General features: G+C 43.2%; 70 protein-coding genes and 7 non-coding genes across 92 annotated transcripts; 33 read left to right on the top strand and 44 right to left on the bottom strand.

Annotated features, from left to right (window-relative positions):
* Window positions 1–38,504: 38,504 nt before the first annotated feature.
* On the bottom strand, window positions 38,505–38,986 carry LOC126559417 (serine/arginine-rich splicing factor 6-like). Its single transcript, XM_050215571.1, has 2 exons — window positions 38,960–38,986; window positions 38,505–38,882 (listed from the first exon to the last, which is right to left on the bottom strand). Exons 1-2 carry the CDS (start codon window positions 38,984–38,986, stop codon window positions 38,505–38,507), a joined length of 405 nt encoding a protein of 134 aa, XP_050071528.1.
* Window positions 38,987–44,859: 5,873 nt separating this feature from the next.
* On the bottom strand, window positions 44,860–102,783 carry LOC126556873 (neuroligin-3). The gene is made up of 8 exons (XM_050212418.1): window positions 102,519–102,783; window positions 56,684–56,901; window positions 56,433–56,582; window positions 54,674–55,736; window positions 54,000–54,118; window positions 53,647–53,907; window positions 52,267–53,190; window positions 44,860–45,203 (listed from the first exon to the last, which is right to left on the bottom strand). Exons 1-8 carry the CDS (start codon window positions 102,749–102,751, stop codon window positions 44,896–44,898), a joined length of 3,276 nt encoding a protein of 1,091 aa, XP_050068375.1. The 5' UTR covers window positions 102,752–102,783; the 3' UTR covers window positions 44,860–44,895.
* Window positions 102,784–203,805: 101,022 nt separating this feature from the next.
* LOC126558424 (serine/threonine-protein phosphatase PP1-beta catalytic subunit) lies at window positions 203,806–235,642 on the bottom strand. 2 transcript variants are annotated; one of them, XM_050214437.1, is made up of 7 exons: window positions 235,590–235,642; window positions 213,599–213,679; window positions 205,169–205,300; window positions 204,860–205,075; window positions 204,636–204,775; window positions 204,212–204,550; window positions 203,806–204,123 (listed from the first exon to the last, which is right to left on the bottom strand). In XM_050214437.1, exons 1-7 carry the CDS (start codon window positions 235,639–235,641, stop codon window positions 204,016–204,018), a joined length of 1,068 nt encoding a protein of 355 aa, XP_050070394.1. In that variant the 5' UTR covers window position 235,642; the 3' UTR covers window positions 203,806–204,015. The 2 variants fall into 2 exon arrangements, with proteins under 2 accessions (XP_050070394.1, XP_050070395.1); XM_050214438.1 differs by lacking the exon at window positions 213,599–213,679.
* Window positions 235,643–238,438: 2,796 nt separating this feature from the next.
* On the top strand, window positions 238,439–238,908 carry LOC126559479 (uncharacterized). The gene is made up of 2 exons (XM_050215643.1): window positions 238,439–238,620; window positions 238,705–238,908. Exons 1-2 carry the CDS (start codon window positions 238,489–238,491, stop codon window positions 238,906–238,908), a joined length of 336 nt encoding a protein of 111 aa, XP_050071600.1. The 5' UTR covers window positions 238,439–238,488.
* Window positions 238,909–239,294: 386 nt separating this feature from the next.
* On the bottom strand, window positions 239,295–242,402 carry LOC126560125 (protein suppressor of hairy wing). Its single transcript, XM_050216287.1, has 4 exons — window positions 242,094–242,402; window positions 240,947–242,006; window positions 240,707–240,866; window positions 239,295–240,423 (listed from the first exon to the last, which is right to left on the bottom strand). The coding sequence occupies exons 1-4, from the start codon at window positions 242,400–242,402 to the stop codon at window positions 239,295–239,297; spliced, it is 2,658 nt and encodes an 885-aa protein (XP_050072244.1).
* Window positions 242,403–243,215: 813 nt separating this feature from the next.
* Window positions 243,216–243,289, bottom strand: Trnai-aau (transfer RNA isoleucine (anticodon AAU)). The gene has a single exon. It is a non-coding gene; the product is annotated as a tRNA-Ile (tRNA).
* Window positions 243,290–244,210: 921 nt separating this feature from the next.
* On the bottom strand, window positions 244,211–246,404 carry LOC126557737 (transcriptional adapter 2B-like). The gene is made up of 3 exons (XM_050213613.1): window positions 246,265–246,404; window positions 245,310–246,170; window positions 244,211–244,808 (listed from the first exon to the last, which is right to left on the bottom strand). The coding sequence occupies exons 1-3, from the start codon at window positions 246,370–246,372 to the stop codon at window positions 244,212–244,214; spliced, it is 1,566 nt and encodes a 521-aa protein (XP_050069570.1). The 5' UTR covers window positions 246,373–246,404; the 3' UTR covers window position 244,211.
* Window positions 246,405–248,138: 1,734 nt separating this feature from the next.
* Window positions 248,139–266,579, bottom strand: LOC126557132 (fibroblast growth factor receptor homolog 1-like). The gene is made up of 10 exons (XM_050212802.1): window positions 266,459–266,579; window positions 255,310–255,436; window positions 251,042–252,108; window positions 250,735–250,916; window positions 249,673–250,053; window positions 249,360–249,600; window positions 248,996–249,291; window positions 248,730–248,923; window positions 248,521–248,661; window positions 248,139–248,441 (listed from the first exon to the last, which is right to left on the bottom strand). The coding sequence occupies exons 1-10, from the start codon at window positions 266,577–266,579 to the stop codon at window positions 248,171–248,173; spliced, it is 3,021 nt and encodes a 1,006-aa protein (XP_050068759.1). The 3' UTR covers window positions 248,139–248,170.
* A 34,351-nt stretch (window positions 266,580–300,930) lies between these two features.
* On the top strand, window positions 300,931–303,879 carry LOC126556940 (neprilysin-4). The gene has a single exon (XM_050212516.1). It carries the CDS (start codon window positions 300,931–300,933, stop codon window positions 303,877–303,879), a length of 2,949 nt encoding a protein of 982 aa, XP_050068473.1.
* Window positions 303,880–307,256: 3,377 nt separating this feature from the next.
* Trnam-cau (transfer RNA methionine (anticodon CAU)) lies at window positions 307,257–307,328 on the bottom strand. Its single transcript has one exon. It is a non-coding gene; the product is annotated as a tRNA-Met (tRNA).
* Window positions 307,329–308,537: 1,209 nt separating this feature from the next.
* Window positions 308,538–310,007, bottom strand: LOC126557982 (gustatory and odorant receptor 22-like). Its single transcript, XM_050213911.1, has 2 exons — window positions 308,766–310,007; window positions 308,538–308,673 (listed from the first exon to the last, which is right to left on the bottom strand). The coding sequence occupies exons 1-2, from the start codon at window positions 310,005–310,007 to the stop codon at window positions 308,557–308,559; spliced, it is 1,359 nt and encodes a 452-aa protein (XP_050069868.1). The 3' UTR covers window positions 308,538–308,556.
* Window positions 310,008–310,153: 146 nt separating this feature from the next.
* LOC126558788 (putative hydroxypyruvate isomerase) lies at window positions 310,154–311,486 on the bottom strand. The gene is made up of 4 exons (XM_050214856.1): window positions 311,268–311,486; window positions 311,082–311,193; window positions 310,601–310,776; window positions 310,154–310,528 (listed from the first exon to the last, which is right to left on the bottom strand). Exons 1-4 carry the CDS (start codon window positions 311,473–311,475, stop codon window positions 310,215–310,217), a joined length of 810 nt encoding a protein of 269 aa, XP_050070813.1. The 5' UTR covers window positions 311,476–311,486; the 3' UTR covers window positions 310,154–310,214.
* Trnag-gcc (transfer RNA glycine (anticodon GCC)) lies at window positions 310,843–310,913 on the bottom strand. Its single transcript has one exon. It is a non-coding gene; the product is annotated as a tRNA-Gly (tRNA).
* A 2,043-nt stretch (window positions 311,487–313,529) lies between the features above and the next one.
* On the bottom strand, window positions 313,530–313,603 carry Trnai-aau (transfer RNA isoleucine (anticodon AAU)). The gene has a single exon. It is a non-coding gene; the product is annotated as a tRNA-Ile (tRNA).
* A 1,759-nt stretch (window positions 313,604–315,362) lies between these two features.
* On the bottom strand, window positions 315,363–315,436 carry Trnai-aau (transfer RNA isoleucine (anticodon AAU)). Its single transcript has one exon. It is a non-coding gene; the product is annotated as a tRNA-Ile (tRNA).
* A 466-nt stretch (window positions 315,437–315,902) lies between these two features.
* Trnak-cuu (transfer RNA lysine (anticodon CUU)) lies at window positions 315,903–315,975 on the top strand. The gene has a single exon. It is a non-coding gene; the product is annotated as a tRNA-Lys (tRNA).
* A 472-nt stretch (window positions 315,976–316,447) lies between these two features.
* Window positions 316,448–316,518, bottom strand: Trnag-gcc (transfer RNA glycine (anticodon GCC)). Its single transcript has one exon. It is a non-coding gene; the product is annotated as a tRNA-Gly (tRNA).
* Window positions 316,519–316,941: 423 nt separating this feature from the next.
* Window positions 316,942–318,365, bottom strand: LOC126559826 (L-dopachrome tautomerase yellow-f2-like). Its single transcript, XM_050215999.1, has 3 exons — window positions 318,233–318,365; window positions 317,924–318,162; window positions 316,942–317,862 (listed from the first exon to the last, which is right to left on the bottom strand). The coding sequence occupies exons 1-3, from the start codon at window positions 318,363–318,365 to the stop codon at window positions 316,948–316,950; spliced, it is 1,287 nt and encodes a 428-aa protein (XP_050071956.1). The 3' UTR covers window positions 316,942–316,947.
* Window positions 318,366–318,626: 261 nt separating this feature from the next.
* LOC126558062 (L-dopachrome tautomerase yellow-f2-like) lies at window positions 318,627–320,471 on the bottom strand. The gene is made up of 5 exons (XM_050213999.1): window positions 320,292–320,471; window positions 319,951–320,198; window positions 319,120–319,692; window positions 318,844–319,035; window positions 318,627–318,776 (listed from the first exon to the last, which is right to left on the bottom strand). The coding sequence occupies exons 1-5, from the start codon at window positions 320,434–320,436 to the stop codon at window positions 318,627–318,629; spliced, it is 1,308 nt and encodes a 435-aa protein (XP_050069956.1). The 5' UTR covers window positions 320,437–320,471.
* Window positions 320,472–320,779: 308 nt separating this feature from the next.
* Window positions 320,780–323,182, bottom strand: LOC126557958 (L-dopachrome tautomerase yellow-f2-like). The gene is made up of 4 exons (XM_050213886.1): window positions 322,871–323,182; window positions 322,683–322,788; window positions 321,171–321,829; window positions 320,780–321,100 (listed from the first exon to the last, which is right to left on the bottom strand). The coding sequence occupies exons 1-4, from the start codon at window positions 323,180–323,182 to the stop codon at window positions 320,804–320,806; spliced, it is 1,374 nt and encodes a 457-aa protein (XP_050069843.1). The 3' UTR covers window positions 320,780–320,803.
* Window positions 323,183–324,243: 1,061 nt separating this feature from the next.
* Window positions 324,244–731,210, top strand: LOC126558780 (transcription initiation factor TFIID subunit 9). The gene is made up of 4 exons (XM_050214847.1): window positions 324,244–324,307; window positions 324,402–324,561; window positions 324,645–325,318; window positions 731,200–731,210. The coding sequence occupies exons 1-3, from the start codon at window positions 324,302–324,304 to the stop codon at window positions 325,289–325,291; spliced, it is 813 nt and encodes a 270-aa protein (XP_050070804.1). The 5' UTR covers window positions 324,244–324,301; the 3' UTR covers window positions 325,292–325,318; window positions 731,200–731,210.
* On the bottom strand, window positions 325,435–326,643 carry LOC126558403 (replication factor C subunit 4). Its single transcript, XM_050214416.1, has 3 exons — window positions 326,522–326,643; window positions 325,593–326,460; window positions 325,435–325,527 (listed from the first exon to the last, which is right to left on the bottom strand). The coding sequence occupies exons 1-3, from the start codon at window positions 326,641–326,643 to the stop codon at window positions 325,435–325,437; spliced, it is 1,083 nt and encodes a 360-aa protein (XP_050070373.1).
* LOC126559142 (ras-like GTP-binding protein RhoL) lies at window positions 327,837–328,739 on the bottom strand. Its single transcript, XM_050215257.1, has 3 exons — window positions 328,479–328,739; window positions 328,249–328,366; window positions 327,837–328,064 (listed from the first exon to the last, which is right to left on the bottom strand). The coding sequence occupies exons 1-3, from the start codon at window positions 328,737–328,739 to the stop codon at window positions 327,859–327,861; spliced, it is 585 nt and encodes a 194-aa protein (XP_050071214.1). The 3' UTR covers window positions 327,837–327,858.
* Window positions 345,132–345,514, top strand: LOC126559480 (uncharacterized). The gene has a single exon (XM_050215644.1). The coding sequence runs from the start codon at window positions 345,179–345,181 to the stop codon at window positions 345,512–345,514; it is 336 nt and encodes a 111-aa protein (XP_050071601.1). The 5' UTR covers window positions 345,132–345,178.
* LOC126559668 ((E3-independent) E2 ubiquitin-conjugating enzyme UBE2O) lies at window positions 349,093–353,865 on the bottom strand. The gene is made up of 5 exons (XM_050215839.1): window positions 353,359–353,865; window positions 352,901–353,154; window positions 349,986–352,831; window positions 349,617–349,915; window positions 349,093–349,281 (listed from the first exon to the last, which is right to left on the bottom strand). The coding sequence occupies exons 1-5, from the start codon at window positions 353,830–353,832 to the stop codon at window positions 349,108–349,110; spliced, it is 4,047 nt and encodes a 1,348-aa protein (XP_050071796.1). The 5' UTR covers window positions 353,833–353,865; the 3' UTR covers window positions 349,093–349,107.
* LOC126558212 (eukaryotic initiation factor 4A-III) lies at window positions 354,755–356,079 on the bottom strand. Its single transcript, XM_050214182.1, has 2 exons — window positions 355,916–356,079; window positions 354,755–355,821 (listed from the first exon to the last, which is right to left on the bottom strand). The coding sequence occupies exons 1-2, from the start codon at window positions 356,049–356,051 to the stop codon at window positions 354,755–354,757; spliced, it is 1,203 nt and encodes a 400-aa protein (XP_050070139.1). The 5' UTR covers window positions 356,052–356,079.
* LOC126558808 (transmembrane protein 192-like) lies at window positions 356,821–358,229 on the top strand. Its single transcript, XM_050214880.1, has 5 exons — window positions 356,821–356,987; window positions 357,048–357,166; window positions 357,430–357,562; window positions 357,627–357,906; window positions 357,991–358,229. The coding sequence occupies exons 1-5, from the start codon at window positions 356,952–356,954 to the stop codon at window positions 358,215–358,217; spliced, it is 795 nt and encodes a 264-aa protein (XP_050070837.1). The 5' UTR covers window positions 356,821–356,951; the 3' UTR covers window positions 358,218–358,229.
* On the bottom strand, window positions 358,813–359,930 carry LOC126558673 (uncharacterized). Its single transcript, XM_050214723.1, has 4 exons — window positions 359,745–359,930; window positions 359,526–359,661; window positions 359,187–359,463; window positions 358,813–359,109 (listed from the first exon to the last, which is right to left on the bottom strand). The coding sequence occupies exons 1-4, from the start codon at window positions 359,924–359,926 to the stop codon at window positions 358,817–358,819; spliced, it is 888 nt and encodes a 295-aa protein (XP_050070680.1). The 5' UTR covers window positions 359,927–359,930; the 3' UTR covers window positions 358,813–358,816.
* Window positions 360,173–361,051, top strand: LOC126560124 (uncharacterized). Its single transcript, XM_050216286.1, has 2 exons — window positions 360,173–360,288; window positions 360,367–361,051. The coding sequence occupies exons 1-2, from the start codon at window positions 360,173–360,175 to the stop codon at window positions 361,013–361,015; spliced, it is 765 nt and encodes a 254-aa protein (XP_050072243.1). The 3' UTR covers window positions 361,016–361,051.
* LOC126559732 (uncharacterized) lies at window positions 361,379–363,972 on the bottom strand. Its single transcript, XM_050215905.1, has 3 exons — window positions 362,313–363,972; window positions 361,998–362,242; window positions 361,379–361,874 (listed from the first exon to the last, which is right to left on the bottom strand). Exons 1-3 carry the CDS (start codon window positions 363,963–363,965, stop codon window positions 361,379–361,381), a joined length of 2,394 nt encoding a protein of 797 aa, XP_050071862.1. The 5' UTR covers window positions 363,966–363,972.
* LOC126559666 (uncharacterized) lies at window positions 367,446–420,740 on the top strand. The gene is made up of 12 exons (XM_050215837.1): window positions 367,446–367,727; window positions 410,682–410,817; window positions 410,886–412,474; window positions 412,578–412,893; window positions 413,222–413,665; window positions 414,927–415,106; window positions 415,201–415,464; window positions 415,891–416,187; window positions 416,356–416,668; window positions 419,893–420,121; window positions 420,191–420,593; window positions 420,674–420,740. Exons 1-12 carry the CDS (start codon window positions 367,508–367,510, stop codon window positions 420,732–420,734), a joined length of 4,452 nt encoding a protein of 1,483 aa, XP_050071794.1. The 5' UTR covers window positions 367,446–367,507; the 3' UTR covers window positions 420,735–420,740.
* On the bottom strand, window positions 408,758–410,288 carry LOC126557884 (splicing factor 3A subunit 3). The gene is made up of 2 exons (XM_050213793.1): window positions 410,185–410,288; window positions 408,758–410,116 (listed from the first exon to the last, which is right to left on the bottom strand). The coding sequence occupies exons 1-2, from the start codon at window positions 410,278–410,280 to the stop codon at window positions 408,758–408,760; spliced, it is 1,455 nt and encodes a 484-aa protein (XP_050069750.1). The 5' UTR covers window positions 410,281–410,288.
* On the top strand, window positions 429,029–434,056 carry LOC126560123 (uncharacterized). Its single transcript, XM_050216284.1, has 5 exons — window positions 429,029–429,723; window positions 429,914–430,300; window positions 432,564–432,788; window positions 432,874–433,578; window positions 433,658–434,056. The coding sequence occupies exons 1-5, from the start codon at window positions 429,145–429,147 to the stop codon at window positions 434,054–434,056; spliced, it is 2,295 nt and encodes a 764-aa protein (XP_050072241.1). The 5' UTR covers window positions 429,029–429,144.
* LOC126560122 (lipase 1-like) lies at window positions 435,540–437,672 on the top strand. Its single transcript, XM_050216283.1, has 3 exons — window positions 435,540–435,731; window positions 436,514–437,224; window positions 437,289–437,672. The coding sequence occupies exons 1-3, from the start codon at window positions 435,540–435,542 to the stop codon at window positions 437,670–437,672; spliced, it is 1,287 nt and encodes a 428-aa protein (XP_050072240.1).
* Window positions 438,154–439,314, top strand: LOC126560121 (lipase 1-like). Its single transcript, XM_050216282.1, has 2 exons — window positions 438,154–438,870; window positions 438,937–439,314. Exons 1-2 carry the CDS (start codon window positions 438,154–438,156, stop codon window positions 439,312–439,314), a joined length of 1,095 nt encoding a protein of 364 aa, XP_050072239.1.
* LOC126558939 (peroxisomal membrane protein 11C-like) lies at window positions 440,265–442,065 on the top strand. Its single transcript, XM_050215028.1, has 4 exons — window positions 440,265–440,332; window positions 440,940–441,304; window positions 441,675–441,743; window positions 441,846–442,065. Exons 1-4 carry the CDS (start codon window positions 440,273–440,275, stop codon window positions 442,063–442,065), a joined length of 714 nt encoding a protein of 237 aa, XP_050070985.1. The 5' UTR covers window positions 440,265–440,272.
* On the bottom strand, window positions 450,798–475,463 carry LOC126556837 (uncharacterized). Its single transcript, XM_050212361.1, has 8 exons — window positions 475,411–475,463; window positions 463,947–464,085; window positions 454,601–455,304; window positions 452,946–454,071; window positions 452,702–452,855; window positions 452,454–452,617; window positions 451,898–452,354; window positions 450,798–451,503 (listed from the first exon to the last, which is right to left on the bottom strand). Exons 1-8 carry the CDS (start codon window positions 475,426–475,428, stop codon window positions 450,798–450,800), a joined length of 3,468 nt encoding a protein of 1,155 aa, XP_050068318.1. The 5' UTR covers window positions 475,429–475,463.
* On the top strand, window positions 482,294–485,499 carry LOC126560119 (endoplasmic reticulum metallopeptidase 1-like). Its single transcript, XM_050216281.1, has 6 exons — window positions 482,294–482,302; window positions 482,474–482,534; window positions 482,634–484,039; window positions 484,116–484,852; window positions 484,929–485,214; window positions 485,304–485,499. Exons 1-6 carry the CDS (start codon window positions 482,294–482,296, stop codon window positions 485,469–485,471), a joined length of 2,667 nt encoding a protein of 888 aa, XP_050072238.1. The 3' UTR covers window positions 485,472–485,499.
* Window positions 492,402–496,136, top strand: LOC126556898 (glutamyl aminopeptidase-like). Its single transcript, XM_050212444.1, has 4 exons — window positions 492,402–493,285; window positions 493,727–495,269; window positions 495,346–495,425; window positions 495,491–496,136. The coding sequence occupies exons 1-4, from the start codon at window positions 492,402–492,404 to the stop codon at window positions 496,134–496,136; spliced, it is 3,153 nt and encodes a 1,050-aa protein (XP_050068401.1).
* On the bottom strand, window positions 496,520–505,820 carry LOC126557404 (orexin receptor type 2-like). Its single transcript, XM_050213173.1, has 6 exons — window positions 505,396–505,820; window positions 501,398–501,563; window positions 501,147–501,279; window positions 498,852–499,059; window positions 498,434–498,648; window positions 496,520–497,278 (listed from the first exon to the last, which is right to left on the bottom strand). Exons 1-6 carry the CDS (start codon window positions 505,817–505,819, stop codon window positions 496,520–496,522), a joined length of 1,905 nt encoding a protein of 634 aa, XP_050069130.1. The 5' UTR covers window position 505,820.
* Window positions 570,885–571,657, bottom strand: LOC126558864 (uncharacterized). Its single transcript, XM_050214943.1, has one exon. It carries the CDS (start codon window positions 571,642–571,644, stop codon window positions 570,886–570,888), a length of 759 nt encoding a protein of 252 aa, XP_050070900.1. The 5' UTR covers window positions 571,645–571,657; the 3' UTR covers window position 570,885.
* On the top strand, window positions 579,724–580,884 carry LOC126558690 (mitochondrial dicarboxylate carrier-like). The gene is made up of 2 exons (XM_050214740.1): window positions 579,724–580,136; window positions 580,209–580,884. Exons 1-2 carry the CDS (start codon window positions 579,724–579,726, stop codon window positions 580,669–580,671), a joined length of 876 nt encoding a protein of 291 aa, XP_050070697.1. The 3' UTR covers window positions 580,672–580,884.
* Window positions 581,641–582,579, top strand: LOC126558693 (mitochondrial dicarboxylate carrier-like). The gene is made up of 2 exons (XM_050214746.1): window positions 581,641–582,075; window positions 582,132–582,579. The coding sequence occupies exons 1-2, from the start codon at window positions 581,648–581,650 to the stop codon at window positions 582,577–582,579; spliced, it is 876 nt and encodes a 291-aa protein (XP_050070703.1). The 5' UTR covers window positions 581,641–581,647.
* On the top strand, window positions 592,975–735,356 carry LOC126556645 (uncharacterized). The gene is made up of 12 exons (XM_050212033.1): window positions 592,975–593,181; window positions 636,085–636,295; window positions 639,165–639,286; window positions 674,358–674,824; window positions 679,987–680,737; window positions 689,847–689,987; window positions 702,137–702,261; window positions 721,135–721,263; window positions 730,862–731,030; window positions 731,153–731,300; window positions 731,372–731,939; window positions 732,970–735,356. Exons 1-12 carry the CDS (start codon window positions 593,031–593,033, stop codon window positions 735,346–735,348), a joined length of 5,361 nt encoding a protein of 1,786 aa, XP_050067990.1. The 5' UTR covers window positions 592,975–593,030; the 3' UTR covers window positions 735,349–735,356.
* LOC126559035 (parkin coregulated gene protein homolog) lies at window positions 691,460–701,819 on the bottom strand. Its single transcript, XM_050215138.1, has 4 exons — window positions 701,536–701,819; window positions 701,369–701,450; window positions 695,235–695,346; window positions 691,460–691,695 (listed from the first exon to the last, which is right to left on the bottom strand). The coding sequence occupies exons 1-4, from the start codon at window positions 701,817–701,819 to the stop codon at window positions 691,460–691,462; spliced, it is 714 nt and encodes a 237-aa protein (XP_050071095.1).
* A 5,446-nt stretch (window positions 735,357–740,802) lies between the features above and the next one.
* LOC126559185 (signal peptidase complex catalytic subunit SEC11A) lies at window positions 740,803–1,108,850 on the bottom strand. 3 transcript variants are annotated; one of them, XM_050215304.1, is made up of 4 exons: window positions 1,108,846–1,108,850; window positions 741,460–741,529; window positions 741,119–741,375; window positions 740,803–741,058 (listed from the first exon to the last, which is right to left on the bottom strand). In XM_050215304.1, exons 2-4 carry the CDS (start codon window positions 741,526–741,528, stop codon window positions 740,830–740,832), a joined length of 555 nt encoding a protein of 184 aa, XP_050071261.1. In that variant the 5' UTR covers window position 741,529; window positions 1,108,846–1,108,850; the 3' UTR covers window positions 740,803–740,829. The 3 variants fall into 3 exon arrangements, with proteins under 3 accessions (XP_050071261.1, XP_050071262.1, XP_050071263.1); XM_050215305.1 differs by lacking the exon at window positions 1,108,846–1,108,850 and adding an exon at window positions 1,106,250–1,106,254; XM_050215306.1 differs by lacking the exon at window positions 1,108,846–1,108,850 and adding an exon at window positions 980,974–980,978.
* LOC126557816 (uncharacterized) lies at window positions 742,185–743,843 on the bottom strand. The gene is made up of 3 exons (XM_050213712.1): window positions 743,021–743,843; window positions 742,622–742,951; window positions 742,185–742,548 (listed from the first exon to the last, which is right to left on the bottom strand). Exons 1-3 carry the CDS (start codon window positions 743,840–743,842, stop codon window positions 742,189–742,191), a joined length of 1,512 nt encoding a protein of 503 aa, XP_050069669.1. The 5' UTR covers window position 743,843; the 3' UTR covers window positions 742,185–742,188.
* LOC126557753 (probable cytochrome P450 304a1) lies at window positions 745,771–747,558 on the top strand. The gene is made up of 4 exons (XM_050213631.1): window positions 745,771–746,128; window positions 746,211–746,511; window positions 746,597–746,877; window positions 746,942–747,558. The coding sequence occupies exons 1-4, from the start codon at window positions 745,771–745,773 to the stop codon at window positions 747,556–747,558; spliced, it is 1,557 nt and encodes a 518-aa protein (XP_050069588.1).
* On the top strand, window positions 748,492–750,267 carry LOC126557766 (probable cytochrome P450 304a1). Its single transcript, XM_050213645.1, has 3 exons — window positions 748,492–749,147; window positions 749,293–749,561; window positions 749,642–750,267. Exons 1-3 carry the CDS (start codon window positions 748,492–748,494, stop codon window positions 750,265–750,267), a joined length of 1,551 nt encoding a protein of 516 aa, XP_050069602.1.
* Window positions 750,659–752,353, top strand: LOC126560118 (probable cytochrome P450 304a1). Its single transcript, XM_050216280.1, has 3 exons — window positions 750,659–751,308; window positions 751,381–751,649; window positions 751,716–752,353. Exons 1-3 carry the CDS (start codon window positions 750,659–750,661, stop codon window positions 752,351–752,353), a joined length of 1,557 nt encoding a protein of 518 aa, XP_050072237.1.
* On the top strand, window positions 752,883–754,105 carry LOC126558405 (cysteine and histidine-rich domain-containing protein morgana). Its single transcript, XM_050214418.1, has 3 exons — window positions 752,883–752,961; window positions 753,030–753,796; window positions 753,863–754,105. The coding sequence occupies exons 1-3, from the start codon at window positions 752,892–752,894 to the stop codon at window positions 754,103–754,105; spliced, it is 1,080 nt and encodes a 359-aa protein (XP_050070375.1). The 5' UTR covers window positions 752,883–752,891.
* Window positions 754,203–755,024, bottom strand: LOC126558927 (RWD domain-containing protein 1). The gene has a single exon (XM_050215016.1). The coding sequence runs from the start codon at window positions 755,008–755,010 to the stop codon at window positions 754,291–754,293; it is 720 nt and encodes a 239-aa protein (XP_050070973.1). The 5' UTR covers window positions 755,011–755,024; the 3' UTR covers window positions 754,203–754,290.
* Window positions 755,258–757,486, top strand: LOC126557276 (uncharacterized). Its single transcript, XM_050212989.1, has 2 exons — window positions 755,258–755,448; window positions 755,551–757,486. The coding sequence occupies exons 1-2, from the start codon at window positions 755,282–755,284 to the stop codon at window positions 757,484–757,486; spliced, it is 2,103 nt and encodes a 700-aa protein (XP_050068946.1). The 5' UTR covers window positions 755,258–755,281.
* On the top strand, window positions 766,038–783,569 carry LOC126559473 (actin-binding protein WASF3). 2 transcript variants are annotated; one of them, XM_050215638.1, is made up of 4 exons: window positions 766,038–766,069; window positions 777,828–778,014; window positions 779,114–779,218; window positions 783,241–783,569. In XM_050215638.1, the coding sequence occupies exons 1-4, from the start codon at window positions 766,061–766,063 to the stop codon at window positions 783,567–783,569; spliced, it is 630 nt and encodes a 209-aa protein (XP_050071595.1). In that variant the 5' UTR covers window positions 766,038–766,060. The 2 variants fall into 2 exon arrangements, with proteins under 2 accessions (XP_050071595.1, XP_050071594.1); XM_050215637.1 differs by lacking the exon at window positions 783,241–783,569 and adding an exon at window positions 780,608–780,654.
* LOC126559779 (headcase protein) lies at window positions 880,733–967,578 on the bottom strand. The gene is made up of 6 exons (XM_050215952.1): window positions 966,245–967,578; window positions 948,756–948,852; window positions 882,696–882,884; window positions 881,964–882,052; window positions 881,301–881,400; window positions 880,733–881,199 (listed from the first exon to the last, which is right to left on the bottom strand). Exons 1-6 carry the CDS (start codon window positions 967,492–967,494, stop codon window positions 881,026–881,028), a joined length of 1,899 nt encoding a protein of 632 aa, XP_050071909.1. The 5' UTR covers window positions 967,495–967,578; the 3' UTR covers window positions 880,733–881,025.
* On the top strand, window positions 1,029,979–1,031,869 carry LOC126559834 (CLIP domain-containing serine protease B9-like). Its single transcript, XM_050216007.1, has 4 exons — window positions 1,029,979–1,030,116; window positions 1,030,622–1,031,132; window positions 1,031,192–1,031,481; window positions 1,031,567–1,031,869. The coding sequence occupies exons 1-4, from the start codon at window positions 1,030,029–1,030,031 to the stop codon at window positions 1,031,863–1,031,865; spliced, it is 1,188 nt and encodes a 395-aa protein (XP_050071964.1). The 5' UTR covers window positions 1,029,979–1,030,028; the 3' UTR covers window positions 1,031,866–1,031,869.
* Window positions 1,032,497–1,039,153, top strand: LOC126560117 (uncharacterized). Its single transcript, XM_050216279.1, has 10 exons — window positions 1,032,497–1,033,122; window positions 1,033,196–1,033,491; window positions 1,033,574–1,033,860; window positions 1,035,919–1,035,969; window positions 1,036,028–1,036,202; window positions 1,036,716–1,036,935; window positions 1,037,998–1,038,164; window positions 1,038,238–1,038,349; window positions 1,038,423–1,038,721; window positions 1,038,786–1,039,153. The coding sequence occupies exons 1-10, from the start codon at window positions 1,032,596–1,032,598 to the stop codon at window positions 1,039,115–1,039,117; spliced, it is 2,466 nt and encodes an 821-aa protein (XP_050072236.1). The 5' UTR covers window positions 1,032,497–1,032,595; the 3' UTR covers window positions 1,039,118–1,039,153.
* LOC126560116 (zinc finger protein 501-like) lies at window positions 1,043,740–1,044,935 on the top strand. Its single transcript, XM_050216278.1, has 2 exons — window positions 1,043,740–1,043,751; window positions 1,043,820–1,044,935. Exons 1-2 carry the CDS (start codon window positions 1,043,740–1,043,742, stop codon window positions 1,044,933–1,044,935), a joined length of 1,128 nt encoding a protein of 375 aa, XP_050072235.1.
* LOC126558431 (odorant receptor 22c-like) lies at window positions 1,093,208–1,094,456 on the top strand. The gene is made up of 3 exons (XM_050214446.1): window positions 1,093,208–1,093,506; window positions 1,093,583–1,094,345; window positions 1,094,415–1,094,456. Exons 1-3 carry the CDS (start codon window positions 1,093,208–1,093,210, stop codon window positions 1,094,454–1,094,456), a joined length of 1,104 nt encoding a protein of 367 aa, XP_050070403.1.
* On the bottom strand, window positions 1,094,812–1,098,603 carry LOC126560115 (odorant receptor 49b-like). Its single transcript, XM_050216277.1, has 3 exons — window positions 1,098,569–1,098,603; window positions 1,094,931–1,096,065; window positions 1,094,812–1,094,853 (listed from the first exon to the last, which is right to left on the bottom strand). Exons 1-3 carry the CDS (start codon window positions 1,098,601–1,098,603, stop codon window positions 1,094,812–1,094,814), a joined length of 1,212 nt encoding a protein of 403 aa, XP_050072234.1.
* On the top strand, window positions 1,101,601–1,103,906 carry LOC126558370 (phenoloxidase-activating factor 2-like). Of its 3 annotated transcripts, none has more exons than XM_050214376.1 (5): window positions 1,101,601–1,101,950; window positions 1,102,030–1,102,118; window positions 1,102,236–1,102,299; window positions 1,102,717–1,102,816; window positions 1,103,158–1,103,906. In XM_050214376.1, exons 1-5 carry the CDS (start codon window positions 1,101,861–1,101,863, stop codon window positions 1,103,889–1,103,891), a joined length of 1,077 nt encoding a protein of 358 aa, XP_050070333.1. In that variant the 5' UTR covers window positions 1,101,601–1,101,860; the 3' UTR covers window positions 1,103,892–1,103,906. The 3 variants fall into 3 exon arrangements, with proteins under 3 accessions (XP_050070333.1, XP_050070332.1, XP_050070331.1); XM_050214375.1 differs by having other exon boundaries at window positions 1,102,221–1,102,299; XM_050214374.1 differs by having other exon boundaries at window positions 1,102,212–1,102,299.
* Window positions 1,104,224–1,106,456, bottom strand: LOC126557539 (sodium-coupled monocarboxylate transporter 1-like). The gene is made up of 6 exons (XM_050213345.1): window positions 1,105,995–1,106,456; window positions 1,105,841–1,105,906; window positions 1,105,681–1,105,732; window positions 1,105,549–1,105,616; window positions 1,104,703–1,105,488; window positions 1,104,224–1,104,628 (listed from the first exon to the last, which is right to left on the bottom strand). The coding sequence occupies exons 1-6, from the start codon at window positions 1,106,454–1,106,456 to the stop codon at window positions 1,104,224–1,104,226; spliced, it is 1,839 nt and encodes a 612-aa protein (XP_050069302.1).
* On the bottom strand, window positions 1,106,787–1,109,052 carry LOC126557465 (sodium-coupled monocarboxylate transporter 1-like). The gene is made up of 6 exons (XM_050213253.1): window positions 1,108,591–1,109,052; window positions 1,108,453–1,108,518; window positions 1,108,301–1,108,352; window positions 1,108,172–1,108,239; window positions 1,107,327–1,108,112; window positions 1,106,787–1,107,254 (listed from the first exon to the last, which is right to left on the bottom strand). Exons 1-6 carry the CDS (start codon window positions 1,109,050–1,109,052, stop codon window positions 1,106,787–1,106,789), a joined length of 1,902 nt encoding a protein of 633 aa, XP_050069210.1.
* A 441-nt stretch (window positions 1,109,053–1,109,493) lies between these two features.
* Window positions 1,109,494–1,111,752, bottom strand: LOC126558053 (sodium-coupled monocarboxylate transporter 1-like). Its single transcript, XM_050213987.1, has 6 exons — window positions 1,111,261–1,111,752; window positions 1,111,135–1,111,200; window positions 1,111,014–1,111,065; window positions 1,110,875–1,110,942; window positions 1,110,013–1,110,798; window positions 1,109,494–1,109,943 (listed from the first exon to the last, which is right to left on the bottom strand). Exons 1-6 carry the CDS (start codon window positions 1,111,741–1,111,743, stop codon window positions 1,109,494–1,109,496), a joined length of 1,905 nt encoding a protein of 634 aa, XP_050069944.1. The 5' UTR covers window positions 1,111,744–1,111,752.
* Window positions 1,111,753–1,112,467: 715 nt separating this feature from the next.
* Window positions 1,112,468–1,114,854, bottom strand: LOC126557421 (sodium-coupled monocarboxylate transporter 1-like). Its single transcript, XM_050213196.1, has 7 exons — window positions 1,114,363–1,114,854; window positions 1,114,234–1,114,299; window positions 1,114,105–1,114,156; window positions 1,113,969–1,114,036; window positions 1,113,727–1,113,881; window positions 1,113,032–1,113,662; window positions 1,112,468–1,112,956 (listed from the first exon to the last, which is right to left on the bottom strand). The coding sequence occupies exons 1-7, from the start codon at window positions 1,114,849–1,114,851 to the stop codon at window positions 1,112,546–1,112,548; spliced, it is 1,872 nt and encodes a 623-aa protein (XP_050069153.1). The 5' UTR covers window positions 1,114,852–1,114,854; the 3' UTR covers window positions 1,112,468–1,112,545.
* An 863-nt stretch (window positions 1,114,855–1,115,717) lies between these two features.
* LOC126557427 (sodium-coupled monocarboxylate transporter 1-like) lies at window positions 1,115,718–1,117,912 on the bottom strand. Its single transcript, XM_050213201.1, has 5 exons — window positions 1,117,373–1,117,912; window positions 1,117,173–1,117,292; window positions 1,116,947–1,117,101; window positions 1,116,250–1,116,880; window positions 1,115,718–1,116,182 (listed from the first exon to the last, which is right to left on the bottom strand). The coding sequence occupies exons 1-5, from the start codon at window positions 1,117,862–1,117,864 to the stop codon at window positions 1,115,718–1,115,720; spliced, it is 1,863 nt and encodes a 620-aa protein (XP_050069158.1). The 5' UTR covers window positions 1,117,865–1,117,912.
* An 866-nt stretch (window positions 1,117,913–1,118,778) lies between these two features.
* LOC126556987 (DNA repair protein complementing XP-C cells-like) lies at window positions 1,118,779–1,121,791 on the bottom strand. Its single transcript, XM_050212592.1, has 3 exons — window positions 1,119,642–1,121,791; window positions 1,119,200–1,119,570; window positions 1,118,779–1,119,065 (listed from the first exon to the last, which is right to left on the bottom strand). The coding sequence occupies exons 1-3, from the start codon at window positions 1,121,789–1,121,791 to the stop codon at window positions 1,118,779–1,118,781; spliced, it is 2,808 nt and encodes a 935-aa protein (XP_050068549.1).
* Window positions 1,121,792–1,122,075: 284 nt separating this feature from the next.
* Window positions 1,122,076–1,123,738, bottom strand: LOC126558533 (mitochondrial ribonuclease P catalytic subunit). The gene is made up of 2 exons (XM_050214557.1): window positions 1,122,501–1,123,738; window positions 1,122,076–1,122,436 (listed from the first exon to the last, which is right to left on the bottom strand). Exons 1-2 carry the CDS (start codon window positions 1,123,721–1,123,723, stop codon window positions 1,122,112–1,122,114), a joined length of 1,548 nt encoding a protein of 515 aa, XP_050070514.1. The 5' UTR covers window positions 1,123,724–1,123,738; the 3' UTR covers window positions 1,122,076–1,122,111.
* A 348-nt stretch (window positions 1,123,739–1,124,086) lies between these two features.
* On the bottom strand, window positions 1,124,087–1,125,278 carry LOC126560114 (polyubiquitin-B-like). The gene is made up of 2 exons (XM_050216276.1): window positions 1,125,090–1,125,278; window positions 1,124,087–1,125,027 (listed from the first exon to the last, which is right to left on the bottom strand). Exon 2 carries the CDS (start codon window positions 1,125,017–1,125,019, stop codon window positions 1,124,087–1,124,089), a length of 933 nt encoding a protein of 310 aa, XP_050072233.1. The 5' UTR covers window positions 1,125,020–1,125,027; window positions 1,125,090–1,125,278.
* Window positions 1,125,279–1,126,447: 1,169 nt separating this feature from the next.
* LOC126558970 (polyubiquitin-B-like) lies at window positions 1,126,448–1,127,143 on the top strand. The gene has a single exon (XM_050215061.1). It carries the CDS (start codon window positions 1,126,448–1,126,450, stop codon window positions 1,127,138–1,127,140), a length of 693 nt encoding a protein of 230 aa, XP_050071018.1. The 3' UTR covers window positions 1,127,141–1,127,143.
* A 516-nt stretch (window positions 1,127,144–1,127,659) lies between these two features.
* On the top strand, window positions 1,127,660–1,131,919 carry LOC126556936 (polyubiquitin). Of its 10 annotated transcripts, none has more exons than XM_050212509.1 (3): window positions 1,127,660–1,127,741; window positions 1,128,935–1,128,989; window positions 1,130,130–1,131,919. In XM_050212509.1, exons 2-3 carry the CDS (start codon window positions 1,128,942–1,128,944, stop codon window positions 1,131,909–1,131,911), a joined length of 1,830 nt encoding a protein of 609 aa, XP_050068466.1. In that variant the 5' UTR covers window positions 1,127,660–1,127,741; window positions 1,128,935–1,128,941; the 3' UTR covers window positions 1,131,912–1,131,919. The 10 variants fall into 10 exon arrangements, with proteins under 10 accessions (XP_050068466.1, XP_050068459.1, XP_050068458.1 ...); XM_050212502.1 differs by having other exon boundaries at window positions 1,129,446–1,131,919; XM_050212501.1 differs by having other exon boundaries at window positions 1,128,935–1,131,919.
* A 348-nt stretch (window positions 1,131,920–1,132,267) lies between these two features.
* LOC126558767 (programmed cell death protein 2-like) lies at window positions 1,132,268–1,133,834 on the top strand. The gene is made up of 3 exons (XM_050214828.1): window positions 1,132,268–1,132,399; window positions 1,132,492–1,133,317; window positions 1,133,404–1,133,834. The coding sequence occupies exons 1-3, from the start codon at window positions 1,132,292–1,132,294 to the stop codon at window positions 1,133,832–1,133,834; spliced, it is 1,365 nt and encodes a 454-aa protein (XP_050070785.1). The 5' UTR covers window positions 1,132,268–1,132,291.
* A 997-nt stretch (window positions 1,133,835–1,134,831) lies between these two features.
* Window positions 1,134,832–1,136,115, top strand: LOC126558856 (proteasome subunit alpha type-3). The gene is made up of 5 exons (XM_050214934.1): window positions 1,134,832–1,134,974; window positions 1,135,130–1,135,336; window positions 1,135,422–1,135,670; window positions 1,135,748–1,135,860; window positions 1,135,940–1,136,115. Exons 1-5 carry the CDS (start codon window positions 1,134,954–1,134,956, stop codon window positions 1,136,109–1,136,111), a joined length of 762 nt encoding a protein of 253 aa, XP_050070891.1. The 5' UTR covers window positions 1,134,832–1,134,953; the 3' UTR covers window positions 1,136,112–1,136,115.
* Window positions 1,136,116–1,136,452: 337 nt separating this feature from the next.
* On the bottom strand, window positions 1,136,453–1,138,034 carry LOC126558600 (organic solute transporter alpha-like protein). The gene is made up of 8 exons (XM_050214639.1): window positions 1,137,923–1,138,034; window positions 1,137,703–1,137,854; window positions 1,137,524–1,137,630; window positions 1,137,287–1,137,412; window positions 1,137,083–1,137,179; window positions 1,136,874–1,136,999; window positions 1,136,670–1,136,796; window positions 1,136,453–1,136,587 (listed from the first exon to the last, which is right to left on the bottom strand). The coding sequence occupies exons 1-8, from the start codon at window positions 1,138,032–1,138,034 to the stop codon at window positions 1,136,493–1,136,495; spliced, it is 942 nt and encodes a 313-aa protein (XP_050070596.1). The 3' UTR covers window positions 1,136,453–1,136,492.
* Window positions 1,138,035–1,144,819: 6,785 nt separating this feature from the next.
* LOC126560113 (uncharacterized) lies at window positions 1,144,820–1,146,195 on the bottom strand. Its single transcript, XM_050216275.1, has 6 exons — window positions 1,145,899–1,146,195; window positions 1,145,569–1,145,786; window positions 1,145,406–1,145,502; window positions 1,145,214–1,145,339; window positions 1,145,010–1,145,136; window positions 1,144,820–1,144,947 (listed from the first exon to the last, which is right to left on the bottom strand). The coding sequence occupies exons 1-6, from the start codon at window positions 1,146,193–1,146,195 to the stop codon at window positions 1,144,820–1,144,822; spliced, it is 993 nt and encodes a 330-aa protein (XP_050072232.1).
* A 1,025-nt stretch (window positions 1,146,196–1,147,220) lies between these two features.
* LOC126559604 (protein SYS1 homolog) lies at window positions 1,147,221–1,147,792 on the bottom strand. The gene is made up of 2 exons (XM_050215774.1): window positions 1,147,619–1,147,792; window positions 1,147,221–1,147,538 (listed from the first exon to the last, which is right to left on the bottom strand). The coding sequence occupies exons 1-2, from the start codon at window positions 1,147,787–1,147,789 to the stop codon at window positions 1,147,221–1,147,223; spliced, it is 489 nt and encodes a 162-aa protein (XP_050071731.1). The 5' UTR covers window positions 1,147,790–1,147,792.
* A 594-nt stretch (window positions 1,147,793–1,148,386) lies between these two features.
* LOC126559301 (protein archease-like) lies at window positions 1,148,387–1,149,041 on the top strand. The gene is made up of 3 exons (XM_050215436.1): window positions 1,148,387–1,148,456; window positions 1,148,534–1,148,558; window positions 1,148,634–1,149,041. The coding sequence occupies exons 1-3, from the start codon at window positions 1,148,402–1,148,404 to the stop codon at window positions 1,149,025–1,149,027; spliced, it is 474 nt and encodes a 157-aa protein (XP_050071393.1). The 5' UTR covers window positions 1,148,387–1,148,401; the 3' UTR covers window positions 1,149,028–1,149,041.
* The last annotated feature ends 4,392 nt before the right edge of the window (window positions 1,149,042–1,153,433 follow it).

Here is a 1,153,433-nt window from a genome sequence, read left to right as displayed (position 1 = left end):
GCAGCCGAGAGCGGCGTAATCATGACGAAACTGATGTAAACCGATGGAAACGCAGTCGGAAGAGGTCGTTTTCGGATTTTGAAGGGTTACTGACTACGGTGTTAGCGGATAAAAAGAAGGAGAGCGTGATTTAGCCCTTCTTCATCACGTATCGGAAAACGGAAGTAAATTTTTGAATACAGGGTCAGAAGCGTTACATAAGTTACCAACGCGTTATATTCTCGTACTGACAAAAACCTGTGATAACCGAAAAGTCAACCAAAAGGGGCTCTGTTGCTGGATGCAACAGGTACGTTATCGCCTACTGCGCCTAAAGCCCAAAGAATCCCTTCGCACTCATGTTCTTGTCTTATAGCCTTCCTTCTCCTTAACGCCATCGATATGTTCCTACGCACTGCACCGCACCGCACCGTAAAAAAGTTAATTGCAAAATATCTGCAAAAGCAAAACGTTTTACAGATTTCCAGTTATATCATGAAGCGTATTATTACTTTTCTGTTGCGATACTCAGCGCAACAAATGATCATGTCACTCACACACAGATAAATAAATGCATGCATGCAAAAACTACCGGCAATATTGACACTGCTCATTTCACACTATTTAGTAAAGATATTGTGACGTGTGTGTGTGTGAGATATGTGGGTCTATTTTCGTGTTTCGATAGGTTTTTTTTTCAATTCTATTTTGTAATTCCAACAAAATCAATTACTTTTGCTCCAGTACTCGAGCACGCTCGGTACCGAACCGAGGGGGAATGGTTATTGCTGGATATTAATTGAATTTGATTACAAAACATTCAGCCATTTTGGTGGTCATGTACCGGCAGTGTCCTATATAAAAATGAAACAAAACAGTCCACTAGTGGCATCTCTGTCAATCATAAAATATTTTACTGAAGCGATATGCATATTTGATGGCCAATTAGTGACTCTCGCCGGTGATTGACGGATAGATTGATCGATTACTGTAAGTTTACAGTCAATGTGACTTATGGTAGGGTTTTGTGCTCTGCACACTTAAATGCCGATGGTTCGTAATTAATTCGTGCGGGGATCGGTTTATTTCGTTCAATTTATGATCTATATCAATTACAGCGTACAGACAAGCTACGATGATTACAATGTAAATGAATTCGAGAATTTCGGTTCGGTTTTTGGTCAAAGCTCAATGGTAGACTTATGTAGTTGGTTTTCACAGAAAAATATAGTCTTTTTATTACTTAACCAACCAGCCAACACACAATGTTTTATGATCATCACATTAAATTAAACCTCAATTTACTTTTGAAAGTCCCTCACTCATGCGGTGCTCTAATGGTGAAGGGATAGGGGTGACCTCTCTGCATTTGTGTGTGCAGTGAATATCTTTGCATACCGCTTTCCCAACACACCAGACCCAGCAGTTGGAACTGTAGATTCGCATTGTGAAAGGGGCTGAGTGAAATCACTGTTTATTGGCGTTGGCAGCAATGCGCACTCAGCGGTGACAAGGGTAACGACAGGTAAGGCCCAAAGTTTTGTGCTTTGCGTAGAGTCTTTAGTCTCCCAAGCCCTAGCCAACGTCCCCCGGACCACGATAGACAAAACGACCCGACGGACCGTACCGTCGGGCAACGAAACAAAAGGGTAAGGACCAAATCCGTTCACCCACAAACTCGGCACAGACAGGCTTTTCTTTTCTTTTGTGTGTTTTCTTCAGTTATTGTTTGTTTTTCACTGTGAGCGTCTTTCCGGGAAGGGATTTGAAAAGTTTTTTTTTTGCGTGTGAAAATGAAGTGAAATTTATATTCATTTTCCTTACATTACGCGAAGGGTTAACGGGTACAGGGTTTTCGGTAGTTCTTGTGACACGGCACATAAATGGTGGTGACATACGAGGGTAGGGAGGGTTCGGTATATTACCGGTGGGATCAGGTGATGGTGAAATATTCCTTTCAATTCATTCCATTCATTAGCTCACCGGCCGCCCAGCTGGCCCAGCGGTATCCAAAGCTCTGAAAAGGGGGCGATTTGGACAAGTTTTCGTTGCAAGGTTGAGATTTATTGGATTTGCGTGGAGTGAGGATCCGGGACGGGTATGAATGCGTCTTTAAACCGCGTTGTTTGCGATATGAAATGAAAGCAAGCTATAATGTGGACAAGAAAGTTTAAATTGTGAAGGGCGAGGCAAATGATGGACTGGGAGGGTGATGTCTGTTACTATATTAAATCTTTGGTAAAGTTGTAGATCATTGATTCATTGGAAAACGTGTCAGTTGTACTGTGGGAAAGATGTACAGGAGGAAGAAAATATACAAGAAAGCGTAGAATACCTATACTCTGCAACATTGTAGGTCGTAATTGAACCTTTTGTCCAGCATTTAACCTATGTTAAAAAGCTTTAATTAAATCAAAGAAAAATATATCAAATTAATGGAGACGCCCGGTACTTTGTGAGAAAAAAGGTCAGCACAGTGAACCTCGGCCACGGGATATCAGCATGCATTCTGGTGTTATTGTTATTAAATATTATTTTCAATATATATCCCTCCCATGTGATAAACGTTTGCGTTACAGTACATGACAGTATAGTGGACAATCTACTCGTAGCTGATTTTTAAATAAAAATGAGTGCTTTACCCATAGCATTATGGCACTAATGAATGTTGATTAACCAAATTAAGTCTGCGCAGCATAAGGCAAACGGCAAACGAAGAGGTCTGGTGTCTGTCATTATATTAAATCTTCGGTTAAGTTTCAGATAATTGAATCATATGAAAATGTTATCGCCAGAGAGATATTTAATTTGGGACTGACCAACGAAATTTGGGCTACATCAGTAAGAAATTGTGTTTAAAGTGCCTTCGTTCCCAGAAATAGTTCATTATTGTTGATGAAGTTTGTTTAAAAAATTATTGCCCAGTGTTTAACGTGTGTTTTGTATTGTTTCTTAATAATCATCCACCATGGGATTAGCAATATCTTAAATTCTTATGACTAAACGTTGGGGATGAGGGTAGATAGGGAAGGAAAACACTTATGAGGAAGCTAGAAAATGGAGGTGTTAACGGAAAAATGTCAAGGAAAGTCTACAATCGAACAGAGCATAATTGTTGTTGAAGCGACGAATGGTACGCGAGGCAACGGATCGCGGGTACCTTTTGCCGTGCGGTAAGTTTCTACAAAAATGAAAGAGCGTGGGCGCAATTGGTGCACGTGTACATTAAACAGTATAGTGCTTTTAAGCCACCCGGATCAGAGAATTCAGATGCTAGGCGCTTAATCAAACCTAGACACTTGTTCGCTTTTCGTATGATTATCTTTAAATGATCAGCGAATGAAAGTTTACAGTCCAACCAGCAGATCATTTGCAAGTTGGACGCGGGTGAATGCCAAATCGGTTATCGGGTGTGTTAAAAGGCTTTAGTTGAATCAAAGAAAAATTTATCAAACTAATGGAGGCGCCTGGTACTTTATAGATTACTTTAAAAGTTCAGTGTAGAAGTTAATAGAATCTCGGGCACTGGTTCGTGTTCATGTTGATATCTTCTGGAGTTGTATTAAAGTATTAATTTCTATATACATTACTCACGCGCGAAACAATGTTGCGTTAAATCAGAGGTCATTCGAATAATGAACATTCTACTCGTAACTGATTTTTAAATATAAATAAGCGCTTTCCATATATACTCATTCCACTAATGAATGTTGAGTTGTATCAAGTTTATTCCACTTAATTAATGCGTATGAATTATGCCGCTAGCAATTCTCATACGGTAACATCGCGCATTGATTCAAGGATCATACCATAAACTATTTGTCAGTTCTATGGGCACTTAGTTCCTGTGCAATGCACACCACAAAAAAAAATTATCAATTGTTACTTTCAGTGTTGTACCTGCATCACGATGCGGAAGGAAGCCGGAACCACATCAAACAATTGATCGCACGTCCACGCAAAGGTTGCGTACCATGATTGAACTTGCATGTGTGGCGGTGTATTTAGATTAACTAACATGGGAACAATCAAGTCGAGAGCAATCAGCAGCAAACAGCAGCAATTATAGTGCACCATCGGCAGAGGGCAGAGGGACTGGGCCGGCTGGCTGAAGAGTGGGCTCAAATGATCATGAATTTCCTGTCCGTGATTCAATGCCCTCCATGTCGCGGATGTCGTACGCCAAATCTTGGCCGCACTTCCTCCCCTCACCTGAATCGGACTGGATTAGGGTGATTTATGGCAGTGCGCATGTTTTAATGAGCGTATGTGCTTTAGCGCAATGTAGTATTGCTTTTTACTGTACCAACCGGTGGCATTTAACGCCGATTGCGGATTGCGTAGGGCCCGGAGGGAAAACCGGCCGGCCGGCCGGCCGACATCACCTCACCACCGGGGTGATGCTGTTCTAATACCATAAATCAGTCGTTCAGCTTCGAGTTAATTGACTATTTGTCATAGAAAAACAGTGACCAAAACCGTGCCGGAAGCGGGAAAAACTCCAGGAAGTCAACCGTGCCCGAGCATGGTCGATTGCCATGTGAACTGCGGTGCGAGCATGCAGTCAAGGAGAAACGATAGTAGAATGTACATAAAAAAATGCTGCTGCTAACTGCAAACCGCATAAATCGCGCAACTAAATCATCACAATCGAATCGAAGTAGATGACACGGAAAGATGCGGTCCTATTGCCAGGACGATTCACATTTTAGCTGGAGGAAGGGAGGGACAACCGGTGTGCAAAAATGTACGTTAATGACCGATATGGTCAAGAGTGAGTAATTTACGATCGTTATGCGTCCGGCGGAAGGTGAACCGCAATGGTGGGCAGGAAGTGGCAATGTGGAATGTGCTGCTCATTTAGGTGAACGTTTTTAGAGCAGAGTTTGGGCAAATTAGTCTCCTGGCCGACCAATCGACTAATGACTCAACGGAGCGGAAATCAGGAGCGATTTGATCGAGTGGTTTTCTGGTTCGTCACTCGAGCTTGGTGGTGGCCCCTTAGCGTGGGTGAAAATTCGCCAGTAGTGGATGTGAGCCGGGTATGTAAATGTTAACCCGCGATAGAACGTTTAAAATGATTTAATGGAATAATGCACCCGGGAGATAAAACCCACAGTGATAAAGCGTAATAACGCTGCTAATGCCGTTAGCCCTGGATACGTAAAGTATCTTCGCTGTAACTTCAGTCCACAGGAAATTGCAGTGTGAAAAAATGCAACAGTTAGTAATTAATTCGGTGCACAGTTGTCACAGTTCGTTTACTACATACTTCTCATGCATAATTTCGGCGAATTGAGTTCGCACAATGTGGACAATTTAATTTAATTAAATAAATCTTTCTACAGCTGCATACGCTACGGTGAGGCAGAAGAAAAAAGACGTACGAATGTTTAATCCTGGGCAGTAACTGTTTCCTCTGTAATCTGACAAGGTTTTCAGAGTCGTAATTGAGATTTCAGTAGAACTGTTTACGAGGAAGGGAATTTGAAAAACGTAAGAACTTACCAAATATTGAAGGCTCTTTAAAATGGGCTAGGCTCTTTGAACGATGCGATAGGAAAATTGCTTTAAAGGACGAGACTTCGTGCACCACGAGGCCACTTGAACGAAGGCATTTCGTAGTAGTCGTAGCCCCATGGAAGAAGCAGCACCATTGGTGATCGATAAGCTTGGGTTTCCATGATTTTTTGTATCCTGGGTCGGGTCTTATTAGACTGGCCGATCATATTCTGTGAGGATGCTTTTTGTGTTGTATTACAATGATTTTGCCATGGTACTTCTAGATAGAACTGATCTATTACACGTGGATGATGCAACAATATTTCGACAAATACGTAAGCTCGAGGGCCTTGCCCGACTGCAGACCTTCCTGAATATGTGTAACTGCTAGCTGTGACGAAAATGTGTAGCTATCAAGTTCAGCCCCTTTATTGGTCTTTGATTACGCCTTAAACGGACACAACCTTTCTTTAAAATCTTCTGAAGTTTATTAAACCTTCATTAGCCTAGCCAACGGCCGTCCCTGTTAAGGATTAACCGTTGGCCTTACGACGCTATTTTTTCATATTGAGCAGCGTTTCTCCTTTGCGCTTGTTCCACGTACCCATCGTATTTAAAGGAAGCTCCACCTAGGGAAAGTGCCATTTTGGCGGCCGCAAGTCGCAGCTTCAATGCTTATTTCCATCAAAAGAGAAGGCGGCAATATTTCGCCTCTGTCCCGTTATATATCCTTCAGGAGCACGCCTTCTTCCCACTTCTTTGACCGATGGAGGCTGGCTGTTGTTTTGTTGCCTTCCGGACTGAGGTGAGGATCGTACTAGCTTTCGGCCGAGATCTCGTCCCAAAGCTTCGGTGGGTCCTGTCTCGCCTTAGTGACTCCACCACCACTGGCACCGGTCTACGACTACGAACTGTATCAAACGGACAGAACCTTAAAAGACCAGTGTGAGAATTAGGTGTTCTACTTGACATGAAGCTCCTGGGGATCTTGTGCGACAACAAGAAATTCAACGTCGAAAATTCTATGTTATGTCGAAAATTCAACGCTATTTGTGATGTCCTCAGAGGCAGGGATGTCATTACTTGAATTCTTCAATCGTACTGCGTGTATATTTATGTAACCAATATCGTATGCTATCGAAAGCGGTATACAGTCCGTCACCTAATTAATTAAATAATAAATAAAAGGTCTTTTGTACGATCAGATCTCTAACTAGACAAGGTCCCATAGAAAACTAGTACCTGATTAGAAAATGGGCCAGTTGATGAGTGGATGTCGATCATCATGAAATCCTCCAATGCCTCGATGACATACTACACCGTGCGGTTGTGAGATGTTGTTCTTAAATTATAAATAGGCGTTAAAATAATGCACACGATGAACATCTTCCTACATTTGTACAAAAATAAACCTTAGTTGAGTCTACACTCTCCCGTTATCATTTTACCAGTATCTCGACAAATACTCAAGATAAGGCTTTTACACCGTGATGCATACGACCAGTGAGGCTCGTAATCTTAATTATTATCCTACAAAATCCTACGCCTTGCGAAACACTCGCACACATGAAAATCAATGCATCACTGTGTGTAATCACGTTGGGCGTATAATTTTACCTAACTTTGAGAAGACTTATCGTAGGCAGCACTCGAGCCCACGGCATCATTAATAATACGCATAAATTCCACTCTGATCTTTTCCATTGCGCCCCATCGCTGCCACGGACCTGCTCGCGCTCAAGTGACTGTCATAACAGTGGTGACATTTTCGCTAATGGTAACGGCAAAGTCACAATTTATCCCTAGCCCGATGACGTACACATAAATAATACTTATCCTTAACAGAACGGCCTACGGCGGTACGACGGTCGTCTACCAAGGCCACTTTGTAGGGGCAGCTGCTTATGAACCATGGGTAAATGCTTTACACTCTACCATCCTCGGATGCTCGTCTATCATCGTTTGGCGGAGCGCAGACCCATTTCGAGGGGGGGGGGGGGGGCAAGTGGGTCCCGAAACACGCTCCATCATATGCCGGTACAGTCATAATAGAAGAATGAAAAAATAAATAAATGCATCCACCTCACCCGGAGAAAGAGTTTCCTGGGAAGGATGGTGTTGTTGCTGCCAATTGTGGCGTGTTTCCGGATTGGACAGAATAAAATTATCCTCAAACAAGATGTTTGCTGTTTCATCCTGTGTCGGAAATCGAAGGGGTGGAAAACCTAACCAAAAGCTCACTGACTTCCCACAAGTCTTGACAACTTTTTTGGTGGTTTGAGGTATGATGGGGTAGAGAGAGAGAGAGAGAGAGAGAGAGAGAGAGAGGAAAGGAAGGCATTGGCAAGTCTAGGGAAAGCATTCATTTGCTCGGGGCGGCATGGTGGTGACGATGGATTCCATTTTTAACCCTCCAGTTACAAAAACCGCAGGGGAAGCTTGGTCTGGAATTGCATTATTTATTTTCCCGGCCATCGCCACCTCCTTTACGGTGGCCTGGAGTGGTCCTTTATTTGGGCATATTTCTTTTTTCCGATTTCCGTTCCATTCCGTGCCCGCTTGTGTTTCCATACCGTATAGCCAAGCTGCAGAATCATCAACCTGCTAGAAACCAACAAAAAAAAAAAAGGAGTACGAGAGCACAAATGATGAGCACGTTAAGCTGGCGCTAGGATGAGATTTTAGGCGATATTTATGAGCTTCGTTTAATCTGCACCATCACAAGGAATGGAACGCAAAACGGAACGTAAACGGTGAAGAATGGCATCGATCCTCTCGAAACAGCCACGCATTTCCACCAATTCTCCAAGATTACATTGCAAACCCCTTTTGAAGGGACTGAAGTAGGAAAGAGAGAGAGAGAGAGAAAGAGAGAGAGGAAACACAGTGCTCTGGCGTAGGCGAATGATGCGGAGTAAGAAATAAAACAAGAATTACGGAAAAAATATGATAATAAAAATAAATTGAAGACAAACTTCAAGAAATCTTTGAGCATCGTTTTAGCTCTACCGGCTAGCGGAAGGCTTGCTTGGGCCGCCCGTAGGAAGGAAGGGGGCTTTGGGGCTAAAATAAACATCAATCTACGTCCGGTTGGAATCCAAATTGTACAATCCACTAACCAAACGAAGAAAAACGTGTGGCTTTATAAAGAGTTCGGCAAGGGCGGGGAGTGAACGGGGAAGGTTGGGGCGGTACACAGCGTGAAGGGAAACAAAAAGCAAATACACACAAACACTCACGCACGTTTGCACAGAGCCCAAAAAAACCCTTAGCCACCACCCGGCGCCTGTCATTATTCCATAACTCTTTATGAAACGGGTCATAATTTTTTTCCATCTTGGCCAAATTTTCCATCTTCGTTTCGTCCGTAGGAAGAAACCCGGGGCTCGCGGTTCAACCGGGATCCGTGGCGTAAGGTCAAACGCATCAAACGGACTGCTCCCGGCAGAGCTACCTTTAAATTTTCTCTCCGAACCGACCATCCGAACCGAAGCACCGGTAAGTGGGAGCGAGCTTTGCCAAAAACGGCAAAGATTTGCAATGGCCAAGTGGTGCGGTGCGAGCAGAAAAACCAATCTCATAAAATCTAATGGCTTTAATTTGTTTAGCATAAATTTTATAAAGAGCCTGAAGGTGGTAAAAGGTTACGCGAATGGAACCGGGAGGAGAAAAAAAAATACAGAAACTTCCTTCTGAGTAGTGTCTCGAGCGCTTCAGTCTCGCTCACTCTGTCCTCTTTCCGGTGTGGGGTCCATCATAATCCTTTCCTTTAACGCACTGTAATAGACTGCTGGCAAGCCGCACGACGGGAAGTGCTCAGCAACTTCCGATTACATTTTAGGAAGGCTTCAACGAACGGGGAGATGGGTATAGGGCCGGAATCGGCCGGAAACACACGCATAAAATAGAACCACTCGATATCCCGTGGAGAATGGTGATGGCAGGTCTTGCCGAGCACGTCGTTAGATATTGCGAAAAGGACATTAAGTTGAGGGCGAAAAAAACCGTCTTTCGGTCCCATCCTTTTCCGGAGCAACAGCACCATGAGGGTGTAAATTTTGATGACTCTCTTCCACATCCAAGAAAAAAAAAAGATGGATCACAACCACCGTCACAAATCACAATTCGCTACAGCAACAACAGCGACGGTTTAACTGTGACGACGTCAGCAACCGAAAAGTGGCATGCTGGTTTAGAGGCTTTTTTTGGTTTCGTTTTTGTTCCAGCTTCGGCGGTTGGTTAGTCAGTGGTTGCCAATGCAGTTGGTGTGTGGAGTTGTGTAGTGCTTTAAAAAAAACTATTTAAGTATTTAAATAAAATCAATCTGTATATTAAAACGGGTACGGCATCACTCAACAAACCCAGAAGGGATTAAAATCTTTATTGAAGTTGGTCACAAACCTACTTATGAAACTGCGATTACATCGCGGTTTTGGTCCTTTCGTTACAACTTACGCTGTCACCTGTCAATTTAACATCCCGGGCTCGCTTGCTGACGCATCAATGTCATCATATAAAAAGGATTAGCTAGATGGACGCTAAAATCCTTCTGATAATCATCTTCTCGTCCTGTCTGTAAGAGAAATTATTTTCTTCCGAAAACTGGCTCAACGTGTCTGTAGCGTCTTCCGAATGGCGTCTCACGATTCTTGTTGTGTGGTTGTGGGCATGATGCCGCTCCATTCGGTGCAACACCCGATGCCTAAACGTTGGCTGTCGCATCGAGCGGTTGAAACTGATTCAGAAGGCTCACTGTCCCGATTGTCCAGATATAAGAGAGCCACCCGAGCATGTGATGTTCGAGTGCCGTCACTTCATTGCCGCAAGACTTCGCATGCATTATACCCCGGGTGTGTTCCAGTAGAAACAGATGGATAGCAGAGACGGTCAGGGTGATCCTTACCCATCTGAAGCAGTAACGTATTGACAACGGCAGAGGTACGGCAGAGGGGCTCATCAAGATGTCAACTGGGAGAACCATGCTGATCTTCGTTGAAGAGCATGATAGCGCGACAGGCAAAAGATCACCTATGGAAACTGCAAGAGTCTCATTAGGTTTTTGGTAAAAAACGATGATCGTAGAGCTAAGACCCCCGACAACCCTCACCAAATTGTGCCAATCCCCTGAGGAGTTCGCCCACAACAAAAATCGTCTATATTACTCACACCCTCGCTTATAATCTGGGAATGATTGCCGAAAGGCTCGAGGTAATAATCCTGCAGTTCCCTATGGAATAGAGACTCACTCATGGTTCCAGCTTCAAGTAAATACTTCTTCTTAACCTCTACAACCTCGACCGATCTAGCCCTAGTAATATTGGGCTTCTTGATTTCGTTTACCCGTAATTAGTAATCGTTTTGCGTACGAGGAGACAGACCGAACGGGATCAACTACTATCTCACTAGACTCCTATAAGAGGAATCAATCAGTTAGCTATGGAATAATACCTGTCAAATTGCAAATTTCATGTTTCTTTTGAAGCATACTGAAAGCTTTTACAAGAGAAACTTACGATGGTGATCAAGATAGTTTTTCCAAGGTTGCAAATTGGCTCTTGCGGTACTCGATAGGACTTTTTCAATTAGTTTTTACGCTGCATCCAGTAATGGAAATTGTGTGTCAAAGATAACAATTGATAACGTTAACACGTATATGGAAGCGTAAAAGCATCGTTTGACAGTAATTGATGCTTATATTCAGGCAACGTTGGAATGAGAGTGTTAGCTTCATTAGCTTCAAGTGTGCAGCGATTCATGTAAACTCCTCCCAGCTGTAGATGGTGAAATGTATCGATGTGACAGACGGTTGCAGTTACGAACTGTTTGATAAAATGTGTGCATATTTGTATGTTAAAATTATTAACAAATATCGCATTTGCGATTTATTTTGATCAAGGACTCAATTTAGACAACGATTAATTATCTGCACAACAACTTTTAAAGCTACAAATCGAACCGATGTGTGAATTTCTTATGCGGGTGACAGCTTTAAAGATCCCTAAACCACATCGCAGACATAGCAAAACGCTTCTTTGTTTTGTAAACTTTTGCCGACCACTGGCTTGTGGTAAGATTTACTGTGCCGCTTCCGCTTCGCACCTCTACTCAAAGGGAAAACGCGAAGAATTGTGCCCAACATCAGAAGCCAGTAGCCTCCCGCTCTAACTGTCCTCCCACTTTTTTTTTACGGACGACCACCTCCCAAATAGAACGTCAACCTTGTGGTTACAGTGATGCCTACATGCTCTTCTACACACAACAACAAAATAAAATCTCATTTCGGGTGTCGATTATGAAGCAGTAAAAAAATCGATGCTACCGATGATCGTTATGTTCCGGGAGGTTCGGTAACAAAACAAAGCCATACAATGCAAGGATCGTTTATCGGCTTCGGTGTCGTGAGAGCCAACAAAATACACGGTCAGTGTCAGTGTGTGTTGGGTTGTTTTGGAGAAGGATTAACTTTACGACTTTATGGTTTGCAGCGTTCGGTCAGGAGCGTGTTTCATTTTTTTATTTACTGTTTTTGCTGCTTACTGCTGGCGATGAGTTGGAGCATGAAGCCAGTATCTCTTTTTATGTCAATAATAATTGATATTGATAATGTTGTAGGAAAGTTTGGTATGCTTTTTTTTGGCCCCTTGGTGGTGCGATTGACTGGTAGCAAGCGGAAATCTGTTTGCGATAACTTCCAACGGAACAGATCGTTATTTAGCCTAACCCCATTATTTGCGCAACGCTAAAATCATCAAGACTGGCCCCGCAGATTTTTCCTCGCTGACTAGAGTTTATAACAATATTTTTATAGCGTTTGCTCGCTCGCCTCACTCGTCGCCGTTGACTTAACGATGATGGTTATTCTTATTTATATCGCTTGGCGTTCCTTCCCGGCGTGCACTGGCCGGGGAAATGATGAGCGTTCGTCCGTGTTTCTATTTGTTTTCCCAAGCTCGTTACCGTTTGTTTGAGAGGGAGAGGGGCAACAAAAAGCTCTCACATTTGCCGCACATTCGCAGAAAATATGATAGGGAAAGCAGAGTATTGTACACTGCGCGCATATCGCAAACAGACCGTGGGCAGAGCAAAAAAAAAAAAAAAAAGGAAACAAGCAACATCTTTGTACATTGGGCAAAAATTTGCATCTTTGATTAAGCACATAACATATGTGGTACGTTCACAGGAAACAAAACAACAACAAAAAAAACCGGCACTCCTCCCGATGTTCCTGTACGCGCCACGCAGCCGTGGGCATGGAGGGGCTGTATCGGGTGACGGAGTAGAATCGAAATGAAATGAGGTTTTTTACATTGCTTCAAACAAAGCACACCCGGTCTCGGTGGATGGAAGGATGGGAACGAGTTAAGGATATAAGGGAGGGGAAATAATTTGCACGATAAGGTTTTTGTTGCTGTAGCAGGAAATTTTGCTCGCTCGCTTGTACCCGCAACCGGGCGGTTTATATGTTTTATGTGAGTGTTTACTCCGGCAATCAAATATGGTGCCGGGACGCATGTACTCTTGCCCGTCTGTACCACACACACACACACTCTAGCAGCAGCAGCAGCAGCAGCCGGTGGTATCCGTGGCGATGCATTCGAGATGTTTAATGAGGCGAAACCGGCGTACCTTCTGATTGTTATCATTATGATGTATTTAAATTACATGATCTCACTTTATTCTCGCTCGAAAGGTTGATGTAAACTGTAGGTTGATAACAATTTTTAGATATTATGTTCGGCAGTATGTTCCTGCGGAAGGGAGCAACGCAGATAGCAATAAAAGTACAACAATTAAAATAGGAAAATGCCGTTAAGAACTCAAGAAAACTGTCGAGCAGATTGCTTACAAAGTAACAAAACACTGAAACCTCGTGTAAACCTTGTGCAAAACCAATGTAAATATTCTTTTTTTTTTCGTTCGTAAATGTATGTGTAAACACGCAGAACGCAAAACAAAAAGAGATTCCCTTCCTTGACGACAGCTGCCCGGAGATGGATAATTGATTTCTTCCATTAAACGGAATGATCATGACATTACCACAAAAGGCGTCTCATTACACTGTCATTACACTGGTGTGTAAGCGCAGCGTGGTTTTCCTTGTTTTTTTTTCTATCATTCTTCTACCAGCTAAAAGCAGCACGGAAATCCGGCAGTGGCGAAAATCGTGCATTCCCCATTGCAAATGCAATTCCGATTGCAGTTGCGCAGCTGGCAGCGTGGCACACGTGTGATTGCGTTGGGTTATCGTCGCATCGCCGCCATTCGGGTCATTTTGGGGTTGCTGCATAACTTTAACGGCCAGCTGACGGTTGGCCGTTTGCTGGATTGTGTGCGTGTGAGAGTATTCACGTATTTGGAAATTGAACCTAAAGAAGGGAATGATTTGCAATTGGAAATGCATTCTTTGTTTAAAAATTACGGAAATGGATTCATGGCATTCAAATTCAATTCAATCAATTTCATCATAAGCTATTTGAATTTAATTTAATCATAAGCTTTATGAATAAATTTTCGTTTGAGAGTTTCAATTAATATTGTTAACAGCCCTATAAAACTTCTAACATAACTACGATCTTATTGAAATGGAAGTGATTTCTTTCAATTGATGGTTATCTAGTTAAATCTAGTTAGATCTAGTTTATTTGTGGTTAAATTACAATCAATACTGATATTATTTAATTATGAACTAATCAATTTATTATCATTATTATTATTATTTATTAACGTGTTGTCTGCCAATAGGCTACACTACAATCTCACACTCTACTTAAAATTATTTAACTCTAAACTTAGAGAAATGGGGAGGGAGTTAAAAGCTAAAGGGAAGCCCGCATACTGGAGCGGAAGGATGGAAGCGAGAGATGGAAATCGAACACAAGAGACGAGGAGTTAAACGAACGCAGTGCCCTCAAAAAAGGATCGTTGCGACCGGCAGACGTACGGCGCGTAGGGATAATCAAAGGGGGACGAATACGAAGGGAACGGTTAGGGACATAGAACGGGATGGAACCAAGCAGAGAAGGAGCATCTATACAATTCAACAAGAGGGAAGCGACAAAAAGAGTTTGAGAACGTGATCGACGGTCTTCGAGAGAGTCAAGACTCAGCAACTGACACCTTGACTCGTAACCGGGCAGGGTGGAGGTGGATCTTCCAAGGAATTTGCGAACCGCAAACCTGGTAAAAGACCTCTGCACCCGCTCGATTCGATCCATATGGATCCGAGCCGTTGGTGACCAGATTACTGAGCAATACTCCAGCAATGACCTGACCAGCGAACAGTACAGCGTTTTCAAACAGAGAAGATTAGAGAAGTCACGAGCAATACGCTTCAGGATACCTAGTGTTTTCCAGGCTCTAGCAACCATAGAGTTGATGTGGGACGTTAGGGTAAGGCCACTATCGAGCCATACGCCTAAGTCCTTGACCAGCGAAATCCGGTTGACTAGGACCTGGTCCAGCACATAAGGATAGAGGAAAGGAGTGCGGGAACGAGTAAACGAAATGATTTGACACTTCACGTTTAACACAGTAATTGACTTTGATTCATCTCTCGTTGCCTCAATGTGTCACAAGCTTGGCAGAATGAAAAGTTCTGCTTCGAGTGAAGTAGTTGATTTATAAAGGACCACATTAGAAAGTGCACTAAACATCGTATCGGTAGGAAAGAAAATCGTAACAAAAGAGACCAGTTGGTGCTCGTGCTGAACGAAAATACAGATAATTAATTAGATCAAGCTTGGTTTACGAGTGGTATTAGTGTACAACTCTTAAAAATATTTGTCGTAGGTGACTCAAAACAACACGTGGAGATTATTTTCAAGAATCAAGGATAAGCACGTTGTGATGACATGGCCAAGAAACTCGATCAATGGCTGGAGAGCTCTCATCCATGGGTGCATCCGATGACAATCCTAGGGGAATGTAAATTAATAGACAACCCAGGATGACTTTCATAAGACGGGCGAAAATCTTCTCTTTGGTGATTATACGTTCGCAAGAGAGTACAACTGACTCCTACAAAATGACAGAAGTCAGCCATGATTCCTACTCCTAAATTGAACGGAGCTGTCAATACGGAAGATGCTCGTTCCAGAAAAATTTGAATTATGGTCTAGGATCAATTGATACAATTGCTGAATGGATGCGAGTTATTGATTCGTGAACAGTCTTGTGCGCTGCACTGAATTTTCTACTAACGAGCTAGAAAGTGTTAATGGAACGTAAAGAGATGATCAATGCCATTTTCTTAGATCTATAACGAGCATTTGCGACAATATCAAGGCCGTAATTGCTGTCGCCATTAACGCAGTGGTGGTTCAAAATGTTTGGAGGCTGGAGGCCAATGACTGAATGGATATTTGAACCTCTCTCCGCCGGGGCCTCCCCCCCCCTGGTCGATGAGGCCCCTTGGCTGGCAAGGCATTCCTGGTCAGCTAGGCCCCAACATGCCGCCACCTCCCACCATAGGTTAATCCGCCATTAAATTAAAGTCAAAACTCAAAGTACGTTTGGCTACAAACAGAACAGAGGCTACAAAAAAAACATCCTTGGCGTTCCGCTAGGACGTGTGCTTGGGCCAATTTTGTTTACAATTTACATAAATGACATGAAATAGGTTCTGAAGGCTTGTGGGATTTATCTTTTACGCGACGATCTTGTTCAATAACAGCATATAACAAACAACAAACAAGCTGATTAATCTCGATTTGATTGCTTAAAATTAAAATACAAAAATCTGGCATTGAGCATTAGAAAGACCGATTACATGGTAAAATTTGATGGTGAATTGAACAACGATCCATCTATCAATACGGAACGAATCGAAAGAAACTCACCATGTGAAATACTTGGCTGTTTTAGACGACCAGTAGAAGTTCCATCACAGTGCTGTTTGACGATAAGTTGAGCTTCCATGACCAGCTATAGCACATCGTCGCTAAGGGCAATCAATTAGTTGGCCTTCTGAAGAAGCTTGCGCACGATCTTACCGACCCGATTGCCGTTAAGATGCTGTACTGCTCCTCAGTTCGGTCTGTGGTGGAATACTCATCCGTGGTGTGGTGGCCCATATTGGCACGCTCGTTGGCTCGCCTGGAATCCATCCAGCGTAATTTTACACGGTTTGCGCTGCGTGGTTTAAGTGTCCAGGTGGACTACAATGGACGTTGCGCGTTACTTGGCCTGGAGTCGCTGAAACAGCGGAATTGTAACGCGCAGAGAGTTTTTGTCGCAGGTCTACTTGACAATCGCATCGAAACGCCGGCGCTGCTCTCTGCTGACAACATTTATCGCTCCGTGCTAGCTCACTTCATGGCGTAGGGGGAACGTCGTACTCGTTTTGGCGCCTCCGATCTCTCGTTCCTCGTCATGTGCCGCGAATTCAACGCCGTGTGTGATCGTTTTGAATCAGACCTGTCGCGCTCTGCTTTCCTTAATTGTATGCGTACAGTGCGACCAATCACTTATTGAACGTAAAAATGTAAATTTTGACTGTAAATGTAAAACGTAAAAAAAAGACGCTCTAAGGCGGCCACATATGGTCCGTTGAATACAACAAGTAAAATAACAAATAACAAATAATTAAAAGGGCGTAGAATTGTCGATCTTGATTTTGGGGGGAAAATTCACCTCTACAAATAACTAATATTTGCTCACTTTGATTTCTGCTTGTCCATTCTATTTTCGAGCAATAAAGGACAAATTTAAAGGCTTTAACGGTTACTAAATCGGCACTTTGAGGCTAATATTTGGTTGCGGTCGACATACATGGTTTACGTTTATGAAAGTTGCGGCGGTGTTCTTAAATGTAGTGAACCAGGTTAACCTTTTTCTTTTAAGTTAACATTATTATTTTTTTTGCTTTACAACCTGCTAGGTCACTTCGGCCATCTAATGGCTTACTAGACACATCGATAGCGCGCGGTGGGATAGTTAGTCCGCAATTGAGCCCCTGCGCACGGCAGGACGTGTCAAGGCCGGCGCCGAGGTAATTATTTATTTTTATCCATTTTTTACACTTGTTTTTTTTTTTTTGGTTAAATTCGTTAAATAGTCAATTATTTTCATGTAAAGATTTCTACTTTTAATTGCATCTCTCATTACTGCTGGATGGATATCAATAGGAAGCCTATTTTTCATGCAATTAAATCCATTTTTGCATCTCTAACAGTTACAAGCAGACATTTAAATGCAAAAAAAATCTCTCACTAAAAGCAATCAAAAACATGCAATAGAGCGAAAAATGGAGAATTAAAGTTTTAATTGCAGCGGCTCACTGTGGACAGTGTGTATAAGTGTGTGTTTGCGTGTCTGCACGAAGAGTTTTTTTCTATATTACTAGCACTTTTACAATAGCTTACCGAATGGGCAAACTCATTATGGAAGGGACCCAATTTTCCAAATCTGCAAATACCACGCCACGTTCTATGACTAGAATTATAGTGTGGCAAACGGCTGGCCGAAAAGGGAGAGAGAGAGAAAGAAAGGAAAAAGAAACCGAAGCTCAAGTTTTTCATTTAAACTATTTCACTTTTGACTGTTACCGGGTGCACATTTGGCCCCATTTCGGGGATACCCGAAACAAAGCAAAGTTTTACCAACGGAAGTAGATCCTCAATCTCGTTTGTATCGTTCGGCTTGTGCTTCGCTTCGTTTGTTTTTTTTTTTCTTCAGACTTTCCCTTCTTCAACTCACTCACACACACACACAGACACACTCTTTCGCAACAACGTGGGGATAAGTAAAAGTTTGTGATGTTGCGTTAAGCAGTGCTTAAAACCGCTTCGCCTTCAATTTCGCCATCCCCGATTATCGGCGGTTCCTTGGGCGATTATGTACGAGAGTTCGAGAGCATTGCAGCTGCCACTTCCTTGCGCCGTTCCGTTTCGATGAGGTTTTTTTTTTGCTCCTGCCCATTTCCTTACCACGTGGCCAAGACGTGGCAAAGTTTTGCTGCTGCTGCACAGTTTTTCTCGTCGGCTCTCGGTTTTCGAGCTACCGAACACTTGCCGGAACCTGTGGCGCAGGCTGGGAAAAGCAATGGCCGTGGCACCGGATGCTCTCGGGACGGGTGGAAGAAGAAGGCCTTTTGATTTTTAGCCCTAGCCTAGTTGGACGATGCACGGGATTAAATGTGTCTTAATTTCTTTTCCATCGACCGGATAATGGAAACAGTTTGGCATCGTATAACGCAATAATTAGTTTTAAGCTCGTGGCTTTGGTAAGCTTTCGCGCGTTCTAGTGTGATGCTTTATTTTGGAGTAGCAACCACAAAAACCACACAACGGGATTTGCAAATTTGATTTATATGACCGGTTTATCTGGAGGTGGGAGACTGATTTAATTGGGGGTAAAGAAATTTTAGCAAGAAACTCTTACAGTTTTATGTCCAATCGTTGCGGCTCACGTTTAATTTATTTCTCACAAATGAAATCGATTATATCGTATTTTATCGTACTGCTAAATAACATGGAAGTAATGGAAAACCACTTCAGTACTAGAACAACGGCAAAGCTACACATGAGGCCCTGTTATGGCTGTGTAATGGTTTCTGCCGAATTGATGAATTGATTTGAATGCATAAAATGCTCGTCCTCTATCCGGTATCAATATCAATCTACCACGCTTCAGTCTAAAACCGTTGATCATAGATCAATAAATGCAATTAAACATGTGGCTGTGCGTTTTGGGGTGGGAAGCAATATTTTCCATAAAGTAAATTTAATTTATTTGTTATAGACGATCATGTGTCAGCCGCGAATGCTGGAGTCGATTTAATTGCAATATCCCGACAGCACAAAAGCGTGGTGCACCTGGTTCGTTTCATGGTTGCCCGCGACGCCCGCATTCAATATCGATAAATTATCTTGAGCGGTATGCCGTATGGCAGATAGACGAGAAAATCGGATCGGAATAGAAAAGGGGGAAAACACCGCAATTTATTTTTTTTCGGAAGCTTAAAGATACCACTGAAAAAATCGTGTAAGCAATTTTTGTTTTTGGTCTTTAATTTCAAGTTTTTACCGGAAACTGGGCACGATGGACGGCTCCGGTGCGAAGGGTTTTTTTTTTGGAAAATTGTCAGCAGAACGTGGCCGGTGGCCTGGTGAATGGGGATGCTGCTTCGCTTCAAATAGCGACATTAAGCTCCACAAGGATGATTAGTAACACGGACAGAGTAAGTGAATGTGAAAGAAATAAAATCCCAAGAAGAAATAACTGAAGTAAAAAAACGGAAAGGCAGATGCTTGCCCCGGGGGGGAAAAAAAGGGAAGTTAGCATTAATGTAAGAAAAGCGATCGAAAAGGAAAAAAAAAACCGTGGAAAAGAGAAGATAATCGAAACTGCTAGTAATAGAATGAACCATTCGGGCCAGTTCGAACCAGTGAAGCGAATCTGTGAGAGTGAAAAACCCCTAACGGATACAGAACGGATCAGTGCGAAGGAAAAAAAAAAACGTGAATGCTGCGACCCGCAGTTGTTCGAGCTTTCGTCGCCGAAAATTCGTAACCGTGGGATGGGATATTAAATTTATTGCTTCCGCTGGCAAGTGTGAGCGCACCTCCCTCGCCGTTCGGTTTGAAGTGAGGAGTTTACTTTTTCAAATCCCCCCCCCCGCCTCGGTGATGGCTTAATTTTCCTCTGTGCCAGGAGGAAAGCTCCGCAAAAAAATCTTGGCCATTGGATGCGGCGTGTCATAGCAACCTGGTGCCGAAAGATGAACTCATCGCGAGCAAGCGTAAAGGCAAGAAACGCACGGCCAAAAGCTCACGAAAGCTTGAGGGGGGTTTCGTCTTCTCTCACACACTTACGGTCTCCATCTGTCTCTCTCTCTCCCTTTTCTGCCACCACCGACGATGGGTTGTTGGCGTGCCCGGTGATAGTGAAAATGTAATCCCCTGATTACGGGACCCGGGTGAAATGAATCGCATCACCGTGAATTGGCGTAGGACGCCCGCTCGGTTGGGGTAGCCAAGAATGGCAGGGATGGAAGCAGTTGGAAACAGCTGGAACAGTATGAACATTCAATTTAGAAAGTACGATCCAGGTCCAGTCCCCGTCCCAATTGCTGGACCTTTACCGAGCTACCGTTTCGGAGCCGTTCGTTTTCAGCGCCCGCCAGAAAACGGGTTATTTAGTGCTCGATAATTTGATTTACGATCCCAGTCGCTTCGCCCCTTGGTCTGCGCTTGAAGCTAGGGGAAAGCGAAGAGCAAAAAGGAAGGAGCCCGATAGGGTACTTCATGTGCTGGAAGAAAAACATCATCTTAAAGGTTGAACCTTGAAGGTGGTGTACGGCTGACTGGCTGTTTATGAAAGCTTTTTCCCCGGTGGTTCGAGAGACTGCAGTGAAACAGTGACTGTTCCGAGAAGCGTTCTTTTATTTTTCGTTCTACGGGAGTAAAGTTTCGGTTTGATATGTATTAAATTATCATTATGGATGATTAATATTGTTTGCTTAGATTGTGTTTTGAGGCATCTGGATTTTTTTTAAAGTTCTACAGGGTACTCTGGTGTGTACAATTATTTTTAGATTGGCCTGACAATTGCCTGGAAGAAAACTTTTCAATGCCAGCATGTCAGGAGTATATAGAAAAGGGTTCAAGTGAGAGTTTTTCCAGCAAGCTCAGAGTTTATTTGATACTGAGTTAACAAAAAATCCTGGCTATTTATAATACTTTTCTTTTCATCCATATCGGCAGCAAATTATTGCCAAATATTCTGAAAGATTTCGTCGGGAAAAGGTGCATTGTGAGGCTTGTTCTATCTAACTCCAACATAAGCTTGTTAAGGGGTTCATTGACTGCTCATAAATTCTCTAAAATATCAATTTTAAGCCTCCTGACAGGAGCTTTAAAGTATATTCAATTCTCAATTTAGAATTCATGTTGACGACAGGGGCACCTATCTACACACGGAAAGATTACAGAGATCAAATCCCATCTGGATCGTACCCCCGTAGGAAGGATTGTCCATCCAACTATGTCGTATCAACAAGCCTCGTATGCCAATAGATGACTGGCATAACCTCAAAGAAGAAGAAGCAGATTGATAGGAATTTGATGCAACGGTTTTCTGATGTATTCAACACATCGTTTTCTGCTCTCTTTACCATTTTATCCGGGGTGCCACAAATCGCCACACACATTCTTGAGTGAAAGCTGCAATTGAGATTGCTTTGTACTGCTGTATGTGCTGATGACTTGTAGTTATTTGTTTCTGTTCTTCAAAATTGTTGGAATTACCTCTTGTCCCGTTGTGCCTTGAACTTGCATGTCAATGAATTAAAATGTTTTACTGTAATGCTCTCTACTACGAGGGCTGACAATAAAGTAAGGTCTCCAACGCTGCAACTTCGAAGGATCACGCGCTAGGCGAAATCTGGTAACACCGCCATGTCCGCTCAGTCTTGGCTGAGCAGCCGTCAACGATGGAGGAACCCCTCGCGTCAGCGTCCAAGTGCGAATTGCGTTCTGTAATACGTTTTTTGAGTGCGAAAAAGGTGACACCTATGGAAATCCATCGTCAACTAGTTGAAGTTTACGGGGAAAAGTGTATGGACATAAAAAACGTGCATAAGTGGAGAAGCGAGTTCAATTCCGGGCGCACTAATGTTCACGACGAGGAGAGAAGTGGCCGACCGTCGGTCTCGAATGCGATTGTTCAAGCAGTGGAAATGCTCAAAAACCGCCGTACGACAATTAGGGACTTGGAAGAGAAGCTTGGAGGAGTGTGTAGCAGCGAAAAAATCCGTCATATCCTTGTGAACAACTTGCAGTATCACAAAGTTTCTGCCCGATGGGTGCCGAAACAGCTGACCGAAGACCACATGAAGCGGCGCGTGGAACACCTGGCTGCGCGAGGCGGACGGAGAGTGGTATTCTGCCGGCATAGACAAGTTCATCGTGCGATTATGCGATTAAAAAATGGCGATTATGTAGAAAAGTAGCCAAGACCTTGGCCTTTCCAACGGTGTATCGCTTTTTGTAAATAAATGTAATTTTCTATGAAAAAAAAATGGAGACCTTACTTTATTGCCAGCCCTCGTAATTCCGTTCCGAGAACAACCGTGTTTCATGATGTACAATTAGGGCTGAAATCCCTCCAATACATGCGATTGTCCGGATTCTCGTGAAAATAAACTTCCAGGCTTCTAGTAAGAACTTCAGGCCAAGGCCACTATTTGGTTCTAACCCTACGTTTTGTTGAATTAATATGATGTACTGTGTGATGTGATATTTAATACCTTTTATTCATTTTGTAGTTTACAACTATTTTATACCTTTTACACATTTATTCAAATTTGTACGTAACAGGTTGGCTGATAAGTCCCCGGTCTGACACATAGAATGCGCCGCTAGTATTAAATGCATATTATTTTTATATAGCACCAACCTTAAAATGATTCGTGTCAAAATTTGACGTCTGTATGTCAATTAGTTTGTGAGACAGAGCGTCTTTTTTCAAGCAACTTTTGGCTGCTTGACGAACGAAAAAAGAACGAAGAAGAAAAAGGTGTTGTTCCACCAAGACAACGCACCGTGCCACAAGTCATTGAGAACGATGGCAAAAATTCATGAATTGGGCTTCGAATTGCTTCTCCACCCACCGTATTCTCCAGATCTGGCCCCCAGCGACTTTTTCTTGTTCTCAGACCTCAAAAGGATGCTCGCAGGGAAAAAATTTGGCTGCAATGAAGAGGTGGTCGCCGAAACTGAGGCCTATTTTGAAGCAAAACCGAAAGAGGTACTACCAAAATGGTATCAAAAAATTAGAAGATCGTTATAATCGTTGTATCGCTCTTGAAGGGAACTATGTTGAATAATAAAAACGAATTTTGACAAAAAAATGTGTTTTTCTTTGTTAGACCGGGGACTTATCAGCCAACCTGTTATTATTCCCTTTCTCTCCACTTGTGGGCTCGTGAAGCGATAGTTTGCTGAGGGGCCGATTGGTGGCTGCTGGGCCCGATGTACACCCTACGTTGGTTGGTTGCTTCGCTGATAACTCCACTATACGATCTTCCTTGTTCTGGGTTAGCAAGGTAACTGATCTTTGGACAGTCAATTAATGTATTCATTGTCAAGCATGTTAGTATTTACATGATCAATGTTAGTTTGCGAGACGCAGCTAATAAGCTTTTCAGCGCTGTTGTCCTCATGTATGCCGAGAGGCAGGTGTTTAAGGTAAATAATTAATATGTTAAGCGCTAAGGCTAGTGGTTAGTACAAACATACAAACTAATCAACAACTTAAAAACAAGTCAAACTACTTTACAAAACAACTTATCATCTTAATACTTGGTTATGCACCAGTTGTGCACTAGAGTTGAGGCTTCTGCTGATGCTCGTAGCCGGTTGATGATGTTGTCTGCTATGTCGTCTGATCTTTGGACATCGAATGCGGAAGCTTAAATAGACAGCATGTCCTTTCCTGTTCACGATATCTTATGGAACATTAGGAATTGTTGTTGGTTTCCTATTCGCAGATCCAAACACTACCTGTGCGTCCGGTCCAGTCGCGCATCATTCCGCATACTGGACACCGGATGCTTTCTATGCTGCTGTTCAGGGAATAGGTTGATAATATTGTTGTTGTTAGTGTGCGAAAATGCTGCACACATTGGCCGTCGACGATGATGTTCGTTGCAAGCCGTTGTACGGCTTACGATGGACTCTATTGTGTTTCCTTTAGTTTGCTTTTTCACTGTACGGTTACACTAATGATGGGAAACGAAATAATAAAGTTTCTAAAGTGTCTTGTGAGGCACAACAACCACTATTAGTTTCTAACGATGGTCTGCCTCTTACCTTGCTCTAAATAACATATTCGACCTTCATCACTATCAATCCTCAATGCTGTTTTTCAATAATAATTCTATAGGCATGTTGTAATTTTGACTTTAATTTTGCCTTTTAATTCAAAATGATATAAGGTCAAAAGTAGAGCACATTCTCATTCACTAAAAGCGTATCGCATATTACCCCTGTATGAAATTCAACACAAACCATTAACCTAAAATGAATACTTAATCTACTCCTGTCACATGTAGCGACGAGATTATTTCTACATCCACCCGCGAATGGAAGCTGAGAAGCATGAGTAAAGAGATTATACCGATTTTATTTCTTCAATCCACCGTTCCACCGCTCGTGTTTTGCAGAATTTCCATTCGTAAGTTCACGCACATAAAACTAGGCGAACGAACGAAGCTGGAAAAAGAAATATGCACACACACATTCCGCTAGCCAAAAAAAGGATCCCCGAAGAGGAAGAGCGGTGAAGCGGTGTGCCAAGAGATGAAAAGAAACTAAATAAACATATAGTACATACAGCAACACAAGTCAAAACACTGGCAAACAGCGAGACGCAAATGACCGGCCTCAATCACACCGTCCTAGTCGATCCTGTCGTTCGGCAGCGTCAAACATACGTGCGTACATGTTCGGGTTGGATGTGGAAAAAAGAAAGGTTCGAAAATGGAACGAATCTCGATAGCACTCGGTCACCACCCCCGCCCAAGATACACCCAAGGGTTGTCACACACGCCCGGTAGAGAAAACAGCAACGGCGCAACACTACTACAACAGCATCAACACAGTGGTGAACGGCGTTATTATGTTTATGGCACAGCATAAATAAACGCCTCATGTTTACTACTGGCGCTAGTACCGGGTCATGACCACCAGACCTTTTCTCCGCTTCTGCTATTTTCTGATCCGTGCTGCCGTCCATTTTCGGACGGCCGTTTCATCATTGCTTCGGTCGTCGCTCCGTCCGCACACCGGGAATGTTTGTTGCGGTGATGGAATGCTCGAGGAACACCCATTCTGTGTGGGGAATGGGTTGTGCGAAGGGGTGCTAAAGCAGCATATGGAACGCCCCCCCCCCCCCCCCAACACCGTGTAGGCTTGTAACGCAATCATTTCCTTTCCATTTCCAGTGGGCGGCAAATGGCATTGGAAGGAAAAAAGAAAACCGCACGCCACCGGTTCCTTTCGACCTCCGGCGTGAGGGTTTCGTTGGTTCCGCAGGCAGGTACGCTTGGTGGTTCGTTTGCATCAACCTTCTGGACGGATACGGTTCTTCGCCGTACGTTTTGCAACTGGTGGTAATAGGGGGGTGGTGAGTTCCAGCCAACGGTAGCACCGACCGTACAGGGTGCGAAGAACAATTTCCCTTTCTTGTTACGAGCCAGCCAGCTTGGCTGGCTGACTGGCTAGAAAACGAAGTGAACCTTTCCTCTTCAGTGGAACCACCCACTTGTAAGGGTGATGGAAAAGAAATTCGTCCACCGTTGCAGAGGCAAATGGGAGCGCACGGATTGAAGGGCATTCGCATTCGTATTCGCTTTAATAAAGTTGTTTGTCGTGGCTTGTCGGTTCCGTGCTAATGAAGGCGGAAATTTGATTAAGGTATTCGTCGGTACGCCCGAGCCCGATTGAACGGAATGGTGAACACATTTGTCGCGTGTGATTGAATCAATGAAATCTGGCCCAACTCGCTACTGCCGCGACGTGCGAACGTCAAAGGTGAACGAAGTCAAACCGGGTGCAGTCGGTTACATCCCGCACTGGCAGACCTTGCTGTGGTATGGTGGTAATCCCGTTCTCATTACCCTTCGACGATAGGGATCCTTATCGCAACATTCTGCACATTTCAATATGTTAAAAGGGGGAGCTTTTGCTCCCATTTTTTTCTTCCTTCTGGTTTTTACATCACCACACACACACACACGCTGAAAGCAGCTGGAAATATGAATTGATCAAACAGACTGCCTACCACTTTGCGTACGGCGAATGTGAGTTTTGTATTATGCGAAACTATGCGATAAAATAATTCAATTTATACCGAATGGATGAATTTTATTTTATTTCACTCAACAATCAAACAAATGCCGAACGCCAACCGGGCGTAACAGGCGCAAGTGGATGCTGCCAATGGGAAACAATTTGTGTTTGTGTGTGTGTTTGAATCAAACACAAAAGTAAATTAAATCATTTGATGTATGTGGCGTTAATGGAAACAGAAAAAAAAACCCATGTAAAGAAGGGAAATAAATCAACAAATTATTTGTTGAAACATACGCTTTGATGGTGAATTGTGAGGAAATCAGACGGGCAATAAGTTACATCTTGGTTCTGAATTTAATTTTGTGAAATTAAATTGCGCTTTTTAATGAACAGCGTACTGGAGAGAGAGAAGGTACAGTTTTGATAAATAAATAAATTAAAATTGGTTTTAATCGGTAGTTGAAAATTATCCAAAAACAAATAGTAACATTCCCGTTTTTTGTTCCCAACTGTACCCTTTGAATCCGTCCTCCCTTAGTCATCCCTACACGTCGTACCTCAGTTGGTCGCAATGATCCTCTGCTCCGTGCTTTATCCTCTTTCAACTCCTTGTTGATTTCCATTTTAATCCTTCTGTTTTCCGTTCCATCAATACGATCCTCTCTTTAATCCATAGTTCTTTACTAAATAACCTAAGTCCATGTTTGTTCTAAATATTAAGTTTAGAATTTAAGTAGGTTTGTTACGCCACTTACTTACTTATCAGGCGTTACAATCGCTTTGCAGTCTTGGCCTGCCGCAGCAGAGTCCGGAACCGCTCACGGTCCTGCGCCATCCTCCCACCTCAATCTGGGCCTACTACTCCTCCTCTGTCCGTGTGGTCCGCCTAAAAGGACTTTCTGGCTTAAAAGATCGGTCATACAGGTCGTACAGCTCGTCGTTGTCCTTCCACACATACAGGGACAACAATCCTTCTAAGCATCTTCCTCTCGAACGCGGCTAAGGGGAAAGGCTTCGTCTGTTTTGGACAGAGTCCATGTCGCAGAGGCGTATGTGATTACTGAGACCATAAAGGTACAATACAGTCCCAGCTTCGACCGTCACGACAGGTTTTTTGAGGTGAGTTGTTTCCTCAGGCTGTGGAATGACCTGCTGGCCGCCAGCATCCTAGCGCGCAACGCCGTCTCTATGCTATTTTTGGTGCTGACTTTTGACCCGAGATGGGTGAAGTTTTGGACGACTTCAAATTTGCGATCGCCTATCCGTACATCACCCCCACGTAGCTCCGGATTTCTTAGTTGTTTGACCTTAGTTGTTTGGCCTTAGTAGAGCCACTAGGCAGACTATATAATAAAGGAAATGAAATGAAAAATAAAAGAAAAATACAAATTTTCCCTCTCATTTAAGACTGGCTTAAGAAAAAATGGTTCAATCCTCGGGTTATCTGGGATTTAAAAGAAATTGTAAACATCCTGCTTCAAGCAAAACCAGCTAAATATCTTGGTCAGGCACAATTGTCAAACGTGGATATGTCAAATGTCAAAATGTGAAACAACCTGGTGAAATAAAGGAGAGACGTCACTTCTGTTGGTAAAGCGAAAAGCGAAGAACGTGTTTCGGTCTTATGACTTCGGAAGTTGGATTTAATTGAACTTTTTACAAAATCGAAAACTAAATACTCTTTATTTTATTTATTAATAATTAATAATGACGATACAATGTCGAATTGTCAACACCGCTTGTGATCACTAAATTGTATGAACAAAGAGGATAGGGCATTTCCGCCTTATTCTTTGCCTCATACCGGCAAACTCAGACTTGGTTGTGGATGGGTGGATAAATCGTTGTTTGGTTGTTGCACGTTGGTTGTTCAGATGGTTGTCGTTGTGGTTGGTCCGGTGCTATTGTCGGAGCTATTGTGGATGATGAAAGGAAAAACTGTGACGACAGAGTGTAGGGGTATGGCCAACTCCATGGATTCGCGAGGGGAAGGAGGGATTGTCCCGAGCTGTCCGAGAAACTGAACACTCTACGTCCGAAAGGAGGGAGAGGAATAGTAGGGCCCGCGGGACGAATGCCGAACAGATCACAGATCACATTGAACAGTAGCAAAGCTGAATGCATCGGAGTGCGCTATAGAGTGTCGTCCTATAACTAGGCGATTCAGGAAGGTCGTAAGAAGTTCTCGCTTCAAATTTCGGCTGCTAGTGGTTAAAAAAAAATCTCGCTCTCTACTTTAATTAGTTCAATCGAAGGGTACAGGTTACAGTGTGTTGTGTTGGGATGGCGATGTATCAGAGCAGCGATGCTTAAATTCAGATGCCCTCCCGATTTATCCTAGACATGACGCTCTGATTGCAAATTGCCTATCTTCAGGCGTATTTTCTTTCATATTCGTATTAGGCTTTTATATTTACGGGTTATGTTTATGGTTAGCATATTGAATGCCAATTGTCGTAGCGATGATATTCCTCAATAGACAGCACACACATTCATCAACAGTGGCTGTTTCAGTTCTACCTGGCGAGAATCGGATCCAATAATGATAAGCTGATCGATATTGAACCCGCCAAACAATCCCGAACCCAACTCCAGCGCAGCCGTAATAGTTATGTCAAGGCTGAAATGATTTGGAGAACACTGTGGAAAGACATAGACAACAAATAACAAAAAGGAGATTACTGTTCAATCTAAAATCGCCCACTGTTCCAAACATGACCCGAGAAACGCTGTAATGGGGACGTGGAATCACAGGACAACTAAACACTCATTCTTATACCTTTAAAGAAACGGGCTTTTAAACTGCTTCAAACTTATTTGTAGGCTTTTTGGTAATTTGGATTAACTAGTTCTACGTACATTGCCGATTGCCAAACATTAAATATGTTCCTTTGACAGATAATTCCATCTAACGCTGCACCAACATAACAATAGAAAGATCGTTCCAGTGTACTTACAACACAAAACGAACTATTTTATCTCTTGCACGTCTCGTCAACAATCAATCATTGCATGCGGCATGCATTTCACGCATGTATCAATAATACCAAGCGTACACGGTGGCTGGCCGCTAATGTACCGGTATATCGAGATATGAGGTCACAGCACGGGAGATGGAAATATTAATTAATGGCGCATAATTATTCTTTTCCCACTGCCAATATCGCAAGCGTCCCAAATCGCTTGCGGGCGTTTCGATGAATAAATTGACCTCAAACATCATTTACCATGACCGTGTATAAAAACGTGTAATAATCGAAAAAAAAGGGCGCTTGTTGCGATGAGATTTTTTTTTTCCTGTTTTGTTGTTGCTTATATTATATGGCTTGCTTCTAGAGCGTCATGTTTTATGCAACGACCGATTGATTTGGATCAGATATTAATGGGATCAAATTACCAGTTTTTCGATCGAACTCTTTCCACCAAAAAGGGTACGGCTCTGCTCGAATGTGAAATTGTTTCTAGGAAAATGAGTGGCTGGTAATGAAAGTTCAGCAAACTTGAAGTTTTTGCTGTTAAAATGTGAATTAACTGGTTTAAACAAAACAATTTTTGTATATTTAAGGCAAATTTAATTATTTTTCAAGCGCATCGCAATTCAATGGAGACGCCCGGTGCCTGTCAGCGCATAAATTCCCACAGACGAAAAAACGCGCTATTTCTGTTTATCCGTCTCCTGTAATACACACATTAAATTGCTGTAAATAGTGTCCATCCGCTTGCTACTAAAGCTTTACCGCGTAATCTATGCACTCGCAACTATAATACCCTTATCGCAGTTCCTGTGTACGTACGTGCGCCCGGCCTAAATCGGAATGAAACGAATGCGGGTAACGAAGAGCACGTGTCGTGTCGTGTTGGCGGGATTAGGATGAAATTTAAGTAGTTTATCATTTTCCAGCCCGTTATCTCACAACAATTGGGCCCTGCCCCGAGTAGGTTTTCACACGCGGCGTAGGCCTTGATTGTTGAATATTAATAACGCAAACCGGGCAGACCGGGGTCCGGTCACCGGGACTCGCTGATCCGGTTTCCCCATCACAACAGCCTACAATGGTGGACGCTGTGGTACATTCGCTTGCCACTGTCAGCCGAGGCGTGTTATAAATTCAACCACTTTCCACGAAAAATAGAGTCAACAGCTTCATCCAACGGCTCTCGGGGACCGAAAGTCGACGTCGATGCGATGATGCGGCGGTAGTAGCCCGGTGCGGCCTGGGGTAATTTCTCTAAAATTGCGATCATAACCGGTTGGCTAGATCATAATCTAGCGAAGTGGAGTCCGCTCAAACCCGGTGCCCTTACGGACGATGGGTGTGAGTCGGGTGCGCACGGAAACTTGCGTCAAAATAAATGATAAATAATTAATTAATTACGTACCCCTGGAGCCTTTAACGTTGAGCAGCACTGCTACAAAAAGGTGAGTGTGTGTGTGTGTGCGAACCGGACGTTAGTGTGCCGTGGATAGGAAATGGGTCCATTCAACCGATAGGCAATGAAACTGTCGGGAAGTGAGTGTAGAAATAGGATTATGATGAGATCTGTGGGGAACGTTCGCTAGTCGCTAGAGCGTTTTTTAGTTAGATTAATAAATGAAAACTTGGTAAAAAAAGGAAATAAAAGCAAAGCCCTCCAAAGTGTAGCAAAAAGTGTGTGTGCGTGTGCGTGTGTGTGTGGGTTACGGGCCAAACTTTGGCCCTGAAACGTAAAAGATGGTATAAAATTGAATAAATATTATTCTCGCGCGATTTAATCCACGGAGAAAATTATGGAACAAGATTATAATAATTTTGTAACACATTTTACGGTTACAGAAAGACTGCCATTGTCATAATAGAGCTTCATCTGATAGGATGTGTAAATCATTGAACATTTTCAAACGATTTAACGAATTTGCGAATCTCTGCACGGTTCATGCAGCTGTAATAATCGCACCAACTGGAACCATTCATTTGCAATGTAATCTCGGTAGAAGCGGCTTTTTTCTTACTGACAAAAAAAAAGAACCCCTCCCCATAATGCTATTGTACCACACACATCGCATTGAGCGGGGACAAAAAATGAGTATATTTCAAGTACTTAACAGCTTCTTTCTTCATCAACAAATAACGGTTCGGTTCTCTGGGGCAAGGCGTGGCAGTAAAGGTCTGCGTTACGAATCAGTTCCCACTTTTTGCGTGTGGTTAATTATCAGCAAACGTTACCATACACCCGGGCCGGTGCTTTTTAAGGTTGTTTCTGCTGCAATGCTCATTGGGATTGGGGTTCAAGCCATACGGTGAAAGTTCTCTTGCAAAGTATATTGCGGTGAGGCAAAAGTTGTTTTGCAACCACAACCTTCTCTCGGAACTCGGCAGTTCTTTGGGCAAAAGGAGACAAAAAAGGAAGATCACTCCCTGATAGAAATAATACCATTTTAATGAATGAGTGTACTGCTACTACAGTGGTCTGTTTACGCCTGCTGTGTGGGCTGCGTCCTTAGTTCGAGTATCGTTACACGAGCTGTTGCCGTCGATACAACAACCGAAAAAAAAAGCAGGTGATCCAATTTATGAATCCAGTGCCATGAAGAATGTCAAGCATTGGCTAGTGGGTGTGTGTGTGTGTGTTTGGCGGTTTGTTTGCAACATAAAATATGGTAACAAGTGACACATTTGCAACTCAAATTGATTTAAATCTACATCATGCTCCATGCCTTTCGCCTTGTTTTTCCTCGCTTGTAATGTGCCGAGCCGTAAGTCGGACCCCTGGCCCCGCCTATCGGGCGGGGGAAGTTAAGTATGTGAGTGTCAGCAAAGTAGGAAAAAAGCGTTCAAGTATGTGCCAATACAAAAACTGGAAAAGCTTTTTCGCGAGAGTTGTGGAAATGAAAACAGAAACAAAACAAACAAAAAAAAGGCGAAAGTCACAAAATAACGAACTCTTTGCGAAACATATCATATGCCACACACACACACACACACACACACACACACACACACCCCGAAGAAAAATACACAGACGCACCCAATGGCAAGAGTGGCAACATTCGGTTAGGCCTACAATTTCTGGTACCACGCACCACGGAGCAGCAGAAAGAAACAAAAGCTACACGCAAAAGAAGAAAAAAAAGGAACCAAAAAAGAAAAGAAAATAATAGGCCTAAAGTAAAGTAACTGCAGAACAAAGCAAAATAAACCCAAAAAAAAAAGCTGGTAAGATAAAATAAAAATCATGTACATAAAAACATTAGCTACGATAAATCATTAAATATTTATGAGTACTGCGCGTGCTATGAGAGAGAGAGACAGAGGGAGCGTACTTTGGGTCAGTACTGTGAACCGCGGTAATATTATGTACGCCAACCTTCTACTATTATACGGCAGTACGTAGAGAGAGAGATAGTGGAAGAGGGAGAGAGAGAGAGACGAAAAAAGGGCCGCCTAAAACAGCACCACAAAACACACTATGGCAGCGCTACGCTACGTGGGAAAATGGTGCGGAAAAAACTCCGAAAAGAAAGTGGCGCAAGATGGTGGAAAAAAGCGCAGGCATCGAGTGATAGAAGCAGCAGTGGCAGTGGCAGCAGCAAAATCAAACAGCAAATATAATGAAATAATGTTGTGCCCCGACCCAGGGGGTGGTAAGGTTTTTCGGGCAGTTCTACGGTTCCTGCCTGCAACGCTAAGGCGTGTGGATGCTTCGTAACAGATCCACAAGCCCGGCAGCTGCACGCAAGCACGCGAGCCGTGACTACGGGCAGCGTGCAATCGCTCGCGCTTTGCGTGCGGTGACTGCTGCTGCTGCTGCTGCTGGCTGTTATTTGCATTTTTTTTGTTGTTGTTCTGGGTGAAAGTAACACCCCAGTTGGCAGATTCGGATTGTGTCCACAAGACGCTACTTACCGCCTAAAAACCTTTTATCAAAAGTATATCTAAATATTCGGTTTTCTTTTAGCCGGGTTGAATAATTCCGGTGTATACGTGTGAGTGCTTTTGGCTTCGGTTGGGTTGATATGCACGCCCCCAGTGCCCCTACATTAACCCCAAAAATCGTCCTACACATCCTATTAAACATCGAAAGCACCATTTGTCGACCGCTGTGTGCGCTTTTCTTATATATTTCACCACCAGAAAAAATGAAACTAACTAACAAGCACAAGAAAGCGACTTCTGAAGACTTCTCCTGCTGAAACACAGCGTATTATAATTAAATTAATTAAAGCCAGCGAAGCTTCCGAGTGGAGCCACGGTATTGCGCTTTGGTCAAAAGTTGATTTACGTTTTGCGTTTTGTTACACAGCGGCAGCAGCAGCTCTTAGCTCCTGGTTGCGTTCCATCGGGAACGCCGGGAGAGCGAAACAAAGCAGCAATAAAAAATGATTAAATTTCTGCTCATCTTCGATCTCGGGAGAATTTGCCGTGAATGATTGTTTTTTTTTCCACCCCCGGATGTCCACTTTGGCACATTCGTTCCACGGACGCAAACTGTGGCAAGCTGCTGTATTGCAATTATGAAGTCACCGCTTATCGATCGCAAACCCTTAGTAGTAGTCATCGGAAGCTTAAATTCCTTAGGCTCAGGCTCCCAATTTCCGACCAGCAAGCGAACGCTCGATAATTTTGAATGTTAGAAAAAAAAACGAAGAAATTTAAAGCACAACTTAACGACTTCCATGAGTGTTCGAATCGAATCAACATTTGCGGACGCACGCGGCCGTCCCGGACGTTGTGCCTGTGGGTAATGCCGTACAGGCACACAGGAAATTTTAAAACCCGTTCAATTATTCAGCATAAAGCTGGCACACCACCATCCGGACACGGTTCAGTTTAGTTCGCGGTGGACCAGCTGCCCCGCCCGTGAAACACACTGGTCCGCTGGATCAGTAATGGACGCTTCGGTCTATGGTTCCGTGGCCGGTAAATGTAGCAAAAGTTTCCATTTAACGGTAGTTCAAAAAGTGACCCACGTTTTGTGAAAGGCGATGGAAATTGAGGGACTGCTTGATAGAAGTGTGCAATGAATGGCTGTTTTTGGTTGTAGTGTGCGTTGCGTAAACAAATTCGTTTATTTTTGGATAATTTTTGGTCTACGTAAAATTTTAAGCTTTTTGGGAAACTTTTTAAAGCCAACGCAAAAAAATGGCTTCAAGGGTCGAAATAATTAAAATTTTAGACGCCTCTTCAGGCGAGTAAACAGCTAATACTGTGTGTAGAGGGCAATTTAATTATAAAAATTAAATTTTTAAACAGTTCTGTGGTTGAACTAAATATTAAGCATAAATGGTAAGACATGTGTTCAGAGGAATCGTGCCTACTACGGATTCCGCAAACTCCTGCGATCCAAAAGACTCCAACAACACACGAAATGCACGATTAATTGCACCTTGATACGTCCGGTAGTCCTCTACGGGTACGAGTCTTGGACTATGCTGACGGAGGACGCCAATGCACTCGCCATTTTCGAACGGCGGGTGCTAAGGACTATCCTTGGCGGTGTGTGCGAGCAGGGCGTGTGGTGGAATGAAACAGTAGAGGAGCACAGCGAGCTTGTTGGCTGGATCAATTGGAACCATACCTGTCGGAGATCGGATGCAGCCGTGGATGGAGGAGCCCTAGACCAAGTATCCTGGAAACTGATTGGAACCTGGCCATGTCGACGCGATGTGCTCAATCCTGAGCAGGCCAAGAAGAAGAAGAAGCTAAGACTTAATCTAACCTTTTATAATCTGTTGTTACTAAGTGGCTGACGTGGTTGCCGAGGAAACAAAGGAGATTGGAAAAGAGCATGGAACTAGGACAAATTATTGTCGACACCGAATGAAAATTACAACGGTTATGAAGCACAAGGGAGGGAACATGTATAAGGGTGGATAAGAAAGATACTGCGGGAGTATGGGTAAAGGCCTGGAAGAAGTGAGGCAATAATAAGGAACTGTGTGAAGAACCATACAACTTCCAGTGACTGCCGACCATCAGGCAGCTGATACATTTTGTCATCGGGAAGGTGAGGAGGGTGTTTACAAAACCAGATTTAATAAATCATACATATTGTTAAAACACAACACTATATGAGAGACTATATGATGAGAAATATTTGCTCATTTAAATGAAAATCACGTGGTTGAATAATTATCCGCCATCGACAATCGTACAACGTTCTCCGACTAATAACAAACTGATCCTTAATCCTTTAGAGTGGAAGAGTTCCTACCCGTGTCGGCTAGCGGTAAGGTCTCTGTTTGTGGTTCCGCCTGTCTCTTCTCAGTCACGCTATCTTCGATGATGGAGGAATGGATGGCACTGCTGCTATGCTTGATGCCTGGACTCAGACTCGTGGCTTCTCGTCGATTTACTGCGTCCAGCTCGGTCTCAATTACTGCTTCGGCGGTGACAGGATAGGCTTGCGTATTCATCGCCACCTCAAAGCAGCTGACACCTGGGTTCGTATCTGGGCAGTGATGTGGATGGCTAACCAATGGATTTGCGTACAGCAAACCTGAAGAACGGCAGCTGTACCCGGTTGATACGTTCGATATGAGTCCTCGAGCGACCAAACAACTGAGCAATAATTCCAGGATTGATCTGACCAGTGGTGAGCTATACAGCGTCTTCATACGTATTGGTGCCGAGAAGTTGCGAGCAATCCGTCTGAGCAAGCCCGGAGTTTTCCAGGCTCTACTAACTATGGGATCGATTTGGTATTAGAAGGTCTAACCATTATTCAATCCAGATCCTTGACGACTATGATTCAGCAGAAAGGCAGCTCCGCCAGAGAACATAAGGATGCATGCGATGGAAAGAAACAAAATCTGGGCACAGAGAACGAACAATGATCAATGATACTTTGCAGGAAATCACAATTCTCACAGTCACTTGCTGGATGAAAGATTTTTAGGTCGTTTGCAACAAGAATACGAAAGGACTTGGGTCACTACTTTGGGGAGTACACCTGCATTGAATGTCGACGCAGCATTAACCATCACAGTGCATTGGCTAATTTGTATGAGAGGTTATTTTGACGACATGGAGTTCTGTAGAAGAATTGAAGAATCAAACTACGAAGAACCACCGTAGGAAGAAAGCTACGATTGCTAAGGTTAAATTCAAAATTCGGAACCTTATTACGCATACATTGAATTTACCGGTTTTTGAAGGTTCATCAGCCTGGTAGATAACCTTTCTTCAATGAAAGGTCTTGTCCCACTATCTCAGTGTGTTGTCCCTTCCCTATTTGTTTGCTGCTAATTATACGTGCGAAGGACAGAAGGCAGCTAAAACGCACCCAAACCGACATACACACACACACACACATAGTTTGCATCCTGCGGCCATTGAACCAAGTGCACTGCTGATATGGACCCTTTTTCTTTTTTCCTTTTCCCCCAGGCCCAAAAGAAAGAAAACGCCAAGATTAGTGCCCGTTTCGTGAAGCAAATATTAAAGCATACACTACCGGCTACATATACAGTGGGCCACAGTACAGTCTCCGCAACTAGCAAGGAAAAAGAAAAATGTTCCACCACAGATCCCATTTTGTTGTGGAAGACAACAGCAAGAAGAACACACAAAAAGAAAGGAAACAAAGTGCCGCAAAGCACTGCTGCACGCAGCACAATGAATGTTGCCGCTAGAACTGGCCGCCTTCCGGAAGGTCGAAGCAACCTTCCGCCCCCCCCCCCCCTTCTCTCCCTTGAAGGACGAAGGAGGCTAATGGAGAGGGTTCGCTCGGAATACATCAAGCATGCGAATGTTCGCTTTTTCTTTCTTCGGCACCGTTTCGGCACAAAAATAATTCTTCAACCAGCGGCGGTCCTCCCGTCCCTTCCCGTACTGTGGCTATGCTGTGCGTACTCGCTTGCTCCGTTGCTTAGCCCTGTTTTCGATTCGTTATCCGGCACCGGAACTCATTATTTTGCATCGTTTGCTGGATGGAGGCCGGGAAGCTCGGGAAACCTCCGGAAAACAGTGAGGTGCAATGGTGATGGCGGTGTGTGGGTCCATGATAATTTAAGCCCGTCTGCATATTCCTGCGATCCTCACTCCCCGCGGACATGGATTAGGTCGGCCTGTGATCCTACAAGTACAAAGAGAGAGAAGGGGGGGGGGGGGGGGGGGGTAGGGGTAAGGGGCGGCGTGTGGAGCTTTGTGGCAGCAACCAAACACTTGCATGTGAAACGAAACGGAATACTTAAGGAAAACCGATCCACGGTATGATGTTTCTAGTCTTGTTTTCCATCTCGGCGGCAGCCGGAAGATTATCATCATCAGAGAGTCATCGCTTCCGTGGCCTACCATCGGACCGAATGAACATCATCCTGAGCGGAATCAAACCCAACGTCCTCCCCTCCCGGCTCGGTTCAGCTACTCTCGCCAGAAACTCTCTGTGCTGCGTTGTACATGATTTTATCATATCACTCGGAGGCCTGCACGAACAGGAGGGAGTGGCGAAAGGGAATGTTTTATTCATGGCTTACTGGTGCATTGAAAATTGCACAGTGAAGATGAGGTAGTGAAAAAAGTGAAAAAAGCGAGAATGATAAAAAAAAAGATGAAGGCTGCACCATCATCATCCCAGGGCATAAACGTAGGCGGAAGCTTTCTTCTTTGGACGGCTCGCGGAGTCCGGGTCGTGCGTTTGTTCTCTTTTTTTCGTTTTTCCGTTATGCAAATCTACACACTAACGCGAACGTTACGGGGCAGGCATGACTGTTATCCACGCCACCCACACACACACACACACAGCTTCCGGTCAAAGATGCCAAGCACATTATTCGAGGTATTAAAATGTGAACAATGTGAAACACGTTTTCTGCCCTCTATGCTCGACCATTCCGCTGCTGTTCCGTTACGGGCATACGAGCGATTTTTTTTGCGAATCCACATGTTTACCCGGAGCTAGAAGCGCACAAGGAAGTATGCAGGAAAATGCAGAGAGAGAGACCGAGCTTAAGCTATGCAAAGTTAAACATAGAGGTAGTTTGTGTGTGTGTCTTGTTTGCCCATATTTACCCTACACAAACACATCAAAACCTAGGCGGAGGTGTATATATTTGTATAGTAATCGAAAATTTACTGCGCGTTTGTAGCATATTACATGTGCAATTTAGTCTATGAAAGTAGGTTATAAAAATTTAAGCTTCTCTAACAACTTCAAAACCAAATTTAAAAATGAAGGAAATCACGGCATACACGAGAATGTGCGAAATTTTTCCCTCCTTTAGGAATCGATCACCATTGAGTGAACGTCCTAGCGTCGACGAGTACGGCTGGTTCGCTTCTGGCTTTGCGATCGATTACGGCCAGAACGGGATCGCGAACGGGACGGTGCACGGCTGCGAGCGCGACGACGCGATGTGCTTCGGCTTCCTCCACGGTTTGCAGCGGAACGTGACCGTGTACGGGCTCGTCGTTGACGCATCGGTGGTGTTTCCTGTTCCTGGGTGGTCTTGGACATGGCCATACGACGACCGCGGGACTGCGATCTGCCTCGGGAGCGACGTCGATTCATTGGTTCTTGTGCATCCTTGGACACTTTCATGCTTTGCCGAGCTGGAGCGATCATAGCCAGTGTGTCGCTCGGGAACGAGAACACGCTCGGCGGGTCAATCTGTGTTGGTAGATTCGCCTGTTCCGGAATGTAATCGGAACCCTTGGTTAGTATGCCAGAGCGGGATGGGTGGTAAAAACGGAGACAAAACTTACATCCAAATCGTCGATTTCCTGCTCCATGGTGGTATCGAAATCGTTAAGAAATTCTATTCGATCCAAAGAACAGGATGTTTCCAAAGCTGATTCTTCCGTAGTGGTTCTGATGGTTGTAGAAAATTTTTACGGATGCGGGGTCTACACGGCGTGCAGTAAACGTCTGAACAAATCAAGCACCACCAACGTAATAAACTAATGTGCAACGGCAACGTGCACTTCGATCAGTACTGGATGGCAGAGGATGGTTATCGATGTCAGACCTACTTAGACAAAAAATGGCTTTTGAAAATTTTTTGTCACTTTTTTTAAAGCAGGTTTACACGTGGGGTTTACACGTGCACCTTTTTCAAGAATTTTTGCAATTACAAATATTTTCAAATGGTTTTGGTTATGAAATACTTAAATACATATTTCTATGTGATTTTTTTATGCAGCGCACTATTTAATAACACTTATTTTTGACAACGATGTGGTTTGCATTTTGCTCCAAATACACGGCTTCGGCTGAGGTGGGGTAGCAAGACGATTTGACGTCTCATCCAAGCAGTCTCACTTGAAAAGGGGTTTCACACGTCCCTCTTTTTCAGGTAGACAACTTCTCGCCTGGACGTGCCTTACAAATCCGAAGTATTGGCAGTGGCGGAGTACTCTATGAGCGTAGTCGGCAAGGGGAGTCTCTTCTGCCAAGAGGGTGGGGGGGGGGGTCTCGTCAGCTAGAGGTCCCCTTTAGTCTTAGAATGAATAACCCACCAAAGTCCCCGCATAACCACGTATAACTACAAAGTGATTAACCAAATCCTAGTGCCATAGTTTTTTCCTTTCTAATTATCAATAAAGAAAGATTTATTACCAAAAAGTAAGAAATATTTTTTTCGTTTCAGTTTGCATTCCGTTTTGCAGCCAAATAATTTCTTTAATTTCTCGTTAATGATTCTCGTTTGTATCGCAAGTTGCAGCTGCGAATTTAGCACCAAAATGCTTACTTAAGCTTTAAGAAAGCTTTAAAATTTGAAATGTGAGTTTGAACATTTTAAGGACTGCTCTCCAGTGACGGTTTTAGCTTTTCTGGGTCCACAAGTGGTGTGGCAATTGGAGCCTTTTATCACATTGAATGTAAGTTCGGTAAGTTTCCGATTTTTGCTACCCATGTGAAAGATGCGTCCAACGGTTGCTGCGATCGTGAGGAAAAAAAAGCGTGATCTACGGACGCATCTAACGGTTTGCTGCACGCCTTGATCGGACCAAAAATCACGTTGTTGAGACCTTTCAAACGATGTTAAAAGAAAGAAACAAAAATGAAGATAGAAAACTTAAAACTGAAGAACAAATTTAAAATGGCACGGAAAAATATTTGTCATCTCGTAAATAAAAATATTTTTGGCCACTTTTAGAACATCAATCTGCAACCTCCTTGCCTGGTATGCTCTCCTGTTACTCTTGGTCGAATTTTGCTGCATCGAAATTGGCTCGGTTTTAGCTGAAAATCTCCCACCAGGCGCGACTGGTAGTAACAGGAGAGCATGCATTCGAGGAGGTAGCTCGGATCAATCGAAAAATCGAAAATACAACCTTAAAATCCAAAGTCAGTTTTAAAAGTTGATTTCCAAATTAAAAGTTCCAACGCAACATTAAAACTGACTTTGGATTTTAAGATTGAATTTTCGATTTTTCGGTCGATACCAGCTACCTCCTCGAATGCATGCTCTCCTGTTACTACCAGTCGCTGCCAGAGGCAAATTTTCGGCCAAAATCGAGCCAATTTCGATGCGGCAAAAACCGACCAGGAGTAACAGGAGAGCATGAATTCGAAGAGGTAGCAAATGGAAATTTAAAAAACGGATTGGAAAATAATTTTTTTCCGACAAGACAAATATTGTGTGGCACAATTTGAACTTTTTTTTCAATTTTAAGTAATTTCCTCTCATTTTTGTTTTTTTCTTTAAAAATAATTTAAAATGACCTTCACAACGTGTTTTTTAACACTAAAGTTGGGTTTCTTGCTGCAATCTTTATAATTATTCGATCCGTTTTCTCTACCGTACAGCACAAATCCGAAGTCGGTTTTTAAACATGACTCTACAAAATTTTACGAATACTTGGTTTTGGACAATAAAACAAAAACTACAAGAGATAGCTTAAAGTGATGTTCTAGTAAGTTTTTGGTGCAAACATGCAAATTTCTTCCATACTAACATAACGATACGAAACACCAATCGGAAAACATTCTTCTCGGCAAATGTAACGATGTCAAAACCGTTGAAAAATACAGTTAACTTAAGCCGATCTTTGGTTAAAGTAAACATATTTTTAAACCATTTTATTTAACGTCTTTGGCCACCTCGCCAATTTCATTGATTGACACCTTAACCGTCAATCAATGAAGTATATTGGGAAGTCTAATGGGTAACAAAAATCGGACACTTAACGAACTTTAATTCAAAGTGAAAGAGAAAACTCAAATTTCCACTCCTTTTAGGGAGCCTCCGGAAGACTAAGAGGACTCAATTTACCGAGGAATCCTTCATCGGCAACGAGTTGGATGGCAAATTGTTAACAATTATTTAGTAAAAACACCACTTACCATTCCATTTGATTAATCCTCCCCATTGTTTCGCAAAAGAAAGTGATATATCATTGCAAACTATTTGTTGATTTAGTTTATTCGAATCTTTGCTGTGGACTGGCCACACCATCGTGTACGGTAATAATATTTAATTACATTTTATTTTACAAATCACTTACCCACGCTACCCCCGCTGTGTTTGCTGTCTTACATTGTTGAAATTTCACTCACGTGAAATTTGTTGTGAAACACACGCGTAATGTTCCTGTGGATCGACTTTTCAACTACTCTGTCTCAATCGCATCCTTCTATCTGCTTAAATAACCTGTACCAGGGAACCCATAGAACTATGCGGTGTTGCCTTAAAAGTCTTATACTCCCATGTCTGACGGTAGTGCAGTGATTTCGGGCTCCAGAACCAAAAAACAAAACCCTTTACCACGAATCAATGTGTATCGTGTTGCTGGAGCTTAATGTGTAAGTTTTGAAGTGAACATTGAACGACTGTGATGGGTGGGTGGTTTATGCTAGCTTTTTTTTAATTTTAATTTTACAGTATCAATGTTTGTTAACGTATCGTTCGGTCGATATCTAACATATGTACAACCTTCCATTTTCGGTTGAATAGGGCTAGTGAACTCGTGTTGTAAATCGTAACAATTTTAAAATTAATGAAGAAAAAAAAAACGCTTTCCCTCGCCTATCAACTTGTCCCTCAATCGATTCGAATGGCTGTGATCATGGATTTTTGTGTGTGTGTGTGTGATCATGGGTTTTTTACCTATTAGCTACTATAGTGTGATTTAACAACAACTTTCGTATCATTTCCTGTTTAGAGTGCGGATTTAGTCAAAGCACCAGCACCGACCTGGCTCGTGCACGTCAAGGGGGTTTTGAAGTAATTGAAGAATTATTATTCTACGCAATTACAATGTACACGCAGTGCTTGTTGCTTGCTATATTTGCTTTAATTTACAAAAAAACACTTAACATTCGTTTACCGGACCATGTTGCAACATGCTGCAAATTACCCAAATATACTTGTGTGACGCACGAACGCGCGCTCTGATTCGATACTGATTGCATGTGATTTTTTACGTTCGCTTTTTTTTTGTTAATATACCTTACGTTTCAATGTTTTTGCTATTTCCCTGCTGGGTTTTTTTATGCGATGTTTAGCACAATGTTGCAAAAATCGAGCAGGAAACGGGATCGTGTTTTGTATCATGTTTCAATAGGAAGGCATGACACGCTACGGGCAGAATTGTGGGAACAAAACAACGAAAAAAAAGGTCGCTTGCATGCAGTCGAATTAATTAAAGCATTTGGAGCGTCTTTATTGCACGGCAAATAAATAGTATTTTGAATTTGATAAGTAGCAACGACGTCGACTAAATGGAAAAATGTTTTCTTTCAGATATAAGGTATATTAATAAGTTTTGAAGGTTTTTTATACATGCGTCGTTTACTTCAATAAAATCTGGCAACACCGTTATTTTGAAGCGTCATCTTCAGGGTTTGCTTGCCCCTGAATGAATATAATATATCCAGAAAAAAGTTTTTTTGAGAGGAATACTTCTTCATTACTTTGTGATGAAAACTTCATCCACCGAGACCCCAGGAATATTATGGCGATCATAAGTGGCAATTTTAGCATGGAAGACGAAGAACGCTCCCCGGCCGACCAACAAGGTACGGAGATCGGAAGCTGCTTCTTCCTCGACCCCCAAGCGGTACATTCAAGGCGTTTGGTGGGACCAGCTGGAAGTTGTGTACCACGAAGTGTCGAAACCAAACGAAACCTCTACGGGTGACGTTTACCGATTGCAACTTATGCGTTTGAGTTATGACAAAATCATTCTGCTGCAGGAAAACCCTTGGCCACATGTGGTGGCACCTGTCCGCACCCTCCGACTACCATCTGTACCATCGATCCAGAAAAAAATTGCCCAAGCCAGAGCTGAAAAATTGGATTGGAAATATGGATTGCGTCCTAACCGGATTTCTTGTTTTGCTGAAGGAATCCGCCCAAAACATAGGAAAAGGTTATACAAACTGGCGGAAATTACTTTCTTCTGAATAAAATCGATGGCCTTTCGATGCCTCTGAAGCTTTGTAACTCCGTAAAAAAAACCCGTCAAAACTAATTTATAGACCTTATAAATGCATTCAAATGCTAAAGCGTTACTTTCTTCATAATTGAAAATTTTACACCATCGAAGTGTAGTGAAAATAGATTAAAAAATCTGATAACTGATAGCACTGCAACTCATGACTAATTCAACTAAAAAAAAAAAAAAAATGCCTTTGAAAAGCAACTCTCCGAAACATAGTTTCAACGTGCGAACTAAAATGGGCCAAACTTGTGGAAAACTAAACTCTGAAGCGTTGTCAAGCGTGACAACGTAAAGTGTTGACAAACTCAATTATGTGTGTGTGTGCATGTGTTAAGGGCGCACAGCAAACTCCCAAACTAGCATTCGTTTGAAGCACACTGGAAGCAGGAAAGCGTTAACTGTCGTCAAATGTCGTGTGTGGACAGCTTTTATTTTCTTCTTTCGCACCGTATAAGTAGTGTACAAACGTGGCCAACTTTTAAGTGAAGAAAACTTTGAGGAACTTTTAACGTTGCAGTGTGTGTAGTTGAGTTAATTAAGCTAGAATCAAACACACAAACATGTTGCTGTATGATATAATAATAATGCGAACGTTTCAGGCGAAAAATAAAAGAAAACAATTAAGTTAAGTAAATATAGTCTTGCGCCTGTTTAGGAATCGGGAGATTATCGTAAAACATACTAAACGAATAGCGGATAAAGCCTTACATACAGCTGATTGATTGACGCGATACGCACTTTCCCTCCTCACCGAAAGGGCGATGCTTTCGGGCTGGCTGATGACTGATAGGGTAAGGAATTACGTTAATCCCGTTTCCGTGACATGTTTGTCGAGCTAGCGTACTGTGGTCGAACTGGTTTTGCCCGGCAACATTACCGCTGGTCGACGGGCAATAAGCAAGAAGTGTCTTTTTATTTTGTCTGCCCGCCGCAAGCATAACGCTGGAGAAGTGCTGCACAGGACCCACGTCAAGATCGGTGCGAGCAGATCCATCTTGATCGATCCGTTTTGTGGGAAGGCAAAGCATGACGGAGCATGCAATATTGAAATCCGGTCGGCTGGATCAGAATTGTTCTTGGTCTGGGGGTTTCCCTTTTCCGTACGAATACAACGGGTTTATCAGGGTGTGTGTGTGTGTGTGCGTCCGGGGGCGCTAAAAACCTCAGCGCATGGTGCGGGTTCGGCTAGCGGAAAAGCCACAAAAACCGCCACCGCTACCGTCTCAGACCAAATCACCGCAATCGGTATGCAATCAGACCCGCATCTCGCTCATCGCGGCGTGGGGCAGCTGGGGCGGCGGGGGACAGACGTTGTTCTTGAGATTTTGGGATTTTAATTGCGTTAGACTATCTTGATGTTGCTGCTGCTGCTGCTGCTGCTGCTGGCCGTGCTGACCGTGATGGGAATGATGGTGGGAGTGGCCGGAAGTGGTCATTTGTTGCTGCTGCTGTGCGGTGAGCAGGGGACGGTTTTCCGGCGAGCCGCTCGAGCAGGTTTGGGCCGCCCGCATATGAATGCCGATGGCGGTCCCATTTGGTGGTAATTTAATTTGCTGCACATCTAGAAAAGCAATCGAATATAATGGGAAAATGTAAAATTTTAGTTTCCCGGGCCTGTTGTCTGATCGGAAACCGAGTTAGTTAGCGAGTCTTGGTGCTTGTCCGGATGGTAAGGTTAGCGTGTGTGTGTGTGTGTGTGTGTGAGTGTTTGTTTTTGAATTGTTCCGACAGTGAGTGAGGAAAAGGGAACGGAAAGGGGCGACCACTGGTACGAATGGTGTGTGTGTTGTATTTGTTGTGGGATCAGATAGGATTAGTTTCGTGTTAGCGTGTGACCGCTTTTACGGTTGTTTACGCTGCGAATTAAAACCGACCGAAGAAGGCGTCAAATTCCACGTGGTTAAGTAAACCACCGCTCCGCTGGCGCTTCCCTGCTTCGATTGGCGGCCGTCCCAAGCATGTTTGCATCGGTCGGGAGCTGGTGACAAAATTTATAAACCATGTTCGACCGTGTTTACAAGCTCGAACTAATCCGTATGATGTAAATTGGGTTAACAATAAAAACTAACACAAACACACACACACACATACAGACACCCGGCCGGTGTTTGGCAACACGGGGCAGCGACTGGCAGTAGATGGAAAATGCGTGAAATGGGAAACTTAATAATCTTTAATTGGTAATTATCAAATTCGATTACACAATCGCTAGCAAAACGTACCAAAAAGCCGGTGGTTCGGGGTTAGTGTGTAGAGAAATGTTTGCCAATTGGCATTCGTATGAACGAAGCGGGCAACTTAATCTGGACTCGACCGCGTGGTGCAGGAATGCGAGGACAAACTAATTGAGCAGGGCGGATACTTATCAATAAATCAATCAAAATAATGAAGTACTAGCTGCCGGTGGAAAGGCATTACTGGTGGCTTAAGCACACACACACACACACGAACAGTTATTCTGGTGGGTTTGTCGATGCAGAAAATAATATCAAATTAAACGAATCAATTAGCTGATGCATCCAGTGCTATGACTGATGAAGATCAGCAATGCTGACGTGCGTGCGTGTTTACAGTTTTGCGTTAAAGTAATTAATTAATTTATCAGACTGTTTTCATATCCATTGACCCCCATGGAACGATTTGCTGGATGTGAGTGAGGCACGCACGCATATTACTTTTGGTGGATATTATTTGATTTATTCAATTGATGGGAGAATTTTTTTCATAGTGATGGGTTACTTTTTTTTGTTTTAATTGACTGATTACATTTCGAGACTAATTAAGCGTGTTGTATATGCATTTTTGTAGCTTCACAACGCAGGATACTGCATTCATTATTTTATTTAATCAAAGATCAAGCTAAAGAATGATAAATTAGGTTGTAAAAATGCATGCTGCACAGTTGTAAGGGAAATTCTGTGAAGTTTTTCCAGTCACCTTGTGGTTATGTTTAACTGAATGCCGAGTAAGTGTGAAATATTGCAAAAATCATGCCATCAAATTAAACAAATAAAAGAGATATACTCTCATTACAGCAAATTGCTTCCGAATAGCGAAGAAAAACCTCGAAACATGACCAAGAGGATTTAAGCACATGAAACACCCCAGAAGTAATCGGTATTTTATGTCGCATCAGTAAATAAAAAGGCAAAGTCTTATAGATGTATTGGCACAGGCGTCGATGGAGGCGCCTGGTACTTCAACCGATTCGGTGCAATTTTCAAAAACTATTTCAATTTAACTCATTTCATAACACCACCTTGAAGTAAACAACAAAATTATATCAGTATCAGTGAATGGAAAATCATATTAAAGGGTTTGCCTGAAATGTCTGACACATGACACATGTCATGTTCTACTCGGAAACCCTGTAATATACAGGGCTCCTAGATGATGATCCCAGTAGATGACATTACTTCATGCATAGGTGCAGGCGCCTGGTTCTGGTTCTTACTGGTTCTTACTTGTGTATTTTTAGTTCCGGAAACAAATTGTGCCATAAGTACGTACGCATGATTGTAAAACACAGTCGATTGTTGCGTGTGTTTTAAATGAAATGTTTTTCGCTAGCAAAACGGCCCTTCCTCCCTTCGTCCTTACGAAAAAAATAAATAAATGTTTTCGCTCTCTCCCCCTTTACACCAACAAGCAAACAACCTACCGCTAAACTTAAAGATAAGCACAATCATTCGCTAGCACACCTTTTCCGTTTAGGTTTCCACACTTAAAGCTAACAAGTCCTGTTGCCCTAACGCTTCAGCTTCAGCCCCCCAATGCCAAACGAAATTGCTTTGAGAGTCTCGATTTTATCGCACTTGAAGTATTTAAAACAAAAGCCTCAAAACCGTTTAGCGTTTAGGCCAAACCTTGGGACTTGGACTGGATGTGGATGCTGTACGGCGTGGAATCATAATTCACCACCGAGGGGGAGAGTGAGAGGGAGAAAAAAAAACAGCCCGGCGACATTCGTCGTGATCGTGCAAACGTTCGCCGATCCCTGGGTAAGGCCACACCCAGCAAGGAAAGCCCTCGAGACTTTTGCTTGCATGCAGCGCTTAATCCGCCCATACAAGTCAAGGGGTAGCACAGCTTTGAATATGCCATTGCCAAACGTGCCCTCGTGTGTGCCATGTTTTGTGTGTGTGTGTTTTTTTTTCGTTCACTTTCTTCTTGTTAGCATCGTTATACTTGGAACAGGAAATTATGTGTGTTTAAAATTGTACAAGCTAGCCGCCAAGTGCTGGTAGCGTGCAAGGGCTCACACCAAAGCTCCTACCCCGCTCACGGTACCGAGGGCCACAGATGTCGGGCTGGGTGTTTTATTTTTGTTTTCCAGTTCGTACCATCATTATGGGTGTATGGGGTGGTAGGAGCAGATGGGGTGACTGGTAGTGTAGTGGGTGCGGAGGTAACCACTTCTAAAAATTGCTGTCATGTTGTGGTGGTACGCTTCGTAACCGAAAGGTGGTAAAGGGTTGGTGCGGCAATTGGGAAGTGAATACAGGATGTAGGGACACAACGAGAACGAGAGAGGTAGAGGGAGGATGTATTTAATTTGCCTTTTTGCACGAGTTTCGTACGCTTCCGGCGTCGACGAAGCCATTCGCTAATCACTTTATCTTTCGCGGTCGCCGGAAAAGCTGCCGGAAGCGGAAGCGGCATCGTTTAAGGATTTCCTTCCCCCTCCCCAGTCAGCTCATGCTTTCCCCGCCCCTTTTGTAGGCTCTGCTGTTTGCCACTTCGTTCAGAATGTGTGCCAGGCAGGCAGGGTATATTGCGGGCGTGTGCGTGCGCTAGTCAATAATACTGACTGGCACGGCGTGTGGCATTGTGTGCTGCTGCACCGCTCCCGCTCCGATTATAGTGAAATAGTTGTTTGAATGAGCAAAGCACCATCCGCGCCTGATGTAACCGATGCGGACTAGCGGCTTTCTTCCGTGCCAGCGAGAATGCAAAATACCGTGGCATGGCATGACAGTGACAACCGTACAACACCCTCAGGGCCAAAGGTATATATTATTGCGAATAATTGATACAAAATAATCGTCTTAGCGAATGGCGCGTTCCATCATACGATTCAGCCGCCTTAGGGGAGGGGTGTCAGTGTGTAAGTAAACGGTGAAGCTTCCTTTTTTTCTTGCCGAGGACCGTTTCGAGGCGCAAACCTGGCGGAAGTTTCGCGGGGAATAAGCGCGGAGCGAAAGTACCGTCACACTCATGCAAGCCGCAATTGTAGTACGCGGATACGCGTGTTTTAACGGAGTTTAATTTGATTCAATGTCGGGTGGATTGTTTAACACGTGCGTCCCACTAAAAGCATTCAGCAGTTCAACAAACGCGCTCTGTCATTTAATGCTTTTGTACCACCACCCAGTGGGTGGTTGAGTTGGGGGCACTGGTGCCCATTGGCAAAGATATTACTGTTTGCTGTTCGCTCCTGCGGTGCCTCGTGTAAGGACAGGACGGGTCGGATGATGTTTTGAGGTTGAAGAATTGTTAATAAATAGTTCCCATAGGCACGAAGGCGTGGGGTGTATGCTGGGAAGCAGGGGGGGGGGGATGTGTGTGTGTGTTACAGTGGTGTTGGAAAATAAATGCAATGCTGGCAAAGTGCTCACCATTGTGTCGTGGTGGTAATACTAGGTGCCTGGAGTTATTGTTGTTTGCTGTGTGCTGGAGTCAAGTAGGATTACGAACCGAACCAGACCGAACCACCGGACTTATTGACCAGACAAAAGGTGAACGCGATGAACGTATTTTCGTTCAATATTGGGCGAACGGGGGAGGGCAAAAAAGTGGAACACACGGTGACCGGTAATAACGCTGCTTGTGGTCCATACAATCAATCAAGCTTAAAGTAGCTGATCTGGTTGATTTTCATGACTCATTAATGTTTTTTTTGTTCGCCCAATCAATTTATCATTCACACAATAGCGTGCGTTGTGTAATCCCTGTCCTTTCAATGGGTCGTTTAAATAATGAAGAAGACGAAAGCGCGACTTAACAACTCGCCTGGAATGGCGTCAAGACTTGGCTGGACTATACGCTGTTTAGACCTGAGTTTGGTAGGTTAAACTCCCCGAAAGTCAGGTAGTTGTGAATGGTGGATAAAGACGAGAAAAGGCTATGGTGACATACAATCTTTAACATAATTATACGAACGCTTGTTTGCTGAGCATGAAACTCCTAATCGTTGTCCTGATTTTAAGGTAAATTTCCGATTTTTCCTGCCCATTTGTAATACATCGATTTTTTAGCAAATGTTCTCTGCATTTATTCATTTATCGATCATCACATGGGTATCATATTTTAAATATAAATGTAAGTGGAAACCCCTACAACATAAAAAATGGAATACAAATACTGAATGGCAACTATTTTTATCCAAAAAGGTTCAAAATATGTGTTTTGTTACAGGGAAAATATCATATATTTAAAAACCTTTTTAAGATTGCAGACGCTTTTCCTTGGTCTATTGAAAATTTCCAGAATACGTTTTATGCTTTCCTGAGATATTTTGTTTCACGATTTTTCGAACATATTTATGGTGGCGTCCCGTAGTATGTTGACGTCCTACCAGAAATTTTTGATTTCGTTCATGCAATTTTAGATGCTTTTACAGATATTTTGTGACATTTTAATATTATTACTATTTTACTTTAATTTTTTTCAACATGAATTTTAGACTATTGTTCATGCCGAATTCTTTGTAAATGTTAATTCAAATGTTAAGTGACAAACAGCTAAATTCGGTTTTGCTGTCAATGGTCTGTTAAAAATATAAAAAAATACAGGATTAAGTATTGGTTTATATATTTTCTAACTTATTTATTTTTATTTAAGGGGGGCCCGGTGGAGTAGGGGACAGCTGCGCCGGTCTTCAAACGATAGGACCGGGGTTCAAATCCCATCTGGACCGTCCCCCCGTAGTGAGGATTGACTAACCAACTACGTGGTATCGGCAGTCTAGAAAGCCATTTTCGATGGCCGGCATGACCTTAGAGGTCGTTAAGCCAAGGAGAAGATTTTTATTTAATTGACGGCTGTATGACGGCTCTACTTTTTTAACTAACTAGAGCATGATTTTTATCAATCCATTAAAGTTTTTGTAAAAAAACATAGAGTATTTTTAAACTTATTTAAAACTATCTGCAAATAGCCTTAAAAATTGTGGAGAACGAAAACAAAAATAACTGGAAAAACCATATAAAAATGACGGTGACACTCTATTGTATTGTCTATAACTTACTCGAACTTGAATAAAAAATATATATAAAAAAAACAAGTGTTCGTATGGTTATGTTAAGAACTGTAAACTAAACACAAAAAAATGAGGTTTTATTAAGCTTATCTTACACCTACCGTGTACAACACATACTAACTGAAAGACCCCTGAAGCCGTCACACACTGTGACGCATGAAACATATGCTTTCGGAACAAGTGAAAATCCCGCAAATGGTAAGATTAAAAGGTTTTTTCTTTGTGTTTGTTTGTCTTCGTATTTATTTACTGATATATTTTTTTTCCCGTATAGGTACAGGGTTTCCTTAGCATTGTAACACGTTTGTCTGTTCTGGTTTGGTTTCTGTTAGAGCTCGGTCGGTTACTTTAACACGGTAACATCCTTTCACCCTATCTCTCTATCATTCCGTCCGTACACGGTTCCCTACTGTGCTAAACTATCTTCCAATGCTTCCCACACATACAGAACATGTACTCCGACTGTACTACAACACACAACGCAAAAGAAAAACCTAACAACGAACGAGCGAAAGTTGTGAGAAGCACAACATAACGAACTTCAAATAACGATCGAATACACGTGTTTGCCCTAATGGTGGCGAACTAATCCACCGTGAGTGGATTCTGGCCGCGGAACCCGCAACTCCAGCGCTACTTGCGGCCCCCTCGTAGGGTCATCCTCACTAACAATCAATCAGATAACGGATAATGAGAAAGTATAACGAATGGAACAATGGAAAGAACACACCCTCCTTCTGTGATAGAAGGACACTAGACAGAAGAATGAATGTTTGGCTTGGCGTACGGCCAGTGCTCTTCCTGCTGCGATCGAATAAGAATCATAATCGTCCTAATGTGTTGTACCGCGCTCCGTCGAGAAGCGCTGCTCGTATACTGTTCCCCTTTTTCGTCCTGAGACCGTGTACATCGGACGTGTTCTTAATTGGTAACAGGGAAAAAGGAGCACTGCAAATTCTCATCCTCCATTCGCACGAATGAGTGGTTTGGATGGACAAGGGACTGTCAGCCAGCCAGCCAGCCTGCGTGAGATAGAGTGGCTGCTGTCTGACTAATAGGGCAGAACATTTCGTTGGGATGTTTGGGCGATTCTGGTGTACTTAACCAAAACCGATACGCAAAGAGCCAAGGAGCGAAGGATAAGCGTCTGGGAAAACAGGGAGAAAAAAAGGGAAAGGAATAGCCGAACGCTGGACACGTGGAAGTTTCTTCCGATGATGGTGGTGATAGTAAGGGTGCTCGTGGTCATTGGTTTTGTGTGCAAGGTGAGATTCGTCATGGTGTTTAGTGGTGGTAGTAGTAGTAGTAGTAGTGGTGGTCCGTTTTCATATCGGTGTGGTCATGAAATCTAGTCTCGGTTTACCTGCATTGGGTCCGGCGGACGATGCACTGAGTCCGGTTCCGCCGATGTTGCGCGGGAGCGTCATACACTCGTTACGGTTGTAGCTCATCGGGATGTGCACTTGCTGTTGCTGCTGCTGTTGCTGCTGCTGCTGGTGCTGCTGTGAGCTGGGCTTTGGCAGTGTCATCATACCGCTGACAAATGTTCCACCACCCGTACCGGCCCCGGTACCGATGAAGGTAGAGTTCTTGATCGGAATGGCGATGTGTTCGCTTCGAGGCGGAAGCTTGGTCGTACCGTACGAGGTGTTGTTTGCCTGTAGCGGCATCTTCGTCACGTTCGGAGCCGGTACATTACAGCTTGTGGTGTCTCCACCGACACCACCACCACCACCACCACTACCCACTCCACCACCACCACCACCACCACCATTTCCACGATTGTCCATCCCGTGACCAACACCACCAGGGGAACCACTTTTCATGACGCTGATTTGCATCGCGTTCGTACAGATATGAGGTGACTTCACGTCTCCGGCAAGGATGAGCGCACCGGTATCGTGGTTCTCCACGTCCACGATCACGTTCGCCGACTGCGAATGGCCGAGATGGTAGTGGGCGTGCTTGATCGGATCGAACGGACCCTGCTGGTGTAGGCCGCCGCCCCGCTGCTGGTACTGCTTCTGGAGGCTTTTCACCTCGAGCCGCGTCTTGTCGCGCTGATAGTACACGCCGGCAAAGATGAGCACGTTCAGTATGAGCAAACTGCAGCCGATGGCGATGGTGACGCTGAGCGCGGTCGAGTACGCCGCATAGCCGGCCGCTTCCAGACCCGCCAAGGTGTCCGTCGTGGCGTTCAGGATGGTAGCCGTTGGCACTAGAGCGCTGTAGTTGCCGACCGGCATGCAGGTCGTTAGTAGGACTGGTTCCGCTGTTGTCATGACGACTGGGTGTGTGTGAGAGAGGGAACGATTACAATGGTAAGGATATAGGAATATATAAGCTTAAATAAAATACTATAGAATATTTACTAAACTACGGTACAAATTTCCCTACAAAATAACTTTAAATTAGTCCAGATTTAAGAACAATGAAGCATCGGACTTCGTGCACCCAACTCAAACATATTCATTAAATGAAGAGGAATACTAGCGCCTGATGCTAGAGAATTTCGCCAAAAGGTCGAACGAACCCAGGCAACGTGTTTGCCAACGGGAGTGATCTAACATTTCCAAATAAATTACGTACACCGTTTCTACATTCGCGGTAAACGGCGTTCCATCCGTGCCTGTGGTCAGCAAACCGTATCGGACATAGCTGTGCCACCTATTCGTCCCCACCAAAAACCAAAAAAAACGCTACTCTGTTGTTGTAAAAGGCGTGCGAAAATTGCAAAACCTACCGTTGGCGTGCAGTGCGTGCCCTAGTTCACCGCCCGTGAGCATACCTCGCCGCTTGAGATTGTCCTCCAGGTAGTTGAGCCGGCCGGCGAACGAGTCTGGCTTGACGAGACCCTCGTACAGGTCCATGTCGTCGTGGTTTTTGAAGAGATTGTGCCTCGCTATCACGTCCTCCATGCCGGCTTTGTGCAGCTCCGGTATTAGCCGCAGCCAGATCGAAAGCTGATGCGCCCGGAAGTGGTTCTTCATTCGCGGTTTCATACCTACGGAGGGTATGGAAAACACATACCGTTTAATAGGACGCTAGAGTGTGTGTGTGTGTGGAGAGAGAAAGGGGGAGAAAGGGTGGTATTACCAATTTCTAGATATTTCTGATGCACCGGATCGTACTCCTCCCAGTTGATGCTGCGGAAGCGATTCCGTTCGCGGGAAGCAGCCAGAATCGAGTCCTGCCGATGGTGCTCGTTAGGGTTGCTGGATTATGTTGAAATCGAGGAAAAAGATTTAATGACGTTAATTGAGCTAATTTTGCATGACCCAGGGAGGGTTGGGCGAGTGGAAAAAGGAAGGGTTTTCTATCAAATGAACCCGGTAATGTGATTGGTAGGTTCGCATCATGGATAGAGAGACAGAGCTGTGGAGAGTTTTCCATGAATTTCCACTTCCACGACATGTACGAGGATAGAGCCACACAGAGGAAGGAATTGGAAATGGTTTGCAGGATTGATTCTACAGCTCAATACTATCAACGGCGGAGCATCATTTCTGCAATTTGTTTGAGCAAAATTAAATTGAATTTTTCCCATTGGATCACAGTGGAATTGTGGAATCGATTAACTTAATATTGCTCCGGCAAAGAATGCTGGCGGTCGTGTAAAACACGTTCAAACATGGTAAAATTAATACCAGCACGTGCTCCGGTGTTATTGAGCGTGGAAATATGGGTAACAATTTATGGGTTTTAGGCATGCCATGGTAGAAATTGGGATGTTACAAGACCTATTGTCGATTGTCGAATGTTTCACTTACCCGGTACGAGCAAAATTAGCCCAATACACCATGATTGCTTCCGACAGTGCCACCTCCGATTTGGTGTAGTTCCTAGGGAAATGGTTAAACCCATCCACCAACGGTGCGCCAAACACGTACGGCAAGTCTTCCCCGTGGACGGTACCCATACGCTGCGGATAATCGCCATCCTTGGTCTGGTAGTCGAACACGTAGAAGAAACATTTCGGCCCGGACGGTTCCTGACCGGGCAGGGGCGGTGGTGGTGCCAGCATGTCCCCCGTGTGTACGAGCGGCGCAACGAACTGAGCATCGGACAGTGCCGACACGGCCGCATCGCGCATATTGATCGGATGCTGCACCGTACGCTCCCAGTCCGTGTACTCGTTCACCACGGTGTAGAAGATCTCGCTCAGATGGTAAGTGTACGCGTTGCGTACGTACGTCCGCAGGATCTTGTCACGCCGTTCGCCCTCGAACCCGCTCTGTATATCGACCGCACTGAAGCGCCACAGCGCTTCCCCGGTAACAACACCGAACAGTAGATCGTACCGACCGGCCGCACCTTGCGAGCGCTTCGAAGTTCCACGCACCGGCAGCTCGTCGATGTCCTGATTGGAGCGACCGGGCCTAATCACGACACCGTCCACCGACGGACCGAACGCGCTCAGGAAGCTCGGTGGTTGTATGTCCGCCCCGAACAGCTCATCCAGCGGGACGTCCCGCAAACAGTCGACGATCTGCTCGTGGTTCTTGATCAGATCCTCCGGGATGGAGCAGTTCACCTCCTTGGCGAGCTTGAGCGCGTACACAACCGGATCCTCGACCAACGCCCAGGACGAGTAAGCCGAACCGGACAGCAGGATGGCACGATGAAACAGCCCCGGCACCATCGTCGGTGAGGTCATCAGGAAGTTGATGCAGGCGGCACCACTCCCATGACCGGCCAGCGTTACCGTTGCCGGATCACCGCCAAACTTGGCAATGTTCTGCTGCACCCAGTGCAGGGCGGCCATCTGGTCCATCAGGCCATAGTTGGCTACGCGCGCCCGCAGCTGCGGACTTGGATTGGCATTTAGAAAACCTGTCAAAGTGCAAGATCGACAGGGAGGGTGAGTTTGGCTAGCGTTTTTTTTTTTTTGAACGATCATCGTGCTTTCGCTGCTTTTCCATTAACAAATTCATGCTTTGCGGCTGCGGAGAAACAACTTCAAACCCTCACCGAAAGTCGAGTAAAGCCGAATGAATAATAAATGAATAATCGATTAACTTAATGAAAAGGGGAGGCCGCCAACCGTGGGTTCGGTTGCACTGCACCGGGAAGCAAACAGCAAAATGGCCGATCACCACCGGATTTTCTTTTGATGTTTATCAATAGTCCCACTCATAACCGGCAGCTCCCCAAACACCGGACGGATGCGATGATCGGAAATGGATTGTATTATCTGAGGATATTTCTTGCAGCATCTTTTGCCCTCCCTTGCTTGAAAGAGAAACGGATTTTCCAGACAAGAGAGTGGCCATGAGGGATGGTAAAAGACGGCAGAAACTTAGCCTCTGGGGTTATTCATCATCCTGCATGATTGATGAATGGAGATACATTTGCTCAGAGTGGTTTTTAATGGGTAGTAGTAGTAGTGGTAGTAGAAGTAGTTGCGGCGTTAGTTGGGGAAGGAATGGCCGGTAGGATTTTGCATCGAGCATCATCAACCCACATCGCTGTCCTTTGGCTATAGTGAAAAACGATTTTCGCAATTCTCTTAGAAGTATTGAAACTTACCCAATATACCTAACCGATAGTTTAACGTAACTACGACTAAATCACTGTAACTGGCTAGCACGGTGCCATCGTACGGGTTGCCACTGTTCCACTCGAACGATTCTCCGTGTAAAAATACTATAACAGGCAGTTTCTTGTCACTTTGAGTGGCTGTGCGGGTGAGAGTGAGTGTGTGAAACCGAGATCAAGAAAGTGAGAATAAATGGTACGCGCGCGATGAGGAAAACGTTGCTCCGTCCCGTGCTACTCACCATGAACTGGAGCGAATACATTCAAATACAAACAGTCCTCCGATTGGTTCTGTAAAAAAGGTAGCAAACGTTTCAAGTACTCCAGTCGTCCTTTTGGCATCTTATCTAAAGCTGCTGTTTCGTTATTTACATTCGGCAGTCGCTGGGGACAGACCGGACTAAACTTATCCGCTATCCGTATACCGTCCCAGGGCGACGGTGTACGAGTTGGACTAAATCTGCAACGATACAAGGAAAGACAAAGGCGTTAGTATGTGTGTGGGACATCACCGGATTTGAACCGATCCGAAGGGGTTTTTTTTTTCTTCTATTCGAATGGGAGGGAGAAACGAATATATATTTGAAACAAGAAAACTCTGCAGCACACTGTGACGGAAATTTCAGTTTGTCCTACGAAAACTAGTCGGTCGGGTGTGTGCGTGTATGGCACCACGTTTCCTGCTCCCATTCGATCTATTATAATCGGCATACCCTTCGGGGAATGGTGGGTTCTCGTTCGGGCGGGATATCGCACCATAAACAGAAATCACATCCACCGAACCCGAAATAGTAGTTTTGATTGGTTTGGAATTTGTTTTCGAACGAGCGCTCGTAACGAGGATTGTGCCTTTTTCGCAAGCCTGTCAGAGTGCTCCAGGTCCAGCGGGGCTTTGGCAAGCGATGGCACATCATTAAAAAGCTACTACTGGTGTCAGTTTTTCGAAGAGACCGATGGGAGGGAGGTATAGGGCTATCACCATCTGGGAAGGTGATTTTGCGATGATTTTGGTGAACATTGTCAATCGATTTAGGCTGATGTTATAAGCTCGAGAGCGTTTGGATCGCTCCAGCTAGATATGTTTGCCATTCGAGTTTAACACCTCGGGTTAGTGTGTTGTATATCTGTTCAATCATTTAAACAAATATAAAATCAATCGATGCACAAAACAGATAAACAAGTTAATAAAGCTCAAAGAGATTCAACAATTGCTACACTTTTATGTGAAGCAAACATTATCATTATTTTTTCACTAATGATTTTTCGCGTCTCGTTATAGCTGCTTATTGACATATTTTATGCATAAAAATAGAGTGCAAAAAAAAAATGGCGTCCCTCGTAGAAGTGCTTTGATGTTCTGCATTCTATAATCGTATAATAATATTCTTCGTACACGCTCTTCTAATGAGATGTTGCTGCTGTGTTATGATGCACGTGAGGCACCATAGTGGACCACCTCTCTTTTTATTTAATTATCAATAGTTCGAATTGTTTTGCACCGTATACAAAATGGAAACATTGGCAAAAAAAAGGGAGCTTGTGTATGTGTGGAATTTATTTTTCATCACCCCATCTCGGCGCATTCCGCGCCGTTTCGGCTTGAGGTAAACAGGATAAAGCAGACAATCAAAATAAATCCTGCCCGGTCTGCATTGAATAGATACAAATCAATTGCACTTGTCCGGGTGCATTGAGTTGGGTGTTTTTTTTGTTCTCTCTCTCTGTTTTGTACATTTTATTATTGCGTCTGTCATGTTATTAGCGGTACATTACGGCGAGTAATTTGGTTTAACAAATTTCTTTTCTCGTGCAATCAACTAAAAATTGCTTTCTCCGGTAGGATAGATCCAGTGCAGGACTGGATGGTGTTATCCCTGGAACAAACGAACAAACGGTGCGACGGTGGTACAAAAGGATTTTGCAAATTGATGTATATTATAGTCGCATCGTGCACCGACACCGACCGGCTCTCAGCCGGTGCCGCAACAACTTATATTGCAATTTATTTTTAGCGGATGTGTTATTGTCGAGTGGCGGCATCAGGAACCATGATCCAGGGCCGTTTTGCTGCAGTTTGGTTGTGCTTTTGGCAATGATGTGTTTCAATGTGATTATAAAAGAAAATTTACGCTGCTGCTGAATGATCGCGCGTCACCATTGTTAACCAATCAACCAGCTGCTGCATGCGCTTTGCGCTGGTTTTGCGGATACAAGCTGCAGTCGAATTGATGGAGTGTTTATGGGGTTTATGAAGCTTTTTGACTTGCGCTACATGGGCGGTTGATGGGGGATAAAAACACACACGCACTCTCAAAAAAAAAAAAACCACAATGTAGCACAAAAAAGTCAAGCTGGGGCAGTTTGTTTTATAAAATATTTTAAAATTCATGGAAAAAATGTAGACAAAGTTTCAAATAAGAGGATTTTTTGTGTGAAAAACGCTACTGTCTTAGATTATTTGTGACAATTTAGCAATACAATTTGGAGAGATCGGAGAGGACAGAGGTGGATTTCCCATTCGAACCCTTCACCCCGTGGTGAAAACAGACAACCCAATTTTGGAAATACATTCATTCGGTGACCAACATGATTTAGTAGATCGTTAAGCCCAGAAAATCTTTGAGAAATTAATTCTTGATAATTAAGCCCAGGGCGTTCGGGATAATTTTGACAGTTACATTTTTGTTTTTAACTCGTGATGGAGTAGGCCTAGGAAAACAAGCAATACGTCATTCGACAGCTAAAAGTGTACGGAACAAGCAGCGAACACATCCCTTGATAAAAAAATGCCAAAAAAGAGTACATTGTGGAAGCGGATCACATGCATCATGATGATCCACGCCGGACGCGACAACCGCCGACACAGTTAACACCCAGAACAACCGGTGGCTGGCTTACTGCCCGGCGGACGTGCCACAAACCAAGTTCCCCCAGACGGTGATGGTGTTTTCCTGCGTGTCATCGGAAGGGGACGTGATGTCGCCCCACTTTTTCGAGCAGGGGCTGAGGCTGAACGCGGACGGGTACATTTCCATGCTGGACACCGTCGTAAAGCCTTGGATCACGAGAGTGGCCAACGGCAGACCGTACGTGTTCCAGCAGGATTCCGCCCCGAACCATACAGCCTCCAAAGCGATAAAGTGGTTGGCGGCCAATTTCAACGACTTCACCGCGCCGAAAGTGTGGCCTCCCAGCGCCCCGGATCTTAATCCAATCGATTATTTCGTGTGGGGCGCGGTGGAACGGGACACCAACAGAACCTCCAGCAACACCAAGGTGGAGCTGATGGCGAAAATCAGGTCCGTTTTCGCGGCCCTACCCCGCGAAACTGTCGCCAGGGCTTGTTTCCGGTTCCGGAGACGGGTGGAGGCCGTAATAGAAGCCGAGGGCGGATATTTTGAATAAAATGAATAAAATACATGGTAAGCTAGTATTTCTAAAACAAAAACAAAAATTCCCCGATGATTAATTTTGCCATAAATTTTTTTTTCTTTCTCTGTAGGTGACTGTCAAAATTATCCCGAACGCCTTTTTATATAAGCTCAGAAAAATAAGAGGCAATGACAAAAGGTAAATTCTTTCTTCTAAGCCTTTGGTAAAGCAGTAATATAAATTATATAAACTTATACAGCACACTTCCTTTGAATTCTGACCTGTCACATTGCATAAACTATGTCCCAGACAAGCGAAATCTGAGTGGTTTTTGATCAGCGCGGGCTAGCAGATTCTCTTGGGTGGCAAATAATTATTTTTATATGGTTATCACCATTATGATAATACCCGTCGCAAACATCGAAGGTCGCATGTCACCGGTACCGTCACCGGTGTTGGTGGTACCGGGATGAGCCAGAGGTTTCCTGTTTGTGTTTTTTTTGTTGTTGTTTAATCTGTCCAGCGAGTGTTTGTGGTTTGAGGTTTCGGTTCGGACGCAATAGAAGGGAGGCTGGGAGGTTTTAGCTGCATCCGCCACCGCGTACGTGAGCGAACATCATTAATGTACCCAAACGCCGGGCTAGGAATGCTGGAACGCTGGTGAGCTCTGGCGGGGGCCAGTGGGAGAAAGATCGTCAGCATCTGCTGACCGGGGCAAATCCGTGAAGCTTGAAGGCCCCCCAGCCGTGACAGCCGAGATGAGTGTGTGTGTCAACCGAGCAAGGGATGTTATTTGCGAAATGACGATGTTGTGGCCGGTTTCGTGTCGCCTGTTATAGCTGGTGGCGGTGAAGGTTGTGCTGTTAGTACTCCCAAAATGTGTCGATGTCGACCGGTAAAGTCACTTTTTATATCCATCATCAAAAACCAATCCCCCCGGCTTGATGTAATTTAGATGTGTATGTCCGTAGGCGGATAGGGGCATGGGGGCTACTGGATCGTGGGAGAGTGTGGTAAGTGTTTTGTGATACAGGCGACACAACCAACCAGCATCAAAGAGAAAATTAGCGCAACAGCGCAGTGGCCGAGGGGGCCATCTTTTGCCGGGATAGGTAAGGAAGCGGTCGCTACTTCTTGGCGAGGACCGTTGATGCGTTAGAGCTTGTGATTCGGACGCGATGTCGTTGCTATCATCCGTGTTATGGTTATGATTATGGTGGAGCTTTGGGAGAAGAAGCAAACGATCCGGCCGAAAGGTAACACGCACTGTTGGAACACTGTGCCTCCGAGGGAAAGTGAAGCTCAAGACACGGTCCTCGAAGCAGCAGCGTTGCTTAACGCACCTTCTGCGAGTGTCGGTGAATTGATAGATAAAACCATGTTCGAAAACACCCCAAGGAGTAGGCGAATGTGTAGCCTGGATTTTCATTTCCTGCTTTCCCCTGGTACCAACTCTGCACCGTGCTCTGTGAGTTTTATTTTATTCTATCGCCGTAATTCTGTAGCTTCGTTTCCCATTTTCATTCTGTGTTGAGCACACCTAAACACACACGCGTGATCGTCTTTAGCTTAAAAAAAGGTGCTTTTTTGGACGCATTTGGCATTTACAAGGTTTAAGATTGAAAAGAAATGTGATTACTGACTAAACGAAACACCGCCAGCCACCACTGCACAAGCCCTAGATGGAACCTTTTCAAACATTATTAAGCGCTATCAGCGTACGCCAGACACCGACCCAAGAGCTTGGGCACAACGATTGAAATAGCAAATGGCCGCTAGTGGGCTGAGGAGAACGCCAAACATTTAAATACATTCTGATTCAATAATTACACTTGAGCGGAGGTGTAGGTTGCGTTCTAATTGGGGTAATATTTGCAGCGTCTAACAGGCTGTTTATAAATATCATTCGCATTTATCATTTCTGTAAAGGACCTTTTCCACCTTCCGTTTCGAATATTACGTTTTCGTGGAGATAATTTTCTATGTGGACTAGACTTTTTGAAACACAGTCCACTGTTTTTTAAGCCTCGTACCAACATATTTGTTTATTTATAATGTCTACTCTTTTCTTTAACTTTTTTTTTAAATACATCCGGATGGAATAAAATTACTCGACAGAAATGAAAATACGTATTAAGACTGAGGAAATATATCTGTAAAATTAACAATGAATTAACTATTTTAAAAACAATTGACCCTAGTCAAACAACGTGTAACGTAAATTAAATCATCGTGTCATCGCCGTCATAGAGCCGTTCTCGGTAAATGCACGTCTTGGAAGGTAATTTCTAAGTGGCCTTTAATTACTGAACATTTGATCGTGCATCTACACATGGCGATCATCAAAAGCCTCTCTTCTGTGCCAGCAAACCTGTCTTCTGCGACGCCTCCCACAAATAATGGGAATCACTCAGCAAACCTGCTAGCGTACAGCGTCAATCTCAGTGACATCGCATCATCGAAGGATAACAGCGATCAAAGACGGAGACAATAAACATGTAGCATACCAGCGGACACGTCTCTGCCAGGGTAACAGGAGAGACTCTTAGAAGGGACAGTTATATTAACGTCATTCAATAGATCAGATGCATCTATCTCTGCCAATTGATTGGCATGGATTGGTGAAAAAGTTACTTAAAGAAATGATAAATGCGGTTGACAGGACACAATAGCATGTAAAATACTACAAATACCATCATCTAAAAAATTGAAAATTTGACGATTTCTAGCAAATTCCATGTAAAGCAATAGTTTATTAAAGCTGTTTTCAGATAATTTTAACCATGGTTAGGAATAAAAAAAAATCTCCGATAATGAGCCAGTTGGACACGAAACAGTTTGACGAACATTTTCGGCTTCAAAACCATTGGCTTATCAGCGTCAGCTTACACGAGAAGAGACTTGAGCAGCGTAGGCGAGCGTGTGCAATAAACTAAAAAACCAAATCTCTAATTTCAACCACACTTGGGGACTGAAATTGATGATCCACACACACACACACACACACACACACACACACACACACACACACACACCCCAAGAGACTCGGTTCGGGTTCGGGAGTTGCTTTTCCCCCATTCCTCACGGGTGAAAACGATCCGCTAGATGGAAACTATACATATGAAAGAATACATCCGTGGAATGATAGTTTACGACCCGTTTCGGATTCGATCAGGTTCGGGTTTTGGTGCGTCCCTTTTCTAGTTAAACTTTTCCGGCCGACGGGTGGCCCGGGTGCCTTGACATCGAATACATCCCGGCATCCCGGGGAACGTTATAACACGTTCAAATCTTGCAAGGTGACGCCCGCAGTGTTGAACCGGTTGTTGCGAAAGGATTAAAAGAAAGACAATCATGTGAGTCCCCGGCCAGGCGAAAAAGCAAAGTGGAACTTTGCTCGCTACGCCCAGATCGTAAATAAATACGCAAACTCTTTCTCTCCCTTGCGAACTGTGCCCGAACTGTTACCGGGCAGGAAGTAAATAATTTTGGAACCCAGCTGTGCAAAGTTCGGGGCTGTGGAATTTGTGTGATTCAACAAGGCAGGAAATGTTCAAAAAAAAAACAAAAAACGAAACAAAAATAAGCGAAATTCTGCAACGAAAGCAATAATTGCACTATATACTGCTGCTGTTTGGGGGGGAATAGATGGAGCGAGATGAAAGCAAAAAGAAAGAAAAATCTCAAATTTCAGCCTTATTTTTCTCAAGGGTGTTTTGCTGATGTAAAGATGTGCTACGCTTTGCATCGGTACACTGTCAGTGCTTTCCAGTGTTTTTGGGGGATGGAATGCTGGTTTTTTTGTGCTTTTTCGGCTATCCGGCTATCATGATCATTGTTGGCAGCAGCACCATAAAGGGTCGAGCGTAAATGTGTGAGTGAGTTTCCCTTTTTTCAAATCTCCCCTTTCCTTCTTCCTCTCTTTTCCTTTCCTTTCCTTTCATCCCCAATCGCCGCGAACTGGTTTAAAAGAATAAGCGTAAACTTTCGTAGAATAAAAATGGCTTGACTTTGACCAATTTGGATGATATTTTGACGGAGGTTTTAGAAAGCATCTTTTTTGTTGCTGCTGCCGCTGCTGCTACTACCAAAGCAAGGAGGAAAAATTTTGAAATGTGTTTGAAATACATTTTGCACGGATTTCTTTTTCCTTAGACGGTGGTTTGTGGCAAGATAATATCCGCGCTTTGATTGGAGTTGGTAAGTTCTGGCACTAAATGCTTTCGGTTTCTGTGGCGGAGAAACAAAAGGGCTTTTGTTGAGTACATTTTTTCACCGTTTTAGGGTACAAGCTTCAGTGCGTGGTTGGAGGATTTAAAAGAAAATTGCCCCAGCAACGCAATGAGCAAGCGGAAAAAAGGGGGCCGCTGCGAGATGAGATAATCAGTACAGTTGGCACAGTTCAAAGCGCCACAGAAATGGTGGGAAGGGGGGGAGGGGGAGAAGAAATGTTTAACATAAAACTGAAGAATGAAGCAACCGAAAAGTCAAGGCCGAAAGTGCCCGAAAAGTGGATAGCTGCTGGATGTACGATATCAAAATCAACCCACGACCCAAATTGGGGTAAAACTTTTTTTTCGTGCCGCTGCTGCTGGTGCTGCTCTACTCCACACTCTACTCTACATAAGCTGCTTGGTACGTTTTCGTTATGGAACCAGCAAGCGTCCTTCACTATCTTCATCTTTTCGGCGCGTTTGCTTGTCATACTGGCTCGAGGCCATAGAAGGAGATTGATCTTGTTTGTAAAACATATTGGGAAGCGTTTTATATCCCTTCCCGCCATATGTTTATGCTGCATGAGAGGCTTCGCAAGAGGCCGCCATCGGATTTGGGTGATTTGCTTGCACAAGTACTTGTGCACCCTCACCCACCGTGGCGTGCCTGCCCGCCCTTGCTGAAAGTTGGACCATGCCGAGTCCGCCCAGCAATGGTACGTACGGTTTGAATTGTGCATTTTCGATTTTTGCTCGATCCCTGCTGGGTGTTATTTAGGTTTGCGGGTATCCCCCACTGCTTTTGAGGGGCGCAAAAGTGGTAATAATATATGTAAACGGTTTGAATGTGAACAAATGGAGAAGTAAAACGATGTTGTAAAGCAAATGAAGCAAGAAGAAATGAAGAAGAAAGGGACGCAGTTGAGAGATATCTATTTGATATCTACTTAACCGGTGTATCTCTGTTTTGAATAAGAAAAGCTCTTTTTTAAGAAAGTATACATTGTGTAAGGGATGGGTAAAAGAGACATTTTTTTGTAGAAAACATTGTAGACCAAAAACCCAACCCAACTTGCATAAGAGGTTGACAAACTTTTGAACTGTATTTTGAAGATATTTTAATGAGACAGTTACTGCATTTTTTTAATTGAACTCCTTATTCATTGATTCACTAACAATAAATAATATGAAAATGATTTTTAGCTTGCATGAATTTTCAAAGAAAATACAATGTATCGATAAAGTAAGAAGTATTGAAATCAAAATAAGTTTATTGAAAGCAAAACTTTGATTTTATAAAAAAATACTATTCATTAAACTTGAAGCGGGACATTACAAAAAGTGCACTATAGAAGAATAACCGCGGTCGAAATAAATTAACAAACAGTTGGTCGCATATCACGAATACAGTTTTTTTTTAGTTCACAGCATATGCATAAAAACGCATCAGAGGCGCCAACTCGGGTACGGCGATCCTCTACGTCGAGAATCGATCTTGCGCGGAGCGATCTCGGTGGGACCTGTAGGCTAAGGCCAAATAGTATCGGCGGGAATATTGGCAATTCGAACAAAATAAGTCCCGTTATAAAATTCTACACAATATAAATACCAGAACGAAGCCACCCGGTGGTGTAGGCGGCATTGGCGACCAGGAAAACTTACTAGCCTGTGCACACCAGCACAAGACTGTACAATAATAATTGTGAGTATTTAGTGAGCGGATTGGCATGATGAAAATATGACCCAAATTAGAGATGAAAACACTCACTCTTTTTAGTAGCTTTTGAATCTGACTAGAAGTGTAGCTTTAAGGATTGGAATCTATAACTCACTCTTTAGAGATTCATAAAAAGTAATGCATTATACTCGACTCGGACTCTCCTGTCTACTGTTCAATATAGCATTGGACTGTGTCATACGAAGCGTGGGGCTAGACAACGATATCCGTGGCACGATTCTCTACCGGTCTCTACAATTTCTTGACTTCGCCGATGACATTGACATCGTTGGCAAGACGACAGCGAAGGTGTGTGAGGCGTACACCCGACTGAAACGTGAAGCAGCAAGAATTGGATTGAGAATCAATGCGACGAAGACGAAATACCTGCTTACCGGAGGCTCTGATCGCGTTAGAGCCCGAGTGGGAAGCAGCGTGTTAGTCGACGGCGACAACCTCGAGATAGTAGAGGAGTTCTGCTATCTTGGGACAGTCGTAACTTCGGATAACGATGCCAGCAGCGAAATCCGGAGACGCATTGTTCAGGGGAATCGTGCCTACTATGGCCTTCACTGTCTGCTGAGATCCAGAAGAGTTTGAGACCGCACGAAATGTTAGATATATCGCACACTGATTCGCCCGGGTGTTCTTGGACCATCCGAGCGGAGGATGCAAACGCTCTTGGCGTATTTGAGCGTCGCATCGTCTGGACCATCTTTGGCGGTGTGTTCGAGCATGGAGTGTGGAGGAGAAGGATGAACCACGAGCTTGCTATACGGAGTACCGCACATCCTGACGGTAGCAAAGACCGGCAGGATACGATGGCTGGGGCATGTTATTTGTGGCTGGATTAGGGAAGGGAAGGGTGACCTGTCAGAGATCGGTTACCTACAACTGCAGCCAGGGATCGAGATTCCTGGCGATCTATTGTAGACCGGGCCATGTCACGACGACATACTCTTTATCAGCTCAGGGCTACGAGAGCTAAGAAAACCATGATAACCCTCTCACAACAGAGCTTTTGAGATTTTGAGAAAAAATATACTTATAGAAAATCCACGAGAACAATTTGAGGACAATTTTGATACAATTTTTACGTTGGTTCGAGACTGGCTTATTTATGTGTAGCATTTTATTAATTTTTTTTGTAAAAAAAGTGTGCTTGGCCACAGGAAAAATAATTGAGAAACTGTTTTTGGTGCTTGATAAATTTATCAAATTTTCACAAGCGCTCTTGGCTCAAAATGATTCAAATGCAAAATAGAAAGTTAAACATGACTAATATTTGAAACCAATTTAGGTGAAAATGAAAATGAATTTATATTGGAAATTCTCAGCCAGTATTTCCTCTTCATTTTTTCTTGGAAAAAAGCACTCTATTCGTTTGAATATGGTGTTCAGATATTTTCATACAGGTAAACATTACAGGAAATAAGCATATTTCGGTGTTGCCTGAAATGAGTTACTTGCTAATGAAAATCGATGAATATAGCATAAATACAGTTCTTAGAATGAAACGATCATCGCCCCATTCGATACTGTTGCAAAATTAATTTAATGCTTGTACAGCAGGGAGTCAGCTTTGCAGCAAATGTTGCAAAGACTTATTCAACGAACGGGCGTGTTTTGTGTACTGCTTCGCACGCGGCAACCAACATGGCAACATGGTTAGAAATTCTAACGCAAACAGCAACCGAACGAACAACACTTCGTTGCTGGCGGGAAATAGTTTCATGTTCCGAGCTCACCCTGTGAGTTCCACATTTGGATTCCGTGCCCCTAGCTAGTGGCATCAATGGTGGCATCTTGCACGGCGGGTTTGATGAGCCTCAGGATACATAGCACACATCGCATCCAACGCAGAGCGCGCGCGTACGAACCAAGCAAACAGACCAGGGCAATATTCGGTCGAAGCACGCGTGACAGCGAAAAGATGTAATTTAACTCATGTGTCGTAAAATGTGTAAACCGGCGATAGTTGGTGTTTTGTGCGTTGAGAAACACTATCCACACACGCACCCAGAACAACCCGCTCAGATGGATACAGATGAGACAGAATGGAATTTGGTTTCGAAACGAATTTGTGCTTACCGCGGACGGGGGCCTCCCGAGTTTGCCAACTTCCCCCACAAGAAGCCCAAAGCACTGGTGAATGGTACGTCACGAGCATACTGCGCGAAACGGATGATGGCATTCCGTCTTGAGAAAGGAATGGCCCACCCCGCATGATGGCGGGGCATCTAAATTGAAAACTTCGTCGCCCGCAAGATACGTGGCGCGAATCAGCATAAACACGGTCGATGCGACAAGTGACAACAGCGAAGTGTCCTCGGTTACGGTCGGCGTACATCCGGCGGGACCGTTGATTGTTTGAAGCGGTTTCGTTTCGTAATGAAGAAGTTGGCCCGAAGCTTGCGCTTGCCAGTCTTGCGTTGGTTTGCATGTGATTTTATTGGATGTTGATGAACAGCAACAATGTTGCATTTGTTTGTGTGGTACGTGTGTGAGCGTGTGTGGGGAGGTCATAAGCAGCTTCTCATGAAGCTGGCTGGCAGATGCTGTTTAATTTAATATCCACAGCATAGGTGCAGTTATGAATAGCAGCACGGGGTTTATGTTTATTGCTTCTACAGGATTGAGAATATTTGAAACGCATAAAACACTTTGCATCATGCTTCATTTTAATACTTGAGTTTAGAGCATGCAATAATTTAAAATAAACAAGAAAAATTAGGATCTTTTTAAGAGGATAGTTTATAAATTAGAAAAGAAAAATTAAATCGTTTAACAAGCTTTGAATGTGTCAAGCTTTAAGTTGAAAATAAAATCAACGTACTTTCGAGTTCTTGATAACAAAACGTAGACGTATAAAAGCAACCAAACATGATTTCTTTACCCAACCGTGAGGCACATAGGAGCGTTTCCTTCCGCTTGGTGCTTGGTTGCTACCAACTCGATTTCCCTATTAATATTCTCTCTGCCATCCATCCCTTTCGGTGGTGGAAAAATGATGTGACTTCCAACGCTCCCCCATCAACATCGTCATCAAAGTCCCTTCATTGTGAAGCTCGTTTGTTCTACCGTACCAAAGATACCGGTTTGTGGCCGCCCGGGGATGCAAAGGAACTCCCCAAAAAGCAGACAGGTATTTATTAGCTTTTCACGCCCTCGGGGACTCATCAGGCGCGATGAGCGATGGGATGCTGATGGGTGTAGTGCCTCGGTAGTTCATACATCAAAAACCCCTAGAGGACACCATCACACTACAGTTCGTGTTCTTCGTTCCGGTCGCTTTGTCCCGTGCGGGTGTGTCTTTGATCGGAAGGTGATAGTTTTAGCTGAAGCAATATTTAAACACCGATACACCTACAGGCCGTGACGTGCTATAGGCAGAACGATAGGTGTTGGATGATGAGAAAGTGCTTGGCTTACATCGTTAGACACTACTCGCGCGGATGAAAGCTAGTGCTAGCCCGTCCATCATGTGTTGAATGAGTCGTTCGTCTTTTTCCGCCATTTGCTCTGTTGAATAATAATGTGCTTCGAAGTCGTTTGCATAACTTCTTGAAACGAGCGTGGTTTTTTCTTTTGAATTTATTATTACAATTTTAGCCATATTGTCATCCATTTAAGAGGTGTTAAGCAATATCAGATACAGGGCATTTCCTTCTTGTTACGTGTCTTTTCCCGCGCATAATCGGTAGAATAATTTTGATTTTTGTTTATGGTTGTGTGGGTTATTCGTTGTGTATCAGCAATAATTTTCAACTTTTTTCAAAGTGTCTCCATCCACTCCATTGCATCTGGCAAGCAAGGTGTGATGACTTCGAATTCCTCACAGGATCATAGAAGATGATCCACATCAAGCGATCCTACACTGCAGCCACAAACTTTTGAAGTTGCAACTCCTGTTGGCATACCAAGGCACATTCCACGCACGGGGTTCCTTGTAGACTCACACAACATTAGGGCACTACGAAGTTCGAGTCCTACTAACACGAGGCACATGTATACACTGCCCTTAAAGCCACAACGTTCACTCTTTATTGACCTATGGTCACTCTTCTTCAGACACTTCTGGATGTCTCTTTGGATATCTCGTATTTGATATCCTTTCAACAAAATTCACTGTAAGCGTGTATCCAGTCCAAAATTATTCATCAGGACTCTATACATCTTGCTTATGAAACTGATCGAGACAACAAAAATACTTCCGAATAGATCGACCAGATCGATCGCTGCTCTGGCAGCGAGACAGGAAAACGTGCTGAGAAGAGCGAAGTTATAATTGGGCTGAGAGAATTCGATCATAAACACACTCTAACACCTGTTTTTAACAATGAATTACCCTTCTCAATGTCGATAACTCCACAAAGAGAGCGGAGCTAGACCAGCAATATAAGAAAACCCTTTTCAAATATTTTATACTAAGAATATTTCAATAACAGTAAGGCTGTCCTAAGGTCTCGCTGATATCAATAAAAGTGCGTACCAAACAGCGACTAGCTCTGAAGTGTAGACGCAACACGACAGCCGTCATTTGTAGAACACTTCGGAAGACTCGTTAAACATACAGAACTCAAATAAGCATGTTTACTAGTGTAAAACAAAAAAACTTAAGTACTTTTTTGTGATTACTAGAAAACAAGCAAGTCACAAATAAAAGACACGGGTTTCAAAGCCGTCGAATCAAACACCGATCAAAACCAAAATGTTAATTCCTACAATTGATTGTTAAAGCGTTCTGCAAATCATGTACGTCCCCAATCAAAGAAACTGTGTTTCATTTCACTCATTTAAATGTGCTGAAGTTAATTTCGTACACAAAATTGGTCAACCTTTTCCACCATGCCTTCTGCAGCTCCCGCTCATCGTGACTCTGACACTGGTTCTAAGCGAAAAGTGAAAACGTAACTGCTGCTGCTGGTTGAGCTTACTTTGAATTGCAAAAATTCGTTGATGCATAAATAAAGAAACGTTTCATTAGCCTAAGCTTCTCCCGGTTGGGCCCGTTCGAACGATGGTTCTACGTTCGCTTTAACCAGTCTTTGCTGACCGAAAATCGACTTTCGGGCTCGTCTTCTCCCGCAAGCAAGCAAACCGAATTCAAATTAGTTCAACAGAACTTCAACCCCACGCCGATCGGGTCCCGGGGTCAAAAAATAAAATGGAAATCTGTTAAATCTTGAGCCAAGAGAGAGAGAGAGAGAGAGAGAGAGAGAGAGAGAAAAAGAGAGCATAGAAACAATACACGCTATTCATGGTCAGCAGTTTCCAAAGCAAAGAGCATAAGGCCGTTCGAATAAGGTTCTTTTTCTGAGAATGATTAAATTTTTCCATCGATAACAATCATTTCTTACCGGGGAGGGCCATCCGGAGGGTGTGCGGTGTGCTAGGAATGTGGCAGAAATTGGCATTGCTCGGGAGCAGCAATCGTAAAATTATTGCTTTACGGATGTTGGTAAAGCTGGTCCGTGGGAGGTGGTTTATGGTGTGTGGTTTTCGGCAATTTCAGAAGGTTTAATTTGAAAATTACTTCCCTTTTGCTAGGATGTCGGCGTTCGTGTGTCCAATTCGTTCGCCGAATTGAACGGTAGTAAGTTTAAGTTACTGGAAAATATTTAATCTGCTATGTCGCAATAAAGGGAACAGAAGAAATTTGAAGAGAAATTTGGTAGCTTTTATTGAGTACATTGTGCAAATAGTACACACCTCGAATGGTGCTGCTCCGGGGAGGGCGTTTCATTCATGCAGCTCGTTAAGCTCGACCATTGTTTCTAAAAGGGAGCTCTCTGGCTTCTGTAGGAACAAAATGCTTTCATCACAAAGGAGCAAAAGCAGCTTGAAGCTGCTAGATTCGAGACAACCTCAAGAGATCAGGTGCAGCCGGAACATGAGTGGTTTGATTGGTAGCCTTCCCATCGACGCACGTGTCGAGGCTTTGCTGACACTTTACGGTGTGACCGGTGTTTCCACAAATCTTGGACAAACGGACCGATCGTAATCCAGTCCCAGGGTTGTGCAATAATTAATTGAACTTTACAGCTCATTCGTCCTCGATTGCACCACCCTGCCGGTTGGGGGTGTCCCCGGGCTAAGGGTGCTAGTTCGGTCTCAAGACAAACGAGCTGTTTTTCTGCAATAAAATCCAGCTCCACACTGTTGGTAAGATTTAGTGCTATGATTGTTAGTGGAGCATAAAACCTAACATTGATATTGCTTGCAGGATGTGTGTGTGTGTTTGATAAAGAAACGACTCGAGCAAGGTGTTATAAAAGGCGCTTGAATTTATTGACGTAATAGATTCATAATAAAATAGGTAAATTCAACGTGTTAAAGAATCGAAGCGTTAGGCTTATATTAACTATGTTTTGAAGAGTTTTTCATGTTCCTCTCGGCTAGCAGAACCTTCATACGGGGGGGTTTTTTTTTCGATTCCCAAGAAACTGCTCACTTGGAACCCCATCAGAAGAACCCACATGGCAGCACACTGTACGCTGGCTGACGGTTCTTTTCTTCGGGTTGATCGATTTAAAATTGCTCTATCGGATTGCGGTTTAATGGTTCTATAGAGGCGATATGGCCAGTGGCTAGCGTTCAGTGTCGAGTCGTTCGCAGCTTGCGGTCCGGCAAAAGTGAAATAAAATTCGAGTTCGAGAAGAAATCGATTGCCGGTCGACTGACGGAGTGCTGAACTTTCTGACCGGAGGGTTGCCAAGAACCCTCGAACCCTGCTAACCTCAACCGAACATAATAGCATTAGAATGGGGAGCTTGTGCACGAGACACACGCTGGAGTGGAGTGGAGCGATATAAAAAGAAAGCAAATGATTGCGGCCAAAGGATGCGGTTAGGTTAGGTGAAACGGAGTTGGAAGCTTTGATAAATATTTATTCGAGAGCATTGTTTAGGGTGAGTTTTAAAATTGTGTTTGCCTTTGTAGCACGAGCACAAGTAAAAATGTATAAAACTTAAAGTAACTTTCCTCTTTGTCTTGTTGGAAAATTTGGGTTGTAAAAAGTTGTATTAAATTAAGCCTTATCTCAAGAAGAGGAAAGTATAATTTAGCTCGTATTCTCAGTGCAACCATCATGTCCTGACGTAGGCAGCTGAAACGGTAGCAAAGAGCTTCCATTTTCAGCTAGTTGCTCACGTACATCGAGGAGAAGTTTTGGTTCGAACAAAAAAAAAAAAAATGTCCGTTCGGCATGTACGCATGTACTACCGAACGTCCGGGAAAGGGAATCATAAGTTTGATGATATATTCATCACAAGACTTACCGTGGGCTTTGAACCATACACTAAAAGCCTTTGATTTGAGGAAACGATATAGTGGAAAAGTTTCGACCCCCTAACCTGACAGCATACGCATTCATTCATGCAAAAGATTAAATGAGCATAAAGTTTGGACAAGCGAACAGGAGAGCGAGGGTACGAGCGATACGAGCGAGAAATATGAATATCCACAGCCTTGCAGGTAGCAAAAGCAATAAGATTGATGAAACTTCTGTTTCGGAATCGATGTTCCTCCCAGTGGATGGGGTTTAATATTCAAAAGATTAAAGAAAGTCATGGACCTTTTTGATAATGTGTGTGTGTGTGAAAATATGTTGTTGGGGAGTAGAGGAGGATGACTCGGAATATAGTGAGCTTGAGAAGATAAGAGTTGTTAATGTATGAACTTTAAAAGTAGCATTCGTTCAACGGCATCCATTCGGTAGTACATGGTGATACATTTCCAGGTTTCAGCATTCGAACGTCCAACACAGAGGTGGAGCAGTAATAATGAATTGAACGAGAACTTCCATTTTTCGTACAAATAAATGAAACATGTGTCTGTGAAATGTATGCACTGAGTTTTAATTATCTGGTGTTTCGCAACTTTCCGCATAAACCTGAGCTCTGTATGGGCGAAAGGAAAAATGCAGATGAAATGATAATCCAACCGTCCAACACAATTACTCCAAAAATGCGTTACAATCTGAGCCGAATCCTGCTGCACAAGAGTGGGTTTTTTTTCTTTCTTTTGCTGTTCGCCCCAAAATACGACCATCCACACAATATTCCGATCACGATCGCTAAATTTTATTGCCCACACTCATAATTCGTGTTCCCCATTTTTCGACGAACATTCCGGCCACATTCTTGAGAAACGCTTTCCCAAACATCACGGCAATACGATACTCTTCTGCGGTGAAGCAGAGCCACCAGTCGGGCCACGTTAGCGCGTAAGTTTTGTTGCTTTGTCCGTATGTAAAAAAGTTCAGTTCAGCCTCCCCTTTTCGTGATGTTGGGCACGACGCGTGTGAGCTCTATACATTATTCGTGTCGATCGTGCCGTGGGACGACACTGTGCGATTTGTTATTCAAGCAAACTACACCTACGTAGCGCGGCCTTAGTTGTTGTATTTAACGTTGAGCGTTCACTTTATGGCACTTTTGCTGAGAGGTAGGTGTAGGCAGGATACATTTTCTTGGAGTTTTATTTTCTCTTTGTGTATTTTTGTAAACACATTTCAGTGGAAAAGGTATTTGATATAATTTCGGCTTTCTAGACAGAAAGCCGGAAAGTCGGAACATTCATAAAAGCAAATCGGTTTAATGGAAAGTCATACTAGTAAATAGGTTTTTTACATCACAACTGTGATAATTAGACTCAGGTTGGTGTAATAGTATGCTCTTTTTGTCTTAAAGCTCAGGAGCTTAGAAAACCAGAATGAAAATTGTTGTATTCAAAAATATTACAGAAAAAGCTTATTTTTGTCAAATTTTGCAAGTCACAAAACTACACTCGGTGAGCAAAAAAAAACTACTGACAACATTGATAAGAACTTATAAGAAACATTGATAAGAAAAAAATCCCAAAAATTCCGAACACTTGTTCGGGAATGACGTAAAACCGACTGAGTTGGTTGTAAGAGTAAAAGCTGATGCTAACTCGTACCATGTGAGCATTCAAGTACAAATCCAGCTGCCCTTCAAAGCCTGCCTTAAGCTGCAAAGTAGGCAAATGTTCAAATAAATAATAATTTATGGGTGTCACAATGGAAAACCACATTTTCAAACTGCACAGACCAACCGACCCGTTACTCGAAGTAAATAAAGGATCCGTCAGTCATGCTCGTACGTCGGCTGCCGGTGCTGCACCAAAGTCCAAGTGGTCCGAGTTATCGAGGCACGAGATTAAGGGGAACACAGAACGGGGACCAGGGGGTAGATTTTTGGTTGGCTAATGCAGCAAAGTTTAACGCTACAGCTGACATAGAGATTGTACGCCTGATGCATTGCCTGCTGGAGAATTTGTTAGGATGTTTTAGGTTTTAGGGCTCAGGCTTAGCCGCACGGAACACGGCTGCAAGGTACGCTTTTGTTATGGTGAAGTGCTGCAGCATTAATGAGTGATTCCGACGCATCGAAACGGAAGCGTAATGTAGCAACCTGTAAGTGCTCTCGACAAGGATTCTGATTAGTTCCAACCAATTTTCAAACCGAAACCGTTGGCTGGAATCTTTCAAATGGATCGGAATGTGCACTGGATGGATGTAATTATCCTTGGTTTCGGGAGATGAGCTTGCAGTGCTGGATTCCCAGGCTAGGCTGGAGCGTACGGTACGCCCCCTTTTTGGGTTGGGCAATGCTCGTACTCGTACTCGAGGCCGAGACTCGGGTACGTTTGATTGATATTTGCAGGAATTTCAAGTTCTTGTCTCAAAGCTACAGACTCAGTGCTAGAGAAAAGCTTCGAAACAAGCAGAACGGTGCAGTGCAAGAAGCATAACACATTTGTCATTGTGTTAACGCGCACTGCACTGCAGTGACTAGATACGGACGTACGAGACAGGAGTGTTTGAAGAAGGCGCATAAATTAAAACCGGTCACAATGCTCGCACCTCGGCACCTCGGCTAAGATTCAATGTTGTTCAACAAATGTTGTGCCCATTTGTTGGTGTACACCGACACACGAAAAGATCTTCTGTTGTAGTGGTGATGCTGATGAGCAGTTTTCGGGCCACTGTGTCTAACGTTAGTGGCACACACACACACACCTGGTTATGTGGGTTGGTGGTGATGGGCGAAAACTTTCAATATCAGCCACACACCGACGGACGAAGTTGTATCGATCCGGGTGCGAAAGGTGTCGTAACCATGTGGCCACCCAGGAACCTGACCAAGAAAAATGAGGAAATTAATTTTAACCCGTGCAGCACACGCTTCCGCAACCCATGCAGCCGGCATGCCCTAATTACGGTAGCTGCTTGCCAGCATTTGCGTCCGATGCGTTCTTACACCGTAAGCATCATCTGCTCGGATTCGGTGTCAAAACCATGCATTACCACACACCCGAAAAATCCGGAACCCAACACAATTTCGGCTCGCTTGTGCGCTGCGTGTGTGTGAGCGTTTTTGGTTTGAAAAATAATTCGCACGTGCGGGGCTGGGTTAGGTTGTTTTTGGAGATATGAAAAAGTTTCACTAAGCTGACGCCATGCCTTTGGTGCATGCCGGGTTCAGGCTTCATCCCATCAAGCCTAGGTGAAAGGAATAGCAAGCCAGGAAAGGGGGGAAAAATGTATAATTTACCCACACCCGCGTTTGATGTGCAGGCATGTTGGCCGGAAGTTTTCATTGGTAGTTGCGTACAGCAGCCGTACGCCGTAAGACTGACGTAAATGGTTTCAGAAATGCTGAGCATGATATTTTGGCACGGTGGTTGCTCTCATATTCTAAGCGTGCCTTGCTGCACAGAAGGATAATCTGGCTGGTAAATGCACCACGGCACAAGTAAAAACGATGCTGGCGCATATTATTATGCTGCTTGGTTGAGGATGTAATGAAAGCTGGACGATATTTCTAAGAACATTCCTCAACTTCAGATAGGACAACAAAATTACGAAACTATCTTTCGATAGTGAAAGCCATGTCATGCATTCGTATCGTCAATCAGTAAGTGTTTCGAAAGGATTTCGTTTAATTTACGGCCACGATACGACGCACATGTTGAATGGGTGGCAGGTCACATGGCAATGTAACCAAACAAAAAATGGCTCCCGGTTAGTAGATCTGCACCATAAAACAAGTTTATGGTTATCATTATCTATAGTGATTGTGAATCATAACACTTTACTCGGTCGAAGGTCTAGCCGACCGGAGCTCAGAGTTTGGCTGTGTCGTGTCATGAGTACCTCGGGCGAGAAGCCAGAGTTGCCATGAAACACAAGACTACCGTCGTCCCGATAAGGTTTTGCAGCCTTTTGTAGTCTTGATGTTATAGTCTCCGAGAAAAATTTAATGATGAAACCCTCTGGCTACAGATTTTCCAAGTGCAAGTGCCTAGTTGAACCGACCTTGGCCGCTTAATCTGACCGAACTCCACCCTCCCTAGGCTTGCGGTTGCTTTAATGTTAATTATCAACCCAGTAGCAGACTGCTGCTACTGCCATGTACTTACGGGGGACAGTAGTAGTTGTCCAAGTAATTTAACGTAACGCTCGAGAGAGCATTCACGTGGTAGCGCCCCACAAGTGAAAGATGTTCAACACGATTGTGTTGCGTTCCAGTGAGGTTAGATGGAATGAAATTCGATGATCCCAACAAAGAAAGGTAGAAAAAGAAAAACGGGTGGGACCGTTATTTTGTGTCCCTCCTTAGCTGTGGACGGCAGAAAATCTTAACCGAGCGAATGCAGACTGTGTGCAGTTTTACGAGTCAAGAATAAACAGGACGATCGTATCGTTAGTCGTGTAATCCTGTGTGAGAGGGGAGTATGTCCTCAGTCAGTTCGATGCAACAGCAAAAAAGGGTGACCGCTTGGGGTTTTTTTTTTGCTTGTGGCAGGTGAGTTTTCATCATCAAAATTAAACCCATCGCTTTTCTGAGGTATCGTGCAACATCTCAGGTAAAGGCAACGGTTCGTTTACGGACTAAGAAAGTTTTCGTAGAATCCAGAGATTATTTTGCTGTGTTTTGTTCTCTTTTTGATAAAAATTATGAAGAACTTGCTAGTGAATATATACACTCAAACGGAAATCCGGACATCTGACAAAATAAACATTCCTCGACGTTGTGGACGATTTTCGCAGTATGGAACATTTATGTCACATTTTATTTTAAATGATCAAAATATTGAAATTCACGGAGTAAATCAAATAGTACATCATCTTGTATAGCGGACGCAGCTAGTTGACAGCCGATTGTGGCCTCGCCGGCTAGGAGGAACTGGTCGGTCAGAGAATCCTTTTAGCATTAGAATGATTAAACCAAAACAGCGCCGCTCGCTAACCGTCTGCTACAGGCCTGAGCATTTACGTAGCCAGCACGGGCCTCGGTTAGAGCTCGCCTAGGGCCATTAAATCGCTTCATCCGCTACTGATCTTGAAACATGAATTTTGTTGACATGAATTTATGAGACATGAATTTTGTTTGACGAAGTTGAGCTTCCATGACCAGCTGGAGGATATTGTAACTCAGGGTAACCAACTGGTTGATCTTATGATACAATATACGCGCGAATTTAATGATTCCACCACCGTCAAAATGATGTACCTTGCTTCTTGTACGCATCTTCAATATGGTGGGCATCGGCTGCTCGCTTCTTGGCGCGCTTAGAATCTATTCAGCGGAAAATGCCCTTGCCTATACCGAACGATACGAGCTGCTCGGTGTTGAGCCACTGGACCAACGTACTTGCAACACTAGCAGACTCTGTTTGTACGTCCAATCGAGATTGCTTCATGCCATATCTTTGCTCAACTTGGAGGAACACGGTACCCGGTTTGGATCCTCTTATCCGTTTATTGTAGAGTGCTTTGATTTCAATATTGTTTGGAATCGTTTTGAACCTGCCATGTCACGAACCGCCTTTCATAATTATATTTGTTCTATGCGACCTATTACATGTTAATTTATGAGCTAATGTATAACTGAATGACAGCATCAAAGGTCAGCCTTTGAAATCGTTGTTGAATCGTTCGTTGAATTTGAAATAAATTATACAAATTACACAAATTTCAGCCAAGTTTGAAAAACAATGGTGGCCAACATCTGAAGAACCGGACTGGTAATGTAACGAAAAAGATAAACAATTGTCCGTGGTCTCCGTTATCAATTTTTGTATTTAAAAACATCTAACATACGCATCAACATATCAAAAATACGTTTAAAAATATTGACAGAAAACGAATGATATTCCAAATAAATAAAAAAATCGTGAAATAAATGGGAAAAAAGCTGCTTGCTGTTATCTTTTTCGGTCATTAAATAACCAATTTTTGATTAGATTTTTTTTGTGAATGATTCATAGAAATACCTATTAAAAGATTAGCGGAAAACAATTCAGGTCGGCCCAACCCTAGACTAAGAAAATCAAAATGAAATTCGAGGAATCGAAATGAACTATTCGATTATAAGAGGTTCGGATTTTCGTTTGATTCATTGTATAAGAAAATAAATAGAAATTATTTGGAACATGCTGTGGTACAGATGAAAGCGGTCCTGCTATGGTACAGATTATTCGGTGAGTTGAGCAGGTCTCAAATATGTAACTTGACTTTTTCGCTCACTGTCTTTCCCTCTCTCTATGCTTACAGTAGAAAAGAGTATGTGATGAGTGTGTGTGTGTAGTCAGTGTACTGTAATTAATCTTTTTTAATTACCTCATTCATATTAGCAGTTTATTTTCAGACGTTGAAACTCCTTCCCTATTCGTTCATTAAACAGCAATCGAATTTCCCTCACCGGTGCATAAATCAAACATTTAATCATAAAACATCACTTTGCTTTGCTGTAAAAATAGTGAAGCAAATTCTTGAATAATATTCAAACGATATGTACGGGCGAAAGGAGAAGAAAAAAAAACGAAGCTAAAAGCATAATGCCAAGCGGCAAAGATAAATAGAACACTCTATTTTATGCGGTCTTAGTATCGGTCTTTACTGCTCTTCCAGCGTTTCGTTTTCCGGCCCGGCCTGGTCCGTTACCGTCAGCATGGATGCGGCCGCTACCTTTACTGCCCCACGGTGGGTGGCAAATGAATTTCCACGCGAAGCTTTAGTGGGTAACTAATAAAATTTTACTGCCCTCCCTTATTGCTCCCTTCGCCCGCATCCCCTTTTTAACCAGCCCCATTCGTGTTCCCTCGCGTTGAGACGATAAGGAGAAATGGCAGTCGTTGGGCAGCTCCAATCAACCGGTACCGGCACTGCAACGGCGCAAACGGAGGGACCAAAGTGCCCGCATCCTACCGTCAACCACTGTACCAGACGCTCCGAGACGATTTGCCAATTCCCCCCGCATGTGTATGTGTGCACCGGTTCTGGTGGTTATATTTTACGTTAAAACCGAGCGTGCTGGAATTTTATTCCACAAACTTCCACCCCGACACCAGCAGCGTTTGGGCCCGGCTGGTAACGAAACATTCTTCGTCAGGTGTTGCCACGAAGGAAACTAGCGGTGGTCGCTCCATCGGGCACCATCTGCCATCGGTCTGGTTGGGGTTTCTGGAATTGCTCGTTTTCCAGTGGTTCTTGTTGGCCGTTGGGTAGAGGAACTGGTCCGAACGCTATGAAGCTTGATGAAGCAATATTAAAGAAGCTACCGGCAGGTGTGAACCGACGGAGAAATTGGACTTGAGATAGGGGAATGATTGGAGGGAAGCGTGAGGTCACATGCTTGTGAAATATGAAATGCAAATCAAGCGCAGCGAGCCATTTCAGTGGGTGCGTGTGGAAGAGTGGAAGCGACGCTTCGGCTGAACGACTCGAGCAATGTGTGGCTGGTGCAATGCCGCACATTGCATGAGCTTGTGTCCCGGTGGGAGAGGTTTAGTAATTAATTTACGGAAATATTAATCCTATGAAATTGATTTTTCCTCCAGCAACGGTAAGACGTGGCTCGGCGTGGTGAGTTGCCGTCTGTTGCATCTTTTGTAATGGTTGATAAATGGTGAAACTATGTATAGAAAAGTAAATACTTGATTCTGATTATTTGCAGTGGATCCGGGTTTCCACATTTTTGTTGTGATGCACATTGAATATTCAGCAAAAAGGGTGGCTATCTTATATCGAGATGGCAACACAGCTGCCAGCATAATGTACTCCAATCACAGCACTCGTCTTAGGGCTCGCTTGCTGGAAGTATAAATTTTTACGACTTTACCCTACATTGAACACCTGCTCGGCCATCCATTGACCTCTCATTAAAGCTATAAAAAGCAAATTTCGAATGCGCACTGCATCATCGCATCCCACACAACCGAGCCGGGCCTGTTTTACGTGTGTCTTTGTGTGGCCGGTATTGAGGTTGGTCTTTTCTTATCGTTTTATGGTGACGAATGAAACTTCAACATCCATCAAACAATTTTCTCTGACGACCATTTTATTACGCCTTTTTGTTTTCTTCTTCGCCCTCATCCACACCCTTATCTCTCACGAGTCGTGTACGACCCAGAAACCGGGCCCAATTTTTATTGACCGCTCAAACGACATCGAGTCGAGTGTGTCGACCGCGTGCGCGTCAACGAAGGAAAGGATATATAGATTTTTAGTCCTTCTGAAATTGCCCCACCAAAGGCAAAAGAAGGCAAACCGCCCGAATGGCGAACCCCCATCAGTGGAACGACAGATTGGAAGGAAATGGCCATGACCCGTGCCCGGGCGCTCGCTCGCAGCGCCGGTTGAAATTGGAAGGAATCGAAAAAAAAGGGTGCCTATGTTATGGCCATTTTCCATGCCATAAAATCTTGCGCACTGTCGAAGCGTTGCCTTCGAACGAGGCGTCAAACGGGGAAAGCACAGAAAGGAGGAAGGATTTTGTATGTATAAAAACGAGAGAAGACTGTTTCTATCTGGGATGCTCCTTTAAGCTCCCCTATTGTCCCGTAGCAGCAGTAGCGCAGCTGAAGGGTTGAACAGTTTTATTTGCCAGACCGTGCTGTAAAGCTGTGGCCACAGGAAAACGCACAGTCACCCTGGGAAAAGTGTGGCCATCCCAGCCCAGCCCAGCCAGGCAATGGCTAAGGAAATGTGAGATAACGTTCAGTCAAGCATTGCGAGTTATTGTTTTATTCAGTTTAGTTGCGTTTCCGCTCCCCAAAGCCCCAGGTCCGGTTGCCATGCGTTCCCGTTAGTGCGGATAAACGGTAAAAGTAAACGAGAGGAAACAGTTACAGTCGTAATGTTTATTTGGTACTTAAAATATACCGTGCAGCATTCGTCCGCGTCCATGCAATGGGAGAAAAACGGTTCCACTCACCGTTGCAGGAAGCTTGAACGAGCCGTGGGTCATATGTTATTAAATACCTTGAAGGTCGCAGTTTCTTTGCATTGGCAAGAGTGACTCGCAGAGAACGAAAAAAAAAAAAACCTTCACCATCCACAGGAGAAGAACAGTGTTTCGGTACGGCACTACGAGTTTCGTAGCTACCGCTCCCCATACGCCGCCATGATGTGCTGCGCTTTCCCATCAACAAGGAACTAAAGGGCAGCAGCAATGAAATTAAAAAGTTGAAACGATTAAGTAAATTTATTCATCAATTACACGGCGCAACGTTTGGCAACGCTGGGCTCGTCCTGGCGCGTGGTGGTGTGCCGCAAAAGGAGCGCATTTTATTATCACCTTCCCACCAGGGAGGCTAATGCTTTGCCCCAGGTGGGTGGATGCGCACCGCAAAACGAAAAACCGGGACATTAGCTCATAAAATAAACGTTTTGTGTGTGAATGCATCGTTTGGCAGTGTGTGTGTGTGTGTGTTTCTGTTTTTTTTTTGGTTGTTGTTTGGTTTGTTTGAGTTGTTGTGTAAGTACGCCCCGGTGATGTGCTTTGGGCATTCTTCATGCCCATGTCGCATCAGTCCCGAATGGGTTCACATTTTATTTACGCTGGTAATCGTTGAGTTCAGGGTGCAGGGGTCACAGTTTATGTGTTTGGACTGCAGGTATCGTTTTAATTGTAATTTGTAAGGGTGGGTTGTTTGAAGTGTTTGACACATTTCTTGCAAATGTTTAGACATGACTAAGAAGTTGCATTACGAGATAATTGTTCCATCTCCAACCTAAAGAATTTGAACTTGATCTTAAGAACTTGACCTCATACAAAGTGTACATATAGAAATAATTTTGAGGGTCCTAGCCTCACAGACATATGGACTCTTATGTCGAATGACCAAAGAGTTTTACGATCTAAAGTGTATAAGGACCGTTAATACCAGCATTTTTGCTCGTTTTGATATCTTTATTCTTGCTAATTTTAATGACACCCATCATTAGTTTTTAAGTAGAATAGTTTAACGCATCCCGACCAAGAAATATAAATTTAACAACGTTGCAAGATCCTTCAAATGCAGCAGTAACTTTTGAGGAAAGCCTGGTGGCTTGCTGTGTTTGCAGTTTCCTGTGGAACTTCAGTTCTTCCTCGGAAGAAAAATATCCTGAACAACTTGCATAAGTTTTCGAATTTCTCATTTGCTGCAACATTACTCAGCATGGATTCATTCCCTTGAACAGCGTTTGCACAAAAACTTTGATAAATTCATCAACTACTACCATAAGACCATCCCAGACGCTGGCCTCCAAGTGGACGCTTTTACTCGATTCTGCTTGCCAAACTTCACGTGCTCGGACCCCGGAGCAACCGACAGCTTGGTAGCGCTCTTATCTGAGCAATCAAAAGTATTGCGTGAAAATGGCGCCCCATTGTTCGTGTAGTCACATTTTATACGTCGATGATATGAAAATCTACCTTCCAATAAGCATTCGAGTAGTTTTGGTGCGCCGCAAATGGTCTTTATTCATCCATTGAGAAGAGCCTAGCCAGAATTCCAAAAAGAGTCAAATTCTGCTTGATTCTCATATTATGATCAATGTGTCAGCCATCGTGGAGTGCTTCTAGACGATAGGTTAGGTTGCTATGACCAGCTGGTGTAGCGTTTCGTCACCAGGGGTGTCCAAACTTGTGTGCTGGAGCAGATCTAAGTGGTCGGATCACTTTGGTAGTACGCCTTTATAGTGTGGTAGTCTACGGCTGCTCGATCCTTGGCGCACTCGGAGTCCATTCAGCGAAAATTTACAAAGTTCGATCTTCGTTACTGGTGAGCTTCCTCAGATTAGATTAGTGATCACTGTACGATCCTAGGTCTAAATACGCTGCTTCAGCGTGCCTGTGGAAAATCCGGCCGATTCTCTGGCTCTACTCTCTACGATCAACGTTTACGAGCTCAGGAGTTGACTCGGGAGTTTAATAATTTGTATAAGCGCTACGAGATTATCCGTTCCGTTCCGTGTACTCGTTAGCATCCTTCTAAATTTCACATAGTTCAAAGTTGCTTCAGCAGCATAATTATATTAACAAATCAACAAACATATCATACAATACTCCCTGTTCATATCCAAACACACGTGATGAAGTTTTACAGGCGCTTGTGAACGATATTTTTATGGTTTTATGGGCATCATTCTCTGTTTCAAGACCTTATCCAGTGAGTTTATATTCACGTTGGAGAAAATAGCAATCGCCTATAATTTTAAATAGCTGACGAAACTTCATTGAATTTGATTCCCAAAGCACTTATGTCAACGAAATGCAGTAAGGTCAGAATAAGGTCAGTAAGGCTTGTGAAACGTTGATATAAAAAGTTATTTTTTGTATTACTTGCCCTAGTTAAGTTTACATCTAAAGTTGCTCTAAAAATCTGTTCTAAAGTGAAGATACTAGTGCAAGTTAAACAGAAGTAGGAGGTGGTTAAGGGCAGCATAAAGTTACCCTAAAACATATAGTAAAAAAACATTTTTGTAGAATATACATACGACCCACTTGTCAAAACTTTCCACTTCATTAGGCGCAGCTTTACGTAACAGTTTCGCAAACGCAAAAAAAAGGGGTTATCCTATTGTGCCTGCGATGAATGTAATGGGCTTGTAGTAATGAGAAATGTTTACTATTTAGCAGCGTACTGCACTGGCACAGTTTTTGTTTTTATTTTTACTTTTCAATAACAACGACTCATCTCCTTTCACTAATTAATCCACTACACATGCACATAAAACACACACATATGCGGCAGCAACTGGTTTACTTCGCATTGGCCACCGGTAAGGTGTTGGCCTTGGTGTTTTTTGTTGCTGTAAGAAGCAAAATAATACCGGCGACAAAAGCACGCTAACAGCAAAAAGTACTCTCGTGCGACAGCCATTGCAGTGCGGGATGAATGGCAAAAAAAAAAACAACGATGAAACAAAAGATGGCACACCTCCTCGGTTCTCGGTTCTGACGCACCGCAAACCATCTAACTAGCATGCGGTAGGAGAGAGCCGGTGCATTTTGGTGCAGTTGGGTGTTGCTTCTTTTTAGAATGCTGGTTGGGCCGAGTGCAGGGGCAAAAACTGACGAACAAAAGCGTTCGTCCAAATGAATGAAAAGTTTGCGGTGCATAGATGCCGCAACGCGCACCCAAAAGCATTCCGCCGGCATGGTGGATGAAGCGCATTCAGGTTTCGTGTGTGTGTTTTTCTTTGCTTCCTCTCTTGCTTTGCTTTTGCTTTGTGCCCAACAGTTGTAGGCTAAAGCTTGCTGCATGTAGGGCGAGAAGTAGCGCGGTTCTAGGAGAGAACATAAGAGATTGGACAGAAGATAGAGACGGAGGAATTCCTATACTGTGTGAATATTCAAACGAGGTCACAAGGTAGAGCTCCTATATTGGTGGATGAGGCAGCGAATGGATGTAGATAGCTCTCTAACCTTGAATGAATTGGAGCGTGGGCCAAGCCGTGCATGAACACACTTACCCGCTACGTTCAACGCAATTTTTAAAGGATGCTGAACACTGTGTGTTTGTATGTGTGTGTATGTGTGTGCTTTTTTATGTTAATTTTCAGCGAGTTCCCGGAATGCTCAGACGCTGCACGATGAACTGTGTAAAATTGACATTCGCTCTTGAGCTTCCGAGGATTGCTTTATGTCTTTGTGGATGTTACTCGTCACTGCAGAAAGCTAAGTGGAATAATCTATTGAGCACACTTTCCCGTCCCACAAGGCGTGTTCTTTGGCATGTTCTTTTCTTGCGTTTTCCGTATGTGTTTGTGTGTGTACTCACGACAGGTATTCATCTAAATGACACACGACAGTCAGGTGAAATGTATTTAAATTCAGGACAAGAAATGATCGTTGACACTGTTTCACACACAAACACACTCTCTCTCACACATGATTGAGTGTGATTGCATGTGTGAGGCTGGGGATATGAAAACATTGGGGGTGATTTATTTTCAAAACAAATACACATCTCTTCTAGCACTTTAAATGTTTCGCTACTTTCTGTTCTTTACACGTAAAGCACTGCGCAGGGAACGTGATTACGACCGTTGTGTAAGTGTGTCTAATGAAAATTTATTCCAAACGTGAAGAAATTTTAATGGGCAGCTTTTGTTGGTTGCTGCTGCTTTCGCAGGCCCCATTTCGTCAGTGCGCGTCTTTGGACGTGATTGTGTCCGGCACGTGCTCACCGGAACCGAACGCTTCCGGCAAGGTGGGTTGTTTTTCTTTACCACTTTGCCGGCACTTTCTTGCACAGTGTGTTGGCCCTTTCTGACTTTGATATTCTGCCGATTAGATCAGGGAAATTGGGACCAACCCCTACTGTCCGAACGGGAAATAAATCGTCGTTGACCTTACGGACGTTTGGGGGTGCGTTATACGAGGACAAGAACACAAGAAAACTCTCGAAAACACCACCGAAGAAAAACTCGCACGTATGTACGCCTGCTAGCGTAATGACGCTAGCAAAAATGTTGAAAACCCCCTCAAATCTCCGACATTCGATAGGAATAGAGAAAGGATGCGCATCAATTATGGAACCACAACGTTTGATGGCTCTCTGGTGGTTCGCGATATACCAATGAATCTCGCCCTGACACGAACGGTCACTGGACACTGGTGCTGCATGTATACGGCGCTAAAGTATTGGCGAGCACGATCGCCGGGTCCGTTTTTGTTGTGTTTGGCAGAATAGAAACCGTTTCGGTGGACGGCCCGTGCCGCAATATCGTGTGTCTGATTTTGCATTCCATTCACAGATCATACCGGTTATTGAACCGGGAGGCAGGCTGGCAAGGTTCGCACTGGGACCACGGTATCGTCCAGAGAGTTTCGCCATTCAATTGTGCTAAATGCTGTAGTACATTTCATCGCACGCAAAGCGAGGCCTTTGGGCTCGATGGTAGAAGAGCGTGAATTTCGAGGCAGTTGTTGCGCAATGAAAACAGGCTTGATATCGTGAATTCATTGCAATTCGCTTTCAACGAATACGTACACTACGACCGATTTTTATTGTATTTGTAACATTTGAATTTGTCCTCGTGCAGGACTCATCCATGTGTTCTGTTTGTTGCCCGAAAGTTGATAAGCAGTGTATGATTGTCAGATTGTCAGATTGTGTGTGAAAACGGAATCGTGTCAGTTATAGCTTGAAACTAATAAAATGCTGTCATGTTTTGATTCCTATAGCTCACAAAAAACTAGACAGCTAGAAAGCTTTTCGCGGGCATTAGCAAGCACTGCTCAACGCACACGACAAACGACAAGAACAAACGGATGATGTCGTACGAAGGTGTTTTGTGGAAACCTGTAAAACACGACCAAACATCTGCCATCGCTCAAATTTTTTTTTTCTGTCTGTCTCGTGCCTCACAGTGTTTTGTTTCTTTAACTCCAATAATAAAAAGTGTTTATGCCAACCTTTAATGGCCAATTCTCGAATGTTAATCGTTTCCAATCTTTTGGGGTCTATGATTACTTCAGCATGAAAATCTAAAAACAATTAACTGGTTTCTGTTAAACAATAGAGCAGTAATAAGCGGTTAAAACGGATTTCAACATAGGCAGCTCTTTCCAAAGCTTTATGAATGAACATTATTAATCGCAGGAGTTATGAAATCTGATGTACAATTAAGTACTCCGGTTGGAGTAACCTGTCGATACCACGCCAGCAGAATTCGCGAGAGACGTTGGAATTAAGCAAGATTCAGGTCGTTCGTAGCAATTTTTGTACCGGCTAGAGAGCTCTTGTTATAGTAGTAGCAGCGAGAATGGGAGGTGCATCGCCACGAGACGATGCTTGAACATTCTGGTTTTAGAGGAGTTGACCGTCGCAAACATCATAGCCCTGATGTGCTACAGTTGAAACAGATGGTGCACGATAACAGGGACGATCTGGGTGGAAATCAACAATCTGCAGCACGGACGTATTCGCATCGAAACAGGTATGTGTGAGGCTAGTCCAGGCGCTCAGCCAGATATGTCAGCCGAGAGAACCATGCTGATCATGAAGATTTCGGTTTTATACTGTAGCGGTGGCTTCGTTGAAGAGCATGATATTACGACAGGCAGTGGATCACCATTGGAACCTGGAAGAGCCTTATAGGATCTTCGGTATTCAACGATGATCATGAAGCTCAATGTCATACCCTCAATTAATTTGAGAATGAATGGCAAAAGCTTTAGTCGTTAAAAATCTGACAATTCCCAATGGGTGGTATCATTGGTCTCAAAGAAAATATCCTTATATGTCATCAATGTGTGACTCTATAACTGCGTAATATCGTTAAGGACGGCCCGATGGTGAAGGTAACAGCGGCACCGGTCTTCAAACGGCAGGACGGGGGTTCAAATCCCATCCGGACCGTCCCCCCGCAGTGAGGATTGACTATCCAACTACGTGGAATAGGCAGTCCAATTAGCCATTTCATTGGCCGGCATGAAATTAGAGGTCGTTAAGCCAATACAAAGAAAAGGAAGAAGGAGAAGAACTGCCTAAAATGCTATCAAGTTTATCTTAATTTGTATAATGCTTACATTTAGCCGAAGCAGCTAAAAAATCGTCAAAACAAACGATTTTTTTACATTTACTCAAGGCTAATTTTTGGTTTTTTGTTTGAAATGAATCTAATCTAAGTTTCACGCAGGTTGGTGAAGAGCAGGCAGCATTTCAACTTCAAAACGTCATATAAAACCATAGCTTAGGTCATCATTAACCCCAATATACAATCTGTTACTGGTGCAATCAAATTGTGCGATGTGAGTTGTTGGATCAATTAGCATTTCTTCCTTCGTGGACTGACATGGAAATGGAAAAACGTCGTTCAAATTCTAGACCACTCATAGAACTTGTCGTATATGACAACTTCTAGCGTAACCCCTTAATGCCATGTTAGGCAATTGGAGTGCATCGTTGTTTCGAAACCGGCACCATCCATCCATCCACCAGCCGAACTAAAAGTCGCATCTAATTTATTCCGCGTCAGGGTTATGTTGCAGCAAATATTATGTGTAAGCACAAAAGCGTGCAAAACGCTGCTCTTTCGCTGTACCATTGGGATGTCGTAATGAACCCCTTTTTTGGCACAGTACTCTAGCTGTACTATTCTTCCTTTGCTTCCGAGGGCGCATCAAAAGTGTCATCCTGGGTAACGGTCTAACGGGCTATCTTCTCCTTCGTTAAGCCCAGGAATGCCAACGCACAATGCAACTTGAGCTTGTGGTGTGTTGTAGAGTCTTTTTTTTTTTCCTCATCTCAAAGCACCTCCGCCGGGGGGGGGGGGGGGGGGGGGGGGGGGTAACCATCAAGCTCAACAGCGCACATTTTCTGATAGCATCAAAGCAAAACCCCGGGTGTACGTATCACACCGTGGACGGGGTAATGTGAGCTCACCCACTCTTCCGGCGAGGCACATAACTTGACGATGCTTGCTACTCTCTATTCACGGTTCCCAGATTACACGCACACCGTGCATGTCACACTGGTGTGTCATGTGACCGTTTTACATTGCAGGAACACATTGCACAGGCCTAGCGTGCTCGGGAACCGCGCATTGTGGCCGTGGTTTGAGCTTCACTTAGCACTAGCGCCGTTTGCCACACGGCTTGACGAAGCCTTTCGAGCAGAGGTGAGTGCTCAGTGGTGTTGGTAAAATAATGATGATTGGCGAATGAAAATCACCAAATCGTTCTACCGCGGTGCGGGCGGCTGATGAAGCGTAGTGTTTCGATGAATCTTTGATAAGCCGAATGTGGGAACCGGGAAGAGGTTGGTTGCTTAATGAGGTTTACGGTGTAGTCACACCGTAGTGGCGGCCGTGCGAAGTATGGTTGCGATAATGAAGGGTGCTTTTTGTTGCAGGGAACACGGATCACGTCAAAGGATTGATTTAGTGTAATGAATCGATCAGAACATTGACAGAATAAAGTGTCGTTGTGATATCTATTTTTGTTTCCTTGGGAACAATTTATGCAAAGGCATGCAATAAATCAATCTACTAAAGAGCATTCGATAAGGTGTGATTTTCATCCACACCCGGATGCATATTATTAGATCGTGATGAGCGTAGAATTCATCCGAATGAGTCCAATTTGCAGTCGTGTTCGTGAGTGTTTAGGATAATTTCACGTCTCGCACACCTGCTGCTGATGAAGCTAATCATTATAGTGTTACCGGGAGAGGCATCGTTGTTTGTTAGCCAATTTTCGCCAAACCTATTTTCTCCTAATACCACCTACTTCTGCTAGACAGCAACGGTATAGCAAGGAGTCAACTAGCCAAAAACTAGGCAAATGTTAAGCACACGGTTCTTCTCCGGAACTATGATGGTAATGAAATACGCAGATGGTTATTACAAGGGTTGTTGTGATGAAGTTTAAAACAAAATTTGAAACGAAAGAACAGCGTGTGCGTGTGTATGTGTGAGCTTTGTGCGAACGGACTAAAAAGCTTCCCGAAGGTACCGTGCGGTGGGTCTGAAAGTGGAAACAAATGATTACGCTTCCCGGTACGGTGGGCCATCGTCGAGTAGCGTAGTAAAAGGCGTTTGTGGGTGTACCAAAGGATGGTTAAAATATATTTGATCTTTGTTATGGCGGTAAAACAACTGTAACAGACCCCGCATACTAAAGCACATGCTCACATACACACACACACACACATAGAGCTCGTACATCATGGTAAATGTTGCACCTGGGTACAATATTTTTAGATGAGTTCCGGGACATGCCTAGACGCGAACCCCCCGAATGATGATTACGAGGCGGAACAAATTTAGGTGAGAAAAGTATGGTTCATTGTTGCCTACTACTAACCCGCTACCACCAACACTGGGAGACACACACGCGCGTGTGCGGAGGAAAAAGAGAGGGCATCATTTTGGTCCGTTTTTTCTTTCTTTTTTTCAGCCGTAACACTTTGGTGAAAATTATGCTTAATCTCGGTTGTTCACGTACTCACTCACTCAGTACGAGAGGGAAGGGTTTAGCGCGTTGCGGTTCGCTGACGTTGTTATTAATCGCTGCAAAAACTACCTGCTCCACTACTAGCACCGTGCTAGAAATGGGTGGACATTTACGTGGTAGCTTTTTCCTAGGAAAGGTACGACAGCCCCCAACAGCTTACGGTTTGGGCTAATCCAAAGATATGATATTTACTGAACGCTGCAAAACACACCTTATTCGTTTCGGGAGAGGTTTTTTTTCCCTTCTCTATACCACTCCAGCACAAAGTTGCTGACGAGTTAAACTTTTCACTAGCGTTAGAGGTGTAGAGTGTACCTTCCCAAAAAAAAAACGAGGTTTACTTTGTAAAGCATCACACACCAGATGGTGTTTTTTCTACCGTTTCGCTTTGCTAATTGAAATGAGTCCATCCGTGTGGACGGCAAGGTAGTGAGTGCGTGCTTTTCCGGGGAGGGGTTAAGACAAACTCTTGCATGCATCGGAATTTCGGTTGCAGATGTAAATGTTCAGGCGGATGTTCAAAATCGATAAGACCAAGGATTAAGTCGCCATCCGAAGGACGGGTTCACGGATTGACTTTACGTGTAGCGGTAAAGGGATCTGGTGAGAAAGCTAGGAAAACCTACCATCTGAGTGGTGCTTAATCCAGTAGCTTTTTTGCGAGCAAAGTTTTCGCTTAAGCTGGTTGCAATGGTTTGAGTTTGTTTCGTAGGTTTCGCAAGCTGGGTAGAAGCTTTCGAATACTTTCAAACCAGGAATGGATCAATACTGCTTCGATTATTTACTGTATATACGGTGGTGGTGTAGATAATGTACAGCAAGTGTAATTTTAGTGTCTCATGAAGTATCAAATTCTTGTCATGAGATTACTTCGAAGAAAGTTTATAGGAATTCCAAAAAATATTTCCAAGCGCAAACTAGGTGAAACAATTTCCTCTTAACTTCAGATAAAAGAACAAAGTAAACCCTTGTTTTAAGTGTAAGATTTAGTACTACAATTCGCTTATTTCGCGGTGCTTGAAGGTAGCCGTCTAAACGTACTTTTACAAAAGACCATGCGTCTCCATTTGATTTTAAATTACGAAATTCATAGCTTATACTTTCTTTATTCAACTTCAGATAAAAGAACAAAGCAAATGTTGGTTGTGATTATTATATTTCAAAGAAATAGCTCGGTGAAACAATTTTCTCGTAATGTCCTTCTTGTGCGGTAAATTTTCATTACTAAAAACAGTAAAACAACTCGGAATGTGTGCAATTACATTTCACGACCAACCGAACCACACCGCAACCGACTAGCAAAACCGTGTACGATTATGAAACTTTAATTTATTTCCTCAAAATTAACGCCTTTCCTTTTGCGCGTGCAAACGGCAACACGCCTTGTGGCCAATAATCCCGAACAGACCGTTTGGCCTAATACGTGAAAATGGGTTCACCCCCGAAAACTGTAACGGTCCTGCACGCATGGTGCTAGGCTGCGAAAGATGCTATCACGTAGCAATCGTACATTTGTGACGCGCGAACTGTCTACCCCGATAAATCGAAACCCAACCGACGACCTTTTCTCGAACTCGAGTCGGGCGCCGGCGAGTTCACGGCAGATTGCGTGTCACACAGCTTAACAGGGGCGATAATTTTCGACCTATCCTTCCGTGCATGCCAAGCTGCGGTAGGAATGCGGGGAAACCAACTCGAAGAACTACTGTGAAGCATTCGCAGCGATAGTAGTAAAACCCGCGCTCAGAGAGCATTTACATACCGATGCCATTATATTGAGGTAGCAAACATTAGAAGTTAGCATGGGTCCTGTGTACTCCTGTGTGCGGAATCTCTGGTCTGATTCGAAATTTTCGGAGGCCCGCACAACCAAGAACCGAGGATTGACTGTATAATTGCTAATTCTACAGTATCTCCGAATGAAATCATTTGGGCGTTCGGTCGTTACCGACTCGTGCTCACATTCTCGGTCGGTGGCTTACGCCACACTGTGGTTATGGTTTTTGTGGATGTGTATGTGTTTGTGTGTGTGTGTGTGCTGCAAGCAGTGCAGAGCTAGTGTGTTGTGTCCCGCAGCACACAAAGCTCCCTGCTGGAACGCTTCGAGATTTATCGACAATGCTGAGAAGTTCGATTCGGATGGTAATTTATTTTACAGTCCAGCGTTTCCCTGGTTTTCCACCGCCTGACCTTATGACGGTAGGGATGAGGACGATTGTGCGAGCTATGGTGCCATGTTTACAAACACGCTCACAGTAGTCCTAATTTATGTGCAAACATGACGTTAATTATGTTTTGAACCACTACGAGACAGTGTTGGTTCAGGGCAGTGTTCGAAGGTGTTTGGAAGCGACGGTGGACGAATGCCTCGGTACTCATGCTTACATTAGTTGCTGTTTTGTTTAATCTTTCTTAAGGGCGGTACTTAAGCATCGTGCAAGTCAAGCAGATAAGGAGGTTTGCATTGATAAAATGGATCAATGTGCCTCCATTGGGAGAGTGATTAGCATGCTGGGCTATCTTGCCTTTGAATTATTTTAAGATGCTAATGTGAATGATGCCATAATTAATGCCTCTATTTAGCTACTGGCCGGAAATCTGTTAAGCGTAAAAAGACGTTCTTCTTCTTTCGATTGTTACCAGCTTATGTTTGCGATTTAATGATTTACTTGAAGTCGCGATCAAATTCTGGTCATTTTAATGCAATAATGCAGCCTGATTTAATCGCAATTAAAATCATTTCGACTTCCTCGCATTGTGTGATTCCATTCTATTTTAGGCAAGTGAAATTGTTTGCAGGAGAAGTTAAGTAAAGAACAGTTTACCAGAAAGCACGATGAAGCACAAATAAACTTAAACAAACTTTTTGCAAACTTGGTCTTAGTTTCTTGTGCGCAGCGGAATGAAAAGTTGACTCGGCTTGATAACTTTTAAAAAACTTCAACAGAAGGTGTATGTTTTTCATTATTGCCTAGAGCAAATCATAGTACAGATTTATCTTCTTAGTTTAACGGTTACCGGTATAGCTTTTACCTGACTTTGGCAGATGTCATTGAGTGCATCTTTGAATAATTTATTGCATAAAAGCTTGTATGGCGTGTACTGACGTAGAAGAAAATGTAATTAACGTTAAGCGTACATGAAACACCAGCACGTGTTGTGTGTGGTTAGCAAACATGCTAATAATTTCCCTGGTGTGTTGTTCATGACAAAACACAATTTTGTACACGCTACCACAATGCGAACAAAAGCTGTCGAAAAGAACAAACATTTATAAACTGGTCTAAGCCGAAAAGTTTGAGCGAGTTTTTTTCGTAAAATGCTCCTCCAAACCGGTCTCTTCCAGACCAACTCAAACTAACTTCATTGGAAAAATTCTTCTCTGCTAGGTTCACTCTTGCCGCTTCACTGCAAAACTGGTCTAAATCGATTGCATGCCGACTCGAATGGAATCGACGGATCAGGGATCGGACTCAATACGGGGGAGACTAAAAAAAAACCTTTCAATGCTTCAAGTTTTCGATTACCGTCAGCGCTCGTCACGTAGGGTTCGTTGCAGATTGGCAGAAAGTTTACCAAGCCCCGAAACAGTTTCTGTGCTGGAGGTTTTTCCGCCATTTTTCCCTAGGTACACTTTTTTGGCTTTACAAATCGTGAGTTTGTTTGATTTTCACCTACCTGCAATGGGTTGGGCAAAGAGGCACCGAATTGAGTTAGAGAACTTTATTTGCAGAGCGATGTTTGATCGTGAATATTTTAATAATGCATGGGCATTGTCTCTGATTTTGTTAGCAAAATATGTTTCCAGGCAGTCATGCACAGAAGTGAAATGAATAAATGAAAAAAAAAAAGGTAGGAGATAGAAATGTGTGTAAGAAGTGTTTCCCGTGTGGAGTGTGAAATCAATTTTAAATGTTATATTAACATGCGATAATAGACATCGCACTTGCAAATCATTTACATCACGCTCAGTTGCGTTTAAAACATGCTAGGATAAGGCAAAGTACAGAGTGAAAATGCGTAGCTAATTTTTTATGTAACATAACGTAATAAAAATTTGGCTTTATTGTAGTTTAAAAGCCTCAAACCACCCTTTGCTGCTTCTAAGCGATTTTGGCACTCATTTTGTGCAAAGCTTTCGAATGCCCTAAGGTTTTCCAAAATCATTTGATAGAATTTTGTAACATTTTCTGGCGAAACAATCTGTTTTGGGCGACCAATGCGTTGTGCATCAGCTGTGTCGCTACGGCCATTTTCAAAGTGGAACAGTGTTTTTGTCAATTAAAAACCGCTGGTAAATAAGCCCACCATTTGGTTTGTTGTTTTAACCATTCTTAGCACCATATTAGAAGTGGCTCCGCTCAAAACATTATAACCCATCATCTCATCGACTGACAACTTTCAGATTCATGCATGCGTGTTTTCAGGGTTGGCCAAAACTGACAAAAAATTTAATTCCACATTTTTTATGCCGCAATCCATACATCAGCATTACAGCATATTTACCCACCCGTTAGTCATCACAGGCCAAGGTGACAATATGGCGGTAAACCATAATAATAAGATAAATAAATAAATGAATAAATAAATGTCCAAAAATATTTTTCAGCTTCAAACAGAAAACAGGCTATATTTTTATTAATTGATAAGCTCTACAGTTAGCTTGTAAGAAAATCGTAACGCTTAAAAGAATTCTTCAACATATATTTTTACAAAAGACCATGCGCCTCCATTTGACCGGCGTGTAACTTACAAGTTGTTAATACCGTGTAACTCTACAATTTGCTTATTTGCTTTGTTTAGTATACGGTGCTAATACGTGATTCTTACAAATATTCATTTAAACGTACTTTTACAGAACATCACGTGCCTCTATTTTGCTTTAACTTCCGTAATTCATCGTTATTATTTTGCTAAACTAAATGCTCATGATAAAAACAACGAAGACAAAAAATGACTGCAACGTGTTTCACCAAGACTTGTTTTTATTCCATGAAATTAATGATCCACTACGGCCATTTGTCACAACGAGCCCGGCAAGCTGCTGCTGCTGACCTTGTGAAGTCTCATGCGCCATCGTCTTCCCGCAGTAGTTTCGTGCAGTTATTGATGAAAGAAATTGCACGACCGTCCATCGAAATGAAAAATTACTTCAAATGAAACCAACAAAGGCCAATGCCTGCCATCAGCCAAACTGACAGCAAACCCGGTACAATTTGTGCTCGAAGAGGGAACACCAGCGCTGCTGGCTGGAACCATTACTTGGCTAAATGCTTTTTCGTCGCGTCGAAATACCATTCGCCGATGGTCTTGCCATGTTTACCATTACGGTGGTCCTTTTTTTTTCACGCAGTAAGCCACCGGCTTGGTGAGCTTTTCAGCTAAAAGCCTTTAGCTTTCTCTCGTGCTTTCCGTTTCCTTTGTTTGACTCAGAATGTTGGGTCCATTTGTGAGTGTGAGCTTGAGAGATTGTGTGTGTGTGTGTGTGTGTGTGTGTGTGTGTGTGTGTGTGTGTGTGTTTGGTAAAACTTAGGGCTTACTCTAGCCACTTTCGTTTGTGTGATTGCCGATAGCCATTGGCGCCATCGCTATTAAGGGTGCTTCACGGTCGATGAAATAGGCGGCATTCGAACGGTTCCAAGGTTTGACCGCGACTTAGAACCAAAGCACTCGCCAGAAACTGGCACTGCTGTTTGGCACTGTCTTTGGTTTGTTGTGTGCTTGCTACATTCAACGGGATGGTTTGTTTTTGTTTCGAACCAGATTTCTATGTATAATCAATATTATTGTACGAGCCACGAGCCCCGAGAAACGCCAGCATAAGCGCAATTTTCAATGTTTATACTGAGCAAACGTGATATAGTTGACTTTCGTGGGATTTCTTTTTTTTTAGTAAGAAAGGTGTGATCTGTACATGTAAGCAATTGGACAAGGCAGCCAGGCACGTTCATCCCTACAGTAAGAGGGTTCAAACAAAACGAAATTCATGAATCTTTCTCAAAGCATCTATTGAAGGTGGTTTTCATCGATGAGATAATATTGTTTTTTGATGGAAAGCGAACAAATGCTTCCACATTTTACTTCAAAAAGGAAAGACGAGTTAAAACACGAGTTGTTTCTTTCCCTTACAAAGTGGAAATGTTCAAATGAATGCTCCAGCCCAAGCTCAACATAATGTTTCAAATTTCGGTGTTACTCACTGAGAAAATTGTTAAAAATTGCACTAGTAAAACTTGCCTTGCAAGTGGTGCGAAACAAATTGCGCAACGCAAACGATGAACGAAAACAAAAAGGGAAGGCTCATATTTTTATTGCCCACGCTGTACGTATTTTGCTGGAAAATGGTTTCTCCGTTTTGCTGCTACAATTGTCGGAAGTGTCTACAGCAGCACGATAATAGCGATAGTATGTTAGCTATTTTTGTTACATGCTTCGAATCGAGAATGAAGCATGAACAAAAAAAACGAAAATTCTAACATTCATTTTTCTCCGCGCATACGTAAGGGGAAGAAAACGAAAGAAGCACAACAAACCAAGTGAACCGTGCAGAATTGAATAACAAGAGAAATGGTCCCAGGCAAACCATTACCGTCCGAAAGCGAAGGCGCCTGATTTTCCACGAAACGACCGTGGCAATAGCGTGTGCCCGTAAATGTCCTAGTGTTTCGCGTATGACCGACGTCTAGTCGTCGTTCTGGGAAACATTGGAAATAATTTGAGCCCTACCAGACCACGCTGATTTGGCAGAGCGAAAAGCATCTGCGTACGGAAACTGGCCCCGTTCTTGCCGGGCGTGCTCACGGTGCATGACGTACCGATATTATTTTTTCCTTCTGTGTTAGCAAAACTGTGATAACAACAAACTGTTTATGGGCAAACGAGGCAAATGCGTTAAGTTTAGAAACTTTCTTTTGCGAACACTTCCGGGCACGGGTACACGTTGTTTATCCGGCGAGAGATTGTGTGAGTGGTCGAATGCTGCCATTTTTGTTTCAAACAGACAGCAAAAACCCCGATTAAATTGCGAAGATGTTTTCAGATAATTCAGATCGTATTATTACTTACATAAAAAGGTTAATAGAGTTTGACATTGCTGTTTTGCTCTATCGTGTTTTTACCTGTACAACGTGTACATCCCACAGAAACAAGCAAAAAAACACGAAACAAACCCAAATAATAAGTGCCAATCAGCAAATTTGGAAAGTGACATTTTGTCAAGCATTAAATTGAAAGTGCCCTCGTAGTACGAAATGTGACACACACACACACAGAAACAGAGGCACAAAACTGTCGTGTTTGAAAAAAAAACAAAAACACACTTTCCGTACTCTGATTGTATGCATGCAAGGTGAGCGAACGTGACCCATACAAAGTGTTTTCACATTCATAGGAAAAACCCCGAAATATGCCGCCATGTAGCGCAAAATGTCGATACCATGTTCGTGCGTTTGACAAATAAAAGAAACGTGCTCCATTAGCTTTATCAATGCTGCTACGAATGCTGCGATTGATTCGCATTAGTCGCACCATGATCCATTGGAGGGTTGTCGGATGAAGATTAGCGAGTGTGCGGGGGGGTAAAAACTGGTTTTGTGCGAAAAAACGCGAATGCAAATCGGTGATGTTGTCGGTTTGCAGCATTTTGCTACCAGCCTTTACATGGCATATTTTTATTTCATGCCTTCCGTGCCACCATCGAGCGCGTGTGTGCCCATTTTTGTGTGCGGGTGCTGTTTTTTTCTACTTTCTTTACCAATCTCCCCCTTCACCCTCCTGTTTCGAAAAGGGGTGGCACTAAATCGTCAACCAAACTACTTTATGTGATATTTTATCGATTTCGCTGGTTGTGATTTGCTTTTTCGTTTCGCAAACGAACATTGTATAAGGTTTTTGTAATGATTTTTTTGCGAGGGAATAATGCACGTCACAAGTTATACTGTAATCAGAGTATGATGGACCATGTTAAACCAATCCAAGGATATGCTTTAGGTATATGCTGCCATCTAACCAACCTAAGAAAAGCACTAGGCTTTGTGTTACGTGTTTTCGCAGATTTTAAGGACTCATTTCGTATTAAGTCCTTATGTTTTACAAGTGTCCGACAGACAGAATATTCGTGAAATACATCACAACAATATTTAATAGACAGAATAGAATTGGTTCAACGTACTTTTACGCGTTTTCAGTTTCATGGGCTTCCATGGTCCAGAGACTATTTACAATAGAACCGATCTAACGTAGAGGAATGATTGGACAGTGCATATTTACACATAAACTCTCTCTCGCCAGCTTAGCCAGCTTATTATAGTTCCACAGGATACTGAATCCCTGGCTGGAGCTTTTCATTTATGTAGGTACCCGATCTCAGGCAGATCCAAACAACAAACTAGTGGTGTTATCCGACACCTCATGCAGTACTGAGTGTCGCTGTCCAATACCTTATTACTGGGGCTAGAGCAGTGGCGGATGTAACGGTAAGCGATTGCGTGGTGCCCCGAGCTGATAAGGGGGACTAAGGAATGGATCTCCACAAGAATCTTTCCTCGTTCAGTTGATTCAATGAGATAGGGTTCTGAACTTCCATTCCGCTTAGGGCCTCCGAGGAACTAAATCCACCGCTGGGCATGATACTAGTTCTCGATCTATCGTATCCTGTTAGGATTGATCTTTCTCCTACACACTCCATGCTGGAACACACGACCAAAGATGATCTGGAGGATGAGTTGCGGGCAAATTGGTGTGCAATACATCAGTGTGAAGTCTTCTATACCTAAGCAAACGATGAAGGCCGTTGTATCCACGATTCTGAAATCGTTATCCGAAGTTACGATTGCCACAAGATAACAGAACTCCTCTACTACCTCCAGGTTATCATCATACATAAACTCTTGAAACGAATATTAATGCTCCGTCAAAAAAAAAAATCCTTCAGGCTTATAGTAGAATTTTAAAACCTAGGGCATTTTTAAGTACATTTTCACCTACTTGAAATGGTAAAAGTGTACAATTTTATTGAAAAAATGTCGATTTTGAATCAGGTTTCAATGACATAATGACCATCATATGTAGCTTACTTTAGTTTGATGATTTAAAATTAAGTTTCATTAATTTAATACATTACTTTGTGTCACGATACATGTAAAATAAAAGTAAATATTCAAAATCTTGAATTGTAATTTTGTTGTAGTGCCTTCTTTTGCATGATTGTAAGCGACACTACCCAAATGGTGGTGTTATACGCCAAGGCTGTTTCCAATCATAATATAAAACACATCGTCAACTTTCCTCACATTGCTTACACTTTTCGATGCCAAAGCAATCGGATTCAAGATTGAAACAGTACACATATGTTAGGGAAAGTTTAAGCAACACTGAACACCCGCACGTATCTATTCTTTAAGCGACAACATCATCCACGTTGTAGATTTTTTTTTCTGTTCCTGCTCGTAGCCGATGGCTTGTCCCATGGCACAAAGTTTATAAATAAATTTTCTTCCGGGTTTTAGCGTGAGAAAAGTCTTGGCTTTTCACATGTCAACCAGTGTAGCACGAGTCATGTGCGTGCCAGTATAGTGTGCTAGGGGGACACTGCGCTGGCTGAAGTGAAGTGTTCACGTTACGGTTGACAATGGAAAAGTTCTGTGTTTGGGGAAATCCCACAAAACGGTGCCTCAAACAAGCTGCACCACAAAGATTCACTTGCCAGTGGTATATGATTATAGTGCCGTCGGTCGGAGGCATTAGCACTGCAAGCACTGCATTGATTGGATTAAACTTTTGTAAAATATTATATTTGTAACATGCTCGACAACTGCAGAAGAATGCTAACTTTGGCGAGCAACCGAGCGGGAAAGGCTTGTCAAGCGTTGTAACTTTTGCAGTAACTTGATGGTTGTTTTTCGGTGTATCTTTGCAATGTAGAAAAGGATGACAACTTGTTTCACGCATGCTGCAAACGAATAATTTTCATTACAAATATTTGTAAGGAAAGAATAAAAAAAAAGATTCAAATATCGACAACATTTTTATTTAGAGTTTGTGTTTGTCTTTCACATCTGCTGTTAATGTACGCTTAGTGAAACTTGACTGCGAGAACTGCTTCCTCTTTTTTGCTTTACATTTGCAAGAACATTTTATAAGGTGTTTGTGTGAGAAATATTACGTGTGCACAGCAAAGATGCTTACTTTTGCACTGTCATTTGAAGAATGGTTCCTAGAATTGTCATATGCATAATATTCTGCCCACATGATGTCAGGCAGTCTTAGCGTTATTTTTTAATAAAGTTTTCTTTGAATTAATTCAACGTACCAAATGTTCTATTAAACAAACTACGTTCCCGGTATAAAAGTTAATTAACAAGCTCAAACTATTTGCAATGATTGTTAAAATAAAGAGAGTCCCTAATTCTTAAAATCAGTCAACATCGTTTGAGGGAGAATTGAAATAAAATGAATCTTTTATGTGACAGATTCACGCAACTTTTAATTAAAATTGTTGTTATTAGATGGCCCCCAATTCGACATACCATCAAACCGCTCTCTTTCTAGATTCTGTATCAAAATTGGGATAAAATGTGGGAGCATGTTTTGGATTTATTCCTTCTTTTTCGACTCATGTCGCGGTCAATTGCACTCCAGCTTGTTCCAGCGTCGAGTTTTCGTATTTGAAGCAGTAAAAAAAGCTGTGCGTAGTGTTAATTGATAAATTACATCATTTATCACTTTTTGTTGGGGATCTGCACCAAAAAAAAAAAAATAAATAACAACCCTCTAACAATAGCATTCTTCTCCAACAGCGCAAAATGCTTGATGGGATGTATAGTATAGCGTAAAGTTCAAAGAAACAAGTGAAAACTGAATAAAAAAGTGCCCCAAAAAAAAAGTCTTCACGCTGCTGTAACGCAACCCTTTTCAATCTATGTCAAAATGAAAATACGGGGTATTTTTTTTCTCGGGTAGGCAAAAGCAAAAGAGGCTTATTTAAATTTAATAACAGTTTGGAAAATAAAAGTGACAGTGTCATGAAAGATTGCTAGCACACCCGAAACGACACAGTTGGAAAATACGTCCGCCCAAAAAAAAAAGGCCAGAATGCTTTTGAGCAACTGAACTGGGCGTTCATTTTGGGATTATCATATTATTTCATGTTTCTTGTGTGATTGATTTAAGTTAAATCTTGGTAATTGGGTGTTTTACTTATTTTTCAAATTAACAAACTAAAGTTTTTATATATTTTTCAATAATTTTTTAAAATAAACAATGATTTTTTAACTCTGTTGAAGGTAATTTGCTCTATTTCATAAAACTTTTATATAAATTTTATGCTTTTACGTTTTGCTGTTAAGCAATGATCAATTCAAGTACAATGTAAAAAGGGCAGCACACAAATGGAGACGCCTGGTCATTTATCTCTCACCAGGTGTTATCATTTCAAAAGCTCCATTTCCAAGCACAATTATACGAACAAAACCCGGCTAAAGTAAGCATTCTTTTTTCGTTATTTACCTACCTGTTCATTTTAGTTGGCGGAGTGGCGTACGGGACACCGAGGAACGCTTCGATGGGTTTGAGAAATTTGTATCCGTCCAATGGCAGCACCAGTCCCTGCAGGCGACCGTACCGTGTCTGCACAATCCGGTTACCGAGGCGCGAATTTTTGTACAGATCCATCGTGGCACCGTTTAGGAAGCGCACCAGCAGAAAGAAAACGATGCAGAAGTATTGAAATTTCACGAACACCATTTTTTCCCGATATTCTGTTTGCAAACTGCGTGCGTGTGAGTGCAATTTACGGTTTGTTTTGGTATATTTTTATGAGCTAGACTATTTATGAATGTTTTTTTTTGTATTCGTCGTGTCTACTTTGAAACTATTTACAATCGGACGGTGATCTCCTACAGCGGCGTTGTATCGTAATGACTGTTGCACAATCTATTTCTTTGCCTTGTCGATGCAAACGGTTAGTAGCCACAGTACTGTTCTTTTATCTATTGTAGAAACATTAACTCAACTGCTAGGTAACATGAGATGCTTCTTGGTTGAGCAAATTATCCACCACGATTCCTTTGAATGCGATCGTGTTTTCATCCCAGCTTGCGTTAGAGCATTAACATTTTCCGATTGACGCGTCTTCACCGGACGAACCCACATCTCGAGATCGCAATTGAATCCGTGTTGAATTGGTCTGTTTTGCTGACGTTTTGCGCACTTCAAATCTTCACTCTTTTTTTCCTTAAACGGTGCATCCAGCATGGACACTTCCGGATATCGTTAAAATTCTTCGCAATGTGTTTGGTGGAACCTGGAATCGTTTTTTTTTTCACTTCCTCTCTCCCTCTCTTCTCTGTCACGACCCAGCCACTCGATCGCTAATGGCGTTCACTGTCGAAGGAATATGCACTTTGCACTCGAGATTGGCGATTGGCTTGGCAGCGCAGTTTTCTTGAGAAAATGGCGCCAACTATGCAGCACCATCGGTGTGCGCCATTAAAAACAACATTTTATGACGATGCTTTGCACACTTAACTCGTTTCCTGCTCTACTTCGTGCTCGTTTAGCGCGTTTTTATTCACTTTGGCGTCACTATTTCTCATCGAAAAACACTTTTTCTCTGCCGTTGCAGCATAGCACACCTCACCCGGAACACGCGGCAGTACTTTACACTTCCTGCTAGTGAGAGCATTTTGCTGGTCTTAATGTGGAATCCGGGCACGATGGCTATCGGAGCAATTGGCTGCAATTTATTGACTCGTCGTTATTGGTGCACTAGAACTAATTGCAGCAAAGCGATTGAACCGCAGATGCACTGGGTTGGCCATCGTTGATGATGGCCGTTTCACTTGCGGCAGACACCAGGAAACTGTGTGGATCGTTAGATGGAAGCTACTAGACACCATTTCGAATTGTTTGTGTCTAGATTACCGCACAATAGCGTTACCATCCAACGACAACCATTCACCGTACCTTCATTAGGAAGCACCTTTCTTTTTCCGTCGTTGCCGCAGAAAAGCGTTTGCCACAAACGATACCATCTCACACGCTGTCTCTCATTAGCACCGAGAGTTATGATTGCTCCACCATGCAGCGGCAAATGGAAAAAAAGTTTCCGACTAAAAGGATGACCCTAATGGCAGTTTCGGAATCGGTCCCTATCGGATGGCTACCCGGTTGCCCCAGCACTGATTCATACCAACACTCACTAACCACACTGTGCCTTCACTCGAGCCCGAGTAACCTTTCAGTTGACGGCATGCCCTTTCCCCAAACTGGCAAAGAAATTGCTACAAATCGTCAGGCAATAATCTTGCAGCCGTCTTGAGCTGTACACAACGGTAGCAACCATTTTGTCAACAGATCCACCAGATAAGATACCGAACCGGACACTCGCTCACCACGCGCAGAGGAAACTTCTTGTGCACAAGACAATGCTGGCCGTATCACTTCTCAAATCCGAACGATCCATGGGTCATTCTAGCGGCAACTGATTGCACGAACGGACCACCACACTGAACATGATGCTAGCGAAACCTCAGCCTCGATGTGTGTATGTGTGTTTGTATCATTTATCAGTCTCGACCGTCATAAACAGTGATACTTAATGATCCTTCGGCCATGGTAGGCGATAGGTGGCTGCTCCTGTGCTGCTCCGATCGGGTTTGTGGGTTTTTGTTCCACACACGACTGAACGACTGTTTGCGCTACTCTACTGTTGGTCTCCACGCGAACTAGCGAGGCATCGATGACATTCGTCGAACTTTTGTCGTCGCACGGGGACTTTCTGGCAAAGGGTATTCGTTCGGTACATTTTTTTCATTTCGTACATAATTGGGTTGCTGTTTTTCTCTTGCTGAACCGCCACGCCAACGGTCAATGTTACGGCTGTGCGGTGATACTGAAATGATTGGGAGAAAGAAAAAAAAAAGAGACCAGTTACATTGTAGCAATTTCAGTATGATTTTGTTGAGGTGGGAAAAATGTGAGCTACAAACAGTACGAAAACATGATGCTGAAAGGTGTGGAAGCTGGTACAGTCATTACGCAGTGGAAATTAAATTTCTGTTGTTCGTGCATTTCAAGTATTTTAGTTTAGTAACCCAAAAAGATTATAAAAAACGAGGATTTACTTCTCGACTGGGATTTATTTAAGATAGGTGTGAACAATATTTGAACAACTTCATTTGAATGAAGCACATATATGAAGCATTAATATATCCAACATTTATTAACTGAGTTCTGGTTCCTTAGCCTCCATGACTAATTTCTTCCAACGATAAATTAATAGAAACAGTGACTCAAACGGAGCTCTGGACATCTTAAAATCGGGCTACTACATATGTGGAGTATTAATCATTTAAAAAAACGTATAAATATTTTTAAATGTTTTTCTACACTTAAATACGTGTTTTAGATGATTTTAAATCATGTTTAAACATTGTTAATGCAGACTATGAGACTATTGACGATTGTATCATTTTTCCTTGAGCTACTTGTGCGGCCCAGAGACAGGGCAACAACAGCACCGGACTTCACACGGCAAGACCGGAGTTCAAATGCCATCCAGACCATAATCCTGTCAGCAAGTCTAGTAAACCTTTCGAGTCTACTAAGCCGGCATGATCTAAAAGGTCGTTAGGTCAAGAAGAAGAAGACCTGTACGACTTGACGTATACTGAAAGGACTGAGACCAATATTGTTTTTGAAACTTGACGTTACATTCATATCTAAAGATTCAGAAGATATTTCTCCAACATTTGAACAGTTTTCGTACAGCCATGTGCAAGATAATCACGTCATGTCAGCCGCAGCTTAGGAACTGAGTACAACGTACTGTGAGGCGAATGACTCAGAGACTCAAAGTGTACAGAATAATCTATCTAGACTTTCGGAATACACAATAATAATAGAAGTCTTAGATTTTAACTTTGTTCTGTTGTCAGTTTTTGTATCAATGCCGCACTGATACGGGTATGGTCCGACACCTCTTGAAGGTTAATTTAGGATCTCCATACCCTACTCCGACTCAATACGTCCACGGCGTACAGAACGGTAACATATGTCTCCAAATATCTGAGCTTGGGTATACGGGGAAACCCAACCCCTTGGGAGGATGGATTATATGGCTAAATTGAGCGAGCGTGGGTATGGCCAGCGTCTGTTCTTCGTAGGGACATTAAGCTAGGATGCGTAGGCCCTCCAACGTGACAGGGGATTTGGGGAGAGGCCTTGCAAGCCACTCCCAATACCATTGCAACGAAAGAAATCCAAGAAATTTCGGATCGTATCAACAGATGCTGACCCTCGCCAAGGAATAAGGACTACGTTTAGAAACTCGGGACATGGAACTGCAGATCCCTCAAATCACCCGGAAGTACCCGCATTCTTTCGGACGAAGTGAGGACCCGCGGCTTCGGAGTAGTAGCACTTCAGGAGGTGCGCTGGAAAGAAGTAACGGAGCGTCCCTAACGCAGTGATTGCATGATCTACCAAAGCGGTGGAGAAAGGAATGAACCTCGGTACGGTGTTCCTGGTCATAGGTGAGATGCGAAAGCGAGTGATCGGGTGGTGGCCGATCAATGAACGGATGTGCAGGTTGAGGATCCGCGGAAGGTTCTTCAATCTGAGCATTATCAAAGTGCACAGTCCGCACTTTGGAAGCATCGATGACGATAAAGACAGTTTTTACACGCAGTTGGAGAGAGATTACGACCGCTTCCCACAACAGGACGTCAAGGTTGTCATCGGAGATTTTAACGCTCAGGTCGGACGGGAGGAGGTATTTAAACCCACGATAGGAAGTTTCAGTGCCCACCAGCTGACGAATGACAACGGTCTTTGGCTCGTGAACTTTGCCTCCTCCAAGCACATGACCATTCGAAACACCTTCTTCCAGCATGCACCTCGTTTCAGTTACACCTGGAGATCACCACAGCAGACATATTCCCAGATTGACCACGTTCTTATCGATGAAAGGCAAAAAAATAAAAGACCTGGCCATGTCGACGCGACGAGCTCATTCTTAAGCAGGCCAAGAAGAAGACGAAGATTTTAACTTTATCCTAAGCAAACTCGCTGATACTGATTTTCCCCTATCTTTTCTAGGAACTATTCTTATATAATTTTCGATCATTTTCTCATATGAATTTCGTTTAGATCTGCATTATTCATGACAATTTCTTGTTCAATAAAAAAACTATCAAGTTCTTTGACAGTTTGAGAGCTGATTGACAGGGTTTTATGACTAAACCTCCAGAATATGGAAACAGAATGCCCGTGGCTGCTATGTAAAGTTTTCTATTATCTTATATTTTATTGTATTTCGCATTAGAGATCATTTAGAGACGAACTTCTCAACCAATTTTATTTCATCTCTAAAGGAACGGTCCAGCCATATCACCCTTCATTTTTTTAAATGAAATCGCCAAAAAATGCGATCATCCGAATTTCTGTTTGGCTATAGAAAATTATAAGCTGTACACTCTGTAGCCCATTAGTCCAATGAGTTTTCTTTTGGGAAATCAAGACAAAAATGAGTGAAAAAAGAATTATGATTATGAAAACTTTTGACAAAGAAAGTCGGCCTCAATGCCTTATAATCGTTCGATTTAAAGGTGCCGGAGGCTCCATTTGAGCTACTGTATAATAAATAAAGCACAATGTGCAGAATAATTTACTCTTAAAATATCTCAACTACGTACTGAATTGATAAAATTAGCTTATTAGTTTGAACATGAATGTACCATGCAAAAAATGTTTTTTCTTCTTTGTTTATTAAAACTGCTCAGTTCAGAAAGAAAAGAAAAAACACATCGTACAGCCATGGTTATCATGAGTAGCACATGCCTCTGGTTGTCATTCAGTACGGTCATTTATTTGCTAAGCTCATGCCCCCCCCCCTCCCCCCCCCCCTCCCTTCCGCACTAGCGCCGGGGGTTTTCAAATTACCAGCACGCTAACTTTGCCCGGCCTAAGCATACATCACCCGTTACACGGAACCGGTACGAACCGATATTAATTACAAGGAATAACGAGTGCGTTTTTACTATTCATAAATCTCTGCACTCCGCAACATGCTCAGGCAGCTCATTTGCAGGAGGTCAGCGCTGTCGGCCAGCAAACCATGATAGTTTGCACCACCACCAAAGGCTAGCTCACTGGGACTAGCGCTAGCGCAACATACGAATGCTGGAACGGGCAACCGCAGGCGCCTCAGGTCGTTCAAACCACAGGCACCAGATGCAGTTGGGTTCCGGTTTTTCGTTCTGTTTGTCGACAAGGATGATGACGATCGGGTCACATTTAGGTGGAGCTGAATGTTTCGTCGGTAGAGTAGGTGATTTTTTTTTTCTCATCACCACAAACCTTGAACAGAGCGAAGTTTTTTGGTGGGTTGAAAGAGAAATGTTTTCTCTTTAGCTCAAAATTTTCCAACATGATTATAGTTTTAAAATTATCATCATGAAAAGCGCAGCTTGAAGGTGCAGTGAAAAAAATGCAGAATCCTTTTTTTTTTGCACTTTAAGCTTCCCAATGTAACAGAACACATCATAAAGGATGTCGATGCAATAAAATGGATGCATCGGTGAACCGTGGCGGCTCATGTGGTGATGCTACGAATTTTTAATTGTGCACTGTTTGGAACTATGGCTCGGTATTGCAGAACTGTCAAAAGAGAAACATTGAAGTAATGAATTGATTGGGATTACATGCAGGCGATGTGTTTGGGTTAAGTGAAATGAATAATAATCATTGCGCTGGCAAACATCACCTTCCACCTACCAAGTGTCAGTTATGAATAATTGGCCAAAGATTGCCCTGTGAAAATATGAATTGATCGATATGCAGAAATAAAAACAAATTGTGAGAAAGAAAAAAAAGGGCCAGGCAAATGTGATCGCGTGGTACGATCAATCTGAATGATTGAATTGTGCCAACTCATTCATTGGGATGGAAAATGTTATTTAAAATGTGATGAGATTTTTTTACTGCCATTTTAAAACATGTCAGCGTGACGCGTGAGTTTTAATTCGAAAAACGAGCTTTTGCAGTGCAACAAAAAAGTTGCTCTGGGAAGTATTGTTTGACAAACGTACCATAAGTTTGTTAGAACTGTAACGAAACGAGAACGAATCCAACGCAAATGCCAACTTTTGCAAAGCTTCCCCTACCATACTCATGCCATTCGCGGTAAATTTCACAAGAGTTAATGGATTGCGAACCGAAAAACAGTTTACATTCCACGAAATGTGTCTCACAAGCAAACCTTTGATGTATGCGTACGCTGTACACAGTCGACAGGTAGAATTTGAAAATGAAAATTAGAAGCAAAAACAAAAAAAGAACCGATCGTCTCGAAACATCGAACGCTCGCTTTGGTATTAAGCCTTATTGGTTTTCGGGCACAAAATTTTTAAATCCTCATTGCTTAGACCCTTCATTTCGAGTGGAAAGGTAATTGAAATGGATGTAGAGCATGGTTTAAGCATTCTAAACACGTTGCCAGACGCGCGAAAGCCGCCTTCATCTTTTTTTTTCTCTCTCACTCACTCTCGAGCGCTGCAAATCCGTTGCTGTTTACTTATTCAGTGCGAGTTTTTGTTTGGTGGCAAAAATAAATTTACTATTGGTAACATTTTGTCATGCCGAAAATTTCGTTTCGGCATGACGAAACCACGAAAGGCGGCAAGGATGGCCGATAAATATTTAGATTAACGGGAAAAGCTTTTACAAAAGGTAAATTTAGTTACTAATCCGTCTTTAATTTTGGCCTTGCTTTTGCTTGTCTTGTTCTACCCGCCCCGGGGGAGAATTGTTCGGATTGATCGTACTGGAAAGGTATTTACAAACGCCATTTCACACGGATTGGAGATAATGAAAGATAAATAAACATGAACTTTAACATGAACTATTTTATATTAACCGAAATGGACTAGTGTTTGATGTGAAACGAGTTTTGATTTTGATTTTCTATTTATGATTTTATATGGAATGTAGATCGGTTTATAAAACCCACATGAAAAATTGCATACGATGTTGTTTTATATGGTCAACATTTTTCATGAAGAAACATTTTATTTTTGCCTTTTTTCGTACATGATACAGGCAACCCTCGGGCAGCTCTGGTTTGCGAACATGAAGAAGGAAAACAAAATTGTAACGCAACATGCTCCCAGGCAGTAAAACTCCAAAAAACTCCGAACCAAAAAGGAATTAGTACAGCGGTATAAATCGAAAATGAACATTTTCCATTGATTTTCAAAGGCATCGCAAATATGCGAACCGTTGTAGGCCCCCGAGCAACCTTATGTACTGCTTGTGTTCGTACAAAAAATAAAAAACGGAGTAAAAAAGAAAAAAAAAAACAGACAGATAAGAAAACCATCTTCTGCTGAAGGCTTTTTTTTGCTCGGTTCGTTGATAATACAATACATCGAAAGGGCGACCATATTTTTACGTGTCATCAGCAGATGGGATTAGTGAACATCCTTTTCAACAAGCGGAGCGATTGATGTATTACGGTGAAGTGCTTCGGCTGTACACAGTTGGGCGAAAAGAAATATCTCAAAGACCGTGTACGTGTGAGTGTGTTTGTTGAGAGCTTTTCCGTTTTATTACGCTTTTGAGAAGATCAACACACTATTGACCCATAGCATTGAAAGGATGATAATTCAAGGAAAAAGACAATGATGGAACCTTTAACTGTTTACTAAAAGAATTGATCAACAAACCACCCAACATGGAATGAATTCTTTTCGCCTTTACCTTTTTTTTCCTGCACATATGGCTATTTTAAAGCACATCAAAAAGTGGCCATTGTAGTACAGGGTAAGGTGCCTGGCATGTAGGTAGGACACCCTGGCCAAACATTCTTCCGGTCCTATTGCTTCATCCGTGTGCTTCGAACGATCGCTTGATGCATAATTGATTGCAAGTGTTTGCCATGCACGAAGCACCTCCAGGCCGTGAAGTGTAAAGAGTCTCCTCCGGTACCGCGAGTACACGAAAAACCTACCGATGCAACGATGAAAAGCTGACGCAGGAAAGTATTATCCATCCAGTTTGCTTGCCGAGCCCGACCAACTATCCACCATTTCCATGCCGTCAAGCAGAAACCGACGACTGTCCAACGGCTTCCGGACGTCGTAGAACACGTACTATCATCTTTGGCTCTACTTTCTGCAACCGTTTCCGCCGGTGCTTTGGCCAAAGGAAGGAAGGATGAAACATCCATCACCCTATTGCTGGCAGCATCCACGGTGTTCAATCTGGTGCCAGTTGCTAACCGTGTTAGGTTGCGTATAAAAGCGGCCGTACAGAAGAAGAAAAAAAAAACATTATGGATATCGTATAAAGATCTCCTCGACCGGTACGGGTACGAAGGTGCGAAAAGGCAACGACGACGAAGCAGTAATTGCACAACTTTGAGGGTCTCATCATACCGTTAACAGAGTGTATCAAGTCTAAAAATACAGAGAAAAAGGCACATAGTGACACGTTCACCGCCTGTCAGGTAGATTACTCGTTAATAGTGATGGCAACATTATAAGTGTGCTTCAGAACCTCGCTGGATGTTTAAGGTTCGTGCTAGAATCATCACAGATTGTTTGACTATTGTGTTACCAATCTTTGTGGGTGTATTTCCCATTAGCTAGTTAAGATGTATGAATTACAGGGCAGCTATTTACTATAAAACTCCTTTCAAATTATTCTTCAACACAGGAAACAGAGCAAGGAACTGTTTCCTAACAGTTGTTGCGAATTATATCTTCCCAAAACCTATTTGTTAATTTTTATTGACGTGTCCTTCGAATAGATTGCCACCTTCAGAACAGAAGAGCAAATACCAAACGATATTTTTTTCTGCTCAAGGATACCAAGAAATGCTTTTTAACATGTATAACGAAGCCTCGAAGAATGTTACACAGTATACAGACGACCAATATCCATCGGCATCTTTTCGGCTTTGTCTGAAACGATAAATTTGCTATCATACTAGACAAAGTCGTCTGGCTTGCTTGGGTAGAATTGCAAAACTGTTTTCTCATCACTATAATCAGTTACTCTGGTGGACTACAAAACAGAGTGGATGAAAGCATCTAAGCCTAAACTAGTGCAAACATATGTTTTGCTAGTGCCTTGCCCATGGGCCCAGACAGCACATGTACTACACAACTTCACCATATCGTGCATCAGTCAATCTCTTAAGGTATATGAGCCCTCTTAAGGGAACGAGTCGGAAGTTGGAATTGAAGAAACTTCATGCTCGTTCCCGAAACGACAGCAACTGCTCTGATTACGGATAAGAATCACTCATAAACAAGATAATCCAATTACTCAAAGAGACACATAAAGACGATTCTGCTTTGTTCGGTCGATTCTTGGCGTCGACTGGCGGTGGGCTGACTGAAGAAAGCTGTATGAAGTGTACAAGATAGTTTAACCATCGTATTGACGTTTGATGTGTGTGGGGAAAATGAGGAAATGTGCGTACCTATCGGCTCGAGGTTATTGAGATCGACATAAGGGCGGTAATGAATTTACGTACACATATTTGCTAGACTAAGGAAGAATTTTCGTATCACCTTCAACTCATCCTTAATTTGTGCGAGAGCTGATGCACATAATTAATGACCTCTTTTATAACTTTTCACGTAAAGGGGGTCCCCAAATCCTGGATCCGGTGAAAGCCACATACAGGCTTACAGTGTGCGACTAAACTAATAGCTCTGGATGAATAAATTGGTGAACGCTTAGACGATGAATAAATCTTTCCGAATACAAAAATGTCCTCACGAACGTATTTTACGATCTCCATGATAAAAAAATCTTATCATTTATTATTAGAATACAACGAAACAAAATGACCCAGTTTCGCTCGTTCAATGTTTCATCGGGATTTACAAGAACGCAAGGAAAAATACGACCATTTCTTCAAGACATCGTCCTCCATTAATGAAAATTTTCAATCGTTTCTTCTGTTGGCTTGGAAATGGCTTTCAAATTAATATCTTAATTTTGTGCTTTGTTTGGACGTTGGCGTTTGATGAATGGATTTTGTTTCGCACCCGTTATCAACGACCAGGCGCACGCGTCAAACAGCACGAATTAGATGGGCAAAAAAGACGAAAAAACACAACCCTAGTTGATGGTGGGCATTGTTGTTGAAGCAGACAGCCCGGTGAAATATTTTGTACTTTGAATTGAGCAAAATGGATAAAAGCAAAGTAGATAACATTTAAGGAATATCTGCAATAAGAACCACCTAGCTTTAAATTCGGCTTCGACTAGGGAGATTGGGGATAAACCCAAAAAGAAAAATCAAAACGAAGCACTTTCTTCAGCACAAGAAGAGATGGATGAAGCGCTTAATCCGAACGCTACAAAAAACAACAAAATATTCAAACATTCTGAGTTGCTCGACCCGGTATGATGAATGAGGAATCGCGAAAAGGTTACCAATGGGAGGGAGGACTTTTTCCGAGTGAAATTGAATGATGGTAATAATAGGGTTCACGTGATTATGCTTTGCTCACATCAGATGATGTGCCAACTCATTGTTCGCCCGGTCGTTACAGATGAAAACGGGCAGGAACCCCGACCATTGGATACTGGCAGATGAATGGGGCTGATTTCCTCCATTCCTTGCAAACTTGCGTCTCTGTGTGTGTGTGGGTGCGTTCATTTGTATCTCCATGTCGTATTTCTCCAGCACCATTTACGGTTCGGCGGTACGAGAAAAACACGCGCGAACGTCAGTTTAATCCTTCCCCCGGGGACTGTTCAGAATGTGAAGTGATCCTTAATTCCCTGGAGGTTGGGAGGCTAGCGAATGAAGCACTTTCCGCTGTTTTCTCTCTCACTGCTATTCTCACTTCAAATCGCTGCAAGAAAAGGCGCACATAGAAGTCTGCTGGAGCTTAGATCACGCCCTGGTATGTTGTGTCTGGGTTCGTGCTTTGGGGTGGCTATTTTGCATGTAGAGTAAAGCAACGAAAAAAAAAAAATCAAACTCTAAAAAGTGTGCCCTTTTCGAAAGGAACTCCTTTTGCAATATCCCAAGGGCATTCCACTGTTCCTGCTGCGTGTTTCCCTCCGACCGACCCGGTGTCCCTTGGTCTCGCACAACATTATCCGTTTCTTAGTCTCGAGGGTTTTCCATCAACCCGGAAAGGGTTCCGGATTTTGTTGTCACAGAACCCGGTCCACTTCACCGGTGCATGGAGAGGCACGCTGCACGACAGCTCGTATGCGTTGTAAAACCAAAGTAAACCATACCCAAAAGGATTTAAAGTAGTGTCCTACGTACGTGTACGAGGGCATCGTCACGCGCATCATCATCCTACAGACAGTACAAATGAGGGAATCAATTTGTCGTACCCGAAAAGCAAATGTCGGGCTACATCTGACTGGGTGATGATTCTTCTAGGTTGAATTTAAAGCAAGGCAAGAGTAAGCACAATGGTCAATGTTTTATTTAGATATGAACGTATTTTTTATCCTTTAAGTATATTAGTAGTATGCCGCATTCGTTCGTTTATCATGCTTTACCTGCATAAAAAAGGTGTTTTCTCCCTGTTTAACATATTCCATAAGATATTGAAACAAAACAAATCTGTACGAATGAAACACGTTGCCTTTATGCTCAGTTCACAATCGACGAGCTGAGCTGGACATCATCACAAACGTTTGAAGTCACCTACCAGGCGATAGGAGCAAACGCACAAACAACCAGACCCTTGAAGGTTCACAATGGAGTTTTGACCTTTTTCGGGACAAATTTACCCAAACCCTGCCCTTCCATTGCTAATACTTCACTAAAAAAAATAGCAAGGGATAATCTACATGACGTGCTTTGAAGTATTTCGACAAAGGGATTTAATTTTTCGTTCGTAAAACGGTGCGTGAAGATCAGAAATGTATGGAATTTTACACATGCAGATCACAAGAACGTATGCGCAGCGTATGTTTGTTATTTTCTTGTGTGTATTTTACACGATTTGCAATAGAATTTTCAGCCTCAAAAAAGTTTTAATTTTAGTTTTACGATGACTGTGTTCATCTGTCAAACGGCAGGCTCAAATCCCATCCGGACCCATTGAAGAAGATGTCAAACATTATGTTTCAGAGTATTCATAGAAGCTTTTAAAGACATTGCGTCTAAAGATGAATTAATCTATTCTTAATGAGCATTAAGACTGTTAGAGCTTTGCGTTTCAAGCTCAATCTATGCTGTATTTACTAATGTTGAAACTATAATGACTGCTTTAGGCGCTTCACCCCATCCAACTTGGCAGTAATATTTGCAGGGATCTCCGACGGTCCGACACTGTCAGCGAAAAGGAGTACTCCGGTGGTTTAAGTGCAGCCGAGCTGGCAGCGGTCAGCGAAGTCGAAACAACGGGGCGCTAAAAATCATTTTCTTCTGTCAATATGAGAGGATAGACGAAACGACGCAAGCATAATGCTGGTCGAGACAGCGCTGGTAAATAGATCTTATCTGACAAACTATTCTTTTTGAATTATTATTTTGAATAAAAGACAGCTTTTTTAACCTACCAGACAAATGCTACTTCCAGGAAAAAAAAAACCCCAAGCCGGGATAGAGCTGGTAGTAGACAGAGGAGGATTTGTTCATGTTATATTAAAGGACGAAATAAATTCCATTTTTTTAAAGCAAAAAAGGCCCTTCAGCCCACTGCAATTGCAAATTTGTCTGAAGTTGTATCGATTGTTGAAGGTTGTTTAACTTTAGTTTTATTTTAATAACACAGATTATTACTTAAATTAATGGTGTTTGTAAAAAGGCAACATAAAGCACCGTATTCACCAAACAAAGGCTCTGTGTAGAGGTTTTGTTACGTGTTTTTATACTTCATGCTGCTTAATTTTCGTTGTTATTGACTGTGGTCTAAATTTTCTATTGCCAACATATACCAAGCCCTACGGTACTACGGCTTACGGCCTATAACACTTTTTTAGAAGCAAAATTGAGGTATTTAAACGTGTACTTTATCATGTTCCAAGCCAACTCTTTTTTGTGGCAATAAGTATAATATTATAGGCGTGTTATAATATTCCGATGTAAATGCGGGATGCATTTAACGATAACATTTTCATGGCATAGGTTTCAGTTCATTCGCCAGGAATTCCCAATAAATCACCAAGTCCAAAATCAAGGACACACTAGACAACGTTCGGGCTTAGCTCTTTTAGTTTTAACAGAGCTGAATTATCGAATTGTTAGGACGTTTAAGGAGAAGAGAACTTGAAGCAAGTGTTAATGAAAAATTATTGTATCAAATATGATAAAACTTAAAGTGTTCCCTTGGTTGTAACATTAGAATTTCAATGTTCTACAAATGATTTAAAAAAAAACCTTTCATACGATCATCAACGTTCATTTTACTCCCAAAAACTTTACGATAATGCCCGTTAATCTTTCTAGCTCATTACAGCGGTAAACAGCTCACTCTCACTCCACGGTGTGCTAGTGAAAACAAATCCACAGCCTTCTACAATGGCACAATAACAGTAAAAGTCATTTTTCTCCCACACCAAGCACCAACGTGAACAGTAATTTAAGTCCTACGAAATTACGAAGAACATTTCCATAGTAACCACGTTCGGTAGCGATTTCAGTGTTTTGATAAGACTGAGCAACGTACATTTTTTTAAAAGAATAAACACTTTCTTTCACATCTACGCCGCAGCACCAGCGTGATGATACGTTGTTTTCGCTTCGTACATCGAGCGGGAGTTGCAAAACATCCATATTATCGTTAAACTTTATAAGGATCGGATAAAAACAAACCGAAAGAAGCCAATTGTATCTTCATCAGGGCAGGTAAATTGAGTTTTGTGGGTGTGTAAATGTGGTTTTTCGAGTCGTTGGTCACGTTGCCTGGCACTGCGGGAGCGGTGCTAGCTTTGAGTGTGTTTTCTTTTGTGGTTGCCATTTTTGTTTTTTTTTTTTGGTTATACAACATATGTGATAGCAACGATAAGCTATTGGTTTGAAGAACTCGAAGCTAGATCGGAAATGTATAGACAGGAGTAATATTTTCACTGGCAAATGCCTTGCCAATACTCATACTGCATGGCACTACACGTTCGCTTCCAAGAATCGGCTATACACTACATCATGTTAAATGATATATTTTTACCAACCAACAAACACACACACACACACAAAATGCTATACTTTGCCAGTTAAGCTGATTAAAACTTGAAAGTGGTCGTCCCTCTTGCAAAGCAACCCAAAATTTATGTTACATCCGTGCGCATAAATCTGTCGTTTTAGGGGAAGATAAGTGGAATTTATTAAAGTAATCTCCATCCGTGTGCATGCAAAAGAGGATACGCTCGCAACGCGACATATGGCAGTTTGTAAACATCTTATCACAATCAAGATGCGAGCAAAAACCGTAATCGTAACCAACTGGAAAAGCACTTGAAAGAGCCCAAGCTTCTCGGTGTCTCTTTTTTGCAGAAATGTAATCGGAATGAATTGTAAAATTCTTTATGCGAGTATTTGTTTCTATCTACCACATGCAATAATTTGACAAATTTTACTAGTTAACCACACATCCGACAAAGGTATCCAAGTTATGCCCGCAAGTCAAATAGGCGTAAAGCCGTAAACTGTGGAACAACATTTATCACTTCCCCGGAAGGTATTATCGTACAGCTGCAAACCCGAAACCGTGATCCTTTACGGATCATCCCTTTCGAGCGCGCTTCAAATGTCACCTCCCTTCAGCTTCACACAATCGTGGCCAGGTGCCCCCCCCCCACTCCTCCCCCATCCCATCATTATCAAACCATCGGTGCTCAGTTCATCGCGGTTGTAAATGAAGCATAATGAGCACTTGGTGAAGGTTTTCCCCTGAATTGATGGAATTAACATTTCATGGTTTTGGTTCCATTCCATGCCTTTTCTATCAGCCCATTCCATTATCCGACCAGGTATCGAACGGCAAGGTGTACGCTTGATGACGTACCCTTTGCTCTTTCCGCCACCGTTTCGCGATTGGTTTACACATAATGATTGCCGAAAAAGCCCGAGATTAGGTGAAGCGTGATGATGAGCGCGTTTGTGGAAGGTATTGTGGGTTGACGGAAATCAGTTTTCCGGTTTCCGGCGTAGGCAAGAAGATTAAACCATATTCCATTACTTGTGTATGTGTGTGTATCAGTCAACATTGAGCGATTCGAAAAACGATATCGAGTAAAAAAAAATGTTGCCACAATCACTATTAATTGCAAGGATTGATTTAACGTGAAGTGTAATGCTAATGTATTGGAACACAACTAAAATGATTCAGCATGTGATTCAATATGCACTTTGTACAATAGCTTGTGGGATCCATTTGGTGGTAGGGCGATAGTGTCGACGATCTTCACACAACGGGAACTGGGTTCTTATCCCATCCGGATCGCTCCCTCGGAGAGAAGACTGATTATTCAACTACGTGTGGTATCAATAGCTGTAATGAACCCTTCGATGACCGGGCGTATCTTAGTAGGTCTTTTAGGCCAGGAACAATATAATAAGCTTTTGTTAAGCTTATTCTATTGTTTTTTTTTCATAGCATAGAAACTATGACTGACTTAAAAGTACAACAACTAGTTTGAGGTGTGTTACGTGGCAAATCGAACTTTAAGGATTATTTTCATGTTACCACCGAAAAGCGAAACGTCGTTTGAATCATTCAAATATTCAAATAACACACGAACCATTTTATTTTTATAATCCTTATGTATAACATGAAAACTATATTGAACTTCAAACTGCTTCTTCCTCACCTTTTATGTATCATATTTTGTTATATTGTTAACACTCGCTTTCTTACGCACTTCCATAGTACCCTGAAAACTTCACTCGTTGCACAAGCTATTAAAAACAATTTCACATTTACAATAAGTACACCTTTCACCAAACACACGATAAAATTAAATTATTTTATATATCAGCTTAACAAGCTCGACTCATACCACTTCATGCAGCACGACGATGTACTCATCATCTGATTTAGCCTCATTCACAGCTTTCACATTCAATTTAAATTACTCTACAGTAACATGCTTCTGGTGAGCGTATTCCTCACATCACTGCCAGCAAACGGCGAGCACTGACACAACGTAACTATGTAGCAGAACACTGAGCACGTCACTGGTCCAGCTGCGAGAAAGCTTCCACCTAGTATGATCTCATCACAATCAAATGCACAATTAACACTTGATTATTCCATCGGAGCCATTTGTTTTCACGTTTCCACTTCATTTGACATCCTATTCAAGGTGCATATCATTGTAAACAATTATGTCAACATGAGCGACATTGCGCTCTTGTTTGTGGGTGGTATTTTCCAATGGACGAGTTATATCTCCTGTTTCACTGTTTGTATTCCTTAGAAGCCGTAGAAACTACATTTTTTCGTACAAAAAAGCACAAACAATTCGATTTTCTACCTCAAACACTTGGCAGCTGGATACTGGCGAGGGTTTTGTGAGATGGAACAAAATTCTGCCAGCTACAGCCAGTACAATTTCCATTCCCCTTGGCTGCCTTGGAACTGTCACATCCTCTATCTGACGTTGCCAGTATCATTTGCTGGAAGCGCCCTCTCGTGTTGGGTCGTACTCTACACAACAAACACTAACAACACTTGCGGCGAGCAGGAGTGAGTGAAACACTAAATATATTACGATTACTAGCAAACCAGAGATGGAGACACTCTCTCACTTTGGACTCTTTTTTTCTCGCTGCGTTGGACGCAGTGGTATTTTCCACGTCTCCAACATCACCTCGAACACCATGAAATCATGCCTCTCTGCTGCTATAATTCACTTATTTTTCATCTCGACTTTTACCGATCGATATGGTTAGATATTTGGCAACGTTACGCGTTTTGGTCACGGCCACCTACAACCTTGGCATGCATCGGCTACAGCAAAAACTATCCAAATTTCAATAAACATTAGGATAATTCGTTCGTTTTGTACTATCTCTATTTGCCTTCCGTAGGCAAATACACTAATACACACGAAACACGTTGAGGTGTGTCAAACGCAGATGCCTTCACGCATGTTGTCATTTCCATCTGACATTTCCCCACAGGTACAACCAATTTGACAAATGGTTTATTTGCAGCAGATACACACACTTTCACCAGCCCACTTTCACAAGAAACCTCACATTATTCCACATCAAAATCGGATCGCATTCCACAAAAACCTCTCTTTTACTTGGAAGAAACTCCCTTTAAACATGCCACGAATCATCGGAAAAGATGAAAGCACTAAACACATTCCATATATAGCCACTGCTCAGCAGCCCCACCGGCACAATAAGCCCTCCAACCTTTTAAATCCTTGGGTAGAGTTGGGTGGGGAAAGGGCGTGGGGGGTGGGTTGGCGGTATGATGGATTCTTCGGCTGTTGGCTGGCTACCCGGAACAGAATCACTCACAGACTGAAATCTACCATGCAGGAAGCACGAACGCCCGAAGACTGACGGGCGAGCCACAGCACCATCGGCAGCAAACGTTTGGAACCCAGCTCGTGCCCAGCGTCTGCTGCCTGTCGTGCCCATCGGATAGTGGGGGGCAGGCATCGTACCATGTGCTGGAATGCGCCGACGCCAACTAACACATCGGGGAAGGAATCATGATGGAAGCCTCCCGAAATGTGGCAGTAACTGGTTTACCACATGTCAAATACAGGTGAGAAGAGCACTGGGAAAGCTGGGCATCGAGAGAATGTTTGGGAGATTGTGTGTTAGAGTGGGAATGTTTTTGAGACACACTGTACGATCGCACTTTTTTGGCTCGCTTTTCGTCTCACTGATGTTCATGGCATTAGAATGCATTCATTTTGTGTTACTGCCACGAGGAACTCACCATTTAAAAACCTTTGCAAGGTAACTCAAGTGAAGCGTTCTGCTAGCGGTGTTAGGTTTTATCACTAAGGAAGAATAATCATTCTTCCTTAGTCTTAGTCTTCCTTCCAGGCTTTATTTTTTTAAAGTTTTCCCTAAATTTTGGAAAAGCGAGTGTCTTTTTTCCTCAAATATGTTCAATTTAGCAGGATGGTTTTGGATTAAGGCTTGTGTTCACATGAAATAATGTTAATGATGATGAAAAATGTATGATTGACATGGCATTAGATCCACACAAGAGCAAACATTCACCTGAATGATATAACTTTGCAAACTTTGGCGATTGAATTTCTTTCCCTTTGCCAAATGTATCAAGGTAAGCGATCAAAAGTACGGGACATTTCAAACCTGGAAATGCACATCCGTGCCGTGAGCTAATCATTTCGAGAGGAACTCTTGATTTTTGAACCCTCGTCAAACGGTGTGCCGGTTGCGAAAGGTACAACAAAAGAAAAGTTTACTTCTCTCATCAATCACTTGGAGCGAAGAGTTGGAGATGGAAAAACAGCGATAATAAACAATTTATCAATCAACTGACCTGTTAGTATAAACCGTGGGACAGTAACCTTTACGGAACCTCAAAACAATAAAATTTCAAATTATTTAGATGGTTAAGCACATTTAAAAAATTGCATCAGATGATATGAAGGCAATACAGATGATATGGTTGGCGACAGAGGCGCCGTTCTTCAAACGGCAGGATCGGGGTTCAAATCCCTTACGAACCGTTCCCCCCGCAGTGAGGACTGACTATCCAACTGCGTGGTATCAGCAAGTCTAGTAGGCCATATTTGTTGGCCGGCGTGACCTTAGAAGAGGGTCGTTAAGCCAAGAGGAAGACGAAAAAAAAACTAAACTATTTCTTGACAGAATACGATGTATCCGAGAGTAAAGATATTTTTCTTAAATGTACAGAAAGAAGGGAAAAAAATGCTCGGCTTTAATAGATCAGTATCGTGAGTTGCAACAACACGATCCATCACGTGAAGTTCGGTTTTAGGCACAAACGCACAGGTGGCAGACAAAGCTTATTTTGGCGTGAAAGTCTACGGTAAAACGATTACAGTAAAATCCATCAACGGAAAGATGTGTCTATATTAAGCGGATGATTTAGAGGATGATTAAGATTGTTAAATACCATCTGTAGGATGACGCACTTGGCAAAAGATTAATGCTACATCAGGAGAGAATAAAGCATGTGTACTGGCTTGATTGTAAGGGTGGAGGGAAATATTTTTTCTGTTGAAGTTAAATATGAGCGATGGTTATCGTTATTTAACCTTTAAACTGCCGCTTCTATTAAGGTAGGTTTACTATAAACACCAATGCTGCATCAAACAGCCATAATGAGCATATTGGCTGTTGAACTAATATAGACGCCTAAATACGGTACGTGATTTCAGAATCAAAATGCTTCCTTGCGTTGCGTGACTCCATCCGGAAGCAACCTTCAATCCATCGCCGAGAAGAGAAACTTTGGAACCGCAGCGAAAGAAGAGCCCATTTTGTTTCGCCCGAACAAAGTTTCCCCGCCGGGTGCTAGGGAAGCTGCTTACGATTGCAACATAATTCAAGACTTCAAGTGAAAACTGTAAACGTTGAATTAATTGCTTTCGTTCTTTACACCGAACAATGAAAGCTGACAGTGCCAGGAAGCGCGAGAAGAAAGAGAAAAAGACTATCAAGCAACGTCATCATCTAAGCGATCTAAGGAGCAACAAAGGTAATAAATAACTTTACAGCACATTCGATCACAGTGTGGTTTCAGGTGCGCCCGAAGAATGTTATGTATATCTCCTACATAAATCTTCTACCCCTGCCTCCACCTGGAGCGCGGGATTTCAGCATTTCTCATGATGTGGCAGAAAATGAAATTGTTTAAGCGATCGTTCAAAACCAAATTGCTTGGTTGATACTAATAAGTGATATGATCTATGAATTTGGTGTAACATTCCAACTGATGATTACGCTTAGAGAGTGAACGAATTTTACGAAACATTTAGCAGTATGATCGTACTTTTGAAGCCGTGAATATTTTATCCAAAACTTTTCAACAACAAGTATATTTCATAATCATCTTAGATAAACTCTATTCACGAAGGTTTTAGCATTTTCCCAACCCATTTTACTCGTCGTAAATCGTAATAGATTCATGCAGATATCGAGTGGTTGTTCTCGAACACGTATTGCCAATTTATGCAAGTCTGACGAAATTTGAAGTACCCCATAAAATGGTTCTCAATTGCAGAGGAAATTTGCTTAAATTAAATTACAGCGAGCGATATTACGATGCTGCAAACACTTCTTGCATACAAATCAATCCTTCCCAGAGAAGTGTTCGGAAATCTTATAGCTTTTAATTTTAATTACTTCGATGCGGAAGCAGTGTTGAGTATTTTGGTTATAGTGTTTTTACGTTAAGTGCTTCGGATAAATGGAAAAGTCGGGTACTTGGGAAATAAGAAATATTTAATTAAATGGATTTTTAACATTACAATTCTGCTGGAAATCCTCTTTTTTGCTTACACTTTCCTTTTGTTAGATCGCAACTAAACAAAGCATTTTCTCACACACATATTCTTCACCTTTCCACCACCATCATGTACACACCTCTTTCCAAAAACCATACCCAAACAAAGAGAAACAAGGGATTGGTGACATACCGAGCAAGATGTCTGTGGCTAGCAGCAAAAACAAACATCAACCAAAAAAAAAACCCAACCTCCCAACACAATTGTCACACCTGTCCCGGGTCATGGCTGTGTTCTGCCAGGGCTTGCCGGAGGTTTTGTTTCGATGGCGAATGACGAAATGTTCGCACAAATATTCACCAGGGACGAATTCAAAGCACAAACAAGTGGTTTACGACCGAAATGGCAAACATTTTCTCGTACACGATCCCCCTCCCCAGCCCAGGGATTAGTTATTTGGTACGGAAGCGTTTGCGTTTTCGTAAAGCAAGGGGGTTTTTTTTTTAACTCCGCCTTCCCGGTCGTAAGCTGCTGTCTAAATATTAAGTAACAAATGTTTCAGAAACATAACTCGTTTACGTGAGGGTTGTTTGGGTTTGGGCTGCAATGAGAAATCATGAGAAATCACCGAGTTTTGAGGCTTTTGGTGTGAACAATGTTTTGATTTTAGATCAAGATTTTGTGCTCAAATGAGTCATTCAAATATGGAGATTATGGAAGAATATGGAAAACATTGAATGAAATTTTACTCTAAAATGAACAAGGTTTGTAAAAAAGAAGTTAATATTTGCTACATTAACAGAAAATAGTCTGAGGTGCTTTATGCTTTGTGACAACCTCATTTCTTCTACTTATCGCAACGACCTTTTAAGGTTACACCGGCCACAAATGGGATTTGAATCGCGGACACAAAGCTGCCACCATTTTATTTAAACAGCCAATTTCAAAATTCGAAATCTTTGTTCACTTTAATTTATAGGAGCTTGAACCACCTGTTCATTGACTTCAAGGCGACCTACAATACCATAGATCGGAACGAACTATGGAACACCATGCAGCAGTACAGATTCCCTGGGAAGCGGGTGCGGCTGCTAAGAGCCACTATGGACGGGGTGCAGTTCTACATCGCTCTGGAGGGTATCATGCGAAGCGTGGACTTCGACATCCGGGGCACGATTTTCACCCGATCTCTCCAATTCCTTGACTTCGCAGATGACATCGACATCATCGGACGGAAAACTGCGGCGGTGTGCGAGGCGTGCACCGACTGAAACGCAAGGCCAATAGAATTGCATTGAGCATCAATGCGACGAAGACGAAATACCTGCTTGCCGGAGGCTCTGACCGTGATAGAGCCCGACTCGGAAACAGAGTATCAGTTGACGGCGACGATCTCGAGGTGGTAGAAGAGTTCTGCTACCTTGATACGATCATAACTTCGGACAACAACGTAAGCAGCGAAACCCGAAGGCGCATTGTTCAGGGGAATCGTGCCTACTACCGACTCCACAAACTCCTGCGATCCAGAAGACTCCAACAACACACGAAAGGTACGATTTACCGCACCTTGATACGTCTGGTAGTCCTCTACGGGTACGAGTCTTGGACTATGCTGACGGAGGACGCCAATGCACTCGCCATTTTCTAGTGGAAGGTGCTTAGGACTATCTTTGGCGGTGTCTGCGAGCAGGGCGTGTGGCGAAGGAGAATGAACCACGAGCTAGCTGAGCTGTTTTGCGGTGCTGATATCCTGACGGTAGTCAAAGCCGGAAGGATACGTTGGCTGGGGAACATGATGAGGATGCCGGACTCATGTCTCACCAAGAAGGTATTAGTCAGCGACCCGAGTCTAACCTGTCGGAGCCCTTGACCGAGTTTCCTGGAAACTGACTGGCGATCTGGCCATGTCTATGTGACGTGCTCAACCTTGAGCAGGCCAAGAAGAAGAAAATATTTAGAACTTCGTTCCAATAGCAAGAAATTCAGCAGTATCGGTTACCTATAACATAAAATGTTCTCGCTTTGTCTCCCGCATCTTTACAGCCAAAGACATTTTTCCTAACTTTGCTATAAAAGTTACAATAGTTAAAACCTTAACGTTCCGTATAAAAACTTCATCATGCCTCAAGAATTTTAGCTATAAATTTAAAAAAACCGTTGTTTTTCTTCATTCGCTAGCGCTGCATACCTCATTCTCTATTCAACAAATTTAAAATCCTCTTTGGAGTTGACATAAAAAATGCTGGGTGGACAGAACGCGTACGAAATTACATTCCTGCCAGTGTCCACAATTTCGCGGTTTATATAATTATTCTATCTCCTAGGGTAACGAAACATTCGTCTGCCTACATCTCGCTATCAAAGTGTCACTTTGGTTGTGAGTATATGTTTTTCTTCATATCCTTCTCTGCGTAATTGTGACTAGGGTTTGTATGTGACTTCTGCACTGGTGCACTTGAAATGGTGTACTATTTTATTCAGATGCTGGTAAAACAGATTGCAAACGACGATGCGGCCATGCAAGTGCAGTCTAGTTAATTAGTTATTATGAGTGACAGGGTCCGAATAATTTATACAACACACATAAAGTACCCTAAATATAGTAATCAAATCAGTAGGAATAAATTATAAATTCGAAATTGCTCTATCAGTATACAGAGGTAAGATAATGTATCAATCTATTCTATTAAAATCTCAGTGACAAAACTTACCCTTTGCCTCCGATGCCACAGCCATCCTCACAGCATCCGACGCTGTTTAATTTAGCGAAGAACGATATGTCATTGCTGGCTTGACACCAATGAAGCTAAAGTCAGTTGCAGATTTTATGAAGCTGAAAAGCTTGGAAAGTGTGCCGAAGTTGTGTATTTTTTTCTATTTTACTTTTGGTTTGTTGGTAGCCAAACAACCTTAGCGGGAAAACTTAAATGGATCGATTTTTCACCACCACCACCATGTTTGAACCTGAAAGCCGGCGAACCGGTTACCGATTTTCTAGTGCATATTGATGTTGCACTACACTACCGCGTGCTTGCACCACCGCGCTTCGCCCTGGCATGCATCGGTTTTTAGTTTGACACGGTCGATAAGAGGGAAAGCTTAGCGCGCGCGTTTGTGTGTGTGTGAAGAATGTTTTATTCAATGCGGCTTTTTGAAATATCTATCCCGAGGATATAGTGTCGGCGTATGTATGCAATGTGCCGCGAGGCTCGGTTCAGTTTTCGTCAAAGAATGTTTCAACGGTTGATTTCAGCGACGAGACGTGGCGTGGGTTGTGAAGCCTTCCCGTCTGTGCTACCTGGGCAGATAGCAAAAGCTCGGATGAAACTTTTGTGAAACACTGCGAATGCACTTAATTTCACACCAAAAATGTGCACTCTTCACGCTCGTGTGCATGTGGTTGAACATAGTGAAGCTACCACCCTTGTGCTTCGTTTTCATAATCCTTCCAAGCACACATCCGTTTCGTTCAATCCGGTTCAGCAATATCACTATTATCACCCAGCCATGCTCACTCGTTTTAGTATGGAAAAAGCTCCAAGCACGCCACGGTTCAAACCAGGGGTAAGAAGCGTTCAATCACTAAAATCTTTAAATCAATTATTGACTTTCAGCATGTGGCAGCATCACTGCCGGAAGTATTTCAATTACTTGCGCTTTGATAAACACAATGCAAATGCTTATCGAGCTTGCAGGTCACAATCGGCAGCAGGAAGCATCTTTTCAAGCGCTCGGAGAACAATTGTTTGCATATCTTCGGCAGACGCAAGCAGACGGAGGTGGAATGTCATCTCTGGGGAGTGATGGAGTACGTTTTTCTTCCACATGCGGTGCAGAATGCTTTTGCGAGCACACACTTAGCCTGGAATGGCTCGTATGATTCATTTGCCCTGAAAGCTCCCAGTTCAATGCAGCCCGGGTTGGGAAGAAGCTGTGGGAATTGAGCTCGGATTCAGTTCGGAGAATGGATACGATTCAACTTACAAAAAGCACCACAAAGGGACCTCCCATTGCTGTCGGTTCCAACGTAGAAATGAACATTCTTGCTCGTTTAAGATAGTAATCTTCGAATGGATTGATTTAGTTGCTTTAGGTGAGCTTTCCAGAGTAATTATATGTTTGAAATGGAATAGAAACCACCATTGCTTTTGGGTGAAAAGATGTGATGAAACGAAACGAAGCGAAGCTGCTACTACTTGCACCGTTAAATTGCCTGAATTTAACTTCTTGTTGCGGAAAACTTGCCCCTTTAGGAGCGCTTTAGTTCGAAGCGGACCGATCGATGCATCATCGCCGTATCATTGCTGTCAGTCCGAAACATGATGGATAATCATGGTTTACTAATATAGGACTAGCATGGTACACGAGGGACGATAATACTCCTGTCACGCTATTTCACCTCCGCTTTTGCCTCATCGACCACCTTTCCGCCCGGTTTGTGCTGTAGTGTCCGTAAGGAAAATGAATATTCACCTGTCAGCAGCACGTTCGCCTGTAAGACAAGTGGAAAAAGTGACACTCAAATTCCCTAACAGCAGCAGTAACAGATGCACATGTCGTCATCATAATATTGACTGTCTGTAGTTACCGCCAGCGGGTCGATGCGAATGAACTTTTGCCCAAATGCATAAAGCAAAAATGTGTTTCCGTCGCATAATATTTCATCTAAACAACGCTGTTACACGTAGAGAAGAATAGAGGCAAATGTTTTCTTTCCTCTCGGCACTTGTTGTGCTTTGCTAAACCTCTTCAATAGGACGCTTCAACATCAACGCCAGCCCACCGTATGCAGCTAGCGTGCACGAGTTATAGCGGGACTGTTTTTCATTCCAGAAGCAATATTTCTTATCATTTTATTCATGAAGTGTGCTGCGTTCATTTCGTACCACAATCCTTCTCACAATCGAAGAAATTGTGTTTTATGGATACCTCGGTACGGGAAATGGCAAAACAAAGCAAACAAACAAACAAACAAAACCCCTTCCAATCGCCTCGGCCAAGAGAAGGCAACAAACAGCAGAAAGCTTTTTCTTCCGCTTTCGCACACACTCACTCACCGAACGAGTGGTGAGCTTAAAACAAGTAGCAACCGTGCACACATGTTACAAAGGGCGCAAACACTGTCCTCTGTGTGTGAGTGTGTGTGTTTCGTATTGATTTACCGAAACCAGGGAGTCTGACTGAGCCGGCTTTCACGGGTGTCGAAAGGGTAAGATTTATATGCGCAAATAGCGGCAACTACTGTGCAACGAATCCTTGCCAAAATGTGGACTTTACTCACACCGGGACCGTTGGTAACGAAGCTTCCTGCCCTGGGCCAAAGTATGTTGTGATGTAGTGATTGCATTCAGAGGAGAAGGAAATAAAAAGCGCCTGTCTACTGCAATACTTGATACTAGCGAATTCGAACATGAACGATCGGTTGAATAGTTGGTATACAGTAAGGAAAAGACACAGAGTTATTTACTTATTTTTAAAGCACACTAAAGGAAATAAGTTACACTGGTTAGAAATATAAAGAAGCATCCACATGTACAGACATCTTTAAAAATACGAAAAAAATGGTTGTCAATTTGAAGAAATTACATGTTCGGTAGGGTTCTTCGATAAGAAGTTTTGTGTTAATATTTTAGTTGTAATTAAATTTGCCAATGAAACCTAAACTTTCGTCACCTCACGTCCCCCACCCGCCCCCGGTAACAAACAAATGTCCCCAAATTCTAACGACATGTTGCAATTTCTTCCCCTCCGCCTTAAAAGGCTTTTGGCCCATCGAAAGCAATATAAAAGCATGGACCATTTAAAGCAGCCGGAGGATAAAAACTTTTTGATTTATCACTGAGCGGGCGCCACTTTTGCGCCCAGTCGCTTGTCGTCAGGGTGTAAGTTTTGCACGCCCAATTCATAGACGATAATGGTGGTTTGCTGGCCCGCAAATCGAGACGATTGTGTACTGCACCGTTACTGGCACATTAACGAGTTTTTGGTCCAAAGTTAGTTAGCGATGGTCAAATTTATGCCCACTCGCTCATTCTCACTTTGCCGCGCACCATACGTGGACCATATTGCCGAAACTTTCATCATCTAATTTATAGCCTTTTCGTTCCCCGGTACCCCCAGGCTTCCGGGTGGGGGAAGGCGTATAGGCTCGCTCAGGGCTGGAGCAATGGTGAAAGTCGGGTTCAAACCGGGTGAGGGATAAGTAGCTAGAATTATTGGATACGGGGTACACATTGACACTGGTGGCCTTTTCCAATGTCCTGCTGTTAACTAGGAACATTTGTCATGTGGGAAACATGTACCATTTGGTACATTCGTTATCGGCATCATCAGCATGATGGCGATGGTCATGAATATTAACTGAACGTCTGGTAGACCATCATTATTGGCTGGCAGGGAAGCTAATAATACATTACAGTCTATTTGTTAAATTGAGGGTTTCACCGTTCTGCTAAGGAGTTCATTAGTGGTAGTTTCTTGCTAAATGTAAACATTTAACACATGCCGGATGTTCAATAAGTTCCATTACATGTGCAAAATGCGTAAAACAATATAAAACTACAAAATATTAGTTTCTGGTTTCTGGTTTCTTCAATCCGTTTTCCAGGAAACTCGGTCTAGGGCTTGGTTCCAATTAATCCAGCCAACGATCTCGCTATGCTCCTCTACGCTTTGTGCCGAACGGGTCGTTGATGAGCACCTTCCTGGTGAGGCATGAGTTCAACATCCTCACCACGAGGATCCAAACGTCGTATCCTTCCGACAATTACTATCGTCAGGATATATGCACCGACAAAAAGCTTAGCTAGATCGTGATTTATTCTTGTCTTCAAACGTTCAAAAATGGCGTCCTCCGGCAGCATAGTCCGCTACTCGTACCCGTAGAGGACTACCGGACGTATCAGCGTGCGATATATTACACATTTCGTAACGTATTTCGGTATCTACTCCGCTCAGGTTTATGCCGAAGTAGGACTTCCAGAAATCCCCCTCCTCAATGCGGCACATAACGATCATGGAACTAAAACCACTTCGCGCCATATTCAACGTTCAGTAGAACTTGCATGTTTCCACTAACTGGAGTAGCTGATGCATCACTTGCTCGTTCGACTCTTCGAAACTGTACTGTACACGACCCGGAAGGGTCGTGTCTGCTGCCTTTCCCACGTTCTGCTGGGTCTTGCGCTGGAGCATGGAGTGCTGCACTAGTAATAAAACCATTTCTTCCTCTGGTTACGTAACACGCGGCCAATTATTTGCTAATGGCTTGCTCCACCATACGCCAGTAGTGATTGAGGGACATCGCCTTGGTAGTGGAGGTGGTGTGGTAGCTTGCCTTAGCCGGTTTGATTTGGGGTTTGTCCATCTGTGCCTTGAGATGAGGTGATAGCTCAGCCTCAGCCTGGTTAACCATAACCAGGAAGTAGTCTGAGTCGACGTTGGCTCCACTATAGATCCTTTCTTCGATGATACCATAGAAGTGCCTTCCATATTCCAATAATCACCGTGTAGACCACGGTGCGTTGTCCAGTCGAAAGTAATGATCCCAACCGTGGAATGTTTATTAAGGCGAAAAAGATACGAGGCCTACAGCTGCTAAGCAAAGCAAAGAGTTTCCCATCAGCAAAGACGAATTTCTTATGAGCGTGCCGCGACAATATCTGGTTGACTCGGTGTAGTTTCTACTTAGTTGTAGCCACCATTATTCGGTGAACCGAGATGCGTTTCTTGTACGTTATTGTGTTTTGTTATGATGGTGTGGACAGTCCCGATCGATAAATTTAGGTGCGCAGCAGGTCTTCCAGATCAAGCGTTAATTTTCTTGACGAATCCGCTTCCTTGCCAACTAAATGATTGCTAGCTTTCTTACCAGGTAGCAGACAACACATGGGATCAGATTGTTGGCCCTCGTTATCGGATGCCACCACCTGGACGCGCGCCTATTGCAGCTAACGGATAAGCTAACAGCCTGTTTAAGTTAAGTGATCATTTGGCTAAGTCAGTTGCCGTTTTAATCATCGTCAACTCCGTGCAAGTCGCTCCTTGCATTTGCATTTTAAACTCGGAATTAAAAGCCTATGTACTTAGTAAACAAACTACTAAATATTGCTCGGCGACGGGGCGGCCCGCTGGTGCAGACGACAACGGCGCCGGTCTTGCGTTGCGCGTTAGCCAGCCTGCATGTTTGGCTAAAGCTGACACCAATAGCAAAACTGCAACTACACAGATCGGTCGTTATAACTCCCCTCTAAATGCGTCATAATATGTCCTTATCTACAAAATGCACCCGGGCCCGGGATTTAATTGAGAAAGAATTTCTCTCACACCTTACCCAAGCAAAGCATAAAGGTACGGAAATTTCTTCATCCGTTAAAATTCATTTCTAAATTGAAGCGAACACAATAGAAAGTGGTGATTGCATTCTGCCGGCGGGGGGTTGACTTTTTTTTGCCTTCGCTTCGACTACGACAAGCACAGCCAACGGGACCCGCCAACCCGCATCTGTCGCACACCCACGAATTCTGCCAATTCGAACGGTTCCGGTGAAACGTGCACTAAATCAACACTCGCTTTAGAATCCCGCCGAATGGGTCATCGTGGTGTGCCATCGATTGCACAGCACTCTTATCTCGTGCGCTTGTCATCGCTTTTGACCGAAGTGATTTTCCTCCCCGATCCACCTTTCGCTGGGTTTGCTGCGATGAATGAACGATACTTCAATCGTGCTGCTTTTGCTTATTTTTCTGCCACACAGGGTTTTATCTTTTATTTTCCAATAACGTCTGTACTAGCGAGCACGTTGATCGAAACAATAATGGAAGCTATTGGATCGATCAAAAACACTCGATTCGCTTCACTTCGGCTCCACTTGAGGACGTGCGACGGTCGAACTGTCGAGTATGCTTGTACGGGGACGAAGAAGAAGCGAAAAATGCAAGCAAACGTGCCGATGAGTAACGTAAAAGATTCACCCGAGAAGTTGAGACATGTTCTTGGGAAATGTCCAGTACTCAACGAGATTGCTAAATTTAGAAAATACAGGTAAAATGATTTCAGTCACTACACAAAACAACTGATCATCAAACGATCTTATGAACGAGTGGATCAGGTTTATCTATGCTTTTATTTAAGAAAAATCCCATGAGTCCGAAGCTTTCCAACACCATCAACGTCCACTGATTGGAAGATCGATTAGGATTTAAACAATTCGCACAACAAAAAATAATTGACCGTGTTAACTTTCACAAATCATGGTTCAGCATCGCATTCAACAAGATTTGTATTTTTTTTTTCTCTCCATCGGCCACAACCTTTACCGATCGCTATCACCCGAACCGGGAGCCCTGTTATGTCAAGTATGAATTAGCTAATGTATTTCATCTGTTCACTGTCGTCACGGATCACCGAAATAGTTCACCGGTTTCGTGTGTTTCACAAGCCCGTGGCATGGCAGTTACAGCTTTGCGGTTGAATGATGAATTGAGGAAATTTAGCGCAGACCTCAATAACCGGCCCAGAAGTCGAAGCACGGCCCACGGTCTTTTTCTTCCGAATTTTGTCCCTCCCTGTGCTACACGGTGTTCTACGTTTGTGGGCGGGGTGGGGGGGGGGGGGGGGGGAGGGATTTCTCGTTTCTCTCTTGCCTTCTTCCTTCGTTCGGTTTTTGTTTCCTGTCCTAATTTCATCGTTTCTTTTCCACCCTGTCAATCAATGGAGGATTGATGAAATTGGACCGAATAATTTATTGTTTTTCCGCTCTGCATGATGATTTGGTTTGATGGTGCTAGGAAAAGTGGCATGCAGCAGAAAAAGGATAAAACGGCACCATAACGAGCGGGCGGGAAATAAAATACCACGCGCAGCGATCGCTAAGAAGCGGGGCAACCGTTCTTGCGTTCGGTGAGTGCGAAGGTGAACCTGAATGAAGAAAAATCTTGCGATACGGTTTTCGTCGTCAAAAGCATCGACGCGAAAGGTAGACGGTACGGAAAAAAAGGCTGGTCATCGTCAACTTATTTCTTATCGAATCGTTGGGTAATCGATCACGACGGGCCGTGAGGCAATGTGTTGAACCGGCTCAGTTAGCACAATCTAACAATCTTTCGTTGTAATAGATGTGGTTGGGATGTAATTTGTAGAGACAATTTAATAGAGATGACAATTTGCTGCGGCAAAAACAAGGAACAATGATTTTGTATGAAAATTGTATGATTTTGTTTCTGTTACATTATTTTAGAGAGTGTTCTGCTAAAACGAAAATAATAACTTTTCTTTTAAACCATTTCATCACATTTCAAGCTAAACCAATAAATGTGACGATTCGGAACAAAAGTAATGACTCACATTCTCACATTCAATCAATCGAATCAAGACAATCTGCTACGTGTGTTATCCGTGTCTGGAATCTGTCATTGTTCTAGACTCGGACGCTCCGTTTCTATTTTTTTTTATATTTTAAAAGGAGTTATAGTTTACGTTATTCGCGTAGATTTGCAACGTCCAGAAAGACATTTTTTTCTCATACAAATAGGGATGAAGAAAGCTGGATCGTAAAACCATTCGTTTGAATCACGTCCATACACCCAAGGTTTGCGTGCTCATAACTTCGTTGAAGTTGAAAGAAGGTCTGAGCACAGCGTTTTAGGAAGCATTTTGGTGTAGAGAGAGGGATAAATGTAGAGACTCAGTTAAAAAATCTTATCACTGCGCTCACACGTATTCCTAGCATCTTAAGCATCTTTTACTCAATAACCTGATAACGCCTTTAAACACATTTCATCTAGCTGTCATTTTTACTGCAAATAAGAAAACAGTATCTCGTGATTGCGATTAGTTATTTTATACCTAATGCTCTCTTAACATTCGTTACGGATGTACAAATGTAGTTTAAAAGCTCTGTGGTGGAGGAGAAGAAACTAGGACTCATAATCGCGAAGAGAACGGAACAACGTGATTGCTATCTGTGCGAACCAACATCTTTCTATTGTTTGACTGTCTAGGCAGTCTGAAGATTCTGGATGAGAATCTTCCTTACTGGAACGTTGGAGACATCGAGGCCTTACCTTACCTAGGGGGACTCTCGATGCTCATCGGCGGAGCAAGTCGGCCAGGCGACTTTGGATGTTCAGAAGGAATATCCCTTACAGGCATGTTGGAGGTTTGAGGTCTTTACCTTGGGTAGTGGGACACTCAAACCTCTAGAAAGAATTGAACGCAAGGTTTAGCCTGTTGCATCTTCTCTCTAGACAGCTCCTTTATGACTTAGAAGTCAACTTTACTTATATCCAATTCTTACAATAGTTTTTGCTCGCTTTTTGCAACCAAAAAATGTTCCTTCGTGGTTTTTCGTTTTTACCTATGGAATTTTGTTCTGATAGGTTTACATACGCCTCAACTGATGCAATTGATTGATGTCTATTGTACGAGGGCTGACAATAAAGTAAGGTCTCCAATTTTTTTTTTCTTAGAAAATGACATTTTTTTACAAAAAGCGATACACCGTTGGAAAGGCCAAGGTCTTGGCTACTTTTCTACATAATCGCCATTTTTTCCAACACCTTGCGCATCCGCACGATGAACTTGTCTATGCCGGCAGAATACCAATCTCTGTCCGCCTCGTGCAGCCAGGTGTTGACCTCTTTCTGAACCTCCGCGTCACTTTCAAACTTCTTCCCTCCGAGATGTTTTTTCAGGGCGGGGAACATGTGGTAGTCACTTGGGGCCACACTCCTCCAAGCTTCTCTTCCAAGTCCCTAATTATCGCACGGCGTTTTTGAGCATTTCTGCCTCCACTGCTTGAACAATCGCATCCGAGACCGACGGTCGGCCTCGTCGTGAACATTAGTGCGCCCGGAATTGAACTCGCGGCTCCACTTATGCACGTTTTTTTATGTCCATACACTTTTCCCCGTAAACTTCATCTAGCTGACGATGGATTTCCATAGGTGTCACCTTTTTCGCACTCAAAAAACGTATTACAGAACGCAATTCGCACTTGGACGCTGACGCGAGGGGTACCTCCATCGTTGACGGCTGCTCAGCCAAGACTGAGCTGTCGGGGAAGCCTCACCCAGCAGCAAAGTGGTAGTGGGGGAACCAAGGAACACGGCGGTGCTGCCAGATTTCGCCTAGCGCGTGATCTTACGAAGGTGCAGCGTTGGAGACCTTACTTTATTGTCAGCCCTCGTATTGTGTCGCTATCGATCGGTACAATAACCGATCGGTCGCGGTGCGATTGATCGTTGAGTCTGCTTAAAATGTGTCGGACATCATTCGTCATCTGTTCTATATGGTTGCTCTGTTTGTTTGTTTGTCTGGTTGCTTTGAATTAATGTCATATTGCATTGCGTCCCATCGCTAGTAGGACTAAGTAGAAATAATCAACAGCACCTTCCATTTCGTTTAATTTACTATAGCAAGTTCATTATTAAATGTTGTTTGATTGATTAAGCATAATCTGACAAGTGACATAAAAGCCCACAATCGCCTCAACAGCCTGGGGTGGCCTGATATTGTAGGCGATAGAGGCACCGAGCTTCAAACGGCAGGACCGAGGTTCGAATTCCAGCCAGACCGTCCCCCCATACTGAGTATTGACTATCCAACTAAGTGGTATCTTCAAGTCTAGTAAGAAACTTGATGATAGGCATGATCTATAAGAAGGTCGTACAGTCAAGAAAAAGAACACCTCAGGAGCCTTACGCCAATTTCTAAACTAAATACCGAAATTGATTCAAAAAAAAGTATATCAACGAGCAATTTTTTTTTGGGAATGGCTCTCAGTTAAACTGCATCTTTATCATGATAAACATTAGCAACAATTTGATCAAGGAGCAAACTTTCAATAATAAATCCACACTTATCAGATCTGCATCTCTGCGCTCATGTTTATCACACTTTGCCTAATCAAGTAAAGCATTGCACTACGGTACACTACACTTAAATGCGCCACTGATGAGCATTAACAGCTGACTTTCTGGCAAAGCCGTCAGCATCTTAGCCAGCAACCTTCAAAGCAGAAAGTTGAAGCAATCAAAAACTTTTGTCATTTCGCCTTCCTGCCTTTTCTAGGCCTTGCGCTAGTCGTCAAAAACAAAAAGCTGTCCCTCACAACTTTTCATCTTCCAGTAGGCGACATACTTGCGGTAGCATCCTGTAATTTGAACAAAACGTAACAAAAGAAAATCAATGCTGCTTTCACCCTCCCCCAAGCATCCGAATCTGCTATTTTCACTCGCACTGTTTTTTTGGGGGGGAGAGAGTAGGTAAGCAATAAAAATCCCGAAGAAGAACCTACGAAAGAAAACGCTCAGAAAAAACGCCCTCCCCCCCCCCTCCCTTCCCCGCCAAAAAGTCCACAAGCCGAAACTCTTTGAAATTAAATTTTGAGCTTTGCACGACTTACCGTAACATTGTTTCGAATTTTCATACCTGGCTAAGTTTTGGTTTGTTGGCGCGCTGCTGATGGGAAGCAATTTTCTAACGACTGCCTGCACGAAACGGTGGGCCAGCCAGCATTTCGAATTTTTCGGAAGAATGTAATTAGAGACTGGACGCAATGAATGCCGTTGGTCATTATGTAAATGAAGGCAAGGTATTTACCCGAGAAACTCTGCCGCGTAAGATCGTTCGGTGCCGTACGGGGAGTAATAATAAGCTTCCATTTATGTAGCTTCGGCCGGGCATCAGTCGGGCGCCCGGGCGTACAAATGCTTTTAACGTGGATTGCATACTTCGGCATGACAATGGATATATAAGTGTGATGAAATTTTTAAATTTATGATGAAGCTAGGACAAGGGAGCGTTTTACTTTCCAATCAAGTGGTGGACCTGATTGTTATGGTGTATTAAGCCCATGTATCTGTAGTTATTAAAAGGGAAGTGTAATTAGCCAGCCCATTAGTCATAGAGCAATTCATAAATGGCATTTAAAAGAAATGCTTCAAATCATTTTCTTTTGTGTCACGTGAAAATTGCGGGTTCCCCACAAAATAATACTGTTTTAAATCATCTTTAATTCAAAAGTTTCGAAAAGTCAAAAAATTCTACGAAACTTCTGAAATGCATCACTTTAATTCAAACTCAACTATAATCTTGAAACTCTTCTTTTCATAAGATTTCCCTTATGCCATAAATCAAAGCTAAACTTCTGGTTTGAAATGCCCACTTATGAGCAACTCTCACAAACACACACTTACACGTTCTTTGGTAGGTTTTGTTTCAGGTGTGTTTCTTGCTCCAATAGAAGCATTAACACCAACAAACTATAAAAGCACAATAACAATTCCGAGAGAAATCCGAACCTAATTGTACTTCTACAGCTTTTCGGGTTTTTGTTATTATCACAATCTCGGGCTTCGAAACTTCCTCGAAAGCCACAAAGCCACTAGAAGAAAGTTCTGAACCTGACAGTGTGATGATGAATTTGAGGACGTTTTTATGTAAGGAAAAATTCTTTATGTTGCTACGTGTTTTGTGGCCTTACTGGCTCAGTCCCGAGCCACTATAATAGGAGGTAGAATAATGGATTAATGACGCTACGAAGGACGAGTATGATGTGAAGAGTAGTAATGAGATATTTTTTTTAACTAATGTAACCATTAATTTCAGCTGCTTACAAATAAATAAGGAAGATTTCAGCATATAGGAAACAACACGACATATTATGAAAAATAATATTCATGTAGTTGAAGACAAATGTACAAAACACCATGCGTCTCCATCACAAATCAGTTATTCTTAGAGGGTAGCAGCACCGAGTCGCATCGTCCCGTTAGTCTCCGTTTTACTTCATTTGACCTTCATGAATTCGAAATAACATGCCATTTGAAGTTACACATCAGTTCCAATTTATTTGCACTTCTTGATGCGTTCCTTGTGTTAGTTGTGAAAATTTAAGGCTTTCTTTCAAAATGCGATAACAATTTGAACCAAACCTCCAACTCGGTATGGAAATTGATAAGGCCAACATGCAGGAACATGGAATTGAAAAATGGGAAAAAGTTTTTAAGATAGCGACCAGCCCATGAACTGTTTCAATTAATCAACAATGAACAAATTGGTTCAATTTTTCAACAAAAATAGACCCCAAACCTAGAATGATTAATCACCAATGTGCAGCCGATGGTATGCAGTAAAACTTTGCTCTTTCTTTGTTTACGCTACAGCCTTATGATTTGTTTTGTTACCAGAAAAGAAATGTAACAAAAATAATAGAAACGTTTCATTTACACATTGCTTCAATTTAAACTTCTGAATCGAAATGTTGTCTAGAGGTTCCATTCCATTATTCTTGGAATTCTGTTCGATTCACAATTTCATGTCTGAATTTATTTACATGTGAAGCTAACGCACGTTGAAAGGATGGATAAAATTCGTCAATTTCTGCTGATTCTCCTAATTGAACTGTCTACAATTGACCCATGTTATGGTCTATGTTTTCCGGTACATCTTTCAATGTATGTTTAACCTTTTAACGGTTTAAAGTTTGTTCCTTGAGCTCGGGCTCACAACTGATGTAAGCTTTTCCGCCTAAAAAGTACGAAAAACCTCTATCTACGAAGCTTTGAACCATATTTCCTTGGATCATCTACGCACGAGCAGGCTAGATAATACCTGCAGCTTTGGTACCGCAGGACAAACCTATATCCCACACACATTGCCGGGCAGTGTTAACCATTCCTTCGACTCGTTCACCGAATGGGGCACTACAGCGACGACGTGACCTAGACCTGTCTGCAAGTGTGTCTAATGAAAATTTATTCCGAACGTGGTAGAATTTTAATGAACGACAGAGGGAAAATCCTTTTCAATGGCCCGATGCTTCAGCGTACGTTGTCAATGGGTAGGGTGAAAATTCATTCTCACACATTCGCATCTGCACGAACGTGACAGCAGTGAAGCACTGTCCACCGCACTGTAAGTGTGTGTGTGTGTGTGTGCGGCATGTAGGTTGCTTTCGGTTGTTTAGTGGAACTTGTGTACACTTTTACGAAATACTGCAATGCTTTCAAAACTCATCGGTTGTGCTCTAAAATACGTGATTTTGTGTGGCACGTGCGCTGCAAACTGTATGGCACTGAAAGGTTTTCCCCTTCATATTAATCTCTCAACTTTCCAGGAACGTCTCTTGATTTTTTTTTTCGGACGTATCTAGCCCGATTAGATCGGGGAAATTGGGACCTTTCACCAAAAGCTTGTCGAAATATATCATCGCTGACGCTGGTCCTCGCCTTTTGCCCAAAATGCTGAGCTCCGCCCAGGATGGCACAATAGGGTTTGAAGGTAGCCAGGCGAAAGAGGCGTTTGCTACGGCGAAGAAACAATTGGAATTGCCAGAATTCTGGGCTGAACAGATCGTTTTGGGAATATGCAGATCAATAATGAGACTGTGACGTTTGATGGCTCTCTGGCGATTCGAAGAATCATTTCACCGACCGAGGCTAAGCCGTGGCAAATCTATACGGTGGAAATAGAAACATCACAAGAAAATAATAAATGACTGCGAGGAATAGGTTGTTATAAAAATATTCTCCATCTTGGCTAAACACGACCGGCTAAGGGTCACACCGGACATTGAATGGCTTAGTGGATTTGTTTATATCACGTAGTTGGATAGATTGTCCAAACTACGGAGGCGGTCGAGATGATATTTTAACCCTGATATGAAGACTGACGACGCCGTCACCTCTATCACTGAACCCTTTACTACGAACATATTGCCTATAAAAATATATTTGTCCCATCTTCATTCGAATTCAAGTCCTGTCCTGCTATGGAAAGTAATGCTTTTAGCTTATAATTTTTTTAAATTATTTTAAAAACCACGGATTGTATGGGACAAATTAACTTTTTATTCAAAAATCTTCGTCTTATTCACTTCAATTAAATTAATCGAATTCCACTTGATACATGTTTGCAATTTCACTCACATTCCAAACACTACTTCCCTAACGAAACAGTATCCTTACGAGCAAGCCGTCAATCGTACCTAGCGCCGGCACTTATGTTGATATGATCCACACGATAACGCTTACATCTAGATCGCATATAAAGACAACAGCCCAACAGAGCGACGGCGCTCCAGCGAAGAAGTTGGCTCTTCCCAATACGCTTACGAAAGTGAATTACCTGTTAATGGCAATGAGGAGCAATATTGATATACCAAGAGACTTTGCTGGATGATCCCCGGGTACAGCCGAAAGATTAGACACAGGACATTCACGCTACGGGCAAGTTGCCCGTCCTACCAGCCTAGAAGAAAGTGGGCAAGATTGTATCGTACGCAGCAGCTTCTGGCTTGGCAAACTTCGTGATGTCCCAATTCAACCCTACCGCCGGACGGAAATTGAACCCATGTTTTAGGATTAACGGTGAGTGCTTTTCATTAGCTTAACTCTCAACATATTGCTGATGAGAAGGTCCCGCCGGTGTCGAAACTTTAATGCAGCGCTTGAGCGGTGCCTGTGTTAGCTTAAACTTAGCAAAATGATAATGTCTTGGGACATATCTATCCTTCTCTTCTCTCTGCAAGCTCACGCTGATGCTTTTGCATAAAATCGGAAATGTATTTATTCTTTGATACTACCATTAAAATCCTATAGAGTAAATTTGGGATCAATTTTTACAAGCACAATCACCGTTTCTTATATGTATATCCGGATCATGCGTATTTTTTTTTTATTACTGAATTATTCACATCCTCACACAAATCCCTTTTATCCCAAACCAGCGGCGAAAAAAAAACGACGTGACAAAATTTAACGCCCCAGTAAATCACTTTAATAAATCAATTAATACATCTACTTCGCATCCTTTACATTTATACCTTCGTCGTCGAAAACCTGTCAGACTGTAGCACAACGGTGAACAATTGAAAATTGTTATGCAAGACTTGTTCAACCTTTGATTCCACCTTGTATGGCACGCGCGCCAAAATGAATGTTTGACGAAGGTCTGTGCAAAGCGTTTTTTTGTTTTGTTTGGTGTTTCGGTTTTTGCTCCCATAACACCATCATCAAAATCATCGTTATCACAATTTGTTGTTCCAGCTTTAACATAAAGGGGTGGGTAAAACATAACCGGCGAACAACAGCGAGAAAAAAAAATGATTAAATTAGCGCCACAATCTCCGCTTAACGCAAGAGTGGCAAAAAGGACTAATTATTGGGTTGACTGTTGTTGGACGACCTTTAAAGTATCGAATAAAGGCAGGAAGTGAAACCAGCACCCCCTTGAGGTTAACGATGGAAGATAACCGACTAGCAATTCGTACCAGAGGAACCTTGGCTTGAGTTTTATTTTAACTTATTTGCATTTTGTTTGCACGACAAATGGGATATTTTTAAATTACTCACAGACCAGTGTTTTGTGCTAGGTTGCTTACGCTATGCAGTTTACAAAAGGTTTTTCACATATTAGAGCAATAAATGTAACATTGAACTGACTATGCTTTAAAACATCGATAAACTTTCAATACAAAGGCCACCTTCCCGGGTAGGTTTTGCAATTTTATTTCCTGGGGCTTGGAATCCAAGAAATAACTAAACAAACAAAGTTTTACAACTTTGTGTTATAAAACCTATATCATTAGCTCTAGTCAAATTTCGTTCGTTTTCTTTTCTTTTTGGCGTGCTCAAGGGGTTCAATGAGACCACGTCTAGATGACATGACCAGGTAATTCATCATCTATTTCCAGGAAACTCAGTCTAGTGGTGTAGTCCTCCATTCAAGACTGCATCCGATCTCCGACAGGTTTGGCTCCACTTGATTCAGCCAACGAGCTCGCTTTGCTCTTCTACGCCTCATGTCGAACGGGTCGTTGATGAACATCTTCCCAACCATCGTACCCTTCCGTCTTAGAGTTCGGTCAGGATATAAGTACCGCCAAAAAGCTCCGCTTGCTCGTGGTTCATTCCTTCTCCACGCGCATTACTCGAACACATCGCAAAAGATAGTCCTTAGCACCAGCCGTTGTAGAAAATGGTGAGTCCTGGACCTGTAAAGCATATCGTGTCTTGTGTTTTGAAGTCTTGTGGATCGAAAAAGTTTGTGGTGATCATAGTAGCCAAGATTATCACCCAACAATGCGTCTTCGGATTTCACTGCTTACGTTATTGTCGAAAGTTACTATCCCTACCAAGGCAGCATAACTCCTCTACCACTTCACGATCGTCGCCATCCACTTCATACTCTGCTGCTCTATTAAGGTCAGAGTCTACGGCAATCAGGTACTTAGTTATCGCCGAGTTAATCATCAATCCAATCCTATCAGCTCCGCGTTTCAGTCGCACAGTGAAAGAATTGGAAAAATCGCGTGAAAATCATGCCCTGGATGTCAAGGCCCGGGCTTCACATGACACCCTACAGATCGATGTTGAACAGGAAACAGAAGAGGAGATCGCCTTTCCTAAAACCTCGATAAAACTCTAACGATAGCATGTTCCACACTCTTGTTATTAAGTATTAAGAAATTATAATTTACCTTTAAAAATAGTATATTATAATATACTATTTTTTTACCAATAAATCTAATATTAATTATTTCTAATTACATATTTTCAAATAAATTCCTCCCATTTCTAGGGTTTACTACATCATTTTTTATCACAAACTACTTTAGATTCGTGAATGAATTATTTTTGTTGTTGTATGTAAAAATTGATTACTTAGTTATCGGTAAAAGTTTTTTGTTATCATTTATTTTAAGTTTGCACCGTATTTGATAAAATTGTTAAAAGAAGTTGTAACGATTTTCATATTTATTTTGTCAAAAATATAGTTTATGGAAAATTGGGGAGAACGGTGTATGCGACAGCTGCGCCGGTCTTCAAACGGCAGAACCATGGTTCAAATTTTATCGGGATCATCCCTCGGTAGTGAGGACTGACTATATCGGCAAGTTTAGTAAGCCATTCGATGGCCGGTTTGACCTTAGAAGGTCGTTAAGCCAAGAAAAAGAATAATAATATGGAAAATGCACTAAAAAGTATCTTCAGCGCTTTGAATTTTCAACAAAGTTATGAGATATAAAATGATATAAACATTATGCAAAGATATAAAGCTTTACAATCTTGAATAATGCAAACTACTGGGCAAATTGTATAACTTATCCAATGGTTAAAGAAGTAAAGATGTCATTTTAGTCACTTAAAGAAACGTTAATCTATTTTTCGATGTCAATAATTTCACCAGAAAGCTGACATCAGATGGAGCGTAGAATTTCATTCAAAGTTCGTTTGCCAAAGTTCGTATATTTGCCATTCACTTTACTGTGTCGAATGAATAAATGCAAAACCATATCATAAAAAAGTACACCATACGTGAATGAAGCTGTCAGTAATCCTAGCCCCTGCCCGAGGTGAAACCCGGAAGGGTAAGTAATGTAGTGTCAGCATTTCGCTTAAGCCGCTGGCTTCAGCTAGCGACTGTAACATATTCTGGCACGGTAGGAAAAAGACGGACCCCTTCCGAACGATTGCTTCGGCAAATGGTTTGAAAAATCGACCGCAAGCGAAAGTACAATAACGTGTGTTCCGGGGGGCGACAACATCGCTAAGTTTTCGCTATAAGTTCCTGCTCCAAGTCGTGTTATCTTCATTTCAGTACATCGTGCACACCCTTTCATGCTACCTTTACTGCATCGTTAAGCTTGTGCATGTGTTTGTGGTCGAGCGCACCGGAAACACCGGGCACACGTGCTGTACCTTTGGGAGTCACTTTAAAATGTTTCATCGCTCGAAGAGTGTGCAATGTGTCTATAAAACTTTTAAATTACAAGAGCATTCAATCCGAATATGGCGATTGTTCAACCTATTTCAGTTTGTTGCTTTATCTACAACGCTAAATAAACCATCACACACCGGTAGGAACAAATGTTTTCCCGTACATCGTTAAGCGGCTTATTCTTGGAAACTAAATTTCAGCTGCTGAAAAACTACTCAATTTATTTGGTACAACCATTAGATCTTCACTTGCAAAGGGAGTGTATGTGCAGTTATCTGTGTAACTAGTTTTGAAAACAACACTCCAAAACGAATGTATCTTGCCCGCTGGAGATCGGATTCTACTTCTACAAGATTAAATAGTACTCGAAAAGCTTGTTGCAGTAATGCAAAGTGCTCGCAAGAGGCGTCCCAATCTAGGTTTGGTTCAGTCACCCTTGCTACTAAAATTACTACATCCTTTCAGCAGCTCGGCGTCTGAACCGAAGGGCCGAGATTCAGACGCCGCTCCTGACTGCTGCTGCATAGATACATCTATTTGAATAAATTAATAATTAAGAACCAAAGTACAAAAACTTTCCGGTTGGGTATGCTAAAAATAGATATTTCATTACATGTCAAAAGCATGTGCGAACATTAGACCGGAAAGAAGTTACAGGGCGCTGTACACGGTACGGGCACAACGAGATACACTCATATGCGCCACATTAGTTAGTTGAGGATGGCAATTTGCATTTATTTTTTCTCATTCACTTTCCGTTCGGATCGTTCGGCTAGAGCTGCTTTGCCGGGCTTAAGCTTTGTTCGGGTGCGGGACACAAAAAGCAGAGAATACAAATTTTATTAACAAACCTTTTCTGCTTATTGTGCTGCAACCACAATGGACAGTTGTATGAACAGTTTTTCCTTACAACATGCAGGACAATGTTTGCATAAATCAACGTCTTGAATTTCCATACGAGTTGGCCCAATCACACATACCCTTCATTATAACATTCCATTGAAGTGCTTTTAAGTACTCCCAGATGAGCTCAAAGTTCGAATTTCGTTACAAGCAAAAAATGAAACTATTCTTGCAAAGATTCTTAATCGATGGCGTGAAAAAAAAACTGTCAAACGATTTAATTTACCCATTCTTTTAAAAGAAATCTTTTCCCTTCTTCCGGCGGGATTATATGTGTATTAAGATCAAACCAGCGCAAAAGCACGACTATAAACTTTTACTTTCATTTTTGCTTCTTTTCTACCTTTTCTTTTCAGGAAGCAGTTACTTCCCACCTTTTATACAAAAACCATAGGACCGAAACTCTCGTTCGACTCCACTTCTATTCTATTCCCTGCCTCACCATTATCCATAAAAAGTCAACGGGGAACAAAAAAAAAACGTTCCATTATTTCATAGACTATAGTCAAGTCCCCGGCCTGCGTCAGGTCTAACTAACCCGTTAGCGGCAAGCGATTATTTGGTGCGATATGAAACACTTTCCTATCTGCCACCTTTGCAGCCTCCTCCCATCTCCCTTTACCCGCCGAACGGGCTGCACCTGCTGGTGCTGTGGATAATTAGGACGTACTTAAGTCGCCGAAAGAGTGCAAAATAGAGAATCGTTAGGGATAATTATCCTCATTAGGGTTGTCTCTTTCTCTATCTAGCCTCAGGACAGAGTCACCTATACCTTGCAGGTTATGTTTTATACCTAAAGCACCGCTACTGATGGCCTGTGAACGAATAGAAGCAGGGATAAAACAACTATCACTTAAGCTTACGGCTCTTATCTTGCCCAAAGAGAACAATACGCGATTTAGAATGCGGTGCGCAGTGGTTTTGATAAACATTCTTGGGGAATTTATGAATGACGCAAGGGACTACATTGATCTTATACTGGTGCTAGAAGGCAGCAGAAGGATAATTGCAAATGGCTAACCATAATTATAGCTTTATTATGGCTTTGGTAACACATCAGTAGTTAGTTTTATAAGCTGTGATCTTAGAAATTTAACGACACGTTACTAATTAGATTTGTTGGATCATTGAAAGGATGAAGGAGCTTCCTAAAAAGGACTTTAAACGCATCCGGTGGAAAATTGTCCACTGAAGTTATAACCTAACAACGTTTACCACAACAAAACACAACCCTTAGCACATCATGCATGCAGCAAAACAATCAAACTACAAATATTGATTCATGAGCACGTACAGCACGATTTCAACTGAAATGCAATATCCTCACAGCGGCACACTCAAGAAGTTACACACAAGAAACGCAAACAAATGTGCAAAAACAGACACAATAAAGGCTACCTTTCAATCTGCTAATCCGATCCGCACGGAAACCCGTTTGTGTATTGTTTCTGCTTCTAGTGTTACCTCCTTCATGGAGCCACAAACTAATGAAAATGTGTTTCAATAGGGACTGTCGCAGCGAACGGGAATGACCGGTGCCTTGACGCGATCTAGCAGCGAAAGAATGAATCCATCAAATACCCAGGAGCGATACCTTGCCCTCTTCAGACAGAGCACACTCGTGCCGTGCTGCACTTGTCCTTTGTCATGCACCAGCACAAGAATGTAAAAGTCTTGGTAAAAGTGTGTACTCGCAGTGCGCACAAAGCAAAGTCACCATTTGCATCCAATGGCACAACTCTATTTGCCTGATAGTGCTGTGGACAAGTGGCAGAGTGTGTTATGCTTGAGAAAATAATTGAAAGCTGTCCACCGGGAATCGTGTGCTGCGGTGAACAAATATCCTTTCGTTCTACTTGTTGTCGCACCATTCAAAAATGTATCATAAAAAAAAAACTAACTAAAGCAGCACAAATTTTATGTGAAGGTTTTGAAACAATTGCACGTCGTCTATCACTTTATCACGCTTATTTAAACGTATTTACTTGTCCAATAATTTCCGTGTCCTTTACTTAACAATATCCAACGCGCCTTTGATAATCGAAGATATTGTCATTGCCGTTGCCTGGCTAGCCACAAACTAGCATGTTTACTGCGTACAAATAAACACATCGGCTCTAACCAGGCGGGTCAGATTTACGAATCCGATTCCATAAGCTTCGGGGCGAATTTATTGACAGTATTGATTTCCAATGCAATGGTAATTTATCACACGACACCGCACCTACCCCTTCCACGCTGTACACGCTGCATATGTTTGTGTGGTAAGTGTCCTGTTTACACGCTGCTGTCTCTAATTTATGTGCAAACACTTGGATAAATTATATGGGTGCTGGCCCCGATCAACCGATCGCTGGCTGGATGTGGATTAATATTTATTTCTACCCGACCCCAACCGCCGGTCAAAACGCTCATGTCAAACTCCTTTGATTCTACCGATTGCAAGACAGCTCAGGAAACAAACTCGTTACATTTCGAGACAGATTGTTACATCCAATGGCTTTGAAGTGGTTTGCTGTGTTTGTCTTTGTGGTTGAACCTGATATTTATTGATATTTAAAGGACAAAATAATTTCTTTTGAAATGGAAAATATTTGTCTTGAATTACTTCGTATGTAAAGTAAACAAATATTTGCATTAATTTTACCTACTTACTTATCTAGATCTACAATAGTTTCGCGGTTTTCGACTCTTCTCACGGTTGAACGCCGTCGTCTGTGAATCCAATATTTCTACCATCATTCCATTTCAACCTAGAACAACCCAGACATCCTCTGTCCATTTGGAAAGGCCACAAAAATTTACATAATGGATTGTCCGGTGCTTTTTTCATGACATGATCAGCCCACCTAAATTTAAGTTTCCTCATACTATATTGTGACCGGATGGCAACCGGAACCCTTGCACATACCTCAATAACTATCTTGTTGTCGGGGTTTACATTTGAATTTCTTTGTGAAAATTTGATCAACTTCAAATATGCGATCATCTATTTATGCATTACCCCTGAATAAATATGTTTAGTACTACTAATTTGATCCTTCTGCTTCGTGGAAGAGCCTCAAACCATAACTGTCTATAGACGAACTGGACCCCTGTAGATCCTCATGGTGCGACCGGGGGGACCGGCGTACACCCGAACGAAACGCAAGGCCAATAGAATTGCATTGAGAATCAATGCGACGAAGACGAAATACCTGCTTGCCGGAGGCTCTTACCGTGATAGAGCCCGACTCGGAAGCAGAGTATCAGTTGACGGCGACGATCTCGAGGTGGTAGAGGAGTTCTGCTATCCGAAGTTCCGATCGTAACTTTGGACAACAACGTGAGCAGCGAAATCCGAAGGCGCATTGTTCACGGGAATCATGCCTACTACGGACTTCACAAACTCCTGCGATCCAGAAGGCTCCAACAACACACGATATGCACGATTTATCGCACCTTGATACGTCTGGTAGTCCTATACGGACTAGTCCTCTACTGATACGTCCGGTAGTCATCTACGGACTAGTCTTCTACTGATATGTCCGGTAGTCCTCTACGGACTATGCTGACTATGCCTTGGACTGAGTCTTGGACTATGCTGACGGAGGACGCCAATGCACGCGCCATTTTCGAACGGCGGGTGCTAAGGACTATCTTTGGCGGTGTCTGCGAGCAGGGCGTGTGGAGAAGGATAATAAACAACGAGCTAGCTGAGCTGTTTGGCGGTGCTGATATCCTGACGGTAGTCAAAGCCGGAAGGAAACGTTGGCAGGAGCACGTGATAAGGATGCCGGACTCATGCCCCACCAAGAAGGTGCTGGTCAGCGACCCCTTTCGGCACGAGGCGTAGAGGAGCACAGCGAGCTCGTAGGCTGGATCAAGTGGAGTCTAACCTGTCGGAGATCGGATGCAGCCGTGGATGGAGGACTGCAGCCCTAGACCGAGTTTCCTGGAAACTGATTGGAGAGCTGGTCATGTCGACGCGGCGTGCTCAATCTTGAGCAGGCCAAGAAGAAGAGGGATTATCTATGAGAATCGATGACGAGATGGTTGGAATGTAACTTCTATTCAGCCACGTTCTCCAAAATTTTCCGCATTGCGAAGATCTGGTAAGTGATTAGTTCTCTGTTTCGGAATTTTCTTGGATGGGATGGGACGGATGGGACAAATCGAACTTTTAGCAACAGGAACAACATCTGAAGGTATTCAACACCGTAATCTAATGCTGCAGTCTAGTCTTCTCTCTCCCTTCTCGCTTATTTTATAGACAATGACAAAACTCTAATCACAAGACACCGTTTCGTTCCTGAGGTATGAGACCTCAGTAATGATTCGAGACCTTTGAACATAATTTTGGATCAGTTCAGCTGTCATCGGTCATCGGCGCCGGGTGCCTTGTTATTCTTGAGCTGGCACATGGAGTTTGGCGACAGTATTTTCTCAATGCTAGTTGCAGTAGCATGATATCAGGTGTTAACGTGGCCTCTAACTGTTCGTTGAACTGATCGTTTGTTATTTCATGGAAGTACTGAGCGCATCGTGAGAGAACTGCTTACTTAAAACTGACCAGATTCCCTTCCTTATTTCAGCAACATTAACTTTAAGTGATATTTAAACAATTTTTTTCTTGGCTTGTCGACCTTACGAGGAGATCAAATGGCTTACTAAACATACTAAACAATGTTGATGGATAGTCATTCCTCGTTAAGGGGGAGCGGCTCAGGTGGGATTTGAACAACATATAAAAATAGGTTATCAAAATTAGAGTTGTTTAAATACAAATAACATTTTTTAGATTATTCACAAAAAACGACCAGAACTTTTAAAAAATTCTATTTATTACAATATTCCAAAAATCGCTTCCGAAATTCAAATTGCAACACATATAAAATGATCAATCAATTTGTTGACAGTTATTTCATTTTAGTACAATTTCAAATATCCTTGATCTGTCCCGACAAAAACACACACACAACAATTCCTCCACAAAGTGTCCTTCACTATCGCTCTTTCCTTCTCGTTCTCGTACATACCGAATCTACCGTCCGCCAGATTGAATGTTTGATAACCCACTCGGCTGCCGACCTTAAATCCATTATGTGACAGATCCTGCATGAAATGTGATGCCTTTTTCGCTTGTTCAATGATAGAGGCAACGCACTACCCTACTATCTCGTCCTTGCGTCACATCCCGAGCTCGAGCATATAATCTCAAATTACATTTTATTACGTTCCCCACACCGTACCGCTGCAAATGCTTCCTAAATTGCGTTTTCTTACCTTTTTATAAGCAGTGCAAGCAGTTTTTGCGGTACGGACGCAGGCGGCAGATAAAATGGCATCAACATTCCACATCCTGCCAAACGACGGATCAGATCAGTTCCCCCTTCCCCGTGTACTCGCTCTTATCTGAAGGCCGATCATTTTATATTTCTACCGGAACTTTGCGCGATGAAAATCACCGCCGGCTAAAGTATTATTCACTTTGCTTCCGCTCCTGAATGCCGGCAATTTTCTTTACAGCATGGAAGTGCAGAAGAAAAAATTGATATTTTTCCTCCATTGAACTCGATTTGATGGGCGGCACAGTATACTAGGGCGGCCGCTCGAACAGCTTCCCTTCAAAGCGTCTGGCCCTTTTTCGCTCTCACACTCTCTCTCTGTCACCCGGCAGAAGCTGAATGACTTCTTTTTGAAGCCTATTTTACGTGCACGAAAGCTAAGCTGATGGGAAAATGCTTTGCAATGCCTTTTTGTGCCAAGCCTTTAAGCATGAGGACATCGCACGCACGGCACAGAATGCCGGACCGAACAGTTTTTGGACCCTTTTTTGCATATGCCACCGCCAGTAGCATCAAAAGGGGAGGGAAGCACTAAAGTGCTTTCTCGTCTGGACAAAGTGGCCCCGGCGTGACGAATGTTCGGTTCCTAGGAGGGTGATCGATATTGCTTCGATGATTCAATGATTTTCATTGCCTGTACCCGGTCGGTGTGTAGGAATGTTGTCCCATCGGTACCCGACCCGGTTGATCGTCGGACGGGTCCTGGGCTCTCAGTGTGATATTGTTAGCGTACGATACACCGGCCACCCTAAATTGCTTGCTCGCGAGCAGCAAAGTATGCAAGGAATGTGTCATGTATTGGTTAACCAGGCCAGTCCATGTCAGCACCTGCTCATGCTTTGCAACTTCCCTCCAGTTTCCTCGCCCGGCAACACGTCAAACAAGGGTCATATTTCATCCGATCCCGAAAGAAAGCATGTGTGGAATAGAAATTATGTGTTTTTTTTTCTTGTGTGTGAGAGTGTGTGTGTGTGTGTGTGTGTTATTGTTGATGTTGGCATTGGTTTTATTCTTTTCCTGCTGTTTTGTGCTGCTTTTATCTACCAGAAAACAAAGGATCTCGCTAGACATCTTATACTCTTTCGAGCGTTTGCACTGTAATTTCGTCCATGAGCAGACGGTAATCTGACTTCGGGCATCGGCTCGATAACCCGGCATCTTACCGCACCGTGCCAGCGATGATGCTAGCAAAACATCACCCAGGGAATGATTGAAAGAACATGTTCGCTCCATTGCACCGCTATCGATGCGTAATGAATCGATTATGAGCTTAACAGGTTAGAGTTGGGTGAAGACGAATCTGACAGGTCAAAGAAATGTTTCGCCAAGGTGAATGGATGGAAGCAAAAACCATTTCTTCGTTTCTTTACCGAAGCGTACAACCATGGGCATGGGGACGGGTTTTGGAAACAATCCCTTAATCGATCGAAGAGTTTGAAGAATTAGTTGAAAAAAAAAAGCAAGCTCGAACAACTCGGACAACCTATGCTTTAGTGTTGAGCGTACAACGGTGTTAACAACTTTTTTTTTTGCAGTCGAAATTTTCTTCTTCGTGTCGGTATATTTTTTCTAAATAACCGATCGAAGGATCTATTTTTTTATGTTGTCACATGTATTGTAAGTTTTTCGTCTTACCCCAGTACTTACTGGCACCAAAGCTAGGCTTACATAGTCTTGAAAGTGTTATTGGAATTTAATAACAATTGTCTTTGATCATAACCAGAAATAATTAAATAAGCCGCCATAATTAATAATAAATAAGACTTTAACTTCTTCTACTTACCCTTCTTTTTCTTGGCTTCTGACGACCTTCTACTGTCACTTAAACTTATTTATGTACATATAATAATGCTGATCTTAACAACTTTTCCAAGCAAGGGCATTGAAAATATTTTTTGTTAATATTTTTCTTCATCATTCCTATAGCAAAACTCTAGTTTTTTGACATTTTATTATTTTGTACTTCAGGGCAGAGTCCCTATTTGCGCAAAAACCTCTACCAGGATAGTTACTATTTACAGCATTTGTTCTATAAAGTATCTTGTTATTTACTTAAATATTGTACTTACTTCTCTCATAAGAGCCCAAGATGTTTTTGTCTATTTTAGACCATTTAGCATTTGGTTTCTTGATGACTATATAAGGCCGTGATAATTTTTCCATCCTCTGAAGCTTCCTCGCACTAGGAACACCCTACATTTAACAAACTCGGTAGAAACAAACCAAAATTTAGATGTTGTCTTCTTCTTGTTGGCTTAACTTAGGGACTTAGGGAAACACTCGCCATTAAATGGCTCACTAGACTTATTTGGTACCTAGTAGTTGAACAGTCTGTCCTCGACCGGGGAAAGCTCTGGATGGAATTTCAACTCCATGTTGCCAGATAATCTGTCCAAGTTTATGAGTTGTTACATGTAATATTAGTTTCAGAGAAATTCTCATAGAACAGGTAAATGTAATTCCTAGAAGTTTGACCTTATCAGTACAAATTAGCCATGCTATTTTGAGTTGAAAATTACTGGAAAATGTGCCGATCTCTAAACCTTGCAATTTATTACCTGAAATTCATTCATTGAATTCATTTTTATTTCCTTTTAATTTGGTCCTCTGAAATGTTCTCTGATAACATCGGTATTAAAACCGAAGTTATCAAATGCCTTTGATAAGTCAAAGGAGATCAGTTTTCCTGTCTTGTTTCCTTGTTTGAGTAAAATAGTATTATCTTTGACCGAGCGCAACTGTTTGGTAAATATTCTTACTATTGATTGAACATTTTTGACAAGATGGTATATTTCTTTGTGCTTTTATAAAGTTTGTTATACTTTGTTTCATGATAGAAAAATAAGGTTTTTAATATGCAAGTTTGATGTTCAGTTTAGGTTAGGTTAGGTAAGCAACAATTTCCCTTTTGCCTTGTCCTAATTTATCCCAACGAATTCTAACTTGTTCTAGATTTTCAGCAGTGAAAAGATGTTGTGACCAAAGTGTTTGTCTCCTATTGATGTTGTTAGGTTTTTGGTGTGGCAAACGATTGTAAATAAATTGTTCATTTAGCCACCGCTTCAAGTCAACATCCATAAAATGACTGAACCTTCAATATTCCTATATCTGCTTGATTGTTTCAGTACTTTAGAATATTCAACGCACTTCTTCTCCTCCCAGGAAAACCAATTTGCTTCCATAACAATTCAAACTTGTAGAATGATCCCAGCACCGCCTAACACTTCAATCCTCTTCCTAGCATCCTATTCAACCTTCCAATGTTATTCTTCCCGAAGTTGCTTATCTTCGTGCTGGATGGATGCAGTACACTTAAGCCCATTATCCAATCACGAGCCTCAAAAGCCACAACTATTGCGGAAGTATTTCAATTAGTCGTGCTAAGATAAACACACCACTGGCATCGGTGTATCGAGCATATTCGCCCGTATCGGTTTACTTTCCACCTTCAACCACGACGTCAACGTGTGCCAGCTCAATGGGTGAGAACGATTATTTGCATATTCCCAAGATAAAAGACACACACGAGGGTACCGCCACACATCTTGGAAAGTGTTATGCGCATCGGAACGAGCATTCGGAGAATTTCGCCACACACATACACAAAGCACCCTGCAATTGATATTTTGATCGATTTTACTTTCCGTACAGTAGAGAGACTCCGAACGGTCGGTGCAATCGATGCATATAGTTGCTTAAACTTTCTTTATTTTATGAATCAATGGGTTATGCATGAGGTTCACCGCTCTCGGTCGTGCAGTAAAAGTATGAATTTCAATTTAAACCCCCCGTGTAGACCCGTTATCATTGCTGGTGGAGTCTTTTAATAGCGTTCAGTTAGAAGACTTTGCTTACTGAAGTCTATGAAAATAAAGCTTTAAAAAGGATGACTTATAATGGACTTTAAGAAAATCATTTACCACAAGAATTATGTCACGTTGGATGCTTTGTATAAATAAGTCATCAGTGTATTCGTACAGAAATAGTTTCTGCCATCAGCTTTAGGCCGAATCGAAAAAGGAATCCTTGCGATGAATGTTTGCAATTAAATGTGTTCCGACGGTACGACGTTCCACATACGCTATCCTGCACCACATTTAGCAAACTTGACTGAGAGCTAAGTTCACTCTTCAAATGAAATTCACTGATAGCACACACACACGTCCTTCGACCGGGAATGTGCTCCAATCGACCTATCATCGTCCTGTATCCTGTCCCATCTTCCCACCTTCCGAGCATGATTGATGCTAATGGGATTTCACGATTGGTGCTACAGTAGGACGACAGACCCGCTTAGACATCGAGCAGAGAGATCTGCACCTACACACACACACGCACTTACCTTGCCCCGACAAACACTCGTCCACACACCGTCACCGTGATGGATGAAAATGGATATTTTCTCCATAAAAAGAAGGAGTTGTGGCCGGTGGGGGATGTGTGTGACCGTTGTCGCAACCGTGCCCCGTACACACACACACGCACACAAATTGCCTCCCACCAATACAAATGCACCTGTCATCATCATTATCGATGGTTGAATCACAATTCGCGCGCTCTGGTTATTGGCAATTTTCAGGTGAGCAGGATATCCTTCCTTCCGTGGGGGGGGGGGGGGGATGTCTGGTACGGCGGGAAGTTCATGTATTCTGAATACCCCCGCCCGGGGGAAACGCTTCACGCCGGTAACGATAGTGCAGGCAGTCGGCCCTTCCGAATCGGTACATCATTTCAATATAAATGAAGCAGAATGGACGACCAAATGTTGCGTCTGTCGTGGGCCAAAAGTGTATGTGTGTGTGTGAGTAAGATTAGTATGCAAAGCCTCAAATAAAGGAGAACCTTCATCTGCACAACTGTATCATGTTTGAAGATGAAAGTCATATGGTGCAGTGCTAGCAGCACAAAATTTGCAGATGCAAAAATGGATTCCAAATTATAAATTTATTTGATTTATTGATTCAATTTTTGACACTAAATACATTGAAGATTTTTGAAAAGCTCTACTCGTCGTATATTTACAAAAATAAATATTCAAATAATAACGCTCCAGCAGCGCAGTATCGCATCGCCAAACCACACACCAGCACGCATGCAGGTTTTAAATTTCAACTAGTTTCATCAAAATTCCTGCTCAGCAAAACCATACACCCACACACCAACAAATGATGCACTTTTTATTGCCTCATCCCGACGAACACCTGCAGCTCGGGTGTGTTTATTAATGGTGCAGAAAATTTCCCCCGAAAAAAGGAAGAAAAAAAACCCTCGGCTAAGACCTCGCAAGAGCAAGCTCCAATCATGCCGGTAAGTTTGGCCGGGCGTGCTGCTAAAGTCACAGGAAATGAAATATATTGCACCAACCGACACCGGCCCACGGTACACGGTAGCGTACCGGTATGATTGTAAAAGTGAAAAATATTTTCTTACCGGTGAACTTTTTCGATTTGCACTCGAAGAAGCTAGCCCGGGCCAAGTGGAATACGAGCGGTAGCCAACACAAAACTACGTCCACTTAAGCACGTTCGTGCGAAGGACGGAGAAGACTAGGTAGCCACAGCGATACAACAACATTTTTCTGCTATATTTTTACTGTTAGCATTGCTTCGCTATCGCGATAAATCATAACTTATCCCCACAGCACAGCAGAAAAAGCAAACAGCTTTTATTTTGCCTTCTTAGCTGAGTCGTCTCACGCTTCTATTTTTTTTTTTTGCGAGGAAAGTGATCGTTTCGTGCACATTTTTCTAGCAAATGCAAATTCGAATGCAAAGAGGAAGAATGAGACTGATGGGAGGTGGTCCGGGGCGAGCAGTGGGTGGAAAACTACAACACAGTTTAATTGAATAAATAACGGTCAAAATTTGCAATTGCAATTAGAATTTTCAACGGATAGCAATCAGTTGCTTGACATATTTATACAAATTGTCCCCAATGTCGGAATAAGGAGCGGACTGTTTGTATACGATGACAAACCAAGGGGAAGAAAATTGCAGATAAAAATGTTTAGTAAACTTACCTTATTTTACTTACAGCGGTTCAGGAAAGGACCTATTTTTTAGCGCATTCAGTTTAGGGAGCTTTGCACACTGCTGCCTAATTTCTGCTGAGTTTTTGGTTCTCCCCTGTGAAATTTGCGGCAGGGAAAAATGTCATCCGACACCTTGTTTACATCAGCCCTTCGTATGATTCGCTTTTTATTCCAACGATTAGTTGGAAAAATTAGTTAGACCGCTGTGTCTTCAGGACTACAAACGGCTCAGACGGGTAGAAAAACCACCATTCACCGTACCAAAAGACACGCCTGGGAAGAGCAGGGAATGCGGGAACTCGAACAGATCAGAGAGGCGTACGGTCCCACCCGAAAGTTTTACCAGGCGATAGCAGCCCGCCGAAACAACTTCATACCTAAGGCAACCTGCTGTCGCAGCAAAGATGGTGATCTGGTCAGTAACCAGCCAGAAGTCCTCTCGCGATGGGCTCCACTAGCAGACGATCCCAATGTACCGTCGACACCTGACATCGAGGACACACAAAAAGCTATCCGTCGGTTAAAGAATAATAAGGCACCCGGAACCGATGGAATCGTAACGGAACTGGTCGAAAACGAGGGTGCCTCACTATTAAATGAGTTTCATCAACTTATTACTGAAGTATGGGATAGCGAATCGATGCCTTGTGATAGGAATCTCGGCATCATCATGTGACCAACGTCACATGTCAGGTGAAGGTGGATGAAAAACTCTCTGAGCCCTTTGCTACCACCAAAAGCCTGCGTCAGGGAGATGAACTCGCCTGTCTCCTAATCAACATGGCCCTAGAGAGGGCCATCCGTGACTTGGAGGGTGAGACTCCGGGAATCATCTTCTATAAGCCAACCCAGATCCTGGCATACGCTGGTAATATAGATATAATTGGTCTGTGGCTCTTCCAAGATAGCAGAGGCCTACCAAAGGATCGAGCAGACGGCAGAAAACCTCGGGATGCAGATAAACGAGGCAAAGACCAAATTGATGGTGGCACCATAAGCGGCCCTGCTAAGAAATCCGGAGCTACGTGGGGGAGATGTACGGATAAGTGACCGCAAATTTGAAGTCGTCCAAACGTACACCTATCTCGGGTCAAAAGTCAGCACCGAAAATAGCATAGAGACGGAGTTGCGGGCTAGGATGCTGGCGGCCAGCTGGTCATTTTACAGCCTGAGAAAACATTTCTCCTCAAAAAACCTGCCGCGACGGTCGAAGCTGGGACTGTACTATACCTTTATGGTCTCAGTACTCACATACGCCTCTGAGACATGGACCCTGTCCAAAACGGATGAAGCCCTCTTAGGCGCGTTCGAGTGGAAGATGCTCAGAAGGACTGAGAGAGTTGTACGAACTGTATGACGACTTCACCGTCGTGCAGCGAATTAGACTCGCCAGACTCCGATAGGCTGACCATGTTATACGCATGACATCGGACGACCCAGCTCAGAAAGTCCTTCTGGGACGTCCACACGGACAGAGGAGGCGTGGTAGGCCCAGAAGGAGATGAGAGGATGGCGTGGAATCATCCGCCATCAAGGCCGGGATAAATGATTGGCGGACGACGGCGCGGGACCGTGAGCGGTTCCGGATTCTGCTACGGCAGGACAAGACCGCAAAGCGGTTGTAGCGCCTGATGAGTAAAGTAAGTAAGTGTCGTTAAGCCAAAGCTGAATGCTAAATTCCGACAACTGTGATGCAAATTTCCCCTTAATAAATGTAAAACTCCCCACAACAGATTCGAAAAATTCCACTATCCATTTGAAATATCCCCCGAAGCGATTTTTCAATCCCATTATACCGAATTTTGTTAACAATATTTACATCAAATCTTTTTTGCTTTGTCTCTGAAGAAACTATTTCTGAGCACAAGCCTTTGCCCAAACAAAATACATACCAGTCCTAACGCCCAAAAGCTCCAGGGACACAGAACCCTACATCTATCGAGTTATTTTGTCATCTTTTGAAAATCTAATTTGTTCTTCCCATTGGCAGTTCCCATTGGCACCGTTTTTCTCCTCGTCAGCAGCACACTATTCCAAAAGGAAGGACCCATTGGGAAATTTAACTGCCCAGGGACGATTATGACGAAGGTCGAAATGGTATACATTTTTATTTACTCGCTTGTTGTTTTACCATTCCATCCACTTTAAACTTTATCCCTTTTTTGTACGAATCATTGATTTGAAAAATAAAATATGCAACGAAGACTAATCAGGTAACGTTTGCTAAGATTAAATAAATGATAAAAAATCTTAAAAAATGATAAATTATCTAATTTTCTCCCTAAATTTGTACCCCACAACGGAAAATCCTTAATAATGCAAACACGCTGAAAGTTTATAATATGCAAACCACTTTTTGACAATGGTACAAACTATCAGCACTCCAGCTTCCTACTCGCTGCCGGCGAGCAAACCAAAAAAAAAAGGAACTCCGCAGGAAACAAAAACTATTGTCCTTCGCGAGCCGGGCAGAAAAAAATGTCATACAAACTGCGGGTATCATCGCACCTGCACGTCTGCATCTTCGCCGGAACACTATTAATTACAACCACTGTCGGACACTACCACCCAGAAAGACAAGACTTGTTACTTGTTCATAAATCTATGTTTTGTTCGCCAGCACCACCGTTGGACACCGAGCGGTAACGACCATGGCGAACAAAAAAAAAACACAAAACCCCGCCCGTACCTAAGAGATCACGAACTCGGGGCGACAACAGACGGGAAATGTCCCAGATACGGCCAATGCTCGGTGCACGCGAGTGCAGAAGAAAATCAAAGGGCGAGCTAATGTCCACCCGGGCCACTGGAAAGTCTTAGCCAGTCTTTCAGCATCAGATAACGCGGGTTTCGGTTTGCTCGAGGGTGTAGTTAATTATTTTTATGCTTCCGAGGAACCGGTTATATTATCCGGGAGTTGCAACAATAACCAAAAAAAAAGAAAACAAAACAAAAAACCGCATCGGATGGAACCGGTAGTCAGGTGTTTCTTTGGCCATATGATAGTTATCTGAAAATGCTTTTCGCTTTTCTTACTATTTATTTTGCTTTTCGGTGTGCTTTGCAAAAAAGATAAAGCAATACATGAAAAGCTTACTTCGAAGTCTCGAGGCGCGTTAAGGTTTTTTTTAGGTTAAGTTTTTTTATTGCGGGAGTCAACTCTCCTCATGGCGCTCACAATGGTTTTTCTTCGCAATGAACCCCTCGTTTCTAGGATTTAAAATAAAGACATTAAACACTTTTACTCGCACAAAGCTTATTAATTCCATTACTGTAGTCAAATCATTCGATGGAAGCGTTACGAACGACTTGCGGCTTTTTCTGCTACGTACCAAGATGCGTTCTTGTTGACATCAAAAAGCTATACGAGAAAACAATTACAAATTGTTATTGTATTATTTGCTAACTGATCAGCCAATCCTTTCCATCATCTGACAAAACAACTTTCATCGTTTCGTTTGCGCTTTCCGTGCCTGCCAGGAGTGGAATGACAGGAAAACTCCATTACCTTCATAGAAATCGAATCGATAAAAGTCTCCGATTCATCGTGCGCCCGGACTTTTTTTGTGTGTGTGTGTTTTGCTGGCCGTTTCTGCACTCCCGGTCCAAACACGAAACGCCATCGAGCTTGTGAGCGCCATCGAGACAAATGGTTCACTAGTCCCATGTTCTATCAATCATCTGCAGAGTCTGCCACAGCAGGCAGCCCACTCGGCCTGACACTCTTTCGTGCTCGTACGTGTGTGTGTATTTCCGTGATACGCCTAATGCGGCGCAACATCTGCATCAACAACGGCAACCGAGTCGGGTGCGAAAGCTTACACTCTTAAAGCCAGTCCATCGATGGTTCGGGTCTCCGGTACACAGCGCGCGACCATCAGGAGACGCAATCCAACGATCAGCCATCGACAGTGAACATGAAGCACAGAGTGTGCCTTTTCGTTTGTAATTTAGTACTATTCATTCCCCGATTTTCGCTCTTCATCTAAGCACCTACCGAGCATAAGTGTTTTGTCGTTCGGCCTCTGGCTGGAGCTTGCTGTCCACTCTCGGCGTGGGATAGAAAGCAAATAAAAAAAAAGGAGAACGGATATTGCGATCAGTGCAGGACACCGAAGCACCGAGTATCAATCGCTCCGTCTACCGGCACTAGACCCAAACACCGACACTGACGGTGTAGCATATTCATGAGTATTTAGGCCAAAGCACGACATTGCCATCTGGAAGGCAGCAGTAGTGCGACACAGGCAGCAACAAAGAAAAAAGAAACACCGTACACCGATCGCGGCTAAACCAAACGCAAAGAACCGGCAAGGAACATGCGAGTGTGACGTTTTCGCCGTTTCTCCGTGCGATTTGTTTTCATCACCCAGCCCGTCCAACTCGCTGGGTCGCTGCGAAAATCGTCGGCCCTTTTATTTTTTTTTTCGCCGACGTTCGGACGCTAGGAACGGCCTGATAAATTGCATATACAAACCATATTTCACATCGATCCTGCACATTCCTTTAACCGAATGTGCTGCGTTTCTGGACGCCTAACCACATCAATAAGCGAACCGTATGTGCTTGCGAGAGACATATTTCTATCGTGCGGAGGTACGCGGAAGAGAGCGGGTGAGTCCCGGAGGTTTACTACTGTTTGGCAACATTCTTTATTGGAATGCGCAAACACTGGAGCGTATGAATTGCAGCAGGAGCGCAAAAGCACTCTTGAGCGTTGAGTGTGCAATTCAATGCAAACGTTTCTTATCTGCATGTGGTTTCTTATGGTAATAACTGAGCTGCTTTTTTTCTGTTTGTTTTTGGCCAGACGTTTGACGTATTCGTGTTTCCATTAATGCGCTTGCCATGGTAGGGGTAAATAAATCAGCATTCATCAAACTACTGAATATTGAACTGGCGGGAAGTATGAATGTTTGATAGAATGTTTGAATTTCCATCCATCACATTTGCCGAAAATCGATGGGCGGTTTCTGTGCGATTGTAACTTTGTAATACAAATCAAACTAGTTACGATTTTTTAAGCAATGTTTGCATAGTGCAAGTGGAATATTTTGTTGGTATTTAAGGTGCCTGCTTAAAGAACTGTGTGACCATTACTTTTAGTCGATCGCGACGTCCGATCGGACTAAACTTACAGACAAAAGAACAATCCTTTACGGATCTGCTTGATCACGCCGTGGCCAGCAGGAGTGAAGTGTTTGGCTCTGGTCATCGATATGGCTCGTGAGCTTCAAGAAACTACAGGTGATATCCTGAAGGCGTTCTGTTGCTTACTGATTCGTTCGCTGATCGAATATGAAAACTGCGCCCTGCTTCTGCCTTCGCCTTCCCCCCGGATTACCAGGGTATGCTTTACTTCAGCGAGAAGGTATACATAGGCTTCTCCTGAAAAAAGGCTGAAAGCATTGTCTCGGTGCCGTGCTGTGACTGCTAGGTTAAAGGTGTCTGGCGTTTAAAACTCACGATCACGCAGACAGACCAGAGAACGGCCTCTTTCTGCTAGTTCGCTATTTATTTATTAGTATCAAGTCCATCAGTTGTCGGTTATCTGCTACTCTGACGCGAAGGCGCGATTTTCGGGGTACTAGAGCAGCCTAAGTGCAAATTTTAATGCTACAAAATCGAGAGACTACCGAGTCAGCGCTGGTGAGCAACAGAAGTCACACACCTGCGTTCTTCAACCACACAGTCCAGCGCTCGAGCTAAACGATCGAAATGCTGGTTCACCGTCGATAAGCCTCGACGCAATCAATCCCCTTTGGCGAGCCAGGCGAAACAGCTCATGTGAGAGTCCACCCGGTCGGACAATCCCACGTATCGACTCCATGTTTTCATGCGTTTCAGCAGGCATTCCAGCCGGCGGTCGGACTTATCAGGCTGGTTTTGCTCTTCCTTAGGGGAGCGCATCTGCCCTTCATCACTGCTTTTCTTGACGAACGCAATGAATCCCCGAAGCTCCTCTTGGTAATCAACTTGTAAGTCACAGCCAGGTCACTGCGTGTCCGGGCAATGCTAACCGTCACCGAACGTGCGGACATCATTCGACTTCTCTGATCCGTTTTTACCCATGTGCCGTATCTTCAACGCCGTCAGGGTCTGATCGGGTTTGCAAATTTCTCCTAACTGAATTCAAAATTCTGATAACAAACCTGCCAGATATTCCATCAAGTAAATCGAAAGTTCCATTATATGCATCGAAGCACTGTAAAAATACTCCTTTTTGATATGTTCTGCAACACACAACTGTGCACATTTGTATAAAATCGATTAAAATCTACAAAGTTACTGGAAGCTGTTAATCGCACGAATCCATCTTGTTTGCTACTGTTTCACGCTACAGGAAAACCTCTGGCTGATTGTAACAACTTTGCGGTCCAATGATGAATTGGACAAAAAATTTCGGACAATTCACTATAAAATAACACCAATAGACCACCAACCAACGATAAACATAGGCGCTTGCATGTGTGTGTGTGGGTTCGGTACAGCCCCAAACTGTCCTTTTTTTTCTCTTCGGGTTTCTTCTTCCGTTACCATATGTTCTAGATCGTTTCCTTCTAATTTCATCCATTTCCCTGCTGTACCCTGTCAATCAACTGGGGATTGGTGAAATTGGGTCGGATAATTTATTGTTTTTTCTGCCTGCCGTGTGAAGACATTTTCGTTTCATTCGTGGTAGTTAGCACGACCAGGGGACGGGGCAGGCAAAGGTAACCCTAACCCAACCCAACGCACGGAAGTGTTGGGAAGAATGATATCCAAAACCTCCGAGAACGATGTTCCTTGGCACGTGTTACGGGAGGTTTCTTTTTTTGTTTGTCTGTTTTGTTCACCCTGTTGGACTAGTTGGACAACGAACATCATCGGCTACATAACCTTTACCGAATGATGTTAATCAATTATGTACACCAACATAATCTGAACCCGTTGTTTGATTTTACTCTGTCAACGTATGTTTCTAACCTTTCTCTCTTCATTTGCTGTCATTCAGTGTGTTTGGCAATTTATGAATACTTCATCACATAGGCAACAGATAAAAAATAAAGATCTTTCGTTTCATGAACCTACAAAATATGACTTGAATTGTGTACATTTTCGTACGTTACTACTTTCAGTTTTTAAACGGTTATTTTTCAAAATGGTTAGTTTAATTCCTATTTCTTTATTTCCTATTTATTTGCTACATCAATTTCAAGATTGTGCTACGCAGCTTATGTTTCGAGGTAATAAATTTGTATTACTTTAACTACCATTGTTGTTCCAATAAGAACCACTTCACTTCTTGGGGCAATCTTTACGGATGTGCCAAACACAGGCTAAAAACCGCTATCTTCGCTGTGCGCAGGGGGCGCGCCTTAGACCACGATATTTGAGCATATAAATCTTACCCTTTCGACGCCCTTAAATGGCGGGATTTGCAGCAAAAAGCCACTATAAACGTAAATCAATACACAAAAACGCTGCGACTAGGTACGGTGGACATTCGTACGGTGGCACCATTTTGGACCCGGGACGAACCGATGACCGAAGTTGTTTGGAAGATTGTTTGGATAGCTTAAAATGTGTTTTGCCTTCCCTTGCTTGTTTTCCATGCCCCCTTTTTGGAGGGCCGCCATGTGGAGGAAGGAAGCGAAAAGGGAAGTGTTTTACAAAGTATGGTTTCCGGTGTATATTTCCTGCTGCAGGCGTGGAACAAATTGATGTGATGGGTTTTTTTGTGTGTGTGTTGTGTTCGTACTTTCTTCCTTCAAGTGCACATAACATACAGCACCTTTCGTAATCGGAGACCGATAAAGGAACGCCAAAACATGGTTGGTGGGGCAAAAAATACATACACACACACACACAAGCACGCACACAAAGAGAACAAACCCCAGCACTGAAAAATACTGGTTAGGAAGTGATGTACGCTATACTATACCAGTGTTGAATTCACAGAAATCACTTTACGCTAAAGCTGTTTCCGAAGCACTTGCTCGCACCATCAATAAGGTTGAGCAATGCTGAACGGCGCTTGTGATAATGTGAAATGTAAAGTAGTTTATAGTAGCAATAATGCTTCACACAGGAATGCACTACATAAAAGGCGAAATAATCTAATAACACTTGAGTTTTTTTTCTGATTTACGCAATTTCGAATAAAATTCTCGTCGAACAAATTTGCATTTCAAGTTGCATTTTTATTGCTCAGAAACAACTCCAAGCTTGACTTTAACTCAAAACTATTGTGTGTGGTAAAACGATAGAAGGAAGGCCTATTATAATATAGTAAGCTTGTAGCTCTAGACACTACTTCCAGAAGGACATTCTAAAACGAATCGGTGCTTTAAATTCATCGAAGGAAAGCAAACTTAAAGCCAAAACCAACGGTTTCTGCTGCAGTAGGGAAAACATCGATTCCAATGCAACGGCTAATCCCTCCATTGAAAACATGTTTACCCTCGGTGGTCACAAACCACCGCTTGTTTGCCCTGCGACTGATTTCTCCTGCGAGCATTCGGGTATCATTTCGACACCTAAGCCAAATAGCGGAGAGAACGAGAAACGCTAAACTGGCAGACGGCAAGCTTCACAGTTGTTTTGTGACAATAGTTTCATGCTTTTGTGACCATCGTGTAACAGAAGGAAACAACTAATATATATGTTTCGTGGTGAACTTGTGTATTATTGCAGAACAGTACAAGCTCATTCGAACCTGCTTAAAGAGCGTTATCAAAGACAGTTTCGAAGATAACAAAAAAAAAAAATCATTCTTTTTTAGAATGTCTCTTTAAAACACATTTTGTACCGTAAGAGATTCCATCTATTGCGCTATAAACACACCATAACTTTGTCAAGAAGTTCGTAGCACTGTGGGACTGTGGTTTCGGAACCTTGACCAACAGTAAAACTATGGCAAACCTTAAAAGGTGTTGGTTTTGCTTTTTCACTGCGTACGTGCTCAAGGAGAAGCAAACACTTTTCTGCTTTCTTGCTGATCCACCTCACAAACATCTACTTTCAATACGTTTTTCATACACTTATGATTAGTTTTCAAATGTATGTTTTTCAGAAGTCCTTCACATAACCATACGAACGCTTGTTTTTTGAGAACGATTTTTTATAAATTTGGTTTTAAATTGATTTTTTTTTAATTTTACATATGCCTTAACCTGTTTTTTGCACAGGTTTGGCAGAAACCTTCGAAACACAGTTAAGCAAAGATCGTTTAAGTATTAAGTAATGAGTATAAATCATGACAATTGCCGAGAAACATTTTTTCCGCTGGTGTTCGTGGTGTTATTTTATTTTATTTTATTTATTATTAAATAAAACGTCACTCTTGTAGAACAAGTCGACTTCAAAGTATGTGGCTGCGGCCTCGTATACCACGACGTTATCTTCCATGGTCTTGTGTGGAATACGAAGCTGCTCGACCCGCCTTGTTAGACGCAGTCCAGGGCAATGTAAAGTTGCCAAACATTCCGATACGGGACCTGATGGGAGACTTTGAGACGAGGTTTACCTGAGAACGATCTTCGTTTTTGCCGGGCCAACGGATTATTAGTGTGATCCCCCCCCCCCCCCTCTACTCCCACTGTTTGTCTGTCTTATATGTATGTGTCTTGTATGAATGATGATGGATGAATGGATGTATAAAAGAATGTATGAATGAGTACAATACGTGGAGGGTTGGGTACCACAGTGAACAAGTTGCACCGACCGATGCAATGGACGGACACACAGGCGAAAAGGAAAAGAAGGACACAAACGAAACGATCAAGATCCCCGCTACCATCAGGTAACATTCACGCATCCCGGGATAAGGTGCCCTCACGACATAAGACCCTCGCTATGAACACGACTTTGGATTTAGATGACGGAATATACGCAACGGAACAACCGAGCTCACCCGGGATATGGGGCCTTTTCACAGCTCGTAGAAGGAAATGTGTTCCAGCTAAAATGAAAGGAGTATCTTACTTTTAAGCTAATTGTAAGCAATACGGCCTGGCTGTCCAATATGCATAAAACAAAGTACGACGACACGTCGCCGATGTTATGAATGTTTTATCGCGAATTGTTACATTGCCAACAAATCCTCTCCAACGCTAGAGGGGGCCACATCACTGAGGCATATTCCAGCTATGAGCAGACTCAAGCACCAGATATCCGCCGATCAGTCCGCTTATAGAAAGATCCGATTCTGGGATAAATGAGGAGTGCAGACGTTATTGCATCCAGGAGACATAAATATTGAATTGATAATGAACAAACAGTAGATTCTAAAATTCAAATACAAGCACATGAAGCAAAAATATCATGATAATTTATTACCACGAATCAGGACCCTTTTTTGATAACCTATCAGGCAAATACTAACGGGCCTTCGATACGTATTGGCACGTTTCAGATCATCTACTCATTTGTGCTATGTTTAATACAAGTATGATTATTGACAAACAAAAATAAAGGAATTAATAGTCAAATAGTTGCTCATCAAGACGCTTTCCATTACTTTTACTATTGCTGGATAACTTTACTTCATGCGTTTGGGGGAAATTTCCAATTTAAAAACCCATAGAAGCCGACAAGAAATGTAGGCCCCTATTACACCTATACAACTGGGCAAAGGTGCCACGCCATTTCGTAGAAGAAAATGTATTGCAAACAAGGAGAATTTTGAACATTGCTGTAATTTATCCTTAATTCGAACAGGCTGTTAATGGAATAAAAAGGTTTTAAGATTTTCGGATTGCGGAGTTTGCTTGCATCCCAGAGTGTGCATGCATCTCGAGGTTTGCGGGTACAAAAGAAGGTTCTACCGGGCCATGACTAGTTTTAGGCAAAAAAAAATACAAAACATGTATTACAACTTGTACTATGTTGTAGAACATCAATTTTCGATATCTCTTGTAGGTTTTGATTTATTCTCAAACAATCAAGATTACGTAGCTACAGTTATGTTGAGGACTGCATTTTGAAAAGATTTGTTCTTTTTATAGCCACAAACAGCTTGTATTTTCTAATTATTTTCCCATACATTGGTAAGGGTTTAGATTTAATAAGAAATGCCAACTTATATATATTATTATGGCCTAAATATTTTCACCGAGTGCTACCACTGGATAGATTATTAGAAGCATATTTAATTCCCGCAAACCTTTAATGGAATCGCTTCGAACTGCATTTCGCGTAAGCAATGTTCAGAGTATTTTCTACCCATCTGTACCCAAACCTCATGGCAGTGTGTGCATCCTACCCCCAGTCGTGAATATTCACTCCGCTGCTAGTTAAACTAAATAAGAACTTTACGCTTGCTTTCTGACGAGCAGAGAGCTTCAATCATTTTTAATGATGTTCCTAAGGAGCCATTCTATTTCTATCAGGCCTGAATGTGATAGTTCAATGTTGGGGCTAGAACGACCGAAAAAAGGCGGTCACTTGACCTTTTTTTTCCTTTACAGCATCCCAAACATAAGCAAAGCACGCCATAGTACAATCCCGGATCATCCAATTTAAGAGGAATGCTAGAAGAAAAAAATGGGAAATCTGGCCCGCAACTTATTTTGTCTTACTGTTCCGTGCGACTGAATTCAGCAATGGGAAAGCGTACCAGAATGTAGCTAAGCGTAACGTAGAGTTTTTGCGAAACATTTTAAAACGTTTTTAAAATAAACAACTGTGAATGATGTAGGTAAAATACGTTTTATAGTTCGGCCCTTTTAGTTATTGGTATAGTTTTTTGATAATTGAAAGAATTTGACATTAAAACCAGTGCGCCACAATATGGTACACTGAAGCAGTAAAGTATGAATTTATCGTTTTAGTACAGATTAATTAAGCTCTACTAAATTAAAATACCATCAAAGTATTTCCTGGCACTTGAAAAAGTTTTCCAACTCATACAAAACCTGCCCATATGTATGTGGCATACATCACAGTTCAATTTTACCAGCTGCCACCGCTATTGTTTAGCTCCACTAAGTGCTTTTCCGTCCCACAAAACAAGGCCACCCTCCTTCCCGCCCGTAAACAAAAACCGACAACTAGCAGAAAAATTGTAAATAGAACAATTCAATCGTGGTGACACGTGTTCCGGTGGTACATATTTTATACACTTTATCAACAAAACGGCTACCCAACAAGATTATCTACGAATAAACGTACGTACCTGCCACCCTTGCACGGGCCACCATCGCTCGATGCGGGTTTGTTTCAATTTGTTTGATAATCTCGCCGTCGTATTTTCCCATCTGCATATAGATAGCGTATCGGCGAGCTCCCTTTTTCGGCACCTGAAATCAGAAGTTTGATTGGCGTGAAAATCAATTTTCACACAGTTAACACTCATGTTTTCGTGACGGTAGATTTTCAATTGATTTCCATACGCGAGACAGCGTTATTATCAGTTTTTGCGTCGCTGTTGTGCCGTATGGCGTACCCGCGTGTGTGGGGCGGGAAGTTATTGGTTTGCTTGCTTACTGCGTAGCCGAATTTGAAAACACATGGCACAAGCTGAAGGGGTGAACCAAATTCAGCGTCATGCAAGGTGTTGCTCGGTGCTTATCAATAAACAATGCTTTCGCTCAAGCAAGCAATTCTTTCATAGAAATATATTTTTATTTGAAGCTCCATTAACTTCACATAAAAAAAATTTCTTTAGTATCGAAAAAGTATTGATAAAATTTATTTAAATGACGCATAACGTCAAATGGTTTGATTTTACGATTCATTACATGGAAATAAAATCATAGGTATAGAAACTGTAAACGATTTGCTGAGTTCCTGTTCATACATCAATAAAAAAAACGGTCAAATCAGAGAAGCTAGGCTGATAACCAGACGAGTTCCACACACCGTGTACATCAGGGTTAAATCGAAATGCTCTCTAACGCTGCCGGAATTAGTTTTCCATTGCTCTCAGAATGACTGCACCTTCACTTGACGCATTTGACTACCACGCTTAGGACGATTCCATCATGATACCTTCCCCGACGAAATGACTGCGTCGGCGCATCCCGGGCTCAATCCGAATCCCCTCTTTTGACGAGCACGACAGAGAGCAGACACACACCCGAGACGGCCCTAAACCCGTGTGCTGCCGATGAAGCTGATGACTCGACCAGTCAGTCTTCGGGCGTTCGTGCTTCCTGCATGGCAATTCACAGTCTGTGAGTGATTCTATTCCGTGTACCCAGCCAGCCAGTATCGAATTTCATCTTGTCTCCTACCTCTTCACATTCGCACACACACACACACACACACAAATAAAGATTTTGGCCGCTGGTGGAAGGAAAGGAAAGGATACAAAAAAAGCGGCGAACGAGCCGATCAGTGGCTGCAGGAAGTGTGTATTGAATGTTTGTTTCTTTGCTGATTTTCGTGACACATTTGGACCGCAACGATTTTTATATTATTGAACATTGTGAACTTTCGTGTACGGTGAGTGTGTGTGTATATGCGTAAAAGTGCGATGTGGAAATGTCAGATAAAACTGACAACATGCGTGAAACCATCTGCGTTCGACACACCTCAGAATGTTTGTGTGTGTTAGTGGTATTTGCGTACTGAAAGCTGAGAAGCAACATAACAGGACTGATTGTGTTTCGATTGACAATTTTTATTGGTTTTTTTATTGATAAATGAATTTTCCACCGTCCTGGAATCAATGAAAATGAATGAAAAAAAAGTAAATCATTGAAAGAGCGAACGGAAATGATTTCTTAAGGTGTGTGAGCAAAAGCTTTGGTAGAATAATACTCGGTAGGGTAAGAAAACATAGCTTCAGAGCAGCTGCTCTGCTTATCTCTCCCTCTCTTTAGCAATTTTCTCAGCACTTTTGGCACATGCAATCCGATTGGTTTGAAACCCACCACAAGAGGGCGCCTCAGTATGATGCATGACAGTTCAGCAATGTGAAGAAAAGAGCGTAGCGAGCTATTGCACACAGGCAGTGTGTTCTTTTTATTTAAAATTTACTGAATTTTCTGAACCATGTTCCATGAGCCATAAGCTATTCAAAGGTTTACTCTAGGGGAACATAACATTTACAATGTCTTTAATAAATTAATAAATTATTTCAGCTCATCTATTTCACATTACGAAAGGATTATATTTACATTCTTCAGCAATAAGATACCTCCATGAAATTGTGTTTTTACAATGGAGACGCATGGTAGTTTGTACAATGATTGAATATCTGAATTTCTGTTCATCGCAATAGAAGCGTGTTAAGACATTTTTGCAAGAAACTATAAAAAAAGGAATGTTTCAATGAAACAAAACCATGCAGTGATGTTTCAGTACGAGACAGTCTGATTTTATTTAGACATTTTTATACATGTTTTTATCATTTATTTGATAAAAATATTACATCAATGAAATACATCAATGTAAAACCAATGTTTCACAAACTCGATAAATTGAAAATAAGTTTCACATTTCACATTTTCAAAAATTCACCCCTTGCATGAATTATGCGTGAATTAAGTGCTGGGTATGCTCAGTATCGGGCAAAATTGTTTCCCCCCCAAAACAATTAAGAAACGTTGCGCCATACTTCCTCCGCCCGAAAAAGCATTCGTTCGCGCGTTCCCTTCACTTTCCATCGATCATTAATTCTAATCTACCGGAAGTGACAACTGATTTATTCAACAAGCGAGAATGCCACTCCAATGCCGCCTAATCCTTTGCCGTTTTACACCAGCGGACCGTGAAGTCCGGAAAACGACTGCTACTTCAACCGTTAAACGTTCGCCAACTGTGATCCTGCATCAAAAACCGAGGGTTTCCTCGCTGAGCACCAGCCAAGCTGACGTGGTTTCTCCCGGGAACCTGTGACGGACCGTCGCCGGTCTGTGTCTGGTGGGGATGACCGTGACGAAAAGCACGCAAAAGTTAATTCCATTATCCACGCACACAAAGCGAAACAGCGTTTCCATTATGCTTCATTTAAAACTGTGATAAATTGAGCACCCCGAAATTTCTACTGAGACGAAAGGCTACGGTGACATTAAAGTGGCAGCGAAGATTGTTTAAACCTAACCAAATACAATGCTTTATTGGTGATATTATAGGTATTTCATGGTAGTATTCGAAATAAATTGAATGTATTAAACATGTAATAAAGAAATATATAGTAAAAATATCTATCTAATGTTGAATAATTGATTATTATCATTTATTTCAGAACCGTGTTTGACATGATGACTTTTGAACACGTTTAACCATAATCGGTATTAAATGAATAATATGGGTTGAACGATTGATAATAGATTTTAAAATATTGCTAATTAAAAAAGGAGCAACAAGAGGTAAGGATTCGTAAAACGATGGTAAAAAACTAATAAATTTCAAAAACGAATTAGATAAAGGACGTATTAATGAGTGAATCAACCAATTACTTTATTTCACCCATGTTCATTTCACCAGTTTTTTTGGCGCAACAATTTTCAGAGGTTGGTACTGGCTTTGCTAGAGACTCTTCAGACTCAAAATCATTTCCATGACGATGAATTCCATTGGATGAAAATAAGTAATAAACAGAACTCTTTTAAAAACAAATCAATGACTAAATTGACTTTTAATACAAGCAACTTGTTGACATATTTGGATGAGCATTTACCTGGTCAACTTTAGAGTTATTTCATAGGTTAAGACAAAAATTGAGAAAAGTTCAAAGCTCATCAGTAAAAAACTGCAAACAAAGGTTTATTTTATTAGAAAATGTTTAAGCCTAATGCATAATATGTACGTTAAGAAGATTTTTTTAAAGCTAAACCCTATTTTTTGTATGACTTGTTATGCACATTAGTTTATTTTTTCTCAAAACTTGACTGCATTTTGTAAGATGAACATGTTTCGAATTTGCTTTGCGGCGGATTCACCTTAATAGATTTAAAAAAATAAAAATATGCAATTCAAGGAATTAAAAACATGGTTTTGTTTTCTTTACTGTTTAGTGATGGGTATAGAATTTTTCTATAACTTGTACGTTACAAGAATCACTTGCAATATTTTAACCAATTCTGTGACATTTTTAAGCTGTAAGCATTATCCTTTTTCCTGTAACTTTCTCCATTTAAAAATCACATAATAGCAAAACACTATTCTTAATCAATCATATTTCAAAGTTAACCCACATTTAAACGCTATTCAAACGCCAGGTACCCATAGACCGGAAAATAATCATTTGAGCGCTTAAAAAAGCGTAAACTTTTTGCAATTTGCGTATGCCCGCCATGCATATTAAAGCGTTACATGGAAGGGGGTTTTCGATCGATTCACTGCATTCACTACCGTGCTTCCGTCACCGCGATGAAAAGGTCCTAGAATCGTGGGCACGAAAACCCATAAAATAGCACATCAAATAGTTTGATTGACAATTTACTACCACATTCAAGGAAGTTCGTCAATCGACCCAAAAGGTTTGAAAACTAGAAATGGGAAAGAAAAATATGCTACACAAAACTGGCCAGATTGCACAGTGACACCACCACCAGTGAAAAAAAAAACGAATAAACGAAAAGGGTGAAAAAAAACCGAGGGCATAGATTTGCATTCAATTTTCTCACTTTCTACGGCTGTTGTACCGTGGTACGATGTGGGGCACTGCTAACGACAACCGCTGTCGTAACATGGGGATTGATAAAGCTAATGGAGCACGTTTCATCTATTTTCCTTTCACCCGAACATGGAACCGACATTCGAATCGGCGAGAGCTATTCATATTTCAAAAGAACAAAAAAAAAAATCAAACACTCCTCAGGCATCGATCACACTCCATATTGAATCAGCGCTGTTAGCTACAAACGTTACAGATAAATAAAAATTCTTCTGCAATGATGTACGTAAACTGTTATTGATTTTTTTGCTTTTTGTTCGTCTACCATTGGGAAACCGATGCAACACGATACACGCATCAGTTGTACTTGATAATTGAACGAAAATCGTTCGATAGATGAACACAATTGTAAAGTTCGTAAAAAATTTTACGCAAAGTCGAATCTTTTTGCGCATCTTTTGAATCTGAAACATACAAAACACTGTTTAATAAACAGTATGAAAATTAATGGAGACGCATGGTTGTTTGAACTTTTGTTAATTTTATCTTTCTGAAATAGAATAAACATTTTTAAACTGTTGGTAACTTTGTAATGTTCCCAACGCCCTGTCAGTTAGGAGGTGCGAAGAAGGAAAGGAGAGATAAGAAGGATCAGAAAAGGGCAGGACGAGCCTGCCCCGGGATCAGTTAGGAAACGATCAAGGCAGTCGAAAATCAATCACGAGCGGACAAAGATCGAAAAAACTAATATAGGCGCGCGCACGAACAGCGGACTAATTTTTTGGTTTATTTCTAAGAGCTTACCAATAAAATAAGCTACACAGAAAAAGCAAAAGAACATGAACATTTTTAGCATTTCAATCAAATCAGCTGTTTCAAATTACACTGGCATCATATTCACTCTCTACTGCAACCAAAAAAACCCCCAGGTGCTTATATTATTACGAAGGAGACGCATGGTACTTTGTACAACTCAAATTTCTGTTGACCATAATTACCGATCAACATACACTTTGTATGTTTTAAAGCAGTCCAATCCCTGTCAAGATTAGCACTCGCTTCTATAATCAACAGTATACGCTCACATCACGCTTCTACAGTCAACAGTATATCTTACGAGCATGACAGTTAAGACAGTTGCCATTTATAATTGGTTTTTCGATTCCATCAAGAAGTTAAGAAACATAAAATGATTTAATTAGTAACTGTTTCAGAAGCTTTGCTTGTGCTCTTCGTGCGCCCCTTACATTTGCCAAGAAAGAAACGATACAATCTGGTTTTCTTCAAAAACATAATTAGATTTATCTCAGTAGAAAACAGTCATGTATGGCGCGTTACGCATTTTAAACAAATCATAACTAAACGTCCTTCATCTTTTTGTCTTTTCATGTATTTTTTATTGCCTTAATCAGCTTCTTAATAACTTTTCCTAATTTAAGGCTTTAAAATTGCTTTATAATAAACCGTACATAATTTGAAGTTTAAGGTAGAATGAATGCACAATTTATGCCAGCAACGTAAAATGCACACGAAAACAAACGATAATATGACTTTTTCAAATGCTATTTATTCTTTTACCTTGTCGTCAAGGAATGTAGTCTTGTAATGTAGCCCTGTAGTCTAGGCGGAGCTTTCACTCTGCCCTGTCGTCTGTCATTTCTCGTCTCCAAGAATAATAATAAAGTTACCGCAAAACTTAAACCCCAACTGCACATCTCACTTGTCTCTCCCACTTGCTGGTATGAAAATATTACAAGCTCTTTGAATAGCGAAACAACTTCCTTTGCCAAGTCTACCGCAAGGAAGGAGCAGCATGAACGATGGGTTTAATTTGGATGATGAAAAACTAAACTACACGCTTAAAGGTAACTCCTCCCGGCAAAGCCTTTGCCTCCCATTTCCCAAAACCCAACCCGTTCGGGGTTACACTTAAAGATACCATCGTATCCTTTTTATCACAACTCGTTAAACTAACCGACCGTATTCCCTTGGCAACGCAGCGAATCCCTTGGCCATCCAAACTAAAGGACACAAAAGAACCCTCCAGTAACATCATTGCGGCTTGATGGCATGGATGGATGGGGTTTTTTTTTTTTTTAAACTGTACCCATCCAGTACCTTCCAACTAACTCGTACTGACACAACTTCGTGTTGGACATCTTTTACTACACTCCTCGGCTCCTTTCGGCTTCCCATTTCGGTAGGTACCCGTGCCGAGCGTTACATGAAATTACAAGTCAACTCTACCAACTCTAGTACACTGCTTCACGAGCCACTGGACAAAAAATTGATACAAACGTAGCCTCGAGCAGGTTACGAGAAAAGCATGCTAAATGGCTAAGGTCAGTTGTGAGCTTGTAGAACAAATCCTGCAGTTCAGCGAAGGATGACGAAGTCTCTTAGCAGCCAGAATGCAATGGAAAATTTCAGATCGTTTTAGTGGAAAGCGGCGCAAAAGAAAATTTAACGTTATAAAAGTTTAACCCGACGGAAGATGCATCGCACCGAAAGAAATATTATGTGTAAACATCAGTATGCATTTAAAAAACCATCGTAATATCATTCGAAGTCTAACTTTGTCGTTCAGCGTCTTGTAATACTTCCACGGAAAAAAATACATTTTTAATAAAGAATCTAATTTCTATTCTCCTTTTGATGATGCCCATTTACATGGAGTTCTACACTATCGAGCATTTAGTTAACCTTTTCATCGTGGTCTTATGCATTAGGCCGGAAATGTATTATATACACAAATTCCATTGCTCAACCTTAAATAAATAAAATTGTTATTGACAGTTGACTATCAAATTTCCTGGTCATTGACATGAATTCAGAACCGTAAAGTAAGAAAACATGTAAAAAACTACTAACATTCGACCTTGATACTGTACTCCACAAATGATATACAAACATTTAATCCGTTCCCAAAATTCCAAAGTCTGATCCAACCCATATTATCAATTCGACCATCGACCGGTCAACAGATATAGCGTGCTCCCGGCACGGGGAAAATGCTCCACCGTAAGCTCATCAATTGCCAGTCGATATTGTACGTATCCCGCCTAATTAGCTCACAACCCAATCCACCTCGGGCATACGATATCCTACTCCGGCTAATTGTGTAATTGAGTAAGGCCTCGATGTTGTGTTTTCCATGCTCACGTGGCTCCACAGTGAAAATTCCTTTTAAAGGCTTATTGCGAAGAAATGCTCCAGATTAGCTGGATTGAACAGTGGTGCGAAGCTTGCTATTTTGTACAGCATAAAACCTTCATTTTGGGATGGTAACCCGCAAGGAATTAATCTGCTCAATATTCACATCATGACTCAAACAAAGGACTTGACATTTATTTCAAATAATCTATAATTTACACATTTTAATACTTTTCTTACTAAGCTCAGCTGTTTAAACATCTCTTCATACTATGCAAACATTTTTTATTTGCCATAAATTAATGACTCGCTTATATTTGGTGCAAAACCCCCAGCTAAGGCGTCCCTTGAACCATATCTGGCAATATTATAACTCACATATAATTTGCATTGCATTATGAATAATCAACACTACTCGTCTCATCCTTTCCCGGTCTCTCCATCACACCGTCCACTAACAAGAAACAGAGTCCTACCAGCTGCTTGCCACACCGTACAGATAGTGCAGCTGGTGGATATTGTCTTAAGAATTTAGCCACCACAAACAAACACCAATAACCCTCGTTCCATTCTATGGGGACGAGCAGAAGAGCCAGGAACTCGTACATGCCCACTCGACACCCCACCCTGAGACATGGTGCTGCTGCGTTGCCGAAAATGCAAATACTTGCAGCCGTGTGTCGGGAGCATTCCAAGCATACATTGCCAGTGCGTGCGTGAACGATAATAAGATAGCGGAACGGAGCTTTTCATTTCACACACACACACACACACACATACACACAGAGCAGAGAAAACCAAGGATGGATAATCTCGTTGCAACGGTGTGCAAATATCAACAAAGGAGACGAATCTGCGACCTGCGATAGAACACAAGCTTGTTCGGAACAAAAAATCAACTCCAAAGCAGAGCAGGGGATGCAGAGAGCCACCGAAACTGAAGAGCAGTGTTTATCGTTGTTCGTCGGGCTAAGTGATATATTATCACTCTGGCCAGGTGTTGCGTGTGCTTCCAAATTGTCTTGTTCTTTTACATTTTATGAGCTCGTTTTATGGCGTTTACATGGTGCGTTTACGACCAACGGATGGATCCCGATGCTGGGAGAATGCTTGAGCATTGCAAAAGTCGACAGGAGTTGTTTAAAAGCATCGTCACATATTTTTGTCATGCAGCTTCAGTTGATGAATAAATCCATTCACGAGTACTTAAGAGCATTAGCGGAATTCGAGTAAGAGTCTTATAATTGAAAACGATGAGTAATTTCACCAAAGAATCGGTTGACTTGTTGTTAATCAAACGTCGCATGACAAGGAAAGAGCGTGTTACCTGTAACTAAAACCCATGAAAAATTCGAACAGATTCCCTTTTTTATTCACCCATGTTATGTTGCCTGACCCGACTGGCCCTTGGACATAAAACGACGAGTGTATGGCGACTGTGTGCTTGTTATAACTCTCTTTGGAATACGCAACAAGTACACTCGAAGGCTCCCAATCTCTTGGTGAATGCATTTGTACAGATTGGAAAATCAGTGTTCAATGCCCGTGACTGGATTCGTACGGACACGCTCATCCACACATCCACAACCATTAACTCCAACTCCACATTCGGCGCACACATAAAAGGCTTTGTTGCATCGCACGGGTTGATGATGCACCCAGCCAGTTCGAACACTTTTGGTCCCACAACCATCGCAACTTCAAAGTCCGCGGACACACTGTATGCACGATACTCAGCACCAATGCCACTAAACGGTGATTTACCAAATGGATTGGCGAATAAAGATTACAGCTGATGAGATTACAGAGTGAAGGAAAACCTCGACACTATAGTAACGAAGCGAAGTTAGAACTCGGGCCATGTGTTTCAAATGGTAACATCATTGAATTGGTCTCCTCTTGCTTCATGACTCCAAAACAACTATTATTGAACTTCCTTCCCCCAGATTTACTTATTGACAAACATTCAAACAAGGATTCGAGGAATGCAATACGGTCCAGACAAGACGTTTTTCAGTGTAGTTCTGTAGCTTTACTATTCGGAATGTACCAAACGAGGCATTTAATGGCCTGCAATGGCATAATTTGCCTACTGGTCGCGAGAAACACAAACCATTTTGTTGAGTAAATTATCTTTTCATGTAGTTCCATCACGACAACGTACACTTCAAGCAATCTAATTCCATTATGCTCTAATTTGTACGGAACTGTAGCATACACACCGTGTAACAATGCGAAGACGGGTCAGAAGGGCACACAGAAGAAGCGGACAAAACACTACAACAGCTTTCGCTTTGTTTTACTTTGTCAACCCCCTTTAGTTGGACTTTTTTAAGCTCTTCCACAACACCAAACATACAAGTGGCTCGAGAGGTTTGAGTTCTCTGCCAGTGACAACTGAACCGAGTAATTTAAAATAACAACAGTGACACATTCTTCTGAACCGGAGGCAGCAACACGAACACCAAATCACCAAGCATGGAGTGGAAGAACAGCTGGAACTTTACACTACATGTAAACATAAGTTGAACAGAAGCAGGTTGAGGGCTTCATTGGGCTTCGTTCACTGAGGTTCCGAGGAATAAATTCGTTCTTGCTTTTGTATAGTTAAACACAACCAAATCTCAACGGTCACAAAGCATCGAATCAATCCACAAAATATTCGTTCGTTCATTGCTTTCCTTTCATCTTTAGCTTTGCCGTTTCAACCGGATAATCCCTCTCAAGTCATGGACCAGCTACGGCTCCCCTCAGCGAACCAATTATTTTACAAACTCCATGGTTTGCATTCAATAAATGACCTTCAATGGATGCAGTAAACACCGCCAGCTGTTCGGCTGCCCAGCAAAGCGAATAATTTATGATTATGCTGCCATAATTAATCACTTTAGCGGGCGGGTGGATTATGTTGGTCGTGTCGTCTGTCGTGAATGATGGTACAATGACGCTACAGCGCGAATCATGCTTCACTAGTGTGTCACTCTAATCAGGGAACAATCACGGTGATGAATTTTGACAGCGATTAATCATGCTGCGGAGAATCGATGGGGATGCTGTGTGAGTCCAAGGAATATTGCAAGCTCCACGAGCTTTGTGCCAGTTGCTTTTGCCAGGCTCGATGCAAGTAAGTAATGAAGCAACGAAAAGTTTTCTTACTTTTGCTGTGAGACGCCACAGGAAGCCTCAAGGCTTTCCACAACCTAATGACTCGTATTGATAATTCTGTAAAGTCTAAGCTCCGTCGGAGTAACATACAGGCCACACTGCGTTACATTCGCTTTGTACTATTCAGACCTAATTACTGTTGATTACAATCTCTTGCGATCCATTCATTCCCCGAGGATGTGTGCTTCGGATTGTGTTCCGGAGGCTGTCTTCTCTTCCATTCTACAACTACATGCTTTGTAAGTTTCCAGTAATTATTTTATCTATGCCACGCACATGGAAGAAAAGCTCCACTCTAGCAATCGGTGTCAGAGGTGTCGATGAAGTTCTCAATGAATTGAATTTAATTTAAATTAACCAGATTTATGAACGAATTTAGAGAACATATTGGGCGATGCTAACCAGAATCAGACGTATAGATTCATTGGACCACGTGCAGTCCGAAGACAAGTGTCATGTTATTTAACGAACATCATAACTAAACAACCTCACAGACTATAAGTATCGAAATAACTTTCTGTAATTCAGCTGTCTCTAAAGCAAGCTTTAACTCCTTTACTAAAAGCTTTTAGTAATCACTTCCCAAAAACCCTTGGCTACAAAACTTCGAATGCAACTCTTCTTATCACCTTCTTATCAGTTCGTTTCCGACTATTATCTTCTCTGCTCCGTCAAGAAGAATGTGGATCGACCGTCAGCTTGGCTAAAGCGTTCCATGTTGAGACACAAAATGAATCTGTGCGACAGCTGGAAGTACATTGGGTGCATCGATTTTCACCCAACCTACGCGATTCGCAGCATCATTCGTTGTGACACAATCTGGTCTCAAGACAGTCATAAGTGTCGCTTGTCCTCATGTGTGTTCGTTCGGCCTTAGTTTTGGTTGACGTTAAGTATCTTTTGATTAAAAATGGTACACGACTTTATTGTTTCGTGGTAACCGATCAATGCGATTGACAAAGCAGTTGTTTTCTACGAACCTGACTGGGCTGAGTTATGAAACGTTCCACTGAAAAAGCATGTTCGTAACACTCAATATATTACTTTGTATTGTAGTAACTAAGCAAAACTAATAGTAAATGGCTCGAGTGGCGTTGCTTTTATGCTGCAGGACACTTATTGGTCAGCAAATGTTGAAGATTTTTCTCGGAATCACCACCACCATCAAATCAAAAACATTATTTCAATGTGTGGGCCTGGTATCATGATCCTTTACAACAAAAGATATCACGCCGTGTCTGTGCCCGGCCAATGCTCACCTGGAACAGCACGTAATCCTCATTTTATGGGTTGGATTTTAATTGAATAAATTCTCTCTCTAATTAGTCGCATTCCAATCCGTACCTGTGCAGCTCGATCGAACGAAGAGAAGCATTTTTCCAGCGCTAATTCAATTCCTATACGGAAGTGTGGTCTGGACGGAGCATTCTACCCGGGATACCCGGGAATCGTATCTAAAGCTCGCTCCTCTGATTCGCTTTAAATTCGCCCAGCAATGTTGGACGACGGTGGTACGTTTTCCACAGCACGCCTTTGCCTTTATTGTGCAAGGAAATCAATTAACTCGTTGGAATAGATACTGACGGCTTAATTGTAGATTGTGTAGTTCTGACGTGAAGTCTCCGTTCCAGTTCTGGGGCGTCGTTGGTAAAATAGAAACACAAACCATCAATCGGTTTAAATGTCGGATCGGAAAAGATTCCGTCGCCTTCATTCTGCTTGGTTGACAATTGAATAGTCGAACTATTTAACGCTCAAATTATCTCAACATGAGTCACACTTGACTCATGATCAACTGATGTAGTCTCTTGGTCCTTTAATTTCGGCAGATCGATACTATTTACAATCAATTCTCCGGGTTTAAATTTGATTATGAGTCACTGAAAGTCGCTGAGGGCGAAAATACTTTAAGCCTCCTTTCAAAGCATCCCAAAATCGTCCAGTTCGCTTTTTATTCCTTCCTTCCGTTTTATTTCCATCTCACGATACCACGCTGCGACCGAGACATTGAAGTTGTACATCATCGCTGGGAACGGGGATTTTATTAATGTTTTATGCCTTATCAAAATCCCATTAAATCCAACCGCGGCTCGGTAGATCGTGAACAGTTAGCACAGTGTCGAAGTACCGAAAGAGGAATGGCAAACAAATAAAATCGAAGACATACCATTCAAAACGGTCCCAGCAAGGGAAAAGCACAACAAATCCGTTCGCCAAGCGTCAACGCCTTATGATGTATCGATTGTTACTCACTTCATGGCATGAGACGCATCATCATCAACGGCCCACAACGATTGGCAATTAGTGGAAAGCGAACAGCGAACTTTTGGGCCAACAATTTTTAATGAAAACGTATCGCTAAGCTTCTCGCTCGAGCGCGCTCCATTTGCCATTTGCGACCAACGGCAAAGGGACACATAAATTACCAACTCAAGTATCTTCGCCGTATTCCGCACGCACTTTGGCAGTTTTATAAACGGCTTGTTTACATCGCGTTCGATGGCCATGGATGTAACAATAACTTTTTGCGGACCCATCGCGAGCCCAGGCCGTCAACCTGCGGACCACGGACCGGTTACGGGGCAATGTCTCTGCGATGGTGCTTCGCTTCCGAAGCAGGAAATGAATTACCGACAAAAGTTTGCAAATTAAATGTCCAACTTTATGCTTTCGCGCTGGGTCCCGAGCAGTGCGAGCCAGGGCCCGGTCATACTTTTGCACAATTTGCCCAGGAATGAGGCGCAGAACTATTACGGACGGTTATTGCTAATGAGAATTATTGATTATGTGTGTGAGTGTACGGCGGAGTCGAAATACCGGAACTGTGAGCTGAGAACAATGAAATATTGAAAGTAATTGTAGAATGTTTCCGAGCATTGTTTGGATCGTTTGAACGGCAATATTGCGATGCCTTACTTGCACCAGATGCCAGATGCGAGGAGAATATGTGACAATTTCATTATTTCCAAATATTGAAAGTTACAAATTTAAACTTTTAGAAAAATGTATTCAAAAAAGTATTTTTTGTGTATGTTCTTTTCTCCGAAGTGAAGTAATATCCTCATCGTGTTTCTCCTGTGACGAAATTGCGTTAATTTACGCACACAAATGACACGACTTACCATGGACTTTTCGATGATTTTCATGAGCCTTCTCTAGACATAACTTCGGTCAAATGCTACGAGAAGGAAGATATATCAATGGACGAAAAGTCAATGATATTGCAAAGCTCGAAGAAGCGATGAGACACCTGGTACCGGCAAAAATGGTCCATAAACGAAAAAGAAAATTGTTCGGACCTCGACCCTATTAAACACTGAAGCCGTCAATTTATATGCAAATGAAAAAAGCAATTTTATTGAGTTCTGCAAACGATACACATGGCTTTCGGTGTGTGTGTGTGTTGTGTACGTTTCGTTTAAAGACGTGTCGGCGCGAATCAATAGTGTTTTGACGTTTACAGTCAATCGTTTTTGTTTTACAAGTGTCGAAAAAAGAGTCGAAAAACTAAACCAATTTTGAGCTTTTGAATTGATAGATCGTTGATAGATCATAGCTCTATATCAATTAGTTTAGCATTAAACCCCTGATGAAACCTCAGGATAAGAAAACTTATTTTGCAGAATCAATATGCATGTTTTTTATTCCTTCACAAAGCTTGAATAGAAGCAAAAGCTTTGGATGGCGTGAAAAGCGTAATAACCCATTATCTAAAACACCCTTTCTTTATAAGGCAGCCAAATCTGTAATCACTTCCTATCACAATCAGTGTCACTCCATTTTTAAACACTTGGTCGTATTTATAATTTTCAATCACTTAAACCTTCCACCCAAGCAAGCAGTAGATATAAATGTACATACCATTTTTACTGCCGACACACCAATTTGCTTAGTTTTCAACGATTATAAGTTGTATCGGTCACCACATAACCATCCAAATCATCCACCCCCGGAGCAGGTTCATTCGATCTGAAGAGATACCAACGCTCACTAATGAGAACACTTCCAAACAACAAATATGGTTGCAGAGAAAGGATGATTGCGCAACATCTTCAGCTATATTGCTGGCAAAGCTCATCGCAAAAACACCGGATTAGAGCGCCTAATCCTTTGTCATTAAATTGCGCCATTATTGACACCTCGCACCGAGGCACGCTCCTGCACCGATGACGATGACAGTCAACAATGTGGGTTGGCTTCAACCCTGCTAGGCTCTCGTTGTGAAGCTTTGCCAATACCGATTGCTGTTAGCAATCGGCCAGCTTCTGCATGCGGTAGAACCTTCCTGCTTTTTGTGCTTATCCGAAAGGAGCTTAATCACGCTTGTAAATGAAGCGTAATAAGCATTCGCAGTAAGCTTTTTTGGGAAGGAATAAAATTACCGTTTTACGCTTTGTACGCAATTCGTTTTGAATGGGATGTTTGATCGCGTGGGTAAATATGAGATTTAACAGAAAAAATCGTTACATTATTAAGATATTAATGTTTGAACTGGTAGACATTGTAGCAGAATTAAATGTCTTTATCGAACAACAAAACATTCTAACGAGTCAGGCGCATAACGAGCAGAATAAAAATTGTCAAAAAAGCTTCGGATCGAATCGTCCATCTGTTCGCATAGCTGACCGACAGAATAGCACTGCAGTCGCATTGCGCTGTACAATAACTCTCGAGGGAATTGAGTGAAAATCTCGAGTGTTTGTGATCGATCGAGAAGCTTCCTTCATTGCCTCGCTTCATCAGAAAATGAAAGATGATACAGTATCTCGACTGTGGCAGACCAGCAACAAAAAGAGGGCAAAACAACAACCAAACGGAAGCAAACCACCATCTCATCACAGCCCGGTGTGGTGGATGGCAAAATTCTCGTTAGTTCCAACGATGGAAGCTGTAGAAAGAAAACAAGCCAAACCCCGGTATTTTTCTTCCAGCACTCGATTCGTGAGTCGTCGTTATATTGGTTCACACACTGGGGTCCGGTGCAGAAGATGGTGTTGATTTAATCCACATTTCGTCGGAACCGGGTTTGATCGATTCCCGATGGTGTTTGTCTGGCCTGGTCTGGTTAAGGTGTCTGGTTGCTGGTGCGATTTCCTCTCACAGGAACGAGGAAAAATAGATCATTAGAGTGTACATCGATCACAATCATCTTTCATTTTGTCATCCGTTTGATTCACCGGCGCAAGTGAGCAAAAGAATGAAGGTGTTATATTGTCTGGAGCTTGAGTGAGCCGTCCACCCTGTTTCAAGATATCAAAGAGTTGAGTTAGGTGCAAACTGTCGAGTGGTGCTGAGAAACGTTCGATGCAAAGAGGAACGATAGTTGGATAAACATTCAACACCTGTTGTAAATGGTATGGAAATGTTTAAGAGGTCATAAAATATTGACTTCCTTTGTTTGGTTTGAATATTTTGTGAAAGAAGGAAATACAACGCTTTGATGTGGAGACTTCCCATTTAGCTATCAAAGATTATTTGTTTTACATCTACCAAATTCTATGAGCATAAACAGGTCACTGATCCTTGTTCGTAGTCTCCCCGTGCAATGCCATCAGACAAGCTAACGACGGTTTAGTAATGATGTAATTCTACTCGTCCTGTTCATCAGTATGAATAGATCGAACATGTTATTTCGAAATTGGAACTTATGTTCTGATGAATTGAATGCAACAAACTTTGTTGTACATTAGTACAACCAGGAGTACCAGGAGCACCAGGAAGGATAATTATTTTATCTCTTTGGCTTAGCGACCCAACTAGGTCTCGCCAGCTATCGATTGGTTAACAGACTTGCTGAGCCCATGTAGTTGGAAAGTTGGTCCTCACTACGGTGGAACGGTCCAGATGGGATTTGATACTCGGTTCTGTCGTGTGAAAACCAGTACCAATCTCGACTCTACCTCTGGACTTCCCCTATTCATTACAATCATCAGTATGCAATCATTAGGCCTGATTGTGAAACCCAAACGTCTTCTCAAACGTCACATAATTGTCACTTTGGTATTATGACTTTCCGTTTGACTAAATCAGACGTTTAAAAGTCTATGACATATGTTTGTCGAACGGAAAGTCAAAAATTTGCAGTGCCTGAACCAAACGGAAACGTGCGTTAGACCTAAAGTTTTCCGTCGGTCAAGTGCAACGGAAAGTATAGTTTGCCTTTATAAAAACCATGTCTAAGCGTAAATCGATAGAAAAGTGTATATATTTTACTTGGATATGTTATGACAATCATTTTGAAGCCGTTTTAGTGATTTTATTTGGTGGTTTGCAGGAATTATTCTGAAGCAAGAACCACGAGAGTCCACCAAGAAAAAAAATTCAATACAAAAAGTATATTATTAAACCAAACTAATTCATTATTTACTGATTCTATTCTTAATTAGCAAGATAGGTATAATTCGATTGAAATCATCTGTGAATGTATGAACTGAGCAACCTGTGCCTGCATGAATGTATGCAAAAAGTCGATGAAGCATTCGTCGACTCTAACGGGAGACCATAATATAAACTTGCTTTCCGTTTGGTTAGAGTCTTTCCGTGGGAAAGTTTTCCGTTTGGCCTTGACAATCAGGACTATTGTTTCGTATTTTGAACCATTGGTAAAATAACTGGTAACATGATTTTTAATTCAAATTACTTCTCAAGCTCATAGTACACTTAGGAAGTCCAAACTTCACTCCAGCGACAACGTCCTGCTGACATTTAGGCCATAAGTTGTTTCGAGGCTTAGCAAAACTGGCGATACAATAAATTGGATGACAAAAGTTTGTACAATGTGCGGCCACATATCGTACCGTTCGGCATCCTTTTGGACCATTGTTCGCCGCAGCTTTGTGCCACCTCGTTAATGTGCCTTTAACGGCGTAACATTCCACTGACCCATTGTGTTACTCTGTGGTGCCCATCAGAAGAAGAGCAGTAAATTTATTCCTAGGGACAAGTTACTGGACCCGCTGAACCAGCGCTCGTTAAGTGATAAATCAAAAAGTTTTGATCCTTTGACAGCTTTAAATGGCCCATGAATTTTTATTGCTCTAAGCAAATGTTCGACTAGATGAGCGACGTCAGACACCATTCGCGAGTTTCGAGTAGATTAGTAAAAATATTGTTATGTGTACAACAACAAAATTATATACTTTAACAAACTGGTGAGATGATATAAAAATTATCCTCCTTCGAATGATCCAAAAACGCAATATCATTTTCCAATTTGCACAAAATGCAGAAAGAGAAATATCGAAGGAACTAGTAAAAAGAGACTTTCGACAGATTTAGTAAATTAACTAATCCCTTTGGTCCACATAATGACACATTTCACCAACAGTTGAGCAAAGGATAGCCATTCACAACGAGCGAGACGAAGCAGCGTAAAATGTTAATTTGATTCATTCTCGAGTACTCGTTACGCTTCATTTACAAGCGTGATTAAGCTCCTTTCAGTGGAAAGATAATGCAAAACCGCTCGAAAAAGTGAGCAGCCAGTCTGCCACCAAGCGAAGAAGCCATCCCCATCGCCAGTTGGATGTGGTATGGAAAAGCTCCACAAAAGGCCTAGTAAGCATGAAGTCAGCTTACATTGTTGACTGTCATTGTGGTGCAGGAACGGTTCAAGTGTGAGGTGTCAATAATGGCACAATTTAATGACAAAGGATTAAGCGTTCTAATCCGTTGTTTTTGTGAGAAGCTTTTGGTTGCTATAGAGGGATGGAAATCAGTAATTACTGATTACTGATTTTGACAGTAAAAACTGTCAATAAAACTTCTAGAAGAGTAAATTTTTATTCAATAAACTTGTACTAGATAGACATGTTGAATGAAAACTATTATTCGTTTTGCCTGTCAAATCGGTATTATGTGGAATATTATAAGGAAATATATCTGGACACTTCTTCAGTATTGAGTGATTATTTCCTTTATTCATGCGATGATTTTATTTTGAACAGATGTGTTCAGTATACACTCTTCTTTGTTAATAAATACTTTTCATTGTTTACATTTTTAGTGCTAACATTTATCGCGAAAAATATTATAGTTGTTGAAGAAAAACTGACGCTTGTATTTTAATAATGATCGAATGTAAACGTCAAAACACTATTGATTCGCGCCGACACGTCTTTAAACGAAACGTACACAGACACACACCGAAAGCCGTGTGTATCGTTTGCAGAACTCAATAAAATTGCTTTTTTCATTTGCATATAAATTGACGGCTTCAGTGTTTAATAGGGTCGAGGTCCGAACAATTTTCTTTTTCGTTTATGGACCATTTTTGCCGGTACCAGGTGTCTCATCGCTGCTCCGAGCTTTGCAATATCATTGACTTTTCGTCCATTGATATATCTTACTTCTCGTAGCATTTGACCGAAGTTATGTCTAGAGAAGGCTCATGAAAATCATCGAAAAGTCCATGGTAAGTCGTGTCATTTGTGTGCGTAAATTAACGCAATTTCGTCACAGGAGAAACACGATGAGGATATTACTTCACTTCGGAGAAAAGAACATACACAAAAAATACTTTTTTGAATACATTTTTCTAAAAGTTTAAATTTGTAACTTTCAATATTTGGAAATAATGAAATTGTCACATATTCTCCTCGCATCTGGCATCTGGTGCAAGTAAGGCATCGCAATATTGCCGTTCAAACGATCCAAACAATGCTCGGAAACATTCTACAATTACTTTCAATATTTCATTGTTCTCAGCTCACAGTTCCGGTATTTCGACTCCGCCGTACACTCACACACATAATCAATAATTCTCATTAGCAATAACCGTCCGTAATAGTTCTGCGCCTCATTCCTGGGCAAATTGTGCAAAAGTATGACCGGGCCCTGGCTCGCACTGCTCGGGACCCAGCGCGAAAGCATAAAGTTGGACATTTAATTTGCAAACTTTTGTCGGTAATTCATTTCCTGCTTCGGAAGCGAAGCACCATCGCAGAGACATTGCCCCGTAACCGGTCCGTGGTCCGCAGGTTGACGGCCTGGGCTCGCGATGGGTCCGCAAAAAGTTATTGTTACATCCATGGCCATCGAACGCGATGTAAACAAGCCGTTTATAAAACTGCCAAAGTGCGTGCGGAATACGGCGAAGATACTTGAGTTGGTAATTTATGTGTCCCTTTGCCGTTGGTCGCAAATGGCAAATGGAGCGCGCTCGAGCGAGAAGCTTAGCGATACGTTTTCATTAAAAATTGTTGGCCCAAAAGTTCGCTGTTCGCTTTCCACTAATTGCCAATCGTTGTGGGCCGTTGATGATGATGCGTCTCATGCCATGAAGTGAGTAACAATCGATACATCATAAGGCGTTGACGCTTGGCGAACGGATTTGTGGTGCTTTTCCCTTGCTGGGACCGTTTTGAATGGTATGTTTTCGATTTTATTTGTTTGCCATTCCTCTTTCGGTACTTCGACACTGTGCTAACTGTTCACGATCTACCGAGCCGCGGTTGGATTTAATGGGATTTTGATAAGGCATAAAACATTAATAAAATCCCCGTTCCCAGCGATGATGTACAACTTCAATGTCTCGGTCGCAGCGTGGTATCGTGAGATGGAAATAAAACGGAAGGAAGGAATAAAACGCGAACTGGACGATTTTGGGATGCTTTGAAAGGAGGCTTAAAGTATTTTCGCCCTCAGCGACTTTCAGTGATTCATAATCAAATTTAAACCCGAGTAAACTGATTGTAAATAGTATCGATCTGCCGAAATTAAAGGACCAAGAGACTACATCAGTTGATCATGAGGAAGTGTGACTCATGTTGAGATAATTTGAGCGTTAAATAGTTCGACTATTCAATTGTCAACCAAGCAGAATGAAGGCGACGGAATCTTTTCCAATCCGACATTTAAACCGATTGATGGTTTGTGTTTCTATTTTACCAACGACGCCCCAGAACTGAAACGGAGACTTCACGTCAGAACTACACAATCTACAATTAAGCCGTCAGTATCTATTCCAACGAGTTAATTGATTTCCTTGCACAATAAAGGCAAAGGCGTGCTGTGGAAAACGTACCACCGTCGTCCAACATTGCTGGGCGAATTTAAAGCGAATCAGAGGAGCGAGCTTTAGATACGATTCCCGGGTATCCCGGGTAGAATGCTCCGTCCAGACCACACTTCCGTATAGGAATTGAATTAGCGCTGGAAAAATGCTTCTCTTCGTTCGATCGAGCTGCACAGGTACGGATTGGAATGCGACTAATTAGAGAGAGAATTTATTCAATTAAAATCCAACCCATAAAATGAGGATTACGTGCTGTTCCAGGTGAGCATTGGCCGGGCACAGACATGGCGTGATGTCTTTTGTTGTAAAGGATCATGGTACCAGGCCCACACATTGAAATAATGTTTTTGATTTGATGGTGGTGGTGATTCCGAGAAAAATCTTCAACATTTGCTGACCAATAAGTGTCCTGCAGCATAAAAGCAACGCCACTCGAGGCGTTTACTTTTAGTTTTGCTTAGTTACTACAATACAAAGTAATATATTGAGTGTTACGAACATGCTTTTTCTGTTGAACGTTTCATAACTCAGCCCAGTCAGGTTCGTAGAAAACAACTGCTTTGTCAATCGCATTGATCGGTTACCACGAAACAATAAAGTCGTGTACCATTTTTAATCAAAAGATACTTAACGTCAAGCAGAACTAAGGCCGAACGAACACACATGAGGACAAGCGACACTTATGACTGTCTTGAGACCAGATTGTGTCACAACGAATGATGCTGCGAATCGCGTAGGTTGGGTGAAAATCGATGCACCCAATGTACTTCCAGCTGTCGCACAGATTCATTTTGTGTCTCAACATGGAACGCTTTAGCCAAGCTGACGGTCGATCCACATTCTTCTTGACGGAGCAGAGAAGATAATAGTCGGAAACGAACTGATAAGAAGGTGATAAGAAGAGTTGCATTCGAAGTTTTGTAGCCAAGGGTTTTTGGGAAGTGATTACTAAAAGCTTTTAGTAAAGGAGTTAAAGCTTGCTTTAGAGACAGCTGAATTACAGAAAGTTATTTCGATACTTATAGTCTGTGAGGTTGTTTAGTTATGATGTTCGTTAAATAACATGACACTTGTCTTCGGACTGCACGTGGTCCAATGAATCTATACGTCTGATTCTGGTTAGCATCGCCCAATATGTTCTCTAAATTCGTTCATAAATCTGGTTAATTTAAATTAAATTCAATTCATTGAGAACTTCATCGACACCTCTGACACCGATTGCTAGAGTGGAGCTTTTCTTCCATGTGCGTGGCATAGATAAAATAATTACTGGAAACTTACAAAGCATGTAGTTGTAGAATGGAAGAGAAGACAGCCTCCGGAACACAATCCGAAGCACACATCCTCGGGGAATGAATGGATCGCAAGAGATTGTAATCAACAGTAATTAGGTCTGAATAGTACAAAGCGAATGTAACGCAGTGTGGCCTGTATGTTACTCCGACGGAGCTTAGACTTTACAGAATTATCAATACGAGTCATTAGGTTGTGGAAAGCCTTGAGGCTTCCTGTGGCGTCTCACAGCAAAAGTAAGAAAACTTTTCGTTGCTTCATTACTTACTTGCATCGAGCCTGGCAAAAGCAACTGGCACAAAGCTCGTGGAGCTTGCAATATTCCTTGGACTCACACAGCATCCCCATCGATTCTCCGCAGCATGATTAATCGCTGTCAAAATTCATCACCGTGATTGTTCCCTGATTAGAGTGACACACTAGTGAAGCATGATTCGCGCTGTAGCGTCATTGTACCATCATTCACGACAGACGACACGACCAACATAATCCACCCGCCCGCTAAAGTGATTAATTATGGCAGCATAATCATAAATTATTCGCTTTGCTGGGCAGCCGAACAGCTGGCGGTGTTTACTGCATCCATTGAAGGTCATTTATTGAATGCAAACCATGGAGTTTGTAAAATAATTGGTTCGCTGAGGGGAGCCGTAGCTGGTCCATGACTTGAGAGGGATTATCCGGTTGAAACGGCAAAGCTAAAGATGAAAGGAAAGCAATGAACGAACGAATATTTTGTGGATTGATTCGATGCTTTGTGACCGTTGAGATTTGGTTGTGTTTAACTATACAAAAGCAAGAACGAATTTATTCCTCGGAACCTCAGTGAACGAAGCCCAATGAAGCCCTCAACCTGCTTCTGTTCAACTTATGTTTACATGTAGTGTAAAGTTCCAGCTGTTCTTCCACTCCATGCTTGGTGATTTGGTGTTCGTGTTGCTGCCTCCGGTTCAGAAGAATGTGTCACTGTTGTTATTTTAAATTACTCGGTTCAGTTGTCACTGGCAGAGAACTCAAACCTCTCGAGCCACTTGTATGTTTGGTGTTGTGGAAGAGCTTAAAAAAGTCCAACTAAAGGGGGTTGACAAAGTAAAACAAAGCGAAAGCTGTTGTAGTGTTTTGTCCGCTTCTTCTGTGTGCCCTACTGGCCCGTCTTCGCATTGTTACACGGTGTGTATGCTACAGTTCCGTACAAATTAGAGCATAATGGAATTAGATTGCTTGAAGTGTACGTTGTTGTGATGGAACTACATGAACAGATAATTTACTCAACAAAATGGTTTGTGTCTCTCGCGACCAGTAGGCAAATTAAGCAGCAGGCCATCAAATACATTATCTGAATCAAGTTCTTATCGCTTGTTTGGTACATTCCGAATAGTAAAGCTACAGAACTACACTGAAGAACGTCTTGTGTGGACCGTATTGCATTCCTCGAATCCTTGTTTGAATGTTTGTCAATAAGTAAATCTGGGGGAAGGAAGTTCAATAATAGTTGTTTTGGAGTCATGAAGCAAGAGGAGACCAATTCAATGATGTTACCATTTGAAACACATGGCCCGAGTTCTAACTTCGCTTCGTTACTATAGTGTCGAGGTTTTCCTTCACTCTGTAATCTCATCAGCTGTAATCTTTATTCGCCAATCCATTTGGTAAATCACCGTTTAGTGGCATTGGTGCTGAGTATCGTGCATACAGTGTGTCCGCGGACTTTGAAGTTGCGATGGTTGTGGGACCAAAAGTGTTCGAACTGGCTGGGTGCATCATCAACCCGTGCGATGCAACAAAGCCTTTTATGTGTGCGCCGAATGTGGAGTTGGAGTTAATGGTTGTGGATGTGTGGATGAGCGTGTCCGTACGAATCCAGTCACGGGCATTGAACACTGATTTTCCAATCTGTACAAATGCATTCACCAAGAGATTGGGAGCCTTCGAGTGTACTTGTTGCGTATTCCAAAGAGAGTTATAACAAGCACACAGTCGCCATACACTCGTCGTTTTATGTCCAAGGGCCAGTCGGGTCAGGCAACATAACATGGGTGAATAAAAAAGGGAATCTGTTCGAATTTTTCATGGGTTTTAGTTACAGGTAACACGCTCTTTCCTTGTCATGCGACGTTTGATTAACAACAAGTCAACCGATTCTTTGGTGAAATTACTCATCGTTTTCAATTATAAGACTCTTACTCGAATTCCGCTAATGCTCTTAAGTACTCGTGAATGGATTTATTCATCAACTGAAGCTGCATGACAAAAATATGTGACGATGCTTTTAAACAACTCCTGTCGACTTTTGCAATGCTCAAGCATTCTCCCAGCATCGGGATCCATCCGTTGGTCGTAAACGCACCATGTAAACGCCATAAAACGAGCTCATAAAATGTAAAAGAACAAGACAATTTGGAAGCACACGCAACACCTGGCCAGAGTGATAATATATCACTTAGCCCGACGAACAACGATAAACACTGCTCTTCAGTTTCGGTGGCTCTCTGCATCCCCTGCTCTGCTTTGGCGCTGATTTTTTGTTCCGAATAAGCTTTTGTTCTATCTGGCAGAATCATCGCAGGTCGCAGATTCGTCTCCTTTGTTGATATTTGCACACCGTTGCAACGAGATTATCCATCCTTGGTTTTCTCTGCTCTGCTCTGTGTGTGTGTGGAGTGAAAAGCTCCGTTCCGCTATCTTATTATCGTTCACGCACGCACTGGCAATGTATGCTTGGAATGCTCCCGACACACGGCTGCAAGTATTTGCATTTTCGGCAACGCAGCAGCACCATGTCTCAGGGTGGGGTGTCGAGTGGGCATGTACGAGTTCCTGGCTCTTCTGCTCGTCCCCATAGAATGGAACGAGGGTTATTGGTGTTTGTTTGTGGTGGCTAAATTCTTAAGACAATATCCACCAGCTGCACTACCTGTACGGTGTGGCAAGCAGCTGGTAGGACTCTGTTTCTTGTTAGTGGACGGTGTGCTGAAGAGACCGGGAAAGGATGAGACGAGTAGTGTTGATTATTCATAATGCAATGCAAATTATATGTGAGTTATAATATTGTCAGATATGGTTCAAGGGACGCCTTAGCTGGGGGTTTCAACCAAAGATAAGCGAGTCATTAATTTATGGAAAAAATAAAATGTTTGCAAAGTATGAAGAGATGTTTTAACAGCTGAGCTTAGTAAGAAAAGTATTAAAATGTGTAAATTAAAGATTATTTGAAATAAATGTCAAGTCCTTTGTTTGAGTCATGGTGTGAATATTGAGCAGATTAATTCCTTGCGGGTTACCATCCCAAAAACAAGGTTTTATTCTGTACAAAATAGCAAGCTTCGCTTCACAGTTCAATCCAGTTAATCTGTAACATTTCTTCGCAATAAGCCTTTGAAAGGAATTTTCACTGTGGAGCCACGTGAGCATGGAAAACACAACATCGAGGCCTTACTCAATTACACAATTAGCCGGAGTAGGATATCGTATGCCCGAGGTGGATTGGGTTGTGAGCTAATTAGGCGGGATACGTACAATATCGACACGCAATTGATGAGCTTACGGTGGAGCATTTTCCCCTTGCCGGGAGCACGCTATATCTGTTGACCGGTCGATGGTCGAATTGATAATATGGGTTGGATCAGACTTTGGAATTTTGGGAACGGATTAAATGTTTGCATATCATTTGTGGAGTCCAGTATCTAGGTTGATTAGAGATAAAAAGCTAATGTAAGAGATGCTATCAATTTGTCTAACGTGTTATACGGTCAAGTACTTAGAAGTTGAAAAGTGATATTCCAACACCATTTTATGACCTTACATACCATTGCAATGATAACAATACTTTGAATAAAATAAAATGCATCATAAAAGGGTTAAAGTTTTCCTTTTTTTGCTAGACCTTATACCACCGTAGTCGACTGCAAACGCACTTAACAGTTTACGTTTCGATGGATTCATCCGATTAGTTCTGCATCATTGCACGGGTAGCAGGTTAGCAACATAAAAAAGGAACGAGATAAAACAATGGAGTTTCTATATTTGATGCATATCCCTGCCCATTGTAACGAAAACCCACACTGATAAAGGTTGGCAGAGTAGTGCAAAGGGACAGCTGTACCGAGAGCTGCATTTCACAACAGTTTCCACCTCAAGAGGAACATCATTTTTGCTTTCTACTATTATCAAGAGGGACTTGCTGCAGATGGCATGTTCTCACACAGCAAGACATCTGTTATTCATACCGTTGATCTTCAAGAAGAAACCTGGCGGTACCATTTGAAGTTGTTTCACCGCTGTTTACAAGTCTTTGTTCAAACGCTCCGGAATGCAATCGGAAAGAAATTGTTTCTCTCGTTTGGAGTAGTATTGTGCTTTTTTTTTTTGCACACTGCACTCAATAGTGCACTCCCTAGTCGCCTAGTGTTCGCGGAATATGTTTGAGAAATAAAAATAATCCTCTACTCTTCACGTGCATACCCTTTTGCGGATGCATTCCAGTTTTTCTTTGTGCATTGTTTTGCAATTGCATTCGTTAAATGAGCATCATGGCTTGCACCAAATAACAAAAACTGCACCACAAACTGTGCAGCAGTAGGCACTTTACGGACGTACTCACATGCTCGCGCCGAAAAACCAAAAGCTTGACACAAAACTTTCGCCAATGCCAACACACCTAATGGATGCTTCACATTTATCAGAGCCACCATCGAACGAATCGCTCAGGGCCTGTTACTTGGCTCCAAGTAGAAACCCATAAATCTGTGCCCTCATCCTGTCACCTCGCTTCCGGCATATCCACATCCGAGAAGTGGCCACTTGCGCGAAGTGCGGACCGTACCCTTCCCGCCCCCGGCTCACCGACTCGTCTTGAAGCTGGAACGAAGAACAGTGCTCGACATAGTGTATGTATGCCGCTTGCCATCGAAACTACTACCACCACTCGATGCCCTTGCCAACACACAAAGCGTACTCGTGACAAGACAAACCGGAAACCGGGCAAAACCCCTCTTGTGTTGTTGTTCTGTTCGCTTTCCCGGCGTTGTCGAGATACCCCGTGGAATACCCGAGTTCCTGATGCTGACAGAGTGATGATGAATTGGAGTACCCTTTCGTAAATAAAACATGCCCACTTTGCCTTTTCTCTTTCGTCTAAGTTTCTCGCTGTGAGTGGTTTGGGATTAGAAATAAAGTTTGCGTTTCCCGATATCGGTGTGTATGCTTTTGCGTTTCGGTTTTGTTGCTCTTCTCATCTCACTATCTTATTATTACCCAGTTGTTTTTGTTTTTTTTTTTTGCTTGTCTTCTTCATTGCACGCAAATGCGTGCAAAACTCCACTCGGACGGACAAGCATTTATCCCGATGAAACACTCCATAGCAACTTCCCGGTAGGGTTGTGTTCGTTTTAACGCGACTTTAAAGTTGAATCCATCTTGACACCGATATCACACCCCAAAACTTTACCAAGCTTAAGCTTAAGCCGAGTGTTTTTTGGGGCCAGCGAATCGTCGGGCGGTGTAAACTACGGAAATAATTTATAACTCAGCGCGAAGATGCCTTTCGAAAACGGGTTAAAGGGGAGTTGTAAAAATTCGATCCATTATTTACCCAAACCTACACACACTTTACCCTGCTCACTCAGCGCGCACATAAGTGCTGACAGGGTTTAAACCTTGGAGTGGGTCTTTTGATTTCTTTTCAAGTAATTAACCTTCCCGCTTTTCTTTCCTACTTTGGTTTACATCCTTCAACACAGCGAAACCCATACTGAGAGCTGGGAGAAGAGGGCAACGACAAAACCTAATCATCAAAAAGCGAATAGAAAAGCATCACTTCACGTGTTTTGATCCAATCTGGCAGTGAAGGATTTGAATGGCTCCTTTTTTTTTCCTCCTCTCAAAGCCGTTTTCTATATACACTGTTCAAAACACGTTTCATCTTGATAAGATACGATCGCTTCTTGGTACTATTGATTGGCAGAAGTTTTTCGATTATTTTTTTGTTTAAATTGTTTAATAGAATTTTATTTTTTAATCTTTTTTTTCATAAAGGACGGACAGGCCTGAAAATATAAATATAAAAATTATAAGAATTTTAAATTTCGTTTGTGTAATTTGCATTAAATTTATAGAATAACTTATGCATGTAAAAAATGAGACACAACTATAGTGACTCCCGTAAATCGAATAAATATCCTAAGGAAAACTGAAAACAATCCATCCAACGATCGCACGAAAACAATCGATCGAAAAATGTCAATTGAAGTCAAGAGCATCCTCTGGACTTCAAGTTAGCCAAATTTACTTTAATTGAGGGAAATTCTACGGTTTTAAAAAGATGAGTCGGGAGGTTCTCCTGCCCCCCTCTTGCCTTAACCGTTCAAACGTTACAAGGGTCTGACTCAACAATAAATTTCAATAACAAAAAAGTCTGCCCAGCTCAGTTGCCCGTCGTATATCCGGACTTATAGGCAGCTTTCAGTGCCGTATCGCACCACCTGTTGCTAACTTAGCTTGCCCTCGAGTTGGATTCTTTTTGCCTCTTTTAAATTGGCTCAGTTCCCTACCTCAAAGGTCGTATGTGCTACGTAATGATTAACAACCCCTCTTGATGCAAATTTGAGTGTTCTTCTGGCGTTCCTTAGGGAAGCAATTTGAGACCTTTAATGTACTTCCTTCGCATTGGCCACTCAACGACCTTCTACTAGGTCACGTCGTTGACAAAAACAAAATTCAAGGATTTATTCGTCGCCAGTCTTTAGAATTTGATGACCCACAATCTGTCTCTTGACAGTGACTGAAACACTAGATCGATAGCATTGGATTGAGGATCGATGCGAAGACAACATACCTGCTTGATGATGATGATGATCTCGGAGTTCTGCTACCTTGGTATCATCGTAACTTCGGACAACAACTTTAACGACGAAATCCGAAGGCACATTGTTGCATTGTTATCTTCTACGGGCACGAGTCTTGGGCCATGCTGACTGAAGACGCCAATGCACTCGCCATTTTCGAACGACGGATGCTAAGGACCATCTTTGGCAGCGTGTGAGAGCAGGGAGTATGGAGCTCCACCAGGGAGGTGCTCATCAGCAACCCGTCGGCACGAAACGTAGAGGAGTACAGAGAGCTCGTTGGCTCCAGAGAGAGAGTTGAAATCCTGAACTTGTAGGAGATCTGATGCAGCCATGAATGCAACCGAGTTCAGAGTTCAGCGGTTTGGTGTCCTTTGTCCAGGGTATGGACAAACAGGATTGAATATTTCCAAATGTCCTGACATAATGCCCAGTGCATCTTTATGTCTTTGCTCCTCATCGGAGCTGACCTTAGAAGACTTGCATATAGAAAGAATGATTCTTCTATGACTGTGAAGGCTCTAGGGCTTCGTTATGCGTTAAGCGTTGTTTGACTGACACCAACCTATTAATTTTAAATTGACTTTCTTTTACACTTGTACATTGCGTTAACCTTCGTTAAATCCCTTAAGTAGTTAATCAAGTTTTAATTTTAAGACACTAATAATAACAAATCTGGTTTCTACAATGCTACAATTTTACAAAAAGATTGCCATCTCTTCACATGGTGTTAGCTTTTACGGCTGGCTAGGGTCACAGTCATGACGGTCGTAAAAACTAGAAATTGCATTTTATTTCCCTGAACTTTCTGACCTTGATAATCATCAACTATTCCGTCTTGACTGCCGAATGATTAGTCGGTTAATTATAAGGTTCACCCCGATAAAAGTTTGGCCAGACAGTTAAATTTATTGCTGTCTGTCTGGTCAGTCGATCGGTCTGAGTCATTATCAAATGGCAGGTTTTATCTTCAACAAAGACAGACGCCACACTGAATACAACAGGCGTACGCATTTGGATTCAGCTACTTCAAATAATCTAAAAATGCTGACATACTTTTTCTCTACATAAAAGACAGGATCACAAAAGACGACGAACAACGGTGGGTTTATTGCGAGGAAGCAGAGTCGTGGCACTAAAAATCAAAGACTTTTTGCTTTAAAAAACAAAAATGTATTTGCATGCTTGTTAAAAGTTATATTAACCTCACCATTTACGGTGCACAACCACTATTGATTGAAAGGTAGACTTCGATTGCAATTACACATAAACTATTTCAATCCACGGTACAGTTTTGGTTGTGGTAAAATTACTCGTCGGTTTCCATTTTTGTTTCTTTCTCTGTTGACAGCGATAAATGTACGCCAGAGTAAAATAAAGGACGGTAAACGAAGACAACTTATTTGACGCACTTTTTTCGGTTGCATTTCACTCTGCATTTCAACTCCAGCGAAGCAGCTACGGCTTCATTGCGCTCCTGTGTCCCTTTTGTTATGTCATTGTCAGTGGCAGCCGATGTGGCGCTCTACTGACGGTTGAAAAACGTGGGTTTTATAAGCGTTACTGCCCCATCCAGTCTTATTTTATGCGAGTCAAAAACATTCGTCTCTACCATTTAATGCTAGAAAAGCAGTGCGTTTGACCGCAAGCTAAACGTGACTTGAAAGTGGAATAAATGTAAAACAGAAAATAATTGTTACTATCACATTACCGCTCAGGGCGTTCCCTGAATAATACTTAACTTTCCCAAGACCGTTTACTTCTTCTACTTCTTTCAAATTCAACCATCTTACAAAGAGTTATCCATACTTTTAATATTAATTATGATCCTTTATTCATTACATTGCTCATCTTTCCAACATAATGTGCCCGGGCGACGAGGCTGTTCCTCGCTCTCGTCGGGAGGGTATGCTGAGTTTTGTTAATTATAATAATTTACTGTTTTACTGTTCTTTCAGCTGATCTAATTCATTCATGCATTTCCCCCTTGCATCGGGGTTTGTTTTCCTTAATGTATCCGCAACTTAATAAGCATCATCCTGCGTGTATCATCTTTGATTTGCTTTTGCTAGTGTTCAGGTTCTCTAGGAAGATAATTTGTAAACGTTAACGAATATCCTTTTTACGCCTCGAATTAAAAGCGGAACAAACGAAGAAATAGTACGTCAATATACTCGGCTCAAGCAGAACAGTACAGACCATTCCGTACCAAAGGAAACAGTTTTTCCACCTGCATATTTTATTGTTTTTCTGTCCTTGCCCTGTGTGTCGATTGAATGTAAAAATAGTGGTTTTGTAAAAGCCTTCCAAACAGGTGACGTGTATAAATGGTTGTGTTTACTGGGTGAGAGACGACGAACGAGCCAGCCATCATCCTCCTCACACACGGGAGAACAATTGATAGTCGTCGATCGTTTTTTTTTTTTCTATTGTGTACAGAGAGGGAGTTTGCGTTCAGCTTTGGTTCAGTGGAAACACGTGCCAGAGAATTGTGTTGGAAAATACACCGCTTGCACAGCACACACATCCGATGCTCATTCGTTTCGCGGGTTATTTCGTTCAGGTATGCGCTTTCTTTCACAGCCAATGAAATGTTTGTGTAACGGTTTTGCCGATTGATTTTAGAATAAGTAGAAAAACGATACGATGCTTCGCCAAATCTCAAAGCGATAGCGAAATAGAATACGTATTGAGAGTTAAACCCAGACAGCATCGTTCATGTGGGAGCATTACAACGCGCTCCTGGTTGTTGGCAGGCCAGAGATTAAAAATTGAAATTTTCGGAACATTTAAAATAATAACAAATGTTTCTGTTTCTGTGTTGTTGTTAACTGAAAATTCAACACTTTTTATCTCTTACATGTTGGGCGGACAGAAGTCACTGTGCTAAATCAACACCGAACCAAGCTTGAGTAATGTTTCTTGCCCCCTTATAAGTAGAAGGTTTCGCCGAAGCAAACACACATGATCATTACTAGAGAATATAGATATTCTTTGGGACGGGAAACTTTAAAATGTTTAAAAAACGATAGACATAACACAGAGCATCTCGATATGGTTTATTGACGGTAGCCCAAGTATTTTTTATTTAATACCAAGGATTTTTTACGCTTTCCCATATATTTTTGGCAGAGGTCCTAGGTTTTTTTTTTACGGACTCGAAGATATTATTACTTCAAAGAACTATCATTTTCAAAAAGAATTTTACAAAATTATAAATAAAGAAACGCTGTCAAATTCTCCAAAATGGTAATTCAAAGTAAAGTTACACCTCGATATTTTCTGCGTGGTAAAAAAGACGCGATAATTCATTCTTTTCAAATTATTAGAACATAATTTTTAACGATCTGTTCCAATCTATATTTACTTTTAGTTTTATTGTTAAAATAAAATAAATGTTTTAAAACGTATTCAAAAATATCAGGAAAACTGTGGGACAAAAAACATTAATACCCGGAAAATTTTTAAAAATCACGGGACAAAGCCAAACATGTATGAAAAAGCCTACAAAAACCTCGGAACGAAACAAAAAAATCCTTGGAAAAGCGACAAAAATTTCCAGGACACCCAGTGGTGAATTGTACTCCACACTAGAGTACTATCCCGTTTTCCGTTCATGGTGTAAATGCATCTGCAATTTGTGACCTTTCCTCTCCGTCGCATAGAAAATAACGTTTCCGTTTTTACCGAACGCGCACCACCCTGTGGCTAAGTATGCGAAAACGCTTTTAGCGTTTGTTAAAGATGAAGATGCGTTAGTATTGTTGTTGGTTTATACAGCGCTTTACAGTGTATGTATGCTTGTTCGGCATGAATCGTGCATTGCAGCACACACCATTTGTATGAGCATTTCCTTTGTATCAATGCGTGTCGGATCTTTGATTTCTTTTCCACACAGTTTTTTGTTTAATTTCTATTACACATTGTATAAACTCTCTTCTCCCTATTCCATGGAGGAGGATGGAGAAAATATACACATTTCCTATTAAGTTTCCAGAAGGCAATAAAACGATCAACCGAAAATAATCGGAAAATCTCACATACATAGTTTTACCGCGTCACTATACTATAACCTTCACATCCATCAGCTGCTTTTGAGTAATGCTTATGTGTCTGTGTTTTTGTATATATATATATATAATGCATATGTGTGTATCTACATTATTATATATATAATTATCTCTGTCCGTTGTACACATTCTTTATTTCTCTTTTATATGTATCATCATCATTATCATTGGTGCCTTACAATAACGTCAATAAAATGAACAAATTGCCAACTTGCAAATTGTACAAATTATTATGCCCTCCCTCTTCTTTATTTGCTTTGCTTTTGGACGCATTTTTACCCTCACTTTTACGCTCACGCTAAACAATTTTGTTCACGATTGATTTGATCAAATCAAATGTTAAACTTTGATCTATCCTCCTCCCTGCTATAAAGGATAATCCACTAGTATGCTCACTACTTTGAAAATGTATTTCCGCCTCATTTGTCGGCTGTAGATGCACATGTGCTTCTGCTTTTTGCTGTGATTTTGATGAATAATGTGTTACAGAGAAAACACGTTTCCATTACATCCGCGTCCGTGGAAATTTGTATCCACACACGCACACCCCTAGTGATGACACAGCCATGCCTGCGGCCGTACCAATTGTGATCGAGGTGTTAGTGTGTGAATGGGGCGGTGTCTGTATATTTGTATGCTTCATATGGGTCACTGTATGCTTTCACTCGTAATGCCATTTGTAGTTGTTGGGTGTATTGTTTCAGCATCCCCATCCATGTACTCCATGCACGCTCATTGGTGTATGTTTTCATTTCAACACTTAGTACCGAGGACAACAAGTGAGCGGATATTGTCTCAATCGCTTCGATGGAGACCTTAGATAAGACTTCACTCAGTCGACGATATTTATATTACTTTACTGCCTTCCTTCCTGCTTCTTTTGCTGCTAGTCCTGTGTATGTGTATGCCTCTGTGGCATTTTGTGTGTTTTCTTATTTGATTTTTATCCCAGCAATGACCCCTTTTTCTCTCTATCTCTCTATCACTCACTATCCAATATGTTTCTTATTATCTTTCATTAAGTTTCTTTCTTTCTGTATCATTTCCGCACGAGAAACAGCGTACAAAAAAGCATCTGATTTGCTTTTCTGATAGTGCACTGTGTGTGTGTGTGTGTATTTGTTAACAATATCGTTCAATAAAAACTATTTAATTTTGTTTCTTTTCTTTTCCATGTTCCACTGCTATTATCCAAGCAGATTTTTTTTGTATTTCTCTCTCTTTCTCTCTCTGTCTCTTTTCACATATCCACTCTTCTAAAAGACTCTCACTTTCTCACTCGCTTCCCGTATTTCCGCAACACATTTTTTAGTCATCATCTTGCCTTTCAATTTGTAGAATTCGTTAGCCGGTTGGTATATTACCGGTTCTATGCCATAATTATCGCATATCATCCCACGACTCGCTTAGTTCCTTATATATATATATAGATCCAACACACTCTTACAACCATAACTTGCAGGTGCTCGAAGAAATATTGCTGATCCAATGTTAGTCGCTCAACTTTGACTCTAACCATCACACGCCTCTTCAAGCACACCACCTTAGCTGCCAAATGAATTTTGTCGTGAGCCCGCCGAGGCACCGAATGTACGCAGAATAGGCACAGTCGAAACTACTGCCGGGTTATTGCTGCCGGTAGCTACGGTTATAGTGGATGCTGTCGAATATGCATTTGCAGGCACCGCCGCAACTGTCCTCTCCCTTGCAAGCGCACTTCCACTGCCAGCGCTTGACGTATGTTGAACCGGTGTTATCCAAATGGGAGTCGGTTTCGGAAGTGGTACCGCCGGTGGATAGGGGGGCAATTGTCTGCTGGAACTAGAACAACCCGACATCATATGCGTCCCAGTGGAACTCATTAACGCAGTACTTGTCACAATTGCTGGCGGTGGCGGTGAAAAGCACGCGCGGCTGGAGCTCGAAGGGTTATGCGTTACCATATCAAGACTATGGATTTGATCTTGCACTGGATACTGGGGAACTGGCTGATGTAAATGAAGCGCTTGCAATTGCATTACTGGTACCGTTTGTATCGACGGTGGTGGTGGTGGTGACGGTAAGGAACCATCTTCCTTCTCTTCGGCAGATCCTCGTCTTTCAAGCACTGAGACAGCATCCGGACGGAGAGAAGAGGGCGTTGCGGGTCGTAAATGCGACGTGGCCGTATCGTTATCAATACTTTGCATAGATTGGTCAGAAAATACGATTGCTTTTATTGGAACATTCTTCAGCAACACCGAAGACGATGATGACGGGCCTGACGATGTACCACCGCCGGCTGTTGTTGCTGTGCTACCACCATTTGCTTTGTTAACTCGTTCCTGCTCCTGACATTGTGCCAAATGCTCGGCTGCAGGATCGTACGGCACGGAGGTACCGGTAAGCATGATTTCATCTTCCCCATCAGTGCTGTTGGAAACATTAGTTGAGTTATTGGTGGCGATGTTTGCAGACGAACTGGCTGTTAATGATGACTTCTTTTTGCTGCGTCTCGTTAGGTAGCGGTTGAGAAGGGAGAGAAATTATTATTTCCGTTTATTGGTTGGATTTTGATTGCGCTGGGGCGTCTGGGGCCGCTGATTGTTTGTTCCGCTGTACTGATATTTAGCCTTCTTTTCCGATGGCTTCAGAATCTGAAATTAATTTTACAACACCCAAGAAAGAAACGTTATTGACTGATTGCGAAACCGCTCGACTCAAGTACTGCGCGTGCAAACCAACCTGAAACGAACACATTAAATTCGCATCGACAGACATCATGCCGCCAGCATTATCGAATTCGCCACAATAGTTCGGTGCGGAAAACAGCGTTACTAGAGATCGGCGGGCAAAGAACTCGTACCCATCTTCAACGACCTGATGCGCTCGGCAAATGAGATCCAACTCGTGAATAAGCAAAAACTTTGCAACGATGTCCACACCGAACGTAAAGCTTACGCCACGATCATTCTCCCCCCAACCCTTCACATCCTTGTCCGGATCGCTCCACAGCAGATCGCACAGTAGCCCCGTATCGGGTACATCTGTCGGTCGCATTATGCGCTTAATCTGTTCCATATGCTGTAACACAAAAGAACTATTTTAGTATCGCACCATGCATGCCCATCACTGCAAACACACTCTCTCATGATCACACATCACTTACGTTCAAATCCGGGCTTAAGCCTCCGTGACAGCAGAATATTTTCTCATCAATAATGGCAGCAATGGGCAGGCAATTGAAACAATCGGTAAAAGTTTTCCACAGTTTCACGTTGTACCGCCGCTTGCATTCATCGTAGAAACCTGAAGCGTTGCGATAAATCCATCATTAGCTTTGGGGACCGGGGGTCAGTAAATCATTGCACCGCGCGTTCACCGTTCGCTTACCATATATCCTATTAATACTGGCACACTCATGATTTCCGCGCAGTAGGAAAAAGTTTTCCGGATACTTGATTTTGTATGCTAACAGTAGACAGATCGTTTCCAACGACTGTTTGCCTCGGTCCACGTAATCGCCCAGGAATAAATAATTGGCCTCTGGGGGAAATCCACCGTACTCGAACAGTCGTAGCAAATCTGTGTACTGACCATGTATATCACCTAAAATGCAGGGTTATCATTAGTACGTTACATAGGCACAAGCAATAATGGCGTGCGTTACGTATCGGCTTTTCATAAAAGCGTAATATTTACCACAAATTTTGAGTGGAGCTTCCAATTCCAGAAGTATTGGTTGTTGTAGGAAAATTTCACGAGATTTTAAACATAGCGCTCGAATTTCTTCCTCTGGCATTGGTACTGATTTCCCTGGACGACATCCTCGCACTGTTATGAAAATGGAGAGAGTGAAAGCATGCTAAACTTTAGTCAAAGTTTTCTTAATTCTACACCAATTTTAAACATACTTTTAACTATAAAAACAAAAGCTGCTAACTTTGCAAATTACCTTGTCACGTCATATTTTTCTACTACGAAGAAAACAGTCTATAATATATTTATGCTACATACATCTATAATAACTAACAATATTCATTACGGTAAGGTAAGTTATGTGTTTCTTTAGCCGGAAGTAGTATAACCGTTAGCTCGTTCCAATAGGCGAACAAGTTTTGTGCAAATGGTGCTCTAATTAAATTATCCGCTTTACAAAAAATGCTCATATGTTTTCCAGTATGTATGTTGTCTGGGAAGAAGGTGCATAAACCAATGGAAGAGCAACGGTAAGACAAGGGCTCGATAGTTTCATTTTTAAATACTACACAAAACACTTTCGTCACCGCAACTTGTCCTTTAATACACAGGGGTAAAAACTCAGCACTAAAGACAACACACATTGTTGAGGTTTCGGGGCTGTTGCAGAGATTCAAAGTGACAAGGTCCTTCACACTTACGAACAGGAAGCGATAGAACACAAAGCAATATCCATCAAATGATAGAGACGATTTACATTCGCTTGAATAAAAATATTAATAAAATTCTTCATAAAAAGAAAGTAAATTTTACTCAAATATTCAAGCCAGATTTCCAAAATTATATAAAACATTGTCTACCTATGCGAAACAGTTCAGTCCCAATCAAAACGAAATCTTAAAGCTAGAAAATGCCTGATATTATGAAAAAAAAAACTGGAATGGCACTGTCCGTTGGAAGCTCCCAATAAATTCTTCCCATCAGCTTTTATAGGTAGCTGTTTATGTTTCGGTGTAGTGTACGCTGGACAAACTAGCTGTGACACGGACCGACACGGAAAGGTTGACGACACGTAGACACACGTGTAGCAATGCAAATAAACCAATATAGAAACGAGATTGCTTGAACGTTTCATGGCTCAAAGACGATTTTTCCATAAACATCAGCAATGTGACTGAAACTACAAACGAAAATAACCTACATGTCTGTTCCTCTACCTGGAAACACATAATTTCTATTTACAATGAATTCCCTTTACAAATGTACGTGAAAGTAGGTTGGAGTATTTTTCCCGAACTTCTAATCCACCGATAGCATTCAAATCTGCTGCCAGAGCTTTCTAAATTAAAGCCCCGAGCATCATTGCACGATTTGTGTAGCACTCTGGGAAACGGCGATCAATTTCACATCCAACCGATGCTATGAGAAGGTAATCAAGCAAAACGAGCCATTCGCGAAACAAGCCACGAAATTATCTTTCCTACAGCCAACCTGTTGCGGCTAAAACAATCATATGGTGAAGATTTCATGCTACTTCCAGCGAAAATTCTAGTTTCCCTAAATGTAAATCAGCCCTCCCCCCACGCAAAATGTGTCCGCCACGTGCTGAGACGCCTGAGATGGGGGCTGGCGGTAAGAAACGCTCACAATGAGAGACGGTTTAATTGCACCTAATTTACGCTCAACGAACAAACCCGGCTTGTTGCAAGAAAATAATGTAGAAAAAAAGAATCAACAAACGTGACTTAAAGTTAACGCCCCATGGTGAGCGCGGCATAGCAAGTCGATTGTGTTTTGCAGGGCCCCCCGCCCGCTAGGGTGCTATTAAGAATGGTGACGTCGCTGTAGTCGACAATCCCCAACCATGTAGTTGAGCGGTATTTAAATCGTCATCGGCCGGCATCGCGTGAGCCTAATCGAATGCAATTGATGCACGAATTAATAGCGAACCTGGCTCGTAACAATGGTTAAGCAAATGTTGGTGTAATGTTAAGCGGTACGAGTGAGAATAACAGTAGTAGTTGAAGGAATCCAACACACAGCACTACACACGGATACTACACATCGTGATGGAGGCAGCGCGGCGCACAATGATTGAACATTGTGCGCTTTACATCCTCTCCTATCCTGCATTGTAAACCGGCACGATTCGGTGGAATGAACAAATTATAGTCTTGAAAACCAAACTAGTTGCAGGTACGACTCGGTATTTTGCTCTTTACATCATCGCATGAACGGCTCACTGTTCCTTAATGCTTATTCAAGCATGTGATAGAATATTTTTAACCTAAAAAATATGTTAAATTAATAATTGTTAAAACTTTACATACCATTGAACTGGAACTTGTTTTAAAATTAAAAGCAAATAACAACGTTTGATTGAATAAAGGTGGCCCTAAGCACACGTTATCTAAACCGCATTGCACATTCCTATGCGAAACAATAACGAACTAGACCCTAGCAACAATTTTAGTCAATTGGAAATGATTTTATTAGTACAGATTCAAGCCAACATGCATTAAATTCACGGTCTCTTACATCAGATACACATTTCTTATCTTTACAATAACCAACATTGAATAGGCGCATATAAAGCAAAGTAAATAAACAATCAAAATTGTTCAAAATCACCCATCCGAAACGATTCAAGTGTGGTTCGCCGGTTGAAAGCAAAATCACTGGCCTTGAACTTCAACTATAAGGGGATACGAAAAAAAAAACACCCCTCAAGTCTGGAGAGCACGATACCACGTCGCCACCGGTACCCATATCTGGTACGGTATTATGTATGCAAACGCTTACTAATGGCAGAGCAGTCGGACTAGTAATTTTCTCCTGCCAAAAGCAACGAAGTCGCGCCGGTGATGACGCGCATGATGACAAACTTCGTTACGCTTCGATTTGCAGGCGGATGTCTGTAACAACTGTACGAACGGGTATGGAAGCAGCTACTGCCGCCAGCACAAATATAAATTACCATATGATGAAGTCCAAGTGGAATTCAGTTAGGTACAATATTAACATTAATGCTACACAATTATCACTCCCCAAGGAGGGCGGGTGTATGTACATAGTTGCCGAAAGAATGAGTGTTTCTAATCATATAATTGAGATTTTCTATAATCCCAATAATCAAGAACAAACAAAAAAGTGTTATGTTAAAATAACCCGTAACGAATCTAATATTAATACTAAATAAAAGTTATATTAAATCGACTCTTCCGTCAAACACATAGAAACAATTGTTATGAACACATCCGTATGCAGTGTCCCGTCGATTCGTGATAAATATACTAATCACCATTTTACCAGATATTTCTGAAGTACGGAATATACTGACCTGGAACGAAAAGAACAAGAGGAAAGAAAACAATAACCATTAGTGTTAATATTACTTTAAGCTCATTTTTTTCAGAACGTACTACTAAAAGACAACACACATCAATATTTATACCTAAGTACAAGTAGCGCAATACATCCGCAATCATTCAACAGTTTACGTTACGAGCTAGAACTAGTGGACAAGAGCAGGAACAATACTGTGTGCGCCTTTAACCGTACAACGCACCCAGAAACCAAGACAACAGAACGCTACAAGAGGATAGTGCTAAGCTTGTAGTTGAGCATAACCAAAAGGTGAAAGGAGTCTTATTAAAGTAAACACATCATACTTCAAACCACAATAGAAACATGCTTTAAAACTGCTAGTGTATCAACAATGGACCAATAGAGTTGTCTGTTGCCGTATGATATTTATTCTAGCCTTCTTTTTACACAGCGACGCGATTTGCAGTAGATTTGATTAGACGTTTTGAAGGAAATATCATTTAAAGACCACCATTAGAGGGTTTACCCAGCCAATTCGGCATCGTCAAACTATTATCGTGCAACGTAAATGCCTATTCTAACGTCGTAAACTCTCAATTCAACATTGTCCATTCTATTCGGGCGTCGTTAAGTTTAAATACGACGTTGTAAAGATTGAATTGGGCTGCAAAAAATCGTTTTATTTTTGTATGAACATGACTACAGAATGTGAAATTTGATTTTGCACCTTTTACGTTCGTCATTTAACTTAAAAAGAACAAATTTTCCTAAGGTAAGTTATGGTAACTTGTTACTCATCACACAACCAACGGCTTTTTGTAGAGCTTTATGGATCAAACACAACGGAGCCACCGATTTGACAGCTTGAAAATCAAAACAATCCAAAGGCGACCCAACTCAATCTTTACAACGACGGATTTAAACTTAACGACTCCCGAAGAGAATCCCAATTGCGAGTTTACGACGCCAGAATTAGCATTTACGCTGCCCGATAATAGTTTGACGATGCCGAATTGGCTAGGTAAACCCTGTATGAAGTAAAAGTGTCCCAAGGGCTTTCAGGGCACTGGTCAGTTTGGTTTGAACGTGTTAAGGACTAAAGATCCTCATAAAGAATGTGATATAAAGAAGACCTAAGGCTGAATGCAACTGAGAAATTTAAAAAAATGAAAACTCAACCTCAATCCAGCGGAAAACTATTTTATTTCCTTATTATTGAAAAAAAAACTTAACATTTACTCCAGTAACTGAGAAACAAGTGATTGATTGATTGTATTTCCAAATATCAAATACCAACTCCACATTATTGTAGTGATCTCATTTCAACGGCTAGAATCAATCAACCAACTGTGTTACAGACAACAAATGTAGGTTGGAAAATTATTTACATCTCCCGACAGGTCTAAAGCCTCTCAAACCAAACCTCAAAACAGCTTAGTGGTTGAGAAGAAGGATAGCGCCAATCGACTGCAAGATTAATTAGGTCATCAAATATGAATCACTTGATTAGTACGTAAACCGAAGTGTGAGATGTTTTGAGGCGAACGATTTTAAGGAGAAAGACGTTAAATAATTCCAGTCCGGTTAAGCTTTTCTTTGCCATTGTAAAGGAAAGTATTGTTTCGTACAAAAAATGCTTGTGTTTCGATGTCGATATATTTCTAAAAGCATTATTCACATTTCACTTTCATCAAAACATAGAATGTCAACCAGTTATTCATCGCCAAGTTACAAGAAATGCCCTGCGCTATTTATCAATCTAATTTCCGTTTAGGAATATAAATATATCACTTCCTTGCCAACAAAACTCCCAGAAATTCTATGTGGGAAGATGGAGGCGCCCGGTACCCAAACCACACAAAGGCTTCGCGCGTCTGTGCGGATCTTATCGTTGAACCTTTTTGTTTAAGTTTATGCTTAGCGATGAAAGGAACCGCTCCATTATAGCTGCACTGTCTAGCACGTACCTACGCTGGGTTCGACCTAAGAAGCTGACGTTATGGACCAACAGTCGGTTGGAGATTTTCTGCGGCATACGGCAATCAATCATTCGCTCAACCTACGTGAATACATTGCTCACTCATGTGCTGATCCATCACCGCCGACGATCCTGGGAATGGTTCCTGTGATAAGGAAGAACCAACCGTCTACTTTAGGTTGGCCTGTGGATGGTGAGCGTGACGTATTGATGGTAATTATAATTACCAAAGTAGAAACAAATGTTTAAAAAACTGTGCAGATAGTAGAGAAACAAAACAAAAAATCTGATCCGCAATCTAATGAGCACCAACAGTAAAAAGTAAATAGATTTTCCATCGCTTCTATGGTAATTGTTCCAAATACTGTCAGCTGCGAGGGACTCATTGGTGAAATAATAAACTTGAAAATTTCCCTTCCTATGTTTGACATTCAAATTTCAATAATCTCAGCAAATTTAAATCACATTGATAAAGTTTATATCCAATGTCATAACTGTTGACAGCAGTTATGCAGTGAGCAGATGGACAGAGCAAGATTGTTCGCGATGAAAGTTGCAAACCTCTCTTGCAGGATATAACTCTCATCGCACTTATTTATTGACTTCAACGTTCCCACAGAAACAGGCAACATAAACAAAGACCGCTGCGCTGCTGATGGACCGAATTTATCAGGCCGAACGATCATCCAATTAAGTCGTAAACGATAACAGCAACAATAATCGCAATAAAATATGGTACGGGGCAAGTCATAACCCTTCACTAGCACACGCCAACCCGCGGCCCTGCGCCAATTCATCCATGATAATGACATTGACAGCTAAATCAGCACAAAGCAAAATTGGAACATGCGGCACAGAAGGTTCACCGGACCCGCGAGAGAGGCTGACTGAATAAACAATGCGTCTCATACCACCTTCCATTGCCACACCGGCCCCTCCCATGGGGATTGGTTGCTGTTTTCCTTTTTTTTTTTAATCCATTCCTGTCGCACTGGCACGTGTGAGTAATGGAGACACTGCTGCAGAGACCTACAACAGAAAGCTTTAGTGACATTTGTTCGTCTTCCAGATGGTTCTTCGGCAGCGCATACGTACAACACGACACACAAGGACTAAGAAACACGAATGGGGCCAAATTTGCATATTCAACGAAGAGATCGGATCCGCGAGAGGAAGAGTAATGCTCTACACAAATTCATTCATACATATGTAACAGGTAGTTGTTAACAATATGTTCCACCACCAGCTTTGTTTTTGCGGACAGCACATCGAAACCATTTCATATTTTGGTTACGTTCGATAGCCATAGAATATTGTGTCAAAACTTCTTAAGTTAACTGAATGATGCCATTTTGTTTATAATAGCAAATAAAAAAAAAAATGGCAAATTAAAATTATAATAAAATCAAAATGCTTATCTAATACTAATCCAAACTGGTAGCTAAAACATCTTCAATTTTAACCATCTTCTGTCGAACCGTCGAGCAGTCATAAGGAGTGAAAAATAATTAATAAACTCATCCCCGAAGCGTTTGCCATTTGTTGTACGAATTCGATAGATTGAGTAGTTGCTGAAACATAGAAGCATAGAAGAAATGCCTTGTCATTGTGTTCATACAGAGGCGAATGTCTCTATAAATAAACCTCTAGCCTCTATAAATAAACGAAAAAAAAATATTTTCATATAATTTAGTCATCTTCTTCTTCTTGGCTTAACGACCTTTAAGGTCATGCCGGCCATCGAAATGGCTTACTAGACTACCGATACCACGTAGTTGGTTAGTCAATCCTCACTACGGGGGGGACGGTCCGGATGGGATTTGAACCCCGGTACTGCCGTTTGAAGACCGGTGCTGCAGTCACTTATATCACCGGGCCGCCCCGAACCCAAGATCACAAGCGGTATTGACAATACGGTATTGTACCGTTATAATTCATTGTAAATAAAAAAAAAATTAATTCATAAACAAATAACTAAATAAAAACTATATAACTCCGTTAAATGCATAACAAGGTGATATCGAAATTTTTATACTAATAATCTCTTTAAAAAATTGTTTACATTTCGAGAGGCTCGTTAACATGAGCTGATTTGGCCAACGAAAGTCGAACATAATCAAAAGAAATGATTTTTTGGGGCATCTGTTGAAATTGAATTAAAACTTTGTTTTTGCAGTATTTTGGCTGGGAAACGTCAACACATATTTAAAAAACTGGCTTAGGCCGTTATAGACCCAATTCGTTTATTTAAGATAACATTAGGATTTAATTTTGGTTTGTTCACAACCTCCATTTTAAGCTTCTTTAAAATTGCATACAAAATTACGCATTTTATTGATACTAAATTTGGTGAGAAGTCTAAGGAAGGCTTCCTAATTGTAAGACAACTGTGACGAGTGTACGTTGCATCATCTTTTTTCCTTACCTTGGTAATTTTGAACACCAGAAATACAATCGGAACATAAATGTAATGTAATTTATAAAAATAAATCAAACTATTCTTGTAGAGATAAAAGTTAAATGCTTTTTTTTACAACATGATAACATACGGAAACCTGATGAGTGAGTTATTTGGAACAAGACAATCAATCATTCGAACGTTTACGTAAAAAAACAACACATTATCTAGCCAATATAATCTACCAACAGACAACTAAAACACCAAAAACTGCAGGCAAACTGATCTAATAGGAGAACAGCATTAGACAAAGAATACGTAGAGAGTAGAAAGTGGGAAATACATTGGAAAACACATTAGGAAGACACAAAACCCTTTTTTTGTTACATACAACCTCAGTACCAAGGAATTCAGAAAGACAGAACACACACGCTAAGTGCAAACAACAACGAAAACAAACGGAAAACTCAAACACAATCAATAAACCTGAACAGGAAAAGGTCAGTCGAACGAACTATACGTAAGTCAGCAAGCGCAAAACTAGAGAGGAGTCACTTACATAAAAAAAACCCAAAAGAGCAACTAATCATACACAACGAAACACACTACTCCCGAATGCAAAATCGCAAACTGCAAACGTGAAACAAAAACGAACAAAACCCAAAAACAACATAAAACAAAAAGGAATTTCTAACGCGCATTCCGGTCAAAGCGCTCCGCTTCTATATACCCATAAAATCGTGTGAGAATATCTCTTTCAGTTTGCCCTTTTTCCGGGACTCTTGCGCCTGCTGCTGTTGCAGTTTGTGAGCTGTTGGCGCACGCATGACATTGACGCACGCGAAGTAGCAAACGAGAAATTTGTAATCAGAAGGCAGGCGCGCAGCACGCATCAAGCGATCGTAGAGGAGGCATTTTCATTCGGGCAGATCACGTGCAGCCGTCGAGCGGTCGGTCGGTCGAACACAGCAGATTGGAGGTTGATCCAGAAGAAAGCATAGAAAGGCAGGATTACAGCACAATAGAGACGTATAGATGTAAGTGGTGATGAAGTTACGAATCAAAAGTACCACACCGATAAGCAAAGTTGGCAAGGGTATTGTTGGCGTGTACATTTTGCCCAAAGGGATTGTTTGACACATTACAAAGATGCGTTGCGTGATCGTTCGCAGCGCAGTTGCGTTGCCAGTTGACATCATTCATTTCCAAGTTTGGCATGAGCGAGAGATATTTGTTGATGCGTTTTTTTTTTTAAACCACATAACCCATTATTGGCCGCAGCAGAACCCCCCCGAGAAACCAGTACCAACACGGACGGACGAATGTGGGCCACACATAAGCCAGAAAGCGCGTTACATATTTTTAACGTAGTTTTGTAATTGTGGGGTGTTAGATTTGATTTTTGTGCGTAGAGTTGTTGCATTTTTTTGTGGTGTAGTTGGTTTTTGTCGTTCAGAAACGAAACGAAATCCAGGATGTATATATATACATTAAAGCAGCGGGAAAAGAAAGAGAAAGAGAAAAAGAAAAAGAGAAACAGAACGAATAAATAAAGCCAACAGTCTGGTTCGTTGTTAATTCAGCGAGAACGCATGTTAAAGAAACAAATTATTCATTATAAAAGCACCACGAGCATTACAAGGATGAAGCTGATCAAACGGGGAAGGGGCGGAGATACAAAGGTATAGAAGCATGTGTATGTTTTAAATGTAAATTATACATGCCCAATGTATGGTATGATAGTACAGCAGGAATACGGTAATGAAATCGCTTCGAAAGTCAGTGAGCGATATGCCTTAGACATGCATAGGCTGAGACTGGTAAGTTGGAGAATGAAGAAAATGAAATAAATAAAATTTAAAACATAAGTCAAAAAAATTGTTTAACTCCTCCTTACTCTTTCAGGCCCAGCAAGAGCCTCGCTAACGTCTCAGAAGCCCTATCTAAATATTCCAAAATTCAAGTAGTTAACTTAACAAACCCCAAAAACTGTAGGCGATATTCGCTCCAACAGTGGGGTCTATGATCTCCTAAGCGTGAATATCTGAAAATTGTTATCCAGCTTCTGTCATACCGTCGAGGAGTCACAAGCCGTCAAACCGGAATGGGTGAACAGGTGAAAAAGAAGCTCGAATTTAATCAAAACAAACGATTTTTCGGACGTCTGCTTTTGAATTTTTGGTATTTTGTTCGACAAAATTTTTAATCTTTTGACGCTAGGTGTTTTTGCCTGATAGACGAAGACTGCTCAGTCGTTCGATTTTTGGCCGTACGAATACCTAAAATTTTGTATGAGCGCTCCCAGACGGCCCGAGAGTGCAGCTGAGACATGAAGGTGCGAAAAATGACAATCGATTTTGAACGGAACTGGCAGCAATGTTTAGGTCAAATTTCTAATTTGTAGGAAAAGGGGTAGGACCTGCAGCTGAGAATATTGAATATTTTGTGAATTTTGTTTTAGTTATTTAGTAACAGTTACATGAGGATTTATCGAGGGCGGCCGGGTAGTTTGACGACAGCGGCCCAGGTCTTCAAACGGCAGGACCGGGGTTCAAATGCCATCCGGACCGTCCCCTCGTAGTGAGGACTGACTAACCAACTACGTGGTATCGGCAAGTCTAACAAGCCATTTGGATGACCGGCATGACCTTAGAGGTCGTTAAGCCAAGAAAAAGAACATGAGGATTTATAAATTATAGGAAAAACCGTATTTTATGTTTTCTTCAATTGATTTCGGTTTATTCAATTGATTGAAAAAAAAAAATTACAAAATTCTGTTGGTTTCAACGAAAATTTCAAAAAACCTGCAGCTGCGAAATGTGACACAAGATCGGTTGTCATTTTTCGCACCTTCATTTATCAGCTGCGTTCTCGGGGTGCCTGGGAGCTCTGTATGGGATTTGACAGTTCATTTGGATGACAGTTGTGGTTGCACTACCAGATTCTGTCAAATTCCACACAAAGATTGTACGACTAAAAATCGTACGCCCTAGAGTGTATAGAGAACTAGGCTGCATTTTAGCCTGAACGTTCCTAAACGTCAGTAAACCCATTAAAACACGATCGAGGTCACCATAGACCCCAATAATTCATTTCATTCACTATTTAGAACATCTTGATTTTGGCGGTAAATACTCTCCAACTAAGAAATCTCTGTACTATTACTCTTCAGTTGTATAAACACAACGCTTTAAAGTGATCGACCGAATGTTTGCACACCACGACCAATCCTCATTACGGATGCACCAGCATGGAAAACATTTCAGAACCCAATTTCCTGTCAAACGACGCCGGTCAACAGCAAAGCTGCAAAAAGTAGTGTTAGTGTGTCCTCACTGCCTTAGATCCTTTTGCCTTTTGCAGTGAAAATTTGTTACGTGATTCTGACGGACCAACCCGGTTCCCCCATATTCCTCGCTCGTTTAAATATGTTTGCACCAGTCGTTTCGTCAGCCGGCGAGACGAGAATTTTCATTTTCACAACCTAATTATTGAGCTCAAATTTAACTAGCGAACCAATTTCCCGTGCGCTCGCTCGCGTTCACTTTATGCTTTAAACCTGGCCTTCTCCTCCTCCTCCCGCTTGATGATTTTACCCCGGGGGAGAGGCGTTAACACGCTCCTTCACCTCAAAATTTGGCATGTAGTTTGCCCACGACAAGAAATTTCCTTAAATCACCCTTCCATAAAAAGAAATTACTTCTTCGCTTTACGAAGCAACCTACTTCTCCCCTTCCTGTTGCTCTTGGGATACCAACTACCATGCTGCTGCTTCAGTGACCTGTCAGATATTAAGACTTGTTTATCAAATATCCGCCAAATAGCACACCGATGGTTGTGACTGAACCTGGAGCAACAAGGTAACCAACAAAAAATCCACCTGCCGAGAGATGATGGTAGTAGCGGACGATAGACCGGGTGGTCCCCTCCCTAAAAACACCCCCAGGATAGCTAACCTAACTCGTGCGATATTGAATTTATACCACACCCCATCATCTCCGTCCCAAACCAGGGCTCCGAATTAGGGACATCCCGTTTCATCGTTCCTTTCGCTGCCAAGAGCGACTTTCCTAAGGGCTCACCGTGCGATAGCATTACACATCCGGAAGACATATATTTTTGACGTTCTTGTGCTCGCTCCCGCTGACGGTGGGGGCGCCGCGGTGTCGTGAAATGAAACCGGAACCGGATCATTTACCGTATCAAAGGTGATAAATATGTAACAGTCAAGTGCGGACCGCCGTCCGCGTTCGTTCGCTTACGAAACCGTGACGTAGAGACATTCGTTTTCTGGTTGCGCATGCCTTAACTAGCTAACGATGTAACGTGGACTTAGCGAAGCGAACCCGGCCCGGCAGAGGCTTGCATTACATTCAACACGATGCCTGCATAACAATATCTTCAGAGAACTTTAAAGTTATGCAATTGGTAGTGTGTACGGAAGGGTCCACCCTTAGAAGGGTTTATTTTATAAAACAATAGACATCAGTTTTACGTCGAAGTTAAACAATAATCATATGTTCTAGGATGAAATAATTCAGTTCTTTATATATATTTTGACATTTCGCAGCTAAAATGCTGCTTGTTCTCCAGAGAAACTGACAATCAAAACTAGCCTGCGTCAAAAACAATAGCTTTCTTTAGCACTCTTTTCGAACTACAAAAAAATGTTGAAAAATTGTGACTATTTTCAAAACCATTTTTTGCCAAATAACTAGACTGCCAAGGGCTTAAATGTCATACGCTTTAGGATGAGTTTACTTGTGTGGGTTTAGATGCTTGGATACTTTTTGTCGACTCTAGGCTAACATTCGCTTTTGTTTTGCTGTCCTTTATCAATTTTTATGTTCCTGCCTATCGTCTGCGACCTCATCCTCTCCTCGCAACACGGCCCACAGCGGTTGGTGCGAATGATCCTTTGCTGCGCGCTTTTCGTGCCTTTAATTCTGCTTCAGACCTCGTCTTCATTCCTCATGCTTTAGTTTACTTAACTCCCCTTAATCTCTTTTCCCTTAACGTTTAGTGATTAAGTTAGTTTTTTAAGAAAATTTGTGTAGCCTTAGGCAGACAAATTGAGAAGTGTAATAAATAAATAAAATAAACTGCTCGACTATGTTACAGAAGCTGACTAAAACTGTTCAAATTTTAGGTTTCTGATGACCTAACATGACCCCCAGTATATAACAATTTAAAAGTCTCATTTTAACTCCATTTTGTGTTGGTCAAGCGTCAAATGAAAGCCAAAAAAGCAGATAAATCTTGATAAAACTAATGCCACATGCCATCCGTCTGAAATCGCGCTTTATTCAGTTTGCGCTATTGATATAAATTCACCAAATTATCTCTCATCAGTAAATAATATTTTAAAATATTCTTTTATCATCCTTCATCATCACATTTAGCAACATCTTGCTCAGTTAGCGAACTAAAAACGGGCTTCGAAGCAATCAACTCCATCACTGACAAAAAGCGATGAAACATTGCGTCAGAGCTTGGAACAAGCGGCCATCAGCAGAGTGTCTAGCGCGTTTGAGTGACATGTTTACATCGGCGAGACCGATCGAATCGTTTCGTGTGCCTTTTGAACTCCCATAAGCAACAACAAAAAAAAAACGCAAGCATAATAAAAAACCGAGTTTGTTTCACTATGCACACGACACTTTTCCACACTTTCCTCTTGTATTGCGATCGACAGAGAAAGGGTTTAAAGCTTAAGGTTCCTGATGATATGGGTGTGATATAAATTGAACACGTATCGTTCATAGCAGACGAGTAGCAAGTCACCCGTGCATGACACATTTGACCCTGGAACAATATTTACAACCACTAGCGCTATGGTTCAAGGGTATGTAACGGAAGGCTACATAGTGGAATTTTAAAAAAATCACATCAACTTTAAATGCAGGAACTTAATAAAGTAAATAAGAGGCACAAAACAAGCACAGAAACCTGGCTGCTGCTGTTATTAAGCTCTAAGCTAATGTAACGGCCACAACCACAGAACATCAAAGGAACAAACGTCAGTTGAAAGTGCGCAATGGCCTGAAAAATGGTCCACCTTTTGGCGGAAGCTAAAATTAGCGAAATATGTTTACCATCAACGAAAAAACCTAGTTATACCAGTCGACGAACAGTGCCCCACGTTGCACCGCTCGCGGGAAGTCCAAATGGAAGAAAGTGCCGTACGACAAAGCAGTGAGAAAACCGTGACATACATTTGCTTTCGTCGACTTCTAATTTGTGTTGGCAATCACTTAATTTGTCATCTTGTTTTCTTGTTTTCATGCTTGGCAAAAGCATCAGCACCGGAACAATTAATTTCTCATTTTAATTGTTAAATTATTTTCATCGGTTTTTATATGTTTCTTTGGAAAAAACAGCCTTTTATCATCTTTATTTTTGTTTATTTTAGTTTTTTTCCCCCGCATAACAGATTAAACATTTAATGGATTTTCACCACCAGAGAGAGCTTTGTCCTTCGTGGTTCAAAGCACCAACAAAGCTAGCTATCTCTGCTACATACTCGCTGGCTTCATTCTACATGCTTACCCACGCGCCACCAGCGACTGTACGCGGGCGCACGAGGGCCGCCCGTTTCGCCCTAAAACAGCAATATCTCCAAGGAAAAACACAACAAAAAAGGGCAAGTTTGAAAGTAATTATCTACCCTTCGAAACTTTTTCCCAAACAACTTTGATACGGCGCTGCTGCTGCTAGAAATTGGACTTCCGTTCCTGCTCTCCCCATCCAGCGCTTCTCTCAGTGGGCTACACTACACTTTACAGCGCTGGGCGCACAGTACACAGTCGAAGCACATTATAAAACGCACCGTAAGCGGCCGATGCAACACACCGTTGCCCCTTTTTGACCCAACTTTTCATTCGATCGCCTGGGTAAAACGAAATAAAACAATAACTTTTTCACTGTACACTCCCCGAAACATGGGGGAACAAAAAAAAAGATGCCCTGGCGCTGCCAACCGATAGCAGTCAGAGAGAGCATGATACCCCTGTGGCATGCGGTGTGGGTGTGTGTGCCTTCTTCTGTGTTCCGATTTTACCGAATTCTTCCTGCACTGCGAAACACTATCGGTTCGCAATCTCTTCCATACAATGTAAAGATTTTACATCATCAACATCAGCTTTTTTTCGGTTATTGTCTGCTGACTTAGCAGATTAAACATTCAATCACAAACGATATGCAGAGGACTCCGAACAACAACCACTTCAGAGTAAATTGTCACTTATCCTTGAATGTAGCACTGGCAACCCAGTGAGACTGCGATCTGCTAAACAACCCGGGCGAGCAGTTTTGGCTGTCAAATCGCACCGTTCGTAGGTGCGGCTTAGGTGCGGAAGTTAGGGGCATTTTAAATGGGGTATTTAGTGGAAAATTAATGGTAAGTCAAGGTTATCGGCGTTTTCGTATACATATTTTTATAACTAAATATTATAAATATGCCTTATTATTTCTCAGTAAAGGATGTATAATCTATCCCATATAGGAAGGAAGGAAGATATGCTAGACTTAAACAACTACAAGGGTATTACGGTGTTGAAAACCGCCTGAAAAATATTCTCCCTAATCCTTCAGGATAAGTTTGTCCCATTCGTTGAAGAGATAGTTGGAAACTATCAAAGATGGTTCCAAAATGGAAAATCTACCACTGACCAGATCTTCACCACGCGACAAATCTTGGAGAAGATGGCTGAACAGCAGTTGAACACGTACCATGTCTTCATTGATTTCAAGACCGCATATGATAGCATAGCCAGGGTAAAACTCTATGAGGCCATGAGCTCTTTTGGAATCCCGGCCAAACTGATCAGGCTTGTTAGAATGACCATGACCAACGACCATTGAAAAACTCTTAGGGTCCTTTGCTACCACGAAAGGCTTGCGTCAGGGAGATGGACTCGCCTGTCTCCTATTCAAATTGGCGCTAGAGTGGGCCATCCGTGACTCGAAGGTGGAGACTTCGGGAACCAGCTTCTATAAGTCAACCTGTCGCGACGGTCGAAGCTGGGACTGTATTGTACCTTTAGAGTCCCAGTACTCACATACACCTCTGCGACATGGACTCTGTCCAAAACGAACGAAGCCCTCTCTCTTAGCCGCGTTCGAGAGGGAGATGCTCAGAAGGATTGTTGGCCCCGCCAGACTCCGATGGGCTGGCCATGTTATACGCATGACACCGGACAACCCAGCTCAGAAAGTTCTTTTAGGCCGCCCACACGGACAGAGGAGGCGTGGTAGTTCCAGATTGGATGGCGTGGAATCATCCGCCTTGATGGCGGGGATAGCGGATTGGCGAACGACGGCGCGACCAGACCGTGAGCGATTCCGGATTCTGCTACGGCAGGCCAAGACCGCAAAGCGGTTGTAGCGCCTGATAAGTAAGTAAATAAGTAATGTTTACAGTCAAGACGGTATAGCAAAAAATAAAAAAAAATTTGAGAAAATCTCCCACTAAACGAGACGTTAATTTCATAGTACATTTTGCGTTTCAAATGTTTCAAATTAAGGGTAAATTAATGTCTGGAGTATTATATGAAACATATTTCTTTCAATTAGGCATCAAAAACGTTCAAAATATCGTCACGACTAGCATTCAGCAATATATTACATAGATGCATTAACAATACTCTTGAGAAGAAAGAATCTAAACCACTGAAACTTGAAATCGTTATCATTGATATGACGGCTTTGACCTCCTCCTCCTCCTAACATTACGCCATCTGAGCCATCGTGTTAGCGTGCGAAGTTGATGCCTCCGGTAGGTATGAGGCCAAACCCCAACAAGACTACATACTGGAAACAAGAAAGCTCCGAAGGGCAGCAACAACAAAAAATCGATTGAATAAAAAATATTTTTTTGTTTTTGTTTTTACAAGTAAAACTGCTCGATTGGGCTTGTTAAGGACTGCTAAATTGCCCTTAAATTACCCTTAATTGAACCGGCTGTTTAACGACCATTTTAGGATTATTTAAGCAGATTTGTCTCAATGGCAAGCTTGTGAACAGTGCGTCATATTCTTTGCAACCAATAGCACCGCAAAGAAAAAAATCAATCAACAAGAAAATTAATTATTGCAGCTCTAGCACACACACGCACGCACCACACGAGGCACTCTCATTGTCATGGGAAGTACAATCGCAAAAGTTTTTCCCCTCATCTTCGCCCGGATGGCTTTTCGAACTTAAGATGCCTTTCCTGTGCCCGGCGATGCTAAGCTGGACGAGGCCAAGTTCTGAGCTGATCGGGAAGTAAATCCTTGACGAAAAAGCAACACCCATCAGCTTTGCCATTGCAGAAGCCATTGAAAAGTGAGAAAAACGTGATCCTAGAGAGGCTTCAAGAGTGCTCGAGAAGCAGTGTGTGTGTGGGTGGAGGGGAGAGGTTTTACTGCCATCTTTTTCTTCTTCAATTTTCCATTTTAGAAAAATATATTTTTCCCATGCAAAAAGAGAGCAAAGCCAAGAAGGAACCTGTCAAGAAGTAGTCAACCTTTTTTGCTAGGCATCCGCGCAACTTGTAGAGCAAACTTATTCCACGGGTGAGTGTCATGGTCAACGCACAAAGTCGCCTGAAATGACACCGAAGCCATTGGGCCCAGTTTTACCGTGCAATAAGCCGTGGAAAAGCTGCGTACATTCTACGGTCTTTCTCTAACTCTCTCTCTCTTTCCTTCAGCCATTGGTACTAACTGGGATCCGGCGCTAACCGCACAAACTACTGGCGTGCGTCCGGCGAAACCATCCGGCAAACCCATCACTGGGAGTTCATTGTGTCCGTCGTGGACCTGAGCAAGTGGCAAGTGGAGACTTTTCAGGCGGTACAATCCTTCTTCTCGGGGAGGGCGTTCTAGCGTTTTCTTTTTCTCACAGACCCAATGCCGTCGCTCGAGCTGGTTATTAGTATTAGTGGTCGTACAGCAATACACAACAGAAGGGCGCTTTATCTGTACGGGAGAACTCAGGACACGTGATTTTCCTTTTCCCTTTGTCACTCTCTCTCTCTCTCTCTTTCTCACACACACACACAAACATTCTCTCTCGCACTCCCTCTTTTTCTCCATAGATCTTACTACTGTATTCCAGCTATCGATTTTCCCAACCCAACTCGTCTGATGAATGCGAACGTTTGCAAATGTCCCTTATCGTTCGTCCACATCCTCCTCAACGCCACGGGCACGCGATAGATAAGGAATAGGGCTGTGGCTACCGCGCGCAACAGGAAAACCGTTCCCCCCCGGGGTGAAAAACGTCATTTGACATTTTAAATTGCATTAGCACAGGCACTTCGTTGCATGCGCCACACGGTTCGTGGCGCAAAAGTGATTTTCCCTGCCGAGGAGTTGTTAAATATGCAAGCAACACAGCAAAATAAGAATGCAACAAGTACGCGAAACCCTCTCGCTACGGAACAAATATATCTCGTGCGAAATTTTAGTTGGAAATTGATACAAACAAAATCAAACTCCATCGGCGCACTTGCGGTTCGATCGATTGCATCCAAATAACTTTCTTTGACACCTTTTCTCCGGTTGGCACTGAATAATATAGGACACGGACAGAAACCCTTCCTGATTTTCCTGATCCAACCCCCCCCCCCCCCCACCTCTTCCTTTGCTCCGGTTAAGGAAAACTGTTGAGTATCCCCCCCTGCTGGCCGCCTCTTGGGCCTCCTGCTTTAAAAACCACGCGCTCAACACCACCACCACCAGCTTTTTCTTAACCAGCACAACTTGAACCATAAAATCAGGGCTGCAACAAACAAACAGTGTGTGTGTGGCGCCTACATGGTCGTAAAGTCGTGCACATTTCATGTCAAGGACATTCTCGATCGAAAAGTTAGAGCGCTCTATCGGGAACGGCCAAATCGGGACACGGTGACGTGTATCAGTGGGCTAAGGAAGGACGAATGGAAAGAGCACGAACGTGTGTGTGTATGTGTGTGTTTATGCTCCTGTTGTAATGTAATTATGCATTAAAAGAATCGAAAAGGGGTGAGAGGGAAATTATTCTTCACAACGCTGGCTTCTGTTTTGATTGTGGGTCAAACTAGGAAGGAACCTTTTTCTCATAAATGCGGGTCTCGGAAGTAGGAATCTAGGGTAATGACAAACATATTTCCCCGCTCCAAAACGTTTGCTCCCTATAGTTTACTGATGGGAGTTATAATTTTCCCCACAACGGTGGGGATGCGATAAGAATCAGCATTGATGTTTAGAAGCACTGCCATAAACTTATTTATCGTTATCAATGGGCAGAGGGGCATTATTGTATCCACCCGGATAGAAGCTTGATGAAAAGAGAGCAGAGTGTATCATGATTCACCTTCAAAATATTCAGAGGTTAAGGTTTTCGCCAATCCGAACAATTCTAGACCGAGAGCAAGCACTGCTGTATTAACATCAGAGCAACGTGTTTGTTTATAGTTCATTCATCAACTAACCTTTACAAAGCAAACATAATAATGAACAAGCGCAAAACACTTCCGAAGCCTTAACGGAGGGATTTAAAACACACCCACCGTTTTTGCACGTGCAATCTCGTCACGTTTAAGCCGCAAAAGGGATAAAAAAGCAAAAATTACACTAACTAAAATTAGGAATGTAAAATTATAAACACGTCTTTTTATAGGTAGTAGCAAAAAAAAATCATCACTAAAATGACATTTTAAAAATAATCATGAACAATCATAAGGAGTTGAACAGGTAAAATCATCCCAACATTTTCAGCGCCGAAAAAATGACAGCTGTCAATTCTCTTTCTAAAGAAAACGTGTTCTTGCATCTCACTCCCTCTACAGACGTTCGTAGTTTTTGTGCGAAAGAGACAAAGCTTCAAAAATAAGCAACTGACTGACTGAGAGACTGAGTTATTAACTTATTATTGACTTGGGAAGCTCCCGTCGATATATTTCCCGTCGTCGGCTTATATTTCAACAGCATTGTTGCCATAAGTAAATCTTGCCAAAGATGCTCGAATACAATCAAAATTAGATTGATTGATAGTCTAGTCATCACTACAGGAATGGGATCTTAACCCTGGTCCTACCTTGTGAGGATCGGCACAGCTGTCGCCTCTACCACCAACACAAAGAAATGTAACATACTTTTCACTATAAAATATGTGCTCTCGAGTTGTAGTAAAATCGTTATGCTGTTAGGTGCTTATCTCAACGTCCGTCTAGAAATCGGGACAACTGATCGCAATACACCGTCGTGTGTCTCAAGGCAAACCAGCGATAAGATAGGGCAAAAACCGATCTTCCCTGTGTGCACGTTTCCAAACAGTAGCCGCAGCCAAAGACCCGCACATGACTAAAGCGTGCTAAAAATAAAATTATGTGTAACAACGCCTGCAAGACGGGTCACGGCCGTTTCTGGAAGAAAATTAGTAAAACAGTCTCTACACTTGCATTTTCTTACTAAAACACCACACAAATAAAATTAGCATCTTCACTAATTTACCCCACTGCAGCAGCAGAATTTTCCATCCAAAAAAAAGATCAATAACATTGAAACTGTGCCAGGAAATTAACTGCCAACCATCGAAAAATCGCTACCTTGAATCCTCGAACGTAAACACAACGCACGCACACACGCCCGAAATGCGCACAACAGTGTCAGATTTGTGAAACCGTAAAAAAAAACTATTTTTGGATCGCTGGGAACGTTCATCAGTGAGAAATTTGAATTCTGATGAACGAAGCACCACCCTCACGAGGATTGAGCGTCAAGACAAACATATAACACGTATCGAAGACCTTCCGGAGCGAAGTTTTCACTTCAAAGTGAAAAAAACAAATGCTGCGCGCCGTCAATCTTTCAATGGAGAAATTTTGATGTGTTGGCCCAAATTGGGTTGAGAAAAATTCACACAAAATAGCATAATGTAGAACCAACGAAGCAAACCCCTATAAGGTGCAAAAAACTAGTAAATTTGTATCACAAAAAACGTAAAGCAAATTATTTGGCAGCACAAAACACGACCCTGGCGGTAACCCTACGTGTGCGTGTGCGAATTTGGACCGGAGATGCCGCCACCACCAGAGGCAGCCACCTCTGGTGGTGGCTGCCTGTGCAGGGAAAAAGCAGTTACCTCACGTTACCAACCAGACATTGAACATTAAAAATAGAAATCCATTACCCGTGGACATGTTGTTTCGATGTTCGCACGAGAAAGGATAGTTTACTTTTTGCTTATGAAAGAAGTAACAGTAGTAGTGTCAAATTCGTTTAATCACGTAACTACACCAAATGCCCTTCCCGACATGGCCAGTTGCCCAATGTCTGGAAAAGTTTGGAACAATTTTAACAGTAGGAGCAAACCTTTTTGGAGCATTCTAGACATGGCGCGACTGTTTTAACGCAGAAAATACAGCAACAATAATGCAAACATAAGCAAACACTAGATTCTTAGCACATCGGGCTAGTAAAAGCTAGCAAAACGGTACGAAAATTGATTGGTAAATATAAAACAACATCGTCGTTACGGAGCTATTTATGGGACACATCAATTGTCAGGCGACAGCGACGGCAAACGTGTGACTGATGCGTGCATTTTGCCCTTCATCCACACTCAACTTTCATATCGCAGACACACGTCGGAGGTGTATCCATGTTCCTCTCAGCTCTGTATCCAAGGGATCAGAGTTCGTCGACAACCCATCGATACTCCATGCAGCTCTCCTCCAACGTAAATAAACAAAATCCCAGTGGACGGTGGCCAGAGGCTTTGTGATTGCCACCCTTGTATTTATGAGGGAATACTGTCAATATTTACACCCATATTCCATCGCCAAGCGCTTCGGTCTAAATTCGTGCTACCAACCATTTGAAGATGGGCGTTTAAAAATAGACTCCCGTGCACATCATGCGAATCTTGCGATTTGACAAATTTATCACAAATGCGTGAACCCCTCTTTCTGGTGCTGTCTCGGTTGTGAAACGAATTATAACGTAAGAAAGATACCAAAGAAACAGCTATTGAGAGTTTCACACTCGATCAAATACAGAATAATGCACGATTATCAAGGTTGGATGAGCATCGCTAATAAATCGTCCAGATATTATGACACATAGGAATGTGCGATAAAAGTTTAACATGCACAACATCACGTGGACTTCATATATTTCTGGCCTAGGCCACAAGAACTGTTGGCAGATGCAATCTGATATTTTTATTCGAAAGTTTGACATTTTGGAGCATAATCACAATCCCAACGTTTTGACGCTGCTGATATGAATTAATTGTACATTTGTTTAAACGCTAATTAACGTTACGACGTAATTCGGTGATAGTTGTCATTTTAAGAATAAACGAAAAGAATAAAATTTTTAAAAAGGATATTGAATTTCAACGTTAATCAATTATAATTATACTTCATTATTATTCAATTTTACAACGTTTTTTTTTTTCATTACTTTATTCTATTAATCACAAAATAATCATTCTAACGATAATAGTTACCAAATACTTCAATAATAATCTTACTTTTCAATACTTTGATAGATAAAGAATTGATAGATCGAATTTTTAAAACTTCAGAAATTTTCCAGATCCTAGAGAGGCCGAGAGAATCCAGAGAGAATCCAGAGTGGCCAGAAGCTCCTCCTCTCCAACAATAAACTGGGGACTCTATAGTAGAGCCCCCAGTGGTTCTATGTGGAATTTTTTGACATTTATGAGTAGGTATTGGAGCACTCTTCCCGCTAATGGAGTGTTTTTGGCATGATCGTGCTTGTTTCAGCTATTATTAACGATGGAGCTGCAACGAAGACGATTAATTGTGCACAACCACTTAGAAAATTCAACTTGGTCTGGGAGAAAAATTGGAAAATTTCTTTCAACGCGTCTTCTACTTTTTAATATGTTTTGAAACGGTTGCGGAAATGTGAAAGCATCACTAGAAAGGTACCGAGTGCAGACTAACGCTACCTTTTAACAAATCAATCTATAAACATGACAGCTTATGGAGATCAGTGCCTGGAAAAGTGTGATTTGCTTTTTATTAAAGCTCATAAAGGCCCAATTAAGCTCTGGCCATATTTTCAATCTGCCCAACAAGTTAACTATTGGGAAAAAACAGCCACTGAAGAGGATAAACCAGTTGTGCGGCAGCTTATGGAAGGTATCAAAAGAAAGCTGCTTAAATGCATCCTTACATGAACAAATATATTTTTCTTGAATTTTGTGATAAAAGAACATTAAAAAAAACCTTTCGTTTGATGTAGAAATTATATTTTTACGTTGAAAATTTCTCGTTTTACAGCCTTTACTAAACTGGGCTGGAAACCTCTTTATTTTTTACCACATCTTCCACTAGCAGGTGTTACTGCTTGATCCACGGTTTAGAAAGGCACAGGGCAAAGCAATGTTATGATTTCTTGTAATAATAAATTTACAAAATTAAATTAAACTATCTTTCGCTAGTAAAACTCCATTATCTGATCAAGACACTTTGATTGAACCAGTATGTTTCCCTTCTCCAAACAATTGTAAATATCCACCTTGTAAGGTGAATCTCGCCCTACTCATATCTGTGAGGAAAACGTCCGGTATTTCACATACTTTTCCTCATATGAAAGGAATCTTCTCCTCAAAGGAAACTGAATATTTGTTACAAACATCAGAAGAATCATACTTTTGGCCAAGCAAATCCGTGATACTTACTCAACCTTCCTCCCAAGCATGGTTCTATTCACCGTTCAGTCAACAAAATGCTGTACGACATTTTCCTCTTTCGCTCTTATCTCTCTCCTACAAAATATATCGAGTTCAAATATTGCAGTACACATGCCCACAGCACTAATAAATGCAAAGAAGTAGAATCGGTTCGTTCGTGTCAGGCGAAAACCGTACCAGATGGGAAAGCTCGGCGCGTAGTAAGCCGCTTGCATGGAAAATGCTTGATTTATGCTAACGAGCACTTTCGCCCGCTGGAATGGAGCAGGAAATTTGATGTTTACAAATAAGATAACGTAGCCAGAGCAACCAGTAAGGGGGGAAAAAAGGTTCTGTTCTGTGCAAAAGTACGCATCATCATATGCACGATGATGGAATCGGCAAAGAATGCAAATTATGTAGAATTATGAATCTATAAAATATCAAAATATTACACATTTCTTGCAAGTACTGTGTCTTTTCTTTGCGGACACAGGATTTCCAAGGCGTCAAACACGCTTTTTTTTGGTAAAAGCTACTGGCTTTCACCAAAATATTGCCATAAACCCGCCGTGTCACGGGCACAAAAAAGGCAAGCGTTTCGGTCTCGATACACAGTTCCCCGATACAGCTCTGAGAAGCACTTTGCAAAACCACCACGACACCCACCAAAGAGGAATAAAATAAGCGACAGAATACTCCCATGTCAAGCTGAAGTCAATGGAACGGAAAGCTAAACAGCATTAAAACACCCAACCCAACCAACTCGTCCTTACCGTCGGGACCTAGCGAAGTAGACAGATTCACACTCAGCACTGGAAAAAAGGGCGATGCCGCGCAAATGGTCATGCAGTAACAATCTTATCGAGTGTCACTTGAAGCCTTCGCGGCAGCGAAAAGTGGAACTGAACTCTTCAAAGCTTTTTCAATCCACTTTGCTCAACAATTTGCTCTCGGAACAGTTAGAATCTCGTCTGGGTGTGTGTGTGTCTCGATTGCTCTGCTTTCACAAATCGATCCGATTGCGATGAACGAAACAAACATCAAAACCGTAAATTAAAAGAAACAGACACAGCGCAATGGAACTTTATTTATTGACTAAGGAGAGAATATTAAATTCGACACCAGGTCCGTTCGAAACGCGATCTATTTCCCAAGTATGTTATGTTGTTTTGAGAAATAGAGTGAAAAGATAGGAGAGGGGGTTTCCAAACCACTCAAGACAATTCTGATTCGGATGGGTTTCCATTGCAAATCTTATGCGAAAAATTAGAATCTTATGCGAAAAAAATCACTTCTACTTATGTTAATGGTCTGCAACTCTTTAGTCTAGTGTCTCTTTTATACCAATTGTTAATTGAATTTAAAAATTAACTCGACTGAAAAGCGAGTCCAATAGGATTGGGTAGAGGATCAACACAACTACCAAGACAAAATACTTGCTTGCCGGTTGTTCTGATCGCGATAGAGCAGAGTATCAAGCAAAACGGTGACGATCTATCGGTGGTAGAGGAGTTCTGCTACCTTGGTACGATCGTAACTTCGGACAACAACGTAAGTTAGCGAAATCCGAAGGCTTACATCGTGCCTACTACGGACTCCACAAGCTCCAGCGATACAGAAGGCTCCAACAACACACGAAATTCACGATTTACCGTAGGCAGCGAAATCCGAAGGTACGTTGCAGCATTGCGCCGATCCTACAGTACGGGCTCCACAAACTTCTCCGGTACTTCACAATATACCGCACGTCTGATACGTCCGGTACTGCGCTGCAGATACGTGTCCTGGACTCTGCTGACGGAGGAAGCCAATGCACTCGCCATTTTCTAACGGCGAGTACTAAGGATTCTTCTTCTTTTTCTTGGCTTAAAGATTTCTAAGGTCACCCCAGCCATCGAATGGCTTACTAGACTTGCCGATGCCTCGAAGTTGGATAGGCAGTCCTCACTACGGTGGAACGGTTCGCTCAGGATTATCTTTGGTGTGAATCACTAGCTAGCTGAGCTGTTTGATGGCCCAGATATCCTGACGGTAGTCAAAACCGGAAAGATACGATGGTTGGGATAATATTTATAAACAATCGTGTTACCCAACAATTAGTCTATAGTTAAGCATTTGTGACGAAACCAATTAGAGAAAGCATCAGAATTAAAATTGAGCTACAATTTACGCTTTCTATCGCTAAAATTTCAACGCTAAATGTGTGTCAAATGGTCAACCTCCCCCCGGCAGATATACAAGATGACGATGCTTTTGCCCAAACATCAACCGTTTTGCTCCGTCGATAATGACATGCAAAACAAAGTAAAGGTGTTCCCCTACTAAGCCACAGACAAAAAAATCGCCGAACCGGATGATTGCTCTTTCCACGGTTCTGTTGGAATGAGTGGTGCCGTTGTTTCGCAGTTTTCTTCTCTGTACCCCCATTTTTCAATGCGGGTGGCGAGGTGGCACTACCATCTATCGGCAGGTGGGTGTTACCATTTTAGCGAGTATATCCGCAACCGTAGCCGGCCAGGGCCCAAAATGGAGCAAACGACCGCAACCGTATCGAATAGAAGTGGCGAGAGAGAAGAAAAAAACAAATCCAATCCCTCACAGACTGCCCACTGTTTGGTGGATCGCTAGAAACAACAAGACGTTTTCTTATGGACACGATGCGTCACAAGAAAAAAAAAACATAAGAGAAACGGTACATCCATCCGGCAGTAGAAACAACATCAGAAAATTATCATAGAATAGAGCCAGGGGAACCAACTCTCCAAGACCGAGAAGACTTCGAGCTAGAAAAGAGGATGGGTTTGGGCGTTGGAAGCAAAATCAGATCATCACCCATTAAGGTAGTAGGCTCCCCCCCCCCCCCCTTCCTCCCCTTATATATACCAGCAAGGGGTAAGATAAATTTACAGCAGCACCACCTTCGCAAGTGCATTGGCCAATGGTGTGTACATGTTTAATGTAGTTGTGTTTCTTTTACCTCCTCTTTCCTAGGACTTTGTTCTTCTGCTTGATGCGTTCTCGACAAGATCACTCTTGATCCAGTGGGGTGGTGTTTTTTAATCGCTTTTTACTACCCTTTTTTGGTCTGTTTATTGCACTGCTGATGCTTCCCGAGGGTTTGAATTAAAAAAAAAAAACCCTAAACGAACACCCCCCGGATCTAACGGGTTCGCGGGCGGATAGCGAAACATTCATCACTCTCCACCCTCCTGTCAATGAATCTTTCTTAATTGCTTTTTCCTACACCTTTCTTTTCCACTATTCACATTTAGAAAGGAACAGAGCATGATGTACAAGGTAAGCTAATGAGAGTTGAGGTCTTTTAAGACGATTTAAAATGCTCCAACTGATCGTTGGGACCAGTACAGAAAAGTTTATAGCTTAACTTGATGCCTACACACTTCTTCCTGTATTTGGTTTAACATGATTTACTAGGGTCACGACGACGGTCATCAAAGAAAAGCTTACAAAATTTTATTAAAGCCACGTAGGATTTGAATCCCGGGTACTGCCGTTTGAAGACCAGCGCCTCTGAGGCATATACCATCTAGAACTCATCCTAACGCTTCAATTCTTTTTCTTCTTCTTGGTTTAACGACCTCTAAGGACACGCGGCCATCGAATGGCCTACTAGATTTGCCGAAACCATATAGTTGGATAATCAAGTCCTCACTACGGGATGACGGGTCGGAGTCGGATGGGATCTGAACCCTGTTCCTGCCGTTTGAAGACCGTGCCCGATGCGCCACTGACGCATCTACCATCTGAAACACATGCTAATGCTCCAATTTTATCCCAATTTAGCGAGATCTCTGATTTTGATACTCGAAGCTTCTTCTCCTGTCTTCTGTCAGATACTGTCCGCTCAGCAAGTTCAAAAAGCAAATCCGTGCGATTAACAATTCATATTAATCCCGGGGAAAACCTTTTCCCAGCACAACAGCACAACGCCCAACAGAACCCTGCCAAATTTACCCGAGAAAGCAGACGCTCTCCTCAGTGTACACACACACACACACACATTCTTCTCCGCATCCGAAAATAACAAGTTCAAAAGTCGCAATATCGATTGGGCGCGCGATAAAAATATTTCCCAATCAATTGAAGTCAATAATAGAGCGCGCGGGAATCCAAATCCAAGCACATGCAACATTAGCGCCGCCGGTGAAACACAAAATAAAGCGCACACATGTAGTCGTTCGTTCACGGTCACAACAAAAATACACACCAAACAAGCAGCAATATCAACACACCCGTAGAAGGCAACCCAGTGAGGGGAGCAGCGAGTTTGATTCGTTTTCCTTTCGATGTAGCAGCCCAACCGAAAACACATCTCTTCGAAAAGGGAGGCGAAAGGGAGTCGCGAATTGTGTGAGGAGATGAAGGTTTTTTTTTGGGTGATTCCCAAAACGGGACGATATCCAAACGTGGATTGTTTACATTTACTAACACACATTCGTATATGGTGGGGAGATAAATAAAGCCACCAAAACCCACCCACCCCTCCACCAGCTCCCCGTGGATATAATAATAAAAATGTAATGAAGGAAGCTTTTCTCCCACCGAGTGACTCTAAACGCTACAACCAAGCGCTTATAACAACTCAACAGTCAATACACACACTCGTTAAGCGGTGTGTGTGTGTGTGTGGGGATCAGTAACGGATAATCTCCAGCAATCCATATCCACACGCTGGATCGGTCAACGAAGGACAAACTCGTGGACAGCCCAAGGACAACACATGCCGCCGTGCTCAGACCACAACCACCCTGTATCATCAGCCAAAACCTTGCGCAGGCAAAATTGGTGCTTCGATCGATCGACCGATAAGGACGACAAACACAACACACACCCGTCGGACCATCAATCGACAAACCTAACGAGCATTTTAATTATTAATTTTGGTGGTTACGACTGAGAACGAGCGCGGTACATACAGAGACGGCGACGGTGCGATAATGTGAGCAGGAGTGATCATTGGTTTGGAAACGTAATGAATACGGTGGCAACCCATCCCCGAAGATACACTCTTTCGCTCTTGGATGTAAACAGACACACGCGCAACGGGTCAGAATGGGGATGGGGGTGTTATTAAATTTTCAATCTCTTTGTGAATATCCCATACTTGTGTGGACTGCATAACATATGTTTTCTACTCACGGACTCCATCACGGAGGAGTTAATACTTTTTTTCCTTTCTTTTAAGTTGTTCTACGTTTTGGACACAGTTTTACTACGCGGATAACGGAGACATCCGACGGAGATATCCGACTATCTTGAGTTTACGCGTATCTCGAAAATCAAGCAGATACACATCGTTACTTGATAGCTGCATTGATGCGTCCACAAAAAAGGTCAGGAGACCTGCGATACTGAATTGACAGACTGCTCAAAAAGCTCTTCAAAAGAAGAAAAAGAGTTAAGTTAAGTTAAAAACAGTCAGCAAGTCTTCTTCTCGAGCCTACGACCTACTGCCTACTGCCTGCCTATATGATGTCGCCATTATGTAGCGACTTAAAATCGATCTGTTCATGTCATGGAACTGGTACCGGACAACCCAACCTTATAATTGGGTTTTAGGACAGCTGCATGCTAGCCCGTTCAGACAGATGAACTAACTACGTCGATGCGTCCATAAGAAAGTTCAGGAGACCTGCGATATTGGACTGAAAGACTGCTCAAAAAGCTTTTCAAAAGAGGAAAAGGAGTTAAGCTGTACTGACCCGCACCTAACAAGTCTTCTCCACTCTACGACTTACTAGGCCATCCAAGTCATCTACTGACTTACTAGAGTTGCTGATATCCCGTTGTTGGATTGTCTGTCCTTACTACGGGGGAATGGTTCGGACCTAGCAAGTATTTAGACGTATCCTAATCGATATATCACTAAAAATGTCTTTACACACCAGAGCAAAAGATGCAACTTCCATCATAATTCTAAAGATCTCTCGGGATAATGAAGAACTCTTTTTTGGCAGATTAAATCATATACTTCTTCACTCAATTTTGCTTACGTAAAAGTACGTATCGTCTGCCATTCTTAGCTTTGTTGGACTTATAGTTGGACGTATTGATGTCCTTGAAACAGGATAATCAAATTCTGCATACTAGGAAAAAAGAAGTCAAATGGGTTTCGATACCCGATCCTTCGGAGACCTGATTAGACCCCGCTGCCATCTCGGTCATCATTAACGAACTTTGGGGAACGTTAATTTCCGCGATTTATAAGGAAAAAACTTATTATACAAAATTTACAAAAATTCTTTAAACAAATTTAAAAAAAGATAAAGGAGGAGTTTAAGCTTAAAAATAAAAAATTTAAAACCTCTAATGAAAAAAGGATAACAAATTTCACAACTGTGCAATGAAAATGAAACAGAAAAGGGTACAAAAAAGCGGATTTCAAAAAAAATAAAACAACAAATAAACAGCTTTTGTGAAAGTGGGAAACAAAGAAACAGAAAATTTAGAAGGGAAGGAAAATTCACTAGTTTTTTTGTGGTTCGATGACGATCAAAGATTGAATGACACTTTTCATTTTACTATTATATGAACACGAAAACACGACCAAGCGAAATGTGGTGTTGTGGAAGATACACGGTGGGAAGAAGAAAGTGTGAAATTATGAAGGAAATTCAAAAATGACGTACACACGCACCACATCAGTACGCCACAGAACGAAGAATAGAAACGAAAGGTTAAGTGAGTAGGGGAGGAGAAAACTCGATTCCACGATGGAGTTTGAACAAGTTTAGATAACTACAGGAGAGAAGCCACATTTGTTCCTTTCATGGGTGGTATGACCATCGGGCGAAAGAACTCCCGCGTGTGTGAGTGTGTGTGTGTGTGGTTTGTGAAAAGCGAATGTTTTATGAGGGGTTGTTGAAGACTCAAAACTGAGCCTCCTTACGATTGACCGCCAGTTTTTTTACGTGTATATTATATGTGTCTCTGTGTGTGTTTAAGGTGTGAATGCTATGGAACTTTTGTGAAAAGAAAACTATGCATATACGGTATTGTTATGATGTTTAACTCCGACTTACCTTCTAGGAGCCGCTGAATCAAGTTGTCCACGTCCAGCGTATAGTCGCCCATTGCAGCAGTTCGATTTCGGTTTTCAGGCAAGGTTGCTAGTTGGTGTGTGTGTGTGTGTTGGACCCGCGCGGCTGGTGATGACACCCGGGGGGAAAATGCTTGCTGTTTTCACACGTTACGCCTACTATGTTCGGATGAAGCTCTGCAGCTGTTGCTATGGTCTGAACTGTCTTGTAAAAAAAACCCCGGAATAGCAGGACAGTCAACCTGTTATTTCAACACTTCACTGCACCTTCACAATACTGTCGCATCTGCCGTTGCGGCCCCGGACGCCGGTGGTAATGGGTAAATTTGGAATCTTAAAAGATGGAGTGCGCGGCCGAGACAGCTGGGGTCGTCGCGCGCTGTTTTACTTGGTTCGTGTCGAATCGTTGAATCTTTAACACTGACAGATAGCCGATAAACTGACTACTACGATGATTTTAGTATATCGACAAACATCCACTATGCGGCACTTGCATGTCACACTCGCACACAAGCATGCAAAAGCACTGTTCCCTTGGTTTTAAAAGGGTTGTTGATGCTGCTGCTTTTCAATTGCTTTGTGATGGAAACTCTTCAAAAAAAATTTAATCACACTTTTAGAACCGCACACACACACCAAGAGGCACGCACCATAAAACCCGGGATAGCGCCGGGATGACGAAATTAGCTGACGGTCAATACGAACAACCGTCACACACTGTGCCGTTTTATTAATAAAAACGCAACCACACACTTAGAAGAGCTTCAACGATTATCTCACTTTACAGCCTCGTGCTCACTAATTATCGGTTGGATTGCACTTTTGCACACACTATTCACGTGCACGTGACGACACGATGCTGTTAAATCCTGTAGAATATTATAACATTTGTTAAATTCATCTGAAAAAGTAACACTAAAGTGGGACTGCATAGAAAAAGGTACTCTTTTTTTCGATTTAAAATGTGATGTTCCATGTTTAGCACGAACCGAGGAATTATTCACGTCCAGACGACGTCCGCGGTTTGTGCTCTCATTATTATTACTTCTGCCAGCGACGCACGCGCAGCTGGTTTTATTCACGCGCGCACGGCTTCCCGCTTTTTCTCTTTCAAAAGAGCGAATGAACGGAACTATAATTTTCATCCGCACCAACACCACTACCAAACGCGTTCCAATGCATGTGTGTGCAGGTGCAGTTGTGTTATTAAAAGCTGCACTAAAAATGCAGCCCGCCCAACCGGTGGGAAAAATGTATGCAATTGTATGGAAAATATGTTCCCAATGTGGAGCTATTTCTCACACACTCACATACACAATCAACACACTCTCATGCCGACACTCACACACACACAAGAATGTATCTTCCGTACGTTTCAAGTACAAAATTCACACCCGAAAATGGAACGATTAACGCATATTTCAGTAGGAAGCACGATAGCGCCTGTCACACGTACGCACACACACACACACTATCACACCACATCTGCACTCATCATCATCATCATCATCAACCACAAACAAATCAACGTGTAAAGAAAAACACACACACACACACGCACGCGATTGAAACGAGTATTATTTTTGGACAACGGGTTCCACTGTCGGAACAACATAGAGCGGAAAATTCTGCTTTTTCGGTCGTTTATTGCACCAAATACATACACACTTTCGAAGGACTTTAAATCAACCGTGAAGCTACGAATAATAAGATAAAAAGCACCCATACTAGACTAAATATGCAAACCTAACCTAGGGAGCGAATGTACCATTTGTCCGTCGCGTTTTTCCTGTTTCAGTTGTTTCTTTACCCCCCTCCCCTTCCCCTTCATATCACACACACCCAGCAATCGAATATGCAAAAAAAAACTCAACGCCGCCTATTCAACGAAGCGAAACTGCGGATCGACCGACACCGCACAACCTCTGTACGAAATGGCAAAGACCTCACACCTTACAACGAACGAAGAAACCACCCGTTTTGCCCATCTTCCTATCTATCCATAACTGTGTGGTTGGTTCCCAGAATTCAGTAGCGAGACAGTGTGGCGGTGGCGGAACACACGGGAAAAAAGGAAGCAAAATTAGATCACAGCAAATGGAGAAATCTTTTCTGCCACTGGTTTCGGATATAGTACACACTTTTGCACACGTTTCGCTTGCAATTTCACACGCCCGTAACGCGCGCAGGGCCAGAGGGAAGAGAATAGCTTCAAGCACACGGGAAAGTAAAATGGCCAATTGCCTGGCCACCGTACACCGGTTACAACCAACACGATCCGGGAGCGAATAACTTGACTGTGAACTTTTTCCACACGTTGATCACAGTTTTCTACCTGAATGCGGGGGGGAAAATACAACCCGAAGTGCACACACCTTTTTACTGCTCCGTGCTCCGTGTGCATGTGTAAGTATTGGGGGCCGTAAAACGGGGTTGTTCCATCACAACACCCGTTGACAGCCTGTTCGTGTTTTTCTGACCATTTTGATCTGTAGCATAGTGTATTATGGCCATGTCGTGTGTGCGACGTTTGCCCACAGTTTGTATGCGAACAAGATGAGAGAGATCAAAGAGAGGTTATTGGGAAATTAAAAGAGCAATATTTTGCTTTAACATTAGTTGTTCGTTTATAATAATTTTTTGCATGTGAAATTTTTTTAAATAATAACTTGAATTCTTTTAGTAAAATTAACTATTCAAAATATTTTTCGAACCAAACAAATGGCGCCTATTCGAATTACACCTAAACGTCAGTTGTTGATAAACAGCACAGGGTGACACGAGTAAATACACATTCATTCCAAAACAACAACAAAGCTGCTTTACTTATACGCATTTCTACTGCAACTTATTAGAAAATTAGCTCAATTAATCCGAAAAGAATGGCCGATTTCGATTGGAACGATCACCACCGGCAGCAGGTCCTGCAGGGCAGACAAATATTGGAGCGAACGTCCGCTAGTCTGGCCCGTTCGAATCAGATTGCCATCGAGACAGAACATACGGGACACGAAGTAAGTGGTGGGCCCTATCATGACGCACACACATTTTCTATCTGGACTATCAGCTAATCAATGCCACTTACTTCCTCCTTCTAGGTAATAAACGAGCTTGAAGTGCAGCGAGAATCTCTTCTACGCAGTCAGCGCCGGCTGGAGAACGCCAACGACGATCTTAGCCGATCGGGTGCCATCATCCGGGCAATGAAGCGGAACGTGTTGTACAATAAGCTTATTTTAATTATGATCATCGTAATGGAGGTCGTTATTCTCGCGGGTATGATCGCTTTAAAGTTCATGTAGCGCGTGTGAGGTAAGACTGTACTTCTTCAAGCCGAAAATGCCAAAGTGTAATTAAAAGCGTGCCCTTCAAGCACGGAACAGAGAGACATTCGTTTGAACACATCTTCCAAAGTGAAGTTAGTTCAGTTCTTGTTTATTGTATACATTTACACGTCTGAGTGTGTATTTCTGATAAAAAACATTATTAAATCTTCAATGAATAATAAAAAATACTCTTATAACCTTACCGTTTTACAAGGTCTTTTAAAGGCCACATTGCGTTACTGGATGTGAAGGCTAGGAAAACTCTGTGATCAAACATCGAACCCCATTGCACCTTGATACCGTTGAAGAAATCGGCAAATTTGGACCATTCTCTCTGTTAAGCCCTTAAAAAGGTTTCCACACTATTTGTTCTTCAGCACGTGCATAATCACCTCATCGACCGTATGATTATTCAGCAATGCCTTAATGTCGTCATCGTCCATCGTGACGGAAAACAGAATTTTGGTGTTCTCTCGCATGCGCGTCGTATGATCGCCGACCTCCTCACCCTTTGCCGGCTGATGGCCACAGCCCTGGATGACGCGTCCCAGCACCACCTCGACCGGCGCGTTCGGCCACCCGAAGCTGCGCAGCATCTCGTCCCCCATCAGCATCTGCAGCAGTTCGGAAATCTTTTGCTCCAGCATATCATCGCTCAGGAAGATGGGAATGCTGTCCTCGTCCGTGCGCATCCGTTTCGGTGTGGGAGGTTTCGGTTCCCGTTTGCGCTTTACCTTCGCTTCCTCTGACGCCTTCGTCTTGGTAGCCTCTTTCGGACGGGCGGTCGGTAGTCCGATTTGGGCCGGCTTTGTCCGTTTGTTAACTGGTTCTTCTCGCTTTTCGCGAGGAAGTTGTTCTTTCGTTTGCTTAGGAGACGCTTTCGCTGGTGATTCCTTCGTGGATCTCACAGCAGCTGGTGTAGTTTCCGACTTCGGTTTGATCGTAACACCACTGGGAGGAGTTGCTTTTGAAGTGCTTGGAACGCTCTTGCGCGATGGTTCTTCTTCGCCCACCTTGCTAACCACCACTTTCGAAGCGATCTGTTCGGTTGGTTTTGAAACGACAGTTTGTACAGTCGGTTTGGGTGGGGATTTGCCTTTCGTCGGCGAATCATCTTCCTGCTTTACAGTCACCACCCGTGGGGATTGTGTCGTTTTTTCGACCGACTCCACTGTACGGCACTCTTCGCCTGATATTACTACTTCCGTGTCATCCTCAATCGGTACCAACTCGTATGGTACCGAGGTGGTCGGCAATGTGACTGGTACCGTATCGGATGTGCCTGCCGGGATCTCGACCACCTCAAACACTTCCACCGTTTGGTTGGTGAGTGGGTAGGCGGTCTCTTTCGAAGGCTCATCCTCCATCGTGGTGATCTGATAGACTGCACCGTCTATTTCTACCATTGCTTCCTTTTCGGCTTCACGCTTTGCGGTCAGTTTTTCCATCTTTTCCTTCTCCGTGTCGCCGACGATTTTATCAAAAAAGTCACTGTTGGAAGGAAAAATAAAGGATACATTTTTGTTCAATCAAACCAACACTAACACTACACTAGTGATGAGAATAACAACTCTTTTCAAGGAGTGTTCACGAGTTCGCGAGAGGTTACGAGAAGATTCTAGTGTTATCTCTCGTAACAGCTGTGAGAACTCGCTCCTTAGTAGTGAGTTTGATAATAACGATTTCCAAAAGAGTTTAAACACTCTTTGCGTTTCGAACCCCAAAAGAGTTGTAGAAACTACTCCACACAACATCCTTACCGCCAACTACTTACCGATGTTTTGTACGCATGTGTCGCATCAAACAGTCGGCCCGTTTAAACGTTCCCGAGCAAACCGTACACTGTACCGGATTTTCCTCGATATGTGTCCGCTGGTGCAACAGGATAGCGTTTTTGGTTGTGAAAAATTTCCTACACACCAGACATTCGTAGGCTGCAATAATGACAACAAGAAAATAAATGCATTTTTGTCACGATCACGATTGGACGTCGTCTGCTTAATCCTCTACTTACGCTTAACATCCGAATGGATCAGCTCGTGCCGTGCAAGATCATCCTTGCGCAGGAACGTTTTGGAACATTTCTCACACTCGAACGGTTGTTCGCCCTTATGCATAAACTTGATATGTTCCGTCAGGCGGGCTTTGCGATTAAACGTCGCATCACACTCGCGGCACACAAACGCATCTTTACCACTGTGATTGAGCATGTGTGTCCGCAGCTGGGTCGCTTGAATGAACCGTTTACCACACTCCTGACACTCGTGTGGCTTTTCACCGGTATGTGTTTTCCGGTGCCGGTTTAGTGTTTCACGTGCCGCAAACGTTGCCGAACATTCGTCGCACCGGTACGGCCGTTCGCCCGTATGCTTGCGACGATGCTTCCGCAGGGCACCAGTGGACGGGAACGACATCGGACACAGATCGCACGGAAACGGTTTCTCGCCCGTGTGCGTGCGTATGTGTATGTTCAACAGTGATGAACCGTAGAATGATTTCGAACAGTACGGACACTGGTAGTCCCGCTTCCGTGCACCCTGTCCCAGATGGGAACGCAAATGTTCGCGCAGATTGTCGATGCGGGTAAACTCTTTCCCGCACACCTCGCACGGCAACACTTCCACCTCCTTCGGGACAATGCCACACTTGGTGTGCTTTTCGTGCCGGTCCAGATGGTAGCGACGGGTGAAATCTTTCCCACAGGCCATACAAGCGTACGGTTTGCCCTCGTCGTGCGTTTTCAGATGCTCGTCCAGGATCGTTTGCGAGCTGCATTTGGCATTGCAGTAACAGCACGGATACGAATCCGATTCCGAGTGGATCGAGCTTATGTGACGTTCCATGTACTCGTACGCTTTGAACGATTTCGGGCAGAATTTGCACCGGATGTGACCGACGTGGGCGGTACTAACATCTTCCCCGCAGCAATAGCACGGATTGTCCGGGTTCGGATTGCAGTACTTGTGGAACTCTTCGCCCGGATTCGCATGTTTGGCCGCTTTGCGCTCCTTCAGGATAACGTCCTGCACCTCATCGACAACACCCGGACACTTGTGTTTGTGTGCTTTTTGGTCCTGGAAGGTGAGAAAAATTAAAAAAAAAACTTTACAATTAATTCCGTCCCATGAACGAAGGGGGGCTTTTGACCGCCTGCTTCTTACCGCTGAGGTTTTGAAAATCTTTTTACACTTTCCACAGTACTTGCTGCGCTTCATGTCCAGTATCAGCCGCCCATCGGCCGTCTCGAGCAAATCTGGATCCGAGTCCGGATTGTCGGACAGCTCGACGTATTCCTCCTCGTCCTCCTCATCACCATCCCGATCGTCGCTCGATCCACTGCCATAATCCGCACTCTTGTCGACGGGCACCAGGTCAATCTCGTCGTTACCGTTCACTTGAACGTTCACCAAAATCTCTTCCTTTTTAATGCCACCACTACGCAGTCCACCGATAGACCGTCTGCCTACCATTTTGGATGAAGAATCGTCGCTTGCTTTGATCGTAAATAAGCACCAACGCCACAACTAAAGCCCAATAATGAATGTGATGTTTACTCTACACAACCGGCCGACGCTAGGCGGGCATTGATATATGCAAGCTTATTTTTGTTCACACAGTATATGCGCCTACAGCCAAACCAATCGCACGCACGAAAGAACCTGTGTGTAGGAATGTTGGGAAAGAAAACGCAGGTCCAACAATTTAGGGAAGCACAACAACATAACCCAAGCCCCCTTGGTTTTCTCTCACGCCAAATGTCAAACTTGTTGCATACACGTAAAGATGCTTGCGCACCGTAGCAAAAAAGGGCTAAGTCAAGGTAAAATACCACCAAGTGCTTACACTTTTACGGTTCTACGATGGTCAGCAAAGCACTAGCAACACTTTGGTACGGACGAAATACATCTTTAATGTGTATTACCGAACAAAACTCACTTTATAAATGCGTGCGTGTTTTCTCCAGCAGGCAGACACTCTGCTCGCTCTTCCCCTGATTGTTCAATGTCTAGCGCGATTTGACATTACGACTCTTCGGTGACGCAGACACGTCATCAGCGTTGCAGTTCAACAGGCGCTTTCGCTGTAAGCGTGTGGTGGTAAATTAGGCGCAGCAATACATACTCGATAAAGGGCAGAGCGTTTTAGACTGATAATGCAGACTCTTGTGTAATTTTTTTCGTGGAAAACCTTGAATTAAAAAAGTTAAAATATGTTATTTAAACAACTGTTCGTTTGCTCATTTATTTGTCTGTGAAAAAAACATAGCCTAAAAAAACTCACTTTGGCTCCAGAGAGGATCGAACTCACGACCTTCGCGTTATTAGCACGACGCTCTAACCAGCTGAGCTATGGAGCCACTTGCTGAGGAGGCCCAAATAATCAGGTTAAAACCTAAAAGGTTTCAGAATAAGCACTACTAACACATAACTATCACAATATTGATTTTCTTCGAAAGTGAAATGTTTTTTTTTCATAAAGGACGGTCAGGCCGTCTTGCTATATGACCTTTTAAAACCTTTCAACATCGATACTTTAAAAATAATAAGGACCGAATCGATGAAATATACAATCAGTAATGAGATAACAATCCCGGAGTCTGGCCGTTACCATTGCACAAAATGGATACTTAGAACAAAGATTGGTAAAATTTTATTACTTTTTCTTTTAGACACAGTCTCCCGCACCCGCTGGCTATAATTTGGGGTCTATCTCCCCTCCGCCTAGTTTAATAACGATTTTTTTTTACGATTAAAGAATATCTGCTATCCCTGCGTACTTTACACATTTGTTTATCCTAGCGGAGATTGAATTGTTTCTTGTTGCGCCGTTATCCACCTATTGCCAAGAGACGCGTCCTACCGTGTGCCTATAATCTAGGCTGCATCAAAGCGTACTACTATCACACAGTGGGAATGCAAATTACTACGATAACGTAACTATGGCATTGCATTGCTTTTACACCGCGACCGCGAGAGTGTATGTCTCTCAAACAAGCACAGTACAATTCTCGTTCACGAACAATTTACATCCCATCTAATTGTAGAGCTTCGCATCTAAACGTGGAAGGTAAAATTTCCTTCCAAAACCTTGATTTCGTGGACTAAAAGAGATGTGATACCCACCCCTACCGTGGCATATTCTTCATTCCCGTGTTTCTAGTGTATGAGATCGATCAACATCATCTTGAAATGTGTCCTAACATGCGGTCAAATGGTAAAACAGCTAGCCTATCCACCCTTGCACTGATACGCCGCCGCAAGATGGTTAAGGGTGAGCATCTAATTCTGTGGACTCGTCTGCAGCCAACCACGGCTAACAAGATACTTTTTAACGATGCTTTCCGCCACCGAGTTAATATTGTGGTCCAACGCCGGCCGGCTAAGCAGAACCGTTTTCAGCGTAAGATATCTCGTGACGGGCATGTTGAGCGAACTGCACAGCTGTATTTCATTGGACGTTAGCAGCTGTCCGCCGGGCTGCTGTGCCGGATCGGCTGCCAGGCTTCCTGCCCCGCCGCCGCCTCCCCCGCTCGCCTGATGATGGTGGTGGTGGGGGTGAAGCTTCTGACCGCTCGTTGCCTGCTGCGAAGCGGCCGACGAGCTCGTCACCCCCTCCCGCTGTGAGCTATCCAAGCAATTTTTGCTGCTGTATGAGTCGTCGGAGCAGACCCGGTCGTCGGTGAGGAGCGTGGGCTTTCGGTCGGTGGAACTTGAGCTTCGGACGTCGCTTTCGCCTCTTCTTGCCGATCCCACCGTCGCTGGTACCCCTTGGGTCACAATCGCCTGGCCCCCCGCCCCCGTTTGGCCCGTTCCGCTGGCCGATACCGAGGATGCCCCTTTGCCGATCTCGCCAGAGACGCCTCTGCTTCGGTTGTCCTGTTAAAATTTGTCTTATACAACCGGTAATCGACTGACCGTTTGGACCGATTATACATGCAAGCTATTTCGGAAAAAAAAACCGTGTACAATACGAGTGCACATAACAACCACATCAGAACAGTGACCAGGGACAGAAAAATGGGGGAAAAAGAGCATAGAAAGAGAGAGAGAGAGATATTGAGACCGATTAACTTCCGCGGTAGGCAAAATTGTATCCACAAAAATAGCTCCCATGTATAATCGGAATATCCGTCCGGTGGCGCATTGGTTGGTGCTATGGAAATGATAAGATATTCTACCCGATTCGTTTTAAACGAGACATTCCGGATTTAACTTCGGATAAATCCAGAGTTTACCCCTGATTGCTTTGATAACCACTATTAAGGGTTTTGTTTTTCCTTTAAAGGCTGATTTTGTCAATAGGGATTCTGCTCATTTCCATGGCTTTCAACCGCACACACACACACCGGTGCGGAAAGCTACGCATATATTGCTTACCGTTCGTCCGTGTCCGTATGGTCCCGTACTGCGATACTGGGCAGCAGCCACATGCTGCTCAAAGTGCACACATTCGTCGACGCGTTGAATCCCATTCCAGCGGTAACGGTTCAGCTCGGACAATCGGATCCGAAGTGCCCGTTCCCGTTCGAGTGACGATATCAATCGCTCAAATTCTAACGATGTGTAGAATTGCGAGTAAGTGCGTAATCTTTCGCGAAATTCACGCTGATCTCGGGTCTGGCGTGCCCGTTTCATATTGCCCCGGAAGAAGTTGGCTATCAGCTGATAATCTCGCACCACCCGTTTCCTTCTGGCACGTTCCCGTAACCGGCGGGTGTAAATATCGACCTGGGCCAACTTTAGCAACATATCCACATCTTCATCGTCCGGCTGCAACGACAGAGTAGACACGAGCTGTTCCGCCGTTGGATCGTACTCCCGCTCGAAATCGTCCCGATTTGGCATGTATCCGAGTGCGGCCGCTTCTTCGGCCGTACAGTCCATTGGCGGTAGCTTCTGTATCAGCAGCTGGCTCAGCGGTCCCGTATCGTCCGATGTGTGATCGGTCAGTATCGGACGCTGGTCGACCGCCGTCTGCCATGTATGCCGACCGATCGTTCCGTTCAGGAACTTTGTCACATACTCATCCTTAGCCTCTTCGGGCGTGCGGGTTTCGATGTGCTTGCTAATATCTTCCCAGTTGCCAAAGCCGTACTGCTCAATCGCATCCAGCAGGTGCAATTCTTCCCGGGCCGACCAACCACTCTTGCCGCGGAAAATGGACAAAATTCCCGAATCCATAAACTGGTACGAGTGATCATTTCGGTGCGGTCCGATCTCGGCTCCTGCAGCAAAACACTGTAAACAAAGCACTCGGTGTAATCAAAAGCAAGCCACAAAAAAGAGCACGGCGCCCTTCTTCTTGTTCCTCTTCTTCGCATCAGTCACCTACCGCTAGGCACAGTTCGAAGTCCGTGCACACCACACAGTGCACGCGGATCCCCGAAATATCTTCCTGGCAGTTGGTACATGTGTATTTGGCGAACAGTTCTGCGGACATCGGTGAAACGAAACCGTTAGCTATACTACGGTAAAATTGGGGACAAATTTTCCGTCGCACAGAAACAGACGCTAGCACTTACCCGCCATCTTGGATGTGACGCGAAAATCCGGATTATTCGTGCTATTTTATTTTTAGAACTGTTGTCGAGCAGTGTACGCACGACTTTTCGAGCAGAACTAACCGATTATCTCGCTGCACAGTGGTACAGTGGTAAAAGGACAAAATTTTGTGAAATTTTAAATTCAAGTCGTTGATAATGTGCATTATAACACGGATTATCACAGGTTAACGATCAAAAAAACTATTTTTATAGATTACATATTGCACCTAACGTGCCCAATTTTGTCTGTTACCTGGAAATGAAACTAAGGCTTCCAGCTCTATTTTACCAGTTCTTTTATTCTTGTTGCGAAATCAAGAGCAGCGTGGAAACTGGCTGCTTAACGATTGCCAAACTGCAGGGGATTGCTGGTTTCCGTTGAGTTACTGTGGGAGAATCAGACTCCTGGAAATGCATCTGCTTCCTTTGGGGAGAAGTTTGTCCGATAGTCGACGACGAATGTGTTCGGTTACCATTAGGGCCTAGCTTCTGAAGAATGGGCGATACTCGTTGAGACGTCGAAGAAAGCACCTGCTCCCGTAGTGTAAAAGTTACTTCCGTAGATCGTCGACGAGAATGACCCGAGAATGAGGGTTAAAATCGGAAAAATTCGCCAGTTTCCGCACGGGAGAATAGATAGTAATAAATTGTTAAATTTAAAGTCATTAAACCCGTAAAAAGGAACCATTTCTCATCCTGGAGTTGGAAAGCCTCAGTTACTACAGGACCACAAGCCCATACATTCATACCAAAAATATTTTGAAAACTAATAACATTCTGATCTGTATCGTTTTCTTTTCTTACTTTATTAGACAGTTTCGATTTTTTACAATTGTTGGTCGGCTTTTGGTTCTGTTTCGTTCCACATCTGCAACCTATGTACAATAATACTCGTTGAACTTGTTTCCAAGCTACCTTCGCTTACTTATGACCTCCATGGGGTGTCCTCTAAAATTGACCTATACTATCTATAATTACACTACATCTTTGCTTTCTCGAAAAGTAAAACTTTCACAAAAAACAAAAACCCGATTTTTCGAAACCAACATCTCGCTTAATAAAATTTTGGGACTTAACATACTTGCTTTACGATTACGTCTAACATGTAATAACTAAACTCGGATTGGGATTGCTTTGGCCCTCATACAACGACCCGAAAAACAATCTTCGACATCAAATGAATTAAAATGTAAAATGGCCTCCAACATGGTCATGGTACTGGTTCTACACAATAAGATTTGGATGTGCTGCTCGAAAGGATTCGCAGTTATTGACTAGTTTTCCCTCCTTAGTGTGTTAAATTAGCGACTAACCTGATCTTAATTACATCAAATAAATACAGTCTTGTTCAACCTTAGCATCTATAAGCATACGACACGCACAACATCGGTGCAGGGTGCTCAGTTTCATTGTCACTGTGCTGATGGATCCTCTCATCCTCTCATGAGCAGCATTTGCTTACCATTTACTCTTTGAGCTACTCGTATTCTTACAGGACATGGTTAATGATCCTAGAGCAAGCTTTATCCAGGATCGGTGATAGCTTTGAATCCCGAAAGTTTAATGCTATTGGTCTATGTTCAACCATGGTTCAGTTCCAGTTCAACCAAAGGATTGCAATAAATATTCAACTATAGGATTGTTCATTACGAAACACATCCTGAAGCACCTACTCCTTTCTCCATGGCACAATCGTTAGTAAATACAGTCGTTGTTGTAGCTTCTATTAAATCGATACATGTGTACACGCTCGTGCTCAGTCCCCGTTGGATCATCGCAATCTTCTTCGTCCTCTTCGTCGTCACTGTCGTCACTGGATGGCGGCGTTTCTAACTGCGGCAGTCCTAGGTCCAGGTATTCTTCGTTGGACGTTATGCTCACGAGCCGATCCAGGTGTTGGACAATTTCACTGAATGTGGGTCGCTCTTCTGGCCGATAGTGCCAGCACTCTCGCATGAAAAGATATCTGTCGGTAAAGAAAACCAGAAGTTGATTAGAATCCTGCATAATGACGAGTGTCCACTATCAACGGAACGATAACATACATTTCGATCGAACACAAGGGAGGTTTCTCCATACGTTTTCCCTTTTTCAAGTGCTCCAGCAAGTTGTCCCATGTTGGTATTGAAGGGTAGGGATTACCTCCTAGTGTCATAATTTCCCATAAAAGCACACCAAAAGACCACCTGAAATTATAAAACCAAAACAAATTAGCTTTCAAAAAAATCTGTATGCTCGCTAATGTAATACTTACACATCACTTTGTGAATCGTAAAACTTTTCTTCCAGAGATTCTGGAGCCATCCATCGGATTGGTAGTTTGCCAGTTGTCGTTTTTCGATAGTATTCCTGATCGTGGATGTCTCTGGCTAATCCAAAGTCGGCTATCTTCATCACGTAATTATCGCTTACCAGTATATTTCGTGCAGCTAAATCTCGGTGAATACACTGTGTAAAAAGGAATAGAAAGTAATGAAACAAGAGGTACATAATAAAAGCTTTTACACCACCTCAACCTACCCTTCTCGATGCCAAATGTTCCATGCCACGTGCTATTTGATACGCGAACGATATAAGCTCCTTTTGAGTGAGAATTTTCTTCTCCTTCTCGTTGGTAGCCTCGTAGTTGGAACCAAAGCGATGACTTCGCAAAAAGTTCTTCAGATTGCCATGCGGCGCGTACTCCACAATCACGTACAGTGGTCCATCCTTGCAGCAACAGCCGAGCAGGTTGATGATATTGACATGCTTTCCGATCATCTTCATCACCTCCATTTCGCACACGAGATCCTTCACGTCGGCATCCGTGTGTCCCTCTGAAGCAATTCAACGATATTTTTATTATTAAGGTAAGCCCCATCTACTACACCTTAACTATCCTTACCCTTTAGCATCTTCACCGCAACCACGGTCGAGGGATGACCTTTGACAAGTCCGTGCGCCTCAGCCATGACAACTTTACCAAACATTCCCTCACCGAGACTCTTCCCAAGATGTAGCTTATTGCGGGGAAACTCCCAATTCAGATCGATCGGAAATTCGTACTCCGAGATCATGGTAGGATCACAGTTTCCGCTCTGCACCAGCGTCGAACGTTGCTTTTCGATGCGAACGATTGGCATTTGCTGTTAAAAGGAAAGCAAGTCTTAACACTTCAAAACCCTAACCGAAGATGAACATCCGCTTCAGTATCTTACCAGTGCCTCCGACATGCCCGGTATGCTGCTCTCGACGACCGGTTGCTTCAACACGATCACCTTTTTCGTCCACTGATTCACATGCTCCATGGCACGATGTTTCATTTTTTCGCGCTTTAGCTTTTTGCAAACTATGATCACGACAGCGGCCAGAACCACGAAACAGACGCACAGAAAGAACGTCATGCCCATGATTAGTGTCGAGTGCGTGCGCACGGGATGTGCCGTGGGAGTATCGTCCGGAGGCAGTTCGTCCAACACCTGCAGATAGGCACTCTCGAACGACGCACCAAGACTGTTGGCCGCAATACAGGTGTACCAACCCTCGTCTGCATGGGTAACGTTTTCCAGCGTCAACACTTCGGGATTGTCCGGATCGCGCTGAGTTTGTGGGGAAATATGGATAGTTGTTTTAACATCACTTTTTTGGAAGGCTGACAACATTAGCAAGCAACACTACCAACAATCGATAGATTAGTTTTTGTTAACAGATACATTATTATTATTAGTAAACAAACTTACTTAAGGTATATCACTTAAACGATGATTAATGACGTTTAATGCTGTGTTAGCGAACGGACATGCTCGGTTGTTTTTTTGTTTTGTTCTTATATTGTCTTAAACCATCACCTTAATAGTTTTTGTAATATTGTCGCAATTCACTTCGCAGAGACCCTTGTATTTGACCCATTCGACGTGTTTCGTCAGATCACTCAGCACCTTACACTCCATCGTGACATTCCCACCGACAACTATAGTCACATTCGATAATGCTTTCGTTATGATCGGCTTATGGTTGACACGATCTGCAAAATTGTTGGAAAGGGAATAGATGTTGTGTTACCGCTACCAGTATCTATATTACCCATCTAAAAGACTCTAGACTCAGATAAAGTAAAATTTAATCTTTTGTATATGACCTTCACCAAAATTATTTACAACCAAAACCAAAAGTTACACAAAAAAAAAAAATCGTTGTTCTTAATCCATGCACCGAAGCCCTTGGACAAACTAAAGCTATCATCCACCAAACCCAAATGGAACACAGTTTGCTCTCGTTACCTCCAGCTTGGTAACATTCTCCGGCATAGTAAAATTATCCCCATCTTGTATACGAAGCTTCATCCATTCGATGTGTGGTTCCAGATCGGACAGGATCGGGCAGCGAAAGATGGCAGTGCTATTAACCAGAGCGGTCACATTCTTTGGACGTTCGGTAAAATGGGGCCGTGATGGAAAGCGATCTGTCGGCGTACCACCCAGGTGATGAGAGAATGTTGAATAAAACCATATACGCTTGAACGTCCCTAACGCTTCTTGGGAAAAATGATGCAGTCCAGAAGGTCCCCAAAAACCCCTAGTTACTTACCTTTCACTTCTAGTTTGGTAGAAAAGTGAACACATCCAACTCGGTTGCAAACGGTACAGGTGTAATTGCCCGAATCCTGTGGCACTAGATCCTCCAGCACGATTGCCCAATTAACCTTCCGCACCTGCCCCATTGGGCGTTCGATTTCGCGTCCATCCTTCGTCCAGGTGATATTTGGTTTCGGATAACCATCGGCAGGACACCGCAACCGCACCATATTCCCGGACGGTTTCGATACAATCATTGGCAAGTGTTCCTTCTTGATGATCTCCGGCAGTCGGTCGGGCGGTGGTGTGCCAGATCCGTTCACTGCACCCGCACTATCCTCCGTCGTGTCGGCACCGTGTACACCGGTACCGTTCGTTGGTCCGTCGCCATCATCTTCCTCATCTTCGTCCTCTGCGTCCTCCTCGATTGGTTGGTGCATACGATGCTCGTTCGCGACAGGATAGTAACGCACCGTATCCTGGATCGGACCTAAGCGACCCTCTCCCTGAAGCTGTGAATGACTTTCCATGGTGTTGTGCTGTATGTAGGCCGGTTCGAGCTCTCCCGATTCTACCACCTCCAGCTCGGTAGTTGAATTTACACACCCGTGCACATTACACGCTACGCACACGTACGTGCCGGCGTCTGTCGGCAGTAATGGCTTAAATACTATCGTCGATTTGTACGAATTGTCACGATACTCTTGACCATCCTTTTGCCAGCTAATGTGCGGCTTTGGTTGACCAATCGCATCACACTTCAAACGATACTCTTTGCCTACCTCACGTACTATGGCGCTAGGGTAGGATGATTCGTCCCGCGCTTCAAGTATTCGCGGCGGTCCTTCCTTTAGTTCGTTGTCCAGTATATCTAGGGACTTTACACTACCGGACACAGTTCCCGATCCGGACGTGGTATGCAAACTTTTGCGTTCCAAGTTCGCCATCCCGGCACCGTCACTCTGATATTGGTCCGTTTCCTGACTGAATACGGACAAGGTAAGGTTGGACCATTCGTTAAACTCGGACCCACATGAATAGTAGCCGGCGTCAGTTTTGCGCACATGCTCAAAACGAAGCCTGTTGAAGAAAGGACGAAAAAAAGGGAGTTTTAAATTGTAAGCCTAAGTAATGTCGCCTAGTTGTTAAGCTACACAACAACATAACGATAAAATCCGTGTGTTTATTTTGTAATTATACAGCGACAATGCATGTTGAACAGATGTTTTGTACATCAGGTATCACCTTTTTAGAATCGGTTGAACACTGTCGGAAATAAATTCTGAGTACTTATCGTAGAACCACTGCACCAGAAGTCCCCTAACTCTCCGATCCAGCTCTACAATCAGAGAGGGTGGCCCTATTCAAGTTGCACAAAAGGTATGACAATAAATCCATCAGGCACCAAGTCTCATCACCTTAACCCATACTTCCTGAAGGAGGACCCCATGTCTATCAACTGATAGCACCATCGAACATTATTCTCAACGGCGTGTCATAAATTGCATTATTTTCCCGTGCAGCCGATTTAACGGCTACCAGTTAATTCAAGTGGCAATCGATTGACTCTACTCAGGGTTAGGCTTAAAATCACTTCTTTGCTGTGTTTAACCGATTCCCCAAACCATTCCGTTCGTCAATCGACACGAGGGTAACGTACGACACAACCACGCGGCACGTGGTCGAACGATCGGCCCGAGCTTGGAGGAAAAACGCCCTTCAAAGATTTGTTTATTTTTCCGCTATCTAATAAAGATTTGTCGAGCGTTTTGGAGGTTTTCGCTGGAGGATTGACTATGGGTGCGGAGACAGACGAAACTCGACTTTTCTTTCACTTTTTTTGGATCATATCAATCCGTACTGTTACGCAAAGGGAAAGGAAAATAATTGAATTTTAGAGTTTTCCAATAACTTCCATCTTCCATGCTCCCTCTTTTACTTTACCCACCGACCAAGTTCTCCAAAACCTTTACCCAAGGGTAGGATAACGCTATATCTTCGCGAACCAAGCGATCGAGCAGATGTTGCATCAAGAAATCGTTTTTTCCCCCTTTCAAGTTTGTTGGTGCATCTTAGCACCCGGTTCGTGTCGGCCTTATTGACCCGGTGGAATCAAATGCAGCCTGCTGTTGATGCAGCACGCGTGCAGCTAGCGTGCGTTAGAGCTGGGGCTTGCGGGAACGCATGTTTGTAAACATTGGGAAATTAAAATTGAAAAAAGAGAACTGCTGAAACTCATAATTTTTCTTCACCTCACCACGATGTATTTTTAGATTCAAACATTGTCCAAATCCGCTGTCCAAGGACGCTGGAAACTGGAATGGAATAAGTAAAAAATTGAACCCATTCAAACGCACATGTCCGATGTGTGGTGTGTTTGCGCTGCACCGCCGACAAAACGGTGGAAGGAAAACAGTTCAGTTCCTTGTTTCACTGTCCGGACAATCACTGCCAGTCTTTACAACTGTTTGAATGCAGTCGCTTGTAATGGTTGTCGCGGAAGACGCTAGTAATTGCTCTTAATGGATTACAAATTGATGCACCATTCCCGAGCTGCGTTCGTCTCAGCCATCCGCGCTGATGGTGAGTTGCACGGAGAGAAAAAGAGATTGATCGTACGGACGTCGATCGAAGAAACAGCGAAAGTAAACCTTTGGCATGTACCAAAAGAAGGAGGGGGGTAGTATTTGATCGGAAGCATCCGACCACTGTTGGCGCGAGTTCTCGCAAAGAAACGTCCTTTGGAATTTGTATTTAATTTTGATGCCAGGCAGCAACAACAGCGCAGCACCCATTAAGCTCTGGTGTAATGTACACACATTAGGCCTTAATGTAGTACCTGAGGCATCCAACAGACCAGCATCCACTCGGCAGCAATGGATTATTCTAACAGTCTTCGCCCTGTCTAACATACCTTTCACCCACTACTGACAGCCATAATACTGACCAGTAATAGAACAGTGAATTCAGGGAACTGTTCACTACTTCTGCTCTTCTTCCTAAACGCTATGGACTGTTTTCATGACAGCGTCCCTAACCACCACGCGTTGTTCGTTTTCCCAGTGCGACCCATCAAGCAGGATACTGCCAAATTTCAAAAAAACTCTGCATTTGTGTTTATTTTAAGTTGCTCAATGAAATTTCAAACACAGACACACAGCATTTTTCCATGTGCGCTGGCCCCTCGGTAGTAACAGTTCCGTTGCGTTCTAAACATACAACGGACAGAGCTCACTTTTCCAACCGGGACGCCACGTACCGTGCGGCCAAGCGCCTCGGGTAAAAGGTAAACAGTTTCAAACCAACTCCACCATCCGCCATCTGGTGAGTTTTCTTCTGAGTTTCCACGAAAGCAGGACAGGCGCGGCTGGTACAGCAATTTTCCTGCTGACGAAAAGTGTAATTGCGTTTATCACGTTGTTCACTGATCTTTTAATTTTTTCCATAAATTTTCGCAGTTTTTCTGAGAAGTCATTTTTTAAAAAGACTAAGGAAAATGTTGTTTACCTCGTAAATATGAATGATTTTAAAGAAATATTAAAAATTACCCATGAGTGATGGGAATTTCATTCCGAACGTACCAGGTTTCATCCGTTCTCTCAATAAAACGATCGAATCTAGGTTTAATCCTTTGAGAGCTTCTCTTTGCAAAAATGTAGGAAAAGTTCCTCCTTTGCCTTTTCCTACGGAGGTTGGTCCCGCTCCCCACCAGTGATTCTACGTTCCGTCGGAAAAATTAGGAGTTTCTCTTGGCCAGTTCAGGAGACACCCGTTAGACCAGCACGTTGTCAGCAGATAACTCGAATCCATTGTTAGGAACTACTCTTGATCGACCAGGATATCCTTCTGATTCAATTAGATCTGACGACGTAACAAGGAACTGCGCCAGAGTTCCGAATCGGTCTTTTCTTCACATTATAGGTTCACCAATGGCGAATGCTTCCCGTCAGCAACACTAGGTTCACATAAAATCGGCTTTTTCTATCTAATTTTTTGTTGTCCATTAGAATGTCAAAACTCTGATCCTTTTTTCCTGTATTAATCTACATTATATAAAAACGAAAGCATAGCTCAAAGTAGCCAATCAGTGCTAACGCTCATTTTAAATGGTGTTTGTCTTTGGAGAGGACTTGCGGTCTTCTCTAAGGAAGCAAAGTCCTTGATCCACAATGTTTTTGTGTAGATCAGAAAACCATACTAAACTTTCATAAAATAAAATAATTTTGCTCCTTTCCGGGAAAAAACAGAAACATTTCCCATCACTATTACCCACATACTTACGATTTCGCACGCTTATGATCTACCGCGATCAGTTTGCCGTTCCTGTACCATGTGGGACTGTCGAAATTGCACTTGATGATCAGCTTTGTATAGAGTGGGACCGTTTCCTTCACAAGTTTTTTATTGCCTGAAAGATTAAAAAGAAACATAGAGAAGCGGATATTAATGGATGGGTTCTAAAAATTGATTTTATTAGCAAAGTGTTGAAATCGGACCGGCAAACAGCTGGCCACGAAGCACGCGTAACAATGATGGTCCGCGGATGTACATACAGCTAAATTTAAAAGTTTTTGTTTGTAACACATTTCATAATGAACGCACAGCAACGCATCGTCAGAAGATGCTCGCAAAGTGTATTTGAAATAGAAGAGCTGTACTTCTGCTGACGATCCGGAACTGGATCGGACGGTAGCGGCGAAGTGCGATGATGTAGAGCGTCATTGAGTGCTCCGTCTTAACCACAAACCTGCGCAGATCACATCGGATATCACCGAGCGTAAAGGGGAGTTTGCTAGTTTGCACATGTTTCCGTTTTGATTATTTTCGGGACCCGAAACCCCGTTCGCTGCACGGTTCCGGCTGGCGTACCGTGTATTGCTACGATGAGCGTTTCGGGGCGGTTTGAAAAGTTTTCAGTTTCGCTACCGGAACGAACCAACCCTTTGCTGCTTCTTGAGATGGTCCATAGACGTAGAGATGCAAGGGTAACAACCGTTTGCGGTTTCTACCGGGTTTTTTGGAAACCAGATGCGGAACAGCCATTGCCACCACTGCTCGAACCAGTAAACAGTGGATTGGTTGCTTTCCTTCCCTTATGGATATCCTTGACTTTGAGTTCTTCTGCTCTGCTCGAAGATTTTAAATCTAGCGAAAGATTTTTGCTTCCTTTAGTCAGATTATCATAACAGAATTTCGTTCGCATTAGTAGTAGGAGGTAGCGTAAAGGTACGGCACAAAATAATACAGGCATCAAATAGTTGATACTACTCCGATGATTTTTACGCATTTATGATGTTAATTAAACTGTGCAACCTTCCACTCACATTACGCGCGGCAAAGCCTGGCAGGCTTTAATTAGTGACATGTGCATCAAGGCACGGGTTGTGCTTTTTGCGTTCGCCATCGGGACGCACGCACGTGCGCTGATGAAACTGACACGCGTGATGAGCGACACCGCTTCCTGACGGCTGCCTGTCAACGCTTCTGTCGCTGAACCATGCAGTATAAAAGCAGCATCCATTCGCGCAATCCTTGTGATTCCAATAATTCACAGGTCAGTGTGATGGGTTCGAGCAACACTGCTCCAATTATGCACGAGAAACAACCGCACCAGGAGTGTAATGTATCGTTCGCATGTTCCAATCACACCCCGTTGAGAAGACGACATGAAATATCCGATATTTGTTTGATACAAATTTTGGCGTATAGTTTAGATATTCTTAGAGAAGACATTGCTTTTCTTCTCTAGACTAGACACCATGCAGTCTGCAACATATGCTTGTAGTTTGAAAGGTGTAACGTCTGGCTGGCTGGCTAGCTGGCTAACACGCCATCAGATTATGCTGCCAACCGCCTGTCGAGTGTCTGTAAACTATGATGCTCTTACACACATGGCTTACCTTTCGAGTGGTGAGTTCGTTCGCCGATCGGCCGACAGTGACACAACGTCGCCACGATCAAAGCAATGACCTTCGTGTGAACCGATCGACCGGGAGAGAAAAAAAAAAAAGGATGCTCAAAGAGGCCTACCCCGTTACTTCCAAACTCTTGAACCACTCGAAAAAGAAAATATTAATTATAGCCCAACATCATCGGTGCTGGTCCGCGCAGTAACACACCCATCGCTGGGTGTGTTCGAATGCTGCATAAAGTATTGCTCGCTTCGGAACTGCCGATCTCACCTAGCGCATTAGTTCGCAACCGTGAACAAGTGCACCAGACAGTGCTGCGTGCTGCAAACGGTTGGAACATCTCCAAGTGCTGTGGCTAATTGATGTCTGTACGGTAGTGTCCAGAGGGAAACGTTTCTAGCAGAATGGGTAGTATGAACGTTTGCCTCGAGCCAGGTTCGTCGGTAGATCGATGGTATTTCAGCTAGTTCCGGTTGGTTCTGTGGCTAGAACATTTTTCCAACCCCTCCTACACACAATACTACCAAAGAGTTGAGACGATGCGCCCTATGCAACTATGTATTCTCTTGTTCTCTTAGCAGCAAAGTTCCATGTATTGGAAGATCGAGATGCACATTGATATGTGTTCAACTCGCAAGCATTCCATCTGGCGCACAGATGTTCGTCTCAATTCGATCGATACTGCTGCTGCCGTAACAGAACGTTTGGAATGTGAGGCCCACGGGGCATGCTTCTACCGCTGCTGCTATTTCTGCCTGGTCATTCATCTTTTTCGCAAGCCATCCAATTGCTGGAACGAAGCATTTGCATTGTAGCGTTTAATTAATGATATGTACCGCACTGCTAAAGGTTGCTGCACCTGTTCTATTTTCGTGCCTGTGCCATTTCGTTGCCTTTGGCCTCGAGGCCAGCGGTACCGCATCTGTGGACGCGCTCGTGGAGTTTATTTTAGTTTGACGCAAATTTCACTTTCATTCATAACTTCTCGTTTAAGGTCCCGAGAGCTGTACTTTGCAGTCATTCATGCCTACATGCACGAACAGTTGGCGACCGAATGCGTCCGGAGGCAAAACGCGGGACGCAACTTCTTTTGGTGACACCGTGGAGTCGCCTCGAGCGCGCCTTGGATCTCATGCGCAAAACAGCAAACCCCTCGCACGGTGTGTTAGAAGGTGCCGTCTTCAGGACCAGGTTTGAGAGTAAGACGGACGGAAATGAGCTTCAATTACTATCATCTTTATTCGCAGTTCGGCCAGGCCTGGCCGTTTGCTTGCTGCTAAAGTGCAAGAGTGGACAGATAGGAAGGATTTGCAATGTATTTCGTGCTCCCCAAATCACGCTATCGTTCATGCACGGAATGTTCCATGTGTGTGTGTGTATAGCACACATTGCTGGCCAGTTTTAGTTGACATGTTCCATGCTGGTGTTGCATCGAGCGCATGGTAGCGAATTAAATAATTTATGGCAGTGCTAAATTTGTCCACGCACATCTTGTTGCCTGCCGTGTTGCCTGTGTGTTGCTTGCCTTCTTGTATCGCCTTCGCCGCTAAATCTCGCCTCACGGATCTTTTGCTGGAACCCTAGCACGAAAAGCTTAGCCGGTTTGGATGAGCTGGATGGATGTAAACGGTTCCCGTTGGTTTATCTTTTGCGCAATGTTCGGTTTGATTGTTTATGCGGAAACTTATCGGTAAACGTACTTCAAAGTGAACATAAACACCGGATAAACAGTATTACTTGGCCCGCCCAAGATTCGGTGTAAAGGTTTCAACGTTACAAATCGACGGTAGCATCCGTTCCGGAAGCTGGAAGGAAGCTGGACTTCCTTCCTTTCTCAAAGAAGTAAGCCACAAACATACAATGTAAATTGAGTAAATAATACAAGGCTTAGCATGACGGACGAGGGTATGCAGATGAACTGGCTATGACTTTTCAATCTGCAATCAGAAGAATATCGACGACCTTTCATGCAGAGTTTTAGAGGAACAGGAATATCCATTAGAGTTATGGAATATTACAAACCTCCAATCGTCTAGGGTCGATATCAAATGAAAAGTGTAATTGATAACTACGCCGCGATTGCCCTCTTGATTGCGAAACAGTTTGTTTGATACTAAGTGATCGTTTTTATTGAAATAAGTATCCGATAATAGGCAATTATTAATTGTGGCTTGAATTTATGAAGCAAACGAAGACATAGCACTGGTCAGAAACATTGATTCTTCCTCTCTTCTTGGCTTAACGACCTACTAGGTCACGAAGGCCATCTAATGGCTTACTAGACTTGCTGATAGTACGCAGTTGGATAGTCACAGTCCTCACTCACCATCGTCAATACTTGACTAAGTAGTGGACGAAGGTTCCTTCCACAAAGTGTTTTAGTACACACGTCCAAACACACACTGCTGGCCCTTTCAAACCTACCATGTACGGAATGTAAGTAACCTTGATTCCTAATGATAGTCTCAAGGTGTATGGGATGACTCCCTCCACTCCCGCTTACTATGGTTGGTAACTGAAATCACACACCGGAAGCTTCATTCTCGGATTCCGTGCGAGAATCAAGCCGCCCTGTGGTCAAAATTGGCCATGGTGCGTCAATTTCTATTCCCCATGCAGCACACAAAAAGCTTCAAACGTGGTGGCACGTTGTACATATCCTCTCCTGCTGTTATTGCTACGACCACAACCATCTTCGTGATCATCATCATCATCATCGTTGTCGTCGTTATCGTCATCTACATAGTCCGAGTCGGTGTGCTATTTTCTACACCTTCCCATAAACCTCGGTGAGTAAACATTCCAACGCGTTGTTTTCACACTGCACCCAAAGTGCCAATATAAACAGGCATGGTTTCGGCAGATCGTCCGTATATCGATTTTTGAGAGTAATCTATTGGCACTAATTTTGTATTAGCTTGCATTACGCTCATGCCGAGCGTTCAGCTGTTATGTGATGTGGTTGAATTGTACGACGAATTTCGGAAGCGGTTGTTGATGGTACATCGGTCCTTATAGGGGACGTACTGTTACTAGGCACAATACAGTCGCTTGTTGCAGGTGTGCACATTACACGCTTAATAGTCGATCCAAACATGGCGGTTGGCTATGATTAGTATTCAACAGGCGTAAGATTTTCGCACACTATTGACGTATCATTTCCATAGGGGTTTTGTGTTTGGATGATCAACAAACGATCAGCACTTCTGCACATGATCGATACATACTACTATCGTTTACGGGAAGCTTAGTAACATTGACACTAACAATATCTAGGAGAAAAGCTGGAGATCAAATCCCGAATCGGCCCCCGTAATGAGGACTGGTTATATCCAACTATAAGTGGTCATAATATAATTAAGCATTGTAAGACATTAGATCTTCGGCCGGCATGACCTCAACGATCGTGTCAAGAAGAACGTTAGTCATACAGAATATCCAAAAACTTCTTCTTAAAACATCTCGTTTATATGACGTCGTCGGAGTCTTCTAGATCTATGTTCGCTGTAAACACTGAATGCGACGACAGCTTAAGTGACAGCTAGCCGGACACTAGACATCGTGGCTGCTGCTTCGCTCACAGTTCGCGGTCACCGGCCTGGAGTAACATTTTGGGCGGGTTACAACTCCATCCGCTTCGTTTGCACTCAGCATCTCCGTATGCTGAATGTCATGTTTCGTTGGACTCTTTCTCTCTTTCTCTACGAACTTTGCCTCCCTTCCCTCAGGAACTCGGATTGGAGAGCTAGTGAGATTTATATGCCATCTAAATGACACTTGCCGCTTCTGCCCGAGGCGGTCTAATTATCTGACGACAAACATATCATTGGGTTAATTATTTTAAATGATTTGAGCTCCCCTTTTTTTTGCAAGACCACTTCGGCAAATGACAGGGTTGAGGCTGAGTACGATAGGCGGTGTAGATTAGACACGCTAGGATAAAGTTAAATACCACATGAAAAGGCACCCCAAGCACGCAGATTTTCATGCTGCAAGCGGTAAACGTTAATTTGGGTTACATTGTGGATTATTTTGGGAAGAAACAAACCATAACACACTCCGAAAGAATATTTGAATGATACGGTTTGAATTCGACGACGGTAACCGTTAATTTCAAAGAAAAATGTCTGCAAATCGAATACTTCCACGCAGCGCTGGATGTATTCCAACCACGTACTGACCTGCTCTGTTTCGAGCTATGACGCGAGTACCGAAACGATCGAGATTCATTTATAACGCTTACCCTTGGAATGCGCACGCGATTATCTTGATGCGGAGAACAATGCCGTGTTGTTTTCTTGCACGTTGCAAAGCAGGCACATAATATGACCAGAGATCGGTACGGTAATTGGGAATGTCTGTATTTTAGAGTAGCCTTGGTAATACTTTTATAAGCGAACCAGCCTTGTAATGTATTGATTTAAACATATTCGTGCAGTATACACTTTCTACTCATAAATATTTGTACACACTAAATTACACTCTAGAACTACAACAAAAACAGCCATCTTATCCCACGTTTACGTACTTAAACTGCGCTAGCAAACATTGGCACCGATCGCCCAACGCAGTGTTTCTGGTTTTGATGAATCAATCAAGCACCGCTTGGAATCTGTTTCTTCTCCTGTCAATCGTCACCCATCTAATCGCAACGATCTTTCCAAACCGTCTCGCCTCAGCAGAGTCTGGAGTTGGCGCCATCTTGGTTGGTAGTCATTTTTCCCGGCTCTGTTGCTCCAGTTGCTTCCTTCTATATCCACAGCGTTCCGCTTGTGCGTAATTCCTTTCTTCCAAGAAATTTAGCAAACCAACATCAGATCCCATCAGCATCAACAACGCTCGCTGCGCCTTCGGCATCAGCGGCGTGTGGAACAAGCCGCGAATGTTTAACCACCAGCCATATTGCTGAGATTTGACAGAATCAGAATCGGGTAACGCTCACTTGCCACTGCGTGAGTCAGAATTGGCAGGCATTAGACGGTAGAAACAGAGTCATAAAATTATACACAAAAAAAAATGCCCTCAAACTCCTCCACACCCTCACACATAGCATCCACAAACGGGCAAACATTGTAGGATGTCATTGTGGCTGTCTGGCAAGTTCAGCCAGTATAGTTCCCGTTTTCTTTTGGCTTGTTTCCTGACCCTGGTGCGATGAACACCGCGCCGAAATTTGTGAACCATTTCCAACCACCAGATAGGGATGCTGTTGCCTGCCTGACTACTACTACGAAAATCGCGGCTCCCTGACAGTGGCCCCTTGTGCGTGATCCTTCTGGTATCCAACCCCCCAACAGAACAGGGCAGCGTTCGGAAACGGTAAGTCTAGGGCAAAGATCGCATCTAATAAAGTGATGCGATCGTATAAACAAATCATAAAAGCGAACGATGTAAACATCAAGTTAACAAACGCAATAAAAAAAGAGGCCCCAAAGAGATAGTCTGCCACCAGGGACGTGCAAAACAGACCCTGCCGTCTCGAGGGCAGCAAAAGCAGCGAAACCTCTTGGTATTGGTTAGGAAATGGATGCCGTTTGGTTGTGCAGAAGCGTGGTGGCAACGAAGGTACGGTTACGGTGGCAGTTAAATGGCCCATTCCAAAGCGTCAGTTTAATGGGAGGGAAATTGCAGTACTGTGTGCAGGCACAGTGTACGGAGAGGATCATACGGGATGGCGCAGGCGTTCAATTAATCCTCAATACTTACCACTCATCGTGCCTGTTCAGTACCACGCAATCGATTGAGGAAGCAACATCCCGAAGGAAGTCACCATTTCTGTTGGATCAATTCGAGCGGCGAGCTCTTTACTGATAGGGCAGACAACAGTATTATGCTAACGTTTTCCCATTTGTGCCTTTGTGAGGGACCGCAGCAAAACGCTGGATATTATGCACCGATAGTCGTAGAATCAGGAGCATCAGGGTGGTCTAGTCGGAGATGCGTCACAGCTTCCAAGCACATGAATCAACCACTTAGCACCGTGCAGTTCCGCAGGTCAAGGAACTGTAGTCGCGCCTAGTATTATCGCAAAATGCTTTCGATCGACGGTCCATGCAAATCGGTTTACGTGACAGATCGCAGATGATGAGAAAGGACTCTACCAACCGCAAACAAAAAAATAAAATAAAATTTCGATGGGAAGCCAAAGATGATCCGATCCAATCTTATTGGACGCACCCAACTTCATCAACGTTTTGCTGCTCGACGATGGCTTCGTAGTTACGGCTTTTGCCCTCTTAACTCGCGATCTCGTTTAATTTTTGTCATTTTATTATTTCCTGTCTTCCTGGCTACATCGGTAGCTGCGCGTGACAAACTGGTCGGGGAACAGCGTAATTTATGATCTCTATTATACGCGCCAGACGTACTATGCTAGTCGCCTTGTGGATCTCTCTCCCTCTCTCTCTCTCTCTCTCCCGGTCACATACTATGCTGCATGTAATGGCGTCAGCCAGACTTCAGGACACAAGACGCCAGCATATGCAACTCAACTTCGAATGGTGCTGTCCCGAGAGTGATCTTGAAGTGCGTCAAAAAAAGAAGCCAGAAAAAAGAACCCAGCTCCGAGTTTGTCAGGTCGATTTGGGGGTAACACAATCCAGGGGCCCGTATCCGTTGCAAACGTGTGCCAGAAAAGGCAGGCAAAGTCTTCCGAGAGACAGCCTAAAATCGGCAACAAAATATCGTTTTTCACATTCTGAAAAATTATGGCAAAAAATAAAGACCCATAATGGGACACATTGTAGGGATACCGCGACCTATACCATTGGTGTGTGTGTGTGTGTGTTTCGTAAGAAAACAAAGAATATTCAAATCATCGCATCAGGGCTTGCCTTAAAGGTTTTTAAAGAGATCCAAAGCCACATGACCTTCGAGATTTTCAAACACTTCTTAGGGTATGGTTTTGGGGAGTTTGGGTGGGATGTGGGAGGGAGAGGGGACAGGGAGCGATGCAGATTCTGGGCAATTTATTGCTGTTGTCTGATAAGGGTTCGCGCAGTCCCCGTCCGTGCCACGCCTGTTTGCAATTAAATTTTGGGACAATCTGTGACTAGCTTCAAACGCTGTTTGCTTTTTGCTGCACGGATTTGTTTCCCTTTGGTGGTATTTTTTTTTTTCGTTCCTCCTCGATCGTGTGTGTGTGTGAGTTCCTTCGAACTATAAAACTCGCCTAGATGACAGAATTAAGAATAATGAATTTCGAATGCAGAAACGACTGCATACGATCCGTCAGTCGCTTCATGAGAGGTTGACAACCAAAAAAACAAGAACCATGATCCGTTTAGTGCCTCCCTGCTAGACATTTCAATGCGGGTCAATTTTTACTGCAGAATCGCCGAAAATGACCAAATCTCGAAAAAGTCAACAAACTCTGCAGCGCTTCATCAGAGACGGGTGAGATCAAGCACCACGTTAATGGATAAACCCTAGCGAAAATGTTTCAACGCTGCTGTTATTATGTTTGTTTTATAGCGTTTCTTTTAGTGCTCAGAATTCAGTGGAAAAGCAGTAAAAATGAAATGTGCAAGTGCTCAAATTGTGACTGCCCTACGTTAATCTATTAAAAACGAAATCGTTTTTGTGATTCGGCTGCAATCGAAACTGATCCCGCATAATGCAGCATGGACTGAGTTAGAGCAGGGACAAAGGCACGTGGAGTTTGGTCAATGCATGTCAATCCAAATCAAGGGAAATACGCTAAATTAAAAGATTCTTTTTTTTTTGCATGAGAGCATACACGAGATTCGTAATTTCATTTCTCGCCCAGAAGAATCGTCATCGGGGCATATTGAAAGGAATAATTAAAAACAATTAGCTAACAAATCAAATCGCTTATTGTAAGTGCTATAGGCTATAGTATAGGAACGTCCGAGGGGTAGTCCACCGCTCGGAGGTGCCGTTCCTCCGTACCGTTCCCCCATAGTGGGGACTATCCAAGTATGTGGTATCAGGCAAGTTTAGTAAGCCATTCGATGGCCAACGTGTCCTAGAAGATCATAAATCAAGAAGCAGAAGGAGTGCTTATCTTGAGAATGGAAGAAATTAATGAGACGAACGGAATTAAATTCTAAATTTGGTACACAAATGTATACGGATTCTCATAGCACTTATATTTAACAGAAAACATTATTTATTGTTTGCTTATCATTTTCAGTAGTGCCTTAAAAAATTACTAAACAATGACAAAAATACTGTCAAAGCTGTGTACAGAAAAATATATTTTATTATCAGCTTTATTGTACTAAAAATGCTTCATCAAATTTTTGCTAAATTGCGTATTGAAGAGGTTATCAATTGTTATGAAATGCGCCTTTTTTAGCGTTTATTTTTAAAACTTACACAGCGTATAATTATCTTGAACCGTTGCGCGGTTATTTACAATTTTCACACGTTTTCGCAATGCTCCATGCAACGCTATGCGCTCTAAGTTTCAAAACAATAGCCTAGTGAATTGTAAACTAAATGAACCCCATAAGTCAAGCAAAGGGTAAGTCTAAGCATATGGGAAACTTCACGAATATCTACTCCAATGCCACGCCATTGGTGAAAATAGTTACTAAAACGGCGGCCATCGATTGTTGCATGGAAAATTATTGCTTTTTGCTAAAGGATTCAGCTGCCAGCAAGTCATGGGTCATTACTATAAACAATAGCTGAACGTGAAAGAAAAGGAGTCGATAACTATGTGGGAGCATTAGCTAAATCTGGTTCCTTAGTGTACGTGCGAAATCGGTTAGATTTTTCGCTTGAGCTACCAATGTAAACAGACCGTAGTTGAGCGAGGAAACCATACCATTTATAGTGTAATCTATGCTACATTTTACAAATCATTACACTTCCTTTACCTTGTTGTTTCTTTCTCTCTTCTCATTTGCAAATGCGCAAACCAGAAAGCTAAGTATCAAATTTCCCGTACCCGGCACGACCCGATGCGGGAAAATTCGATTTTGCTTAAACAAACAGGGCAGCGGTTAAGTGTCGCTTCCTAAAAACACGCACCGCTCAAGTGATGTGTCTTTTGCAAGTGGTGAAAATTGTGAAAAGAAAATTCTTTTCGTACACCGAGTGCGATGGAATGTGACACGCTTTCATCTGCTTCCTTTTCACAATGCTCAACGCATCAGCTTTGAGCTTGTCCCTCGGCAAGTTTCCGTCCGCAAGACGAGAGACGGAAGTTGTACTCTGCTGCGTCACAACCCAAATCATTTGAAACATGGTGGGAGAAAATGGTCAAAAAAAAAACCCCCTAGTTCCTACCCGAGCCTCAAGTGGAATGTGTCAAATGCTAAACGGGGAAAATAATTATGAGTATTTGGTGCTCACGGTGGGGTGGGACATACCACACTACAAAAACACAAGACTAATGAGCCAGTTGGCAGTGTAATGGCGCCGAAAAGTGAAACAAAATGACAAAAATCGATAACGGAGTGTGGAGCGCGGCATTAAGATACTTCTTGGTGGGGGGAAAAAAAAGATTCCCATTAATCAATAACGGTACCGTATAAATCATCACTTACCTAAATTGATCCGTATCGTGTCCGGGTCGGATTGTGATAGCTTATACGCCGAACTTTGTGCAATGTACAGGGTGATGAGGACTGCCAGAATGTATCTCCAGTGCGCCATGTTTGGGGACATATTTTTTAGACACATAACACAACAAAACTCCTCATATGATGAATTTCACAACACAACTTGTGGCTACTAGCACTACTAGTTCGTTCTTCACACGATCGTCGATCGTTCACTATGCGTTTCGATGACGCACGTTTTCACACATCCATCCACCTTGAACCTGATCGTAAGCTGCATGGTCGTTTCGCGCGTATTTGAGTACATTCGATCCTACTTACTCCCTGTAACATTGTAGGATGTGCTCTGCAAGGGAAGGAATATAAAATAGAAATATTAATGGCAATTTTGTTGAGGAAATTTGTTGCTACGCATTTGTATGTCTCTGTGTAAATGCACTACAGCAGTGCATCCCGTCAATCTTTCCCCATTTCTATGCACGTGTTAGCGATGCGTTTGTCGATCGTTCTTTCCCGCGAAAACGTTTCCAATACACTCAGTACGGTTCCCGATGTTCTCCAGTCGGGATGTCTCTTGCGTACGGGTGGCTGTCCGTAAAGACAGCATAATAATTTTATTATCTTCACATCCGTTCTACGTTGGACGTACGATGCACATATGTGCCTTGGTGGGGCAGTGGTTTTTATTGTGTACGAAGGCAAATTGTTATCTTATTTACTATCGCTCGTTACAGGATCGCCGGAGAGTTTTAACACAACCCACCGAGCACATCATAGCAACCGAAGAACGGACGTTCTGATCAGAGCGTGCGTGTAACCCAAACAACCACCAATCGAGCTTTCGTGGTGGTGTTTAAACCTATGATGGATGCAGATTTAGGATCAAAATCCGTTTTGTTCAAGCTTCAAGCGAACTACAACCAGGACACATGTCGGATGGGATGGGCTGAAAGTTTATGAACTGTAACGATGCCGAAAAAAAGGGCGCCGAATGTTGTTTTTATTCCCAAATCTGGTTCTACGGTGCTATAAGTTAAACATAGCGTAGATGATGAAAAGGATTACCGACACATCGGTTCGACGGTTAATGTGTGTTTGTGTGGTACTGGCGTGCTTAGAAAGAGTGAGTGAATGATTTAAATCTTTCTTTGGAATGCAATGAATGACACAACTTCTGTGGTGATTCGAATCGCAGAGTCTAGTAAATTTTCAAAATAGTTGTAGAAACTCTGTGCGATTCAAATCAAATGAAAAGAGTTATTAAAGGTATCTGTGATTCGAATCCCTCTGGTGAGCGGCAACTCCCTTAACTCCCTGGCAAGAGTGAGTTTCATTGTAACGACCATTCAATCTTGTTAAAAGAATTGAATCCTTATGGGAAAGGAGTTAGAGTGAATTATTTAATTGAAAAGAAAGTAGAGCCTGTTCATCTACAATCAATTCTATTCTTTTACAAGCAAACAAACTTAATTAAAATCCTTTTCAAATACGTAAATGGCAGCAAACATTGTACATTTTTGAAACCGAATTTTAATTATTAAATTTTAAATAACCAGACAGCATCCGATAACAGAAAACTCTCCACTTTTTACGCCCGTTAGGAAAATTTAGCCAAAAATTAACCTTTCAATTCCATCACTCATCATTAACCCCTTCCGACTGCAATTGTTAGTAAAGTACGCTTCTCTCAAGAGTTTGTTTTGTACGCTGAGGCTCTCTCTAATTCCTCTTCATTAACACACATGGCACCAGCGCTCGAGTGGAAGATGTCAAAGGACACAACTGTAAGCTTCACAGGGTCATCAAAATAGGGACGACGAAAAAAAAAAGAAACAATTTCCCATGCCACAGGAGTATGTTTTTGGACCTACTTGTACCTTACACCGAAAACCAGGGCCGCTTTAGTACGATCGGTAAGGGAATTTAAAATGCAAAGTAGGGCAGTGCTGTTGGAAAAATGCAACTGCACATCAGCAAAGCGATGCAGCAGCACCCATCAGTGCCAGTAATTATCCATATTCCTCATCCTCCACACTGTTCGGCCCGTGTCTGCAGCCTGCAGTGCACACATACAGTTTTCTCTTTTCTTCCAACACACACAGAGTTGCCACGGGTTTTAGACACAGTCCCGAAAATAGGACATGAAAAACTGGCCGAAAATGAATGGCGTCCATGTGTGTTCGGATGCTGCTCATCCTTGTTTTCTTTAACGCTCGAAACCCGACAGGGGACAGTAATTGTGGCGGGCGTAAATATTGCCCAAACGCACAAACACGGCTTCAGTGTGCGCGTCAGCCGTTCGGTAACGGTGGACTTTCTTACTTCCCATTGCCCATTAGAAGGCGTACCGCAAAAAAAAAATGTCTGCCTCTTTTGTCCATGCAAATAAGATCGTCCACTTTACTTAGCAGGGCGAAAGTGTGTTTGCCGGACAAAAATTCGTTATTTTATTCGGATACGATTGTCCTGTCATGTGGCCAGCGAACTTATTTCGCTCTTACGATGCATTTCTGTAGCATATTGTGCAAATTTCATTATAGTGAGCTTCGTATTTTGGTTGATCTTTTCCGATTCAACATGCAGCTGGTGAATCTACACACACCGTAAATTATTCAACACCATTATCTGCCCGAAACCAGCTCAGTCAGTTGAAGGGAATTATCAACAGCAACAAAACTGCGCCATACTGAGCGATACAATGCGCAACATCCAACAGTGAGACCGGGAACAAAGCGGGAAATTGTTTTATGCCACGAAATTTTAGCACATGAACTTACGTTCGGCTGCTCTTTCTCTGATTTTACTCCATCGCTGACACAGTTGCAGAAGCGTTTTGGACACGTCCCTTTCAAATAAGAGCCGCCAAACCCCTGGCCAACTTCCACCAAAAAGTAATTCCAGCACGCACTCTACGTAAGCGCGTTGAGGACCCAAAATATCGACAAGCGTCGTGGACAGCGGCCTGCCGGTTTTTGCTTCGTCCCAGTACAAACGATTCGATTGTAAGCTCAATGGTCGATCGGTCCCAAGAAGAAAAACTTCAACCAAACTCGAACCCAAAAGCGAACGAAGTATTATCATACTCAATTTACAAAGTAATATCACGGCTAACCGGACTCTCCCTTTTTTCCCGCCGCACTTCTTGTTAAGCTTCTTAAGATGCCCAATGCTCGGTTTGGAACAATCAAATTTATGCTGGACACGCAACGTACCGCAGAGACGAGCTGTGTATTATTTGACATTATTTTCGGCAACCTCGACTGATGCAGCAGAGTAGTTTTGTTTTTTTGTTTTTATTAAGTGTGCTCAGTGTGAGGTAAATCACGACACGGGTAACGAATGCCCCCGGAGCATCGTTGCAGCAAAGCCGCACTCAATCAGCTCTCGTTTCGGAACATCTTAATTCAGAAGCCAAAGGTTCAAATTGTGGCTCGGTCTGCACGACTGATCTGGGCTGATGGGGCCTGATGTTTCGGTGTCGTTTAGAAGCCATGAAACAGTCGTCATCCAGCGAACCCCTTTTTTTTCGTTGGAGGGATTAGACGACCCGATGGCTACCCTGACAGCAGACCCGGTGGCCGGTGGTAGCGCGTCAGTATCACTATCCGACAGGGCGTGAAGCAGTCGCACCAGGGTTGAAGATTTGATTTAATTCAATTGACGGATTCTTCCCGCTGGTTTGTGGTTAGGATACACTCGGCCCCGGGCTTGACATTACGCCTGACCGCTGACGGCTGTATATCGCGGTTCATCTTTTGATGATCTGTTGGCCGAAGGAAAACCCCGATAATTTGATTTATAACATAATTACACCAGCCAACGATTTGTTACGATGCCCGCACACTGCCGGAGAGGTCGTGAGATATTCCTTAAACAGTAAATCTTTGACCAGTGAATGAAATGTTCTGACAAAAACACGACCACGAAAAGCGGTTACAAAATTTAAAAAATTTTCAAACACATTTCACAATACTACATGAGCAAAATTGTTAAACGCATTCGTCGCACGGGTGTAAGCAATTTGTCCTGCCGTGTCAGCTAGCTGTCCGCCTGCGCAGAATTCTTCACCGTACTGCATAACCTTGTCCAGCGTGCGTCCTCGAGTGAACACTAGTCCGATGCACTTGCAAACGCGTCGTGTTATTTGTGAAAGAAGTAGCAAAAAACTCTCTCTCTCTCTCTCTCTCTCTCTCTCTCTCCTCCTCGAATGCATTTCTGCAAAAGCGCATGCATCGTCACCTCTGCGGGTGGATCGGCTTTTCCATGTCAGTTTGCGCGGCACTTGACAGGTCCATCTGCCGATCGTACATCTTGCGAGCGTGCGTTGTTCGTTGCAGTCCGTACCGCCGGTCTTTATTATGGTTGGGATTACGGCGGCCGCTAGAAATTGAAGCTACTGTCGCATAAATTACCCTTCGAACCACAACGTTCGATTGGCAGGAACAGCGGGCACTGCAGACAGCGAGCGACCGAAGCACTCGCGCCATATTTGTCACTTTGCGCAACAAAATACTAAAGAACCTAAATACATCGCCGATGTTTTGCGACGTTTTGATAGGAATAAGGCAATGCCACCAACCATAGCCTTGGACATGGTTGTGAACACACGTGCCTAGCGTTAAGCGCTGGTCGGTAGCTGAAAAAGCCGATTATTGCGGTACCACGTCTTGATAACTGGCAACGGTTTTCATCGAGCAACAAGTTTTAAAGCGTCGCCCGAACGGAAATCGCTGCTTGAGCCCGCTGTCCTGACTGCTTTATTGCTACCTGCGAACGTACGAACCGTAACGGTGGAAAACAAAACCGGAGGACATCAAGGATTCTAATGGAATACCATTAGCGATGATGATCAGGCATCCAGACGTACATCCGGGCACGGATTTAAACCTTCCGCCACTTGAGCCTGCCGTATCATTGTCCAGCCATCTTTTCTTGCTTTAAAGTTTTGGAATCGTTTTCCCCCTACACCGACGATTCAGATGACATCCCAAGCAGCACCAGCAAGGAACGCTTGCGAAGCAGCTCCTCAATTAGGCACGCAGGCATCAGCCAGCTCCGACGAAAACACGAGAGCCTCAAGGGCTCGTGACGTGGATTTTGATTAGAAGCTCTCCACTCTCGAAATAAGAAATCAATTTCCAGCAACGCGTACTCGGCACCATTCACGATGAGCTGCCTTCGGTAGCAATTGAATACGAAATTAATCAACCCTTAGCGAGCCCACCGTCGCTGCTCCTTTAATGTCTACCGATCTGGAGGAGTATTGGATGAGGTTTTTTTTTTTCGAGCCGTCCAAACGTTGTCTTCGCGTTCGCCTTCTTCTTCGAGCGTTTTGGGTATGGTCATGAATTAATGAAACACCAGCGAAAGGTATTGGCTGTGTATGCATGATTAGATCTGGTGCCAGTGCGAAGCTCAGCGGGGGCTCTTTACACCATGCGCGAAGACATAATCCGATGTTGGCTGATTTGGTGCGCGCGCGGGTGTTTCGACTAGCAAGTAAAGTGGCGTAAAAGTGAAACACAGTCCCCTCATTGTTTAGGGTGGTTAGTTACTAGTGCTGCCTACTTAACCAAAGACTAGACGGTGGCACCTAGATTATGAGGCCAGTACGAGCTAGAATCTGGGTTATACGAACGTGACATGTTGATTGAGGAATGTGATGACGATATTGTTTGCGTTGTGTGTTTAAATTTTTTTTAATAAAATTCCTACCAAACTTTTATGGAAAAAATAGTTAGAACCATCGATATTTGTTCAAACTATTCAATTCTGCAATTAATCACTGCGCAATCAGCAACCACGCTAAAACTCACCCAGCTTCCCCGACTTTTTCTTCTTGGCATTACGACCTACTAGGTCATACTAGCCGCCGAATGGTTAGCTCAGCGCCGATTCTACCATCCCGACCTTTTTCCTGACTTAAAATGAATTATTATAATTCGCAAAAACAATGCCGAAAACCCCTTCCTTAGGCAGAGCCGTAATTTACTGCTTAACTCTGCTTCTCGGCATATTATAAATAAAACATCTGCAATGTACAATTTCATACATTTCGGTTTTTTGGTTCGCCAAATCAAAACTGACTTAAGGGTTGTCCCTCTTAAATCGTATCGCTCGCATACTTTACAGCTGTAAACGTCCACTTAATGTGCTCCTATAACTCTTCAGGTGTTTTACGTGCGAAATATAATAAAACGAAATACAGAAAAACACGGATGATTCCACTTGAACCACACAGCAAACACCCCGCTAATTAATTACCGCAATTAAACTTAATCCTTAAGGAACATTTTTCACCCATCAGTGCTGAAATCGGGCGCATTTTCGAACGCGCATGGGCAAATCCGAAAAAAAAATACCTAGACCAACGACGAAAAACTTTAGCGCTCCAAAACCTGTAAACAACACCGTTCCGTTTAGTGGTGGAAAGATGAAAAATGGCTACCGGGCACTGACGATTCGTTGTTTTAACACGCGCCCCGCTCGAGGTGGATGCTGCTGCCCGGCCTGCCGGCAGGTCGAAAGTCGCTTCATTTATTTCGTACAATTCATGTTTACAAAAAAAAAAAGGCAAGTGGCCAAAACATGGCACCCATGTAGCGGGGATGTTACCTTACCGCTTTACGTTACTTCTCGACGCGTCGATGTACCGCTTCAAACCCATCAGTCAGTCGTACGGGTGGTGTTGCTCTGCTATGACGACAATGCTCGCGTACGGTGGGTTTACACCCTGATTAGCTCGATGCATACTGTTTGGGCGCTTTGGTGAAATATGAACACACCGAACAGTGGGGAAAAAAAAGAAAACATAAACGACCCGAGCCAGGACGATCCTCAGTGCAAAGGGTAAGAGAAGCAAGGTGTGTGTGTGTGTTTGTTGCTTGATGCACTAAAAGTAGAGCAGAACCGGTGTGACCGCATTTTGGGGCGACCCGGACCGACTTGCAAACCATGACGAGCGCTGTTCGGCTACAGCTGAACGTTCGAGGACGTCGCAGTAAATCAAGCGTCGTAGTACCATCGGACAAGTACAATAAATCAAATCCTTACAATCCTGGTGATTGCATACCAAATAGCAGTTTTGCTACCAAATTTTTGGTCCCCACATTCGGCTCTTCCGAATCGCACAACCGATCGGTTGTGTCACCATCGGCCATCGAAAATCGTTAATTCTGGGGGGATGCAAACAAATGAAAAATAGAAAACTCTACTGCACCTTGCCCTGGACGAGGGGGGGGGGGTGGCTTTGCGGGATCTTGTAGAATGTCTGTTACGACGAATTGAGGAAAATTCGTGTTTTCCCATTACATCGCTAGCAGCAGATCGAGAAGCCAAAACAGTTTGCACCTTACCTCTGACCCATCGACAAAATGCTATAAATATTGATGTTTACTCCCCTCGTGGCTGGTTCTCCATGGTTCAACCTCCGGGTCCGGGCGCATCCCGTGGTGCGACGCGACCACAAACAGTGATGGGAACCCCGTTGAGTGAGTTGCCCTCCCGAAACATGCTCGAAATTGGCGAAAAAAACCCCCCCCGTCCAAAAGGAAACATTTCCGCGGGGCGCTACAAACACACGCAGGGAGTTTTCGCGGATTTTCTCAACAGTGGTAAGCTTACCCACCGATCAGTGCTAGTGTGAAGATCGAGGTGAAGATCAACTGCGTGTTGATGTGTGATTTCTTCAGGTTTGTTTTTTTTTTTATTTGCTATTATGTGTTAGCGATCGAGGTTTTTCCCCCTCATCGCTAACGGTGTGCAACGGAAAAATCGCGTTCCCTTTTTCTTAGCGTTACCTTAGCTACGGACCCACGATCCTTACGGTGTGCTTGAGAAGCGATCGCTATTTTTAAAAAGCAACACCGACAAACCGAACTACCGATCGATTAATTCTTTCAAAATCGAGCGCTTTATAGTGTGGTGGCAGCAGCAGCATGGCGGCACCATTACTGATGGTGCCACTGGTACTTGATTGTTTCCCAATCGGACGCTTTGTTAAAGGACACGAATGAGTTTTAATCTCATAAAATAACAATCATATCGTGATCCTTTTTTTTAAATTCAAGTTTTCTTGCTTTCGCAATTCAAAAAGATCTTTTATTTTCTACCCCTTGAATTGAATGTTTTCGATCAATTCAATTTATCTGTCAACTGATGGCGTTTTTTTCCTGACGCGTTTTTTTATTGATTCAGTTTTTACCTTACACCTGAATTTGTATTGACAGCTTCCCGCTGCGATCGTAAGGTTTGCGTAATCCAATGTTGTGCAGCGGTGGTGTAAAACCGTTTTTCCTGCCTTAATTCTTCTTCCGCGCGCTTTGCGACACTTGCGGTACCTTTTTGCGGTTCGCGATGATATCGAACACTCACACTGTGCGGGGACAAATATCGCAGATCGAATGACAATCGATCCGATACTATTCCGACGCTGGTTTGCTTTCTTTCTTTTTTCGTTCGGTTCGAGCTTTTTTGTTGTTGTGGCTGACTATTTTCTGTTTTTTGTTTTGCACTTTCACGCACTGATTATTTACTTCCGTTTAATAATTTCGCTTTTTCCGTACACACACTTGCATACAATTTATAATTCAACGCTTCAACGGTTCACTTTTTTAATTCACCCAAAATGTAAGCGATTAGTTTAGTACACCGATATTTTTAAATTACTTTTTCTTAAGTTAAACCACTTCACACACGTTCACTTAGCAACACACAGAACATTGAATGTTGTGTGTGGTTTGCATTTTTTGTTTCTTCTTTCTGAATATTTTCTTCTGTTTTTTTCCTTTTTGGTATTTTTCTCCGTCTTGCTGTGTCTCCTTGCGGGACGGGTTTATCTGCACTGCCTTCGAACGCAACACATGGAGTTTCACATTTCACATGTGGAAAGTGCACCTTTAACCAAAAAAAAAAAAAAACAGACCGACAGTAAGGAAGACACACACCACTGCATGCACACACTGCACTCGCAACAAAACTATTTGAGCCGTCGGGAGTCTTGTAACAGACGGGCGGACACATACGCACGCGCGTTTGCTGTGGAAAATCTTTCGGGCACTGCGTGTGTGAGAGTGGCGCGACAGAACTTTTTCCCTGTGCGTCTTTGCGATCGGACAGTCAGTAACGGACTGAGAAAATATGTTTCGATGCTGTACGGCTTTCCCGTAGCGTGGTGTCGCATACTTGCATGCTCATCTCTCGGCGGCGGTGTTAGGTGTTTGTGTAAGTTGCGGTGTAAAATTTTGTACGAAAAGCGATTCAAATTTGTTTCACTTTGAATGCTTCCATTGCCGAGATGTATGAAAATAAGCTGCTATTCAGTGTGATTTTTACGTTTGTAATGTGACAATACTCTGTATGAATATAAGAGTTTTGTACTTGGTCCCAGTACAGCAAACATTAATATAATTTATACTTTTCCGAGATTTTGTCTATTTTTATTACTTCTTTTTATTATAAGCAACTAGAAACAATTTTAAATATAATTTAAGAATTATTCACAAATTTTTAAAGCGAATGGCTACTCAAATGTCAAATGTTACTGTTATTGATAATCGATTTGAGCTTTTTCACTGTATACAATTGAAGCTCTCTTTTCCTTCCTAAAAGTAGGATAAGGGTAAAGATGCAATAGATAGATTTATAATATTTTTATAAATAATATACACAATTAAAACTCCTTCCAACAATGTTCAAAAAAAAAAATGTTGAAATTTTGTTACACACCTTTCGCGAAAGAAATATCACATTTCTTGTCGTGAATGCATCACGACAAAAACCGACACACTTTTTTAATTTACCCAACACAACACACTCTCCATCACGCGTACTCTCAACGATCGTAAGGATGCATGATGAGAAAGAGAGTTTATGCTTCTCATAACGATTTAATCCGCTTCTCACTCACTGTTTCTCACTGCTCACTATATCGTTTTATGTTGTTTCGCAAAGGACTATCTCTGTTTCAATAGGGTGAGTTTATCGATTAATATCTTATGATTAGTAATAAATATAAAATTATGGAATATTATCATTTAATAATAAATGTTTAATTAAACAATTCCTCAGGATAAAATATGTACAGAGCTTTAATTCTTGCCCTGTCCTGTCAAAAGCTGTTTAACTGTAATTTTCAAAATCATGCACATTGCACGAGTGCAATCCGCAGAATAGTGCAAGTGCCATTGTATATTTACATCTACCTATTGCACACCGGAAAACGGAACACAATTATGTTGCTTGTTTAAAGTTCAGCACTTCCTTCCTGCGCATAGTTTCCGGTGCATCCGGCATCGAAAAAAGAAGTTCCATGTTAATATTAGTAAAAGCTGAAACTACGATTTGTTACCTTCTAAAGCCGTAGCCGTAGTGGTGATCCCCGCTTCCGCTGCACACTAGTCCAAAGCGGTTTGCGTTCCATTTTCTTGTGAAGTGAAAACCCCGCATCCGGAAAACTCATCCAACGATTCAGTGGATCATCATCATTGACAGCGATCGTACTAGCAGTTTGCCAACCCCTTTCCACCTTTGTTGCACCAAAACCGGCATCCCGGGAGTATCCCGCTCGACGAGCACCCGGCACCGGATACGTCATCGTCATCGCACGTCAACGGAGCGCTCGATTTCTTCCTGCCCACCGTCGACCCCGGCTACGAGCCCGGTTGTGCTTGTGATGGATGGGATGGGAGGTGGAAAAACTGCGCTTCCTGTTTCCAGTTTTTTTTCCGTATGTATTTCTTTTCTCGCATAGGGCCAGAGTGAAAGGCAATATCGAGCGGGTGTGTTCCAGAATCGATGATCAAGACAAAGACCCCTGGTTTCTTCCTGAAAAGGTGAGGGATTTTTTTGTGTGTCTGTCTCTTTATATTATTATTGTTGCCATACCGTGGAGCTTCCACACCATGCACGGTGTCTCGGGTGACAAACAGTTGTAAACATGACAGTTTAATCACGTGAGACCGTTTGTGACGAGCCCGACGTGCGATGCGCCTCGGTTGTTCGTCCTCGCATTGCATGCTATCGAAAATAGAGACACCACGCTGTTTCAAGTGCAACCTCCATAGCTATCCGCCGTGTTGGCGGCACGTTTACGATACGAGCGAGCGATCCCCATGGTCAGAGCAAAGCCAACATCCGCCATTCGTCATCGCGAGCCGTCGATGAGTTTGACGGGGCGAGTTCGTTGAATTGTGTTTGCTGGCGAGAACGCCTTTCCGAACGCCCTCGACAGCTAGAAGTGGGCCAAGAAAATCCGAAACCACTGCTGACCAGAGAGAGAGAGAGAGAGGGAAAGCCGCAGGAAATGAGGTGGGAAATTGTAGCAGACATTGCTCGGGGACATGATGCGGTTGTGCGGCGTGGGAAGTGAAAGTATCCGTCACGCGGAAACTCCCCGTCGGCGGAAGCAGCGTGGCAACGTACGGTTTTGGAAAAAGATATTTATTTTTAAGCAAACAAGATGAATTTTTGGCATCCCGTTTCTAACGAGAAGTCAGCACGCTGGGAGTGGCGATTTCTAGTGGCAGAAAGGAAAGTTTTCCCTCGAGTAGCCGCTGCAGTTGTACCGCCACGGTGTAAGTTGTGTCCTAGGCAGATCTTAATCATTTGTTTGTCCATCAAGGTAGAAATGGTCTGATGTGACTACAAAATGGGAATCTACAAGAAAGAAGACTTAATTCTCAAAGGTATTGACAAAAACTTCAGTCACAAGTGCTTTGGAAATAATTATTCTACATTTATCGGTCTCCTCAACTCTTTTCAACGATCAGTGTGCTTCATAAAACAGTCAGTTTATATTAACTTTCCCTAACTAACCGTCGTCTCAAGGCCTGTTTCCTGTTCGAACTGGATAATCCATTATTCAGTTAATTATTATACGTTTATTTTCCAACGGTCTGTAATGTACTCCCCGTACAACCCTATAGCAAGTAGTACATATCGAGCAGAAGGTTTGGTCAACTTCACTCATCACCTTCTGGCCGATAATTTCTCTATTGCTCGCTCCCACCAGCCGTACATCGATGTGCGGGAGCAAGCACTGTGGTCAGATGTGGACCGACCAGGGCTACATCGTTTCCTGCCGTCTCACATCCCCGTCCCGATGTTGGCGGACGCGTGCTGTGTGAGCGGTCGTGTTTTGATTCATTGTTGTTAATATGTTTTATGTACTACATCGGGGAGGGAGAATTACACTTCTGCGTTCCGTGAAAGTATGGGCGGTTGCATACGTTTCGCTGTAGTATCGAATTGAAAATTAATCTCCGAACGATGGCAATTCTGTTTATAAAGGAGCAACTGTTCACTACATCGATTAATTTACCATTATACCATCAGTTTTTGTGTTGGGGATCGGGGACAAGAAGTGAAGCAAGTTGAAGTTGAAAATGGTAATTATTTTAACTGATATTAACATCTGATAAGCAAGATTCAGCTGAAGCAGCTCTGTGGTAGAGGCAATAACGGTGTCAGTCTTTATACGGCAGGACCGAGGTTCAGGTCTCATTCGAGTCCGTTCCTCCGTAGTGAGGACTGGCTTATCAACTACTTGGTACCAAAAAGACTAGTAGTAGGTAAGCCAATCAAAATTCCGAATAGCCTAGAAGAAATAAATGAGTTATTGTATACGACCAGAACCGTCCGCCTAACAGACTTCAATTTCATTTGTAATTTCGCTTGTTCTCCGATGAGATGACACATCTACAACCAATTCTCAATGAAACAGCAACAGATCCAAGTCCAAATGTTAAGCCACAAATAACATCTTTAATACCATTTTCTATCTGATAGTGCATTGCTTAATGTAGACGATCGCGTCTTGAAAAGGCATATCGAAAACACTATTCTTACGTATCGCAGGATGATTCTGCCCTTCACCGCATAGTTTCCCAGGTATGGTCAGTTCTCAAAAATCTTACTTCTTTCCGTCGATCATGTTCATATCTGATCAACGATATGATTATTACCTTTCGAAGGAGGATCGTATGCGAATGGATTTATTTATTGTTCTGCTGCTCTTTCGTAATAGGCCACGCGCGGTTCAGCGAGCTGGGTGCGTGCCTGATATGCGCGCGTGGGAGCCGCACAGCACAAGCTGGGGTGTGGAGTTGCAACAGCATCGGACCACTGATTCATTACTAAGCGAAACTGGGCGGAAAGAGGCAGTGGCGCTCGTACAACAAGAACACGGATGCACGAGATGGTCCATTCTTCACAAGCAGGGAGCACCAGGAACCGAGACCAAAACGGGCGGAATGCGGAACACGATCGTGTGTGTAATTCGTTGCAAAAGCGTTTCTCGTACGGGCGGTTTGTTTGCGATTAATGTTGCTCAATGGCGCAGTGTTGACATGGCGCAGCTACGAAGTCATAGGGCTGTGGTTAGCAATCATAAATGTAATTGCATAGCACAGGATTAACAACCGGCATGATATGTGCTAGCATCATTAATAATTGCAATAATCGGAGCATCATGTAGTTCGAGTGAAGGGGAAAATTAATTATTGCAGTAAATATTCCTAAAGTTGGTAACTGTAGAGTTGGTAATTTTTGAAAATATTACTAACAAATTTTATCTTACAAGCGTTTGGAATAAAAAATCTCATTACGAGTAAGGGAATAAATATTTTTTACCATTCTAATCACAAAACAATCTCATTTCCATCACGCGATCATGCATAAACGCGTTGACAGTTTTCCTTACTCTGTTCAAGAATTTCATTTCCAGCGTCCAATGCATAGCTAAACATCCTTCATGCCAGCTGCCAACGTCAGATGCCCTGCTCTCGCTTCTTCCACAAAGCACACATCCTTCGGCAACGGAAAATCTGGCACTATATTCAATTGAAAGATGCTCCTTTGGTTGTTCTCGTGCCAACTGCATCAACAAACCGCCGGTGCAACGATACAGAGCATGGTGCGTGGTGCACACATTGCTCCCCCACAGTTTCACCTTCCTTGCCATGCACTCGCGTGCACACGAACCTGCAGCGACGGAACGGGGAACATCTGGAACCTCGCCGTAGACATTTTACCATCGCTACCATCCGGCCAACGCGTTCGCGTGATCGTTTCCATCAACTGCTCGTTCTTGCGATCTTTCATTCCCGTACAAGCACACGTGTACACCACAGAAAAAGCCCGCCCGTTTTCCCTTTCCCCACCACAAACCACAAACTAATCAATCTCAGCCAGCAGTTGGCTGGGACATGTTTTAGAATTCGGCGATGTTGGCGGACGATTTGGCTGATCCGCAGGAGGATCCCTTTAGCGACAACTTCCCAGAATTGTCAACATAAATTTTGCACTTAACCACCGATTGAACGCGCGAGCGACTCTACATCGTGAGGGAAATCTTCGACGGTACTTCCTTCTCTGGCAGCATCGGAGCGATCGGAGTAAATCCTTTCCAGATGTTTGCTGCTGTCGAACGTGCGGATGCGCCTATCGGCGACCTCGATCTCAGCGGGGCCAAATTAGTGGGGTTTTTTTTTTCGGTGCGATCTATAAACTGAGAATTCAATACATTCGGTGTGCTTCACAACAGCGCTTAGAAACAATTTCACTGGCGCTTGTAATCAAAACATCCATGTCCGTTTAAATAACCTATTTTTTACGTGTTTTTTTTTTTAAAGCACGGTAGCCATAATTTAACCAGGGAAAATTGATTAGAAAATTATGTTATTTATGGAAAACCGACAAGCTGTCTGATTAATGGCTTGGTGTTTTATGCAACATCATACCATAAGGTGTGTTGTTTGCGTTAAGTGGAGGGAGAGCGTAAGACAGCAATGTTGTAGAATTTGGTATTAATAGGTCGGTCATACAAGGGTTCGAACCATGCAATCGAACTATTGAATCAATTGGAATTTTTTTTAAATTAACAGTGGAAGATTGTAATCATAAAGTGGAGTCTTGCATTCAGTTAGGGGAGATTAGCAACACGACTATTGAATTTTGCAGCCTGATGTGGAATTTCTGTCGAGGAATTTTCAGTCACATTTCAACGTTTTTCACGCAAAAATTAAAAGGAAAAATTGATTCAAATTGTTGCTACTTGAAATCAGCAAAAATTGCAATAGTTTTCCATTGCATTGTATTGGCTGTCTCTTGTAAAATATTTCCATAACCATCGAACAAAAAAAAAAGATGTTAAATAATATCCGAAACGAAAGTTTCTTCACACAACAATTCCTACACTTTGCCATTATCAAAACGTGCACGAGCGGCTTACCAAAAACCCCATCTGCTGCTGTCACCAACGGGTCAATGCATCACCTGCTAAGTCCATCCTCTAATAAAGCAACCTGCTTGAATGTATCCGTCAATCGTTTCGCACCATACGGTGCGGCACACCATCGGCTCATCAAATCCAACCCATTTCCGCCCACCGTCCCACTGTGCGTCCGAGCACTTTTACGTGTAGCGATTTGTCCCACCGTTATTGTCGATATTGTTTGTTGGCTGAGGTTTTCTTACTGTTTCCTACACCGCCTTCGATTGTGACAAAAGAGACTCGTAGTCACACCTTCCCGAAATACCCGAGGTGGCATTTACTTTTCTCACCTTCCCTGACCGGGAAACGAAGAGCGACTAGAAGGGGCGACCCTTTCGGTCCGAATAGATCTTTATGGACCGTTTGGATTTTGTTGCACCGAAGCTTTCCAATGCATTCGTTAGTGACAAACGACGTCGGCCTAATCACACTTGACAGGGTTGTCTCCGGAAATGATGGAATTTAGATATTCTATTTCTATTTGCCGCTCATCGGTGACGGCACGAGTTCCGTGCCATGCCGGATACTGTTGGGCCGTAGTACCATGTTGGGATTTGGGGTGGTTTGGATGGAAGTGTGCGTAGGAGGAAGCGAGCTTCGGCGTGCATCCCTCAAAGGCAGCACACTTCAAAATGAGGCCATCTCCGTTAGCGGCAGAGTACTGTGCAGAGCAGCAGCACCTGTGCTGTTGAGCTTAATGCTTTGTTTACAATTTCTCTATTTTATGTTGGATTGTGGATAGAGAGGCACGGAAGTATCCAACCCCGGGCAGCAAGTTTACGCTGAGTTTGAAGTATGTTGTGGCACGATTATTCAACGGTTCCGGAAACTGCTAATTATTAGGAGTAACTTTGCATTGGGTCCAATATCTGGTTCTTGACTTAACGACCTCTGCATGCTGATTATCTTAACGGTCCAAGTGAGACTGGATTGGTCCTGAGGCACACATGATCTGTGAAGATCGGCGTCGCTGTTGCTTTGACCACCGAAATACTACTCAATATTATACTCCAATTCAGATATAAAGAGTATTAGTTTCGACTCGTACGCGTAGAGGACTACGGGACGTATCAAGGTGCGATATATCGTACATTTCTTGTGTTGTTAGAGTCTTCTGGATTGCAAGAGTTTGTGGAGTCCGTAGTAGGCAGGATTCCTGTGAACTTACGTCGTTATCCGAATTTACGATCGTACAAAGACTGCAGAACTCCTCTACCACCTCGAGATCGTCGCCGTCAACTCGATACTCTGTTTCCGAGTCGGGCTCTATCACGGTCAATTAAACCTTATAAGATTGCTGGTTAACAAATGTTTCTTTAAAAATTTACTTTTAGAACAGCATCCAATTTTATATTTCAAAAACTTTCATTGTACTTCATTTTTTAGCTACTTTTTTGTAATAACTACAACTCTTTTCTGAATACATGATATATTGTCTCTCACTTAACTGTTATTTCCTTGCACACAACCGGTATACAGCCCTAGACAAACAAGCGAAACCGTTCGTTAATTCGTTGCCATACTTCAGTAAAGTATACATCCGCCAAGCCTTATCCCGGTTTAGAACAGAAAAGACGGAAACAATAAGTGTGGGTGAAAATTCATAATTACATCTTTCACAACACGCTAAGCCACCAACAAATGTATGTACAGAGCAAAAAAAAAAATCACTGCTCCCTCCGAAAACTGACGCCGGAGAGGATTTCAATTTGTGAAACGATTATCTTTCCGGTCGCCGTCGTACAGGCTGATGAGGATGAGGGATGTACGCAGCGAACCAGATACTCCCGCATGTGCTCCGCGACGGGCTGCGACGGGCTCTGTGGTTTTCCCCTCACTGACGCACCGTATGACTTGGCTGGTAGCCCCTTGCGGCAGAATAGTAATGATTTAAACCCATTGCCAAGAGATGACAGGTGAAGTGGTTGTGCTGGAACGAGCCGGAGAGTATGATGGATGCGACACGGGTAAGCTTCTGGGAGGTATATAGCGTCAAAAACGGCTTCCATAATCGTTAACGGATCGTTACGAATGCGACACAATGGTGCAAGTCGTGTGGGTGTAGTGTGTTTGGGTAATATTTTATCTCTTGATTGCAGCAAAACACGCATGCTACTAAAGAATGAAGAGAACAAAACAAAATGTGTGTTTGCTAGCTTAAAATGAAGGTGATTGAAATTATGGTAAATTATCAGTGATGTTTCATTAAACAATTAAATAAGAAAATAAAACAACTGAAACAATAATGGTTTACTTATTGTTTCTGAATTTTCAGAACGCGTGTACTGCGTTGAAGATCACAGAGAGCAAAAAGACAAGACCGCTTATTTTAACATGGTTTTAGATTGTGTTTGTTGGGCTACAGCAGGAAATATAATCTCGCGAAACCACAAAAAATTACTTTAAAGTTCGTTACAGAATTAAAAATTTCAATTATTTGATAACATTACACCAACAGTTTGATTATTTTTTCGAAGAGCATAAACTTCTCATGGTCTAGAATAGCTAGGTAGTACGAGCAAGCACGTCAACAGTAGCAGCAAGCAGTGGTGGGTCAAGCTGTTTGACGGCCCTTGGCGAAATGGATATCGGGCCCCATCAAAAGCAGGATCGGGCCACATCAAACATCAGAAGTGCTAATAATCTTATGACGGTATCGTAGACGATGGATATAAAAAATCAAGGTACGCAGCCAATAAATTTAGAGTAGGCAGCCTAAAATAGCCGAACCAACCCGAACCAACCGAACCGATGTTCGTTACAAGTATTTAACTTTTCGACCCATTTTCTGTACAATGAATTAAGAATAAAACACCACTTTTTTACGTACATCGTCACTTTCCTTTTTCCTTTTTCATTGAATCATGAAAACCGTCCATTTTGCGGTCACAAAAAAAACACAGGACTTCGCCAAAAATGATAGCGTACACAGCCTAAAAATACGTACGCAGCCACCGATAGCCACGACGGAATGGTGTTAAGGATAACCGAACCGATCTGATCTAAGCCGGTCCGAGTCTATCCTTACCTGTCCGAGCCTACTCGAACCTAGGCGACCTCAGCGGAATTGAACCGAACCGAACCTAACCGACGGACGGGACCAACCAACGATGACTTTTATTAGGCGGTATTAAGCTTTATTTAGCTGCGTAAGGACTGCCCATCCAACCAACGTAGTATCGGCAAGTCTAGTAAGCCATTTCGATTTATGGCGTAACCTTAGAGGTCGTTAGCCAAGGAGAAGAAGATTTAGCTGCGTACTTAGCTTTAGAATGCTTACTTTATTTTGGGCCTTGTGGTTATTTTAAGGCTGTGTACTTTTTTACGCTGCGTAGTGCGTTTTTTGTAGACCTTCTGCGCCACCGCAGGGCGACCCAAACTCTTCCTCCTGGCGGGATCTGACTTGCTAACCGGGTTCCTCTCTCTTCTTTTCAGAGAATTCCACATAGCAGTTGCTTAAGACATTTGCCAAATGTTTAGTAAATGGTGTGGAAGTCGAGTAAATGGTACGGAAGGAAGATCTTTTTTTCCTCCAACGGGGCCCCTTCCGCGAACGAGCTCTCGGGACTACTCTAGGCGGTCGCCTACTCCGCCCACCGTCAGATCCGCTACTCCGCTACGTTAGATCCGTAACCATAGATCAGTGTTAAGAAGCATATTTTAATATATTTTTTATAGTCGAAAATATAAACAAATTCTTAGTGAACTGTTTTTAATAGTAAGTTTATTGAAGCACACTAAAATCGACGCAAAAGTTATGAACTGCGCCGCTCGGTAATATTCTAAGAACTCATGAGAAACATCCGCTTTTTATATTTACCGCCCGTTGGCGAAGAACACGGAACAGCTGTAATCGACCAGCCTCCAAAGTCGGTTCCCGATGAAAGTAGATACGAACCGGACTAGCTTTGATCCATCCACAGTTCCGCGTTTGGTCGTATTGAAATTCCTAGTAAAACATCTACTCCCAGTGCGCCTGAAATATGATCACTTAAATCATTTTATTTCCTTCCCGCGGCTTGCAGCTTCCCATCCATCAAACTTCCGATTCTTGGCGCACCGTAAATGGTTGTCATCCTATTCCAGCATCAGCAAAGAGCCCAGTAGTGGAGGATCGGCAACAACTGTTTACAGTCGTGTGTATGTGTGCTGGAGTGCCGAATTCGTCGAAGTAAACAGTGTTCCCGCTGTGATGCTGTGACGCATCATCATCATCCAGCGATACCGAGATGTAAACATTCGTGGCCTAACTTTTGGTAAATCTTGATCGAGCATCTTGCTGATCCATAACCGATCAGCATACCTTTGAAGTCACTAAGAGCCTTAGGCTGTTCAGTCTTTTGGCTGGGATGTCTCTCTCTCTCTCTCTCTCTTCAACCGCTCTCCCACGACATCGACATTTCATAACTTGCCGCAAATGTTGGGAAATAATTTACCTTTCATATTGTCAAACATTTTAGGAACTTCTGGTTGAGATTTTGCTGTGTGCTAGATTCTTGATATCTCATCTCACCCACTCAGGCACGCGTGGAAGCGCGTGCAGTAAATTCACTCAAACTCGGGAGTGATCTCATAGAATGGAAGGAAGGCCTTTTGGGCAAAACACACCGGTATAATGACGCTAGTTTATGAGCACCACATCTTGACAAGCACACCCCATTGCGGACAATGAAGACCCATCGGGGACGGTATGAACATCAGGCACCCGGTAACGCTAACGGATCGTGCACCCACCTGGAAGTTGCTGCTCCGCCCATGGTCAACCCTCTATTGCGCCAGCTTACGAACTAGGTGGTACCGCTCCGTAAACAAATTGGTGTCATACTTACCTCCGCCTCCACAGACGGAGAGATTCTTGTGTTCGAGGGTCAACAAATTATATCCGCACCTTGCACTTCGCTCGACTAACAACCTGCAGGAACAAACTTGACAAATGTCTCTAGTGTCGTGCGCTAATGTCACGCTGGACGTAACATTGCCTGGTTGGTTGGAGTAATAACAGCGAGGTCATGCACTTCTGCAAGCTTAACTGGTGTCGGTTTGAAATATGTTTTATTACATCGTTTATAGTTTTGAATTGATTTTGGGTGGCGTCAAAAACCTGTCCAAGGTTGTACAGGATGCGCCGAATTCGTCCGAATGGCGACACTCTTCCAAAAGGGAATCACGTACTACGGCCAGGTACACGCTGGACATGGTCTCACCAAACAAGCATTAACATTTCACGGATGTACTTCCTTTCCATTTCGTTGGTTGTTTAGAGGATTGATTAATAATTCATGTTTTAGAAGATTATTCGTATTGAAACTATCCAACTATGCACTCCGAATGCTTTCGGCTACACCATCAGCGGTACACGAATTGTGATTCTTTACTTTTTGTTTTTGCTTTAAAATTTTTTCGAACAGAATTTTATATTTTTCGATACGACTTGCCGGTTTGCATACTAATGTGAAAAAGCACAATATTTTTCGGTTCTTCCTTTCGAGGCAAGATTCCGGAGGGGTTGTTTGGTGTGGTTGCACATGGTAAAGGAAATGCACTTGTGTGCCGGCATTCTACCAGATCTGCCACAAATTAGATGTGTATACCCTCACGTAAATCTGAGAATAACCACGTTCTTCCTCCGTCGGAATAAATCTTTAAGCAGTGCAGCTCACGTAGAATGTAAAACTAATGTCAGCTATCTGCTATCACAAAAATGGACAGAGTTCTTTGGAAATTGGCACACGAATATCATACGCAGAAATCGTTACCGACTGGTAACCATTTGGCTGGCCGATGTCCAATCTGCACTGAAAAGGGGCACCACGGCACACGCTCGCGGGACATGAAAGGATGCGTATTGTTGACGCGCACACTCGAGTTTGTATTTTTATTAAAAACTCGTGCTGCTGTCTCTCCAGTGTCGCGGGAGGCTCGCGGTTCCGGGTCGGCTCGAAACCGCACGCGTACACGATGAAGATGAAACGGATGGTTGTTGTTTTCTTAATGCATATACACAAGCAACCAACGTCTCCGTCAGCGTATCAAGATGGCGGTTGTTTGTTGTGCGGAGCGAAGAGCAGTTGGGGGCAGATTGTGGGTAAAAAACGGCAAAACAGATGAGCCACTAAGGTATTAAGAGATCAAAGGCTGGTTGAGTTTTCAGCGTCACGCATCAACCTGCCGCTAATGTTTCGATTCGAATGAGAACTCTTCGCAAGCTGAAACTGATCGCCCTAGAGCAAAGGCATTTAAGTGGGACAAACATTGTAGCTTCCTAAATGCAGGAAGCTACTATTATTAATTAATATTTTATTTTAGAACAAGTACAGACATGTCCTTGCTTGTTTTTTCGTCTTAAATGAAACTTGCAATCATAAGAAACTTGCAAAAATGTTTGTCGCATTTGAAATAGTGTAGTGCACCAACATAACATTTTTTTTAAATCTTAACGGATTTTACCTAGCATAACAGAACGATGTTTGAACGCATTTGTATATACGTACCGGTTCTAATCTTGAAATCAAATTTTAATTTGTTTTTGGGATACAATTTTTTTTTTTGCCATTTGATGGTAAAAAAAACGCCCAGTTATGTTTAACCACTATAAAAATATAATTTGCGTTTGGTTTTTTCGCGCAGAAACTAAGTAATTTCACAAAATAGTAATGTAAAATAGTTTGTTTACATTTTCAACTCTTCAACCGGCTAATATACATTTTCCATCCTAGTTGGTAGGATTTTTTGTCTATTTGTGCTGATTTGCTAACGTATTGGGGTAGAGACAACAGCAACGCCGACTTTCACACGACAGGACTAGAGTTCAAATCCCATACCGTTCCCCTGTAGTGAGGACTTGACCATCCCCTGTTTTTTTATAAGCCATTCGATGGCCAACGTGGCGTAGTAGAAATCGTTACACCCCCAAGAAGAAGTAACCAAAAAATACTACCATAACACCATCTCCAGCGTGTGTGTGTGTGTGTGTGTGTGTGTGTGTGTGTGTGTGTGTGTGTGTGTGTTCTTAACCGTTGTCCTTTTGGCATTGTACAACATTCAACAGGCTAAAAAGCAATCCAAAACACAATCCACCAACAAATTGTACATCATGCAGTAGTAGTAGCCTTGAACGAGGCCAGACAAACAAACCATCGCGCGCTCGCTCGGTACACGTTTCCGGGCTAGTTTGGCGCTGGCATCCATATCCATATTTTCTACATCCATCCTCTCCGTGTACGCTTCACTGTGCGCATGTTTGTTTGCATAAGTACATCTTGATGAAGGGGCGCGCAAGCTTCGCTTACACCGTCAACCCACCACAGCCACACAAATGCGAGCAAGTCTGCTGTCCCCGACTTCAAATTGAGCTGTTTTCCCTTGTGACAAGGGCACGTGGGGAGCGTGCTGATGTTTTTTTTATCTTTTCCTTCTCCCCAGGCTCTCCGGAAACGACACACCACTCCGGAACCACTCCAGATTGTGGCGGCAGCACATTACGAAAACTGTGCACAGTAGGCACAGTGGGGGAAAAGGAAAAAAGAACCCTCACACCGGCACACGTGCCACACAGAACCGCAGCGATTTGTCCACACAGAAGCAGAAAACGAATAAATCCAGCAACGCGCCATCGGGGCTGATCGAATATCGGATGTGTACCGATCACGTAACGTTATCCCGTGCTACCTATCCGTGCGCCAACCATAAATCCTTAAATGTGACGGATTTTACGAGCTTCATGCGTGCGGGTTAGATTTTTTTCTTCATTTTGCTTCTTGCTTTATAGCTATATCGTAGATGAATCGTTGCGTACGAATGAGCACGATGGTGTAACATGGTCAGCGAGGATAGTATAACAGATCACGCATCGCATGTGCAGGTTTGGGCTCGCGTCGAGAGATCCTTCTTATGTTACGCTATAAATAAATCGTTTCACTACATTGTCAGAATGTTTTGATAATGGACTGTTTTACGATCGATTCCGATGTTTGACAGTAAAATATACATCTTAATATTAGTAGTCTACCATTGTCAGACGAGCGGCAGCGATGGATACCCGTAAAGCCGTAACACATTGTTTGACATCGGATTACAACACTGTATCACATTGCTCTCCTCAACCCCAGATGTGGTGGTGAAGATCTGAAGCTCCTTGCACCAAACAATGCGCCCAGTCTTAGCTGTTGGGATCATACACGCACCAAGCTGCCCTTTGAACCATTGCAGTGGGCAAGCAGCTATTACAGCATAAATAAACGCACACACCGATCTTATGACATGGTTTTATGCTGTTGTGCTCTCCAAACACCAAACAGCTTCTTCTGCATTATTCTCCACCGGGCTTCAGCCCCGTACTCCGTGGAACTATCGTCCGAGTGGAGCAATTTTCCAGTTGAATCGAATTTCTTTTGAAAACCTTCCTAGCCATTCAAATCAATTGGCTTCAATTGTCTCCCGGCCGAATCGGTGTAGATTTATTTTAATGCTATTACACTAGAAGATGTGCTCTACAGCTGAATAAAACTAATAAGACAGGCGAAATCCGTGTTCTTGCGAGCACGGACGCATGTTCTGGGACGACGGAACCGTCCCGCCGATGCTGAACTTATGCTGCTTTGCAATTGACTTTGATTGAGCTAACGTAATGGTGACTAGAAAACAGATTGCACCTAGAAGCTGCACGTACGCGCACCCATGCCGAAATAATGCTTTTTCTTTGCGGAAGAAGCCTCCGCACACGATGCATCAGAAAGAGAGGCCGCGTGCGACAAACAGCTTGTCGATAAAGACCCTAGAACAATGCCACAAATAAGCAACGTCGTCAAGGACCGCTCGTTTGAATGCAATTGAGTACCGAGGGCTCAAGAGCACTGCGAGCAGCTCTTGCCACGCACCAAGATCATTGGATCGGCAGCTGACGGCCACACCGTAAGGCTGCATGAATCGACCAAAAACAACCTGTGATAAAATCTCGATAAAAGATATCCTGCGGGCTGTTGTACCATGCTTACGAGGATTAGAGCTTCTTGTTTCCTTTTCTTCTTTACGCCCCTTCTTAGCCACAAGTGCATAGCCTCTCAGGTAAGGGTGCTTAATTTATATCCAGCAATAAATTAACGCTCGCCGGTAATCGGAAGCCCTTCATTCTGATGACACCCGAAGGGCGGTAAGCAAGTTGCTGCGGGAATAGTTTATTTTGCTTCTTAGGCATGCAGGTCGAGTTGCTGACAGGGGATGGTGGCTACCGGTACACGCGCTTCTTGGGAGGCGAATGAGCAGCATCAACTTACGGTACGAGCGTTCCAACCAGCTTTTCTGTTTGTGGAAATAACTTGGACTGGTTAATGATCAGCTATTTTTCAGTTTATAATAGGAGAAAGTTTTCCATTGTTAGAAAGTGTCTTTTTATTAGTTTTACTTTTAATCTTTGTTCTTTTGAAGATGACTAGTCGATTGGCCTGGTATATTCAAATTTAACCTGCTCGTAATTTAAGACTATTGACAAATACGGTGACAAAATAAAATGATAATATTATAAATCATTTACAGCTTGATCACTATTGATTTGTGAAGTTCCTCGTTTGGAGAATAGGGAATTTCAACAGAAATCAATCGGTCTTAATCCGCCCGCCAACCGTGGTTTAACCGAATCACCTAGGAACAGCAAACAGTGAGCATTGAGAAGACCACGTTTTAGATACTCTATCACATGAACGCGTGCGGTTTGACGCCCAAGCACTCCTGCCGAAAGGTGCTCCGGGATTGCCTTAAGTTTCAATCGAAAAACACGTGAAGTGAAATCTGGTCGATCGGAAGCTTGCTGCTGTGGTAATAAAGACTCGATAACCTCCGACCACTTTGGGTTGCACGTGACTGTAATGAAGAGATCAGGCTTACCAATCACACGAGCAATAGCTATTCAGCAAGCAAGGATAACACGCCTTCCTGATTGCTCCAATGTTTGGCCTTGTTCATCCGAAGCAATGGATCAATGAGTTGTCTCCTCTTCGTGTGCATACGCTGAAGGCGGCATATTCTCGAGGAGTGTTTTGCTTCGATGAGGCAAAATCATTCTCACGAACCTCAGCTCCATTATCGCTTGGTGCTGATGAATACAGAGAAATGTCACATCCAAGTAGGGGTAAAGTCTACTCTTGTCTACGGCGTTACCTTTTTCCATATAATTTGTATGGAGAAAAAACATCCAAGTAGGGGTAATGATTTTTGAGGGAAATATTTCATAACAAAGGTATGCTTTCGGCCAAAAAATTCTGAGATCACTTCTAAAGAATTAAGATACAAAAATTAGGCAACAGCGGTAGGACCCGAGGATCATATCAGGATTAGGATCCTTCCACTGTAGCGCGAGGACTGACTATCTATTACAGATAAGTCTAGTGCGCTATTCGAAGGCCATCGTGGCGCTTAGTACGTCCTTGAGTCAAGTAAAAGAGAAAACTCAACAAAGATACTATCACGCATGAACGTGTTCACCTCTTTCTGCATGCGGAGCCGGATATTCATCATCCAATCAAAACATCCGGAAGAAAACACACGTTTTGTGACATTTTTTTTTCTGTTGTTCTAATGTTCTCAATTACATCCAGATGACTGATCACACCCGCTCACTCACCAGTGAAGTATTCAACAATTCAATCCCAATGTTAACACCCTATTTAAAGATCTCTCCAAAGGATAAAAAACGGAGTTGAATTTTTTTCCACTTCAGTTTGTTTGAGGTGTTTTCCCAAACCAGCACCTTAAGTTTAAACACGTTGTAATAATACCATCCAGGTGCCAGACATCAGCCGTGGAAACAGGAGCATCGTCAGCAGCGTTGCAACCAACGATCATTACGAAAAGCGATCGACCGCCAACGATGAGCGTGTCCGCATGTGCGACAAATGCATCGATTCATAAATGGATGCATTTCCGGAGGTTAACCTTCACGCCCTTTAGAACCGTGGCATCCGATGTAAGCAGTGGCAGGGTCGGCCCGACCCGATTGGAGCCGGTCGATATGTGCCGGTTTGCAAAACGCTCTGGATCGACGACTGAAATGTGATCACGTTTCCGAACGCACCGTAACACGACACGAAGTGCAACAGATGCAAACGCCACCAATGGAAACACAGCCTCCAGCGGGAATGCATCGAAACAAGGTTTGTTTTTTTTTTTGGGTCGGTACGATAGCAACACAAGGCACGTGTGGCGTGGCAGGGTGCAAAAGAAAAATCAGAATGTATAAACTTCCCGATTGGTGAAGTAGTTTACCTCACAGTCGCACGTTTATTTTCACCAACCTCGAACCAACCTTGGTATGGCACGACCAACCGGGAATTATTAGTGATTTTTTGGCTTTTCTAAGTATAATATGGAGTATCAGTAAAACATGCCGATGGTTAACCATGGCAGAAAGACTGCTCTTCCGTGTGACAGCTCTGTCCTGCTGATAACATAAAAATCTTCCTCGGCCTCGTGTCCGGGATGTCCTCCGATTGTCGATCTCTACAATGCTCTCTGACAACGCTCTTGTCACTTTTTCGGAATACCTACCTGTCGGACAACTGGTCTGGAATTACTGTCACTTCACCAAAGTTGTTGGGGGACGAAAGCAGTTAAAGGCGTTTGCAATACGAGCACCAATTGTGTCTAAAAAGCACTGTACCGCTGTTGGCATCTTGGACTATCGTAGAGTAATCTGGACTCCGGACTTATAATCATATTCTCTCCTGCTGCCGATTACTGGGCCTGACCGAAATTAAACCTCGATCCTCCTTCAAACTTAACGTACCTACTCGCTTCTAAACCGCTGTACGTTCCTTTTCGACGACTTCGTCAAAGACCTTCGATCTTTATTTACCGTTCCCGCCATATGGGTTATTTTTACAAAATGAATCTTGGTAGATTCAAGGGCAACAGCAGTATCGACCTTCACACCAGGACCTGTTGTTCAAATCCCGTCTGGACCGTTCCCCCGTAGTATCACACCCTTCCCCGTATCACTACTACTTGATTATCAACATTTCTAGTCAAACAATCGAATGCCAGCGTGACAATTAGTAAGGAGCACGTTCTTAAGCCCAAGAAGGTTCGTTTGATTCACACATGTTTGCCATTTTAACATTTGTTTAACACCGTAAGAACGGCCTGACCGTATCGCTATTCCAACTTTATCTATGTTTCAATAATTCTATTTTATAACACAAAATCACTTATCTACAAAATGGCCACGCTTTGCAACTTAGCACAACTACATAAATTATCAATCGATCGATCGCACTGGATCGTATCAAGCAGTCAACACACGAATAAAATTGATCTTCCACACTGCACAAGGATCCTTCCAGTCCTCAATCCAGCCGCCAGTTAAAACACAAAATCAAGCTTTATTATTTATTCTATCACGTTTGCCCATCCTATCGCTTCATCCTGCAGCATTGAGAATCGAATAATAAATAATCGTTTAAACCTGTCACCCTCTCTCTCTCTCTCTTGGTTCACAGGACATCCCTCCCAATCCCCAGTGGGTGGAGGTTTTTTTTCTACGTTTGCCTTCTTCGTACACGTTCCATGCTTTCCCACCAGACCCGTGGCGTCGCATCCCGTGTGATAGCTGTGCACTTTGGTTTATCAGGGGTTCGCCGTCTATGCGCCTTCCTCTTGTGCACACCGAGGACTATCATCTTTACGATTCCTTTTCAACTCGCTATCGTATTTATTTATTCATACTGGTTATGTTTTCACGCCACAGCGTTTGCACTGTGCGTGTGGTTATCGAATGGTTTTGAGTTTGTCTCTACGTTTCATCAGTTTGTCTGCACATCGATCCTTGGCGGGTGTTGTTTGTTGTGCAGTTTTTTTTGTTTTGTTTCTGTTCATTCGCTTTATCTAGAGAGGGACATCGAGATAAACGATAAACATGAGTCGAAGCGAGTCTGACGACGGAGAGGTAGCAGTTTGCGTAGGTGTGTGACACCAAATGAACAAAATCATGATCATATGCCGATCACAAAAATTAATTTGCTAACTTTGCGAAACCCTTGTTGTGTTTAAAAATCTTAGTTTCCGATCTCTCCCTGGCTGGCCTAATAAAGGTTATGCTCCTCAATAGCTTTCCTTTGGAAAAGTAATAAAAAATCGTAAAGTCTTTGGTAGGTTTCATTCTAAAGTTTTAGCCGTGGCACAAGTGTTGCCTATTTCTCGCAAATTCGTTACCAATGATCGACAGCTCGAAACATACGATGGTGCTCTTGCTTATAACATTACGCCATAAAGAAGAATAAGCGTTAACCTATAGTATCTCCGCGTTTGTTTATCGCAAAAGCCTGCAGCCATTACAGGTACAGAAAAATGCTCAGGAAGCTGCCGTGTGTCAGTTGAGAAATCTCTGTGCTTCATTTGTGGAAGATAACAGGTTGGCTGATAAATCCCCGGTCTAACAAAAAAAAAACACATTTTTTTTGTCAAAATTCGTTTTTCCAATTTATCGTCCTTCCAATTTTTTGATACCATTTTGGTAGTACTCCTTCGGTTTTGCCTCAAAATAGGCCTCAGTTTCGGCGACCACCTCTTCATTGCAGCCAATTTTTTTCCCTGCGAGCATCCTTTTGAGGTCTGAGAACAAGAAAAAGTCGCTGGGGGCCAGATCTGGAGAATGCGGTGGGTGGGGAAGCAATTCGAAGCCCAATTCATGAATTTTTGCCATCGTTCTCAATGACTTGTGGCACGGTGCGTTGTCTTGGTGGAACAACACTTTTTTCTTCTTCGTTCTTTTTTTCGTTCGTCAAGCAACCAAAAGTTGCTTGACAAAAGACGCTCTGTCTCACAAACCAATTGACATACAGACGTCAAATTTTGACACGATTCATTTGAAGGTTGGTGCTATATAAAAATAATATGCATTTAATACTAGCGGCGCCATCTATGTGTCAGACCGGGGACTTATCAGCCAACCTGTTAATACGCCACAAGCCAAGCACAGTTGATTCTGAATTGGGTAATTGCGCGTTCCGATGATCGACGTGCGCCGATGATGATCTATTTCGACAGCAGGGCTTGACTATTGCGTGAAGTATTTCCGTGAAGTATTACCATTTATAACGCTATAATTAAATTTGCAACTTTAAATTAATATGATAGAATATTACAGAAGCACAAAAAAAATCCACAAATGGTGTAAACGATTCGCGAATCCGATTCGATATTCTCATGCCGCCAAAGTGACACTTTGAACTCAAAAATGGCTAAACACCATTAAACTTCGACGTCCGAAAAGGAAACAAATGATACTGGGCGTCTAGTAAAAACGAGCCGGTTGTGGTGATCGTGTAGTTCTTCCTGTTTCGCTCATGAAAGCGTCATCCATTTAGTATGTGTGCACACTGCAAATTTGGCGACCTGCTTCGGCAGGCGATGGATGTATTGCCACCATCGAGGAAACTGTTTCAGCAAACGGAATGTTATTCCAAGCAGCACACATATAGCAAACAGCATTGTGACAGGGTTGTTTTCCAACGTGCTGATAATTAACAAAACATTGAAGCTTTTTCCACCAACAAATCGCACCGTGCCGTGTGCGAATCTCTCTCTCCCTAAGGAATTACTATTAATAGATGGTGAAACTATTGTCTCTGCTTTACGTAATTCCCGATCATGCACCACTGCAAAGTGCGTGGTGCATTACGTGTGAGGTTAGGTCTATCGCAAGTGTATGCGCGCATCCGAACACGCTTGTCGCATGTTAATTCCTTACAGTTGACAAAGATTATGGAGTGTTGCTGCAGACAGAACGGATAGGATAATAATAAATTATATTTTGTAAAAGCATAAATGGCGCAAAAAGCGAACTGTGATGTTTGTGCTAAATTATCGCTGTAATTCATTGACGGTGTAATGAACGATGAAGAGAAGAGTAGTGATGAGAAAGGGGACGGGACCGATTCCAAAAATAAGTGGAACCGTGTGGAGGTTACACGGAATGCTTTAGCCACTTTACTATGCTGGATGAAGAACAAAATAATGAAAGATTGAAATGTATTTAGAGCGAGACAACACAACAGGTATCAGAAGAAAAAAAAACCGACGACATCAAAAACAAAATAGTTCTCCTTCGGAGATGCCTCCGATGGCATCATTTTTGAGAGATCGATACCCACTCACGAGTTTCTTCACACCCCACAACAGCTGTGCAAGGCCCGCTGGCAGAGCATGTGGTATGAGGACGATTTTGGGAGGTTCCTGCACTCCATCTCACCTAAGGTTTTCATGCGTCCCTGGTTTCACGGGCTCCCGGTAGATCGTGCGTTTATTCGCGTAATGTCGAGACTTATGTCGAACCATTATGCGATGAATGCACATCTTCAACGTATAGGTAGTGCCGACTCCAAGGTTTGTAGCTGTAGCAACGGATACCACGATTTTAACCACATCCTCTGGTCAGGTGTGGAGTTCAATCCGGCTAGATCCGGACTCTTAGTAACCGTTCAAGCATCAGGAAGATCCCCAGCGGTACCGATGCGCGATATCCTAGGACAGAAGGACTACGAATATGCGCGGATTCTGTTTAACTTCGCCAAAGAGATTTCTATTTCTATTTCGCTCCCAGAATCGATAAAAATTGGTTTAGGAGATCTGAGGTCGTAACTGGCGAACTTGTCGATGGCGGAATGTCTGGTTTCGTTTCTGCAGTAACCTTACAAGGTTTTTGTGGCTGTCGGTTCCTTGCGTTTTGCTGGCGTCAGGGTCGCCAGCGATAACATTAGATCACTGAACCAATTGAATTATGTTTGGACGACGTGTAGTTGTGACTGGTGGCTTTACTGTTGGCGGAATGCGTGAGTTAGATGCTACTGTAGTTTCACAAAGTTGTAGTGGCTTTCGGACTCGTGCGTTCTGCCGATGTTGGGGCCGCCAGCCACAACATCTAAATGCTTGCAACGACGTGATGTGGCGAATCACTACAAACTATCCACAAGAAAGGGGATTTTCTTGGGAGCCAATTGATAGTGTCCACGGCACGTCGCTCCAAAGACGCGACAAAACCCTTCGCAGACATAGAGAGAACAACTTTAGAACCATACCTGGCAGCAACAACATCCAAAACCGAACTCACCCTGGATAAGGTGCATGACGGCTTGGCCGTCATTGCGAAATAAATGAAAAACAAAACAGTACCCGCATGGGAGTTGAACTCGAGCCATCCGAGGGTCACTCGGATTGCCTTAGCCACTGCACCATACAGAACTGCTGTCAATGTGTACGAAGTGATAGTCGAGCAAGCAATATAAAGCTCGCTCCTTTCTTTCTATTGGCTGCATCTAGTGGGAATGGGTTGTCTGTTTTGAAGAAATGGAACATGCCACGCAACGCACAGACGTGTAATCCTGGGAAAGACGCGACAAAACCCTTCGCAGACATAGAGAGAACAACTTTAGAACCATACCTGGCAGCAACAACATCCAAAACCGAACTCACCCGGGATAAGGTGCATGACGGCTTGGCCGTCATTGCGAAATAAATGAAAAACAAAACAGTACCCGAATGGGAGTTGAACTCGAGCCATCCGAGGGTCACTCGGATTGCCTTAGCCACTGCACCATACAGAACTGCTGTCAATGTGTACGAAGTGATAGTCGAGCAAGCAATATAAAGCTCGCTCCTTTCTTTCTATTGGCTGCATCTAGTGGGAATGGGTTGTCTGTTTTGAAGAAATGGAACATGCCACGCAACGCACAGACGTGTAATCCTGGGAAAGACGCGACAAAACCCTTCGCAGACATAGAGAGAACAACTTTAGAACCATACCTAGCAGCAACAACATCCAAAACCGAACTCACCCGGGATAAGGTGCATGACGGCTTGGCCGTCATTGCGAAATAAATGAAAAACAAAACAGTACCCGAATGGGAGTTGAACTCGAGCCATCCGAGGGTCACTCGGATTGCCTTAGCCACTGCACCATACAGAACTGCTGTCAATGTGTACGAAGTGATAGTCGAGCAAGCAATATAAAGCTCGCTCCTTTCTTTCTATTGGCTGCATCTAGTGGGAATGGGTTGTCTGTTTTGAAGAAATGGAACATGCCACGCAACGCACAGACGTGTAATCCTGGGAAAGACGCGACAAAACCCTTCGCAGACATAGAGAGAACAACTTTAGAACCATACCTGGCAGCAACAACATCCAAAACCGAACTCACCCGGGATAAGGTGCATGACGGCTTGGCCGTCATTGCGAAATAAATGAAAAACAAAACAGTACCCGCACGGGAGTTGAACTCGAGCCATCATCCGAGGGTCACTCGGATTGCCTTAGCCACTGCACCATACAGAACTGCTGTCAATGTGTACGAAGTGATAGTCGAGCAAGCAATATAAAGCTCGCTCCTTTCTTTCTATTGGCTGCATCTAGTGGGAATGGGTTGTCTGTTTTGAAGAAATGGAACATGCCACGCAACGCACAGACGTGTAATCCTGGGAAAGACGCGACAAAACCCTTCGCAGACATAGAGAGAACAACTTTAGAACCATACCTGGCAGCAACAACATCCAAAACCGAACTCACCCGGGATAAGGTGCATGACGGCTTGGCCGTCATTGCGAAATAAATGAAAAACAAAACAGTACCCGCATGGGAGTTGAACTCGAGCCATCCGAGGGTCACTCGGATTGCCTTAGCCACTGCACCATACAGAACTGCTGTCAATGTGTACCAAGTGATAGTCGAGCAAGCAATATAAAGCTCGCTCCTTTCTTTCTATTGGCTGAATCTAGTGGGAATGGGTTGTCTGTTTTGAAGAAATGGAACATGCCACGCAACGCACAGACGTGTAATCCTGGGGAAGATATAATTATTCACCCCTCCCACCCCCCTCACCCCTCCATCGACCCACTGATCTGATTTCTAGTTGATTTCCAAGGATCTTTGTCACTTGTTACATATTTTTAATTACCATTTTTAAACCTAACCTGTGACGACTGTTTCGTATAGGATGTGATAGGAAACACGCGTCTGCTGACACGTTATCATCATTTTGACTTCAACACTCCATCCAGTGCAAAAAAAAAAAAACGCTGCTCACTACAGCCAAACGGGCGTCATTGTTGGCGAATGTTGCTTTGAAATTGATTTAAATTAGTCTCAATCAAACCACAACGCGAAGCGCAAAACGACCAACGGATGGGCAATCAGAAACGGGGTTCCATCACATTTCAGGCTGCATCGGGATACAGTGTGAGCTGCTGTGTTGGTGCTGAAACCGTAGAGGATTTCGACAAAACACACTTCCACCGTTCGCAGTTGCCTGTTTGTCTCTGTGCCAAGATTCGCAAACGGCTTTTTCGACACAGAAACAAGTACGTTGCCGATTTAATTTCAAATTTCAGATCGTTTGAAACGCAAAGCCAGCGAAACCCAAAACAGCAACGAAAATGTACGGTTTCAAATGATTCAAACTGATCATTCAAATCATATCATCCACACCCTCATGTACGCGTGGCCGATGTGGCCGATCTTCGCAATCCTCGTGTCAGCCCCATCATCGTCAGCCCATATACTGTACTGGTCTCTGCCGGGCAGGCAAAGTGTTTGTTATTGTGGGATTGTTGATATTATTGCTCCCTTCGTTTGTTGGATCGCCCTCAGCTGTGGTGCTATCCCGGACCACACCAACACAAACCACAGCATCCGAGACCACATCATCTCTCCAGCGGAGCTCCAGTAGCAGTAAGCAGCAGCAAACAGAACAGTCATCTCCCTGTCAGAGAGGATCACGAGCACTCACAATTATTCCAGAGCGTATTATAATTCTGGAGAACAGCACTATCACATGCGTGACCGTATCGCACAGGCAAAACAGGTGCCCGGGGCCGTTAATCGGCGTCAATTGCAACGAGATAGCGAGTGAGTGCTGACGCATTCGTTTCACGCTTGCCAGAAGTTCCCCGAATGTGTGTCGGAAGTTGGAGAATACCACCAGCAGGGCGGTGCCACTCAAATACTCAGTAATTTATTTCACGAAATCGTTGTTCGTTTGAAAAAAGTTTCTAGAAAAGAAAGCGTAGCAAACGGAAGCAGGAAAAAAGGAAGCCGTGTGTGCGTGTGTGTGTGCATGTGTGTGCCACGTCGTGGTCGCTTGCGCTCTCTTGTGTATGGGTCCAGTATTTAGCTGTCCAGACCCCAAATGTGCAAATAGGCAGTGGCAATGAGGTGTCACGCTAGCAGCGGCATCAAAAGTGCAACGGATACGTCGACTACCACGCACGAGAAGGGCGGAGTGGTGATGCGTTCGCCCATCCCCGACAGCAGTGCAGATAGCGGCGGCTGCACACTTGGCATCGACGAGCGTACCGGCCGCCTGCACTGGTGCCCAGGGTATAGGTTCGTGAAGATCCTGTTCGTTATACCAGCGGCGATGCTTCCGATCGGTTTGCTGTTTCTGCTGTTATCTCGGTTTCAGGTGGTTGGATCAGCTAGACTCAGTAGCCAGCAGGCTGACCCGAGGACCATCCTCGGTGGATGCGGTGAGATTGGATACTTTACCGAGGAGCAGCTTGCGGCCAACCACCTGCCAGAGGAGATCGATTGGGCGGAACAGTCCGGGGATGTTGAACGGCGCTGCCAGCCAATACCCGAGAAAGGGCCCAGCGAAAGTATCGATACGGAAGATCGAGGACTGCTGCGGGGCATCGTGCGGACTTCCTTCATACCTTCCGAGCGGCATATCCTGCCAGCGGATTGCTTAACCGAGCCGCTTAAAAACCATCCGCAACGATCGCCGCCAGTTGACGATGGGGCCGACGAGCGGCGGCGGGTACGAAGGTCACTTGCCTGGATCAACGATGACAGAAGCAGTCCGGCTAGTGTACGGGCCGCCCAGGTTCAGATCATGAAGCAGTATATGGATCCGCAGGCGGATCCGTGTGATGACTTCTACCAGTTCGCTTGCGGCAACTGGGATCGTGTTAATCCGATACCGAAAGACAAGGCGGCACTAGACACATTCGAGCTGTTGCGCGAGAGTCTCGATCTGGTGCTGAAAAACCTGCTGCTCGAGGGTGAACCGGCGGGCCTGCACGAGGTGGAAAATGCACTGTCCACCGTGCGATCACCACCGGTTACGAAAAAGGCTGCAACCACTACTACAGCAGCCACGGTTACTGTGGCGGGTACGACCGATCTGCCGCAAGCCACGATCACATCCGCAGAAACATTGCACCGCGTACGAAAGCGTGGCCGTGCCGAACGGAACCGTTCCCGGCGTGCTGTGCAAAACAAGCTTATCATACGCTCGGCGCAAGTAAAGCGCGTCCGCAAGCGTGAACTACTTATCAACGATGATGCGGAAATGAAGGCGCGTCATCTGTTCGTGTCGTGCATGAACTACGAGCTAATTGAGCAGCGAGGGCTGGAACCGTTGCGCACACTGCTGCACAGTCTCGGCGGTTGGCCGGTGCTCGAACCGAACACCTGGGATGAGACCAACTTCGATTGGCTCAACCTCACGGCAGCACTGCGGCGATACAACAACGACGTACTGATCGTCGAGTGGGTCGGGCCGGATATTAAGAACTCGGACGAGAACATCGTGCAGTTCGATCAAACTTCGCTAGGACTGCCGACGCGTGACTACTACCTGCAGCCAGGCAATCGCAAGTATCTCGAAGCGTACCGACAGTTTATGGTGGAGGTGATTGGATTGCTCGGTGTGCCGTCGGAACCGGCGCGGCAGGCTACGGACGAGATGATTGACTTCGAGACGCAGCTGGCCAACATCACCAGCACACCGGAGGAGCGTAACAACGTGTCAACGCTGTACCGCAAACTGATACTGGAGCAGCTGCACGACGAGGTGCCGGAAATCGACTGGACGCGCTACCTAACGATCGTCACCGAACGGCCAGTCAATGGGTCCGACTTTGTCGTCATGTTTGCGATGGGCTATATGCGTGAGCTGGTCGAGCTGCTCAATCAGACGGAGCCACGCATCGTGGCCAACTATCTGCTGTGGCGCTTCGTGCGGCACCGCATCAACAACCTGGACGATCGCTTTCTCGGTGCGAAGCAGCGCTTCTCGAACGCCCTGTTCGGCCGCGAGCGGAACCCACCGCGCTGGAAGAACTGCGTCACGCAGGTGAACGCCAACATGGGCATGGCGGTGGGTGCAATGTTCGTCCGGCGCTACTTTGACGAGAACAGCAAGCGGGACACGCTCACGATGACGCACGAGCTGCAGGAAGCGTTCCGCGAACTGCTCGACCGAACGAGCTGGATCGATGCGCCAACGCGGCGGCTAGCCGAGCAGAAGGTGAACGCAATGTCCTTGCGCATTGGCTATCCGGACTTCATACTCGACACAAGCCAGCTGAACGAACGGTACGCCACGCTGGCGATCCACCCGGACCGATACTTTGAGAACACGCTGAACGTGCTCAGCCACATCAGGCGCACCGATCAGGAGAAGCTCGGTCAGCCGGTGAATAAAACAACCTGGCATACGGCGCCGGCCGTTGTCAACGCGTACTACAGCCGAAACAAGAACCAGATCATGTTTCCGGCCGGCATCCTGCAGCCACCATTTTACCACCGCCATCTGCCGAAGGCGATCAACTACGGTGGCATAGGGGTCGTCATCGGGCACGAGCTGACGCACGGGTTCGACGACAAGGGCCGGTTGTTTGATCGCGACGGCAATCTGTACCGCTGGTGGAGCGATCAAGCGATCGAAGCGTTCCACGAGCGGGCTGCCTGTCTGGTGCAGCAGTACAGCCGGTACACGATCGACGAGGTCGGCGTGCAGCTGGATGGCGAAAATACGCAGGGCGAAAATATTGCCGACAACGGTGGCATCAAGCAGGCCTTCCTTGCCTACAACAAATGGCTCGCGGCACAAACGGACCGGCGCGTGCTGGAGGCGGAATCGCTACCCGGCCTTAACGTCACACGGACGCAGCTCTTTTTTCTTAACTTTGCACAGATTTGGTGCGGTGCGATGCGCCCGGAAGCGACCCGTAACAAACTCAAAACAGCGGTCCACAGTCCGGGACGGTTCCGGGTGATAGGTACGCTGTCCAATTCGGAGGATTTTGCGCGCGAATATAACTGCCCGGTCGGCAGCTTCATGAATCCGGCCGACAAGTGTAGCGTTTGGTAGGTAACAGGGTGCATCAGTGCGCATTGTAAATAAGTCCTATTTAATCGAGACCGGGGTATATCAATAGATATTAGACGATCAGTAGGCAGGATAGCATATCAGTGAACAGATCCGGTAACGATGTTGCGTGATACGTTACGATCGAACGTGCTGCTACGCGCATGGATACACTTGCCACCGTGCTGAACAGTAAGCGAAGAAGCTACCGCTTGCCATCGTCACTATAAGTCACTATTTAATTGAAATCAATTCCAAACCCCGTCGGAAGGGGATTCACTCGAACGGTTTCCCCCGGATGACATCTTGCTCACCCCCTTTCCCGTTACCCGCACGCGACTGTTATCCAATTTATCTGCCGTAGATCAATTTCGCCGAGGTCGAATCGTTTCCCGAGCGTGGTTTTCAACAACTCCGCGCATCAGAAGAAGCCAGGTTCAGCAAGATCAGCCCGGATGGTTAAGCGATTAAATTAGGCACACCTTGTCGACAGATTGTGCGGATGAGATTTATAAAGTTATCGCCATGCATCGTGTACGAGCTCGTACATCCTGTTACGATTTTTTTTTTTGTTATGCTAAAGACTCCCGTGAAGCATTTCCTCACACTGACAGCAACTAAACTGTGCCGCTCTAATATTTACAGTTCGTCTTAAGTACCTGAACCGCTAAACATGACAAGTAGAAATGCCTTTCACATCTCAATTCATGAAATAAAGCAACAGTTAAACTTACAAACTTCGGAAATGGTACTCGGCAGCTGTATGTGAATATCACTATTCCCTTCGATCGATTTGCAAGCATTGAGGTATCACCGTTCAGGAAGCAGTTACACCAGCGATGAGCTACATTCCAACGAGACGTTTCGCTCTAGGGATGCCCACATGGCGCATGGTCACAGGGAGACGCACGAGGGAATTTATTCCACTCCATTGCAACTTGCTCCACGCGGCAAGCTGCTTACCGATGTCCAGAAATAACCTCCAAAAAATTGTGCGTACACGTGAACCCGCTGTGGACCTTAGTAGTGTGTCAACCTTAGCCGTCGCTGTGTACGCTGAAGCGCGCAGACCGGATGCACACGACGGAATTCACGTCCAACCATTAGTGTTTTGCCCGGTCCATGCCGAAGATGGCCGAGGGTGTTAACAAATAGTTTAACCACACTGCATCCCCCCGCCAGGCTAGCCGTGCTAGATGGCAACAAACCGCGCTTGCGGAAGCAACGAACCGGTCACCGGCAGTTGCATCTGTGTACGCATCGGTGGTGGTTGCTTAACTTTCGATCGAAATGTTGGTCTAATTTTAGACAACGGTCAGCATTTGAGACTCAGAAAATAACGGAAGTGCTACTAGTAGGCGACGTTGCACTCACTTTCTAGCCCATAATGTTGCACGTTCTCGAGGAGTTTTGACTTCCCTCGTACGAGGCGGAGTTGCGTGTTTGGGTGATTAAATTCTTACCGAACAAGTGATAAATGGCCGACGTTGAAAAGAGCAACAAGTCGTTCTCGTAGTCACCCAATTTCCAAAAGGGGTTGGATGCAGACGATTACTTACACATATCTCAATTCGTCTAGAACGTCTAGATCTGAATGTCGGACGTGATGATCGGATTGCAAATATCGAGGGTTATTGAATTAGGACTATTAATTCTGACGATCAAACGAAATTGAAAACTAAAAAAAATTTGAAGTTACACAACTCAAGCATTAGTTTGTACCATATTTACCCGGAAGCGTTCTTGAGAAACAATAGTATACATGATTTTTTTGCGAATTAATTTCCCAAAAAAGGAGTCACCATAACAGGCCACTCCAACGAATTCAAATGAAGGGTCATTGGGCTCTCTCCCAACTTTGTGTACCTGTCAAAAGTGCATCCTTATGCATACTGAACCAAATCCCTAATTATGCATCCTCTACGAGCAATTCTACGCCACACTTAGTACCAACGTCCCCAACACACAATGGCACTAGCAAACTGGACATCAAACGATAAGATAAGGGACCGCGGACATTGGCTGTACCGCAGCGGTTTGTGCGGGAGGAAGTACAAACAGGAAACAAACGCCGATGGTTCTGGAATTAGAATATTAAACAGTGTTGGGGGGATGGCTGGAAATGAAATACACCGAACCCACAAAGAACAATCCCTTTGGTGGAAGAGCAACACGGCACCTGCCGGCAAAACCCCGTGGTGTTTGACATTCGGAAATGGAAAACATCGTAATGGCGGAAGGAACCAGTAGAGCTTGTGTGTTTGTGTGTGCCGTTTAACAACAATGGATGTAACGATCAAAACGTGTGCAGTGTGTGAGGTTCGGGGGACGTTGGTTCCGACTACCACCTTCGCGCGCAGTTACCTTAAACGTTGAACAAACCCTAGATGGGAAGGATTGTCAGCAGGATGGCAACAGCAGTACCTTTAGGGAGTCCGTCGGTATTACCGTAATACAGGTAGTGAAGATACATTTACGGAACCAGCTGTAGCTTCTACGGTGAAAAATACCACCGGGTAATATAGGAATGTTTGGGGATGTTTTATACCCACGACATAAACGGTTATGGTCGCCAGAGTACGCGTAATAGTGGTAACGTTTCCGCCTTCTTCAACCGCCTTCTACTGGTAAGCAAGGTGATAATGTATACATTACCGAGAGACAATCACGTCCCGTTAGTTGGCAAATGTTTTCGTTCTGTTTGTGCAGCTTTGCATTCTTACCCTTTCCGTAATGGTCGTAAGCCTCCAGCAGCTTATCCAACTCGTCGTTGAACATTTCTGCTTGAATGCTTCGACGATTTGTGCTGGCACTCGATTGTCTTTTCACTGCAGAATTGCCAAAAAGGATATGGGGAAGCCAATCCTAATAAAATGACGTTCTCACGGTCGTTGGTTAGACCGGATTTTGACCGACATCATAGTGCATCATAAATCTTCATCAACAATGCTTTACCACGGTTTGATTGGTGTTGTTTCGAAATGAGCTTAGATCAACGGATTCTTCGCTGGAGGAAGCGGACCTTTTACTTGAAAGTCTGTAGTGAAGGAAAGCTAACAAGTTTGATGTGATCGCAAACGCTAATGGACATTTGCGATGATTTTAGTCGCAATGGTGCAATGGCCCGATCTGTGCGGTCAATAAACTTACACGCAAGATGATTAATGGATGTGCTTGAATAAGCAGTATGGAAGGATATAATTCGCAAATCAATGGACTTGCGTTGCACTCGACATAAAAATAGTGTTACACACTAGACATCAACATACTTTTAGGAACACTATTGGACCGTAAAGTCAAAATAAGACAAGCAATATATGGTGGCGGCAAAAATAACGAAAACAAAAGGGGGGATGTGGTGTGAAAAAAAAGTTTCACGATAGCAGAACGTAGTTTCGATCTACGGACCTCTGGGTTATGGGCCCAGCACGCTTCCACTGCGCCACTCTGCTCTTGTTGTACGATTTAAAGTTCAAAGCATAATATAAACAAATCAACAATCTATTGTGTTCATGCGCACAACGTATCACGAAGATTATGCTTTTTCTTAGATTTATTGACGACATTTTTTATGCTTTCCCGCATATTTTTGTGAACGCCCCTAGGTATTTTCTTCTACGATTTATCAAATGTTTTTTCCCTTTCACCTCGTACTTTTTTCTGATGTTTTTCCATTTATTTTTTATATTGTTATCATTTGAAAAAAAAAAGGTTTTTCAAACGAAATTTTACACCGTTATTTATACCGATTAAAATGTTCCCCAATGTAACATCAAAGTTACACCTCGTAACTTTCACCATTTATAAAAACCTTATTAATAATGTGTTTTAAAAAGATGAAAAAATATATAAATACATGTAACTTCATTCTTTCTAACTTACTACAGCACAATTTGTACCCATCTATAGAAGGTATTGCGTTATTGTAAAAAGAAAATGAATGTTTTTTTCCCAAAAATATATGAATATCCGTTAAAAAAAGTCTGGGACGAAACAGTTTGCATGTGTGCCGTTTGCGGGACAATTATATGTAGTCGTTTAATCATACATCGTTTGCGTAGGATCGTTAGTACGACCGAGTTCGGGACGTTTACAAGTGTGCAGAACAGGAGAATCGCACAGTCTGGATACTATGATGGTCTGTTTGAGGCGTTGGGTGAACGAGGTCCTAATACGCAGTCTACCATGCATCATTACGATCCTGGTACCGGGGTCCTGTTCTATGCCGAGGTAAACCGAAACTCTATCGGATGCTGGAACACAAATCAGATCTTCGGCGCGGACAATCACGCGGTAGTGCATCTAGACAATCGGGAACTTATCTATCCGACTGATTTGACGAGTGACTCCGAAGGTGTGCTGTGGGTGTTGACAAACAGTCTGCCAGTATGGATCTATTCGCGTCTGAATGAGAGTGAGTACAATTTTAGGTTGTGGCGACAGGATCCAGCAATTGCCATTCGTGGTACAAAGTGTGATAATGCAGTTTAGACTGTGTTGAAGGTGCTGTTGGCATATGGCTTTTATTAGGTTTTCATCTTACGTGCATCGTATGGGAATAAAATATGATAAATTACAAAATAAGTCATGTACAACTTCAGACATTTAGTTTGCGACTGCTGAATTTCAAACTATGTCAAAAATATATCACCAACAAGCAATTGGGACGAGTTATCGGTCTTACTGCTTTTGCAAAAGTTTAACATTTTCGATAATTTCCGCTGGAATTTGTTGTGAGATGAGCGACAGTTTAAATTGCAACAACACGATCAAGTAGATGGCGATCGTAGCGATACTCTGTAAGCGAAACAATACAGACACGTCCCGTCAAAAATAGCTGCAATCACCAAACACCCCCCATATGACCCCATATATCCCCATATGCTTACCGAGGTGAGCAGTTCCCGATTAACTTCCGCGTATCCTTTGAGACTCACGATAGCCGGATTCATCTCGATCGCCTGTATGAACAAATCGATCTCCTTCTGCGTCGGTTGGTCCACCTTCAGCAGATTGATGCTGAGCAGCGTGTCTTGCACACCTTGCGCCACCTGCAGCGTTGCATTGTGCGAGCAGTCGCAGAAGATAAACAGCAGCGTGGAGCAGTACACCGTGTCAACGATCAAACCAATCTCCTTGAACGAAAACCCAAACCCGTGGTCAATAATCTCCGACAGTGCGCCATAGATCGCAACGGTGATGTTGACGAACATGAACAAACAGTAGGTGGAGTAGGTGCGGGCATAAGCGTTCCCGAGTGCCTGCAGCAGTTCGCTCAAGTTCAACCACAGGAAGCGATACCGCGAAATCATCGCAGCGGTACACTCGATTGCCACGTCCTGTCGGAAGCAGCGCGACAAGCTAGAGGAGGCCACCCGAATGCCCCGGCTGTTGATGTACCACAGCGCACTGTTCATGTTGAGCATCGTGATGATGTGATAGTAGGCGGACGTGTGCCACAGGGCAAATCCTTCCAGCAGAAAGCTGAGCGAAAGCAGAAACACGATCGCACACACGAGACACCCGATCGAGAAGAAAACGATCAGCATCTTCAGATGCGGGAACTGCAACGAAGTGCCCGTCACGCGGTAATATCGCACCTGGAACGCACCCCACATCGTCTTGTAGATAGCGACCTGGCCCGCTACACCCCAGCCGACGAACGGTATCCAGAAGTGTGGTACGAGAAAGATGACAAACAGTATGCCGTAGATGTATTCGTCGAACTTGGTCGTCGTCTGGAACACTTTGATACGTTCGTACCCGACCACCAGCACGATCACGGTGGACACGATATAGAAGCAGAACGCATAGATGGATGCAGCCGAACGCCAGCTGAACGTGATACGGCCCGGCACGGAGCGTGTAATCGGCATCACCGCCAGCCCACGGAACAGGACCAGCAGTAGCTTGTGGTCGCGATAGAACTGGTCGTGCGTTTCGCACGTATCACCATCGGCCGAGTTAAGCTGAGCTCGGATGGCCCGCTCTTTGGCACGCTGTATCAACTCCGGATCCATGGTACCGTTGATCATCCGCTCGTCCTTGGACGTATCCCAGACGGCGCCCATTTCACGGCGCAGCAACGCGTACCCAAGCGAATCATCGAACTCACTTTCCTTGATAACCATAATCCTTGCGGTGGCCTGTGCTGCGATTTGTACAGTGTCCGAGTGACTATCATTTCGCCTGGCTCCCGAGACATTCTTCCTTTATATACCGCAGCTTAATCGTTTAATAATGAAACACGCTTTACCCCAAAGTACCCGGATCTATTTGCTCACATTTCTTATGCATAATGTTGACAACGCTTGACCCTTACCCGACCAGTCCGAAAGTCACTGCCAGTAGCCAAAGTCACGCAACCAGCGAAGTCCTTCGACTGTGCCGGCCACCGGACGATACTCGCACCCAACCCATCCATCGGCGTATCGGCCCTCGGTCGCCAACACCTGCAGCACGTAACGGAAGTTTAGTTCGCCCTCACTGTTCGGCTCGTTACGGCCCGGTACCTGGGCGAGCTGTACGTGACCGATGTAAGACGCCAGCGTACGGATGCTGTTCGTGATGTCGCCTCGAATGTGTTGCGCGTGGTAGATGTCTAGCATTAGTTTCACGTTTGGACTGCCAACGGAAGTGATCATCTGGACCGCTGGACAAGTGATGGGAAAATTGGTAAAAATATTTATTTTTGTTGGTACAGAGCGGGGGAAAAGCTACTTACCCTTATCGTAACATGAAAGGTAATACCCGGGCACGGCATACTTGTTGATGGGTTCGATCACACCGACGATGTTGTTTTGCTCAAGAACAGGTGCAGCGGCACGAAGATTGGCAAGGTAGGTTCTATCGTGAATTGCTGTTGGTGGTTCGTCCAATTTGCCCGCCATTATGTGTATTCTGTCGTGGAAGGATTCACAAAAAATACGTGTTTGTTACAAGTAAGGGAAAAAAGAAGCCAAGAGTTGCATCGGCCGGGAATCGAACCCGGGCCGCCCGCGTGGCAGGCGAGCATTCTACCACTGAACCACCGATGCTTCGTACGAGGAGAGCAATCTACACTCTACTGGTGTGCATAGCTAAACTAACCCCTTTTTAAGTGGCTATGCACTTCAATCAAAGTCACCCCTTGTTATCATCCGCCACCAGTGCAATGCCAAACAGAATGCAAATACAAACACTACTATCTCTCGGGCTCTACTTACTTCCCACATCCAAGCGCCTTGGCATATTCAACCGTACGTTCCAGATTTGCCATAAACTCCGTCTCCCAGCCAGGCAGGGCAGCACATCCAAACTGACCCCCCGGTTGATCGCCTAGCAAAAACGACACACATTTTAAAAATATGCCCAAATTATGCTGCTCCCATCCTCGTGCCAAGCACACCTACCCAACGCTATATTCATAAGAATTTGTTTCAATTCAGTCTCTTTCTGTACCGCTACCAGCGTTTCTAGCGTAACATCGTTCGATGGAAACGGCCCCTCAACGGCATCGAAACCGGCCAATTTGGCCGCACGATACCGATCCAGCAACGGACCAGCTTCAAGGAACATGAAATTCAAATTCGCACAAAATCTTAGCGCCATTCCTGTCATCGCACGCACTTTTTTTTCGCACAGAGCACAGAACCGCAACACAACCACCCTTTGTCACCCTTATCAGTGGATGATAATTTTGAACTGCACCAAAAAAAAAATTACCACCACTTTTGTTATGCTATCTGTCAATCAACTGCTCAACAGTTCGTGAAATTAATTAACCTCTTGTTGGTTTCTTTAAAAAAAAAAAAACTTGATTGTAAAACCGCAGAGCCAACCAAAACCGCGTTACTTCTGTAGGTGGCACAGTAGAGTTGTGGGGTTTAATGTTAGTCAGCTGTGTTTGACATATGAGTGAACCCTGGTCTGTGGGGGTAGGTTGGCAAGCGTTTTTTGTTTTGTTCCTGGAGTGCATAAGTTTTTTTTTATATCAAATATATATTGCATTAGATAAATTATTGCATGCTGAATCAAAAATAAGCATAGCATAGCAATCGTTTGAAATTATGTTATTTATAATTGTGTTATGCTATGTATGTATGTCGTATTACGCTTGAATGATAGCCCCAACCCTAGGTTCACGGAAGCATTTGCAATTCATTTGTATCACGCTTCAATTTATCCGAATGAACATGTTGCAAATGCAGGAGGGGTTGAAGATGAGGTTCATTTCGTTTAAAAATAACATCAACACCCCTTCGGCTTCATCGTTAAGGGTGACGGCTACTACGATGATGAAGTTTGTTAGTTTGTTCGAATTTATTATTGTGAATACGTACATTTAAGGTACCTGAGGTACAGCTACCTGTTGAGGTACAATTTGTTACAAATGTGGCTCAATCTCAAATCTCAATTCATATCAAATCTCTAGTATGTCTATATCCCATCCTTGTCGGAGAATCCAGATTCTCTTCCTAATCCGTGCTTTTATTCGGGAATTTCCAGCTCCAAATCCTGCATCGATCTGGGATACGATCCAGGAACATGGAACGAATCTGGATAGATCCGATTTTGGGGGTCGAATCCCAGAATCCGATTCGGGTTCGAGTAACTGTCACTGGCGACTTGATTGTGGTATCTATGGCAATAGGTAAGAATGCGGCGAACCGTGTTGTTGCAGTTGCAAAGCGGAGGACAGCTTTTATCGCTAACCTAAGGGTGGAGGTGGAGGCTGCCTTGGGCCTCGCCGTTCAAGGGCTCGCTGGAGAGAAGAACTTCAATGGCCTAACTGGCCTCGCCGGCTAGAGAATCTCTGTAGAATGTAGAATCATTATACCAGATAGTTGGTGACTAGATGTGGTGAAGAGGGATGAGGCTGTTTTCGCATAGGAATACATCGGTGAAGAAGCACGTTTGTTAAAAGTAAAAGGGCTTTAATAATCGTTTTAAAAATATAAAAGATGTAGGTTTTCCAATAAATCTTGGTAAAGTTACACTATGTTTGGTACACTTACATTATTCATAGTCTTATCTGCCCTAGAAGCAGTTGCTGTTCCGCAAATGCATACACCGATGAAACATTACTTTCATGGATAAGTAACCCACAAGGACAACACGGCCCCACCTTAAACGATCTAACCAAATGGATAATCGTCCGTTACATTGGTACAAACGCAACATCCATGGTTTTTGGTAGAAGAAGACGGTGGCAAAATGTGCCCCGAAAGACCAGATCGGAGTTGGGTATAATTTGCTTGGATATAGTTTGTTTAATGCGTTTGACCAAAAGCAGCAAATGAAATTAAACGCATTCATACGTACTGCAGACATCCCTCCAATCATAGCTGCAAACTCCAAAGATTAGCTAGAAGAACTGTCGATTCGCAAGCAAACAACCGCAAAAGCTGTCGCCGATGCGTGAAGTAATTAGCGATGGGTTATTAAAGATTGACATTTGTTCGACGTACCAGCGCATAAGTGGATGCATTCTTGCCAGATGAATATATACTTGTGATTTAGGTATGATAATGTGAAAACATAAATTAAATTACAGGCCACGGATCATCAATCAGTCTAGAAGGTTCAGGTTGTATGTATTTACCCGATAAAAAACAAGCTAAGTATTCAGGAAATCTGAATAAGGAAGCGGAGAGCAGCAAAAAGACTACATTTGGCTCCAGAGAGGATCGAACTCACGACCTTCGCGTTATTAGCACGACGCTCTAACCAGCTGAGCTATGGAGCCAGCGTACCGGAGGGAACATCACGCTAATTGATACACATTTTAGCGCAGCCATTTTCACTGTTTCTTCAATAAACTAGCGAATACCAGGAGCGCATGTTCCAGCTGCCACAGTATGCAGGAAACAAGTCTCAACCGTAAACTGGTTTCTTCTTGGCAACATCCCCTTCTCTTTGAAAGTAAGTTCTTACTTTCCTTCGCATAACGTTGCTCTATGCTAAGTTGTTTAGTGTTGAAGATTTTTAAATTATTTTTAAACGCATTATTGAAATTGTTTTTGTTAGGCACTGCTTCAAATGAAAAGAGGTAGGACTCATAATCTTTGGTGACAATGCTTTTAAATATCTTAGGCAAAGAACTTATTTTAATAATCATTTTGGGTTTCTAGGAAACTACTAGGAAACTAAGAATAAGGGCAACATAAGGGTGTAATATTTAGCTATAGCAATCGTGTTTTCACTTTGTTTCGAATATCAGAATCACTTGAAAGATACTTTTCTGTACATTACTTTTGAAATATAAACACTTGTTTCTTCACTGCTTTATGGCTGTTCCCAGGGGAGAAATTAATTAATTCATCAAACCTTGTCAACACGTCCGTAATTATTCAACCTTTCTCAATCCATGTGTCTGATCCCTTCGTCAATTTTCTTCGTTGTTGAGTAAAATATATACGGCCCGAATGTATTAATACTTCTTCCGGTACACGGAACTCAGTTGGACCTTTTTTGTTTGCCTACCTTCCACAATTCTGTTGGTAGCCGCAGCTTGAACGGGAAGAAAATTTATGGACGGTACCCAAACAAATTGATGATTTTATGCTTATTTCTTCGATTCATAAATAATGAAACCGACGAAGAAGGAACTGGAAAAGGTGCAGACTAGAGCTGTGTCTTTTAATGTAGCGCATAGGATTTCAGCATTAACGGAATGATTGTTTACATCGTTTACTTATGCACAAAGGGTGATCGTAGGAAAAGAGGTAATACATGTTGGCTAAGATGTGTGATAAGAATTTTAATCATTCGCCGTGAAATAGACAAAATTTCGATAGAGAGAAAGTCTATTAACAACAGAAATCTTACGCTCACAGGTGGATGCAATGAAGGACCCGAATGATAGAGAAAGAGAGAGAGAGAGAGAAAGAGAGAGAGGGAGAAGGAGAGAGCAAGCGTGAAAGAAATCAATTTAACATTTTGTCAACACGGCATAGAGGGAAGAAGATGAAGATGATGAAAACTTTATGCTTAACCCCACCGGAAATACAGTCTTGACTTTGTTTCGTTCTCCGTACAAAGACTGGTGCCAGCCAGTTATGTTTTGACAAAGTGTTTCCGGCCTTTCGCCGTTCGATTGTGTGAAGCGTGCCAAGAATTATCTAAACACTGCAATACCTCGAACTGCAACAACAGAGAAAAGTCGGAAAATGCACCGAAGGAAATGGTGGGGGACACGCTTGTGTACTGGGGATATAATGAACAATATGCGAATATGTTTGCCATTACCAACGCAGGGAAAGAAAGGGAACTTTATTTTCACCGGAAGAAATGCAACAAAAACCAATCAATGTACACAAGCGAATGTACGCTGTTCATGCAAATTATCTGTAAAGGTTGCATTATTGACAGAATGAATAAGCACAGCAAAAAAAACGGTATCAATCTGGAAATTTGTGATGATTTGTAATAAAAGTTTGCTAAAATATATCTCACTCATTCATGATTCACATAAGCTGTCAGTGCCGCATGAAAAAAGAAAGCAATGGCTCCAGAGAGGATCGAACTCACGACCTTCGCGTTATTAGCACGACGCTCTAACCAGCTGAGCTATGGAGCCAGGTCATGAGAGCGGGTTCTGCAGACTAATAACAATACACCAATATACACAGTGTTAAGATAATGTATTTCAGACGGTTTAGGACTTTCCAAATAGTACTAACACGCAAATAAGTATTATATGGCGGTTATGTAATTATGAAACATTTCCTCATTCTAGTCAAGAGATGGTTAAAGTGGCGTAAAAGTGGAACTGATTGGTTGAACCGGTTTCGGGTAGCAGGCTCATATCTCACTATGCACAACGCTGTGGAAAATGCGTTAAAACGTGGCAAAAGATAAGCTCGTCAGCTTTTAAAGCTGCACTAGGGAATCGAAAAACATCATAATCTAACAACTGCAATGGTTTCATGGTTCACACAAAGTAGTGAGATTAATGCAGAAATCAACATCTTGAAACAACGTGATGTGATTCTTCAGGAAGCCATTTTGTATTACTACAATATTTACAACTCAATTAGCACTCAGCCCGGCTAGCTCAGTCGGTAGAGCATGAGACTCTTAATCTCAGGGTCGTGGGTTCGAACCCCACGTTGGGCGCACAAAGTTTTTTGAGTGGTTGTGGGTTGAATAAAATATAGACAGAGAGGGTAGGGGGGAAGTAAAAGAGAGAGGAAGTAAAAGAGGATCGTAGAGTGTTTCGCAGTGTGGCGGGGTACGGTGGTTGGTAGTGGGGCATTCTTTTGAAAAAATCTGACTTATAATAGTCCTATTATTAAGCCAGTTTGTTGCCAACAGGGGTTTACCTGGGGCGATAGATAGATTTGACTGACTGTGACAATTCAGCATCTTTTTTTAGGTTTTCGCATACCAAGCTACCAATTGTTGTGCAGCATCAGATACCACATATGTACATATGTCAAATAATAATGAATGGAATAAATTTATCAACAAAAGGATAACTAATAAAACAACTTGACACCAAAACAGTAAGGCAAACCTATGTAGCAAATGCAAAGGTATATAAATATGTTAAGAAAACAAGCAAAAACGTGAGCAAAATTATAAAAATTGCATCGGCCGGGAATCGAACCCGGGCCGCCCGCGTGGCAGGCGAGCATTCTACCACTGAACCACCGATGCTTGTTATGAATTTGAGAATAGTTACTTTGTTGTTGATTGTTTTGCTAAATTTTAATTTGTTTTATTGTTCAACTGTTCGACTGAAGTAAAACTTCTTTTCTATTCTTTATTTAGTTAAAGTCTTACAATTCGGCGCCGTATTCTTATCCTTTTTTATTTTGCTAACTTTGTACATATTTCTGAAGTTTTAATCAATCAAAGACTTGCAATTCGGTAAGAAATAAAAAAACAGACTGAAAGGTGGTGGCGAAGGGTTCTTTGTTGGTTGTTTATTTTTTAAACAGTTAGAAATTAAGCAATCCTAAACCATAAACCATGTATGAAGTTGTACAACATCTATTTTGTAATTTATCATATTTTATTCCCATACGATGCACGTGAGATGAAAACCCAATAAAAGCCATATGCCAACAGCACCTTCAACACTGTCTAAACTGCATTATCACACTTTGTACCACGAATGGCAATTGCTGGATCCTGTCGCCACAACCTAAAATTGTACTCACTCTCATTCAGACGCGAATAGATCCATACTGGTAGACTGTTTGTCAACACCCACAGCACACCCTCGGAGTCACTCGTCAAATCAGTCGGATAGATCAGTTCCCGATTGTCTAGATGCACTACCGCGTGATTGTCCGCGCCGAAGAACTGATTTGTGTTCCAGCATCCGATAGAGTTTCGGTTTACCTCGGCATAGAACAGGACACCGGTGCCAGGATCGTAGTGATGCATGGTAGACTGCGTATTAGGACCTCGTTCACCCAACGCCTCAAACAGACCATCATAGTATCCAGACTGTGCGATTCGCTTGTTCTGCAACACACTTGTAAACGTCCCGAACTCGGTCGTACTAACCATCGGATGGTAGTAGACCAGCTTCGATCCTGCTACCGTATCGTTCTGTCCGATCGCGATCGAAAACACACCATCATCCCACTGGAACCTCTGTCCGGCCACATTGAAAGTGGCCCGCTTCGGATCGTACGCAAACGATGTATGATTAAACGACCACATATCATTTTCCCGCAAACTGTACACGTGGATGGCGTTTGCAACAAGATCCGGGATATACGCGTATGCTTCACCGCAATTCGTTGACTCCACGTCCACGGTAATGCTAGCCATACCGACCCCTTCCCGAACGATTGATTCCGGAATCGTGTACCGTTGCACAAGCTGATCGCGCCTCAAATCGACGATCCAGATCTGGGGACGTTGAATCTGCTGCCGATTGTCCGGATATTCCAGCATGCCCGTATCGACAAACCATAGCCGTTCACAGGCATCCACCTTTGTGCGGTACACCGAAACTAGCCGTCTCAAGTCTGGTGCATATTGTGGCTGAAAGTATGCGTTGTTTAATTGCAATGATTTGTGTTTTGAGATCTCTGAAGCCACCAACCTGCAGCTCATTGATCGGATAGGTAGGATATGCTTTCAAGGATGGACTTCGATCACCGGGCGATATCTTTGTCAAATCGATCACGTTAAGTGTTGCTGGAACGCCCGGTCTTCGGCGTGGTATGGTAATGAACAAACGGTTTTTGTGATGCGTTGCACCCATTGGAATGTTACCGTAAGCCTGGAACGTTTCATTCTCTACATCTCCTTGAGCTCGAGGAAACAGTATCGGAATGTTGCCTAGAAGCGGAAAGAATCACAACGCTATACTTCTGCGAACTGACTTGCGATGCGTTGAGTCGAGACCTGCCTTTACTTAGATCGGGAAGGTCACTGTAAGACATCTGTTTCCATTCGAATACTTTCTCAAACTCGGTACCATTTCCACCAAACACGAGCAACGCACACAAAATGGCGACAACAGGAAGACGTACGACATCCATACCGCTTTCTACAGGAAGGATTTGCTTGCTATTAAACTATTATTTCTATAAGTTTGCCAAATAAAATTTATTAATCCAACCGAACACTGCGAAACTTATTACCGTGAAAGTCAACAGTCTGCTCAGCACTGGGAAGTCTATCACAAACGATCGCTAGATCGTTAATCACTGACCCGAACACATCATCAAACCGATCCAGCCCCCCCACAACCAATACAGTGTAGTACTTAAGTGTTTACTAGAGCGCTTTACACAGTGCGCTTATGCACCGGGTGCACAGATTGTTCCTGCGATTGCCTTAGACGGTTTCTGACGCCAGATGCGGAAATTATAGTCATCAGCGTTGAGCGTTGCGTACAGCCATCTTGGCAGTCCGTTTGTCATGACCCACAGGTCACCATCACTGTCGAGCTGTCGTGGAACGGAAGTATTGGTTTGCTTAGTTTTGCTAAGGAGTTCCTGATCAGTGTGTACTTACGGTCATATCGGATGGGTAGATAAAGTTTTTATTGTCCAAGTGTACGATGCCATGATTTTCGGGTTCGAAGCTTTGGGCAGAATTCCAGCAACCGATCGAGTTACGGTTGACTTCCGCGTAAAATAGCACACCTGTCTGCGGGTCGTACTGGTGAATGGTGCATTGCGTTTTGATGCCACGTTCACCGACGTGCTGGAAAGATGGAAAGAACAATAAAAAAAAGGAATGAGGCCGAATGTCATCGCATAAAGGGAAAAAATATGATCAAGAACGTACCGTAAACAAATGATCGTACCCTCCGACGTTGGCAAGCGTTTCATTCTGCAGGACACGCGAACTGGTCCGATACTCGGATGTGCTAGCCATTGCGTGGAAGTACACCGTCCGTCCTTCCTGTTCCGATTTTTCTGCTCCAACCGCTAACGAGAAGATACCATCGTTCCAGCGGAACCGTACCCCAGCCACACTGAACCCGGTCATGCGCGGATCGAACGAGAGGAACTCGTGCTGAAACTTCCACATCCGATTCTCCCGGAATCCGTACACGTACAGCCGGTAGAACGCAAGGTCGGGTATGTAAGCGTACGCACCGTCACAATCGTCGCTCGAGGAATCGATCGTAACGCTCGCCATGCCGTGACCTTCAGCTACGATCGATTCCGGTATTTCGAACTGTCGCACTTTGCGATCCTGCAGCAAATCAATGATCCACAGTGATGGTCGCTGTACTTGCTTGCGGTGGCCGGGATATTCGAGAAATCCCGTATCGACGAACCACATACGATCGCAACGATCCACACGGGTGCGATAAACCGAGATAAGCTTTTTGGGATCCGGCAGGTAAGGACTCTGCATTCAAACGAGATGATAGCAAAATATACGCGAGAAGTTTTGAAGTAGTTTAAACAAACAGAAGAGCCACACAACTAGCTCCCAAAAAAACAACTACAATTATAGGTTCTAGCAAAAAGCAACAACAAAAAAATGACGGAAGTGATCGTGGAGCCAGTGACTTGCGCAAACGAATGCATTAATTCAAGAGTGTTCTTTAGTGCGTAACAAGGCCTCACAATGTCATCCATTTTTCATTGCGATTGTTGTTCTTACCCTTAACTCATTCGTCAACAACGTTGGGTACGCCACCAATTTGGGCGATTTCTCACCATCCGGCACCTGATCCAAGACGATCACGTTTAGCGTGGATGGAATGCCGGTACGACGTCTCGGCACGGTTATAAACACTCGGCCCTTGTGATGCGTCACACCCATCGGTAGATTGTGGTACGGTGCGAAACTTTCATTCAGGGCCACCATTTCCGGCACATCATCCGGCACGTCCGGGAAGAAAACTCCATCTGCAGTGTTGGTAATGGAAAATCGTGAATACAAAACAACACCATGCACCGGAACCACCAGCCCTATTCTCTAGGATCAAAGAAGCGAACTACCTTCGTTCGAGCCGGTATTATTAAAGTCAAGCAGCTTCCAACGAAACACTTCTTCAAACTCATCCGCTTCCGCTACCGAACCGAACAAAGTCACCGTTACGAGCAGTGTGACGCACAACAGCGCGGACGTGCCTTTCTCACACATCTTGTCTCAGATGCAGCACGGTACGTTCTGGCACGCAGGACAGCCTATATTCTGTGGGCACGGTTTTCGTTTGCACTGAACCGGTTTCGCGTCCCCGACATTATTGATTTAACATTCTTTTCCTTCTTCTGTCAGGTTCTGCGGTTGGCGCGGGGTAGATTGCAAATAAAAATAATGTATTAAACGCCACCACTACAGTTCCACACGAAAAAGCGGTACAAGGGGTAGATTTTAAGCGATGGTTGTGAGGGGGGAAAAAGTCGAACACAACCAAGACGTCGTTTATTTGATGCTCTTACATTCGTGGCGAACCCCTGGTGGGTCCTCTAGCTAGAGTGGTGGTAGTGAAACCGTTTTGGAACCTCGTTCACGGTCGTCGACCGGGACGACTTGGGCCGTGCCCCCAGCCACCGTATGGACCACCGCCCGGTCCGTGCTTGTCCTTGAACTCGTAGAACGTTACGCGATCATTGTTGTACTCGTCACCGAACCGCTGTCCGGAATGCACGTTCGGCGGATTGGCCGGATCACAAACGGTACCCTTGATGATTTGCTTAATATTGGCACGCCACACGAAGAAGTTAAACTCGTCCAAATTCAGCTGGGCATAGAGTAGCTTAATGATCGAGTTCGTCATGAACCATACGTAACCGTTTTGATCGATCTGCAAACACCAAACAAAGTATAAAAAATTTCGTCCACCAATATCGCTTACCCCACCGCGAGATACTCACCGACAGATCATTGGGATAAACAATGTCGCGATCGTTCTTGTACACAATCGCCATGTTTTGTGGTGCGAACGGTTTGTTCGAGTCCCAGCACAGGATCGCGTTCTGCTGGATCAGGGCGAAAAAGATTACACCCGTTTCGCGATCGAACGCGTGTATGCTTGACTGGGACTTGCTGCCGCGGTACCCGAGCAGCTTAAAGTCCGTCCCGTGCCAGGACCGCTGGGAAGCCGTCTCGTTGCGCAGCACTTCCGTCGACACGGTAAACTCGGAGTTGCTGGACAGTGCGTGGAAATAGGCTGTGCGGAACTTGGTGACCGGATCCGGATTGCCGAGCGCGATCGAGAAGATACCATCGTCCCAGGCAAAGTTAATGCCCTGGATGTTGTAGTCACCCTCGACCGGGTTCAGGAAGAAGTAGTTGTGCAGGAAGCGCCACGCACGTCGGTTCGCATAGTCGTACACTACCATGCGGTAGGTTTGCAGGTCGGAAATGTAAACGAACACCTTCTCGCAGTCGGTCGGATCAACGTCGAGCGTGATGGACGTTAAACCGTACCCGGTTTCGACTGCTTCCTTGGGTATTTCGAAACGATGGATTGGCTGGTTGGTGGTAAGATCGATCGACCATACGGAGGGCCTTTGTACGATGGTAAAATTACCTGCAACAGGAAAATGGGGATGTGAATTGATGTACTATTGTGTAATGCTTCATGTAATGTATGCAGAATAGTGAGACTTCAACCTAAGCTTGATTAATGTTTGCCATTTGTGATGCTACCTTTTGTGAGAGCGATTATTTGCATACTAATCCAGCCTCATGAGGGTCTAAGGGGACTAAGAAGACTATAGATTTTATTGAACATTTTACACCCGAATGTCCTTCAGCTTCTACCGCATCAGCCGGAGTTACTCATCCCACTTTGACAAACAAATCTCAAGGGAAAGAATTGTCTCCGCCAAAAATGGTAACCATGCAAGGACATCCCAAACTTTCCAGACTGCTAGTCAGTATGCTCGCCCAAACCTTGACCAGATTTGGTTTGTTTTCCGAAACGACAGCACGATACGCTGGGAAACAGTCATCGGAAATCACACATCTCGAACCTGTTCGATTCGGAAACCGGTCCCCCGACGTGATAAAGTGTGTAACCGGTTTCACCCACCAAACCACATACGATGGTCATGTTTTGCGGGAAATAACGCACGATTCGGCAGAAAAGAACGTTAAGAAAGCCAATCTTAGTGCAACAACACAGATGGGACCAGATCCCAATCTTAGTGCAATAACAACAGGAAAAAAATGTTACTCTCCGTTTTACGTCCATTTTAGGTTTGAGGCGTGGTTGTCTACGTACGGTGCGTTGATTATTGTGACCTTTCGGGAGAGGCTAGTTCAACGTTTTGAACCTAAACAACGTGATAACGTGAATGCCGGCAAAGGCAAATTAGGGCAAATTTCCCACCTATTGCTCTATATATGTATTGCTTCGTACGGATTATGTTGAAACTTACCGGGGATTTCCATCATGCCCGTATCGACAAACCACAACCGATCACAGCGATCGACACGTGGACGGTAAACCGTTACGATACGATTCTCGTCCGGTTGCAGATCCGCCTACGGAAGCATGGAAGAAAGAAAGCAATTGTTTAGTGCATCACAAACACAAAATAGGAACAACAATGTGCGCCCCACCTACCCGTAGTTCGTTGAGTGCAAAGTTAGGATACGGCTTCAGGACAACGTTCGTGTTGGGGAACGGTGGTGCAATGTCGACCACGTTTAGCGTCGACGGGATACCCCAGCGACGGCGTGCTACGGCCACAAACACCCGGTTCTTGTGATGGACGGCACCCATCGGAATGTTTCCGATCGGTATGTAACCATTTTCACGCTGCAACACTTCCGCTGGCACATCGTACTCCACCTTCTGCCATTTTAATACCTCGTCTACCTGGCCGTTGGCGAGGGCCACAACGGTGACCAGCAGGAGCAGAAACGCGTGTGCCATTTGTGAACACACGACAAACAGACACTGGTTACCGGAATTGTTCTCACTTGATCCCCGACTGCTGACTACTATCACTAGCCCGACTTTCGCGCTGTGACCGATCGGCGACGATCACACTTCACAAATGATGCTGCGCGTCTTGGTAGACGAATAAATAGAGTTCGTGTGTGAAGATTTTTTTTTTGTTGTTGCTGTGACTTTAATCTCATGAATCTTCGCTTAAGCTGGACCGGTTCCTACCGTTTGTTCTTCCCCCTCTTTCATTTTTATTATCTCGAGTCGGTTCCTTCACTCTTTTGGTCTTTGCCTAGCTACGTTTGTTGTTAAGGTGACATGGGTCGCATCCGTTTGTGGAGAATCTTTCTTCGTTTGTTTAATTTCTAAACGGTTTTTTTGTTTGTGCGTTCTTTACCTGCCAGACAGGTAGGCCGATTTTGCGACGTTGCTGGTCAACAACCTGTTGCTGATGTTATTCTTGCTAAGAAAATGTTATACGCACCTGATGCCTACCAAAAGCTGAAGAGTTCTGGAGTGCTTGAACTTTCACCTTTCTTACTAATGCATTAGCATACTGTAAATTCAAACACCGAATTGCTCGTGGAATTCAGGCTCCATAAGACGGATTTTCCGAATATTTCATTCAGTCCAAATCTGAAATGGTCTTTCAGAAAACGGAACGGTGATAAGAACTTCTTGGTGTGTCGTTCTAAAGAGGCAGAGTTGAGATTTGCAAAGAGCGCATTACATCGTGTAATGGCTTTGTAGACACGTGGTCGTGGTCTGTCGGTTCGTTACAAACAAGGGATGAAACGAATGTTCTTTCAACAATCCTAATGTCCGTAGTTTTTTGAATGGGCATGAGAATAATTGATTAGATTTTAAATTTACAAAATCAAATTAATTTCCCAATTTCAAATGTGCTCACGCTCGCATTTTCTTCTCTCTTCCGTATTCGTTGAAATTTTTCATTGATGTTATTAGAAATATTTCACTCTTCATGTTTGACAAAAGGGATCCACCTTGCATATATTTGCTTTGGTATTTGACAGCCCTCTTTGACAGCTCTTAGTCGTGTTTGTTGATGCTTTGGTCGCACTCTGCGGATTGTTTTGCTCCACCATGGATGTAAGTGAAAATTGTACAAGCCTTTAGCTTTCGTGTGTGTTTTGTTGAAAAAACCAAAACCCTTCTTTATTTTTCTTCTCTTCCTGCTCTTCAGCTTCAAAGTACCGATCGAGAGAAAGGCGAAAAGGTGAAGATAGTCAATCAGGTAAAGCATATACCGAAAGATGCCCAAGTTGTGATGTCGATCCTGAAAGAGCTCGGTGCTACCGATTACGAGCCACGGGTCATTAACCAGCTGCTGGAATTTACCTACCGTATGTACTCACCGCGTATTAGCACGTAAACTACCGCACACAGAAACATCTAACTACAACACTGTTGTTGCACTGTTTTTAAGGATACGTAACATGCATTCTGGACGATGCGAAAATATACGCCAATCATGCACGGAAAAAGGTGATCGAGCTGGATGATGTGAAGCTGGCCACACAAATGATTTTGGATAAAGCATTTACAAGGCCTCCGCCGCGGGATGTTTTGCTCGAGATAGCGCGTGTGCGCAATGCTACACCGCTGCCACTAATTAAAACCCATTGTGGTTTGCGTCTGCCGCCAGATCGTTACTGCCTGTCCGCGTGTAACTACAAGCTTCGTGCCGCACAGCAACCCAAGCGCATGAACAAATCCGCACTCGATGGGCGATCATCTCTCAAGTCGGCCAAAGCAGCGGCCGGCGGAGCAGACGGTGGAGGCGTTAAGCGGCCATCCGTGCAGTCCACCCCGAAGACGCAGGTAGTTAGCATTCCGAAACCGGTGTTTAAGTTTAGCACGGCACCGAAAACAACACCGACGACGACAACGAAAGCAGCCAAAACGGCGGTCACATCAGTTGGGTTGGGTGGAAGCAACGGTTCGTCCGCCGGTACCGCCGCAGGTGTTGCTGGTGCAGTGGAAATTAAAATGGAAACGGACGACCAGTTCGGAGAGGTGAACAACGGCAACAAACGCAAGCGGGAAGAAGATGACTTTGAAATAGTGGAATAATTTAATAGTCTTTTACAATAAACACTCGTCTATGTGTGTGTGACTGAAATTGCATTAACTGAGCAATCAGAAACAAAGCCCATTCATCCAAGAAATATGAGATATTTAAGCTTAATCGATCGATTTTATTAACATAAGTCTCCTCACTGGTCCTTGAGAGCCTGAATTGTGACGCAGCCTAAATCCATTATCTGAATATATTCCGAACCTCCGCCGTGTAGTCGGAAGCAGCATTCCTGCAATTGTAAAACAACGAATAAAAAAAAAGAATTACACAAAACATAAAAATACAGTTACTTACACCAAGTTTTTCGCAGATTAGAGCCTTTTGCTTCTCCGTCAGTCCGTCGTTGTACACAATGTACTCGGTTAGCTGCTCAAACAGTTGCCCCACGCTGTACGCATCGTATGCAAGGTTTTGAACGTATTCTTCTAGCTTGCTATAGTTCGAGCTTTTGCAAACCGATATAAATTCCTCCAGGTAGCGTTCCGGTACCACACCCGACATTTCCAGTATGTCCTGCCTTTCGATGCGTGCCTGAGTGCCTTTCAACCGGTGGCACGATTGTAGGGTGGTAATGGCTCGTCGCAAATCACCACCGGAAATATTAACGATGTCCCTGTAAACGTCTTCATCGACCTGAACACCTTCCTGCTCGCAGATGTAGCGCAATCGCTCAATAATTTTCTCCTCTCCCAACGGTTTGAAACGAAATTTGGTACAGCGCGATGTGATTGGCTCGATAATCCGTGACACGTAGTTACAAACCAAACAGAACCGCGTGGTTTTCGTTTCCTTTTCCATCGTTCGACGCAGAGCGGCCTGAGCAGCGTGTGTCATCGCATCCGCCTCGTCCAGAATAACGATCTTGAACGGTGGACAGGGCTTGCCGTCCGTTCTGGTTCCGCTAGCCGTCAGCTGTGCGAACGTTTTCACTTTGTTTCGAATCACCGCTATGCCACGATCGTCCGACGCGTTCAGCTCGAGAATGCGTTCTTTAAACATATCGCCAAACAGTTGCCTGGCCGCGGCAAGAATTGTACTCGTTTTGCCAGTACCGGGCGGTCCGTACAGTAGCAAATTCGGTAGATCCGTGGTTGAGAGACTTTCGCGTAGGACGGCAACCACTTCCGCTTGTTCAACCACATCATCGACACTTTTGGGACGGCTGCAATAAGGAGGTGCGCATACGGTAAACTGCAATCTACCGTCCAATTAACCGTACTTACTATTTCTCTACCCATGGTACGCTATGTTTCGTTCGCTTGGTGGAAGTGCTTCCGCCTTCACCACCTGCACCGGTGGAAGAACTTTCTCCAGTTGTACGGCCAGTTTTTAAAAATGCCTGCATGCTTTTGCTGAGTGTTGCGGGCAGGATAAAAATACTAAATTCTGCTCAATAACATACACACCAAAACAAAATCGTGAAACAAACGAGAACTGCTGGAAATGCCGCTCAGCGTAAAGAATTTGCGCGGTTATTTGTTGACATGTCAGTGCCGGTCTGCGAACATTTGCTAGGTTCTTTAGAGGATGTTGAAAGGTTCTTCGAGAAAAATAAATGCACAGTGGAATGCCACGTGATTTTTGAAAACGTAATTCAAACCGTTGGAAGGAAATAAAATTTTAAACAGTAAAATACTCTACAAGATATAAAATGAAAAACTAAATGTTTTCACGATTAAAAAAACTCGATTGTTACTAATTATTTCCTAGTAAAGAGTTTTGAAACTATTTTTATTCCTCCAAAACTATGTACAAATTCCAAAAAGCAATTAACGATTTATTTGTTTCATTCAGCTTTAAATGACTAGTTTATTTAACAAATATATAAAACGAGCATACAGTACAAGTGTAAGCCTTAATCGGTAGAGTCGGCTTTCACCGTTTAACATTCGTAGCCAATACGCACGCATTTCGCTAATCCTTACACTTCCAACCAATCTCTACGCCTTTATATCACTGTAAATATTCTTCAACAATCGTTTTCCTCAGCTAACTACACACTTTTAAATGGGTTTGCTCAATCGTTTCCTTACTTCAATCACTTAGAAACGCTAGTGAAGAAGCACTATCGCTGTACAATGGTGGTTGGCAGATAGCTATAAACCCAGATTGATAATAAACAGGAAGAACGCTGTATGAGTGTATGAAGAATACTTCCGAAAAATACAACAGTGCTTTTTTTTGTTATGGCACACACCCCGTAAAGTAAATGGGTGGGCTTCTAGTGAAAATAATTCCAGATGTTTCGCATCTGTTAATACAATTTTTAGCACAGGATTTACCGCTACACTATTAGAACCAATACTGCAGAAAAAAATTCAACAACGTGTATCTGTCAGGGCTAGTATGTCGGGTAATGGATGTTGTTGAGGTCAAGTGCACTTAAAATTTTCTTCACCTAATAACAACAGTCAACTAAAGTTCACTTCGAACTCGTGGTTTTAGCGTAGTGTTTTACATGAGTACAATTCCTATAAAATGTCGTCCCTAACCTGATTGTACCGTCTCGCCAGCCCATAAGATCGATCTATCAATTTCGCTAACCACCCTAACGCTTAACCTATAGTATCGTACAGATCCGTGGCCCCGCATGCGGTTTCTTCTCGACAGCTCGCACCGCCTCGTCGAACACTTCCGCAAGGTTAAGCTTCCGTTTTGCGGAACACTCCACCATGGCGTAGGCTTTGATTTTGTGCTTCAACTTCTTGCCCTCGGCCGTGGTGACGAACTTTTCCGACCCGGGAACTCGCAGATCGCTCTTGGTGCCTGCCACAACGACAGCCGAACAGGTGTAGGTAGGCAGATAGGTTTGTAGAATTGAGAAGGGCGGTAACCGAGGTTCCCCAACGTTATCGCGGCCCAGTTTTATTTTGTAGGAAAAGAAAAGCAAAAATACGAATGAGTATAGGGCTGTTGTACATACACCAGTAAGAACGCTGGTCACACTTACCGACAAGCACGATTGGAACGGAGGGTGCAAAATGTCTTATCTCTGGGTACCATTTGGACAGCACGTTATCGAAAGATGTGCGGTTAGATATGGAGTAGCAGATGAGAAAACAATCGGTCTGGAAATAGTTTACAAAAGAAAGAAACAGAGGACATGAAGAGTTTTTTTATTTACAGTTGGACAGAGCAAAACTGTGCCAACAGTCTTCTTTAGAACCAACCCATACTTACATTCGGATAGCTGAGTGGTCGCAATCGCTCGTAATCTTCCTGGCCGGCCGTATCCCACAGGGTAAGCGCGTAATCGGCACCGTCCACAACAATATTGCACGCATGGTTATCGAAAACGGTCGGGACGTACTCGCTGGGAAATTCGTTCTGCGTGTAGGTGATCAGCATACAGGTCTTCCCGACCATGCCGTCCCCGACGGTCGTCACTTTCAGTGGTCTCATACCACCGCCGCCACCATTACTGCTTCCCGTGATCGTCATCCCTGTTTTGGCCGTTTTCAACTACCCGTCAACTACCTGATCAGTCTGGGAGTGTCGAGTTCTGTCGAGAGAAGAAGCAATGAAATAACACATTAAGCGTTTAAACAGACCACCATCAGACACGTGATCAGCTCGGAAAGGGCTGCCCCTAAACCAAGACGGCTGCTAGGACTACCTCCTTTCCCTGTCTCGGGCACACTACGATCAGCCCCGAAGCATGAAACTTGGCGCAGTTTATCGAGCGAGTGAGAAAGTTTTCATTTTCCTGCCAAATGCAGTTCGACCGCACACGGTGGGCGACGTATTAAACGTGGCCCAGCGCCCCGGTTGGTTTCACAAAGTGTGATCTTGAAAATCGTTTAGTGTTCCTCATGGTAGCAACGGGCGCGTAACGTGAGAGAAAATGGCTATCAGAAAGCAAGTGCTGCATTTGTTTACACAAGACGATACAAAGGTGCGAAACAAACTTCCAACAGTGGCGAATAGGCCACGATACGGATGATGACGCTAGAGGACCAATTAGTACATAACGGACGGGGTAGGCAAACAGCCTTAAGAAGAAGCAAAAAAAAACAACACCGATTGGCAAAGAAATCGGAAGGAAATGAGACGTATCGGTATATCTTTTATCGAAACCGCGAATAGCTTTATCTCTCGGTTACGTGGGAGATGGTTGTTGCTAGCGGTGTAACAAATTAATAGCAACCTGCCCAAAGGAAAGCGACAGATGATGGGAAAGTGCTGCTGGCTGTATTGGTTTTAATAGGCGAAAGAGAAAAAATATTGAGCAATTTCCAACAAAGTGTAAAAATATATGTTTGAACGTAACGGTTTACATTTCAATTTTATTTAATTGTTTGATCGTTCATTATCATCCTGTATGCTGTATGTATTAAAATCACATGTTTTCGTGCAAATCGTGCCAGCATTGTTGTCAAAGATCAGGACCAACGACGACGTTATTTCACGCAAATAGACCACAATTTCACCACATTCATTCGCCAAGGAAAAGTATTTCTGTAAAGAAAAACTGGCCGAAGCTTCTTTAAGATTTCACTGCTCGGCAGAATTTTCTGCATATATCTTGTGTCCTCTGGAGACAGCAATCCTGTGCGATTTTTGTGATGCAGTTCACTTCAAATTCAACGATTTTTTATTACAAAAATTTGCTTCTTCTTCCACATATAGCGGTGTGGCTCGAATTATCAACATTTTGGCATGTGAATGGAGGATCTATTTCTCTCTCAAAGTGAGACCTGCAATAAGGCTTTTTTAAACATTTTTCTTTCCTTAAGATGGTGCATTCGAACTATTCACACTAAATGAGTGAAAAATAAAGGTTTCTCATGTAATTTTTTGTATAACTGCCGGTGAGAATTGACTTCAACAGACTCAAAAACCGAACCTAAACCTAAAGAACCTAACTTTTATTTCGTTTTTCTTGTACAATAATTGTACAATGATTGAAGGAGAATCGTTACGTAAATGTCTAAGATATTGACAAAAGGTATGGTGGTAGTATTTGTATTTCACACAGTGTAATGTTCATTTGTAATATAGCAAAGCGTAGTAAATTTAATGTAGGGTTGCCAAACAACATTATCCATAACTGGTTCCATCTGTTGAATTCCCGCAAGCGACACACCTTTTACGAGTCGTTCGGCTTAGAGCTACTGCTAGGGATTACTCCCAAAAGGATTCTCGATCCGGTTATTAGCATCAGTAGCGTCCATGGTATAACTCAATAATATTTAGCTTAATTAAATTATGTTGTATCCGAATTCAAAGAGAATATTTTTGCATATGGTTGGTAGAAATTGCGTCGTCATAGAAAACACACTCCTTTGTGTATATTTAACTAAATTTCACCCTCACCGAATCATGATGCATTCATCCAGTTACTATTTTTGTTCTTATTAAAACCACTTGGAAAATGAAACACTTGAAACCTGGTGCAAAGTTAAATCTGGCATTCTCTGGACGGGTGGAAAATTCAACAGAATTTCGATCGGCTTGAGTGAAAACCTGATGAGAGATGTAAGATACTTCGCTCCATGCATCAGGTGGTTTGGTAAGATTAAACTTTTGCATCGAACAAACACTTTTAGTTTAATTGAAGACGGTGATGGAATGCGTGTGTGTCTGTGTGTGAAAATTGAAACATAAATTCACACTCCGTGGCATTACAAGCCGTCGGTGTCATATTGCATTTTCCAAGCATTGCATGACGCAAATAACCAGTAATATGCTCAGGACGTCTCCGTGTGAATCAGCACATGCTGTGCAGCTCTTGGTGTTACCATGTCACCAATGTGTAGATGGGAAGAATTTTTCATATGCAATACAGTTAGACATGTTTTTTTTTTATGTTCAACCAATCCTCAACGCTTGCAAGAATTCGCACTCGTTTGTGTTAACCAGCGCAAAATGCTAGACCAGGGATCGGCAAAGTCTGCTTCGCGGGAAAATATTTGAAGCATCAACACCAACATATCTGTTTGTGTTTTTCGAACTATATTTTTAAGACACTTGTAACGAACTGAATTATTCAAATCATCAACAGGCTTGTTTGTGCTTAAAATACAAATTTTGAAAACGTAGTTGAAGTAGTAGCGTCAATGGTAAACTTCGAGAACGGATCTCGAGCATTAAACCAGTGCGAATTTTGAAGATTTTTGGGAACATTTGAAGCCGAGCATACCGATAAACTGTTTTATAATAATGCTGAATTATGATTTAATTATTTATTTATTTACATTCTAGTATTACGTCTTACCGGCGTATTGTATCCGTATTATGACTTCATAATGGAAAAATTCTATAAACATCTTCAAATTCAAAAACGTGCGATTTACTAAAGAGAAGCGTAGGACATAAACGTTTATAACCGATATCGTATGTTGCAAGGTTCAACAATGTTAGTTTATGAAATGTATTCCTTAGACGAATCATGCAGGCAAAAATTGGCATTCAAATGATTGTAACTAAATAATGAAATATGCTTCAAAAATCAAGTACTTGAACTTAATAGATTCTTGCAAATACTTTCCGGAAACAGATTAAAATGAAACATGTGGAACCACAATTCAGGTCATGTCTAACAGACAATGGAAACCGTGACTACATACTTTCAGGATTGAAATAAATATTGCTTTTATTAAATACTACGTACAGAGGATGAATTAAAATCATAATAACATGATAATTTTGATAAATTGCTTCTGCTATTATTTACTCTTATTGTCTGGACGTTTTTTGTGATAAGTGTGCCGACCCCTGCGCTAGACCGTACATCCTGGAGTGTGCCAGGAACATATGTCATATGAGGCGGATGTAGTGGCATGACACTATTCAATATAAGAAAGAAAAGAAAAACTTTAAAAAAGGCTATACTTTAAGCTCACTTTAATTTGTGTTACTTTCTTAACAACTCATAGCTCGCGATAATTCTCCCGTCCAGCGTTACTTCGCACACAGTTTTCGTACGTGTTCATATCTGTTACGGGTATTACTCATCTCAGGTGTAAAGTGAGCAAAAATTAATGATGTCCATCGTCTGGCCCCATGTTATAGCTCACTTTATGGAGGTTACGCCGTCAGTTTAATTATTCAACGAACCGGGACATAACCATTAGCTACAAAACGGACGCCCAATGCCTAAGAATATCCCTGAAGGTACGTAGCTTCTCGCAATTTGGCTGCGTCATTCAATATCTTGGAGTGTGTGAAACATGCAAAGGAAATGATTTTGTCAGGATGAAGGAAATTGGTGTTCAAAAATGGAAATTTATTTTTTTCCACAACCGTTTTGACACCAAGACTACAAGACCATGTTCTAAAAAGAGCAATTACTTCACCATGAGTTATATTCCCCAAAATATACTCGTCTTCTTCATAGCGAGGAAAGAACTTAGCTGGCAAAGGCTGAACAGACCTGGAGCCCTTAGGCATGGGCATAATATTGCATAAAGTGTGTTTGTGTGCTTGAGCGCACGGCTTCACACCAACTCGCACAAAGTGTCGGTGTCTTATCAGTGTATCGTCACATACTGCGCACATATGATGTGGGGCTGGTGCAACAGCAAAGCCAACCAGCACCACGATAGGCCAATCTTCCGACCCATCGGCACATGATATTTGCACACAGTACAGTTGACTCCACGTTCCTTCGCCGTGTCTTCATTTTCTTGCCGCGAAATATACTTCTCTAAGCCATTTGTTTGTGAAGCTTTTTTCATCCCCCAACTGCTCGGGGAGGTTTCTTCCTTTTTTTTTTTTTTGTTGTTGCTCCGCGTCCCGTTTAGCGTGTGTGGTTTAGGTGGCATTAGGGAAACAGCTTCTGGTGCAAAAAAGGAAATCGAGCCATCTTTCTAGCACAGCTCACGATGACGGTGCCTTCTGTTTATCGTAAAGACGTTTATTTGCATCCCGATACGAAGCACGTTGACACGAAACAGCAACGTCTTCGGCATTTCTCTCCTGCACGCGTGGTCCATGCTGTTAATTGAGGTAAATTAATTTTATCAACCTCTAACACGCACACACACACACACCAACGCTTCGGCTGACACGTTTACTGAAGGGAAGACAAATGCACCCGTTACGACCGAGCTGGTCGGTTGGTGGAAGTAAGCTTGTAGCGGTCTCGGCCACCGAAAATACACATGGTCTGCTCACCCCGAAGCGGAGGGTGGTATGTTTGAGGGCATGAGGCCAAAAGATTAATGGATGTAAATTGAGACGAACTCCAGAGCGGGAGTGACCTCGCATATCGGTCACCAGCCGCATCTTCCACGAGGCTTTCCCTTTCTTTCTTGATGTGGAAAAAAGGCAGACGCAATTGGGCGAACCGAATTCTTGCTGTACGCACGGATGAGTTTGCATCAAGGTGCGTAACGTTTAATTCGGGTCAGTGTTACTTCCGATGTAGGGAAGTGAAAGAAGATAGAGCGAGCGAGTGAGAGAGGGCTAAAATCGGAAGCAACACTAGAACGGAAAGTGTTTTAACACCCACCCGTAAAGCGTGGTAGTCTTTGGGGTTTATTAAATTTGTACATACACAAACACCTGTGCCAGCTTCCTTTTTTTCCCAGTGTTAAACGACCATGGACCATACCGTACGGTACGGGGAACATAAATACATACATACATGCGAGAGCAGCCCAAAATTGAATCCAAAATCTCGAAGTACATAAAGTGCCGGGACCGTGAGGTGAGCTTCGGTGCTTTGGATGAATATTTTACCAAGAAGCGTACATACACACACACACACACGCCAGTATCCGAATTGGAAAAGTAGCAACATAATTGAACTACATGGTCCCGTACGGTCCCGGTTCATGTTGCCATGCCATGTTTTGACGATCCAATTAAAGCACCAGCAACGGCCGGTGAGCTTGACGGGCAATAAAACTTTTGCCCAGAAGGACGATGAAATGTTCTATGTGTGATTGGCGAAAAGGAGTGTTTAGCTAAACATTTTAAGCGTAATGGAAAGCAGAATAGCTTTCCCAGTTTATTTACATATGTGAGCGATCCTGCCGAAAAGTCCAAAATGGTCGAATCTGTTTCGGAGAACGCTGTACTAACGTATGCATGAAAAACAGCGACTTTTGTTTTGGGAATCAGATAGGCGATAAAGGTGGTTTTCAGTTAGTTAAATGGTCGCCTTTTGCTCTCAATTTATCCGTGGCTTTGGCCAACAAATTATTTAGATATTCTTCTTCTTGGCTTAACGATCGTCTAGGTCAGGCCGGACATCGAATGGCTTAACAAACTTGCCGATACCACGTAGTTGGATAGTCAGTCCTCGCTACGAGGAGACGGTCTAGATGAGATTTGAACCACGATCCTGTCGTTTGAAGACCTGTGCCGATGTTGCCTCTACCACGGGGCAGCCCAGAGGGAAGAGAAGAAGCTGTAAAGCTCGAAGCAGTAGTAATTGCTCATCAGAAACTGTCGCTTTACTTCCAACATTTTCAAATGAATTTCGAATTTATGTTCGGGATTTGATTTCCTGTCCTGTCGTGTGAAGACGGGCGCCGATGTCGCCTAACGGGCCGCCCATATTAGATATAGAAATCTTGAAATTTATCCAAATGTCCAAAAGTTTCCTTCTTTTAAGCGCTCGCGTCCAAGCAGACGAAGACACCACTTCGCCATCCTTTGTGATCCTTTTTAATGCAATTTTCGGGCAGGCTCCTTGCAATATAATTCTAAAGCAAGGAAGTTTAAACCATTAGCTAACGCACTGTCTAGCAAATAACCCAATTCTTCCTCTACCTGACGGGAGGTTTATTTAAAACCCGAGTTCCAGAATTGGCATCGAAGCGAACCGCGTTGCAGTTGTGTGCCATTATCGCACCAGGGTATTACTCAGCCCCCGAACGGGGAACCTTTCGCGATGCGTCAGAAATCAAACACATTCACCTCGATGCGGGCAACATAGAAGAACGCAGAGCAAGGTGTTTGGACGCAAACCTAAGACTGGTCACGGTGCGTGATGAGTCACCACGCACCATTACTGTTACCTCCCGACCCAGCTGGAAGAATCCCCAAAACCCATATACTTAAAGTAGATGAGAAGGGTTTGTAGCTATTGTAGGGTACGATCAGATGTCGCAGAAATAATGAAGGCTCTCTCTCTCTCTCTGTTCTAGCGTATCTTTACAAAACTTATCTATTTGTGAAGATTGTACAGAGTACAAAACCCTTCCATGGCGGACCTGAAACGACCTGTAGCTGTGTGTGAGTGATTTCACTTCCGGCGTTCCAGCAGCGTCAAAGCGGAAATGCCCGATTACCCAAACCGGATCGACACTCTCGGAAAGTTTGACACTGGCGGGAAGGGTTTGTTCCATCGTGGAATTATTATTATTATATCCAAACTACTTGTTTTCACTTGTGGCAAACGAACACGTGTCACACTGTTGTTGAGCTATTGTTGTGAAGAACTTTAAAATACCCGGTTTTGGACGGGCCTCCTCCGAATGACATGACTGATCGTTCGAGTTGGGTGTGGTGTGGTGTGGACCGTTGGGATTCTTATTGACTTCCCGTATATGGTAAAGTAATTATTTACATGTTACTCCTAACACTCCTGTCTCGTACTTTAGATACATTTGTGGAAACATTGGCATTGTACTACCGTTTCAAATGTTATTCCTACACATTCTTTGGCCTCGGAATGGTTTTCACGGTCGTTACTTCTTCCATCGTTTCAATTCATTGTCAATCGTTCATCATTTTCGTCATGTTGGTGTGTGTGTGGGCAAATTGTGCCGTTTGTATTTCATTATTTGGCTTCGTCGCACATTTCTGTACGCTTGAATGAAAAGTTCTTTTTGGTTGCGTAGAATGACGACCGCTCTACCGACAACGTGCGGCTGTTGTTCCTTTTTCGCGTCAACTCCGTAAGGTCCGTCACACAACAGTCACAGGTTCACCTGCGAGCCGGTGTCACTTCTGTAAGTGGATACACATTAAATAAACCGCGAAAAGTAAAAATTCGCGTGCCATTCCTCATAAATCCTAGAAAAAAATGACCTCTTAGCCGTAATGGAAAGCACTCGTCATTTGGGGATGTTGAGGTGGTGGATAGCGAGATCATTCAAACATTGTTTATTTCCCCAAGCGGTTTAACGACCCAGTAAATCATCATTATTGCCAAAGCGGTGGTCTACAAACGGTTTGGAATTTCTTTGCGACTTTTGATGACGAACAACTGCTTTCAAACGTCAACTCAGGAAAATCAATTTGCGGGAATAAAATGAATGACTCCCATTATGAAGCATAATTGGAAGTGGAAGAGAAAAGAGAGCGTTCGAAAATCCATTAACTCTATACGTATACTGTAGGGTACATTAATTGAAGTTGGTGCTTTGTTAATTATAATTTGTAGAGCTTTTTTTGTGAGCATGTAACTTGGAACCTTCAGATTGGAACCACTGAGATTTTATGCCTCCTTTTATGTGGATTTCATAAACAGAACTTCAATAGAAAAGATTTTGCCTGGATAGCGGGCTACAGGATAGAGGTGTTACATCCATAGAATATCCCTGAGGCCAGGGAGGAAAGAACTCTACGAATAATATTGAAAAATATTTCCCAAAAAAATTCGGTTCCATTACCCAACATCAAACATTTCCATTCTCAACAGGTGTTAAAAGCACGCTAAACGCCGCTGTGAACAAATCTGTTGACATAAGCCGGAAGCCCAGCGACATTCGAACGGACGTGCAGTGTGTGGCCGTTCGTTGTACGCGGGTTGCTTCCGCTTTACATCCGGGATGTCCGGTAAGATAAATACCGAATGAAGCCGTGAAAAGGGGCACGCCGAGAGCGTTGACGTTTGTTGTAGTGTAGGGGGAGAAAGAGAAGAAGGAGGAGGAGGAGGTCCTTATCAATTAGGACGCCATAATGGTGTAAAAAAGCGTGTATCCTCTCGTTAGTGTTTAACCCCTTTTCATGCGTTTAACGGTTGGTGTGATTAGAATATACGGTTTTTTGTCGGATAAAGGGCGGGATTGCTTTAGGACTCTTGTGTATCGGACCATTAAAGTTGTTCGTTGGAAGGAATCGAGAGCCGGCTATCTAATTATAAACTGACTAGAGACTTGTTGATATACCACATAGTGGAGAGATCTGCGGGAAAACGGTCCTTATGAAATTTGATCCCCGAGTCCGTATGATGACGGGCGTTGCTGTCACAACTACTCTATCGAACCGCCCTATATCCTACCGATAAGAATCACAATTTAAACTTCCTTGCTTACCGTAACGCTTGTTTTAAATCCTCTCCTCCCGACGAACTCCTTGAAACGGTTCGAACGTGATTTCTGACGATGAAGATAGTTCCAACAAACAAATTTCTTACTCCTTCAAAACTGATTTATCTGCACTGCGAATGTACGCGTTCGCATGGCTTGCCATTACACTGATTACAGTGACACAGAACACAAAACCACCCCACAGTATCTTATCTCGGCTCTCCGAGACTGTGACTGAAGCTGTGTGGGGACCACCGACAAACGGGTGGTGCGTTTTTAATCACGTTGAAAAATGTCAATCGCCACAGGAAATGTCATCGACAAGTGTGTCGCCGCATTACCATTGCACTGTGATCGAGCCGTTTTGGGCGATATGATGCCAGCATGACACTACGTTGACCACGTTCCACCGTACTCGAATGATACCGTCTGCCACTGCACTTGCATTCGAACGATGCGCACTGAAAAGAAAAAGAACCAACCCGAAGCAGCTTCGTCACAATCGTTTCACTGGTGGACGGGTCGTGTTACGAGCCCGAAAACTGCCCGCTTAACTCGTTCACCGAAGCTTTCACTTTCGGATCACAACACTTTCGATTCCAACACGATGTGCTATCGGGTGCGTGCGGGCATCCCAAAGGAATACAGCAAAAATTTTTCGATCTGATTCCAAAATCTGGTATCTACTTTTCTTGGCACCACAATGACGACGGTGCAACGATAAACAAAAACGGTTCTGCAGCACTAATCGTGGTGGTGGTGTTGAGACGCTAAAAATTGCGCCCTGCGCTGCCGATAGCACTGATAAGCACGTCGTCCTCACATCGATTCCGGGTTGCCGGTTCGCTCTATTATCGCACACATTCCAACCAGCAAAACCCTTTCGAGCCGCACGAGCTCACCCCCTGGACTTACTGGCTGATTGACGGATCTTGCCGTTGTTTTGCTTGCTTGCACCTCGGAGGCCCCTTTTGCACTGTGTACATTTAATTTACACTTCTGAATTAAAAAAAAAAAAACACTCAGGACCGGACGGAACCGCGCACAACCGTGTGATCGGTGCGTACGCGACGACGAACAAACTACACAGACTCGCGCGCTACGCGGATGGCGCGGATCCACATGATAACACGAGAATATCGGTGCTTGTTGTAAGCGTGAGCAGCGAATGTAACAGTGAGAGTGAGAGAGAGAGAAATGTAACTTACGCTCAATTTTACATGGTTCGTCTCTCACAAATACAGACGGGCGAAGGCACGTCTTGCTTGCAATGTTGTGCGTTGTTTTATACACTAAGCGGAATAAGAATAGCAACCATGTGTTTTGGAGCAACATTTTCGGAATTTTTGGAAACGATTATTCTTTTTCTCAGTTTAGAATGTTGTTCCCCTTCTTGACTTAACGACCTACTAAGTTACGCCGGCTGTCTAATGACTTACTAGACTAGCGAATACCACGTAGTTGGATAGTTAGTCCTCACTATGGAAGAACGGTCCGGATAGGATTTGAACCCCCGGTCCTGTCGAATGAAGACCGACGCCGTTGTTGCCTCACCACCAGGCCATCCTAGGTAAAATGATATTTGAAACTTTGTTAAATCCTTACGTTAAAATTTTGGGACGCAATTTGGGATACTGTTTTCTTCTAGTACAGTGGTTTTCCAGTGATGAGCTTACATCGGAACGTAACTTTGCTTTTCCTCTCATCTATAATCGCATCTCAGCTGTGTAGCCGCTGAGCTGGCTTGGACTTTGGCATGAAAAAAGGTTTTCTTTTGCAATCTTTTGTACAAAACTTAACCTCCTATGCGAATTGAATTAAAATGGCTCAAAACAGATCCCGCAATGTACCAAAAATGAAGCTTCATTCCAATGGTGATGCTATTTTTATTTCACTAAGTGTACTACCGTAGAGGCGGTGCCTTCGTTACCGTACACATATTCCCTAGACCGTTCCTTTTTAGCTCACGAAACACTGCCCCAACCACTAGCTGAGTTTAACCGCACTAAAGTCGGACGGGGATTGGGATTTGAAACGCTCAATTGCACTCGGGTCACCATATAAGTCGGACCCGTAAATAGAAGAATACTCACGCCTCATCCTCACCAAACGTATGACCGTACTGTGCTACAACGTCGGCTCTAGCACGAGAATGCACGTCACGTATCATCAGCACCAACACACCCTAGAAACCGGACTGTACGATTTACGATAAAACCGACATAAAAAAAGCACCGGAGACGGTTCCGCCAACTAACTGTTGCCGAATTGGATGGAATTCGCCATTTACCTTCCTTCCGTGATCTACCCTCGATCCTCAGCAAAATCTTGCTGGTTTGTGCAGGGACCACATTAGAAACCTGCCGGTTGGATTACAAAACGTGAAGTGTTATTTTAAGATTCCCTCGTTTCTCGTCTAACCATCATTTGACGGTAAAGTGCCGTCTGCGTTCGTGTGCATTTGAGAGAGAGAGAGAGAGAGAGAGAGAGAGAGAGAGAGAGCTAGATCTTTCCATATATGGTATGATTCGCGGGATAAAATTCAAACATTGCTTTTAAATTTCGGCACCGGATGTGGCATCTTTCGCGAATTGCACCTCGTGGTTTAACACATTTCACTATTTTCGTAATCACTATTTTTCGATAATCAGCCGCGATTAACGTCTACACAGCACCAAGTCACAATCGAATCGTTTGTTGATATGCGCGTACGGCTGTGTGTATGTGTGTAGCATCCCGATCATGATCACGCAACGTACAATGATCGAGCTGTACGACGGGCGAAGATGACAACAAACAAAACCCACCACCAACAGGTTGTCGTGCCACGAACCACCCTCTCTCTACCCCTATCAGCGCGCAGCACGACAACCGATTGTGTGGAGCGTGTTTTTTGTGGTTTTTGATACCTCTTTTTTATTTTGGAACTCGATATAAACGAAATCTGTGACACGCGTCACATAATGCGCCGTTTTACTGAGTTGCACGGCATTGTTGGCATCAATTCTTGAACTCTGTTCAACGGCAGCCTAATGTCTTTGTGTTTGCTTTCACTTTTCTCCTATTACAACATTATATAAATTATGGGACAATTAATTAACTAATTAACACTCTTACGGATGCTCACTTACTGCAAACAAACTGTACCAACTATCGCGATATTCTAAAGTAATTTCTTTGAAACGAGCAACGAGCGCGAAGTGTACGATAGCGCTATCGGCAATCAACTAAAATTCGGGTAAGGGATGAAGACATGATTCGCCTGTGAGGCAATATATTTTGCGCCATGGTTTGTGTCTTCGAACAAAATGCAATAGATGGCGCTAGTGCTGTAACCTGCAATGCTGCATGCACAGCTGCTCAAACAAAACGTGGCACACGCATAAATCATGCATTTATGGAAGGTTGTTTTTTTTTTCATTTTCTGTTTAATTCCGTTCCGTTAGCAGTTTTATGCCACGGTAAATTAAACAATAATCACTTTTAAACAGCCATTTGTGAAAGTTAGGTATGTGACATGAAACGATGTGTTATCTGGAGCGCACTCACGGCTCCCATCCAGCTCTGACATCCGTAATCCATTGGAAGACAAGTGCTCATCTTTCCTTCCAACCATATTCTCCTTAACACCATCCGCCAAGATCACACAAATTGTTTCACGGCATCAGATCGAACCATTTCTGATAAATTCGACTATTCCGGATGATTCCTGACGCTTCCGATTTTTTTTATCATCAGCCAATTTAACCCATCTATACAACTGGTACCACTATTTCTAGTAAAAATGAGGATAAACCTAGTGAGGAATGATTATCCTACCCCCACGACTGATATCAGCAAGTCTAGTAAGCCATTTGATGACCGACGTGACCTACTAGGTCGCTTAATCGATCGGTTTGATAGTATTTTTATATATTTCGTGTAGGAAAACTTCATATAAGGCAAAACAAACCGTTTTTACAGATATAATCGTGCACTACTAGTACAAATACGAGGTAGAGTCATTAACACGCTTTCTTCTAAGAGGTTGTGACATGTTTGCTACTGAATCTTTGGATATCATAAAAGATTTGTTAAGAGCACTAAATTTCTTTTCGATGAGATACAGCCGTTGGTAGTGATAGGTCAGCTACGCTGCCTTCAAAAACGGATTCACTCCATACATCATTTTATGTGCCAAAAAGTATTTCATCTATCTAACCTAGGTTAGCTAGTCTTTATCTTATAGCAATGCAAAATTTACCATCTGTACGAAATTCAACCCTCTATTCTTGCCTATTCGTCAATCACAGAGTTCGTATAATACTAAAATCGCATGTAAGGCGTTTGCACTCAAAAGATTCTCCAGATTCTTCTGAATCTGGTTCCTGATAAGATGGGCCCCCGCTTCCCAGGGACGCTGTGCGATCACTAGACGAATGATTGAGAATCCAGTTGAGAAATTTATTTTGAATCCTCTGTACAACAAGGATTATCCTGCTGAAGGTGGATCCCTACATGTTGGATCCATATAGCAATTTGAATAACATATAATTCATTCCAAAGGCTCAGGCGTTAGATTGTCAACTACTTTGCCATTTTCTGAATTAGCATAGAAAGTGAGAAAGCATAGGGACATCTTACTTTAACACTATCAATACTTACTTACTATACACTATCAATGCTAATCAACCGTCAATATTTAACCGATTAACGATAACGCACATACTTGCAGCTGATCTTAAAACGTTTCATTACATAAGGCATGAGTAGGCAGCTTTCAGCAAAAGAGCTTGCAAACAGCAGTAAATAACACTTAAATTAATCAATCAATCGATGGTGATAACGTACTTACCAAATAAGCATACGATAGCTACAATCAAAGATCGATATCATAATTAAACTAATCTGCCTCTTTAATTTACCACCAGTTGATAGATTTATAGCTTCGAAGCCTATTTGTGTAACGTTTTAAGATAGGCTTCAGCCTCGTTTCTAGGAGCTAGAATAGAGTTCCTATTATCGGAGTATATCAACAACAGTCTCAAAACATTCTAGGTATTTCTTTAAAGGTTTGTCAGTCATTGGCAGAAGATGATGATGGCAGGTGTCAGCCAGACAGCTTCCGAGGTGCTTTTAAGAACATGGGAATAAACAAACCATTCGATCAAAGTACGAATCCATCCACTAACCCCTCAAACCCCAATGGGAAAAAGCCGGTACCGGTTGGTGTTGCTTAATAAACGACGGCCCGAAAACTGGACCCAATGTGCCGATACGATTATCTGCCAACCCTTAAGCTTAAACCCCGCTAGTGCTTAGTACGCCGATGATAAACTCTGCTGATACCGATTGAACCTGTGTATCTGTGCTTCTTTTTTCCGTATCAGCGACTAGTTGTTGCTGCATAAGCCGCGACTCATGCTTGGAGTTGGTTTCGAATATGATTGTGTGAAGTACGTAGCTACGATGCAGTTACATTAAGGCAGGATAAGTAAATGCAACCACCAGCTCCAGTTGAGAAATTTGCCAAATCAGTAGAGGGACACGATTGAAAAGATAATTAATTTCAACCCGTTCGCTCTGAGGGACTGCTGATTAGAGTAGACCTATTTGCTTGGGAGTAATGTTTTGTTTCTTATTATTTGAACTTATCTTATCGTGCTGGTTTAAAATAAACCCAGCTGCGCTTAGGATCAAGATTTCCCTGGTACGAAATGATAATTGATCTTGCTTTTTAAACCTCAATTTTCTTTTAAACAAACTTTTATTGTTGCACATTGAAGCAAACTTAAAGTTAAACAAACATTGTAAAAAAAAGTTTAGTATCTTCATGTCATCGGTCTGGTTGGTTGGAAATACACTTTCAGTACATTAGTTCGTTATCAAAGTTCGGCAGTCTTTTGATTTTGATTTATGGTTCCACGCCTTAGCTTGAATCAGCAACGAACCCTACATGGCGGCTACTCTTTTTTTTTTCGCAAATATTGTTCTTTACTAATTTCTTGCCTCACCGGTGTATCGGTGAGCTAACCGTTGTGGAAATAGACAAGAATTTGAGTTATATGAGAGTAAGTATGTGTGGGAAAGAAAAAAGAAGAGCACATTAATTATAGTAGCATACGGCCCACGTAAGCATTACTTTTAGAAATATAATATCTATAACTAATCATACTAAACAAGTAGTATGATTATTTTTTAAAGAAATTTTTTCTGTCTCTGGGCAATTAAATTCTGGAGTTTGAGAATTTGAAATCGGGCCATAACAATTAAACTAAAAAATAAAAAAAGGTTTTAGACTGCTATATTTGTGAGTATAAATTAAATAAGTAGGTTAGTAACAAGGCCAGATTGTTTCCTATAAAAAAAGAATTACCAAACAAAATTAATTGCTTCAAAAAACAAAATGTTACATAAAAAATAGCGAATTACCATGAAGAGCCGTAACACTGAAATAAAAAAAATAGGAAATAGTAATATAGAATGTCCAAACTATGAAAATTTTATTTAAATGACATTTTCATAACACTATTTTATATGTTGTTGTAATATGTTCCTCTTTTTTCTTACGTAAATTATACTCTGGTCGAATAACTAAGTCTAAGCATTTCAATTGTCAAACAACAATTAGTTAAAGATTAGTTGCCAAAAACTAAAAAATCTCTACCTCGATATATTCTTCTTGAACTTACTGACTATGATTTTTCACCGCTTAATCCAGTCTAGATTCTTAAGCCTGCGAGACGTAATCTTCAACATTAAATCTTGGTAATTTAGGAACTTTCAACATACCCCAGACGCTCCTTAATTTTTACTCTTTTAAGTTTAAATTAAAAAAAATATATAAAGATTAAAGTCACCCACCTTCTACTTACTGTGTCCTACACTAGACGAATCACAGACCGCAGTTGCTAAGTACCCCTGTCAGACATACTTCCTACCAAATACTTTCAAATGCACTTCCCGCATAAAAGGTCGAAGATCATCGGAGAATGTACCGTCATATTTCGCACACACTGACGCACATGGACAATTCCGCTTGCCGCGGTCCACGTACACTTCATCCGCGCAAACCCTTTTTTTCCCTCCCCCCGTACCAACACCACGAAAACCCCGACGATATCGACCATTGTGTAGTCTAATCTATCGAATTAAGACTTCGCTCCCCGTTTGGCTGGGATCGGTGCAGATCCTCTTCGTGGTTCCCTGGTGATAACGAACTTCCCTTCGTCGCGACTGCCACAGCCGCTCAATCCGGTTGCACTGTTCTGTACATATCACAACGCTCGTGCCACTATCTCGGCCTGCCTACACACATCGTTCGTCCACGTTGCGGTGGGTTGTGTTTAAATAGGAACGTCCCTGTGCGACCTGTTCATCAGTTTGGTACTGTCCACCGCTCAGTTTCAGTCAGTTGTCGGTAAGTAATGCGTGTGCTCCGATATGGTCCATCTTCTTTTCCCTTTGGCGGAAATGCAGCGAATCCGATTCGACTAGCCCTTGTGGCAAAGTGAATAACATCGGAGTTCATTTGTCAGTGCTTTATGTGTGCCACTATTACTGTACTGTGTCGACATGTTTGAACGAAGTGCCGGCATACAAGTTCTTACGATCGATTACTGATGTGATGTTCGATGACGATGTGTGTTTCTTTAAAGCTATCCGCCAATAAAAACCCCCAACATCTTCAAAATGGCCCTGAAGTCCGATGCCGTTTTCGAGCGTATTGCCAAGCGCCTGGAGACCATTGATCCGAGCAACCGTCAGGTGCAGCAGATCTACAAGTTCCGCATCCAGCAGAACGGCACGGTCGTCAAGACCTGGGTGCTGGACCTGAAGGCAGTGAAGCTGACTGAGTCGGACGGAGCGGCGGAGGCCACCCTTACGATGGAGGATGACATCATGTTCGCCCTCGGCACCGGTGCCATGCCGGCGAAGGAGGCCCTCGCTCAGGACAAGCTGGATGTGGAAGGACAGGTTGAGCTGATCTTCCTGCTGGAGCCGTTCATTGCTTCGCTCAAGAAGTAAAGGCGATTGCTACTAGCGCGGACCAGTACACACCCCAACACGCACACCTACACCCACCCATACACCATCACCATTGCCAAACATCATGGCGGACTTGGTTAATTTATTGTAACATTCACACACACGCACCCACACGCACCCGTGCCCCTGATAAGTGATCTTATGCATCTTTTCGGACGAGATGCACATGTTATCGGGAGTTTTGTTTCTGTTTTGCACCGCCCGGTTTAACCATCATGCTGGCGGCCACTGCTGCTCCATTTGGCAGACATACGTAGTACAAACACACCATCCAATATGTACTACTAGAGGATCATTAAATGATGCTTGAAAACAGAATTCACTTTTGTGCATTGATTTATTTTGAATTCTTTTACTCCGAACACTTCCGCTTAGTTAACTTCTTCTCGGCGGTCTTTTTTTTATAGTTGCGCCATATTTCCTGCTGTGGCTAACGATCATAACGAAACAAACTCTTGCATTTCATTGTCAGCAGACCGCGTAGTTGAATTAATTCAATTGTTGGTGGACTGGAGAGAGTATGCCCAAATGAAATGGGGCGAATATGAATGCATGATACCATAACTGGACGACAGTGAGGAAGGTTAACCGTGGATATAATGTAAGTCAAATTAACAAAAGATAATACTATGAAATTTGAAATAGTTTAGGTATTAACCAGGTTAACCTGATCGTGTGTGGTTTTTTTACTACCGTCACACTTTAATGAATATTATTAATTCATAAACATGGGAAACGTAATCTGGACGAGATGTGAGCCTATAATGAAAGTTTCGATAATTTATCCTGCTTCTAATAAAAGCGGCCAGACGATAAAATATACGAATTCGTAGTAAGGAAAGGGACAATTGGATCAAAAGCCGATTTAAAGTCAGTATCAAAGTTGTTGTGAGATAATAATACTACGAGTGGAGTGAATGAGGTATGAAACAAGGGCGGTTTAAAAAAAAGCTTAACATTATGATTGTGATATGATGAGATCAACATCGCATTACTCCTCAAACGAGTAGATTTCCTTTTATTGTTATGCGTTTTTATTTTTGCCAAGAATTCCTTCAAACGCGGTACCATCAGTTAACACTAAATCGCCAAGTATGGATTTGGGCCATTGCTTACAAACACTCTATTTTGTTTTTGCCCGTGTACAAGCTCTCATTTTCATCGTTTCCGGCACCAAAAAGTGGATCATCCTAGTGGATCAGCAAATAAAAAAGCTTGTTTTGCTGTATATAGACTGTGAGAAAATCAAGCAACATAATGAATCATCATTATCGGGTAAGTAATAAATAAACGCTAATTTTAAGGATACAAAACAAGATTAAACGGTTGGTTTACATACATATATATGACCTGTAAAGGAGGTGATTTGTATTAAATTATATAAATACTTTAAACAGTCCTTCCAGAGTGGCCGCATATCGTAACGCTAGCCAGCAGGGTAATGATAAGGTACACGCGCATCACACGGATAAGCCGCTGATATCGATAAACACAAAAACAACTCTTTCAACGGTATGACTTTCCTACTTTCAAAAACCAAAAACACATCGCATCTCTCCTACCAGGCCGGACTCCTCATGATACACAGTCTTTTTTCAGTTTTAGTTTGTTGCTTATCTCTTTCCATCAATTTACTTTGGCAAAGCGATCAAACCATCCTACAACAAGTAAGATCCACAAGATAGCAGCGTGGTATTGAGGTGTTCAGCTTCCGAACACCATACCAAAGTAGAGACCCAAAAGATGGCTCGCTCCTATCAATATTACACATTTCGTACAGTGTGTGCTGGCCAAACCCTAAACATCATTTCATTTTCAAACTACGTATACCGCGATCAACACTCCCAAGAAGGCGCTAACTAGGGCTTTACGGCTAGTCCGTTAAAAGGGCTCGGATTGTGGTTTTAAAAGACTTTTTGTTTTTCCTTGTAACATACTGTACTTTCTAGCATTTTGGTGTGCGTTCATATTTTGTGTGCTTGTCCCGCGGGGGAACATTTTCATTGTTTGCGATAGAAGTTACATGAAATGGTGGCTAATTCACAACTCTATTAGGGGTTAGCGAATCAAAATGGAACATTTTCAAACAGTGAGATTCAAATGAAGGTCCTTTTTCTCTCAATGCCTATTTGCTGCCTATTTGTGGTGGAAGTTATAGGTTTGAATTCAGCTTCAGATCCAGGTTTGGCCAATCCAAATTCGTGTTACATAAGATTTTTTTTTTTTTTGCAATCGGCGAACATGCTGATGTAACTTAATTTTCTGATTCTTTTTGTTTTCCTACAACAGTTCTCTCTTTCGCGTGAAGAAACGTACATGGTAAGGTTTTTGGTATAGTATAATATTAACAATTCTACCATTCATCTGCGAGTTGTGCATTGCAACATTAGTATTTTTTTTTTCTTCTAGAATCTAAGTTATTGTTCTTTGCTAATATGGTAATGCTAAGTTTAGGAGCATTTGGTTTTTGATTTCGTTTCTCTTTTTGGTGACTTTTACCCTCACTAGGATTTAAAAATGCAGATTAATCACGAACGAACGCAATAGAATGTGTTTCTCTCCTTGTGTGTGTGAGGCATTAGCGTTCATGTGAGTGAATATTAATTTGTAATTGATTTAATTATAGGCACAGCATTTTATGAGATTTCTGGTTTATTCTTTTCATCCATTGAGCCACAAACGAGAGCTATCTGCAAAACATTGCGTCTATTTTGTAGTAGCTATCCTTTCGCTCCGCTCGTTTAGTGAGGAATGTTTCTGTTTTTTTTTATCGTTCTGCTCAATTTTCTTCCATGGACTGGAACAAAAAGAATCGATTGCGTTTCTGACAATATATAACTCGCCGTACGTATCAACAGAACAGTTGCTTTACAAAATGTAGACGAGTACGCAGGAAATAAATTATTTTAAAATCTATCAAAGAAGCTGGGATAGTGTGAAAGTAACGAACATTTGCAAGCTAAACATTACACACGATAAAATTAACCATTAGCCTATTGGAGTGAGATGACTGATATGTGCGATCAAGGAATTAATAATTTCTACAAAATAGGAAAACTTAATAAAATTATAAATTGTATAATAAATACAGATTCTTCAGCAAAATCACATAATAAAAAGCGACAACAGAACGAAACCAACTATAGCGGCATAGGATGAACAAGCCACGATTATAGTATGCGAATGTCGCCCATTTTTTGAATTCTATCACAAATCACCGAAATCATCGGTTTTAGCTATAAAAAAAAGCTTAGCGAGAAAAGTATAACAAAGTATCAACAAAACAAACACCCTGTGTAAAATATGCTGTCGTGCCAACGCTTACAAAGCTAGGGTTCATATTATTTAAAATGCTTTTATCATAATGCGCACGTGCGTACTCCTTTATGCAATGTTGTAACTAGTAAAGCTATCTCTCTTCTTAGTGCCTTGTGTTCCCTTTTTACGTAGCGCAATCAGACATCCTATGCTGCGGCGTTCGCAGCTACGGGCATTAGAGGCACTGCAACAACACAACCTACCGAGACGCATCGGCAAAAGCAACAATACACACTGCTTACCGATTCCGGTCGTTATTTGCCATCCGTAGCTGCTGGTGCCGATGTTAAGGGTGATAATTGCTGCAACTGCTTTTGAAACGACTCCAACAGTCCGGTTAGTGTGAGACAGAAACCACGGCTGGCTGGAATGAGTGGGAATTCTGGACGAGGAATCATGCATGCGCTGCTTTCTGACAGTAATTCACGCTTTGCTATTGTACCGTCGCCGGTGATGACGGGAGTAGAAGCATCTTGCGATTGAGCGGCGCTAGTATCACTGGTTTGGGTTGGATCTTTTTCTAAAAACAAATACGTTACACAAGTTAGTGTACGAATAAGTGTTGTGCGTACAGAGAAAGAGTTAGCGAGTGATTTAAACTATTCTAATGAATGATCGCAATGAGTTTTTACAGCTCTTTAGGGATTCGAATCGCAATCACTATTTTAACTCTTTTCGTAATCGTTATTATCAAACTCTCACTGCTGGGGACTTAATAGTCACCAGAGGGATTCGAATCTCAAGGAGTGTTTAAACTCTTTACACAACTCACAAATGAGTTGTTTTCATATCCCACCAGGAAGGGAGTTAAGAGTAAAGTGGGGATTAGTGGACTTTTACCATTTGGCTCCGTAACGCTGTTCTGACGGTTGTAATCGTTTGACAGTTCCATCCATGTCTTAAGCCGATGATACATGCGCTGACCGCAGGCATGGAAGTGGGTTAATATTTGTTCACGGAACACTTCCGGTGGATTGGACACCAGCTTGGTCATAGATTGAACCAGCTTCAGTAGCACCATTTCGTTGTACATGCGCGAATTCTCCTTACCCTGCTGCGAACCTGCATACGTCAGATGAAACGAAAAAGATACATCAGATAGTTTATTGGAACTCACCGTGAACTCACTTACCTCTCAACTTTTCATATCCGGCCTCATTGAAGTATGGTTCGGCAACCAAAATTAATCCCTGTATGGAAACGATCACCTGCAGCAGCGTACTGGACGGTCCCCAAACCTCCGTGCCCTTACCGGACCAGGTTCCGAGCAGCGAAACGCAAACCTTGCCATCTTCATACAGATTTGGATTTAACCGATCGGTGCAATAGCTTATGTAATGGCATAGAGGTGGCGTCCGCGGATAATCCAGCCCTAGCTGTATATCGAACAAAAATAAACCATCCTCGTACGGCGTGTTCTTCGGACCCTCGATCATAACGCTCAACAGATCCAGCCTATCTTCAAACGTCCTAACCCACACCCCGGGTGGAAGAGAGGTACGCAACAGCCAGTGTTCTCGCTGTACCGCTTTGTAGAAGCTTTGTGCGTTGCTGGTTTGAAAAATTGTCAGATGGTATTTGTGAGCGGTTGGGGCCGATTCGATTATTTGGAAGCTTTCTGTTGGCAGGCCGCCTGTGGTTGGCGATGATGGTACCAGGTCTGTCACAGCTGGTGAGCTCGTTGCGATCGGTTCGGCAATAATGCCGGGAACTTCCGGTGTACCGGCCGGTGACGGTGTCCACGAGGGTGGCATAGAGGCAAGCGTTGGCGTCTTCAGTTCGACTACGGAAATAATCTCTTTGAATGGATCTTCCAGTCCAAACCGTTCGTTAATCTCTTCCAGCACTTTGATGAGCTGACTCTTCAACAGCGAACACAACCGAGCCGCAACACACTCCTGGGCCAGTTGCTCTCCCGTTTCCTTATCTTCCTGGTCGGGTTTTTCCGACTCACCGCCACCTTCGGCTAGATCAAAAACAGAGCTCGTATTGTTTAGATCCGTATTCTCGGTCATTTTCATGCACAAATTGTTCACGTAGTCTAGCTCCATGTTGGCGATACCGACATTGTAGTAGGCATTATCATTTTCCTCCAGCTTCTCGGTGGGACTGCTAACCGTTGGACTGTTTGGTGTGCTAGGACTGAAAAGGGCTCTCTGTGGTAGAGGAACTTTTACCGCTTCCGGTGTTTCGGCCGTTGGAGTGGACGATTTCGAACCAGATGCACTCTGATTGAACAGACGATTCTTCTGATCCTGCATACGTTCCGTCGTAGTTTGATTGTTTGATTTCCGTACCCTTTCTACCAGTCCCATAAAATGTCGCTCATGGAAGAAGCTCGTATTCAACAGTCGATCCAGAAATCGACACTTTTTGTAAACCATCATGAGTTTTTTCATAATTTCTTGATTCTGTAGATGTGGATTGATATTAAACAGTTCCTCCAGCTGTGCAATCGCTACACGAGCCCGCTCCAAGTTTACCGTTACCTGTGGGTTCAACCTTACCGATGGGGATCCTGCATCAGCATCACCAAAGTGGCACGATTCCGCTTCCGTTTCCCACGAATCCGCATCCGAATCGGCAACACTGCCCCAAAAATTGTTCTCCGAATCGTACTGTCCCACCTCGAAAATATCTTGAGGCCAACACATGCTGACGAATCCGTCCACCCACCACACCTTCACCATCCCGTTCGGGTAATTGTCCAGCACCTGGCCGGCGGTAGAAATGCCATCTTCACCGGTAAAATTCGCTACCCGTATTACGATTGTCCCGGGCCGATACTGAAAGTCGGGATGATCCTTCAGATCGTACACGCTAACCTCCGACTCACCGTTGAACGTGGGTTGTGGTTCCGAGGTGCACGTATACGTGCTAAACCACTTCACGCGTGCCGTTCGTCCGTGATGGTCCACATCCTGTATGACACCGTAATCTCGGAAGGAAGGATTTTTTGCTGGATCTGTATTACCTGCCAACACGAAATCTCCTGGGAAAAACTCATGGTCGTCTAGATGATGTATGGGCCGTAGTTCAGTGGATGGAATGTTTGTTTCTATGGTTCCATCCTGCCAGACGACCGTTGCCATACTGTACACGACCAGCGCTTCTGTGATCACTTCATCTCCGGCGACTGGTAAACGATCACCGCTAAACTCGGCCGCTAGCTGACGACGTTTCAGCTTACTGATACGTTTTGTCAGCAAAGGAGACTTGCGCGGACTAGCTTTAGATGTAACAGAACAGGACGATGCCGCACCGTCTGACTGTTCACCTTCCTCGTCCGTTTCCCATCCTTCGTCACTGTCTTCAGTCCTGAGCTTTGATGGCGAATTGTGCCTTCCGTTCTCTTTCTCAGCGCTACGTACCGAAAGCTTTGAATCGCCATTATTGCAGGTAGATTTAATGCTAGTTTTAACGACTTTTTCCTCTTCACTGACTTTAGTAGGCTTTACTTTAGCTTTGCTTTCTTGCAACAGTTGCTCCCGGTACTTGCTGCTCATGTCCTTACGCCAAGCCTGCTTGGTGCAGATTACATCCGTTTCTTCTATTTTCAGATAGTTTTTATCATTTATCTGAAGCATGCACGATTCAAAGAGATTCAGTTTTTTCATCCGCTTCAAATCCTCCCCAGCGATGTACTCAGGCGGTTGTTGCAAACTTCCCCCTTCGGACAGCTTCTGTTCCAGATCTTCGCTCGATACCTTACACTGCCAGTGCACCGAAACGCCCTGCAACTCCACCGATTGTACGGTAAATTTGCGTTCCAACATATGGTTCTTCCGGGAAAGTTTCATCTCGTTGGACGTTGCCAGCCACTTTCCGTTTGCCAGCTCGCTCATCAGCCCCACCAACTGCTGGCCAGGATAGAACAGTGGTTCGGCGAAAAATCCTCGCCGGAAGCGCATATTGTGATCGCGAAACATGCCCAACTCACTGGCAGGACAAACTTCCACCAGCGAACCACAGGACGATCTGAAACGTAAACCCCCAAATTTGGCTAGTGACTTGTTCTTTTCCAGTTTCGGTACGAGAAAGACTTACTTGAGAATTAGTTTTTCCATAATTTGCTTTGTGCTGCCAACCCATGAGTCCAGACAAACTGCACTATCCTTTGGCATGGATAGCAGTGGTCTTAGCCGATCTGAGCACACGTTCCGGACGACGTACTTGGTGCCGATGATACGAAGGTCTGCTTTAACGGTGATTTCATGGCAGTAACCGCGCTGCGTGTCTCTACCCGGTACCATGCGACGGACAACATCGCCCGGCATCAGTGTCCTGTCGGCCAGTCCTACCTAACAAGCGTGCCCCACAAAGAGACACAGCACGTAAAGTAAAGACAAACACACACGCACGCACGAAGGAAGGTAACGATTAGAAAGGAAAAATTACATAATCCCTAACAAAGTAGTGACCCCGACACCCGTAGTCGAAATTGGTCGAAAAGTAAAAGCACCGTGCACGGATGTTTCCAAGGGTAAGAAGTGCGGGTCGCTCACCTTGCGCTGTTTGATGATTTCTTCGCGACCATCCGGATGCCAACAGGCACGAATTTCGCCCCGCTTCGGTGCATCTTCCTCCGCCGTTTCTTCCTCACTTTCGTCGTAGTTGTCGAGCACCAGGCCAAACTTTACGTGACCATTTTTGGGTGTGAGACAAAAAATTTCATCCTCATAGAAATATTGATTTTCCGACTCATCCTCTTCACTTTCCTCGCTTGCACCGGTTTTTACTTTCTCACTTTCGGCTCGATCCTGCTGGTGCTTGCGATCCGGCAATACCGGTGGCCCCGTCGGACCGAGCAATGTTTGCTGGCCAACGTGTGGGTGGTAAAGCTGTGAGGGTCGCATGCGTAGGGCCGTTGTGCCGTCACTGTTCAAACCGGGGCTACCGTTGGCGGCGACAGCTTTCTGTTCGTTGCTGGGGCGATTTTTTATGATGGCTGCCCGTTCCACACTTTTCACCTTCTCCATTGTTGGCGCACTTGCGAAGCGAAGTAACGATGGTGGATGTAGTGGATGAAAGGGAATCGGCCAGGCCGTGGAATGGAAAGTCGCGCACTAAAGGTGGAAACTCTCTTTTGTTTACCGTACAGTTCCTCTACTTTTGATTCACTTGGGTAGTGGGAGGGCGATCAATTTTGTGACACTGGGCAGGAATTTTCGGTACGAAATATTGCACTATCCTAAAACACTTTTCACTGCACTACAATTTCCTGCAAATGGGGCGCAAATTTAGTGATCCTGACACGTGTTCCAATGCATACTAGTTCTGCTTCAGTTTCAAACAGCAGCAGCAGCAAAGACGAAAATATCCTCTGCACTGCAAAACGTCAAAGCGCTTTTCTTTTTGTTGGAAAACTTTGGGGAAGCACAACACAACTGACAGAAAGACAAAAAGGATTGCTGCGTCCAGTGGCTGTGAACCTATGCTGAGGAAAGGGTCGAATGGCGATTAATTTGATAACAAAAACTAATCCTTAACCGTTATAGCTCAGTTTTCTGAAACTTCGCTAGCTTTACAAACTTATTTACTGTGAAATTGTTTATAAATATATTTAAAAAAAACACATTGTGTATATATAAAAGTAGCTTTGGTAAACACTGCATGTGCTAGTTGTTTGTTGTCCTGTTTTTCATGATTGTATCATGAAAAACGATTCATGAATGTATCGCTACATAAATGATTAATAATGCAAGTTGAAAAATTAACACAAATGGTGTGGATAGATGGTTTATCCCTTTATTTGGAGTCCATAGTTTAGATTTCAAAACATAGAGAATGTATGATTACTCGCTTAAAAGATAAAGTTTCCTAGGTGCCTGCATCGCACAATCGTGCAAGCCAGATGAGAAATATTACAAATGTGTTAAATTGTTCGCGTTGTTCCTGTTCTTAAATAAGATCTGCCACGTTCATAGGCATTTCATCGATCTGTGTGGAGTAGTACTGTTCAATATCTCGCAAAATTCTGATATCGTCCGATTTCACAAAGTTAATAGCGACACCCTTACGTCCGAAACGGCCCGAACGACCAATACGGTGAATGTACAGCTCACGGTTGTTCGGCAAATCGTAGTTAATGACCAGCGACACCTGCTGCACGTCGATACCGCGCGCCCACACATCGGTCGTGATCAGTACACGGCTCTGTCCGGAGCGGAACTCTTTCATGATTTCGTCACGCTCCTTCTGCGGCATGTCACCGTGCATCGAGCTGACTGTAAAGTTAGCCTCCCGCATCTTCTCAGTCAGCCAGTCCACCTTACGTCGGGTGTTGCAGAAAATGACTGCCTGCGTGATAGTAAGCGTATCGTACAGATCGCACAGTGTATCGAACTTCCACTCCTCTCGCTCAACCGCCACGAAGAACTGCTTGATGCCTTCCAGCGTCAATTCATCGCGTTTCACCAGAATGCGGATCGGGTCTGTCATGAACTTCAAAGTCATTTCGAGTATTTCGTGCGGCAGTGTGGCGGAAATCAGCACCACCTGTGTGGCCGGCGGCAAGTACCGGTAGACGTCGTAGATCTGCTCCTTAAAACCTTTGTTCAACATTTCGTCTGCTTCGTCCAGCACCAGCATCTTGATGGAACGTGTGCGCAGAACGCGACGCTTGATCATATCGAACACACGGCCTGGCGTACCACTAACGACGTGCTGGCCGTAATCCAGTTTGCGAATGTCCTCTCCCAAATTGGTACCACCGATACAGGCGTGACACTGAACGTTCATGAAATCTCCAAGCGCCAGAATTACTTTCTGAATCTGTACAGCCAATTCACGCGTTGGCGACAGACAGAGCACCTGCGTCTCTCGCAGCGTAGTGTCCATCGACTGCAGTATGGATATGGAAAATGTTGCCGTTTTGCCCGTACCAGACTGTGCCTGTGCGATAACATCGCGACCCTTTACGATCGGTTGAATACTTCTTTGCTGGATGGCGGAAGGCTTCTCGAATCCTGGGAAAAGTGCACAACAACAGAATGTGAGATTATGCTTTCCGAGAGTTTTCGAGGTGTTGATGTTCGGCGCTTTCCAATTGCGAACACTTACCATACGCGTAAATACCCCGCAGTAGCTCTTCCCGGAGCCCCATTGAGTTGAACGTCGGCAGCACCTCGACTTCTTCGCTCGTTTCGAACTCTACGTTCGACAGATCTTCGTTCGCCGGCACCCTTCTTCCAGACATGGTTCTATGCTGTGCACCGAAGCAAGAAGTTTTGATAAAATTGATAAAAGAACAACTTTTTCTTTTACCCCTCCAATAATTGTGCGAAAGCGGAGCGTGTGTGTTATTTGATGTGAAGATTTTCTTTTGGCGTTTTCTCCTCGTTTGACAGCAAACCGGCGTGTGTATTTGATCGCCATGTCAAAAAGGTCGACATACAGCTTCTCACACCGTGAGTCGACTTCACTGTGCATTCGTTTGTTTTCATCACTTTTTTCAACATTTTTAGCTAATACGGAAAACATTACAAATATAAAAATATATTAATAATAATGAGGGAAAAATCAGCACTAATCAAGCAGCAAAACTCAACAACTGTGTTGTTTTTTAGTGATTCACTGCGCTCATCTTTTTCTCACTTCTAACCGAGTCATTCTCAACACTGTCAAAACACACTGCATCCCATTTTCTTTTGTTTTCCTCAAAAGTGCACAAAAGATTCAGCTGTTCCTACTTGCACCACGGTGTAATTATTCGTTTTATTTTGGTTCTCCCCGGTTTTAGCATCTACTGGTGCTATCACAAAATTGAAAAAACATCCCATTCGTTGCTCTGCTTATCAGTTGTGCTAGGTTGCGACCGACGGACGATCGCTGTGCTTTGGTGTGATTCGTGTGTGTGTGTATAGTGTTATTTTTTTTCCTGATTTTCTTGCGTTCAACCGTCCTATTACTCACAGTTTCGACTGCTCGGCGTGAGCGAACGGATCGGTGTTTTGTGTGGTAAAGTGATAGCAAACAGTGATTATTCGTTTGTCTCAATCCGTAACCCTTTGCCTCCTGCGAATGAATCGTATGCGAGTGTGGGTCTAATCGCATCAAAACAGTGCGACGGCTCAGCATCGGGATCCGTAGGACTAGCATGGTCAGTCTGCTACGGAACTTTACATCAAACTCAGTAAGGCTTCCCGCTGCGGAGGAAGGTCCCAGTGTTTCACCTATTTTTATTCGTTTATAGGGTGGACGCTTCTTTGATGAATCATCGAGAATGGACGACAGCAGAACGATGCTCGATCCCATTCTGGCCACGGAAGATGACGACAGCTTTCGACCGCTGCGTACTGTTCCAGCCTTCAGGTAATGAAGCAAGCTTATCGAAAATTTCGCAGCGTGAGTTTAAAGAGGACTGGCCAATGTATATTCAAGCCTGCGTGCCCGTACAATCAAACACCCGGATTACAAATCAAAATACCTTAATCGTAAACAGAATAAGATAAGACGAAATGTTAAATGCGTTACACGCAAACACGTGAAACAACCTAAAGAGAAAAATACTCATGGTAGAATACTATTCCACGAATTTGTTGGAGATGAAATAACAATTTTGGTTATATTTACAGCATTCATCTCCTACTGTCGAGCTGCATCTCTTTGACTGGAATTATTCTAGCTGCAACATGGGAAGACAGTCGACGCTGTGAGGCATACTTTATTATGCTTTATTTGCGAGCAGGATTTTGGATCATTACTTATGTAAGTAGCAACCTCTCGATCAGCTCAGTTCTGTAGTAATTCAATTACAATTTATTTCTTTCAGCTGTTTGATCACATCGTGAAAGCACATCACGAAAAGCTACGGTTAAACGGTTATCATGATTTCCATCGTGCCACCGAACAGCACAAGGGCATACCGCTGCAAGTTGTGTCCCTGTGGAACACGTTCCTGCTCGCAATCCAAACGTTGATTCAACACTACTACGGTGATGCATTCGGGGAGAAGTGCATTGCGGTCGGTTTGCTATCGCCGATTATCTACATTTCTGCCTTTTCAGGCCTGGAAACGATTGTGCTGTGCCTCGTGAATGGAAGCTATATCGGTAATGCGGGGGACGAATTTATTTTTACCGCTTGCTAGTTAGTCACTGATTTGGGTCCCTTTTTTCCCCTGGTTAAAATTTTAGCCGCTGTACGACGCTTCAACCGCACCGCTTCACCGCCAGACGCATTGCAGGACAACCGGGGCTTCAGTGGCGGTTCGCTGGGCCTTACCCAACGTGGCCTTAGTACTGCAGAGCTGCTAGAGAAACAGGCTGACCTGATCAAGTATTTGAAGGATCATAACTTGAAGCTGAATCAAAAGATTATGCAAATGAATGCGCAAGTACGAACGGTCACGTACCCTGGTTAGGTTGGCAGCGTGTGATTCAATAATTAGGGAACTTAAGGAAACAGGGTAATGAAAAGAGAGTATCGTTTATCATTTCATGGTGTATTCGGGAACTCGGAAATCACATTGGACTGAAGCTGCTGTTTGCATCAAATACTTATACACCATTCGTTTAATTGTGTTTTGTTCTGAAACTATGCGCTAAGGTTAGTTTAGCGTGTCTCGGTGAGAGCATTCAAAAATTCCCTTTTTTGCCCAAAGTTCCATAGTCTTTTATTTTGTGTGTTTCAAATCGAGTGTTTCCATAGCTGGAGGAAATGCAAATACATTTTCCCACAATTGTATTTAAGAAAGAATTCCTCTTGGAATGAGTGATAACAAAAAACAAAAGTCGTGTAATAAATACTTACGAACTAACCGCAAATGGAATCAAGACAAGTAGTGAATAACGACGAATTTATTTGCTGGTATGTAAAGTCGTTTATCTTTACAAATAATATCATTTTAAGAGTACAAAAACAAACAGGAATAAGGAACAGAAGTTATGTTCATTAGCTACTACATTCAATGTAGTAGACTTCTTGAAAAAAATGCCACTTATTGTACAAGGCGGCGTCTTATCAGTAGCCTCCAACAACGGACTGCTCGGCCAGTGAATAGTTAAGCGATTGGTTCGGGACTAGCTCAACCATATTTTTTGCCTCCCGGATCCTACTGCGAAGCTGGCTATTTTCCTCCTTGAGCTTGCTGATCATCGCCGACTGCAGCCGGACAAATTCCTTTGGATCGGTAATGCTCTTGAAGCTATCGTTAACGCTGTAATCGTCCGTGGAACATATCCGCAAACTTAGATCATCAGCGTTCTGCTGTGCATCCGGTACGGGTGTGGTACGATTGAACACTTGCACATGAACTGTAATTGTATTTACGTGTGTGATATCAGTGGAGATGTTTGTTGAGCCGCGTATCTTATCATTGAACGAATCTCACCGATATAGGATAGCTGCACCGGTACAATAATGATAGTCTCCAGCAGGGTGAAGGACGCGACGAACACAACGGACGAAAATCCATCCACAAAGCAACGTTGCATAAATGTTTCCCCAAAGCAATGACCCAACGCTGTGTGGACGGCCAGCAGGATCGTGTTCGATACCGTCACTAGCTGAAGGCATGATTTTTTGTGTCGATGAACTTTTACAGCAAACCTATGGTGACCGCAACGGTTCAGGCTAGAGTGGCGGCTTTTGGTGTACAGGTGGATGAGCTGGAAGAATGCGTACGGTAAGATGTCACGACCTTAATTTAAATGCTTGGATTTGGACTCACGTAAACAATCGCCCAATAGACACCCCGCAGGTAGAGCAGCATGTAGTAATATAGGCATACCGTTGTGGTATCACACTGCTGCAGCGTATATATAATAGAAATGATTGTCAGCGCGAGTGTAACAAACAGCTGGATGCTGCAAAGAAAAGAAAAGCAAACACGATTCGCGATGTTCTTATTCCAAGAAGCTTACATATACATATACCGAACTGTTCTTACCAAGCACTAGGGACTGTTTGAAGCTTATCAAATCGAATCGAATCCTCCGGTTCAGTGTTGCTGGTGGAATGGAATAGCGATTGATTTGGGCCAGCATTTCGTCCCGCTGCGCTAGATGATCCGATTGCGAACGATTTAAACAAAAACGATGACAAACCACGGGTCAGAAACGATGTGGACATTTTGTTTTACAATTACAACACTTCTGCCTTTGCCTCGAGTAGAAATGGATGCTGCTGCACATCAAAACTGACAACGGAAGAAGCGAACAGCTGGTCATCTATAAGCGACAGCCATTTTCTCGCTTTACTCGATCATTTCTCCATTTTCTTTTTGTCCTTTTCTTAAACCAGAGTCCAAGGACTCTGTCACTCGTTGGCATGTGGTTTACTTATTAGTCTGAGTCGATCGTTCCGTTTAGCATCAAAATGTCAACTGAGTCAGGATCACCGGCACAGGCCAATAATTCTAAACTTTACTCACCACCCAGTTTAATGGACCGTAGTGGCCGCTTTCGTCCAGTTTTCGCTATTTGCATGTTTAGGTCCGTGGTGTAAAGTTGCCTAGTCGTAGTGTTAGACATCGGGATCTAATCGTCTCATTTACACGCATCCCATTACAGTATCCATCTGTTTTTCGCGATCGTAATAGTTGTGATCGGCACGATCGGCTCCACACTCAGCTGGCCAAACACTGAACGTGATGATGCATCGTCCGTTTACTTTATCATCATTTATCTACGCATCGCCTACTGGCTGGTAACGTACGTGATCCACGAACGGAACAAGCGAGAATTCGTTCGGTTAGCTGAGCCGGACTTTGATCATTACCGCACCCTGGCTGTCTATCGAAAGGCTCCACTGCAGATAGCAACACTGTGGAATGTGATTCTTCTCACGGTCCAGAACCAGGTGCGGTACCTTTTTCCGTACGATCATCAAGCGGCCAACGGTGTCGATGGGACACCGACAGTTGGAGCACTGAATCCAGCCATCACCCCACAGGTGTTTGTCATTGTTGTGTGTGCTCTGGAGCTGTTGGTTTTGTTGTGTTTTTATGTGCCGCTTGTGAGGATTCTTGTTGATATCCGAAGGTCAGAAGGTCATGGCAAGGTGACTGACCTGCGCTATCGTCGTATGACGGACACGGAACTCGCCGAACAACCGATGGAGTGGCAGCTGGAACGACAAGCTATCCTGATCAAACGGTACCGTACGGAACGCGAACGGTTACAGCGGGAAGCTAAACTGCTTGGCGTCGATTACTGTTGATCAAGCGTTGTTCGGATGATTCATTGTGTTTTGTTGCATTTGTGTAGCGTAGTTGGTAAAAAACACTGTTTCTGTCACGTCTTACAGTTGAAGCAGTTGTTCAAGTTGCATTTAAGTGGTTCCGATTGACCAAATCCTAATGTATTCATATGTAATTTAGCGTATGCTTACATAAAACAATATTAGTCTGCGTCTAGTGCTAAGAAAACGATAAAACAAAAGTTCACACAACCTGTTAATGGGGGCTGGAATATCCCCCCAGAATGAACGAAATATATCTTGTTCACAAGAAATGATCGTGGGCCCGCATCTTCTGATTGTGTATTGAATCCTTACATCTACCCCAGGGGCGCACATCTTCTTCTACACATCCGATAGACTCAATAGCTCACTGTCACATGCTTTATAGCTTAGCTTACCGGTAGAATCGAAGGAGTAAGTGCTGAGCTTACTTCCGTTACCGGCGTTGCGTCGCTTCTCTACCGTTCTGTGCCGATGTTCCTGGTTCGTGATCCGATTGTGACTCCCACTGCTGACAGTGGACGTTGTAACGGGTGAGTCACATTTTTTGTTCCCCGTGCCAGCATTACCGGCGGATGTTAATTTCTGCGAAACCATTTTGCTCACTTTATCCGGTTTACGGAAGAGGGCTTGTTCTGATTCACGATTTAAACTGGAGCAACGATGCGCTACATGTCCTAGCCGTGGGCCCCACTGGGGAGGTCCTTCCAGTAGTAATGGGGCCGCCTTTACACGCTGTCTCATGAGCTCCATGTTGATTGCATGCTCTTCCTGCCGTAGCCGTTGCTCCGCGCGTCTTGTAGCGAGACGAAGATTGAGCTCTTCCTCATGCGTATGACTAGAAGTATGTAGAAGATTAAAACAATTGATTTATTTAGGATACTACCTTAAAGAACATCAACAGAGCCTTCGAATAAATCGAAAAAACACGGAAACACTCTAGGTTTACTCTGCCACTTACTCGAGGTTCAAGTTTTGAAAAGCCTGCGACTTTTTAACACCCCATCGGAACCGCGGAATTTTCTTTTTATCCGGCACAGTTTCGTCGAGTTCCATGTCCCGCAGCTTCTTGCGACACCATTCCGTACGTAGAGTGGCGGCAAGATTTGGTCTGTTGACCGGATAAATCGGTGCCGGTGTATCGCCCGATCCTCGGTTGTTGTCCGTGCTGTTGCTGCAACTAGAGTTGCTGGTTGGATAAGGAAGCTGCAAAAAAGAATTGCATCGATTATATTCTTATTGTTTTAACCACAGCAGTGGACTCAATGCAACATACCCTGGCCCTGGGATCGTTAACGGATGTGAAATATTCGGCACACTTTTGCTCCACACTCTTTCGTCGCTTTAAGGATTTACGTGATTTACGCTTACGTTTGGACATTTTGCCACCGTTGGAGGAGCCTGGTCGATCCTTGCCCGTATCTTCAGCCGAATGACCCCGTAGAGAATTTTTGCGCTCGCTACGTTCACGCCGTGCCATGGACGGTGGCAGAGCCGCCTGCTTTAGCATTTCCTCCGCCCGCAATCGTTTGTTCAAGTGTCGAAAGTATTCGTCCTCCCAAGCTTTGGTGTGAAAGTAGCTGCTAAACAGTTTCTTCGGACACGGTTTTGCTTTGAAGGTGCGAGATTTCCGTAAACCATCCGCTCCTGACTCGTAACCCGTGCTGAGCAATGCTGGTGAAGATAAACTTCGGCTTAGACAGCGACTGTGGCCCTGGCTAAGTCGTTCAGAAAAATGGAAGGGTTTTATCTGCGATTGCAGCTCGATCTCGGAGTTAAGCTTCGCTAGCCGGCTCCGATTTTCCTGATCTGCCATAATCGTCTCAAACAGCGGTATCCGAGAAGTTATCGGTACCGGGTTGGCCCGAAATTGTGTCGATTGCTTGGCTGTGGACGGCTCGGGCAGCGCTTCCTTGGAGGGAAAGGCACTTTTGCTTGCCAGCAGCAGCTCCTGCAGGGTACGCTGTTCTTCCTCGCGCTGTGTCATTTTGTAGGGCTGCGGAATGGTGACATTGGCAAGGTTACGTATCGGGCTGGCCGATTTACAGCGCAAGCTACGCTTCACGTATCGATCATAGCGCTCGACGAAGTCCGAATTTGAGGGCGTTGCACATGAAGGAGCGCCATTCTTTGTAGTTGCGCTGCTTTCGTCCGGATCAGAAACGTACGGTGTACCGGATCGGTACATCCTTCTGCTACTTTGAGCCAGCTCTTCTTGAAGACCATTTTCCTTGGTACTTTCTATACGCACCGACTTTGCAGACCCTTTCCTTACCGCATCGACGGATTTATTGATACAATCGGGCGTTGCGTCCACTACGGTTGGCGGAGATTTGCTCCACGAATGTAACGATTCTCCGTCTTCTGTCGCTTGATCACTACGTTCGTTTTCTTTCCCACCATCACCACTGTTGGGGACACTTCCGACTGCATTCTGATAGCTGTGCTTGTTCGTCTCTCGTGCTTCGTGTCTTCCAGCGTAAGAACCAGGTTCGGGCGACAGTGGACACGTCGTTTTGTCATTCTCAACCATAAAGCAGGTAGACTTCAACTCCTTCTGTTTCTTCTTGAGCGTATTTAGCCGACAGTAAAACTCTTCACGCGGTAAGTGCAGCAGATCGTTGTAGTCCGGTATGCTGTCGTAGAATTGTACCATCGTTTGAAAACTGTCCGCTTCCTTGCGCAGCTGGTGCGTCAGGGAGCAACACTTGGAGCGCCGGTACTGCCCGTTGCGTGCCAGCGGACACTTGATCGAAGCTTTTTTGCGCGTTATCGTGCTCATGGCTTCCTGTACGCGGGGATCCTGCAGGCCACGATCTAAACTGCACTGCGGCACCAGAAAGGATGGGTTGGGACGTTTGCTGGATGGGCTGAGCGGTTTCTTGATACAGGAATTGACAAACACTGAGCGACCGTGCTGCCCGGACATGACCGACGGTTTTTTTTTTTTTTCAACGGTACGGATGACGCCGCGGTTCGACACGGGGAATCTAGAACAACCGAGAGGATTCGAAGTTCGTCCGACCCGAACTGCTGCAGTACGTTTATAGTAAGCCTTCTATGTCGCACACCGGAACATCGAATGACATCGTTTTTCGCGTTTTGAAGGTGAATCCTGAATACGGGGGCCGTGGATGACCTGGAAATATTTGCGACCGCCTTCGCTAAGCTCAAAGCTGTTAAAGAGCAGCCTCGTATTCAGGTCTTTGAGGTCTAAGGGCGTAGCAATTTATGCCCGAACCGTTTCCAATTTTGATCGGTTCTATAACTGAATTCACAATAAAACAGTCGTTACCAACTGATAGTGGAATTTTCACCAAACTCTTGACGCAAAACTAAAGTAGCGCCTTTGTTTGTTGTGTTTTTTGATGCACTATGGTAACGCGAAACTACGACCATTCTCGGTTTAGGGTGTTTCGATTATGGATCCGCGGACTCGGTCCCGAACCCGAACAACGGTTATATTGGATATTTGGTTGCGCGAAAAGTGTTTCCGAGTGGAGCCACTTCGGCATCCTTGCCCTAAGCGGCTAGTGGGAAAGCTTTTTTGTTTCATTTGATGTGATTTGTAGAAGTTTTTAATAGAAAATCAACGCAAATCAACGACGTCATCGTTATTTTATATGTGTTATCACCTTCGAGACGGAACGCGCCTTTGTTAGGATATAAAATTAGCCTGTAGGAGGCTCTTTGTGCACCCTGCAGCTGGAACTTCTCACAACGAGCAGCAGCAGCAGGCAATAGCATCAACATTCAGGAAGCTTTACCGTATGACGGACTGGAATGGATCATAAATTATTGCCTCGTGTTAGAAATCTAGCCCCCCGAAACGCAGTGCCAGTCAGTGGAGGTGTAATAACATGTGCCGCTTTGTTACGCTTAATACGATTTTTCACATACTTAATTGCTCTGTTCGTACGTTCGCTTAAAGGGTCATCACCACTTGCTGAGTAAACTATCACTTAAAGCTAGGTATAGCTAACACATTTACGATGCACCATCTCTGGGAAAAATGTTTTTAGTGAAAAAGTAAAGGAAGATAATTTAACGGTAGGAAGTAGTAAAACAGTCAGTAACGTATGACTCAGGCGTATCTCTTTTATTATTTTAAATTTCAATGATTTTTTTTAATCGATACGATCTATTAGAGAAATTGCAAATTTTATAATTTTTCCAAAGAGTTCTCCTTTTTTATATTTATTTACTAAATATTTATTACTAAATATCTGCTGCATGGTGGTTGTACACAAACACAGCTTGTAGGTAATTGACCACGCATTTTGTTATTTAAACGTTTTGATATTTAAACTCAATAATTAATACCGTTATGGTGACTTTTTTTTCAATATCAAATCAGTTGCGTACAAAGGCAACGTCATTTTAATCGATCTACTAATACCTGGACCGAGCAGCGTACGCATACATCAATAACAACTTGTATCGTTGTTGCGTAAACGAAAACAGCTGATTGGCGATACGCGCGACCAAACAAAGAGTGGCGTGCAGAGAGTGAGAGAGCGCGTTTTCTTCTCTCACGGTGAGCGAATTTGAATCGATCTCGCGCACAGTGGGTACTTTGTTATGTCCCATTTTGCAATGCATTGGTCTAGAAATATTTTATGAACTTCGTCGTATATTTGCATGAATTATTTCGGATTATAGAAATATAAAAATATACCAATTAATTTACGTATATGGGACGCAATTCATATAGGAAACTTTACTTTTGCCAAATTAGTTCTCAAAATAAATTTTATATCATTTTTGAAAGAAAAACATCTCATTAAAAAAAAATTAAATAAACATCTTCTATATTTCTCGCACTTGAGTGCATGTAAATATTTTAGCCACAATATTTGCCACTGTGCCCTTTCGCTCGTTTTTCTCTTTCGCTGCTGCTCGAGCATTGATCGGGGGGATCAACGCGGTACTTGGAAATTGAGAAGAATTCAATTCAAGTTTACGCCTCGCCAGCAAAGCACGCGTTTGACGCTTGGATGTCTCTCACTAACTCTTCTTGCACAAGTTAGCAAACTGCGTATGGGAATTCAAATCGCGCACGCTGTGTATGTGTAACCCCCTCGTCAATCGTTTCGTGTACAGCATTTAGTGGATTGTGTACGTATCGGAAGGCAAGGATAAGTAAATTGTCACAAGTTTTGGGGGATAATTTGTGCGTTTTTGTCAGCGAATCTGGTTGAATCCATCATCATTCTCTAAGAGGTACATAAAGTGAAGAGCTAGCGCGGGTTGTTGGTGATGTTGTTTACCTTGGCTCAATCATCATCGGTGTTGGTGTAGTGAAGAACATAATAACAACACTGCACACACACACACACGCACTGGTGGACTGTTTTGACGGAAATAGTGCTACTTGTGTTCTAGCTCCACATTACCTCATTTTACACCACCACACCGAGCAGACCAATTTTTATCAAAGGTACAGCACAGTCTAATCAGTTCTAAGCAAGTCCTGACAGACCTGGGAGACGCAGTAAACAAAAGAGTGCGTGCAACAACGCAACAACGTAAACGGAGAAGGTGCGTGCGTGTACCGTGATAAAGTCGTGAAAGGTTAGTGCCAATAGTGTGGGCTTCCTCCAAGTAGAGGCCAGTTTTTGGTAGTGTTTTTTGTTGCACTAAAGCAAAAGAAAGCATCGAAAGTGTACTTACAGCGGAAAGTGCGTTCGCAAAGTGTCAAACGTGTGTGTCAAAACGCGTTCTTCGTAATCAAGCAAGTCATCTAAGTAGCAAGTGAGCTCCGTGTGCGATTCAAGTGGAAAATTTTCATCTCGTGATCAATCAAAAGGTGGGAGAGAGAAAGAGAGCGCAAAAGAGAGCGAGAGAGAAAGCAGAATATCCCTGCGCTGTTGTTGTTAATTGTTGTTGCTTGAAATAGAAATTGTATCGCGGCCAGTATATATCGCTGCACCCTACAAAAAAAAAAAGTTGAAGGTGGTGTCTTTATGTTCTGCTAGTGATTCTCCCTGTTCTTGCTGTGCGAGAAGGCGCCTCGGAAATTGGTGTGAAATCTAGTGCTGATAGTTTTGTGGTGGTGCCTGTTGTTTGGATCAAGGAGTTGGCCAACGATAGTTAGTTACCGCGACCCGTATGATTGATACAAGTGTCCTTGCCGCAGTGGTCACCGTTGCGGTAGGTCGTCGTTCCATCAACCTGTCAGCATATTTACATCCGTAGAAAAAGGCAAACCAAACCCGGATAGCTTGCGGTTCAAAGAGATTTACATTCCCCCTTGCTGTTAATTTGTCCCACGAGCAGCAACAAATAAAAAAGCCCGCAGACATTGGTGTTTACAGTGCCACAGTGTCAGTACACGTAGGATAGCAGTAATTTGCAGCGTTCGCTTGTGGTAGCATCGAAACTCAGAGGGCACAGGTTTTGCTTAAAGTTCTCGTAACCGTGGAAGTCGTACAGGACGGTGCGGACGGTGGGGGAGCAGCGGCTCTCACGATGAGCTTGAAGAAGGCCAGCCGTACCAAGAGTCTGTCGTTAAGCGGAGATGACTTTCCGCTGCGTCCAGTCGCCGGGACCGGAAATGTCACGGGCAAACCGAAGGCCACCTTCAGCATGGTGAAGCGGCCGGAGGATACGCTCAAGATAATGAAGTACATCGACGATAACGTGATCGGGAAAGGTGTCGCATTTCTGGGACCGTACGGGCGTCGTAAAGGTTTGTAGCAAAATAATGTAATTTTTAAACATTTGCAACCATAAATTGCTTTTACATCGTGCATATGAAACGAACATGCCTTCCAACGGGTTAAATTGATCATTTTTCCTTGCAAAAAACTCCTTTGTCCCAATCGGTAGTGTTCTTTGTTTTTGTTTAGCTTTTTTTTTTTGGTCAAGAAAGCTCGCAACAGACGATTAAAATTCCAACACGCGTACGGTGTATCTTGCTCTGCAGAATCCTAAAAAGAGCAGCCTACTATCCCAAATGGAGATACAGTTTGCTATCCTTTACGATAGCATGACGTCATCGCGCATGTCCTAGTTTGAAGGATGAAAAGAAGCGTGCGGTCTTTGACCCCTTTCCTTCCACGCACCGGGTGCGTTTGTGGTAGCGTTGTCACCCTCACCCTAAGGGCCGAGATGTCCTTGGGTTGAATTTTTCGGAGAGGAAGCAAGCAGATCCGGATGTCCCCTTCGCTGTATCCTTGATAAAGAGCTCACCGTTCAAGCAGGGTGACGCGATTTCTGTATTCCCTTGGTTTTGTTTTGGTGGGTTTATTCTCTGCGTAGTTAATGTTTTCAACTCCTTTATTTTGTTTTCTGTTGGAAAACCGTAGTATTGCGCAACGGTTTGTGCGGCAACATTTAGGACATTTGTATAGAACGTAAATTACGTAATAGCTTTTTGTGTTAGCTTCACAATGCCAGGCGCTAAAGGCCATGTTTTCGCCAAGTGATGAGTTGCTGGGATGCTGAAAGACATCAGCCTTGCGGATTAAGATTGTCGAGATTCACGATTCAAAACAAATTATCAAATAATTCCGATAGCAAGAACGTGAGTGGCAGTTCAGCACAAAGCAAAATAAGCCAATGTTAAAATGTTATCAGACTTCAAAATATCTTAAATTCGCAAATTGAAAACTTAATAAGCCGCTCAATGCCAGTTCAAGCAGACAATAACAACAAATACCGAGAACCGCTCAATTTTCTACTAAAACTATGATGGCGAAAGAAATTTGTCACCATCAAAACAAGTGCACGATCGTACGTTCGCCGAATAGTTTATGAATTCTTTTGAAATGCAAATAGTCACAGCTTCTGTCGGGGCAATTAATACCACACAATCAGCCTTATTTATGGCAAGAAAAACACAACGCGCAACCATCAATTTTGATCGCCCGCAGAAAACAACCCCATTCTAGCGTCTCTGCCAAGATGGTGATGTTTTTGCTTTCTTTTGTACCGCAATCAAGCAATGCATCTGTAGTGCATGGTATTCTTTCATATGAAACCCAGGATTAACATGGGAAAATATCTCAAAGGAATAAGCATTTGTTTATCGTATCGGAAAGAGTGTCTCAGCGTGTAACCTACTTTAGAATGATGATTCGATGTTTCATTCATAAAATAAAATGGATGACAGTTGGGATTTAGTTCATTTTCCTACTCCTTCGGATAACATACTATCTTTGGATTCGAAATGTATGTATTCCTTCCACAGCCTGGGTGCCAAATACGGGTCCGATGGTACAGGCAACAGTGGCGCCAATCGTCACACGCGTGGACCGGTGTTCAAATCCCGTCCGGACCCCCCGTTCTCCGTAGTGAGGACTGATTGAATCTCCTACTATACATACGTGGCTAGTCTAGTAAAGTCATTCGATGGCCGGCCTCGTGGTGGTAACAATATCTGAATGTTGGGGGCGGTGAGATTCAACACACTCACACGTTGTTTTGTGTCACATTTCACGCCAATCGAAATGGTTTGCTTGCCTGTGAAAGCGATCCCACCAAATGTGCATTTTGCACTTTACTTGCACGATGGTTTTTCGTACAGGCGTATGTTATTTTTAGCACTGCATAGCACACACATGGCTGCACTTCCGAGACATCAAAAGTTGCACCAATTCCCCACAGACATCAATTTACGAAGACGATAGGAAAAGGATGTGTTTGTGTCTATCTTTTGGAGGAGTTTCTTTACAAAAAAAAAAAAAAAAAAAAAAACGAATAAAACATAGTTATGCGATCGCAGCAAATTGCTATCCAAGACTGATCGACTGCAAGTGCAATAAAGACACACTTTCGCTTCTTCATTTCCAGTGCCAGATTTAGAAATGTGCAGCTGTGTTCACACAACCATACCGGTCGGTGCAATGCCGAGGGCAACCCGCGTCTGGCGATGCTCTTTCAAGGCCAGGGTTAGGCCGGTATTCGTTGTACGCGCTTGGAGCAACAGCGGATGCGCGGCTGCATCATGCAAAAACAAGCACCGTCTGTGCTTATGCTGCCGTCGTCGGGGAAGATCTTGCGATCAAGACAGCGAAAGTGCTTGGAAGTGAAAACGAAACGCTAAAATGCAGGTTTTGCAACATGGAATCGACCGACCCATCGACCGACTGATTGTGGCGCGACACTCCGTGTAACCTACATTGCGTTTTGTTTCTCTTTCTTTGGTCAGCGACGCGGAGGACGGCCGCCACAGTGGCGACGCGAACCTCATCCGGTTTAGCTGCTGGACGCCGGGTTTCAACCGGAAAAATTGTCTCGACGTACGCAATTAAGTGCGGTGTGATGCGATGTCTAGTCTGCAAGGAAGGCTTGGGAAAATGGCTGTGGCTCTAGGCCTATTCCTTGAATGTTTCCAGCTGGACGCATGTGCAACGAATTACAGATGCGTTCAATGCTATGTATAGGACTCGTTTTGTTTCCGGCTGATTGGAAGGGAAACCGCTTTTCCCAGCAGTACCCTTTGATGTGTCGTTGGTAATACAATCGGGAAAGCTTTAGGCAAGCGTTAACAATATGAAAAACGTATATGAAATATGGGTCAGTAGCAACATATTGAGTTTCAATTATTGACATGAACAGCATCAGGTGATTTATTTTGATCAACACGATTTGTAGAAAGAATAATTTTCCCTTCAAGTGAGTCTATAAAATTGTATGAAAGTGTGTCTTATGGGAAATCTGTTAAAGGATAGGAATCAGTTTATTGCTACGAACTGATTTCTGTCGTCAAGAGCCTCGGTGTTCAGCTGGATACACCTTTCATCAACCATCCCAGCCCCAGCCTAGAGTTGAAGCACAAAACGAGTTGGTTTTTTAAAATACTGATGGATCTCTCGCCGTCTGCATGGAGCATCGACTGTTGTCTTGTTTAAGGGGCCTCGTGTACAGAATTTCGTAACGAAGACCTTGTATTGGGGCCCCATACATAAAAAATATCAAAAACATTGTCTATGGCTACTCCCAGCAAAAAAAAACTAAAATCTTACACTGTTTTGGCTTTAATATCTGACGGAAGCAAGTGTCAAGTGTTCGGTTTCCCGTTCAATACCAAAGCTAAGGGTACAGGTGCTTGCACCATTACACCTGTCTTCCGTTTCTGCACGCCCTTCCACCTTGCCTTAGAAGCTAACATCTGGTTGAAACTGGATATTGTCGGCGGGCGCCAGTTCAATTGAGCGTATCCTCAAACAATCGGTGCACGCGTGCATTCTTAGCACCGGACACGGACGACTCAAAAGGGGGTAACGCATTAGACGAGGCAACCGGGTATGAAAGGTATGACGTGAATGGTATAACCGATTAAGCTGTCTAAGTGCATGTTTTTGTGGTTTGGGTGGTGCAATGTGCATGTTGGATAGCGCGTATGACGTGCTACCTCCAAGTCCCGAACACACTTAATGGGTGTATGCTTTTGTTTTGGAGTCACTGATGGTGCCTGATCAGCCTCACACATCCTGGGGCAACTGACGTGTGGAATTTCCTATATCCTGACCTAGATTCTGATACGACGTGTAGAGTAAACATTATTGGAATTTAATAAATTTTGTTTGTATGGAATTTAAGTTCAAAACTGAGCTTCCTGTTAGACATGGAGATTTTCTTGTGTAATACGGAAATACGGCAATCAGAATTTATTTTTGCATGCCAATCTTTTAATTTTATATGTCAAAAAAAATTAAATAAAAATTATTATTCTCAAATTATCACCCTTGTGACGTTCATAAGCAGAAGAACTTTTATCGAACCAAAAGCCGGCCACAAAAATGCGAAAAATTCCGTCAATCGTTAGCGCCACTTAGCAGGGCCACCGAGCACTGAGGAGTTTGATTGCGCGTGGTTCGCATTATTTTGCTTCCGATTTACTGCGACAGTGGCTTGTATGGGGTGGCGTGATTGTACACATTTTCTTCCCTTCCCTATTTGCTGGCCACGATTTCAGAAGTTGGGTCATAAATTTGCACTCGCCGCTGAATCGTAACCAGCGTAACCAGAACGCGCCCATGCATTTGCTTACACTGCCAAAGTGATCACGTACGATCGTTGTATGTGGTTTTGTGCGCAGTGCAGATGGGGAGAACATTTTTTGCGGGCGTAGTTTGAAAAAATTCTGTGTAAAAAAAGAACTTGTTATGGATTCAGGCTTGTTGGATTATCCGACAACGGGTTTATAAAGGCAAGAATTCCAAAAGAAGAACTAGATTGCAATTGTGGATGGCTTTATAAGGTGATTAACTCCTCTGACTAATCCTTAAAATAACAACACTAAGAGAATAATGGACAAACAATGCACTAGAGCATATACACGGCCCTGTGCTCGGTGAAGGGCTGCGAGGATGAACCATAGATGCGCCCCATTCCATCACTCGCTGGAGGCATGCACGCGAGTGGAATCTTCCCTAGTTGTTGTTCTGTAGCCGGGAACCCATGTGCACCACCGGGTCTAGGCTATGTGTGGTCCAGTGTGAGAAAACCAGATTCTCTCAGTCAACACCATCGGGCTTATCACGCCGGTTGACAGAGTTACTCCGACAGCAATGCTCACGTTGTTTGCTGGCAAGCTTCTATGGCTTTTAGTCCTCTTATCAGGTCTGCCGGCACCCCAGGCCACGCTTCGCTACCGCACCTTAGCAAGCACACGCATCTCAACACCGTATCAAAGATGTCTCCGCAGGGTCAGCTGTAAAAAGATTTTTAAAACGGATTTACATTAACATACGGGTGGCTCGTTAGCGTTTATCAGCTCGTACGACACGTTTTCGAACGTAGGTTCGCACTGTTTTACTAAATACATTTGTAAAGAAAGCATTTAATGCAAAACAATATTGATGAATCACTGTAAAGAGCTGCTGCTTTTTTGCTTCTAATAGCAATGCTCTACCACGTGCCAAATGATTTTGCAAACGTTGATGATGAAGCACTCAAAAGCGCTATCACAAGCCGTTTCAACCTCTCCTCGCAGCCGTCACGCAGCCGTACACAATGTGCTTCCATTCATTCCACACACTTGGGGCAGACCTTCCAACCCTTGGGACGTATCGTAAGAATTGCCGCTTTGCCGGGTGCGATGATTATTATTGTCGATGATTGCCCCGAGTGACGATGGTAAATAATTGATGCACTGGGGTGACAACCCATACCTCACCAACCGTTTGTCCATACCCCTCCTCCCGCTGCTGGGGAGGGGGTGGTGTGGTTTAGTCTTTAGGTGGAAATGCAAAGCATCGTAAGCACACAGCGCTTGAGTTGCACGTTTTCTATCGCGTGCCCTTTTGTAGTGCAACAGGTTGATATGGGCTTGTGGCCGCTGCATCACTGCAACGTTGGGAGCCGATTGGGACGAAACACATTCCACGTGGGGCTGGAATTTGTGTGTTTAAATTCCAGCCTTTTGATGATATCTGAACCGTTGGAAATAAGAAATCCAACCAAAGAAATCCAACCGGCAACCAGCAATGGAATGTGCTGGCGGATGTTCTGAGCGGAAGTTGGTGAGCCGTGTGAGAGCGCCGGCTAAGCTTCGATCAGCAAAATATGACGGTTGATGTTTACTTTGCTCGAATCGTTGTCGTGTGTCAGTGTGGCAACGGAGTTATGCAGTTGCTAGCTGTCTGAAATTCCTAAAGTATGAACTGAAGCTTTGTTTATTCGACAACTTTTGTACTAATAAGCAATACAACCAGGCTGTCCTTCTTGAAATTAAAAAAAAAACTTTTGTAATATTTTAGAATATTAATATTATTGTAGTTGTAGTCGTCCGCCAATCAGTTATCCCGGCCTTGATGGCGGATGATTCCACGCCATCCTTCCACCTCAATCTGGGTCTACCACGCCTCCTCTGTCCTTGTGGTCGGCCTAAAAGGACTTTCTGAGCTGGGTCGTCCGGTGCCATGCGTGTAACATGGCCAGCCCATCGGAGCCTGGCGGGGCCAACAATCCTTCTGAGCATCTTCCTCTCGAACGCGGCTTCGTCTGTTTTGGTCCATGTCTCAGAGGCGTATGTGAGTACTGGGACTATAAAGGTAAGATACAGTCCCAGCTTCGACCGTCACGAAAAAAAATTTGAGGTGATGTCTGTTGTCGGTGATGACTTTTGACCCGAGGTAGGTGAAGTTTTGGACGACTTCAATTTTGTGATCACCTTTATTGTTGACTGGATAATAAATACTTGGGCTATTCTTCCAATAAAACGTTTCATTCAATGTGTTGCAATTGAAATATCCATGATGCTTGTTTAAGAAGAACTAATGCTCTAGATCTACAGAAAATCTTCTCGAATATTTATGATAATAATTCCAGAGTTATCTCTTTGTGAAATCTTCTCGCCCAAGAGGTTCTAAAACTGAATAATCGCATTTATGGTCAATTTATACCTTGGTTTTTTTTGCGCCCGTACTCCACTGCTAGACTCACGATAGAGCCGGGGGACTCACTGATACCATTTACAGCTGTGCGCAGATGCATTCAACACCCACTTGAGCAGCAGAGGCGTGTATCGATAACGATTCAATGTCAATGCTTTGTTTTTAGTTAATTGATTGCGCCTGGCAAATCGGTTATTATATTCCATCCCGTAAGTTCTCTGCTGCCCCTGTGGGCATGTATTATCGTGCGGTGCACAGTAATCTGTTGGGATGAGGTTGTGCGCTGGCAAGCAACCTCTCCCATTTACACTCGGAGCTGGTCGATTGCATTTATAGAAGCAAAATCATTTAAATGCACACAGTGCCAGCCTTTAGTTTGTGTGTTGTGTGATCCATCGGAGGGGTGAATTCACTGGTGTTGCTGCTGCTTGAGTATTGTTATGGCACACATCCCCAAGCACAGAGACCAACCGTTTTGCTGTTAAGGAACGGCACGTGTCGGATGTTGCTGATGGTAGCGGCTTTGGCAATGGTGTGAAGGCAGTGCGGTATTGTGGGAGGGAAATTGGTAGGTTTTATCAAGAAGTTTGCATTCGATGTTGTATGCTTACGACCAATGCATTATCCAGAATTCAAACCCAAAGTAGTCAAGTTTAGTCAAGATATTAGAGTAGTAAGTGATCATCACAAATGGACGATGTTCGATTGTTCTGGTAAACAAAATGCGGTGTAAAATTCAAACCAGTCAACACAGCTGCTTCTCTGAATGCAAGGACACCTCACCAATAGTTACGAGCGCTATAAACGTTGCTTAAACATTTGGTCACTAAACATGAGCACGAAGGTGTCAGCAAATGAACCTCAAATAAATCAACTACATTTGCTATCATTGATGGCACGTGTATTGAAAGGTGTACTTTGATTCCGACTGGAATGGCAATCACCTTAACAAACATAGAAACTGCTTTTAAAATAAAGTACGTGGTGGGAGTTTTTTTTACTCTTCATAAGGAGCTAATAAGATGAAAAAAGCTTAAACAATGGCCACATGTGATGAGCGAAATGGTGTTTGAAGTTTTGGTGTTTAAAAATTTTTCTGACGGAAAACCATCGATTCCGTTCCGAGTACCCATCACTAATTGTGCCTCACTTGATGGTTTGCTCTCGGTTTTGCTCGTCGGAATGCGCCACGCGTCGTACGCATAGTATCTGGATGTGTTTCAAATGGCTGTCAGCGGCGGCGAACGTCAAACAGCTTCAATTTATAGATTGCGGCTTGGCACCGCGGTGCCAAGCCGCCGGTGCCCATCATCAAATAGTGCGGCCTTCAAACCACTAATGTCTCGACGGGAATGCATTCGAAAGCAAATAATTTAACACCTACCTCGGCTAACGGCCATACACCGCCTGGTTTGGCGCACGGCTAGCACCCGTGTAAGATCTGTGTAACTGCAAGGGTAAGTTATTGCGCATCCGCAGCGCTATCGGTATCGGTTTTTGGAAAGGGTTTCGCTCTCCTAGCATTGAATGCCACGTGCCTCACATCTGCATTCGAATAGGGAAGTTGTAACGGTTGCGATATTTTGATATAACAGCACGATCTCTCAGACGCTAGAGAAGTACTATCGAACGGCGCATCGCCAATTTGGTTCAGCAGGGAAAAGTAGCAATCTTGTAGGGCAGATCACGTAGGGCACACACTGTACGTGCCCGCGTGTGCAAGAATCGTTCAAAATCGTTTTACGCAGTACATATCCCTTTTCCCTGGCTAAATCAACAAGTCCAGCTTGGGGAGAGCGGCAAATGTGATGCATTTTCCGCCCATTTGCGCCGTGCAATCGTACGCCGCATGATGCGTTCCATGATTAACACCCAATATGTTTGCACTAATACTGGTAGCGTTTCATTTGTTTTATTTTGTGTGGCTTTTTCGGTTTGGCTGGGTGTTAAGTAAACTTACAGCACGGTACACGATTATCCTCACGTAATCCGTAGAGGAGACGCACTTGTTTGGCTTCCGCGAGGTGGATTTTCGTCTCGTTCGCCGTACCGAATGACGTAAATTTGGTCGCCAAATGTGAAACGTACTTGTAACCGTACGGTGATGGTACGTACGCCTGTTGACTGTTTTATGAAGTGTGACTGACCGCAGCACCTACCCGGGTTGGTAGTGGGCAGACGCATTTTGATGCATCGCGTGCGAAGCGGCAACTTAACTCTTCCTAGTGGGATTAGCAAATTTCTGTACGCCATTGACGCGCGAATAGGATCGAATTTCAGGTAAAGCTGGAAATAAATACTGACCCAGAAACAAGAGTTATTCGGTAGAATCTATTTTGTTACACGAAACAACTAGAATTGGCTTCGTGGTGAGTCTTTACGTGAATTTTGATAATCTTTTACCAATAAAATTTTGTTGTATTTTTTGTTTTTGAATGATGAAAAATGAAGTTAATCTAATTGAATGACATGAATTTACAAAGATTTCACAGGTCAATGATTAAGAGAATTTAAGAATTATTATTTATCCATCAAGCGCTACAACCCTTGGTGAGTGATTGGCCTGCTACAAAAGCCCTCGATATCGGTCACGGTCGCTGTAAAGGCCTACCACGTCTCCCGTGTTCTTGGGGGCTAGAAAGACCGCACTCGCTCACATGACTGGTCGGAGGGAGAACCAGGTGAGTCTAATTCGCGGCCCAATGCACAGCACGTAACCGCCATACAAACGTCGGAATGAAAATCGGATTGAAATTTAATTAATTTTGTTCCCAATATGAGACAATGTACGGTAGGCGGTTAATAAAATAATAAAACTAAATTAATAAAAAAATGTCCATTTTGGATGATTAATTCCATAGTTAGTTAGTCGTTTGATTTTTATCGAAAATATTGTGCATTTTTAAACATTTTACATGTCCCTTGAAGGCCGATTTTTTTTTCTTTATGGTAGCTCAAGTCTTCCTTCTGGCTTAACAACCTACTAGGTCACGCCGATCAACTAAATGGCTTGCTAGACTTCCAGCCACTACTTAATTGGATAGTCAGTCCTCACTACGTGGGGATGGTCCGGATAGGATTTGAACTCCGTTCAAAGACCGGCGCCGCTATCGCCTACACCACCAAACAACTCGTAAATTGATTTAAGAAGATATTTATATAAGGCAGACAGAACGGGAAGTAAGTTAAAAAAATGCTTGGCATTAAAAAGAACCTCACGAATTTGAAGCCTCAAAGTATAGTTTCAAGGTATTCTCACACATAAAAAACTTAAACCCTTAGAAATATCATATGCAGAAGAGATATTGTTACATCACTTGCAAAAACTGCCAGGGTTGGGCCTGTCCTCAAACCCGGGAAAGATCCCACACTCCCGATAAGCTATCACCAGGAGCTACCTTATACAGAGAACTTTCAGGATTGCTTTGCTCTCTCTCTGCTCTTTCCAACTCAACCAGTGCCCCAGCGGGCGTCCCCCAGGGAAGTCTACTGGCACCGCTGTTGTACAATCTGTACACGACGGATGTCCCCCCTCTACCCTGCGAAGGCCAGCTGTTCCTGTTCGCAGACGACACTACCATTACGGTTAGAGGCAGTAGTCTGGTGGAGCTGAGAAGCAGATTGCAGCGGTGATTTTTTATGTTCTTCTAAGGTATGCCGCTGACTGGAAAATTGGGATAAATTCTTCAAAAACACAAACAATGAATTTTCCCCATCGTTTGAAAAGAATCACCTTTGAGTTCGGGAGTAAAAATACATGGTACAACTGTGCCGTGGGCAACGTCCATTAGATATCTGAGACTTGCGATAGACTACAAAATGCTGTTCAGAGGGCATATTGAAACCATGCTCGAAAAAGGTAATTTCCTTTTGAAATGTCTCTACCCATTGATCTGCCGTAGGTCCCAGCTATCAATGCCAAATAAAATAGCAAGCTTCAAGGTAATTATCTTGCCGGCAGTAACGTATGCGGCACCAGTTTGGGACTCATGTGCGATGACGCACCTCTGCAGACTCCAGGTCATGCTGATCAAAATTTTGCGCCTGGTTACTGACACAAACCGCTTCACTAGAAACACGGAAATATACGCGATAGCGGATGTGAAACCTCTAAACGTGATATTGAAAACACTATCAGTAAAATTCTAAATTTAATAAACTTTATATATACTTGCAAAAACTTTTTACTTACAATTTACGGGCATGGGAGCTCTAACTGCAGTAAGGATAACTATTTATGTTAATCTCTAATTGCCTAACAGTTCAAGAGCAAATTGTTGATTGATTATTACTCTTCGCTACGAATACACCAGGTCTCCTGAATAGACTCTAATCATCACCTGCGTGTGTGTGTGTGTGTGTGTGTGGATCGGTGTTCGCGTGAAATATTCATGTAATGTATGCTAACGACGTAATTGCAGGTTTTGTGTTGCGATGCAACGCACGGTGCACTTGCCAGAGTAATTGCGCTGACCAGATAGCTTCGCCAGAATCGCTAAACTCAACACCCGTGAGAAATAATGACTCGATCGAGAAAGTCGTGAACGCGGGGTGGCTTTCGTTTTCAATTTTCATACAAACATTCTCTCAGCCGTTCGAGACTGAGCTGAGTAGAAGCAGTCCGAGACTGTGGACGTGTGGACTATTGCGTATTAAGAATTATTTTATATGAAATAGCAGTGAACAAAACCATGAAACAATACGCTGGCGGACACATCTTAGCAGCAGCCCGTTCGCCGACGCCGATTGAGAGCTGATAGCAGTGTGTTCAGGTGTTTTTCTTACGTCTTTTTTTTTGCAGCGTTTGTTACGCCGACTGTGAATGAAACGATCACGTTTCGAAAGATCCAATCTGCCTCAAATTTCTTGCACATACGAACGTTCCCATCTATGTGTGTCCTTCGCTCGATCGTTTTTCGAGGTTATGCGTCTGATTTTTTTTTTTGGTAGAGTCGAGAGTTTGTGGGGAGCCTGAAGAAGAGAGGGAGAGAAAAAGGGTGGGGGGGGAGGCAACATCAGTACGGGAAGGAGTTTATGTAAACGCGAGAGGAGGGTGCCAAAGGGTGAAACGAATTTTTGCGAATCGTACGAGACCGTGCCAGACATGTTGGCGGCCGCCACGGATTTTGACGACCGGTTGGCGAAGAGACGAAAAGCTACGATTTCGTTTCGCTAGACGGGGAGCTGGTGCGTTAGTACGGGTTAGGAAGTGAAGGTTGTTCCTGTGTGTGGTTGGCCAATGATTTAATTTAGTGTTTCTAATTACCCGAACGAATGCACTAGCAAGCGAAGCGATTTGCGCCTTAGGACTTGAGGTAATGGCGTCGAGGTTGATTAATGGAATGTGAATGACATTGTTTAGTTGAAACAGTATGCTAATATCGACGTGAAACGTGAAATTTTTTTTTCGAATCTCATTTCTACAATATTTGTAGTTAAAGAAGAAAATACAGGTACTTATTATATATCTATTTTTGAAAAAATAATTGAACCATCAACCCACCCAGATATAGATTTATATTTAGCTTTAAAAAGCAGCGACTGTGCTAGGTAATTGTCACTCAAAAACGTTTGTTCGGCTGTGGGTCAATTTGGCAGATATGATCTCCATCACGAACACAGCGTGTTCGGCAGGGTGCGCGACATAGTATAGTTCTGTGCGTTTGCGTTATTACAATTTTTATAGGTCAACCGTCGAACCTGTAACACCCGCGTGTCCTTCTGCTGTGCGGATTAATGGAGTTTTAATTGAAGGCCTCCACAGCAACCACCATGTCATGTGGAGAAGTTTTCAGCGTTGATTGATGATGTTTGTCTGCGGCTGTTTCGCGGGTGTGCAAATTCATGTATTTATTTTTCCACCAACCAGTGGCGAGAAATGGGTTCGAGAGCAAAGCATTGTTGCTGCTGACGAGTATTCGATCGTAATGAATAGAGAACCACATAGGAGACACTGCTCGGAAACACACCACACGCCCGGTTCACCATGAGCCCTCCCCGAACCGTTTGTAGTTGACGTCAAAGTAAAATCCGGATCGGCACGGATTTTAAAGGTTCCTTACATAAAGGCATTGGCGAACGCCGGGGAGACGCAAGGCAGCAGTTGCAGAAGAAGAGGGATGGGGAGATTGGTCCGCCGGCACTGCTTGAGAAAGTGGTTCCGTATGCGGCGGCAAATGGCCGGGTGCTCCACCTTCATCACGTATGTTGGGGCCTGCACGACAAAAGGTGACGACCTTCTTTACCTTGTCTTGCCGATTCGCTCTTGACGATTGGTTCAAGTGGGAGGCTGAGCAACTGGCAGAATGGAGCTTTATTTTTAAAAAAGGACTTTTTTGTTTGTCTTTGAATTCGTTGTATTTTTGAAGAGATTTGAAACAAGTGGTCTTGTGTGGTTGTTTTGCAAAAGTAAAGGCGGTATGAATATGTAATTAGTGTTCCTTTTTCGTGTATCTATCCAACACGTTGTCTTTGTGCAATTGCACGCCCTTCGACAATAAGTCATAACAAATTTGAAATAAAAACGAGAACTTTCCCTCTACAAAATGCAAATCAAACTACAAACCACATACATCAATCAGCAAAGAGCAAAATCAATAAAACAAACTCAACAGGTCAGTGTCGCGTAAAGAGGGTAAAAAGGCCAGAAAATATCTGAAGAATTGCTGACTTTTGTTATGACCGCACCCTTCACTATTCCGAACCTGGCGAACTTCATCGTGAAACCGCGACATTCAATACGCTTCCAATCGATTCCAGCCTCCTCCGGTTCAAACTAGTACTTACGACGGCGAATAAGCGCCCGTGGCAATGTCAATCAACGGAAAAAGGAAGGGTTCGCGCACGAAATACACCTACCAAAGATGCAAAGAGAGGTAATCACGTTTCACCCTCTAGTGTCGCAGTTTTCCTGCTCCCATGCCACAAGAGTTCAGCCTTCCATGAAGTAGACTGACCTCACCTGATTTGCAGTGTCTCAAGATCGCAATGGTATGTCTGTAATAGGTGACTTTTGCACAAACACTGCCCTAATGTGCCATCTCCAAAGACACAGTGGAAAGGTCAAGCCAGGTGTAAAATGGTGGGGAAGGTTGCTTGCCGTAAGCACCACCGGCGCAAAGATCTGTTCAAAATGTTCCGAGATTTGCCGAGATATGACGCAGACGGTGTTAGATGAGACAGAGATTATGTGCCCATTATCGCAATACTTTCGTTCGATAATCAGGAGCGCTTGATTGACGGGATGACAAGAAGTCTGGTTCGGCCGGAATGTTCGTGCTTACAGCAGCATGAAAATATGCAATAATACACCCAACCCGCACGCCGCAGATGGCGGGCTTGTCTGTGAGGATGAGGTATTGAAGAGGTATAGCTTTTAAAAATTACGACTACGAAATGATTGGCAACCGTGGAAAGCTTTTTAGCCACCCAGCATTAGCCTGATTTATGCGGCGCAGCAGTATTGAGGAAACAATTACATAATAAACTTCCAGCGGTTTGATGCTACCTGCAGTGTAGCGTACACCGTGCAAAATATCCTTCACACCCAACAGACCGGAACTTGGAACAGTTGACGGGTCGGTAGAGAAAGTAAATCAACGATCGGTTGCGAAGATCTGCCCAAAATATCCAAAGATGGATTTGGGGCGCGTAGCGAGTTTCTTATTCGGGAAACGGTGAACGCCCAACTTCGAAATGATGAATTCGAAAACTACACAGATATCCTGTTGTAGTTTTTAATAAGATTCAATTTATAGCTGTGAAAACTTTATTTACGCTGTGAAATGATGGTCGAGGAGACAGCTGCGCCGATTGAAGACTGTCTATCAAACTACGTGGCTGCAGTAAGTTTTAGTAAGCCAAACGATCGATCGACCTGACCTAATAGATCGTTAGGAAGAAGATAGATAAGATTTGAACTTATAGAACTCATCAGCAAACCGATGCATTTAACAAATGTGTTTTTTCCTTTTCTTTAATTACTGGCAAAGTTATGATACAAAAGGAATTTGCATCCCATAAACAAAACCGTTTCGATTGGCTCTACGCTCCTCTACACGTGCCGTTCGTTAGAAGGATCCAGTCGCGGAATGCGTTCCGTCTTTCCGGTGACTGCAGCAGACGCACCCTACGCTTTTCCAGTGCACAAGCGCCGGACAGCAGTTCCCTATACACTTATGTCTTATCGCGCCGGATCGCTCACTGTTTGCTAACATTGGGGAGAGTGTAGAGTGTATGCGGCAAACGGGGAGGGTCTTTGCAAGCTCAACCGCGCTGCACTAGTTGATAAGGCGCGAAACCGATGCAAATATTGACGGAAAATAAATATTGACAACAATCCAGCCAACGCGCTAGCGGAGCTGGTTCACTGTTTTATTGTTGATGTTTCATGGCTAGTCCGGGTTGAAAACTCATTAGTGGTACGTTTTAAGCGTTAGCTGACCACACCAGAGTTGCTGCTGAATTCAGCCCAATTTGAACGACGAAATTGGAATTGGAATATTTGCAGTTGAGATAACATTTCGATCTCTTATTAATCGTTGATTGCAGTATATTAAACTTGAAGCGACGCAAGACATACTTTTTACCAAGGTTGTGCAAACCTTGAACCCTTATAATATTTCATGCAAGAAGCTGCACACACTGCTCTACTGACACTCTGTCAAACTGCCAAGTATTGCATGCCAACATCCAACGGCGCTCTGCCAGTGGTTGACACCACTATTCAACCAAGGGAACTTCACTCTGTTTCACTGGCAGCACGCAAAGTAGCAAGAAATCAATGCTACGTGCACAAGTACAAGGTAAAGTTCAACAATTTGAATACTCTTCCTGCGTTTCAGGTTTGAAAGAATGATGCATTTCGACACCGAAAATCCGACGTGTCACTTTCGCCATACCGTTTCGCATTCGATTGTAGAGTAGAAGAACGTTTTATGGGTACGGCCGAGGTTTGTGTGCGTTTATTTCCACTTTCGGTTCCCTCGTGCTTTAACATTCAGTTTTGAGTGAAAAAAAAAGTCCTCTTGCCTTGGGTGGGATGCGCACGTTTCTTTACACACATTGGAGAAGATGTCGTCTTTTTATCCTCATTCGTAGTGAGTTAAATGGAAAATGTAAGATACGACAACAAAAACCCACCATCCGGATTGGCGAAAGTTTTCAAGGGAAGCCTTCGCCTTCACTATATCTGACGATGACGTCAACTTGTGCGGTGGTACGGTTACGGGTGTTGCGAATTGTGTCGGATTTGGGTCCGCCTCGTACAACTTAAAGTCACTGCTGGTGCAAACCCCTAGACCTGTTGTCTACCACTGTCAAGGAATTGCCGGTCGGTTAAAAAAAAAACGTCCCGCAGGAGTCTTGCTGAGCCGCTCCAATACATCCGAGACTCATGGTCGCCGATTGTACAGAGGGGAAAGGGAGACTAACTCTCACTTTCATCCAACCATGATGGACAGATTTTGACAGCTTGAAGGATCGGCTCGTGATGAGTGTGGATGTGAAGCTGCTAATGAATTAAAACAAGTAAAAAGTCATACACAGCTTCGCTGTATGCTGGGAGTGCTCGCAGGTTCCCGCAAACCGTTGATAAGACGTACAGCTGACCATGGGGAGATTCGATGGGCCAACCGTTGCGGTTCAGAACGTTGCGGGTGAAGAATGCGTGCGGTGGACCGTGAAGATCCTTCGAGATCTGTTGCTCGTTCCGTTCGTTCAATGATGCGAAAGAGTACAGACAAAAACCGCACTCGAAATGGGTCATCCATCAATCAACGGAACAAGTAAAGAGCGAACCAACCAACAACAAAAAAAAAGTCACTCATTGGATTTCGCGCACATGTGCCGTTTGTGCCCCGAGTATGTGAACATTGCACAGGCCAAAAGTTGGGTGGTTTTGCAATAAGGGCACACGCAACAAGCTACTATCATCTGTCTTTGGGGTCGCTCAGTTGTCATGGGTCTAGGTGGTGGTGGTGTAGCACTCTGCACACCGCCTTCTTTTCAATTGATTGGTGATCTTTTCCGCTTCGCTGCAGTGTCCTCGATCGCTATGCTTGTTCGAGGTAGCAGCAGCAACAGGCGGCATGAGAATCGTGAGGATGGCGATCGCCAGATGAAACACAAAACCCAATGATGCCAGACAGTCAGGCGTCCAATGACAGATTAATTAGAACAACCAGTCACAAAACCACCGGGTGGCTTAAGGCGGAAGTTTTGTGCCGATTCGACGTCGAAGGAGGACTGTTACCGGGTTGTTTTTCTTCGTGTTTTAGTATGTATAATACGTAGTTTAACCAGTCTGGAATGGACGGAACTTTTGCATTAAATGTTTTTTAACTATTAATAACTTTTGGCATGGGTTATTGACTTCTTGAGGGCTGCCTTTATTAATCATACCTATTATACTATAACATATGTGTATGGAACACATTTACAACCAGCAACACACTCAGACCCGCTTGAACAATGCGGCTCTGGCTTATTTGTTTGCAAATGAAACTCGTAAATATTTTGACAGCAAGCAAGCAGCAGCGCCAAGAACTAGGCGAACGCCATGTCCCAATCGCTCCTCTACTGCGAGTTGAACACATGGACGATAGCTCAGTACTACGGTTGATGGCACTGTTTTCATCGTGGAAAGCGAATAAAAATGTTTACACATTTCTTGAATTTTCCAAACCTTTCCTCATCAACGGACTCTATCTTGCGCCATGCATCTAAGCCGAACGAAGTTTTCTTAAACGTAAAGTTGATGTGTACATCTGGGTGTAAAGTTAATGTGAAATCAACACGTTAATTGAGGATTCTGTAGAAGAAAAGGGGGAGAAGAACATTTATTAAAAATCTTCTCCATTTGGCCCCATTTCGTCACGTTCCATTGGTTTTAATAGGCCTGCTAACGTTGTGTTAATTTTTCCTTTATTTTTCCTCTTTCGAGAGTAAATAAATAAGCATCTGGCACTGGTTGGCTTTATTATATTTTAAAATCCGCTAATACAGTCCTGGAAACATTTATCGAGAGTACTTATATCAAGATGATTCCGTACCTACAACTGCTTTTTTTTTTCGTCGTGACTGCATGCGACATGCTTGCGGCATTTCTGATGTGTAATTTTTCGTTTATAAAGGCCGGGCTACATTGATCGTACTCGCAAGCGTAATTTTTATATTCACTAGCGCATCTGGCGGCGACCAGCGCAAGCTAGATGTGGGTATAATTTAAGTGCCAAAATTATTCATGCTTGGTGTCTCATCAATTTTCGACCAGGCTGTCTGTATGCCGTAACACGTGCTATTTTTATATTAAATGTATACAAATAGGCCGGTAAATTTTGCTTACAATTTTATAAAAAAAAAAGTTCTACCAAGCAATATGACAAAGCCGTTCCTCATGAATAAAAAAACTCGCTCTATACTAAAAACCGCTACAATACCAAAACGAACAACCAGTTTCACACACTCTGCAATGTAGTTTAAATGATGAAATAGATGGACAAACCCTACAACAAATTATTTAAGCACTTGTGAAACCTACAAACACTACATTTTTCAATAAAATGTTCAGCTCAATTGCGGCCCCGAGCCGAGCCGGCGATTCACAGACAACAGTTCACACACACACACACACAATTTTCGTTAAAAACAGTTGTACTTACTATTTTTTCATTGCGTCCACTGCTTCCTGCTTGTTCCATGGCTAGAAATACAATATGTATGTTAAATTACCACATATTTTCAAAAAAACATACACGACAAAACCAGTCTGCCTCCAGCTTCCGTAGCGAAAGGACGTGTTTCGCTCGAAAGCGTCTTTACGGATCATTTGTATACGGCAGAAAGAGGCTATTGTTCTCGAGTGCGAATGCGTAGTCAACGCGATTACCCGTAACGCACCTATCGGTGTCTCCGTCCTACTCCGATATTCGTACGGAGAGTGTACCGTTACTTCTATCGATCGAGTGGCGATCGACGTGTGTTCTTGTGTTGTGAGTGTGTGTATCGTTGCTGCTGATCGTAGCGATAAGCAAGCGTATCAACGCAACGCTATCGCTTTGATCGACGCTTGTGCCACAAGTTAGTGTGTGTGTGTCGGTGTGTGTTTATTTGTGCATCGTGTGATACGGTAAGTGTTACCCCTTTTTTTTATCCGCTCCGTTGTCTCCGGCCCTACCATGGCGGTAGAGCAGGATGCTTCCGACTCCGATCGGGAGAATGATCACTCGAAAGAAGTGAAAAGAAAGCCAGGGCGTCCCAAGGCTGCACCAGCGGCAAAAAAAATTGCCTTGGACGAAAGGCCTTCGACATCGAAGGCCACTTGTAGTAGTGTCACTTTGGCAAAGAGTGCCCAGGTGACAAAAAGTGCCCCGCTGACAAAGGGTGCCCCGCTGGTAGCAACTAACGAGCCGCTATCAGAACACCGAGCGCGTGCTTACCCGCCGTCGTGGGAGGGTAAGCCAATAGTGTATTTTATGCCGCGAGTTAAACAACTCGATGTAAGGACGATCGCGGCATCGTTATTCAAAAAGTACCCGGGCGTTGCCGATGTTTTTCGGATGCGCCCAAACAAGATCAGGGTTACCGCAAAGGACCGGGCTCAAGCCAACGTCATTGCGGCTGACCCAGAATATACGGAGCACTACCGGGTTTATATTCCCGGTAGTCTGGTTGAGGTTTCCGGCGTAATCGAGGATTTCGATTACCCTGAGGAGGAAGTGGTGCAATTGGGCTTTGGGGTTTTTCAAACCCCGAACTCGCCCAAGATAAAAGTGCTTGAAGCAAAAAAGCTCTTCAAGCTTGATGCTTCAAGCAAGCCAGAAAAAAAATATGTCCCGACCTCCTCAATCCGGGTTACGTTTGAGGGTACGGTACTCCCGCAGGCCCTCATTCTAGAAGGCCTCAGGATACCCATTGACCGGCCGTACGTACCAAGGGTGGCCACCTGTTCAAAGTGCAGTCGGATTGGGCATGCCGATGCGTTTTGCACTCGCAAAACTTCCTGTGGAAAATGCAGAGGGGCACATGCCACCGAGGAGTGCAAAGCTCCCTCCCAAAAATGTTCGCATTGCCGGGACGAGTGGCACGAGGTAGCTTTGTGCCCCGTGTACCGAAAACTCCAAAAGGAGCAGACGAAAACAATATCCGAAAGGGCACGCGGATCGTACAGCGATGCTCTAAAGGGAGCAAACGCATCAAACCCTTTTGCTGTTTTGGGTACAGATGCAAATGGCAAGTCCAGCCCGACTGCACTCGAACAGGTGCCATTGAGACCGGTGAAGAGAGTACCTTATAAAAAGGTACAAAGGAAAGTCCTAAGGACAAAAACTAAATCCTTGGCACAACAGCGTCTCGCCAAAGCTAAAACTTCCACCCCAGTCCAAAAACGAGATGCTGAACATCCCATTCCCGCTCCCCAAATTGCCAGGAAGGAGCCCAAGAAAAAGCGATCTCCCCGGACCGAAGCCCCTCTGGAAAGCTTGGCTTTTCCAATCGGGGGTTGTCCGAAAACCCCTACCCCGTCCCTTTCCGAGATCCTAGAGTCCCTCCTCATGACCCTCAACCTCCCGCAGCACCTGCACATGATCGCTACTTGGGCCCTTCCTTTCCTGAAGGGGATGATCAAACAGTGGCTGGCCCAATGGCCATGCTTGAGCATGATGGTCCGATTGGACGATTAATTCCTCCAAGGGCTACCATCTTACAGTGGAACTGTAGGAGTTTGCTTGGCAAGCTAGACTCCTTTAAAACATTAGTGGGCGAGCACAACTGCGATGTGTTCGCCCTCTGTGAAACTTGGCTATCGGAAGAAATTAATCTTACCTTCCCTGGATATAATATAATCCGTGAAGATCGCATTACAAGGGGTGGGGGAGTACTAATTGGTGTTCGAAAGAGTCACGCTTTCAACAGAATACCTACCCCTAGGCAAGAAATTATCGAAAATGTCGCAGTCAAGGCAAAAATTGGCGATCTTCACGTGACAATTGCATCCATTTATATCCCCCCGATAGCCAACAATGAAAAAGAAAAAATTGAAAAGATCAAAGAGGATCTTGGAAATTTAGCAGCGGTCTTGCCTGGACCACTTTTGATCCTGGGAGATTTCAACTCCCATGGAATCGACTGGGGCTGCGATAAGGATGACATTCGCGCTCCAATTATCCGAGACATCTGCGACAGATTTGGGTTTTCAATCCTCAACTCAGGAGAGGCAACTAGGATGCACACACCGAAGAGTAGGGCGAGTGCACTGGACCTGTCTCTATGTCCATCAGCGATGGCCCTGGATTTTAGCTGGAAGGTGATCCAGGACCCTATCGGCAGTGATCACTTGCCGATAGAAATTTCCTACATCAAGGGAGGATGTCCAGGAGGTGGAATCCCCGTTAAATGTGACTTAACGAGGAACATCGACTGGACAAGATACGGTGAATTAGTAGCCGCTTCGCTTTCTCTTGACTTGGAAGATTTGTCTCCAGTTCAGGAGTACGAAAAACTTGTTTCAATTATAAACAAGTGCGCTCTTGAGGCCCAAACAAGGCGCTCCCACCAAGCAAGGACATTCAAAAAACCTCCCACTCCTTGGTGGGACAAGGATTGCCAAGCGGCTTTTAATAAGAAGCGGGAGGCGTTTAAAGCATTCCGGGACACGGGCTCAAGGTCTTTATATGAAAAATATAAAGGACTGGAGAGATCGTGTAAAAACCTGTTGAAGGCGAAGAAAAAGGGTTATTGGCGTAGATACGTCAATAACCTAGACCCTTCCGCATCACTTAATTCGCTTTGGAGGATGGCTAGAAGGATGCGAAACAGCAACAACATCAACGAGAGCGAAAGCTTTTCTGGCGAGTGGCTAAATGAATTTGCCCACAAGCTTTGCCCTGATTTCGTTCCTGCGCAGAACTTTCATCAAAATGCGCCTGGCAGTGACCCTATCATGGACTCACCGTTCACTATGGTTGAGCTATCGCTTGCTCTCCTTTCAAGCAAAAATTCTTCCCCAGGCCTGGATCAGATCAACAGCAAACTGCTGCAAAATCTTCCCGACATGGGCAAGAAACGTCTGTTAAGAATCTTCAACGATATGTTGGAGTTCAACAGCGTCCCGCAAGAATGGAGGGAAGTGAAAGTTGTCACTATTTTGAAGCCTGGCAAACCGCCATCAAGACACGATTCATATCGGCCGATATCATTACTTTCGTGTCTGAGGAAACTCCTTGAAAGGATGATTCTTTTACGGTTAGAAGAATGGTTGGAAACCAACAACCTTCTCTCAAGTACTCAGTTTGGTTTTCGTAAAGCCAAGGGTACTAATGACTGTTTAGCGCTTTTGGTGACTGAAATAGAGCTTGCCCGTGCACGCAAGCAGAACATGGGGTCTATCTTCCTTGACATACAGGGGGCATTTGACTCAGTTTCTCCATACAAACTGAGTCAAAAGTTAGAAAATGCGGGCCTGGGACCAAAGTTGAATAACTTGTTATTCAACCTTTTGTCGGAAAAAGCTATGAATTTCAACAATGGTCACGTGCAGTTAAAACGGACCAGTTTCCATGGACTAGCACAAGGGTCCTGCTTGAGCCCACTGTTATATAACTTTTATGTTAGTGAGATAGACTCTTGTCTAGCGCCAAACTGCAGTCTTAGACAATTGGCAGACGACGGCGTTATATCTGTTGCAAGCAGAGACGCCGACGAAATACAACTGGCTTTACAAACCACTCTGGATAATCTTTCCGAGTGGTCTGAAAACCTTGGTATCAAGTTCTCTGCAACGAAAACTGAGATGGTAGTCTTTTCTCCTTTTAGCGATACGGGAAAAAACAGGGAGAAAAGGCTATATGACCCGAAAATTGATGTCTTTCTGTATGGTGAAAAGATATCAATTACCGACAATTTTCGATACCTTGGTGTATGGTTCAATTCTAGGCTAAACTGGAGTACTCACTTCACCCGTCTGGTGCAAAAATGCAGTAAAAGAATCAACTTTCTAAGGACAGTCACAGGATTCTGGTGGGGCGCACATCCATCAGACGTCCTGAGACTGTATAAGACAACGGTGCTATCCGTATTGGAATATGGAAGCATATGCTTCCATTGGGCATCCAATACGTTGATACTCAAGCTTGAAAGGCTACAGTACCGCTGTCTTAGACTCGCACTAGGGAGCATGAAATCCACACACAACATGTCCCTAGAAGTGATGACCGGAGTGATGCCGCTCAAACTACGTTTTGAAATGCTGTCGCTTCGCCTTCTAGTCCGTTGTTCAGTATCAAATCCCTTGATAATAGAAAATTTTGAAGCGCTTCTAGAGACAGGTTCTAAGAGCAAAATCCTCAAGATCTACGAAGATTTTGTTGCCCTACAAGTGCATGCTAGCGCTCCACAGGCATTAAATCGTGCTGCCCTTCCTGAGAACTACAGTTCCATTTTATTAACAGATTCCTCATTGCACGAGGAAATTAAGACCATACCTAATGATCTTCGCCCGAGGGTAATTCCGGGTATTTTCATGGATAAGTATGGTCATTTAGACCAAATAAGCCAGTACTACACTGATGGATCATCCTCTGAGGAGGGCACTGGCTTCGGTGTTTTTAGCGAGTTCACCGAAGCTTTTTTCAAATTGAGGCAGCCATGTAGTGTTTACACCGCAGAGCTAGCCGCAATATTTTACGCACTATCGATGATAGCAGCGAGACCTTCGGATCAGTACTTCATCTTCACTGATAGCCTTAGTGCTATTGAAGCTCTGAGATCTCCGAAGGCTGTTAAGAGTCAGGATTTCCTCACCATAAAAATCATTGAACTGCTTGGCTCAATGTTCGATAAGGCGTTTACGACCGACCTATCTCGGCCCAGGAGTTCCTTCGTTTCCCACAGCAACTTTTCCTGTCTCGCTGGCAGAGCATGTGGGAGGCGGATGAACTCGGGCGTTTTCTCTTCTCGATCTCTCCGCAAGTGTCCCTGCGGCCTTGGTTCGATGGGCTCTCTGTGGACCGGGCGTTCATACGGATGATGTCTCGACTGATGTCGAATCATTTTGCGTTGAATGCTCATCTACAGCGTATAACTCTGGCTCAGACAAAAGTATGTGGCTGCGGTAACGGATTCCACGATGTGGATCACCTTCTGTGGTCCTGCGTGGAGTTTGAAACCGCAAGACCCTCCTTGTTGAGCGCAGTCGAGAATATCGGCAGACGACCGGGTACAGAAATTAGAGAAGTGTTGGCTACCAAGGACCTTTCCTACATGAGGATCATTCACCGATTCGCCAGAGACAACGGTCTTGTCCTATGATTCCACATCCCAAGTATCCTTCCAATCCATATTCGTATTTCCCCATTCCTTTTTTGTTAAATGTTGTGTTGTCTATGTTTTAAGTGTATTTTTTGTAGTGCCACGGGTAATCCGATGACTGGGCAGCAGCACTCGAGGGCGATTCCAACACTGCCGTAAAAGGGAGGCAGGCGTTGTTGAAAGTGCAGTGTTCTCCACTCCAGTCCAGTTTTGGCACATTGAGTTTGACAGCATTGGCGTCGGGTTCGGGGTGTTTGGCGGGCTCAGTCTCGGGAGTAGTGAAGTCGCTTTCGCTGCTGCGGGATAGAGCTTGTCGATCATCCTTTGATTGGACGTTGACTAGATTGAGCTTGGAATGCCATTGCTGGAATGCACTGGAGAGCACTGTACGCAGACAAATAAATGTTCGTGCTGTCTTAACGATGTTTATTTGTTCGTTACAGTCCAGACCATAACAAAATGATCAACAATAGATCAGCCACAACACCACAATAGCCGGAATTCGGATGCAATCAACTACCATCATTACAATAGCCACCGCATTAGAACCGGACCATCATCCACGAATACATCATCATCATCATCATCATCATCATCAGCATCATCAACACCATCACCACAACCATCCACAACCGAGTATGCCCGGGATAAGGCAAATAATAGGGAGGAAATGCCTTATCAATATGATTGTAATTTTGTTTTTTTTTTTCAACACAAGCGGTGTTGACAATACGGCATTGGACCGTCATAATCAATTGTAAATAAATAAATACACGACAAAATATCGAACATACTCACCGAGCTGTTTGTTTACTGGTTTGTGATCAAAATTATAGGCTCCTCGACCCAAAACGCTTTTTGACAGATAAATTATACCAGCCTCTAGCTTCGACCCGCCGCCGCTAGATGGCGTATGCGTTCACAAAAATTACACTCAGGAGTACGATCAATGTAGCCCGGCCTTAACATGTTTAATTGTAGAGTACTGCGGGAGAGTGATGATCGGGCTTCAATGCGCCACACCTTTTCGATTCGCCTTGAGAAACAAGTGGTTGCCCTCGGGCTTACAACACGGTACAAGGAACAAACCTGTCTCCTCTCCCATTCACCACCAAGCCGGCGGTAGAACGTGCTCTCCACGCTAAGGAAATGTATTTAAATTTATTCTAAAATCTTCGAAGTGGTGTACTTGGATTGATAAGTGCGTAGAGACAGGAGCTTAATTTTGCTAAGGTTGTAATGAAAAATGTAATTATTTTCTACAATATGAGCTAATTTTTGGCTTGAAATTACATTGCATTTGTTAGTTAGGAAAGTCTAAAATAAATTATTCACATAATTTATCCTGTTGTTAAAAAAAAGTGTCTCTTTGTCCAATACGACAAAGTCTACGAGCGGATCGTGCTGGGATGACTTTAAAAGGATCATTTGCCGGTTGTACCGAGCAAGTGCAGCGAAGAAATTGATGTGGGAAGTAGTTAGCCGTCGGTGACTTTCAGTCGTTCTCCGTGGTTCTGCTACCCTACCCCTACCCCGCGTGTCGCAAACCCATTTTTCACGTGACGATCATCCAAGGGCGTCCTGCGATCGTAGCGCAAAATATCGCCACTCGTCTCACACGCTGCCGATCGTCGTTGGCCATGTTTCGTTTTGCCGCTTCTGTCATATGACATTTCTCTTGCGATGCCTTGCAACAGAAAATCCTAACGTAAGTTTTTCTTTCTTTTTCCCCCCCTTTTCTTACAGGTATGTTCCTCGCTGATCCTCTATCCACAACGCGAACCCATCATTGAAGAAAGCGGTGAATCAGTAGTAAACCCATCGCCTGCCAGGCTAATTGAAACGAACAAAAAGAGAAAGGAAATTCTAACCTCATTTCAGCAAGTTTTCCACTTGTTTGACACAGCTAGCAACAGCGAGAGTTCCTTTGTGGTGGAAGTGCGATTTCTCAACGGACTGACTAGTTCGCTGGATATCGGTTTCGGTTTGCTTTTGAGTTTTCCTCCCCATATCTTCCCACTCGGTTGGTTCGATTTTTCACCCGGTCGGGAGGCTCACAGTTTGTCTCTCCCGAGTGGCCTAACTCTGCTTGTGCACCGGCACATCCTTTCTCGGCTCCTTTCCCTGTCGATCGGGTTCTCCCACCGAGGGAGACGGTTTGTTTCGTTTGGTCAAATTTATTTTTTCTTTCTGTCTACCCCTTCCCTCTCTCTATCCCTCTATTTTCTGAGTCCTTCGAAGCAATTAGCGCTGGTTGAGCTTCTTTTTTTGCATGACACCCGGTGTGTGTTGTTTTATAAGCCAGTCATGGTATATCAAGCGTGGTATGTTTGCTGTTTTTTGTGTATGTGCGGTCCAGCGGTTAATTATTTGCACCATCGGCCGGCGTGTTTTTTTTTTCTTCTCCTAGCATGCTGTTTTGACCGGCCTCGACTTCATTCTGCCATCAGATTGATGGCATTGAAAAATGCGAATCCGAGAATGTGACTTCATGGCGCGTAACATCTCGTGAACATGCTAATATCGTGAAGTGTTGCTACTCATGCGATGATCTTCGGCAGCAGAACACAACAAAACCAAATAAACGGAAGCAAACAGCTGCAGTATCCCTGTTTGCGATCGTTGACAAAGAAGCGAATATTGTTGATGGAGTGTGAACCGCCTTTAAGATATTTGCCGGAAAAGTGGGTTAAAATTTTTGCTAATGGAATTGGTTTATTTGCCTAACAAATTAATTGGGTCAGTGAGTCGTTACCGCTAAGTTTAAACATAATGACAATCGCCAGTTGCTGGATATTGCAATTTAAGACATTATTTTCACTAAAATCCAAATAGTTTATTGTAAAGCAACAACAGATTTATAGAAACATGCAAAAATCTACAGATTACTTCAATCTTGGGCACGATGACGCATTGCTGCATTGAAAAATACCAAGGTTAAGTTTATTGGGTTATCTTTAATCGTGTTTAAGTTCGTGTAAGCAAGATTCTTCTGCGCTTTAATTTCTCGCTCCAATGGGAAAACACCTTAAGAAAATTTGGTCTCTATGGCCGCCACCTCTGTAATAGATTCTTTGGCAATAAACTTGCATCGTCTGTGGTGATTAGTTTTGTACGATCAGTGATGGAATGAAAAATTATCTGTTTACCAACCGGTGGTTCGCCCAAAGGACGTAAGCAAGCATGTGATTGATAGATTTTCTCGCCATGTCGCTACGGTTCGATGAATAGTTGCACGATTCGCAAACTGACAAGTTAATTGACTTTTCTCTCAGTGACTTTAGCTCGGGAACTGCCACAAATTGAAAACTTTTATTAATGAGTTTCTTCCTATTTTATTTTCTATTGACTTTCTAAATTTTCTTTAAAGTCTATCTATCGTTTGGAACGTTGAGAATGTTGGTTGCTGGGTCCGTTCCATTTGTAAAAGAAACGCTTTACGAGTATTATTATGTGATAAAAACATTCCCCTAAAAAAAAGAACCAATAAAACGTGCTGTTTTGCGCAGAAAGAACATAAAATGCGCATCGGTGTTAGGTTGGCCGGCGTGTTGTGACTAATGCTTACCGAGCAACTGGAGTGGTATGGTTTCAACGTGGTCGCTACGCTTGTTGTTTGGCCTTGAGTGAAGGGCAAAAACAAAACCATAAGCATACGCAACTATGTTGCTGCTTCGACTCGTGTTCTTTCAGCATCATGTTCTGGTGGGAAACAAAAATTAATACATTACCGGAAAGTATGTGCAAGCAATGTTTTCAATTGTTTTGGTCGTATTTGATGCAGAAAGTGTATCTGTTTCGTATTCTGTCAAGAAAATTAAATCCAATCCTAAAGCAGCGGTGTTGTACGCTATACAAATGACAAGACGCTTGCTTGTCGCTTACCAATGGTTTTTTAAATTAATGTTTTCAACCAAAATCGCTATGATATCATCGCTTTTTAAATTGCTCTACAAGAAACCATTTCCTATCCTTCCTTCAGCGACCAGACCAGAATCGAACCAGACTGTTAGTCGCTGTTAGACGACTGTTGCCGTACCGAATCCGTACCGGAAAAGCTTAGCGCGGAGCAGAGCAAACAAACAATTTGTGTCTGACGTGGCAGCACACAGGCTAATCTACTGTGTGACAGAAAAATAGAAAAAATATCGTACCGGCTAGCCACGGTGGACGGTTAAAACGAAATTTTCCACTCCGTTCAACAACCCTGACCATGTGTATGTGTATGTTTGCCGCAAAGGCCACATTAGAGGCACATTCCTCCGGTTGTCCGCTGGGAAAATGTTATAAAATTAGAAAATTCAGGTCAGTTCATGACACTTGAACTGCTCGGAAACGTTGTGTGTGTGTGTTGTTTCTTCTTTTTTTTCGTACGGTACGTTAAATCGACAGGATACTCCCGTGTGAATGTTTAGCTAAAAGCTGGCTTAATTAAAAATACGCATCGTAGCCTTTCGTTGTGTTTTGCGTGAAGTTAAACGATTAATAAATCATGGTGCCGAAAGTAAATGTCCGAGCTTAATTCTTTTGAATGTGACTCGATGTGTCAAAATAATAGCACATCTTTAATGTACTTGAAGCGCTCAATTAGAGAAAGCCATAATTTTGTTTTTTACATCAAACGATTAAAAAAGTTGATGGAAATGAAAAGTGTAAGTGACCGTACTCTAAAAAATCGCAACTCAAATGTAGGTCATATGTCACTAACCGACAAGGGACTTCGAATTGTGTTACATCGTAGCGCGTAAGTCAATGGGAATGGCGCGTGCCCCGTGTATCAACTAGGTTTGCAAGCTTCCATAACACTCTTTGCTGTTGTAAGCATGTGCTTCTCTGTCACATTTCTTTCTTGGCCATGCTACAGCTACAAAGAGAAAAAATATACACCGTCTGTTATATGATACCGTCAGCGTCACTACAGAAACCCAACAATTAGCAACGATTGAGACGAATCCCCCGATCTATCCTAATCGAATGTTACCTAATCGATCCATCTATCCGTTTCCAGTTGTCGCTCGTTGTCCAGAGATGCAAATCTTACTTTCTGTTCGTTTTGTTGCCTAACACCTTCTCTAGCATTTTCAGTTAAAGTCCTAGCGCATGTCTTAAGAGCCTTGGTTAAACTATAATAGGTACTGCTTTTATCCAGTAGCGGATCTAACGGTAGACGGAATAGGTGGCCGTCTAGTATCCCGAAATTTTCCTCGTATCAGAGGCTTCGTAAAAGGGGCCTCAATGTTGGGAACTTCATAGTAGCCGGCGGAGCCGTCGTTGTAGGGCCGTGTAGTGTAGGCCGCGATATATATTATGTCTAGGTGTCCTCCAAACAGCTGGATCTACGATTGCTTTCATCCAGCTGCATTCACCGAGTCTTTAGTGCCAATCTAACTGCACACTCTCGGTGTACAAAAATTCCAATCGCCTTAACAACCTTTTCGTGATAGAAAGAAGTCATCTTCCGGAATCCTTCTGCTGTCGGTGTCCTGACTGACGCAGTCTTTCCTATGTGAAAAGTGTAAATCCTCACGGTACTACGCAGACTTCTATTGCCTTTATGTGAGGGAGGAGGACGTTTATTATGATACGCCGGTAGGTACTGTTTGATCGTCGTCGTGGATGCCGGATGTAGGAAAGATTTTACGATCAGAGCAATTCAGAGTGTATGACTGGCGATGCGATTTTATGATCTTTTGTCGTTAGGTGGTGGTGCATCAACCATCAGTATCGTGCGCCGACACAGAGGAAACTACTGTGAGACGTACGATGAACTTCTGCAAAGTTCAAGGATGTTTGTGTTTCTTCTCAGCAACAGCGTGTCATGGTGTTTCACTGCGGAAAACACTTTCAGAACACGCACGGCAAACAGGTCGTTCTGCACGGTAGTCAGTCACGTGATGGGGTTAAAGACATGGGGTACAAGACATTATAGGCTTCATTTTCCCCCCAGGACGCAGGCTGTAAATTATGTAGTTCGGGAGTCCAGTTTTAGAATCCTTCCGGGTGGCTCAGCTCAGACGAGCAAAGGGTCCTTTTTGTTGCACGCTTATTTCAAGGTTCGGATATCAGTCAAGGCCGTTCATTGATTCGATGTACTGCGAGCTGTGTGGAGCGTCCGGCCTATAGCCACAGCAGCAAAAACCCATCGCACACAATAGCTCCACATTAGACTGTTAGACAGTGCGATTCGGTTTCAGCCGCTTTATGATGAAGCAACTGCGTGCCGTTGCGGAGATAATAATCCCCCTCGTAATAGAGGGCCTTGGAAGTTGGTGCAAAAAATAAACCATCAGCATCGGCGGGTCTGTGTTGTGCCAACTCTTGTCAAAGGTTGGCAAATTATGATGTTATCATCATTATGACCGACTATGCAAGATGGACGGCAGTTTTGTTGAGCGTTGTTCGCGATGCGAAGCGCCACTTGCGGTGGTTGATACTGCTCGACTTTGGACTTATTGCTAAGCTGTGTACGATCGACAGATCGTTTTTGTCGAAAGAACATGTGATGGAAAAATAAATTGAATTACGTTGTTTTGGGATCTATGGATGATCCGTTTACCAAAAAGAATGAAGGATCCTTTCGAGATCATAATATCTTCTTTGAAGCCCGGTCCTGCCGTGCGAAGACTAACGTAGCTGTTGCCTCACCACCGGACCACTCCCTGAGATGATAATATTAGTCACTCGAATGCCGGTATTAGTAAGTAACCAAAGGAAATGCCGGTTCAAGCCATCACACCTTCAAAAACGTTTTTACCGGGATGATTTGACTTTGCATTAACCCTTTGGCCTTCGAACTTGGCAAGAATGTTTCCTGCGAAACAGGGCTACCTTCCCGATGTGCGTCATAAAGCTAGATCTCTGTCTATTGAGACAGGATGATTTTTTTCCCACCCCTCTTTCCACTTCATTACATTCAACACTAACGACCAGTTTGCTGTTGCGGGAGTACCAAACGGTGCGTAAAGCCATTTTTGCGGCGTGCATAACCTTCGCCGAAGTAGGTTAGTGTTAAAAAGCGTTTGAATGTTTCATATTTTGCCAAACTCTACGATTCCTTGCCGTATTTTTGCTTTTTAGTTTTCTATGCTCATGGTTGTATCACGGTTTTGTGCCGAAAATTAACCACAAATCCGCCACAACTTACTTCAAGCATCATCATCACCACATATTTTGGGAATGCTGAAAATTCGTGCTGATTCTAACGTAGCGCAAGTCCGCATCTTAAACCGACACTCGTTTAAGGACGGATACGTTAGCCTCGTCTAAGCTGGTGGTTCACTCTACACAGCTTTGCTTCTTCTTGCCACTCAAGCAAGCACACTACCAGCGTCAAGTGTGCACTCTCGCACGTTCACATTACCGTTTATGGTCTCTTGAAACGTCAGCAGGCCCAGCAACAAGCCATTCGTTCGCGGGTACAATGGAAAGGCGGGAGGATCGATCGCAAAACACGGTGTAGCAGACAAACAGACGAGATCGCGCTAGACAGACAATAATACCCATGCCACAGACTTGAAGCCCTCTTCCGGAGTTTGTACCGTTGCCAACCATCGTTAAATATGATCGATACGACGAATCGCGGGCTGGAAAGGTTTATTCGCCTACCACGCTTGCCAATTTATCCATTCATGTCGAATGAACTGGGTGGCGCACTAACAAGGAGACCCGCGTGGCAGAAAACCTCAACCAGCCCCAATCACTTCAGGCCGTCTCGGTGTGGGGTGGATGTTCTTGAAGTGTCAGCTTGTGACACCGATTCCGCCGCAATAGACACACTCCAATCGTGTAGGGTACGAGCTGCGCGTTCGATGCGAAACACACGGCCCATAATCTAACGGCTCCTGGTGAGCACTCACTTGCAAGCGGAAGGTTGTCGGTTGTTGAGTGTTGGATTGTCTGAAATCGAACTATGATACAAGCGAGTATTTAGAGTTTTTATCAGGCGAAACTTTGCGGAACTAATAGGCAAGCCTGCGATGAGATGCAGCTGAAGGGCATACTCTTGTTTGTAGTATGTTCGGTACTTCAGCCCACAACACGAAAATTTTCGCCCACACGCGCACCTAACGAATCCTAATTTCAGACAACTTCAAAACCTCTCATATGCGAGAGAGTTTGTCACCATTAGCGCACAACAGAGAATATGGGTCAATGTCGTGCCTCTATTTTGCGGTATATTCGCGGATCGTACAACAAATCACCGCTAGCACAGTCTTAAGCTTAACCGCGTGTGCACGCTGGCAAGTAGGGGCGCTATTTTTGCCAAACCAGAGGGCGCGATAACACGCTATTAAGTCGTCGCCCGTCATTGTTCTACTTTCTTTTCCTCGTGCGTGGCACAGTATAGCGGCATGGTCGTCTAAGTTGGCTAATGGTTATTTTTAACACACTGTTTGTTCTTATTTGTTTCGCAACTGTCCATACCGGGGCAGCAGCACCAACCACAAATTGGATTGGGAAGGATAAGAGTATTATGTATGTTTGGATTTTGCTGTATACGTTCCGCTGAACCTCCGCAGATGGTTGGTAGAAGTATGGATAAAGGAGGAAGCGTTGCAACGTTGACCTTCCCGAGAGGGCGGACGGACAGACACCGCTACTGATCGGCGGAGGAAAAGGTGAAGCTGTTCCGTTCAACATCTCCCGCTTTCCAAGACTTGCCGAAGGCTGTATGTCGGGGTGTCGACCAGTCTAAAACATTGTCTGGCCTCGCCTCTCGTCGTCTAGACCAACAACCAATCTGCAGAAGTTAGTGTGATTCGCCAAACATACCTAGAAGAAACTGTTTTTTGTGGTCTTCCTGCTACTGCAAGCTTCAGTTCTCGTACACGATAGGGCAGGGAGGAACCGTGGCAAACCGTTACGGTTGAGAAATGCGAAAAGTGAAGGTTGCCTGCGTTCTGTGCTATAGCAAGGCAGTATTACACACGCTGGAGCTGTTGCTGTCGGATGCAACAGGTTGTGCTGGAGCAACAAGCAAGCTTGCCTTGCCGTTCAGGTTTGATGAGGTTCTAGAGATTCAATTCATGCTTCATGACTCACAGAGTCGCCTCGAACGGGGCAGTAGGCTAGAGTAACGAGTTGTATATGACGGATGATTGCGCTAACCACGGTCTAGTGGACAGTATAATAGCAAGGCAATAAGATGGTCATGTGATTATTCAATTATATACCTTTAGCCATAAGTAGCAGGGAGGGAAAAGGGCGCACCGGAACGTTTTTCTAGAACTATTACACCCAGGACCGATCGTGGCTTTCCGTTTGCGGATAATGTCTCTCTGCGTGCGGGCGTCTGTCTGTGTTTGTCGCACGCTATTGGAATCACGCTTGTTGAAGATCCAATATTTGCTGACCGCAATTGAATCAAATTGATAGCAATCAGTGAGTGTGGATGCGTAAGGACCCTTCCGCCGGGTTCCTGCCACATGCCTTCCTGACTGGTCCGCAACATGGATAAGTTTCCGGTCGTATCTATGGTATGTGCCTTTACCGTATGTGACGTAAATCGTCGCTCGCCCGGTTATCTACTATCGTTGATGTCATTTGTGCGAAATAATGACCTTTGGCTTGCGGCGATGATAGCGATAAAGGATATTCCCAGCGCGCGGGCGCGCTCTCGTCAATGACGTGTGTTGTGCGGAAGAAATGAAACCCAACGATAAACGACGAAGTTGATTGAAATTGATTGAAGATGATACGAGCGGCTCGCAGAAGAATGACGCCTCTGTAGCTTGTTACCCGCGCATTAAGTTTGAGCTCGAATCAGTTGCGAGCTCATATTGCTCACATCTCTCCAACAGATGTCTGCTGCTCAATGCCCCATCGTTAATCCGATCGATTTCTTTTCCAAGTCGTCTATTTTATTGATGTACTGGTTTCGGGAAAGGAAAATGGCTGAGAGCGTTTATCGGTTTTCACGGCTGGCTAGAGACCGGGCCACTTAATTGCCGAAATGGACTATCCGTTGATTGATTCAAACACGCACAGAGAGGCGGCCGGTTAAATGCACACCGGGTGCATCTTGCTTTTGGCTGCATGGACCGCGCGAACGTCGCTCGATCGGGTCGGGATTGAATGCGTAATGGATTTTTCGCACCGTAACTGTGTAGCCCGGGGCGTTGTTTTGGCTGCGAGATTAATAATTCAACTTTGCGGAGTGAAAAATAACGTCCACGAGGGCGGTGAGTCATCCGGCATAAATTAGAGTGGAGTTTATATTTGGACTTTCGATTTTATTAGTAATTTATGGCACAAAGCATTTGCTTCGATTGACCGGTTTTGATGTTTTTTTTTGTTTTTTTTTGTGTTTTTTGCTCTTTTTGGTTTCAAATTTAAATAGTTCCTTTTACGGGTTTTGTAAACACACGATATTTCTTCTTGGAACACATCAGCAATGCAAACTGCGCTGCCTCTTCTCAGCATGAATTGGTGCCTACGAGCGGAAGAATAATTGGCCAGAGTAGTGTGGGAAATTTAGGGGACTGGGGAGGATTTAAAGGCGTGGATTCTGGATTAAGAGTTCGAATGAGATTCGATAGGATTCACTCGGATTCGCATTCGATTCAGATTCGGATTCGATTGGGATACGCTTCAATTCAGACTCGATTCAGATGCGATCCGATTCAAATATTGGATTGGATTGGATTGGCTTGGATTGAAGGTGAAGTATCTAATGGTAAGAATGATGAGCAGAAAGTCCACCCAATTGCAATTAGAATTGGGATTTCAAGATTCAAATCTCCCCTTGTAATTCGCTTTTCCCAACACTACACCCGAGAGTGTTATCCGGCCATCGTTGGACCAATCGGGAGATAAAAATTCCAGCATTACGCGCCCGCCAACAACACCGTTGACAGTCGTCAATTTTTATGACCGTTAAATTTCCTTTCAAACCCCAAACACGATCCTTTTTTTCGCTTCACCAAGGCAAGACGATAGCTTTATTATGGCTTTTTGCCAAAATTTTTTGCACCGACACACTATTTATAGCGAGAGCGCATTCGCCCCCCAACAGTACACTTCCCCAAAGGGAGAAGGGTGTCTTTACTCTTCGTACCTCTACACTTGATTGCTGTGTTCGGCTTTGTGTCGCCACCACGATACCATTTGCTCACACTTTTTCTCTTCTTGCTCATCTCAAAGAGACCGTTCAAAGGATCAGGGTATGTGCTTCCGGTAGCCGTCAAGAAGGTTGTTTGACACACACACACACAGGGGCCACGTAAGGTGTGGAAGGATTGGTGGCGGGGTTGCTTGTTTTGGCATCGATTGAGTGTGAAATTTGCAATCCACACTATTACGGGACCAGGTTTCCGCTTGCACAGTTGCGAACAAATGATACACCCGGTGATGGGTAGGGTGGATCCAAGTGCTCGAGCGCTCGATACTTCCGCCAAGACGACGCCAAAACTCGCCGAACGCTCTGTTGATCGGAATGGAGAAGGATGAAGGAAGCTGAACCACACGAGATAAAAATAATCCAAAGAAGTGGATCCGCTACATTTTTCTTCTTCGATGCACAGACACTAATCCGCATGCAAATCGTCTAGCGGTGGGTAGTTTAATTGAAAGCGATTAACGATTTCTTTCACTGTTGCCAAAGCCGGTGGCATCCGTTTAGGAGAACGCTTGTTTGCAATGCAATGTTCAGTTTTGCATCATTTGAATATTTTAATTACGCGTCCATTTCGTTAAGGATGCTTGACGCTGACATTGATCGGTTGCGTCATTTGCACGGTGTACGAGTGTTGGTGTGTAAATTGTCCTAGTTTAGTAAAAGAGTTTTATTAGAGGTGACGGTGATTGGTTACGGTTTTTGGTGCAAGTGATTTTAAAGCATTCGGTGCGCTTCTGTGCAAGCCTGTTTATGTCTTAGCTCGTTCAGAACAGATTAGCTTTAATTTTATAGCTTTATCGAATTCCTTTTTTATAAGAACAAACATATGATTGTTCCATAGATTAGTTCGCTTTGAAGCCATTTACTATCGTTTTAGGTTTCCTTCTAGCAATTGTTTACATTGTAGTTTTCTATTGCATTTTGAAAATGATAGAAGAAATGTCAAGAGGAAACACTGATTTTTGAACTAATGAATGACATTTTTTCATCTTTCCGGTTTAACAGACGAGGCTAAACGCTAGGCAGAAAATCCTAAATTGCAAAGTTCCATAGTCGAGTTGTAAATTTCCCTCAACTGAATGCAATATTCCACTATATGATTGCAAAGTTCCACAAGTAGCTTCCAATATTCGACTGGCAGATGTGGTGCCGGTCTTCACACGGCTGAACCACAATTCAAAACCCATCTTGACCGTTTCTTCGTAGTGAAGTGAGGGCTGAATATCAAACTACGTGGTATCAATTAGCCTAGTAAGCCACTCAATGCCTGGCTTGACCTTTTCAATCGTTAAGCCAAAAAGAAAAAGATTTTATGGATCGAAACCCTGTCTAACATAATGGCCTGATCTGATCGAATTCACTCTCCTATTCATTGATGTACAACAAAGTTCGGATCATCCTAAAATCAGCTTTGAGACTTTTGAGATCAAGATTATCCCGACTCTTCTGGATTTCTCATTACGATGTTGGATACATATAGGATTGCTTGGAGTAAGGCTTGTTTCTGCAGGATGAATTTACTATCTATTGTAACTGAGGACCTCTCTTCGCTTGATGCAGCTTTAAAGAGCCAAAGTTGTGTCTGAGTTCCTTATACATTACTCAAAATTGTCTTCATTGTGATAAGCGGAGGCATTGATGTATTACATTCCGATTATAACTTTTCAGTTTCTCTCTCCCAATAATAGATACTGTTATCAGCATCAATTTGAAATTCTTAGCAAAAATATCTTCTTCCTCGTTGTGGGATGGGTGCATGTTTCGGCAAACGTCTTATCGTCCAGTGACAGCATTTTCCTTCCCAACCCTTCTACACAGACCTGGCCATCTCTTATCTCAAACATTATCATTGCGTAAGCTTCGCTTTGTTGATGGTGCCTCGACACTGATACGGTAAAATTCGTGTGCTTCTGTGCCCCATATGTCCGTACGATGAAGAAAAAAAAGAAAGAATAATCCCGTGCGGTACAAAATCTAGGTCAATTCCTCATTCGTGGGCAACATCCGATGCGTTTCTGGGCGTTAATGATGGGATGTTTAAAGGGAAGTAAGCGCTGTTCACACTCTCGCTCACACTTGCACTAATCGCACACAAACTCTAACCTCACGCTTGTGTAACGGATAGGGCACGTGTTTTGAGAAGGTTTTGAACCGGTTCTCGTGAATGCCCGGCATTCAGCAAAACCTCGCAAAACACTCGAAACGGCACTTGCCCCAAAATGCCACGACACAGCAAAGCGCACACACGCATGTAGTGTAGTAAGCAAAATGGCGGTCGAAAAACACGTGCGTCGCTAGTGCGCTACGTCAGAGCGTTAATTTAATAGAGAAGTGGATCTCTGACGTTTCTTCTTAGTACACGATCGCCGGTAGCAGCAGCAGCACGATCTGTCATCGCAGAAGCCGAAGTGGCAGAAAAACAGCGCACATGGTAATGTTGTGAGCCAGCAGACCCAACCAGTCCCCAAGCCACAGATGAATGGGACCAGAGCACACAACCCCCGATATCGTTACCCGACCAACATTGCAGCATGTTGTTGATGTTGTTCGTTCACAATGACCGTCCTTCAACCGGGTGTTGTTTCTCGTTCTGTTTCGCTTTCGCGGTGTATCATGGATCGATACGGCGGTGGCGGATTCTCGAAGCATCATCATCCCTGGTTTCTACACAGGGGGTTGCCGCATCGACATTCCCCTTAACCTTACCAACGGTTCGGTTGCGTCTGGTACACTCGTGAGGCGCTCAAAGAGTGTTTTTGTTTTGAATGTTGCCAATTCCCCGCCAAATGGGGTGCGGTTGGTTACCATTTCGCCCGAGATTCCTTGCACGCGTCGCTGTAGCAATAAATTAACTTCCTTGTTGATATGGTTCATTTGGCCTTGGGCGCACCGCGCACTCCCTTTCCTTCCTTATCTCACTACCCCCCTTTTAAAAATCGTACCGCAATATATCGCGACACACAGCGCAGAAAGTGGAAAACATGTAATCAATCAATAAATCGAAAATATATTTTGCACTGATAGGAGCACGTTCAAGGACACTAGCTTTTTGGGTGGAACTAGGACCGAATGGAACCCGCACTAACGTCAGGATTTGGGTCTATTTTTATCGGCTTTCGTGCTGTGTATCGCATGGGAGTTTATTTTGCGTACTGATAAGCCGATGTGTGGACCTCGAGCGTGGTGACATTGGATTTTTTTGCGGTTCCAGTTTGTAAAGAGAGCTCAAATAAAACGGTTTTGGCACAAGTTTTCATCTACACACTGCTCCTAACAAATTCATCTCTTTTTTTCATTGATCCGCTTAAGTTTTGGGCACGAATCTCTCAACTTTTTAGCATTTTTGAAAGGCCAAACAGATCATGCCGTATCGAGTATTGCTATTGCCCCAGCATGATGGTACCCGGTGAGATCCGACCGGTTCCGATTTGTCAACCGGTTTGCGTTATTTTTGTACACTTTGCGGCGGCACACAAAGTTTCACTAGCTGACTTCGTGGTGACGTATTTATTTTTGTTCAAGAGAGTATTTTTTGTCATTCCTCTGATGGGCGAAAAAACGGTGAACGAAGTTGCCGTTGTGGAGTTGTTTTTGTTTCTCCTCTTCTGTTCTAAGTTGGTCTGGTTCATGGTTGGTTCTGATGGTCACATAAACGACGTTTTTTTTTTGTTGGTTTTCGTCATTCCATTCGTCACGTGATTTTGGGAACCCTCGACAGCTATGGATAAATAACTGCATATGCTAAGCAGGAGAAGAGATCGACGCAAAAACAGAGATGGGATCAAAAACATATGATAATGAAATTGAGTCTGATTTGTGAAGGCTTCTGTGGAAAAATACTAGTGATTTTGGACCGGCTACATTCAAGAGTTTACATACAAACTCAGAGGTGTCTGTAAACTATAGGATGTATGTAATTGAATATCAGTTGCAATAGTAATTTAAATTTTAAAAACTTAACGTAACATAACAAAACGTAGATCAGAAACTTCTGCAATAATGAACCATAAAGCAGCCATTTCCCATTTGAGACTATGGGAAACGGGTTCACATAGGATTTAATACCGCACTTTTCTTCGCAACTGGAGACGGTGCAAGAACGCCACCTAGCTACACATCGATACGATAGACTGGGTTAGGTAAAGAAAATTGTCCTCATAGTAGATTATTATTCGACTTTAACGTGTCGATATTTCTGTTTGAGTCATCACAGATAGATCCTATCACTAAGAACACTGCCATGTAAGTGTTTCGAGCCTCTTCCCAAATCAACAACTTGCGTTGTGTGTATCTTTGGGAACGAACGAACGCCGTAAAACCGAACACCAAACACTCTGGTAAGAGTTGCTAAATTAAAATTTCCATTCTGGGTGAGTGGTGTATCCGTAGGCAAGGCACGTCGTCGTTTCTTCTGTTTACCAAAAAACTCAGCAGTTGCTCCAAAATGGCAATTCTCACCACGGCCATCGTTCGGCCGAATGGCAAATGGTTGTCGTCGACAACTGTGTAAATAAACGAAGGGAGTAATTCACAGCCGTTTTGGACGTCCGCATATGTTAACCGGCAATATACACTCCTGCTTTTTTGGACCGGCAAACTCTTGCGTGTTACGATCATGTAACGAGATGATCCATTGGGAGGATCGATAGCATGCGATTTTCAGCAAAAGTATGTGAACTGTTTGCTAAATTTGATTGCATTTTGGAAACGTCCGGATCATTTTTCGATTGTCGAGCTAGCTGTCTATCTGTCGATTGAATTTGTACTGACATTTTTTTCTGGAAAATTGCGCTGACAAATAGATGATCACACTGGATCGAAACAATCGCTTCTGACAATCACCCGCCGCGGAACAGTGAAGTCTTCATTAGCGATGATAAAAAAGGATTGTGGAAAGCTTGTCCCTGCAGGGCAGAGCCCCGGCTAACACGCGCTAAACGTCGCTGCCTGCCGAGCTCTGAATGTCAAGAGTGTCGCTTAATCGTAGCGATTTGAAAGTAATCGATTTATGCCCTCTAGTAGCAGCAAGGCGTTCGGGGCCAATTAACGCTGCTGTTTGCCTAGGGAAGCTAAAGTGCCATGCTTTGAAAGGCACCAGGCAGCGTTGTTGGATTGCATTAGTTAAGCAAAACCAATTCCCACCTGATATACCCACCCTTCTCTGTTAACCGTTCGACCGCTCGACCACGATGCTTGTTTTGCACGTTGTTAACACTCTCGTGCAAAGAAAAAAGACGTTGACGCACAAAACAACTAAGACAGAAGGGGTGGCTAGCTAGCTGTGATAGCGGAAGTAAAGAGTGCAAAAAAAGCCATTTCTGTTATTTGTGTTCATTATTACACATTTAGCACCTGCGGACGAGCTTTTAAAAACGGTTTGTTTATCACGTTTCTTTTTCATTGTCAACTCGGGTCAGAATGTGGTGGAATATTTCTTTCTCCTTCAAGCTGGGTCGTCTTATTTGCTGGTTGGACAGGTAGATTGCGTCTTACGCTTTTCAAAATTGTTGGTCACAATTTCACACAGTTTATTTGCCAGATCATAATTTATTCTATCTTAAGCTTAAGAAGAAAATGCGGACAAATAGTCATAATACCAGCGCAATGCTGATCGGTACAGAAACTGCACAGGCGGTCCTTCTTCTTCCTCGTGTATGGGGTTTAAAATTAGAACAGTTTCGTTAATGTTGCTCTCTTTCTTACATAAACACACACACACACACACTCTCTCGTTTGTCGGTATGTAAATGCCGCGCTTTCATGGCAGCAAACAGCAGCAGCAGTAGCAGACCACCTTTGGATGCAAATTACGAAACGGGTACTCGAAACGTAAACACCGTGCTTGGATTACACGATTGGGATCGTTTCGCTGGCGCCAGCACAGGCGGAGAGATAAGAGTTCTTTTTTAGTATCTTTTTTTTTTTTACCGAACAGCCGTGTCCAACCTTCTTTATCTACAGCAAACCCTGCTTTTGCAGATCAAGATACACCTTCTTGCTGAGAATGTTTCCGCGTGAATCTTCAAACTCTTCCTCGTTCGCCGGCACCCACATCTTGGAGAATGTTTGCTCCTTCACCTTATCCCACAGTACCAGAGCGTCTTCGATTTTCGTAATGTTGGCAAAGTGTGCCGTGTTCGGGATGCCCAAGCATCGCATACCGTGCGCGTGCCGCCACTCGGAGAAGTGGTTCTGGAACGCTTTCGGCCCGTTGTACTTGTAGTTGCCACAGATTTCACACTCGTACGTAAAGTGTAACTGGTGCAGCTTGTACAGCCAGTACGGGATCGGTTTGCCATCGTACCCGAGCGGCAAATTCTTCGGATTGTACGGAATGCCATCATCATCATCCGACTCCACCTCATCCATGCTGTCCTCGTCACTTTCGTCCAGCGTGTAGCGGGCCTGCTTGCGCTGCAGGTTGATTTTTGTCTCATAAATCTGATCGTCCACCAGTTCCGCCAGCTTCGCTATCTTGTACTCCAACAGCGCGATATCCTTCTCCTTGTTAAGGTTCATCATCCGTTTGCGTTCGTTTTCTTGATTTTTGTCGTCCTTCGAGGCGAACAGGCGTTGCGCACGCTCCTCTAGCGTGCCGCCACATTTCATACCGAGCGCCTGCAGGGCGGCCTTCAGCCGATCCAGCCCAAGATACGTTAGATCTTCCCACTTGCCAAACTCGTTCAGGTTGATCAGCGCATCGTCATCAACATCGCGCACCTTTTCCCATCCCGGCACGATGCCATTCTTCCACATATCTTCGAACTGCAGCTCATTGCGCTTCACCGTATGTTCCAGCTCAAAGAACAGCGGTCTGCTGCGGGTAATGAACGAGAACAGATAATCGTGCAGCAGCTGCAGGTAGCCTTTGTACTTCAGGTTCTTTTGTTTACGGGGAATGTCGGCAAACTTGTTAAACTCCGACAGATACGTAATGTAATCGATCTTGTCGATGCCTTTAAGATTCACGAAGTTATCGTAACACTCGTGCAGATCCAGATACTGGCCGTAGTTTTCGACGTCACTGAATTTCACCACCTCGGCAAGGTAGGCCGGATCGTTCAGTTGCTCCTTCAGCTTGTCGAACTCGATTGATGCCGGCACGGCCACGTTATTGCCATGGTTGGAATGGAATTCGATCAATCCGTTAAATTGACTGTAAAACTCTTTGAACTCGTTCACACTCATGTTTGTGATTTCCTGCTTCCGCTCGCCATCCTTGTCTTGGTACAGCTCGAGCAGCGATTTCGAGCATGTTTGGTACCGCTCGAGATAGATTTTTATCCTATGATCTGCCAGCACTTTCTCCTTTGTCTGTTTATGGATTACACAATGCAGCATTAGAGGTTTTATCACCTTTATCTGACTAATCACGCTCTTACCGTCTTCTTTGGAATCATCAGCTCCTCCGACATGGCCATCACCAAGCGGTCGCATTCTTCATGCAAACGGCGCTGTATTTCAAAGATGGTTTCCATTTCGATTCGTCTTCTGCAGTGCACCGGTAACACGTTACCCGCCGAAAATGAATGAAAAACACGGGAAAACTGCCGAAAACTCGCAAAAATGAGCGGCTATCTGCTGTTGGTGAAAACGCACTGCATAGGGAAAAACAATACGCTCTGACATTTGGTCAAGAACTGAACACGCACAGCGAATCGCATGCGTCCGAAGCAAACCGAAGAATGACGTTTCATTCCGTGTTCGAAACAAGATGGCGGTGGGCGCAGTGCGCCATCTAGCTGTGAAAATGAGAATCGTAGCTGCAGAACAATTCAATTTAAAATCAAAATCATCGCATGTAGGACCTACATCTTTAGATCCAAGTACAAAATTATCGTATTCATATGTTTCTATCGTTTTTTTTTTTTATTTACAGTGGTGTATGCCGATTATGCTTCGTCTGGACGTTCGTTGCAGTTTTTAGAAGATTATATAAATAAGGAAGTTTTGCCGGCATTTGGTGATATCAGCTGCATATCAGCCGTTACTGGCCTGCAGTCACATTTGTATGAGTAAGTAAACCTGCCTTCCGCATATGTGTTTTTGTTTAACGCATTAAAACGATAATCCCATTCAACAGCAATGAAGCCCGAGACCTAGTGCGTGCAGCTGTCGGTGCCAATGGTGAAGATGAGATCGTTTTCTGTGATAATCCCGCCGAACGTTTGTGCTATCTGCTATCGAATCCTAATGTGTGCGACCTTAGCACTTCCCAGTTTCACAACAATTCTCACAGTGCCATTAGCAACATTTCCCTAAGCGCATTGCACCAACAATCACTTCAGTTAGGCACCACAGTTAGAAACAATAGTTTCTCCAATACTTCCGCCCTATCGGACAGCGTGGTAGACATTAGCCAGTCCCATCAGAGCCTATCAACAGCGCCACCAGTGCTATTTGTAAGCACCTCGGAACCGGTATCTAACCTACGCTCGTGGATCGATGCCGGTTGGCAGATTGAGCGTATTATAAAAAATCATGAGGGATTCCTGGATTTGGTCGATTTGGAGAAACGGTTGCAGCACTACTCAGAGTCACGTCGAAAGATGGTAGGTCTGTTTTCCGGTGCGTCCCGGCTGACAGGCATTCTGGCGGATGATGTAGCCACGACGATTCTGCTACACCAATACGATGCACTCTCCATTTGGGACCATTCAATGGCGGCTTCGTGTGCACCGATCAGCACCAATCCGATACTGCCCGGTGCGCAGAAGGATGCCATCTTTTTCCACTGCAATCGGTTGGTCGGTGGTGTGCAGGCGCCGGGTGTGCTAGTCATTAAGCGTAGACTAATCGAACACAGTACCTCCTTCCTGACCGACTCGGTCGGGGTTGTCGGTGCCGTACGGGCAGGACTCGTGCTGCAGCTGAAAGAGTCGCTCGGTTCGCAGGCGATCATGGGCCGCATGGAAAAAACGTGCAAGCAAATGTTGGCTCACGTGCGCACCATTCCGGAGATTGCACTGCTCGGACCGCCATGCACCACGGCAAAGCGTCTTACCACGCTTTGCTTCATGGTTCGGCATCCTAGGGGCGCTTTCCTGCACCACCGGTTCGTGGTGGCTGTGCTGAACGATGTGTTCGGCATACAGGCAACGGCCGACAATATGGTCGGCGATTCACTCGGCATCAATCCCCAGCTGATGGTAGAGTACGAAAAGCTGCTGAACGATGAGTCGCTGAGCGCGGGCTGTCTGCATCCGGGATATACGCGTATCACGTTTCCATTCTTTATGCCGGAAGCGGAAGTAGCTTTCATACTGGAAGCACTTAAAATGGTGGCTACCGAAGCGTGGAAGCTGCTACCACAGTACGAAGTGGATGAACGTTCTGGCGAATGGCGACACCATTCAAATTCGCTCGCAAAGGAACGGAAATGGCTAGGTGCCATCCGGTACATTGACGGCAAAATGTTGTTCTCGGATCGGCGCATCTCTGGACCGGGTTCCTTTCCACAAAACTATTCGGACTGTTTGCAGACGGCAAGAAATCTGTTTAATCGGGCACGCAAAATGGCTCAACGGTCCACCACGGAGGAAATTGTGCTGAAGCTACCGAATGTGGCAATGGAGAAGCTGCGCTGGTACATGCTGTCCGGGGAAGCGCACGAACTGTTACTAGGTCATTCACATAATGTAAAAAATACAGTACCCTTCGATCCTACTAGAAGTAAGTAGAGTAGCGTCAGCCTCTCTGCAAGCGCCAGTAGTACTCAGCAGTATTTTCCTATTCTATTTTTTTCTTCACACGCACACACACCATGTACCTGTAGTACCTGAGAATTCGTCGCTGATGTTAATTCATCGACACCATAGCCTTTCGGCGCTGGATATTAAACGGTTCAAAAGTCGTAGTTTGCCAGCATCTCCGCTGCAGATATCGAATCGTCGTCAGAACTCATCCTCTCCCTGTCAATCGCACAGTCCCACACCGACCTCATCGCCGCCGATGGTGAGATTTTCGGTTGGAGGTGAAGTCACGACGTTACTCAACCCTTCACCAATTGCAACGGGACATGTTAGTACTTCAGCCGGAATTGTCCCAGCTGGAAGTCCCATCGGACGCGATATGAATGTCAGCCGTAACAGGTAAGAAAATCATCGTTGATCGTCCTGATTGACGACATGTTGAGCATGTGCCCGTATGCCTGACTAATCCAAGAATTAAGATCGTGTTTCGTGCTGCGCGAATCAGCCTGCAATTAATATGCTCGCCTTGCGCACGTGATTCGATCAGATCGGTTAGGTTACCCCTCACAATATGATTGTTTCCGTGTACCATCTGAGAGTTTTTGTTTAGTAGTAGGGAACACAGCAATCATTTCTCAATCTTTAGCTACACCGACGGGATATAATAGATTAACATTTTCGTTCCAACATGGTATCCCGCGCATGCTGCATTGGGATTAACGCACAGATGTCACAGTTGGGGAGCAGCCAGCTATCGCGCACACATCAGCAGTAGCCGTAACAGTACCGATCGACATGACACCAATCCGGTTAGCACCGGAAGTACAAATCTCCACACACTAGGACCTCAGACACGGGCAAGCCTTGGGCTGGTAGAACCTCATCAACATCTACCATTCGCCGTACAACAACGCGCCTATCAAACGCAACAGTCAATGCCGGCACCGTCATCACAGCAGCGACCACCGTTACGCCGCCCGCTGTCGGTAGCGGCTACAGCACCGATTCCGTTCCCTTCGATGGCGGGCCGACTTCCGAAGCAACGATCCTGCTCGTGCAGCAGCCAGACCGATGTTAGCCTGCAGCACAACGAAAGCCCACCACGGCCAGGGACGACGGTGGTGGGTTCGCCGACACCGAGCCTTCCTAATCTACGGTCGCATATGGGAAGGTTAGAACCGAAGTGCTGTTACGTCGATCCCGGTGTTTCATCGCATTCCGTTTTTGTTTTTTTTTTGCATTCCCTTTACCTCATATTATGTTTCCTCGTTTTTGCTCCATCGCTGCATCATGCTCGGCTTTTCGGATTAATGCATGTAATAGTTGTTTTTTGTGCATAATTTCTTCCAATTCCACTTGGAATTATTGAAATATTTATTTCGATTGTACCGTATTCGCCGGAGAATAACTTGACGTAACGTATGCATTAAAAAAGGCGACATTTTTCCGATGGAGTGTCAACTTATATGGTAAAAGATACTGTAACCTAATCAAATTACATTGTTTTCTTCCTTTAATGAATCTTTAATTTAAGACAAAAATATCCAATCTTTGCCTCGTCGTCGTTTAGTTTTTTTTTTCGGCACTTAAGTCACAAATGTCAAATATAATATTTTGTTGCACTTTTTCTGTTAAAACGTCGCCAATTGCATCAATCCGTCCCTGACTTTGACAGACTGACTTTTGCAATTATTTAAATAGACTGTCCTCCCTTTAATTTGATCTAGAAAATTGCGATCGCACGGCACAGAGGGGCACACTTAGGTTGGTTACTTGGGATTCCACAGAATCGCCCCAAACGCTCCTTTTTTGTAGCGCTCGCTTCGAGTCGATAACGACACCATTTCACCCTCTCTTTTTGGTACTTTTTAATGCATGTGGCAACTATTGGAAGGCTATTATGAGTCCTTTACATTGAATGTGAACAGCAGCTTCAGTTGAATGTTCCAGGGGCTTAAAATGGTCGAATGGCCAGATCCCCGCTACCAGAATCTGATAGATATTTGCCCGATCGTATCCGACTGAGGGGAAGATATAAAGCTCTCAAATTTTAACGGTATGTGAGTCAATTAGTATACTTGTACCACTGACCGGTGGACCGACTACCAGGTGACAGAGGAGGCGTATGAAAAATCCTAACATATTTGTCACTTTTTTCAATGCATACGTTACTCTAACAATTTCCATTTAAATTATTGCTTGTATGACTTTATTTTGAATTGTACTGCATGTGAGCGTCGTTTTATGTGTTTCTCCACCATATTTTTTTGCCTGGCTTCTCTCGCTCTTTTTTAATCATGCCGATGTGCTTAACCATCCTCCCGACGCTTCGATATCGTACTCTCCGAACCATGATATCACAATACATTTTACTACAAATTAAGAGACATTCCGTATCGGTACTAATAAACCTGTTTCCACTCTTCTTTTAGCAGCTGTAGCGAAAGTACGGAAGATATCCAGGCGTACGTGAAGGAGATGACGAAAGAGTTGGCGACCGAAATCAAGTCCGAGATACGGGAGGTGATCAGCAAAGTTGAGGACGTTCTTGAGAGTACCGATAGTATCGAGATGAGCAGCTTGGTGAACTTTAATTCGCTCGGACAATTAAGGTATGTCAAAAACTACCAGATATTTGTGAGCCAGCTTGCATTATACGTGGCCACCAGAATGTGCTAAAAAACGTTCCTTGTTTTACTATTTCAGCCATCTACCGGTGGAAAACAAACGCGATTCCATATCAACGAGTGACGTGGTGGACTATTTGCGCGAGTTTAGCAAAGAGATGACGAACGAGGTGAAGTCAGAGATACGAGATGTTGTAAATGCGGTGGATGAAATCATTTCACCGGAAGGATTTCTTAGTTCGCGCAAAAACTCACCCCCGGATATATTGAGCAAAAACAACAACAACAACGGGACTGGAAACCATCCATCACAATCCCATGCAGCATTCGGAGGACACAAACTGTAATTGTCGTTCTGGCTGGAAGGATTATTTTTCTCTCTTATGTTTAAGTAGTGTGTGTTTGTGTGATTTTGTTTTAGTGCTATTATTTGTTACTTTTGTACGAATGATGTCTCGTTTTGGGTTGTTGTCGCTGGTACGCTGGCGCTAGTTCTCCCTAACCTAGCTCCCCTATGCTCTATGAAAAAAAAAACCCCTACGCCGTAGGCTAGTTTACCCACCGATCGCTAACGGGAGCCTTCCTCGTTCTCTCTTTCTTTTTGTCTCTTTTTCTCTTTCTCTCTTTCGCTCCGTTACTGTGTGTCGTTACATTTACGTACGTGTTGTCCTTCAACGGTGCGCATCCAACGCTTTGCCATAAACCACACATCATAATCCCTTCATCCATGCCACCATCCATCCACATGCTTTGAACGCACTTAATCTAGCCTGATCAAGCAACGGTACAGCGATATAACGCCGGATGCAAAAATTCATCGGCCCCGGTCGGCTGACAACGATCAGGGCAAGCATCGGTCGGAATCGTTCCCGAGACCAAGCTCGGCGGCCAGCCCGGAACATATGGGCATGATGGGGCCACCGTTACACTACGTGAGCGCTATTGCCAAGAGCTTTGATCCACGGTCGACCATGTCCTCGCAGGATTCCGGCATCAATATGAATTTTTGCGATGCAGCGGACGAGAGTAACCGTGTCCGGGTGGGCAGAACGTCCGGCAACGATAGGTAAGGGCCGTGCTAACATTCGCTAACATTCGGGGGTTTCACATTGCGGTATTTTGCGGTATAATGTTGGAAAAGAATGGGGGATTAGTTTGCTTTTATTAATGGACAAAATTACCAGTGAAATAAATTACAATTTTAATGATGTTCCTCTCTTTTTTTGTCCAACAGAATACGCACAGTCTCGGCCGATGTGGACAGTTCTAGCAAACCCATCATCCCACCCCGTCGACTCATATCGGAACCGTCGGGTGGGTCGATCGTTGAAACATTGGACGGTAGTAATACCGCTCCGGTGGTCAGTAACACCGTTGGCAAGAGTCCACTGGCCCGACAGCAACACGTCCTCAACCGTACGCCGTCGGGTGATAGTGTTCCGATCGTTCAACCACCGTGCGTAACATCGGTAACCGGTAGTAGTACCAGCAGCACCACCATCCAGTGGCACCAGATGCCGAAGGACATCTGGAAGCAGGCAGCTGAGGTTAACGATTAATTTTGTGCTTTTTTTGTTTACTGCCAACTTTTACTTGCACGCTTCATTCGTTCCGTTTGGCGCTGTCGTGTATACACGTGCATGCAAGCACATGTGCGAATGCATTTAACATATATCGGGCGCGCATTAGTGTGACTATGTTCTGCACGAACGTTGACGACCTTCCGACCGATTTAACCGACACAAAAAGGATCATTTTAATAACCATATCAGCTCTGGGTGGTGCATGCCGTCCATGTGAGCGGTCTCTGCCCCGGGTGGTAAATGCAACCAAAAACTAACAGATTGTAGTTCTGGGTAGGATTGGCTTGGTAGAACGGACGTTACTTAACTGCATGCTTTCGTTGAAGCACACACAGACGGCAAGGAATCGTTAATGGAAGTAGCAGCAGCTGTAGGAGAGTCATTTCATATAACGCGCGCTCCGGCGGCAAGCTGAATGCATTACTAACTCATGTAACAATTTTTAAAAATTATCTACTAACACTACGTTAATCATTATTTTTTGTGTAAAAGAAATGGTGAGAGGGAGAGAGAGAGAGAGAGAGAGAGATTTGCAGGAAAAGTTCATCAGGAAAGTATCAAATTCTGGCCATCATTCGTTAAATCGTTCCGTTATTATGCTGTGCGCGCTGGTTCATCCTGAGTTAAGCCTAACATTTAGTGGCGTTCTCTTCATTTGGATCACGTTTTACGAAAGGATTTTTTTGTTAGTGTTGTTAGTTTACTTGTTTGTTTTTATCTTTTGTTATGTTTTGCAATTCGTCGTGAGCACGTGACAAGTTCATTATTTTCGTGTTTTGCCATGCTCTTGAATTGAAGATTGTTTTAAATGTACCTTTGTTCTTCTTTTTTTCTCTTATTCCTGCCGTGCAATTTGAAATTTTTATGTTGTTGCCGTTGAACGATGCAAAACATGATGGAAATACAGATGATCGTGAAGTTGGCCGAAATGTTTAAAGTATAAAGAAGAAGATGCCAGAAGGAAGTTTTTAAGTCAGGGATACACTACTGAAACTACTTTCTTTCCGGAGCCTGGTGTAATATCTGCTAACCCTAGCCTCTAGAGCATCGTCGTTTGCTGTATTTACTATTTAGTTAAGCGTGCGCTATATAAAAATCGTATTTCCAACCCCTGCTCCCCTGTTTGTAATTGTAACTAAAGTATGTATGGTATATTTATCTGTCGCCAATGTTTGTGAAACAGTTTTTAGCTGTGAAAGAGAGTTTGAAAGCTTTTGATAATAATGTATATCCTGTGTACCTTAAACATGTTCAGTGACATAAGTGAGGGAAAGTAAAGATGAATATGAATATAAATTGTGCATCGATAGTTAGAATGTTTAAATGGGAAGTGTAATCATTATTCATGCAGCGTGCGCCATCGTTTGACAGGCTAAATCACGAACCGGGTGTGATATAAGCGAAGAACGCAAATAAGATAGAGTGATAGAGATAAATACATATATATTTCTCAACAAGTTAAATGAAATGCCCTTTTTGCCGGCTTTAATAATTTCCACTTTCAACCCGAAAATGCGTGACAGGCAGTCCAGCTTTTATAGTTAGGCAAGGAGCAGTGGTATTATTAATGATAATGAACAATTTTCAGTTAAAAACTGAATGTAGCCTAGTATATTTCTACAAAACGGTCAATATTTGCTGGTACGGGTATGATAAATTGATTTTTTTCTTCAGCTTTCCTAAAAAACGCGAAAGCCTTGTAACTATTTACACAGTTGCACAAGACTTTTTTCATGCTCTTTTCAAAATTAACGCTTTCTTTTCTTCGGATTGGGTTTTGCATATCATTGAGGGCTTCCATTATCTGCCTTACCGTATCTGGCTGTCTTTCTGTAGAATTGATTACTCTTTCTAATTGTAAAATTTAACAAAACCTTGATGAACGGACCGTTTTTCATCTCTGAAACAGAAACATTCAGAGAATGTGAGAGAATCGTAGTACTAACGGTTTCGAACGTTGCATTTGAAATTCTTCACAATAGTTCTAAACCTGATTCATAGATGACGCTAACGTACAGGTCATGTGGGACAGCTTCGTTGATTGCCCACCCTTGTGCTTGATTGGCGCTCTAGTCGTGGAAAATGCAGGGTTCTTAACCCTGTCACGGGCAACCGGGAAAACTTCATATTCTTAACAACTGGGCTATCCAGCCGGCAGCTTTGAAAGCATATAACTTTTTATAGAGTAGTTCAAAATCTATGCAACATTCTGCTGAAAGGTAGTTCAACGCTTCTTCTTTCCTTTTGTGTAAATGTATTGCCATAATTTCTGGTAATTTTCAAGTTATGATACGTCAAATTTGACATGTTTTTTCGATAAAAACAAAATAAGTAGAAAACACAATTAAAGTAAGTAAATAATGTAATAATGTAAAAAAATCCGAGTATAGTTACATGAGGCTCGAGGACTATAATTACATAATATCATCCATAAGAAGCATTTTAAGGAGAAAATTTTGTAAAGCACTTCAACAATTATTTTTTGAGTCTTTTAAATTTATCATAAAATAGTCATGCAAGATTTGAAACACTATAACTTGAAAATTACTTTGCATTGAAAAAAAATCATTTACACCGATAGAAAGAAGAAAAATAAACATTCATTTAATCAGAATGTTGTAGGGATTGTGCAATAGGATTTCTTGAAGCGGATAAATTAGACGGTTGTCTGGAATGGGGTACAACCTCTTATTTACTATCACAAATTTGTTGAATATTAGGCAAGCTTAGATTTTTATAATGGCATTTGACTACGTGTATTGTGGATCGTTTAAGACTCGAGATGTTTCTTTTACAGTTACTTCATTTTTTTATCAAAGCTATTGATAAAAAATGACGCATGTAAATTTGACAGAATATTCACCACTGTTCTGTAACAACGCAACTACTAAGCTTAGCAGCACCCAACCCATTTCTTGCGCTCCTAACAACCATCAACTCGTATCCTTGAGAAACTTTTCCTCACTTAACACACGCACGCAAAGACGTCGGTAATTGGATCGCGACGGACGAGACCCGGCTAAGAACCATTCGTACCGCTCATTAACCAGTGCACGATTACAAACGCTAGACGGTATGTCTGGACATCGCCGGTATGCAATTGCACGAGTCAGAAACAGGTCAGATCGTTAGAGCATGGTTATAATTGTTTTGTGCACACTGTTTGTTCTGCCACCTTCCCACAACAGGCACTAGACGAGTACCATATGCTACAGGAAGGGGATCGTGTCCTGGTGTGTCTGTCCGGTAGTAGCTCTTCCATGTGTTTGCTACATCTCCTGCGTCAGTTTTGCCAAACGCGTCAGCTAAAGGTTGAACTGGCCGCTGTCACGGTGGGTGGTGACTGTGAAGTTGATCCACGCACTTTAATGCTGTACCTGAAGGAGCTCGGTGTGACGTACTTCTACGAGCCGCAAGGTACCATTCATCCTAGGTTGCACGCAATACTGTAAATTTTGTGATTAATGCGAGGCTTTACTTCTCCAGCATCTACAAATGAGTCGTTAAGTGATCAGCTTATGCGTCACGCGCGATCCCGGCAATACAACGTGTTAGCTATGGCCAGTACGTTAGACAAGTTGGCCGATCGGTTCCTTTCTTCTTTGTTTTACCGAGGGGAGCTTTGTGCACTGCAAGCCGTACAGCGTTCCAACGAAGCATCGAAGTCTCTCGAGGGCGATGTGCGAATCATCCGGCCGTTACTGTTTTTGCGGGAAAAAACGTTCGTAGAGTTTGCCACTGCTCAGGGTATACCGAGCCGAACCACGTGCTTCGCCTCGGGTGCTGACGGTACGGACACGTTACGTGATTTGCTGCACAAACAGGAGCTGATGAACCCGCTCGTATACCACAACATTCGGAACGCTCTAAGACCGATCGTTTCACTGCGGTAAGCGTGTGTGACCATAGATGGTATGATTCTTGAGATTCTTGTGGAAATCATCATCACTCTGCTTTCTCTCTTTACAGAACTGAAGCGTCCAAGTCGGCGTACGAAATGCTTCGATCATCCCTAAACACACGGGAGTAATGGAAGATCGGCATTAAATTGCGTTGGCAGGCTGCATAGCAGCAGTAAGACGGACAGGGAACAAGTAATTTCCAGAACCAAGTCACTATTACGCAGTAATTCTTAGGCTATAAGAAATGTAGAAATGAAATATAAATTTGAAAGCAAAGCAAAACTATTCAATAAAAACATAGAAGATTGCTCGAATGTTGAGTAATGTGCATCACGGTTTCTTTGAAAGGATTTTAATGATCACAAATAGTCAAAGTTTAAGTAGTGTCTCATCACAAGCATCATAAGCGTCCCATTACAGTTTGCTCAATATCTCATTACCAGTTTCATAACAGTTCATCCGCGAACCATCTTTCCATGGGGCAGCATATAAATGGAATCTAAATAATGATATAATTTTCTGCATCACCAACTCTCCCTCCATCCCGTTGATGAACTTTAAATGAAGAATGTAGCAAAAGGTACGAGCACTCGCTTATGGCCAGCATAACACTTTTGCATGAATTTCAATTTGTACGTATGATACACGCTCCCGCGATCGTTCGCAAGCCAATAATGACATGGTGTGTCAGTTTATTGGTGCAATTATCATTACACGCTCGATTCGCTGCTGATTTCCGCAATCACACGTGTCGGACGTGTTGATTGAACCCTGTCGCGCAAACGGCGAACAGAGAGAGGGAGAGAGAGAGATAGAGAGAGAGAGAGAAAGAGAAAGAGAGAGAGAGAGAGAGAGAGAGAGAGAGAAACAAATAGAGTAAGCGTTCTGTTTCGCTTCAACTAGATCGCTTGAAAATGTTCAAAATATTCCGATCTTGTATCTCCGATAAGTACAAGTAAATTTTGCACCTAAGCGGGTTCCGAGATTTTCCATGGGATGAGGGAGTCCAAAAAACTCCAGGTAAGTTACACTAACATTATTACAGTTTCCGCCACGTTATTGAAGGAAAACATTTTTTCGTGGAATAACTGGGCGGATGTGGATGTACCGAGGTGGAGTGTTGCACAAAAAGATGCGCGGCTCAAATACCCATCCAACGGTGTCGGTGGCTGAACGCCTTGATCGTACCATAAATGAGCGAATTATCGCCTAATTTCAGCTGAAAACCCCATTTTCGTATTATAACTGGGCGAGGGGGTGGTAGTATCGGGTTGAGGTGTTCTACAAAAAGTGGCGCGATCCAAAGACTCATCCAAAAGTTTGCGGAAAATCCCGATCGGCCAAGGAATGGTCGAGTTATCATCGGTTTTCCACGGGATTGTTTTGGTTTTTCCGCAATAACTGGGCGGGGGGAGGTGGGATCGGGTTGAGGTGTTCTACAAAAAGTGGCGCGATCCAAAGACTCATCCAAAAGTTTGCGGAACATCCCGATCGGTCAAGGAATGGCCGAGTTATCATCGATTTTCCACGGGAATGTTTTGGTTTTTCCGCAATAACTGGGCGGGGGGTGGTGGAATCGAGTTGAGGTGTTCTACAAAAAGTGGCGCGATCCACAGACTCAGCGAAAGGTATGCGGAACATCCCGATCGGTCAAGGAATGGCCGAGTTATCACCGATTTTCCACGGGAATGTTTTGGTTTTTCCGCAATAACTGGGTGAGGGGGTGGTGGGATCGGGTTGAGGTGTTCTACAAAAAGTTGAGCGGTCCAAAGACTCAGCTAACCGTACGCGGAACATCCCGATCGGTCAAGGAATGACTGAGTTATCACCGATTTTCCACGGGAATGTTTTGGTTTTTCCACAATAACTGGGCGACGGGGTGGTGGAATCGGGTTGAGGTGTTCTACAAAAAGTTGAGCGGTCCAAAGACTCAGCTAACGGTACGCAGAACATCCCGATCGGTCAAGGAATGGCCGAGTTATCATCGATTTTCCACGGGAATGTTTTGGTTTTTCCACAATAACTGGGCGAGGGGGTGGTGGGATCAGGTTGAGGTGTTCTACAAAAAATTGAGTGGTCCAAAGACTCATCCAACAGTTTGTGGAAAATCCCGATCGGTCAAGGAATGGCCGAGTTATCGCCGATTTTCCACGGGAATGCTCCTGGCAGAATTTTCCGTCAGTTTAAGGAAAATCTTCCCTAATTCCGTTTAATATTAAAAAATAAGTTGCGGAGGTCTTTTAAACGGATTTTTAAGGAAAGAAATAAAAACTAGAGGAAATTACTAAAAATTGAAGAAAAAGTTAACATTGTGCCGGAAAATATTTGTCTTGTCGGAAAAAAATTATTTTCCAATCCGTTTTTAAATCTTCCATTTGTAACCTCTTCGGAATCATGCTTTCCTGTTACTCCTGGTTGAATTTTGCCGCATCGAAATTGGCCAGATTTCGGCCGAAAATCTGCCACCGGGAGCGACTTGTAGTAACAGGAGAGCATGCTTTCGTGGAGGTAGCTGGTATCAATCGAAAAATCGAAAATCCAATCTTAAAATCCAAAGTCAAATTTAAAAGTTGATTTCCAAATTAAAAGTTCCACCGCAACTTTAAAATCGACTTTGGAATTTAAGATCGAATTTTCGATTTATCGGTCGATCTGAGCTACCTCCTCGAATGAATGCTCTCCTGTTACTACAAGTTGCTCCCGGTGGCAGATTTTCGGCTGAAATCTGGCCAATTTCGATGCGGCAAAATTCAACCAGGAGTAACAGGAGAGCATGATTCCGAAGAGGTAGCAAATGGAAGATTTAAAAACGGATTGGAAAATAATTTTTTTCCGACAAGACAAATATTTTCCGGCCCAATTCAAACTTTGTCTTCAATTTTAAGTAATTTCGTCCCATTTTTGTTTCTTTCCTTAAAATCTTTTTAAAAGATCTCCTCAACGTGATTTTCAATATCGAAGGGGAATAAGGGAGATTTTCCAACAACTTCCGGAAAATTCCAAAAGCAGCATTCCCGTGGAAAATCGATTATAACTCGGCCATTCCTTGACCGATCGGGATGTTCCGCGTACCGTTAGCTGAGTCTTTGGACCGCTCAACTTTTTGTAGAACACCTCAACCCGATCCCACCTCCCCCCGCCCAGTTATTGCGGAAAACCCAAAACATTCCCGTGGAAAATCGGTGATAACCCGGCCATTCCTTGACCGATCGGGATGTTCCGCGTACCGTTAGCTGAGTCTTTAGACCGCGCCACTTTTTGTTGAACACCTCAACCCGATCCCACCACCCCCTCGCCCAGTTATTGCGGAAAAACCAAAACATTCCCGTGGAAAATCGATGATAACTCGGCCATTCCTTGACCGATCGGGATGTTCTGCGTACCGTTAGCTGAGTCTTTGGACCGCTCAACTTTTTGTAGAACACCTCAACCCGATCCCACCACCCCCTCGCCCAGTTATTGCGGAAAAACCAAAACATTCCCGTGGAAAATCGATGATAACTCGGCCATTCCTTGACCGATCGGGATGTTCCGCGTACCGTTAGCTGAGTCTTTGGACCGCTCAACTTTTTGTAGAACACCTCAACCCGATCCCACCACCCCCTCGCCCAATTACTGGGGTAAAATCAAAACATTCCCGTGGAAAATCGACGATAACTCGCTCATTTTAGGTACGATTGGGCCGTGCCCCCTCCGAACCTTCGTCCAGAGGGAGTGCTATAGAAATACTTAAGAACCTGTCGATCTTCGTCGTGCAATCGGAAGCCTTATACGAAACACTCTAATAAGGCCCTAGGAGGATCATAGACGAGGCGCATGCTCGTTATAACTTCTCTGTCGGGGAGGGAAAGGGTTTAATTCTAAGACTAAAGAGGTTCTATGGCCGGGGAGGCCCCTGGTGACCGCCAGCTCCACCCATAGGTTAATCCGCCACTGCTTATTCCTCTGACGACAGACTCGTCAAGCTATTTCTCTAAATTTTTAATAGCTTCACCGTTTTGACACCGTTTTTTTACATACAAGAACAAAATTTATGAAACAAAATCGATCTTCTTATTCTTTTTGGCTTAACAACCTTCTATCTAGATCACGCCAACAATATTATCTTAATTGCTGCTTACTGGAATTACCAAATAATTGGATAATCAGTCCCTCACACTACTGAAAAACAGTTCAAATGGGGTTTAAACCCGAGTGCTGCCGGCTGAAGACTGATGCCACTATCATCTCACCAGCCGAGCCGCCCTCGCAAATCAATTTTAAATTTCCTTATAATCCGTCTCCCATAACTGCTCGTACATAGTTTGCTATATTTTGAGCTAAAATTAGATATTAAACAAAGAATGGAAAAACAAACAAATGAATAATACATTTTTACACGCGTCAGCACGTTTCATCGAGCTATTTTTGATTGATACTACCTGCCTGTTACTATCATAAAGGTGCGTGCAAACGAAACCAACAAAGAAAACGTGCCTATCTGTTGCTTAAGCCAAGCAGAACCGATAGCAATGACCTGTTACTCTACCGGTGCGTAGATCACAACCCCATCACACCAAAAAACCGTCACCAATCAACGCATTCTTATGGTGTAGTTTAACCTGTCAACCTGTAAAGAGTACCGCGTGGCCCTTCATTTCCTACCAAATTTTCCTACAATCGATCCATTTTCGAATGTGCGAATTGTATGTGTGTGCCACATGCTGGTAGCATATGCTGACCATCGCCGTTTTATTGTTTCACGTGACCGATGGCACGAGACGACCTTGCGTGGCGCATTTTCTTCGTTGCCCGGAACACAGACCGCGCGGTTCCGAAAGTAGAATCCACGAAAAAAAAAAACCCCCCCATTTGTCGAAAGTGATTGCGAAACCTTCCGGTAGTGTAATGTGATGCTATTAGCAGTGTGCAATTGTTTCCTTCCAAAAGCGAGCCTAGAATCGAGCGTGATCGATTAAAAGGGGCTGGAGCACACCGCGCAAAGTGTAAAGTGTGCAAGGATCGTGTCTCGGATGCCTCTCATCGCTTCCAATATGCCCTTCGGCCTAAAAGAATTCTAAAAGGATAATTGGTGTACGGTCAGTGTGTTGTCTTGCAGACAGATCGATTGATTTTGAGCAGTTTTCTTCCAATAATTATCCCTCCCGGACAATGGCAGCAGCCGAAAAACTCAAGCTCACCTTTTGCGTGTGTCGCGTGCGCCAACTGTTCGATCGCTTCCATTGGGTGATAATTTTTTCTGTTTCAATTATTACCTTTAAATCAATAATGGCATGCGCGGTTTTCGGAGTCCGAACATTAGCTGATGGCTCTGCCGTGCTGCTTGTTAATCGAGCATAGAGTTGGCCGGCGAGGTCGGCAGAAGAAACGCACGTGATTCACGCTTGCGCTCTTTCTTCGGCCATTTCGAGTGGAGCATTCGATACCTTCCCTTTCACTCCTCCTGCTCTCGTACTCTTTCTATGTGTGTTTCGCTGCAGCAACCGACCAGGCCACCGAGTGCCCTTACGGGGTGACCTATAATCAGAAACCGTGCCCCCTCCCGCTTTGGTTCGTCGTCCGGTTGGGCTAGGTTGGGATTGATCCGAGCGCTAATTAAGGTCACCCAGGTTCTGCGAATCCGTCCCCCGGTCCAGGCTAATCAGTTCACCCTTCCCCAGCGGCTTCCCTTGGCTACTGGTTTGATTACATTTGAACCGTTGAGGCTGGGATCTATCGCTCGGGGTCTAGATGGTGTACGTCAAGATTTCACATTTCAATCACACACACACGCGATCTGTTTGGGTCTGCAAGTGTCATACCGAATGAGGTAATCTAGAGGGTTAAAGGATCGGCGCAAAACTCAGCACCTGAAGTATACAAGAAGCAGAAATGCTTTAAACAATTATTGCTGGTCCCTGTTTATTTATGTCAATTTTATTATTTGTATCTGTTCATTTGTGTTTTTTCTTATCGCACTAGACCGCGGGTCTGCAAACGTTTCCATTCCATCGTTTGAGTGTTTTGAGTGTGTGAAAAAGTAAACATTTGCTGTATGCGGCTAACATTGAACTGACCAAGGCTGAACGGTGGCTAATTTTTTGTTGCCAAAATAATTTGTTGGTAAAACAATTAAATTGGTTAAGCTTATAAACACTCCACTGATAGCATATTCAGTTAGCTGTTAGCTGTTGATTTAATATTACCTTGTTTTTTGTTCAAACTTTTTTGTTATAAAATATAATTCCACTAACCGGTTCCATCCTTATTTAACAATATTAGTAGAATAATTAACGCATTCGATGCATTCCAGTGAGTAACCAAATCAAACCACTAATAATACCTCATTAGGTCTAATATATTCTAATATGAGGTTATGCTTCAAGCTGCTTACCTTTGACCTATTTATCGCAGGTATTTAACAATCCTCATCCAGTAGATGCTAACGGTACTACAAAAACTGGATAAAATTACATACCCAATAGAACAACACGCTTAATATCCTGGCTCGTTCGGCACCCCATCCGAATGCTGCGAATTTCCACCGGCAGCACTAAAGCTACCCCGCGCTGCTAAACGACCGGAGCGCGCGAACAGCAAACCCGAACTCGAAGCGTGACAAGTCGCGCGAGAAGAGAACGGTGAACGATTTCTGGTGTGCTGTGTGTGTGTCTAAGGTGGTAAGCCCATTGTGTGAGACGTGCACGACACAAGATGGCAATTATTGTGTTTGGTAGCATATTAGCATGCGCTACCGGTAACGTTTCGCGATCGTTAGACGATTAGTTCTATTGCGATAGTGGTCGCGTAAGGATCGTTCTGAGGCACCGATTCTACCAACCAGGGCAAAGGTAGTGGCCGACGGAAGGCGTACAACGTCGAAAAGATGATGCGACGACCGGTGTTGCTGTTAATGTTTCCGATGCTGCTTTCAGCCCATTACTATCAACCGGAACGACGACACGGAAGCAGAGAGGAGAACGAGGTGCTGGTTGAGGAGGATCCACCGTTTAAGGTGCAGGATGGTGATGCGTATCTTACGGTGGTAAGTGTAGGGTTGTTCAGGACCCTATCGATATGAAGTGTGAAGTGTTGATGTACGAGTGATCTTGCGATTATCCTGCCTGTGCCAACGATCGTTGAAGTGATCATCAATAATGTTGTGCTATGCGTTATACACCCCAGTGAGCCGTCTGTTGAGAATGATCACCGTGACAGACACTGGAGCTTGTATGACAAGCAAGAGAGTTGAAAAAGATAACATCAGGAACGTCGTGCGTCACGTCGTGTCGTGTATAAGTTCGCTGCAAAGCCGGTGAAATATGGTGTTAAGAAAGCATTTGTAAAATAAATGTTCAGATATTTAAGCCGTCGATTATAGCAGAGGCTGTTGGAGTACTGCTGGAGTCTCACAAGACAATATCTTAGGTCCTTTACTGTTTGCCATATTTCCTAACAAAAAAGTGTATGCCATCACAGACTATGAAAAGCTTTTATATGCAGACGATTTAAAGATCTCGGAGCCTACCGATTGCCATAGACTCCAAAAGATTAACAAATCCACAGTGATAAAGTTTTCAAGTAAGAAATCGATCTATTGAATTTGAATACCTACTGTGTCCCCCGTACTAATGTAGTTTGTGACTTGGGTGTCATTTTGGATAGAAAATTAACTGTTGCAAACCAATGTGAGCCTATGATCCGGTATTATATTACATGTTCCCAAAGATTTTAAGGATCTAACGCGTATTTTGTTTTATCGTATTTGGACTAGAACCGCTCGCACTGAAAAGATTGAATGATGATATTGACGACCCGTCGATCCTTGAAAAGATTAACTTTCAGGCTTCAGATAGTAGAAGGACTTTAAGCACAAAGCTGTACAAATTTAGGCTTAAATGACCCTCAACTAAAGATGGTGAATCCCTAAGGCTCTTTTGAAAATAATGTCCAATTTTGTTTAAGCTAGTTTAATTTAGTTTGACGATATAAAATTGCGTGTTATTTATTTATTTTGTTCTTCTTGTTAGTCGATCAGAGTCAGTCGTCAGACGATCAAGCTTAAGACGAGAGCTGGATAACTGGATGATAACAAATGTAAATGCAAATGTTAAACAGGACAAGAGCTCATCTGAAGCTTCGACGGTTGCACTCGCGTGGAGTTTGATCTTAGCAAATCAGCCTGACTATAGTAATCGATCGAGACAGTGTGATTAATTACTGTGAACATTTCCTACACAATTAGCATCAAAAGTGTATTATTGATTGGATAATAGAGAACAATCAAATCGTGTGCTAATTTGATATGTGTTAAGATCCTGTAGATGTATATTACAAAATCAAACTGTTAAATCGTTTAGTCCTCAACTTACCGCCCTAATCGGTCAACCTTTTCTTTTGCCTTAGCCACAACTTATTTGGAAGTACGGCTACGAGATCGAGATCCACGAAGTGCAAACCGAGGATGGCTACTTGCTCGACCTCTACCGCATCCCGGGACGCAGATCCGCATCCGGTAAACCAACCCAACGCCCCTACCGCAATGCACCCATCTTCCTGATGCACTCGCTGCTGAGCAGCTGTGCCGATTGGGTACTAATGGGTCCGGGGCGTGCCCTTGGCTACCTGCTTGCCGACGCCGGTTACGACGTGTGGATGGGCAACGCACGTGGTACGCGCTACTCACGCAAACACACCCACTTCGATCCGGACCGGTCGGCCGAATTTTGGAACTTTTCCTGGCACGAGATAGGCCTGTACGATGTGCCAGCGCTGATTGACCACGTACTGGCCGTGACTGGTCAACCTCGGTTACATTACGTGGGCTTTTCGCAGGGGACAATGGTGCTGTTTGTGCTGCTGTCGGAAAGGCCGGAGTACAATGCGAAGCTGATCGATATGCAGGCCATCTCGCCGTCCGTCTACATGTATCGGCTCGAGGGACGCATCGTGCGTACGTTTGTGCACCTGGCTGATCCACTGGTGGTGGCACTCGATGCAGCCGGTCGGCACGAGATTCTACCGAACAACCGATTCATCGCACCGTTGGTAAAGATCGTATGTCCCGATGCGAATGTGACCGTGTGCCGGGAGTTGCTGTACGATGTGGCGGGCAAGAATCCACCGCAAGTGGACGATGTAAGTGTGCGTGTGTGGTTGCGAGTGTTGTGGGTTTCGAATGGAAATTTAACACGTTGATGGCTGATCATATGGCTGGTGTTAAAACTACCGGTTGACAGTCGATCACAATCGGCGCCAAGTTAACGTGTTGGGTTTGTTTTTCCTACATAAAGATTACACACAAATCTCTCTCTTCTCATCATTGCAGAAGATGCTGAGAATCTTCCTGGGTCACTTTCCGGCAGGAGCATCCCTACGCCAACTGCATCACTTCTCACAGATTATCCGTACCTCGCGGTTTGCTAAGTATAGTCCGCTACAAATGGCACGGCATGCACTTCCCACAACAGCAGTGGACGCCCCGCTGTACAATCTCACCCTTGCCACTATCCCGGTCGTAGTGTACTACGGACTAAACGATCATGTAGTTAACTTCCGCGATGCTCTGCAGCTAGCCGAGGAAGTACCGAATCTAGCCGCCGTTCATCAGATCGCCGACCGACGTTTCACCCACAGTGACTTCATACTGGCCAAGAATTCGGCCCGTTTGTTGAATTCAATTTTGCTGCAGGAACTCGACCAGTACGACGGTACGGTGCACCATCTTTAAATGAGACACTCCAAGAGCTATGTTTCCGGGAAGTTTTCGGATCTGATTCAGACCAAACACACACACACACAAGACGGATAATCATTAGGGCATTAATCGTTGGAGAATTCCCAACCGAGCTTTTGCACCCTCTAATGAGTGGAAGGTGTGAGTGGTTCGAAACCATTACTCAGTTACCTATTACTCGGTGCGCAACATGAATGCACCACACGTCTAATAACTGCCATTTGTAGCAGCTAATCACTGTTTGTGAGCTGTAAGAGTCGATTGGAAGATAGTGGTGGTTTGTGTGATTGCTGCTGCAGCTACTTAGTTTGTAAGATGATACCCCCAAATCAAGGTACCACCGTTTCCACATTGCATCCCAGACCAACGCTTGCTCACTGTGATGATTGATTGTGGTGATGTACAAGGGGAAAAAATTATTTAATTCATCATTCAGCAGCTAAAACCTGCGGTGTGATTAATTAATTACTTCAATGCACAGGGTTACGCGATACAATCAGCTATAAGTGGCCTTAAACTTCATCACCAAATTCCACCAGCTGTCGGAAGTTGTCAAACATTGTGCCACAAATCTGTCCGAAAATCCGCCGCCTCTGACCTCTGCATTGTTTGTGTGACCGATTAGTGAAATGAAAAGCCGGTGAGAGGATTATTACGGGCGTGTCGATGAACTACTCGTGCGGTCCTTGTCATGTATTGTATCATTTTTTTTTTTGCCGGAACATGGGGTACCGGTATGCGGTTCATTCATAACCGGTATCTGCAGTGAACGCTTATGATACGAATGACAGGATGGAATCGATCCGTTGAGAATACTGTTGAAGGTCATAAATACGGGGTTAAAATTAGAATATGTTTTTGTGTTGTATTTTATGTAATATTTTAGCTTTAGCAGCGCATAGATAGCAGCAGCTTTGTATGCAGCGAACAATGTTACTGGACTTTGTCCGAACAAAACTGGTATTATATTTGAAAATAAAGAAGTGCAACGAACGTAAACATCTTACAGTTTTTCTTTGGTACTACATTCTCATTTCCTCTCCCTCTAAATGCCTGAAGGTCCTATGACTAATCGCCAGCTACTTATAGGAAAATCCACCTCTGTGGGTGGCCCAAGAAAGATCTCTTAATCTTGGTTATACTACGATGTGTCAGTATTCAACCCGCCATCAGCAATTATTGGAGTTCATCGTTGTGCCAAGTTTATTAATAATGTGTGTTCGAACAAATAAAGCTACTCAGCAAATCTTCATGGCAAATTATGCGCCACGATAATTTGCCGTAAATTATTGTATCATGAAAATATGTTACTCTATATTTGAGGTTAATGACCCACGGTGACCACATTTATGAAAAAAAAAGTAAACACGTGCACATTGGATAGTATATCGGTAGGAGTGAGAATTGAATTTGAAACTGCTACACGTTTTCGAGCAGTGTGCTCGAACGGTCGATCGACGAAAGCTCTACATTGAAAGATTGCCAAAGCTTTGAAAGCTAACTTTCTCGCTGTTAGCAAAGAGTTTGTGACGTATTTTTTTAAAATCCTCGGCTTGGTACGATGTTACCCTTTAACTGTCGTCACAAAATTAATGTTATAAAACTTAAAATAAACGTACATAACACTTACAGTATTAAAGAAATAATAACTGAAATAGGCGGGTATGCATGAAAACTTACATTAGCAACGATCGTGACATTATCAAGGACAAATCGTATCATCAACACGTTGACCGGATCGGGATTGTTACCTTAAGAAGCAAGGCTCTTTCCGATCGGTTCGCCTTGACTTGCACCGGAGAGAAAACGCATTTTGCACAAGGAGAAGCTCCTGCGCACAACCATTGCAGTTCCAATGCAAAAAAACAATGTAGAAAAATCGAATGTTCTAGGGTGTATTGCTCAATGGGACGCCGCATCTTAATTCTCCCGGTACTAAATTTTTCATCGATTCATAACGATAGCACGCAGCAAACAGTACATTGCACTTTTAAAAGGTACTGCAGCTTTTCTCTGTCCCCAGTATGTAGATGTATTTACTCTCTAATACATGCCTGCTGCTCACACTCAGAGTACAGTATTGTAACCCTTCGATAGCGCACTAGAATTTCATGTTCCACTCGTGAGAACCTCGGTGCGCGCGTCCGCAACGATCACGGGATGATGATAGGCGTGGGTATATTAGATTAGAATCGTTAGACGCGCGCGTCTAGTAAAGCTGTTCTCCTTCCGATCGTACTAGCCTGTCAGTAGTAGAATGGCATCCGACTCGATAGAACGTACGATTGTAAGCCGTGGCTCTAGTGCCGGGCAGCTGACGATCGTGCTGTTGTCATCGATCGTGCTGCTATCGTTTGGAGCAATATTCCAAAGCACGGAAGCAGCATCCAGCCGGCAACGTCCCAGGGATGTCAACGATGTTGGTAGCTATTTTGCGATTGAGGTCGAGGATGGTGCCTTGCGTACGGTAAGAATAGTGAGATTAGTATTAATTTGAAGGGAAAGTGCTGTGACTAACCTTAAAAATGACGTGTTAAATTATTTATTTGCAGCCGGAGCTCATTACCAAGTACGGCTATCCAGTCGAAAGTCACCAGGCGACGGGTGCAGACGGATACATAATTTCCCTAACCCGAATTCCACCCAGAAAGCGCCGCCACCAAACACCGCTGCTACTAGTGCACGGTCTGCTCGCCAGCTCGGGCGATTTCCTGATTATCGGACCGAACAACAGCCTCGCGTACCTACTGGCCGATCGCGACTACGATGTGTGGCTAGCGGATATGCGAGGCAATCGATACTCGCAAGGCCACACGCGCCTAAACATCAGTTCGCCAGAATACTGGGACTTTAGCTGGCACGAGATGGGTTACTACGATCTGCCGGCTGCGATCGATTACATCCTCCGCCAGACCGGTGCTCGACAGCTAGACTACATTGGACACTCGCAGGGCACAACCGTGTACTTCGTGATGGCTTCCAGCAGACCCGAGTACAACGAAAAGATTGCTCACATGTACGCACTGTCACCGGCCGTTTGTTTGAAGCGTGTACGAAGTCCACCGGTCCGGTGGTTGCTGCAGCACGTGTTTGCCCTGAAGGATCTGTTCGATGCGTTCGGGGTGCAACAGTTTCTGCCCCATTCGGATGGCCAGTACGAGATGTCACGCATACTTTGCCCGGTGAACGATCCGGACAACATATGTATGCAGGTTGTGAGTATGACGGTGGGCCCGAACCCGGATATGACGGACATGGTTAGTAGTGTGCATCTAATATTTGAATCAATTCGGACATGCGGCGATTTACATCTTCTACTGTGATCTTTCCACTCAGATGGCAATGCAGGTACTTACCGGGCACGATCCAGCAGGAGCTTCCGTCAAGCAGTTGCTTCACTATGCACAGCTCCAGCGTTCCGGTAAGTTTCGGCAGTTTGACTATGGTCGACGCAATAACACCGAACGATACAGCCACTGGAATCCTCCGGCGTACAATCTTAGTGCTGCTACTGCTCCGGTTACGATTTTTTATGCCGTCAATGATTGGTTGATAGATCCACGGGATGTAGTACGGTTTTCTAAGCTACTACCGAAGCCACCGACGATGTACTTGGTGGAGGATGCTAACTTTAATCATCTCGATTTTACGATGGCCAAAAATGCACGCGCAATGGTGTACGAACGTATACTACGCGACCTAGAGCAACGTGAGCGATCGACTACAAGCGTATGATCATGTGTAGCGTTAGGTAAGGGCCACGTCAACTTAAACTTTAACCAAACATTTGAGAACCACGTTGATCTAGCGAACATTACTAAATAGCAGTAGGTTAAAAGTAGATGTAATAGGAATTCTAGATTTCTCCGTAACGTTGATAGTGCACTAGCTAATACTGTCGAAACTTTCACCCAAGATTATCCAGATCTTTCAAAAAATTTCTCATAAGCAATCATCTCATCCCATCAGGAAATGCGCTTTCTGGTCATGATCTAATCATACCTCTAAAGCCGAACAAGCCGATCAATTTAGAATGGCAACAGATGCCGCATGCAAACAGTCGCACCGGACCGGAATTGAGCTGAACTTTCAACCTGCAATCATCATCATCTGTATCCTACGCTAGACACGTACCCCGCCCAGCAATCGGTTGCTACTTCCTTCTAATCGGACCGTCTATATCGCAGTCCACCCATCTTCCACAATCAATTGGTGTGATTAGATAATGGGCATCAGTCAGTTCGCAGGTTCACAATTTGATTTGCCGTTGCCTAGTGCATACGGACGGCAGGTAAGACCCACCCACCCGGCCACATCTATATTTGCATTCGCACAGCGATATTAGCGCTGAGATAACAATCGGTAAGGTATGATTTACGCTCATCGTCTTCTCCATGTACACCAACTTGCGTCTCAGTGTTGTTTGCCTCCCTGATTCCCCTCCAAGTTGGAAACGTGCTAAACTGTCGTAAGAATTGGGAGAAAATGGCAAGCAAGTACGTGTTTTAAAGCGATGAGAGCTAATGATGGTGGAATGTTGATTTAAATTCCTACGAACAAAATCGATTTATATCGACAGCACATTACGTTGGGGAAAATTACGACGGGGTTTGGAGGATTGGAATGTGTTTTACACAATATAATTAAGTTCGCTGCTGCACTGTGATAGTACAATAGGGTATGTGGATCGGTGTGAAACGATTGTTTCATCCCTTTGGATGGTTATTATAATATGTTTGTAAATATTTGGATTTTTTTTTTAACTTTGTTTGTCGATAGTACAACTACTTTAAGAGTTTTTTAGATCAAATTAAAATCTTATAATAAAAATTATTCAAATCATACAGAATGATCAAATAACTCTTGAACACGCTTGACCTCAAACAACGCCACAAACATCACAACTCTTATCACAGCTTAATGTATCTTCAGTGACAAATTAAAGTACTGATGACAGCAGCCACCACATGCACTGCAACATTCGCACGCGGAACAGGGCAAGCGCAATAACTAACTTACGCTTGCAGCCTCCGATCGGATATAATCTAGCAAAGAGTCAAGGCAAAGGACAACCGATCTCTCCCGCTCGTTCACCTTGACCATGACGCACACCGCGCGTGGTTGCCACTGGAACTGCAACGGCAGCAACGACTGCATTACCTCTGCATCCAGCTGAAGAAAGTGCAGCAGCAAGCTCGCGTATCGTTTCAGTGCCGAAATGGCTGTAGTTCGATACGGCAATCCGTTCGGGCGGAGTGTGTTCCATAGAAAAGCTTCTAGTTCTATCGTACGATGGGTTTTGGTTCTCGGTTTAATGGTGCTTCCAATGGTGGCCGGTGAAGCACGTATTACTTTCGGCGGTTACGAGAGTGTTTTTGCAATCGATGAAGAGGATGGTATGCTGGAAACGGTGAGTGTAAAGGGCACGTGTTGGTGATCGTAATGGCGTATATTATAAACTGAATTCAGTATTATAAACAAACGTGTGCTTACTAGAAAAAAAGGATTTGAGGAAACTTTTGTGATCTTAATAAGTTTAGTGTAGTGATGGGAACTAGAAACCGGATCCGGATCAATGCAGGAAATAGATAAAGAAATCCTTCAGCATTTCTCAGGGTCAGGATAAGTACGGACCAGGAAGAAGAATCCGGATTCCGAAAGGGAATGGTATAGGCGTGATCGGGATTCGAAGTAGTGTTGTGTGTACTGAGTAAGAGAGGATGAGTGAAATACATCCTGCTACTGAATGATTTTAGTGAATTCTTTGTGATGAACTGTTTTGTGATTCGAACCGCAAAGAGTGTTTACAACTGAGCTGGGAGTTCTTATAATTAAATTCCCTCTAAAGGAGTTGCTAGTCGCCAGAATGATTTGAATCGCTGAGAATTTGAACAACCCTCTTGTGATTGCAATCGCAGACAATTGTTACAACTGTAATGTTCTGAAAGTCGATTCGAATAAGCTAGGAAAGGGGGTTGGAACCAGCTAGCCTCGGCGGAGTCAGCTTTTGAATTCAAAATTAAGGGCCGCCTTCTACCTTGTTATAATAACGCACAACAGGTCTTTTGTGCGTTATTGTCACAAATGAATCTCAATCAAAAATTTAAAAAATCTGTACAAATCAATGTATTTCAGGCTTTATTTTTTAGTTTGAACAATTTATTTTTGTATATTTCCGTTTTTTTACACTAGCCCGAACTGATCCGTAAATATGGATACCCAATAGAACAGCACGAAGTCATCACCGACGACGGATACGTTCTAGCGTTAACGAGAATTCCCTCCAAGGCTAATTCAACCAACCGTTCCCCTCCGGTTCTGCTAGTCCACGGATTGTTTGCCAGTTCAGCTGACTTTCTTATCATTGGGCCCAACAATAGCCTTGCCTATCTGCTCGCCGACCACGGTTACGATGTGTGGCTGGCAGATCTGCGCGGTAATCGATACTCTCGTCGGCACACTAGAATGTCGCCAGACTCACGGTCCTACTGGGACTACAGCTGGCACGAGATGGGTTATTACGATCTACCGGCCACGATCGATCACATCCTGCACGTAACTGGTGTGAGCCGTCTGCATTACATCGGATATTCGCAAGGTACGACCGTATTCTTCGTGATGGCTTCCAGTCGACCAGCGTACAATGAGAAAATCGTCCGCATGTACGCTCTCTCGCCGGCTGTCTATGTGGAGCACGTGCGTAGTCCGATCTTTCGATGGCTGGCGGTAAACAGTGCCGCCGTCAAGTGTTTCCTGGACACGATGGGACTGTGGCAAGTATTGCCCCACAATAAGGCACAGTACGCACTGCAAAGGACACTCTGTCCGGCATGGAAGACGAGGAGCATTTGCGTCCAATTGGTGGAACAGCTAGTAGGTCCTAATCCCAACGGAACGGATCGGGTAAGATGTCAAATTTACTCTTTGTCCTATTTCAAATACAATAAATTTTCTCTCCATTTATTAGCTAGCCCAACACATCGTTGCCGGTCACAATCCATCGGGAGCGTCGAGCAAACAGTTGCTACACTTTGCCCAGCTGAACCTTAGTGGACGCTTTCAGCAGTTTGACTACGAGCGAAAGGAGCAGAATCTCGCTCACTACGGACGGGAGAATCCACCGAGTTACAATTTGACCACCGTTACAGCGCCGGTCGTAATATTTTACGGACTAAACGATTGGATGGTAGATCCAGCCAATGTGATACGGTTAGCGAATGAGCTGCCAAATCTAGTGTTCAAGAGCGCCGTAGAAGATCCACATTTTAACCATCTTGATTTTGTGACGGCGAAACGTGTACGAGCACTTGTGTACGAGAAGATTCTCAATCAGCTGCCTGAGGCGAGCTGAAGCTTGAAGACTGTTCAACAAATGTTAGGTCTAGGTGTTAAGGATCACACAAATAAAGCAAGGTTTTAGAGAATAAATCCACTAACCATGTGAGTAAATGTTCGATGTGCTTGACTGCACACAAAACAGTTTAATTCCACAATTAAATCGAAATCCGACACGATTTCAGTTTAATTACTGATGCATATGGCATGATAAGTGTACTGATGCGATGTCTTCATCATCTCCATCCGATGCATTGTTGGAGTTTTAGTTGAATAAAATCTTTACACACTCACGGTTTGTAGAATAAGCCAAATTTTCAATGCGACAATACTCCCACATATTACTTATGGTTTGGATACTAGCCGATTCGGTCAAAGGCAAATTTCTGATAGAAGCAATCGATGGCCAACTTACAACTGTGAGTATTAATATCACCCAAAACAGCGCGTAATGAGTTTTGCGACCATCAAGCATACAGAAATGCTTTCTTTGTTAGATGGAACTAATAAACAAGTACGGCTTCCGGGGCCAAGCCTATACGGTCCCGACTGTCGACGGTTATCAGCTGGGTGTGCATCGTTTAGCACGAAAGGAAGGTCCCGATCCAAACCTCTTGCCGATACTGATCGTTCACGGTTTGCTGGGCAGTTCGGCCGACTGGGTCCTGAGCGGACCGGAAGATGCACTCGCCTATCAGCTGGCCAACGCTGGCTATGACGTGTGGCTTGGAAATACTCGCGGCAATCGCTACTCTCGCCAGCACCTGCGAATGTCTCCAAACCAGGTGGAATTTTGGAACTTCTCCTGGCACGAAAAGGGCATTTACGATGTTCCGGCCATGATCGACTTTATACTGAACCAAACGCAAACCCCCTCCCAGCAGATCTACTTCATCGGCTACTCGGAAGGTGCTACGGTGTACTACACAATGACCAGCAGCCTCCCACAGTACAACAGTAAGATTCGTTTGGCCCACACGATGGCACCTGCCGTACTGCTGGATAAAGTGCGTAGTCCACTGTTACTTTCACTATCCAACAACTCACCGCTTCTGATTTCCATATCGAAAAGTACCAAAATGGGTGAGCTGTTAAAATGGTCCGAACAGCAAAACGGTTTCATGCAAACCATGTGTCCACCGTTTGCAAAAAGGAATCCGTGTGTTGTGTTGTTTGAAAATCTGTTCGGTCCCAACTCGGAATCGATTGACATGGTAAGTTTGGTATGGCCAAGATGTTGAAAAAAAAAAAACTTAAATAATCCTACTATCTCCCAAAAGAATGCGGTTCAGGTTATGATGGGTCACTGTCCGGCTGGAGCTTCCGTGAAGGAACCAAAGCACTACAACCAGATTATACAGTCCGGTATCTTTCGACCGTACCAAGAGGAAAACGCGGATCGTATCGTTAAGCCGTACAATCTTTCGCTATCGGTCGTTCCGGTACACATCTACTACGGGTTAAACGATTGGATTGTTCATCCGAAAAATGTGCTACGGTTTGCAGCGGTACTGCCAAATGTTCGCGAAATTCGAGCGGTTGGTGGTAAAAAATTTACACATATTGATTTTTTAATTGCTAAACGCGTCAAGGCAACATTGTATAGTAAAATTTTGCTTAATCTTCGAAATGATGCGCGCCAAAATGCCCAACAATGAAAGGAAAACTGAAACGATCACTCTTAATAAGGCATCTGATAAGCCGAAGCTGTTAGGGATTTGGTGAACTTTTATAAAGGAGTTCCTCTGTTCTAGTGTCCTGTAATAGTTAAAATAAAACATAAAATCAAATATATTTGTTTGAATAATATATTATATTTGCATAAATATATCCATCATCCACCAAACTTCCATCTCCGTCAGAGCAGTACGAACCTCGCCTGTGAAGATCTACGGGTGGCTCGGTTCAGTTTGGCAATGGCACCCCTCCCAACCCCGCAAGTAAACAAAAATACATGAAACAAATGCCTTGAAAACTAGGACATGGAGAGCATGGAGCAAATGCCTTGTAACTCGGGCATTCCTGAGCTGATAGGGGCGTTCCGCATACCATTGGACCGCGCATCATTTTGTCCAACACTTCATTTCGATTCCTCCATCCTCCGTCCTGTTATTCCACGAAAAAAGGGTTATTTATTTATAATTAATTATGACGGTCCAGTACCGTATTGTGATCAACGATCTCATCGATTGTAATCGAAGGATCAAAATATTCATTTCACTTCTTCGGTCACTATGTTTGACATGAGGAATAACCGCGATTGTTTGTTGCTTGGGTATCGACGTACAGCGTGACAGCTTGTTTACAGCGGTACTGTTTATAACAATTTATTGACAGCGGTATCTAATCCAAAACATTTGATATCGGAGAACAGTCAACGAAACCTTTCGCCTCGGTGTATAATTTTCTCTATTTTTAACCTATCTTATATCTCGTCTTGTCAGTTTTGTGCGGGATTATAGGTGATAAGATTAGTTAAAAGTTATTGAAAGTGATAAGAGTGCTCTTTTGATCAGACTCCTCCCGGAGAGGCCACGAATCTAAATCAGTGAGCAAATATCATTTTACCAAGCAAGTTGTATATATTAGTAACTGAGCCAGGTGTTGTTAAATACGATGAGTAAAATGTTGAACGAAATCTGTGATATGCTGGACGGATACACCGGCAGAGATAAGGTGTGTATGATAGGAAAATTGTAAGCTAAGAAGAGAGTGTCGGACGATCGGTCATTAGACAGTCCAAACCGGAAGACGGTGCACCCCCAAAGTTCCACGTCGAATAAAATGTTTTGTTGTGTGCCATTAGCAGTGTTGAAAACAACTTTCACTTTTATCCTCCCTCGTGCAACAATAAGCTCTCCTGTTGCGGGTTTTTGTACACGGAGGTTGTGCTGTTCACGAGAATGGAATGAATACACGTAGATTGTTGAGCAGAATTGGATCATAAAAATGAAATATTTAAAACTTGTTTCTAAAAGCTTAAAAACGACTTTCGATCGATCGAGCACAAGCAACACGTCCCAAAAGCAAGTGGAGCACAATTTTAAACGCCAGACCGGTTTGTTTACTTCCACGCGGCAAAACAGAAGGCGTGCTTCAGCGCACAAACCACTTAGTTGATATTGAATGAATTCCATTCTTTTTTTTTATGTATCATTGAATAAGCCCCCGATCTTTGTTCTCTTCGGCATGCTAATAGCAAAATAATGTGTTTATCAATGCCATTAAATGAAGTAATAATATTTTCATTAAATGTTTCCTTGCTTATTCATTCTCTTTCTAGATAATTCGCACACTATGCTACACTACCAAGCTGGCGTCTGGGCTGTATGCCCAGTCCGATCCGACAAGAGCAAAAAAATTGGCCATATTTAGCTCCAAAATGTCACAAACTCGGGCCACCCTGCGACTGTTCGACGATTTGCCTATGCTTGCATACAGTCTGAGCTATGGATACGGCAGCAAAGAACCGGACCGGTGGATGGGTTTGATCGGCTTCGTCACGAATTTGATCGATCATGCTTACTATCCGGTAGACAAGATATGTTGGCTGATCGAGCACAATCTGCTGAACGTTGAAAATCCTACCCGTTGGGACACGATCAACTCAATGCTCTGGGTCGCTTCGATTTACCTCAATCTGATGAAGTAAGTGGTTTAGTGTGCGGTGGCGGGTGCCCTGGAGCTTCCATTCTGCCTATGATCTTTGAGGCCTCCTAAATCTGCCACTGGGTGTGTGCTAAACAATTCCAAACCGGATCGCTTACCGAAAACCTTGCACTAAGGGGAAAGCCTGTGCATTTTATTATCTCGTCTCATTATCCCTGTGCCTTATATCTTAAGGTGCGATTTATCTATTTTGATACTGCAAACATACGGAGATAAGTTTTCCGGTTCGGGTTTACCCGACACATTTGCTTAATCGAATTCCGTCGCAAAAGGATTAACCGAATTTAGATACTTATCGTTTATCGTTCGATACTAATTGTTTTATGGTTTTATTTTTGTCCCCATCTAGGACCATTCGGAGCTTCACTGTGATGGAACAACATAAATCATGCATCGATAAAAAGGAAAACGAAAGCAGGTAACTTCTATACCGCATCGCACCTACCCACCTGTTGTTGCCAAGAAATGATAAACTCATGGATAACTCATTTGATCCAACCGTTTCCGGTTTTTTTTTCAGCCAAGCATTCCGCATGTTGCTGATAAAACAGCGCATGGAGGCCATATCGATATTGCGTTTGTCGCTGGATCTGATCCATGCCGGTAGCACGCTGCCACAGGGAATGCTTTGGGGCGGTCGTTTCCAAACTTGGCACGTGGGACTGATCGGAAGCATATCGTCATTGCTCGGTCTCTATCAATACATCGCTAAGAAGCGAATCGTTAAGCAGAGTTCCTAGTGTAGTAGTGACACAATTTTTACTACGATGTGCACAAAATCTGCCTCCAGAGAGTATCACCACCAGCTTCTTGCTTGTTTTGATTAGTTTTAATATAGCTTTCCTTCCTATCGTTGGTCGAAAACGATTTAATTTAAGGTATATGCTAGCGTTATTAGTGTAATTAGGTCGAGATCGCAGGATCGATTAATGAAAAACACACACATGTCCAATTAACGCGGGTCTTTCATTAAAAGTTGATATTTTTGTTACGATATTTTGTATTCTTTTCTAAGTCACGTTTTCATAGAAATATTGTTAAAAAAAATTAGCAAATAAATACTAGTCAGTAAATTGACCTGTAAATAAAGGATCACTTCTGATCACATTTAAATATAATACAGTCATTTATTTTTAAATAATATGATTTCGAATAATTCATACACGACACGATCGACGCACATACATTTCGAATCGCTACCGAATGTTAAAAAGGTTCGATTTTGATTCATTATATGTGAAGACGTCGTCGCCGCACGTAAAGAAAACACAACCATTGCACGGATAAATTCTCGATGAAATCTGTATGTTTTTATTGGTTTTCTTTTACATGTCGTTTTGCTGAAACGTTGGGGGCCTCTCTTCTTGTTTGTTGGAGTAAATAGTAGTTTTTTGGTAGTTTGTGTGTTATTGTTTACAGTATTATTGTTTTGCGTTAATACAAAGTCCATTTTGATCAGTTCTGCTGCTGCACTCCCATTTCGCTACAATGTTTCTGTGTTCATCAATTCATAACTGTGCTCGTAAACAGTACGGGGCGCGCGTACAAAAAGACAGTTATGAATTATGCTTTCGCGACTGCCACTTCTCTTTCATATCTCTAAAAAAAATTATCCATTTTATGGTGCATATCTCGTTTCTGTTCCGTCACATCAACTATGCCTTAATGGCTTTTGGTCTTAACAGGTTGATCGATTTGCAAACTCAAATCATACATCTTTAATAATCGTTTACTTCGGGGGCAAGTAACTACTCACGCGAACCTCCGCCACACATTTAATCCTGGTGGTCATCTGTGTGTACCGCCTTGTCTGTTTTTTTTTGCCTTTGCTAATGTCCTTTCTTCTAGCATTTCCATCTCAGAATGTTTCAAATTGTGTTGAGTTATAGATCTGTGATGCACACACACACACCACTGCCCTAAATACGCGTTCGGGTTTGAATAGTTTGATTCGCGCTACCTTCCACCGACATTACTTTATGTTTGCTTAAACTTTCCTGTATGTCTTTTTCATATTGTCCATTTAACTGGCGGGCGATTTCGAGGGATGTACCGGTTACTGTGCACAACAGGATAGTGTTACTGTTTAGTTTTCGATTTGAATTTTTCATATTTCTTTCTTGGAGGAAGTATGTCATTTTGATTCGATAGCAATAGAAGAAGGAAGCATTTGTCTATATGAATCGATTACATCGGAGCTTCATCCTTAAAAAAATTCGGTGCGATATTGATGTTTTGTTTGGTATTAAACGATGCGATTAATTGTGATGAACTGAACCAACGATCATTAATTAATTATCCGCACGAGTGGGAACCATTCCAACATAATGCAAGTACCAAACCTCTTTTGGAAAGGGATTCAAGAACATTACAATGTCATGAATCCCGACTGATTTCACAATAGATACAATGTGCTTTCTGTATTTTATGTAACCTCCTGCCTTAAACATTTGCAGCTTATAAATTTGCAATGATTCGAGTAATTCATCAACAAACGTAGGCATCAACCTTCAATATTGTCCACTATTTTTCAATGCAAATTTCGAAACTCATTTAAACCTTATGTTAATATTTCAAACAAATCAAAATGTTTAGATAATGATTAAAAATTGTTTCTTCATGTAATTTTCTTTTCCTCCTTTCATGTACACCTTTCATGCTCACACACGCATCACAAAAGCAGTACCAGTTTTTTTTTATTTCATGTTTTGATTTTATCTTATTGTGGTTTTTATTTGCTTCTCCATGTTACGAGTATAATGATTATCCAAGCATTTGTTTATGCTTGATACAGTAAATTGTACCGAATGAAGGAAGTTACTCTCTCTCTCTCTCTCTCTCTCTCTCTCTCTCTCTCTCTCTCTCTCTCTCTCTCTCTCTCCTTGTCGATTGTTTTAGGGGCCATTAGTAATATGCTTCGGCAAAAACGGTCAATAGCTTAGTGGCGTTTAGAGATGAGGGAGCCGGATTAATTAAAGCAGCTGAGGTTAGGAGATGTACTAAATTTATCTTGATTTAGTATAGAGTTTTGGTCCTACGATTTTGCTCTTCTCTGGCCAGCTGTAACAATGTGTACTTGCTACTATTTTATTTAATAAATCGTTTTTTAAGGTTTTGTGACGATACGCTTTTAGTCTTGTGTATCGAGTATATATGTTCAAATGATTGTTTCCGAGATTCTTTCTCGAGTAAAGGCGTAGTTTTTATTCATCGCTCTCCGTGTTTCATACACGATGTGTGCACGCAAACACGAGCACGGAAGCAGGCTATATAACGTCGAAGCGTATATTATATGACCGTACACAACAATCACACATATGCTCAATCCTTATCATTTATATTACTTATTGCTTGATTAGGTGCACTCCACGCGCGTGTGTATTTTGCATTACACTTTTCTCCTTTAAATCCAGGAAATTAACACACCTCGCTTCAGTTCCGACTTTGTTTCTTGCTTTTCGAATTACACTAGTAGCACATTCATTCATCAGTCCCTTCGGTTTCGAAATAATAATTCAAAACTTGTTCAATTTTTGCGATCCGATTGTGTGGTGTGCGTTTCGATTCTTGTGTACCTCGAAAAACACTAGTCAAAATTGTAATTAAAATTGAGCACAAATTACTAGAGTATAAAAATTGTTTCTTCTATATTTTTTTATATGCTTTCGTTTTTACGACCTTTTTTTTGTAAAACAAACCAACTTTCTTCAATTTTTTTTTTGTAGCACCATGCATCTTGAATAACAAACAAAACAACACTAATAGTATATAAAATAGATAAAAACATATGTGTTAAAAACACTCGCACACTTCTTGCCACAACGTGCTGTTTATAAATTAAGTAAATAACGAGACAAAATTAGAGGATGAAAAATGCAACTGTTAAAATTATCTGCCTACAATATAAAACCACACGCACACACACACACACACGAGACACGAATATAGTGTAAAATACATAAAATGTCGATCAAACTGTATTTGTTTCGTTCGTTAGTGTTTGCTTTTCTTTGTTTAAAAACATCAATCAAAAGCCAGATGCACACCCGGTTGCTACCACTTTACGTTGATCTTTCACTTAAGGGGTGGTGTTACCATTTCCATTGGCTATATAGTGAAAGTTTTTGAGTAATAAAACGGTATTATTTAAAATAAGATTTAATTTTAAAAACACTATTCCGTACAATTCTCTAACACCTCTACAAGGTATGTGAGAGTGTTTGTGTGTCGTTTGCATTGATTGTTATGAGGAAAGTTCCGCTTTCATTTTTGTATTAAAAAATCACTCAAAAAAAGAAAAGGAACATTCTCCTCTTACACCATAACATATCAGAATGGAAGGTTGTGATTACGCTAAGAAATTATTGCATCATTTAAACGTTGCCATTAATTTCCGTAAGCATCGTGTGGGGATTTTCTAACATATTACACCTTTCTCTTCACCAATCGAAAACGAAACTTCTTAAAATGTGCACAACTGCAGGATGCATTAAAAGTTAAAATGTGACCAATGATTTGGCCATACAAATTTAATACACACGATTCAGAATTTAACCAGCTTTATGGTTTTACCACCTCCTGTGTTTTTCACATACAAAAAAAAATAAGAAGAAATATCAATAGTATTTTTGCTAATGAATTTATAAAGTGCGGAGTGATACAATATAAAATAAAAACCCCAATAACATTTTAGTTTAGGACAATACGGCGGAGAGCCGTCATACTGAAATATAAACATTTTAGTTTAAACATTGCTACAGGAAACACATTAAATATTAGTGTAGTGCACATGATGGAAAGAAATAGTAAAATAAAAACCAAAATAAATAAAACCTTTCACACCGCCGTCTAAAACAAACATTTAGTTTGAAAGATTAACGTTCCCGTTTTCGTTCCCGGGCAGTATTGTTCATCTATTTAAACTGAATGTTTCTAACTTAATATACGTTTACACGCCATTCCCTTCGGTTCTTATACCTCTCAGTAATACTCGGTTTAATCCGAGAATTTCAATGCATTTTTCATCAAATAACAGTTGTGCTCCCGACTTGCACAATTTGTGTAACTCCAAAAAGCAGTTTTACAAAGCTGAGGGAGAGTTTTCCAACAGGATTAAAAGAAGAAGAAAAAAAGTTGTATTTAAAAAGAGTTACTAACACTGCACAAGTTATGCTAACCGCTCGGATCAAACGTTCTTTGTTTATGTCTTTTCCTCTCTTTCTCTTACCTTCTTTTTGGTTACAGTTCAAACTTGCGGTACAGTTTCTTCTTCTTGTGTTTGTTTTTGTTTGTTTAATCGACGTGTTTTCGTCTTCCTTTCCCCCTTTCTAATTCATTTGCTATCTGCTGAAATCAATCACACTTTTCTTTAACGTACACACTTGATGTTAAATGGAATAGCTTCATCAACTTTCCCAGGCACATTTTGTTATTTATGTAATAAACTTGTTTCAATTTGCAGATGATTTCTAAGAACTATTTTCCCTTGCGTGTAATACTTTTTTCTTTTATTACATATGCTGGGAGTTTTAAAGTTGAGACTATAAGTAATGATTTAACATGGTTCTATATCAAACCTTTAAGAAACGACAGAAAACATAGTACAAAAAAAAATGGTTTTAATACTAAAGGAGTGCGAATTCTTCACAGGTAAGAATGTCGTCCATATTAATGCGTCTATCTGTTGTTCAGAATTTTCTTATATGATAAAACACATTAAGCCATTCTTTATGAATAAAAACAATATTATTATCATTATTACGATAAAAGATGCTTAAGTTTTTCCTATAACAATAGTTGATTTCTCGTTAGTCTACGTTATTATCGTAATTGTTTTTGTATTTCTTCTTCATGCATCATCCTGCATTCGCGCTATATATGCAACAGGTAGATACAATAGATACTACCAAACGATCAACAGTGTTCAAAATACGATATTAACCATATTAACCATGCATTAAATCGTCGATTAAATAATTGAAGCTCGATATTTCACCTTATACACGTTCTGAAGTCTATGCAGTGAGATTAATCATGTTTGGAAATAGTTTATACTTTAAACTACAATCAATTCTGCTGCATTCTGGTTTTCCGATAAACTAGTTATCTCAATTCATAAGTTATGTGCATGAACATAAAAAAGAACGTTTATTATCATTGTTTTTACTTTAATTAAATTTAAAGTGCTTTCAGCCTGACTCTAGGCAGATGACAGATTGAACAAGTGTTTTGAAATGTAAAAAAAAAAAATAAGTTCTATCCGACGAACTGAACCATATTTAGATGTTTTAACGTAGTTAGTTTCAGTATTTTGCCTTTCGCAATGTAACATATCGAAATATGAGTATTATTGTCTCACCATAAGTAGCTATTTATACTTAACAGCTTTCTAGCTAACCAGTTGCAACAAATCGAAATATTTCATTTAATTATTGCATTGGTATTTTCAGTGTGTAGGTGTCGCATTTGTTATACTGTAATACATCGTTCACTATTTTGTGAGTTTAGTACGAATCATGTCCACAATGGTATTGTAAAAAAATATAGACATTTGTGTATATCGTTTACATGCTTCTAAATATTGATCGATTATAGCTTATGCATTATTTTCGCATAAAGTTATGCAATTTAATTTTGTTCTGGCATATGAACTGCGGTTGCGTTTTTATTCGTATTTAAATTGGTTACCGGGTCCCCTCCAATGCACCAGCATGAGCGTATATATACTTTTGTTCGTTTAGAACGGTTGATTTTACCCATTAAAAATCGTTTAAAATATACTTCAGTTTTTACCCAATTATAAACAGGAATTATGCTGCACGGCCCTAGATGAATTTCAACTGATCGCGCTACATGCTGTTTTAGCACAATAAACTCATTAATGAACACAACATATTGTGAGTACGAAAACCACCGCTTATTTTGGTTTTGCTGCCGCTCTAAAACCACGTATAACGTACACAAGGATAAAAACGTTTGATTAAAACAAAACTAAACGCATGCTACGTAAGTTCAAAATCAAATATAAATATGCGTTGTGATAACAATTTTATGTAAAAATTGAAAGATGTTTTTAGAACTAGGGTACAACTTAGCAAAGATGCTATATTGTTTCGTTTAAAACAGCATCGTGTGTTGATTTAAGTTAATATCATGTTTCAAATTCGAATATTGCTTTATTTGCTTGGTATTAGCTTTTTGTTTGTTTAATTTATTTTTATAACCCAAAACAAATAATAGCTAAATTATAAAGATGAATGAAAACATTTGTGCAAAGTAGTAACGAATAATAAAGAGGATACATAGTTTTTTCCCCTTTGAACACCATTATGTTTTACTATAAGAATAGCCAAAAAGAAGGTTAAACTTAACATTCATTTGATACAGTTCATTCTATTGAAAGTACACAACACAATAATGGTGTAGTAAAGTTATAACGCAGAAAGATTGTGGCATAATGAACTATATACCCTGATATAAATATGAATAAATAAACATATAAGAAACGAACGCGCCAAATGATTTACGGCATAAATAGAAAAAATGGTTTCAAAATTCAGTGTAAGTAAGTACTTGATCCACGATTCCACGTCCCCTCACTAAGGTCATACAGCGCTGTATCTGTACCTGCAGTGCTTTTTAACGCAACCAGCTAACCAACCTAGCCAACCCATCAGCCTAACCATAATAGCAATCAATTCTAGATACACACCGATCAGATCAAGCTCTGCGCGCTACCTCTTTTCACCAATTCATTTGTTTGCGAACATACGTAAAAAAGTGCAAAATTACATGAAGATGCATACAAAATATGTTTTTGATTGTGTTTGGCGGTGGCACTAGAGCGGTATGTTGCTCTAGTTTTCCTTTCCCATATCTCCTTCACTTAAAACTGGCGCATGTTCGCAGAAAAAGCACTCCTACCATTAAAAAAAATAATTTAATGCATGCCTATCACCATAATGTAACGATTTTCAAACCATCAGAAGATCTCTACCACTTGGGATTCGTTACATAGGCTTAACAACGATAAAAACAACAAATATCCCTGCTTCTCCCCATCAATCATTTAACGGGGGGCTTGTGCGTAGGGAAATTGGTGATTCGATCGAAAGTAACACGATTATGTTTCAAAATTATGCCACTAAACTGTGTGGAGTGCACTTTAAAAAGTGATCATAGTAATAACACATGCGCCTCTTATGCACGATGACCGTATTATAAACTTGTAATGTAATGATCAGCGCAAGCATCTGTTTCGTAATAAGGCTCTGCTATCATAATAGTTGGCAGCTAGGGGAGATTCGCATGCTATGAGTTGAATATTTACGAACTTATGATAACGGGCGATGGTGGTGGTGGTGTAATCTTTTTCTGAACAATAAATTAAATCATCTTTACTGAGACACTGTCGATCATCGTTTCCAAATCCTCACGAAACAAAAAAAAATGGATGTCCTTTCAAACCATGCTTGCTTGCCCTTTTTGAAAACAAATGGGAAAAGAGAAAATAACTAACGGATAGCCATTTTATCCCATGTCTAGATGTGGATGCGTTTCATCCGTTGCCTTTGAACATCATAAAAATCAGCAAAAAAAAAAGTAAAAGGGATACAGTGGAGGATCGCTTTGCCATGGTCGACAAAAAAGTGTACTATGTTGCTCACTTTTTTAATTGTTATGGATGATACAGGGTCTCAATGTGTATCAATATTCTAATCCGCTAGTGTGACGACTAGCCAGAGTAAAATCTGCTCCACTGAGTGTATGCATCCCCAAGTTTTGTGCGCTAACTTAAACTCGGCAATAGTTTCAAACAAGCAAATGAAATGAAGAACTAAAATACTATTGGGTAAAATTAACGATTCAAACGTTACTGAAGCGATCCTCGCACCTCCCTACCAAAATCATCAAAATTGTAGCGACAAAAATTCGCACACCCGAATAGAGACGCGTAATTATTGCATGTTTCTTCCTGCATCTTCGCCATTGCCAAAATAAAATAGAAAACAGAAATCCTTTTGACGATTGGTAAACTGTAAATTTCTATCTAGGAAATTCGTTTCCAACGTCTTTCTATTGTTTGGCAATTAGATCGCATCGATTGATTGATTGAAATTTTGAATTAAAAACACTGAAACAAGGCAAGCAAGCAAGCACGATTCGCAAATAGAATACCAAAAAAACGCACAATTACTATACTAAAATATCAACCCCCGGGTTCGGCGGATTGTAAGTGAAAAAGAAAACAAAAAAGAAAAAAAACACAACAAACGCCATCGAAATAAAAACTGGCGATAACAAAATTTGGAAAAGTTCGCACCACGCTCATAATGCGCTCACGTGAAATGATGGAAAACAAAATCATTAGAAGAAAAACTGGATCGAAATCGAAAAAAAGGAATATGATATAAATAAATTAGAACTTCCGTTCGGCCAACATTAATTACGGAATGGTAAATAACTTTGGACTTTAAATGAGCAAACCACCACCACCACCGTTACCATTGCTGTTGCTGCTGCTACCAATACTACCGCCAGCGGAATAGTTAAGTTGTTGCAAGTTCAACGATCCGACGCAGGAGGGCACATGCTCACCACAATTGCCACTGCTACCAGTATTTGTGCTGACGTTATTGTTGTTGCCGTTAAGGCTGCTGTTGTTAGCGCAACTGCCAGCATTGCTACGGGTGTTGTTACCGCCTCCACCAATAGGGCTAGAACTGTTACTGCTAGGGTAGCTAGCGTTTCCACCGTTGTTGGTATTACTAGAGCTTTCAGTACCACTACCTACTGACGGTGATGGAGATTTAGCAAGTGCGCGATAGTTTTGCTGCTGCTGCTGGAGCAAACCCAAACGATTACACTGCTGTTGATGATGATGACCGGTGTTGTGATGATGGTATTGATTATGCGGTGTATGACCGCCGGATCCACCATGATGATGGTGGTGGTGTTGTTGTGGCCCATTGTAGTATGAGCTGTGATCATACGACTGTTGTTGCAGGTGATGGTTATTGCTGTTGTTGCTGGATGCATGTTGCTGCTGCTGCTGCTGCTGCTGCTGAGGACCAACGCCAATGATTGCAGTGAATTTAGAATTCCTTGTCAGTGGCTTGTGATTTTGCAGATACACTCCCCGGCTGTGTTGGATTTGCCAGCACGAACGGCAAAAGTATCTAAAGAGAGCAGCACAAGCAACACCACAATTTTAATATGTTTTTAACTATGTGTTTGCACTATGTGCTGTCAGGAAAATCACTATCACTAAATTTAGTTGATCGCAACAGCCATTCTTTTTGAAAAGCCGTTTAAAAGTTTGAAATCAAAACAGCAGATCACATAAATTGGATGTCAGGTTCAGTCAAAATACCACATACAATCAACAAACTGTAGAACTTGGATTGATGTGTTCTCTTCCACATGCATGAGCCTTGAATGTTCATCCTAACTATGAAACAATTCTCACACTTATCTTACCAAGATAACATTCTCATTACGTTAAAGTATTAAGTTATAGTTACATGTAAAAAATCTGCAACATAATAATGGTTTATCAAGAATAAAACATACCTGAAGCACATGCTTTCTCGGCAAAAGTATGGTCCGTGTTGTACAGTGCACATCGAGCAAAGGGAATCCTCCAAATAAGGATCCACCTGCAGTTTCTTGGTGAATTTGGATGTTCGAATCTCGATGAATGCAGCCGAGACAGCTTTCATGTAGGAGCGTGAATTGTTGAACGTTACGCGAGCCGATCCAAGCGGATACTTGTACTTGTCCGTATCGATACCCACATATACGACACCATCGAACAGGTCGTTCATTATCATCGCTAAACCCTCGGCAGTCAACTGGCCATGGAGAGCTCCAACAAACACCGTTTTCGTTGGGTCTAGCTTCTGCGAAGAAGACTTGACATAATTTGAATCCGCAATGTTCCACGGAATCACTTCAACGTCCTTCGACTTGATGCGCTTGGAGGATATCTTAAAGTTGATCTTTGTACCTGTTTGGGATAGGTGGGTGGCTTTGTTTGGATTAAACCTTCATGATTATTATTGCTTTCTTTGAGACTGGCTCATGGAGTCGTCCTTCCTTCTAAACATTAAACTGTACTCAAATTTACCTGAGTTTAATCCACCATGATTGCCGTGCATACTACCATTATGGCCAGTATTCGTGTAAGTGCATGCCTGCAACAATGCCTTGACTTGTTTGTCCGATTCGAAAATTATGTATACGTAGCCTTTCGGTTGTGTCGCTTGTTGCTCCTTACCAGGCCATTCGACTCTGCAACGACATTATAATCAACGAGCGGCATGAATTGTGTTTATTTTTTTTATACCCAGGTAACTTTTTCCTTCAAAAACTTACTTTATTGAGCCAAATGGTTTGAAGATTTGCACCAACGATTGCTCGCTTATATCCCACGGCATGCCGCCGAGAAATATTTTCGAAGAGTATGTCACCAAGCGATTTGATCGCGGTGGCAAAACACCACTCCATGTGCAAGTAGCATCGTAATGAGCTGTACACAAGCAAGAGTTTAATTGAAGAAAGTACAGATTTAGTCACTGTGAAGATTATGGAGAGAAAAACATAAAATATCGCTACGTACCAGCAGAGGAACGATAAATTTTAGCGATTCGATCGAGATTTACATCGGCCATTCCAGCACCACCGCTGTTAAGCGAAGGGGATGATGAACCCTGACGATACTGCTGATGTTGTGATGAGGACCAATTTTTTCCCTGCAAGCCACTATTGTTTCCGTTGCTGCTGGTGCAATTGCTGCTATTAACAACGGTGCTACTGCTGTTCGTAGCAATACTGCTACAGCTTCCGAAAATATTGCCACTATTCCCGGTTGCAGCTGCTGATAGCAGTGGCTGAATGAACTGCAGTTGTTGCAGTTGCGACTTTTGCTGAGATTGGTGCAGAAGGCGTAGCGTGTTGTAGGTTTGGTTTTTTTGCAACCGTTCATAATCACTCGTGAACACGTTGTTCGCGAGACTCAAGCTAGACGACAGGTTCGCTAAGCTCCCATTATTGTTGCTAGCGTTGTTGAGTGCACTGAACGATCCCGATCCTGTTGATTGTTGATGCTGCTGGAAGGGCGTGATTGGAGTCGACGTGTAAGGCGCAAATTGATTATGAGAATGTTGTTGCTGTTGCTGGGTGGCGATGGAATTCGTACTCTGACCTAGAGTAAACATATTAAGCATATCCATCAGGCTTGTGCTTTCTAGGGTCGTTAGCAAGTTGCTGGTGTCCGAATGATCTGGCGGTGAGTGTGAACGGGACATTGCCCCATTTCCGGTTTCAAACAGCGACAAAGAACTGTTGCTGGCACTGATAGCATCAAAATCGCCCATCCCGATGCTAGCGTTATTGGTTGCAACTGCTGCTCTGTTGCCGTTGCCGCCATTAGATCCACTATTGCCCCCGGATAGGATGTCATACTGTTGTTGTACGCTAGTTGATTGTTGCTGTTGAAGATGGGATATGGTGTTTTGTTGAGGCTGCGAAAAGCTACCGTTCCGGTAATTTCGCCCATTATTGGAGCAAAGCAATGTGAGTGTGGGAGATCCTCCTCCTTCACCATGTGACGAAGATGTTGTGTCGTTGGTGGTTGGAGAGGAACAGTCGAAACTTATGTTTCGTCGTCGCTGTTTCAGTGTTTCGGTGGTCAATCCATTAGATGCCGTTATTCCGTCACTTCCGCAACCGAGCATCAGGTCAAACTGAAAATATGATGTAACACAAGGAAAACAAAAATAGAATTTCACAAAAATAAATAAAAAAAAAAGGATAAAGCTAAACTTTCCGAGGAACCTGTAAGGATGCTCTTTCGATGAAATAGAAAAAAAAGATCCATTCAATCCGGAACATTGTTCAGATTTTTTCTGAAAATGGCTGCCTTACACGTATTACAAAAATAGTTATCAATGTAGCATGAAGCTTAGTTTGGCACTTATCCAAACCTTTCACTGAGTAGCGATGAAAAACGACAATAGAACCTCCGCTACTTGGAACTGTTATTTCCCAACGCAGGTCTGGCTGGTAGAGATTTGTGCCAAAAAAAAAACAAACAGAATTTTGATTTCACTTAATTAAACACTTTTTCACACACTCAACACAGCGCTCCCAACAGTTCCTTAGCTTCGAAGGTGCACAACTATTTGCGCCAACCATAATTGAACCTCTCCTGCTACGATTCGCGATAATAATACAGATTAAATGATCGTTAAATAATAGACATGTTTCTCTCACCCGAAATCCATCGTACATTCCGGCACTACCATTTGACGAAGCTGAAATTAAGGCATCGGTTGTGGTTCCTGCTCCTGAGCTGCCGACGCTGCTGCTTCCCGGCTGTTGCTGCTGTGGCAGCAAGCTCGAATAGAACGAATATGTAGTGGTAGGAGATTGACCACTACCGCCGCTTCCCACCTCGCCTCCGCAGCTGATTCCGCTGCTGCTGCTGCTACTGCTGCTACTACTTCCGGTGATGCCACCTCCTATCAGTCCACCATTCAGCAGCAAATCTGGCGAGTTAAGCGTTGGACTCGGAATCCGCAAACTGGTAAAGTTGAACGGATTCGACGAAACGGATCCTTTTGTCGTGCTGTTTCCACCACCTGAGCTAAGGATGCTGCTGGCACTGTCGTCACAAAGCGTCGCACCCACCATACTGTTGCTCCCTAGGGACGAACCAAGAGACGAGAATGACCCAACTGTGGCATGATGATGCTGCTGTTGATGATTCAGTTGGCTTTGCTGCAAATGCGGGTGGTGATTGGTGTGCGCTAGGGCGACGGCAATGCTGGTTTGATGGTGGCTTGTACTACCACCTTTACCACCCGCCGCCATCATGCTGGTGGAGGAGGTGGCGTTCGTCACCAGCGAGGAAGCAGGCGCCGATGTTGGAGTAGATGTCTGCGAACTGCCTAGTAGCTCTGCCAGCGACATGTTATCTGCGAGACGTAAGTGTGAGAGAGAGAGAGAGAGAGAGAGAGAGAGAGAGAGAGAGAGAGAGAGAGAGAGAGAATGATAAAAAACCAGTCAATTCAATATAGTTCTCGATAAAAAGTAATAACAGTGACGAAGTTAAAAGTATAGCACTTTACGTTGTGTACCGTGCAAGAAGAAGTAATGACAAGGAACGAGATGAAACAATTTGATCTTATCAAGTATTATTCGATTTATAGTATAATTTTGAGAAAAAACAACCATTTATTATAAGTTTTGTTGGAATTTTTACTAAATATTCGTATGAATTAAAATTTTACAAATTAGTTTGAATTATTCTCTAGATTTTTTAACAAAATAAATATGGTTCCGGTGGTGTAGGGCGACAGCGGCGTAGGTCTTCAAACGGCAGGACCGGGATTCAAATCCCATCAGGACCGTCCCCCCGTGGTGAGGGCTGACTAACCAGCTACGTGGTATCGGCAGTCTAGAATGCCTTTTCGATGGCCGGAATGACCTTAGAGATCGTTAAGCCAAGAAGAATTATGGTTCTGATTGTTTAAATGTTTATTGCACGTTGAAAATTGTAGACAACCCCGGGCTATTTCTTAAATATCAAATGAATTGTAATTAAGTTTTTAACCGGACAATGAATAAAGAGTAACAAACTGAAAGTCAAGTGCGCAACATCACTATCGTCATACCGCCCTCAATGTCACAAGTCCCTTCCCTATCACGATCAGCAAAAATCCTACAGATTTGTATATAAAACAAAATCCTTCGCCTCATATTTTGTTAGGCAAAGGATTCTGGCTAGGAAATGAAAAATTAACAGGAAATTCAATAATTTATATTACTGTTAAAGACATCACTGCACGTACTGTATGCTTGTATTCACTATCATTAATATAATCTCCTTCTACATCATCATCAAGGCCATGAAAATAACTACACAAGCCATACATTTCATGCAATTGACACAATTTGATCACTTTGGGTCAAGATCAGTCAGAACCATTTTACAGAAAGATACAGATAGTTAGTAGCATTGGCGCACAACAAAAATTCGATGATTGTTTTTTAATAAAAAAAAAAGCTGCGGTCAGGCATATAAAATTTGTCACTTGATCTACATCCGAAAAGAGTACACAAAACGACGAATGTTGCATTTCGCATTGCATGCGGTTGCAACAAACATACAAGATGCTAGGCTTGGTCACATGGAAGAATAGAGTTTGGCTGAAAATGAAACTCGTTTTAACTTATTTGGCACCAATTCAAGCGCAAAATAATAATGACACTATCAAAAATGACACTGTCCTCCGAAAGCCTTGCTACGTATCTCGCTGAAGAGTTCATTAAATAGCACAACTGGGGGGATTTCAACAAATACCATGGATCCTCATTATATCGAGAACATCGTCCTTGCCGCGAACTCCGCTTGGTAAACTTTTTCTTTTGACACTCTCTCAAGCAATACATACATTCGGCAGTTTTCTTTTTTGGGTTGTTCTAGGGTTGGCTTCTGTTGTTTACACCCCCACTCTGTTGTTGGATAATTGTTGCGCCAAAACGAATCAACAAATCATGCGCTTTATAGCCCTCATAATATTCGATTTTTGTCTCAACGTTGCAATGATGAATAGGAGGAACTGCAGAATTATAGTCATGGGGCATCTGATGGAAATGGTGCAAAGCAAAATTGTACTCGTAGTACAACGCATGGCTAGCAATAAGTGTTTATATTTTAAACATAAATTACACCAGCGTAAGACATTATTAGACTACAAATGTAACCAAAAGCGGCAGCAGTAGTACACCAAAAATAATGTTTGAGGGTTAGGTCACTCTATTCTGGGTAACAAAGACTAATGTGCGCGCCTCAATTTGTCTGAGTTCCAAGTAATATAATTCATAATAAATTAACAGACCCGCCCAATCTCCTCCTGATGTGATGGCTCAAGTGTTTTATAATGGTCATATTCTAGGACTCGGGGGACTGCTGGTGGTACCCTGGTCCACGACGATACGTCTGCAGTATGGTTTATTGAGCGGAGTTCAAATATTACAGCTACAACAACAAACCCAATGCGTTGGCAATGCGTAGGTTTTCTTTGGAAATTAGCTACGCGATCGAAATAAGTTTCTCCAGCAAACGTCACGTAATGGTAGGACTGCCACGGACCCACACTATTGACCACATGAGACTTCCTCACTCACAATGCCCATATAGTTTTAGTTGTACCCAACTTTTCTCTTACTATCATCTTCAAAAACCTCGACTGCACTTCACACAGAAAACTTACCCCTGCCTTATGTACTTCTTCGCTCACCACCAAGAGGCCCGCGAAGATGATGTCGTGTCCAGCGATGCGTGTATCCTAATAACGCAACCATCATAACACCACACAAGCGCGCGCGCTCGTGTGTGTGTCCGTGCAAGTCGAACGCGAGCAAAGCAGGTGTGGATGGGTTGACTACGGTCAACAGCACATCTCACCCTAGGAACACTCATTCCAGCAGAAAGCAATCCGACCGCCCGAAGACGTTATGAGTTCAACGTAATTAGGTGCTGCTGTGTCGGCGCCTTCCTTCTGGCTTTGGTATCGAATGGCGACCACGCAACACACACCTAGTACCTCCCTCTTCCCCCTATACCACCTGTTGTGCCGTACGGTGATTTACACCCGTCCAACGCGTGCCAGCCAGCTTCAAGCAACACACAAACTTGAAGGCTTGTCGAAGCGCTTGACTGGATCAGAGCGCTTGTCTGTAGCTCTCCCGTTTGATGCGGAAATCACTTCGCGTATCCGTAAACGCGATCTTCTGGGCAAGCAACACGGCGGACGGTGTGTGTGTGTGTGTGTGTGTGTTTAGTCAGAGGCTTCGGAAGGAATTTTTCAACGCCAAAACATGACTTCCAAGAGATAGTTAAGCGTGCGGCGGACCTTCCTGGGGGATAGCAGGATTTGTGTTGCAGGCCGGTGAATTGCACTTGCTAGACAAATCAGTTCATGCGTAACGTGCACAGCACCATTTTTCAAACCGATCGGGTTTGTGTCTTCCCTTTTGCCATTAAAATCAGCGAACTGTCGGAATTTTTTTCTCCGGCGAGATAATGGTGAGGATGAGTGTGGAAAATGTGTGGAAATGGAATCATTCTGTCTCTAATGGAGATGGCTACGCTCAGGCTAACTAAATAAATGCTTCCTTTCGTACGCATTATTACCATCGATGAGCTGCATTTTGCAACACATGCAACCCTGGCTGGAAACGAAGCGGAAGCATACATAGGGTATCTCCTCCATTCAGTTCACACACACGCTTTATGTTATCTACAATCGGAACATTTATGCACGATGCTTCGCTCCATTACCCTAAACACTTAAATGATTATTGTTTGGAAAATTTATTACTTGAAACGTTTCACAGAGGATCCAAAACAAATATTGATAAGCGCGAGGTGCTTTTCCACAAATTATACACAAAATATTGAATTCATCAACAGGTCCTCCGAATGTTGATAGCGACAACAATCTTCTCCTGCCAAGATCGGGAATTTAATTCCATGCGGATAAATAAAGATCTACTAAGCCTTTAAATTTAGAAATCCGTCAAAATGATAAGCCCGCAAGCCCGGTATCAAGCCAAGAAGTAGGCGAAGGATCTAGGGATAACAAGAAATTATAGATAAGATTGAGAGCTAGAGCTAGAGATAGATAGATAACCGAATATACTTAAAAATAAAAGTTTGATAAGAAAACGGTATAAATTGTAAAGTTTTTTTTTTGCAATATTAAACCTTATTATAGGCTTAATTATTAGCCTCAAACATCAAAAACTACTCATCCGAACCTTTAAGCATATGAGCCTACTTTATATGGGCAGGGGAATTGTGCAGGGAATAATATTTTCTAACTGTTGCATGCAACATTTTTTCGTCCCCTTTCCGGGCCACCTACCAAACGGACGTCCGGGATCGATCGGCAAACAGGCAAAACTCAATCAAACACAGTTCTCGCTTATTTACGGTTAGTTGGGCGTTGATTATGTGCCATAGACCAGCGTTGTACACTTCCACGCTTTTGCTATATCCCTATCACTTATATTTTGCTCATTCTCCGCTGCGCACAGCCTAACGTTACGATGCCAGCCAGAGCCAGAGCTCACGGAAACTTCCGTTTCCTCCCCGTCGTTCTTTAACATTCGAAACTCCTGTCCCGTGAATGTACTTGAACTTCAATTTGCCGGGTTCCCTCTACTCTTTCACCGTGTTTCTTCCTCTCTCGTTTCCAGCGAGTTCGATACTATCGGCTGGGCTATTTTTTTGCCTTACATTTTGCAAAACTTTATCAGCCAAGCACTGTGACGAAAAGAAACCTAGCAGAGCAAGCGTAGTATACACCACAATCCCTACACACATCCCAAACACAGCAATCGAAATGAAAAGCTTGTTCTACAATGCGCTCCCCGTCCCCCAGTCCCACCAACCCTCCCTCTCCATCACCACACTACCGTTGTCTGGGTATGGGACGGCTCATCCGGAACTCATCGAAGCATCGAGGAGCACACAGGCACAAGAGCAAAGCGAAGTAAACATTATCTTCTTGCTTCAACGTTCGACTAGACGGCTCAATACTGCAAGTTTCTGCTGTTCACCAAGAACACGTGCCCCAATGCAAAGTAATTCTTACATGTAAGTTTTGCCTGTATATTCTACCCTTTCCCCTCTGTTCTAGCAGTTCTAGATCATATTATCCAGCCTTCAACACACACAGCTGCAGACAGTCGAGAAGGGCTCATTAGGGCGGCACTTGGGATAGATGTATTCAATTTCTTCAAAATTCTCACAAGAGATGTGCACCACGGCTGGGTACCCCCATTCATAGCTACTGCTGTGAACGGTAAATGTTCGATTATTGCTGATCCATTCATAGCATGTTTGTTGATCAATCAGATACCAATTATTATTTTTAGGAATTATAAATTAATATTTTTCTAAAATTTTTCGTAACCATCGGATCTCCGTGGCCACCGGAGCGCGCATCACTATAATTGGTTCAATTACTGAAGCTATACCTAGTCACGTGTCGGAGAAGCATGCACCATCATCATGTAGAATAATTTATTAACTATACTGCAACGTGTTATTAAGAACTTATTAGAATGAACAATACTACGATTTTACATTGGACTAACCTGCAGTCGATATTTTACTTAGTTAAACAATTCTAGCATGCTGACATTCATTCATAATGATATTTATTTACGAAATAATCAATTGAAGGCCATGGACGTGGCAAGTAAAGTAGCATCTACTTAGCGCTGAAATGCAATTTCGTTGGTCACCGACAGCAAGAGCATCAAAAAGAAAATATCTCCAACTCATTATGCTGGTTGAAAATCTTGATCGTGTATGTTCGTGGCCCCGTGTCAAGCTTTCACAAATATTTATGAAACAACTGTAAAACTTGAGCGTTAGAAAACAAAACAGAAACAAGCCAAATTATATAAAATAATAAAAAAAAACAGCTCGTCTCTCTTTCTCCTTTGTATGCCAGCTTTTTCTTTTGAAATCATCCAGCAACGCATCCTCACTTACCACTACTGGACACACACACACATCACCCCTTTCTTTACGTACCCAAATAAAAAAGGAATTTTTCGTGAGGCGAATTAACCTTTTACTCAGTGTTGATATGAATAATCAACAACGCGTGAAATCCATCACCAGTGTGGCTTTCGTTCCAAAACAGCACCGGTACCCGAGGTCCAACCCCAAAAACTGTTTCGACTTTACCATTCGAGCTCTCTTTCACTTTGCCCTTACAAAGCAGTCAAGCGTTATAAATCTATGAGACGAGCCCAGTGCCGAGCCGGTCGTACACTTTGAAACAAATTGATCTTAAAAGATAAGGCTCACCACTAACCTCTAATGCACGATCTATACTGTTTTCACTAGAGACTATAGCAACAGTTTGTGGAAAAAAGTTTTACAAAAGCGTAAAAGTTTCAAATAAGTGACAGTATCGCACACGCCGCCCTCCACAAGAGGCATTATTTTTTGACGGTTTTCACCTTTCAAATCAATGCTTTTTCAGCAAGACGCAATTACCAGAGTCCATGCGACGAAGCGTAACTTAATGCTGTCAGACCAATTAACGCACTTTTTTTTATTCTCCTCTTTTGCTAAATGGGGTTATAAGCTTCTAAAAGAGGAAAAGGGGAGAACGGACAAGATACTTCGTAAAAGAAAAACAAAATTCCCGTTGTTGCTAGAGAAACCCATGTGTGAAATAGGAAACATATCATGCCCCCGTTCGGTTTGAAGCGTTGATATTTTTCCTAGTTTTCATTATTGCTTGTCAGTAATTGAAGCATCGGGTGAGTTTGAATTTAATAAAGTGATTCAAAACAGCCACTAAATGTACATTGGTTACTAATATAATTCATCTTGTATGTATAATTTCCATAGCAGGGAAATAGAATGTGCATTTTAATATCCGAAATGCACATTCTAGACACATTCTACTTAAAAATATTAATCTTTGAACCAGATGTTAGATTTGCAGACACGTACACGTAGAATCTACTGTCTATTATTATGCTCTTCACATGTAACGGTTGCTCATGTGCCGGTCCACTGCCGCGGATAAAGATTGTTTTGACCAGACGTTTCCCCCACCTTACCTTATACATGGATCCCCTCCCCCACCACAACAGCATCGGAAGAAACATAGTAGCATAATTTAAGCTCAATGAACAGCTAACCTACGCATGACTCGTGTGCCGCGCGCGTATGTTCTGTACAAGGCAAAGCACGTGCTCGACTGTGCGTAAGTAATGTACATATGTAGCATAGCATTGTTCTGTGTTCATTTTGCGCTTTTCAAGCAGATTAAAAATCAATACATAAAAGGCTTGCCATTGCAGTGGATGGATTCGCACATCAGTTTGAATAGAAGATAGGCCAAAATGCCATTAACAGTGGAACTAGCAGTCGGTTTCGGACGGTTCCGGACGGATTCAATCCTTCTATTTCTACGGAATCGGAACCGAAATCACACATGCTGTTAAACATGCTATTCAACAGACTATTAATGTACTTATTTGTTTAACACATTCTCATATTCCACAATTCTTTCTCAGTTTTTCACTACATTGCCACCTCATGTATCACACGAAGGTGTACAAATACAAGGTAGAATAATTGGTAAAGTTGTAAAAAAAAAACTGTGCGTTGTTGACCTCCCAAAATTTATTCAACTAAAACAACATTAGCTCTAACTTAACTTTCCCACTGAATCTTAAAAACCGGACATATTTTGTTTCGTGGGCCATATATCATACCCGATTCGTACCGACCTTGGCAAAAAAAAATATCAATATTCCAGAACAGCAAAAAGATCGATTTCGATTCGTTGTGCCTTTTCTTTACCCACCCCACACACTTGCTCTATCTTTAAATATACTATTCCAAACTCCTTTGTAACGGCCGTCTTGAGTATTTTGTTCGTGTGTGGCAGTGGAGAAAACTGTAGCCCATCAAGACGAAGCGACACAGAAGAGTAAAGCCACTGACTGACTCACATACTCGCGTTCCTGCAAAATAATGCGGACGTAAAGATGGTGTGTGTTCGTGTGTATCCCCTTCTTTCTTGCTTCCTCTTGTATTACGATTCTTCCCCCCAGATGGTCTCTTGGTGAGTCACACCACAGCACACAGAGCAGCGCTTTCTAAAACATCACTGGCAGCTTAGAACATCGTTCGACGCTAAACGGAGATAAATGTGGTGGCACAGGCATTTTCATGAATAATAAAATCGACTCTTCTCGCCTCCCCAGTGGCAATACAATTCCTACCACCGGTGGATACACAGAGCGTTGCACAAAAAAAAAAAACGGCAAAAACAGAAGGACAATTCCGCCCCGATCGTCTTTCTCACCATGGAGAAGAAACCAGTTCTTTGCAGGGGGATAGGCGCAAGCCTTAAAAAGCCACCTTTTTTCTCTCTCGACAACACCAAAGTAGTCTCCCAATACTTAACTCTCACATGTCCTCGTTGTTTTCAAAGCTATTATTTGACTGTCAGTTAGTTCCTCGTGGGACCAGGATCCTTTTACCCCTTTTTCTATAGAAACAATAACGCGCGTACGGCGCGCGCGAGGCAAGCTTTTTCTCGCTTTGCCTTCTCCACCCATGCACAACACAATTGTCGGTGATGGAAAGGCACAATTGCACTCGAAAAGGCCGAACAGGCCGTGGGATGCGCGCTAAGCTCTGTGAGCCTAACGATAGTGCTTTTGTTTTTATAATCGCAGTCCAACGCAGGGATGCTGCACAGCATTGTCACACACGCCACTACCCATATCGAGAGGGGAACATTGGAACTGGGCGGTGGAGGTAGGGGTGAAGAAAAAAAAATTTCACCATTCAAAACCTTCCAGCACTATTTTGTTTTGCCGTCCCTACCTACACAGCGCGACAATGCAATCTTAACAATTGTCCATTCTAGGAAAAATCATAACATCACACGCACAAGTAAGTTGTAGAATGGGAAAGAGAAAAATATTATCACCATTTTCTTCACGTCCTTTCCTATTTCTTATGCAAAATCGTACCACATACTTAAATGCGTATGTTTACCTTCGATCGGTGACGGCAATCCTCGGGAGATGATCTCATTGTGCTCTAGCAGCAGCGAGTTTATGGAATGCTTCTGCAGAATATCTGGCCCCGTCAGCGATCTGGCAATGTCCGGGCTGGGAAAATCCTTGAAGGTGGGCTGTGGGTGAGAAAAGTAAGTGGTAAAGACACATGAGAAAATTGTGAAAAATAATTTAAATATGTATTTTAAAAAAATGCAAGTATCCGCCCCTGTGAGTCAGCAGTTACAACGAAATTCTCCACTGCTGGTGACTTTCTTATCAGAAACTATTTTTACCGGGTGAATTATTTCGTCCTATTTGCACAGAGAATAACGGTTAAATTCAAATGCAATAATTATTGCACATTTTACTAGACGACTATTTTTTTATTCGCACATTGCACAACAAGCAAATGTTGAAATTTTAAACAAAAGCGAAAAAAGGACTTCCGATGCTTTTCCTTTCACAGCACGGCTAGGATTGTAAATTCCAACCAACCAACAAAATAAAATAAAAGCCTATTCATCCACTAATGATATTCTTTTATCCATTCATTATTACTCCAACACGAATAAAGGCCCCGCCTCACACCGTAACCAACGGACGGAGAAGAGCCGAAGGCAATATAAAACGCCGAGTACCGAGCCAGTGAGAAGGTGATGTGATAAGTGACTCACTACCACGCCGGGTGTATGTGCAGCTTCGAAGAAATTAGCGCTGATGTGCGCGCCCCGCCCTTTGATACGCACCTAAAACGCGGAAGTGAGAAATTCTCCGCAGCTCGGAAGAGTTTTCCAGCTTTTTCCGAACCGGAAGCTTTTCAACGCCGGGACGTGGTTTTTTTTTGTCTTTTTATTTTCCATTGCCGCGAAGCAATTGCGAGTTGGGGGAGGATGATGTGCTGCTCAACTGGGCTCGCTTAGGATCATTGGCACACCAATATAATCCAACAGTCTTTTCGTTTTTTTTTTTATTTTACATTATACTCTGTAGCCTCCAGTGCTGCTATGAGTGAGAGAGCTTCAGCTATGCGCACCCGAACATACCCTTCCACAATACCCCAATACCGCGCGCCCCCACAAACTCTAACGCCGCGCGGTTTCACTCTATTTGTTATTTTAATTTCCCGAAAGGAAATACCGAAGGATGTTCCGGCGGATGTTCACACTAACGAACGTTCGTGATGTGCGCTCCTGATGAAAACTCTAGGGGAGAGTGTTGTGAAAACACAAGAAGAAATACATTTCGTAGCGAATCATTCAGTCACAATAGTCCAGACCTCGTGAGTCACTGGGGTTCGCTGACGTCAACGTCCATCGTCACACGTCGTAGTGGAAAATGCAATTGGAAGCTGTGCGCGGCCGGATATGGTGGGGGTTCCCACCAGTAAAACTCGCACCTCAATAGAAAGCAGAATGATTTACTCGTTTTAACTAATGAACGTGGGACAACACACGATTACTTCTCTCTCATACCTGTCCCCTTGAAGGTAGGAATAATTTATGAAATGGTAAAAAATGTATACTATTAAAATTAATATCGTACAAATAATTTTTTATACAAAAAAAATCTTTTCAACCTTATTTAAATCACAAAAAAAGAAAATTTAATTTTCATATTTTACTCTGCTAGATATTACGAAGTACAAACCGTCTTAACTAAAAATAAATAGATAAATTTTTACTCTCTTAAAACAAACAGGAAACTTCCAATGCATTTGTTTTCTCTGTTTATGCACCAACTAGCATTAGCTGTAAAATTTATAGCTGAACTGACCCAAGAACAATTGTGCGAGCTTCACTGACACTGGTTGTTGGACTGTGCTGCTTCCCTACCGCAGCGCAGAAGACAAAACGCGAAACTATGCGGTGGCAGAGTTATACAAAAATTAATATTAAAAAAGGAGACTCCAAATAGCTGCAACAATGCCAGCCGTATCCCACAAGAAAAAGGTGCAAGCAGAGAGTCGACATGGCCTAAAGAGAAGGATGATTTTTATGATTATCGTAGCTTAAAATTTCTGTATTTGGTATGCTTCCGAACTGGTTCCTCTTGCCCGTATTTCCATCGTTTGCCACTCGCCCACCCACCGGCTACAACACGCACACAGGATTGTTTTCAATACTTTTTTCCACCCACAAAATGGAGGAGAGTTCCGTCACTATATAAAAAAAGCAGAATAAACGTGCACTGATCCCCGTGTCCCCCGACGAAGTCATAACTTCTGACACTGACCACCAAACTGGGCAAGAGATATCCGGTAACGATAAAGATGAAAAATTCTCTCTACACGAAAGGGCCTTTCTTTTTGTCCTCGTTACAGAAATCGGAGAATGGAGCGAATGATTTTTAACATGGAACATTATTGTATCTGTATAAGAAGAGAAAACATTTCCTCTTGCAGACAGGGAACATAGACTTTGCAAAATATGTCCAAAAGATTTGTTACGGGCAGTTGTTTGGAATGTCGTCCACTCCTGAACGGTTAGATGTCTATGACATCGACCGCGAAGACGTCAAAAGCCGGACTACTCTTGAATAACACAAAAATGGAATGAATGATACAACAATAAGTCCTGCAAAGCTAACTTTTCCCCTTTTATGCTGAGTGAAACAACGGGGGGTAGGGTATGCATTTTACGAAATTGGGCCGTCTTTGTAACGTACATCTCCTCTTTAAATGCGATCCATACTGTAACGAATTATTATTTCGGAACCGATGTCGATAAAATGTTGTAAACTTGACCAATATGGCACAGACTACAGGCAAACATAGAACAGCAGAAATTTCAAATAACAGTAAAGCTATTTATATCAAACACCTTTCTCGCATTTAACCAGGGAAAACAAACGATATCCCTTGATATCCCCTTTGATGAATATACCGTCCACTACATGCTTGAATGGATGAATGGACGAAATATCACACGGAAAGGTTGTGTCGTATTTAGCAGCCCAATAAAAGACGTCCATACTCTTCCCCCCGGTTCACTTCCGATCAGCAACACAACAGTCCTTTTCAGGCACCCCCAAAACCTCTCCAGGATCTTCTTTTGTCCTCATTTGCAGTAGGTAACCACACATGGCGGCAGCGGGAGGAATTTTATCTGTTCATCCGCACAGTTAATCACTCACTAGCACGTAATACTTAGGAGTGCGAGTTGAAAATATACGACAAAATGACGCAAGAAACCAAAAAACGCCCCCCAGAACATTCGTGCCCCGGGTGGCGTCCTCTAAATACGTGTACACTCCCACATGCTCATTCAGACGGGGCTGGTTAAAGGGGCTTTTTACGTGTCGTCACGCATTTAGTCTTTAGTGAAAGGTTTCCCTCTTATCAGGATTTTCCCACGTCGTCATGACCCAAAATTTCCCCATTGATGACGAAAAAAAAAAACACCATTTTTATGCTTCACACACATCAGAGCGCTTGAAACTTTAAAAAACTCCGGCAAGGCAAGTCAGTCGCACACAGCTTTTTCACGTTTTTTGCGTTTAAAATGTGTTGCTTTCTCTTTTCCATTTTCGTGTGGTAGGTAGTAGTGTCTAGAAGCTGCAGGATAACTTTAAAACACGGCCATTGACAGCTTGTCTTGGCAATGGCCAACAACCTTCCTTCCCATTTGGGGGGATAGGAACCACCATTGCGCCACAGGCCAGAGCACAGGATAGTGGTGGTACGCGCAATGCAAAACGTTCTCCTGTATCAACAGTCACTACTATACCCCATCGAGAACCTGCCGACTACCGGATATGCGAATGTGTGTGATAGCATTCCCTCGCCCGGTGTGCTCGTGTATGTGTGCATTTGAAGGATAAAAAGGATGACGATGTGATTGTGTGGTTGTGATAGGAGCTGAATTTACTGCTACAGCACGGTGGACAGGACGCTGTGGTGCGGTGCAGGAGCAGGAGCTGCCGCCGTTTTCCCATATCCTTTCGGAATTAAATCCTTTTTCAGATTCTCCTCATTCATGCCCACGGTCGGCTATCGGTCGGGATGCGCGCAACAGGTGGCAACAGAACTCGCGGGATGTATTCGTTCCTGGTTCCGAACTGGTTTTGCATGCTCCCCCCCGTATGGAATCAGCATTACTTTTGAGGATGAACGGCTTTCAATTTGATTAGTTAAACGATAACAGAAAGTATGGGACTAAGTAAAATTTTGATGATTGACTTTGATTGACACATAATTGACTTCTTCGAATTTGCCCGTTAGAGAAAATAACATACAAATTAAGGACCTGAATAATTCTAGCAATTTTTTTTCTGCACGTTTTTATAACACTATCAAACGTGCAACTACAAACAGCACATCACGCAAAAAGTTCCGTCAGAAAGCAAACCAGGAGGCACGGATAACTTTCGTATCGACCTTCACGAATTCCCCCCGTTCGTTTTCATCTGTACGATGTACGTATGTACGTGCAGCAAAAGCGTGTGTGATGCGAATACACACTGCGGTGGTTTAGTCTTTTGGTGGTGTTGAGAGGTCGGTCACGATATTGGCCCGAAGTGCTGGGAGCCTGATTACAGGAATGATTAAAGGACGCAAAGTAGAATGAAACCAAAAACAAGACAAAAACCACAAGTGCTGTAATGCTGCAAAACCCGAACGCACCCCACCGGACGGTGGGAATATGCTAGGCAACAAAGGGCAAGAATGGCAGAGAGTGCCTCTGTGTTCTAGCGCATGTTTGGCATCTCGCTTTTGTTTACTCGGTACGCGTGTTGTGCAATCGTCTCTGTTTAGCTGCTACCGATCGCCTTTTTTCGAACGCTCCTAGCCAAGCATGTAACTAGAGGCCAGGGGTCATTGAAGCCTACATTTTCCTCGCTTAGTGTCGATGTGCCTTCCCTCTTTTGTGTGTATGATATGTAAACGTAAGTGAGCATACGCAGCAGCAGCAACAACAAAACAAAACACAGCTTCAAATGAGGCGCCACAATGTCATTTCAATGTTTTTCACATCGCCATACATCTCTCTATCTCTCTCTTCGTTGCGTACCTCCATTATCCACACCGTGCGGTTCTTCATCCGGTATCCTATCACTGACATATTCTCTACAGGCACTCTATGGATTTCCTCTCTCTCTTTATCTAAAACTCTCGTAAACAATCCTCGCGCGTGTCTATGCCACAAATATTCACCGTTCGACATAAACGCACATTTCCTGCGTAGGATGGATCGTTGCCCACAACATATAACTGATATAGTAATAGGAAACAATGTAAGGACCATAATAAAAATGCATCCTAAATAATCCAGGTACTGACTATCGGAATCATTGTTATCTATCTCAATAAAATAAATAACCAAGAAGAAAAGAAGTAGTAATTGCAATACAATGTCATGTTATTGATACTCTTACTTAGTGGTTAGATATCAGATTGAGATATTCTTGATTGCGTACACTAAAACGCTATAAGAAACCTAGCACATGACGCTCCGATAGAGCAAAGAGAGAAAACTGTGAAAACTCTGCGCGAAGTACACACGCTGCAGGGGACATCTTCTCATATGTACATATTTGGATGTTGCTGTAGAATGCTGAACGTCGTAAAAGTTCAATCTCTACACGAGTTCTTCTATCGGTTGTCTGAGTATGTTTCTCATCCCTCTTCTTACTGCTGGTACAATTTCTTCGCAGAATAGTTCGTCTATTGGGTAGATCGTGTCCCGTCTCACACACCACGGTCATGCAGACAGCTTTCAATGAGGGCAGCTGAAGGACGGAGGCATATTTGCTATAGCAAGTGACCGGTTTCTACCAACGTCCTATGACATCCGCTGCTACACTGTCTCGAATACCAATAATCTACAGCAAAGTTAACTTAGCTCTAGAAAAGAGGACTCTGGAATAAAGAAAAAAAAATAAACACACACCATCAAACGATAAGTTAAAAAACTGATGAACCAGGAAGTGGAAAAATTACCTTCAAATTAACTTAACAAGATGCTTTTAACGCACAGAAAAACCGGATGCTCATTAAAGTACGCGACTAGAAGATACAAGAAAAAAAAAATCTACGAAAAACGCAACAACCAGCAAAGAAGTTTTCTTTTGTGGTGATTTTTTACCAGAAAAGGTAAATTACAGCATCGCTTGTGTTATGTGTGAAAGCTGTGGAACACGTGTGCCCGACCAAAATCACTCTAATGGAGGCGCCTGGTGGATCATAGAATTAGCGAGTTGCCGCATGAAAGTGATGGAAGAAATGAAAGGAAAGTATTTGCAGACAAGGAGAGACAAGTAAAAACAAGTTATTAAATGTGGCATCTTTAAATGAAAAACGAACACATGAGACAGCAGTTGTGCGTGTGGATCGAAGAAAATACACTTTCAATTCGTCAATAGCAACGTACTTGTATGTATCCTCGTCGTAGCAACCTATATCTATGATTGCTTTGCTTTGCTAATCTACCGTTATAATGTGATTAAAATTGGAGCATCTGCCACGCCCAACAGTACCGTGTCTATGCACATACACGCATATTGGCAACAGAATTTCCACAGTACGACTAACGCTTCGTCTTTATCGGCTCTTCGCATAATCTGTTTCCCACCCCGGCAAATGGAACGATGCATGAGAAATGCAGTTACTCCTCAGCTGTTTCTGTCGGAACAATTCCTAAGTTTGCGCCGTTTTAAGCGCACCCAGAACTGCACACAGGTAAAAGTTGTCACACCCTCTCCAAAGCTCGCGCGCGTATACGATTTATTCTTCATTCAACCCCTTAACCGACCTAACTCTTACCAAACGATACCCATTGATAATGGGAGCTGGAAGGCTTTCAAAGACGTGCACACATCCCTCGCACCTTTTGGCACAACCTCTCCAACGCTTCTCATTCTTAGAGCTATGCTGCTCGGCATTACTGACAAGTGGAACTAACTGATTGTTCTCGAATCGTAAAATGCCTATCATGCCGTTTGTACATAATACATATACACCCAACTAACGCACGCCACAGTGAGCAGGAAAATACACACGAGACACTCTAACATTGACGCTTTGTGTCTTCTCCCCCCAGGGGAAGGCTGGCCCTGTCAGCAGCGAGTATGCGAAAGTGCAGCAGTGGTGACAACAACGGGCTACGACGTAGTAGTACTCGGTTCATAGAAACCACACCGTCCGTAGATGTAGAGCGAGAGAAGTTCCCAGATTCGACACGCTTAGACAAAGCAAAACAGAGAAAAGCGCACGGTGTATACACATAGCACATCCAAAGGATGTGCAACAGGATGTTCAACAGTCGGAAGTGCTTCTTTCCCGTTTGCATCCTGTTGGATATAGGAATGACGATGACTATGATGATGATGATGATACCGTCAATATACTGCTGCTTCGCCATCTTACTCTGCTCTCCCGTACTCACGATTTTGGTATAAAAAACACGGAACGAAAACTAACGATCAAAAACACTGAGGACAGGAGCTAGGGCACTGTGTGTCCGGTGGGTTGGGGTGGTGGCGGTGTATCTGCGTGATTAAAGAGGAAAATGCATCCATGGCGGCTTTGAGGCGCACGGTCGCTCAAGCAAATGAGTGTGTGTATCCACAGAGAGGAGAGTAGGCCAAAGCTTTAATGCACACAACAGTGAAGCAACGGATCAACATCAATATGCATTTGCTCGTGGGAAGTTGGTCACAATATAAAGTTGAAGAGCTATAATTTTATTTAGAAGACGGATGCATTTGTTGGGTTTGTTTGAAATTTTCCAAGCTAAAAATAAGAACCATATTAAAGATTAAGTATTAAGAACCGCAGTAAGATATAAATAATAACCATAAAACATACTCTACAGTGTATTCACGACAAACGCGTCATGTCACCCATCGTCGTAGAAAAGGTCAGCAGCGCAGGAACTCATCCGGTCAATCCCCCACTTTTTCTCGACCATTTTTCTCCTATTTTGTAGCACAAAACAGCACATACCTAAACTACCTCCCGATGGCAATGGAAGGCTTTGAATGACGGTCACTTAAAGACGCAGGAAGTGCATCCCGTTTAGCTAAACCCACTTACATCGTACAGGACACACACACACATATCGTTGCATTGCAAACTGTCCTGCCACAATGTGATATGAAATGCCATGTGCCATTTGATTCCTGCCTGTGTTATGCAAAACCCAAACCGGTGGGAACACACTCATCTCACCAAAGCCTGTCAGAGTAGTGTGGGCGAACACGGGAAATGAATGTCTACTCCGACGCATCGTCCAACGCCCATGGTGTAGAGAGATCATATTACTACCTGCTCCAATGCTCGACACGCTTTGTTGACAGGTGAGAATATTTCTATTAACTTAATAAGTATGAGAGGTACACCATATTCCTACCCAGCACCCCCACCCACAGCATTGAGCACTTAACTAGAACTTGCTACACACATAAATGTGCATCCCACACACGTATTTCACACGTGTGCTGGGGTCTCCTTTCTGCGTTCTGTAACGGAAACGAGAAGAACCAAAGGCATGGGGAGCCGTCAAAGGATGGCGGCACTTGATTTGCTGGAGTGTAATATGTGGCTACCGATTTTATGACATTTACATGTTACCTATCAAGCAGAAGGATGATATGTAAGTATCTTCCATACGATTTAAAAAAACACGAGGAATCTGTATGCTTGGTGCTGTAGTATTACCGGTATTAGGGTACACCAGGAGTTGGCACATATTTCACAAAAGGGGTAGATTGTTTAAATCAGCCTGAAAGCAAGGGCCATATACCCTAAGCAAATTTTGAAAAATAAGAATAAAGAAAGGTAATGAAATCATGGTAAAATCGTCTCGTATCGTCAACCGACGATTGTTGACCACCAAAACCTTAATTTGAACGACGTGGGCGTCGTCAGTCGAGGTGGATGATCTCCACGGACGGTCCTCGTCTTCGACCCCCTCACGGCCATTCTTGAAATCACTGTACCATTTGTACACATTTTTTTCCGACATAGATTCTTCCCCGAAAGCTTTTTATAACATCCGCAATGTTTCCGCAGCTTTTATTTCATTGCGTAAACAAAATTTGACAAACAAACAAAAAATTGGCGCAGCTCCGAAAAGGAATTGTCACTCCTAGCCGGGTTGATGTTAGTTGAAACGTGGCAGAACTGTCAAAAACATTTTTGGCGCGCGAAATTTGACATCCTTTTCGGACACAGTAGTGCTTAATAGTTATTGGTGTACTGTCCTGACGTTATACAGTCATAACAAGGGTTCTATTTGTTCTTTTTATAAAGAAATTAAAATCTATGTAAATAAAGCATTGAAAAACGTTATTGACGCTGAACAAGATTCTACAATAGCTTTATTGAATGTGTGCCAGTTTATATTTAGTTTAATGTTGTATTGATTACAAGCCTAGCAACAACATGACTGATGAGCTTAAAAACTGTTGATATCATTCTTCATTCGAAAAATAATTTTCGGCTTTCGATCCATTAAACTTTTGGCATGATGATTTTATTACGCTTTACGAAAAGCTTTCTCCAGCGCATTTGTCTTGACCGACTCAATAATTGCTATTGCTGGCACCAAAAATACGGACTCTTCCACTACTTTTTTTCGTTTCCACCTGAGGGGTGGCACTGACTTTTGTGTGTGGTTCCGAAACTTGAAGAAAGTTAGCCACCGTTAACCAGGTGAATGTATCCTGCTGTATCACATACATTCAATCCTCAACCGCGGACGAACTTCACCGTATCTTTCATACCAGCTGAATCGCACGCTTTGCTGGTATTATTTTATTAATTTATTTTGACTGTTTTTTAGATGTACCTTTTCCTCCACCACTACTACTTATACTCGCCACTGAGAGACATTTTTTCGGTGCTCTACTATTGAGACCGATGATCCAACGGTGGAGGAGGCCTATTATAGCGGAGGACGCTATAATTCACACGCTGTTGCGTCGACCAAAGCACGCATGGGGAGGAGTGTAAACACGACTTTTACCTTACCCTCTTTGGTTCGCACCCAATGAGTTGGGGATGATGTCGAAGTTGACCAACCGTACGAACACACACTGAAGAACTGTACGAAAAAACATTTTTTGGCGTAGCAAAAGTTTAACCATGTAATGGGAAATAGTGCGCGAAGCTTGGTGAAAATGGGGAAAAACTACCGTAAGTCACAAGAGTTTGTCTCTAAAAACATTCTGCTTTCACAACACTCTTCATCGTAATTAATTGAAAGCCACAAATGAAATGACGACAGTCAAAATAAGATTTTTTTTATCGAGCAAAACTGGAAGCATTACAGAAATTAGTTTAAGCACTATTTGAAATTTGTTTTCCTACAGTTCATATAAAAAATTGATGCCGTTCACGACCTCGTTAAAAGCCTCAACCGTTTGAAATGTATGTGTTTTTGGAGCATACCTTTGAAATAAATAAAAAAAATATACATACTATACGTTATTATCGGATAGATTTCCTACAATAAAATAAATTTCTTCCCGTGGTATGAATTGGATTCAGAGAGACCCCCAACAGCAGTAAATGACTGACATACTTCATCAGTAGCGCCTCGTCTTTCTCTGATCATCACTTGATATCTACACATAATACAGCTTCCAAAGTTGCTCAACTCAACTACTTCTACGGATTTAGTGATCGCTAATTAGTATTGTAATGTATACGTGAAAGGCCAATAAAATCTACGACAACAATACGAGGTCAATCTATCCAACTCTTGGAGATTATCGTATCTTTTAATGGCACAAATTTGCTTTCCTCATGTGCTGCAACCTTAACAGGTCGGGGCCTGCCATTTTCTATTTCGTTTACTTCGGTTTTACCCGAACCCACCGAACAGTCCTTCGATGTTCTTTAAAAATTCGATCAATTTGTATCGTATTTTCAAACCCTAAAAGCAACACATTTCATATAATTTTGATTAATTCTACAGAGCCATATTGAGCTGTCCAGGTTATATGTTATTTGTACTGAGTTCGAACCAAAATTTTGCTGCTCCATTTTGTTGCATCACATGCAATTGCCATGTGAAGACGAGCATTAATCACATTTTTGTAGTTGTAACGTTTGGTGATTGACATGGATTTTAATATTTCTGGCATGATGACGATGCAAGACACAGCGTAGACCAGATGCTGTTTGAATAACTAAAGAATATAAAACAAGAAAAATCCACCCTCAAAAAATGTTTCAATTATTTTACTGTAACAAAAAAGGTTCAAACTTAAGGTCATTGCTTGTAGGAATTGATGTTGCTTCAGATGAAAGTAAACAGATTTGTTTTATTGACGGTTTTTCTCTCTCTCACTCTCGGAACGGATTCGCGTGTCCAACACGGCTCCAACACAAAAGTGCACCGACGTCATCAGTAGCGTGGAAAACACGTTGGCCCCGTCTGAAGGGCATTTACGAAATCGAATGATTAAACGCCGACGAATACTCGGGCGTGTGGAAGCGAAGCAAAAACACTCACCTGTTGCAGGGAAGGCATCCCTTCGTCCGGTATGTTTCACTCTCGGGAGAGAAATTTCCGAGACTCGTCCTATTTCGGGGTATCCTCGCGTGCTTTTGGTTCCCTTCGACGCCGATGTGCTGCGTGTTCTTGCTGTATCGTAGTATATTTGCAGTAGTACGACCGTACACTCACGCACACACGAGAACGAAAACGACTGGAGACTTTTATATCAGCGGCTAGGACGAATTTGGCGTTTCGATAAGCGGCATAAGCACACCGATGCACATACAACCGGAGACGTAGAATCCTTTGGATGTTGTATTCGATACTAGTGCATAGCCGTCGTAGTGGTGGTGGTGATCATGACGGTGATTTTACCAACACACATTCGCCAGAACAATGCGGTTGAAGGAACGAAAGCTTCTATGTAGTCGTTACGCCGGTTATCGTTTCTTCCTCAGGCGAAAGAATACTCCCGATGTTTCTCGTTCTCCAAGCACGTCGTCCTTTGCAGCAAAAGCGGAAATGTATTCTCGGTCGCGAAACACTCCCTTTGCTGCACTACACATACAACGTCACACGAGAGATGATAACCAGATGATGATGTTGACAAGACCAGTAAAATCTTTCTATCTCCGCGGCGGTCGAAAAGCTCGGCGCACACACGTGTCTTGGTACTTGGAGGAGGAAGAATAATACCGTTAGCTTGCCGGTACTTTCTTCGAGAGCAAAATTTTAGTGAACCTTATTTTCTATCGCTTGCGGTTTTACCGGTGCACAATTTTAGGTGCATAACAAAAAAAAAACAAATAAATAAATAGATAAACGTTTCTCAAGCACAAATATAGCAAACTAAAGCACCGATTCGTTCTGGCGCTATGATGACAAGGATGATCATATGTGCTTGTGGAGTGTGTGTGTCGGTCCAGTTCTACGAAATATTTCTGTTCGTAGCAGACACACATCAATTTTGGAGGTTACTCTCTTTTCGCACACGAAAACACACAACTTGGTTCAATAATGCACGCAGCATTCACGCAATCACTTTTGAAGAGCACACATACACACAAACACAAAAGCAAAAAAGGCCGATCTCACTAGAAAAGTGAGCAAACGTTCTCCTGAATATTTTCGTCTGATTGCCAAAAAGAAAAAAGAAAAATCACACTAAACTAAGCTGGAGGATCCTAACCGTGTATGCCGGGCGCGCTGTTACTTCTGTCCGTTACAAATGCGGCACCAAACTGTGTATGATAAGGGCCAGGGCAGCAGGGCACAAGGAATCAAGTATTCATAGTTCGTGTCCGTCTCGTTTATCGCGCGCGCCCTAACGCTTCTTTCGAAAGTTCTTTTCCCTCACGTTGTAACGTGGCACCACACGCTGAACATTCGCGATATTGCTTTCTGTCGTCAGTTTCCTTTTTTCTTCACAAGTTTGTTGTACTTTTTTTTGTGTTCCCTCTTTTTCTCGCCGCAGCCTCTAAAAAACTTATTTTCAATCGATGCTGTCTGGTGAAGCCTATTTTTCGCCAGTATCACGTAGCACTTTCCAGCAGCGCAACGGCACCATATTCCGGATGTCCGCGGTGTGTTGTTGGTACACCTCACGAAAAGCGGTGTTGTGTACTGCCCCACCTCTTTTTAGGCGGACTGGACTTTTGGCACGCACCTGATAATAGGGAGGCTTAACGCGAAACACGATTAATGCACCGGCTGATCCACACAGGAACTGTCATCAGCGCAATTAAAGTTGCCTTTGATAAATTGCATGCAAAGAAAATAAAGAAGAAAAATACAATTAGTACACGTAGATCGGGAAGAACTTTTAAAATCATTTTACTGATGTAAATCCATAAAACAATACAAAAATCAAATAAACACTGTGCACACAACGTACAGGATTCGTACTGCACACGAGTGTGGATGTGTGCGAAGTCCTTCGTGAAACCTAACCACACACAAAACGCCTTTACCGGTCGAAACTTCTTCGCACCATCCGAAGCAGGCGGCGTACGCCACAGCAATGAGATTGCTTTTTCTCGAGGGATTCGATAAATCCTTCCGAAATGGTACCAGCAGCAGGATGTGCTTTCCTCAACACATGCAGAGTTTGCGTGTCCTGACTGGACGACGACGATGGGGACACACGAGAATGAGGCTCAAACGGATTGTTAAATCGAGAACACACACAGACAACACGAAAGAGACGGGAGAGAGGACACTCTGTACGAGACAAAATGGTTTCAGCCGTACAACAAACACGCGAGCAAAGGGTAAATTTCATCTACAAATAGCTTCGTATTAGTAGAAGGAACTTTACATGTATCATTACTATCGATAGTTTATAAAACAGGCAAATATTTTAAACAAATTCAATTGCACAGATTCTATAATCGTTCTAAAACTCTTGATTCAATGAGCCAAGGACCGTTTATGGTACGAAAAGTTAGGCTCGTCGACGTGATGATCATATGCACGCGCGTGTACCATCCTTAAACGGTTCTCCAAGTTGCAAACAAAATGGAGGATGATCACCGAAAACTTCACAGCAAAAACGCGACCACAGAGAGACAGAAATTACAGCGACGTTCAAAGTCCAAAAGCGGCATTATAGCATGCTAAACTCATGCAAAATTTGCCACAACTTTCGATCACACAAAATCGTAGAAAATGAACGGAATTTTACTGGCCAACTCCCAAGTTTACAGAGGTTGCACATCTTGCCAAACTTTTACCTTATTGACTGGACTCACTACCGGCCGGCGCGTGCAACGGTGACGGAACGAATAGACTAACTGACGAAATTTTCTGAGAAACGGTAACAATCAACCACCCGATCGAACAAAAAGGAGACATACACTGCGTGTGTGCGTCCCGTGTCCCGAACAAAGGCTTCCACCGCCATACTTATTTCCAGCTAATTCTAGACGCTAGTATGTGTTGCGCTATTGTTGACCGTGTCGTGAAGACGTCGCCTTCTTCGATCAGTGATCGTATGAGAATAAAGAAGTTTTTTTTTTTACCTCACATCGATTGTTTCTGACTGTACCAAAGCAAGCCATTTTTAGGGACAAAATTGCGCGCTTTCGACTCGAGTAATGGGTTGTGACTTTTACATATTTTGATTTGAACGAGTGAATAGAAAATATTTATAATAGAATAAGCACCGGCTCCGTGGTCTAGCACACACTCACCACCACTCTATACGTGCTCTTTCACTGACGGTGTATTATATACTTCTGTGCGAAATTTCAACGAGTAATTTGATAGAAAATAAATCGTAAGAAAAATCGAGGGCTTTCCCTTCATACTACTACCTACAGGAGCAAGGCTGATGATGCTTAAATGCATCTGTAAAAAGGAATAGCTACGAAACGCAACACACACTGCACATGCCGGGTCGACATACAACACACCGATAAACATTATCCTGATGCACCACACCCAGCAAAGAATAGGAAGAAAGTCTGGATGGGCCACCAATGTAGTAGGCCTCTTTCACTCATCACACAATCACCTCCGGGGGGGCAATGGGAATATTATTCATCAGTTCGTTCCTGTGGCGTGCGCTTTGGGCCGAGCTTTCCAGAACAGCAGCATCATCATGCCCATGCACCAAATATAGGCTCGGTATAACACCACATGGTAGTTTCTTCGGCATACGGGGTTTTCGGTTATTTTTCTGCTTCAAAAAGTCTTTCTCGCAAATTGAACACATTCTCTAGCGCAAAATTACAGCACCACTACTACCTTCTTCTTCTTCACAATGCACAGATTTCGTACCGTTAATCCGAGGACCTACCTCTCACTATTTCACGAGCCGCAGTGATATAAAATCGAACTTTGGAGGATCACTCATCCGTAAGCCGGAGAACGGACACAAAAAAAATAGCACAATCATACATAGAGCAGGCACTTTAACCGGAAGTCACTCTCGATGGCCGACGTTTACTCACAAGCTAGTGATGTTACCTTCCGGAGCAACTGAAACAATCTGCACGACTGTTTCACTGCGGGAGGACGAACTAACGACAAGTTCGATCAGGCTGCTGCTGCTGCTCTACAATACAGTTACACCATATGTAGTAAGCGTACTACGCCACCTATACACTACACTGCACACAGCGAAAGCACATCGCAAAGCATGCTGTGATAAATCCGCATACATCACCGAACACACACACACACACAGAGAGAATGTGTTGAGAATGTGCGGAGCAACTATGGACCAGCATGCAGGGAACATGGTCAAAATGCGCAGTAGAATGAGTTGGGTAATTATTACTTTTTGTTTTTGCTTGAATATTTATTAACTGTCTGATAAGTCTGCATTATTATTTTCTATACTGTGTGTGGTATTTAATAATTAAACTCAAATGCAGATTTTTTATTAATTGTTTGATGTGTCAAGAATCCAATTTTTGTCATGCATGTCACGGAGTTTATGAACCTATTTTATCTTTAACTATGCTTATAGCAATGTGCAAAGAAGCTGGAGCGAGCGGCCCGAAGTTACGGATATTCTACCGTAACCATCCTTGCGAATCAAAATATGGCTATATCGCATCCATATCGGCTTTTCTTGCTTCTTTTTACATTACAAATACACACCCACCGCACCGGTCAACCGGTGAAATCAAGCTACAACAAAAAAAAAACGCCGGCGCATACACCGAGCGTTGTAGTGATCTTGATTGTTTTGCTGTTCTGTTCGCGCACATCAGTAAAATATTATCAATCGCACCAGTAAGCAATCCACCCCTCTCAGCTGATGATGTTTGTGATGATTCGCTCTCAAACATTCACTGCTAACGTATTTTTGTGCTGTTCATTTTATTCCATTGCTCACGACACGACCTTACACACGCACTTGCATTCTGAGAGACTCTCTCTCTCTCACTGTGGCGTACACGCGTGTGAAGTCATTCGGAAAGGATACTCTTTTCACCCTTAGCAAGTGGGAAGCCCGATGGAAAAACGTTCACAGTTGTTCTCTTCCGAAACTAAATGGTTGCAGAGCTTTTTCAGTACAAAAAGACGTGAAAACTCGCCAATAGGGTGATATGTATGGGGGAATGTATGCGTATTCAATTCAGTTAGACAAAATCTCAAAACCACGTGGCGAGCTTACGCTCTCTCTAACGAGCACGTGCTGTGCTGGGAACATTTCAGATAGTATTTTGTGGGAAATTGGTTTAAACTTTTGTTTTCATTCAAAACAAACAATAATAAAACATTGATCTTGGAACCTGTGACAATTCTTGGCTGGATGCGGAGTTTTTTATTATTTAAATGTTTCTCTCGATACCAGCTGATCAACCAGCAGCTGTTTGTGGCAACACAACTTATGGTCTGGTATGCTCATTAAGACGATTCGTTTTCATGGCAAACGGTCTAGAGTTTTTTCTCCGAAGTCGGCAGTATAATGTGTCGTTTGAGCTAGAAACACCTCTGTGATAGTTGTCTACTGTAATTTTTTCGTATTTGTACGAAGTGATCTGTTTCGTATTATTTCTCCATAAAAATTAGGAATATAATGTGTGTTGAAATAAAATGTGGTGAAACATGATTGTTTGCGTTATTTACGACCTACTAGGTCATGCTGGCCATCAAATGGTTTCATGTAATTACTGATACCATGTAGTTGAACTTACTGATACCACTACGCAGGGACGGTCTGGATGGGATTTGAACCCCGATCCTTCCATGTAAAGACTGGCGCGTTATTACCTTTAACGCCCCACGTTAGTAATAGTCAACTATTACATTAGCAATATACGTGTTAAATTTCAAGCATTTAAAACGTTTTGTTCGTTTAGTCTACTATTGAGAAGTTTTGAGAGGGTTTTGTGCTTGAAAAGATTTTGCTTTGTTCTGAAACAGTTTTCAGATTGAAGTTTCCATTTGGTTGAGGTACTTTTTTGTCATCATTATTTTATGAAACATTTTGCATGTTGTGTAACTGCCATTTTAATTACAGGTACGTCGCAAAATGCGCTAATCTGTTGCGTTGAGCAAATATAATCACTAAGGACAGATCCATGTCTATGAATGTTCTACACTAAGCTTTATGTTGCAATTTTTATAAAATTATCAAAACTTTACAGAAAAATCGATAAAAATCAATCAATAAACTCAAATAAAAAAAATAAAATAAAGTCATGTTTTTGTTACGAGTCGTTTCCACTGTTCATTGAGCTGTCAAAAAGGGGTTGAGCGCATGTTTGTTTATTTATCGGTCAACTAGTTTTGACGCAAAAACACTCTTTTCACCTTGGAAATTTCATAGCAAAAATTGTGTGTGTCCGGATTTTGGCATGTGAAAAAATGGCCTATCCCTCCTTGCCGGAGTGGTTACCAAATTAACGATAGAGCAACGAACAGCCGTAGACGGTGATAGCAGCGCACAGCTGTAGAGTGTGCACTCGAAGCATCCCAGCGCACTCTACTGCCCGAATTGCGGTGTTCTATTTCATGTCAACGCTACACTCCGTGCCTTTGTTTGCGGGCGATTTTGATAGAGCGGTACAATAGGCAGCGTTATTCGTGTGTACGCATCAAGCTGAATCCCTGTAGATTAACCAAAGATAGATAATGTGCAGTTGATGATGCATTTGCCGATACAGTGTAGGATTTAGCACTGCCGATCGATCCGTGATGAGTTTAACCGGTTAATGACCCCAATCGAGCACTGCACATAGACGACCCGTAAGGCAAAGTGATATTTTATTTTCGTTTGAATCGGTTCATTGATAAGTTGAACGGAAGGACAAGTTGTGCAAGAGCGAAACACAGCTGAAGTGATTTACAACCTGAACGAGGTGGTTTTCTCATGCGAAACGAAGAAAGAATATCTAGTAGTACCCCATAACCGCCGAAAATTAATCGATAATTTGAGACCATGTTTCAGGTAAGCGTATACACGTGCCAGCATTACATAAATATTCCGCCGGCAGCGCTGTCGGATGTGCCGGTTTCCAGGTTATCGATAAAGTTTTCATGCATGTTGTACATTTTTTATTTATTTACATTTCGTTTCATGCTTCCCATTGGTTCAACGCTGGTCTGTACCACACATTAGCCATCCGGTCAATCCTCGAAATCGAAGCACCCTAAAGTGAAGGTGCTAGATCCGGATATTGGTAAGTTCGTTTATCTCAGTCTATTGGATTTTAGAATTGAAGTAGTTTTATTCAAAATTTTTGAATTATATGTGCTCTCTATTTTCGTTCTTGAATCAGATTACTCAAAGGTAAAAAGCGTACATAGCATATCGTCATGGTGGGGTATTGGTGGCATATTTATCGTCCTGTTCGTTGGCAACATTACCAACTACACCAACTCGCACCTTCCGGATGGATTACGAAACGCGCACCTGACACACTTCCCGAACGCTTTCATTGCCGAGCGCGCCTGGAAAGACCTAAAGATACTGAACGATTTTGGCCCTAAACCAACGGGCACGTACACGAACGAGGTGCTGGCCGTTGATTTTCTTAATCGCGAGATTTCGTACATCGATCAGCTAAAAAACCGCAACCAACAACTAATCGTACAGAATCAGATGGTATCTGGCGGGTACGTCGGGGTGTACATGAACAAGTCGGCCGCGAACGTGTATCGTAATGTGCAGAACGTGGTGGTAAAGTTGGTCGGACGAAGCGAAAGTTCCAGCCGGCACGCACTATTGCTTAACTGTCACTTTGATTCGGTGGCCGGGTCACCGGGTGCAAGCGATGATTCCGGCAGCTGTGCGGTGATGTTGGAAATTTTGCGCGTCCTATCCCGCCAGTCGGAGCTGAACCGGTATTCGATCATTTTTCTGTTTAATGGTGCAGAAGAAACGCCACTACAGGCATCCCATGGTTTCATCACGAAGCATCAGTGGGCTGCTGATGTACGCGCCTTCATTAACCTGGAGTCGGCCGGTTCTGGTGGTAAGGAAATGTTATTTCAAAGCGGTCCAAAACATCCGTGGCTGATAGAAGCTTACGCAAAGGCTGTCCCATACCCGTACGCACAGGCAGCCGCAGAAGAAATCTTTCAATCCGGAGTGATACCATCCGATACAGATTTTCGCGTCTTTCGGGATGTTGGACGCATACCAGGGATGGATTTTGCACACACGGCCAACGGTTACCGGTACCACACACGGTACGATTCGATCGATTATATCCCACTGTCGGTACTTCAGCGTACGGGGGACAATATCTTAGCGCTTACCAGAACAATAGCCAACGGGGACGAATTGGGTAGCACGGAACGGTACGCCCAAGGTTACATGGTATTTTACGATTTTCTCGGCCTTTTCTTCGTCTCGTATTCGGCCGATGTAGGGCTGATGATCAATTTATCAGTGGTGCTGCTATCGATCATTATACCGTTCCTATCGTTGGCACGTTCCACCAGCGGAACGCATGGAAAGCAAATCCGTTCGGAAACGATGACCGGCTTTTTGGCAACCTTTCTCGGCGCAGGGGCAAGTGGTGTGCTTTGCTTTTTCATCGGTCTTCAGCTCGATGCGGTGGGACGTTCCATGTCGTGGTATTCATCGACGAACCTGATCCTGGGCGTTTACTGTTGTCCTGCATTGCTGTGCCAGTGCATAGTGCATTTGTTGTGTGATCGTTTGTTCGGTAGCAAAACGGTTAGTATAATGAATTTTAGTTGTGAATTATACCTTTACCTCACGTTCGTGTAACTTATTCTTACGATTTTTTCAGACGCCTTTGAGCCTCGCACTCAAGGTACAAGCTCGACTGAATGGCGTAAACCTGTTCTGGGGTATGATTACTCTTGGCATCACATTCACGGGCTATCGACTGGCATACATCTTTATGGTGCTGATACTGTGCTCACTGTGCTCCAGTACGCTAATTTCGATGCTCGCACTACAAAACACCGTCCACAAGTGGTTGCTCATCCATACGTTCTTCCAAATTATCGCCCTTGCCTGGAGCACTCAGTTCTATCACATTCTGATGAACATGTTTGTCCCGATTACGGGCCGCATTGGTTCGTCCATCAATCCGGACGTCATTATCGGTACACTGGCTACCTTTACTACGCTGTTCAGCTGCAGCTACCTGACACCGTTACTGTTTTTGCTCAAAAAGACGGATAAACTAATTGGAGAGCTGGTAGCTATAACGCTGATTGCACTGGTGCTTGCATCGTCCACCCACGTTGGTTTTCCGTACCGTGATGATGCGGTCAAAGCACCGGCCGTTCAGCGCCACTACATTACACACACGGTGCGCAAGTTTTACGACTATAATGGAGGCGAGCGATACACCGATTCTGGCTTCCTGCTGCAAGAGCTTGATAGGAATGCGAAAAAAACGATTGAGGGCATTGCGATGCCCGATGTGGTGACGCCAATGCGGGAGATTCCTTCCTGCGACAAAGAATTGTTCTGTGCCATCCCATTCTATTCGATTTGGCATCAAGTTTTGTTCGAGTAAGCACATTTTTCCTCTCATTTCTTAACGTAGTACATTATTTACATGTACATGTATTTACGTGTACATTATCAGGAACTATTGGCTGCCTGGACCGGCACCGGTGGTACGACAAGCGGTCACCGTTTCACTCAGGGAAAAGGAGCAGTTGACCGAGCACGAGCATCGTTTGCATCTAGTGCTGAAGGGAAGCTTTCAATCTTCACTCATAATTGGACCGAAAGCAGGCTCCAGCCTAAAACGCTGGAGTTTGTTGAGCGAAATTCCGGCCCCGATCGAGTTCAATGGACAGCGGGGACATTTTGTGCTGCTAACGGCAGGCGTTGAGAGTGAACCGATGAACATCACGTTGGACGTGCGCGTAAGTTTGGTTTTTTGCCGAATTCATTGAGCAAATCATTTGAAAAAAGGGTTTTTAAGACATCTCGAAAATGTGTTTCTTTATTTCAGCACGAGCTGAAGAATTATGATGGTCCGTTGGTCGATCTGCTCGTTACGACGACACATTGGGAGTATCACAAGGAACACACGCCCGTGTTCAATCGCCTTCTGGCGCGTGTACCTAGCTGGGCACACGTCGTCCCCTCCGTAGCCGCTGTCCACAGCTATACCTACTAGTGTTAGCGCTTGTTCTTTTCTACCTACACAAGGGAGCACCCCCGCAAGAAGTGCGACTTAATCTTACCACAAATGATATTAAGCAAAACCTAAAGCTTTCTCACTTCGAACACGGCTTGTTCTACAGTTTATATTGCCTTACGAAATACTGTTATGAAATCCACTCGATGAATCGAATCGGTTGGTCGAAAGCAATAATTGGATATTTACGATTCTCACGCTTGTAGAAAGTTGTTGCACAGCAAGTACCTCTACAATTTCTCATTAATAATCAATTAAATTACTAATAATATGGTGCAATCTATCTTCTTATCATACTTTCCGCATACAAATGTGTTTTTTCTACAGTATGTTGTTTTCTTATTCTTCATTGCTCTCTTCAAAAAAGTTTTCAATCTGAACTTAAAACATTTTATATGTAAAAAATGGAATTATCTAAAGCGGAAAAGACTTAGATTACCATTTGAATTACTGATTGGTAGGGAGCTTTCTTTTTATATTGCAATGAAAAATATACATTTAGCTCGAACCAAAGCTTTTGTGGAAAAGGTGAAGTAATAGTTGAACAAGAGGTCTCTTTGAACGAATCTTTCTAAACAGATATTATTATCCACAACTAAAGGATAGATTATTATGTTCCTTCTTCGTTAGTACGCCATATAGAGATAGGATGCAGCATAACAATTTGAATGATAAAATCAAAGCTTTAAAACTCGATATACCAGCAACAAGCCAATGGGCGATTTTGTTTTCAGTTTGGGTTGCTACTGTTCATAAAGTTAAACAAAGAAAACAAAAAAATGACAACAAGCAATGATAACGTTAAACGAATTATTTCTTTCATATAAACCACTAGAATCTATAAATAAAACGCTTAAAATACGAAACAAGTATTCGTGGTATAGTGTTGCGGTAGAGCATTAAATTATATCTGAAATTTAGCAGTATATGCATTCAAAATATTAACAATTTTTTAAATGGATTTGTACTTAATTACTTTTAGCATTTAATCTACATTTTGTGTACTGTTTTATTTATTTATGCAAGTAATATTTCTCAAAACAGATAGGAATAGATAATGGGGGAAGCATGCACCAGCAGCTGATGCTTTCAAATCGAAGGTTATTTCTTGTGGCGCCATCTATTGGATAGTAGCAGAAAAACATACTTTTTTTTTAAATATCGATACACAAACACGCGTATAATAAAATAGGAGAAATGTTATCTAATTGTTCTTTGAAAATTAGTATTTGCAAATTATAATACTTCATTATTTTACATTTTCGCCACAAACTTCTTAAACAAAAGACTGCTTGTATTTGAAATGCTAGAATGATGATCTGTTATTTCTAGGATAAAACCGATTTATCTGTATGGAATTCTTATTTTATTGATTTACTATATCACTTTACCACTTACAACCCTTCACGAAGTTCGTTACTCGTTTCGAGTAACACAAACAGCCATATCATTCCAAACCCCACAGTGTGGGTGCCGACCAATATTCAATTGATTCTTAAACAATATACTCGACGTCATCCTTATCGCTGTACAACGACGAATGTAGAGTAGAGGGAAAAAATGAAAAACCGTAAACTTAAAATTAAGACGACTTATCTCTCGGTGATAGGTGTTTCGTATCGCGCTTTTGTATGGATGCTCGTATGAAATAGCTATCAACAGCGCGAAACCAAACCAGTTCATCCGCATCTTTCGTGGGAGAAGGTGCGTAGACATTTCAAAAGTGTTTGACTTTTTGTGTAGCATGATTTGGGTAGAATTCACTGATAATAGGAACTAGTAACAAAACTGCCGGTAATACCGTACCGCAACAAAACATGGTCAATCAATTGTTACAACAGTCGAAAGGTAAGCCAAATATCAAATAGCCCGAATCATGTTGTGCGCCAGTAGAATGAGTGAGATAAGTTCGGGTTTCGTCTTCAGTAGATAGAGGCACGCTTTATAGTGATCGATAATGGCATCATGACACACGGTGACAGTCTCAATAATGAAATCACGTTTATCAGTGTAAACGAATAGGACCGATCGGGCAAAACAATTTCATGCTGGGTGTTGTGTGATGACCAGATTAACGGTCAAATAGGTTTTGCTCTCTTTGGTTCTGTGCACGCTTGTCGACAAATGTTCACAAATGTTATCTTCTTGTCTACCTTTACTCGTTCGATTTTAGACTGGGTTTTGAGGAACAAGGTCGCCACCTTCCTCTCCGTGGCATTGTTCGCGATGGTCATTACCACGATTGCGCTAGCCGTATCGAATAACAACAATGCTAGCGATCTGGAAGAATGTGAGGCCCAAATCGCGTCTCACCAGTCGAGTTCAACTACCGCGCTGATATCGACGACTGATTCAAACCCGCAGTCAAGCACAGCTGAAGAAACAGATGATGGAAGTACAACCAGTACAACGGTTTCCATGGAAACATCACCGCTGCCGGAAGTGACTACCACCACGACTCTATCGACTACTCCTCAGGATCCCAATGTTATTAATTATCGTCTTCCCGATGGCAATATCCCGCTACATTACGACTTGCAATTGCATCCAGATCTGGAGACGGACACGTTTAGGGGCACGGTTACGATTACTATACAGACCGTGCGAGCAAACGACCAGGTGGTGTTGCACAGTCATCTGCTGGAACTGGCCCAGATAAGGTTCAAATGTTTGAACGATTCAAGCTACACCTATATAGTATGTATTGTCGGATATAGTTTCGTACAATTCAGCACTCGTGAACTTGCAATTAAATCGAGTTTCATATTTTTCTCTCTCTCTCTCTCTCTCTCTCTAATAACAGAACAGCAACTACGATGATAAGTTGCACTTTATCAAGATTAATCTCAACAAAGTGCTACTACAGGACCACGTGTCGGAGCTAACGATCGACTTTAGCGGCAAGCTGGATGCAGGAATTGTTGGGTTCTACTCCAGCTCGTACTCGGACCAAAATGGTTCCAAAGTGTAAGTAAAAGTGTTTTTTTTTGCTCCCCTCACTTACCCACTTGAAGTGCACTTTCGATGGAAGTATCGTGACTATAAATACCCGTTTGCCCGATTTTCCCGTCTACGTCCACCGACGATTATTTCTGGGGCCTATCTATTCCCTCAACTGGCGCTATCATTACCAGTTTGACAACCCGTTTCCCGTACGCACCGATGCGGATGTAAGCCTTGGCCGGCGGGGCTTGTTTTCTATGCTCCTATGCCACAGTGCTCTGATTACTTCCGAATGGTCGACCGGAGCGCAAGTGTATGCGTTAACTAAATTCACTTTTCATCTCGGTTTCTGTTTCGTCATCATGGTAATGAAGATAGAGTGAATAGGAAAGGGTTCCTCTCCATACCGTAAATGGAGGAATGAACAAATTTTGCAATCGCAATGGTATGCCATCATATGTTGGGTGTTTGTTTGAGTGTTTGTGACTGCCAGTAGACGAAGATCCAACCTTTTTGTCTACTGTGGTGGAAACATACTTTTTGTTGTGAAGCACGTGGTATACAGGTGAGAGTCATTAATCTTGTTGAAATTTTTCATTCAAATTTTCAAGTGTATTTGAACATTGTAAGCTCGTGTTGTATTGCTTCCAAAGATAACGACTTGTTAGCTGCCGAGTGTCAATAACTCAAGTGTCGTTAAGATAAAGCCGTTCATAATGCCACCAAATGTAGATGATCTTCACAACCGTATGAGAGGCATCATTCACAGGACAGGGCTCCAAAGTTTTGTACGACAAGATACTACTGTACCTACTCGGGTTATGTGTGGTACAAAACGGAAACGGAATCGTACTGTGTACGGTCTGTACGGTATGGCTAATTTTGTTTCATCAAGCTAATAAGTTGCCACTTTGAGCGCTTCTATGCCTTTCTAAGCGCAATCATACCTACCACCTAGTCTGTAGCGTGTACCCAACGACCACTTAAGAGAGTTCGGTGATGATCTATTGAGCGTGCGAACTGACCAAACTCAAGGTTTAGCCTGTGAATGATGGCAGCTGATGGGATGCTGCAGAAGCTGTGTTTATGGTATCGCCTTACCTTACCTTTTTTTCCTTTCCCCTGATTTGACGATCAACCACATGAAAGCTACGAATTGCTCACTATGGGCTGTGTGGCAGGGATATTTATTTATTTTATAATTTATAAAATGCCTGCCTTAAAGATTCAACAGTGTTTCCTAACACTAACAACTAAGGGAAAGGTAAGGAAGAGATAACATGTAGACGGGATCCAAGCTAAAACACCTAGATCCTTTCATAGAATGATCTGAAGATCCTTCCATTACATGTTCCATGCTAAATGTTGCGTGATCTTCCAAATATCTTATTGTTAGAACGACTAAACGCAATCATATTAAACTGCTACGGACAAAGTAACAGTCTATTTGGACCACGTAGAAAGCATCGAGGAAAGATTGAAGACGACAACTATCAGTCAACGAGAACATAGGAAGGATGGTTTTTTACATCAAAAGTAGCAATACAAAAAATTGTTGTTCGAAACCGGTACCGGTATGTATGAGACCGGGGTATGATATGTGTAAATTATTATTGAAAAAAAATGTAAACAAATTTAAACCTGCAGCCAAGTTCGGTACGATTCAAGCCCTACTGTGCGAAAACCCCTCTACCGTGGAGACAAATGTTTGCCTACGCCAGGTTCGGATTGCGTGCACAGCGCTCGTGTGCGACAGAGCCGTTCTCCAAACCTGGGCAAACGGGGCGATTTGTCAACGGTGCGCGATCAACCACAATTCGATTCGTGGTAGGATTGTGTTTGGGTGCTTTAACGGTACAACAGCGAAAGTGACGATAATCTAATGTGTTCCAACTAAATAGCAAACCGATTCGTGTGTGACTGTGTCAGGGATATAGTTGTTGTTTTAAGCTGACATCCAACAAAAAAAAAAACATGGTGTCCTACTAGTGGCCAGGGATGGTGGATAATACGGTCAACATGCGTATCATCTGTGTGTGCAACGGGCGAAAAGAAGCGCAACACCGCGAAGATGTTCTTAAAGCGAACACGAAAGGAACGTGTTCGGAACTCGTGCCCTTTAGAATCAGGGGATCGCCAGGCCTATCGCGGGGAAAGGAATTTTTAATTTTTTGGACAAAACAGGTTTCGGTTGCAGGGAAGAAAAGAACCTTTTTTACAGCAAAGAATGATGGCCAAAAAAACGGTTTGTGGATCGCAAACTCGAATCGAAGCATCGGGGAAATGCTGCTACGTTTCGACGCTTGGTAGAGTGAGTGCCAATTTTGTTCAATTGTCTCGTAATGAAAATCAGTTAAAGGGTATACTGTGTATGTGTGTGTTTGTGGGGGTGCGTATATGCCAGAGATATCCATAATTTATCAAATCATGCACCGATTTTTAAAACAAAATTGCTGCTTGATGGTTAGAAATTGCATTTTTGCGTTTGAAAAGCTCCGTTTTGTCAGCCGCAGGATTGATGTAATAGCGTGCACGAGCTCGCCGAAACCTCATCATTCACCAAACATCCTTGAAGAATAAAAAAGGTTAATGGAGAGTTTGGTTTAAATATGCATATATCTCGTGGGTTCGATTTTGGCAAACCAATAATACGTGGGCGAGAAATGGAAAGTATATTGTGTAAAATCTTCTTCACCAATATAGGACCAATCGTGTACGGGCGGGCTTTCATAGTGAACGGGTTGCACCGTATTTGGTTTGTCTGCGTACCGTTCGTGTGGCAAGTTGCACAATTGTTGCCATAACTTAAATGCTGTTGTATGGAAATGTTACATGAAAATGTGAAGCACTACTAAAGTAGCTGAAAAAAAAAACAGTGAACTGTTCCAGTTCGATATCGTCATCGAATGTGTCCCATGACACACATCGATAAGCGCGGGACCTCCTGATGTTGCTTGATGGTGGATGATGGTGATGGGTGGTAATTTTTTTGTTTTTTTTTTTTGAAAGTTCTCCCAAAACTGACAAACAGTAAACAAACCAAAGCAAAATCAAAAACAGCCGCCCGGGTTTACGGTTAACTAATGCTTCACCCAAACACCATGGCACACTTTGGCGCGCTCTCGGGCCCCCATCGCAAGGGCTCGTAGTTTTGACGGTTTTTGCTACGTACGTGCAAAGCATGCGTACGAAGTTAAATCATTTTCGAATGGACACAAATCAAGGCTGCTAGAGTACGCGTGTGTGTGTGTTTGTGTATTTGTATGTGCTATCCTCCCATTGTTGTGGTTGGTGTCGTTGAAGAAATAGGTGAAACAATTCCCGTGCGTGTGTTAAAACTATTGTTTTCTCAATGAAAATCGTCAGTGATGATGATGATTTGATCATTAAAGTTTGATCGAGTGTGTAATAGCTTTCGTTCCACACAAAAAAGCAAGAGTTTTCCTATCCATGCTTTTCCGAATGATGTTTGATGCGAGATGGTGTGACTAATAGAGTTACCTGCGTGAATTTTCGACGGAAACATTCGCTGCGTGGTTCAGGAGCCTCCGTTTCTGCACTATGACACTTTTTTCAACTAGTGCGATCGGTACCTTTGCAATTCTAGTGGTAAATTAAGCTAGACACTGTGTGCGATGCTGCAATCGCGTGACTAGACGACCTTGTGCTTACTTATTTTCTAGCGCTTACCGTCCCAAAGCTTCAGTGGAGCTGTGCATCGGATGCAAGTGATTGCATTTCTACTAAAGGGGTACGGGTAGAAAAGTGGGTGTGCTACGCATACCAACGTCTGGCAGAAATTTAGCTACAAGCAGCTGATGCATACAAAACGATTACTTATTCGAACCTTGCAAAACAAAAAACAGAAGAGTGTCAAACATTATTGGCTCATAATCGATTGAGCTCACCTTTTTTTTGTTCAATTTATGAACTAGACCCAGAACAGTGTAAACAAAACACGTGTAAATGACGGTAAAACCGACGACGTCGGTTGTAATCGGTGGTTCCGGAATGACCGTCCGTCCAGTGGCACATTTCGCCCACGGCAATGCATCTGATCGTGAGCAACGACGCCGTTCGATCGTTATACTTTCGCTACTGGCCACCAGTGCGTTTCTGTTTGTGCTGTCACTGTGCCTGCTGACAGCGCTGGTGCTGGTCGGACGCAATCTGTCATCGAATGCTGGCAGTCATGCCGAGCTGACAGCTGCTGTGTCGGATGACATGCATTTATTTATCAACAACAACAGCATCCAGCAGCAATCGTACGACGGCGGAGAGCAAACGGCCAACGATATCGGTACCGGTGGCGATCCGGCGCAGTACAATCGTAGTACAATCTTCCTTCCCAACTCGGTATTTTATTCCGTGCCACCAGCAGCGACAACAGTCCTACCAAACGGGACGACCACCGGTCAAATGAATCGTGTGTTCAAGATGGGCTCGCAGGTAGTGGAAAAGTTGGGCTTCCGGTTGCCCCGGCACGTTTGGCCGGTACACTACGAGCTGTGGCTGCATCCTGATCTACAGCGTGAAACCTTTAGCGGACGTGTCGGCATCGAGCTGAATGTTTCGGAAACGACGAACTATATTGTGCTGCACAGTAAAATGTTAAATATCACGGAAACGGTGCTACGTGCGCTGGTCGTCGATGAGAAGCAGAAGGAGCGTGAAATAAGCATTTCCCGTGCGTACGAAATGCCGGAACACGAGTACTGGGTGATTGAAACGCAAGCCGAAATAGGGGCCGGAGCGTATAGGTTAAATTTGCAGTTTGACGGTAACTTGGCGGATCGTATCATCGGGTTCTACAGCAGCAAGTACCTCGACAAGACAACGAACCAAACGAGGTAAATTCCGGTTGCGGAGGTTTGTGGTATGATGGCTGGGCTTGGGGTAATCTGTCTTATCTGGCTCGATGGTACTTGATGCGATTAGCATCTTGTCACAGTGATGGATGGCGAGTGTTGTTGCGACCGTAAAGAGAGGTGTTCTGTCTTGCAAAGGTTCCTTATCTCCGTTGGGTACAGCCCATTTGATTGCCACCACCTCGCGCAAAACTTCCAAACGAAGATGAGCAAACACAAATTTTCATTCCATTGAATTATTATTTTCGGACCACATAGGAATGCGCCTTTTTGTCTTCAGTAAAAAATAATCTATACTTTTATTTAATTCTAGCAAACGGCAACTATGTTCCACGATCAACGAGATAATTTCTTTTTTTTTACAACATCCACAACTACCCGCTTACGATACGATTTTTTCCCCCCTTTTCTCTCTATTTGCAGAAAAATTGCAACATCCAAATTCGAACCAACGTTCGCCCGGCAAGCCTTCCCGTGCTTCGACGAGCCGCATCTGAAGGCTGAATATACGATCCACATGATACACCCGTCCGGCGATGGATACGAGGCACTGTCGAACATGAACGTGTCGGAAATCGTGCCAAACACACCATCCGACGGGCTAACCACGACAACGTTCGAAAGGAGCGTAAAGATGAGCACCTACCTGGTGGTGTTCATCGTGAGCGATTTCCTGTACAAGGAGGCACTGATAACGCCCGAGCACGGCAACACATTTCCGTTGCGCGTGTACGCTACACCGTTCCAGCAGGCCAATATCGATTTTGCGCTGGTTACCGCACGCACTATCATACAGTATTATGTGAAATACTTTGGAATCGCCTACCCACTGCCCAAGCTAGATATGGCCGCCATTCCGGACTTTGTGTCAGGTGCGATGGAAACCTGGGGTTTGGTCACATACCGCGAAACGTCCATCCTGTACAACAGTGCGACGAGCAGTACGGCCAACAAGCAGCGGGTGGCAGGGGTGATTGCACACGAGCTTGCCCACATGTGGTTCGGCAATCTCGTCACGATGAAGTGGTGGAACGAGCTGTGGCTAAACGAAGGTTTCGCTAGCTACATCGAGTACAAGGGCATGCACGAAGCGAACCCGGACTGGGGTATCGAGGAACAGTTCATCATCGACGATCTGCACGGTGTGCTAAATCTGGATGCGACGCTCGGTTCACATCCGATCGTAATGTCGGTCGAAAATCCGAACCAAATAACGGAAATTTTTGACACCATCACCTACTCCAAGGGTGCGTCGGTGATACGGATGCTGGAGGACTTTGTAACACCGACCATCTTTCAGCAGGGCGTCACACGCTACCTTACCAAGCTGGCCTTCTCCAACAGTGTGTCGGAGGATTTGATGCGCGAGCTAGACGAGCTGGTAACGACGGTGAGCGTTACCACCGTGATGGATACGTTTACGAAGCAGAAGGGACTACCGGTGGTAACGGTCACCGAGACCTCGATACAGTACGTGCTACGGCAGCAACGTTTCCTAGCCGATCAGGAAGCAAACGAGACAGAAGAATCGCCATTCGGTTACCGCTGGTACATACCGATCACGTACGTGACCAGTTCGGATGAGCCAGCAGCCGAACCGCATCGCATTTGGTTCCCGAACGATCAGAACGAGGTGGTGTTCGATAAGCCAGCGGGCAGCAGCTGGATCAAGCTCAATTACCGCCAGATCGGGTACTATCGGGTAAACTATCCTGTAGCGATGTGGCAACAGTTCGGTGAAGCTCTGCGGCGGGACGTGAACACGTTCACGATAGGCGATCGTACCGGGCTGCTGAATGATGCGTTTGCTTTGGCGGACGCCTCGCTGCTAGCGTACAATCATGCCCTCGATTTGACGCGCTACCTGAGCGAGGAGACGGAGTACGTTCCCTGGTCAGCGATTGCGAGCAAGCTAAAGACGATCCGCAATTTGCTGTACAACTTCATCTCTTATGATGACATTACGGTAAGTGTACATATATGATGCAGGCGAAGAAGTTTCTTCCTGGTGAAACGATAATGATTTTCACATTCCATTACAGTCCTACACACAAACCCTTGTGAGCGATGTGGTCCAGACAGTTGGTTGGGATGTGCCGGCGGATGGTGAACATATGAAAAAGTAAGTGTAGGCGGCAATCTTTAGTTGCCTTTTTTAACGCATTTAACTCCTCTCTCTTTATACAGCCTACTTCGTACCACGGTCCTAGATCTGGCATGTTCCTTCGGACATTCGGGATGCTTGGCTGAGGCGAGTAAACGCTTCCTTGAGTGGCTTAACGATGGTGCCACTATACATCCCGACTTACGCTCCGTCGTGTACACCTACGGCATACAGTCCGGCGTGTCGGTGGCTGACTGGGACAAGGTGCTGCAACGCTTCCGGGATGAGAACGATGCGAACGAAAAGACGAAACTGATGGTTGCCTTAGCTTCGTATCCGGATCAGCGCACCATGCGTCGGTTCCTGGAACTGTCCTGGGATACGGCATTGGTTCGTACGCAGGATCAGCTAAGCTGCATCCAGTACATTGCTGCGAACCGGCACGGCGAACAGGCGGCATGGGAGCATGTGCGAGAAAATTGGCCCCGTCTGGTGGCCCGCTTCGGTATCGGTGAGCGTAATCTTGGGCGAATGATTCCATCGATTACGGGCCGGTTCACGACACAGGCTCGCCTGTACGAGCTAGAAGATTTCTTCGGCCGCTATCCGGAGGCGGGTGCTGGTGCGACCGCTCGGCGCCAAGCGCTGGAAAACATCCAGAACAACATCAGCTGGCTCGAGCGCAATGAGGCGAATGTGGCCAACTGGCTTAAGGAACCGAGTGTCTAGTCTCCTCCCCCATCCGTGCGTGGGCCCGTCCACACTGCTATCGATTTGTAACGAGTTGTGCGTTATTAAAAGTGAGAACTAATGTTGCTTCTTCCTCGATTTGTGCTCTAAGAGATTAAATCGCAGGTACACTGGTATCATTTCGAAGTATTTCTCGCTTGTGTTCGATTTATTTCCCTCGATTTTTGTACATTGCTCGCTCTCTTTGGATGTTTTGGGATGTCTTGAGGTGATCGCCGTTCTTCCCACACGTCTCTCTGAGTGTTTGTAGTTGATTGGGTTTGTACTTTTGCTTTCGGGGAAGGTTTTTCTTTAAAAAAGCGTAAACGCTTTATAGAGTTTAAATTCCAACAGTCGGCAAATATTGCTGTCCCTCCACCGCACTAACGTATCTCACTATTTACTTCACCCATAAAGCGTGCCAGTTCAGCACTGCTGAATTCGTCCTCATCAAACTCCTTCAAACTTGAGTTGCTGATCGTATTAGTATCGACGCTATCGCAGCTGTTTCGCTTGCGGTACGCCTTTCGTCGTTCGTTGTTCATATCCACCGTTCCTGAGCTGCCCACGACCGCTGACGCAGCACTTGATTTGCACGGCGTGCTGTTGGGCGATTTGCTAAACGCCAGCACCTTCTTCGTACCTCGCCGTAACTTTTCTGCAATCGTTGACAAACGACCGCCGGATGATGATTCGGTGCCTGACTCGAGCGCGTTGCCACCGTGCCGTAGTGAACCGTTCGAGCTACGGCTTAGCTTCCCATTGCTGCTTAAGTTGGTACCGGTCGTCGAATGGCTACTACTGATCGAAACACAGTGCGAATCTGCCCGGGTGTAGGTGGGTCGTATCGATATCGGTGGCATGGTGCTACGGTTGGACCGGTCTTTTGCTAGCAGCGACAGGTTCGATTCCTGCTGGTACTGATTCTCTGTGGTCCCGTTGCCTGGCGGTTGCTGCTTATCGGAGGCAGTATTACCTGCCGGTCCCATCGGGATGCCTGTCCCGATGCATGCCATGTTGTTGGAGTTTACCTTAAACGATCCACCACCGGTAACGCCGTACCGCGAGACGGCACTGTACGTATGCTGCTGTCCATCCGATTTGTTGCGATTATCTCCACAGAAGCTCATCTTGAGAGTGTGCTGGAAAAGATCGAATGAAAATGGACATAAGTAAGGCAACATATTTTAAAAATTTGAAAGAAAATGGAGGTCAATTATTCCTCCAGCAAATAAAATTTTGTGGGGCGATTTTGCTGATGTTTGCTCGAAAACTTTAGAAATGATAAACTTGTAAGGGCATTTTCCTTCTGGTGACGCAAGGAAATCGTTTATCACAACTTGCTCCCTCCATCTCTCTCTCTCACTCTCGACAGGCAATATCAATAGCTGAATGATGCTGACGTACAATAGCAATTCAATGTGATATCCAAACAAATCGGGACTAGGGAACAGTACAATCCGTGGAATTCCTTGAATTGGGTTTGCCACATAATGAACTGACGATGAAGCGATTTGCGTTGTGCTTACGTCCGATAAACGTGTGCTCTCGCAGCTTTCACGTGATTTATTTGTATTTTAGCTATCGAGCTATCCACCAAACTTGAAGATAAACAGCAACAGTCACCCGTGCATGCTGTTGAAAAATACAATAACTACTATGGGCTGCCAACTATTGTGCAGTGCGTTGGGAAGCGATTTTTCCTTAGGGGCGGAAAAATGGGCCCGGTCATGTAAGGTGGGTAGAGCAGAAAGATGGTAAAGAAAACTTGTTGGAAGATTTCAATTTATGCGAAGTATTGTATCGATTTCGGGCAGGTTGATTTTGTCCCTTCCAGAGTCGTTGTCCTTCTGCAAATTTTCGGTTCGGGTTTGGGGTAGTCACTACCCAGGGTTTCCTCTGTATTTATAAAGAGCGATATACCATACCATTATTTTGTTCCTTAAAGCTTATGCCACCTTTTGGCCTGTCTTGAAAACCAGTCAGGTCTCTGAGAAGCCATAAAATCTTTTGAATGATCTGCTCATTACTGAAGATTTTATTTTATGCTTTATAAGTGGCATCGTTGTACGTCATTATACGATTAATTCAGCTTGAATATTTTAATTTCCCCATGTAAATGTAAAAAAGTCAGCATTCATTCATTTATTTTTCAGAGTGGAAATAATGAAGCATTCGCAGGAATAAAATTTAGTTGTTTCCACTCTGCTTGTCTATGGGTCAGCAGCCTAAATTATTGAAAGGCTTTGATGGCCAGCGTTTTATACTTAGCTTACCTACACATCGCAGCAACTTACCCTGGATGCGTCCCGGAACTTGTGGCTCATGATGTTATACAGCAGCGGATTAATGCAGGTGGACAGAAAGTACAGTATGCCGGAAATGTAGTTTAGCACCATGTAAACCTTGTAGAAGAACACACTCTCCGTCTTGGTAAACACACCGTAAACAGCCATTAGCCGCTGCGCATGGAACGGTGCCCAGCAGATGAAAAATGTGGCGACGACTGCCACTGTGTTCCATGCAAAATACAGAAAGGGAAAGAAAATTATATTACAAAAAAAGAAAAAAATTATCCGTTCATACAATTTTTGCTCATCGGTGTAGCATAAAATCGATTATTACGATTAACGTATTAACGGATTACTCTCCAACGGGGCAGATCTTACGGCCGGAGGGAAAGAAATTATGCAAACAAAAAATACGGTGCTTTACCCAACATGCGTATCACCCTGCTCTGGCCACTGACGGTTCGGGGCGGTGTGGTGTAATCGGACGATGCCCGTTTGGCGCCCTGCAGCAGTTTGCTTTTGCGAAGCTTTATCCCTATTAGCACGTACAGCACCGCTATAAGCGTCATCGGCCCAACGAAGAACAGGAAGCTGGACACCTCGAACGCATGCACAAAGTGTTCATCTTTGATCTGGAAGGAGACGAAAAATGGAAAGATTTTGGTGAGAGTCGACGTTTCCCATTCTGTGTTTGAAATCTATACTACAGTCCTTAACATATCTATATTGAAAAAGATAGCTAAAATTGATATTGTAGTAAGTTGTAGAGGATAAAATAAACTGTTCAAAAAGATAGAATGGAAAAATATATAGCAAAATTCTTAAGCTGTATCCGGTTAGCAAATTATCCATTTCTTTCTTTGAGTGCATACCCGGCTCTTACAATGTAGAGAATTTGATTGCATTTTTTAGACATTGTATAACATTTTCCCTTTCTGAAAAGTATACTGTCTTATTTTTACAATAAATTTCCGATTTTTACTACCCATTATATCCTTTGTTTTTACAAACAAAATTTTACTCTACTCTTAAACATTTTTTGTACATCCAATAGGTGCCATATCTTCAATTTAAATGTCAGGATTTTGGGTAAGTTTGGGAGGCACGGTGGTTTAGGCGACAGTGGCGGAGAGTATAGTATGCCATTCCATTCGTTCGCCGGCGTGTCCTTAGAAGATCGTCAAGCCATGAAGAAGAAGAAGAAGGTAAGTTTGAACGAACTTTTTTCGAAATTGAAAGTTTGATTACGAAAAATTGATGAATCTAAACTAAACTTAAACTTCCAAACATAAATTACAGAAAAAGAAGGTTCTCTTCTTAATAAATACAGAAGTGCCAAGCGACGGCTCCATCGATCGGAAGATATGATAATCGGCAGGTGCATTTCTCAGCTGCACGGCGGGTGGCATAGGACATTCCATTTCAGCGTTTCTAAATATGTTTTAACCGGTGCTGCCACATGTGACCGAGAGCATTATCATGCAGTAAAATGAGTTTGTCGTGACTAACGGCGCATTGCGGTCGTTTTTCCTTTAATGCTTGGCTCAAACGTATCAATTGTCGTCTCTTGTGATCGTGTTTCGTTTGGTTGTAGCACCTCGTAGCATACCTCGCCCAGCTGCATGACCTTCGCGCCATGAAAATTCGGTCTGGGTGTCAATGATGAGGCCTGGCCCGGGTAGTCATATGTTGCACGATGTTTCGGATTATTGTAATGAACCAATTTTTCATCGCCAGTCACAATGCGGTGTAAAATCCCCCTTTCGGTTTTGTCGTTGGAGCAGTTGTTCGCAAGTGACTAATCGGAGCTTAACGTCTCTTGGCTTGAGTTTGTACGGTAGAAAAATAAAAATGGAATAAAAACAGGCAATAGCAAGGATACTAATATTCTAAATATGGGAAAAAATGTATCTTGACTGTACAATCTGCATGGCAGTTTGGCATGGAAGCCGAAAACGTTTAAAACAACATTCAAAAATACAATTACTAATATAAAAACAAAGATCATTTAAAGCTACATGTATTTTTGGACGATTATTAAAATCATTACATTTGCCAAGAAGTTTTTTTTTCCGCGGGTGTTTGTATAGTTACTTTAAAGGGGAAAAAAAAAAAAATTTATGTTAAAAATTGTTGTAAATTAAATTTGTCGAAAAAAAATTATCGTGTGAAATTCCACAGAAAATTCGCCCTTTGTGTTTATATAGTTATGAGACGCACATTGTTAAGTTGACAGTGACTTTCCATAGAGGCAAATGTAACTTTTAAACCTAAAAGTCTCTGTTAATAAATGCAAAACAGGCAAGACCAGTCATATCTTGGTGCAGAGGCAATAGCAACACCGGATCGAGGTTCAAATCTCATCAGGATCGTAGCCCCAGTAGTGAGAATAAACTACTACAGAACACCTCATGTATGCAAAAGGATTTAAACTTAAAAGTTCCAATTCCAAAAAGTTTCAGTAGACGAATGACGAATCTAGAAACAGTATCTCCCCCTAACGAAACATCCCGTTTAATGAACCTTCGTAGACGACGACATTAATTTAATTAGTGATAATCATTTTACAAAGCTGATTCAAACATATTTCGCACTCGACTGCGTTTGAAATATTAAACTAATTAAACTAATTAAAATAGTTCTATGCAGACGAGCTGCTCGTGCCATTGTGGAAACCAAATGGCAAATTTGTTCGATATTCGCGTGCAGTAACACTTACCGTACATAACCGGCTACCATCGGATTCCACGATACCGAACTGGAGTGCCTGCGGTGTGGCCAACCCGAACGCCACCAGCCAGATGACGATCACAAACTTTATCGCTCTCGACAGCTTCGACATGGTGTGGGATCTGTGAAGGATAAGGGGAGAAGGGAAAATGTGGTTCAGCAACCGAACTCCGGGCACGAATTGTGCGGATAACACCGGAACCAACAACAATGAACGATCAACCGACAAGCGTTTCTTACCGGAACGGATGACAGATGGCGATGTACCGTTCGACGGTGAAGGAGGTGATGGTGAGCACCGTCGCATTGGCGGCCGTTTCCGACAGCAGACCCGTGATGATGCAGGCTATCTGGTTGAAGGGATAGGCGAACGGGTTCCATGTGCCGTACAGCTCCTGTGGCATTCCTGCGGAAGATGATGATGATGATGATGATGATGGGGTAGACATTTTGATTAAGCGTTCGGTTCCGGATGGTGTTTACGGAATTTTGTGCAATGATTAACCTTTAACATGTATAATATGAGTGGTTTAAATGATACAATCATTCAACCATTGCCACTTGACCGATTAAGAAATCGATCGATCTTTCATCGGAAACGATCTCGAACGTACATTCCGTACATCAGAATACTTGGAATGAAATTGCCCACCAAACCGAACGGTACGGCGAAGTGAGTTATGAATTGGAATCACTGACGATAATATTCATAAATCGTTCCCTCTAGACGAGTGTTACAAGTGCGCTTGGCGTAAAGCATTTGTTGTGGCATTTTGTTCGACAAAATGGTGCACATTCTGCCGGGTGGCCGTTCGTTTGCCGGCAAACTTCTTCGATCGAAAATCGAACGACATGAATTGGAATGTTCGAAAAGGGCTTAGCGTGCTGCCCACGGGGGATGTCTGGAGAGAACATTGTGTATTGTTACACACATGCATGCCCTTCCGGCAACGCTCACTAAGCGGGTGAACTCAACCTTTTAATACCGATCCACCTCCTGCGACTGTTTCGCTGCGAGACCCCTTTTGTTGTGGTTCACTGACGGTCGTTAACTGTTGCCAGCTCGTACGGGATTGCCAAGAAACGCTCGGCCAAACAGCCTGGCGGGCAATATAGAGAGAAGGGGCATCTTCGGATGGGTGAACGGATTTCGCTTTACCGCTGCTTGGACACCCATTTGCCGGTGGCAACTCGTGGCCGGAAGCATCTGGCCAGTGTCTGATAAAGGCAGGACGATTTTATTACAATACGTTACCATGGGCGAGAATTAACGCCGAGGTTGACGCCTGGCGTAAGGTCAGTAATGTTTGACGATAATGTCTTGAGGTGGAGAGAAAAGCAGGGGAAGAGGGTTTGTTGACTGCGGGCGGAAGGCGTGCTCTGCTGGATTCATATCCGTTTCAGGTGATTTCGATTTCTTCAACTTCTCGAACCGTGTTTCATGAGTTTGTTTAACTTTGGCGTTACACCCTTGGTAACGCTAATTGATACTGTTTTTGTGGTGTAAGCGAGTTAAATGGGATGTAAACGAGACATAAAAAAGTACTACCCGTAATGGGGTCATAGGTTCGCACTAATGGTATTTGAGTAGTGGTGGTAATAGTTGTCCTTTTAATTCTGAAAGTTTTGGAAACAGTTTTTGCAAATTAATCCATATGATGACGGCATTTACCGGACTCTTTTCTGCTGCAAAAGATAATCAAAAGCCGGACCGGATGACCCACCGGATATTGCAGACTTTAACTTTACCCTTGCTCAAGACTTTTTTTTTGTTCCTAAGCTTGTCCGGTGGGCTGGACATTTTGTTCTTTTGGACACAGATATCATGGTGACCAGGAAAAAAGGGTTAGAATAAATAATAATAAACGACGATTGAAGTCGTCGTTAACATCTCGACAGGATCGGGTTTCTCCAGGCACGCTGGAATGATTATCTGGCCCACCATTTAGCCTGACAAATGTTTGAGAAGGACGTTATTATCGCGTGGATATTGAGTTCAGCTAAAGCTACGTACAAGGGAAGTAGAGCTTCGCATTACGCGCAATAACTGAATTAGTTTAAATTTATCTAGAATGTTGAATTAGAATTGATTTAAAGAACAGTCCAAATTGAAAAAATAAGCATCAACATTTTCAAAATAGTTACTTCGCTCAGTGTATTGCCACGTGCAAATTGCGTAACAGATGAAACATTTATACCACCCGACCCTACAATTCTCATCCAGCAGAACGAGATAAAATTGAGCATTGTACAGCAAAGAAGCACATGTCGACACAAACTTCCAAAGAAAAAAGTGTGTAAAATCTTTGGCCTTGGCCCTTGGTAGGACACTTTTGATCCTTGGCTGTACTTATGTTGCAATGCAGTAGTGTATTCACGTGTTCGAATATCCCGTTTCCACAACAAGCTGCACATCTAATGCTGATTTCAGGTGCTGTTGCAGTTTTATGCACTTTTGTGCTTAGACGTAGATCTGACCTGATGCTCCAGATGTTACCCCGGGTAAAATTTGGAGATCATCGTATGTATGTGTGTGTGTATGCAAATCATACATACCCAACAAAGTGAATACCGTTTGTACCGTTGTACCCTTCTTCCCCACGTACAAACGTAGTTAAGGGTAGCAAAACGGGTGACAGTAAAAAAGATAAAAAATGGAGAAATATGCTCCCAGTGGCCAAGACAGTGTTGCACAATATTCAAACCCGCTTTTTTTTTTGTGCTGTTGTGGTATGCTTTCGTCTTTAACTTTGAGCAGGTGTCTCACTGGGAATGGAATTCGGAAGTAAAATTCTCTGACTGTACGTGAGCACAGTTATGGCGGTGGTCAAGATGTTGTGTGTGTGTGATACGTGCCAGTTGATAGAATATTAAGGATACCTTTCTGCCAAGGGTACTACGCTATGTTTATGGAATGGAAAGTGTTATCCAACCGTACCTGCATATAAATTGGATTTTCATTGAAATAGGAGAAGCGATAATGGTGACCTCACCGTATCGTTTAACTTCATTTTCATTCAAAGGTTTGCCTTGCGTAGGGTTCAATAAGGAAATGTAAGAAGGTGACATCGTGATTTTTAGCTTTTTCCTCATAAGAATCTTTTTAACATAATTTGAAACAAAAATATCCCGAAAAGCACGGTGAATACCGAAGTGAAGGTTAAAACTGTTTCAATATTGTATCACTCTCCAAATTGATTGGGGCTGCGAAAATCACCAGAAAGGAAGGCTGATGCACTCAAAAACGTTGAGTTTCAATATTTGAATAACCATATTTCTTAAAATGTGAAACACTGTGCACTGTGAGGGTGTAGAAAAATATAACAAACATCAACAGCTTTGAACATTTCAAGCATATGTTGGTGGGCTAAGATTTTGCGAATCGAATGCGTCCAAACCCCGCATTATTTGCTTAGATCATCTTGTCTCTTGCGGTATCGATGTGGTAAGGGGTTAATGGCCACATGTTTCGAAATTGATGTACATGGAAAGGCAGTCCTCTGCAACACGTTTGGGGTTGAAATAATGTCAGCCAGATGTTTAAGACTGATTCTAATGGTAATCCCGCCAAAACCCAAATAGTAGGGACACACAACTTAATAGTGGTCCAATGTCAATAATTTGTGCGTAATGTACTGCAATGGTGGACATGTACGTTATTTGGCTGTAATTATTTGAGGTTTCGCATATGCCTGATGAAGCTTGAGGAATGCTTAGAATTTATCCCAAAAAAAAGAACCATTATAAAATATTCACCCAAAGTATTATGGTTGATCCTCATGACAGGACAAAAGACATTAAGAATCCTTTTCAGCCCTCTTAATTATAGATCACACGTTTTGTGCCACGCAAGCTTAAGCTACCCTTTGCCGGCTTCTTCCGTTTGTTCCCGTTTTTGCTTTCAAAAGAAGAATTTCCAAAAACACAGCGAGCCATCTTTACAAGATTGTAATGAGTTCAGCAAATCCTGCACGGTTTTCGACTCAAAGTTAAACCTCATTCAGGCCACGCCACTTTCGAGCCATTTTTAGTCCCTCGCTGTTATCCGCACCGAGCGGGTTCCAAACCAAGATACCAGCTCATTAGCATCGAGCATGAAATGAGAAACGTCCCCGGCAACAACCGTAACCGTCCGCACTCCAGCACTGCACGGTTCCGGGGATTTATGCTCCCGGGAGCAGTAAATCAGATTACCAACGTTTCTGGTGACAACCGCCACCACCGGTAACGTAACTTACCGAACAGCAGCAGCAAAAAGTCCGACACGGCCAGATTGAACAGATAGTAGTTGGTGGCGGTGTGCATCGATTTGTTCTTCGCAATCACAATGCAGATGGATAGGTTGCCAACGATGCCGGCGACAAAGATGAAGCAGTAGAAGATCGTTATCGGCAGCAGGATGCAGATCGGGTTCGTGGTGTAACCGTGCGTTTCGGCCCCATGGCCGGCCACGCTTTCGTTCGCGTACAGATACTGGGGCTGGTACTGCTGGTGGTGTGGATACTGCGACTGATGGTGATGCTGCTGCTGCTGATGCTGGTGCTGGTGGTGCTGTAGTGCGTGGTGTCCGCTGAGGACATCATTCGCTAATCCCTCACCAGTGCTGTTGGTGATGATGGCCGCGATTAGGCTGCTGCCGGCTGTTTGGGTGAGTTCCATCATGTTTGGTTGCCTCTTTGGGGAGGGAAGCGTTGAAAAGGATTGATGCGGGACGGTCGTAGGGCAGGCAGCCGGTGAATGCCGCTCGCTTATGGATGATGGTGAGCCATGGTTGAGCGATCAAAAGGATCTGCCTGAACGTCACCGGAATGTACGAGTGTCCGCGCAGTACCGTTGGAAGTCTGTGAAAAATGTGAGAACAAACAAACCGTATTAGATTTTGTTAGCGTTGTTGAAGCGAAGATAAATACTGGAGTTTTTCCCTTGCTATGATATCCTTGTGGAATGTGTCCAGCACATTTATGTTATTCGGTTCAACTTGTTTTTATTTTATTAACAATGCCTTAAGAACTATTTAGGTGGCTGAGCTCGCTGTTAGCTTTTACGCATTTTTCATTATAAGCGGGAACCCTCCGGATCAGTATTTATGCTTGCTGATAACCTCAGCACTGTTGGAGCACTGAAATTCGTCGAGGCGATAAATTCTCCTTGAGAGGTCAAGTGCCGCTTACGAGTTTCTTTCGCACCATGCCAAAACTGAGCAAGAAGTGAGGATTTAACCGGGAGGTTCCTGTTCCTTCTAACTGAAAGTCCCCTTGCTACCCTGTCTCCACGGACTTCCAGAAGATCTTGCTTTCATTCGTATGATGCCTAGACTTATGGTCAACCATAAGGCGATAAATACACAGCTTCAACGAATAAGCAGGGCCGACTGCAAGGTTTGTAGCTGTAGAAACGGATACCATGATATTGATAGCATCTTCCGGTTATTGTTCGGATATCAGGAAGAAACTTGCGCCGACATCTTGGGCCAGAAAGACTACAAGTACGGGTGGATTCAGGCCGACTTCGACTAAGAGATTGGAATCACTCTTTGATCCCTTATATCAGTACGTCAGTCGCTTTTTAGCAATGATCTTCGGAATTGCTGCAGGGACTCTCGAAATTGTCTGTAGCTTACCGATCCTTGCTTGTTGCCAGCAGCATCAAGGTTAGCATTCTCAGGCTACTAACAAAAGTTAAGGTAAGGATGTTTGAAGCTCGCAAGCAAGGACAAATAGTATGTGAATGCTGACAAAAAAAAGCGAATACCACCAGCGTCATCGTTAGTAGCTGACAGCAAGAAAAAAGGGACCAATGAAATGTACAGTGGCAACACTCATCATCCACCGACCTCAACCGGGGGGCCCAACCAGAAATATTTTTACGAACTGTTAGATATAACTTTAGCTTCTAAGTTATACGACCATTCTTCAGCAAAAAAAAACAATGTACTTGAGGTATTCAAGAACAAGCAGATGAGTGAATAACAAATTACAACCATTAAGATACACTGCTGGAGTTATGTTGTCGGAAAAGCTCATTATCATATTAAATGAAATAAAATCACGCAATCATCGATCAAGACAAATAAAATTACTATCCTGCTTCGGAAAGCGTCGAATCGTCAACGGATTGGGAAAATCTCGGACCTACCACAGAAGTACGTGGGGCGTAGTATCGTGCCCACAGGCATCCGGGTGCGTACGCTTACGCCCTTACGTCTAATATGTGCCCGAACACGCATTGCTGCGCGTCTTGAACCGATGACAGCGTGTCGTCGAGAGCGCGCCTGTCAATCAACCGCAACGAAAAGCTATAATGTAAACCACCGCAGTCCAGCAGTGGGTAACCCAACGCAATCTGCTGCCATCAGTTCAGGCTGACATTTCCTGCGGGATAGGGTAGATGGATATGGATTAAATGTCGGAAACTTTTGGCCAACGAATACCTAAACGCAACGAGTGAACGGGCAGCATCAATCGGTAACGACAACGTTCTGTGTGATTTGTAGCGGTAACATGGTTCATGGCAAGCACGGGGTAGTTACGGCGCTTTTTCGCCAACAGTTTGACAAAGTGTAGCTAATGCTCGAGCAATGATCTCGCTCGTCTGCGGGCTTTGCTTTGGAGTTCAAGTCCACTTTTAGCGGTCGAGTTTGCGGTGAAGGTTCCCGTGAAAATTGGTGAGACGAGTTCTTTGGTTCTTCATTACCTGGGGTAAGTTTCGAGTGGAATCGAATGAAGGAAAGTCAATGATTCGTAGAAGGACGTGCCCATTTTACGAGAATGAAGTAAGGAACAAGAGGAGATGAGCAAGCGAATGAGACTGAGCGCCAGCGATCGCTTAACAAGCGAAAGAAGGTATAAAAAGTAAATGTGATGTTATTAAATTTTCCATCACGATGACAATCTGGTACGAATAATGGGTTGAGATCCCAGAATGATGACTTCGAGAGCAATTCGCTTAAATTGTGTTTCCCACAAAACTAAACAATCTTTTCAAACAATTTTCTGATGCGTCTAAATTTTCGTGGAAATGCGTTCTTATGTTTCAATACTTTTCAAGAAACTTTAATATTCTGTACGGTTCGTACTTTTGCGGTCCCTGCCCCCAGTTTGCCTGGCCACAGCGCTCCGGAACATACCAAGGTCGTTCCGATCATCGTCACCATCGGATTTGCCCATTTCCGGTTCCATTTGCAGGTGAGAAGTTTTTCATCTTCTTGCTTGTGGGCAATTTTCCCATAAATCTAGCTGCGCAAAAGGTAACGGACGGCACTCAGGGAAACTCATCTTCCGGTGCTATTTATTGATCTTTTCATATCACTTCCAAAGTTATCTTGTCTCGAAGGCCCATCCTAACAGGGGGGAAATAGCAGAAATGCTTCTCCGCTTTGAAAGTTTTCCCAAGCTTTTAGAAATTGCTATTTTTTGTTGGCGTTGTGCTATAATTTGAACGATTATTGACGTATGAGCAAATGTGTTTCACTCCTCGTGATGACCTTCTGCAAAAGTTTTCCCGTTTTGCTTTTTGCTTATCCAGGAAGAAAAAGTGTTATCAATCAAAGTGCCAGGGTACTTCCTGCCCGTTGACGAAGAGACAAAAATGACCGCACATAAATCGTTTCCTTGCGAATAGATGATTGTTCCGAGCAGTTCTGAATTGATTTACTAGTGTGTAAATGAATTTTGGATCTACACAAAACACGACACCCAATCGAAGAGTTTTTGTTTGTCACGTTGTGTCTTTCCGGTGTCGGTGTTGGGGTGCGGAAAGTGGCAAACGGCATAAATCATAAACCCGAAAAAAGAACAAGTTCGACGGCGGTCACATGGACCACACGGCGATGAGAAGTTTTTGAGAAGCCCCGGTTTGTTCTGAGCACACTTTCGGTGTGAAAAGAGATTCCACTGGTTAGATTTATTGCATGTAAGTTATTGGAAGTGCGATAGCAGTGATAAGTCATGGGTAGAAATTTATTTCAACTGTAGCGCCTCACGTAATCGATGTTTCATATATCTTTTAAATGAGCCAAATTAACTGAGCTAATGGCAGAAGCCATTGAGCGGGGACAGTTTTGAAGGGAATGGGTGAGCCAAACCACTTATTAAGCTCACCGTTAGCGTTTTATTTACTTTATGATCGTATAGGCTATTTACAAAGACATATTTTAAATTGAATAATTTTTTCTTATTTCTTGGAGGTTGACCAGGCCGTTTTGCTGTTATAATTTCATTAAAATTAGCTTCAATATCTTCTTTTTTAAAATGCCCTTAAGAAACAATAATACAGTTCTGTTAAAACTTAAAGTTGTCTTAAGTGCTAACACCAGAACTACCGCGATTTTACAGCGTGTAACCTTGAAAAATAAAGCCACTAGAAAGGTATGAAACCAGTCACAATGACTGGTCCAGTAGCTCTAGTGTTACAATGACTTCAAATCATTCCTAGATTTTTGGATGCATTTACTCTGAATGTTTTACCACAGATGATGAAATGCAATTTAATACCTCGAGATAATATTTCATGTCCTCGAGATTCCCAAAATTTAATACGAAATATTCTATTATCTATTTAAAACATTTCACTCAAAAGATCCATTATATCGACAGAAAACCCCTGTAAAACTGCTAAGATATATTCTTCCAGCCAGCATAAATTTACATGCTCGGCCTAGCTCTAATCCTGTTTAAGAATATTTATTAGGAGACGTAGAGGACTTAAACCACTCGATTAATGAGTGTACGTCTTCAGTAAACAGAAGTGTAAGCACTTTAGCTAATTGCACAATGGTAGCGGCACGTTAAAACATCCGTTTCGTTGTTGATTGAAATAAATGTACAAATTTCTCTAAGGAACGCACTTGAGGCCACCGACCACCTGTGAATGAAAGCCTGTCATTCTCTTGGTTGGTTACCAACCCCACTCTATTCCGGCAGCTGGGTGGACAACAAATAAAAGCAAAAAGCAATGAAATTCATTCATTCCATCACAAAAACCAATGCGGTTCTGTGTTTCTACCACCAATCGGAGGCAAACTACAACAAGGCAAACTCTATCCAACAATCGGGATCACTTTCATTAGCCGACATTCCTAATTTCCAGAAAGGGTAATCCGTTCCGGCAGTGTTAGAATGTCACTTTGCGAGCAGGCTAAATAGACACCGCCACGGGTTGGGATAGGAACCTGAAACTGTGCAAATGTGATTGCTAGAAATTTGTCACTGTCAGTTGATTTGGTAACGGGGTTGTTTCGGGGTAAGTCTTACGGACGCTCCGTATTATCCCGGCTTGCTGCACATAATCCATCAGGTGCCTGTCATGTTCGCTGTCGAACGTGTGATTAGTCCGCCAACTGTTTGAAGTAAGCTGTAGCATGAAAGTGAATAAATATAAATTAGCATCCAGCAAAACTTGCGCTTAAATGACGCTCCACTCCAAGCTGTAGAATGATTCGTTGGGTGGGTTTTTTGTTTGCCTTCGTAGAGTGTTTTTAAATAATTAACAAAGGGTTTCGATCAACAGAAATATACCAGCAATCGCGCCTTAGCTAACACGTGGCACAGGCATAAAAAAGTCATTAGGCCAAAATGAGGCACGTTTGAATATTCACTGATGTAACGAATTCATAAGCCAGCGTCAGAACTTTACGTTCGTTTTTTTTGTTGGCCTGTCTTTTGAGACAAAGATCCGTCTACCGTCCCACAGCCGTTGGATGCTTGTGTAGGTCATTCCTAGCGTGTTTTGGCCGAATCTTTGGCTAGCGGACGTTGAGATGTGGCGTTTGAATTATTTATGTAACGTGCTGCAGCAGTCAACTGCCGCCGTGAGCGGCGATGATCTCAGAACGCACAGCAATAGCGGAAAGATTGTTACCCTTTGTGGCGATCGAACGATAACGTCAAAAGTGAAACTGGTTTGCTCTTCTGCGTGCCACTTCGCCTAGATTCAATCCCGGAGCCTGGCATCTCAAGAAGGGTGGGGTCCCATTTTGAATTATTCCTCACCTGGCATGCTTTCATGTGTGCAAGGAGCACACGTGGAGGGAAAAGAAATAGCTAAACGAAGCTGCACAGGGTGAATGGAAGAATTCGGAATGCTTTAGGATAGTGATCGGTATCTTGCTACTAAATTGGATGCCTGTGGTGCGTACAAGACACACGTCGAAAAAGAAATGGGAAAGGTGGAACAGGAAAGCTTTCTTTTCCCTGTGCAGATGTCACATCGCATTAGACTGCTCGTCTCATTCAGACTTTAAATTTTAAATTAAATAATAAACTTTAATGCATCGATTAGTGTACTACACACTTTCAAATTCATCACCTCTCGCCGTAAGGATCGATTTTGACTCGAGATTAAATTCAATTAGTTCATCCCGTTTCGAAAATAGCTAACAACTCGCACAAAACCCAACTGCTCTGGTTAGGATGGTCGGCCCAACCTAACATACAAAATTCATTCAGTCAAAACGGCCATGGCTTTAAGCTTTGGTTTGCGGATTAATTAAACAGATTAAATGGTAAGCGCTGGTATAGTTTCGATTTTTAGTTAGAATCGCTCAATCTTTAAGCTGCTTATGCAGTGAGGCAGTTGAATGAATCCTAGAAATGTAAGCAAACAAGCTTTACAGTCGGATTGTGAACGGTGGAAGAGGTTCGTAATTAATGCGTACCGACAGTTATATGGCAAAGTTCAGGCGTCCGTATTTAAATGACCACTTATAGCAGCATCACAGGACAGATGATCCGATCTGACTCACTCTCTTTCTCTTCCTTAATGAGTCTTTCAGCTACAGACGGGAAGCCATTTGCTGACGTTCGAGTACAGAGAAAGCCGCTGGATGCAAAACTTATCGGCTGACTGTCAATTAGTAAGGATTAAGGAAGCTGTATGAAAGCAATAATTGTGTTTTAATATGAACTAGGTTGTGTGTATTCTTACAGATTTCGTACGTGCGAATAAATTGATTGAGTTTTGCTGGCAATAAAAAAGTGTTTTGATACACCAAATGATGAAACATCATTTTATGAGAATATTGTTTTCTATAGAAATTTCTAGGAAAATTATTAAATTTTCCTTCTTCTTGGCTTAACCGACCTACTAGGTCACGCCGGACATTGATTGGTTTATTAGGTTTATTATTATTGTTATAATCAGTCCTCACTACTCCGGTTCGAACTCCGGTTCTGTCATGTGCAGACCTATTTCACTATCCAAGTCAAAAATGTCCGAAATCATAACAGCGCGCCAAACACGAATAGGCAAGTGTGTTTTTCTTTTCACGTTACAATACCGGAACTTCCTTTTCGGGAAGAGCAATGCGGGTGGGAATGTTTGCTCATCTCTTACCCTGGTCAAACCCCCGCAAGACGTCTGTGTGTCAGCAACGGGGGAAAAGAAAGCAAATCTTTCTCATAATCTTGGCGGAAGATGAAATGTGCCTTTTACACCCAGCCGCACACGGTTACGGTGCTTGTCAGTGTTGCTTCAGGGGATTTGCTGTTGGTCTTTTGTTTTGCTCGTACTGGCCCGAAAAAAAAACGCAACACCCACATTTGGTTTTGACGCTCTTGACATTTGAATGCTGTTTGTTATCGCGCGTGAAACGTTGAACGGTCGTCCAGCAAGCAAAAATCCACGGCGTACCTTCGCAGCTAAAAGAATCCTTTGAGGTTTATTTGGGGTCCGGCAGGTTCATTGTTTGAGGGTTGTTGGTTAAAGAAAGTAAGAAAAGAAAATGTTTATTTATTTATTTATTTTTTATTCATAAAGGACGGCCAGGCCGTATTGCTAAGAAAATGTTTACATTACGTTTAAATTTAATAGTAAAAGGATCAGCTATACTTAGTACGAATCATTGCTTTTTTCATTTTTTTGTTTTACTTTCCCCCGTGATGACCCAATATTTCGGGGTGGAGAAACATGAGTGGATCAAACAACCAGAAACCGGCTCTTGCTGACCTCGAACTTCGTGATCGCTCGCCTGTCAGATACCGCTAAAGCAAAACGCAGCTAAACAAACGCTCCCCATAGCTCAGGGTAATGGGGCACGGCACACGTGATACACGAACTAGTTTGGCGGAGGTCAGTTTGCTGTTATGTTTGCGCCAGCCCGGGGTTTTAAGGCCCCCGAAGTGAACTGTCATCCAGGATGATGAAGCTGGGCCGGGAATTTCGGCCGCGGTTTCTCTCGCCGTAACCGTCGTGTGTACTGCCGTACGTTGCCCCGCGTTGTTATTTCGCGTTCGTAATTACATTTTCACCAACAATAATCAGCAATTGATTGATCAGTGGTAACAGCACAGGAAGGCGGGTTGCTTTTGGGCAGTGGGCTTACGAGTCTCGAGTCACTCAGTGTTTTTTTTTCGCTGTAGTTTGACCCGCTACCAATCAGAAAAGTTTAGCAGCATGGGAGTTTGTGGCACTGTACGGTTTCTCCTGCTTGTCGATGACCTAAAGCATTGCTAACTTTCCTCAATTGCTGGCTTTGATTTGTTATCGTCTTCATATGAGTTTTTGGTGTGTGTATGTTTGAGATTTGACTTGGCGTCGCACATCCATTCGCGATTGATTCGATGAATTGCGTACTAGTGTTGTGGGTTTTGTTGTACTGTGATTCTCAGTACTTATTTCCTCTATGTGTATCGTACGATGAAGCAAAAGGATGAATAAGATTGCTGTGGTTCCATTGTATCAATTGAGATTGAAAGAAAAGGCATTTACCCAGCTTCGGAAGACAAAATTATAGCTTTGTTTTTCGAATGAAATGAAAAGTATGGAGTATCATAAAATCAATATAAATCCCTACTGCTTGGGTGGGTTTAAGTTGCTTCTAACTTTCATCAACATTTTTCTCAAGACATTCTAAACTGTAGCATTGATTGTAAGTCTTACTTTGTTAGTGTATTTATGTGTTATTTCAATAAGCTCTTCTTTCCGGGTTTCTCACGGTTGGAACGTGGAATGACTGAACAGACTTGCTGACAACCCGTAGACGGACGGGACGGTCCGGCTGGGATTTTAAACCCGGTCCTGCCTCCCCCATGAAATGATGATCAAATTTTCGATTTTGATCGATTTGATTTTTTATTGAATTTTTATGATTTTATCTATGTGGCCGTTTTGCCCCGTATGAGTGACACTTCTTCTCCCATATTGCAAGATAAGATAAGTGAAGAAATAAGTGTAAAATTGCAATGAAAGTATATAAAATTTTTATTAAATACAGGTTTAAGGTTTAGCTACAGTTTAAATCGCTAAACGTGGTGTAATTTCCCCAACTTCCGTTCAGTATTTATTGTCAATTGTACAAGGTAAATCAGTAATCAAAATGTAATACAATTTTTACGATAACTGTGTATAGGATTTTTTTAAATGATTGTTTGCCCTTAAAAACTGATTCTGATTCAAAAAGTTTGTATACAAAAATGGTACTAATATAGTTCAGTAATTAAAAGCCTCGCATTTTCAAAAATCCACTATGATCACTCTCGCACAAAATAGGCCCAACCACTCCACCACCATCGTCGATGCGACCGAATCTACGCTTTTGTTTTCCACTTACACCGCCAAAATACAATCACCATCAAACGGTGCATAACTACCATAAATTGTTCCCCGCAATCGGCATTTGGGCGATGCCAGATGTGGTATAGAGCGAAGAAAAAACACCTTCCATTTAAATCGTAATGATTTACATTCATTCCCATTCACTGTAGACGAAAGCGGTACAAATTTATGATATCAAGTGTAGCGTGTGCATTTATTAATTACCGAGAGATATTCGTTTATTTCATAGAGGGTTTTATGCCGAGCAGCCATTTTGGAATGTGTGCCTTTGTGCTGGTGCATTGAGGGAGGAAAATTGCATATGCACAAATATGCATGAATGGAAAATGTATAAATGATGCTGCAGTGAGATCACCCAGTGCTACATGGTGATTCATCATTAAGCTTTCTCAGAAATAGTTTTTTCTCGGACTGAGAAGGACTCTTTTGTGGTCTAGATAAGAATTTGTAGCGAAATTAGATTTTTTAACTGAATTTTCAATTTAATTAATTATTTCTTATACCTTCATGGCCCAACGAGCCATGTCTTCCGAGTTGTATTGCTTAATGACTATTAGAACTTAATTATAAATCTTGTTACTATGAAGAGTTGGTCTTCAAACCTCAAGAGATACTGATCTACTGTTACGGCTACCTTGAGTTAGTTTACTTAGTAGCAGGCTTGGTAGTTTTAGTCTTAATAGCAGGATAGTTAATCATACGTACGAGAAGACAGTTTAGATACCATGTAATCCACCGGATTCGGAACCGATCCCAATATACAACTATTATGCAAAACTTTCTCCTTGTAACAGTCTTGCACAAAGTACAGCACCAAACTCACCCAATCAGTACTAATCTTTTAGTTATTCGCCCATTCCCATTATCCAGACTAATCAAGTTTGCCATACCGTCACTCACTCTATCGATCCTTCAACGAACGATGCAAAATCTCATGCATGAAGCCACGGCGCAAATACGCAATTCATTCATCACGCGTTCTTAACCCTCCGACCCAGCCGGAAGTCCGAGGCTGGCACAGGAAAACCTGCCCCAGTCACAGTCGTGCGAATAATGTCGACAACGCGGCGGTTCCTGTTGTGTGCTGGAGACGTTGATTAAAAATGTTTCGCCCGTCAATGGTAGCAGAGGTTACGCCGCACACACCCTTACCCCGATTACCGATGGCGCAAGTCCTGACGGTTTGGTTGATATGGTTGTTTGTGTAAGGAAATGTTTTGTCGGTAGCGAAGTAAATACATCGTACCGCTACACGAAGCGAGTTTGATGTGATGTGCGCGTGCAAGATGGTAATTGCTCATAAACATCCATACACGGGGGACGATGTGTCAGAAAGTCGTCGATATGTTAGCACCACGCTTAAAAGGCGCGAGAGTCACGGGTGTTGGAATGAGGTGAGAAGATGTATAATGAATATGGGTTAGGATTTCTCTCTTTCTCTCTATATATTTAGCGATGGAATTTTCATTTCAAAACCATCCATTTATGCTTATGTTCATGAGAGAGTAAGTGAAGAAGTGGTTTGCTAGAAAAAATGACGTTTGCTACTCAACAGCTCACAATTCAGGGTGCTCAATAATTTACCAAACAATGCTTGTTGTTTTCATTTCCAAATTTTTATGTCTTTGAATTGTAGATCGTGTCGACAATCGAAGTTAAATTTAGATAACATACAAAGTAAAAATAAACGAGGGATCAGAAAGAAAAGTATGTGTGAACGAATGTTTAAATATTTTATCTGTTGGAAAGAGTTGCCTAAATATTGCAATCTAAAATTCAAATCAAACTCCTAAGTTATTTTAACAAACAACCATGAGATTATGAAAATTCTTACAGTTCTTCTTCTCCTATTTCAAGGTTTAACGACCTATAAAATAATGCTGTGCATCTAAAGGCATTCTAGACTTGCTGATACCACGTAGTTGAAATATCATGTCACCGAATCTTCCCGAGTACTAATCCATCTAGTAAGAAACTATTGCAATTTGCCACAAACGGGTTAACATTAAATCAAAACTCGCCGATTGGAATTGCTCCGTTAATTATTTTCCAACCCCAAAAAAACGATGAAGTTACTGGAGAGGAAATTCGAAACTCTATTAACCGTAACCCTATTGAACGCATACGTGGCACAACACATTCGTATCTGCTGTTTCGCTTTATCGCTCCTCCACAACACACTATAGCAAGTGTAACCGCGATAATCTACAGCATGGTCGGCATCTCTTGCCACCAACGCACCAACCTATTGACCGGTACAGGGAGAATGATTTACTTACAATAATAACATAACATAAAACTTTCCGACTCCATTTATGACAACAATTTCAGTTTTCGCCCTGTTACGTACGCATCGCTGCACAAAAGGAAAGCAATGCTCACCGCATTGTTACGAGCTTATACTGTTGTCCCTTTTTTGGTCTGGGCGGCCCAAAACCGACCGTCTATTTCACCGCGCATTACCATAAAGCGGATGCTTGGGTTTCGATCAGTGTAGCAGCTTAGCGCCAGAACATGGAGTCAACGCTCCATGGTGAACCTATTAATTAAGCAATTCATTTGCGTTCGGCTAATAGTCCCAGTCTCCGCAGGGATGTGGGGCGAGAAAATTGTGACCCCACACACACACACACACACGCACGAGACTAGCACCATGCTAAGTGAACCAATAAAAGTCAGCTGTTCCTTACGCTTTGCTATCGTTCCCTTATTGATAGCGCTGCAGGGAGAATCTAGGGACCATATAGTTCCACCGGAACAGAAGTTAGTGCATACAAAATTTATTCATCCGATGGTGTTGTGCCTGGGGCTGGGATTCACGATGGAAAATTCAATTATAACTTTGTTTCCACAAAACATGAGAGACGCATCAACAACAGCGAAAAAAACAAGATGAAACAAACACACACAAAGCACTGATTATAGTTTACCTCCTTCGTTTTTTTTCCTGCTCCCACACCACCCAACGCCTCCCACCAAAAAAACAAAAAACAAAAATTGGCGAAACATCAAGCAAGGCAAGCTTATAAGCTGATGGCTTTTTTCTCTCTCCATCCGCTCCGCATCCCACAAAAGATGATGCCGTAATTAACTTTCACAGATGATTAGAGCTTTCCTGAGGTGAGAAGACATTTTTCTTGTGCTACCATTTCCACGAAGCCGGAATATTTGCCGGCACCGCACCGAATGTCCGGAAAGCAGCTTCATCCGTTGCCACTCAGCATCACCTGGAACCGGCATCAAAAGGATGACTAACGAGGTCTGGAAATTGGATGAGATTGTGTGACAATTTACCATTTTCTCACCACATTTGTCCACAGCGTGTTTGTGTGGGTGCGTCTGAGTGATCCGTCGTCCTTGGGTGTTTCCTGTAGGACACGGGAAAGGTTTAGCTAATCCGTTTCATCAATCGATTTAACCTGATTAGATCTACCAGAAAAAAAAGAAGAAGCCAAACAGGGGACTCTGCTTAGGTCCCCAAACCCCATCCACCACAAAAGCGGGGAAGGGGGCACGGTTCCCTGCGACGTTTTTGTTTGCCCTGCTGGATCGTGGTTCCCCGCAACCGATGTCGATTGGAAACGAAGTTCCTTACAAGACAGACACGTTCCATAAAGTTGGCGCCACGCCGTAGGGCACTTTTGTTTGCGTGTTGTTATTTTTTTTTTGCGCTCCGGTGGATGAGATCGGTTTGGTTATCTTTATTGTTTCCACTCATTACCAGCTGGGCTGGGCTGGACGGGGGCAAAAGTGCCGAAAAACAAAGTTACGCTTAGAAATTAAGGCACATTCATTGAACAGCTTTTGTTCATTATTTGACGATGAAAGCTTTTGTTGTTGAGGGAGAATAAAACTGCGCTGAAAGCATGATCGTTAAATTGGATAAGAAAAGTGTGAATTGTTTTATGCTTAATATAGCTCCAGGCGTGCTAAAAGTGGAGCGTCGTGCTGTACTTTATTTTTCCCTCTATGACATCAGAAAAAAAAAACACACAAGGATGATGAATGAGGTTGAAAGAAAATGTAAAATGCTAACACATCTATTCATTGCCAACCCACGGATCACGTAGAACAATGTAACGTCATCCTGTATCAACAAAAAAGTGGTGGAACCTTGCATCGGGGAAGCAAATGAAATTCAGAATATATTCTTGGAAATTATGTTTCCAGGCAAATAAGGCTGGAACCGGCAACAACTGCTGCCCTCAGCCAAGGATATCCCGGTTCGCCGTTGTACTCCGGTCGAGTGAGACAGAGCAAGAACGACCGAAATAAGCTGCCAATCAATGGTTTGATTGAATCTTGCTCGAACGAATGATTTGACTTCGAATAGAATTGCTTCCTCGGCGGGAGCGAATAAATGAATAAATGAAAGAAAAAAGATCGATGAGTCGATGAGGTGGTCCAAAAAAATATGAATACAATTGGAACATTGGCAAGCATCACATCTTGTGCACTGTAAGGAGGTATTAAGAATCTTCGACCTGAGCGCTTCCTATGCCCCGCGTCGGATTGATTGAACTGTAGACGGACTTCTTGCCAAAAATGCTCAGATCAGAAAGCGAACGAACGATTGCTCAATTTCATTCGAAGTACGGGAAGTGGTTTTACTGTTTGGGTTCGCTTTACCCGCCGTACGATCAATGAAAAACGAGTACGCTTGCCCACCTTTCTGGAAGGTCGATCGTTTTCACACGACCCTTTTTGCGAATCAATTGAGCGATGAAGGTGCTCAATTGAACGGCATTGCTTCAACCTTCCTAAAAAAAAAAATCCTCGCGTCCGGACATTGTGTTGGTAAATATTCTATCTCCATTATGATGGGGGGGTGGAAAAGAAAGAATCCTACAACCAGGTGCTCATTTGTAAGTTGCGCTGAAACCTAAGGAAGAAGCTTTTGAGTGTGTACAAAATAGGCAATTATGGTTATTTTTTCTTCTGAATTTTGACGGTGCCACACTTACGGCACACAGGTGTGTGGATGTCGCGTGCTCCTTGCGTTCTTTGGGTTGCTAGCTGTCAAGACCACTGCAGCATCCAATTCGATCGGAATTCTCCGGATATGGGCTTTATGAACAAAAATTCTACCGAAGGTACGCTATGAGATTGCCCTTTGCCGGGCAAGCTTTAAGATGCTGCCGGTTTGGACCGCAGACCGTTAGTTAGTCGGTGATTTGGCTGGGTTTAAGGTACTTTTATTTTATAGCCTTCTACTTGTGTGAGCGGTGTGAGTGTTTTTTAGTGCCTGGTCGCGACCAAAATGACTTGCTTGAGAACGTATTTGCTGTACGAGCCAAGTACGGTAAGCAGCTTTCCGTGGTTGTTTCGGGAGGGGCTTTTGGCAGAGCTGGATTATGAGCGCACAACATCAGGGTAGATGGCCCATTAACAGGCACGAAAGTGGACGAGTGTCGGAGATTTATCTCGTATTTCGAAATGAGTTTGGCAGAAGTTTTGGTGCGGGATTTACATGGTTGCTAACTACATGACTGCTGTATGAGTTATGGATTAGTAGAACGTGATTGCATCATATTTCACGGTCAGACGAGTTGCATGAAATTGGTGGTCGCCATGTAATGGTTTGGTATTATATGCAGTTAACGTACAACTAGTACTGAACAACTGATTTTATCTAACAGGGTTTTACATGCTATTTTGATACGATAACCTCAATTTTTTAATTTCTGTAAAGGATGTTTTCTCCATCCCATGAATATTTCTTTTCCGTGAAGATAATGTTCTATGTCGGGTTTTACAGGCTATTTTTACATGTGATCTGGATTTTACATTTCTGTAAAGAACTTTTTTTGCATCTCATGAATATTTTTTTCCATGAAGATAAAGGGTTTCGATCCATTTAACTGCACAAAAACTCCGTGATTTTTTAAATGGGCACTGAAACAGAGTGTAATAAAACTCGCTCAGTTTGACAGTTTTCAATAATGACTTGAAAAAATATTATTTTGTCGCTACGGTAAAAAAAAATATTCACGGAATGAGTCAAAATGTGCCGCACAGAAGTTGAAAGTGCAGTTGACATTTAAAAAGTAGTCTCTAAAACCCTGTAAAGTCTACTTGTACTCCCTAAACATGTCATGAAAGCTGTGAGAAACGCTCCAACGCACGCTGGACTACAGTGTAACGTGCTTATCCTGACCACTTACAATGAAAAGTAAAAGCTGAAATCCCTGGCCAAACCAGGGAGTTAAAGTTTAGCATTTAGTTTGGGAGGAAAGTTTTGGCTTCACCACTAAACCGCACCATCGCTTGCAGTATAAAACCTTTCAAGAGTTTTCAAAGGAACCAGCGGTAAGAAGCTCTTGCTGAGAGACATGTTTGTAGAAGTGAGTGTAGTTAGAGATTGTTTTTTGTGCTGGATTTTCGGTTCCTTACCCGTAGCTGACATCCTGTCATGCTTATACTTCTCCTGAAACGCTTACAACATTCTGATGTTGAACATAAAGAACGTTTGGCAAAGAAAATTAATGCTGGAATCGTATCATACATTCCCGTTTCTAGTAGCAACGGTCATTTGGAAGCAAACGTTAATACTTTAAGAGCAACATTTCCGGGAAAATTTTGATTATCATGGGAAAATAATATTTGTCTTGCAAAATTGCATCTCCATTATGATGATTTTATTTTGTTTATCTTTCTTCGTCCATCGCAAGCATGACGACACTGGTTCCTAGCTGAAGACACAGTTCGCCCACTGGCCTAAAAAAAATTGGGGAAAAAACGTTCTGTTTGGTGCCCTCCCTTTCCGGAAGCCTATTTCTATCCAAACCATAACTCTCTCTCTCTCTCTCTCTCTCTCTCTCTCTCTCTCTCGGCGCTATCTTTGTCGCAAGCTCATGAATAAATTCATAAGAAAAGTATACAAATAACAGCATGCGTCTCATCCTTCCGTAGGTTAACGATTTGTTTAAACGGCCATGAAGCTGTCCAAAAAATGCAGTTACACAGTAAAACGGCAAGCAGGAGATGTTATTTGTGTTGGAAAGTGTAACCATTTGCTTCAAGGTCAGCCTGATTAGATCGGGCGGTGGATAATAAAATCGTAATAAACACTTCACTAACACGCTGTGACAAAATTGGGCCATTTGGTGAGCGCCTGTTTAGCTCGAATCTCTTCACCCTATAGGCCGAAGTATGGCGGTTTTTTGTTGAGGTGGATGAAACTAAGCTGCAACCGCTTATGCTAACGAAAGTTTTGCTATCGATTACACTGTGACATGGTACGGGCGTTCGATAAGGGTGCAAGAAGCATGAAGGCCATCCGGTTCTGATTGACAGTTATTAATGTTTCGTGCGTACGCGTGGCCGACCGAACCACAGGCGAAACAAGAAAATGTCACAAACTAACAAAGCCCATCCAAGCAAGCGGAAGGTTTTCATAATTAAGTTCTTCGTCAATGCAACCGGACGGATGGTAGCCGGTTTTGTTCGTCAATAAAACAATACACCAAATGACAAGCAGATTCCAAATCATCCAAAAATTACCACCCACCGGGATTTCGATCGCGTTTCCTGTCGTTTAATTGCCACTAAACGATGCCAATCCACTTCAGGGGTGTCGGAAATCGTGTTCGTCTAATGAACAGTATGGTTCAATTGCACCGAACAGTTGGGTTGTCTTGTCGGGCATTACATTCCAAAGGCTCGCCAAACATAAAAAATAACCGTGGAGGGTAGCACCGCTCCTCCAGAGTGGTTTGACAAATGTGATGAGAAATAATATAAATTCCTGGAAGGTTTCGGGCACGTTTTATTCTACAGCATTTGTTTGCCTCTGTCCCAAAAAAAAAAGCATGTTACAAGCAATATCACAGAAACAAGGCATCTAAAGAAAGGAATGGCATAAGGACTTTACGATCTACTAAATAAGAAATAAAGAAAACAATATAATTAATTCTTTGGAACACACAGCATAGGTAGACAATAGGCCGAGCGACAAGCAATGGAATTCGACCGAATGGAAAGATATCCACATTTAAGGGTTCACTTGCACTCGAGCAATAATACAAGTGGAGCAAAGCCCGCAACTTACGCATTATCATGCAAACGGATGTACGCCGTTGTATGCTCCGTGCTGTGTTATGTTTAGGCTTTTTTGTTTTACTCGATGATCTCATCTTAACTCTTGATTCTTGTTGAGCAAAAAAAAAAAAAAACTCAGAAAAGCACAAAAGGCAAAGGAAGAAAATGTAAAAAATCTCATTAAAAGTAGGGTGAAGGTTGTTTTTTTTTTTGGTCAGGTTGACTCCGGTTGCTAGCTTAACCCGTGACAACCTTTTACCCTCGCAGAAGGGATAGAAAAGCTGGGTTTTCTTGCTTGCTTTACATGGCCGATGCCATCTTAAGCAATATACACGTCCCACGAACTTTGATTTCCACCCAAAAGGGTATCCCCGGTGGGTCAACGCACGGGTGGGGTGTGAAAATCCAATACCAATTGTGGGTTGTCGTTCTGGGAAAATGGTTTGCACAAACCGGATATGCCGCGTATGCAGTCAATCGTCACAAAGCTTGATCATTGTTGCGCTGTTCCTGCCGTAATCCCAAGAAAAGATAAATTCAGTCGGATTTATCTGGATGCCCTGGGATGGAGATGGAGGCGCCTGGTTAGCTGTACGGAACGTGCTGTTTTCACGCCCCCTTTCGCGAGCGCGATTCGCTGAATTAATGATGATAGTTCATCAATATCGCTTTATCAACTCTCTTGTTGCTTGTTGAATGTACGCTCGAGCGGGCACAATTTGGTGGGGCTTGTCCGCGCACGAGAAGATAATTAATCCTACCGGCCCAGAGTGTCTCGTTTGTGTCTTAGGATGGTTTTATGCCTAAGAGCGGGCTAGCTTTGAACAAATTATGCAAAAGCGTACTGGTGCTAAGGGTGGGTGGAGGTGGGGGTGGTGGAGCGATTGCGTAATAATCAGCTTTTCAGCGTGTCACTAACAAAGATAAAGGCACCAGAGCACACCAGAGGAAAGATCTAAGAAGTTGAGTGCAAAATTAGCCAATCTGCTGGAGGATTGATTGAGCCACTTACATGGTACAACTCGGTGCGAGTAGTAACATAAAAAGACTGTTGAGAACAGATTTTACAACAGGTTCGTTACTGTTATGTAAATATTTTGATAAGTCTCAGAAACAGTAGTTTTCATGCTTATTTCATCACAAGCAGCTGGGTGGCAAAAATCACATTTTTTCCACGAAATTTTGAAACAAAATTGTATTCAAAACAAAATACCACTTTATGGAAAATCACATTCCAATTCATCCACAATCTGTTTCATCAGATCTGAACGCTCCAGAGTGGTATGTTGTACAATGCTCACCTCTTACATGCGCCACAGAACGTACCAAACGCTGTCTTCGCATTCGCAATGGAATAGAAAGAAATCGCACTGAATAAAACATCACAACAAAGGTAGTAGCCCCACCAGTTCCGGGAAGTTCATCGCCACCGTACCGGCGAATCCAGGTCCAGGCAAAGACCCTTCGATCATGGTATCTAGTGTCGTTCAATTTGTTAATGTACCCCGGATCGGCGTTACAGGCTCGTTCGACTATTCGGGTTTTTTTTCTCCTCTGCCTGTTTAAAGTATCAGCAGCAATGGCGCATGTTAGGCGTGCGAGCCGGCATCATAAGATGGTGTTACAAAAATGTCATCCGGGATCGGAAATTCCAACATACCATTCCACCAGCCCGACACAGCGATTTGACAAAAAACCTTGACAATACCACCTGTAGATGGGTGGAATGTGGCGGCGGGAAACATACAAACGACACACTAGCCCTATCGGCTTTTTTGCCATCGTGAAGGGCAGGTGAGTTTGCAAAACGGATTATGTAGAAATGGTTGGCTCCCAATGAAAGCTCCGTAATGCGTAACGCGTGACATCGTTATTTGGGATGATACTAAGAATTTATGGTTATCCTGGGTGCTGGTTGCTTTATCTGCTTTTGCAATGAACACCCACCATCGTTTGGTGTGAGGGAGAGAGAGAGAGAGAGAGATGAGTAGAGTGAAGGAGTATCAACTGTGATAGCTTGGCCATCGGAATAGAATAAAAACCCATTGTCAAAACAAATCATATTCAACAAGGGTAAAGCAGTGGAATAGTTATGAGACCGGCAAAATACGTACTGCACCTTGATCACATCAAACAGTAACAAATTGTAACTGGCTTTGAGTTTTGGTTTGAACAATGATGTCTTGTCCCAATGCTATAAACCAGATGCAATTTTGTAGTTATGCTGAAGATGCTTTTGCGGGTTGTTGTCGTGGTAAATACAGGTTTCAAGTTAAATAATTGCCCAGAAAAGCTTAAATAGTATCGCAAATGCAGAAATTGAATCTTTAAAAAATTGGCGATGGCCGGGCGACGGCGCCCGGTGGTGTAGGCGACAGAGGCGCCGGTCTCCAGAATTACTTTTGAACACTAGAACTACCGCGATTTTGGGCACGTGCAACTCTACCGGGACTCTACTCTACTTTACACTCTTACAAACTAAATAAACTCGGATCCGTCGTCCTTCAGTTACAGCTTCCATCTTTCACAATGTTTTGAATACTTTTTAAGACCTGAATTTAGTGCTTTTATCACCGTTTTAGAATTTTTCACAGATGACAATAATGCAATATCATCCGTGTAGAGATTTTTATTTCATGTTGTATGACGGCTGTACGCCGTATTGCCCATCCATGATTGGTTTTTATCGAATAAATATTTTTTATGATCTGACCAACTTTTTTAATATTTCTTTGATTTTGTAGACTTATTTCAATACACATTTGACTGGATGTTTCTTATACCAGCATTGGAAAAACCATCAAATAGAACAAGTCATTAGTTTATCCTGTTGTGTGGCAATTTCGAATATTCAAATCGTTTACACAAAATGACCAAAGCATCACATCCTGCTGCCCATAAAATCGTTAAAATGATATTTTATTTGTTATTTATTATATATTGCAAGAAATACGACGGTCGATTGTATGAAGCTACCTTTTTGTGAGAATTTCGCATAGCAAATACGCTGTTCATCGTTTCAAAAACCACCAGTCAAAATGACTGGTTCGGGTAGAATTGTTATGAACGTAGCTTAATATCAATATTAGATTAGATTTTTCATTTTGAAATTCATAGAAATGAAATTCTTATTGAATGTGCTTCAATAGGATGTTGATAAGAGAAATCCACTTGAAAGGTATGAAACCAGTCTACAACTGACTGGTCCGGTAGTTCTAGTGTAAATACACATTCTATGCAACACGAAAATGGTCCAATGCTTAGTTATGCCAAAGACTTTGCCCGATTCTATAATGTCGTTCCAAAAGTTAGCGCTTTTGTCACATTATAGTTTATCGGCAAAAATAAATTTCACCTCATAGTGTAACAATTTATCATTCAGCACAAACTTTCACGGTAAGTCCATTTACCTACGATGAAAAACTGTGCACCTGCAATGGATGGTTAGAGCTGAGTCACAAAACGTACCATTTCTTGCACCGTTGTTACTGAAAATTTCCTAAGCAATGAGGATTATGCTGAAACTCGTAAAGGTAGGTAGGTAAATTATGGCAGCACGGCGATGAAAATTCGGCTTCAGGAGAGAGCGTAAACGAATTCCAGAGAAGGACGAAAATTCGTTTCACTTAGTTAGGCACCACGAACACCTAGCGTAATCGCTGCCCGTAGATTATGCAGCTGACTGGAATGGTTGCTATTGGGCGCGTGCCGTACCGCGTGCAGTCTGGCAAGTTGGCGGAACAAACAACAAGAAACCCCAACTAACCAAGATGAACTGCACTTTTGCCGGAGGGGAGGGGAGACTGAAGAAAAAGAGTGAGATAAGAGATTGAAGGGAGGAAGATGGCAGATCCGTCTGGTGCTGCCTCAATTAGTAACGAAGGAAACTTTATTAGCCTTTTATCCCACCATTATAGAAGTCGCTTCGGTTGTACAATTGTGATGGGTACAAAAAGTTCAACATAACCCGGTTCTCGGTATCTTATCGCATAACGTACAGAATTGCAGGGAAGCAAGAATACATTTTTCAAACAAATTAATTGACTCGAAATCGTACAAACTCTTAAATTATGCCTTAAATAAATAAGTAAACAGATCGGCGATCCTTGCGGAATGCGTGTTTTGTGTTTGTCACTATTATTCTGGCGAACATTAATGGAATTAGCGTAAACAATTTACTTCCAGGAATTGTGTAATCTATACGCTTGGTTTTTGTGGTAAGAGGGAAGCTCAAAACTCGTTTAAGCTCGACTGCTAGATCAATGCTGTACCACAATTCGAGACGAATTTCGCTGGAACCCCGATGGGGGGTTGTGCAAATCATTAACGAAATCTCATACAGAAGCAGCAGGAGTTCTTGTTTTTTTTGTTCGGCACAACGCTTAGGTGTGGTTAATGTTTGCTTCCGAAAAGTTCATCCGAATTGGCAGCCGTGTGGGCCGCCGCTCAAGTGATTATCACCAACATTTATGCTACGTTCGTAGCGAGCAGGAGAATAGACAGAAAGTATACTTAGCCCTCACCCCAAAATGTGCTTGTCTGGCCGAAGAAGATGATGTGGGCGCTCTCTAATGAGTGCGGTTAATGCAAGTCGAGCTAGTCTCTTGTCGCATTTGAGCCTCATTCGTCGATCAGTCGTTAATGGAATTTTCGTGGCCAAATCTGTTCGTTTCACGATACTTACCACTCATGCAGCGCGCTGCCTTAAACTGATATGATGTTTTGACCGAATTGCGTCTAATCGGTATTAATCTTCACTAATGTGTTTTGCCGGCACGATCACGACACTCGACTCCAAAACATCCCAATCTATACACTACACTTACTATTTATTTTTCTGCAAAGATTTCACATTAATTTGATCGATCGCGCCGGACAGCCGAATCAACACAACCACAGGTTACGCGGAGGTATCACCACTTAAAGTTTACACCAGCGGCCACAACTTCACAGCAAATTCACATTCCACTGTTCACACTGTTTTCGAGTGCACAAACTGTATTCCTACTCGTATGATGGAAATGTGTTTCACTCCCACCTGCCACATCACACATGCCAGGGCACTCGCCAGACGCGTTTATCATTCGGCGTGAAACGGATGGCGCGTGAAAGCAAAGGCGGAACAACAAAACGCATTCAATATTCCATTAGTATGGACTGGATTTAAACGATTCTTTGCCTCGCTAAATCTGCCCCCGGACAAAGTGAGGAATAATTTTCCACTCAATTTCCACCCAATTTCCTACCCCACCATGGCGTTGTTGGCCGTTTTTTTTCTAAGGGGCAAGTAATTAATGGACATCGGAGACTATTGCATCGAAATAACGTGCCAGCAGACGGTATAATAATTTAGGGAAACTTTTTTCACACACCAAAACCCACGATGCTTTTAAATTCGGGTAGCAACGATGCCACGGAGCTAGTAACGGCACCACTCAATCACTACTCAATTTGCCAACACATCCAAGAACGGCGAGCGATCACCTTGTACGGAAACCTTCGTAGTCAGTGATAAATTCTTGTCTGCGATTCACTCGATCAATGAGGTGCTAGTAGTGCATTCCGAGATGAATGGTACAATTTGCCAAACAGAACTGCGTGATGGTTATGCGAGGCAGTGGAACCAGACCAGACCAGAAACACTAGACACACTTTTCACGGATCATCAGCACCAGGCGACTCCATCGGCGACACACCGTTTGGACAATGAATCACTGGCCACACACACACACACACATACAAACTAGTCGGAAACAGTAATTGGTACGGTACGAACAGCGCGTAGAAAGGAGAATAAATCACCACGTGGACACAAAATGCTAGCTCAAACCGAATACAGCAAGGAAACTAAAAGGGGTTTTCCTCTTGCATACTCCACGCACACACGCACTTCACCTTATCCCTGCTATCGGGTTATGAAGTTCGTCAGCGAGATCCAGCGCACGAGAGCAAACACGCACGTTCCGTTCTCGGCGACGGTTTGTACGAAACAGTCCGCAAGACCAGCGGTGTTCGAGTGGCGATACAAGCGAGTTAGTCGCGCAACATGTTGCACTGAACAGTGGGATTGTTGTGTGGTTTAGAATGGACAATGGTGAATCAGAGAATATACTAGGAGGATCAGAGAGTATCTACTAGGCAAAAGCATACCAAAATTTGGAAAAAAACTAAATCAAAAAATTTTTTTTTGTAGGAAAGAAAAATTTTATCTCGTGATATAAACTGATTTTTGAATTATTACCAAACAAACATTAGTTCTTTATTATAAGCAAGTTAATGTTTCAATTTAAACGAGACAGAAAAAGTTCTTCAAAATTATACAAACAATTTGGTTTCATTTGAACAATTATGAATGTTCTTATTTTGTTGTCTAAACAGTTTTGGACATATTTTCAATCAAAGAATAATTTTTTTGATCCATTTTATTTTGCAAAATCTAGATTCATCCACCGGGAGCATTGCAATTGGGAATAAAATGCGACCTGTAACATGTATTATGTTCTTGACAGAGGGGAAAGGTTTGTAATTCAGACTTTAAGCAATACTTTTAAAGTAACGAAGCTGAGGTGGTCTGGTAGACGAGACGATAGCGGTGCCGTTCTTGACACGGCAGGCAGGTACGGGAATCTTATCCCATTCGGAGTGTTCTCCAGTTGTGAGACAACTGATTATCAAACTTAAGGTTGTTATGTCCAGAAAACGAAAAACAAGTGGCAATATCATTGAATATATTTTACAAACAAAATTATTTCTTTACATCATCATGTGCGATTTTAAATATTTTTTTTCGAAAAACTAACCCACCGTACCGCCCATCAGCAACTGTCACGCAACGCTAGAAAAACCGGTCGCTACAACCGATGCAACACTTCCGACAACCGGCTTCGTGTAGGAGTGGATCAACGTTAGAAATGTATAAACAATTTTTCTAACATTCCTTTATGACCCAATACAACCTCTCTATAAACCGCGCCAATTCGCGTACTATGGTTTCCCCTGTTGGTTAGTTTGACACGATGATACCTTTCCTCGGGTGTTTCAAACTAACCGCACGTCTCTTCACTTTCTTAGCAGCCCTCTTAAAAATAGCTCTCCACTATGCTGCTGAACTATTTAGTGGTAGCGCGAACGGGACGGCCAGCAAACAACTTGTGGGTCAACTGTCAAATCATGTGCTAATGTGGGCGACAAATCAATCTCCGTAACGGCCGTTGCTAGCCGAAGCAGCTTAAGATTCTGCACTTACTGGTACGGGGGAACGATCGTACCAGTATGTAAAGGGCGGCGTGTGCCATACTGTGGGAAGTATAAACTTCTGAGACAGAGTTTTCCTAGAGTGGTTTGGTTTTTGTTGCGCCTCAGCTCGGCCTTTTCGTCCTTACACGATTTGTGAGTGCGCCTGCCGGTTGTTTGAAGTTTGTTTGTTTTTCAAATTAAACAAAGCGTGAGCGTGCGTGTGGTTGGGAGATGGCAAGGTTTTGTCGTTGTTTTGCTTCTGGTTTCGTTTTTAGGAAAACCATTTGCATCGTCGCCTGTAATATTTTTACACAAGGCGTTTGTTTATGCTTTTATATGCCACCGCGCAATCGTCAATTGCTAGAAGCGAAATAGTGTTTTTTTGTTTTGTTGGTTCTGTAACTCCCTTTTTGTACCGACGATGAGCCTCACTAAGGACAATCCGAATGTAACGAGGCAACGGCATTACGGTGGGAACAGTTTTATTACATATCTAGCAGCAGCAGTAGCGTCTGTAAATAGAAACACCAAAGTAATAATTTATTGGCATGACGGAAATTGCTTCTTTGTTTCGTATCGTCAAAACAACCGGTTGTGATCCTCAGTATTTTCCCAGCGCAACCACAATGGACCAATGATGGTATGCTTTTGAGCACAATTTCTTTTTGTTTAATTTACGACTAGGCCTAGACAATATTTAACACCCCTAAAGATATGCTTCGGATAGCTTTCGGTGTTATTTGTCAAGGTCAATTGAGCTTCAGCTTCAAGTCATTCGACAAAATCCAGCCAGCCAGCCAGCCAATGTGCCAGACGAATATCGATGAATGTGTTATTAATTAGATAATGATATATTGGTCCATGGTATCATGAATCAGCACCTTCTTAAGCATCTTTTACGGCGAAAGATGGTGGAGTGGTGGAGTGTACTTAGAAAAACGCACTCATCCCGAAAGAAACATCATCTCCCCCCCCCCCCCTCATGACAACATACTGCGACATAATTTTTAAGCAAGAATGCGCGGTAGACCGACCGACCCACCGTCCCTTGATGATGTTGAATATTTATGCGATAAAATGTCTCCTTGTCCAGAAATGTTTTCTGCTGCCCTTTGTGAAATCGAAACGTATTGAACCGTGCCGAAGGGTGGCAAAGTTTTGTTCATCCGGCTCATCACGGTTTAGCTTGCACCACTTCGGGCGTGAGTTTTGTGTTTATTAATGTGAGTCAGCATAGAATTGGAGCAAATTAAGCAAGCGTACTTTAACGCAATTTTTATGTGCGTCGAACTTCATTACGATGTAAAGTTACACGCCTTAACAATGAGGCTTTTCTTGCAACAATAGCTTTCGACTATCAGTTTAGAAGAAATTCATACTCCGCAAACGGAAACCGCCCAAGAACCAGGGGCCCATCCTACTCAAACAAACAAGCACATCCACGCAAATTTTCATCCAAACACGCCACAGCTCAATTGTTCGTGCTGCTGTTCCTGTTGCTAAAATGATTACACGAAAATTTGCTCACGGTGTGTTAATTCGACCCTCGGAGGCATTTTGGGCAATATTTTCGTGTACCAGCACCCACGATAAGAGAGCGAGTACGCCGAGCAAACTGTTTTTGCCCCATTTCCTGACTGCTCCAAAAATGGAAAACGATCCTATCGAGAGTCGTGTGTCCTGCCGGATTTGGGGCTGTACAAAGCTTGTAGTGTTGTGTGCCATCCGGTCAATTAGCGTGGCTGTGTTGGATCATTTAAGCGCTTTCTTTTCTAATTTCAAATGGCCTGCACTGCAACCGATCGACCGATCCTGCCAAGAGCCTTGCTATTTGAGATTGCTACTTACGATTTCGCTTCCCGATAGCGGTTTGCAAGAGCCTGGAATTGCTTGCAAAGATGATTAAAAATATAAAAGCACAAAACGCTTCTCCCGATTGCTGCTGAGCATTTTCTTCTTCACCCAGAGCTGCCCAGAGATTGTCTGATCTTTCGACGAGCACAATGGGTAAAGTTTTTCATCAATTGTGCGACCGGGACAGACCGAGGAACACAGACGTCGGTGGCTTCCGTCAAGTTGCGGTGCGGTCGTAAAAGTTAGGTTCTGGTTTTAGCCGTTCTTTGTTTCGCTGGTTCTGCGGTGGTGTGATGCTTATGCTGGCGCTTCCGTTCCTTGATGGGTCATCGTCTCGCTTGCATCGAAGAACCGATTTAGTTAAACTAAATTTCCGCCGCAGGAAGTGTGAGATTCAAAGAGATTCTCGAGTCGACGTACGGACTTAGTGATGGGTTGTCTGGAGCTCATCCACGGCTCGGATACAGGTCTGTCATTTCGGGTTCCGATTCTGAATTGATTATGATTCGAAAGGTTGAATCGCTGGACACGGTTGGAGCCATCTTGAACAATCCGTGGCAATCTAGGTCCAGTCAGAAACCGTACGAAACCATCCTCAAGCAACCGGAATCATTCGGAACCCTCTGGATCTGCCCGGAGTTGATCGGAAACGTCTGAAACCGCCCAGTACTTTTAGAAGCCCTGCGGAATCATCTGGAACCGTCCGAATAAGTTCAGAGCATCACGAAATCGCCCGAAACCGTTTGGAACCGATTGGAACTACTCGGAATTGTCTGCAATCGTCTGGAGCCATCTGGAACCACCCGGTAACGTTCAAAACCCTCAGGATCCTATCGGAAACGTTCTGAACTGCCCGAAACCGTCTGGAGTCGTGCGTAACCAGTAACCGTTCTGAGGCGTCCAAAACCGTAGTACTTTTGACGAAAGCTTCCTGTTCCCTTCCTAGGAATAAGTGGGAATTTGGAACAAAAAGTCCATTTTCTAGTACTAGTTCCGATTTTTTTTCGAACCCATCTCTAGTAAGGGATCGACGGGATGAAGCAAAACGGATCTTGCTGGCGATGGGTTTAATCCGGCCAGCTCTTGTCTGGTGTGATACAGTTGGGTGAAAAATTAACTCATACATTGGTCTTATTGAATCGCCCGGCGCACAAGGATAGCGATGATTATCGGCAACCGGACCGTACCATCCAAGGAAAGTGTGGTTGTTTCAATCAAATGAAGCAGCAATGGAGAGGAAAAGCGTAAGCGAAAAAGCGTGTAACTCGTAAAGGTGTGCACAACACAGTGAAAGAGAACAGTAGCAAAAAATGCACCCATCTACAGCCTTTCTACAACAGCACTTGCCAAGAAGTGCTGTCTTTTGGCGTGGAGAAGAAAAAAACTGTTTCCCACCCACCAGTTTCGTGCACATACGGCAGATAAGAAGTATCGATTTCGAGTTTGGCTACATCAAAAACTAAGTTTATGTCTTCTCGCTTTCTAAAAGCATGCCGCCAACAGTATTCATTCGTTTTTGCATGCCAAACATGAAACGGCTGTTGTAAGAATTGAGAAAATTTTCATTTTACCGTTTTGGGTACGTTTTCTTTGGTATTTTTTCGCAACTTGCAAACTTGCTACAAAAAAAATGGCACAATATTTGTGCTTTTGTTTCATTTGCATGGCCGTTACTTAGAATTTGAATTTGTGTTTGTTGGGCCAGATGCGATGGACGTGGTTGGGGCGCTTAGTGTGGCGTTTAGATTGAAAATGGAAGCTGGTCGTCTTTTTGTTGGACGATTCTATTATTCATAAGCGGGAAGAATATTGATGGATGGTTGAAGTAATACGAAGCGTGGTTGAAGACGTTTAATGGTTTTTACTTTATGCGGAACAGATATGAGCGAAGTTTATACAGTGTGAGGAAAATGGGAGGAAAATATAAACAAAATTGTCTGTACAGCTTTAAGCAAGGAATAGTTTGATTGATTGATTGCTTTTTATACATAGGAGCATTTCACGATTTTCTCAAGCGAATGTTTTCTAAAAACAGGATTAGATTTTCAATTTTTGGAACAGTTTTTTTAATGTTTGACGCAAAAGTTTTTATGTGTTCCTTATAATGGAATAGAAGAATAACTTAGGAGAATGTTTCAAAGGATAAATTAAATACTGCAAGCTGCTTGCGGATCCTTGAAATCATATAGTGGAATTTTGCATACCCTAAGGATAAATTTGCATTGTGTCTTTAGTATTAGTCAAACAGCTTTGGTTTAAAGAAACAGTAATTTATTTAAAAAAAAAACTTTCCACAAAATCCCAAGGACACAACAAAATTCCTCTATATGTTTGCTCTTCACAAGAAGCTTGAAACACCCCGCTATTTATTTTATAAAAATTCACTGAGATATCGAAATCCTTTAATAAAATTCAAATACATCCTCTGTAAGTGAAAGATACCTATTTTCGTCTTGACACAAAAGGAAAAAGCTCTAACACAACAACAGTACACCACAATCCCATGGTGCCTGTAAATTGTTTAAAAAGCGCAAGTTGAATGAACCAGATAACAGGATAAATTTACTCCATAATCGTCCATTGGGTTGGGTTCAATAAATGCAAAAGCCAGGCATCGTTTCGAAAGCGTTTGCAAGAAAATACCAGCGGGACACTAGCAGACGACTTAGTAGGAGCAGCATAGCATATGGTTTTGCCTTCTGTTTTTCAAGCTCAATTCCCCACTGCAGATGCAATCGATGATGATGATGATGATGATGACGGGTAAATTGGAATCGCTATGGGATGCATTTATTGCTCAAAGCAATTTGGTAGTGAGTGTCGTAAGGGTTAACTTACGGTGATGCTGCTGAAGTGCCCAGACACAGAGCCTCTCGGTACACGGTCAGGGTCAACCCATGACCTGTACCACACATCACACAGTGTACCGTGGAGCAGTATCATTCTTGACCATCGCACCGAAAGTGACCAATTCGGGCGCAAAGTGCAAGCTTACGGAATAACGGGCACCAACGGTATCAGAAAACCCGTTCCACCCGGGTAAAGAGTAGGAGTTAACCCCGACGAAAAGAAAGACTCAAAAACACATCAAAATGGCATACCATTAAAGATCGTGACTTGACACAGAGAGCTCTGGCCAGAGTTTGGTGGCGAAGATTGCCGCACTGAAGGCGTCAGTCGGGGTTAACCGCTCAAAATCTCACCCCACCGTCAAAGTCCAAAATATGAAAATGTTGAAATACAAACGCATTCGGCACCTAATGCAAAGCCTGTGCATGGCACGCAAAAGGGCCACGGTCGTCCATTTCCCTGAAACCATTTCGCTAGGCAGTAAAGCTATCCCAAGAATGAGAAAGCAATTAGAGCTAGCGGGATGGGTGAAAAAAGTGGAATTTTTCACCCTCCAACCCTGTTCTGTAGAAACGCATCGCGAGATGAAAAGGATACGAGAGAAACCTCGGGGCTGTTATGCTTCCGACGGGACGGCCTGTGTCTTAATTGATTAATGGTAAGATCGTGGATCACTCCGCGCAGTGATACACGTTCCACGATCCAGCTTTTGGGAGTATGGGCGAGTATAACATCCTCCAAATCCCCACGCGGATGGAGGTGGAGCGGAAAATGAAACTCTAATTTCATGACTGGATGCTTCGATATCCGCACTGTACGTGGGAGCTCCAAAAGTGGAGGAGGGTTGGGTTGCACGATGACCGCTGTAACAAAAAAAAAAAAAAAACAATAAAAAAAATCATTCTAATTGGATTTTAGCACCAAAAGTGAACCATTACGGGCTAAATGATAGCCAGCGTGCATTCCTTCACACTTAACCGTATGTTTTTCGTGGAGTTTTCCTTGTTGTTTTTCATTCTTTAAGGTTTTTCTTTCGCTTTAGGCCTTGGTCAAACCATGGACCTTGCCGAGAGGAAAACATCCAAATCTGGTGAACAACCATTTTTCCCAACGTACTACGCTTTCACGCAGGCCAGACTAGCGTTGCGTTGAATCGATTTAATGTCTAGAATTTGCACAAACTAGCAATTAAGCTGGGACGCTAGCTTTCATTACCGATTGGAATCGTTTGCAACCGCATTTCTACGGCAGGATGGTTGCAGAGTCAGTGGTCGACAAAAATTAGATTTGTTAGAAGTCGAGGCATCCAATTATAGAGTAAGATAAGGTGAATACAATTTTGAAGAATCCCCAATCATATCGAGAGTCTTCAGAATCCCCTACTTTCGAGAGTTAGTTCGATTAGGCCTCAGAAGCACCCCATTTTTATTGGGCAAAATGGGTCCACAGTCAATATGAAGCTTTGCTCTTGTTATGTAGCTCTGTTCTCACCATAAAATTTTTCTATTAAGACTTTTGAAATTTTTCTAAAACAATTAAGACTCAGTAATACGGCCTGGCCGTCCTTTATGAATTAAAAAAAAAATACTGTTAAGACTCAACTTAACGCTTCTACTTTTGCTAGGCTTAACGACCTACTAGGTCACTCCGGTCATCGAATGGCTTACTAGACATGCCGATACCTAGTAATTGGATAATCAGTAACAAACGGCGCTGCTGTCGCCTACACCACCGAGCCGCCCCGGTTTAAACTACAGTTAGAACGCAACATAACCACGCTAGCAAGAATCCGAACGAAGACACCGGCCACGAGCAGCCACGCCAACAAGCAGACAGAAGATGACACCGGCCACGCGCAAACACGCCACCGTGGGAACTGCATCACGCACCTGACGATGCAGCAACTGGACACCGGCGCACGTGGAACTACATCGTGACCAACCGGCCCACCAGAAACTATAAGTAGGGACAGATCAGGGCAGTCGCAGATATAGTTACAATGAGATAGTTACAGTTTGGCAATTACAGTTTCAGTTACGATTAAACTTAGAATTAAGGAAGTCTAACTTTAGCGTTAGACTTGACGAAAAATAAAAAATCTTTTTTTTAGCCATTCGGCTAGACAAATGATTTAACTCTACTTTTACGGTAAATGGTTTAAGATCACCTACTTTTATTTTATTTATTTATTTATTTCTAATTGATTTTTACGGTCCAGTGCCGTATTGTCAACACCGCTTGTGTTAAATTGATCTTCACACCTTATATGCCTTACCTTATATGCCACACCGAGTATGCCTTATCCCGGGCATACTCGGTTATGAAGATCACCTACTATCGTACATAAAATAAAAATAAGATTGTGAAGCCTGATTTCCACGAATCGCATGATTTTTTTAAGTTGAACATTTTGAGTAAACGTTCCTATCGTTGGATAAATCTTTCAATCGATTGTTCTTTCTCTTCGTTCGAATTAAAATATTATCAAACATTTAAGACCACAAAATTAGACTCATCATTCTTGATTTAATTCTTTGCAATGATTCATGTACTTATGGAGAAAACCCAAGTTGTTATAAATATTTCTAGACAGATAGATGTTGATGAACATTCTACCAAATATTGGTAATTTATACCTAATTGAAGTATCGAAGTATCTATATCCGATTTTCAAACTACTGCTAAGTGGGTTTAATCTGTTGTCCGTTAGTGTTTCCCATGGCACCATAAAATCATTGCTATAGTCTATAGCCTAATAGAAGAACTGCTATAGAGAAGACTTGGACCTCGATCGTGAACTCGTCGAAAATTGGCTTCACAATCTAATTTTTTTTTTTGCATTTTGGTTTTCGTCTTGAGTTTTTTTACGCTTTCTCCTGTATTGTTGATGTCTTTTCATTACTTTTTGACGTTTTCGCGTATATTTTTGATAACGTTCCGAGATTTTTTGATGATTTTCCACTATTTAATTAAAAAAAGTTTTTCAAATGAAATTTTACACAGTTACGAAACGTTATCATAAAAATTGAGACGAAATAAAAAATATTCGTACTCAATTCGGGTCAACAAGCCATAGAAAAGCGGCAATAATACTCGGGAACTACTACCTTGAAAAAGCTAGTAATTTTGCAAATGAGGTGAGCTTCACCAAATCTATGTTGCCAATCCCTGCTGACGAACGCTACATAAACACAACGTATAAGAAGCGGCAAATTAAGCCACACTTCTCGTATCGTACGATCTTCGCGCCCAGAAACGCGAAGCGTAACAATACCTCGCACACCATTAATTAATAGATCGCTAGATAGTGATCACAGCTACGGACACGATCGCAAACCTAGATTTCTACACCTTAAGCTCACCGCGTACCCGTGTCCGTGTCAAAGGAAAAGCAAACAATAATTGTAAATTCTTGTGGTGGTATTGTTGATGCTATGCGCTAGGGATTTTCGGTAATTAATTTAGCTATGCCCATCTATGCTCCATCCCGATGCTTAAGATAATGGAACATCGATCGAGTGGGAGTGGTAGTCGGAGTGTGGTTGATCTATGCCCATCATCCCGCAGTAGCAGTGAAGCAGTGGAGCTGTTTCTGTTGTGCCTATTCTGATTGGGCGCAGCTTTGCTAACGGTTCAACGAACCACGAAACATGCACGGAAGGTCATTGAATGTTTCACTGCTTTAGATTATTGGGTGTTCATCGTTTCCTTCCACACATTCCATCCGCACACTTGATGGAATCCGTGTTGGGTGGCTGTGGAGCAGCTCGGCACATATTAATGGCATCAAAATCAGTGATGATAATTATAATAACACCATTTATCTGATAATTGTGGCTTGAAAGCAGTGGGCATGAAGGCAGAGAGCGCGGCTGTTGCCAAAATATTGCAGAATAAATTCCGTTTCGTTTCCCAAATGGAAGGCGGAACCGAAAGCTAGAAGCTAGAAAGCTCGGACACCAGCCGAGACGAGCGGAAAGGGAGTTTGGTGCTGGGAACGGAGTATTAGTTTTCCAAGCTGGCGCCACCGCACAGCCGGCGAGTAAATGGTCGGCCTGGCCAACTTCGGGGCAGCAAGATTAAGGTTCTGTGATGCCTCTAGACACGGGTTACCCTGCGTCTAGAGGGCGATTCGTTCGGAATTGAATACTTTTCTCATGAAATTGAATCCGATGCTCATTCCATGCCACTAGATCCGGTGAGCCACGCTGGTGGCAGTGGCAAGTGGGGTGTGAATTATTCTACAATTCCCTACACTGCTTACCCACATCCGAACAGCAGTGCCTTTTAAGTGTAAAGAAGCGAAAAAAAGCATAGCCACGTCTGTTCTACCGCATGCCATCTTTCGTCTGAATTTCGACTTTCTTACACCCTCCACTAGCTGGAGTACGTGCGCCAAAAACGCGCGCGCCCAAGTGTGTAGGCGTCCGAAAACCGCTCGACAGCTTTCCCACCGAAGTGGCCACGCTCGTTACACGAGCATCATCCACTTTTCCCGCCAATTGCACGCACGAAACGCAGGAGCCGCGTGTGAGACGCAAAATTATTCCTTCCCAATGCCAAGCCGCTGTGTTGGGGTGTGGGCACCAGACCAGACCAGACTATGATCTGGCCCGCGTGGCAGCATAAAAAAATACGGGCAGCGACCAAACGGAACTCGTGTTCGGTTCGTGCCCGATGAAGATTGAATTTGGATTGAATGGGGCAAACCATTTCCCGGTGGATCCGCGGCGCGATACGCGTAAGACCGATTGGATTCGTGCAGTTTTGCCAAGGATGGAGCATGCTTTCCGTTTTGGATTGGAAACGGAAACGCCATCCGTTTGTGTGTGTCTGTGTGTTTTTCGTTGTTGATTTGATTCCGATGAATGATTGGTATAAAATTGCAAGCACGAAAGATAATTGAAAACAGTCGTAAAGATGGTGCCGTTTCGCTTTGGCGAATTCGCATTTCGAGCGAATTTTGAGAAATGCACACTTTCCAAAAAAATACTTTTGCATTTTGATTATATTTCCGAGACAGTAAAAAACAATAAAATCTGATGAAGCGTCTGATGAAAAGAAAAATAATAAAACATGGTAGAACTCATAAGAAAAATCAAAAAAATTAAATCAATATAAAACTTTGATTAATGTGATAAAATGACAATCCATGCATTATGGAAATCGACATTCGCTACATTAAAAAGCAATTGAAAATTTCGTTCGATTATGTTATACAATATGTTAAGAACAATACACAATTAGAATTTTTCATAATTTTCTGTTTTAAGCATTTTATTTTATCTAAAATTTTATCTTCTTGCTTTGATTGGATTCTTTCTGCTATTTTTCGTGTTTTTTTCTTGCTTCTAGCTTGTTCTGTATTGGTTATTATTATTATCAAAAAAGTTATAATGATCGATTATTATCGAAATAAATTATCCAAAACCGGTAAGTTTTCGGATCGAATAATGTAATTACATCGTTATTACAATGTATGACGAACTTTCTTTTGTGTTTTTTATACTTTTTCTTTATTCTACTCTCGTCGAATCAATCTGGCTGGCACAGCTGTCCCTAGTAAGTACATATAATTAACAAAAAAACTTGATCCGATATTTACTTTGAAACAACTGATCAGTAAAAAGGTCGGAAAATAATCATAACCAAACAGGAGAAAAACCACAAGCACCTGTCTTAATCGAGCCTATGTCTTGCGTTATGAGCCGATGCAAAGCCATACACACACACACACTATGAGGGCTCTGTATTGTTGAGGTGGGATTTGGCTCCATTATCATTCAGTGAGAGCGATCATATTATTGGGCGAACAAAATTTTCCCACTGCCCGCCCACAAGAGGATTGGAGCGAAAATTGGCAAAAGATTAACTGGAGAGGCAGCAGCACCACAATCGCAGCTGATGCGGATTCGCTTGTTTTAACCAGCGAGCGCAGGTTGCATGATGGGCCGCCACCGCCGTCGTGCGTTTTGTCGAAACGCGAAACGAAAGCAACCTGTAACTCATCAATCATCGTTGGCAATGAATATATTCCCTGCTGCGAGAAAAGCATATCGTTTTACGCCCTCTCGCCCCCGGTGAAAAGGCCGTCCGGAATGTGTTACACGGCGGGAAGGAAAAGGGAGGCAAAAAGATTGGCCTCGAACACACCACCTTAAGCCGGGAACATCTTTCATGACTTTCGGCAATGCTGATGATAATAAAGCGAACCATTACCTACTGGCTGGAGAAAAGACTAGAACGGCCACGAGGTAGGTTAAATTAATCAAAACGTTAATGAATGTGTTTCAGCCGGTCACAGTCCGGTGTTTGTCTAAAAGTGCGGACTAGTGGGGAAAAAGGATGAAGTTGGGAAAAGTGGTCGAAGACGGATCGATTGAGGAGCAAGATGCGCCAAGTAAACGGTACCGAGGTTCGTTGCCACGGCTGACAAAATAATAGATTCTAATTAATACCTTTATCGCTTTGCCTAGGATCTAGGAGGTAGACCAGTGGTGTCTAACTCTATTTAGGAAGGGCAGGTAGGATTAAATGTGATAAACTTTGACTGACTGGTGGTAGGTCCATCGGTCAGTGGTCGATGTATACTATTCGACTACTTACTGTCAAAATATTAGAGCTTCATCCGTATTTTTATTTAAAACTAGCTTCGACGAGCACTTTGAAAGAACTTTGCGCTTTATTTCAGAGATTCTGTTGGATGCTAACCTTAACGTGCTCTATCCAACTACGTAGTATCAATAATACTCCTATGAGAAGTATCTCACCTGCTTTGAGGGCCACATTTTAAGGTCTTGTTGGCCGGTATGTTTGACATGTTTGATCTATTGCTACGGAGTTCCACGACCCTGCCGAATGAATTGTTCCGAGCATCATTAGATGCTGCTAGCTTTACTCGCTGTTGCGTCCCAAGAACTGGACTTCTGACTTCAAGTAAGGCTAGTAGAAAAAGCTCCAAGAAGAAGCGAAGATCAACTAGATAAAAGCGGTAAGATATTCAATGACCCCATCAGCTTCTTACGTACACGATTTCCATATTTCTTTGCAGTTGCAGTAGTACCACGATCCGTCCACACAAGAAGAATGTCCTCCATGCTGGGGGATACACACACACACAAGACAAACCGTTGTTCGCAGTGGTCGCAACGCGCATAAAGAAACAAGAGTGACAAGCGGACGCAGTAAGCTCTAAAAGCTAAGACAGTGGATGACATGGAAAATTGTAAAAATCGGATGCACGCCTTTTCCTTTCGCGCTTTTACTACCCATTCAGCAGGATAAGCTTGTTTTAGTAGGGCTGCAAGAAAAAAAGGGGGACCGCGATCACAGGGCACAGTTTGTTTTGCATGTAAATTAGGACAAACTAGCGGGCGACTTATGGACTTTCCGCTAACTGGCGATGGAGTTGTGATAATGAGAAAGTTTGGCCGCTTTCCTTTTTCTTCCTGCGCCTCACACACCCTAGGAGGAGGGCAGGAATTATTGCCCTTTGGAATATTGATGCCAGGAACGGTTGGTAAATGGTTTGGCTGTGGAGGGTTTAATTAGATACGGTAAAGTTGGCCAAACTTGTGCCTATATTTATTTTCCAGAAATTTGTGCGATATTCATAGGGCTAGATGAAGGGGCCATGAAGTTACACAACTTTAAATGGCAATTTTAATTTTGGACTAAAGAAACGTGCCGAAAAACGGAAGTTGATCTTTTGAATTGTACGACGAATCGGACACACGAAAGAGAAAGCTGGCTAATTTAATAAATTAAGGGCATACCAGCCAGCGTATTATGAAAACTTTATGTAAATTTAAATAAATAATTTTTAAGATTCTAATCACTTACTCGTTACCCTTTATGGATTACAATCCTTGAATGTTGTTGCCTCATGAAACCTTTAAAGTGATAGGTTTTTAACCTTCATTAGCAAGTTTTTAAGGCATCTTTAAAATTGCTCTGTTTATCTGCTTGAAGACAACATCAACATTAATTATACAAAGCGAGTGAAGTGATGAACATCGACGACTCATTATCTTGACAACTGCGAAATGGTGCCCAAAGCGTGCCTCGAAAGTGATAAGACTATTTCTGCCTACAGCAAAAAGAAAATTCTTTTCACAACATCAAACGGCACCGACAACTTTTCCCAACCGAAAGGAAAATTTGGTCCATAACAAGCCATTCGTTTCATACGCCTGCTACCCACACAACGGCTTACATCGTTGACCTCCGTGGAAGGATAGCAGCAGCTTGATGGGTGTGGCAGGTGAATATGGATTTTGTGCGAGTACTTTATATTCTACGCCGTGTTCTGGGTTATCCACAATTTTCCCACCTTCTCCGTGTGGGCTACCAGCATCAACCGAACGTTAACTGAGAGCTTAAGGATGACGAGATATTTTTGGTACCTCGTGTACCATCTTTCGAAACGGAATTGAATGTCCGCCCGGTAGTGAAAGTTAGGCGTGTGATAACAACCTGTCTTAAACGTGCCGCTCGAGATGAGGTAAAATTCCGTTACGACAGTTTCGTGACGACGTTAAGATGCAAGTAGTAAAAGACCATTCATTGCCCGGGATGCTGGTTTCGAGTGTTTGTATTTGTATGCGGTGAACCGCACAAGGCCTCTATCGCTCGTATAACTCGTCAAATCGATCGCCAGTTCAGTATGGTTCGGAAATTGATAGGTTACATTATTTATTTTTGCTTGAGTATTTGACACCACACTTCCCACAGCGATAGTTCCTTTGGCGAATGTACGTACAATACAACGCAGGATAACGGAAGAGTGTGAAACGTCAGAAAATTCTCCGATTGTGGGTATTTTCGATCCACAAGAAAAAGGACAAACCAGTTCGGTTTGCTGAAAATCCCATCATGGTTTTCAACGCGTCCTTTTTTTGTACTGTCCTTTTAAGCCATGATAAATGCTTTTCGAGGCTCACGTCACACTGTGATGCGTTTGATGCGTACAAGGACACTTGTAGATGAAGCGTTTCGATGTCCTGTAAGCCCACGCGTTGAAGCTAACCGGACGCAACGAACCAGCTGCAGAGTTGTGACCTGTGACTGTCGCACCGAACCAGCAGGATCGTGTCTTTTCTACGTAATCCGTTTAGATGGGCTGCACCGTCCACCAAGAGCAAGCAGTTTTAATTGCTCGTCGTCGTCGTTTAATATGGCTAGAGATTAGAGTTGATTTGGAAACTTCTGTTTACAGGACAGGATAAATTCAGCGAAAGTTCTCAAGTTCGCAACGTCTGGGAATGTGTATCCGTCTGCTTGGAGCATGAAAGTGCAGCAGAGTTCGAAGTTTAACCATGTCCTTGAGATGGCTAGAAGTCCTGTGTGATAAAAATGCTATTTTCGTCAAATTAAAGCGCTACAAATGGTTCATGAACCTCTTTTAAAATTCTGCTTCAATAAATCTTATTTCAATTTCACCATTCAGATTTAGTTGAGAAAGAGTTTTAAATGAAAAAGATGTTAGAAATTTCCAGCCAGATGAAAAATGCTCAACAAAGATTTTTTTTTAAATTTCGTGTGCAGCAAAACCACGACTTCAGAAGCGAAAACTTGTAAACAAATCTGTTTTCATGTTAAAATTAAACATTCCTTTTGCTCTTATCCCCGTTTACGGGTGAAGTGAAAACATAAGAAAAAGAAAGTTACATGGTGAGTTGTTTGTTTGCCAACGGCTCCTCTTCGGTAGGTTCTCGGATTATGAATTGGTTGATAAAGTTCAATGTTCCAGCGAGACCAAACAGTTCCAAGAACCCGATGACAGGGGTTTTTATTACATTACAGCGATTAAACTAATAAGGATGCAAGATATTACGTTGCTAAACTGTTTAATGAACTTGTTTCTTAAAATTCAATAAATATTTTATTTTTAAATCCTATACTTGGAACATTTTAATCGAAAGAAAATTATGTGTTTTGAAAGATGGAAATTTCGATTTTTCGATTTCGAATTTCGGAACTTCGATCAAAAATCGTTGTAAAAATATTTCGAATAACATTTGTTATGTTAACGTATTACGTCTATGGATTTCAAATGGACCCAATATCTGCAACGTCACGTGTTTTTATAAAAATAGACCCATAGAAACATATAAAATTGTTTATCAAAAACTGAACCAAAATCAACCAATCAAAAGAAAAAAGCATATACTTATGCCACTGGCTGATTACGATTCCAACGGTTCTAAAGGACAATGATTCCGACAGTTCCGACGATTCTGAGGACTCCAACGATTCCTGATGCATTGCATTTGCATTCTTCAAAATTATTGCATTTCTTCAAAATTAGAACCTCAAATGCTGGAACCGAACCGGAACCGTGGCTGCACACCAGAGAATCCATTCCACGCCTGGTCCACATAATTCTTTACAGTAGTGCATGCTTGAGTTCATATTATAATTCATTCCTAGCTGTTGACTGTTAATGGTTCTTTTTTTATCCTGGTAGAACGACATTACCATAAATTTTTCATGAAATTTTATAGTTATATGTACAGTTGATACTAATTTTCAAGCTAAATTTATCAGTCCCACATATGTACACTTTAAATTTCAAGTGCAAGTGTTACAAGATTTAAAGCAAAAATACTAATTTTCGCTTATCGATCGTCCACCTCCATTTGCTAATTGTCTTGTCAAATCAAGAGGAAAGAAAAAATTATGCCTTTTTAAATTGTTTACGATTGCTCTGCATCAGTCCCACTTCCCATCGTTTAAACGGAACTCGTTAAAAATACATCCCATGCATACACAACCATGTTTCTTATTTAATAAACAATAAAGCCTTTGTCAACACACTGGCGGACTGAATGAAAAAAAAAACGACAGAAGAAAAGAACGGACAAATGGAGCATGGAAAGAAAGGTAACGCATCTGCGTACCAATATGTGTGATGGCACAGGGCCGACGTTAAAATAAAATGCAAAACCATACCTTTTCGACATATGCCCCAAAATTGGTTCAAATTTAAGAGGTTTTACATTACGCCAGGACACGTTTGCAAAGCAAAAAACCCGTCCTTTTCCAGCCTCCACTTTCCAATAACGGAATAGCAGGAAACAGTATCGAAGCGGGGTTTTTTTTCGGGAAAGGTTTTTCATTCCTGCAAAGCGTGAAATTGCGTGAAGCATGCGGACATACTTAGCAAAGTACTCGACGTCACACGTGGCAGAGAAAGTGAATTGTAATGAAAAGTGACAAAAAAGAAAAGTCTCTATCCTTGCATCCACGATAGGGGAATGTGAACGGTGTGTCTATTTCTCGTTTTGGTTCGCACCCGAAATAAGGCCGATGGGGATGGCGCTTTGGTTTTCCATCGACGAAACGCATGAGGGCTGGGTGGGTGCAAGAATCAAGGAAGACAACCCAGCCTGGGGGACAATTTATTATGACATAAAGAGCACTGATAATCATATTTTATAGCAGTACGAGTGAGGTTATTTCTTTCTCCTCACTTCGTTTTTGAGCTTTTTGGTGAGAATTCGAAACCATGCGCTTATGACGAAAGAAGTCCTAGACGCCAACACGTACACACACGTATTTCCCCAGAAGTGTAAGGTATCATGATTTAAAGTGCGGAACATTGGGTCTCGCTCCCGATGGAATGAATGATAAAATATGACTTTATTATGGCAGACTATGGCTGTGGTATGGGCAGCTCTCGAGAAGGAGCAAATATTCATTGGCTTTCCTCGTTCCATGTTCCGGCTTTAAGTGAATCACAAACGATGGGTTCATCATACCGTTGCGGGTTATATCTAGCACCAATCTATTTCAATAAACTCTTTCAAGGGCAAGGTGATCGATTTTTCGTTGCACTTGTTAATTATTCACCATGGGAAGCGTGGTGTAGAGAACGTTGTGATGTACTCTGTTCGCTCTAAGGCCTACGAAAGAAAGCATACTTGAACCGCATCCGATAATAGAAAATGGCTTCCCGAGTTTGGTTTGGAAAAAGTAAGATTTATGTGTCTATTAGGGGGAGAAACATCAAACGAGTCCGTTAGGCCTGTCGTTCGCCTTCTTCGTTCGCCTAACGAGCTGGCCAGTCGAAAGGGGCATTCGAAACGATACTCGTTTGAACGCAAACAGAGTGTTCGACAGATCCGGCGTAGACACACATCTGTTCTTCGTTAGTGTTTACGCTGCGGACAACTCGGTCAATCATTTGATAAATTCAATTACCTTGGTTCATTGGGAGATCGCAAACGAGATACACGGTACGAGAGTTCTAATATTTATGGAACGACATTTTCGGTATTGGAAAAAAATGCTGTTAAGAAACCATTACTGTAGCATTATTTGTGTATCGGAAATCGGTGTACCGAAATTGTTGATTACTTAATTAACAAATTGTACACTTAGAAAACACAATATAATACTTAGCAAAAAATGCTTAAGAATGACAATTATATGTGTCGTTTATGCTAACCGGATTACTCTTTATTCGGATTACTTTGGAGGTTCTACAAGTCCGAGTCACTAATGGCACGTGATGGATTCGGATTGATGGAAACGACTTGCTCGGTTGAAGTTCAGAATGTAAGCAAGAGCATTTTTATTACAATTGTCCTTTCGAGCTACACAAGGGCGGTTTCTTATGCGTTCCTTATGTGTCTTCTTATGGTTTCTTAGGTTAACGCCCAGGAATAAGTCTGTTAATGCTACTATCGAGTAGCTTCCTATGTCCTGCTGTCGAGCAGTTTCCTACAACTCTTTTGTTCAGTCTAAAAACCGTCGAGTGAAGCTCGGCGCCGCTGTCACCTAGACCATCGGACCGCCTCAACATAACATACATAACCAACGCCAACAAACATAACCAATAATGAGGGGCATCACGGGCATTTGCATAAATTGAAAGTACAAGGCTTTCCAATGTATATAGTAAAATCATACAAAGCTACCTTTACGATCAGACGTCAGCAGCAGTTTCTGTGCAGGTTCATAATCTCAATGTGAAGACATAGGTCTGGGGAGTTTTGTAGGACTTCTGTCATACTGCTGTTATACTCATCTTTCACTTCATGCAAATGACAAATCAATTTTGTATAACGTGTCGGTCTACGCAAAGCTTTAATTGTATTCTATTGTTACTATAGTTCATTGTTATCTATTGTTCAATATGATATAGATGCGATAGGTTAGATATGATAGATAGAGTAGTTATTAGTATAACAAAATCATCTGTTATTTGCTGATGACCTGTTCTTCTCTCCAATCTTTTGTTAACTCTTTCTCCACGTGGTGTGTCGACAATCTCCTTCACCTGTGTATCGACAAATGTAGTGTTATGTCCATTTGGGTTCCTATCTGCTCTGGAGGATCAACTGTTCAATTACTGGGTGCCTGCTGAGCCGTGTCTCCCAAGTACGCGACCTAGACACGTAGTGATCGTACGTAGACACTTGACACTAAGCTTCTTTTTGACGATCACATCGCGAACTTGGTCACATCGGTTTATCGGACACTTGGACTTATCGGAAGACTAGTTTCTGTTATTCACAATCCCTTCGTCCTTGTCCAACTTGAACGATTCCTACACGCCGCACATTTTTTGGCTCAAACGATCCACTGCTGGTTTGTTTCCGTCATTTAAATGCTTTCTCTGACCATTTTGACTTTGGCATCTCACTTTCTTCTTTTCGTCATAGGCTTTCTTCCTGTATTACTTCTTAATGTTCTTCTACTCTGATTCTTTGCTCTTCTCTTCAATTCTGGCTCAGCTTTCACTCAGGTTCCTTCAGTTTACCATAGTTTCTAGTTTTACAATTAAATGAAGTTTACGATTGTATAGTACCGTGAGGCAAACATTTTAAAAAATGTATAGTATGGTTCTATGAATTAGCCTAATCTTTAGCTATTTGAAATATCTGGTCTAAGAAAAATTGAGTAGCTTCGACATATTTTTGAACATTCCTAAAAATTCATTAGAAATTTGCAGCGCTGACACTTAATAGAAGAAACCCGGTATACGTGTTCAAAACAAACTTGTATTATTCAGCTGCCGAACTGGCAATGAATCAGGCGTTATACATAAGTAATAAACTTTCTTTCGCTTGCTTTCATCCATTTCTTGCTTGCTAGCCGACGATATTGATCTCATTTCTACAACCAATACACTCACTAATTTCTTAAACAACTTTGCGTTAAGTTAAGAGCTAAAATAAAATCTCCTCTTTCTCTTCGCTTTTGATTCGATTTGATTCCAGTGGGTGTTGTTTGACCTTTCTTTTCTGGTCAAGAATAACAGCAAAAAAAAAAAAACATCCTGAGAAAAACACCAATCGTTCGGTAAAAAGACGGACAAGTGTCTCGAAAATAACTCTGAATGAGCAAAAACATCAACGATCTCTTCCTTTTTCTCCTTTTCTTCGCAATGCCGATGGTTGACACACATTTTGCAGGACAAGCTCGTTATAATGGCTTTACGAACTTCTTTTTTTGTTGCTACATTCTTTATCAAATTTTATTACAAGAGCATAGCGAAAAAAATATCCTTATTTTTTACACAACAGAACGGTGTAGCACTTCTACTCAAAAGGAATTTTAAAAATAAAATGAAGCATTGAAAGATCACGACAAGAGGAAAATATGAGAAAAGGGTCGAAAAGTAAAACGATGGTTCCAAAAAGGACAACAAAGGTGTTCTGAAGTGGATTTTGAAATTGAAACATTAAAGGAAAAAATTGCAAATACGAATATTGGAATAGCCAAAACAAAAGCCAGAACTTTTGATGCAAAACCATACAAAGCTTATTCGCTGCTTCCAAACAGTTGGCGTAATGAATTTTGTAATTTGAATAAAAGAATAATAAACGCGGGCGATAACTCACAGCCACCGCACAGCTATCAGCGAGCCACGGCTTTCTTAGGAATGGCATTGTTTTACATCGTTCTTTGCCGTTGGCCGGATTCCACGCCCAGGACACACACGTACACGCACACACGCTTAGTTCCACTTACATGAGCGTTTGGTTTCGATGTGAGCGCGATCATGTTGTGCCGCTGTTAGCGCGGTTCGGAGGAACATTCGCTGGGTTACTACAAAAACTTAGACAACATGGCGTCCTTTGGTGAAGCTCACGTACCAGCAACGTATATAACGCACGCACGCTACCACTTTGCATACAACAAAGTGTTAAAAGTCTATTTTCATGTGCTTGTCGTTCAGCTGGATAGTCTCCATTAAATTCTTCTTCAGCAGCAGCAGCGCAGCAGCAGCAGAATTTCTGCTCAGCTTCATACACATTGAGTCCGAATTCGGACGAATCGAGACACTGGATGTGGTGCTCAAGGTGACGAAAAGGATGTTTCTTCGCCTATGCAGAAGCCAAGCATGCAAAAATCCCTGACAACTGGTGCTACGATTAGGGCGTAAGTAATAACTTTTTTTTGTTGTTGTCGTTGGCTGTTAAAGACGAACCAATATTGGGGACGAGTTGCACGAGACACACGGTGGACCAAATGGCTGTAGGCTGTTTGGCCCCAAATTACAGCCGTGTCTAAGACGACGAGCCAACGACAAAAAAAGGATGTCACAACCCGTTGCCTCGAGGATAGTATTGTGGGACACGGCAACGACTTGGAAGTTGGTTGGTCGCGTAAGTAGAGCGAAACGGGTATGGTGGATTTTTTTTTTATTTTTCGGTTACATCGAAAATAATGAAAGGATCAGTTACGCACGTGGACTGACAAGACCAATACGAAAGGCACTCACCACGACGAAAGAAGGTAGATGTAACCTGCACATTGAAGTTATGAATCTGCGAAAATAAACAATTAATATGCTCACACGAACTGTTGGGGGATGGGTGGTAATCTTTATTTGTAATCATTGTAGCACTCTTTTATTTGTAATCATTTCCCCCATATCGCCAGCAACAAATGCATGCTGCACGTGTGAGTGTAAAAAGAAAAGAAAATTAAACACGAAAGAAACCTTCCTAATAAACTTCTTTTCATCGCAAGGAAGGGTAGTATAGAACGTAATTGATGCCGAAGGTATTAACTACCACGTGTATGAAAGGATGTTTTTTAGCCGAGGAAGCAATTAGCTTTAAATTTTACGGTTTGGAAAACAGGGTTAACTTACTCCACCGGGCTTGGATAAGAAGGGGTTGATTTTAAAGATCAAAAACGAGCAGACAGCAGGACAGTCAGCTATACAACTGGGTACAAGTGGGTAGAACTTCTTTTACTTGGCTGGCTTAAAGCACTACCAGGTCACCAGGCTTACCAGACTCGCTGATACCACGTGGTTGGGTAGTTAGTCTTCATTAGAGGGGATTTTTTCTGATGGAATTTGAACCCAGGTTCGGTATGTTTTCATGACGTTCCAAGTACAGATGTACAGCAAATTACTGAGGTTTTTTACATGCATTGTTTTCTTGTTACAATAAATCAAAATGTGGGGGCTAAGAATAAAAATGAACTTAAAGTAAGCTAAGACGGAGAAAATTGCAAAACTTTTTATCATCTTTTTATATTTTTAGACACATATTTTTGTGCTTGACAGTTAATACTCGCTTTTAAGTAGAAAAATTCTTGTAAACAAATTCTTTTAAACCCAAAACATATCTGGAAAACTGAGAAAAAAAAACTGTCCGAGGGAGAAAAAAATTCTAACAGACCGTCAAATATCCTACGGACCTTCCAGGAAACCAAACAATCATGGGAAGGCGTTAAAAAACGTCGCGATAACCTGTTACTGTCTTGGGCAGCTGCAGAAATCTTAGTAACCGCTCACGGTCTAGTGACGTTTTCCGCCAATTTAATATCCTTGCACCTAACGCACAACTTCTTATGTCCACGTGGACCGCCTAAAAGGTTTTTACGGGTGGGGTTATCCAGTTCTATTCTTATGACATGAAATGCCCACGTAATATGGTGGCGCGATCAGCTCGTGGAACTCGTCATCCTGGCAATTCCACCACCTGGCAAAACCCAACCTTACCCAACGGGGGCCAAAAATTCGTTTGAGAATCCTTCTCTCGAACGCTGCCGCGAGGGTTTTATCAATTTTGGCCAGAGAACATGTTTTGGAGCCTTGTGGGAGTACTGAGAGTCCCAACTTCATTCGTCAGACTTCCCAGCTTCAGGCTGTAGCGCAACTAGTTGGCAGTCAGCTCCCTTGGGGGTATCTCAAAGTATATGTGTGCTTTCGGTGTGGAAATTTGACTCCAGTGTGATGAAGTTCTGGACAACTTCTAGGGTACGATCACCTATCTGCATATTACCTCTGCGTCTTCATTTAGGTTTTGGCCTCGTACGGAAATCGAATTACGCTTGGTCGGTCTCCCTGTACGCAGGACTGAAATCCCACTACGGGTAAAACGAAGGCAACGAAAGCCAGTAACGGTAGGGAAAGATCTCTTGAGGTTGAAGAGCCAAAGAAAAACCTGGGGATTCAACTCGAGATCCAGTAGCGCTAGCTAGAACCTTTGGTAAGCTTCTGCTACGTAGCAAAGCCTCAAACCAATTATGTCTACGCCATCTTCATACGTTAGAATCTAGATTGAACTCTAGACGGATTGTAGACGGTAGACGGTACATACAAACATTCACGGGAAGCCCTCTCTCGACAGGTTAAAGAAAAAACAGTCAAGCTCATCTCCCAGATCCAAGAAATTGTAAAATTTGTGTAAAGAGTTAACTGCAAAAGCAGGAAGTTATGAATAAGGAATCTATTTTTAACTCTAAGAAGAGCATTTTTCACTAAAACTTTTTTAAATTTCGCTAATTAATCTAAACTACAATTAAGCAACCGTACATTAAACAGGTTTACAGACAATTTAAACCATAATTATGCATGTTTTATGACGCACATTTATCATGAAGCCCGTTGAATACGTGTGCGGCAAATAGTTCCAACAGTTGACTCACTGCGGCTAGTTATTAATGACAGTTTTCAACCCACGATTGCGGAAGCGAAAAGATCCCAGAATCCCAAAAAAAGGATACCAACGGTAGACGATTTATTTCGCAGAGCACCGGGCACGGTGTGGTTAGCCAGTGGTGCGGTTAACACAGCCAACGTTTTACATTGCCACTAACGCACCGTGAGCACCGATGTTACCGGTTCCAGTATTCATCAATCAAGTTTGAATTCAACACTGAGGACTTTGTGGTAGAGAGTTTCCAAACTGTTCCGCTTTAAAATACATCCTGGATTTCCTGGTGCGTATTGCGAGGGCCACATTTGAGGAAACGGTGAGGAGTAGAGACCCAATTTAAAGTACTGGAACAAAGGGAATTTTGAAAGCTTAGTATTACGTAATTGAAAACCGCACACGGCACACTTCGGGATGTCGGGTGGAAGATTTTATTTTACAATTTTGTATCGCAAAAACATACATCGAAGGTTTGCGCCACACAAACGCACACGTGTATTGGTTGTCTTTGGGTTCGAATCGTATCGGGCTTGCCCCCTTCAACTAACTTCCCCGCACAGAAATTGCGATCGATGGTGCGCCATTCGTTTCCATTACGATCATTCATTATGGAAGTAAAATTTATTGCAAGACCTTAGCTTTGGGAAGAAAACACGGGACAGCACGAGGTCGGAAGTACGGTACCGATACCGTTGCGATGTAACTTGATTATGGGAAAAAAGAAGGACATCCGAAAGAAACAAACGCCTTGGAAAATGAAGAACCGACCAAATGGAACAATTTTTATTGTCTTACGCCCGGGAAAACTGGAACGTGAGATGTCATTGAATAATCAATATGTGCTTGGGACGCATCCCTGTATGTGTGTGTGTGTCGCGTTCCGGTGCGTTTCGGTGTCAAGAAGGACGAGAAAATTCTTCAACCATAAGAAGCATCTTCACGGTGTTTGCTGGCCAAATGATCGTACAGGTGGGAAATCAAGGGTGAACGATAAAAATAGTCGATTTATCGACAGCTCGCTCCCATCTACCAAGGGCTCTCACAGTCTCCGTCTTTCGGTTAGCCATCTGGCAGTTGACCTAATCAAGTGCAATATGGCACCCAGATAACGAACGAATGCACGTGACCCGACCATGGATGCCCTTTTGCGGTGCATCCATGGTCAGGGGAAAAAAGTATGGTAACATCGGCAAACGGGAAAAAGGCAAAATTAATTTCACACACATAGCGTAATTGAACTTGAACCATTTTCCACTGTGATAAATGGGGAGCTTTGGCATCGCATGCATGAGAAAATGTGAAATGTGTGCAATAAGTTTCTCTTCGGTGCATGGAAGCTTATAATTTGCCATGCGAACGATTAAAACCACATTCTAATTGCTGTACAAAGGGTTTTACTACTATGAGTAATTAGGTAGCCGGAATTTAATATGTATTATTAATTGATGTTCGAATAGTGAAGTGTAGTTCAATTAGGAATTGGAATTGAGGATTATAATTGTAAGTTTGTGGTTTCCATTCACTTGGGTATGCGGGGAAATCCAACCCCTTCAGAGAATAGATCATGAATTGAATGGTTGAATTGAATCATTCAAGGGTGATAACTAGCATCTGTTCTCATTGGCACCATTCGTCAACGTCCAGGACTCGCAATCGTAGAGGATAGGGGACGCACCAGATTTATAGTGCATTTTGTGTGTGGATGGAGTCTTCTGGATCGAAGGATTTTGCGGAGCCCGTATTAGGCATGATTTTTCTGAAAAATGTGTCCTCTGATTTAGCTCTCGAGTCGTTGCCGTAATCTGATACTCTGCATCCGAATCGCGATGGTCAGAGCCTCCGGTAAGTAAATAATTTGTCTTGTCTCGCCTTGAATATTCTCTGTCCTTGTGTTGCAGTCCCTCACACTGCCGCAGATGTCTATCTGACGATGTCAATGTCATCCGCGAAGTCCATTACCTTGGCTCAAACCTCGGAGAGATTCGAACGATTTCCACAGAATGTTTAACACTCTTTTCTTGCACTGCACGCGGTGGCCTGCATAAGGGCCCTCATCATCTTCCCAGGGAATCCATACTGCGGCATGGTGCCCCATAGGTTGGTCCGTTCTATGGAATGGTGCGGTGATCTGGTGCCCTCGGCAATAAAGGAAGATTCGGTCGGTGTACATATTCTATGTAAATAAAAAAAAAAAGATTTATTACAAAAGTCACGCATAGCATGTTCGTAACACTGACTAGCGCAAAATGTATAGGATTTATAAGAAAAAAAGCAATTATTTTTCAAAATATGATTTAAAACCGAGAATATTACAGGAAATATGTTTTTCCTAGTATTCCTGAAGATTCAAACCGATAGCTTGATTACAACAAGTGTTATTCTAATATAAAATTGCAAAACATACCCGGGTAAGAAGCGATTAAAATGATAGTTAAGGCAAGTTGTATAATTGCAATAAAATCAAGTAAATGTCCTTGCTAATAAACTTAACAGTAACCAATCAGTAACCAAATTTACTTCCGCCGATGACCCATCCTGCTGGACGTCCGAATGATAGCAGCTAAAATCAAAGCTTAAATAGGGCGGGCATGTCCAAGTCCCTCGTCACACGGTGAATACAAACGGAAAGCAGCAACAGCATCAACAGTAGCGGTAGTCTCTAATTTATTACCCCAAATGAAAGGTTAATAAAGAGCTGTAATCACCTGCAATCAACGTCGCTTATAGGGCGTCAATTAAAAAATAATGCTCCATGCAGCTTTCCACACTGTATGAAGCGCGCCCTATTGAAACACTTTAAACTTCCCCTCTTTAAGCTATCTAATTTTTGACAGCCTGGGCCTTGGTTGAATCTTTATTTTTGCGTCCCGTCCGTTGTTCGACTTTCAAAGTCACATGGCAAATAAGCGCTCCGGTGCTGATGCTGGGCGTCATCTCGCGAAATGAAGATTGATGGTTTGGTTGAAAAATTCGCAATAAACGAGCCGTGGTTCGAGTGATGAGGTAAGAGGAACACGCTGCCACTTTTATACATCCATTGATACTGCCATAAATCGTCCGCAGGCGGGCAGGACACGATTCGACAAAACCGTCGCTGTCTCAAGGGTGAATCGAGCTATGCATCGATTTTCGGATGGAACACAATTTGTTTGATGTGCAGACCTACACGGTGCGGGGCTGTTGCTGTTAGTCAATAAATTTTCCGACCCGTGATCCCGTCAATCCAAGTGCAGTTGGGAATTCCTTCGCCCAGCCTGTTACGTGGCTTGAAGGATGGCTTAAGGAACGTGTCTGTATGTGTTTTGAATGTGATAAAAGTGCGCGAATGGAAAGTTGATTGTCCTAGCGGATTCGATACACGCATTGAATAGGAAAGAGATACAACAACAAAAAAAGCTTTTCACCATGGTTTTCCACTTGCCGGTGCCGCAAATTCGAGACTCAAATTTGGTAATGGTACCCCTTCCCCGGTGGTGTGCCCTTCGGGGGCTACCGTCACTCCCCCTCACCCACCCAATCACATTATTATGACCGCAAAAGACATAATGTGCAATTCGTTGCCCTGAAGTTCTAAAGCTTCTTCATGTGCCGCTCGTTATGCTTTGAAGCGCGCAAACATCGTAAATATGGTTTTATTTTCTATTGCCCCACAATCAAATAGCGGCCACTTGTGGTTTGTTTCGATAAACAAAAGAGCACATAAAAAATGGGTGAATTGTAAGTTGGCCGAAAACAAACCAGCGAGAGAGAAAAAAAAAGACGAATGCAACCTTTAAAGCTTTACTGACGAACGAATGATATTGGGGAGACCGTTTGGAACGCTGCCACGACGAAAAGCGAATGTTGCACGACATGGCAAACGCGAAACAGAATTTCCCCTGCAACGTAGCATGGTTTCTTATTTGTGTAGCTTTAAGAAGTTGGATGCTGGAAATCGAGATTGGAAATGATTTTTGAATTTGCTTTAAATTTGAAATTTTCGAGAAAAATTCTATTCGATGAAAGACAAATGAGGAAAGACAAAATGCTGAATCAGTTTTGATGAATTTATCTTCAGTTTTATAAAAGCTTTTGGATATTTGGAGAATTGTCTTGCTACGGAAAACTCTAGTTACAATTTCCTAGCAAACCGTTCTGTTGTTCTGTGAAGGTCCAGTTGCAAAAATATAAACAAATTTCTTAGAGGTTAAAGGAAAATACTGTTAAGAGTGAAATTAGCTAAAACATGGAAGCGGTACCAGAATTGTGCTGTCGAATTACTGAAGCAAATATTACACCCCAGCCCCAACCGGGGTTCAAACATGTGTTCCTAATGTTTGCACAGACAAATGGGACCCACCGCCACTGGAAAGTTTATGATTTAGGGACCGCACTGCAAGGCAATGCCACTCCACCGTTCCACTTTTTCGGAAGGTGGAAGTAATTTGTTTGAGTAGTCTTTCGATTCAACTCTCCCAACCCCCGTCTGCTTCGTGGCCCCGTGTGTTTAACAGCTCGGCTGAAGGAGTGGGCCTATTTTTCATGTATATTATGTCTATTAATAGAGTAGCAAACAAATGCGTTTTCTAATTCGTCCGTCGCTAAACGGCCGGATGAAGGAAGGGAACGAAAAAAATAGGAAAAAGAGGCTTCAGTTTTGCGTTATCACATTATGTTTTTGCTTAAGTCAACGCGTCCCAAGAGAGAGATAGAGAGAGAGAGAGAGAGAGAGAGAGAGAGAGAGAGAGAGAGAAGGAGAGAGCGTTCGCAGCGAGCATGCTGCTTGGAGCAAGTAAAATCTCAGAGGCAGTCTTCTGGCAGTATTTTCGATCGAAATAAATTCTTTCACTCAAGTAAAGTGTATCACACCAAACGCTAGATTAACCGTATCGTATTCGATTAATTTGGGAAACGGGCTACTTATCGGTGTCTGGCTGGCTTTATCCGATTAAGCAGCAGGCGGTAATTTATCTTCCCCGTGGCAAACCATCGGAGCAGCCTGACATCGGAAACGAAACACTGGCAGGAAACCGGCTTGCAAGAAGCATCAGGTTTATCGATCGTTTGCTGTGGATGGGTTTACATCCCATCCACCACATCCCATACACAATGATCAAGACCGATCGCTCCATGGAAATGTGCATGTGTGTAAAGCGGATGTAAAAGTGGCCACCTTGCAAAGAAATCGTCATTCCATCGTGTTCCACATCGTGCAAATATGCTTCCGGGCAATTTTATGGCCATGGTACGGCGGTCGATGATGTTTACGACTGGCTGGCCGTCTGCCAGTTGAAGGTGCCGAAAAGTACGGCATGCGTTTCTTGTCGAATAACTGTCGGTAGTTACGTTGACCAATCGACATGGTCAAACAAGAATATAAAATGGAGCAAGGAATTTGAGCAAGGAAATGCAACTGCAGCGGAGTTATTGACCCTAATCGTTATCGAACTAATATTTAATTTTCAGATTTTTACAAAAGAAATGCTATTGTTTATTAAGAAATGCTTATTATTTCAATGCTTTTATTCTAATTTTATTTAATTTAATTTTTTTTTTTTTTTGGAAAAGTACAATTATTTTTAAAAATTCTTCAAATTTGCTTTAAAACTATGTTACAGATCAACACTATCTTTCCAGATATGGAAACTGACAGTTATAATATTCAAATCTTTCGAATATTTCTATCAAATCGAATCAAATTGAATCGAATGGTTTACTAGACTTGCCGATAGCACGTAGTTGGATAGACAATCCTCATCCTCAAAAATATGGTTGAAATAATCAAACGACAAACTGCGGCTAAATTCACAGAGAAATAAGCAACTGCAGTTTGTTGAAGGGCTGAGAGCTGAGTCATCATAATCATCGTAATATTAATATTAATACATGTAGCATATAGCATGGGGGAGACCCGGTGGTGTAGGCGACAGCGGCGCCGGTCTTCAAACGGCAGGACCGGGGTTCAAATCCCATCCGGACCGCAACCCCCGTAGTGAGGACTGACTAACCAACTACGTGGTATCGGCAAGTCGTCTAGTAAGCCATTTCGATGGCCGGAATGGACCTTGGAGGTCGTTAAGCCAAGAAGAAGAAGACATGTAGCATTGGTTGAGCTTGAGACGCAAAGTTTTAATAGTCTTAATGCTCATGAAGAATAGAATAATAAATCTTTAGGCGCGAAGAGTTTAGATGATTATAAGAATAAGCTACAAGATGCTCTTAACAGTGCTGTGACATGGTGTTATCGAAAACATCTAATTTTAGTTTTCATTGTCGTTGTCTTCTGGTGACCTTTAAGATGGTTTCATGTTGACAAAACTGTAGAAAAAGGTTTGACACTATTTATAGTCATAATAAAACTGTTTTGACTTGGTATAACCACGATGGAACTTGAATAAAACTTGTTTGAGACTAAAAAGCATAGGATGTGTTTCACCTCCAAATGTTTCTTGGCTAGTTTTTATATTCACTAACAAATTATCTGGAAATTTTCACTGTAATTGGATATATTTTCCCTTAGCAAGAAAACATATGAAAATCAATGCACTTGTTTTGATCGCACCAAGGTTTAATAGAACAACCAAACCACTAATGTTTGGTTCAACTTTTCTCTTTCAATTTTCGATTCTTTGATTCTCCGTTTTTACCACTTTTATGGTACGAAAGGTTTACGAATCAAGCAGAAGAAAACATGCAACAGTGTCTTGCGTTTGCGCGAGGCCAAACCGTACATCGCTTGGCATCATTGACTGTCGGCATGCTACCATCGACCATATATTGAGTGTGTGTATGTACGACGATTTGCATACAGCAATCATAATGGCGAGCATCCGGAGAAGGCCAACAGAAGCAGTGACCTTAACCGTACGGATCTGGGTAACAAACGGTGCAGCAATTTCCACCAAACCAGCCAACGTACCCTGGTCAAATTCGTACACCAGACGGAGGCGAAATCGAATGCGAATTTAATTGCGCTCATCATAAACACCTACTCGTACGCGTACGATTCAACAGTGCGCCGCAGCAAGCAACCGGCTGCTGGTACTGTGCAGTGATGGTAAGTGTAGCGTTTCCTTTTGCTCTTTCCACGATAGGAGCATTCCGGATTGAGCAATAGGCGGAAATTGGCAAACTAAGAAAAGAAAAAACTCCGTTTTAATGATTGGTACATCCGTAGGTGGTACACGCGGTTTGGCTTTGGATCGATCGAACTTCATCGATCATTCGATCTTGAGCGAGACTAACGTTTGGAGGGGTTTTTGCTTTGGAGCCGCATTTTGGCTTGATCAGTCTCGATTTTAAGTGGCAAAAACGATCTTTTAGTCGTAATAAAACAAATAACGGTTGAAAGGAAAAAAACACTCTTCACGATAAAAAAAAAAACGTACCAGACATGGTGAATAAATTATCTCTTGAAGACTTAATTTTGAAACACTCGCTATTGATGCTTTTTAAACAAGCGTGCAAAAACTCGGTAAAAACCCTTCGTTTTTTCTCCTCTCTGAAGCATGATGATGCGAAGTTTTGTCTAAATAACCGTTGCATAAGCGAAACCAAACCACTTCCACGCAGAAGAACGTTTCGAATGCTAAAAATGATCATCGAACGTTGAGAGATTCAAAGTTTTGAAGTTGAACAAAAAAAAGTACTCACACATTATCATCCCTGTATGGGTTACGGTACAATGTCAATAGTTACGAAGCAACAATCGTTACCGAACACGTTTGACCTTCGCTTTTGCTCTCGCTTACCCCTCTACCAAAAATCCGAACCCCGGCAACCCTGGCTTACCGGAAACTAATTGAAAATAAATCCTATACCAGATTTGCAAACCCAATTCACCCTTGAGAAGCGGCGAACTGGAGATGCCGTTCGGGGCATGGTGGAATCGATTTTTGTAAGGGACTAGCAAAAAGGGATTACCAACAACCCCGTAGAAGCGTAGCAGTTCTCAACCAGTTGTTTGCCATTTTTAGTCAATGGACGGGATTGGCAGCTAAACGGTCCGGTGGCGTGTGGTATTGCGGTTGCAGATTCGATCACATTTTCCCGTTTGATCACATTCTTCCCCAAAACAACTGGTGGCGGAATGGAAAGGAACTACAAGTGACAAATTTTATGGGCAAGCATTAAAAGCTTGCCAGCACCGATTACAGGGAACCATTCTTATACTCCATCGACTGGGAGTTTATTATTTTGGAGGGGTGGTCTCCTTCTCCTGTCGCATTTTCGGGTAGTTAGTCCGGGTTTTGGAGGATGGAAAGCGAAGGAGAAATACATTTTACAGCCAAACAGATTCAACCTCGAACCTCCACGGTACGCGTGTGGGCAATTGTAGCAGAAGAAATGCAAATTTAACAGCAAGCAGGTTCCTCCTGCTTGCTGATACTAGCAGCCTGATACTATCAGAAAAGTTTTGTGTAGGCAAAAGGAGCTTTTTTTAGGAAGGTCTGGTTCTGGACAGTCCTGACTGCAACATTGATAGTTAAATTAAATTAATGCGCATCATTGATGTTATGAGGAGGGAATTAAATAACAAAACTGCAGTAAACTTGTAATTGGATTTTTGTTGGTGTAATACCTCAAACGGTATAAAGGACGTCCAGTGAAATGGCTCGACAGTTTTATTGCAAAGAAAAAGAGAGCGGGAGAGAGAGAGAGAGAGAGAGAGAGAGAGAGAGAGAATGTGGAAAACAAATTTCTTTAGTTTTACGGTTTTAAATAATGATTGTAAATATTAATGCTTAAAGTTCCACCATGCTTTGTGAGCATTATGATAAGTGATACTGTGACTTTATCGCAAGTTGCTTCCATTTTTACGCCGACGCTCTATTGATTCAACAGCAAAAATTCGGCAAACCTAATTGGATGGTTTTCCATCCTAAAAACTGTTCAGCCAAAACAAATCAGAAAGCTACAAAATATGGGTCCTTGCCAGCAAATTTGTATGCCGCCGACTTGCTGGTCCCGGGAAAACTTTCTGAGACGAGATGCATAGTTGATGGGTAAATGGAAAGTTCAAAAGGTAAGATATACGACCAAAAGAGAAATCTTGAATCCTTTCCCCCCTGAAACCGGTCAGGTGATTCAAGGTCAGCCATAGTTTACAAAACTACCCTTCGACGGGTGGGAGCTGTTATTGAACTTTTTATTCCTATCCTTTGGTGGTGGGATACGGGAATGTAAGGTGTTAAATAACAACTAAGATACAAGATAGCTTTCCGGGTGACGCTAACAAGTTTACAAATAGGATATGGCTCTTTTTTCGGGTCACCAACTTCCGTGATCCGTGACGCAAAAGGGGTGGTCGGATCAATGTCCTTACGTTCCTCTTGAGAAAACTATGCCTATAGACAAACATACGAGTCAACTTTTGTTTTGTTGAACAAAATCTTCAATTTTATGTGCTTGCTGGGAATCCGTCCTGCGGTGGTTTTTGGGGTTGAGTAGAATGAATAAAATAGCAAATATGATGTAAAAGTAGCGGCCTGTGATATAATAGATAGGAACGAACTATGGAACACTGTGCAGCAGTATGGATTCCTTGGGAACATGCTGTCGGAATCAATCGAAGAGTTTTACCAGGGTCGGGTCTAATGCAAGGGATTGTTTGCTGTTCAACATCGCTCTGGAAGGTGTTATGTGAATTCCACAGCTTCGTTACATCCGGGGCATGATTTTCACCCGATCTCTCCAATTCTTTGGCTTCGCGGAAAGTAAAGACAGAGACTAAATCCGCCACTGATTAAGGATCAATTAGACCTCCTTGTCGGAGGCTCCTATCGTAATAGATCTCGACTCGGCAGCAGAGTATCAGTTGAGGGTGACGATCTCGAGGTGGTAAAGGACTTTTGCTAGCTAGGTACGATCGAATCCTCGTACAACAACGATAGATGGCGCACTATGGGGTCCAAAAACTCCTGCGATGCAGAAGAGAACCTGGTACAAGAACCTGGTAGTCCTCTGTGGGTAAGAGTCCTGGATTATTTTATCAGAGGACGTCATTTTCTAACGGCGGATACTAAGGACTGTTTTTGGCAGAGTGTGCGGGCAGGGCGTGTGTAGAAGGAGAATGAACCACGTGCTAGCTGTGCTGTTTGACGGAGCAGATATGTTGACGGTAGTCAAAGCCGGATACTGTGGTGCTGGAGAAGAAATTACCCGGACGATCACCATGTGGTGGAGAAGAAGAATAGCATTTACGGTCGCCATGTGGTGAAGAAGAATAATTTCGCTCTAGGACACCTTGCGGTGGGAAAGAAGTATTTCGGACTTGTAATCGCGACGAGAACGGAACAACGTGATTGCTAGCTGTGCGGACCAATATCTTTCTTTTATCTGACTGTTCAGGCAGTCTAAAGATTCTAGATGAGAATCTTCCCTACCATTAATGTTGGAGACATCGAGGTAAGGATACCCTACCAAAGGTAAGGACCTTTGGTCCAAAGGTACGGCGGAGCAAATCGGTCAGGCAACTTTGGATGTTCAGAAGGAATATCCCTTACAGGCATGTTGGAGGTTTGAGGCCTTACTTTGGGTAGGAGGACACTCAAACCTCTAGAAAGCATTGAACGCAAGGTTTAGCTTGTTGTACCTTCCCTCTAGACTGCTCTCTCTGGATCTCGCAGGCTTCCTAGACCGCTTTATTTATACGTTCACTTGGTTAAAATGGCTGAATATATTTCTTACGTTCTGTTACGTTGTGAATTTCTGCTCAACGTATAATGCTATGTAACGCTTGTTTTATGCGAGATAATGTATACTATAGCGAGATATTTAATATGTGATGAGAAAGCCGAACTACTTTTCCACCAGGAAGGTGCTGGAACAGGTAAGGTCGAATCAGTTGCACCAGTCATGGATAGAGGATGCATCAGATCATGGAATAAGAAGATGGTGATGTAAAAATAGCATAAGATGTAACGAACATAAGCTAATGACGGTACGGTAGTAGAGGAAATAAAAGCAACGATCTTTAAACAACTTAACCAAATTCCATTTCCCCGTGGTAAAAACTGACTACTCAAATAAGAGGTAACATCAAGTCTAGTAAGGCATTACATAGCCACCATGAGCTCGAAGGACTTGAAGTGACGAAGAAGAAGAAGTTTTTTGATTCAATAATCCTATTAACGCGTTCAAATTCTGGGAACAGATCAGCCATCATTCCTACCGGCAGATAAACGTATAAAGTTATCCAATCAATTTTGGTTTTATTTTTCCACTACTCCAAATCTCCATTCAATGAAAACATACCTCTCATCATCACCTCGGTTTTACTCTATTTATGAATGAACCATATTTCATTTTCCACACCGAAATATCCGAAACTGATTAGCAATCGTTCTACGGCATCCCAAAACAAACCAGAAAAAATCTCTCGCACACGCCAATCAAGAGTTCACGCGCAGTCGAGTCAATATTTAGTTAAATGTGAAACACGCTTCCCACATTCATCAAATTGGTTCAACACCCACCTTCTGTCCGCGCGTCTGTCCGTCCACACATTCGCCGCACATGTGTTCGGTTTGCATTTCCTGCTGTTAAGGCCAGTTATTCACGCCACCGGCGGGCAGTTACATTCCGTTGGAACACCACCATACCAGCGTCGGTATTCCCGTTTTGCACTACTGCCTCGGAGGTTTTCGAGCACATGGGCGACCCGGGATGTTTGTGAGCGCGTTTTGACAGAATTATGGCAGCAACACTTGGTTACTCGGTCGTCCGGAGTGTCCAAGTTGTGGGGCAGCCGCAGCCCGACACCGATTTCACACAACACACATCGGATCGATTTCCATCTGTGGCTTTGCACAAGTGACCGCGGGTTTAATTGTTTCGATATCGCTCTCTCTCACTCCTGCTCGTCTGTTTTTCTCGGTTTAGGCAATGGAAAACGGTCGTCAGCACGGAAATTGAAAACCTTGTAAACAGAACATTTGCCCACATAGATCGACCGATGGAAGCGTTGGAGCAGTTTGCCACTTCCGTGTACCGCACATCGGGACAGGATTATGGCGCCGTTAAACCGCCAACCGACTGTGCAACGGACAAAACCTTCCCGATGCGTTTGAAATGACCGCATAATGACCGTCAACGATCCATTTCAAAATCGATCAATGAAGGCGGCGTATGAAATGCTTCGGTCAGGCAATAGGCGGGCTGTGGAAAATGATTAACCATTTTTCCCTCGAACAGGAAGAAGCTGCTACTGTAAACATTTAAAACACACACAAACTTGACTGTACTAGTCATTGCAATGGTACTAAATTACCAGCTGCTTAATGATCGCAAAACTGCACCAAATCGATGACACGAGCGCGTGCACAAGCTCGTTTTTCCATCAGTGGAATCAGTGATCATTCCAGCTGCGCACGCTAAGTACTGCAAAAGTATTTTTACGTCCGATCATGTGATGTTTATGTTTATCATTGTAAATGATTGTACAATTTTGCGTGCCCAGTTGCGAGAAGGGTTGCCCTACAGGAAAGAAAATAAACCAACAGCCTGGTTGGATCAAATTAGGATCTGCAAAGCGGCTACAACACAGCACGTAGTAGAGTATTTGCCACGGTTAAATAAACCGTGGAAGGCACATCACATCAATCACCGTGCGACTATTGATTTTGACGGTTTATTTAGAAGGTTTGGTGCGCTTGCTGGATTGCTATTTAAGTATGCGAGCTTCAACACGTTGTATTGATTTTTTAATACTATTATCTGCAACAAAAAAACCCGTCCAAGTGTCATAGCATTTTATAGTTTGGTTCCGTTCGCGTGGCCGTCTTCATTGGTGTGCGCCATTACGCGGCTCACAACTCAAGCCGGCAACCTTTTTGAAGGATGGACCAAATATTAGAATAATAAAAACGACAACGAACGATATCGTTCCTTTCTTTGATGGCAAGTATGTATGGTTGTTTAGCATTTGCTCCCGCTCCTTGATTCGTTTCGGCACATGGAGGCCCTTATCGTCCCTTTTTCTTCGTCAATCGTTTGCCATCACCGGCTTGTCACAAGTAAACACACGCCGACTATCCTTTACATCGCAGCCGAATCATAAAGAGTATGATACAGGCAAGGAGAAGCAAAAAACAAAAAATATTCCACCCACCCAAAGGACCGAGGGAAGTTTTCCTCGTGGGACAACGATATAAACGGCCATTTTTTTTTCTCATTCAACTCGTTCCACTCAATCTTCTCAGTGTTTCGTACGCAGAAAGGATCACGATTTCTGGCTATTGTTATCCATCTCCCCGAGGGCAAACGTTGGGATGGTTTGTATCGATATACGGTGTGCCGAGTGTGCAGTGGGCTATGGCTGGCTTCGTTCGAACGACCCACCGGGGTTGGTCTGTCAATTTTCTTTGCGTTCAAGTGAGTAAGGGTGAAAGAAAAAAAAAAGATCTAACCGTCCGGAAAGTTGAAACATCTCACCCTCCCCCAGCAAAACTAAAACCTTTCGTCGGAGACGACAATATTGATTGCATGTAACGTCACGGCTTAAAACTGTACGACCGAAACGAAAAACCGTCATCAAAGAAGGATATCGGATGGAGGACAAATGACTGAACCCGGGCAGTTGGCAAGGCGGAATAATGTAGGCCGACGTTTCAGACTATATCAATCTTAAGTTTACTCCCGTAAAGTCATCCATTTGTCCATTTTTGTTCCACTTCTGGCCTGTGCTTATCAGTCTGCAAACATCCGGTTTGCAAACTGACCAACCTAACAAATCGGAATTACTTTAAAAAAACAGTCCAACAGCGGGTCTTTCACGCCTAATGGGGGGTGTAGGGAAATGGTCAGCGGGTTCGATTGTGTTGTATACAGACCGTAAAGCTTGATCCTACGCTTAGGACAAAACACTATTCATGCGCCGAAAACTATCTATAGCTGCAAGGCCCCAATCGAAAGCTGATTGCGTGTCATTGTAGGCGTCCGTTGTAGTGGGTTCTGTGAGCAAAACAGTTTGCTGACAAGCAAACAAACAACAATTCCGATTTGATTGGCCCGACGTAAATTTACTATAATTTGCCTTTTCCTGCCGGCACAATGCTAAACATTTGGTGTTTGCAAAAACTGCTGAAAACGCATCGGTTTTTGCTTTAAAATTTTGACTTTAATGTGATCTTATACAGTTCTTGGCAAAGCTATAGGAACAGTTGTATTTTATTTGGATTAGATTGAAATATGGAACCGATATCTAAGATTTATTTCTTAGTAAGTTGTGAAAAATAACAACACACGTGTTTTAAAAATATTGTAATAATTTTCCACACACTTAAATAACTTTTTTTGGACATGCTAATTTGCTCTAGACAATATGGTTGTCTAGACAATTTTATTGCATCTTTGTCAAAGTGTTGATATTTTTGAATCAATGTATGAATTAGCTCTAGCTTCCTTCTAACCAGTTTTTACAGTCCTGATACAATTTGTTCCATATTCCGTATATCTTATTGTTAATATCGTATGTATTCATTTAATGTTTTTTGTCAAAGCGCTTTTTTAGCCGCATTTATTTTAAATTTCTATTTGTATTGTACATAAGATGTGACACTCATAAAATATTCAATAATAGAATATGTAAAGATAACAATACAGCGACGTGCCGTGGTACTTAGTAATAAATTAAGAACGTAAAGAATATGTAAAGAAACAAGTTGTTCAAAATCTGAACCGAAGATGAAATTTATTTATTTATTTTAAGTATGACGGCTTGCCGGACGGATGGACGGTATTGTCACTGAAGAAGAAATGTTTGTAAAATCATACAAAAACTTTCCCAACACGTGTTTTACAATTCTTCACAATTAACAAGAACATAAAGATTAACTCTATCTCTTCTGCTTGTTGCTTTATCCTCAAAAACCAAGTGTTCCTATAGCTAAGTTAAGCACTGTGCCAAAAAACCAACTACTTCGAACTGCCAAAACCGACGCTATCATTAATCATTGTTGTTAATATGTGTTTACATTTTTTGTGTTATGACAATCGGATTGATAAATGATTCTACACAGCTAGACCTCAACAAAAAACCTGAACGGTGGAGATGATTGGAGGTATAGCAATGCTTTTTGCTTCCGATCCGGAACACCGACAACAATGGGACGATGAAATGTGTACCTTTTTATTTGGCTGAGACTCATAACTCTAAAAGCGACTTCTATGTCTAAGTTAAATTCCTGTCGAAATCAAATTGACTTGTTAGGAAGATGGTATCGTACATCTTCAAGAGCAAAAGAACGTCCGCAAAAAAAAGCTTCATCCCTAAACAATTGAGCGATGATCACGGCGGCGGCGCATAAGGCCATTTGAATACCTGACTCATGCTGCAAAGCGCTTTGTCACGTTATCACTTTGTCAAATTATTTTCCCATTAAAATCAAATACTACACCGCTCTGATATTTCCCCCGTTCGCCTTTTGTTTGACTTGTGTTGAGAGTGTTTTCCTCCGAAAACGATTGAAAGGAAATATCCGGATCTCCTGATTAAATTACGGCAGCGTGGCTTCGCGGTACAGCGGAATGAAATATGCTTTTCCCACAAGAAGCGATTGCGGAACGGAAAGCGAAATCAAGCGAGCACACGTGAGCGCATATCTGCCACGCGAAACATAAAAGCATTCCAGGAAAACTCGCACCACACACACACACACACACACAACCACGACACTAATCTTGTCAGATATAAGACACATGGATCGAGTTCTACCAAAAAGGAGGATGGCGCACACAAAAAGCTCGTGGTAGAACCACCGGTATAAACTTCGGCCAGCTTTTGCCAACTAGATGCGCTCCAAAAAAGTAAATAATGGAACCACTTTCTACCATCTTATCGGTTAGTCCTCGGCCGATGCCAAACATGTTACGTTACGGAATCAGGAAACGGAAAACGGCGAAAAAAACTTCCCGCTCTGGACAACTCACCAAATCAAATAATCGAAATATCACGAACTGGGAAAAAGATTTAGTGTGCCTCTCGTATTCCTTTTTTTCTATCAAAACGATCGAACCTCGTTCTTCACGTTGTGCTTCATTCATGCCAATAAAGTCCCGACCCGAACAAACAAAAAAAAAAAAAAAAATTGGTAAAGAACAGCAAAAATCAATATCGACTCGCAAAATGTGTAGAATGACACAAATTGGCCTCCTTTTGAAGCAACCCGAAAGGAAACTAGCTGGGAAAACGTTTATGGCGTAATAGGGGCTTCCCATCTTCTACCATCGTTCGAGATCGATCGGAACGATAAGCGAAGAACGATGCTTGAGAAAAGCGTGACGGAATTAGTGCATCGTAAAACTGTGCGTAAAGAAGCGTTGGTTGAATGATTATTTACTTTCTCCCGGTCGATGGAAAACGATGGAAAAGGGAATATTACCAGCAACGGTCGACGCGCGGTAAGAGCGGTATTTGGAATCAGGACACAAGGATTAAGTTAAAGCTAGTGGAATCTGTCCCGTATTCGTATTGGGATTTAATGGACTAGTACTAGTACAATTTACGATCGGGATGCCATTTACTGGGCTGGATCAGAGTAACGCAACGGGTGGAACGGTACGAAATTGCGCTATCTAGCGAAACAATGTGCGGGAAGTAAACATAGATTTTTGGAAAAACATTAAATAAAGGTTCGGGAAGCTGGTGGCGAACGGGTACAAAGTATTTGAGGTTTACGAGCTTTCGGACGGTTTGGAATGGTGGAATGTAATTCTCTAAAATAATTCGCAAAGTAAACTTTTCAAAATGGAAGTTGATAGCTTTAAATTTACTTCAGCAATTGCAGTGTGGTGACGTCGATTTATTAACTCATTTCCAATGCCTAATGGTTTGCAAAACAATTTGAGATGCACAATCATGCTCAGGACACCATTACACTCTTCAAAACAACGTGCCGTTACAAGTGTCCTCGTAAAATACCGGTACCAAAAATTACCGGTCCTCATTAACGAAAGGCTGTCAAATACATGCGTTCAATTGCAAGCGATAAATAAATACGTGTGACCAATTTAGTGTAGGATATTGTCGCACAACCCCAAAAGCGACAGAGCATCATCAAAGGGAGGAGAGAGTTCGTGGATGTGAATGAATAATGGCGCATAAGTCATAAGAGTAACGTAACGCAGACAAAAACGGTTACACGATCCCGTGTGGCTTGACGAAAATGACAGTACCCAAGAAGCCACCGGCAGCGCTATGAAATATGAACGTAAAAGAAAATAAAACAGCGCAGAGTAGAGCTTCTGGGCAAAGCATGCACGTCAAGCCATATCTTTTAAGGTTATGTTTCCGCAGAGAAGACTGGTCTAGTAGCACTCTTTACGATGGTGGCCAATTTTTGTTGCTCCATCCGGGTCACGAATTGTGCTCTCGGTACACATACAGAAGATATCATACACTAGAGATCGTGCAAGGTGCTAGCTCTGACTCCGTAATGAAATGAGTATCTCGCGGCAAATATACGCATTTCTTGCGGGGCTTTTGAGGATTTAGTCTTCGCTTTTCGTTTCCGTTTTCAAAAGTTTTGAAGGGTAAATTTGGATCCAATTATTGCCTAGCATCCCTGTTCAACACGGTTGTTTGACTTTGCAACAATTTGTACATCTTTATTCCTAGAATTAAGAATGTCATGTAAACATTTTTGTAATTAAAACACACATCCATTACCGACAACTTGTAGGAATGTAGGACACGCAGCACCAGGAGCAAAGATTTACAGCTGTAACTACTTACCCGTTGACATTCCAAGTAGCAAGATGTACACACATGTCCCATAACTGCTCTGTCACGTACCGGTATTACCAGTAACTGCACCGTTTGCACATTTAGTATTTACTCGTACCGACATGGCGCTCAATATTAGCTTCATTAAATTTTAACAAATTCCACACGATGTCAAAGTTTGTCACACAAATCGTCCGTGGAATGTAAGCGCCACTAGCTACATGGGGTGCAGCCATTTGGCAACCTAGCCAGCAAGAAAATTCATTTCGTCTTCATGTTCCCACCCACAGATCCGCGCACATTTCGTCGACGTGAAGAGATGCATCACGTACAACACAAATTCTTTTCTCGACCCATGCACGACCGGAGCACAAATGTTACCGGAAATCTTCCTGTGACCGAAACCTTCCGCTGAATGGTGCATTTTGTGATACTATTTTTGCTTTTACTGTACTCCTGAACCGATGCTGTGTTTGAATGCAATGAATTTTCTTTCCCGTCATAGATTTGAAGGTGAACGCACGCAGTGAAATATTACGCTTGGCGCATCGCCAAATCCCCTTTAGGTGAATGGTGCCATTTCTTTAAAGATTTTTTATTCCTACCTCACCGTGCACATAGGTACGTACCATTCGATCATGCACTTTGTAGAGCAACGTTTTGCACTGTTCGCGAACGGCGGACATTAGCGGGTACGATGGTTGTTTGCGGTGCACCGTTAAGATACCGTCCAGCTCGCGGAAACTACCGGACGGCAGTGGGCCAAGGGTAACCATTACATCGGCCATATCGTTCAGAAACGTGCACAACCGTTCGTAGCATTCGGAAACATTTACCTTCAGCACGAAGTGATCGTGGGCGGTCGTGGTGAGTAGCTGTTCGATAAAATCGATCACTGCATTTTCTCCGTCGTCCAAATGCAGCGTGCTGTAGAATGTAAGATCGTCCACGATAAGCAGTGTGTTGTTACTTTTGCTGTGTTCTGATAGCCGACCGCTGATAAGCTGCATCAGTTCGGGTCCACCCAAGCTACCACCGCTGGTATACAGTTCCGATAGTACATCGACGATACACAAATGTCCCGTCTGTATGGCGGATGCGGTGTTAAACGTAAGCTTCTGACATGCGGCCGTATAGTGTGCGGCGTTATGATTTGCTGCCAACAGTAGCACGTGATTGTCCGCGCTTCGCTTCAGATGATTTGTCATCAGCATCGCTAGCAGGAAGCTACCATCGACTCCGGACTGCTCTTGGACGAGCGTGACACGTGGTGGTGGGTTTGATGATTCGTCTCTACTACCGGCAACCGGCCAGCCGCAGACTGACAGGATGTCCCAAACCATGCCGTTTGAGGTGTGAGGTAATGGTCGTTGCAAGAAGACGGGCCTGTAAAGAAGATAAATTAGTCTCAATGTCTACGGATCCTGTCTCTCCTAGTGGCGTTAACGATGGTAATGTGTAAATGTTTCCTTTTGAACCACACACTCACACACATACCGAAAATCTCGAAACCTAAAGTAACCGCACCAGCACCCGACCGGAACCAACGCGTTCTAACACGTGAGAAAAAGAGAGCTTGGGATGGGTTTTGTGTGGCGCGAGAATGGTGCTAATAACTCGTCGAGTGCGAGACGGGGACTGAACCAAAATCAACACACCATGTATATATCGCAAAAAAACTCCCCAAGTAAACAGTTGCACACAGCAGAAAATGAGTGCCTTTAAATATTTGATGTAAATATAAGCTTCCAAGTTCTGACGGGACTTAGCAATGATTTATAAAACTGTTGATATTGGGCCTAAAAATGGATTTTTTGCTTTTCATTTCATTGAACCCCATCGTGAATGGGGGTCATATTTCAAATCGAGTTGCTGGTACAACTTATGCAATGAAAAATTGAAAGGTTTCTGATGCGATAGCCCTCGGTTTTTGTAATCCTTTTTAATGAGGCTTTTTATTTATATACGTCTAAAATCGTTAGAACTGACTTTCCAACTAGGTGGTATTAGTAAATCTACTCGTAAGCTTAGAGAATGGTCGGCATAACCTGGCATGGCGTTATGTTAAGAAGAAAATATATCCTAGAAAAGTTGAACATTGATATGAAAAACTGATAACTGAAAATGAACATTTGATGGCACTTTAAAAAAATAGCGTTGGTGGGAACGTCGTCGATTGAACGTATTTGAAATCGACCTCACCAATTTTTATTCCAATTTCAATATATTTCATTACTTTCCGTGTGACTACATAATGGACTTCATTAAACTAAACCATATCTAAGCTATTAATTAGCTAGGATAGGAGACTAGGGAAGGACAGGATAGTACAAGGGAACGAAAGGACGATAAAGAGTGGCAATGAAGGAGGATTGGGCAGTGGATTCACGTGATTCAATAGACCGACTGGTCCCAAGGATCTTGCGGGCAGAAAATCTAATGAAAAATCGCGATTAGCACTCTAACAATCACCTAGTCTGTAAGGAGACTAGTAACCTTGAGTTATAAAAGATAAATGAAATCGTAGGCAACAAGCTTCAATACTGCAAGCGATTAATGAGCTCTGATAGCAAGAGAGATCCTTGACGAAAGAGATTCGGTTAACAGGGGTCCATGGTATAGTAATAAAGTATAACAAACAAAAACAAGCATATTGACATTAAACTTTACAAAAAAGGAAGATGTTTTGAAGCACCGAATACAGTTGTTGAGAGAGGAAACAGGATAACAAAATTTAATGTTGTCAGCATAAAACAATGAACAATCAAGAGGTAAAAAAGAGCTAATAGCTTTAATAAAAAGGATAGATAACAGAGTACTAAGGACACTCCCTTGTAGTACTTGCTTGTAGTACATCTACTTCATTATTGTACTTCATCCTTGATAGGCAAGGAGAAGAGAAGAAAGAAGAAGGAGAGGGACCTAATCCACCTGATTTACAGTTTCGAAGTGAGTCGGTGATGAGCACAATGGAATGTGTTGGGCGAACCTCTACAGCTGCACCCTACTCATACATCCGTCCAAGACGAGGTTGCGGCTCAGAAAGAGTCCAGGGAAAAACATTTATTGTGAAGACTGCTACACTTAAAGTTGTCAGGTAATTGCCGTAAGGATGTATAGAACCAGATTGCAATATTTTGGTAGAATACTTCTTCCACGTAAAATTCGAGTCAAATTCAATCCTTTAAGTTATCTTTCCTAGTTTTAGGTGAGCTTTATTTTTGAAGGCTTTATACAGATAAAAAGTGCAAATTGCTCAAGCATAACAACACAACACATTTCGCATTGCAGCTCCATAAAATCGAACTTTATTTGATCGTTAAAAAAAAAGTCTCCTGCGTGAAGTCCTCTTTTTTCAAGCATTTGTACGCAAACAATTTGCAGTCAGCGTAATACATGTGAAGAAAATAGCATTGCTTCAAACACATCCACATCACATTCGGTGCGGGGATAAGAAATTGAATGTAAAATTCAATTTATTTTCCAGCTCACATTTCCACCAAGATCGATGACGCTCTAAATCCGTGCAAATGTCAGCATCAGGATGCTAGAGCTGCATCTCCAGCGTTCCATTCGCGGACGGGATGCATTTCATATGGTGGATTCGCAATAACCATCGGATCGTGGGGACAATCTTTCTATCGTTCTCATTCTACGATTTTCATCTGACCGGCGTGCACGAATAAGACGGACGAACGTTCAGGTTGAAATTGTGATCGATCCATAGAACCGTATGGATTGTAGGGTGCCATAATTACGATGCTGGGTGAGGATGCCTCCGACCTTGATACTTTTCATCCACAGCTTCGAATAGTTCCGTGGCTTGGTTGGAATGTTTTTCGATGGAGCGAACAAATATCTTGTGGCAGCGATATTTAAAGGACGTGCAATACGAAAAACGGTTTTATGATGTTTGGGACAACAAATTTCCGTTTAGTCACGAATTTCTAATTTAGGACACACACACGCATACGGTATACTATTGGTGTAAATCGATCATACCGATGCCGACATGAAGGTGCGTTTCTCTCTTATCGAAATATTTGCACGTTCCCCCTTAATCCAAAATGAGCGGCAAAAACCGACGAAACGGCAGATGAATCGTTTCACATGCGGCTTCACCATCCATTCACTTCCTGGTGCAGTTTGGCGCTCAATGGTGTCGATTTTCGGTTGATTAGGAAGAGAAAGAACCGCACATAAATAAATCTTTCCAGCAGGTGGGAACGAGGCTTTCTATGCAACATTTGTTGTTTGTCACAAAAGTGAATGGAGTGTTTGGGGAGATAAGCGATATATACCGCGCGCGGGTTTATTGATCGTCAGGTAATAAGCCAAAATCATTACGACATGTGCAGACAAACATACCGTAAATGGTTGTTTGTGTATACAGGGCAGGTAGAGTGGACTATTTAATATTTATTACTTAAAAAAATGGTTCTGCCGCGGGTTTATTTTATTTTCAGGGCAACTGTTTACTTTACCATCGTACATGGACTGAGTTAAAACTAAAAGCTTCTGAAAATCCTTTTGCATTACACTGAGGGAAATAAAACTACTACCACCACTTTTTTTTTTGACCAACCTAGTTTACCCGTTATAAGGCAAAGAATAAGGAGGAAATGTCTAATCGTTATGTTTATATAACTTAGTCATCAGACAATACGGCATAGTACGGTCATAATTAATCGTAAATAAATTGTTTTTTTTTTTTTGCAATTACCAATTAATTTATGAACGAATTCTGTTTTATTCTTTATATTGCAAATTCTATTTTAAAGCTTTTTGATCTACGGTTTTAGATGTTTATAAAACATTTACATTACAGTAAAAAAAAATTATGAGCGAAGCTCATTTTTGGCTAATTTTAAGTCCGGGTTTGAAACAGTTGAAATCAATTCTCACGGGGGATATTTTTTAATACAAAAACATACATACGAAACCTTTTTTTTTCGCTCAATTAGTACTAATAGCTTGAGTGTTGCAACTTGTGTTCTGAGAAAAGGAAAATGTCTAAAAATTATGTGGTACAGAGGTTACTTTGAGAGACATAAATCCTCCATTTAAATGCCAAAATGTTGATATTGGGCGTCACAAGATAATATAACGAAAAAGAACCTAAATTACGGTGCGATATAAAAAAAAGTTTTTGTAGAACATCAGTGAACTAGAAGAGAACATCTTTGCAAGTCTTTACAGTAAGTTATATTGTCATTTAAAATTTAATTTATATTCTAACAGAACATGTCGAATTTTCTAATAGTCCAGACTACGTTTACCAGAAGGATTACGCCGCGATTCCTAACTCTAATTTGATTTTAAGTCTGGTTTTCACACAAACCAACATTTGGACAACATTGACAAGCTGTATAGTCGTACTCCTCAATGCTCAAATGCTCATCGAGCTTCACGGCTAATTAAAATAATACGAATCAATACCTCGTACATTTGAGTATTGTGTCCTGAATATGTATTTTAATTTACGATTTTTTTTATTTAAGAATCAAAGGACAAAGAGTTGCTATTTTTATTTCGCAACATTTAATTATGTGTTCGGTATAAATTCGAAGACATTATCACATAAAAACAGAGGTGGTGATATTTTTATTTCGCTCAGTGTATGGTCTTGTGCAAACAGCTATCTGATAGAAAAAGTTAAAGAATTATTTAGTTGCCAAGACGCGTGGTTTGATTGCCGTTTGCCAGTGCGAATTGGAATACCTTCACCCAGCCAGGAAAACAGAGTTTTTGTGCTTTTCCTTTCTGGAAGAAATCGAAGAACAACAACCACCCAAAAACAACCCTTAACCCCGGGGTTAGTCCTCGCCCGGTTGTCTCATGGGTACAAATCTTTCACCACATACGCGTGTGTGATAAACTTTAGCAGGGTAGTTTGTCTGTTTCTTTTGTTCTTAACGAGTCGATAATATGGATTTCCCACAGTTTTTCCCTTGTACAAGAATAGAACACACCCGGGAAGATGGCTCGTAAGCGTAGGAGAAACGAACGATAAGGGAGAGAAATTGCAGCCCGTTAGCAAGATAGCAAGATGTTTGTTACCCAGTCAGCCAGCTGGTTCTATACTGAACTGTAACAAAAACGGGCGATTATCTCAGCAAAAAAAAATCCTTTTATCGAAAGAGAATTGAACCGCAAACAGGAAAGGAAAGGATGATGATATTCTTCTTCTTTAAGGATATGGTTTGCTTCCCACGACGCCTACGACAGGTTCAGAATTGTTTAATTTTGCGCTTCATTGGGAATGCACTTGGGTCTGCGAATGTTGGAGAATATTTTCGATCCTTGCTATTGAAATCTGCCTTTGAAGAAGCTGATTATGTTTGTTTCGTTTTTTAAAGCCTTTGAAGCTTTTGGCCTTAGTACGCTGTGTATGCTAACGATTCACATATAGATACTCTATCCAAATATCCTCGACTCAAGTGAAGACAGGAGGAACATTTAAGCTCGTATAGAAGCCATGCATGATTGCTTTCCATGACCATCGACAGAGAATTCAGAACGTTAGGGCTTATTTGGGGGATCGCAGCGGATTAGCATGACGGTCGTCCGGCCTGATTGCTGGACTGTGTGATTGAAGAGTGCAAGTGTGTAACTAGTCTGATGCATGAGAGACCATATGTGTATGGCCGATCATGGCAGATGTTCGTTCGGCAGATGAGTGGACTCTTGATGTAGAAGCGAGTCCTCCGGTGCGACCTTCCGGTCTAAGGTGTTACTTGCTAGTCATTACATGGAATATAACTCCCACTTAGATTTTTAGTTGTACGAAGAGCCAACCGGTCCGGATCCTTCGAATCTCTATTACGGCTATACCGTTCTCTATCGGAATTCGGATTCTCTGCCTGGCAAGAGCCATAATATTCAAGGATTCATCCGCATCAAGCATCGATCAGGGATTCAATCTGGGATTTTAGTTCCTATCACTAAAGTAGACGTCGCGACGCTACGGTACCATCAGAATCGAGCCGTCGTGGTGGAAAGCAGAAAAGTGATCGTGAAACAATGTACCATATCGTGGAGCCGTGTGAAGTCCGTGTGTGGGTATTGCGCGGATAATACTAGACCTTGTGCTTTGTGTTCTACTAAGGCAAGCCATCATTTTATCTGACATACAATTTCGATGTGTCCTTAAGAGGCACAAGGATCAAATTCAGTGCTTGAACGGTAGGTAAATATTAAAACGTTGCAGAATTAGTTGAAGAGGGACTATTAGCTTTCTTTATCTATATTTCACACATTTCGGGAATTGTTTTTTTTTTTTGCCGGTAAATGCTTGCGTCAATTTCGGCTTCTTCGCACACCTCGCCAAAAATCACGGCTGTCAGCCGATTGACGTTATCTTTGTTGCCAGCCAGACAAGAAGAAAAAAAAGCTCTCGTCGGAAAACTCTCCTACAGAATGTATTCTAATGAAGATTTAATCTTTCCCTGTTGACAGCATCATATCTAACAGCACAGTCTGATGATGTCGTTACCGGTTAGCTTGTCTATCGTTTATTAAAGCCGGGGCCTGAACATAATAATGATGATGATATTGTTCATTCCAAGCAGTTTTCCAGCTTCTCGCGCTCTCTAGCTGTTTTCGTTACCATAATCTATCATCAATCAACGATATGAATAAACCGAACCCCCGAGATCCAAATACCTTCTCGTGCTTAAAGTGGATATGTAACGATGCTCCCGATGGTGCGTAATGGGGCAAAGCATTAACGAAAAGAAAATGTAACGTTCTGGATGGAAACAGACACACGAACGTATGTATGCGAATACACCCATCACACACCCATCACCCATGTGCGTCAACGAACGAACGAAGCAAAAAAAAAAAACCGGTCCATTCCAACATATTGTCACTGACAGGAATCGTCAAGTGATGATAAATTTAGCTAACCGGTGAACGGGCTGATAAATTCTCACTTCATCGCCGTGAGTCGTGCTGAGTGGGTGGTGTGCCTCTGGCAGCAATTACTACACCCCTAATCGGAAGCACTCTGAGGAACTGTTTCCTTCGCATCGGGAGTTTCGTAAAGGTCATCTCCGTCCCATCGGTGAGTACAGCTTCCGGGTCAAAGAAAAGGGTGTGAAAATTATAAATCAAATTAAATACAAACAGTGCAATGCCAGTGATTAACCTTCGGTTGCTTACTTGGCCACGGAAAACCCGTGTGCTGGTAATAAAAACAAATCCCTTGAAACTAGGAACGACGGTTTCCCACGACAGTGCTCCCCTAGTAACAGTGGAACCACCAACTGTATGCTAAACGGATATACAAACACGCACCGTCCGGGTGAAAACGGCCGTTCAATGTGTAGCTCAATAAAAAAACGCGTTTATTGAGCGATTAACAGTGTCCACTTACCGAAAGGTCAAATTATCATTCACTAGCTAACTGACTATTTATTCTCTCAAAAACGGTCGCAAATATTTTACGCGGACGAACGTGTGTGAGCGCGCGCGTTCACTTTAGTTGTTTTGAAATTTAGCTCTTGATTTGTGGTGTTTTTGTTTTGATGTCGCCTTTTGACATTCCGTTGCCAAGGGGCGGTTTTTATAGCAGACTTGATTATGGCGAATTTTTTATTCGAAATCTTGAATCAAGGTTGGTTGGGCAAATACGATTTAATGATAGAAATATGCTAAATTTTTCGCAAATTTGCCTATTTTCAATACGATTTTCACATCATAAAACAATAATAGCTCAATTTTGTAATCGAGCAAATAATTATTCGCGATGAAATTTTAATAAGCGCGTGATAGAAAACACCCTAATGTTGGTGGGCTTGGAATTTGGTAGCTGGGTCGCTTTGACAATTACGTCATGTTCCTTTCGGTCATACTTGAAATGAGATAATAAAAAAATAGTCAAGTGTTCGTCACCGTTGCTGCCGTCGCTTGTTGCCATCGTCGTCGTCGCTCGTGGTCGTCGTCGTATTTTTGGCCTTAACTTTCCCTGCCACCCCTTCTACCAGCACCTGTATCCACCAACCACCACCACCAGCGGGTAAGCCCAACATGCATTGGTTGTTGCTGATGCATCCCATTATCTTCCTCAAACAAATTCGGCGTGGTTTTATCTAAAAATAACGTCGCCACCTGTGCTCGCCATATACCACCATCATCATCCGTCGTTTGTGACCATGGTCATGACCGAGCTCAAGAAAAACTTTGTTATTTCGAAGGGGGCGCACCTTTGGCTTAAACCTCTTGGTCCTAGGGTATTTGGTGCACTTTGTTTACATTCTTGCCGTTCGCAACTTGTGACACAATATTATCAGCTGATTTGCGTGGTTACAAGATCAGCCGTTGGCACCGTCGGCGGTGGGTCAGAAAATGTGACATACTAACTGATATTCTTCTGTCTGCTTATTTGTTTCTTTTTAGCTATACCACACACACGCACAATGTCCGACGACAAGAAAAAACGTGTTTCGTACTGGTACTTCGGTGGATTGGCTAGTGCCGGTGCGGCATGCTGTACCCATCCGTTGGATCTGTTGAAGGTCACGCTTCAAACGCAGCAGGAAGGTAAAATCTCGCTGCTCCAGCTGACGGGAAAGGTGGTACGGACGCAGGGTGTGCTGGCACTGTACAACGGCCTTTCGGCGTCGCTCCTGCGTCAGCTGACCTACTCGACGACACGCTTCGGTATCTACGAAGTTGGCAAGCAAGCGATGGGCAACGACTCCGGCTTTCTGGGCAAGGCGGCACTTGCTGGAGCTGCCGGTGCAGCGGGTGGTTTCGTCGGTACGCCGGCCGATATGGTGAACGTACGAATGCAAAACGACATCAAGCTGCCGGTCGAACAACGACGCAAGTAGGACATCTTTCAAAAAATATGTGTTGATTGAGGACCCGGAATTCATTACGATGCTTTACTTCATTTTAGCTACAAAAACGCCGTTGATGGGTTGTTCCGAGTTTATCGTGAAGAAGGCTTTGCCAGGCTCTTCTCCGGTGCATCCACAGCAACGTCGCGTGCCGTGTTCATGACCATTGGTCAGCTTTCGTTCTACGATTTGGTGAAGGACTTGCTGCTAAAGTCTGGCCATTTCGGCGATAATCTCACCACCCACTTCTTGTCATCGCTGACGGCGGGAGCAATTGCGACCACACTCACACAACCGCTTGATGTGCTGAAGACTCGCGCAATGAATGCGAAACCGGGTGAATTCAACGGCATATGGGATATTGTGCGTTTTACAGCGCGGCTCGGTCCTCTCGGATTTTTCAAGGGCTATGTGCCAGCCTTCGTGCGCCTTGGACCGCACACTATCCTCACATTTGTCTTCCTGGAGCAACTACGCATGAACTTTGGATACTTGAAGCCGGAAGCGAAAGCTTCGAAGTAGTAGTAGCAACAACTCAACACACACACCTGCTATCCACTAACGATTACCGGTTACGGGTTACCGTGAGCTTTTAGAGCAATTTTGACACATTCCACTAACGAACAAGGAGTACACGGAGTCACACTCAAAATAGGATCGGCATGGATCGATTAGCGTTACCGTAAAACGGGCGGTATCGAACATTGTTATGGGTATATTTGTTTGTTTGTTTTTTCTTCTTTTAATCAGCAAAAATAGGATTTTGCGACAGTGGTTAATAATACTCACAAAAGTGACACGAAACGAAAACGGGATAGCTTTAGTGAGATAAAAAGCATCGCAATAAATATTTATCAATGTTAGCCGCCCTGCGTATTAGTATCGTCCACTTGTGCGGAACGTATCGTGTGTGTGTTTACCTAACCATTGTTTACGTCAGTCCGGAGATAAAGATAGTTTGACGTTGGTCATGCGGTGCGTGTGATTCGTACCTGTTTCGCAGATTCTTTGGTGAAAAAGTAAGTAGAAAGTTGAATTGGTTCACTTGCCGGCAAGTTGGACGAATTGTGTACAGGTTGATGTTGAAGAACCGGCTGTTCGACGAAGGGAAACAACACACGCGCAGTGGAAAGATGGATAAAATTTTCCAATATCAACACGATATTGACATTTGATCAGATGTTTTCGGTCAGCTGTCAACAGTGCACTGTGGTTGAGGCATAGAAAATTAATGGTAATTTTTGTTTGGTAATATCAAATGTTGCTATAACGTAGATAATTTTATCTGGAAGCTTACCTGTCAGTTAAAAAGGAATTTTTGTTTTACTATTTTATATTTTCCAAGTTTCTGCTATCGTTAAAATGTTGCATTAACCACAGTGCAAAAATTGCATTTGTACCGACTACTACGCGGTACAACTATAAATTACACAGATGGCGCTAGCGAGGAAGGAATGATGTTAAAATCTTTTATGAACTCGTTTCAGCTCGTTTGCACATGTCCCACCAAATGGTATCAAAAAGACCGGAAAAATCGTCCCGATGGTATTTCGGAGGATTGGCAAGTGCTGGTGCAGCATACTGCACGCATCCGTTAGATCTGCTGAAAGTGCTGTACCAAACGGACATTCGCAACAATGTGTCCATGCTGCAATTATCGCGCGAAATAATCAGAGACGATGGATTTACGGCGCTGTACAATGGCGTATCTGCCGCACTATTACGCCAGCTCACGTATTCAACGACCCGTTTTGCAATTTACGAAATTGGCAAGCAATCCGACTATGGCAAGGATAGTGGATTCTTCGGTAGAATTGTAATGGCCGCGATCGGTGGTACGGTTGGCGGATTCGTTGGTTCACCGGCCGATCTTATCAACGTGCGTATGCAGAACGATGTAAAACTACCTCCAGAAAGGCGTAGAAAGTATGTGGAAGGCTACAACTAGTTTGCTGCTCATTAAATGTGATCTTCTATTTTAGCTACAAAAATGCAATCGATGGAATTATACGTGTGTGGCGTGAAGAAGGATTCCGAAGGTTGTTTGCAGGAGCCAGCTCAGCCACCGCTCGGTCCGTGTTTATGACAATCGGGCAGCTAACGTTCTACGATCAGGCCAAGTACACGCTGTTTGAAACGGGCTACTTTACCGATAACATCGGTACGCATTTCCTTGCCTCGGTCATTGCCGGCGGTATTGCGACTACGATGACGCAGCCAATCGATGTTGTAAAGACGGTTATGATGAATGCGAAGCCGGGCGAGTTTAGTAGCATCGGTGCTATTTTGCGACACATCAGCAAGCTGGGACCGGTGGGATTTTTTAAAGGCTTTGTGCCCCGCTTCATTCGACTCGGGCCACACACGGTGCTGACGTTTATATTTTTAGAGCAGCTGCGAATTAATTTCGGTGTGCTGAAAACACAATAATCAAGTACTTATGTATCTTATCGGAGCCGAATCTGGACTAGGTAATGTTTGATATTGGAAGTACAATTGTGTAGCGAATGTGATTAGTATCATTATAGTAAAGTACGACTGAGTTCTAGCTATGTAGTTGAATAAAACGTTGAAATTTTGTTATTATTTGTTCTATTATTTTGTACTTCTCCTTTCAATCGATTTGTTTATTTCAACGTGTGTCCCTTGCTAGTCTAAATTTGAGGAAAACTTTAGCTTGTTTTGCATATAAAAAAACATGTTTTGTATCTTTTTTGATTATAAAATTGGTGGTCCATTCGTCATAAAATACAAATACAAATAAAATAAAATGAATGTTTTTTTAGAGAATGAAATTTACGTTAAATTTAGGAATTTTTCATATTAAAATTTTCCTTCGTGTATACCCAGCCAATTCTTGTACTTTTTTTAGCATAACAACAAATACACAAAAATCTACTGTTCAAAACCTGTTTCCAACACAACCAAACACGAAATGGTGTGCGTGTTAACACGCCTGTCATCCAACTGCCGACGGTAGCCGAGCTTTCAGGGGGATGAAACAAAAGCTTCGGTAAAACCAGTTTTCCACCAGTAGTACGCATACGAGCAGCACCCCATTTGTAAACAGGTGCCTACTGGCATGTGTTTGTGCATTCGCCGTATTGTTGAGTGCCGTGTTTGTGCGTTCAAAAAAACCCCCGTCTTTAGTCAGTCTGTCACGCTCTGACACCAGAGGATAAACAACCCCCACGCGGCACGTGCGCAAAGGATGGCAAGCTCCAGGCAAGTTGGGGAGGGTGGTTAAGGTTCGTCGTTTCGGTCGTTGTTTCGAAACGCACGACTGTTTTGCTGAAGAGATGGGAAAAGGTTGCTTTAGTAGTAGTTGATTCGTAGATTCGAAAGGACGTGCCGTTCACGACGGGCACACGCGTCGCAGTGTTATCGTCGTTGCCGTCGTCGTCGTTGTCGTTGCCGTTCTTCTGTGGTGTGTGGAGACATTGAAAGACTCCATTTTAGTGAGAAGTGAGGTTCACTTTTATTTATTTGTTTGTCTTAAAATCACTCAGTGCGTAAAGGGATGGTGAAAAGAAATCAGCAGTGACAGAAGTGCTTAAAAATGCTACCCTCTGTGGCGTGTTAATAACGATGTGCATCCCTCAGAAACGGGTGGAAAGCTGTGCCCCAGGGGTGAGTGCGGAAAGCTTCAGCAGTTCGCCACTTTCATCCCGAAGCCGAGCAAACGAGAGCTTTGGTGAGTTGCTCTTGCTCGGTCGGTGTTGCTGTGTGTTCGTGGCTCCAATCATCACCATTACTACTACTACTACCAGCAAACCAGTGCCCGCGCCATAGCCAAAACAAGCTTCTCCCGCGTGTATTAGGCTAGCCCGCCGCAGAATAACGTACAGTGTGTGGGGTGCGCGTTCTATGTGTGTATGTGTGTGTGTCGAACAAAAGCAAAAAGAAGGGAAGCTCTCAAACCAGCTGGTTTCGCATGTCACAGTGGCAGTGTTGTGACTCGGACGTAAAGTAACGCGTGCCGGAAAAACGCAATCGATTCTCTCGTAGTGTCTTCTGTCGTGGAGGCGGGTGTTATTGTTTCCCACAACTCACCACATCGGTTGACCCGTTCATCATCACCATCTTCAGGTGGGAAAACCGCTGTAAAATGACGTAATTTTGGTGTCAAATTACGGTGAAGTGCTTCATCGTCTTCGCAGATTGGAATCTCCCGAAGCATTCTGTAGTGTAAACGCGTGTAAACGGATGTGATGGCGGATGGTATGCGTGTGTGAGAAAAAGGTATTTAATTGTGCCGTGACCGGTGAAGAAATTGGCGTGTGCGTGTGTATAATTTCCCTGCGAAAGCTGTCACCTTTTGCGGAAAATAGAAATCTCCTCGATACGCTTCCCATAAAACAACAAATCCTTGGTAGTAGGCTGTGGTACTAACATGCTACTAACATAGAGCATGGTGTGGTTGAGTGTGTCTGTGCGGTTGTATGGGAGAGTGTGTTGGTGGTGGTAGTATTAGTAGGTAGGTGCATGTTTCTCGTTTGCCATCTTCATCTTCATGCCGTGCTACTACAACTCCATGCGGGCAAAAGTGTTGTTGAGTGTAAGCGAGAGAACAAGAAAAACAAGATGGATCTCGTACATTAAGCATAAAAAGCCTGTTGTGTCGGGTGTGTGTGTGTGTGCTGTTGCTGCAGCAGGCGCAGCATGTACTAGCCACGGGGAGGGAAATATGCTGCTACCGTACTGCAAAGAGCGTCTGGTGCTGCCTGTCTTGCGAATATCGAACATCTGGTCGTCGTCTCGATGTTGCGGTTTGTTTTCGGAACGTCTGAAGAACGTGTGTGAAGTAAACCAACCAAGCTTTTCTGTGTGCCGGTCGTTTTGGGTAAGCTGTGTAAGGATATGGGAGTGGAATGTATAGGGCCGGAGCAAGTCATGCCGGATTGAGGGCATTAAAGCTTCTTACAAAGATTACATGCGGCTTTCCCGTGTGTGTCGGTTTTTTTTCCATGCGATGCTGTCTTTTGCGTTTCTGTGGTTGGGCAGAATTTTTGGTGAAAAATGCGTTCTGCACTCAACGATAAAGTGCTGTTTGGCCTACTCTGTATCCTTTGTTTGTATAGCTTTTGCAAGTTTTGTATACTTTATTATTCTTCATCTTTTTCGTGGCTTGCTTAGGGTTCAGCACGTCGTGAGGACCAGGTCGCTGATTCGTTTTCAGGATACTCGGTCTCTTGGCCAAATTCTAGCGACCACCTTCCTAGTGAGGTGGTCCATGAGTTTGGTATTCTGGAAATGGGCTCCAACCATCGTATCGATCTGGTTTTGACTACCGTCAGGATACCTGCACAGTCATCCTAATTCTGGCACACACCGTCAAAGATAGTCGTTAGCATCCGCCGTTTGACAACACATCACATGCCTCGTAACCAAAGAGGACGATTTTGATGAACAATGTACATTCGAATTTCACTGCTTACGTTATTCTTTCCGCAGTGAGGACAGACTGGCCGTCGTGATCTGTGAGCCGAAAAGAACAAGAAGTTATTGTCCAAAGATATGATCGTGTATCAAGGTTACAGAACTCCTCGAGATCTTCGCCGTCAATTGTTAAACCGGCTTTCGAGTCGATCTATATTACGGTCAGAGACTCCGGCAAGAACTTCGCTGTCTTAATTGTAAGTCAAAAGTATCCTAATACTTTGAAACTACTATAACCTCGGGATATGTCGGCCGTCTATCTCTGGTCTCATTGACTTAATTTTATTCGAAACTGGAAAATCTGGATAAGGTTGACTATCACAACTACGTGATATCAGCAAGTTTAGTACGCCATTTGATGGCCTGCATGAGAAAGTCATGAAGAAGACGAACTTGATAGTCCAGTATGCTTGGGATATAATATCCGAGCCATTCGTGTCAAAATCAGCCCCACTGTCGTCTCCGCCATCGGACCACCCCTTAGTGAAACATGATTAATATTATAAAATGATGTCAAATGTTTCCGAGAAGTGGTCGATAGATGTCGCTTCAAATACTAGAAATCCAGCTTAATTCTTTCAGTAGAAACATACTTGTAAACCGTCCCCAATAATGCCCGTTTCCGGAATGTGATTATTCGTTCTACTAATTCGCTTGATTCCTGTGCGTCATCAGTTGATTGACACAAGAGAGAGAAAAACCAAGAAACAAAAAGGCGTGAAAATGTAAACAATTAAATTCGTTTGACGAGTGGCCACAAGAGACCCACCTCCCGCAGTCGTCCAACCTCTTACGTGGATTTTTTGGAAAACAAAAGTTTTGCATCGCCCGATGCTTTCCTGTATTGTTCTGGCTCAAGAACAAACCGGGCAAAAACCGAGGGAGGGCTGTATCAATGCTTGTTCATAGATAAGTTGCTAAGTTGGTAGGTAAGAAGTTTATGGAAATGTAGCCTGTACTTGGGATGCCCTGGCATGTTGTTTGTTGCCGGTGGTCTCCCTTCATTGCGCCAGTTTCAAGGGGCGATGGAAGAAAATGCGTGAAAAACGAATATGGCACCCAGGGTGTACGCGCAAGCCACCATTATGACGAAGGATGACGATGATGAGCGCGCCTGAACTGGACCGACGGACTTTTGGCAGGCAATTTTCATTTCACAGAAGCGCTGAAAAGAAAAACAAAAACACACACTGTATGGTGGCCTCGGTTGCCGGTCGGTGGATTCGAAAATGTGTCAGAAACTCGGACAGGAAAATCCCACCGCGTAGACGAAACCCACCCGGCTCCCGCCAATTCTTCCCTATTCGCTCCGTTCCCCCCGAGTGCGAGAAATTGTTGGATACTTTTATTAAATTTATTCACATCCAACTACCTTCCCTTGCTGCCTGCTGCCCCTCGGTGTACCTTCCCCTCGGTGGCGAAAAAACAAAATGGAATGCGAAACCGTGTAGGCGTTTCGGTTAAGCTCGGAAGGAAATTGTATTAACCGCGTGCACTGGGAGCCTGGTTGTCTGCAATTGTGAAGATGGCTGAAGATAAATTGACGTTTATTACACAGACAAAAATTAAATAAACAAATGAACCACTCCGTGTCCAAACCCTTACCCGGTGGTCTCCCCGGGCGTAGCAAATGGAGGGAATCTCTCTTTTTTATTTAATATAATCTTTAGTACAAAATAGGTTGGATTTAGAAACTAAACCTTTAACTCTAAACTAGTTTACTTCTTGTTGATGCTTATCTATTAATTAACTAGAAGTGCCTTTTGAATGTCGGTACGCGCAATCTCATCGTACGAAATGATGCCATACGGTTTTTCGGCCCCGGTACTGATGTTTTCGCTTTGCAAATACCGATATACCGAGTCCCAGCTGGTGGGCAGTGAGCCAATCCCGGTTTTGAAAAGGGCATTTCAGTTCACGAAACTCTCTGGACATTGGCGAATCAGTGAAATGGAACCATTTATAGAAATCCTTTTCTGCGTTTGATGCTCTGCAGCAGCGGAAGGATTGTGGAAGATGCAGCGGAAGGGAGTGGAGGAGAGAGTGGTTTTCAGTGGCCACAATTTCCGCCATTCGTTGCCTGAACTCGAAAGCCCTTTGATGTTTAGCAAATCCCATCAACCCATTCGCTTAAGGATGTCGTGCTATCGGTAGGTCCTGGGGGATTATCTTCCGGTGTTTCGTTTCATTTATCTCTCTCTCTTTCGCTCCTTTTATCTCTCTCTCTCTTTCTGTCTTTCTATCATCTGGATGCTTTAGCCATAATTTTCCATTTCGAATTAATCAATCTGCGCCCGAACTTTTAACAGTGTTCAGGGAAATTTGCTCTCACTTCTCGCGTAAGGACACACCGGTATGGCACCCGTCGAATGGCCTGTCACTGGAATTTTCCCCCTAACTCCCAACGCTCCGATCGATCGTCCAAACGGCATCAGTTTACAGGTACAGCGGAACTTCTCGGAAGGTAGCTGAACGTTATGGCGCCCCACGCTCGATGCTGTCTTTGTTCCGAAATTCGTTCCTAGATACGTTTCCGAAACGGTTCGTTTTCCGTGTTTGTCTTACCATATTACCGGCATTATTTTCATGAATGGAATACATAAACCTGACGCTCGAAGTATCCCGCCACCCGGCCCGCCATACACAGCCCGGTCTGGGGGAAAAACCGCAACCAAACCAAGCCCAAGCATAATGTACACCAACCGATCGTTCGGGGTTTGTTTTTATGTGTATGTGTTTGTGTTTTGCTTTCCCGCAAGTCGTCAATTTGCCCTTCCGAAAGGAACGAGGGGAGTCCCTGCTTTCCGTTCAATGCGTTTCCTTGTCGGAAAAAGGTCCTTCCGTCCTTCGACCGGAGGTTTAGCGATATTCGAAGGTATCGGTGTGAATTTTTGGTACACATCTTCAAGTTTAGCTTTTTATTACTATCAAACGAATAGTACGCGTGTGTCACAAACGGAACTCCAGCCACCCCCTGTGCCAGATCTGCGGTGAAAGGAAATTCGTGTCCTATTCTTGCCGGCTGGTCCGGATGGTGTTTTTTTCCATTTCCTGTACGTATGTGTGCAGGTTTATTATCTATATTCTGTCCCCTTTGGGCCGGTTCTTCTCCCCTGCTTTGCGTCACCAAGTGTGCGTTTCGTTTTCCATTTTGATGCGTGAAAAATGAACGCCCGCTTACACTCTTGCCTCCCAAAGCTCTTCCCGCCGCAAAGTCCTAAGGAACTCTGTGTGTGTGTGTGTTTGGGCGTGAAAGAAAATCGACCAAACCGTGTTCCAAATCCAACTCAATACGGAAGACGAAGTACGAAACGTTCATTTTTTTTTTTTTTGCTCAGTGCGGAGTGATAAGGAAAGAATGTCCCAGCGCAGCAAAAAGGGACTCTTCTTTTTCTCCATGCCGATTCAGTACTTTTTTTGCTGGGGGGGGTTTTCCCCCCAATAAACCGCCGGTAACCGAACGAAAGATGCAAGATGCGCACGTGTGTGCGTGCGTTTTGTGGCGAAACCACATTTTCGCTTGCGTAAGGATTCGGCGTTTACGCATTTTATAGCTACCGGGCGGTAGTATGGGGCGAGGGACTGGCTGGCATCAGTGGTAAGGTTTGGTCGGTGCTAAAGTCAAGTGCAAACGTGTCGGGCCAAAAATGCGAAAGAAAGAGAGAGACAGTGTATGACAAAGAAAGATGCCTTCGTATTGTGGTTTGGAAAAATCGAACCAAATAAAGGTTGTTGGAGAAGGTTTTTTCCTCCGAGAGCCTGCCATGCGACGAACATGAAAATCGCGTGAAAATGATAAAAATAATATTCCAAAAAATCAAGACAATTTGCGGGATGAGACACGGTTTCGGGAGATATTAAATTTCCACTCCTGCAGCATTATCGGGGACGCGTGACATAAGGAAGTAAAAGGGGTGGACGCGGCTGGCAAAGGATGAATGCCCAAAACCCTGTGGGAAGGATGGTACACACGAGATGAACATTCGAAAACAAGGGTCAAATGGTGAAGTGATAGAGTGATAAAGGAAAAACGGTATCTTCTTCTGCATTTCTTGCGACGTGAGGCGCGCCCGTTTAATACCTCGGGGAGGCGTATTTTTCGTATGGCATCGTTTGTTTGGGTCGAATCACTAGTTTTTTGTTATCGATTTTGCGTTCCTTGCACAAGATAAAATAGATGCTGTGTGGATGCTGCTGATGATGATGATGATGGGGTGCTGCAGACTCTGTTGTGTGCGCGCATGGATAGTGTTTCTCCCTCGGCATCTTGGCAACGACAAATTTGTTTGCCTTTTGAAACCTCGCAACATTTCCGGTTGAGCCGTTCTTGTTGTTGTTGTTACTGCCTGTATGTTTGTTTTTTTTGGGTTGTTCGTTGCCTTGGAAAGACGATGATTACACTAAATGTAAATTTCATTAGTATGGTTCAATAAACATTAAATATAAGAGTGTAAACAAATGCATCGCCAGCTATCTGGTTGACTGGTTTTTTTGTTGTAGATATTGGTTCCCTATGTTTATTTTCAATGGCTAATGCTATTTTGCTGTTGTGTTTTAAATCAATATGTAGAATGTGGATGTTCAATAATTGAAAAACTACTTAACTGTAATACTAAGAGAGCTAATCCTGTCATGGATCAGCCCACCGGGCCCATCATGGAGCCTACCGAGTCTAATTCGTTGCAAAATGGTGAGATCAATATAATGGCGCCTCCATTTTTCTTTCAAAAATCTCTTTGAGAATCTTCTTCTCGAACGCGTCAAGGAGGGTTTCGACTGAAACCTCCGTGAATAGGTCATTAAGCTAAGAAGATCCAGAAGAAGATGTTAGTAGTTGGACTCTAAATGTTCTACAAAGTGTGACCCTCCATTGTTCGTGACAGGCACTTCGAGTGTGGAAGCTTTTTTAGGCTGTACTCTGATGCTGACTTTTGTCCTCAGATAGTAAAAGTTATGGCTGAACTCAAAGAAGATCAGGTAGACAGGACATAAACATATACCCACAAACATGGCCATCATCAGCGCGCAGGACATCTTTAAACGGCAGGACCGGGGTTCAAATCTCATCCGGACCGTCCCCCCGTAGTGAGGACTGACTATCCTGACTACGTGATATCAGCAAGTGTAGTGAGCCTTTTAAAGGCCAGTGTGACCTAGTAGAACATTAAGCCAAGAGGAAGAAGCTTGATCTTTTGGGCTAGCTTTTGTTTCATAGGAGAGCCTCAAAACAAGTACGCCTAAGTCATGTCCAAGTCGTGTCTAAGTGTATGCCAAGATTTGGATTGACTTATAAAAGAAGTTTCTCAAAGATCCTCGAGTCTAAGATGACTGTCTGTACCACCATATAGAAGAGAAGACAGGCAAGCCAATACCTCTGTCACAGGCTCTCAGTGGTGACATTGGATCTTGAGAGTTTTCCTTCGTCCTTCACCTGGTATGTGATGTAGGCCATTGTCATTCTAAAAAGTCTACCAAATGAAACCTGTACTCTGAAATGCTGGTTGCGTCGTACGGTTTGACGCTTGCTATTCTGCTATATGTGACTTTAAAATCATGAATCTCGATAAGAGCTCTGTAAGTCATGGCCGGCGTGACTTTAGAGGTCGTTAAGCCAAGAAGAAGAAGATCTCGTAGTATCGTATAGATACAATCCTGAAGATCTATGTTTATATAATCGCAAAGAACGACTTTATATCTGGTAGATCTGTTGGGGCTTTAAAAAATGTGGTGCTGTGGAACAGATTTTTAAAACTCTTCTCCAATAAAATGTAATAAAAATCAGTTGATTGTACGAAATTATTCCTTTGTGAAACACGAACCCATTTCGTAAAACGTTACAGAAATATGATTTGCTCAGTTTCCAAGAATTATTAATGAATGTGTTCTTGACTGCAAAGTTCACCAACGGTCACAAAAAAAAGAATTAGCACTCCGTACATGCACCGTAAATGTAATTAATAAAATTAAACCTGAATATGAGTGTGTTTGTGTGTGTCCATTCTATATGCTATGCTTGGCTATCTAACTAAGGCACACGTACGACCGCTGACACCGTGCACTGACCGTAAAGTAATTCAAATTTTCACCCCAGAGAACAAACCACCACCACCACCGCTCCGGAGCTTCGAACCGAACCACTAGCCCCCGGTCACCGGACAGTGAATGAACTTTCCGTTTCCCCAAGGGGTGCAAAGCTTCCGAAGAGAGAGAGAGAGAGAGAGAGAGAGAGAGAGAGAGAGAGAGAGAGAGAGAGTGAGATGTGAACCGAAGACCACAAAGCAAAATTCTATCCTTTTCGCCAATGCTCTCCGCAACCCACGCAACAACGAAGCCAACGTACTAATAATAATTAATATTTATTTGTTTCATTCTTTCCGTTTCTTCTGACGCCCGTTAGATCGCAGCATAAGAGGACCGCCGCATTGCCCGCTCATCGTATCGGTGCTGGGTGTTGGATGCAGTCGCGTTTCCGGCGCCCCCTGGCTGGAAAAACGAACCACTGTAAGCGCGTACGGGTGGAAAAGCATCTCGTTTCATCTGCGCTCCTTCGGGCGCAAATGGTCAAATGCGTGTGTGTGTGTGCGCGCACATGGTTCGATGCGGTTCGGTATACGCGAGAATGAACAGCAGTGTACCGCCAAGCGTAAGCGTCTACCGACAACAACAGTCCAGAGGTCCGAACCCAAACACCAAACCCGTGGCGTGTTAAACTGTAGGGGGTTTTGGAGGGGGGAAAAATTGCTCCCGTGTGTGTGTGTCGGGGGGTTAGGAGAATTTATTACAAGCAGCGTAAAGCTGATTTAGGTTTTCTTCTTGTACTTCCCTTTCTTTAATCTTCTTCTTTGTGTTTTAGAGTGTGTAGCGGGCATTGAAAATCGGTAGCATTACAATTAGCTAGTTTAGCAAACGAAAGGTGTCGATGAGTAGCGAGCCCCACCTGCCTGAGCATATGCAGCTCGTTGGCAGCTTAATAGTGAATAGTTGGGTAGTGGTTTTGAAGTGAGATTTCGTGTGTGTTAGAGAGTGAGTGAAAATTTATCCGCGCGAAGATTGTACCGTGCGCGTGTGAGAGTGCGTGAAGTGAAGTGAGCAAAAGGCGTCTTGCGATCCGTACGAAGATGAAGCATTTGGTGCCGATCGTTCCGCACATTCGACCGATGGTGGCATCGTAATGGTCGCTAGTGAAGTGCGAAATAGTGCAATTGTGGCGTTCCGATCCGGTCGTAGCATTAGCAGTAGTGAGTGGCACCAAGTAACCTACCTCTCCCCTCTCTGTCTCGCTCCGTCTTCCCTCCTCGTTTCCTGCAACACGCCTAATCAAAAGCCCCCACCCCCGACCCCATCTTGCTGTCACCGTGCTGTCCCGCGTAGCTGGTCTGGGGTTATCCGATGTGCATTCAATTAAAATTTAAATGAGCATTTGGTGATGTCATTACGTTCGGATGATAATGAACAGGATTATATTCGGGGTGTTTCTCATCCTCACGTGCCGGCCCCCATCAGCGCTACGGGCCCCACCACCACCGGACTGGCAACATCCGGGGCCTGGCACGGGTGGCATCGTAGCGGTCCAGGCGACTCCACTTGCACAAGGTTAGTATGATAAAAATCTTTTCCAGCACCGGAGGGCACTTGGTGCCTTGGTGTCCGGCGCTTAAATTCCGGTGTGAAATGGCACACCAAATTGATTCATTTTATTGCAACGCGTGTCCGTGTTCGAGGTCGCTTCCCTCGCATCCGGCTCCGAATTCGGGAGCGTACCAAACAAATTTCATTAAAAGCAATAGTGTAGCAATAGCGGTGTGAAGAAGGAATAGGATCGAATGCATCAATTAGGGCAGACAGGCTTTTATGACACATTATCGTACAATTGGGTTTTTTATTTAGAGGCTGGTGAACCCCTTTCAAATGAAAGTTCACATGGAAAGTTTAAAAGTTTACCGTTAAATGATTGATTGGAAACAGTAACATTTGCTGTACTTTAAGATATTTCGTTAAAAAATTGATTAGCTTTTTAGGCACTATAATGATACAGTTATAACAGATAAATCAAATTGAACATGATTATAGCTGTTGTACAAAATAAAGTTCTGCATTATTTCATTTTATTTAAGAGAGTTCTAACTTAATGCCGTTTTGTAGGTTTACGAGAATTTCTTACACTGTCTCCGGGCGTTATTCCCCTATTTGATAAATTTACTGGCACAAACATCAACTACTGGGAGCTAGCGGCTCTACTTCGTCAGAGCTAGGCAATGCTTAATTTAACGTAGTTATTTCGGAATCTTTTTTAGTCGTAGCATTACTAAATTATTCCGGGAATGATAGGAAAAGGTTCTCCAGCAGAGAGTTTACCAAATAATTTTGTTTGGTTACTGATGTGGTCGATATACTTCACAAACGATATCAGCTGATCCATCATCTGTGGAGTCCGTCAGTGGATTTCCATCATCTGAAATATGAAAATATGGATATAATGAAACAATTTGTTCCTGTTTTTCAAAATAGTTTTCTTACTCTTTGATAAAAGTTTAACAGCCAGTCAAGCCAGCAGACAATAAAGCACTGGCATCCTGTTGAATATCTGTTACACTATGATAGGCCCTACAACATTACCAGAATAAATCACCAAATAGAATTCTTTGTCTTGCTCTAGGAGTGAGAAGAAGTTTTTCTTGGCTTAACAACCCACTAACTACACGCGGGCCATCTGATGGCTTACTAGACTTGCCGATACCACTTAGATGGGTCCTCAACTACGGGGAGACGGTACGGATGGGATTTGAATCCCGGTCTTGCCGTTTGAAGACTGGCGCCGATGCTGCCTCCACCGGACCAGACCAGAAGGAAGAGAAGAAGCTGTAAAACTCGAAGCAGTTGTAATTGGTCATCAGAAGCAGTCGCTTTGTTTTCAACTTCTTCAAATGAATTTCGAATTTATGTTCGGAATTCGAGCTCAGGTCCTGTCGTGTGAAGACCGGCGCTGTTATCGTCTCTATCACGTGGTGTAAAGATGAACTTACCGACGCTTTTGTGCCGTTTCAGTTTTTAATAGCTTGACAGAATTTGGTGCACAAGTCTTGCAGTACAACACGCATTTATACCAAAGCTTTTCTCTTCTAGTCAAATGATTTTGCTACAATAATATTGTAAAAGATTAAAGGATTTTAATTAAAGTATTTAAAGAAATAAAAGTAATGTTTTTTATGCATTTTTTTGTTGAACGGAAAAAAAATTGTGAAAATAAATCATTTGTTTGAAATTCTTTTTAATTCCTTTTTTTAATGTTACGTTTAAATGATTTTAAGCAACACGATCAGGCCGTTTCTCTCGAAATAAAAAAAATCAAATGACTTTTGAAAATCAATATTAAATCACTCGCCAATCCTTTCAGTCATAAAGTTAAAGGAAAACAAAGAATCATATGTACGGTGCATTAAAATATAAATCATATCTTCTGCTGGCTTGATGAGTGTGTAGCCAATAAGCCATTAGCTTTGATGCGACTAATGGAAGTGCTTATATGCGTTTGTATGCGAAAGCCCTGCATTATCTCGTCCTATCATGAAACATGATGAAAGTAACAGCTCTAGTGCTCTATTGCATGCAACAATTTAACTATTCGTAAGCACTGCTCTATTTTAAGTGCCTATAGAACAATTCTGCCCTCAGGCGCGCAGTATAGCTGTTCAATGTATTTTCACATAATGCACGATGCACAGCATGCTGCACAAAACTCATAAAAGCCGGCACACTCGAGAGCAAATATGCGATGCATACAGCATGTTACTGCTGCAGGGATTAGACATTTAATTTGCACAGTGTGCCGTGTGCTGCAATCAATAATCTGCCGGAAGTGTGGTCCTGATCATGCATCCGGTTGTAGATGGAAAGCCGACCTCTATCTATCGGCATACGTGTGTTTGCTGCAGCTGATTTGCTGCAAACCATCGGTTCGCTGTTTGCTTTGCATAAATGTTTGTTGAAGAAACTGTGCGCAATTAATCGATAACTTTAAACTTTACATTGAACTGTCAAGTATGTCGTTAGTTCTTTTCCTTCTACTGACAGACAAAAAAGCGATTTCTTTCCACCCGGTGCGTCAATATTGATCTTTGGAAAATAAAATACCTAATAAATCAGACTAAGACAGCTATCTCCAATCCGCAGATTGGATGTGTCTGTGTTTTTTTTTGGGGGAGAAAAAAGCACTTTCACACCCGGATACTTTCAAAAATTCCATTACAAAGTCGATTGCACTCGATGGAGAGTTATCCCTAAAGCTTCACAACCCAGCACATAGGTTTGTTCATTTTGCGTTCCCTTTTTTTTTTGTGCAGCAGAAGTGTGGCATAAAACGACGAGAAAAGAAGAAGTGAACGAGGAGAGTGAAAATTGTAAACAAAAACACTGTTGGCGCCATGTGCAGCATGTTTCAAGTGCATATCTGTTTGGCAAAAGTACACACTTCTGGTTGGCCGGATGTTGTTGGTGGTGGATCGCTTATGAAAACGCATTGTACACACACTCACGCATCGGTCTCTCGATTGCCAACTCGGTAACCATTTGCCCAAACACATCGGTTTGAGCATCCTGGTTAGTATTTCAATTGGTGGATGAATCCCCTGTGGCGTAGCTTTCCAATGGTCCGGAAGAAATGGATGCCATATTGAACTCACCCATTTGCAGGCCCAATCCAATCGACCCAAGAGTCCCAATTGTGCTTCCTAACATTGCTGTACGAATTGGTAGTATATTGCAATAAATTAATTAATTTATTTTTTTATGCCATCATACAGCGAACCCGCTCGACCTCGGGAGGTCGCGGGGGATCAAGTGCATGATGCATGGCCGAACTTGATTGAATTAAGCTCAGGAAAGCCAGTGACCTGATTTTAATATCAACCGCACACAAGAATCGTTCGAAACCCTGGGGTGGGGGAGGAGGTGTTTCTCCCGTTTGTCCTTTTTGGTGTGCTGCGCTTGAAGCAAACTGATTGATTTTAATGATTGATTTTTTTTTTGCTGAAGCCATCCTTTGAGTATTTGCGCTTGTTGCATGTGCATATATTTTGGCGTGCATTCGCTACTACGCTGCACACTTGGCTGTACTATGGCTGAAGGCTTTTGTTGAGGCTTTTAAAGTTGAAATCGCTTTTATTGCATTATAGGGACGGTCTGTGCAGCTCGCAGCATGCACCAACCGAAGAGTACCGTGGGCCAGACTAATTGAAAGATGATACTCGTACGTGGTGAATTCGATGCTTTAGTCAACGCGATGACACATTAACGGACGTGCTGGGTCGCGCCAGTGTTTAGTGTTTATGCTTCGGCAGTGAACCGTGGGAGGTTAATGAGATATGGGAAATAATTATCTTTCACGAGAAACCGTCCCAAGAGTGTTGAATGGTTCGTGCCGCTTGGCGCCTTCTGTGAGACGACGCATTGATTAGGTGTTTGTTGCTATGTCTGATGCGGAAAGCGTGTGCATTTGTGTCCATTGTTTCGCGCCGAATGGTTGACTTACTAATTTGAAATTGCAGCTTTCAAGGTGTTTGAAGACATCCGCTTTCATCAATTTGATTATACGTATGTAAATTTGCTTATCTTATTTTGCACCTCCTAAAAAAACACATTAAAACACTGTCAAGCCCATTTTCCATTTTTCGATCGTGTAGTTTTAAACAACGCACAAGGTAGCACCGGAAAGCATACCGCATGCGCTCATAATTTAATATGCGTTAAGTTTAGTATTAGCGTATTTTGATATTTTTACTTTTCCTATTGTTGAAATGCAATTACTAAGCCTGATAAATAATTCAGCCCCGTTTTCACGGCAGCTGCGTTTTGAGCCAGCTGCTATTAGTGCTGCATCGGCGGCATTGCAGTTGTTTGCAGCCCGGTTTGGGCGCGGGGAGTCTTGATGTTTGTTACACCTAATCCCATCAGTTTGCGTGACCGATATTCAATTTGTTCGCTTGCACTGACGCAACCGGGTTCGCATTCTATCCCCGGGGAAGGACTTTGCGGCAGAACAATGTTCTGTAAAATGAGTTAATTGAAACGGAACACAGGCCGGCAGGGCAGTGGGGGAGTGGGCGTTTTGCAAATAGCTGCCATATTGACGGACAAGCAGCCTGGATCGTATAGTGGGGCACGTATCGAACTGTTTGGCGAGCTGAGGTTTGAAGACTGTGTATTATGAAAATTTGTACAGTGCTGCGAATGGTGCAGCATAAGTATCCTCGTTGCGATGGGTACGCCGACAAACGAGCCATCGGACAGGATGGCGTTACCAGCGGGTTAATCAGTAAAAGGTCAGTTGGACAAAAACCACACTGAATGCTGTTTTCCCTGCAGAGTTTACAGCGTGCCGTCAGCAAACGAACATCGCCCTTGGTTTTGCTGTATTAAATACAATTAGCCCTAAAATTCTGAATTGGACATTCCAAATTGCGCATCAAATCAACTGGAATATTGAAATGTATTTTCTATTTCTATTCAGGGAATTTTGTTTTATGTTTTTGGAGGATGTGTGTTCCAAAAACTTCCACTGTTTGAATTGTGCATGCTTTAAAGTCTTCAAAACTATAGTTTTTTTATCTTGCGATATTTAGAATGATTTTTACTTACTTCTGAGGACAAGTCTACGCGACCCGTGCTTAACCCTGTGCAGACCAAGTGGAAGAAGAATTGCTTCGCCTGCTTGGACTGTTCAAGGTCTAGCACCGTCATCTGCTAAACAAATTACCATCAGTCTCAATGGTGAACGCCATCAACGCCATCATGTCAGCTTCCTATGAACGGCCTTAAAAATCTTTACGGGCCTGGTGTTCCGGTAATATCCATCTGACAATGTATTGCCAGATGAACTAGTAATGGTTGAGCCACTAATGGACACTGCTCGAGATGTAAAGGACAATCTACAAGAAGCGCTAACTTTTGGCACACTGTGTCGACTTGTGATGGGTTCTCGGGACCGTCGGAGCTGTCAGAATCATCGGATCATGGATGATTTTTATCCAGAATCGTTTAAAAGCATCTCGAGACATGATGCACTGATCCCAAACATTTCCGACAAGACCGATGGTTCAGGATTGAACCTATCTGCCGGAACTGGTTTTAATTTTTTGTGGAATAGTCGGGAACCAACTTGTTCTGCAGACTTGTCCCCCTTGCTACAGATTTCGTTGGCAGCTACCAAGCGGGATTTGTTGGAGTCAAATCCACCACCGACGAAATCTTCACTCTTTGCCAGATCCACCAGAAGTGCCGAGAGCGCCAGATCCCTAAAATGCATTATGTTCCATAACCCAGAAATGAGTTATGGAACATAATGCAGCGGCACAACTATCCTGGATAGCTGATCCGGCTGCTAAAGACCACCATCAATGTGCAGTGCAAAGTGAGAGTATCGAACATGCTGTCGGAATCGTTCGAATCCCACAGGGGTTTGAGGCAAGGGGACGGACTCTCCTGTCTACTGTTCAATATAGCATTGTAAGGTGTCATACGAAGCGCGAGGCTGACTGAAACGTGAAGCAACATGAATTGGATTGATTGGATACCTGCATGCCGGAGGCTCTGATCGTGATAGAGCCCGAGTGGGAAGCAGCGTGTTAGTCGACGGCGACAACCTCGAGGTAGTAGAGGAGTCGCACACTGATTCGCCCGGTGGTCCTATATGGCCACGAGTTTTGGACCATCCGAGCGTAGGATGCAAACGCTCTTGGCGTGTTTGAGCGTCGCATCCTCCGGACCATCTTTGGCGGTGTGTTCGAGCATGGAGTGTGGAGAAGAAGGATGAACCACAGAACTTGCTGAGCTATACGGAGAACCGGACATCCTGGCGGTAGCAAAGACCGGCAGGATACGATGGCTGGGGCATGTTATGAGGATGTCGGACTCATGCTCCGCCAAGAAGGTATTCGTCAGCGACCCCCAGTTCGGCACGAGACGTCGGAGAGCACTGTCGGAGATCGGGTGCCTGCATGGATGGGAAGCTGCAGCCAGAGATCGAGTTTCCTGGAGATCTATTGTTGACCGGGCCATGTCACGACGACGTGCTCTTTAAAAGAGCAGGCCCCAACATGAGTAAGTTAGAATGAGTGAGTCGAGAACCAGGACCAATTCCCATCTCAGAACCGTTCCTCCGTTGTGAGGACTGGCTAGCCCAATTGCCAACTCAGACCTGTTCGATGGCTTCGAGGATGTAGTTAAGCCAAGATGAAAACGATGATGAAGAAGAAGAGTTGGAAGAACTACATTTGCCACTAGAGAACACATCGTTCTATTTTCGAATCCGCCCGCAAAATATCGTTAAAACTCTAACCCAACTTTATCGAAACATTTTTTGATGGTTTAGCAGCCAAAATAATACCCTTTCATCCAAATTTATTGACATTCATATGGGGGTTCGATGTTTTTTTAGCTTTAAAACTGTACTAATCTGCCGAAAATCGGTACAGTAACTGTAGCGAAATGTCATGTTAGTATTTTAAATTCCAGGATATCTTGTTAGAGGATTATCAATTAGTTTGCAGAAACCTAATGATTCACAGAATAATTTTTGAAATGATCCGTATCGCTATTATTCGAAACAGTTTCCTGAGTGATTACTGCTGTTACATTGAGGAATTGCATTCTATTTGGCGTTCTAATCGTCGATCAATTTGGTTAATTATTCTAGTAATTGGAGCTTCAAATGCCTTTAGTTCGGTTTCCCTATGGTGCATGAAGTTGCTAGAATTCGCACCCGCATCCCATGTTTTTCTACTGCTTCCCTTTTGCGAGTCCCTAATTGTTCGCACAGAATTCACTTCCAACTGAACGGGTGTAAGTGTGTACTGGCGCATTTTAATACTGACCGTTTGTTTACTGGTCGCCAGCTGCTAAGAGTGGGCTAACAAGCTAAACACTTTTTGCCATTTTGCTAAAAACACAATAAAACGCTGCAGGCAACAACAAAAAAAAGAAGAAGAACGCGACACTACTCACTGTCGAACCAATTGACTGGGCGTTGATTTGTTCGATTCATTGTTTCGATTTGCTCAACACGGTCATCCATTTTAAAGGAGTGCCCTCCATGCGTGCAGCACACCCTCCCGGCACTACCATTCCGGTAGTGAACCGCTGCAATAGTTTCGCATGGTTTTTTTGTTTGCTGCTGCTGCTGTTGCGTCCATACAGTGTGTCTCGCTATTGCAAATAGTTAGTTGCGTTACGCTGTAATGGAGTTGTACACCCGGTGTTTTGTTGCTGGTGCTTTGTTTTTGCCATCCTTTTTGCAATCAATGGACACAACCGCTGCACTGTTAGACTCGCGCACGTTGTGTGTGTGTTGCTTTGTGTGTTTGCAATTTGCCACCGATTTGTTTAGCGAGGTGCGATTCGCGAAGGTAATTGTGTTAGCACCGTTTGGCGTGTAGTTTGCTAGCTCCTGCTGCCGTGCACAACAATTCATGTGAACAGTGTGCCCGAACCGCTGGGCGGTAGGTGAAACGAATTATCCAGAGCGTTGGCACTCCTGGGACATTGAGGTAGGTGAAGGGTGGTAACAATATATCCCAGCACGAGTTCTTTCTCGTTGGATATTGCTTCCATTGCCACAGAATGCTGCGAATAACCTACATTTTTAAGTTCAAAGTCGAATTGATAAGCGAGCGGAGCAAATAGAGTAAGAGTTGTGTTTTGTTTTGAAAAAATCGTTATTTGCCACGGGATTTTTTTTTTATTTACAAGAAATATAAAATCATACAAATTGCTACAGGCGGAAAGTTTCCGAAATTGATAATTAACGGAATTTATTAACCGAAAACACTATGCCCGTTACAAATTAAACTCATTTTTCATGAGTAGCTAATGGCTCAATTTACACGATGTACTACATCGCACCTTCACGGTTAGTCTCGCGTTGCATTTTTTTTTTCCAAAATGCCAGGGAACCTCCGGAAGGGGGACCTTCCATCCGCAGTGAGGGGATGATCTCCTGTTGAGCGGAAAATTGAACAGCAATATGCTATAAGCAATCATGCGTTGTATAGCTTAAAAAACAGTTAAAAACATAACAACAACAAAAAAACACTATTCACACCCGCTCGTGCCGGGCTCAATGTTATAGAAAAGCAAAATAAAATGGTAAAGCACACAAACGGCAGCGGTGAACAAAGCCTTGACGGTGCGGAAAAAGGCAGTTAAACAATAAAACATTGACGGGTTTTGTTTTTTTGTTGTTGTTCTATGCTCTCTTTTTCACCCACTTTATGCAGTGAATTGTGTGCAACATGCGGCCCCCGCTTTATGCCATTCAATTTTCAACTCACTCTGAGTCACACTTTCGGGAGGGGAGAGCACACACACACACACGCTAGTAGCGGTAATGGATGGCGCACGAGCAGGAAGCGGACCGCTCGAGTAGTAATGCCTGGACAAAACAGTCCGAATCCTTTCGCTTCTGTGAAATTTGCTAAATGTTAGCCAGGGGATGGCGGTGAAGTTGTGTAGGGACAACTGGAACGACCACTATAGAATAAAAAAATAGAATGTATGCAAAAAAAAGCTGGCACGCTCGCGACATCCACGCGGGAATGAGCAACGAGCGAAAAAAAAAAACGAGACTAAATAAAACTGTATGCTAAGAGCACATAATCACGGTAGGTTTATTTTTCGCAATTTATTAGCATTCCACTACGGGGCGCTGTGGTGCGCGGATTCGGGTGGTCCGGGTGACCGGCAACAGCTGCTCACACATCATTTGCTTCCCCCCAATCCTTATGCCGGCCTTGTTGGTGGGGAAAATGTACCGTGAAAACGGGTCCGATCATCAGAAAAGCGTAAGAAATCGTGATTGTTTTCCATTTCGTCGCTGTGTGCTGCAAGTCGGAAGTTTCGGAATGTTTGGCTCCCTTCAAACGAACCATTTGCGGGATTGCAACAGCGTGTCGGGGTGGGTAAACCGAGGTGCCGGGTGCGCTTTCAACGTTAATGACTCGTTAAAATGAAGATGAGAACACAGTCGACTGGGCAGGGCAGGGATTAGAATTTTGCACAAAACTTCACACCCAGAGCGCGAAGATAATCGTGTACGAATCTAAGTTTTTACGCCGGTGCCGGTGGCAGTCTTTTGGAAAATTTTTATCACCATTGTCGTTGCACAGTGCCGCCACTCTGCCCTGAACTTGGGTAGGGTGTGTGTGGTTGAGGGGATTTCAAGTTTGCGAATTCAAGCGGAAATAGTTGCTAAACTTTGTCCTACAGTTGCAGCAAACTGTTTCGCTACTAATTTCACGTTGAGGTCTAAGAAACATTTAAGGGCACGGCGAGTGCTGTACAGGGTTCAGACTAGAGTTGAGAATAATTGCTCTTTTCAAAGAACTAACACACTCATAATCCTTCCCTTCTTGGGATTTAATTCTTTTAGTAACTCTTGCGGGAGTCGTTATAATCAAACTCGCGCTGAAGGAGTTGATTGTCGGCAGAGAAATTTCCCTCCGTCGGCATAGTCCAGCTCTCGTATACGTAGAGGTCTATCCTAGAGGACTACCTCTACTACGTAGAGGGTATCAAGGTGCGGTATATCGTACATTCCGTGTGTTGTTGGAGTCTTCTGGATTGCAGACGTTTGTGGAGTTCGTAGTAGGCACATTTCCCTTAACAATGTGCCTTCGGATTTCGCTGCTTACGTTGTTGTCCGAAGTTACGATCGTACCAAGGTAGCAGAACTCCTCTACCACCTTGAGATCGTCGCCGTCAACTCGGATACTCTGCTTCCGAGTCGGGCTCTATCACGGTCAGATCTTCCGGGAAGCAAGCATGTTGATGTTATCCGCAAAGCCAAGACGTTGAAGAGATCGGGTGAAAATCGTGCCCCGGATATCGAAACCCGCGCTTCGTATGACACTCTCCAGAGCGATGTTGAACAACAAACAGGAATTTCATTAGAAATCATTCATCAGAAAGATTTTAATCCCTTACCCTCCCTGTCCAGTACGCACAACACTAGCTCAGACATTGGGTGCCGTGCAGTGTGTTGTAGCGAGCAGAGAAAAGTTTGATCAGGTCGAGAATCCAAACTGTTTTAAAAAAAAAGCTCCTGCGTACTTTCTAAAACCTTCTGCATTTCGAACGGAACGTATCGCCGGAGATTTGCCGTCCTGATGTTAGAGGCTATCGCTGCACACTTCAAGCCAACCCACGATCGATCGCGGGATATCATCAAAATCGCTTGGTTGGCACGGTGCCAACGAGAAATGGGCGATCAATTTTTAATAAACTCTCGGTCTCGGCAGGGCTTCACCATTTTTCGGGGCAGAATGCGAATCGCTGTGTTCCGACATTATTAGGCGTGCAGAGTGAGAGCAGTTGTTTTGTAATTAAAATTCTGCCACCCTTCTCCCTTCCCTCTCTTCCCCCCTGACCCCCCGCGGAAGCTGCCTCATTCAAATAAACTTTGTCCTTCGCCGCCAGGAAGTGACGAGAGATAGAAGGAGAGAAAAAAGCGTTGTGCTTGGTGGTTGTATATTTCCGCGTACCAACTCAAACATCCAGGGCACATCCAAAGGGTCCTGGGCACGATAGGCAGGGGGCTCGTTGATGGAAGAGTTTAAATATTCGAAGCCGTAGTTGAATGGAAATTGAATTCAATTCCAACCGGCACCAACACACCACGTTTCTTCTGCAGGTGTGCTCATCATTTTGGGCAGAGGTGAATCGTAGTTTCGTGTACTACCTCGAGTTCGTGCCCGGAATTGGCGCATTTTCTTGGGCTCTTCGCCGATGTTCATTGCCGTTTGGATTGGAAGCTTTCAAAGGAAAGCTTTGCATCGGGAACTTCGCGCGGCATGCCGGGGAAGGTGTGCGTGGGTACGATTACGATCAATAGACCGAGGCCATCGCGACCGAGGATGATGCTCTTCGGGTGCGAGGCCACCGTTTCTACAGCATTCCGCAGCGCCGTACCGAATGGTTCCCGCTGATGGGAAGTTATAGTTTCCTATCGGAAGTTCCGGCTCTGCGTTATTGCCAACCGTTGTGAATATCTGTACGTGTTTGCGTGTGTGTGTGTCGTTTGGGTAAAAAGACACAGAACCTTTGGGAGCAAAGGAGTGACAGAGATAAGCGACGAGCGTTTGGAACCGTTGCGGGTTGGGTTGCTGTTGTGAGTAAACTTTACGATAAATTAAGAAATAATAGCTACAGGATAATTGATTCGGTCCAAAGTTGTGCTACAGGTTCGACGTTAGTATCTCGTTTGCATGAATGGAACATTAGCGTGAGGTGGATGGATAGGATAGGCCAAGGATGGGAGGGCGTCGGTATGAAGCTGGTGAGAGTAGATAGATATAAATTGGTCAACGTTTTCATTATAACTCCCCGAGGGCGGACACAAAACAGCAGCATTGATCGATGTAGTCAAATATTATGCTACGCCGAAAGAGAAACTACTTCCGGGCGCAGAATTAACTGTACCGAGGCATCGTTCCGGGTGGATTGCTGTGCCTGTATCCGTCTACGCTCAATGAATGTTCGATTTTTATTGCATAACACACTGGGCACTATATATTGTTCTGGTACCGTTGGAAACGGCCGGAAAGGCAGAATAGCAATTCGGTGTTTAGCGGTTCGTTTATTTGCTTTTGCCTCTATTGCGTTGTGTGGTGTGCTAGTCTTGGAGCTGTTATTTAAAATTCATTGTAGAGTGAAATTGTTGAAAACAATAAAATAATTGAATGAACGCATGGAACGTTTTTTAGTTCCTTAAATTGATCACTAAATTTTTGTACAGCTTTTGCTTCTCAAACCAGTGTGTTTATTGCACTGAGTAAAATAAGAATTGCATTATGTTTTTTGACAATATCTTTCGAGTTTGGTTACTATTTTTTTATTAATAGAAGAGTTTTAAAATATTTTTAAAAATGTTCTTCAATTTTTGAGACAAAAATTCCATTTTTTCGATTTATTTCGAAAAAGTCACAAAAAAGATTGCAAAAGAGCAACCTACTATGGAGACGGAGAGAGTTGCAGTTCCCGTTGAAAATGTAGTTTTTTACTAAAAGTTAGCAACATTACATACAGTGACGGACAACAAAATACAAGCATCAGAAACTGAGTATAGCAGCTTTGCTTTGTACAAAAATTACTCAATGATTGTATTATAATAAAAAATTTGATATATGTTGAAAAATGGTCAATCGAAAAAAATATAACTTTTCTTTTGACATAATTAAAAATAATTTAATCAAATTCTGTCGGCAATTTTTGAGTTGAAAAATGCAAAGAAGAGATGTTCAAAACTTTATTTTTTTTTGTTTTAAAATTATTTATTATTTATTTATATTAGGATAACGGCTCTGCGACGTATTCTCGAATATTAAAATTAATGAATAGTCTTATGTTTTTTAGCCATATTTTTACCAGAAGCGAAAAAAAAGACTAATAATCGATTTTTATTCGTGGAAAATTGGCTTCACAATCTAATTTTTGCCTTATGTTTTGGTACAATACAGGTGGTATAATTTTATTGTCCGTCACAACTGTCTAAACTAATCATGATGTATGCCTTTTTTCGATCAACGATCGTGAAATTGATGAACACATCTTCCAATCACGTAGCAAAGATGTGCAATTTTTTTCATAAAAATCGATAATTGCGACTAACAGTTATAACTAGGTTTGGAAGCTTCATTACGGTGTTGCTTAGTGTATGTTATAGGAGAAAAAATGAACTAACTAACTTAAGTTCCATTACCTTTGAATCCTACAAGTACCTTCTAATACTGTTTTGTCTTGGTTTAAGTCCTATGCAACGGTTTTCGTCATTTCTATGTTAATATCTAAAAGCGAATATGTTTTTTAGCGGATATGAAGATTTATAATTCTTTGAGATCGGAAGGAACCTTACTACACTACTAATGAAGATTTTCAAACCCCATTTCAATAGCATTTTTTGTTGTAGCTTTAACTTGTTTACGGCCTTTTAAGCGGAACGTCTCCTTTCATACCTTTCCAAACGATCAGTTTCATGAGACATAATCACTCAAGCAAGCTTTATCGCTTGCCAACGATCTGCCCATCTTTTCCATACCGGTTGACAATTGCCCAATGCCATGTAAACGTGTTACGCAACACGATGTGCGAAAGGTTATGTTTTGGGTGGGCGAAGAAGATTTTATTGCTCGCTTCCCGACGGGAAAGTGTTCGCCCATTCGGCTTTCGTTACCGTCCTCAACTGGGTAAATGCTGTAAATTTTCCTATTTCCACTCACGTGAGGACAACAATGCTACCGACCATAGCAGTGGCAATTGTAAAATGCTTCAATTAAATTTACCCGTTTCGCGGGCCACCCACCAGCAGTTAGTGCGTACGCTTCGGTGTGGCAATTGGCAAGCGTAACAGGATAGTTTTAGGGCTTCCACTTAAACCCCGTTCGCTGTGGAAAGGGTTTTCAAAACAAAAAAAAAAAAAGGAGAAGAAACCAACCTTTAACCATAGTAAAAGATACGGTAAGAGTGTGTAAGTTTTTGTACGGAGCTTGTTTAGATATCGTAGCGGTGCGGTTGCCTGAAAGCATCCCTGTGAGACGATGGTTTTGCATACGGTGTTTTCTACCTTATACAGCACCAATTTTAAGTATTCTCGGTTCCATTTTACAACCCAACCGGATGTTGGGTGTTTGGTACGAACAAGTACGAATTGTGTTAACCGTTTCTAGCACAAGCGCGTTAAACGATGTTTACCTTCCATTACTAACGTGCGGGATGGGTTTTTCTGGCAGTGGTCTACAGTTCAAGATGTTCTCGTGAGTCAATGTTCTTCCGAAATTGTGCCCGACAGTGCAGCATCGTAGCGGACCAGTCTCATAGCAAAGGGAAGTATCCTTCATGCAACCGACCGTGGTCTGGCAGGTGAACTCGTACCTCGAAGTATAGTTCTTTTTGTAGTTCGTTTAATAATGCAATCAAGTGCTTTGATATTGCCTTTTTTCTCCGGACTCCGGATCTACCTGAGCGGTACGTGTAAATGGTAGGATCCGTATAAACATACTCTCACACATGTCGACTTTTTTTCCCCCCAATCCTTCATGCTTCATTATCACACACTAGCTCATAGGTCCCACAAGAGCAATGTTTCATCACAACTGCTTTTCTCGTTTTTGCGATTCGAACCACGATGAGCATCCGTGTGTAGATGTTAGTGGAGTCCAACCCACTGAAGGAGCCCTCTGTGACATTTGTTCCTTTGCGTTGTGATTGCATGCCAGTTCCAGTGTGTGGTTGGAGGTTTGGAGAGGTTTGGAGGTTTACTGACAAAGATGCCAATAGAATTAACACGCAACGACAAGTAAGAAATCGGAGAATTAGAATGTGATTCGATAGTGGTAGACGTCGACATCTCGTAATCCTAGATCAACAAGGACCCATACCTGACGGTGCGTGTCTGGGCACTGTGCACTGATTACAGATTCAGGCTCGGTAAACAATAGTGACGCAAAACGTGCACTTAGCCAAAGTCTCAGCTTTTTCCTTGCTAATCGTTCCGACAAGTGGTTGCCGGATGAAGATGCAAAGGATGAAATAATTTCCTCCATCTCCGTTTGGTCACCACTCGTCGCTGAAGAGCAGCAGGTCAATCGTCAGTACAGGTGTTGACGTACGTTAGCCTGGAATTGAGGTAGCGTTCGCGTAGGCATTGGTGGCACGATTGCCGTTAAAGCTTGGTCCTTGTAGATAGCATCAGGATTCCGACGAGTACACTTCAGTGCTCACTGTCCGGTTTCTGCTCGGTTATCCTTTTTTTTTGTCTGTGCGTACCCTGGAAACAGTCTCATATGCGCTCCACACCAATACATGTTATTATTCCGCCGCAAACGGATCGGGTCATGAATTCTCAATGACCGTTCGTTTTTGTGCCGTGATACCTAACCTGAAGGCAGACGAAGAACCTGACCTATGCTTGGTGCGACGTTTCGAGTGGCCTATTTCTAAAGTCCTGCTGGTGCGCTGGATGTGGGTGCTTCTGTGTGTGTGAGTAAAAACCTTTCTTCTACATACAAATTTACCTGGTCCCAGACTTCCTTCCACTTTTCAGGCGGGTCTTTTCTGCACGGTCGAAAAAAAAAAAAACGTTGCGTCCTTCGTGTGAGTGCGGTCTTAAAAAAGGGTCTACTAAGCCAGTCTGCTTTTCAAACCCACTCACTCGTGGTTCGTTGGAGAGGTTTCCATTTCTTTTTTTTTTCTTGTTTGTGTGCTTATGTGCATGTATGTGTGCTGGCAGCGAAAATTCTTAACCTCTAAGCGAACAAATAAGCTTGCCCCAAATGTTGGTGGTGTTGGGCTGGTCGCAAGGCCATCGGGGGTAGAAGTGGACCCACAGCAAAAAAAAAGTACGCACGTCTCCGTGCACGACACGGCCACGAACGTACTTTGATGATGGTAATTTGCGGTTTGGGAAGTAGGTTAGATGCTTTGCAAAGATGGCAAATGAAGGAGCTTGCAAAATGGAACGAAGCAGAACACTTCTTTCCGAATTTGTATTGATCTCGGCTCGGCCCGGTAAATGGTTGGATGGTGAAAGCTGAAACGCTGGGTGTCGAAGATGAATTGTGTGCGGGGATGATTGTGGCAGACAGTGCCAGAGATTTTTCTCTCGAACGAAGAGGCAACACATCGCGAACAGGAAAATAGGTAGGAAAAACAACAGCTGTATCGGAATATGCTAGTGGTTGTCACAGTTGCGTGATAAAGAGAGAGTAGGAATAGCTTTCTTTTTGTAGCTAGGATTTTCTTGGTTTTGAAAAGTCACTGACATGGTACGGAACACGTTAGCGCTAAACTATCGCTGTTCGGTGGATGACCTATAACCCGGCCAAACGATTAAAAGGCGATTAAGCGGTGCTCAGCAGATGAGCTAACGTGCCTCGAGAGATTGGGCATAAAATATCCACCCTTCTAAGGTGCATCCGTTCAGATCATTAATGTCTCAGATTGGCGGGTTGTTTATGGTTTTCGAGTTGGTATTGCTTTTTTGTGTGACAACAGTGAAGTTTAAATTGTTCTATTTTATACCTACTCGTACAGGGTTACGATGGGAGCTTTTGGATCATTCAGTCGATGTTTTCGAATGGATAGTGGAATATTGCAAGCTTCTTATGGAACTTTGCAATCTTATAGTGGAATTTTGTAAATCGGTTGGGGGAAATTTGCAAATCGACTGTGGAACTTTGCACTCTTTGTTGCGGAATTTCTGCCAAACGTTTGGTCATTTGCTTTGATCCTTTGATTAAAAGAAAAATTTCATTCAATAGTTTGTTTACTTCAGTACGCCGTATCATTACCATTTATTCAATAACTCATTCAGAGACAACAACGTTCATGTCATCTATCTTTGGATTGTTTTGAGAAGAGATTAGAATGTTTTTAATGGAACAAAAATGTTGTAAATTTCTGTAAGGCCCACTTCGAATGTTTGTTGTGCCATGCCATATCTATCACCTAGTGGTTAGAAGACCAAGAAGCATTAGCCGAGCTTAGCAGGGTGGATAACGACTGCCTGGTGGCATAAACCAATAGCAGAAGGATATTAGTATCAACCTGGCCTAATAACGGAATATTTCATGCTTAATATTTTTGATTGCCGTTTGATGAAAACAAAATGACGTTGAAACGGAACGAAACTCCTTTAGACCGATTATTGCATTCTTTTTCTAAACTCAATACAGTTTTTCAACAAAGTTTTGGTCGAAGGTAGTTCAGAAGTCCGAGCTTCGGATGGGCACCAAGCAGTTTGCTTAGCGTAGAAGATAAACCTAACAAAATGTTTGTCAAAAAAACAAAAACAAACCAGCATCACGCCACAACACCTATGGGTGACAACTTTTTTGAAGCTACGTTTTTGCGTGGCGTTGTGATAATCTGAAGATGATGATGACACATCCGGACAAACAGAGCTTGCTTCCACACCGCGGTGTGTCACCTTCAAACTGGCAGTTGATCCACTTTTGGAAGTGTCGAAGTGTGTGCGCTTGTTTGTTTGGGAATGTGCGGAGGCGTACGATGGATTGTGGCCGGAAAGTCGGTCGATAAGATGCGAAATGCTTTTTTTCTGTTTCTGTACCATGGCCAAGTTTACGGGTGTTTTTTCTTGTTGGTTTTGTTTATTTTTATTGTTTTTTTTGTTGTTTCTTTGGAAACCAATGAAGAAAGCTTCCATTTAATGCGTATGTGTGTAGGAGACATAAAAGCTGCTAACCATCGCTTTATGTGCACTGTGAATGGTATTGGAAGGTTGGGCATTGCTAGTAGCATGCCGGGAATGGACGGAAGGACGGCAGATCGGTTAGGAAAAGATTTTTGTTTGGCGTTTGGGGAGAGCGTTGAGGTGTGTTATTGTTATCCTAGATCGTGTTTTGTTATAACCAAACTGACTAGCCATTATGCTGCAATTACGCAATATTTTGTTTTGTATGAAAAGATTTAGATAATTGTGCAATCATCCTTAAAAAAATGCGTATATCGATGAAAGATCCATTCGGGTTTCCCCTGTTTATTAGCAAATTTATTGAATTAACCTTTATTGAATAAAGAAACGAATAAAGGACACAAAAAGTTACACTAAAACAAAGGCTAAGGCTACATTTACCGATTAAATAAATGCGCATACGGGTGCATGATCAACAAAAGACTTCAACCAGTACCGATCGCTTCGCTTTTGCAAGCGACGAACCCGATGATAATTCTCCACACATCGTAAATGGTTCCATCCGTGGCCTAAATTTCTTTCACAAACAACCCTTCCCGGACTCGAATATAACTGGGTGGTTTACATTAACACGTGACCTATTTGCATTTGGCATACGCGTTGGGGTGAAGTGTGTGTGTGTGTGCTTACTTGCCATTTCCTTTTAGCCAAAAGCCATGATGTCATTTATGGTTGTCCGTTGGTTTGTGGGCCGGTTGCTTTGTTTGCATGATGGTTTTGGACTTTTTCTTGCATTTTTTTTCCTGCCAAACTATCTTCCTGATAAGGTAGACGAAGCTCCTTTTTCTCCGTTCATGTGTAGGTGGTTGTGCATGTGTAAATGTGTGTTTATCTGTTTGTTTGTTTGATTCGAGCTGAGTGCGCTTGCTGTGCTTCTTCAGCAAGCGACATGCCGTTGACAACACACAAGACACATTCTCAAGCAAGCAGCCAAAGAGCCGAACGTGTGCAGCATCCGGGTAGTGTAGCCGTTGGACGCTTTTCCTATTGCCTTCCGGCAATCAACAAGAAAATCATTTCGTAAAGCGTATGAGAAGATGTCGTTCGGAAGAAGCAAATAGCATTGTTCACTGTACAGCTACAGCAAACGCGCCCGTCCGGAAACTGGCACTCCATTATAAGGACGTCGGCCATCCGGTAGTACTTCCTTCCGATGAATGCTCGAACAGCAAGGATACGATTTCGCACCAAGCCAGCTCGGGTAGGGATGGTGGCCGCTGTGTGAGCACATCGGATGTGTCCAAATGGTGAGATATGAACGAATGCATAAATGTTTATTGTTGATGAACTGTGCTTTGGTTGGAAGTAGCGAATTGATGTAACGAAAAAATGGAGTTTATCGGAAATGTTGATGACATAAAATTATCAGAAAATAAAATGCAGTGTGAGGATCGCGTGCGTAAATATGGGACAATTTCATCACCCAAAACAAAGTTCCGCATATGTTTTACTAAACTTTTTCTTTCTGTATTTTTGTTCCTTTTTTGCAGGTAAGCAAACGATTAATTGTTGGTTGGCAGCTTAAATACGCGACACTACCAACTGAAAGGTTCGTCCAGTTCGTCCGCTACTGTCACACACAGAAAGTCCTGAAGCAATACCGCTCTATATGTGCACAATCTCTCAACACACCGGTCAGCAAACGTAAAGGGAAAGGTCAATTGAGGGGGTATGACCGACTCGGTTCGACGCGAGCGCAACATGGAGTTACCGAAGGCAGAGGCAGTGTCGGTGCCAATGTGCTGACGCAGCAAAGGTGAACCAATGAGCCACCGGGGCTAGTTACGTTGACCATTATGTGTGTGTGTGTGTGTGGTGGTCTTGGTGGTGGCGACGGTTATTGCCCGCTGAACAATCACAGATAAATCTTGCCCCTTCTTAACCCACCGCCGGTTACGTTCTACGGCAAGGTATCCTCATTCATTCATCGCCCATTTTCTGAATCCCGTGGCCCGAAAGCTCTCGGGATGTTGGTGCCGCCCGTTGGTGGAACTGTAAGCGCTCAGGTGAGATTTATTATGCTCGTTAGTCGTCGTCGCGCTGCTGCTGACCCGTTCCATTACAATACGGTCTAGCTGCTAGAGCGGGGAAGGTCCAGCGGGGAAGGCGGTGAAAAAAGCACCGAAAACCCTTCAATTAGTCGTACGAAATGAAGCAGAATTGCAAAAGCCGTAATGTCGAGCTTTTTCGTAAATCATACACACTGTACTCCCACGTTGAGGAGAAGAACAGACGAAAACGAGCTAAAGAGAGGAAATCACTAGCAAATGGTCAGAGATCACAATGGCAAAAGCGAAGCGCTGTGGTTGGTACAAACACTAAGATAGTTGCTCCATGGCTGATCCCACAATGTCGATGATTGACACGCAGAGAACGAGGTGACGATTGCGCTGATGATTGTTCCGTGCTGGAGAAGCTGGAGTCTAAAACCAAATTTTTACCATCCGATTAGCCCTTGTAGAATACACGTCGCTTGTGTTAGAAGATCAAATGTAACACCTACTGAACCCCTTGAAAGACTACGAAGGTAGAACCTCGCGAACATTGATCACGTCCGCGAAAAGTATCATAATGTTTGTAGACGCGTTCATGTCTGGGTCTGGGTGACGTGCAAGCTGATCGTAGTGAGGGTAGTTGTGCAGCATAAAAACGTAACAAACACTTGTGTGTGGTTTGACCACGCATCGCCAGCGTTGCTGTGTTGGTCACGATCTCGCGGCTGGGCGATTGAATAATGCGGTGGGGTTTGTCGCTTTGCCGACGAAGTATGAGAGTTTTATCTGGCGCTAGACTTAAGAAAGACTTCTCTCCGGTGGGTGTCTAGGGCGAATGGAAGGAGAGTTTCGTTCGACGGCAAGCCTCATCGGTGTAGACGATTCAGAAAGCCTAGCGGAGGCCAACCACGGCACGGTGGTACCTTCCGTGTGGGAGGGTGACTGGGATTCCGAGTGCCACAGAAACTGGTTTCGTCGTACGTTTTCCAAGTGATTGTTGTCGTGTTTTTCCTCTTCTTGAAAGGGTTGGCATTACTTTTTACGCAGACGTATTTGTAAACGTACTGTTGAGGAACCGAAGGTTATGCGCTTAGCGCGAGAAGCCGTTGGAAGGTGGAAGCAAACTTTTAGCAACGATTTGTGGCCTTTGGAGTTTTTTCTTGTTGGTGGGTTGCGTCTTTAAGCTGATGGTGGTAAAGGCTAGAATGGAAGCCATCGAGAGGTATTAGTCATCTGTTTGGTTTGGTAGAGACGGTGTGGCACATCGATGATTGTTGGGAAGAATAGTGATCAAGCTGTGATCGCTTGACGCTATTGTGCCACGTGATACAAACTGCTAGAATAACTCGTGGTTGATCATGGGGATCGTATGAAGTTGTCGCCTAGCATACAGTTTTATATCTCAACAATAAGACGATACTTTGATGCCTAAAAGAGCAGAAAATGTCTGAATCGACTGAAAGCGAGCACCTTAAAACGAAAGGCAGAGAAATTACGATACAATTATTTACGATTATGAAGATGAAATTGGACTCTGATAGCATGAGAAGCTTGTTGATTTTCATATAGTTTTCAGCTTTCATGCTGCAATTAAATTGCAATTCAACCAACGATGAATGCCCTTCCTGGACGACAAATATTTCTTGTGATAATTGGCATTTGAAGGCAACGCTGTGTAGGAGCTCAACCATACGACATGCGTATGTTTAGCTTTTATTTTGCCGATCAAATAACGTTTGTAGGTATTGAATTGGAGTGGCATAAATCATCTTCATCATCGATACAAATATTTAGAAATCATAAACACTGGTCGTTGCAATGTTCCTCTGGCCTCAGAGATTTTAATAGCAAAATTAGTATCACTCTTTCAAGCAAGAATACAAAAAACGTTAAAAAATCCAGATGTTCTGTAGCACTTCAGCATAGCATTTTGATCACCTATTAGGACATAAACAGTGTTTCAAATTTTGTTTCTTCCATGCACTGTTGTTGTCATTTACCATCAGTGCCTCCATTCAGTCAGACGTCCTAACTTTACGAGTAGCGTAATGAAATCGGACCAAAAGCGGTAGCGATAGGAGAAGAGCTGTGCCTTTTTCTCGAAGAAACTTTTGACCGCGAAACGACTGCAAAATGTTGCAAACTCTTCATGATTTATTCCTTATTTGTCACCCTCCCGCACAGGCGCACCGGCCGGTTCCGGCAGCTGACCAGTCGTTGTCACGGAATGGGCGAAACTAACCGTTGGTAACTACGGTTAAATTGATGTGAAAAGTTTCATCCTTCTGGTGCTTGGTTGTATCGGATGGTGTACGACAATTTTTAATTTGATATTTTTGACCGGACAAGAATCTTTTTGTCCTGTCTGAAATTGGCACAGCCGTTTTGTATCTGCGCACCAAAACCGATGGCGGATGGTATTGTGTAGTTAATGATTGAATTTACGATAGCTGTTTAACTTTGTCTTTTTAAAGCATCCCACAATGTGCTGAAGTTAAGGAGGTAGTGGTCGAGATTAGCTTCAAGATGGCAAGCTAACGATGGATTTTCATCAAAAGGGATGTAATGTGAATATCAGGCTACGTTAATAAAGGTAATCTAAAAGCGACTGTCTGACGACCGGTCTGCAATCTGTTGAACGGATCTAGTTAAGTCCCCAGAGAATTTGGTAAACGGTAATGATAGCCTGATGATAACAGGCAGATACAGCTAATTCCCCATAAAGCCGGTACGGAACATTGGGTATTCTTTTATCAGAAAATTAAGAAAAGAAAGACCAGGTACCAAACTGAAAGACTTAGTGAATGGGTTATAATCTTGAAAACCTTAATTAAAGAGCATTCATCGGACTATGATTAAAGGACCGATTCTGAGCATAATTGTTTATCAAAAGCACATGTTAAGAAAATATTATAATTACACATTTAGAGCTCGACGAAACTAATGAAGGGCAAAATGCTGTTTTAGTCGATTCCAAACCGAACCTTATCCGGTATTGATTCCGGAGTGTTCTAAAATTTCCGAATAGTAGGTTCGGAATTGGGTCTCAGAATAAATTGTGGATCAAAATCAGAATCGGCTTCGAAATCCAGATTCAGCTCCTGAGTCGAAGCCGGTTATTTAGAAGAAACCGATGGAGGAATCGGAATCGGTTCTGTATTTGGTTGTAGGAATCAAGAAAAGAGATTTGGAACGGTTCTACGAATCTCTATCAAATCTAGAATTGATTCCAAAGTCTGTTTTGGGATAGGTTTTGGAGTTGATTTCAAAATTGGCTACGGAATAAGTTTCGGAATCGGTTCGAGGAAACAACTTGGACGATGGAATCGAAATCAAAACCGATTCCGAACACGCACCCGTATTCAGGTAGTTTCGATTCCGAATGCTCATAGCTTGTTGGAACAATATCTCTGAAATATGCTTTACAAGCGGAGGCGACCTGGGTAATGAGCTTATTGAAAAGCTTTAATTTCCTAGTATCAGAGAATTAGTTATTCAATAAAAGCAGCTAGAGCTCTTTTGTTATTCGAGCAAAAAATCTTCTCAGTGACAGGATAAAAGATCATCAGTGTTTAATTCTAATCTTCAATAATTCTACCACACCACGAGAATCACACAAAATGCATAGTAAGTTTTAATGTGTTTATTAGGCTTCAATAGATGTGTAAAGCGCTTGTTTAGTTTCCAAACTGCGTCGGTGTTCTGTGTTCTCCACATAATCGTTGCTTCTTAATCGAGCAACTACCACGGATGTAAACAATCGAAATCCGTTCAACACAAACCGGTATTCTTGCCTAATCGGAGCATTATCCGATGAGTAGCGGATTGCCCAGACGGACGCAATAGGATCCGGACCCGAAAAAGAAGGCCCCCAAAAACTAACTCTAACGGCCGAGCCACACACGAGTGACTGAGCGTTCTATAAAGTGTTCTATTAACCTTTTTTTAACCACCGCTAACTTCATCGTCCGGTGGACGGTGCATGTACGGAGAAACCAAACGAAAACACACACACACACAAAAAACCAACGTCAAAAACACCCGCTAAACGGAAAGCATAACAAACTTTCCGCCAAGAACGGGAATCGGGTGGAAATGGAGTATCGAAATTCCTGACTCATGGACGATCGTTCATCACCGGAGTTTTGGGGTTTTGGGTGTGCGATGACGAGAACGCGCTAAAGTCATGCAACGGTGAAGCCCACGACGGACCGATGACTGTCACCTACGGTTGGGGTTGGGGGGGGGGGGGGGGAGCTGGGTTCTTTTATGTGTGGGCAATCTCGTCGCTGTAACAGTGCTGCTCGTGTTCGCAGTTCGTACGCGGCTGTTGCGTGCTTCTTCGCTCGTCCAGAACACGCGCATCCGAACCGGTCTTGAAGCTGCGTCGATGAACCGCGGTGGTCGTCGGACGTAGGACGAGCTATTGCTTTGCTTCCTTGCCTTTGGTGATCGGCTCGGCCGTGTCGTTGGAAGGGCAGTTCATCGACCGTAACAGTACATGTGCATCCGTACCGATATTCGCATGCATGACTGATTCATAGACGAAACATCACCATTTACGTGGCATCAATTGCAGTAACATGTGAGTGCGCAGAGGTCTTCCAAGAACCACAGTTGTTTCTTCGGTTGTTCGACAACGCTAGACTGCAAAAAAGGGATGAGCTTTTTGTGGCGTCTTTAATGCTAATCTGTATGCTTTTGACGTATAGCTCAACTGCCACCACCATTGATAAAACGATCAATCAACATACTCAACAAACGAAGGCTCATAATCAATGGGAGGCAAATTAAAGCAAAAAAGGACTGGGCATGCGACCGGAAATGCAAAAGTTTCTTCCCTTGGGTTAGAGTTTGCCAAGCTGGGCACAGAAGTTAGCCAGAAGAAGAAGTCCGGACAATGGAATGAACAGAACAAACAGCAAAATCCAAACCCCGATCGAAACGGATCGTTACGGCGAATCGAACCAGAGGCGAATAAGGATGTATGCTGATTAAAACGTCAAGATAATTTCGAACTTTGCTTGCTTCCCTGGGACACCGTCAGGACCTGGTGGGAGTGTGTCGATGTTACCTAATGAGTGTATTCTTATTCAAAGAACGAAAGAAAAAGCGAGACAGTCGGAACGGGGCCTTAAGCAAAGACAAAGACCAAGACTTCAGTCTGTTCTTCCCGGGGCTGGGTGGCACAAAAAAATGGTAAAATATTTCCTCTTTCATTCACACCTTCACGGCAAATCGGAATGTTGGAAAGGAAAAACTTTCTTCCTGTGGGGTTTTTTTTCGCGCGGAAGCATTTCCGGAGGAAATAAAATAAAACAAAGGGAAGCAAAAGTTTTGCAAAAGATATTGTAGCTCGCGCGGTAAGCGGATGGATGATAGCTCGTCCCGCGAATCGGAAGGAAGTTTACGTCGCATTGGAAATGGGTAGGGCCAATTTTGACAGCGTTCCGCTGTGTGTGTGTTTGGATGGAAAATGAAATATTTCTAATTGCTATCGATTCGCTCAACCGGAAGTGATTACCAATTCGATTTTACGACCTTTCCCTGCGGACGTTTGAAAATCGGGCTGTCGAGAAACGTAGCTGGGCTTGAAAGAAGGTGATAAAGATGACAGTAAAAGTGATGGGTAAATTTATACCATTTTCTTCAATTTAAATGGAATGTCACAAATATTATTCAATTTTCAGTGATGGTGAGAAAATGCTTTAAGAAATTATTACATTGTACGATCGCTTACAATAATCTGTCGATGGAAGATAACTTCCATTTTACCATTAAATTTCAGAATGTTAAGGATGCGATAAAAATGGTAAACGATATGATATAACGCAATATGCCGTAACCTCGTGTAGGAGTGTGTGGAGTCACAAAAATTCTTTCTCTAATCAAAATTGGGAAATGATTGCATTTTTTTTCCATTACACAAAGACTAATGCGGTTGTTGGTGAAGAATCCTAGAGAGGGTGAAAGAGAGGGCGAGCGAAGTAGTTATACCGCATGGCAGATAAGGGTTGATAAGTTGAAAGCTGGGCATACTTTCGGTTATCATTCTTCCGATGGTATGTTTTGGGCACACCGGAAGGAACCGGAATTGGGACCGTTTTTGGGATCTGCCTTTCTCGGCACGACAAAACCGACGACGTTTCATCTGCATCTGAACATCGCTTGGCTTTGTGCTTCATCATTTTAGTTTGGAAAGCATTTTTTTTTTGCACTGTCGACTTTTGGTCGTGCTATGTGTGCGGAACATTTCATCAACATTCTTTCTGCTGACCATCACACGCTGGACTGGACTGGATCGTTTGGTTTGGTTGTATTTCATTCTGCCTGACTGGAACCCAAACATGTCCGTATGTATATGATGCGGGTCCGTCGTACAAAACGTGGGTTTTTCTCATACAAGGGGTTTTTTATTTACCATTCGGCAAATGGTTTTAGCTATCGACCAAAAAAAGAGCTAGAAATAGCGTTTGCGTTTGTTATTTTTTCCGAGAATGTTGCTTTGAAGTCTTCTCGAAAGAACATTTTTGTTAACATTTTGTCTAATACAAAACCATTCAGGAAGGATGTAACTTGAGGACTCGTTCCGCTTCGCGATTTTCCATTTGTTCTTATATTAAACAAAACCATGAGTTTTATAACTTCTTGAGGACCTAAAACGTGCTCAGATAATCGCTTAAAGCTCTCTTGCAGCTCTCTTAATCAAGAATTAGATTAAATAGTTTTTTGGTTGCTAAAATGCATGGACTCGGCCTGTTTTGACTTGGTTAAGTTCCTCCTTCATGGTAGAACTAACTATTTTCGTTTGATTGTTGGTCGATTGGTGTTCCTTAGGGCAGTATTCTGAGTCCCCTACTCTTTCTGATGTTTGCCAATTATTGTATCGCAGACAGAATTATAGTGTTGCCCTCTGGTGGTGTCTTCATGTTAGCATAATCTCAAAATATTTCTCCCTATAACTTCGTCAACTGATTGTCGTCCTCTTTAAAATTTTTTTCTCGCTTGGTATTGTGAAAATTGTTTATTACAATTAACCTCTTACCCTTATCGCTGTCGATTATTAGTTCTTGAAACTCCCCAAACCCGCCATTCTCATTCCCGAGCAACTTACATCGCTGGACTTTTTGCTGGACAGCGACATTGATGCACCTCCCCATAACCTTGATGTTAGACCTCCTCTCCATATTCCAACTAGGCTTAGTACGCGTTGGGGCCGCTATCTTCAGAGCGCATGTTGTATTTAACAACTTTGAACATCTATTTGATTAGCATGCTCGATAATCAATTTTTCGTTCCTGTCTTCGTGCTTTTTCTTCCTTATCTTTCCTTTAATGTTATTAATTAAGTCACATTGTTAAGTCTTTAAGGCAGACGCAAAGAATTATCATTAAAAATATATATCAAAAAATCTCTGTGTTGGAGAACCGGTGATAGAGAGAAATATGCCCTTCACTTTGACAACCAAGGGCAATGTTTGATGTCTTTGTTTGAAAGTTTGATGTCTCTAACTCGAAGGCAAAATATCGATATAATCGATTTGTAATTAGAGAAGGCCTTATTTGACTGTTTGCCTGTTATAGAACCATAATCACTATTGATATCTGATGCCTCTACCATCAATATACTAAAGGCAGCCTCATTTGCGAACGGTTACTTGTAACGTATCCCAACTTTACAAGCAACAATTAACGCTGAAGAGGGTTGAAGGGAACTAGAACTAAGACCTTCCATTACACACACCATCATGGTGTGTTGGAAATATTTTTCATCAAAATTTCAAACTCAATTTCGTAGCTATATTTGGAACCTCTTGCTAAGCGTCTCTCTCATCTGTCGAAGAAAGTTTCGCAGGACAATCACTTCGGTGAATCAAACGGTGGAGGAGGCGCCACAAATTGAAGCGTTAAGCGTTTTAGGGAGAATGGAGCAGCAAAAGGGAAGTAATGCAGCCGAAAAAAAACAACAGTACCGACAAAGTGAGAATGCTGTGTACCACAGCTGGGTGGCAAAGGATGTATATGTATGCCCGGTTCCTGAGCAACAGGATAAGAAGGATAGTGAATAGATGAAAGAGTTTTATGTTGGGTAAAGTATGCGCCATACGATAGCAGAACCCACTCACCATCATGATGGTTATGTTGTGCAGTTTGTGTGCATCCTTGCATCTGTTCAAAGCAGCGTTCGGTTGCCTATGACAGTGTCGTTTAATGTTCGTTTGTGCCATTCGTCGTTTGTAGACTTCCAGCACAAGAAGGAATTGAACATGTGTAGGCTCTTCTGGGCGTAGTCTTCACCGTCGGTGCTAGCAAAACGGGGGGCTGTCCACAAAATGTGAGCGAATCAAAATGGGATCCTGCTTGCATGTGTCGTACGCTGTCGTACGTGTCGTCGTACGTTTGGGAATGTTTCTTCTTGGTGGATAATTTGCTTGTTGTTAAGTTTTCGCCCAAAATGGTTTGCTAATCCTCGTGCGATTAGACCCGTAATCGGATGATCGAAAGCGAACCTGTGCCGGCTTTACCGTCAGCTAGCTCAGCCCGATGAAATGTGCACGAAAATGGTCTAATTTACGAAAAGGATAAAAATAGACTGGCCGCTGCAATTGCAGCCAACAGACAGGCCTGCTGCTGCTGTTTCTGGTCACCGAATATGGAGAAACGATAAGAAAAAAGATCAAGATAAACACAACCGGGTGCTGTTGTAGTGCTATGTTGCGTATGCTTAATTATCTCTGTGTGGGTCGAACGATGCGGCAACAAACGCAACCAGCCGTCGCGTTTTGGGTTCACCGTGATCCGGTTTACGTGGAACTCGTTAAGAAAAGCCGATGCGTAAGCTACCATTAGCTTGCATTAGCTCCCGATCGCTCCCGCCCGTCCCGATGGGTGCGAGCTAATGCTTGCAAACCTTTTTGCCCCGCTGATTACGAGCACAAGGGTGGACCGTCAACAACGCTCAACGACGGTCGACGGTGAAAGGCGACAAGCAAAGATGCTCACCTCTTTTGAGATGCAACCAGGTCGGAAACTTTTCCAATCTGCCTCGATCGGTGGCTCTGTGTGTGTGTGTGTGGCGTAGCAGGAAGCCGTGGCTGCATTCGCTAGTAATTTGTGCTGCTATGCCGAGAGTGGTAGAGAAACTAAGTTAATTACACGGTGCTTTCGGTGCCACGTACATCGAGAGATCGTTCTGACGTTCGTCATCTTCATCAAAACTAGGAACCATAGGAGCCGTCTCGTGCTAACATCGTACCTGGCACACACGGGGGGGGGTGTGTGTGTGTGTGTGTACACCAAACTTACCGTACAGACAAACATGCTAGTGTGTAATCTTACGGCAAGTGGTTAAGGTTTTACCAAGTCGGCACTGATATCGCCACTAAAGTACTTCATTTGCGTTAGATAGAGTGATTTTGTTCGTGCCATTCCGTTGATGGGTTTGGCCGTACGAACCCCACCGTGTCCTGTCCTGTTGGGTTTTGGGTTATTTTAGTTCATCAATTACCGTGTAACATTTCTCGTACCGTCACCGTTGTTGGGTTAGTTAGAAGATTTCAAAGACAGAACCATTAGCAGCACCACCTGTGAGGGGTTTTCGAACTAGAATTCAACTGTCTAGATACAGCCCTTTTTCTTTGATAAAGTTTTACGAATGGAGCATGTTTAATGATTTTTGTCTTCGCTGCAAGTGGTTGTAGATGTTAATGTTGCTCAAAAGCTTTCCGTTTTATTGATTTTCCCTAAACTTCGGGCGGTTTTGGTAAGCCTCCAGCAACCGCCAACAGTTATGTATGCTCGTGCCCTTGAAGGGAAAGATATGTTGGGCACGATATCAAATATTGAACAGCTTGTTAAGGAAGCAAGAGAAACAACTCGTGTCCTTCAGATGCCGCCTCAAGGCATACACAAAACGATGGCGAGATTGATAGAAAAGGTCTCGAACACATGTTTTGAGTTGTATGATATGTTAGATATTTGAAAAGGACAAGAAACCAAATTCTGTGTGTGTCTGTGTGTGTGTGTGTTCGTTGAAAGGTATTCAGCTATCTTTTCGCCATCGTACTGTGGCTTTTTTGTTCTCCTAGCTGCTCTATTCAGAAAATAAGGTTCAAGGAAACGTCCGGTTTGCTACATGCTTGTGCGATTACATAAACAGTTTACAACCGCAGCATTATTTATGCAGTGATTCTTCATCCACGTTGAAGTGCGAGCGTTATAGAGTTTCATGGAAATATTACGCATGAGATCGAGATCATCTTCGAGAGGCGAAATCTTCGCCACCATTTTGCTGCCGTAGGTAACCACATCGCCCTCATTATCAACGTGGCCAAAGTGTTGCTAACGCTTTACACTTCAATTTGCTGCTCATAAATAATCAATAGCTCTGCGGGTGTAAGGGTTACGACTTAATTTCAGCATTACGCCCAATGCTTCACGCCAAACAACGTCCCGGTCTTAGTGGCACAATTGAAGCAATACAATCTCATGCGTACACACCTTCTTTATATCGGAGAGGCTTATCGGTTACTTATCGAACTCTCGGCAAACCCCCGAGATGGAAGAAACTATGATCGTTGGTGGTGGTGTTGAACATGAACGTAACCAGAAACTGGAGTAGCTTTACCCGGTAGTGTCTGGCGACGTACGACCAACGGCACTTTACACACATATACCCGGCAAGAGTTGCCTCAAGTCATTCTTGGATCAAGCCTGAACACCGGCAACCGCACCAATAATCACGGCGGTAGTATGAGCTGGTGGATAAGCCAAAGCAATTAACATAAATATTTATGCGGATGATGAGCTCAGAATTTCTCAGGACTGTCAAGTGCACGAGGTCAATTTAGCACCCATTCTGCCAGCTTTACCTCCGCCGGTTTCGCCCTCGCAAAAACGAGCGAATGGCATACGAGAGTGGCACGATTGATTAACTGGCAGGCAATGCTTAAGCTTAAGCAATTTTCTTACGGACTTCATGTAGTGCATGCGTGCAATTATGACGTCTTCAGCGAAAGGGCGGCGGCAGGTACACGATTATTGCGTGCTTTTCCAGCATTGTTGTGAGCGATTATACTTACGGCCTAGGCGGAACCGATGCGGAAACAACACGACGGGAACTCTGACACGCTGCCTGTCACACGATTAAAAAGCTGCTACGCTCTAGGACCAATTTGATTCAGGTTCTGGGCCATGCTTCTACCTCGACGAACCACAGCATAGGCTGGCGTTCACTCGTCTCCCAAGACAAATAGCATCGTTTAATCAAAACGCACCCCAATCTGTCTTCTGTGCTGCCGGATGTAGGTTGGTGAGATGTGCTGATATGTGTCCTGCACGGTATGGCCAGTTTTCCGATGAAAATCGTCATCAAACGCAGGATGTGCTGTGCCGGTGATGAAGTGTGGTATGGCGTGGGGTTTTTTTTCTTGTAGTGCAATGTGCGAAATGTTTCCCATGATTATGTGTCACTAACATTTCAGCAGATGTTTACGGGGTGCCCTTGTTCCTGCAATCACGTTGCTGTCTATATAGTTGAAATGAATGGTAGAGCGTAGAGCTACAGGATCAGCGATTCTACGTGTGATGCAAAAATAGCTACACTGAGAATATGCTTTTATGTGGGAATGTGGGAAATGAGGTCTTCTATTTTAACTATTTTTGAGGTCCAATGCACATGAATGGTGAATTTCGACTATAAATTCTCATGAATTAATTCACACAACTTTCGTAGAAAAATGTAGCGTTTTGTGATGCAAACTCATCTCGAATTGGACGATATTTTAGATTAATGATGGTGACCTATGGTGACTTAAACTAGCTTTTTTTTTGTATATCTTTGTGTATTGTATTAGACATTCGCAGGCTGAAATTCTCTCTGCTCTTCATACAAACTGTTTGCCAAAACTAGTCAGCGTCCAAAGCGTTCGATTTTTGGTGAGCAAATAACTAAAAATTAGATTCGAGCCTGTGTTCGAAAAATACTCTTACAATAAATAGTATAACTGTTCACCAGACTATCCAGAGTAGGCCTTTAAATAGGCAACGAAATCGTGTGTTCCACTCATCAGACAAATTACTTGAAGAAAACGTGCGACTTATATAAGGACTGCCATTCGCATTGGGTCGGCCTGCTTTATTGTGGGCGAAATACGGTTGGACAGGAAGCTATTTTAACCGGATGAACGATATTAGCTTACTCCTTTTTTCTGTTATAGCTCACCGTTCACCGTTTTATGGTGCGAAACACGCAGCAGGATTGTTTAACGGAAGAAAAGTGGCGATAACAGAGAGCGAACGGCATGCTGGGTGTTCTGGGCACTTTAGTGAACTCTTCGTGATATCGTATCCTTGGGGTATGAGTACAATTTCATCAGCAGTTTTCTTCTCATATTGGAGTAACGCCGGCCGGACCGTTCTAGTGTGAATACAAAAAAATCGTTTCTGGTATCTTGTAGGACTAAAAAAAAGATAACCAGGAAATGTATATAAAAACACACACACAACCACACACGACTGGCAGGAGAAGGACGGCCCTTTTTTTTATAGCGCTGCCCTTACCGGAAGTGGAAATATTTGCAGCTGGATAAATTATCCTTCCTGCTCCAGGTGGGCCACATGTGTGGCGGGTGCCATATGTAGTGAAACCTGTAGCACTGGTTGACGTGTCTTGGTCTTGGTTTTTGTTTTGCGCCAAGCACCAAACCGTATTCTGAACTCTCATTTCTTCCGCGCTTGGATGATGGAGCAGAAATCGTCCACCACGACCGTGTGTAGTCGCACCGTGTCGTCAGCGTTCCCCGTGGTGCAGAGAAATTTATGTGCTTAGCGTTTATTTTTGTTTGAAGCATTCTAATCCACCTCGCCGGCTGATGACACGTACGTGACGTTGGCATTTTTATGAAATTGTCTGCTTTCTTGTGCATTTTTTTGTGTGTTTGTGTGTGTGTGATTTTGGTTGCCATTTGTGGTATATGTTTATGGACACAACAGAAAGATACAAGCAAAATGAACTAAAGGTGAAGAAAATGTTTCCCGTGAAAAAAAGTTTAGTGAAAGCATAATTGCTCCTCTGTGTGGGGTGGGGAACAATAAACGATAGCATGGTAGAAAATGAACGAAAACGATACTTTGGGGGAATTATCGTGACGGTTTTTGTCATTATTTTTGGAGCGCCGAGCATTTCTTTGCTGTCATCATATCTTATCTCTAGTAAAATATGTGCCCAAAAATATGTGGGACCTGTTTCAATAATTGCGAACAGGAGCAATATGTGGAAGTTAAGTATAATCTATAAAAGTTGATAAAAAACACAGGTTCTTCTTACAACGCTTCTTACAACCATTTTGCACGTTGAACTTTGCATGCTAAACAAACAGTGGCAGTGGGGTAGCTTAGGATGCTCAACGTTCTGGACACGTTTTACCTCTATGACGCCTCTTCCTGCTTTCGGTGGTTGTAGGGAAGAATAGAAACACACAAAAAACACCTTTGGACATCCTGAGGCTGCTGGTTGGGTCCTCCGTTCGCATTCAATCCATTATGGTTCCATTCTACTGCCGCCTCCCACATACCCTTATTCGCACATCTTCGAGTCCCGTGGTTGAGATGATGTTATAATCATTGGTGTTATTTTAGGGTTTTATGTAACCGACAAATGGGAACTAGAACTTTTTGTGCCCCCCACGAGCGAACACTGGTGGTGGTGAAAGTGCCAACGTGGGCGAGCAGAGGCTGTAAAACGCTCTCTGCCCAGGTTTGGTTGGCTGGCTCATCGTGTTCTAAAGCGGCTTCATTCCGGTGAAGTGCTTTATACTGCAGGGATGAAAATGCACTACACCATGTGCCACAAACCATTTTGCACGATCGTGCGAACGAAATGTGGGGGAGCAGTGGCTTTAATCGAGTAAATGCACGGAACTAAGTTGAAATTATGAGTTTTTGTAGCATCAATAAGTGCCAACCACTTCCGGGCGAATTGTGCTCGCTGTTAAAAGCGTCCAGGCGCTGCAGCAGCGATGCAGGAAGGGGTGTGGGTTTAAGACTCACTGGTAAAGATTTTAAGTAAGGTTGTTGCTTTTTTTTCTATTCCACTTTAAAACGGTATACTCAGGACGCTACTAAAACGGGAGTTTAAAAGCGAGAGTTCGGCGAAGAAGTTTCCACTAATTGGAGTACAAGTTTGAACCGGATTGCATTTTAGATGGATTGGTTTCTCTCTTTGCCTTGTTTGTGAACTATCTGCTTCTGATGTTGGGTATCCCGCGGAAAAGCGCAAAGGTTTTAGAGCACGGAAATAAGAATTTATACGACCAGCTAGAGCTGCAGATAGATGAGGCAATTCTTGGAGAAATGTCTGTACACTAAACAGAACTTTGCCGAAGCGTTCTTCCTTTTGAGACATGTTGTGAATCATTAGAAGAGAATATCAGAAATAGCTTAGTTACACGGTGATGCCATACAAGCAAGCGTTATACTCTGAGAATCGGACACCCTTCCGAACCCACATAACAGCTTCCAAGCTATTACAACGGATGTAACAAGGGTCTTTCCCACTGTACACCGGTACACGTCACAGCATTTGAGTAAGGTTTTGCGGTGTAACGATTGTAAAAACAAAATCAATACAATTTGTGTCTGTTAGCGTAAAGCGTGCGCTTTTGAAGGTTACGGTCACGTTTCTTCCTTCCCGAGCGCAGGTGTTTGAAGGATTAGAATGCCATAGAAAAAAGTGCCAGAGATAGAAACATTTTAACGATCGCTTTTAAGTTTCTTACCATCAAATGACGTACCCCCGACCACGGATCCACTCGCCAATTCTAGCCTCTGCTCAATGAAGCCAAACCAGAATAAAATCACGTGTTCCCAGATCGTGATCGCGTCCTACACCGCCATTCCCGCCGGTTCAATCGAACCCGGGGAGAGGAAAAATCCCTGATAATTTGTGCAAATACACCAGAGCCCAAAGAGCTTTGAATGGTTTGGGGTAACATAGAATGGAAGGAAAGAAAATCCATACGGCCGGAGCACAGCGAAGGGAAAACGTATATTTAGAACCATCGTAGCGCATCGAGCATACCTCAGCACACCAACAAAAGGCCCGGGGGATGGAGGGCTGGGCAGTAGAGGAAGCCCTGTCAGTAGGGATTATAACGACACTATTAACTTTTATGCGAATCGTTACTTTTCTCGAAGGCTTGGCGGTAGAAAAAGGATACACGCTTGTCGGGCGTCGACATTCGCGGTGTTTTCGTTACGGGTTTGTACCAGCCGATGCATACACGCTGCTGTGTGGTTCAGGGGTTCGCTGTGTGCGTGTGTCTGACCTGTGAGATCAGCCATGCCAGGCACGTTCCTGCCGGGAAGCTTACAACGTGACAGGATTCGTGTACACGGTGTACGGAACTGGTAAAAGCACGACACATTTCAGTACGCTCCACTGTTCATTCTTGCTGCTCTTCATTTTCGCCGTGGATGCAAATGATTTCCACATTATTTGAGGGGTTGCTCCTAGTTATAGATTTTTTGTGCACTGTGTTTTGAGTGTGAATGGAGACGAATACGTTACCGATTTGAAAGGGGAGAGCAGCAAGCAGGTTAACTTTTTGATTTAGGACCTCCTCCACGTTGAAGCATGATTGATGTGAATTGGGTGGGATCAATTCATGTGGACGAGAAGGTGGGCCTGAAGGAGGGCTGATTATTGAAGTGAATGAAGAGATTATTAATCCTTATCGTAATAAGGCTTTGATGTGGAACAGTATGCGGGAAAGAGCACCTTATAATGGGTCTTATCCTGGGTGTACTCAAACGCTTCGTAGTTGTTCATTAGTCCATGAGAGTCCTGTCCACAGCAAGGGTCTTAGCCGTGTTCTATATCCATGTGTAGCATTCTTGTCTATTCATGCTGGCTTGGCTGTCACGTGCGTCGATCGGTGCAACAGCGTATGGTTATGCTAAAGTAAATCCTGGACTCCGGGAATCAGGTTGGTGCTATTCATAAGGGCTTCCTAGCAGCCAAGATCTGCTAGTAACCAGGCTGTCAAAACTTGGCGTTTTGATTGACGTAATAAATTGGCTTTCTACTTATTTGTCCAGGCGCACGTCTTATGTAACGATCGCCAATTCCAGATCCAGTGTTTGACGTTTCTAAGGCGTCTCACAGGGTAGTTCCATCTTCCCAGTTGATGGCCATCTGCTTTTTACCGATAAGGTTATTTCCTACTCCGATCGACTTTACCTCTTGGCGGTAAGTTAAGACCAATTGATCGTGATGCATCTATTCGCAACCTTCCGGCAGGACCCGTTTAAGAATGTTCAGCAGCTTTTCAATGTTCTAGACAGCCTATACGCTGGCGATGCGGTCCCAATGCACACTGTTTAGCTCTAAGCCCAGTGTGCCAGTGACCTAAGTGTTCCACAAACTCTACCACCGAGCCATGCAGAGAAACTGTGCGGCAAGCATGTGGGACTAACAGCGTAGTTGGATAATCAGGCCTCACTTCTGGGGAACGGTTCGAATAGCATTTGCCAATCCCCGACCTGCCGCTCTTTACAAAGGAGTCTGTATTCTTAAAAACCCTCACAGATTTCACTGATTCAGACAAACACCAAAATTCCAACATATTAACGGTTAAAATAATTATGCGAATGGTATTTTGAAAAAAGTGTTCATTTAAAGACAGATAATATTGCTCATAAAATCAACAAAAAAACACTTCGTTCAATCAGCTACAGAGTCCACTATAAGTGGACGCTATCCGCATTGACTTTTGAACTGTCACATCCCATTCCCAGTTCAACCATTTTTTTTCCTTCTTCTTCTATCAAGTGATCGGCCTGTCTGTTGCACGGCAACCGTGTGCAGCTAACAATTGTGTTTCAATAATTTATTCAACAGTTTTCAACATTATGAAATCCGGCTGCAAGTGTGAGATCAAGCGTACCGGATCTGCGCTTCATCGCGCGGTGCAACATTTCATCAAAAGCCGCTTTGTCGTCAGTCATGATGCACCCCGGTGCACACCTACGCCTAGAATAATACCGCCTGCCCCCTTGAAGCATTCTTGCCCATTCGGTGTACATTATTTGTACGTGAATGTTTTATGTTGACGCACCCCTTTGCTGGCCCTCAGCCGGAAGTGCAGGGAATCGGGTTAATTGATGATTTTAATTATTAACACTCGCCGGTGCAAATTGAAGGCTGCGTATGATGTTGCATGTTGCAGTTCGAGCGCCACTCAACATTCGGCGCGTTGTAAAGCCATCGAGGGGCCAGCCTGTTGTTTCAAGTTGCGCATTGTTGCCCACTGTGGGGTGCAAGTGTTTCCTCCCCCTGTAGGGCGGTGGTGATTGTTGAGCTGCGCTATAAATTAAAAATCACACCATTTGACGTACACACATCCGTTTGAAATGACCGAATGTTGGTGGATTTTGAGGTTGATAAAAGCGTTGATTGCCACTCATGTTGTGAAGCTTCGTCGTGGAAAAGAGAGTTTTCATGGAGAAGGAATAAAAAAAAAGCTTTTGCAGACTGTTGGGGGTGGTGGTGGTGCTTCAATCATCAGAATAATGAAACAAGAGTCACTCATAAAAAGTAACTCGAGGCACAATTTGAGCAGCGTTCGAATAATTTTATGAACATGGTTCGTACAATTTTCCAACTCAACACCTATGCTGCTCGTCGGTCGAATGAATGTTCTGGTTCTGGTTTGTATTTGTATGGGGGGAAATTGTATTGTTCGTTCTGTGTAGCATTTGATTTGATTCTTTGATGCGCGCAAAAATACGTCATTTCATATTACCGGCATTGCTGCTGGGTCATATATATTATTGTATGCTATCTGAAAATAATGGACAAACATCAGAAAGCTTATATTTATGTATATCTATGAGCTTGTTTAATTACGCTTTTATTGAAAGGGATTTTTATACATATTTCACACCATATCTGAACCGTTTTTCCAAGAATAATTAAAAACACATTTCAGTAAAATAAATCATAAAACGCAAAACATTCTTACCTCCCACAAATAACTGATTGCACAATTATGACTCGAACCATGTCATCCCTGCTTTATTATTGCTTTCGAAAATAAATCGATCGATCCGGATGTGTGTTGTTCATATCGCTCTGCCAAACACGCCGTGCTTACGTGATGAGCAGCATAGTGAGTGCCGTCGCTCATGATAATAAAACAAAAGCATTAGATTTATTTTCGATCAACTGTCTAAATGGAAAACAATGGCGCACCGGCGAAAGGTACGGCTACGGGACAAAGAAATCACACCAAGAGGATATATCAAGGACATACACGCACGCACACGGCTAACAGATCTTTCGCCCGGATTGATTCATAGTCTCGCAGGAAGAAAGCATCCATTTTCGCTTGACGTTGATGGGTTGGTGGGCTGTGCTGTAAGTATATGAATGTGCTTGAGCGTCGCGGCGATGGTTAGATTGCTTTCTTTTTCGATTAACATCAGCACTTTTTTCCGATTTGTTTACGTACTTTGCTTGCTGCTGAAGCAATACGCGAAATAATCTCCCGATAAGAGGTCCCTTTCATTTCGCGTTACACGGTGGAAGAATTAGGAGCGGAACGAAACGATTGCGTTCCAGCGTTTGTGGCACACTTATCCTTTCGAGATTCGTACGAAGTAGATGGACACGGTCATGATGAAGTTCAAGCGTCAACGACTGGCGAACGAAAGCTTACGTCGGTAGTTCCGTTTTTGCCGGTTCGGTGGCTGATCGCTGGCTTGTAATTATAGAGCAATTAATTTCACCAAGACAAGAACAACCCGCAAGGGTATCTCCCCCGGGGTGCAAGGAGGTACGTTTGATTGAAGCCATCCTTACAAACGCACCGATGGCCCAAACAAAAGCTCCTGTGTTCGCCATAAGCCAACAAACCACCGGAGAGGTTTTCGAGGAAAATGGACTCGTTTTTGTCTTCGTGAAGCCTGCCCCAAAAGGAGGCTCCTGTTGTGTGGCCCATTATCGGAGAACGGCTAAAGGCGCTCTTATGCTATCTTATCGAACGACGGTTTGTTGGGACGGTTGCCGACATTGCTTTCGCTTTCGGTTAAGGTTTAAGCAGTACCGCATAAGCACCGGTTTTCACCTCTTTTGTCAACGGCGAAACAATCGAACATAATGTTCAAATGCTGTGAAGAAAGCTGAAGCCAAAAGGCGAGCAAGTGAGACAGAGAGGAGCGATATTCCAACAAAAGATATCGGCCACGGATTGGAGCATCTGTCTTCGGAGCTGGTCGCAGTAAAAGTGCGACGAGATGCCGCACTACCGGTGTGCCTGGCGGAGAAAGCGAAAGCTCGTCGCACTCAACCTTCAAATAAAACCCGGCCAGATAACGTGGGCTCATTATCGGTTTAATTGGACGTGCTTGTGTGCGAATCGAGTTTTGTGGGTGACTGGCACTAACGGTTCAAACGGGGAGCCTCATCCACCAGCATATTACCCCGCGAAACACTTATCTTGTCTTCTATCTATTAACTACGCCTCTCCGGCGTATTTCCATCTGCCATCAGCCCCCAGAAATAAAAGGAAAAGCATTCAATGATGCTGCTGCTGTTTGGGGATAATGTGCATTAATCGTTGCACGTGCTATCTCCGGGTGCGCGCCATCGAACGCTGGGATTTGGTAACGCATTTAAGCCGTGTTGCTTGGAGCGCATACCGAAACCTACGCGCGTATGTAGAGCGTGACCAGACCAGTTGATCAGTGTTGATGAAGGTGCAAAAGGCGGCCACTGGTTCGTGTTTGTACACCGTCGGCTGGTGGCAAGGTTGCCGAGATTACATCCATATCTGCATCTGTCGAGCGAAGCGTTTCTTCCAACTCGCTAGATATTATTACACACAACTTTTTGTGGCTACCTTGTAGCCCCTTTGTGGTCTTGACCAAACGGTGTCTCGTTTTGACATTTTTTCGTTGTTCACGGGTTGGTCCTGTTTAATTTCAACAGTGTTGTCTTTGTCAATCAATGTCCACATTTTGCAAGCACCAACATGTCACTTCAATCAATCAATGCACTTGAACACGGTCGTCAGCAATCATTTGTAGCGAATTATTCTCATTCCAGCTCGAAACGATAAGGAAGTAACAAATTAATGCGTATCGATTCTGTATCCTTACTTCCGAACCATCAATACCGAGCACATTGTACTGCTCTGTCTTTGTGTCTACGCCACTCAAGACCTCCTTGAACTTGGGAAGATGACATTCGAAACGATTGCCACGAGACAAGAAGATCGTTACGTTCATCAACCGCATGATGTATATAGTTTTATTTTTCCTCTTCCTTCCGTTTGTGTGTCCATTAAACCTCAACTTCGCGCTGTTTTCATCTGTTGCCATGGAATGACATCATTTTTCTGGTTTCTTGTGAAGCTTTGCTGTGTAAGCTTATCCGCTTGACGCGCGTCATTCCACTGTGTGTGTTTGTGTGTGAGAATTCTAATGGAGGGAATGTATCGGCAAGGACACGGGGCAGGAATGCATGTGAAGGTTGTGAACCTGACATTCGCCCGGACCATTCTTTTGCCAACAAATGTTGCGATTAGATGTGGCAGGAGGCAACAATATAATGACGATGACGACAATGACGACCGGGGAAGACATTCTTCTCGCACGGGACGTTCAATGTTGTGCCCTGTGAATGAAGTGGCGTGAACGATGGACGTTAATATGCGCTTCTCTGCTCGATGCGGAGGATACTGCGAACGATATTGCATAAAGAAGAGTTTATTTATGTATGGACGGTGGCATTAGTTATTGGCTGGTGTGAACCTTGAGCATGAATCGATGTAGAAGCTATATTTAGTTCAGATTACAGATGGTAACGTTCTAGGCGACCTGTCCCTGACACCTGCACCTGTGAATGATGTCCATCACGCTTAGAGCATCCTGAGGCGGCTAATAGTTTTTCACGTACAGCTCAGCTCGATAGCTGTGTGTGGATAATCCAAGAAATGACAGAAAGATATCATCCCGACAGTCATAATGTGTAATATGCCCCTCTCAACCCAGCCCTCGTTTCGCCTCCTCCCTTAAAAATTGTCTAAACAACATTGGTTTCCCGGACGGACAAGTTTTCGCGGGATTATTAAGTTCACTTTCGCTCGTGAACGCCAACACGGCAAAATGATATAGTGTGGTTGCTCTTATTAGGCTTTCCTTTCTTAGATGGATCACGCGAAAGTGGACGCTATGAAAAGCTGGTCCACCACTAAACGGGCAACGGCTGCTTCATATACGCGCTCTAAAACGCGCTCGTACCGGTTCCGGCCGGGCGTACCGGTACCGAATAGAGCTGACTGACAGACGTGTTCGTGTTCGCAGGCCTATCGATAAAACTACATCGATGAAGAATGTATTGCATGAATCAATGGGCTCGATACTTCCCTGGATGGGTGGCCTACGCTTGGCTACGATCGAGTGGACTTTCTATGCGTAAGAGAGGAAGCGTAGGAAAGAATGTACTTTTAGTGTACGTGGATAGCGATTGGAAAGCTGTCAATGATGCTGTGTTCAAACAATGATTTAGCGATCACCGATTGGAGGCTAAAATTCGGCAGGAGAATTCGTTTTCCATCATGTACTATTACGTACGGTGAAGAGTATTTTTTAGCGAATAAATTGAATCGTTTTCGCCTAGCATAACTCGCTGCTAAACAAGCCTGTTCCTAATAACCCTTCATTCAAGTCGATGAGTTCCGCCTCTGCGTGGTCCTATTTAATGAAGTACACAAATCAGTCAATCAATTAATTGTCCTGTGTGTTGCATGACTAGATTCTTAACCCGCTAGATTTGCGTCTCTTGTAACTCGTTCGAAAGATGCGTCAGTTCAATCTGGTTTGGGGTTTGCGTATGATACGGCAATGAGTATTACAATCTGGCAGTGCCAGTGTCCCAGCCCAACCATTACCGACCGTTCGCGAACGGTAGCAGCCAGCTGCGTAATGTAATTTCACTCATGCAGGATTTTGTGTACACTGTGTCGACGATACGTCGCAGATCCCTGAGCGAATTGGAGAATTCAGAATGCTCCAATGAAAACGGAAATGCGTGGTGTTACGAAATTGAATTTCCATCGTACATTCCCGAGGTGTTGCCGGTGGCAAACACGAGCATAATGGGATGATGTTTTCAGCATATTTGGCATCTTTAGAATCTGTTTGTTCACGGTTCGGGAGTTTTCGCATGGAAGAAGTGCAAGGGATTTGCTCGACGCTTGCTCAATCGTATCATCGAACGTGGATGTGTGCAGTCCAGCAGAAAACTTAATCAGTAGAAGCAGTTGCTGTTGTCCGTTTTGTATGGGATGATATTAATTAGGTTAATTGTAGCCGGGATAGATTGGACTAGATCTTGTGTCGAAGTGTAGAACTGTTGGTCAATATTGACCAGTTGCTTATTCTTGATTGAAGCAGATTCTTTACGGTGATCACTGGTATACTTGTTCTTTAACAATACTCTTCAAACAATAATACCAAACAGTCTACAATAAAACAAAAACAGTTAATATTATTCGATTTTCATGTGAGTTTATTATGCATTTTTATGGGTACGCGCCGTGATTTAATGTTCCCCATTGTTCATGCACGCGTTCAATTATTGAACGCGACACCATACCTCGTACCACGTAACTCCACGCATGAATTATGCTGCTTATCGAATTTTCATCTACAAGCTCACTGTCGTGTCCCGTGTCGCACTGCCCACCCACGCAGCGGATGTAGCGTTTGTCTGCGACTGCGTGCGGCTTATCGCGATGCATATCCTGTAATTGTGTCTGGTGGATTAAAATTTATGCTTACCCGTGAGGGTAGAGCTCCGGGGTGTGCTTCCTCCTTCGGGAGGGTTCGATTTTGTTGCATCTGGAAACATTACAAACCGAATGAAGAGAGCAAGAGAGAGAGAGAGAGAGAGAGAGAAAGAGAGAGAGAGAGAGAGTTAATTATGATGCATGGTATGTGAGCAGTGGCATAGGGGGAAGAATTTCTTGGGGCATGATTTTGGATATTGGTCGTGTTGGACGTAACTCTTGCACTAACGTCCCTGCAAAGCGTAATTACCTTCCGGCCATATAGAGTCCCTCGATGGACTACCGGAATTACACGCTTGTCTGTCCATATACAATTGCATGCATATTTTCAGTTTGCAGCACCAGACACGTTTAATAAATGTATTACAATGGTGGTTTTCTCTGGTTTTTTACAGTTCCATCCTTGGCATCCGGAGGAGCCGATTCGGCGATCAACCCGTTCATTCGGTACTGGGAACCGGCCCGGTTCGATCGTGGTCTGCTGGACCTGGCTCATCAGCATCACGAACAGCATCGGAGGCGTCGCCGAAGCATCAACTACGAGCATGGTTCCGCCGCATACGGACCAGCCAACGTGGTGCGATTGAACTTTCGCGCTCATGATCGGTAAGTTTGTTTGTAAATTTAGTATGTTTTGCATTTAAGTTTACCAAAATAATTTTGTAAAGTTTAAATTATTGGACTTTATCAAGAAAAAAATAAAATAAATTTAAAAAAATGTTAAAAAAGTGAAACAAATTAGCGTAAACTTAACCCTCGTGAAACTTTTCATGTATTGCGTATTGCATACCTTTTGGCGCTTATGTTTGAACGCTTTGTCGCGTTCCTGGCGAAAGAGCGCGTGGGGATTTCGAATAGCATAAAATTGAATGTCTTCTGCTTTGACTTAAGAACCTCAAAGGGTCTTAGGATCTGATTTCTGCTTTACATGAAAATTACTCGTAGCTGTATAGAGAAGCTAATGTGTGAAGGAATGGTTTGAATAATATTTGTTACTATTACTGGTACTGCCTGTAGCTACTGCCACAACAGCTTATTTTTACGAAATACCAAACATTCAATCTCTCCTTGGGCGTTTTCTTACCAATACATAGACTTTGTGGCAAATGAAACATGTTTTGGTAATTGAAATCGAAAAACAAATGCTCGTATATATTCCCGTCCCATGCACACGAAACCGAACCCATGCTCACGGTAAGAATCGCATCCATGTATGTACGATCAAAATGCAGCATTACGATTGAATGTGTCACCGATTGAGAACCGATGCACACCAGCGATGGTAAACCAAGGACCTGGGTTTCTGCCTACGAAACAAATTGTACCATTAGTTTCGTTCATTTGTATTAAAACAATTTCACATTCACTCGGCCGTGCCTTGCAAAAGAGCCGGAACCGCTTGGGCAGGCGTCACCCAATCAGTTGCAAACATTACTCAGCCCGTTCACCACGCTGTTCGATAGCTCATTGTGGCTCCTTTTTCCACCACACTGCTCTGCAAATCCACGAAACCACGTCCACCAGCGGCACCATGACGAAAAGTTTCCGGTCTACGGCGATGCTGTTGTCGTCGTCGTCGTCCTCGTTCGTTTGGAGTCATGGTAGGTACGGAATTTGGTCAAAAACATAGTTGCATCCGAATGAGAAGAGATCGACAGTACGAGTAGTACGAAACCGTCGCAATGCAATCGAGAGATATTTTTGACCAATGTGTGCTCTGTAGAGCTGCTCCGGTGGGCAAGGTTTTGGATGTGTGAAAGCGTAGCAGATGCTGCACTGCGCTGCTATTTACCGACTGGTTCTGTTCATCGGGAGGCTTCCAGGGGCGCGTACATCCTCGAAGCTCAACGATGTACGGAAGGCCTGAAGCTGAACCTCATTTTCATTAAAGCCGGTGGCAGAAATCGTTCTGGTTGTCGGCAGCGAGGCGTAGGGCTAGCACCACAATACATCGGCGGAAGGCCAAGAGATTCTGTACATGTGTTTTGTGTCACACAAAGTTTTGGTCGATGCACATTGTTGTTAGACGTACTGATTAGCTCCCGGATAGCAAGCAAGAGAAATCTAGCGACCGTCTGATGGGTGGTGAGCAAGCTACAGTGATGCAGAATGAGCTGCAGACAAAGTGGTGATCTAACGAAATAATGTTTTAGAAATTCAGTATCAATAAGCAAAGGAAGGAGTTGTATGGCGATGGTATCTTGTCCATGTCATAGGATTAAACAGTATTTTTATACAGTTTCTTGTATTGTACTTGAATGCCTCGACATCTTCGACGGATGTGAACATGTATCGAACTTTACTACAAACCATGCCCACACATGGTTGGTCAAAACAAATATAACAACACACACACACACACACACACACACACACACACACACACACACACACACACACACACACACACACTTGTTTCTACCGTCCAAACTCTGGTGATCGTATTTTGTGTGATTAATTTTGCACGACACCAATAATGTCTTCGTTACGCTGCAGGATCGTTTTACACCCGAGAAGAGTGTTTGCGGTGAGAGGCGAAAAGTTTTCACATTCTTTTTGGTTTGTGTAGGCTTTCACACCACTCGCTCGACCGCTTGTAGGAAAGGTTCGCTATAAAGGCCGGCTGGCAGCAGCTGGCCACCGATAAGCTCCTTCCATCCTACTTTACAGCGTGCCGGAAAGTTTGATTTTCGGACTTGGGGAAGGAAAGTTTCACACGGCGACATGAGGTAAAAGCGAAGGGGAAGGGGTTTTAAGCGGGCCACATAAACACACATAGACAGTCTGGCACGCCTTGCTAGTAGAAGCTGAAAATTGTCGTAAAAAGGCCACCAACTCGGCCGGCTGTTTCCGACACGCTGGGTTTAACGGTCCGCTAGTTGATACGTGTACAAGGACGCTAGGGCACTATTTTGCCGAAGCAGGAAGGTATCAAGTGGGAAAGATAGTGCCTAACTCATAACGCAGTGGCAGAGGGAGTGTACATGGGGTGAAAAAGTTTTCCCACGAAACTGTTATAATGTGCACTTCCCGCTGGAACATGGGTAAAACTTTGGTGTTTATTTTATATATATTTTTCGCCTAGATTTGAGACGACGCAGTGTACCTCGAGCGAGTCAGCGTTAAGAGGCGCCAGGCATAGGGCTAGCTCGGAAAGCATATTTTTTCTTCCATAAAATGAAAAGCCTAACAGTCATGGCAGACACACACACACACACACACCACTCTACACACTTACACGATGTAAACTCGCGATACGGAGAGGGAAGAAGCCTTCCTGCAGCAAATAAGTTAAAACAAAACCTTGGCTCTCGGAGTTTCTGGTTAAGTTTGGATGATGTGAAAAGTTTGGTCGCGTCAGCCGCAACACAAGGCTTGCAGATATGTTCGAAGCTGTAGATTAGTATCACACTTTGTCCCTTTTTTCGGTCCCGAAGCTAAATGTATGTCGTCTTTTTTACTGCTTCATTTTCAGCGAGTTCCGGCTGGTGCTGCAGGAAGACCCGCGCTCGGTTTTTGCTCGCGATGTCCAGATCGAGAACACCGAGGGCCCGATGGACTACGATCTATCGCGCATCTACACCGGCACCGTAGAAGGTAAGTTTTGGCACTGTAGTTTGCTGTGAAATCGACTGGTTACGAAAGTGGTTTTTTGGAGAATTTTCATATAAAGCGGAAATGGGTTTTCAAGTCTTGGGAGAAAATGAAAGCACGCTCTGAAAAAAAAACCAGCCGTAATGAGTTCTTCATGTGGGAAGTTTTGTAAATGCTTTGGAAGCTGTAAATGCTTGGTATCTGCCGGTTAGTTTTGGAGCAAGACAGATGCATGGAAAACGTAAATGAAAAAGGAATATGCTTTGCTATAGAGATCATCTGTCTGAGTCTATGTATAGTAGTGTGGTAAAGTGACTTACATCAAGGTTATTAACCGTGATGTGATAACATTTACCAATGTTATTCCCGTGCTCAATTTTAATGAAACTATTAATGAAACTTATATACTATGCGCGTGGAAGACATTTTCTTCTCGCACCAATAAAATGCACCTAATCTTTCATCTTTCTGATGCCCGAATTGCCGCTGTAGGATGGATTTTACCGAATCGAATTCCACACATGACCAGAGGATGTGATCAGTGTACAATGTACTTTGGTTCTGTTGCTACAGCTACAACCCTTGGAGTCGGTGTTGGCTATACGTTGAGGGTGTGCATCCAACGCTGTGTTCGATATAACTTTAGACACGATCTGAAGGGAGACCGCGAAACCAGAGATGCAAAGATATTTGTGGTGAACTGGAATGCAGGAACCTCCCGAGTCTATCTTCATCCCACAATCTCTGCCAGCGGAGCCATGTGCAGCTCTTGCCGGATGCGAAAGAAACTTGTGAGCGAGAATCGGCCTCTTAAAAATGTTGCTCTTGGATAAAGGAATCAGAGCTCTTAAACGCCTCGACGAATTTTAGTGCCTCGACAGCACTGAGGCTATCAGCAAACGTAAAATTCTGATCCGCAGGATTCCTTTTCGTGATTCCTTTTACAGTCGCTGTGTGTGAGTCAACCTTGTTTGCCCAAATCTAAGCTTTGGCAAAACTCTAATCGGTCCAGGATGCAAATGTATGCTTGGTCTTCTTGTGTTGGCCCAAGAGTAAAGCGTGTCCTACTCTTTTGTACCATCTGTTTAAATCAGTCCGATGAATAGGCTCTGGAGATGGCACAATCTACCAATAAGATATCACGTCTACCCTATCCAGTAAAGGACGAGTTTTCTGAGGACAATACATATAAGGTTAGGTCTGGCCGGTACCGTAACTTCTTCTGCTGCTATTGCGATGCTCATATCTTCTGCTGTGCATAAAGAAGTACATATTATCAGGAAGCTTTGCAATTCTTCTTTTTCTTCTTGGCTTTTCGACCTCTAAGGTCATACCGGCCTCCAAAACGGCTTTCTAGACTGCCGATACTACGTAGTTGGATAGCCAGGCCTCACTACGGGGGGACGGTACGGATGGGATTTGAACCCCGGTACTGCCGTTTGAAGATCGGCGCCGCTGTCGCCTATACCACCGGGCAGCCCCTTAGCCTTACCTTACACTACATCTTACAATAGAAGATTTAATTCCACAGCCTTCAGAATGGTGTTCTTTTCAGTCATTTGTGTACATTTTGTGAGAATTATTTCCTGGTTCCTGGGGTCCTTGATCATAATCATAAATACCATGATAAAAAAATTGCATCCAGCTCTGCTACAAAAATAGAGTACTCGTCTCTGAGGATTCTGAAGAATCCTTCATTGAAAAACTGGTTGGAGGTTTGTTGTCCATACTTTGCCTCAAAAATGCTGGGCCATATACGATTCTCTAAGTCACTAAACAGCTAAACAGCTTGATAAACATATTTGCAACTATCATCGCTAACAAGTTACACGATTTGGTGTTTTTTTTTTGCTGCATATCAAAAGCGTCCATTACTACCAAATAAAAGCCCCAAGTACTTATTTTCCTGCTAGGAGCACGGTTTCTGAAAAGAACATATGTAGCTCGAGAGAGAAATGACAGAAAATTGATAGCCAAACATAAGTGCATTCCCATTCCAGTGGATTTGCTAATTTCGCGAATGCACATGCGAACCATATTTTGCCAGACGAGATGCAGCAAAATTGCCCTCTTACGTAGGGAGGAATTCACTCCGGCAAGGCTACATGCATAATGTATCCTACCATCCGGAGGCGTGTACCGATTGGCAGCCAGAGACACAGCAGTAGCGGCAAAAAGCGCAAACAAGCGTTTAATTTGGCACCGTCTCTCGTGTGTCTCCTGATTCACTTCCGCTTACGGAGGAACGCGCCGGTTGGGATGAGTATCACAAAACATTCTGTTACAAACGTTCGCCGCGTAAAAGTGGGCGAAGGAAAACGCGGTCAACATTGAAACCATATTCTCAGTGGACCGAAAAAAAGCTCTCACTCTGTGTGTTTGTGTTTGCTAGCTGCTGCCATAGCCCGTAGGTCCAGCGATGTTTGCGTCGGCGTCCGTTCGGCAGGCACAATCCGCACAACCCGGAGCGGAAAATTCAGTAATTTTATTCATAATGAAAAATAAATGGCTTTTCAACAAGTTTAATTCCCACTGCATGGAGCTAGGAAGAATGGTAGCGACTGTATTTTTTGTTTGTTTGTTATCAGTGTGTGTAGCCATGTGTGTATGTCTAGCAAACACTGTGGACTGGTCGGTTGGCAGTATTCCGCGGACCGGTTGAAGCACTTTAATGGAGTCTGGTTGCGCCTGCCAAGCGATGTAAAAAAATACACACGCCCTAGGAAAGAATTTTTTGTTGCGCTGTGGCTCAGTGCTCTGGCTCCGCTGGTCAAATTCTTGTAATGCTGCCTTACTCACACTATCGTTTGGCTGGCTACCAGGGCTTTCTATGTACCGCTTTTTGTTTGTACGTACACCCGGAAAGGTTGTTCAGTTTGTGCACATGGATGGTACTTTTACAACGAAAACGAGAATCATCCCCCAATTCTCGGCGACTACTGCCACTGTCCAGGACTCAATCTGCGCACCGCTTGCTCACTGCAAATGCATAATAATTTTTGGCTCGTTTTTCGTTTGCTAACTGAAGGCACTTCTCCAACTTTTTCGACTCTAGTTGGCTTGGGTTGGATGGCGTTCCACCAGCGACAGGCACCACAGGTCGGTTTTGCGGATGCGACAAGAAATCTTTCCGGTGGTTTTGTTTCTGCCCCGCGTCACGCTACCGGTACGGCTGAACGCTCGAACGCTGGAAAAACTAATTTCATTCTTCAGTTTGAAAGTAATTTGTCTGCTCGCTCCGCTTCGTCTATCGCTGACCTCTCGACTGAAGCGTCCACCAGCATTGGTACGGAGTGTTTTGTGGCTAGCTGCTCCCCGCCGGGCGACGATGATCCGGCATGGCAGGCGGATCCGACAGCAGTGCATTATTAGTGCAATTGTCCCTCGTTGCAAAAGTCGGCACACTGCTCGACGAACGATACATACAGTTGCCCACCCCCGGGAGACGTGCAGTGCAATCGGGCCAGTCCTTAAGCGCAACACTATTGTTTGCGGCTTGCCCGTGATCTGACAAGTAGTGTGAGGAAGTTTGTCGCTGTTTTGAATGAGCAATGATGAACGAATTGTTTCCAGTGAGCACTTTTCCTCCGTGTGACATGCTCATCAACGGCGAACTATTGCTTGGTTGCAAATGCGGATAGGAGGGACGAAGGTAGGCGCAAAGCAGGAAAGCAGGAGTAGAGAATTTTAACACTTTTCCTGCCACTCTAAACGGGAAGGCGGGTTAGTCTTTGATATGCAGCGGGTTGGGCGGTCTTGTTGAACGTTACGTTTGTGCCAGAAGGGGCATTTAAGTTTAGTGAGTGGGAACAGTTTTCTACTGAATGCACGGTTTGCAAATGTAATTGAAAATGTCGCGTTTTGTTTTATAATTGTAAATTTAGTGTACAGTTTTGTACCAATTAATTGCTATTGGTGTTTCAATAAAGTTGGAAAGTTTTGTTATTGAATTGCCAGCTGAAATTGTTGTAGAGTGTTTTTCTTTCCATAATTTGTTTGTGTAATTCAATTAATTTTCTCTGCGGAAGGTGTTGCTCAAGACGATCCTCATTGGGACAGTTAATTTTTTTTGACAATTTTTGTGCTATTCGCCAGCGAGATTCAGATCAGAGCAGATAGTTTTTATAACTCTTTTGAAATTCTTATGAAAAAAGGGTGGGAATGAGATAAATGCCAATTCAATCAGTCGAACAGTCGTAAGCAACTGTTCGACAACTGTTTTAGCAATACGCTAAAACTTCAGTGCGTTTCTATATAAATATAACTGTAGGAGCTGATTGACACTTTGTCTAGTAAAAACTGATAAAAAGTCCAAGAACCAAAGAAGTTTAAAATTATTTATTTATTCATTTATTTATTTATTTACAAATGATTATGACAGTCCAGTGCCGTATTGTCAACACCGCTTGTGTTGAATAAATTTTATGATCTTATTGGTAAGATCGTAAAATTTCTTCAGATCATTTCCTCCTTATTCTTTGCCTTATTCCGGGCATACTAGGTTAGAAGTTTAAAATTAATTAAAGCAATACTTCGGACCTAAATCTTCTGGCGCTAGATGGTTCTGACTGTCAGTTTGTACGGAAGGAAAGCAAGCAGCTTTTTAGTCTAGAAACGTCAAAAACACACATGAAAAATATTTCTTATGTCCTCATAGAACCCCATTATTGTAAAAACTTGGTGTTTCGAATATATCTGGCGACTAATAACTCTCCCAAAGTGAGTGTCACAATAACGAAGCTCAAAACAAACTCTGTCCGGTTCAAAACGCAGTCCGAGTTTATTCCATAGAAAGAATGAAATTGGGACGTCCCGGTGGTATAGGCGATAGCGGCACCGGTTTTCAAACGGCAGGTCCGGGGCTCAAATACCATCCGGACCGTCCCCCCGTAGTGAGGATTGACTATCCAACTAAGTGTTATCGGCAAGTCCAATAAGCCATCTGATGGCCGGCGTCACCTTAGAGGTGTTTAAGCGAATAAGAAGACTTAAATAACACGCTCACTCAATTAATATTACTATTTTTTCAAACCATTTATTTTTTCCTTTTTGACCGTAGATATCTCTCCAACACTGTAGCACAATGTCCTAAGTTCAGCTTAATTGAAACGTGCCCAAAATGAATCGATTGATTGACAGTCGATATTTTACCCGTTGGATGTACTAAATGCGGCACTAACGAACAAAAATGAAACCCCTCACCACAATCAGTCAACCCCTATCTTAACTACCACCCAATGTTTCTTCCATTTCATACACACACACGGCAGCTAATCGTGGCAGTTTTGTGGACACGATTTTATCCTCGCGGCTACGCGCACACGAATTGTGCGCGATATTTCCCGCGTGGCACCACGATTGAACGATAAAAACCTCTGATATCATCATTATCGCATGGGAACGCGCTCGGTTGCCACTGTTAATACGTACCCGGCGCAGTCAGGTCCTTTTGCAGTGTTTGAAGATTCTTGGCAAGTGTCATTTAGAAGGGTTTTTTTTTGCTAGCTGACAGAAAACATATCGATCCTTTGGCTCGTTCCTAAAAAACGCTAAAAAAACCGAGGGTGCGATCGATGGTTGATTTCAGCTTCCGTGAAGGAGACGATCAATATATATTAATTCGATTTGATTTCATAAAAGAGAGAGAGATACGCATCACGCGAGCACATATTCGATGGTGAGAACTTACAATCATTGCGTTTGGGCGAACCTTTTATCCCACTGGGTGGTGTTACCATCGTAGTGTTTTACGACAAACGTGAAAGTGTGGCTGCTAATATTTGGCACCTAAACGTGCGGCGTTATTTCGTCTTAAGAGGGAAATTCGCTTTTTCCTGCAGGATATGATTGCCTTTCCGCAATCGGTTGTAATTCTAGCGAACGATTTGTGGCTCGCAGGGAAATAACAGCAGATTATGTTGTGCTTTCCCGTGAGTTAGACACTTTCCAAAAACGGAACATCCTATATCGGTATGAGGTGGCATGTTTAAACCCCTTTCCGCGTTGTGGGCATTGATTTATGGTACCCATTTTCCATACTGATCGAACCGATTGTTGTGCCTTTCGAGCAAAAGGCGCGTGTGTTTGGATACCTCGGAGTGAATAATCATAAGTTATGCGTGGCAGTTTCGATGGTACTTGAGCTCCTTCCCGTGGCGAAAGGATGGGACAGGTGCGCCAAACGATTCCTTAAACATTCCACTCACTTAGCCAGGATACTGTTATGATATCGAGGAAAGTGTTTTAACAAGCGGCGAGATAAAGAAACGCGTAAGGATGGAGTAATAAGTTATGCGTGTTTGGATGTTTGGGTGTTTGGGATTGAATATAAAATGTAATGGTAATGCTAATGCTCCACGGTGCACATGTGTGTAAAGGGTCGGGGTTTTTGTTTTGCTTTATATTGCATACTTTACACATGCCTTTGCCTCGTGTGGAGAATTAAACGTTTTGTTTTGATTGAATTCAGTAATAGTCTCACTTTTGGAATGCTTCATACATTCCATTTTTTCTTCGGAGGGAAGAATATTAAAGTGTCTTCAGTGTGGATCATAAACTAACAGCTACGGTTGTATCTAACCAATTTTATTTCCTGCACACAATCTTGCGCTATAAATCAACCAAAATCTGTTCCTACTACTTCCGGACCGCTGCAGAGTACGAGTCCACAATGGTATGTGGTTGAAAATTTCATGCACTGCTCGTTTCCTGTTTTACCATTTCTTCTGTCGACTTACGACAAAGTCTTGTGCAAACCCGTCACAATCCTTTTTACCTGCTCGCGAGAGTTGTATACTTTTGGGTAAACCAACACATCTTGCCGCCATCCGTCCGGAACAAAAACGCGAAGCGAAGTTTATCTTTTCGGGGAAATACAGCGCGACTGCATGCATAAGTGAAATGTGGATGCATTTGTTGCATGGTCGCGTGCTTGTTTCGTTTGGTATGCTGTGTGCTGACAGGGAAAACATAGTGTTTTGTTGTTTTAAATGTCGACTATACACTGTTGCTTTTAAATTGTTAAAATATTTGGTCTTCGAATGATACTTTGAAAACTATCTAACACAAACTGCTTTCAATATATTTAATTTCGTTCAAGCATTCCTGAAAGTTGCATTCCAACATTCCATCATTTTAGATGGCTTGTACCTTCGGAGTCAAAAAACTACTTCAACGTCCTTATTTCTGTGGAGAAATTAGCGCCGTCTATGTAAAGCTGAGAAGGTCTAGTACGCAGCTGATCGAAATGTCTCGGGAGCTGGGATCTATGATGACTAAGGCCTGAAAATAACAAAATTTTAGACGGCTTTTTTCAAACAGTTAAGCTGTCATTAGCAATTAAAACAAAAGAGATAGACTTGTCCTAAAGCTTTTGAAATTTGATGTACCAATTTGACAGAATGATTGCTTTTTTTCTTATTCTTGGTCTGCTCAGGCGGCATCATGTCGTGTTGAGATGGCCAGGTCACCAATCTGTCTTCAAGCAACTCGATCTAGGGCTACAGTCCTCCATCTACGGTTGCATCGACGACAGGTTTGACCCCATCTGCCTCATCCAATGAGCGCACTGTGCTTCTCTGCGCCTCCACCTGCCGAAAGGTGTTCCTGGTGAGTCATCATCCGATCTTTGACGATTGTCAGGAACTCTGCACCCTCATTCTCTTTCTCATTAAGCCCTGCTAGCACACACCGCCATAGCATCCGCCGTTCGAAAATGGCTAGTGCATTGAGGTTCTCTGGCGGCATTGTCCAGGACTCATACTCGTAAAGGACTCCCGGACGTATCTTTGTGCGATATGTCTTGCAGTTAATGCATTGTTGGAGTCTTCTGGAGCCCAGAAGTTTGTTTAACTCGTATTAAGAGCGATTTTGGATATCGCTATCGATTTTCCTTTTTCAAAGTTGAGCGATTCGACTTTGGATATCGCTGCCTTAGTTGTTGTTCGAAGATACGATCGTTTATCACGGTAGCAGAACTCCTCTACCTCCATGAGAGCGTTGCCGTCAACTGATCCGACTGCTTGCAAGTTGAAAAGATTGGTTGCGAAACGTTTAATAACTTTGAAACATTTTAGTAAGCATGAATGAGCTCTAAAACTTCAATGCGTATCATTTCTTAAGCTATATAACTCCGTTAAGTGATCATATACATGACTTAAACGTTGTACAATTACAATTTCTTAAAAAACGTATTGTGTAAATTTCAAGAGCACCGTTTAGCACCTTGCCGAAGAAGCTAAAAACCATGAAAACTAACGTTTTTTGTCAAACATCTGCTCGAATCTAGCCTTTTTTTTGTGGAGCTCATTTAGGTTATCCACTGTTATGTCTTGAAGTACAACATGCCTTGTCCTGCTTCTGGCATAAATCAGATTTATCTTTTTAAAACTTGCATCTCGAAACAATACTGAGGATTAAAACAATATATACACAATACCACACTTACCAAAGATAAGAAGGTGTCCCTGTGCGCACTGTTTCACCCAAGTCCGGATACTGAGCTCTCGTTTAATCTGAACTATACCTTTGCTTCCCCGTTTCACCAGCCCTGCAATGGATTACGTACCATCACCAACAGCGAGACAACGAGGGTGCGAAAACAAATGACTAACCGCTCGATACCATCTTCCAGCGGTGATAATGAACGTTCTGTCGAGTATGAGGTCTTTTCTGCAAGAATGGCCACCAATCCAATTATGAATCGTTTGTTGAACTGCTCCGTCGCTGCGACTCTCGCAGCAAACTCACGTTTCCCAATCGACCTTTCGACGCTTCAATCCGAGGGATCGATGCTGAGTTGGCGTATTTGGATAGTGATTTTTGGTGAATCAAGGCACGGTAACACCTTCGAGTTTTCTTATCCTTGTTTGTTCAGGGATTTAGCCCATAGCGTACGGAAGAGTGGAACCGTTTGCGTATGAGGTGATAACGTTATACCGTCTTTGCAACATGGCGGGGGAAAAATGGGATCGGAAGAGATTCGATCGGAATGAAACGATGAGGGTGCAGAAAATATTACCAGTGATAGCCCGTTACAAGGGAGAAGGGACATTGATTATTGGACACCGGGTTGCTATTATTTGTCCATCCTCATCCTCCAGATGGTGGTGGAATAAATTTCCGAATTGCTACCTTTTTTGTTGTACGCGAGCTCGTGGTGGCTTCAGCACGGCAGCAACTGAAGGAGCGCTGGGAATTCACCTACAATGCTGCAACAATAAGCCAATTATGTTGCCTTTGCCGATGGGAAATTATCGTTCTCCCTTCTCCCTTCTACAAACTGTTCCGGATCTAGTGGATTATTTGCCGAAATATCGGTATCGGGGACGGGTCGGTTTCGGCGAATGCTTCCTAGGAGCACCTGTAGAGCACGCTCTCGCTGTAATACGGCATGTGCGATTCCGACGTATAGTAACCCACACATACACACGCACACCCGCTCACACACTCGATCGAACGGGACAATAATTTATTGATCTAATTAGCATAATTGGAAATGCTGATAATAATCACAGTTATTCCAAAACCGCAATTCGGTACTGTCATCTAATGAGCTGGGCCTTTTTCATGACCGTTATTCATCGACGCTTTACAGTAATCCCTGCTCCATATCGTACCAAAGGGCGCCGTGTCGGATGAACACAAGGCGTTTTGGGCACGCAAGGATTACGGACCGACGCGTCCGTTTGTTGGGTGTCGGGAGGGCGAAGGAAGATGGCACGGAGTGTGGGCAAGGTATATAAATATATGAACCCTAATTGAATAGCACTCGAGGTTAATCCGTGATTCGTGCCCGTACCGTGATTGAACCGGAATGTGTACACTTTGCAGTCAAATTTGATGGCGTTGGTGACGTTATTTGTAGGTTTAACATGTTTGTGTAGTGTTGTTTGATTGAGGCTTTTTTTCTGTATTGTTCACCGTATGTTTAAATAGCGTTCTAATATTGGAGTCTATGATGACCCAAGCCAGTTTTTTCATGTTTTTTTTTAATATTTCAAGGCTGAAATGCTCCCTTGTCTCCATACAAACTGACAGTAAAAATTAGCTTTCGCTAAAAACATTCGATTTTTGTTGAGAAACCAAAAATTATATTCGACCATATGTGCAAAAATTTGTTTTGTTTATACTTTTGAAGAGTATTTTTATAAAAGTATAACTATTCAAAATTTTAAATAAACTTAAATATGCAATTTACGCAGTTACGAAGTCTGATTTCAAACACACAGTTTTCCTCTTCTTCTGTGCTGTAACAACTTGTTAGGTCAAGCTATCTATCGTATGAGTCATTAGACTTGTTGATACTATGTAGTTGGATAGTCAAGTCCTCACTAATGTTCGGATTTGAGCCTCAGTCCTGCCTCAGTCCTCATAATGAGCCTCAGTCCTGCCAGTAGACATTAAAGAATGGCCTTTTTTTCAAATAAATGGTGATTTATTTTTGAAGTGGACTTTAAAACAAATATTTTTGTAATATCTCGTTTTCGGTTAGCATGAACCATCGATTGTAGATGGAATATTAAAAATATATCTCTACAGAAGCCTTGTTCGGTTCTTCCTTTTGGAAAATTGTAAATTTTGCCATTTTGCTACCACTTTGGCTAGTGTATGCGTGTCGGCATGTCACTGTGCTTTGCCCTTTTTTTCATGTTAACTTTGAAAACTCTTTACATTTTGTCTTTACTTTTTGAACCCGAAGGGACGCACGGCGGACGGGAAACGTACTCGCTCAAACCCACCGACACCGTAGCCTAATTAAAACACATAAATTATCCCGAACGAAATGAAACCGGACGCACCTCTTGACGGCGACGTGGAGGACGAGCCCTGACTTTTACTCGCTGTGTGTATAATTTTGTTGTTTGTTATTTGTTTGTGTGTGTGCCTGTGTCTGTGTTTTATTTCCACCTCAGTACGAAAAATACGGTTCTGCCTTTTGCTGACGAATAGAGCATCGCCACAGTTCGTTTAGGGGTTTTTGTGTTTTCGCCATCTTCCTACGTTCGCGCCGTGACACCGGTTCTTGCCACGTTCACAAAAACTCACCGGAATGTTACTACTTACCGACGTGCCATCTCGAGGATATCCTTTTCCATTGCCATGTCCGCAGTACGACGGACAAAAATGAGTCGCGCGCTTGTGCATGGGTGTTTGTATTTTTCTCACCACTGTTTTGTTGGCGTTGGTGTCTTTTTGTTTACATTTACACTGTAATATGTGACACACATATAAGCATACACGTACCTAAACTTGGCTGGATGGGGGGAGGAACTTGACGATGGGGTGAATTTGGATGTGCTTCCGGGTAAGTTTATGACCTTCGTGGTGGATGAGTTGTAAGAATCATGAAATAATGCGAGGATCTTGAAGTTGGAGTTTGAGTGATATTGAACGTCCCTCCCTTCGTACTTTTGTGTTTGAGGTTTTGTTGGTGGAAATGATAAATATTGGAGGTGAAGAAGTTTGACTGTTTCTTATGACATGTTGAATATTTGTACGATCGTAAATAAAGACTCTTTACATATGTCCTTTATGTAGAAAATGTTATGTGTTTTTAACATAAATTTTTGATTTTAGCATTCGGTGGTTCGGTGGTTAACAGCGATGACGATCTTCACACGTTCGAACCGGAGTTCAAATGCCATCTGGACCGTTCCCTCGTAGTTGAGGGCTGACTATCCAACTACTTGGTATTTCCATATAATCAAAATTTTGAATCACTCAATGTATTTTTTCTCATAAGGCTAGTAGAATATTGCAATCCTCTTATGGAGGTTAGCAATTATATAGAGGAATATTGTATTCAGTTAGGACAGATTCGTAACTGGACTGTAATACTTTTCAATCTGGTGTAGAATATCTGCCTAGCGTTTGGTTCCTCCCTTGTTAAACCGGCACGCCGTTTATTCAGATTATTATTTATAAAAATTCCATATTTTGAGATTTTTACCACGTTCAAATCTTCGTGTCCTAGCGGACCAACGGACATCATTTTGATTGGGAAACTTTTCGGAACCGATAGGAACCCTTTGTTCATGCGGACAGCGTCGATTTGGAAAATCGGAATCGTTTCTCGTAGATCCAGAGAAGAACAAACGTTGTTTTCGTAATTATGAATTGTTTTTAACGAATTTAATTAAAATTAATATGCAGAGCATATTCAGTGTGGAGCGAAAAACCATAATTGAACACATCATAGTTGTCATGCCCGACCATTGGTGGGGTGAATTTGTTGTATTATAATGAATTATTTTACGATATTCCCAAGAACGTATTTTAAAATCGATCCTTCATTTACTTGTATGTGCGTAAAATATCAACGTTCTTGCGTTGAAGCGTTTACTCCTTTAAAACCTCGGAGCCATATGCAGCACCAGCACCAAAGAGCGTCCCATCAAGCACAACCATAACCTTCTTCTGTCTGTTCAGCTCGACGAACATGATTAAATTACATTAAAAAATCTTGTAAAGTAATACGCTTCCCTTACACCACACTGGTAGCCGCTCGTAAAAAGATAGTGGATAAGTTACGATTAGTTTGGGGCAACTTTGTTTTTTTTATTAAATTTACCCTTTCCGAAGAAGCAAAGCAGCGGTAGAACCTCGTTATTTTGCTTCTTGCCAGTACCAGCCCAGCAATCTTTGTCAGCTTTTTTCAGTAGTAGCAGTATTTGAAAGTAAACAAAAGTAAGCGCCCGTTTACCACGGTACGAAAACGGTTTATGATAAGTTCAAAGTTGCTAATTTGCTTAGGAGCATAAGTTAAGCGTCGCATTCATCTGAAGTTGAGGTCTCCCATCTTCTCTCTCTCTCTCTCTCTCTCTCTCTTTCTCTTTCTCTCTTTGTCTGTCTACATCTCATCCGACCCGGATGAACTCTGGCGCACTGGGAACTAAACTCTCGGCTGCTTGGTTCATTGCATAAGATTACGTTTGCCGACTGTCCGAAAGATTGAAGAACTGGTAAAATGGTGCTTGAAAAAAAAACGAAGAACAAAAAATAACCCAAAAAACAACGAACAAGCACTGTTTAAAACCAAAGAAAAGGGCATGGCATGGTAGCGGACAGGCTTTTGCTGCTGCTACTCGCCCGGAAACGAACCGCGCCGGGCGCGCCTGTGTCGGTGTCGGAAATGTTTCATTCTTTTAATTTAAATTTAGTTATCACTAATTACCATCTTGCCCTTCATCCGGCCCAGATTCCGGATTCACGCTGAACCCTTCTGGTGCCCGGTACTACTACTGTGCACGGTCTGCCACAGATAAGTTGTAATTAAGTAGTTTTTTATTCATTCGCCACGAGCCTTGATCCTGGGCTGTCGGCTGTGCTTTAGCAGGAAAAAAATGAAGGATCTCTCGTACTATGTTTTGCTACGATGCGGTTCAGATCGGGCAAGTTCTAACGCTTTTTTTATCTACGTTGAGCTTGAACTTTTCATCATTCGTTGAAAAGCAACGAAGTTCTTTTTTTTCGCTTTGGTTCCTGGTTCTTGTTCCACTCTTGTGCTCTTTGTCGTTGGATTCCGCCTAACGGCTTACGAGGGCACGAAGGGCTCGGATAGAACGCGATAAAGAGGACGGTGGTTAGTTTTTTCCGTAAACGATCGCCAATTAACGCACAGGAAATTTAACGACACTGGTGGCTTGCGGTGATATCGATGATGATATTTATTTAGTGTTGTGTTTCATTTGGATGCTGTGTGTTCCGTCGATGGGCAATTTAATTCCCTTTTTCGGTGAGCAAAACACACGTACACGTAAGTGCGCTCGAGTGACCGAATCGAGTTTACCGAATGGAGGGATGGGGTCCGTACCTGCGGCTAAATAAAACATCACCCACGTACTGGGTGGAAAATGGCGTGGACGATCTGGGTGGTGAATCCCTTTTCCGTTTGTTATGGTCCTTCGGTCGCTTTAACCACATTCAATCGGCATCGCGTGATAGTGTGTGGGTTGAAGCGTAGCGAGAGAGTAAAAAAATATGGATGTGGATAAAGATGTGTGACCCCGGGGCATTCGGTTTCATCACCCGGATATCCTGTGAAGTTTATACGATTCCTCTACATTGAGTTCACACGACGGGAGCTCGCACGAATGATTCATATTACACCTGAAGGATATGTGGTTTTTTAATGCACTTTTCATAATAATTTGCATATTTATATGTTCAGTGGAAGTAGGGAGATGAATCCGGGTAGACTGCGTGACCTTTTCAGGGACGTGGAACAGCGCCAACTAGAGATATACACGGTCGTGATGGGAAAAACAGCTCTAGCCAGCTTCATCAGTAAGTAGTTCCGCATCCACGGCTCCGAACCTGCGGCTCCGCACCAACAGTTCCGACAAAATGGTTTGAATTAAGCTGAAGTTTTCTTTCCACAATTCTCCAGTTTGTTAAAAATGGTTTACAACGTCGGAAGGGGAGAGAGGATGACAAGGACAAGGTGATTGTTTGTTCGAAGCCGGTTTCGGAACCGTTCTGTCGGAGCCGTGAGCGCGGTCCGTAGCGCCCATCACTAAAACACACTAGCGAAATCAGTATGCTATAATTTATCAAGTCCAATAACTTGTGTGGCTGGACCTTTCTTTACTTTACACACTGTCCATCGTTGAAGGACACACTTCGCAAAGGTCAAAACATTACGCTGGCTGGCGCCACAATTATGACAACGAAAAGAAAAGCGCTCCTTTCATCTACTGGAACTTGGCCAAAATGGCTTGTCCTTATTTTGGTCTCAGTTTCTCCCGGATCCTTCTGATGTCTTTGAATATGGCAGTAAGACTCGAAAGGACACTCGGCATTGATCCTCTTCTCCTCCCCCCCTCCCCTCACCACGGTGTCACATCAGCAAAATCTGTGAAATGTGCGCGACCAAATGGAACGGAAAACTATTTCCCATTTGCGTCAACCGCCGGGCCCCAAACCTTCCCTATTGCAAAGTGTGCTAAAAGCTCAACATGACGCTGGTTTCAAGTAGAGATTCGTGTTTTCCTAATCCCGGGCGTAAACGCAAAAATCTGTCCCCGTCCCCGATTACTTGTCTGGCCTGTATTTCAGGAACCGACCTTGACGTTGCCATGGGCGATGCATGATATGTGCTGCTTCCGATAAAACCGTAACAGTGTTGGTGGTGTTACGGTGTACTGGACCCCCCCCCCACCCCTCTATCTCCACCACCCCCAAAAACCAACCCGGCTGACTGACTGTGCGCAAAGGCATGTAATGTACGCGAAGCCGGCAGGAATCTCGCATAATATGTAGCCGGAAAGTGCACGATCGCTAGCAGCTCCTAGTTTGTTTTGTCGCCCGGACGAGAGGACGAAAAATTGAAGCGGACATAAAGATAAATAGAACGACGCTTCACGGGTTCGCAGCAAGGCGGAATATGCATAGAGGCTCTTTCCGGAAATGGAAAGGAACGGAACCCCCGTCATCCGGGCATCGTGGTCGCCATGTGTGGTCGTTCTCGTCGTTCTCGTTGAGGGAGAGGAAAATGCAGGGCTGATGGGCATCCCCATGGTGGCGAACATTAGTAGCATAGTGTATGTGCATAAATTTGAACACCAAAAATGTGCTGGCGATGTTGGAGCGCAAACAGAGGAAACAAAAAAAAGCGTAACCCACGTGAGTCCTGGCGTGTTGGCCAGTTTCGCAAAATTTATCGCTAAGCTTGCGCTCCATATTCTGCTGGCGGTGAAATATGGTTCTGTCTCGCATCACATACACCTACAGAAAAGCCCGACGCCCTCAGGGTGGTCGGTCGGGTTCGGTCAACCGTGACGCAGAAGACGGATTCGGTGTTTTCGCTTAAATACTCCAACACTCGATTATGCGCTCGTGCTGGCGGGTCGTCTTCGTCGTTGGTCAGTTAACGAGCCGCCGCCGCGAGCTTTGATACATGCCGCCAGGAACGGTTCGAGTCGCAACCGAACCGGCGAACCTTTGGGTGGAAGATTACTATCGCGTTTCGCCCCGCGCATCCTCGCCCGTCGGCCGTGTTTCAACCGTCCACCTCCAATAAATAGCATATCCGTTTTTCACTTTCCCGCTTTCGGTGCTCATAAATAATGCATCAAGTGGGGTTTTTTTTTTATTCTGTCCTGCCGGCGTGACCGTCTCCTAATCCTTTCGCGTCCACCCTCCCTATAGCAGAGCCCCTTACTGGATTGCCAGCCTAGACGATAAGTCTTGCCTCACCCTTACCTCACGGATAGCTCCGACACACGGCCCACACCGTGCGGGTAATTTGTACCCTTTAGCATAGAAATATGGCACGAGCAATTTGAGTTTTCTTTTTCCTGATTGTTGTAGTGTTTCTCTGCCGAAAAGGCTAAACGATCCATCGCGCACCACAGGTGGTTTTGGTGTGTTATAAAGCCCGATGCTACAGAAAGAAATACTCGGACTCAATGTTTTATTGTCCCCATTCGGACACGGTCCTATTATTACTGGGTGATAGCACTGGCGGTGGCTATTTGCAGAACGGGAATCATAAAGCATGTCCTAATAAAAGAGCCTTGTTTTAGTTCGCACACAATATCGTGCCGTGCCGGCTGGCTCTGTGTGAAAGCATATGAAAATGGAGTACGCTCCTGTCACGCTTCACCATCCAACACGATGGTAGTTCCCACCCCCCAACCCCCCCCCCCCCCCCCACCACTACACCATAGGTCCAGCTCTGGATCGAAAGAAGGAGAAAAAAGCTTCCAGCAATGACCGGAGTCGATTGATGAAAGTGTCTAGCGGTTGTTTAATTTGATCACTTAATAACCATTTCCAAAGTTTCTCGTGGGCAAGAAAGGAAACTTTTCCTCATTTTCGCTCCGGTCGCGTTCGCTACAAGCTTCCTTCGAGGCGTTCTCAATCATACGACCCACCGGACGGTGCTCTGCAACATTATTTTTATTTGACCACCAACAAACAGTAGTCAGCAAACGTATTCTTTACTGAAACAGTTGGCAAGACGGCCATTTCTTGGAATGCCTTTGCACGGTTTGGTGTACAGCCGCGAATAAAGCTTCCATGATAATTGATCTACATCCTTACCTACATTGCCACGGTACCGAAAGGAAAGCTGGTCATGATCACGTGGTGTCGTTCCTTCCAACCTCCACACCACCAATCTGCCTTCTTTTACGCCCTATTACATGTAATCGTTAACAATTTGTTTTTTTTTTGCTTTACCATAGCGCAAAAGTTTGTTGTGGATTGGTGCATCGATTTCATAATTTGTTTTTTATTTTCGAGGAATTTTTTCTCCTTTTCAGATTTCTTTTTCGGTTCAATTTTTCCTTATCGTTAGACGAATTTGTTTTTCATCTTGCCGGGCGCCCGAGCGCGACTTTGAGAAACCATACCACGTTTCGGACGTCAAACTGAGCAACAAAGTATAATTGAGGCGATTTGTATCACAGCGCTGACCCGCGTAAGGATGCCGTGTGGGAAGAACGCCATCCACGACGGCGGGCAAAACGAGTACGAAATGAAATGAAGCATCGAAAGTTCGGTTTTCGGTGCGAAACTTGAACTGCGGGCGCGTGAATTGGTTCGTTAATTTTGACAGGATGTTTATGATCCATTTTTGGTCCATTTACTGCCCTTGGAAGTGGTGGTTCGGGGCGCGATGTTACCGGTGAAGAGTTGGACATGGAGAGCGGTAAAGTGGTGGATTAATTTGTGCTGGTATGATTTTTTTTTATTTTGTGCCAGGATTGGTTTGGTTGGTTTGGTTTTTACCACACTTGTGAGTTGTGGTTTTTGAAGTGTCTAGTACCTCGGTGTGACACATATGTTCGTTGTGTCCTTGCCTGGAGTGGCGCAGGTTAGGTGAATTTTACTGCAATCAAATTTGATGAAGATTATCAATAAAAACGGATAATTTTTTATATATTGGGCAGTTAATAGTGTAATCATTGAACAGTAATTTAAATTAATAGTCTTCTCAATTTAGCAGTTTGATATCGCGGAATTGGAAGAATGCGTGGTTACAAAAATGTTAGGGAAATCGTGAAACAGGCGGTAGTATGCTTTGGCTGGAAAATGTTTTTATTTATACCCTTGGTATGACAATCGACCTAATTATCAAGTTCTAACGTTTGACAGAAGCTACCTTAATTGAGAATCCACTATTATGGTTTTCAAATTGGTTGCCCGTTTGACAGCCCAGAAAGCTTGAAGTTTAACGAAGGTTTAACGTAAAACTTTCCTTACTCTACACATAGTTCGAATTACTTTAGGCAAACGAAAAATCGACTTTGACGAGTATTCTTCCTTCACCTCCGAGCTATGGAAAGAGTTTCGAACAGGTTATCTTGTTGACTATGTTTGAAAAAGTTTAACCAAGGTTTAATGAAATAAATATTGTTTTATATTTACTTAGTATAAGTGTAACAGCACACTGTCGTATTTTCAGTCCTTCATGCGTACAACTTGTGCTGATGCTCGAATTAGGACATAGTTTAGAAATTATTTTTAGCATTAGCATTGAATTTCATAGTTGATTCGACATTCTATCGACCATGAAGAGGGAAAGAAATTAGAAAAAGTTGCTCAACGGCTAAAACATTTCCTGTTTTTTTTTTGGAGATGTACAACAACATTCTTTTAGCTGCTGGTAGTTCTGAAATAACTATTATAAAATATGTACTCAAATTTCATCTTTAGTCATGACATGAATTCTGTTGTGGATGCAATTGCTTTTGCTTACACTTTCCACTTCGACAGCTGTGAGAGTGTACTTAATCTCGCGACGCAACGAAACCAACATCTTGACGAAAGTTTTACGTGACGTGAAAGATGACGGCTCTGATGTCGATTTATTCGATTTGTGATTAGAGAAAATTTGTTTAAGGGTTTCTGTTGGAGAACCAAAATTATCATTATTGTGTGAGTTGGTCAGCTTAACAATAATTGTTTGCTGTAAGTAGCACTAAATTGGAACATCTTTTCATAGTAAGGATCAGTCTATCTATCGTATACATCACGATTTTATTCGTTTGCTACTAAATTATATCACGAATATATTATTCTATGGGTTGAAATGAAGTCAATGAAGCCAGAAATGACTGGCCGAGTCTTTTGGAAGTTGTAGAGCAAAAGAAAAAAAAAATACTAACAAGTAATAAAAGAAAATAGCCATTTCGATACAATCTTATTCCACGATATCCAACACACAAAACATGGGTTTCACATTATGCTTAATTAATGCATGATTACTTAAGAAATGTATTTGCCGAGTTGGAAAAGATAATTCAAATTTTAAATGATATTATCCCCGAAAGACACAGTTGTTGTTTTTTTTCAATGTTTGTTCAACTTTTCAATCCCCAATGAAATTCGTGTATTGGTGGCTTAAGCAAATGGGGGTTAACCCGAACCCCGTTTCCCAAGAAAAATAAAACACGCACACACACACTAAGTAAAGTCAACCCAAATCTTCCAACCGTGCAATGAGCACTGGCTAATTGGATCAGTGAATTAAACTCGAACCCGTTCCGCTCGAGCGCACTTGTCGCGAGCACTTCATTTGTCAGGCCGTCGAAATGTTTTTTCCCTACACCCCCCTACCCAAAACACCGCAAAAGGGGCTTGCAGAGGGCGATTCTGCAAACCCGGACGAGATGGAATTATCCTTCGCCCACTTGAGTGCTGGGCACGTTTCGCTGACTCGTACCTTTCGTCCCGTTACCCTGCTGGGACGATGGAAAACGCTGCTGAGTAGGACTGAACTGGACTGTGCACACTGATTATCCCTTTTGGTCCGTGACGTCTGTTTTGGTCGCTTGTCATACGCTTGTAGTTGCCCCTGACTATTTTTTGTCTTAATATCAGACTGAATTTTTGGTCCATTTTTTTTTCTGTAGCCGACGTCACGGAACTTGCACGGTACATGGTTTCGGACGATTCTGGTACGGTTTTCCTATGCTCGTACGATAGCCCCCACGATCCATCCTGCATCGTTCAACGGATCCCTTTTTTGCACGGGAGGCAAAGGTTTCGGTTAGGAAAAGTTAGAGGCAATCCTTTCCCTGCTTTGCACAGTTCCCAGGAAGTGAGAAAGGGGATCATTCGGGGTGGTGGGTCCGGTCGTCACTTGCAAAGTTTCGTATAAATCTGAATTTTCGCGGAAACTTTCAACGAAGCGTAAAACTGGCAGATTTAAATCCCCGAGACCGATGACAATGACGTCGGTAAAAAGTGGTCGCTCCCCGATGCGGTCGCCCAGTCATCGCACAAACGCACAAGATATACGCCTCATCCGTTCATCCGTCCGATGTTTTTTAGGGGGAGGAGGGATCGAATCCGAAAAATGGGGATTAATTTGATGATTTTTTCCACTTGATCGATTTCGGTTGCTGTTGAAAATTTTGAACACCGACCCGACTTTTGCGGGACTTAGAGGCGATGGGATTTTGGGGTGCGTCGAAAGGGTAATTGGAATGAAGGCGCAGCTTAGCAAAGAAAATATTTTCCTTCTCGGCTCGGGCCGTGTTTGATAAACCTCCCAACCACGCACCATCCTTGGATGAATTGGTTAGTGCGTGTGGCCTCGATGGGATGGGTCGCACCTGCCCGGAATCGTTGATGAACAGGATTCCTGATTGACACAGATGCTACTCATTTCTTGTCGTTCGATCGGGTGTGCGTGCGTACGAGAGTGAGCGAAACAAGGCCGTATCTCTTTCGCGTGAGGGGTGCTCTTTTGATTGATGTCTTTTTCCCCAGCTCCTGCAAAACCGGGCGGTCCTTCTTCATCCGGCCGCTAGATCGGTAAAGGCTTTTGGAAGGAAGTTTCGTAAAGCTGCTCCCAAAACTCACCGCTTCCATGTGCTGTATAGTGTGAGAGAAGAAGCTGGTTCTTCATCCCGTTCTGGAATGTGAGTGGTGAATATTTTACCGAGAAAATGATGCCTAACGTCCGTTTACCAAGGATACATATCGCTTTGTTTTTCTTTCCATAAGTTGGTTTTCGTACTCCGCTGTCACTCGGTGATTGACCGTAGAGCATCGTGTTGCAGCAAAGGCAAATTTCTGTCGATGCAGGATGAAACACCCACACACTGTTCGAATTCCATCGAGTAATAGAACTTTTTTTCTTCTTCTAGAATGATGGGGATATGGATAGTTTGCTACATATTGGACTATTGGTAGGGTTGTTGGGTTGGTGCACCAGCTGTACATTTTCTGGTGGCTGTATCAATATCGTTCCTTCAGGTAACGGTTCGCTTTCGCAAGGAAAAGAGAGCGAATCGAAGGAAATATCGCAAATCACGAACGTGAATCTTTCTCCATCAGTCAGTTAGGGTGTCGAAAGTGCCAGAGCTGAGATATTCTGCTTTGGTCGTGTTTGCACGAAGCATTGATCGCGTGTGTATGTTGTGTTTTGGCTTTTTTTTTCATCTCTTGGATTATAAATCTGAACGTTTCTCCTTCGTGAATAGACAGAAAAGATTTTCCCTTTTACGGCGATAGTGAATTCCTTGAGTTTAAAGCTGTCTAAGTAACATTCCATTGCACTTTGTTTTGGTATTGCTTACATCATTGTACATTCTTGGATCGTTGTGTGGAGTTGTTGAAAAATAATTTTCCTAATACAGAATTAAATGGTGAATTAAGTCAGTTTTTGTGTATGTGTTAATGCTGGCCTATGTCACAAGTTTTAGATTTTTGTCGAGCAAATAAACAACATTAAGATTCGAGCAGTTGTCTGTAAAATCGTATGGTTTGATTACTTTCGAGCTTCTTTTTTTATTATTGAGATGAAACGGTCAGGCAGTAGTGCTAGCGATTCTTTTGAAATTTAAAATAAAATGTTTCCTAGAAATTATTGCTTGAAAACTGGTACAAAAAAAAAAAAAAAAAAGAAATTGGAGAAATGATTACCAATCTGTCAAACCTGATACATCAGATATCAAACGCTGCTGAATGTGTCAAAAACTATTCAGATATTCATTCCCTAAGTTCTCTTAGACTCCCCGATTCGGAACTCACATACACAACCACTAAGATATACCGAATTCTGGCGCAATTTCGACATTTTGCTTCGGTAGGCCAACATTGCAGATATGCCCACGATCTCATAAAAGCTACTAAAGTGAGGCACCCGGTGCCTAAGAAATGCTATCCTAGCATAAAGAAGCAACAGTAGTACAGACAGTATGGGTGAACATTTTCCACTTCCTATCTCCCTATCTCAATTCCTTCAACCTCGTTTTTTGTGACTTCAATCCCAACCGAAAAACCAACGCTCAAGGGCCAAAACTTTGACCAGTGTTTCGTTTCAGCACTTGCACTTCCCTTTCGTTCGCATTCCTGTGCCTGCGGTCAGTGGCGTCTCGTATACCCTCAAACAATTACACAGATATGGTAACTAAAGATGTGCGGAACTGCGAGGAAAAGGAAAGAGAACGAAAGACACGCAGGTATGCTGGCCATTGGCATAAATCCGGTCCGTTTTGTTCCGCTAGAATTCTAAACACATCGAGCCTAGCACAACAACATGCCTTTCGAATCTCGTTCCGTATCCAATCCTTGGGGCGAATCATGCATACATATGCAGCGTTGCACTACTCTGTACCGAGAATGCAATGCAGTGGAAGCTTGTTTTGTTCCAGAAGCTTTTTCTGGTACTGCAGGTGAGGGTGTGTGTGTGTGTGTCTTGATTCTGGCTTCGGCGTTCGGTTTGGGGATGTGTTTTGCAAACTTCTCGGAACGTTGGGCAGAGTTTCGGGCACATCAATGTTAACCTACTGTCTGCTGTAAAGCTCATACGTAGGAAAAGGCTCTCAGGGAATACAATAGGCATGCCGGCATTACCAACTGGGGGAAGGATTTAAGCGAAGCTCCCGCTTCCCAAATTTTCTACACACAGCAGTCGAGGTTTTCCCGAGTATCGCCCAGATCCAATTTGGATGCGGGTCCCGAACCGTTTAGCAGCTTAACTGGAAATTCTAATCGACTTGAAGTGCACCACAACAATCGGAGTTCATCGAATGTCCAGTAGAGTTAGCCTATTTCGACTATTTCCAGGAGTCTCTCCATTGCCAGACCTCTCTATCGTCAGCACTGGGGGGTTTCAGCTTTTTATGTTGCGCATTGTCCTGCAAATGCTCCGTGTCTTGCTGGGCAAGCAGGACATAACATTTCTCAATTGGTATTTGGTCCATTTTTTCTCCTTATTTCAGTTTTTGCAATTTCCGGTTGTGGTGTTGATTTTTCTCAAAGTTTAAAAGCGTTGTCCCGGTTTTTTTATGCACTAGCTTCCTGTTCGGGAAGTTGATTTGCATCGATAATTTGCATTTACTGTTGATACGATTTTTTGTCCCGATTTTGGTTCGGACTGCTAACAGCGATGTTTGACATATGTTTGTCGCCGATCTGACCTGTCAATTTCGGTCGAAATGTTAAATCGGTTTAGTTCCTGTACGTTCATTTGGATAGTTTTATGTGATCGATTTTTGCGTTTTTCGGGTTTTATTTATTTTTTATTAGTTCTGTGTTCGGATGTTTTTGACGTCATTGTTGTCTGCTGGTATGCTGGTTCAACATAAGGCGACACTATTCTTTTATTTCGTCTATATTCAGAAACATTTCCGTTGGCCATAAAGTGGAGTAAAGTGGGTTTTCACTATTATCCAAAGCCTATACCGATTTTAAAGCAGCATTCGACAGTATTCCGCTGGACCTGTTATTCGCCAAAGTGGATAAATTAAGCCTGGAGATCCCTATTCTTTCTTGGTTAAGATCATATTTTTATGGCAGAACTTATCAAGTTAGAATCCAGGACTTTTTTTCTGGTTTATTCGTTGGATCGTCAGATGTCTCTCAGGGCAGCGTTCTGAGTCACCTGTTATTCCTGCCGCTCGTCAATTACTGTGTTAATGTGCTTCTCTCCGATAGTATCCTCATGTCCACTGATTGCTGTCGTCTTCATAATGTCCTTGTTGCCTACGTCACTTGGTGTAGCTCAAATGAACTGTTAATTTGTCCTCAGAAGTGTAATGTGATTTCGATTGGTCATACTAGCGATAATATCCTTTGGAGATCACTCAGTACGAGACATCGACATTAACCGGTTATCTTCTATCAACGATCTTAGTGTTGGGCTAGCATAGGAATCTCAGAAAATCTGATCTTTTGGATGTTATGCTTGGCAAAGCCGACCGTATTGTGGGCCTAATTAATCATTTCTCGTCGAATGTACATGATTTTTTACGTTTGGAGGTCTATTTGACTATAATGTCCGGTTGTTACTTTTCCGCTCCGATCTTCCTCGTCGCTATCTTTCTTTAACCTTACTTTTTAGACGCATTATTTAGCCTTTGAGACATAAGTTTCCATATAAAATAATAATAAAACTCTCTCGAAAGAGTTATGACCGTGTTGACACTTTTTCCAGCTTTATGCATGCTTTAACACAAGCGATAAAACTGAAACCAAAGTCACCCAAATTGCCAACATAGTTCTGGTGCACGAGCCAGAAGCATAATCTTTCAACGCGGACTTTTGTCATTGTCTCCGTTGCCAACCCACGCCAGCCACAGCGTCGAAGTTGATTAAACTCATTTGAATGTTTGGCAATGTTTTGCTTTGTTCGTCTGGTAGAGTGGCAACATCCGTTCCGTCTAGACAACAATGCGCACCCCACTGTACGCTGGCATCCAATAAAACGTGACCCGGCTACTACGGGTCGCAGGTCGTCAAAGGATGTCGGCTGCTAAACCCTTACCAAACATTGTTGTTTCGTTAGTGCGCGGACTAACCTTTTGTTGCCTTTGTGTAGAATCGAATCGCGAACCAGGGTAGTAAAGCAATGTTTGGTATAAAGTTCCCCCGGATGATAAAGTTTGTTTTATTTTGAACTTGTGCTTGACTCTTTGGCTTGTGCTTTATTACGAACCATTTTCTTTGCCACTCAACCGGTGACATTCACGAAACAATGGTGTAGTGATCGGTGGTTAAGTGGGAAAATGTGTTCCAGATCCGGACGATAAGCGTCCGTTAGTAGAAGAGTGCATTATGCGTTATTGATAAATAACACTCAATGGTCTTTGCCTTACAGTCGAAACATCTGAAGTGTCAGCTGAATATTATTACTTAAATCAAAATCTTTCTGCTTTTTTCTGCGTGTCGTTAGAACGATTTGCACACGGTGTACTGTAGCGTGACTAACACAGTACTGGAAGACCCATTCGTTGCACCTGACCGAATGGAGTTTGCTGCGTCACCTTTGAACAGTGCACTCGAAAATGCAAAATATTGCTGTGCTAGTTTGCATACAGCGCGTTTGTTGGCGTGTCCCTTTCCTTACAAATATTCCACTCTTTGTATACGCTTTAGCTGGATTCGATTGAAGTACCTTTATCTCGGGCCCTTAGCTTACGACTACGATGGGTGGAACTGTGTGCAGTTTGGCTGACAGACGGGGATGACTTCTGCACTTTGAATAACTTCACTCTGAGCTTTATTCGGAACAAACATTTCTTTGTTGTTATAATAGTTTCTCTCTGCTCTTACCTTGCGTAGAGCAACGTTTCGGTCTTGCCTTCTGTCTGGGGACAGGTAAATCCATTATTTGTTCACAGTGTGAGGAGTGAAATGTTTTTCCATGGTATTAAATTATCCCTCCAGGCGTTAGAATTGACCAGTAACAGAATCAAATAAATTCTCAACCATCACGACGATTTTCGAATCAGTTTGTCTTCCTTCTCGACCATTATTGCCTTCGCATTCTTCGAAGTTCTACAGGATTTTTTCGTCTTTTGGGTAGCTTTTTCCTTACCATAATAGTGTTGACAGGTTTCCGAAGGGAGCTGCTAATGCCATAAAGTGAGGCTTTGACAAAATAAAATGAAGGACCCACTCTCCCACTCACGTTGGTGTTGGTAGGTTGCATTGGTTGGTAGCAAGTTGAAGGATGGATTGATGATTCTGGAATTGTACAGTGCACAGGGGTTTTTTTTTTTGGCAGCCTCACTCTTTTACACGCTGGCGCTTTTTCGGTTGCGAGAAAGGGACCGTAAGAAAGGACCCTTCATCGTTCGTGGCGTTGAACGATGAATGACGTTAAGAGGAATACTTACCGAAGCTAAAAACTTCTTGGCGTACTTTGTGCGGAAGCTTTTCCCAGCGCCAGTTCTCTCCGGTCGTTGCCACGTCGGTGAACATTATGGTGTAGCCCATAGTAAAGTCGGGCGAAAGACAAACATTTAATGGAATTTTTCGTTGAAGAGCTTTTTACCATAAGGAATTTGGTATCGGAATAGAGAGAGAGAGAGCAAGAGAAACGTGCCGTGCCCGAAAGCTGGTGCAATCTTTCTTGGATTGACAGCGTGTTTTTCGTTTGATTTTGCCTGCTCGCAAAACCGTGGCCCAAAAACACTCAACCGATTTGCTTTCACGGCAACCTGGCCTTCCCGGTCAACCGTAAACTGCACAGAGGGGGGGGGGGGGGGGGTGATGGAGGAGGATGCTTTCCATCCTTTAACTTTATTTAGTTATTTAAAGGGGAAAGGCTATGTTGTGCGTGAAATTACTTGATTTAGCTGGCAAGCGTCGCTCAAGCGTTGCAAGCCGCTGAAGGTAGTAGCTACAAGTGATCCGTTTTATCTGGCTAGGAAAATGGCCACATGTTTCTGTCCTGGTCCAATGTCAGTTTCGCACTCTGACGCAGCAAGCTCGATGATTTATAGTACAAAATATTTGACGTAAAGAAGAAATTCTTGAAGCGCTTGGCCAGTTCAGCGTAAATTGGGATTCGTGGAATAGCTGTATCATTCAGATGACGGATTGAAACGATGAAAAGCTATATTTTTCGCAACATTTTAGAAATGTCTAGTGTTCTGTTTTTATTCTCCCAAAAAATAATACCCTTTTTGATTACTTTACATGCGAAAAATCAACATAAACGTGAACATGGATCTTTGGTGTTCTTGATCGATCGAAACACCTCCTGCCTTGTACGTTTACACCCTTTATTGCAGGTCAGGAAAGTAGGACAACACTGTGCACGCTGTGTTTTCCCGTTTTCCCTGGTGCAACATATTTCACTTTGCGTTTCACAACTCACGCCGAAGATGCGCTCCAAGTTTGTGAGAACTCTCGAAGGAATGGCTCGAAACTTACTCGGCAAAACTCGTTGACTTTTAACGCTTCAGGGCAGGGCCCACAGAGCAGCAAAGCATACTTTACAACTTGCATCCTATCCATCTCCCCCCTTTACCTCTTCCCCACATAACAGTTTCACTTCACAGTGGCACAAAAGTTGAATCATAAACAAACCGTGGCTGAGGCAATGGGGAACCCCAATGCTCGAGAGCTCGGGCGTGATAGATCGTTTCCATCCATATTACCGACAAGGTCTGCCACAGTTCGCGAGATGGGAAAATATGACACACCGTAATGGAAGTTCGCATTCGCCGCTGCGAAGTGCAAACCGAGCAGGATATGTTTTGGCTCATTCGCAAGCTGTTCGAATGCAATATATTGGCTAGCAAAACAAAACGAAAGGATCACATTAAGCGTGCGGGAAACGAACAACCCGGATCCCGGACCGATCCAAACTTATGGGCAGCATTTTCGTGCACTCGTGACATGTGTTTGCCATCGAAGTCGAAGGGTCGTCAGATGGGATGACAAATAGAAAAGATGCCATTATTACTATCTATAAATTTCTGCAACTTTTTATGCCCACATACTACTCCGGCTGAGGGGCGCTTTCGGGGCCCTGATCGTGTGGTCAATGTGTGTGGTGACAAGACTGGCCGCTCGTTAATATTTGTGCATTCCGTTCGCTACTGTTTTACGACCCTCTTGGGACGATAGAGGAAATCGTTGAAACTTGTTGTGAAACGGTAAAACAAGAAAGAAACAGGATATTTAGAGAAAAAAAAAACAGTCGTCTCGGTGTTTCCTCTGACCTTTTCTGACCCGTTGGAAAATTCTGGTTCTCTGCAATAAGCCATTCATCCTTGGACAAATTTTATCTATACACGATAATGATGACCCTTCCAACTCACCAAAATCCACAGTCCACAATGAAGTCTGCTGAAATGAAATGTGACCATAGAAGTTGTAGACGTATTTCTTGTAGGATTTTGACTTCAAAACTGTGATGTGTATAAAGCTCTTCTTCTACTTTTTGGCTTTACGACCTACTAGGTAACACCGGCCATCAAATGATTTACTAGACTTGTTGATACCACGAAGTTGGATGCTCAATTCTCCCTACGGGTAGCGAACCGGATGAAATTTGAATCTCGGTCCTGTTGTGTGAAATCCGTTGCTGCTCTCGCCTTTACCACAGGACTCTAAAAATCTCTAATAGTAAGGTATCTATGTATAAGGTTTCGTCCCAAAAAATGGCGCAGTAGAATCATAAGTACTTCTAATTCTAGACGGTCCGTGCGGCGGTAAAAGTGACCCTGGATTCAATATTCCAATGTGTAGTGTAGTTGTTCCCCGTAGTATGTATTGGTCATCAATTTATTTCGTATCAACAAGTCTAGTAAGACAATCGATGGCCGGCGTGACCTAGTAGGTTGTTAGTAGAAGAAGAAGTAGAATCACTAAGCGGAATGTGTCAAATAGATAGTGAATATGATATGTCATGTAAATGCAAATGATTTGGCGTGTGGATGAAAGCAAACTATTAACAAGCGAGGGCCAAACGCTCGACAGAAATTCTATTATATGATTGCATAATTCCACAGTAGAGGTACAAATTTCCCCTAACTGAGTGCGAGATTCCACTATATGATTGCAAAGTTCAACAAGAATCTTCTACCATAATTCCACTATCCATTTGAAATATTTCACTGAGTGATTTAAACGTTCGATTAGACGGATCGAAACGCTGTAATTCAGCAATGCAACGGATGTAGTTTGTATGTCAACTATTTAAATAGCACTGCAATAGTTTAAATGCTAATAAATGTGGAATTATGTACCATTTTTCCTCCAGCACAGTTCGGTATCCGAGAGCAGGACATTCATTCTCCGAACTTGTCGAATGAAAATTTATCTTGCAAACATTGAAACACGAGACCACTGCTTGGTACCGCGTGTGTCGAATTCGTTACTGCCGCTACTCACGCTCGCTCCTCCTGGCTGCTGTACGGTGGATGATAAATTTTATCATCATTTTCAGATCGAGACGGTACGACTCATACACATACACCTCACTTGCCCTTAGTTTCCGAGGTAAGTGGGACTCTATGTACACTTTCCTAGAAGGTTCCGGGGGTTTGCCTGCGATGGAAAGTTTGTAAATCTTCTAGTTTCGAGCTGCTTTTCGCGAATGCAATGTAGCCTTTTTGTAAAATGTTATCAGCAGTCGTTCACATCAGCCTCACAGAAGAACAAAACGCTCAAATGCTGACGCACGAGTGAGCAAGACAAAAGTATCAGGAGAAGAAAAAAACTTTGCAATCACACTCGTAAGAAAATCTGGTAGTGGAATATTTTTATCGCTTCAGTTCTGGTGCGGTACCATGTGGTGGTTTTGTGCTACGGTGCAAGAGTTTCTTATTTAAAATTTGCACCATCCATGTGGCACTGCTACACACATTAAAAAATGTCGTAAAATATGGCGCGGTAATTAACGACACTGAGACCCGGAGCGGAGCGTGTGTCGGTAAAGGAGGCGCGGCAGTGTTAAGCAGTAGTCGTTTTATTTATGTATTTCCTGCTTTCGCATGTTGGGTGCACGTTGTGGTGCAACTACTGTTGAGCAACGACGCTGCTGGTTTGGTATTTTTCATATCCACCGTTTTTGAGGCCAGAAGAAGTCCAGGATTTAGTGGAAAAACCATGCATCACGCACAAATTGCTGGTGGGTCTGGCAAATTTCACATTTGATGAGTGGGGCGAATGTTGTTTAGTCATCTGTAGCACTTAATTTAATTAAAATAAAACATAACAGCGATATAGGGAGGATGTTTGATGTTATGCTGAATAGAATATCAGTGGCTGACTAAGCAGAACACAATGGAAGAATACTTTACAAGTATATTATTTTTGCATTCACGTGAATTTTATGTAGGGTTCTGTAATAATTAATTATGCGCAGTGCTTTTTTAACTATACCATTGAATTCTTGATTTATGAAATTCTAAACATGCTTAATCTGAAATTAATTATGCTTGCGTGTCGGATTTTTAAGCCTTTACTAACTGGTGTTTTTGTTACTGATGTGCTTTAAATTGTAATTTAAAGCTTCACTTGAACAACTCAGCTCAGCGTCAACAAAAACATGTCTGCACAGCAGACAAGATAATAAAAATATGCGAAAAAACATGACCGAAACATACCGTCACACCTCTACGGAAAATACAGCAAAAAAGTCAATTGCACTTGTGCGAACGTCACACACAGCTAAACGCAAGAAGAAAAAAAAGGCATGAAGCACATTCATTATGTAAAAATTCAATTAAAAGCATCTCCCCGGTGGCACTTACACACGCCGAAACGATTGTTACAATACCCAATTAATAACATGACATATGCAAATAGGAAACAGCTTCCTCGATTCGCGGACTACAGCACACACATAAATATACACAGAGCACGCAAAACGCCGCAACCTCAAAATGGGTTCCGTAAGGATATGCAGCAAGGCAGCTGGGGCTTGTTCGTTTTTCATCGATAACGCCGCTGACAGTGAGCAACTACTCTGTTGCACCTGATATACATATGTGCGAGTTGAAACCGTAAACGCGATCGGTGCCGTATGTTGGGGATGAAATTTACGTAAGTTTCGCTGGCATCGCTGTTCCTTCGTACAAAACACATACATACACACACACCAACACCGACACTGATTGATTTGCATTCAGCGGAGAACCGTGTGTGTGTGTGGGAAAATCCGTGTGCGGTGCAAATGGATGGTGAAATAAAATTTAAAAATTTATCTTCCTCCGTATCCGATCGTGGGTCCTGGTCCTGGCAAAGCCCTCGCCAGGAAGTACATCGATTGGAAAAGCTCACATATGCTCCACTTCCACCGTAGCGAAAAAGCAAAAAAGCATCGATCGACGAGGTCACCGGAACTCGCGCGTGATAGAGGCAGTGCTCGCGGAAGGAAGGATAATATTTATTAGCATTCGACAGGGCGTGGAAAATTAATGAAAACCATCTGGATTGTATGTGTGTGTCTGTGTGTGTGTTGGTGTAGCAATGCGCACCCTCTGCGATCGCGTGGAACTATCGCGTGGTGTTTCGATTCGTCGTGTACTCCGCCACCACATTCAAATAAATCCTTTTGCCAGGTTGTGTGGTGTGTGGCAGCTTGCGATGGCATACCCGTTGGCGGGCAGTAGTAGCTAAATCAAATATCATTAAAATGTATGGCGTTTTCTGAATGATGAGGCACAGGGTGGGGTGACAGCAGCAGTTGTTGGAGCAGTAGTCATGTCAATAATTCAATTCTATGCTCGCGGTTGAAGTTCGGGAAATGATGTTTGGCTACGGTTTGGCAGTTAACGCAACTTTCTCGAATGCCTCCCCGCAAGGGATCGCTCCGAGTGTGGAGGTGACTTCGCTTTTTTCGCCCCCGGCCCCGGGCAGAGTGGCACAGTCAGGCACGCCAAGCGAACGGCTTGTTTAAACTCACACGCTTTGTTTTTGCGTACCGGAATGCCGGAACCGCCACTACTGTGCGCCAAGCCAACCGACCTACCTACGGCACAAGACGACACACTTCATGAACCGACTTCAAACCTCCAAAACCGTACGAAAAGTTACACACTCGTTCAGTTTTGCCGTACGGTAGTGACGGCCTTCTTCCCTCCAGGCTGCCGTTTGTTACTCGTCCCGAATGAATATTCCTCTGGCACGAGATCATCCCAGCGCTGGGTGAGTGATTCGCTTTCGGAATCCTTTTCGCCCTCGGCCTTGCTGGAACTAGCTTCCCGTCCGCCGCATTGCCGAAAGCCACTTGAACTTTCGATGGCTTTTGAGGTGGATTTCGTAGACGTTCGAGGATCGTTGTGCGTGTGTATGTGCACGTGTGGGAAGAATATGGACAGTTTCATGATTCATGTGGGTAAGCTCTTTTGTGCTGGATTTGCTTTCCCATGCTACACTTCGTAGCGCTTGCGAAAACATCCAGGCCTTGGTGTGGTGGCGTTCGGTAGTTAGGGAACAACACTCCCAAATCTCCCAACGGTGGTGGTGGTGGATGGATGGTGCTGTCTCTACACCCGACAAAAGACAAAGAAAGATTTAGCACAACTTCAAAGTTGTGCGTGGCTTCTGCGTGGCAATCCAATTCGAATAAATTGGACTTTTTGAAGGTTTTGCTGGTCGGGGAGCAAGGTTAGCTTTAAGTGGCGGGCTTTAACAGCACATGAAACTTCATGTTGTTAGTTGCTTAAGTTGCTGCTGATGAATGTTGGGTTGATGTGTTTTCATCCATCATGTGTTTGGTGTTCTAAACAGCATCAGTAAAACTAAGTTTGGTAGATGAATTGTGAATCCTCAGAGCATGATTAGTACGAGGTAAATGTGGAATAGGTATGAATTGTAGAAGTTTGAAAAAATCGTAAATTTTAAGATAAAACTTCTTCTTGGTCATTAAGGCCTACTAGGTCACACTGGCTATCGAATGGCTTACGAGACTTATTGATGTGACGTAGTTGAATATTTTGTGCTCACTAAGCAGGAAAGGTCCTTAGGAAAGACACCGCTGTCGTCTCTACCTCCGGACCGAAGTTTAAACAATATTCTGATATCTGGTCTAAGCCTATAAGAAAAGGATATTGGTGTCTATGATCATTTAATTCTAAAGATCTGTTATTTTAGCCTGCTTCTGTCAAATAGTTGAGCAGTCCTAAGCAGCTCCATGATACAAAAGTACTCGGCATTGCATGTCATCGCCTTATTTTGTGTAAATGTCCTAATTTTTATTTGGGAAAATTAGGACCTCCTATATAAATGTCTATTGTATACGGGAGATTGATGGGCTTAAATTTTAACGCGTATCTACATCTTTATATCTACAGCATATCCAGCAAATCAAACCATCAGCTTGACATCAGCAGAAAGCATATCAAGCGAATACAAACTTTGTATCGTAATAATTGCTAAAAAGGCGACCTTTGACAACGAAGCTAAAAAATAATCGAAATAAACAATTTTTCGGACATCTGCTCGGAGCAAATGCTTGGTTAGTTGCTAGACAAAAGTGTAATGCTTTTGGTGCCGGTTAGTTTTAACGTCAACACCTCCGAGCTGGTAGTAAGTGACATTTCATATTAATAACGCATAATGTCACACTGTTAGCGAGCATGTGCGTAAAATAAATTGTATTCACGTAAACCGTAGTACACCATCATCGTGACAATAAGCACATTTTGTTCGGAAAGAAGCTGGAAGCTTGTCGTTCTTTCCGGAGCTTCCTGACCCACGTAAGTCATGTGGCCTTGCCGCTTTAACCATACATCATATTGTTCCTCCACTTGCCGGACGGCTTTTCCACGGGATTCTACTCATCCACCATCCACATACGGGGTGTATGTGAATCATAAATTGTGTCTACCGTGGCGGTGTTCCGCCGTCAGTCGGATTACCCGTCCACTCTGTGGGAACCATTCCCACGTTCTTGCCTCTTCTCGCAATCGTTTAGCATCGCGTAAGCGGCTTAGTAGTCGCCCGGCACTATTGCGAACAGTCTCTGCCCGCACGTACATGCGTACGTACATTGTAGCCAAGGGATTAACGAGATCAACATTTGCGCTCGTCCACGGTGAGACGGGTTTTACAGCGTGTACATGTCCGCGCCGGCTGCCATTGGATGTGTGCTATGTTTTGCATGTCTTTGCGACAAATCAATTGCTGCTTCTCACCCTTTCTACCCTTCCACGCGTGTTTTTCTTCCGCTGGGGAAGCTTTCCGGCTTCCATAATCCTTTTCACTAATCCCTTACCCGATGGGATGTAGCAGGGTGGGGCAGCTGCAGCTCTTACCGTACTGCTGTGGCACTAGAGAGCTGGAGTTAATTCTCGCTGTTGTTGATTGGGCGGTAAAGGTTGAGAGAGTTTTTTCGTCCACCGCCTCCAGCAGCACATTCCCACCAGCTCTGTCGCTGCTAGCTTATGTATCTTCTGAACGATCGGAAACGGAAAGGCTTCATCTGTCTGTCACTTGTCGCACGTACGGGAAATGTGAAAATATTTTCGATTCGCATCCGTACAATAGCATACACGAAAATGAAGAAAAGAATATTGCCTTTTTCCGAATATCGATGGTTTTCGGTTTCGGTTTGAAATGCTAATTTAGCGCTATCGTTCACTTTCGACGGTAGTATTCATGATATGCAATCGCGTGCGCGTGCGTGTGTGTGTGGTATCCGGTTTGAGATACGGGGTATTTTCCACCTTTATTTATTTACCCTTTTTTACTCTTTTTGCAGTGTATCGGCGGTGTCGGGTATCTCGTATAGGTTACTTCTTTCATCTTCCCAACGAACTGTCACATTTTCCGAGGATCGGACTTTGAAAGGAAAGCATAACAAAAAAAACCGAACGAAGGTTCTAGTTTTTTGTTGCTATGTGGGTGGTTTAGTTGTTTGCTGAGCTTCTCGTTTGACTAGTACACTGCTTGATGATCCTTGTCGGAACTTGTCCTTGTCATGACAGCTTACGAGACTGGTCGTGAAATATGCATGCGATACTATTATACTCGGTGGATGATTATTTATGAGGCAGAAGATTTAGCCGCAGAACCGTTTCGTGTTCGTTTGACATAAGCACGTGAAGGGGAATCATTCGATAAAAAAGGGAATCGAATCGAGGGAACGAAAGTCTCTTTTGGTGGAACATTATCCGCAACGTAACGTTAGGGTTTCCAAGAATCACGCACGAATCAAAGTCATTGGTGGGTCAAAAACTCAAGACATGAGTTGACAGAATGTTGGAACCGTAGTAAGTCTGCTTACTTAAGCTTCTCTCAAAGCCGACGTCCAATTTGTGCCGTTTGGAAGTTGACTCAAATGACTAAAAACGATAAAAGTTCTGTTTTCGTTTCTCTAATCGCCCGTTTTATCTAACCATTCGTCTTCTTTCCCTCCTCTTCACAGACGATGAACACTCGCACGTCCACGGTGTGCTGACCAGCGACAACCTATTCGACGGTACGGTTGTCACGAACCTAGAGCAATACTACATCGAACCGGCCGCCCGTTACTCGCCAGAACTCGAGCGGCGGCACGGTGTCCATACTGTGATCTACAAACTCAGTGACGTGAAAATTCACCAGAACCACCACGGCCACCACCGGCCACTGAGGGCCGACGCACGGAATGGCGGCAAGGACCAGCCGCCTTCCGTACCGAACGGCCAAGGTGTGGCTTCCGGTGAGCGTATGTTAAATTTAGCAAAAAACCAGCCTAGCACTAGGTTCCAACACAATCTCGTCAACCCTGACACGGTCCGGAGCGCCACACCGGCGGATAGCAGCAGTGAGGCTGAAGCGAAACAGCGTCGCACCGGAACTGCGACACGGAAAACGCGCAGAAAACGGCGCTGGCTGGAGGAAGAGGAAGTGGTAAGTGAAATTATCATTTGCTCTCTCACACACACACACGCACGCACTAAAACCGTTTCGTTCAAACAACTGCGTAGGAGTACTCTTGCCGTTCACAGTCGCAAAAGAAGCCATACGAATGGTGTCAGCTTCATGTTGTTTGTTCGGAAAACTTGTCGCGGCGCTAACTTTTTCACATTATCGAATCATCATCGAAAGGCTTGCTACTGCTGCTGCTGGGAAAGTTCTATGAGCGGCAGCACACCGTACATGGCAGCATTTTCACCTGATCGCAGCTGAAAGTTTCTCATTGAACCGTCAAAGTCAAACGAGTGCGTCATTATACGCCGAACGTAACTAGCGACGGTGAAGTTTTAAAAATGAAGATATCAGGGATTAGTTGATTTTATTTTCTTCCTTTTTCGTTTGCAATTTCGGTCGGATGATGAACGGAAAAGTTTTGTTTTTTTTTTCACTTCATTCCCTTCATCCTGCCACCTTTACTCCTTGCCGTGATATAACAGTGTCAACGTGCCAACGGTGCGGAAAAAACTTTAATTCCTCTGGCACTAAGCAGTACGTGCCGTCGTGTGCATTTCGTTAAATAATGAAACGTTACCGTACTAGAGTGAAAGAAAGAGACAGAGTTGTGATAAAGAATTAAATCATGGTCTGTGTTGAAATCATTCACAGCATGAGATAGGTGCCCCGGTTCGGTGGTCGGATGCAGGACTGCTGACGGTCCAAGACGAACCAAGACGACATGTTACTAATCCGAGAGAGATTAACAGAAACATGACACGAATACATTTATGAACATTTCGACATTCCGTCAGCTTCGTAGACCTTGAACTTCGGCTTGATTCCATGGTCGGTGTCCGTAGGAACGTGCCGATGACCCTACATTTCGGAGCTAGAATAGGGAAAGTTAGGACAGTTTGCAAAAAGTTGTCAACTTTCTTCTGTTGGTTCCCGCTTGCCTTATCAGACATTCTTGCAGAGCTTGCAGTGGACAAGTGTGTGACCAAGTCGGGCAATTATTTCCATCGCTAGTCTGATGACAGACATTCTTTATTGATATTGAGCGGATTTGGGAAAAGTTTTCAACGAAAAAAGGAAAACTTTCCGCTTTAAACAGCGACGTTCGTCTGTTGAAGAAAGGGAAATGTAAAGCTACTGTTGAACCGTAATTTGGTTGTACGATATCGATTTCGAAGCCGTCCATAAATTACATAACGCTCGAAGGGGTTGTAGGTAGGAGAGAAGGGCTCACGCTTTGTGCCACGTTAGAGAAAGTTATGTGTGCCAAAAATTCGGTAAATGCTCCATCATTATTTGTATCATTTATTTTCGTTACAGTCAAAAAATTACAGAATATTATAAGAATTTGGAGCATCGATAGTTTAACAGTTGAGAAACAGGAATTCAAATAGCAAGGCTCATCCTGATTACTGGTGATGGTAAACTAATGAGGAATTTGGGTGTTTTATCGCCTAAGCCGTTGGTATTGTGAAATTTTGATCCAGGGGGTCAGAGTATCTGTCTAAATAGCGCAGATTATGATGGACTACATTGACTTTGTTGTATGAAATTTGCTGTTTTTGTCTCAGATTCACAAAAACTGAGGGTATAAAAAATCCATGTAACTCTGCTCCAAAACTACATAATTACGAGACATAACTTTGCTTCAGCCCTCATCGCAGAGAGAGCTACTTTATTAGTTCAGATTAGGGTTAGTAAGTTTTAAGTACATTCTATAGTCCTAAGGCAAATAATAAAATATATGAATTGAATTGAACAGCTAACCGGTGGTATAGGCGATGTTGTTATCGGTCTGCATACGGCAGGACCTGATTTCGAATCCTGTCGGGGCTGTCCCCCGTAGTGTTGACTGACTGTTGAACTACGTGGTATCAACAAGTCTAGTAAGCCATTCGATGGCCGGTGGGACCTTAGTGGTCGTTAAAGCCAAGAAGAAGAACCTGGATTCCCAGTTATTTCTGCCACCCGTTACTGAACAAATTGGGGATGAAGATATGCATAAACAAGTTTTCAACACTTAGTGTTTAGACAGTTAATAGTAGTTACTTTAAGATGTACTTAAAATCATTTTTTCATCGCTTCATTTACCTAATCAGTGAGCCCAGTAGGACAGAAAAATCCTGAACCAGTGCAGAAAAGTTAATACAAACACGGTTCTCTCGTTACCCAGTCATAGCTTTGTATACCGATTTGTATGCAGGGTATAACTATTTTTACTATCAGCTCTCTTTCAATCGTTACCCTTTGATCTACCGATTAGAGTGTGCTGTGCTTTGCTAGGCACTGGGATCCACGGTACAAATGGCTGCTTGCAGTTTTGCTACCATCCCATAAATTCCCGCTTTCTTGATCAATAGAAGATTTCTTCCTTTGTTGAACCGTATCATCGGTCCGTTGAACGTACGAGCATCCTTCGCTCGAGGACACGACTTCTTCAAATACATGCAAACATCCTGTGTCTATGTGCGCGATGTGAGTTGATTTCGATTTCGTTTGAAGTTGTGCACCCGACTCCCCCTTACAATGACGCGCTCTGGCTGGCTTCATTGCTGTGGCGAAGGAAATTGTAACCCAATGATTTTCCTCGCTGGTATGGGGTCGCGCGTGGAAAAGAGTTATGTGTGTCGCCGGAAGCCGGGAGGACATACGTAAACGGCGAACGGATATCGAACGATTTTCAAAACGATTGCGCTCGAGCACAGAACTCTACTATAGACTGAACTGCCTTTGTGGTTGGCTAAGCACCGACGAAACGAGGGACGTGCTCACACCGGAAGGTTGGGTTTTAAAGTCGAATATTCGCCTACCGTGCCGACACGCTGTCAACGAATGTATGAGCTGCTTTTCGCTTTCTTTCTTTCCGTCTTTTTGAATGTTGGTTTACGTAAAATAAATGTCCCACCATTTACCCTCCCAAAGCCCCGATATCCTCTGCCGAATGGGGTACGTGTTCATGGCATCTTTCACGCTCGCGCCCTTGCCGACCAAAGGAACCAATTCGCAATAAATGGGCTCTCCCTTTCCCAGTGGCACCCTGCGCCAGAAAGATCTGTGTCCCATTCCGGTGCACTCCAATCAAGCTACGGGACTAACAACTACCGCCCTCCCCGGTGGCTTTCCCTCTCGTCGTGGCTCGGGCAAGGTGAACATAAAGAACTGTAGCCGCGGACGAAAATCGTTCACCGTCATCGCGTTCGGTCGGGAGAGGAGAGTGGATAGCGTTAAAAGGTCGCCCCGGAAAGCAACCGGAAAGCTTTTAGCCTTTTAGTTATTTACAAAGCTTACGCTTCGATGGCGTTTGTGAGTTCCGGGTTGTACCGCTTTTCTTTTTTTTTGTTGCTGCTCCCCATTTTGTGGCATTCCTTTGTGCATGCCCAGCCCCACTCGAAGGCTGAAAATGCTCAAATTTCTTGTATGTGTGTAACGGCTTGAGTGTGTTTTGGTATGTGTGTGCTGCTGCATCCGCGTCCGGCGACTTTCCATCGACATGATCGAACCCCGTACGAAGCGATTCGGTCCACACACCCGAACCTTGGCATCATCCCTGGGCAGCAAAATGGTCCACCCCGAAAAGGGGAGTTGAAATGAATGTCAAATCGGATTCAGCAAAACAGACGACGACAGAACGACAGCACGCCTAGACGGTACGAAGATGCACCACCACCATTGTGCCTGGTTGGTTCCTCGTGTTTTTGTGGCCCCCAAGGTGATGAAACGGAGAGTCCTCCGTACTATTTTTATCCGATCTGAGTCCGTAGCTTTCTTTGCGCGTGCTCCCCTCCCCCGAAGATCCTGGTGGTGAAAGGATGAGCACTCATGGGAGCTTGCAGGGACGCAGAAAGATTTCATACCGGAAGTGAGGACCGTATTTACATTTCAATGACTCAATTCTCCTCGGGCCGGCAGAAGCCCGAAGCTATTGGCTGAGTAGCAACGGACGGTGAGTTTCTACTTCATCGACCAGATTGCATTACTCGAAGCAAAAGCGACAATGGGGACCTTAAGAAGAAATCGGTTTGTTCAGTCTTTTATTAGTATGTTCTTTTTTTCACTCTCTCTCCTGGCCTGACCCAAACCGGAGCAATATTCCCAGACGGAAGCATTGAGCATCGGTCGATGGAAAGAACCAATCGAAACACTTGCCCATTGTGTTGCAGTGCGCTTCGTACTAGTTGTGCCACTTAATGGCCACATTAGTGAGTGTGGCTGTGGGATTCTGCTGATCAATAGCGAACGGAACGCCACTCGAAAACTATCCATTTGTGTGTACTCTCCGTCAGTCTCCTTAGTAATCCGATTCAAGTGGATTCCACTTTGTGTGTGTGTGTGTGTTCTTTGCTTACAAAAGCATCCAGGATTCTCTAGGTGCTTTTGAAAGGATTTTAAAAACAATGAAGATTCTTTACCTAGCCTAGTCAAGTCTGCTCGGACTTGTTTCAGCACAAAAAAAAAAAAAAACGCCCCGTAACGCTACATGGCAGAGAAAAACTCACTCTTAACACGCACATAACACATATTTTTCAAAAAAAAGGTACTCATGTGGGTTATCCAACTCTTGTGAAATATGCCTGTATTTTTTTCGCAAAACACTCGCAAATCCTGCAGCAACAGATAAGTGGCTTTACAGGAACGGAACCGAAGCAGAATAATGTAGCGAGTGTGTAGGACCCTTATGTAAATTTGGTCCGCCGTTGTATTTTTTTCCCCCTTCTGTCCTGTTTCGTCCTGCACAAGTCTTAAAGTTTCCTAATTGCGTTAATTAATTGGCATGCCTGGAAATCATCACTCTTCCAACAATATCCAACGCAAGAACGGAGACTCGGTATCCTTCTTTGGTCCTTGGTAAATGGTTATGGATTTATGTGGGTAAATTCTCGGGAGCTGACTAAGCAAACGGGAACCCTCCTACGTATTGTATCTCTCTCGCTCTCTTAGCTATTCACCGTTCGACCCTTGTGCCTGTGTGGCTGTCGGACGGAAATTGTGTAACAGGATACCGCAACTATTCTCCAGCCCCGTCGTGTGTGCTGGCCCAGCGAGTGACTCGCTGGGAAACGGGGTGGGAAATAACTATAAATTGAGCTGATTAAGGTTGTTGAAGCAAGCAGGCACTAATTGGTTGTTGTCTTCTCTATTTGTAGATACAGGAGAGTAGAAACCCATCGCTGCCACTAGATCTAGAAGTACCCTATAACAATGACTACACGATAGTGCGCACTCACGGCAAGGCGGCAACCGTCGGCAGTACCGTGGCGACCGGTGGCACTGGTGGTGCGGCAACCGGCGCACTTCCTCCCACCCGCACCACCATCAATCGAACGGTCAATCGAGGCATTATTGGTGGTACGGGAATAGACGCACCGATGGTGCGAACTACCGCACCGGCGGTAAACAATCGCAAGAACCATTTTCTGTACAACATCTACAATCCGCACGGTAGCGGTAGTACCATCATTACCGGGGGTGGAATGGTGAGCGGTATTGGTGGTGGTGGTGGTGTGGAACAATTTCCTTGGACGCGCACGATCAATATGACCGGTACGAATCACAACAAGGATCACTACGTCGAGATAATTACGAAAAATGGATCGACGCGCAAAAATATCCCGGTCGCAGATCATCCGGATGTGATGGTGAATGGTAACATTAACCTAAACGTGCGAAACGATCTGCATGATCATCATCACCATCATCAGCAACAGCTGCTGCAGCAGCAACAGCAGCAAAAGGAGCAAAAATCGTTTGCCAACTCGCTGTACGATCGGAAGAGCACGTGTATGTTGTATCTGCAGGCGGACCATACCTTCTTCCAGAAGATGGGCTCGGACGAGGCGAGCATCGAGGCGATAACGCGGCATGTGCAGCGTGCTAATCTAATATATCGGAAAACAGGTGAGTGTATGCCTTTTTTTTTGACTAAAATACCCTGTGAATTTAATCTTTTTGAATACTTGGCTCGAAAGCATTTAAATTTATGCCGATCATTCACAAAATGGTGCGAGACATAGCATCATAAGATGGTGCAAATATAACATGAGTATATCAGTAGTACGTGATTACCTAATTCAGATTTTTCAAGATTTTTTTGTGAAACCTTAATTTTGGTTAGTTTAGAGATAGGAATCTCGGCATTGTCGAGATGATAAACGTAGTCAAGACACATATAAAACAGGATTAAAATGTTGTCTCGAAAATCGATGACATCCTTTGGCTTCAGAATCCTTGAACTCCCCGACCCTGAAAGCTTTTGTTTAAAGGAACAAGCTTCGAAGGACCAGCTTCAGAACCACCCTGAATGTTTCAGCTCATATTAAATTCGGGGGTATTGCAATCTAGCATCTATTGAAGTTATTTCGACTAGAAAGATCACATTTTTGTATTGATCCTTCCAGGAAAACTATCTTTCGGAGAGATTTTTACGATTCAGGGTATGCAGTTCTATAAAGACAAGATATTTGCGCCGCATCAAGTTTTCTTTGTCGAACAGAAATTTGCTTCACGTTGGGTGTTCACACTGCCATTCTGGTTGAATTTTGGATGATGTTCTCATCTATTGTTCTACTAATTTTTCAGCAATAATTAGCTTAGGTTCTGGAGTTTCGCTTCTCCTCCCAACTATTTTGTAAAGATTCTGTTATCAACATGTTTTTAAAACTGCAGGTTTTTGGTATGAGAATGAAAGATTATGTGGCCTATTTATCTCAAAAAGTGGACAAAATCATGACATGTTTTTACGTTTAAATTTGCAACACCTTACAGAGCCCAAAATTTGTTAGAAATCGAGCAGAAAGTTTAATTGAAAGAAGAAGAATTTTTGAAAATATAGTAAAAACCATGGTGGTGATATGCTTTTGGTACTTTTGAGACTGTGTGCTGCAAAATTTGATCAAACAATTCAGTTAGATTACAAAACTTTTTAAAGTAATCTCAAACAAAAAGATTATTTTTTCATCCGTATCAGTATCAACAATGCGTTCGAAGTCCCGAGCTCCAACAACTCCTTTCCTTTTCGTTTTATTTGTCCCCTTCAAAGGGTTAAAAGCACAATCTCCGAAATCAATTTATTTGAACCGTGCAAATTGCAATACTTTCAAACAATGTGTTTGCATTAAATTGCTTATTCCGTTCGATTTCTTCCAACTTTGGCTGTCGCTCCCCTTTGTTCGCAAGAAAATGCATAAGCATATCGTTCAATTTAAGTAATATTTTATTGTAACCATTCTTACCGAAACGGGATCGGATTTTTGCAAACCATCAGGCCACTAGCGGCGTGCGTGGGACCAGGATACGGGACCGCCGTCCTTCTTCTCTGAAAACTCACTATCCAGAGAATGGGCGATAAGCTCTCGGGGCAAAAAAAAGGGAGAACTATCATGAATCTCTTAACCTTTTCCACGCAAGCGGGAATGGGGGAATCGGGGCGGAAAAATAACCCGGTCGACGATGGCATCCCAACTTAACGCTGGCGTTGCATGCATGCCACGACACAATTCGTTTGAAAAGCATTGGCACCCGTCAGCTAGCCGCCACCGCCACCGCCCACAGCTCTCCGGACCGGATCCGTTCGTGCATCGGTGAATCGAATCACAAAACAGTATTTGATAGTAGCCGGAATATTTCGTTCCATCTTCGTTCGGTACTGCTGCCGACAAAAGGGGGAAGTGTCATTGAAGGGACAAGAGGAGGGGACTAAAATCGGAATAACTAAACCGTCTCCCCATTTCCTCCCATTCCAAGCGTATTGCATGCATCGCTTGCACCTTGATCCCGAAAAGCAAAGGACTTGATCGCCAAAATATTCCGTTGCCAAAAACTCGTTTATAGCATTACATGTTTTCTCGTTTGTTGCTTTCTCGCTTCCTTGCTTGCTTTCTGGTCGCTCGTCAACCAGAACATCGGCATGGTCGTTGCGGGTGCGCAAAAGGGGCGCGGTGTTTATATGTATTTTATTCCTGAACATTTGCAACTTTTCCTCCTATTTTGGGTTCCACTTCGAAACGAATATACGTTTCTTGCACGGGATGGAACTGGTTTTGTTTCTTTTTTCTCTCTCTCTCTCTCTCTCTCTCTCTCTCTCTCTCTCTTCAACAAAACAAATGCTGTCCCGGCGAAGCGTGTGCAGAGTCAATGTAAGGGTTCCTGTATAGATAGACATTGGGTTGGCATTCTGAAACGTAACTAGAAACATTTGTTCCGACCAGCGACAGTACGCTCCCGTGCCTGAATGTTATCATACCGTGTGAGCGAGCGTGTATCTCTCTGTATATGTGTCTGTGTGTTGTAGATGTATAGGGTTGTTTTGCTTTGCTTTCTTGTATTTCGTACCCGTCCAACATGTGTTTTGTTGCTTTGGAAGATTGCTGCTCAAAGGGGTTCTATTTGTGTGTGTCGCAACAGCTAGTAGCGAGAAGCCCTGATAAGTAGCACGACAGGTGTGGTAGGACGCAGAGGACGACGAGTCGCGTGGGCCACGTAATACGACGTCTTGTAAGGGGTTTGATCCTTCAGGTGGTTACGGGCAGCAAATAGGAATACGGGCTGATTGATAATATCGTTGCATGTGTTCGGTTGTATTCGGCTGTTGTGCCGTGCTTTGTGCTCTAGCAGGAGCATGAACAGCAACAACAGTACAATGGTGTTCACAGCACAGCATTCCATTTATATTTTTAACCAGAATCCTATGAAATAGGGAAATACGAACGATGAAAAACATCGGAAACAAACATTTTTCTTATCGATTTTAGAGCGATCGGTATTTGTTACAAAAAGAATGTTGCAAAGAAAATAAAATGGGCCTTTGTAGCGATACAAGCAGCGCAAGTAGACGATTGTAGAGGATTGATTTTTTTTTTAAATAGAAGAATGATTCTTCATTCGTTTGATGGGAAAACAACCATTCTTCCATTGTTCGGTTCGCGTATTTCAGGAAAATTTGATTTTTTCCCGATTCTAACGATCGTACAGATATTGTTTACGATTGTACATTGTGGCCTTGGTGGATAAAACCATAGTTTGACGATAGTAAAATACGAAAACATTCATGAAAAAATCATCCAAAATCATCAATAGGGTATTTTTTAAATAGGCAACAAATCTAAGAATTTAAGACAGACGAAGACAAGTTAGTCATACTTCTATCTTGATCTTAAAAATTTTCAAGTTTCGTTAAATAAGTATGAAGGATTCAGTTCACAATTTATCCAAAGATACCGACAATCAAATAATGGACTAAGTTTTAGCAGCATTTTTCTTGCATGGAGTCACAAATTTACATGTTTCAGCTTCAAAACCGTTTCCCGTGAATGTCACCGCTCAATCTGACTCACGCATCATCAATTCCTTCCTTCGCACGGATTCGGTTCGGTTCCTGATTGTGCGGAGTGTGATGTACCCATTGCTAGGTTTCCGGTGCTTAATTAAATAACATCGTAAACTGGTGCACGATCGAAGCTTGCGTGTGAAAATCGATCACAAACCGTTATGGTTCGCCTACAATATCAAACATTCGGTGGTTTTGGCCATACTCTCATGCACCGTCTGGAAATCTCTTTTTTTTTCTTTCTTCTGCTCGCTTCATTGCCAAATCCGCAATCTCCTCAATTTCCCGCCCACGACATCGATGACATTCTACGGAAGCGTACCGGCATTCCGCCAAGCGACCCAGGTCCTTCATCAAATTTTACCGCAGTCATTTTCCGCTCGATTGCATCCCTTCCCCCCCTCGGTGGGACTGTCCTTGCCACCGTAACATCGTAGCATCAGTACGGAAATATTCCGTTCTGCAATAGCGGGTACCTCGAAAGCCGAGAGAATTTAATTCAATTCCAGCGTCCACTCAAACGCCTCGACATCCTATCCGGTGATGTGCGCGGTCAGGTACGGAAGACAAGGCTAGAGCGGGTGAAAGTCAATTTCCCACGATGTTTTCCAGATCAGTGGGCCCGTGTGCGTCTTTGATGCGCGTCACACGATGCCGATCAGTCAGATCACTCACTTTCTACTCGGGTTGCTCTCAGGCTGCCGTCCGCCTGTATCCATTCATGCTCAATCTGACCCGCACCCGGTTCTAAGACACCGTTTGCTTTAGCTTCGCAATAAGCGGTCATAAGAAGGTACACATCTTTCAATGCGAACCTAGAGAAGCTTTGCAAACTTTCGTGGTTAGTGAGGCCGTCAACATTTTGTCATTTAATTTTGCCGTCACCATTGGGTATAACGTTTGCACACCTCAAACTTCTTATAATGGGTGGTTGGAAGCTGCTGGAAAGTAATGAGGAAAAATGTGCTGGAAATTGTGTGAAATTGTAATTTGGTGAAAAGTTGAAACAGATTTTCTACCATCATTGCTCAGAGAACTCAATCAAAGCGGAAAATTAGAAAACCAAACTGTTTGAGTGAGCGAAAATTGTATCGAGGGCTTGTGCCTTGTTGAAGGAGTACTGGTTATACACATCAATAAAGTAAAACATTTTCAAGACAATTCAACATTTAAACATACACATACATTAATGAAAATATTGGAATATACTGGGTAAATTCAAACGTAAACCGGGCTACCCCAGCATCATATTGCTTGGCCTTTTTTTGGTTATAACACCAAATCAGTCCTAATAAAACACTTGTAAAAACTTTTTTTTTAATTCCTGTTTCAGACTTTTTCGACTTTCGACGGACGAAGCTTTTTCGTTTTTTTAGTTTCATGAAAATGCGCAAGAAAACACAGTCAATTATTGATAAGATTAGATGTTGAGCGTAAATCCGATGAATACATCAAGTACTGGGCGCCTCCATCAAAAATTTCAACCATGCGTCTCCATCGATAGCTGAATCGCATTCGAAATCTCCGTCAATAACATCCTCGCGTGTGTGCGTGTGTGTGTGCGGTGATTAGATTAGTGTAGTGAAAATAGACATCCCGCATGTGTCTGGCATCCAATCTGTCCAGTGCACTAAACCGTTTGTGCCGCACCGAAACCGCTACCGGTTTATGTTATTTTTCTCTGTAATTTTTCGCCTATAAAATGGTACATTCGCTTTTCCAATTAAGTGTACATATTTTTCCCGAACTGTTGTTTGCTTAGCAGTGAGCCGTTTCGCACGTGCATTGAGTGTCGGGTTTAAAATCCACACAGCAAAACCACCCGATGCGTGGTGGATGCGTCAGTTCGATAGAAGGCAAATAGTCGATGAAAAAAAATAGGGAATTTAATCCGTTCGTTTGATGCACTTTTCGGATCTAGTGAATTGCTTGCTTGTAGTATTTGCATAATTTAAGCTTGCAAAAACGTGACTTCGGTTGGTAGGAAAGATAAAAGCCCAAATTGTTTGAATTTGAGTATTTGAAACAGGCTACAGGAATTGTACGTTTACCATTCATGATATCGTTTCATTCGATGAACGAAAATTTCTGCTGTCGAGAACAAAGAAAATGGTATGGAAAGAACACAACAAACGGATTATCTACAGCAGCACTAGGCAGGCCTCTTCGTTAACGTACACACCACCACAAACATGCAACTGATCAATACGTTAGAATTTAACAAGTACAGCCGTGAAGCTCGGTGCGGATCGTTGTCTCCGTGCGGACATGTTGCGGTGTACCAAAATTTATTCCATCCATCCCACCCTCCATCGTCACCAATCTGTCGGCAAAGATCGCACAAGAAACACGACCAACCTATTGCCGATGGAAACCACCCATTTAACATTGCTCTCCGTTAACGCCCGCACATTGAGTGGGCAGCAAATGCCGCAACCGTCGGTCGACCCGCGTGTGCGAACCAATGTTTCTCAAGTGAATAATAAAGTCCGGAAAACCGATAATTGTCTTCTGGCAGTGTGACACGGGCCCGCCGGGGCCCGTTATCGAACCTCCATCGTGTACCGGAGCCTGTCGTCCTCATTCAGAACGCGAGTGACATTTCTGTCAAAGCACTCGTCTCATCGACCAAGTCTGTACGAAACGAAAGCGTTGAATCGTGTTGGCACGAAACCAGTGAAGACAGACCGGGTAGAAGTGGTTTTCGCTTTAAGCGAAACATGCCTAGCATAAATTTAAAATTATCGATTGTGGTGCCGGGCAAACATGGGTTCGATGATGTTCGTGTGGTTTAGTGTCGCGTGGTACGACAGCACGAAACGGATGGGTGTATACCCCATAAATTGCAACAATTTATGGCGAAACATAAACAACCGGTGAAGCCCATAAGCGGGATCAAAATTGAGACATTGGGAGCGCATTTTAATTGTCTGGTCTGGTAATAATGCATAAAAATCGACAACAAAAGTAGAAACAGAAATAAATGACAACAACCTCAGTACAGTGGACAGTTTCCGGTACCGAGTAGATTGGGTGCAATTCGTACGGATCGAAATTAAATTTTAAAAACCGAAACGTCAATCATTTGCATAGGACGCTCGGTTGTGACGCGCGGTTGTTAAATAAATTTAAAAAAACAGTAATGCTTCAGGTTTTTATTTGCCCGTGTTTGGATACGCACAGATACATCTCGGAGTGGAATAAATTATGTGACTTGTTCATTGGATATGGATTTGATACAAATTATTGACACAATATGCCGCAAATCAATTGAATGTAGCTCGAGAATAAGTTTTTTCATGATGAAAACCGATATGTTAATTATATCCCAATGCATTACAGCAATATCAATAAAACTAAAGTAAATATAGCACAGTGGGTTTCAAAAAATGATTTAATGCTTCCATAAGCTCATTGTAACAAAGGGTTGTTTAAGTGTCCGGAATATTGCACAATAAAGATAAAGCTTATCTTATCCAACACTGCTATTTATTCACTTGAAATACATTAGTATCGTTATTTTAAGTAATGAATCTATAAAAGGTGCTACAAATGACTCAGTATAACGATTTTCAAATAATATCTCCCTCATGGGCATTACGTCATTCCATACCAATGCAGGATGCATTTGTGCAGAATCTCGTAGAACTATACAATGAACTGGATACGTGGTAGAGTATGGCCACAAATGTATTTATAAAGCTAAACGAACCGTAAAAAACCAAGCAGTAATTTAAACCATTCCATTCACTTCCCACCAGCGAGAAGAAGAGAGCATAAAGATAACGCTTTCTTCTCACAACAAACAGGTGTCACTAGCATATATTTAAAATAAGCACACTGCATACGCTCAGTGCCGCAGTGAAGTCGATGCATGCAAACTCCCAATGTCCTGTGTGAAAGCCCAGAAGTTGCATCTATTTGATATGGATATGTATAGGGGAAAAAATAAGTCCCAGTTACTAGAGTAGCCTAGAGGAAAGGTAACCCTCATGTCCTTCTTAATCCCAACCAGCTCCTACAACTCTCTGGTCGATTCTGTACACTACTTGCAGAAGGTATAACGGGCATGTCTCTCGAGGCTAATCGATAAATTTAACTTTGACTTTCAATGGTGGTTTTGTTGGGGTGTTTTCCTTTTTGTGCTTTCTGTCAGCCCGTTGGCCGGACGGGTTCAGACAAGCGGTTACCTCTTAATGCTGGCAGTAAGCACAAATAGCTAAGCCACTTTTAATTCGTTTACCATGGTCAATGAGCAAATCTTGACCAAAAACCACCATGTAGTGTCAGAGCACAGCACTAATGATTAGATGTGGAAAGCTGTCGCTTTAGTTGCGATACGACAGGCTGCACAGGGGAAGGAGTTGCATGGGTAACGCCGGTAACGCCACACAACCCGTAGACCATCAACTGTGTCAACGAACTGGAAAGTCTGTTTAATTAGAATGGGAATAAATGCAGGATGAGCTTCCAAGAATTTTCACTGTAAGGAATACACTTTACGGTAGATATTCTATTTTTAATCGTAGTGTAAATAAGTGCATCCAATTTGTTTAAAATAGCTATTATCAAAATTGGAAGAATCTTTGTTATAGCCAATAGAGAGTGTCGAATTTTATCATTTTACTATGAGTTTTTGTGAGGGACATAATTCTCAATTTTTAAGTTACTAGAGCATCCCACGTGTTTTCTAAATCCTAAATCTCCTCTTTTCTGGTTTCTATTTCTAATCATTGTGTTGTGGTTGCCAGCAGTGAAAAGAGCTTCCAAGAGCACTTTAACAATCCACCGAGAACAACACATCGGTCATTAAGGTGCTGGAAGAGCAAGCAAACATTCAACAAATGTCATCACAGTGTTGCGACACTTTTATACTTTCCGATGTCTTACTGCATTAATTTTACCGTGTTGGTAGCAGTGGCTGTAGTGTCACTCACACAAATCATCCTATCAACCGGAGTACACTAAACCGCTTCAGGATATTTGATGAGGTAGGCCAACGAGGAACACAAGCACAAAGTGGGATGCTGTGATAGCGTGGTGGTTCGTCTTATTGCTTGTGCACGTTGTGTGTTGCTACACTGTTTTTTCTAAAATCCCTCGACATTCTCGTTCATTTCTGGAGAGTGTGTGCAACGATGCAGCACATTTCCAAGCAATACCAACAAAGTTATTGTGAAGGAATTCATCTATCCCTTTTAACGTCAGCATCCTTCTCCAAGTGGTGACGCAAAAATGGCATTTCCCGCGGGCAATGCAATTGCTTCGGCAGTGTTATTCTTGGCTGGTGATGTGTGCCAAAGAGGCGTTGAAACGGAAAATTAGCCACCTGTACAAATGTGCATTATCTGTTTTCGTGCAGACGAGTGAGAAAAGATTGTTCATTGTTTGCATATTGGTTTGGTGCCCGTTGTGCAATGGTGAAAATGATAAAACTAGACCCGCTGAATCGATACTGTTTGACGAGCTATATTTGCAGATGTTTTGATTTGATTTGATGCGAAACAAAGAAAAATAACATCTTTTTCCATCATGTTTGGAGTGTATTCTGTAGTATAATATCATTAGTTCAATTATTTATTGAAAATAAATAATACAAAACCGTTTTCTTTCCTGACTAATAAAGTTTTGAGCCACCGAAATGCTAACAAATTTGTATCAACTTTTCGATTTTATTTACAGATTTCAATGGTGATGGAAAACCGGACAACATAACCTTCATGATCAAGCGCATCAAGGTGCACAATCAAAATGCACTGAAGGATCCACTGTACCGGTTTCCCGGCAACTACGGTGTGGAAAAGTTCCTTGAGCTATTTTCGGGTAAGTTTCGATTGGTGATTATCTTGCGTTAAAACGCTTCCCCCATGGATCATGCGCGTGCTCGATAAAGATTAGTTATGCAAAGTTGTGGTATTTATTTTAGTTTCCACCGCAAAACAAGTAAAAGGCCCCGAAAGGCTTCAAGTTTACCACCCGTAGAATCGTTCGGTGGTACACGCACACACTAAAGGATGTGTGTAATAAAAAGTATCAAAGGCTCAGCAGTGGAATTGATCCAATAAATCCAAATAATCCCATCGAGAAGCGCATGGAACCTTCTGCTCAATCCGTTGAGATGTTTTTGATGAAAAAAGAAGCGAGAAGTGGCGTCGGGGTTAACTTCGCCATCGGAAATAAAAGTCAATTGGGGGAAAACCGATGACTGTCAATGCATATTTTATGGTAGGTCGTTTTTGTGGCACATTCGAATGTGTGGATAAAAGGTTTCCTTTACAAAACAAAAAACTCCCCTTTTGTATCCAGCTGCGTGTGCTGCACATTTTGTACCTAGTTAAGGGGCCGCATTTCAAACGAAGAAGAGAAAAATGCCGTGTGCAGGAAAATATGGCTCTGAATGAAGGTGAAAAACAAAACAAAAATCAATGCCAATTCTCCACCGCATAGCATTCAACAGTGGCGTATATGTTAATGACTACTTCCTTGGCGCAGCTGAAATGGCTTACGAGTTCTTTGGTTTCGTTTTCTCTTTACACAGTTTTTGACAGAGTTATCAATCTTATGATGAGCTATTTACTTAAAGAGTAACCCTAACAAAGCCATATTAGTGGACTAGATTCTTCATAAATTGTATATAAAATAGAGAAAAAATATAGATGAATTGCCAATACTGACAGTAATTGTTTTAAAAGCAGTTGCATTAGAAAATGGAAATAACCAAGGACAATGGAAAACTTCTGCAAATTAATTTAAATTTTGCAATAAATTTTCACCATGTTGCCCAAGAAAATGGACCGATTGTGAAGGTTCAAAAGCAAGAAAAATCAACCTTAAAACATTTTGAACCTATTTGGTTGTTTCCGTTTGCTGATTTCCCTATTTTTCATAGAATATCCCTTTTTGCAGAGGTTTCCTATGCTGCACGCTATTGGCAAAGAGGTAATAGGATAGAAAATTGCACAAACGATGATTTACCATTTTCCATCCAATTTGGGTTGTGATTTATAATATGCGTCCGCAGCGTTCTGTGCGAACGTCCCTACCTTAAATACGTTACTGCAAAACCAACGTACCAAAATGTAAATTTCAAGATTGGTACCGTATGAATAGATGCATGTAAAATTGCAAGTTCGTCGTAAAGAAGCTTTTCTTAGTACTGTAGTAGTTTTACTGGTAATGGTTTTAGTGCTTTAAATTTAGTTACAAGATTTTGGTGGTGTAATGAATAATTTCAGCGATGTCAAAAAAGAACCCTCGAGGTATTGTGTGTTTGCTTACTATTCCGTTTTTGATATTCATCGATTGTAGACGCAGCTTTCGTATGTGGGCACCATGTACTTAATGTTCAGGTATGCATCGGGTCCTCCGCATTGTTCTAACAGTTCGAGCGTAGCGTTTACCTCATCACCGATCCGTCGGCCGCCGCGAAAGTCAATACGATCGCCTATGTTAACACGCCTCTGCTTGTACAGGTTCAGCATGGGAAGCAGCTGCCGATAGTAAGGGACAAGGGCTATTCCGATCGATGGTCCTGTTGCAGGGGAGACCGAAATTTGAAGACTTACCACTGTTAGAATCGCACTGCAGATTTAAACTAATCTATTCGTAGTGTCAATTTTGCGTACTGAGTGTGAAAGGTCTAAAATAATTAAACAAAACCCAAAACAACCTGTCGCCGGTAATGGTAAATAATTGTCCATTTGCTTAACTTACATGTTCCCTCAAGCCTTTGTAGATTTCCTACACACGTGAAAGCTTGTACTGCTTACAAGCTTTCAAGTGGCGCCACTAACCAGATGATTGTCGATTTTTTGCCCTACCATGGTCGAAGCAGAACACATTGCCACGTCAACATTTCACTCTGCATATAGAAGAATTTTCTCCTAGCAATTTGCTTTGCTGCATCCCTCACCAGACTAGCTGTTTGTGTGGCTATTCCTGTTTTGTTGTTGTAATTTCTACCTTTACTATTCAACGGTTTCGGGAACATTTTGCTAGCAATTTTATTTACGCTTTACACCGTCGTGTTGCAATCTTGTACCTACAGTGTTGCTGCCAGGCACGTGTCCTTGTTTTGCAATGGCAGAATGGTTAAAACTGAATTGAAAACACTACACGCCCGCTTGTGTCCATACGGAACGGAACATCGGCCACAAGGCTGGAATGGGATGGGTGCAAAGGGTGCAACGTGCGACGCTTTTCACATATTTCCTTTCATTTTATCTATTTGACTTTTGGTGCTTGGTGCGGCACGATGTCGGTGTGTTTCTGTGTTTCGGTGCAGCCTGGACATTTACCTGGCGTGCTGGGATATTCATTTTTATTTTATCTTGCCGTACCACTGTTTTTAAAGCAAAAGATCGTTCCGGTAGCACAGGAGGGGTTACGATATCGGCAGAAAATTTGCTCTGCAAATATGCACTGAACCTTCCCTCTATACCACTCACACATACACACCCATACACATGCCTAAAGCACGTAAAATGTTGTAAAATAATGATGGACCAACAGTAAAAATCATAAAATAATACTACCAGACCGGTGTGCGGGTGGCTGTAAAGCTGCTTCCCTGTCCTATCCTGTCTCTCGTCGCTCTCTTCAACACACAGCACAAGCGCGAAACCACCATGTTTGAATGAAGCACAAAAATGGTACGAGAATTTTTGCGGTTTAACAAGGAGTCCAACAAAAACCATGGTACACCCAGCCCACCCAGACCAGACTGGCGCTTGAAAGGACGCGCCCCAGGCGTCGTCTCTTTGCTATAGTAGTCCGCTGGTACGATTCGAGCACGTTTTTTTACTACTTTTTTTGTGCATCTTCCACCTTCCAGGAACCACCATTTACAGATGCGCGCCGAGCCTAAGCACAATCCCTTTACAAGGCCCGCGTGTGGGTGGCCGACCGATGGGAATGTTGTAAGAAAAACAGTACCGAAGCTATTATAATGCAGCATTGTGTTCCATTCAGTGGAAATGGTCGCAAAACGGACCATGCCGGAGCTCTGGCATAGCTATAGAAGTGTGAGCGCAAAATTCTTCAAAACGGTTAACAATTCGGTTGCGCTTTTGTAGTTAAATTCTTTGGCAGCGAGCAAGTACAGCTGAGCAAAGCGCGGAGCGGCTGAATTGTCTATTTGGCGATGAGACAAGAAGTAATATCTGGTTGCAAGACAGGATCAGGTTCAAGATATTGAATATTATTATTTTACCACTATTTAACTCCCCAGGGCACGTCATAATAGATTATAATGGAAAGGTTTTAAGAACAAAACACAATTGTTATTATATGGTTTGCAACTGCTATAAAATGCTGACAGATGCATACGCCAATAGATTCACTCTGATCCTTTATTCTGAGCACGTTCAATTATTTATAAACGGATCGTTTTAACTAAATTACACGTTAACGATTATTACTGCACACACTGCAGACTAGCTTCTCAATGAACATTTTCAATTAGCATTGTGAGTGAAATGCGAAAGCGAGAGCGAGAAAGTGCAAAAAAGCAAGGATCCACAACACTCCAAAAAGCCACTAACTCGGCCATCATTCTGCAGCTTCATTTGATTTGTGAAGTGAAATGGAGCCGTGGACGTGCAAAAGGGGAACCGAAGTGCAAGGGTATTTTCAACAAGCGACACGTTTGTCATGTTTCAACGTTAATGGAAAATTAAAATTTAATTTCTCATCCCCCGGCTCCGTGCGGCTTTCGTCGGCTGCACCTGAGCAATGATTTCCTACTCTCGCACGTGTGTAAATTTGTCCCATGAGGAATTGAGCCGTGTTCGTGGTACACGGTATGTGCCAACCATAACCAAGCGTTCGCACGAGCGACGAGAATGACGAAAGAAGATGTGCCTAGAAATGGAACGAAAATGGGTGGCAAAAAAAAGCAAGAACAGTGGAAAACACTCCCACTTGCCTAATGCAGCGAGTCGGAGGTCCGATTACCAGACGGAGAGGGGGGTTTGGGAAACTGTCGAAGCTTTCCAAGATATTAAAACAATCCCAACAGGTGCCAGGATCATAAAAACGCTATCAGTAAGTAGCCGCGTTGCAGGCTATCGAGCTCAACCTAGGGTGCGGTGTATCTTGCTCACAAGGTGTTCTGTAGCAACATTTTTTTTTTTTGTTATTGTTTTAATTCCAGTTTTACTCGCCATAAACAAAATTAATTAAACCCTCACCGATGCCCATCAAACTTTGTTCGGGATGAGAAAATGGACCACCGTGTTCAATAGTGCGATGCTATATGTGTAAAAGTCATTGGCACGGCTGGAATTGCTTTAGCATCCTTTCTTCCCACATTATTGGCCGATGGATTTAAACGATAGTCGAGTGCTTTCCACATAAATGAAGATTGCAGTCGAACGTTCTATGAGGGTGCAATGGTGCTAGGCACGTTTCGTTCGTTTTATTTTTAAAAGATCGTTTTATTTTTAAATCGCACTATCAGTGTAATTGGGGATAGTGGCCAGTTGAAGCGGTACTAATAATCAACTCGCAGAGTAAACAATGTAAGTGGTTTGGGTATTAAAGAATTAATATCTACTTCGAGTACAATGCTTTAGCAGGCTAGGCTTCAAATTGTGAAATGTGTTTAATGGTATTGGTATTATTTTTCGCAAAGTTAGGCAAAAATCAAACATATCAATTATCGGTATAATATCTGCAGTTAAATAAACATAAAATAATCTCAAAACGAACTCATCCGAGTGCTGTCGTGATGAATCAGTTTGTCACAATTCAAATACTACTTAAAAACCCCCTTAACTGCAACATTCGGTCCCAACGTTTCAACCCAAATCAACTCAAGCTCAACTAACTACCGTCTTAGGTTGACAAGAACTTGCGCCTCCATCGTTGCCTATATCTCAGCATTATATATATAGGGACTACCAAAGTTGCTCTACCCCAACCGGAGATGAGTCAGACGACAAAACGCACGCCCATCTTTCGACCGACACATCCGATGTCCGTGCGTCTGATGTCATCCTCGGCTCGGCAAAAGACGTTCGCCTTACAGACGAGATAATTTCCGACTACTCGCCCCCCTAAACTACTTACCGACTCGTAGCAGCTGTTGTAACGCGCTTAATGTTGCAATTATAATGTCCGGATTTTTCGTATTCAACGCCTCGCGCATCGGCAGTATCAGCATCGGGATGGTTTGGAATATCTGTTCGGTGGGTGAGTTGATGTTGTTGTTTTTTTTCCCGATTGGCAGTAAAACCGAGAAACAAAGAAAAGAAAGGGAATGATGTGAGTGTGTATTCGAATAGAATAAGTAAAACTCCAATCTCATCTTGCGAGCGTCATTCATTACAATCACCAGCCGACACCCAAATGGGGCCTGGAATGGAAATCTAAGAGATTATGATAGCATCACAAATCGGTTGGAAGTAACGACCGCAATTTTAAGCATTGTGTGCCCGATGGTAGTCCCCCTACTGAATGTCACTTGAGCAGAGTCCAACCCCCATGGCGTTTATCTCTCGTCGCCACTACCAGATGCCCGGCCAAATACAGCCATTCGAAACAAGCGGTAGACGCTCGCTATCATTATGGTTGGCGCCCAACTGGAGTACCCTTCGCAGTACGTATCTTTCTCAAGCACCAGAAAATCCTATCTCTGCCCACCCGGGCGGTCTTCATAATAATCTAATCGTAGAACGGTCCACTAAGCCTAATCCTGGGTGTATCCATGGGCTTGTGTTTCTTCATGCCGACAGTACCGAGAACCGGCCAAAAGTACCTTAGAACCGTTTTGGGAGAGCTGCTAGTGCCGGCCGTCCTGAAAGTAAATTAATTTTTTCATCCAATTCCTTCACATTGCCTACGGTCAGTGACACTTTCCCGAAAGCCGCTTGGCAGCTCGGAAACGACTTGGCACTCCGGGCATCGTACGAAAGCTGCTAGCCAGTAAAGCACCCCTGCGGCGAAGCTTTCAGTTTCAGCTCATCCCGATGCAGATGGTGGGAAGTGTCTTGAAGGATCGCCCAACCATCCTGGTAGCTACACAGAAGGAGGTACCTGATGTTGATGAGGCGCCGGTTTGCTTCACCATTAGCATCGACCATCAACAATCAGCTGGTACCGGTCGTGCTACTGTACCACGCTGGTGGCACGCGGCACAAACACAACGCTAATCTACATCAAATTAATTTATTAAATTATTTACCATCATTGAGTCGGCTGTTTTCGAGCGTACAAATCAAGAGCGGCCATCCTTTTGCCGCGGTGACAACCAGTCCTACGGGACGAAGGCGGCACTCTCGTTACGCTCGTCCCTTAGATGTAGATTGACCGTGAGTTCATTGGCCCGCACCGTCGTGGGAAGCGAAAGGGATAAGACCAGCCGGAAAAAGGAGTCAATCTAATTTTGCAATTTGGGCCATCTTGCTTTCGCTTCACGACTTTACATTACCGGTGGTAAAGTTGGAAAACATTAGGGAAGGGAGCATAGCAAATAAGCGTCACAGGGGGAGGATTAAACCCACGGCTAAAATCAGCCATTCAAGCAGCATCAGCACTGACGTCAAATGGGTGGCAGTGTAACGGAGACGAAAGATTCCGTTCCCTGGAGAAGATTTGTGTCTAGTTTTCCCGCAAAACATCACGATAGACGAGCGTGGTTTAGAATTTGATTACAGGTAAACCAGTGTTTCAGCAACTGCAGGAATGAAGTCAGTTATAGTGAGAAGAGTAGAGTACGCAAACGTTTTGTTCATTAACGTGACTTGTTATTTCAGTCGTTATCAGTGCCAGTTTTAAAGTTTATTAATTTTAAGTTTGCTATCATCAGATTTTAGAACTTCTTCTAGAGCGTCGATCAGTGTAAAAAACATACCCTTTGAATTATGCTATTGGGCATCCGTATCTACTTCTTCTTGGCTTAACGACTAACTACGTCATGCCAGCCATCGAATGGCTAACTAGACTTATCCAAACCAAGTCATTAAATATTAAGTCCTCGCTACAGGTGAACAGTCCGGATGGGATTTGAACTCCGATTCTGGCGTAAGAAGGCTGACGATGCGAAACAGTGCCTTTACCACTGAATCGTCCCACTACATCCATGCAAACAAAAAATTAACCGAATGTACAAATAAATCTCTTGGAAAAATGATCAACATTTGTGAACTATAAATGATGCTTCATTTCGCGTAAAGTACTTATGCTGCAATTACCTCTTATTGCCAAAGCTCTATGGAAATTCGGTACGGTAAGCCCCATTTCACACAGAGTAATTAAGCATACAAAAGCTTATTTTAAGCACAAATCTGATACATTGCAAAAATGTCTGTTGTCAATCGTCACCCAGCGGGAATGTGCTTGCTTTGACTGGCGAACCAAAGCCGGAAACTGCTGTGAATGATAAATTTGCATGCAGCTGACTCATTAATTCCAACCTGCCACCTGCTATCTCTGCTCGGGTTCCCTCGAGTTCAAGCGGTATGCATAAATTCGCCCAAACCGGGTCTGCCCACGCAGGTTGTCTTTCTTTTCGAAAATCATAGCACGGTTTATTACGGCCAACACCCTCCGTATGACCGTAAGTATTTGACAGTCAGTTACTACTGCCACGACACCGCACCGTGTCGTCGAATGAAGGCATATTCGGTGCACGCGAGGAGAGCCCAAACGTGTGTGAAGCCCCTTTTGCCGAGGGCTTGGCGTATCATGGCGTGGAAAGAAAACTTCATTTGAATGTTAAATGATTTATGTTTATGCGATCAGTGGGCTGGCGGTAGTGCTGGCATCGGGGCCTGTTTCCCCAAACCCACCTAGGGATTATTGTGATTGCTCACTCGGTATGGTTTTGCCGGGGGGAGAAACTTCGACATTTTGGAGAGTATTCCACAAATAAGTGAGCGCTGTTTGGATTCGGTTCTAGATTCGATTTCGGTGCGCCATTCTTCGCTCTGTCCTCCCATTTGTACACCATCGATCTTTGTCTTTGCCGAGCTGAGAAGCTTGCACTGTATAGTTCAAGAATGAGATCCTGATCAGCAAACCGTTGACTTTCCGTGCCCCCAAGAGCACCATTCAAATCGGCATGGAGGAGTTTAAGTTAAAAAAAAAACCCAACCAAGATCATCGTTACCGCAGGAGAAATATATTTTCCCCCGAGCTTGCCTGTCCTTTCCACAGAATTCGCTGTACTGTGACTTATATCGTTCTTTAGGTTGCATACTCCACTGGTTTTTGCTGGCTTTAGTCGGCGCAAGTACCAAACAGGGTCAAATTTTGCAATTTCTTAACTCTCATTATGATGAATTTGTATGTAAATCGTGGCAATATTTGAATATTGTTATACTCATTTCACGGTGTGCCAAAACTTTGCTTCCCACACCCGTGGGGATGGTTTACCGTGGCATACTTGCTTTACCCTCTGCTGACAAACCGCCGTAGTTGACCCAAGTCAAATACGATTCCATTTGCTATAACGCTCAATGGAGAGAAAGTTTCGGCACCGAAATCGAAAATTGTGACTTTTGGTTGTTTTTGCGTGACGGTGTAACTGTGTGAATAGGCGTAATCCTTAAGAAAGTGTACCATTGACAGCTGGTTGTTTCAGTTCGCTGAAGCGATTCGGAACCTACCTCACCAGAGCTTTCAAAATTCCCATCACAAGTGAGGTACGTCCTAGGGCAAAAGTTAGATAAAAAATTTCATTCTTTTCGTTTACTTTTGTGAATTTATGCGTCTTTTTGACTTGTATGGATTCATCTTGAAGGAAGTTGAGGGAGGGGAGCGGGGTGGGGGAGGGGGGGGGGGGGTACGCAACCAAATTTAGAACTTAAATTATCTTGTTGAAGTGAATGGAAGCATTAACGTCACGTGCATGGAATACGTAACCAAAACAAAAACACTTCCCATCATGCAACATGCTTCAACAGGTGCGATAATGCTCAAAGGTAATCTGATTTTCTTGATGCTCTGCTGGCGATTGGTACACAATAATTAACTCTGAGTTTATGCAGATTGAAGATTGCTCATCATTCTTATACCTAGTTTCACTGACAATTCCCACAGCAGCATCCGACCGACTATCTGACAAACCACCGCCGGACCCTCCCAATATCTCAAGGTAGTAAAACGTCACCCTTTATAGAGTCCATCCTGTTATTATGCTATATATATTCCATCTGTGTGTCCTCGGACGTCCCTAGCAAAGTCCCGAAGTCCCAGAATTAATTTTTCGCCAGCACATAAAAATGCACTATGCAGAGCTTGCCCGAGATTGGCAAGATAAGCCGAACCCGTTAGCTCATCTGGCCAGTCAGCCTTCATCTCGCAAAGACCTTTTGAACCTTTTTTGTTTCATCTATTCCACTGACCCGCACTCTATCCCCGGTTCGATGATCGGGTGCAATGATTTTCCATCTCATTTGTTGACGCATTGCCGACGACGAAATGAGGTCAACGAAGAGGTGCCTGATGCCGGAACTGGCTTCTTGGCTGTGTGTTTTACGATACCCATCGGACGCGGGCAACGTGAATGGGGCCAAAGCTAGCTGGAGTGCAATACTGTCCGGCTGGGAGGCTTAGAAGGTTTCGATTTTACACCGGTCATGCATATAGAACTGCACGTGAGAGCCGTTTCGTTGGAAGAACCCTGAACAGCACCTGAAACGTGAAGAGCGTATAAGGCTTCCCCGAGGTTATTGTGAAGGTCAGCGTTAGTGATGTCGAGCGTCAACAGTAACCAGCAACCACGTGATGACGGTGATGATGATGATGGTTAGCATAGTAAATTTACCTTACGTCAGTGTGTGTCTGTAGTACAGGGCTTAATGAAAGAGGTTGCATTATAGAACTGGTAACTGTAAAAGCTTTGCTTCTGGAGTATCACGTTGCCGTTGTACGTTGGTACGGACAGAATAAGTGACGAGTTGCACACATTTCAGCCGTGTTCCCGGACATGTGTATTCTTCCCTTTCAATTCACCATGAATGCAACACATTTCGTAAAGGGGGTTCAAGCATTATCTTCGCTCATGAGCGTCGAGAAAAAAATGAAGCACATCCAAGAGCTCGACCAAAATCTACCATAAATCTTGTTCCCCACATAGGGATAGTGTCACAAATCAGAGAGAAAAGAAAAAAAAAAAGAGGCCAGCATTCCAAAAGCAAACGAACGCGACAGCTCTCACACTAAACCACTATTAGCCATTTGACGAAAAAGCATCGGTGTCCATCCGGTTCCCGTCAGTGTGCGGATGTATTTTTTTGTGATGTTACCTTACCGAACGTTCACACACCGGCAGCCATCGCTACCAGCCCTCGTTCTAAGCCGTCGTCACAAAGTCCCGCAAGTGTTCTTGTCCACGCGACGCGCCCAACACATTACGTGGGGAGGGGCCTCTCGAGCCACAGATTGCATTAACGTCTGTCATCGTCAGCGTGAAAGAACCCGGCGGCAGGATCACTTCCCGCGAATGTGCAACGAGCAAAACATTCTTCATCCCATGGCGTTATACGCTCGAAATGCAATTTCACAGTCTTCGCTTATTCATACGAATGGGCTGGATGCACTTCATTCGCTCGCCCCTCCCCACTGTGCAGAGTATGATGTCTCCTGTTGCAGTCAGTGTACCGGGTTCCGGTGAATGATTCGTACCGGAAGCGTGGCAAAAACTTTGGCACAGTTCCTTCACGGTACGCTTTACGGCACAAGTGGGATTCGTCTGATGCAATTCATTCCGAGTAGATGATGCCGTCGGCGTGCAACAGTTGGACGTGTTCCTTCTTTTGGGTGGTATGCTTACAGACGAGCGTTTTTTCTGCTTTTGTTTCGGGATACATGCAGCTGCTAGATGGCCGAATGTATGCATTTGAGCTGCACATTCGTTGTCCAGCAATTAGGTAGGATTCGGAATGAAGCTTCCTGTTTTCTATATAGCAACGGCCAGGGATTAAATTATGCATTTCCTTGGGTTGATTAAAGGTAAGGGCGATGAAATGGTATTTCACTGTCATGGGATCTTATGTGAAAAAGTTTCTTATTCTAAATATTCACTATCAAGACCCACTTTGTATTATAGATTTGAAATACAGGCCAATGTAGCTCTCCTAAATATAGCTCTGAAAGCAGTCAATAATTAACAGTCGACTTGTCGAAACCGGTGTGCCGAACGAATGTCAAATCCTTCCCAATTGCTGCAATTCATCAATCATTAAAGAGCCCAAACTTACCTGCCGTTCGGTCCCGGCCGCCAGCAAATCGCTCACACCGTGGCGCGCAAATTCTCGGTACGGAAACGTCGACTCGCACAACCTACAATTATTTCCCACACCTGCGTTAGTGTGTCGAACTTCGGCGCCAGCGGCACAGGCCAGCTTTGCATCCTTTACCCACTTACCCATCGAAGAACAGTGGCAAATAGCGCTGATAGTTAAGCTGTTCCGGAGGTATGTGCCACTTGATGAAGTGCTTCACACACCGTGTGCCGTACTCGCGCGATATCGGTACATCGCCGCGCAGGAAAAATCGACGAAAGCGAGATATTCGCGCCCGCCGAACGCAGAACAGTGGGATGGAGCAGGGTGGCCAGACGGCCACACAGCATTGACGTGCCTGTACGGTGAATGCCGGAACGTGACGAAGAATTTCGGGACAGGTGCGCAGCTTGCAGCAGTACGACATTGTGCCACTCGTGGGAATTGTTCGAGCTTTTCTAGGGGGTTCGCGGTAAGCAAACGCTAAAGCCAATCGGAATTTTGCAAACTACTTCCGTTTCGTTACTAAGAAATGGTGGCCAAATTTAGGAACACTTTTTTTTTTTGGGGTAGAAATTTAGATGTTTGTATTTGTCCGAAAAAAAAAAAACACTTCCACAACCAACTTCACTGTGAGTTTTGACAGTTTGTATCCATGTTCATTGTATATTGATTTTCTATGAATACTAGATACTCCGTCAACGTTTCAATTCTGTCAATTCTGGATTTTCCATTTCTTTACAGAGGAGGATTACGATGCATTTTGCTTAGCGTACATGTTTACCTACCGTGACTTCGAGATGGGCACCCTCGGGCTGGCCTGGACCGGTGACCTCAAGAATGCTGGTGGCGTTTGTGAGAAGAATGGGGTAAGTGTAATCATCTGATCAAGCATAATGTATTAATGTTGTAACGCGCCACGGAAAGATGAGCATGTCTCAGAGATCGTTGTAAAGCGATACGAAATTAAAATTCCCGCTTCACAAGCGCAACGTTTATGGCCGTCCTGTAATTGGGCATTCTAATCTAGAACACGAAAAAAAAAATCCAGAAATGGCTTTCACCCTATCTAGATTCCAATTTAGCACAGTTGTCGGTTAGAAAAGTCAGCCGCTATGGATGCCGACCGATCGGAAGCTACATCAAATTTAATGACCACTCATCGTGGCCCCATCCACCGTCGTGCGAGAGTTCTTCGCATTCTGCCCCATCTTGCCCAGATGCATGCTACCCAAACGTCCACGGTCGAGCGAGAGGGTGAGCATGGAAGCCATGGTTTTGTGCACCCTTCGCATCGTCAAACGCTCGGAAGGTTTTTTATGATTATTGGCTCAGACACGGATGGGTAGAAGCTTTCCATTAAATTTCAATACCATTCGGAGCGTTCGATGGCAGATGAGTGCTGCCTGAGGTGCGGCTTGTGGGGCTGACCGGGGTAGGGGTGAAGGAGACAACCGTGTACGACGGTGGCTTATTTTATGTGCCAAAAAGGACTCGAACTTGCCGCCCGTCGAGATCGGTGGAAATGGTGGTGGTGAAACGAATTTTATTGCTTTGCGCGAGAAAGACTTCATCGAGTCAATAGAAACCTTATGGACATTGGCGGGTGGATAAGTGCAGAAACGGCCGGGTGAAGCATATGGATTATTTGTCGACAGTCGGAAAGGCATCAGCTTTTAGCGTAAAGCTAGCGCTACTGGTTGTGCTGGCTGGTGTCTGAAAGATGTATTTGTAGCGATTGATCGTTGGTGTTTCACCAGAAGAACTAAGCTCGGAAGGATTACCTTGGGGCGGCTTCCCCATGAGCGTTTTATTTGAATTTGGGCAGCTTAGATTACATCCGCAAGGGTTCGTAGAACCGATGCTTCACGATGCATGCGTTCGGTAATGAATTTCAAGAATCTTAAGGTCACGTTCGCGTAGCTCGTCAATTTTTCCTTGCTGCAAATTTTCTTCAACCAGTATTAAACTCTTGATGTCTCTACTGTACGTTCGCAGCTTCCGCTTTCAATTAAATAACGCTGCTGCTAGAGCTCACAAGCAAGTATCGGTAGAAGCACGCCTGTTCATGAACCGCCACCAGTATTCGCAATTCAAATCAGAAGCTCTTCAGTAGCGCTCATTGAAAACCAGCTGTGCATCGATAATCATACTTGCCAGGGTATTGATAGACTCAGCCCCAAGAACATTGGTGCAATAGGACCGTGTTCTATTTTTTTCTGTGTGTGTATAGTTCTTCGCCATGCTGAGGTCGTTTCCATCATTCCCATTAGCTCTCGGCTTGTTGTTCCTCCTAGCGACAGTATAGATGAAGCGCATGTTCACGGCACGCCAGAGTGGATGGCTGAAGTGAAGTGGTCATTGCATCTCTATCAGTGCCACTTCCGAAGTATGCTGGTGGGAACAAAGTAGAGCGCTGATACGGTCGATATACGTACCACACACTTCTGCATCACCACTCGGTGTCATCATTCGGATAGTTATGCCAATGCTTCTAGGGGTTTCGAGTTTTGGAAAATGAATGGCATCGACAAGGTTGTCGCTGCAAGCGTATGCTGTCAACGGATATTCTCTTGCAGCCGGACTTTGATACCCGGGCCCATTTTCAAGCTCCGAAGCGCCAAACGAAACGTGAAGCTGTTGCTGATGCATTGCTACCTATCGGAACAGTGCTAACTTTTTAGCACCAACATCAAACTGCATGCCATGGACAGTGTGGGGCCCTCCTGTCATACCCGTTTCGGAGTTTAATATGTTCCGACTGTTGCTGTTGGTGTTGGCAATGGGAATTTTTGTTTTGCTCGGTTTGGCTGGACGAAGTGTTATTTTACTACCGTCTAGCATTCCCGGGGCGGGCATCGCTATGAACGATGGTGACGATTGACTGTTCGCGTGCGCTTGTACAATCTTTCTTTCGCTGTGTGAACATCCAGCCGGTTATTGGCGCGTTCCGAGCGGTCCCGGTGGTCGGAGCACTAGCTACTAGGGCAACCCACAAACAAAAGCACTCTAACTGTTGAACATTGTCTGATTTTTTCGCCACCGCACCGCTGTTGGCACCATTACGACTCATTAGCCACGACTGGACGAGTTAGACGAGCAAAGTTGAGTAACCGCGTGTTCGTAACTGCCTCATGGCGGGGAGTACTAAGCTTGCATAGTAAATTAGAATAGCAGTGAACGAAATCTACCAACCAGATGTAGATGTTGTACCACACCCGAGAACATTGCTTAGCAGTTTCATCGAAAGGGAAAGTTTGCCGGCCAAAGAATTATTGGGCCCCCATTGCTGAGTGGGTACCGCGTGCTGTGCGAACCACTGCCTTAATGGGGGCGTCGGTAAACCCGGTTGCAAACAGATGACAGGTCATAAAAAACTGTCCACTCGTCCGCCACATGAGACGCCATGGGAGTCATCCACCAGGCGGAGGGTAAGCGAATTTGTTAACTTTTCGCTTTCCATTCCATTGTTCTAAACTGCCATTTGTTGCCGTTCCTTTCATTTTGCCGTTTTTCCGTCAGGCCTGAGTGCTAGACGCCATATTCTATCCCGATCTTCAGAAAAAGCTCAACCCAAAAAACCTGCATATTGCTATTTGCATTTCATTTTTGTGTGCGAGTGTTTGGCGAATCTCGGAGTTCTCGGACTAGCGGTGGGGTTCGGCTCCCGACCCCAAAAAGGTAAGCACAATCTTGTCCACACACCACAATGACAAACATTTCTTGCGGCTGACGAGGATAGATGGTTGTTCCATTGTGTGGGACGGCAAAGGTGAGAGCAGATAAAATATTTCGCTTGACTTGCGCTTGATCTCTTTTCGCACCAAGGCACCAAGCCGGAAAAGGGACATTGTGAAGCTTTTTCCTCGTGTTTATTACAAAGTGCCAATTTGTGCGTTGTTTGGCTTTTCGGCGGGTTTCGGTGTGAGCACCGTAAGCGTACCGAAAGTAACGAGAAGGCTAGATGCCACCCTTAGGTAGCGGCCCAAACGTCCCTCTAGCCATTTGTCACCGTGTCTGGACGGTATAAAGTTGAATTTATCGTACCTTTTTCGGTGGGGTTGCAATATTTTCGTTCTGAATGTTAACGACGGTGCTATCCGATGTTTACAGCATAAGGTTGTGTTTAGAATGGTTTAAAGTAGGCGGGGAATGCTTTGAAGTATAATAATCCCGCAGGAAAACATTTATCTACAATACTTTTTTTTTGTAATTGTGCTTAACAATATCCTTCACTAATAAAGGTAACCAAGTTAAGAGATAAATACTGCTGAAGAGTCGTTACACGGCTTACCATTGGCAGAATGAAAGCCACTGAAGGGTGTTCCGTCTCTGGGTGAAAGCACAATCTGTTCTGCTAAACCGGACCCCTTTCGGCCCACCCAACCACATCTATTTTCAACACTGCTCGAAAAGCAAGAATTGTCCGCAACCAGCTTTCCACAGCCACTAACTGGGAGTGCAATAAGATGAAAGAAGGGAGCAGCGAAGAAAAAAAAATCCAGCCCAGCTCAGCACTAAGGTGCCCCCGCCCTGGGCCCACTAGGACAACGAATATCCTCTTTGTCAGCGTGGAACCGCACAAATGAAACAAAACAAACTGCTGTCCATCCGTGTGGCCCGTCTTGTCGCACTTGTGTGCCCGGGCTAGGAAATGCAATTTCCGTCTCAATTACGGTGTGTCAGCAGTAAGGGTTTCGGTTGTAGCACACAGCACAGCTTGCAGAACGTATTGTTGGGTGTGTGTTTGTGTGTGTATCCTAGGAAGGGTGTGAAAGGCGAAGGAAGATGGAACTGGCCAACCACTTCGCTCCAATTCCCAATTTCCCAAACCTCACCTCCCAAGATGATGTTCGAAAGAATTGAATTTTAATCCAATCTGAAAGCGACTAAACTTTAGCTGATTGTATCTATTCTTGTGCTGTACATTGGGAACGAGGTTGGGAAAGACTACGGCACCGTTGTAAAGCGACATTTTAAAGCAGAGCAAAAAATCAAAAGCTCACTGCAGTGTGGTGAGCTGATCGGTGGGGATTTTTTTTTCTTCGTCAACCTGTTCTTGAGAGGGAAGAGACTTAGGACCGTCATACAGAGAGATTTATTTCTTTTAATTATTATTAGATTCTACGAAGATGATTCTACGGCTAAGATAAGCTCTGTTACCTTTTATTAAAATATTAACTGGACAGTGTTAGTATATTATCACTAAAGTATAACATTTTCAAGGAAGAACCCACTTTTGAACCTTCGGAATAAATGACCTGAATCTTAATCCTTGTACTTTTGACATTTGAAAAGTTTCAAATGTCTTAAACGAATTTAATTTTACGTCACAGTAGTACAAATGGTAGAATAATAATCCTCCAATTCGTCCTCATTTTCTGCACCGCTTCCATGCTGCTTCTAAAAAAAACTCAGCAAACACAACACATTAAATAAACCAACCAATGCCACAGAGCACGAATTCGGGTTGCTCGTTCGTCATCGTCAGCACGGAACGTCATCAATTTCCACTAAGAGTGACGCCAAAAAATCCCTACCAAAATATCTTCCATTTATTGGCATTTCCTTCACCATTATCCGTCATCTCAGTCTGAGGGCCGCTGGTCGTAAGAAGCAACCGGTTTAACATTTGTGAGCGGTCACGAAGGCAAACCGCAAAGCCTCCTGCACTGCCCGTAGCCGATCGATAGTGATTTATTTGGTTCGCGTACAGTTTTCGCATCCCGCACGAACTGAATTACTGCCGCTTGCCTGGGACACACCCATGCTTTGGTCGTGACATTTTTCCTACGCGGAACTGTAAGAAGCCAGCAAGCAGGGCAAGATAAAAACCCGGAAAAAGCGCAAAAGCGTCTTCCTTGCGGTGCGTGAATGTTTGCCGAATACGTAGCAGCCGGCCGCTGAGTGTGTGTGTGAGGTGAGAAATGTGAATAGAAGAAAAGTGGCTGACTTGTGCAAGAAAACGACCCGCCATTGTCATCATTACTGCGTTTGTGTGTGTGGTTGGGCATGAAGATGCTGGGTAGTTTAATGCGCGAATTTTCCTCCCCTTTTTCCCTCACCCCCCACCAAGCGCGGCGTGCCAAGGGCGAGCGGTAAGATGATGCTGACGGTCGTCAACGCCCGTTGCGATTGCGAGTCAAGATTGGCCATTCAGAAAACGGAGGCACTATTGCTGATGTGCGCTCGCGCCATTCGAAGCGAATTGTGTGGCACAACTAAATTTATGGCAACCTTTAGCCTTGTCTGAATCGAAAACCAACCCTCGGTCGTGTACGTTTACGTGTGTGTGTGTGGGGTCGCTTGAAATCAACGTAGTAACATCACTTTGGCTGAATGTTCGCCCTTATCCGGACGGCAGGCAGCGCGTGCAGGGGACAAAGAAAAATAAAATCCCCCTAAATACTTCATCGTAACGTTGAGCGAACCCAAACCATTGCAACAGTTACTGACCATGCCCGGTTGGCACAATACAGATAGTAGCCGCACACGTACGATTGGACCGAAAAAGGTTTGGAAGGAAGCGATGGAATAAAAAAAAAAAAGAAACGAGAATCGAATAGAGTCATCCATACAACTTTTATGGACAGAAATGATAATTTACTACCCTCCAGAGGCGGTTAGTTATGATAGCTAGAATCGTTGGCAACCGTCGGTGTTCCGTTGCTGCCCGTGTTCAACAACCGTCAGCTGGACAACCACAAACACAAGCCCTCTTTCAGCGCCATTCACGAATGGCACCAGGAACGCTCGGTCACCCATCATACATCGTAGGGATTTGATTTACGTTTGCTCGAAAGGTTAGCATAAAAAAAGCATAAAAAGTATACACATTCACACATGACCATCCTCACGACGGTCCGGTTAAGGGCCTGCTTCGATCACCGCTCTCGGGGGCCAAAACTAGTCTGACCGAATAGTGCCCGTACCGAAATGTGTCGAAGTAATGCCACCTGGGATTGTAGCTTTCGCACCCGTTTCTGGCCGTTGCGGTAAACACCAAGTAACAAGGGTCACGTTTGGCCCTTACCGACCCGTCTATGATTGAGAAAAATGTACTAATTGTAAAAGTTTCACCCTAGTTCCTTTTTTTTCCCTGAGCAAACTATAAACATAACCAAAACCTTCTCACCGTTCTGGGGTAGAATTTTTCCAGGGAAAATGGGATGTAGAACTTTTTTCGGAATGTGTCTAGAATTTCTCCATAATGCTACTACACCTGTGTGCACCGTTGTGTGAAAGCATTCGCATCAATGGCAGCAAGTGGACTGGTGAATGTAGTCGTGTCACCTCAAAAACACCAATTAGTAGATGGTTATGCTTTGTGCGGTGCGGTGCAGCATTGCTTAGCTGGCAAACTTTTGTATCCAACCCAGGACATTGTGTGACATTAAATTATCAGTAATAATTTTGAACTTTTGATTTCACTTACTGTGTGTGTGTGTGGTTATGCTTTAGTATAATACGGTAAGAAGATTTTGGAAAATTAAATAACATTTCTTTAAGCTTAGAATGATTGAAAACTAATCGCTTTTTTCAAAAAAATTATTCCATATAAAGTACCGGCCTCAGTAGTACTCGTCGTAGGTTATAAAAACTCTCTGCAGAAGTTTACTGCTTCAGCACCTGTGCAAGGACTCGATTTTTGTTCTAGCAAAGCGTCACTGAGCTGTTTAACACCTTTGCCAACGCAGACGTAATTTTAAAAAGTCTATCCAAAACGTATCATCCTGTTTGGACCAACTTTTTTTGCTTTAATGCATCGTTTCGCAACGTGGTGAATTATTTTTTCTCGCTTAAAAATTGGTGGAAATGGTACCAAATTCCTACCTACTTCTTGTGAGCAGCTGTAGCCGCAATCAACAACACATCAACGTCTGTCTGTGGTGGAAAGAAAATCATGTCCACCCGTGTCTAGACAAGTACTCCAACTAGCCACTGCCAAGCTGGCGATAGGTCTTGTGAGGATCGTTGATGATACTACATGCGATCGTAAAAAAAAGGATATCCAACGGGGGAAGTTTTTTTTTTCCACAGCAAAAAGTATCCTTCTCTTTCGGGTCGTTCGGTTCACTTTCACACACACACACACACACATAAAACGTTGCTTTTCAGGTGAGAAAAGTTTGTGCACCATTGCGCATTCAGCGGCAGCATAGCATAAAGTTTGAAATGATGGGAACAAAAAAGGAAAAACCAACCTCAACCCACAGGGTGCAAATCGTTCGGGTGCCCGAGGCTACGGTTCGGTCTACGGAAGAGTGTATTTATTTATTAAAATGCACATCACATTCTCGCCGGAAGTGAATCTCACCCGCTGGGCAAGAAGCGCCGGCGTACAGTACATGAACAGAAGGGATTGCAGGTACTAACAGGGAGTAGCACAGCAACAACAAAAATGCTAAAAACAATAATAAAACACTATTGGGAGAGGAAACCGTAGCAGACGGAGATAAAAATTGCAACAAAATAGACGAACCGTGCATTTTGTCGGTACGGAGGTTACCCGTGTGTGATGACGTGTGCTGCTGTGACAGGTAGATAGAGGAAAAAAAGCAGGACAACCGTCTCTCGAAAAGTCGAACCATCCTGGCCCATTTTGCCTACTGCCATGGAAGGGTTCCCACAGGCAACCGCATAGGGAGAGGAGTGTGTTTCGCACACAGTATCTATTCTACCGGGCGATGACAATACATTTCATTGGGGAGAACACACCTGCCGAGCGTAAGGGTAACTATGGAGTTTTTTTGTAACGAACTTTCTGCATAAACCTTTGCTGGTTTCATTGAAAAGAAAGCAAAAGAAAGTATGCTTTATTATGAGAGTGGTTCTACAGCTGGTAATCTCTTTGTCAAATGATGATTAGAATTAAATTGCAAAGCATTATTCTGATTTCCGGAGTATGCAATGCAACGTCCATTTTGGAAAGTAAGTACATGATCATGCTGTGTGAAATTTTACTAACTTAACAGACATTTTTATACTGTTTTTTTTGTGTGCGTCAATAGTTTATCTGCGCAACACCAGATAAGTTTTCCCTCGAGAAGTTTACACTCGTCAGTATTTCTGCCGCTGATATTCCCGGATCAAACGGCTCACCGACACCGAGTTGAGTTGAATGAGAGGCATATGCAGACTCACCGACGAAAGCAGCTCTGTACAATCGATGTTACCGTTGAGGAGTCTAACGATTAATACAACCCGAGCACCAGACACCTGGTCCTATATGTGACTACGATCCCACTAGCGTAGAGCGAAGCGAGTAGCTCTACGATAAATGGACTCGAGCCGCGACACTGTGCTCGCATACTCTATCAGCGATCAAACAAAGAATTAGGACAGAGACTTGGTGCAAAGGACATCACGGAACTCCTAGCGATTGGTTGCATCTTGCCCCAACATCATCGAGCTATTCCTCTCAAGACAGGCTCATATCGATCAATAAACTCATACTTTGATACCGTTTTTTTCTGACGAGAAATCAGCCACTTAGTTAACAGCTGAAGAGATTTCGGGCTCGTGATCGGCTAAAGGTGTTGGTGGCGCATTTGTCGATGAGTTACGAAACTCTGTGACAGGACCATCGATACCCAGCTCGGTGGCATCAAAGGTGTATTTGACAGAGCTCGACATTCCTCGCAGATAGCTAAGCCTCAGACGCTCTTACCTTGCCGGTCCATCATACTGTGTGAAAATTAGACTTCAGATATCCCGCCGTATCGATGCTTCTTCTACAAAATGGTTCTTCTGTGTTAGGGTCTTAGGAATGCTCTTTGACTTGAAGTTCAACTTACACGACCATCCGTAGTCCTCAGGATCGCTTCAAAACTTTTCAATATAAACTCACCCGGTTTGCTTTGTGCCTCTCTCAACATATACTTACCGCCGAGATCGCTCAAGTTTAAGTTCTTGTATCTCGCAATTTGCTCTGTAATCCCGTTACAAATGGGCTTCACTCGGTCTGTTAGATTTTAATATAAATATAAAAAATCTATCTCATCACAGTAAATTTGTTCATTAATGCAGCACTCAAAAAACACATGTCAAAGTCTTCCTGCAATTTTATTTTTCTTTCACATTTGCAAAATCGTACCCGAGTAGATTCGCTACACGAAAAGCATCTTTGAACCTGTCGGCATATACGAGAAAACCATATCTTAAACCCGCCCAGTGCAGCCACATCAATACGGCATCTTGTTCGGTGCTAACGAAATCCGTCTGGCAACTTCATCCTCGCACAACCCTGGTTGGCCCCAAAGATTGAATTTTACATTAATAATGGCTCGTAAAAACCGTCATACGCACTCGTGCTAAGCTGGAAGCCTAGCACAAGCATAATGTGATAGCTAATCATGTTTTATCCCTGCTGCTGTTGGATATCCAATCTTTGCAAACTCCGTTGTAAAGCGCGAGCGGTATTAGTAATATTTTATAAACTAAATCAAATAATATGTGCAACTTTGAGACTCATCATTTATCTCCGTGTGGCACTCCCAGCGGACAACGTTTGTTCATTGTCGTGTTGCCATCCTTTAGCACACCTGCACTAATCGAATGTACGAAAAGGTAATCTCGTTTGCGCCTGATGCCTTTTCCCAGTGTCAGAGTTGAAGGACAGTGTGAGTGAAGGGTTGCTTCAGCTGTCTGCCATGCGTGCGAGAATCGATTGGAGGCACTGCTCAGCCTTTTGAAAAAAAAAGTAAAACAAACACGTGCATGTGTTGTCTGGCTGTTCGTTCGCTCGTAACGCAGTGGTGCGTGCCCGTGCCACCTTTTGCAAGAATTTGTGCCGAGTGAATTCGGTTATACTTTTTTTTAACGGTTCCCTCTCGCTCGCTCTCGGAACTGACAAATCTTTGACATGCTGCCAAGCTTCTCAATTTTGGGGTTGTTTGTATTTTTTTGTTTTTTGTTTTGGGACGCTTTTGTGTTTTGAGTTTTCTTTTATTTCAAGCACCATCTTGGTGCCAACGCAATAGAAAACAAGCATTAGAAAGCTACCACACTGGGTGCTGGGGACGGTTCCAAAAAAAACAAAAAAGGTCATGATCGAACCGTCGGTAGCAGCAGGATCGGTTGGAAAATGGCGGAGGACCCTCCAGAGATTGTGGGGCAAGCGTTGCAAACGTCACATAAATTGAAATGAAAACTTTTCCGCTTTTTCTCCATTACGGAATTCGTCCCCTGGGATGCGTGGCCAACCGTTGATTAATGGTAGTATGGCTCGAGTGGATGCCCACCAAGCTTTCCAACAATGACGACGACGACGGGTTTCTTGTGTGAAAATTTAAAGCCAAACATGTGCTAGTGTTGCTGAGTCTTTAAAAGAAAGGAATTCGCCATTTTCCGGACGTCGGTCTTCATAACAAAAAAAAAAAAAACAACTACAAAACAAACAAGTTCTAGACACTCATCATACATGGGTCCAAACGTCTCAAGAGACGGAGGAAATGCGTACACATTTGTACCGTTCGCAGTACGTGATGTTGTTTGGAGTTTCTAGCATTTTTCCCACTGCCATGGCTATGATGAGGATTCTCTATTCACCGTACCGTTCTGGAAATGAACGCAACAATGTTGCTTTACAACAAATCAATACCAAGGCGAGGCGTAATAAAATATTCACAACCCAGACCCGAGACCCTCGTGGCCGCTGGTAGGTAGGCAGGTTCTTGTCTTTCGCTGTTTTTGTGCAGGAAAAGCTGTATCGCAACATAATGTCCGGTTGTCCGTCTTTCCGATACCCGGCACCGGAACTTTCTTACATTCGAAATGCTCTTTTTACTCTTTAATGTGAAGAGCTGTTCATCCTGAACGTTGGATGATTCGAAGCATAAAATTAAAGAAACACCACAACCATACATTTACAAGGCATTTGAGGCCTATATATTGTTCAACCTTGAATAACCGGATTGTCTCAGCAAATGGAGATTCTTTGTTCAGGTAGTGTCGTTTATGACGTGCTTTTTTGTATTTACTAACCTTGTTTAACTTTAACATGCCAACCGGAAAAAGGAGTCTTTTTTTTCTCTTGGCTACTCTTCAATTTTACGCTGCACGTGCGCGAGTCGGTGCCTGCGGTGTGACTTTTAAACAAGCGTATCCTGTATCCTGTCCTGTACTTGAAGCATTTGTCACATCTTGAGAGGAAGCTTTTTTCTGCATGTTGCGGGTACTTGCCTCGCAAGAAGGCTAAGATCTCCCCATTACCAACTCGTCTTAAGCGATGGCGCACAAGACACACGGCAAGGCTTTGTCGCTGTAGTGCTCACGTTTTCTTCCACGGCATGCTGGAAACTCGGTCAAAGACCACGTACCAATGAGCGGTAGAATGCGCGTACGGCACAACACTATCGGCATGATACAAAACAAAAACAATTAACAACGAAGTGTGGAACAAATGTTTGACAAAGCCGTTGGCCCTTTCGCATCCCTCCCGCCCAATGCAGGGCTACCCTTGCCATACCTTTGTGTATGTGTGTGTGTGTGTGTGTGTGTGTAATTGCACGTACTATTTGTTTGGCGCGTTCGTCCCATCCTTCTTGGACAGCGAAAGGATGAATGAATGCGTACTTGGCAAGTGTCACTGAAACGGTTCGGCTGTGCGAAGTGTGATGATACTTGTGGTGGTGGAATAGCTTGAAAATGTGTGTGTGTGTTGGTACATGCCCTTCGGCCCATTGGCCCCATTGCTTGTGGAACGTAAATTGAAAAGAAGAAAAGTTTTTTTCCATGGTGGTGAGAGGCAGATAAACGTAAAAATCTTAACACAGAACCTACGGCCATGTGTACCCTGGTGAGCATTGAGACTTGTGAGTGTGTGACAAATTATGCTTCCTCCTTAATGGTGTTATGTTTTATTTTGCGGTTGGAGTTCTTCGAAGGGAACATAAGTACAGGGTAATTTGAGTTATGATACAGTGAATGGCCTGGTGAGAAGAAAAAAAGGGTAAATAAGGTTTCAATCATTTTCAGCTTTACGTCATTCAGAATAAATTCCTTTATTTACTGGACAGCTTGAACTATGCTTCAATTAAGTCTTACACGAGCGTAACAGACTCTGTGAAGTCAGCATTAAATGAGTAATGCTTTCCAAGGCTGGCAAAAATGTTCAAACAAATTGTGTTAATTACAACAAATTTACAGTCTCTACTCTAGTTACTTTTTATTAGTTATCCGCCGAGCTGTCGTTTAACGCGTAAAGCGAAGACGCGTTGGATCGAATTTTATGCGTTTAGTTTTAATTACTGTTTGCCACGTCGTTTTTTTTGTGTTTTGTTTCAAAGCTAACTTTATTCATCTTTTACGCTTTAACAGCATCTAATGCTCCGGACACACTTCCCAACTCTGGATGTTTCTTTCTTGTTTCTTGTGGTTCATTAATTATTCATCATATCGCCACCACCTTTCCATCCTGCCAGGATGAGAGTTTGTAGCGATGCATCCGACATTCGGGGATGCGAGCTCCAGAACAAACCATCATAACCGTAGATCATCATGAGTTGTCTAATGTTTGGCATTTGTTTTTGCATGAATATCCGGTGAAGTTGTACCGTGAATTTGTGCATTAAAAATTAAGCTCTTCCATTTACAATCGTTACTACGTTCCATGGGGGATTTAAAGTACTACGAATATGTACGATACTGCGTGGGAATGGTAAATTTTTTTCGTGAAAATAAAATTTCCAATCATTCACATCAACATGTTTGGGCGAAAGCAACGAAAAAACACGATCCAATATTGTGGCGCGATGTGTTTACTTCCTTCAATTCAATCTTGTCAGTAAACAATTTGCTAGCAACATGATTTACGACAGTTTCTACTTAAAACTTCATTTGATTGCACAATACCGCAGCATTAATTTTGCTTTGATGAACCACAAAGCACAACTTCCGAGGAAATTATCATTTCTCGCTTCTCCTTATGCCTTATTTTTTTTTTGGATCGGAGCAGTAACAGCTTTCATGTATTTGTGGCTCCACACCACACCAAGTGCAAAATTATGTGCGAAATTCGATTACAAATGATACCCGGTTCCGTCACTTCACGTTTCAAAGCTCCATTTAGTGTATAATTGAATTATACGTGTCCTGCCGACAGGTCTAAAATGCTGAGCAGGGCCTGTCCGGGAGCTGTTAGCACTGGCTGGCAGCAGCAGCAGCAGCAGCAACAACAAGCTGAATGGCCATCCACGTTGAGTCGGTGTAAAAGTTATGCGAAAGGAACCGTTGCAGGCGCTTATTTATTTTCAAAACCGTCAAGAATAAGAAACCCCGCAACTACACCCAACGGGTAGGGAGGCACTTGGGGGGGAGGAGATCTTGTTCGGTAGCGATGGGTGGTGTTATGCTTTGCTGGACGTATATATTCTGCATTGGAAGCGGAGCAAGAAAATGGCCCCGGTTCGACCGGATGAATGGCCAAACAGTTGCCGGCGGTGGTGGTATGATTTCATCAGCCCGAAGAGAACCAGCGAGTGGGAGGAGATAATACGTAAAAGGAACCATTGCCAGGTTTGTGTACACTTTTCGGTCTCTTTTTTTTAAGTAAAACAGCGAACAAACCTACTAGAAGTGTGCCCTGGAGGGGGAGGGCGCTAAGGGAGGAAAGGTTCTTACGTATTGTGAGGTCTAATTAAAAATAAACGAACGGGGCAGAAATCAAACAAATTAAGAAAAATAGCCTCACCAACGGTAGCTTTCTACTGGCTGCTTTGCCTTTTGTGTGCAGCAAACGGTCGACGAATATATGCGTGTATTATTTATTTATGGGAATATTTTCACCGTCCTGCGGGGTTGCGTTCACCGGCGGGGTTGGTAACCGTTCGGACATATTTAATTAGAAAAGCTCGCCCTACGGAAAGGGACTTCATTTAACGAATATGATCCAGAGGAAGATTTTTATTAGTTGCTTCTATCACGGTTTGGAAGTTTGAATAATGTTTTAGCGAATTGATGAAAATATTTTACACATTTTGCAATAACTCTCGCATTTAGTAGCGATCCCTTTCTTCTCTCGATATTTGAATCACTCGTTGAAATTTTTCAAATGAAACGAGTCTTTAAAAAGGTCACCAGAAATTCCTCACCAGATTGCAGAGCTCCATTATTCGAGTTGACAATCTCCCCTAAATGATTGCAAGATTCCACTATATGATTGCAAAGGTTTGCCCACCAAAAGCTTGCCATAACAGGTTGGCTGATAAGTCCCCGGTCTGACACATAGAATCGCCGCTAGTATTAAATGCATATTATTTTAATATAGCACCAACCTTCAAATGATTCGTGTCAAAATTTGACGTCTGTATGTCAATTAGTTTGTGAGACAGAGCGTCTTGTGTGCAACTTTTGGTCAAAAGTCAAAAGTGTCAAAAGGTCAAAAGTGTGCAACTTTTGGTTGCTTGACGAACGAAAAAAGAACGAAGAAGAAAAAAGTGTTGTTCCACCAAGACAACGCACCGTGCCACAAGTCATTGAGAACGATGGCAAAAATTCATGAATTGGGCTTCGAATTGCTTACTCACCCACCGTATTCTCCAGATCTGGCCCCCAGCGACTTTTTCTTGTTCTCAGACCTCAAAAGGATGCTCGCAGGGAAAAAATTTGGCTGCAATGAAGAGGTGGTCGCCGAAACTGAGGCCTATTTTGAGGTAAAACCGAAGGAGTACTACCAAAAAGGTATCAAAAAATTGGAAGGTCGTTATAATCGTTGTATCGCTCTTGAAGCGAACTATGTTGAATAATAAAAACGAATTTTGACAAAAAAATGTGTTTTTCTTTGTTAGACCGGGGACTTATCAGCCAACCTGTTATTCCATTATCCATGTTAAAAAAATTGGATCAAAACCCTGTAAAATAAAAATATTGTTTCCTGTTTGTTGAAAATGTACCGCGTGTTTAAATAAGAATCTATAACTACGTAAAACGCATATATAGTTTATCTAGATTTCGTATACTCAAAATTTCTAAAATAAACCTTTTGTTTATACTTCGAGAGCATCTTTGGCATGAGCTAACCATGCCAAACAAGATCAAAAACAATCAAAATAAATTATTTTTCTGTCATGCTCAAATCTTATCTTTGGTTTCTTAGTCTTTTAGTCTCGTAACGTCAAAACACATATGAAAAACTAGCTTAAGTCGTCATCGACCACATCGATAGTAACCTTTCCTACAAACATCCCGTAGTGTGGTGTGCTACAATTGTTAATTTATAAAAAGAAAACTTCATTTGAATCACTGACACCATTCATTCGCTCTGTTTGTTGTTGATTCCATTTCTCAGCATTTTCCCGAAGCTATTCAGCATTAGGACAATAGGAAAACTTTCTAACTGCAAAATAAAAAGGCTGAACTAATGCTGAATAAAACAAAAAAAAAAACATTGGCAAGATAACAAACAAAAACCCGAAACGCAAGAATCTTCATTCATTCTAGCAGCATCTTGTTGCATGAGAAATAGAAAAAAATCAAGATTTTCCGGGCTCTCGGTTTCTCATCAGTTCCATTTTCATTTTCATGCTTCGCACGGATGGTGCAAGCGATAACGAAACGGCAGAATTTCGGTTCGCCTCCACTTCTTCACGGTTGGACTTTTCTTTTTTTTTAATTCATCCCTCATCGTACCGCTTCACAAACCAATTTAAGGAAAAAAGGTCACCGAAAACATCCGTGAAAAGCAATCGGACGGCCCCAGAAGGAGACACACAACCGGCAGCTAATGAGCGGACGCTGCAGCGCTTCGCTTTTCAGTCGTGGAAAAAGATTTGCTTTGTGGGATTTTTCCCGATTTTCTCCATTCATCCTTGCCGCTGAGTGCCGGCAGCCGAGATCGTCGCGCTGGCAGTGAAGCTTTAATTAGATGCAGAGCGCGGCAGAACCGTAAAGATGAGAATTTAGACGCCGAACAAATATCGGCTGAGCTAGGGCCGTAGAAAAAAAAACTGCTCCTCCAGCAAATCGTCTTGTTATGTCCGTGTTTGATGAACCCTGCCAGAGATCTTCGCCAAAAGCGGGCGAAGGGATTATAATTACGGCCACACCTGGTTGGGCTGTTTTTATGGTTTTTGCTTTTCATTCATCTCCTTTGGCGGGAGAAGATTGTCCCTCAAGCAGGTCGAAGCTACTAAACGGTAACACGGTAAACGAAAGGTGTTCCTCGGGCGCTTGAGGAAGCGGATTATCGCCTACGATTGGGGTGAAACGATTAGAGAATCTTACTTACTCCTACTATCGTCAGGGATGGCTTTTTTTGTGAGTCTGCAGATTTGAAGAAACATCACGTTCCGTAGTATGATTTGGTCGAATTTATTTATTTTTTCTTCTACTGTTTGTACACCAGTGTTTCGTGGATGTGGAGCTAGAAAGACAGCTCAAGCTAATAAGTTTGCTGTTAATACTTGGTGTTTTTTTATCGTTGTTCTTCACGAATTTTGTGCCTCAATCGAACAACAACAGTAACGCTTTAAAGCAGCAAAACGCTAGCATCACACAGTTTTACAAAATTGCTTTAAAAATCGATAAAAACCAACGAAATTAAATCACTTCACGCTTTTAATACTAATGAATGCCCACGCTGAATGTTTGAAATTTTATCCATTGCTGTCGGGTTCGATCGATTCCCTTGTGGCCTAGGCATTGATTAAATTCCAGCACCAACCACTACCAAACATTCCAGGAAAAGGTCCTTTCGACCCGACCCGCAAACCGGTCAAGGGTGGTTCCGCTAATTCAAAGGAATGCTCTCTAGCTGTCAAAACACTGAACCACATCGAACTTCATCTCCCGGAACTCCCGGATTCGATTTGTATCGAACTCCACTTAATCAATCTCTCACTCACACAGTCTCTCGCTCTCTCTCTCTCTCCCTCTCCGGTTCAATTCCATCTAAACAAACCACGTGCCGAGTTGTTTTTATTGGATTTGGCTTACTTCTCCTTCCAGCTCATCACAATCGTGTGCTTCACGATGATGATTCTGGCGGCTCCATTGCTGCCTCGTGTGTCATTCTAAACGGCAACCGGCAGCCCTTGCCCCGAGGCAACCAAGCAACACCGAAAGACGATGATGACTGATAGTTTTTCTATTCAATTACGCCCAAATGAAGCTGTCTCGTTAGCCACACGATAGCCACAAGACAGTCCGGGAAAGCGTCTTCGGCGGGCAAACGAATGCAGGAGAATTGGGTGTTTGTGTGAGTGTTTTTGTTGCGGTTGCTTCAGGGAATTTTAGCACGAAAGAGACTCCAGAAATCAGACTCCGAGCCTGCGATAGGGATTTTTTTCAGGAAAGATAATATGTACATCCATCCACCGAAAGAGTGTGCGGCGATGGGCGGAAATCTATCATTTAACCAATGGTGAAAATCTTGGAAGTAAGGCGATTACTCTTCGCGAAAGTGGAACGATGGATGATGGATGATGATGATGATGAGTGTGTAATTTGACTAGTGTGCCTGGTTGGTGGTGTGCTGGTGGTGGCCAGTCGCCATTTCATACGCTGATGACATTGATTGCGTTAATTTCCGTTCAAGTTTGATGAGTACTGCTGGTGATAGGAAATAAACATAAGCACGCGAAACGTTCTAATTCAAAGGTGAACCTTTAAGATATTGGAACTATTAATTTGGCAGTGGAAAACCGATCACCCTCTGAGTCTTCCAGGCCATCCGTCACTGTGAGGTTACTTCCAATAACTAAACAGTGTGAACTTTGTGATTTTAAACAGATGTTGTACAACGTTTTCTCCATGCAATATCATTAGTTTATTATTAGAATATCTTCAGTTTCTTTGGGTCGTGATGGGTTCATTTTGTAAAACATTCCTCTTAAGCTTTCATTGAACCTCGATTCCCGCCCTATTTCTCTGCTTCTTTTTGCTCATTCCAATCCTTGTGGTAGGCACTTTGTGATGGGAATCGGTTTTCATTCCGATTCCAGAATCGATTTTACTTTCAGAACCGTTCAGAATTCGATTCTGAAGCAATCTCAAAACCAACCTCGTAAAAAAAATCGGAAACTAATGGCAGAACCGATTTCAATTCCAATTCCTGCTCAGATTATCACTCAGAATTTGGAGCCGTTTATGTTTCTAACATGTTTTCTGTTACTCTGACACTTAGGCCATATTGAATGAGCGTTTGAGTGGGCTCATTTGTTCTACGAACATGGAGAAATATTCGTGTGAAATATTCAAGATGTGAAGTTCAAGTTGGTATATGCTATACACAACATTAAAAATGCTTCTTGATTGAATTAATTGGTTTACGTAATATCACATAATTACACAAAGTCATCCAAAAGTCGAAGTTATTAGTGAGGCCATAACGTAATAATGCTCCATACGTACGTACGAATTATTTATTTTAGTATTTGTCCTATCCTAATAGATGATAGAGGAATATTTGCTATTCTTTTTCTTCTCCTGCTTTGGCTGTAGAACCTCGAAAGAGGTACCGGCTCCCTTAATTTGTGTATGTTTCAGGATAAACCTAAAAACGATTCAATCGGAACTCATTCCTGCTCCGTAACAGATATTTATTCCGGAACCGTTTCCGATAGGGGTTTTTGGATCGATCGTCCCATTTCAAAAATTTACCTCCGGTAATTTCAGTGCACTCGAGAGTCGATTCCGATCAAAACAGCATTCTGCCCATCACTAATCCAATCCAATCGAACAAACGATTGTGCAAGTAGTCTTCACATAGCATTACATCTAGGGTTTCTCATTTTATCTTACAGCACTACCGTGGTTCGCTCAAGTCGCTCAACACCGGCATCGTCACACTGCTCAACTATGGCAAACACGTCCCACCGGCCGTATCGCACGTAACGCTAGCGCACGAAATCGGACACAACTTTGGCTCACCGGTAAGTAACCGTTTCGGTCCCATTGTTTTCTGCCAACGAATAGCAAAAAAGCGATGATGGCTGATTCCCTCAAAGTCGCTGTCATTCCGGGGCTTACGATCATTAAAACATCAAAGAGAAAATGGTTCCAGCCAGCACGCAACTGTTCCACGCACACGCAAAAGCACCCGCGGTGGGGGAGGAAAATTCTGCTCCAGCTTAATTCGGCAAGGTCAAGGTGTGGTCCACCTATAAAAGGGGTTTCCATTTTCTTAGAGGATTATCATCATGCTCTTGTAACGAATGCCAGCACAGCCCCCGGGCAGTGTACTGTGCAACAATCATCCCCTTTCACTGACCGGGGCAGGCTGCTCGTTATTTTCGAAAATCATTTGCCTGCTAACGATTTCGCTTTTTTTGTTTGCAACGCAACCCTTTTCTAATGGGGTTTTCTTTCGGTTGTTTTGTTTAACATCTTTAATTACTGAAAACGACAAGCGTGCTTGGTAAAGCGTGCACGGTCCGCAACAGAATCACTAAGACTATTCGGTCTTATTTCGACCAGAACCGGTCGGTGACGGATGCAGCACGATCAGCAATCAGCAGCACATTTTCACAGGTGGAAAATTCTCTCGGCTCTTTGAGTATTTTCTTTCTTTCTTCGCTTAAGTCCCAACATGATTGGCATCTTATTCATATTGCTAATTGAACGGAGCATTTTAATTCGATCCTATTCAATTAAACGCTTCTTGCATACGATTCGCACCGGTTTCCGTTGCCTGTGGAAATTAATTTCATTTTTTGCCTACCTGATCCACAATTCCCACCCCGGTTGGATAAATCTACCGGCTACTGACTGGTACGCAGGGCCCGGTGTGCTGAAACAAGCAGAGCAAGGAAAAGCGCAACGATTTTGATTGCATTTCTTGGATTCGGTTTCTTGTTTTCTCCTTCCAATTGTTCCTGAGCAAACTTCTGGCATGGTCCTTGGCTGGCTGTAGCTATCTATCCTGTGCCTTATTTTCACACCGTGTTGTCGCCAGCCTTTGATATCTTACCAAGTGTTTATCTGTGCGTTCAGGGTTTTTTTTTTCTCCTTATGCTGCTGCTTTCGTTTTCTTTTTCGTATATTTTATTCAATTTGCTTGCTTGCAAGTCGTGCTCGGCCGGAAGCTAAGAAGCTAAGCGGGCGAATAAAATAAATAAATAAAATAGAAATAAAATCCGTAACACGAGTGCGAAATAACAGGCGCACACAGACGCGTGGCACGATCAACCGACGACGACGACCATCCTTTGGTGCGGAACTGGCGGACGTCGAATATCTCGATTGGCAAGCAGCAGCTGGGACAGCTAAGAATCAATTGTGTGTGTGTGTGTGCGTGTGTGTGTGCTTCTGTCTTAAGTATTTTTTCTCTATCTTTAGTTGCTACTTCGTCTCCGAAAATCGAGATGGCAACTCGTTCAACCGGATAGAATTGAATTGGCTCGAGGCGGCGAAAGTAGCGACTAAAGATGGCGTCCTTGCTCTTATAACTGCACAAGCATAAGCACAGGCACATGAGTTCTGCCGTGTCTCTTTTATCTGTCAAGATTGTTAAAAATATCTTTTAGTTGCGCCTTTGTACTATATTTTGTTTGCTAACAAAATAAGGCTGAACTTCTCAATAATTAATGTACAAAAGAGAACTCTCAGCTGAGTAAGATTTTTTTCACACAAAACAAAATACAACAGACAAAGTTATAAAAGTGCCCCGTTGACCCATAGTGCAACAAAAGTTGTCAGATTAAAGAAACAAAACAATTCCCAAGACCGCCCTCCAATTGTGCACCCTTGAACAAAGCCCTTCAATAAAAGATAATACTTCACACCGATCGAGCACCCGAAAGCAAGTTGTTGCCATTGTTGTTACTGCTGCTGCTGCTGCTGCTCGGATCTTGTCATCGTTGACCAAATTGATTTCCACCCTCCCTTACCCGAAAACGGTAATCGAACACGATCCTGTCAGCCTGCTGCCTTCAATCCCCAACAAACCAGAATCGAATCGTTTTTCCCCCCGGAATGCATTTATCGGTTCCCGTTGCTGGACGTGTCTTCTTCATCTCACAAACTCAAACTGCGTTGATTGCTTGGAAACGGGGTACCATCGTACTGCCGTATCTTACTCCAGGCGAACTCCCGGACGCCAGGATTTTCGATGACGAGCAGCATGATGATGAAATTTATTGACACGGAAATAATGGGCCTAATCCAAGTGTAATCAAGATTTGGGTGGGCAAAACTTTGTCCACAAAACTTCAAACCCACACACACACACACACACACACGTAAACACTTTTCCTGGGGGTCCTTTTTTCTCGTACTCGTGTTTGACTCATGTATCTGACGAAATGGATTTTTCCCTCAAATACGCATGCAGCAGTTAAAAGGATGCCCTTTTTCTTATCAACATGAAAATTTTACAACACAAAGCAAAGGCAAATGGAGAGTTTTCTTCCCGGTTTTCTTTTTGGTCGCTTCTCCGCTTGTTGTATTGAGATGGAAATGATTGAATAGGACTCCGGAAACTTTCAACTCTATTTAGAGTTTTCTTAATTTTATTTTCAGATTTTCCATTCATGTTCCAGTGCCTTTTTCTCCGATTTGTGTGTACGGTGTGTGTCGGTTTTTTTTTTCATGCGGAACCGTACAGCACGTGTGCTTTGAGTTGCAGAAAATAGCATAAAAGCTCCACGAAATAAACTGTACGAGAAAGGGCGCGATTCGTAGAGAAGCAAAAAAAAAAAAATACTGGTGGTTAAAAGCAGTTCGTTGATAATTCTTTCACTACACTTGCTGGGATGATGGATACTAACCGCCACCATTTTCCCGCTTTTTTTCCGCCTTCACAACTGCTAGCACAACCATTTCCATTTAGTGGTAGCTTTTTTGTTTTCGGTGCTTGTAGCCCGTTTGTAGAAAATTGTAGCTGCATTTAACCAACCAACGGCGGTCCAGCCGGCCAAACGATGGAATGGAATTTTTAATATTCATAAACGAAACGATGCAACATCCGCGATCCACGATCGTGTGTGTGTGTGGATGTGTTTGTTGGGGGAAACAAAATGGTGTGGTGTCCAAAATATAGAGTGTGCAAACCGGTTGATACATTCGAGTTTGAAGCGAATATGACGGAAACGGTCGCTGCCGTAAGCGTGAGGGTCACCGTACGTGTTCTACTCACTCGTCCTAGCGGTGCGGTGAGTGGTTGTGGCACATGGTGAAGGGGGGTGGGATGAAAATGCACAACCGTTAGTGGGTAACAAACGGATACGGAAATGGAACTCAAGAAATGAAAATCCCTATCGTCGACCGCAGCTTGGAGCGAGGAAAAAAGTTGTGGTAGTGAGAAAATGAAATGTACATCGTAAGTGGTGGTACTTCATGGATTTTTCCACACCCAATCCCCCCTAAAAACACACACACACACACACATCACTTCTATCTTCATCCATATAGTAGCTGCAAAATAAAATTGCTCACGGGCTTTTGAACTCAAGGAAAAAAAAGCCACCACACGCATCATAAAATGTAGACACAACTATATGTGTATGTGTACGTGGGTAGTAAAGAAACAGTGTTTCTCGACCTTAGCAAGTATTCCACTTGCCACAGAGTCACAGTCACACGCCCCAATCAGAATAGCGGAAAGAAAAAAAACGCAACTGCATGCGCATATCACCATATGTGTGTGTGTGTGTTTGACCTCTCCGTCCTCTATCCTTATGTTCCGGGTTTCTACTCGTTGACTAGCACGCGGGATCCCGAAGCAACCGTAAGGATCCTGGCTATCCCCTTTGGCGGGGAAAAGAATCAGCCAGTCTGAAAGGATGGCGAAAAATGACGAAAAATCGTAACTGACACTTGAAACAAACGAGGACTTGTTCTGTCACGACCTAGATGTGACACACGTTTTACTGCTTCTTTTTGTATATGTATGTATGTATGTATGTGTGTGTGTATTTGTGGCATGTTTCCACCTCCCACATTCATTGTCCGGATATGGAATAGAGCGCAAAGGAGAGTGCTACAAGCCGCACCTGTCGGAATGAGTTTCTGTGTCAAAGCGTTCGTTGGGATGCCCTCCCGACTGCATATTCTGCCAACCCTCTGCATGTGTGGGTGTGTGTGTGTTCAGAAATTAGGAATAGAGTCGGAACGGAATGGAAGTGGGGGAGGGGCTGGATTATGGATAGAATGGAACGCAAAAGTCGGTACGGACCTGTTGTTGTCAGGACATCTGTCAGAACACGGTTGGCAAAGGATGACACCCGTGTTTGACCCACTTCCACAAACTGGGCTCCGTTTTGCCGTTAAAGACACCGATCCCCTCGGGCGGTATTTAATGGCGAAGGACTTTTAGTTGTCACTGTGCGCTATTTCGTGTCAACAAAATTTTAACCGATGGATTGCAAGAAGTCTGAGCTTTTAAGAGCTTTATGGGTTTTTTTTTCTTTAAATCATAATCGATTGATGTTTTGAAATATTGTGCAAAAAGTGTGATAGCGCTTCGTAAATAATAAATTAACTTAAAAGTCCTTAGCGTTCAAGTTTCAAGAACCTTTCGTTTCGAGCAGTTTTGCAAGGGAATAAAAGGTTTAATACGAGGTCAAGAGCAAGTAATTTTTCATCTTAAAAAATGCAAGTTTTTGTATTGATCGACGCAGGAAGTTTTACTGAGAGAGAAAGAGAGAGAGAGAGAGAGAGAAAGAGAGAGAGAGAGAAAGTAGATGCGGTTGGAGGTTGTTGGAACTCTAATGATAATGCTCACTCTAGATCTTGGTTTTTACTAGGTTTTTACGCCGGTCATCATCGTATGGCTTACTGCACTTGTTGATACGACGTAGTTGGATATTCATAAGTCCTTACTACGGGACGTTTTGCATGGGATTCGAATCCCGATCCTGACCAACACCATAGTCTCCCAACACTGGAACACCACCTGGCACAACCTAGACCTCAGCAATAAAACCCGCCTCATCAAGCACACGATCGCTTTATGGGAAGATATCGAATCCAGCCACCATCTATGAGTCCTAGCCCTCCTTCAAATAGGACATAACCCATTCCTACATCCTCAATAAATCCTGTGCTCCACTCTGCAGCTTCTGTGGTGTTGATATCACTATCCGCCACATCCTCACCGATTGCCATGGATACACTACACACCGAGCCACCTGTCAATTGGACACCGATTACGCGACGATTCTATCGCCCGAAAAACTGCATGAGGTTTATTAGATTTTTATGCATCAACAATTTATATAGAAAAAAATAAGCAATAGTTTTAATTTTATACGAGACATAATTGCAATTGTTTTAAGTGATACGCAATAGCTTTGTATTAGTTTTAATCCCGTTTTGTATACAGTAGAGAGGCAAATGTAGTCTCAGAGACTCAAAGCCTCTTTAAATAAAAAAATAATCCCGATCCTGCCGTATGAATTGGTCCTCACTTCACAACCCATCGTTCAATATGAATTATTAATTTTGTTTTAGCATAAAACACAATTTAGATCCAATTAATTTACCCAAATTTTGCCAATATGATACTCCAACTAGTAAGCTACCATGTTGGTGATTGCTTGTACTTTAAACGCCTATAGAAACATATTTTAGACACAAAGTCAAGTACAACAAACAACAAATCGAATCCCAGTTAAATTCTGCAAACAACACACCAACCCAAAGCACCAGAGCATCCTTCCATGCTAGACAGCAAGCAGCAAGCAGTACACGCCGTATCTTTTTGTACTTGCCATTTCACATGACAAATAAGCGGTACTAATTGTAATACGATACATCTTATTCCGATGCGAAAGAGTAACTCCCGACATTGTCCCGTGTAATCACGTTCCCGGTGCTTCACGATCACGACAGAATAAACCAAATTGCGCAAAACACTCCTTCCTGCCATCTGCCAAGCAAAAGAAAGCAGCTCGTTTTCGCTTATTATGTGTGCGTGTGTATGTCTATGCTACCATAACGACAAAGATTCAGGCAAGAACAGGACACTTGAAATGACGCTACACCCACAACATGGCGCTTCTGCCCACGTCGTCCGGGACGGGTGGTAAAGAAAAAGCTCACTAATGAAATCCGATTTTCATACAGCGCACCAACCTGGGGATGGGATGGATTGGTGAGTGCAGTGCTTGAACCGTACCTCCAGCATCAGAAGACATATTGCAGACACTTCTGCCATCCATTGCCCCATTGTGCCTGTGCTCAATCTGCAACACTGGGGGAAATAATTGATAGAATAATAATTCCTGAGATTTAAAAGCATCGTCACAGCACAGACAGCCCGCTCCACGGATACAATATTAATCCATTGAGATTTAAAAAAAAAGGGATGACTTCAAAATATTATACAATAAATAACAGGTACGATTCCGCGGTACGCGTGGACCAGAACCGACAAGGGGTGCAGTGAGCGCACGGAACGAGGGCGATTATTCTTTGCCCTAGTTTCTCGCCCACTTCACGTGGCTGTTTGTTTTTTTTTGTTTTCGGATGGCGGCAAGTATTTGCCACTAGAATGGATTTTCTCTTTGCGAGCTAAGAGTTATCCCTCCCGGTACGTGATTCAATCCACCATGGCCACGCAAAGTAAGCGAGAAGAACATTATTCTGCTGCACACTACAAAGCTGGCAGTGAAAATAAATACGGGAAAGAAAATTTATTAGTCGCAATTAATCGTTTACCGTCGTGCGGGCGACGCGGGGTGTAGTAAGGTACAGCCGGTACGGAAGTGCCCCCAAGGAAGGTCCAACCGGTCGGACGGTCATTAGTGAAAGCTGAAAAGTTTACTGGAAAAGATAAACAGGAAACGAAACGAGATCCCCGGCAACATCTCGCACTCGGTTTGGATGGGAAGAAACGGACAGCCATTGCCAAACAACAATACACTTGTGTCGAGTTTGACTTGGCAAGATCCCGGGAAATACAAGTTGAGTCATTCCGAAGGACGAAGCACGATGCAATGGTACCTCATCTTCGCAAATTGCAACTGGTGTACAGTTGGTTCATTTCGTGGGAGTGAACCTCAAACAAGTGTTACTCATTTATAAGACATACCGCCGGAATACGCCCTGCATCGCTCGATTTGCTCGCGGGCTTCTTGGCCTTGAGAAGAATGGGGAGGGGCAGGGAGAGCGAAAAAGAAAACACTTTCCACACGACACTCGGCACAGCTTGTTTGCCCAGTGTGAAGGGCTCCATGGAGCGTCATGTACCTCGTGTGCTTTGGCGAAACGGATAATATGCGAGCTGACGTGTAGTGATTAGCTTTGGGAGGAGTCTATTTTTCAACTACTGCTGGTCTTGCATCTTTGGCATGTCGGTAGAGGATGGGTTCCGTTTTTATGCATCGCCGTGAAGGTACTGAGGTGAAGGAAAGCTGGTAGCATAGCATGCTGTAAAGTAGTTGATAATGAAGTTTTGTGAATGGTAATCAAACAAACGCAACACAATTCTCGTTCGACATCGGGGGAAATGCACTGATTAGTAACATCATTCCATCTATTTACATTGAGTGTGTGCGTGTCTTCGTAGTTGGAGCTTATTTAATTATTTTAAGCAAATTGCATTCTGGCTTGGTGCTTCTTTCAAGCTTAAAAAACATACATACATCTTACCAAGTCATGTTCCTGATATTCAGGAACCTTGAGGTTCAAAATTTTGGTCAAAAGCTTGTATTTATTTTAGCAACAAGTTTAGAGATTACTCAGGCTGTTCTACTATATCCTTTTCTACTTTTGTAATGCAACTCAGAGCGATTTTGGCCTGCCACTTTTGATGTCTCAGATCCCATCATCTTCGGTTGACCAAACTCCTTTAGCAATTGAAGGTGTCCTTACATTCTCTCCCTCCCCTCAGGTCCTTTTACTGAAACCAAGTTTGTCTTACAGCCGTTGACAGCTGCCTAGTCCACACACCATTAGATCCGTCAATGAATAGAATGGATCTTCTTCAGTTCGGTTAAATTCTTCTACTAGATACCCCTAAGCACCATCAGGATCATCTTATTCATTTTCTTCTTCTTGGTTAAGCAACCCTTGATAATATGGTCGCCATTCCGTTTCCAAAAACTAGATCTAAGGCATGCAGTTATTCATCCACGGCTTCTGCATATGATCTGCATTAGGTTTGATTCTACCTCTGATCTAGCCAACGATCTTGCTGTGTTCCTCTACGCCTATTACCGAACAGATCGTTGGTGAGCATCTTCCTGGTGAGACACCAATTCGGCGTCCTCCGCCTTGACTACCTACCATTAAGATAATAAAGATACCTACCACAGCGCCTAGCAGCTATTTTTTCAGGCTCCTTCTCTCCACGCCGTGTACTCACACACCGCCAAAGATAGTCATTACCATCCGCAGTTTGAAAAATGCGAATGCATTGACTGTACCATTAGATTAGTCCAGGATTCGTACACGTATAGGGCTACTCTCTCTCTCTCTCTCTCTCTCTCTCTCTCTCTCTTCTTGACGGTACGACTTAGGATTTCTCCGACTTACATTGTTCTCCGAGGTAGCGATCGTACCAAGCTGAAAAAAGATCTCTAACGCCTCTGGATCACCGTCAACTGATACTCGGCTTCCGAGTCGAACTCTATTGTAGTAAGAGCCTTCGGCAACGTACCTGGTTGGTCGTTTTGATCGTCGCATTGATCCTAAATCCTTATCCTATCAAGCCTCGCTTTTAAGCCAGATGTACGCCTCGCACACCACTGCAGATGCCCGTCCAATGATGGCAATGTTATCCGCGAAGCGAAAAAATCGGAGGAGCGATCGTGTGAAGATCATGTCTCGCCAGGATCTGTTCGCTTATTTCATACTTAGATTGTTGTTTATTGTTCTAAATTTAGCTTGTAAAAAAAACGTTTCGCCGTCATTGCGTACCGTGCTGCACCGGGCAATTGGTCAGAACTTCTTTTTCTTGCCTACTGCGACAATACTGTTGTTGGATATCATTTGTTCAACAATTCAATGTCATAAGAAAATATTACACAAAGAACAATTCCCTTAAAACATATCTTTCCACAAGAAAATTTTAATATGTGTTTTATTTGTGGTATATAATCTTTCTCAAACGATTTCCTATTAAATGCCTCCGCTTCTTTGCTCTTGTAATGTTGAACAACTGCTAGTAACAAAATAAGGATCCACTTCATCAGTACTCCATGCTCCGAGCAGGCAGTAAAAATTACAAGAATTAATAAACCAATTTCTTATTCAATTTCCACCAACAATAACAATGTGCACGAAGCCAATCACAATTAAAACTGCATTCCGTTGCACAGAGCTGCTGCGGACTCGTTGCGAATTTCCTCGCTCGTTCAGTTGGGATCGCCCGCTTGGCAAACCATCGAGCTGCACATAATTGTGGTTGATTAATTTCCTTCTGGCCTTCCACGTAATTGCAGCCATTAAGAACGAAATTGCCATATTTCACCGAGCTCTGGTGGTGTGCCTGCCGGTACCGGGTGGACCGTAATGGGTGCTACCGGTTAGGTTTTTATATCGTCCTCACTAATCGCGCTTATGTTTCCGCCTTTTTCTTCTTCACAGCACGATCCGGAACAGTGTACGCCCGGCGGAGAGGACGGTAACTTCATCATGTTTGCACGCGCGACGTCCGGCGACAAGCGAAACAACAATCGCTTCAGTCCCTGCTCGCTGAAAGCCATCGAACCGGTGTTGAATGCGAAGGCTCGTAGTGCCAAGGGTTGTTTTACCGGTAAGTTTCTTGGGCAGTGTAAAACAGAAATGAAGTTGTGACGAAAGTGCGCCTCGATGCCATTGTAATGATCCATTGTTTGGTTAAATTTCATACCACAATCCAATGCGACGCGAACACAGAACCACAGGAAGCAATCTGTGGCAATGGGGTGGTCGAACCGGGAGAGCAGTGTGACTGTGGTTGGGAGGAGGACTGCAAAGATTCTTGTTGCTATCCGATGTCACGCCATCCACGCTTTGATCAGAAACCTTGCACGCTGACACCGAAGTAAGTATCGCGTTGTGTTGTTGTTGCGCGCCGTTGGAAACTAATTCTCGACTCGTCTGCCATTACCACAGGGCACAATGTAGTCCATCGCAGGGACCGTGCTGTACGCTCGAGTGTACGCTTAAGCTCGGTGACAAATGTCGGGACGATAACGGATGTCGAGATCCGGCGTACTGCGATGGCCAGATGCCCGTCTGTCCACCGTCCATCAACAAACCGAACAAAACGATCTGCAACAAGGAGTACGTGTGCTACATGGGCGAATGTACCGGATCGATCTGTTTGGCGTACGGGCTGGAAAGCTGCCAGTGTGCGGTAGGACCGACGGATCCGGCCATCAAGGCGTGCGAGCTGTGCTGCAAGCAACCGGGCGAAGACAAACCGTGCCTCAGCTCGTTCGACTGGAACGAACCACCGTACGATGTGCCGGACATGTACGCGAAACCCGGCACACCCTGCAACGACTACAACGGATACTGTGATGTGGCGCAAAAGTGTCGCGAAGTGGATCCGTCCGGACCGTTGGCTACGTTGCGCAAGTTGCTCCTGTCGGAGGAGAGCATCGCCAGCTTCAAGAAGTGGATTCTCAGCAATTGGTACACCGTCGCGTTGATCGTGACCGCCGTGCTGGTGCTGTTGGTAAGTGTTAGCTGGGTAGATGGAGGAAAAAAAATGCGAAACTTTAACACTTTCTTTGATTCTGACTGGGGGCCGAACAACAAATGCGATGATGGGCAGAAAGTTCGTCGAAACGTGCGCCACTGGAAGGACATTCCGCTGGATGTTGAGCAATATTGTGAGAAACAATGTAGCGTTTGTTTGCTGTTTTTTGACGCTAGGGTTTGCTGTTGAAACTTGAAACTTTTGGCTCCTATTAAGGCGGATTTTCTCAAACGTAGGCCCTATTCTTCTATATTGCTAGTTTATTTTTGTAGAAAAACATACAAACGCTCGGAACTAGCATTTACTTTTTGTTAATGTATGTACTAAAAAAAGGACTGCGCTATCCCCGTTCACAACACTGCAGACAACATTTTACTGCATAATTATTCAATTTGAAGCGGCTACGTCCGAAGATTTACTCAAATCTTCCTCATACGTTGGGAGCTTTACCTACCAACGAAAAACTTGGCCATAGTCATACTAGTTCTTAATAACAAACATCCTTACTGATCAGAATTGTGAATTGTGATTGTTCTTCTTCTTAGCCTGCTCAGGGTTTAACACGTCGTGATGAAATAGTTAGGTTGTCAATCCGTTTGCTGGAAACTCAAACCTTGCCTTAGACCCGGTGAGATTCGAACGATTTCGACAGCATGGTCGACTAGCCTTGAAGTTAATAAACGGCTCTCGGGATTCCGAGAAGATCTGGTCGATGGTCGATTTAACTCTAACAGCTTGACAGCTTCGAACGAAATCTTTAGCAAGGTGTACAAGTCCGCAGAAGAGTATTCGGAACAGGATCTTGCTGGCAGAATTCAGCCTATCACCCTTTATGTACTCTGACTGTATGACACCCAATTTCCACTCGTTTGGTAGTTCTTCGTTGCTCCGTATTACTACAAGCTAAATACCCTCTACACCTAGTTTATTTTTAATGGCAATCGAAAAACCTAAAATCGTACTATCTGATCGCTTACTGACTGAACCCTTCCCTCTTATCCCACAGGTTCTGAGCGCGAAGTTGCTGGGCAAGCGTACCAATCTAAAGCTGAAAACGGTCACCATCATACACAGCGCCACGACGGAAACGGTCCGGCTGCCGGAGGACAACAACGGTGTCATAGTGCACACGGCCGTTCGCACGAAAGTGCCGCTCAAAAAGAAGGTTCGCGGCGAACGAACGAAACCCTCGGCCACCAGCAGCAAGGCCACGAAGGGAACGCCGGCAGTGGCACCGACCACCGCGACCGCACTAGTGCCAAAGCAGCTGCTAACAACAGTGAACGGAGCGACCACAACCACCACCGCCGTGCTACCGTCCACCTCGAAGGAGCTGCAGCAGCGCCAGCAAGCATCCGGCACGGGCGGTCCACCGGTCCCGACCGGTGGCGCCAATCCAGCCACCATAGTCATTAAGCAAGTGAAACGGCACGTCGGGCGTACTACGACCACCACCACCACCGCTTCCGCCGGCGCTTCCGATAGTCCGAAAAAATTGCTCAGGAAGAAGAAAAAGCGTTCGACGACGACGGGTGGTGGTGGACCGTCCGACGAATCGCCCGTCAAGGAACCGACGACGGTGAAGCAGCAGCTGAAGAAACACAAAAAGCCCAAATCCAAGCATAAAGAGGTGATCGATTACTCGAGCCGCAATGCGTCTGATGCGCACAGTCACAGTAATACGTTCGGGAAGGTGCATCGCTGGCTGCTGGAGTCACCGATCGTAGCCAGCCAGCCGTCCGGGTACGAGCATGGATCGGCCGTCACGAACATCCTCAGCAAGAGTCAATCCACACCGGACCACCTAACGCAAGGTGGTGGTCAGCAGACGGGTGCAACACCGATGGCGGCAGCAGCAACAGCAGCAGCCACCCGGTCCCCGAAGAAAACCCGCGTGAAAACCAAGTCCGTGGGCAATCTGAACGAGAAGGTACGGCTTCAGGTAGTCTACAAGCCTCCGTTCAAGTTTAGCTTGAAACTCTCGAAAACGGATCCATCGGCAGTGTCGGGCGTAAAGACGCACATTGTGCCAGGAGCAGCTGGTGGGAAGCGCAAAACTCGTCCGCTTACCGACCGGAAACGGGTCGGTCCGGGTGGTGTTACGGTGGCCGGTGGAGAGGAGCAAAATGCGCCACCCCGCAAACGGTCGGCAATTCTCGTTCGTCAAGCGGTACCAGTAGCGGAGGAGAAAATTCCAATTATCGGCCATCCAAACCAGTCGGAACCGAACTACGAAACGCTCAATCCACGGAATGGTCTTCCGAGTGAGGAAGATCAAACCGCGGGCGATGATGGGTCCCACACGTACGAGAACGTCACGTTCGGGCATGGTGACGAGTCGGACTCGGTATCCCAACAACAGCCCAATGTGCCATCGATCAACACGGCCACGTTCCGGATCAGTCGGAGCGCAAGTGGGACACGGTTGCAGAACCCACTGGCCAAGAGTTCCACCCAACCGTTTGGTGGTGTTGGTGGATCGCGGCTAGATCCACAGCGTGGCAGCACGTCCAATCTAGTGTCCAGTGGGGCACATGCCAGCGCTCACCATAGCAACAGTGGTGGACGTGATCGACAGCGCCGGTCCAGTGTGCATAACAGTTCGTCTAGTGCGTTCCGTGCGTTCGGTGGTGACAGTACGGAGTGTTTAATCCGTTCCAGTACGACAAATCTGGCCAAACCTAGCCACAGTGGGAAGCGGAACAGCTTCGCCGATAAGAAACGTTCGAGCACAACTAACCTTAGCCGACATCAGTCCGGTTCGGCGTCTAACTTACATTCCCTCAAACGGCACGGTTCGTCCAGCCAGATGTTGCCAGATTCGGCTGGCGGTAGTCGAAGAAATAGTATCACACAACCAACGAAACTGTCCCGATCGGCTTCAAATGGACCGACCGGTGCATCGGGACGTCATGCTGGCAGCGGGAATGGTACGCTTGGTAGCAATAATTCTGCAAACTCTAGTAGTAACGGTAGCTATGGACACGGGCACCATTCGCATCATCATCATCATCAACAGCATCATCATCAAAGTCAACATCAGAGGCGTAGCAGTGTAGGAACTTCGAGTAAAGCGGTACAACCGTCGATGATTGCCAGCCAAACGCAGCAGGCTGGTGGACCGGTTCTAGCACGCCAAACATCGCTGAACGTGAAATCGAACGGTGCGGGTCATCAGCAGCATGCTACGCATCATGCGCACGGTCGACCCCATACGGCCACGTGTGCGGATGATCCAAAAGCTCAACGACCGTTCGAGTGGCCAACGGTACCAGGTGGAGGTGGTGGTGGTGGTGGTGGCATCCGACGGCCACTTGACGAACCGCTTCCATCCGATCTGGAAGTGATGGTTTCGGACGTGGAGAATCTGGTCAGTGATAGATAACAAAGTTTTCCAAAATGGATGGCGAGCGCGAGCAAAACAGAAATAAAGAGAGAGGGACAGAGAATAGGAGAGAAAAGTGATATGAGTAGTAGAAAAGGTAAAGAGTATTAGTAGGCGATGACGAGTCAAAGCGCTCTGTGTACGACCAATGATGGTGATGAAGCTGTGTTCCCTATGGCTTCAATTAATTCACTCTATTTTTAAACTCTTCAACGGCTAGTTCCATTTTTTCATCTGCATCCACCAACAATCAATATGCGTTTTTGAGCTGTGAATAGAAACTATTTATACTTACACGAACGCTGCTCGAAAACTGCTCGACAAAGCAAGCACACCACAGTACACGCAACGTGATGGAGACGCCTGGTGTTTTATGAAAGCTCCGAATCAAAACACACATTTTACAAATCAAAACGAGCAATAGCACAGTTTCTCACCATCGTTGTCCATGAAGAAAGCGAAGAGCGTCATGCAGTAGAACAAAGCAACAACAAAAACAAAAAAACCTAAAGGTCAGTAGGAGTGTGTGTATCCTTCGGGACATGTGACTGACGAATTTTATTACTCACACAACGGGGTTTAAAGTTTTTTTTTTTATGTTTGTAATCCGTGCCAATTAGAAGCAGAAATACTTCGCCGAACGAAAAGCGAAAGAACATTCACAAAAACAGAAAAAAACTGCAAACACAACGCTACTCAATGTTGTTACGACGCTACGTGAAGAGGATCGGCTTTTATCAGATATATGGTAGGTGCGAGGGACACAATCGCACACACACACACACACATACCACACACAAACACATGCCTCCTATTACGCCTTGAATGTAATGTGTGTTTATGGGTTTTGATTGTACTTTTTAATGGGTTTACCGCCAATAATGTAATAGTTCTACGAGGCTGTTCTATTCTGCAAAGGCTGATTGGATGGAAAAACCACGATAAAACGCTCCACTTTTTAATCAACATTCCCCCGTGCTCTATTCCCCTCCGCCAATCTCTATTCCCTTCCAACCCCTTTTTGACCAAGCTAACCGTCACCTGTACGATCATATCACTAGAACAATTTTGCGAAACCGAGTTTGTGGCCGTGTATTTTGGAAGAATGTGGCGCGCACTGTCCTCTATTTTTTGGGCTCCATTTTGTTTTGCCATTCGGCTATCGCGCACGAATGACAAAACCGCTAACGAGTAGAATTTAGCCGGCCAAAAAAAAAAAAACCATCGATCAACGTTCAAAAACCCCCAACAAAACTCATATGTGTAGTTGTTCGTTTGCAAACACCAAAACATCATTCAGATGCGTTATTATAAAAGAAGAAACAATACAAACAACACAACAAGCAGTTAGTGAGCAAGCAAACAATCGTCATGAGCACCATCATTCCGATTAGCTAGTGTCGCCATATTGCATTACCCAAGGGGGCGAGGGGGCTACACTTCCCGCCATGCTAGGCCGGATATTGACCACGAACGGGTTATATGAGAGCAATTTGTAAATATAAGTGCGCCGATGGGTCCCGCTGATGGTGGAGGAAGGGATCCGTGTTAGGTGTATGTAAGACGATCATCGCTTTCTGTGTGTAAAACCAATTAACTGTGCGAACTGTGGAGAAAAAATGGTGGTTTGTCACCACGGTCTCCCGTCCAACTCCCGTTAACGCATTGCCCTTTCCCACAAGAAAAGAAAAATACATCCACACACACAACCACAGGCGAGAAATAAATATTACTAGCGTTTGTAAACGTATGGAGAATGGATAATCGCTGTAAGAGAAGAAGAAAACAGAAGGAAGAGAGACAGAGTAAAACTAATAAGAAACTAAACATATAAGATAAATGTGATTCTAATCTTATAGAAACTCATAGGCTTAAGGTAAATAGCAAGAGAACGACATCACTAACAAAACGCAATGTGCGTAACAGAGAAGTTAAGCGAGCGTACGAGAAAATTGAAGCGAAATAAAACAAACAAATTAAAACAAAAACAAAAATATACAAAAGAGACATACCTGGACCCGGATTTTATCCAATGTTCGACGACCTGCATGATGACAAAAGGTTTGTAAATATAATCTACTGTATCAACTGTTTAATCTCTTTTCCTCGGTATAACTGGGCGGAGAGTGGAGGAATCGGGATAGGATGTTCCACAAAAAGATGCGTGACCCAAAGCCGCATCCTACGGTATGCTGAACGCTTCCATCTGATCACAAATGAGCGAGTTATCACCGATTTTCCATGGGAATGTTTTAGTTTTTCCGTAATAACTGGGCGGGGGATGGAGGGATAGGATTTAGGTGTTCCACGGAAATGTGCGCGGCCTCAAGATGCATCTAACGGTATGCTAAAAGAGGTGATCGGACCATAAATGAGCGAGTTATCACCGATTTTCCACGGGAATGCTTTGGTTTTTCCGCAATACCAGGGCAAAGGGTGGAGGGATAGGGTTGAGGTGATCCACGAAAAGGTGCGCGGCCTCAAGACGGTATGCTTAACGCGTTGGTCAAACCATGAATGAGCGAGTTATCATCGATTTTCCACGGGACTGTTTTGGTTTTTCCGCCATAACTGGGCGAGGAGTGGTGGGATTGAGTTGAGGTGTTGAGCAAAATGATGCGCGGTCCAAAGATGCATCTAACGGTATGCCGGACGCCAGGATTGGATCGAAACTGAGCGAGTTATCACCGATTTTCCACGGGACTGTTTTGGTTTTTCCGCCATAACTGGGCGGGGGGTGGAGGGATTGAGTTGAGGTGTTCAGCAAAATGATGCGCGGTCCAAAGATGCATCTAACAGTATGCGGTACGTTCCATTTGGACTAGGAATGACGGAGTTATCATCGGTTTTCCACGGAAATGCTGCTCTCGGAATTTTCCGGAAGTTATTGGAAAATCCCCCTTTAATTCCCTTTAATATAAAAAAACACGTTGTGGGGGTCTTTTTAAAAGATTTTTAAGGAAAGTTACAAAAATAAGAGGAAATTACTTAAAACTGAAGAGAAAGTTTAAATTGGACCGGAAAATATTTGTCTTGTCGGAAAAAAAATATTTTCCAATCCGTTTTTAAATCTTCCATTTGCTACCTCCTCGGATTCATGCTCTCCTGTTACTCCTGGTCGGATTTTGCCGCATCGAAATTGGCCCGATTCTGGCAGAAAATTTGCCACTGGCAGCGACTGGTAGTAACAGGAGAGCATGCTTTCGTGGAGGTAGCTCGGGCCGATCGAAAAATCGAAAATCCATTCTTAAAATCCAAAGTCAGTTTTAATGTTGCGTTGGAACTTTTAATTTGGAAATCAACTTTAAAATTGACTTTGGATTTTAAGATTGGATTTTCGATTTTTCGATCGGCCCGAGCTACCTCCTCGAATGCATGCTCTCCTGTTACTACCAGTCGCTGCCAGTGGCAAATTTTCGGCCGAAATCTGGCCAATTTCGATGCGGCAAAATTCAACCAGGAGTAACAGGAGAGCATGATTCCGAAGAGGTAGCTAATGGAAGATTTCAAAACGGATTGAAAAATATTTTTTTTCCGACAAGACAAATATTTTCCGGCCCAATTTAAACTTTTTCTTCAATTTTAAGTAATTTCGTCCCATTTTTGTTTCTTTCCTTAAAAATCTTTTTAAAAGATCTCCTCAACGTGATTTTCAATATCGAAGGGGAATCAGGGAGATTTTCCAACAACTTCCGGAAAATTCCGAGAGCAGCATTCCCGTGGAAAATCGATGATAACTCGGCCATTCCTTGCCCGATCGGGATGTTTCGCGTACCGTTAGCTGAGTCTGTGGATCGCGCCATTTTTTTGTAGAACACTTCAACCCGATCCCACCACCTCCCGCCCAGTTATTGCGGAAAAACCAAAACATTCCCGTGGAAAATCGATGTTAACTCGGCCATTCCTTGACCGATCGGGATGTTCCGCGTACCGTTAGCTGAGTCTTTGGACTGCGCAACTTTTTGTAGAACACCCCAACCCGATCCCACCACCCCCTCGGCCAGTTATTGTGAAAAAACCAAAACAGTCCCGTGGAAAATCGGTGATAACTCGCTCAGTTTCGATCCAATCTGGGCGTCCGGCATACTGTTTGATGCGTCTTTAGACCGCGCATCATTTTGCTGAACAACTCAACTCAATCCCTCCACCCCCCGCCCAGTTATGGTGGAAAAAACAAAACAGTCCCGTGGAAAATCGGTGATAACTCGTTCAGTTTCGATCCAATCCTGGCGTCCGGCATATCGTTTGATGCGTCTCTAAACCGCGCATCATTTTGCTGAACACCTCAACTCAATCCTTCCACCCCCGCCCAGTTATGGCCAAAAAACCAAAACAGTCCCGTGGAAAATCGGTGATAACTCGCTCAGTTTCGATCCAATCCTGGCGTCCGGCATACCGTTTGATGTATCTTTAGACCGCGCATCATTTTGCTGAACACCTCAACTCGATCTCTCCACTCTCCGCCCAGTCATTGCCGAGAAACCAAAACAGCCCTGTGGAAAACCGACGATAACTCCGTCATTCCTGGTCTGAATGGAACGTACCGCATACCGTTAGATGCATCTTTGGACCGCGCATCATTTTGCTGAACACCTCAACCCGATCCCTTCATCACCCGCCCAGTTATGGCGGAAAAACCCAAGCATTCCCGTGGAAAATCGACAATAACTTACTCATTTATCTTGCTTTAAATTCAAATTTTGATCCTAAATATATGTAATCCAACTTAAAGCGTTACGAATATGTGCTATAATCCGCGTTACAAAAATTTAGCTAGCTATAATTTTCTGCGCCTCACGAGTATGTAATGCGCCAAGCGACCAGGCGGTGTTTTTCGACAAACTGAGCAAAATTCTATGTTTTTCACCAAAATGCTACCTCCTGAACTAGTATGTTCTCCTGTTACTCGATATCAAATTTTGGTGCAAAATTTACTTGCGCGTTCCCGTACAAATAATATAACAATATTTTACTCAACAGAGGGAGAAAATAATTTTGCTACAAAACAATGTACTAATTGGAATGATAATTTGTTTATTTCTTTTTTGATAATAAAGCCAATTTTGGAATGAAAATTTTATTTCTTTCTTTGCGCTACCTATGAACAGAAGTACGAGTAACATGCAACGCGAAATTTTCCCGCTATCGGTAGCAGCGCCCTCTTTTGATGGGTATTTAAACTAATTACTGACCGGGATCTTAAAAACATTATGTTTTAAGTGTTTTTTATGTTAATTTATTTTATTTACCACCCTATATTTTCCTTTTTTCGTGCGAGATACCAAACTGAGTTGCATGAACAGTTTTCTTACACATGCACACACCTGGAATTAAATCGATACCCATGTGTGAGCGCATCCGTAGAACTGGGGAACAATTTAACACAACATAATGCATTATCAAGAGAATCGAACGCATCCCAATCCGTCACCGGCGCTCACAATCGGACCGAAAGGAAGTAAAGGTGCCGCCGTAGATGTCTTATTCTCTATGCACAAGCACATATAACGCTAGCAGTCCCAGAATACCATATTTGAGCTTCGGATACTCGTTCATGTAGATCGTAATCATCCCCACGTACGGCAGGAAGCCTCTTGCTCTTCCAACGATGTCTTTCTTCGTGAGCCATAGCTGTCCCGGTGCGTACAAGCCCCGATCGTCTACGGAGTTGTTGTCTCCCTTTGTGAGGAATTTCACCGTGCCGTTGCTCCTGCAAAGGACAGAGGATTGTTAGATACACACTCCGTTAACGGGTCGAATGCATACATACTTTTCATGCAGCTTAATCACCCGATGAACGATCGGTATGTCACGGCCCTCGATCTTGAATACCACAATCTCGCCAACGCGCACCGGTTCATCCTGATTTGTTAGGAATAGCAGGTCGCCACGGTGGAATGCCGGTTCCATGCTACCGCTCAGCACGACAACAATCGGCGACTCGCTCCCGGTCACTACCATCAGCCCCTTCCAGATCATTAATGCCGACGAAACGATCATGCCGAAGCTGAGCATTTGGAACAAGAACTGCAATTTGGAGGGCGAGGTAAGCATTCAGCCGCCGTTTCGTTTCGGTTGCAACAGCAAGCATTATTGCAGGCACCAACTCACCTGTCGCTTGTCCATCCGCTGCACACCACCAGCAAGCCCACTCAAACCCAAACTATCCATCATGCCCATCCTGCTTCTTGAGATCCTGAGTGTTCACACCGAACCGATGCAAGGCTGCACGAGAAGCACCAAATTCAACGCGGAATCTGGTTTAACGATTTTTGCTACCGATGCTGGGATTTGTGTTGCTCTCTGGTTCTGCGGCGTTTCCGAACACGACATCAAATGCTGCTTCTTCTTCTTGTTCTTCTGCTTGTTTGTTTCAGCTGTCAAAATATACACGTAGTCAAAAGTTGACATTTTATTGTTGCAATTTTGATGTAATTTCTGAATAAAAAAGTGCGACATATTGCTTATTTACACTTTCGAGTATTTAACAAAAAATTGGCTTAAATTAATATAGAGCTTCATTTTGTAATACACAAACAAATCCCATCTCCAGAATCGAACAAAGTGTCATACACGATTGTTCGACCATCGCCTCGAAAGCTTTGAAATCATCTGTGGTAATTTTGTATTAACGGGTCCCACAGTTGTTCTGTATTTCGAATCTGTCGGTTATGGAATAAAAAAAAGAAATTATTAATATCATAAGCTAATATTTTAAAGCCAAACATTCCATCACCAGCACTGATAAGAAAATAATTATTTTCAACACTTTAAATGAAGTGCACAGTGTATAATTGAATGCTATTGTCTTAACAAATCTCATGCCAAAATCACGCTCTCTTATCGCAACTTTTCAATCAAACTCTGCATACAGTTATACATAATGGAATCACAGTCTGCATAATCGTCCGCAAGCTTCTTTCCGAGCGTTGCCATGGCAGGATGATCAGGAAAGTAATGGGGTGCAAGGGAGGTGAGAAAAACCAACATCGTTTTGCTAACCGACACCAGCGCTTTGGTGTTGTACACGAAGTCACTCGATGCGCTGGATCTTTTGGCTGCGAGAGAACTTTGTTGCTGCTCATACTGCTTGAACACGTTGATAAACTCGACCAGACTCGTCTGCATCCCTAAATGGCTTGGTCGTAGCGCTTCCGATTCCACCGGGAACGTGACTAGTATGAAGAGTAGATTCACACCCTGCAAGACAATCCGCATGATTAGCAACAAGTCATTAATATTGTGGCCATCGATTTTTGTTGGCTCAACGTACATGACAATATCTACCATTGTCCCTCGAAGTACCCTGACATTTAACGGCTTCGTGTGGTAGCAGTTGAACGATCTGATGCAGCCAGCGGTAGTACCGTCGGTTGTGGAATCCACCTAGACAGTCCTGCCGGAGCTGCTCGCAAACCGGTTCGTACAGGTGACACTTTCTGTCGATCGATTGTATCTCGTCGAGCCCATCGATGATGTAGTTGGGCAGATCTAGAGCGAGCAGCTTCAGCAGGTACAGCAAATAGATGCTGGACATGCTTAGTTTCGTTTGGAACGTGAGCCCATTTAATAAAACGTCCATAATGTCATCGACGGTGTTCCACTGCAAAAATAAAAAATCCGTATGTTATGGCAGAAAAGTCCTGAATGACCTTACAGAAATACAACATACCTGTGTAAAATCTTGCCTATCCACTTCCTCCAACTCCACGTACAGATAAATGCATTTCCACAGAGCTTCCAGAAACAGTTCCTGATCACATTTGTTGGTCAGCTTCTTCGCATTGCTGTACACCACACGGTGAACGTTTGTCCGGCGCATCACGGGTCGATGCCTTGGTCCCAACAACACGCAAAATAATCGCAATCCCATCAGCTGATAGGTGGGCTCGAAAAACTCCACCAACGTAATGCCCACCGACAGAATGTATGCCGCTGCGTCATCAGTCAGCACCGGTGGGCTTACTGTTAGCGGATAGGGGCCGTACAGAAGCTCCACCAACTGTACAAATCCCTTAACATCGGCCGGATGATATTTCCACTCATTCACCGACAGCACCCGCCGATAATGGTCGTACAAGTGATGCCAAACCCGATCGCTGCCCTTGTCAGTCAACAGTTGCTCCAGTTCGTAGCCCTGGTAGAACTGTGCGATACGTTTCTGCAATGACGCCTTGCCGGTGCGATACTCCTCCCCATGGCACCCTCCAACCGATGATGCATCATCGCCACTGTACTGCTCCGCTATCACAAGTGCCAATCCAGCTTTGAACTCGACGTTATTGTCCTCGTTGTACGCATCGTAACCGGTAAGTAAAGTACCGTGCTGGGCCAGCAGATCGAACACCAGTGGAAGCGTTCCATCCAGCACGTGCAGGAAGTGCTCAAAGGTGGCCCGTTCTAGTGGGCCTTCCTCAATGCTGGTGTGTAACCGTGGTACCTTACAACATTTGATCAGTTCCGTCGCTCGTTCCAGTGTGGTTGTTGCATCCATTGGACGGGAAGGGAGAAAAAATAGTCGACTTGTCCGAACGCGATAGTTACCGACGGATAGGAAGCTGAAACAATTAGAAAACGGGATGGTATTTTAACTATGCTCTAGATTGCTTATCAATCAAAAGTCAACCGATGGACCTACGATGGGGTCGTAAACTTTAAAATAGAAAAACTTCTCATTAATCAAGATTGAAATTGGAGGATCGGACCGGGGGTGCCAGATGGCTCGTATGAAATTTATTTTTCTTTCATCAAACGAACACATACTTTACTGACTTTTTTATGTTTAAATAAAAAAAAAAAACACGACACAAAATGTTAAACAGAGGGTCAACTGCGACAATCAGTACGTATCACATAACGAGTCGTAAAAATTGTTGAAAACATTGTTACGACGCGAAGCTTTGTGTGGTTTGGAATGGTGATTTTATGTCGATTTGGAACAAAACATTCAATGTCTATTTTATTAATGTAAAATGTTTTTCAGTAATTTTAAATCATTTCTTTGGTCGATCAAACGAAGAATTGGATGCGTACCTCCGCTTATTGGTCGATATTGACCTCCGCAAGCAATAATTATGCCATCGATAAGCAAACAAACCGAACGCCACACTACTTCAAACTCCAATGCTTCATGAGTGTGTCCCTTCTCACCTTAGCCTACTATTGCGAAAACCAGTCGCTGTTTGAGTTCTTTGTTTGCTTTGATTTTAAATGTTTGCATGGTTTGTGGTATGTCTGGTCGAAAGAAAAAGGGTATCCAGTGAGCAGCACAAACAGCTGACTTCCTACGTTACAGTGCGTAGGAATCCATTCTAAAAGACGAAACATGGACATCGGCTTGCAAGATGCCAGAAACTCAACGACGCTACTGCATACGGCACGTGACAAAGAAGGGTTCGAGAAGCACAGAAAAACGCGTCCGGGCAATAAGATTATCCGTCGCTTCCGAAACGCATTTACGGGTCACCATAGCAACGGACGTTTCAACCCCAAAAACAGTTAACCTGCACTGTGTAATAGCGAACCCTTCATCGTCACCAAACGCCACCCTACTCGGTGATGCTTGGTAGGTAAAGCGAGAGAAAGTACACTTCCTCCCGTCCTATTCTTCGCTTGTGTGCGCCGTTTTTTACGCATCTCAATCATCTCCAGAACCGGCGTGCCAGTGGTTCGAAATCGAAGTTAGAATCTTGAAAAGATTTTTTTTTTGTATTTATGGGAATGTAATAAGGGCGATGCGATGTTCCAAGGACTCTGCCACATTGTCCTAGCAGCAAAGTTGGTAGCCCATCAACGCATCAAACACAACAACGGTAACCCTTTTGAATGATTCTAGTAAGCTAGTTTAGAAACTCTGAAACTTTGGAGAACTTCGCGTCGTCAAAACCGTTCAATGGCAATTCCGTTCGCACGGTTCCTATTGCGACTTGAGGAGAGCAGTGTCGTTGGATATATTGCGCCTTCTAAAAATACGCTTCACTACACACATCCATAAGTCCGGAGTATGGTCGCTGTTGCTTTGGCTCTTTCATCCTCAGGTCTTTGGGATGCGGAAACGCATCATATCTAAACAGATCCATCTGGTTCACTTTTGGAGAAACACGCATACACCAGCAAAACGAATACGAAATAAAGCAGCACAAACAAAAAAAAAAAAACCACTACACAAAACCGACGACGACATCCGACGACGATCTCCAACTCGGTGCTGTGCCAATGGAAACCCATGGCATCAGTAGTGGACTTTAGTCGTTTGTGAACGTTTGTCGAATTCGGAACATTTCTCGCACATAGCGTGTGAAGCGTGATAACAGTTTAACTTTGGCGACTAATTATCCATCCCTCCTCCCTCAATCTATCCCTTTTTGGGATTGATCCACCACCCTTCGTCCCCCTCACGTTGGGTCATAATTAACTTGCAGTATGATATCATCGATGATGGATTTAATTTTAGCGGCACTGGTCGTGCTGATCATTTCGTACATGATAAGATACGTACTTCACCGTCCATCGGAAAGGTTTCCACCGGGCCCACCGAGACTGCCATTACTCGGCAGCTATCCATTTCTGCTAGCCCTCGACTATAACCATCTGCATCGAGCCGCGGCCAAGCTTTCCCAGCTGTACAACAGCAAGCTCGTTGGACTGTACCTGGGTCCACTTCCAGCGATCGTTGCCAACGATCACGACACGGTGCGTCAAGTGTTGCAGCGCAGTGAGTTCGATGGGCGACCGGATCTATTCCTAGCACGGCTACGCGATGAGCAGTATGCGAGACGTGGTAAATGTTCGGTTAGCTGTCAGATCGATTTGAATCGTTTTTAATTGGACAGTGTGTGTGTCTGTGTGTGTTCAAATTGCAGGAATTTTCTTCACCGATGGAGACAGTTGGCGCGAGCAGCGCAAGTTTTTCCTTAAAACGCTTCACGAGTATGGTTTTGGTAGAAGGAATGACACCGTGGAGCAGGACATGCAAACCGGGCTGATGGAACTAATCGCTCTGCTCAAGGACGGACCAAAGCATGAACACGAGCGGGCGATTGTGGACGACACGACCGGATACGCCGCTTGTCCGCAGTTGTTTTTTGCCCTTTGCTCCAATGTGATGCTGCGCATGCTAACCGCAACACGACTGGAACGCGAAGATCAAGCGGTTCTGTTCGAGTAAATATGGCAAAAAAAACGATGCGGCTGCGGTCAGTTTTTAATGTGTTTCCCACTTTTTTTTTTTTTTTTTTTGTTGACGCAGAGTTGGCAAATGTTCCCTCGCCTTCCATCGGCAAGGTGACGATTATGGACTGGCGTTAAGCTACATCCCTTGGATACGTCACCTTTTGCCGGGCTTTAGTCGCTACCGGGTGCTGCGAGAGGTAAATCAGAAAGCGAACGGCGTTATACGGTCTCTGGTAGAAAAGTGTGAGCAATCGTACAACGAGGACGACATCCGGTGCTTTATCGATGCGTACATTCGTGAAATGCGCCAAACGGGCAGCAAGCCGACGAGCGGCAGTGATGCATTTGGGTTTGAATGTAAGTGTAAAAATGGAACGAACGTACGAAGTCAAATTCTAAACGATATCTTTATCTTCCACAGATGATCAGCTTATCATCGGTTGTGCCGACTTTCTTGTCCCAGCATTTTCCGCCATCCCAGCCAAACTGGGCCTTATACTGGAACGGTTGGTAGCGCATCCTTCCGTGGTGGAACAGATGCACAACGAGATCGATCGACACATGGGACAATCACGGCTTCCTCTGCTGAACGATCGTACCGAGCTGTCGTACTGTGAAGCCGTCCTACGAGAAGCACTTCGGATTGATACGCTTGTACCATCGGGTATCCCACACGTCGCCACCACTGATACTGAGCTTGCAGGTTACCAAATACCCAAGGGCACACTTATAATTAACGGATTGGATTACATCAACCATCAGGAAGATGTATTCCCGGAACCGTACACCTTCCGACCGGAACGATTCCTCAACGAGGAAGGAACTTTGTCGCTCGAACAGGATCGTTCCGTACCGTTCGGTGCGGGTAAACGGGTTTGTGCCGGTGAAACCTTTGCTCGCAACGCATTATTCCTCACGATCACAGCACTGGTGCAGCAGTTTACGTTCACTATGGAGCACGTGCCCGATCCTGAGCAACATTTGACCGGCGTTATTCGTACTGCGCCAGATTTTAGAATTAAGTTTACAGCACGTTAGGAGAGGGTTCTTCTGTATGTGTGTGTGTGTGCATGTTTGTATGTGAACCATATTTTTTTACTTGTAACATTTTTTTCTATGTAAGAACAATCGACTTCCAGACGTATGTTTGCAAGTACGTTTTTGTGTGCATTTTATTGCGATAAACATTTGTTTGTTAATGGCAAATACTCGATGGCAATGCAAATAAAATCTCTGTATCATTATTTATATATAATAGTAGTTACTGGCTTGCCGGCTGGGTTTGATTGATTGCGCTTATATCGATGGCAACTTGAACTCATTCAAACCCATCTGTTGTTACTAGGGCGCGTACGATAGCGAGAGTCTCACTGTGGATGCAAATTTTTATCGTGGTTTAGCGTTTTATAAAAGATCGCAATAAACAACACAACACGTCCGTTCAAAAAGCAAAAGTCATTCCAGATGCGAAATTTTAAACACAATAAATCCCGGCCCGATCCGGTAACGAAAACAGTCGTGATAAGAAGGTTTACTGCAAGAAAACATTGCAAAAAAACAAACGTTCCATCGTAAAAAGATCGTTTGGAGGTTTTTGACAAAAACAAAAATGCCATAAACGTGCACCGTCCGCAGACTCGTCCCACCGACAAATAGGTTAGCTACATTAAAACATCTTGTCAACCAACTGTGGCCCACTGGCCGGGTACTGGTTGTATTATTCATCATTTCACGATTAAACCGAGATAATTGCATACGTTTGAAGGGTGTTTGGTACGTACATACATATACCAAAATAACGACCACATCGATGCGAGAGTACCACCGGAGCATCTTTGCGCCATCTCAAGAGGCTTTTCCTTCCTTCCCTGCCGCGAACAATACGCTCCCACCGCAATCACGGCCGCTTGCCTGGTTATCTCTTATAAAAAGTCTTCAGCAAACTCTCAAACCAGTTCAGTTACTAGTGAGATGTTGGCGTCAACGACTCTACTCCTGTGGGGAGTTGCATTGATACTGCTACTCTACAGCTTGCTCCGACCACTAACCAGTCGTCCGGGGAAAAACTTTCCACCCGGGCCACCCGGTTTGTTTCCGTTTCTGGCCGATTATGGACTGCTACTCTTGATCAACTATCGACACCTGCACAAAGCGGCCCTCACGTTAGGTGATTTCTATCGCACGAAAATACTTGGCATCTCGCTCAAAAACTTCCCCTCGGTCGTGGTGAACGATCTGGCGGTGGCGAAAGAGGTGCTGAATCGTAAAGTGTTCGACGGCCGGCCGGATCTGTATCTTGCCCGGTTGCGCGACAAGAACTTTGAACGGCGCGGAATATTCTTCACCGATGGACCGAACTGGAAGGAGCAGCGTTGGTTCATACTGCGGTATCTGCGTGATTACGGGTTTGGGCGACGGTTTCCTCAGCACGAGGCAGAAGTGAACAGTGAGCTACTGATTTTGATCGATCTGCTACGGTACGGACCGAAGCATGAGCATGAGAACGCGATCATGCGCGATGGTTACGTCAAGTGTCCAAACGTACTCTTTAGCTGTTTTGCAAACGCATTCCTGCAGATTGTGTCCGGCGAGCGATTGTCCCGCGAGGAAACCGGTGTACTATACGAGTGAGTGCTGCTTGACAGTTGGCTGATGTGTGTTACTAGCGTAAACGATTGATGATCAGTGAAATGCATGCCAAATGTTGGATGTGAAGTGTGAATTGCGTGCTGCCTTCTTATCATTAACGGGTGTGTTTTCGCTTCTTCGCAGAACCGGCTCGAATGCGATGATCTTCCAACGGAACGGGGATGACTATGGAACCATTTTCAGCTACTTTCCATCGCTTCGTTACATCTATCCCTTCTCGCGCAAATTTAATATAATCCGCAAAGCTAGTCTCAATGTGAACGGGTTCATCGAGACGATCATCGATAAATATTTGCGTACGTTTGACGAAAACCATGTGCGTTGCTTCTTGGATCTGTACTTCCGCGAGATGGTAAAATGCACTCCGCAGGCACCAAACTTTACCTTCCAGCGTAAGTTGCATGCGCGCCTCTTTTCCGATTCCGTGCATTCGTGCAACTGTGTGACGTGAGAATTTCTTTCTCTCTTCCAGACGATCAGTTGGTGCTCGGTTTGGTTGATTTCTTCTTTCCCGCCATCTCCGGCGCCACCACACAGGTAGCAATGCTGCTGGAGCGTTTGCTTCATAATCCGCACGTTGTGCAGCGGATGCAGCGCGAAATAGATGAAGTCGTGGGCCACGGACGGTTGCCCACCTTGGACGATCGTAGCCAGCTATCGTACACCGAGGCAACCCTACGAGAAGCGATGCGTATCGATACGCTCGTACCATCGGGGATTGCTCACCGAGCACAGGAACAAACGACCCTGCGTGGTTACGAAATACCGCAGGACACGATTGTTCTCATAGGACTGGATGCGATTCACAACCAGAAGGAATACTGGGGCGATCCAGAATGCTTCCGCCCGGAGCGATTCCTTGACGATAATGGCAAACTGTGTTTGGCGAAGGATCTTTCGGTACCGTTCGGTGCTGGTAAACGATTGTGTGCCGGCGAAACATTCGCGCGGAACATTATGTTTTTAACGTTGGCAGCTTTGATGCAGAACTTTAATATACGCCAGCCTCCGAATGCCCAGTTGCCGGATTTGAGTAAACGAAACACAGGTGTTATAATCGCACCGGAAGATTATTGGTTACGGTTTGAGCCACGATGAAATCGTTAATCAACAATTATTATCATATTGTACCGCACAAATATAATTCTAATCCATTATTTTGTTTTCAAATATACAATTCTCTCGCAGTTTACTGCGAGAGAATTTATGATACTTTTGTTTTTGTATTGCTAAGCAAAATATACTTGTAAATATCTGTAAAATTGTGTTTTTGTGTTTTTGTGTTTTATAATAAAAATCAACCAATCATACAAGCGTCCATGAATGTATGTACCCATAACGTCGATCAAGTTCAACTTGATCGTTGCGTGACAAACGAATAGTGGTTTGCACACATGCATTATGTACAGCGAAACAACGATGAATCGGATTTATAAAAAGAGCATTCGGTACGAACAGTTCTATTTACTTCACACCAAACTTATCATCAATGGCTATCATAAGTGTGTTTCTTTGGTCTGCGGTCATACTACTGCTCGCGTACCGATTCTATCTACACAACATTAAACGGCCTGCCAACTATCCGCCTGGACCCCCACGGCTACCCATTTTTGAAGACTACGGACTGTTGCTGCTACTCAACCATCGACATCTGCATCGGGCTGCATCCAAACTTGCCCGTTTCTACAAAACCAAGGTACTTGGTTTGTCACTGGCTGGCTATCCAACGATCATTGTCCAGGATCACGACATTGCCCGGAAACTGTTGGCAAGACGCGAACTCGATGGACGACCAAATATATTTTTGGCCCAGTTGCGTCAAAAGGAATTCAAGCTACGAGGAATCAATTTCATCGACGGTACAAGTTGGAAGGATCAACGTTGGTTCTTTTTGCGGCATTTGCGCGATTATGGGTTCGGTAGAAGATCGGAACGGTACGAAAAGGAGTTGGAAGAGGAGCTACACCAGCTGGTGGATTTGCTAGCGTCCGGACCTCGGTATGATTACGAACGGGACTTCATACAAGCCGAAGGATTCGTCAAATGTCCGGATGTATTTTTAGTGACGTTTTCGAACATGTTCCTGCAACTGGCAATCGGTGAACGATACGAACGTGCGAGAGCCAAATCGTTGGTGCAGTAAGTAGCACCGTCGATTGCATGAATCGTGTTTGATTTTATAAATAACAATACAATCCACTCACTTCTTAGGGGTAGTCGAAATGGACTACTATTCGCGCGGAATGCCGATGACTACGGAACCATTTACAGCTATTTCCCCTGGCTACGGTTTATATTCCCGTTCAGTATCAAATATAACAAAATTCGTGGTGGAATGATGGGCTTGTGTCAGCTGATAGAGGTCATCGTGAATAAGCAAATGGAAACGTTCGATGCCGCTAATCCTCGCCACTTTGTTGATGTGTATCTGCGTGAGATGCAGAATCATTTCCCTCAGGACAATGAAGTCACATTTCAATGTAAGTATGCTGGCTTGAAGGTTAGCTTTATGCACATTTTTCACACCAACCGTTTCCCATTGTTAGACGATCAATTGGTTTTAGGTTTGGCAGATTTTATACTTCCTGCAACATCCGGAGTGGCCGTCCAACTTTCAATGATTCTCGAAAGACTGTTGCTAAATCCCGAGGTTGCTAAACGAATGCAGCAGGAAATTGATGACGTTGTGGATAGTGATCGACTTCCAACGCTTGACGATCGCACCAATCTACCGTACACGGAGGCAACGCTACGGGAGTGTCTGCGAATCGATACACTAATACCTTCGGGACTCGTACATCGTGCACAGCAAAATGTAAAGTTTGAAGAGTACAACATACCAGCAAACACACTGCTTTTGTTCAATTTGGACAGTATCAACAATCAGAAGGATGTATGGGGTGATCCGGACGCCTTCCGGCCCGATCGTTTCCTGGACGAGACAACAGGCAGCCTGGTGCTGTCGAGAGATCGATCGCTAACGTTTAGTATGGGTAAACGAGAGTGTCCTGGACAAACCTACACCCGAAATACGATATTCTTGATACTGGCTACACTCATGCAGCGATTTAATCTTTCCCAAAGGAAATCTGATCCTTTGCCAGATATTTCGAAACGGCGTACGGGGCTGTTGTACGGGCCGGATGATTTTTGGATACGATTTGTGCCGCGCCAAACCATTTAAGTAATAAACTTATGATATTAGCGCTTAATCAGAACTGGTTTACATTGTCTTAACTTACCTTTTCGTGTTCGATAAACTTTACACAGCACAATTAAACGATTTTATTCTCCTTGCGAAACTATTTGTTTACATGCATTGTTTAGAAGCAAGCCGTTGCAGACGTATGTGTCAAAGTCAAATCGACTGTGGTAATAAGCACGCGCGCGCCTTTGAAAATCCCGAAGTGCTTCAATGAAGTTTGACAACTAGCCAAATGCTTGTATTGATCTTTATTGTCAACACGGAATTTGTGCTTTTTTGCAACCGTCAGTAAAAAAAGAAGAAAAAACAAGAGCGGCAGAAAATAGTTTTGCAAATTCGCAACTTCGCGTGGTTTCTCGAACATTCAATAAGCACATAAATAACTGATCAAAAAAGTCGATTTAGTGAGTGCATTCGACCAATTGAAACAATTGTATTTGGCTTATATTGACAGAATACCATAAACGGACAAAAATCTCTTTGAAAAGCTAACAGGCGATACAGTGCGATCGGAACCATGTCTCCCATGGTCGTATGCTATAACCGAGCATGTGGTCAAAGTTTCGACCCACAAAACAATACCGAAGGTATGTAGGTTTAATAACTTACAGCACGATCCAAAGTCAGTCGTTTTCATTCATGGTTTTCCTCGTAGATTGTGTACACCACCCAGGAGTGCCAATTTTCCACGATGCCTACAAAGGATGGAGCTGCTGCAACAAGAAAACTGTAGATTTTACGGAATTTCTCAACACGAAAGGGTGTACTCGCGGACTGCATTCAAACGTAAAGCCGCCAGAACCGGAGAAACGCAAAGAGCACTCATCGCTGGCGGAAGAAGCACCGCCGGCTGAGGTAAAGATTCGAGAACCGATTCGTCCATCTATGGAGCGTCCGGCATTCGAAACACCACTAACTTCGTTGGAACCGTGGATAGCACCGGCATTCCAGAAACAGATTGATGAAATGCCAGCTGTTACGACGAAGAAGAAGAATCCCATTGATCCTGCTGCGATCGAAGCGAACACGGTCTGTAAGCATGGTGGCTGTAGCAGCACGTATGGTGATGCCAAAACGAACGACAAACCATGCGTTTACCATCCAGGAGTGCCGATCTTCCACGAGGGCATGAAATTTTGGTCATGTTGTCAACGGAAAACTTCTGACTTTACTGCCTTCATGAATCAGGCCGGTTGCGAAACGGGCAAGCATTTGTGGGTCAGTGAGGAGGACGAATCGAAAGCGATCAAGTGCCGTTTGGATTGGCATCAAACGGCAACGACGGTCGTAGTGACGGTGTATGCAAAAAACTATCATTACGCAAAGAGCTTCGTTCGAGTGAATCCGATTCGGTTAGCCATCTGTTTGGTCTTTCCGCAGCAGGATGGTAACCAGTACAACGTGGATATGGAACTACGAGGGGTAAGCATAATGAGGGAAATAGAGAGGAGGAATTGTATAAACTAATGATCTTTGAATTATTTCCAGGTTATCGATGTGACTCAGTGTAAGGTACAAATGTTTGGTACGAAAGTAGAAGTTACGCTGGTTAAAGCTGAACCGGGAACGTGGGCCAAGCTTGATTTCCCGCGAGAGAAAAAGAACGAACAGAAGGAAGATACCAACAAAGCGAACAACAGCAGCAATGCAGATGACAATGATTCCGACGTGGATCTGGACGATCTGGAACCAACGCTGCGTACAGCAACAATTACCGAAGTTACAGAGTAAATGAGACGGATTTTCTCGAAAACAACGATCAATTCTCGGATTTAATCGTCGTTGGAAACCCCCCTCCGAAGAATGCAATAAATTGGAACAATTACCGTAAGGAATAACTTTCACTGTATTTCGGCAGTTGACAGTCTCCACAAGCAACAAGCAAAATCCATCCGATATCCGCTCCCAACAAGCGCCTACTCTGGCACGTAATCCTCGTCGTCCGTGTCGGAATCCAGATCCAGATCATCAATGTTTTGGAAGAGCGATTCGTCGATACGCACACTTTCAATCGATTCCCCGGCATCCATCAGGAACTTCAGATCGGACTCGTTCAGTGTATTGTCGTTGAGGAACAGTTCCCTTCCGGTTAGCTTGCGGGATTCGGCCGCCACCTTTTCCTTCCGTTCCGTAATTCCCATATCCTGCTCGAACTGCATTTTCCACACCATGAACGATTCTACCGTGACGCGCGTTCCTTCGAACTTTTTCATCTCTTCCTCTTCGACCCTCCGTTTTGCTTCCTCCTTGGCAGTTTCGGCCGCATTTTTCAGCTCGTCGTACTTCACGTTTAGCCATTCCTGTGCGGACGATACCAGCGAGAAAATCATCTCGATGCCAATGTTTTCCTCTATCGTTTTGTGGATGTGTTCCAACAGTTCCTCCTCGTAGCCATCCTGGAAGTTTGTCGGTTCCTCGATCTCCACCAACGGTGCTGTGTCGGGATATTTTTCTGTGTATGTGAACAGGAGCTGGCAGGAGAGGCCTTCCGTTTCCACCTCCGGATCGTACTCGGTGGTGGCGATCGGTAGCCGAAACTTGTGCGGTTCCGTTTCCAACACCTCCAGCTCACCACAGTAGATCGAATCGAGCGCCTCGATTTCATTGCATTGGTCCTCGCGGTGATTGCGCTCCATCTGGCACGGTGGTGGTGTCGGTTCGATCGATCAGGCGGTTGCGTTCGGTATGAGTCCTTTAATTTGGGGGACTAATTTCACATTTGTTTATTCTTGTCCCGGCTTGTTATTTTCCGTAAAAGAACACACGGCAATCAAAAACTGGCAAATGTCATTCCCGACACGTCGAGAGCTGTCACTTTTGACAGCACGCTCGCAACAGCAACAACATAAATAAAGTTCATCAAAACAACACTCTGTGGGCTTTGTTGGCTGATGGTTTACCGAAATCATGCACCGGAACATGGAGATTCGTCACATGGCGTTCCACCTGGAAACGTTGGCACATATCCTAGATACCAGCGAAGGATGGCGCGATTTTCTGTACATGATTCCGCACAGCCTAGACGACCTTACCAAGGAGAAGTACACGCTCAAATATACCGGACTAAATGAGAGGTGAGTCATCAGTGTGCCTCCTTACTGCAAGGTCGCGGCGTTCATTGGAGAAAAATCAAACTGTTTATCGTGCCTGTGCTTATGATAGTCATTCGATTGTAGCATTCTCGAGACGGAAAGTCAAAAAAGTAACACATCTCCAGCCAAGCTGCTCCTCGACGAATGGGCTGTGTCCGGACAGGTGCGACCGACGGTTGACCACTTGCTAACGTTGCTGGTGCGTGCGAAACAAATCCGTGCTGCAGAATATTTGACCACCTTGCTGAAGGAGAAACCACCCGCTCGACCTAAAGATGGCCCGGGAGCACCGATCGATGTGTCATTGTCCGATGATTATCAAACGGAATCGTTGCTCAACGGAATAAGCTATCCAAGCTCGACCATTTTGCAAAACAATGTGGAATCAGTGACGATCGACAACAACAGGGATTATTACGATAAAATGTGCCCGATGAAGCGGTTTGAGATCAAAGAAAAGTCTTCGTCAATTGCGGACGGAGAGTTGCTGGTGTTTTCTTCTAGCAATAACAATACTCACTCTTCCCCGGATGCACCCGACGTACGCAATCCGGTATTGATGGAGCGCTACCCTGATCAGCATCCCGGACCGTCGAGTCCAAGAAAATCGGCATTCAAACCTCACAATACCCCGATAGCAGATGGTCCAATATCGGGCGACAGACTACCAATGTTTTCGGCATTGGGAATCACATCGAACGTTCTGAATCATCCACCGAAGGCTAAGTTGGAGTCTTCAAAACTTCAAAACAATCGAAACTATGATCACATAGCCAACGAGGTAGTCGATCAATATACCCCAAATCTGTCCATATTTGGCCGAATGGAAGTTGAAAAGGAAGATAATACGACGCCTAAAGAACAGCGGGAAGATATTCCGGCATTATCGGCCTTATTAGGAGACGCTTCGGACGGCCCACGATCGGAGATGCATTCCAACAGTGCGAACAATACTCAGGCCAGTGTTCCAATGCTGTCAATGTTGGGTTCAGATTCCAGTACAGCCGACTCACCGGAAAGTGAAGCTAGCTCTTTATCGGTTACACCACCCGTTAGCGATTCCGTTAGCGATATGATAAAATTTTCATCGCTCGCAATAACGGTTGCAGAATATTCCTACAATCTACTTCGCACCGCCACCGACGATTTTAACACATCACTATTCACAAATGGAAATCTTCAAGCACCCGATGGCCGGTCGATTGGTGCCGGAGGTTTTGGAACAGTATTTTTGGCACTCAATCTCTCGCCCACCATACCCGTCGCTGCAGTGAAACGGCTCGATCCGGACAAATACAAGTTTCGGGAAAAATTTCATCTCGAACGAGACATACTGTCGAAGCATTGCCATGAGAATGTGGTCAGTTTGCTGGGTTCCAGCTCGGATGGTCCGTATCTGTGCTTGGTTTACGAGTATCTGAGGGATGGTAACTTGGAAGTGGCTCTATCGCTAGTACGAAGGAGGCAGCGACAAATGGAGGGCAAAATTCGATTAAAGTATCTGCAGGATATCGCCAATGCTATCGTATTTCTGCACGAAAAGGCAAAAATCATTCACCGTGATGTGAAATCGGGAAACATTCTGCTGGACGGTACGGTTGCTAAGTTATGCGATTTCGGGCTAATCAAATTGACCAGCTCACGTACGACGACCAGCATTATCGGTACGAATGCGTACATGGCACCGGAAGCGGTCCGTGGGGATGTCTCGCCGGCGTTGGACATTTTTGCATTCGGTATCGTTATTGCTGAAACCGTCACCGGTGAACCGGTCCTAGCGGAGAAGGAATCTCGCAGTGAAATTGATCTGGCTGGGTACATCTGCCGTCAGCGAGCGGAAGGACGGGATTTGGGTTCGCTCGTTGACAGGCGTGCCGCAAGTGGCAATGAAGGAATTCATTGGTGTGAAGCCGGAAGGAAGCTGCTGGAGATAGCGATAAGGTGCATGGGGGAAAAGTGGAGTCGACCAACGAGTAGTTCGCTAGCGGTCGCGATACGTGATGTACGGTTAGTGCCTTGAAACGGTAAGAAACGGGTGCAAATATTTAAATGTACCGGGGCGATAATTGTGCAATATGGCTGCAGAATTGATTTTATTCCAACCACTACTAACACAATACGCACATAAAATACTCTTATCAGCTGAGAAAGCTGGTCAAATAATTTGGTACTCTTAAAACCTTACGAAGTGTCCTTGTTCGCTAGAGTAAGTTAGAATAATCTACCATTTCAAGTCAAGTCATTGAAATGATAAGGCTTTTTTATTCGAAAAAAATATTTCCTCGAACGGAAAATTTGTTAAGCATTACAATGTACACTAACAGTAAAGCAATAATTTGGTAATGGTATTGGCAAATGGCCTTTTACATAGATCGAATGTAAACAATGTTAATCGGTTAGTCCCTTTTTTTAGACGAATAAAAACAGTTACAAACAGAGTTGACCGTTACGCTTTGTACCCAAGCCCATATAATTCAATAACTTCAATAGCTTCAACGGTAATAGAAATCTAACCCTCAAGTCCGAAAATGACCATTTGATCCGTTCGATGCTTTTGCGGGAATCATTCGAGTGTAACACAGCTTCAATGTGCTCTGCTGACGGACTGTGCAGACGGACCGCACAGTTCGCCCACAGTACGCCGCCTTTCTCGCGCCACAAACCGCTAACCGCGATCCCCTAACCGGACAGAAAAGCCTTTGCACGCATGCACGGGGCGACACTCTGGTACGACGCGCGCGACTTATGACAATCCAAATACTTGCCTACCTGCCTGATCCATAATCACGCTTGTCCGTAGCGCGTGCCGCCCTTCGTCCCTCGAGCCGGTCCATTACCTTCGAGCTTAATTGGTTTTGTGGTCAGTTTAAGATCTTTTCGATCTTGGCCTCGGTGACGCGCGTGGTTTAGAATGGAACGGAGTTTGAAACGGGTCTCTACTTTGGGTGATTAATGAGATGAAATTATTTACCAACGCTCTGGACACGAACCTGCCGGACCCCGGGAGATGATGATTGCGGTACGAAGACCCTTCATATAACAGTTTAATAACGGTTGATTGAAGCGTGTGGCGGGTAATCGATCTCGATCGGCAATCGGGCTAACTGGCGTAAATAACGCAATATTTGCTTGATAAAACCCAGCACTGCTGGAATGCCGGAAATGCTGACACGTTTGCCCCCTAACGTTGGTCGTGTTTAATGAGACAGGACGGTGTTGTCATCGGTGCGGTTTTGCTACCCGTGCTCGTGTTTGTTTTAAGGAGTAATTAAGGCAACGATCATGCGTCATGGCAGCAACAGCTGAAATCGTTAGTGTGGGGTAGGATCGATCATTAAGCGGCTAGAAGTTGTCGAGATAAAATGTAAACCCGTCCGAAGGAACTACGGCACAAACGGCTAAGGTCACCGGTGTGATCTTGTTCGATCGCGAGCATCTGTACGTTTTGGGGGTCATTTCCGAGTAGAGAATCCTTGCCATGCACCATTCGTGGTTTACGTGCCGTTCGTGCGTAGATCGCCTTTCGGGTGGGTTTTGTCGAAGGGCCTCAAGGAATGTGACCGCTGTCGAAAGATTGATTCGTTTCTCTGGTTGGTATGTGAAGCCGGTTAGCACGCAATCATATATCTTTGGTTGTTGGAGATCGATTGTCTCGGTAATATGAATTCTGATAGGAAAATTGGAAAAAGCGATTCAACGGATCAGCGTACTGCTCCAATCACGCGCCACGATCATCAGTTTATGGTCGATTTGATGGACGTTCCACGGCAGAGGGTCAAACTATTTGTGGAATCGATGAAACTATTGCACAATCACAATGTATCCGGTAGGTAGCACATGGATGTTTCTCTTCGAAGCCCCGTTGTTGGTTAGTTTCCACTGCCCCAGCAACGTCCGAATGCAGGAAAAAGCAAGTTCGTGTGATTTTTACGAGCGGAAAAGCTTCATAATTCATCAGACACCTTAAGACCGGAGGCTCGAACTTTGATTGCTTGGATCGATCGGAGTCGATGTCTGGTAGCAGTGGTAGACACACCATTTATCACAGCTCATCGATTATGCGTGTACGAGCTGCAGACAGGTGGGTTAGTGCAGTGAGGCATTCCACATAAAAAAAATGCATCACGGCATACGTCTGCAAACGGACGAGCCAGCTGCAACGGTCGAGTGCACCTCTTGGTTTGTCAGTCAGAAGAATTTCAAGTGCAATGTCAGCAATATGTCCGTAAGGTTTGTGAGTCAGCAAAGCTGTTCGATTGCTCGCAAGGCAACTGCAGCACCATGCTAGAACATCCTTTCCCTTCTAGTAGTAGACCTGCAGTGAAACGATTGCCCAGTTCGGCCATCTAACCTTGTCCAGTCAGACTCCACGGCAGGAGCCTTTCGCCACACTCGGTTTTACGTGCATCTTGGAAAGGGTGGAGTAATTGTCTAGCTATCGATTCTCTTCACTAACAAGACGAAAGGAAGAACGGACGCGATTTTAAAATTGCATTGCGTCTCTCAAAAGGGCACAGACAATCTGTGCCCAATCAATGCACACACTCGCCAATCGAAAGACGGCTCAACTCACCAAGATCGTCGCGATCATGAGCTTGACCTTGAGCGAGAACGGAGACTTGTTTCGTTGAGCAAAATTATAGGTTCAACGAACATACCGATACCGGTGGCCGTTCTGTGTCCTTGGTACGGAGTTTCCGCAAAGAATACCCGGATCGGGGACGGTAGCAGCATCCATTAATCGATTTTCCTTCGATGTCCGGCAGACGGTGACGATGCTGTTCGGCGTTCTAATTCTAACTGCGCGAAAGGCAACCTCCAAACACAGTGGGACATCGTGGCAAGCCTAATGAGATGCACTTGATTTCGGTCATTGTCTTGCCAGCCCGCGCACTGTGACGTATGTGGTATACGTGAGTGAATGGATGTATGACTTCCGAGATACGTTGCGAAATCATGCTGGCACACTAGCGAGTCGCGCGCTTTAACCTAATGACCTCGCGTGCACCGAGGGCATGTTGGTGTGCAATGGTTTGCAGGCGGGAGGCAATCTTAAACCAACTCTGACCAAAGCTCAGGGTCTTGTTGGCGTATCGTGTCTGCATCAGCGGGAGAGATAACAATCAGCGACTAGCGAGCGCGAAGGTGCCCGACCAACCAACGAAGGAAAAGCGATGGGAAAACACTTAGTCAGGGTGTGTGTGTTGAGGAAAACGTTTACTAACTAACTGCGAAGGCTTCGTGCCCGGTAGAGATAGCATCTTTTGCCGCTTACTCGCTGGATGGAGCCATTTTAAGAGCATATGATTGACGGATGATTCGGTTTCGGAGGTGGCCATTGATTCGCTGCTCTTGAGAGGTCTGCTGATTCACTAACTGTAACAGGTTGGTTTGGTGCGTCACGATGGATGCCAGCTTGTGTGGTGAAGGAGTGGAAAGTAGTACATGGAAATGGGTGGCGCTCTGCGCGCATATTAGCTTTAACGAGCCGGCAACGGAATCGCTGAATGAATGTTTGAGCCACAACATAGCACGGGTTTACTAAAACAATCAGTTAACACGCTCATAAATCTGTAAAATTATGCATTCATTTAAGTCGGGGTCACTTAAGTGAAGTGTTAGAGTGTGTGGATTTTGTTTGTTGAAGCTGAAAGAAGAAGGTCATGGTTTGGAGGTGTTTTAACGTTAAGTACTGGGATAATTGTATGCATATAATTGCATAAAAAGTTCACCTTATTGAAATTTGGGGAGATTTACGCGTGAGGCCTGATGTTTATTTAGGGCTAATTTGGTGATGAAGAGTTTGTTTGTAATGAGTACTAGTTAAACTTTTCGCATACTAAACGATTTTATATTCAATACTTACTGTAGGTAATGAGTCTGGAGGCGGTCTTCACATTACTGAACCGGGGCTCAAATCTTATTCGGATCGTTTCCCGTAGCGAAGGCTGACTATCCAACTTGGTGGTATATCAGCAAGCTTAGTAAGCCATTCGATGGTCGACGTGACCTTGTAGATTGTTAAGCCAAGAAAACGAAAAAGGAGACTAAGAAAGTGATGCATTCGAAATATTCACTCAATTTTTAAGAAATAATAATGACAAGGAATTAGAAATCGTAAGAACAAAAACTAAGACAAAGGTTGAGATGGATTCAAACCAATGACCATGGATAATGTAAAACATGTTTTGTTATGTTTACACAATCTAATCAAGAGAAGAAAAATATCAAAAACGCCAAAAGCATAGCGACTTAAAAACAACAATGACCTGTAACTATAAAGCAGCAACATTTCCTATGTTTCCAAAACCAAACGTCCTCACATCCGGACTAACGGTTTGTCTAAATGTGATTTAAAAAAATGATAGGTCATTTAGAATCAATTCCGCTGTCATATGTATCCAGTTGAACGGTTGAAGGTCTGTCATCCTCGCGAAAAAAAAGAACAAACCACACTTAAAAACCCAAAGCTGCCAAATAATGTGCCGCTTCAATGTGACGCTGCTGCTGCTGCTTGTATTATTGTTACTGTTTAAGCTCCTTTTTTCCTCCCCCGTCGTTTCCGTACCGCGATCGCACGATGCTAAAAACCGGCAACCGGTAAATGATCAACCGGCACCGACAGACGGCGACACAACAGAGTTCGACGTTCAAGTTCAAGATCGGTCAACCGGAGGAATTGCGATCGCGACCGGTCGATTTTTGACTCACCGCACACCGCACCGAAAGGGTGCCCACGTGCAAGGTACGCCGATGGTGGTCGTAGAAGGGAAGTTGCGAACTTGAAAGCGCGAGAACGATCGTCACCCCGTAACCGTAAAACCTGTTACCTCTCCCCCTCCTTCCCCGCGCCGATCTTCCGCCAAGGGCTCCAATTTTAGGGAACTGTTTATGTTTTACGTGATGCAGGTTAGTTGAACTGTTGTTGATTCCTGGGGACAGACACGGCACGAATTCTGTCTAAGATTTCTGATGACCGTGTGTGCCGCTGACGCACGAAATCGGTGCAGAGCAATGACCTCAAGGCCGAGGGTTATCCTGCGCAAAAGAACCTACTTACGAGTGGTGGTGTGACGAGGTTTTATCGGTCACAAGGATATCAACTTGCCTCAAGGGTTCCGCGTAGAGAAAGGGTTTTTGATGGTTGAGGAAGCGAAAAAGCTACTACACCTGGTGGGTGAGTAGCGGTTTGACCGGACGGAATATTCTTGTCCAACGATCGGACAAGCACGGTTCCTTGTTCCGCCAACGAACGTCACGCATGCCGTTGGCTGCTGGATTCAGGATCAAGGCAACGGTGTCGCGATCATTAAGTCACCGGAACTGGACCGTTTGCTTGCTCTAAGTGTTGAGTTGCGGCTGACAGACGATCGTGAAGTTTACCGACATCGAAAATTTAGACCAACCCGACGAAGTTTATGGACTGAAACGGCTTCCGAACCGGCCGAAATCTACCGGGTGGGAGGTTTTGATAAATGTACGCGCTGACTTAACGATGCCAGCCCGGGGACGATGAACGCACCGCGGGGGGAACTCTACGGGTAAGAATTGTGGTCTGGGCTGGCTACCAGGTGTTGCGGATTAGCGTAGGCCGACCTCGACCGAAACAATGTCCTCTACACAGCCCCAGGAACAATCCAAACTCGATACCGCCACCGCCGGTTGAGCACTAGTCGTGTTGCGAAACCATCGTTCGACGATCGTTGTGGTAGGTAGGAAGCGACACTCAGACCCCAAAAGCACCAGCTTTACACTTTCGATAGATTTTTGAAGGAAAAAGGAAATGATTGACGAGCGATTGTGGTTGAGCTGTGTGGTTCGGTGCGAGAAGTGACACCCCCGAAGCGTCGGTAGTCTATTTCCGTGGGCGGTTAACATGACATTTTTGGGGTGGTTTTTGATAAGCCGGTAGCCATCGAACCCCCGTCCTGATGGTTTGGGGATCGGACTAATCGGCATAGTCGAGCGGTATGCGGGTGCTTGTGTTTTTGGGGATTAATTGGCAGCTTTAATTAATGAACTGCTCGATCGCTGGCTGGGCGGGTGGATGGTGTTATTTATGATTTTTTCATCAGCTCAGGAAAGTGATGGAGCGTTTCAAAATAGAAGGATGTGTGTACAGCATGTCAGTTTATGGCAATATTAAGCAAAACAAGATAATGTTTGGTGTGGTTTATGATGTGTATTATATTAATAATTGTTAATTGTTGAAGATGGGAGCTGAGTGAGAGAGAGAATAGTCGGGAACTATTTGATCCGAACAATAAAACTTTCTTGACTTTCAGGGGAGGCATGTAGACAAGACGACAACGGCATCGGTCTTCATACGGCAGGGCCGGAGTTCAAATTTCATTTGGATTGGTGCCCCGTAGTGAGGACTGGCTATCCTACTAGGTGGCATCATCAAGTTTAGGAAACCATATGGAAGGATGTGACTTAGTAGAAGGTCCTTAATCCAATAAGAAGAATGTTTCATATTATTGTTCTTTTCTACATCGTTGAAATAGAATCTGAATTATTTGACTATCGTTTTTTTATTGCTGGCTTGCTCTACATAACATTATATTGTTGTATTGAATATGTAAATAGATGGATTGTGCCATGTGCTGTGAGACATGACTTCACGAATGAAATATTACCTTGTATTATGACGTTAATTTGAATCCAATTAAGTTATTCTGAAGCCGAATTAAAATTGTAATAAATTTGAAATTAAATCACTAATGCGTCACATCACATGGGTCAGATATATTTGAACATTGAAATTTATATCGTTGGTACGTCAACACGACGTTTCTGTTTAAAAACGGTGATTTTATTTATCATAATAGTATAGTTATTTGAATTTTACATCCTCATACGTCAGGGCCTTGCTTGGGAAGTTTCGGTTCAAATCCCCGCCAGACCGTTACCCCGTAGTGAGAAATGACTGTCCAACTATGAGTGTAGTGAGCCATACGATGGCCGGATGGGCTAGTAGGTTATTAAGCCAAGTAAAAAAAGTATTTTTGAAATAGAAATAGAAATATAATTAGACTAATTGATTTTAAACGTTTAACATGTCCACCCATGAACTTTTATTGAGTAAATGTACTTCAAAATTCCTGCGGGCAGTTTCTGTACCATTTAAATATCATGTTTTAGCTCTTCGTTGATGGTCACTTGAGATCAAATGATCTGATAAACAACCCTACAGCACCCTACATTACCTTTAGAATCTGGTAATCGGGATGATGAATCAACATAGCACGCGTTCTAACGGAACGCGGATCTACGGATAAACCAGATACTCCAACGATTCGTTCACTTCCGTCGATCGTGAAACACGAAGAGGAAAAACCATAGTTTCCCCTGGGCGTCGTCAATTAGTTGGCGTGAAAAGTGATCGTTCCGGCAGTGGGATGATCCGATATACTCGATTTAATGCTCGACGCTCGAATCAAACCGTTCTAATGTGTGTATAGTTTGCGATGTTTCAGCTCCCCAAGGTCGCGCGTACGTTTTGATTCGCAGCAACTTTGGGGTTGCTGCCGCGGGTGCTGCAATTACTCGGATAAGGTCCGGGTTCTGGGTTCTGGACCTCTCATCTGGCAATCGAGACCGTCGAGAACGTTTTCGTTCAAGGCAACAAGGCATGTAACGTGGGGGGGGGGGGGGGGGGCATCGAAGAGCAAGAAGTCACGTACGCCACATGGTGTGAGCTTGGTTCGCGAGTCTCACCGATCAATTGGCCTCTCCGATTCCCCAATTTACAGGGGTTTTGTTCAATAAAAATGTAAACCGAACAGCTTACGCACTTGCACTAGATACAAGGTAATTTTTTTTCCATCTATTGTATGAAATGCATCTTCCTGTACGAAATTTGGAACCACAAGAAACATCTTAATGACTTACCATCTTTTTTTCATGTAAAAAACCCCTGCATGTTTGAAACTCTCACTCCATGTTCTGAGGCGCTCTCAGTACAGGTGATGTTCAACATGCGCATTTCCTGATTTTTCGCATACTCCGCTCATAAAAAGCTCGGCTCACCGGGTAGCATACCGCTCTCTTTGTTGTGCTACCATTTCTGCACAATCTTCCATCTTCTTCACTCCCAATGTTACATCGTAATCCACTCGCGAAAGCTTGGCGCCTAGCTCAGCGCATACTAGGAGAACCCGTTCGCTCTCACCGCTCGCTCTCGGCCAGCTCATCGCGGAACCGAATTGAACCTCGAGCGTAGATTTGGCGCGTGCTGGCTCCACCGAAACCGTTGAGGTATAGCCGAGACGGTTGGTTAGTGGTCGAATGTATAAAATCACTTCACGCTGGCTACCGACAGATCATTCCACGCTCAGTGCTTCAACAGCCAGGATCACACTCACACCATCCTAGTCCCCCTGTGTGTCTTTAAGGTTTTCCTCACCCTTCGGAGTTTTTCATTTCCCTCCCTACCTTGCTTCGTTCTAACGTTACCCTCCCTGTCTAACTACCGATTTTTTCCTGTGTGTGTGTGTGCGAAACGTCCAGCAAAGTGCAGTAACAATAAGCTGTGATACTTCCCGTAGTACATCGTGTTGTGTCCGATACTAAATTCAAACCAATCATCAATATGAATCTAGTAAGTTTTGTTTTTTTGGTTGAGCAAACTTCTTTTACTAAATTTAAGCCAAAAAGGATAAAAGTGTTACTGGGTTTAAGAACAGTGAGATGGTGTGCCGCTCTTTGTGTGCGGGGTAAAATAGTGAAACTGTCCGGACCGGGTCGAACTTTCAAACGGTTTTCATCACGTGTATGGTTCGTGTGTTGGTAAAAGGGGCGGTAAAAAGGCTGGAAAAATTACTCATTATCCGGCTAGTTCCTCGTGCAGTAAAGACGAAGCGAACGAGATGCGCTCTGTGGGAAAAGGGAAAAGAAAGGAAGGAAGTAGCGATTGGAACTGAAGTGTGATAAGCGAACTTATTCAACACAAAACCATCTTCAGAAAGCTGTGGTGGGGTTAGGGTTTTTGTGTGGATTTCTTAATTTAATTTTTAGAGAAACACTTTTTTCTCATTGCTCCTAATAGTTGGGCTTGTCTTTCCCTATTTCATGTGCTCTCCACCGTGGTTATCCACATAATTGTATGTGTCTGTCTGTGTATGTGAGTGTGTGTGTGTGTGTGTGCGCGCCGATATGTTTGTGCTTGAGTGAACGTTTGTTTTGTGTAAGTGCGTGAGCGCCGTTTTTTGCGTGGTGTACCTTGACGGAATTATCCGAAAACAAACACATTACCGGCGTGTAGACTCGTCCTACAAACGCTTGAAGAAACCGCGGCTCGTTTTTTTTTCTTGCCCTCCCAAAAAAGTGCACCTCAAGGTGCGATAGTCAATGAAGAAAAAGAGGGAAGCGCACACATACGGGAGAGATTGAAAGATCGAGTCTACTGATGAGGCTCGATCGATCGATTAGCGGCCACTTCCGGACCAACCTCCCGTTCATCTACAGCCGCAGAATTAACCTTCGTCGATGTGCGTATTTCTAACGGCAATGGAATTTGTGCCCTCCCTGATGCAGTTGACCTCAGCTCGTCTTGTTTTCGGCTTGGGTCGGCTTCCTAGGCAACCTGCACCGTTGTTATTTCAAATTCAATAGGGTTGATCGTTTGATTTTTCCCATACACACACACACACTTCAAAAATCTCCAACACCTTTGATTATGCACCGGAAGAGCCAGTTTTCAATCAGGTCTTTTATACCGGGAGGTTAGAGTAACATTAGCCTTTTACTTATTAAATTCATGCCCTGAAAATTGCCTCATTTTCGTAGCGCAAAATATGAGAAGAGTGTTGTTGTGGTTGCTACGAATTGAATTTCCATTTCCAAGGCTCCAGCTTTTGAGATCGCGGTGCAAGTGTGTATACCAGTACAAGCCGCAAACAACCGAAGTTCACTTGAAAGTGCGAACAAAAAAAATTAAAAAAAAAAACAACAAACCTGAACAGTTAGTAAGGTTAGTCTGTTGCACTTGTTTCGGCGCCGTGTATACGAATTTCACACCAACAACATGCCCATGGCCCGGAAAGACAGGTTTTCTGTTTATCACGGGGCGAGCATAATGGAAATTGAAAGGAATCGTAACTACCAGCATCGTTTGATGAGCCCGTTGACCGTCGGCTCAGACCAGACGTGGTAGAACCATACCTCGCTGTGGACGACCAAATTCCTTACCGACCCGAATTTGCCATCTGGCTCCATTATACAATAATGCCGATTTATGATCATTTACAACAGACAGTGGCAATAAAGCCAACAGAAGAAACTAGTATCTTATTTCATCTGTAGATCGGTAGCTGGAATGTCCCAATTCGGCCATTGCTAAAATCATAAATAGTCCATCCAAAAACGAGTCTCTTCTCACGAAATTCTCTTGCACAAAATTCACCTTCGCTTGGGTAAAATATGACGGGCGGTGTGCGACACCGATTCCCGCTGCTTTATGGCAATCTAGCACACTTTTGATCTCGTTCCGATCGACACAGTTTGCGCTTACTTCTAACCTGTTTTTAATGGGCTTAAAGTTATTCGAATCCGGTGTCTATATTTTATCGAGCGTGAAAAAGGGCGTTTTTTTTTTGGCGTGGTCAAAGAAAAGGGAAATTTTGATTAATAAGTCCAAATTTGCATACCGCTTGCAGGCTGTGCTGGAACGTTTTCTTGTGAACATCGCACCGGAAACCCTTCATTGAAGGCGACTCGGAACTGGCTATTATGTTTCCCGTTTCGATTGATATGATCAGCAGCTTTCGAAACGGTTCAGCAAAGCTTCCGAATGCCAATGCCATCAGATGAAGATGAGGGGGACAGTAGCAAGAAGCTAAACGAACTGCACGCAGCGATAGGGAAATGTCGTTCGGGAATGCAGCAGTTTGATCCATGGAGGCCCTTTAGCATCATCCCGCGTGGTCGACGGTGCGTAGTTCCACAACCAGATAAAAACACGTGCTGTGGGGCTTGATTTTCCTTTAATTTTTCCTCTACCATTATCAATTGGATGGGTCAGTAAAAACGCACCTGACAGAACCGGTTTGAAAATAGCAAAAGAAAAGAAAAAAAAAACACACACTCACACAAGCAACGATACATCAGATCGTAGTGTAAAGATTTCCCTTTTTTAAACGAACCGATTCATACCGACCGACCGAACCGCGGGCTGCAGTCGAAGGCAAGTTTCCGCACTGCATGCATGCATCGCGGAGGAATCAAACCGCGCGATGGTTTTTGACCTTTCTGGCGCCGGCGTCTCGTGGCAAACACGGCACCATCGGAATGGAGGAAATGGAGGAAACGAAATGAAATAAAATAAAGAGAAAAAATTGAGAGTGAGCCGTTTATTTGTCATTATGGAATCAGCGAGGCGCACGGTTTTCCGTAGCCTTCATGTCCGTTTGACCTTCAAACTTTTGAGCAGGAGGACGAGTAGCGAGTAGCTGATGTGGAGTGTTCCGCGCTCACATTCCGATCGTCGAACAAGTTCAAAATGGAGGTCAGTCGTGCGTGCGGTGTGGTGCTCTGCTGGTACGCGGATACGCACTCGACACACATGACAACCGTTTCGAATGTTTGACGCATCCATCGGAGTATTTCGCTTAATTAAGGCACATTAGGTGACCCGTCGTGCCGAGCGAGGGGGAGAAAAAGAAGCTTTTTGTGGAAAAACGCTACCTGTCTTGAGCGGTTGCTCTTCTCCAACCCCCCAGGAAGCTGGCAGACCCTTGGTGGTGCGTCATTGACATTGATTTTATGATTAGACGGTTGGCTAGATTCTGTGGTGGAGGAGCTGCTGTGTTAGGTGACAGCGAAACGAAGGGCATTCTGTGGCTTTAATTCACCACGAATGATGAGTAAGGGTTTACTGTTTGGCCATTTCAACGATGGCTTAATGTTGGAGGGTCAGTAGAACGGAAACGCGAATAGAACACGATAATTTCTCATCAAGTACTGACGATGATATCGAACGGCATGCGGTGTTTGAGGACATATAAACGCTTAATTGTCACAATCCAAGTAAAAGTGACTATTAAATGGTGTGCCCAATTAATAATTTTGGATATAATTAAGATATTCACTCAAACAAACGCTGTCTGCACTGAACGTTAATGCGTGCTAATCGTTTAAATACAGATTATCTGAAGCGTGAAGGAGCTTCAAAAATCATGGACCGTTGAATCTATACAAAAGACTTCAATGCGCGAACACGCGCTTTAAGCGGCGAACCCTTTCTCAGCTCCATACTGATGGTGCTCCTAGGCGTACTTGACGCTAAATTACTAAGGCATTTGCAATGAACAGTCATAGCCACAGAAGAGGGCCAATGATTTCTGTTTTTCTCTACCTAAACCGTCTTATTATGGACAGTTTATAAAACGGTGGATAGTTTAGTGGCAGCGATGCGTAGGGGTGATCGTGCAGTAAAAAAAAAATATGCCACTTTCCATCGGGTTCGTGAGTGTGGCATGGTCGACATCGCGACTGCACGCCCAGTGGCCATGATGTGTTACGAGGGAAATGACAGTTATTCGATCCCGGTACCTGTGGCATTCATCCGATGGTTAAACCATGCAATAACGCTGGTACCATCCCTCGGATGTGTGCTAACTTCCGGAAGTATGCGAACCATATTGAAATTCAGCTCGATGATGTGCGTTCCTTTAGGCTGTAGGGCGTACGTCCAATTTCATACTATTTCCTGCCTCGCTTTCCCCCTCCCTTCTCGTTGGCCTTCTCGCTGCAAAGCGAGAGAGGAAATTGTTTTCCCACTTGGGAAACCTCCACAAATTATTACACGAATTCAACCTTTCGGAGGGGAGGTTCGCTGTTTGTTCTATTGTTGTATCGTTTGTACCGATTTGCTGGGGCTTTGATTTACTTTCGCCTGGCCGTTTCATCCTCCCCCGTGCGTTGTAATTTTTCTTTTGCAACAAGAAAATCCGACCCAAAAAACACACCAATCAAAAAAGAAACAAACGCCCAAATTTAGTTCCACCTGCTCCGTAGTGCGTTTTGCGGCTGCATCGGAGATGCATGGCTGCACAAATTCGTGCATTACGTTACCGTTACATGGACTTCTTTCAGGAGGGCGGCGTCTTTCGACCACACTTTGGCACATGGGCTCCACATGCGTAGAGGGTTTTCTACGAATCCGAAAGTACGTGCCCCGACAGAGCAAGGTTACTGGCGTGATTGAAGAAACGAACAAAGCAACAAAAAATACCTCCATAAATCTTCCAACGTGTTTCAACAATACAAACGCGCCCGACCATCCGGCCCGACAATCGAATGCCTGCCAGATTCCCACCTCCCAATCTCAAGTATTACGCCAAATTTGCAAATGTTACGCATAGTTTTGCAGCTCGATTTTATTAAACTGATGCGAGCGAGAGCAAGCGCGTGCGCTTAAGAATCCAGCCGGCATCAGTGGTCAACGGGCTGTGGCGTGTGCGGGCCAGTGTACCGGCCTGCCAGTGATAGCGATCAGCTGTAAAAGGCAATTAATGCCTGATCACGTTGGTAACGGCTGTACGCCCTCCTGCGAATGCGTGACCGTGTCCCAGTTGGGTTTGACCATGTCCGTCCTAAGCGTCGGCAAAGAAGACAACGTCGCTGCAAGTCAGTGGCGTAGTTTTATGGTTTCCTGGCCCCGAGTTTGTTTTCCATTTCGTTTCGATTTGGGTCGTCGGAATGCAAAGTGCCGCTTGGGGTGTGTGCAACCAAGTGACGTCCCTATAATTTATCGCGCACGACATTCTTAGCATCGTACGAGTAGCTCGCCGGTACGCTGCATCCGGACCGTTCCTTTATTCTCACACCTTATTCCGGCCATGCTTCATTGGACAATACGTTCCCAGCAAAGCATAGCGATCAATGACGCAACTGGTTTTAAGTAAGCTAGCTGGAATGTTCACTTCCTCAATTAGCGGAAGGTAAGGAGCTGGCCGGTAAACGGACCGGGCTACTTTACGCGGTCCCTTCTCTTTCTGTGTGCATCGTTCGCTGGAAAATGGGAAGACAATTATTTTCTAACAAACGTAAAACTACACTAAACGTGCATGAGATAGTTTATCGTGCGTTTTACATGTACAGCGACTCTTGCAGGCACTTCCACTATCAGTACACCTGGTGGAGGACTTAATTTGAAGGTGTAACAGCAAACACCTTTACATTCGTTTACACACAATATCGACTGGCTCCGATCGTAAACCTGCGTAAATCCTCCATTTGCTAGCGTTCCGTGTTCCGTAGGTATAATTGCACTCACGCCCCTTTCCGTTTTGTTGCAAACGGGTTGCCTTGAGACGCAAACCGGCAGTTAAGTAGATGTAAATGTATCTCAAGGTTGGCCAGATGTTGTCCAGAGCGGCATCTCGCGTCCAAATCATTTGCATTCCAGTCGGCACGAAGGCAACCGTTTATTCACCTCTAGATCGGTTTCTGAACGGCATCTACAACAGAACGGTGCCTTAATCGCGCCATCTCAGCCGGACACTGGACACCTACCAGGAGCAAAGATTAATGAATTGTGAAAACGGATCACCGTACAGATCACGACCGAAATGAACACGAGCAGGTGATAGTGACGACTCGCATGCCCAAATAACAAACAAAAACACAGCGCAGTTAAGAGCGAAATGCTACACTACAATTAATTTTTTGTTGTTGATTGTTTTTTAGCGGCATACGTGCGTGTTTTCTTTGTGATAAATGATCGCTGAATGGTTGAGATGGCGCATCAATTCGTACCGGGCCTTGACTTTCGTCAGCGTTTACATCGCAAGGACGATCGTCATCGAGTGCTGTTGAGTGGGCTTTTTTTTGGGAGTTGTATTGGTGCGGCGACGGGGAGAAAGGGTGAAGGAACCGCTCATTAAAAGCACCTACCAGCCCACCTGTCTGGCGAAGGTGTTAAAAGGCTTCGTGTTAGCTTTCGTGTGTCCCTTTCGATGAAGCCACTCGGTTGGCCTTCGTGTTTCGATCCGATCCGAAGTGTCTGTCGAGTGTGTAGAGTGACCGCGCTGGGGTGCTGCTTCAGTTCGTACGGTGATTCGAATTTCGTAACGGATTTCCATGCCACGGATGAACCATCGCCCAGGCCACTGGTGTGAGAATTGTGGGTGGAAGGTGTGATACACATACAAAAAGATTTAACAGATTTTTCAACCGAAGAACGCCCGTGTCTCGTGTACGTGACATGCAAGTGGCCGCAAGTGAGGCAGGCAAATGTATGCAGCCAATGTTGTCCGCCCCGCTTGTCATTGATCGTTTACGCGTCGGGTGGAAAGTGCACCCAACCCCCCAGCCGTGAAGCCCCGTTTGGGTGGTTGAAACCGAACCGGAGCCAGCTTGCTGGCATCCATGGTAGAGTTCTGCTTGAGCTTCTCGAGCTGGTTTGTGGGTCAAGTTTGCCAGCTGATCGACGAGGGAGCTGCACAAGACACTGCCTTTCGTGGTTCATAACCACCACCCATTCGGAGGCCAATTAAAATGCATTACACTCGAAACGAACCACCGGCACCAACTGATGGCGCTGGGAAAATGGACTTACTCGTAACTTCCAACCCCAGAGACTCAGAGGTTGCCGTGCTTTCATTTGCCGTGTCCAATTGGTTTTCGGCTAGCGAATGCGCTGTGACAATTGCCAAAGCTCCGATCTATTAAGCGGTTTTGCACGAATCTCCTCCGCTCGACCGGGTGGCTGTTGGGTCAGACAAATGCAAACGAGAGTGCTGTGCAAATAGACGCCCGGCGTCGCAACACCGGCAACACTGTCAAGCTGTCAATGTGATTTTTGCATGCATGGAAATCACGGTAGCCGACGGAACTGACCACTCGGATCGAAATGAAAGAGTGGCTCGCCGTAAAATATGGAAAGCAAAGATTAGTGCCGTCGTTTCGCTAGTGCCATTTCCTTGCAGGAAACTGCCGGTTCGAGATGTAAAACCGAAACCGGTGCCAGGGTGGCTTCACCGACTTTTCCATGGCCAGTTTGTGCTCGACGAGCCGCGAATATTGGCATAATTTTCGCACCGACTCGCTCGGCCTGGCACGCTTGACTACTCGGTAAAGAGCGACAAAAACGACATTGATGATCGTAAAAAGGTAGAATGCGACAAGTTTACGGTTCGCGTTACACAATCGACGTTTGCGTCCCGATCAAACGCCACACACACACACACGTTTGGCACAGCTGACTGACCATGGGATTTTAACAACCGTCCCATCACATCGTTGAAGCATTCGATTGCCAAGTAACGGACTCTATTAACGACACTCAATTGGTATTTTCTCATAATCGGACCCACAAAACAGACCCACCATCTGCGCCCAGGGGGAAGGGGAGGGCTACCATTTGCCGGTTGACTTATTGCTTTCCGGTCGGTGGTGGAGAAAAGGGGAAGGCACTGTGGCCGGGGAGATGTACAAGATCAGGTGGCAATAAATAGATCGTAATCGATGTGTATACATTCAGGCGTTCGAGCAAGTGCGCACCGTGACGTACATACTACACGTAACAAAAACAGGCCAAAGTCAACAAAGTCCGCCTTCGTTGTTTTTGCCTATGCGCTCACAAGCGAAAGAATGTCATTAACGTTTGCGATATCAAACGAACCCCACCGCGGAGCGGCGTTAGGCGCCTCTGATGCACTTGCGGAACTGGTGCTGCACTGATCAACCGCTCTTCGTTCTCGCCTTATCCCACACATTGCAGATCATTAAGCAAAAGCAGTTCCCAGCGGTACACCGAAAAGGCCTTGCCGATGTAGGTCAGTCAGCGGTATCGGCCACCATGGAGCTGGAGAATCGTTTGCTATACCTTCCGCAGGCACTTCCAAAATAAACCTGAGCTGAATATTTGTACACGGGTGTTGTTTTTTTTTATATTGCTGATCATTTGTCTGTCTAGTTTGTTCTACGAAAGTGCGTCGATCATGTTCGCTAGTTTCTAGTCTCAAGAAACCACTTAACCGTGACGCACTTAGTGAGCCTAGGCAAGGGACAATAAAAAGAGCTTTTATTGAAAAATGATGAAATTTCAACAGAATTGGACAAGATTCCTTCTCGCGATCGGTCAGAAGCGGAGGCGAGGGTCAAGCATGCTGAAGGATGGGGTGTTTACAAGACTGCAGCATCGAGATGAAATATTATGCAATTGGATCGTTTGGTAAACTCTAGGCGCTATGGGGCAGTCGGTCAGCAGTGACCGGTACGGTGACCGCAGGCGTACATTATTAGTTTGTGCGGCGGGAGTACAACAGAGGGGTGGGAAAGGTGGTTTGTTGGTGGAGCGTCGGCCAGATGATCACTTTCAGTGAGTGATGGGGAGGTAGTAACGGATTCTGCACCGATCACGATCGTGCCACTACAGGCGAACGGTGCGCTGTAACCTGTCAAAGTGTCAACTAACTCTCGATCCTTGGCAGCTCACGATCACGATTAGAACAAACGTAGACGACAAGCGATGAGGGCGATGATGTTGATGATACGGAAATGAGACGAAACAAAAGGTTGATCCTTTTTGGCGGGAGGATGAGAGGAAAAGCGAATCGAGACGGATCACTAATGGGCCCTAGTCGGACGGGATCTTCGGTCTTTCAATTACTGTGGACGTACTGATGATCGTCATATTTTGTGTGTCTGTGGAGCATTACTACGCAACCATACTTCGGGCCAGCATTGCTGAGCACTGCTGCTAAATGGTGTCATGTGATGTTTTCGTTCGGTAGAATATATTTCACTCCCGAGCGCAGTGTTTAATCACCATTTGTTACGTAAAAGGCGAGCCAACATGTACGATTGTCGTTGTCGATTGGGGCACGTGTGGTGTGATAGTGCATTCACTTTCTTGTTTTTGGTGCTTAATGGTTTCGGAGCCATGGGGAGACAACTTTACTGTTCGGTAGCTCCTGGTGGAATCCCTTAAAAACGGCCTCCTACTTATCGCACCTATGCCCGTAGGTAAGGAGAAGATGGAGAGTGGAGACGAGAAGAAAAAAAACAGTCCCTGTCTAGTACTAGCAATAATTTCTCAATCCTACAGGGCACCATTATCTGGCTTTTTGGAGCGAGAGGAGAGGAGCTTTTTTCTGCTATAATGCCCGATTCCGTTGGTTGAAGTTGCACAGTTGTAGGCTCCGTAGACAGAGTGTTTGAAGTTATGGCATAACGAGCCAATACGTCAGTAACCCGCACAAAGCATTATCCATAAGCCCGTTCTTGCACGAACTAGCTGGATGCTAGAATCTAGTAGGCAAATTAGACCACCAACCAATAAAGTGAACCAGGTCACTGTTACTCCATGGCGATCGATCGGGCTCAGCTAGATCAGAAAGAAGGTGGAGGACTTGTTCACCCAATTCTACCCATGATCTAGCAGACACACTCGTGCCGCACGTGGTTACATTGTGTAGTGAACTCGCTCTGGGTTAGCTTGCCACCTACCTCTATTAGCAAGCCAAGCACTCGAGAACGGTAGGCCTCTCCGTTGGAAGCAAAGAAACGTGCAAATATACATAACGGTTTGTGGAGCCTCGTGCAGAAACAACGTCGCCGTTTCACCATGCACGTTTGTTGAAGCGTTGTTGTTTTTCACTTCCTATCAGAAGATCGGGTGGACCGGTACTTGGAGTGGACCTCGGTGGGACCAGGTTTATGGGACTTTCGCTTTCGCTACATCCGAACCGCTGGACCGGACTGGAACAGGTTGTGTGCATGAACAGGGAAACATTCCGGGGAGCCACCATAAGGGGCTCCCTCCATGTGTGTGTGGACGTACTTGTGCTGCTTCCGGAACAGGCCGGGACCTCCGTAGACCTTAGGTTTGAAATCGACAATGTTCGATGTGAAGTTGATTGGGCATTGAAAAGAAAGCGAGATCTTCACACACAATGAATCGGTGCGTGGAGACGAAACCAGCCAAACTGGCCAATTGTCTGATGCTAGCGGCAAAAATCCAGTTCACCGATTACTTGTGGCCATTTTATGATCCTATGCGGAGTTCCAGTCCGTGGGAGGGGGTTTTCGAGTTTCGATTTTTTTCGGCAGTCGCTGAGGTAATCCGCAAATCAGTTTTCACACATCGCCTAATGCGCCAAGGCGAGAAGTTTTGTGGGGTTTTATGTCATCGCGGAAAGCAGGCAGGCTGAATCCGAAACGCAACAATAGATGGCAACCCCAAAACATAAGCGATAGATTTCACATACATGCTCATGTGTTTGTGTGGATAGAGAATTGGTGAAGAAAAAAGGCACCGAGTCCGGTTGGCTAGACAAAACACGGTGCTGAGCCGTAAATGAAAGCAAAAGTTTGGCCAGTTTTCCGTTGTGCGAAATAGCGACGCGAAACCCTTCAGGAAAAGCCCGGAATGGAGGGAGAGACAGAGAGAAAGAGCAAATCGCATCACATACGGTTTATCCCGTTCGGTTCGCCGCGATCAAAACCATCCGTCTTAGCGTGCTCCGCGGTGCATGCTGATTTATTGGATCGCCCTAGCCGATCGGGGTGGGTTCCGGGACCTAATGCCGGATAGCATCAATTAGCAGCATGACGGTGTGCATTCGACTGCATATTAATCATATTGCCTAATGAGCTTTCCGAGCTCGGGTCGGTCAGCTTCGGTCGGCTGCCAGGAAATCGTCTCAGTGCAACCTCGATTTTATTGATCTTGATTCGATCGTACCGGTATGCTAACGATCGTACAGCATAATAGGAGGGGAACAATAAACGACTTTTCTTTAATTAAATGAGTTTCATCACACAATGATCACTGCCCCGTCAGTCAGGTCCAGCTTCGCAGCATAATTAAACGAATAATTTGTACGATCCAACGGGCGGTGATGAAAATCGGTTGAAATACCACGTTTATCATCGAATCAGTTGGTTATTCAGTGCAATTTTTGGTGTTTTGCTTTGTTTTTCGATTGTGTATTGTGCAAGCCAAATGCCGTTCTCGAATGGACAGTTAGTGGTTCGTTGTACGAATAGAAAACCCGCAAGCAATTTTGGTTGTACTCGGGGGTGAATGATTATTGCAGTTTCGCGTTCTTACCGTTGCACCGAGCAGTAGATTAGATTGGTCTTGTTTGACCTGAATTTGATAGCTCGCTTATCATTTGTTTGTGCTTGGGAATGAATAAAACAAAAGAGAATCGTGCAAGAGCTGCAGAGCTGATCGGCTGAGTTGGATCCGATAATAGACCCATCATTTGGCCCGCCATTACTCGTCTGCTCAATTATTACGTTTTTTTTTTTATTTTCATATATGAATGTACTTAGCTCCACTTTTCAGCGTATTACGAAGATGCGTTTTTAACTAACCTTTTCTTGCTATTTCCTTCTCCCTGCAGTTCACTGTCTTCTTCGCAATCGTCCTGGCCGTAGCCACCGTCGCCGGACAACGATTCGGTTTCCCGCACACAGCCCAGTTCGGGCTTGCCTCGCTGACCGGTGACTTTGGTGGACCGACTGCATTCGGTGGACAGGAATTGTCAGGTACTTTGAACGCTGGTGTCAGAGATCCAAGACAGAACCGAGGTGAGTGGTTTGAATTTGCATGGTGTACGGGTAATGTTGGGAAGGGACCGGGCAGCCAGAAGGGTAATGCTGACGTGAACTTGAGCGTTCGTGGGTCCTATTATTATGAAGAAGAAAAAAGAAAAAAACAGTGGTAAGGACAACAGGAAGAAAACAGTACGAAACGATCAAAGATTTCTCTTTCGTGCGGCTTGAGCTGAAGGAAGCGAATCGATCACATCAACTTCAAACAAGGTTTGACATAAGCTTGCGGGCGATAATTTGCATATGGCAACAGGGCCCAGGATTGTTGGAGTGTGATTTACGTGGTCCGATGTTGGGAGTAGTTGTGTAGCTAGCTGGTAAGGCTGGTACAGTGTGGTTAAGCATACTCGCTTTGCCCACGAGAGTGGTTGAACTAGAACGAAACTGTAGCATAATGTGTGTTTGTTTGTGTGTGTGCTGTGACCTTTAGCGAGGGCACACTATTCGGTGGTGAGGTGGTAATCGTTGTGTTAGAAACGTTAGTTTTCCATCCCCCTAGGCCTCCCAGATCAACCGGTTTCGTTTTTTCTTCTTTCGTCAAACATTCGTGTGATTTTTGGATCTGGACAAACTAATCGGGAAAAAGGGCAACGATGACGGAGAATGGAGATTGTATGCGATAGAAGAAGCTGTAGAGCAGAACAGAGCAAACAGAAAAATACAACATCTCGTATTAAATTACGGGGTTCGACGAACGAAATGATCGTTATTTGCATGTCGGCACCGTACAAGGCGCTAAGTATGGGTTAACCGTTACGGTAGTTGACATTTAGGGGTAGTTGAATTTAGCGTTGCTTTAGATTGTGCTGCCTCGATGACAGCTGTAGATACATGGAGACGGGAGTTTATTTACGTGAAATAGCGTGTGATTGGAGCGATCCTTCTTGCGGAAACATTTCAGAACGTGAAGTCCACAACAACGAGTGACAGCTGATTCGGTTTAGAGAATGGCGTAATGGATTGGGAGTTCGTTTCGTTTTGGGTTTTTTTTGTCGTTTGCTTTACTAGATAATATAAACGAATTTAGTTCTAACAAACATTCTAACACCTGTTGTTCCTTGTATTCCTCCTACAGGACCTGTTGTGTTCCCGCCCGCACCCGCTGATGCTCCAGTTGAGTCGAGCGGAGTCATTGTCGGTGCTTCCGGATACGGTTTCGTGCCACCGAATACGCCCCAGAGTAAGACCGAATAATAGTTGGGGGTTGCGCCTTGTCTAGAGATGACAGAAGAGCAAATACTACCTTCACCCACTAACATTGTCCAGCTTTACCGGCCACTACACCGTGGGTCGCAATGGGAGGCATGCTACTGTTTGAGTCGTGCTACTATTACTACCACTACTACTACTTAAACTACCACTACTATTCTGCCACTAATAAGCTGCCTTCTTCCTATGCTAACCTTAAATCTACGCCATCTCTCACAACCACCGTTACCAACTTAGTCGTGAGACTGGGAATCCGTGGTGACCCTCCTAAGATCTTGTGTTTATCCAACGAAAAGCGCCACAATGCCGTGGGACGGCGTACAATGTACATAGCGCACCTGAGATATAACCACACTTTATCCACATCTCGTCAAACTAAATGCAAACAAACAAGCAGCAGAGTGCAAGCCGTGGCTTTCAATTAATCCAAACCCTAATGAGCTAGGAATGCTTGAACCCGAGAGACCTTCTCGGGTGATACTAATCGCATGCAGATTGAAGCAATAACCTCAGGCAAATGAAACTTCGATCCAAGCCCCCCGAACAACGTTAAACGAAAGCATTACACCTGCGTGCGCCGTAGTCAACGTACGTGGGAAGAATTCTTTGTAAATATGCGCCCAATTATGGAATCGTTCCCGCTACACTGGCCACAAACTCTTCAGCCAGTTCCGTCCCTCTTCAGATTGCCATCAACTAACAAACGATTAGAACGATTAGACTGTGCATACCTGGCCCATGGATCTACGTTCTCTATGCTTCATCGCTTTTATTTCTGTCAGTGTGCATTAACTCTGTGATCTCGACTGTAGTACTTCGCAGTACTAACCTTATCAATTCAAGCTACAATGCTAACGATACTGCTGAATGTTGTTGCCCGCTAGATGGAAGGCCCGAAACTCATCCGATCAATTTGCTCCTTTATCTAGATTACTACTAAATTGCAACGTCCTGCAACGCACAACCCAAACCAATCCTACCCTACCAATACCCTACCCATGTGTCCCGTCCATACCGTTTCCTTCTACAACCCAATCAACGTACATCGTCCACTCCTAAGGCACTGATGGGCTACGGAAAGGAAAGGTCCTAAAGAAACGAAGCGATCCTCCAACTAAAACCACCGACCGGAAACCATACAAACGAGGCGATACTTTCGTCCTCGCGAAAGCTTTGGTGTGTTTAGCATAGGGAGCATACGTTTAAGCGTGTATGTGTGTGTGTGGGTATGTGTGTAGTTTACCATTCCAATGTGACTAATGCGAACCAATCAACCAACACCCTGGTAGAGTTGCTTCCCGGAAAACCCCTACCCAGTTTCGTCCAGCCCGGCTCCAATGTGTTTCTTTCCATTTTCCAGATGTGCGTGCGTTGTACCGAAATTTGCGCTATTTCTAAGTCACTGAAGTCTAAGTTAGCGCACACATAGGCATATAGGGGATCACTAGCATTGCATACCGACTCGATCGGTGAGCTCGATCGATATTCGCTGTTAGCAACATCTACTGTTTTAGTTTTTTTTTGTTCTCGACACGATTCAATCCGTTTCGCTTCGTTTGTGGTCTTCAAAAGTTAATGGTGACAAAATCAGGCAAAGAGAGAAATTCAGAAGGCGATCAGAAGCCAACACGTCAGTCAATGAGCAACCGCACAGGTGCACCGCAAAAGCACAGGGTCATCCGGTAAAGTCAGCACCACTACATAGTCTACGATATCCACGCGCACTGATTACAGGTTAGCATCTAGAATTGATTCTTGCAGTTAGCATTTATAGTTTTTTTTTTTGGAGGAATTTGATGCCATATCAAATTTGTTGTACGAACCAAACCTGAAAGTTCTGATGCATCTGGTCTAGGGGTTCGAGATGTAATTTTTATACGAAGCAGTTTGTGAAATTTTCTTCCAAATAGTAACAGTGCTACGAACAAAATTGAATGTCAAACGACAGTCGAAAAAAATCACACTCGAACTTGAACCACTAGCGCCTCGGACCGATCATGGTATGTTCTATGCTAATGTCAAGCATTATGCAATCCTTTGCGTTTATCGTATTTTAAAACTAGCTCCCTTTTAGCCAACTGTTCCTTCATCACGATTCATGTAGGTTTGCAACACTAGGATATTTGTTCTTTGTTTCTAAAATCAATTGAAAACTGACGTCCGCCCCAAGTTGCGTGTATATGCGTGTAACGATATTTATTTGTAAAGATAGCAAACACCCCAAACTCACAATCTGTGTGCGCTTTCCTGCATATTATGCTGCATCCAACATCCCAACACAACCCCAAATGTACAGTACAGCCCACTACCACCACCACCACCACCACCACCATTGTCATCAGAATCCTCGAAAAAACACCCACCCCCACGGAAACTAATATAACCGGTCCAGGCCGATTTTTTTTTTATATAAAAAGATTGTACAAAGAGCAAATGAGAGGAACAAGTCACAGTGTGGCACACGCGGCGCCAGTTACTTAGCAACAAGCGGTTGTAACATGTATAGAAGAGACCTTTACCATACCATACACACCCTACTATCCTTCCTTTTTGTACAAAAGCAATCCTGCGACCGTGTGTGTGTGTGCGAGAGAGAGCATGTGTGTGTGTAGGTTAAGATTGTTTGAGCGAAAATGACCGAACGAACGTTTAGAGTGCTCGAACAGGTGGCACTAGGCCACCCCCCGGGTGTATGAAAGTGAGTGGGATTGAAGTTTCCGTAACACCTGATGGTTCTTTCTGTACGATACTTTACATAGCAATTAATTGGTAACTTAATAAATTATTGTATAGATGACATTTAATCTTATTGGTTTGACATGTTTGATTGGTTGGGTGGGATGTATATAAAGTACCTTCGCTCGGGTTCGGCACACCGATTTTATCCTTCGTTGGTTCGTTCCTCTAATTGAAATTCCATCTGGTTTCTTTTCCGTGGCGACTAATTCTACCCCGAACCCCTTGTTGTGTAAATATATGCCTTCCTACTACACTGCGGTCTCTGGTGGACGTTAGCAACAAACTCCTCAACATCTTACATATCGTTTCTGGGGCTCCCCCGGAAATTTAAACTTTCGCATTTAATGGAGCAACCTAGCAACCACTTTGGGAGCACATTCTTATGCATTGCTCAAGGTCAGTGGTCGCAAATTTTTCGTCCGAGTCTGTCCACCCCGGGTTGGCCACCAAAACTCGCCCGATCCTCCCGCAGCCAGGCATGTTTCCGTTGTTCAACAGGCAAAGGTATGAAGAGCTCGAAGCCGGAGCATTGGGGTAATGGATTTTTTTTCCTCTTTCTAACCGTAACATGCTGTTCTTTTGCAATCGCTTGCTCCAAGAGAGCTTTGGATTGGTCGATTTTTCTTCCTTTTCTGTCCACTCACAGCACTGTGCACGGTGGTTTTGCCGAAGGTGTGCCACTAAACTCGGTGGAGTCTTTGCTTCCTTGTGGCCCAATCTCCCGCTAATCTTTGTGTAGGTTCGTAGCCTTCTTCTTCAGACTTTCCGGGGGGGGATGCTGTAGCACGTGTAGAGTAGGATCGGTGTCTGTCGCGATCGATTGTTGCCACCGGTTGCATTGGTCCACTGGCAGCATTGCACCTCAATGCTTGCGTTTGACTTTTTCTGTGACACAGGCGCGCTGCAAAGTGTCGTTAATAACAGTGATCCTCCCCCGATGTTGGTCCGTTGGTATGCCGTTTGGTATGCTGATTGATTGAGCGGCTGTGCTTTGTGTTGTGCAATGTTGAAGTTTCCCTTGTCACGTTGCACATTTCCTCCCGTCCCCTCTTCTATCACAGCTAGCGCTGACCACATGCTGACATTGCGCGCAGGTGGCGCAAACATTGTACATATTGAGGGTGCGAACTAACTCGAGCAACTTGAACTTGTACAGACACCAGACTTACATCATCCGCCGCATAAAAGAGTGTGCAACCCATGCCAGATTGTTCGACGCTTACGACCACCCACTCTGACTGACCTCGTTTACAGAATTCAGGAAAAAGGCACCTCCGTTCCGGTATCCGTTAGCGCCCTGGAAGCTACCAGTGCCCTCGTCCGGGACGACCGGAACACCCCAGCGTCCGAAGAAGCCCGGCATCGTGAAGCTGACACCGACCGTCCCCATCGTCGGCTACAAGAAACCTACGCCACAGAAGTGGTTCCGGTTCTACAAGGGACAGGGTACACCAGCCGTTCGGAAACCTCCTCCCCTTCCTCCTCCCGGCCCACCAGGCTATGGTGGGGCTGGCGTCTTCATAAGCCGTCCCAAAGCGGTCTCCCCTGTGGGGGTAAGTGTTAGCTACGCGACTAGACATTAGACGAAGCGCGCGCGTGTTGTGGAGTCGATTGAAGTTGTACCAAGGACGTTGCAGGGTGATACAGTTTTGCATCCGATGTGACGATGTAAATACGCGAAAGAGCTGTAACTGACAGTGGAATGTTCGCCATTTTACCATTAGTGTTGTAGTTTTTAGGATTGTAAGGCGGGTTTGACAATGTAGACCGAACGGAATGTTAGTGTTCCAAAGTGTAACCAATGAAGTGCTGTTTAATATGGTGTAGAAAAGTACAAAATAAAACGAATCTTACCTGAACGTAACTATCTGTGTGTTTTGTTATTTTACAACGATAAACGTATGAATATGATGAGACAAAAATTTCTAAAATCTATTATTGATTTTTGGTCAAAAATTATTTTATAAATAACGATAAAAAGGGTTCTTTTTAAAAAGAAATTACGCCGAAGCATAAGGAGCCTTAGTGTTTACGAGGTTCTTCTCTCGCTCGCTCTTTTTCGAACCATGTTTTCTTTCTTCTCTTATCTTTTCTTATATAGCTGCAAGCTTATTGCAGGACTGCCTGATAATAACTTAAAAGACTTGTTGTACTGTAACGCTGCCTCCGTAGTTAAAAAATCGTTCTGTTGAATTATTGAACCAGTATTCTTATTATTAAAGTAACAAAATTCTTTCACATAATTAAACTCTTTTGAACTTGTAATACAAATGTGAAATTTGTTTGAATGTTTATGCAAAAACTGCGTCAATAAACATTCATAAAACAAACGTGACACGAATCATAAAAACGATAATTTAACATACATTTTCAAACATTAGCCCGTGAAGGTATGCAATGTAATGGAAAAATGATTGACAAGATATGCAATCCGCATAACGCTTGATTGAAGTTTTGTCCTTGTCGCACTAACGCATAGCAGGGGTGTTAAGCCACATTAGTTTTGTGTTGTATTTCTTAATAATTATTTATTTATATTTATTGGTTATCAAACTATAAATCTATAGTAAAGCATGCTTTAAAAAAAGTTATAAAATATTTTAATTTCTCATGCAATTGTTCAAAAATTTGTGTCGACCAGATATGATCGAGGAAGTATTTATCAGGTTTTGATATTTTAGGAAGGGAAAGCCTATCGATTGGAAGTCTGCATCTGGCTGTCTAACCATTTTAAGCGAACGAAAGATTCAACAGAAACTGTGGTAAAAAAATAGAGCCAGAATGAGAATGAAGAGATACCGTCAGTTACTCGTAGTGAGTGCTAGAAAAAATGGAACGTCCAGATAATTTGATGCATTTCAACCCAGTTCTGCCCGATGGCGAAATTCTGGGTCAAATTGAAAGAATCTCAATAATTTCTTGGAAAAAAACACGGATGAATTGATAAAATAGGCAACCTGTTGTCTGAAGAAAAGTCCAACATATTTTTTCACCTACGACTAAAGTCCCAGCCAACTGTCGCCAAGTGTCATGCAGGAATTATGGGTATTTTTTGGAAATTATAAATTTCTTTAGGAAACAACTGCCATTTGTCACACATCTGAAAGAAATGAGTTACTATTTGAATGCATGCGTAAATTAATCTAGTTATTTGCTTCATGTAAAAATATTTATTCAAAAAAGAAGCATTGAGAAAGGAAAGAGATTTTCTTTACCTCAACATTACGGTTACAATAATTTAGGATGTAACTGCCGCACAGTTTTCAGTTTCAAATAAGCCAATATTCATTCATTTCAGAAGGGTACGGTATTGAAAATTAACAAACGTTAAGCAAAATATCGTCTCGTATAATTGCTTCTAAAATATTGAACTCTTAAAGTCTGTCCATTGTATCCATCTAACTCGCAATATAAAGTTTTCCTTTTCACTCTTTCTACATTCATCCAGGAAGCTATAACTCAATCGTAGCCACATAACATATCACATTTTTATTTCTGAACAATTCCTCCTACCCCGTGTGAGTTGCCGTGTCCCTCGAATAATTCCCCTTTCTCGAATAATTCCCCCGGGACCGAAGTTCGCGGCACTATGGCAACTATCGCTGGGAACCGGAACTGTTCGTGACGATCGTAAAACGGGCGGCAGCGAAAACCTTTAAAAAATAGATACGAGGCGGTTCCGGTAAGACGTAGACAATTGAATAATAATAATAATCTTCTGGGATAATAAAATGGCAAAACCCCGGAACAGGGTCGTTTGAGTTTTGGGTGAGGTGTGAGTGTGTTTGTTTTTGATGGCCAGTTCTCGTACAGATATGGCACATTAGCATCAGACTCCTTGTTCAAGGAAGAACTCGAACACAGCAAGGCTGTTGGTGGCCTGTGGGAAGATAGCCGTGTAGCCATGTGCTTTAATGACATTGTTTGGAGTGAGTGTGCTAATTTTATGATTGTGTTTGGTTCGTTTTTAATATTTTTTATAGCTACCCAATACTCACAAGTTAGGTTGTGCGAAATGCTGTTTCAAAATATTATTGATGTTGTTTGAACGGATACATGCATCAAAATGTAACAATTTCAATTCTTTAAAGCTATTTTTAAAAGGGAATGGATGTACAATCACCAAATCCCAAATAATATGTTGAACATTGCACGCTGTCCTGTTGTGATTGCACGATAAGCAATCGTCACAATGCTTTCGTAGTTTGAACAAGTAATTCTCCACCTCCACTCGCAAAAGTAGTTCGTGCTGCATACCGCTTAGGATCGTAATTTGCCTTAATTTCTACGACATTTACGGTTCAATTACGCCAAAGACTTTGCGAGACCAACAAATTAAACCTCGCGCAAGAGTAGAAGTTAAGCAAATGTTAACAGCACGCCACCAAGCAGGTGGTGAACCGAACACAGATAGAGCGTTTAAATTTTTTGGTGAGAAATTTACAAGCCATTTTATTACCCCTTTGGCGTCGTTTGCGAGTGAATTCATGTGCTCGCGTTGCTGAAGGACATTGGCACCACCGGCGTGGCCACTTGCCGAGCGAGCAGCAAACGCGCATACACACACACACATCACAGCAGTTGCCATTGCTCGGTGCTAATCCTTCGGTTTGATTCACCTGTTGACTGTCGACTTTCACCAGAAACGGAGCGGAATGAACCGGTGAATCGAAGCGAAAACTTTCCATCGCTCATCGTACAAACACACACACACAGACACAGCTCCACTGGTTGACACACCGGCACTTTTCCTGGAATGGCGCAACGCCACCGTGGGGAAAAACCTGCGACGTTAGCGATGCGTCTAAGTCACGGAGCGAACCGAATCCTGCCGCTGTTAGGTTGGCAAAAGTTGTTCGCGGTGTCGTTCTTAGTCGTTTGCAGTACGTTTGGTTGTTTTCGGGTTGCTGGCCCCTAGCCCGTGCGTTCATTCGCGTCGGTGGATTATTGTGCCGCGGCATGCTATCCATATCGGGCGGTGTTATCTGTGCTCATTTATTAGCGCTGATATGTTTATAATTGGATGGTTTGTTCTGGTGCTTTGGTGGGAAGCTTTTTGCCAGCGTTCAGGATGCATCGAACTGTCCGACCAAGGCAGTGATGATCGGAAGGGAGTTGGGGGTGAAGCACCGTGGAAGGTGTGGAAGAACGGAAAGATGTGTGTCGTTGAAAACAAGTTCATAAAACATTTGATTAAAGTTGATTTGTTCGCTGACTGTGGGCGATTGTATTTTATTGGTTTAATAGATTGTGTTGTCAGCAACACAAGCTTATGACTTACGTCTCGTTCTTTTCGTTGGGGATTTTTTGCGTGTGTTTAAGGAATCCTGGCAGAGCAACAACTATTGCTAACTTATTGCTTGATGAGGTTTGATTGTGATTAGTTCATGTAAGTTTTATAAGCTAGGACTTTTAAAACAAATATTTGAATTTTAACATAGTAAATTGATTTAGATGCGTCCTTACATTTAATAGATAATTTAAATTTATGTATGCAGTAGAAAAACGATAAATGCCACTTGTCCAATGGATAAAAAAGGTTTCATAAAGAGCAGAATGGCTGTGCTCCTTAAATAAAATTATCTAAATCTAATTGTTGCTCCGTCGCTGTTCAATCATAAAGAATAATGTTTATAAATTCTAATGAAAGTGTTCTGAAGCATTTAAAGCACTAAAGTACACAATAATCCCTACCCTTTGGAGTGCATTACTCCTGGGCTAATGGTTCTTTACACCACTTTGATCCACATTTTTATTTCCTCTGGTAAGCATTTTTACATGTACCGCTGCAAGAATATCATCCAAATGAATGACCATTTCACCAGCTGCAGTTTATCCTGGTCTGGGTCTGGGCCGAGTGTGATGACCTGGTGTGCAACCGGGCCCACACCACCGTCAAGAGAGCGTTAGCACAGTTTTGACTTAATGGCGTGATTTTATAAATTTTACGTGTCCACTGCCCGTTACTTAGGATTCCGGTATATCAGCAGCAAGCAAAAAGGGTTCCTTCTTGGTGCTGTGTGAGCTGTGTGTAAATGCCAACTCGGAGCGGTAATTAATCGGATTACTTTCCCGTGACGCTTTTTCTACCCTTGCACCGTCGTCGTCGTCGTCGTCGTGGGGATAAGTAGAGAGGTCTGTTTTTTAGCCGTTTTCCTATCAAAGATTTCTAATCCTTTCGTGTGACGCCGAGCACCGACTGTGCACTGCTAAGTGCTAGTTTTATGGATGTCGGGCATGTTGCTCTCGGCAATTAATTGAGCCATTCGTGTAACCTTCGCGAGCCAGTGGCCGGATTTATGTGCAACCGTCTGAGCAGCGATCTATTGTTATTCAAATGATGGTACAAGCTGGCTGCAAGCAAGCGGACAGGTTGTATCACTCATTTTGGCCCTCATTGTGTACGCTAGTTGGGCTGCAAATTTGGCAAACTGATTGGTCAATTTTCGTACCCTCGGGGTGACAACTGATTTGACCTCTCGAAACGATTTGATTGGGTGATTTTGCCTCATTTGAAGCACATTTAAATTCAGCACAAAAATAACGTTCAATGAAAGATATAATATTCCTACCATATCCTTAAATGTGGACATAATTTGACGCAAATTACACATTTCCTTTCCGGCGGAGTCGTAAAATTTGTTCGGTGGAACATTCTTTCGTTCATTTAAGCGTTCTGCAGTGGGCATATTTGAGCATGCATTAGGTCAAGAAATATGTAACCGAAGAATGGGGTGATATGCCGGTTGCATAAATCTCAGGGGACGCTACCATGTCCAGCTAACGTGAAATAGTCCATTTTCATCGATTGCCGAGTGACGATGATGGATGATGGATGGTTAGATGGATTGAGTTGGTCTTTGGTTGGGTGCAGATTTTTTTGAGTCACGTTTGTAGCTGCCCCTCCTCCCATTGCAAGGGTCGTTCCGGTAAAGTCAACCAATCGTTCGAATTATGTATTCATGATGTTAGAACGCTTGCTAGCAGGAGTAGGACCGTTTTTTTTCTCTCCTTTCGTTTTCCAAGCCCTCGATAATCGTGCACGCTGTAGCTGGTTAGGAAAGGATTCGTCCGAATTGGTATTCAGCGGGTGTCATTGATCTGACAGGATTTGCGTTACACGCGACGCAAAAGTTGGCAATCGGCAGCCGCCGGAGTAGAACGGGGACGGAAATGTTTGGGCTTGTTAGTAGCGATAGATGTTTGGGTAGCAAAAAACGGATAACCGAACTGAAACATATGGTACGAGATGGTAGGAATTCTTCCTGCGTCAAGGGTTTTAATGAATTGAATACATTAAACTAGATCTTACTAGCTTCAGTTAAAAGGTGGGTCACTAGGAAGCTGTGCCGGATCATTTCTCTAACGGTACCAATGCGGTTCCATATATCACCGTGGGCAGGAGAACTCATTACACAATCCTCCCTGGTAACATTCCAACCCGAAACACCATCCTCTCGGTGTAGTTCGGGCAAGCCTCAGTAGGCACGAAAGTAAACGCGTTTCGAGCGATTAAAATTAAAACGATCATAATTATGCACTGGCCAAAAATGTGCGTTAAGCTTGTTTTTATAGCGCTCAACCCACGGTTGGACACATTCCGGTGGGAATTTACCCATAACAATAACTATTACGCCCACCATAACGGTTCCGTAACGGGTTAGATATGTTACCGGACACAGAAAAGAAGGACTGTGTCCCCGAAAAACCACAAATTTCCACCGAACCAGCCATCGTTCGGCTCCTGGGCATGGTTATGGTTTGTAGAAATTAACATAATTATTCAATTGCAAGTATCGTCCGACAAACAAATTGTGGCTTCGCTTCCGAACGAGCAGCTCGCAACAGCGAACCAAGACACTGCGCCCGAAAGGTAGGCAATAGACAAACACCGGCCGTAAGAATTGTAGTATGTAGGGGATTTTAATTAAAATCGTTATATTAATGATTATTATTCATATTTTTTGCCCACTCTCCGGCGAGTGGATTTGAGATTTGCTTTCCAACCGTACTAGAGAGACGTTCTTTCTCCCCGTTTGGGGCTGGGCCAACAGCGTCTGACCGATTTGACTTCTCGACTTTTTCCGGTCGAGTGTGTCGGCAAGTGGTTGGGCTACATCTGTTACGGTACGGGGATGATGGTGACTCAATTTTTATGTACACTCCTGCAGCCTAAGGATATAATAGCGCTGTTGCTTCACTCGGTACCGATCGGATGGTCTTCAATTTCACGGATGATGGTTTCCAAAGTGGTGGCATAATAAAAACAACGCGCAAACGACAGCCAAAAAGTCCTTTTGTTGACCAGACGAGTTGCGAGTGGGGATGGTCGATGCACACATTTGACTTTCAATCAATCACGGCTGTTTTTTGAAATGGATATGACATGGAGACAGGATACAATGTTGGCTTGAAATGTTAATTTAAAATATGTAAATTTTAATTAATTGTTTTATCGAGGGAGCAAGGAATTATGATATAACAATTTTATTATTTTAATACACAAAATGAACTGTACAAAAATTCTTCAAAAAGATAAAATTTCTTGAATTATTAGTTTGTGGGTTTTCTTCGTCCCGTTTTTCAATTTCCAAAAGCCTAGAAAATGTAGTCGAGAAAGAAATGCTTTCATAAAGAGCGATGTGTAAGATTCTATAAATATTAATTGTTCGTTGAAATTGATAAAAATAAACACAGCAGATGTTTGAAAACCATGTCAATCACACTGAAGGCAATATGACAATACGTCAACAGTGGGATGATAATATTTACAACCCTTGGAATGAACGCTGCAAACCTTCTCCCATCCAATCATAATTGCATGTGGTAATAAATATTTATTTGCATTATCGAAATCGTCCTGAAGAGCACCCTCCCAACAAAACCGAAACCAGTTGAAAGTGAAACCAAACTTTCACTGTTTGACAACTTGCCATTCTACGGACCGCACCGACAGTTGACAGGCGTTGTCGAGGATTTGGTCAGGATTCGTCATGCCAGCATTCGTCGAATGCCCCGGGTCTAGCACTGAAGCGAGGCTCGCGAAAACAATACCATTGACAGTGAACTCAGCGTTTGGAAAATGCGTTTCGGGTTGGTTCAGCACTTTACCGGATGCTGTCCGGCGACGGTTCCGGCGTACCGGCTATTCGGGAAGGATAATCCCCGAAGGAAATGTGAAATGACACAAAACTCTTTGCGATTGGTGGGGTTTGAGGAAGCGAATAGTGGAAAATGTATCCGCCGTCCTCATGTCCCTCATAACCGAACTGTCCGTCTCACCACGTTCGGTTTCGTTCTATCAGTCGGATTTCATTTTTATGATTTGATTTGATTCCTCCCATTGTCTTCCCATCGACCCGTAGCAACATCCGGAACGGAGAACCATCAACCAACAGGGGACAAACAATGCATTCCACTTGTTGAGAGCGCTGGAATCGCAACGGGGGTGGTCCCAGAATCGGGCAACAATAACCTGTCAGGAATGTTTGCGCTTGTGTGTGCTGGCTTTTGTCGTGTGTGTGTCAAGATTTTGGGCCTGGCGAGAGAAATCTTTGTCCACCAAGGTTGCTGCGGCATTGCACATGTTTGCTATCCGGATCGGCAGGGATTCCTATTGTTTAGGTCGTAATGTAATTTCGTGATATTAAAGCTGGCTGTTGAGCAGTTTTGGACGATATGTCGCTGGATATGGATGGGGTTCGCATTTGGGTTCGGATTCGAATTAGTTGGCGGTGGAGTTTGATTGGCGATACAAATTGAATTACCATTTCCTTCCGGCCGGCGGAATGACATGTTAGTTGACCGGCGGTGGTTGAGATGGACGCAGCAGTGTCAGTGGCAGATAATGGAGAACATATAGGGCTGTATCGGGCAAAAGTTATGGAGAGAATTAGCAAATCATTGTGCTGAAAATTAGAGCATAGCCGTTGGGTACTTTGAAACTTCTTTTTCTAGGCTTAACGACCTACTAGGTCGCTCTGGCGCGCATCGCATGGGTTACTAGAACTGTTAATACCATGTAGTTTAATGAGGAAATCCTCGCTACGAAGGTTAGCGCAGTTGACGTTACTATCACCGGACTACCGGATCCGCAGAAAAAGATGGCTTTAAACGTCTAATGGCTTCTTTTGGGACCGCAAAACCTGAGAAAAGTGTCATTTTTCAGGTAGTAACTCTTCAGTATTGTAACTCTTTCGTTCCTATCATAAGAAGCTCCAAAAAATCCATCTCAATAGAATTTCATACAATCAATGTCTAATGCAGAGATCAGCTTTATTAGTCTTTGATGTCGCTTTATCAAATCAGCATAAAAAAAAAAATCACGATAGATCCTACTGGCCAGCAAGCAGTAAATCAAAGGACAAGTATCAGCAGAAAAAAAAAAACTGTACCATAATTTCCAATTTAGTTGCCAGTATCACTGGCGAAGCCAACAACCGGTGCAGATCAAAAGCAAACGAACGAATATCATAACATAATCAATCACGAACGCTGTTTTCCATCGACAGTTACGATGGTTTTGACTGGGACGAACAACCGAAAAAAGAAGTCACAAAACCCAAAATCATAAGATGAGTGTAGTGAAGAAAGAACGTGCATAAATAATCTCACCCAGCAGGCAGCAGGAGAACTGGTTGCAGCACAAGCTTTGCCGTAATAGAACCACGTTACACATGCGAATGAAAATGTTTCCCTTTTCTAGCGCTTTTCCCGTGGTATTGTGGCTGCCATGTAAGCATGACAACTATCATTCCCTTAATGGTAGCCCAGTCTGTTCCGTTCGCCTTCAACGCCTGGTGGCCGCTTGGTGAAAACTCAGTAAGAGAAGAGAAAAGAAGAGAGAAAAAAAACACGCACGCCATACAGGGCTATCTTTATCGAATTCCGTTGGCAATTTAGGATGCGAAATGAACCATAACAACGATATCATATTCAAATACTGCGCCGCATATGACAGCGTAATAGTGACAACCTTTTGGATCGACACCGACGTGAGGACAATTCGCCTACCTCCCAGCAGGATTGGGAGTTGGTATAGCTGGAGAGTTTGATTTGTTTTGTGGATGTGTTTTGTGCTGCTATTCGGCCCATTGCTTCCAAAAATGTGTATATTTGATTTTTTCTCGTTGAAAATTTACGATTGTACACGACACATTGTAACTTGCGAAATGGCAATGTATCCATCATTTAAATGAGTACCATTTATCTTAATAGCTGGTATAATTTTCGATTCCATGATTCCAGGACGGCGCACTGCTGGGGCAGGGCGATCTGTTGTGGATTTTTGATAACGTAAAGCAGATTGTTCAAAAGGGATAGCTTCATTTCGAGAGGAAGGCTCATTTTTTATGGCCTTTTTTCTTGCTGCTGAGGTAATTTTGTGTGTTTGGCATAGGGTGCGAAAACAAAAGTGCATCCTTGCTATCTAATAATAATTAAACTAGGCTTGGCTAACTTGGCAACTTGGTTTCCTCAGTAGAGTAGGTGGGTAAAGCTGTATTTGTGTAAAATGTCGGATTGAAATTGGTTCAAATGTGTTGCATGAACTTTGTTGTTCTTCTTGTGTCCCTCAATGAAGCGTGCTATCTTCGCTCCTATTTTTTCCCTCCCCCGGGTCGTCCACTTCATGTTGACTAGTTTTTATATCCTGCATAGTGTCTTAAACCGTTTTAATAATATAGATACGATATAAATCATATAGATTATACTGTATCGAAGGCAAACAGGATCATTCGTGGTGTAACTCTAGACCGGGGCCCTTTTTGTCTTAAAGTTTTATTTTACAGCCTTCTTGATCATTTGGAGTCCTAGTAGAAAGCATACGTTATTTTGTTGTTTCACCAGTGCGGTTATCAGACAGTTTCTTGGCCAGCCAAAGCTCGTCATTTTGATCCTTCCAAGTTCGATGCCGGATGTTGAGTTTGGTGTGACTGGACGATCGGCGTTGTGTGGCACAAGCCTTCTTCGCTGGGAGATACTTCTTTGAGAAATTAACCTTTATACTCTCCTATCCTCGTATTCCTAGTTATATTCTCTTCAGAATCCTACGTCCTCGTATAATTTTAACTTCCTTCTCGGTGTATTCGTCACGGTGCATCGGTGCCTTACCTTGTTTGTCAGCGTCAATTTAAAACTTTTTATTTCTTGTTCGATCTAGCTCTGTCAACTTTCACCGATTGATATTAAATTCTTTGGAGTATTTTTTTTTCATATAGAGTTTTCTATTTGATTTGTTTACTATTTGATTCCGGATTCTGTTACTTCCAGGATTTTATTTTGAAAATGTAATTATAAGGTAGATTTTAGATTTGTTAAGTTCATGGAGCCGTAGCGACAAATTTGCTTTGCTTATCACTCCACTGTTCCTTGTATTTGTTATCAAGCTTAAAGGGAAAATGTAAAGGTTTATCTTTTCAGCTGATATTACCGCGTCTATTGTTATGCCTTCAAACAAAATTTTTGCCCTCTGTCTCTTTCCTCCAAAAGCATTTTGAAACTTAAGCCCGATCCTTTGCGAATCCTTTTGCCCACGTCGAATCGTTCGTTGCGTTTCCGCAAAGTTTCCAATCTAACCAAACTTTTCCACCCGCACGGTCAGTGTACCTTTCTCCAGGGCAGTGGAAATGAGGCAGCTTCGGGACCTGCGAAGTATAGTGAAGTTGACAGGCAGTCTGAAAAGTTTTTGCCCTCCACTAACCCCCCTTGCAACATCCCGAAACGTCTTCCCGACGGTTTCGGGCGGGCGGATAACCCATCCGGATCGGGAATGACTGGTGCTGTGGTAGGGGAAATTTTAATTTTTCTTAAAGAGTTTTCACTTCCCATTCTTCTAATGTCATCCAGCGAGACGCGAAAGAAATCGAGAGCCTGTGAGTGTCTGTGTGTATGTGTGTGTGGATGGCAGATGGAAAAGCTTCCTCAGCGTTACGTGTTGATTTTCTTTGTGCTGATTGTTTCTTCTCAGCAGGAGCAGCGCTACGATGCACATCCCCTTTGAAAGGTAAACCCTAAAAATAAAGTTGTTGTTTTGTAAATTTTCTTTGCCCTTTTCCCTGGCGATCGGGCCCGGTGAAAATTGGCCACGGGTGGAAAGAATCATTGCTCAATAAGGAGAGCGTGCTAAAGTTTAGCTATTTTTTGCTACGCTTTCTGTGGATGCAGCTTCCATCCTGGATCGTGGATAGATGCAAGGAAATAAAAGAAATTTGATAACGCAATGGTTTGCAGTACGAAGGAGGATGGAGATCGGCAGAAGCGTACAGGAAGAAGAGCTCCATGATAACAGAAGAGTTTAATTTAATTTAATTTTTTTTTCTTCCAGGGCTTTTTTATTATCCTTCCCGGTTAGCAATGCTAGGAGCGAATTCTTTTTCTTGTCGTATCCCGTCGGGAGACGCGTCGTCCTGTGACATTAAGACAAAAGGGTGCCATTAAGTGGCGCTGCGGGTATTGGGAAATTCGCGAAGTTTTCTTTGTCTTACTCGCGTGTCGATACACACAGTACTTTGGTAACTTTGAGAATTGATGCAACCGATTTGTCCAATAGTTTTCAGCTTAAGGTCTAGAAAGCTTGCTCAAAGGGTGAGGATCGTGAAGTGCATTTGTTGTTTGTATTTTTGCTCTATTTTTCAAGTGGTTTAAATCGTCGTAAACTAACCGTTTTCCCGAGTTCGCACTTAGTTGTTAGTCGAGCACTTGGGCAACAATTGTTTTGAGTTTTTAAAAACAGTCGTCCTCAGAACGACTCGAGCCTTTTGTGAGATTGACTCTATATTCTAAGTATAGATCAAGACGCAACACTAAGTCATTTTTCATTTACAAAAATAAAACAGTTTGTCACACAATTGTTGCCTAAAATACAATTCAAGTATCTCTTACTGAATACTCCTCCTAGAAAAAAAAAACAGCCACACGATTAAAGACACTTACGATGGGCCTTGTGTCGGGTAATTGAAATAATGTTGAAAATTAAATTTACTTCCTTGTAACCTTGCTGCTGTTACGGATTTCCGTGCGTGTGTGTACACAAACAAAGACACTCCACCACTGGCCGCTGGGAGCATACTTAACCCTTTCCACAACCTATTATTTCAACCCTTTTGCGTAAAGTAAAGCTATGATGCTGACCCGTGAACCCTACGGTAAGTGCGTTAGCTTCGAAATCGTTTCAAGATTTATGCTCTCCCATACTACCCAACAGCGATACATTTTCATAATTCATTAAACTGGATTACTGAGCACTTTCACTTGCTGGTCACATGCTCCCGGTGCGGCATGCGGCGTGTGTGCCGAGGGAAGGACTTCAAATTCTACGCTTTCCTGTACACGGATAGGTCGCGCGTTCTTAGTTTTCGCGAGCGAAATACTTCCTGCGGGGAATTTTTCAGCCAAACTGAAACCCGCCCATGATGTATCCATATTAATGTCGATATTTCATTTTTTATTGCATCGGCAAACTGTAAGAATCGCTGCTAGGACGCTCCTAGCGACATGCCAGCGTTAACTTCGAGTAGGTCCTTGAGCCGCACACACACAGACACACCACGTGTCTTCTCTTTAGCGTGGAAAATGCTCAGCTTCAAAATCGAAAAGCGTTTTGTGGTAAATGAAATACAATCATTGATGTAGAGTATGGTTACACTTGCTTCCTTGCGACTCGTATGAGAAGCGGACGCCCCGTCGTTTGTACGGGTGGTTGTGAATAAATCACAGCCAAACCCGAACGTATAGACACGCGTCCTTTTTCGATAAGTTTGCGGTTCGAGATCGTTGCTTTCGTACCGTTGTATCGTTGTATCAGCTTTCATGGTGGAAGATTTTAGCTTAAGCAAAGGAAAAACAAAACAAAAACCCCGGAGGAAGGGAAGGACCAAGACCAAGACTTCGATCGACGAACATGTGAACATGTGAGCTGCTCCTTGTCTGCTAACCGTGCAGTAACTCGCAAGGAGCGGTATAAATTAAATAAGTTTTTCGTAAAATAATTTACCATGATTTATGCCGGAACGAGCGAGTTCGGTCGGTAATCCTTTTCGCTGGTCGGTTCGGTTCGGTCGTTACAGTTGATTTCGGTGGCTGGGTAGTTTGCCCTAACTTGTTGATTGGAAAGCGGACATCCCACGGGCGGTGCTGATGCTACAAACACCCGTTGGTCCGATTGGCCATGCAATGCAAAGGAAGGATGTGGAAGGATTAGCGAGAAAGAGTTTCACCCAAGCACGAACGTTTTTCGGTTGCAGGAGGAAACTTTTCGCCAAGCGCACTCTTTTCCGCACCCTTCAACGTCGGCTGGGCGATCTTCACGTGCAACGAGGGATCACGTTCGACGACGTGTAAACACGGCGTGGACAAAGTCCATGGTGTAAGTTTTGCGGTGTAGTGATTAATTGACACTCGATTAGACTCGGGTCGGAAATCATAAGCCGACGGATACGGGTGCTGCGGTGTGGAAGGTAGGGAACATTAGAATGATATCCTTCACCGGCAGTTCAGTGAACTAATTGTCACTATGATATGGATACAGAGTACACGACGAGCTACAGTTATTGGGAATGATAAGATTTAATTTAGGTGTTTGAATTTGAAAATTTGACTGAATTTCTTTGTTATTTCAACCCTCCCTAATGGACCTAGGGGATCTAACCTACTGGACCTAGCAGGACTGCAATACACTCAAGTTCGAAAAGGTGGCAGCAATAGAGAGGGCCAGATGACAACAGATAAAGAAGTGCCAAACGACTGCACGGGTAATTTTACATTGAACACTCTACAGTCTTTCCATCGTGGTCGAGCCTGGAGGAGACCAGACTACAGCTACGTATTCCAGGGAGAATCGAACCCAATGACAGTGCAGGGACTTCAGGCAGAGGAGATCAAGGATAGCCTGACTATCAGATGCAGCGATTTGCAAGCAACACACTTTGATCCTTTGCAGAAAATATACGATGTATAGCCAGAAAAGTCTACAACAGAATCGGACAGGTTCGACAAAACTCTAACTCTATACGATCTATTACACAAGCTGAACTTGAGCCTTGAATAGCTCAATTTTCTAACATTTTAGAAAATTTTTAGAGCTTTTAGTATTTTCTTACCAATAAATAGCTAATTATAGAGGAAATTTTGTAAAAATTCGATTACATATCTTCAGTTGGGTGCAAAAGTCGGACACTTACCGAACTAAGATTTAATATGATAAATTCCCAATTTCCACTCAATTTAAGGTCTTCGATAGAGTAATTCCGCCACTGGTTCATAATTAAGATTAATTCATAAAACTTCATGATACTTGTTACGATTTCGCATGTCAGGATGTTATCGGAGCGTATTTAATTACAATCATATTGCGTAACACAGACAACTTGATTAGCATTTGTCATACAATGTTTACCCAATGTCCCCTGTTTCCTGTCACCCATCCTATCCTTCTACCACTCCCTTCCCTAATCCATGCAACAATCGGGTGGGAACATTAATATCGCTTACCAGGATTAAAATACAGCCTGCCCGATAGTGTCGTCGTTGTTTTACAATCGCTTCTAAAATAACAATTCCGCAAAGGGACACTCGTCCGGCAATTCGCCTCCAGGGTCAATCCGATCCGATGTGACCGTGTGCGAGAATATTCTTAGGACATATTCCGGTAAAACTTGCGCTGGGCGAACTTCAAGCTGGTGGTTTAAACAACTTTCCCAATTGCGATGACAATTTGCAGCGCTAGAAAGGGGGCCCCCGTTGGCCCGAGGCCAAACTAATTTCAAACCTAGCCCGGTTGTGCTGAAAAACGGAAAAATCGGGTTTCTTCTAGGTGCGCGTGTGCGTGTGTAGGAGAGGTTGTGATTATTGTTCTTTCGGTATGGTCGATTGCAAACGCTTCGAGCGAACATCAAACGATCAGTTCAGGGAAATTCGATCAGTTCTGCAATGGGACAGCCCTGGAGGCAAAGTGATTGCTGGTTCGACAAATGGCCAACGTCAGGTAGGCATGGTCATACGGTACGGTAAGTGTCCCTGAAGGCTTTCTTCGTGGTTCAAGTGTATGTCATCGTGTAATCAAAACCCTACTTGACTGGTGTTTGGACACGAGTTGGCTCTTGAGCATCATTATCGTACGGTACAGAGAGTTGTGTTTGAGCTGTTTACAGAAAGGTGTATGATGCGCTCAGAAAACCTGTGTTTGAACAATTTATTGTTTTTTTTTTATGAAAGAGTTTTTGAACGAAAGATGCCTGTACAGTAAAAGCTATCAAATCAACTTTAAAGTTTATCAGATTATCAATAACTACTGTCTGAACCAAAAACTAAGACAAAGAATGATATTTCAAGAAAATGCCTGGCACTACACTTGACCGAAGATCATTAGGCCCTAATTCCCTAGTACAACGAGGAATCTGTTGTTAAAAGAAAACTAGAGTAGAACGATTTAATGCTTGTGGAGCGCTCTGATGCTTGAAGTGCAACCAAATATTTGGATACTTGTCTTACAAGCGTCAAACAAAATTTTTGGATGAAAATCCTTTGAATTTTACCTTAGAAACTATCTCTAAAAGCGCTTCCAAATTTTACATTATCAAGGGATTTGATACTACACAACGGAGCCGAAGTTTGAGCGGCCTCCGATCATCATTTCTAAGGATTTGTTGTGTGTGAATTTTATGCTCTCTAGTGCGGGTCTACGACAGCGGTACTGTAAGCTCTCTAGCTTGGGTACAAGCATATTGGATGCCCAATGGAATTATATACTTGACGACGTCTGATGGATGTGTGCCCCTCCTGAACTCTATGACTGTCCTTAGAAAGTTAATTCTTTTACTGCTACTACTTAGCTAATTAGCTAAAGCAAACTTTGTTGAAAATTTGAACTAATGATCTTGACACATATAGAATGTTCAACCTCTGTGCTTCACATTTCTGACATGAAACCTATAAGAGTGTCATACGGAAGTCTTCTTCAGCAATGCAAAAGACGTACATCAATTTCAAAAACTTATTTACCTTACCAAACAGAGCAAAGTGTCTTTTATAATAACTACACACAAACGCTTAAATTTAACTTCCCTCTTTGGTAACAGACACCTTCACGCCCGTGCCGAAAAAAACAATTAAAATCAAATTATCGTTCTGATTCGCTTCCGGACGATGACCGATAGCTTTGCAAAGCTTTACGAACCATTTATCATTCTAAATCCCGGTGTGTCGGACTGTTCGGAACGATTTGCGAACGATTTCCCCCCAGTCCGGCATTTCGATCCCATCGTGCACCGTGTCTTATGCTCCAACAGCTCGAGCTATATAATCCTCGCGTAACTGCAACACGTAACGGGAAGGAACCGGAATCCTCCAACAGTATGTGTGATGTCTTAACTCCTTCGACGATATCGCACTTGGCGTCGTATCACCCGCCGGGCGTTCATTCGTGGCACCTTGCACCATTAACTTTTGCCTCCTTTCGGATGCTTACACAGGTGTTCCGGTGCGGGAGTGAAACAACAAAAAAAAAAAAGGCAAAATAAATACGAATGTTTCTACAACCACCGTAGGGCTGCTCCGGGCTTCTAACACGCGCGCGCGTACCCAGCACTCGAAACACGAATACTTTATTGTCTCCTAATCCCACATTCCATGTTTAGACTTTCCATTATTTTCCATTTTAATGCAAGCGAGTCCAAACACCGGTTGTGCTGGGTGCAACCGAACTCGGTGGTGGTCCCAAAAAATGCTACGCGGTTGGGGTAAGTTTTATCAGCAGCGAAACGAAACCACTCGAGGGATCTGGCTCGATTTGCAACCCGTTCCAGTCGTTGCAGCCACACACACACCCAAGGAACGCAGCAGCGTGGTAGACGGTGCTTTGCCGTTGTTCTGTAAAATCAGCGATGCAGTCTAAAGCTCACGTTTTCCGCCCATCGTGGCGTTTGATTTCAAGGAAGTGTACGTTTTTAACCGCGGGGCAGATGTTTACCAGCGGGCAGAGAGGGAGCGCGATGTGTCGCACAAGGAGGTTAAACCATCGAAGATTGTGCTCTGCTCCATCTGCCGACAAGCAACGGCGAAGAATGAATGCTGCGGGCAAGATGAAATGCAGACAAACAGCAACTATGTTCCTTGAGCATCGTCCCGATCGATCCCTTGATTGCGAGACTGTGAGACGAACCAGAGTGAATGATTTTTCGCATTCGCCACTCCAAACGCCACCCGGTTTGGGAGTACCGGATGTGAAGCGCGGCAGGACGGGTTTGCGAAGTAGCACGCAAAAATAGATACAACATCCGAGATAAAGAGTGTGTTTGATTTTCGTGCTTCGAGAAGAAGGAAACAAACCGGTACGGTGCCTTTTCTTTGTCCTGCGGCACGATGCTCAGGATGCCATCCCAACCGTTTGCGGTCGGCACGATGGCGTCCCGAAGCATGGTAAAACTATCGTGCGGATCCCAAACCGCCATTGGCGTGGAATTCAGCGAAATGCTCTCGGGTCCCCCTCTTATCCTTGTCAGCACTTTAACAAGGCAGAACGTTGCCTAGATGCTGTGGCTGGCGTCACTCGGGTGTATTGGCATTTCGCCGCTTGCTTCGACAGCTCGGTCGCACACTCGGTAGTCCTTGACCTTCCTTTCCTTACTTTCCGGCCGGCAGCAGCAGCACCACCACCACCAGTGCAGCGTGTGTTTTATCAATTTCGAAATTTCAAATTAAATTTTACGATAATGTCTTCATAAATAAATGCTCGCACCCGGAGCTCCCGAGCGTAACCGATGAAAGGTCCGGCTTACAAATGAGTTGAGATCGGTGTATCCGTTCCGTGCCGCAGGCTGGCTTTGGTTTCGGAAAAGGATGGGGGCGGGTTTATGAGTGGTTTCGACTTGGACTTGTGCTGTGACATCAACAGTGCCACGACGGTGTCTGCAGCCCGTGTTGCGTCTTGCGGGCAGGACTTGACGGCTACACTTTCTGATCGGAATCACATCAAATTAGTAGATGATGGCACATGGTTCGTTGGTCGGGGTGACGAACGTGCCATCGTCGGGCTGTGGCCATGGTCAGCTTAAATCCAACCGTGGATGAGGCTCTCGGTTGTGGTTGGGTACTTGCATTGACCAGCACCATAATCGCCATCGTTACAAGTGATTGTTCGATTATCAGACCGGGCTGCATTGGATTCGGGATGATGTCGGACCGGGGATTATGACAATCGAAGCGGACACTTTGTGGCACGATTATGTTCAACATTAGGGCGCTTCGAACGCTTGAAAATGAGGTGTTATTTGTAATGAGCAATATTGAAACACTAGTTACAAGTGTTTAAGTTCACGAGTGTTTCATATTTCGATAGCAATCGCTTGCGGATTTGTACGAAGATCATATTTAAACTATTCTTTAAGTGACTGATTTAAGGATCGATCACATACGCACATTAGTTCTGTTCCTAAAATTTGCTTAAATATCCGATAGTTTACTACGTAAATTAAATGTTGATTAGCTGTTGGTAAATTATTTAATCGATCAGTAAGATATTTACAAAACTACCTGCGGTTGTTGCTTATTGTAGCAAAGCTCTTTGAAGTATGCTTTTTTATTCATAACAAATGCATAATTTTATGCTGGATGCTAGCTTTGACGACCGCTGAAAATTTTTGAAGAATAATTCAAAGATTAATTATCACATGTAAGCCTCTACGCACTATCTTGAAACATTTTCTGGTTATTAAATAGTGATGTATATAATTTCTTTAAAAGTAATCAGGCAAATATTTCAAATATTTACCGTTAACTTACCGTTAAATTACCGTCAGCAACCGTTTTGACATCTTAAACTCCTCGACTGTGTCACTAAGTACAGAGAAAGAATGGCCGCTTGGCTGAGTTCACCCAAAAAAAATGCATCCTTCGTCCTCTACAACGCAACGCAACTCAACAAAACAACATTTTCTGGTCTCTCAGCAATTATAAATCTGCCATTCTTGCAAACTCCATGCACGCGAAGAATGGAGGTCCCAAAATGTGGTTGTCCAAACTTTTGGCTTTAATTTTCCGGTGCATTTAACAGCGCACAACACAATCCTCTTAAAAATACAATTTTCTATTTCAATCATACGCCTCATTGGGCCGCAGTTTTGCAGTTGCACCGACGGTACGGACGGCACATATGTACTGTTTGCAAGGTGTGGTAATGTGCATTTATTCATACACCTATCGACCACCAAACCATCCACCATTGGAATCGAAGCCCGTCCAAAATTGATTGGAACATCGCACCATTTGCACCAGCAAACCTCAGGCCACAACTAGTTAGACTGGCTGGCTTAGCAGGACAAATGGTGTCGTAAACTTAAAATGATTACGCTGATGATTATTCGAGTGGAGCAGAGGGCGCCACACTCTAGAAGGATGGTGTGGCGTGTGTGTGTATGCGGTGCCACGTATCACAAAACGCCGCTGTTTGTGCGTAATTTTAGTTAATTGCAATTGCATCACATTATACAATCCTTCCGCGTCAAGTCGTCGCCACATTAGCATCCCTTTCCCGTTAACCAAACAATGGCGCTAGTTCTAGTAATCAAGAAATCGTGACAATGCAATTGCAAAACGTGGCTGCGTTGTTGGTTGCGATAAAACAAGCAATCAGCAAGGTAATTCGGGATGCTGGTGGTACAACTACATACTAGCCCCTAAACGCCGATACATCCGGCCAAGCATATTCGCATGGGAATTTATTCTGATTCCCTCGCGCGTCCCAACGTCAGTCGTCATGTTTCCGTCGGTGGAACATGTTTTCCATTAACGATTTGATTGATTACCAAACAGGATGTAGGGGGCGTTGCTCGGTAGTAGGTTGCAGGAGGAGGATTTTTCGCATCAATCCCATCACACAAACACACACATACAACCGTACCCGTCCGCACATTCCTTTCTCGCACATGATCAGCTCCCGGCTGGCCGGTTCAATGCTTCGAACGTTTGTCGAACGGAATCTAATTATCATAGGCGTGCGGATCGGTACGGTTTTGTAGCTTCGATGAACTGGCTTCGGGTAAATTGGTTAGGAGCATTTTCACCCAACGGCTTACTCGAAACTCACCCCACGAATGGGTGAGGGCCGCATGAGGATTGCACGTTTTCTCATTGTCATCCGTACTTCATCCGCGTCGCTCGGTTTGACGCTGTGTTGCCCGCTTTCGTCATTCGGTTAAGTAGGAGACCACCAGTCTGCTGGGCGCACATCCTCAAGGATTTCCTCTTCAAGGAACGGTGATTGCTCGATTTTTCGCCCGTCGCTCAAGCGTGGAATGTTTCACCAGGGCGCATGGTGGTGATCTCGTTCGGAGGGATTTAGATTAAATACTCGTGGGATTTGTCAACACGTTTAGAATCAGAGCTACTTAGCGGAGCAGCGGATAAGTTCGTGATTGTACGTCTTACCACCTTTTTTTTATTTTTCTTTCTTCTGTACTCCATCTTAGAATTAGAACTCTCCTCATCCAAAGAGCTCTTGCTGGGGGCGGGTGAAAATGGCCAACGGTTTGTTTGGGGCTGTTTTCGTTCCATTCATCCGGTGCGCCTAGAATCGCTTGTAATCTTGTTGTCCTTTAGCCCACCGGGAGCCGTACCGGTGCTTACTTGGGCGCTGGAATTTGTGACAGCAAAGAGAAATCGACTACATGACAATCGGAATCGGTGGCTCATGTTCAATTATTGCTTATTATCGTGCTACGTTGGTGCCGTGGATTGATTGTGAGAGCAGCCAGCGTCGCTGACTTCCGTCATTCATCATCCAACCCGGCCGCGTCGTCATTTGCTGCAAGCAAGATGAAGAAGTATGTCCTGAAAATGGAATTTCTAATGAGCCGCGTGACGAAGCGGATTCTGCTGACATCGGATTACGAGTCGTCTGTGTGCACCTGTTCGAGGGATTGGAAGGATATTTTACTGTCGTTCGTGTACTTCGCTTGCCTATCATCTCCTTTTCCATCGCACAGTTCTGATCTCCTATGCAAACACTCTACCGGCATGCGTGTGATTTCATTTTTGATTTGATGAATTACTTTATTTAAATTGCTTTCGAACCGGTGAGGGTTATTGAAGCGTGTGTGCGGATTATAATACATATTAACGGACAGCTAAGAAACTCTCAGAAATCCATCCATGGGTTTTCCTATGCATAAAGTTGATGGAAAAGATACTTTTGGAGAAGATTAAGATGTCTTTCCGAGTATTGAAGATATTGGAATACTTTGAATTGGGATTGATTCTGATTCTGGTTCTTTTACATTCTTTAGAAGTATTTAATTTTGCGCAATAAAACTGCACTACAATTCTAGCAGGATTTAAGGAGTCGCCACAGTTACATGTCTTCCCTCTTTCCCACCCCACAGGACTGCATTGCGAGAAGTCAATTGCTACATTAAATACGGACTCAAACAAAACAAAAAAACATAAATAATCCTCACCAACACTAACCGTCGCTGCAGGACGTGCCATTAAACATTGGGAAAGAAACATTCGCGACACTTCCCAGCGGTACTTGCTGTTTGCTTGTGGACATTCGGCAGTTTCGGCCTAGCAGCACAGGGACAGCTACACCGAACGGAAATTTCAATAACATTCCAATAATTATGATAAATCGACCCTCGGTCTGTTGCAAAAAGCGTCAAACGTAGCATCCGCGAGTCCCTCTCTTTCGCTCGTTACATCGCTTCACAGCAAAACTCGAGTGGGTCTACCGTTCATTAAATCGTTTTAATCATGTCACCGAGTCCTGCCGCTCCCTAGCAAGAAACGTGAAGCTGGTGCTTGGTGCAAACGCACGGGAACGGTTCATACAAATTCGAGATTTATTTATAATTTTTATTTATTATCTGTCCACAGGCGCGTACGGCTGCGAGGGATACGTTCGCGTACACGAATGATCATTCATAATCATTTGTGTTTTGTCGTGCCGATTACCATGGATAAGGGACGCACAAGCGAATGTTCACAGTTACGCGATGAATCCTGTTACGCATCGTAGCGTGGACAGAATTTCCTGTGTACGCAGGGAAGTACAGGGAAGTCATATTTATCAGGCATAGAGAGACTCATCAAAGACTTGGTAAGTTCGTCAATAATTTTATGAGCTGTAGAAGTCACTCTTGATACTGATTTTTTTTTTCTTGATCTAGCAAAAAATCATATTTATCGTCGATGAGTTGTAACACTTCTGCTTGAGAATTTGGAATCCGATTTTCCAAGCAATGAAAACCAAACCATAAAATACACCGCATCCCCTTGCAGTGGTTTCGCATCTTCCGAAGCATCAGAAACACCCCGTGAGATCCCTTCCTAATGAACATTAACCGGTGCCTGTGGACAAAATATGACGCTTCGGTATTTAAAAGGGACGCTACGCTTTAAAGCACCAGAAAAGCGCCCATTTAATGTGTTCGTGTCTTCCTCGTTTCATTGTTGTGCCATGCCAAACCTTGTATCCTGGTCGGGTGGGATGAATCATAATTCAATACGCTCGTACTTTAATGACGAGAGTCGTTTATATAAAAATAATAAACGAGAAAAACCTAGGCACATACGTACCTACATGGGTTGGAAAATGCATCCGGGAGCTCGAGGTTGACCATTTTTTTTCGTTGCTCCTTCCGAATATCGTCGTGTAGGTTTTCGCTAGAGGACACTTACGAGGTGATTTATATAGAAATCATACGAGCAAACAATATCATCGAACATAATTTAACGATGGAGCGTGAAGATATTAACGATAATTTATAACGCTTTAAAGCCATTAAAATTCGTCAAAACGCGACATTCAGTAGCAATGGGGGGTTTTTTCTTGGAAATAATGGTACAAGCCGATGAGTAAAGAAGCAAACCATAATCGTGCTTTATCTGACTGGGGGAAAATGTTTCAGATAGTATAGAATATTGGGAATTTACCAAACGAAATAATAGGAAAAATTTAATTACTGATTTGAGAAGAATTGTTAGCTTCTTATGTCTTGTACTATGCTAAGCAAGTTTCTACTGATATTCCTTAAGGATTTGTGTATTTTTCTACTCATAAAAAGTAGCAGCGATACTCTCCAAACCACTCAAGACAATCCCCAACACATTTGATTGCCTAACAGCACCAGGTGATGGCCACCGATGGAAAAATAATCTGAAACGTCCATACTTTACACAACTCCCGAGTGTGTCATCCATGTGAATACGTTTGTTTTCATATCACTTGTGACTCGTTTGCGTTTCTTTTCCCGTACCATTGGTGCTTACCGTGTGACAAGACTTCGCTTCGGTTCACATATCCGTTAACACATCGGTAGTTTTTCTCGATTTTTGAGAAACGACCACAAAGGATTCACGAATTTTCACGACACCCAGCGGAACACCGTAGCGATGATGCGCTCCGTTGCATAAAACAACGACCATCTACGTGTGTGTGTGTGTGTGTGTGTGTGTGTACCGATGCGGTTTTACGGCTTAGGTTCCGTAGAGCAAGCGGTCGGTGACGTTGATGACCGCGGCCAAAGCCGACCGTTCGTATGTAGCGCGATAAAACCTGATCGCTACCGTTCGTTATTGAATGTACCGCGGAGGATAGTGCTGCACGCGGTGCTAATAAAATAAATACGTAGAACGTTGAACGGCATAATTGGATCGTAAAAATTTACCCACAACCACGCGTGGTGTGGTACGTTTGCTTTGGCGGGAGCATCAATTATTCTACCATTTTCTGGTTTGGGAACAATTTGGGCTGCAGACTAAGCATGGTACAGGACAATGGGTGGGTTGAATTTAATCGATGTTTTAACGGTCGTCCGGGAATCGAACGGTGAACGTACAGTGCGTTAAAGTAACTGTTCTGATGGGATGTGTGGAAAGGATACGTGTTGTAACACATAAAACTGCACAAAATGCAACCAACGGTAATCGCCAATTAAACGAGATTAAGCCTAGTAAACACGGGTGGTAAAAAGTGGTATTATAGTGTGGCTCATTATACTGCAGCAGGAGCAAAAAATATCAATAAAGCCGGAGGAATTGTATTATGGGTCAATAAACGTAAGAACAATATAACGAGGGTTTCATAGCCTTGTTCCTTCAAAAATAATTTTCTACAGTCTGTCAATGAGTTCAAAAGGTGGTACTTTTGAACACTTTCCTTCTGCCCAAGCTTTGGTTTGTTGCATCGGTGTGTGGCGCACGATCGATGGACATCGATTTGGCCTCCAAGACGGTGCGATCTTACCTGTGGGACGGATCTGGGGGTTTTCGAATCCAATTAACCAATTTGGCCCTTCCACGTAACCGAGGTGGACTCAATCTTCACATTCCCGCCATTACCACAACAGCGTTGCTGGTGAATCGGTACGTTGCAGAGCAGGGTTGCCTGAAAATTGGGGCTCAGCACATAAATTGTGCTGGGAATCCCCCGAATATAGGCTCCATTGCCACAACGTATCCGTGCCTTCGGATGGTAATCCAGCAGACCGCATACCATCCGGTACCTACAGTAACAACCAAAAGTTTCCGGCAAATGATGATCGACAGGCTTCAAGACTCCAAACGGCGATGGCGATACACTTGGCGATGGATTTGGAAAAACGTCACAAGCTACAAACTTTCATCCGATCAACGCGCGATACTGTATCTGCTGGTGCACAACAAGGTGACTGCTGACTGCTGACTGCCACACGGACTGCTGCTTGACAGGATGAATCGGTCTCCTTCAGCCTGTTCATTCTGCTCCCAGCAAGAGCGGCCAGCCTTTGGAGCGCAAGTTTGCCCTGTGCTCTAGGGTGTATAGTGCTTGGAGTATACTGATGCAGGCTATGGAAGCGATAGTTCCAAACCACAACATCAAATTCCCTTCCCTCCTCTGATCTATTTTAAGTCATATTAGCATAAGTAAGATGATTCCTATCCTACGTTTGTTTGCAAACTACATCATCCACATTGTTGGAAACAACAATGCTGTGATTGATGAAAATATCCTTAAGTGTTCTTTGTAAAACCTGTACGTCGTCCCTACATGTACCCCACTTTTCTTTTGTTAGCTAGTTTTTAAGTTGTTTTAAATAAACAATGTTTTATAAAAAAAAGTGGTACATTATATATCGGTAGGTACGATTAAGCCTGAAATGACCTGAAATTGGAAAATCATTCTATGACATTTGAACCCTCGTGGACGAGAAGGTCTCCTAGTAGACGCTTGTCAGCGAGACTCCTGGTCTCTTGTCTTGAGATGAAGTCTCGTGATCCCTGGGAAGCAAAAGTAAATATTTCTTCAGCTATATAATAATCAGCTACCTTTGAGGAAATAATCTCAACAAAGACCGAAAGCCGGTTCCTATTGCCACATCTCATTCCATTTCAAGGCTCGTTAAAAGTATTGTGCTTCTGAGGTACTGTTCCATACCTACAAACACATACCGTAAATCAAACCACTACCATCATCGTCTTCACTGCTCCAGTGATGACGGTGTAGCACATGCCCGAAAAGCAAACATCCTTACGCGTGTATCCCTGTGAACTGGGTGTTCTTAAGCAGCAATTCTTCATCTCCAGCACCAGTGCACGAAGGGTCAAGGAAGGCTGTACTTCCACCCTTGTCATAAATAAAACATCAGCATTCAGCCTGGTGACCGAAGCGCCACTACATTACCAATGTGTTAATGGCACTCGGCCGCGTTCGGTGAGCGTGTGCAACCGTGCCAAATAGTTACATTCGCTCCTGCGTCGACCCGTAGCACCATATTGATGCCACCGACAGGACACCGACCGCCAGTAGGTAATAATTTTTATTCCTTCAGCGCGCACGAACCGAGCAAAAAACCTTTCTCCCCCTTAAAAACGTTTGCATTTGGCAGCCGCGAATGCGAATGGCACCCAGGCACCCGGGGATGTTAGTGAAAACAATAGCGACAGATCCGGCTAACAATGGCGTAATTTAGTAGCATCTTATGCAAATTATCGATAGAATAGGGCACGGTTAAAGGAAAGCGCGATGCTTCCTTTCGCTACGCACACTGTACACCGTCGGAATCAGCGCGAACTGTTTCCGGACGCGCGAGCGTTCAAATCACTTCCGTGGATGGTCCCTTAACGGCTGATAGCTGGCTTCATTTTTTTTTTAATTTGATCCACACGCATTTAAAAAAAAAAAACAAACGAAACGACGGAAGTGGTCGAACAACGGGCAGACCACCGGATACAATTGCGTTCTTTGGGATCATAAATTATCGTACATTTGTGCACATTCCCGCTGCAAAGCCGGGAACTCCGTTTCCGGACTAATATTTTGACACATTACAACACATTTCGCGGCTACGAGTGTATTAATTTGGGTGCAGTGTTTCGCTTAAACAACGGCTAAACGTACTGCGCAGAGGGAGGAGATTCATTCATTTCATTCCGTCTTCTTTTTTTATTCGGGGAGAACCTTTTCGCCTTTTCGGTATCGAATTCTGGTACAGAATGGTAAAAGTTTCCTTCGTAACAAATAAATTCTCGTATTGCCGCGCTTTCTTACGGGCTGCCTTTTTTTCATTATTAATTCTCGGCCCACCTCGTTGAAAGTGTGGTCCCCCCAAACCGATGGTTATGGATGATTTATGTTATTATTTTAATTTCGATGAAAGTTTTATCTTTTTCGTACGCAGCACAAACACATGCCGAGCGGCCATAGATGGGGCGATGGGGTGATTTTTTAATCATGTTTTCTTTCTTTACTTCCTTTCTGGTTGTAGGAAAAAGTTGTTAGGACGATGGCTGTTAATCAAGCTGCATCCGTTTATTATACGTTAACGATAAATTGGGAGAACATAGTTCTGTTTATTAGGATAAATTTAACACACATCAGCTGGCCAGCGTGACTTTGAAAATTGTGTCGCATTATGTCTAATTTTGTCGAAAAATGGTTAATATTGCTGATGAAAATAATATGTTTTACTCACCACTTTTCATTATTTATATCATTTTCAAGATATTTTTGAAATTATCTTTACTAAAATACTTTTTCTCAACGTCTCTCCGTCGCGTTTGTCACAATAATTACCAAAAAAAAATCACCCGGAAGCGCTCATTCCCAGCGGCCAATTTAATCTGGGCCAATTTGCAGATGTCCAAATTCGTGTAATCATAATGTAGAAGTACGTGCAATCGACACGAATTCAAAACATTGAACAAAAACGACAAAAAAAACACATCCTAAAATCAATGGAAGCGAAAATGAAGTGAAATGAAGGAAAAACTCAACTTAAAAAAAATGATAAAACTTTGCACTTACTTCCGTTCGACGTGGCGGTGATGTTGACTTGCCAAGTATGGTCCAACGCGCACCACCGACGTGACTTCATTAATTCTACAGGATATATTCTTTCCACAGCCCCTAATAATCACTCGTCGACTAGCTGGCCATACCGTCAGCCCACGGACAGCAATGCTACAGCTGGCTTACGTGGTGGCTCATTGGATGATCCCAACGGCTGGGTGTTTTTTTATCCCCGCATATGCGCTGCAAGTGAAGGTTTTTTTTTTTACACATTACTCTACCAGCTTGTCCCAGTTTCCTCTCTTTAATGCACTCTATAAAGCAACACCTCCCATAAGCAGACTCGGAAGACCTTTCACCTCAGTTGCATGACTCGTAGCCGTAGCTTGTGACGCCTTACACTAGAGGGGCGAATCCTAGCGGTGGAAAGATTTTTCCCCTCAATCCATAGAACCCGACGATGAACTAAATTATTAATTAGTGTTTTACGGGTAAATTAATTTCTCCCTGTTAGGGAAATGTTTATTGATGAATTAGCAGCAGTAATTTCCCGTCCTGCACTTTAGGTTTTCGCCTATTAGAGAGAGCATGTAAAATAAAAACAGGACGCGTAAAAAAAAAGCGTCCAATAAGACTATAGTGAAGTCATGGCAAAAAAAGGTGAGCTTTTAACCCCTGGCCCTGGAAGGCAACAAAAAAAAAAAAAAACACCACCGAAAACATTAATGGTAATGAATGGTACGTACTTGAACCGTCAAGACCGAGCCGGATGTGGTAAATTTTATGTCAAAAAAATAAATTGCAATTTAAAAACATCGACCACCACCCCACGAATATTTACCCAAGTGTAAATTCATCCACTTCACGTCACAAACCATGGCGCAGAGTGGTGCTGGATTTGGGTTTCTCTTTTTTTTAACGTCTTCAATTTAGTGTGTCTTTGCCGATCGTGTCCATGTGATATAAAAGCATACATCCTTTAGCTGAGATGTCTTCTTTACTGCAGCAAAGAAAAGCAAATAAGAATTTCCCTGCCTTTGAATTTTCGCTTGAGAGAGAAGACATAACAATTATTTTGGGTCCATTGTGTACGGCTTGCAATCGTACACTCACCGGAATCGTACCGAAATAATGCCAATGCAGCATAATTATGCACGCTTCCTTGCAATCCGTTTACCGCGTCCCGCCATTTCCTTTAACTCCGAAATTTGCAACTGGTTCACTGGGTGGACTACGGGTATGGGTGCTTTAATTTTGGCAATGGAATGTTGGTACGGAATGTTGGAGTTTGTTTTCTACCTTCTCATCGCTTCGGCTTGGACCACAACGAACTACAGCAACTAAGGGAGAGCAACGGTTGACAAGGAAGTGGACGAATTTACATCGAATGCAAGCTGCATTTCGATCGTAATCTGACGGATGGACGGAAATTCCCGGGAGTGTGGCGTTACGATCCGATGCTTTGCTTTATGCAACTGCTGTTACCGATGTGGCTTTTTCGGTGCATTATTTTACCATTAGTCATTATGCTGCGGTGTAACATGGGAAAACGTAGACGTCACAGTTTGGTGAGTTCCTGTTTTTCGTTTGCCGTTTTTTTCTTGTCTGCAATTTCGTGTGATTTTTACATATTTTACCCAGCACAAAGAAGATTTTCCCCAAACGGCCGATAGAGGTCAGTCAACTACGCGGACAAATACGAGCATAAGTGCAAAGGTACCAACATTCGGTACCTTCATAAATTGTTCCGCTTTCCAATATAAGAGAGCGTGGGGCAGCTACGAAGCTCTTCAACAAGCAGCTAAAATAAAACTCCACCGAGCATCTCACATCTACGACCTTTCTGCAGCAGCGTAGAAAGAATGCAAGAAAATCCGATGACACCGCGCATTTTACTCACCAGACCCAAGAAAAAAGGGTCTGGTGGTGCAGAGTTGCACACCGTTCCTTGTGTTTGCTTCGGAAGTGCTGATAATTTGAACTATAAAATTTCATATTTCGCTCCCAAACCGACCAAATGCCAATGTGTTTTGTCGCGGCTAGCCAGTTCGCGCATTCCTCGGGAGGAAACGAAAGTCTACAAAGTTTATGAGTTTCAAGAGTTCGCAGGGCACGAAAACAAAGGGAACTTTTTGACTAGGTAGAGAAAGAGAGAGAGAGAGAGAGTGGAAAGAATCGTTTGCTCTGTAGTGATATTGCGACGCAATTGAAGTTAAGATATAAAATGTTGACCCAGCGATCTTTGTCTTCTGGCGCTACCTACAGTGGTCGATGCGGTTGGTCATAAAATAGTTTTGTATTTGAAGGTTATGGCACAACTGCACCTAAATGCAGCGAGTAAAAATTGGAAATTTTTGTTGCCAAAGTTTTATAAACTTTACAATTTAAGTGGGACAAAATGAGAATATTTTTAATATATGTTATACTTGCAAGACGTCTCATAGTTGAAACAGAACAAAATACCTTGCAGTTCTTATCGAAAACAATTGTCTTTTTTGTGTACACTGCACGTCTAGATCTCTCTTATCCTGAGGATTCTTTTGTACAATCAACTCGAAAAGAAAAAAAAACAAACATCGCCAAGGATCTCAAATCACCCTTCGGAAGGTAATCGTTTCGCCCTTTCGGCAGGACAAAGTTACAATTGACAAAAGTTTTCATCGAGTACAGTTGTGAACAGCTTCAAACTCATATGCTTTTTGATATTTTCTCCCCAAACTGGCTGTCCAACAGTTGTCCTCCGGGCCCCAGAAGGCCATTGGCGTCTTGCGATTCCCGCTGTTTTCTCATCATAGGTGTAGTCGCGTTTTTATGACAAATCATAAGAAGAAATTTCATGCTATCTACTTCAACTTAATCACTGCCAAACACGACGTACCGGGACGCTGTGAGAACGAAACAAAAATGAATATAAATCCACGTGTGTGCTCTGGGATGGTTTTCACCGCGCCTCGGAAGCATCACCCCAAGGCCGGAGCGAACTAATAAAAAGCATCTCGAAGCACCAGGTTATCCCTTCATCAGCCAAACAACAATAGGGAACAATGGGCAGGAAAAATGACACTAAACGTACCGTGAAACGCGAACACAGTGGTCGCGTCTTCGGGATTTGCGAAGAAATCCTCGCAAGCCCAATCCCTAGAAGGTTCGAGAGTGAAAGGAAACGTCACGGCACAAGGGCAGGCTGATGTCCGAAAGTGAAAACGGAAACTCATAACCATTGCAACCTCTTGCGAACATAATCTATGCAATTAAACGAATTGATGATGGTCGTAAAAAATATTGGACGTCATACAACGAGCATGATGTCCGTCGCCAGGGCCAGGGCTCCCCGTATGTGTGTGCTCGTTAAGATGGTAGATTTGTGCGTACTTGAACGTTGTCCGTGCGCTGGAAGCCACTCGACCTTCGGTTTATGAAGTGAGGAAAATTGATATTGTTGCCCGAGACTGCTGCTTCCAGCCGTACCGTGCCGGGCTGTCGTTTATCTTGGGGCGTGTGCTGCATAATATTTACGACTTCGGAGTGAAAAATATAGCATCTTGGTAATGAGTTAAGATATTCTTTCTTTGTCCAGTAGTTGTCATCAATGTGACAAGTTTTGTGTTGAACGTAGGTTCTCTGATGGACAGAATTAATCGAAGATCGTCACGAGATAACACTTGATGAAAGCTATGGATGGCAATTGAACGGAAAGTGCATCTGATGATAAAAATATTTGGAGAGAGGATTCATCAAATAACTATTTCTGTCATCTCAAACAATAAAATTACGATCAGAACTCATGCATATGTTACAAAAAAGTACCTCGTCTTTCAAAGGTGAATCACAAGAAGAAAGTGCATGAAATATAGAGCAATTCACAGCACGTTGCTACCCTTGTTCTGACATTATAAATAATGACGGTATTACTTTCAATTGCCCTTTTGAAAAACAAAATCACAACACTACTCAGTAAGCACTCAGCGAGTAGACTCATATTCCCCTATGATCACGTTGCTTTTCAATTGACATTTGAATATAAATCCGAAGCCGAATTAATCGAACTCAGGAAGACCCTAAGCGAGTCCCTAACTGCTTGTCGCTTCATTGCACTTTTACCGATCTGGTGAATATGACAATGAGGCTGTTGCCGCCGTTCCAGCCTACCAACCAGGTATTTCGATGCCGAGGGTGCATGCTCACGGTGATGAATGGGCTATAAAGAACCCAGCCCCGGGGTTTACGGGTCACACAGTTTTTCGGCGAAATGATTTTGAGGTTCATTTACGCAAACTGTCGTTATGTTGCTTGTGTTTAATTTTTGCTTTTCTGTTGTTATTCACACCATCAAAAGCACATATCACTGCTTCCTGCTACACCGGTTACCAGTCTGTTCCCCTCTTCGTTCGGCAAGCCAACAGAAAGCATGTGGAAATTTCTGCATATGTGCTCAACGACCAGTAAATGTTTCCTTTTCACCTAATTTGCCATTATTCAAATTGACTCGATCAAGCGTGTGTGCACAAAATCTGGCCTCCTTTCGGCCCGTTCCAGCAGCAGCAGCAACAGCAGCAGCCATCCTGAGACCATTCGCTTTAAGAATAAAGACGAGATAAATGAAAAAAAAAGCAGAGGACCGTTTCTTTGTGGAATCCTTAATGCAACATAATGGAATCACTCTAATAAATATAGCCGATTTCGAGTGCCTTTCGAGATGGTGAAATCACAAACATCATCGGTCAATCGAACGGATGGTAACGGTTCGGAAGGGTGCCCGGGCAAGACATCAAAAGAAGCTTGACAGGTTGCGTTACGTACCTTTCGTACGTAACGACTTGTCAATTTATAATGCAAATTGTATTTTGTTTAAATTGAACCCAAATAGAAATAGCAAAAGTTGTACCCCTTTTTTTGGGATTAGCTTTCTGCCTAGCCTCGTTCGCCTATGCGTTGCGGAGAGTTGTGTGTTTGTAGGGGGATTTTGCATATATTTTTCCCCCCGCATTGCCTACAAACCTTCCATGTGCCTTAGAGCCGGTATTATAAACCTCAGGCCCAATGTTTCTGTTATCGTTGATCGAGTGTTCGGTCTAAATGTTGGAATATTTGCAAACATGTGTACCGATGCCAATAGGTACAATTATTGGGCCTGATACGTCCCTCGGCAGCCCCTAATGGGACTTTTTCCTATTGCCCGCGCAGGCTTTTAACTATTGCGTATCTCCATTTCAACATCGGCGTACGTAATGGTTGAGTTGTCATTGCATCCTGTTTGTAAGGGTTGGCTTTACATTCAGCACTGTGTAGTGCCATACCAGCCAGCATGTTACTAGCTCTAGCATCATGGTGTATCCAATTTACATGCATGTTTTCACCTATAATTTATTGAACCGTAAAACGTAACTCAAGCTAAGCATGCCACAGGCAATGCAGACGAAGAACCTGCTGCAGAATAGATATAAAGGTACAACGTGAGAGGCACACACACACCGGAAGGTCAATGACGGAAAATCTTAACATCTACCGGCAGGCGGGAGACTGTGATGTTTTCGGATTCATGATTCGTGATTCGTGCAGCTACTGATGCCGTTCGTCGGAAAATTGGAAAATCCTTACACACACTCACACATAAGACCGGTTCGGATATCGGTTGCTTTTGGGGCGCTTTTAATCTGGCCCCAAGATTTATGACTTGCAATGGGAAAAAGTCGATTTTTCACTTGGTCCCAGAACGCGGTCAAACGGTTCCCAGTCAGAACGATTTTCCCAGTGGCTGCCTTAGTGGCGGGCCCGTTGGTTGTTGTTGGTTCGGTTCGGGTTGGGAATTGGGTAGAAAACTGCACCATCACACTGCCTTCTTCACGTACGCACGCAGGAGTGTGAGGGATAGTTTGATAACCTTCTTAGCTGGACAACCTAATCGATTCGCTCGAAGGAAAACGTAGCAAAACGTTCGATGGCCGTTGGATCCAAACGGCCAAGAAATGGGTGTATGAGGGAGCGTCTAGCGAAGGGAAAAACTCAACGGCAACTTTCCGTGTTTTGCGGTGACGGTCCAGTGACTTTGATGTTTCAATTTAAAGTTTTATATTGATGCTGGGTTGCGATTGGAATGTGAGCTACTGATTGCTTCGTCACTATTCATCGTTAAAAGCTATTAAATGATAGGGAAAGGTCGATGCAAATAAACGTCATAGATAGTGAAGTAATTTATTATGTGGGTTTTTAATGATTTGTACAAAGATACAGACAGAAAAAAGCATAATATTTTAACAATATAGAATAAATTATTGCGAGGTTCAATTTTAAAGCTTAATTCTATTTCTATTCAATCTCTAACTTACCAAACCCTTAGATAAAAGCAATCAATTCCAGCATCCGGCAATTCATCAAAACATCCGTAGCAAAACGAAATACACTCAAAAGTAACTGCAGCAGTGCACTTTTACGGTGCACCAAGCACCGACAAACGACTCGGAAACCAAATCCAATTAGGATGGTGTGTCAATAAGGATACAAAAAAGAGGAAAAAAAGGAAGCAGTACAAAGAACAGTAACCAGATGCGAAGATGGGAACAAACGCGTGAAATTCTCCACCTAACAGTTTTTTAACGTGACGGCAACCAATGGTTTCAGTGATTCCGTGAGGAAAGAATAACGATTCCCATCCCAAAAAATTGCACACTCGTAAAACTGTGCACCGAAACGAAACAGCATCCATCAGCGTTTCGGAGGAAAATCAGCATTCCGATGCAGCTCGACCGCCCTTAACGATCGATGGATAGAGGAAGAAGAAAAGCACAGTCGTATTCAATGAAAATAATGTAAAGAAACCTTTGCCTCGTAAAACTAACAATTTTATTTCCTAGCAAATTAATGGTAAAAAAGGAGGGAGTAACACAAAACACACACACACCGGATTCATATACCTGTCCTTGGCCGTTGGTTGCGAGAGATCAAATAAAGGAAGAAATCGTAAAGCAATCTCGCCCCGTCAGCTGCTGCTGTTGCTGGCAGAGTTTTCCAGTTCGACGGACCCTCTCTCTCTCTCGCTCACACACACACACACTGCCTTAGGATGCCTCCGTACCATCCTTGGTGTGTTGTGACATTGTGCAAAAGAAAATGAAAAAAAAAGCAAACCAACTCCATCACAGTTTTCCAAACTGCTACAACCACTTGCAACGATGAGAGAGAAGGAGCGCCGATAAAAAAAAAGGCCAGCAAAGCAATGGCAATGTGCAACGGGAAAGAATGGCTTAATAATACCGACACTCGACAAGGTGGACTATGGAAGGAATTTTCCTCCATCAATAAAATGAATGAGACAAACAAAAAAAGGTATGCTTTCATCAAGTGAATGAGCCAGGATGGGCTTCTGTTTATGCGAAGTAGTCGATGGCCGCCAGGGTGGAAAGGTGCAGCGCCAGGGGTGGATAATAAAACAAGCATTTGAGTATTTACCTCGCCCGTAGACTTTAAAGTCCACCAAGAGCAGCACCCGCTAAAGCTAGAAACAACAGTTTGGATAACATTGAATACCGATCGCAAAGTTTTCCACTAGAAAAGCCCCTTCAAATGGTATTCGATCCTGGCATCGCTTGGTTTCAGTTTAGTCTGCGCCCCTTTTTCACCCTTCCATCGCCCATTTTGCAAAGTACTTCCTGTGCCGAATGGAGTGTCTAATGAATGGTTGTGCTCCATTTTGAACGACTTGCACCATTATGAGATCCTGGGTCCTGTACGCAACGGAACAGCAACCGCTCCATCATAAAGGGATAGCTGCTCACATAGCCAGTGGATATGCGATGCTAATGAGCGAAATTGCTATCGCTACAATCAACTCAATCCACCGACCAAAACTTGCCGGTTGCACATCGTGCGAATGTTGGCTCGTAAATTACACCTCGGAATGTGTGGCATGTGTGGTGGCCATGTATTGTGAAACTACGGGAAGAAACAAACGAGCTGCCAAAATGTATACCTGGCCCCCTGATCTCTCCCAAACACACTCACACACATTCCGGGAGCGTATTTGGTACGAAATGCTTTCCTTGATTGAAACCTGGTATCACGCATTCGGTATGTGGCGAAAGCAGTGTCGGGGAAAGTATGTCATCCCTTTTGTGCAGACAATATGATGCTGCGATGCCCCGAAACTCGGGTCGGATTGAAACCAGAAGCCACATTTTTGACGTCTGCTCAGACAGAAGCGGTTGAATCGGCAGAATGTGTGGTTCTGGTCGAGCTGGGATTATGATTACTTCGATTGCTTATTGAAAGGATGTCAGGAGAAGATGCGCACTCAACCTAATTGATATGGTACGGGAGTTTTGGAGATGAGCATTCGAACGAAGAGCATGTGTACGTAACTTGTGTTGCGTTTGTGTTTTCGTGCGTAGAGCGTGTTCATTGGCTTGGAATTCATTGAAGAATGGATGCTATCAACAGTTTTGCAAATAGACAAAATATGTGTTTTGTGCGTTGGAACTACAACATTTTAGGTTTACTTTTAGAATAATTAATGGCAACAAGTACTTAATAATTTAATAAACTTCTAAAAAATGCTAAATTTTTAAAATTTAGTGTTGCTTATGAAGATGATTTGCTAAGTTTTATTTGGCCACTCGATAAATTAATTTAAACATCGCTTTGGAAGATGCCATGGAAATGTGACAGGCTTCCGGGACACGATTTTATCCTGATTTCTCAACGGAAGAGTATATGTGATGAAGACAAAGTACCTTCTTGCCGAGGATAGAGCCTAACTCGGGAACAGAGTATCGGGGGCGACGATATCAAAGCTTGTACGATCGAAGACTGATAGTAGTCAAAGTCGAAAAAATACGATATTTGGGGTCATTGGCGGATCTTACAGTGAGCGAAATAGGCGGCCGTCTCGACGACAGCTTCCTCGTAACAGAAGCCCAGTACTGTGAGCTTCGCAGTAGTAGCTTCGCAGCAGGGAATCGTACTCGGGGACCCGGGATGTTTGTGTTAGGGCCTCTGGTTATTTTTGCGAAAATGGTTGCCGGTTACATGTCCTGACCGGACCTACTATATCACCCGGTCAACATTTTTAATTTTGACGGTAATGGGCCCGATTACGATTCCGTCAAAGGTCTCAAAGCAGACTGATAAGCCACTGGTTGGGCAACAAGGCGTAGAAAATAACAGATCAATTTCTACCTCAAATTATAAGGATTAGCCTTCAACTCTCTTGAATCTCGCAATCCTGTTTATTATTTTCCCCAATTTAATTACAATTTTAAATAGTTGCCTCGATCATTCCACCAAAATTGGAACAATGTTCATCGCACCATCCACTAATGATGCAGCGTAACAGAAAACAGTCCAGAAAACATAGAATTATTAAAATTATCCATCACATCGTAATTTACCCGCCCCCCGGAAGGTAAATCATTCGAATGAACGCTCTAATTGATGAGTACCGTTTGCCATTTCCGCACAAACGAAACGACAGAACCCTTCGTTTGTTCGGTGAGAGTGAAGGCATGCCAAAGGGTAAATGCTAAGAACTACTACATTAATTAAATTTCAAATCGTAATCCTGCTGAACGCCAGCGAAGCTTCGACGGTATGGCTGCGAAATCCAGACCGATTACTGCTGCAACCACTGCACGATGGGGTGAGTGCAGACACCGCAGCATCTGCACAATCTGTAAGCCATAGTTACCAATTACATCAGGTGAAGCAAACCACAAAACTTATCCCTTTTTTCCGACAGTAAGCGTCATCATAAAGGTACTGCGGCATTAGTTGCGTGCTTTCTTTTTTCCGGTTCATAGGCAACACGTAAAAAGCATGGAGCACGCTAAATTGCGGGGCTACGAAAGCGTCACTCTGTGTTTGCCTTTCATTAATGCACGTTCCTGCCGGTGGTGGTGGAATTAGAATCTCAATGGGAGTTAATTTACAGCTAATTACTAGCTGACACTTGTCCCCTACCGGATCCTACCAGAATCCATTGCAGGAGTCGCGTCTGTGTAATGGCTATTTTGGGTAGCAGCAGAAAAAAAAACACCCATCCACACGGTTTTAACCACGATGTCCACACGAGGGGTGTTTGGATGTCAGCGAGCGATCCAGTCAATCAGTGAAATTATAATTAATAGCGCTTATTCATTCCAGCACAACAAACGACTGTGCCCGGAACAGAGTGGAGAAATATCTGTGGGGAGTCATTTTTTTTTTTTTTTTGGGTATGTGAGTCCGTCGTATCCTGTGGCATCATTGGGGATGAGTTCATGGTCCTGGTGCTGATTGACTTGCCACATCCGGCCTAGAAACGACAGCGGTGGTGCTACTTTTTCTTTCAATGAATTTTAATTTAACTGCGGAATGAAAACAAGTAGCCGCGAGGGCTTTTAATTCTCATCCCGAACTGCGCCGGGGTCGGTCGACTGTACTTGTCGGCTGGACGGGCGATAACGACGCATACTGCAGGACTACCATATTAACCCTCACTAGCCCCCTTTGGGGTTGAAATTATGCACAAAATGTAAGGCTGTGACATGGGCGTTTCAATATGAGCATAAAACATCATCTTAAATACACTTCGAGGGCCGTAACAGGAGCACTGTAAAGGGAGTTTTAGGGAGGTAAGTTACTCTAAAATATTTGCTTAAACTAACATAAATTTTCTTAACACCTTATGATCAAAAGACAAGGTTCAAAATTAGTAGAGCTCAAAACTGAACAAGAATCATAATACATAAACGCCAAAACCATAAACCTAGACATCTTCACAGACACTTGAAAATGCCACAAAAATGTAATCCTAAATCTCTTCTCGTAAAATTCCTTTTAGGCGTTGGAATTTGACGAAAAAAGCCTTCCCGAAACAAATCATAAGAAAAAACCTAGCGCCTGTTTCTTAAAATGTGAAACGAATTTTCAAAAAATCTCCCGCAATCGGATAAACCAGAATATCTGGCTTTTCAGCGAAACAAAAACAAAAGTAAGAAATAACCATGGGCAAAAAAAACCCGAGAGAATTTATTAGAAAGACAAGCAAATATACAAATAAAAAACACATTTTACGAGGAAAACCTGTGCAGAGGAACAGGCCGGGTTTTTTTTTATTGTTTAGGGGTAATCCTTCGGAGGTGGATCGTGGCGAATGGCGCGTGGTCCGGAAACGAAAACAAAGACGTCTGTCAGGGTGAAATTATGTGCATTAGAAGCGAAAGTGTAGCTTGGCTGGTGCTAGGCGAGGGACACACACACACACACTAAACAAAAAGAATTCTACCATCGTTGTTCCATTCATGCACGAAGGACAATAGTCAGGACGGTTGTGGCGTTTTTTTCCCTTCTTGCTTTATTTCTTCACAAATGAGGGAGCGGAAAATTGGTAGAAAAAAACCCACCGAAAAGCACCAAAAAAAAACAACCAAGCAGTATAAATATACATCATGCAATCGTAGATGGACGACGCAGTAACGAGATGTAATTATCAATTGGATGATGATTTTTAATTAAGTGCAAGCGTGTGCTGAGCACGGCTTAATGACAGATTAAAGATGCTGCCAATGCTGGTGTGAAAGTTTGCCAGGGGACGGTGAAAGATATATGTATGGATGGGTGGCTGGACGGGTCCGGCCGGCAAAAAGGAAAGCCAGACACGGCATGAAGATGAGTTTATGCGCTTCGAGTGGATAAAATGGCGCGAAAATAATGGATCAAATGGTGTCGTCGGCTGGTCACAAGATTATTCTTTTCAAAGAAGATTTACTCATGCATAATATAAAACAGTTTTACTTAAGATTTTTTTCTGGTAAATTGTTTGCTCAGATTCTTGTATTAATTTGGGTATTAATTTGTATTTTGAATGGCCAGTTTTCTACCTTTTTTATATTAAATTATAACTACGATAATTTTCTCTCTAGCTAGAATATTTTCACCATTAAAGGCAGGATTTTCGAAAGCCGTCATACTTAAAATAAATAAAAATACCAAAACAGGGTTTTACAGAACATTTTTAAAACTCAGCTGCAATTTTTATTGAGAGCCAACTAACAGCCAAAGAAGGCAACTGATAAATGAAGGTAAGAAAAACGACAACCGATTTGGAAACCAATTGAAAAAAGGCTGTTGTTGTCTTTGAATGATTTTTTTCTTGTTCAACTGATTTAAAAAGAAAAAATGCAATTGGGGCGGCCCGGTCGATGGCCGGTGTGACCTGGTAGAGAAGAATGCAACAATGCATAGGCTGCGGGCGACGAGTTTGCAATTTAGAAGTCTTGAATCAATATGGGGCTGTCAAAATGGCTAAAAATCGTGATTTAAACGTGCCGCTAATATTAGTAGGTCAGGCTTTTCACAATGAATAAATTATATTTTTTATTTTCGTAGATTGGTAAAACATTCTTAAAGCATCCAATCGCTCAAATTCAGCTAGAAAAATGCTTCTAAAGATGCTCAAACAAATACAATCAAATCAAACTGTTGCCAACGAGATGATGAAAATGTGTTACTAGTATTCTCCATTTCTTTTTCTATCTGATGCTGCTCGACTCGTTGGCGCCCCACGTATGAGTTCGGTCGTTCGGCAATGATAAGTGTAATATAAATAAAAACAAACTACCCACAATGGGCCGTAACGAAACAAGCGCTACTGTTGCTTTTTTCACTGCCATGCTCCTATTGACCTAGAAAGCAGTGGTGCAATGGAGAAAAAATTCAAATCTTTTCCCCATTACACCGATCCGTATGTGGAATATTTGAAATCGTATGTGTGAACAGGGAAGGGCAGGCACTCATCTACATACGAAATCAATCAAATTATGCATCATTTGAGGCTTTGTGGCACACATTCGCAACTATTTGATAAGCCTGGCAAGCCGAGAAAAAGTGTCGCCAAACAGGCGGGTTACCGAACTGGCCCGAGAAAGCGTTTACGACCGTAGCACAACCCATAAGCAAGATTTGATTGAGCTGCCGTGGTTTGCCCTCCGTACGGCAAACAACTTCCATTCGAAAGATCGATCCGAAGCGCCGGGCTGGCCGTTCCCCGGAAGGAAGTGCGAGTGAGTGAAATTTTACGACCCAAAGAATAACAGCAAAGCCCACTTACTTACTAACATACATTATACTTCTTTTTTTTTTTAGTTTGTCTCAATGTGTGCGTGTACAAGAATAAGAATGTGTCCTTCGATTGTGATTGAGGAGCAGTAATAGTTCTGGGTAGAATTTTCCCCCACACCACATCGATCATTTCCCTACAAGCTCCGGCTCCGGAAGGACTAGGCATCCCGGGCATAGCGCTAGCACCGGGTTGTCATAAATTGCATTTTTATTTAGCAAAAATAACGAAGTGAAACTCAATTTAAAACGTTCCGCCAAGTGAATGGGAAATTTTGAGCGAACGTTTCACAAACTGCCTTCTTCAAGAGTTGCTCAGTGAGGTATGTGCATCTGGCATCGAGTGGCAACTTGGCGTAATAGCGTGTTGGGAGGGAAAATATTGATTCACTCACCAAGATGAAGCAACCAATCCTTTCCCGGATCGAATCTCGCATGTGTGTTTGAGCTGCTCGACAAAACGACGACGGCGATATGTGGCCACGGTTCGTTGACAAATCATACCCGGAGCGAGCGGTTTGGTTTGTGGTGCGGCACGAGGGGTCGGGCTAGCAGTATAGGAAAACATCAAACTCATACTCTCAGCGAGGCATACCACACGCGGGAAATGCAATTTGTAGTTGCTTTTCCGGTCGTACGAAATTTATACCACGGGCTACCTTCCGTTCCGGTACACGCACGGTGCGTGTTCGTTTTATTTTGAGATGCGAAACGTTGATGGAATATCCTTTTTTTTCTTCTTTTTTTGCGGCGTGCACGCGAAAGGGGTTGACGCTGGTGCTTGAAGGTGAACGAATTTTAGCCTCTCATCACGGGAAAATAGGCGACAAAAAGGAAGAACTGTCTGTTGGGCACACTTCAATCGCGGATGAATTGATAAGAGTGATTGTGCAAAGGACGGTGCGTATGTGACGAATGTGTGTGTGTGTGCGGAAGTAAAATCAATCCGTTCAACTGACAAAGTGTTGTCATGGATTAGTTTTTTTTTCTCTTTGGTTTTGAGCATGTTCAATTGTGGCTAGTTACGGTTCGTTTAAAATGTAAAATTTGGACCCATGCCGAATACAGATGAACCATTAAGTGCCCATCCTAGCTAAAAATGGTTGAATATTTGAGAAAAAAGGTTATATGAATGCTTTCTCTCGGCTACTGAATTGCATAAGAGTGAGTGTGATCACATTTTTTTATGTGTAAAATTATTATAAACTTAACGGACCACAAAGCTCTGTTAAAGCATCCTAAAACTATCTTAATTTAGAACACAAAAAACTGGCCAAAAAGCTGGTTACTCAACGTCATGTAATCTCCTAGCTCCGAGATCTCTTACCAGGACTAAAAGACTAATCGCATAGAGTAGAGACGGCGAATCTATCCAATTGTCCCGCTACAAAGGATCTAGACCAAGCAGCGCCTAGCGACCGCTTCAATCTACGGATTTTGCCCAGAAAATTCAAGTGAAATTTCAGAATTTTCACTGGATGAACTAAGGGCGCATTAGGCACTCTACGACTGAGCGGACTAGCGAGCAGTAGAGCGTTTTTATTCAAGCTAGATCACCTAGATCGTACATCAGACTGGTCATAGAAGACCAATTTATCGTCAAGTAACCCTTCAACGTCCCTGACACAACAGTTACGATCTAGGACTGCATCGTTTAGATTGTAGGCATAAATGCATTCCTCGGCGTAGAATTCCAAGCCATTCGCAGTGGGCCAGGACTGCAATAGTCTAGCTAAAACGGACCGAAGCTGTAGTTAGTTAGCTAGGTTACGGGTTGGAAGGTAGATTTACACACTATTCGCGTACAAAATGTTATTTAAGTAGACCACGAAGAGTAGTGGACCGATGTTACTCCCTTGTAGCTCCTTCTGTTTTTTTCCGCCAGGGGACATAATAATTCTAAGGAAGAGAGGAACTCTGAAGCCATCCCACAAACGTCTCATCACAATTCTGGTGAAGGCTCAGTATGACTAAACAAGCATATCGCAAAATGAAAGCCTTTTTGGTTCATTGTAAGTATTAGAAAACCAACAAATTATTCGCATTTGAATCAACTCTGTTCAAAATTTAAGTACGCGCTCTTAAATTGAGCTGTATTGGGACTAACAGACTAAAAATGTCTAGCGTACCGTGAAAACAAATTTGTCACATTGTATCACCGTGCACCACAACCAGAATCCGTCCCATAAAAGCATGTCCCATCAACATCACCGAACTGCAACATTGTGCTGTACACACGGATACTCTTTTGGGCAGGGTAAGGCAGCAAGTTGGAGAAAAAAAGAAAACGATAAAGCAACATTGTAGCTTCCTTTTTTGTTCGTTAGAGTCGCGTCACAATTCCCTACCATCAGTTCCGTGGATCTGTTGCAAAGGGGGTTTCCTTCCATCGTTCCGTTAGGACAAAATAGAAACGCTCTTGCGAAATGCGAATAAACCACTTGAGTGTGGGAAGAAAAAAAACCCCACCCCGCGTTGAAGCACGAAACATAAAGAACAGCAACAAAAACCAATCTTAAAACTAAAAACTACTTTGTAATTAAAACACTGAAAAGTTTCTGCTTCGTGTGTGTACGCTCGGGTGCTTTATTTTCCAGACGATTACGCCAATAAACGTGCAGCTGGAAAGCTCTGCCAGGCTGAAGCGGTAAAGTATATTTCCTGCAAGGACCGCTTGAAAGTTATCTCGACGGTTTTAAATGCATGTTTATCATAAAACAGAGGTTTAAGCGGATTCCCTTTTTTGAGTGTTTTGTTCGCACCATGTTTGAAATGAAATGGAATTGAGCGTAGCATTATGTAGGAATGGTTATAAAAATATTATTTATAGCAATTTTCTGGTCGTCTTTTCATCAATCATGCGGATTGCGAATGGTTACAAGAACGAGGCAAATTATGCTCTGCTGCAAATGCATAGCTACTTCTATTTGTTCTGTTTTCTCTCAGGCACTGAAAACTAGCTCATGAATGAAATGTAATTAAAATTTCTGACAGAATTGACTTCTCCACTGCACATGATTGGTGCAAAGTTTACTTAGCTAGGGTGTGGGATGTTTTATTTAGCTTCTGCAGCAGCAAAACTTTCATGCTTGGCTTGCACATCTACCCACATATGATTGCTTCCATGTCGGAAGCTGGGAAGGCATGCTTCAGTATCGTGCATCGGATGTTTACGCTGAAAAGCGGGACCATTTCGGCACAAATCACCACTTTCGACCGAACCTCCAACGTGACGCTGTTGCCCTTACGGTTCACTCGAGCGCAAATGCGTTTTTCGCATTTCAAGGTAGACAAAGAGATTTTATGCTCCAGAACCCAACCGTGGCGACTCGAGCGTTGAATGTTTCGCATCCTTGAAACGATAGCGGATCCGGGAGGGACCTCATGGGGAGGGGACTGTTTACATTCCACCGCCCTACGCCACCCGGTGTGACAGTCTTGAACCTGCAGTTGAGTGACCTGCTACGCCTTGACGGAAGCCATTGCTTTTTATTTCCTAGACGGTCGGAATCGAACCCAATCGTTCCCGGCGCGTTCGGGTGGTCATTGCTTTTTCGTCTTCATCTTGATCGATCTCGAACGGGAAAACCCGAAGGGACACATTCAAATGGCGAGTGGCGGTGTACACTCACACACATACACACTCTACCTTTTATGTCAGTCTCATTCAATTTTCACCTGTCTCCGGTTGGCAACCGGTTGTTGACGTCGACAACGAAGGAACAACCAAGCATTCTGAAGTAGCGACCATCTTCGGGATATTTATTCCCGCCACCGATCACGGCGATCCTAGAGAGAATCCTTCGAAAAGTCGTTATCTAGTTTCGCTTCCGTCCATCCGTTTCGTGGGTTTGCGGATCGTTGCAGAAAGGTTGCATGCTGTCAATTATCATTTTAATAGATTTTATACGACGTTCGGGAGAATTTTAAGCACGGCTTAGAGACATCCGGGCCGGAGGTTCGGTGGTCACAACATACGCGTGCCATGCGGGGCGTTTTATCTATAGGGTAGGAGTTGGAATTGAAGGAAATGTTTGGAGGAGCATAGAATACCATTTAAATTCATCTAGCGTAATCGATAAAATTGCAAAATTGAAGCGCCAATTTAAGCACCTGCATAAATTGACACATTTTTGGTGAAATAATACACTCTTGTATAGAGTAGATGTTTTGAGCAATGTAATCTAATGGCTGTCAACTCAGAATAATTTGAGAGATATAATTTTACAAAGTTCATTCTTGCATATTGAAGACGCTAGAAGCTTTATGCACTCTTTTTAATAACTATAGGAATTAAGAAAAGTAACTGAATAGAGCTTTTTGAAACTAAACAAAAAAATTTAGAAAATAGCCTCGCTATTTATAAGGGTTTTTTTAGAGAACACACAGTATTACAGGGTATCTCGAGGATTTTAGACGCTTTTCTCATGGTTTTTTGACGTTTGATTGAATATGTTTGATGTTGTCCCTATTTTTTTTACGTATTGCAAAGTGCATAGTATTATCAAATTAATTCGTGAAGTAATGTAAAAACACCAAAGTAGCAGCACAAAATTGTGAAAAAATACGAAGGAATAGAAAAAAAGTTAAACTTAAATCTTTTCAACTTACCTGAATATTTGTATCTCTCTTTTAATATATGTTTTATTGTAATAAGATAAATAGTAATCTACCAGGCCGTCCCTTTCAGAATAAAAAAAGAAGAAAATAATTGTTTTTAAACATGTTCAGTAACATCTGGAAACTGATAAAAACTGTGGGACGATACCAAAAATAACTGGAACAACGACATATATAGTGAACAATGTATGAGGAAGCGTAAAAAAAAACTTAGGATAGAACCAACAAAATATGAGAGAGCGTCAAAAATTCACTGAGATATCCTATATATTGTAGACTCTGCTAAATGACAAATACTGCAAATACGCCCTTTAACTTTCGTCCATAATACAGCCCAAAGTATTCCTTTGCATCAAAAATATTCATAACAGTAAAGCCGCCAATTTCCATACCCAAAGGCACTGTTATTACAGCTCTATTCCCCTTGATTAATCGTGGAAGTGGAATAACAAGCCCACCTAATCTGTCTCGGTGCGCCTGGAAGGTATGCAATGCACCTCTTTACACATTCGTTGCAGGAAAAAGCTGAAACATTTAAACCCTCTCCCTATGGTCGCGATTTTCTATGCAACAATGGTTTCGTTCAACCGGCCGACGCACCAGTGTCGTGCGATATGAAAAGCTCAATTTGGATAGATAAACAATGGCGCCCCCGCACCAGGCTGGGGTTGGTTTATGCGCTTCAACGATGCGTTGTAGTTGCGTGTTCGGCCTGCACATATCCCCGGTTCCGAAATCCTGCAAAACAATGGACTTCATTTACACAGCCAGTATTGATTTTTAATTTGCATTGCTCGCTGGACATTGGGTCCAGCTGCCACCGTTCTCATCAAAGTGAATGGAAATTTTGTGAAACACGGAGAATTCTGCACAATGCATCGGAACAGTGGCAGGCGTTCTTCACGAACCCTTTCGTCTTTCGTGTTTGCTGGATGGTGGATATTCTGCGAGGGAAGCTATTGGGTGGTACCTTCCGGGTTTTGGGTGCCGTGTGGATGGAACTTCCGACGCACACACACACACATGTACGATGGTTTTTTCCCTTCCTTACTCCTTTCACTGCATCGAACCATTCTTCCTAATGGATCCGGTCCGACATTTCGTGTCTGCAAAATGGCCATGTATCACCAGCAGCCCTGGGAAACATCGTTCTATACTGCGGTGGATAGCAGCGAGTGTGGAGACACGCAACATTATAAATTCCAGTCCATCCATGTGGATTTTCATGAGCCTAGGCTTCTTGCGAGGAGCGTTTTAATGAAAATGTGCATTTTTCTCCTCACATTGATCGATGTCACAGAGCGATGGGACCGAGGCAGGAAAAACGACAACGTGCATAAACCACACTGACATGCCAATGTAGCCAGCGTCACCAGGGCCACTCTGTTCGTTACGGTGCCTGATGGATGTTTAAAATCCTGATACTGTGAAAGTGAAAGGAGTATCGTACAGCATGCAGGATCCTTGTTAGGATGCTGTTAGAAACGTGAATGGCATCTCTTTATCCTTGTGGAATACGCCTCTGTAGCTGTCAAAAAGGTGCACAACAGTCTGGATGCGTCATGCAACGGAACTAACATCTTATAGTCTGACGCCCTTCGCCGTACAACAAGGCCAGACTGATGCATGATTTGCATTTGAGCGATATTAATTATTTTGTCATCCTACGCCACCGTTTTCGGGCTGGTGAACCGATTGCTGAACCCAAAGACGGAACACGCTAGCTGTTAGAGGCGAATCGGAACAGCAATTCTTACCATAATGCAGATGGTAACGCAGATTCGGTCTCGTTCGTTCGTACACTCAAATCCGGTACGCTCAAAAACCCGGTCCGGTCTGATCGTTCGCAAATAATCGTCAATTATTTACAAATTAATCACAATGACAACAATTATTCATTCGCGTGGTCACCGGGACGTGATCCCGTCGAAAAGAACCGTCCCCTGACGGCCGTCCGTCTTCTCCTGCTCCAGCGCGCCTGATATCGTTTCGCAACGGTTCACCGTACGGGGACCGTTGTTTAATCATAACTTTCGATCAGCTCAAGCAATTGCTGTGCAGTATCAACTCACTCGTCTCTCCCAACCCGACACGGGACGGGACACAACAAATGTGTGCAACCAACACGCACATGAAAAATTAACGCGCTTCGAGCATCGAATTATGGGAAAAGGAAGAAACCATTTTCCGGGAAGCAAAACGCGCCACGACACGCACGGGTTGCCGATGGACGCGTGGATCGTTGTCGAAAAAACTGTCACATTAAGCATGATGACGAGTTACTTTTGCACCGGCATTCGGTCCCGGTTGAGCGAACGAGCAAAGTTCTGACGGCAGTTGCAGTTTTTTGGTGGGTCATTTTGGGGTGTAAACGATTTCCTTTTTACGTTGTTTACATTCGGACTCGCTTGGACGGTTCGGCCCTTACTGGTTCGGGCAGCAGGTGTTGAGCGATCGAAGATAAAATTTAAAAGCTCCTCCGGGAACAGGTTGAAGAGATGGTTAAGATATTGGTAGTGGAAGACACAAATATTTTTTTTAGAATGCCGAAAAATGGAGAACCATTTGATTTTAGATGTAAAATGTGTTTGAATAAATATATCGATGCATGAGTCCATAACAGAGAGGTCTTTGAGTTTTTGATAGAATGTCAAAGGGGTTTCTGTTGTGGAATATTGCTATCATCTTTGGTTTGAACATCTTTTCCATATTATTTTTGCGTTACATGGTTTTGATGCGTATAAATGGAAAGAGTAATTGGTATCGTGATAGTGGAATTATTCAAACTGTAGTTTAAAGAAGTAGTAACTAACACAACTATCACCACTATTTTTTCGTAAAGTCTGTTCGAATGTGGCTGATGTAAACAAACTAATGGATAAGATTTTTCGTTTTGGCATTTGAAAAGGTAAGCTTCAAGCTTTCGGCATAAATTCCACAGTTGATTGCAAAGTTCCACAATCGAGTAGCGAATCCTCCTAACTGAAACTGAATAAAAATCCACTAAAGATTTCAAAAATATTCTCTGAGTGATTCAAAAGGTCGTACGTATAAATATTTTAGCTTTTTAGGTCTGACGTTGATTTAAGTAAAAATTGTAGAATAAAGAGAAATACATTGCTCATTGTTTTCCACAAAACGCATGAGATTTGTTTAACGCTTAAATTCTGCTTCAGGACTCAATGGATGATGTCATTTTTATCATCCTAAACATAGCCAATGGGCGTACATTCTCAACTGTTTTCAATCACTAAAACACCCTTGCAAAAAGAAGACTTCACTCCAGACAACTCCTAACACTTATTGCTAGATCTGCAGTCCCTCGGTTCATTGCAGCCATTTGATTAGATATTTATCACTTCATAAAGTCCATCCGCAAATAGCCTTCCATCAGCTAGCAACTAATTTCGAATCCGAAACCCATCCATCAGCGTTCCATTGCGATTCCGATGGGAAAGGGTTGGAGTGTTTATGTATGGTCTAGAGATTCCTTGTTTTTTTTTGCTCTTTATTCTCCAACTCCTTTTGCAAAGCCTGTTCGTCCTGACTGGCTGGATTCTAATCCTTTTTTTTTTTTGCAGTGCCTTTCCTCCTTTTTCGCTCCATCGCATGCCACCTTTACCCCGACAAGAATTCCCAGGAGAAATTCAAGTGATTCGCTGGAAATGTTTCCGTTTGCAGAAATGTTTCAATTCCTTTGAGTGATAAATTTACATCAATGATGGATACGATTTGGGGCGGGATGCTAGTTCTCTGGCATCGCTCCGTCGAACAGGAGGCTAGAGAACAAACAGTGGCCTTGCACTTTTGATGGGTTTGGTTTTTGTCGATGGTCGACGGCTTCTGACATTTCGGTCGACGGTGGTGACATTTATTGGATTGTACCAATCGGGAAACCGAATCATTTCTGCAGCCCATGTCTCGGATTGTGGTTGTTCGAGATCTACTTTACCCCTTTCACAGATAACCGAAGCCAAAAGGATTGCAAAAGGGAGTAGAACGAACTACCAGGACCACGACGTGCAGTGAATGTAGAATTGGCGCATTTTTGTCGCGACAAGCTAAGGGTGAAGATGGAACAGGAAACAAAACGATGACCAACCGGAAAGAGCTCTTTGCGTAAAGGGAAAGTGATGTTCGTTCTGTTCGTGCGCTCGAAGACGGCAGAGGAAAAAATCGACCCTCAAGGTACCGGCCTCGGAACTCCCAGTTCATCGTGCCGGCGGTTGATGTGATTTCGGTTTCCTTTTTTTTCAATTTTTACTTTTATTTTACTAGCACGTTTCTCGCACTCTCTGGCATCTCTTTGACAGTTGAGGAAGGAAACGCTTCGTCCTCAACGAAACAACACACCGGCAGCAGGTTGATGTGCTGGACCGGACCGGTTAATGGTAGCGATAAAATCGCATCTTCTCGAGGTAACCCTCAAGGGGGAATGAATTCTTTGTTCTAACGCATTGCGCCCGGTTCTTGGGGAGCAAAAGTTTGTTCTCTTTAAAACTGCACTTTTACTTCCATTGTGTTGTGCCGTCGCAGGGAGTCTTCTAGTCCGGAATGGGTTTTTGGTGCAAGAAATGGGTTGGAAAGAAAACAAAAACGGCAAAAGAAGCATCCAAACCCGACCCGAAACTCCTCGGACTTAAGTTTTCCAGCCACGAAGCAAACGCTGCACGGTGCAAAATCTGCAGCCAATAAAACACGTCTGCACGGCAAAGTCCTCGGGTGCGCTTCCGACGCGACACTCAGCCACCGGTGCTCTGCTTTATGACACAAGCGGCTTACGAGGAAGTTATGAGCTGTCCGCGAGCCAAAACGAAACCAAAAAAAAAGAAAATCCACACCTGACTGTGTATGTCGTGCGGCCGGTGACCTGAGCTACTTGGTCTTGAAATTGAAACTCGCGAATTTTTTGGGACTCACAATTTATGATGTTCACGGTCGTCATTTTTTCGCACACACATAGTCCTAAGGTGGTGTGGTGGATAGCCCAATACTCTACCACTGGTTCGACGATCCTACTCACCGTGATAATCCGGTTGTCTGATATTGTCGGCGGGTGGTACAGGATCATGGTACACAGCCCTGCCCGGCTACAGAAAACTCCCATAAAAAGTGACATTCCCGAACGCGACAAAATCGTATTAATAACATTCATAAAACATATTTCAGTAGCGCCCGAGCGTCGTGAATCCGTTGCCGGTGAAAGAACGTTGTGAAAGATTTTTGCCAACTTTTATCGTCCGTTCGTCCGTTTCGCGCATCGCTTCATCTCGTTAATGTGTGATGGAAGACGGAGTTCCACGACTGACCCCCTACGACCGGGACAATTGCACTGTAGGTGGGGAAGAGAGTGGGAAAATATAAATATTCTTACCTTTTGGCTCATCGGCCACCGAAGTCACCATATATTGGTGAAGGTTTCCTGCAGTTCTTAGGACACTGCAGGGAAGGAGAAAAAAAAATGTCAAACTCGAGCAACAGAGGCAACAGTGACAGCAGCTTATGATAGCCAAACTTCTTGGAGTGTCCCTTGGGGGGCGAGAACCACTTCATCGGTCGTTTATGAAGATGAACTTCTTTTACGATTAAATCGTTATTATTATCATTATTAGACGGCGAAAGTTTATCCTACCACCGACGGCACTGGACAGAAAGAATGGTTAGCAGCAACTGTGAATGTTTTGCTGGCGTAACATGATACGGACGAAGATTTGGTTTGTAGCTGCATGAGAAATCAAGCTCATGAAACGACAGTTGTCACTAAAGAAATTTTAATAGAACGGGTTTGTGTATCCGCTGGGAGATGTCAACGTCCCAAGAACCCTGGATGTGGATGTCCGCGATTGATTCTAATTTGAAAGTTAGTTAGATTTGTGAACGAACGAAAACCTTAAATAAAAACCAGTAAAATCTATCCGACAGTTGACAAAAGTGGTCTACTATATCTCCAAAACTTCAATGCAACGATTAGTCAAAATAGGTTTTAAATTTTAAAGCCCAGGGCACGAGTAAAGCGTGCCCTGGGCTTTAAAATAATACACACCATCGAAGCTCCACGATCGGAACAATCGAAAATTTTATTAAACATGTTCAAGAAGAAGCCTCCGATCGTCGTCTTTACGATCATGGTCATGATTTTTTTGGACCATTTGCCAAAAGGATCCCAGGTACCTATTTGGGTAGAGCGATCCTCTATGCATCGATCATCGATGTTGCTCAGAGTGATCGCGGCGGAACGTATAGGCTAAGGATGCAAAGAAGCCCTGGCGAGTCGATCCGGCTCGAGGCCTAGCAGCGCAAAGGTGAATTTATTCCGGATTGATTCCAGACGAGCCAGAGAACGAGCAGCAGAATGTCACTATACAACTGAAGCTTTTTTGATGCAAACCGGGTCAGTTAAGTGGCGTGCTAGTCCTTTTAGTAACCCGATCAGTTAGTTGCTGTTTGGAGAAAACAGAGAGCCATGTCCTATAACTCTTGAGTCTAAAAAGACTCAAGAGTGGTTCATAATCAGGTTTTTCGGTCAAAAGATGTTTGTCTTCCTAGCATTCCTAGTTTGAAATGTTTATTCAAAAGACTGTGTTAACTCGATGTCTTTTTCACAAATTAGATGGTATGCTCCGGAGTTCGCTTTCGGGTCGCCACATCCTATAATGTGAAGTAGCAAAGTTTTGCTTTACAAAAAAGTTGTACTAATCATCAAACTATCAATCTTCAGCGTCACAAACGGCTTGCAATTAAAAAAACCCAAAGCTTACATGCATCTATGACACTATCGTTGATGATAAATTATCAACTTGCTACGCTTCATGAAACGATTTTGTCGGTAGAACAACAAACGCATTACCACCAGCTACCGAGTTCCATCTACTATATTAATTTCCCATCCAAAATGTGTTTTGTGTTGTGTATGTTCTATTTTTTTCTCCCTTTCACAGTGGTGAAATGCAGGAAATTTTGCGTATCTCAGGAAGAAGCGACCGTAATTGCATTGTCTGAACCAAACGAACCGTGGGCAAATTAATGAGCAGCCACCACAAAAACCCTCATGCAAGAACTCTTGAAGCAACGATGCACAGACACAAAAAAAAGGCAAACTCTTTATTAACACTATTACTACCGTCTGGTGTCCGAAAATTCGCCACCCAGAATGCATCCGGGAAAATGGTACGAATTTCATAAGAGTCTAAAAGCAAAAAATTAACTGGAAAACACATGTAATGAAGCAGATGCAGGAAATGATGGTCGAGAGTGCATCGGTGTACTGCGACAATAGCGACAACAGCCGATTGGTATGTGCATCAACTTTTCCAACTGCATCAAGTTTTTTAATGCAAAATGGTTTGCGAAATTGTTCCGAATTTTGTCCACCCAATGCTGTTCATGATATGATATTCAACCCCGCGATTGTACAGTCAAGTTCGTTAAATTTAACGACAAAAGCAGAAGTAATCCTACGTAGGGGTAGAAGTTGTACAGGTTCGTTGATGCGTGCTACCGTTGTCTCCGTTGCGAAAACCTTTCTACAGCGCATCCCACGTCCAACACATCCCACAGAGTGTTTCATTCAATTTTTATACGATTTTAATCCCCAGCCAGGGACGTAACCGCTTACAGCTCACCGCAGCTCGACTCTCCTAGCAGCATCGAAATTGCGTGGAATTGTTGCACTGGCCATAACTCTTATCTTTATTGCCATTTGCGTAATTAGCAGCACACGCGGACCACTGATGCTGCTGGTCCAGTCTGCACTTGAGGGGTTTTCTTTTGGTCTGCTTTGCTCTTTTGCTCTGCATTATCCCGGACGGTAGTAAATTTTGCCAATAAACCTATCCAAAAACGGTTCGGCTTAAGGACGAAGATGGACCAAGAAGGTCCAATGGTCGAGTGGGCATAGAAGACGGGAAATATTTTCTATTAATTACCTCCGGATTCTACTGATCCATGGTGAGGGATTAAAGGTAACCGTAACTTCTTGACGGTGGGATAGACCGAACTGGTGGGAGCCGAGGGAAAAATTTAGGACAACGGGAACGATTCTCTTTTTCTCTGTATCGCAAAGGAGGTAGGAAAAACATGCTTTTAAAAAAAGTGTCTTTAAATGAACTGCGTTTTATTACCATTTGTTTCATTTTTTTAAAAGATTTAATGATTAAAAACTTCTTTGGGAAGAATATTATAGCATACCAAATTCGATTAGTTTGCTTCAATCGAATTTCCTTTATTTCGCATGACACTTGACGTGTGCGTTGCCAATTCTTGCCTTCGATTTTCACTCCCCATTAAAGTTATCGTCGTAATTGCCATTCTTCCGAGCAGGTTTATTGCTCACGGTATCTTGTCGCGAACAATTAGGACGACAACGCCACAAGCATAGGCACGAATTAAAATCAACTAATTAAATGTGCTAACTGCCCAGCTCGATAATGCATCCTTCAAGTGTCTCCTTTTCCTCCACTCGGAATACCACTCGGGCAACCCATCGTCTAGCCGGAATGGCCCATTCATACTGGTTAAGATGATCCATCCGGAATTAGCACCAGTAAGCAAATGTAATTATCCTAAATAGAAACGACCACTTCCGCTATGTCTAATTTCTTGTACGCTCGTATCGTAGCAAATCGGAAGAAAACTTTACCTTTCTAAGCATCTTCCCGTGCCTTGTAGATAGCATCGGAGGGGACAGAAGGGATATTATGGTACTAGAATTAGCTAACACCTCCATTAGAATGTACACAAGCGATACACAACCGAACGGCCTACAATTACACACAGTTTCCCCGTGCAGCGTCACTTGAGCTAATTATGATAATTTCTATCCGCCTTCCAGTAAATGGCGTGCGCTGCGTCGGTCCTCGTAATCGATGAATCCCCTCATAGCCAATCATTGCCGGTGACAAGTGGACACTTTCGAGAATCTTGATAGCTATTTGCTGACACTTTGTCTAAGGTTCGCTTTACCTTCATGACAGTATGCATGAGCTTTGAGGAGACAGAGGCACAGGACGCGTCAAGACGTAATTGCGCCAACGACACGCGCCGCCTCGGTGATACGTTAGAAAGTTTATCGGAGTTGTTAAACGCTTTTTTTTTTGAGTTTCGTTAAGGTAGGGTCAATCCAGAATGGGGATGTTTGTACTATCTAAAACAGGAATCACGAAACATACTTCAAGGAAAACGAATTTTGAATGTCATTGTAAATGCGTATTGCATTTAGTTGTCAATGTATCTCTTTTTATTTGACAGTACTTCATCTTTACATATAGCCTTCTTCTATTCTTTTTTTTCTTCTTCTTGTTGGCTTAATGCCCTTCTACGGTCACGCCGATCATCGAATGGCTTACTAGAATCTCCGCTACGACGTAGTTGGATAATCAGTCCTCACTACGGGGTGACGGTCCGGGCGGGATTTGAACCCCGGTCCCAGTACTGATAGCCTTAGCTCTGGTAAATCATTGAGATGAGATCATTGAAAGCGGTCAAAGAAGGGCATTTTACCATCGATAAAACTCGGCCCAAGCGGTAAGCGCGGCAGCGGGAACCGATTCCACGGCGTGGATCACCTTCTGTGATCCTGCATCGAGCACATAGGTAGACGATCGGGGATAGAAATTAGAAAAGTGTTGGCTACCAGGAACCCCAGTTTCATGAGGCTCATTTACTTATGATTTCTCATCTCCAGTATCCTTCTAATCATTGTTTTACACCATTCCTTCTTTGATATATAATTATGTTACACGCGTAGTCAACGTTGACTCTCATACGTTCGTCCGCTTCGATCAACGGAAACAAATTCTTCACTACGGAAGTTAGACGTCTCAACAAGTATCATCCGTGCGTCAGAATCCAGCCTCAATGGAACGATCGCGTTAGTCTTCGGCCATTCCTGAGAGTCCGATTCTCCTTCAACAGTTCGACGGAAGCCAACTCCCTTCTGCAGATTGGCGATCGTCAAGCAGCCCGTTCCCCACGATAAGAATGCCTGATTATAATTCGTCCCTTCGCGATAGGTGTAAAAGAACAGGAAACATAGAGCACAGTGCCTCGTTTTCGTTTCTAGTTGTGTCATAGATAGGAAGTGGGACTGCGTGGTGCCATTTGTAATCAATAAAAATTATTTTTTTATTGTGAACTTGTGACCAACCACATAATTATATGTTATCAGGGAATATGTCTTAAGTGTGTGGCTCAGTGTTATGAGTGATCCGATGACGAGGTAAGAGTATTCGGGTTGCGTTGGCGTCAGGAGTGTTTGACGGGTTCTGTCACGAGAGCCGATCATTCTTGAATCTGTAATGCTGTAGAGTTTCACAATAGAAATCAAACCACAATAGGCAATCAGGATGCAGCACGAAAACTTGCAACGAAAATTAACCAAAAATGCAAAACAACCTTTCAAAATCAAAGTTTTAGAGTTCAAAATGCTTTCTCGTAACATTTTTTTTCTTAAAAATACATCATTCAATGCATACTTTTGCAATGCAAAACTTGTAGAATGCTTAGTGAGCGTCAGAATTTCAAATTGTATACATTTTATCCCATACACTACCCCATTAAGAAAAGGTCCATGGTAATGGCCTCCTCGGGCGTAAAATTCTTTCTTCCGTTAAGAAAAAGAAAGATCGCTGGAATGCATAACTTCGAATACTTTCTCAACCCTTGAAACTTTCCCAACAGCCACAAACTATTCCTGAACCTGATCACTTTTCCACCCTGGTGCAGCTCGCTTATATACGGTACGGTACGATACGAAGTGCACATTCTAAACACCCGGAACACTTGTTTCCGGTTGGCAGTTGGAAGTTGGAAAACATTTTTTGCTCTATTTCAAAACTTGATAAATTTCCCTTTCCCTTTGCAATCTTTCTACGGTACAATGCACCGTAGACGTTTGACGAGTAAAAGTGACCTTTTTCTCGGAAGGAAGGAACACGAAAGGATTTAGACACGATGCAGTTCGTTCGCCTTTAGGAAAGATGTATCTGCCGGCGGTGGTAGCTAAACTAAATTAGCTACCACCTTGCCGGCGCTTACCGGTTGGCTTTGGCAAGCTAGTGCAAACAAGAATCATGAAGATGTACACCGATGGCAAATGTTGGCGTTTTTCGTATGCAATTCCGTGCGCTCGTTAGTAGCGTTGATTGTTTGCATATTTCGCGCTGCATCGCGTGTATGCACGCGATGGTGCCTACGCTGCTGCTGCTGCTGCTGCTGCCCGGAACGTGAGGAGTTAAGCTGTAGCTGTGTAATAAAAAGATGCTAACGATGCGGGTCGATGCCACTGTACTGTATCATTCATCACCTGCCAGCCCGGGACCGGCGCTTTAACCCTTTGTACACATTTACGGCTTATATAGTTAGCTAGTGACGTGTGTAATCGGTTGATTGTAGCGATTAAACATTCGTGCAGAGGATGGAGAGAAGATCCTTAAAGATGTAATGCTTAAACAGTATCTATTCTCAAGCTTTGATTAGTACTTTACATTCTCTTGAAAAACTTCTAAACAAGCGCTAAGCAGCATCACAAGCTTCTAATTTCTATTTATCCAGTTCAGCACCACCTACAAAGAGTCACCAAACAGCACCAACCTGCCAACTGTCGACCCTTTCAGCGAGGGAACCAACGTACCAACCGAAGTGGCGATCAAAAATCACTGTTACTTAACCGTTACATCACTTCTAAATAACCGTAAAATTTATTAACAACATTTTTAATTAGAATATCTCTCCCTCTCTCCCGACAGTCACCCCCAGCCACTAACCTTTCTTTGCTAAGGGTTTTATCCATTTTCGGCGGAAAGTCCTTACGGTTTCAACTGATGCAAAAATAAAGCAACGATCGTAGAAAAAGGGACGGGAAAAGTAGGTTCCGAGATTCGGGCTCCTCATTGCAAACTGGGCTGCTAGTTTGGTGCACTTATTTAATTAATCCTTAATTAATTTTATTGCCCTTTCACCGTTCACCGAGGTTTGCTCAACCGTCTTTCTGCCGTTGATTCGTCCATCTTAATTTGAATATTTTGTGCCTTTTTTTTGGGAAGATTGAAGCTGTTGCTTTGCTTAACCTAATCCTTATAGTTCGTCGTGTTCGTAGGCAGAAATAGATCATGAAAGTCTGCTTTTTATGTAAACATGATATAAATTAAAAGTACAAAATGGTACCCAAAGGAAGCTTAGAGACACATTATTGTTGCAAATATTATGCATACAAGATAAATACATAAAAATTAATCAAAAGCATTTATTATTTATTTTGTGGGATTGATAAGTTTGTTCCGCATTTTGGTTTTAATTTGATACGCATTTCACCTGTTTGAAAATAACATTCCGTGGCAAAGCAAAACGCACCAAAAAAAAACAGGTGTTAAAAACGCCACTGAATTAGTTAAATTACTTTATATTCTTGCAATAGACCGCGAAGCGATAGAAACGCCAGGTACTGCAATCCTCGAAAGCCTCAAGCATCAGAACGCCCTTTTTCCCCCTAAACTTTCTCGAATATTAATAACGTACAATTTATGAATGAAACTTTACGACCATCACCATCACCCCTTGGAAAAACACAACCCACAAAAAAAAGTAAGATAAAAACACAAGAGAACGCCCGTACATGAGCGCAAGAACAAAATGGTTAGTAAAAGTTGGTGTAAAGGTGCAAAATTAACTCCGTCATAAGTTTAGATTTTGTGCTCCTGCGTCCCGTCACGCGGATGTGATGTTGGTTTTTGCCAGTTTTTTTTTTTTTTTTTTTTGTTGCTGTTGTTTTGTTTCTTCTTCGGCGTTCCCTTGTGGGTGATTAGTTCCTCAAGGTGGTCGCTTACATTCGGTAAGTTCATTTGCTGCCACCGTTTTTCCGCCCGTTCCTGTCGGCGCTTTGGCGAAGAAATGAGAAAAGATGATTGTTACGCCAGTTTCTCCGGGGCAATCTTAAAGTTTTAATAAAGTAGCGAAAGACGCACGAAACCAAAAAAATGCAAACAACATACCAGCGGGATGATGCATTAGCCGGGCACGTTATCGCTGGTACCCGCCCATAGTGTAAACATGCCAACAGGATGGCAAAAGTGTTTAGTGGAACGATCATAAAAATGTATTTTTGTTTCTGCTTGTTCATGGCTGCAAGAGTGTAGCAGCTTTCCGACGCCTCGCCTCTGCAATTGAGCACCGGTAAAACATGCATCAATTATGAGGTTAGGAATGGCGTGGCTAGTGGCTTAATTAAATTATGATTCCGGATGGTACATAAAGCGATACAGATTAGTAGGATTTATAACGATTCTTCAAGAGTCACTAGCTTCTTCATTGGAGTAGTATTTTTTAGGGATATGTTGGTGCACGACACAGACATTCCTTGCTGTCTTAATTCACTACATATCCGTTTTGAGACAGCTGAAAATTAACAACTCAAACCACAACTCTTGTATCTCCTGAGGCAAACAGCTCAAGTAATAGCTGTTGTGGCTCTACTTCGACCACACTTTTGCGCAAGAATCTAACTTTTCGCGTGACTTTTTAACTCTCCAACGGCACCTGATTCCTGTCAGGACGAACGGCAAAACAAACGAACCAAATGGCTGGTACCGTTTAAATTGCGCCCGGAAGGTAGACACATGATTTACCACCGCTACAAGCCATTACGCTTCGCTTGTATCCGGTGACTCCGGGACGCACCAAGACGCGGGACGAGAAAACGTGATCTAATCTAACAAATTGCATACTCCGGCAATGCACCATTCTTGGTGAGGTGAGGAACAACCCTAAGAGGACTCTCCCACAGTCTAGCCGGGGCAGCGACAAAGAAAAAACAACAATCGCACATCAATTGTCGCCCGAACGGCTTCGGGGATACACACCCATCCACCCGGGGTCCCGGGGAACCTCCCAGTCCAGGAGGTCAGATAGTGTTATGCAAAATCATTCACCATTCGTCTGTTCTATGAGATACCGCAATGGGGAAATGGAGGGGAATAACAAAAAAACCTATCCAAAGGTTCTTCCACAATGTTTTCGCAACGAAATCGTCGCTGCAATAATTTTTCGATAGCGTTGACCATTAAACGAAGCGTTCCGTTTTGCTGGGGAATGGTAGGTTCACCCATCACAGGACCCGGAACATACACACATACAGTTTGCACAGCATTTTCATGACTAACGATTATTGCACCTCGGTGGTGACCGTTGGTCCACACAGTGGACCCAGCTGAACTGAGGCGTGCTCGAAAGGGAACACATATGGTTGAGCACACGAAAATCGAAACGATAACGTCCGGCAATGGCTAACGAGTTGGGCCACCGGTTGGGTGCAGATTTTAGTTTGCACTTGTTTATTTATTACGAATCACTCTCCAGTGGGCTGAATTTAGGCGTCCGACCACCATCATCGGGGGACCATACAGTAGCGAAATAGAGAAGGCAAAGAAATGGGAGGGAAAACGGTGTTCTGGTAAGGATTTTGGAGCATAACTAGAAAAATAAAGATCATTTCCCATGTAGACTTTGGGTGTTATTTTTTACGGTGTGCCTTATCGCATGTAATAGCTTCAAATCTCAAAAAAACTGTTTATAGTTATTGCATGAACGAGGTTGGCACATGGGGTTGCGTGTAGGATATACGGATTTCAACCCATTCGAAATTGTTATAAAATGTGTTACTTTTATTGTCCTATGGAGGTACAGTATCTGACTGACTGAGTATCTGATCTATTCAAATTGTTTCTCTTTTTCTTCGGTTAGGGGCGGTAATAGGACAACAGCTTCGCCTCCCTTCACTCGGCATAACTCTTGTTGAAATCAAGTTCATCCTATCCAACAAGTCCATGGTGTATACAAGTCTAGCAGGCCTTAAGATGACCAGTATGACCTCTCCGAGTATGACCGAGGTCATTAATCCAAGTATAAGCTAGCTGGATAGTCAGCTCAGGGTACTAAAATACTATCCGAACGGGATTCCACATCCGGTCATGCACTTTGAGATCAGCCACTCATTTGAAAGTCCAAAAACTTTCTGCCTAATGATATCCTGTCAGTCATCGTTTATTTATTACGCCCTTATAAAATCAAACATGCACCAGCAGCGACAGTTAAAGTTCACTGCAACATCTGATCCAACCGTATTCCCTGTGCAGGTCTTATCATTGATTTACTGTCCTGCTTTATCCGGCGCCATATGCACTTCCGCACTGGTTGCACTGGTAAGTGGACCGTCTTCCAGCAGAACGTTTCCGATCTGTCGCATAATCTCCCGTGTTTGCGGCAATCAATTTCCCAAATGCTCCACTAATCGACCACAACTTGGGTAACTTTTGGCCAACAGCATCGTCCTCCTACCTTTACGGCGGAAACCACACAGGAAACGCCATGATCAATCTCGGAGTTTCTCTAGCCTGGGATTACGACGATAAACTATCGTCCGTTGTCCATACATGGTACATCAATGATAAACATTATTACTCGCTTCGCACAGGCTAACATATGGTTTTCGATGCGCTTCATCAATATGGTTCGCCCCCTTTTAGTTGTTTCACTTGCCGGGCGTTGGTTAGTTTCAACAACAGAAGATCCACGCATGGAAGATTCCTGGACCTTGTAAGGAGTGTGCGAGGGACACTTTCCGTCGGTCCAGTACCGTAATTACCATAATTATAATTTAATATTTTCTCATTATTTATCGTTATGGTTATTGTGATCATTAGAACTTTCTGCGTCTGGGTCTGGGCTAGGGGACGGTTTTCTTGGGATGCATCCAACACAAGGTGTCCACCATTCACCCAAGACACCACTGGACTGGATTGCAGAGGATGTTCAAGAAATTCATGTAAGATTTATTCTAACACTTTACCTCACTGGCTACTGGCAATTTCGGGAGCTGCTTGGCTTTGTTGAGGAAAAATACTTTTCCCCACTACAGAACTTCCCCTACACTCTGCACCATTTCGCTTCTGCCTTAAAGTGGTACCCCATTCACACGAGCAGAAACGACTACATTTGCAGTAAATATTAATGGTCGGAAAAAGGGACCGTTTTTGACCCTAATTAAATTGCACCAATGCTTCCCCACACTTACACACGCCGACGACGAACTTTCGATTACGCTGGAATCCTGTGCGCGTGTAGTCACATCTGGTTCTACACACGACCTGTGTGACCACGTGAGAGCCAAGTCAAACCCCAACCCCGCTTTTCGTCTTTTTACCCAGCACCGCTTTCGCAACGCTTGTTGAACCAATTTGCCATGCCATTGACACTGGCGCGTTTTGTAACCGCGGCACAGTAGAAGTGGCACACGTGTCCCGGGCCCGGGTCCGTTTTAGCCGTGAGCAGACACACGTATGCAAATTGTCACCTATCACACACACACTCAAGTCATGAACTGAGGGCCGGTTGTACGTAAGCATCATTGCCAAATCCAGGACGCATCCAAGAATCCCATGCAAATAGGCATCGGCGGATGATTGTGGCTGCCAGTAAATCATAAATAAATTATTAGCTTCCATCTGCGTTCGCGTTTCTTTGTCATGCGGGGTGGGTTGTGGGTGCACTAAATGGAGGAAATTTAACACCAGGGACGGGTGAAAGTGCGTGTTTTTTTATTTGCTGGCTTACGAGCGTAATGCCGTGACTAAGATGAGGAACGCCCAGTAATGCATTTGTTGGCATCGAGCTAACAAAGAGGATTTGGATTTTCTAGGAAAAATGGACTTACAACCTATAAAAGACCTATAAAACCTTTAAGAACCTATAAGAGACATTAAAAATTTGTATGAAAGCATATGGAGAAGTTTAATAAAAAATGAAACTTTCAGCCTCAATGTATGCAACCGATCAAGCGTCTTGATTTAATCGATTTTTCATACATGTAGAAATTCATAAATATTTTACAAACTTTCCCATATGTTGTAACATTTACACAACATCGTCATGCTTACTACTTTTCTAACTCGCTAATGTTAGTTTCCCTCTCAGATAAATTTCAGCAAAAAAAATTGGTAATCCCACGGATTCTCCCACAATTTTTTCCCGCCATGCAACCGATCGCCTGTTTCCCGTTGATTGGGTGACATGCAAATTTTTGCCACAAAAACCACCAAAAATCAACCCAAAACCGGGCAAACAGGGCACGACCGTGCCTAATTTGGGTTCCCGGTTCGATCCTACTTATCCTGCACATGCTTCTCACCCTCTTTCACCACCCTAAAACAGAGAGAATAGACCAGGCATTTCCGTCGCGTGTCGAGGGGATGCATAGGTTGTCGGTTCACATATGCCGGTGCTGGTGCTGCTGCTTTTCCGCTTCACTCACGCGCAACACGCGTTGATTTTGACATATTAACTACCCGGCCTGTAAGGACCAGCCTGGCAAAAAGGGAGCGCCACCATGAGCCGGGTGAAGATTTGCGGCGAAAAGCGCCGAAAGTAACCTTTCGCGGCAGATACCACGAGCAACGTACCGCAAGCACACCGGGACGCTATAATTCAATTGCAGCTCACGCATTAAATTGAACAACCTCGTACTGGCGTGCATATAAACTTGTGCCATTATTTTGCATGCGATGGAACCGATTCGCGCCTAAGGGTCCAATGCCTGTGCCCTTTTCTGCTTATCCCTGTTGCAACATCCATCATCGTATCGGCGACGCAATCAAAGGAAACTCAGTGACAGTGGAGTGTTAGGAGCAAGTTCTTTGTGATTAGTTTGTGCATCCTTTGTGGACAGGAGGGTCATGCCGAGGCACACGTATGGAGGGATTTTAAATTTGTTTTTTTTTTTTGCTTCTTTACGTGAATAAAAAACCCAAAAAAAGGATGTGCGCAACGAAGCATGCCTAAAGAAGGATTTACTACCCGGCCGTTTGTGTGGGGCAAATGTGTGTATGTAGGGGCTCTGTATATCATTCACCTACGGAACAGGTTGCTTCGGGCATCGCAGCGTGTACGAGCCTAAACCGGATGATAAGCATCGTACGCTACGCATAGACAACGCCATCGTGAAAATCGCGTCGTCCATCCATCGGACGATCGGGCCTTGGGACATGGTGTAGCGCGCACAGGTTTTGCAGCGTCATCATCAAAGCAAACAATAATTAGGTTTATTTTAAAGCTCCATACCACCGCGTGTGGACAAGCTGGACGGAAAGCGGGATTTGAGTGACAGGACACAAGGGATGCTCCGTTCCGTTCTCTGCAGGAAATAAACCCCTTTTTTTCTAGCACCTTTGGTGACCAGTTCACTCGAGAAGGGCAGAGTGGGCATGGGTGGGAGTAATTTGATTATGAGTCGGCCTCGGTTCAGGTTACATATGGCACAATGGCGGATGGCCATTGAGAACGGCTAGGGGCGTTGCAGTCGATTTTCTGTATCGCAACAAAAAATTCTGGCAGATACCAGAACAGAAAAAGTACATCCGGACATATTTTTTTTACCGAGCGAAACTTTTCTCTCCATCATTGTTTGACTGTCTCGCTGATAAAGCGTCAGTATTTTTTGTGCCCTCCTCTTTGACCCTCGGATCGGTCGAGCCGTATCTTATTCATTTCATCCATCCACTCATTGCAAACGGGAGGAAAAAAAATCTGTTTTGCGAGCTCGTGCTGGCCTCGCTATCAGGCAAGGCGTGATGGAAATTTTAGAATATTTTGTTTCGTCCGTTTGTTCGTTACGTTTGGAGTCCTTAAAATAACGTATCAAAAAAAAAAGAAAAAGCAGCAGGAAGCCTCCATCCACTACGCTGTGTCACGGATGCTTCATCATTGATTCATGGAGCGAAAGAATCCTACTTCATGGTGGCAAACAGGCGCAAAAGGAAAAGCCATCCCACCTCTTATGGTCATCTGAGCTGGAAATTCGAGTGAACGCTGTCGATTGAGAGTCATGTACAGTTGTTAAAAAAAGGACCCATCTCGACGTGAGATGGCATGGTGACGAACTCAAACACACACACCCAGAAACCAACCAGTAATCAAACGCAACGAGTAAAACTCCGTCAACTTCTGCACCAGAACCAGCCGGCGGTTTGGAAGTGTTGAATTTTCCGATTGCAAGCCACGAGACGACCACGAAAAATCGAAATGCAAGTGGAAAAGCAAACACATCCTCACCGAATCACGGTGCATGATAGAATCTCATACTTCCCGGTGCGGTCTTGTGGTGCGTTTCTCAAACAACCCTTTACCGACCCGCACTCACCCCTCGGGGTAGCGCCATATTGGGACGTTGATGGTTTATTCATGCACTGCCCTATGGAAGGCGGGAGATGAATTTAGAATTCCTGATGTGCGTTTCGAGCACTCGCGCGCTTTCCTTTATGTTCGGATTCAAAAATTGATGTTGGACGCTGTGTGTATGTGTGTGTGTGTTGGTGTTTTCTATTTTACTCATAAGCAAACACTGTGTCGATTCGGGTGTTTCGCAATGAAGATTGCATCCCCCGGACCGGACGCTTTGCTGCTGTCACGTAAATATTAGTGAATGGAAAGCTACACGGCGCGAAACGTTGCAGTACGTGTGTGCCGTACTCTATCGTGAAGTGTAGACGAACCAGCGTTGTTTCAATCTGCTCTCGCTTTTTTGACTGTTTTGCAACCAGCTGTAGGATTTGAAAAGTTTTGTTTTTACGTTATTTTTGTTTTGGGGCATAGTTTTTTTTTGTGCCGTTGATAAGGACATGGTCGTTTTGTTTTCATTTACGCCTGCGGTGATACAAGTACGATGAGGCTAAAGTAAACATTTTCCAACAAACTACTGTTTGAAGGTGATAGACCATTGTATCTGTTAGCTTAACACGTTTCGAAACAAATATTGGTTGCACACAGCAACATTATTTTTGAATAGAATAAAATACATCATTCAAATATCACAAATCAATACTTCATAGAACGAAATATAGATAAATAATACGGCGGCAAACAAAATAAATAATTAAATATAGATAAATATAGTTAAACAAAATAGATAGTTAAATAGATTAAATTTAACTATAAATTTAACTATAAATATAAATATAAATTCAAATACTATACACATGAATCATTCAACAAATATATCACCTATTATTAGTTCTCAGCATTTTATGCTCTTTCTCGAGCCTATGCGATCAGATTCTATTCCCACTAAACACTTATCATAACACTTTTCTTTACTTATTGTTTATTGGAAATAATCTAAAAACCTTAAACCAAGTTAACGTAAAAGAAGTGAAGTATATCTAGCCACAACGTACTGGTTTTTACAAAGAACATCTAATTGGCCATTAAGGTGTACAATTAAAATCAACTAAATCGATAATAATCCAACAATACGGCACTGGACCGTCAATATCAATTGTAAATAAATAAAAATCGATAATCTAAGAATATTTTCTTGAATAAGATGATGATGAAGGATGAGAATCCTCTTACTTATCCTAATATGACTAAAAATAGGTAGAGTTCTACCTCCGTATTCTACAAGTAACCGAGAGTCCAGGGTAAACTCCAGAGTCTCGATCTAGGAGCAGAATAAGAAGGCTGAGGGAGCACAAATCATCCTGTGGAGCAACAGCCCAGCATCGATCATTGGGTTGATCATATTTTGTGGTTGCCAACATTTTCGCTAGACAATTTGCCAGTCAGAGGAAGATGACTCCACAGTCACGTTGGTATACCGAACATCCAGGAGTTCATTAGAGTCCTCCGTGAGCATAGCGCAGGACTCGTAAACGTAGGGTCACATCAGTATGCGATTTATCGTGCTTTTTGTGAATTGCTGGAGTCTTCTACACCTCAGCATTTTATGGAGCACGTTATAGGCACGATTTCCCTTAACAACAGTGCCACCAAGGTGACAAAACTCCTCTACAGGCCTCGAGATCGTCGCCTGATACTCTGCTTACGAATCGATCTTGGTCATTGTCAGAGCATCCGGTAGTTAGTATTGATTGATCGCATTGATCCCCAATGTACGCTTAGAACATCATCTCAAATGTCCATTCGATGATGTGAATATCATTAGCAAAGGCAAAGAATTGCATAGATCGGACGAAAATCGTGCACCGGATGTCGAAACCCACTCTTCGAATGACACCATCCAGAGCATCCTGGGCAACAAACAGGTGGATGTTCTTTTCGGCATTTCTGTAGGATCTACCGTAGAGTAAAGATGTGATAAATTGATCGATTTGCCTCAAACGATTCCAAATCTACAGAAAAGCATTGAGGACAGAATCTTGCAGGCAGAATTCAGGATGCTGTGATGGCTCGGAAGCACAGTTCAGTTTATCGCCCGGTCTCAAATCCTTAAGATCAGCCGATCTATAATGATAGCAAGCCTCTCAAGCAAGTTTTTTGAAACTTATGAGTCAATAATGATGCTTTTTTTTGTAACAATGTATAAAACAAAAAATATAAAAAATCATAATGCATCCAAATAATCAAACTCGTTGCCAAAATACAACACCGATGTTAATAGTAAACATTTATCATCCATCGATTCGAATCATCAATAGTGGAGAGACGTCGTTTGTCAAACATGCACGAAAAAAGTACGATATTCCCTCTTCCTTTTAGCTTCTCCGGTTGGTCCTCATCGGCGAGACTCACCCCTTGGGCCATTCCACTGGTGAAATAATATCAATGGCACCGTACAAAATTATGACATCGTTGTCGTCTATAACAAAACAATAAAATTGAGACGGGCAAGAAAAATTCGACCGAAATAATAAAAAAAACCCTCTCCAAGAACAGTGGACAGTAGTAGCGGGCGAGGTCCGATTCGAGAGTCCGACACTTGTAATAAAAGTGACAACCATTCGTACGAACGGCATTGCTCACCCAGAATACACAGGGCGAGGCGAGAATCCTCGGGTGAAGAACCAGCGGGTGACGATGATGAAATATTCACCATAAACAATCAAGACAAATGAACGAGATCATCTTGCGGATGGACGCACTGACGAAAACTATTGCACATTTTCAATCACACTCAAACGCAACTGACCCACGGTGACCATCGTGCGATGGCGAACGGATCAAGCGAGTGAAATGGCTCATTTCCTCCGGGTTGAAATTCCCGGACAGGAGAAACGCCCGTTGGTGGGCGCCTTTACGGTTTCGCACTGGTGCTAGATGGACGGCGACCAAATCAGTGTCATCAATCAAATCAACCGAAAGGACATTCAGCGAAAGGTCCTTTGACGTGTGGTCTGAGGTGGCTGAGCTTTGGTATGAATTATGACACAGGCTTACGACGACTGTCGGCCATCACCGTGAAACTGCGCTACGGACGCAGACGAAATCTCGTCGATCTGGGCGAAATTGTTGTACAGTGTTGCATACGCGCAGCTTCAAGTGTTACAAGTGTGAAACGGTACACAATGGAAGGATTGTACTTTGCATGACAAATCCAACAAAGTAAGGTACGTTTACAATCAAATGTTTCCACAAACATCTTTAAACTTCACACTAGACAGTCTCAATTAGCAATCGCTAAATAGCTGTTTGACGCACAACCTAACCGATTAATTTATAGCACGGCTTTTATAGTTCTATTCTCGGTGTCAATAGTGGTTTTTTCTCATTTCTCTCTCTCACACACGTAGAATAAACTTTACTACTTCAGAGAACTCATCCCCGTGTGTGACGTTCCGGGCTACGCGGTTGCCATAAATTAGCTTTAATCACCAGCATCTGCCATCCTAAGCAAACATGCCCGCTCTCGATTCGCAACACCATAAATAGCGGGATCACGTCAATTGAGCTACCGTAAAGCATCGGCTTCAGGAGCGCCGTTGCTGTCCGCTACTTAAGTGATCTCCAGCGCACACAAATCCGCATCCACAAAATCGATACAACAGCATAATTTGCCATACCGCGTGTGTTCGATACAGAAGGGACAAAACTCAGCTCCCGGTGTGGTCAATGCCAAGTGCCAACGCAATTTCCACCGAGGCCCACCGTACTTCCTTCAGCGTTAAAGGCGCGTCTCGTCACCAGGGAGCAACATTTACGTCCACGTCGGGATAGGGAGGGTGTGTACAGTCGCAAAAAAAAGACATCACAATCTAATCGTTTATGCACGTACAGGGCCCACCGTTTGTTGAAAGTGTTTCCATTTTTAACGATTTATGTCCTTTTTTTTCGAGCGCCTCGGTAAAGAGCAAACATTGCCGCCCACCGCTGTCAACAATTTTATGACGAAACATTTGAAAGGCGGAAAAATACCCCAACAGGGAAAGGAGAGTTACCCAGCATTCGTAACTAAGCAAAGTATCGAATCACTCACACCCGGCAAGGAATAAAAGGCGGACAACTCCAGGACAACGACATGTTTTTTACATAAAATCGAAATAAATTGACGTTAATCGAATGCACCGCCGTCCAGAGTTTACAAGCTGCAAAAACATGATGGCCAAATGTGTGTTTTTTTTTTCTACTACTTCTTTGGTCCTATTCTCAAAGGGCTGTCTTAGAGGGGATTCTTGTTTCTTGGCACCCGGCGTAGGGATAAATTTATTTGTGGTAACAATTTAAATTTTGGGACTTCTGTTTATACGCATTTTGCAACAAAGGGTGATTGGGGTAGTACGAGACTGTCTGTTTTATAAGGATAACTGCATAAAACAGGATACACCATGTGGATGAAGTCCCGAACAGAATATTTTGGATGATGTAGAATAAAACATTGTCAGGGAAACGTAACACGTTTCTGCCTATGATTAATGTCTGTCTTATTCTTCTATTTTGTCTTAACAACAATACTAGTTCAAGCTGGTCATCGTGTGACTTAGCAAAACCTACTGATACCATGTAGTGGGATAGTCAGCCATCACGCGACGAAGGAAAGATCCGAATGGGGTTTGAAGTCTGATCCTACCGTGTGAAGATCGGCGCCCCTGTCTCCTCTACCATTGGGACCACTTTGAGGCAATAGTGTTCAAGACACAATAATGGACATCGAATATCGCAGAGCTCATTCGTTTATAATGCTGTCAGCTCTATCCTCCTTGCCTGTTCTCCTATCAGACAGTTCGATTAAAATCGAGCAAATTATTTGTCGATTAAACAAGATCTGCTCGAAAAGGCCTCAACTTTGGTTTGATGAAAATGCCTTGCCAACGGATCATACATTCGCTCCACCTGTACACTACACATTAGTTGACCCGATGCTTACTTGCATTTCTGTTCTTCAACACAATTCGCTAGTGCGCTGTGTCGACTCGAATCCGCCACCCGGCATGGCAGCATTAATTTCTGCCCATGCCTTATCCGTAACCGGGATCGGCAGCCGGAAAATGATTGCAATTTATTCTTCCCTCAGCCTGCATTCTTCGCGCTCCCCGCAATGCTTTCCGTAATTTCGCATGTTCATTTGTGTGGCGCTCAGCAGACGACAAAGCAAACGGGCAGCACACGGGAACTCATATCGCCACCGTGAGGGACAGTTTTAATAAACATAATCGAAAGTGAAACCATACACAGGTTCCGCCGCACTGTTCACCGTGAATGGCCACGATACCAACTAACGAACCGTTACTCTGACCGCAACAAATGGGCTCCGTACCATGGTCGTCCGTTTAGCTACCACCGGACGCAGGCTGTTAGGAATTTCTGGCCTGGCGTGAGTTAACGCGCGGTAAACTGCGACACACAGCAGAAGGCGGAATGTGCGGGACACAAATGAACGCAATTTTCTCCTGCCCATTTTTCTTCCTGCCGGCAGAGAGTGGTTGGAGGCACTGGCAGGGGTAGAAAAGCTAGGAAAAAGGGGCCTGTCCGCAAGGAAATTGAGAATATTTATCTGACTGTCGAAAGCCACCGGTACAGCTCAAAACTATGTCCCGGGAACCTATCGGAATATGAGATACTTCCTACATTCCGAAACTACGCGTCCCACTACATGGGAAACGATGGCTTCCCTAGCTTGGGGCAATTCAAACGGCATGGTCCGGCGTCCTTTTTCGGCGCGAAAAGAGATTAATAAAATCTCATGAAATAATAATAATTACAATTTTCTTCATTTATCCCTCCGGCTTCAGCACTACCAGAGAGAAGCAGGGAGAGAGAAGTCGTGATATTACCAGGACCCTCACTCAACTCATTAATAGCGTTACCCGTTTAGCGCAAAGACCTTCTTCTCCTTGGGTTTTGGGGAACGTTTGTCTCGAAAAGTGTTTGCTGGTGCACCTTACCGGAGGGTTCGCCGGAGTTCGGTTACCGTTTGCACACACAACAGGACCAACGTTCATGTGGAGTTTATTTATGCACATTTACCCACACGCACACAGCCCACCTCTAGCACACAATTAAAAGAAAGGATTTTACTCAACAGCGGCAAGCTAGATCGGGGACTGATGGGAAGTACTGCGTGGCAAAATTGGAACCAACCAAAAAAGCAATTAAAATTATGCTAAATGAGCATCCACATCCGGAGACCACACAACCATACGGCACGTACGGTGCGGAAGGTGAATTATGAGACATACCACTCCGCCACCGGCATCTTAATTATCATAAAAGCACACTTAAAAGGGATAAATTCCTTTGATATATCGTTGGATCGGTGAGTTTGTCGGTGGAAAGACTTCTTCGGTACTACCTGATGGATGGTGGTGGCTCTACATGCATGTTGCGGGCACGTCCAGCTTCCATAGTCATTGTCTTTATCGTCGTATCCAGGATCGCTTCATCGATAGTTTTGCTGTACTATCGACGAGTTAACGGTGACCTCGGAGTTCATTTGTGAGCTTTGTTGTTTGTGAGTTGTAAAGATGCATGCGTTGTTCCATGATAACGATGATGATAATCCGGGTGTTGCTTAAAAACAGCTCTAGATCAGTAGCAGATTATCGTTTCATAATTTTAACAGTTGCTCTATTAAGTTGCTGCTCAAATGCTTCCATGAAGGAAATTCTTTGTTTGAAATTCGAAATACTGTTTTATACATAAGCTTTCTTATAGGACGCAAATGAAGCCATGTTCAAAAAGCACAATATTGACTTCGATGGTTATGGCATAAACACATGATGATCCAATTATACAACAAAGCTCCCTTATTTCTCATCAGTCTTCTTACCTTGCAAATAAAAGGAATATTGCACTTTCAGCGCTGCACTTTTGAATTAAATTTATTGTTATGGTGCAAGTTTTGTGATAGTGTTGAAGCTTGACTTTTCCACAACCGATTGGAGGATTCGCCGAATTTGGAAAATGGATTTTTAATCCCATATTCAGTCACGTCACGGGCAATTCTACCTTTACTAGCTTTTTAAAATGGTGACTCGGGCTTTGTCGAACGATGAACAAAGTGCTAAAAAAGATAAAAAAGTGGCGAATGTATAAAGCAAATGAACGTTTCCCTTGCAAAATAACTTCTATTGCATACGAAATAAAATATCGTTTTATGGGTAACCAGGCTGATGCTTTGAACATATTTTTTTGTGACGTCTAAGATTTTACTAGGTGACGACACAACAGAACCGAATTGTTGACTTGTTTCGTTTGATGGGGTTTTAATTCTGGTATGAGCAACAATCGATCGAATGTTCTTTAATTGAATTCTTCATATACAAAAACTTCTTTAAAAGATCTTTAGAAACTTCATTTACTTGGTAACATCGAGTCATGTTTAAGGGTCGTGCTGGATTAGCATGCGTCGTAATTCGCGGTAATTCTAGTGTTAAAGGAAAAGTATGATTGAGAATGTGTAAAATTTAATTTAGTCATCATCAAGTGGTGTTGGTGGTCTTAGAGTCGTCATACATAGTAGCGGATTTTGCCTTTCAGAGGATCCAAAGCGGAATGTAATTTAGGGATTTTTGCAACCCATGTGAAGCCATGTAACCGGATTTATAACTAACTTTCCCTACACTTATTAGTTTAAAGATCGTAGAACATTGATCTAAATAAGACACAAACTGCAGAGAAATTGAGGTTCGAGAGATCGGTTGAAGTTGTTTCACAAAAAAGGTGCCCGGCCCGAAGACGCATCCAACGGTTTGCTGCAAGACCCGATCGGACAAAAATTGAGCGAGTTTCATCGGGTTTTCACGGGCTAAGGGGGTCTTAAAAACTCCCGGAAAATTTCGAGAGCTGCATTCCTGGTTCCGACAAGTTATTGCGGAAAAACATTCTTCTTTCTTAAACCCCAAAGACGCATAAAACGGTGTGCTGCACGCCGTAATCGGACCAAACCTAAGCGAGTTAGTCGGTACCAACAAGCTTCCTAGCGACCAGGTTTAAGGATTTTAAGTAGTATTCTAGCAAAAGAAAACATGTTTTCTGCAATTTTTACTTTTAAAGTATAAGTCTGCTTTAACACCAATTTCCAAACGGAAAGTCTATCCGCAAGCAGCTCAGGGAAGCCATTAATAACAGGAGAAGTCATTCAAATCAGATCAACAGTTGTGCGCAGTCAAGTGTAAATAGAGTTTTAAGCAGTTGTTCGCCAATAGCAATTGATGTTTGCAATAGTTTTCACCCTTTTTTTCTCTTGGCAATGCGGGTCAGTATAAATTAACGCTTCGAGCGCCTTATTACAGCACCGGGTAGCGTTTGAGTGAGCTGGCAGGGATTAAAAATCCTTTCAAGCAAACACGACCACTTGACACGCTGGACTAACGAGAGAAAGTTTGACATTTCACGCATTTCACCCAACAAAACCGCACCCTCCGATACCAACCGGCAAAACAAGTGTAAGTCCTGTTTGCACAGACCCAACATTCGGCCATAATTAAGCCAATGCTACATGTGACCGTGTTTCATGCGTGAATGAATCGGTCATTTTGGGATGACGCGGCTCGACACAGCATGCCATCTCGAAGGGGATTTTACTGTCAGCTCGCCCTAGCTGTTCCTGTTGAGCCCACGGGAAAGAATTCAACCTTGCGTTAATAATTCACTTAAAGCGAGCAAAGCGACCCATTGCCCACTCCCTCGAGTTTCCTCAGTCTTGTGAGTTTCGCTTTGAAGTTGACGGCTAGTTTGGTGTCCTGTTTGACCGGTAGATTAGACGCGCAACCTGCCCAAGCTCGAAACAGGTTCCGGTTCCGATTCTAATTGTTCGTTATAAATTTTTGATTGACCTGCTGTTGCTCACTGTCCATCGAACACGGCCGTTTGTTGGGTGTGTTTGAAGTGGTCAAGCAATCAACTGGATTAGCCGGAGGGGATTGTAAAGTTGCCCTCTCCATGTGTGTCTCTTTCCGTGTGTAAAGTGTGAGGTAATTTTGAATAGATGATTATTATGATGTAAAGCTTAGGAGGATTATCTTAGGAACGTGTTCTCAATTTAAGGACTCCTGTACGAGACGCGATGAAAATTAGTGCTCGCTAGAATTGTTGGAATTATTGTAATCTATTTCGAATGATAAAACTTGAAGAACTTTATTCTGTAATAAATCATATCTTGCTAAGGATTGATTTCGTGCTTTGTTACGATTCCCACTGTTTCCATGTTGATTGTAGAAAATCTCAACTAACGCAAGCCTTTAAACAAACAAACATTCGCTACACGCCTTTTGTGTTGGGAAATAAATTCAATTATAAATGACATTTCGTTTTGAATTTTAGATTCCCACCAAGCATCCGAACGTACCGGCACACAGTCGAGCGACGACATCAAACAAAGCCATAAGGTTGACCGGAGATTAAGGATGCCGGAGCGAAGGGGACACCGTTGTTTACGGTAAACAACACCCAAACGGTTCACCCGAAGCGTATTGACCGGAAATGAAGCCACATGTGCACGTATTCAGCAAGCGAATAAAGCACGCACAACCTAGGAAGAAAATTGGAAAACTCCGAACAAAGGGGGCCTGAGGTAAAGGCGAACAAGCACCACGGATCGCCAAACCATTCCCTTTTTCCAGCGCTCTAGCACGCACACACACGTCGAGGTTTTAAAGGCGTTGAAGCACAAGGAAGCCCACCCCGGCTACGGTCAACGTCACTCTCACCCCAAACCGTTTGGACAGAATTTTCGACACACAACAACCCATCGAGCCAAAGATCAAAGGAACGAAACGTGTTAGATTTTGATAAAATATTTTCCAAACAACACCCAATTTGTCTTCACTGACCGCTACTTTGTTCGGGTTGGAAGTGGCGGCAACGAGCTGGTCGTTGCCGCCTAAACTTGGGGTTTAGTGCCCGGGAAAGGTTGCAAAGACAGCACAGGATATTGCTATTTGACCTAATGAGCTGCATGTAGGTCTACGTACATTGGGAATATTTTTTCACCATTCAAAGCGTGTTAACCAATTTTCACTGCTGTTTTATCTTTTTAGCTTTGGTCCTTATTGTGGGCTGGTTTTTTTAAAAAGTAAAATTTCAATTTAGCATATCAGCCATGGTGCAACTATTATACTTTTTAGTTACGTTCTGTGGCGGATTATCCTATGGGCAGTTGATTGTAGCCGCCAGGGTCATGGCCAGGGGCTGAAGAACCCCTTTAGTCTTAGAATGACATTAAAAAAATGGCTTTTCCAGATGTAACGGTAAAATGCAACTGGAAAACGATACTGTACGAAATAAAATTACATTTTTATTTAACAAAACTTTTATTTTCCCAAAAATATTTTTACTTCCTGTGACGTCACTTTGGGGTAGTTGGCCGCCTCTTTAGTCATAGGAGTCAAGAATAGATTTGTTGGTTTTTTTTTTATCAGTGAAAAGATTGCCTATTTTATCAATTTATATATGATTTTGGTAAAGAAATTATTTTATTACCGTCTCATCTTCAGATTGATCCTGAAATTTGGAATCGGATGGAACTGAAGCACATTAAGGTTGATATGCTTGGGAAACAATTTTGAGACCATAATTCTTTCTGGTCACGGCCAGTCCTGAAAAAAAAAACAGATGGTCTTTCCAATCGTTAGATCTTCTCCCAAAGTTTCAGAATCAGATCGATATTTGACCGCTTATATCCATCCAAAACAAAGTGTGAGTTTTTTTGGTTCAAATTTAGCATGCAAAACGAACAAGCTATTGTGCAAAAATCTGTCAATCTTCTCGCCGTAGCTACAGTTACTAAACTGATGAAGCCCTAATAACTTAATAACTTTTCAATTTCTAGAAGGGATAAGCTATGAGACATTGGAACAAGAAGAGATGGAAGATGATAATGGACGGAATCGTCATAATAGTCAATGACAGCGTCAAAAATTTTCAAGCCATAGGCCAATACTATATTTGAACATATTATTTTCACGGTTGACTTTTTAATTATATCTTTCAAAGTGTAAAAAATATCTACATTTACAAATAGTTCGTAACAATACCGTAAATAGATTGAATAATTGAACTAAACATTTTTTATTTGGGAAGAGGATGCATTTGAATCGTACATATCCTTCCAATACTCCGAACAAGGATCACAAAGAATTGAGAACAAAGAGGAATAAAGTTGATGCAAAACGAGCAAATAAAATAACCGTAAATTACAGAAAAGTATTAAGATTGAATGATCCTATTGACTAAGACGTATAAATTGCTTAAGCAAACCCAGCATAAGACAAGAATATTACAAAACCAACTTAGAATAGCTTCACCCATCATGAGATGAATAAAAATGAGATCATTACAAGGATACACAGTAACAAGGGCAATGTTTTCAATTAAACCCCAACAAAAGGACATTAACACCAACTCCACACATGCTGGGTAGCGACAGTTTGCACGACTTTTGTGATGAACCTCACACACAGTCATCCGCCTTTGACAAAGGATGCAAAAGGAACTCCTCAAAGAAACACAACATACAGAAGGCAGAACCAAACGAAACTGTATCATGTGTGTGTGTATGTATGGTTGTGTGTGGTTGCGAAAACATAAAACGGGCCGTTACCCAGGACATTCGTTACAAAGCCAACCCCCAACTCTGGAACAATCCTGGCTGATGCTGCTACAGTTGCTGACCGGTCCAGTTGTTTCTCATGGTAACCAATGAAACCTCACAGCAAATTTGGAAGGATACGACATTTTTGCACAAAACAACACGTGAAAAGATGCCAAAGAGACGTGTTTTTTCGTTGGCTTCCTTGGGTTTTGTGTCATCCGTCAGTAGCAATAATCCACCCCGGGATGCGGGATGCCGGTAAGCCAGAGCGAAGCTACCACCTGCCCGAAAGGATCTGGCGCTTACTAGCTGGTTGCTGATTATTTATTTATGCAGTCATTCACTCGCTAAATACTGGCCAGCCATTAAGTGGACGCACACTGAAGAAGAAGCAAAGCGAAATAAGCTGGACTGATTCGCTCGGGGCTTCACTTTCGCTGTGGCTGCTGTGGAAATTTTATTTACGACTTGTCACGGCTCGCCTACCTCCAACGTTCGGTGCCCAGGAGAACTCAAGGAACCCCATCTGGTTTGTCGGTTCTTTGAAACTAATAAGTTAATTGTGTCCTCACCGTACTACTCCGCGTCTCTCACACATGTGTATAACCAACCCCCTTATGTGATTGCTTCCTACAAACACCCCCCCTTCATGTAATTTGTCTCATGCGCACCCGTTCTTCCTAAAAGCATACACCACACACTGCTGCGCTTGTTCGGCATCCTTGCAAACAAAGAGAACACGTGTGCAATTATTGCAACAACTAACCCGCAACGAATGATTATTAAAAGATTCTTCTTCTAGCGCACTGTTGTGTAGCGTGTAGCGATGCTTGGTTGACCAGTGGAGACGACGTCAAACGCCTGAAGGCGGGGTAAATCAAAGGACATTTGGTGGGAAGGACTTCGACCGTCCGCGCGCGTTTCTTTCATTGTAGTCAGGATTGGAATTGAGAAACAACTACTGCCAGAGGTTAGCTGTTAATTGTAGCCCTGCGGGTGTTTATCACAGCACAAGGAGCATGAAGTTAAGCATCAGGGCCGGACGGACAGTGTGCAGGCGAACTTAATTGTATTCGTCCGGACAGTAAGCTGCGCGCTGTAACTGAAAGGAAATTATTAAATTTTTTATCGAACTGAACAGTTAATTTGAGTGAATAAGTAAAGTTTTTGAAGATTAAAAAATCTTAACAAAAGTGCCGATTTTTATTTAAATAAATCGAAAAAAATTTGCTCAACTTGTTTTAAATGTTTGTGATTTTTGTTGATGGTAAGATTACTACTAAATACTAATTTAAATCTCTGTAAATCACTTGCACGTTTCATGCCCTACGTTCATACTGAAAATTCATCAGTGCGCAACAGTTATCAGGTAATGCGGATAGCATAATCAACAGGCGCAAACTGGAAAAATATTTAAACATCGAATACCGATGTAAATAAAGCTATTCAAACTATTTTACTACAATAATAAGAACATTTGAACATCGTAAACAATATATAAAATAATTTTAAATCACTTACCCTTCATCAGCCATTTTCTTTAAAACGTTTCTTTCAACACTTTTTACCAATTATTCCAACCAAACTACGAGTGTGTGTGTGTTTTTTTTTCAATCTTTTATTCATATAATCTTCCTGCAAACCGAGAACTTGACATCGATAGTTAGCACACTGAGCGGTGCTTTTGTTAAGTCTAACATTTTCTTATACTTCTTATTAATGTAGTTGTTTGCTTCTGTTTTCAAGCCATGTGCACTACCAGAGATTGTTGGCAATGGGTATGTGTTTTCTTGTTCCATTTGCTCCTTTTTTCGAGTGATGTTGAGGAATTTGAAGGCTTCTTTTTATGCCTTTTGGATGTTTTGATGTTGATGTTTTTTTTTAATTTTTTTTTTCATCGATTTTTGCACGAGAACCGTCACATCGTGTAGTGTTCAATATTGTGTTGTTGGTTCTCGATAATTTCAGCGCGGTTTGCACACGGGGCCTTCATCAATAGTTTTAGTATTAATATATAGATTTGAGTTTTATTGCATGCCACGTAGTAAATTTCCCTTCCATATTAAACACATTCCGGTCGGTTTACTTCTTTGCTTAAGACGTTTGTTCTGTCCGCCCAAAAGCACACCTGATGTACATCAGGGCTGAGAGAAAGGATGTGCTTCTCCACTTGAGCGGGAATGATTTCGGGCCCAGCAAGCCTACCTTAGTGGTTTACTTTGTTTTTAATGTTTAGATTTAGCATTAATAAGGTTTGTGTTGTCGTATATATCCGTATATATTTTGTAGAATTAACATTCACCTTCTCCGTTTTACATCTTATTCATTTCCTTTCTGTCTCTCTTTTTGTTCACATTGGCCCATCCTTCCGTCAAAGAAATGTTCGACCTCCTTTCTCTTCTTCGTTATAACCAACCTCGTCATCTTATAGTCAATATAAAAAGCCTTTCTCTTTGTATTGAATGTTTTTTTAAACGACATATAACATCGCACACACTATTTCTTTGTTTTTGTGTTTGTTTCTTTTTTTACGCTCTCATATTCCTGTGTTAATGTTCTCGTGCTTCTCGGTTTTCAGTCGTCTTATACTTTCGTATGGATACTTTTAAATAAGAAAGTCTTTGATAGGTATGTTTATTGGTATTATTATTCATTCATATTTCTTCCAACGTCAGCTACTAATGCTTCTCTCTCTCTCTCTCTCTCTCTCTATCCGTCCCTTTCATGCCATTTATTTCAATGTTGAGTTTGTATGTTGTTTTGTTTTGCTTTCAATTACTGTTCAAGTAGTTAATTATCCTTACTCTTTAACGTATCATTTTCAAAGAAAAAGAAAACATTTTTGCTATGTTGTACACTTGTTTTGTTTGTTTTTGTTATGCTTTTCTTTCAGCTTTGTTTCTTTTGTGTGTTTTTTGTTGCTTGTTTTGCGCAAGCTTTCATAGTTTGTGATTTACCGTTGTCTTGTTTGTGTCTCCTTTGTATAGCATATATGTTATTGATTTTTGTTTCGTTTTGGTAATAATTTTGAGGTTAGATTTTGTCTTCACTATGTACGCTGAACTGAACTAGGGTAAAAATAGCAATTTTTTTTTTCACTCACACTGGTACTTTTTACTAGTAAGAAACTGCAAAAAAAAACCGAAAACACTGGATGAAAACAAAACGTTTCTATTCTATTTGCTATTGCTAACTATTAATCGGTTGCAAAATCGCTTGGCACGCATGCCTACAACATTTCACGCTTTTGAGAATATCAGTGACTTGAGAAGATGAGTTGAGTGTGAATGGTTCAATGGGTCTAGGAGAGTTCATGGAGCAAAAATAAAAACCACCAATGATGATGAGTGTATGTGAACAGTGTAAAGAAGTGTGTGTGTGTGTGTGTGTGTGTGTGTGTGTGTGTGTGTGTGGGTTTGCCTGAGTGGAACGATCCCCCCGCGTGTGTTTGGGGAAAAAAAGGGAAACACAATAGGATAATCTATGCAACCCACATATATGCGCGTTGTGCTAAAACCAATCCTAACTCCGCGTCCTGCCCTGCATAATATGTTCCCGCATTTGTTCACAATTTGTCAACAGTGAATAAACTTTGTCCTTTCCTTCTTGTTCACACACATTATTCCCTGCCGTCTCCATTTTTCCAATACCCCTCTCTTGCTCTCTCATCCCTAGTTGTACCGTTTGTTTGTATTTCTACTTTCGTTTTGGCCTGACCACTTCCATCTGCTGCTATCTATTGTTCCACATAAAATTCATCCTTCGTCTCTCTCTCTGTCTCTCAACAAATTATGCGCCTGCATACTGCAACAGCATTTGTATACTCTCTTTTCTGCAACGGACTGTCACATCAACCGTACGCGCGCACACACAGTGACAAAAATGCTGTGGTTTCCTTTTTTTTTTTTGTTTGTAAGCGCTACATAAATTCCTTACATCAAAAGATATTTTCCTGCATATATGTGTGTTTGTTTCCTCTATCTCTCTCTCTTTAGCATAATATATTGTTCCATTAAGATATTGTGGAAAAAAGAAGTATGAAGCTCCTCTATAGCAAAAGCGAAACAGATAGGGGGAAAAAACATCGATAAATCTACGTAAATTCTTACCTCCCACGCATCATGGATCAATTATATGTATTTTCGTTTGTATTAAGTGTTGCGTTTGTTTTGTATATTTGTTTCATTTGCTTAAATTAGTTGGAACTGTACCCAAAAACACTCGACCTCGCTTACCCTCCCTTCTATCTTCCCACCTTCATTGTTGTCAGTATTTGTATAGTATTAGTAGAAGTTGTTGGTGTAGTAGTAGCAGTAGTAGTAGTATTGGTAATTTTAGTAGTGGTTTGGTTCTAAAAAACTCGCTCTGCACATCATCCCTCAACATGTCTATTCGTTTAGCAAAAAGGTACAAAGTATTCTCTCTCTCTATCTCTCGATTGCATTTCCTTTCCTCAAATATATCGCTGATCATATAAAACAAACAAACAAAGAACACACATACACACATACGGATAGAAACACTTGCCTAGTAATTGCTTTGGTTGTTTGCCAAAAGTATATTTAGTGAAAGCAAAACAAATACGCTTAACAAAAAACCCATTCTTCATCTTTCACCCTCGGGGTGCCCACACAATTTTGCTAGCAGGACCCGTAACCGGTACTTTATAACGGCAGAAAAATAAAAGACAAGAATTATAGGATGGTTAATGGATCTACATATATAACATGGGAGTCGCATCGAGTGCTTCGTGAGGTATGTTATTTGTAAAGCAAAAAAAAAAAAAAAGCTGAAGCACGATGAAACGATTAAGCATGCTTTCCCCGTCAAATGCATTATATGTTTTGTTAGTAAATGCGCTCGCGCGCGGAACCGCAGCAAAGTGGTTCCGTGCACCATGATGCGCATTAAAAGGTACGTGACATGTGCGTAGGGAGAGATCGCTCTTAAGCAAAATCAAAGAGATTAAATATAATTCACTAAACCGTTTACACTATTGAATCGTCTTCGTTCACCGTCACAATACGATTAAACTTCCTTTACTAAACGCCCTCGCGGTTTGCCTGCTTTACAAACGTGTACACCATACACTAAAAGAGTAAACATAGAATTATTTCAATAAAGGTGTAATAGGTATTAACACGCATCCTTTTTCATAAATGCGCGCTCTTCAGGTGAGTTACAACGTAAGTTCTAGATAAAAACGTGTGCTACTAAAAAATTAATGAAACAAAAAAAAGAAACAATTAACTGCTAGTACTACACATCGGGATGGCGGGATAAATCGCGCCTCTGATGCAACTCAACATTTATTTAAACTGCTTTCTCGTCAACACTTTACCGCTCGGAAGGAAAATTGAAACTGAACTAAAATATTTCTACAAACAATTGTGTCCTGCTTTACACATACGATGCGATGCGCAAAAGTAACGAAACTCTATAATACTACGCACCGAACGTTTCGGCTCATAAAGATAGGATTTGAAAAAACAAAAATTAAACTGAATGCTAACGCTTTACTACTGATAATGCTTGTCTGCTTGCTAAACTGCTTTCATAAAACGTAATCATACCGGTATGTGCTGTTAAATACATTACTCTATGCATATGGTTCTTACATTAAACAAAAAAAAAAACCGTTCATTTACTTCGGCCTGGCTAGGGGGAGCTAAATGTTTAGTTGTAGTTTTTTTTATTTTATTTTAATAGCTTAAAGATTCGATTAGATCTCGTTAATTAATAATAATCAATAGAATTCATAGTTTGTCATAATGATAATAAGTAGAATAATAATAGTAAAAGTAATAGAAAAACAATTTGTACTTTCAATCAAAGGATGATACACATTCCTTCGCTACCGCCAAACCCTTTATCTTCTCCTCGCTGCTTTTCTTTCCCTTCTGACTGACTGTTTTATACGATACCATTACTACCGTGTTTGTATTTGTTTGCGTGTTTGTGTACTGTAGTGTCTTCCACACGGTTGAACCTCTAACTTACTAAAATCGTGTGTGAAATATTACGCTTAAATTGTTGCAGTATCCTCTGGTTTTTAGTTCATACATTTTCGAAACAAATCATTCAACTTAAAGGCTTATAATATATTTAACCCAATTCGAACATTGCGTGTGTTCGCATTTAAAATTAACACGATGAAAACGGTAGAAGAACAAGGGGGACAAAAAATCTACTAAAACAAACATCCAACTACGTAACTTTGGGAAAAGGAAATTAATGTTTATGTCACTGGGATTGGGACACTGGGAAATTGATAATGATTAATATGGCAATGTATGACGATGGTGGTGATGGTGATGATGACGGTACAACAGCAAACATCTGTAAAGCAATCATGAATAATAAATGTATCCATAATGAGCCAAAACAAACAAACAAAAAAGTAACAAAATTAAAAACATTTGTCCCTGTGGCTGGATGCCTTCCAACTCCAACTCCACTAATGTTTTTGAAAAATAAAAACTGAATTAAAAAAATTTATCGGGACGGTTTGTTTCTTTGAGTTTTCACGCACACACAGCAGGTTCCACAAGTTTCCATATGAATTCCCCATATGCGCTCGTTCATCGATACAATATTACGCGAAGAGGCTCCGGTATGTAATATTTGTAGAACAATTCCCCATTTCTTAAATCGTCCATCCCGATTCCTGCCAGTGAGAGATTTGTTTTCGTTTTGTCTTCCCCATTCCCCTTCTCTCACGCTTCTATATAAAATGAACAAGAAAACATTTAACGAAAATTTGCTAATGAGGTATTTCTGGTAGATTCGTTTACTATAGTGCAGAGCAAATGCGTTCAATCCTCGTTTGCTTGGTCGCTGTTCTATGTATGTGTAGTACAAGTAGTGCCTTTGAGATTTATACTGTTGTAAATTGCGAGCTGCGGCAGGATTACTCAGGGAACTCCCAACTCGTTATACATCGTAACTATCAAAGAGGCAAAGTGTAAGCTAATGACAAATGTTATCGAAAATTTTCATCTCTTTCTCTTACTGTTTGAAGTTTCTTGATCGTTTTTTTTTTTCTTTTACCTTATAGTTTGGCGTGCAAGCTTTTATCGAGAGCAACTCCCAGTGTTTCGAAAGGCCATCGTTGGATGTGCCGTCGATTTTACGCACGCGATAATCGCAACGATCGCGACTGCACGACGGGGTAGAGAAATCGTTATGAATTTAGGCCGATTCTTAGAGAACACGCTTAAATTCGAATTCTACAATTCACAGTGACGAGTATGAATGAGTTTAAATTCTTCAAAGCAATGTTTGTATGAATGTCTTAAATTATTTTGCAGCAACACGTAGTGGATTCCAGCCAATAGTATTCGGAAGAAAACAGAAGCTATTTTTCTTTTGACTTAATTTTATGAAATAGGTACAAATTCCTCTCAACTTGCGCATATACAACACACTCACACAATTACACTATTATTTTTAAACGAGAAATGCTTATATAGATTTTAGATTCACACACTACACACTCGAGTTTTGTTAAATTTAAGTAGAAAAATACTGCTTACTTTTAAATAGTAAAATAGTAAAATGTAAATTTTAAATGCCAAAATTTGTGCTTCATTTTTTTGTGTATGCCTAAATCTAAGAAGAAAATTTTTGAATTTATTACCAATCTAAAAAGGAAGATTATCTTATCCCTCCACATGGGAGTTTTACAAAATCACACGTACATTTGTTTAAAAATAATTCAAGAAAATAGCTTACTGTTTCCATTCACCCGTTGGCGGACTACGGCGTTTGCATTATAGAGAGAAGTTCACAGTGGAGTTCTAATTTTACATGAACACGATATGGAAGGTGCCACACAACAAGCTTCCACCAATGTTCATTTCATCACAACGCGAGTGGTTAATTCAGTTACTGAATGGAAAATCGTTTAGTTGGATGGATTATGTTTTGCTTTGCGAAAAACCAACCAAAATTCACAGATGATGTTGTTCTGAACTTCATAATCACAACGGAACGCACACTGAACGCTTGGGTACAATCCAGTAGGAAAAAGGGAAACGTTTAGATGGTTGATGAATGAATAGAGAGCAAACACTTGGTCACTGTTGTTTGATTTTAGTTCCTTTCCGAAAAAGAACGATTAGTGGGTTTTCTTGATATCACACGCATAGAATCACTTCCAGAATTGTTCTTGTGGTTTGGTTTTTTTTCTTTTACTTCTTTGAAATGTATCACAATCTGACGCTATTGCTTCGCACGTGTTTTTTGATTGTTTATTGCTTTAGAAGCAGTTCTTTTATTTTGGTATTCCAAAACCTGATCACACACAGTTATGTCACGATAGTTTTCTTTGACTTCAAAATGCTGCTCTCACCCTAGGAAGTAAGGGAAGAGAGTAAGTTGAAATTAATCAATCGCCTTTCAACGCTCGCTTGGTGTTAGAGCCAGCAGATAGATACAATTCTGTAACACACCAAAAGATCCAACAAAGTCGTTGTAGGTTGAAGGGAAAATTGAAGATCATCACAATTGTGCTTTGTTTTCTTGAGGTTACAATTTACATCCAGCCATTGGATAATCACGATTTGATGTGTGTGTGTGTGTGTTTGTGTCCGGTACTTATTTAGATTCGCTCGGAAGATGGCGACCAGGTGCGTCACAGTTAGTACATTTCACATAGAATCTACAAACGGTCGGAGAAAGAGGTTTAGAATTTCATCGATAACATTTGCTTTAATATTGACTTTGCCATTATGAGTGACGATTATTGAACGCGTTGTTGGGCGGAAAATGGGGTGCAGAATACATCAAAACAAAATTAAAAGCTTCAAAAACCGTCATGAAAGTTCATGTGCTGAAGAGAATATTATGATGCAAGTCTACATAGTCAAACAATCTTTAGACGTTTTTACGCTCTTCCTACGGGTTGGTACAGTTGATTGTGGTAAGTATTAATGCAATACGTGGATTCTCTTCTCCAACTAATCCACGTACCACGTACACCAACTAATAGTATGATTACAACCAATCTCGAAACCTTCGAAGAATACATTTCGATTTCTACACTTTAAATGTAACATAAAACATCAATACTAAACACATGATTATTGTAGCAAAAAGGGTAATTGAACTTTTAAATGTGCTTGCAAACCAAAGTGTATTCGTATGCTTGATCCACAAGTAAGTGATCTTAACGCGCTTACTTTACAGCTCAACGATACGATTAGCTCGATTGTTGTCTCTTCTTGTTGTCTTCCTTTCAAGTGTCTTAAACATATAGCATGCGTATATCCGACAAATGGTTCATATACACATAATGATAGGAGGTGCATTTGGGACTAAGAGCTACGAATAAAATGGTACTACATTTGTATACATGTGCTAGTTGTTTTGTAGGAATATTTGTTCGTGCCGCTTTCAACCTTGTCACAGAATCGCCCTTCAGCCCCTTTAACTTCTAGGTACGTGTGGTTGCTTGTATGTGTGTTGTGTTTCTTGATAAATCGTCTTCCAACGAAACCCTTAATCGCTTACATACTTTTTTAAACATAGATTTACTTAGAATAAAAACATAAAGTTGCAAGTCCCATTACTGTACGTTGGCTTACAAGGGCTAGCTTAGGATTGTTATTTAATTGATAAGGAATATTTAAGAGAATAGTTTTGTTAGCCCGATTTTTAATGCGACATGTGCTACCCAACACACATGTGACCAATAAAAAAAAAACAATGTTCAAAAGTAAATAAAGAGAATTCTTGGGAACCGCTAGTTTTGAGAACGTGTGTTTTTTTCTGTACGTGCGCGTTCGATAGAGTGTCGGTTGAATGTATATTTGGTGGCATGTGACATTGTTAAGTGAAAACGTGATCAATTGTGACATGTAAAAAAAACTAAAATAAACAATTATAAGCAACAGGTTGTGATGATGTTGACGACGATGATGATGATGATTATGATGATGACAACAATGAACAGATGTAATGGTTGTGTAATGTTCTATAGCAATAAATATTTATCTCTTGCGTGTTGTTGACACGCGCGCCCACGCGCTCACTACCTAGCTCTCACTCATCCAGTTATGCTCATCGTGTGTGTGTGTGCACTTTTTTTTTCATACAGTAGTATTGTTGTCGTTACATTCAGTTGCTTTCTAAATTATTGTTCAACCGTTTGTTATTTCATAATTCGACACATGCTTCCATAAATTAACTCCTTCCAAACGGATGTAATCAGAGCGTTATGGAAATAAAACGTTAACTGATGATGGCAAAAAAAATTGTATATTCACTGCAAAACTGCACTGGCAAAAGAATGGACTTTATTTTATTGTTTTACAATACACAGACCGCTTTTTCTCCTCTAAATTGCTTCCTGCAAAACATCTCCTTGATTAATATTGAATTTTCTCTACCTCTTTAATGTGTTTGAACAAAGTGCATTTCTTACAAGCAGTGTGTGTGTGTGTGTGTCTGATTTAGAGTTTCTTGCTCTTGAGTTTTTTAATTGTATCTTTTTTTCTTTTTAAGTTGGATCATTACATTGATGCGTCGTCTATATTCGCTGAGTGTTTTCACCCTGAAAAGTTCACATGGTTTTGTTGTTTGACTGTATTCTTTTATCTTATACATATTCGTTTTTTCTTCTTCTTTTGCTTCAATATTACAATAATCCTGATTCGTTTAATGTTATTATGCTGTTTTTGTCATCAACCTACAGTCACTATTCACTAATGCTAGGTAGTTTACATGTTGCATTTTTTTTTTTGTTGCTTCTTCTATTGTATTTAAGATTACCAATTTGTATCTATAATATGATATTTTGGTGGTAAATAAATATTTTTGAATCATTTATTTTTTGCGGGTCCACGAACATGTTTTAAGTTCCTCTCCCTCTCCACTAACTCCATTCTCTGTGTATCGTCTCTTCTGCTTTGCTTCATTACCTTTATCATAATTTGTTGTCACAATTGGTGAAGTCCTTTCGTTACTTCTAATACCTATGCAGTATTTGTTTCAAGTCTCTTTACTTCAGTTCTTTGCCGTACCGATTAAATTTAGCGTAAGTAAATGCTCCATTCTTCAGCGGGTTTTTCTTTTGTTTTTTTTTTAAATATTTTGTGGGCTAGCTGTAGGTGAGGTAATTTTCGTTTTCGATTTTACGGTGCATGAATGTGAGGTTTGCGTTTATGGCCTGTTATTCCTTTTCTTTTTCGTAATGTTCTATGCAATTCAAGTATATCAGCTACCCTGATACACCACTACAAAGTGTGGACAGTAAATTTTGCATGACGTTTCTATGTTTTACATTCAATTATGTGTTTTTCTTATACATTTGTATTGTGTATGTGTGTTAGTGTATTGGAGTGTGTGTGTGTGTGTATTGAAAGACCAAAACTCTACTGACATTTATTAAATTCAATATATTTTAGTTAATCTACCTCTAGTAACTGTTGGATGGGGGATGAAAATAAGCATTTACACACCACCTTTGAGAGTGAGAAGTAAATCTAGTTCTCAATCCTTTCAAAATAGCTGTTTGCTTTGTTTGTGTGCCTGTCTTTTTAAGTACTTTAGCTATAAAAAGACAAATGTAGCACGGAAAGTTAATAGTACGCAAAGTATATCACCTTTTCGCTTGTTTATTTTCGTCGGGACTATCGCAATGAATGATTGGAAATGTTCATACTTCAAAAATGTCACATCGAATCGTTTCGTTCTAGCGTAATGGGTGTAATTTTAATTCTAACAGATTCATCATAATCATTAGTCTTTTTGACGAACACACACAACACACGCGCCTCATTTATTTACTCTCGAGGTAAAGGGAATGAGTAGGGTGTATTCTGGATGCTCATTGCTGTTGTTTATCGTTCGAATTACATTTAAGATTATTAGTGCGCTCTGATGTGTAAATGAAAAAGGAAAAGTTCCAGTCTTCTGTATTTCCGTTGATCCTAAATATTATCTGTATGGTTTACACCGATTTACGCGCGACAGCGAACATATATAATCCAGTCTTCCACAAATCACCACCCATCGCACACCACCTATATCCTTGTGGGGATACGACGAATGGGGTCGTAATTTTTGTTTTCCTAATCCGCGTTTCGTTTCCGTTATGAATTAAGTGTTTACTATAAGTGTGTTAGAATCCCTTTCTAAATTGTATATTTCATTTAAATACCGCTCACATAGGAAAGCATTCGCACACGGAAAATCTGTACTGGCAAGCAAAGATGTAAATCTCCGATAGTTGTATTTTTTGGGAGGGAGGAACGACGACTTGGAATAAGGGATACATTGAATTATATGCTTGAGACGGACCAGAGACAAAAATGTACATTTTCATACGTATTTCTTTTGTTTTCGCTCCTTTAGTTTGCTTATTCGCTCGGTGCTGGAAGTGGGTTGAGTCCAAGGAGAAAACCCCTCTGTTGCCGATTTTACAGCACACACCTTGGAGAAGGAAATTGTTTGTCTCAAGCAGTGAGAATGATTCTATTGATAGCGCCATTTGTAAGGAAGTCAAAGCAGATGATTTCACTCGATTTGGTCCGCTTACCAGCTCTCTTTGTTCGCACGCGCCGCCATCATTACTCTCAACCTGTCGTAGTAACCTGACCGTTCCACCGACACACCATCAACCCCATTTGGACCATAGGTAATCATGTTGCTTTTTTTTTTTTTTTAATTCAAAATTGTATTTAAAAAGGTTTCGATTTGGGTAAACTTAACTTAATTCATTAAAAGCGTGTGGAAAATTTGAGTCTAAGTCTCAAAATGCGTATTAAAACTTCAATTTTTTTCATCTCCGAATGGTTGAACATTTTTTCCGAATTTGTAACACATTCCGACAAAATACGCACATTTAAAAGGGTGTGTTGTGTGTTATATTATACGGGATCCAATATGTGTGTGTGTGTGTCTGTGTTTGTTTTTTTTTTTGTTGTTGTGATGTCTATATATTTATATGCCTACAATTGAATATCAATTAATCTAGCGATAATAATTATTATACCTGTTCGTTTCATCATCATCAATTTCATCACGTAAAAAAATGGCAGTTTAAGAATTATTGATTTGGTTTGCTTCGTCTATTGTGGTATTCCGATTATTTCTTTTTGTTTTTCTTGTCACATTTCACATGCTACATTTGTCCACTCGACAACGAACGACAATAAACGCACAGTTACTCGTATCGAACCGGAGTAATTTCAGTACAAGCCTGGATCGAGAAATGATTTTGGCAAAGATTTTGTTTTCCATTTCTGTTGCTCATTTTTATGTGGGTTCAATGTTTTAAATATCACATATCAATTTATGCATCTCGCGGATTTTTCGTAGCCATAGGACCGTGTGTGTTGAAATTTTTTGAGGAAAAAAATTGAACCCATGCCGATTTTTCTGAAATAATACTATACATAACAGATGCTTAGTCTCGCTGTCATGTTTGTCAGATCTAGAATTTGTTTCATTGAATTTCTCGTGGAATAAAAATGCCGATTAGAACGCGTATTAGATTGCTTTTAATTTTAAACCCTTTATACACATTTTCCCAGACACTATTGCTAAATTTTTGTTCCAATTATTTGTTGTTTTAAGGACAATTTCAACTAAAGAAAGGATTAAAGTTGTAGAGTGATGCATGCCGCACACTTATAAACAAGACTTATGTGCATACCTACGTTGAATAGTACGGATTTGTCATTTTAGATGTTTTCTTCTTCTTTCCATTGGGTAGATCTCTGTAAGTTTTCACTAAAAAAGTAGCATCCAGCGTCAAAAAGGAACTGTACCAAAAAGGAACATAGACAGCTAACCAGATAAACTTTGCTTCTCTCCCTTTTTTTCTTACAAATGAGGGCCAACAGAAGACATGGACTAAGAACAAATGTTACTAGTTTTATATTTGATTTAATTTGTACTTCAAGCATGTATCTATTTGTCTGCACCTACACTTCCTACATAAAATACGTTTTATCCTCCCATCTTTTTAACTAAACCAACAAAGAACACAAAAAAACAAAAGAAATTGAAACTTCCAAAGCCATTGAATATATGTTTCATCATGGTGGCCTACTAGAAACGTTTCCATCCGGAATAAAACTGCTATATTTATGATACAACAGATCGAACGCATCAATATGTTTGGGCGCGCTTCATTCGTCTTTCTCTCGGTGTTGTGTCCGTCCATGCAACCATGAGTTGAAAAGATCCATACGAAAAATTAAAAACAACAAAACAAGAACTTGTAGCGGGCGTCTCGATCCCTAAACCACTTTGCTAACATAAGGTTAGATGCCGAATGACGAAGGAGTACGAAGTAGGAAATAAAATATAGTCAGTAAGATCTCAACCACTAAACCACAAAGAGTTGGAGCATCACCATAATACGACCGTCCGAACCCCAGTGCGAAAGTCAACCCCAAAACACTCTTCGATTACGCGTTAGATAATCACTCTTCCAGCAGTAACACACAATCGAAGTAACGCGGAGTCTCTCGGTACGCACAGAGATTTTTATGTCTATTTCACCTTTGTACCAGGGTTCAAAATATTAAGGTGGATTTGCAATTACTACTTGACGTGACGTACAGGAGGGTTCATATTTCAATTAGCATATAACCAGGTTATTATAATCGGAGATCCTCATCAACAGATCGTAAAATCAAATTAGCGTTTGACAACACCGGGAGTTTTGCTTCGGAACATACACATATAAAGGTTCACTGTAAAAATGTTACCTGAGCTAAATTTGTATTTTTCTTGCTTGCGACTGTGGTCATAGTTTGTGTTGTTGTATGTGCTATGAGTCTTCCGCGAAGCGCTAATTGTAGCCTTGTGGAAATATAAATTGAGACTTTCTTTTTAAAATGCACTCTCCCACAAACCGTTAGTAAGTGGGACACAGTCCATAGCATTTTTTTTTTTCAGTGTATATATGCTAGTCCAAGTGGGAGTCTTGTGCAAAAGAAGTTGTAACATTTGTTTTTCTTTTGTCTGTTGTGTTGAGCACTTTTCCGCCACGTTGCGCTTCTCCGCCATTTTCCTATTTCTTATTTGTGTGTTAAGATTTTCTTCACTTTGAGGTATATTGGTGGCATGTTTTTCGTTTGTAAATTTGTGTTTTTTTGTTGTTGTTCTTCTGTTAAATTGCGCAAGCAAAACGCACTACTACAAAGCTGCAACTACGAGAGGTTGTGGTATGCGTCCCTTCTTCCTTGTGCAATCGAAATTCTACCACCGTTTTGTTGTTTGTACAAAGTTTGAGGTTAAATGCGTTTCTTGTTTTTGCTTGTCCATTTTGTTTTACTCATCATGTTATCATGTTTGACCCGGTATTTTTAATGGTAGTTTTATTTGTGACTGTATATTGCTACAACTCTAATACTACTTCAAATTTGTCTATGTAAATCGCTGTCCGGTAAGAAACGTCTCAGAATATGTTTGTTTAATGTTTGGCTAGTTTTGTTAAGTATTTGCATCATATGATCAAATGGTTTTTTTCCCTCTTTTTGCATTTGCATCAACTGTGTAGCAGTTGTTTTGTGCAATTAAGAGTTTAATGTTAGTCATTCTTAGTCTCCCCTGTGCAAACTGCTGCCTGCCACAAAATGGCTCTTTGTAGCAAAAAATTACGTAACAGAGAAGATCAATTTTCTGCTTTAACTAAATTTTACTTTATTTTTGTTCAACAACATTCGCTCCAAACAAATGCGAAATTAGTAACGGAAATTGTTAACTAAAATGTCTATTTATTGTATAGTAATCGATTGAATGTACAAGTGGAAAAGTAACAAAAACACTTCATTTGGTAGATAAACCAAAATTGCAAGCAACCAGCTGATCTCCGGATTGATCCCAGCTAGACTTCAAGATAGATTCTCTAGTTAATTGATTAATTTATTAATGGGAGGAGGGGGTTCTTACATCATATACCACATAGAAGCAAGATTCAGGAGTGAAAACGTTGTTCATTTTCAAGATTATCTGTACATTTGATCATACTGCGAGGATACAAGACATGGAAGCAAAACTTAGAGCTGGACAAACTTGTAATGACAAAGATTACGGTACATACTATATCTTCTAACTTTAAGGTTAACATATGAATTGAATGAATCTGCTGCTTCATTCCTCAATCCCTGGGTGCACCCGCTCTTCAGTGGATCGGCCAAGCAGTCGTATTTGTACGTGTTGCCATCAGATGATCTGAGTTGTTGTAATAATAGCGATTCCCCACAAAGCCATTGCTCGCGCTTATTTTGCAATATGGCATGTGGGATGCTTTCTTTTTTTTATATTCTTTATTTAAAACTTTATAAAACATAAAATTAAAACAATCGATATTAATTTATGTATTTAAACTACTCATGATCCAACCTACTGAAGAACGGATGTACAGGGTTTGCGCTGATAGCGAGGGCAGATGTGTTTGACCATCAAGAGACATCGAACTACCTTCAACGATAGATAGAACGTTTGCGGGTATGATTTGGAGCTAATTTAACTACTTACAGATGTCAATCAGAAAAACGGTAGTGTTTTTTTCTTGCCCCTCCATTTCTTCTTATTTGTGTTACGATAATTGTTAACAGAAAGGGATGGTATCTTACCCTAACTGTAGTCCGGGGTAATGTTATGCTTTAAACTGGTATTTATAGAAACACTGGTATTAACAAGGATATGTTTCAACAAATCGTAATCGATCATATAGAAAGTTCGTACCTCCGTCGCTTCAAGTAGATATTGAAGACTGCATTTCGGTGACGAATTCTTTTCCCCTTATACCCTAGTCCTTGTTAAACAACCAAGACTTACGTGTCTGCTTAGAATCAATTCATCTTAGCAATTCTAAACGTTATGTACATGCAAATTTGAAAATAATTTCCATATTCCACAGGAACGTACGTAAAACTGTGTATACAAGCGCAAAACCCACAACGCGACAAAAAAAAGTAAAACAAAACCTGATCAACACCGGCTGTCTTATCTGTGCATTCCCCCCATTCGCTTTACACTGTGGTACTATGTAACATCCAAGCTGCTCGTACCGAAATAAATTTTGAAACATCCAATTATTGCTCGGAAAAAGTTTCTGTTTTAAACATTATTGCCTTGTCTGGGACTGAAGTGTTTGTTTCTAATCGGCATTTTCTATTCGTGGGAGAAATTTAGAGACAGAATAGCAAATGTAACTAATTGAGGAGAAAGACGATATTTTACAACCACACGCATCCGTTTGCTAGTTTGTTTGAAATGTTTTAAACCACATCACACTACAATAAATGTAAATTTGGTATGATTATATGAACAGTGACTTCTACTGGCTTTACACACACTATATCTAAAAGTTTCGAAATTTCGTTTCAGGAATACATAATTTTATGAAATATGCTCAATTTTTGAAAGCCAAAATAACAATCTTGGAGCCCTAAAAATGATGTTAAAACTGAACGTAAGAGAGATGCATCATATCAATTTTCAATGTGAGATTGTAAACGGGTTCGATCAGTCCTTTTTCATTGTTTGAGGTCCTATTACTTTGTTTTCGATTCGATTTGGCGTTTTTCCGAGCATTTTCATTTGGCCAATTTGTGCGCGCACACAAATTGAGCCCGAATTTTGATTTACAGTCTAATCCAATAATTTCACACCTATGTTCCATCACACGCTCGTGCGCCACTCTGCCAATACATTGACGACACACAGTACCAGAATGTAATTATATTTCTTGTATATTCCCATCCCAAAATATCTCAAAACGCAAGCCAACGGGTGTGCGTGTGTGTGCCCTGCTACTGCCTAGCATAGCCCGTCCGCTTCCCGAAAAAGTGCAAACACAAAAAAATACCAAGTTTTTAAAACTCGCTTCTTAAAAATGCATCGAAAAAGGAACATCGTCCAAACGTAATCACCGCTAAGGTAATAGCTTTCGATCACTGGCAGGAACACCCCCAGGGGAGCTGGGGAAGGGTCCTCCTCATATCCTTTTTTTCCTTATTATCAAAAAATGTATCGTTCTGACACCCTCGTCATTTGCTTTGCTGGATCACAATTTGCTTTTTTGTTTGTCATTTGATGCCTTAAGTTGTGTGCACGCTTCTCGTCTGCTCCATCTTTTGTAAGTACACATAATATGTGTACTCACTGTTAGAGGGTAAAGATTTGATTTTGTAATTCTATAACACATTTACGAGTACAATTCGAGCACTCATCGAGCCGCTCGCGTACTGTTCCGTTTGTTCTTATCAAAGAAGGAAAAAGAATTGTTCACGCACAACACAAAATGTAAGTAAGCAATGTAAAAATGCAAACCCACACATACATACACACACAAACATCCGACCAAACACAGCTAATGTCCATTCAGAATCGTACATTCGTTTTGGGGGTGAGTCCAATTCATCCATGCACACAATTCACACACATCTGTGGGAGGTTGTTCCGCGACGCGTTTTTTTTTTTGCCACTTACACCGTACGCGGATATACCCGAACACGTTCATTCATATTGCTTTCTAATCGTGCACTGAATCGTACGCTATTTACATGTAAAAATGTACTCCATTCGGTAGTATGCCATTTTACAGTGAACCATAATCACGCATACGTACCCACTAAGCCTAAGAATGATTACTTACTGCTAAACTCTATTAATCTTACACCTCTATACTACTCTCTCGGTGTTGTGGTAGATGTTGTTGATGTTACATGTTGCCTGATATTAAATGTCTTAAGCCATGAATTCTCCAAAGCTTTTCTACGACCTTTTTTCATCCTCCACAAGCAAATACCCAAGCTTGTTCTTCGCTAAGGAGAGTTGGAGTAAAAAGTTATGCATTATTTTGAGAAGGATACGACGACAAACCTCTTCTTTCACAGTTTGACAGTATTATGTTTTTCCTTGTAATTACACTCCACGATCGGTGTCGCTTTCTTTTTCGCTTAACTTTCTTCAATGATTGTGTGCATTTGTCGAAACGCAATTCCTAACCTCGTTCGTACAGACTAACAGAAAAAAGGCCCAGAGCACCGTCGGCGTTCGCGGCACAAATCGCCAAATCCTACCGAAACACACGCACGGGAGCTGCTGGACCGATTATAGTCCCTGAGGTTACGAAGTACATAAAACTAAAGACAATAACATAACTGTACGAGTTTTCCTTATCGATCGATTAGATGGCTAGTATTTGTTTTGAAAGGGAGAAGCTTTGTGAATTTAAATACTAAACGTTGCGCCAGAGGCCCTACTCTCGATTATAACTACATTTCGTTTACGTTAAATGTATTTTTATATGCAGCGGTGGTAGATGTCGCTTAACGTACTGTTACAAGACACATAAACATATACTTTAGTTCATGCATGTTACCTTAACTGTAACCGGGTTGTGTATTCCTTTCTTTAGATACTTATTCAAAACGACGATAAATTTACTTTTACATCTAACAACCAAAATCATACTCTTTGCGAGAGATAGTTGATAAATTCTTACACATATAAGGAAGAAACGATACTGAAACAATGTACTTATAACTGCAAAAATCATTCCCCGTCTTTTACGCTAGAATAACTATATATGGTGTAAAACAAATGGTGAACGAAGGGCTTTCGATTGAGATTAAACTGTGCTAAATAATAAAAAAAAAGTGTAAATAGTTCTTTTTTGATAATCAACAGAACATGTCTCCCCAAAAGTATCTATCAGAAAAATAAAAACAAAAAGAAAACAAAATAATCTAACGAACAACTTGCGAATCATTGCTATATTGAAAAACGGAAAAAAGACCATTTGGAAACAAAACCATAAAAAATAGAACTAAATAACAAAATTGCTCTAAAAGTGAGGCTACTACACTTTCATCATCGAAGAAACTTGGAGACACAGTAAACAAATAAAAGAAAACCAGTCAAAAAAGAAACAAAAACAAATTGTCTAGTTAAATATATTAAGATAATTTATGACATCATCTGAAGCCATCGCCATGAACGAACTGGCGGTGCATGTGTCATGTTTTTCTACCGTCCCACCCTTGGTAATGTCGCTACCCGAGTTTGAATTTGTGACAGGGCAAGCGACTGATGACTCGCCCATACGTAGCGATCGTAGGACACTAATGTTGCTACCACTGATCGTTGAACCATCCACACCGGATGACCAGGGTGTGTTTGTCCAAAGGGAACTAAGCTTTGGTGTAGTATCGAGCACATTGTCCGTAGTAGAGGACAGTCTGCCACTCATCGATTCCTCTATTCGCAGAAATTGAGATCCAACCATATACGGTTCTCGAGTACTACCGGATGGAACATCGGAGCGCCAAACGTGATGGCTACTGGTGGCAGCAATAGCTTCATTCATTTCGCCCGTCATACCCGACGATGATGCGGGTTCCGGTGCCGACCAGATAGACTCTAATGGCTCGAGCGTAGGCTGAGGACCACTGAGCAGTCCGAGCTTGCTTTCCCAGATACTTGTACCAATATTGCCACCGGCACAGGTGGACGGGAGTTTGGGAAGGATTGCGGAATCGTTGTGTTGGGAAGAAGGAATACAGGGTAATTGCTGCATTGGTGAAGACACCAACGAAGTTGGTGTTTTGTTGGCAGTGGATGTTGTCCAAGGGGTATACAATTCTTTACTTAAGCTAGTGTACAACGCGTTCGAGGTAGGGTTTGTTGTAACTGCACTAGGAAGAACCATTGCCGGTTTTAGGGATGCTGGTGAAGGACTCACCAAAGATGATGCCGCTGCTACTGCTGACGGTGACGGTGGTGCTGGACCCCACAGCGATTTATTACCCCAGATAATATTTTGCAGGGCTGGCTGAATAACAGTAGAATCAATTTTCGATACTGTACCTGTCACAATCGTTTTGTTGTTTAGCTGTTGCTGGTGAGCAGTGATGGAGTTGCCAGCATGAATTTGTTGCTGCTGCTGCTGCTGCTGCTGCTGCAGTTGCATGTTGTTACACAGGTTGGTGGTAGTAGCGGCCCGGCCGCCACCAACGTTGGAATCGCCACAGTAGGAAGTCGAGAAGCCCGAATCGTTGCTTGTGCTGCTGATGTTGCTAATAGTGCTGCTGTTGCTGAGATGACGCAGTTCCTGAATGAACGAATTCATTGCCGCGGAATCAGCGGCAGCTTTATCAGCAACCGTGCCTGTCGATGCAGTGCACGAAGCGGACGAACCGTTGAACGGTGACTGTTGCTCCTGACGTCCGGTAGCTTCCGTCAGCGAGCCACTGTTCACACTCGACTTGGGAGATTCCAACGTGGCCTCATGTTATGGCCAATGCTGGAAAAACTGCATGGGCTGCTTGGTGTAGCAGTAGGTCAGCGGCTTTACGAAATGATTGTCCTGCGCCGAACAGTACGGGCAGGACACGCTGTGACTGTAATCGCTGTAAAAGTTCAACCGTTGATTTGGAGACAGCATCAGTTTGAAGCAGTTGTTGCACTGAGAGGATAAGAAAATAAAACATTTTCATTAGACACAGCTTGGGATTAACTATAAAAAAGTAGGATAAACATATCTAGGTTCATTCATGCAAAACATACCTTTAATCGTTCAGTGCAGCATGGCATAGCAGCGAAAATGTCATAAGAGTACATGGTGCCAAGAACAAGCGACGAACCGTCCCACTTGTTCACACAAAATCTGCAAGAAAAAGGATACGGACAAACATATTAACATATTACAAACCAACAGCAAACAGTGCGACGAAGAGAAAGAAGATCAACTGCATGGCAATTAAAAATTAGTTTCATCAATCGTTTGCTGCATGCGATGTATGAGCAATAAACGAAACTACCACTTGCTAAACCAATCAATCATCTTACTGAAGAAACAACTAAGAAACTACAAAACAAAAACCCCCAGAGTCGAAAAAAGCACTATGGCTCATGAATATTCGGGTTAATTGACCGTTCAGAACAAGAATTTCCATGAAATTAATTCACTGATAATCCATCGCACACTCAGAATGGAGGCGCCTGGTGGTAGTCGTAGAGCACCATGTTCCATTAGATTAGCCTAGAGCATATCCGTTCGTTGGCTTGAGATGCAATTTGATCGGTTTTCGTTTACTTTGCCGCCTCTGACACTCTCTGGCTCCCCGTCTATCGTCTCCATTGGGTACTTCAATTCTGCCCGATCGCATCGAGACTCATCACCTTCTGCACCATTAGAAAAAAAGACTCGAGTAAAGTTTTTATATTTACCTGCACCGTACGACACGGTTTGGCTCGACGCCTTCCAAGCACGCCATGCAGACGGATGTCAGATATTGGACACGATTCTCGTACTTCACCTGTAGACAAGAAAGAAAACCAACACAGTCATAACACGTCCTAACGATATTTATGTTATGTAAAGCGATCTAATAAAGCCAAGGTTCGCGTAAAGGCATTAGCATAACCCTCGCCCACCACCCCTCCTTCCCGTCAGGGACTATAAGTTCTTGGTCCTTCCTCGCGGCTAGGTGTTGTGGGGAACCGTTACGTACTTAATCGTTTATTAATTCTCCGTATAGCATACACGACTCGGCCAACAGGTCCGGTCAGTCGTCTGACGTTCGTCTTTGTTCTTTTCGAAGCTAAAGCGTCAGAACCTTTGCACTGCCGAACCGAGTGGAGCACGGAAGCAGTAGTAAATCATGTACTGCCATTATAAACCATCGCGAGCGAACCTGACAACATTTCGACGGTACGATCCGACGCGACACAGTCATATGATGGGTCATTATGTCGTTGTGTTCCTTCTACCTAAGCCAAAGCACCAAAACCAGGGACAAGGGATGGTTGGAATAATTTTACCGGAATTTAGGTCATCAGTGACATTGACATTTTAGTCTAGGACTATTGGAAGTCAATCGTCTGCCGACCACCGAACGATGTAGCCACTTTTTTGTGTAGACAGCAAAATGTTATAGCTCTCTAACAGGGTGTACTTACCTCAATGCACCCTTTGTTGTGTTGTTTCGGGCTGAGAAAGAACGTTCCATCGACCAACGGGTACCGGTCAAAGACTAGCATCGGTTCCTCGCAAAGCACACACGCCACGCGACTCTTGTGCTGGGCGGCCAGCGAAGATAGAATGAAGAGACGCGTTTCGTCGTTTCCGTGATTGCCTTCGTCTTCAATCTGTAATGAAGATAAAGATAGAATAAGTATAAACATTAGTAAGACATTTATGTAAGTCGAATTATAGCACACGGTATGTTCAAGTGGTGACATCTTACAGTACCTAAGCGTTTCAAGCAATGTTAATTACACAACCTTCTTATATAAATTACTAAACAGATTCTTCAGTTCCCATCCATGTTTAAAGTAAAGCGACTCTACTTTGAACATTCCTCACACAAAACACACAAAATGTCAAAATAATTCCACGGATCTATCACTTCTCAATGCATTTCAAAACCCTCCTCTACCATTTCCTGGACCAAAAAAAAGGGCAAGGTACGATTTTGCTCAAGAATCTGTTTTGGTTTGCGGGAACGAAAAAAAAAACAGACGAAGAATGTACATAAAAAAGTTTTGCTTTCTTTGAAAGTGCATTGCCGGAGCCCAGCAGCAAATCAGCCGCCTCCTCCACACCCCAGGTTAAACTCGATGAAGAAAGTCATTTTTCATTAATACCTCTCAACTGCCGTACGTTCTTCACAGTTGCACGCGATCGGAGAGAGTTTTTATCAAACGACCAACCGACCAGTCTCTGCTGTTAAGGAAAAAGATAAACAACTTTTCCAGCCAGCAAAGTTCCGAAACACTGTCAAGCATTTTCCCGTGCTTGTGATGGTGTGTTCAAGCAGCTTACACTTCTTTTTTCGATTGATGGTACTGCGAACGCTTGGTGTGCTCCGGCTCGAGGAAATAAATGCTTTCCGGGGAGAAGTTTCATCCGCGCGCCTTCGCTTGCAAGTGGATGAGAACACTACTCGAAAGGAAATTTGAAATATCTCATTAAAATGCGTTTCCTTACTTAGGCGAAAAGCTGCTTTTCGAGCATTGGCACCGCCCGGCATTTAACGTTCGAATGGTTCAATGGCATACGCGACCAGCTGCTGGTCAATGCTGATGTTGCTCCGACTGATGGATGAAACGCGGAACAATATTCTTCCGCAAAGGGCGAGAGGTAAGTTATTAACGGTACACGGACACCAGAAACGGAACAACGTCTAGGGGGCTGGATGTTGAGAGACAAAAAGTCAAAGAATCATTGAAGCATGAGTGACAAGAACTTAAGGACTTGGGAATGTTCCGTAAGACGCAGAATGTTGACCCAGAAAAGACTTTCTCTCTTGGTTGGTCTTAAAAATGCAATGTCTCTCGCTAGTTGGACTGTAAAATACACACATTTTTGCCAGACAGTTGAAATTTTTGTCTCACAAATGAATTATCATGACAAACCGTCATTAAGACGTTGGCAAGACGACGTCTCTTTGTCACCTTACTAAGCTCGAATAAAATGGTGGACCAAGACACTCCTTGACGCGACAGCAGCACTATCAATAAACATTAAAATATTCCCATTTTCCTATAAAGCCATTCACTGTCTGAAGGACGGTTTCAGGTAGCTTCCAAGGTACAAGCTGTAGATTTTAATACATTTTAAAGATAAAATCGAAAAATTAGGAAACTCAGCGACTATATTTCAGTTCAGCTTCTTTGATGTGAAGATATCGTTTCGATGCGTATTTCAATTACATTTATTTACATTTGTGACTTCCATAAAGTAAAAGGTGAATCTCTTTATCACTGTTTTTCAACATGAAAAAAACTATGCAAAGACGCCCTCAAACACCATCAGCAAATCGAAACGGAAGAACAGTCGTCTTTAACGAAAAATACTAACATTTTATGTGTCTGGAATTTGTCGCCCTTTTTGGTCACATAATATTTCCTCACACGAGCGCCATTACATCGATTGTAACCGAAGAAAAATATTCCCCCATCAGGAAAACTAAGTAAAACGCTTTGAACAAAGGTTTCAAAGGAAAATCCCTCTCCTTCTTTGTATACACTCGCAGCAAACTGACTGCACATGCAGACTTCTTCCCACTGCTTATGAGAAGCGAATCGATGCAGCTTGAACGGAACCATCTATTTCCCTTGTTTATCTTCGTACTTTCATACTTTTCTTTCACTCCTGGATAAGATATAGGAAGAAAAAACTGAAAACAAAATTCAAAATAAAAGAAACAACTGTAAAAGGATTCGCGACGGAAATGGATTTTCAGTTAATTTTCATTCAGTTAAATATTACTTCGTCTTCAGTAACATCAAGGTTGTTCTAATCCTCCACCAAACAACGAATCGATTCATACATATAACCATAACCTTAATCCCTCTTAAGCAGGATAAGTTCGAAATTTCTCGACAAGAATATCGAAACGAATATAGATTGTCAAAACTCAAGCAAAAGCTCCCAACTAAACAAGTACACACTTATCTTAGGCGAACACGATTGCACAGCAACAAAACGGTAGGTTAATTTGCCTCTAAGCTACAAATTAAACGATTTTGGAATCTGATTACGGTGCGCAACTGTTTCTCGTGGGATAAAAAGGGCCATTCGAGCGCAATACAAACAGTCCGTGTAGTTTCATGGCGAAACACAAATGGCTGCTAGTGTCTTTTTGTTCATTTCACTACCCAACCAAGACGCCCGCTGCAGGTTAAATGAATGTATAACGCGCCGCACCAACCTCTCCACCGATGCAGCACGAAAAGCATTTCTATCAGCAAAGACCAATGTTTTTCAGTTTACCATCTTGCAGCTTTTCGTCCGTATAGTTTTGAACCTTAGAGGTTAAAGTGTTGTTTGCTTGTAGCGCCTTCATTTTCCTCCCTAAAGGGCACAAGTTGGCTGGCTGGCTGTTTGGTGTGGAGCAGCTGCAAAGAATCCTTGCACCAGTCGCGTAAGAACGCGCACGGAGACGGAAATGGAAATCAAACAAAGGACAAACACAGCGTGGGCGGTGTGGTGTGGTGAGCAAATCGCAGAAACGGAAGCAAGGAAAAGGGATAAATATTATTTTAAATTCTCGTCGAGCGCATTAAGCACCTGATCTTTTGCTTTTCCCCCATGTCTATTCCCACGCAATATACTTTTTTTGTAGCAACAACGGATTTAACTTTGCCTTTTGCTTATGTGAAGAAGGATGCTATATATACATATATTTCTTCTTCCCCAAGCTGTATTTATTATTTTTCTTCAACGCTTTTTACCCACTCTAGTCGCTACCAGAGTCCAGAAAAAAGGAATGAAACGGAGAAATCTTATTCACCTGGCAATTGGATGCATTCGCGAAGGAAATCGAACGGCGCAGGGAAAGTGCGCGCGGTTGAAGGTGTAAATGCTGTAGCAGCTATTTAAATATTTTAAACTCATGCTATGCATTTTTAACGAGGTCTTTTAAAACACACCCTCCACTTCTCCTTGGATGCAAAAAGCAGTCGGAAAAATCGTCGTACCCGTCAGTATTCGGTTTAAGCTTTGGATACGAGTGGTCGTTGTCTTCCGCTCGGGTCGGGCTATCAAATGGCAGAGGGAAATGCACCATTCATGCCACCTTTGCCAGGGTTTTTTTTATATACGTTTATCGGATTTTTCGGAGTAACAAAACCGATAACATCGCTTAACCTTTTCCTTTCTCACTGCCTTAATTTGTGGCCATAGCTTTTTGGCACGGTGCGTTAGATATTCAGGCTATGGAAGTTTTAACAAAAGGTACTCTTAGTTGATGGCAATATAAGAGGAAGCAAGCAGAATCTTAACAAACCAGTTCGAAATAGCTTTATCTCAAAGTTCATAAATGTCAAACAATGACGCTCTAACAGATTCTTTTCTGATTGATTTTCCCTAAGTCGCATTTAAAGTCATTTAATTCGACCATCAACAAACTTATCATTTGAAAAGAAAGCGAATCGAATATGTTAACCGTCATAAATATTATCATGAATGTCATCTGATACGTTTGATGTATCTTGTTGCTTTTTCATACCACAAAAATGCTTCACAATAAGCGGATGTGTGTTTCAATGAGATGTTTTGAAATTTTATGCACATTTAAGAAACATCATATACGCGATGCGCTCTGCTGTGATTATAACATTTCCTGCTTGCAACAAGCTTACTCCACGATAGTTCTAGGTACTCCTTTCCTGCAAAATGAAAAAAAAAAACCCCAAGTATTGCCTTCTGGTAAATGTTGATACTTCTAAACACCGTTCTCGACGCTGGAGCGTGCCGTGCCGTAACCATATTGTTACGAAAAGGGACAGCTTTTTCAAGAGCCGATTTTCTTTTATGAAATGTGAGCTCTAACTTCTGCTGTTCGACTTGTGACGACATCCGTATGATTGGCACCGGTTGAGCATCGTCCGTAAGACGACGGCAAAAGAACGAAAGCAAAAGAACCAAACTAACACGAAAATGATAGTCATCATCGTGAGTTTTAGTGCCATCTTTCACTCCGTTATGGTGCTGGTTGGAACTAGCAGCAAGAAGCACGAGAGTTTGGCGCAAGCAGCCAAGAGCGTAACCACCGAAAACTAACCACAGTGTAAAATACCGATTTGAAAGTAGACGCTCGTTGCAGCATTGCAGCAGGGTGAAAGTTTTATCTAGGGAACGCGTTTTCTTGCGTGGAGCTTGCTGAAGAAGGATGTATGTGCCGATGTAGAGTTAGAGAGAAGCCGTTCCTGTAACCGTCCGTCAATGGCAACAGCTTTTTGCGCTGCTTTTTCCCTAGAGCATCTGCTTTACCATTACCATTTGAACTTTATTCATTCGTGCGGCGCTGTGGAGTGGAGAAGCACATCCAGATTTCGTCGATGATCCTATGATCGACCATTTTCCTCTTCAATCTCATCATTTTCACTCCTCGTTGGATTCTATTAGAATAGAGCTAGGAGTTTCACTTCTGGCAACAAGCATGAACGGTGGATGTGAAGCAAAGTGACTGAGAAACTATCATCCTGAGACTTTATGCTCAAGCAACTCGACTACTAGAAGCTGTAGTTTCACTCCATAAAACCATTCAAGGGAATAATGTAACATTACGCGTTCCATGAGACGTTACACTTCGACACCCATTTTCTGTGGTCTGTGTTGCCCCATACAAGTAAAAGGAGAAAAAAATGATCTTCATTTTGTATTTCATATACTTCAAGTATCAGTAACAATTTGATGCTCACAATACAATTTTTGGAGAGAGAAAGCTTCTGGCATTGGACTCGTTTTTTGCCCTTTGAATTATTATCATGACGAGAGAGAGAGAGTTAATTAACAACACTCCACAGAAAATGATAAAACTCATTAAAAAAGATTAAAATGAAAAATCACTATGAAAAATGTTATTGTTTGAGTAACACCCATCTCAATTATTGTGAGACCGCGCTGGGGTTTCGCTAAGAATTCCTCCTACCGGATGTACCTAAGAAGATAAGAGACAGACATTTTCAATTCCTTTATACCGCACTACAAACTGTACTGATTTTCCATCAGAATTAACATTTTCCTTCCAACCATCCCTCCCTCTCACACAACGTTGGGAAAGCTTCACTTGTCTACATCACTCAACAAAGACTTCTCCACCGTGACTTGGTGCTTAGTTGTTTGCTGCATCCTCAATATCCTTTGCCATTGCAGAATTTTAGCAGATAAAGTTTGATTGTTGAAAATCGTATTCCCATGAATCGTAGTTAAAAAGAGTGCATTGATAACGAGACAGAGAAAACTCGGAAAGCATTGGAGGGGGAACACACACACACATCACGAAATGGAGCATCCTTCAGTTTGATTGAAATAAGATTACCAAGCAACATTCGATGCCGGATGCCGTGTTTCGAGAGTCTGTAAGTTTTCGTACAGACTATCCTTCTTCTGGACGAAACTAAATACGCATCGACGTCTGACACTATCATGAGTCGAACATCGGAAAGGCGTCTGGTAGACGGACAGATGCACACATTGCCGAGATGCAATTGGCTGGCTGCACACTGCAGCCATGTGTCAATGCGAGAACGCTCCATCAATATTGGATAGACGATGACTTTCGAAAACATGATGCATCCTCAAGTATCACACTTCAATAGAACCAACAATGGTAGACGAATCCTACGTACTTTATCGACTCTTTTCCTTGTAGTCTGGATCGCATATGCAAATTGGAATTTTTGTTGCTTCATTTGGGAACATCAGGAAAAAAAATTTAAGTTTATCAAAAAATTATCATCAATTTTCCAAGAACCACGGCATGCTGACAGCTTCAATCATCTGCCAGTTTTCGTGATCATTTAAAAACTAAGCAGTTAAAAAATGCTTCCACAACTACACTATCACAATCCGTTCCAAAACCACTTTCAAACAAGTTTTCCTCTCTTAGGTCTGGCCCGGTTGACGCGACGACATAAAGCCTTTATTCAAACTGTAAGCCACCCATCCGACGACAGTTAAAATTATAAACGAGTTGTAACAAAACATACTCACAAGGAAAAAAAACAAACGATCGCCCCTCTGACATGGTTATCGTTCTTTTTACATTCATGGTTGCTTTCCCGTGCTTGAGAGAAGACGCGTGAGCAAAATTTTAAACGTAAACCATCATAAAATGCGACACAAACGGACCCTCTTGTTTCGGTTAAAGGCGGTATACAAAAGCAGAACAACGCTGCTTGAGTAGTTTTCTACCGGTTCGTCCGCCGGCAGAACCCCAAAAATGGGGAAGAAAGTACAACTTCATAAATATATTAAACTTTGTCCTTCGTGTCAAAGTCGGCCTCGGTGGCTTCAGACAAAAGCCACATTAAATCCCGTCGCTGACAAACCAGAAATATCAAGTGTAAGGTTCATGACGATGGACCACGGACTGACGAGAGGAGCGGAAGACATGGAACAAGTTGGTGAAGCTGGCAAATTTATGTTTTTTTTTGTCTTCCTCGATTTATGAGTGAAAGCGATAATTTTGTGACAACAACTATACGAAGTTGACAAGAGCAGGAACTTAAACAAGTGTTTTATAGAGATGTCGTTATAATTTTCAAGCAATGATAGTGTACATTATTTGAAATATTAAAGCAAAAAAAACAACAAAGAAATTCTCTATCAACGAGTTCAATGGACTAGCTACCATCTTTAGTAAGGGAATAGTTCCATTTTGATGTACATTTAATTTGATAGGATTGTCAAATGGCGTCATGTTTCCGCACGATCGCTGCTCAACTGTCACCGTCATCAAATCGTTTGTATGTTTGCGGTTTTTTTTTACGATGACGACAAACATCCCGCACACTGAAATGGAAACGCCACAACGCGTCCCACAGTGCTGTTATCGTTCGTCGGCGGATCCTGATGTGCATTTAAACGAGCAACATTACGCTTCCGTCTCGTACTATCTCCAGTGTTTTCCATCTTTATCGTGAGGGTTTTCTCATGCAGAAGGATGGTGATCTCTTTAACCACATTTCCGTTTTTTTCTGTCACACCCGTTTTTACCTCACCACAAGTGAACGAATGCAAAGATTAAAAAGGTTTACAATTTTCCACCTCGATGGACCGTTTTTGCCCCAAGGGAGAACAGCAAGCAGCAAGAGAAACGCGTTGATCGTGTGATGGAGACGCCTGGTGTTTCAGTTGATGAATTCAAATGACACTGTTTAAGGAGCACACCAACCAACCATCGCACAGTGCAGGCTCTCACATAGCTTACTCAAACTATTGCTAGATAATCGTAATTTGTTTCCCTACCTTCACAGCACTGCAGAAATGCATCCCCGTTGAGAACATTCTGTCGTAACAGAGCGCGATAGCACGAACAAACGCGATGAGGTGACGATTGAATAATATTTAAATCAAAATGCAAATGGGCAGCGCGACACTAACCATCGCACGGGTGAAGACCACCAGAAGAGCTGTGGCTTGAATAAAAACGATGAACGGGAGCGACCGATGCACCAGAAAATGAAAATGATAATAAACAGTGCAAGTGTGCATCTCACACTTTGACCGAGCCGCAAAAAGTAAGTGAGATGAAAATTCCATCTTGTGCATATAATTGAATAAAGAAAAATTCCACTATCCTTAACCAAATCACCAATTATGATGAAGTTCATTGATGCTTTTTGCGGGCTCTCTATCCCTTGCTTCGCAGGACGATGCCCCAGGTGGTAACATTGAATCAAGGAAGGAAACATCACACCTTACTGGTGTTACTGTCAATATTGATTCAGTCAGCAGCAGCAGCAGCATCAGTGCTTCCCTGCAAATATACAACCCCGCACCTAGTCCGTACTTTTGCCACCTGACTGACTCCGGTTCTAATCGATCAAAAGAAGCACTGCGGTCTTTCTATTGTTTCTCGCCTCGTATTGATAGCCGCATCCGATTGAAGTAACTTCAGAGGGAGGAGGAGGTTCGGAAACCGTTACCGATTAAAAGCAAACACACGCACTCTAGACAACACCAGAAGCTTTAATTATTTTCCACCCAGGTCTTATATTTAAGAGCCGTTTTCAATATCCATCTACACCCGACTCGGTCCCACGTACTCTACAACACAAAACGATATGGAATGTTCGATGGTTCCCCCTACAACACAACTCATTTCCGATAATGGCGTCGATAATTTATAGCAAACTACCACCACTAAGAAACTAAGACCGTCGATTGAAGAGACTATATATCACTTTTCCCTACGTACGGGATTCAACACGTACATGGGATGAAGCCCTGAATGAAGACATGTCCTTGCTGGACGATACGAAGCAAGGCATAGTAAATTAAATCACGACTGCCATCATCAAAGCAACTCCCCGATTTTCCCTTCGACTAAACCCAATCCGCGGTGTGTGCTGGACGGTGAGATTGGTGCGGTACTGCTACTCCTCTAGTGACTAAGGAGCAGCAGTTTCGCTTCCAGAGATGGTGGCAAACATGGACAGAGAGCATGGGTAACTTTCATTGAAACAAATTGTGTACATCTCCTCAACCACCATCTTGGATGGAGGGGGTGTCTTGACAGTGCAAAGATGAGTTGATTTTGGCGTATTATCTTTATTACTTTCGCTTTCCACCACCCATCATCCTGTACACTGCAACCAGTTTGCCCATCGTCAAGTGACTTGGGTAAACATACCTGACGGGTGTATGAAGCGACCTGACAGGGGACAATCCACCAGCTCAAGAATCGGCTTCGACTCAATGGATAGGTAAACAAACGGCCAGCTACAAAAACCACAACCGATGGTGTATTCTAATCAGGGGGCAAAGACCATCTTAAGCGCGTTAGCTAGCTCGCTCTCTGGTCGATTCGCCACTGTAAGCAGGGAAAACACTACTTCGCCACGGTTCGCTGGTAAGTGCGAACGTTGATGAGCACAAAATCAACAATCTAAATCCAAAGCCACTCCCAGCCACTCACTGCTGTGCTATTGCGCTTTAATCGAATCGATCGGAAGCAGGAAAATTTCGCTCACGTCGCATTCCAATCGAAAACGTGTCCTACCCTCTCAAGGGGGCGAAAGGGGAGAGGGGGAGGAATGGAAAATGAAGCGCAAAATAAAATGCAAATACGCCACAGGACATTGTTCTTATTAGCATGATTATTTCCAGCACGGTGTTTCAATATCCTTTGTGGCGCACGAAGAGGACAAGGTGTGCGCGAATGGAGATTATTCAAGTGTATTCGAACGTGCACTGATAACGAGACGACAACGATATGAAACTGTTTGATTAGCATGATGATGAGAACGGTGGCGTTGATTATAAATTGTTGCGAGTGCCATACTTCTTTTACTGGGCGCAGAGAAAATTATGTTATAGTAAAAGTACAAAATTGTATTGTAATGGTAAATAACTCGTATTAAGCCAAAGTTCCACTTGACTAGTCGAGAATTAAAGTATGCTTCATATTAGATCCTTAGTTAACATTCATGGAAGCAGCTTAAAAACAACTGTATCTCTAAAAATATTCATCACACAAACAAGAACACCACATGGTGAAAAATGTAAACCACCATCAACAAATCAACACTGAATGCTAACGTTCTCCCATACTCTCGTACACATCCTTTTCGGTTAGTTCCTAATTCCAAACCACAACCAACATACCCGCAACAGTCGTGTTGAAAATTTCGCTCAAATATTCATAACGTTCATGTGGAAAGCATACTACCGCATCGCTGTGGAGAATCAGTTTTCGCCTTAGATATTGCGCCTTTATCGTACATTCCTATACGTTGGTGCTTTGGTAACAGATTTTACATACGCGAGATCAATATCCGCACGGAATATGAAAACAATAAACTTTTTTCAACGCCGTACGAGAGTGAATCGCTCCGGAAACTTTAAATAAAAAAAAATTAAAACAAAAACCACCAATCGTCAAAAGAAACGAAATTTACCGGTCAATCTGGTTCGAAGTATGTCATAAAATTTCGTTGCTGAAGCGATTCGTGAAACGGGTTTCCCATTGGAAGAAGAAGGACAAATCTTCTCCACAGGTATCATAAACCACCCGATTGGTGTGCAGCACTCGTTGATTTGGTGTAATCATTTGCACATCATTGAAATTCGCGACACAGTAGATATCGGAGCCGGGTACGCCGATTGCAACGTGACAGTAGTAAAATTTATAACTCAGACGAATTCTCACGGAATTGGACACGAGAGAAAACATCGAACAACAACGGTGTATGTTTTGCTATAAAATCGAGGCAAGCTTTTTTTGAACGTAATGCTTCTACTCAAACACAACTCAAATGTGAGAGGTTATATGCAAACACAAATTAGCAGGCTAGACTAGAAAGACATTTTTGGTTAAACTAATTCGCCACGAAACGAAACGAAACTGTTCTCAACGGGCGCAAATCTAACGCCACGAAGCATTATTGAAGCGTAAAACAATTAATAATACATTCACAGGGTTCCAGGGGGGCTGTGCTGGAAACGTGATAATAAAATTTGATTTTCCACTAACGAGGCACACCGCCATGAACTGCGCGCGTGTGGTAATGCACGCTAAAGCATCTTCGTTTCCTTCATTAGCTAAAATTCACACAGATTGCATACCTTTCAGGGGCTTACCGGCACTCCATCGGGCAGCACACGCGTTCTTGTACGTACGTGCTTTTTACGCTTTGCATTCCCCATGCATTATGATAGTGCAACACCACAAATTATCGCACTCGAGCAGATCTTGCGAACAATGCACACACACACCACACCAGCACTTTCTATCATTCCTATCCGCAGCGGAACGATGTACGAAAGGATGGAAAATTCCGGAAACGCCTGCATAAAAATTAAATTTATCTATGCATTAGCGGACACACACACACATCTCTCGCCTGTAAAATACAGTGCAAACAAGAAGATGCGCTTTGAAGCGGGTGTTAGACACGCAAGGGAATTCCATTTTATGTCTTACAATATTTCGACGTTTATGAGCGGTTGTCATGCCATTGCCGCCCGGATCCTTTTTCGCCTCGCGACACTGCGGAACTCACATCGCTACGGGATATAGCTAGGCGTGCAAGCAAGAGGGAGGGGGGGGGGGGAGGTAAGAGTAGGATGAATTGTTGGGTTGACGTTATTAAAATGTGATAACAAACTACTTTTACTCTCGACGAGGTACTTCAACCGTTGAATGTTTTAACCAGCGTGTAGCTCTCTGTGGCTGCTCCTTTGTCTTTAGCGCTCATCCTTCCCATCGTAGACAGATAACAAGTCAAAACTTATACTGGGAGAGAAACCTGCCTCCGTCTCCCTTTTTACGACGCCTCTTGTACGGGTTGAAAACCGGTCGAATGCGCTTATACGATGGTACACAAACAATGCTACAGAAACCTCACTTTACCAAGGTGGCGACTGAGGAACGGTCTTCCTGCTGCTGCTAGCACATATACACACACACACCCTGGGAACAAATATCTCACCAGCATAACACCCGCACGCCCGTTCCGGTGACTTGCTCCCTACCATCAGTGTAGGTGAAGCGCACTCGAGAAGTTAGCATCCTTTTGGGAGTGTTTTACCGCTTCACTTTCCAGTTCATTTTCATTATCGCAAACTCAACGGTATGCACGAGGAGACCACACCGCTTCAGCTTCATGTCCCAGCGTCGTTGGTGGTCTCTGTGAGACAAACGTGAACCTGGTTGTCCTTGCGAAAGAGTCCGCACTGTTGAAAGACGCCTCAGTTTTAGCAACAACAACAAGAACGTATGGAAAATAACGAAAAAAAAAGGACGAAACCCAAAAACAAACCAACTACAAAAAAGACACAAATGCAATACACTGAAGGCAGGACTGCTACCCCGATAACCGCAGAAAGCGCACAAGAGGGGCACACGCATTTTGCCCGTACCACAAGCCGTTCTGGAATTTGCCGGTCGTGCGAGTATGAAAGACGGAAGACGAAATGCTGTGGTATTATTTATGAGACTTTTCGCCGGCGTGTTGGAAAAAGGGTTAGCCAGCACTGCCGTCACCGGCGGCGGAAAAAGTTGGTCCTTCGCTACGGTCTACCCATCCATCGGGCGTCTCCTCGTCACTGCTTGGCGTTGATCTTAAGCCGAAGAGGTCGAAGGGTAATGGCACTTTGCCGGAGGTGGAAACTGAATTTCAAATACCACACAACGCGTCAATATACACTCACACATGCTAAGCCCATTCGAAATACCTGTCTTGACACTCAACTCTAACCGGGTGTTTTTCGGTTTGTTGTTGACGTTCACACAAGTCTAGCACGCTCTATGCAAAAAAACAAGGAAACACGGCGTACAATACAAGCGAAGAGGTGGTAAAGTGTGCTTATGAAATTTGACTAGCACGTGAAACCTTCTACTGATCTGAATGGGAAGTTAGATGGATTAGGACATCAGCAGTTGTCGTTAAGGATGTGATTTTTCAAACTCTTTAATTACTTAATGTACTTTACGCACAAAGAACGAACAATATTTTGTACTTCCACCATGAGAACATTTACTCAAGAAAATAAAATAAAAAACTGCAATATTCTATACCAAAAATGAGACGTTTATCCGTCTGTGAAATGGATTATAAAGTAATTTTCCAACTCAACCGAGATGAAACCATGCGTTACACAAAACACTTCTCCCACGTACTTTTCCAACACCGAATGATGGTGGAATAAGAACATGTACCAAATTAAAACACATCTATAATCGAATAAGGGTGATTTTTACCTTCAATGAAAGCCTGTGGAAAAAACTTTAACCTGTTCCTTCTGTAACTCTCCCCTGCCGAGTCTTTAATGTCAACCAACTTCGTGCACGATGCTGCGTGTACACCATCATATCACACTTCGAAGTGATGTGCAAAGTATCCCCCTTTCTCCAGATATGTTATTTTTTTCTGTTCACCCAACCTGTCTTCCATTCCATTACCACCACACCACACCAACTTCAATCGTCTACTTCTGTCAGTAACCCCATAGCCAATACAATATTCTTTCCATTGCTGCGGTATTAACCGTGAGCAACAAAAATGAAAAACAAAACTGCCTTAGGATACATTACTTTCCATAACAAATAGATATGATATGAGACGATGCTTACCGTCGCCGGCAGACAGGACGGGATCGGAAACACGTACCTCAAGGCGGAACACATCCAAGGGAATAGGATGTGTGATCGGGCGCCATAAAGGATCAACAGTCCGATAACGACACCGAGGACGTGAATATACTAAGAAGGACAGGTGTATTGCACCTACACACACGCACCCGCCGTACGGGAAATTCGATGGCAGTAACAAAGATAGCGAGATAGGTGTAGATCTCTCGACACTGGCAGCGAAAGAGAATCAACGACACCAACAGCCAAAACATACTTTTGTCGTCGATGGGGAATTTATCACGACGCGTGCTCAGTGGCAAAATAGCGAAAAACGAAGACTGTGGAACCACATCAAATGATCAAGGAAGAGGATGCGTGTTTTTCTTTTTGTGCCGGTACATGTCTTCATGCCCAATGGGGATGGGTTCGTCCACCAATATCGCACCACCAAGTGTGAACGACATCCAAGAGAGACAATAACTGTTATTAAGTACGGTGGTGTGCTGATGACGATGTTATTGAAAGTAAAGTTTCCTACCGGCACACTACTATATGGGTGAGATCGGTACGAACCGGTAAACCGATGTGGACACCAGGATAAAAATTGCTTTGTTCGTGCGCGATTGCACAGTGTGGACACGGAATGCGCCTGACGTGTAGGCAACACGCACGACAAAACTGAAATGCAGACAATTTGTGAGGATGCGAGCTATGCATACCAAGTTTCTGTTTTACCTGATTGGATGCAGTAGTTGGTCGAGTAAAAATATAAATAAAGAAGCAGAGAATTAAAAGATTTTTTTTAGAACAGCTCTTATCTTCCGATTAAACTGATTTAAACACTGTCTAAAAGGCATTGTATTTCTCATTGTAAGGACGATAAACAAGAGGTTTTTTACGTCTTGCACATAAATCACTTCTACAAAGCTACATCACAAGTACATATTTATCATTACTAAGCAAAATACTGGCCTTGCAGTCAAACTCTACCATACTGCGGTGTCACGTTGTCCCGCGAGTCCGCCGTCTGTCACATCCGGCGACATGTATGTATGACACCGAAACAATCTAATAAACTAAATTCTTATGAGGCGCCGTAATTACAAATGGCATCTGACAAGCAGCGTTTGTTCGCTCACCAATATTCAGTAGTTCCGGGACGGAACAATCTTTCCCGTAACTTTCGGTAAAGAAGAAAAATTCTCCACCATCACCAGCTTCCTCCCATTTTGTCCTTCCCATGTATACTAACGCCACTAACCGCTGAAAAAGCGTCATATCCAGCTGTGGCCCACAAAGGAATATATCCAACGTCTGACTCACGGAGCAATGCGCTCTTTCTCGTTTGTCTGCCAGCTTCCTCTCTTTCTCTCTCGGCCATCGTCCTTGTGTTGCCATATAAAACTCGGCAATGATGAATGACAGAACACCGAACACCTACAGCTTTCGAAACCCAACCCAGACATCGTGCAGACGTTGCTGCATTGGGAAGCGGACTGCTCCAATCCCCTTATCTCCTTCCCATTTTTCCGGCCAATTCTCACCCAAAAAAAAATACCGGAAGAGTGAAACCACCCGCGCACACACATCGAAGAAGAGACAGATTTCCGGGATTTTGTACGCTACTATAACGCTCCTTTTCTCCTTGCCCAACGAAATAAATATTTTCCCATTGCTTATGAGACAAACACAGAGAGAAAGAGAGAGAGAGAGAGAGAGAGAGAGAGAGAGAAAATGAACATTATTCTCTCGATTTTGTTCTCAACTCTCAACGTGCACAAGGATATTGCACAAGATACAATGCGAAACGAGGTCAAAAACCTTCGCCAAATATAACGTTATTAGGAACCGAGCATGGCGCGCAAACGAGTCTTCTTCGTTCCTTGTTCCGGGTCGGTAAATAGTGCCCGCGCGTAGAACCTTCCGTCCCCGAGACGAGGTTCGTGTCTGTGCCCATGCTTGCTGCTACCGCGTCATGTCCAACGTGGGTTCCAACCAACCAACGAGACACATTCCCATCCTGCTTTGGCGTATATATTTTGCTTGCTCTCTTTCACGCCGTGGGTGGCTGGCGGAAAAATCGCATTTGGTAGGAAAACAGCTTGGCGTTGGAAGTGCTACGTGTCGGGGGTTGGCGTTTGTGTGTGTGTGTATGTATGCGCTTTGTGCTTCGTCATCGTCTACCGAAAGCCAGCCAGCCGTTTTTTCTAATGCATTGCACGAGTTGCTGTTGCTTGTTTAGTTTTTTTTTTCGTCTTCAACCAGAAGCTTTTCTGTAACGGTCTTTTTCAATTTTGTTTTTCCCATTTCCGGCTAATACCACACTTCAAATATTCGATTCTATAACCGATTTACCCTTGTGTCTGGGAGAGTACGAAAAGCACACACAAATACCGCTAACAAGAATTGTTTTGTGATAGGTAAATAATGTTTCGGAAAACTTTTGGTTATAATTAAATAAAGAAACTAAATCAAAAAAATATTTAACAAAATTATTTTCACAGAATATACTTGCTAGATGCTAGAAAGATGACATTTTCCAGTGTAGACATAGGAACTTAACCGTATGGAAGTTTGCATTACCTGTAAATGAAAAAAAATATTATCATTAGTTTTCTGTTACACTTTTCAGTTGAATTTATTTAATAAATTTTCAAATCCAAACACATAAAACTTTATTAACACGTTTTTTACACATTTTTGCACATTTTTTACAACATAAATGATCATATTAGCCCTCTTTTCTTCACGCACGGATAAATGTCGTTCGCATTTGCTTGCTTATTGTGCCTTCCTCATTTGAAATTTAAATTCAAACACAAACCATGCTCCAAAGCACAAGAACAAGCTTTTTCTGCCAACGTTTCGCAAAGTCTGCAAAAGAAACTTTACCGTTTCCCCTTCTCCACAGTGCCGCGGCGTCGCTTGAAACAAAAGCTAACCGAATAAGAAAACGGAAATCCATTAAAGTTGTGATTGATTAAATTCATTACGAAGGTCGCGTCCTCTACATCTCAACGATCCGCACACGCACCCACACCACAGCGATAGTCCTTCTCTCAAGAATCGGAGGACAAACAAACGTCAAACCCGCGCCTCGTCAGCACGGAGGGAAAACATCGCCCGCCAAACGTAATTAAACAAAACGTCACCCACACAACAAACCAACCACCCCCGCCCCCCAACTATAGAACAAACTCTCCTCAGCATTTTCCAAACCGGAGAGCCAATGACCACAGGAAGATTGAGCCGTTACAAGCCGGCTGCTGCTGCTGCTGCTGCTGCTAGGTTGTGGAAACAGACCAGCAAAAGCAACAGAATCTTCTTCGTGGAACATCTTAAGCAAGACCGAGAAAGAATGCTTTGGGAACTTTCCACCGCGCTTGAGATGTTAACGTTATCGCTTAATCCGCCCCACCGAAAAACGCGAATGAAAAGCTTCTTCTCGTGGTCAATCGCTGCAGCCACAGAGTACAAACCCCGAAGAGGAACCACGGTATTAAAATTCACGCGGGCTCTGACATTGACATTGCCACCTTGCGTAACTTGATAGGCCGCCGGAGACGACGATGAAAACCCACCCACCCAACTCCCATTGAATGGTGCTGCTGATGGTGGTGTTGCGGTGATGACTTTTCTGTGGCTTTTCTACAAAAAAAAAGCGCCGGCTGCAGAGAATAACACCGGCTTATCGTGGAGCCACATCATCCATCTGCCGCAAAATTGTGGCCGCGGTTGTTGGGCGAGCCCAGGAGCAGAGCGCTGCATACTGGTTGACTGAAAGGCGACGCGACTCGAAAGAAAAACAGCTGTTTTGTTTACTTTTCATTAAAACCGATTTTCGCGAAGCAGCATTTCAATCGTGATGAGAGAATGCGACAAGCGAAACAAACGGCTCGTGTGCCCAGACACGGGTACAGACATGAGGCGTCAGCTACTTGCTTAAAAATTTCCTGTGGGAGGTGAAAATTGTTTGCATTTCCACTCCAATTGTTTCAAGGTGGAACAGAAAGTTAATGTTGTATTCAAAGGTCGGAAAAAGTAGCTCAATCTCATCTACATAAAAAATTTAATACTACTTTATTGGCATAAATATTATAATTGTTTACCATACAGGAATTACAGGAAGCATTAATATTTGAAATGCATAAAATAATAAAATTATTATTTGAAATAATTATATTATTTTGTTTTGTTTTTGTTTAAGTATTACGGCTCTAGGAAATGTTGTAGTTATTCAATGATTTATTAACTGTTTATAACAACTTGAATAGCAATTATGAATTCAAAAAACTTTGTTTAAACACACCAGTCAAAATCTTATACGTGCACCAACAAGGTCCGATTGGGGTAGAGATCGTGGATCCTGTCTGGTGGTCGAATGACAAAGTCTTCACTAGGCAGATCCGAGGTTCGAATCCCAGCCGGTACAATCCCCCACAGTGAAGACGTAAAGACTGACTATCCACAAGTTTCAACAAGTGTAAAAAGCCATTCGATAGCCAGGCGTGAAATTGTAGGTCAGTAAAGCCAAATAAATGAGACATACCTCCATATTCCCACAGAACCAACGCCACGAAGAAATACACCAGTTTCAATTAAAAGTTATAAATTTTTATTTCATTCACCAACTTTTACACTCATTCGGGCCGTCATTAGCGCAATCCGGCATTGATTGCCTTCCTTTCCTTGTGAGGTGGGTGGACGAGGTGGTAAGGTTATGTTTAATGAACTTCGAACTATGGCCAATTTGCAATTCCCTGAGGTTAAGGACTGTATTGATCGTTGGGAAAACATTGTCCCTAGCAGGAGAAACCAGGCGCTTTCGTTTCACCCGCTTTCTTTATTCAAATTTCTGCTTGTGACAAAAAGTAATACCATTGCCCAAATTAACGAACCTTGTGCGATCAGCCGATGATGAGGTGTGCAAAGGAAAAATGAAACCGACAACAGAGGGGAAAAAATTAAGCTAGCAAAAGACTCCTGGCTGGCTGGCTGGCCCGTTATCTGGTAAGAAAACTTTTTTCCACGTAATGCACTGGAGCGAAGATTCGGAAGGTTAGGCAAGGTTGGTACCGCCAACGTTAAACGGATTTGCTTAATCAAGTATTAATGAGCTGTAAAATATGTTTCTGATAAATGCACTGCAGCACCGAAAGAGCTGAGAAGCGCCCACAGGCTAATTCGAAAAAGAATCAAAAAGCGCCGAACAAAATTTTCATGTCGTGTAGATTTCAATACCGAAAAGCACTGAAACTTGGTGTTGATTAGGTGATATCAATTTTTATGTAGCGCATAAAATTTGCTGGCTCATTTCCCGCCAACCAGCTTATTTAACAAATGTTTTTTTCCTAAACCTGGAAATATCTTGAGCCGAAAATTCGACTAAAGAACATTTGCTGCAAACAAACCCCCATCGATAGCTCCCAGTTGAGCCAATTTATCACATCCATGTTTTCCTACTTCTTTCAGCAACAAAATTAGCCGTTGCATGGAATCGTTTCAGCGAAACGCTTTGCTCTCTCTTGCACTAATGATGATATAATTTCTAAAACATTAACCTCCACCAGAGGCATTTCCTTTCCATCAGGCACGTTATCCACATGACTACGATGGAGAAGAAGCACAAAGTGTTGAAAAAATGTGATTAAGGTGTCTGGCTACCCTAATACCATCATCACACCCAACTCCCGAGCAATCGCTCTCCACCGGTGGATTCCTTTCTTTGGATTGCATTTTTAGGAGGTTTTTGACGCTTCCTACTACGTCTAGAAAACCACAAATGGGATATGCAGAGGACATACTTGTTTAGGAAGTTATTTGCAACAAACGCGTCCTTCCACTTCGGGCCATTGTTCGATCACTCGACCTCTCATAAAAATGATGCTACATACGCGCCATTTTTAGTAAAAATAGCCTAGCGCTACATGAATAAAGCCAAGCTGAAACGAGGAAAGGATTTAAGAGCTAAGGGTCATCTCCTAAGCCTTTCGCCTCGTGTACATACGAGAACCGGGTGCTTGTCATTAATAAATCCTTTATCATATTTTCCTTTAGGGCCGTGCAAGCGGGAGGAACGCTTTCAACTTTTCAAACTTTCATAGCGATACCTTGTGGCTGTCCGGCACACACAAACACATACACACAGTATCGCTTTTGTTGCGTGGGGAAAAAAGGATTTTTTGCTAGTCGCACAAGAAACAGACACCCTTTTTTGGTTGCGCTAATCCAGGACCAGGGGAGGCTGATCGTTAATGGTGGGAAAAGGGATGGAAGGGTACCACTCGTTGCCATCTTTCGAAAGACGATCTCATTTAGACTGTAATCACGAAAGTATAAATCACCGATTCGAGCACACCCTGTGGTACCAACCACCCTCTCCCGGACCCATTTATTCCACACTACCACTGGTCGACGACTTTGGGTATGCTTCGTTTTTCCGGAACGATGGAAAAAAAAGTGGCGGAAAATAGGTGTCTGTGTGTGCCCGGAACCTGAAACTGAAACCGAAATTTGCCATTGCCAGCTGTGCGCGGTCCTGACGATGCCGGGGCAATAAATTTTCAACACCCCATTAATCCTTCGGAATGGAATTGGAGAGTGCTGGGTGGCCCAGCGGCATCAGGCGTACACGGCTGAGAGTGTGTTTTGAATGTGTGTGTGTGTGTGTTTTTGGGGTGTATCTCTTATTCAGACCAAACATTCCACTAAATTCTTTGGTCTGCTTCAGAAACAGCGCGGCAGCGGAAGGTAGGAAACAGCGACACCACACACAGCAGGACCTACGGCAACGGATGGAAAACTCCAGGCAAACGATCATTAACCGACCCCCCGGTAACTCACACACCGGTCAATACAAATCCAGGCGTGCCCCATCATCTCGTGTAAGTGTTGTTGCCCAATTCACCATCATAAAGCTTTCATCTGCCCGCTTCAGCTCTCTTTCTGACAGCTGTAATGATCGCTAGGAAGGATAGCGTAAGGCTCCGGTCCAACCCGAACCAGACACAGTCTGTCGAAGGTTGCAGGAATTGACATGATATGGCATTTTTCCGAACGTGAACGCTCAAGGTAAATGACCCTCGGGGTTTGCTTCGATTCAATTAAGACGACGCTATGGAATTGTGTGTGTGGAGCACTAATAAAAAATTGGTGCAACAATATTCATATAATAAAAATTGCACACAGAAAACAACATATTACTTTCCACAAACATTCCAACAACAAAACCAATCAAATAAGGAAATCAATTAGCTATGAATAAATTGTTTTCAGTCGTTTCCCAAAACGAATGGCGGATAATATCGTCATTCCAGTGCCTTATTTCACACTTTCCCACCTGAATACGCCAGAGAGTGTCAGTATCAACATACAACAAAGTAGAGGATAAACACAAAAGCAAACAAAACACTGCACCACACCTCAAGAAGAAGCAAAGTTCGAGAATTAGCGTCCATTAACAGCTTCCCGTAATGGCGTGGTCGTAACAATTGACTTGATGTAATTGTCATCCATTTCGTCATGGACACTAAAAACAATTGGGAATGCTTTTAGCCACCAAATGACACATATTATACCGCTCGCGCTCGATGACCTGTGAGAAACCTCAGGCGCTGGGACGAGCGATTTAATTATCCATCTGGAGCGTTGCGCCCCTGTGCCTTATAAAGCCAACAGTTGCTGCAGTCTCGAAGGTGGTGGGGTTTTCTTTTTGCTTCCCGCCTGCAGATAGTGAAAATTCTACCGCTAGCAAGAACGAACGAATCGCATCGAAATTTTGAACAATTTCCTAATTTTATGACCTTCAGACGGCGCGTAAAGTGATTGCCAACAAAATGGGACAGGTGAAACGAAATGCACGACGATGAAACGAAAATGGTAATCGCCTGTTTTACTGCATTCATTGGCTCACAATGTTTTCCACCTGCGCTAATCCATAGCAAAATTTTACATTACCTCACTGAGAGCTATTTCGGTCAATTGCATTCAAAAGAGCACTGGACGTTCTTTGTCTAAAAGTGCACGAAGTTGAGAGCATAATTGAATTTATTCAACCGGAACTAACGATCGAAAGGAAGGAGGGAGATTTAACATTCTGCAGCACAGCAGCTGTAGTAGCAACATCGACCATGGTTAATAGTTATTTTAATAGTGTACGGAAAACCTTCGCGTTGGTGGCATCAACACAATTGACTGGTGAAAAACTAGCAGAAGATGATTTCATTAAAACCTGCATCAGCTTAATCTCACTAGAAAGTACCTCCACCTCCAGCAGAAGGTGCAAAAACCCAATCCACTTAGTAAAGGATACACATCAACCAGTGACTATGGGAATGTAAAGAACGGTCCTTCCATCTACTTCTTTCCGTGTATGTTTATTGAGCCAAATTGCAGACATTTTAAAATAAAGCAGAGAGTGAAAAAAGGGAACACAACAGACGGGAACACTTCTCTCCCGGGGTCGTGAAAAAGCGATATTCGTGAAAACCCATCAAGAATATATTTCACCCGGTTGTGGGCCGGTTGGCACAAGGTTGTTAGCATTTACTGTAAAAACCACCACCTCCAGACTCAGACTCTCTTAGAATGGGTTTGAATATTAAATTTCACAATATGACGCCCGGTAACATTCTCCGCACCTTCGCGCCTCAATTACCGGGGTGGGTTAGGGATAAGGGTGTGTGGTGGAGAGGAACACATTATTGCTATTATTATTGGCTAGAAGATACAAAGAAGGAAGCGACGACCCGATAGCGTAGTACAAAAAGCACAAGCTGCCGGCAGGCACACTGAGCAGCAGATTATCCTGTCCAGACACCGGCATGGAGTCGAACGATGGGTTGATGGTGTCATCAAGTTTAATTCCTCCCGCAGGCCAGAGAGAAGGTCCAAGAGGAGCCATACGGTGATGTGGCTTCACAACACTAAATATGATTCACCGGCCACCCACACACACATACACACACCAGAGAATGGCATTGCTCATTCATCAAGACGAAAATCAATAGTACAATCCAAAAGGTCTTCCGATAAGAATCGTGTTTTGAGTTTTAGTAATTCATTTAAGAATTGACGACTATCTACAGACATTAACTTTTTTATATTTTGCAAAAAGAAAATCATGCATTATTCCGAGCATCTTGCAAAAATTGATATTCCCATCCAGCGTTATTACTCACTCCCAATAACATCAATATCTGCAGGCGCACTTAAACAGCATTAATACCAACGTCAACAACCCCCGCATTGTAACGCAGACACCGTGTAGATTTAATTAATTGATATGAAAATTGATTTCTATCGCATGATACCGATACACTTCAATCGCTGACATAATTCTCATTCTCACAAACCATTTCCTGTCAATACCATTTTTCTAAGCTCGATATAGCAAACACACAGAACGGAAAGACTCCTTCTTCACGGTTCCGCATCCGGATTTGGGCAGGATAAAAATCAGTAACCTTTTGACATGTTCCAACCCCTATAAGTCCACTAAGCCACAGCACACAACGGAAACCACACACCAACTTCATCACGCAGTTGCAAAGGACCGCAGAAAAAATGGACCTGATGTACGTATTTCCGCCTTTTGCACATATTAGCGTGCCTTTTTGTGTGTTCCAAAAAAAAAATAAAGGGAACAGGATTACACGTCAGGAGAAGGCACGCGACATTCGGCACATACGATGACAAATCCGATCGTACGAATACAATAGCGCCTGAATGATTGACAGTTGGTCGCTTCCTTTCCGGTATTCGATTATCGATGCGCTTGTCATTCAATCATCATCGTCGGCATCATGTGACGAGTGACCATTTTGACTTCGACTGGGGTATTTTGGGTAATTTGAGAAAAGTACCACCTTCTTCATAGCAATACCGGGCCACGCCGTCTTTGTCGGAATAAAAAAAAACATCATCTTTATCTGTGATACACAAAAATTGGACAATATTCCTGACGTTCTTCACTATAGAACATGAAACTGGAAGGATTTAATCATATCCCAATTAAATTTAAAATATTTATTTCTTCAAGACACTAAACACAATGTACTGCACCAGTATTGATCAGGTTTATCCATAAAAAATGCCAAACCAACGGAATCGAATCGAAGCGGGAAACGCGTTTCAAACAAACTAACTTTATAGCGAGTTTTACGTCTTCATATCTTTCTACTCAGCTTCGACCGATCGCACCAATCCATCCAAAGACACTCTGACGCCACGAAGTGTGGCGACCAATCGTCAGACGCCCGCGGAGACAGAATCATAAAGCTAACGCAAAATCGACCGAAAAAAAAAAGATGAGCCAGCTGAGGCTCCGCGTCGAGACTGCAAATGAATCGGAGAGCAGTGAATCAACAACTCCACGCTGATGTTGTTATTACAATTGCAAGAGACCCATCTCCCGACGTTGACTTTTTCCAATTCTTCACCTGAAGACGAATCCAATTTAGTCCTTCGAAGATGAGGACAACGCTATCAAACCAATAAAAATCAAACCCCCTTCGCGCTCAAACAGCAAGCATAAATTTAAGCACGGTGGTACCTGTCCATCCAAAACCTCACACACTTATAGCCTTCTTTCCACACGGTGTCTTCACATTCGGGAAACATGCTGACAGTATAAAACATGCTTGATCCGGAAGGGTGAACGCAACTGCCAGAACTTATTCAAGCATTGGAATCGAAATGTGGATGATGTATTTTGGGTTGACAAATTGGAAGCGAACAAAACAAAAACCCCGTCACAAAACCGTCATTCGGCATCAACAGACGAGCCGAGGGCAATGCACTATTACTGCATCAAACGAAGAAAAAATAGATGTTGTTTGGCGAATATGTATCACTGTTTTCTTTTGTTACATAAAAATAAAACATCTTTAGAGTCCCGAGAGAGCACAGCGGCGATAAATGAAATTGATGCTGCTGTTTTTCTGTAGTTCCATCATATAAACTATTTTGAACTGAATTGGTTACCAAAAGTTGGAGTCAGCTTAACGTCAATTATTAACAGCAAAACAACAAAAAATTTTTTTTTTGAAACATTTTTCTAATTTTCTTCCACGTTTTCTTCCAACATCTTTTTCTCCAACTTACAAATAGTATATTTAAAAAGAAATAGATTTTATGACCCTCTAATGAAAGGGCAAATGCAAACGACCACAAAAGCTCGTTAAGTGGCGTTTTTTCCTCCATTCGCGCTGTCAATGTGACCGTCGCTTTCCAGAGCAATTATCACCAGCCATCGGAATGTGAAGAATATTTAGCCTTGATCTTCAATCTGAAGCCCATTAACGAGATACGTAGAGCTCATGCGGATTACGCTGAATGTGTTTTGTGGCCGAAACTATAACATCAACCATCTGCACCATATTACCAAAAAGCTCCGGAAAAAAAGGGAAAAGGATCTGCTACTTTCCTTTTCAATTGCTTTGATTGTCGCCGTTTAAGCATGGACATCAAGTGAGTGTACGCTTGCTCAAAGATGCTGATGTTACTGCGCTCATGGCAATCAATTTTGCTAACGACCTCACAAGCTAGCGTGGCGAGCTGTTTGCTTCGTTAGTTCGCCGCGGCTTAGAAGACGTTTTGTCTACATACACAAACATCTCGACAACCGTTTAATACACAATAGCCACCGTCTTCGTCTTGTGTGGCGACTTCTTCTGAGATCTGTCTAAGGCGAAAGAGTAATAGAGCCCAAAACATTAACATGTTATCAGCTGTTGGGCATGATAATCACTCTCTCGATTCTTCACTTTTTACAGAGCACGTACGAAAAGGCGCCCGTGTATGGGCATAAGAGCATGTATAAGGGCGAATTCCATACTGGCTTACGATAAATTCTCACCTCGCAATGCACAACGAACCCTACACACCAGGACTAGTATTCATCTTCGCCTTTGCTGCAAACATTGCCACACGTTGCAAGTGACTGCTGATAAAAGCTTCTCGAGGAAGTTCTTTTTGTTTGTGTGCTGCAAAAACAGCTCTCACACACATATCAAATCCTTCACACAAATAGGAAAAAAAAGGTACCAAACACCAAACGAAAAACGGTACCATTTTCTTCCCATTCATCCGCGAATGGAAAGGAAAATGCTTACATACTAAGCTTACGGAATCTCTCATTCCTAGCCTGGGCGACTACGGCTAAAAGGTTGTCGTTGAGGCGAAAGTAACACGAAAGTCTTCCGTACTTCACGAAACCAGAAACAGGGCAAAGTAGAACGCTCTTGGCATAGGCCTACAATAATCTGCCCTTGCTGGCAACGTCGCTCACAACGTTTTCCCACCACCACGCGTCTGGCTGGGGGCTTTCCCCAGTTTTCCTTTCGCTGGCCTTGAATGAGAAAAGCCGCCTGCTGTCTCGTGCCAACTCAGACAGCTCCAACACCCGCCCGTCTGCTAACCTCTGCGTAACCCCCGCGCGCGCCCTATCGCAATCGAACGAACACGAAGCTCGTCGGAAAAGCGCCGCAAGAACGCGACGCACACCCGAAGTCTATTTTCTCTCCGGCACAGTTTTTCAGTCGTAGTACTCTCGCTCTCTTCCCGAGCAGAGTCCGCGGTCAAGCCGACGACGTAAAAAGGCCTACCTAATAAAATGATGACGGTCGTACACTTGGTTTTGTTGTCTTGAAAAGCCCACACTACAAACAGTGACATGTTTTACCACGGCTTTTTTACGATCGATAATATTAAAGAGGTACAAAGGAGGGACATGTGAGCGTTTAATGTTCACACGAATGCGACGCGAGAGCGCGCTTGTGAGAACGGTGTTCATTTGTACGTAATTTAACCACTCAAAATGGTAGATTTCAAGTACATATTTGATTAACAGAGCTGGCCATCGCATTAAACGCTGCTCCAGAGCATGTGCGAACGGGACTGGAATTGAAATTAATTATCCAATCATTTCACACCGGGGGGACTTATGAAATTTGTTTAACTTCATCAACGCGCCTGAATCTGTTTCTTGTTCATGTCATTTTAAGCCTTTTTGTGGCTGCAACAGGATTGGAGAACAAACTTTCGCAATACTCCTCGCGTGTGTGCCAGCACAACCCATCATCATCCTGCCGGCTTTCGTATTTCCACACAACACACTGGCGTTGCTTCCCTCCCCAGATGTGTGTGTGCATGCCATGAATAATTAATAAATTCCCTGATTTCATGCTTTTTCGTTGGTGCAGCTACATGGGACACGAGAACATTGTACCAACATATGCTTTGGTGAACGATTTAAATCGCCGAGAATCCCTTTTTTCGTACTGGAGGCAGTAAAGTGTACAATTTATCGACGACCAACTACAACGAATGTTTGCCCTGCTGATTCAATAGAAGAGTAAGGAGAGTTCTTTCTGTGGTGGGTGCAACATTTCCATCTTATTCATCACATACACGGTACACACATACAATCACAAATTTGGTACACAAATCGTGAATAATTCAAGCATCGTCCTGGTCGCTCCTGGCCTCAAAAGCAACAACCTGTTGATGGCAAATATTGAGTTCAACAACTTCGTACATTGTACCTCACCAAGTGCACTGACTTGGTCCTCTGCTGGATAATACATCTATCGACTCAAATTAATTTTTCTCAAATATAATGTTTTTGGCACAATTACACAAACAAACTCTGTTGTGTTCCGTTTCCTGAACTTCAAATAAATAATTCTGAAATAAGACTATTTTTAAATCCTTCTTCCACTCCCAAACGCCAATGATTAACTCCAACTGGAAAAAAATTCAACGGAAGCAACGTCGTGTACAAGGGAATACACATCACTCTAATGGATTTGCATATTTTATCATTGATCCCGACCGGCTTCGTTTCCGACGAACAGACTCACGAAACGACACACAATCTTATCCCATTTCGTATTCCAGGATCACTCATCCTTTTTCGAATTTGCTCTAGACAGGATCAACCTCAGACGAACCGCCTCCGTGTTTAGAGCTTCTTTTTCACTTTTTTGAGATGAATTCTCACGCTTTCCCTGCTTCAACCTGGGCAACAGACCCTTCCCACTTCTTCATCTTTTATCCACATCACGCCACGAGAGATTCATTGCGTTACGCGAATGGCATTAGGCTAAACGCATAACTCCGAATGGACATTTAAATTCCGAAATGTTGCCTTGACTTCTTTGGGGGGGGGTCAAAGAATCTAATGTCACTGACACGCCACCACTAACTTCCTTCACGGCCACCATGCCGGCCAGCGGGAGGACTGTCCTTTTCAACGAATAATGTTTGTTCACGGCGTACCTTCAAACGTACTTTTAAAGGGTCGCTCTCTTCTACGTGTGCTTTGGGGATGGTGAATAATTCAACCCCAAATTATTCCGCTATCAGTGCGTCGACCGAAAAGGGAAAACATGCTCTCGGCGGATATCAGCACACTCATCTGGAGCGGTTAACGGAAATGAATTTGCTTCTCCACTTCTTCAGATCTTTGGTTTCCAATTCTTTTTGTCGTCTGTGTAAAAATGTTTCACACGCATACCTTCCGTGGGTAGATGCCATTTAATTCTAGCAAAGAATTGAGCTAAGAAGAAGCCAAAAAATACTGCCAATCCAGGAACGTGGAAGAACATTACACGAGACAAAACACATTGTCAATGTAATAAACAAATGCGTCAGAAAACTTCTCCACTGAACTACGCCGCAGACGATTTTCCAAGATTGACATGTTCTAAGTCCAATCTTCGAGACCCCTCGTGTCTTCTACTTTACATTTTGCGCCCCTTTAAAAATAACCACAGATGTATTTATGCAATTCAAATGAGAGGTTCGCTGGAATTTACTGTCGGACGTACGTCGACCGATGCGTAGCGTAACACTTTAGGCCAAAACCCGACGTAACGATGGGTGGAGATGGTATCGGCGGCGTCCAGGAGACGAGCTGCTACCGGACAGATTGAGGCCGCCGAATTGAAATTCGCTCACCTTGGCCGCCGGAGACGGTGGAATGACCGCTCGCGCGAGTGCTCTTGGGCGCAAAACCGTGCACCGTACAGCCATCATCACAAACAGACCACACAATTTGTGTGTGCAAATTATGCACATGACGACAATATGCAATGCAGCACCACAAAGTATGTCAACTTAGGCTGTGTGCCCTTCTCGTTGTTGTGTAAAGATTGTCATTAGCTGTCAGAGCTTTTTTTTATCATCGGTCACTTATGATGGAGCGCGTACCAACGCGCGGGCAAAGATCTGTCAAAACACAAAGCATCACTGACGCAATATTATGTTCGAGGGGTGTGTTTCTACTGCAACGAAACAGGCAGAAGATGTCATGAGTCATAACAGAAGCTTCGCTCGGTGCACAACAGAGGCACACACGATTATTTAACTTTCGCTTTCCAGAGACCTCTCGGTTTCTTATCAGACACAGAGTGGCCTCTTCTCCCATGCACCGTAACGCATTGAAGAGCAACTGCAAAAACAACATAACAACATACAATTGAGTCTAGCAGTGCCATAGAGAACTGCCATGTGCATTGCCAAGGAATAAAACTCCCCTTTCAACGCCGGTTCAGCTAGGTTATCGCGGTGTCAAGAGTCTCCTCTCTTCATACGATTATGCAGCACCCCACCCCATCGAATCCTGCCAAAAAAATATCGAACATTTTTGTCAGCCAGTTAACAACACGGTTACGCTTCAAAGAACACACACACAAACTGCACGTAAAGTTTGATAAGAAAACAGACCAACCGAAATTTTTGTTTCCCAACTTTTGATTGCAAACTGGAGCAAGTGCAAGGCCCGTAAAAGGTAGAAACAATCGTTAGCAGTTCAGAAAGTTCAACACCTGATTAGATTATGAGCTGCTTCGATGATCTTGAGCAAATCTCGACAACCATGGGCTCATGTATGTAAAATTAGCAAATCACAAATGAGGCCACACGATTTACAGACACCGGTCACACGTTTCGTGCTGTCAAACGTCATTCTGATTCCGTATACTTAATTATACCACATCTCCTCTTTCTTAGCTCGCTACTGTTCTGCGCATTCCTTCCGCCAGGCCCTTTCAGCCATTAGTACTTTACATGCTGTCAGTCTAGTTGTTTCCACCGCACCTGCTTGACCCCTATGTGTTTGGGTATATGGCAAGCTCCTTTTATTCCAGCTTAGCAGCCCACGAAACCCGAAACACTGCTGCTGCACCGTGAGACAAATCGTGCTCACAGAGATTGCATATCGAATGAGATAATAATTTAATCCAACTCTTCAACAACCGATACGTACAGAGGTTCCAATATGTCCGCCATTTCAAATCGTTGCTGTCCCGTGGAAAGAGCGCAGCCCAAAGCGTGGCGTTATTTACCAACTCGGTAAACAAATGTCCACCAACAAGCTATGCCTCCACAGGAGACACCCTTTTAATGCTGCTTATGCACACTTGGCTGATTCCTTTTGCTTGGTACAGGATCGACAAGAAAAACGACAAGAGCTATAACCGTGCACACTCCGAATAGTTTCAAACCTTGACTTTTCTCGAGCGAACTAGTGCAACTTGGAAGAACAAACAAGCGCACATTGCGATAAAACTGCAGCTATAAGTTTGCTTGTGACTACCAACCTCGATTGTATCTCCGGCGCGCTGTCCGTCCATCTGTCAAGCGACAGTGGGGCTCGATAAATCGTGAGATCGTTTGTTACTTGTCGCTGACAGGCCCGATCGGACTAAAACATCGAATCGAAAGCTCACGCAGCCAATGGCCGCTACCAACACCGTGTGGCAAGGCTATCCTAATTTGTTTATTTAAATAGCGTCCGATTAGAGATATCACCTTTCGTTGCATATGAAGCGTGTTCTGCTTAATATCCTAGAATCTGTTGACTGTTTATCCTGCCGATAAATGATAAATAATAAGATCTTTCAATAATATCTATGCAGGTCACGCAGCGCATTGCACACATAGTTGAACTCTTGCTAACGCCAATAATCGGTTGCATCTTCCTCCAGAGCTCCAACAATCTCCGGCAGAGACGAACGGCAAGTGATTATCCTCTATCGCGCCTCGTGTTCTCAGTAAGGAGCGCGCTACGCCCAGTCGCTGTTACATGTCATCTAGGCACACGATTTATGTAATAGCTGTGCCGTCTTTCTTTCCCCACACTCGAGGGCCTAACCCTCCCACGGACACTAGGCACAACAGAGAGCAGTTCACGGACGTGCATCATGTATTGAGGTTGAATCGGTTTCTAAGACCTTCCTCCACTTCTGGCGCTGCTCGGCGCAGTTTATCTAACAAAACCCTCACGCTTCTCTGACTACCTCTGACTGTTGTACCGTGCAACTTGCCTCAGCTGACCGTTTGCCGCTAGTACGAGAAGCTTAGGCTTTTACCTTGTGCTCGGCCATTGCCCCGGAGAGACTGTGCCTAGTTCAGAGACTGTGCCAAAGAGCAGGACACCGCGGCTGTAAGTGCACGCGAACGGTGACCGAGAATAGATTGCGAACGGCACAGTCACATAAAAGCGGAAAGTATACATACCATCACATCATCAAGCACTTACACGGCCACGACACAATAAGGGTGCAGTGGACACATCGGAGCGCTAGCTTTTGCAGTGCAAGGTTGCCGTCAGTGTTGGAACGAAGTAAATGGCAGATGGAGATCGACCTACTGAACATTTTTGCTAATAAATTTCAATACCTAATATTGCTCTTACGATCGGCAAAGCTGCCAAAGTGCATTCACACGGGACTTGCACTGACATGCAATGCATATTAGGGGGAAAAAAATCTGCCATTTCCTGACGGTAGCTGTATTACTAATTAATCGCCTATAGAGGATAATTGTTTATAGCTCGCTAATTACAGCTATAACCTGGAACAGCCACAAGAAAGTAACGGTGGTGAAATGCCTTAGCAAAGAAGCTTTCACACTTGAAATGTAATTAATTTATTAACTTATACCTATTGCAGTACAATAATGACATCTATATGACAGTCGCTAAATTCCACATCATGTTTAAAAAAGTTTTGCGGCCAATGCACTCCCCTCAAAATGACATTTATCCTTTGCCTATGCAAACACGCATGATGTGCCACATTACTTAACGCACGACCATCGGATGATGACACTCCGTTGTCGATATTTTACATACACCATTTGGTCTACGGTTGATTGTACTGTACACACAGCAACAAAAAAACTGCATTTCTATAGAGACAACAACATGGACGAGGTGCCGCTGGGGGGTGGAAGCCATTTGTCTTACAGCACTACTGACGACTGACGAAAGAAAAACGACACTACCGACCGACATCGACAGCTGACAGCTTCAGCAACGCAACATCAGCCGATGGCACTGCCAGCAATGATGTCATCATTAGCGGCGACACATTTTTCGTCGCATCGTTCCGGTGTGCAATTTTATTTTCCTATGCGAGTACCACTGAAGCTGCGTACAAAGAACGAATTAAACCGCACCCAAATGAAACCGCCAAAACATGAAATTGTGAAAAGATCAATCGGGTGCGGATAAAAACTTTATCTCTTCCGACACACAAGCTGATAAAATTGCTCGTGCGAAACTGGTTTTTACTTCAATTGAAAACAAAGTACACAAGCAATTACTGTTCTGTGTTTGGCAATTTTGTGCCTGCAATCAATGCTCGTCTGCAAGTAATGAACTCGCCAAAATAAGACATTTAGACAACTTTTAAAAATAGACTTTCTTTTGCTGTCCCTCTCTCCATTGGGAACACAACATTTCCAACGGCCCAAATAAGCTATTTTAAACGCTTGCATGGGATCGATCAACGCTATTCGCACTGCCGGATCTAAACGTTTAACTTGTTTGACCCTGTCAAACACCCTGGTAAAGCTAACAACCATAAACAGCCGACCAGTTACGCAACAACTTCGCACATAAGAGCTTCGGTAAGCAATGCCAAAAGACGACACGTTCTAAGCGAATTAGAAAACTTCGATAGACAAACAATTGCTCTATTTGAGATTGTTTTTTTTTATGGGAAATTCCTCTTCCAGAACATATACGCACGCAGCATGCAAATAAATACAAGCCTTGAGAGTTTGTTGTGATCAGCTGAGCTGTTTTAAAGTTTCGTGCCACTGTTCTGAAGAATGTCTTACAGATAGTCATCAGTTCTGACGCGTCGTTCGAGGCTAATGGAATTCGATTTTGAAAACTAAGAAGACAATTAGAATTGTCGAATTCTAAATCGATCAGAAAATGCGAGCGCAAGTCATTGACCAACGATGACTCTGGCCAGGTATAGGATTTATAGACCACAATTCGGATCGATGCCACTGTGCTGAATGAGGATTGTTAACCCGGAATGAGCTGTGTCGGTTGGGAGGCACACAGTTTGATTGCGTCTGGCAGCGATCATCAATCATGTGCGAAACGATACATAAAAATAAAAAAAAACTTGAATTGAACGACCCTTTGGGGTCATGAGTCCTACCTACCACAGTTTTTGAACGGAAGTATACTTAAAAAAAAATCTTATTGTCTCTTAGTTTTGCGCGGAGTATTAGTTAGAGCCAGTGGTTAGGCGACAGCGGTGCCATTCTTCATACGGCAGGACCGGAGTTCAAATCGCGACTGTTTTACACCGTAGCATCTACTGTCTATCCAACTACAGTAGTGTACCAACAAGTCTCGTTAGCCATACGATGACCGACGTGACCCAGAAGGTCGTTAAGTCATGAAGAAAAAGAAAAAGAAGTTACGAACAGAACACGGTGTTAGTTACAAGAGAATCTCACGCCGCACAGACGCAAAATGGAATAAAATTACTTCATCAGTGCTAATTAAGATCCGCGTTAGCGTACGTTTGCTTTGCACTTAGTGGCCTGTCGAATTCTCCAAAGTCCTGCAACAGTAGTACTCGGGCATTGAATTTCTTCCCTTCATCATTCGTTGACATCTTTCTTTCTTTTTTTTGTTGTACGCAACCGTTAACAAACATCTCAGGCGCAACAAAAACAGTCCCACACACATTGTCTGCAGCTGCGGTTGCAATTTTTTGGGCAGTCACGTACATGAACCACCCGTCTTTTCCCCGGTGTGTCCCGGAGAGATCTTCCTGTTGTTTCGCGCATCAAGCGATTTCGCAAATATTTAAAAAACGTAAAATGACACAACTCAAAAATGTCGCCGACGGCAAAGGGGGAGGCACACACTTCATGCATATCTCGTTCCTTCATGTGTGTCTATCCAGGGTGCAGAGGGATATAACAAGACAAGCGTGGCCATCGTATCCACGTTATCACCTCCTTCTTAATGCACTCGTCGCACCTTCGTTTAATTGTATGCTCATCACCACCCAAAACTCATTCCACAAACACAAGAAATAACTTTATGTTTCCCCTTATGCAAAGTTTATCCCCGTTGGATGATTTTTTTTGGCATCACGAAACAACTAGCCCGAGAGAGAGAGAGAGCGCCATACTGTACATTTCACAAACAAATGAACCACCCAAATGCATCATTTTAATAACAATGCGCATACAGCACCCAGCGCGACCAATTCCCCCACCTTGACACACCTTCCTTCGGTGGGGCACCTGACGTCCCGAAACGTATCCTTTTTTCCCTGGCGCGTCTCGATGAATTTCAATGCATATTTCATACCACGAAAACTCCAACTAGGTAAACACTACAAGTGGAGCGAGTGAGCCTTGTACCACCGCAGCACGTCACAAACGATGGAAGAGCGAACATTGCATTTACTTTTCTTTTTGGTTAAAGAAAACCACACGCATAAACCACCACACGCGCGACAGCTCACGGTAGTATCTTTCCCCGTTGTCACATACTCGGCGCAAAAGGGTGGACGACGATCCGGAGAGCCCTTTTCAATGAAAGTTTTTGACAATGATTTTAATCTTCTTTTTTTTTTGTTCGGTTCTTATTTTATCTGTTATTACCATACTCGACAAAAATTGTCATTACTTTACGTCAGTGCAAAACCCGAGAAGGTACGGGCGAGCCTCTGTCAAGACCTTCACATGGGAGGGGTGGTAAAATGTCTGTAAACGGGAGAAGGAAAGCCACAGCTATGTGCCATTATCTGGCAAGAGCACCTCTGAAGGACTCTCTTCGCAAGCGACAACAACAAAAACTCTACATCCTGGCGAGATGTTGCAAGTAATCCCCCGATGCTGTGCACGTTGTTGCACCCAGCCCAGTGATATGTGTGTGCACTTTTCAGGATGGAGAGATGCACTTTTATAACCCTCATGCACAGTGTGCTTGATTGTCTTCCTGCTCGTGTCTTTTTTTCGTTCTTTTTCGTGGTTGATTTACAATTTAAGTGTCTGTCAGTGGCATACGAACAAACATCGCAGAGCTCAAGCTCAAAAGGAAGGTGGCGGTTGTTGAAATGAGGTTAAACCAACAACGTTAAAGCAATCCTGAAAAAGTGACTGTAAAAGTATAGAAAGGCAGAGGTAAGAGAGCCTCGAACATAGGAACTTCCGACAAACTTTTATGCACTTTCTTGGGCAAGAAAAATAGCTATCGAAGCCAAAAAATGGTTACATTGTACACAGCACAGGCACACACTCCACAGACAAATCTTGGAAGAGAGCTTAAAAAAATGAGGCTTAAAAATGAATCGAAAATAAATCACCCTTTCGATACGGGTTCAATAGCACTCTTCAGCGTTTAATATTTACGTGCCCGACTTGCTTCAAAAGTCGAAATGTAAAACATTGCGCATTTTTTTTTCAATTATTGTCGAAAAAAGCCACCCAAAATAAGGTGCCCTTCGACGCATACGGCAAACACACACACAGTGAAAGACAAAGAACTTTAAAAGCAAAAGATGGCTGTAAACGTACTCCTTCTTCACCACACAACCACAAGTCCTCTTGTGGACACTCTGCACACAAAATGCACTTCTCATTTTCAGTTCCTCGCTTTACCATAACCCAATTCCACCCACTTGTGTACCCTGCTCCCTTGTGTCATACATTGTAATTTATGTTAAACAAAAAACACATTTCGAAGATTGCTCAAACTAACTGACTGACTGACTGACTGACAAATGAGAATGCGTCAACGATGGCGAAGCTTGTTGGCAAAGAGGGCACACCACATGTCTAGGTGGTGCATATGGGCATAAACTCGCCCCGATGCACTTTTGTGCAATAAAAAAAAACGTATGCAAAATACGCAAAAAAAAAAAATCCACTAACTAACCGAAACCGTTTGCTCCAAACATTGATGAATGAAACGCAATCATCATCAGTCATATTTCGGTGCCGCCGGTCGGTTTGTATCGTTTCTTTTCTTTTTCGTTTGTGGATCATGGTTTTGGGGCCATGCTGTCGCGCTTAAATAATTTACATTTCCCATCCTTGCGGTGCCTTACCCGCGCATTCGCATCACGTACGCGTACACGTTTCATTTTTTTCTAAAGGATTTAAATTTAACCGTCGCAAAGAGTAGAGGACGTCGGCGGCTGCAATAGAGGCGTACCGGAGGAGGCAGCGTTTTTATTTCTGTCATAAAACATATCAAGCCCGCTGCAATTGCAATGTGCAGAGCACCCCCCCCCCCCCCCCTCTCCCCCCACACCAGCTCACCTCTCAGCGCATGCAATTGTAACTTCACCGTACAGTGCTTACTGTTTTGTCGCAATATCTTATGGATTTCATTTGCGAAGTTCAGAGAAAGCCGAAACCTACTTTTTTTGGAAGAATTGAACACGCAACAAAACGAAAAACAAAACCATATTCAACAAGGGAACTACAACCCTTTTTGCGAAGGCTTTTTTTTTTCTTGTCATCTTGGAAGGTTCAGATGTCAACCACACACATTCGAGAGGATGATATTCTGCGGTCGGTTTTTATCCGTGTATATTTTGGATGTTGCAGTTATGAACGAGCGTATTTTTAGCATAAACTGCGGGAACGGAGCACACACACACGTCAGTGGGAAACCAAGCGATGGGAAACTTCTTTCAGCTCCGCGATGATGTCAGTCAGCTACACGAGAAATGCATATGCTATCCACCACCGCTACCGTCACACCAAAAACACAAACAAGCAAGTTTGGGCATATGGAACATCCCATTCGTTTGCGAGATAACGGTTCGCTCCTATCCATCGCAACGAAAAATGCAGACGCATTCGCTAGTTCATAAAATCAATCACAAATGCATCCCCGTCCGTTCACGAGAAAGTTTTGACTTGCACATATGCTTCCTCTGGCAAAGGATGCGCCTTTTCCCACACATCCCTTTTCCCAATTTGTGACTTTCTCCTTCGCGGGCCCTGGGGAAAGCGCCTTCGCATTTAACCACTGGGGTAGTATCATTTTCCTAAAAGCTTCTGCACGGTCGTATCGTAAATGTTGATTGCTTGCAGAACATATTTGCAACAAGAACGCATCGCGCACAGCAACAAACGCACCCTCTGCTGCTGCTCTGTTCTACAACGAATCGGAAACTCCGGGACATTCTGGGGACGAAATTTGACTATCCATCCTCCGTTGAATGTCTCTACCAACTACTGGGCAGTTAGCTATTTCCATTTTGCAAACAGCGAATGAGCATTGAAACGGGTAAACACCCATCAACAACATCACGTAGGGAAAAAGGGGCGCTCTCATGGTCTTCCGTTTGCATGCCAGAAAATGTGAAGTCAGTGTTTTCGTCAGGAAGGACAGCCTTCATCACTGCCGCTCCCTGTGGAAAGAAGCTAAGCTTACTCAAATGACTGTCAAACAATTTCTACAGCCGTTAGTGAAAACGGCTCCCGGGGAACGTTTTGCCCAAGTTGCCTCATACCGTGTCATATGTTAACTTTTCTGCTTTAACTTTGCATCACCATCCCACCTCGTTGACCCATCATTTGCGTTTCCAATAAGCTGGAACTAACGCTGCTTTTCGGTAGTGAAGACGTAACCAGTTTGTAAGATGAGACGATGCGCTCCAAAAAGAACTGGAGCTTGCTGGTAACACGACTGTTTCCAAAGCATTTACATACAGCTGCTTTATCACACGTTTCTTAACGGCTTCAGGAAGAGCGGGACTCTGATACGAAGACAAGCAAGGATAACTACTGATCTCACATGAGGTGAAAAAACATCAGCTTCCAGCCAGCAGGACACTAGCGTTCCGTAGTAGACATATTAAGATGCAAACCATAAGGAAACTCTTGGAGACGTATAATACAGGCCCAGAAATCAACCCTTAGACACACTTATCTGGATTATGCTTCGTTTCCTTCGGCAGTACAGTTTTTCTGCTCCCCAAACGGCGAACAGTTCTTATCCACACTATTTTACTAAAACTTTCTTCTTCCATCCATATCCTTGGACGCTTATATCAGCAATAAAAAATTATGTTATGTTTAAAAAGTTCATTCATCAGAGATAGGGAGCTCTCGTACAGTGTTTGGTACCCCGTTAAGAGTAAAGATCATAACACCACGACACACAGAATATATCACTACAACTGGCTTAAAACTGTTGCCCCCGTTCTGTTTCGTTCACCAACTTCGGCCAATGTCGAAAAGCCCCGCCAGGATCACGCAAACGACATTATTTAGGACTCACGTCTAATGCCATTCCCGGTGATCATATCCCCCATTGCTTTCCCGCCCAACACAACTTTCTCTTCTTGTTTTCCCGAAGCAAAATGGTTTCCTCCTCGATACTTTTGTTTCGTTTTCTCGCATTCTCGCGCACCACAGCAAACCAAAATGGGTGTCGGTGAAGTAACAGATTGAAATTGATCCTTCCCGAAATCGTTTATTTATTCAAAATGGCTTTTTAAAAACACTCTCACTTTTCTTGCTGGTTTGCATCGTGTCTCGATCTGAGGTTCTACTGGATGGGAATACTGATTCTTTTCCTCTATCGATGTCAGCATGAGAGTTTATTTTTATGATCAATTTTCCAAACGATTTTCTGGGGGTAGGATAGTATGAGTTGTCGGAATAAAACTGAGGTAGCCTAGAGAAAGAAAAGATGAAAGCAATTTCCCCTTTTTAAGCTCTATTCGATTTTATACTACAATGTTGAAATACTTGCTCAATGGTTGTTTAAGATCGGAGAAAATAATTAAATCTAACGACATATTAAATAAATTACAACTTACTCAATATTTGAATAAAAATAACACACTATTTCATGGTATTGACCCTCATTTGACGTACCTGCAACGAAAAAAAAAAAAGATACAGAAATGTTATTCACATGCCCATCCATCTTTGAACTACGCTCACTAAAATTGTGCTATAAATGTTAATCGGCTAAAGAATTTGCAGGATAAACCGCAAGAACAGTGAAAAGAAATATGGCATCCTTGAGCACACTTCTCTCTAGGCACACGTGTGCCCATCCGTCTCCAAGCGAGTGACTGTATCATCATTGTAAACACGTTCACTATACAGCCATAAATCACAATTCACCACAACATATCTCCGGCTTTTCCCTCCATTTTCCCATAGGTGCACCCTCGTAACGAACGCCCGCCGTTGGCTTGGTCACAAGTTTGGGAAACTCAATCTCGGCGATAACCCGATAATTGATTCTCCATTGAAAAAATTAACCCCACACGAATATCCCTGCCACACGCAACACCCCTCACACTCCGCAGCCAATTTATGTGCTTATGTTTTCACACCACTCTATCCCGACACTAAACTGCCCTCGCCCTTGATAAACGCGAGACTCCTTTGCGACCACACACACTGGGTTCAATTGTTCTGGGAATTGTGGTCACGTAAGGCTAAAGTGATACGACTACTCCTGCGAAGGACAACTGCCCCTATCTAGCAGCAGTACGACGACGTGCGTTCCTGGAACCCCCACCATTGCCGGAGAAAATTGGCAACAGACGAAGAGAACACGATTATTCCTTCTACTTTATAAACCCATTTCTAACACCACTGACCACAGAGTGGTACATCCGGAAGGATGCATCTTTAGATGGGTGAAATATTTACTCGATTCCCATTTTTTTGTCGAGGACACACGTCAGAGCCTGCACACACACACATGTACACTTTCTACGACGGTGGTCGCTGATGTACTGCGAGCTTATCGATGGTCGAAGGCGCTAAAGTGCTACACGCGTGGAATGATTTACTGACGATGACCGCTGTGTCGTCGTCGTCTCCGGCGGATATTGTTGTGTGTCCTGTTGATCGTGATCGTAAATCAAGTGTCTCAGCAGCAGAGTTAATGTGGCATTTGGTACAACATACTAAAATACCATTCATGTAATTTGGGGAAGGGTTCGAAGGATAAAAAAAGTCCTTTCAAGTCTTTGACTTTTTGCTGATCAAAAGCGGTTGGCCTCACAGAAGGAGGTTGTTTTTTCAATGCACAAAACAACGAACATGCTTTAACACTACAATTATTCGAGCTTCGAGATATCGATGGACTTAAACTATTTAGAGAAAGCGCTCGAGTTGTCTTGAAAATCACCATTAAATTCCACTCCATTATTTTTTGCCAATTAGGTAAAACTTCACAAAGCAAAATACAAAATTTGGCTACTTAAAAATATCATCCTCCAACTTTTCATCCAAGGAGAAACGATGCTTGATCAATTTATAAAAAAAAAAATTTCTTCAATTTTTTCGATTCAACTTGGCAACAAACTTCTTTCAACCCTTGTTCAAACCAAATCTACAGAACGAAAAAAATAAACACACACAACCGAACAACATCGAAACGATCCACACATCCACATATCGGGATAGAAAAATGGATTTTCCAGCAGCCATTTTCCAAATCACCTGAACGTCGCCGGCTTTCTTGTCCAAAGAAAACATTCACCTCAAAATAAACATACACACACACACCCACATACGCGCCCACCCATGCACACCCCCTCGACAAAGCAGAGGTTTGTCCAATCGGTTTCGATATTACTGATTTTAAGCATTATTCCTCGTAGCGTTATCCCGTATCCTATTCGGAAGGGATAATCCTCAATTATGGCTGTTTTCTTACGACTTCTATCGTTTGCGCTTCATGGTTTGGATTTTCTATAGCCGATACTACACTACGACGGGAGACTGATATTTGCTTCAAACTTCGAACCGGATCGACTTTTGCTTTATTTGGTCTTATGTTTCGTGGACGTCACACACTTTGCTTCCTCGTCCAAGCCAACGGGTTCTGAAAAGCGTCTCGCAAAATGGCACATTTGGCAAATGGAATACGATGCTGATGGAAGAAAACTTTCCACAGATATGCTCTGTGCCTTTATTTTTGTTCTTGCGTTTTGCCGCGGAAAAGTTGGTAAGACCATCTAGCTCCCTCCCAAAGCTGTCGGTTCATAGAAGCTGTCCACAGAAAAACAACGTACCTTCCCATCATAGACAACACCAATAATCGTATACCCTCCCATGTATGGGTCCATTTGTGTGTGTGTGGTAATCATAAAAAATCAATCCAGTTTATTAATTTCCGATCATAATCGAAGCGATTACGGTGAAGCAGAAAAGAAACTGTTCTACCACAAACTTTACCACATCGGCGCTTCCAAAACTTACAATAAGTTTGATAATCTGTATTACATGACAGACGAATGGTACATTCGAAATCAAGCTGTGCTTCTGTCTGGATCTGGATGTAATTGTTAATACAAGTGGATGTATTATAACTTAGTAAGGCTAAGTTATTATTCTGTTTTTTTTAAGTCGCCTATTTATTGACGGATTTTTTTCTTTATTTAAATAAACGCAACGACTTCAACGACCAGCAATTACTTGTCCCTCAACAGCAATCCAAACATACTTGACGCAACTTAACGGATGTCAATTTTGGCAAGCAGATGTTATTCGAGTCGACCGCAAGACCCAAGTCGTTAACCTCTTTGGCGAATTTCCAAAAGACGACAGAGCACACAGACACACTACACCCAAAAAAAATACTATGCAGTGGACGCCAAAGAAGGAAGAAACTCTCACGTATTCCGTGAGTAAAAAAAAAAAACGAATAAATGCACTTTCATTAAATTTGTCATCTGCCATTTCGACCAGCAGTCTGCATCCCCTAAAACCGCCTATGAAAAAAAAAATTACTAACACTAAAACCCATCAATCGCCTGGAAAATGGGTGCGCATACGAAACGAGTGCATTACGCGCAACAGCGAAAGCCAATAAAAGCAAGCGACTGGTTAATAATTAAGCTTTACGACACACCATGAAGATGCAACTTTCCACGTCCCGTGGGTCTCGGGTGCCGAGAACGGAATGAACCCCGTCCACAAACGAATGTTTTACTTAAAAAATCCAAAGGGACGCACATAAACCACCCCACCGACCGAGCCCAGAATTCGTTACTCTACGTCGTCTTTTCTTCTGTGCTGGCACAAAACCACGAACTGCGGTAACTTGTCGTCTCGACTTCATTTTAATAGTTTCGTTCCTGTCCTGCACACACACACACACACGCACACCTAGCTTCTGTCATTTGGCCGTAACTGCAATGGCAGCGAAACGCGACCACTTAACGTCCGCTGAAATGTGACCGCGTTCATCTCAATCGTGAAAACGAGACATTTGCGATATAATAGAGTGCGTACAAACGATTTTGCATTCCACGGTTGACAGGCAATTGGAGCCTGCGCGACGATGGTTTCGCTCTGGACCAACTCTGCAGCCGCACCTTCTTCGCACAGTGAGATGATGATGTTGCTAATTAACACCACGTTAGCGTGGGGTGATCATTGAACTCGTATCGGAGAAGTCTTGCCACTAGTAGCACGAGCCAGTACAGAACATTACCGGCTGCAAACGAGAAACAACTCCAAATTACTTGCAAGCAACCGGAACAGAGCACTTCATGTCCGAGAAAGCACAAAACACGAGCAAAATGATCGTTGTTGGTTGATAAAGAAGTACACCAGGGAAAACAGTTACAAATATTCAGGGCTCTTCCAATAAATGTGTAGCATTCATATTAACTTAACTTTATGTGAGTGGAACTTAAGTAACGAAAACTGATTCCTACACAACCGTACGTTTGCACATGCCTGTGCTTAAAAAACTTTTTACGCCACGCTTCAAGCTGAATTCTGCCGTACTTGTCAAGTGTTCATTTACGAGTTCTTTCACCGGAAAAAGGAATTGTAATTTTTCCACATTCAAACCCACGAAAGACTTCATTATCCTGCGGTACACCTCCAATACACCTACTGCTGCTTCCTTGCACGCATAGCACCTAATGCTCTTCATGCGCTTCACTCACCGATGCACAAGCAACGACCATCTCGAAAGGAAATAAGAATAATGTTCCGAAACATTAAATTTATGATCCTATGGCGTGACAACGACTCCGGCGATCACGATGACGACGCTCCGCGTAGCTCTACAGCACACCAGCGAGTCAACGTTAGTGCAGCTAGAGGACGTAAGAAGTATCACACCACGACCAACAAGAGATACTACCGTCGAAGTTACCTTCACCTAAACCTAACGCTGCTACTTCAGACATTCAAAACGTTTACTTAAAAGAGCAAACACTGGTATCACCCTCTCCCTCTCTCTTTACCACGTTGCAGGCGTGAATGTCCTTTGAGACGCACAAACCACTGTGTGAACGGTTACCAAATGTATGTGTTTTTCCCTGGCAGTAGTGCTACCACACCAACCACAAAACAGGAACCATAAAATCACATTTATTTTAAATGAAGAACTTTGCGAAGGTTCATTTTGTGAGCATGTTTTCATTCCCGAAAAAAAAATTACATTGGATTGCCCCCTTAAGATCCTGCTTGTTTCATTATCACACATGGAAGAATATCAGTAAATAAAAGCACGAAAGGTTGAGGAAATATTTGTTTTGTCCTTATACGCTGCCTCTCTCTGTAAGGAAAAACTGCAAAATCGCAAATACTTTCAATTTCATTCTTTTGCTTACAATCACACATGCAAAAAAGATTCTTTTCACCAACGTCGAGATCCGCAATGAGTGATTTTCATCGTCTTTTCCGCTTTTGTTCACTGGCGTAAGTAGCAGAAGCAAGTCAAGTACATCCTCTTCACTGGTTCAAGCGTTCCCTCCCCAAGCAACGGCTAGGGAATGAAGGGAAATGCGAAGAACGTTGGATCGAAAATGTAAGCAAAACTTCAAAGCCCTCTCTCGCTCCAAAGTCACCGTTTGTCAACAAACATACTTCTTGCCCAAAAAGTCTGTCGAATCAAACGGAGAGCTAAAGTCATTTGCACGTACGAATAATTAAAAAGGACAAAACTACTATCTGTTCCACAACGAGCGTTTGTGACCCGTTTGTTCATCTTTGCATGAAGGCAACAGAGAGAAGCATCCACAACCGCAACAACAAAATCGTCCTGGAAGTGCATGTGTATTGAAGAGGCAAAAATTAAATGTCAAACCGTCCCACACTAACCGCACAACCGAAAGCGTGCAAAAGGATGAAGAACAAAGTTCGGGTGGAAAGATAAGACCGAACGACAAAGGGAACAAATGGCATGTCCAAGCAATTATGGCATGTTCATACGAGATGATTGTGAGATAGTTGAAGACATCGGAATGTCAATCGTTGCCAAATGTTTTTACTTCCAAATAGGAAAGCTCCAACAATATGAAGAAACACAACTGTTTGTGGTTCAACCAAACGTGGAAATTTGACGTTAAATATCTGTTTATCGCCATTTAAAATTAGAGACAAATACCTGCAAATTCATAACGATTTAAATGGCGGACAAATTTTATCTCACAACAAATAATACTTCAAAATCGCCACTAAACGTCAAATGGAGCGAATAACCTCTCCAATGATATCGATCCCACGCAATAGTGTGGTGTGGGTGTCGCCATTATGACACACCGCGGTCAATAGACGCCGGAGAGATATCAACTGAACCGAGGATGAATCCTCGATGCAGGACAAAGCAATCAATCGCTTTTCCTGACCGACCTCCACACTCACATCCAACTATCGTACCAAGCCATCAGCGTACTGTCACACACACACACGCTTCGACAGGCTCTGACTGCAACCATAAGGATAACAAATTGTATCACAAATCTGATTAATGAACGCACCACGCACACCCTGCACCAACCGACGCCTCCGACCCCGCGTAAACAGTCGCGATACGCTCAACCAACTCTCCTATGTTGTCCTGCTGCATGCAACGGATGTGTCTAGCCAACCGACGGGAAAATTACTCAACCATAAACTAGCATCATCGTTCATTTTCCCACAGACTTCACACATACACACACATCCCATTGCACACTCCCACACACATCGGTCAGCGATCGGAACCCGGAAAAACCTTGCGGTGGTTTCATTTTTCCACTATCCTTTTTTTCCTTCCCATTATTCGACCTGTAACGGCTTCATTGCAGTTTTCCCCTTTTTATTATCCCGCTTTGCTTTCACTAGCTGCCGACCGGGAACTGCGCGAATAGCGCACTACTGCTCTCTTAACGAAAAGAAAAGGATAAAAAAAACCTCCTAATGTGCTCAAATTCCACACACCTTTACACCCCCAGTAGTGGCGCCTTTTACCTTGCACGTTATTCAGCACGTTGTTCCGTTTTTTGGCGGTTAGAAGACGTGTACATGTTACGTGTAAAACATTTTAATGAAATACACTTTCTCACTGCGGAAATTGGCCACAACAAAAAAAAACGACCGTCGGCGAAGGTTTTCTGGTGCGGAATAACAACACATCTTTGCCGGAATTCCTAAATCACCACACGACCTTCTCTTTATATCCGGCGACGGTGCTGCTCGAGACCTCAGGATATGAGTGGCGGGGTTGCCGCCAGGTTGAAGTGAGTAGTTGAAACCTAAATTACATTTTATCAGTTCGTTAGTCTCGCATGTGCCTTAGTCTTGATTTCCTTAGGGGGAGAGCGAGCGAGTAAAGCGAAGGATATATTTATGCGATTCTGAAGCAGTTCGATGACTTGCCCACAAGGGTTTTCCCTCTGGAACCATGCACAAATCTAATGCGTACCACACGTAGAAGATCATTAGGCAGTTATGACGCATATCGAATGGATTCGTTGTGTTTGTACCACCTGAACTTAATTAATTCAAATATTCCAATTGCGTTAAAATTTACGCATAAAACTATCATATCTGTGGACAAGAGAGTTCGACGGGGGAAAAACGATCCCAGTTTTCCTGTGGTTTTCTCCTTTGCACACAGTTCCACAGGCACCTTTTAATGCTTTAATTGCCCCATTAAATACTGATAAATGGCCCTTGACAACAGACGTTGAAAACGCGAACCAGATAATGGTGCGATAGTGGTTGAAACAATCAGATATCTTTTAATGCCACTACACAAATATGAAAACGGTCTTGGTTGATATAGATACCTCTCCAAAAAATTTCCTCACTGACTCTTTTCAAATAATAAACATTAAAACGCTCGGCTCGAGTGATGTGAAGTCTTAAAATCCACCAATGAAACAGACGCTTGAGCCAAAGAAAAACTCGAATAATGCGCACCAACTTAAATGAATTATGCTACACTTTAAGCGAAAAAGTCTAAGACCCCAATGTTGCACAGTTGCTGTATAATTCATTCCACAAGCTTCAGTTTCAGCAAAGTCGTTTAGCTTAAATGTCTCTTTTTGTGTAGCCCTTAATGAGCTTCGTTTCTTTGGCCCTTAGATACATGAAGCTTCACTACAAGCTGCCACCCAAATTGGTCAAAAGCGAAAAAACACCTACCGAAAGTGTCTTTTTCAGGACAAATGAGATCGTACTAAGTTTGCTCTCGCCGTATGACTGGACCGACCGTGAATGTGATCACAAATAATCGTTGAACTTTATTCGACAGCCTTTTTTTTTTTTTGTTCCCTCTCGGCTCATTTAAATTGCTCAACGCAACAACACCGGCTTGCTGTGCTTTTTTTAAATGTAAAATGAATGCGCAAATGTCCTTTAAAAAGAACGATCCACTGCACCAGACAGTGACAATCTTTATAGACTGACTCTCTCACTGAAATCCGTTCACCATTCGTCCATTCATCGGTAGCATCTTGAAAGTCCTCTCTCTCTCTCTGGGTACACAGCAGCAATAGTGATTGCTACCCTAAACAACAAAAAGGATAATTTAAGGAGTTTTCCCACCATTTTTCCTCTACCGAAGTTAAGTCTTCCCGTTTACAGCAAAATGTTTCTCTTTCCAAAACCCAAAACCGTCTTGGTGTTTCACTTTCTATTTAATAATAATCACCATTTGGTTAGGGATGGCGCTACGGCTCCAGCAGTGTCGTAGACAAAGCAGATACCGGCATCCAAAAGGAGTTCCCAATCTTCAAATGCTTGTGATTACATAAAACAACCAAAGCGACTACTGAAAAGATTCTCCCTATCTAGAGCATCGTTTACCGTGTTTAAAACGAGAGTTGTACAGATTCCATGAAGAAATATGATGCATTCTTCTTTTTATCTTCCAAAAAGGAACACGACATTCTGTGTGTACACTCATTTACCAACCCCACCGACTTAAATAATGACGCTTGAGTGAAATTTAATTTAAGTGTTTTTGCCTCCCTTTACGTGCTAAACGTGTACCAGCAGCGTAGTGATTGTTCGTTTCTTGGCTGGGTGCTTTGCTCGAGCAACAAAAGAAGGAGAATTGACTCGAAAAACGACATCATTCATCAGATTTAAACATGTTTTAATCTTGCTCATTTATTAAAGCTACTGACTACTTATAAATGGACAGATTTTTTTTGTCAGAAAAACGATGGATGCACCCTCACACGCTAACGAACAGAACCAGCAATAAATGGCACAACGATGCAACGGTCTTTTTTCTTTGTGGTGCATCATTAACCCTTCTGGACGGATTAAAATAGAGGAAGAAAATATTGCAGCACCAGCTTCAGTAAAGTAATTGCACGTGAACAGGCAATGGCCCCCCGAAACAAACACGAACCCGAACAAGCAATATCCTTCGGATGGCGGCGACGCTCATTACCATTAACATTTACATGAGACATTCTTTTTTCCCAATATGCGGTACCCAGCGCCACTATAAGCAAACTGCACAAGACACACAACTTCGACAGATTTCGTCGAACATCGACTTCGAAGCAAGGGAAACATGAAAGCAAACAAGGACGCGCGCTTCCATATGAATATCGTTCGCAAATCGTACAGCACGACAGCGAAAATAAGACCCCAACCGTAGTAGTTCGATTGATGACTCCACTACAGGCCATACGAGCTTCACCAAAGAGCGAGGACGGGTGTTTTGTTGAGAGAAATTATTCTATTCTTGGCTCAATTTTTCGCTGACGATGTGTTCCACCGCAACTGCTGATGCAGTTAAGGGTGAAATTTTGCTTATATGCGCTCATAATAACGATGATGATGATACTCCAAATGCTTTCCCCTCAGCTTGCGCGGCTCGCCCATTCTCCAACCAACGCACCATCATATCCACTTACACTTCCCGAGACGGAAGAAAGAGAGAAAAAAGTCCGCATGATACGGATTTCTTTGGCGAATATTTTCGGCGCGTCAAACCGATCAACCAAGAACAACAGGAAGAAAGAAAAATGCCAAACAGCTGTTTTTGCGTCATTAATCCTGATGCTTTCCTTCTTTTTCCTCTCTGTGTTTGTGTGCAGCTAAACCCATCGTGACCTGGCAGCATACGAGGGGTCAATGAAACCATATAAACGTGACCCGTCATTGAGAATATTATCTCTCGGCTTGCTTCTACAATCCCCACCCCCATTCACTGGAGAGGAGCAGCAACAGACCTCCAATAACCAACATCTCCCAAAAAAAAAAAAAAAGAGCTGCGGGTCGCGAGATCGATTATCCGATTATTTACCCATTAAATACCCAACCCGACGCCAGAAAACCCTCGAGAGGAGAGGAGTAGTATTGTGCAAACCATCTCCTTCAGTCTTCATCATACACAATTCGTATGCAATCCTTCTGTCGCGGTCAGATATGCTACCCGACATCGCCGTCGGGTAGGCAGGACCTTTGTGCAAAATTACGCAACTTATACAACCATTAAACCGTCTGCTCGAAACGCACGCATTGCTCATAAATTGCAACGAATATGACATTAAACTTTTACACCGAGCTTCGCATAAATGTCAAAGAAAAGTCAGACTGTGCGTAGCTACAGATGTTTGAGCATGTTTCAAAGTAACAGTGTTTGGAATTTTACAACAAATAAACAGCAATACATCAGTTACTTTGCAAATTTCCTACTTCAACTTCACACACCCAACGCGTCTGACAACCTTTCTCTCCCGAAGCGTACACATGGCAGTGCGATAATTTAATTTCATCTGTCGAATCACTGTGCTCTGTAGACGGTAGCGCAGCAGTAGTTAGGATCATTCTACGTTGCAGATAGTGAAAGTTCGCACCACAACCCACATGTTAAGCAAATCTCCTAACATTGCAGTTCCGTACGTCACTCGAGTAATCCCCTTCACTAAGTAACCCAACTTACTTGCGGTGTAGTGTGCACACTGTCAGGCAGGAGACCTGATGCAAACCTGCCAGAACTCGTCCGCTGTCTATCGGTGTCACTCTCGATTTGCGCCGTGTTTTCTTGCGAGATCTCTCAAGTGACGGCTTATAAAGAAGAAAAAAACGGAAGGGCTTCGATTGTTGAAGATTTTTCGTTCGGTGCTCACACACACGCACACATCCCTCGCCCGTCCAACACTCTACCAAAGATGCAAGAATTCATTAAAATCTCACACGAGACTGCTCTTTTGAATTGTCCCCCAAACGAAGCTTGCCCTAATCCTTACCATCGTTTAGCAAACTACCACTGTGTGTTTACGATCGTTGATGCTCAAGGAACGGCATCTCTCCATCCTTGGAAAGAGCATAAACTCTTAATACATACACCACACTATCCCATCTGCAAGCTGCTGTTGGTGCTTATGCTGTGTAGTGTCAGGTGTGTAGTGTGCGCGCATCGTAAATTAGATTGTAAGAAATTTAATTAAACATACCTAATTATTGTTCCACGCCGTGCAAGGCGCTGCCAACCAAGAAGAACGACCATCGGGAACAAGTTCGCGATTCTAGTAGGACTTAAAGACTGTGAACGCGACCGCTATACACTGCGCAACTTCCGTCTGAAGGATGGAGCCAACTGTCTCACATGTTGGAGTTGAGATTGTTGTAAAGCTTCTGTCCCTAGCGCAAGCTTTTCGGTCTGTACGGTGTATGTGAAGGAGAAAATAGGAGCAATAAAACTATTTCCAGCGCAGAACGTACGCACTATAGAAGGAGTAGGTGTAGTGTGCTTCGAACTAAAATAAGCTTCACTATAATCACAACGGAAGCGTGTCCTTGTTCTGCACGTTTGAGACTATGATGAGCCATAAAGCCTGAGATTTTAATGTTTTGCTGTATTTTATAATGATTCGTGCCTCGTACTTGGTACGATGTGCAATGATTTTAAGTGGCTGGTTGGATATCATAAATTGACAGCTCTTTGTTCGAATTGGTCTTTTTTCTAATAATTTTTCCCTGAAAGTGTGTATGCTTAATGTCCATAAATTAGAACCTACATCGTACATTTAATAATTAATTAAAATGTAGCATCTAAATCACAGACTCAACCAAAACATTAAAGCCTAACGTCAAAAACGCTCTGGAAAAGAAACGCGTAGCGACATCTTACGTCGCAAGTCAGCTGTTTTCTAACGATTTCCTCCCTGATGAAACATTTATGTAGCGTCATCCATTCCAAAGCTCATCGTAAAACGCCTACGCACTTGGAAATCCCTAGGCGAGCAAAAAAAAACCTTTCCCAGCTCGACCTTTTTCCTTGCTTCTGTACCATTCACTCTCACTCTCCCTGCACGGTAGGCGACTCTCATCGTTTGACCTTGTCCTTGAGACGCATCGTACCCTACCAAGGCCTGCGACTAACGCACGTCGAGCGAAGGTTCGTCTAAATTTCGGCACAACCCAGACGAATATTCAAACCCCCTCGGCTTTTCGATCCGACGGCGGCGAATAACACTACGATGCTAAGAATCACGCATCCCCGCCGCCTGTGCCTTCCCACCACATCACACGTCATGCTGACGCGTCAACGGCCGCGCGCGTCTGATTCTGACCTGACCCGCCGCACAATTCACTATGACGAAAACGCCTGAGACAATTACCAGCGGTGGGGAAAACACACACCAAACGGAGGACGCGGAAAATCAGCAGGAAAATTGCGTATCTCTCCGTGTGTGTGTGTGTGTGTGTGTGTGTGTGTGTGTGTGTGTGTGTGTGTGTGTGTGTGTGTGTGTGTGTGTGTGTGTGTGTGTGTGTGTGTGTGTGTGTGTGTGTGTGTGTGTGTGTGTGTGTGTGTGCGTAAACATAAACTCCTTTAACGAGAACGAAGCGAGACAACCAATCGAGCCAGACAGGCCAAGAGCGGCCCCTGGAGCGGGTTTCAGGCTTTTCCTTCCATCGCCATTCCACCCTCCCAACCAGGCCAAAAACGACACACAGCCGAAGCTTTTTTCGTACCTGGTCGGAAAAGCCTGTCTGGCCACGAAAATGCCCGAAGTGCGTATGTTGAACCCAAAATGAGGCCTAAGTTTTCCACGAGCCTACGGCGAAAAGGCTTTTCCTTCGGCTGTGTGCCATAGCAGAGAGAATGAGCCACCAGACACAAAGAGCCCGAAGTTCTACGCAATGTGCTTCTTTCTCGAGCAGAGAGTGCGTGCGTCGGTCTGGTGCGTACGCAGAGCTTTTCCCGAAGGCTCTCAGTCAACCTTACATACACTAACGTGCTGAGTGCCACACCACCACGACAGGCACTGGCGAAACAGGGGAAGTGTGGCTTTGTTCACGAAATACGCATCTCTGCAACACGTGGAACAAAAATGAGATAAAACACTCGCCACAACGTGCGACCATTGTAGAGCGAAAGTTGTGCGAGAGAGCTTGGAATCGAGACTGTAAAAAAAATACACTAAGAAAACGAAAGGATGTAGTGAAAGAACGATCCAAACGAAGCCTAATCGGATAATCACCCTTAGGATTTTACCTTGGGACCGAAGGACCGGCTTTGGATGACACAGCAAACATATCAGAGACGTTCCAGACACGCAAAAAAACCCGGATAACTCCCACCGAAGATTGATATTGCGGCTGATGTACAGCGAACGATGGGCTAAAGGACGCAAACACCCCCGAACAATTAATCATTGGCTGTAAATGAGTCGAATGTGAACGACCCAGACAACAAATTTTACTTTAAAAATACATGAGTTGAGAAATTGCGGGATCTTACTTTAAGGCAAGTACTAAGACGTTGAAGAACTCCGTTAAGGAAACGGAGCTTTTTCCTTTTCAACATTGAAATGTCAAAATAAATAAAAGAGCCATCAGAAGACTTTTTTCTATGAGCGACAAAAAAATCCTCCTGATTCAAAATTGGCCACTTGTGAATCTGAATGCCGGGACAGATGTCCAATACCCATAAATAACCTCCGCGTGACAGTGGAATGTTCTACATGCTAGGGAACGAGGTAGAGCGGTGAAATCGTTTCGAATCGTTTCATTTCGCGTAAAACGAGCCAACCGGGAAGAAGAGCCAAAATTGTAGTATTGGCCATAGCACTAGAGAGTAGCAATTTCAGGAATTGCGTAATAAATTACCAAGAGCGTCGGTGTTCCACACCGAAACATGACGAAAGTATGGCGCGGCAAATGAGGAAATGTTTGATGACGGTACTCGCAAATATGCTAGCAGACCCCCTCTCCCAGTCTCCCGGTGGGGAACATTCGTAGATTAACAAGGAAGACGAGGTATGCATTTTTGCCCCTCTGTGTTGGCGGATTGTAAGTAAAACTCATTTTTAATCTGCAGATGGTGAGCTTTTCAAATTTATTTCCCAACCACCAACAACCACGTCTGGCTGATGTTACAGGCACGCGTCTGTGGCACGTTGGCATCCTTGGAGTTTGTTTCACCGGAACTCCCTTGCAATACACACACAAAACACGCCAATTTCGAATCTTTCAACTGTGTGTGCACTATTGCAGGAGAGTCCTTTATGATTCTCCTCGCTGAAGGTCGCCGTCGACGTTGGAAGCATAAAACCAGGAAGAAAAGGAACGCAATGCTCCATTCCTCCCTGTACCGCGGCGTATGTTTTCCACGCAATTCTATCGGGTGAGAAAATACAACCAAACCACCGGCAACGTTCCATGCTCAGTCATGCGTAAGTTTGAACGATTGCCTGTGATGAGTGTACTTGGGAGGAAAAGCATAACTTGGACCGACCCTCACCAGGAGTCGTGAGAAGCAGGGGAAAAATACCATTGAGACATGGCGACCGCACACAGGCACAAAAAAGGGAAAACGCGAAGACTTCGGGACCCACTCGCTTCAAATACACCCCCACAACATCCACCCAGAAAAAGGTCCATCAACGGTAGGGCAAACACGGAAAAGTCAGTGAACTTCCTAGTCTTCGTCTGTATCCCGGTATCTTCCGGGATGCCTCACGATTTCCCTGTCAAGGACCAAGGACCAGGGACCAAGGGTGGACTAAAGAGCAAAAAAAAAAAAAAGCAACTCCGATCCTTCACCCAGGTCCTTCGGTGTTCTTTTCTATATTTACCCAATTTATCTATGTTTGTCCAACGCACCGAACCCGCGCATCACCACTCGGCACAAGGCCCCCCTTTTGACAGGGCGAGGGAGTCTGCTTAATGCGCCACTAACCTTCCACCGACCCCGTCGATCGGAAACTCGGAAACGATCTCGGGAGGGCGGCATAAGAAATTCCACAGACGTGAGCTAAAGTGAGCTTTCAAAAAGCTATAAACATTCCTATTCATGCCAAAATCGGAACCAACACACAAAAACGATTTCCTCTCCAATAGCTCGCTTTTTTTGCGGGCAGAGTGAGGTGTGTAGGTCGGATAAGGGAAGGCACAGTCAAGTGAGCGAAAGAGATGAATATGCGACTACGATTCAATGGGCAAACTGTGTGTGTTTTCCTTTACAGAACTGCTCGTCGATTTGCTTCGTTTTTTGTTCGATTCGCAATGCCACAAAAAAAAGCGACGTTAACACATCTATAGGGAAGATAGTTATTTTTTTTGTATTGCATAAATTTTTGGAATCCTTCCCCACATCACATCATCACATGGTGCGGCAGGCAGCCATCTTTTGTGCACTTTCAGAAAGAAAGCATACGGTGGCTTGGAGGTCCGAGTCCAACTTACTATGGCAAAAAAAGCACCTCAGAAATGAACCAAACAAACAAGGCACACCACCACCCATCCAAGAGCGCCAGACGTCGCGACGACGCGCGTCAAGTGCTCACGATACGAAATGCCATTGGAAAGGAAAAACGGTGGTGTTATGGATGACAGCTGTCATCGTTCAAAAAACTTTTTCACCAACAAAAAACCCTTCCCCTCAGAGTGAGTGTGCCCATGTTTTATGCACAGTGAGGATATACACCCAACATGGCCAAAAGAAGTAAGTAAAGAGGCACTGGAAGTACCGGAAGTTGCATTGAGTGGAAAAATTCAATTTCCTCCCAATGTGCGGATATGCAACTGATACAATTCCGGCCGTTCATTTATCAAGCAAATAGGTGTGAAAATAATAAATTGACACAGCGTGCCAAAAACCCAACCCTTTTCACAGATTCGTGGGCAAGTTCGTGCGGCCTTTGTGCAATTACAGCACGAAACACGAAAGGCAAATGCATTGATTAATGGTGTGCACAAGGCCCGTATATTAATCAAATGCAGAAGATTGGCTTGTATATAAATTTGATGCATTTATAACGACCCTTGATCGATGGTTATGAATTCAACAATTTTTCGTCAAATACGTACCCCAGACCAGACCATCGAATTATTCAAGATCCAACCAGGATTTTGATGCCTGGTGCAAGCGCAAAACTTTAACTCCATGCATCGAACAAATGTGTCCCGACAAGCTTCAGTCGATCGAGAGCCCCTACACTCTTTAGCTATAAACTAAAAGGACGGATCCTTGTGAGAAAAGATCGATCATGCCGCGGAAAGGTGCAACCAATTGCTATGATTGATTACAAACATGCCGCGTGAGTTCCGTGCCGTCTCCTTAACTCGGTTGGTCAAGCGTTTGAGACAACTTAACTGTTTTGCGTTAAAATGTATGTTAAAAGTTTGTAAAATATTGTAAATTTCTTGCCACCGACAACACCGAGAGGGCTGAGTAGTTCGACGGTTTTAATTTATTAAAGAATAGACCCTAAACATGGATGTATCGTCGCTAGATTGCAACAATCCATTTAAATATAGCTCTAAAAATCTACTGGGACCATGGACCATACTCCAAAAAACCCATAAGGTCCAGACGCTCTACAATTTAATTTTCAAATATCAAGATGTGATTCACCATCTTACCGTTGCATTAATGCAATTGCATTCAGATCGTTGCATTCATTTCCCTTTCCTGCCGATTGATACTCTTAAATGAGTTTATCTCTAAATCTCTATTCAATAAAAATTCTGTATCGTCAAGAAAACCCCAAGCCAGCCAAACTTATCATCGATGCACAAGTTCTACCATCCACCAGAGTCTTGGCGTAGAAGATCGGTTTACCGTTTTATTTCGCACGCTATTCAGCCACCGCCAACAAGGACACGGGATGTTGGCTGAAGCGCAACGATTCAATTTTCAATTCCATTCGAATTTATGGCCGCGTTTGCGAACTTTTACGACCATGCAATACTCCAGCACCGACAACAAATAGCCGAGAATCGGGTGGCGAAGATTCGAAGCTGTGGTAATCCGTTCGCTGTGAATTCAATAAATATCATCGTTTCTTTCTGGTTAGCGAAAAATTATTCACCCAAAGAGACACCCTCGTTTGAAGGAACATACCCTGAAAAATCACCCACCGAACCCAAGGACTGAGCGGAGTGACGTGCACAAAGTTAAAAAAAAAACGCCATACTCGCCCGGAAAATAAACAAGAATCGTTTCGATTCGATTCCATGCAGTGTGAAAAACGGCACAACGTTTTCCGCTCGGCGCTGAAACGCTTGAACACATAACAAGAAAAAATGGACAACCATTGACTTTATATTTTACAAAAACTCATCAATGCCAAGCAAATTCAAACGGGCAAACGCACACACACACGCGCAGAGCTTCAGCAGCAGAGTGAAAAACAACCACACCAACTCGGGCAGTGTAGCAAAATCGAAGAGGATTTAATTTTCTTTTAATAAAATCACGTACGAAGGATTTCCTCGAGCAAATGGAACCCCGGGAACCGTTTGCTTAGAGGAGCGGCCAAAAGAAAAGCCAAGAACCCCAAAACACACACACACACAGATTCCGGTATTCGATGAAGATGAACAACCCACCATACCGCTACCAATACTTCACGCCCCACAACCTTTCAGTGCAGATCTTGAAAAAGCTTCTTGATATAAATTTTTAAAAACATCATTTCCCGACGTGCGAAACGGACAAAGTGTTCGCGTCCCGCCCGGCACAACACCGAGAAGAAACCTTTATCGATATTAATATTCAATGAATATCAATGTCAAACCGAGTTTCCTCCTTCCCGTATCCCGCTCATTGGGGAGTGTGGCCCAGGATGTCGGATATTTTACGTTTTTCGTCGTGCTGCAATACGTCTGGTGAGAGCGGATCCCCCCCGTAAGCTGGGTCGGTGTGTGAAGGAGACACATCCGTTTGTCAGTCACGCGATGGCTCAGAACGTCCTGCCGTCCGTCTGGAACACCGCATGGTTCATAGCATGCTTCTGCTGCTCTTCTCATGCACACGAGCAAAAAGGCCAATGACCTTTCGCCACATGAAGAGCTAGAACTGCGCCTAACCTTATCCAGCTTCCTTGTACAGCTTTCTTTGCCGTCTCAACTTTTCCATACAGAATAAACCCCTAATTTGACACTACTAGAGTTCAGGTGTTCCTTCCGTGTGCGACCAGGTCCGCAAATCCAAAAACGCCAAAGCGGAAGGAAGCGCTAAAACCCCCCAAAAGCAGGGCCAACGCAAACCCTGAGAATTAAATTGATTGGTTTCGTTTCTAGCCACACAGTGGGATCGAGGAAAATTCACTTTTTCATGAAGATAAAGGTAGCATAAAGAATAAAAACCATCTTCTCCGCGGATACTTTTCGCAGTACGATATCCACCACCGTCGGACACTGTTGTGCGTCATTATCATTATTCATTTGGCGCTTTGCTTTCCGGTTAGGGTAATGCGGCGGAAAGGACCATTACCGGAAAGGTGTCCCAAGGAGGAGGACGTGTGACGGGTTTGCGTCGAAAGATTTGCCTTTCGTCTGTGTCTCGGAAATCAAAACACAACCTGCTCACTGCCCACAGTTTCACCTTGGCAAAACATTTTCACACGAAAGGTGTCTCTCATCCCCGGTCGCTCAACAGCGAGGCAACAGATGAAACACGTAGCAGTCGAAGAATGCTTCAGCATCCCACAGTGACAAACGTAGAAACCGCAAATGTTATCATAATAGTTGTCTCGTCCCTGGATCGGACCTGATTGGATCTAAACCGATCGAATCCAGACACGACGACGGTGCCATTGAGGCGGTAAGGAGTCCAACAAACGGCAATAGAGCCGAATCCTTTTGCCTTTGCCGAGTGACAAAGGGCGGGGACGACCATTGTAAATGGAGTACAAAATCTCTACAGGATCAAAACCGAAAATAAATACGACTCTTTTCCGATGGTTTCTTGACTACAATTTTCAATCCAACTTATCCACCCGCCTTAGGGGAATGTTTTCTTATCCTTTAAAGCAGAAAGATACAAGAAATCTGAACCTGTTTTAATCGTGTGACTAGCCGCCATTCATCAAACGATTATGATTTTACGGAATATGCTATAAAATGTTGATAACTTCATCAGCTCACGCGCGCTGGTGTCCGCGTTCAGAAATACGTGAAAGCTTACATGGGACGGAAACTTGTCGCGATTCAAAAATTTCTTTACAAGGCTCTCTGAACTTGCTGACACCTTTCCCCAGGGAGTGATTTTCGTAAGAAATACAACCGACACCATACTCGCTTTCTTTCTTTCTCCAGTCCTACCACAATCTCCTTTGAAGAGCGCTATACTTGACTGCGACAAGACAGCCAGGTGATTCAAGCGACAGTAAAATATTACACCTAATTAACATCGCATTTGCAACGACCGGCTGTGCACGGTAACATCAGCATAACACAAGACTCCAACGTTTTGCTGACAAACCGTGGAAAACATTAACATCCACTAGAGTTTCGAATAAACGCAAGATAAATCTGATCCCATAGCAGGTACAGGTGATAACAAATTGATCTCTATTTATCACAATCCAATTTACTCCTTCCTTCAAACGATTTAAATCTTGCATGTTCATTCCAAAGACCGTTGTGAATAGGAAGTACAGCTAATCTGGGTTTGAAAATAAGACATTCAACTGGAACTTTACTTTAAAATAGCGTTCGGAAAATTTTTTAAGTTGGTCCAGTACAATGACCTGCACTATATTCTATCAAAACCAATTATTCCCAGCGTATGTCCTCAACCGGTCACCAAGAATAAACATTCTTGCCTCAAGACACAATACCGCACCAGGTGTGAAATGTGAAAATTTATTATCCATCCGTGGAAAACTACTGCCAATGGGACAAAACCGATTGTTTGACCAACCCACGCCCAAGGTGCAGATATTGGTTCCGAACATCAAACGAATCCTTTCGATTCGTATCCCCCCATTGAGAAGTTGTTAGTGTCGTGAGCACACGACGACGTTCTCCTCCTGGCTCAATCGATCGGCTGCTGGTGTAGCCTCATTGAACCGATCGAAAAAATAGGAGTGTAATTTCTTTTCCTTTATTATCACCACTCGAGCAAAACTGCTCGCTTTTTGTGTGGATTAAATTGCGCTGAATGTAGCAACACGGGGTGCGAAGGCAAAAGGGTCACCTACCTACAACGGTCTAACCAGAATAACAACGAGCTTCATATAGCAGAGAACGAAAATAGTGCAGGTAACACACCAGAACAGTGTTGTGCTTAGTGCTTTGGGATAAGGCTACCCCGACTGCCAAATACATCAAGCCCTATTGGGTGCCGGTAAATCCAGAAGGGACAAGGATATCGGAAACTGTTGCAGCTGGGACAGCAACGATAGAAGTCATCGAGAGAAAGAGAGCAACGCAAGCAACATGCCGATATCAACGATAGAGATGGATCAAGATGAAGTACTCTTGTGCGACCTTCTCTCCGGAGGTTCACCAACCCGGGCGCGATAGACCGTGAAAAATGTTCGTACGTCGAAGCATAACAAATGTTTGCATAACCAACACACGCTCGACACTTCGGGGGTCGTTCCTTCCCTTCTGCCTGGCTTGAAGTGGGGGTCTGTTCGTTCGGGTAGAGGAGCATGGCATGCTCCATGCCATTATCTATGCTAACGATTGAAGGAAATACTACTGTTCCCGCAATGTGTAACTCACTTTTCGGCATAGCAATATGCAGAATTATCCTGATTCTCTCTCACCCCACCGTACTCGATCTCATGTCACCCGGTCCAGAAATAGACAAAACAAAAGAACAAAAGAACAAAAATACGCAAAGCCACTTTCTACATCGATGAGCGCTCTTGTGCAATATGCAAATCATTTCCCTACCATCATGCCTGAAATTCACAGACAAGATGGTAGCGGTTGTGTGGCCAAGATTTAAGTCGACAATTCGAAAACTTTGAGCCGATGTGAGGGTATATTGTAAACCGATTTATCAAACAACAAAAATCCTTCGACACGTTTGTCTCATTGCACAAATATCCTTTGCTATGTGACTGTGAGAGCACTTCTGCCCATGCTCTAGATTGCAGTAATTGCTAAGTGATAGCAAAAGTGAACAGAGAATACTCTGATAAAAAAACAATCCGAAATGACAGACAAATTCCTTGAGCAACTTTTTTTTCTCATTAAACTTACTCGTTTAATTTATTGTCGTTTCGGAAGTTGTTATCATTCCGGAATAGAATCTTACGAATAATGCTGCGTCCCGGAGAGAAAATAGCACTGGAGAAGATGACAGTAAAAGGGCTTGTTAGAATGGCATTATTGCACATATCCTTGTGACATTGAAGGTCTTGAATAGCGTGTCTTGGAACGTCTTGGAATCTTATCGTGAAATAAGTGCTTCTTATTGTGCTTTAATAAGATAAAAATGCATGCAATAAGGTTAAGTTTAAAAAAACTATTTTTAACATAAGCTCGGCTTTATTTATCTGTTCAATACCGAGAGTCCATTGACCCTTTTCAAGAAGAAGCATAAACTACCGAAGATGCTGTTTTTTTTCTTTTTTTTTTTTTTTGGTAACCAATAGTCGAGCATCTTTGTTCGTTGAGCCATCACGGTTCCTGGGAAACCCATAATTTAAGCGCAACCGTTTAATTTCTTCGCCGAAACAACGGCAATTTCCAAGAACATGTTCCGTGAAGTTGGTTGCTCATAAATCATACAAACATAAAACTCCCTTGTACAGCAGCATCGTAACGGATCATGGCTACTATACCCTGCTGCATTTTCACAGGACGAACGGACGTACCCATTAGTGCAATACCTCCCCAACCTGTTAAACGTTTCTCGCAATCGACGGCTACACAGCCCCGCCGGAACGTAAAACTTTTGTCCCCGGAACGCGAGTCAAAGTTTTCGGGAAGAAATTCATACGCTACCCGTCGCTCATTTCGATCACATTAATTGTTCGGTGTGAGGCGAGTCTTTTTATTAGCTTTAATGCCATTGGGGAGACCGATCCACGGTCCGAGTCACAGTAGTCTATGCAAGGTATGGCCGTTTTATCGTTGCAGACTCATCAAAACAAACTTCTTCATCTACAAGAACACAGACTCAGAACTCCGTTGAGTATAAGAAAATCTGTATCGATGTTAACCCTGCAGTTCAACCCTATCTCACCTAGTGTCTCTGAAAAGCCATGAGTCTAATTTAAGCGCTCCTATGATTTTAAAGAACACCAAAAAACGATTGTATTGTCTCATGCAATACGGCGGAGAGCCGTCACACATATAAATATTTTAAAATTAAAAAAATAATATTATGCACGACTAGGCAAGTAGTAGTTGCCCTGAATGCACTGACATACCACCATTCACCTTCTCTTAGACGCAAACCAAGTCAACTAGACGCCCCACACCTTTACTCCGCCATATCTTGCAGGGAAGAGGTTCGGAAACTCTGGCACTAGATTATGTCGTAAAAACTAACGAAGCAGATGGAGACGAGCATTATATCCGAACCCGACCCCTAAGTGACGACGATGGAGTTTGCTTTTTTATGTGTACATTAAATTATGTTTGTGTGTCCTTAAAGACACAGACGACGGATCGGCGGTGGTGCTGTGTGTACCAGTTCGCGGCACATCCACATTCGCTTCAGAAAACCCGACCAAGTAAAGCCCCAAAAGTCATGGAGGGCGCTGCACAACTCACAAAGCGTGGCACAACATTTCTCAGCTCATTGTTTACCGGGCGCGTTTCCGTCTCCTCTCGGCTGCATCCCTCCAAAAACCGGCCAAAGTGCAAATCAGACGTCACTGTCCGAGACTTTTAACTCGACAAATCAATCTTCGCGTACGCGTCTAAACGTCCGACCGGCTGAAATGGACTGAAAAATGCTGCCGTATTAGGGGTGATGAATGATTTTATGCTTCGCTACGGACACAGCGAGCGATATGCGCGCACCCGCAGAGAGATTAAAAGATGGCAGCACAACCCGTCGCACAAGACGTGCCAAGAGTGGGAAAAGGGAAATACAAATAATTATTCCGGTGGCTATTGAAAATTACTTTTCGGCAACAATTAGCATAAAGCGGAAGAACATTCATCGCCAAGTCGTATAAACTGCCCGTTGAAACTCAAAGGTGTCGCTTTTTAACGAAAAAAAAAGATAAATACAACAGTGAATCCGTGAAAATGGTGGTACGCTTTACTGCATCTGTTTTTTGTAGATAAAGATTACTTCGAGCACGTAAATACATACCATAATAATTAATCAAGTGCCACCTTAAGGGTCTATGCTGACCTAGGCCAGTGTAAGTTTTGCTGACACTAGCAAAGAGATTGTTAAAAAAGAGATTGTTAATTTTTTTAACAAATATTAAATAAAATCGTAGGAAAAGTTCTTTGAAAATTCAAAATAACAAACAAATACTTTACACTCTTCAAACAAATACTTCACACTCATCGTTCTTTCCCAAATGAACTCTGTCTGACCGAACGGGACTAATGAACCCATTTGCGGAAAAAAGCATCACTGGTTTTGAGTTGTTGCATCTCAGGGATTATTTTTCACCATTTTTACATACTTCCTCTACTGAGTTACCTCTCTTATAATCTACCCTAAACCTTCCATTGTTTAGTAGCAGCCATCAAAAAATCACAAGGACTAAAAATGTTCACCCTTAATTAGCTTTAATTACTTTCATTATCATTTTTATAGCACGTTGCACGCTCAAACCCAAAATCGCGTCCCGAAAAACGATCCGACGGCCATTTATCAGCAGCAACAGGCCATCTTTAAGTCTGCTGGATGCTGCTCTTTCCTATCCTGTTAGTGATTTTTTGTCGGTGTTTAACTTTTCCCTAAACAATCGTAGGTGGACAATACACTTGAACAGAGATGTGAACCGAACCCACCTGTGTTAAGTCACGAAAGCGTTTTTTTTTACTTTTAATGCCACTTTTATAAAGGAACCTTTGGGATGAAAATAATCCCATTTTCGCAACCATTATAACCAATACACGTCGACTACAACTACAACCATTTGTTGCATCGTTCTTCTGAGGTGTGGTCGAACTCCACTGTCTGGGCCCGCGTGTTTTGATGGAAGTGATGAATTATTTATCCTGAGTTAAGCGAAAACTGGACTTGGCGCACTACGCTTCGACTGAATGATCCACTAACTTTCGGTCCCAGTGATAAACTCATCTATCCACTGATCATCTACGGTCCATCGAACGTGTCCGGCCGGTATCATGTGCGAACACACGCACTCCACTGCCAAATATTTATGATAAACAGGATCGATAAATGAAACGTTTTTCCTGCACAACTACCGGCACATGGACCGAAACCCCACCGGTGACAACCGAAGGGAAAGGATAATATCCTTAATTCCGACTCGGCTAGGAAGGTTGACCTTCAGGCCACACAACCCGCTCACACATGGATGGTTGGCGCTTTATGAGGCGTTTCGAAGCTTTATGAGAATGTAATTGAATTTTTATGATTTAATTGGACCGAGACACACTATAAAGAGGGTTTTGGATGAAATCTTGCTGTGGAGAAAGAGAAAGAGAGAGAGAGAGAACGAAGACCAAAATCTACTCAGGGAGAAGCTTTAGTTGAAGAGTCCGGCAAGAAAGAAGAATTGTTACAAAATGATGTTATTAACAGCATGAAAAATAACATTTCACACGAAGAACTAAACATGATCTTACTTGGAAGCACCCGGTATTGGATACATCTATGATTCATGGAACCTTCTCCGAAAAACCAGACCAAAACCAGACCAAGATAAGTAAAAATTAAACTTTAATTACACTTGTGCCACGTTCAAAATAGTGCCATTTAACTACCAATCGGTCGGATCCATTTTGCCAATTCCGTTTCGCTGAAGCTCCCGTGCAATGTCCGTGTACCGATAAAGGCGCACGACAACCCGCAAAACATTACGCAAAAGGCCAACCGGCCACACGACGTACGAACGATCGGAAAAAGGAAGGAAAACTGTCGAGAATTGATTGCTTATCGATTGTCGTTCGGGAGATGGGTTTTGCTTCTATTATTCTTGTTGTACATTATCCGGTTGCCTGGATGCCTTTGGTCACGCCGCGTACAACACCGTTTCCCCGGCCCGTGATGATGAGGTTGCTGCTTGGAAAATGGGAAACTTTTACACTTTCCGTTTTCCTTTCCTGCCATATTGCTAATACTGGTGGCACGAAACCCTGTCGCACAGTTTCGTGTTTGTTATCAGAGAGTTACTGAAAGTTGGAGCCACCCTGCCGTGCCGGTTTTTACACAAACACACACAGCAAGAAGAAAACGAAAGGTCAAGCACTATGGCGGTTGGTAAGGTTTTTTTTTTTGCTAGCAAGTAACTGACGATAAGACCCGAACTGCTGGCGAGAACCCGCTCTCACTGCAGATCTCGAGACGCAGCATGGAAGAATTCATCGCTCCACCAACGCGCTTTCCTCCACATTCCCTTTATGCCTGGGGGGGTACGTAGAAAAAAGCTTAAGGCGAAAGTTCGAACTTCACAACCGGTGCGCCAAAACTCGTATCAAACACTAATAAATCACTAAGGTTTTTACTTTGACCACTTTTTCGGTTACGCTGTTTTTATTTCTTGTCCACTAGAATTTGGAAATTGATCGGAACACTTTCACCGTAGCGTTACGTCTCGTACCGGGCAAAAAAAAAACCCCCGTGCTCTCTTTGGTGAATGTCCGGAGCACGGAGGAATGGTCTCTGAAGGAAGTGAATTTCTTAACCCTCCATTTTCTATTTCGCTTGGCGACTATCGTCTCATTTTGTGATGCTAATGTGCTTGACATTTCATTATATTATAGGATCCTAGACACGTGATGCACTTTTATAAGGATTTTTTCAATCCTAATAAAAACTTTCATTTTAGGTTGCAATTTGCGTTTTGCATTAAAATAGCGTTTAACACCTCTTTGAACCATCCCATCGCAAGTTGACCTGTTAACCGAACACCGAATGATATACATACAAGCGGTAAAACCTGATCCTGTGTCACACCTACTCAAATTATTTGAAAACGTCAACCCGCGGCAAAGGTCAGTAACAATGAGATGTAATTGAACGCGTGCTGCTCCAACGCCTACGACGAAGACCTGGCAGAATTTCCATAATAAATCGATTACTTTACTGGTCGCCATCACGAGATGATACTAAAAAGCCATTTAAGTGCATACTTGCCAGTGTCCACGTTGGTGTCGATTCGATCGCATGACGCGCAATCGTTAGTCACGAGAGTTACAACATGACATCGGCAAACCCATATGTAGAGGAGAGTGGTGCAGCAAATTTCATGACAAAACATCTGCGAAATTATTCACAAAATCGACATAAAAGTGCGTAAACGAGAGGGGGCTCGATAGTCTCTAGCAATCTTATCATTCTCTTTCAACAGCATCTCGGTTTGTGATCACTTAAGGCCGACACTGTATTCCATCCAATAAAATTTTTAAAAAACGGACCGATTTACTAAACGATCGAATATAAAAATTTCATTAAACGAGGTTTAACACACCCGATGAGACAAATCATCGACGACGGTGCGCCACAATTTTCTTCTGGCTTGCAAAACTATGTCCGCTCGCTAAGAAAAAAACCCCAACAATGTCACGGTTGCGGTTTTAGGCAAACACCACATGCAAAACGTGACTGTCACTCATTAAGCTAGACGCGTCAAACAATATCGACGTCACCGGTGTGAGAAGCTGCGTCGCTGGCACACAGTACGGAATGCAACAGTTGGCAATATACAATCGAAGTTGAAATGCGGAAACAGTCCCCCCCCCCCTCCCCAGCCGCCCCCCTGGTACTGTGGAAGGTTGTAATTGCTCCATGTGGCACGAAGCCAACCAGTTCGGACAGGATTGTACCAACAAAACTAACCTGGATGGATGAGTAAAATGTAGTTTAAGAGCATTGCGACGGGTCAGTTATACACAATTTCCCTTCCGATTCCCGTATCACGCGAGAATTGTATTTCAAGAAGTTGTGTTGAAACGCGGGGTGGTGGCAAGGTGGACGCGATATGGTTTTCTTCGAGCACAGAGCACACTTGCTTGACAAACTGCCAATATAGAATCGTTTACTTGCCAAGACACGTTCCACGTTCCGTACACACATCCGATGCAAAACGTGCAAACGGAGTTATAGGTGATGCACGCTACTCAAATGCTTATGGGGTGCATTTATTGCTTGTGGTTGTTTTCCAGGAAGTGAACTCAATCCTCGGTGATGAGATCTGTGCGCCGGCAAACGAACATATTCCTATTATGATGTAGTACGAGCTGTACCACAGTATGGGGTCCAATCAAAGCTGGGTTCAATGCTAATGCTAATCAACAATGTTCATACGAAACCCACGATACTAATAGTGAATGTCACCGCTGAAAGACTAAACCACAAATAGCATTCGTGAGCTTATCTCTGGCCAGCTGAAATATGATCCCGCGGTCAGCTTGGACCAATTTTACAACATCATCGAGCGATTTGCATATGAATGCGCTCATGACGCATGCAGTTTTGAATATGACATTCAAAGGTTGACAACTGAACTGTTTCCCAGAAACCCATCGTTCTGGGAAGAACGTAAGAATCACTTACCTTTATCGAGTAGGAGTTTATTCGCTGACGTGGCAGCACGTTGAACGACGAGAAGTCTAAGCGCCGTGAGAAGATCCCGTTTGCACCAGATGTAGCACTGCAAGAATAAAGTAAAGTAGAAGGAACAAATGAGAATAAATGCAGATAAAATTTAAAAGACTATTGCAGTTACAGATAAAGATTTCGCGAATTCAAGCAGTATCAAAACATCAAATAAACCCTTCATTCCAATTCTGCACAAGCGAATAAATATAACAGCAGATAACGCAATCTCGAAAACAAAAAACTCCGAAACAAGCAAAATTTGGAGTCTTCACGTCTGGGACCTTGTTTTGGAACCTGCTTTTTGCAACCTAAAAATTAAAACTGAAATCTTAAAAAAAAACTCATACAATCAAAGTCCAAAAGCTTTGTATTGATGTTCTTATCGCTGTTGCTAAGTGTTTGCATTTAACAAAGTCTGTTACATAAAATAAATATGTGTATAAAGAAGATAATTCATAACATGTGTGTAAAGCAAACAAAAGATTAAACAACGATGATAACGAAAAATTCGTATAACCGTGCCAAAATTTGTGAAAATGCTGGTTGGATTGTTGCAAGCACGTTGTGAAACTTTGCAATCATAAAATGGAATTTTACATTCACTGAAGAGACAATTTGCTACGCGAAGGTAGAATTTTGTAACTAACTCTGATTTTAAACAGCAGTAATTCCATCAACTTTTACAACCAATTTTTGTATTGAACCCTTTCGAATGTGAATGATACTGCGTGGAGCTGGCAACTGAGTGATTCAAAAATTCCATCGTATGGATGAAAACCCTGTAAAAGGCCAACAGCCAAGCTTGGAGTTCAAGGAGAATTGATACAGTTAGCCAAGACCAAGCCGAATTGCATAACAAGATCAATCATATGAAGAACTTGTTCAAGAATACGAAAACTGTTGCGTGATTCATCGATAGCGCTAGTCTCGTGCGAGGCAAAGAGACGCCGATAGCAGTTTGGCAAACCCATTAGAGTGGACATGCGAAAACTTCATGGAAAACTAAAGCTAGGCACAACGAAGGCGCGGTTTTGTTTACCATAAACATTGGTATGCCTAACCAAACCACCACTACCACTACAGATGCGTGAAATTGGTTGATTTCGAATAGATCCAAGCAAGGGCGATGCGCCGCTTCGGCTGGCTATGGTCAAGGTTAACTATTCGCACAAACAAAAAAGGGAATTCATCGGACATCGCAGAAAGCACAATCAGCTATTCCAAGTGCGAACGAAGCACAACACACCCTCCACCGATTTATCATCAAAACCCCATCCTAAGGCGTGAGCCCACTATAACGTATCACCTTTTGAAAGGTTCCACCTAGATTTTATAACCACTTGAGCATTTTTTAAACATCGCAATAAAGTCTGTACAAATAGACAAACGTCGGCGCAACATATCGCCAACTCGTCTAACAGACAAACACACAACAAAGTGGTCGAAAAATTTCGCTCAATCAAGACGTTCCGTCGGCATGGGACATGGGGCACTTCCTCACCTGCGGGCAACATACCACAGTTGTCCAGCAATCTGTCTTTGCCGGCGTAGGCAACCAGTTGGAAGCGTTGGAAGCGCAGACCAGACGGACACGCTCTCCAACGTAACCGGGAACAAATCGTGATTTCCTCTTTCTTAATATTCGGCGTGCCCGGCATCATTTACCACCTTAAGGCCCCCGGTTTTGCTACGTGACGTGAATTCATTTGCAGGGGGGTTTCTCTACGAAGCGTCTCTGCAGAATGCATGATATCACAACACTGCAACAATCGTCGGTGGAGTCAAAAAAAAGAAGGTGGATGGGCACATGAAATCTGTAATAATTTTGATCGAAATATCCACACAAAAACACACATATGCAAAAAGAAAACGATCCAAAAACAGTGAAAACAAGCGTCATGCAATTCAAAAGCTAGAAGCAAATTCCGTCTACGAAAACCCACTAAAGGGTGAACCCCAAAAGGGAAGGCGTGTTTATAGAGAGCAGTGGGGCACACAAATCTCGCATATTATCTAATATGTTTTCTCCCAAGTTTTTTGTTGTTGTTGCCAGTTTCTTAAGCGTGGCGATTTATGCACGCCACACAAACCATCGAGCGCAGGAACGCTAAGGTAGGGCAGAAATGTGAAAAATATTTACGCTACTACGAATAAGCACACACACACACCCAACCACCTCCTGGGGGGGGGGGGGGGGAAACACGGCTCTTTACAGATGGACCTAACAGAAAGATTAGCAAGCAATGGAATGTAAAAATGTGCCTCCGCCAGCAAAAAAACAAACAAAACAAAACGCACCTCCCCATTGCATCCAAAGCCCATTCTGGCCTCTTCTACGCGTAAATCCACACGAACACCACGAATGGAGGGAATGTGTGAATGGGCGCCCCCGGTCGGAGGGAGAACGTCTTTTTTTGCATTTGCTTTCAACGCCACCACTGCGTCGCGGGGGGGGAAAAAACACTCACACACATAACACACGCATACAAACGCAACCATTCTGATTCCGCCGGCCAGACCGAAACGAATCCAAACCACACCACGCGAATCATAACAAGATGCGAAGAAGTTTGCTGTTGGCCACACGGTGAACCAGTGTTTGTACACAAGAACTCGCGGAGCTCGCGAAGCGCAACCCCACCGCACACCAGAGCAAAACACGTCCGGGAGAAGAGTAGGCGAGAATATCGCCTCAAAAGAAAACAAAACGCCACCGAAACGAATCGCGAATGGGTCTGTGCACAACCAAACAGCACACACACACACACACCCGGGGCCAGCCAGCAGAGCACACACGCAACTACTCAGCACTTTTTAACCTTGACATTGAAGTCCAACGCCAAGAAGAAACAACCAAATGAGGAGTGCGGTGCGCCCCAGAGAGGAGCCGCCACCACTCCTGACTGAGATGATTGGGGAGGGAAGGAGGCTGGTGGTTTCTCCTTCACGTTTCGCGTTTTGTCCCGTTTACTCTTCGGTGTTTGATTCCAAAATAAACGAACCGCCACACAACCACATCACGAAAACAGCGCGCGCACACACCATGGTGGTGGCATACATTTTTACGTCCAATCCACTTCCTTCAAAAACTGCGGAAATCCACTCACAGCAAAGCTCTTAGTTAAAGAGAACACGCCATCATTAACGCGACCAAGCAGCACGAGATGAAGGGATGTGTGTGTGTGTGGTGATTGTGGACAGATCGTTCCTAAGACAATTCAACGCAATGAGTGTGAATCAACATTGTTGCGATTACTCAATCGATTACCTATCCCCCACCCGGGTCGCAAAGTTCAAGCAGTTTGGCAAGGGCAAAAAGCATAGAAAAAGCAACATCATTAAGTGCTTAAAACAGCACCACAAACTACAAGACAAAATATCACACTGGTCAGTCTCAAATAACTCTGCAAGTTAGTCACATACACACGTTTACTTGCTTCCCATTTCGATTGGATGAGTTTCATGCAATTTCGGAGTCCAATATAAAAATAGACACACCAAAACACGCACACTCCAAACGCAACAATTCATTTACAGCGTGCGCCCCGTCCCAACGCTAATTATATATCGCTTAACGATGTTCGCATTTCGCAGATGGGTTTCGTAGGTTCACAACACACACACGAACGAAATGAACGCAATTTTATTGCATTATCGATTGCGTTGTTGCATATGCTCTACACGGGTGTGTGGTAGGTTAAGCGCGTTTCTCCAGACAGTGATTGACCGAAACGCGAAAAGGTAATTAATCATTTGCCTCCCAGCATCAATGGACCAATGTTCTGGGTGGAAGTACATCGACGACTCCAATGTGGTTTCAGGCTCTCTCCATTACTCTGCTACTGCAGCCCAGTCTCGTTGTGGGCATGGAGAAAAAGATCGAACTTTAGCGAATCATTTCCTTTACACATCGGAAACCAGACTGCAGAAAGGGAGGGGCGCCAAACCGCAACAACATTACATTCGCAACAAAACTGTTCTGCTATGCTATTTTCCGTATCGATCGCTACCGGGAATGCTCCCTCTGCCTGACAGGGGTTGAACCACTAACACAAGCAACGACTGTCTAGCAGCCTGTCTGGGGCCTTTGGTAGGATAATCAATCATCGGATATAACATTGTTGCATCGACCGAGGGAGTACTGGTAGAAGAATCTCACCCAACGAAACGAGGTTAGAGACATCTCCCAAAACCTACAACACTCCTAAATGAGACACACACGTACAACAAGAATGGCGGTGACACAATAGAGGGCAGCCAAACTATCAGCAGCACACACTCCATTTTTGTTCCAAGCCACACAATACTGGTGGTGAATTACTACACCAGAAGGGGGCTGGCGCACACAGAAGCGTTACTCAAGTGCGTGAGTAGGACGCCAATGACGCCCTTCAGCGGAAGTTCTCCCTTGCAGTGGAACTGTACAGGAAAGCACAACCATAAAATCGTAACATCTACATTACACTACGTGTTCGTGTGTCCTACGGCTAATTGCGATGGCGGGTGAGACAGACAACAACTAGTTCAAGCAAAGTCGTGAGATGTCTGGACACCTCCGCAGCGACAAACCCCTCGAAGGTGTGCAGGAAATTATTCAATTTTGATGTGGTACTATCGCAAAACTAGGACAACTCACACAGATATTACGCCATCATTCTCCCGTCCGTAAACCAAACGCGACAACTTGTTGTAAAGCTAGACCGTAGAACCATTTTACACGTAGAGGCAAAATTATATGAGCAACTTAAAAGGAGTCCAAACTTGTTTGATGTCGAGGATGAAAGATTTTTTTTATGACCGTTGAAATTTTATTGTTAATTGCTTTAGGAAAAAAACAATATCGTCAGATATATGTTTAAGAAGATCTAGACATTAACCAAAGGTTCGTAGCTATTTGAACTAATCTATGTTGCCGCCATGCATGAATTATTTCTATCAGACGTTTAGTTTCTGAAGTCCGTGGTGTTCCAAGGTCTAAACCACAAACGTTCCCAGGATCGTAAACCAAACAAATTCCTCTGTCTAGCCTGTGCCGCCGTCAAGGCCAAGAAGTTGCTTCTCTACGACTTCGTCTATCGTCGTGTTTGCGAATAAACACACGGGTTGTCCAATAGCAAACTGGCCCGTGATAGATACCTGCATTTTTGATCTATGATTTAGTTTTAAAAAAAATCCACTCCAAATAAAAATTAACCCAAATCACCTTTAATGGGGGTATACTTTCTTAAACAGCGGGCTGATCCATAGTGCCACAGCTTGCGTTATGGGCACACGGTCCATCGCATAGAGTTGGAGCCTCTAAATATAATAATAAAAAAATCCTATCCTTTTTTCTATAAATTTTTATCTTTTTTTACCACAAACATTTCGGATCCGATTCCGATTGCCATCAACTCTACAAACATATTTATTGCCATGTTTGGGGAGGGAGTTGGGACCATGGCAAACGCGATCCTCAAGCAGTAGAATGACGCACGATCACATTATGCATGTGGGAAAAATATAACCATCAGCTTGGTCGTTTAAAACGACGCGATGACGCTGCGCGACTGGGTGACCCTCCGTTTGTTTCGAAGCCTGCACATGGACACCCTCGTACTATTGTGCAACATACGAAATTAATGGCGATCCAAACGCCGATCGACAAGACGCTTATCTGCATTCGTAGAGTGAATGCTCTCGCTACGCAAAAGCATCAGCCACGTGTCCAATCGCCAAGAATCGTCACGGACACAGTGTATTTCGCCATGTTTCTTCGGAAAGATTTCTTCGTATATAATGATCGAATTTTGATCCCCATACTGTTCACTGAACTTACCTGTACCACACAGCTTCCCATTCAGTGCGTCTGATCTACACAGACACAGTTTCTTCGCGTCAAGATTTATGATTGCCGTCCCAATCTCTATAAAAGCCATACACAGTCATGGTCGGAACGCTATTTTCTCGTCCCAACGTTTGCGGAAGTCTAGGGGCTACGATCCGAAGCACACAGCTGCTGTGGGACACCCCAAATTCGATAAAGCTGCTCATTTGATTTAGCTTATCTAAGGCACCGTTTGATCTTCGTTTGCGCCGGTCTGCACGCATGTGTCCCTGAACCTCCATCAATAGTTGTTTTCGGTTCGCTTCCTTCTCAGAACAATAATTGAAGGAATTTCAACGCAACCCATAATACTCAACCACAATAACTTCGTTGGCTGGCTGAGTCAAAAATTGTCTATATGAATTCAGGAGTAGTGATGATAGTAGCGGTGGTAGGACGGTGGCTGAGGAGCAACTTAATTATTATGCATAACATATGGGAACAAGAAACCTTAGCAAACTTTTTAACCCGATGATGAGCTCTCCATATTAAATCATTCGCTTGGGTAAACGAAAACACGTCCAAAAAGCCCAATATAAAAGGCGTGTTTTCGAAATATCCGCCGCTGCTGCTTCGAGCGCACGACGTATGCGTAAGCATAAGACAATTGAAATAAACCATCGTGGCCTCTTCCACACACTCCCTGCTCTTGTAGGGATAGCGAAACAATTACATACTTTACCCGAAAGAGGCGACAAATCGAGACATCGATCATTGAAGAATTGACGGTACACTTACGCGATGTCCCGATCTGGAACACGTGCCAGTAAAAACAACGGCTTTCAAGATCACGATATTACACCAGTGGCGCGGCGTGGCACTTTTTTGGCCACTGCAACGCACCTACCCCCGCCGCTGGTAAGTGAAGAACAATACCGAACGAAATGTCACACAAAATGTTACCAAAACGGGTCAAAAACCATCATCATGTGGCGCCATCTGCCTGACGCCTTCGAATGCCGAAATGTGTGTAGTTTGCTTTCATGGCACCATCCGTTTTGTGTCTCGTCTTCCATTAGCGGTGAAAACTTCCCTGTCACAATTACGATCGAGAAACGTGTCTCTTAAGAAAATATTATGTCGTAGACACAAACCAAACAAAACACAACACCTAAGCGCCGGTCAACGCAACAACACCGAGCAGGCTTATCGCCTGTCATCGAGTACAGGGAACCAGGCAACGGTTGTCGCATTTTTGCCGATCAATATTTGACCAAAACTGCAAGGTTTGGGTGGTAAAGGAAACGCGCGTGTGGTGCTGCGCCCAATAAAGCAAAGATTTATCCATACCTCGAGGAACCAACGCGCTTGCTCCGAAAAATCAACAACCTCTTGCCTAGGTTGTTTAAAACCGGGGTTTAAAGATAAGATCCCGTCGATCTTCGGGGGGTTATGGTGGAAGTACACCCCTTCTGATTTGTTACAATGAGTTGCATTTATGCTGCCCGGCAACCTCAAATCGGCATCCAAATACAGCGAATATTGCACTATCCATCATGGCAGTTTGTTTACGAACGCAGCTGCACACACAAAATGTCGATTTAGCTTAAACATATGCATTGAACTGTTAAAGGGCTTGGCTAGATAGTCCAGGCCCGAGAATTACACCATCCTATAAACACATTCTTCTACATTTAGAACATGATATCCCAAGTTTTATAACCTCTCAATCGGCCACAATTCGACAGCTGATTTGTTTTATTTACATTAAAAGGCGCATTACGCAGCACTTTTCGTTTTTCTGTTTCTTTAGCCTATTCGTTGCACACACAAGGAAGTATGGTTGAAAGATGCGATAAGGAAAAGAGTTTCACATTGCATTCTCTACAAATAACAACCAAAAAAAAATCCCCAAATGAACCAAATGAAATGAAAGTTGCATCTTGCAGAGCATCTACATCAGAGTTGTTAGATGCAAATCATCTACGAACCGCTCTCTGTTCAATGTTTTCCATTTTGGCGACAAAACACGTCGTAACATCTCCGATGACGTTTACGGAAGCAAGATTTTAAAATACTCGTCACAAGTGCATTGGGAAATAGCTGATTGCAAATATCGCTAAAAAGCACGTTCCGATGGTTAAATACTGACATGACTAATTGTCCATGGCACACAAACTTCGAGAATTCTGTACATTTTATAATAAGTAGCGTATGATAATACTTGTTTCACGGTTTGACACACGAGTTCTGTAGTTTATATTGGTTATTACGGTTCCTCGACAAATCCCCTACCCTCAAACGGATCTTATTCAATCATAAAACTAGTAAATCTGGAATATACATAGCTCTAAGTTAGAGACATCAACATTTTGTTAAGTTTCAAGTTATCTCAGCTGTCTAACGAATAGCCAATATGACACAACCATAATACCAAATTCTCGATTTTTGGAGCTTCTGTCAAACTTTAGAGAATGATGAGCATGATTAGGACTTATAATGAGCAATTCAAGTAACAATTTTGAGTCTTAAGTTATGATGTCAGAACCCCATCAACAATATTATTCAAATTTATTTTTCAAAACCCCATTACTACCTCCTATCAGATACCAAATCATAACGGATTTTAACATACAACACAACAAACGACCATACAAAAAATTGCGTCAACTTTTCTCAGTCCGTTTCCGGACCCCTGCACAACAAACAGACACCGGAACACAATGAACCGCTAGCACGAGCGCCACCCAGTTGGTTAGCTTCCACCACACCGGAAGGCGTTCATAAATCCATCCGATCCTCGCACGATCGCGATTTCGACTCCTTCCTTCCAAGACACGGCACACGATGATGCCGACGATATCAACGTTCCAGTGGGGGTTGGTTGGGGCGCGATAGACCGCCACCGTCGCCTTTGTAGGCAATTGAGCCGAAAACGGCGACGCGAAAGTAATTGGGTGTTATATTTAATTTAAATTGGATCAACGATGGAGAGACAAGTGCGATAAAACCAGGACCGCCGTGTGTACCACCCAACGGGCTGGGACACACAAAACTGGGTATGAGGACCTACCCGAGACCACCGGACATAAAAGGCGAACCCCGGGAAGCGAACGTGTGTGTGTGTTCTCCCGCTTTCCATTTCGTCCGGCGTTTTGTAGGAAGCCGGCCTGTAGAAACACAAGCGTAAACGATCGTAAATTATGCAAATTGTATTTTTGGCCACCGTTTCACCGAGAGCATGCTTTTCGGCCATTTTTACGGTTGCAATTTTTATTGCACGAACAGTGCATGGGAAGCGGTATCATACCTTGGTGCGCTCGGGATGTGAAGTGAATTGAAAAATAAAACAGTTCCATTTCCGTTCGCTAACACACTAACAGTAAAATGCATTAAGCTAGCGGAAAAAAAGGAACAGAGGGGGGGGATCACTAAATGGCAGATCCCAAGAACAAAGGACGCGCGTTTTCAACTTTTTCAACCCCTTATTACACGCTTACGCTTAGACGAAAGTTTATCACGCTCTAATTAACAATTCCCATCCTTTTTTTTTGGATTGCCGCCGCCCGAGGGCATATAATACAAAGCCTTGTGCCTACGCCTCCCGTCTTATAAGCTTTACAACCGAAAAGGCCACCGAACTCTACGAGGACACCCTCCCAAAAACGCACGGGACTCAGCTTGGAGCTTTTAAATGCCAACGAGCCACCGAGGGTAAATATTTTTTTTTACGCTGATAGCACCGTCCTTCGCCCAAAACTAAAGGCACCACATGCAGAAGGAAAGGAAACGTACAAATCATGATAGCGTGGAATATGGTTCGAAAATTGGGTCATTATCTGGACATCGTAAAACTACTGGTACCGCGTGTGTGCGCGGCGCATTGCTGTGACGGGAAACAGGTTGTAAATAACCGTGGCTTTCGTCTCACGGTGGCAGGCACGCTCAATCTGCGAAAGGTGTATGCAATGTTTAAATGGCCAAATCGTCAAGTACTCTACAGACCTATGATTCATCCTGCTGGGTATGCCGTGGTACAGTCACTGCAAGAGGGTACTTCTCTATAAATAACAACCCAGCTAACCTCGAATAGCCGAGTTTCTTCTACATTCGATTCGATAAGAATTGGACCAACTTTTACAAACCCACCAACCGCAAACAAACGAAGCGCAAACGAGTATCCCCAAAACAACTAACCTTTACGCACCCGTTACAATGAATAAACCGGTTTCAGTAAAGGATACCCAACATATTGGTTGCAGAAGCAACTTCAACGTATTCTTGCAAGGAAGAATATGCTGCATTTTAAAGCATTCTTGAACTCTGCAGCGCGCCACCCTTGCACACCAACAGCTAACACAAAACCTTGCTGCAGTATATTGACATAATCCCATATGATACAAAGCTGGCTACTTGCTACTAGCTGATTACAGCAGTTAAGTTTTCCTCTAAATTCATCCAACATCTTGCTGATTACCATGACGCTGCTGCTAGTGTAATCATGGACAGAAATGGACCCGAAAAACTTGCTCCATGGCTCCATCTGCCAAAGTTCGTACCAATATTGTGCTCAGATGAGGATGATGACACATTTGCATACGCATTTCAAACAATCAACCCCTCACAGAGCTTCGTGTTTCCATTGGTTCCACAGTGCAGCGAGTGCATGAAGTTGGGATGCAAAACGGCTGACTATTCTTTGCGTCTAGCATATTCTTCGCGACTTGAACCGTGGGTGTGAAGAAGGAAACTTTTTAGTGACAGCAAAAAATGCATGTAACGAAAACTCGATCGCTATGTATAAAGGGTCGCGTTGTAATGGAATTAGTTTATAGTTATGTGCTATAAAAACTTTCTATGGCCACCTGGTTTTTTCTAGGATGAAGAATTATAGTACAAAAAAGGGCAATAAAAGACATTTTCGTAGCTTGGATTCATGTTAAAGTATTAAAAAAAACTTTCAATAACAATTCAACAATTCAGACAGAATCACACACCCTCACTGAGCTTAAGAATTTTCGCATTCTTCGTCCATCGAGCAATCACCCAATGTTGTGTTTTAGGGGAAATAGGAACAAATTTTCAATGAATTCGACAATCGATACTTAAATTGCTGAGACAAACGAGCGGTGGTCCACCGAAGCGAATTCAATCAATATGCAAATGAGATTAATTTTTTCCCGGCAGGAGATAAAAAAAAACAGTTCCACACGTTACACGCAGGCACGCCAAGTAAGCAACAGGACACAACACAAAAGTGGGATAAAAAACCTACAGCAAAATTATAATATCCATGCAACTGTGACAGTCAAACCTCTCAGAAGGTAATAGAAGGTTAGTCGTCGTCCGCTGACGATACCAAATCGCTAAATTCAATTGTCAACCCAATTGGACCATCCCATCCCTACCAAATTCTCCCGGCAAGCGAGTACCTGCTGGGGGCTGTTACCAGCCTTTTTGCATAAATCATCATTTACCAAGCGGGCGCGCTCTCATCATCATTATGCAATCGTTGAAAGTGGGTGTTTTGGTGACGGTAATGAAAAAAGAATTACCGCGTTCGATCGGCGACCGCGGGAGCCAGCACAAAAGGACAACATTTTATCATTACTACAACAGTCACCAGCAGAAAAAGTGAAGAAGGGAAATGTTATAAGAAAAGGCATCATAACAGAGGAACACGATAGAGGGGATGGGAGGAAAAGTTAACACTAAAAAAACAGCAAAGACAGCGCTAAAAGCGGAATTAAATGTTCGTCCACCATGTTGGCTTTCCTCTGGGGTTCCTTAAAACAGAAAACCCAAAAAAAAAAGTGCATAAATGTGAATAGGACGGATACATCAAAATGAGAAGAGTCTTCACAGTCCACCAAGTCTATCCAGAGTTCTGGAATCATGCACGGAGCCTCAATTGAAAACCATTCAACCGTAAACAAACACTTTAGGGAAGAGATTGCCCGCCCAAAATGCTACGTAAGAGAATAGCCCTTCAAGGGCAGATCTCGTTGGTTTTCTTTTCATAAATCTACGGAACAGCAGCCTCGCCACCAATCGTCCAATGATTTATTAGTATCGCGAACAAAATCCGTACCAATTTTTTATTTTCTTGCTCTGCTCGCCACTCATTGTTTCTTCTTCTGATATCTATACCTGTAGATCATACCCGTGTGCATATCCTTCCCCGCTAGCTTACCCGTTGGGACCTTCCCTTCAAAACTGGATGTACTCTTGGAAGCAAAAACCCCTCTCTTGTGCGGAACTCTTTTACGCAACAGGATTAAATAGAATCCTTCGAAAAATGTTCCGAAAGGCGATGAACCAATCCGAAGTGCGGCCACAGATAGCCACCCGCGGTGCGATGAACGATTTTTGAACGCTATAAATCCTGTGTTGTTAACACACACTCAAGGGTTGCCTCTTCTTCCTGCGCTATTGTGTGTGTGCGTATGAATAGAATGGAAACGAGGTCAACCGTAACGAAGAAAAGATCTTCAGGCGAAGAAGTGATCTTCTTATTACGGAACTAAATTTTTGAAGAAATTTTTTTGAGGACAGTTAAGCCTTCTTCTTATTCGTGATTTAACAACCCTCCATCTAGGTCACGGTGGCTATCGAATGGGTTAATTAGAACCTATTGATATCACGTAGTTAGAAACGGTCCGGATGGGATTTGAACCCCAGTACTGTCATGTGAAGTTCAGCGTGACTGTCGCCTCAGTCACTGTGCCGCCTAGATAGCTTGAGAGATACAGCCAGATATGTCGTATTGCGCCAAAATTCATGGCTTCGTATTCAAAATAAAATATGAAATAAATAAAACAAATTTCAAACAAAAATCGAAATTTTCTTAATTGTTATCGCTCTTTATCTTTTATTTACAATGCACATTTCCTAAAACCAAAAAAACCTATAACTTAACAAGGATCGTTCAACATCTTAATTACAGTCAACTTCCTCAACCATACGACATCCGAGCGCATCCATGTGAATCATTCGAATGTGTAACCATCCCATACGGGCAGGCAATGCGCGCCCCGGCCGCGATAAAACATGAGGGTCACAAATAAGCCCTGCTCGGCTCACATGTATCTCATTGGAGCGGACACAATTTTTTACTAATTGCTCACCGAAACTCTAGACAGGTAGCAAAGCGCGTGGAAGGACGGACGGAACGGAAGGAGAGGATGAACACACTTACGTAAGTGACTCCCACCTTGCGCGTTCGTTTCCTTGACAGGTGATAAATTTGATTACTTAAGATAGAAAACCTTCCTTGCGCGTACCAGGCGTTAGTCACTGCTGTGTCAATTTGCACCGGGTTTCCTATTGCCGTTAGAAGGATTTTCCCCACTCAAATCAAATTGAGGGGACGGACCCGCACAGAGGTCAACCCGCTTAACGAAACGCGCTCACACACTCGACCACAAACTTAAGCAGTCGCGGGGCGCGGAGTGAGCTTTTGGTTGGTTCGCGTTAATTCAAGCGTTTAAATGTGCCCAAAACGATGGAGTTTGTGACTTCACAGGCAGTTTCGGATGTTTGATGGCGCTCAGTTCGGTGGTTTAATTTTTGGCCATATGCAAAATAGTGTTCCTCAACAGTTTTCGAGGTCAGTAGGTATGTAAAATATCTGTACCACACACTTCCTTCAAATTCGGTTCTGTGCAGAATAGAAACAAAGCTTAACGGGTGTTCGGTACACTTTACTGCAAACGTCTCCTTTGTCCTTGAGTTTCATCAAATCATTTTGAATATGCATTTGGGGTTCATTATTTTAATTTATAATCAACTGCCGGCGTATGCGTAAACTTTACAGTGGTGGGCTTCTCCGTGTTCTGTAGATTATTTGCCCGCTAAAGATACACAAATGAGCTTCAAATCAATGTCTTATTTAATTGCTACCTTGAAGCATAATAATCATAACACAATTTAATAAACTTGTATTTGCCAAGAGTATCAGTAGACCAGGAACGAAGAAAGACTTGAACCTTCGGCTCGCGGAAATGCTGCTCCAAATCTTCAAGGTTATCAATAGCCACCAAACACCAAAAACCCACTACCCTTAAAACGGGCAAGAAACAGGCGAACACCTCTATGGGAGACCCCATCACCTGCCACGGCCTGCTTAATGCATTTGCTACGCCGTTCCCACGGAGTCTTCTGATTATACATTTTACCAAAACCGACACCGCACCAAATGCTCATTATCATACACTGTTTTTCTGTTTCATTTTGTTGCTTTTGCCACCTTTTTTTCGAACCGAACCCTGCAAATCAACATTGGCACTAGCCGGTCCATACCCATATACCATCCATTCGCCCCCGTAAAAGCTAAAGAGGATTTGTGCTCGCACAACTTCTTACACTTCAAAAGCAGTTAGGGGAGGGTAATATTGCACGCATCAAACAAAAAAACAAACTTAAAACAATGAAACGCATCGCAGAGGTTGATGTATTGAGTTACATTTACAAAATAAAACAGACAGAGACACGCAAATAAGTTTGGGCACGAGCGACCCTTCGGTACTCTCTGCCGTAACATATTGTTTTAATGTGCGACCAAACACCGTCAATCGAATGTGAGAGTGACAGCAAAGCAGCAACCAAAAAAAAAAAAACGTTCGTCAGGCGCAACGATTCTTTTGACAAACTTAAAATTCAAGGTTAACACATCATATGGTTGAAGGTTGTAACACAACAGCACCGGCAGCACAGCACCAACTTCCCAACGTGGTGTCGGTTAACGAAGCAAAACAACAAAATAAATGTAGAAATATCGTAACACTATGCTGGCCTATTATTTAAAACTTGGAGCAGAGTTTCTCGCCTCCGACGTATGGTGTTGGTGGTGGTGGCGCGTTCATAATTGTGTGTCAAACTGTATTTCCGCCAGTAACTGTTAATAAAAAAAAACTGTGTGTACTCTAGTACATCATACCGCGTATTCCATGCCCAACTGTACAGCGAACATGGCATGGAGAGCTTTACAATTGATCACCGGGTAATGTAAAAATCGCCAAAAACTTGACAGCTGCATCTCAAATTAATCATTTTGCAGCAACTGGCAAACACCTGTACCAAGTGCCAAACCCATACGACCAGTGGGCACACGCTTGCAATTAAGCGGTTTCCTGATGATGGTCACGAATTTTCATGGAATCATCATCTGCCGCTTTGCGAGCGTTTTATGAGGTTACGCATCCGGGGGAAGGCGAAACGGTTTAAAAAATTCGTCCACAGGAGGCATGTAAATTCCGGTGTTACAATTTACAACATCACTTTACATCCTTCTCCCCCCTCTCATCGAGCTCATCATCAAAAAGTGATCTATAAAACGCAGCTGATATGGCGCTCTGTCGGTTAAGTTGTTGTGCAAAACAGGTATGCTTGGTTCCCCCCTTCGGTAAGGAACCGGTTTATAATTTCTAGGTCATTACCATAACCCGACTGGTCAGAGTTTCTTCTTCTTGTGATAGAAGATCATTTATCCTAAGGGGTGGATGCAGGAATTCAGGAGGAAACAAATATCAACAAAATGGGCAAGATACACCCGAACGGTGAGATGTTAGACTTAAATCAGGAAGCAGTTACACAATACTCTATTACTAATTGAACAAACTAACATTTTCTTATCAAATTTCGAAGATTTATAGAAAACTAAATCGAGTCTCTAAATTTTTTTTTTCTTTCAAGAAACAATCAAATTTCTAGCTTTTCTACAAACAACAAACAGCGCTCCTAAAGAGGGTTGAAAAAAGCCCGGATAAAAAAGCAACAAAACAAACAAATGTAACGTCGAGGGACGTTTCCTCAGCAGCTTCACAAGAAGGGAAAAGTTTAGGCGTTTGTTTTGCTCCACAAATGTTTTCCCGTCCAATCAACGAATCTATCGATCCGGCCAAAGAATCATTCGAGGGCAAGATTGCACGAGTTACATTGTAGGTCGAAGATGAAATCCTAAAATATAATCCAGCCGAGCTTTCCACCTTTCCGTACGGCTGTGATCTAGATTTTTCTTTCCATATTTTTGTGCTTTTTTGTCGTTGATTGCATTTATAGTTTTTGGGTCGCTTTAGCGATATTCGCACAAATTTGAAATAAATCAAAAACACTAGAACTATTCGGTCCTGTCATTTTTGCTGGCTACGTAGTTTTCAACTACAATGTTTGTATGATAAAACAATTCTACCAGTGTCGCTACAAGTCTTTTACTCATTTCTATAAACTAAAAAAATGATAAGTTAATCTAAGGCAGTTTTATTTTGACGCGTCTAGGCTAAAATGATGCATGCTCTCCATACAAACTAATTGAAAGAAAAAACTGGCTTGGGTAAAAACTAGCTTACCACTTCTTAAAAGAAATGAGTCAAAGCATAACTGACGCACTTCTAGGAAAAACAAAATACCGGACCGATATCGACCACTATCTGAAGCCTATCCTTAGCAATAAGAAAGAAAACGCAGCTCCCTCAATTTGTGATTGAATAATACAGAAAATGACATCGGTACACATTTCTATGAAAAGGAAAATATAGAATGTCTGCTGATTTTCCGTTCTTTGTTTCGCTAAATTTCCTTTGCCACAGAAGAAAAGCGAGCATCCACGGTGGTGAATTGGTGGTGACGCTGAACGACCGATAAAATTTTATCTTCTCCAGTGCCTTTCGTAGGCAAGCCACACAAAACAAAACCGATTAAAAAAAATCGCCCAGACTTACTTTGCCCTTTTCTTATCGGTTGCCGAAACTGTGCAACAGGGACCGTCTACTACCGAGGAAAACGTTCCTTAATGGGTGAGTGTGTATTCTCTCTTGGTGGTGAAACATAGGAAAACCGGAACAATAAACTCGTGGGCACGAAAACATGACCAAACACAGTAGCACCATCGCACCAAGGTCAACCCACTTGTGGAAAGTCGATTTTCATAACAACACACAAAGAAAGCCTAAGGGCCGATATCTAGCTCCTTGAAGGAAAAAAGGCCTCGTTTTCCGTGTTGTCCTCCCACGAAAAAAACCACCGTCAGATGTCGGCGCACCTTCTTTTATCTTCACCCCCACCGCCCTGCTACCGAATGGGCGACGAAAAACGACACTTTTCTCCTTGACCTGCCTTTTTCTCCGGCTCTAAGACAACTTCCCTTTTCCGTCTTTTGGCAGCAAGCAGCTGAGGGATCATTGTTTTGCTCACGAAAAGCTTTGCACCAGGCGTACCATCCAGTGAGGGCGCCAGGCCGTGTGAAATCGTTGAGAGCAGCACATTACAACATTCTCTCTTGTTGGCTGTTCTTTGGGCAGAGAAAATAGAGCCTGCACAGAACGTCGACGGAGGACGACGGTGATAAAAAATGGGGAAAATTTTACCATCGTATTACATGGAAATGAACACAGACACACACACACCCGGCGGCTCGGTGAGTTCCTTGCAACAAAAAAGCACAAGAGAGCGAGAGAACATTGTCGAGCAGCAAGGGAAAAGCGTATCATAATCTATCAGCTGTTATCCAAGGTTAGAAAAGTTAGAAAAGACAGGGTTTTCAGATTTATAAACCGAGAACCGAGCAAAATATTTTAAAAATCAAAATTCTCAAAACTATTAAACTTAAAAAAAGATTACTTAAAACAATTATTTCACTTACCGAACACGCTCGGAATACAGTTCGACTTTCGATTTCGGCGTCAGTGGCAGCTTGGCAATGCTAGCCGGGCTCGGAGCCTGGTTGTGAATCGGTGAGATGGACTGCTCGGAACCACCGATCGACGAAGCTGGCGGTGTGCAGGACCCATTGCTGATCGATGACAGGCTGTTGGCACGCATACGAGCCGAAGCAGAGGACACCACCATACCAGCCGGAATGGTCGTACCATGGTGAAGATGCTGTTGCTGCTGCTGTTGAAGATGGGAATGAATCCCATTGATAATAAGCCCACCAAGACCGGGTGGTTGGTTGGCATTACGCCGCATTGGCGTAGCAGCAGCAGCATTCGGCGTCGAAACCCTGATCTTGCTCAGTATAGACAGCAACTCTTCAGCAGTTTGATGTTGCTGCTGCAGTTGATGATGCTGCTGCAGCAGCAGATGTGTCTGCTGTTGCTGCTGCAACTGCTGGCTGTTGGGGCTACTGGTAGCGCTACTGTTAGCACTGCTGCTGGCACTGGTCGAAATAGCCAGCTTCTGATTGTGCCGGTTTTTCTTTTTCTTCTGCTTTTTGGCGTTCTCATCCTCACGACCACCGATCGGTCCGAGCATGCCACCAGTTTCGATGGGACCATCTCCAATAACACCACCACCGCCGCCGCCACCACCGCTTCCAACAAGGGCACGTCCAAACATTGTAGCCGTGGTAGGAGCATTCCAGTCAAGGTCCTTCTTCAGATTACCACGTCCACACTTGCAGCCACACATCTTGTGCACCAGATCGTAACCCTTCTTCGTCCAGAGATACTGCTGCCGCTGTTTATCCGACCAGGACCGGGCACGGCCCGTCGACTTCAGATAGCCCAGCACCTCATCTTCCCACCGATCGAAACACTCCCGGTGCATGTACTGACCGGCAGTGCAGGACTCGTTGCTGCACTGCACCCGCACGCATTCCCGCAGATCTTCCAGATTGATCATCGCACCCAGCTCCGAGAACAGATTACTTCCGCCCTTCGGTTTAACGCACTCACCGAGCGGCATGCAGCAGCGCACCATTCCGGCACCCTCCGAACCGGACCCATCTCCCGACTGGGACGACTCGAACCCGTGGTCGGAGTCACCACTTACGCCCCAGGAAAATGGATCGTAAACAGCACCGCCGAGAGACGTGGTGGTCGATGGGTTTAAGGAGGGATGCTGGATAGGGCCCTCGCCGATGGCGGTTCTTCCTGCACGTAATGGTGCCATCGCGGCCAGCAACGACCCACCGCCGCCAAATAGCAAGTGATTATCAATTTTTGGTTTCTTCCGAAAACGCTCGCGGGCGTTTTGCAGCGGGCACGAACTGAGGGGTGGTGAGTTTTAGTAGTGCGTTACTCTTTTCCGCAAAACTGTGTATCAACACACACGCACACGCACAATGTCTACTTTGTAAGCGAAAATTCTTGCATGTCCTCGCAACACACACTTTTCGCTGGAATCGTCTGGACCTTCTTCTCACTCAAATTCAAAAAACTTGATTGTCTATAACTGTCGTAGCAAAAAAAAAAACTTCACTTTACGAGAATATTTGAAAGCCTGTATAAAGGGCCTTCTCGTCTTGTCTGCCAATGTCTACGACCGTGCCTTTTATTGTACTGTTCTTTGCGGTTTCGTCCTCTTCTTGGAAGCCGGGTTTAGAACGTTTCTATTTTCTACCAAAAACGACACGCACAACCTCTTCGCTCTGTCTTTCTCTTCATTCGCACGACACACAACAAAAACACAACGTAACACACATACGCACACGAAAAGTAAAGCACAAACAAATCGCGGTGCATACAATTTTAGCAGAGACGAGAATATTCTTGTTTGTGCACTATTTCGAACTGATTCGCGGAACCAAACCGTACCACCCGGACAAGCGGACACACACGCACTCTTTTGTTCGTCGGAACCACGCGTCAACATAAAACACCGTCGTCGCCTACTCTGGGTGTTGCTAAGCGCGTTTCCTTCTCTGGAATCTTTTTATTCTTTTACTCTAGTTCGAGCTGAATTTTACGGAACAACCGAAAAATTTCGCAGCGAGTTTCGTGAGTCGGGGATGTGGACTTATTTTATTTTTCGCTCGAAAAGTGTGTGTTCATTCGTTTGCGGTGTGCGCCCTCGAGACACAATTCTATGTGTCATCCAGCGCTATGCTCTTCTCAACATTCAGTAGGTAACTCGTGAGTTTGGTGTAATATCGTGTCACGCACTCTTTTCTCCAGCGACAAGAATTCGGTTGCTCTCGAGAAGAGCAGATTTCACACCCAACACTGTCACAGAAACACCGGGAAAATGGGAGGAAAAATGCTGTAACATCGATGCTTTGCTTTCACTCACACGAACGCTGACACGGAAAGTTCAATCGCGCGGGAAATAGTGTCGTTGAACGGAGGCCGCACTGTAGTAAACCGAGGAAAAACTGGCACGGGCGCAAGGTTAGGAAAAATCATCTAAGCAGGCCACCCTTCTTCTCGCGCACTGCCCGCGTTCTTCCTTGCTTTTCGCCTACTGAGGTATGTTTGGCTGGTCTTTTTCACAGCTGTGCATGAACGACTTTTTTCCTTTTTTGTTTTATTTTTGCTAGCAAAACGAGGTAGTTTTTTGGCAAATGAGCTCGCGCCTTGAGTAGGGAGCGACTCACGGTGCTGACCGCTGCTGGCAACGACACGGTCGCAACGTCACCGGAGGTTGTTTACCGCACAGTTGGCGCCCGCGTCCGCTGATTGCTTTCGCACACCCCTGTTCGATAATGAGGCAGTCTTCACCGTGGAAGATACTCGCTGTCGTCGTCTGCTTCTTCGCAACCGTTTGTTTCAACTCCATTAAAAAGAATTAGTCTGAGTACACACGCACACACAACGGATTTCTTTAAAAAAAAAAAACAAAGGAACTCCCTTTCGACTTTTCGTTTGGACCGCAGCGCGTTTTCCAAGTGCTCTGTGGACTCACTTTTCACAACATCAGTCTACAACACACGCACGCACGCACGCACACTTGGAGAGCGAATGTTGACGGGAAAAAAACGAAACTAGCCGCGCGACGAAAGTGAACGCTCGCTGCCTCGTTAGATTCGATTTCCTCACGTGCTGCCTCACTAACTCACGCTTCTATTCGTCTCGCACACACGTCTGTGACTCGGCTCCGGCGCTTCTTTCTGCCCAACTTGCTCCGATGAAAGCGAAAACGCAACTAACGAAACACCGCCGAACGCAAGGCTACTGCGACCACCGACGCTCGATCGATGCCGGGCCGGACGGCAAAGTCGACATTCGCACGCACACAAACACACGCTCGCACTGCCGCTCTTTCTGCATGGGAGAGCGAGAAGAGAGAGTCAATGCACATTGTTATCTCGCTTACTCTCTCGTATGCCGGCTGCCGGCAGCTCCGTAGCAAAAGCCGAAGCAGCATGCAGGGTAGAATTTTTCCGTCTATGTTCACCACACACACACACACTATCAAACCTATGTTTGCCGGTAAGGGATGCTCGAGTATGGGGTGAGTGAGAAATTGTACTTCACCGCTATTCACCGTGCCGTGCTTGCTCACAGAGCATTGGAAGTTTGGATGGGAAAATGCGCTGCCGGAAAATTGGTGAGAACAGTTGCATCGATGGTGAATCATTTTTGTTGGTATAATTATTGATAATTTTCTTGATATTCTGTACTGCATATCCAACCAAATCTATTAGCATATCAAACCAAAATTATTTTAAATGCTCTTTCCATCAAATTAACTAAAAAAATACATAAATTCTCAAAACAAAAAAAAAAAAAACTTTCGCTGTCCGACAAGATTATAGCTTTCAGTATTTCATTCACGCACGGTAATTTCATTCCTTTAAAAAATAAAATGAAAATTTTTGCGATGCAGAATTCTTAAAATCATGTGTCAAACCTTGTACTTCGAAAATTTTTTGCGAAAATATGTAAACAATTACTTTACTATAACACTTTAATTTACACTGCAGTTATAAAATTATTATTTAATGCACTCAACACATCTATGACAAAATTCTTCACGATGACTGCTACCCGAAAAGCTTACCACTCACCAATGCTGAAGTTGCTGCTTGTAAAATCTACATCCCAAAGCACCAGTGCTGTTGTGCCATTAAACTGCAATTCAACGTTTTTACGTGTCCTTCGATTGGATGAAAACGAAAGCAACAGCGCGGGATGACACCTTTCACCAAGCCCACCCAACACCCAACTTCCCCACACACGCACACACACACACACACAAACGCCTCCTGTTGAGACAATGTGTCCTTCCCGCTCTGGCGCCCTTGCCCACAGGTGGCAGCAAGGAAAACTCTTCCCCACCCGGGCTGTCTGTACGATGGTTTTCGCTTTCACTCACGGCAAAGTTTTCCCACAACGGCGAAAGAAACGGGACAACCGGAGAGAACACACATCCCACTACCAAGCGAACGTTGTCCTTGTTGCTAGCAAGGGGTTGATTTTTTTTCGTGGGTGAGGACGGGGTAGGTACGCGTCCATCGCTTTTCTTTGTTCCTCCGGCGTGGTGTGGCGGATAACATTGGGTAGGGGGAGCGAGAGATGGGTGTGATGTTTGTGTTGGTAAGGACGAGTCCATTGTTGTACCCGGCGACCTGTTCCTGAAGATCCCGACCGGTAGCGGTGTACAAATTTTCCACCCGATACCACCCGAAAACCGGCGAAGGCCAACATTTCGGGGCGGTGCTTTCTACTGTGAGTCATTTTAAATTGTTGTTGAAGAAAATTTAATTTTCATCCCCATTCTTCCCCCATAACTAAAACTAACAAACGATTGTGAAAATGGTGCAACTTTTAAAAAAAGGGTCTCGAATTTTCTCTTGGCAAAGAAAATTAATAGCTCGTAAGGACTGGTGTGCTTTTTTCCCGGGGAACAGTATTTGTTCTGTGACAGTTTTTCCCAATGACTTTAATTATATTTTCACCTTCACTTCATCGGTGCTCGGAAACTCTAGGACAGAAGTAAAAATGGCCGAATGCACATGATGATTGCACAAAATGGAGTGAACCGCAATAGCCACCAATTTTGGGTTTGGTATCCATTTATAGAGCCACGAAGCCGTAACAATTGAAGGAAAAAAGCTCGTATAAATGGCATAATGCAGAGTGTCAGCACATTTGTTGAATTTGCATTTTGCATTGGTATTGTTTTGGTAACAGAGCGGGAGCAACATCCCGGTGGGCTTTAGTTGGAACCAATAGGAGGAGAGCCTGACTCGACACAGCCGACAAATCTAATTAAAATCGAAAAACTACATCAAACATATCCCCAAAACATTCGAAATGGGGGTTTTACAGAGGAGCCCGTTTTGTACAATGAAGTACTGTTATTTAAATGTATGTTACAGGCTTTTGATTCAAATAATAGAATTTTTTAAAGAATCAGAGGAGTTTTCAATTGGATATATTTGATATTTTTTTAAATACATAGTCCACCAGCGGTCCGGTGTTGAGCTGACAGAAGCGCCGTTTATCACATGACATTACCAAGATTCAAATCCCATCTGGGCCGTTCCCAGTAGGGAGAATTGACTTTCCAACAACGTGGTATCAGCAAGTCTAGAAGAAGTTCGCTAAGCTAAGAAAGTCTTGTTATGTTATATGGACAAATTATATGTATGCGAATTTTATCCTATTATTGTATAAACATATACATATTTTTAACCGAGTATGCCCGGGATAAGGCAAAGAATAAGAAGGAAATGCCTTATCAATATGTGAAAATCTACTCAACACAACGGTGTTGACAATACGGCACTGGACCGTAATAATCTTAAATAAATAAATAAATAAATAAATAAATAAATAAATAAATAAATAAATAAATAAATAAATAAATAAATAAATAAATAAGTAAATAAATAAATAAATAAATAAATAAATAAATAAATAAATAAATAAATAAATAAATAAATAAATAAATAAATAAATAAATAAATAAATAAATAAATAAATAAATAAATAAATAAATAAATAAATAAATAAATAAATAAATAAATAAATAAATAAATAAATAAATAAATAAATAAATAAATAAATAAATAAATAAATAAATAAATAAATAAATAAATAAATAAATAAATAAATAAATAAATAAATAAATAAATAAATAAATAAATAAATAAATAAATAAATAAATAAATAAATAAATAAATAAATAAATAAATAAATAAATAAATAAATAAATAAATAAAAAAATAAATAAATAAATAAACAAATAAATAAATAAATAAATAAATAAATAAATAAATAAATAAATAAATATTTTCGTATATGTACTGGCTGTCAAATGCAATTCGACATGCACGAGCAGCGTTCAAAGCTGATTGCAAAGTTCCGCAAGAAGCTTGCCATAGTTCATTATCCAGTTGAAACATTCCAATGGTTATTGGTTATTCTATTTTGGAAGACAAATGTTCAACATCTTCAAGTCTACTACAACAGTTTAAGACGATCTATTTTCTACACGATTGTTTGAATAGATATGTTGTAGGATTTTACATATAATTATCATCAATAGAGCTCGTTATTTTTCATAAAATATTTTTAATTTCCAAGAAGTTATTTACATTCAATTGTATGGCAAGGAATGCACATTTTTTTATTCATAAGGGACGGCCAGGCCGTATTGCTACAAGGAATGCTCATAAACCCTTACAAAATAGAAATGAATTTTAATAACAAATTCCCACGATCGATTTTAAAAATGTTCGTAATTACAGATAAAATCACCGTGAGTCATCCTATTTTTCGCCCCATTCCACAGTGCTTTGCAGCTTACAGTATGTCCACCAATATAGCCAGCGCTTCCCGACCAGCGTCCCGATCCAAGCTGCCATTTACATCAATCCGACCCAACCCCATTCGACCCACTGCGCCATATAATTATGATGATCGTCACCTGTGGTTTTGTGGAAAATTCAGTCAATGTCACGGTACCTCTGCTGGGCAGAACATGGTCGTACACATCGCACCGGGCGGGGCGTATAAAAAATAAAACGCACACTTCAATCACAACAAACCCAGTCACCAACACAAACACTAACTGCAGCACCATCCAAATGGTCTCTCAGGAGCGGCATCGTTGCATAATTTAAAGCCCGGGGAGCTGCATCTCGTCCCGAAGGGAAAAATGGCAACGGTGGAAGTGGAAAATTTTCTCGTTGTAATATAAAACAAATGTGTGTTTTTACTAGTTCGGTTGCATAGTAAAATGCAGTCCGCAGAATGCAGAAACGGTAACAAAAACTAATTGCGAATGGGGAAAAGCCCGCAGTCCGTTTTATAGTTTCGTATCGATTTCATGCTCTCGTCTGCAATCACCTGTACCCGGGTATGGTGGTGTTTGGATGCAGTTTAATTCTGTCGATGCAGTTTTCCCATCGCTTGGGTACGCTCCAGTCACTGTGCTGTGTGCCCGTGACCATGAGCTTGAATTATGTTGCACGCTTACATTCAGAGACCCACACAGACCCGTATTTTCTCCCCGTCCGCTTGGCAAAAACCGGCAGTTCGTACGTGGATGGAGCTCCAGTGCAGCAGTAATGCGTCGTACGTCAAAGGCGACTTCATGTTTGAGCATGAGTATGTGTAATGTGGCTTCGTGTGCGTATCGAAGGGTTTGTAAAAACGCACTATCACCAACACACTACAATGTAATACAATTTCACTTTCCATTACAAGCACGGCACGGCTAGACACGGCCGGCAACCTGCACCGTTGCACCCGAACGTCATTTCCGGTCGCGCGAAGAAAAAAAGAATCTCATCCACTCTAGGATTCTGAAATATTCCCGGGACTAATACATTGCACCAGCCACCGGTCTGCTTCGTTCGCTCGTACTGGCTGTTCGGTGGGAGCATTGCATTCGGTTCGGGAAAAAGCGCTTTCCAAACCCGTCATCGTCCACATAGCGGGCGCCGATCAGGAAACGTTTACCCTTGGGTGAAGCGTCGCCCTGATACATATAAGGTGCCCCTGCATCTACCGGTTCCGTTGAAACAAACACGGCGATGCTTGATTGTGCTTATATACCTGCTGCCACTACGGCTGCAAGTGTGCATGACAATGCAACGGCCCTGGCAAGATGCACATTGACTTCTGTGGCAAACGGCAACGGTCGCCTGGCCAGGCCGGAAGCCCGAAGCCCGCTTCGGGTTGCGCAAACGCGACAAAGCTTCCCGAAAGCTTCCCGACCATGTGCTGCAAGCGTGCATCCGCGGAATTGCATCCGAGTGGCGGAACGTAATGATGGATGTGGTTTGTGCCTTCTAGTTTTCACTATCACTTGGTCGGCTAGACTTCGGCTAGACGATGGTGTGCTTCTTCTTTTTTTTCTTCTTCCTGTTTGCTTGCCGGTGCGAGCCGTTGAATCGTGCTAGTACACGAGTACCGGTGCCGGCTCGTGGCACGCGTTTCGTGTGCAATCGCCACCCGTCGTGCGTCACACGCATGAACGTGGAGAAGGCCAATGGAAAGCGAAATCACGACCGCACGTTGGGTGGTTCTATTGACGAGTGGATTCATTTTCACGTTCATGGCCAGATGGTGAGTCGGTGTTAGTTTAGCTCACCGGTCTAGCTAGATGAGCAATGAAAGTGAGAAGCTTTTGCGTTGGACACTTTGCAGTGAAAAATGCACCAAATAGTACTGAGTGTGTTGGGAGCATACCTCTCGCGCATAAGACAAACATAAGACAGTGATGAATCACAAATATTATTCGCTAGTCATGTCATGGATTGGGACATTTTTTTATTGGAACTCAAGTTTATCAAAATTGGTAAAATTGGTTAAATATACTTAAGTATTCGTTTAAAAAAGGGAAAAAACGATGCAAGCAATTTGATTATTCCTGTACATGGTTATTTTAATTTTTAACCATTAAATTGTAAGCTAAACCTTAGAAACCAGATTTTATTAGATAAGGCCTGGTGAAAATTCGGTGAAAAACTCACCATCGATGCAACTGGCTCGAACAAATCTCACCAATTTCCCATCCCACTTCCAATGCCCCACCGGTGAAGTAAATTTTCTCACTCACCCCATACTCGAGCATCCCTTACCGGCAAACATAGGTTTGATAGTGTGTGTGTGTGTGGTGAACATAGACGGAAAAATTCTACCCTGCATGCTGCTTCGGCTTTTGCTGTAGAGCAGCCGGCAGCCGGCATACGAGAGAGTAAGCGAGATAACAATGTGCATTGACTCTCTCTTCTCGCTCTCCCATGCAGAAAGAGCGGCAGTGCGAGCGTGTGTTTTTGTGCGTGCGAATGTCGACTTTGCCGTCCGGCCCGGCATCGATCGAGCGTCGGTGGTCGCAGTAGCCTTGCGTTCGGCGGTGTTTCGTTAGTTGCGTTTTCGCTTTCATCGGAGCAAGTTGGGCAGAAAAAAAGAGCCACAGCCGGGTCCCGGATGTGTGTGGATTAGTGACGCAAGGGGGGATGCGTTCACTTTCACGGCCGGACTGATTTTCCCGGCCACATGGCTTATGACTGCTGTAGAATTAAGAATATTCTTGAGCTTACGTTTAAATGAATTTTTCTTTGTAAACAACTATTTGTTTATTTCAATAGAACTGCCAATCCGTTCTTCAGCGAATAAAAATGAACAACTATTTACTATTTTTAAACTCTCTTCTGAACGCTAGAACGTAGAAGTTCCAAAGTTGTAGGTGGACACCTACAACTTTGGAACTCAGCAATTTGAAAATCTCTAGGCTAAAATCATTCAAATTGAACAACGTTTTAAATTTATGCAATCAGCACCACGTCTTGATGTCTCATGCTCTGCAACACGATTGTGCTAAGTGGACATTTGCGATTCAACTTACCCCTGCAGCCATCCCATTGTTCACATTCAAAAAAGAAGTCTAAAAGCTTTTGGTTTTGGTTTGAAAAATGCTGGAAGCAGCAAAAAATTTATGAAGGATTTTGCCTCACATAACAACAACAAAACTCTGTACTTAACAAAACGGTTAGGTTTCACAAAATCACCATTACCGTTTGTCGGAGAATGCGAACGGCTTCACATAAAATCGATTTCTCTGTTGTCCACGTGTGACCACGTGTCCACATATCCCTGCTGCTGTACGCATCCGGTTGAAACCTGTCTCCATACAAAAAACCGAATCCGGTGGAAAGGGAAAACTAGTTCCCTGCGGAAGTTTTGTTGGAAAAAAAAAAAACACCTAACCTCCACCACCATCATGATCGAACGGAAAAGCAGTCCACCAGGACACAGTGTGTGCCTGGTTCTGGTGGAATGGGTTGTAATGGGCAGCGACAGATTGAGCGGACTCGCACACTGGCACACGTCCCCCGAAGGCAGCCCTACATTTTAGGAAATCGGTTCACCAGTTTCGATCTGGCCGCCCGCCAGGACCTGCCAACGTTCGGCCGTGCCACCCATGAGCTTCTATTGCGCGGTGTCCTTGCCACTAGAGAGACATGTATGAACAGCGATCAGGAAGAGGGAAAAAAAACCCTTGTGACGCAGTTGTGCATCCACTAGGACCCGAATCTCATGGGGGGGGGGAGTAGGGGAGCTAGAGGACCCAATGGTCGGGGATAGAGCCGAGATTGTGTCTGTTTCACTAAATCCCTCTCCTATCCTGTTCCAACCACACGAGCAGACGCTCGTTTAGCCCCATAATCCATTTATGCTTCCTTTGCCTGTCCCTAGAAGCGAAGCACCAGAAATCGGGAATCGGGTGTGTTTGCCTGTGTGTGAGTTATGTTGCCTGCTCTCTTCGGTCCCTCTTTTTCCCCTCTCATTTTCACCCGCGCGGTGCCACGCGCGCTATTTCAATCTCAGTGCTTCCTGCGCGGTTGAGTGTATTAGTATGGTCGGGTTTTTGATGGCGTCGTTGGGGCGTAGCCCGGACGCTTCCTGTATCCAGGCCAGGAAAGCATTCCGAGCGTAAAACCAGGACTATAGGGAGGGGGGGGGGGGGGGTTGGGGGGAGGTTGCATATCCGACAAGGCACATCGGGCACATCGAAAGGAAAAGTTACCCCCCGCAAACTGTCTCCGAGGAGAAGGACGCGAAGTACAGGGGCTTCCATTTATTTGCTCTCTGTCACTCATTCTGCTGCTCTGGGACAGGAGCAGAAAGCATAAAAGGATTCGCAGTGCTTGGGTAGTCAGCGTCGCATGTCAAGCGAAAAGGAAGTGGAAATTCATTTATTTATCCAACAAATGGCGTGCCGGAAATAGACCCACCAGCACATACTCGGCACGGCGTACATGAGCACCAACACCAATATGTACCGAGAACAGGGAGGACATTAATCAATAATAGCAAATTACATAACCGTTTCTGAAACCATCTCCGGGGACCAGCCAGCACAGTCGGAGGTGTCCATGTTGGTATTTATATCTGCACCCTGGAGGTCCCTAATTCCGATGCGTCATTTCTGTCCGATCTCGGTCCGATCGGTGGAAGGGTAGGTAGTGTTGTGTGTGCGTGTTCATGTTTCAGGCAAACACATACACACACACACACCACCCTCCCCAGTCCCCCGAAAGCGCGGCTGGTGTTGGGGCTCGCGAGACACACGACAAGTGCAAACAAATTTGAATTTTCAAGCACACACACTCCCCGGTACAACACCACCAGCACCGATAGTAAGTGCCTTCATGCGGTACTACCATATGAGCTATACTCGAGTTTTTGGCAAAATGCGACTGGCCGACTGCTTGACCGACGAACGGATGATGACGATGATGCCGGGTGATGGGATGTTTGGTGGGGGCGCCAAGTGGCACAGTGGAGTGCAAACATGAGCTCTTCACTTGGGTGTGACAAAATTTTGGCCCAGACATGCGGGCATTCGGTTTCGGTGATACATCTTCCGGATTTTCGCTACCATCGCTCAGCGAAATGCGGGGGGAGGCGGGCTGATGAAAATTGTGGCTTTGTGGAACAAACAGTACAACAGCGGGCACAATCAGCACCGTTTTCCCCCGGGTGGGGTGGCCGAGGGAGAAACTATAGCGCGAGTTTAGATATGCATCAGTGAAGCAGGATTTGGCAGCCATTATTGCAGCCACTTACGACACCTATTACGTGGATTGATGTTGGCATGGAAACATGGGAATTGTTTGTGAACGTACTGATAATATAAGCTTAAAACTGTTACGTTTTGTAGCTTGTAACTGTTTTTAAGAACGTAGGTTCTAATACGGGAATGTTTATGGATCAAGATGCAGAATTATGTGACTTAAAGGAAGAGGCACAGGCCTTTCACATGGCAAAATCGGGTATTGCATCCGAATTGGTCACCCTACAAATCGAAGAACTTCTTCGAAGGGGCTTAAAACATCTTGGCCTTTCTCGTTATTAGCTTCCTTTACTAGCAGCTGGAACGTTAGTCCTACGTTCGAAGAAACGATCCTAATCAGATACGACAGACGATCTATAAGCCTGGTGTCAATTCTTGTCAAAAATTCTTCAAAATCTCTCGAAATTAAAGTATTAAAGAGAACGAATATGAGGAAGTAGAAACATAAGAAGAAGAAAAAGAAGAAGAAAAAGAAGAAGAAGAAGAATGAGGTATTGTTCTAAAGTTCTTAATATAACTATATGAGCACCTGTGTTTTGAGAATAAAGCAAAAGGTAGATAAGATACCTCAAAATAAGACTCTTGTTTTGAACATTTTATAAAATAATTTTACACACTTTTTAGGCATTTTTCTACCACTCGTTATTCTATCTGTATACCTATTTCGAACACCAGACGTAAATATTTTCCTCATCCAATTTAATGGTTTTAAAAATCATTTAAAAAAATATAGGAGTAGGTTAAGCCGATCTTTGTTGAAGGAAATATATTTTCAAATCACTTTATTGATCATCTTTGGCACTCTCTCATGCATTTCTTCTTCTTCTTCTTCTTGGTTTAACAACCTCTAAGGTCATGCCGGCCATCGAGTAGCTTACTGTTCGCATTTAAATAGCCACTCCTCACTACGGGAAGACGGTCCGGATGAGATTTGAAACCCGGTCCTGCCGTGTGAAGACCAGTGCCGCTGTCAGCTCCACCACTGGGTCACCTTTAGGGTCCTTGTAGATTAGAATTAGGTACTATGATTGAATGGTCTGCTTGTTTCAATGTTGCTAGCAAATTTAATTCTGAGTAAAATTTGGGACATCAGAGACCAACTAATGATTTTGATGAAAAAGGTTTATTTGATAAAAGATATGATAAGATAAAAAAAGCTACTCTTGCTTTCTTTTTCTTCTTCTTCTTGGCTTAACGACCTCTAAGGTCATGCCGGCCATCGAATGACTGAACAGACTTGCTGACAACCCGTAGACGGACGGGACGATCCGGGTGGGATTTGAACGCCGGTCCTGCCGTTTGAAGACCGACGCCGTTGTCGCCTACATCTCCGGGAAGCCTCTTATTCATGTTTTATGTTTACTATAACTTAAAAGGCTAAACCTTGTTTTTTTTTTGGCAAAACGTCCTCCGAAGTCGTGCCTGTAAACTAATGGCTTACTAGACTTTTTGATACCTCGTAGTTGGATAGGCAAGGCTCACTACGGGAGAACGACTCCAAATGGGATTTGATGCCCGGTTCTGCCGTATTTACAACACTGCTTTAAGTTTTTACAACTTTTTTTCCGAACAAAAACAATCAAACGTTATAAGCACTTGCCAAAGCCTTTACAGTGGTTGAAATAAATGGAGAAGAGGAATAATTAAACCTTGGCATAATTCGAGCCGAAGCTAATTATCCACAACCGTCGAAAACAACAAAACACGCAACTATTATTCCGACTATTGTCGGTAGGGTTCCAGCACTACCAGCTCAAGGTCATAATCATAAATTTGACCATGCTCGAATTCCTTGTTCACAAAAACTTACCCCCAATCCAGAAAATGTTCCTTAGTGCCTAGTGACTGTAATGGAAATATTTCCATATTATTCTTATATAATGTTCAACTGTGATGTTCAACACTGTCCTCCGTCCCGTACCCTCCCTGGTCGCTCTCAATCGAAAGCCGGCCATTGCACAAACATAAAAAAGCAACCCATCCTTTGGCGCCCATCTTTCGGCCATCTTCCAAATACGATACACACACACACACCTTGTATCGTTGATTACATTTAACCCTCGTATCTATCGTAGACCCTCACCAACAATTTGCCAATTTAGCAGCCATCTTTAAATCCCGCTGCCCTTTCGCCCATTCCGCCTGCCTTGCGCGAATACCAAGTACCGTTCCGAGCGCCGTGGAAAAAGGAAGCAAACCACTTCGAGCCCAACCCGTGTGGTCTATTGGGCTAGGGCAAGGGCTGTTACGGTACGAGGACGCTGTGCCAAGCCAGGAAAGGAGGCGTATTTTGCTCGGTTCACTTGGCAACACATCTTCCAGTTGCTCGCTACCCCTAGTGTTCGCTTCCTGCCTGCCAACCGTACTTTTGTTTTCTTTTCTCCAAGGCGCGTTTTACGTAGCGTTGCGTAATGCTCGTCGTACCCACATGAGTACAGTTATTCCTTCCCCGGGATTCCTAAAACCGGGATGAAAAGCGGGAACAGAAAGTACGTGCGTAGAATTTGCTAGGTTTTTTTTTTCTTCTTTACATTGAGGCCCAAGAAAGAGATGGGGACGATGGGTTTTTGGGATAGGCAGCCGAAAGGGGAGGTCCATCAGTACGCACACACGCACTCCGTTCCTGTTCAGCGCACATCCGGCCGTCCAACCCACTTTTTCCCGTGTGTCCTGTCGGTCACCACAATTGCGGAGGCCTCTTTGTCGGCGAACGAGCAGGCGAGATGGAAGAGACGCCAAACAGGAAACGGCAACCCGGCAGAGCGAGCAAGGGTGCGTATTTTGGGAGCTGCGTTGCCTTGCGCGTTCCGTGGCCGATGCGTACACGCACGTACGGGTGTCATACCGACACAAAAAAGAAGAAGGAAAGAAGGAAACAAAATCTACATTTTCACTCTCGCTCTCGTTTGAGCGGTGCGATTTGTTTGTTGCCATAACACACACGCACACATAAATACAAGCGCTGTGTATCCCACCCTCTTGAGTGGGAAAATTCTATTTTCCTACCCCTATACATGCGTGTGTGTGAAGTAACGTTTGCTCTCTCGCTCTGTCTTTTAGCTAGAACTGAGCTCGAAGGAATGGTTTTGTTTCATTCGCTTCAAACTGCTCGAATTCCTTACGGGCGCTATGAAAAACAACTGCTCGAAATTTTCCATCGGGAGGGGAAATTCTGAACAAGTGAAAGTGAACCGAAGGATACGACGCCGTCACCGGCCGAGACGGTTTACGAAGGGTTGGCTCTGATGTTATGGTGGTGAGTTTTCCACTTGAATCCGATGCTGGTTGTCCTTTGTACGGAACTGTACCAAAGCTGTGGCATCGAATAGATTTTAACATTATATGTATTGGTGTATCGGATGATTTCCTTCTCTTTTCCGTATGTTTTCTTTCCTTTTTCTTCTCTATATTGAACCTTACTGCGTAGCGCTCACTTCCAGTAACACTGAAATCTCTGTTTGAAAATGGGTAGAAAATCATTCATCGAACACAACGAACAACAGCCCCTCAGGAAACAGCGATTTCGGTGCTCAACACCGGGCTAGACAAACACGGTCCGTACCCCCCGTGGGGGCAAGTTGACCTTCGAAATTGGACGAACCATGCAACCATCAGAATTGGTTAGATTTTTGGGAGCTAAAACGCGTTGCGAAAATTTATCCGAAATGGCATCCTAAAATCACCTTCTTCGCCTCTTAGACTAGCTCCCGCGCGGAAAACCAGCCCCCCAAAGTTTGGGGTATTGTTTTACGACCTTGGCAGGCAATAAAAGCCACAGTACGATCGAGCGCTAGCGTTCGAAATAATCGAAAAGCGACTCTCGGCACTTCCGTGAGACTTTGGCGTAGCAGCGATTGACGATGATGAAGAGATGCTTTACTATGTGGCTTCATGCTCGGTACGTTCTGCGGGTGGTGCGTATTTTTAATCACCCGAACCTACGGCAAAAGGAGGATTGCAAGGGAAATAAAGAAAAAAAAAACCCAAAAAGTGGCGCCACAAAGAGCTAGCGAAGAAATAGAACAAAACTTCGGATGATGCTGATGTTGAGGCTGACGGTGTGCTCAGGTAGCGATGAGCGAACAGCGATTTACATGACGAAATCAAGGACCAAGGGTAAGGAAAATTAAACCGCGGAGTACTGACTGCTTTACCGTCGCGGTGGGGTGATTGAAAGTTCGTCCGTCTATTGTTGTGCGTCTATTGTGTTCACCCGGATGGTACCTGCGGCGCAAGAGTCCCATGATAATTGAAACCCAAAGCTCCATAGCCGCCGCCGTTTTCTTCTCCGGTTTTGTGGGTGGTTCATAAAAAATTAATTCTACCGGCTTCTGCTACTTGACGACTATATGGAGTTCTTGGAGCCGTTCTTTGTCCAGACCGACCTACTACTCCGTTGCGCGGTTCGTTCTTATATTTACGCGGTAGGTGCCGGAGTTAGAAGCCAACCCCCTAAAAACCGTGACCACATTTTGCACACACACACACACACTGTTTGATTAACATAAATTTGAAATTAGTTCAATAGTGCTGCGCCGCTATTGCACCGATCCGCGGTTTTGACACGTGGTGTAGCTCGTTGCAGTGGGGACAGAAAAAGTAAAGCCTCGCTCTTCCATTGTTCCAGTAAGGTTCGGTTTAGCGTTTAGCAGGTCACCGTGGTGTTCGTTGTGGTTTTTCGGTGTAGTTTTCTAGGACGCGTAGGGCCCCTTTTGGGACAAGGATGAATGGATTGTGGTGACGTTAGAAGGGGACCATTGACTGAGAGTGATTAAAAATGAAAGCAATCGAATACAATTCAAAGTGGCACAGATTGTGGCCAAGATGTTTGTCTGTATGATTTTTGCATTTTGCTTTATCTTAAAGTTTATTCACATTCTTCACAGTACTCACAGTATTCACAGTAATAAATTCACATTCTTGAGTAAACAATAAATTAACATTTTGTATTAGAGGTACCGTCATCGATTAATTGCCAAATAAACAATAACGATCGGGAAACCATGTTTACTATCGAATTTGTGCTTATGCATGTTCTGAAGGTCATTCTTTTCTTATAGACATAAGTGATTTAAGAAATATAGTCCCTCTTATCTTGGCCGAAGCTTCTTAAAAATGAGTATTCCTTCTTCTCAATTCTTTCGGAGCCATAAAGATCTGCTACTCCGTATGAGATAGAGAATCTCTTTGAACATCCCAAGAACCTTCTTGATCATCCATATCGATCCACCGTAGTGAGGACTTACTATCCAACTACTAGGTGTCAACAAGTTTGGTAAGTCATTAGTTTACTTACTAAACTTATTGATACATACTTACCTCTGAGGTTGTTTTGCCAAAAAGAAGATCTCTTGGCAGACTTCTAAGGTAGATTAAGATAATGTTACACAAGCGCCATCAACTTGGTCTAAGTGCATTCTAAGTGATCGTTACATGGAAGACTTTGCCATGGACTTGGTGATGTGTAAGGATATCCTTCTTTTCCAGATTCTACAATGTTCTTTTCTGGCAATTCTCTGGCACCTAGAATCAAATTTCACCAGGCAATAAAGAGATTTTCTGCTATAGTAGAGGAGTCCCAAAATACTGTTGAATGATCTGTCTCTTGAATCTCGATTTTAAAGTACATTTCTCTCTCTAAAACTAAGAAGGTGTCATAAACCTGGGAGAGGTTGAATTTGATCAGGAAGTGCTTTGTTCAGGGTAATCGTGCCTACTACGGACTCCACAAACTCCTGCGATCCAGAAGACTCCAACAACATACGAAATGCACGATTTACCGTACCTTGATACGTCCGGTAGTCCTCTACGGGTACGAGTCTTGGACTTCGCTAACGGACGTCAATGTACTCGCCATTTTCGAACGGTGGGAGCTAAGAACTATCTTTGGAGCTAGCTGAACTGTTTGGCGGTTATCTCGAAGCTAGTTAAAGCCAGAAGGATACGTTGGCTGGGGCACGTGATGAGGATACCGGACTCATGCCCCACCAAGAAGGTACTTGTCAACGACCCGTTCGGCATGAGGCTTTGAGGAGCACAGCGAGCTCATTGGCTGGATCAAGTGGAGTCTAACCTTCCGGAGATCGGATGCAGATCGAGTTTCTTGGAAACTGATTGGAGACCTGGCCATGTCGACACGACGTACTCAATCCTGAGAAGGTCAAGAAGAAGAAGTAGCTGTAAACGAAATAATAACGCTGTATTTTTGGTGTATCTTGGATGGATAGTTAAGACAGCATTAAAATCGTGATAATCGATTGTTGATAGAACAAATAAATTAGCAGAAATAACAGAACAACGTTCAAATTAATCAAGAAAAATCAAACTTATCTTGCCAATCGCCATGATACTTGTGATAGTTGCTTCCTAAGCGGCCATTCCGCTGATCAAACAGACACCATTTCGGTACAGTTTCGATCGACCTTGTACTATCAATCATCTCTAAATCGCCGACGCTGGATGCTGAACGAACTTCAGTGCCTTCCGCAAACTAAAGCACCCGAAATCGATACGGAAAGCATCATAATCCCGCTTCGGTAAGCTACTCCGTACGCTCTTAATTGGTTTGTGGCCGTAGTTTCGCTAACCAGCATCAACCGTCAGATAAACCTTCTGCTGTGCCAACAACCACAGTGGTGGCTGGTGGCTAAGCCGATGGCGCTGATTTTGTAAATTAGTGTTTGATGTTGTGGTTTTAAGCTTTATGTGCACATGTACTCGAGTCTGTTTTCTGCTTTTTTTGTTGCGTCTTTGTGCACCGCTTAGTCTCTTATGTAACACGATATGCCGATTCCGAATCAAGTGCGGTGCGGATCATACAGCCCATTCTACTCTCGTGAAAAGGGTGTTTTGATGTATTTTTTTGTGTACGTGCGAGTTTGATCCATGGAAACTGATACGCGAACTGTACCAGACGCCTTGTTTCGAGGTCAAAAACTAGAGGAAGATAATTATAGCCAGTTGAGTCGGCACGCCAGAATGCCGAATGAGCATGATCGTGCGTTAGGATAAATGATCTCATCAAGCGATTTGGGAAAATTCAAACCAGGAAGGAACCAGCAAAACCGACATTATCCCTCCCATGCGGAAAAGGATAAATATTTCCAAAGACAGCAAACACCGGCAACGCTCTGCTGACCTTCTAACACACATTCCAAAATCTTCTTGAGCAAGCCCATTTCATCACACACACACGTGTTGTTAAATCGCTTCAATTTTTCGGCTTCTTTTTTCTGGTTGGTGTATGTTTTATTTTTTCGTTGTTAATGCATATGTTGCTGTTGGCATTGTTGGGTGTGCTCCTTGCTATTACGACATCCGGCCTTTACCCCAATGATTAGCAAGCAAGAAAGGGGTAACAAGAGGCAAACCATTCCTGCCGTGTATATATGTGTGTGTGCCAATCGTGTTACAGCATCAAAAGGCGCACGATGCACATGGAAAAAGGGCAGCATTGAAAGAACAAGTGGTTCGCTACGGGACTGCAAGTAAATCGGTCCTTGCAGCAGCATCATTGCATCACCATGTATGAACCAACGAAACAGGGTGACCTAATACAGGAGAGAGTAGCAGTAAAACAGACAATGGTCGGACTCAAGGAAATAAAGGCAACTAGAACAAAATAGCGATGTGTTCTTGTGTTGTATTTTTTATGCTTTGTCTTTGCTTTGCATAGGTTGGGGTTTTTGTTCACTTTGCTGTAAATATAAGTATACCGACTGTAAAGATTTACAGAACAGATTCGGAAAGAAGTTTGTTATTGTACCGTTAACGCTCTTTTTTATAAATTATTTCAAACATGGTGAAAAATGTAGTGTTATTTATTATATTTTAAGTTATAAAACTTTATTTTTCTTTCTGCCGCAAATGGACTTAAACCTTTTTTTTTAATTTTTATTAGTAAATATTGCTATAGGCTTGAGGTTTCAAACAATTTACAGAACAAATAAAATATAATTCAACATCTTTAAAAAACACTTTCCACTACTCTAGGTGATTTGTTTTGCCATTTCCATACGCTTGCACAAAAGCACGGACACACGAATGTACCCCAATTAGCTCCGGGCTACAAAGACGCTTCTGAAGATCTACACGTCCCCCCCCCCCCGCCCCCCTTCCCTCCCATCCCATCACACCAACACCCTACCTATCATGTGCAATCAACCGCACGACCTGCTGGCATGCTGGCCAACATACGTTCCCGGGACTTCCCCCTTTAACAACACCCAACCATCACTGGCTGAATCTGAATATTATGTTCGATCCAGTCCGACGTCTTCCTACCCTAGAAGGCGTGCTGCCCGAGTCCCAGTGTACCTTCCGAAATTCTTTTGTCAGTTGTCAAGTGCGTTCTAAACCAGTGAATGCCTGTGCCGTGGTCCTGAGGGCAGCTACGAGAGCAGATTACTTTTGCATGAAAGGCATCCAGGCGAACCAGAGAGATTCAAGAGATTCGGTGGATAAAAGACCCCGCCTCCGATACCGCCTCGCCCCACTTGTCCGGTTGTCTCAGATCTTCCCCAATCCAACGCTACACCCGTCACGACCTAATCCGTCCGATCTTGACGAGCGAAGGTGCTGTTTGTCGGTGCGTGCTTTTGGGCCGTTTTCGCTTTTCATTTGCTGGCCGATTTCTGAACCTCGGCCTGCCAGGTTCTTCTTGATCTCATCCAGCGCGTACACACACACACCTACACACACATGTACAGCGTTGAAACGATGGGGTACGATGTTGAGTATTCGGCGACAGTGAGACGAATTCTGCCCTGCTGCCCTGTATATTGCCACACCACATTTGAAAAGCCACCCCACAAACCCATCTGCCCCCATTTCAGTTTGGCTTTCGTCACCCGCTCGTTGTATGTGGCCTTTTATTCTGTCTCATTTAAAATTAATAACATCTGCACGCAGCCCCGCAGTGTCTCGCGGCACGAACAGTGGTCTCTTCATATGCCTTTTTTTTTCTTCTTCGCTCTACATGTGTGTGTGTGTGTGTTTGTGCTGTGTTTTCCCTGCACCACACACGCTTCTTCCGGTGGGGTAAAGCGGAACCACACGGACAAGTAGGCGTAGTGGAGTGGCAAATCATAAGGGCGAGCCATTCTCTTGGTGGCAAGAATTAGAACGCAATATGCGCCGAATACGATCGTACTGCGTTTGGGGCGATGGTTCAAACTGACAAAAGAAGCAACCGAACTGCGTTGCTGTTGTCCTGGATGGAGAACCAGAAAAAAAAGAACCGAACAAAGTTACCCTGCAGGCCTCTTTTGCAGTATTGCGTCGTCCAATCGAAGAGGGTTATGTAATTTTAACAATCTGCTGGAATTTCGGAGTGCTGCAGTCTGCAGCGAATTGCCGAATTCGTTTTTGGGCAGTAGGGTTCCGTCGGTGCATTCTTCGAATCGCAATTAGGTTATGACACAGTACCCTGGAAATGAATCCTGTTGTGTTTGAAGTTTGGGGCAGAACTCGCAAACGGGCATCTTGTAGGCTTAAAATACCACTAAAAGATTCTTATTGCCGAAAAACATCTGGAGGAAATTACCTGCCTGCATGGTCTGGCTGGTGTTTTTAATGTGCAGTTAATGATGCAGTTGGCTGGAATTGATACTTACGTTAGCAGACTTTAATGTTGGTCAATATGTTTGAAGCACCTGCTGCGGTTTGGTTGCACATTTGTAAACCGAAAAAATTCAGAGCACTAAAACAAGATGAAGAAGCATCAGGTTCCTGCAGTTCTCGTTTAGCAGTAGATATACCTCGTTGAGAGTGGAAAGTCGACAGTCTTCATAGGACGAGAGATCCCATCATTTTTGTGGAAAAGTATGGAGTAATTCAGGCCTTAGCTAGGTTACTTAGGGGTCCTTTTTCTATAGGACTAACGAGCACACAAGAAATACCCAAAAACCTCTCTGCATGGCTCGCCGACTGAGTTTATAGGACCCCAATGAGCTCGAAATGTTCTATTCGGTATTCATACTTTCTCCCAATATTCCTCAGCATCTCAGGTGATCGTGCGTTCACTGCGAATGATTTCTAGCCTTATGTCAAATCATTTTGACAAAGTGCCCATCTCCTGCGTAAAAGACAAGCCTACTCCAACTCATGTGGCAGTTGCCTTGGATACTACGACAAAAATGGTCTTTTATAGTCTTTTGTTGAGTAGAACGCTGCTCGACCCGCTTTGTAAGACGCGGGAGACTGTTTAACTGTTAGGTGAGACACACAAGGCTTACCTGAGAACGATCTTCGATTTTTCCCTTCCTCCCCTACTCTTACTGGTGATCTTTCTTATATATGTTGTACCATCTTATATAAAGTAAGATACATAAAGGGACCGTGACAACACAAAAACTTTCGTTGTTGTACCTAACGAGGCACGTGCAAGACAATTTAGCATGTAGAGGCAAGGAAGCCACAATTACAGAGCACAACTAAGACTCTCGCTATGAACAGGAGTTATCTCATCGACTTATGATCAACAAAAAAGCGTACAAGTATACCCAGGATGAGATGTCTTCCCACGATAAAGAGCCTCACATTGAGCAGGACTCCTCTACCTTTGGATGACGGAACAACATGCCACGAAACAATCGAGCTCGCCCGAGATACAATCACTGTTCGGAATTGGTAATGTCACTCAACTAAAATCAAAGCTGTTATATGTAATCTCTAGTTGAGTGTGAGTTGAAGCTTTGAGATCGCTAGTGATCATTAGTTACGGAACAAATATAATAATAAATTTGGTGATCTTAAATGAAGATGGAGTTGAAGAAATTGTCTTTTTCCTCTCAATTTATTCAGAGCCCTACACCAAAGAACATCGCGTTTTATTTGAAGACAAAAAGCCTGCATGATCAAGACTTGCCTTGAAGCTGCCTCTCAAAATAGCTTTAAAGTTGACAGAAACTTTCTAATAAAAAGTAAACTGTCACTGTCTTCGAGACACACATCATCAAACGAATAACTTAAAGAAGATAGAAAAAAAAAACGCCAAACTATTTAAATGCTAAAAACAACACGAACTATCTTGGAAAGCTCATAGCTCACCCTACTCAAACGGCGATCGGTGACCTTTGTGTGCCATTCTTAGCGCAGCAGCCTAGGCGACACTAGCCACAAATCATCAGCCGTGTGACAGCTTCTTCATGGTGGCGAAGTGCGTGATCTAACAGATAGTTTCTGCGGTTTTACCATACCAAACGTGGAGCGGTTATTTACGCCGTTGGACTACTGTACCCCACGATACTACGGCTGGCGAACCATACCAGGTATTGGCTTTGTTTGCTTCTGAGGCACCGGATCGATGCCGCTAGATACTAGATACAACACCATTGGCACAGTTTTAGCACCAGTCAAGATGAGTGCGGGCATTGCGCGGAGTCGGTCATAAAAATATCTACCACGTGACCGACCGACCCAACCGAACACAGGTTCTGGAATGCGCGAGGAGCGCACATCCGGTCGGTTGACGATCGTTCGCCCTGACCTGATTCCGTGACAACCCATTACGAAACGGTTTGGTCCGATAGGAAACTTACACGCACACATCACTGATGTACAGATGGTGAGCACAGTCCGGAACCAAGTCTCCACTCCACTGCGTAGGGGTCTCAGCAAAGAACAAAGAAACCTCCAGAAACACCATGTGTGCGTTGTGTAGAACATGGGAAACGAAAGTGAACGCAAACGTCGTGTCGTGTGGAGTTCTCGTGCGCAATTTCGATATGGTCACTGGATGGTGGCGCTGGTGGTTAGCATTTCACGGCTCAGACATCAGCGCTCCAGATCGTTGAATGATTTAGGGATCTATTTGCACCGAAGCGCTAGTTGAATGTAGACATGATATTTTTGGGATGGTTTTCATTAAAGAATGAATTCCACTCTCTCCAAATTCACACACAGGAACACGCCGTCAGCCAACATGTGTTCGGTGGGTGATGATTTCATTCAGCAAAAATCACATCGGCTTGTGGTTGAAGGAAATTAACTGTTCCCATAATGGAGACTAGACTAGAACAGGGAATGTGTTGTTTTATGTTAAATAGTTTGTAGTTTCGTTTCGGAACTGTGGAATGGTTTGGGACCGTTCGTCTGTTCGACAGGATACGATAAATCATTTTCAAAATATTGTTATTTAAGTGGAAACAGATTTGGAACACAGTTGATCGGGTGAGAAGAAGCGTTCGAATCTTTATGCTGATCGACACTTTATATCTTTTCTTAGTCAGTTTGAAGAAGATCGCTCCCATTATTACGTGTGCTATAATAATGGCATCGATTGTTGAGAGGCAAGGCATTCTTTTTCTAAATATTTAACATCCAATGCGTCTTGCAGTAAACGCAACTTTACGATCGAAACGAACGTGCCTCACTGCTAGCTCCGCGGGTGTCCGAAACTCGCCCAAGACATCACACTCTTAAAATCACTTCAGTTTTTTATTGCTTTCCCTTGCCGGCCCGCTGATGAAGAATTCCAGTCCCAGCCGAAAAATGACATCCAGATGTTGACATAAACACGCTTTTGGTCACGTTTTCATCAGCGTGTAATGTGACCGTTTTCGACGGAAGTGGACGGATGACGACAATTCCCCAAAAACTCCCGGCCCTGGTACACTGGTGACTTTATAGCAATTAAACAGTTAGCGGGTACGTAATTTGAATATTTTGAAATGGAAAAAAACACCCGACCGATAGCGGACCTATTCGGTAAATTTCGGTGTATCACTGCGGATCATTTGCGAAGCAAAATGCGGGCGGAAACGTGAATTAATGTTGGTGTCGTTTCCTCCAAAGGGTGCCAAAGCTGTCAGCAAAATATCGCGGTCAGCAAACGGCTTATAAATGCTAGGAACAAAAATAAATACGCAGCGAATGCAATAATTAAAGTGTTACTAAACGCCCCCAGCTAATGGTTGCTTATCGATGGCTAAACTGACACTACAATCATTTCTCATCCCTTCATCTAATTAGAACGCTCTAGGTGATAATCGTCCGCAGTCGTAGAACATTCGAGTATTCCCCAGCCGGCGTAGAAATTTCCATTTTCACTGCAGTAAACCCGAGGCGAGTGCTTTTATTGAGTGTGACTTCGCAATAAGGCAAATATTGATCGCTTTGCTCGTACTACTACTACTAACACTACTACGACTACTACTACTACAACTTCTAGTACAGAACATAAGAACGAGAACATAAACTAGCGCACAGCACTTTCTTCCTTTTTTTTGTATGCAGTAGTTTTCATCCTCCATTTCAGAGATGGAAAGCATATTTTCGCTTTCACTATGCCCGGGCCATGCGACGGATGCGCCATTTTCATGGCCATGAAGGCGAAAGCGTATGTGCTATCATCATCATCATCATCATCATCATCACCATCACCATCGTTCTCAACATCCACATCCTGACTTACTCGCAGAAGAAGGTCAAGAGGAAACTTTCTATGCGAGTGTTTGTGTTGCGGGTGATTTTATAACAGACAGAGCTTCATCGCACCCATCGCCCCCTGATGTCCTTCGGCGACGCATTATGCAATGGGTTAGTGTACATACTAGTAGAGGAAAAAAATTTCCTCCAAAAAAAATCAGAAAAAGTAAAACTACCGATCCTGGAACCTTCTAGAAGCACATGATGCAGAGAGAGGAAGGGTAGCTTTTCCCTTTTACGCTGGTAGAGAATGAAAGTGGTTTCAAAATAGGAATTAAAAAGAAGAGAGATGTTCCATAAAGCAAAATCTAACCACGGGTTATGTGCGCCCCAAACCATACATACAACCATTGGCACATACAAGGCATTACTGCAGTGCAGTATTTTCCCTTCCAGTATAAGCGCTATGTGTGTGTGTGTGTGTGTGGCCAGGTCCTGGAGTGCCTGGTCGTGCGATCACACTGGCACAAAGTCAAGGTTAAGCAATTGAAAAGCGCATGATTGCGCCGAACCGATGTTTCTAGGAGACAACATTTTCCCGACCAGCAAACGGAGGGCGAGCCAGGAGCGGCCAGGAAAACTCCTACCGCACAAAAGGCGCCGCACGGCCCGTCCGGAAAGATGATGGCGCGAGTGTACGAACGCTACTGCCCGGGCAGACGCGGCCCGACAATATTTGTGCGCATATTTTTCAATGCAAAGGTTTCGGCCGGAATGGCATAGCAACGAGCATAATAATGTTGTCGCCTAAAGGGCGTAGCTAGTTGTGTGCGTGTGTGTGTGTGTGTATGAGTGCACTTTTTTCTTCTACTGTTGGCACAACATTTGCCAAAGCGTTTTCGCACCCGCATGCACCCGAAAGGAGTGCGATATGGGGCGGCCAAGTAAACGGTTTCACTGTGTGGTAAAGTGCTTCGTGTAATGTTTAGCCTGCTACTACTTACCATAAGCGTGGATAACAAATTGCAATGCAATTTTATCGATGGAGCTTTTTTTTTTGTTTGCATCTTCGTTTGATAGCCGTACTGCTAGTTTTATGGGATGATTTCGTCGTTTTTCCAGACGTCATCAGCGAAGTGGGAATAATCAATGAGATGGAAAAATCCTTCAACAATGTGTGCTTAACAATGCACTAAAAAGTTAACTTTTTGCTGCAAGTTGTTGACCATATTGTGGCCAAGCGTGAGAGCTGGTTAATGGACCGAAAAAATCGTACGTTTATATTAAATTTATAAGCAATACGGACCTGGCCGTTCTATATGGTTTAAAATTTTGTAAGACGTAAAGGTTTTTATCTCGACCATACGGCGACTTGCCGTCATACTTAATAATAAAATAAATAAAGGTTTTTATCTTCTTCTTCGGGCATTGAAAGGCTTGCAAGACTAGCTGCTGCCGATAACCACGTAGTTTGATAGTCAGTCATCACTAAGGGCGGATGGTTCGGATGTGATTTGAAACCCGGCCGCTCGATCGACATAGCAGATCGTGAAGCCAATAAAAAAGAAGTATTTGAGGTAGGTTACAGTGACTGTCTTTTACGGCGATAGGCGAGAACACAAGGATAACCAGAAATTGCAGACCAAGACTTGTCATGATTTTAGAGCTAAATAAGAAGAAAAGGAGGAATCAGAACATATTCGCCATCAACCCTGGGCACTTCGTTTATTAGTCTTGGGTTTTCTATATCATCGCATCAAATTCTACATCATCGCATTGGTATCTGTATCGGTTTCTGATCTGGAGTTCCGAACTTAGACTTGAATAAATAAAAATAGAATTTGCAAATGACCTTAAATATCAGAGAAGCAGATATTATGGGAAAAGTTTCCAATTGTGTGACTAATTATATGCCCAATATTATCCCCAAATAAAAATATATTTCAAGGACTCGATAATGATTCAACATGTGAAATACGCTATGAACAGTAGAGCAAAATCTGAAATAAATAAATTTTCCATATGCTACATTCTGCTTCATTCTTCATCATTATACAAACATAATCACGCAAAGGCAAGCTCAATCACTATGCTCAATCCTTTCGCAAACATTAACCAATGCGATTTTATTTTTATAAATCCCCTTTCCCGTGCAGCACCCATAGGTCCTCCGGTTTTCCGAAGCACCGTAGAGTTGGCAGGGAAATTGAAGAGGAAGAAAAAACACACAATCAACTTGGGCACATAAAATAGCCCTGCAGAAAAAAAAACACCAGCAGCTGCAACTTTGCCACCAATGTGTCCGAATCCGGCTGATAGCTTGCTACAAGCTGCGTATTATCTTCCGGAACACGCATCCCCGGGGTCCCGGTTAACATTAGTGCTGTGCACCTGTCTCGCCACATTCGGGACCCACTGTCAGGGCCGGTCTGTTTCTTTTGCTTAACCTGTCTTCTTTTGCCGGAAAGACCGAAAGAATATCCAAATCGTGAAAATAAAAACGGAACAGAATTACTTTTGATATTGTGAAATTTCAAATAAAATGTGCTACAGATGCCAGGCAAGGCCTATGTTATTGTTTTGTCGATATACAGTAGGTGCTTTAAAGCACCGGTCTAGTTCATTGCAAATGCGTGGAAAGGGGTGGAAAAGAGGGTGGGAGGGGGGGTTTAAAATTGCAACATAAAAAAAAGGTAAACGCGTCGCCGAACCCGAACCGAACAAGATGGCCAACGTCAGTTTTCTCTATCGTTTGCTGTACCGACCGTTTATGCTCGTACCAAACGCTCGATGACGCCCCAGCAACGACGATAACGCCACTGTGTACGTGGTGTTTGATTGCATATACGACTGTGTACGCGGTTCGTGATGTTCGTGTATGTGTGCTCTTGAAAAATACCGGGAAAATCGCGCACCGGCTGTAGCGAGTCGAGCCAGGGAAGTGGTCCACCATACAGGAAGCGCCTGGAGATGTTGCGATTATGCAATATATTATGAAAGCCATCCTGGATGGACCGGGCTGCACGAGGTATTTCGGGGTGTGCATCCGTTCTTTCGTTCTCTCTCTTTCCCTCTATTATAACCCTTCTCCTCCGTATCACCGTATTCTCCCGGAATGGCGTTGTTTATGTAGCTTCTTGTGTGTTTGTCGACTACGCTTTGTCGACCTCTTTTTGTCCTCTAGCTGGAGCACATTCGGCAAAGAACGGCGAAACCATCGAAACAAGGGTGAGATTCTAAAGGTCTGATACAACACCCTCCCGCAGACCCCTCATTTACTTCTCAATGCCTCTTCCACAACTTCAACCTTCCATTACCACGACAACATTATGCATTAGTGTGTGAGCGGTGCCGTCGTGTGTTTGAGTAGATGAGTTTTAAGCCCGCGCCCAATGTCTGGGCTGTTTATTTCACGACACCCTTTTGCACCCTTCGGTTCGCGAATTTTCTACCCACCCAATGAATATACACATTTTCGCCACTTTTTGCATTAGGCGTAGGGAAATTAATTTTAACGCACTTCGGGGGATACGATTTTAATGAATTCGCAACTCCCGGCAGCGGACCGGCGGGGGGGCTAGATCGCTGGGACACTTCCAGGGGAAGGATTAGTTCATGGAGATGGAGGAGTTTTAATGGAAAATGTTTTTATTTGCGTGTGTGTGTGTGTGTTTGTACAGTTTCTAGCGTGTATACTGGATTGTTCCTTATTGGATGTTCCGGCTGATGCTGCAGAGCAAACAAAAAAGTTGAAAAACTCCTGACAGGAGTGGTAATGACAGTCCAATTTTCACTTCTAACTCACCGTAGTTCAGGTTCGTTGCTTTCTAACCGAGCCCCACGTAGCAATATCGATCGAAAGGTACGCAGTTTGGCGTCCGATGGTTCGATTTTGGTGGTGCAAAATATTGTGTTTTGCTTCCTGCACACCCAAAACTGCACCGTGTCACAGTAGTAAAAGCAGCGTGTGTCGATGCTACTAACATACATTCCACTAAAAGTGTCCGTGGGTGAATGGAAAGACAGAATAATAGCCGCTGCTTTATGTACAGTGCTTGTACTAATTGTTATTATTTTTAATTTTCAACTTTTGCAATAAAAAAAACATTTTTTAACTTGCTTTTAATTATATCTATTCTCGATTTCTTCAGCAAAATAAATACTTTGTATACAATTATTTAATCAATGTTAACTGTTACCGAAACCTGTCACAAACTGTGTACCGCCGGCCGGCATGGCTTATGTCACCGTATTTACATGCACCATCGCTCTATAGCTGCAGAAGTCTCACCGACTAACCAGAACCAAAAACTGCAAGAAGTGCATCGGAAATAAAGCCCCCCCGCCACCTAAAAAGGAGGCACAACGCAAACAAGACACACCGCACATAACGAGCAAAGAAACCTAAAGAATTGCAGTTGTGCATGGCTTTGACTTTGAGGCGACATTCAGGAGATTACATTTTTGAGTCTTCAGCTGCAGTTTGGGGTTTTCGGTTTGTAGCAACAACAAAAAAAGGAAAAGAGATGCAGAAAATGGTTTGAATGTGCAGTTTTTTTTGTGTACGATACGTTAACTTTAACAATTTTTTTGAGAAAAATGGTACCTAAACCATGAGCTAGAATTTTTTGGAGTTTTCAGTTAATGTTTTACAGCTTTTAATATATTTTTTCTAAATTTGTAAGAAAAATAATTTCATTTGTGTAATTGTTTCACTTAATTCTGAAACAATTACACAATGTTTTTTTCTTTAAACTTATATGTGATATAATTGTTATTTAAAACTTCAACGAGCAAACAATCTGTATATGCTATAAAATGCTGTTAATGCTATAAAAAGGTATACAATTTTATAAAAATAACTTCAAAATACAACACCGAATTCGATTATTTTGAAGGGTATAAATAGCAAAATATTTTTATTTTAATTTTCAAAAACGTATGTAAATGGTCGATTATCTAACGAAAAAGTTTAGCTTACTTCAACTCATCTTTTTCACCGACTGACTGACTGACTGACTGACAAACATTGTATCATCCAACCGCCCCATTGAACCGACTTCCCGCATCCGTCGCCTGGTCCGCTTTCACTATTGCCTAACTTTTGCTCGCTCCTCTGCCGTCTGTGGGATGCATTTTCCCGTCCGGCGACGCCCCCCCCCCCCCCAAACACCGTCCTACGGCTTCGGAACGGGCCGGGACGCCCATGACCATGGCTCGTTGACGGTTGCACTGCTAACACACTTCACTGCAGCGAAACGAAACCGAGACATCCGGTACCGGGGTTGGAATGGATTACGGTGTGAAGCACGAGAAGCAATAACAGCAAAAAAAAAAAAAACTGCACTGCCACTCGTCCACCCAACACACGGTGCACATGCCCGAAAACTCTAACACACGGGCAAAACGGGCGAATGTGAAGCACACCAGGGATACACAGAAATGGTCTGGTGTCGAATGCAGTTGTGCAGTTGTGGGTCTGGGTCGGGAGCTGCACTTGATGCACTTATGCGCGCGCGTGTGTGTGTGTGGTTTTTGCGTGGTAGTTATTGCCATGTTGGGAAGTGTGGAGTCTCGTGAAGAATAGCCCGCCTCGCGGCATGTCTCAAGTATGACGCCGACAGCGATGATGATGGTGAAACGTTCGCATTTTTGGGGCCCGATTTTTGCAGCTAAAATTAGATCATCTACATGCAGACTGAAGGACCCAAATCGAAAGCAACACAACCGCGCACTGTTGAGCGATTGTTGACATAAGGTTGGTTCGATGCAAACTCCCCATGGCTGGCATGTCCGGCACCCGGTGGGGGAGGGGAACAGCTAAAGAAGGCATTAATTAAATTAAATGACTGCTGCAGAAGTAGCGGCACCGTTCTGAGGACCAACTTCTATTCGGTCTCACTCTCGCGCCCGAGTCTGTACCGTGGGACAGCATCGTCTTGCTGCCGGTTGAGCAGACCCGGCTGGAAAGTGGTCTAATTGTCTAATTAAAAATTTATCTGCACTTCGTCTGGGATATTTTTAGTCAGACCGGTAGGTCTGATCGGAAGAGCCATTTTTTGGAGTGGCACTTTGCCAAATGTCAAAGCAAATGGGGCGAAGGTTAGGACACTAGTTTCTGGGGTGGACGGGGACGGTGTGAACTGTGTTTTTTCGGTCGGGTTCGACTTTTTGGGTGGAAAATGTGGAGTCATCGAGCAAGACTCCCAACACTAGCTCATTGCAAAAACAAAACAAAAAAAAAAAATGGAGAAAAAATGGCGAAACAGTGGGATCGATGGTTTGACTTTGTTGTTTTATTAGGGTACAAAAAATAATTGAAAACAGGGTTTATAATTTATAATGTAGAAGTTATTTTATTTATGAGAAGTTATGTTATTTATAATGTAGAAGAGTTAAATATGCAAAACGAATGACCGTTTACTGCTTTAACTATAACTAATATATGAATCAATTTGTTACTAAAAAATGGAAGCCTGGCCATATCTGAGAGAGGTGCTCAATTGAGTGAGACATCACGAAGAACGTTGGGTTATTTAATTTTGTTAAATTATACATTAAATATCTATTTAAAAAATGCTCTACAAACTATGTTTAAAGTATTTATCATGCAGCAGAAAGTTTTCCAGATGTTGAAGACTTCGATCTAAATCTTTTTTACTCAAAGCAATGCTACATAAATCTGCAATTTTGAATTCTTTCTGATACGAATTATTCTCACTCAACAACAGCTTTAAAGGTCGATAGTTACAAATGCGAAACCCATTGTTAACGGTGTGACTCTGTTAAAGCTAGCACCCAACTGCTCGAAACAATATGCAACCGCTTGTAGGACAATGTAACGTTGAGCTGTTGCCTCAGTACACAAAGTACTAGTTTGAAGCACTTGCCACTACGCAACTCAGGTCAGCAGGGCAAAAGGATTCGCAGCTCAGGATGCCCTTCCCAGTGGAATGGAAATGAAGGAAAAGAGATAAATGTGTTAAAAATGACATAAAATATGACGAAACTGCAAGGTGGCGAGAGGAGAAAAAGAAGCAAGTCCCTGTGCTGGTGAGAAAGTGAATTTGAAACAGTTGTTTAAAGTACTTTACTTACATTGCTCAAGCACACAGGACGGAAAGATATGATGGAGAAAACAAATAAGGAAAAAAAATCGCACAAACACTTGGCAGATGGAACAAAAAACCCCTTTCGGCAATGGACTTTCGCCTGGTAACTTACTGACTGAGAGCGAGACAACTTTTGCATGCGTACTCGAGAAGAAAATACAAGAAAAACATCACTGAGGGAGTGAATTTGAAGTCTCAAATATCATGCAATCTGGTCCACGGTTCTTATATGCCTCCGGGAGATGCATCCATGCCCGCGTTTATGTGCGGCGTCAATGATGTCTTTCGTGGCGATGATATAACCGGTTCACCGGCAGTCCCGGTTATCGCAAACGGAAAGTGAAGATTGCACTGGAATGGAGCCTACCCGAAAAGGAAACCCGGATGGAACATGTTCTGTGGAGCAGGACGAGTGTGTTTGGTGGAAAGTGGGCTTACTCACCCCCATCCTACTCGAGGGCATTGTGGCAGCCGGATTATTATTCGCTTCTTAATCTTCTTTTTTCGTTACCTCCACCATTGAAGGCCAAGGGCATATCGTGGTTATGGTTGAAGCGAACAAGAACAAGTGGAAATGAAAGAAATTCTAAAGAGTTTTCCAGCATAATAGGTGTGCGTGTGTATGTGTCGAGTGAATGAAAGAGCTAGAGTGTAGTGTAGCTCTACCACCCGGTTCTGCAATCCCAAAACCAGTTTAAAAGGAACACAAGAAGACTCATACATTCGCATACATTCATTAACGCAGCATCCATCATTATCATCATCATCATCGACATTCTCACTTACAGCGATGCATTCGCATCCCATTTGCTAGTCGAGTCGAGAATGATGACGGATGCGCTGTTCTGATTGCGGAGAAAGAGGCCACCGTGGCAATAGAGGGATGAAAAGGTCTGAAAGCAAAAAGGTATGTACACGACTCCTGGCCCGTCTATGTATCTTATATACAGGCGAGGTAAGAAGTAGCGAGAGAGAGAGAGAGAGAGAGAGAGAGAAAGATAGAAAAGGGAAAGAAAAAATTCACCCGAGGGACGCCATCATGGATTTCTTTTTCCAGAACGACCTAACAGAGAAGAGTGGTCACGAGAGAACGAGAAACTTGTGAACGAAAGGACAGGCCAAACAAAAAAAAAAAAAGATGAAGCTTTTACGAGCTGGGCCAGTCCTTTTTTGCGGTAGATGTGTGTAGGCATTAACCGATAGGCCCTTTTTCATACCTCAACCACCAGAAACTGCATCTATTAGAGTACTGTAAAAATTTGTTGGAAAAATGGCGTCTTTACAGAGGAGCGTAAAATATGGAACCGCAGAGATGGTTCCCTTTTTTCGGGTTTCCTCCCACCCCCCCCCCCCCCCCGTGCCAGGAACGGTTAAAAATAAAACTACTAAACACTCACAGTTCCAGCCTCTTCTTGAATATGTACATTTCGATCAAGCTTCCTCCATCCCAGCGGCAGAGGTGCTTTGTAGGTCAGAACCACACCGAGTAGTGATTTGGCGGGTGTAAAGTGTGTGTGTGTTTTCGTGTAAAGAAACACGGTTAAAAAGAAGAAGGGCTTCCTTCTTGTCACGGGGCATTGCGTGGGTGCCGGTAAATGGCGCTACGGAAGTGGGGGTTCCTGTTCTTCACCGACGTTCAATTCTCTTCACAGCTGGGCCTGAAGCGCTGTGTGTGTGCTAGAACGCGCTACAAATCGGCGAACGAAAGGAAACGAGATATCACATGCGGGACTGATGGGATCAATCTCGGTTCGCTTCTGGTGGCCAGATTTAGATTCGTAAAGCGAAAAAAAAAACGGAATGAAATGAAGAAGGGCTAGAAATAGAATAGAGTTTTGGAATTGGAACCAGAACAAGCACCATCCGACGGGACGGATTAGTCGGAAGGTTAAGCCATGAGGTGAGTGTTTTCGGATGTTTTCTCGTTGAACCATGGCTTTTAGTAAGGAGCATGTGGGGGACATGATATGGGAGAGATTTATAATGTTTTTATCTAGTGTGTTATCGATGTAAATTCTAGATTTGTTTTTAATTTTACTATTGATACAACGTGTTCTTTTTGTTTCAAATATTTGTTTAAAGTCACCGTTTAATTCTATTTAATAATTATTGCAATCAAAATGCCATCAGTAACCTCACCTTCAACTCAAAATTTTATACCAATTTCAAAGACTTTTTAATGTTTTATCACACATCCAATGAATGGTATTCTCCCTCTCTAAGCCCTCCAGCTTCGAAATCAAACATTTCCTGCACCAGTACAGTATGTGCGTGTGCGCTGAATTCGCGAATAAAAACACCACAGCGCACAGGGAACGGTCCCGAGCATGGGTAGCCAGCACAGTAGCAGCAAACCTGGAAAGACCGGAAGGCCGAGCGGGGGGCACGGTTGTGTACGGTTTGTTGCAAAAATAAACGAGTTTACAAAAACTCGTCGACCGGAGCAGAAGAACGCATAGAGACACAGGCGACGAATGTAGAATAGCATGGAGGCACCATAGAATGGCCATACTTAACAACAACAGCAGCAAAAAAGAAGCAAAATAAATTGGCAATACGGTCGCGGTTCCCGAAAAACGAAAAGCCGGGACCACGTTCGCTGGCTGTGTTGGTGAACGAACGCGCCTTTTTGTATTTAGTTTGCCTCGCCGGGGCTTGGGAATGGGAAAAACTGTGCGCAAGAATCGCAAGCGAAACTCTTTTCCCCGGTGATGATGCATGTTGTTTGTAGTTGGTCAGAGGATCATACTGCCGGTTCGGAGATGAAATAGAGACAGTGGGAACTGGCTGTGGATTCTGAGGGCATGAACATGGAACGCTACTTTGCCATTTTTTGATATCACGAAACGCATAAATGATTCGGTAGTGTTAAGGGACTGTGTAATAAGAAAGATACATTTGATGATGTTGAAACATAAGCAGTATTTAAAAGAAATGAGAAATACAACACGAAAGTAAAAAGAAAACTTCAGTTTTGGCGAAAAAACTTTAACTTAAGGGCCTTTTAAATTAAAAAAAAAAACAAAACACGTAACAAAACACAACAATTGTGCAATTGATGGGAGAAGTTGTGAAGTAAGAATGAGCAAAAACTAGAAGCAAAATAACAAATAACAAGACTACGGGCGACTATTAAATTATGAAACGGAAGAAAGCGAAACGAGCAAACGAAGAGTGAAAACCAACCAACCTGACAGGAAACGCACTGGACCACAGAGACCGAGAACGGTACTTTTGCAGTTTTTTTTTGTTTTTGTTGTTGCTCGTGCTGGTTGTTGCAAAAACGAGAACATAGGCAAAGGCGAACAGGGCAAGAAGTAAGGGAAAAATGTAGAACAAGAAGTAGAAAATATAAACAAAAAAGGAAAACGAGAAAGGCAAACAGTGAGAACGATAGAGCGAACAGGCAATATGGGAAAACTCGTTTGAAGAAAAGAAGCGACGATTGTGCGAAAGAAGCAACACAGAACGGGGTACATTCGAATGAAAATTGCGTGGCAAAATGGTCGTCGAAAGGGTAGAAGCGAGCGAGTGGTGGGATGATCGGGAGGGGTTGATTTTCAAGGACAAAATGTTATTCTGCAACGCATCAACAAATCTCGAATGCGTTCGAAACACACGAATGTATGTGTTCGCGCCACAGAAACAGTGGAACGGTAAGTGGAAGGTTTGGAGGTGATGGCCACGGCAGAGTATTTTTTTATTCAGGCCTCTACAGCGTTTGTGTGCGTATATTTTTTTGTTAATGTGCGAAATTAAATAGGAACTGTGTGCGTTTCAGGCTGGATGGATTTCGCGATGGGAATGGAATCGATGGGCATGCATGAGTGAGGCGGACATACTTTCCAACTGAATTTCGGTCCAAATTTGCGTACCGTTTTGGAGTGGACGATTTTTAAACGATTATGTCATATTGTCAAGCAGGTAACTTGTAAATAGGGACTGCCTATCCAAAAAACCTGAGACAGTAGCGCAGTTTTTTGCATTTTGTCTATGAGTGCAATTAAAGGAGAATCGTTTTATCGTGGTCGTGGATTTTAATTATCTTTTAATTTTGGGAACGAATGGTTTTCAAGTGCTCGTTTGAGTGAGTGTTTTTGCTTCATTGTAAGTCGACCCGGTGGAAAAGACTATACTTTTGTCGTTGCGATTGTCAGTAAAGAGCATAACAATTTGTATTTATATTGATGAATATAGACGATAAATAGAAGTGTTTCAGAGTAGCTTTTGTTTCTGGTTTCTTTGAGAGTACTGAAGGGGTTTTGAGTGTAATACAAAAATAGACTTGATGATTCTGATATCAACTGATTGACTTATCGAGGCATCGTTTTATTGAAAAAGCGGACGAAGAAAACAGCTTATAAAATGGCTCTAAACGCGTAATTTCGTTATAATTACATCTTCTACAACCTCCGTCAGCATTTTCATTTGATAAACATGATTCAGTATTTTTAGTGTAAATTTAATTGTTTTCCGGTGTATTTCATTCTTTTTTGATCTGTTTTATCATTTTCGTATTTGGCAAAAGCGTTTTTTTATCTTAATAAAAAGTTTAATGATTCTCGCATTCTCTTTCAAAGATTTTCATCATATTTGTCAACTTATTAGTCTTAGTTGCCTATTCCACAATGGATTGGTTAATTGTTTGCTCATTTTTTTCTATTTTTATTCACTAATGCTGTCAGGAACTCATTCATATTTTCTTAGTAAAAATTCGGTTTTGTTTCAACTTACTGTTTCGCAATGGTTTTGTATCTTTTTATTTTATTTTACTGTTTGTTACTTACTTACTTATCATGCGCTACAACTGCTTTGCGGTATTGGCCTTCCGCAGCAGAATCAGGAATTGGTCAGGGTCTGGTCGCGCCGTCCTTCGCCAATCCGTTATCCTGGCCTTGATGGCGGATGATTCTACGCCATTCTCCCACCTCAATCTGTGCCTATCACGCCTCCTGTGTCCGTGTGGACGGCCTAAAAGAACTTTCTGAGCTGGGTCGTCCGGTGCCATGCGTATAACATGGCCAGCCCATCAGAACCTGACGGGGCCAACGATCCTTCTGAGCATCTTCCTCTCGAACGCGGCTAAGAAGGCTTCGTCTATTTTGGACAGAGTCCATGTCGCAGAGGCGTATGTGAGTACTGGGACTCTAAAGGTACAATACAGTCCCAGCTTCGACCATCGCGACAGGTTTTTTTGAGGTGAGATGATTCCTCAGGCTGTAGAATGACAACCCGAGGAAATGACTGCAACTCGAGGTTTTCTGCCGCCTGCTCGATCCTTTGGTAGGTCTCTGCTACCTTGGAAGAGCCGCAGACCAATGATGTCTATATCATCAGTGTACGCCAGGATCTGGGTTGACTTATAGCAAATGGTTCCCGAAGTCTCCACCTCCGAGTCACGGATGGCCCCCTCTAGCGCCAAGTTGAATAGGAGACAGACGACCCCATCTCCCTGACGCTGGCTTTTGGTGGTAGCAAAAGACCCTGAGAGTTTTCCATCCACCTTCACCTGGCATGTTACGTTGATCATGGTCATTCTAACAAGCCTGATCAGTTTGGCCGGGATTTCAAAAGAGCTCATAACCTCGTAGAGTTTTACCCTGGCTACGCTATCATATGCGGCCTTTCTGTTTCTTAGTTTGTTTATTTATTACTCAATCATTCTATTTAAATGCTTTGCTGCATTTGATTGCATTTTTGGTATTATTTTGTTTTGTGTATTGTTATGTGTTACGTGCGTTATTTCACAGATTCTTTTAGATTTCACATTTAACTATAACTTAGAATTATTTCCTTATTTTAAATTGTTTTGTATTTAATGGAAAGTCTTCTTGTAAATCTATGCAAGAACCTAAACTGTTTTAGTGTTATATTTGACATTTTTAGCTGCAACTATTTTTCAATGAGTCATTCCAAAAGTATTGCATGTAAGATGACAATTTAAAATCTAACTTCTCTGACAAATGTTATTCAACTCAAGATTGTTTTTTAGATAAATGCTTCCTCGCTGTTGAAATTCACGCAATGGTAATCCTTTTTACATTAGAAGTGAAGCTTTCGGCTGAGAATAAAGTGGACAAACGAATTCAATGAATTCTCAAAGTCGCCCACTGCATTTGGCATGACTTTCACCCTCCTTCCCAACACCAAGCACGCAATGCAGAGCAAATTGAATGCATTTACACAATACTCATCATTATCGGTTGTATGAGCCACGGGGGAAGGAAAAAAGAAGTGGAGCAAGAAGAAGATATAATGCATACACCCACAGAGAAAGGTTTATCTTCCCCACACACATACACACACAAAACCACCCTGCATTCTCCCGTCCGAAGCACGGGAGGACGTTCTGGATCGCATCAGAATCTCATCAACAGGGAACGTATGCACATGCACATCGAAATGCAATCGGCAAGGGTTTGCTGCAAACACGGCCATCGATTAACACGTGCGTGACGATGGTGTACGCAGACCCCTTTTTTGCAGCATGATGCAGCAGTAGAACGGGCCCACAGAGTTGGTCAAACCAAATACCCACCCACCCACCAACCAGCCCGACATTTTCAACGTGAAAAGAATGAATTGTTTCGTTTCGTATTCAAAACGCATCGGCAAGCGGGGAAGGTGTAGGGCTATATGGCCGCCTACGGATTGCCAAACCACAAATTGCGCTTTCGCATGATGCGATTTTCATTTTCGTTTCCATAAAATTAGGGAACAAGCCCCGCAAGGGAATGCGTGCCAGTTGCAAGCGCATCGTTGCACTCGTTCCCGGGGAGTGGGGTTTGGTTTTTGGGAACGAAGCGCGGGGTTTGAAGATGGGAATCAGAAACTCGGCATGGAACTGGAGTGGTGGGTCGCTAAAGAGCATTAACAAAACAAGGCGAATGAAACAGTAATGCATTCTACATAAACTCCCATCACGGTGGATTTCAACGAGGGTTTTGTGTGTGTTTGTGTGGGAAGGATGTCCAGTCGAGTGAAACGAGGAAAAGCGGACTGGGCGATAATATTAACACCAGCAGTAGCGTAGTGGTAGAAGATATCGGTTATTATATCATTAGGTGGTGATCGAGCATACGAGCCGTACGTTACATAATGTGTGCCATGATGCATCATCCCTGTCCTGGGGCGCAGGATCTGGATGGCATGCATGGTTGGTTGCTGCAATCTGCACCCTGATACACCAAAAGTGCATCGTGCATCGCTGGGGGGTTTGTTGGTTTTGTGCCAAAACAAGTTGTTGCCGGATTTTTTGAGGAAAGGTGGAGCTGGTCACACAGACACGTTCGGTTACGCTTTCACGATTTTTGTCCAACATCTTCCCATTTGCTGAGCTTTCGTTCGTTCGTTCTGACCGCTGCCTTCTTTGGCTGAAGACGTTTTGTTCGCTGTTCGGATAGGATTGAAATGCGTACGGTTCCACAGTTATTGAATTTCAGTAAAGGGGAATAAATTTTCCGAACAAAATGACAAAATGAACTTCTCATGTTTACGGGCTGGTCGACACTGGACGCTAACAATGGTGATCGGTGATACAACTGTCATTGAAAGTTTGTCTTCGATCGGGTCGGGTTAGCATTGTGTGAGAAAAATAGTGTAAGTTAAACGAGCAAGTAAGTTCACACGACATGTTCCCAGTGGTAAAATATTCTTCAATAGTTTGGGTCATTGATTTATAATTCGATTCGATTAAAATTTGGGAAAAGACGTAACAAAATTATGCAATTGAACTGGTAAGTCAGTCTTCAACGGACTTGTTACGGATAACTTTAAAGTCTTTGAAACTAGAATTAGATGACCAAGATCTCATGAGGTTCTTCTGCTTTTCTTAACGACCTCGGCGGTCACACCAGTCATTCAATGGCTTACTGGTCTTATTGCTGCCAAATAGTCGGATAGCCTAAACCTCATTACGGAGTAGTGATGGTCACAATGCTTCTTTGGTCGGAATCGATTCCGGAGCGCTCCAAAAATGTCGGAATCTGATTCCGGAACCGGTTTTGATTCCAATTCTGGAACCAATTTCGATTGTGCAAAGGAAACGAAAACAGTTATTTGAGTTAAAATATGATCAGGAATCGTAATCAGTTGTGGAATTGGTTACTAAGTCGTTTCTGGGACTGGTTCAGGGATTGGTTCTGGAATCGGAACCGGATCAGCAATCGAATCCAGAATTGGATTTGAAATTGGTTCAGGATTAGGTTCCAACACCAGAAACGATTTTGAAAATGGAATTGGAATCACAAATCAGGTAGGTCCGATTCCGAGTGCCCATCACTGTAATGGAGGCTCGGTCCGGATGTGTTTTGTACCCCGTTTCGTTTGGAAATAAATACGATAAGTCAGGGCACTTCTGAAAATAAGTTATTTAAATAGTATATTCAGCGGTAGCACGCACAACCGAGTTTCCTGCAATTTCAAGCTGAGAAAATGTTATTTTATAAACAATTTTAAACTCATTTGAAACTGAAAGAAAACGTGTCAAACGTTGTTATTTATTTATATTATATTTTTGCGGCCGTATTGTTATGAACATTGTTGTGTTTAGTTTTTTTTACTGTAGTATTTGAGAAATGCCAGGAGGAATAATCCGAAAAGAAGACTATGGTGAAAAAAATACCCATTTATGCTTCACCTACCTATAAAACATTCCTGCCCAACAATGGCATATTACTCATCAACCGAAATCCCCCCCATCAAGCGTGATATCGAAAGTGAAAACATAAAAATCACATTTAAAAATATGCATAAATCGTTCCACTCTTTCCCCCATCCTGCCACACACACATACACACATTCAAAAGCACACCTGAGCTGTCGTTCCTGCCTGGAAATGGATTTTAGCTTTTTTTTAATGCCTTCATTCGTTTACCCAAAACTGTGCGAATCGTTCATCACTATCATGCCCCGACCGAAAAGTACCGCACATGCCGCCAATCGGACGGGCACACTATCGGCTTAATATGTTTTTAAATGAAAAAAGAAGACAAATATTCCACCAAGAAATGGAAAGGCCGCTTTGGCAACGGAAACGCGAAACGGACAAAACCCCAAAAGTGAAATATAAAATTTTTGACATGTTGAAAAATGGCACACAAAACCCTTTTTTATTTCGAGCGGGTGGCCAAAAGCCGCGGCTCCGGTGGGCAGGAATTAAAACACATCCTCAGTGTGCTGCTTTTGCTTCGCTACAACCCAGCGCACATCCTTCGGTTTATTGTGGTGGAATAAAATGCTAAAAGACAGCAGAAAATAAAGCAAAGAAAATCAATCCCGGTTGCCAGTTTGTGCGCTAATGCGTGGGTAATGAAAGTTATTGCAACAGTAGAATGAAACGGGGAACGAATTATGCTACGAAAAGCCCCGAGCCCCGAATATAGAAGACAGACGCGAGACAGCGAGAAGCAGATGATGCAGAGGGTGCAAAGTGTCCTGTAGGCGGTTTTTCAGTCGTTTACCAGCGCAAAAGGGCACTTGTGAGTTGTTAAAAACCGGGCAGGCTAGAAGCAGATGAAACGAAGGGCACGAATTTTGTCCGCAAAAATCGATTTTTGCACTTGAAAACTGGTTTTCATCTCCTCCTCCACCCTTTACCAACACACATACACCTGATCTCCGCCATACGATCTTCGCCAAAACTCGGACGTCTCCTCCTGCACTCCATACTTGACTCTGGCTATCCCTAATGTGTGCCCGGAATGGTTTCCCCGCATCGTATGCTCGTACCATTTGTGCAAAACAAGGGGTCCACCACCACTACTACGTGCTACAAAACTGACAGTCAACCCCCTCGGAAAGGAGATCCGTTGGGTGGTGCGGGACGATTATGTAATACATAAAATGCTTCTGGGGCCTGATGCGTTTCGCTAGCAGGCCTTTTCTGCCTTCTAAAATGCCGCTAACGGTAGGCCACATAGCGTGTGAGCATGAGAGAAGGAAAGAGAGAATGAGAGCAACATAGCCGGGCAGAGATAGGAGTTCTGTGCTGGGAGTCCTGGCGCAAATATGCTCCTCTTCACGCTATGCCAGACCTTCCTCACCGACCAGCACCGTGTCCTGTGCCAGTTCCGTTCATGTCGCCTTTACTCCGCATATTTCTCTCCTTCTCTTTTCTAGCATCCCGGTAGATCCTGGGATGCTGGGTTGGAAACTGTACACTACAGGCAAAGCAAGAACAGGGGGAAAAAGGCCGCTCTAGTACGGTCCCTGCTAAAGGGAAACGCACAACAAACAACGGCCTGCACTTGAACGAGATCCTGGAGCGTTTGTTTTGGGGAGCACGGTTGAGAGTGTTCGTGTTGCATTAGTGTGAGTAAGTGGGAGCGTGTTTCGTTTTGGGACGATAGAGGACACATTTGCCGTGATCGATTCATGGTTGTGCGTTTTGTGTCCCGTCTAAGGAAGCTAATTCTGCGAAGGGGAGCAATTCGTTACAGTCAACAGGCAGTGTTGCCAGCTAGTGATTTAACTGTTTATTTGATATTTTGGAAAATATTTACAGGATTTCCATCCATATAATGGAACTTTTGAACTCACTCTATACAAAATGGACGGTGGAATATTGCATTCTGGAATATTGAAATAATATTAATTCCAAAAAAATTCCATTACTGGTTGCTAAGTGACACATTTGAGGTGCAATTTTCCCCTAACTGAATGCAAAGTTCCACTACATGATCGTAAAATTTCAGAAAAAGTTTTGAAATATGCCTCTCTCTATTCAAAGAATTCAACTGAAGAACCGTCCATAAACTACGTCCATAAACAAAGGGGGAGATGGGTTTTCTACTAGCAATAACCGCTCCTCGGTTAAACCTCATCAAACCGATGGCGAAGATGGGTTGTACAGAACAGAACAGAAAGCAGTATATGGAACCAAAAATTAGGATACATTTTTCACTCAGTATTTGCACTCAAACACAGCATAATAATGCATTAGAATATTTCGTTTTGTAACCTTATGTTCAATGTTTCATCGCGTTTGCCTTTTCACTGTCAAAAAGTTACAAAAATATTTTTATTGGTTTGGAGCATCCAAGAACAAAGAGCTGAGGAACAAGAATTGATGACTTTTTCGTTCGAGTTTTATGTTTGGTCGAAGCACAGTTAAATAATTAGGCTCATCACACATTCTGATAGTAGTGAAGAAATGCTAAAACGTTAAAATTGGAGCTGATTTCCTGCGCTCCGGAAAATGGAGATGATTTAGGTTCACAGCATTCTGAATCTTTGAATCTAAAACCCACTGTTTATCTTTTGTAATATTTACGTTAAAGAGTGAAACAAACTTAATTTTGTTTTACGTTGTTTTACGATAGATGATACGATTGTTGGTAATAGGACCGAAAAACCCCAATTTTAGCATTACGTTACTTATGGAAGCCACCTGAGTGATTCAAAAATTCTAGTAGTGGTTCTACACCCTGTATATCGTACAACAAGTATCGTTATTGACCTGCCCAACTCAGAAGTTTATATATATCTTCAATTTGATTCAACTTTAAACATTCCAAATTTTTAAACAACTACAACACTGAGCTAAAGACAAAGACTAAGGAGGAAATGCCTTATCAATATGATTATAAAAAAATTTCAACACAAGCGGTGTTGACAATACGGCACTGGACCGTCATAATTAATTATAAATAAATAAATAAATAAATAAATTAATTAATTAATTAATACAACACTGCGCTAATGTTGTCCCGCATTTGGCAAAAACAAATCATGTGCTTGTGCTCATTGGGAAATACCACCAAAAACGCTTAGCATATTTTCTTCCCAACTCGCTCTAACTGATGCCAGCAACGCAGTTTCTGACTTAAGACACATCGCATTCACACAAAAAAAAAAACAAAGATCGAATGAAAAATGAGACAGCAAAAAAAATGTAATGTAGTTGCTGCGTAAATATGCTTTCCAGAACGCAGACCGAAGCTGTAGTAAGTGGAACCATCCCCAACAAGATTCGTAACCGTCAGGTCAGGCGAGCTGTGCTGACATTAAATTCCACACCACGCACATTGACGGGTTGGGGCACCGGTTTGTAGCAGGAAATAGGACGACGCCATTCTTTCTGACGCCAGGCCAAATACCGGAAGTAGGAGAAAAGGTTACGCGATGGTGAGATGGGTGGGTGACAGGTTAGTTCTTGCCGCGCAATACCATCCCCTATAAGACGGTTAATATGAATCTGTTAGCCCAAGCACACGGGTTTGGAGTTTGGATGCGTAAGGGCAGGTGCGTTTGTGGATGTTTCATCTGCTTATGTGCGTGGAACCAAAAATTGCGGTTTTGTAAGGATATTAATTTCCGAAGCAATGTTCCCTACCATTTCAAGGACACTGTCGGCAAATTCGAATTTGTCTCCGAGTGTTTGTTTCGTAAGGTACACTCTGCGTGTAATTTATAGTTTCTTACTAGCGATAGAATTTTCGATAGTGCTATGGTAGTTGTAAGAAATGGGGCACCATAAGCCATTATTCTGCTTACAAAACAACCGGCCGAACGATGGCAGCAGATGGCAGATTCTGCCAACGATAAAACTCCGTTTGGGGGTTGAGGTTTCGCAGGTCGGCGACAGTTCGCCAAGATCACCGGCCAGAATCTTGGGAACTTTGTGTGGCGGTGTTTTCTTGCTCTCCGACTGGGATGTACCGTCGTAAAGCGACACGCGAAAGGATGCCGTGCTACTTTCACCAGCAAACCGCAAACCGTACCGGCTCCGTAGAACGAAATGAAAAACGACTCCACGCACCGAAAAATTGCACAACTCAGCGGAGCAGAACGGAGTACCAATTTTCTTGAGACTTCACTTCACGTCTTTTCCCCTCCACTCCCCAATCGGTTGAGATGAGCATGAACTTGGAAGTTAAAAGAAAAGTAAAACTACCCCGGAGTGAAGATAAACCCCAACGTTGTAGGGAAGTGCGGTGAAGATGGAGTTTTTACGAGCAAAAGTGCAAAGGATGGTGGGACTGGTTAGTGATGTGGTGGAGAAGTTAGCAATTTTAAGTTCGGGTTTTCGGTTTGGCCTTTTCTGGTTCGCTTGTTTCGGTGTTTCAGCCTGGGAATGAAACTGTTACCATGGCTGGATGCAATTGCGAAAAATGTTTTTAAATAGGAAAGCCAGCAAAACGAAGGTAGAACTAGCATTTTTCGAATAGTTTTTTTTAGTTTGAAACAAACAATGTGAGACTAAGGTTTGAGAGTGAAGTAAACCAGCAAATGTGTATTCGTTTACTGTTTTGCATTAATAAACTGAATAGAAAATTAGAAAAAAAAAACAATTTGGAAAATTTTACCGACAATCATGGATGCTTAAGATGGTTGGAATTCGTACGATGATAATTAATATCAAATGTAGGATTGATTGATTTTAGTCCTGTGGTAGAAGAGACAGCGGCCCCGATCTTCACCTACCATGACTAGATATCGAATCCCATCCGAAGCGTTTCCTCGTTGTGAGGGCTGACTGTCAGCAAGTCTAGAAAGCCATTTTATGGCCGGCGTGAACTAATAGGTTTTTTTTATTAATTTATTTAAAGACTCTTTGAGAAGACTCTTGCTGATGCGTACAAATCTAATAAGGCAGCTCTGATGCACTTTTCCGATGCAAAAAAGTAATCTTTTAAAATTACACTCGCCTATAATGTTTTTATCCTCGTCATATCTTCAAAAATCGCCTTTATTTAATTCATTTTTAGCTTTATTCTTGCAAAATTCTGTACAACCAAAAAAAGACAATCTCCACCATTTGTTCCAAGCGATTGATCTTCGACACCAGCTGCTGCTGTTGTGACGCTTAAATTGCTTTTTATTCGTACTTTGCAGAAGGAAACTTTATACATTTTATGTAAGATTCTTCCGGGCACTGCACAAACACGTAGCAAGATTACATCCTTATATACCAATAGCAAACAGTGCCAAGCAAGCTGTATCTTTGTAATTCCCGTAATTGATTGCATTTATTTTCATCCATTCCTTCTTACAGCACTTTACCACCGCGATTCCATGCTTCGATTCCTTCGCCACCAATCGGCACGTTTTTACGCCACAATGAATAACATCTTACGTTTCCCCAAAAACCCATACGCTGCGCAAACTTCCTGATCCACGTCGGTCTTTTCTATCGTTGCACTTGCGCTTTCCCTGGGAGCGCTTTCCACCCGCGTTGGCCACTCCACTGCAACCAGAGAAGTCCAGAAGTCTAGAATGATGTAAGAATAAAGATGCCTCTGTGCTGCCCAGCTATACACATGAATGATGATGGCTATACGCCTTGTAAAACTTCCTCTTACACTCTCTGTTTCTTGCAGTGTGTAGTTCTTGTTTCTTTACATGTTTTTCGTACATCACATTCTGGCCTTTATTGCGTTTTTTTTTTTACTTCGTATTCCAACCACGGTATTGCTGCTTACGTGTTGCGAAAAAGTTCTTTCGAATTCTTGAACGTTTTCGCGTCGTTTTGCCACTTTTCGCCGGTTTTCTGTCGGTGTTTGTATTGCGAGCCTCACTGCAAACACACGCACACACATCTCGAGACGCACTTTATAGCATCGTTCCAAAACAAAGTTGGCCTTGGAATGGTTGGAAAAAGACGGCTTCTGGCAAGCAGTCGATCCCGGGCCAGCTTAGCCAGCTGTCAATTGTGGCATAACATTAGCCGGTGAATAAGAATCAGATTGTCGTCCATGGGGAAGGGGGTTAAAAAAAACAGGAAGGAAAGAGGATGATCGTTTGATGCTAAACATAAATTAAAAGCATAAAAAAAACTCTTTGTTGCGTCACGCGACTGGGTGTGGAGAAAACCGGTAAGGAATGTGCTTGTGTGCACTTTTACTTCTTTAGATTTACATTGGTAGTGGTGCAAGAATTTCTCAACCTCTTTCCTTTTCGATGCGTTCCCGCGATTTCGACGTTTTCTTGCCTCGTGAAGTTCTGGAGATTTAGCCCGCTGGCCTGGTTGCTTTCGCAGTCGAGTTTTTCAGAAAAGAAAAACTTGAAAGATCTTGAACTTGAAGTTTCTTCCTGCGTTGTGGTTGTATGCATTGCTGTACTCTTCGCGATTCTATGTAATATTCTTTGTCTTATCTTTTACCTTCTCAGTTTATGGTACGGTTCTATCTTCTTCCATTTTCGCAATTTTTGCCCCTTTTTGTATTGGTTCTGCATTTATTCCTCAATTTCATTTTCATCTCCTTATTTACTGCAAACTGGTTGCTATTCTTGCATTCGTTTTTCTTTTCTTCTACGTGCCATCTTCTATCTCAGTCGCTTCGTGGTGGTTTGTTTGTTGCTGATATTCTTGTTCGTTGATATACTCCACTAACTTCGTTTTCCATTTTTTCCGGTTTCTGTTCTGCCTTTTTTTGTTTGTTTGTTTCGTTTTCTTTTACAGAACTTGTTTGTTCGACCGTGGACTGCAAATTGTGCAATCGTGGATTTTGTTCTTTACTCATTCTTCGTTGTTTATTACCATCGGCGTTCATGGTTTGCTAAATTTTGTTTTTAAGTTTGGTTTTTTCTTGTTTTATTTATTATTAACCAGTTTTAAATACAAATTGAGAACTTAATATCTTGATAACAAAAGCGATTCTAATAAAATGTAATAAAAGCAATCAATTATTCAACAACAAAATCTCCATATTTATCATGAAACACAACGATCAACGATCCCGTTAGTAATCAGCTAAATATATTCACGCAAAATAGGTGATTGGAAGTTTACGTAATCTACCCGAAGCTAAGAAGAATAATCTTAAGCAAGTAAGGCATTTTTGAAGAAAACGAGAAATACCGAATGCGCGTGGCGTTAGGCTTTGCAGAACGATTCTTACCAGGAAGAACCGGTTTGCCACAGCATGCGAGTTGCGAATTTAACGAAAAGCACGCAACAACGAACGAAAAGTGAATGTGGAATAGTAACCAAAACTTACTCGAGCATGAATTTAGAACGTTTGCGAGATGTGAAGTTTTATGATTGGCAAACCTTGCAAACCTGCATGAATTGGCTAATTTTCTCCGGGCTCAGGATCGAAGGCAGAATCCGAGCGCGAAACCAGTTTTCTAGATCAGTAGAACCATTTCCGGAATTCCACACCATTGAAGGGCATGAAAGTGAATTATTTGAATGATTTGCTGGTGCGGAAGATACTTGGGGATTATTTTATCACAACAAAGTTAGTATAACGGCAGCATCGGAGATATCTAATATAGTTTTCCAATGTTCCAATCAATCAAGCAGCACAATCTAGAATTTGTGAAAGTTACTTATTCAAACACATATTCTGGGTGCGTGCTGACGGCACAAGCTCGCTCCATCCCTAACCTACAATTATCGACCTCGGTCCTCAGGGCACGCTGAGCCTAGTGGGGTAGTTTCGGCGAGTTCCGGCTGTTTGTTGTGCTACGTTTTTTTTTTTGTTTTTCTATCGGCCCATTCGCTGTATCTGTTATTATGTGTGTTCTGTCCACGCAGTTGATCCACCTTCATACGCCCAAATGATTGAACAAATGTGCAGTCACAAGCTAAAAAATTACTGAAACTCGGCAGAGACAAATGGGGATAGGCCCGTGCCCGTGGTGCCTTTTCCGTTAGCAGGGAACGCATAGCATACGGTAGGAATTGATGCGCTAAATTACGAAATCTTGCCGCAGATAATTATACATCTAGAGCGTTTCGTCCTCGTTTGGACTTGTGTTTGGGCTTTAGCGCGCGTGAATAAGGTGAAATGGAGTTTTTGTAATCTAGTTGGCCGCTTTTTGTGAACTATTGAACAGTGGAACCTTTTTGGGTGAGGCATAGAACCAATAATTAGTTCTCAACACACAATACATACTTTAGAACGATGACTAAGTTATGTTCTATCGCCAAAAAAGGGAACGGCAGTCGTCCTTGATGTGAGAATGCATTTCCGATCGGTTATTCGTTTTGCTGGAAAATTGGTTCCGTGATCGATAGCCATTAGTTTTTTTTTTGGCATTTTGAGGTTTTAGCAAAACACAAACGCACAGCGAAGCGATTTTTATGATGGGCGCGGAACCCATCCGGCGAAAATGGGTGTGAAAATTTATTGCATTTATATATTCCAATTAGCCCGAGCGGTAAACAAGTCATAACAACGTTTTGATGGCAAAATGGAAACATAAATTCATTCACGAAACTTCTGTCCAATTATGAAACGAGTAAAATTTCGCATTACATTGTATGAGTCGTAAATGAATGGATGGTGAAATAGGGGTTTTTTAATGAGCATATTATAGTCACGCTACTGTTTTGTGATGTAATATTTTGTGCCATAAAATGATCAGTTTTAGCAATACGGCCGATGTATCGGAATAAAAAGAAAGATTAGTTTTAGTTAGTAATAGCTTTGTAATTTTCGTGTTTTTTTTTTTTAAATAGTTTAGCAATAATCCATGGCAGATATACAGTGACTCAAACGAAAATCCGGAAACCCTCTCGAATAATTACTCGACTGTGAGTACAGTTTTTTTAGCCTTGGGATGTAGTAACACCAACTTTCTCAATAACAATTTGCAAAGTTAATATATTAAAAACTAGCTACCAATTAGGCCGACAAACGTGGGCCAAAAACCGATTTTTTTTCACTAAACGTAAAACCGGGCAATAGCTTTTATAACTACTCATACATATTTTAAATATCATAAAATATTGCCACACTTTTTTAATAAAGGCTACTATTATTTTTCAAACATTAGTTATTAAATTCATGCCCGAAGCTTTGGAAGATGTTTCTTTGTCATTTGGACTGTTTTTCAGCGGCCATGTGGATGGTTATCACATGGTATTATTAGTAAAAAGTATTATGAAAGAATGTCCTCCAATTTATCCGCATTTCTTCTTCTTCTTCTTCTTCTTCTTGGCTTAACGACCTATAAGGTCATGCCGGCCATCGAAATGGCTTTCTAGACTACCGATACCACGTAGTTGATTAGTCAGTCCTCACTACGGGGGGACGGTCCGGATGGGATTTGAACCCCGGTCGTGCCGTTTGAAGACCGGCGCTGCTGTCGGCTCCACCACTGGGCCGCCCCAAAATCAGTGTTTATCAAAAAAATTTATCCACGCTATTCTTCATGATTTGCTTTAATTTATTAATTTAATGAGCATTTTTTCTCAGCAACATTTTTCTCCTCAGGGCACCGAAAATATCGAGCATTCCAGTTCATTGGGAAGACCTCGATTCTCTAGAAAGTAACAACCATGTTTCATAGTTTGTGCATAAAATACCGTTTGAAAAGAATTTGCTTCTTGCAAGTTACCAACGTTTCGAACAGCGTAGTAAAACATAATATAAAACATATTAAACCAACAATAGGTTATCAGTAGGTAGCATAAGAGATATTTATCTTTCTTTGACCAATTTTCCAAAACATATATATTACGTTTTATATTTATGTATTTAATATATTATAGATTTTTTTATATTTGAAATATTCAAACAAACATATTTAAATCAATAATTATGATTGCCCATCTCTAGTGTAAGAAAATCGTCCTCAAAGTCGAACATGTGTTGGATTTTAAGGTATGCCCATTTCCGTATGATATTTTAATATATTTACTACATATTTAAGATGAGATTTTGGTCATCGTAGTATTCAAAATCGTGTCTAAAACTATAAAATGACTCATTTTCTTGTACAATAACAAAAGCCTAAAATTTGAGGCCTTTTTCCGTCCACCGAAACCCATCCTATAAATAGAACCAACCTTTGTGCAGTTCCAGGTAGCAGGCAGGCCCTCGCTAATGGCGCCATTCCACAACCGCGCTCGATTTCAATGCCATACCGAACGACAAACTCTCTCGTGGGCTCCAAATTAATTTGAAGCCATACTCATGAGAGGGCTCCATGGCTAAAATAGGAAACAATTCGATTTCAGAACTACGAGAAGCTACGCACGTTGAAGTGTGTTTGATTCGATTTCAAGACGCGTTAGACTATTTGGAGGGCAACAAATAACAGCAAAGATTCAAGGTTTTTTTTTTTACTGAGAAGTATCGAATGCGGCAGATTAACGTATTTGTGGTTCCCAAAATTCCACTAACCTCGCTCATTCTTGCCGACGTTCTAGATATTCTTCGCCCGCAAAGGCTTCGATCTTTGCTGATGAGCTGTGTTCGTGTGTGTGTGTGGTAGCGTTTGCGGTGTAGTTTATGCTCATTCGGCCCATTAGACTACACACGTTAAAGAATGGTGCAAAGCAGCCGTAGATTTGCCGTAGAACCCAAATCCCAAACCGAAGCATAAACCTTTTTCGGCACTGCTCGTGTGGTGAAACGGCCCGCCAGAGGGGTTGGAGGATTTTTGGGGCTTCTCAAACCCACCCACCTCGTTGGCTCTTCTATTCATCCGCCAGCAACCTCATCCGTACCCGGTTGACCATCCTTGCGTCCTACGTTTTGTTACATCGTTCATCATCAGCATTATGCTGCCCAGACCCAGAGCGCCGATGCTGTACGCCGTGAAGGACAAGGAAGGGCAAACTTTATGTTCTCGATGCCGCTCATGCACGTTTTTTGGAGCACGCCACGCTTCCCGCTACGCTTTGCACCCTTTTTTTTTCGCAAAACTCGGTTGCTATGGCTCGGCGGCAGTTGTACCGGTTGGCCAGGTTGGAATATCGTTTGCTGGACCAGGTTTTTTGGACTCGGTTTCATTTTTGCCAGCATGATGAATATATTAAATTACTGTTCGGTGGACCTTCTGTTTGTGGAGTTTGTGGAAGATGCTAGCAGAGCAGACGAAATCGGAAAGAAGGACAAGAAATGGAGTACAATTCTACAATTCACGGATGTATTCGTATGAGAGGGCTCGGAAGGAAATGCGGACGAATCCCGGTCAAGATTGGACATCTTGATAGTGGTTTCGTGTGTGTATTTGTGGGGTTGTAAATTCTTTTAAGGGATACTATTTTAAACAACACATACACGCAGGTTGTTATGGGGCTCCTCCATACCTGCCGATTGCCGATTACTCTACCATTGGGAGTTTTGAATTTCCGAGTGTACGCTTACAGCGTGGCCATTAAAAATAAATGGACAACGGGCACAACGGGTTACCGTGGTGGAGATAGGATGGATAGTCTATTTTGAAACTCATGTTTTAACATGAGTTTATTTTGAAGCTATCAAATTACAGTGATGTACAAAAGGATGTGTTACTCAGGATGTGAATTAGATGAACTTAGAATAATTTTCTTATTCAGCAGAAAATAAGGAAGAAATAAATTTAAACATAATTATTGAACACCACTATTTCGTCTATTGAAGTCACTTAAATAATTAGCATACCGAACAAAAAAAACTATATAAAAGTAAATAAGTATTATAATATTATAAAATAAAATATAAAAATCTTGCTGATCTTCCCAGATTGTTCGAACGAATAGCTATTTCGATTGAACAGCTTACTATAAAACATGTTTCAAAATCCACATTCATACTCTACAAAATTCGTCTCAGTAATGTTTGCAATGTATGCAAATAAAATACAGAATATAGGGCACACATGGTACGTCAAGAAAGTGTCTTTCATTAATTATGGTAACACAGTAACACGCTCTGCCATGCCAGCGTTTATTGAAACCGCTCCCTAGGGACACACACGCACACACGAGAGTAAACCCTTACCCTCGTAAGCAGGCCATTTGGATTAGAACCATATACGATGAATCACCCCTACGGATAAAACTTTGTCCCACCGAGGGAAAGGCTCGTCGGCTTTATTGTGATTAAAAATATTAATTTCTAGTGCGAGTAGGCACTTCGATGAAATTATCACAAAAAAACTGATGCAGCTAAGAACAACAAAAAACCAATAGAAACGATTTAATAAAAATGTAATTAAAACACCCTGTGTTTTCGGCTGTATTTTGAAAACAAATCACATACAAGTGTTTTCCAAGCGCTTGTTACCTTCAAGCAAATGAGCACCGTGCCATGTTGTTGCTCCATCTAATATTTGTCTTTCGAACGAAGAAGCTGGAATCAAAATTCATTACAAACATCTTAACACACCGCGTTGAAGTGGCGCGCCAGCAAGAAAGTAATTACAAATTAATTACAACCTACGAAAGCTGCTGCGAGCTGCAACTTGACATGCTCATATCAAACAAACAAATATTGACACACTTGCGTGTGACGTACGCTACATGCCCGGAAGCCTAATGCCACCGCCGATGAGGTTCTTTCCCTTCAGCGAGCGTGGTTTTCAAAATTTCGCGCACTGCTCTCGTATGTTGTTTAAAACGATACGCAGCGGAAAAACAACATCGCGGTACGCGTTTTTCGCTAACGCCAAATGCCCGCCGGTAACAGAAAGTTTGACGCTCATTTCGACGGAAAATCTTAAGCAGACTGACTGTTTGCCGGTGCCCGATCCTGTGCGGTTTGGTCGATTTGTCTTCGCGCAAAGGAAAATCGGCTCTAATCATGCGGCAAACCGGAAAACCGGAAGGTACCGGCGGTGCCTTCATAATTCATGTCCAGCGTGGGCCCAGCAGTCGCCGACAGTAAGAAATCTAATCCTTTTTTTTTCCACCATTCCCAATCGGGAACGTCGGTCGGGATGAAAGATTTATAGAAGATTGTGTCCTACCTCCTCCGTGCACGGTTCCGGTGTGTAGCTGGCCGGCCTCTGGATGGAACCATTAGACCGTCGTCCCTCCCGCAAAAATCGTTGAGCCCCCGTTTGAGCCATTTTAATGGCGTTTGCAGTGCAGTAAAAGTGATTTACATCCATCGGCTTGCTTAGGCACGCCGGGTGGCTTCGGTTCTAAGGAGCGTGCTGTGGTCTGATACCGAAAAATGGTCACTAAGCAAATGGACACTTAATTTAACTGGTTACATTGGGACTTTCGGCCGGTCATTATCTAAATGGTTACTAATGGGTTTTCGTGTCCGGGATGAAATGGGAAGCTAGCGAAGGGTTAACTTTGGTACTAGGAGAGTTCAATCGTTTGGTTCGATTGTAGACGTTGGATGGGAGATCCTTGATAGGGTAGTCTGAAGGCATCACGATGGGAACAACGTAAAAAGGAATGGATTTTTTTCTTTTAATAACCCAAAACATAATCAAAATCGGAGGATCAATCGAACTATTCCTCTATGACGGTGAAATTAGGTTTAAAATTTAAATAATTCTAACTTTTTACTATCGACATTTTATTTATGACGATCCCAACTTCAGCGAAATCATCAACGAAACTTCAAGAAAAGCATAAATCATCTCGTTTCAATGGCGCAACTCAAGAACTGTTCAAAGCGACCCGACGAAAATCTGACGCCAAAAATATATTTTTTTCATTTGCCTGGCGATCGTCTCGATGTACGACGATCCTAACTTAAAATACATTTTCTTTCATTCATTCGGTGCTCTATCATCGCATGTTCGTCAGCAAGACGGCCAGCGGTAGAACCCTTCCTAAAAGATTTTTTGCAACACTATAATGGCTTCACCATGTAGTTATTATGCAATCGGGGAAAAGAATTTAAAAGTTTGTTTTTGTTTTTGCGAAGGTAAAAATGTGTTGTTTAGATTGCTAAAAATACCCTTCCCTGTTTTATACCCAACGAAACAACGGAGGAAAACATGCACAACCACACAACAAGCAATAATGATTACGATCAAAACAAAACTGCGCATAAAGCAGCACCGAAAAGCATAATGACAACAGCGCGAAAGCGTACGAACGCACCACAGGCACGGTAAGGATCTGCACGAGCAACGCCGGGAAGGCTTCCGATCAGGTTACGACGCCTGATGGAGTGGTTTCGGTGTGTGCATGATGGGCGATCGGAAGGGGGAACGCATAGCAGCTGCCTGCCCAATTCTTCAGTTCCTAATTTCCCCAAATGTTTTGGTTAGGTGTTTTTCTAACACAGAGACCTACTTTTTGGCAGAAGGTTCTCTTCCACGAACGCATTATGTTGTGGTATTTTTGTTGCTGTGGTACGTTTGTTGTTCGTTCTTTGTTTGTTGGTCCTTTGTGCCTGTACCACATCAGCCATATGCATAAATGCGTCCAAAATGGAGGACGACCAATGTCGCTTGATCGTACTGGCCAAAACACTTAAAAAGGGAGCAGCCGAAGGAGTTGAGACTTACGTGGGTTTTCGTAGGCGCCTCATAAGTACTGTTGAACGGTGTTGTTTAGGGCGCTTTAGGGATAAGGTCTTACCGAAAAGGAGCATGCGTTATGTAATTGGAGTGGAGCTGGCTTGCGTTTTCTTGGTTAGCTGTTCTTTTATGTTTTTGTACCATCTGGATTTTTTGGGGAGGAAAAGAATAACGAGGAAGAATATTATGTTTTTTTTCTCTTTTATTTGATTCTTCTTTAGATCATTTATTTACTCATTCCAAACCCTTTTTGCTGTTGTTTTGATGAAGACAGGGAAGGCATATGAAAATATATAAGTATCATCATTTCATTCTAACCTATCCGAATAAAATAAACTTCGAAATAAAAATTAGTAAGCATCATTATTTTATAATAATAACACTAGCACTGCTCTCGAGATCAATAAAATAAACAAATAATTATTGCTTTCACAATTGCATTCGCCAAAAATCACCCTTATCAATCTGCACTTGATTGATGGTGTCGATATTCATTTATTATTTCACCAATGATGGAAAAAAACCCATTTACCCAACGGTGGTGACCTAATTCCTAACCCCAAATTTTCTTTCCCCGGGGAAAAGCACAATGTTCCATTATACCACACAACAGCGACAACAGGAAATTTGGCTCAACTTCCGTCCTTTTATCTTCGTACAACATCGCACACGAGACCGTCCACTCGATCGTCCTGGTAAACGAGTCCTGCTTCCCCTTGTGGCTTATCCTGTTGGCGTCAAAAAATCATCCCAACCCACAGCCGGGATCAGGAAAGGAAAACTGGTCAACGAGTGTTTTTGCGGATATTTTTATGATTTATTCCGAAATGCAAACGGGAAATGGACAAAGTTTCCGGCCAAACAGGCTAGCCACAATCGTTTTCGCAACACACAGCGGCCTATCGGAAATGCTGGCCAGTGCAAAGGGTCCTGTGTGCAAAAATTACACCAACGTGAGCTGGAGGAATGGTGAAAATTAATGTTCTGTTTTCTCGGCGAAAATCGCCTACCACGTGTGCTAGGGTGGCTGGCGCCACTGTTGATGGTGCACAGGACGCATCCTGTACACGCCACAAAAGACGATTGTGTCGATTACACTAGTTTAATGTTTCTTTTTAGGACTTGCGATGACATCGATGCTATCGATGATGTGATGGTAACGCTGATGAGAAGATCGTCTCGATGGGTACGCTCGATGATTGCTACAAGTGAATTACTTTTGCTGATAAAAAAAAAAACCTGCAGAAACAGTAGGCAGATCAACAAGAGTCGTTTCTTATCGAGGTGGCCTAAAAAAAATAGCCCAAAACCCATACCGATACCACGTGCTGAACCGTCCAGCATCGTATGACCCTGATGTATCGTAATTTATTCAAAGTTCACCATAAATAAAGCGTCAAAATGAAGTTGTTGCATGCAGTTGAACTGTATTTCTCCGGGGGGAAAAAAAGGGCACACAATCCCTTATCGTAGCCGCCGGAGACTATTTAGCCATTAAATGTAAGCGGAATGCCGTAAAGGCCGTGTAGCATCCTTGCGCGTTAGAACAACAAAACTGGACCGGCATATCCTTCAGCTCACTGTGAAAATCGCCTGCTTCCTTTGCTGTTTTTACCACCACAAACTGCTCTTTTATCGCTTTTTTATGCGCCGTATGTAGATTAAAGAACGTGTTGCGTAAATTTCGAGAAACTCGTTCTTCTTTTCCCTCCGGTTTTTCGGCGCTCGCAATGCTTTTGCTTAGATTGTGATCCGGTTTTAAGGATGTTTCGAAGCCCGAACGGGAAGATGATGCCGGAATGTTGTCTTTTTCAGGCTAGATTTTGTACTAAGCACAACAAAATCCGACAGAAGAAGAAGTAGACAAAAAGCTGGGGGACAATGTTGTTTTTTTGTGCAGGATTTAGGCTTGAAATGATTACACCAAGTTCTTCGGTTAGTGTTTAGGAGAGTATGTTGTGTGTGCGTTTCCATTTGGTCAAAGGGTCTACAGCACACCTTGCCCTTAGGTGTGCTTACTTAATCGGTCTTTTGAGGGTGCCGAAATGAGTGTCATGAGATTGCTTGGCTGGAGGGAATAGGGCACGGCAATTTTGTGCCAAAAAGGGTCGTACGGGTACACGCATTGTGAGCAATTTCGGGATATTGAGGTTAGCGAGATTAGAGAAGCTGACAAGGAATAGAAGAGAAACAACAAATTCATCCGTTTTTATAGAGATATATCAGTCTCAAAATTACAGGAAGACGATGATGCTTCCTGAAAACTACACTTACAAAATAAAAATATTTCTTGCAAGAGCGCAAGTTTAGCGCACCGAGCGCAAAACAATCTATTCATAAACAAAGAAATTTTGGGAAATAACACATTCAAAATCTTTCTTTGCAACAGAAGATGGCTATAAATTTATTGGAAATTCTTTAACAATAGCTTAAGAATGCACAATGAAAATTATTCACACTTAAATCATTAGATCGTCACTTCACTTCACTTCTACTGCTCGCTCAATCGCAACGATCGTTTTCCGCCTTAAGTTATGCAACGCGCAGTACACTGCTCCACCAGTCTGAGCTACAGTGATGATCGCTCGCAAAGCAACACACCGGAAATGTTTCTTTTCTTTGTAAATAGGACAGAACGTTAAATTCTTTATCTACTCTGGCCCTTCATGCTTGAATCTGTTTTCCACAAACACACAAATCCTATCAACAGGACTGGTTTTATCACTCAACACCATCAGTCACCAGTCCAATCCCCCAACACCAACCGATGCTATCCAGTTTTTTTTCCCAATTCTAATCGTGCTAGGAAATGTCTCCTCCCTGCCCACCCTTCCTCTCATCCTCACGCATCGTTCAGCATCTCCCGCTGTTCGTTTTATATCTACTTTGGTTATGCTACATTTGTAGCAAATCTCATAAAAATCTACCCAAGTCGCGCGCTGCCCACACACTCGCGCAAACCACAACCTCTGACCAGTCTGCCTGGGCCCGTGATTTTCGTGTAAAGTTTCCCCCAGTGACCCGGGTGTCGTATATTTGCCTTACTACCACCGGAAACGCTACCCAAAAAGCCCGAAACCATCCTGCTGTGCTGGAGCTCCCTTGAGCGGGCAAGACTTCTCGTTTTCTTTTTTCCCCCATTTTCTCGCTTGCTAGAAATGGCCGGAAGGATCCACTGTCGGACACCACGTGGGCTTTTTTTTGCAAACGGGACGGTTAGAAAGATGTGTTCGCTCACATAAACAAACAAACAAAAAAAGGCAAGTAGAAAAACTGGCCGAAATCGGTACGCCTTTTATATTTATTTATTGTTATTGCTGGTTTCGGGAAACAAATGCTGGCAGGTTAGTGCGTGCGTGTGCGTCCGCTCCACGGTAGCTTAGATCACTCTGGGGGGTTCCGGGTTATGAACTGCAACCACACACAAGCACGGATTGACTTTGATTTCTAGCACTCTAAGGCCAGTGTCAATCCTTTAACAATAATTCAGTAGCAGAAAGGACGCCCACTAGGGCCGTCGAAATCGAAATGCATAAAAATTCGCTCCTTCGTCCGGAATGGGGTGAACATCATTTAGTACACCGAATATGTATGCCCCACACAGCTCTCGAGGGATATCAACTTGCTAGCTTCCTGGTTGTTCCAGCAAGCAACTGGACCAGTATAAATGGATTAAAAATATTTTTCCCCAGCTTTCTTAGCCCAAGCAATCTTACTGCCAAGCTGTCGCAGGGCCTTCAGAGCATTTGACGCCCGCCAGGCAGAACGGGTTGAGAACGTCGGTTGGGCGGAACCCATAACTTTAATTATTTTTCCAATTACACCTAAATATTTAACGAGTCAATTCATGGCCGGCCATGTCCGTTCAGTTGCAAATGGTGTGTGCAAGGGATTTTTTTTTTGCGGCTTTCGTTCTGTTCACTGCTTTGCTAAGGATGGCTCGGGGACATGCTGAAAGCTAAAGCGAAATAAAACATTGTGAAAACGCGACAAGATTTCCCAATTTGTGATTTTTTCATCCTTTTTTTTTTTGTAAGGATTGTTGTCCGTTCTCCAGCGCTACAAACAGTGGAAGGTATGTTCGTGTCTCCTATTGTGCGTTTTTTTTTTGTGCTCGGTGTCGTGTGCAGAAGCTGTTTAGCTTCTAGCAAATGAAGCCAAAAATGCAAGTCGCCTACTAATGAATGATACATTGTTTTGCTGCCTAACGCCCGGCACCCGTTCATCGTTGTCAGCACAATAGCAAAGGGTTCCAGAGAGTGGGGGCAAAAATAGCTGGAAAGCAAGTACACAGTTGATTTCGCACAAAAACCTGGACCGGACTGTATAAATCCGGAAACACGAGGCAGGATACACGTTTTTTTCTCTCTCTAAATCTTATTTATTGCCTTCGGGGACGAATGGCGTAAATGAGCGTGGAAGCAACAAAAAAACCAAACCGCCTTCAATGAGACACACGGTCTCAACCCTTTACCCTTCAGCAATTATGCCCTGGTGTGCGCGGTGGAAAATTGTGTCGTCATAATTTTCCATTTTTCGGACGGACGGCTGGTGCTGGTAGTTGGAAGGCAGAAATGCGTTCAAAAATTATGATAGATTACCGCTTCTCGGTGGAAAGCGGAAGCGCTCGAAAGCACTTAATAGCATCCGGGGCTAGTTTGACGAAGTCTTGAAATTTTAGGCTTCATAATAAAGAGTTAAAAAAATATTTCAAAAATGTCATGGAAAGAAGCAGAGAAGGAGGCACCTAACGTTGATGATTTCTTATGACTCCCTGTGAGTATAAGGCCAACATAAGAGATTTTTATTTCAATTTTTCTAGCACATTTTGCCAAGTCGCTAACAAAATATTTAATTGTCGCACAGCATGTGATCTACTGCAATTGACAGGATTTGTTTCGAGGCCGTCGAGATTTGTGTTAATGATGAAATTGAGAACAGAAAGGGTAAAACTTTGGACAAATGGACCACATTCGCGGGATAGCTCTCTTATAAAAGGTAAGCCACGTGAGAAAATTCGTCCTGTTTGAGAGAAATAATTTTCAAGCAAGCTATTTTTGACTAGAGCTCTCAAGAGCATTGTTTGATAGATTGTTATTTTATATCGTCGTGGAATGTGGATGTGTGGGTATCATTTGTATCATCCCGTTACCGATTAGAAAAAGGGTTCTCTTTGCCCACTGACAACATTTATTAAGTGGATCCTGATTAATCTTTCTCCCTATGAAAAACCCCTTCAATATCGCGAGTGCTTAAGTCTTAGGAGCTCTATCATCTACCACCCTCTGCAACGTCCTGCAAAACGTCCCTGTGGACCCCTTAACATGTTACAAAACATCGCAACCCCCTAATGTGCTGCACGGTGAGGTACATGCATGCAGTGAAACATTTCCCACGCTTCATCCCATCCGTCCCATCAGTGAGAACGACAAGTGCACACATTCCTTCCCTTGCTTTTTACCAACAAGTACCCTTGAAAACGTTTCCCGGCTGTGTGGGAGACAGAAACTATGGATGAAAATCGTATCTAAATAAATCATTATAAGGAAAAATCGAGTATATGTATGTATAGGGACGTATGCCTTACCCACCATACGCAGGATTGATGATGATATGTGATAAGGTCTTACGACAGTAATCGAATCTTATGTTTGGGGCATCGATCTCTGGGGAATTTGGTGCGTTGCGCTAGGTTTTTATAAATAAAACAAAGAATGATCCTATTGCTAAAAATATCCAAAACCGTATCCGTCTTACCATGATGAAGATTAAACAGATTCACGTTATCCTTTCACATTCCCTCTGCTTGACGGTTTCATATAAACCGGTTCCTTATTGGGATTGGATCATGAATTTTGGGATGATTTTCAACATTCACCCAATTGGTTGTGGTAAAGCGAAATCACTTAACGTAATTATTATTTGTAGAACCTGGCAGGCAGATTCTCGCCTGTCTACTTATCAGCTCAGCAAGCAACTCCTTTGTTGAGGGAACGGGTACGATCGATCCTCAAATATGCTTGCGTAGCTTGGTGGCCAGCTATGCTGACGGAATGCTTTTAAAGAAACGAGCATAATGTTCTATACATTCTTATGCAAAAACCGACAATTTTATTTCTTCCAAACGCTTTTGAAAAATTGCTGCCTCCACAACGCTCTTGCTCATATCATTATGAATTAGCATTTTTGATAATGATTATGTCGATATCGTTAAACGGCTCAAACCGGTCTTGGAGGTTTAAAGTAGCAGTTTTTTTTTTATTTGTGGTTGTTTCAAACTACTTCATCCAGCGATACCGGTACAACGAAGTTTGAATTTCGTATTATCAAACAGTCTTGTGATGACTGCGGTCGGTAGCGTACCGTTTCCGAAGCGTATTGCTTTACTTTTGTTGAAGAATGGGTTCTTCAAGCTGGTTGATTTTACTTTCCACGCTTACGTTAGCCGGGGCGTTTCATTTTCCAGACGATCCATTCATCGAGCGTTTGCGTGAGGCTGGAAAACTTCATTCGGAACGCACTGGTTACCAACAGTACTATCACAATCATCCGAAACAGGCCTATAAGAACAGCATTCCGGATGGTAAGGATATCAGTATGGAATAGCAGAAGAAATATGAACTAAGCAGATTACCCCGTGCTACAATAAATCATTGGTTCCTGTGCTTTTTAGGAAATTAACTTCTCCGACAAAGAACACCAAAAAAACAGGAAGAAGAAAAACAGCAAAAAAAACTAATTAGAATTTTTCGAGCTGATTGTGGAAAAAAAGTGTTAACATTTTCATTATACCCTAGCAAGGATTTCGTTGTTTTTGTGTGCGTTGAAGGTACCCGACGTTAAGATCTCATAAATCTTATCTATTGGTTCGTTCTGTGTGCGTAGGGCTTATTTAGACTTTCAATGTGTTCCAAATGCGTGGGCTAAGTAAGTTTTAGAATAAGAAAAAAATGCAGATTTACAGTGCAAAAAGTGATAAACAATCGGCTAATGCTGTTGGCGGTAGTATAGTGGATTAAGTGATACTTTTTTTCTATTACGTAATGACTAATGAATCATAGTTACTTGTTTTTGTGTTTACAAAAAATATTAGTTTTAGTGAAAAAGTGTTGACAGTGTAGACTTAATATTAGAATTATTTGGTCAAATCACAAAACGTCAACCAAATGTGATTAAACCCATGCAATAGACGCTGCAACGATCGAGCTCGGTCCATCGGTGCACGTTGAGTCATGCCGCATTAAACGTGCGACTCGTCGAGCTACTTGTTCGTACGCGGCGTTTACCTTGTACTTGTCTGGTTAATGCTCTTCGACGTACTGTTCACGCGGAAGCAGGTTTTTTGAAAAGCAAAACAAACACCTGCTGGAGGAGCTCTGCTGCTATAGTATGAATATGCAAAACCCTAAGCTTGTTTGCTAAATGAGGTACGGCAAGTGAATAATGAGTACATGATGATAGGCAGTTGCTTTTTAAAGACGAGTTTTCGTGTGTGTTTTATGGCGTGTATCAATTGTCGCTTGGGATGTACACAAAACAAATCTCTCGTTCTAGAAGCTTATCAATCAACACGTTCCCAATTCGCTGCGTAGACGTGCGGTACATCCCCAATTTTACTCACCTAGTGTGTGCTTAACCGTTCGGATTTTCCTCTGATAATAAAGAAAATTAGATATTGTTCTTGCTAGGTATTACCGACTGTTACAATTGCGGCAAGACAGCTTTGTCAGTGTGTCATCCTGTCAGTTAGCGGCCAACGGTCAAACAGTATTCGGTGTGCGACCGTTACGCGTTTCGTTTGCCGGCTTAAAACTCGCTCCTGCCGATCGAGGAATCGGTCGGTTTGGCAGTGAAGTTGCTATTAGTAGCTAATCGGTGCTCGAACGTGTCGGTTGCGTCTTGAGTGACCGGTGCCAACGAACCTCTTTCAATCGGCGAGCGTCTTGAGGGCTGTAAGCGAAGTAGACCTTTAACACTGCTGCTGCGATCGGTGTAGCGCGAGGACGAACCACAGACAGTGTACCGGAAGCCGGAAGCACTATGATCGGTTACGGTCGAGCCGCTTGGGCTACGGCTTGGGTTCTGTTCGCCCTACACATTGGAGGTTCTCATCAGCAGCAACAGCTACGTAAGTCCTCAACGGCGTTTTGTGATCGTGAGAACCGAGTGCGCGCGCCCGTATGTGTTACTGTGCGTGCCGACAAACCTGTATTTCAGGTCTGGCCGAATTCCTGTGCCGTTTGTAAGATATTTGCACAGCTGTTTGGGGTCTTTTGTCGTAACGTTCGATTATAGCGCTCTGCGAATCAAAGTTGGCAAAGATGATGCAAGCAAAAATGAGTGACCCAATCAGAGACAATGTTGTAGCGAGCACCGATCGTCTTGTAGGAACCTGTGTGGCTTCAACCATGTGTAACGGGCTTTTTTGCTGATATACTCTGTGTGTGTGCGTGTGATTCGTGAAGATTCGAAATGCTGGAGATCAAGGACGTGCTAGTGATAACAAATAACTGTCAAAAATCACATCTCTGTTCTAATCGCTTGTTTTATTCAGTTTGTTTGTGTGTGGGGAAAATTAAAAAAATATGCGTTTATAGTGAACTAAACGATTTCTTCCCATTTTATTCTAACAGAGTGTACCACACCGACAAGATTGCGGGGACGATGCATTTCCATTTACGAGTGTGACAGCATACTGGACTACTTCAAGCAGCGAATCCTCACCTGGGAGGAACGCGAATTCCTACGCAAGTCTCAGTGCACTGGCGCCACAAGTGGTCGCCAACCGTTCGTGTGCTGCCCCGGAAATGGTGCCAAACCAGTTGTGCCATCTCCGGCCGGTCCTGCCGAGCAGGCTGCTACTACCACCACACAGGCACCGACCAGCGATGCTGTGCTCGATCAGCTCGTCGGTGGTCTGTTGCCGAATCCGAAAAAGAACGAATGTGGCGTTAGCATTGGCATGAGAATATACGGTGGTGAAAATGCGGACATCGACGAGTTTCCCTGGTTGGCGTTGATGCAGTACGAAAATCGGAAAGGCGAGCGAAAATACAGCTGCGGTGGATCGTTAATCAATCAGCGGTATGTCCTAACCGCTGCCCACTGTGTGGTTGGCGAGGTGGAACGCAAGGAGGGCACACTGTAAGTGTACATGGAACACGGTTGTAGATCTTCCGCCTAATGGAATCTAAAATTTTCAGCGTTGCCGTACGATTGGGCGAGTACAACACGAACACCGACATTGATTGCGTCACGGAGGATCAGGAGCAAATCTGTGCAGATCCACCAATCGATGCGGCAGTCGAATCGAGCATCGTTCATCCGGAGTACGAGCAGATGGCTCACGCACACGACATAGCCCTGGTGCGGCTGGCAAGGTCGATCGTGTATACGGATTTTGTGCAACCGGTTTGTCTGCCGTTGGCCGACTTCAGAGCATCAAAAGCGGGTGAAGTTAACTTTGTAACCGGGTTTGGTCGTACGCTGAAAGGTGGGTGCAGCATCTACATCTACAAGCTTGAACGAATCACAAACTGATTTTTTTTTTTTTTGTCATGTACGTCACGTCCCTACAGGAAGTCGCAGTGTAATCAAGCAGAAGTTGGGCATCAAGGTGTACGATCACGATCGTTGTCGGGAGAAGTACATGACGAAGAACTCGTTGATAACGACCAATCAGATCTGTGCTGGCGGTGAGTTTGCGAAGGACTCGTGTCACGGTGACTCCGGTGGTCCGTTGATGAAGCTCCAGAAGGTATGGTACCTGGAGGGAATCGTTTCCTACGGTAACCGATGTGGGCTAGAGGACTGGCCAGGAGTTTACACGCACGTTCCAGCATATATGGCTTGGGTGAGAAGTAACATTAAGGCGTAAGGGAGAGTTTTATATGATATTTGCTAGAGCAATGGGATAATTATTAACATATTGGGATAATTCTAAAGTAGGAGTTTGAGAAAACATTAGAAAGTTAATATCTTATATTGCATTCAGTGCAAGCCTATGAAAGGTGAGGAAAGGTAATGACGAACATCTAATGACGCCTGTTAGCACGTTTCCTAGTACACTGCTCATTCCTCAGTAATTGATCAGATATGATCTTTAAAAGAAAGAAAAAATGTACTCCTTCCCATTTGTGCTGAATACTAAACCATTAAACTATGGATCAGCAGTTCAACAGTAGATAACTTAAAGTGATAGTATAAAGGATGTTTTGATGTTTGTTTATCTTTTAGTAAACATGACAATAAAAGAAATCGTATGCAATATTCGTGCTAAGCTTCCATGTCTGTTCCTCCCCAACGTTTCCGAACGTAATACGCATCCATATTCGCATCATTCTGCCAATGTAAATGCATTGTTTCCGCGTGCTTGTAATCAAGCACCCTTTCCTGTGTATGGGTGTCTGTTGTAGCTGGGAAATACCTCTGCCAAATGCCAACTATCACTTCGATGGTCATCAGGCTCACTAATACAGCGTGAGCCTGTCAGCAACCTGTTTCCACTGCATCACCTTGAACAGATTCCATCCGTCGGGAGACTGGTGCGATCGTTCGGCGAGCGGAGCTATCAGTTGATCTTGGTTCAGCTTGGCGTTACGATCGTCATGGCAAAAGTGATAGAGTTCGTGTTGTTTGTGCCATTCCTTGCAGCATTGGTTAGCGATAATGCTGTTTTTGTTTCGGGCCAAGAAGCTTGCCGAACGCCAGATCATCGCGATGGGATGTGTTTGCCGGTGCAACAGTGTCCAAGCGTTCGGGACGAATTTTTCAACACCGACCGGGTGCTGAGTGAGGACGAGATCGACTTTCTGCGGAAGCTGCAGTGCAAAACTAAAGATGTGACAATTTGCTGTCCGGATGGGGTCACAACGATGGAACGCAATCCGACAGCAGTGCGCGACGGTTTGCCGAATCCGAAAGCGTTCGAGTGTGGACTGGATACGCTCGCGGATCGAATCGTCGGAGGCAATTATACGGCGATCGATGAGTTTCCCTGGTACGCACTGTTGGAGTACGAGTCGAAGAAGGGCGAACGAGCGTTCAAGTGCGGTGGCTCACTGATCAACGGACGCTACGTGCTGACGGCGGCTCACTGTCTGGCGAACAAGAAGCTTGACGAAGGCGAAAGACTGTAAGTGAGACTTGTGTGAGCGTTCGACGAAGAGGTTAAATATTTAGCCGAGCTCTTGCTTTTTATGTTACAGCGTAAACGTGCGTCTCGGAGATTATAACACTGCTACTGAGACGGACTGTGAGGAGGGCAATACGTATAACTGTGCGGATCCACCTCAGAACTTTGCCATCGAGGCACAAATCGTTCATCCCGGCTACGACAAGAATGGACCATTTCAACACCATGATATCGCACTGATCCGTCTCGATCGGGACGCCACCATGAACAATTTCGTTTCACCAGTCTGTCTGCCGCCGGATAACTTTACACCTACCAGCCCGAATCTGAACGTTACAGCCGTTGGATTTGGACATACTGGTCGGCAGCGTAAGTTGTGACCTTCCCATTTTGTACCACTGGGAAGCAGGCTAATATCCATGGTCCTTTTATACAATTTTTCCACCACCAGGTCACAGCGGCATCAAGAAGAAAGCGCAGTTCCCAGTGTTCGCACAGGAGGAGTGCGATAAGAAATGGAAGAACATCGAAATTATTGAGCAGCAGCTGTGTGCCGGTGGGGTGTTCGGGATCGATTCCTGCAGTGGAGACTCCGGAGGCCCATTGATGGTGCGAAGGTTCTACTGGATACAGGAGGGTGTTATTTCTTTCGGCAATCAATGCGCCCTAGAGGGTTGGCCCGGAGTGTACACAAGAGTGTCGTCTTATCTGGACTGGATTCGACAAAACATTCGTCGTTGAGTGTGACTGGGTGCTTAAAATGCGACTGTTGGAAGATCGAATGTTTAAATAGAGATTAAGTTTGATAAAACACTTGAATGTATTTACATGCGTTTGTGTGTGAGATATTTTCTACACGTAGTGTAAGTAAAACCAGCAGCATGCAAATTCTGATTGTTGTTCAATAAAAAAGCTTCAAATGAAACATACACATTCATACTTACGCAATCTCGTGGATGTTTGTTTTGTTTTGACGACAAGCGACCGTTGTTTGTAAACGAATGCTTAATTGATGCTCCATCTTGCATTCATGGCAGGGGCCGATTAGCATAGATTTTGCACGAACCTCACAATCTTGATTAAAATTCTCTCAAGGGAAGTATAAATTACAAGTTTTTTAAACATAAGCACCGTAATAGTAGAGAGCGATAAGGAGCTATATTACTTTTTGTCTGCCATCAATATTTCTTATCACTCGGTACACGGAATTTCCTCCAAACATGGATCCGTCTACTTTCCCATAACACATAATTGACCATGAGACTAGAAATACCCACCTCTTGCGCTTCATGTTTGTATGCTAGCAAAGAAATCTCGCACACAGCACTCTTGAGTTCCTGAGCACTTAGCACACCCGCACAACTGTCTACGAGCAATCGACTACGCGCATTGAGCAGGAGCGTCGTATGGAGCACATGTAAAGTAGAAAAACATATCATCCATCTCCGCAGCAGTACGCATCGCAGCATGGGTGGCACAGGTCAGTGGCGTCGGGAATTCCCCGTCCCATTAAGGTATTACCCCGAGAGGTACGTACCCGGCTCACGTGTGTATGTTGTACGCGCAGCGAAATAGATGTAAAAATCACTAAACCGGTAACAAGCTACGTGGGGATATACATACGAAGTTGTGATCAGTGTTTTTTACCCAACCAGTGTTTCAGGCTCTCTGCACGACTCCCTGCAAGAAGTACAAGCGCGGGCTCGATCCGACTGCATACGGCGGGTGAGTCCCACGCGGCAGTGCGTCTGTTTTGTATGGACGACAAATACTGGCTGGTGGATGGGTAGGGAGTTTCTCGCAAAACGGATCTCGCGTTCACCTGATCTTCCATCGGTGGGAGGTGATCTTGTTCGAGATGGTAGGAAAAAAAGGCAAAAAAGACTTTATTGAGACGATTCCCGGTAAGGAAATTCCCACACAAACACAACAGTAAGGCACTCGCCGACAGGGTTGTCAGAGGGGCTGACGATCAAAGAAGAAGGAATATTGATGTGAAAGTAAGCAGCATGCAGTATCATTAAGTTTTTAGACTAGTGAACATACAGGGTATCGATCCATATAATGGGTTTGTAGAATAATTTAGGGAAATATTTCCCCAATCTCCCATAACTTTCATTCCAAACATTGTAAGTTCGTTCCGTTCTTCCAAGGGAACGATCGAACCTCGGTTTAAATAAGATCACAAACTAGGTTTTTGTACCTACATTTTGCTACCTAGCAGAATGTTAACCTTTACTCTTACTTCTTTTTGTCGTATATTAAATTAAGTCTACAAGCATCGCCTCATCTCTTTCTGAAAAGCTTCCGTTCCGTTCCATTTTGAAACAAAAAATGGATCGTCCACCTCTCTAGTTGAAAACATCCACAAGTGCTTTCAATTATACACCATCTATTTGGAAAGTTCCACTGAGTGATTCAAAAGTGGATATGTGTCACAACCCTGTAATACACTGTTTCGTCGTGCCAATGTTATTTTATAGTTTTTTATTCCATTTTTTGGACAGTATAACCTTCAGAGACCTTGGTGTACCATTTTTGGCTTCTTTTGTTTATTTTTAGAATGAATTCTAGTTGAGAAAAAAATTTAAAACTGACCTGGCAATCTGACCTTGGCCTTGACCACGAAACTAACCATGCCTAACCATATTGTACTGAATTAGCAAATGCATTCAACAACAAGAGCAATTGAAGTTCCCAACTGAAAATTTGTTCTAACTGAACTGGGTTCCAACAAAAAATTTGAAGCATAAAAATCATCTGTTAAGCAATGTTTGACACTCCTGTGCCGCATAGTCGCACATGATGCCACTCGCCCAAACCGCCACACGCAACAGCCGTGGTGAGGTGAGAGCCGCCGCGATGCCGTTTTGATTATGCTGAGCTACCGACCCACGGGAGCTAGCCGCACGGGCCCCGGGAGAAGGAAGCTTTATCAGCTGCTCGTGCGCGATCGACGTTCTATTCGCTAACGGAAAGTGTCTCGGTCAAGATCATGCCACTCGTGGTGCTGCTGCTGGTTTGCGGTTGTACGCTCGCGGTTCTGCCGCCGGTTTCGTTCGGTGCGGCGATTGACACGGGTAAGCAAGAAAAGGTGACAGTGTGTAGCGGATCGGCGACCTCGTGAATGTGCTAACGAAAAAGTATGCTCACCATTTCCGGTCCAGCATTCAGCGACCCCTCCGGCGCAAAGTGTTGGTGCAAACTTTGTGGTCGGTGGCTCAGTGGCTCGGTGGTTTTTGTTTTTGTTTGTCTCTGTTTCGTAAGTTATAACACGCTGAGATGCATTCCATTGGTCTAACGGTGGGTGATGCTGTCCAGAGAAAGGAATCTTTATGGATTTCGGACGCCGTTCGTTTGACGCCGTGGATGATTCGCTGTGAAGTAGCAAGTTGGATGAACCGTAAACTTTGCTATCATAAGCGATTTTTGGTTTCGGTTTTGCTGATCGGTCACACTACACACGATCGACACAGATCCGGTTCAGATGAGATACGATCCAAAAACCCTCAATTATACGACTGCTTTATGCCGAAAGAAGAAGCCGATGATGGCGTTTTTAATTGCTATTCTTCTTCCCAATCTGCCAACAGAGGACCGACCCGTCTGGGATTCGGTGCGCCTGTGCGACATTCCAAACGAGCCCAATCCGGGCGTATGTCTGCCGCCGGCGGAATGTGCCGCCTATGGAAAGATCAACGATGTGTCCAGCCTGAGCTCGATCGAGCGCTTTAGCTTCATCAAACAGATACAGTGCAATGGAACGGAAACGGTACCGTACGTGTGCTGCCCTCGCAACAGTGACGTATATCTGTAAGTACACTTACACTTGGTGAAACTTGCTTATCAATATCAGGAAAGCGAAATTGCAATTGATGCCTTTCTCGCGAACGAAAAATTTCGTGCAGGTATGATGATAGATGCTTTAAGATGTCTTTCTTTGCTGGGTAGCAGGTTGAAACTGTGTGGGGAGTTTTGTTCGTTTTTTTTTTTTTGCTATCGTTACCTATTCGAGGGGGAATTCTATGGCACATGTTAGCTAATTGCCTAGAGTCGAAGAAAAGACCACACAAAACGATCGATTGATTGATAGCTTAGCCGGGGGATTCATGGGCAATGTGGATAAGCTGCCACATTGTAGCAAATTCGAGCTGAATCACTTTTTACCCGCTTCTATGATCCTCGTTTGTTATTTATAGCTTCTTCCCAGATCCCAAATGAAATATAATAATAATGCTTTTTGAAGACAATGAAACTACCCATAACGCTCGAAGGAACACAGCGAACGCGATCTTTGCACGTGATTATTGCTGCAGACTTTCTGGAGCCACTGTGACGTACATATCGTGAGTTCAATAGTGGTTCCCTTGTCAAGGTTAATATATACTTTGCGACACACACAGCCACACGATCATTTGTTATTGGATTAATCATCAGATGACGCCAATGCATCCCGGTCCTGCACGTCAATGCGTGCGATTAGCTTCCACGTAAAGAAAGTCTGTACACTTGCTAATAAGTACATAAACATGTGCATTCAGCGAATAGCAAATTGGATACTGGCCGGTGCCGGTTAGGAAATGGCTACCGCAGGGGTCGCGTTGAGTGCGGCGCGTTTATGAATTACTCCATCTTTCTAGGGCATACAGCGATAAGGCACATCAGCGGAGCGTAACTCGATTAGCCGTGAAGTGACTTTTGAACCATTCAGCGGTTAAGTACTATTGATGAATTTTGGTCGATCTTACACAACAGTGCCTGATTACACACTGCAGGCTTGCTTGCTAGTTGATGTTTCGAATTGTTAAAAAAGCAGCTTTCACTCACTCGCTCTGTTGATGTTGTTTTACTGAACCTATTTGCCCATCTTTCCAGCGAACCTAACGTAAACGAGACAATGATACCAAAGAACCGGGTGGCAAGCCGTATCGCTTTCGATGCAGATTCCTGTGGCATACAGAGCTATGTGGCGAAAATACGGGGCGGTCAGCTGGCCGAAATCGACGAGTTTCCGTGGATGGCAATGCTGTTGTACGAGCGGGGTAAGTGCAAGCTCTGCTGACATGCAGCTTCTACTGTACTATCTCCAAATATATAAATTCATTCTCTCGGTAGAAAGCAATGTACCGACGCAGGGATGTGGGGGAGCGCTGATAAGTCGTACGTACGTGATCACTGCAGCGCACTGCGTGACCGGCAAGAACTTCCAGCAAACGAAGGGACGACTGTAAGTGTGAACTAGTTTAGTAAACGATATTTTGCCACCTACTAGTCTTGTTTTCTTATCCATTTCACTACAGGAAGTTTGTGCGGCTGCGAGAGTACAACATCCACACCAATCCGGACTGTGTGTACGAGAACAACCTGAAGGACTGTTCGGATGATATGATCGATTTACCACCGCAAGCCATAATACCACACCCGCAATATGATTCGGAGTCTAGCAATCAACAGCACGATATCGCACTCATTCGGATCGAGCAAACGCCACCATTTACCGATTTTCTGCGCTCAATTTGCCTGCCGGAACAAAACTTTGAATCTAGTGCTACTCCGGGCAAGAAGCTCAGCGTATCAGGCTGGGGTCGCACGGATATCTGTGAGTAGGGTTGTAGCGTTTAATGGAGCTTCTTTGTTTTTAATGTAATGTTATTTGTTTTTAGTCAAGGACAATCTTGGCCCGGATGTGCTAAGTCCGATCAAGCTGAAGCTTAGCCTGCCGTACGTCGAGCGAGACAAATGCAGCAAATCCTTCCGTCCGTGGTCCTTCTCGCTCGGGCCGGGCCAGATGTGTGCTGGTGGCGAACGGGCTAAGGATACGTGTGCGGGCGATAGTGGTTCGCCGCTGATGAGCTACGATATGCAGCGTGGCATCTGGTACATAACGGGCATCGTGAGCCTGGGCGTGAGAGGCTGTGGTGTCGAGGGTTTGCCTGGAGTGTACACCAACGTTCATCACTATCTGCCATGGATTAAAATGTATACGTCTGCTTGAGGGATATGATCGTCGACGTCAAATCGTCACAATAATATTTAGTTTTTAATCTAATAAATAGTAAGCTGAATCCGTTGCAACAACCCTTTGTGAGCTGAGCGTAAGCTATCGGTGGGACGGTCGAATAGTGTAATCCTGTATAATACGCCCTGTTTGAGCAAAAGTTCCAACTGTACTGGGTAAAATGTGAAGGATTACTCAAGCCACAAATAGGGGGCAAGGCTGCCTTAAATCTAGTTTATACAGCTAAATAAGTCTAAATAATCCTTCGTGCTCGGGACAAAAGCAACATTTTCTCATCGTACATACTCGATACCTGCTGAGACACGGTGCGTTTGACCTTTGATTCAGCAAAGAGTTTTCCGAGTGGCACAAGGTCACAGCATCCAATCCTTCGAGTTACAGAGTACATCATGTTTCGGTTGTTGCCTAACAGAAAACATACTGTTCCTTCTGTTTTACTTTCACTCTGTAATCAGCATGATCCAAGGTGCACACTCTCCACATGCTGTGTGGCGTTTGAGTGTGCGAAAAATAACATGAATCCTTTCATGTCCTGGTTTCGATCGATTTTACACCATTGAATGGCCGTCGCGAAAGTGTGTCAAATCGTTGCAGGAGTAGCAATCGTCCTCAAGGGAAAACAGCTGGAAATCTCGCCCAGTGATGGTTGGTTGCTCAAGACGTTTATTGTTGTCGGCATGCGAATTTTCTTGAGGAAAAATATAACAAAAAGACATATTTTGCAAATAGAATGCTATATTTTTATTGAAATAGGCAGCTCTAAGGTTACAAAGTGCCAGATACACGTTACATTGCGTAATATATACTCAGGTAATGGGTTAAACTTAAGGAAAATTACATCAGGATATCAGGCAAGAATTTGTCCCCGATCCGAGCCTTCCGAGAATCAAAAACGGATAGTGGAGCAATGTGAAATCAAATTGTATCTCATAAGGAAAGAACAAAGGGAATCAATAAATGTATAACCTAATAGAAATTTATTCTTTAAACATCTTCTGCTTGTTCTTCATCTTCTTCTTGCTCTTGCTTTTATGTCACGCTGGCCATCGAATGGCTTACTAGACTTGATGATAACAAAGTCGTTTTATAGTCAAGTCCATTCTCTACGGAAGAACGGTCCGAATAGGATTTGACCAGCGCCTCTATCACCCGGTCACCCCATCATGCGACTGTTTATAAACAAATCAGGCACTAAATGGATTGAAAATGTTATACACCACCCACAAATCTCTGCTGTAAACTAGTTCATCCCATTCCCTCCGTTTGATGAAATCCGAAAGAAACGCCTTGCCAAGTCTGCCTTCTCCTTTGCAATCCGGGAGAAAAAGTCAAACCTGTCGAAACTAACGTCAACATTGTGCAAGCTACTTCCCAAACCGAACTGTAAACAATTTACCCTAAACCCTTCGAATGTCTATTTTTCAATTTCAATCAAAACCTTGTCACAACAATATCAATACCTCCCTGCCAACCAACAGCAGTACACCAAGCACGATGTGAAACGATTGCGTAAAATTGAGCTGCAACGTGTTGCGGAACGAACGCCATCGAACGCCGGCGTATTGGTCAGGCATCTTCATCAGTGTGATTACGAGCTCTAAGAAGGTGCCGAGCCGAGGCAGATGGAGATGGAGTGAAGATGACCACAGAAAACGCAGGCAGCACGTTTCCCGGCATCGTCCTAGGGCACCACGGTCGGCTGAAGTTTATCGATACCCGTTTGACGGTGGTTAGTCATTGTATCGGCTTCGATTTCGGGATCACTTCCTACACAACATCCGGACAAGGGACAATGCGAGAAAGTGGGTAGATGGCAGATTGAGCAAAAAAAAAAGGAGACTTGGTAACGGTCCTAAAATGTATCACGCACAGCACGGGAAAGAAACCCTTGAAGTAGGAAAATGTTCACGCACTGGAAGTAAGACGGGGAAAGTAAATTAATCTAGCAAAAAGGTCCTTCGAACCGGTCTGGGTTTACCGTAACAATAGTACAGACTGGACCTCGTTCCGTTTAGCAGGGGGAAAAACAAGAAAAGAATAGCCAACCGGTACCATTCACTTCCATCCCACTAGCACCAGTGCTTGTCAACGGTGAGCTGTAATTATGGCCCGACCCGATTTGAAAGTGACGCAAACGATTCGTCTGCTGCTGCTGTTGCTGATTGTAGTAATACACCTGAGAGGGTCGAACGAAAAAAAAAAAAAAAGGTCAGCCAAGTAGTCCATCCCGGTACAGTCGAGTATCCTCCAGAGGAAATGTCGCACGGTCGTTTTTCCAATCAATTTCTCACGATTAGCAACAGACCTCGGTGACTCGGTGCGAAGGATGCGTTTTGCTTGCTGAGCGAGATTCTCTTTCCACCCCCCCCAAATATCATCATTATGTTTCATTTGCTGGAAATTGGTAATGAATTAGATAAAGTCTCCGATGTGCGAACGGCGAGGTATCGGGTGCGTTGGAGAGTTGGTCACGTGTCGAGCGGAAAAGGTTGAAGTAGTACATGGTTCGAAGCGAACGGTCAAACGTGTAACTACCGTCCAGCTGTGTCGTTTGTGATTTCGAACAGACACACGACACAAAAAAAAGAAAATTAAAAAGAAAATGGATTTGTTCGGCTACTATTGAAGAAGTTTTCGAGCCGCCAGTGCTCTACCAGTCCGACATCTCGACATTCTCGTACACACAAACGCTAGCAAACAAACAATGGTACTTGAAACATTTTCCAAAATTGTTAAAATTTCCCCTTTCACCAACATCCGGTAGAAGATACACCATGGAAAAGCATAATCCTGGTCTAAAAAACTGGATTAAACAGTTAGCTAACTAAGTTAGAAAACGAGTTCGAAACGATACCACCGTCCGCAAAAGAACAGCAATTCCAATTAGCATTCATTGGGAGTGAAAGTCTGATTCATCAGTGCGGCGTGAGAAAGTGAATCCAAGGGGTTCGGGCCTTGGAAAATGGAACCCGTTCCTCGCGAGTTTGGTGGTGATTTTTGGTTGCGCACAGGGCACGGCTTACAGTGACCCGCGCGACCGGTCACGTTTCCAAACTTTGCTGTTCGGGGTGGGGCATTTTGATAAATTTAATTACCTCAATAATCCTCTCACATTTCACCATTATAACCGAAGGTTCACTTTCTTGGGCAGCTAACGTTAGGTTCCATTCTAGCCAGCTGACCGCTAGCCTGTGGAAAAGCTGTGAGCCACCTTTCCCTGGAAGAGATGCTGCGCGTTTTCCGGCGAAAGAAAAGATCAAATTACGGCTAACGAGCTGCGAATGGGACAAGAGATCTGAGATGCTGTTACCTCGTCGGTTGCTAACCCTAAGCATGCTTGCACGGATGCCACACCGGATCCTGCTTCCGAGGGCATCAACTTTCACGGTAGAGAATGGTAAGATAAAACAGTAAAAGCGGAAAAAAACACACAAGACCAGCACGAAATCCTTAGAGGCCTAGGGAGCTGAAGGACGTACGAAATGGTTCGTTATGTTACCATTTTAAACCCGGTTGTCTTAGATACGGACAAACCGGTCTGTCCACATCCTGATAACGCATCAAATCTCGCATCGAAAAACCGCACACATACGCTCGTCGGGGGAAAAAATCTTGCAACTTCACAACCGTGGAGTTGTGAGTCAGAACGCTATTGAAAGCTGACCATAAATTGTAAAATATTATTATGATTGAATTTGAACTGTTTTGTTTGGTACTCGGAAAAGGGACACGAATCCTTAGGGATTTTCGCTGCCATAAATATAAGCTTCAAAGGAACTCTCCTACTCCGTACTGTTGATTATTGCGGATGATATGTTTGGTATGGAGTCTGGATATAAGCAAACGCTTTAAACCTTATACTGATGTAATTCAGTTTGATAAAGCGTGACGTCACGTTCTGAAAGCGTCGGAACCGTAACGGAAACCGAAGACTATAAATGTAGCTGACACCCAGAAATCATTGTATTACGACTAGGATAAAGTTTACACAATACATAACAAAAAACGTTGATAGGAATAGGACAGGATAGCACAATAGTGGAGATAAAGCATAAAACAGGTTCCCAACCGTAAATGGCCATCTAAAGTTCTACTGGTAGGAATCAAATAGGAATGAAATGAATAGAATTTTTATCACCATGCATAATTTTTAAAACCATGCGCTAATGTACGATCCACGTTTGGCACCGCTCTCTCACTCTACGCCCTTGCAAAGATCTTGTCAGTAAGAAAAAGAAAAACAAATAAAATTCAACCTTACTTACCCCCGATTGTGCCACCGCCGAAGAAAAGCTCCCCTTCAGCGTTCAGCGAACTTCTACTGCATTGTTTCTGGTTCGGTTAATCACTTTTCAATTCGTTCGATCCGCTCTGCCTATTTGTACAGCTGAACGTGATCGAACCGGGGTTTTCTGTGTTCGGTGCTCTCCGTCCGTTTGCGAGTGACGGCGCCCAACGTCACGTCATCTGGATCGGCGACGATAAAATCCGGCCCGAGGAAAGATTCGGAAGTTTGGGAAAATTGGTGATAATTTGGACTGGACTCGAACAAACCAACCGTTCGTCCGTTGTGTTGCAAACGCATATGTGCTGACACGATGCGCCAGACAGTGAGGTCTAATTTTAGCTGTATGAGACGCGATCGGCCTATTACACGGATCTGTTTATTTTCGCCTAGCGCACGATTCAGCGAACGTTTCGTCGCGAAAAATGCTACGATCTGCTTGCTTGCCGCACGTGCTCATCGGCACGGATTGGTGTTCCGGTGGGAAGTGCGATCTTGCCAGTACGATTCGCGACACGATCGCACACGGGTGCGTCAACTCTGCCCTGCCCCGGGAGCTTTGGAGTGCTAGTGATGGAAAACGCAGTGCTAGATGTGACAGGTAGCGTGTGTCGAGGATCAGCTGATCGGCGAGTACCGGTGGAGCTCGCCAAGTGTTATATCTGTAGTGAACGGTTCACCTCAGAGCCAGAGCTTGATCGACATTTAGACGATCGGCATGCAGCCGATCTGATACCGTATCGTTGTGACACTTGTGACTTTGATCGATGCTTACCGATCCGTTCGATGCGTGCTATTAATAAACACTTTGCCCTCCATGATGTTCACGAGCGGATGCATAGGTGCAGCTATTGTACGCTACGCTTTCGCACCGAGCGCAATCTACGGTCACACGTGCGACTCTACCATCGGGGTGGTGCACGCAATGTAAACGGCAAGCAGAAACCCTCAGAAGATGCTCCATCAACTCACCAGGCCCTTCCAGCGCCGCCTGTAGAACGCACCAGTAAGGACCGTTATCAGTGTTGCCATTGTGGTAGCACCTACACCACCGCCAATGCACTGAAGCGCCACGAAAACACGCACACCTTGGGAGTACGCTACGCATGCCGACAGTGTGGGAAAGCGTTTGCCAAACTGGACTGTCTCACGCAGCACGAACGCATCCACAGCCAAACACGTCCGTACGTCTGCGATCAGTGTCCGAAAACGTTCATTCAGCTGGCCCATCTACGCATCCACAAGCGTGCACGGCACAGCGGTGAACGGCCCCATCTGTGTGGGATATGCAATCGGGGGTTTAGGTGTCGTACGGCACTGACCGTGCACGGACGCATTCACACCGGCGAGAAACCGTTCCGGTGTGCGGTTTGTTCGGTGCAGTTTAGCGATGCGGGTACGCTGAGAAAGCACGGTGCTGTCCATCGGGAGAAGAAGTTGAAGGATGAAACGGTCGTACAGTTGGCGAATTCCAGTGGCAGAAAGCGGGAGGAAGTTAGCAAGGGTTAAGCAAGTTATGTTGAAAATGTGGGAGTGTTTTGGGAAATGGTTGTGAAAATACACATGTTCCAAGAATTACTTTCAATTTTCATATTGTGTTTATTTATATGGTGCTTTTTTCTCTCGATCGGATTAAAATCAGTGGCTGGATCGAGCTAACGATTGGTGATTCGAATGAAACCGAGAAACCTTCGAAACGTCCTATTTCGAGACCATTAGTTTGGTTTGAAAGAACTCATTCATAATTTTGCACATATCTACGCATGCCACTTCAAAGGCACTTGTGACCTTGACAGAGGAGATGGAAAAATGCGGAGCTGGTATTGGCATGAAAATGTTTGGACAGATGCCATCAGGGCCATTAGCGAATGAGACATTGACGAATAGCTGCATTGGCCTGCGGAGAACATTGCCATAATTTGACGGAAGATTAAAGATCATGTAACGTTTGATATTAATTAGGCGAATGTACTATTCAACGGTCATTTAACATAACTGGTGATGTACTACAAATAAGCATATTATTGGCGAAATTCTCAATTGGCCCATGCTTACACGCTGCCAAATGGCTTAACTCATAGTAAATATTTGAAAATTATATCGGACAAACTAACCATCTTAAACTCACGGAATAACTCTTAAACTTTATATATTAACTTAAAGTCTTGAAAATGAACTACTGCAGACTCAGAAGATGGGAAGAAATAGAATTGTTTAAGGGAAAAGAAGAAGATTTTCTTTAGGTTTAAGTGTAACAACTTAACGCCATATGCGTCAAATAGAGCTAGTTCTTTTGCTGATATTTTACATGAATCTTAAGGTTTTTCCTACTTGTTTTGCCTATTCCGCGAATGCTCGGCTACTAGTTCTGAAGTTTAAAGGTGGTGTTTTACTGACAGACCTGGAAAACAACCAGCATGACCATTGTCGGCGTACAGTGCTCCCCAAACACTCCCGCATTGATAGTTTCAGCTCTACCAGGTCAGCATAAGATTGAAGTAAAATCGGCAAGTTCTAACCCGCACCAGCAAGAGCAATTCTAGCTACTCTCGAACCCAACAAAGACTCCCACCAACAACGTACTAGTTAACTCCATACTTTCAAAATTTATAAAAGCCGAGACGAGAACAGTTAAAATTCTTTGTGTAAAAGTTTGTTCGTACCATCTTCTCAACCCGATAAAAAGTCGGGCGAAGTGTCACATTTCCTGTCGGCCGGATAAAATCGGGCAAATATCTATCAGCTTCTGGCCTTTCTGAAGACGAACGTTCAACAGAAGCTGTGGTTCACAATCAATAAAAAGAACGTCGTTATTTTCTCCCATGTGATGTGATGTCACAAGAAGCCTCCCGATAGTTACTAAATGCATTAAAAAGTACCACAAAGATGGTGAAATGGTGTTGTTATTTAGTCGAAGATGGCCCTGGAAAAAGGAGCGTTTGGGGATTCCTAGAGATACCAAACAGCCAACTTAAGTGTGCCCCATCGCAATTTTTCTAGATCAATTTGATGAGGAAATCCTATCTAAATAACATGGTCAAAGTTAGGGATAAATTGATTAAATAGATTGATTGGTCTCAGTATCTTTTACTGTTTAATTTTATCAGGCATCTGAAAATAGACGCTTTTTTAAAGGATACGGTATCGTGCTCCAACCTGCTGAAGAACCTTATGAGAGTTATTGTAACATATCCTTGTTCCGCATTCCATATTTGTCGCATGTAAAACTCTCGCATGAACAATTAAATGATCTGATATAAGTAATCAACTATTCCATTGTGAAAAATCTTCTCTTCACTCGTATATTTATTAAATAAAAGGGGAAAAGTTTGAAAAATGATCAACTCCCCTACAACTCCGCCAATGAACTCACAACAGCTTACCTCAACCATATCGCTCTCGAACCGATCGCACGTTATTAAAACGTTACCCAACAAAAGTGCAATGTCAATGACAAATTACCGAACGCTGGTCGCAATTTGCATACCCAGTCACATAAACCACAAAAGGAGATTATGCTGATGTTTGCAAAAAGAAAAATCTCCTCACTCTGAATTCGCCCTCCAGCCAGTTGGGAAAGTAGAGCAACAGCTGTTTTTCGCAAAACGTCCCACATCAGGCTCGAGCAGTTGGTAGAAGTCAATTTGTATCTGTCAGCCGGACGATTTAATAACGACGCCCAGTGCATTATGTGCCCCCGTTTTGTTTTCCTCCCGGTTTGAAGAAACCCGCGTAAGAGATCCCGGAAGTTGGTAGTTAGAGCTCTCTATTATTTGTCGATAAATTAACATAATGCGCTGACAAATATTAACTTTCCATTCGGCGATGCAAATCACCGCTTTCTCCGGTGGCGTTTCCGTTGTGCCGTAAGTGTTTTCGCTATTTTTTTTTTTTTTGTTTTCCCCCTTTGCGAAGGGTTGACCCGAAATTCATAACCGCGCGCTTGATGCCACTCGGTTCGATTATTTCATCCATTAACGCGCGATTGCAGCTTCGCGTCGTGATTTACATACTGCAATTGATTTTCAATAAAATATTCATTAATTTCTCATCAAGCAACGCGTGCTACGTGCGTGTGTGTGTATGTTTGTGTGTGTGTAAGTCGGAAGATAGTCCGGATGTTGGCCGGAAGCAGCTGGCAGTACGAAATGTGTTCGAATTTCTTTTTCCTTGGTGCTGTAATTGTATGATTCGATTTACACTTTGGTAAGGAAATTTAATCGGCAAAGAAAGGTCTTTAGCGTGCTGTTGGAGAATAAGAATTTGTTGCTCTTTTATCATAAATTTATATAACACACATTCTACGATAATGGTAAGCTTTCCACGTCATTATGCGTTGCGGCGGTGACAGAACAGTACCTTTAATCTGGTATTATCCGGTTGCGGCAGCGGTGAATTAAAGCCTCTCGAGCGTTTAGGCTTTCTATGCTCCTCAATCGAATCGAACGTTAAGGGTAATAGTGGCTGTTACTCACTTGTGCGTGTAAATAAAAGATGAAAACGTCATGTTTTTCCCGTGATTTAGTCGAACAAATAGCATGTAAGGCGCCGTAGGGTCGTCCCATCACCCCACGATCAGTTCAACGGCAAGCGCAAAAGAAAAGCGAGTGTTTGAAGCCACTTGAGTGAAAACAAAACGTCCTTTTCACCATTTTTCGCCATCCTCCCGTTCGGTGGCGTTGAGCTGCTGCCCAAAGAAAGGGAATGAAGAAGTGCCCGAGCCGAGAAATGTTAAAAAGAAATGGACACTTCACATGTCATGGCATTGCGTTTGCGTTCGCACTTTCGTGCTGGTCGAACCCTCGAAAACCTCTGATTTGCGAGCAAAAGTGTCCTTACCATCCCGCTGCTGCTCGAGTGCTGTACACCTTAAGACAGGGATTTAGCTGGAAAGAGCAAAAAGGACACTCGGTAGCCCTTGTGCTTCGGTGAAGTACGTGCGTACGGGTTTCCTTTTATCTTTGCCTCGCAAATTACGTCAAAGACATACGCACATTAGATGGGCGATGTCGATGAAAGGTGCGAAGAAATAAGGAGCAACACTTGGAACCCCTCCTCGAAGACGCTGTACCGGGGAGGGGTCCATCGCTAGTGAAGCAGGAGAGAAAATAGGCAAGAAGAAAAGAATGAAGGCTCCATCTTCAGCTAGCTTCAAGTGTAGACGACCGCTTTTGAGATGCTCCAAAAATGGAGGAAAAATTGGCAGCTGGCAATCCGCTTTCGTCGTACATCAAATGTCATTGACGCGTTTGTGTGCAATGATTGGAAGTGATTATTAATATTTTATTGTTGAGAGCTAGGACGGTGTGGTGGTAGAGGCCAAACAGACCAAAGTCGATTTTTATTGAATAAAAACTAAAGTATATGTCTTAAAACATAGACAGATATCTACTACTTCAATTATTCTCTGTCGTATTAATGTATTTTCCAACAATTTGTGTTCTTCGACGTATGCATCAAACCATTCCAAACATAAAATATCAATTAGAGATTAAATGTGCCAACGGAGTCCTTCTGATAACATCAAATCCATATCCTTTGATTGAACTCATATTTTCCCTTCTGCAGCTCTCTGTGTCCTTTCGAGTTGTTCCATATCAAACACAAGCCAGTTCCGTCGTGTTTACTTTGAGGATTATATCATGGGACACAATCAACAATCCCTAAGCCACTGAAGAGCTAGAAAGCTTCGTTTTATTATTTCCGTTATTCGTATCGTCGCTGAGCAGTTGCAGCAATATATTAAATATGAATGGCTACCACCCCTTCCGATGGATTTACCTGGACAACGGTGGTCATTTCCCAGCACCCAGTTGATGGATAAGGGAAATTGGACACGATTAAACGTTAATCGTTAAGCTTTCCCACTTTTGTATACGGTTTCTCTTTTTTCTGTTTATTCCTTCATCAATCACGCGAACATCAAACCCAAACGTAACGTGCTCCTGACAGCTGCCTTTTAATAGAAGGCGCGAACCTGTCAATGTATGTAAGTGCGCGAAGATAAATTCAGTCCCACGGTAGTAGCTACACATCACTCGTTCTTTATCAAGCCCCGTTGTTTAGACACCTTTAAAGCCCATTAGTGAGATGGATGAGGTACAAGCTGAAGGCTCCTTAACGGTACAATATGCATCACTTGAGAGTTGATAGTGATTAATAACAGCATGGGTCAGTGTCCGTTTGCCATAAGAATTCACGTGCAAGACCCTGCGTGTCTTGCGTGTCAAAAGCAACGTATCGAATTCCAGTCGGTCTTCAGGTAGGTTTCACGTTCATGATCGTTTGAAAGGATAATTACAACGGACCAGGCTGACCCTTCGGTGGATGCAGTTTTTCTACGGTAGGGAAAGTATCCCTTCATCCGGGATCCGCGTTCCGCTTCATGGTGCAATATGTTGTGATGTTTGCGTGTTAATATCGTGGAATGGCTTGTTGAGATTTGTTGACAACGCACCGAAATGGTTCTCCCGGGACAGGGTCAAACGTAGTAGTAGCAGTTTGTGGGTTTGGGACATTTTTGAAGAGCTTTAGAACTCACTTTCCTTGATGATACGTTGCAATAAAACGGTCCATAAAGTGTCCTTTTTCTGGTCGAATGTCCTTTTATTCTATGGTGAGTCGTAGTAAACAAAGACGCCCTTGAAGGTACATTTAATGACATCTTCGATGAGTCCATCAATAATCGTTTGTCCGGTACATTGGGCAGGCAGGACAATAGTGTCAACAGTGGGCACTTGAATCACGATCATAAATAGACTGTTAACACATTATGCTTCTGTACTTTAACAATAGTTTTAGCAACAGCACACAGCTCAGCTCTGAGCCCTACCCCTGTGTATTCGGGCCGCAAAGAAAGATCGAACGTGAAAGCGTTCGCTATCGAATAGCACATCTCGACACAGAGCACATCTCTCCCTACCGTAGCGTGATTCAATTGTTCGACTTTTTCCCCTGTGCAGTAGTACCGGCCAGAAAGTAACGTTTCATCCCTTCGGGACACGCACAAGAGCGCGCAGTTGTCACCTAATGTAGGCCAACTGCAGCCGTCAACCGTTTAACCGGCTGCCATAACTTGATTGAGGGGCGATGATTAATTGATCGCATCACGGTTCGCAACAGTTTGCTACCGAGAGCCGAACTCTGGCGTACAGTACCGTGCCATTCTCCCATGACGGTATGAAACCTTGATCGGCAAATGTTGGCTCAAGTCGCAGATTAAACGTTCACCGCGAGTTTTATCTATCTGCGATATCTTCTGGTCTTTTTCATATGCAAAATTGGAAACAATTTTGCAACACGAAACTGGTGCTCGGCAAAGAGAGGGTACGCCTAATGCCGTTCCAAACCAGTGCCAGCGGAGAAAAAGGATATTGAAATATTTTAATATTAATAATTTCATCAATCCCGATTATCGTAGGTGCGTGTCCGGGTGCCGATAACGTCGCGCGAAAACTCGTGATGATGGGCGGTGAAAGTAAAGCGTAAGGTGGAAAGCCGTGCGAAATATGTCGGGATGGAAGGCTAATAAAGGTTCCTGTTTCGGTTGGTGGTTCGGTGATAGAAAGTAGAGATTAGGGAAAGTCACCTACATTGATATTGCTGGACTCGAAGCAGAACCAGTGATGCGATTCGATGCGCAAAAGATAGACGATTTTGGAATTTTTCATTACTTCGCAACCGCTGGTGGAAGCGCTATTCTGCCGGATATCCGTTGCTAGGTGACTTAATAAAAGTGTGACAATTGTTCCGGCTTGAATTAGAATCGTAAGAGCATGTTCCGGACGGAGGATTTAGGTTTGGTTTTGAGTTTGTTTTTTATAGAAGAACTTTTCATGAGGACATGGTTAAGATATTGTATTTTTCAGTTATTCTTTCTAAGCCATTTTTTACCATTTTTTTTTTTTTTAATCCAAACATTTTTCACACGGCCGAATCTGTAAACATACCCTTCTAAAACAGACACTCGTTTATTAGCATCGCAGCCAAAACAAACACAACACCTTGAATCCATCTCATTAATCGGAGCGTTTGTGTCGCTGCTTGATGACTTTATAATCCACCAGGATCTACTCTACGGACCGGAAGGTTTGGGGTTGTTTTCCCACTGTGGTTTGCTGTACCGTCATTCACATCCTCCGCGCTGTCGAGTGAAAGTGATTGATAAGATTTTCCACACTGTTGACACCGTCGATCGCGGTCGGTATGATAAAAAATTGGATTGGAGCAAAACCTCTTTCGTGTAAACCTCTTGAACGAAGTAATTAAAGAAATTTACATATTAAAACATGCATACGGTGCGTCACGGGTGTGCACGACGAGGCGGCCAAAAAAAAAAGGATAACGATTGAGTACCGGCCAACAACAACAGGAGAGCCACACACATAAAAAAGTGCTTAGGCATGGAAAAGTGACGCGACCGCAACACATCACACGAAAGTGGAAAATGTGCTGATGAGGTTAGGCGAGTGTCACTTTCACCGACGCGACGACCGTCGTTAGTCATGCGATAATTGTATTAGGCGAAGCAAACCCTTCGCTTTCCCGGATGGCGGGCGCGAGTTTTGATCTATGATTTAAACGGTTTTGCTGTTGATCGTGTCTGCTTTTTTTCACTTTGCTTCTCCATCTCCCTGTTCCAGTAAACGTTCCACCACTGTCACCTTTCGTTGTGAAAAATATATCCCTATCTAAGTTAACAAATCCAGCCGGAAAAAAAGGGGTGAAAGTGTCGTGGGAAGTGGGCTGTCCATGTTTTTGCAGCGTTTGATGTGAAGTTAGTCGAAGTAATTCGAGGATCTAATTGAAACAGTTTAGATAATATGAGATAATTAAGCGACTGTGACGCGTCGAGAGTGAATTGTCCGTTCATTCGGGAATGACATGTTGAAGGGTAAAAAGCTTAACAGCAATGATTAGTGCTATGACAAAATGATCAATCACCCGGTTGAGTGACTAGGTTTAAAGTCAGTGTCTTTATGGAGGGGTAAACTGATTACAATTAAGTCGTTTTTCTTCTCTTAATCTAAAACTCATGCGAATAGTAGCTTAAGTAATAGTATGATTGTTTCTAGATCTGCTTTCAGGTAACTAAGCCTAGGGTTGCAGCCTTCTATTCACGGTTGCATCTGATCTCCGAAAGGAAAGGTTCGACTCCACCTAATCCAGCGCTGTGCTCCTCTACGCCTCGGTACCGAAAGTCGTATTCGTCGTATTAATCCTAAATCCAATCCTATCGGGGCTCGCGTTTCAATGGGATGTAAGCCTCAAACACCACTCAAGATGTCCTTTCGATGATTTCATTAGCGAAATCAAGGAATTGAGAGACTGGGTGAAATAGGGGATTTGCGGGTGTGTCCCGGATGTTTGTCGTCCCTTTGCCTCAGACGCCAGTGAGATTCTAGCGATTCCGATATCATGGTCGACATCACGGTCACCTTACACTGCATCTATGGTTTCGTGGACTGCCTTCACGTAAATGAAAAGGTTGCGCGTAGGGATCTGGTACTCTCAACATTTTTGGAGGATCTGTCGTCGATTTGACTCCAACAAATCGCAAAGCAAGGGTCGTAAATCTCCGGAAAAATATTCGAGACCGGATCTTGCAGGCAACAAATAGGACAGGGATGGCTCGGAAGCAAAGTCTGATCAATCGCCCGATCCTAAATCCTTAAGATAAGCCAATGCATAATTGCAGCAAGCCTCTCCGGACCCATCTTGAACAGTTCGACCCACCCGCCCGATGTTTGCCAGTTGTATAATTCTTTATCGACCCCTTTGCTATCCATCTATACTAACAGTTGATGATCATGATACAACATTGATCACTAAAGTCGAACAGAAACGATTCCAAAATCATAACGGCATGTCTTTTCAACAAAAACCATGATCAAGAGGAAATTTAATCCACCCGGAAGCCTGTTCCTTTCAATCCCTCATCATCCCTATTTCATAACTTCCGAAAGGAAACGATAGGGTTGGTTGTAAAAACACACACACAAAACACAATTGTTTAACACTTGTTTACACCCGATAAGTGTGTTCATACACACGCTTTTTGAAAAGTTTCCTATAATTTTAAATCATAATCGCACAATAAGGAAAGCAGAACGATATGATTGAGAAAGAAAAATAATTCTATACCCTCCTCTATTGCCAAACGGAAGGCTTCTGGCAAAGACTTCAGCTCGCTCAGACGGAAAAGTTATGATTTTTGAATGTATTATTTACACTTTCTTTTCGCCAATTCAATTTCACGTTCGAGACACGGAAACGCGAAACCCGTCCACTGATCGCGAACAATGCTGAAATCGATGAATGAACCGAAACCAAAACCCAGTTTGGGGTGTCGTACGGTTGGTACGAACCTCGATAATGAAAAGCCCATCCATTGCACTTAAGACATTTCATAAATCTACATCCGCACGGTTCGAGTTCTTCCACGGTTAACAAGACCGCGCCATAGCTGTTGCTTTCGTTTGTTTGTTAATGCTTTCCTACGGACGAATTCGGTGGCGAATATTGTGTATGAAGGAAGCAGTGCTCATATTTTGGGGATGATTTTTCCTCTGATGAGGGAAGCATTTTTTTGCTCCTCAGTCTTTCATTCTTCTGTCTATGCTCTATGAAAGCCTGAACCCGAAAAAAAGTAAAAGAAAGACTTTCCTGCCAGCCGGGCTCGAGAGGAGGAACTGTTGAAGCATTGAATTTGAATAATAATAAATCGCCATTCAATAGGACGCAAACCGAAACCGAAGCAAAGCAATTTCCCTTTGTTGATGTTCTTTCGACGAGGCTTAATTCTTTCGCAGTCCCGGCGATGATGCGCTTGAGTGTTTGGAACTCTTTCGTCGCTTTCACCACGGCAAAAAGGGTTGACTTTTGAGGCGGACTGAAAAGCCATGCTCTCCTACCGGAGGAAATAGTTTTACAGCACTGCACGAAACAGAACCCATTCAATGTGTACACTAAATAACATCCGCTATCCTATCGCGGTACGTAAGAAAGAAAGCCTTTTCTTATCCATTTTCCCCCTTTTTTCTTGTTTGTACCGTATTCAATAATTTATAGATTTTGATTTATTCATTTGCATAAGAATTCGTTCGCGGTCTGCATACAGAACCCGAAACCCTGCCGTGAGGGAAACGACGCAACGCGACGCGCGAAATGTGTACCTTGTGCCAGGAATGTTGCGGTGTTAAAATGTCAACCGTGTACTACTTTATTTCCGTGTTAAACTCTGCAAAGGGGGAAGCGATGGTAATATACCGCGGATCGATCTTTTTTCAACCAGCGATTTGGAACCGCGTTGCGGGAATTCGCGAACTTAAACCACCGCGAAATGGCTGGAGTTTTAGTGGTTCGAGGGTAAAAGGAAAGAAAGGATTCCAGCAGTTAGGTAACTAATTTTCGCAGCTGTCGTGTGCAAGCGTCACATAAACCGCATGGCAGGGGTTGTGTAGGTTTACTGCAGACGAATTGAATCTCTACCGATTGAACCATTTTAAACTGTCACAACTGTATGCCAATGGCATGTGCGGTGAAGATAGAGCTCAGAAGAAAGGGGGCCACACTAGGTTCAATTTAGGGCAAGTTATTTAGTTAGATAAAGTAATTTTGGGTGATACCTTTAGTATGAGAAGGAATGTTGTAATTTGGTGAATAGCCTGCAACAACAAAGAAGAATCCCTTACTTACTTAACTCTAAAGTGGATCTGATATAGAGATAAATACTAGGAATCGATACTTCTATTCTTAAACTAATTTTTTTTCGTTTTATTAAAGAGACTTTGAGTCTCTCAGACTACATTTGCCTCTCTACTATATGTAAAATTTACAACTTAAATTGTTAAATACTTTTCTTAGAATATTTAACAACTATATAGTAAAAAATTGGCTGTAATAAGTCAGATTTTAATTGAACACTAAAATTGGTTATCAAACAACCTTCTTAACTCCAAAAAACACTCTTGGAGCGGTCCGGTGGTAGAGGTGACAATGACGTCGGTTTCCACATGTCAGGACCGGAGTTCAAACCTCATCCGGGGCTATCCAACTACCTGATGTCAATAAGACTCCTAAGCCATGAAAATGGCCAGTGTGGTCGATAAGCCATGAGGAAGATTTAAGCAAAAAGAGGAATTCATTTTCGTTTATGTTAACTTTTTGTCAAAATAGCTAATATTTACTTAGATTTCCCAAAATAAAGAAAACAGCATTAACTCATAAAGCCTGCCATTTGATTCGTTCAGCAATCGAAGGTAAACATTGATACATATTTGATTTGAGAAGAATTTTGCTCTCGTTTTGTGAGGAAGATTTTTTCTATTCCTATCTCTCAAACATACCCCTGCCCTTCGTTGGTCGATCATCGCCAAAATCAGCCACCAGGGACACCCGTCAACGATGAAATGAAAAACAACGCTCATTACATGCCTTTGCCAATATATCCATCCAGCAGATCAAAAGTCCCCGCAGGGGAATTACGGCTCTTCACAAAATGCGCCTTCTTTGAGAGGGGTTTTCGCGAATTGCTATCTGTTTCGTACCTTCCAAAGGATGCTTCAGGTTTTCCAACCTTAGCATCCCGACCGGGAAAAACATTTTAAGATGAGTAGCACGAGCCGGCCGAACGTGAAACTCATGCACTGCGCTACGCAGCAATTACGCATCCGGTGCAGGATATTGCGTTCCATGCTTCACCAGCCTTCTTCCGCCCTTCTCACCCGACCTGCTAGGAATGGCGGAAGCTATATTGCTCGTGAGATGTACCGAGCCCCAAATTCGCATCCTGTACTCGGTGCAATCGAAACGCCCGGTGACGACGGGTGTAATAAAGGCAGGAACAAACCGAATCCCGGCAACGCAAAAGGATTGTCTGTGTCGATGTCTTCAAGCGAATCGGAACCACACATAGCGGTTCGCGTGAAGCGTAGCGTATTTTTCCTTAACGCACGCTGTTTTACGCAACCGGCCGGAAACATTTGTGCGAACGATACCTCGTTTGCAGTGGCTGCGTGTACGCGCGGTATGCACGGGTAATATCGTAAAAATAAATAGCAATAAAGTGATTTTGCACTGAGCAGAAGTTTTCGTGAAATCGAATCCCGAATGCCACAGATATGGACGCTCCCCTAATGATGATCGGTAAAGCGGTAAAGGAGCGTGCTAAGGAGCGATTACAGGCGATATTTCTTTATTTATGTACTTCCGAAAGTGATCGAGCGAACGATAGTTTACATGTTCGATGGCTCGATAAACCCTTTCGTTCGGGGCTCGAAGTAAGGGTACGATATTAGCGCAAAACTATTTCGCCGTACGGTCGGGATGTTTATCCTGTAACATCAGCGTCATCCGCGTCATCCTTTTCACTTCCTTTATCTTCCAGCAACCCGGCAGGCGTACCACTTTGCTACAGTCAAGAAGTGTAATTGACATCCTTCAATTTAACTCCGACTGGGTACACGAATGCTTCGAAACTTCCGACGTTCGGAGCTAGTCGCGCGGGTAGCGACGAATGTAAGAAGGGGTTAGATGGAAACCTTTTTCGCAATATTCGATTAAAACCACGTGACGGAAATTACATCCCATTTAGATGTTACGCTGGAAGAAAGACACATTTATTTTTCCGGATTTTTATAGAAATTCCCCTTTCTTGACGTGTTTAGATTTTGGCAGGATTGGGGAACCTGAAGCCATTTACTTTTAACGAGATTCTAAACGAAAAAAGAGTACAATAGAGGATGGATAGTAATATTGCGGCTGTAATTTTGTAAAAAAAAGGAAACCATATCTCTTTTTACTTTGGAAGAGAGGAACTGAAATCCATAAATTTTACAACACTTATGTCAAAATCAATTTTATACAACTGATCATAGCAAAAACGCAGAATTCAAACCACTTGCCCGTTAAAAAAAAGCAACAATCCTCCAACTTTATTTACAACTGGATAAACAGGAAAGTGTTAGTCACACACACACACACACAAACACAAAAAAAACTCCAATTAAACTTTGCTTGTAAACTCATAAAACTTTCCTTCGTCTAATTACTGCACGGCACCAGCGTCGGACTCCAATGACACCGACAACACTTTCCTTTTTATTGCACCCGATGTCCATCCGTCGGTTAAAATCTTCAGCTATTGGTACACTGCCAACAATCGCACGAGAAAACTGTACCGCAATGTTACAAGCCAAACGGAAACGAGCATAAAAGTAGCTTCCGTTTACGGATGGCACCGGAAAACGGTACACTCCAATCGGATTCCAGATCCGGAACGAAGAATCTTCCCAAAAAAAAAAGAGACTTGTTCAGCATCGCTCATCAGCCACGCGCAATAGCGGGGACACACAAATTAATGGTTACAGTCGTCCATTGTGATGCCATTCGCGAACGTACCATTGTCATCGGTGTCGGAATGTGACACAATAAGCTAGGGCAGGAAAGGGATCCTGGCTGCTGAACGAGAGGAGAATAGAAATAAAAAAGCAAAAATTTTAAGGACTCGTACCATCATAAACCAACACTCAAGCACTGACGTTACACATCGATGCCGGGCAGCGGCACCATCAATTTGATGCCAAAAACTTCTACCCTGGCGCATTGTGAAAATTCAACGACGGAATAAGTCATCAAAAAAGTGGTCGTATAAATTATGATTCGCTCAATGCCTGTCGTCAAATGTCTGATCCTATCGATTTTGTTTTTTGCACGATAAATTGTGAGGTCGTTTGGTAAAAAGTTTGCGAGCTGTCGATATTGTAAGGCATGCCTTGTAACTGATATGCTGTAGGTCGTCACTAAAACTACCAATGTAAATTTTCCAGGTTTAGTTAACTTTTAAATATCTTTTTTTTTAGTTTCCAGACTTTGATTAATGTACATTTGATTAATGGCTGCTTATGCCATCATTCAATCAAAATCACAACAAATCAAAAAAGTCTATCGTGTTTTCTTGCATGTAAGTAGATTCAGGGCGTTCATAGCCAAATTCAAAATGGCATAGACATTACATTGTGTCGGGTAAGTCTAATCGCTATCGGCGTGCACCTTTTTTTTAAGAATGTTGCATCAAGATCAAGATGGAATTGCACCTTACGTAGCCTAATATCCATATTTGATACAATTATTATCCGCGTCCCGGTAGTTGTGGCGACTTCGGCATCGGCCAAATCTCATCCGTACCATTCTCCCATAGCGTGAGGACTGGATATCCAACTACGTGCCCAATTCGACAGCCTTCATGACCTTTTAGGAGGCTGTTAAGTCAAAAAGAAGCAATTATTGAATTTTAAAGAAATGATCGCCCTATTGGATCTGTAAAAATCATTCATCAACATTGATGGATGTGTTTGTTATGGGTAGAATAATAGAAAGATTATTCAAGTGAATAAGCAGAATCTGAATACTTTGCAACTTGTCCTACTTATAATGCTTCTTCTTCGATTGGTGAGTGATTGATCAAGAAGAAGATATCAGACAACACATTCACACATATTACAAACAACTGTACTCTGACGAAGACTTGCCTACGGACGACACGTTTACCTGTATCCAAATCATTCCAGAGGATTGTGATACCAATAATAATTGCATGGTTGAGATCACACCTGATGAAATCCTCGATGCGATTAAAAAATCTGCGTCGCGAAAGTTTCCTGGCCCTGATGGGATTCCTAAGGAATTTTATCTTCGTACATACGAGATAATCCAAAGGGAACTACATCTCATTTTGAATGAGGCTCTTGAAGGAAAGTTTCCGCGAGACTTTGTTGACGGTGTCATAGTTCTAGTGAAAAAGAAAGGAGGTACGGGCTCCATTTCTTGTTTTCGACCCATATCCCTGCTTAACACAGATTACAAGCTACTGTCGAGAATTATTAAACTACGTCTTGATTCTATAATCAGGAAGTGGGGAATATTATCGACAGCGCAAAAATGTAGCAACAAACCTTGCAACATTTTTCAAGCGGTGCTCTCTGTTAAGGAGAGGGTGGTTGATCTCAAGAATCAGCGAAAGCGTGGTAAGCTCGTTTCCTTTGATCTATCACAGGCCTTTGACAGAGTTAATAGAAGTTTTTTGTGGCAAACTATGTCTTCTCTGGGCTTCAATCCAGGACTTGTGCGATTTTTGCGAACAGTTGGTGAACGATCCTCCTCCCGTATCCTTGTAAATGGAAACCTTTCCCCGTCGTTTCCCATACGCTGCTCTGTCAGACAGGGTGATCCTTTATCCATGCACCTGTTTGTCCTTTACCTTAATCCGCTCATCTCCAGATTAGAAGGTATTTGTTGCGATCAGGATGACCTGATCAACGCATATGCTGACGACATCTCGGTGGTGACAACCTCCCTTCCCAAACTCGAGGAGGTTAAAACAACAATGGAAGCGTTTGGCAGAACCGCTGGGGCGAAGCTGAACGTGGAAAAAACAACGGCACTGGACATAGGACATATCACACCAACAACCACCCCGATGCATGTTCCGTGGCTGCGGGAAGTAGAAAGATTGCGCCTGCTTGGTATATTGTTCACGAACAATATACGGGAGGCCATGGGGCATAACTGGGAAAACGTGATCCAACAGTTCCGTCATTTGGTCAGATTGCATCGTGTTAGAGACCTCAATTTGGCGCAAAAGGTGGTGCTTTTGAACACTTTCCTTCTGCCCAAGCTTTGGTTTGTTGCATCGGTGTGTGGTGCACGATCGATGGACATCGATTTGGCCTCCAAGACGGTGCGGTCTTACCTGTGGGACGGATCTGGGGGTTTTCGAATCCCATTAACCCATTTGGCCCTTCCACGCAACCGAGGTGGACTCAATCTTCACATTCCCGCCATTACCACAACAGCGTTGCTGGTGAATCGGTACGTTGCAGAGCAGGGTTGCCTGAAAGTCGGGGCTCAGCACATAGATTGTGCTGGGAATCCACCGAATATAGGCTCCATTGCCACAACTTATCCGTGCCTTCGGATGGTAATCCAGCAGCTCGCATACCATCCGGTACCTACAATCACAACCAAAAGTTTGCGGCAAATGATGGTCGACAGACTTCCAGACTCCAAAGTGGCTATGGAGTCACCTTCCACGGATTGGCGATGGATTTGGAAAAACGTCACCAGCTACAAACTTTCTTCCGACCAACGCTCGATGCTGTACCTGCCGGTGGGTGCACAACAAGGTGCCACACGGACTGCTGCTCGACAGGATGAATCGGGCTCCTTCAGCCTGTTCATTCTGCTCCCGGACAGAGACTCTGGAGCACAAGTTTGCCCTGTGCTCCAGGGTGTCTAGTGCTTGGAGCACACTGATGCAGGCTATGGAAGCCATTGTTCCAAACCACAACCTCAACTTCCCTTCCCTCCTCTTACCTATTTTAAGTCACATTAGCATAAGTAAGAGGATTCCTATCCTACGTTTGTTTGCAAACTACATCATCCACATTGTTGGAAACAACAATGCTGTGATAGATGAAAATATCCTTAAGTGTTCTTTGTAAAACCTGTACGTCGTCCCTACATGTACCCCACAATTCTTTTGTTAGCTAGTTTTTAAGTTGTTTTAAATAAACAATGTTTTAAAAAAAAAAAAATTTGGTAAATTAACCTGCAGCAGTTAAACTCCTCCCAACCATCCCTAGTTTACTGTTGACGTTTGCGATAAACGGCTCAATTTAGCGAATTGCAGCGTCAGCCATGGCCCGATTGCGTTGGTCACATGTGTTCGATGTGCCTTCGCAAAAGGCAAATATCACTCCTGGTGTGATGTCGATCCATCCAAGAAGCAGGTTAGGAGAACTAATGGCAACAAAATGGGACAAAATTTATTGACAACTTCAACACACATCTCACACACTGTCCCCATGCAGGCAGGGACATTCACCTTCACCCTCGGCAGGGTGACGTCTCCCAAAAGGTCCAACGCATATAAACACACATTAGCGAAAAGTGTAAGCGCCACCAAGGAGTGCAATAAATAAGCAGGCAAATTTGATTACCACGGCCCTCAGGAATCGAGCGCTTATCCGTGCACAAATTCCTGCTGTTAACCGTAACCGATGGTGACGATTTTCCATCCAAAAACCTCTCTCACTACCTCACAGGCACAACCGGACACAACCCACCCATCGGAAAGGTCTCTGCAACAGGAGAAAGACATTGTGTGCTTGAAGTGAACAAAAAAAAAAGAAGAAGGACATTATTATTTATTTTTATGGGCTGGCGAAAAGATTTATCGGTTCAATTTTGCTAATAGATTTTCTATTATTAGTTACTGTACTGCCCGAGTAACATCACTCGGGATGTTTGCCGACGGTGTGGCGTAAGTTGTCTTGTCCTTGTTTCGGGTGTCGGGCTTTCTTTTCGGTTGCATTTTCCACGAGAAACACCAAACTGGGCCGTGTTTTCTCTGCCATGCCGGGACCAAGATATTGCTCACATCCCTCAGCACTTCCCGAGCCGAAGCCGAATTTCCAACAAAACAGGGGGCAGAACACACTTTCACCGGTGGCCTACGGAAAAGTTGCTGATTGCTGTTGTTTTATTGTTTTCCCCCTTGGGCCTCACACGAATGGACAATGTCTTTATCTTAATGGATTTTGGAAGATGTACATACTTGCCGGTGTGGTGTTTGATTCGGTGGAAAGATTTGTCGTGTCGTGTCGACGAACAGGATTATGGGGAATTGGGGAAGAGGGAGTGCGATTGTTTCCAATCGAGCTGAGTCTTGGCATTTGTTCAGTAAGCACCACCAGCTTTACGGCACTAGTTTTATATTTTCCTGTACACACAAAAATAAAACGTTTCACAAAACACTCGAAAGAAGAAGTCATCAACTCGATCGCCTACTGTGTGACCTAGTTTGAAATTCGCTAAGAAGCCTATAATTATTGAAAGGAACAACGTGGCGCAACAGGACACGGGATTGGTGTCCGCTGATACGCACCCCTTTTATCGCATCCCGTATCCCGGAGGGTGACGAGTTTTCATGTCTCAGTTTATTGTACTTAAAACTATGTTTTTCTACGTACAGTTGCGTACAACACGAAGGGACAGCAGCGATTGTTGTTATGTTTTATTTTGGTCCCAGGATTCAATGCCATCCCCATACCTTGCCCGGTGTGCTTGAAAGGTAAGCAGTACGGGAAAACATCCTTTCATTGCGTAAGCGGCGCATCCTTTAGTCCGGCACCATCACGGTTTAATCCGTATTTTGTACGTTCCGCTGACTTTGTGCGTTGTTTGCCAGGAACACGTTGCCAGTGCTAGGGGATTGCGAATAATGGAGAAATAAACAGTGTAATACCCTGTTTCTATCAACCCATTCGGCGTGAAAGAATCCTTTTCCTTCAGACCATCCGAGACGCTCCGACCGACAAAAGAACTTCATCAAGTGCATAGAATGGGGTGTCCTCAGTCTGTAACTTTTTTAAAACTGTGAATTCTTTGATTTTCTATAACTTAGCAAAGGAAGAATATAATTTATTGTCTTCAGAACGCAATTCAGAAGAATTATCTAGGTGAGCAAATTAAAGCAAATAATTTAAATTCAAATCAAATAATTACTTGCAAGTAATTATTTGAAAATAAAACTGGCTTAAGGATATGATAGAACACGAGTTATGTCCCCATACTGTCGATCCAGTTCAGCTATTACTTTAACAATATTTTCGAAACGTTCAACACAAATTACAAGTTTCGCGTTCGCTTTCAATTACCACAAAATTGAACGCCCTTTTCCACGTGCGCTTCCTTTGGTTCCTGTAAACACGGAAAACTATTTCCACCGATATCTTTTTGCACCGTGATCCAGCACTAAAGAATTGCACCTTATGCCACGACCAGATGGTTTGCTAGCATAACGGTAATCAAATTCGGAAATATCGTTTCGGCAGAATCCACCGAGCGTAGGAGCGCTACTACAAGAAATCCGCATCCTTTCGCTTTTGGTCGGAATCCTTTCGGAAAATTCATCCCGTACCTAATAATCATGATAAGTTATTTGTTCCTCTGAGCAAACACAAAAGCAGCGGCAGCCGGGACCGAACGCGTATGATGGAAACATAATTTGAATCGAATGATTTTCGGGGGTTGGAACTGGTCTGGTTTTCTAAGTTCCATATCTTCACTCGCGCACGGACCGTATTCGCGTGGAGCCCTCGAAGGACAGTGGCATTGTACGAAGAATGTGGTGCCTTTTGTTGAAACGCGAGGAAATCGATTCGCGTGAATATTGATAGGCAAATGTTTGCTATTCATCGGATTTATTTGATTTGATTTTCGTGTACTCTCGAGGGCTTCCACCGCTCCTGTTCGCGTGCGTCGCAGCTGTACCTTCCAGCGGGTCGCACGAGCATCATCGTTAAGTGTGGATGCTACCAAGCTACCATTAAGCAGCAGCAGCTAGTAGCGACAGCAGATATGAATGCATTAAGCGCTTGGAATCTGTACATTTGGCTCGATATGAAATTTCAATTTGCTAGTGCTGCTTCCGGTGCTTCCTTAAGCTTATCTGCGTTCCTTTGCGTAGTCCGCTCAAGGGGGTTAAGAATGGGTAACCATTAGGGCGAACATTATGCAGACGGTGCGTCAAAATAATCATCAATCGCGCTGCACAACTGTCACCGATCCGTCCCCAAGCGCCGCCGATTGTCCTCACTGTTACCGTGCAAACTCACAGTCAATTACCTCTTTTCGACGGGCAACCAATGTCAACCCGGTGTAAGTGCGCCAGCACGTAGCATCGGATCAAAATCGGTCCTGAGATCAAATTTCGCAACTTCATTTTTTATATCCAACCACCCACCGCCTTCACATGGTAAGTGGGCAAAAAAAAAAAGAAGCAAAAACACGATTTGCAACAACCGAGACAAGAGCAGGAAAACCCCGAGTGTTAGAAGGTTGCACATGGATAGCATCTCGGAACCCATTATCACGTGACGGCACGCTCAACCGGGACAAGTGCTTATGACACAAATCGCGTGTGAAAAATGGTGCAATTTAATGCAGACGCGTGAATTCGCGCACAAGCCACGCAAAACGATCTTGGAAACATACAGGAAATGGGGGGGGGGGGGGAGAGGAAAAGGCAACCCCATTCTCCCCAAGTTGTTGGGGTGCTTTCGAGGTTTAGATTTTTCAGTCGCTTTGTACTGATATATCTTAATGTACGATTTCGGGACTCCCTCTTCGGTACGCCGGTGGCAAAGCAGGAAGATGCCAGTTCGGCAGCAGACGAAAAGTCATTTATATTCATCTTCCATTGTAACGCGACTGTTGAACCCGGGTCGCTCGGCATGTCGCTCGGGGTACCTAGAGTGTTAGAAGCGTTTGAAGTGTGGAAGCTGCCAAAAATAAGCCACCGGTGAAAGCTTGTGCTCAGGCATGACAAATGATTGGCGAGAAATTTTTCCTACGGTTGTGCATTTGTGAATGTGTCGGAAACGGTGGGCTGAAGGTATGCAAAGGTTTCACTTTTAAGGAAAGCATTTGACGAAGTACATACAGTACTGGAATTGGCATAAAATAAAGGAAATTTTTAACAAAAGTTTTAATTCTCATGCGGCAATAAGTATAAAAAAGTATGACATAGTTTTTAGGTTATCAAACGAATTTGGATTTTAAAATACTACATTTAGCGAATTAACAATAGCATCACCATTGTTTTGGGCAATAGCTATGAAGTTTACAAACCGAATGTTGATTTTAATTTTTGAATATTTTTTTACGTTTTATTTTTACGAACTATTGAATCATTGAATCATTGAATTGAATTGAAGCTTTCGTTTTATACAAAAATTTGAAAAATAAACCTTTTTTATCATATAAATGATTAGGTTGAGTTTAGTTTGTTATGCTATGAGAAAATAAAAGTGCCAAAATTTTTTTGTTATGCAGGTGTTCTGAAGATAATTAGGTCAAGAATTCTTCACTTCAGAAATTACTTACAGTTCTTGCAAAATGTAGGTTATTACGGCTACTAAACTAAGCATCGATACGACAAGAAGCTAAATTACGGTACCATTTTGACTAATTAAAAATTAAGTGCAAGATTTAAATGGCCAGTGACCAGAAAAAGTTTGCCTCAAACGCGAAAATTTAAAGCAGCACTATAGCCTCGCCAGGTTCGTCTTAACAGAGCATAAAAGCCTGAATAGTGACCTCCTGACATGATAGTTTGCATTTTAATATGAGTTGTAGAATTGATAATACTACCATTAATAGTTTGGGAATTTTCTTAATCAGTAGAAAAAGTCCCAGAATCATAACTCTAAGTTAGCCAAAGTTTTCAAAGATTTCCACAAAAAAAAAAAAGAAGAGTCTGAAAGGTCAGCACGTTATACGGATCTGTACGGCATAGGAATCTTTTGGTCTATTGGTTCTCGTCACATGTATGGAAACAGCAAGCAGTTAGACAACTGTAACAAGCTGTTACGTTGTACACATTGTACTCGGGTAAACAACAAAATTTCACACAAACACGGCTTATTGCATTCACTGGAAAGAATACCTCGTGAACTCACTTGAAATGGTTGATATATTGTTATATTAGAGAGATATTTTAGATAAGATTGATATTTTGAAAATGTGTTACATGTTTTAGAAGAAGGTTCTACAATATTAGCTTTTTCTAACAGTCCTAGCAGAAGATATCAAATCGGTGTTTAAACAGAATTTAACATACATACTTTGTCACACTTTTTCCTTCCATTAAAGTTTCCTGAGTATTTGGCCTTCTCAACTGTCCTCTTGCAGCTGATATCAAACAAGATTCACAACAAAACACCCAAGTAGAAAGCTTACTTTACACACATTCACTACCGCACTGGTCACATCAAAGCAGCACCAGTTCTGTCTAGCAATTCCAATAGCTCCCTCAAAACCGGTGGCCATAAATTTCACCGCTTCCTTAAGCGCCAGCACAGCGAGCGCGAAATGCGAGAAGAAATGTAATTTACGAATTAGATAGGGGAAAAAAAAAGATACCCAAACATATCCTGAACAAATCCCAACATTACCGAATTGATCAGAAACCGGTCGCTGTTTCTTTTTTATTTCTATATTTTGATTACACACTTTTTTTGCTTTTCGCGACTACCATTCATTTCATCCGCGTAATACCAAACACCGCATACAATCTCTGTTCCAGCGGAACATGGCGCGAATCTTCATCGGTGAAAAAAAAAATTAGGAACGGGGTGCATTTTTGTGTTTTTTCTTGCATCCTCGTCCCCGTTCCGCCTTATCATGCCGAGGGGTACGTCAGATCCTAAAATGCTTGATCCGGGAAGGGAACTACTTTCACCCTTGGTCGCGAGTTGAACGATTAGGAAACCGAGTTCCTAAGGATCCGGTTTTTCACCATCGCCATTCAAGCAGGCGATGAATGATTGGTTAGGTTAGCTGGGTGAGGGAATGCGTTCAGGAAAACCTTGGAAGGATAAAAGTAGCGCTAAGCCCTTTAGGCTTGCTGTCAAGACGCGAGTAACGCGGAATGACTTGAACTGCGTTTGTTGACGGCGTAATATTGAAAAGAAAAGATGAACAAAAGACTTACGGAATCTTTTAATAGTGAGAAGCAATAGAGAAAAAAAATTGAACAACGAACAATAGGTTCACGAGACCCGCGAAAACGAACTCTCGAAACCGGGTTTTTTGGGTGCAAGGATCGAGTAAGTGTGTAGCCCAATTCCTATGACCTTCTTCAGACGGTCCCGAACAAAAGCGCTTTTCTGGGCTGGCCATACATTTGCATATGAAACGATGGTTGCAGAGTTTAACATTCTGGCGCTTGGGCGGACCACCATTGGGTGGTGCTGGATTCAATTTTTAATTATTACTTTCCAACCCGGGCCATGTCATGTCCGTACATGGGCAATGGGTAATGTTTTCAGCAGTTTCGGGGTTTTCGCAAAAACAAACCATCCCTACAACACAATCACCCCATTGCTGAGGGGATCATTTGTTCCACGGGTTTCCATGGATTGCATCAACGACTGCATCAACAAGTTCTGCATCTGACCTACACTCACCCTACGAAACGTACCACACCGCGGGGGTTTTACGGGGAAACTCAAATCGATTTTCACTGTAATCCGCTTTGAAGAAGGTACAGTTACCCCTGGTCGTAAGAGTTCCTGCGCTTGGTGGTTGTTTATATGGTTTTGATTAGCTTTAAATTGCATCACTCATGTTTGCAATTTTCAATCGCAAATGTTTCGGTGCTGTAGAGCAATAGTTAGCAAAAAAAGAAATCCACTCTTTTGGTGGAAAACAAACAAAACAGGAGCGCATGGATTTTATGTTATGTTTCATTTGACGTAAGCTAAATTATATGCATATGTGTCAGTCATGTGATATCCGTGGCTTAAAAAAAATAAATCGAGCTTTGAATCAGTTTATCTTTTGACTAGGTAAATAATGTAAAGCCCTTAACATAACCATACGAACACTTGATTTTTGAGAATAAAACAAAAGCTATTAGATAGTTCTAAAACTAGGTAAAAGTGTATAAAAAAAAGTAAGTTGCAGATAATATTCAAATACATATTTTGAAAGTTTTTGCTTATTTTTACACAAACTGGGCACATATACAGACTAGCGGACAATTTTCTTGGCTAATATGGGTTTGACTAAAGACAAACCAATTTTTTAAATTATGAAATACTACAATTAGCGGCACTGGACCGTAATAATCAAATGTAAATAAATAAATAAAAAAATACTACAATTAGCTTAAGACGACCTTTTCTAGAGCGGCTTTATTTTTTACATATATAAGTCTTTGACTATCTGCGATTCATTCTTTACTGGAAAGTATGATTACTCTCATGTTTAGATTTTAAGTATTTTTGATATTTACAGTTATTATTTCATTTCTTACGTCATTAGGCTACCAATATGTAAATTCGCATGGAAAACATGACACCAATGTATAATAAATTAATAATTTCAGAGAAAATAATCTTGTTTTAGATTGGAAACAAAAAAAAATGGAAAATTTTTCTAAAATAAAGACTTTCCATAAAACTTTAATATTAAATAAATTTTTGAAGTCTTGGAATATGTTTTTAAAGTATTCATTTCATAATAGTCTGCAACTTATAATACAATTTATTTTAAGTATCTCTTCTTTTGTTTTATTTAAAAAAGAAACAAGTCTTCCTAAAGTTATTTTTTTAATTGTAGAAGACTAAGCAATACGGCCAGGCCGTCCTTTATGAATAAAAAAAAATTGTAGAAGACTTTTTGAACTTTTTTAAATTTATTCTGCGAAAACGGCCTTTTATTTTTTATTTATTTTTCGTTCTAGTAGCTTTAAAAAGATGAAATACTTAACGTTACTGCTAGAAGGATAAGTTCATCAAGACATTTTACAAAAAAGTTAAATTTATCGGTGGTGCAATGCGCATTGCCTATCTGAAGGCGCAACAAATACTGTAGAATAAAAAGTATTTCACAATCATTTCATTTGTTGTTTCATTTTATTGTACTATTTCCTTAAAAACAAAAAGGATTTATAATGAATCTAAACAAATTCTTTCTTCAACTATAAAAGTTTAACAAAAAAAGAATCGTAAATCACTGCTAAATTGACATCTACCCATTCTCATTATCACACTAAATCATTCTAACGCAAAAGAATTGATTCGATTATTTGCTCCTTTCGCAGCAAATGTACCGAAACCGAGGCGACGTGCTTATCGGACGTCGATGAGCTGCGGCTCGCCGTGGTACCGCGTTCATGTGTTTTAAACCCATTTCCCACATCCTTCCGAGTGTGCCGAGTGTGAACGGCAACAGCGGGAGCTGTCATCAGTCGAAAACATGCACTCAGTAAATAATAAATTTACTTATTTACGTGCTTCCGCTGGGGATGTTAGGAATGAGTGGAACAGGTCCTGAGTTTGCGATTTTTGTTTTTTTTTTTGTTTGCGCAAACCACGACGCTCTTATCGACTGTGCCGTGTTACCCCGATCTCTTGGTATCTCTTTTTGCTTTGCATTATTTGGCATTTCTAGCTCATTTCACTTCGATTTTTGCGACGTGTATTCGGTGCAACTTTCGCTTTCAGACGGCAGTCCCATTTTCCCAGCGTAAGTTGCCCGAAATGGGAAGATACAGCAATGGCAACCCGGATTACATCTCCCACTGTGTGACATATTACAATGTACTTACGCTGCTGAAGCCGGAGCGCAGCGGGACTCGTACGGAATTGAAAGTAAAGGCGCTCATCGCGAGCACACACCGCCCGACATATGCTCGTGCCTCGTACGACAAAACGATCAGAAACAGTGTATCCTGTGCTGTGTAACTGAAACGTGATGTAAAAATTCCACCGGTTGGAATGGGAAGGATTATGCCACGGGAACGATGGGCATGTTTGTATATGGGAGGATTTTTTTTTTCTTCGCTTTTCCAATGAAAATACACACACACAGTCATCATCGACATCAGTGTCATCTTTTCCCATTTGGGAAAACTCTCCAAAAACTAAGGGGTTTAGTAGAATTCCAAGAACCCGCGGCACCATATCGCGGCGTACGAAAAAACGAGGTGTTGATTGAAATTTTAAACTTTCCATTTCTACAACCCCCATCCCCACCGACGCTCGCCTGGTTGGCCATTGTTCGGTTAAGAAAAATGAAAAATAACACTTCACTTCCTGATCTTTGTGCTCCGCCGGATCATCCTGCTCCGTGCAGCAGTTGAATTTTGACAAACCAAAAAGCATCCCTTCGAAGGGGTGTAAATTGACACATTCGCCACACGTTACAACCATACCACAGGTTGCAAAAAGGTCGGTGACAGGTTGCCAAATCTGGCGTAATGATTCCATCAATTTTTGTGTCCTGAATGGTTAGAATTTGAACCTTGTTAGCGGATGCCAGGCTTTGTTGTGCGCTGTATGCCGAAATCAACTTACGCTAGTGTGGTGTCGGGTTTTTTCCTTGGGTATTCATCCAAATCCCTAGCTTTAAATTGAAGGATCTGAGTTCGGTTCTAACCCTATCAACTGCGTATCTTGCAACCCACGCTTACTTCCTGCCCATCGACTCGATGTCAACGAGCTCAGTACACTGCAGTGATTTATGGTTAAACTTCGCTTCGCGAGGATAGCAGACTTTGCTGTCAAAGCATAAAATTTAAATAACTCCATCAACACTATCAACAACACGGGTACTAAACTTACAAGTATCAAAAGAGGTTTTACCATTTATCCATTTCAGAGCAAAAGCCCATTTGCTGTACTCGGTAGCGACTCCGGCTCCATACATTACAGAACACATTTCACGACGATTAACGACGCTTAATAGCGCATAATATTAGCTAATTCCGGAAGTTGCTTCAACGCACAGCGCTGTCGCACAGATTGGCTTGTTTTGAAAGGGATGCCACCGAAGATTAATTTCTTTCGTTGTTTTTACAACCGGCCGTCATAGCTCGAAGCAAGGGACACACTTTTTCCCAGCCCTTCCACGATTGGCTGTGTCCTTGCCGTCTCACTTTTCCGTCGATACAACCGCTTACGCACAAGGTCGTAAGTGAAATCTGCGACAAAGTTGCCAGCAATAACATTAAAAATAAAAGTAAATTTATTGGTAATAAAAACACATTTTCCCATCCTTCATGGGACACTTGGGAGCGGGACAGGGGATCGGCACGATGAGAGCTGGTGGCGGAAGGTGCTTGAGAAAGTAAATCTGTTTTTGATTTACAGTACGTTGACACTCGACGCAATGCGGTCCAGCAAAGCGCTGGACATGGTAACAAGCAAACATTTGATACGATCGGACACTTCCCTCTATAGCGAGCTCTGGCAAGATAACAACGATGATGAGTAGTGAACTTTCTTTACAACGTCTCGCATCACGTACAGTCATCTTGCATCTCGCACCCCGGGTTAAAGCAGGACCGTCCATCCCTCCCCCGTCTTTACAGTCTCGTCCCAAAGCGTAAAGCACCCCCGGAGCAATGGAAACGATATAAAAACAGAGCAACATTGTCACCATTTGATTGATAATTATGACAGCAATAAAACGAAACGATCGAACGATTTGGTTGCAGTTTTTTTTTTCCTGGCGAAACGTCTCTCATCTCTTCGCGTTGAGCTAACGGGATGGGTTGGGTCATGGAAAAACAAAAGTCTGTCAGCCAGGAAGAACGATAATTTTCTCTTTAACTCACCCACCATTCGCCTCCCTAATCAGGGTCTTATCACACTCACCCCCTGCTTTGGATTGGCATTGGGGAGAAAATTATTTTCTTTCTAGCAGTAGACTTTGATCCCTCTAGGCTTCAGGCTGACCACCACGTGTAAGGAAACACATTTTCCCTGTAGCTATATACTTTATTCAAATCGGATTCGCTATACCCGTGATTGGTTTGTGTAGTGGCGTAATCTAAAATTGAACGAAAGTCCGAACAAAAGGAGAATCGCTCAGAATCGCCTTCAGAAAACCGCCTTTTCTCTACAACAAAATTGAATAAACATTTTTTTTATCTGTGACCAGTCGTGACGCTATCTGCTTTCCTCTACCCAACTAAAAAACAGATATAAAAAAACATACAAACACACACACACCGACTGACTTCACTTCCGCAGCGGAAAACTGACCACGATGACACGTGGACGCGCTTTCACTGGGCTGCAGGGTTAATGAAGCACCATTGTCAGCGTTTCCGCCAGGAACGGGACGAACTTTTACGCTTGGTTTTGGATTAATCAGTTGCACTATTGTTTTAATTTCACTCCATTGTATTTGTGTGGAGGTCTATGTACGGTAGAAGGATGTTTTTTTATTTGTGATGCAGCGTGTCCTGGTGTCTTTTGACTGCATTTCATGATTGTTGGACAAGTTCTCAAATATTGTTGTGTTTGTCCCATGATTTTCGTCAAACAGTTATTTGGCCGGTTCATGATATCTCGAGTTTTCTTGCATATTTTTGATTGATATTGAGATTTTTGTATATCTTTGGCAACGGCCTGAGGTTTCTTAACAGTTTTCGAGACGTTCTTGTTTTCGTCTCACATGTTTTTGAAGTTTTCTCAGACGCATCTTATCTAAGATTGTTTTTTCATTTTAATTTTTTTATTGTTTTTCAAAAATTTTTTTTTCACCAAATTTTTCACAAAACCAGCTTTATTAATCAGCTTAAATTATCAGGTATAATAAAAGAGCGTTTAAAAATATGCAGAAATATATTATTAATCGTTAAATAATTTTTATCTTTCTCTTTCAGCTTTTACTTTTGTGTAAAAAATATCTTGTATTTTATTCTATAATATGTTAGAACTGGGACAACGCAACAAACTGGGGAGGAATATAAAAACAACAGGAAAACCATAGAAAAAAAACCACGAAGATCACAAACATAACAACTGTCAAAAAATTACTGTCAAAACTGTCAAAAAATTATTTCACGCAGTCAAAAATATATAAAAAAAGCGTGAAAAATCCTCGACTCCGACTCCATAATCTTGAATATTTGGACTACCATGAGCAAACCATGAAATAGCGTCAATGATCCTCGAGATACCCTGTATTTTTTATATCTACGTGATATAAATATATGCGTGGTTTGTAGAGAGTATACACAAGAGTTCTTGTAACAGATCCTCTCTGTCTTTCTTGTAGTCCTGCTCATAAGAGGACGATTTGTAGCTGCAAAACAATCCTCCAAGTAACATATTTTATGTTTTCCTTAACTAACCGTTAACATGCTTAAAGAGAAATGAATTGAATGTTCGCAACTGCCTCAAAATTAATACCTTTCTGTATAATTCGATATCATGCCCTCCACACATATGCACCCACCGTTTTGAAACACATCCAACGTTTCCACCCGCGAACGCACACACACTATAATCCAATAAATCTTCCTTGGCAAATTATTAGCTTTTACCATCATTATCAAAAATCTCACTCATGCAAGAGGCAAATCCACGCTCGGTTTCCCAATACACCAGTACATCCTGCCCTGGCAAGGTACATTCGGAGTCGGAAATGCGGAACAGGAGAATACTTTTCCATAAATACCTTTATTATCCTACGGTCGGTGAAGAGATGAGGTGAGGCCTATCTTTCCGAAATTAGCCTACAATCTTGAAAACGAGCAAACGAGTGCTCTGGTAAGTGTGTCTCGCTCCTTCACCGTTTTCTTCCACCAAACCTCCTAACGAAGATTGGCATCTAGAGCGGCATATATCCTGTCACGATAGTCCCGGTGCGGTGGATGTACTTCAGTACGTTGGTTTGGCTCTGGTTTGATAATGATCTCGTCGGTATGATAATGTATTATTATAATTTTTATGGTTTTCCACGCGTTGCACAGGGATGAAGCTGCTTCACGATGCTTCTTGGTGGGTAAATATTTGACATCGCTCAAACAAGCCTCAACCGTGCATCTCTATTTCACCAGCGCTCTTATTTTCGTGTTTTGTTTTTCGAGTACCGCTCTGACAGTATTGTGAAAGTAAAACGCTAATATTTGCACCGACACAATCGTTCGTTTACATCTTGCACATCGCTTGCTAGGACAATCAGGTAGGTGCTTTCCCCGGTGCCTTCGAAACACATGCACACATCCAAAATTGTCTTCCCCCTTGCGTAAAGCAAACAAGATGCTGATGAAACGAATGAAACATGCTAATCAGGTTTATTAAGACACTTTCCCCCGGAAGGCCACAATGCAGCGAAAAAAAAAAACGTGTCCTAACGCCCCTCATTAATGATCGACATTCGCCTGGGAGAGACATGTTAGTAAGACGATCTTTTAATTTGACCTCGTAATGCCCTGCGGTGGAACGTGTACATTCTGGGCGAGAGCCGTTTGCCACTAGCTAGCAAAACTGGTAAAAAATTACCTTTTCACACCATAATGAGGACTTGCGGCAATACGGACTGGTGTGATGGAAGTAATCGCTGTAAGAAGAAGAAAGCTGTAAGGATTCCCCCGGTATACTCCAGTATGTAGCTCGCGATTACTGGAAAGAACCTAAAGCGAAACAAGGGAGCGATGACGGAGAATGCTCGATTTGTGATGTGGCTTAATCGCATTAAACGAGCGTACGAGTCGGCATCGGAGCGATATGCGTACGGGCCACATCTAATCGCTCGTGCGTAAGCAGTATTTCATAATTAATTTTCCTCGGATTAATTTCCCGTTTTCTGATGCGTATGGGCTCGTTGCAGTCACTCATCTCCATGGTAGAATTCGAATCTCCCGGATATCGGGCAGAAGACGGCCACGTTCTGACAGGTTATGGATATGTGGAACACTATAACGCATGACATTTGCCAAAAAAACCCCCATGACGAGCACGGCAACACGGCGCGAAGATAGCGATGTAATGAGCTCTCTCGGTAGAATGTGGTAGAAAAGACCTCAAGGAATCATATCCTTGCCACTTCCTGACCGGAACAGACGTTTCCCCGGGTGGGGGAAAATCCGAAGCTTGACGGTTCGGGCTGAAGTCGCTGTCAAAGTCAATCAGTGCGTAATCATCTCCAGAACGTACGAAAGCGCCCGGAAACTGCACTGGATTATGGCCGGTAAGGCAGAAAACCTCGCATGATCGATTTTAATTAGAGCAATTCGTGACGGAGAACACTGCTCTGTCGTACCGGGGGCAAGCCCCGATTGCCCGATAATAGTACAGCGCACACGGTCTTGATAGTTATCGTAATGAGCAGGGTCGTAGTGGTTGGGGAGTTTATGATTATTACGGGGTTTTGCTGAGTGTGTACCAGTTTAGCGAACGAAATTGGATATAGAGTATTAGATAATTGTGCGATATGTGGCATGAAAGGTATGCATTTGCCAAATCTGAAGTGTGTTATGAATACTTGGCCGTAATAGAACGGTGCGTAGTGGAGTGGAAAATATCGTTTCATCACTGTTTTCGCGATTTGTGATACTTTCACATGAATGTTACGAAGCGATGAGGTAGCTACACTGCTTGAAATACGAATAGCAATACCTTGTTTTTAACTCTCTATTTTGGAACTTCTTTTTTTGGATTAGACATTTTTGTTTGGAAGCATGGTTGAGCGTGGTTCATGGTTTTAGAAGTACACCCGACGAGTTATTATTTGAAATTAATTTCATAGGACGTGATTTTAGTTAGCTTATTGGGACGATAGCTTATTCAGTCCTGAGTATTGACGAGTACGATTGACGACAAAGGTTGTATATTGAATCCGTACAACGCTTTAACGGAGTAGAATCAAGAATCACGGCATTATCGTTCATCTTAACTAAACTATAACAATCACAATCCAATCCAATAACTGTACAGCCACAGCAATCATCTTTTTAAAGAACACTTTGGTATGTGATCGGAAGATTTGTGGACAGATTTTACTCCACGAGAGCTCTACTTATCATGGCATCTTTTTTTCCTTTCCTGTGCCTGTGAACCTAATATACTGTCCTCGGTTTAATGCTACTAAATGAGCGAAGAAAAAACCGTTCTTTCGCTGCTTTTTATACAAAACTTTGTCTTCAATGGAAAGAAACTGCAACTGCCCCAAAATAGAACCAAATATACGTAAAAAATATAGCAGTGATTGCCACCCCTGGTGCATTGGTTGAACTATTTTTAATTCACAACCTTTTTAAAGAATTTTTCAACATAAATGGAAACAATTCTAAAATTTTCAAAAGAATTATTAAGGAACGTTTAAAATAAATTGTTTTATCATTCCTAACTGCATGAATAGTCCCAGCTCACATATTTTTAATTGATTTTCCTCAGTTTCTCAAACTCTTCTGAAGAAACGTTTACTTTCCTTATAAATATTTTCATAACAAATTATCACCAAAAGATAATCCAAAATGCTTAAACCCTTCGGTCCAGCTCTATCAACCCGTTACCTTTCAATCTGCCCCAAATGCAGCATTTAGAACATTTCGCGCATCAGAAAACCTGCACACTCATCAACTGCAGATTTTCCGCTCCAGTACGCTCAAGTGGATGGGTTTTTGGATTAATGTGCAAAGTAACAAAAAAGCGGAGCATAGTAATCATAAAATAAAAGAATGCCAAAGAAAGCCATTCAAGCGGGGAGTTAATTCTCTGTGTCCTTTCCGATTACACCCGGCGATGAGTTTTATTATCCTTCGCTCCGTTCCACGCCGGGTTGGTTCGGCTTGCTTTAAAGATAGCTCACTTGCGCGTCCGGTGTGCATTTGTCATTGAATTTTCACAAGAGACGAAAAAAAAAATTAGACAAAAAAAATCAACTCGAACGATACAAAACACCGTCACATTCCTGCCCGATGATCTCCAGCTGTGTGTTCTTGAGACACTCGAGCTGTGGAGATTGTTTCCGATTTTAATTTCGTTTGTAATCCTTTCAGGCGCGAGTTTAAAAATGACAGTATCATTGTTGATAATTATTTTTCTTTCTTTGACTACCTTTTTTTTCTGTTTGTTTGTTGCCAACATCGGCAGGATAAAGGCACACTTGCTGCCTTGCCAGCTGGTAAGGTGTCCTCGTTTATCATCTTCGGAGGAGAACGGATTCGCGCTGACCAGTAAAAGGGGTTCTCGCTGATAGAACAAAAAACTTACGAATTTTAATAGAAAAAGGGAAAAGTGGTACTTAAGTGCACTTGCTACGACTGTCGCCTTGTGTCGGGTAAAGTATGCAATTTTGGGAGGAAAAAAAGTGACTCGTTGGTGACTCGTTTTAAAAAGAAGAGATATTTTTAATTATTTTCTTTTTAATCCATTCATTCATTCCAGAGGACTCTCTTTGTACGGCAATGACTTTCTTTGATTAGATTTTTATTAAACGATGCTCATTCATCGCTCGCCTTCCTTTCACCGGCTGGGAAAACTTCGCACCACATCACGGCGACATCAGTGAAGTTTCACGGAGCCAGGGCAGCTCACAGGATACAGCAGAAGATGGATTCCGAAATATAGACACACCATCGCTTGCAAGCGCGTCTTTCGCACACCACATTAATCAACAACCGAGCAGAAGCGGTTGATGCCGGCTGCCAATGTACGACAGTAACCCGACCATCGATAACTCGGGCCCTAGCATGACGACTGCAATTTTTCACATCGTTTATATTCATTCGCTCGTAATTAAGTGCACGATTTGTGCTGCAGTCCATCGGTTGATCCGTTCGATGGCTGGGATGGGATGTGCCGACGCTATCCTAAATGCTCCGCTATCGATCTTCATTCTACACGGTGAAATGTGACAGGGTAATGAGAATAGAATAGTTGAGTGAGAAATTACGGCTCGATTGATGATTTCGTTAAGGCATGGGGAGTAGTGTTGTTAATTTCCTATCAATATAATTATCGAAAAATTTGGTTTATTTCTTATATATTTTCTGAAGAACTTTTAAAAAGATGCTATCAACATTTGCCCACCTGGATTGTCTGCATCTTTGGTAAATTGGTTCATTTTCGTACCTCAACTAAATGTTAATTTCAAGACAAGGCCATGCCTGGCCAATCTCTTAGCCAAAAAACCAATTTAATAATTCTAATAAACTTTACTTCAAGATTTTTTATGGTTACGGGTTTCAAATGTGACTCTCTTTATTTAATAATTAATTCTATCTCTACAAATTCATCAAAACAAGGTTTCCCTACCGACAGGGTTTCAGGCATTCCAAACACATCCCCGAAAGCTAGCCACTTTGCCCAAACAAACTCACCCAACACGATGCCATCCCTTCCGGTTATCCTTGCCACCGCGGTTGCTAGCGTGTGGGATAAACATCCTTACGCCACCCTTTCGCTCGTAACGGCATCGACCACAGCACGCGACACCGGGTGTTTGGCAACCATAAAATTGGCGTGTGCATATATTTCCGCATCGCTGACCACATTTGAAAATTCCACATGTTCGGGATATATGTGCCCAGTAGTGCCACGGACAAGCGAAACAGCAATTCACTTGCAAATCCTTGCCGATACCACCCGATAAACGGTGGGCCTTAACGGGTCACGTTGTTCAATAGACTCGTATCCAATTTCGTCTTGTGTGATGTGTATGAACGTGTACTGTTGAAAAAGAGCAAACCGTTGTTTGTTTGTCCATCTGTAAATCGTTGTATTGGCATCGGCTTTGATATATTTCCGCCAAAAGTTGGCTGGCTTTTTCGAAGTTGGAGTATTTCAGCTCTAAAGATTTCGTTGCGCTCCGCTAGCAAACATTGGCGTTTATTCTTTATTTTTTGTTGGCAATAATATCCATCGTTTGATCTTTCTATTCATCACCGTCCGATAGCTTCATGCATGTGACCATTTTCAGCGATGTTATAAAGATTATTAGTACGATTTTTCTCTATTCTGCCTCACGTTGCTGAGCTACGGATTTTTCTTTGATCTTTTATACTCCACCATCATTTCCCGACAAGGCAGAGAAATACTTAGCTATTGAGAGGGTTAGCTTAATTAGGTTCGATGTTTGATATCCCGTTGACTTTTCCGGCAGGACACTTTTTCCAGCAAAAACCACAATCATAGCTTTTGCTCCTTTCGTTTTAAACCATTGAAAGGCCTCTCTACCTTTACCTCCGATGAACCCTACCACGGCGAACTGTTCCGCCAATAATCGTAAAATTCAATCACCTACTTGATCTTACAAAAACCGTATCGCACCTAGAAAAGAAAAAACGGAAAACCATCACAAATATCCTCTCTAATCTTGGCAATTGCAAACGGATGTTCAACGAAAAAGGCTCTCCGCTACCGAAACGTCCAACGCACCACATATGCACACACACACAAACACAAATCTGACATTACAAGTGCCGTTAAAGATGATTTAAATCTCGCAAACGCGTGCATTCACAAATGCCACCGCCGTAAACAAGTGCCGAAAACGATAAACAGCAACTGCTTGGCGATGATGGCAAACCGCAGCCATTACGGTTTGAATGTCTATTTTCCGCTGCGAATGGTGACGGCGGGCCGGGTGGGTGGTACAACACAAGTGGACAGATTTGCGAGCATATGTATGCCAGTTTATCTTATCGGTCTACTGTCTCCAGTGTGTGGCATGTTAAGAAGCTGCTCCGGCGTCTGCAGCGACGAGCCAAAAGCCGTGAAAGTATTATTCGAAGCGATTTCATCGATCGATTTTGCTTGCCGATTTGCCGAAACGAGTCGCTGTGTTTGTCTGTCGATGGGGATGGGGAAGAAAGAAAAGCAGAACCATTTCAAGCAATTGATGGAATTCCGTGCACCGGACCGTCGCTTCCATAAGTGATGCTGGTGCTTCAGATCATTAACTGTCAGTCGGTGGCTATTGATCACCGCTTCAATGGTGCGTATAGTGGGGTATCGCATTCATTCGGTGGCTGTACCGCTGTCGGTGGCTCCACGCAAAAGGAAGCGTTTAATTGCACCAACCGACCAGTGACGGGAAACCGTCAATGATTGCACAATGAGCGTACTGCGAAAAGGGACTGCCATGCTGTTCTGTTCAACAAATTATCCATCAATCGTCAAGTGATCTAACCAAGCTCAGGCACCGATATCCCAAGCACGGTACCGAAAGATGAGACGAAGTCTTTCGCCCATTTCGCTTCAGTCGCGTAGAATTGAACTGTCAAAACATGTAACATTTTTCACGCATCATCGAAGACTCCGGCTAGGCACGCACTTTTCCGGACATTTTGCAGGGACGGAGAACGAGCGGATAGAGAGGCAGCGGCAGTGTATCTTCGGCATCAATTTCGGATACCATGTCTAGAAGCCATTACTGATTGGGTTTGGGTGACGCAAACGACTATTATGTTTGGAATCGGGGATAGAACAACAAAATATGAGAATCCGAAGCAGAGTATGACTTATGCTGTGAGAGCTGTTGAAAAACTGCGCCACGCATCGCACACATATGCGGTGTTACCGGTGCGTAGGTTACATCACTATCTCCAGTGGAGTGTTACGGGGCCCATCCAGCGATCTCCATTCTTCCTTGTGTATTTTTTCGGTGGTAAATCAATTTAAACGAGGGGTTTACTGACATTTATCATAGAAAATTGGTTTTTGTCCTCGTACATACGAGCAACTCCACGGAAAGAACCATACTAAGGGGACCTCTTCTTTTTTTAAACACATCAAAAACGATGTTTTCAAGCTGTGAAAACATAAAAACGTAACAAATGGCGATGGAGCTAATTGAAGTGATCGGCGGGCCACACTTCACAGACACACACACACACGGGCAGTAGTGATAAGAGCACTTTACACTGTAATTAAATATCGAATTAATGGCTACTATTATGCCTTGTCCAGCATTTTGGAGTGAGGATCGCTATGGCTACATTTAACGAAATGGGCACACTATGCATCACTAGAATCGGATAGTTAACCCCTCTGTTAATGTTCCGAACGCATGTAGCATGTTGAAAAAGAAAGCGAAAAAACGGATGCCGTTGGTCACAGAAAATGAAATTCATATTTTACATGCCCCCTGCTTATGCTATCTCGATACTATTATCAGGGTGTAAACATACGACAAATGGTGCAAGCAAAAAAGGGTGCCTTTCGGTTCTTTAATATCGTTTTTTTTTTTTTCAACTCAAAACCCTCTCCCTTTGGACGCTGAGTTGGGGAATTTATCTAATTGTATGCGAACGCTCTTAAATCTAGTAAAATATGAGCAAATTATAGTGCGTTTGCGGAACACTTTTATCATCTCGATAGATTCTCTCCCAATCTTTGTGCCAGAAGTAACCCTGCTGTGGATATCTCCTGGTGCAGAACGGTATTCAGAAGTAGTTGGCGGTTGTGGTTGAGCAAATAACCCCGGTTGCAGCGTTTCCAAAATAACCAAAACTGATCAAACAAACCGATACTTGATGATTTTGGAGAAAATTGTAAAAAATACCCTCCACCAAACTGAAGGGGCAATTCAACTGCGAGTGACCTGACGCAGAAAGAGTAAACATTTCATAAAATGCTAGACTTGAGAAAGAAAAACGGAGGGAATGCATGGGAGGGTGACGCTTTTTCACATTTTTACTTTTGGCTAACATGCAGTCACTATTCACAACCATAACGATGCTGACGATGATGATGATGATGACGATTGAATTGATAAGAGGCTCGCCATTACTGCAATGGACATACTTCTCCTACCAATTATGCCACCATGTTGATACAGTTAATAAATTGCTTTCGAGGGAATGAGCCAAAATGGTTTTGGGCCGAACCGTGTGCTTGTGGCGGACGAGTGCCGTGAAGGATTTTTCGAAATCAAAGCAAACACTCACGGGCGGCGTGTGTACGGTATCGTATTAGGATCTGATTTTTTGTAAAGAGTTGTTGCAAAACCTCCGAAAACCCGTACTAAGTACCTACATTGACTTCGTTTTTTTTAATGCTAACAAAGTGGTTTCACCGTCTAACTTACGGAAATGTAAAGCACTTTGACATCTGAAGCACCCTGCAAAATGTCCGCAATGTTACACCATTTACAGACACAACTTGACCGGTGGATGGAAAATTAGGCTTTTCGCTTTTAATTGCAAAGCGAAAAAAGGTGACAGCAATTAAATCAAATAAATTGTTCAGATTGCTTAGTGCTCTCTCTTTCGGCGCATCCGTTTCAAAAGGTAACTAATGTTAAAGTGGAAGGACAACACAGCACACCAAAGTGAGCTATAAAGGGACAGAAACACAAATGGAAAGCTCCCTTTCACGACAATTAATTTTACGCAATTTTTGGAACAGGAGTATAACGCTCATACACAACAAAAAGATTCACCAATTCTCATTACCATCAATCAGCAGCATTTGAAGAGGTTGTACCAGAAAGGAGACACTTCAAGTCCCTCGCGTACCATATGCCATTAACTTTTGCGGTGAAAGGAAGAATTTTTATAAAATGCGCGATTTACGATTGACGGTTCTTAAGGACTGGATTTTTTGTATTGTTTACGATCTTTCCGAGTTTACGAGCGCATTTTCCAGTGGACTTACCTTAAGGTACTTGTCCTCATGACCACGAAACACTAATTAGACCAGTACGCGTTCAAATTTATTCAACCATCGAGCCGTAGTGGTGGAGCGTACATTCCATGGTTTCATTTTTATGGTTTTATTTCCACCTTAAGTATAGAGCATTTCTATTCTGCGGAGCAACTCTGCCAGCAGTAAAGCTGATGGATGGATAGGTCCAAGGAATTCCCGTACAAAAAAAACTGAATCTTTCACCATGCTAGTACACGGTTTCAAGTACAAAAAAGATAAAAAAAGACGTAAAATTCTGATTAACAAGACTGTAAATTACGTCCTTGGTTGGCGATACGGGAAAAGAAATATTCTTCCCATGCCCAAAGTTGACCGGTTGAAGGGATATAGGTTTAAAAAAAACCCTCGTGAAATGAAAAATAAAATCGCTCCATTTCCTTGACAACAGTTTGGCAACTGAAGGCCGGAAATTGGGTAGAACTCGACGTTTTCCAGCTTCCAAAGCGGTGGAATTCAAATGAGATTGATTTAATTACTCGGCGCTGCTTGGCGTTTTGGGAAATCGCCACCGAAGAGGGATACGGTACGGAATACGGGATTATTTTTATTCGAATTTTATTGCGCGTGGTTAATGAGCAAGTTGGTCGATGATAGGGAACAAAGTCGCGCAGTGTGCGCATTTAAAGTTTAATTTGATTAATGTCAATCCCGTATGTTCAGCTGCTGGTACGAGAAGCTGTCTGAATGGTGGATGTTGGTTGGTTGTAATTAAAAATTCCGATCCAAAACCGAGACCGAAACGGCAGTACCATCCGCGGGAGTGGAGCAATTCTGTCGGTGCGAATTTGCCCTCTAACACTTTCACTCACTGTCGTGAACGTGACTCGTGTGATTTGTGGTGAAAGTAAGGCCGAATCTTAAGCCTGCTTAGAACGAGGTATACCTTCATAACACATTATTACTGTCATAATCACCCACTGGCCCATGCAAGCCGGTCCTTGCACGGAAGGCTAATAAACAACAGCTTAAACTTACTGCAAACACATTTATTTCCGCTGCTATAAACTTGTCACAACTCAACGCAAAATAGGTCCCACGGAAGAACAAATCCCCATTGATAGTGCCCGCTAGTCCTCGGGTGTGGTTTTATCTATTCAAGAATATTGCTAAATTATGATAAAAACGTTCCCGCTCCGGCTGCTTTTGGATGTTCCGTTCATCCGGAGTGGCCATAAAATTACCATAAAATGCCTATTTTCCGATCGCTGAAATTCATTCACACGGCCAGTGCTGGTTGGAATCGGACCGAAGATGACGGTGATTGTCGATGCGTCGATGGGGAATGGTTGGGATGCTTTTTCTCTCCTCAATTTTTCCTTTCGATTAGCGGACAGGTTGATGAGGCAGGGCCGCATCATTCAAAAGAGCAGGAGCATTGCCATTTGACGTACCACACAAAATGGCTCTCCATTGCTGCTATTATCCTGTTTATCGGAAACCTGTAATTCAATACCGTACGTAATCACGTTGTGTTCGGCAAGTAACCGAAGGGAATGGTATTATTTATTTTAAATTTTACCCATCATAAAGAAAACATTACTTGTTCCCCCTAGTGTATTAATTTGAGCGCATCGAGCGCACAGTGACGCAGCAAAGGTATCAAAAGTCCCGCACCACAGAGGGAAAATTCAAACACCACACTGTAAGGTTGCTGAATTTGTGGCGATTCAAATCGTGATTGCATCAAACCAGGAACTGGTCACGAAACGAGGCTCCAGCATATTACATTTGGCAGGATTGTTTAAAAAATATCAAAATGAACACATCGAAATTCAATACTGCCATCAGACTGGTCCTGTCGGTCGGATAAGCGCTATGGAGAAAGATATAATTTTTTGATTAACGTTCTTAAATTGGACGAACCACACGAAAGCAAAACCCAATGATCCGGGGAGTTAGTGCTCTTGAGTGGCTTTCCCGTTTGATGTTGTCACCGTCACATATGGTGCGCGGATATTTTTTTAAAGCCAAAAATCCCCCTCACAAACATGTCAGGTAATGGTTCTACTCGATTTCTGTGTTTTTTTATAATTCTTTTTTGCGGAAATTGAGCATAATGGAAGCAGGAAATTCAATTGTGAAAAAAATTGCACCACCACACACACTACATTATGGCTGAGGTTGGCGGGATTAATGTATTATGGGAGGAAAAAATGAACTTACCGTGTAGGTAGAACATTTTAAGAATGTCCTTTAAATTTTCAAGATAAAACATGTTTGAGTCCTCCCGTTTATCATGTCCGCTCTATTCAAATCATCTTACCAGGAGAGCATCCAACACACCAGCTTCATGCATCTAATCCCGATACATATTTCACGTACTTTCCAATTCACTTGGGTATCCCAAAAATTGAAATCCTTTCCAATTCCTTGCCTTCAAATCGACCAACGTAGCGGTAAGATTTATGGCACAAAGATTATGTTTATCGAATGCTTATAGATTGTTAACCATTCTCACTTCTAGTGGCCGTAGGTGAAAATAAAAATCCCAACCCTCTCTCTCTCTCTCTTTCCCCTAAACGATATGTGAGAATTCCTAAGTACAAAATCGGACGGATAACGGAGAAGAAAATAAATGTCTATATTTAGCATTTTTGGCAGATAAATAATATTCAGGATTTGTTTTTCCGAGTTCCTTTCGGGGCAACGATGCAGGTCAGATATTCTGTAAAGTATTGAATCCTCTTTCGTGACGTGAAAAAACAATTCAACTCCAATTCAACTACTTTCAGCTTAACTATTTCATTCCTAGGACTGCCTTGGGCGATTTGCATCTTAGCAGCTATTCAAATTTTCGACGTAATAATTAACACATTTTTAAGAATTACAAAAATGGGAAATTCTTGCCATTCCTTACGATCCTTTCGAGTGAATATTCGACAAAAATGGTTTGGTATGCAAAATGCCAAAAAACGAACCCGATTCCGCAGATCAGAAGTTAATTAACGCACATTTTCGATGCCCCATCTTTCTCCCATGCAAAACAGAGAGGGTACGGTGTGGAAAATTTACGTCGAAGTCCCACTGGCAGCGAACACAGGTTTTCCGGTAGATAAATCTACCCACACCTTTTACAAAGAACCCCCATCCCAGCAACTGTGCTGCTGAGTTGCCAGCTCTAAAATACCACAACCGCCACCCAACCGAAGAAAGCGATTTAGGCTTAGCGAAAGGGTTTTTTAACGGCCGTCACTTCTTGCTGTGAACCGAATAAAAATCCTCTTAATCAGCGTGATATCGAAACGTGGGAGGGGAAAAACTTTCCCCAAGAAGCGCTAACGGATCGAACGCATCCCTTTCTTTTGGTTTTTTTCGCCCCGAACCCAACGTTCTTATCTGTGGGCGGTTAGTTTATGGTGCGTTTTCCGTCCGATGCGATGGTCGTAAAGTTGGTGCGCTTAAGCTATTTCGGTGTGATTTGTTGAAGGAATTTTTAATTCTTATTTTAACCACTGCTCAACCACGCTTGGGAAGACGTTCGTTGAGTACTGTGTCGCATGTCGCTATTACAACCCAATGCCCAGTTTGGTGAGATTAGGGATGGTAAGCAACTAGGCAAGGAAGACGAGGAATAACGAAACGAAATTGGATTACAGGTTTAATCCTTAAATTTAAAACCGATGAGTTGATCCTGTCCCAGGAAATGATAATCTCTAAGGCAATATTTAGAGTCTAACTCGTTTTAAAGCGCATCAAAATACAGCGTTTTGGTAGAAGAAATGTTTCAAAAAGATTGTTGAATATTCGTTAGTTTGTAGTGGTGGAGAAAATTGCATCGCGGCCAAAGTCTATATAGAGGTCAATGCAGCCAGTGTAAAATGCCTGATTAGGTGGGAACATTTTTGAATTTCAGGTAGTAAAATGATTACTTCAAAATGCCGGACATTTTATTTAATATGCTATGGGCGGAGGTGGCGACTGCAAGTGGCCTCGCCCGAGAGAGAAGCTTCTACTGTCAGGGGGCCTAATGGGTTAAGGAACCTTAAATAAGGAATTTTAAATCAGCAGCAATTCATATTCCAGCCTATTGGGCAGCACGGGTAGCCAGCATCGTTGGAGGCCAATTTTTTTGTTCTTCTTCTTGGCTTAACGACCTCATAGATCACGACGGTCATCAAATGGCTGGCTAGACTACGTTGATCCACGCTGTAAGACGTTGTTGGACGGTCTGTGCTCATTACGGTGGAACGGCGCGAAAGGGATTTGAATTCCGATCCTGCCGTGTGAAGATCGGCATCGTTTTCGCCTCTACCGTTGGGAAAAGTGACTTAAATTTTATGAAAACATTGCACCGATATTGGATCCTTTACAAAAGAGTTATATGTATTATATTAAAAAGCAGTTTGAAGCTTGCTATAGAAAATTTAAATAATTTTATAGCAAATGAAAAAAGGATTTTTTACCAAAAAGTTATTACTTTACAGATACTTACACCAAACATTAATATTTTAGTTATTATTCCACGTCTCCGTTACAGTGTTTCTCAGGTCATAGAGCGGGTGTCTTCATGTTTGGAACAGTGGACGATTTTAATTTCAACAATAATAAGATGTAGCTAGTCCGGATTGTTCGTTCTCCCGCAATCGCAGTAAACATTGAGACAACTGTTATTAGAACTACGAAACATTGTATCCTTCCAATCCTTCTCCGTTTTCCACCATTCACTTTTTTGTTTGTTTTTGTGTGTGTGTTTTTTTTTTTCGTAGTGCCACGGGCAATCCGATGACGGGGCAGCTGAATTCGGGGGCAATTTTTAGACGGCCGTACAAGGAAGGCAGACGTATCCTACAGTACAGTGTTCTACTAGCCAGTTCACCTTTGACACAACGAATTTGGCTGTGTTTTCGTTGGGTTCGGGAGTGTTTGGCGGGTTCAGTCTCGAGAGTGGTGAAGTCGCTCTTGCTGCTGCGGGATAGAGCAAGCCGATTGTTCTTAGATTTTACGCTGATCGGATCGAGCTTGTAATATTACTGCTGGACTGCACTGGAGAACGCTGTACGACGCTTTTGTTGCAGTGCAGACCGTAGCATAATGGTCAACAATGCAACCAATGCAAGATGCAACCAACCACCATTCAAGCAATAGATTTAGCAAGGGAAACAGCTTGACGGCAATCACATCTAAATCATCATCAGCAGCACCCACTCAAATACAACTCAGCTACAACCGAGCATGCCCGGGATAAGGCAAATCACTGGGAGGACATGCTTTGTTAATATTTTGTTTATTGCACATAGTTACCATAATCGGTGGTGACAATACGGCGGTAAATCGTAATAATATAATATAAATAAATAAATAAAATGTATTTTAGTTCAATAAACTATAAAATCTACCTATATCTATTTGATGTCCTTTTTCTGCATACAGGATCAAACTCAACGTCAAAATCACCTGATGCTCCGCTTAAAACGATTCTTTCCCATCTACTAAAATAAATAAATTTACGTATAAAAAATTTCCCCTCACAAACGTGCACGTGAAACTGAATCCCGCTTTACGAACAGCACCAGCTGCTAGCAAATGAAGCGCAAGAAAAAACAATTTCAGATCGCAAAGCCAAACGATTAGTGCGTCCCAGAAACCAACAAAAAAAAACGATCCTTCCGAAAAGAAACAAATATTCAATAAAGCATCCGACTTTCTTATGCAAATGTAATGCAAATACGCGGGAAGCACTAGAGAAAGGATTGTAACAAATGGTGAACAACGAAAAAAGAGGGCCTTTCCGAAACAAAACGAACAGTAACTCTTTCTAGCATTTTCTAATTTTAATTTCACTCATCACCCCGTTCTATTGGACTTTTGCGAACGTGATATGATTTATGCGCTCCCACACAAGCCAAAGTATTGGTAGCCAAAGAGTATGCAGCAAGAAAAAGAAACACACAATGTTGGCTGGAACTGTTAATTAGTCCCCGGGTGTACCTAGTCACGGATTATACGAAATGGGTTGGGTGTAGATGGCCTAAAGTTTTGTAATTTTTTTGTTGAGCCGCTTCCCATTTTCGAATTTGATTTCTTTCGTACTGAAATTTGTTTTCATTCGGCGTGTTTTTTTCTTAATTGGTGTTCTTCGCTGGATAAAGGATACATTGTTTGGTGGCCCTCTGGGCACTAATTCATTCGCTAATTTGCTTCCCGATGCACGGAACACGCTAGCGGAATGTAAGTTAGAAGGTAAGGAAAAGGGTTGAATGGCAACAGTTGGTGCGTGACACGATTGGTGGCAGTTTGGGTATCAACATAACGATTTTTTTCCTCCTATTTAGCATCTCTTTTGTTTCGATTTAGAAAAAAACGATCCCTTTTATGTCGCTTTCTTCAACAACGCACTTTATGGTTTACTGTTTTTCATACTATTGTCAGTTAACATTTTTTCCTATGCATTGTTGTTTTTAGCTTATCCTTTTTTGTTTACTATGTTAGTTATCCTACTTTATTTATGTTAGTCTTTTCGTTCTAATTTTCTAACAATTGGTGCTTGAATATTGTTTCGTTTGAAAGGAACAAGTCAGCGTCTAAAAAAAAAAGAATTCCTCCCAAACACAATAGCGAAGCAGTTGATTGGATTTCCCTACATTTTTCTCAACATTTCAAGCTATTTAGCTTACATACGATGCGCGTACCGCGAGCACCACTCAAGACACTCATGCCTCCGTCAACTCTCTTCCGGCCACTTAGCAAAAGGGTGATACCGTCTTGCCCTTGGGGAGAGGCTTGCATGAGCGCGGAAAAATAGGTTTGAAAATAAATCAACAAACGCCTGGGAGAGGAGGAGGAACATTGGGATGAAGATAGTACCGTGCTGTGTTGCGGGTTGCGGGAGAGTACACAGGTTCGTATGCCCACGCGGAAACAGGACATACGTTCGTTACTTCCTTCCCATATGTAATGCGTAACGCCGCCGTAACACCAACCCGACTCCTTGTTTCGAGATGCTGTCAGACGGGCGGGATTTATGTCATACTGCGCGACGTAGAGTTTTCGCCATCGCAATTTCGCTGCCCCACCAACACGGGTGCCTTTTTTCGCGACTTTCGCCACAAACAAATAAATAATCGAATCGCAAATAGCGAACACATCATTGGCAATGCCACTGACAGCACAACAATGTGGAAACGCGTCCCGCGAAAGGCTCGCCCAGTAGTGAACGAAAGTCAAATTAATTTCCGGCCCCACACCGGTGCTTACGGCTGGAAAGAGCACCGGCTATGGCTGGCAAAAGATTTATGGCCACCTATTCGTCTACAGGTTGGCGGATCTGAGCGAGTTCTTTCCGATTCCGAACCATGAATCGAGCCGTTCGAATAAAGGCTGTTCCGTTGATGGTGTAATCATGTGACGCTCGCCGTATCGCACAGGTTTGGATGAGCTCGATTCGTTGGAATGCTGCTGATTAAACGATATTCACCCATTGCTGACACATTTAAAAGACGCACGGTGCGGAAAATGTGACCAAAGCTACCGGAGTTTGTGTTACAAACTTATTTAAATATTGTTTCACTCTTCGCAACAAAAGCGTACCGGACTCGTGCCGTACTCCAACAACGGGCAAAGGCGAGGCACGGTTTTCATTTGATTTAATCCTTTCGTTTAGTGCGCGTAAAGTCAACCTCGGAACAACGAGCTAAGAGATAATTTAATCTTGCTTAATTAAAACGACCCGAACTTTATTTGCACAGATGATTGAGATGAACATAATTTTATCATTATCTTTTGGAGGGGTGGAAAGCAATACTTTCACTCCTCCGTACAGCCCAACCCACTGTAGATCCTTTACAATGGTTTTGGATTTTTCAACCCGATCCTTTAGTCATGATTTGGCCGCAAAACCATACCCATAACCATCGTTCAAAAATTGCGTACTCACCCCGGTGTTGTCGCGACTGTGAGCTGCTGCCACGCAAAGATTACATCAAACGACTTTGACAAGATTTGCGGAACACTGAACACTCCCTCGTACCGCACCGGTTCGCCCATAAAATCTCGGTCGTTTCGAGGCAATCACTTCACTCCGTGGTGTGTCACTGAATGTGACGCGCAAGTATGATGGTTTCCCCCTCCGACTTTACGGCCCTCGGGATCATATTGCCCGTACAGTTTATGGTTTTGTTTGCACTTTCACTCGGCACCTTTTGGGTTGTATTTTTGACGCCCTTTCACCCCCGGTTCTAAATATCTTGCCTGCTTGGTGCTGTGCATAGGGAGTGAATGATTTCTGTTTTAACTCTTTCAGTTTTGTTTTTTAAGACCAGCCCTGGGCAAGTGGTGGTGTCCGGAGGTGTTGGTTAGATTGGTTAAGCAAATAGCAAACAAATATCACTCGATTTTCATCCGCTATGCGCACGCAAAGACTCCGGTTTTCTCCGGTGCTTAGCAGAGACTTTAATTAAAGCCATCTTCCGCTACCTGTCAAGAGCAAACGCTCCCTCTCGGAAATGGTGCAGAGCAAGGGGCACCCTGATTGTAACGAGCTGTCAGGAAACCAAGATGACAATTAGCTGCTCGCTTTTGCGGCCATGTACAGCACGCGCCCAAACGTGCCGTCTGAAAATGCGATGAAGATGCGTCACGAGCGTAGAACTGTACACTCCTATTGGGGAGTGTAATGAGGGGAACGGGTAAGAACGAGGGAGTGGGGTGTGAAATTCAACAACAACTACCACAATGTAGGACAGGGATCCATTACAAAGTTCCTTACAGTGTTGGGAATATTTTAAACTACCCGCAACGAGTGAACGTTGTACTGGGCACTTAAAACCGCCTATTTGGTCCCTCACTGACCTGTGAGAGGTGCGAATCACAACACTTGCATTACATTATAGTTGCAACATTAAGACGATCGATTTAATCACTTTATTACACCCATTTGGTAAGCATCTGGCCGGCAGGTCTTGACTCACTTATGGGTTGAAGAATTCTCACCAGAATTTAACTCGTAAGGCATGTACACTATGCGCAAGCAGAATAGCACCACGATGTTTTTTTACACCTCCAACTTTTGCGTCCAGTTTTGAGATAGTTGAAGTCAACTCACACCTTGAGTTCTTACTTTATATCCTTCTTACTTTATTTGTCACTTCTTTAGTGTTAATATAACAAATGGGTGCTGAGGCGACGGCAACACTCGTCATAACCTGGCAGGACCGGGGTTCAAATCCCATGCGTACCTTGCTCACAAATCTAGTAAGCCATTTGGTGGCCAGAGTGATCGAGAACCAAAAGCCGTTCGGGATAATTTTGACAGCCACCTGCGGAGAAAGAAAAAAAAAATTATGGCAAAATTAATCATCGAGGTAATTTTGTTTTAGAAATAGTAGCTTACCATGTATTTTATTCCTTTTATTCAAAATATCCGCCCTCGGCTTTTATTACGGCCTCCACCCGTATCCGGAACCGGGAATAAGCTCTGGCGACAGTTTCGCGGGGTAGGGCCGCAAAACGGACCTGATTTTCGCCATCAGCTCCGCCTTGGTGTTGCTGGAGGTTCTGTTGGTGTCCCGTTCCACCGCGCCCCACACGAAATAATCCATTGGATTAAGATCCGCGGAGCTGGGAGGCCCCACATTTGGCGCGGTGAAGTCGTTGAAATTGGCCGCCAACCACTTTATCGTTTTGGAGGCTGTATGGCACGGAGCGGAATCCTTCTGCAACACGTACGGTCTGCCGTTGGCCACTCTCGTGATCCAAGGCTTTACGACGGTGTCCAGCATGGAAATGTACCAGTCCGCGTTCAGCCTCAGCCCCTGCTCGAAAAAGTGAGGCGGCATCACGTCCCCTTCCGATGACACGCAGGAAAACACCAACACCGTCTGGGGGAACTTGGTTTGCGGCACCCGTGGCACGTCCGACGGGCAGTAAGCCAGCCACCGTTTGTTTTGGGTGTTAACCGTGTCGGCGGTTGTCGCGTCCGGCGCGGATCATCATGATGCATGTGATCCGCTTCCACAATGTACTCTTTTTTGGCATTTTTTTATCATGGGATGTTTTCGCTGCTTGTCCCGTACACTTTTAGCTGTCGAATGACTTATTGCTTGTTTTCCTTTGCCAACTCCATCACGAGTTATAAACAAAAATGTAACTGTCAAAATTATCTCGAACGCCCTTATTATTGCGCTAAGTTGATTATTGTACAAAATCAATGATTTAGCACCTTTTTCATGACTTTGAATATACTTGAATGTAAATTATTTGTAAAATACTTTAGCCTTTAAGCTCCCAGGCCACGGGAAATTTTATACTGCCGAAATGGAGGATGAACTTTAAAAAAATCTCCAACTAGCGATTTCGAATTTTTCTCTGTTTTCTCGCGTCTCAAACCTCAATTTCAAAGCTAGAAAATTTGACAAATACCTGAACCTGAACCTGAAATTTCGATTTGGAAATCTTTTGTGGCCCACGCCCTTAAAAAAATGTTTGATTCATTCATAAATTTCTGAGACATCTTCAAAAAACCATGGTAGTGCTATTATTGTTTCACTCAGTGTAGTATTTAGTTTGGCCGTTATGAGTAGCATATTTAATATAAAATCAAGTATTTTCATTGAAGCCCCAAGTTTACTGTTTTAAGAAAACAGAGAGAATGGTTGTGTAGTGTATAATCAACAGCAACACGGGTTGCTGATTATATGTTGTACTAATGATATACTAATCCATTCAAATCAGTGTGCAGTATGTCTAGCATAAGCTCTATATAAATCCTTCCCGAAAACCCTCAACGGTCAGTTCTCTCTATGCCTTAAAAAACAGTGCAAGAAAATGGATCAAGAACTAGAACAAATCATCGCTTTCCTCAGACGTCCCCTAAGACTTTTGGGCTTAGACGTGCTTGATTCGAGCTGGAAACTCACACCACTCACGATCTTCACTATTGGCATGTTTATCATGCAACATTATGCAAGCGGCTGGTCTTTAACAACGCACCTCGACCAATTCATTTTGTTTACCGAATGCTTTTCGACATCGGCCGTCGGACTAGAAATAGCGATCCGGATGGGACTACTCTTCTATCACCGCGAATTGCTAAACGAGACGGTAGATATCATCAAAAATCAAAAGTAAGTGTTGTACTCCATGCATCCGTAGGAACTGCACTACCATGCTGCTACCGTTTGTTCCGCTCGTGCTCGATAGTAATCTTTTCAGAAGAAGCGAAGGCTTCGCGGCACTTGCACACCAGTTCAACAGAGTCGTATCCTTCTCAGTGCACATGATTGCCGTCATTTACATGTCGACGATGATGTTCGAGCTGATTCCGATCGTGTATCCCGATCCGAAGAAAAGCAATTTGCCACTAGCGGTCTTCATACCGCACATGCCGCACGATGTTGCACCGTACTGGCACATAAACTACGTCTTTCACACGGTGATGAACTTAATCTGCGTGATGTTCCTCGTTTCTGTGGACGGCACACTCGTGCTGTCCCTTCTTGCGGCGGTCTATCAGATCAAGGGGCTGAAGCTATGTTTCCAGGAGCTCGATACCAGTGCCGAACAGTCCGAGCTGCATCGGGAGCTGGTTCATATCTGTAAGACGCATCAAAGCATCAAGCAATTTATCCGTCTGCTGGAACAAACGTACTATCTAGATCTGCTGGTCGACTTCGGACTCGTCTGTTTGATACTGTGCATGGGGTTGAATGTGATCGCAGTCGATATAATGCAACCGATCGGGTTCTATCTGATATCGGTGGCTTTTCAGTTGTTTCTGCTTTGCTTTTGCGGCAATCTACTGCTGATCGAGAGCGACTCCCTGTCGGAGTGTGCGTACTCCATCGATTGGCATCTGATGCCCGTGGCGGAGCAAAAGATGTTGATGTTTATGATTGCACAATCACAAAAACCGCAAGTACTGAACGGCATCTTCATGCCACTGATTATGTCAAGCTTTTTATCGGTGAGTTCTGTTTTGCGAAGGAAGATGAAAGTAGCTTCTCTAACATTTCTCTTTCCTATCCCCAAGCAGGTGATAAAGGCGAGCTATTCGTACTTCACATTGCTACACTAAATACTGCCAATAATGCGAAAGATGGATATTTTGCTATCTTAACAAGTTACAACAAGTTGCTATCTTAACAACACAAAGTTATTCATGCAGATATAAGCCTTTATTGATGTACCAGGTGCACTAGCGAAATTTAAAACTACGAAACAGTGGAAATAAATTCTTGGTAGAGTCATGTAACTATCTCACCAGCAGTAATATTGATTGTTTGTGCTGAAACCTCTAACCATCTCTGAGTATGCTCGTTTAGGCATTGTGTCAGTATGCCAGATATAACTATTACTAAAAATTGTGCTTCTATATTTGTGTAATTGTCAAACATTTTGTCATTTCGGCATTTCAGTATCTTTTACACGCTTCAATGAAGTATGGTGAAGTACGAGTAAGCAGCTCGGCAAACCTGCAATAAAAAAAAAACTCATGATATGATCACCATCTCAATATATTTGAACCATTCAAGACCTCAAGAGTTCGTACCGCAACAAATGAAGTCATGTTCACCGGCATAAATACAGCACTCATCATGACGTCTGTTTGAGCATTAGCGAGCAAGAACAGTATCTTCTTCTGCTGAGCAACGGTTAGTCGATACCACCGTATCTCGTAAATGCTGTTCGGCAAGCGATCGTTAACAATGAGCAGTACGTTACCAAACAGACAGACCATAAACAGCTGACAGACAGAAGCCAACAGCAACGGATAGATTGAGTTCCTCGGCTGTCCAGCGATCACATTCAAGCACATGCAGATGATGAAACAGATCATGCCAAATATCGTGAAGAAGTGCATTTCAAACGTACTTTTTACGAGATCCGCAAACCGTTTCATGTCAGTGTGCAGCTCGATGATCCGGTCCAGGTACGGTTCAAGGTGTTTCGTTTGTTGCCATTTTGAGTCCACAATTTTCTCATCCAGCTCCTTCAGCATCAGCTCCAGAGCACCGATCCTTGTACACATGCTGATCAATGCCACTACGATAACTCCATCGATTGGAGCCAAATGATGGATGCCAACTACATTGAGCAAGATGTGATGCAGATAGTTTAAGCACCAGTACAGAAGATTCTCATTCGGTGGCAGGTATGGTATGCGAAACGCCAACGGAAGGCTTGCCTTGCGTGGATCGGGCATTATCAAAGGTCCCAGTAGAAAGAAAAAGGATCCACAGTACATCGCGTACATCAGCCGATACAGGAACAGCATCCGTTCCGTTGCACGCTGGAACAACTGCTCCATCCGATCGTCCTGGTTGGCGCCGTACGAGATTCGCTGTTCACGAATCTCCTTTGCGATTTGTCTACACTGGTCCCGCTGGCGAAGGTAGAAGTACGATCGAATGAACACCTGCATACCGGTGCAAGCCTGCGTAATGCACTCGACCACAATCTCCAAATGTTCACCGTACTTGCTGACCGAAAAGGCTGTCAAAATTGGCATAAAACCAATCGCCGCCAATACTACGATAGTTCGCAGGGACAAACGCCAATCCGGTTTAAAAATGTTCAACTTTAACACCTCCATGTGCCTCGCAATCAGTGCAAATAGCCGTTCAAAGTTCGCTTCACTCGTGCTGACTTTCTTCATGGTAGAGTCGAACCGTCTTATGCAGCAACTGCATCTAACTGTGCCTTACTTTTATAGTGCTGTGCCCCGTTCGAGTTTCTCGTGAGAATTGGCACATTCCCTGGGAAGCCTGCGAACCGTTACCATACTTTAGCAGGTGGGCTGCATACACTTCCTGTGTGTCTCATCCTTCTGCCTCCACGCCATATTTACTGATGCAAATAAATCACCACAATCACGTGCCACCACTAACAAGGACAAGTAGATAAATCATCACAACACGCAGGAAAGCAGTGTTGCCTTTGTGTCACAGGACACGAGCATTGCATTAGATATGCCATGCCATCTAGCACCGCCAAAACTGAAGCCTTAAGCGACTGGCCTCTCGCCCTTATGCCACCAGCAATCCCACCCAAAATGCCAGGGTGAAAGTGTTCCGTCCCGGAACTCTCACGCATCAACCAACCAGGCGTTAGATGCGATAGAAAAGTCGTAATTAACAATCGTGTTATCGCGATACAGCATCCTTTTGGCCGCTCAACCGTGGCGAGCACGGTTAGAAAAAGGGTTAGAAAAAGATGGGCCGTTCCGTTCCTTCCAACCTATCACCCTTACTACGCTTAAGCGCCTGGTGAAGGGGGCATGATGATACATTGAACAAAGACGGTAACGGAAGAAAGAATTTCACATATGAATAAATAATCATGACTCATGGCGGGTGGACGTTCCGGGGAAGGTTTGGGCTCTTCGGGGCATACCGTGACGTTTCGTAGCGTTCCGCAGGGAATCAATCGCAATTTTGAAACTGAACAGAGTCGGTGCTTCAGCACAATGTAACGAGCTGAAGGTAGAATTTTGAGGATTGAAAATCTGAAATTTAACTAACAAACAGTTTTGGAATAATAATAAAGATTAAAATTAAAATACTTCATAGAAACCAAAACCTTTTCTCTGACTATCTACGAATTTCGCTATCATTACCGCATCAGGAGTGATAAAAATAATATATATTTTGAAGTCATATTATAACACACTAAAGCACAATTTACCCACAGTGTGCCGCGGGTTTTTCTTCCTGTCAAGCTCACACAATATGGCACCGAAGCGTACGATGCACGGCTAGTGAGTGTCATGCAAAGTTTTCTAATTTCATTTCTTCCCAAGTGTGATTTTGTGTATGCGTGAAAAACTCAACCACACCCGGGATGCTGAGACAAACACATATCGCGGAGCAAACTTGTTTCTTACTTATTTATGAGTTTTAAATTGGGAGAAGGGTGAGTCAGCTTGAAGTTGAGTTGAAGGAGTTGCAAATAGTGGAAATTCTTGTCTTGATTTTTTCTTTACAGACGATAAGCAATCGTAATGAATGACTGCTGGGTTGATATGTGGGAATGGAGTTGAGCTGACGTTACACATGAATACACCTCAAGACAGTGGAAACTGTTGGAATTGGAAAAGCGAAAGTCACGTCAGTCTACGGGGTTGATTGATTGGGTGTTTGAGAAATAGATGAGATGGTTTGAAAGTGATAATATATTCTTTTTAAATTATATTTTACAACATTCCAGAATTAAGATGCCAAGATCTCTATGACAAAAAAAATTGACATATTTTCCACACTTTTTATATTAGTTCTAGAAACAACCATCAAATCTATCGCTTATTAAAACCCGAAACACATTAAAGAACCAATTTCTACGCTAAATAGTATAATCCACCAAACCATTATCCATTGCTTTGCTATTGTCCTCAGTCGAAGGGTAATTTAAGCAAAAATCTCTCAATACCATTCTTGACTTTTGGCATCCTGCTTCTTCCCATTCAATTTTCCAAAGCCTTCGCACCGCAGCATAAAGCTTGATGAATAAATAATAAACATTTCCGGTGCAACGCGCCCATCATTCAATCGTTCGTTCGAATGAAAACAGCCAAAGAAAAATAAAAGTCGCCCATTCAACGCCCTGCGCGGAAGGCAAGGAATTCAATTATGGATTCTGCAGGACAAATCTATTAAATTTTACGATAATAATGCACATCCTTTTTCTTTGCTTTGCGCTTGCTGTTAGTCGATGGACCTGCTATTTCTGTTTTCTATTCATATTTCGCATTTTTATTGTTTGACTTAAAGCACAATTACCATGCCAGTCGCCGTTAACAAAGGAGAAATCGTTCGGTTGATGTTCGTAAAACGGGGCACCTTTCTTCCGCGCTTTGAAAGGGATTTACCCAAGCAAAGGATGACGACTTTCCTGTGTTCGCTGCATGATTTTAAAGCTGGTGGGGCAAACGATTATCTTGAAAGTAATATTTCAAAAAATATCAAATAGGTACTCGAGGTAAACAACACAGAATCCAGCAAGATTGCTTTTCTTTTGTTACGCCAGCGAATCAATCGTGACAGATGAAGGCAATTCCTTGCAAGGAAGCGTCCATATCTATCCGCAGCCCCTCCATGTTCTAGGTCTCTCACCATAATTGACCGATAAGGAAAAGGTGTGCGATTTGCTCGGGCTTACATATCGTTTGATGTTTTTCTTCCATTTGCTTACCAATCTGGTAAGATCTTAACGACGTGCATAAACATCTTTACTGATGAGAAGCATCACTGAAGCGTGAGCCGAATGCCTTACAACTATTCTATTCACCGTGCGAAACTATTCGTGTGGGCAATTTAAATGCTAATAATCTACTAGCGACAGTGCTGAAACTTGCTTCCAGACCAGTTGTTTAGGAGGTATTTTGGGCTCGAAAAATGGTTTCCTATGCTCGCGTAGCATGGAATTCAAACGGTGGTAGCTTATCCTTTCCAAGACGCTTATGCTACTTCTTACGCTGTTGACATTGTAATCGAACGCATCACGCACGGGCCATGCTCGTACGCTAGTGGGCTTGCTAGGGAGAAGAGGGAAAAGGTGACACTAATGGGTACAGGAAATGGTAATGTTTATTTTAACGACGAGTCATTAGCAAATTTGTAGCGCTGTGGGGCAGGACACTGTAATTCATCTTTCGTGACGTAGGGTGGGCTGGTGGTGTCAACAGAAAATTAAATGTAAATAAATTTTCGCTTCAGTTACCCTTCCCGATTGGTGACGTTGTCGAAATTGTCGGTGTTATGACGATAATTTCGTCCAATTCTAGAATACGAATAGAATCGAAGAAGAAAGACATTTTTTCTAGTTTGTTTTGTTGTCAGTCTCTTTTTCACGGACTCTCAGGGGACGCACTTTATTTATTTTCAATTATGCAATGTCCTGATGAACAAAAGATGTCAATGCAATTGAGACCAGAAATAAGAAACGTAACAAAAAAACACCATTTTGCTATCATCGTTCAGAACATTATTGGAGATTGTTTAAGATTGTTAATGTTGGAGTGAAATTCATGCTACAAGTTTTTCAAATATTGCACTTAGCATTTGAATGTTAAATATATTTTTATGTGTAGAATTGAACGGTAAGATGGCCCAATGATTTATTGCTAGCTAAGTTTCTCACGGCATTACTATCTTAATCTATTTAATCTTACTTTCTTAATCTAGAACAAACTTTATGAACAATACAACCAAATCCAAAAATCACTAATGAAAAAAGTCCAAGAAAGGACACCAGCTTGTACGCTAACAATGAATCTCAGTAGGATTAAAATCAGGGATCGGCACACTATTTGCAAAAAAGGTCTGAAAGTTAAATTAAGCTTGAAGCTGCAGATATTTTTTTTTATTTGACGTAACGAATTGCTAGGTCATACCGACTATCTAATGGCTTACGATGCTTAGTGATAGCACGAAATTCGTAACGAAATAACCGCTCTTATATTATGCAGTCTTTACATGGTGTTCTAATTGCAATTTTGGAAAAAAAATCGCATTAATACGCACTGCCATAAACTGAAATAAAATCTCTCCCAAACGATTTCACACAACTACAACCCGTACAGGTATACATTTGTAGAAGTCTTTTTCTTTGCTTAACGACCTACTAGGTCACACCGGCCATTGAATGGCTTACTAAACTTGCCGACACCACGTAGTTGGATAGTCAGTCCACACTACGGACAGTCCAGATGGGATTTGAACCCCGGTCGTGCCGTTTGTAAACCGGCGACATGGAATGGACATTCAGGAATAAATTTGTAAAAGTCTTCTTCTTGGCTTTACGACCTTCTAGGTCAAGCCGGCCATCGAATGGCTTACTATACTTATCGGTACTCCGTAGTTGGATGGTCTCTCCGCATTACGATCGAACCTACTGGCGTCCCTGTCGCTTGAACACCGGACCCCTCCGATCCGGACGCAATACTCTTATTTCAAGCACAAAGAACGTATTAGTCAAAATTGCATTGAATGGTTACAGGATTTAGACGATTAAGTTCCTTCCAAGCGTTGGAAATATGAAAGAAACGAACACAAAATTGGTAGTTTTGCTGTTCAGGACAGCAAACAAAATTGTTGACCCGATATTGCCAACCCCTGATTTAAACAACCCCAAGATTGCACACAACCTTGCACGTAACGCTTTGCTACCCTTAAACTTGTAGTATGCAGGACATGAAATATTTCAAATGGTCCACGACTCATACTTAATAAAATTAATCGATAAGTATACAGAGTTTGAAATATCCTTCAAACTGAGAATACAACTTACTCTTCCTGTTTTTTTTGTAATATATGTCCAAGAAAACTTGTTGTTAGTCCCAAAAGAACCAAACGCCTCGCCTTAAATGCTCTTCTGCCGCAATTTTTCAAGACTAACAATAAACATAATTGTTGCAAACCGCGGTAAATGACGAAATATTCCTGTGATGGAATATTTCGGTGACGTTATACACACCCCTTCTGCCCAGATTCACCGACTGTCGAGAGGCGCGATAAGAAAAGTCATGACGCGTATCGCGTAAGACAACGTGGATCGTTTCGGACCGATCGCGTCCTATGATTATGCTTTCCTGTGGCGATGCCACCCCCTGACCTCCAGGTTCCATTCCACGCGCATGTATCATTTGTGTGTGTGTATGTTTTTTTTAATGCCTAATTTCGATGCTTCAACCATCCCGTCCCTGCGTCCCAATGTGTTCCTCTGCTGTCTCGTCGCACCCAAGACGAACGAGATGAATGAATGGCCCTTTTATGTTGGCTGTGGTCCATAAAAGTATCAGTAAAGTGAGAATCAAACACGAACAGCATCTCTCGCAACATCGCTCGGATTTGTTCCTTCCCTTATCTCACGCTCTCGCGCGCGCGAACCACAGGAACAACGCGGAAGCAGCGCCTGGCGCCATGGACTTCCACACCACCCAGTGGTCTGGGAGGGAGTATGCCGGCTTCAAGACTTGAGTCTCCAGCCGAATGCAAAAGCGAAAAGCAAAAAAAAAATCCTACCAAATCCCTCTCATCGTGTTTCGGATGTTGGGCAGCAAGGGAGTAACAAAACTAGGTTGGTAAAAAAAAGACAATAAGTGCTCCGGCACTCTGTCTGTAAAGTGTGCAGTCTGCTGTAGCCGGTCGTATGGAGTAACAGCAGTTTTATTAGTACTGCTGTTACGGTTACTACTATTGTTACTGCTGCTTCCGTTTGCTGCTACTGCTGCTGCTGCGTCGACCGTTGTCCAGTGGGAATGTTGTGTAGTCGAGCAACAACGGCATATATACACGCACAGCAGCTGATAAGCCACGGTCGATCGAAAAGCGTGAGAAATAAGTGCAGTGTGCGTTCGGAACGCTCGTCCAGCTGGAGTGTGTTTGTTAGTGCCATTTGACGTTTATGTGACGGGTGTGTGGTTTTCTGCATTGCAGTGCATCCCTTTCGCTCAAGTATCCGGATTCCCAAAGTGAACAGACCGATGCTGGTACGGTCGGGATTTCTGTTACTGCTGCTTTGGCTCCACCAACGACTACCGGGCTCTATACAAGCAACCGAACCAACCACCTGGGTACATGATCACCGAGGAGTGTTATCGATCGTTTTTGACACTAACCAGAGCATTGGCTTGCATTTCCATGTCATCATAGCGTTGCAGTGGAGGACTATGCATTCTACCGGAACTATGCCGTCCTGTCAGCGTCAACGTGTACGATGAGGTGCATCTGGACTTTTTCAGGTAATTCTGGGGTGGGCGGGGGACGACAGTGAAACAATACCAACTCTTACCTCGTCACGATCTGCCACCATCGGCGATCCTCTTTAATCTCAGCGTATCAAGTTTCGATCGTTCTAGCTCTGACGAGTGCCGGTTACCACATCTCAAATGCTGTCCATTCGATCGTATCGTCCGTGCACCGGTAAGCAGAGGTAGTGTTTAGACTTGACTTTATGTTTTTAATGTAAATTTATGAGCTTTAAAAATATGTACCATTGTTCACGCCAAAGAGTGTGAATGGGCAAGCAAACAGCACACACAACTTTACGACCATGTAGAACAAGCGCTTCATTTGCGAATGTTGATAAGATGAGCTCGAGTTTCAAGGAGATCCTCAATGAAAACCAACAGCAACAACAGCAACAAAATAACAGATTACCAAAACAAAATGCCAAAAAATGGACTTTTTTGCACAGACATGTGACCCTTGACTTTTGGAAGCTTTCGAACAGGGTACCTTGCTGCATGACCTCCTTTCGTACGCGCAGCGCCACGGTAACAGCAGCAGTATGGCGTGGCTCTTCTAACGGTTTCCAAATTTTTTGGTTTTGTTTTCCAGGACACCGAACCACCAGACGGGAACGAAATAGTGTGTGCAGCGCGAAATAACAACGGCATTGGACATGTCGAGCAAAAGGATAAAACGCGCGCCAAATATGGTGAGTGGGCAGGGTGATGAGTTTTATAAACTTTTAGCATAAAGTTGGTGAGATTTTATGTCGCAAATAATGCAGCCTTAATAGCGATAAAAGTTTTCTGTATGACCATAAACAGTAATCTATCCATGGACAGGACAACGCTCTGTTTATAGGACTGCTGTTGGGTTGTAGTCACTAAGGGCTTTATCAAGTTTATTTTAATTTGCATTATTTTTTTTTACTGAAGGTCATTTCTGAAGAACGAAATTTGAATTTACAATTTTTACCCTTTTTTTGGTGTGTTTGAAATTTTATAAAGAGACTTAGTACTCATCTAAATACATTTTCTTGTTTTATTACAGGTGAATTTCCTTGGATGGCATTCGTGTACACCGCACAGGCCGAGTACGAGCTGTACCTGTGCGGTGGTACACTGGTTCACTCGAAAGTAGTCATCACGATCGCACACTGCATCGAGAATCGTACGAGCAGTGATCTCCGGGTACGCTTGGGCGAATGGGACCTGGAGCACATGGTTGAGATTTATCCGCCACAGGACCGTGCTGTCATAGCCAGCGTTACACATCCCCAATTTTACAGCGAACTGCTGCTAAACGATATCGCTATCCTGTTCCTGGACGAGCACGTCGACTTTACGGAGGTAGTTGGAATAGCCTGTTTGCCTCCGCAGAACGCTAACTTCGATCATAAGCGGTGCCTTTTTACCGGTTGGGGTGAGGACGAACGTGGTCGCAACTCGTCCGTGCTCAAGCGCACCAAATTGCCGATCGTACCGAACGGTCACTGTCAGCGGGTGCTCCGTCGCCATCTGCTAAACCGAAGTTTCCGGCTGCACCAGGGCTTCCTGTGTGCTGGTGGCGAGTCGGGTAAGGATGCGTGTCGTGGCGATGGTGGATCTCCGCTCGTGTGTCCGATACCACAATCTGAGAATCAGTACTACGTGGTCGGATTGGTCGCATTCGGTTACGAGTGTGGTACACAGGGTGTGCCGGGAGTTTACGTCAATGTTCCTCACTATCGTGACTGGATCGATGGGGAAATCGAAAAGATGTATCATGTTGATATTTTCGTTTAGGACTAAACTTCTTCACCGGTTTCGCATTTCGCCTAATTTTACTCGTCCGTCGGTAGTAAGTCGGTAGTCAGTAGTAAGTTTATCATTAAACTCTTGTCCTTAGATAATAAATCGTTCGTACTTACCACGCTAATAGCACATGCACAGTTATTGTACTGTATTAATATATCCGACCGATGTGTCATATTGCACTGAAACTGTGCGGTTTACAATAAGGCTTCTGACACTTGAATCTTCCCTTCATTTTAAAATCTTAAATATTCCTATAATCCTCCATAAAGCAAATTGAACTTTTATTCTGATCATTCGGTAATTGCATTATCGATTTCAGTTTACTTTATATCTGTCGTGACGTTTTGTATCGTAAGACCAATTCCATTGGACTGCGACTTTCTAATGCATGGTGCCAAAAGCTTCGGATCAATAGTTGCTGGACGTTGTCTGCTAACCATCTTCGAAAGCAAACTCACTACTGTTCCGGCCAGACAAGTTACACTCATACCAAAAAGTGTAAAATACATATAAGATATGTGATAGATTGATTTCCCTATCAGCTCCAGCTCCTTCTCCCCATTGATATCGTCCAAGGTTGAATTGTAAGAAAACTCATAAGGACAGTTTTCCACCGATACAGGCTTCATGTCGAACGTTCTGCTACCCGTAGCGATCGAATATTGTGCATTGTAGCACATGTAGAACATCGTTAGCAGGCCTATAGTACCACCATAAATAGCTCCCTGTAGAATAGACAAAATCTATTAGTTCAGTGATTTTCTTCAGGATTATTTTTGAATATGCACGAAACACTTACAGTTCCGTTGACCCAAGGCATCAAAATGCCCATGACAAACATCCCAAGCAATGGTGCTGCTGAAGCAGAGCTTAAAGTCATTGCCAGCTGCATCACCGTACCTAGATGCTCTACCAACAAAGATAGCAATACCGACAATACGCCGAACACCAACACAGAGCCTTGCATAATGTAACGTATTTGATTTTCTGTCAATGGCTTTTTCCTGTATGGTTTGAAAAAATCTTCTAGCGTGATGGCAGATAAAGCGTTCAATGCCGATGACAACGAGCTGAGGGCCGCACTAAAGATACCTGCTACAAACACTCCAGTCATTCCCGGGTAGTCTGCAAACGTTTCCATCACAAACAGTGGCAATAGTTGATCCTTTGCTCTGGCCAACTTTGTCGTCAGAGGATCACACCGATAATACGTGGCATACACCAGCATACCGATCATGAAGAATATTACATTTACACTTATCCATCCAAACACGAACCCTTTCAAGGCTTTTCGAGCGTCTTTGAGAGTCGGTAAGGATAGGAATCGCTGAACCATGTCTTGACTGCAGGCTATACCTTCACATACCCACACCGGCGCTCCAAAAAGCATGATCCAGAAAGAATGACGAAGTGTGGGATTCGGATCAAAGCTTGGAGCTTCCAGTCGATCACCAGCAATATTTCGATTCAACACTTCCTCTAGTCCTCCAACATCGTACGTCCCTTTGATGAGCACTGCCAGCAAGGCCATTAATGTCACTCCAGATTGGACCACATCCGTCCAAACGACCGCTTTTAGACCTCCCTAATAAAAATAATATTCATTAAGTTACATTCAATCACAAACAACATAGATAGTCCTTACAATGCTGGTGTAAAACATGCAAATTATGCAAACGACCGCTGAAGTTATGTGTACGCTAAAACCAGTCACTGGCGAAGAAAAGACGGAAATAAATCATTTTCTGTGTAATGCACCAGCCACACCATCGAATACCTTGGTTGAACGCCAACGCTGGAACGTAGATAACAATTGGCATCCAGAGCAGCTGCTCGGTACGACATTAAAAGTTATATGTCGTATAAAATAATATAAAATAACATGTATAAAATAACATTTCACTACACATGTTTGAAATACGACTTTAAATACGTACGCAAGCCAACGTGAAAAGAATTGAGCCGAACAGTCTCATCCGTGAATCGAAACGAAGCTGAAGATACTATAAAAACGAAAAAGGTATAAGTATATTCCATGCTTAAAGCTATGCAATCAGTGTCAACCTTGGGCTATACTGCGAGCTTCTTTACCTCAAATGTTGACGTGATCTGCAGTTCGTGGAATACCGGTAAAAATAGGTAATGCATTAGAGTGCCAGCTAGCATCATCGAAATCACGATGTAACAGAACTGTGTGCCGTACAGGTATATTTCAGTGGCAGTTCCCAGCATTGGTACACCTGATACCCAGCTTGCCACCAACGAAACGGCGACGGGAAAAATCTGCATCTTTCTGCCTCCGACTAAATAATCTTGAGCTTCTGACTCGTTACCCGACGATCGTACACCGTTCCTGTGCTTCTGATGGCTTCTGTATCCGAAGTAGATTCCGATCATGATGCAGCTCACCAACATCCACGCAAACACCACATAGTCAGGCCATTCGAAGTGTTGCAACGATCGTCCGATGGAGTCGATCGTTTGCTTCGAAGTATTATTCGCATTATGCAATGCATTTCCACTGTCACTTGTCGACAACCAATCACTTGCCATAGTTATACCAAACTGAAGAACTTTTGGTGAAGTAGCGATCCAGCTAAAACATACACGGACGACCTGATAACGCGTAATGAACCTACCCTCCATGTGCGCTTGTTCATTTGCCAACACGTTTTTAGATTGATAAGAGGCAAATTTAACACACTGCCCAAAAGCTCGGACAATAATGCGCTAGAATAATCTGAGGTCGTTTAGATCAGCTGTCGTGATTTTTCTTTTCTTTCTGAAATATTTGAAATAAACAAAGTTAAACGTAGTTGTTCTAGTGCACTTCATGAATCAACTATTTTTATTCCTCAAACTCATCCTACCATTTACAGCAATTCACCCTTCTTCGGATTGTTTTGAAGCTGAGTCGCTCGTCTCAGCCTGTCCACAATCTTTTGGAATTGCTCGCAACGTAAGAGGTGTTTCTCTAGATGATTCTTCTTTCATCCAAAGCATCCTTCTAATACACGGTGCTAATAGTTTCGGATCAATCGACTTAGGACGATCGCTTCCACCAAGTTTCGAAAGATAACTTACTATCGTACCTGCCAGACAAGTCACGCTCGTTCCGAATAACGTAAAGTACATGTAAGACATGTGATAGATTGACTTCTCTACCTGTTCGAGCTCGGACTCCATTTCTGTAACTCCTGCAGTTGAGTTGTAAGCATAATCGTAAGGACAGTCTTCTACCGATACCGGTTTTGTGTCGAATGTCCTGCTGCCTGAAGCAATCGAATATTGTGCTTTGTAACACATGTACAGCATCACGAGCAAGCCAGTAACGCCTCCATATAGAGCTCCCTGCAAAAAGATAAATTATCGTTATGAACTGTTATCATCAGGATGATGGTTTCTTTTACAAACAAATATTACCGTTCCATTAACCCAGGGCATCAGTATACCCATGACAAAGAGTCCAAAAAGAGATCCTCCAGATGCAGAGCTTAAAGTCATTGCCAGCTGCATCACCGTACCTAGATGCTCTACCAACAAAGATAGCAATACCGACAAGATGCCGAACACCAACACAGAGCCTTGCATAATGTAACGTGTTTGATTTTCTGTCAATGGCTTTTTCCTGTATGGTTTGAAAAAGTCTTCTAGCGTGATGGCAGATAAAGCGTTCAATGCCGATGACAACGAACTGAGAGCTGCACTAAATATACCTGCTACAAACACTCCAGTCATTCCCGGGTAGTCTGCAAACGTTTCCATCACAAACAGTGGCAATAGTTGATCCTTTGCTCTGGCCAACTTTGTCGTCAGAGGATCACACCGATAATACGTGGCATACACCAGCATACCGATCATGAAGAATATTACATTTACACTTATCCAACCAATTAAAAACCACTTCAAAGCTTTTCGAGCGTCTTTCAAGGTAGGTAGCGATAAAAACCTCTGAGTCATGGCCTGACTACAAGCCAAACCTTCACATACCCACACCGGCGCTCCAAAAAGCATGATCCAGAAAGAGTGACGGAGTGTGGGATTCGGATCAAAGCTTGGAGCTTCCAGTCGATCACCAGCAATATTTCGATTCAACACTTCCTCTAGTCCTCCAACATCGTACGTCCCTTTGATGAGCACTGCCAGCAAGGCCATTAATGTCACTCCGGATTGGACCACATCCGTCCAAACGACCGCTTTTAGACCTCCCTAACAAATTCAAAGTTCATTATTTTACGTTCAAGCTCAAGCACGTAAATAGTCCTTACAATGCTGGTGTAAAACATGCAAATTATGCAAACGACCGGTGTAATTATGTGCACACTCAATCCCGTCACTAGTAATAAAAAAATAAAAAGTTACTTTTCTTGTGATTGACTTACACTTTTTTCATATACCTTGATTAAACGCCAAAGCAGGAACGTAGATCACGATTGGCATCCACAGCAACTATCGAATAGGATAATACTGCATGCTTGAAAGATTCTTTGCCAATTCAGTACAAGGGCCTGCTACAACTAGTGCTCAAACAAATATTTGTCGTACTTACACCGGCCAACGTAAACAAAATGGACCCAAACAGTCTCATCCGTGAATCGAAACGAAGTTGAAGGTACTGTAAATATCCATATCAATCAAACTTAAGCAAGCGAACTAAATTTGTTGTCCATTGGATTCTAGTTTTTACCTCAAATGTAGAAGTGATTTGGAGCTCGTGGAATACTGGCAGAAAACTGTAATACATCAGCAGTCCTGCTAACGTAATCGAAATCACGATGTAACAGAACTGTGTGCCGTATAGGTATATTTCAGTAGCAATTCCCAGCATTGGTACACCTGATACCCAGCTTGCCACCAACGAAACGGCGACGGGAAAAATCTGCATCTTTCTGCCTCCGACTAAATAATCTTGAGCTTCTGACTCGTTACCCGACGATCGTACACCGTTCCTGTGCTTCTGATGGCTTCTGTATCCGAAGTAGATTCCGATCATGATGCAGCTCACCAACATCCACGCAAACACCACATAGTCAGGCCAATCGAAGTGTTGCAACGATCGTCCGATGGAGTCGATCGTTTGCTTCGAAGTATTATTCGCATTATGCAATCCATTTCCACTGTCACTCGTTGACAACCAATCACTTGCCATAGTTATACCAAACTGAAGATTTTTTGGTGAAGTAGCGATCCAGCTAAAACATACCCGGACGACCTGATAACGCGTAATGAACCTACCCTCCATGTTTGCTTGTTCATTTGCCAACACGTTTTTGGATTGATAAGAGGCAAATTTAACACACTGCCCAAAAGCTCGTCCTGATAAGTGTAATGACGCGAAAGAATGTTCCAAGCTCTTCGCTAGGCTATCAAAAACGATCATTTGTTTAGCTTCTGTGTAATATTTCTATCTGAAATATTTCAAATGAGCTTACACTAAAAATGAGTTTCTATTGCATTTGATACTACCACAACTATACGACATTTTATTAAGGAATATGTAAAACATGGTATCTTCAAACATATCTATGTCATCATGTTTCTCTCTCGAACTTTTCATACAATCGCTGACTAATCTACAAGTTACAACAATTCATCCTTCTTCAGGTTGTTTCAAAGCTGCCTCACTCGTTTCAGCCTGTTTACTATCTGTTGGTACTGCTTGGAACGTCAGTGGTATCCCACTAGATTGCATCCTTCTAATAAACGGTGCTAATAGTTTCGGATCAATCGACTTCGGACGATCGCTTCCACGAAGTTTCGAAAGAAAACTTACCACCGTACCTGCCAGACAAGTCACGCTCGTTCCGAATAACGTAAAGTACATGTAAGACATGTGATAGATTGACTTCTCGACCTGTTCGAGCTCGGACTCCATTTCTGTAACTCCTGCAGTTGAGTTGTAAGCATAATCGTAAGGACAGTCTTCTACCGATACCGGTTTCGTGTCGAATGTCCTGCTGCCTGAAGCAATCGAATATTGTGCTTTGTAACACATGTACAGCATCACGAGCAAGCCAGTAATGCCTCCATAAAGTGCTCCCTGCAAAATGAGAAGTCATATTGAGGAATAATGATCGGATTAAATAATTCTTACACGAAAAAATATTACCGTTCCATTAACCCAAGGCATCAGTATACCCATGACAAAAAGTCCAAAAAGAGGCGCTCCAGAGGCTGAACTTAATGTCATTGTCAGCTGCATCACCGTACCTAGATGCTCTACCAACATCGATAGTAACACAGATATCGCACCATATATCAATACAGAGCCTCGCATTATGTAGTGGATCTGCTTTTCTGTCAGCGGTTTCTTACTGTACGGTTTGAAAAAATCTTCTAGCGTGATGGCAGATAACGCGTTCAATGCTGATGACAACGAACTGAGAGCTGCACTAAATATACCTGCTACAAACACTCCAGTCATGCCCGGATATGCTGCAAACGTTTCCATCACAAACAATGGCAACAGTTGATCCTTTGCTCTAGCCAGCTGCGTCGTCAGAGGATCACACCGGTAATACGTAGCATACACCAGCATTCCGATTAAAAAGAACAAAAAATTCACTACAATCCATCCAATCACAAAACCTTTCAACGCTTTTCGAGCATCTTGAAGAGTGGGTAATGCCAGAAATCGTTGAATCATGTCCTGACTGCATGATACACCGTAGCAAAACCATACAGGTGCCCCAATCAAAATGATCCAGATGGAATGTCGAAGCGTAGGATCGGGATCGACGATTGGAGCTTCCAGCCGATCACCGACAATATTCCGTTGTAGAACTTCGGCAGGCCCTCCGACATCGAAAGTGCCTTTGATAAGGACGGCAAGTAACGCTAGTAACGTCACTCCTGACTGTATTACATCCGTCCAAACTACAGCTTTTAATCCTCCCTAGAGCATTCAAAGAGTAGTTGATCTCTTCTGTTAGTCTTTTAGGAAGTTTTTGAATAACCTCAAATTTACTTACAATGCTGGTGTAAAACACACAGATCATGCAAACTATCGGTGTGACGACGTGTATGCTCAATCCGGTTACTACAAATGAAAAGGAATGGGTCGAGTTTATTCCTTCAAGCGCTCAGTTTTATCTCTCTCTATAAATATACCTTGGTTGAACGCCAATGCTGGAACGTAAATGACGATAGGCATCCAAAGCAACTTCAGGAAAATAACGATTAAACGATCATTCAGTTGCACGATTCATTTCTACCATCAACTTATACTTACACACGCGACTGTAAACAGTATTGATCCAAAAAGCCTCATTCGATGATCAAATCTTCGCTGAAGATACTGTTGTGAGAAAGAACATCGTTAATATTTTGCATTCTTCATGGACACGCGCACGCTCACCTCATAAGCAGATGTAATTTGTAACTCGTGGAAAACAGGCAGAAAAACGTGATGCATCACAAACCCCATTATAATCACCGCAAACACTATGTAACAGTACTGCGTGCCATACACATAAATCTCGGTAGATGTCCCCAACAGCGAGATGCCAGAGATCCAACTAGCGACCAACGAAACCGATACCGGGAATATCTGCATCTTCCTACCACCGACCAAATAGTCCAGCGCTTCCGACTCTCGACGGGCGCCCTTTCGCCGCTGCTTATGCTTCTGATGGTCTTGGTAACCGAAGAAAATCCCAATCACGATACAGATCAGCAGCATTAGCACAAACACAACATAGTCGGGCCAATCAAACCGTTGCAACGATCGACTGATCGAGTCAATTGTCTTGCCGGATGCTTCGCCTTCATCGTAGTTCGTCGTTTCATCGTTTGAATAATCTTCTCCGCTGCTACCGTTCAACAACCAATCACTCGACATTGCTAAACCGAACCGATCAAGTGCGACGACGTACTCAACCGGGCAATGTAACCGGGACTGACCAAACCCTGATTGATGACGCCACCGTTGTACTTAATTTCCTCCACGGCCGTTTATCTACCGACAGCGCCCCGAGAATCCCTTCATAAACAAAGATAAGCTTTAATATATGACCGTCGGACCAGACGCGTGTCAAGATAGCCAAAGTAGTGTACATTTAAATTTAATTGTTTTAAATTTTTTGTTGGACATGTGGCACCATGCAACTTCCCAATGCAAGTACAACAAAAAAAGGCAGTAGAATGTTCCAAAACCAATGAATTTAGGAAGCAACTGTTTAGTGACAAGCATGATCCCTCTCATGATCTCTCCTTGTAGTAAAAACCTCGAGATTAACAATGAAAACGAAGCCTGCGGAAAGGCGCGCGTCTACATGATTTATTGAGATGATTTCAGAGTAGGTCACAATGGCGACGCTGTACGGTATTGTGTTGTGATAGCGTCTTACAACTTAATGATTTTTTTCTCAAACTACGGCTTTTATAATGATCTACTGCACACATGATTAAGTTGTAAAAGGGAAAAGTACACGGTTTATTAAATAGCAATTTTATTTCTTGTCAGAACGGAATATTCAACTAGTTTGTGTACACTTTTGCATACTCTTGTATCAACACCACCGCCATCATCGTCATCATCAGCTACACTACAATCTTCGGCCCAGTAATACTCTAATCCGAACAATTAATGTACAGTGATAGTGGCGCTCGGTTTGTACCATGTTCATCGCCACGGTCGCTACTTACAGCTGAATGTCTTTGGTTTCAAACTCGTGCAGTACCTCTGTCATGTGATTAGCCTTACTGTCTCGACTATGATAGAAACGGCGCAGGAACGGTGCCAATAGCAAGGGATCGATGTCGTCGGTTTTCGAACGCGGAAGAATGAACGAGGACAGATAGCCCACAATCGTTGGCACCACCGAACCGATCATCGTGTAGTACAGAAAAGACACATGATGTAGCGATTTTTCACCCGTCGTAGCGTCCTCCGCAAACAATGTTGCATTTTTTGGTGTAAACTCATACTGACAGCCGGCCACGGTGACTGGTTTTTCGATAAACACGATTTCCTTAAGAGCAATCGAAATTTGCGATCGTATAACGATATAGGACATTAGTGCCAAACCTGCCGTTGTTCCTACGATGGCACACTGGAAGTAATGATCACAAAAGTCAGTTAAAATTTGAAACTTTCGTAACGGTCCGGGACGGCCAATGTGACTTACACTTCCATTGATACGCGGAAAGAAGAAACCCATCAGGAACAGCCCAAACAGTGGTCCCAACGTAACCGGTCCCAGGCTCATTGACAACTGCAGCACGGCACCCATCTTCTCGACAATGATCACCATCATAACGGCTAGTGCACCGAACGCCAACACTGTGAAACGCATAATGTATCGAGTTTGCGTCTCGGTCAGTGGTTTGGAAACGAACGGTTTGCAGAAATCTTCCAGCACAATCGCGGACAGCGAATTCAACGCAGTGGACAGCGAGCTAAGCGCAGCACTGAATATGCCCGCCACAAACAACCCAGCCAGTCCTGGGTAGTCTCCGAGCACTTCCATCACGAGCAACGGAACCAGTTGATCCTTCGCTTTTGCCAATCCGGTCGACAGTGGATCACAGTCGTGATACATGGCGAAAATGAGCAGTCCGTTGTAGCAACACATGGCCAGCAAGGTGGTTGTCCCGATCAGGAACAGTACCAGTGCCTTCCGAGCGGAACCTAACGAGGGTAGCGATAGGTACCGCTGCATCATGTTCTGATTGATGGAGTTTGTGGACGTCCAGAAGAAGGTACCACCGATGAGCAAGGTCCAGAATGTGTTACGTGCCGTAGGATCCAGATTAAAGCTAGACACGATAAAAACGTTCGTTAGCATGGATAATGTTGAAACAGATTCTGTTGCATACTTACTCTGGAGGTTCGAATCTTTCACCGGCCGAATTTCTTTCGATCACTACACTAAGTCCTCCAACGTCTGCCGTACCTTTGATGATTACTATAATCATTGCTCCAACCATGATGCCGGTTTGAATAACATCGGTCCACACGACAGCCTTCAGTCCACCCTGGTTTGGATAGGTTCGAGATTTATTAAGGAGATACATAGGAAGACACATGGAAATGGTTGTCTTGTAATGCCATTTATCTCTTACCAGGCTAGTATAGAAAATGCACACCAAGCAGACGATCGGAGTAATCACGTGAATGTTAACACCAGAAACTGAAAATATATAAGCACAGGCTTGAGAACACGATCTTAAACAAATCAGTCGGGAGATTTAGATGTACCTTGATTAAATGCAAGCGCTGGAACATAAATCACTATAGGCAACCACAGGATCTACAAAAAAAAACACACGCACAGATTGGTCATACACAGATCACAAACTTCAAGCAGAGCATCCAGTATCTACTTACACTGGCCAGGGTAAACAGTATAGAACCGACCAATCTCATACGTTTGTCGAATCTCATTTGTAGATACTGAAATCAAATTGCAACCGAATTAAATTTTTGCACACACACTCTCACTAAAATGCCACAAACCTCGTACGCAGATGTTATCTGCAGATCATGAAAAACTGGTAAAAAGATGTAGTTCATCGCAAGGCCCATCAGCACCACGGCACAAACAATGTAGCAGTACTGCACTCCGTACACGTAAATTTCCGTCGACGTGCCCAGTAACGAGATACCCGAAATCCAGCTCGCCACTAGCGACACGGACACGGGAATAATTTTCATCTTCCGCCCACCGACCAGATAGTCCAGCGCTTCCGAACCACGCCGGGCATGCTTTTGGCGCTTGTGCTTTTGATGGTCCTTGTAGCCGAAAAAGACACCGATCACCATACAACTGATCAGCATCAACACAAACACTACATAGTCGGGCCAGTTGAACCGTTGCAATGATCGACTGATGTCTTCAACACTTGGCCCAGGTCGCTTGACACTTTCGGTGGTAAGCAGGCCATCTTCATCGATGATCGACTCGATCGATTGTGTGCTGCCGTGTAGGATCGTAACATCCGCCATCGTGTCCCAGATGGTTTCCTGCGTAGTTCCAAAACCTAGACGGGTGGGTGTTCCGTTCCGACGCTAGACGTACGCCACTTCGCAGGACGATCTACCGACTGAAATCCATCCAAAGCGAACCGGAGATGGTTAAGCACTCTTATAGTACGATACCGACTGTTGGATAGTAAATTATTTCCGATAGCTAACGGGCAGATTTTTCCAGACATAAAGTCAACGCAGATAAGGAGCTTTATCGTGCGATCGTCATGGTGTGACGTAGATGGAGAGAAAACGTGTATAGTCTAATTTAAACGCTGTGTTTGTGACAACGGGAATTGAATTTACGATCTGTTTGTAGCTAAACCATCATCAGATATTGTTATTTACATAACAAATGCGTTATGCGAATGTGAGGAAGCTCTAGCCTGATCCGTAATCAAAAGAGGTGGGACCATATCGGACACATGATAGTTGTAAGTAATCATGCTCCAAAAATGGAACGTAAGTAACATGCCGAAACAGGAAACGATAGGAACTAACAAACAAACCTTATGATATGATCTTCTGCAACTGCGTACTCGTAGACTCTACGAACGGCTAACTAACAGGAGAACGCTCTGCAATCCACCTTCTGGTCAACTGAGCGAGAGTTAAACGCTAACTGCCACAATCACCCCACTAACTAACATTGTTCGAAGCTACCGACGAACGGAGAGATAAGCGTCCCATGAGAAGGTGCATAAATAATGTCCCTATGTCAACTGCTGTCCATGGATGCAGCCATCCACGAATGTCGGAAACGGTCAACTGACCAGCCCATTGTACAGATATGATAAGACAACCTCTTGACTTTTGATCATCGCCATGAACGCTACTTTCACGTGTTATCCGATCGTGGGATGACATGACGCATGGTACTCTGGTGAAACAGCATACTTGTATAGTTCGGTATCCTCTTTATTGAAGGTGTGCATTGTAACAACAGTGCGTGGTATAGATTCCGGGAAGTAAATTTTTCTAACAAACGGAGCAAGCAGTAGCGGATCTAATTTGCCAGGTTGCTGACGTCGCAAAATGGCGGCAGTAATGGAACCTACGAGTACGGTCGTCACGGCGCCGATGAATGTGTAGAACAAGTAGGACACGTGATGGATAGACTTCTCGATTGGTTCGGAAGGAAGTGGTGCCGTTGTGTTGTATCCTCGTGGCATCACAAACTCATACTCACATCCTTCCACCGATACGGGCTTTCCGGGTATCAGCATCTCTTTGGCAGCTACCGCTATTTGTGCACGTATAACGATGTACGACATGGTGAACAATCCACATATAGCTCCACCGAGGGCGCTCTGTTGCAAAAGGGGAAAAAACAACTCTTAACCCATATCCAACCTGTTCAAAGCATTTCGTACTTACAGTCGCATCAACCCACGGTAGCAACATACCCAGCAGAAACAATCCCAACAACGGGCCCAACGAAATCGGCACCAAGCTCATCGAAAGTTGCAACACGGTACCAAGCTTCTCTACTACCAGCACCAAAACGACAGCAACGATGCCGAATGCCAGCACGGTACCGCGCATAATGTACCTAGTGCTTCGCTCACTCAACGGCTTCCTGACAAAAGGCTTCACGAAGTCTTCCAGCATGATAGCCGACAGCGAATTTAGCCCGGTAGAAAGTGAGCTAAGCGATGCACTAAATATGCCGGATATGAACAAACCCGCCAGTCCGGGATAGTTTCCAAGCACCTTCATCAGCAGCACCGGTAGCAGCTGATCCTTTGCCTTTGCCAATCCCGTGGTCAGTGGATCACAGTCATAGAATGTGGCATATATGAGCAATCCATTGTAGAAACAGGTCATCAGAAGTAGAATTATGCCAACCGTAAAGCATATCAGGGCTTTCTGCGCATCGCGAAACGTAGGCAATGCCAGATAGCGCTGGATCATCATCTGATGGATTGCATTTTTGCCCATCCAGAAGCTTCCGCCACCGATAAAGATGGCCCAAATTGTGTGTCTTTCTGTAGGATCTAAGCTGAAACTAAATTAGGTTGGAGTGTGAGTGAACTGCATGTTCTTTTCATTGATGATCAAACCACGCACGTACTTAGGTGCTTCAAACCGTCCACTTGCCATGTTCCTTTCGATCAGTACTCCTAGACCACCAATGTCGGCAGTTCCTTTGACAACGATCAAGATCAGGGCACCAATCATGATGAACATTTGTATCACATCCGTCCAGACAACCGCTTTAATGCCACCCTTAACAGAAGACAGGATGGTTAGAATTATCGTCGGAAAGGAAAATTTTAGGATCTCCTACCAATACTTACCACCAAGGTGTAGAATATGCACACCATGCAAACACTGGTGGATACGATATGTACATTTACACCCGACACTTGATTGAATGCCAAAGCGGGAACATAAATAACTATCGGAAGATGAAGCAGCTGGAACGATCATCCAAAGACACAAAACCTGTTAATAACGGTGTCCATATCTTCATATCTACACCTATCGATCCTCTCACCGTTGCCAGTGTGAACAGTCCAGACCCGAGCAACCTTATTCTTCTATCAAACCTCAGCTGCAGATACGCGTACGCAGACGTTATTTCCAATCCCTGGTACACAGGCAAAAATATAAAGTTCATGCTAACCGCCATCAAAATGATGGCGGTAAAGATGTAGCAAAACTGAGTGCCGTGCAGATACGTCTCGGTGGACGCTCCCATGACCGCAATTCCGGAAATGAAGCTAGCAATCAGGGACATTGCAACTGGGAATATCTTCATCTTTCTACCTCCCACCAGATAGTTGAGTGCTTCCGATCCACGTCTTATGTTCTGTTTCCGTTTCCGCTGAACAGTCCAGTCTTTCCACCCAAAGTACACACCGATCACTACACATACTAACAGGCTGGCCACGAAAACGATATAGTCCGCAATGCCAAACCGCTGCAAGGATTCGCTCACTTGCGCTACGGTAAGCTTGGAGGAAGAGCCCAACGTTGTGCTCTGCATCGTATGAATGAACTGATCGTACTAGGGACGGCGACATCCCTGTACGAGCCAGATTGCATCAGTGGCTCCACAGCACGGTGAGGAATTATATATCTCAACAAGCAACGTGCGAGAAGCTGTCAAGATATGATCCACGCTAATCGTAACTATTTATGACGAGAATCGTTTGCATCCTGAACAATTTTTATCCGGATCTGTATGCAGTGTGCTTATTTAGAAAACGGAAATGGAGAACCGTGCTAATGGGTTGATAAGAAAAGAGTAAAATTAGACAATATTCGTCACTAAACATTGTTCTGAAGGGCGTCAAGTAAAGCACAGGCAGTAGCTATTTGTAGCTAAACTTTTATTTAACAATTTGGCGTTCCAAGTGTTTTTGGACTTAAAAGTGAGAATTCTGGAACATGGTTTTCTTATAAAAGTTAAAGTATCCTACAACGGGACAAATTCATGAGAATACAGTGAAGCGTAACTTTCAACATCGTTTTTATTTTTTTATTGGTAGCTGCCTCGTGTAAGAGTTATGAGGGTCCCCGTATTAGTAATCCCGTAAAATCTATGACAATCTCGAAGAAGGTATGGGGTGTTCCGTGTTAGGAGAACTTCATGTTTAGGGCTAGGGTGATTGGAAAGGACTTGAGACTTAAGAAAATTCCTTTCCAGCGCCAGGCTTCAAAAGATGATATGAAATTTCATCTCCTTGGTCCAAATCGTGGGTTGCCCGCAAAGGAAACTGACAGTTGATCCATCCGCTTTCAACTAACATTTTCATTGACCGGGATTTCACAGGAGATCGCTATAGATAAATTACATTCAAATTGACCATACATAAATTATTATCGTAGCGCACAATTCAACAATTTCCTTTATTACTAGCCTATTCATCAATAAATATCATTTTCGCTTACAACTTCCTACATTCCGTCAAAGTTGTACTTGTGTTTTAGCTTTCTGCGCACAAGCAATCCTTTCACGAGCTTCTCCCAATTTTTCAGCACCGCGGTTTGCCTCTTTTCTATCTTTTTCTGTGCCACTTCGTCCTGATGCCGCTGCCACGCCTCCAGCAAACGATCGCGATGCTCCTCACATATCACAATACCATCAAACACGGGATGATTACCACCGGCGTGCACTCCAAAACCAACCACCGCAACAGCATAATCGATTCCAAGCTTACGACAAATGTACGATAGTCCATAATCTGAAAGTAAACTCGTATATCAGCACTTTCTGATGACCACAATCCCAAGCACTCCTTTTTTTTTTTTTTTTATTCATCAGGGACGGCCAGGCCGTATTGCTCCCAAGCACTCCTACTGGAAGAGAAAAACTTACGCTTCAGGTGTACCGTGCCTTTCGGTAGCATACATTCTTTGAAGATTTCTATATTCCCATAGGCATTGCGCGGCACAATACCATTGACGGGTTCCGGTGGGATGTACTCCTCCGTTTGCCAGTAGCCGAACAATTCCAGATCGGCTGGTTGTCGCTTTAGCTTCGTACGAACAATTTTGTAAGGCTGCTCGTAGAGTCGAATTACCTTCGCGTGCCGTAACCAAACTTCGCGCGAATGTAGCGTATGTACACACTCACGGGCAAACAGTGGCTCTCCTTGAACGAAGCCCAACGGTGGTGCATCCGGCGGATAGATAGCTTGAAATTTTTGCAAATGTCTACGCAAACAGTAAGATGGATGATTTTTGCACCTTAAAAAAATAACAAAGCATACCGTGTTTTATTAGTCAAAAGTTAATTTGAAATAAATGACGTCACTTACTGTGCAATGGTGATCGGTCTGGGTGCCCGTAGCTTAAGCTGTCGAAATTCGAGCTGCTCTTGCAAGTGTGCCTCATCCAGCTCACGTGGACGATACTTGGAGAGCGCTTTACGGAGCCATTTTGTATCGACACGGTTTTTCAAAGCCAGTTGTTCGTTGCGCCATCGATAGCGTGGTGAAACATCAACGATGGTGCCGTCCGCTTCCCAGGCAAATGCATACGACGGTGGCGCAAGAATCCGGTCCATCACAAGCTCCAAACAATCGGCGCTTCCCAATCCAGCCTCAACCACGGTCCAACGTCGTTCCTTTCCCAGATAACATTCAATCCATGTATCGAGCTCCGGTATGCGGTACGTTTGTTTGTCCGTTTTCTTCACACTCTCGCCTACAGTTGATGACGACTGACGTCGAAGTTTTGCTAAGTTTGGTACATTACTGATGGATTTCTTATGATCGCTTGAGCTCGCAGTTTGTACAGCTGAGGGCTTTTTCCTAAAGTATTTAGAAGACGATAATAAGAGCGAATTTTCTTCCGATTTCGAACCATCTTTTACCGACGAGTCTAGCGTTTTCTTGAGCAGTTTTGCAAAATTTGGCTTTTGACTGGTGTTGATCGTATTCCCCCGTACATTATTCATTTGTTTCGTCGCGGGCTTATGCCGAAAATATTTTGAAGATATCAATCTTAACGCCTTTTGTTCACCTTCGCGAAAGTGATCTTCTAATCTATTAGCTGCTTCTTTGCGACTTTTTGGAGCAATAACTGCTAAATTCAGCTTCGACGGCTCAGATTTTGTGGGCTCAATCTCTACACGTGACTTCTTGTTTAATATCAGCTCATCATCTGCACCATCGAGCTGGGACAGTTGAAACATTTTCTGTATTTCTGGTTTACGTTTTAAAATTTCCGTTGTAGTTAGCGGAACGTTACCGTACCGTGATGTACCGTCGCTTGCATCTTTTCGAACATCGAGCTGTCGTTTTTCCTTCGGCATAGATTTAACGACTGGCGGATGTTTTGGTACCACGTCCAGATTCATTACAAGTCTTGCACGAACGCTTAGAAAACGGAACAGAGCCAGAAGAATAATGTTAAGCATTTGTCGGGAAGTTACCTCCCGGGAAGCAAGTTCCCGCTCGAAATCATTCCGCCTTTTGATGACTCGTGGACCGGCTCCGTGGCAAAGCTTCATCACAGTTTGATAGTACTCCGTTACGGATTGGATAAAATCGAGACTGACTGCTTCGCACATGGAAATGTCGCTACTTTCAACCAATCCGTACAGTTCCGAGGCACATTGGATCATTCTTTGATTGACTGCTTGATTGATCCTGATGCCATACGCTATCAGTAACAGTAGATGGGTTTTGTGTGTGGCTAAGAACAATTTTTTGGTATTTTCCTGCTCCAACCGTTTCAACTTTTCGGCTGCAGTTAGTGTACGTGTAGTCCTCTGCTTATTACCGGAAACAATTATCTCGATGTTATTGTCCCTCTCCGCTTGTGCGATATGTTTCTGTTCTACATGCTCCCAGTCGGGATCCCCTCCAGCACACAGAGGAACCTCTTGAATATCCTCCATTTGAGTAAGCATCAACGGAACATCGTAGCTCTCCTCATACGCTTGTAACTTCTGCAACGACTCCATTGCCTTTCTTCGTCGTTCAAGCGACTCATTACAGTCTTTCACTTCCTTTATCATCCTATCGTAATCGGATATCTGAGTGAATATTTGATACATTCGATCGTCCTCTTCGAAGGCTGGTTCTTTCTCATCCTCGGATTCCGACCGTCCGGATGCATCGCCGAACAAAGCCACACCAGAATATGGTATTGTTGCAGTTGCGGGTAAATTTTGCAATGGTTGTGAAAAGAATGTTTCATCCAGATTGATCGTACTCGGGTCAACGAGATGATCACCAACACTGCTTGCATCTGAATCACTGTCTGACGGTACCTCTTGCTCATGCATTTGAACATCCTCTGCAGTAAATGGTTGACTATATGCATCGAGTGTGCTAGCCTGAGGTAACAGACTACTTATAACTTCTTCACTTGATTTTGATATATCTTCCGGTTTTAACATATGCGAAGTATTTTTCTTTAGTAAAAGATTCCTCAATTTTGCTCTCGAGACTGCCTTCATCTCGCCACTGGCTTTGTTGTTGTTTTGCTATGTAAACAACTACGGCTGGATCAGCTGTCACACTGTCGCTGTCACAATAACGAACAATAAAAAGCAATCAAGCGTAATTCGTTCAATTTGAATATTTACGACATACCATCAGTAGCCGGTTCCGATAACACGAAGAGGATCGTGGACTCACAATTGGAGGGCCCAGGAAGCTGGACTCATTCAGCGAACCGTGATACATCCTCAGAGAAAAAGAATAAGTAGTAGTAGTTTGAATATTTTACTAGAAACATGTGTTCAACTGCTTTATTCTACCCCTATTCTTGGTCATATTATTTTATGCCCATGCAAAGCCATTCGTTTTGCTTCTCCACCTTGGGAATACGGTACGCACACTCAACTAGTGGTACGTGCCATCGATTATCACAGGACTTGTGCGCGTACAGTTCATACTTGAACGGAGCCTTTATGATGACGCGCCCATCCGGCATGATGGAAAGCAGCGAGTACTGATGTTCCTGTTGCCAGCGTTTAAATACGCCGCTCAGCTCGCTACCAAGCATGAACGAATGTTTTCGCATTAGATCGCGTGAAAAGAAATCTGTCTTTGGGCCACTTTCCAGCGCAGCATACAGCAGAAATGGATCGTCTTGTGACCTGAAACAAAAGGAAGCTTTTAAGCTTATGGTTCCGGACTAAAAAACTAATCAACCGTACGTACAAATCTTCGGTAAGAAATAGAAAACTGTTCTCACGGATGTACTTCATCTCCTTCGTTCGCCACTTGTCCATATGCTTCCGGCCTATGACGAGCACCCGCTGCCTTTGACGAACATAGTGCCGAACGACGGCAGCAACTTGTTGCGCGTAAATGGTAGGATTCTTTTGATTGCCCGAAGAAAAAGCCACATTCAGCCCATCGATCACCACGTCGTACGGGAGAGTTTTCTTCAAAAACACTTGAAAACGGGCCAGCTCGTCCGGGGTGGTACGATTAAAAATCTCCTTACTGATGAGCACCGCCTCGAGGAACCTATCCCTCATCCTCTGGAACAACTCGTTCGATACAACTATGCTAGAAAGCTTTCCCTTACAGTGAGAACATTTACCACCGTCAGTGATGCGCGTCTCATGCACACTAACTCCGATGTCTTGTGGTAGCTGCAACAACTCTTTCCCGACGTGTTTTGAAAGGAATACCGTGTAATCCATGGTAAACTGAAGCATCCGTTCCAGATTAGCGGGAAAGCTTTGACCCTGCTGATAACGGCTGTAATTTATCCACGCGAGAAAGCTGTCATCATTTGGAATGCGCTTGTTCTCACACATTTCCTGCATCATTAACCAGCCCGTCGATTCGTCGCCAGACTGGAAAGCTTTCGTCGCGATGCAGTTGTACGATGAACTATCGGGTGTACCGGAGATTTTGATCATTTCCAGCAGCTCTAAGCAATGTCGCCAGTGTTTAGTCAGTGACAGTGCATTGATCGCATGCTCGCACGTATTCGCATCAAGGACAGCGTTCTGTTCACGCAATTCCGTGTACATCCGCCAAATTTCGGCTTCATCTGCTTCGCTTATTGCATCCTCTTTCAATCGGTACAGTCGCAACAACTTCCCAACAATCGCTAGGTTAGTTTCAAGTCCTTGCTGTTGCAAGAAGCTAACATAAGATTTTCCAATTCTCAAATTAGGACAAAGTCCTAGCACCACGCTATCAACATTTGTACTGTTGAACCTGCGCTCATTCAGTATGTTCAAGCGAATGTTTTTCCATTCTTCCGTCGATGGTGTATCGTTTGCGGTAAGTTTCGCTTTGATCGTTTCAATTGTTGCTGTTGCAGGCTTCAGCTGTGGATTCTTCTGATAAATACCCGCGTAGTAGCGCACATTTTCGGTAAAAGCGATTTTTCGCAACCAAAACACGTTTGTCCTGAAACACATTTTGGTAAACAAACACCACCGGCGAGCTGTGGGAGAGATGACATTTAACTTAACGACAGCATTGAACAGCTTTCGTTCTTGTTTCGTTAAAAAATTCAAAATCATAATAAAAAGTTCGTTTTCTCGCAAGGTTGTTAAAGACGGACTAAAAACTAAAATTAAAATTATTCAACAAAACCTTTTATTATTTGTTAAACTTTAATTACAAACGCTGCTTTTCTGTAGCATTCGTCTGTGATTGGATCAATTTCATCATTGTTTTTGGCAGTTGTTTGCTCTTTTTGTTACACATTTACTCATCGACGGAATGAGTTGGACCTTATCCCATGCTTTCTTTGTTCTAGTTATCATTCGGTTTAGTGCTCAGTCAACGTTTAGCTGCGATCCTCCCTTCAGTCGAAGAACCAGATGAATAGTAGAGCCCTTGATGATGCTGTATTCCTGTAGCTGACGGCCATCTTCCAGTTGTTTACCGGCGAAGATCATACGCTGTTGGTTTGGCGGAATTTCCTCACGCTCGTCGATCTGTTTCTTGACGCTTTCAACGGTTGCCTCAGGTTCTGTGTCCACAGCAATGGTCTTGCCAGTCAACATCTTCACAAAAATCTGCATGCCACCCTTGAGACGCAGCACCAAATGAATTGTGGAACCCTTGATGATACTGTATTCCTGTAGCTGACGACCATCTTCCAGTTGCTTGCCGGCAAAAATCATACGCTGTTGGTTTGGGGGAATTTCTTCTCGCTCATCGATCTGTTTCTTGACGCTTTCCACTGTTGCTTCAGGCTCAGTATCCACAGCAATGGTCTTTCCAGTCAACATCTTCACAAAAATCTGCATGCCACCCTTGAGACGCAGGACCAAATGAATTGTGGAGCCCTTGATGATGCTGTATTCCTGTAGCTGACGACCATCTTCCAGTTGTTTGCCAGCGAAGATCATGCGCTGTTGGTTTGGGGGAATTTCTTCACGCTCATCGATCTGTTTCTTGACGCTTTCCACTGTTGCCTCAGGCTCAGTGTCCACGGCAATGGTCTTGCCAGTCAACATCTTCACAAAAATCTGCATGCCACCCTTGAGACGCAGGACCAAATGAATTGTGGAGCCCTTGATGATGCTGTATTCCTGTAGCTGACGGCCATCTTCCAGCTGCTTGCCAGCGAAGATCATTCGTTGCTGGTTCGGAGGGATTTCCTCACGCTCGTCAATCTGTTTCTTAACACTTTCAACCGTGGCCTCTGGCTCAGTGTCCACGGCAATGGTCTTGCCAGTCAACATCTTCACGAAGATCTGCATGATTCTGCCTGTGGAAAGTATCATAGTGTGAGGTATATTCGATACCTACTTTACCTTGTACAAGTCTTACCGTTTAGCTCTGCTCCTAACGATCCTATTCGATAATTAACACTAGTTCTGTCCAAGGACACTTGCTTGTTTGAGTTCTTCGAACAATGATCGAGGGTTTTTATAGTGTCGATCGTCCTGTGTGTGTGACATAATTGCAAGCAAACAATCCGCTATTGTCATGTTGCCAAAACAAAAACGAAACACAGAATCTACCGAAGACATTGCCATTGACTTTGACCGCAGACAAATAATTTCTGTGCCAAGATGAGAGTCAACGCCCAACCTGATATAATCGTCAGTATCTATCAGCTGTTCCAGCATCGTGTCCTGTGATCAAATTGTTTGATGAATGTAATTTTACCGTTCGCGATAGATTTTGAATATCTTATTGTTCAATTGACTTTGTAACCTAGAATAACTTCTCTTCTCACTACGGGAGAACGGTTCGATAGTGATTTGAACCAAGATCCTGCCATGTGAAGACCGGCGCCGTTGTCCCATGAGTTGCAGAATGACCCTAGACCTTGTAAGGTAGGGTTTGTAATTTGTTACATAAAATCTGTTAAAATGAAGTATCTGTAGTTTTAACAGTATGCATGTAACTTGCTTTAGATAAAATAGTAAACAATCATGCGGAAGACGCTATTGTACTGCACCGTGCCAACATTCTTTGATAGAACGAGCAATCCCTTTCTAATTCTAATCTGGCAGTGCGTCGGACGCATTCGCTTAATACTATAAAAAGCTTTCAGCGTGTTGTCAATCGGCTCAGTTTGATTCGGCAATAATCTCGATCACAAAGCTCTTTCTCAGGTGATATTACATCTTAGTCTTAGGCTTAGTCTTAAAAAGTGTTGCTCTTGAAACTGATAGTGAAAAAAGCGATAGTGCAGAACCAGCAAGGTAAGATAGTTCATTTTCCTGCATCTTTATCTTCATACCATTACCTCGATGATGATCATGTTCGTTTCATTCAGCAGATGGACCACATTTTACCGACATCAAAGACGAGACAGACATCACATGGCTTTGTGGATAGTTGTAAACGTGAGCGAAATACGGTGCAACGTATCTATAGCTAGTAACCTTCTACGTTGGACAACGAACTTTTATTTTTAACCACGCTTCATCTACGCGTGACGTACCTGATGTTCGGAAAAGGAAACCGATAGAAGATTGAGAGCTGTAGTAAAAATACTTTAACAAAGACGCTGCATCCATTCGCGGAAGAGAAATCATGATCGATCGTTACTGCCAAAGCGGTTAAACATGGTCGCAATTTTTACCATTCAAACGTGATGTAATTAATCAGTTGTCGAAAATATGTGAATAATGAATGTCTAATTTTAACAAATGTAATTCCTACAAACAGCTTAAATGATGCAGATCTTCGTGAAAACATTGACCGGAAAAACCATCACACTTGATGTGGTCGCGTCAGAAACGGTTTTGGATATCAAAAATAAAATCCTAGAACGGGAAGGTATTGAACCGGAACAGCAGCGCATTATATTTGCTGGGAAACAGCTGGAAGATGGTCGGATTATATCTGATTACAATATTCAGCATGGATCGACGATGCATTTGGTGCTCCGGCTTAAGGGTGGTATGCAAATTTTTGTGCGGATGCTAACGGGTAAAACGATTGCCATTGACACGGAACCAGAAGCAACCGTTGAGAGTGTTAAGAAACAGATTGACGAGCGTGAGGAAATCCCCCCGAATCAACAGCGTATGATTTTTGCTGGGAAGCAGCTAGAAGATGGCCGTCAGCTACAGGAATACAGCATCATCAAGGGTTCCACAATACATCTGGTTCTTCGGCTCAAGGGTGGGATGCAAATTTTTGTTAGAATGTTAACCGGTAAAACCATTGCCGTGGACACTGAGCCTGAGGCTACCGTGGAAAGCGTCAAGAAACAGATCGATGAGCGGGAGGAAATCCCACCAAATCAACAGCGTATGATCTTCGCTGGTAAACAGCTGGAGGACGGTCGTCAACTGCAGGAATACAGCATTATCAAGGGGTCCACCATTCATCTCGTACTACGACTCAAAGGTGGCCTCTAGATGTGCTCTACAAATCAAGCTCATTGTCCTATTTTATACTCAACATGTCCCATTTACTGCTGCGTACCATGAATAAAAACAACGATCGTTCCACGCTGAACACGATCAGTGTAAATATGAATGATGAATTACACGTACAATATGCGATCAAGCTTACACGTAAGTAGACTGAAAATATGTTGATGAACGCAATAATAACCGTAGTTGAAAAAAAAATTAAATCGGACTGAAATTTGAAGTAATTGAACGAAAGCTAAACGAAATCAAAGAATTGTAAAATAAATTGCACTTCACAGAATAAGCACAATCCCAATGTTCGAAACAAATTGTAAAATCTATTCTGTCTCGCCCTATGTAAATCTCTTTGTGTATCTGCACCGTGTAAACGCAGCTTATTACCAGCCATGACATTTGTTTGCTTTTTTCCTTTTACCCTCAGCAGTCTATATAAAGGAGGAACCGATTCAAGCAGCCATTGTGAAAAATAGCAAGTGAGCTGAACAAAGTACTCGTGCGGAAAGTGTTGAAACAAAAAGTGCATAAAATTGCAATTGTGTGCAGTGCAGCGAAGAATATTATTGTGAACTTATTAGAATAAAAGGTAATTTCAACATAGTTTTACGTTTCGGTGCTAAAACATTATGATTAAGAGCGGAAATATTAGGAAAACCAGTCTAAACTTTAGTGCGATGAAAGTGACTCGTTCCATTGCAAGATGGCGTAATGGCGCAGTGAGCCGTGCTTAATAGACAGCAAATTTACGCTTTCGGAATTGCTACGTAGCTCTTTCTGTTGAAATCTAGCTGTACAGTTGGAAAAACATTAAGTTCAGTCGTATTTCTATCGTATTGTATGCGGATTCGAAGGTTTTTAGTTGAAATTGTGGTAATTTTCATTAGCTCCTTTTTTATTCCGATAGAGAACTGCCTGGCTGTATCACTTGCCAACTAATTAACAGATAAAAACGCCATTCACATTAGTTGGAAGAAAATTGATTTCTTTTCAGTAAAAATATAACTGTGGTGTGAATTAAAACTGTTCAGAAGCAATCGAAAAAGAAATGTTAAGTTTCGTGATATGACCGTTTCTTGAAAAGTTTGCAAGGATTGATTATTCATCGGTCGTAGCAAACGCAAATGATAGTCGCTCGAAAAGTATGACGTCATTGTGAGGCCATGGTATATTTTCACATTACGATTAAAGCGGCAGCATCTAGCGCAGTCTTCGTAGTTCAGTCTTGTACGTTGCTGTATGACTTATTAATTAGTCAATTTGCATTATTTTTATCGAAAGTGATTCACTACGAATTTTGCAGCAATTTAAAATGGTAATTGTTAGCAATACGGCCTGGCCGTCCTTTACGAATAAAAAAAAGTAATTGTTGTATGACGTTTTTTCGCACAGCATTTCGTCATCAGTTTATATTTAGCACCAGCTTACTGAAGTTTTTGTATCTAGAAACTTCCCGTTGAATCACTCGTCCGCAACAAATGATTCTAGATTGTTCCAGATGCCCGTTGCGTGCAAAAACAATGACAGTGCTGCACCAATTTAGTCAACACTAAGCGCTTTGCTAATGGAATGGTTACGTTGAATCGTAATAGTATAATTAGATTACAACTCAAATGCTGCAACAACGAATATTACGAAAGAATTATGTCCCAGTTGCTATTATTATGTCACGGTTAATGACCGAATGGCTTCTAGGTGCAAGTAAAATGATACATTTGTAGGAAGGAGACACAAACAAAGCTGAACCTAATACTATTATGTTTTTGCCGTTTTCTTCAACAGCTCCAATATGCAAATCTTTGTGAAGACTCTGACCGGAAAGACCATCACCCTGGAGGTGGAACCATCCGACACCATCGAGAATGTAAAAGCCAAGATCCAGGACAAGGAGGGAATCCCTCCAGACCAGCAACGTCTCATCTTTGCCGGCAAGCAGCTCGAAGATGGCCGTACCCTGTCGGATTATAACATCCAGAAGGAATCCACTCTCCATCTGGTACTTCGTCTGCGTGGTGGCATGCAGATTTTCGTCAAGACACTGACCGGAAAGACCATCACGCTGGAGGTGGAACCATCCGACACCATCGAGAATGTAAAAGCCAAGATTCAGGACAAGGAGGGAATCCCTCCAGATCAGCAACGTCTGATCTTTGCCGGCAAGCAGCTCGAAGATGGTCGCACCCTGTCGGATTATAACATCCAGAAGGAATCCACTCTCCATCTGGTACTTCGTCTGCGTGGTGGCATGCAGATTTTCGTCAAGACTCTGACCGGAAAGACCATCACGCTGGAGGTGGAACCATCCGACACCATCGAGAATGTAAAGGCCAAGATTCAGGACAAGGAGGGAATCCCTCCAGATCAGCAGCGTCTGATCTTTGCCGGCAAGCAGCTCGAAGATGGCCGTACCCTGTCGGATTATAACATCCAGAAGGAATCCACTCTCCATCTGGTACTTCGTCTGCGTGGTGGCATGCAGATTTTCGTCAAGACTCTGACCGGAAAGACCATCACCCTGGAGGTGGAACCATCCGACACCATCGAGAATGTAAAGGCCAAGATTCAGGACAAGGAGGGAATCCCTCCAGATCAGCAACGTCTCATCTTTGCCGGCAAGCAGCTCGAAGATGGTCGTACCCTGTCGGATTATAACATCCAGAAGGAATCCACTCTCCATCTGGTACTTCGTCTGCGTGGTGGCATGCAGATTTTCGTCAAGACACTGACCGGAAAGACCATCACGCTGGAGGTGGAACCATCCGACACCATCGAGAATGTAAAAGCCAAGATTCAGGACAAGGAGGGAATCCCTCCAGATCAGCAGCGTCTGATCTTTGCCGGCAAGCAGCTCGAAGATGGTCGCACCCTGTCGGATTATAACATCCAGAAGGAATCCACTCTCCATCTGGTACTTCGTCTGCGTGGTGGCATGCAGATTTTCGTCAAGACTCTGACCGGAAAGACCATCACGCTGGAGGTGGAACCATCCGACACCATCGAGAATGTAAAGGCCAAGATTCAGGACAAGGAGGGAATCCCTCCAGATCAGCAGCGTCTGATCTTTGCCGGCAAGCAGCTCGAAGATGGTCGCACCCTGTCGGATTATAACATCCAGAAGGAATCCACTCTTCATCTGGTACTTCGTCTGCGTGGTGGCATGCAGATTTTCGTCAAGACACTGACCGGAAAGACCATCACGCTGGAGGTGGAACCATCCGACACCATCGAGAATGTAAAAGCCAAGATTCAGGACAAGGAGGGAATCCCTCCAGATCAGCAACGTCTCATCTTTGCCGGCAAGCAGCTCGAAGATGGCCGTACCCTGTCGGATTATAACATCCAGAAGGAATCCACTCTCCATCTGGTACTTCGTCTGCGTGGTGGCATGCAGATTTTCGTCAAGACACTGACCGGAAAGACCATCACGCTGGAGGTGGAACCATCCGACACCATCGAGAATGTAAAAGCCAAGATTCAGGACAAGGAGGGAATCCCTCCAGATCAGCAACGTCTCATCTTTGCCGGCAAGCAGCTCGAAGATGGCCGTACCCTGTCGGATTATAACATCCAGAAGGAATCCACTCTTCATCTGGTACTTCGTCTGCGTGGTGGCATGCAGATTTTCGTCAAGACACTGACCGGAAAGACCATCACGCTGGAGGTGGAACCATCCGACACCATCGAGAATGTAAAAGCCAAGATTCAGGACAAGGAGGGAATCCCTCCAGATCAGCAACGTCTCATCTTTGCCGGCAAGCAGCTCGAAGATGGTCGCACCCTGTCGGATTATAACATCCAGAAGGAATCCACTCTCCATCTGGTACTTCGTCTGCGTGGTGGCATGCAGATTTTCGTCAAGACTCTGACCGGAAAGACCATCACGCTGGAGGTGGAACCATCCGACACCATCGAGAATGTAAAGGCCAAGATTCAGGACAAGGAGGGAATCCCTCCAGATCAGCAGCGTCTGATCTTTGCCGGCAAGCAGCTCGAAGATGGTCGCACCCTGTCGGATTATAACATCCAGAAGGAATCCACTCTTCATCTGGTACTTCGTCTGCGTGGTGGCATGCAGATTTTCGTCAAGACACTGACCGGAAAGACCATCACGCTGGAGGTGGAACCATCCGACACCATCGAGAATGTAAAAGCCAAGATTCAGGACAAGGAGGGAATCCCTCCAGATCAGCAACGTCTCATCTTTGCCGGCAAGCAGCTCGAAGATGGCCGTACCCTGTCGGATTATAACATCCAGAAGGAATCCACTCTCCATCTGGTACTTCGTCTGCGTGGTGGCATGCAGATTTTCGTCAAGACACTGACCGGAAAGACCATCACGCTGGAGGTGGAACCATCCGACACCATCGAGAATGTAAAAGCCAAGATTCAGGACAAGGAGGGAATCCCTCCAGATCAGCAACGTCTCATCTTTGCCGGCAAGCAGCTCGAAGATGGCCGTACCCTGTCGGATTATAACATCCAGAAGGAATCCACTCTTCATCTGGTACTTCGTCTGCGTGGTGGCATGCAGATTTTCGTCAAGACACTGACCGGAAAGACCATCACGCTGGAGGTGGAACCATCCGACACCATCGAGAATGTAAAAGCCAAGATCCAGGACAAGGAGGGAATCCCTCCAGATCAACAACGTCTCATCTTTGCCGGCAAGCAGCTCGAAGATGGCCGTACCCTGTCGGATTATAACATCCAGAAGGAATCCACTCTCCATCTGGTTCTTCGTCTGCGTGGTGGAATTTAAATGATTCAATAAAAACCCCTCAACAAATTTACCTTTGCATAATAAATATTTCGTTTTTTTCATTCCAATGAAATATCACAATTTTTTATTTCTTAATTTGCATGTTTTATAATAAATGGTTTAATTTTTATATGTAATCCATTTTGAATAATCTGCTTAAATTTTTGAATTGTGTTTTCCATAAACAAAACAAAAACCGAATGTTTTGACATCGTCTCACGGATGTCAGTGCGCGTGTGCGCGTTTCTGACGGCCAAAAACGTCAGCATAATACGATTCCCCAGACAGGGTGAGAAAAATCAATCTTCCTCGTGCAAGCAGCAGTTGTTTCCAGCTGATCCCGTCCGTAATACTCGTACGCCAAATTTCCTACGGGGAAAATGGCCAAGAAACAAACGCTTGTCCTGCTAGGGTTCGAGGATGAACCAATCGCGGAAAAGGATCGACCCTATCTATCCTACACGACCAACAAAATCGGTGGCCATGCGGTAAGTACGGTGGGCTGTTCACATTGCCCGAGACCCAATAACTGCGATCGATATTTTTACCTTCTTTGTTTGCCCCTGTTGGTTGCTGCAAGGATTGGCCTGCTGGCGCGATAGAGGTTCAGCCGTGCATTTTCTGCGGCCAGCAAAGGCCATTGATCGTGCAAATCTATGCACCATTGGATGATTCCCAGTTTCATCGAACGTTGTACGTGTTTGCGTGTTTAAATGCACCCTGCTCGACGCAATCGCAGGCGTGGACGTGCCTACGGATACAGTCGCTGGAAAAGAGTTCCCCGGGTGCGGACGGCGTTACGGATGCACGATCCGGCAAAGTAGCGTCGAAAGATGCTACGATATCTTGGTGCAGTGGAGCCGACGATTGGGACGAGGATGCAGAGGAAGGGATGGAGGCGGTGCGTGATGATTTCAGTACCTCGACATTCATGCGTGTGGATACGAGCAGTGTTGCGGCGGAACAGCTGTTGAACGAGGAGAACGGCAATGTGATCCAGTACGAGAAAGTGTCGGACGAGGACGACGAAAGCAATTCGATGGAAGCGGAACCCATACCAGGATTTGAGAACCTACGGGTAGACGAAACGAATGCAAATGCACGGGGAGATGGTAGACCGTCCGGTGGAGCTACTGGAGGCGGAGAGCTGATCGATAATCTCTACACAACGAGAGCATCGGCCGAAATTGAAGGACTCGAAGCGGAGGTTGTTGTGGTAGATACGCCCATCTCTCCGAAGCGTGATTTAATTGCACTGCTAAAGCAGCCCCAGGTTGTGCCACGAAACATTGCAGATGTAACGCTGCGTGGACTGTATATCAGCGTCGATGAGGAACGCTACAGTGCACCACTCGCATCCGATCACGTTCGGGAACTGCTCGCCGAGTATCAGCGCCAGGAGGATGGTTAGCATGCCAGCAACAACACAGAGTAACCGGGGTTGTGGATTATTAATTACTTTTATTACGTTTGTCTCCATATAACCTTTCAGTGAAAACTAGTCCCGGAAGTCCGGTGGAAAATGTTGCTTCCGGCACGAAGCAACAGCCAAAGCCAAGCCTTGATCAGGAACTGTACGAGAAGGGCATCCCAATGCATGGCGATCTAATGTTTCATTCGTTTCTGAGCAAGCTGCAGGAGAACCCAGGACAGTTGCTTCGCTATTCGCGTAATGCATTACCGTTACTGATAGCGCCCATCAAGGAAATAGCCATACCGCCCCACTGTCAGTACTGCAAAAATGAAATGATCTGTGAAATTCAGCTACTTCCGACAATGATCGAAAAGTTACGGTTTGAGGTGAACGGCGAAAGGGTGCCGATCGACTTTGGCAACGTGCTCGTGTGGACGTGCGGCAAAAGCTGCTGGGATACGCCGGACAAAATGCGCCAGGAGCTTGTACTGGTGCAGAACGAAGCATAAAGCAGCACGGTAACGCAGTGTGAGTGAAGCAATCATCTTCCATTTGCCTTCGGGAGAACGGTTGGAACGGGAAAAAGGCTGGTGTTCCGGCAGAGTCGCTTGGAATGTTGCCGCCCCTGCCGGTGGGACAGGCACTTCTGTCGTGTACTGAAACCGTCGTCAATTTGGATAGTTACCTTAGACAGCACAACCGCGCTGGTGTGACTCGGACCGCCGAAAACGGAAACGTATCAGCATTTTAAACAGCATGCGACGGATGTACCCCGCGATTAGTACACCCGGTAGATATTTTATCGTGTTTTATATGAGTGAATTGTTTGGCTCGGGTTTTAGTAGCATACGATGATCTGGTAGCTGGAACGTGTTGGTAAAATAATTACTCCTATTCTATACAAGTAAGTAGCGATTAATGTGATAGCAAACTATACTAACTACAACTAGCGTATGCGAATAGATACGAGCGCAAAAATTCCCGTTGCTCCAAAAAAGGTGGGCGCAGCGTGTGCATGGAATGCACACATGCCGACTCGATTTGTAGCTATGCCGTCCGATTTTCTTTGCGGCAAACATTATATTTCGTTGTACCACCGTTGCGTTGCGAATGTTTCGTTATCGATCGAACATTAAATCACGAGTAGATAAGAACAGAATAGATTTGCAGTTTATTTCAGTGGCCAAAAGTAGCGCAACGAAGCAAACATGATGGAGACTATGCGCTACGAGCAACGACTCTTTAATTGCAGATTGCAAAAAAATTGCTATGAATTTATTCGCATCCTCTAAAAGTTTCTTCTACTTCTAAATAAAGTAAATACAGAATTAAATTATAACCTGGATTTCTGATTTTATTGAATTACCATCAGTGTCTGCGAATATTTACAAAATTTGCCATTTTTTTGAATTGACGTTAACAAAAAGTTTGTACGTGAAGCTAGCCCTACATTGCTGTTGTTGTCATCGTGCGTGAAAGAATCCTTGCTTGTCTTCGACAGAACTGTCAAAGTGAATTTGTTTCTCATCGCTTGCGAACGTAAATTTCTGCTGTTTCATTCGGCAAGCGATTGTTAGTTTCCCATTTCTCGTAGTGCTTTCGTGTGATCAGTTTAATTTTCAACAAAAATGAGTTCCATTGGCACCGGTGTAAGTAAATGTGACGCCATTAAACCCCATTTCACTGTGTAAAAGCTCAAATGTTTTTTGGTTTGAGGTTATGGCGCTGTTTTGTGTTTTCATTTTGGACAAGATGCAATGATTGTTTCCCGGTTTCCGATTGGGATCCGATTTCTGTTTTGCAGTACGATCTGTCCGCGTCACAGTTCTCACCCGATGGACGCGTGTTCCAGATTGAGTACGCAGCAAAGGCGGTCGAGAACAGCGGCACGGTAATTGGTCTGCGGGGCAAGGATGGTGTTGTGCTGGCCGTAGAGAAACTGATCACGAGCAAACTGTACGAGCCGGATTGCGGTACAAGAATCTTTACAATCGATACGTCCATCGGAATGGTAAGCCAAGTACCAGATGGTAACAATAGTAAGCTGCTACACGCATTACTAAGCTTATTTTTGTTGATCTCCCCTGTACCTGTAGGCTATCAGTGGTATGATCACCGATGGTAGAGCTGTTGTGGACATTGCTCGCCAGGAAGCGGCCAGCTACCGACAGCAAAACAATCGTCCCATTCCGCTCAAACAACTGAACGATCGTTTGTCGAGCTACTTCCACGCATACACACTGTACAGTGCCGTGCGACCGTTCGGTGTAAGCGTCATTCTTGCGTCATGGTCGGAGGAAAAAGGGTCCGAAATGTACATGATTGATCCGTCCGGTGTGTCTTGCGTGAGTACACTAACAACCTTCGTGTCATCGTTACATGTAAGGCGAGGTTTTAACACTTTATTCTACCTTTCTTTCAGGGATACTTTGGCTGTGCCGTCGGAAAAGCCAAACAAACGGCTAAAACGGAAATAGAAAAGCTGAAACTTTCCGACATGAGCGTCAAAGACCTCGTACTTACGGCTGGCAAAATGTAAGTGTTTCATTAAAAAAAAATCCTACTCGAAAAGGATTTGCGGTGTTAATGCGTTCTTCTCAATCTCGATTCACAGCATCTATCAGGTGCACGATGAACTGAAGGACAAAGACTTCAAACTGGAGTTGAGTTGGGTGTGTCAGGATTCGAAGGGCATCCACAAGACGGTACCGGCGGAAGTGTATGCCGCAGCGAACCGTGCTGGCCAGGAAGCGGTCGACGAGGACGACAGTGATAACGAAATCTAAGTTAGGGCACTTCGCACAGGTACGATGCTTTTCAACATGTTCTATTTGTCATCATAAACTGCTCTTTATGAAGGAAGTAAAAAAAAACGAGGAAGGTTGGTTGAACTACTACATTTTCTATTTAACTTTTTCTGTAAGATTTCCACCGAAATAATACACCACACCGTTCGATATAGTCAGTCAGGTCAGCCCGGTTGTCTGCTTCTTCATATGAGCATCCTTCCAGGCTAGTTCCGTTCGTGGCTATGGTGAGCGGTGGGTTTGGTATCACACGTAAACATTAAAACACAGATAATTTTACATCAGCCTAGGTAGCCGTGCTATTCTTGTATTGTTTTGTAAGGAACCAGCTTCAAGCGTTACCTGGCGCACTTCGCTTGTCTAACCGGGTCCAATAATGGAGGGCGATTTGTAAAGCAGAGATGCCCAGCAAGATAGTACCATCATTTCGAAGCTCAAACACAGTTGGAAAATTGCTGTTTGGAGGGAAAAAAGGAGGAAATATTAGGTAAGGCGATGCAGAAAATTTGCAAATGTATTCTTTGAAATGCTACTCACCATTTTTCTGCACCTGCAGTGTGATGGGAAAGACACAATCGTTAATACTGCTGCTCACGATGCCCGCTATTATGAGCGGTTGTATCCGGCAAAGTATAAGCACTGCTTGCAACACAAAATATTTACCCTGCAAATGAAAGAGCCATGAGATGTACATTACATGTCTGATAGTTTGCTGCATCATAATCTAAGGCATCAACAAACCATCAGTTTAAGGTCCGAATAGAGTGGGGCAAGCATTCGCACGAGAATGTTCAATCCCCACACACCGAGCAGTATAGAGATGACGATCAATGGCACAAAGTACAGAATGATGCGGTTGAAATTAGGCTATAAACGGGAAGGCCAATCGGGTGGTCATTATGGTACAACATTTAGTCAGATCGCTAAGCGTTCGCCCGTCTCGTACTTACATAATCCTCCACAAAAACGACATTCAGAGCAAGGAAGAGAGCGGTTTGAACGACCGGAAGCTGCATGATAAGCATACGCACAAAGCGTAATCGATTTCTGCAAACAAACGAAAGATGAGAAAATGATGTGTTCATCGACAGAAAATGATAGGAGAACGAGTTGCAACTCGGCAATTAAACTCCTCCGTGTATATTCCGACTCACTTTGTCACGGGGGCTCGTTTGAATAGTGGCACAAAACAGCACAACGGTGGAGTGCGCAGGGAAAAGGTTTGCGAATCGGTCGATTTAATGAGCGCATCTTCCCCATCGACGTATTGCATGCATAAGCTGGATAGGGTGGGGTGGGATAAAAAAGAATAAAAAAAATCATGTATTATTATTGCTATCGTCATTGCTAATCATTTTGCTGGATGATCTCGTTGATTGAGCAACACTAACCTAAAGAAAACGTATGCACAGATCATGAAGTAAACGTGCATGACCGTGTCGCATAGGAAGAAAGCACGCGGGACGGATATGGACACTACACCGAACAGGGTTACTAGCTAGAATTTGTATAAAACACTCAATCAATTTAAGGCGTCAATCACTTGTTTGGCGTCTGTATGGTTTCTTACCGGGTAAATAGTTAGCAACAGTATCGATTTGGTTTTAAACTGTTTTGGCGTTCGATGCAGGATGTGGTAGGCATTCTTAAAGAAGATACTAAAGGTAGCAATACTCAGCAGAACGGTTGTACCGATAATAATCGCAAGCGGGAGTGTTAAACCTAGTTGATAAATGGATTTTGAAATATCGTTTCATGTAATCTTGTTGGACTTGCTGGTATATGCTTACCATCGAGATATTCCTGGACAGTAGGCAACTCGTTGGTGCAACCGCCATCCGTCAAGGTGAAGTTTTCCTCCGCAAGGACATCAATAACCATCGAATCGTTTTTGCTCTCCATATTGCACGGAAGATGCCGACGATCTTGTTGTGTAGTGATCTACCGTAGCCTTTGCTAGCAAGCGTGTAAGAACATCCATTAAGAACGGCCAGTTGTTTATTGATAGAACAGTGTTTATTGTTGATCGTCCAGTAAGATCTATTTTTCTATATTATTTATAGGTACACTTTCCACTCTCCATTACCACCAAGTTTGCCGTTCCACGTGAATCGTTACGTAGCGTGACGCAGACTAGTGGCGTTGGAAAGAATCTCTTGTGTAGGCTATCAATTTTAATTAAAACCATCCGATCCTCTTCGGGGAATGTGATCAGTCAGTTGGTTTGATTGGTTTGCGTTGCGGTAGAAATTGAAGCTGTTGCCCGCAAATGTGTGATCGCTGTCCATCACTCATCATTTTTGGCGAACCAAATGGATCAAAATGCATTAGTGCGTTGTGATGTGTGAATGGCAAAAGCCAGAGTTTTAAGATCATCTTGGTAATAAATCATAATGTTTTGCCGATTGTGAACGACTACATTTTATGCCTGGAACTGTACCGTACGAAAATAGATTCCAGTATGAACGTTTAGGTAAAAAAAAAACATTGATTGGTTCAGGTGAGTCGAGGTTGAGCTTGCTTGGCAAGGAAAAGCAGAAGTTGAGCATGTTTTATAGAAACTATTGTTGATTGGCTTAGAGATCAAGAAAACTAAGTTTTCTGCTGCAATAATAAACAAAAATCATATTTTATTTATTTATTGATTATTGATTATTACGGTCCAGTGCCGTATTGTCAACAGCGCTTATGTTGAATAGATTTCCACATATTGATAAGGCATTTCCTCCTTATTATTTGCCTTATCCCGGACATACTCGGTTAAAGCAAAAATCATATATTGCAAATGAAATATTGAAAGGAATTCTGGAGAAATTGGAAATATCCATAGGTATTATGTTCTACCTCGACCGAACCTTCAGAAATCAAAGTATATATTTAATGTAAACATCAGTCTTTGTTATAACAAACGTCCTAAGAGAACGATTTTCGGTAGAATCCTTTCGGTAGTATAGGGCTTGAAAAAATCCAACTTTCTGCACTCTTTTGTTGATTTTGATCTTAGAAAAACAGTCCCAGGGCTAAGAAAATCATTCGAAATTGTTGTACGTATATTGCACAGTTTGAATACAATATTGATGCGAAATAGATCCAAGTATTTTAGTTATGATATTAGATTGTCACTCCCCCGTAGTGAGGACTGACTATCCAACTACACGTGATATCAGCAACTCTAGTGAGCCTTTAGATGGCTGGCGTAATCTAGAAGGTCGTTACGCCATGAAGAGGAAACTTGAAATTATAACAAAAATGTGTTTTACATGCATGCGCAAACATGAATTCGAAAAGATCCATTGGATGTCAGATGCAATTCGATATGCGCGGAAATTCGCTATACGCGATTAGCATTCGGTCTCCATCGATAGCGTATATAGGGCAGCGGCAGCACAATTAACTTGCTGATAAAACTAACCCTAATCTAAGCTATTGAGTCACCTCTAAGGCAGAGGAGAGTACAGAGGAGCGAAAGAACGATAAGGAGAGGTTATAGTCTAAGACGGGATGTGGAGTTAAACACACGCAACGCGAATTGCGCCGTGAATCGGCGTGATTCAAGGGACCGCAAATCAATCAATCGACACCTGTCTACAGTGCAGAACTACTTGGGCAGCGAGCCTTCAGAAAGGATCTCACCTCAGGCAGAGTGCAGAGTCGATACGTTCTATGTGGATTCTAGCCTACGGCGACCAAATCCCTGAGTATTAATCCAACAGTGACTTGATCTGTTAGCAGATAAATCAAAGGCAGCAAGCTTCAATGCTCCAAGTGTCTGTTGAGCTATGGAACCTCCTGAATTCTTGGGTCGCACCTTTTTACATGGATGAAATGAATGAATCTTGGTAGGATCCCCTGGCCTGACAAATTGATACGCTTCGTCACGGTAAATATTCATTTTAGATCCTAGCCGATTCTTGAGCATTAATGTTTTCTTCTACAAAAAGCTTACCCTGCTAAGCCAAGACCATTGACCGATCGACGATCGTACTAATTGCACCACTTTGCCGGCTACAAATTAGCGCCGCCCATTCTACCATAACGAGTAAACAACCATAATGTATGTGCGAAACAAATGATTTAGCAACAAATTCCATCAGAGCGACCCACATATACCAATCATTACTAGGGGGGCTTGGTTTCATAGCACAGTGTGGGAAATTAGCTATTATTACCAAATCCAACATAAAAACATACTGTACATACAATTGAAGGATGCGCCTCTTAACACCTGGTCACCTCGTGTAAGTGGTCGTTGAAATAATACGGGAGCAACATGCGACATCCACCAACAAAAAAATGCAGGGTCCTCCAACCAAGAGGTCATTAACAATGAACGCTGTCTACAGCTGGGTGGACAGTTCTCCGCGATTTCCTTTGTGTTGGGGTACCGGTTTGGTGGGTGAGCGTGTGTTTAATACCACCACCCCGTTTTTTTTTTTATTTTGGGGCCGAATGGAATGACCTTCAAAGGAAGCAGCAGCAAAGGGGTAACGCGTTTAACTTCTTACACGCGTGTGCTGATCGAATGTTGCAAGCGCCGGAAAGTAGTGGAGAAGGCATGGGAGGATGGCATAAAGAGGATAAATTTATGCACGCATCGTTTCGCGCTAGTTCCTTATTAAATTTGTATGTTTTTTTTTTTAAATCTATGGATTCTACATTGAACGATCTTCTTTTAATCAGAGGAATATTTTCTGATAAGCAGCAGGTTTCTTCGGCTAAAATCAATACAAGAAGACATTTTAATTTTGTTACCTGTTTTGTGCTGCTTTTACGGAGAGATAAAAATAAGGACACATTGGAAGTTCCCATTAGCATTAAAATATTTTCCGCAAACCCATTCATTAAGCGCTGATTTATTGCACGACATAAGGTCATGTGCAAAAACGACCCATACGGGTGAGTCAATTAATGAAGTGTTTTCTTGGTAGTGTAAGTTTTGCTTTCTTTTCTCTCACAAAAGCCCTTTAACCTTCCATCTTTAGTGGTGAGGAAAAGTGAAACCAAGCGATCGTAAAGGTACGCAAACAGTACTTGCGACATCTGAAGAGGACGGCTTAGGCTGGCTGTGTGGTACCTACACAGCCTCTCTCGTTAGGCAAGGTTTTGGGCTGTCGTGAGTTATCATAATGGCCCCTTGCGTAACAATGAATCACGTCTCTCGAACCTCTCGGTGTAAGGTGCATTTTTTCGACGGCTCCGAAGTCAAGGTTAAAACATTCGGGAGCGACGTACTTCTGGGATATTCGATCCTCCGCTTGTAGAAAGTTGGCAGACTCATGAACTCGATCGCTTACCGAACTTCCAATGACAAACCCATCGGAACATCATCGGACGGTCACGGATCGGTAATGGCCGTCTAACGGGGCGATACGGCAACCTTCGGTCGCGCTCGTTCTTGAGCACATACCCCCCTCGTCCACACCGGTGTATTGTAATTGAGTGCATAAATTAATATCGTTGCATTGACACGGCGAACATGTTAGTAGGCAGTTCTGTACGGTACGCAACCGCCATGTCTTCTTTTCTGAGGCCATCGCACAACGTTGGATCGTTCGAACTCGTACGTCCGGAACGCTCATGTTTGCAAAGTGTTACTTTATTTCTTTAGCGACCGTCTTCTTGCTGCGTTTGTTGTGCGCTCAGCGCAGATATCGTGTGATTTCTTGTGTGTGACGAAGGAAAGCCATGCTTGACGCTTCACCATATTGGGGCAACTCTGTCGAAAACACGGAGTTTCGGGGCTGCTAACGTGAACAACGTTAGAGGGACACGGCTGTTGACTGTTTTAGGGTAGCCTTGAAACGATTCGCTGCACGAGATTAGTGTCGGTTAGGTGGGTTAGTTTGGTTGTTTCGTGTCGTTATTTCATCTGTTTTCGTCCATCGTCATGATGTTGCGAAAAAAAAAAACTTCCAAGCTATCTCACACAGGTCTGTTGTCTATTTCATCCAATTCATCTCTTCGTTAGATGAAGCTGAAAGGAAAATGACATAAAACTGTTTTTACACACCCTGGCAAAGAGAAAATGGAGTTTCCTTTATTGTCTATGAGGAAGGTGTCCATTACAACACAACGTGTTCGTTGATAGTGGCCGCCATGTTGAACCTGTTGCTTTCTGTTTTCAATCAATCATTCGAAAGTCATTTACCTAATCGAACAGGATCAAATTACACGTATCACTACGTCCTTGGGACAGTTGTGGCACACTAGAAAGACACATTAGCCTTTCTTGTGCTGTTCTTGTTGCGTGTGTGGCGTTCAAAGCACACACATTATGCCTAGTTACTGTACACTCACAAAAGCATCAGCTTCGACCAGTGGCATAATTTATCCCTGAACTCTATGGTAAGTTATCTGGTCAGCGAATTAATTGTGAGCCGGTTTCTAGCATCGTGGGGGTATAATTTAACCCTCGCTATTGCAATGCTTTTGCATCTAATGCATCCATAGAGCTTGCTCATAAACAACTGATGGGGGGAACTGAGGAAAAACGGTCACCGAATATTCCGCTCACCACTGGCTTCTTAGATCACCGCACACTGTCTGGTTATTCAACGCTGGCAAATCCCCAGTGTTGTGGGTCAGTTGGACACATTCGTCCGGGGTAGAACTCGGAGCCTGCTTGGATACACCATAACTGCACTTTCTACACTGTCCTAAGCCGCCATGTTGGTGGCGATTGAAACTTGCATTTTCCAGCCATGTCGTCGCAAACTGGAAAATGTACTTTCTCACTAGGCAGTATCGCTTACCAGGCTTAGAAAAAAATGTACACTCGCTGACACAGGGACAAGAAACCTTCTTCTTCACCACAGCATCCGAATCCCCGCCCCAAACACTCTGTGCACTGCACTCCCCACACGGGTGATGTCGTTGTACAAAACCCGGTTACTGAGCTCGCTAACGATCGTTACTTTGGTTACAGGTTTAGCGGTTGCTAAGATACGCGTCTAGCCCACAATTATGTCATCGTCACGTTTTGTCCTACTGTGCTGTACGTTGCAGCTTTGCCAGTTACGATCTTGCAAAGAGCACTATGCGATTTTTATTTATTTTTATTGTTTGCAACGTTAAACTCACAATAAATTCTAATCTTTCCAACTCACCAACAATTTGCAAATAACTGAAAACACTGCAATACTGTTCCCCAGGGCCGGGATGATGCCTACGAAACGCACTCTGATGCCCAGCACACAGCTCTCTGTGGCATCGGCGCGGAATCGCAATACACCGTACCGGATCGGGTGCGAACTCAACAACAACTAAACAGCTGAACTTCGCCGATCTGTGTGTGTTGCTCGATCACTACAAAACCACGGTGCCCCGGATGCTTCTCGCGCAACCCCATAACATCGCCATACATCGGGGTGGTGGAGTTTTGTGTTGAGAAACCCAGACCATTAGTCGCTTTTCGCTCTGCTCGCGCTCACCGGTTGCCTCTCAATCAGCGTGCGTGTATATTTGGTCTTTCTATCACGAAGCATACGATGGTGACGAGCGGATTGCACTGGTTGTTTGCAAACAAAACATTAGCGCGCCTTCACAACTCCCGGCAGGTGAGGTGGTCGCCAGCAAAACGGCACGCGTCTTTCGGTCTTTTTCGGTGGTGCATGATAAAAGAGAATGGGTTCTGTTTTGGCTCACTATATGGGCACGATGCACGGCACGATGCTCACGTAACATGAAATGTTCATGTTTGGTATTTTATTTCTATTTGAAAGCATTTTTTATTCCATTTTTACAATTTTTATCTTTAAAGTCTAATGCCTAGTAATACGGCCAGGCAGTTCTATCAGTATAAAGACTATTATAAAGACTTATTATAAAAGGGTTCAATCTAGTGTTGAGCGTACTGAGTAAGATTGGGTAAGTGAATTAAATCTTTGTAAAGAATGACCTGAGTTCAAATCTCATCCGGACCGTTCCCCCGTAGCGAAGACTGACAATTGAACTACGTGGTATCGACAGTCTAGTAAGCCATTAGATGGCCTACGTGACCTTAGACCTTGTTTAGAGTCCAAACATCACGGCCGCCTAAAGCATCTGAGAGGTTTTATCCGTCTCTGATTATAACGATTCTCAAAAGAGACAATAAACGAATTAAATCTCAATGGGGAACGAGTAACAGTGAATTAATTGTTGCAAAAGACTTGTTATTCTTATCTCTAGTATAATCAAGCCAAAGAAACCAGAAATGGAATGCCAAGACTTCCCGAGATGGTATTGCAGTAAAAGAGGAAGTAATAGCAAAAAATTTACATCTTTATTATGAACATCATCTTGCTCATTTGTCCACCACACTGGTCGAGTGTATCTACTGCTCGTTTATAGTGTAAATGTAAATATGTAATCATTACGCATTGGTAAAAAAAAATATCCCATCTAAATGCTAAGTACACACTCGCCACGGTTTGAATTGTTTGAATTCAATCATAGTCTAATGGTGTTTAAATTGTTCACCGGGAGGGAATACTATTTGCATCTGCTCCGTACTGCTGTTTGCTTTAAATTGTTGGGTTTGTTTCCCGATTGAATCGTCCTTAGTCGTACAGTATCAGGATTGCTATTATTTATCTAATGCTTCTTGAATTCTTTAACGTATTACTTGTACACATTTGTTTCTCTATTTATCTTGTCTATAAATAAAATATGCGCTGGTCAGGTAAGTAATAAATGTCCAAGCTGCTCTATGCCTCATATCCTGTATTAGTTACACCCGACTTTTTGCTCGCCGAAGGTTGTTGAGTGGTGTAGAATTTATACGAAAAAGTAGTCACTATCCCGACTTCGATCAATATTAGCACTTGTTTAATAACTGCAAAAGATAATTTACATTCAAATATGTTTTTCATGTAAATTATTACAACTCAAACTTACTGTTTAGGTACACTTTCGGCTCACCAGCTGAAGTACATTCGAATGTGGACAGGTTGTAAATGAGCTCCAGTACAATGATCTGCGGTTTGGTGATGATCAACACCAACTGCAGCAGAAAGAATCGTTTCTGTAAAATTATTTACGATTTTAATATTTAAACGCTAAACCTACGAAACAATAATCATCCGGCCAACCGTTACTTACGAAGATCGGATTGTCCGGCTGGAGTGGAGCAACGGTTTTAATGAATGAAACTGATGCACCAACGTAAAACACGATCGAGGTGATTATAAATGGTAAAATGATATAAAATACATCGTAAAATAGATCCTAAAATGACACAAAAAAAATATTTGTATATACAACTTTTTTTACAATTTTTTTTAAATACCTTACCTTACTATACGAGAAAATCTGTAACTGTATACTGGCCACAATACTGTTGTAAATGGGAAGCTGCATAATTCCGAACCGAATAGCACGTAATTGTCGTCTGCAGAAAAAGAACATTTGAACAGTTTAGTCCGCTTCTTCTACAAATAAAAAAAGCAGATCTTACTTTTTATCGTAAATAAACCGAAAGCATGGACACACTTGGGGTGGTTCGATGGCTTTCGTTTCATACAGCTCAATGATGGCCGTATCACCTCCAACCGATTCCTTGAGATAGCGGAAAAACACTAAAATACACCAGCAAAACGCGACAAACGGCACAATGTCGCAGATGACCGCAACGTGCGGTATTACCAGTGCTACCACATTGAACGTTACGACCGTCTGCAAATAGAGCGCAAGAGAACAACGTGTACGTTAGACCGCATCGCCCTCGTCATCATAATCGTTTGCCCCCGGGTCCCACGAGAAAGCCTAAGCTTCTTCTCTGACTTACAAAATACACCGTATTGGCAATGATTAGCACCATCACCTGGCTCTTCTCGGTGTGTTGCTTAATGAGTCTGATTACTTTGGCAAACACGTACGTCACCCACAGCCAGACGATGCAGCCGACGGTCAGCGATAAGCCCAAGGGTATGATATACTCTGAAATTGTAACGCTAGTCAATGTAAACGTCTGGATGTCTCGCATGCAGCACTCACCTGCATAGTACACCCGCAATGGTGGTAGATAGTTCCTGCAATCGATACCTTCCGGTTCCGGGAAAATTTGTTCTTCGGTAAAATTCATCTTCCTTAACACGCGAGATCCTGCAACGAGATCTTCCGTGATCACCACCGCGCACGTGTCCCGAATGCGTACTGTACTGGTGACGCCTTCAGCAGCAATTAGAGCGTGTCCGGCCAATCGAGTCTCTTTATCGGGTGTCTGTTGATATATCTACGCAAATGTGGATGCCAATGAAGCGCGAGCAGTTAATTAATAAAAAAGCAAATAAAGATAATGGATTGCAATATTTCTTCTGATTCCGAGATGCTACTTGGGAAGAATTTGCTAGTGTTTTGTTGGGGTTGCTTTGTTATCTGAGGATGAGTTTCTGTACTAACCCGTATTTACTAAACTCGAAAGCAAACACTAGCAATTTGAATACAACCGCGCACACACACACACACTCACATTCTACCCGTTTCGGGCAGTTTGTCTTGTAACCTACTTCCAAGTGTGGAGCTACTCCAAGTTATTTATTGATCGACGCTGCTGTGTCCCTGTGATTGAGAATATTGAGCCGTCAACGGTAGCTTCCCGACTGGGCGTACCACAAGGCTGGTCGCCGATGGTCAAGCCTTTTTAAAGCGTGCTGATGTGGATCGATCGGATGTGCTAAATGGGTGAACAAAACGTGCGGTTTCAAAGTCCACACCCGATTTGATGTATCAATTCTGCATCCCTCCATTAGGCGGACAAGAGCGTACGTCTGGTAGCTCTGAGTTCTATCTTGGCCTGTTTCCAGGGAACCGGAACCAAACAGTGCTGAAAATCGATTTGCTTGTCGCGAATCGTGACGCTTGGTAATTAATTAATAAAGCATTATCATACTGCTGCTTACATCCTTCCCCGTTCTTTATTGTTTTTTTTTTAGTACGGAACATAAATTAAAAAATATTCTTAGCGTTTAGTTTTTACTTGTAAAGCTTGAGTAGTGTATACAACACAAAACGAACAGCCCTCCCCGGATTTGCTATACATCCCTGAAATTGCCATGGCGCGTTCAAAAATAATACCCCACTGGAAACCTCTTTCGCATCGCGGATGCTTCACAAATCAACCTTCTGGTTGAGTGCCGTGTAGCCGACGGGTATTTCCTTCAGTTCCGTCTTCAGGCAGAGAAACTCGCTGCACACGCACATGAGCGCGGTACAGACGGCATTCAGCATCCACCAGCCGATCGTCGATGGGAAGGCCTCGTTGTACCACCAGCATATCACCAGGTGCGTAAAGTGGAAGGTAAAGCTAAAATCTAAGCACAGCTTCGTCCGCCTCACGATGAACCACAGCAGCCCCGCACCGACTAGGGAGTTGAGTATGAAGGCCACGATAACCAATCGACCACCGAGATCGGTTACGTGTATTTCCTGTTGGGAAGATGATTGCCATCAGCGACATCAAAGAAGGAGGGATCCGTACCGTATATCCTTGATTTGCGACTACCTACATGATACTCGAATATGTGATCCAGCGTATGGTTAGCTTCGGCGAAAAAATCCATCACGTACATGATCGTCCCGAGGCTAACGTACAGCAGGGCCTGCATCGCTACGATCTGGGTGATGAGCAGGTACGGGTCCCATTGCGTGTTGCGAAACGTTCCAGTAAGTTTCTTCATGCTGGCCAGTTGGTTTACCGATGCGGTACCAGTTTCGGGGTAGCTGGATGTTTCGCTTCTCAGGACGATGAGACGACGGGACACTAAACAATACCACGAAAGTTTATGGGCCCTTGGTGGGCCAGCATCTTGCGCGACTCGAGAAATCGAATGGAAAGTTGCGTTTTGTTGTTTTGCTTATAGATTGCTGTCACTGACGAATGGATGACAGCTTGAGGTGGCTGTCAATTGTGCTGGAAAATGTAAACATTGGAGCTTTTGTGTAGAAAATGTGGTACCGGTGAAATAGGCTGAAAAGCGGAAAAGCGATTACAATTTACGAAGGAATTGACGAATCAAGATAAACGCAGGTACTTTATTTTGCGTGTGAAGTGGGGAGTTTCATGAATTGTAATAAATTGTTATGAGTATTTTTGCAAGTATGACTCATACGCGGACATGTTCGGATGCACATATATATCTTTCTAGATGATAGTAATAAATCTGTTTTTAGCCATCATAGCAACATCGGCCACTTACGAATGATTCGGGCTTTTTGCTACCATCCGTGCGGAAAGTGATAATTGAAAACTAATTGTTTTGATCAGTTTATTAGAACACGCTCGCACTATCATGGAGGTACCACTGGAGACCACGGAACATGTATTACCAGAGGTAAAATATGAATGTGAGTAGCGCAAACCGTATCCTGCATCTACAATCTACTTATATTTTACTTTCTTTTGTCTATATGCTACATCTTAGATCTAGACCACACGGCGGATGTGCAGTAAGTACACAATTATAAGATAATCACGAAAAAAATGATGATGAAATGTGTCAATCTTACTATTCCCATTTAAAGGTTGCATGCTTGGGGCGAAACGTTACAGGAAGCGTTCGAACAGTGCGGGATGGCAATGTTTGGCTACATGACCGACCTGCCGACGGTGGACATTAAAATGTGCTACCAAATCACAACCGAACCGACGGACGATTTGGACAACATGTTGTTCCGGTTTCTGGACGAGCTGCTTTTTCTCTTTTCGGCGGAACCGTTTCTCATTTGCAAGAAGCTCGAAATAACGAAGTTCGATCTGGATCAGTTTACCATCGAGTGCAACTGCTACGGCGAAGAGTTTGATTTGCAAAAACATCCCCAAGGCACGGAGGTGAAAGCGATTACTTACTCAGCAATGCAGATCTACAAAAAGCCGGAACACGAGAAGAATGAAGTGTTTGTTATAATTGATATTTGAATATTAACCTACGGACTGACTGGTTTTGTTACATCTTTCTGAAGCAGTTGAATAATTGTATCGTAAAATTAAGTTGAGAAAGAAGCCGAAATTAAAACAGAAATTATATTACAAATATACAATCGGACCGGGAAAGAGCAGTGGACGACCCGTTGTGTGCTGATGACATTTTGACAGTTACATTTCGGCGCGAATTGTTCCGCACCCGGATAATGGGGTGCGCCGAATCAAAACAAAGCTCACGTTCGTCGATTTGTGAAAACGCACGTGCTCTGATCGATCTTTTGAAGCTACCGGTAAATCGATGTTATGTGCATCATTTAAAGCATTCCTTTCACGAATTGCAAGATCAGCAACTTTGAAAGATAATTTCAAAAATTCAATAATTTTGATCCAGAACACCTCATATTATATATTATCGCTTTGCAGTTTTCCTGCGTTTCACGGCTGGATCGAATAAAACTTGATCTCGCTCCATTCATGGTTGCATAGTTGATGAAGCTTTCACCAAATTATCCGGTCTAGTGCTCCATGTAAATTATCAAACAATAGTTTTGTTACTATGAGATCGCTTGTTGAGATCGCTGGCATATACACAATTCACCAACACAAGGAAACCGAGAAAAGGTCGGAATTGCAGTTTTGATATTTTTAGACAGTTTTGCATCTATTTCCCGTTTGATAGCATAGTCTGGAGATTCAACTACTTTTTTTAAGACGCAGACCACGACAGGTTTCAAAATAGAAAATATCAAGGTTCCGGGATGCTTTTTGAGAACCTTTCGCACACACCGACTGCCTGTATGAGGCAATGGAGAAAGAGCTGAATTCGCAATTTCGAGATTTTTGGCACTTTCGCACGATTGGAAAATCAATGAGGTCTCAACTTTATGTCATTTCTTAAGGACGGAAGCCGTAGAAAATGTCAAATTTTTTAAATCGACGTGAAAATGTCAAAAGAATTAAAATTGCCATTTCAGCTGTTTCTCGGTTACCTCGCGGAGATAGCTTGTGTAAGCGGCAGGTTATCTAAAAGCGATCTCAACGCGAGATTTCTTTTCTAAACCTTCAATAAAACATTACAACTTGGAATATTTAATGTTGTAATCTCTCGTGGCCCGCAGCTTTCATGGGCTCGTCTGGTAGTTTGAGTCTAGGGAGCGAATTTGTATGTCTTTTATTTTTAAACATTAAAAATGTTTAGTTCCTCTATTATTGCAAACATGAATGAACAATATCAAACAGCTCCCATACCCATACGTGTTGTCTCCTAACTTGACCGATCGACGATACTGAAGTGCCGGTCCCAAGAACGGGGAAAAAACACAACGAACATGAAAAGCCAAGTTTGTTACCTGGGGGCACAACAATCATCATCAACAGTTGATTGTTTGCAACACACTCTCTAGTGATGGTCGTACCGTGCCGAATGGGTCCTTCTTGTCGATAAATTTTATCATCATTATTAGTTCAGCGTCGAATCCGCTGCCTTGGAATGGGTAAAATGTAGAAAAAAGCTAAGCCCCGAATGAGTTTGTGGGCAGTGTCCTAATTTTATGCAATAGTGCGTCGATTCGGTTTCGACAATTTTACCGTGACATTAGAAAATATTATCGTGTGCCGTTCGCGTTCGATGCGAGTTGACGGATCTGTTTCGTTCGGTTTGTGTCATCGGCACACACAACAGACAGCGCTGAGCGGTTCCCCGTGTATGTTTACGCACCACCACACAAATCGTGCAGTAGTTGTGCAAAGTGAAGTAAAAAATCGTACGTTTTCTCGCTGGAAACCTGAACATTCGACCAAACGATTCATCCCTGTGCTGAGACTGCGTGCTAGTGCCGGTATCGATGCCGTAAAGTGACCGACTAGGTAAGTGATCGAAACCAGCACCATCAATTTTGATAATGGCGCCCCCTAAAACGAGCTGCCAATGTTGATGCTGCTGAACCGCAATGACGATGATGATGATGATGATGATGATAGAAGAATACAAGTAGTGCAAAGTCAGACTTCCCGCTAGCAGCCGTCGGTTGTGTGCTGCTGCTGTCAAGCAAAACCGTCTGACCGCGCTAGCAGCGAGTTGTGTGCGTCCGTATATGCGCGGCGTAGTAGGAAAAATTGTCAGCCAGTGTAAAAGAATCCCCAACAGTTTCGGACCCTTTTCCCGGTCCGTGACGCGGAAACGGAAGTGCCAATAGAAACGGACACTGTGTGCGTGTGTGTGTGTAACGCCGCTGCGTGGGAACTAGAGGGTCATTCTGTCGAGGCTTGAAAAAACAATTTGGTACGCATATTCTAATGAAAAGTTCTTTTCCCCCTTCATCCTCCCTCCCATATTACCCGCGTCCGCGCTCGCGTACGTGGACGGGCGTTGAGGGGTCTCCTGGGTCTGGGCTGGCTAGGCTTTTTTTCTTATGCTGAGGGGAAAAAGTTTCCGCCCTTGGCGGCCTCATGGCGGCTCTTCACACCCAATCCCAGAGCGGGATGTGTCATTTTCATCTCCATTTCGGGCTTTTTGAGACGGGATTTTTTCCCCGCCGTAGGAGCAGCCGAAAAATGCCGCCCGGCAAGCGAAGAAACTGCCGTTGGGCAGTGAAAAGTAGATGGAAAAACGGCATCCACATCCCCGATTGCTGCACCCGGGGGCGAAAATTTTAATGCTGATAAACTTCTATGTGGCATATCGTGATCTTTTTCTTTTCCTCTTTTTTTATTTGACACACAGCAAGCAGAGCTTTATGACAGCACAGAGTATGTGTGCGACTGCTGCTTGCTTGCTGCTGCTGCTGCTGCTGTAGGTTCACCGTTTTTGCATTTTACAATTTTGACACTGCACTGCCACAGAAAGCAATGGTTGCTTAGAGAGTGTGCTTGCTTGGCTGGGAGCTGTTTTTCTTTGCAGTTCTGCCCCCAGGAATGCGTTCCGTGACGCTTTTCCGGCTGCCGAAAGTAGTGTGCTGCCAACCAATTGAACCATCCCACAGTAGGGGGGTGGAAGAGAAAAACCGCGGACCATGTGAAAAAGCACAACAGTAAGAATGGTTCCTACCGAAGGGTGAACAAGAAGAGGACGAAGCAGTCGACGGTTAGCCGAGGGTCGATTTGTAATAAGTTTTCTACACATCACAAGACCCCTTAGCACAAACACACATACAGACACACGCACCGAACGCACGTTGTCGGGTAGTAGTGGTGCAACCCCTGGGTCAGAGGAACGCGGGGAGTGGTTGCTTCTTCCTTCTATGTGAAAAAGGGCCTCATTCCCCGTCACGCTCCTTTACTGTCACTCTTCTGCCCTGGGTTTCGCGGATCGTAAGCGCGGTGGCACACAACAGCAAGAAGAGTACGCAACACACAACGAAAAAGGCTGAATACTGAAAAAGGTGGTGCTAAATGATGTTGGGATCGCAGCAAGGGGCCTCTCTCGAACCGTGCTCGTGTGTGTGTGTGTGTGTGTGTGTGCAAGCAGGCAAACAGGGCCACGTTCAAGGGACATTACCAAGAGCAATAGATCCTTAGCCCTACTGTTGCGCTCACCCGTCTTGGATCGTTTTCATTTAAATTTCTTCATATCCTTGCTGGCCCCGCGCAGAGTCGCATCTTTCAAATGAAGAAAGGGAGGGAGAGCGAAAAGGAAGGAAAAACGAAGTGCGAGAGGCGTGGAAGAGTGCGTCACTTTAACTTTACGCCAGGATCTAAGAAGCGTTTTGAGGGGCGAACCGCGCAGCACAAGGAAGGGAGCGATAGTGCGAGAGAAAATTCTTAAAAGGAAGCTTTTTAACAACCCCATCCGTGTACGCAGAGACAGCGGTAGGGCAGGGTTGAGGATTTTCTTCCTTACTAAGACGACGCTACCGTTTGTCATCCTCCCGTTCATGAGTGCGTGTGTGTGTGTAGATAGATCGTATAAAATCCCGGTTGCTGCAATTGATGCCCAGCCTATTTTCGGGACACCACACGCACATTAACATACTTTGGCGGTGGCATTTTCATTTTCATTGTCCCCCCCCGTCTGGCTGTCTTCTTTTCCGTGGGAGCTTTTGCTTGATACAAAAGAGGAGGAGAAAGAATGTTGGAAGTGAGGAAAGGTCACTGTAGGGAAGAACTTAGCAGCTAAATGAATTCCACCGAGGGAGCAGCATCCATCGGTCCATCAAGCTCCTGATAGCTGGGATTAAAGTAGCCAACAACTATGGTAAGGTAGATTGATATTTGTATCTACAAGAAAAAAGGTAATGCTGATTCAGTGTACGTATTTGTAGCCAATAGTCAATAGCCGCGGCAACACCTTTCCGAAACCGAGAACCTCTTGATGCGTAGTCGATTACTGCTAGAACACCGCCTTCTTGAATAATTGTTCGCGGGGTTGGTGAGGAAAATTATGGGCGGGTGTGGGGAGGATT

The sequence above is a fragment of the Anopheles maculipalpis genome, chromosome 2RL, assembly GCF_943734695.1.
Source record: "Anopheles maculipalpis chromosome 2RL, idAnoMacuDA_375_x, whole genome shotgun sequence".
Lineage (NCBI taxonomy): Eukaryota > Metazoa > Arthropoda > Insecta > Diptera > Culicidae > Anopheles > Anopheles maculipalpis.
The sequence above is the reverse complement of the archived record's forward strand: the minus strand, read 5'-3'. Positions and strand labels throughout refer to the sequence as shown.

Bases quoted from the DNA above. Each gene is read 5' to 3' on its own strand.
- LOC126559301 (XM_050215436.1), top strand. From the start codon at position 1,148,402: ATGGAGGTACCACTGGAGACCACGGAACATGTATTACCAGAGGTAAAA. The intron at 1,148,457-1,148,533 runs GTGAGTAGCGCA...GCTACATCTTAG, and splicing joins ACCAGAGGTAAAATATGAAT to ATCTAGACCACACGGCGGAT. The intron at 1,148,559-1,148,633 runs GTAAGTACACAA...TCCCATTTAAAG, and splicing joins GACCACACGGCGGATGTGCA to GTTGCATGCTTGGGGCGAAA.
- LOC126560119 (XM_050216281.1), top strand. The intron at 484,853-484,928 runs GTAAGCACATTT...GTACATTATCAG, and splicing joins TGGCATCAAGTTTTGTTCGA to GAACTATTGGCTGCCTGGAC. The intron at 485,215-485,303 runs GTAAGTTTGGTT...TCTTTATTTCAG, and splicing joins ACATCACGTTGGACGTGCGC to CACGAGCTGAAGAATTATGA.
- LOC126559668 (XM_050215839.1), bottom strand. From the start codon at position 353,832: ATGGAGAAGGTGAAAAGTGTGGAACGGGCAGCCATCATAAAAAATCGC. The intron at 353,155-353,358 runs GTGAGCGACCCG...CACGCTTGTTAG, and splicing joins AAATCATCAAACAGCGCAAG to GTAGGACTGGCCGACAGGAC. The intron at 352,832-352,900 runs GTAAGTCTTTCT...TTTACGTTTCAG, and splicing joins ATGGAAAAACTAATTCTCAA to ATCGTCCTGTGGTTCGCTGG.
- LOC126560125 (XM_050216287.1), bottom strand. From the start codon at position 242,402: ATGGTAGGCAGACGGTCTATCGGTGGACTGCGTAGTGGTGGCATTAAA. The intron at 242,007-242,093 runs GTAAGAAGCAGG...CTCACCTTCCAG, and splicing joins AGATTTTCAAAACCTCAGCG to GACCAAAAAGCACACAAACA. The intron at 240,867-240,946 runs GTAAGTAGAGGA...TCATTATTGCAG, and splicing joins GATCCATTCGGATGTTAAGC to CCTACGAATGTCTGGTGTGT.
- LOC126558062 (XM_050213999.1), bottom strand. From the start codon at position 320,436: ATGTGTGAGAAAGGCACGTCCGCGCTGTTGTGCGTCACACTGCTCGTA. The intron at 319,036-319,119 runs GTACGTTCTTGA...CCATCTTTCCAG, and splicing joins GGTACGATCATTTGTTTACG to CACGTCGGTGAACGTGGCAT. The intron at 318,777-318,843 runs GTAAGTACACAC...GTTCCACGACAG, and splicing joins TCTACCCATCCGATATGACC to CTCGACAGTGATGGTGACCT.
- LOC126559834 (XM_050216007.1), top strand. From the start codon at position 1,030,029: ATGATCGGTTACGGTCGAGCCGCTTGGGCTACGGCTTGGGTTCTGTTC. The intron at 1,031,133-1,031,191 runs GTAAGTGTACAT...TAAAATTTTCAG, and splicing joins GAACGCAAGGAGGGCACACT to CGTTGCCGTACGATTGGGCG. The intron at 1,031,482-1,031,566 runs GTGGGTGCAGCA...ACGTCCCTACAG, and splicing joins GTTTGGTCGTACGCTGAAAG to GAAGTCGCAGTGTAATCAAG.
- LOC126557539 (XM_050213345.1), bottom strand. From the start codon at position 1,106,456: ATGGCAAGTGATTGGTTGTCGACAAGTGACAGTGGAAATGCATTGCAT. The intron at 1,105,907-1,105,994 runs GTAAAGAAGCTC...TCGTTTTTATAG, and splicing joins AGATCACGTCAACATTTGAG to TATCTTCAGCTTCGTTTCGA. The intron at 1,105,733-1,105,840 runs GTACGTATTTAA...CGTACCGAGCAG, and splicing joins TTCTTTTCACGTTGGCTTGC to CTGCTCTGGATGCCAATTGT.
- LOC126558788 (XM_050214856.1), bottom strand. From the start codon at position 311,475: ATGACAGGAATGGCGCTAAGATTTTGTGCGAATTTGAATTTCATGTTC. The intron at 311,194-311,267 runs GTAGGTGTGCTT...CGTTTTTGCTAG, and splicing joins TCTTATGAATATAGCGTTGG to GCGATCAACCGGGGGGTCAG. The intron at 310,529-310,600 runs GTAAGTAGCTTT...TCACTTGTCCAG, and splicing joins CCTTTCATGTTACGATAAGG to CGGTCCAGATGATCACTTCC.
- LOC126558212 (XM_050214182.1), bottom strand. From the start codon at position 356,051: ATGTCTGGAAGAAGGGTGCCGGCGAACGAAGATCTGTCGAACGTAGAG. The intron at 355,822-355,915 runs GTAAGTGTTCGC...CACTTTTCCCAG, and splicing joins GCGGGGTATTTACGCGTATG to GATTCGAGAAGCCTTCCGCC.
- LOC126558403 (XM_050214416.1), bottom strand. From the start codon at position 326,643: ATGCAGGCATTTTTAAAAACTGGCCGTACAACTGGAGAAAGTTCTTCC. The intron at 326,461-326,521 runs GTAAGTACGGTT...TCCTTATTGCAG, and splicing joins GTACCATGGGTAGAGAAATA to CCGTCCCAAAAGTGTCGATG. The intron at 325,528-325,592 runs GTAAGTAACTGT...TTACAATTGCAG, and splicing joins TAATCTGCGAAAAACTTGGT to GAATGCTGCTTCCGACTACA.
- LOC126559035 (XM_050215138.1), bottom strand. From the start codon at position 701,819: ATGTCGTACTGCTGCAAGCTGCGCACCTGTCCCGAAATTCTTCGTCAC. The intron at 695,347-701,368 runs GTAAGTTTGGGC...CCCACCGAACAG, and splicing joins CGGCCGGGACCGAACGGCAG to ATATTCCAAACCATCCCGAT. The intron at 691,696-695,234 runs GTAAGTAGTTTA...CCCCTGCAACAG, and splicing joins ACAACAGCTGCTACGAGTCG to GACCATCGATCGGAATAGCC.
- LOC126559779 (XM_050215952.1), bottom strand. From the start codon at position 967,494: ATGGCACCATTACGTGCAGGAAGAACCGCCATCGGCGAGGGCCCTATC. The intron at 882,885-948,755 runs GTAAGTGATTCT...TCTTCATTACAG, and splicing joins TAAACTCCTACTCGATAAAG to ATTGAAGACGAAGGCAATCA. The intron at 881,200-881,300 runs GTATGTTTTGCA...TTATCCTCTCAG, and splicing joins GCTGCACTGAACGATTAAAG to TGCAACAACTGCTTCAAACT.
- LOC126557276 (XM_050212989.1), top strand. From the start codon at position 755,282: ATGCACCGGAACATGGAGATTCGTCACATGGCGTTCCACCTGGAAACG. The intron at 755,449-755,550 runs GTGAGTCATCAG...ATTCGATTGTAG, and splicing joins TATACCGGACTAAATGAGAG to CATTCTCGAGACGGAAAGTC.
- LOC126557737 (XM_050213613.1), bottom strand. From the start codon at position 246,372: ATGTCCGCAGAACTGTTCGCCAAATACACATGTACCAACTGCCAGGAA. The intron at 246,171-246,264 runs GTAGGTGACTGA...CTTTGTTTACAG, and splicing joins ACTTCGAACTGTGCCTAGCG to TGTTTTGCTGCAGGAGCCGA. The intron at 244,809-245,309 runs GTAAGCAATATA...AAATTTTAACAG, and splicing joins CATACGGACACGGACGAACG to GACAACCGAAGCAGAGGCGT.
- LOC126558927 (XM_050215016.1), bottom strand. From the start codon at position 755,010: ATGGAGCGCAATCACCGCGAGGACCAATGCAATGAAATCGAGGCGCTC.
- LOC126558856 (XM_050214934.1), top strand. From the start codon at position 1,134,954: ATGAGTTCCATTGGCACCGGT. The intron at 1,134,975-1,135,129 runs GTAAGTAAATGT...TCTGTTTTGCAG, and splicing joins TGAGTTCCATTGGCACCGGT to TACGATCTGTCCGCGTCACA. The intron at 1,135,861-1,135,939 runs GTAAGTGTTTCA...CTCGATTCACAG, and splicing joins GTACTTACGGCTGGCAAAAT to CATCTATCAGGTGCACGATG.
- LOC126558780 (XM_050214847.1), top strand. The intron at 324,562-324,644 runs GTATGTACTCAC...ACTGTTTTTAAG, and splicing joins GCTGCTGGAATTTACCTACC to GATACGTAACATGCATTCTG.
- LOC126557753 (XM_050213631.1), top strand. From the start codon at position 745,771: ATGATATCATCGATGATGGATTTAATTTTAGCGGCACTGGTCGTGCTG. The intron at 746,129-746,210 runs GTAAATGTTCGG...TTCAAATTGCAG, and splicing joins TGAGCAGTATGCGAGACGTG to GAATTTTCTTCACCGATGGA. The intron at 746,512-746,596 runs GTAAATATGGCA...TTGTTGACGCAG, and splicing joins GATCAAGCGGTTCTGTTCGA to AGTTGGCAAATGTTCCCTCG.
- LOC126560121 (XM_050216282.1), top strand. From the start codon at position 438,154: ATGGAACTAATAAACAAGTACGGCTTCCGGGGCCAAGCCTATACGGTC. The intron at 438,871-438,936 runs GTAAGTTTGGTA...ATCTCCCAAAAG, and splicing joins ACTCGGAATCGATTGACATG to AATGCGGTTCAGGTTATGAT.
- LOC126558864 (XM_050214943.1), bottom strand. From the start codon at position 571,644: ATGGTTTGGGACATCCTGTCAGTCTGCGGCTGGCCGGTTGCCGGTAGT.
- LOC126556940 (XM_050212516.1), top strand. From the start codon at position 300,931: ATGAGGTGTCACGCTAGCAGCGGCATCAAAAGTGCAACGGATACGTCG.
- LOC126557958 (XM_050213886.1), bottom strand. From the start codon at position 323,182: ATGGCACACGCGTTTCTGCTCCTGCTGGTCACCGTTGTGGCCCTCGCC. The intron at 322,789-322,870 runs GTAGGTGGGGCG...ATGCTTCCGTAG, and splicing joins TTGCACTCAACGAACTACGG to GCGGATCTGCAACCGGACGA. The intron at 321,101-321,170 runs GTGAGTATCTCG...TGGTGTTTGCAG, and splicing joins TTTATCCCAATGATCTGTCG to ATCGATCAAAACGGTTACGT.
- LOC126560124 (XM_050216286.1), top strand. From the start codon at position 360,173: ATGTCAACTGAGTCAGGATCACCGGCACAGGCCAATAATTCTAAACTT. The intron at 360,289-360,366 runs GTCCGTGGTGTA...ATCCCATTACAG, and splicing joins TTCGCTATTTGCATGTTTAG to TATCCATCTGTTTTTCGCGA.
- LOC126558693 (XM_050214746.1), top strand. From the start codon at position 581,648: ATGTCCCACCAAATGGTATCAAAAAGACCGGAAAAATCGTCCCGATGG. The intron at 582,076-582,131 runs GTATGTGGAAGG...CTTCTATTTTAG, and splicing joins CCTCCAGAAAGGCGTAGAAA to CTACAAAAATGCAATCGATG.
- LOC126558808 (XM_050214880.1), top strand. From the start codon at position 356,952: ATGGTCAGTCTGCTACGGAACTTTACATCAAACTCA. The intron at 356,988-357,047 runs GTAAGGCTTCCC...ATTCGTTTATAG, and splicing joins GGAACTTTACATCAAACTCA to GGTGGACGCTTCTTTGATGA. The intron at 357,167-357,429 runs GTAATGAAGCAA...TTATATTTACAG, and splicing joins CGTACTGTTCCAGCCTTCAG to CATTCATCTCCTACTGTCGA.
- LOC126559473 (XM_050215638.1), top strand. The intron at 778,015-779,113 runs GTGAGTGGTTTG...TTCCTCCTACAG, and splicing joins AGATCCAAGACAGAACCGAG to GACCTGTTGTGTTCCCGCCC. The intron at 779,219-783,240 runs GTAAGACCGAAT...CCTCGTTTACAG, and splicing joins GCCACCGAATACGCCCCAGA to AATTCAGGAAAAAGGCACCT.
- LOC126556987 (XM_050212592.1), bottom strand. From the start codon at position 1,121,791: ATGAAGGCAGTCTCGAGAGCAAAATTGAGGAATCTTTTACTAAAGAAA. The intron at 1,119,571-1,119,641 runs GTAAGTGACGTC...TATTTTTTTAAG, and splicing joins AGACCGATCACCATTGCACA to GTGCAAAAATCATCCATCTT. The intron at 1,119,066-1,119,199 runs GTAAGTTTTTCT...GTTTACTTTCAG, and splicing joins AGGCACGGTACACCTGAAGC to ATTATGGACTATCGTACATT.
- LOC126558600 (XM_050214639.1), bottom strand. From the start codon at position 1,138,034: ATGGAGAGCAAAAACGATTCGATGGTTATTGATGTCCTTGCGGAGGAA. The intron at 1,137,631-1,137,702 runs GTAAGAAACCAT...TACAAATTCTAG, and splicing joins TGTTGCTAACTATTTACCCG to CTAGTAACCCTGTTCGGTGT. The intron at 1,136,797-1,136,873 runs GTTTGTTGATGC...TTTCATTTGCAG, and splicing joins ATTCGGACCTTAAACTGATG to GGTAAATATTTTGTGTTGCA.
- LOC126557884 (XM_050213793.1), bottom strand. From the start codon at position 410,280: ATGGAAACCATCTTTGAAATACAGCGCCGTTTGCATGAAGAATGCGAC. The intron at 410,117-410,184 runs GTAAGAGCGTGA...ATCCATAAACAG, and splicing joins TGATGATTCCAAAGAAGACG to ACAAAGGAGAAAGTGCTGGC.
- LOC126556837 (XM_050212361.1), bottom strand. The intron at 452,355-452,453 runs GTAAATTTGAGT...ATCCAAACAAAG, and splicing joins TCATGGTGGATTAAACTCAG to CCACCCACCTATCCCAAACA. The intron at 451,504-451,897 runs GTATGTTTTATT...TGCTCTCTTTAG, and splicing joins CGAGAAAGCATGTGCTTCAG to ATACTTTTGCCGTTCGTGCT.
- LOC126559417 (XM_050215571.1), bottom strand. From the start codon at position 38,986: ATGGAGCAGGAAATCGACGATTTGGAT. The intron at 38,883-38,959 runs GTAAGTTTTGTC...ATTCCGGAACAG, and splicing joins AGGAAATCGACGATTTGGAT to GCGAATCTACCAACACAGAT.
- LOC126558939 (XM_050215028.1), top strand. From the start codon at position 440,273: ATGAGTAAAATGTTGAACGAAATCTGTGATATGCTGGACGGATACACC. The intron at 440,333-440,939 runs GTGTGTATGATA...TTCTCTTTCTAG, and splicing joins GATACACCGGCAGAGATAAG to ATAATTCGCACACTATGCTA. The intron at 441,305-441,674 runs GTAAGTGGTTTA...GTCCCCATCTAG, and splicing joins ATTTACCTCAATCTGATGAA to GACCATTCGGAGCTTCACTG.
- LOC126559480 (XM_050215644.1), top strand. From the start codon at position 345,179: ATGGCCCTGAAGTCCGATGCCGTTTTCGAGCGTATTGCCAAGCGCCTG.
- LOC126560115 (XM_050216277.1), bottom strand. From the start codon at position 1,098,603: ATGTTTATGCACGTCGTTAAGATCTTACCAGATTG. The intron at 1,096,066-1,098,568 runs GTAAGCAAATGG...AGTTAGATGCAG, and splicing joins GTTAAGATCTTACCAGATTG to TTGCTGCATAAGACGGTTCG. The intron at 1,094,854-1,094,930 runs GTACGAACTCTT...TTTTTATTGCAG, and splicing joins ACATGACTTCATTTGTTGCG to GTTTGCCGAGCTGCTTACTC.
- LOC126556645 (XM_050212033.1), top strand. From the start codon at position 593,031: ATGATAATGAACAGGATTATATTCGGGGTGTTTCTCATCCTCACGTGC. The intron at 593,182-636,084 runs GTTAGTATGATA...GGTTTTTTACAG, and splicing joins GGCGACTCCACTTGCACAAG to TTCCATCCTTGGCATCCGGA. The intron at 731,301-731,371 runs GTAAGTATCGCG...CCATTACCACAG, and splicing joins CCTTGCACGCTGACACCGAA to GGCACAATGTAGTCCATCGC.
- LOC126559666 (XM_050215837.1), top strand. From the start codon at position 367,508: ATGAGCTTGAAGAAGGCCAGCCGTACCAAGAGTCTGTCGTTAAGCGGA. The intron at 412,475-412,577 runs GTAAGTAGAGTA...ATGTACCTGTAG, and splicing joins ACCCTTCGATCCTACTAGAA to TACCTGAGAATTCGTCGCTG. The intron at 416,669-419,892 runs GTTAACGATTAA...TTCCCACAACAG, and splicing joins TCTGGAAGCAGGCAGCTGAG to GCACTAGACGAGTACCATAT.
- LOC126558405 (XM_050214418.1), top strand. From the start codon at position 752,892: ATGTCTCCCATGGTCGTATGCTATAACCGAGCATGTGGTCAAAGTTTC. The intron at 752,962-753,029 runs GTATGTAGGTTT...TTTTCCTCGTAG, and splicing joins CCCACAAAACAATACCGAAG to ATTGTGTACACCACCCAGGA. The intron at 753,797-753,862 runs GTAAGCATAATG...AATTATTTCCAG, and splicing joins TGGATATGGAACTACGAGGG to GTTATCGATGTGACTCAGTG.
- LOC126557766 (XM_050213645.1), top strand. From the start codon at position 748,492: ATGTTGGCGTCAACGACTCTACTCCTGTGGGGAGTTGCATTGATACTG. The intron at 749,148-749,292 runs GTGAGTGCTGCT...GCTTCTTCGCAG, and splicing joins GAAACCGGTGTACTATACGA to AACCGGCTCGAATGCGATGA. The intron at 749,562-749,641 runs GTAAGTTGCATG...TCTCTCTTCCAG, and splicing joins ACCAAACTTTACCTTCCAGC to ACGATCAGTTGGTGCTCGGT.
- LOC126559142 (XM_050215257.1), bottom strand. From the start codon at position 328,739: ATGACGATCACGGGAAGCAGTAATGGTGGCGGCGGTGGTATGAGACCA. The intron at 328,367-328,478 runs GTAAGTATGGGT...AACTATTTCCAG, and splicing joins GACCACTCAGCTATCCGAAT to ACCGATTGTTTTCTCATCTG. The intron at 328,065-328,248 runs GTAAGTGTGACC...TCGTTGTGGCAG, and splicing joins CGTTCCAATCGTGCTTGTCG to GCACCAAGAGCGATCTGCGA.
- LOC126558370 (XM_050214374.1), top strand. From the start codon at position 1,101,861: ATGCTGGTACGGTCGGGATTTCTGTTACTGCTGCTTTGGCTCCACCAA. The intron at 1,101,951-1,102,029 runs GTACATGATCAC...ATGTCATCATAG, and splicing joins CAACCGAACCAACCACCTGG to CGTTGCAGTGGAGGACTATG. The intron at 1,102,817-1,103,157 runs GTGAGTGGGCAG...GTTTTATTACAG, and splicing joins TAAAACGCGCGCCAAATATG to GTGAATTTCCTTGGATGGCA.
- LOC126558053 (XM_050213987.1), bottom strand. From the start codon at position 1,111,743: ATGTCGAGTGATTGGTTGTTGAACGGTAGCAGCGGAGAAGATTATTCA. The intron at 1,111,201-1,111,260 runs GTGAGCGTGCGC...TTCTCACAACAG, and splicing joins AAATTACATCTGCTTATGAG to TATCTTCAGCGAAGATTTGA. The intron at 1,109,944-1,110,012 runs GTAATATTTTTT...CTCATTTTGCAG, and splicing joins TGCCTTGGGTTAATGGAACG to GGAGCACTTTATGGAGGCAT.
- LOC126560123 (XM_050216284.1), top strand. From the start codon at position 429,145: ATGCACTCGCTGCTGAGCAGCTGTGCCGATTGGGTACTAATGGGTCCG. The intron at 429,724-429,913 runs GTAAGTGTGCGT...TCATCATTGCAG, and splicing joins ATCCACCGCAAGTGGACGAT to AAGATGCTGAGAATCTTCCT. The intron at 433,579-433,657 runs GTTAGTAGTGTG...CTTTCCACTCAG, and splicing joins ACCCGGATATGACGGACATG to ATGGCAATGCAGGTACTTAC.
- LOC126557132 (XM_050212802.1), bottom strand. From the start codon at position 266,579: ATGTCCCCAAACATGGCGCACTGGAGATACATTCTGGCAGTCCTCATC. The intron at 249,292-249,359 runs GTAAGGATAGTT...GAATTGCTTCAG, and splicing joins TGCGGTGAAGATGCTAAAGG to AGGGACACACGGATGCCGAC. The intron at 248,442-248,520 runs GTATGTTATCGT...CTTTACCGACAG, and splicing joins CCCTTGTGTTCGATCGAAAT to ATATCTTTTCATGCGAGAGT.
- LOC126556898 (XM_050212444.1), top strand. From the start codon at position 492,402: ATGACGGTAAAACCGACGACGTCGGTTGTAATCGGTGGTTCCGGAATG. The intron at 493,286-493,726 runs GTAAATTCCGGT...CTCTATTTGCAG, and splicing joins AAGACAACGAACCAAACGAG to AAAAATTGCAACATCCAAAT. The intron at 495,270-495,345 runs GTAAGTGTACAT...ATTCCATTACAG, and splicing joins TCTCTTATGATGACATTACG to TCCTACACACAAACCCTTGT.
- LOC126557465 (XM_050213253.1), bottom strand. From the start codon at position 1,109,052: ATGGCAAGTGATTGGTTGTCAACGAGTGACAGTGGAAATGGATTGCAT. The intron at 1,108,519-1,108,590 runs GTAAAAACTAGA...GGATATTTACAG, and splicing joins AAATCACTTCTACATTTGAG to TACCTTCAACTTCGTTTCGA. The intron at 1,108,113-1,108,171 runs GTAAGGACTATT...TGAATTTGTTAG, and splicing joins GCATGTTTTACACCAGCATT to GGAGGTCTAAAAGCGGTCGT.
- LOC126556873 (XM_050212418.1), bottom strand. From the start codon at position 102,751: ATGGTGTTCGTGAAATTTCAATACTTCTGCATCGTTTTCTTTCTGCTG. The intron at 56,583-56,683 runs GTGAGTAGCACG...TCACCCGCACAG, and splicing joins TGTATTCGCTCCAGTTCATG to CCACTCAAAGTGACAAGAAA. The intron at 55,737-56,432 runs GTAAGTTTCAAT...GCACTTTGACAG, and splicing joins CTATCGGTTAGGTATATTGG to GTTTTCTAAATGCCAATCCA.
- LOC126560114 (XM_050216276.1), bottom strand. From the start codon at position 1,125,019: ATGCAGATCTTCGTGAAGATGTTGACTGGCAAGACCATTGCCGTGGAC.
- LOC126560122 (XM_050216283.1), top strand. From the start codon at position 435,540: ATGGCTGTAGTTCGATACGGCAATCCGTTCGGGCGGAGTGTGTTCCAT. The intron at 435,732-436,513 runs GTGAGTGTAAAG...TTTTTACACTAG, and splicing joins AGGATGGTATGCTGGAAACG to CCCGAACTGATCCGTAAATA. The intron at 437,225-437,288 runs GTAAGATGTCAA...TCCATTTATTAG, and splicing joins ATCCCAACGGAACGGATCGG to CTAGCCCAACACATCGTTGC.
- LOC126559479 (XM_050215643.1), top strand. From the start codon at position 238,489: ATGGCCGATTTCGATTGGAACGATCACCACCGGCAGCAGGTCCTGCAG. The intron at 238,621-238,704 runs GTAAGTGGTGGG...TCCTCCTTCTAG, and splicing joins CAGAACATACGGGACACGAA to GTAATAAACGAGCTTGAAGT.
- LOC126559826 (XM_050215999.1), bottom strand. From the start codon at position 318,365: ATGGATGTCGTACGTCTTCCTGTTGTCGCCATTTTGTGTGCGTTGCTC. The intron at 318,163-318,232 runs GCAGGTCTCGAC...TTCCGCTTCTAG, and splicing joins CCTTCCCGATCTAAGTAAAG to GCAACATTCCGATACTGTTT. The intron at 317,863-317,923 runs GTTGGTGGCTTC...GCATACTTTCAG, and splicing joins ATCCGATCAATGAGCTGCAG to CCACAATATGCACCAGACTT.
- LOC126556936 (XM_050212501.1), top strand. From the start codon at position 1,128,942: ATGCAAATCTTTGTGAAGACTCTGACCGGAAAGACCATCACCCTGGAG.
- LOC126560113 (XM_050216275.1), bottom strand. From the start codon at position 1,146,195: ATGAATTTTACCGAAGAACAAATTTTCCCGGAACCGGAAGGTATCGAT. The intron at 1,145,503-1,145,568 runs GTAAGATCTGCT...CTTTTTCTGCAG, and splicing joins CGGTTTATTTACGATAAAAA to ACGACAATTACGTGCTATTC. The intron at 1,145,137-1,145,213 runs GTAAGTAACGGT...ATAATTTTACAG, and splicing joins AGCCGGACAATCCGATCTTC to AAACGATTCTTTCTGCTGCA.
- LOC126557982 (XM_050213911.1), bottom strand. From the start codon at position 310,007: ATGGTTATCAAGGAAAGTGAGTTCGATGATTCGCTTGGGTACGCGTTG. The intron at 308,674-308,765 runs GTAAGCATATGG...TTTCGCTTACAG, and splicing joins ATCGGGAACTGCTCACCTCG to AGTATCGCTACGATCGCCAT.
- LOC126558673 (XM_050214723.1), bottom strand. From the start codon at position 359,926: ATGTCCACATCGTTTCTGACCCGTGGTTTGTCATCGTTTTTGTTTAAA. The intron at 359,464-359,525 runs GTGAGTCCAAAT...GCATTCTTCCAG, and splicing joins TCTATTGGGCGATTGTTTAC to CTCATCCACCTGTACACCAA. The intron at 359,110-359,186 runs GTGAGATTCGTT...ATACAATTACAG, and splicing joins GGTGCAGCTATCCTATATCG to TTCATGTGCAAGTGTTCAAT.
- LOC126559732 (XM_050215905.1), bottom strand. From the start codon at position 363,965: ATGTCCGGGCAGCACGGTCGCTCAGTGTTTGTCAATTCCTGTATCAAG. The intron at 362,243-362,312 runs GTATGTTGCATT...TCTTTTTTGCAG, and splicing joins TTAACGATCCCAGGGCCAGG to CTTCCTTATCCAACCAGCAA. The intron at 361,875-361,997 runs GTAAGTGGCAGA...ACATACTTCTAG, and splicing joins TTTCAAAACTTGAACCTCGA to TCATACGCATGAGGAAGAGC.
- LOC126558431 (XM_050214446.1), top strand. From the start codon at position 1,093,208: ATGGATCAAGAACTAGAACAAATCATCGCTTTCCTCAGACGTCCCCTA. The intron at 1,093,507-1,093,582 runs GTAAGTGTTGTA...CGTGCTCGATAG, and splicing joins GATATCATCAAAAATCAAAA to TAATCTTTTCAGAAGAAGCG. The intron at 1,094,346-1,094,414 runs GTGAGTTCTGTT...ATCCCCAAGCAG, and splicing joins TTATGTCAAGCTTTTTATCG to GTGATAAAGGCGAGCTATTC.
- LOC126557816 (XM_050213712.1), bottom strand. From the start codon at position 743,842: ATGGATGCAACAACCACACTGGAACGAGCGACGGAACTGATCAAATGT. The intron at 742,952-743,020 runs GTATGTTGTATT...TTATTTTTGCAG, and splicing joins ATAGGCAAGATTTTACACAG to TGGAACACCGTCGATGACAT. The intron at 742,549-742,621 runs GTACGTTGAGCC...ATTGTCTTGCAG, and splicing joins ACAATGGTAGATATTGTCAT to GGTGTGAATCTACTCTTCAT.
- LOC126559185 (XM_050215304.1), bottom strand. From the start codon at position 741,528: ATGGGCATGATGGATAGTTTGGGTTTGAGTGGGCTTGCTGGTGGTGTG. The intron at 741,376-741,459 runs GTGAGTTGGTGC...TCCAAATTGCAG, and splicing joins AGCGGATGGACAAGCGACAG to TTCTTGTTCCAAATGCTCAG. The intron at 741,059-741,118 runs GTATGTATGCAT...TGTCCTTTGCAG, and splicing joins GTGATTAAGCTGCATGAAAA to GAGCAACGGCACGGTGAAAT.
- LOC126559604 (XM_050215774.1), bottom strand. From the start codon at position 1,147,789: ATGAAGAAACTTACTGGAACGTTTCGCAACACGCAATGGGACCCGTAC. The intron at 1,147,539-1,147,618 runs GTAGGTAGTCGC...TCTTCCCAACAG, and splicing joins ATCACATATTCGAGTATCAT to GAAATACACGTAACCGATCT.
- LOC126557421 (XM_050213196.1), bottom strand. From the start codon at position 1,114,851: ATGGCGGATGTTACGATCCTACACGGCAGCACACAATCGATCGAGTCG. The intron at 1,114,157-1,114,233 runs GTAAGTAGATAC...TTTTTTTTGTAG, and splicing joins TACTGTTTACCCTGGCCAGT to ATCCTGTGGTTGCCTATAGT. The intron at 1,113,882-1,113,968 runs GTAAGAGATAAA...TATCCAAACCAG, and splicing joins GCATTTTCTATACTAGCCTG to GGTGGACTGAAGGCTGTCGT.
- LOC126558767 (XM_050214828.1), top strand. From the start codon at position 1,132,292: ATGGCCAAGAAACAAACGCTTGTCCTGCTAGGGTTCGAGGATGAACCA. The intron at 1,132,400-1,132,491 runs GTAAGTACGGTG...GGTTGCTGCAAG, and splicing joins ACAAAATCGGTGGCCATGCG to GATTGGCCTGCTGGCGCGAT. The intron at 1,133,318-1,133,403 runs GTTAGCATGCCA...ATAACCTTTCAG, and splicing joins GTATCAGCGCCAGGAGGATG to TGAAAACTAGTCCCGGAAGT.
- LOC126558690 (XM_050214740.1), top strand. From the start codon at position 579,724: ATGTCCGACGACAAGAAAAAACGTGTTTCGTACTGGTACTTCGGTGGA. The intron at 580,137-580,208 runs GTAGGACATCTT...ACTTCATTTTAG, and splicing joins CCGGTCGAACAACGACGCAA to CTACAAAAACGCCGTTGATG.
- LOC126560117 (XM_050216279.1), top strand. From the start codon at position 1,032,596: ATGGCAAAAGTGATAGAGTTCGTGTTGTTTGTGCCATTCCTTGCAGCA. The intron at 1,033,123-1,033,195 runs GTAAGTGAGACT...TTTATGTTACAG, and splicing joins CTTGACGAAGGCGAAAGACT to CGTAAACGTGCGTCTCGGAG. The intron at 1,036,936-1,037,997 runs GTAAGTACACTT...CCATCTTTCCAG, and splicing joins CGCAACAGTGACGTATATCT to CGAACCTAACGTAAACGAGA.
- LOC126558970 (XM_050215061.1), top strand. From the start codon at position 1,126,448: ATGATGCAGATCTTCGTGAAAACATTGACCGGAAAAACCATCACACTT.
- LOC126558424 (XM_050214437.1), bottom strand. From the start codon at position 235,641: ATGGGCGACTATACGCTGGACGTGGACAACTTGATTCAGCGGCTCCTA. The intron at 204,551-204,635 runs GTAAGTGATGTG...TTTGTGTTACAG, and splicing joins GCTTAAGCCCGGATTTGAAC to CATATGGAACAGATTAAGCG. The intron at 204,124-204,211 runs GTTGGTTTGCAC...AATTAATTTCAG, and splicing joins ATTTAATGTGTTCGTTTCAG to ATTCTGAAGCCATCGGAAAA.
- LOC126557427 (XM_050213201.1), bottom strand. From the start codon at position 1,117,864: ATGCAGAGCACAACGTTGGGCTCTTCCTCCAAGCTTACCGTAGCGCAA. The intron at 1,116,881-1,116,946 runs GTACGTGCGTGG...AACCTAATTTAG, and splicing joins GGACGGTTTGAAGCACCTAA to TTTCAGCTTAGATCCTACAG. The intron at 1,116,183-1,116,249 runs GTAAGTACGAAA...CTTTTGCAACAG, and splicing joins TACCGTGGGTTGATGCGACT to AGCGCCCTCGGTGGAGCTAT.
- LOC126558533 (XM_050214557.1), bottom strand. From the start codon at position 1,123,723: ATGTGTTTCAGGACAAACGTGTTTTGGTTGCGAAAAATCGCTTTTACC. The intron at 1,122,437-1,122,500 runs GTACGTACGGTT...CTTTTGTTTCAG, and splicing joins CTATTTCTTACCGAAGATTT to GTCACAAGACGATCCATTTC.
- LOC126560118 (XM_050216280.1), top strand. From the start codon at position 750,659: ATGGCTATCATAAGTGTGTTTCTTTGGTCTGCGGTCATACTACTGCTC. The intron at 751,309-751,380 runs GTAAGTAGCACC...CTCACTTCTTAG, and splicing joins AGAGCCAAATCGTTGGTGCA to GGGTAGTCGAAATGGACTAC. The intron at 751,650-751,715 runs GTAAGTATGCTG...TCCCATTGTTAG, and splicing joins CAATGAAGTCACATTTCAAT to ACGATCAATTGGTTTTAGGT.
- LOC126557404 (XM_050213173.1), bottom strand. From the start codon at position 505,819: ATGATGGAACTCACCCAAACAGCCGGCAGCAGCCTAATCGCGGCCATC. The intron at 501,280-501,397 runs GTAAGAAACGCT...TATCCTTCACAG, and splicing joins GCCATCTGTCATCCGTTCCG to ATCCCACACCATGTCGAAGC. The intron at 498,649-498,851 runs GTAAAGCACCGT...CATGGAACACAG, and splicing joins CAGGGTGATACGCATGTTGG to TGGCAGTCGTCGCCACATTT.